Genomic DNA, 1153433 nt, shown 5'->3' on the forward strand with positions numbered 1-1153433 from the left:
CCATTTTCACCGCTTAGTGTAATGATTTGACTATCATCTGTTTACATCCTTGGCCCTTAGTTTCAAGAGGCGAGGACCCATGTTTATGCCTGCCCACCTCCTTTATCCCCAGAACTTAGCACAGGACCTGGCACATGACAAGCTCTCTGTATAATGTTGCTGAATGAATGAAAGATGAGGATTAAATGAAAATATTGTGTGCAGAGCACTTAGCACTGTTCTTGGCATTAGTAAGCATCAATAAATATTAGCTATTGATTATGGTATTCCTCTGTGGCCTTGGTGGAAGAAAATTCATCCAAATCATAAGTGTTCTCCTTATTTGGGTTGCCCCAAGTGTGCAAATATGGGAGTAAATTAATCTGGAAGAAAATATAAACACACACAAATACATGCACGTCTCCCAGTGAGGTGAGAGGGTTTGCCCTCACTTCCTGCCAGCACTTCCTGGAAGTAGAACGTGGCATCAGGGAGAAGCCTGACTGTCCCTTGAGGGCTGGAGGGACCCACCCCTGCATGGATCCAGCCCCAGGCCCAGACTTTCCTCACTTCTGATCCATGCAGAAAAGGGGGCTGCAGATGTAGGCAGAGATCATTCTAGCACTCAGAGCAGTTTGGGGAGCATTGAGCTGCCTTCTAACAAAAGTTCCTCTCAAAGTAGGAAGCTCCCTTTTCCTCCATCAGCCTTTACATTTTCCTCACCTCAAAGCATTTCCACAGAAGACCAGTGTCCACAGGAGTTTTAGAGACTTTATTTATGTATAAACAATTTAAACACTTTGCCATAAATTATCTTTGCCTGTCCCTAGTCTTTGCTTAGCAGCAAATTAAAATTAATATAAAAACTCGATGAACAATTCATACATGTATATTACAAAAAAGTTCCTGTACCAAAGTTCTTATTAGACTTTTTTTTTTATTTTTTATTTTTTGTGTTTTTTTTTTTTTTTAATTTTTTATTTTCTCTCCTCGTGGTGACTGTCATGTGATTGTCTCAGTTTCTGGACCAAACAAACACACTAATAATTTAAAATCTGAAACGGTGATTGTGCCTTGAGGCTTATGTATGTACAGGGTGATCTGAAGTGGTGCCCATTAGCAAGAGTGTCACAATGCCACACCTCTACTGCAACTGATACCCACGAACTACAGAATCTAAACAGACTACACCCTGTAACTGCGTATTACTGTCCACAATGGAATCTTCAAAGACAAAAGAGTATGAAATTTATCTGTAGTGATTATAGCCACCATTTTGAATTAAATTGTACACTCTGCGCTCAAATAAATTAACTCAGGCCGGACTAAGTTGGGACCTGAGAGTTAAGTGCTGAACGGTATTATCTCGCTTTGATTTTTTGATAGTAATTTCCTTTTTTGTATGTGTGTTTTTAGTTTTTTTTTTTTTTCTTTCTTTAAAAAGTATTTCCAGTGCTCACTCTTTCACTTGTATCCCCCCCTCCCCGGTCGCTACACACAAATCACCCCCAAAGTCGTGTTTTCAATGCACCTGTACTGGTTGAAACGAAAACGTCTGTGGTATTTGTCCAACAAGCAGTCTGAATCGTTTCCTCAGCTGGTCTGTGACGCTGGCCCTGGTGGATGTGTCTGCGTCGCTCACGTGTGGATGAGTGAGGTAATAGAATAGGAGGCCTTCTCGTCTTCACGTCTTTGTTTTTCGGTCGTGTGTACGTGTTTTGTTTTTTTGTTTTTTGTTTTTTTTTTGTGTTTTGTTTTGTTTTTCTGTTCTCTTGTTCCTTTTAGACATTTCGCGTCTTTTTTTTTTTTTTTTTTTTTTTTCCTGTGTAGACCCAGAACAAGTGGGTCATATTTTAGGGGAACTTGAAACATTTTGTGTGTTTGTTCATTCATTCATTTGTTTTGTTTTCCTCAGAATTTTCAGCCAGGCTTTAGTCTACTTCAGGATGTGGGACTTCTTGCTTGGATAGTAGCATTTGAACTCAAAAAATGTGAGCTTCCTTGCCACTTGGTATCCTAAAGCAGCCCGGCCTTAGTGCCCCTGTTAGGTCTTCATCTCCTTAGGAGAGGAGATAACAGTTACTCCCGCCAAGCCATCCAGACAGGGAATGGCAGCAGATTATTTTGTTACCTCTTTCCCATCTCATTCTGTCTTAAAAACTGGATGTTGCTGCTACTGTCTGCAAGCTCTGGGTATTGCTCTACAGGAAGCACGTAATACCCCTCATAACCTTGCACACGTCCCGTGCTCAGGAGCTGCTGCTTCTCGCCCTCAGTCCACAGGCGGCTCCCCTCTCGCCCATCCCTGGCTTTCTGCTGCTCCTTGGCCCAGGCAGTGCCCAGGGCCCTCTGTCTCGCCTGGTCCAGGACGCGGGCCTTCTCTTCGTCCAGGGTGTCGGGGGTGAGGCCGTAGCGGATACTGAGCAGCAGCGTGGAGTACTGGAATTCAATGTTGGTGAACCTTCGAGTCCTGCCGTTGACCAGCAGTGTGGGCTGCGACACGGTCACATTCACCCCGCTCTCTAGCACCTTGCGGCCGATGGTGGTGCCCAGTGTGACCAGATCACCGTCGGCCGAGCCAATCTTCACAAAGTAGTGGGTGTCCTTGCCTTCAATGCTGTAGTGCATCTTGTCCAGGTAATAGGCATTGTTCAGCACGGAAGCCACCTTGCGGCTGTCCTCGCTGGCAATGCTGGACACGCCGGTAGTCACTTGTCCTTCTTTGATGGCAAACATGACGCCTTTGCCGATGATGGGTGTGGTGGTGGCAAACCAGTGGCCTGCTTTCTCTCGGATGTTGGCATGGAGCTTTTTCGAGATAACTTGCCCTTCCAGAGCCATGAAGGCCTGATTATGCCTCTCAGTTGTCTGCTGGACACCTGTAATGAGCTGTGGGCAGAAGAAAACACAGAAGGCTGAGATGATGGTCTGGGCAGCTCTTTGCATGGGCCAAGAAGCTCATTAAAAAAAGACTCAGAAAGGGGAATGCTTGGACTCCCTGTAAGAACTAGTCTTCTATCTGTAACGATGCCAGCTAATATGTCCTACCTTTTGAAACTAGCAGAGGCTGGCTGGTTCCCAGTGCTCTGATGGTGTGACCTGTCCGCCTTGTAACTGTGACCCTAACTAAAAAGACAGTACAGAGGTTTGCCACCTTGCTGACATCTATACCCAGGCCTACCCACTTACCATGTCTCTCCATTATTGGAGAAGAGAGAGTCACTCTGCCCTCAGATGGTTTGGCAGCTGCCTTGCACACTTCAGACCCAGGACTATCCTGACCTGTAGGGCAGGGTGTTTGTTTGAGAAGCTATGAACCCTGCTGCTGTGACCTAGATTTTTTTCGAGGCCAATGCCCTGAGCATTCATTAACTTCCTTGGGTTAAGACCTTGCTACTCAAAGCATGGCTAGCAGCAGAAGAATCGCCGGGACCTGCCTTGTTAGAAAAACAGAATCTCAGGCCTTACTCCAGGCCTACTGAGTCAGAAGCTACATCTTAACGAGGCATACCCTAGGTGGTTTGTGTGCATATTAATGTTTCAGAAGCACCAGACTAAGAGGTTCTGGCACTGTGGGCCAGAGGGAATATCCCTGGGCTTTGAGTCATTTGCTTTGGATCCTAGCCCCAGTTCTGCAAAGGGACGAAATCACCATTATCTCCTTGGCCTTGAGCTCTCTACTCACAAATTACAACTCCTCTCAATTGGTGGTTGGGGGACAGGCTGGGATAATGGAAGAGGCTGTGTTTGGGAGGTAACAGCACTTAGATAAATGAGAGAAATGATGGCTATTCATCCACTGAGTGGTCCCTGAAGGGCAGAGCTGAGAGGACGTTGTTCTCAATTACCCACCAGCTCCTCCTTGTCTCTCTCTAGTTACACAGTGTGGATGATTATTCAGAGCAGCTGAGACCTTTCAGACTTTTATGTTGCTGGGCACTGTTCTGTAACAGGGGTTACCTGAACACTGTTGCCCACCCCTCCTGTCTGACCGTGCCAGTGTCTCCGCAGCACCCAAATGGAAACTGACCACCTCTCGGTCATCACTGAAAGACCCAAGCACAAATTATGTTCTGAAAACTCAATCTGTATACATTTGGGCCATAAAACGCTGAGGTTTTATGTCAGGCATAAAAATGTTCTTTAATGGGATAGAAACTGCAAACCACAGTTATATTATGTCCCATAAAAGCCAAAAGGGTTATGATCTTATAGGCAAGTGCAGATGGTAGGTTGCTACTAGGTTTCTCGGTGCTATTGTTAATCAAGGAGTGACTCAAGGGTATATACTGAACAGATAATGATACCACAATTAAGGTCATAATTGAGGTTGGGAAGAAATATTTGCTGCACCAGACAGGTGATAGCCCTGACATTCGCTTTCCTGGGAAGTCACAATGTTTCAGGCACCTTTTTATACCCAGCTCTGATGTTTTCCTCCCCTACTGATGTGCCCTTGGCTCCCATGCGGTTCTGTCTGCAACAGGGAATGAGGACAATAATTCATATTCTTGGCAGGAACCTCCGCTTACCTGTCCATTCTCACTGGCTTGACTCTCTGACAATTCATAGGGAGGAGGCACGAAATACATTTTGGCTCTTGGGAAGCCAGGAATTATGTTGCTAAGCTGAAATCCAAACATCACAAGCCAGCTTTTCACATCTATGGTGGAAACAAAAATAAAGATTTCTGAATCATGATGGATGGAAAGCAGTTGAGGATCTTGGGGAGAGAACAAAACGAAATGGGTGGTTGGGTGTGGAGTCCAGCAGGGGAGGGAGGCAAGAGCTTGTGAAGGTCTCCTGGTCTGGACCCAGAGCTGCTTTACATGGGTCCTAGGAAGGATGTTCTTCCAACCTTGGTCACTTGATAACCCCCATGTGGTGATGTAGGAGGCCAGTGCTGGCTGAAGATCTAGTTTGATTCCCCTTACTTTGTGACCTTGGGTAAGTTCCTGCCCCTCTCTAAGTTTCAGGTTCTTCAGATGTGAATTGGGATGATAGCTAGACCAGTGTTGTTGGGTTGTTGTGAAGGTTGAAGGAGAAATCCATGTAAAGGACTTGTCACAGTGCCTGGGACATAGATAGCTCAATAAATATGAACTCCTTCACTTGGCAAGTATTTAAGGAGGCATCTGTGATAGGCCAGTTAATGTGTTTGGAAGATGGACATACAATGATCAACTAGATGGATAAGTGATGATTATTAACACTACGTAAGACATTGGCAGGGGCAGGAGGCTGCCCTGAGGCTGGCTTTTTATAGAAAGGGTGTTCCAAAGGTATATGGAAGGCCCAAAGTCTTCTGGCTCCTGAGACCCTTTTTTTCAGAGAGAGGCCAGGAGAGTGCTCTTGCATGCCCAGCGTAAGACTTCCCTTCCCCTGCCAGGGTCATGACTGAGTCTCTTGTTTTGGGAATTCTATCTCTTGCCCCATGGTCCTGCTGTCCATTGACTGATTCAGGCTCTCAGAGTAAGACCGAGGCCCTCAGGCTGCCTTGTCTCCTTCCACAGTGATCAGCAGAGAGCCTGGGACATGAATCCCTTGAGCACTCAAAATCTCACTCATGGCATCGGCCTGGAGCCCAGCAGGAATCTCCCTTTTATGCTCCTTATCCCTGTTTATAATGGGCACCCCAACATCATGCCCTATGTCTCTCCACTTCTCCTACCGTTGCTGGGCCTGGAGGTACAAGTGCTCCTTGTTGCAGTCATTACTGACCCCTGGGCCACTCACTCACCTGCAATTTCTTGGCGATTTCCTGCTCCACTGTCCTTCTCTCCACCTGTTTCTAAATTCGTTCTTAGTGACTTCGTTATATAAGGATTAATCCTTCCAACATTCTGGCCTCTTCATTCCTTCGATGCCCCCTCCCCCAACCCCCATATTCATCCTCTGGACCCTGTCATCACCAATGATTCTGATCTACCATTATCTCAATCATGCACATCACCCTCTGACCACCACCTGGACTCCTTTCTAGTTTACTCATTTTGTAACCTGACACCCATGCTCCTTGATCCTCTCTCCCCCTCCCTGGGACCTTCAAAACCTCCTGAGCTTCTTGTCCCTGTTCCTCAACATGTTGGTATTTTTTCTTACCTAGCACATATCCATAGCCAATCATTAGAATCATTCCTTGCATATATTCCCAGATCCTGTGTCCCGTTCTCACTTTATCACTTGCTCGGTGAAAATCACAATTTTGGTTAAATCCACATGTTTGCCCATTCCTTATTTGGACCTGTGCAGCTGAATATGTCTGGAGAAACAAACTTAACTACACTGACTGGTGTCCCTTTAAATTCTTGACCGTGAACCTCAATTGTGCCTTTCTGCTGCCTGACAATATTCCCTTCCTCCATAAGTCAATCTCCCATTCTGCTGGGTGATGTTACATTTCTCCTTTCCCCTAACACCCTCAACATCTGCTTTCCCTTCTCACTAGAGCAGCTGACATTGTTTCCTATTCTGAAAACAAAAACAAAAACACCCTGATGCAGCCAGAGGGGAATTCCCCTAAACTCTCATCACATTTACTGGCCTTCCAGCATCGGTACCCGTATTTCCCACCCTTTTCTTGTTAATCTAGATGAGCTGTTAAAGTCAACCCTCCATGTGTGCAGTTGGTAGCATCTTTTCTTGCCCACCCAAGGATATCACTCCAGCAACTCTCTCTCTTCCTCATGGCACCAAATTATTCCCTCTTCCAATGGATCAACCCTGTCAGCATACAAAAATGCTACCAAATGTCCACCTTAAAAGAAATTCCTGGGGCACCTGGTGGCTCAGTTGGTTAAGTGTCTGACTCTTGATTTCGGCTCAGGTCATGATATCACGGTTTGTGAGATGGAGCCCCATGTTGGGCTCTGCCTGACAGCATGGAGCCTGCTTGGGATTCTCTCTCTCTTCCTCTTTCTGCCTTTCTCCTCCTTATGCATCCATGCTCTCTCTTTCTCTCAAATATTTATATTAAAATTTATATTAAAAATTATATAAAAATAAATTTATTGTCCCTATTCTCCCATTTGCTACCATCTTTTCTTTCACCCTCCTTGATAAAAACTTCTCAAGATCAAAATAATTCTCTCCACTTCTTGTTTCCTATTCTCCTTTGAACCAGACTTTGTCCCCAACTATTCCACTGAACCAACTCTTGTTAAGGTCATGAATGACCTCCATGTTGCTAAGTCATATGTTAATCTTGGGTCCTTATCTTATTTGACTTATCAGAAATATTTGACAGGTTGAATGCTCCTGCTTTCATTTTCTTCTTGACTTTCTGGCCAACACATTCACTTGCTTGTCCTTCTCCTACTGTGGTAGCCATTCTTTGTCCCTTCTTGGTTCCTCCTCATCTGCCTCATGATCTCCTTTTTAAAAAAATTTTTAATTTAAAAAATTTGTTTTTGAGAGAGAGAGTGTGAGGTGGGGAGGGGCAGAGAGAGAGAGGGAGACACAGAATCTGAAGCAGGGTCCAGGCTCTGAGCTGTCAGAGAGCTGGATGTGGGGCTCGAACTCATGGACTGCGAGATCATGACCCGAGCTGAAGTCAAATGCTTAACTGACTGAGCCACCCAGTTTCCCCCTCCTGATCTCTTTAATGTTGGAATGCCCTGGACTCAGTCTCTGAACATCTCCACTCTATCTACTCTCACAAACATGGTGATCTTATCCATCCTTAGGGCCCTAGCCGCCATCTAAATGCTGATGCTGACTCCAAAATTTATATCTCCATCCTGTGTCTCTCCTTGAACTCTAAAGTAATATATCTAATTACATTTCAAAGTTTCATCCAAAACTGAACCCCTGATCTTCCTCCCCAAACCTGTCCCATCACAGACTTTTCCATCCCAGATAATGGCCCCACTCCATCCTTCCAGCTACCATCCTTAACTCCTTTCTTTTCCTTGCTCTCCACATCTAAATCTACTGATAAATCCTCTACTTTTTTTTTATTGAGGTAATATTCACATAACATAAAATTCATCATTTTAATCATTTTAAAGTGCACAGTTCAGTGGCTTCTAGTATATCCACAACGTTGTACAACCATCATTACTCTTTAATTCCAGAACATTTTCATCACCTCAAAAAGAAGCCTTATACCTATTAGCAGTCGTTCTACATTCTCCTTTCCCGTCAGTCCCTGACCACCACCAAACTGCTTTCTATCTCTGTGCATTTGCCTATTCTGGACATTTCTTATAAACGCAATCATACAATATGTGAACTTTTGTGTCTGGCTTCTTTCACTTAATGTATTCAAGGTTCATCCTTGTTGTAGCATGTACCAATAGTTCATTTCTTTTTATGGCTAATAATATTCCATTGTTTGTATATACCACATTTTCTTTATCCATTCATCAGTTAATGGATATCTGGGTAGGTTTTACTCACAGATTTTTGTTTGAAAACCCATTTTCAGTTCTCTTGCTTATATACAAACTTAGGTGTGAAATTGCTGAATTGCCGAGTAAAGGGTGAAATCCTCTACTTTTACTTTTAAAACAGACCCAGAATCTGTGTCCATTTCTTGTCACTTCACCACCTTGACCTTGGCCCATCATCCCTCACCTGGACTTCTAAGTGGCCTCCCTGCTTCCATCTTGCTGCCCCACAATGTCTTACCAGCATAGCAGATAAGACAGAACCAGGCTTTATTTTATTTTTTTTTATTTTAGAAAGAGAGAAGTGAGAGAGCATAAGCAGGAGAGAGGGGCAGAGGGAGACAGAGGGAGAAACCCAAGCAGGCTCCATGCTCAATGCAGAGCCTGACGTGGAGCTCAATCCCATGACCCTGGGATGATGACCTGAGCTGAAATCATGAGTCGGACATTCAACCAAATGAGCCACCTAGGTGCTCCCAGAACGAGCCTTTAAACCTGGAGTAGACCATGCCATGCCTCTGCTGAGAACACTCCAGGAAACCCCCTTTTTTTTCTCAGTGAAGAAGCCAAAGTCTTCCTACTGGTCTATAAGGGCACTCATTATCTGTTGGACCTCAGGTTCTCCCTTTCTCTTCCTTGCTCACACAGCTCCAGCCTTGATGCTGTTTCTTGAACATGTCAGGCACGCACTCATCTTGGGGGCTTTGCATCGACAAACTCCTCTGCCCAGAGTGTACTTCCCTAAAAGTATTTTCTGGCTTTCTGACCTCTTTTAAGTCTTGTTCAAATGTTGCCTCTTCAATAAGACAAACCGAACCACCACATTTAAAATATGTCCCCCTTCTCCACCACCAGCAATGCCAAGTCCCCTTACTCTGTTCATTGTCTCCACCCCTCTGTCCCTAAAGTAATCACATTCTAACACGCTGTATCATTTGTGTACTTATTGTTTACTGTTTGTCTCTCTTAGAATGTAATTTCCTTCTGGGAAGGGAGGTAAAAGCTTTGTTTTATCCACTGATGCCCTCCCAGGTCCTATGATAATGCCTGGCACAAAATAGGTGATCGGTAAGTTTCCATGTAGTGAATGAATGAAAGAACACTGAATGTATGTGGCAAAAGCTGCCCTGACTAGTGTAAATTTGACAGAGGAACTAATGGTACCTAAGAGCATACTTCTGAAGAGGTTAAGAAGACTTCCTGCCCTGGGACTGCTGTGAGGGTTTTAATGTTAGCTTTGCTACTAAATATATAGGCATAAAAGAACCTTCTGATGAGAGGGAATCTGGGATCCACAGTCCATCCATCATCCTTGGGCACAGACTAGTTCCTTCAATAACTTGGTAACTACTCTGTTAGGGATAGCCCATATAAGAGTCATTTAAGAATACAGATTTGCAGTTGCCTTAAGAACTGTGTTTGCATCAAGCAGAGAGAAGCCTGTCTCTAATCCAGCAATGATCCTATATTTACAGAGCACCTATTCTGTGCAAGGTAGGTGCTGGCTGCTGTGGAGGATAAATTTCCCCACTTTGGATATTCATGGTTACTCAGTGCAATTGTTTTGCCATATCCAGGTATTTAGTTACTGATTGAAAAAACAAATCTGCCTGTTCCATTTAAGCCCATTTTATTTTTACTTTCTAATGTTTGTTTATTCATTCAAGTTTATTTATTTTGAGAGAGAGCATGAGCAGGGGAGGGGCAGAGAGTGAGGGAGAATCCCAAGTAGGTTCTGTGCTGTCAGTACAGAGCCTGATGTGGGGGTCAAACTCAAAACTGTGAGATCATGACCTGAGTCAAAAATCAAGAGTTAGATGCTCAACTAACTGAGCCACCCAGGCTTCCCTCAAAATAAATAAACTTAGGGGAACCTGGGTGGCTCAGTTGGTTGAGCATCCAAATTCTGCTCAGGTCATGATCTCACGGTTTCCGAGTTTGAGGCTTGCATTGGGTATTCTGTCAGCGCAGAGCTGGCTTTGGATCCTCTTTCTCTCCCCTTCTCTCTCTGCCCCTCCCCCATCATGTGCATGCATGACCCTCTTCCCCCCCTCAAAAATAAACAAACTTGACAGCACGCAGGTAAATGGGGAGGGGTAGAGAGAGAATCTCAAGCAGGTACCATGCTGTCAGCACAGAGCCCAATTCAGGGCTTGAATCCACAAACCATGGGATCATGACCTTGGCTGAAATCGAGTTGAATGCTTAACTGACAGAACCACCCAGGTGCCCTCACTTAAGTCCATTTAAAAAAAGAAACTTTATGTTACTATCATAAATGGGAAAGCTGACTCACTTGATGCAAACAGAATAACTGTAAAATTAAAGAAAACAAAGCCATGCAATTAAATTAGAGAAGGATTTTTGTTACCTGAGGGAAGTCTCAGACCTGCTCTCTCCGTTAAAAGGGGGAGATTGGAAGTGTTAATGAGGTGTGAAGTACACACCAGCAGTGGGTGGAGACTCTTTCCTAGACTGGATTGGAAGAATAAAAAGCACTAAAGAGGCGAACTCTCCTCATCTGTGTTTCCATGTTCTTTAATACCTCATCTGTACACCATATAAAATCATCCTGTCTTTCGTCAGGGGCACATAGGGTATGTGGGGAATTCCCAGAAAGGCATGAGAGGTCTTGCTCTCAAAGACTCTCCCCATCCTGATCTTTTCACTGCAGAGATTCCCTCCTTAGTACTCAGGAGATGATGTTGAGAACCCCCTGCCTTTGAGACTGGAAACTTTAATGGCCACTCCCATGAACACCCATAGCACAATTCACCTACCTTCTTTTTCTTTCCTTAAAGTTTCTAACGTGGCTTAGTTTTGGAGTCTAAACCTATTCTGAAATGTTTATTCACATTCTCATCTCCTCCATTCTGCTAGAAGGCACTTTCAGCACCACACAAACACCCCTCTTCCTTTTTGAAGTAATTAGTGTTATCTGGTGACAGGCTCCCTAAATAGTCTGTAGAGAGGGAGCCACTGGGGCAGGAACCAGCGAGGTGGACGCTCCTAATGGCTCATTACTGTCCTTCTCTCATGTTCTTCAGAGTACGTGATTATGTTGGGGCCACGGAGCATACTGTCTGTCTCTGAAAACACTGTCAGAACAGCATCTTAGGTGTTAAGTGTAGATCTGAGAAGAGGGTAATGTGAGAAAGAGGTTGCGTCTCCCTCTTCACTTAGGGAAATTAAACTCCACAAAACCCTATCATGCTCACAGATGCCTGAGGTTTGTGAGCCCACAGACCCGCCAGGGAGAAGAAAGGGTGGAAAGAAAATACAAGTCATGGCGGATGACACCTAGGACATTTGCTTAGCTCACATCTGTCTGGGGCTTCAGGTTTGCCGAACCAGTGCCACTCAGGCCAGAGTTTGGATCTGTTTCAGGGTGGATCTGGAGACCCCTCCCCACATTCCTTAGAAAATTATGCAAAGGTGGCATCTCCACCCTTCACCTATGAACTCCACCATGTTTGTGGCTGCCTGTAAATAACAAATGCATCCCTATCCTTTATTAGCCTTAGCACTGCGCTAGGCATTTCGCACTTCAGGACTCATTTACTTTTCATAGCCCCATGGGGTGGGCGCTATTATCACCCTTTTGCTGATGAAGAAATAAAGCCTCAGAAAGTTGAAGATCTCATCCAAGTCACACAGGAAGTGAGGAGCAAGGCCAAAACTGGGGTCTTGAGGTGTACCTAGGGTTCTAACATCGGAATGAACAGGACTAAATTACAGGCCAGACAAGGGGATGGGCACAGGTCCCCATTTGTTCGGGACTGAGGAGCTTCCTGTGATGTCCAAACTGGAAAAGACGGAGGCCCTACAGGTTGTTGGGGGAGGGAGTCTGCCTCCCACTATGTTTTTTTACATCCTTTCCCCTAATACCTGTTTATCACAGATGTATTAATTGTCAACATATTACCTTAAAAAAATACTTGTTGGAAAGGGTGCTGCTTAGGAGCCCATGGGTGGGAAAAGAACCACTTCTGGCCTTTCACCCCTTTGGATGGCTACACCTCTGCTCCAGCCTGGATGTCTAACGGGCACTCAACACTGCCCTCTTTCGTACTTGGTTCTCAGGAGGAAGCAGAACCTCCCCCCAGCCTCAGCAGCTGCCTCTTGCATTCAGAGAGCTCTGTTTCCAAAACATTCAACGATTTCTTTTGAGCACTGGTGAGAGAAGGTTCTGTTCTCTGTGTTCCTCCTGACTACATCTTAATTACTTCTGCTTAAATTGTGAGCGGCAAGTTCAACCACTCTGCTTGTCTCCTAAGTGGCAAATTAAGACTAATTTAGATGGGGTTTACAGATTAGCCAACATTCAAACAGCAGAGAATGATTTGGTGTTCTCTGCTGGGATCCTCTCTCCAGGGGGCAGCTCATCTTGAATGGGCAGCAGGTGTGGGCTTGTGCCTGCTATGACTCTGCCTGAGCCCTCCTTTCCCCAGCTTGGACTGTTCACATCAGCTCTATACACGTGCTTCTCTAATGCCACCTTTTATTTTAGACTCTTTTGAATGGTTTCTGGATTCAATTTTGTTGGACTTAGTTTTTTGATTCCCATTTATTGAGTCTCCATGAAGCACTGGAATGAGGAAAGGCATATTGCTTTTCAGAAAATTCTGATAATTCTTTTTTGTCCTTCTCAGAAGAACCAGGAAAATAGCTGAGGGGGTCAGTGAGGTTGACTGTGCTCTGTGGATGATTTTGTTTGGGCCTTGGCAGCTCTAAGTGTCCATTCAGCCCACTCTGAGAAGGCTTCCTTTTTATTTGACACTAGCTGCCTCATCCCTAAGTTATCCAGGGCTTTGGGAAGCACAGTCTGGAGGGTGAGGGAATTCTTTTCCTAAGGCTAAGATAGGCATGGTCTACCTTCCTATTCTCATTGCTTCCTATGTCTTGAACACTCTTCCTTTCCTTCCACCTCTTCATAAAGGTCTCTGCTCAAATGTTGTCTCCTCAGATAGCCCTCTGTGAGCACCTTTAATATAGGAGAACTTTCACATCATTCTCTGACTAAAACCTTATCCTATTTTATCTCATAGCACTTATTTTTACCTGATATGTATATGTATATGTATGTTTTCCTGACAGGTCCTTTAATTTGAAACTGCAGTGAAATGGGGGATAAAAGTCATGCTGAGCCATGGGGAAGAGAGATCATGGCAGGACCTCTCAATGAGGTGTGGTGGGGAGAATAGGAGGGAACTAGCTTGCCCATAGTTCCTGTGCTCAAGGGGCACCAGCTGCTTCAGTTTTAGGGGAATGCTGGGCTCAACTTCAAAGGCTCTGGAACTTGATAATGAGATACCACATGGCCACAAGTTGATCTTTAAGGTCATCTTTCTGTAGCATGGGACACTGAGGGCAGCCCTGTGCTCAACTAGTTGCTGCTTCCATTTCTGAGGGTGGGCAAGTGACCCCTGGTCACCTGAAGGTAAGGACCTTTTGGGTTTGATGTCTTCTTGGCTCATGGCCAAGAGCTGTGGGTTTCCCAGAACTTGGAGGGTCCTGGACTTGGGGTCCTTACTGTTTCTACTCTATAATGCATGGACAGGTGAGATGACCCTGGCTTCCTTGCTGAAAGTTGGTCTCTTTGCATCTATCCATCCATCCATCCTGATTTTCTTATTTTCTTGAGGATAAGGACTTTATCTTGTTCTCCACTGCATCTCTGGTACTTAGTCTATGTTAGATATTATGAAAATATTTGTTGAATGGGTGAATGGATGGAAGATAGATGGAGGTATGTGGATGGATGGATAGGGACCCTCATTTTACCAATTTCTCACTTTTCATGAGGAAGTAGATTATTTGTCCTCCTCAGCCTCTCTATCCATACCCTTCTCCAAGCTTCCCATGTCCTTTTGACTTTTGTTCATAGTATTTCTTTAGCCTTGAGCTCATATCTGCCAACCCAAATCCCCTTCATTCTTCATGCCCAGTATGACATGAGGCCCTTCTATGCACTGTGTCACGGTTTTCAAATTTGAAGTCATCTACACACACATACACACCCCTTTGAGAGAAGGGCATTTGTCTTGTTCATCCTTGTATCCCTAGAATCTAGCATAATGCCACTGTACAAATGCTTGTTGAATAGGTAACAGACATCTATACAGTAGCACAGATTTAATTCTGCTTTGCATTATCATTGGCTGTTTGTGTTTGTATCTTGGCAGCCTGGTTGTGAGGTCAGGAACTGGGTCTTAGTCATCTCATGCCTATGGTTAATGCTTCATTTGTCAAGATAATAGTAATAGCATGAGCAGATACTCTTTTGTGAATATTGATTGTCTAAATTTGCCAGGCACTAAACTTTACCTGTATTAAGTACACTTACTTCTTGCAGTTACCCTGTGGGGTTAGTTTATTAGTGCCTTTCACAGAGAAGAAAACTACAGCTCAGACAGTTAAGACACTGAGCTCAAAGTCCTTTGGCTTGTAAGTAGAAGAGAATTTGAACCAGATATTTCTGACACCAGAGTCCCATTATTTCCCCCTTCATAAGTCTGCTTTCCTCTCTTGGGGTAGGAAGGGCTCTTATAAAAGCTATTTCAACTAAATGGGCTTGAAAATGGTCAGGACATCTTCAAACAGATCTGAAGACTGCTCTGTACTGGTGTCACGTGACTGTTCTAGATACTGTACAGACCAGTGTTTATAGCTCTCCAGGATTCCCCTGTCATCAGAAGTAAGACCTTCTTTTGAAGTTTCTGACAATCTACCAGGACAACCACCCCACAGGGAGCCACTGCCCAACTGAGGTGGTAAAGTCCTCACCTGTCACGTAGTTCTTCAAATCCAGCTCATTGCTGAGAGGATTGTTGCTCTTGAACATATACAAATTAAAGGGGGCTGGCTCCTTGCCCACGTTTTTCCACATGGTATAGTCTGGAGAGGTCCATCGTCCTGCCAGCACATCATAATCACGCTGAGTGAAGTGGACCAGCTTGGTCAGGGGATCATAGAGTCCACCATGGAAGCCAATGACCATCTGGAAGTCAGGGTTAGAGTCATAATAAATCTCCCCATAGGCTGTATACTGCAGTTGTTTGATCATGAGACCATTGATGCTGAACACAGCCAGAGGAGTGCCTGTGTTATCTGAGGCAACGTAGTACTCCTCCCCACTGCTGCTCTCCATGGCAAAGAGGTGACCTTGGAGGTCATAGTAGAGTGAGGTTATCTCTGAGTTGGAGTGATTATAGACATGGGTGATGCGGGTTGGGTTGTGAAGGTCAGAGTAGAAATACTGCAGGTGGTGGCCCAGGTTGGTCTTGTAGGAAGCCCGCCGCCCCACACCATCGTAGCGGTACTGGACACTCCACCCACTGGCCTTGTTGTAGGCTCTTGTTAGGAGGCCCTTGGAGTTATACTCAAAGATGTCAGCCCCTCTCTGGCACAGATAGCCATCATCATCAATTTTGTATTGCACATCACCGAGTCTGGTTATCCTATCCCGGAGATCATAGCGCAGGGGCATAAGGCGCACACTATTTCCCGGGTTCAGCAAATGGAGGTTCCCATTGAGGTCATAGCTATAGCGCCAGGTTGGGCGGTCATTGACAGCCACACTCTGGAGCTGCCCATCTCCATCATAGTCATAGGTATACTTTGTGGTGTTAGCATAGGGCCCCAGTTTTAGCTCCCTCTTTATCACCCTTCCCATACTGTCATACTGCACCGTCATCCAGTACATAAGGGACCGAAACATCTCATACTGGACTTCCTTGATCCGCCCGTGGGTGTCAAAGTGTTTGCTGAGGGTCATTACAGCAGTGGTGATGATCTGGTTGATGTCATAATAGATGACTCCAAACTTGCCAAAATGCTCCACCTTGCCAGAAATTTCATCATAGCGGTAGAGGTCAACAGGAAGGGGAGTCTCACTTATGACGGGCTTGATGCTTGCAATCCGGAAGCTGTTGTCATGATAGGTGTAGTCAAACCTGGCATTGACCATGCCTTCCTCAGAGAACCTGTAGATCTGCTTGTCCACAAGTGGGCCAATCTTCCGGTACCTGATTGTGCAGGAGAAACCTCCACTCTGGAGACTAACCATTTTTAAAACACCAGTGGTCTCATCATAACCAAAAGTGACAGCAGTACTGTCATAGACAATCTCTGATAGCTTGGAGAGTTTCCCATACTTGTAGAATACCTGACGCCCAGTGCCCAAAAAGGACGTCTTGAGGATGCGGCCATCATCACTGTAGTCAAAAATGACTGAAGCATTGCTTTCAGGGGGATTATAAATGTTGCGGATGTAGCCAATGGAGGTATGGGTGGACATGCTGTGCCGGGCGACACTGGGCATGGTGACGGCGTGGAGACGGTCGGAGGAGTCATACTCAAATATGTACTGACGCTGACTCTGAAGCAGGAGGACCATAGACTGGAGGAAGGAAAGAGGGGAGGAACATATGATTTGGTTCTTTAGGACCAGGCACTCAAATGGACAGAATCTGTTCCATTCCCCAAAATGGTAATTCAAAAGCCATGGAAGGATGGGGAAGTTTATACCAGAGATTATGACTAGATTGATTTCACTGGGCATGCTAACCCTGATGGATCATGGTCACTACCCAGACCAGTGCTTCCCAAACTTTACTGTGCATATGAAATAACCAGGGATCTTGTTAAAAGGCAGATTCTGATCTAGTAGTTTGTTGGGGGAGAAGGGGGGATCTGACCTGAGAATTTGCTTTTGTAACAAGCTATCAAGTGATCCTGATGTTGGTTGGACCATACTTTGAGTAGAGAGGGCTTGAAAGACTGAGGTGATAGGCACTGAGTTTGCCTCCAGGCTCAAACAAGAAATCCTGTGATTGTTTAGAAATGACTACCATTGGCCCAGCAGGAGACAGGTATGACACACATACTATGCTTTGATCACCCCTCATTAAATCTAAAGAGAAGGTATATCTTCCATTTATAAAATACTGAGAAGATTACATAACCCAGAATCATCAAATTTGGGGGGGAATAAAATGGCCTCAAACTTCGGGCAATTGGGAGATTCTTGCCTTCTCTCATCAACCATTCTAGTATTTTGTGGCATAATGAGAACAGGATTCAGGGGTGACCAAAGGGATGACAGCCCCACTCTTATAGAGAGGGTCACAGCTCTGTCTACAAGTGACTACTGTAATTGTGAGGCAAGAAAGGAAGAAATAGAAATGGAACCCCTATCAAGGTGAGTACAGATGAGAGGTCCAGGCTGAGCAAGCCCCCGCCTAATGACTAGATGACCAGGACAGCCTTCATGAGTCTTGACTTGTGCCCCCAAGGGTTCGTCCGTCCCTCCCTCCCTCCCTCCCTTCCTTCCTTCCTTCCTTCCTTCCTTCCTTCCTTCCTTCCTTGATTTTATTTTTTATATTTTTAAATTTACATCCAAATTAGCATATAGTGCAACAATGGTTTCAGGAGTAGATTCAACCAAGGGATCTCTTCTTACTGCTGCTCCAACCTGACCCTTTCTCACACAAAGACCTGAATCTGGCACTTTCAGACACAGGGAATTAGGTAGAGAGAATCCATTGGCTGTTTCAGCCAATAGGTCAAGTAGGAGGATGTTGCTCTGTGTGCTTGAGATTTAGGCAAAATTCCCTACCCTGATAGCTTAACTTCAGGCAAGGCATAAATGAATCACTGCATTTCCAATTCATAAATAATGATTAGCCGTGATACCAGTGGGATAATTCTGTCTGCTTCCGCAGCACTTTTTGGGGTTTTTTTTTGGAATAAAATTAGACAATCCATTCTTTTTGCCATTACTGAGTGTCTAGCACTTTTTTTCTTTTGGTAATAGTGATGAGCTATGAATAACATTTTCCTTCAGATTTTCCTCCCTCCCAGTGAGGATGGAAGTGTGAGGGGAGACCTTGTAGAGTCAAAGTAAAGATGTTCAATGTCTTATGGCAAAGCATATCAGGTCAGCTTAAAAAGAGGAGTGTGAATAAGGGAAAGCTCCAGCTGAGTGAGGGCAGCACGTTCACTTACCTTATCAAGGTAGGAGTAGCTCCACACTTTCCCATCAGCAAACATGCGGGACACAATTCGTCCCTGCTTGTCAATGTCTGTCCTTTCACTCATGGCTCCACGCTGAAGGCCAGCCAAGCGCCCATTGAAGAAGTATGAGACATTGACTGCTGCCAACCCACTACTGGGGAGCCAGAGGAATGGGCGCCCCACCTGGTCATAAATGATCCTCAGAGTGAACTTCCGGTGATCATCATAGATCTTTTCTGTCCGAATATTCCGGTCATAATCAATGGACAAGAGATTTCTTCCATGGACCTAAGAAAACACAATGGGCTTGGTATGAAAGATAACACCTGGGCATGTTGGCTTATATGGAGGACATGGCTGGCATGGCTAGGGAATGAGTGTGCATTGGAGGAAGAACCCACCTTGAAGTTACTTAGAGTAGTGTTTTCTAAACTCCTTTACATCATGGTACACAAAGAAAATGGTAACATTTGTAGGGTGCACTAGGATACAAAATGAGGCTGCTTATGGTCAGGGATGACTAATCTGGGCATGGCTGCCCTGAGCAGTTATGTAGGCCATGCACTACACAATTATAAGGAATGCCATCATGTCATAGAGAGTGTGAATGGTGAAAAATGTGCACTGCACGAATTAGCCATACACAATAGCCCTGGGCACTGGGGTTCTGACTGTTCTGCCTGGCCACCTTGGAGAGCAAGATAATATGTATATTTGCACACTTTCAACCCTCTTGTTTTTTTTTTTTTTTTTTTTGGCACATCACCAGCTGAGTAGCTAATGATCTTTAAGAGCAGATGCCAAGATTTCTTCTGAAACTCAAGTAAAGGTAGCTAGGAGGGTGGGGAGGTTGTTTAAGAAATCCATATTTCGCAAAGACCTGGGAATAAGAAGGCTTATTGCTATGTGAACCTCTTTACTCCTATCTAGAGAAAAATCTTGCCACTGTCAAGGATGCAAGATATCAGTGGAAGACCTTATCAGGGCTGGGGAATTCCAACAAAGGGAACTGATTTACTTAGATTTGAAAGGAATAGTGGAACACATCTAGACATAATTTAATATTTATTTAGAAGTTGATCTGAACAGTGAAGAGCATCTGTCCCAGAAGGCAGAGCTGGGTGACTAGACTCTGGTTAGGGGCAAAGGAGAGGGACTCTTGAGATTCAGCTAGTCTTGACTGGATAACTGGAAGTGAATAAAATGAGGCTGACTGAGCCCAGGTTCTTTCAACATAATTGGTTGCAAATTCAGACGTCCCTGGGGTGACTACTGAAGGCAAAGGAAGATGTACACAGGCAGAAAGAAAAGTAAGAGACATCTGGTACCTCCTTACCTTACCTAATAATTTAATAGCTCCTAACAATAATAATGATGATGGTGATGTTGATGATGGTGGTGGTGATAACTTTAACACATGCTGAGGGCTAGACATAGGCATTGTGTTAGGTAATTTGCATCTCTTGTCTGAGTTGGTGCCCACAAGGACCGCTTGACAAGTGAGGAAATGGCCTGAAGCAGACAAGTTACATACTTGCTCAAGGTCACATAACAATGAAGTGGTAGGGTTGGTCTGGAACTTAGGTCTTCAGACCTGATCCATTTAACCACTTAAACATTTAATCAGCCATACTGATTCATGTATTATATATGCATTGTCTGCCCTGAGGTGTGAAATGCTGAGGAAACTGTAAAGCATAGCATAGCCCCTGAAGTCTCCATGTTATAGCCTGAAAATACCACAGACTTTTGTTTTCTAGGGTGCCTCATTGTACACAGGTAAAGAACTACATTTCACAGCTTCCTCTGGAGAGATGGGTGGCTGACATGATGTAAGTGGTAGTTGTCATCTGGGTCTCCTGGGAACCTTAAAGGAGGATGACATAGCTATGATACAGGCACCCTTTTGTTCTTCCCACTCTCCTCCTTTACCTGGGTGAAATGTGGTTATGATCCCTGGAGTTCTAGCATTCACCATGTAAATATGGGTGACTTTGAGAATGGAAGTCTCAAGGATGATGGTCATTCAGAGAGAGTCTAGATCCCTGTTGACCTAGGTGTCTTTAATGGTCATCCATACCAGCCATGAATGGCTCACCTCTAGACTCTTTTTATGTTATAAAAAATAATAAGGCCATATCTTATTTAAGCTCTTGTTATTTCTAATGCCTGTTACTAGCAGTTGAGACTGAACTAAACAAAGCCCCTCATACTTTGGCAGGTACTGTGCTGGGTACTTTATATACCTTATCCCAGTTTAATTCTCACAACATAGGTAGAAATTATTTTATATATGGGCAGTTGAACTCAGAGGGGTCATAAATCTAGATAAGTGGTGGAGGCTGGATTTGAACCCAGGACTACTTGACTCCTCAAACCATTGCTATTTCCATGGAGTCATCTCAGGGAGAAAGGGATAAAACACTTGAGATAGAACATTTTGGAAAGAAAATGCATCAAAGCATGAATATAGGAATAAAGGTGGTGAGCTGTTGGGATTGAGACCCCCAACTTCAAGTGGAGGATTCATGCAATCAGATGTGCAGCCATGGGGAAGAACAGTCAAGAAAGTAAAGGGAGAGTGGTAGGATTTTTAAAAAACATGTCCAAAAGTTAATGCAGTCAGAATTATTGAGGATCTTGATCCCAAATTAGAGTCATCATATCCAAAGGAAACCACTAGATGGGGTCAGAATGATAAATTCCTCTGGAAAAAGAAATTTGGCTTTATTGGGTTGCTTCGTTTGGAACAAATGCAGAAGGCCATCAAAATTCTTAATCCTATGAGTTTGAAAATTTCAGTTTAAGACCTTGCCAACATTTTATTAGGCAGAATGAATAATTTGGCAACAATGAGGAAGGATTTTTAGGGTTTCCTGAGCCAACTGCTGGGGACTCCTTACCATACCTCTCTATTTCCCATCTCCTTGGTCATCCTTCTATCCTCTTTCCTTACTAATTTTCCTTTTTTCTTCTCTTTGCTAATATCATACAGCTCCCTGTGCATTTATTATTTATTGAGCATTAAATCTCTGCTAATGTCAGGCTCGGTGCCTCCTCTGGAATGCAGGGATGAACAACACCAACAAAGCAATGCATTTTGAGAATTTATGATGGGCTTAGTGTGTTCTCAGAGCTACCCTTGTTTTATCTTATTTAATCCCCATGACGCTCTCAGGCAAGCACTATTATCCCCACTTTACATACAAGGAACAGATAGGTTTAAGTGCTCTGTTCAAGCTTATACAAATAGTAAGTGGTGGAGCTAGGATTTCAGTCCAGAGCTTGCTGTCTTCACCCCTAGGCTGTACCACCTCAATGACCAGCTGCTCTCTATCAGGCATGCAATTTTAAGCCACCTGTGATGCTCTCTCAAAGCACTGCTGATGGGCTGATTCTGCAGCTGCTGAATCAGCCCCCTAGGGAATACGGGCTGGATGATTCTGTTGTGTACTCTTGGTTAAAATACAGTCGGATTAATAAAAGTCCCTATCTTCAGCTACCTGAGAGAGACCAACAGGCAAATCGTATAAATAACAATAATATAATAGTATGTATATGTATCTGTGTATATATATGAATATATACTATAACATGTAGCTGTAGGAGAGAACAACATGTAAATCGTATATACAAGCATGACTATCATTGTAACAATTATATTAGTATGTGAGGGTGCTAAGACTGCAGAAGGAACTGAATAGTGGGCAAAACCAGCAAAGGGGTTCCTAAATTCTGACTGCCAACATTTGGGTTTATTGCTACTACTTAGAACTAACAAGGGCTCTGCCCCTGGCCTGGGTGCATCAACCAAAAAGAAGTAATAACCATTACTAACCATTAGCCATTGATACTTTAAGCTGGGATCCACCATGTCCTTGGGAATGCAATTTAGTTGTAGCACTGGTTCAAATGAACTTTACTGAACTTTATTTTCCTCCCCCTAACTTTATTGACATATAGTTGATACACATCACTATATATGTTTAAATTATGTAGCATAATAGACTTATGTGTATAATGAAATGATTTCCCAAATGAGTTTAGTTAATATCTGTCATCTCATACAGATAATGGTTTTTATTTTTCTTTAAAAAATTTTTTTTCACTTTGTGATGAGACCCCTTAGGATTTTACTCTCTTAACAGTTTTCTACATATCATACAGCAGTGTTAACTATGATCACCATGCTGTACATTATATCCCTAGTACTTATTTATCTTATAACTGGAAGCCTGTACTTTTTGACCACCTTCCTCCAATTCCCACCCCCACCCCACCTCTGGTAACCATAAATCTGATCTCTTTCTAAGTTTTCATTATTTATTTATTTTTAAGATTCCACATATGAGATCATACAGTATTTGTCTTTCTCTAACTTATTTCACTTAGCATAATATCAAGAACCATCCATGTCATTGCAAATGGCAGGATTTCCTCATTCTTTATGGCTGAATAATATTCCATTATAAATATATACAACAACTTTTTTATCCCTCCATCTGTTGACAAACACACAGGTTGTTTCCATGTCTTGGCTATTGTAAGTAATGCTGCAATGGACATGGGAGTACAGATATATATTTGACATACAGCTTTCATTTCCTTTGGAAATGAATTCCAGAAGTGGAATTGCTGGATTATGTGGAAGTTCTATTTTAAAAATTTTGAGGATCCTCTATACTGTTTTCCATAGTGGCTGCACCGATTTACAGTCTTACCAACAGTGCACAAGAGTTCCCTTTTCTCCACATCCTTGCCAGCATTTACTCTTGTCTTTTTGATGGCTGTCCTAACAGGTGTGAGGTGTTACTGTGGTTTTGATTTGTATTTCCCTCACAATTAGTGATGTTGAGCATCTTTTCATGTACCTTTTGGCTATTCATATATCTTCTATGGAAAAAATGTTTATTCAGGTCCTTTGCCTATTTTTATTATGCATGTATGTGTGTAGGTAGGTAGGTAGGTATTCATTGATTCAAGTAATCTCTATGCCCACGTGGAGCTCAAACATGACTCTGAGATCAAGAGCGGCATGCTCTACTGAGCCAGCCAGGTATCCTCCCCACTTTGCCCATTTTTAAATTGGATTATTTTGGGGCGCCTGGGTGGCGCAGTCGGTTAAGCGTCCGACTTCAGCCAGGTCACGATCTCGCGGTCCGTGAGTTCGAGCCCCGCATCGGGCTCTGGGCTGATGGCTCAGAGCCTGGAGCCTGTTTCCAATTCTGTGTCTCCCTCTCTCTCTGCCCCTCCCCCGTTCATGCTCTCTCTCTCTCTGTCCCAAAAATAAAAAAAAAAATAAATTGGATTATTTTAATTTTGCTATTGAGTTGTAGGACTTTTTAAAAAAAATATTTTGGATACTAACCCCTTATCAGATATATAATTCATAAATACTTTCTCCCTTTCTTTAGGTTGTCTTTTTGTGTTGTTAGTTGTTTCTTTTGCTGTGTAGAAGCTTTTCAGTTTGATGATGTCCTGTTTGTTTATTTTGATTTTGTTGCTTGTGCTTTAGGTGTCGTATATATATAAAAAAAAATCAATTGGCACAAAAACAGACACACAGACCAATGGAATAGAATAGAAACCCCAGAACTAGACCCACAAACATATGGCCAACTCATCTTTGACAAAGCAGGAAAGAACATCCAATGGAAAAAAGACAGCCTCTTTAACAAATGGTGCTGGGAGAACTGGACAGCAACATGCAGAAGGTTGAAACTAGACCACTTTCTCACACCATTCACAAAAATAAACTCAAAATGGATAAAGGACCTAAATGTGAGACAGGAAACCATCAGAACCTTAGAGGAGAAAGCAGGAAAAGACCTCTCTGACCTCAGCCGTAGCAATCTCTTATTCGACACATCCCCAAAGGCAAGGGAATTAAAAGCAAAAGTGAATTACTGGGACCTTATGAAGATAAAAAGCTTCTGCACAGCAAAGGAAACAACCAACAAAACTAAAAGGCAACCAACGGAATGGGAAAAGATATTTGCAAATGACATATCGGACAAAGGTCTAGTATCTAAAATCTATAAAGAGCTCACCAAACTCCACACCCGAAAAACAAATAACCCAGTGAAGAAATGGGCAGAAAACATGAATAGACACTTCTCTAAAGAAGACATCCAGATGGCCAACAGGCACATGAAAAGATGTTCAGCGTCGCTCCTTATCAGGGAAATACAAATCAAAACCACACTCAGGTATCACCTCACGCCAGTCAGAGTGGCCAAAATGAACAAATCAGGAGACTATAGATGCTGGAGAGGATGTGGAGAAACGGGAACCCTCTTGCACTGTTGGTGGGAATGCAAATTGGTGCAGCCGCTCTGGAAAGCAGTGTGGAGGTTCCTCAGAAAATTAAAAATAGACCTACCCTATGACCCAGCAATAGCACTGCTAGGAATCTACCCAAGGGATACAGGAGTACTGATGCATAGGGGCACTTGTACCCCAATGTTCATAGCAGCACTCTCAACAATAGCCAAATTATGGAAAGAGCCTAAATGTCCATCAACTGATGAATGGATAAAGAAATTGTGGTTTATATACACAATGGAATACTACGTGGCAATGAGAAAAAATGAAATATGGCCTTTTGTAGCAACGTGGATGGAACTGGAGAGTGTGATGCTAAGTGAAATAAGCCATACAGAGAAAGACAGATACCATATGGTTTCACTCTTATGTGGATCCTGAGAAACTTAACAGGAACCCATGGGGGAGGGGAAGGTAAAAAAAAAAAAAAAGGACGTTAGAGTGGGAGAGAGCCAAAGCATAAGAGACTGTTAAAAACTGAGAACAAACTGAGGGTTGATGGGGGGTGGGAGGGAGGGGCGGGTGGGTGATGGGTATTGAGGAGGGCACCTTTTGGGATGAGCACTGGGTGTTGTATGGAAACCAATTTGTCAATAAACTTCATATAAAAAAAAATTAAAAAAAAATCATTGCCAAGACCCATGTCAATGAGTTTTTTCTTGTTTTCTTTTAGGGATTTGATAGTTTTGGTTTTTACATTTAGGTCTTTAATCCATTTTGAATTAATTTTTGTGAGTGGTGTAAGATTTGGGTCCACTTTCATTCTTTTATATGTGAATATCCAGTTTTCCCATCACCATTTATTAAAGAGATTGTCTTTTCTCCATTGAGTATTCTTGGCTCTCTTGTCAAATATTAGTTGGCTGTATATGCTTGGGTTTATTTCTGGGTTCTCAATTCTGTTCCACTGGTCTTTTTAAAATACCACTACTGTATTAATTACTATAACTTTATAGTATAGCTTGCAATCAGGAAGTATGATGCCTCTTGCTTTGTTTTTCTTTCTCAGGATTACTTTGGCTATTCATGTCTTTTGTGGTTTCAAATTTTAGGATTTTTTCTCCAACTTCTGTAAAAAATGTCATTGAAATCTTGATAAAGATTGCATTAAATCTATATATGCCTTTTGGGCAATGTGACAACCATGAAGCAATATTTCATTGTTGTGAGTTGCATTTTCCTGAAGATTAGTGATATTGAGAATATTTTCAGGTGCCCTTGACCACTTGTATGTCTTTTTGGGGAAAATATCCAAGTCCTTTGCCCATTTTTAAATCAAGTTACTTGCTTTTGGATATTAAGTTGTATAAACTCTTGATATATTTTGGATATTAATCCTTTATCAGATGTATGATTTGTAAACATCTTCTCCCATTTATAGGTTGCCTTTTCATTTTGTTGATGGTTTCCTTTGCTGTGCAAAAGATTTTTATTTGGTGTAGTCCCAATAGTTTATTTTGCTTTTGTTTCCCTTGCCTGAGGAGACACACGCATGAATATGTTACTAAGGCTGATGTCCAAGAGATTACTGCATGCTTTCTTTGAGGAGTTTTATGATTTCAGGTCTTAATCAACTTTGAATCTTTAATCCATTTTTATTTACTTTTTTGTATATGGTGTAAAACAGTGGTCTAGTTTCATTCTTTTGCATGTAGCTGTCCAGTTTGCCCAGTATCATTTATTGAAGAGACTGTCTTTTCCACATTTATATTCTTGTTTCCCTTGTAGATTGATTGACCATGTATGTGTGGGTTTTTCTCTAAGCCTTCTACTCTATTAATCTATGTGTCTGTTTTTGTGACAGTATCATACTGTTTGGATTACCTGAGTCTTGTAGTATATCTTGAAATCAAGGATTGTGATGCTTACAGCTTTGTTCTTCCTCAGGATTGCTTTGGCTTTTCTTTTGTGGTTCCATACAGATTTTAGGATTCTTTGCTCTAGTTCTGTGAAAAATATTTTGTAGTTTGATTGGGATTGCATTGAATCTATAGATTTTGTTGGGTAGTATGGACATATTTGACAATATTAATTCCAATCCATGAGCACAGAGTACCTTGTCCTTTATTTGTGTCATTTTTATTTTTTTCATCCATCTTATAATTTTCAGAGTACAGGTGAAAAACCTGTTTTCTGGTACACCTCCTTGGTTAAATTTTTTCCTAGGTATTTTATTTTTTCTTAAAATGGCTGAAGTTTTTTTCTTATTCAGGCTAAGTCCAGGAAACTCTCCAAGGTAGCTGCTGTCCTTCCAGGATGCTTTAATATTATGGTACTTTTATATAGATACAAACTTCTCTGACATCTCTTTCACTTCATTTTTTAAATTACTTTTTGATTTTTATTATTGACATATAGTTGACATATAATATTAGTTTTAAGTGTTAACATAGTGATTCAACAAATGTAAATGTTACTCAATGCTCACCGTGATAAATGTAGTCACTGTCACCATACAATGCTACTACAATATTATTGACTATATTTAATATGCTGTACTTTTCATCTCCATAACTTACTTATTTTATAGATGGAAGTTTGTACTTCTTAATCCCCTTCACCTGTTTGCCCTTACCCCTAATCCCCTCCCTTTGGCAACCACCAGTTTTTTTCTATTTATGAGTTTGTTTCTGTTTGGTTGTTTGTTTTTTTAGATTCCACATATAAATGAAATCATATGGTATTTGTCTTTCTCTGTCTGGCTTATTTCACTTAGCATAATGCCATGTTGTCACAAATGGCAAGACTTCATTCTTTTTTATGGCTGAGTAATATTCCTCACACATATACATGTATGTAGGTATGTATCAAATCTTTATTGCTTCCATATCTTGGCTATTGTAAACAATGCTGCAATAAATATAGGGACACATGTATCTTTTTGAATCCATGTTTTTGTTTCCTTTGGCTAAGTACTCAGTAGTGGAATGACTGGATCATATAGTATTTTTATTTTTAAAATTTTGAGGAAGAGCCATATTGTTTTCTACAGTGGTTGTACCAATTTACATTCCCACCAACAGTGCACAAGAATACCCTCTCCTCCACATCCTTGCCAACACTTGCTATTTCTTATCTTTTTGATACTAGCCATTCTGACTGGTGATATCTGACTGCGGTTTTGATTTGCATTTCTCTGATTATTAGTAATGTTGAGCATCTTTTCACATGTCTGTTTCCCATCTGTAGTCTTCTTTGGACAAATGTTTATTTAAGTCCTCTGCCCATTTTGTAATTGGATTATTATTATTTTTTGGAGTTGTATAAATTCTTTATTTTAGATACTGGATATTAACCCCTTCTTGGCCATATCATTAGCAAATATCTTCTCCCATTCAGTAGGTTGTTTTTTTGCTTTGTTGCATTCCTTTGCTATGCAAAAGATTTTTATTTTTGTGTGGTCCAAATAGTTTATTTTTGCTTTTGTTTGCCCTGTCTAAGGAGGCATATACATACATATGTTTCCAAGGCTGTTGTCCACGAGGTGACTGTCTATGTTTTCTTTTAGGAGTTTTATAGTTTCAGGTTTCACATGTAGGTCTATAATTCATTTTGAGTTTCTTTTGTGTATGCTGTGAGAAAGTTATATTGTTTCACTATTTGTATGTAGCTGTCCAATTTTCCCAACACCATTTATTGATTAGACTGTCTTTTTCTCATTATATATTCTTGCCTCCTTTGTCACTGATTAATGGACTATATAAATGTGGGTTTATTTCTGGGCTCTCTATCCTGTTCCATTGATATTTTTGTGTCAGTACCATACTGTTTTGATCACTATAGGTTTGTATTTATATCTTGAAATCAAGGAGTGTGATACCTCTAGTTTTGTTCTTCTTCCTCAAGGTAGCATTGGCTATTTGGGGTCTTGTGGTTCCACACTAATTTTAGTATCGTTTGTTTTATTTATGTGAAAAATGCTATTGGTATTTTGACAGGAATTGCATTGAATCTGTGGATTTAATTGGGTAGTATGGACATTTTAAGAACGTTACTTCTTCCAATCCATGAGCATGGTATATCTTTACATTTATTTGTGTCATCTCCAATTTCTTTCATCAGTGATTTACATTTTTTTAGAGTGTGGGTCTCTCAGTTCTTTGGTTAAATTTATCACTAGGTATTTTATTCTTTTTGATGCAATTATAAATGGGATTGTTTTCTTAATTTCTCTCTGATACCTTGTTATTAGTATATAGAAATGCAACTGATTTCTGTATGGTAATTTAATATCCTGTGACTTCATTGAATTCCCTTATTCTAATATTTTTTTGGTGGAGTCTTTAGGGTTTTCTATACATAGTATCAGGACATCTGTGAATAGTGACAGATTTACTTCTTTCTTTCCAATTTGGATTTTCTTTATTGTCTAATAATTCTGGCTAGGACTTCCAATACTGTGTTGAATAAAAATGGCAAAAGTTAGCATCCTTTTCTTGTTCCTGATCTTAAAAGAAAAGTGTTTGGCTTTTCACCACTGAGTGTGATGTTGGCTGTGGGTCTGTCATATTCAACCTTTATTATGTGGAGGTACATTCCTTCTGTACTTACTTTGTTGACAGTTTTTATCGTAAATGGATGTTGAAATGCTTCGTTTGAATCTATTGAGATGAGCATGATTTTTATCTTTCATATTGTTAATGTGGTGTATCACATTGCTTGGTCTGCATATGTTGAACCATCCTTGCATCTTTGGAATAAATTCCACCTGATTGTGGTGTATGAACCTTTTAATATATTGTTGAATTTGGTTTGGTAATATTTTGTTGAGGTGTTTTGCATCTATGTTAATAGTGTGTGTGTATGTGGTGTGTGTATGTATATATATATATATATACATATAAATATGTACACATATATATATACACACATATATATACATATATATATATATATATATATATATATATACATACACACAAACACTCTGGTGTGTGTGTGTACACACACACACACACACACACACACACACACATATAGTGTGTGATACAAAAATCAAAGTGATACCAAAATCCAAGATACCACACACACACACACACACATATATATAATATGCATTATTAATTTTATTATAATAATATGCATTATTAAATTTTGGTATATATATATGTGTGTGTGTGTGTGTGTGTGTGTGGCATCTTTGATTTTGGTATCAAGGTAGCGTTGGCTTCATAAATTCAGTTTAGAAGAACTCCTTTCTCTTCAATTTTGAGAAGGATAGGTACTAATTCTTCTTTAAATGTTTTTGGTGAATTCACCTTTGAAGCTGTCTGGTTCTGGACTTTGGCTTTTGTTTTGTTTAAAATTATGGGTTCGGGGTTCCTGGGTGACTCAGTCCGTTAAGCATCTGACTTCAGCTCAGCTTATGATCTCACAGTTGGTGAGTTCAAGACCCGCATCAGGCTCTCTCTACTGTCAGCACCGAGCCCACTTTGAGTCCTCTGTCTCCCTCTCTCTCTCTGCCCCTCCCCTGCTTTCTCTCTCTCTCTCTCCCCAAAATAAATAAACATTAAAAAGATTATGGATTCAGTTTCATTACCTCTAATCTGTCTATTCAAGTTTTCTATTTGTTCATGGTTCAGTCTCGGAAGGATGTGGGTTTCTAGGAACTTATTCATTTCTTCTAGGTTGTCCAAATTGTTGGCATATAATTGTTCATAGTAATCTCTGTTATTCTTCATATTTCTGTGGTGTTAGATGTAACTTTTCCTCATTCATTTCCTTTTTTATTTGGGCCTTCTTTTTTTCCAAATGAGGCTGGCTAAAGGTTTATTGATTTGTTCATCTTTTCAAAGAACAAGCTTTTAGTTTCATTGATATTACTATTTTTAAGTTTCTATTGCATTTCTGTGCTGATCTTTATTATTTTCTTCCTTCTATTAACTTTGGTTTTTTTTTGTGCCTGTTCTTTTCCCACTTCTTTAAGTCATAGATTGTCCATTTGGAATTTTTCTTGTTTCTTGAGGTAGGCCTGTATTGCCATAAACTTCTCTCTTAGAACTGCTTTTGCTGTGTCTCATGGATTTTGGAAAATTATGTTTCCATTTTTATTTGTCTCAAGGTATTTTTAATTTCCTTTTCATTTCCTTATTGACCCACTGGTTGCTGAGTAACATGTTGCTTACTCCCCATGTTTTTGTCTTTTCCCCCATTTTTGTTCTTGTAAATGATTTCTAGTTTCATACAATTGTGGTTGGAAGGTATGCTTGATACAATTTCAATCCTCTTGAATGTATTGAGACCTGTTTTGTGGCTCAACATGTGATCTATCCTGGAGAATACTCCATGTCCACTTGAAAATGATGTGTATTCTGTACTTTTTTTTTTATTCTGTACTTTTTTAAATGAAATGTTCTCTCTCTCTCTATATATATATAACTATATGTAACTATATATATAACTATACATATATGTAACTATATATATACATATATATATATATATATATATATATACATATATAGTTACATATATATATATGACATTAAGTCTATCTGGTTTAATGTGCCATTTAAGACCAAAATTTCCTTATTAATTTTCTGTTTCCAAAATCTATTCATTGATGTAAGTGGGTTATTAAAATACCCTACTATTATTGGATTACTGTCATTTTCTCCTTTTATGTCCTGTTAATATTTATTTAGGTGCTCCTATTTTGGCTGTATAAACATTTATGAATGTTACATCTTTCGTGGATTGACTGCTGTATCATTACATCATGCTTTTTCATCTTTTGTTACAGTCTTTGTTTTAAAGTCTATTTTGTATGAATAAAAAAATCTTTATTTTTTTTTTAGAGAAACCATTTATTTTTGAAGGCATGATCAAGCCATTATTTATAATTCTCAACTTAGAAAATCAGAAATTTCAGTGATCACAGCAAAACATGGACAGTTTTTGCAAATTCTAACACATCTATGTGACAGAATTGTGCCTCCAATAAGAAATCCTGCTTTTAAAGGACTTGGAATGGTGTAAGGAAACACATATGTGATATTAATCAAAAACAGGAATAAAATTAATTATATAGTGTGGTCTTTACCATGTAAAATATATGGATATGCATTATTAATTTTTGGTTTTTTAGCGGGAGAAATAAGAGCATGCAAACGACTCTTTTAAAAAGGCATTCTCTTTTTACGATAAATGTGAACCTTTTAAAGTAATTTTAATTTTTTTAATGTTTATTTATTTTTGAGACAGAGAGAGACAGAGCATGAATGGGGGAGGGTCAGAGAGAGAGGGAGACACAGAATCTGAAGCAGGCTCCATGCTCTGAGCTGTCAGCACAGAGCCCGACGTGGGGCTTGAACTCACAGACCATGAGATCATGACCTGAGCCGAAGTCGGATGCTTAACCGACTGAGCCACCCAGGCGCCCCTTAAAGTAATTTTAAAGAACAATTTCTTATATCCTTCAATTTCCTGAAAGAACATTGTTCATATATATTTTTTTAAATATAATTTATTGTCAAGTCAGCTAACATATAGTGTATACAGTGGCTCTTCACTTCAGGAGTTGATTCCCATGATTCATCACTTACATACAACACCCAGTGCTCATCCCAACAAGTGCCTTCCTCAATGCTTATCCCCCATTTTCCCCTCTCTCCTGCCCTCCTTCCCCATCAACCCTTGGTTTGTTCTCTGTATTTAAAAGTCTCTTATTGTTTGCCTCCCTCTCTGTTTGAAACTCTCTTTTTCCCCTTCCCTTCCCCCCATGGTCTTCTGTTAAGTTTCTCAAATTCTACATATGAGTGAAAACATATGATATCTGTCTTTCTCTGACTGACTTATTTCACTTAGCAAAAAAGGGGGCGTCTCGGTGCCTTAGTCTGTTGAATGTGTGACTCTTGATTTTGGGTTGGGTCATGATCTCAGGGTCATGGAAACGAGCCGTGAATTGGGCTCTGCACTGAGCATGGAGCCTGCTTAAGATTCTCTCTCTCTCTCTCTCTCTCTCTCTCTGCCCCTCTCTCTTGCTCGTGTGCTCTCTTGCTCTCTAAAAGTCTATTTTGTCTGGTATAATTATATTGCTATTCCAGTTTCTTTTTGTTTCCATTTACATGGAATATCTTTTTCCAGCCCTTTACTTTCAGTCTGTGTTTGTCTTTAGGTCTAAAGTTAGTCTCTTGTAGGCAAGATATAGATGGGTCTTTTTTTTTTAATGTTTGTTTGTTTATTTTGACAGACAGAGACTGTGAGTAGGGGAGGAGCAGAGAAAGAGGGAGAGAGAATCCTAAGCAGGCTCTGCACTGTCAGCACAGAGCCTGACATGGGACTCCATCCCACGAACCACAAGATCATGACCTGAGCCAAAATCTAGACTTAGCCCCTCAACCAACTGAGCCACCCAGGCACCCCAGGTCTTGTTTATTATCCATTCAACTACCCTCTGTATTTTAATTGGAGTATTTATTCATTTACATTTAAAGTAATTATCGATATTTACTTATTGCCATTTTGTTAATTGTTTTCTCATTGTTTTTGTATTCTCTTGGTCTCTTCCTTTGAAATTTGATGGTTTTCTTTAGTGTTATGTTTGGGTTTTTTTCTCTTTATTATTTTTTTAAATGTTTATTTCTGAGACAGAGACAGAGCATGACTGCGGAGGGGCAGAGAGAGAGGGAGACACAGAATGTGAAGCAGGCTCCAGGCTCTGAGCTGTCAGCACAGAGCCTGATGCGGGGCTTGAACCCACAAACCATGAGATCATGACCTGAGCCGAAGTCAGTTGCTCAACTGACTGAGCCACCCAGGCACCCCTATTTTTTTTTGTATATGTATTGTAGGATTTTGTTTTGTGGTCACCATGATGTTCATATATATTTACATATATATAGTATATTTACATATATGCATAGCATACTTACACATATATGTCTGTTTTAAGCTGATAGTTTTTTAAGTCTGAACACATTTTAAAAGCACATTTTAATGCCCTCCCCCATTTTATATTTTGATGTCTTATTTTACATATTTTTATTTTGTGTATACACCTTAACTACTTATTATAGTTGTTAATACTACTTTTGTCTTTTAACTTTCATACTCACTCTTTAAGTGGCCAATTTACTGCTTTTACTGTATTTGCCTTTACCAGTGGGATTTTTTTTCTTTCATATTTTCTTAAAATTTCTAGTATGGTATTTTCCTTTAGGCTTAAAGAAGATCCTTTAATATTTCTTATAAGTCTGGTTTAGTGGTGATGAACTGTTTAGCTTTTGCTCTGCTGGTGAACGCTTTATCTCTCCTTCAATTCTGTAAGATAACCTTGCCAGGTAGAGCAAACCTTGTTTGCAAGTTTTTTCTTTTTAGCACTTTAAATATATCCTGTCACTCCTTCTGGCCTGCAAAATTTCTGCTGACAAATTTTCTTTCGCTGCCTTTAAGATTTTCTCTTTAACTTTTGCCATTTTAATTATAATATGTCCTGGTGTAGATCTCATTGAGTTTATCTTGTTTGGAACTTTCTGTCCTACATGGGCTTAGATGTCTGTTTTTCCCTCCACAGGTTAGGGAAGTTTTCAGTCATTATTTCTTCAACTAAATTTTCTGCCCCTTTCTCTTTTCCTTCTGGGACCCCTATAATAAATATCAGTATGATCAATGTTGTTCTAGAGGTCCTTTAAACTATTCTCATTTTTTAAAATTCTTTTTTCCTTTTGCTGTTCTGATCAGGTGGTTTATACTATTCTGTCTTCCAGGTTGCTGATCTGTTCTGTACCATCTAATCTGCTGTTTAGTGTATTTTTCTAGTGTATTTTTCAGTTCAGTGACTGCATTCTCCAGCTCTGTGACTTCTGTTTGGTACTTTCTTGTATTTTGTAACTCTTTGTTGAAGTTCTCGTTGTATTCATCCTTCTTTATCCTGAGTTTAGTGAGCTCTTTATGACCATTACTTTGAACTCTTTATCAGGTAAATTACTTTTTTCTGTTTTTTCCATCTGAGGTTTTATCTTGTTCTTTTGTTTAAAATATAGTCTCTTGTCTCCCCATTTTGTTTGTGTGTTTCTTTTTATGAATTAGGTGGAACATCCAGCTGTCCTAATCTTGAGAGTGGCCTTATGTAGAAATGTCCCCCTGTGTAAACAGTATGTGTCTGGCAGGATGGCTGGAGCTGGAGTGGATGCAGATCAGGGAATCCTGGGGTGCTCTGTTCTGGGGCTGCTCTGTTGAGACAGTTGAGCTGAAGCAGGCATGGGCTTGGGGGGTTTCAAGCGTTTTGCCTCTGGCTCTTCCCTAGTAGGATGGCATGGGCCAGAGTTCCCACAGTGTGCTGCATCAGTGTATAGGTCTCTCACCTCCTTGGTTAAATGTTTTCCTAATGATTTTATTCTTCGTGATGTAATTATAAATGGGCTTGTCTTCTTAATTTCTTTCTAATAGTTCATTATGTATAGAAACAAAACATATTTTTGTGTATTGATTTTTGTATATTGTAACATTTCTGAATTTGTTTTTGCTAACAGTTTTTGATGGAGTCTTTAGGGTTTTCTGTATTTAATATTATGTCATCTGAAGATAGTGACAGTTTTACTTCTTCCTTCCCAATTTGGATGTCTTTTATTTCTTCTTCTTGCCTAACTGCTCTGGCTAGGATTTTCAATACTATGTTGAATAAGAGGTGAAAATACAGGTTTGAAGGGATACATGGGATCCCTGTAACATGGGATACCCCAATGTTAATAGCATTATCAACAATACCCAAACTATGGAGATAGCCCAGATGTCCATTGACTGATCAGTGAATAAAGAGGTGGTATATATACACAATGGAATATTACTCAGTCATCAAAAATTGGCATTTTCAATGACACGGATGTAGCTAGAATATATTATGCTAAGTGAAATAAATCAATCAGAGATGGAAAAATACCATATGATTTCATTAATATGTGGAATTTAAGAAACAAAACAGATGAACACATGGGAAGGTGAGGGAAGAGGAGAGAGGGAAACAAACCACAAGAGACTCTTAATGATAGAGAACAAACTGAGAGTTGATGGAGGGAGGTGGGTGGGAGATGGGCTAAATGGGTGATGGATTTACATTAAGGAAGGCAATTGTTGTGATGATCACTGGGGGTTTTATGTAATTGATGAATCACTGAATTCTATTCCTGAAACCAATATTGCATTGTATGTTGGCTAACTAAAATTTAGATTAAAAAAAAAACCAAAAAACACAAAGACACACACACACAAAACAGAGGTGAGAGTAGGCATCTTTGTCTTATTTCTGATCTTGGAGGAAAGGCTTTCAGCTTTTCATCAATGCCTTTGATGTTAATTGTGGGCTTTTCATAAATGGCCTTTATTGTGTTGGAGAATGTTTCCTATGTACTTGCTTGGTTGAGAGTTTTTATCCTAAATGTTGAATTTTGTCAAAAGCTTTTCTGTATCCATTGAGATAATCATATGATTTTTACCCTTAATTTTGTTAATAAAATGGGTCATAATGACTGATTTCCACATGTTGAAACATTTTTGTTTCCCTGGATAAAAAAACCCACTTGCTCATGGTGTATGACCCTTTATTATTGAATTTGGTTTGCTAATATTTTGTTGAGAAGTTTTACATCTATGTTCATCAGGGATGTTGCCTGTAATTTTCTTTTCTTGTGGTGTCTTTATCTGGTTTTGGTATCAAGGTAATGCTGGCCTCATAAAATGAGTTTGGAAGAGTTTGCTCCTCTTCCATTTTTGGAAGAGTTTTAGAAGGGTAGATATTAATTCTTTGTATATCTGGTAGAATTCACCAGTGAAGCCGGACTTTTGTTTGTTGAGACTTTTTATTTTTAATCTTTTTTTTAATGTTTATTTATTTTTGGGAGAGGGGGGCAGAGAGAGAGGGAGACACAGAATCCGAAGCAGGCTCCAGGCTCTGAGCTGTCAGTACAGAGCCTGGTGTGGGGCTCGAACTCATGAAATGTGAGATCATGACTTGAGGCAAAGTTGGATGCTTAACGAACTAAGCCACCCAAGCACACCAAGTTTTGGTGTTTCATTTTCATTTCTTTCAAGAAACTTTCTATTTCTCTTTTGAATTCTTCTTTGATTCGTTGATTGTTCAAAGGAGTGTTATTTAATTTCCATGTATTTGTGAATTTTCCAGTTTTCTTCCTGTTACTGATTTCTGGTTTTATATTCTTGTGCTTGGAGAAGATGCCCTCTATGATTTCAAACTTCTTGAATTTTCTAAGACCTGTTTTGTGGCCCTACATATGGTCTATCCCCCCAAAATGTTCCATGTGCACTTGAGAAGAATGCGTATTCAGCTGTTGTTGGATAGAAGATTCTGTATATGTCTGTTAGGTCCATTTCGTCTATAATGTTGTTCAGATCCGCTGTTTCCTTATTGCTTCTCTGTATGGATGATTATTGAAAGTGGGGTATTAAAGTCCCCAACTATTACTGTATTGCTGTTTATTTCTCCTTTTAGTTCTCTTAGTTTTTCTTTTTATATATTTAGGCGCTCCACTGTTGGCTAAATAAATATTTACAACTGTTATATCTTCTTGATGGATTGACTACTTTATTACTATATAATGATCTACTTGGCATCTTTCTACTATTTTTAGTTTAAAGTCTATTTTGTCTGATAGAAGTGTAGGGATTCCTGCATTTTTGTTGTTGTTGTTAATACATGTTTGAAATCTTTTTTTCATCTCTTCAGTCTCAATGTATATGTGTCTTTAAGCATAACATGAATCTCGTGTATACAGGATATTGCTGAATTTTGTTTTTAGCCATCCTGCCATTCTATGACTTTTCATTGCAGAATTTGATGTGTTGATGGGTAGGACTTGCCATTTAAAAAATTGTTTTCTAGATGTTTTGTAGATCCGTTGTTATTTCTTATACTACTTTTTGGGGGAGTGCTTGTCTTTTGGTATAAGTATGCTTAGACTTCTCTAATATTTTCTTTTGTGTATTCACTATAGGTTTTTCTCTTATTACCCTGAGGGCTACATAAATAATCTTCAAATTATTATAATGTATTTTAAACTGCTACAAACTTAACTTTAATAGAATTCCTAAACTTTATACTTTTACTTCTCTTTCTTGTCACATTTCAGGTTATTTATGTTATAGTTTACATATTTTATTTTTTATTATGTAACTAATAATAGATTACTGTAGTTAGGGGTTGTTTTAAAACATTTAAAAAGGGGCGCCTGGGTGGCGCAGTCGGTTAAGCGTCCGACTTCAGCCAGGTCACGATCTCGCGGTCCGTGAGTTCGAGCCCCGCGTCGGGCTCTCGGCTGATGGCTCAGAGCCTGGAGCCTGTTTCCGGTTCTGTGTCTCCCTCTCTCTCTGCCCCTCCCCCGTTCATGCTCTGTCTCTCTCTGTCCCAAAAATAAATAAACGTTGAAAAAAAAAATTAAAAAAAAAACATTTAAAAAAATATTTATTTTTGGGGGGGAGGGGCAGAGAGAGAGAAAGGAGAGAGAGAATCCCAAGTAGACTCCTCACTCAGTGTGGAGCCAGATGCAAGGGTTGAGCTCACAAACCGTGAGATCATGACCTGAGCCGAAACTGACAGTCAGACACATAACCAACTGAGCTACCCAGGTGTAACTTACTACATTTATTTTATAACTTTTAAACTAGAGTTGTGAATTAGATGCCACCATTAACATATTACAGAATCTAACATTGACTACATATTTACAATTAAAAGGAGTTTTATGCTTTCTTATTTTTTAAACATTTACTTTTAAGTACTCTCTATACCCAATGTGGGGCTCCAAGATCAAGAGTTGTATGCTTCATGGGCTGAGCCAGCCAGGCACCCCTCTTTTTTTTTAATATTAATTAGTATCCTTTTGTTTGCAATTAAAGAACTCTGTTTAGCATTTCTTGTAAGGCAGGTGTAGTGGTGATTAACTTCCTCAGCTTTTGTTTGTTTAGGAAAGTCTGTGTTCCCTTGAAAGTAATCTCTACACCCAATGTGGGGCTCAAACTCATGACCTCAAGATCAAGAGTTGCACATTCTACTGACTGAGCCAGCCAGGCACCCCATGTCTTTGACTTTTGACAATTTAATTATAATGTGTCTTGGTGTTGGCCTATTCAAAGTCAACTATTTGGGAGGTTTTGGGCCTCATGGATGTCCATTTCTTTCCCCAGGTTTGAGAAGTTTTCAGCCATTATTACTTCAAATACAGTTTCCCTTTCTCTTTGTCTTCTTCCTCTGGAATTCCCCTAATGCAGATTGTTTCTTTTGAATATGTCTCATAAATTCTGTAGGCTTTCCCTACTCATTTTTATCCTTTTTTCTTTTTACTACTCTGGGTAATTTCAAATGTCCTATATTCCAGGTTATTGATTCTTCTGCATTATCAAGTCTGCCTTTGTAGCACTATACTGAACTCTTCAGTCACTATATTTTTCAGGTCTAGGATTTTTATGTTTTCTATTTTTTTTAAGTTTATGTATTTTGAGAGAGACAGAGACAGCATAAGTGGGGGAGGGGCAGAGAGATGGAGAGAGAGAGGAGACAGAATCCCACGCAAGCTCTGTGCTGCCAGCACAAAGCCCAATGTGGAGCTTGAACCCACGAAACTGCAAGATCATGACCTGAGCTGAAACCAAGAGTCAGATGCTTAACCGACTGAGTCACCCAGGTGCCTAGATGTTTTCTGTTTCTTTGTTGAACTTCTTATCTTGTTCATTAGTTTATTAGTTTCCTTTGGTGATGTCATATTTACCTGATTTATTGTGATCCTTGATTCCTTGCATTTGTATCTGCACATTTGAGTAAGTGGTCTCGCCTTTAAGACTTCATAGATTTACTTTGGTAAAGACAGTTCTTCACTAGTTAGCCCAGTTTGGGTTTCTGGATATGTCTGATGGTAATGTCCTTGGGCAAGTGGGCCTTGCTTCAGGGTTAATTTCTGGGCAAGGCAACTACCTGAGCTTTGAAGTCAAGGGTGAAAACAAGCTGCAGTGGACTTCTGGCTTGGTTCCTTGTCCAGTTGGGGCTGTAGGATGGGCTCTGTGGTTTCCTGGTTCTCTGGTCAGGCTTATTAGACTGTTGGGCCTGGGTACTGTATTTAATCAAAAAATGGGACCGTGAATTAGCTTCTTTGCCCTGGCAGGATAGCAGAATGGGATCTAGGTCCTTCACAGCTTATTGTTTAGGAATCCAAATCAGGGAAGAGTTTGCACTGAATTCCCTGTCTACACAGAGTCACTGTTTTTGTCCTGCAGAAGAGGAAAGCCAGGGGCTCTGCATTCTTTCCAAGTGCCACTGTAAGAAGGGCAATGCAGCTTCCTATGTGATATGGTTAGGTTCTGTGGTAGGGCAGGCTGAAGGCTGTATTCAGCAATAAGCAGGGCTATGAATTAGTTTCCTTGTCCACGTGCAGCAGAACTAGTTCCAAAGCTTGTAAGACTCTGTGGTCTTGACTCAAGCCAACCCTCGCTCCAAGTTCCTTAGCTGAATAGGGCCACTGGCTTTGCTCTGTAGGCTATCAGCTTGTGTGCTTACCTCTCAGCTTGCTGAGAAGTATATAACCAGATTTCAGACATTGCCACCAGCCCCTCTGGCCAGTCAGGATGGGAAATCACATTCAGCAGTGGGTGTGGTTATGATTTAGCTCCCTTGCCTGGGTAGAGTAAAAGGGCCCATTCCAAGAACCTCCAAAATTTTCTGAATAGGCTTTCTGGTTGGTAGTGGCCAGAAGCTATATTAAGCAGTGGGTGGGGCTGTGAACTAACTCCTCCTGTGTGGGCATACCCTCCTTGTCTGGTACTGGTTGTACTTTGGGGGTGATCAGCTCTGTCTGCCTTCCTCTTAGCTTTTCACTACTGGGCCATTCAGCTGCCAGGTGGTCTCACCAGCCCTCCCAGTCAGATGGGGCTGGGAGCCACACTCAACAGTGCATGGGGTTATGGTTCAGCTCTCCTGCCTGGGGAGGGGCTCCAGGGCCAGTGAAACTCCTCATTTGAGGACCTACATCAGGCAGATTTGCACCCTGCTGAGTTCCATGTTAAGATTGCACCAACAATTTGGTTCTGCAGATGAGCTGCTGGTTGGGAGTACTACTTGGGCTCTGTGGGTAAGAACTTGGTCTGCCAAGATTGGTGTGCTGGCTGTTGGCAAGCTTCTCCTTTTGTCTCTATCATAATCAGTTTCCTAGGGTTCAAGCCCTGCAGATTCTCCTGTAGTCCTTGTGGGGCAAGACTGGAGTAGGAGCTTTCACAAAGTAACCCACAGGCTGTGTGTGTGTGTGTTTGTGTGGCTAGATGTCCCATCTGGTTCCCTTTCACCCCTGGAGGACCTGAAGGCTCAAGGGAGACCACTCTACATGGTGCGGCACTGGCCTTGGGGAGGGACAATGTGGTCAATATGTAGCTGTTCCTCTTAGCCTTCTAATCCAATCTGTCTTGGTCTCTGTGGTTCAGGGGAGTACTTCAGCCTCACCCCCATGTTCTAGGATTGTGTCAGTGGTGTCCTGTCCATTAATAGTTATTTATTCTTGAGAGGGGGAGAGCGACTTACGTCATCATCTTGGTGATGTCACTCTGAGTTAGCTTTTGAAATGTGTAATTTCTATAAAAATGTGCAATTCTTCTAATAATTAAGTTTACTGGAAGCTGAGCCAAGGTGTTTAGGCCTGTTGAGTAATCAAGTATCTTTAATTACTAGGGTACCATTTGTGAAGAGGAGATGCCTCGGCTGTGGGGTGTGGGATGCGGGAGGGCTGGAAAGGCATGCTCAGTACTTCCTGGGCATCTGCCTCCAGTTTAGAGTGTGCAGGAGCTTTAATGTAGCCACACTGTTCTTTTATTCTGAATTAAATTACCCATCTAACAATATTTAAATTAACCTTGAGGCTTCCTGGAGAACATAAAAGTTATTTTGAATTATTTTCACTGCCAGGATCAGCACAATTCCCTTCCCAGCCAGCTTGGTAGGTATTCAGTGACAGAGAAACCAATTTTTAAATTAATACAATTTTGTGTTTGTAAGGAAGCCATTATTTTTAATTATCGGGCATTTTCCTCAGCCTGGCTTCCCCAGTTAATAAAACTCAGCTATTTAGCATGGTTTTTATTTTTGCAGAGGGCGGACTTTGGGAAGTAGTTTCCCCTGTGGAATCTCCCCCCAGAATGTTTTGATCTCACCAAGTATACGCCTGTCACAAGGAGGCTCGTAAAAAACCCTGAGAAAAGGAAACGCTGTCGTCAAAATGGCCCTGCTGGGCCTATAACCAGTGACTCTAACTTAGCTCGAGGGGCAATGACAGGAGCTGGTGATTTGAGAAACATGAAGGAGGAAATTAACACTGGGCTGGATCCCCTCCAGGAAATGGCACTGTTGCACGGCAGGAGAGGTTTCAGATAGACTTGCAGAGGAATACCTTGCCTGTCGTGTTTTGAGTGTGGGAAACCCCAAAAAGGTGAGGGGCGGGGAGAGCTTTCCCATGCATGGAGGCATTTAAAAGCCAATTTCCTGCCTTGGAGAGTTTAGGTATTCATCTACCCAGAGGAAAAGTGAGGCCAGGATGACATCTTCATTTCCTGTCTGGGTCAGTCCTCTGGGATTTATAAAGCAGCTCTCCCTAGTTGCCATACAAGACTCAATGCTACATTGGGATCAGTGCTTGTGCAGACAAAACAACTTGCTATAAATTTAATATTAGCTTAAATAATGCATAATTAGAGGGGTAAGCCTCTGCAAACACATTAAATAATGTATTCCCTAAGCAAACATTATTTTTGGATGGCTTGCTGTTTTGGATGATGGTGAGGTGGAAGGGTAGACCTGAATTTGAGCTTCAGTTTTAACTCTGCAGTTTTGACACTGATTGGCTTTGTCATTGCAAAGCAGTCTTTCACCTTGAATGCCTCAGTTTCCTTATCTGTAATGGCCTGTGAGCTGCTGGTGGGTAGGGACTTCCTTTTTCTTAGTGTCCATGTTATTTTTCAAAGTGCTTGGTACTCAGCAAACATTTGTGAATAAGAGGGTTGAATTAGACCCACCATAAGAACCATGGCAATTCTGACGATGTATGGTTCTAATATGGAAAACTGGGAAGAGAAAATGTGATCTCCAAATAACTGAAGGGCTTCATTCCAAAGAGCAATTAGAGTCATTCTGGGAGGGTCCCCAAATCTGGAATTAATAGAGGTTTCAGAGAGTGGATTTTCATGACGTTAACTTAAAATCCCATTTATCAATTCACTGAATATTTACTGAGCACCTATTATGTGCTTGTTACTGTGACCGGCACTTAGGATAGAGCAAGACAATTATGGCTCTTGCTCTCATGGAACTTACAGGTCAGAGGAGGGTAAAGACACATGAACCAACCATGAAAATATTAGTGCTGTAAGGAGAGTAAACACTGGGAAGGAGGGAAGGATACTTAGAACTGGGCACACAAGGACCTTTTCTTACAGGAAGTGCTGCCTCCGTGGGGGCTTGAAGGAGGAGTAAGACTGTACAGGTGAGGGCAGGAAAAGAGTTGAAGAGAATAGTCCAGGTGGGGAGGTCAGCAAGTGAAAGCCTAAGAAGCGAAGGTCCCACACTGGTAAACAACTTAGTTTCAGGTGCTGTGGGAATATTCTAGTAGAGGTGGGCGGTCTGTTGGCATGGATGTGGCAGAAAAGAGAGGCATCTGTATGTAGACTCAGCCCAGGCAGCCTGAACAGACTTGTACCTGTCACCTTTCAACCTGAACTTTCCAGAATGCAAGTATGTTTTTTCCTCCTAGCCTCTAAGGAGGACAGTAGATAGTCCAGTCTGCAGATGAATGCTCCTTTGCACTCACCAATGTGTCAATCTGGGGAGGACTTGTGTATTTCTAAGATCCTTACCAGGGTCACTAAGGGCCTGTCCCTGTGACCTTGCCCCTACCTAGTTTGCTCCAGTCACGCTAGCTCTCTTGCTCAGGACATAAGCAACAGTTTCTTCTGCTTCAAGGCATTTGAACATGCTGATACACTGGCATAGGTTTGCCTCCCATCCCATGCCTGGAAAATCCCTATTCTTCAGTTCTCAGCTCAAGTGTCATTTTCTTTCTTTTGAAAAATATATTTATTTATTTTGAAAGAGAGCATGAGTGGGGAGATGGGCAGAGAGAGAAGGAAGAGAGAGATAGACTCCTAACCAGGCCCCACACTGTCAGCACAGAGCCTGATGTGGGGCTCTATTCCATGAACCGCAAGATCATAACCTGAGTGAAAATCGAGAATTGGACACTTAACCGACTGAGCCACCCAGGTGCCTCTCAAATGTAATTTTCTTAGTGTGGCCTAACCTAAATCAGATATTCCCTCTTATCTGCACCCTGTATTTTTCTTTATGGCACCCATCACAGTGTCTTTATATTATTTGTTCATTTATTCGATTATTAAATGTTTCCCTTTGCTAGGGCATGAGGGTCTTTTCACTCTTCCAGCACTCCATCCAAAAATAGGAAGTCACCCAAAAGTAATACTTGGTTGGGGAATATGTTGTTTAACGTGTTTTCAGAGGCTTGCCCTTCTAATTGTATATTAAGTTGGTATTAAATTTATCACAAAGTCCTCTCTGCACAGGCACTACTCACATTGAGTCTTGTCTCTTTGGTTCACCAATATACACTGAGTGCCTAGTACAGTGCCAAAACTCAGATGTTTGCAATATAAAATATTGGTGCAGGATGAAAGCACTGTGGCAGGAAGGGGCTGGTGAAATTCAGGCTTTCATGATAACTGTGAGTGTTAACAGAGCTGCTTGAGTGGGCTCCATGCAGAATTGCGTTCACAAGCATGTGTCTGCATGCACAGTTGCCTCCCATCTCAGTCCTATGTCACTGTCATTTGGCACAAAGGCAAAACTAACACAAGCCAGTGTGTAATTACAATGTCATATTAATCACATGAAAACCAAAAACAAAATTACTAACTCCCACCTCTTCTTGGGAAGAACACTAATACCACTATCATGATGGAAGATGATCTTAGAAGTGATTTTTCTTTTGTTCTGCTACCTACTCATGTAGTTGTTTCTTCTACAGTCTCCCAGCAAATTGTAATCAGGAGGAAATATCCTAGAGGGTGGTTGTATGCTTCCTTTTCAGAGAGAATCATGCACTAAATCCATTTCAGGAAAAAGCTGAAGTTTTAATTCTCAGTAGAAGAGGAGGTTGGTTTCTGTTCTTCCAAAAAATCTAGAAAAAGACTTTCTGATGGAGATGCATTAATAAACCCTCAGGGCCAGGAGTTTACCTTATGGATTAGGCTCTGGAGGGATGTAGAATATATTTGGTGTGTGTGTGTATGTGTGAGAGAGAGAGATATTTAACCTACTATCTTCCTTATTTGGGTGTAGCACCCCATTTCTGTAAGGTTTCCTGTGTTTAGATGGTTTTACTGAGATGTCCATCACAAGATACATGTTTCCATGTGTGACCCAATCCTGGCCAATCATAGATCTGCATCTGTACCAGGTTAGACACCTGGGATTATTACCATTTTTTAAATATAAGTGCTGTGGGAGATCCTTTCCTCTGGGTTCAGTAAGCTAAGTTGATGTCAGCCTGAAGTCAATTTTGGCCAACTCTGCCTGAACCCTCAGTGTGGAGAGGTCATTGGTCTACCACGGGAGAAAATGAGGCCAACTGCCAAGAGAAATAATGCTGGATGAAAGGGGACCATGAGAAAGAGAGAAAAAGAGATATCAGCCTGATGACATCATTTGGGCCTTTGGGGACCCATTAGGCAAGACAATGAATGCCCCTTTTTTATTATGCTAGTTTGTACTTCCTGTCTTTTGCAGTGGAAAGATTCCTGACAGATATAGGGCAAATGTGTTGGTGAACTCATGCCTGCTTTGGGTGAAAGGTGGGGGGAGGGAATTCAGGAGAAGCCTTAAGGAGGCATGTCCTCACCTCTTCTTCATCTACTGTCTGAGTGCCTACCACATGGCACTTATCACCAGGGATACAGTGGTGAGATGGTTCCTGTGCTCATGGAGCTTATAGATGCCCTGATACAACAGTTTCATGTGCTTTTGCAAGGCTGGGGAGAACAGAGAAAGGAGTGTAGTGGAAAAGACTCTTTCAAATGAGATTACTTGAGACATCCTTAGGAGACATAATGAAAATTATTCTCACATTGAGTTTGGGCCAGAAAGAAGGGACTAGCACTCCAAATTTTGTTGAAGCATCATAAAGTTTTTGGTGGAAGGATGTGGTTCTTTGATGGTCTATATTACCATCTTACATTAGACCAGCCTATATGGAAATGCTATTGACACATTACTCACCTAAGAGATGTTCCTGACTGGATTGCTGGGAGGAGGGCTACCTAGGTGGCTTAGAATTTCACTGGGCACTGGTCTATCATGGTAGCTTCACTGGAAATTTTGGTTTCTTCTGAATCCTAGGGAAGCTCAGAGCCTTGGGGCCTTGCATAATTCAACTGGCCAGACTTCCAGGAGCTTGATAGTCCCTGGAAAGGTAAGCCTGTTGTCTTCAATGCTTGATACCCTCAGTTGCTGCACCACAGGTTCTCTGCAAATTCCCTGCTTTCCATGAAGGAGCAACACTTTCTTCCCTATTCCAAGAGTCAGGGCTGGGGCTGCCAGAATGCCACATGTCTGTCATGGGTTTCAGTTCCTACAAAGCCTAGTAGGCCACCTCACAAAGTCTAGACAGCCACTTAGTTTCCCAGTCCATATGACTAGGGAGAGGAACCCTCAAAAGGAGAGCATGATACAGCAACCCTGCTACTTGTCAAATCCTGTTAATTGTGTGTACTAAATTGCTCTCAGATCTTTCCTTCCCTCTTCTTTCTCTCTTTAGTGTTAGTGATTTAGTTCTTTGTTTGGATTACTGCAATTGCTTCTGTGCTGTCCCTGTCTTCCTATCTTGTCCCCTTCTGATCTAACATCCTCCACATCTAAGGAAGCCTGAGAGGTCTTTCTAAGACTACACATCCCAACACATCACTCTGCTAATCAAACCCTGGAACAGCTCCCCATAGTCCTCTTGATAAATGTCAGCCTAGCAAAATATGCTTTTCCATGTGCTGCCTCTGGCCAACTCATTTTTTTTTCCTGCACCACAATGTAACACATTCCCCTTCCCCATGGCCAAACTGAATTAAGGTTTCCTGAAATGCTCTTCCCTTTTTGGACCTCTTTGTTGTCTTACAGGCAACACTGTTGGTCTCATCACTCCTTCCCTGTATCTTTGCCAGGCTAATTCCCACTGCTCTGCAGAACTGATTCCAACCTTTCTGTATGAGGTGGCAGAGAACCTGCTATGTGTTCAACTCTTTTGGTTTTTTTCTTCTTAGGCACCCAGAAAGACAACATTTCCTAGGCTTCTGTGCAGTTCAGTGGAAACGTTCTCACTATGGTGGGTGGAAGTGATGTACACCATGTCCATCTCTGCTCACTCAGCCCCTCGTTCCTTCCAGAGCAACCTGAGAGGTCATTTGCTTACTGTGGCGGGGTCACAAGACAGCAAATGCCATGAATCATCACTAGGTCAAGCTGCCTGCCTTATGTGGAAGGTGATGTGGTAAGCTCCTGAGATTTCAGGGCTTATTTATTATCTGGCCTCATCTCATCCCCTCCTGACACAACGAACTATCCAGTATTCCTTGTGACACTGCCTCTGTTACAGCTTACACCACACTGTTTACATTGGCCTCTCTACTAGATTGCAAGCTCTTTACTGGTGAGGATTTAGTTTTCTCTCTCTCACCTCCATAGTGCTTGGCATATAGTTGGCACTTAGCCCACATCTTTTTAAAAGAATTTATAATATTGGTTTAATTTGCAGCCCAAATGCAGAGGAGACTTCAATCAAGGAGAGAATTAAAAAAAATGTGTTAGTTATACACAGGAAAACAATTACAGCTATAAAATGTAATGTTCTCCTCTAAGAGTCCATTTGACGATGGAAGTCAAGACGGAGTGAAAAGAAATGTCAGGCCTGGAGGTAAGGAGAGAAGAAACTGCTTGCCTTGTGGGGGCCAACAGGTACCTGTGGTTCAGGGGCTGCAAACTTCCCTGCCCTGGGCTCATAAAGAATCTGACAAAAAGGACACTCCCCAGTTCTCTTGATCCACATCCTGCCTCACCTTTCCTTTACACCTTCTTGCAATTGCTTTGCTCTCCTGCAATTTCTAGGAGTTGCTTTTATTTCATTCACTAAACAATTTATGAATTGAATTAAAATAAATGAGATGCAAATAAATTCCAGGCTTTCTCCCTCATTTTCAAATTACATTTTCAGTCCACTCAACCTGTTATAATCTCATAGTGATTTTCATTTAAGAGAGCTAAATGGATATGTGATTATTGTTACAGGAACTAACACCAGACAATTAAATGTTGAGGTGTTGATAGATAAAGCTGTGTTTTGATTTGCATAAACATGATGCCAGCAAATCTAAACCTGGCAGAAATTCAGTTATAAGATTTGCGTGCCTAACTTCTGCTAATTACCACAAGTACCATTATTAAGATTTTTAATATTCAGTGTTGGGATTATAGCCATTTTATTTTAGGGCCACATTTATCTTTATTTGGAAAACTTAGTCAAAAAGCATAACTGATTTATCAGAGAAAAGGCACGATTACTACTTATAATCAACTTCGACAGTACAGCATATCAAAAATCAATTACACAGGCCTGAAATCCAGTCATTAAGGATTTAGCTACTAATCTCATTTCATTTTTTGTCTTTGGGAAGATAGTGCCGTTTGCAACTTTGCAGATACCAGCGTTGGAAGGAAAACATGGGAGACTGCTGATAACCTAATGTGAACAATGAAACTCCAGCTAGATGAAAGCAGAATCTTAATATGCAGTGGCCTGGCTCTGCAGGGAGGTAACCTGGGCCGGGTGGATTTCAATCCAATAACAGGCAAAAGTTACGCTGATGGTGACACTTCTACTCTTTTCCATTGTTTACTGTCTTCCTAGTGCTTATCTTAATCATAATTATTTTAGTTATTTATCACTGTATTCACTATCTGCCCTTCTTGTCCCTTTCCCCCATCCCTGACTGTAAGCTGCAGGAGGGTAGGCTTGGTGTGTCATATAGATCTTCAGTGCCTGACAAGTGGTAGGTGTTTAGTGAATATGTGAATTTGGTGAAGACTGGGATCCCTGGCCCCCCCACCCACCCCACCATGGGGAAAGAGGTTAGCATGATGTTAAAAATCAGTCAGATGAGTGAGTAGGGCAGGACCCCGATTATCTGGATGACTATGAATTTAAACAGGAAGCTATGGGGCTTGGTGGTTAAGAATACTGGCTAGTGAGCCAGACACAAATATGGAACTGGGACTGAGTCCTGGCTTTGCCATTTTCTAGCCATGGTGCCTTTGGACGGGTTATGTAGCTCCCAGAGCCTGTGTTTCTTTATCCGAAAAACAGGGATAACTATCCCCATGCGGTTGTTGAAAATAAGTAAAGCACTTAACATACTGCTTGCCTCACGGAATCCTCAATGAGTATTGTGTCTTTGTTTTTTAAAAGAAGCCTAGTCTGGGGAAGCTATGGTTTGTTAAAACTTTCTGCTTGGTTAGCTTGTTATTTCCTCTTGGGAAGCCTCCCCTTATCACCTTAGGCTGGGCAATCTCTCCTGCTCTGTGATTCCATCAGGCCCTGGATGTTCCTCTCACTTATCCCATTGGATTATCCTGCATCTATATATTCTACTGGACTGTTAACTCCTTGAGTGTAAAGAGTACATTATAAAATTTGTGTTCTTTCAGTATTCATCAAATTCCTCAGCACACAGTAGGCACTGGCACTCGGTGCTAAGTCGTTTGTCAAATTGGCCAAAGAGTGAAAGTTGAGAAAGAAGATGGCAAGTGTGACAAGAAGACTGAAGCTATCTCTAGCTAGAGCATAAGGTAAATCCCCACCTTGTTTTCTCCTAGGCAATGGAGAGGTTTTCCCAAAGGGACTGGGCTTCTATCTTCTGAGGGAAAGACTTTGTCTTTTCCAGGGAAGAAAGGAGTAATGGAGGCTTGGGACCTAGGAAATTTGCTCAGCTCCTGAGCAAAGGGTGTGTATTCCCTACCACTTTGTGGTGACAGATAGGGTGGAATCACTTACCCGGAGCTTCCTGCCAAAGATGGTGACTTTGCCTTTAATCTGTTCCTTTCTTAGGCGCCACTCAATGGAATTTAGGCCATTCTCCATGGGCAGGGAGATGTTGCAGCGCCCAATGGTGGGGGTGATGGTACCTGCTAGGACATGGGGCTCACTGTGGAAGCTGACACCCATTCCATTGGCATACATCACCCTCAGGGTACCGTTATTACAGAGCTGGTAGCTGTTCCGCACTTGATCTGGAGAAATGTAAGTGGGGGTGGGGATATGGAAAGAAATTATCCACTCTGTTAGTCATAAGAGAACAGAACCCCTATTTTTATAGGTTTCCATGGTACTTTGCAGCTGTCAGTCTAAGGCTGCCTTCAATTAGCACCCATACAATGTTAAGGTGAGTAGCAGAGATGCTACTGATCCATGGAAAGAAAAACATTATTAATATGTGGCACTCCAGAAATAATTATGCTGTGATATTTTTCTTTTACTCACTGAATACTATTAATAGTACCTTTAAAGATGTCTATTGCCTACACAATTTGTGTCAATCAAATCCCTAATCTTTAACATATATGTTTTAAATGGTAAAAAAAAAAAATGACTTAATTTTTCCCCCCTTTTGCCTACCACCTAACCTGAAGTTGATGGTCTAGCTACAGATCAGATCAGGAGAAAAAAAGCAACCTTCTTGCCCCTCATGCTTCTGCTGCTGACTCCACTATGATGCCACCTATACTTAAGAGAACTCTGAAGAGATTCAAACAGCTTAAGGTAGACTGAGCTAGGGGGTGCTGATAACACGCGTTTATCTCCCCAAAGAGAATCTACACTAGTCAATCAGACTTCTGACCTTTTCCTTATCAAAAAGTTCCAGGAAGGAAATGTGAGTCCAAAACTCCTTTTACAGATACGTTTCTTCCTGATTATTTGGGGAAAGGAGTCCAGCTGGGCTGGCCTCTGAGATGCTGACTTTTGGGATTGTGAGCAAATGTGTATCTGTCACTCCTGCAACTGCAGCCATCATGCAGAAAGACAGAATCTACATCATTAATCATTTGGCAGAGCAGAAATAGAGTCATTGAAACAGGCTCTGTCATGGGATAATAGTGCAGAAATGTCACCATTTATCTACTGAGAGGACACTTTTATCCTCTGACAACGGGCTAGCCCACTGACATTATATCTTAATTAAAAGAAAAATTAATCTGCACAATTCCTTTTCTTGCCAGCTCTTGTGCTTGTCCTGGAATTTGTGTCATGTCAAACAGCAATAGTAACTATGGGGTGGTCAGAAACCTTTGTGATCCCAGTCTTGGCAAGAGATTGCTAAAGGATTTGATTCCAGGACAATCAACTCAACAAACAAGTGGCACCAGAATGGAGCCAAAAAAGGAAGAGGTGAACCCAAGAGGATAAATAGCCTTTGAGAAGCTAACTCTGTGTGTTGGGTTAGTGGGGAGTGCTGATGATGGAGAGGTAAGAGCAAGTGGGTATGACAACTGACATTTTCAGATAAGTATGTAGACATTCCTAAATTCCTGGACATTTCGTTTAGTATAGATGACATTCTTCTGAATCTGATTAAGTCATTTTCTACAAGACTGACCTCTTGTAGAATTTGTTTTCTGTGGACACTTGAGTAAAATAGCAAGGTAATAGGTGTTCCACGGTTCTGGAGGTCCTCCCAGGCTTGCCTGGGGTCTGTGGGTGAGTTTAGTGGGCAGGGGCTTACCTTGTACCACCGTGTAGGAGGCCTCCACTGAAGACAGATTGGTAATGACAGTGACATCATCATCACGGTTGGAGTTCTCAATGTCAATGGTGATGGATTTCTCCATTTCCCGGTGCAGACTGGTCACCACCCCCGTGGGGCGTGTCACATTGGTCAGGCGGCCCTCGTGGTCATAGCTGGAAGACAGACACACTGGTTGGAAGCACAGTTACTCGAGCTGAAGGCTTTCCCACCACTCAGAACCTCACAAGGCCAGAGAGAGAGGTTGGAAGTAGAATGGCTGGGTAGTGTATCACACAGAGGCTCCTTGTCACAATTAGCAAGACCTGGCATTGGAGACCATCTATGCTCATACAATTTCATCTCACTTGCCACCTCAAAGTCCTCTGGACAGTCAACCTAGGCCAAATATCACCTCCAGGACTTGGCTCAAGCACAGCAGGTCTGGCTGCCTATAACCCTTTCTCTGGTTTTATAGTCCCAAACTAACCACAGCTCCCCAAGCAGCCTTCTTAGACAGTTTTCCCATGAATTACTTGACGTCACCCAAGTCTACGTATACCAGTGATCAAGTTCTGCTGCTAGAAAGTTGCCTGAAATTGGGCCCTTCTCCTTTATCTGTATGTCATCTTTACTTTTTTCTTGAACTGTGGAATTGTTTTTTCTGCCTCCTTTAGCAAAAAGCCTTGCTATTCCACTTGGTGGAACATTTTCCCACTCTGAAAGTTTCATTGTAATCAGAAAGCTGGACCTTCCATATGCCCAAGTAAGAGACTCTTTTTAAGGTCTGAGCATAGAGGCCTTTGAGCTTTCCCAGATGATATCTGTTACTAGAGATATCTGTTACCAGAGAGGGGAGGAAGGTAGAGGAAAGAAGGTAGTTTGCTTAACCTTTAGGTGTGACTCCCTCTGGACTGGGGACAAAGGTGGTAAGTTCTCAGTGATGGAGACTGAAGCTTGTACAGCATATGAACAGAACCATTATGGCCTATCTGGCTTTGTTGCTTAGAACTACGGAAGCAAATATGGATGGAAAATGGCTTCAGAAAGACAGTAAGTGATTTGAGAAAACATAAGACATTTTTGCTTCCCGGGATGTTTGAAGGCAGAGAACAGAACCACATTAAGCTGGGTGGCCAGTTGGACAAAGGGAGGGAAGAGCTTTGAATGAAGGGCCCAGTGTTTGGCTCTACCCTCATCACTTGCCCAGGGCACTAGGCAATAGGTGGTACAGATATTACACTAACTGGACCACTATAGACACAGATGGGAGTCAGGCCCTCCAGGTCAAAGGGACTCCCTTTTGTCTTCTTATCTATTAAAGAAACTGCCTCTCAAAGATGTTATTTACTAATAGTGACAAATTTGTTAAATGATTAGGTAGATAGCTACCTATAAAGCCACAAAAATTGATGACAGTGATTTCTATCTATTGGAATGAAAAAATGTATATTATTGAGTGGAGTATAAAAATATATTCCACTGATAGTATAATGAGTATATATAGAAGAAATTGTCTTAAAATATAGACATCACAACATTAAGGGTGGTTTTTCTACCTGTGTTTGTATGTTCCCCTATTTTAGGAATTATTTCTAACCAATATGCCTGACTGTTAGGTTTTCTGATTAGAAACAAAAGGTATTTAAATGAAATAGTAAATGCCTAAGAGTTGGTTTTTTTAAAAGATAAAAATTGACCAACCTTAAAAGACAAGAGTTCTCAAAAATCAGAGATGTTACAACTGATATGACAAATACAAAAGATCATAACAGATTACTACCAAGGAGTTTCAATCAGTAATCAAAAGCGTTCCAACAAACAAAACTACAGGGCCAGATGGCTTCACTGGTGAATGCTACCAAACATTGAAAAACTTATTGATAGAAATCCTTCTCAAACTCTTGAAGGAACTCATTTTATGAGGCCAGCATTACCCTGCTACCAAGATAGGGGCACCACACAAAAAGAAAATGAATATCTCAGATGAATATAGATACTCCAACATATTCATATTTAAATCAAATACAGAAAATCATATTCAATAGTACATTGATAGATGTATTCCAGGGATGCAAGGATGGTTCAACAGATGCATAAAAAGCATCTGACAAAATCCAACACCCATTAATGACAAAATCTCTCAACAAAGTGGGTATAGAGGAAATGTACCTCAAAGGTCATATATGACAGATCCACATACAACATCATACCCACTGGTGGGAAACTGAAATCTTTTCCTCTAAGATCAGGAACAAGACAGGACAACTAAGAAAATGAAATGCATCCAAATAAGACAGAAGTAAAACTGTCATTATTTGCAGATGATGATTTAACCTAAAAACTTAGAACCAATAAATTCAGTGAAGTTGAAGAATACCATTGTGTTTCTATACACTAAGAACAAACTAGCAGAAAGTCAATCCCATTTACAATTGGATCAAAAAGAATAAAAAAGCTAGGAAAAAATTTAACAAAGGGCATAAAAGACCTCTTATACTAAAAGCTATGACATTGATGAAAGTCCATTGTTCATGGACTGGAATAATCAATGCAGTCCCTAACAAAATTCCAATGGAATTATTCAGAGAAATAGAACAAATAGTTCTAAAGTTTGTATGGAGCCACAAAAGCAATGTTGAGAGAAAGAAACAAAGCTGGAAGCATCATGCTCCCTGATTTCAAACTAAATTACAGAGCTATCGTAATCAAAACAGTAATCAAACAGTTTTTATGAGCATAAAAACAGATACACAGATCAATAGAGCAAAATAGAGAGTCCAGAAATAAACACACACATATATGGTCAATTAGTTTACCATAAAGGAGCTAAGAATATACAATGGGGAAAGGACCATTTCTTTAATAAATGGTATTGGGAAAACTGGACAGCCACATGCAAAATAATGAAAATGGGCCATTATCTTACTCGATACACAGAAATTAACTCAAAAGGATAAAAACCATTAAACTAGAAGAAAACAGGTGGTAAGCTCCTTGATATCAGTCTTGGCAATTTTTTGATTTGACACCCAAACCAAAGGCAACAAAAGCAAAAAAGATGTGGGACTGCATCAAATTAAAAAGCTTCATAGTAAAGGAAACCAACAAAATGAAAAGGCAACCTACAGAATAGGAGAAAATATTTGCAGATCATATATCTGATAAAGTTTTAATATCCAAAAAATGTAAAAAAAACCCTTATACAATTCAAGAGCAAACAACCTGATTAAAAAATATACAGAGGATCTGAATGGACATTTTCCCAAAGATGACACATGGATGGCCAACAGGTACATGAAAAGGTGCTCAGCACTACTAAGCAACGGGAAATGCAAATCAAAACCATAATAAGATATTACCTCACACCTATTAGAATGTCTTTTATCAAAAAGAAGTAAGTGTTGGTGAGGATATGGAGAAAAGGGAACCCTTGTGCCTTGGTGGTAGGAATGTAAATTGGTGCAGCCAGTATAGAAAACAATATGGTGGTTCCTCAAAAAAAAAAAAAAAAAAAAAAAAAAGAATTACCATATAATCCAGCAATTCCACTTTAGGTATCTATCCAAACTCAAAAAGATATATGCAGCCCATGTTCATTGCAGCGTTATTTACAATAGTCTAGATATGGAAACAGCCTAAGTGTTCATCAGTGGATGAATGGATAAAGAAGATGTGGTATATATATATATATATACACTCAGCCATAAAAAGAATGAAATCTTGCAATTTATGACAACATGGATGGACCTTGAGGGCATTATGCTAAGTGAACTAAGTTAGAGACAAATACCACATGATATTATATGTGGAATCTTTAAAAAACCCTGAACTCATAGACACAGAGAACATGGTGGTGGTTACCAGAAATGGGGGATGAGTGAAAGGGGTCAAAAGGTATAAATTTCTAGATATAAAATAAATATGAGGATGTAGGGGCACTTGGGCGACTCAGTCAGTGAAGCGTCTGACTTCGGCTCAGGTCATGATCTCACGGTTCATGAGTTCGACCCCTGCATTGGGCTCTCTGCTGTCAGCACAGAGCCTGCTTTGGATCCTCTCTCTCTCTCCCTTTGCCCTGCTCATGCTCTTTCTCAAAAATAAACAAACATTAAAAAAAATATGAGGATATAATGTATGGCATGGTGATAGGTAATAGCACTGTACTGCATATTTGAAAATTGCTAAGAGAATCAATCTTAGAAGTTCTCATCACAAGAAAAATTTTCATAACTCTATAGTGATAGATGTTAGACTTACTGTGGTGATCATTTCACAATATACAAACATCAAATCATGTTGTACACTTGGAACTAATATATATCAATTTTACCTCAATAATAAAATAAAACACTTCTAAGGGTTTGCATATGGGGTGCCTAATGGAGTACTCGACAACGGACAATATCCTCAAGTCCCACAGTCAAGCAGGGACTTATATGAGGAGTTCGTGGTCTGGGATCCAGGCAAAGATTGAATTCCAATGTACCTGGACACATACAATGGTGCTTATGAGAGAAGTGGTAGAAACTGGAGATTCTACACAGAGGAACAGAAGTTTGGGGCTGAGGCCAGGATCTCAGGGGTCACAGGAAAAAAAACATGTTCTCTCTAATTTTCAAAGAAGAGTAAGTTTCCTACAACCGTGCTTACTTGCCCAGGGAGTATCTTCAGATTCAGGTCTTTTTGCAAATAAGTCTACACATAGTTTCAAGGTGCTATGAATTCCTGTAATGGGATCTCAAGGCCATTCAAGGGAACTACTACAGCCTTGGCCTGTGTGGGGCTGAAGGTTGCTTTTGACTCATTTATTCAAGTATTTACTGAGTGCCTACTATATGCCAGGCATTGTACATGGCACTGGGGGCATGACTAGAAACAAAATGGATGAGAATCCCTGTCTCCATGATGTGTACATGATGGACAGAGTATGTCAGATGGTAACAAGTGGCAAGGATTAAAATAAGGGAGAGAGAGAGAGAGAGAGAGAGAGTATGTGTGTAAGAGTGGATGTAATTTTAGGTATGGTCCTGTGCCTTTCAGGGATACAGGCTACTCTTCTCCAGATGATCATATGTAAAAGTACCATGAAACAAAAAAAGTTCACCATCATTTTAGGAGGAACAGGAAAACCTCATGCATTTGAACCCCTATAATGGACAATTTGATAATAGGATTTACCTACACTATGAAAAAGCAGCTCTTCAAAAGAGAAAAAAAATCATGCAGTTTCTATGTAACTTGTGAACACTTTTAAAAAGTGTACTGCCCATATTTTTATTAAACTAGGGACCCTTCCTGGAAAATACTGTCCCAGTTAGAGCTAACGTCTAAAGATGTACCTGAGGCTGAACTTCTTTATTATAGTCTCTAAGTCAGGCCTAATTCAGACTGGCCTTCTGAGAGTGACATTGGTTTGTCCTCAATCAGATAAGACAACATATTGTCTCTGAAAAGCATTGATTGGTCTTTAGGTAGAACTGCTAGAAAGGAAGGTGAAAATCTATGAGGTGTTTGGGTTACAGTATAGCTTTAACCTAACTTGGTGTGAGAGTTACAGATGGCACTAAGATGGTGCCTTAGGGACAGTGTCACTGGCTGGTAAAGTTTGATCAAGTCCCAGTGCCCTGGAGGATGCTAGGATGCTTCAGAAATCTGAGAAAGACAGCTTTGCCCAAAGAAAAAAAGAGAGCAAGGAAAAGCAATTCTACAACGCAGTAAATTTCCAGCAGGTGGCAACAGCTTCCTTTGCATGCTCCCAAACCCATTTGACTACCAACTGGAAGTGAACATTCCTGAATCTAGAAGTGGATCAACAATAGGGTCTTCTGTTCTCTCTCTTGTACCCCATTCCCTCTGCCGACAACCCCTACCCAACTTACTAAGTTCTCGGCCAGCAGCAACACCTAGACAGAAAGCAAACAAGGACTCCAAATACAACTAAGCTTCACTATCAAGGAGAGCCAGATACTTATAAATTCCATACCAGACTTAGTGGTGACTGGGGGAATCACGCCTTAGAAATTTTCCCCAACCAGCATCCCACTGGTTAATACCTGCAGCAGCAGGCAGTATGACCAAGTGCTGCCTGCAGGAGTGACGGAAAACAGCTTTTTGGCAAAACAAACAGTGGGACTATTAAGTATGAGATAATTGTTAGGGGAAATATGACCAGCTCTCACATCTTTTAATATACCTAGCACTTTATCTGTATTGATCTGCTTCTGGTAAAGAGGAAATTCAGAGTTTATCTACCTGTCTGTGCAATCAAGTGTGTTGCTGGACCTACTGGCAAATTACAGGAGTCCCACCAGGATCTTGCCTTTTAGATTCTAATTTCCGCACCCATGGCAAACATGAATAATCAGCAAAGTTAATGAACACTTGCTCTCCCAGGTGCTGTGCATGTCCAATATCCTGAAATTGGAGGGGCAAGCAGGCAATAGGAATTGGAGCTCTTGTTAGGATGTTCTCTGAAGTTCAATATCAAAGACCGAACAGTGCAAATCACTTAGAAGTCAGGGAGGGGGGACATGAATATCTTGAGGCCACAAGTTGACATTAAAGTTAGGGAGACAATGTGACTAAACAATTCTAAAATCTACATGGACAATCAATCCTGCTGCAAGCTAGGGTAGGGTACTTTTAAGAAATGCTTTACAAATGTACTTACTCGTAGAAAGTTGTCCATCCTGTTTCATCACTCTTGGTAGCTAGGAGGCCCGTGTTCCCATCGTAGGTCATGAGGCCAAGCTCCAGATTCTGTGTGGACACGACTTTGAGACCTCCATTGGTGCCCACGGTGAGGGTGATGATCTGGTTGTCAGGCATGAGCAGGTGGCGGGGCATGCCACTACTGTCCCGACGGATCTTTAGGGAATTCCCATTATTGTCAATCAATTCAGTGACATCATTGTCAGCACTATATGTGAAATTGTACAAGTACTCCCCTGTCACCAGGCTCACGGTGTACTGGTGGATGCCATCAGCGTTGAAAACATACAACTCCTGTTCTCCGGGGGATGCAGCCTCATACTGGTTGAAAGCATTAAGAACAGGCTTGTTTTTGCTGACCGCCCTAATCCGAATATTTCCAAGATCTGCGATGTAGATGGTACCATCTGGAGCTACAGCTAAGGATGATGGGGAATTCAAGATGGCATCAGTCGCATAGGCATCGTCTCCTGAGTAGCAATTGCAATTGACATCATTTTTGCAGTCACAGTCTGAGGCTGCCCCAGCTAAGAGGCAGATCTCCCCATTTGTTGTTACCTGGCGTAGACGATTAATCTTCTTCTCATCTGTCTCAGTGATATAGAGGACCCCAGTGTGAGAAATAGCAATGGCACTGGCTGACTCCAGAGCGGAGTGAATGGCTAGTTTGCTGAGTGAGTAGTCAATTCCAGGAACCTGGCAATGCATGGGGCGTCCTGCAATGATGCTGACTTGGTGATTCTCAGTGATTCGAAGGATGACGTTGTTCTCAAGAACATATAAGGAGTTGTCCATGGGGTTGACAGCAAGGTCTGTTGGCCACTCCAGGCGAACCTGTGGATGACACAGCATTAAAGAGCAGCCTCTAACATGCCCAACATTGAACTGTAGGGCACTTATACTGGTTTTATGCAACTGGTGAAAAAAAACTTTCTTTTTTAACCACACTGTATAAGAAGTACCCATCATCAAACCACTTGCCCATTGCCCATGTCGAGTGTACACAATGAAGAAGAGGCCAAGTAACAAACATCTCCTGTTATATCATCTGCTATAGCTGGAGGAGGTCACCAGCTCTACTCTTGATGTTCTTCTCAGCCCCAGATGATTGGACCAAGGTCAGAGTCATATATAGTTGGACAAATAATTCACTGCACAAGGGGCTAAAGTAATTCCTTCTATCCTCTGCTCATCCAGCCATAGGCTTAAGGAGGCTATGTTCATATAGAGGTGGAATTTTATCTCATACACAAAAGAAGCCATGCTGTTTGGAAGATGGCCCTGACCCAAGGGCAGCCAATGCACAGGCTGGCTAGTGAACTACAACTTGGGCATTCGCTTGAAGAAATGAACTGGACCTTCTCTGCAAAACTGAGATGAAAATCTCTGTGGCAAGTTTTCAGTTTGTTGTGGAATTTGAGCTGAAATTAATGAGGTTGATTGAAGGTTGAAAAGGCCCTTATAGGAAGGGCAAGCATATATTCCAGGTTGTTTGAGGATCCATGTAATAAACATCGTTTTCTCCTGCTGTCCATTTAAGTGAGCCGCTGTTCTCTGCCCCCATAAGAACTCATACTAAAGGAATATCACTTGGAGGAATATTGTAGAGGGCTCTGCTCTAGTTACTACTTCACAAAGTAAAGGTTTATATAGTGAGGATGCAATCATTTTAGATTAACAGTGAAGTTCTGATTGACATATAACACTGTATAGTACATTCTCAAACCTGCAATAATGATGGAGAAGAGAGGTAATTACACAGTAACTCCTACCCTGTAATCTGCCACGGCTGGAGTGTGTCACTAGCTCCACTTTTTGAGCTGAATCCCACCCTCCCCCTTTCCTTTCTCTCTTGCTCTCTCTCTCATTCTTGTCTAACATTTCTCATTCCATTTTGCTGCCTAGTTCATCTCAAGCCTTCTACAAACCACCCTGTAATCTGTATCTATATCTTTTCCTCCCATTCCACTTTCAACCCAAACAGGCTGCAGGTGAGAACTTCAGGCCAAGAACCAGGTGTGGCACAGTGATGAGAAGTAAATCTCACCTGGGCCACATCCATGCTGGAGTCACAGCTCAGTGGCCGGACAGCAGTGAGGTCATTGGAGCCCAGCAAAGTGGAGATGATTCCATTCTGGTCAACCTTCCGGATCATGGTGGCATCAACAAAGTACATGAGTCCGTTCTTGTCCACTGCAATACCTGATCAAGACAAACAGCGAACGTGTATCTCTTGACAAGGAGTAGGGCTTGTGGGGGTGGAGGTGGGGATGCCCTATTGGGCATTAGCTTCTTGATCTTCTCGAACTCGGGAACATACTGGATGGATTAGCAGACCCAGAGCAGTGGCTCTCAGCTTTTTAAGGTAAAACCCTTTCTCATAGGCACTCTGTTGAGATCTGCATAATTACTAGGGTGCTAGCTACATTACCACCCAATTGAAGAATGAACTTTGGGCTGCAAATGAACCAAGACTGCAAATGAATGAATGGGGAAATAACTTGGCATCTGCTCTCTTTAGAAAAGAAGTTATTTCCCAAGTTCATTGCTTGAAAAATTATTGGTAGTAAATTACTTGAATAACCTTCACAACTAATTACAACAATGAGGTTCAGAAACAATGATTCCTGTAGTCACAAACTTCCAATTCAAAATATATCCTCCAGGAAACATTCTCAATTAAGCCTTGACTCTACTCGGTACACCCTGGGGGAACACCTGTTCTAGCACTCTCCTGGTAAGATGCAGACAGTGGCTTCTATTTCTTTGGCACCTTCACCCTAGTGCCCATGCCCAAGGCCATTCATCCTTAATCCATATTGCCAGATGCTTTAGTGATAGCTAAAAATGTTAATAAGAATTGGGGCTTCAAAGGATCAATAGGTCTTTATCCCTAAGTATCTTTGGTCCTTTTCCAACAGAGATCCATTGGTTCTAAGAACACCTCCCCCCTAATCTCAGACTCTTGGAAATTATACCCATTCTTAATTGCTACCATTTATTGGGCATTTACAAAATGTCAGGCTCTGTGCTTATGACTATGTACACTATTGTCTAACATAAACATCTGGGAGTGGTTGGAGGCCCCCCCCCACTGGGCTCTGTTCTGTCTCCAGCCCACACAGCTGTCACTCTGGCTCATGGAGCTAATATTTCCCTCTGACTCTGTGACTGGCAGCATTCAGAAGTCTCCAGGAGCAATCCAACCCACTTTCCGTTTGTAGCATATGTGGGTGATGAAGTTTACTTCAAATAAACAATTTTTTTAAATACTCACCCACACACCAAAGCAATCTATAAGAGTTAAATTATTGTAGAGAAAGCTGTATTTGTGACTGCCTGGACTTAGTTCAGTTCCAGTTAAGAAGAAAGACAACCTTGTGGCAAGGTCATTCTAGAGGAGGGGTTTTCTTCTTTTGTAACCTTTACCTCGAGGGCTCATCAGGGTTGCATCCACAGCCTTCCCCCCATCTCCACAGCGGGCTTCATCAAAGGGCAAGCATTGCTCTCCAGTCCCTGCCACCACTTCTGAATTCCCAGCCAGGTCTTTAGCTCCACTCAGAGACTTGACTCGGTAGATTCGCCGACTGTTGGTGTCAGACACGTAGAGAGAGCCGGACACAGGGTCTACTGCCAAATAGTACTTGTGTGCTGGGTTGTTGCTTTAGAAGAAGCAGAAAGAGAAATGAGAAGGGGGCTATGCAGCTGGTCTACTGGATCAAAGTGATGACAAAAATCCTGGTAAGACTCTGTTTCTAGTGTCTTTCCACTTTATTGAACTGGAAAGAATCTAGCATAACAACCTAGTGTTCTAACATATCATGGCTCTTAGCTATTTCTTTTAATTGGACCTAAGCTCTTCATGCTATTTAGAGAGTTCATCCTTTCCCATCATACTAAAATACCATTGCTTCATTTAGCTGGTACAAAAGATCCCAGTCTGGTCCTGCTTTTGTGTCAGTGTTTTGTGTGTATCAGCCTTCTTTATTTTCCCCCATGGGTTTGATATATTTCTCAAGTGGGATTGAGGAACACTTCCATGAGACAAGGTTTTCTTTTAATCCATGCTTCCTTAATGTCTCCAGGGCACTAGATCATTAATACTAGGGCAACCTGGAATTTTCCTGACTTTCTGATGGGAGGCTCCCAGATCGATCCCCAGTCCTCAGCCTCAGGTCTTCTCTACTATTTCTCAGTGTGGATATGAATAAAGTTGGCATTTTAAAAAAATGATATTTTGCTGATATCACATCCAGAATCTATATTACTGAGGGAGAAGGTACAGTTTTAATATTTTATGTAATGGTGAGGTCACAAACGTGGATGAAGAGCTGCTAGGGCCCTAAGTGACACTAGACGTGTTTGTGAGAAATGTAATAGGAAGGCACTATTCCTCAGAGACCTGGACCTCTTTCTCTGCCATGCATCTAGCTGCCCTATATGTTGCTGATAAGGATAGGACTAAGCCACAGGAAACTCTAAACTCAGTGTGACCCAGCTGGTGACCTTAAGTAAGTCTTTTGGCTGTGTTGGGTCCTAGACTGCTTATTTGGATAATGAAGAAATCAGATCATTTCTCATGTCCCTTTTGGCTCAAAACCCTACAGTTTCTTCCCTTTGCAGTGTCTGTCATTTGTTGGAGGTTGAGACCAGAATAGGTATTCATGCTATTCCTATACTGGTTATTAAAATCACCACCTCTAGGTTGCAAACAGTGAATGCCTCTCTGCCTTAGGATGCCACATGCCAAAAATCAGCATAGGCCTTTTGTTTTTCAGTTATTTCTCAATTGTAGTTTGGAATTATGGGAAGAAAGGGGATGGAAGAGGTGAAGGAAAGGTGAGGGTGATGATAGTGTTGGATGCATTTGTTCTGTAGACATTAGCTGGTAAATTACTAATTAAAACACCCCCATTTGGATTCTTCCTTGATTTAAGGAAGAAAAGAACTAGGAAGCTATTTTTAGGAACAATTTGTGAGTCAAGACCATCTTTAATTCCAACTTCTCCTCAGGTTGCTATTAAGACACATAATTGAACTAGAAGTCAAGGTCTTTCTAAAATTCCAGCCTAGATAACTAGTTTAAAAGAGTAGGCTACCAGGGTTCCATTCCTTTCCGTTCCTTTCCTTTCCTTCCTCTTCCTCTTTCTCCTTCTTTTCTTTTCTTTTTCTTTCTTTCTTTCTTCTTTCTTTCTTTCTTTCTTTCTTTCTTTCTTTCTTTCTTCTTTTGCTATTAAGTCTTTAGAAAATATCCACATATGCAAAACAAATTAGGGCAGAAAGGGAAAACTTCATGATATTTTTTTAATTAGATGCTGTACTTTGTTACCGAATGATAGTAGCTGGCTAGCATCATGAGCAGAAGGATCAGGGCACTGCACATCTGTGCCTATCTGTGAGCAAGATAATTAATTCTGGACTTTCTTGGGAGTCTGATTCAAAGAGCCTTTTCAAAAACTCTGGTAGAAGAGCAGACAATTAAGGGTGTGAGGTCAGTTCTTGTTGGGGTCTCATTCTTCCCCATGGCCTCATACTTGCTCCAACCAAGATTCTTACAGAGAATCTCAGGTATGGACAGCCCATACTTCCACATTTGTGGCTATGGTGAAGGTCAAATGAGGTATGTGAGTTTGAACTGGGATGTCCTTTCAGGGCATTGTAGATTTATTTTTGCTTGGCCCAGTTGGGGTGCCTATAGGCAGCCAGTTTGGGAGTACCTGAGGAAGAGGCAGAGGGTGCATATGCATAGCTTTTCCACTGAAGTTGATGATCTTATACAACTTGACTCCATTTTTGTCTAATTCTCACCTAACATCAGGAAGAAGCCCCTTCCATGTTTCATTTCAAGAAGTGAGGAGAAACATTCCCTTGAGTATTAAAATACATTTTGTTTTTCTCTCTTCTTCTAAATAAAAAGGTCACTTTTCTTCCATTTCAGTGCAACCTTGGGACAAGGTGGAGTTTTCCTAGCTTTGTAATGGGAAGCTCCCCAGAGCCATATGCACAAATATGTGTGTTGTACACTCCATATGTGAATTTCACCAGCATGGTTTTAAATGATAACCTGGAGCAGTTGAATGACAAAGGCTATTTAGACAAAAGTACTTGGTCTACACCCTTCATACTACTTAAAAGTGATTTAACTCCATGAAAATTCCCAATGCATCTGACTGTTGGATTCATTCTGACCAGCAGATTGGCAATTAACTTGTTTTTTTTTTAAATGACCATATATCCAGGGGAAAAAATCATTAATGAGTTGAAAATGAGTTTTTGACCCGTTTCCAGTTCATTAAAGCTTTTGTGAACCCAGTCCAGCATTTACAAAAGCCAGAAGTTTGCCTCAACTGTTTAGCCCAATTATGGACCGCGCTGAGCAGTCAGGATAAAAGTTCGCTGAGGGTTCATTATCTTGCACTTGCATCTCCCGGAAATTCTAATTACTGTCAGCTTATTTGGTTGCTTTTTGACTGCATTTCATAATTGCTAAAGCTTATCATATCCACAACACACAATTAGCACATAAAAAAGTTACTATATTTGGTACATAAAAATACACAACATTACACAAGAAGCACAAAACAAAAAGCAAACACAAGGAAGCAAACGAACCATATCAAATTATATGGGAAAGAGTTCTTCGTCTTACCTATGTTTAAACTCTTTATTTCTTTATAGAAAGAAAACAGAAGGAAAAAGAACAAACAGTTAGCTGAAGAATTGATGATAAAGCAAACATAACATTTTCATTTCTTGTATAAAGGGACCCAAAAAAAGGCACTCGTCTTCCTTTTTTTTTCCCTTCTAGCTGACAGCTCCTGGCTCAATTACTTGGGGAACACCCCTGATTTTGGACTCTTCCTGGCCATTGAAAAATCTACAGAAGAATGCTTGAATTCTCTGACCAGCAATGTGGCTGTCACATGACACAGGTGGCAACAGGTGAAAGAGGTCTTTTGGCTAATGAAAGATGGCAAATAGTTTCCCTCTTGAGTGCCAATACTGATTGATTAGTGATGCCTGCCAGGAGCACAGAAGTAGAAGGATTCTGAAGCCAAATGCCAATCAGCTGTAACAAGTGCTGGGACTCATTTGTAATGTCTGCCCTGGGTGTGGGAGGGAACCTGGTGCCACCTGTGCCACCTATATGTTATTGGTGCATCACAGGGTAGAGTCAGTACCATCCAAGACAGCCTCTTCCCAAATCCATCTGCAGTTTGGCAAACATTCTGTTGAACCCTGAGAGTCTCAACCATTTCCTATCCCTGTTCTATGACACCTTCCCTCTCTCTAACTCAATTTGCATGTGTGGGGCCCCTTGTATGCATTCTTTCCTACAGATAACATTCAAACATGAAATTCATAGATATTAATATTCTCTAGAATTGGAGCCAAAGACTCCATTTACCATTTCTTTTTTGGAAAAGTGGTACAAGTGTTGCTGTTCTTTTTTTTAATTTTAATTTTAATGTTTATTTTTATTTTTGAGAGAGAATGTGTGAGAAGGGAAGGAGCAGAGAGAGAAGGGGGACAGAGGATGTGAAGCATTTTTGAAGAACAAAAATACATGTCAATTTCAACAGGAAAGAGGCTAGAAGTTAATAACATTAGGGCAAAGAGGAGAGATGCTAAGGCCTCAAGTAAAGAGAACTGCTTCTCATTCCTGAGACTTCTAGGCCAAAGTGGAAGGAGTCCGTAACCCCCTCTTTCCCTCCTCGCTGAGGGAGGAGGCTTCAGGGGAGGGACAAAGAGAACTAATGCCCTGATTCCTGCTTAGGTGCAGCCTGGGCCTCTGCCAGGGGCCATGATTAGTGGTGGGTTTGCACAGGGATTACATTTTTATATTTTATTCCAATGTGTTAGTTTTCGTTAAAAAAAAAGTTAATTAAATGATGCTGATAACTCCTGAGCTCTGACTGACATAGTGCAATTTAAGATTCATTCTGCAAAGCCTGGTGTGTCAGGGTGGCAGCCGGGAATTCTCGCGTCTATTTTATATTGCTTAATGAAAGTGAAATGTTATCTGCCACCAGTGGTAGTCATATTTGGCTCTTAATTATTGCAATATCAATTCCAGTGTTTTAGTCAAGATTTTGTGAAAAGACTGGATGGGATTTGGGTCTGCAGACCTGACCTACTTCTTTCCTAAGAACATGTGCTTTAAGTTGATTAATATAATATCTATGCTGGGGAAAGGAGAAGGGCAGGAGTGGCAGACCAAGTCACTGAGGGTACAGTCCAAATGATCATATGGATATGAGCTTTGGAGACCAACTGAGGTCACCACTATTCCAGTCCAAGGCCATTGGCAGCATGGGTACTTAGTAGCCAAGGAACCAAAATAATGGCATTGAGTCAATCGATGTAGATCAGCACAGGTGCCTTACATACAAAGGACAGGCCAAGGCTTTGTGTTTGCAATAATGCAAACCCTTTAGGCACAGCCTTCAAGGGCAGAGTGGTGTCTTAGATTCAAGAAGTGAGATGGCTTAGCTCATCAACATTTGAGACTGTTGCCTCCTTCCCTTCCAACTCCCTCTGTGCCACAGAATAGGGTGGTATTGGAGTGGCCACAGTTTGTTTGTTTCAGTTCTAATGAAAGAGAAGTTAGCTGGGATAAATTCAGTTTAGGGGGGACATGCTTATATGTTAATTAGTTAATTAATATGCTTAAATTAGTTTTAGGGGGACATGCTTATGTGGCTCATATGTGGTCCTTTCATTATCTAGTTAGATTACTGCTAGTGTTGGGGTGCCTGGGTGGCTTGGTCGGTTGAGCATCCGACTTCGGCTCAGGTCATGATCTCACGGTCCGTGAGTTCGAGCCCTGGTTCGGGCTCTGTGCTGACAGCTCAGAGCCTGGAGCCTTTTTCAGATTCTGTGTCTCCTTCTCTCTCTGCCCCTCCCCTGTTCATGCTCTGTCTCTGTCTCAAAAATAAATAAACGTTAAAAAAAAAAGATTACTGCTAGTGATTCTGGTATAGGAATGGCTTTCAGGAAAGCTTCCGCCCTATTGTTCAGACTCACTAAGCATTATTACTGGAAGTGTAATGCCCAATGTCACCAAATGGGTGTGGTGTGGATTGCTCCAAGTGGGGCCTTAGCTCATTCCATTGATGTTATGGCTTCCACAACTTGAGAGACATGGGACCAAGGACAGATTCCAACAAAAGGGAGGACACTGGTGCATGTCTCCTTTAACTCAAGCAGTGTGTCCTGAGCCCCTGATGTGGACCAGAAACTGTTCCAGGCATCAAGGGGCAAAGATGCCAAAGGTGTCTGCTCTACAGAAGCTTATACACTAGTGCCCTAAAGACTTACACAGAATATTTCACTATTACCAGGACATCAGTGACAGGCTGGTTAATGAGTGTCAACTCAAAGACTATTTAGATTATTCACTGTACAAGGAAAACTGAAATGCACAGAAATATTATTAAAGAAGCCTGATAAAGATTTTTCCAAATTTTACAACTCTAACAATGTTCATAACATCACCAGTAATCAGTTGTAGACATGAAACATTTACTAACTTATCAATAATCTGAAACAAATCTTGACTATAGCTATGCCAGAGGAAAGACTGAATATTGCTCTATTCTTTTTATAGGTAATGACATTACACAATCATTGTCATATTAAAAGACAATCAAAAACTATGCAGCCAAAAAGTGTAGGAAAACAAGTATCATGGAAGTGTAATAGTAGTTAATTAATAAAACATTTTAGGTAATTCATCTGGATTTTGTGATGTTTGCACTAATTATCAGCTTTTCAAAATGTGCAATTTCTGTTGGTTTCCTTTTTCATCCTAAATAATACTACATTTCATTCAAAGTTATGTTAAGATTTAGTCCCCATGAAACCTGGACCTGCCTTTGGTAAAGGACTTTGAAAACAGTGCCAAGAACTGCCCCAAATTTTATGGGGTATTGTTGTTATTGTTATTCTGGGTAGGGGTGATATGTTATATTTTGTTTCCTGACTTTGGTATTTATAGCCTGATCACACAGGGAAAGCATATAACTAGAACTTTATATTCCTCCCTATCATTCTATGCCCGTATCAAGAAGGGTCTTTTCTCATTGAAATTCTCAGGCAAAGCTTATCTTTGGTGAAGCTTTCTTCTAACTTCTGCTGCTCTTGCCCTCTTTCTTAGGCTCCCATTCTCTTGTGATTCTTCCCTCTCTATCACTAATACATCTGGCCTGGACAATTCCCTTCCCTGAAGATCTTCCCTGATAAAGCTATTGCTGTTGATCCACATCAATAGTACCATCAGAATCTCAGCATGGGAGGGACAGAAGGATCATACCTCAAGATCATAAAAGCCATATATGAAAGACCACTGCAAATATCATCCTCAAGGGAAAAAACCAAGAGTTTTCCCCCTAAGGTCAGGAACACGACAAGGATGTCTACTCTCACCACTGTTATTCAACATAGTGTTGGAAGTCCTAGCCTCAGCAATCAGACAACACAAAGAAAGAAAAGGCATCCAAACTGGCAAGGAGAAAATCAAACTCTCACTCTTTTCAGACAACATGATACTCTATGTGGAAACCCAAAAGACTCCGACAAAAAACTGCTACAACTGATCTATGAATTCAGCAAAATCACAGGATATAAAATTAATGTACAGAAATAGGTTGCATTTCTATACACCAATAATGAAACAGCAGAAAGAAATCATGGAATCAGTCCCATTTATAACTGCACCAAAAAAACATAAAATACATAAGAATCAACTTAACCAAAGAGGTAAAAAATCTATACACTGAAAACTATAGAAAGCTTATAAAAGAAATTGAAGATCTCTCTCTCTCTCTCTCTCTCTCTCTCTCTCTCTCTCACACACACACACACACACACACACACACACAAATGGAAAAACATTCAATGCTCATGGATTGGAAGAACAAATATTGTTAAAATGTCAATACTACCCAAAGCAATCTACACATTCAATGCAATCCCAATCAAAATTGCACTGGCATTCTTCTCAAAGCTAGGACAAATAATCCTACAATTTGTATGGAACAACAAAAGACCCCAAATAGCCAAAGCAATCCTGAAAAAGAAAACTAAAGCTGGAGGCATCACACTCCCTGACTTCAAGCTGTATTACAAAGCTATAATCATCAAGACAGTATGGTACTGGCACAAAAACAGACACAGAGATCAATGCAACAGAATAGAGAACCCAGATATGGACCCACAAATGTATGGCCAACTAATCTTTGACAAAGCAGGAAAGAATATCCAAAGGAAAAAAGTCTCTTCAGCAAATGGTGTTGGGAAAACTGGACAGTGACATGCAGAAGAATGAAAATGGACCACTTTCTTATACCATACACAAAAATAAACTCAAAATGGATGAAAGACCTCAATGTCAGACAGGAAGCCATCAAAATCCTAGAGGAGAAAACAGACAACCACCTCTTTGACCTTGGTTACAGCAACTTCTTACTTGACATGTCTCTGGAGGCAAGGGTAACAAAGGCAAAAATGGACTATTGGGACCTCATCAAGATAAAAAGCTTCTGCACAGCAAAATAAACAATCAGCAAAACTAAAAGGCAACCGACAGATTGAGAGAAGATATTTGCAAATAACATGAGATAAAGGGTTAGTATCCAAAATCTATAAAGAAGTTATCTAACTCAACACCCCCACCAAAAAAACCCCAAAAACAAATAATCCAGTGAAGAAATGGGCAAAAGACATAAATAGACACTTTTCCAAAGAAGACATCCAGATGGCTAAGAGAACACCTGAAAAAATGCTCAACATCACCCATCACCAGGGAAATACAAAGCAAAACCACAATGATATACCACCTCACACCTGTCATAATGGCTAAAATTAATAACTCAGGCAACAACAGATGTTGGCGGGGATGTGAAGAAAGAGGAACACTTTTGAACTGATGGTGGGAATGCAAACTGGTACAACCACTCTGGAAAACAGTATGGAGGTTCCTCAAAAAATTAAAAATAGAACTACCCTACGTCCCAGCAAGTGCACTACTAGGTATTTATCCAAAGGATACAGAAGTGCTGTTTCAAAGGGGCACACATACCCCAATGTTTATAGCAGCAGTATCAATAATAGCCAAAGTATGGAAAGAGCCCAGATATCCATCAAGTGATAAATATATAAAGAAAATGTGGTATGTGTGTGTGTTGTATATATACATGTATATATGTATATATATGTGTGTGTGTATATATATATATATATATATATATACAGCACACACACACATACATACATACACACACACAATGGAATATTACTTGGTGATCAAAAAGAATGAACTCTTGCCATATGCAACAATGTGGATGGAACTAGAATGTATTATGCTAAGCAAAATTAGTCAGAGAAAGGTAAATACCATACAACTTCATTTATATGTGGAATTTAAGATACAAAACAAATGAACATAAGGGAAGGGAAGCAAAAATAATATAAAAACAGGAGGACAAACCATCAGAGACTCTTAAATACAGAGAACAAACTGAGGGTTGCTGAAGGGGTTTTAGGTTGGGGGATGTGCTAAATGGACAAGGGGCATTAAGGAGGACACTTTTTGGGATGAGTGGTGGGTATTATATGTAAGTGATGAATCACTAAATTCTATTCCTGAAATCATTATTACACTATATGTTAACTAACTTGGATATATAAAAAAAGAATCTCAGCATGGGAAAGTGTTTTAGTTGGGGAACAAAAGCATTTTTCGTATCATAACATAATTTTATATTTGGAAAGTAAAAAGTTTTTTAGTATTTCAAACATTATGGAAAGTGTCCGATTCTTATGTTTAGCACAAGAGGCCAAGTTAAGACAAGGCAGAGAGACACTGTCCCATACCTTATAATTTATTGCCTTATATTGGGATCCAATTCCAAAGATGTTCTCAATTGAGGAGGAAGAAAGATTTTTCTGTGCCAGAAATTCACTCTAAGGTGTTAGTCACTGACAAATTTACTCTCTAAGGCTGGGGTTCTAAGGATTACCTGGAGTGAGTGTAGTTATAAGAAAGGGAATATGCCACTAAAAGTGGGGTATCAGGCTTTTTGGGGACGTGCATGATGAAAATGTCTTGAATGCTGGTGGAACTGCAGCGTACAAATGATAACCATTTTACGTAAGAATAAGGCTCTTTCTAACATTAGAAGTTTTCCAAGTGCGTAGAACTCTGCCCCTGTATGTTTTTGTATAGACAAAGGAAGGAGGAAGAGAGAAGGAACCATGGGAACATTTATATAAAATTCTGACTCAGATGCTTAGATCTGGGGTGGGTAAGTGAGATACGGATGGGCACTGAATCCTGAAACTAAATCATTTAGCTGCCAACTCACAATGGAGAAAAGACATAAGCAAGACAGGTCTCTTTCCCCTCCTCCCTCCCTCCCCTGGTTACTGTTTTTGAAGAGAGGGGATTGACAGCCTTAGTTTTCAGTTATGTGGTGGGAAGAAAAGAAAAATCAAACCAGTATTCTTGTAAAAGCTTAACTTCTAATCGTCTCTGGATACCTGGCTGATGAAAGCAAGAACAAGTCTAAAGGCAGTTAAAACGGAAAAAGAAACCACACAGCTATTGAGGGAAATTGATAGTTACACTCCCTCCAGCTGTCCTTAATGTCACCAGGTGGGTGTGGTGTGCTGCTCTGAGTGGGCCCTTAGCTGTTATCATTAATGTTGTGGCCTCTACAAATTGAGAGACCTAGAATCAAGGACAGATTCCAAGAAAGGAGGACAATGGTCTGTGTCTCCTTTAACTCAAGAAATGTGCCTTAAGCCCCCAGTGTGGACAAGGCATTGCTCTAGGTATCAAGGGGCAAAGATGCCAAAGGTACCTGTGCTATGGAAGTTCACACACTAGGACCCTAGAAGACTTACATGGAAATAACTGAAAAACAAGGCAATAAATGGGGTCACTTTTGTGGAAAATTAGAGTTAAGTGACCCAGAGGAGGTTGATAATTATTTCTGCTAGAGAGGTCAGGCTTCATGGAGAGGGGACCTTCAAAATGAGCATTAAAGATGGACATGGTGAGGCTGATTAGACAAAGTATTTTAAGTAGAGCAAGTAGCATGAGTCCAGGTTTGGAGGTGGGAATGTAGTAGGCAAGTGCTGATTTAGCTCTGAGCACCTAGACCCATGACAAAGAAGTAAGGGCCAGACAATGGAGAGTTGGTTATAAATGTCAGATTTAAAAATGCAACCCTCATGGAAAAGCAGAATGCTACCTTCACTCCCTTCCCTGACTCCTGCCATGGCTCTCCACTGCCAACGGGATTCCTGAGAAAAGGACTCTCCTAGGATAAAAAGGGAAATGAACATCTTGGGAAGGGGACCTAGTTGGGTAGCTCTAGAAAATGTGGTTTGTCTGATTGGCAATTTGACAGCTTGAGGATTATCTATTTGTCTCCTTCTCCTCTCACTGTTTATCTTTTGCTCATTATACTCTTCTAGTCTACCCCATGACTTCCCCTTCTTTATTTCCATGATGGGTGGTTGTTGGTTCTTCTACAATACTCATCCTGAATTGTCTCTACTTGCCTAGGTTCCCATCTGTCATCTTCAAATGGGTGCTCTTTGAGCCTTGCGTTTCATCCCCTTCTAGACCTTTAGAGCCCAGCACATGCTTGGCTCACATTATGTTCGGTAAATGCCTACTGGATCACTGAATCTGTAACCTTCTTGGGGGTGAAGCTGGGGTTTTCTCCTCTCTCTCTCTCTCTTTTTTAACCGCCCAGTGCTTGGCACAGTCTCAGGTCCCAGGAATAGTCAGCAGTACTTGCTGATGGTCTAATCACTGATCTCTCTCCCATAAGGGGCCACTAAAATGCAAGTGCAACCTGTGGCTTCTTCTAAGTCCTTCACATGGTAGCTGAGGCTACTTTAGAAAGCACCACCACCTCCTTGGTTGCTCAGGTCAAGATGCTCATCATAATCCTTGATTCTTCTTCTTCTTTTTTTCTTTTTCTTTTTTTCCATTTCTTACACCTGATCCATGAACAATTCCCATCACATTTACTTTGAAAATATATCCCAGTTGGAATACTTCCTTATCTCCCCTGCTACCCCTCTAGTCTACATCACCATCACCCAGACCCTGGTCAGCTATTACAGCTTCCCTATGGGCTTTTCTGCTTCCACTCTTGCACCCCTACAGTCCATTCTTCTACACAATGGCCAGAATAATCTTTAAAAAGGCAATAAGATCATGTCAACTCTACTGTACTTTCTACTTTAACCTCCAACAGCTGTCCATTGTAATAAGAATATAATTTACACTTGTCAACAAGGTCCATAAGATGCTGAAGCATTGATCCCCTACTGACCTCTCTGACCTCCTCTGAAACACTTCCTTCTGAGTTTACCACCATGCAACCATATTGGACTCTCTCAATCCCTTAAGTAAACCAGATTATTGCCTGATATTAGGGCTTTTGCACAACTTCTCTCTGCCTGGAATACTTTCCCCCAGATCTTCACATGGCTGACCTCATCATTTAGGCCCCATCTCAGATGACACATCTCAGATGTTCCCTAACTATCTTATGTAGCTTCCTTATCCTTCCTACTCCACACAGTAGTCCCTAATTATTACCCTGTTAGGTTTTCCTTAAAGCATTATCATTTTTTAAATTTGTCCACATGAATTGGTGTGAAGTTTCCTATAAAACCATAAACACAACAGCTAGGGCTTGCTTGTTCCTACCCTCTCCCTCATGTCCTAACAGATAGTCCTTGGCACGTGGTATACATTCACCAAGTATTTTGTCCCTTATTTATAGAATTCATTTATCCCTCCACTTACAGATCACTTTCTAGGTTTTAGGGCCTGGAGTCAACTTTGCTGGGAAGAGAGCTTATAAGAACTTTCATCCAGCACAGAGGAATCTGGACTTCAGAGTTAGTAGCAAGCAATGACCAGGAGGAATCTACCAGGTGTGGCCAGAAATTAACTAGCAAGGACTATGCAGTAATTCTAAGTCATATCCTAGTGAATGTGCAAGGACCCAGAGAATTTATAGAAAGGTAGTACATAGAGGCACAAAATATAAACATTTGAATTAGTAAATGAACATTAGTGGTTCTCAAACTCTCATGTACATCACCATCTTCTACAGAGCTTGTCAAAGATAAAAACTGCCTTGGCTCATCTCTAGGCTTACTGAATCAGTGCTCTGGGGTGGGCTCCAGGAGTCTGTATTTTTAAGAAGTGTCACTTTAGAAACCACTGAAACAGATGAACAGCTTGAAGTAGTGGTTCTTTCATTGTTTGGTATGTATCAGATTCTTGTGTGGAGATTCTTGTGTGGATTCTTGTATTTACAAATACAGCTACACAGGTCCCACACCAAGCACTATGACCTAAAGCTTTCACCCTTGTTTGTTTGTAAGTCAGGTGTTAACAATTGTATCCAATATGTGTGTGGTGTTTTATAGATTCAAAAAGAATTTCCCCAACTATTATTTGATTACAGGCCTAGGTTTTGAAGCTCAGCCCATTTTGTGGGATATATATTCTCTGGAGAACCCCCAATTCAGCCATCATTTGCCCAGGGAAGTTTTGTAGCAATGGGAACAATAGAGCAAAGGAAGGTTTTCTGTGTGGCCACTTACCGTAACTCCAAAATGCTGGTCACATTTCGAGAAGGAAAAATGCGCCGGATGTAATTGAAGTCTCCAACGAAGAGGCTCCCATCAATTCCAACGGCCAGAGCTACTGGGGCCAGTAGCTTGTTGCCTTCGGCAAGGCCATTGCAACTAGGACAGGAAATGCTTCGTCGGCGGCCATTGCCCATAATGCTGGTGATGATGGCAGGCTGCTGGGTCAGGAACTGGTTCTCCCCGGTGCCCTTGTGTAGGATTCCTGGGGAGCAGGAAATGGGGATAGTTACTGCAACCCTCTGGGGAGGATACTTCTATTGGCTTACTGAGGGTGAGGGGCAGTGGCAGAGAGAAGAGAAATAGTAGGAAACTTTGATCTTTGGAGAACTTGCCTATTTCCTCATGATGCTGTAATGGAGTGGCTGAACCCCAAGGCTAAGATATTGCCTGTAGGGATAACTGAAGAAGAATTGTGAGGTACACTAAGGCAGATGGTCTGGGAAAAACAGCCTGAGATTCTTTGACATTTAAAAGGAGAAGGTGGGAAAACCTATGAGTGTTTTGGACATTTGATGAAAAATGCTAAGGGAAGGGGAGGGGCCACCACTTAAATGTCAAGGCTGCCGAGAAGTTTCCGGAGTGGAGATCAGGATGTATTTGGGAAAGTAAATGTGCCCACATACCACTTTTAACATTGAGAATGTGATGTTTGTCCAGGGACCAGCCACCGAGGTTGGAAGGGTCTAGCTCGAATCCTTGAAGGAGGGCTGTCCTTTTCTCCCACAGTATTAGACTGGGGCAGGTCTCATATTCAAACCCAACAGATACTGAAAGATAAAAGTGGGTGGGGCAGAATGGAGAAAAGAGAGTTTACTTGATTACTCCAAAGCCTTCCAGCTGGAATGAGAAACACATGTTCATGGTAATACAGATTCCTTTCCAAAAGCCCACTGAAGGAGGTGGGTTGATTGCTTTTTCTCCTCGTGATTCCACACAATATTAAATTCAGATTTCAAGCTGAACTCAACCTTGAAACTTACACAGTAGTACTCTGTAGGGATAGAAAGACTTTTCCAATGAACAGCTGGCTTTCAAAATATGACCCTAGTGATGTGGAAGGAGGAGAAGAATCATTTAAAAACGAAATACAACTCTCCTTTATAGATGGACAGGAGACTGTTTCTTTCAGCCTGCTGTTCACGGCATGCATTTATCATATTCTATGTTATTTATTTTCGCTCACTAGGAGGAAGGCCTATGGAAGCATAGTGGCTCATTTATAAGGAGATTCTGTAGGCAACAGCTTGTATAAGTTAAAGCTCTTTGTACGATCACTCAGGATTCCAGAGAGTGCCAGGCAAGGCAGGCATGGGGACAAAGCCTGCCAATTATGTGACAATTCAGTGGGGAACAGAATCCAAAGACTGTAAAAATCCTACATTTGCCACATGGACAAATGGGAGAGGGAGGTGGGAGATGAAGGACTTCAGTTCTAACTCTGCTCCAGCTCACACTTCCTCGTGGCTCTGTTTTCCCATGTGTAAAACAGAGCAAGTGAAACCTCAATTTCTCAGAGAGATGTAGTAGGGATAAATGAGACAAAATGCCAAGATGCCATACATTTTTAATTGCAACATTGCTTTAGAAATATGAGGCACTGTTATTATTGCTATTCCTACTACATTAAATTCTTAACTATGTGTGTCACCTTTGGGGATTCTCCACAGCTTCTTTTAAATCCTGAGATATAGGAGCATCAATTTGAATTGGAGATACACTTTATTAAAAAAAAACCCCACATATATTTCTTAACTTGTCCTCTGAAAATTCCAAGAAACAACAACGAAATCAGTGGCAAAGAGAATTTCTAGTGCCTAGCTTGTGGCCTTGAAATATTATTTCTCATTAAAAGGAAATCAGGCAGGGCTCCTTGAAGAAATGGCTGGAGCAAGAAATGAACAAGATGAGACTAGGGTATTTTATCATACCAGATAGCAAGGAAGAAATCAAAATCTCCTAGGGTTATGTCAAAAGATAGGGAGTCAGCCTGAAGAGTGTCCCACTGACCAAAGATGGGATAGTTTGACCCTCAGTAGAGATAATAACTTCAATGGATTGAAACATATTAGACACATTTTATTCTATGAGTTCATAATGGTATTAGAAAATTAATTTGCCACTGTTAGAGGATGTTAGAGAACAAACTTATTATATTGAAAACAGTATATAAAGACAAACAATCAAGAATTTATTTCTTCTTTCTTATTTGAACTCTACCTCCTATAACCAAGTAGTTAATGAGAGAATATCTCTATGTAAAAGTATTCTAGCTAATAAATGGAAAAGCAATGAAAAAATTAAAATATGACTTTGCAATTCTTAATGACCTAATGGATCTAGGTAATGAGCATCAGTGGCCTCTGAAATCACAAAAGGATAAACAAGATGACATTAGGTGCCTCCTGATGGGAGACAACAGTACCACCTATCTAGTTGTCCTGCTGAAAAAAAAAAAATTAGAGAATAAAATACTCAGGAATTAATTTAATCAAGGAGGTGAAAGACCTATATGTTGAAAACTATAAAACACTGATGAAAGAAATTGAAGAAGACACAAATAAATGGAAATATATTCTGTGCTCATGAATTAGAATAATTAACATCATTAAAATGCCCACACTACCCAAAGCAATCTACGGATTCATTGCAATCCCAAAATTCCAATGGCACAGAATAGAAACACAAAAATAGAACAAACAATCCTAAAATGTGTATCAAGCTGCAATAGACCCCAAGTAGTCAAAGCAATCGTGAGAAAGAACAAACCTAGAGGCATTACACTCCCTGATTTCAAACTATATTACAAAGCTATAGTAATCAAATCTGTATAGTGAGGGCATGAAAACAGACACACAGGTCAATAGAACAAAATAGAGAGCCCAGAAATAAACCCATACATATATGGCCAATTAATTCAAAGCAAAGGAGCCAAGAATATACAACAGGGAAAAGACAGTCCCTTCAATAGATGGTGTTGGGAAAACTGGACAGCCATGTGAAAAATAATGAAACTGGATCACCATCTTACACCATACACAAAAATTAATGCAAAGTGGATTAAAGACTTGAAGTTAAGACCTGAAACCATACAACTCCTAGAAGAAAACACAGGGGGTAATCTCCTTGACGTCGGTCTTAGTAATAATTTTTTGATTTGACACCAAAAGCACAGCCAACAAAAAGCAAAAATAAACAAGTGGGACTGCATCAAGTTAAAATGCCTCTGTGATGGGGTGCCTGGGTGGCTCAGTCAGTTGAATGTTTGACTTCGGCTCAGGTCATGATCTCCTGGTTTGTGAGTTCGAGCCCCACATCTGGCTCTATGCTGACAGCTCAGAGCCTGGAGCCTGCTTCAGATTCTATGTCTCCCTCTCTCTTTCCCCATCCCCTGCTCATACTCTGTTCCTCTCTCTCTCAAAAATAAATAAACATTAAAAAAATTAAAAAAAATTAAAATGCTTCTGTACAACAAAGGAAATAATCAACAAAATGAAAAGACAACCTACTGAATAGGAAAAAAAATAGTTGCAAATCATATATCTGATAAGGAGTTAATATCTAAAATATATAAAGAACTCATACAACTCCATAGCAAAAAGGCAAACAATCCAATGAAAAATGGGCAAAGGATCTGAACACACATTCCAAAGAAGACATAGAGAAGGCCAAGATGTTCATGAAAAGATGCTCAACTTCATTAATTATCAGGGAATTGCAAATCAAAACCACAATGAGATACCATCTCATACCTGTCTGAATGGCTGTTATCAAAAAGACAAGAAATAACAAGTACCTGTGGAGATATGGAATAAAGGGAACTCTTGTGCACTGCTGGTGGAAATGTAAATTGGTGCAGCCACTATGGAACACAGTATGGAGGTTCTTCAAAAAAAAAAAAAAACAAAAAAAAACTACAAATAGAACTACCATATGACCCAGCAATTTCACTTCTGGGTATCTATCCAAAGAAAATGAAAACACAAACTCAAAAAGATATCTGCACCCCATGTTCATTGCAGCATTATTTACAATAGCTAAGATATGGAAATAGTCTAAGTGCCCAATAACGGCTGAATGGATAAAGAATGTGTGTGTGTGTGTGTGTGTGTGTGTGTGTGTGCGTGTGTGTGTAGTATTATTCAGCCACAGAAAAGAGTGATATTTTGCCATTTGGGAAACAGGGATGGACCTTGAAGGCATTATGTTAAATTAGATAAGTTAGAGAAAAGACAGATACTGTATGATTTCACTTCGATGTAGAATCATCTAAAAAAAATAAAACAAAGCTCACAGATATAGAGTTAGATTGGGTCTTGCTGGAGGCAGCAGGTGGGAGGTGAAAGAAATGAGTGAAGGGAGTCAAAGGTACAAATTTCCAGTAATAAAATAAACAAGTGTTGGGGATATAATGTGTGGCATGGTGACTGTAGTTAATAATACTGTATTGCATATTGTAAGTTAAGAAAGTAGATCTTAAAAGTTCTCATCACAAGAAAAAAAACTCGTAACAATCTGTGTGATGGATGTTAACTAGATTTGTGTATATATTGCACCCAATATACACCAATATGGAATCATGTTGTACACCTGAAACTAATACAATGTTGCATGTCAATTATACCTCAGATAAAAAAAAAATCAAACCTGAACCTGAAAAAGCCTTGAGTCTCAACTCTCAGTTTACAGGAGATAACAGAACAAAGGAAGACATTAAACAGCCACAGGGGTGCAATCAGAAAATAAATTAGACTATGGAAAATTCTACAGACAAATAATGCACTTTGTCCAAAATAAAATATAGAACTTAAAAAAAGAGCTAGAGATAGAAGGGAAAACCATAGATTAAAGAAATTTAAGAGAAATCAAAATTGCAAAAGGTGGATCTTATTTGGATTCTGACTCAAACGAAGCACTAATATTTTATGATACTCATAAGACAATCGAAATATTGAATAATGGGCTATTTAAAGATATTAAGAAGTAATCATTTAAAAATTGTGATAATTATATTGTTGTCATTCTTTTGTAGTGTGTTTTTGAGATACATTGTGAAATATTATGGATGAATTTATATGATATCTGAGACTTCCTTCAGAAAGTCATGGGAAGCAGGCAGGTGGATGAAAGGATGGACTTGATAATGTCAGAAGCTAGATACATGGGGGTGCATTATAATACTGCATCTACGTTTTGACGTTGGATATTTTTTTGATATTGGTAAAGGCTGGTATAATATTTGATTAGCTACTTTATAGTAAATGCACTAGTTAGTTCAATAACATTACTATCTTTTATGAAGTTAATAACTCCCTTTGCTGATGAGGCAGACTACTAGGGCCACACCCTGAGCATGTGAAACCTGCTAGGTACATGACGTTAGGCATCTTACTTACCCTCTCCCTCATGTCCTACTGCACAATGGGGGTTATGAGAGTGCCTCCCTGATAAAATTATTGACAGGCTACCCCATACAAAGGATTTTAGCTCAGTGCTCTGCACAAAAGGAGTGTCTGACAAACATTGGCTTCCAACTACCATGAAAATTTCTAAGTTTGCTGGTTTCTTATTTTGGTAACTTATTATAGTTCTTGGAAATCACAAGGCTAGTGGTGAAGAAAATACAGGATTCTGGATTTTAATTAATCCCACCCAGACTTCCACAAGTAGGAAAAGACACTAGGTATGTTGATATCAATCTCAGCTCACAACTTTTCAGAGATTGGTAACCAACAGATCCTTCTCTTATGGTAGTCTTTCATCAGTGGGCAGTTAAGCTATTCCCTAAAAGTCACAGCTTGAAACACAGCACGTGGCTTTCACACCCCCTCCATCTTCTGATTCTCCTGATGCATTCTGGGAACATGATCTAGCTCCTACCCACCTCTTTCCCCTATCTTGAATATTCTCCTTGTCCATACATTCCAGCCACACTGCCCTTCTCTTTGTCCTTCAAACACACCTTAGTCTTCTCACTTTTTCTGCCAGAAAGATAATGCTTTGTTCCTGATTTTCACATGGCTCCTTCTTGCCATTCAAGCCTCTGCTGAAGTGTCACCTGCCAAGAAGTCTTCCCTGAATGCCCACCCACAGTTGCTCCTCCTTCCCAGTAAATTATTTTTACTTTAATATTAGCACTTATCACTGCTTGATATTTTCTTGTTCAGTCTGTGTTTATTATCTTGATCCCCCACTAGTACAGAAGGTCCATGAAATAGGACTCTTGTCTATCTTACTGACCAATGCATTCCTATCTACTGGGATAGTGTGTGGCACATATTAGGAACTCAATATTGATCAAATTAATGCATGACTAAATCCAAGGATCAATAAGGAGTTGAAACTGAAACATACCAACAGCATCAGAGAGTCCGTAAACCCTTTGGCCATATGCATCTGTCTTATCCCAGATGAAGGTGTAGGCCAGGTTGGGAGAGGCCTGGAATGACTTCTGGAAGAGGTGCCCCTCTACAGCAACCATCAGATGAACCTTGATAAGATTCAGGGGCACCGTGGACTGGGTCATGGTGATCTTCAACAGAGACTTATAGCCTGCGGTCCTGGAGCTCAGGTAGCGAAGCTTCACAGTGGAACCAGGGAGCTCAATTTCTTCATGAAGAACCTGGAGAGGAAACATAGGGTGGACATGAGACATGCTTCATCCAGTGACCCCCGGGCAGGTGGGCTGCTCACAACCCTGAGTCTGCCTGTCTGCTGCTGCCCTCACAAAGCATCATGCCTTATGTGGGGTGCAAGAACCACTACCCACGACTGAGAGAAAAAAAAAAAACAACCAAAACTTTATCCTACACCATGGAGTAAAGGGGTTGAGGTTATGATTTTTGGATTAATAATTATTCCTGGTCACTGTTGTGTTTCTTTTTAAAAACCACACTGTTGGCAAAAGATGTAAATAAGAACAGCAGGCTTTATTGCTAGCTGCATGTAAGGAGGCCACAAGAGGCTGTAATTATATGAACCTGCAACTTCCAGTGACAATTGGTATAAAGCAACAGGGAGGCAATAATGTAATATGCCCTCTGTCCTAACACTGATGTAGATCATTAAAGTGCCTCTTATCATGTATCTCTGTGACTAACAGGAATAAAAATGCAATTTGCAGGTGGGTTGCACATATGTATATTGTTTTTTTTATTTTATTAAAAGCTCCGTTGACTGCCAAAGTCTTGAATGACTATCTGGAAACATCTGGAAGATATAGGAGAGATTCAGTTGTCTCTCCAGTGGCCATAAATTCTATTGTGTTCCTACTTTTTGTCTCTCTCCCTTAATATTAGTCTCTGGCCCACCCAGAGAGTGAGATATGGTGAGAGGAAGTTGGCCAGCCAGTTTGGGTTAGGGTAGGATTTGAAGAGACCTACCCTAGTACCTGCCATTCCTACCTGGGTCTCAGGCACGATGGGATTCTGCCCAGGGGCGGCGCTGAAGAAAGTGGACAGCGGGGAGGAGATGATGATTGGATCTGGTCGGACAAAGCCACTGAGGTCACAGCTGGGGATGGAGTTCTCCTCAGTCTTCATTACCAGGGTGTCCATGGCGTAAAAGCTATTCCATGGCAGCCACACGGTGCGCTCCTGGCTCATGAATGGGGCTCGCTCGAAGTGCAGGGTCAAGGAGGCACCCCCATTGGCAATCAGGTCAAACCTGAAGAGGGGGCAAGTGGGCTCTTAGGAATGAACTTAGCTTTAGACAAGGCAGGGGCTCTGAACTGTGCACCTGAGGGCAGTAGGAGGGGCAGAGCACACGAGAGATGAACGTGGGCTTTGAAGGCAGATGGTCTGAGTTAAAATACAATCTCTATCAATGACTTGTCCTGTGATTCTGTGAAAGTTACCAACCCTCTCTGAGCCCCAGTGTCTTCATCTGCGAATTGGGACTAATTATATCAACTTCACAGTATGGCTGAGAGAATGAAATGTGACGACTGCAGAGCAGGGGTCAGCAAACTAAGCCCATGAGCTAAATCCAGCCCGCCACCTGTTTTGGCGAACAAAAGTTTCATTGGAGTACAGCCACGCCGATTTGTTTACTTATCCTCTCCAGCTGATTTTGTGCTACAAAGGCAGAGCTGAGTAGTTGTAACAGAAACCATATGGCATGCAAATCCTAAAATATTTACTATCTGGCCCTTTACAGAAAATGTTTCTCCGCCCCTGCTGTAAAGCACTTAGCATCATGCTAGGTTGATACAAGTATTCAATACATAGTAGAGTTATAATGATCAATGAATGCTAAGTCATGGGAGGGGCTTTCTTCTTATCTACCTGGGCTGTTTTATATTTACATATATATATATATATATATATATGTTTCATAGAGGCTTAATTTTTGAGATACAGTTGACATATAACATTAGTTTCAGGTGTAGTACAACATAATGGTTTGATATATGCATAAGGTACAAAATGATGGCCACAAGAAGTCTAGTTAACATCTATCACTACACATAGTTAAAATTTTTTTCTTGCAATGAAAACTTTTAAGATTCTCTTAGCAACTTTCAATATGCAATACAATATTATTAACTATAGTCTCCATACTGTACATTACATTACATCTGCAGGATTTATTTATTTTATAACTTTATACTTTTGACCCCTTCATCCATTTTGGCCTGTTTTTGATATATTTTTTTAAAGTTTATTTATTTTGAGAGAGGGGTAGAGCATGAGTGGGGGAGGCAGAGGGAGAGGGAGAGAGAGAATCGCAAGCAGGCTCCCTGCTGTCAGTGCAGAGCCCCACATGAGGGCTTGATCTGAATAACCGTGAGACCGGAGCTCTCAGTGCAGAGCCCCACATGAGGGCTTGATCTCAAGAACCGTGAGACCACGACCTGAGCTGAAATTAAGAGGCAGATGCTTAACCTGAGCCACCCTGGCATCCCTTTGATAATTGTCCTTAAACCTTATTCCTGTTTGTTTTTCGAGAGCTGGACAAAGGTATATTGCTAGTAAGGTAAAATAAAGGTAGTTCTTTCCCAATTAACAGAAAAGAAGGAGGTTAATGGAGAGAAGTCTCCCAATTTTGAGTTTTATTCCTCCATCAAGATCTCAACTGTTTGAGGGAAGTAGTGCTTTTCTGTTCACTTCAGAATTTCCAGCAGTTAACAGAGCTCCTGGATCATAGTAAAAACTCAGTGCAAATATACAGACCCACTGGCTTCACCCAATTTGGGTAATACTTTTGGTGTTTTTTGTTTGTTTCATTTTTTGTTTGTTTGCTTTGGTGTTTTTTTTTTTAATTTTTTTTTCAACGTTTATTTATTTTTGGGACAGAGAGAGACAGAGCATGAACGGGGGAGGGGCAGAGAGAGAGGGAAACACAGAATCGGAAGTGGGCTCCAGGCTCTGAGCCATCAGCCCAGAGCCTGACGCGGGGCTCGAACTCACGGACCGCGAGATCATGACCTGGCTGAAGTCGGACGCTTAACCAACTGCGCCACCCAGGCGCCCCAAGGTGTGTTTTTTTTTTTTAACAGACAAAAATGAATGAGCAATAAGCACATGAACATTAAGGTGAATATCAGAGCATGTATGGCACAATTTATTACATGAACTTGTTTGTCTATTTATTTTGGGGAATGCATACTGCTGGGGATAGGATGGATATAGGATGCAGAAGAGAGTCGAATGTTTTGATGTGAAATTGGTATGAAAGAACCAAATCATCAGTGTCTGTGGGACACCCCACTATATGACAGATTGTGTAATTCCTCAGAGCATTCCCAAATACATCCTGTTACTTCCAGGGCTTTGCAACCTGAATAAGCTGAAGAAATCACTAATCCTGAAGGTTGGATAGATGATATGGGAAGTGGGTCTGGGCTGTAATTAGTCAAGAAGCAGCTCAGAAGGATGGGGCAGCATAAGGTAGGGACAGGCAGAAGGCCAAGGACTTAGAAATGTCCTCTGTATTGTCATAGGACTGTGCAGAGTGGGAACACTGGTTTCTGAGAATGAACAAGGGCCGAGGTAGTTCTGTGTATTACATAGTTACTGTCCTAATGCTTTAAAATAGTTAGATTTGGCTACAGAAATGTATGAGATATCAGAAAGTTTGTGAATACTGAGATTTTGATGGAAATCATCAGATGTCTTCTTTGGGTTTCAGAGGTGGGAATATGAGAATAGGGCTATTGTCAGCTGGTAAATTTTGAAACTACCAGCAAGGCTACCTTAGAGCATTAGAAAGTAAGGCCTGACTCTTCACCAGAGAAAGGCAAGACTCATAGTTCTTACCCACATGCTATGTCCATGATTTTGCAGACTGCAGTTTTATGGAAAAAGTGTTACATCAGATTTACAGCAACCATCTTCTTTTACATTTGGAATAGAATGCAATAGTTTGAGGGCTTGGGTTTTTTGTTTATTTGTTTGTTTTTTTTTTTTTTTTTTTTAGCCCAGGGTGGTTGAGTGATTTCCCCATCCCATAGATTTCTTTTCTTCTTCTTCTTCTTCTTCTTCTTCTTCTTCTTCTTCTTCTTCCTCTTCCTCTTCCTCTTCCTCTCCTCCTCCTCCTCCTCCTCCTTCTCCTTCTTCCTCTTCTTTAAATTTCAACTCCATGCCCAGTGGATTAAGGAAATAACATAGCTTTCATCTTGGTGGGGGCTGCACGGGTGCATGTTTCCAATCAGAAGATAATAGGAAAAGGTTGCCTCCTTCACACAGCAGGGTGACAGCTAAATGTATTTAATTAGACCTTTCTGATTACATCCCACCCCCTCAAAACAGGCACAAAAACAACACAGCGCCTAAAGCCACAGATGAAAGCAGAAGGGGTTCACCACAGGACACTATGTCATGTGGATGCTTGTCACCCTGCACTGACTTTGATTTAAAATAGGAGAGAATTTCCAAGAGCCAATTTGCCTTTTTCTTTCTAGAATCTGCCCTCCCCTAGCTGCAATCCCAGTACATGTACACACACAGAAAAGTATTTACCTGACAGGGAAAAAGGGAGAATGATGGTTATTGGCAGCCTTGGACAGGCTGGCCCTTCTATTTGTTTTTCATGTTAGATACTATACCACAAAGCAAAAAAATGTATTTGGGGGGATCCACACTAGGGGTCTTGCCTGGTGGTCACTATAGTCCACAAGGGGAAGCCATGTGGTTCTAAGCCAATAGCATGATCTGTCTTTTTGCCTGCATCCTCAGTTCTGAGTAGGTAGAACCCCGCAAAGATACTTACGTGCCATCTTGGCGGGTGATGGTGTAGCCATATTTTGGGTACTTGACAAAAGACACATTCACACCAACCAGAGGAGTCCCATCTGTAGTTACTACTTGGCCTCGAATGAGAGAAACCAAGCTGAGAGAAAAAGAAACACAAGTCTTGAGCCACACACAGGAAAATAAGACAAGGGGGCATGTCAAGTTCTCCTTCCATCTTGCCATTGTCTCCACCCATCCTCATCTGGTTGCTAAGGTAAGAAGACTCTCAACATTAATTTCTGGATTCACATAATCACACCTCACGGAGAGGTCTTAACGCTTGCTTTCCTTGAGGAACAGAGCTGATGACATGTTGGAGTGAAATCCACGGGCAGCATCTCTAGTCACTTGGCTGGCCAATGGGGTCTCCTGTGCACATTCCCTCTACCCTTGGCCTTGCTCCATTTCTTGACATCATTTGGCTTTTGTTTGGCCCGAGCTTCAGGCTGCCCTCATCACTCGCGCTTGTGCCTTAGTCTGGCACAGAGAGTATTATACTCGGGTGAGAGCTTCCCCATCTGGCTACTCATTTCCTTTTTTGGTCTTGGAGAAAGGCAATGTTACTCTTCTCCTCCAGGCTGGGATGTCAGAGGGAATGGAGAGAAGTGCACAGAGGTGTTTTTTTATGGGGCTGGGACATATACATGCATTGTTTTTTTGCTGCTCTTTAAGAGCAAAATTTCTCACAATCCATGACAGCCTGAGGAAAAGAGAGTATTGGAGCTTTATGTATTTTTTTCTGGTAGAACTATCCTGGGTTCTGACTTCCATGTAACTATATTTCTCTTATATCAAATTCCTGCTATCTTGGTGGGGCAGGGGCAGGGGTGGTTGAAATCCCCCTCAACTTTTTTCCACTGTCAGAGAAAGCTGTCCTCTCTCCAGATCATAGTAACTAGAACTTTTGCAAGAATGACAGTATCAACAAGCAACGTCTGGGAAATCCCCTAAAGCAAGAGAGATGCCACAACAGTCCTCTCAAAATCCATACAGGGAGAATGCACATGCCTCCTCTTACCTAAATTTTCTTGACTTCATAGAGAAATGGGTTACTGAGAACTTCCATTTTTGCACTGAGTCTCCAGCCTATTAGGCAGGTCTGCAGCTATATTGTTAGCCTTCAAGCCACTGGGCAATTTGACAAAGGCAGAGAGGTTCTCAGGTTTCCAGGTTCCTGGACATACTCCCAATTTCTGGGCTAGGTAATCAAGCTGACCTATTCTTTGCCAGAATCTTGTCCAAGTCTGTTTGATTTTTGGATCGCACTTACTTCTGCTATCTCAGGTGGGATGCAGGCATGGAGGAATGCTTTCTCCTGGCACCTCTCTTTTTATTAGCAATAACTACCCCCAGCCCCTGCCACGGTTCAACTCCAACCCTTTGATGATCTCACGAGGGTTTAGACTGTTCCACTGACAGCTCTAATTGTCTGCTACTGGCTGCCTGACAAATGCATCCCATTTTAGCTGGTTCCAACCATAATGCCAGAGGCTTTTGAAAGTGGAAAACTAAATTATGAAAATAATTCTTTTGTTCAATTCCATTTCCTTATCTTAGTGCAGACTAAGATTTCTTTCATGCCTTCCAAGGCACGATTTTAAAATCGATGTGTGTTGATGACCACAAGGTACAAAGTGTTTATGATGAGAAAACAAAGCTGGGAGTACATCTCGCAGTGGGTTTTCTCCCCTCCTTTTTTTTACACAACTGTTATTTATTTTAAATCGTTCCTATAGCATAAGACTTTACAGAGCACCACAGGAATAAAAGGGGCCTGGTTGCCTAGGCTTCCTACTCTCTATTTTCCTAGTTCCTCATTGTTGCTGGCTTCATATCGTTTCCAGGCAGACAATTCACAGAAAAGACTCAGCTGAGACATGCTATCAGTTCGTTTCTATTTATGATTATTGATGTGTAACAATTATCACATTATCTAGATAGTGAGATCTGCTCTATAAATTATAGTGGTGGAGTCAAGGCATTTTAGTTATTTTTGTATGCCATTATCTTGGGGAAACGCCTTCTTAGAAGTCTTGAATTAACTTCTTTTTTACTCCTAGCCTTCTCCTTCATTTTTTTTTTTTTTTTTTTTTTTTTTTTGGTCAGAGGATAATACGCTAAAATTCACATGCTTGGTGAGCTTCAACCTATGTCTTGGAGTTACATTTTGTATTCCTGAATTATGTATCTACACCAACATGCTGGAGTGTGGGCTCATTTGGGTGGTGCTATTTATTGCTACTTTCAAAGCATCAGAGAGGCTTTCTCTAAAGCAAGTTTCTTTTGCCCAGATCTCCGGGGATGCTATGGTCCACAAATATTCTGGAGTCCTTACCTCCTCTTCTGCATCTTGGCTGTGGCTCAAGGTGCCTTCTGGAAGTGTTAACTTTGGTGAGGAGGATAAAATTGAATTTTAAGGGACAAAAAGGAGAATAACAGGAAATTACTGGATTTACAGTAGAAAAAAATGAAATGTTAATAGGAAACTGAACAGAGCATGGGCTTTGGAAAGATGCATTTACAGTATTAGCAAACTGTATGTAAACTATAGTGAAATGCTTATGGCCTGGTGCTAGGGCCATTCAGGACTCTTGGGCAACAGGAATTATGTTCATAATTAAGGGAAATATACCTGTAGAATCCCTGTCCAAGAACTAGGATTTAATAAGCAAGTACTTTTTTGATCAGATATTTATGGTTTCTTTTATTTTTGAGGGGTTCTTGTATTAAGGTAATAATATAACTGTGTGAGTATATTCTATAGTATTATTCTAATTTTATCAATCAAGAAAATGAAGTTTATAAGGTTAAATAAGTTGTCTAATATGACACGGCTAGAGGGGTGCCAGGGCTGAAATAGAAGAGGGCTGAGATGATTTTTTTTTTCTTTTTAGTAAAACTAGGACAGAGAGAGGCTAAAGTTGCTGGCCCAATGTGACCTTGCTAGCCCAAGAGCCCTCGTATTAAAAGAGCTGTCAGGAAGTGGGGCTGCACAACTTCCCAGAGAGTTCTAAGGGGTTGTAGAATTAACTGGCTGTACCATTATTCCTTACCTTCCCATCCCACCTTTGCCAGGCTCTCCCAGGGAGAAGCAGAGTCTGAGTCATGACCTGCTGATGCTTCCTCCCCAAAGTCTAAGGTAGGGGCACCAAGAGAATCATTTATAAAGCTAGGGGCTCCTGTAAGAAGTGAGAGCAGGTATTTTATTTGCTGGCTGGAAGGCTGCTTGGGCAGCGTACTTCCTGAGTTGCTTCTGGGCCTCCCCAGAATGAAGTAGGATAAAGAGAACTAAGAGAAGAATGGCATGAGAAGGATAGTTAGTGGGGTGAGGAGGCCAGAAGTGCCCCACTCAAGTTCAAGGTTCCTAGAGGCTTCATGAAAGAGGACCCAACCATCCATTCTTACTTCTCTACAGAAAGGAGCATAGAGATGAGACAGATATCCCCAAGAAGACTACGCCTGCCATCTTCACATCTGCACATACCGTCGACATCTGGACCCAGACCCACCAAGAGCAAGATCTGTGATATGTAGGCAGACCGTAAGAAGTCCCCTGCCTCTCCTATCCTTTCTCTTACCTCCAGAATCAGAAACAGTGCCTAGAAGGGAGAAGGGGATGGGATGTCTCAAAGCCAACTCTTCCCCCTGGCTCTCCTCTCTGGGTGTACAGTTCTAACTTGTCCTGGGAGGAAGGGCCAAACTTACTATATAATAAATCTAGAATTTGCCCCTAGAATATTCATAAGTCTCAAATTAGCAACTGAGAGCAAAAGTAAACATAAGAGAAACTCTATCATTGTGCAAAGAGGGGTAACATGCCCCAGCATGACATCTTGCCCAAAGTAGGCAGTTAGCAGATGCAATTGATGGGGTTGCTGTGCAGATTAGAGATGGTCTATATAAAGTGTCTGGCTCATAAGTGCTCAATAAATTCTAGCCACTGGCATTATCTTGGCTCTAAGGTGCCAGAAATGATAAGCTATGTTATTAAGTTAATAATTGCTTTCAAAAATACTCTATTGAATGAAGTATTTCAGTGATGATCAAACAAAAGCCACTACCAGAGGTATTTTATAAAGAGAGATAAAGTAATGAAATGTTGTAAAATAATAGATTATAAAAATGATCTAAAAACCAGACAATCAACAGGTGTCTCCAGCAGGTTCTAGGTTGAAGGTGGCCAAATCCTACAGACAGATGAGGACTCTGCTCTGGGTCTCGACCCATAGACAGCAAGGGGCCCTCTGTGAACCAGAGCAAGGAGCTGCTCTCATGAGGTAGTTTCCAGGCCAACTGGGCCCATGGAAAAACGGGAGCACCTCTTCCTGCTCTGATAGGGAGGCAACCAGCCACCTCGGGGTCTGTGTGGACAGAAGGGTGCCCACCTGCTATTGAAGGGGTTGTCTCCAGGAATGATGTGGGTGCTGTCTTTGCCTGCCAAGAGCTTGATGCGGTCATAGAAGGACTTCACGGCAGGCAAGTCTGTCTGGCCCTGCTGAATGATGTCCAGGGGGTCCCGAGACCCTCGGCAGAGCAGGCTGTTCTGACAGGCGGACTGCAGGCAGCAGTCAGGGTCCAGGCAATCCACCAGGCCATCTGGAAGGGCAGAGGGAGAGCCAGGGTCAGTGCATTGCACAACACAAAGCTGCTGAGAGATGCTAACACCTTTGTCATGAACAGCATCAACCCTTCCCAAGGGCTTGAAGTGGCAGGTTTCACACGACAAGTCTAGTTTAATTCCAGTATATATGCATAGAAAATAAAAGACTGAAAGGAAATAATTGAAAATGTGGACAAATGATTATCCCCAGGTAGTAGATTAGTGTGTTTCTCTCCTTCTTTATTATACTTTGCTAGGATTTCTACTTTTTCTGTTATGAGCAAGTATATTTGAGTGGTTGGAAATAAAACCAAATATTTCGCTTTTGGATAGAGCAGCACTAAAAATTACCCATAGCCAGTTCTCAGGGCCTTGTGCTAATTGGGTGCACAAATCATCAAAATGCATGGGATTCCTTAAATCTCAGTTTAATGGAGAAACTGAGATCCATCTCTGCTCCTTGTCAGACAGGGAAGGTACTGCTGACCAGTGTGAGAACTGGGTGGGTGAGTTTTGCATTTTCTGGGAAATGTGGAAAAATGGCTTTGGTTCCAGCACCAAGAAAGTAAGCTATCAGTTCACCCGATCGTTTCTGGTTCCACCTTGCTACACACCCGTAACACTTTGAACATCCTGATTTACTAGGTCCTTGGCCCTACATCCCTTTCCTGGGCTGTTTCTTATCATTCATGTACCATTCAACAAATATTTGAGTGCCATCCATGTTCTGGAAATGCAACATGGTATGAAGAACAAAGAATGATGGGGTTGGTCCTTAAGAAGCTGACAGTACAGTGGGGAAACAGATGCGACTCATCTTTTACAACCCAGACTAGGTATGGCCACCTCTTCTAGGAAGCCTTCCTGGTGATGCCTCTGACTAGGTTATGGTACTCCTGCTCTGTGTATCCCTGAATCACAGTTTCTCAAAGAATGGTACTGCATCAAAATCCCATGAGTCTCAAGGGTCTATTCCCGAGCTTCCCAGGGAGAGCCTCCAGGAACAGGTCCTGGGATCTGCCTTTCACCCATGCTTGCCCGGTGATTCTAATGCACAATAAATTTTAGAAACCTTTGTTAATGCCAACTTCCTTGGGCTAGAATCAATTATCTCTGTGTGCTTGCCTTCCTGTCTGGAAAATGAGCTCTTTGAAGAGAATAACAGTGTCTTATTCATTTCTACATTCATGCCTTACTTAGTGCCAGCCACGGAATTGGGTATTCAACAAAGGTTTGTTGAATGAATAAATGACTGTTTCCCATTCTTCACACGCGTGTTAGGGCTGAGCATGGGAATGTTTCGGGTAGTGTTTGCTCCTTGGAATTCCCTATTAGAATGGATTAGTTGGCCAACCCTTATTCACTCTGCTGGGAATTGACTGAACACACAGTGGAGAAGACTGGAGAATAACTTGCTTGCACCTCCCAGATTTGATAGCAAGACACTTTGGGGCCATAATTAACATCATGGAAACATGTACTCAAACCCTGGGCTGGGACTTGACAGACACTTGTACTGGAACACTGAATCAGAGGCCTGGCTGCATGTTTTAAATTTACTACAATGTAATTTTTTGGCATTACTCTTTTCATTTGGTTCTGCTAACAAAATTGAAATATGTAATTTCACCGAAGTTCCACTGTAATTTAGCAATTAATGTACAATTATTTTAATGCATTACTTTCTTTTTAGCAAACAAACAAATTAGGAGGTTGTGTGTTTTGCTTGGCTTTAAATTACTAAAACTAGCCTCTCATTTTCCACATGGGCAAATGTGGCTTCAGTGCCTTGTAACACATTTAGATTTACAGAATTTCCTAGAAATGCAGACCCAGGAGGGTGAGCAGGCGCACACACTTTAAATTTAGAGACTTTCGAAATCAAGGCTCTGAACACCTCTGCCTGATATGCTGGCTGAATCAGGTGCTCCCTAGAGCCTCACAAATCTCATACCCAAGAAATGGGGCCAGAGAATTGTATCTCAGCAGCAGGATGATGCTGGAGCACCATCACAGACCTATGTTCAGATCGTATAGTGGATCCCATAGCCACTGGCAGAATAAGAAAAAGAAAAGAAAAAACGCATAGCATTCTGCCTTTAACATCACCTTCCGTGGACCGCCTCCACCAGACAGAAGGAATCCACCACGGAATGCCTGCTTTGGATTTAAAATTATCCTGCTGAGATAGGTTAGCAGTGCTTCATTCAGCAGCTACAGAAACTTCACAGGTGAGAAAAAACACACTGTTAGTAGCACTATAGATTTCTTTAAGGCCACTGGCCTCTTCCCATTAGAAGTTCCATCTGTCTCTGGTGGTCTTTCCCTCCTGAAGCTGGGAACATCTCCTACCCCCTATCCGATTTACCACCCCTTCCATCTAACCAGCTTGAGAACCTCATCAGGCTCAAATAATAACCTGGGACAGTTTTCCTATTAAGCACTCAACACTTTTCTCCCCAACCCCTGCTAGTCTGCCGCTCATTCTGGACTTGCAACTTCTTCCAAAGGGTGGACCTCAAATTTCCCTACTGTTTTGTCGATTCTTGGCTTTTTATTTAAGGGCCTGTCTGGCAGGAGATGTCCCATAAACACATCAGCAATCGCAGATGGCAAATGCTAAAAAAAGAAAAAAAAGGATAGAAATGATTTCCTCCTACGTGTTTGCATTGAACTGCTCCAGAGATTGTGCATTTGGGGTTCTATCGGTTATTAAGTGTGAGCATACGTTATTCCTGTAATGACCTCATCATGTTGCATGATTATGGGCTGCTGCTGCCGAACACTTTCAAACGACACCGTGAACTTTAAATTGGCACTGCTATCTCCCAGCGGCCTGTCAGTCATGAGAGCCGCATCTTTATGCCAGCAAGCCCCTTGCATGGAGTCTGACATGGCAATCTTCAGTAAATTACCCTGTCACTGACAATCTTGCAGTTATCTTGCAAACAATCAAGCAGGCAATCAAACTGTCCTGAATTGCCAGTTCAGGACCCGAGAGGCTGCCAGCGTCTCTATTCAACAGGGGCGCGAGAGCGGCACAGCCCTCCCGTGACATTGGCCGATTTCTTTCTTTATTTATCCACCTACTTGTTTGTCTGGTGGGCTTTTACCCAGTGAGGGTGGCGAAAGAGGTGTGCAGAGACCTCAAAAAGGGCCCAATTCTGACTCAGCGTTTTGGGAAAATGACCCAGGCCATCCTGAGCAGGCCCCACAGCAGTGTCCCACGTTTGCCTAATGGGTCCTCATTTACTTCACTCTGTGAGATGTGGCCGTGGAGAATTATCTAGGTGCTTTCTGTCAGGATGCATGCTAAATCACAGCTCTGGCTATATTCCACATGTGTATGTCATACGCTAATTGCAATGGCCATTTCAGAGAAATATGGATGTGGAGAAACTTTCTGGGAACAATGTGGGAGGCATTCTTTTTACTGCTTTTGATAAAGAAAATCAGAGAGTCTTCCATAACAGGTCTGGCAACGTGAAGCAGAAATCAGGTTGATGCTAAATTGATTCCTTTGAATTAGAATTCCTAAAGTAAAAAGCCAAAAAATCTACACAGCATCAGAGGGAGGTTCCTGGCCTCTGGAATCAGACAGATTTGGGATTGAAGCTCATCTCCTCTAGTCCTCGGTTGTGTAAGCTTAGATAACCAATCTTGCCAAACTTTAATTTCTTTGCCTGTAAAACTGAGTTATAATAATGCATATAGCATAGGGTGCTGTGATGGGGAATAAATGAACAGATACACACACACACACACACACACACACACACACACACACATATCAGTTCGGCATAGTTTGTGTTCAATGAACTATAACCAGAAACCCTGCAAAGTTTTCAACTTTTTCAGTTTATAAAAACCAGACATGGCAGGGCACCTGGGTGGCTCAGTTGGTTAAACGTCCAACTTTAGCTCAGGTCATGATATCACGGTTTGTTGAGCCCTGCATCAGACTCTGTGCTGATAGTTCAGAGCCTGGAGCCTGCTTCCAATTCGGTGTCTCCCTCTCTTTCTGACCCTCTCCTGCTCATGTTCCGTCTCTGTCTCTTAAAAATGGAAAAAAAAAAGTTAAAAAAATTAAAAACCAGACATGGTTATAAATGAAATTAATATCCCCTATTAGAGTCATTCACTGGTATTTGCTATGGGTAGGTTGAATCCTGTCAAAAATGCTATGTTTCTAAATAGCAATAGGTAAATGGACAGTATGAATAAATGCTATGGGTGGAACGAGATTTGCACGTATCCTTGATTTAAATCCTCACATAACCCCACAGAGCAGAATAATATAACCCTTAAGCTGCATAGTCTGGATCAGGCTGTCTGGGTTTGACTCTCAGATCAGGTACCCAATCTGCTGACCCTGGGCTAGTAACCGCTCTGCACCTCAGTTTCCTCGTGTACAAAATGAACTGATGACAATGATGTTAGAAAGCACAGTGTGGAGGATTAAAGCAGTTATTACACATATAGTACTTAGAACAGTGCCTGGTACAGTGACTACTCTGTTAACTGTGTGTTACGCCCATTATCACGCCATCATCCACTCTATAAAGTTGGAAACTGAGGCTCTGAGAAGCTGAGTAAGTTATCCAAGTGGCTACGAAGGAGTTTTGGATAAAAAGTAGGAAAAGGCAACCAGTGAGATCATTACTCTTTGTCTTCTTCATTATCAGGAGGAGGTGATGTTTCTTTCCCAAAGGGAGTGTGAAGACAGGGCAGTGGACACCCATCAACTCTGGAAGTGTGGGTGGCCGTGAGATTTAATTACCTTTGCAGGCTTGTCTACTCCTACAGTTGGGAAAGAATCTGGTTGGTTAAAATGAGCTTCTAAAAGGAATCAACATGAGAAACGAGATACCTGGGGATTTATTCCCTGCACTGCAGGCCGCTGGGGACCACACTATTTACCTGTGAGATTCAAAGCCCCCATTCAGCTGTTTACCATTGGCACAAGGTGGCACTTGCCTTCTGGGCTGGCTACAAGTTTGCGCCAGCTGTTTCCAGCCCCTGCCTAGTTCGCTCTGTTAGATTTTTAAAGGAGTTCCTTTAAAAGATTCAACCTCAAAGCCTTAACTGAACACTTACTAGTGAAGCTATGCTCAGGGGGAGGAGGCCACGGGTTAATGGAGAGGCTGCAGAGAGCCATAGTAGATACTGGGTATTTCAGAGTTGGTTGAAACATGAGCATGTTTTCTGTTTGGGGAAGGCTGCCTGAGTCTGTACATCACTCTTACAGGGAAGGGACATCTCCAGGAATGAGAGGGTGTTTATTTCATTCATTTCACTTATTTTCCTCTTTGATCTCTGTAAACTGGGCAGCTTATGGAGAATCCAGATGAAAGCATTTTGTTCAATTTTGGTGTCATTTATTCCCTGTAGCTTGGTATGCAAGTGATTCCCTTTATAACCTGCATGAACTCTCCAGCTTTCTTGGGTATTAAAGGCTTCAGAGAAACATCTAAATTTACTCTTCTTAGTTTCATTTCGTGACAGGGTGGCATGAATCGACTCCAACAACTCACTTCAGGTGTCGTGGGTAGCTCTGCTACAGTCTGCACATAGCACTTGATGGGAATGGGTTATCATCTCAGATTTTAAAATTGAGCTTCACTCTTTCCAGATTATGGTTTGGTGAGTGGCATCACCAACCACCAAATCTGCCTTCCCTACTCCTTGGGCCAAGAGGCTGGTTAAAACCTAGGCTTTGAAGAGTACCTATATTTCCATTCATCAGATGTTCAAGAATAGGCAAACTGAATCAATTATGGTAGAAAGTTAGGACTTGCAGTTACCTTAATGGGGAGGTACTGGCTGGGAAGGACACAGGAGAACCTTCTGATTGCTGGAAAGGTTCTAGATCCTCACCTTATGCACTTGGCTATATAGGCTATATATATACATATGTGTGTGTGTGTGTGTGTGTGTGTGTGTTATACACACACATAAATAAATATATATATATATATATATACACACACACACATCTCTATAGGATGTATACACACACACATTCATTCATCGGGATGTATATTTAAGATTATGCAATTTATGTACTTGCTAACAGACTGACTTCAGGCAAGATACCAACCTGCCTGTGCTCTGTCTTCCTTATTTGCAAAGTGGGCATGATGATACCTCACATGAGCAATGAGAGGACTAAGATAATCCACGCAAGGTACATGAACAGTTGTGAGCACCTAGCAACCTAGTATGTGCTTCAGAATCTTTTCTATTTCTTTTCTCCTTTTTGAGTCTTCTTGGCATCGTATAGGTTTGTTTAGCACACAGAGTGAGGTACTTGCCAAGTTCTCATTTCCCTAAGGAAAATACAGGGAATCCAGGTGGTGGACCCAATAAATCCTAGGGTCATTCTTGAGATCAGTTAATGATGGAGAGGTAGAAAATTAACAAAGAGTGGAGGGAAGGGGGGAGGCAACAAGTTGGGGCAAGAAGGAAGAAGCCTATGCTGTTTGGTTTTTGTGATGGAAATAAAGGAGTGGTGAGGGCTCCCTGGCAAAGGCTCGAAGTGTCTGAATGGCCAGGCACATAAAGAGGTTCTTGAGTAAAAAGAAATGAGGCAGCTGTAGTATTCTTTTTTGCCTTGGGAATTATTTTCTTTTAAGGTGAGCTCTTTCAGGACTGTGTCTAAAGTGTGTGGGGTCCCTAGCAAATATTTTTTGTCCGGGCCCCTGTCTACATAAACAGTTTGAGTTACCCAAATTGACATATCAGCACCATTCTGGCAGGCTGATCTCACATGATCTTGCAAAATTTTCCTCCAGCCAGCAGGAGCAATCTACTTGCCAATCTGTCCACTAGAATTAAGGCTGGGCAATGGGCCCTGAGATATCTCATAAATGCAAATTCCCAAATATCTCTGAGAATCTGGTCAACCTCACATGCATGGGGATGGGGTAAGGAATGAGAGAGGATCAGAAAGCACCCTGAAATGGAGAAATAGGGACCAGGGCTCAGGTGGGTCCTAGTCTGGGCTGGCGTGCTTCACCCATACAGCACTGCTGACCCTGGCCACTCCCTGCCACTGGAGGAAAACTTAGAAAATTTCAAAGGTGGGGGACACTTCAAAGCTCAAGAACTCACTTGCCCAGAGCAGCACTGGATTCTTGGTCCAGTTAGACAAATAGCAAAATAATATGGGCTTTAGAGTCAGAATGGTTAAACCCTGTTCTATCATTCATTGGCTATGTAACCTTGGCAAGTGAGGCAAGTGACCGACTTCCTGTGACTCAGTTTTCCCACCTATAGAATGGACTTAATAGCACCTACTTCACCAAAGAGCATGGAGATTCTATAAGATGGTGCACATGAAATGAGATGATGAAGATATTGCACTGAAAACACAGGAAGAGTTCAACTAGTGGAGGCTATTCTTCATAATATTTTCTGCACTCCACCAGGGAAGGTACTGTTCCATTTGCATTTTACCCAATGCCTGCTGACAAGTTGGAAGTGAGGGATAATTGAAAGTATTCTGGCTTGATGTAACTAAAAAGTGAAAGGAGCAGGCAAGGCTGACTTGATTTAACCTGGCAATATGAGATTAGTTCTTCATTGCCTCTGTTAGGTCTCCCACATTGCCAACCTTTTAAAGCAATAGATTGGCTGACAGGGTGCTCATTTGGAAGGTTTCACCTGCCATTAATACCCCGGCTGCCTGATGGACCATCGTTACACAGGCATCCCCTCCCTCCCAACCAGAGCAACTGCCATTCTTAAATATTGCAAGAAGTGGGATTGTATTTGTGCTGCTGCTGGAAGTCCTGTTGGAAGTTTTCCTCTCTCCTCTTGCCAACTCTTTTTTGACAGTCCCTGAGTTCCAAGGCCAGAGATCCTTGCTCCAAAGCACCTTTGGCTTTTCTTACACTTAGCAATGGAAGATCAATCATGTCCGACCAGAGATCTGGCAGAATGGAGGCCCACTGAGAGCTGCTTTTCTTGGTTTCCTACTCTTCAGGACACGTGCGAAAAAGAAAGCAAAGGCTGCTTAGGAAAACCCAGGCACTGTTACTGAAGACAGGGATATAATCTAGATAAGACCACTTTTTAATGGGACTCTAGCTTACCAGGAAGCTACTGGGGCATCTGGTCAACCCCTCACGTATGGGGTTAGGGGTAAGGGTTGGTAGAAATTTTGTGACAATGAGCTTGTAGTGTGTATCCAGTTTTTCTTTTTTTTTTTTTTTTGAGTGTTTATCAAAAGTAAACAAATGGAAAACAAAAACAAAAACAAGCTCCATCAATAAAAACCTTTAAAACCAATTCTTCTTAAAATATAACCAGCACTGGAATCACCCGGGACCTTGTTAAAATGTAGATTCTAATTCTCTGGTCCTACAGCGGTCTGCATTCCTTATGTTTCCAGGTAATGCTGATGCTGCTGTTCTGAGCCCTGACTTCCAGAAGTCAGGCTCTAAACCACTGTTGGTCAAGGCATGCTTCCTGACCTCCTGCCCTGGAATCACCTCAGTGATTTTAAAATGCTGATTCTTGCTGTCACCCAGGCCTACTGAATTTCTGAGCACGGAAATGGAAAATTGGTATTTTAAAGAAGATTCCCAGGTCATTCTTTTGCCGACTAAATCTCAAGAACCCCTGCTCTGAGTTATTGAGAATGTCCCACAAATATCCATAGCAGTATATCTGACTCTGAGAGACTAAAGTGGTTTTCCAAACTGGGGGATGTTAATGGGGGTTCCCTGAAACATAGAAGCAGAGGTGACACTGGAGGATACAACTTGGGAAATGTTGGTGAAGCAGGTAAGCTAGTTTTTTTTTACAGCAGGACTTCTCAGAGCCTTTGACATGTGAATATGCATCATGAATCTTTAATATTGCAATGGAACATGAAGCATTTCCTGACCATGGACCCCTTTTGTCCCAGAGCATCTCCCCACAATAGTCTAGTGCAATACAGGTTGGGAAGCACTTCATGGACACAGAGCTCTAGGTTTGGGAGCTCTGTCCTTGGAAGGACGAGCCACACCTTCATCTACTCAATACTCACAAGTGGTAGCCCTATCCTTGAATGACCTTCTCACAAAATGCACACTTTGGGATGATTAGGTGCAACACACAACACATCATCACTACTAGCACATTAGCTCAGAGTCCCTGTCCTTGGGCTTCTAGTGCCCCCCAAAGCCAGTGTATTTCAGCAAAAAGACCCTATGTTAAGTGACACAACCTGGGGGGGGGGTCAGTAGGATGAGGAAGCATTAATGGCAACCACGTCTAATCAGAGCTAATGGTTGGCACTTATGAAAAGTTTACTGGGGTGGGGGGCATCTGGATGGTTCGATCCATTCAGTGTCTGACTGTCGATCTTGGCTCAGGTCATGATCTCAAGGTTCATGGGTTTGAACCGCACATTGGGCTTGGTGTTGGCAGTGTGGAGCCTGCTTGGGATTCTCTCCCTCTCCCTCTCTCTCCTCGCCTTCCCTGCTCATGCATTCTCTCTCAAAATAAATAAGTAAACATTAAAAAAAAAAAAAAAGAAAATCTTACTGTCTTACTGGGTGTTAGGCACCATGCTAAGTGCCCTACACTCATCCCCTCATTAAATCACCACCAGATTTTCAGGCATCATTAGCACCACTGTTTACAGATGAGGAACTGGAGATTTAGAAAGAAAATAACTTGCAGAAGACCACACAGCTGCTTGCATGTTGGGGCTGGGTTTGACCCAGTTTGTAGCACTCTGAAGCCAAGTCCTACATGGATCTGCAACATAAGGTCTGTTACAGTAGAATGTTCCAAATGGCTAACACACAGGAGTCATTGTGCCCACCACTATGACATGTTATTATCTGCACTAAGCTTTTTTACCTAAGGCAGGACTATGCCAATCAGAAGAGGAACAATTTAAATACATACTGGAGGGAGATTTACCTTTTGAAAATCTGGGATGCCAAGTGTTTTAGCCAGCCCTCTGCCCTCGCTCCCTCTTCTGATAGGTGGACCAACACAGGGCTGTTCCTCTGCCAGCCGCTTAAGCTCCTCTGTGCTTTGACAGACTACACCTTGCACCTTATCCAGCCATCATCCCATATGCTCATAAGAACACTTTGAGGTGGCTTCTATGATGTCCATTTTGCAGATGAAGAAGTTGAGGCTTGGAGAGGTTAAGAGCCTTGTCCATAATCACACAGCTAGTAAATGATGGAGGAGTGATTAACCCTCTGGCTGTCCACCTCCAATGGCTTCTATCCTCAATTCTTCATAGGAGGCTATGAGTAGTCATGGCCTTATAAAGGTATCTGGTGAGTATTGTAGGACATGGGGAACAAAATACTGAGGCTTCAGAAAACATCTTCATTTTCTAGTTGTTCTTTCTCTCAGCCTGCTCTCTTTTTCCTTCCCCCCTTTTCCTCCCTCTGCTGCTTCTCCTCAACCCAAACAGAGCCTCTAGGAATAATGATCTCACTTGATGAGAACTGGCCCACCTTGGACGTTTCCTGACAGGCCTCTCTGGCACAGTCTCACCCTTGTTAGCCTAGGGCCATGTTTTTTATACCTGGGGGATTTCTATCCTGGCTGCTGCCATCTCCCCACTTTTCTGTTACAGACACTACTGGCAACAGAGAGCAAGGGTCTCTGATCTCAGCCACCGATGTCCCCAAATACTCACCCTTTGCCCGCTATTCCTGGCCTCTTTCAGTCCAGTTATTCCCCCCTCCCCTGTGCCCCTCATCAACCTTGCTTTCAAAGAGCCCACTGACAGGTCAGACAGAAGCCAGCCCAGCAGGGGGTGGCGGGCTGGTGGGGTGGCAGACAATGACCTGCTGGGCCCCTCAGAAAGAAAAGGGGCTGTCACCACCGGCAACATCTTTGAGCAACAAGCTGGAACAGTTACTTTCTGTCTGAGGAGAGACCCCGTCTCCTGGGGGGAAGGCGGGGGACTGTTCCCCCTACTCCTCCTTGAGCTGAGAGAATTAGCAGAGGGCAGGATGTCTGTCCTTTTGCTGCATGAAGAAGTTACCCCCAGACTGCCAATTGGGAGAAGGGAGAAGACTCAGCTATTATACAAGCTTCCTGCTGGATTAAGGAAATCTGAAGTACTAATTCCTACACATGACTATTGCCATGGTCCATGTACTATGCTTAGCAGTCCCTGGAGATCTCCTTGTTTCATTTCCACTTCCACTCTAGGGGCAGGCGTAGGGGCTAGGAGCCAGTATTGTACTCCCAATTAACATCACAGGAGCTGGAGGTTTGCAACTTATTGGCTGTGTGGCCTTGGGCTAATTAGCTTACCTCTCTGAGCCTTAGTTTTCTTATCAGTAAAGTGGAAATAATAACAACAATAATAATAGTTTAACAGGGCCTTTGTCAAAGATTAAATAGACCTTGTGCAAAGGCATTTAGTGTATAGCAACAATCTGTTTACTCTGGATTTATAGATGGAGAACCCAGTCCTAGAGAGGTTAGGTTACTAGAAAGGGTTGGGCAGCTGCTCATGACTGGTAGAGGTAGGATTCACACACAGGTGGCCCAGCCTCAAATATGCTGATCACTCTCACTACTTTACGCATCACCAAGCTGCCCATGGTTTGTAAAGTCCGGCTTCGCTCAACAGTGATTCTTGGCAGCCCCTGCCTTTCCTCTTGCCTCAGAAGAGGACTATGGAGCTTGTATACCTACTGCTACCATCCCACAGGAGGTCCATGTGCAGGGTGAGCCAAGTTGAAAATAGAGATGAAGAGAAGTATAACTGTGTGTTCACGTCTTACTGAAAATAAATCATATATCTTACATTTAGATTTTCTTTGCATTAATAAAATGGTATGAATGGTAGGTAGTGATTTGGATGTCATTGTATGGGTGTATTTTTAATCCTAAAATGAAATGTATTCATACTAAAATAATGTATTGCATTAAAGGCAAGTGCTGTGTATCCTAGAGTCTTCTCATTAAAACCTCCATTCATTCAATTCATTTAATAATTAGTTGGCCAAGACAGAGAGGGACCCTGTAGTTAGGAACCTAGATTCTAGAAGGGAAACAATTAACAGATAAATGTATATAGACTTAAAATATTTTTTTAATGTTTATTTTTGAGAGAGAGACAGAGTGTGATTGGGGAGAGGCAGAGAGAGAGGGAGACACAGAATCTGAAGCAGGCTCCAGGCTCTGAGCTGTTAGCACAGAGCCCGATGTGGGGCTTGAACCCATGAACTATGAGATCATGACCTGAGCCAAAGTTGGATGCTTAACCAACTGAGCCACTCAGGCGCCCCTAAAAAGTTTTTTTTAATGTTTATTTTTGAGAGAGAGAGAGAGAGAGAAAGACAGAGAGAGGAAGACACAGAATCTGAAGCAGGCTCCAGGCTCTGATGTGTCGCACAGAGCCTAATGTGGGGTTCGAACTCACGAAACCATGAGATCATGACCTGAGCCAAAGGTGGATGCTTAACTGACTGAGCCACCCAGGCACCTTTACATGTATAGTAGACTTTGAGAAGGTGGTAGTGTTTTAAAGAAAAGTAAGGCAGGACAAAGGGTAGGCGAGTGATGGAGGAGGGGGTTTGCTACTTATCTTTTTTTTTAAATTTTAATTAAAAAAAATTTTAACATTTATTTATTATTGAGAGACAGAGCATGAGCAGAGGAGGGGCAGAGAGAGAGGGATACACAGAATCTGAAGCAGGCTCCAGGCTCTGAGCTGTCAGCACAGAGCCTGATGTGGGGCTCAAACTCATAAACCATGAGATCATGACCTGAGCCGAAGTCAGACGCTTAGCTGACTGAGCCACCCAGGTGCCCCAAGGGTTTGCTACTTTAGATACAAGGCTTTCCAGAAGTGTTTGGGGAGACACCTGAAATGAGGAAACAAGTCATGGAAACCTTTGGAGGAAGAGCATTCTGGGCAGAAGAAACAGCAAGTACAAAGGCCCAGGGTGGCAATGTATCATCAGAGTAGAAACAACAAGATGGTGGACGTTGGGCAGGATAAGGGAGAAGAGTAGACAGAAGATGTAAGTGCTGAGTAGAAGCAAGAGCTCACTAACACAGAGCAATGGAAGCCATTGTTGCGACCTGGACGCCATTCTGTGGGAGATATAATGCTCAGGGAAGGTTTGCATGGGGGCATGATGTGATCTGACTTTTAAAAGGATTCTTCTTTTTTTCAGACAGCCAGGAAGATGATGGGAATACAGACTGAGCATGCCTACCAAAAGCAGTTGACCATCTTTCAAAACAAGAAGAAGGTCCTGCTGGAAGAAATTGGCAAGGAGAAGCTCCTGCAATACTACAAAAACATTAGTCTGGGCTTTCAGACACCAAAGGAAACCACTGAGAGCACCTATATTGATAAGAAATGCCCCTTTACTGGTAATGTGTCCATCCGAGGGTAGATTCTGTCTGGTGTGGAGCCCAAGATGAAGATGCAGAGGACCACTGTCACCTGCGACTACTACCTCCACTACATCTGAAAATACAACCGATTCAAGAAATGCTGCAAGAACATGTCTGTGCCTCTGTCCCTCTGCTTCTGGGATGTCCAGATCAGTGACACTGTCACTGTGGGTGAGTGCTGGCCCTTGAGCAACACTGTGCACTTTAAGGTGCACGAGGTCACCAAGGCCACCAGCACCAAGAAGCAATTCCAGAAGTTCTATGACTTGACATCTGCCCATACCCCAAGAAAATAAAGTTATTTTCCCAGTCTTGGGCTTAGCTAAAAAAATAAAAATAAAAGGATTCTTCTGACTGCTTTGTGTGGAATAGGCTGGAAGTTGGAAGACCAATAGTCCATCCTAGTGAAATTGGTGGCATGATCTGGGTTGAGGTGGAAAGATATTACAAAACCATGACCTTGATGGTTGTGAATAAATGGAGGGCCAGACAAGGGTGCATGCCCAGATCTGTGCAGCAACATTCATAGACAAAGATGGCACATGAGAAATTCAGGAATGACCATTGCAGCAGACCACATGATAGTTGGGAAGTGACAGTAGTGGTGTTGGACACCAAAGAGTGCTTCGAGTGATGGGCGCCAGTGGGCTGGACGTTTCTCCCTGGATCTGCTCTCCCTGAGCCATGTGTTTTATGAGCGAGCATAGCAGAAGTAAGAGTAGGGGAAGCTGGCCCCAGTGACTTCAGTGTCCCTTTCTCTATGGATTCCCCTTTCCCTTGCCTCTCTTCTCCCAGAACTCAGCAGCCTTGGACTCTTTGGAGAACCTAATATACAACTACTTTCAGAAGAAGGGTCTGGGAGGAGCACAAGCAAGACATTTAGAATTAGGAGAACTGGGCTCCAATCCCAGTGCTTTGCTGTTGACTTTGGGCAAACTACTCTCTAGCTCCTCAGTTTCTTTGTTGGCTAAATGCAATCCTCCATTGTTAAATGTCGGCAACTGATTCAAAGATGTTTTGTAGGCCAGATATTATCTGAGTGAGCTATCCAGATCACTGGGTTGTGATCTCTGAGGGAAAATACCATTCAATGTAGCATGAGTGGGTGTGGGATTGAGGAGGATACTTTAACGTTTTTTATTTTTTTAATTTTTTTTATTTTTTATTTTTGGGACAGAGAGAGACAGAGCATGAACGGGGGAGGGGCAGAGAGAGAGGGAGACACAGAATCGGAAACAGGCTCCAGGCTCCGAGCCATCAGCCCAGAGCCCGACGCGGGGCTTGAACTCACGGACTGCGAGATCGTGACCTGGCTGAAGTCGGACGCTTAACCGACTGCGCCACCCAGGCGCCCCGAGGAGGATACTTTAGAACAGGGACCAAATAATGGATTTCTGATTTTGAAATGTTATGTATTACTTGACATGATGGGCTTTTGGTTGGGAACAGTGTGTGTGTGGTTAGAGGATCTGAAGTCACATTACATAGGGAGATACTAATGATTAGACCTGTCATTTCAATAAGGTGGCATTCAGGCACTTTCTATAAACTTTCTAGTCAAACCTCACAAAATGTCTGTGAGGTTGGTGTTGCTGTTCCTAGTTTACAGATGAGGAAACAGAGGCTTGGATGGGTTAGGTGCTTTGCTCAAGGAAGTAAAACCAGTAAGAACTGGAGCCAAAACTTACACAAGTCTGCTTGACCCAAGAGCCTGTGGACCCTGGCAGAAAAGGGCACAACATTGACTCTGTGCCTGAGGGGGAATGGGAGAAGCTCCAGGAAGTCACAAAGGTAAGAGACCAGGGCCAGCTACCACATACCCTCTCCTAGCATGCTCTTCCCACATCTGTCCTTTATTCCAGTGCTCTTAAAAATGGTGACAGATCCCTGGAAGTTGGGGCCCTGAGCCCCTCTCCATAGTCCCATCTCTGTGGCAGGTGAGTACAGTGATGAACCCAGGGTACATATGCCAATCAAGTTGCCACTGCCTTGGGATGCAGAACTTTTTGGCCTGTACTCCCCATCAGGTGACCCAGGGATGCCACACTTGGAGGAATCACTCTCTGTTAGCACTTGGGTTTCCCTCAAAATGACACCCATTGTGTCAAGTCAGTGATTCCCAAAGTGTCAGTATCACCTGGGTACTTGTTAGAAATGCATATCCCTCGGCCCTGCACCAGACCTACTGTATCAGAAACTCTGAGTGGGGCCCAGAAATCTGTGCATTATGCCTTCCAGGTGATTCTGATGCCCACCGAACCATAAGTGTTTTCCATGTATTAACTCATCTGAGCTCACAGCATCCTATGAGGTGGCAGCTAGCATTACAGAGGACAAAACAGACTTTCAGAGAACAGTTTGCCCCTATTCATACTGTGAATTAGTGGTTGAGCCAGGACGTGAACCCAGAGCTCCCTGGCCCCTAAGTCTCTTTATCACCCTGCCAGGCTGTCTCCCCTTACAGCGAAAGATGCACATATGCAATGGAAGAAACATAAGGACAGGCCACTGTTTCTCCTCTGCTGTAAGCATATGTGTTTAGGAATAACCCAAGAAGATAGATGATTGCAATTTTGAAGACCAAGATGCTAAATGGAGGAAGGCAAGGCAAGTACTTGGGGTGAACTTCACTCTGCCCATCAAGGCACATAAGACCTGGCTCTCTCTGTCCAGACCTGCTTCCCAAGCCTCACCCTCCACCACTCTCCACACAGGGTTGTCCTGTCAGTTTTCTCAGAGGTCTCCAGATGTGTGTTGCTGCCTCATGCCTCTGTACCTTTGCCAGTTTCTTTGCCCACAGTGCTTTCCCTACGTTCCTGAGCGAAGTGCTCTGTAGCTCTCTAAATTCAATTTTACCTGCTCTGGAAGCCTCTGAAGCCCCTTCCTTCTCTGGGCTGCCACAGCCCCTCAGCCTTATTCTTAAGTGTATTTTTTTAAATGTTCATTTATTTTTGAGAAGAGAGCACAAGCGGGGGAGGGGCAGAGAGTGAGGGAGACGTAGGATCTGAAGAGGGCTGTACACTGACAGCAAGTAAACTGGATGTGGGGCTTGAACTCACCAACTGTGAGCTCATGACCTGAGCCAAAGTCAGACACTCAACCGACTGAGCCACCCAGGCGCCCCATCGTCTTTATTCTATCCTGAGTATATGGCTTTGTAGTGTCTGGTTTCACATATGTTTCATCCCCTCCACCAGACCTTGGATTCTTTGTGAACGAGTCTGTCTCATTCACTCATGTGGTTTGGCTCTGTGTGTGTGTGTGTGTGTGTGTGTGTGTGTGTGGCTGGTATAGGGCAAGGTGTTTGTTCACCACCATCCATGACAAGAGGTGCGAACAGGGCCAGGACTAGGGTAAAGTGAGTGAGGCTGGCTTCAGTGCACAATTAAAGGGGCTCACTCTCTCTCAGGTGCATGGGTGCCTAGTCTCGTTCTTAGGTCTCAGATTGACCTTATCAGTAATGCCAGGCACACATTCTCTTGAGGGTGACGGGGTCCCTGTGGGGGCAGCATGGCATAGAGGAAAGTGTGCTGGATTTACAGACAGGGAACCAGGCATCTGGCCCAGATCTGCCCTAGCCTGCTATTTGGCCTTGAAGAAGTTCCCTTCCCTCCCTGGGATTTTTGTACCTGCTGGAGAATCCATATTTTAGCCTCTCTGACTCTGACATTCCCAGACTCCATGATTATTGTGAATCAAAGAGGTAGTGTCCCTCAGCGTGTGTGGCCACAGAATTCTGGAAACGGGCTTAACAGATCAATGCTGAAATACCTTGAGCTCAGGAAAAGGGAGGGAATTCCCCTGGAAAGGTTTGGTTTTCATTGTGGGGGGGGGGGAGGGGGAGAAGGGCAGGCCCTGACACAGAGCTTTGGAGCACACCTTGCAGTTTCCTTTGGATTCACGTTCGGCCACATAGTTCTGGCCCCTCTCCAATCCCCCAGAGCTCTTGGCTGAGAAGATAGAAAGTCAAATAAAAGAGCACAGGCCTTGGGCAGCTGCTCGTGCTGTGCTACAGAGAACGTCTAGCTATTTAAAGTCCAACTGTTCCACTTTCCCTGCTTGTACCCTAGCATTCCAGTGCGTAAGCACTTTGTGGGAAAAATGCATTCCACATAAAAACTGGGGGGTGGGGAAAGCTAACGCCAATGCTATTTTTCAGAATGCTACAGAATTCATGTTTCTGAGGGGCAAAGGGTATTAAACACTCATAGATTGCCCTGCTCAGGGCCTGGACACAAGAGTCAGCTGCTGCAAGGGGCCCTCAAAGAAGGTTCTTGACTTGTATTCTGAGTCCTGGCATGGCTACATTTTAGCTGTGGGGCCTGGGTAAGCCAATCCACTTATCTGGCCCTTAGCATCTGCCTCGATGTAAAGGATACTGAAGGCTCTTCTGGGCTATTATCGTGATTTTTTGGGGCAATGTGGGTAAAGTCTTAGTAAGTGCTCAATGCATCATGTCTCTGACATCAAGCCAAAGGACACTCCCTGTTCTGGAACTGTCCAGACCCGTCAGATATGTCCCTAGGAGATGTTAATATCTGTACCAGATTTCTCATTGTTGGCATTATTGACATCATGCCTTGTTGTGGGGGCTGTCCTGTGGATACAGGATTATTTTGCAGCATCCTGGGCCTCTACCCACTAGAGGCCAGTAGCATCTCCTTCCTTCCTCCCTGCTGTGACTCATAAAATATCTCCTGATGTTGTAAAATGTTCCTTGGAGAGTAAAGGTACCCCTGGTAGAGAAACACTGGTCTGGACTGAGGGGGGATTGTGGGAGCAAGAGAGCTAATCCTGGCACCAGGGCCCTTGAACCTTCATTCAAATGCTGGTCACAGGCAACAAGAGGGTACTTGCTGCAATCCAGGAAGTTTCTCTGGCCAAGAAAAAATACAGGAAGCCAACACAAGGCTATAAATGCTACCTCTTTGCCACCAGTTAAATCTGTGTTTTGATCCTTTAATTCCCTAAAGTAAGTCCACAGTGTTTTAAATTATTAACTTTTTTTTTTGCAAATTATGCATTTTAATCACAATTTTATGAAGAATATTTGATTTGTCATCTAATCAGGGAAAATATAATCCCTTAAGAGACACTTAATAATCATTTAAACTACTAAAAACTTCATTATAAAACACTGAAGGTGTGATGTTAGGTAAACCCATGAACGTTTACCCCACCTGCCAACAATTCCACGGTCAAATACATTTAGTGTGAAAAGGTCTTCAATGGACAAGTTTTCTGTTTGAGGTGACTTTTACTGAGGCTTCTTTATAAAAAAATTCTGTACTTGTTTGACCCTTCTTCAGAAACAGACTCCAAATTTTGTTAGCATTTTAGAAATGAGCTGCTGCCTTTACAGTAGCAAAGCAATCTATCACAGTGGTTAGCTGGAAGCCTATTTTGAATATTACTTTCTCAAACCTCTGTATCCTTATCTGTGAAATGGAAAAACTATGAAGAGACAGATTCATAGAACCTCTGTTTCTGCTATGAGGACACAGACAACATACCAGGAGGATACAGATGGGATAATTTAGGAGTGTGACATATGCTGTGAAGGAAACACCACAGGGGGATGGGAGAGAGACAGGGATAGATTTTACAGGTCAAGACAGGCCTCTTTGGGGAGGGGGCACTGGAGTGAGAACGGAGAATGGCTGCAAGGAGCCACTCATGGCAAATGCCCAGGTCAGAGAATTTCTGGCCCTGGGTCAGCAAAGGCCCTGAGGTGTGCCTCAACTTAGCATGTGAGGATGAGGGGCTGCCCAGAGAGGATGCAGCAGAGTGGCCGTGGAGGGCAGTTGGGGACAGGTGAGAGAGAAGGAAGGGACATGTCATAGAAGGCCCTGCAGGCTAAGGTGAAACATTTGATTTTGATTTTAACTACATGAGAAGCCCTTTGAGGGCATGGCATCTCATTTACAATTCAAAATGATCTCTCAGGCTGCTGTGTGGAGGAATAGACAGCATGATGCAGGAGCAGTAGCATAGACCCCCACCTGTTGGTTGCCTTTCCCATTACCCAGATGCATACAAAGCTCTGCACAGGGCTCACTGCATGTAAACTCTCAACCAATGTCACTGATTATAGTCTTTATATGCAATAAAGAATGGATTCTATCTTTTTTTTTAAGTTCCATAGAAAACTGGCCCCCAACCCTCAGTTTCCTAAACAGAAGGTTCTCTAGTTAAATATGTTCCCTGAGGTCAAAGATCTTATTTACACTAGATGATCCAGAATAATTTCAGCCCTCTGTTGCCATGCGGTCCTCAGTTGGGGTTAGTTCTGCTTCTCTCCCAAGGAAAAGAGACCCAGTGCCTGGCCAGCTGGCAGTGGCCTCACGGCCAAATTTTCCTCCTCAGCATTAGATATATTGTCTTCCTCTCTGGGAGCTAATTGGGGACTCTGTTTATGACTCCAGATACATTTGCCACAAGGTCTTTGGACTGCAAGGGGAATCCTCATCCAACCCAATTAATAGAGCAATGTTGCACTTCTAAGCTGACCCCCACCCAACCAATCCATCAACATGATTTGCACACATTAATCAAGGCATTTACAATGGGTTCACCAAGCTTCATCTCTCATTGGATGAAGAAATGGGACTATTTGGACTTGACAACTATAACTCTTCCAGAGTCCCTGAAGTCCTAAGCTTGGCTCTGCTAAATGCACAGACAAGGTGTTATTAATTAACAATTGAGATAAATGCCGGAATAGCATCCCTGAATCATGTCAAACCAATTTGGATGGTTATGGGATGGGGAAAGGGGGGAGGAGGCCGTGGGCAAGGGGTGGGCTTTGTCTGTTCCAAGTGCTTTGGACAGACTCCAGTGTTATTTCTCCTCATTTAGACCTGGCTGGAGTGCCTGGAACTCAGGCCAGCATCCACATCTCTTAACCCAAGGCAGCCTCCTTTGGAGACAAACAAGGAACCAAACTTCGCAGATGGAGGAGAGCTGGAAAATACTGTTGTGAAGAGCAGCCTGAGTGGAGCCTTTAATTTAAGGAGAGAAATGTAGAAGCTGCTGGTGGATGGAAGAGCCACAATCAGGGGTTAATGACCACACAGAATGGTGGCTTTGAAGACTCTCCTAGGAGAAAGACTGAAGACATTGGCCTCCATATTGTGATGGGCTTTCTCTCCTGTCCTGTGGCCGACACCCACACTCCGTGATAGTCACTTCTCTATGCTCCCACTGAAGGAAGGTCTTCCACTCTGTCAGCCCTGACTATAATAATTATAATAATGTGTTTATACATCTTATCTTTCCAGATGGATGTGGACTCTTTGCAGACATGTATCATATCTTATTATTTCCAGTGTCTAACATTCAGTAAACCCTCAATGAATCTTTGTTAAACCATGAACAAATAGCTAGTGGATGGGTGGATGGATGCGAATCTCCTGATGATGGAGAGTTAAAGGAGTTTTAAAATTTGAAGGTTTTTAAGTTTTTTTTTTAATTTTGAGAGACAGAGAGAGAGAGAGAGAGAGCCAGCACAAGGAGGTGAGGGACAAAGAGAAGGAGAGACAGAATCCCAAGCAGGCTCTGCACGATCAGCACAGAGCCTGGTGCGGGGCCCGAGCTCACGAACCATGAAATCATGATCTAAGCTGAGATCAAGAGTCAGATGCTTAACTGACTGAGCCACCCAGGAGGCCAAAAGGTTTTTTTTTAATTTGGAAGCAAGCATTGGTCACCTCTTCATCTGGAAATGGAAAACACTTCTAAAACACACTCAAATTATTCACTTGAAAACTAAACATGAGAAAGTGTTAATATTTTTTCAATTACTTTTTTTTAAGTTTATTTAGTGATTTTTGAGAGAGAGAGAGAGAGATTGTGTGTGTGTGAATGGGGGAGGGGCAGAGAGAGAATCCCAGCTAGGCTCTGCACTGTCAGCATGAAGCCCAATGTGGGGCTCGGCAAAGGGCTCAAACTCATGAACTGTGAGATCATGACATGAGCTGAAATCAAGAGTCAGAGGCTTAACCGAATGAGCCACCCAGGTGCCCCACTTATTTCTTCTTGAAATAAAACTCCCCTTTCCTCAGTTTACTTCTTTTGTGTTCTAGGAATTCTAGGAGGGAGGGTTTGGGGTGTAGGCACTATGACCTTGGGCTGGGTCAGCCCACTCAGTGGAAACTATTATTTAAACAAGTTTGGGTCTGCAGACCACTTGTATCAGAATCCTCTGGGGTGTTTGGCAAAAATGCAGATTCCTATATCCCATATTTGACTTAATAAATCAGAATCTCAAGGGCAGGGGCCTAGAAATTGAAATGTTTTTTAATTCCTTTTTTAATGTTTATTCATTTTTTCAGGGAGAGAGAGAGAGAGAGAGAGAGAGAGAGAGAACACACATGAGCAGGGGAGGGGCAGAAAGAGAAGGAGACACTGAATAAGAATCAGGCTCCAGGCTCTGAGCTGTCAGCACAGAGCCCAACATGGTGCTGGAGCTCACAAACCGTGAGATCATGACCTGAGCTGAAGTTGGGTTCTTAACTGACTGAGCCACCCAGGCGGCCCTAGAACTCTAAATTTTAAGCAAGCTCTCCAGGGTGGTATACAATGCTGAAATTTGATAAGCACTAGTTAGAACCTCAGTGGTTATGGACTGTGGGAAAATTATTGATTGGGCTCCATCTATGTGGATTCGGCATCCGTTCTAGAAAATAGCAGCAACATCACTACTAATGACATTAGAGCTGGCAGCAGCCAACATGTGGGGACATCCCATGAGCCAGGCACTTTGTGAAACATATTGCATATGTTCCTCAGTGAAACTTCACATCTACTAATGGAGGTGGCATTATCATGCCTATTTCAAAGACAAGAAAAGACTTTGAGGAGTCAAGTTACTCGCAGAAGTGGGACACAAAGACTGATCCCTGAGCCTAGGCTTTTAACCTTTATGATGTTAGGGTGTCACCTGAGTAACCAGAGGAGTGACAGGAGCAGGAATAAAAGTCTAACTTTCAGGGCTGTGTTCAAGCAACAGAGGGAAACACAGACAGCTCGCTAATGCAGTAAAGCAGGATGTGATGCAAGTGGGACTGTGGACAAGCTCAGCTTAGGAAGGGCTTTCTCCCACCCCCTCCACTCCAGGCCCCCACCCACAGACTGGAGAGGACATCTGATGGGATTCCATGGGCACTTCAGACAGATTCTCAGGTTGGCTTGAAATGATGGGAGCTGGGCTTTGTAGAGACAGAGGGCTGGAGCTCCTGACTCTTAAGTTCTGGTTGATAAAAGGGTGTGGGGAAGGAGAAGGGCCTGTCTTTCTAGGCCAGACGGTCTAACAACGCTTCCCCACTTCGAGGTTCCCACTTTTAGAGGAAATCTACACCCTTTCTCCTACCCCTGGCTGTGATGAACTAAATCTCACACCTCTGACTTGGTGGTGATAATTAAATATTATCCGCCTGTCACTTGATGCACATGTTGTGTGTATTCTCAGACTTTAATGAGCTGGTATTTGTCTTCTGTAAGCAAAAATATTTCTTTGAGTCTCTTCTTTTTCAAATTGGGGTGAGCAGTTCAAGTGAAGATCTCTCACTATTAAAAAGACAGTCTACTTGCTGGCATGTGTATCTGAACTGTTTCTACTTCTTCTTAGGGTCAATGGCAGGGAAAGCTTACCCCTTCAGAATCAGCCATTGCTTTCCTGAGGTTAAGTTAGTGGTCACATGGTTGGGGGGGCGGTTGTTGGGAGACTTTGAAAGGGATGGGATTAAGAATGCAGGGAACCAGCATAAACTGGTTTTGTGGGATATTTGAATGCAGCTTTTTCCAACAGGGCTTCTCCTATAAGCACCGCAGAATCCAGAAAATATTTGAGTGAAAATTTTCTCAAGTCTTCTAAGGAAGGCACTTAGCTAGTACCATTCTAGATGCATAGGAGAAGAGTTAACTCATTCCATATAATGAATGTCTTAGGACAGTGGCTCTCAAAGAGAACCTGCATCAGCATTACTTGGAAATTTACCAGAAGTTAAAATTCTTGCATCCCACCCCAGGTCTGTGGAATCAGAAATTCGGGGGGATTTAGCAATCAGTGTTCAATCAAGCCTTCCAGGTGGTTTTGCTATAAGCTAAAGTTTCAGAACTACTAGTGGCCATAAAGCACCAGGGCTTAATTCTCTCCCAGAGGAGCCCAGTGTGAAAAAGGCCGTTAAAAGGACTTCAAATATCTGCGTCAATATTTGTATCTATATCTATCTCAGTTTAAAATAAAAAAAAAAACATCTATCACTTTAAACTGAGATTTTTTTTTAAACGTAGAGTGTTCCCAGATGAAAAAATGATTTGCCTCTTCCAACTCACTTTGGATGAGCATCCTGTTACTTCCCCATTCATGAGGTTCATAACAAATGTGTTCATTGCAGCTGCTCCCCAGGCTGATATTCATGCTCTGTCTGGGTGCCTCCTCTGACCTACTGTCAGGTTTGGAAGCCACAAAGCCTTGGTTGAGAACTCCCAAAGCAGGAGAGAGCCTGGGGCAGAACTCCTACCCCCACCAAAACAAACAAAAAAGTGATATAATTAGTGTGCTGCAGGATTGGATCTGGAGTTGATGAGGAGCAACTTTAATATTTATCAATAAACAGCAAAGTGCTTAGCACACCTCCTAGGGAAGTAATTAACCATAAAAAGGATACTCTGCGGTGAGGAATCTCCTCCAAAAAAAGAACTCAGTTAATTGTGAATTGCTTACGCCAGGTGAGAGACAATCCGTGTCTACCTCTCTCACCTGACATAAGCAACTCTGAATTAACTGGGAGGTTCTTTTTATAAACACTGTGCGGAGCCTTTTTTTTTTCTTGGTGGCTAATTACTTCCTTGGGAGGTTTGCTTTAATAGTTCCCATAACAAGGGCCATTATTGTCTTTAGCATAATCACTGCCTCATTTGCTTTTGTGCCTTGCCTTTCTGATGCTCTGCCTCTGCCCAGCGGGAGGGACCCTGCACTGTGCTTGTAGCGTAGTCCTCAGACCAGCACCAGTCGCACCTATTGAAGCCTCCTCTAGCTCCACTATTTCAGGAATTTGGTTTTCTCCTGGAACGAGCTGCGATCAGGGAGGGGTAGGGCTGGTGGAGAAGGACGTAGATGGTGCAGGTTATGTTGGGGAGACTGAGTCCCCCTTCCCTATGTGCAGCATTCCAGCCATTTGCTATGCTTTTACCTGCTGACATCTGCAGTGGGGAAGGGCACCAGAGCAGCAGCTCCTTTCTGCAAGAGGAAGGAGCTGATCTATCTGTAAGTAACCACTTTGCTAAGTGAAATCACCAGGGACCAGGAAAAAAAACCAAAAACTGAACCTTGTCAGGATAGGTAATGTGATTTTGACTCAGTCTTGGGAAAAAAAAATGTATGGATATATGCAGTTATGCCTCACTTCATTCAAAAATGAATTAAAGTGGCTTCTGTTTTGGCTCTGTTTCAGTAAGGTAATGAATGAATGGGAGCTCTGTAAATTACATTGGCTCTATAAACTTTTTTGATTGGTGTACTCCTATCATTATATGTATGTTAGCTTATTTACACATTATGTACATGTATAACAGCAAGAATATATTATGGAAATTGCAAAGTGTCTATTAAGAGAACGAGGAAAAGTAAAAATAGAATATCTAACACTTTCAACCATCACCCTGATGGATTACACCCCCTTCTGGACACTACCTAAACTGACCTTGGGGTCATGAGGGCAGGAGATGACACTTCCAGAGCACAGGGATTGACAGAGTGGGACTATACACATTTTTATTAAATCAAATAGTTGAATGCATGGATCCTGTTACACTCTGAAACAACTTGCACTCTGAGGGAATTCTGACCAGTTAGTAATTTTGGTGGGAGTGGGGCACACACCTGTACTAAAGCCTAGGGAGCACTGCTCCACATTCTTAGGAAATCACACAGCCCCTATGCTACTGCAACTCCATTTAGCCCCAGAATTTTACCATTTCATCAGGGAATAACACAGGAAAGAAAATTCAATTCAGAGGTTCAGAACAGGGATTGGCAAATTTCCTATAAAGGGCCAGAGAGTAAATATTTTAGGCTTTATCAGCCATGTGGTCTCTGTCTAACTATTCAATGCTGCCTTTGAGGGTGATACATAAACTAATAGGCAATAGGCTATCTTCCAATAAAACTTCATAAATGAACACTGAAATTTGAATTCTACACAGTTTTCACATCTCTTGAAATATTGTTCTTTAGATTCCCACCCCACCCCCCCAACCTTTTGAAATGTAGAAACCAGTTTTTAGCTATATAATGCCAGGCAATGCATTGGATTCGGTCTGTAGTTTGCCAACCACTGTTTGGAAAGTGGACTTTGGAGTCAGATCTGGGTTTGCGACCCAATTTTACGATTGGTAGCTCTTATAAGGTTACTTAACTATGGTGTAAGCTTCAGTTTCCTCATTTGTAAAGTAACATCTCAAAGGGCTGTAAGGATGGAGGGATTGCCTGTGATGTCTGAGCACAGCGTGAAGCACATATTGTGATCATCATCATCGATTTGTTTGTAACTTCCAGCCCTGAAGGGTCAGGCAGGAGCAGGGACCCAAAGGCAGAGCCAGGGCCCAGCCACCTTTCTGTGGTGGTGCTACTTGCCAATCCAAAGCCAGCATCAAACCCCAGTGCCTTCAGCCTTGTCTCCAGGAGCGCCCCCCCCCCCCCACCCCGTTCTTTGCTGCATTTGCTTCAAAGGAAATGTTACAACAACATTTGACAATAGTATAGGGGAGGTCTTTCAGGAAAAAAATGACTCATGACGGAAGTATACACAATGCTCTGCTCTTGAGGGGCTGGGAATTAGAAGACGCTTGCTCACCTCCCTCATTATCCTTGTTATCAGCACAGGAGGTTTCCATGGCAACGTTGCATCCGGGCCCTCTCCAGCCGGTCTGGCAGACACACTGCCAGCTGTTCTGACCCAGCGTGCATCTCCCGTTGCCGTTGCACAAATCAGGGCAGCCATCTGGTTGGAGAAATGGAGAGGATGAGAAGGAGGGACGTGAGGCCATGCTGGGGCTGCAGGGGAGCCATGCAAAGGGGGAGCAAGGCCGCAGGGCAGCCACTGGGCCAGCCTCAGAGTGGGGCCCGTGCCTGCCTTCGAAAGAGTCAGGGAAGCAGGCAATGCATGCAGTTGCAAGACAGTGGGGTCCCAGATGCAGGGGATCCCCAATGACACTGACCTGTGTGAAGGGGTCTGAGGCAACCTTCCCAAAGTGGGGAATATTCCAGAAAACTAAACCAGCTCTGAGCTTAAAAGCCTAGGTAGGCTGTTATTTCTAGCCAGTAGCTCAAAAGTGAGGCTACCTCCAAAAAAATTTTTTTTCCTCCATTTTTTTTTAGAAGTACCTTCTGCAGAAAAGAGAAAATTCCCTATCAACCCAGGATGGAGGCAAAGTGCCCTCCATCATTCAGAATCTCAAGGATACACTTATGTATGATTATTACAAGCTTCTTATGACCAAGAACTGGATGGCTCTGCTGGGCCATTTTCATATTTTTGTAATATTTAGTTTTAAGGGGGCACTTTAAAATGTTGGCTGTTTATCACTCAACCTATTTATATCATGATTTAAAAATACTGCTGAATCTGAAGGCTGTGGAAGGAGTGGGTACTCAGTGTCATGAATGGGGAAAAGAGAGCAATGTGTATGTGCATGGGGAATGAGGTGGTGCTCGAGTAATTCCGATTTTGTGGTAATATTTTCTTTCCTCTTTTCTTTTTTCCTGTGGTGGGGAGGAGTACAAAATCAGCAGCCTACCTAATTCCCTAATCGCTCCAGCACCCCAAAACTCTGCACCTACCACTCTTCTGACCTGAGCTTGGGTGCCAGGAGCCCGGGTGAGGGAAGAGGAGGAAGGGTAGCAGGGAGCACTAACAAGGGAGGGAAAAGTCTCCCCCCCCCCCCCCGGCAGAGCCTCTGTCACCCTTTATAGGATGTGGAGAGCAGCAGTGAATTGGTAGGATATCACCACACTCCCAAAACCTACTTGCTGGAAAGCTTTCCTGGATATGTTTTCATTTTTCCTTTAACAGCTTTATTGAGCCATAATTTACATACCATAAAATTCACCTGTTTTAAGTACACAATGCAGTGACTTCTGGTAAATTTACAGAGTTCTGCAACCTAGGTATGTTCTTCTTACTTCATTTAAATATACCCCAAATGACCACTAATTTAATTGTTCCAAGAATGTAACTTCCCTGAATATCTATCTCTAATTCTATCTCCACCTCTGTCACCATATCTATCTCCAGCTCTTTCTATATCTAGTTTTAAACCACACAAAGTGCAGCGGGCGGGGGCGGGGGGAGGTTGGACTGTTGTGAGGGGATGAAGAGCTTTGCAATGAGGGAGGCAATTGATGTGAAACCATTCTGGCCCAAGTCTTCTGAATCAAAAGCATGCATCTCCCCCTACTTCTCTCTCCAGGGTTCCACAGGCCTTAGAATGACATTTTAGCTCTCTTCTCTTGAGTTTCCCTTGTGAGAATGCCAACAAACCTAATCTGTGCATGTGGCAGTGGTGGGAATTGAAAGGACTCCCCCCAGGAGGAAAGGTCTGGAGTGTCTGAAAATGAGTTGAAATTTGCTTATTTAAGATATCTTACATTTGAAAATTGTTCCCTCCCATCCTTTCCAGATAGTGTATGGGTTAGGACCTGAGAGAACAGGATAAGGAAAGGAGGAGAAATTCTATGTGGGGGAGTCTCTGTGAGGAAGCTGAGCTGGCTTGAGAGGAGAAACAGGAGACTGTTACCAGAGAACCTGTTTCCTTTTGCTGTGTAGCCCAGCACTAAATCCAGGATGCAAACAAAGCATAAGTGTCTGCATAGCTCAAGAAAAACTTGCTGGTATCCACACTTATTTTTACAGATCCCAGACCCAAATTTCCATTCCTTTCCTTACCAAGGAAGTGCCCATGGCCCTGCCTGGAGAACCGCTGACATCCCCTTTGTTCATACTGTGGGTGTGTTCTGGGAGTGGAAGCCATCAGTTTCAGAGAATTACCACAAACATTTCACAGGAGCAAAATGAAACTCAGTAGGAAAAGCCCAAGGGACTTATCAGAGGTTCTCAAGGAAAAGAGTGTATCTCCAACCTCCAGCCACCTCCAGCTTTACAATTTCCACCAGTAGAGTTTTGGTTGAATGGATCACAGGGAATACACTAAATGACAGACCTAGCAACATTTGCTCGGCACGCCATCTATTATATGTGCTTTGTTATTTAGCCACTTTGAGGTCTCATGTTTGACTAAAATCACACCCAAAGTCTCAACAGAAGCCTCATTGTGCAGGAAACCCACGTCGACTACATAAAATTTAAATTTGCAAAGAACACTAGCATGTCAGTCAGAGATAGGCACTCAAAATATCTGTGCTCTCAGATTGAAATGAAGCTTTTTCCCCCTTTCTCTTTCTCTTTTGATTTTTTTTCCTCCCCCCAACCAACCGAAGTGAGATAAACAGACCACAGTAGCAGGTTTTCTCCACATCATATGAGGAAGATGAAAACATGAACAGTGGGAAGCTGGCAAATCTCTGAGAAGTTTCGGGGTAGCTGGGAATTAATGGACAGCACTTTGCTTTTAGCTTGAAGAGGAGGAAAGTAGCCTTGGCAGGTGCGTGGTGTTGCTAGGCAACCCCAAGCTATCCCCAGCACAAGTTCATTCGGCTGATGGCCTTCTGAGGAGGTGATTCGTTGTGTTTGTAAAGTGCAAAGCCAGCTTCTGCTTAAGGAAAAACAAAATGTAGGAAGTAATTAGTCTGGAGGGCAAATGGGCATCAGGTGGCAACTTTTCTCTGGAGAAGATTTTACAACTAAAGTTGGAATGGACTTATGGGCTCATGCTTGGGGATCCAAGAGATCTCCCATATGGAGTCTTCTGGATTTCAGGCTAGCACTGCTGACTTCCTTCAGTGTCCACCTCTGAGATCACTGATATAGAATGTGGTAAGGCACATTTTTTCATTCTTTGCACAGCTAGGCAGCTGGCTGTCTAGAGACTCCAGGTTCTATCATGACCCTAGGCTAGTGGGTTTCCACTGAGGCTCGTTAGTTCCTTTTTCTTCTTTTAGGGGACATTTGGCAAGGTCTGGAGACATTTTTGATTATCACAACTTGGGGAGGATGCTACTGACATCTAGTGCATAGAGGTCAGGAGTACCGCTTGACATTCTAAAATGCACAGGACAGTCTGCATAACAATACAGCTTCAAATGTCAATAGTGCCAAGGTTGAGAAACCTTGCCCTGGACCCTCAACTCCATGAAACTGGAGAGTTCCTTGTTTGCTGGCCTCATGTCAGGCACATTGTAGATGCTTGAATGAATGGCCAGTCAGGTTGTGCTGTATCATTTCAGCCTGCCTTATCTATAAACTCTTCTGAGAGTCATGAGAATATGGGGGCCCCCTTCTCAAAGATCAAAAGAGAACTTTCAAGGCCATCAGTGATATCTTGGGCTGGTTCTATCAGAATTCCAATGCCTTTGGCAGGGTGGAAATGATACAGTTTCTAAGACTTCTACGTATAGAATTTCAACCACTAAAACAACAACAACAACAGCAACAACAACAACAACAATCCATCAACACAGTTACCAGGTAGGCAGGCTTTTTGCCTTGACAAAAATTAGACCTAATGCAGAAATTTGGGATTAAAAAAAACAACAACCCAAAACTCATACTTATACTCCGATGACTCCCAAACCTTTACCTCCAGTCCTCTGAGGTCTATACATGGACTCCAACTCACATCTCAACATCTCCATCTGTTCACTCACAAGTACCTCAAACTCAAGAGAATTTGGCCTCTTTACCCCCTACCCCCCAAACTCTGATCTATTGATCAATGAATGGCACTTCCATGTACCCCAATGCCACAACCTTAGAGTCATTCTTAATACCCTCCACAGTCCTCCACCACCTCTGTCATCTCTTATACCTTGTCAACAACCAAGTCCTGCCTGATTTTTATCTTAACAATAAGAAGTCCTACTTGTCCTTCCTCCTAAATATCTCTGGAATCTGCATTTTGTTCCCACCCCCACTGCCTTGCATTAATCCAAGCCTCCTCATCTTTGCTCTGGACTCTTGTGAAAGCCTCCTAACTGGTCTCCCTGCTTCCAGTCTTGCACCACCATCCACTTCTCTATGTTCAGGAAACTACACAAAACACATCCACAGCTTTCCATTGACCCCAAGGTAGAGGCTGAAGTCTTTCACCTGGCTTACAGACTTTATGTGAACTGGTTCTCATGTCAGCCCATCTCTGTATCACTTTAGGCTTTGGTCAGATCAAAACCGTTCAGTCTTTCTTCATCTGCCTAACTTCAACCATTCTTCAGATCCCCACCCAGAAGTCATCTCTAGGAAGACTTTCCAAAGCTCCCAGTTCCAGGCTAGCTACACCTGTGATAGTGCTTTTATCCTGCCCTATCCTACCCTACCCTACCCTACCCTTGCTTACCCTGCCCTACCCCATCCTGCTCTGCCCTAGCCTAGCCTAGCCTACCCTATCCTACCCCACCTTACTTTATCCTATCCTACCCTATCCTATCCTACCATATCCACCACACTGTATCAGAACTGTCTAGCATCTCCTTGATACTTGCATCCATGTAGCAGCCACTCCTTAAGACATTTTACTGTCACTTGCTAGAAAATTATTGCAATAAATTGTACATAGCCAACTATAATTTGAATGGTGCCTCTAGACTTATGCAGTGTACAACTGAACAGCTTCCCTGGGCACTCCTGTTATGAAGTAAATCTGTCAGGGCAGGTGCCATGTCTATCCTGTTTACTCTTGGATTGCTAATACTCAATAAATAGGGAAATGAATGAATGACTTTTAACTGAACTCAGAATCTCCAACATCTTTAGCAGAGTGGAAATGGAATTGTTTCCAAGACTTTACTACACATGGAATTCCAAACACTAACCCCCCCCCAAAAAAAACCAAACAACAACAAAAACCTCCAATGACACAGTTACCAGGTAGGCAGGCTTTTTGTCTTAACAAATATTAGGCATGAGGAAAATAATGTCTAAAGTACAGTAAAAAGGGGAGCATAAATGCACTTGAAGAAAGCTGTAATTACCATAAAAGGCTTTTCTAAAAAAGCATCAAGGAATGTTCTGCCATGTGCAGCAATTTAGAGGTAGAAATAAGTGGCTAATAGTATATAAGGGGTGTAAGGGGTATGTAGTGTATAAGGGGTGTAGAAAGAGAAGAAGGATCTTAACATTCAGCCTCAAGCACACCTTAGAAAAGCACACCCTACCCAGATAGAAATGAAGGTGAAAACACAAAACAGGCTGTGTATAAATGAGGACAGATGACAGGAAAGCTTGAAAAGTGATGGATCCCTGCTTGGCTCAAGAGACCATTAGGAGAGCTACTGCATCCTGGAATAAACCCTGGTGGAAAGTCTTCTGAATCAAGGGGAAAACCTTAACCTGGTTGGGGTCAGAAAATTCTGGGATTAAAACCTAGATTCGCCTCTTGCTGTCTGTGTGACCTTGAGCTGGTGTTTCACCTCTTACTCCTGTTGGTAAAACTCTGTATCTTACAAACTAATCTTATTTACTGTCCTTCCCAATATAACCTGCATGAAGGCTGGGACTTTGGTCTCTTTTGTTCACTGAGATATCTTCAGTGTCTAGAAAAACAGTTGGCATATAACAGGCATTTATTAAATGTTTGTTGAATAAATAACTCAACAAAGGTGATGATGATACTTTGTACAGATGCCAGAGGGGTGAAATGAAATTATACAGGTAGAGGTTTTAGCATAGAGCTTGGTATATTGTGAATGTTCAATAGATAGTAGCTCTTGTAGTTCGTGTTGATATGGCTGCTCTTGCAAACATTACAGTTAGTGCTGGGCTTTTCTCTGGGGCAAAGTTATAAGCGCAGGCTATTTCTCTTTGCCTTACCTCCAGGTCAGGATAAAAAACACAAGCCTATCCTGTTTCAGGTTAAAAAAAAAAAAAACTCCAGTATTCTCAGTATATGACTGCATCCAAGAACCCAGCAATGCTAAGTTGGTCTGAGTAAGTGAGAGGAAAACCCACTGAAGCTAAGGGCAATTCTGAGGGGCAGGAGAGTTGAAGGTAGAATAAATGGTGGCTTTTTCTCTTGGACAGGATTGTACTTTGGCATGTTAACTTAATTAGGGAACCCCTCTCTTTCAATTGTTTTAGATATCACTGTTTTCTGAGAGCTGGGCATTGTTGGAATTGAGAAGCGGATACACACTGGAAATATGTAATAGAGTCTTCCATTGCATTCCAGAACTCTTTGGAATTGAAAATAGCTGAGGTGTTGGGGACCGTGTATCACCAGGGGTTCAGCAGCCATTTATACTAAACAGCAGTGGCAGACACTCAGAAAATTAATTTGGTGCTTCAAGACACTCTGGGGAAAGCTCAAACTAATTTTAGAAGACTGGCTGCCAAAGAAGCATTCTGGTACCCAGAAAATGGAAGTGCTTGTCCCTCTTGCTCACCTGTGTGAGGAGGAGGGAGCTATGTAGGGACTCTGTTTCTAGGTACAAATTGGCATGGAAACTCAGCCATGAACCTGTACTTGAATGGCTGCTTCTGCTTTGTTAGGGAAGACATGGCAAATCCAGAGACAGATGTTTTTCTCTGTTTCAGCAGCCTCTGTATGTCTTAAAGGGTTTGTGTAGGAGAGCATATGGGGGATGCTGGGTAGGGATGGCTGGGAAGGCTAGTGATCCTTTCCATGGTCCACTGCTCATCTTCTGCTCATAAGGCAGAAATCATACCCCTCAGCCTTAGGAGCAACAGAAGCAGCAGAGCCTCCGTGCAAGGGGACATAAATTTGGATCCAGCTGTCTATGTTGCACGTTTCCTGGATGCACCTGGATTCTCACTGATCAGCATCATTTCTGTCTGCCCAGGAAAAGGAAGGCAGCAGGCTTAGCCTTGGCCTCAGAGAAAATGGTGAACTTAAAAACAAATTCCTTCCACATTGGAGAGAAAAGGGGAAAGGAAGATACATCTTTTTTTGTTTGTTTGTTTTTACCTGTTTTGATGCTTTAAGCTCCTATTATTACTTTGTTTTTCTGAACCAGTAGAAGATAATGGGGGGTGGGGGGAGGAAACAGTGTTTAGGCAACAGTAGCTGGAAATAGCTCTTCTTGGGAGAGGGGAAGCTCCTGTCAATTACTTAGTGAATTCAAGACTGAATCATTGTCACCCAGTAGAACCAGGGTTTCACACAAGACTATGCTTCCCTTGGGGGAGCTTGCCTTCTTCCTCTGGAACATCCTTTTTATTCCACTTCACCTAACACAGGAGGATGTCGTGGGCTAGTGCTGGGAAAACATCACCATGTTGCTAAGGCAAAAACAACTGATACCATGTTGAAATCTGCTGAAAATGCACCAGGGGTTTCTCCAATTGATTAGATAGGAACAGTGCTTCTCAAAGCGTGGTCCTGGGACCAGCAGCATCAATGTCACCTGGGAACTCATTAGAAATGCACATTCTTGGGTTCCATCCCAGGCCTACTGAATCAGAACCTCGGGGGTGGGGCCTGGAAATCTGCATTTTAACCAGCCCTGGGGAGGGAGGGATTCAGATGTCTGCTCTGTGTGAGAACCACTGCTTTAGGGTTAAGTCCTGAACCTCTAAAAGGGCCTTGAAGGCCCTGCATTTATCTGGCCCTGTCCATTTCTCCTCAGGTCACATCACACCAGGCTCTGCTCCCTGAGCTTCAGCCACACTGCCTGGCTGGGTTCTAGAACACAGCCTGCATCCTCCTCTTGGACTTCTGCAGCTCCCTGTCCCTAAACAACACTCCCTGCACTCTGGTTAGAGCCATTCACCCTGGGCTTAGCCAGTGCTCCTTCAGAAGGCTTTTTGACTTCCAGCCTGGGGGTCCTCCCCACTAGGTGATGTCATGGCACCACCCACTCCCCCTCCTATAGCACTCCTGCTTTGTCTCACTTCCAATTCATCCTTTGTTTCAAGCAGTGGGTCTCAACCTGGTGTGCATTAGAATTGGCTGAGAGTTCTGAAAAATCTAGATGCTAGACTGCACCCCAATTAAATCAAAATCTCTGAGGATAAGACTCCAGCATCAGTATTTTTATTTTTTTGAGCTCCCCAAGTGATTCCTGTGTGCGGCTGAGAGTGAGAACCAGCAGTTTAATGCCCATCATCCTGGGAGCCTCTAAGCCTCCTGAGTGCAAAGACTCCGACTCTGTTGTGTATGGCTGTTTTCCCAGCGCACACCCCAGTGCCTAGCATTACAGGTATTTGTTGAATGAATGCATAAATAGACCGTATGTGCGGTGTTTCTGCTGTTTCACTGTGCCCTTGATTCAGCAGCCAGGTAAAAGTAAAAGCTCCCCGCAGTCTACATCCCAAGCCCCTGGCTGGATGGCACTTCTCCAAGCAAAAGAAACAGCTGGTTGCAGCACAGGGTCCAAAACCAAGCTGATGACAGTGACTGTCAATAAGTGCGGGAGTAGGTCCGTGCCTTTCAACTTGGTAGAAGCTGACGCCTCCTGACTGAAAGAGACAGAATAGAGCACCCAGCGAGGTAGAAGAGAGCATGTTGGTAGATTAAGAGGGTGACACAAAGGCATGGATGACAATAATAAGAAAGTCCAATGGTTTAATTTGGTTCTTGGAGAATAATCAAGTTGTCGTACCTTATGTTGCTTATTCCCACAGCTGTCCGGCAAATAATGAATGTGGTACCTACCCGGTATGGAAATAGGGACAAAGACGCGACTTTGATTTCTTATTTGTTATTTTTAACCATCCAATTTCTATACCCACTGAGCATCCTTATAGCCACAGGAGGGTCATAAAAATACAAATAACATCTAGGAGGCCTGTGGGCACGGACTCGTTACTTACTGCAGGGCTGACGGCTCTCTTTTAACTAGTGTAAAAGGAGGCCAATGATAAATTGCTGTGTATTTGGTGGTTGTTGCTGTTTGTAGCACAACTTTAGGAAATGTAAGGAAATCACTGAAGGCTTGTTTCTTATAGATGGTAAAAGAGCTAGGTTTAGAATCTATCTCAAGACTATGGGTTTTAAATTCTGGATTTTAACATGCTTTTAATATAATAACAATAACAATAGCAGACCCCCAATGGAGACATTTCTGTGTGCCTGGCCCTCTTTTACGTGCCGGCAAGCATTAGCTCATTTCATTGTCACACCTTATAGTGTAGGTACTATTATTATCCCTGTTTCACAAGTGAGGAAACAGAGGCACAGAGAAGTGAATTAACTTGGCCAAATTTGCAGAGTTGATTAGTGGTGGAGCCGGGATTTGGCAGCAGGCAGACAGACTCTGTAGCCTCTGTTCTCAACCAGAGTCACTCATGGTCCTTGTTTAGCCGAAACTGTTTTAGCACTAAAAGTCCCTTATCCCAGGAAACTTCTTAGTCCCGGGCAACTTGGACAACTGGTCATCATCAAGGACAGGGACTGAGCACTGGGATCTTTTCATTGGAGACGATAGAGGTGGAAGGTAGGGCTGGAGGTGAAGGCCTCCAAGGGCAAGAGGGAAGGTGCCCAAAACATACTGGTGTCTCCTCAGGCCAAAGTCCCAGGTCAGCTCAGTAGTCACAGGGCAGAACTTGGTGTGTGAAAGAAATGGGCGCTGGATCCGGCCTGCCTGGGTTCAAATCCTGGCTCCACCCCTTGGCTGCATGATCTTGGGCAAAAATGATAAATTCTTTATTCCTTACTTTCTTCATCTGTAAAACCAGGACAATAAAAGTACCTTTTCCAGAGGGTTGGTTGGCCTTTAAAAGAGAAAATACATATCACATGCTTAGCATGATGGATAAATATATGTAAATGTGTCTAATAAAATGCAAGATGTGTAAATTTTAAGTAAATGCACATAGTAAATGTTTCAAAACTGATATTATTGTTGTTGTTTAAAGTAACCTCAAATGCTAGCAGAAATGTTTATGTGGCTCAGGGAATTCTTCGATTTTTCGCTTGGCAATGAGGAAGGACTGTACACTATGGTTCAAAACGGGATCGGTACAGTCAGTATAGCAAAGGCCCCAGGAAGATGCCCTCCAAAGACTGAAATGGAAGTGAGAAAAATGAGGTAATTTCCTGAGAGTTCCATGAGTAAGATCATCACATAATGGATGTGACATGTTATCCAAAGAAGCCCCCCCTAAAATGTAAGAGGCATGTGAGGTGAAACTGAAGTCACAGGGAGTGGACATCTCAACCAGGCTCAGAAAAGTATGTTAACAGAGAGGTGTGGTCTGCCTGGGGTGTGGAAAGGGGGCCACTGAGGGACATGGGGCAGAAGAGTGACTTGATCTGACTTGAGTGTCTAAAGGATTCCTTCGTGCTAGGAGAACAGACCAAGGATGCGGCAAGGATAGAGTCGGAGAGGATGTCCAGGAGGAGGCCATATGGATAATTTCTGTAAGTCATACTGGTGGCTTGGTGGGGCATGGGGGTGCCCTGCTACTGTGACCCAACATGGCAGGACTAATTCTATATGTTTTTAGGGTTCCCTACACATCCCTCCAATAGAAAGACTTGTGGAGCAGAGGACAAAATACACTGTCCAGAAAATAGCACTCTGGGTGATACAATTAAATTAAGAGTACAGATTAAACTCTTGAGGTGGGAATCAGCAAATAAACAAGGTTGAAGAGGCTGGATTTTGTGGTGATTCTGCCCTTGTCTCCATGTTGCTTTTCCATATTAAAGGCAACATGCAGAAGTGGAGGGAGAGGGTAGCATGGGTGGAGGAGAGCAGAGAACTACAAAGTCACCCAGGCTCTCTCTCTAGGTTCAGGGCTGCCAGTGTTACACAGAACAGCTCCAGCAAATGACCTCCCTGACTTTCTTGATGTAATGACTTCAGACCAAGAGGCTGCATTTAGTCTGCCAGCTTCATCTAGTTCTTGGCAATAGAGCTTCCTTGGGTCAACCCCAAACACCCTCCCAGGTTATTTCAGCTGGACTTTTAATCCCTTTGCACTCTGTTTATCCCCATAGATCAGCTTGACACGTCTGAATTGCGGCATTCAAACACACTTAAAAAGCTCTATGTACCTGTCTATCCTTCCATCCATCTATCCATCATCTATCTATGTATCAGTTATCCACCTCTGTATATAAATATATACATATATTTATATTTATTAATCTGTCAAGACTTCCTTAAAAACTAGTCCCTCCAAATTATCTGAAGACTTGTTTTTAAAACACTGTGTATCAAATGATCTCATACAGTAGCTGTATTTTATCTTGTTTTATGTTACCATCTACCTGTACAGAAACACCAAAAACATTTCAATCTCTCCTTTGCTTCTTCACTTTCTTTTCTTTCTTCTGGCTGGAATGGCATCTCCCAGCCCCACCCTTGTTCATTAATCCAGCACCTTCTATCATTCACTCCTTCCCATCCTTATGACCCAAGTAACCCTGAGTCATGAACTTTTCCTGTTCTTTGAATCTCTGTTTGCATGTATTTTTCTAGTCCTTTTCTTAACACAGTTTTTAGGTGACCAATAACCTGGGGGGGGGTCTTTGGTTGTTATATGTTCTTTATAAATTTTGAGATAAGTCTCAATCAGGAGGTACATTTATGTGTGGTACATATAAAAAATAAGGAGGTTTTTGTTTTCTGAAAAAATATAGAACGGGAGTCAGAATTTTAAAAATCTGGCCTATGCTATTGTTAGGTGCTATTCTTCCATTTTGCATAATGAATGTACCCTTAGGAAGGTGAGAGTTTCCTCTTCGAAAATCCTCTCATTTACAGAGAAACAAAAATCCCTCCTTTCAAATATATTTCAGACATGCAAAACAGCAGCATGTTTCTGTAAAGTCACATTTTAGCTAAATGGATAAGTGAATGGTGAATGGGACCTGCTCCTCAGCTGCTAACCTGCAGCGTTTCTATACACACACACACACACACACACACACACTCCCAAATTGCAGCACAGCAATCCCCAGGAGGCAGAAAGCATGACTGATTTTTCCAATAAAGCTGAAAAATCGATAATCCTTGTAGATGGAACGCTCACATCTCTAACCACCTCAGAATTTCATCTCCCTCTGCTATTCCTCCCCAACAAGCTTCTGTCTCTGCCCTGGCACATGTCACCGATTCCATACCGCCAGGATTTAGCCTGAGTTCTATTCCAGTTCTACTGAACGTACCTCTTAGAGAGGCCCTGCAATGCGTCTTGATTTAGAGATGCTTGGGTTTTATGTGGCTCTGGGAAATATTGTTTAGCTTTTCCGGAGCTCCAATAAGTTCTGATGTATGGCCGTGCATGCCTGCATGATTAATGGCACATGCAAGGACTTGGAGCCTTCAGAGGTCACCCTGTGTGTACTGAATAATACAGCGCAGATCCAAAAATACCCTTGGATGAGAATCCTGGCTCCTCACAAATGCAATGGCATTGCTTGCTTTAGTTGACATTGCCTGAGACTTGGTGCCTCTCACTGACTGTGCTTCTAAGAAAAGTCACTTCCCCCAAACAGACATTTTTAAGATAAAAGGGGAATAATTTTGGTTTCTTGGCTATTTCTCTATCAAGTATCAGAGGTACCAGGATAAGTAAGAAGGCTAGGAAAACTAGAAGGCTGATATACTAGACTCTGACAGGACTTCCAAGCTCATGGTAGCTAGGCCATGGTGGGAAGAAAATTAAGCATCTGTGCAAAATATGCTATGGTGTGCAATGCTGTGGTTGAGAATTTAAATGCACCAAAGTCAAGAGATTCGAAATGATGGTTCCCACAGCAACTATAACTCAGTTCTCTGGTGAATATAAAATTAACTTTATTGCAAAACATGCTGTTCAATTTACGCCTTAATATAGTCATGGCAGAGTTACAGTTGCTGTGAGAACGCTAACTCTGAATTGTTTTGAATAATTAATTTAATGAAAAGTTCGTGGAAATGTGAACTCTGATAGAAAGTCAACTTAAATTTAGGGAAGTTGGCCAATTATGCCTATGCTGAGGAGTGATGATTCATTTTGGGAATCTGAAATAACTTAGTACACTCTTTGGCCTGGGGGGCACTGATAAAGCAGAGAGCCCCAAAATACACTAACAGGGGGATTGTCCTCCATCACTGAAGAAACACTCCTGCAGGTGAAGACTTTACCAACAGATGAGGGTACCTTCCTGGCGCCCATACACTCTGATTTTGCTGCTGGCCTCCCAAGTAACCGTCTTGGCACGATTACCTAGGGTCAAAGCAGGTGATCCAAAGAGTGCATTGTTACACCTGGGCTCTGTCAAGTAAATAGAGGATTAGAGCTCACTTCCCCTTGTCACTGATGGTTAGGACTTATGTCAATTGCTTTCCCTCTCTGAGCCAGTTTTCTCACCTGGATGATGATGAGGACAATTTCCACCTCACAAAACTGATATGAAGATTCGATGTGAGAAGGTGTGCTAAGAATTTAGCACTGGGGCTGGCAAGTTTTATGGCCAGTACTCAATAACTGTTAGCTGTTATTATCTGAAAAGGGAATTCAGTAGATCAGTAAATTCCAAACATATGCAAAACCAATTCTTTGGCCTGTCTTGTTATTTCCTTCCAAACTGATTTAATAGAAACCTGAACCAGCAGGCAGGGGGGTGATAAAGGCAGAAACATGAGTTGGCAGAAAGTTTTGTAAGCAGGAGTTTGTATTCGGTAAAGATACTTGAGACCACTTCTTTTGAAGTTCTGGAAACAAACCAATCTATCATCCCTTCTACTAGATGACTATTTCTCCTTTTTTCCACCACATCATCTCCTTCTCCACGAACCATTTTAGATCTTTTCCTCCTAATTCCTCTCCTCATCATGAAATTTTAATGTCATAGATACATTCTATATCTGCTTATTTATTGCAAATATATTTGTGTTTTATACATGAAAAGGGTAAGAGTTTTGCAGTCTCCCAAAGAACCATTTTTTATTCTGTTTGGGCTGACACTGCCCTCATTTTGAACATATGTGCTAGATTACAGGCCAACACATCCCTTGTTCAAGTCCTCATGCTCTGAAACTCAGGAGAAACCCTTCATTTATTTGGTCATTTCCTTTGCTATTCCTTCTTCAAATCTAGCTTTTGACTTCTAGCAAATGGGCTATTTAACTCACGGTGGCTTCTCACTATATCCTTCCCAACTATTCTCCTTTTTCTCTTTCTCTTAAATGATTCTGGAAGGTCACACCCAGAGAATCTCAAGCCAGCTAGCACTCCTTGAGCACCTGAGGTATTCCTGTTCCAAGGCAGGGGGTAATTTAGGTTCTTTCTGGATATGATGTTTTGCTGCTGAGTGCCAGGGTTGGCCAAACCAAAGGAATTGTCCCTGCCAGAGATCATCTTTCTTGGGAGGCACTGTCAGGGTTTTAATAGAAAGGGGCAAAGCCACAGCCTGGGAGGAAAAACAAATGAAAAGGAAACCCCCCAGCAATGTGCATTTCTAGCTTCTGAATCCATTCCCAGCTTGGCTTTAACTACTTTATGTATCCGTCTCATGCTGTTTTCAGGGCCTCTACCTCCTTCCCCTCAAAGTCTTGGCTTGCGGCTTTTTACCTCACTGTGATTGGTATCAGTAACATTTTAATGTCTCCTATAAGACATGATTTTATAACACTGCAATCGTTTGCGTTTACTGCTCAGAAAATATTTTAAAGCTGCGTTGCTTAGCGTAAACCCATCTCACCGGTGATGGAAGCAGTAACTTAAATGTCAAGGTAGAGCTGTCCTAGTATGTGGAGATCAGTCAGATGCAACTTTAAAGTGACTTGTTGGTCTGGCCAGGTACGTAGCTAAACCTGGAACTTCTTTACGTTGGCTTCTCAAACTTGAGCATGGCTGTGAGTGGAAACTTCAGTGGCTGAACTCCCTGCTGACCTGGTGGGGGGGCGGGGGGTGCTCGTTTGTGCTTCCCTGAGTTTCACTGTTTGCCTTTAGGAGTCAGTTTAACATAAAGTCCAGTTCAGCCAGGTGGGCTTGAATTTGCTGGCAGACCTACCATGGGGATCACCTGTGCTGGCATTCTGTACACTGTACAACAGGCTTTATTGGATTTGGCAGCATTGAGAAGGCCGGGTGCTTCCCTATTTTGAACTTGTAGAGTATCACCCTGGGGCTATTATGACAGAGATGTCCCCAACAGGATGCCCCTTTAACTTCCAAGAATGAATGTGTGTGTATGTGAAAAATACACATGATGGATGGTTTGTTTGAGTGATTCTTTGAGAGGCACGAAGAAGGAATATAAGGAGAAGCCTTGGCTTCCATTCTGAATAGTCAAATGAAAAGCACAAGGTGATTCCTCCCAAGGCAACAAAAAAGGTATCTTTTTATATAGTCAGGTATAAAGAAATACTTGAGTATATAAAGAGATGACTTTTTAAATCTACATACTTAAAAAAAAATTCAGTATTGATTTTGATCTATTGGGATGAGCCACAACAGACTGGCTGATTCTGGATGTTCAATCAGTTGCACTTCCGACTGGATTGAGGAGGGATTTCCAGGGGTTTCCCATGAGATCTTTAAAGTTCTCACTCCCAGAAAAGGCAGTGTCACTGGACTCTAGCGAAGAGTGTCCTGATTTGCGGGATCAGATGCGAAGCTGACGGGTATGACAGCCTTTGTAGCTCCAGTGTCAATAAGTCTAGTTAGCTCTTCAGCACATGCATTTACAATGGCCAGGTGTTTCGCTGGGTTTGCATCTGCCTCTGAAGGATGTTTATGGCATGCTCGCATGCAGAGAATGTGAATGATTATAGTGGAACATCATGCTGGGAACTGTTCCCAGGAATCAGTAGCCTGATCTGAGACAATTTGGAAGGAAGAGCAAGGCAATCTAGAAAACGGAGGATACTTGTGCTCTGCTGTCCTGGGAAAAAGATCAACAGGTTTACACTGCTGTACTGGAGTCTTCTCTCTGGGTCATGCCTGAAAAGCCCAAGTAATTCCCCTGAGTAGAGCAGGACACAGAGCATATATGCCCATAAAGCAGAGGAGAAGGGGGAGGAGAGGGGAATGGTGTAGCAGAGCCCTTGAACCCAGTCTAGAGGGGAAAATGACTGTGGCAGAGTTCCAATCACTCCTGGTCAATAGGAATTTCTTGGGTGTTCCACTCATGGCAACTCAAAGAAGATCTTTGTTTCTGGCCCTCCCTGCACTGCTCTGGTTTCTGTCCCCGTTTTCCATGACCACTACTGCTAATTCACTGTGGCCAAGGAGAAGGCACAAGTGTCAGTTCTGTACGGGAAAACCTTCTCCTTCACAGTTGTAATTCTATCTGCTTAAGGAAGAGAAGGGAGACAGGGAGGGGCTCTGAACAGCATGAATTATTGGGCACTGTTACTAAAATACAGATATCCAGATACCTGCAGATACCTATTTGGAGTTTCTAGGTTGTGAGCATTTGCCAGAGTAGCATTTCAGAGCATGGCATCACACCAATGACCAATGCAGAGACGTGTTGTAATGGGTGCAGATGAACCATGCTAGGCCTGCCGAGAAGTCAGATGGGCACACACACATGCATGCACACACAGACGTGTACACACTCACACGCACGACAGGAATTAGTCACTGGCTCAGTTTGCTCATATATATTGTTGAGATCTGGGGCTTAGCTGTCAACTGGAGCAGATGGAAGGAAGATAAGCCAAAAAGGGCAGCAGAGGAGGCAGTAATGGGAAACCTTGTCTGTGCTTCTTGAATGCTGTAATTTGCCAATAGTGTAGACCATGGATTTAAACCAATGAGTCAACCTAGCTGCCTGTGTAAAATACTTTCTAATGCTGCTCACTTCATGTTTGGGGGCAATAGCTACCTGCTTGCCTCACGGGCTTATTGTGAGGTTGACTGAGGCAACACAAAGTCTTTTGAGCTCCTTGGAGAAAATTCACTTTGTAAGTGCAAAGTATCACCATTATACCCTGGCAGTGAGACTCCCACCAGCAAAAACCAGTTACCAGGAGAGTAGGGACATCAAAGAAAAGAAGCCAAAGCTGTCATTGCTTTGACATTGCTCATTCCAGGCAAATGATGTTCCCTAACTTGGTACTAATCTTGTACTGGAGCTTAGCGTCAGTGGCCACAGATGGGTGATCCATTTGGCCCCCAGCCCTGTCTCAATGGCTTGTATAGCATTTCAACAAATTTTGAATTGCTTGCTAACATTTGAAAATGGGGAGAATATGCACAACAATCCTGATATCTGGCTTCTATTGAAAAATCAGAAAATTTGGTAAAACTAGGTTTGCATTTCTATATGGCAACATTCAGTGGGAGGTGGGTCATGTCTGGCCTCCACAGAAGGGGCATTCACTCTCCAGTTTATTACCGTTCCCTGATGTCTTACACTCTTTTCAATGCATTCATATACTTTTTGTTTTCTTTTCTTTTTTCTTTTCTTTTCTTTTCTTTTCTTTTCTTTTCTTTTCTTTCTCTCTTTCTTCTTTCTTTCTCTCTTTCTTTCTCTCTCTCTCTCTCTCTCTCTCTCTCTTTTTCTTTCTTTCTTTCTTTTACAGAAAGGCAGACTGCCACAAGCAGTGCCTCATTTGGATGTGTCTGGAGTCTTGGAAGCTTGACCACTCTATGTTCTCCTACAAATGGACCCTGAGAGCTTGTTTGGAGGTTCCAGTAGTGGGTATGGCTACTCTTATATTCTTGACCCAGGAATCATCCTCTTCTATGGGGGAAGGTCGTTCTTTCTGACCAAGCACACAACTTTGGGAGGGATGCACATGGAGCAGTGAAGAGGAAGGGGACACCCGCCTAGCCAGCCAGATCAGCCGAATCAACCCTGGCAATCAACGGGGTGACAGATGTCTCAGCCGGATCGCCCCCACATCTATGTACATTGTTCTTGCCTCATCCACATAGGGGTGATTGAGTTTACAACTCTTTCTATGGGTTCTTCCCTCCCTTCCCTTCCCGTAGGTGATGAAGATACTGAATTCATAGTGCCCTCATCATGCCAACTCCCCTAACAAAGGAAAGGCCTGTCCACCCACCTCCTGCCGGGGGAGAAGGAAAGAGAATTTGGTTTATCCCACTTCTTCCCTTGCCAGTAATTCCACCCTAAAACCTCAAGGTTTTCATACTTAGAGATGTCCAAGAAATAATCCAACTAAATTAGATTATAAGCATTGAAAGGTTTCCATAATAAATAAAAATATAGATATAGCTAAGAGAAGATGAGATTTAATTAATGAGTGTTATTTAACAGAACAAGTTGTGCCATATACGGAGGATTAAAAGATAAAAAAGGATAGGAGGGAAAATCAAATTTTAATGAGTTGCCATCTTCATTTGATTTAACTAAATTTCTTCCGCTGTTGAAAATATTAACACTTATGAGGGAGTCATTTGTGTGTATCCACGCAGTTTGATACCTGGCTGCTTTCTTTTATGTAGTTACATTGTGCTACAAATGAATTTAAACTACCATTGGAAGTTTAAGGTTTCCATCCTTACACTGATCTCCTTGGGAAGCTGTTAGCAGGAAACAGCATTTAAAAAGAAACCAAAACCAACTGGCAGAAACACCAGAAAGGGTGCCCTGCATTAGAAAACAGCAAAGTCTCATGTGGGCAAAAAGACAGCTGAGATCTGAAGTTCCTTGGACTGTTACCAGCCTCTGTGCCAATCACTTCTTTCTTAGCCCTGTAGCCCAGGGCCTCACCCAGGGGAAGTTTATGTTGCACCCAGCACTCATTAGGTGCTCAATAGATGTTTCATGAATGAATGAATGAATGAATGAAGTTGTCATTGCTCAGCTGGAACCAGACGGAGGAGGTGTGGACCTCAGACATGGCATAGGATGATACACATGTGGCTCTCTTCTTTATGTTTTTAATAGTCATGTTCCTGCAACCAGCAGTCAGATCCTCACTGGGCTGTTTCTCTCTCCCTGCTTTGCTCTTGCTCCCTGTGTTCTCCTTCTTACAGTCATGGAATCCACATGTCCCAGTGAGATTCTCCTGTAGGAGTGGAACAGGAGGTGGGCCCAGACATCTGGGTTAACACAGGACATTTAGCACCCTGACCTCTCTTTTTGGAGTTCTGGGCCCTATGGGTGGCTGTGTGCCAGCCAGCCCTACTGCTTTTCATAAATGTCCACTCTGCAAAGAAATTCCGGTAAGGGCATGGACATGTAGTGTTGATGATTTTTAAACTAACATTTATGGAGCATCAAGCACTGTGTTAAATGCTTCACTGATGAGTGAAGTGCTCCCCAAAGTAGGACACAGGTATCACTATTCCCAGTTTCCAGATGGGAAAAATGCAGGTACTGAAGATAGAGAACTTGCCAAAGATCACACAACTTGCAGTGGATGGGGGCTGAATTGAGGTCTGTTTGATCTAAAGCTCATGCTTTAGTTGATTCTAAAGCTCATGCATTTAACTCCTTTGCTACATAATCCCTATCACCAGCCCCACCCTGCGAATACATTCTAACTACAATTGTAAAGCACTGACAGTGAGTGTTAATAGTTAGCAAGGAGGGAAGATGTTACATTCTACAAACATAACTTGCGGGAGATATTGGGAGTTTGGAGTGGGTGTTGATGTGTATTATGTTTCAAGCTGTTTAATTCTGGGTAAACTAGTTTCTGTCTAGGCTAGGCTTCTGGATGATATGATAACATTTCCTGCATCAGACCCCCAGAGAACAGGTCTGTAAGTGAATGCATATAGATCTTTCTTGGTCCCATTAAATGGAAATAAAAAGTTAAATTAGTTCATATTCAGAGTCTGGTGAGAAGCCGATAGCAACATGCTTAAGGGACCCAACTCAACTTGCCTGCATTCCCTGGATTAATAGGAAAAAGCTCATTTCTCTTACCACCTCTAATATCTTCTTCAATCTCTCTCCCTATTCATGGGAATTGCTATCATCAGTGACATTTGGGCTTCCAGGGCTCACATACACCTAATGTAGAGAAACAATCTCACTGCCTATTGCCAGGATGCTCTCTGCAAAGCAGAAGCCACTGCCTTGAGTTTCGTGTCATTAGAGAGAGCACATTTCAGTGCAGTAACCTGACCGGTGATTGACAGCTTGCTAACTTGTTGGAATGAAATCGGGTACAAACGTTTCCTCTGTGCTTCTGAGGTGGTTATTTTATAATCTCCGGGAGCCCCCACCCCCTGGCATTGTTTCTAGACAACTAGACAGGGCTGTCTGGCAATCCCTCTTGAAGTTCAAGCATAATTTTAAAAATAAAGAAATGCAATTCACACTTATCAGAGCCTATCTCTCTGCTTACAGCTCTAGACAGATGACCCTTCTGAGCCAAGTTCTAACCAACTTCACTGCTAATTTGACCAGGTGCTGCTGCAGCTAAATTTGGAAACTGTGGGACAGGATTCTCAGCAATTTAAATCCCTATGGACAGCAATTTTGTGGGACTTTTTGTCTCTAGAACATCGGTTAACCCCTCCTTTCTCTGGGGTCTGGTGGGATGTGGTTTTTGTAATGTATAGTTTGTGCTTGTGTGGTGTTGGGGGTCACACACAATTAGAGTGAGCTGCCCTAAAGAGCCATGCCAGAAACTGCTGGAAACCTGAAGTCTAAGGGACATGGAAGCAGTTGTGTCTCCATTCCTTTTGCAAAATAATTCATATGAGAATGGGAGATCACAGGGGCTCTTTGACTTGTAGTTGAGCTGGCTGAAAATGGAAGCGACCCTGAACCTAAATGAGAAGGAACAAGGAGGTTTTCTCAATGGCCTGGTTGTGTAGATGATAGGGGTCCTAACTGATCTGAATTGGAATTTAGAGGCTGGGTGTGTTTGAAGAACATGTGAGCCTCCTCCAAGACCCCCAGGTCTATGGAGGGTGTCTGAGGTGAGGGAAGGTGGGGAAGCAAAAAGGATCCTGTGTTGCCTATTCTATAGCCCAGCCGTGGGACAAAACCATGATGGGTGAAAGATGTGCTAGAGGCAAAAAATGAACAGCTGTTTTCTCAAAGGTTTTTGGAACCAGCTGATAAATATCCCCAGTGTGGAGGAGTGTGGTGTTCTTTCCTTCACGGTGTAAACACAGTGGGGCTTTAGTCGAGTGGGCACAAAGGGTATTGGATGATAAATCCCTGGCAGTAGGGGAAATACTGTGGGGCTCCACTGAAGTGAGTTCTGTAAGCAGCAGATCACCACGAGGGGACCAAGCCTGAAGAATCCAAATGGGCTGAACATGAGCATGTGAGACACCCTTGAAAACTTCTAGGAATGTTTGGGATGAGAGTGGGGAGTGAGCTTTGCAGTTGGGATGAGCCATGAAGTTGGAGAGATGATGTGAATGATTCCTTACTTGTGAGACAGACTTACAGGGCTCGGAGTGATTTGGGTTCTGTCAGTCTTAGAATAGAACCCGTGACAGGCTAGAGTGTGTCCCTGTTCTATTTTAGGAGTGTCTTGTGTGACCTACCCATCTCATTTTGACTGCCATCCCACCTCATTTGGAAAATTATAAAAACCTCTGCTAAATTAATCTCCTTACTTGACCCTTGTTGGCCAGGAGTCATCAAACACATCTTCACTGATCTGGGAACAGAAAGCAAGTTATACCACCACGGACGATAAAATGAGGTTGCTTGTGGAGAATACCATTGTGCAAGTTACAGGAAAAGACTGAGAAGGCTACTTACAGATCTTAATAATAATAATAATAATAATAATAATAAATGCAAAAAACAAAAAACCGAAAAAACACTGTCTGGGAGCTTTTAATTACTTTGCAGATGTTTTCTCCTATCAGTGAGGACAAAAACAGGCCTCCCCCTTATTGATTACAATGAAAATATGCTTTTAAAAACAAACGCTTTATTTAAAACTAGGGATATTTTTTTAATTAGAGGAAAGATTAACTAAATGCATTTTCTCTTGTAATTTAATCCATTCTAATTATCCTGAGAATGTTTATGATGAAATACTTAGCTTTCTCCTAGTTGCTATTTCATGTGGTTTCTTTCTTTATTAACCATGAAGGAAAAAGCTCAGAGGCCGTCAATGGCATGGTGGCCTTCTGTGGGTCTACTTATAATTATGCATTCAAATGCATGATGAAAAGGATGAAGAGGAAATCAATAAACCCTGACTGTGGAGGTTTTTTGAAATGCTGGTACCCTGTTTTCCAAAGGCAATAAAGACAAGACTTTTGAAAAGAGCTTGTGAAATAGAGTGCTATGAAAGAAGTGTTTGGTATAAGATTGAACCCTATTAGGCAGGCAACTTGGGAGGAAATGCAAAATCTGTTTCTTACATAAACATCTGGGATACTATGTATGGCTCCTGATAACCCAGGAGATGAGCAAGGAATTGCAAAGAATCCCCAGATGTTACTCATGGGTGTTGCTCCAAGGAGTCATGCAATTGTACCACTGGAGGAATGAGGGTAATCGTGCAGTTCACTGGGCTGAGTAGGGGACAATCAATGCAATTCTTGAGTCTCCAAAAGGCATTTGTAACTCAGCTGAGTTCAGAGTTGAGTCTCCCTGAGTTATTCTTTGAATTCAGAGTCATGAGGAATGGGAAAGGAGTCCAAAAAGGAGAGAGCAGGACAAGGTAATCTAAGAGACACTGACCTGGCAGCATCTTTAATGTGAGAAATGCCAGGTTCCTTCTTAAAGGAAGACAGTGTCCTTCCAAACTCCTGTAGAGTATGTCTGTGGTCCCTAGTTTGAGGAATGCTGGCTTAAAAGAATTGAAGTTTTGTTCTATTCAATAATAATTCCAATCTAATACTTCAAAGGAAAACACTTTTCTTTTGAACTGTACTTATTATAAAAATGAAACCCAGAATTAAAAGGAAATTCTCATAGACCTTTTGGCTTCTCTGGAATGTGTCCAAAAAAATCTAGATGGAGAAATTTTGGTTGAAAGAAGCAAACCCCAATTTCATAATAAGCCTCCATTAACATGAGGATATTCAGATGTTTGATTCCATGTGTAAGTGGGCTGTTTGGTAAAATAAGCAGGTTCAATTTCCAGGTAAGAGAGCTAGTTTATATTTCCCTGTAAGAACCCGATGCCAGTGAGTTATAGAACAAAACTTTGCTTGGGAAATTGGTAGTGGGTAGGTGTTATTTTTGAAATGCTACTAACTGCTTGATGGGTTGGAGGCAGTATATAGGAAAGGCAGGTTGAAGGTAGCAGAAATGTCTTAATGACAAATTTATTTTGACAGTCTTCCCTTGCTTTTATCTGACATTTGTAATAGATAATGAAGATGGTGATGGGCCTGGGGGATGATGATGATGATGATGATGATGACGACGACGACAACAACAACAACATTAGCTTACATTTGCTTGGCTCTTGCTTTATGGTAGGAACTGTGCTAGTACTGTGCATATAACTCAGTGAGGTAGGTCATCTTTTCAGTATTCCCATTTACAGACAAAGAAACTGAGGCATACAAAGGTGAGGACACCTGCCACGATTTGATCTCAGATAGACTGACATGCAAGCCTGTATGTTAAGCAGTTCATCATGCTTGTCTTGCCCCGAATCCAAGTGAAATGGACATAGATAGATAAACCTGCACTCAACACCATATTTTTAAAATAAAAAAAACACAAATATAAAGGAATAAAGTGGACTCTGATTATTCAGACTATGTAAGTTTTTCAATGGAGAAAAAAATCTCATAGTTAACCATATATAAATTGGACCTGAGATGCTAGGGATGAGATGCTAGGGATGCTAGTTTCTTTGTCTGTAAAATCTCATAGTTAACCATATATAAATTGGACCTGAGATGCTAGGGATGAAACAAAAAAGTATCATCGACTATCCTCAACCATTCAAAAAAGCATCATCAGCAGAGCCAACATTACATTGTATCTTGTCCTCTCATGTAAAGTGTATATTATTGGATCCTACATGGAAACCCTCTCTGTGCCTTGCAGAAGAGAGAAAAGTTTCAATGTGCTAGAGTGGTCCATTCGTATAATTTTGCATCAGAGTAATAAAATTCAGGAGATGGACCAGTCCTTAGAGATCATCTCATCCAAGTGTGTTCTAAATTCAGTCAATCACATATTGCTTTCATGATATTTGCAATATCTGCACTGTTATTTACTTAATATTTTTCTTTAAATTTACTCAGGCCTGATACTGGTACCCAATTTTGCCACATCCCTTAGCAATAATACCAGTATATTCATGAGTTTGATGAGGTAGTTATAGTTTTTCCAAATATGTATTTTTAAACAGTCTATGTAACTATTCAACAAAATATATTTGCACACCAATGAAAAGCATTTCATGTCTTTGGACTACACTCTGTAAAGTGATTATATGGTCCAACTCCCTCATTTGCAGCAGGAAGAAACTGAGGCTGGGAAGATGGGTGACTACTTCAAAAGCACCCAGAATGTTTGTGGCAGAGCCAAGCCTAGAACACAGATCTCCCCCTTCCTCCATCAACCTATTGTTCATGACAGCACCACAAATAAGACAGAGTGACGAGCAAATGTCCATCACAAATATCTAAAGGGAGCTCAGATCTCTAGGGCCCTCTTTGTGTTCCTTTCCTTTTAATGTAAAGTCTTGAGGGAATAATGTGGGATCTGAGAATCAAAGACTTGGAAGGAACTGGTTCTTAATAGATTGAACAGTTGATTCTTTGTAGAAGCTCAAGTGAGAGAGCACTCACTACATAACATGATGACAGAGCATCTCCCCCTGCTGCTTTTCTTTTCAGCAGCTCTTATTCTTACATGTTTTCCTTTGAGTGTAGAATCTTCCTCATGCTAATTTTCACCTGTGGGTTTCTGTCCTAAGAGTCCCAAACTGTAACAGTCCATATTAAGGTATTTACTTGTTGAGTCAGGCTCTGGCACAGTGGGCCACAGGCTGGTACATCAACAGGACCATCTAAACTATTAAGGGTATGGCACATCAATGCTCCAAGTCACTGTCTCTCCACAGAACTAAAACATCAAGGCTCCTTCCACTCTTTTCTTTGTTGATGGGAGCTCCTTTCATGGGCATATATTACTAAATCACATAGGAAACAGTACAAAAGACCATTTCCACTTGCATAGCCCCACATGATCCTAGGAATCGAGTCCTCATGATTCTGAAATGCAATTGGAGATCAGGACCACACAGACAAAAGAACCAAAATAACCATTCTGTGAATGGTTGAGCCATTAAGTTAGGGTGAGCCTTATTTTCTAACCAATGTTTAAAGCCTTTCATCAACATCCAGGCCAAGAAAGGCTCATCACACTTTCTTGTGATGAGAATCTTATTACTTGTAAGACATTTTTCTCTTTTCATTTTATTTTTTGAGTGCATTGAAAAAGTGTTCCTGTAACTTCTACCTTCAAGTCCTTGTTCTGAGTTTGGGTAAGGAAACCTGGGTAGACTGCCTGGTCTACCCAGAGAACTTCTGGGCATGTGGTGGTTCTTGATCTTCAATGAGGAGGCTCACATTTTGGGCACATTGTGGGGGGAAAAATCAGAAGTAGAACATCTTTTGTACCCCACAAAAAGCTTGTCCATAATCTTTAACAGTGAAAGACCATCCCTTCAGGTTTTCACTTCACAGAAGAATGGAGCTCCTAGCATAGGTTCTAATAAGAGCCCCCAGAGGAATAGGTTAATTAACCAATCAGAGAATTAGCTGCTCCCACAGACCTGGTGGTAAGGATGGCTCCACAGTGGCTAATTTCATCTCAACTTGATCTCATTGTGGAGTCATGAAAGCTTGAATGTTCAAGGATAATAGCTACAAAAAAATGTTTTCATGACCGAGAATGAAACTGGAACAAGATGCAGAAGCAGCTGTATTCAGTCTGAAGTTGGTTAATTTTGATAGTCACTTCCTTCCCATCTTGTTCCCTGTAGCTCTCAAGCTCTCTCCCTCTTGGACTGTGACCCTGTCTACTTCTGATGACAATCACTTAATCAGCACATCAGATTGTCGCACGGCTGGTTTTACCTTGGGTAAAGATTCATTTTCCTTATTAACATCACAAGAACCTATTTCCTTCCCCAACCAATTAAAGATGAAAAATAGAAAGGCCCAGTGCAATAGCGAGAAAAGAAAACTGTTCTGACTTGTGGCACACAGCAGGTCACCCAGCCCCATATGGGCCTGGGAATCGAGTCCTCATGATTCTGAAATGCAGGTGGAGGTCAGGACCACACAAACAAAATAAATAGTTGTAACAACCACTACAGGCATTGCTCACTACCCAGACATCAAACAGTTCACCTAGGGTGGGTGCCTGGTGGTGGTGGATTTATTCTGTGGGTGTGTTAGTTTGTATTACTCAGAGCGGATGTCTGGACAGCCCACAGTCAGCAGATAATAACAACAATCCTCAATTAGCATTTAGTTTCTCGGCTTGCATTCTGCGGCAAAATGTTATTTCTCCCTTGTACTTCGCTCAATGATTCTGTATGCAAAACACACTAACAATTACCTCATTTCTTTATAACAGACACTTGTTTGAGTTTACTATAGTTCACAGTGAGTTTTGACCTATTCTGTAGTCCCTTTGTGCCTTGCTGGCATGGTCTTTGGATGGTCTTCTGAGGTTCAATCCCCAGTTCAGTAAGGCATGGCAGGTGATAGAAACAACAACCCATTTTAGGATTATGTTTAAAGAATAAAACTAATCTAACCACACAGTGCACTTTCTGATTTATTCATAAGAGTAAACTGCAGCTTATCCAAATAATACTAATATATTCCAAAGATAAACATGAATTGTGGTTCATTTGGATTCAAAGCATATTTCTTATCTATGCAATTCTGTAGGTTTTAGCCATACCTTATATTTAACTTGTTAGAAAAATGTAATATAAGAATGATTGCTTGGTAGAATCCAGTCTACCAGTATGTTCACTTTAACAGTATTGAAATGTTATACATTACATTTAAATCTTTAGTAATATGTACTAAATTTCCAAATATAAAAAATAATAATTCAGTTGGAAATTCCAGAAATTCACTTGACCAAACATGGATAGATCCTACTTGATTTTCAGAAGTCCATGTTTTTATCCTCACTTCCCCCTTCCACCCCCATCTATATTCTTGCTTTCTCCAGCAAAATAAATGTGATCCACAAATAATGATGCAAGTTGTTCAGGTGACTGTTGGCAATGATTCTAAGAACACCACCTCACCACAACCTTTTGAAAATAGGCTGCAGACAACCCTTGTGCCCCAACACTAATCACCTAGGCTCTGCCTTACCTCAAATTTCCTAATGCGTTGTTTGCAGACTAGGTGCCATTTCATTCTTATTTATTTTCTCTTTTCAAAATACAGCATTTGAGGCTTTGCTTGGAAAGGACCAAAAAGCCTCTCTTTCTTTTCTTTTCTATCCCTGAGGAGGAGGACCAATTCTGGGCTTGTAAATTGTCACATTTACTTAAAATGAATTGACAGGAGTGTCTGCTCAAAATAAAAGTCTAAACCTCCACATAGAAGCTTGGAGGCCAGAGGTTGAAAAGGAAAACAAACAAACAAACAAACAAAACAACAACAAAAAACCAATTATGTGCATCCAAACATCTCTACATTCTGAATAGCAAATCTCAACAACCAAGGTATGTTTGGCTTTTCTAGAGCAAGTCCCAGTGAACACAACCATGAGGATACAGCACCTATCTAGAAATGAAACTAGGGAGCCCTAGTTCCTCACAAGAAAAGACTTTGGTGACAAATACTTTGTAAACTTACATAAAGTGAACCCAAAAGTCACGAGAGATCACAGTTCTGGACAAGACACTTCCCTGAACCCAAATTCCTTTCATTTACTTCCTTTACCTGACACATGAATTTGCCTGTTTTCTATGTCTCCCAAGAGCTCATGTATGTTTAGCACACACACATGTAAAACTTGAACCAGCCACTTCAAGTAGCAGAGACATCTTCTCCCAATCCATCTCACCCATAAGACTGCTAGAACGAAACATCTCCTGTGTTCTCTTGCTGGCCATATCCCCATAATTTCCTACTGAGACTAGAGGTGCCATCATCCCATTTCAGCTTCAAGGCTCCAGACACACTTCAATTCAATCATTATTGTCTCCCTACTTCCACACTGGACCTTCTCCCTTTGTCTGACAACCTTCAAATCACAGCTGGAGGCCTTTTCCTAAAGTGAATGTTGGCCAGCCTCTCTCTTCTCCTCTCGATCCATCAAGCCCTGTACAACTCTCCAATTCAGGGGTTGGCCAATTGTTCCTATACAGGGCCAGGTAACACATGGCCCTGTGGACCATGCAGTCTCTGTGGCAATCACTCAACACTAAGATGCAATGTGCAAGCTGACAGTCTATCAATGAATGGGTGTGGCTGTCCTCAAAAAAAACCCCACTTTGTTTAATGGACACTGAAATTTGAGTTTAATAGTCATGTGTCAGAAAATATCTCTTATTTTTTTCAACACTTAATCAACATGAAGACTATTTTTAGCTTGGAAGCCATATAAAAAAAAAAGGCAGCAGGTCAGATATGGCCCCTTTGACTGTAAGTTTCCAAACTCTACTCCAATCCATCTGGGATGCACTATTGTGAGCTATTCCCAGAGTGAGGATGAGTTGTAGGTAGGGGAGAGCTAGCAGGCATCATGGTGGGGCAGCAAACCCTCAACAGACGTGGAAAGGGAGAGCAAAGGGGAGGTGAGTCTGGATGGTGTGAACTGAAAGAAAGTAGGATTTTCTACCTAAAGGTTATTGGTTGGCAAGAGCTTTTTTTTTTTTTTTTTTTTTGAGGGGAGCAGCCTAGGACAATGGAGGTATGGGGGGTGGGGGAAGTCTTTAAATCACATGGAGCATGCAAAAGTACATCAGGAAGAACACCCCTGAAGAGAGGAAGCTATTGGTAAGAATTGTAAACTGTCTTGGTAGTGGGCTGTGCACATCCTCCCTTGAGAGTTTTCTGAATTATCCCCCAGACTCTGCAGGGAACAGAAGATGAAAGCAGCTGCAGGGGAGCAGTATCTGGAGCATCACTGAGAGATTGCAGAAACAATTCACTGCCAACAGACTGTCCCGACAGGGTCCCAGTGCTATAGTCATGGCCTGGATTGGCACGCTGCCCCTCAGATGCCCAATTACATGGAAATGGGGTAAATATAATGCAGAATTCACTTTTTCTCTGCTTAACCACTCAAATGAACAGCATGGGAAATTGAGTCTGACCTCATGAGTCAGCCCTGGACAAGTTCTTAACCCTGTCTCTCCCTCCAGGTACCCAATCTGTTGACTGGGGTCCTGGGGCTAGGACAGAGGGGAGGCCCCCAAACTTGATGGCTAGATTCAGAGATAACTCCAAGAAGGCAAGTCAGTAGTTTGCTTGGAAACTTCTCCGAGAATTTCCTTGCAAGTGAGTGTATTAGCCAACTTGAGCATGAACTCAACCCAACAAAAGCAAATCCTAGAGGTAAAATGACACTCAATTTGACAACTTCATAACTCCGACTGTCTGAGGGATATGGAAAACCAAACAGCGTTGGCTCCCATCTTCTCAAAGGGATAACTGGATACATTCAATCCAGTATTGTCCTACCCTAAACCACAATATTGACCAAAAGCAATCAAAATCAAAACTGAAGAAACTGGGGAACGATTACTTCTCAAAAAAGAAAACAATCTTAAAAAATTTTTCATCAAAAAACTTGTAGAGAGAGGTGGCTGAGTGAGAATGACATGGGACTAGAGGTGGAGACGTTGATCAGTGGTGGTGGTGATGGGGAGGGTCAAGAGCCCAAGGATGACACCTTGCCTTGGGATAGCAAGAGGGTGCTCAAACCTATTCCAGTGGTACCTGGCTACCCAGGAAACCTGGGAGTCCTGCCTGTATCTAACCTTGTCTAAAACAAGCAGGGATCCAGTGATCCATCCAGCTGGAGGGTATTCAACAAGGAGGGACTTGCAGACCACGGTCACGTAGGGTGCTTGAAACCTCCAGGTCCTGACAATTTCCCATGCATGTGCATTTCTCCCTCCCCGAATCAGTAATTTGAATGGATTTGCTTCTCTAGTTTTGTTCTTTTCCTCCCAATATGGAATTCTGGAAAAAAGGGAAAGACTTTTCTAGTTGGGGACCTTGTTTTTCCCTTCTCTATCCCCTTGAAGATTTGGAGAGGCAGCAGGAATGTTGTAGAGCACTCATATCCCTGAAGGAACAGCCAGTTGCAATGCACGACCATCACTATAGATCTACGATTTATGAAAATAAAGCAATATGTGCCTGTTTCGGTGCCTGCCGTTTGCCTACCAATGGTGCAGTGTTCACCATTCCAGCCCTCTCGGCATTCACATTTGCCATCTTTACAGGTCCCGTGCTCAATGCAGCGGGGGTGGCACACGCGCTGGTCACAAGCTGCGCCTGTCCAGCCCTCTTCACAGCGGCAGGCTCCCCCGATGCAGACGCCGTGAGTGCCACAGTCTACTGAGCACACTTCTGGAAGAAAAACAATGATTACAGCTCAACACCACAGCTGGCAAAACCCTCCACTGGAGGCCAGACCACACACATGGCCTGGGTCCCTGGAGCAGGCCCCAAGGCCCAGCAGGTGCGTCACCTTGGGAGGCCTCTCCACTGGCTGGGTATTAATTTATTCTTATGTAGTTTCTAGAGCAGTGGTTCTCACAGTGGGGTCCCTGGACCTGCAGCACCACCATCACCTGGGAATTTGTTAGAAATGCAAATTCTTGTGCCTTGTTTGGACCTCCTGAATTGGAAACTCTGGGCATGGGGCTCAGAAATTTGTTTTCACAAATCCTCCAGGTGGTTTTGATGTGCACTAGAGTGTGAGAATGAACCACTGTTCTAGAGCTTGAGGCCATCCCAGGAGGAGGTCACACAGTGGCGATCCAGTTTGGCAAAGCTACCCAGGAGGTGCCATCTGAAAAGATATATGTGCATCCTGACTCCCTAGCCAGCTGGGACTTTTTTTTTCCCTGTTGAGAGCCTGAGCTGACCACCAGCCAGCTGGGAACCCCACAGCTCCATTCCCCTAATGATTGCACACTCACCCATCACCCAGATCGGCACCTTGTGGCAATGATGACCTCTATGATTGTGCTGCATTTACACAGCCTCTTTCTCAAAGGAGCTCAAAGTCTTTTGTGCTTGGGGAGGAGACAGACAGACAGATAAACACTCGCTGGCGTTCCAGACCTCTCACTCGAGGACAAGCACGTGCCAGACATTCATCCTTACGACAGACTGCTAAGGGAGGCATGGCTCATTGTGCCAGGGGAGGGAAAACCCAATCAGGAGGGGAAGTGACTCACTCAAAGTCACACAGCATGTAGGCAACACGGTTGGGTCTCAGATTGAGGGCTCCCCCTTCCCCATCCTCTGCAGAGCATGGCCTGGACCACCAGCATCAGTGTGGAATCCAGAGGTGAGTGGGCTTAGAAGACGTCTCAAAATAGCCCATTTTAACGGACTCTTTTTTTTTCTTTTGGAATGAAATATTCATTTCTTTCCCATTGTAGGCAAAGCTTCACATATATTCCCTTCCTGATTGCCATGGCAATCTGACAGCTGTCTCACTACCCAGAGGAAGGGGGCGGAATGATGATCGCTTGCTTGGATAGGCACTTGTCACTGTGAATGGAACCATTCTCAGGTAGGTTGGGACTGGCTTGAACTGTTGAACCGTTCCCTTTTAGGGTCACTCGGGAGGGAAGACACATACTCTTAATTTTAGGAAAATAAAGTGTATAGTGCAACTTCATTATTTTCCTGTCACTGGAGTATTGCAGAGCTTTATAACATGTTCACACAGCACCCCGAGGGAGCCTCTTTTCTGTTTTATAGGACGTTCCATTCAGTTTGTCTGGGACTGAATTGTTCTGTTTTGTTTTCTGGTACCTTTAGGGAGTGTGCATAAGAAAACCTATAATGCAAATGGAAGCATTCCTCCCGGGCCCCTCATCCATTTGTAGTGATGGAACAAACGAGGCACAAGAACCTGCGGTATTTTTGTGTGTGTGTGTGTTTGTTTCTCAGGATCACAGACTTCATGACTGAGAAGAGAGTATGATAGGCCCTATGCAATTAACCTAAGTCCCTTTATCCCAGTGAGAAGAGTAGATTCCCATCCATTTGGGCTCATGGAAGACCATAGGGCATGAGTATTGGGAAAAGCGAGGAGGAAACCTCTTGGCTTACCAACAGAGCAGTCGGGACCCATCCAGTTGGGATCACAGCTGCAGAGACCTGTGTCGGGGACGTAAGTGCCATGTCCACTGCACTGGTCTGGGCACTGGACTCTTGCCAGCTCACAGTTTAGACCACCCCAGCCAGGGCTGCAAAGGCATTCTCCATTTACGCAGACCCCATGGCTGGAACAGGTGGGATCCAAGCAATCAACTGAAAAAAAAACAAAGAGGACAAGTATTGATCACTCATGGGAGTGGGCCATGAGACACCACCTTGCTGCTGAAGAAGCCAGTGATTCACTAATTCTTATCCTCTTGGGAGCAAATGGAGCAGCCCAGGTAATACTTACGTGGTCTCTTGAAGAACAACCCATAAAGAATTCAAGGATTTTTATGTGCCCAAACACCGAATCTCCAACTTGAAGAGAATGTAAGAGAGAGAGGGGATTTTTCAAGCAGAGCTTTAGTGGGAACCAGATATAGAGGTGTGTCATTCTATGTTGAGAACCTTGTACTTCTAAACATTAGTACTTTAATTATATCATATCAGAGCTTCTGAGCCTGGAACATGAATACTGGTGATATCTCTACATGTATCCCCAAACCCAATTATCCCTCACTATCAGAGAGAAAAAGAAGGCTCATTCTAACTTCACTAATATTTGACTTCAGAAGGTAACAAAGGATTAAAAAGAAAACCAATGAAACTTATAAATGAGTCGCTTTCCTAATTAAATTTCACTTAGGCTAAGTTTAAAAGTAGTTTCCATTCATTGTCACACATCTACAACAGGAGTCAGTAAAAAAAGCAGGATAGAAGGGGTGAAGCTAGGTATGGAATGATCCCAAAGAGGTAATATTCCTAAATATAATCATGAGTGGACTGAATGGTGGAGTCTCTAGCTGTGGCACTGACATTCCCTCAGACTATCAGTCAGAAGAGTTAATGGTCAGATTTTGGTCACTGTCATTCTTGCTAGTTTTATCGTCTGTTTGGCCATCTAAGTACTCAGAGTGGGTATGCATCCAGTAGGTGACTTGAAGATTCCTACTCTAGATTCAACTCAAAGTGAGCTGCCAAATCCAGTTCTCAACAACAGGACTTTTGCATGGGAATTTGACTCCAAACCTTGGATATTCATCCAGCCCCAGAGTTGGATAAATAGGGCTTTTTAGAGGAAGATCAACTTCCTTAGGTATTTCTAACAAATGATACAATGGCATTTGAAGATGAGAGAAATGTACACCGTGGGGTTTGGATGGCAAACAGTGGTTTTGCAGAGAGCTCAGATGTTGTCTTGTGAATCAGAGAAATAGGGAAGTCTCATCACCTTATTTAGCTAAGACATACATTTTCTTCATTTTAACAGCTTGAAAATCAGCCCTCTCGGCCTAGGTTAAAGCATTTTCTTCTGCCGTCATCTGGGGGCACAGCCAGCTTGAGACCACTTTAAATTCTTTTTTTGAGGTTTTTTGGACCACTCTGCTGCTGTAATTTAGTCCCTCATGTGCATGTGTGCCATCATGTAGTTCAAATTCTCAGAGATTTTGATTTCTCTCTTTGCCTGATGCCAAGATTGAAACATACAAGATTTTTGGCCTCTTAAATAGTTCACCATGACACTGAAATGGCAACCCTTTGGGGTCCCAGATTTTTGTACCATAGTATCAACTTTTTTTCTTCTTATGGCATACAAAATAATGGTATGTTTTAAAATTGATGATACATTGGCTCTAAATATGACATTTAGATTACCCATGCCACAAATGATTTCATTCTAGGGTATGTCAGACATCAGGAACTTGAATTTATTAGAAATCACACTATTCCATGAAGTTTCCAAAGAGCAGTGCTCCCTTGAGGCAACAATATGAATTTTCAGTGTAAAGACATGTTTCTGATCTGATCCATTTGAATCTTCTCAGGAAGGTATTATTTATGAAAACCAGCTCAAAACTATTTGAGCCATGGGGAAACAGAAGCTGCCATTGATTATAAAAAAATAAAAAATACACCCTCAGAAAGGGGAATTTCAGTGATTTATTATTAGGTGGAGACGTTTATGATGATGCTACTTGCTCTGGTTGCAATCACTTTAACGGTTGAATTCATTGTCTTCGGTACTATCACTTCTGATGATACAACCTTTTCTAACACGTTCAAATTTTCTCAGGATGGTGGAGTGCATCTGGAGGTAAATGAATCGAAAGTTTCAAACAAATAGAAGACATTTACAAAAAGGCTGTGCAACGTCTTTGGCATCTGTCTTGTTCTTAGAACAGTCAAAAAATATAGTAGGTGTTCAATACCCAGTTGCTACAGGAATGAATGGCAGACTGCTATAAAGCATTTGTCATTACCGAGAAAAACTATGGAGAACTAACAACAAAGAAATGGTGCTAACAACTTCTTGCTTTTGGGAAGCATGCTGTGTCATTTGGGATCTGTACAATATGAGCTAATTCATTCAGAATCAATCTTGTCCATATTCTTCTAATACAAGGAAATCCCAAAGTTGTATTTTTTTCCTCTCTGCCCATCTCTAATACAGCAAAATCAAAATATACACAGAGATATCTCATGTGCTATGTGTCTCAAAAACTACCCTCCATCTATAATTAGCTATTTAAAATGTTTGGTGAGGTTCCAACAGCTAGGAGCTTTCAAAAACTTAAAAAAAATATACCATACACTTTTTCTTAAAAGGATGAAATAAAAAGTAATATACACCTCCCTAAAAGAAAATATAGTTTTTCTTCCAGACAAGTTAGCTTTCTCTTATCTATCTTAAATTATAGTATGGAGAAAAGAAGAAAATCCACTGAGATATATTAGTCCAGGAGTGGAATGTCATCAAGAGAATCATTTATTGTATCTAGATATATGAGCCAACCCTTTCAGTTATACAAGTAAATATGCTTTTTGTGCTATACAATTACAGCAGCTGATGGAATAACTAAATCCAGACTTTAAGAAGAGCAGTTTCATTATGAATTTTAAATTTGGTTCCAATTTCATGAGATGGTCTTGTGGCCACATCCTTAGAATCTTTAGCAGGCAGGAGGGACTATGGCATCTTACAAAGCTTTATAAATAGAAACAGTGTTACACTTAAAAGGGGGACAGTGGCCTTTACCAGCTAAGAACCATGTGCCTTACAACACCAGCCCCTTGGCAGCTGAAATCATTAGAACTCATTTAGTCTTGGGCCCTCTGTAGGTTTGACAAAAAAGGGTTGTGAATGCAATTTCTATCCCTAAGGATAAAAAAAGAGGTCAAGGAATTTTACAAACAATATGTACTATAAACCCCTGAAGAACCATGAATTACATTTATGAAGTTAAATGTCATTGAAAAATGACTCAACCATGAAACTGACAAGAAAACATGGCTGACTTGAACTAATATGTCAGTTCCTCTCTCATCACCTGCCCACTCCCCCAGATATCATTAAATGAAACCTCGTGAATCCATCCTTTCATTTTCTTGTGCAAATTTGTTAATAGTACAACAATGTTTATACAGCAAAAATGGAGGATGGCAACTATTGATTTCGTTGCCATGGCCATTTCAGGTAAATTGTCTGAACGTTATGACTATGATGAATATCAGAAATAAAAAGCTAAATGGAAGAAAAAGTGCTGATCCAGAGTTTCTGATTCCATTTCCTATTTTGAAAACAGCATATGAATCACCTCAATTCATTCTTTTTGGGTAGCAGAAATCAATAGAGGAGATTTCATCCTTTTATAATGATCCACATGGCTTTCTTGTTTTGTTGGATGGTTAATTCATTCCGAACATTTAAATAAGACTGGTTGGTAGAGTAAGAAAGTTGAGAAATCACTTGAAATTCTACTCACAAAGATACGTACAATCTTTACTGGAGGGAAAAAAATTCTAAGACGGGCAATGTCATTGCTTTATCATTTCGTTCTCGCCAAATGATGTATGCAAAAGGTCGTTTTAACCTTTCTTGTCATGTTATTGGCCTCTCCCATGTTTTCAGCAAATGCAGCTTTGCCTTCTGCAATCCATTTATCTTTAAGAACTTTAACCTTTCAAGCAGGGTTATTAAATCAGTCCTTCCTCTATCCAAACTCCCAATTTGGTTTTATGATGCAGATGGAGGGAGGCTACCTTTTATAATAGAGGGGAAAAAAAAACATATAGAGTGTTGAGCAAATGAAGATCTGGGGGTCAGACTTCTGGGTCCCATTAATGGCATTACCACTGATGTATTGGAAAATCTTAGAAGAATAATGTCATGGAAGCTGACTCTTTGTAGCCATAGTTCTAAAAACTATGAAATGGGAGATTTCAGAAGGAGAGCTTTTGTATGTTTATCTAAGGATAAGCTACTGTCATTACTTTGTCGTGAGGGCTGTAATGATTTTTTTTTAATAGAACCCTGGAGATCTATTACTTAACAGGATGGGAGAACAGATCCACTTGAATCTGAGAACCTCATAGCACCTGAGGCCCCTTTTTCTCAGCTTGGCAGTGAGAAGCTGAGAGGCAACATAGGCATATGGCACCTAACAGAGTCTTTTCTAGGAGGACATTCTGTGTGGTCCTCTCAAGTTGTTTCACATGGGGTAGGTGGTGGGCTTCACTTTTCCCCTTAGCTTGTTGGGTGAGATGATACTTTTTCCACTGGGAATGTGGGAGGGAAAAGTGCTGTTTGAGTTGCACGGGGATGTTTGCCTGGGAGACACATGTAGAAGAAAGGTGCTCAGCTGGAAAATAACAACTGAGCCAATTCGAAGGGTGGGAGTGGGCCAGGGATAGAGAGCATCAAGGCTCTTACCTGACTATGAACTCTGGTTCATGCTTTATATTGAGAGAAACAAGAGATGAACAAGCCGAGACTGTACTATGGAAGCACAAATACAGAGGGGGAAGAGTGACAGGCAGTTTGTCAGAGTTCCTTCGCCTTATAGGTCTCAACACCTTGTACCAAATAACTCTTCTACAAGCACTAACCAGAGTGACTAGGACTGTAGCTGGCTTCTGATCAGCTCCAGAGCGGTGCTCCTTCTCAATCCCTGTACTGCCTCCTCCATGCCGCCTTCCTGCTCACTGAGTCTCATCTCTGATAGTGTCTTTTCAGATTGGATTCAGTTTATTACACCCCTAACTTTTCCCATGGGTGCTAGAGGCCACCAGAATGCATGTTATACTGAGCATTTCAGAATTCACCAAATTCCAGTCCTGTGCTACACAGCCACCCTCCTCTAATTCTGTGTGATTTAGGTTACCAGGACAATGTGCCCTACAACGTGTCTCTAAATGACATGGCTGCCTATTGTCTTTCAAGTCTGACTGCTTTCTGTTGGTATTAATTTTTGTAAAATGTACACATACATATATGGGTACTAGATTACCAGGGGCAGTTTAAAAAAAATAAAACAACTATGGGGAACACAGGGAGATTAAGGATTCTTGTTTATTTATTTATTTTTCTGGATAGCTTTAGTAATTCCCAAATCAGAGGATTTTAAATAAAGCAGAAGAAAAGAGGAAGGAAGATGGGGAAGTAGAAGAAAGAAAAAAGGGTAAAGAAGGAGCAGGAAGGGGGGAGAAGGAGGAGTTACAGGCAAAGAGAAGAAAGATAAAGGCAGAGAAAACAATTTAAAGAAGTAGCCAATTAACATAAAGAAGGGTAAACAAAGCATTCCTTCCAGAACCCCTCCACAGCCCTGTGTTTTCTACAACTTCAGAAGTCTACAAAACCCAAGGCATTTGAAGTTCTCTGTGCAAAATGTTGAAGTTTCCTTTGCAAAATGCGGAGCCTTGGATTGGGCTCCTTAGCAACCGTCTGAGCCTGTAGTAGCCTCCCACCTCTGCTGCTGCCCAGCCTGGCCCTGCAGCACTTACCTTCCTCACAGTGCTCGCCTTTGTGGCCAGCAGAGCACACACAGTTCCCATCAATGCAGGAGCCATGGCCCCCGCAGGAAGGATCGATACACTGATTCATGGGCACATCACACTCTGCGCCTTTCCAGCCGCTGTAGCACTGGCACGTCCCTTTGGAATATTGTCCGTTTCCACTGCACAGGACGGGGCAGGCAGCTGCAAAAACCAGAGACAGAACACCAGGTCACAGGGGGCAGTGCCTGAAGGGTTGTGTCTGTCTATGGAGGCAGAGCCCACCTGGCATTTCAGCTTTGTTTGCAATATTAGAGGTTGGAAACTCTGGTCATGGAGGTGCGGAGCCATCTTCAAATAAACAATTACTATCACAATGACAACAACAAAAATGCTACTAGTAACAGCAGCTACCACCAATTAGATGCTTATTATGTGCCAGGCACAGGGTCAAATGCCCTATGTACAATTTATTCCTTAATCACCATAATCGTTCTATGAGGTGGAGGCTAGACTCTGGATGCCTGTTTTACAGATGAGGCTCAGACTGGTCAGATTAGGCAGCCAAAGCCACAAAGCTCAAAAGAGGGGGAGTCCCCTTAGAAAGCAAGTTGGCCCAACTCTAAGCTGTGCACTTGATCAAGCTACATGGATTCGTGTGTTATTATTAGTGGTACAGGAGATTAGGATCCATTTTGCTGAGTATTTAGCTAATTGGCTTCTATTCCTGACAACTTTATGTCCATTAAAAAGAAGTGGGATGGGCTGTGGTTGACACACTCAATCTCTTTATGTTTTAGCTTCCTTATCTAGACTACAAAGAGATAAATGTGTAATAAAGAATAGACTAAACATGCCTGGACTATTAAGAAAAAGAAATCAAGAAGGGGAGGGCAAACCGAAGATCTGAAACTTGTAGTGGTTCCTGTCCCAGCTGGAACTCCCCTGCATTTGTGCAGAGGAAGAGGGCTGAAAGTCATCGAGGACCATCTGGTATGAGATTACCCAATGTTTTTCACCAATCTCGGCTCAAATGTGCCAATTCACCACTTTTAGAGATCAAGACTGGGATTTTAGTGGTCACCTTCAGTCTTTGGACTCTTCCTTTCAGAATCGGTTTGTAAAGAACCTAAGTTTCCAATGTGGCTTCTCATTTTGGGCCTAGAAGGAGGGCACAACTGCCTGCTTTGGAGCTGGCACTCAGGGGCCTTCAGAAATGACCGAGAGAGATGTTTCAGAGACTCCTGGTTTACCCATGATTTGGAATGCATGGGTTCTGAGAATTTTACATGTACATGTATGTGTACAGACCAAACTGTGTCACAGGACAGGGATGCAATTAGATCGCTGCAGTAAGTGGTGCCACCCTGCCTCATCAACTGTCCCCTGTTGTCATGTATCTATCTTGTTTTTATAGTAATTAGCTCTCCTTCTGTGAGAGTCTAATTTCCCAGAGATTTAGTAAACCCCTTGAGGACAGGACCATGTTCATCATTGTTGATTTCCTTTTAGCTCTGCAGTCATCAATGTTGATGTAAGTAAATATTTCTCCTATGTTCCTGATATTTAGACATCGTCAACTAGGAGGTTATGGCAAGCACTAAATAGCCATTTATGAAAGACATGGAAAACACAGTTTGTGGAATAGACCTCATGCTGCACACCTGGTACCTTTTTCTGAGGTTTGTAACTTAATTACAAACTTTTCTGAAAAAAAAATCTTAAAGTTGACATATGGTTGAGGGATGTCCTGCCCTCCCCCCAGTGTTTTATTATAGGATAGTTGTGGAAATTATTTGGGCTATGATTCTTAGCAGAATTCTCATCCTTCTGAATCTACCAGAGAAAAATGAGTTCAAAAGTGAGAACATCAAAGCCACATAATTGACTCTGGATAGACTCTCTTTAAATGTAGAGAGCATGCTTTCTATTCCAGGATACTTTAGCAGAGGTCTGTACAGAGTTGCTACACATGCTGATTGTCTAAGGCAAGGTAGAAGAAAGCTTTGAACCCAGGGTGCCCAAGATACAGGTTAGGGACTGTGCAAATGTGAGGAAGCATGAGAAAAAGTATGGTCTTTTGAAAAGTTTTGAGAGGGCTTTGAAGAAAAAGTAAATTTGTTCCATGTCAGTTTCTCATGAAATATGCTAAGTTCTATGTCAGGAATGGCAAATGTATGATGTAAATTACTATTCTCCCTTCCTGTACCTCTGCAGACATCATCAATTGATCATGGCATCTTGTTGCCCTGAGCCTAGACAGAGCCTCAAACCTTCAATGCAGTGCCCAGGTTGAGACCTGCAAGAAGGCAGAATTGGCATTTCAAGAGAAAATCCACTTTCCATTTTTGATCTAGGTAACATTAAAGATATCTCTTCTACTGGCAAGACTAGAATCGGCATCATTTCTTACCCCACTTCTACTCTAGCCCACTGAAATAGGAAACTAGTGAGAAGGGTGGCCACACATACAGTGAAATGAGCTTCCAAGGGCTGTTTCTGAGTTGAGGATTATATATTGGACAAGCTGCCATGAACAGCAGAGAAAGTTACATCAAATCACCCCCACTGGACCCCCACTGCACCTTCTTTCCTCTCAAAGGGTGGAAGAGGGTAGAAAGTAAGGGGTGAATAAGTATTATCTTTATTAATTGACAAAATAGTCACAATTATTTTATTTATTCATACTGCAACTATTTCTCTTCTGTATAAACTCCATGTGGCGAAAAAAAATAGGATTGTCTAGAAGGTAAGAATGGATTTTATTTAAAACCAGGTGCTTGGGAAATCAAATTTAAAATGTGACCTACTTAAATTACTCAGGGGAAGAAATGGAGACTCGTCAGGTCAGAGAATTCTCCACATTCTAAATGCAACTTTCCTTCAGTATGTTTGCTGCATGACCACTGGGAATGTCGTAAGAAATGCAAAACACTGTGGTATTCTCTGGAAAGCAAGGCACTGGATGGACTTGGCTGATGCCACATAAAAAAGTGGAAGCAGCTTAAAGAGGAATGAATTTTTCTAGTAATCCAGGTGCCACTGGGGGCGAATGCAAAAGCCAGATGAGAGCCTTCTAGTGGTCACTGGGCTCACCTGCATGGAGAGCATCATCCCTCAGGAGTAACTGATTCATTCTCAGACATAACTCAACCCAGACCGTCACAGTATGTAAGGCTCAGCCTGATCCTCATTTGAGAGGCCGAATGTGGGGACCTCCCAAATTCATAACTTTTCTTATATTTTTACTATCACAAATCTACATGATTGTTTTATTTAAATGACAGCTTATAGGACAAACAACTCTTGACTCCATGCTCTGCCCAGAGGTAATATGGAGCAGAAGCAGAAAGAGCAAAAATTTTGTTGTCAGAAAGACCTGGGCTTAAAAACCTGGCTTGCCACTTACCAGCTTTGGGAATTTGGCCAGATCACTGCATTTCTCTGAAATCCAATTTTATCTTCAATGTATCATTTTTTCAGACTTAATGGGAGCATTAAGTGCAATTATGCATGCAAGGACTCAAAGTAGTAGCTGACACATGGTTTACAATGACCAGATGTTCCCTCTTGAAATTCCAGACTGAACCTCCAAAATGACTTCAAGGGTTAATAAAATAAAAAATGCAGTGTGTCTCAAACGTGTGCATGCACGCACATACATACCTCCACCACCACCACCACCAGGCTATCAAATAATACTAATGGAAAGAGTTCATCTTCTTCTTCCCGCAATCTTCTCTGGTTGTGGGTGGGAGGTGGTTTTGGAATCACATGTGGAGTGTTTGATGTCCCTGCCTCTCTCTCCTCTTCCTGAGGCTTACAGTAGCAGAACATTGCGCATTCAAGCTACTATTTAAAATTAATTAAGATGTTTGCACAAAGTGACTATTCTTGTTTTACAAATCTAGTAAATAGAAGCTCTAAGACTCACGCAGAAGAAAAATAAATTACTGCTGCCACTAACAAATGACAAGTTAACAGGCTGATGACAAAAAAAAAAAATGACACAATTTAGATTCACCTAAATGTGTAAAGCTCATTTTAATGATCAAGCTGGAGGGTTTTTTTCTCCCCCAAGTTCTCTGTAAGGGATGAAATGAATTATCAGTGTTATTTGCTCAGTGGGAAGTAACAGGACAAGCCACCCATATCTTCTGTTTTCTTTTTTTAAATGTTTATTTATTTTTGAGAGAGAGAGAGAGAGAGAGAGAGGGAGTGAGTGAATGAGCATGAGTGGAGAAGGGCTAGAAGGAGAGAGGGGGACAGAGGATCTGAAGCTGGCTCTGTACTGACAGCAGCAAGCCTGACGCGGGGCTCGAACCCACAAACCAAGAGTTCATGACCTGAGTCGAAGTCGGAAGCTCAACTGACTGAGCCACCCAGAAGTCCCTCAAATGTTGTATCTTTTAAAAATTATTTGAAATATGATTGAAAGCCTCTGTGGAAAAGAGACTTGAGAATATTTGAACCTAGTAATCTGGGTAAATTGTCAAACTAACACTAACGATTAATTGGTTGTCTTACTTCCCAGTTAATCAATAAATACTTATGAATAACCTAATATGTACTAGTAGCTGGGTTAGGTGCTAGGAAAAGAATGATGGAGAAATAAAGATGCCTGATTGTCCTGAAGCAATTGAGGATCTAATATTTGGGTGATAAAGGCAAAGCAAAGCTCGGTATCCTTAACACGAAAACTGGTGTCTCATGGTCTTTCCACATTGTGGAATTAGCTTGGTGCTCAGCAAAATGGGTTAGGAAAGAGAAGTTTCATTTCTTGCTAGGTCCCTGCAAGGAGCTCATCTGCAGAACCAAGGTGGGGAAGTACTCTGACCAGGGAACTTGGTGGGATGCAGATATGCCTGATTTGGATTCTTAGATGAGGACTTTTGTGGGCTCTAGGGCCTAGTTTGCCCACACCCAGGCAAGGAGCTGAATCATAGCCCTACCCACTGTGAAGAGTGTCTTCTAGCTCCATGTGACCAGAATGGCTGGTAACAGCTCCTGGAAGCTGTGTAGTCCAACTGTGCTTGAGCCAAGAGGCAGACAGGAAGATCTGGCTGCCCCCAAAGCAAAGCTAGTACCACGCATGGAGGCTTTCTGTGCTATTCACAGTAGGGGGATTAATTCATGCCAAGGCTGAAGGTAGCTCTCAACCCCTCCCACCTGAAGAGCATGTTTGGAAGTTGAGAGTAGTCTGGAGCCTTCCTTCTCCCTTCCACATAGGCAAGGGGGCTGAGACATAGCCCCAATCACTATGGAGTGTGTCTTTCAGCCTTATCTAACCAGGGCTGGTAAGAAAAATGTGAAAGCTGCATGGCCCAGTAGTACTAGAGCTGAGAATAGGGGAGGTAGAGCCAAATTTGCAGAGCGAAGCCAGTAGACCTGTTTGGCCCCAGAACTTGGAGTATAAGTCAGCTTGCATTAAGACAACAAAGAGTTTTACTGGTTTAGAGTGGCTTCCCCCACAGTGCCCTGGCAGGAAATCTAATTTGTGGCCCTGCTTAATGCTGAATATTGCCTTCAGCCTGTGTGACCAAGGAACCTGCATAGCTCATTCAACAACCCTACATACAGTGGCATTTGAACAGAGAGCATAGCCTGTGGTTTCCTTTGTCTGTAGAGCAAAATGAGTGGCCTCATATGACCAAGAATTCAGTGAATACCCTGGCCTGATTCAAACTCTCAAACAATGAACTGTACAAACCTTGGGTCCTGGTTTGTTGCCCTGACTAATTCATAGCCCATCTATAATACCTAGCTCTAACCATTTATGAAGCCTGATCAGAGAATCCAGGCAGCCATGAAGCCCATCCCATAGCTTCACTTGGGTAGAGAACCAAGCCAGCAGTCGTATCCAACTATTCTTAGCCAGTGGTAAATCCCTTCACCCTTGTCCTCAGGGCTCAAACAGTTGTCCTGCCCCAAAACAGACCATAATATCAGGCTCTACCTGCCCAGGGACATTACCATAAGACATATTCAGAAGCCCAAAATGAGCTGATTGGTGAGGAACTATATCTTCCAAAGCAAACCTGTAAAATCTGCAAGAGAAGTCTCAACATAAAGAATCAAGGACCACAAAAAAATTAGGTAAATATGACACTACTGAAGGAAACTATAAAATTCTATACTGTACTGATCCTACAGAAATGGAGATCTATGAACTGTGAGACAAAGAATTCAAAATAATCCTCTTAAGGAGGTTCAGTGAACTCCAAGAAAACACAGACAACTAAATGAAATTAGCAAAACAATGCATGAACAAAATGAGAAGTTTGACAAGGAAATAGAAACCATCAAAAACAAAACAAAAACAAAAACAAAACTCAAGTTGAAAAATATAATAGCCCAACTGAGAATTCAATATAGAGTTTCAAAAGTAGTAGACTTGACCATGCAGAAGAAAGAATCAGTGACCTGGAGGATAGAATATTGGAAACTACCCAGTTAGTGGAGCAAAAAAGAAAAGAATGAAAGAGTGAAGAAAGCCTACAGGAATTATAGGACACAATGAAAACAGATAACATTCACATTATCTGAATTCCAGAAGATGAGATAAAGAGAAAGGGACAGAAAGTATATTTAAAAGCCAATAATGGCTGAAAACGTCCCAAATCTAGGGAGATAAATGGAAATCTAGATCCATGAGACTGAAACAAATAGGTTGAACTCAAATAGGGCTACACTGAGACACATTAATTAAATTGTCAAAAATCAAAGGTAAAGAATTTTAAGAAAATCAAGATAAAAGAGAGAAGTAATATACAAGGAAACCTGTATAGAACAATCAACAGACGTCTCAACAGAAAATTTTCAGGCCAGGAAAAACTGCGATAACATATTCCAAATACTGAATAAAAATAACTGTCTACTGAAAATTCTATACCGGGTGAAACTGTCCTTCAGAAACATTGGAGGAATAATGACCTACCCAAATAAACAAAAGCTGAGGGAGTTCATGACCACCAGACCTGACCTACAAGAAATTCTAAAGGAGTTCTGTGAGTGGAAGTAAAAGAATGCTAATTAACCTCAAAAAAAAAAAACACAAAAACAAACAAAAACAAAAAAAAATGTAGTGTAAATCTCACTGGTAATGGTAAATATATATATAGTTAGATTTTGCAATATGGTAATAGTGGCACATAACTAACTTACAACTCTAGCTCTAGTTCTAAGTTATACAATTACATGTAAATTGTAATAGCAATAGCCTAAAATGTGAGTGGGAGAAGTATAAAATATATGAATTCTATTGAAATTAAGTTGTTATCAGTTTAAGATATTATAAGTTTAAGATATTTTATGTACCCCTCATGGTAATCCCAAGGGAAAATCTTGTAGCAATTACACAAAAGAATACAATAAAGATGCTTAAGCATACTAATGCCAAAAGATATCAAAACACACAAAAAGCAGGATAAGAAATAAGGAACAATGGATTTACAAAACAAGCAGAAAACAATTAACAAAATGGTAATAGTGTTTACTTATCAATAATTATTTATTAAAAAAATTTTAATGTTTATTTATTTTTGAGACAGAGAGAGAGAGAGAGCAGGAGAGGGGCAGAGAGAGAGGGAGACAGAATCCCAAGCAGGCTCTGTGCTGTCAGCACAGAGCCCAATTTGGGGCTCGAACCCACAAACTGCAAGATCATGACCTGAGCTGAAACCAAGAGTGGGATGCTCAACCCACTGAACCACCTAGGTGCCCCTCGATAACTACTTTAAATGTAAATGATTAAAATTTCTAATCAAAATACAAAGAGTGGCTGAAAGGAAAAAAGACAAGATCCAACAATATGCTGCTTACAAGAGACTCACTTTAGCCACAAAGACACACAGAGAGTGAAGAGATGGAAAAAAAGACATTTCAAGTAAATGGTAACAACAACAAAAAGGAGGGGTAGCTATATTTATACCAGACCAAATAGACTTTTAAAATGATAAAAACAAACAAACAAAGAAACAAGGAAAGTCATTATATACAGGGGTCAATAAGAGAAATAAGAGAAAAACAATTGTAAATATTTATGTACCAAATATTGAAGCACCTAAATACATAAAGTGAAAACTAACAGAGCTAAAAGGAGAAATAAATGATAAGATAATAATAGTTGGGGACTTTAATACCCCATTCTCAACAATGGATAGATCATCCAGACAGAGAATTGATAAGGAAATAGCTGATTTGAAAAACAGTATGACTAAATGGACCTAAAAGACATATAAAGAACCTTCTATCCTACAACACCAGAATATACATTCTTCTGAAGTGCACATAAAACATTTTCTAGTATAGACCACATGTTAGACCACCAAATAAGTCTTAGAAAAATCAAGGTTAAAATTATAACAAATATATTTTCAGACCACAGTGATCTGAAACTAGAAATCAATAGCAAGGGGAAAATGGGAAAATTCACAAAAACATGGAAATTAAACAGCATCCTCCTGAGCAAACAAATGATGAAAGAAGAAACTAAAAGTGAAAAAGTTTTCTTGGGACAAATGAATATAGAAATACAACATACCAGAACTTATGGGATGCAGTATAAGCAGTTCTTAGGAAGTTCACAGCAGTAAATGCCTACATTAAGAAGCAAAAAGAACTCAAATAATGACATAACTCTATGCCTTAAGGAACTAGAAAAATAAAGAACTAAGGCCAAAGTTAGCAGAAGAAAAGAAATCATAAGGATTCGAGCAGAAATAAATGAAGTAGAGAACAGATACACAACAGGAAAGATTAACCAAACTAAGAGTTGGTTCTTTGAAAAGATACACAAAATTGACAAACCCCTCACAGGACTAACCAAGAAAAAAACAGAAAGAATCCAAATCAACAAATTTAAAAATGAAAAAGGAGACATAATAACTGACCACACAAAAATACAAAGGATCAGAAAAGGCTACTGTGAATAACTATACACCAACAAATTGGACAACCTAGAAGAGATGGAAAAATTCTTAGAAAATCTGAATAAACAAATTACCAGTAAGGAGATTGAATTAGTAATAAAAAATCTCCCAATGAAGAAAAGCCCAGAACCAGAATTCATTGGTGAATTTTACCAAACATTTAAAGAAGAAGTAACACAAATGTTTCTCAAACTCTACCAAAAAATCCCAACTGGAGATCCTGTTTGGGAAAATGAGAGTAATCTGGAATGGCCCCTCTTCTTACCATCCAGGCAAGGGGGCTGAGAATATATTTTATGAGGCTAGCACTGTCTGATACCCAAACCAGAAAATAACACTACTAGAAAAGAACACTACAGGCCGATATTCCTAAAAAATATAGATGCCAAACTTTCACCAAAATACTAGTAAACTGAATTTAGCAACACATTAAAAACATCATTTGTCATGATCAAGTGGGATTTATCTCTAGGATGTAAAGATGGTTCACATACATAAACCAATTAATGTGACACATTCTGTTAATAAAAGGAAACAAAATAATATCATCTCAATAGACACAATAAAAAGCCTCTGACAAAATTCAACATCCACTCATGATAAATACTCTTAACAAATTAGGCAAAGAAGGAATATATCTCAACATAATAAAGCCTATATATGAGAAGCCCACAGCTGACATCATACTCAACAGTGAAAGGTTGAAAGGTTTTCCTTTAAGATCAGGAATAAAACAAGGGTGTCCACTCTCAGTCCTATTCAACAAAGTACTAGAAGTACTAGTAAGAGCAGTCAGGCAAGAAAAAGAAATAAAAGGCATTGAAATTGGAAAGGAAGATGTAGAATTGTCTCTATTTGCAGATAACATTATTTTATATACGGAGAATCTTAAACATTCAACCAGAAAACTTAGATCTAATTAATGAATTCCATAAAGTTGCAGGATACAAAATCAACGTAAAAAAAATCAGTAGTATTTCTATATCTTAACAACAAAGTTTTAAAAAATAAAGAAAGAAGTTAATGCCATTTACAATAGCATCAAAAGCAATAAAATACTTAGGAACAAATTTAACTAGGGAAGCGAAAGATCTCCACTCTGAAAACTGTAAAACACTGATGAAAGAAATCAAAGAAGACACAAATAAACAGAAAGGTATCCTATGCAATGTATTTGAAGAATTCATAATGTTAAAATGTCAATACTACCAAAAATCATCTACAGATACAACGCAGTTTTTATCAAAATTCCAATGGCATTTTGGTCCACAAAAGACCTCAGACAGAAAAAGAAATCCTGAGAAAGAACAAAACAGAAGATATCATACTTCCTGAGTTCAAGCTATACTATAAAGCTATAGTCATCAAAATAGTATGGTTCCAGTATAAAAACAGACACATAGACCAAAAGAACAGAATTGAGAGTCCTGAAATGAACCCAAGCATATATGGTCAACTAATATTTGGCAAGGGAGCCAAGGGTATTTACTGGAGAAAAGATGGTCTCTTCAATAAATAGAGCTGGGAAATTTGGATATTTGCATGTAAAAGAATAAAACTGGGCCCCTCTCTTACACCAGTCACAAAAACAACTCAAAATAGATTAAAGATTTAAATGTAAGACCTGAAACCATGAAACTTCTAAGAGAAAATGTAGGAACAAATCTCCTTGACATGGGTCTTGCTAATGAGTTTTTGGATATGACACCTAAAATACAAGCAACATAATAAAAAATAAACAAGTGGGACTATATCAAACTAAAAAGCTTTTCCACAGCAAAAGAAACCATCAACACAGTGAAACACAACTCTCAGAATGGGAGAAAATATTTGCAAACCCCGTGTATCTGATAAGAGGTTAATATCCAAAATGTATAAAGAAGTCATACAACAAAATGGAAAAAACAAACAAAAACAAAAACAAAAATTTAGGCAAAGGGCCTAAATAGTACTTAATACAAAAAAGATATATGAAAGACTAATGGGTACATGAAAAGATGTTCAACATCACTAGCCATTAGGGAAATGAAAATTAAAACAACGAAATATCTCCTCACACATGTTAGAATGATTATCATTAAAAGACAAGAGAGAAAACCGTAAATTGGCATAGCCACTAAAGAAAACAGTATAAGGAACCTTAAAAAACAGAAACACTGTGATTCAGCAATTCTACTTCTGGGAATATACTCAAAGTAAACAAAACCAATAACTAACTCAAAAAAGATATCTGCACTCTCATGTTCACAGGAGCATTGTTTACAATAGTCAAGACATGGAAACAATCTACATGTTCACTGATGGGCGAATGAATAAAGAACATATGATATATAGACACAATGGAATATTATTCAGCCATAAAAAATGAGGAGATCCTACCATTTGCAACAACATGGATGAAACTTAAAGGCACTATGTTAAAGGCAATGTCAGACAGAGGAAAACAAAATTGTCCAATCTCACATGTGGAATCTGAAAACCAACAACAACAACAAAAAACTAAACTCATAGAAAAAGAGATCAGACCTGTGGTTACCAGAGGTGGGGGGGGGGGCGGGCAGGAACTGGAGGAAGGTAGTCAAAAGGGACAAACTTCCAGTTAGAAGATAAGTACTGGAGATGTGATATACAGCATGATGACCATAGCCAACATTGCTGTATGATATATAGGAAAGTAGTGAAGACAGTAAAATCCCAAGAGTTTGCAACACAAGAAGAAAATTTTTTTTCTCTTGTCTTTTATCTTTTCTTTTTATGAGAAAGCTATCCATATGAGAGGATGAATGGTAGTTGTGATCACTTCACCATCTATATAAATCAAACTGTTGTGTTGTATGCCTTAAACAGTGACATATGTCAATTGTTTCTCAATAAAGGTGAAAAAAATTCCATACAGATTAAAGATCTAAATAGAAAAAAAAATACAAAAGCATGAGAAGAAATACTGAAGACTCATTTTATTTTCTTGGGAAGGGGATATGTAAGGAAGACAGATTCCAGAAACCGAGAAGGAAAAGATCAGCTTTGATTACATAAGATTTATATTTTCTCTACTACAAAGAATGCCCTAAACCAAATTAAGGGATGACCAACCCCAGGAAGAAATATTTTTAACACATTTTACAGAGTAGAGTTTGATATCTGAAATACACAAAGAGCTCTTACATATCAATAAAAAAAGAGACAGATGAATGAAAACCTGGGCAAAGGATACAGAAATGTAAACTGCCAATAAAAGTATGAGAAGACACATAGCTTCACTAGCAGTTAATTAAGTATAGATAAAAATAATGAGGAGAAATAATCCTTGGCTTATTATATTGGGAAAAAAACATTTAAAAGACCACCAGGACTGCTGTGGCTGTAGGGAATGGGCTTTGTCAAATCCAGTTGGTGGGGGCAGAAATGAAAACTAGCCTTCAGGGGCTGGGCATAATTTGTCACTGTCTGGATAGCTCCCCGGCTCACTGTGCCCAACCAAGAAACCTAGTGATCAGTGCCTCAGTTTTCCCTCCCTATTAAATGGGCAGGGTGATAAAGAACTGTTTGTGTAGGAAGAGTGAGGAGGTTGGAAAGTAGAAGGAACAATTACAAAAGTACAAATGCAAAGATCATCAGCCATTCTGATCACAATAGTCACCTGTGACCCAAACAGCAACCCCTACTTCCTGCCTAGAACACTCAGACACTAGTTGGTCTCAGTGAGGGCAAGATCCAGCAGGACTCCCGTGAAGAGAAGGAGAAAGCAGAGGGCGCTTCTGACAGACAGGGGCAGAGTCTCTGGCTCAGAGGGCCAAAGTTCAGGTGCACCAACTTTCTCATTCCTGTTCTGTCAAATGGCACATTAATAAGCAAGAAAGAGATTCAGGGAAGAATTTCCAGAAGGACAAAAAACTCATCAGGTGTGTCAGATCTCTGACATTCAGGAGCCATGTGGGGAAAGACGCACACGCTGACTTAAGCACGAAAGTATGGATGCTTTAATTAATCCGGGGTGAATTTAATTGCTTTAGTTAAGTGGAAATCGGGTTAAAAATGATGCAGAGCATGCTGGGGTGTGTTAAAAACATGACATATGAGTTGGATGAATCGATAAATTAAAAGTGCACAGATGTTTTAATTAAACCCAGGGAAGTTAACGAAGATCACAAGAGACTTTTAAGCCTATGATTAATTCAATTCATTTAAAATACCTGTAGAGATATGGGGATGCCTCCATTTTGAGAGTTATAAAAGTTCTCAATTGGTAAGTGCTTAAGCTGTTCTTAAAAAACGTCTAAGTTTGTGTGTGTGTGTGTGTGTGACTGAACAACATTAATTACATAATGAATATTTAAATTCTTCATAGTACATGGTAAGCCTTTCTGCAGCTCAAGTCCAGAAATGAAGTAGCTTTTTACTTACTACGGTTCAAGCAAGGAGAAGAGTCTGTAAATTATTGGCATCTTGTTACCTACAAGCACGGAAGCTTTTGAAAGACCTAGGGGGTCTATTTATTCATTGCTGTCTCCCCAGCCAGTAGAGCAGAGCCAGGCTTAGGAGGCAGCCTGAATCTCCCTTCATTTTTACTCGCTGTGTGACTGTGTACACTATTTGCAGCCTTGATTTCCTTATCTTTAAAATGGGACAAGAATTCAGGAGTACTTATCTCATTGTGTTTTTAAGAGGATGAAATAATGCCTATAAAGTGCTACGTACAGGGCCTGGTACACAGTAAGAAATTTGTAGATGTGACTTTATTATCATTTTGATTAGAGAAAAGTGTTGTGACTCACCCCATCATAAGGGGACAAGTCACCCATCCCAGCCAACTCCCTCTCTAAACACTGGTTTATTTACCAATACAGGTTTTCCTAAAACCATACTGCTTTCCTAACTCTGTGCATCAGATCAACAGCAAGTTCCCCCAGGGTTAGGCACTCTGCTTCCTAAGGCTGCTTGGCAACTTATGTAGTCATCTATAAAGGGGAAAAAAAAGTTTTTAAGTTTCCAAAGCAATTTAACTTGGGGGAGGGCTGATGGATTTAAGTCCTGAGAAGTGATTTGTTTGGTAATACAGCAAGCATGGGAAACGTGAACAGCCACTTTTGGAGGCTGTGGGTGTGGACTCGCTTGGGGCCACCAAATAATGGGCACTGTCCCTTGTACACTGTGGAGGCAAGCCTCCTCCATGTCTGTTTGGCAAGCTGGGGGTAGGGATGAAAGTGACCTTACTTCTCCTGGGCTCCTGGGCACAGGAGTAAGTGACCTTACTGCTCCTGGGCAGAGTTCAAGGGCAACGTGATCTAGACTCAGACCTGAATGTGCACAAGCGTCTTTTGGGGATCCCATTAGAATGCAGATTCTGATTCAGAGGGGCTGGCATAGGGCCTGAGGGTTTGGATACTTTACAGGCTCCCCAGGTTGGGGCTAGTACCCCAGACCTACTGACTGAATCAGACACTCTGGAGGGAGCTGAGCAAGCTGTGTGTTAACAGGGGATTCTGATGAGTATGGTTCTAATTCCATACCTGGGCAAGTGTCTTAATTTCTGTGAGCCTCAGTTTCCTTAGCTGCGAAATGGGGATGATGATGATGTATGTTACAAAGATAAAATGAGATAATAACATAAACCCTTCACATAGTGCCTCAGCCACTTTCTGCAAAGTGTTTTCCAAGTGTATCTGCTTTAAGCCCCTTGTCCTGGGCCCTTGCTGCCAAGGAATTAACTCCATGTTTTCTCAGGTCAGGGGTGGGAGGAAGGAGAGGTAGGATTCAGCCATCAAACTGCATGGGGTGTAGAATGACTTATACAGGTAGCCACCATGGCTCCTGGACCTTCTGCATTAATGGGGATTGTGGGAGAGAAGGGAGACAGAGGGAGACAGGTATGCAAGGCAGAGGGTCTGAAGGGACAATGCATGGGGTGCATCTATGCTTATTCCATGGAGGATTGGTGGGGCCTGAGTGTCTTTCACTGAGACAGGCGAGGCCAGCTGAAAAAGGGGGAGGGTTCCTTTGGGCCAAGAAAGTTCTGAGGGAGGTGTTTCTGGGATGGTGGGGAGGACCCCTCCACCAGCAGGGAGGGGATAAGGGGCTTGTTATTCCTCTCCTGAGTGCGGAAGTCCACCAAGGGGAGCGACTCATGGGGAGGTGGGAAAGCAGGTTATGAGGCAGAGTCCAGCCAGGAGGTCGGACAGCCTGAGCTGCACATGGGGCTTTGACAGTTGTCACTGACCTCCATTCAGGGAGCCTTCCTGCCAAGCCTGTCTCCTGTGTGGCCACTCCTGTCTCAGAGTCAGCCAGACTTAGCCTCAAAATTGGGCCATGCTATGTGTCCTTGGGCAAATAGCTAACTTTCCTTAAGTCTGTGTTTCTCCTGTAAAATAAGGATAATAACATTGATTTCAAAGACTCATGAAGACAAATGCTATCTAATATTTATGGAGCACTTGATACATGTCAAGCACAGCTCTATACACTTGACATGAATTTACCTTTTAGTCCTCACAGCAATGCAACAGGTAGTATTTCAATTCACCTCCATTTTACAGATGAGAAAACCAAGGCTCATGGAGGTTAAGTAATTTTTTAAAATGGGTATAGCTAACTGGAGGAGCATGGATTCAATCCCAACAAACTCAAACTCTACTGCTTTTGTGCTTAGTAACTGTGCTCTTCTGAGACAAGGCACATAAACTCTGAGATCAATGTCAACTTTTTTTTTCTGTTTTTATTCCTCCTCCTTCCCTCTGACCCTCCCTCCTTCCCTGCATTTAAATTTGTGCCTCAAAGTTGGCTGATTCATATCACATGATTAATCTGGTAAATTAGAACCTTGCTCTCCAGTGCTCATTTGGGTCTCGCACATTTTCTGGCAATGTTTTCATCTTTACAAGTCTTGTCCCCTAAATTCAAGTTGCCAAACATTTAGAGACCACATGCGACTTCCTGGGCACTAAAGTAGGTGCAAGGAGGTTTAATAAAGAGGACTGTTAGACACCCCAGTCTCTCCTCCACGGACCAGTGTCCCAAACAGCAGTGCTTTCAACAATAGCCAAAATTTGGAAAGAGCCTAAATGTCCATCAACTGATGAATGGATACAGAAGATGTGGTTTATATCTACAATGGAATACTACTTGGCAATGAGAAAGAATGAAATCACACCATTTGCAGCAATGCGGATGGAACTGGAAGGTATTATGCTAAGTGAAATAAGTCAGTCAGAGAAGGACAGATATTGTATGTTTTCACTCATATGTGCATCTTGAGAAACTTAACAGAAGACCATGGGGGAAGGGAAGGGGAAAAAATAGTTATAAACAGAGAGGGAAGGAGGCAAACCACAGGAGACTCTTAAATACAGAGAACAAACTGAGGGTTGATGCAGGTTGGGGAAGAGGGGGAAATGGGTGATAAACATTGAGGAGGGCACTTGTTGGGATGAGCACTGGGTGTTGTATGTAAGCCAATTTGACAATAAGTCATATTCATAAAAAAAAAAAGAGGACTGCTAGAAACTTGTGATCCAGCAGGAGAAACCAATGTGATCACCCAGCTGGAACATGGCCCAGCATGAAGGAAGGGTCACTGCCACGATGTTGCCAAGACTTGTGTGACTGCAGGGTCCTATCTGGGCATGTTTCAGCAATAAGGTGACTTGAGTCCTGTCTGGGGATGTTTCAGGGTTGCAGTGACCTATGAGCAGCAGTTTGATAGGAAAGGTCGGGATTGATGAGAACCTTCCAGCTGAAGAAACAGCATGAGCTAAGAAGGAGAAGCAGGGCTATGATGCTTGATGAGTGACAAGTAGCTGGAATCTATGATATATGGGCTCTAGTAGGAGATGGTGATGCAAAAGGAGCTTAAATCATGGAAGACTTTGAATGTCATTCCAAGAATATTCTTTATTCTCAGAATATAGTCCCTGGCTGCCTGCATCAGAGCCTCCTGGGAGGCTTGTTTAAAAATGCACATCTCTGAGCCACAGCCCAGTCCTATGGATTCAGAATTGGCTGGCATAGGGGGTGAGCCTGGAAATATGCATTTGTAACAACTGTCCCACATAAATGTCTTTAAATAAAAGTTTGGTAGCCATTGTGGGAGGCAGCTAGGAGCCACTGAAGGTGTTTGAGGAGAGTAGTGACATGCTCCCAAGTGCTCTAGAGAATGCTGGAGGTTGTGAGCAGGGAGAAATGGCATCAGGAAGAGGTTGGCAGCCATATGAACAGGGCTGTGACTGTGAAGGCAGAGAGGAGAAATGAAGCAGAGCGTGTTGGAGGTTGATGAAACAAGAGTCAGCAAATGATGTGATGAAGGAGGTGATGGGATGTCTCTGGTAGCTGGGAGAATGACTTAGACAGCAGGCTCCAAAGTCAGAGGGACTTTGTTTTGAATGCTGGCTTAGCCACTTTACACTTAGTAAAGTCTTGTTTCTCTCCTGTAAAGTTTCCTGGGGTTCAAACCCTAGTGCACAATCACCACACAAACTGCTTGAAAAGTGCATCTTCCTTTGGCCTCATGTCCCCCAAGTTGAATTTCATGGTCTAGAGTTAAGAGCCTGGCCAAGACTGCCTGGTTTGAATCCCAGCAATACCACTTCTTAGCTGAGTGATCTTCAGCAAGTTACCTAACCTCTCTGGGCTTCATTTTCTTCATCTATAAAAGGGGACTGTAGTTGTATATAAAATAGGGCTATTGATGGTGAGGTGAGATAATTATGCAGTTGCTTAGTACAGTGGTTGGTGCACAGTAAGAACTCAATAAATGTCGGTGATGATGACGATGAGTTTGACTTTAGTGTTAGAACTCCAAGAGGGACTGGATAGTGGGTAGATTTTCCAGTTAACAGGAGAAAAATGGCAAGATCCCTGTTGTCTTTTTTCAAGCCTCCACAGAAGCTGGGTAGGAGCTGAAGACAACCCCCCGAGAGAAGGCTTTATGTTCCCGTGGTTGTGGCATTTCTAGGTCTCCCCTGACAGCTGTTCAGCAGCAGGAAGTGTCATTTCTAATAGCTATTAAGTATGCATTACCTAACAAGTAAGGCTCTAGTGTTTTAAGTTTCTGCTGTAGGTTTGGGGCCTCAAGCTCACAACCAAATAAGCCATCGGAGAAGCCAGTGTCAAAAGAGAAAAATCAGAAGCCTTGGATATCTTCTGAAATGCAAGGCTGTTTTGCCAACAACCCAAGGAAACATCTCAAGCCAGTGAAAGACCTTCAAATAAAAGTAAATAAAAGAAAAAAGGAATCATAATTAAAAAGCATGTAGGCCACAACAAATAGCATTTAAGCAAGGAGGAAGTTATGAACGGCAGATAGTAATAATAAAAACTGTAGACTTAACAATACTTAGAGCTGGATGGGAGAGGTGCCTGATGGAGAATGGGACAAAGTACCAGGAAAGAAATGCCATTTGTCCTCAAGCTCTGAATCTGAACACATTGCTTATTACACTGCACAAATAATGAAATTCTATACCGGAAGACACCCTTCAGTATAGTTCCCTTGTTATAGTCTTTCTCCATGGAATTTTCTCCACATGCCCTGATGCTAATTGGCTACTTTTATAGATTCATATAGATTCATTTCTTCATAAACTTATCATCTTAACAATGTCTACACCATTCAAAGTCCACATCACAGCATTTAAGACTCAACACTTATACTTCCCACTTGCTTATCATGTGTATCCAGCAGAATGGAAGCTCTCAGAAGGTAGGGCCATGGCGTGCTTGCTCATCATCATATTTCTGGCACTTAGTGAAGTACCTGACTCATACAAGGCACATAATAAGCATTTGTTGGATGCATGAATAAGTTCTGTCCCCTCAACTGACTTGGAACAATGTGTTAGAACCCTTACACATTCTTTTGATGTGAGGATCAGTTCCATTTTGATTTCTGAGCCTCCCAGGACCCCAGCTCAGTGGGGGCTGTGGAATGAATGCTCTGCAAATTCACACTGACTGATTCCTCCGTTCACCACAAGGCTGTCTTCAGATGCCTGATGCAGACTGGCAGGTGTATAAGAAGACAAGGAACTGCTGTCTGCACCGCACATCTGAGGGCATGGGAGGCGCAGTGTGAGGTCAAGAGAGTAAATCCGTATTTCTGTCACTTGGACACATACCCGGTCGTTCGGATGTGATGGGAATCTCACTTGCTAACATGGCAAATTTCTCCCCTGGCAGGAGGGCCTGAGTCTACCTGCCGCCTGTGGTGGCAGAAACTGGCAGCACTGGAGGCATCCTGGGCACAGCTGTCAGGGAAGGAACAAAGGTGAATGCGGGTTTGTGTTGAGGGGGGACTTGGGTATGCCTAATACTTTTATCAAGAAGGAAGAGAAATGATCGTGGGATAGAGCTGGGAGGTGGCAGGAGCCATTCTAGCTGGCAGGGCCAACTGACTTTCCTTCCTACATTTGCTAGCATGATTACCTCACCCTGTCTGCCCCACTTATTTTATTCTAACACTTAGGAGCTTCTTGGGCTCAGAAGTTGGGTTTAAAAAAAAAATTAATGTTTATTTATTTTTGAAAGAGAGAGAGACAGAGCGTGAATGGGGGAGGGGCAGAGAGAGAGGGAGACACAGAAGCTGAAACAGTCTCCAGGCTCCTAGCTGTCAGCACAGAGCCCAACATGGGACTTGAATTCACAGACCTTGAGATGGTGACCTGAGCTGACGTCGGACGCCCAACTAACTGAGCCACCCAGGCGCCCCAGAAGTTGTTTTTAAGTGGCAATCTGCCATAGCCACCAACAAACTGTGCAGGACCAATGGGATAGAGCCTCATAGTGTCTCTGCTATAGGGATGGTGGGGGAGGGGAGATACATATGCATACACATACACATACTTACACACAACCACATTCTAATATTTCTTTTATTAAAAATCAGATGTGTATCTTTGATACGATTCACTGAGGAGGGCACAGCATTTTGCTAAAAATGTGCAACTTCAACCTAATCTCGAGAAAACATCAGACTAACCCACACTGAGGGACATAGTAAAATATACCTGACCGGGTACTCTTCAAAATGGTCAAGGTCATGAAACACAAGGCAAAGACTGAGGACCCTTCACAAACTGGAGGGGACATAGGAGACATGACAACTAAATACAATGTGGGATCAGAACCAGAAAAAGAAGGGAAAATTAGAAAAAAAAGTCTGTAAATTAGTCAATAGCATTGCTTCAGTGTTAATTTCCTGGTTTCAATAATTGAACCATTATAATTTAAAATGTTGATATTAGGTGAACTCTGCACAGGAACTCTATGTACTGTTTTTGCAATTTGTCTGCAAGTCAGAAAGGATTTCAATATAAAAAAACTTCAAATGTGGGGGGTAGTTAAAACAGGATTTATCTCCTATTGTTGATATGAGAAAGGATAAAGTAGTATGTTTTAAGTACTTCACACAGTGCCTTCTACATATCTAATACTTAATAACTATTTGTTATTATTAAAAAAATAATTTGAAGTGGAGCCTTAACTCAGGTGCTAATCATTACATTTATTCACTTGAAACTCTTACAGTTAAGTTTGAGTGCCTATTTTTACTGGTTTCTCACTTCATCACACAGGTGTAGTTAGTGATTTTGTTACTCTGAGGAGCCAATATTTATAAAATGAAATGTTAAAGGGTTGCATCTCTCTAGAAGCCAGACTAGAGTACATGGGCTCAGCTCCACTTTTGTGATTCTTGGTGTGCAATAAGTGTGTGAGAAGCTGACTTGGCTTGAATGCTCATGACCATGAAAATATTCCTCTCTCGATAAGGTCAAAGGTAGCACTAACATGTCCTATTTATTGCAATTGACAAGTTTTCTCTTTTCAAATTTTGGATTTTGACATTGTTCTTTTCAGAACAAATTTATCAATGTAAATGTCATGAGTTGACTTGGAGAAATATGTTAAGTAAATAATAATATAGATAGTCCGTGAATTTATGATTTTGAAAATCATAAAGGTGGTACATGAAAGAGCAAGGTTCGGGGAATAAAGGGCTTAGAATATTTCCCAATATCGTTAATAAAGTAGCTTAAACTGTGTCCATTTCAAAAATCCTGAGGAAGAAATATCTTTAGGGCAAAGAGGTAGATTTTTACTCCTAATACTCTTGAGCCAACTTTGCCAAGAAAAAAATAGGGAAACAAAGAGAAAACAGTTTTATTCTTCAAATACTTCAATTTTGCCCACTGCAGGCATCAAGAGCTAAATTAAAATATACAACAAGTTCAAAGGCTGATTACAGGAATAGCTCCTGAGTATGCAGGAGTAACTACTCTTAACAGCCGCTCAATATTTGTTTCACAACAATCAATTATATACCATGGCTAATGCACATTTGGAGTGTGCGCCCAGCCACAGTGCAGGTGGCGAATGCAAAACTCACACCGAGAGTCCTTTTAAGCAGCTAAATGCACACGCCATTACAGATCCATAATGCAGAATGGACGCCCGTCTGCAAATGGATTTAAAGCGAGGAGTTCTTAAATGGCTGAGGTACTTAGGGCTGAAAGGCCAGTAACTGGATGTGCTGCCAGAGCACACATGGTTTTTAGGATTAATAATACATCGATGTGTGTCAGTGTTAATATACATTTACAGCTCATGGGCCATGCAGCGGAGGGCTCAGCCCATTTGCAGCCACATATGAAAGAACTGTTCTGTCCTTCCTTTCATTAATGTCTTCACTCCTAGGAAAATTAGATTACGCAAGAAAGGCCATTCAAGCAGTACTGAGGTTTTCCCTCCTTTCCAGCATTCACAAGGAAAAGCGTTCAGTGCAGTGAAGCCTTGTGTCATCCACCTTCCCCCATCACGGTGCCTCAGAACCTGGCCAAGCAAAGCACTCAAGGTTCCACGGTCTACTTGGTGATGTGGCCACATGCCACTTGGTAGAGTATGCTGAGGCTTCTTGCTCTGCTTCCCTTTTGTATCTGACAAGTTTACCAAAACTTTCACATTACTTAGTGATGGAGGATATGTCTGTAGGTGGTATCATTTAGCGATTGGTCTCGTGCATGTGCAACCAAATCCAGAACTTCAAGCACAAGGAAGTCCTCTTTGCTTATCACTCAGAACTCAGAAAGCTGGGAATCACAAATCTTTGGAATACTGTGAATGTTTGAAATGCAATTTCCCCCAGCAATTGTGGTGAGAATGGGGAAAAGGAGTGGCGCTAGTTAGCATTTACAGAGTAGCTTTATTAATAAGTGCCTCTCTCTCTGAGCATCAAGGCAGGATGGTGGTCTTTTAATGAGGGGCACATAAAAATAATGAAAAGATTGTTTAAATATATAAATAATACAGTGTGATATACATCAATTAAAAATGGTAAACATAAACTCTTAGAGGGATCACAACATGTTCTGCTAAGAGCTTTGGGTGTGTTTGCCTCATACCATCCTCACAATGAACTTGTGAAGAAACTCTGCACTTTTCCAGAGGAGGAAACTGAGATTCAGAAATGTTAGATCACTTGCTCAAGGTCACAGAGACACTCAGTGGTGGGGCTGAGATTCAACTCAGAAATGTCTGATTCCTCAGCAAGGGTTCTGAACCTCTTCCTCATTGCTTTCCACACTGGGATATGACCTGCTGGTGGGTGAAGAATCGGCATAGCTGTTTTTTTTTTCTTTAAAGTTTATTTATTTTGAGAGAGAGAGAGAGCCAGAGAGAGTGAGCAAAGGAGGGGCACAGAGAAAGGGTGAGAGAGAATCCTAAGCAGGTTGCACACTAACAGTGTGGGGCTTGATCCCACAAAGTGTGAGATCATGACCTGAGCTGAAATCAAGTGTTGGATGCTGTGCCATCAAGATGCCCCAATCAGTGTAGTGGGTTTTAACTGGTGTTTTTAGAAGATGAAACAGAAAAGAAGCATGGAGTGAAGATAAGTGTAGTTTTGTAAAAGGTTAATTTACCTAGAATATATACATGTGTGTGTGAGTGCGCACAACATATCTGAGAAGGGCGAGAAGCTCTGCTTTCTCTTACGCTTGCCTTTGACAGAGACACTTGAAGGTTATGCTCAAGGTCTTTTGCAAGCTAGGTATGCAGCCCCTAAGTCCCCTGGTTTTGTGAGAGTCATTTTCTCTTATATTACCTTTCCCCCAAGAATCCCAGGGCCCCAGCAATTCTGTGCAAAGGAGTGTAGATAAATTAATAATACAATTTAAAACCGATTCCACCAAGATAAATAGCGCTTCCTAGATTAAGAGTGTAGCTGGCCAGAATGAATGAAATTTACTAACCCTGAGATGCTTAATCTTCCATTACATAGAAGTTAATGATTATAAGAAAGGAGTGATGGTAATTCACTTTTGCTTTTACAGGAAATCCAACCATCTAATTTTTAGCAAATCTTTCTTCTCAGCACACCTCGATGCCAAGGATAACCTCCCTGCTCTTCTAGGTAAATTGGCCAATTGTCATATATTAAAACCTGCTCCTTGCTAAAGGGTTAGGTCTTCTAGCATGCATGGGCTTACAAGTTGTCCCAGTGGAATTCTGGAGGGCGTGTGGGCTTCTTTGGTACCCCCTCTCCCCCTCAAAGAAGTCTATGTCTTGTTATCCAACCATAGCAGGGAAGGAGTGGTAAGTACCTTTAGCACAGTCTGCTCCTAGAAATCCTGGGAAGCAGTGACATAGCCCGGACACACATTCGCCATTCCCGTGGCAGTTACGTGGACAGTCTTGCACTGAATCTGAAAAAGAGAGAAACTTAGCAACTACCCTTTCCTCTGCTTGCTGATGAAGCAATTTGGTAATCAGTTTTGAAGACCAGTGGTAGTGTCCTCAAGTGCCCACAGGGGACCGGTAGCGAGCGTGAGTGAGTGAAGGGAAGCGAAATTAAAGGGATGAGGGCAATGTGGAAAATGCATGGAAGTAACCACTGCTCTCTATCTGACTAACACCCAGGCAGGAATGCAGGGTTAGTATTGCTGCAACATCTGCTTTTGCAAAAGAAATGACTTATTTGGATTTAAAACCTGAAATTTCCCATGTCTGAATGTTGACAAGTTTAAAACATCATGAATGTTGTCCCCTTCCCTCCCTGTGCCCCCTACCTGCCCCCTGCCCCCTGCCCTTTCAGGCTATCAATCTGAGATTTGGTATGACATGTGGGATATCAGCCTTTAGCCTCAGATAACGGGGAGGAGTCTCCAAATGACAGTGGTGGTTCCTGATCTCAGGTTTGTAGAGTAAAAAAATTCCTTGCTTTAAGGAAAGAAAAATCCAAATGTGTAAGACTGACCAATTTAGGCACTGTTTTGGATCCATTAAGTAGTAGGTTTTAGGTCATATGAAAGTCCTTTTATGCCTACCTTTTGCAGATCTTATTTTTCATGAAAATCAATTAGTTCCCATTTGTTCTAACCAGCATAGCCATCTTATTTCATGATTTACTTTTCTATGCATACTCTTAAGTCATAACTTCAAAGGGATCATTTTGGAACTTTTTCATGTTAACTTAGGTCTACACAGACGAAGACATACTCTTAAAATTATTATTATTATTATTATCAACCTCATTTTTTTTGCCTTAAATTAAAATAAACACTTAGACTTTCAGGTGCCAAATTACTAAGATGATGAAAAACACAAGCCATCATGGCCAGAATGTGACCTTTACCCAACCCTTGGGGAGTCAGGGTCACTGACCTGGTGGATGTTGCATGAAAGACTATCAAGTAAGACCGTTCCTAATGGAGTAACCTGAGAGTGGTAAAGAAGGCTTTTCCTTTAAACCAAATTTTCCAGTTACTCCCACTCTGGACTGAAAAGCAAAATTGTGCATACTGCTTTCTTTCCAGTGTTTCCCTTCCTAGCCCTCTTCTTCCAGAACCAAGCTGTAGTTGGTTTCTGGCACTCTGAGGAGAACTCAATGAGTGTATTTGCTTTTATGAAATCAGGTAAAAGACTACAGACTCCATGAAGCCAATTTCTTGAATGTTTATCAATTAACGCTTCAGGTTAAAACTCCTTGAGGCTGGCTCTGTGGGTGGGCTGAGAAACATCCAAGTGGCTACTGATTTCCATTTATTCATCATACACGCATCCATTCAAGAAGCTTTAGGTTGAGTCATGAAATAGCCACTTCTGCAGGTCAAAAATCAGCAATTTCACATGGTTTGGGGAGACAATTCTCCATGTCTCTAATCCTCCATATGTGTTTCTGAAGGTCTTGTGAACTGACACACTGCCTTAGTTTTGGACTATCTTTTCAAGGTTGTCTGCACAGTGAACCATGTTGGAAGACAGATATAGTGTCTTTCTCCAGAGCAAAGGGCAGGTTTACTTACTTTCCAGTATAATAAAGATAATATTTCCCTCTAGAGCAAAGAACAGGCAGGCTCACTGCCCATTCTGAGAGACTCAGGTGTAATAAACTCAAGATTTCTTTTCTGTGATGCAACCTATTGCATGTGCGGGTATCATGGGACCCTGTTCATGTAGCCCTGTGGGAACTGGGGCTTGGAGGACCAGCACACATACTAATATCTGGATATTGCATTGTTCTGAGTGATAAAGGCCCTTGTCTCTGACCCAGGAGTTTCATGCCTTTTGATAATATCTATGACATTGTGGCAAGCTAACATGTTAGCTTACAATTAGGGTGAGCTCTTAGACCTGTCATATTCTTGAAGTATGGTTCACTTTATTAACTAAACACCTATTCTATGCGAGGTACTGTAAAAGGCATTGGTGAATACAAGGGTAAATAAGACAGGGAAGGTCCCTGCCCTCATATAACTTTCACTGTCATGGAGAATACAGGTCACCCCCCCCCCAATATATCAACAAATAAAACAAGTAAAAGTTGTGATAAGTACTTTGAATAGAATAGGATACTTCGATAGGGAGTAGCAGGAGGAAGATACTCAGGGAGGAAGGCCAGAAAGGGCCTCTCCATTCCATGCAGGTGATATTTAAGGGTGAGCTGGGATAGGCAAGTGAAGAGCTAGTTACAAAGTATTTCATATAGTAGGAATAGCTTATGTAAAGGCCCTGAGGTGGAAAATAGCAGAACTGATCCAATGTGGCTGGAGGGTAACAAAAAGGAAGGGAGTGCCATGAAATGAGTTTGGAGAGGTCCAGGCAGGGGGTCAGACCATATGGGGCCCTGTAGGTCATGCAGATAGTTGGATTCTTTTCTGTGACCCATGGGAACAAGCAGTTTTCAACATAGAAATAACATTGTCCACTTTGCATTTTAAGAAGTCACCCCTATAGTGAGGTAGAGATTGCTTCTCCCTCAACCAGCATCCAGGTCAGGGAATGGTTTGGTACAAACTGACACTGCTGAGGGGAACCTGGGTGGCTCAGTCGGTTGAGCCTCTGACTGTGGCTCAGGTCATGATCTCATGGTTCTTGGGTTCAAGCCCCATGTTGGATTGTGTGCTGACAGCTCAGAGCCTGGAGCCCTCAGATTCTGTGTCTCCCTCTCTCTCTGTCCCTTGCCTGCTTGTGCTTTCTCTCTCTCTCAAAAGTAAATAAACATTAAAAAAAAAAAACCCTGACACTGCTGAGCTCAAAGCACTCTGTTTCCAAATCTACCAACTTTAGAGATAAGGCAGCAGAGGTCGAGGGAGCTCTTTGCCACCAGAGTCTCATGCAAAAGGACGGAGCTCTTTGCTGCGCTGGAGGACCTCTCTTGCTCTTTAGCTGAGGTATTTATCCTTAATGTCAGTTTACAAAATACCTAGCTCCTGGATATCTTCCTTCCCCACCTTCTCTCAATCAAGGAGGTTTTTATATCCATTTCTGTGTTCCTGTAATTCCCACAATCACCCTTTCATGTGTGTGTCGTCTCTCACCAGGCTCCATGAGGAACAGACCAGATGTGAATCATTCATTGAGGTATTCTCAATGTACACAGCAGGTCCTTGGTAAACAGTTGTCAAAGTGTGTGCACGCATGTGTGTGTGTGTGTAGGAGGGTAGGAGAATCCAATATAAGCAAAAGCTGTAATGATGAGTACTTTTCATTGCATTTTCTCAGCATTTCTACAGTTTTGGAGAGAAAAAGCAATCACATAGTGCTGTTGAAATATAAAAGGAGCCCACACTTTCAGTCCCCCTTTTGCAACATCGGATTAAATAGTACTGTTGTGATATTATCAGTTTTCCTTTCTGTCAGCCTGGTTTAAGTTTTCTTGAGGAACAATGGCAGGTGCTGAGAGGACGCCCAGGAAATGCGGTTTTTACATAGGCAGAGGGTGGCCTCTAGTAAATCTGCACCGCACTTTGAGTATACCACTCTGTTGTCCCCTGAGATGAAACTCATTTCTGAAAGCAGCTGCTTCTTTCCAAAACACATCAAAAGACTTCCCTGAGTCAAAGGTATATTTAGTGTGATCGCTGGTTGACACCCGTCTAACATTTTTCCTTCTGTTTCATATCGCAGGGGCTTTCGGCGCTCCTGGCTGCTCTTGACGGAGAACGTTCTGATAATAGGTATGTGTGGGAAAACCTCTGAACCAAATAAAACACTATTCTTTTCCCTGCATTTCAGGGCAATTACTATCATTGCTCTATCAAGATGTCTGCCCAATTATTAGGCCGATTACCTTTGACTTTCTGTTTGAGCTACAGTCCAGACAAGAGAAATCCTCTGGGGAGAACTGCTATTCTCATCTCTGACAGGGGAATGAGGGTAATGGCCTGGGGGAAGGGCATCTCACTACCACAACGTCTGTGTCTATATGGATAAAGGAGAGGGAAGGCAGAAGCCATTACTAGATAATCTGGCCCCCAGAAAATTTGCTGTGCAGTGGGAAAGGGACTTATGTGGCTGGAATCCAAAGCAATCCAGTGGTTAAGAGCACAGGCTCTGGAATGTTTGGATGCTGACTCCACCCTGGATTAGGGTGTATGACCTTGGGCAAGTTGTTTAACTTTTCTCAGTGGTGGCTTCTCCACTAGAAGATAGAATACTGGAGGTACCTACCTCACATGACTACTCTATGGGTTGACTGGCCTAGTACTCCCAGAGGGCCTGATCCAGAGGTGAGCGCATTGTCAGCATTCCATAAATGTGTACTTGTTTTCGTTATTAGCCATTTCACTGAGTCCTTGTAGACACCAACTAAGCCAGCTGCTGTTTATGGCACGTGGTTTTATGTTTGTACTAAACCTTTTGAGTATAAATATAAGGTGACAAAAATATGTAATTTCTTATGTTCTCTCTTTTTTCTTCTGCGAGAGAGTGAGTGGGGAGAGGCAGAGAGAGACAGAGAGTGAGAAGGAATTGCAAGCAGGCTCCACACTGTCAGCTCAGAGCCCGATGCGGGGTTCAGACTCACGAACCATGAGATCATGAACCTGAGCCAAAGTCGGATGTTCAACCAACTGAGCCACCCAGGCATCCCTCTCATTATGTTCTTAAACTTAAGATTGCTTAAAAAAAATTAATGTTTATTTATTTTTTGAGAGAGAGACACACAAAACTAGCAGTGGGCGTGGGGGTGCAGAGAGAGAGGGAGACACAGAATCTGGAGCAGGCTCCAGGCTCTGAGCTGTCAGCACAGAGCCCGACACAGGGCTTGAACTCACAAACCATGAGATCATGACCTGAGCCGAAGGTGGACGCTCAACCGACTGAGCCACCTGGGTGCCCCAAGATTTCTTTTAATCTCAACAACTCAAACTACTTTTTTCCTCTCGTGAGCTGGTTTTTATCAAACTTTTTGCTTCTCTCTATCTCCCATTGGTATGTAATCTGATGCTGGAAATTTTCTGTCACTGAGGAAGACGTTTTCCAGTGGCTTCCATGATACAAAGTTTATAACATTAGTTTAGAGCAGGGGTTGGCAAACATTTTCTGTAAAGGGACAGAAAGTAAATATTTAGGTTTTGTTGGCCAAACTGTCTCTGTTGCAACTACTCAACTCTGTTGTTTTAGCTGCCAGAGACAATATGTCAACAGATGAACATGGCTGTGCTCCAGAAAAACTTTATTTATAAAAGCAGGCAGTGGGCCAGACTCAGTCCATGGGCTACAGTGTGTCAACCCCTGCTTTAGACCATTTGGCTAGTCCTGATAGGACCAATTTTTCCTTAGCAGAGGGAATAAGGTTTAGCTGTGATGCTATGGTCAATACCAAATCCTGATTTTATACAATTTGGAAGTTGTGGCTATGGATAACAAACTGCCACCTGCATTCTAGGTTGGCTTACATAGATCTTTCAAGAATCAAGGAACCCTTCAGAGAAATCCATGTGGCCAATAGAGAAGTTCTGAAAATGCAGTCACTAGAAAGAAACAGCTGTACAAGATGGGCTCCTAGAAAACCATCAGCTCTCATTCAGTGACTACTAGCTCCATTGTAGACACGGTCCATATGTAAAGTCACATCATCCTTCCCTTCAACGACACAGTTATTACATTTTCACAAATGAAACTGAGGTTCTGGGAGGTAAGTGACTTTCCCAGTTAGGAGGTAGGAAAGAAAATCTGGGATTTAATCCTCCATTACCAGGTCTTTCCTCATGACACTACCTTATCGAGGCTTCTCCAGTGAACCTCAGCATGCCCAACTAAACACATTGGAGACAACATGCAGAAAGGCCCAGAAGGCCATGCCATTTCTACCATGTCTACATCCTGGGACCTGGAGAGACTCAGTTTTCTGAGCCTCAGTGTATTCCTCTGTGAAATGCGTCTAACACTGCCCCAATTCACAAATGTTCTACCCAGGATCCGTTATCTTCGTCAGGCTAAAAACCTGATGACAAAATAGATATAATGAAAATATCTGTGTCTTATTTAATTGTTAAAATCCTTCAGGTTTGCTTTAGAAAACTTTGTAAAATCTTCTCAAACTAATGGCCCTTTCAGGGGTTTATAAGCACATATAAGAGGAAATTTTGAATAAAACCATAGCTTCTCCTGTGAAAGCTAAAAAAAAAAAAAAAAAAAAAAAACCAGGGCTAAAACATGCCAAAAGTGACAAGTACTTAATTAAAGCATTTTGAGATTTACCTACGTGGGAACGAAGATATGATTTTTTTCCTTATGTCTATATCCTTTTCTTGATTTATTTTTATGGCTTTTTAAAACTTTTTATTTTGGGCTTTCCTGGATTTTTAAGAGAAATTCTGAGCTGACGTGAATGGTCTGTATTTATTGGCTCCAGTGCATGTTTAGAGATTTATAGACTTTATGTTATTTGATTCTCACAAGAGCCCTATGGCATGGGTCCTAGTTCTATCTTACCATGAGGAAACTGAAGCTTGAAAAAGTCTAACAATTTGTGTAGGTTGTGTGGCCAGGACTTGAGCCAGTCTGTCTGATTCAAGCTATTTACCACAACTGGATCCTGTAGTCAGTCTCCCCATTTTAATCAGGGCTAGTTTTAGGTGAAAGATACTATGAGGTCTAACTAAGGGATTCTGGTTTGGTTTCTCATACAGTAGAAACTACATTGGAAGATGTGCCTTCTACAGAGAAACCCAGAACATTTCCGTTCTTCGCCTTGTGGCATATCACCTCAGAGACCCCACACCTACCTAAGACAACAGTGTTGAAGGAAACCATCTCTTTGTCTTTGCCATCATTGTAGAAGGCCAAGTGCCACAGGCCCACATCCAGGTACTGTACAAACACGGCTTCATTTTGAACGAGGGTCTGTATGCTCCGGCGTTCCCTGGGTGACTCAACCACACTCCACTTCTCCTTCCCATCCAGACGTTCCATGAAGTCATACTAGGGTAAGAAGAGAGAGTGCCACGTGTGAAAGAGGTTAAAGATCTGGTCTCATGACTAGTACCTTCCCCTCCCAGCCCATTAGTTAACTGAGGAATGTTTGAGCACATTTTACTATGAGCTCATCCAGTAAAAGAAGAGTCACAGAAGTTGTAATAATAAGCCACCATTTATTATGCTTATAATCATTGCTAATAATTTTATTTCTATAAGGCTATAATCCCTTTTCTGCAGTTTGAAATCCAAAAAGCTTTAAAGCCCAAACTTTGATCATTCTTTGTGTGTGTGTGTGTGTGTGTGTGTGTGTGTGTGTTTGTCTGTGTGTGTGTGTGTGTGTGTGAGAGAGAGAGAGAGAAAGAGAGAGAGAGAGAGAATTGGTCCAATCACTACTAGGTTATATAATATCTAGTATGTGCCAAGTATAACTTTTTTATAATTCTCCAAATTCTGGATTCCAAAAATCATTTGGCTCCCCAAGAATTTCAGATAAGGAAGTATAGAGCTATGTTACCGGCTACAACTTACTGATCATTTACCAAGGGAAGGTGGAATAGAAGATTAGTTAAGAATGAGGGTTGTGTTCACTATATTGTATACCTGAAACTAATGTAACATTGTATGGAAAATATATTTTAATTAAAAAAAAAAAGAATGATGGTTGTGTAGCTAGACTATCTGTGTAGCCAGAATCAGGCATTAGCTTCACCCATCTGTGCCTCAGTTTCCCTATTTACAAAATTGAAAATAATAGTACCTATGTTATAGGTTGTTGTGAAGAATAATATTTAGAACAGTGCCTGGAGGAGAGCAAACACAAAATACATGTTAGCTAGCCAGCTATCATCATCATCATCATCATCATCATCACTGTCATCATTTCATTCAATTCTTGCAAAAATCCTAAAGATAAGTACTATTTGTGTCTTATTTTACAGACAAGAAAACTGAGGCTCAGAGAAATCAAACAACTTGTCAAAATCACACAGCCACTAAGTGACCAAGTAAAAATTTAGACTTAGATCTCTCAGATAAACCAGCAATTAAATATTATACTGTTTCAGTGGAAACTGGGCTCATAATTAGAAGGGATCAATGAGAGATAAAGTAGTCAGTGAAGGCTACCAAGATGAGGGGAATGGGGAGCAAATGTAACCCAAGAAAGCCCTGTCCTAGAGAATGGTGAAATACTCTGGTGGGCAAGTTGGAGCCACTGATGATACCTGAGCAGTGACTGATGCAATGGAAGGAATGTTTTGAGGAATTCATTTGCAGGCAGGATACGAAATGTTCTAGAGGGGAGGATGAAAAGAACCAGGTCAGTTGGGAAATTATTGCAGAAATCCAAATGTGACGTGACAAGGGTCTTGATTAGGACGGTCAATGAGAAGAAGAGACAACTTTGGAGGAAAGTTTTTAAGAAAGAAGGGACACTGTTCGACCATGGGCTGGACAGAGAGGATGAAGGAAAAGGAAGAGAGGACACTAATGTCTCTTACTTGACAAGAAAATCGATAAGACCCCTGTAGAAATGGTCTAATCTTGTGAACTCTTCAAAATCACAGCACAGAAAAGTCAGTTGCTCTGTGACTTCCAGAGAACATTCAAAAGTGTAGGTCTCTAGCAGATAAAAACCACCACTGTGGGATTAAGCTTTCTCTCACCACTTCCCCTCCATAAAAAGGATTTTATAGGTTACAGACATTTACTATAACCTCTTTCATGAAGTTCATAGAATTAAACTTCAGGAATCTATTAATGTGACTTCCCCATCACTAGGATTGCCAGTTTTTCCCAACTGAAACATTATCATTGAAAACAAAAGAGTCTGTAATTCTAAGCACAAAGACTTTACCATCGGACAAACCTGGGTTTGAATTCTGACTGCCTTTTGCTATTGTTTAAAGTTGATCAATCTGCTTTTAGACTCTTCCTGGTTTGCACATTAGGGAATAATAATACTCAACTTTTGGGCATGTTTTAAGGATGACATGACATAATGCTTAGGGCAGCATCTTGAAGGAGTAACAATTTTACTAAGTACCTCATGACTATGAGAAACTTAATGGCAAATTAGAATGATCAGAGAAGTACCTGGTTCCAGTTTTTCCATCTGGGGGCTGGAGATGGTCATTGCTTAGGAAGTGAAAATTTCCCCATCTCTGAGAAAACAAGTATTTGTATTTAGCTTTTCTCTACCCCGTATCCCATTGGTCACACCTGTCTTTATGGGATAAAATAAATGATTTGAGGTGATACAACAAACCAATGCTTCTTTCGGAGACCTCTGTAACCAAAGCATTTGTTCCTTAGCAACCTCGTAAATGTCCAACTACCCAGACCCATGTCTACAAATTGCTGTCAGCCAGAGTAATGAGTGTAACTTCCTTGGTGCTGAGGTGAGAAGAATATACTTCATTTGGGGCCCACGATATCACCCCCATGAGGAAAAGTTTGGGGAAGGTGATTACTTGTGTGGGGGGCCATTGCTCACGATTAATTTGGACATTAGTCATCTCTTGCTGAACTGACTGGCTGGCTGGCCGGCCAAGAGCACTGAAATGGGTTAGGACCAGCAGCAGTTCTAGCTGTCCAACCAATCAGATTACTCTGGGAAAAGGTATGTGTCAGAGGAGAGAGAAGGCATCTATTTGGCTGGCTCCTCTGAGTCACTCCAAAGAAGCATGGAGGGCAGTTTTCATTTAAGGAAGAATCTGCAAGCCAGGGGCTGTCAAACAGGGCAGTGGGACATGTGGATGTGATACAATACAATGCCTGATGTGCTTCAATCCTGTACCCTCTATTGTGCTTTGCTTTTTTCAAATCACTTCTCACACTCTACAATCATACAGCTTATTTTTATGTTTATTGTCAGTCTACTCAGGAGAATGTAAACCCCAGGAAGGTGGGAGGGGGAGGGGTTTGCCTGTCTGCTGGAGAGGTTAAGAGGACTTCTGAGCTAGACTACCTAGGGTTAGAATCCTAGCACTGCCACTTACTTGCCATGACACTCACACAAGCTATTTAAATTCTCTGTGCCTCAGTCTCCTTATCTTTAAAATGGGGACAATAATTGTGTCTATATCAGAACATTGTTGTAAGGATTAAGTGAACCAATTCATGTCAAGCGCTTAGAACAGTACTTTGTGCATGGTACACATGCCCCAAGGCTTCACTTATCATTATCATAGTTCACTGCTCCATCTCACTGATCTCAAGCAGAGTCTGATGAGTAAATATTAAATACCAAATTAATAAAATACTAAATTTGTAAATGAATTCCACTGAAAAGCAACAAAATTGGAATGTATTCAAGGTTTTGTCTCTAATAATAATCACTTGCACTCCCTAATGCACTGTATTGAAAGAAAGAGGACAGGATAGAGTCACAGACAGCACGGCTGAGTTGTGGACCACCTGGCCATGCAGGACATGCATGCAATGGGATGTTGTGGTGGTTGCACATTCCCATAGATCAAGATTTGAGAGTTGACTGTAGGAGGCCATGATGACATCCCGTTCCCAAATGTCAGCGGGGTGTTGTACAATGCCTGCTTTCCTTCTCAGGACTTTCCTTGTTCCTTCTCTTGTCTTCCCTTCCCACTTTGACACTGTTTCTTAGTGCCCACCGTGGTAGTGATTGCTGATTATTGTCTACATCGGGGCTCTCACTCTTTTTCAGCCTTCTTGCTGCCTGGTGGGGAGCACATGGTGGTTTTCCAGTCAATGGAATATAAGCTGTGGGATGAGCTCCACTTCCAGACCCTGCCATAAAACATCCTGTGCAACCTCCTACTTGCTCTCTCTTCACCCCTATCTGCCTCTGGAGGGTGCCAGAGCACCTTTACAGCCCAGGATGGTGGAGCTACATGCCAGGAATGGCCTGGATCTGAGCATGAGCCCTTGGAGGAAGGCTGAAGTCACGACATGAGCAAGCAATAAACACTTATTACACCAAGCCAATGAGTTGTTGAGGCTTCATTGTTACTTCAGCAGAACCTATCTTGACGTCATGCTTCTCTTTGTACCCTGTTACTCCCCAAGGTCATGGTGGGTTCCCGCATATTTGCCATTGAGTCAAGCCCCAACCTATTTTGTGTGGGGTGTCTGTTTACCCCAGTTTGACCAGGAGTGTCCTAATTGACACTTCTTGTTCCTCCTTTCACTACAGAAAGTGCTCCAGTCTGGAATACATAGTTACCCTACTCACAGGTGAACAGGCACTAAGCAGCATCACAGAGCACCATTTATCATTTCTGTGACTTTGGGAAGGTTGAAGGCTGGTAGCACAAAATGGATCAATGCAACCAAATGCAGAGACTGCCTTCTAGGGTGGGGAAAGCAGGAGCTCAGTGAGAAGCTGGTTTGCAGGGAGGCCATCTAGTCTAGGAGAGCCTCTGCTCTCTCGGATTCCTAGACTGCAGGCTGGCCAGCTTGCTTGGCAGCCTGGCTGACACTAGAAGGAGGCCATTTTCCAAAGGCACAGGCCCTGGCCAGAGTTTCTTTTTCATGACCCAGCACTGGGGATTGATAACTTAGGCTTGGTACCAGGGACATCTGTCTCCTCTGTTCCAAGACCTCATCACGATCAGTCCTGGATATAGGGATGCTCAGGAGATCATGCTGTGCTTGGTTGACTAAGAGGTTGCTTTATAGCACATTCTATCTAATAGATTTGCTGAAGCCCTGGAAGAGATTAGGAGGCACATGACCAAATCCCAGTAGGGGGTGTACGTGTGCATGGGCTGGCTGTGGGAGGAAGCCTGTCTCCCAAGGCAGCTTGTCTCTCTCGGCTTGGCAATAAAGCCACCCAGAGGGTGATAGCGCAACAGCCCAAATAAACACCCCCACCACCCCCAAGTTCTCTATTTTTCCTTGGCCTTTGAAAAATAACCTATGTCGGCATTCAACGTGAGGGCTATGCCTTTGAGTCATCAGTCATACCAAAAGTGGCATGAAAATGCAACTTTTACGAGCGCTGGAGAGGCAAAAAAATAAACCACAGCAAATATTTGACTGATCCAATTATAAATCTCCCCTACTTCTTGGCAGAGACCAAGGAGGAATGGTAATTAAGATAACTTAGTGAGTTTGCAGGAGGAGCTGCAGGAGAGAGAAAAGGAGGCAGGACCATCGAGCAGGGCCTGTCACTCTCCCAGAAGGGAGAGCATCCATAGGCAGGGAGTGTCGCCAAGAGATGCTTCTGGAAGCCACACTGATACACACCTGCCAAGGAGGGCAAGGTTAAAGACAGACTCATTGCCCTTCAGGAAGATGTTATTACTGGGTCCAGGACCCTGAGTAGGGGGAAAATAACTTCATTGCCATTTGGAATGTCTGCTTGCTGAGGGTCGATGTGGACGGGAAAAGCAATAAATGTTGACATTTCCCACGGACGGCCTCCCTTGCTCCGTGCTGGCAGCGTCCCTGGCCTCTCAAAGTCTGATGTTGATTCTACCTCAGATGGCAGGGCACGCTCAGCAGTTGGTAGGATGGCAGGGAAGCAGCGTGTGTGAGTGAGGGCTGCTTGAAGCCACATTACCACAGGGTCTCTGGTCGCATCCAGGGACGAGTGGTAGCAGTGGGTCACTCACAAGGGCCTGTTCATCTCCTGCCTCCAGCCAGGTCTGTGGCAAAGTGTGACCGGCTAATTCCTCATTCAAGCTCAGCACAAGTTCCTTTCTCTCCTTCAAAGAGGCTGAGTACTGAGGGGAGTGTGGAAGGATGACAGCAGCAGGGCCCTGCTCCAGTGGGGGCTGGCTTCCCTTTGCGTGGCCCTGCCCGTCTTGGTTAGGATGCCATTGCACTTCCCACTACCAGTGTCCAAGTCACTGAACCAGATGCTGCTAGGCCCAGATGTATGCACTGCTGGGGCCGCTCATCCACCTTCTATGAGAAAGAACCCCTAGATTTTGCAGGGACACAGCACCTGGATTTGCTGACCGTAACAATGCTCTGTGCAATACTCCACAGGTAAGGATCAAGCAGACTAAAGACAGAGAGGATCCAAGCACAGAGTACGGGAGGGCGCACCTACATGGGTGGAATCCCTGATTCTTCTATCACATGTCTTCCTGCAGCAGTGGGAAAAGTAACCATCAAAAATAAGATCTATCATCTGGGCACTCGCTATGTGCCAGGCATGATGGCAAGTGCTGACATATGTTATCTCATCTCATCCTCCCAGAAACCTTATTTGTTCCCCACTTCTCAGGAGAGAGTAATGGCTGTGACAGGAGTAAAGTAACATACCCAGTGCCACTGACAGTAGCTGGTGGCCAAGCACAGACCTGAACTTGGATTTGCATGGGTCTTAACAACTACGGGAGGTCACTTCAAGTTTTCCAAGCACTTGGCCTCCAGCATATCTGGTCGCGGGCCTGCTGTGTAAGTCTGCTAAAGATGCTGCTGATCAGAGAAGGGACTGGAAGGCAGAGCCCAGCAGTGCTAGGGCCAGACTTGCAAGCAGGTTGAGGACAGGGGATGCCCCACTGGAGTAGATGATAAAGGGAGATAAAGGGTGTCAGGAAAGGTGGGGATGGCTTTGCCGGGTGTCGGCCATCCCTGGTCTATAACCTCCCTTTGCCTACCTCCCAACTTCTTTGTCCCTGTAGTCCAGCCATACTGTTCTCTGTGTCTGGAACATGCCAAACTCATCCCAGATTCAGGGCGCTTGGCAGGAGCTGTTCCCTCTGCCTGGCCTACTCTTCCTCCTGATCTCACACCTGCCTGCTTGTCAGCCCTCTGCCTCAGCACGGCAACTTCAGCTCGGGCGCCCCCAACCCCCATCCCAAATGCCTCTACCACCACTTCTTTCTATCCTCAGCAAAGACGCATCTCTCTTTGAAAAACCACAACTCATTATCTTTTAATTTATAGTCCATCTCGTTCTTCTTGGATACAAGCCTCTGAAGAGTGGGAGACTTGTCTGTTTGACTCACCAGAGCATCCCCAGTGCCTAGAGCAGTGCCTGGCACATGGTTGTTACTCGGTAAAGGTCTTGTGTGATTCAATGACAAACATTTAGTCTCAAAGGAAACGGTGTGGGAGTGAAGTCTATACCAACGCAGTGGAGTTTTGGTGATAGGACCACTGAGAAGATGTAATGTCTGCAGGAAAGGTTTTAGGAAATTTTAGTCAACATTCTGCAGTTTTCTTGTATTTTTATTTGCTAACTGTTCAGATGACACCATAAGGGAACATTTAATGAGGCCAGGCACTGTTCTAAGTGATTCAAATGTACTACCTTATTTGATGCTTACAGTAGCCCTACTGAATACGAATCATTACTCCTCACCTTGCACATGAGGAAACTGAGGCACAGGGAGGCTACTTAACTAGCTCAAGAGTTGGTAAGTGGTGGAGTTTATGTCTACACCCAGGCAGACTGCTCAGAGGGCATTCCCTTAACCCACTGCATTACAGACTGCTCCATGAAGCAGACAGGCAGCCAGTACCTGGTGTTGGCCAGGCTCGCTCAGCTAGAGGGAGGTCAAAGTGTTATATTCTCTTGTTCCTGGGAAGGAGAAAGTCTGCAATGGGTCAAGGGCAGGAAGGTATGTGGTGACATAATGAGACTCCCAAAGAAGCCCACAGAGCTACTAGCAGGAGAAGTAGCAGTATAAACAGAAATATATTTGGCACAAACAATGCATTTCATTTTCTGAATCTCATTTCTTCGGCTCAGAGTATCTCTTCCCTCTCACGAGCAGCTATGTTAAGACAAATTGGGGTGCCTATGGTTTAGGGGGTACCAGCCCATGTGTAACGAGATGAAACAATTGTACTAATATCATTGGGGGAAAACAGCCTTTTAACAAACTGCTTAGTGTAGAAAGTAAGAAACCAGGGAACATGGGTGTGGGTAGGACCTTCCTGAAAGGATGAAGGCAGAATCTGTTTGGTTACTGGAAAGAGAGGGAGCTACAGAGAGGTACAGGGAAGGGAGGGTAGAACAGCAAGATGTGGGGGACCCCCTAGGCCACAACACAGCCCCTTCCTGACACTCCCTCCTCACACTCCCAAATCCAAAGGAAAAAGAAAACTAAGGGAAGATGTGGCCAAATTTCTTACAGAAACCAGCAAAGAGAGAGAGCACCAGTCCTGGAAGTCAGAGGGCAGGAGAGTGAGGGTCGAGTGATACAAAAGGATTAAACCACCGGGACTCAGGAATCACAGTCAGGCTCATGGGGTGCAGACACACTTAGCCTGGATGTGGCTGGGCAGGGAGCCCTCTTAACATCTGGCTTTACCTGGAAGGCCTAAAGTTCCCTAGACTGGGGTTCAGAGAAGAGAAAGATTGGAAGCACAGCTCATAAGCGTGCCTTGCCCAGGCTTTATGTTACAAAGGGAAATGAATGCAAAAATATTGGTGCTTTCAACCAATGCTGAGCATGGACTATGAGCCTAGCCCTGCTCTGGGTACTGGGGGTCCAGCAACAAGTCATGTGGACAAGACTCCTGCCCTCCAAGGGTAGGCACTGCTATGGGCAAATAGAATGCCAGGGGGTGATGAGCTTTGACTAAAAAAAAGAAAGCAAATCAAAGACTTCCCAAATGCCAATCAACAAGTGAATGGACAAATTATAGTTTATCCATATAATTGGAAATCTACTCAGCAATAAAAGGAATGAGCCACCGATACCACAACAACATGGTGAATCTTACAGACATGATGCTGAGTAAAAGAGGCCAGACACAAAAGGACACAGGGTTCCCTGTTTATGAAACTCGAGAGAAGACAAACCTCATCTCTAGAAAGCAGATCAGTAGTGGGTTGGGATGAGGTAGGCATGCGGCACAGGAGGCTTCGAGCAGTGGCAATATTCTATATCATGAGTGTAATGGTGCTTACACAAACACATACAGTTTTTACGTTTTAAGAATCAAACTTAAAATGTGTGCACTTAGAATGTGTGCATTGAGGGGCGCCTGGGTGGTTCAGTCGGTTAAGCGTCCAACTTTGGCTCAGGTCATGATCTTGCGGTTTGTGAGTTCGAGCCCCGTGTTGGGCTCTGCTGATAGCTCAGAGCCTGGAGCCTGCTTTGGATTCTGTGTTTCGCTCTCTCTCTGCCCCTCCCCTGCTCTGTCTCTCTCTGTCTCAAAAATAAATAAAACATTAAAAAATTGTTTTAAATGTGTGCATTGGGTGGCTTGTAAACTATACCTAAATTAAGTTGATGTGAGACAAAGATAGCAGAGTATGTGATAAAGTGTAAAGGAGGATCCAGTTTTAGACTCCCTTGTTAGGAAAGGGCTGAGGGCATGGTGTTTGGGCAGAGACCTGACAAAAGTAAGGAAGGAGCCAAGTTATTACCTTGGGGAGGGACATTCCAGAGAGAGGGAATAACCAATGCAAATGCTCTGAGACAGTGAGTTTGGCGTGACAGGGGGAGAGCAGGAGGGCCAGGGTGGTGGGGTGGAGGGAGTAAGGAGGAGATGGCTGGTTAGCCAGCCTGTAGAAGAGTGGTCAGTGACATGCCATCAGACATTTACTGAGCCCCTACTATGGACAAGCATTGCTGTGAGCACTGCAGACCTAATGGGCAACCTCATAGGGCTGACATTCCGGAACAACTTCAGATTTTTCTTTTAGCAGTGATGGGAGGCCAGTGGGAGATTTGCAGAGACTGAGTGCTCTGACAAATGGTTATAAAAGATGAGACCAGAGCCTTCTTTGTAATAAGAAGCGAGCTTCTTTCCTGGTGTGTTCATCGTGCCTGGTTCCTAGGAGGGCCCTTTGGGCTTGGCAGTGGCTTTGCTGGTTTGCTGGCTGAAGATAAGCAGATTATGGGTTCTGTAAATTCTCTCCGCGTCCCCCCCCCCCCCCCGGCACCATATATCAAGCCTAAAATTGTGGTTTTCAAGTTTCAAAGGAGTATGTTTTGAATGTCTCTGAATGGGGGGTGGTGGTATAGGGGGGATGAAAAATGAACAAAAATAGATTCGTTACCACTACTAAAGGGTGAGTTAGCACTCTCACAACCACTATGGTGAGCATCTCAGCCAGCCTTCTCCTGTAGCTGTTTCAGAGTGGGATTCCCAAGGGAAACAGGGGTAAACCTTAAACAATGAAGCCAGGGCAAGGCAGGGATAATGCACTCCCTGCTGGGTGACACTTCCTGTGAATTCTTGGAGGGGTCTCAATGCCAGTGCCCACTAGCCACACAAGGGCAGAGCCAGCTCTGCCTTGTCCATTGCTGCAGCACCTGACACATGGCATAGAGTAGGTACTCAGTTAATGTGGGTGGAATCCAATATTATCACATGCCTTTGGCAAAAATGGTGGCTCTATCTGAAGGCAGGATCTCCCTGGGAGATTGTTAGCCCTTTCATATGAAATTTTTGAGAATAGGGAGAAGCAGTTAAAAATTCTAAGTCCTAATCTCCTATTCTCAAGACCTTCCCTCAGTACATAAGAGTGTGTGTGACTCAGAGCTTTGTGATGTGTGGACACTTTTTCCTTTGATTTAACATGTGCTCCTAGCTGGGGCTGTGTACATGGCTGTAAATGTGCAACAACTCAACACGGGGTCACAGCCTCTAAACCTCCAAAGGGGCCATCTTCCTCTGTGGCTCCTGGTCTTTTAAGAGCCAGCACTGAGAAGAAAAGCTATGCCATCGTTGGTGAGTGATGGCTCAAGAAAAGCACAGATTCTAAAATGAGGACAATCGTCATGTGAAGCTTCAACACAGTGCCCATAACAAGGGGTATCTTCACTGCCCTCTGCTTGAAAAGATCTTTCCTCTTTCTTTATCTGCTTAACTTGTCTTCTGAGACTCAGCTTGTGGAACATTTCCTCCAGGAAGCTGTCCTAAAATCCCACACAGTTTACAAGTGGTGGACTATTTTTATGATCTTGAAACTCCTTTACCCAACTCTTTAATAAAAATCACAGCTAACATTTGATTAGTTTATTATACAAAGGGCAAGAACAAATTCTGTAAATGATATATGGCAGCAGCTTCAGGAAACATACAAGAGAGTAGTGTTAGCAGGAGTCATGCCGTCCACCTCTCCCATCCCACAGAGAGCTGTGCTTAGACTGGACATGGCTGGAGGCAGTGGGCATTGGGCCCCAGGGGAGGGATCCCAATCCCCTGCCACCTCACATGTTTACAAAATGATTGAGAGGGGACAGAAATCACTTGACTGAGGTGGAAGAACCAGATCTTTGCAATCTGGATTAGTAGCTTGAGGAGGACCAACTACAACTCACTGTGTGTGCCCGTGCTGGTTTCTGCCAGAGGCCTCACCATTCTTCCTGTAGAGACTACTGGTTGCTAAGTTACCTGTGAGTGAGCTGTAAGAGTTGTAGACCAGTCAGACTGATTGATTGATTGATCTCTGCAGGGTGCTTACTATTTGCTAGGCATTATCTCATTTATTCTCACAACCACCTGATGAAGCATAGTCCTCATTTCACAGATGATGAAACTGAATCCAGAGACAGTTGGCCATAAACATTCAGCTACTACATAGCAGAGATAAGATTCCAACCCAGAGCAGGCCAATTCCCAGTTCTTGTTTTCTGCCCTGTCTGCACCTCATGGCCCTCCCTACATGATGCTGCCATTGTTGCTTAACTCGTTAGGTCTCCATCTCCTTAATGTCGGGCAAATACCTTTCATCTCTGTATCCCCAACAAAGATCACAGACTTTTGGTGAACATTTGTTGAATGCATAGATGAATTGATTTCACACTTTCTTCCCACAAGCTCATGCTCTCTCATCATGCTGCCTTTTGATCCAACCCTGGAGAAGGGTGGAAGGTATTTCTCTGAAGACCAAGTGAGCCACAGTGTAGAGGTCAAGTTCAATGAAACTGATGAACATCTCAAGGCTATTCCAAGATGCATAAAGCCTCTACCATGAGGCCAGGAAAATGGAGGTTTTAGCTCTCAGTGCCTTACTGATGTTGAGTTCCTATTTACTGCACATTCTTATCTAATTGTCTTTAGCCTATGGCTTATCAAAAATGTCACATTTGGCTCCTCGCCCTCCCAAGATCAATAGGAGGATCTTCTGGGGGCTGGTTGTGAAAATAAATCAAATATATCTCTGAAGAGAGGGAGTGAACTGGGAACATGTCCAGTCACAAAATGGCTTCCCAAGCACTAAAGAGGAACAGAATCACAGGCACTGGCCAGCTTCTCTCAGGGCATGGTCTCAGTCTTTCATCAGGCAGCAGCGTGACCTTGGGCAAGTTACTTCAGCTCTCTGAATCTCCACTCTCCGATCCCTAAGCCAACGATAGTAAAAGCACCTACCTCTGAAGGCCATTAGGAGTCGGGCCAGGCTCATGGTAAGCAATCAATGTCAGCTATTCTCCTGGCTATTATTATTGTTATAAAAGTTTGACATATTGTAAATCCGTTGTGCCAGCAATTCCACTCTTAAGAATTCATCTTAAGGAAATTATTAAAAAAATACACGAACATAAACCTGCAAAGATGTTTACTGTGGTAGAATTATAATGTTGAAAGAGGGAGATTGATTAAAAAAATTTAATCTTTAGAATGGACTACTTTTGAAGCATTTAAAATGAGTTTATGGAAGAATATTTAGATTTAGGAAGATGTTCCCTACCTTTCTTTATGCAAAGAATCAAGGTAAAAACTATGTGTGGTATAATCCTATATTTGTAAGAATGGTTGCTATATGTGAACAGAAAACTGTCTGGAAAATATACCAAAAAATGTTAATGTTTTCTATTTTTCCTAGCATCATCATATATTGCTTTTATAATGAGAAAAACACAAATAAAGGTTATCTTTTTAAAAAATTGAAATTTGTTTTGTTTGTTTGGGGACTTGTGTTATAGAGGCTTTGGAAAAACACGATAATAGTAACATATCATTTCTGTACGCGGACACAGTTCTAAGTGCCTTATAACGATTGCCTCACTTAAATCTCACAATGATGCTACGAATGTATAATACTATTATCTCCATTTTACAGCTGAGGTAATGCAGGCACAGAGAGGTTGAGTGACGTGTCCAAGGTCACACAGCTTTGAAGTACTAGAGTTTGAAATTCATGACCAGGCAGTCTGGACTGGTCCATACTTTTCTGCCCATGTCTTTCTGTGTTGGGAACAGCAGCATTAGGCACACCACAGAGTATTTATTTAAGCTTTATTTTTGTGTATTTATATATTAAAAAAATTATATTTAAATCTCCACACTGACTTGACACATGCAACAGGGTGTATTATTGGAGGATATTTGGAATTAATGAAAGGCCACTTAAAATGAATGTCCTTAACAAATGGGAAAATGATTAGACCTTTATCTTGAAGAATGAAACTCTAATTATGAACACCTTCTTTTTCTCCCAGACTTAGGGTAATTCAGGTGATATTAGCAACTATGCTCTAATTGTTAGAACGCACACAAAAAATGTGATGGCAAACATTTCATTGTCTCTCAGCCTCATTGATTGCAAAACACATCCTGGTTTCAGAGATGTCAAAGATGACCATTATGTGCATCTCCGAATCGATGGAGTACTCGAGAACAATACAGCATCACTTTGGCTTGACTGGTGTAACACAATCAAAAGGGATCTTTCGGTAAACATACTGGACATCTTTGTCAAATGTCCTAGGACCTCTCTTTATGTTATTATAATCGTCTTCTTGAAGTGCCGATTCTGTCCCCTTGTTACTTCTCACTGCCGCATATTTAGCTATGTTACCTCAGCCAGATCCACGTTTACCAAGGCTTCCCCAGCGATTTAGAGCAGACCTCTGGCACCACTCTCACGGAACCAGTGAGATTCCCGTTCGGGGCATGAGTTGTAGTTTTATTCTGTCGGGTCTTGCGTTGTGCTCTGTGCAGGCTGCTCCCACCAGAGGGGAGAAAAAAGAAAGGTGTGACGGCTGTACCCTGTATGTACCAGCGCTGCAGCTCTGAACTCTTCCTCAGTTGTTTCACATGTAAAGTGGTGGTAGGCTCCTAATACTGCCTACCTCACTGTGTTGTTGGGAGGATAAAATAATTCATGGGGAACAGTCCCCGGCACAGTGAGCCCCCAGCAAATGCTTTCTATTATTACCTTAACTAGTGTTAAATGGAGACGGAGCTCTGAGTGGAGAACGTTTTTGTAAGTGATCAGGTGATGAATGAATATTTTTGTCTTGTAACAACTTTTGCTTTCCTATGAAACATCCTTAACCTGAAAGAGGCTTCAACAAACATTTTAAAAGCCATTAATTTTTTGTGAAGATGTTGGAATAAAGCTTTCCTTACTATCTCTGACCATAGACTTGAACTTTTCCAGCTCTCATCTATTAGGAAGCTTATTTATCTACACGTGGCTTTCTTTGAAAGCACACTGGTGTGCTGTGTGTTTGCTCAGATAAAGTTGTATGAGCAGCTGTACTGGTGGTTCCTGTTCTACCAAATGCCCGACAGAGAAGAAATGCAAGTTTGTGCTAGAAGCTGAAACCAGAGGAGCAATTTCCAATGAACATGTAACATGTCCCATAAAGGTGAGATAGAGATAGAGACAGAGGTAGAAATAGAGACATATTTAGTGAAGAGAGTTTCAAAGCTTATTTTAAGTTTAGGGTCCAACCTCTCTCTTTCTGTATTTAAGGCAAGGGACGTGAGTAGTTGTTAGATATCTTAAGCGATTTAGCCTTGAAACTATGATTTCCTATTGTGCCTCTTTCAAGTTTGTGGATCAATTTAACTGAAGAGTATTCAGGGGCTGTAAGGGAAGTGATTAAAGAAAATACTGTTGTATATATATATATTCATTGTGATTTTTCTCAAAACAGTGCAAACAAAACAAAGCATGTGAATGAATTGAATCTTGAGAGTGACATAAGATTAAAGTCACCATCTATAGCCTCCTAATGCTTGTTTTACTCAAAATACTCATGCTTGTCATGGATGCACTTTTCTTAAAGAGAAAGACATTACAACAATTAAGAAAAGTATAAAAAATATGGTAACAAATACTCATACTTGAACCAAAGGAATAAATATTAACTTTTTGTCATATTTATTTCCAATCTTTGTGTGTGTGTGCTGGAGATGGGGAGGGAGTTTGCTTTATTGTTAATATTTTATTATGGATAAAAGCAAGGGCTTTTTCAACCTAATTCTCAGTCCTGTTCTCCTCACCTACTCCTAGAGATGAACACCCTCAGGAGTTTATTCTCTCTCCCTGTATCTCTAACTATGTGGCTATATATAGAGAGTTTTTCTCTCTATTATGCATATAATAAACATACATATACTGAGATTAACATAGTAAATATGGATTTGAACTATACACTATATTTATGCTAATAAAACCATCCAAACTTTTATCCGTTTTATTCATGGGGTTCTATATCTGATCGCACTAGAAGATAAAGGTCCTTGCTTAGAAAATTTGCAAACTCCTGAATTATAGCCCCTCTGAGAGCCTATGCAGTATGAATATGTGATGTAGTCCTGCCCCCTCTTATTCATCTCTGTCTTCCCAGTTTCTTTCTCCCCACGTTCCACGTTCTCAAGCATTACCCTTCTTGAAAAACATCCACAGCCTCCTCCCATGCAGCCCTCTCAGCACCAGCTCTCATATAGAACTCATGCATCCCTGGAGATTTCTCCTTAGCTCTGCTTGGTAGCTGCCCAGGGGGGTACCCACTCATTTAAGTGGCAGTTTTGGTTCCTGTTAGGATACACCAGACAATCACAAGAGATCTCCTGGGAAAGACATTTTCAAAAGCACTTTTAATCCAATACAGAAGAAACCAAGTCTCTCTTGGTTTCACAAAACCTTTCTCCATATCTCAGATTTTTTGGGAAAGGAAGAGTCTGAAAAACACACCTGTAAAAATACGCCTCCATCCAAAATGAAGTTAAATCACTATGTGATGTGCTTTGCAAACTGACAGTCAAACCCTGATATTCCCTCTGCATGAAGCTCACAGCTCCACAGGAAGGGGTAAAATCCAGGGAGATCCCATCTGACTGGTTAGTGGGCACTGAGAGGGTGCAGAGATGGCAGCAGGCTGAAAGAAGCAGTGTGTTCAGAGCACTCAGTGTCCCCATGTCCCAGGGACCTAGCCAGTCCCATCTGTAATTGAAACAGCCTGCTGTAGGGGCACCTGCATGGCTCAGACAGTTGAGCATCCGACTCTGCTCAGGTCATGATCTCACGGTTAGTGGGTTAGTGATTTCAAGCCCCACGGTGGGGTCTCTGCTGTCAGCACAGAGCCTGCTTCAGATCCTTTGTCTCCCTCTCCCTCTGTACCTCCCTGCTAATGTTCTATCTCTCTCAAATATCAAAAAGTAAACACTAAAAAAAAAAACAACTATGTGCCGTTTACACACAAGGGTGAGAGAGAAGGGGACACAGAAAGTGAGAGTTCACTTTTAAAAAAGTCTCTGAATCAGGTGCACCTGGGTGGCTCAGTTGGTTAAGCATTCGACTCCTGATTTTGGCTCGGGTCATGGTCTCATGGTTCATGGGATGGAGCCCCACGATGGGCTCTGTGCTGACACTGTGGAGTGTGATCAGGATTCTCTCATTCTCTTTGCCCCTCCTCTGCTCCTGCTCTCTCTATTTCAAAATAAATTAAAAAAAAAAAACCATGTTTTTTTTAAAAGGCTCTAAATTAGAAAGGGATAAACCTGAGAGGGCAGAAGCTAACATCACTAATCACCATCTATAAATTTGCTTGAAAAAATGTCATATAGGGGAACTCTGCTGATGAAGACACATAGGAATGTTTGCTTAGCTCATTTTATTGTGGTCCATGCATGCTCCATCTCCCAAATTTGCATGTATTTCCTATGATCATGGGGCAATTGGTGGTGTCCTAGATACTTCTTTATTGTTTACTGCGCCTTGTGGCTAGTTTACTTCTTATCCTACAGACACGTCTCAGTAAAAAGCACCAGGGGTTGACAATGTCTACTTCTATCTCAGTGCCATACAATCCCTAGTATCTCCCTCTAAGAAATCTGCTGGAGCTGCAAGCCCACCCTCTGCTTCCATGTTCCATCTGGAAGTCACTGGGCTCATGGCTCCATCAGTCTGAGTGATGAAACAGACATTTTTAATATTTGCTAAACAGGACTGTGAAGAAGGTGAGTCTCAGCAGGGCTCCCAAGCGGTAAGTGCATCTTGTTGTCTCAGGTTAATCATGTACCTCATTTGCCGATTATTGACTTGTTCTCACAAAGGATTTTACTTGGCTTGACATATCAGTAGCAATCAGTGATAAACTGTCAAGCAAACTTGCTCACTGCCTTAACCACCAAAGACCCTGACTTGCAGTAACAGCCTTAAAATTTCCTTTGATGTCCAGCACTGTAGCCAGGTCAGATTATTATTATTTCTTTAAGTCTGATTGGTATCCTTCCTAGAACTGGGGTTGAGCAAATCTGACAGTTTGTAGGGTTTCAAATACCTGGAAAGATGCACTAGGCTTCCTCACTCACCTTCCCCGTAAGAATTCAAATTGGTCGGTTGAGAATGGCTTATATCGACTTTGTTTTGTTTTGTTTTTGTCTTGGTCTTAAAAAATGCAAAGGAGAATGTCAAAATGTTGCATTTCAAAGACAATAGCTACCTTTCAAATGGACAAAGATTAAACAACGGTAGCATTCAGCTTATGTAACGGTTCAGGTAAATAAAATGGGCACACTGCTGCTGGTAGGTAGGAATATATGGAGAGTAACTGGTGTAAACCTACAGAAGGACAATTTAGCAATCCATATTAATTCTGTAAGGGTTTACTTTCAGGGAAAGAATTAAGGGTGTACACAAACACTAGCCACAAGGACAGGTATCCCAACATTTTATTGCAAGTCGCTAGGGCTTTTCGTTGATTTATCTAGTGCTCCAACTTCTCAGGGTCAACACCAGATTGCACTTCCTGCTCCACTGAAGTTAGGATAAGACTCGCTTTGGTCCCTAAGACAAGGGGAATATCCAAGCAGTCCAAGATGCTCTACCTTCCTTCACTACAGGGAACTAGTAAAGCCTGGATAGAGGAAGTTCCACGGGTCTGTGTCCCTGAATGAGGCTCACCTGGCACCAAGTCTTCCTTCATCCATGTGAACGTGTAAAGTGGGGTTTCCAACTTCAGCACTACTGGCATCCTGGGAGGGATAATTCTTTGTTTGGGGGGGTGTCCTGTGCGTGTGTGACAGCATCCCTAGGCTTGACCTACTGGCTGTTAGTAGCAGCTTTGGCCCAGTGTGACAACCATAAATATCCCCCAGACATTGCTGAATGAATCTGGGTGGAGGGGAGGGCAAAATCATCCCTGGTAAACAAAAAATGCCTTCTACTATTTTAAGTCATTTAGATTCTTAGGTTGCCCCCACTTTACAACTTAGAGATTTTATTGTAGCAAAAACATATGTAAACATTTATCGAAAGGGGACTGCTTCAAATGATGGGTGTTTCTGCTCCTTTTTGTTTGTGTGTTTAGAAATTTTTTTCTGCAACGAAAACACAGTTTGTTCTTCCATAAGAAGGGAAAAACACTAGAAAATTAATTTTAAAAACTGTATTTGCATAATAACTCATCTATATACAGTGTTTGCTAGGGCCACATAGAGTTTCTTAGTACCATGAAACACTCGTATCTGGTATTTTTTTTAAATTGACGGGGCGCCTGGGTGGCTCAGTTCGGTTAAGCGTCCGACTTCAGCTTAGGTCACGATCTCGCGGTCCGTGAGTTCGAGCCCCGCGTCGGGCTCTGTGCTGACAGCTCAGAGCCTGGAGCCTGTTTCAGATTCTGTGTCTCCCTCTCTTTCTGACCCTCCCCCGGTTCATGCTCTGTCTCTCTCTGTCTCAAAAATAAATAAAAACGTTAAAAAAAATTTAAATTGTGCTTTAGTTTACAGCGTGTTTTCCCATTCTACGTTTGTGGTGGTGGTATAATTACAACAACGTTGTGAGCCAGGTAAGGTAGGTAGACAAAGAAATGGAGGATAAAAGAGGTTAGGGGACAAGGCTTAGGTCTCCTGGTTAATATGTAGCAGGGCTTCCATTCTGAGTTCTCCAATTCCAGGACTTTCTCCCCTAATGCCATGTTGCCTCTGTACCACTGTAAAAAGCCACTTTCAAAAAGGCAACTGGGACACACTCTGATTCTTGAGAAATATAAGCAGGTAAAAAAGGATTCTCTTCTGTATTTAATATCCTTGGACAAGGATACTAAACCTTGTAGACTCTTGGTCAAAGCATGATACTCAATAAAATTTAAGCATAGCTATTTCATGCAACACAGCCAATAGAATTTCATAGTCATCCCCCTCCACCGCCTCCCCATATCTTTCTCTTTCTCTCTTTCCAGCTCAAATGAGTCACCTTGGCTACACTGCCAATCCCCATAGAACTTATGTTCCTTGATAGGATATGCCAATAGAAATGAGAAATTCTATAATGGTTCGAGATGTGAGTTAGTCACCTATCCCTGCAAGGAGCTAAGTACCGTCTCCTTAAGGAAATGTACCTCATCAAATGGACATGAATGCATGTAATGACAGTGACTGAATGTGAGAATGTGTAGGGAGTTGTTTTTTTTTTTCTCTTTTTCTTTTTTTTAAGAAGTGTCCCTATATTGTACCTGTCTTGTGCATTTCTAAGTATCTGCACTGTGTCTCGCTTACTTGACCCTGTAACACACGCTAAACTCCCAAATTGGCAGCTGGACTGAAACCCTCAGCGTACATCAGCCCATGCCTATTCATTTCCCTTCCCTTGAACTGTGATGAGGCTGTCCCTGGAGTGGAGCTATTTTGAGAGGACGACCGCTAGAACAATCACTAGCCTGGCAGGAGATGGACAGTGTGGTGTAGCCACAAAAGAAGAAAAGACATTGTCATTGAGGGTTTGAGTCCTGAATGTCAGAACAGCAGGGAAACTGGGTAGAGTATGTTTCTGCCTGCTGTCCACTATCACTCAGTTACAGAGTTACCTACTTGACTTGCCATGATCATTTGCTTTTCCATGATACTAGTTGTTCAGAGCATGCAAGGGAAGGGGGATAACAGTGCTTTGGAACAGTGTCGGGAAGAAGCGTTTTTCTCCAGCAAAGCACCTTGCATCCAACTGGCTGAGAGGAAAGTTATTCTCAGCTGTGCCCAGAGGCATGTTCATATTTACTCGAATAAGGCCAATAAGCAGATTTCACCACCACTGCAAGTGGTGCTGTAGTAGAATCAGTGGAGCCTGAAGGTCAAGGAGACCACCTCACAATTTACTTAACTTCCCAGAGCATCACCCAGCTGCCTGCCAGAAGTTACAGAAATGCCACAGGGATTCCTGCCAGCCCACTTCCTCTCTTTCTCTTGATGAGAATCTCTTTGAAGAGCAGATACAATTTTTGTATCGGGAGTTCTGCTTGGTCAGGGGCTGTGTTAACTCATCCCTGAATAATCAGTGCCTCAACCAATAAATATTTTTCTGGATGGGTGGATGGATGGAGGATTTATTGATTACTACTTTACATATTGGTCCCTATAGCATGGACTGTGTATGCTAAAACAAAACAAACAGAAAACAAAAAGCCCCCAGAGCCCTCCTCTAAGGCTCTGTGATACTTTCAGGTTGTAAAGATGGGGCTGCAAATAAGTTTCATCATGAGAGCCAACACTGGTCAGTTGGTAGCAGCTGCCTTGAGGGTTCTGTGGGAGGTATCTATGCATTGAGATCACTGAGGACAAAGTGCAGCCCTCGATTAGCGATTAGCGATGTCTGCCAGGAGCCAAAGCCAAGGAAATGGTGGCCTGATGCCTTTGCATTTGCCAATGGGTTTAGAGCTCGCAATTCTTTCAATTCAATTTTCTAGATGAATACCTTTCCAACACATTTTAAAGTCATCTTTGACTGCATATAATGGGTAGTTAAGGAAGTTTTCCTTCCACTGGGGTATTTTCCTAATGTACTTCTTTATGTACTTGCCGGATTTGAAAGCAAATGAGGCGGGAAAGCCCTACGTGGTTTTTCTCAGGATATGCAATTCTTATTGGAAAAGAAAACCAAGCTAGGTGGGTGTTAATTTATCCCCAATGGTGGGTATATAATAAAATCTCTGCCAGGACAAATTAAAGGAGGGGTGAGAGAAGAGACAATGAAATTCATACTCTAATCCAGTCTCTTCATTCCCAACATGGGATAATCTGACTTTCAAAGTGCTAAGGATGTCCCAAGGAACTCAGTAGAGGGTAGAACAGAAAAACAGAAATCACAGAGAAATGGCTGAATTTTGGTCAGTGTTACACAACTCTTTTTAAATTCACTGGGATGTCTCCTAGTGATATTTTAACAAACTGATACAATAACTAGAATACCTGAAAAGTGCCTGAGGATTCACCCCCAGGGCTAGCAAAGCTGACTTCTCAGGTAGGAATGTTATCTTTTTTTTTTTTTTGGACACACCATACAAACAACATAAACTATGCCATTTTACATTCTAGTAGTGGTTTTTTTTTTAATTTTAAAATTATTTTTTATTTAGTTTTTGAGAGAGAGTCAGAAAGCAATCTGGGGAGGGGCATAGAGAGAGAGGGGGAGACACATAATCTGAAGCAGGATCCAGGCTCCCAGCTTTAGCACAGAGCCTGACACTGAGCTCAAACTCACAAACTGTGAGATTATGACCTGAGCCAAAGTTGGACACTTAACTGACTGGGCCACCCAGATGCTCCTACATTCTAGTAGTTTTTGAGTGTATTCACAATGTTGTAAGACTGTCACCACTAATATCCCTAAAAGAAACCTACCATACCTACCAGCAGTCAGTAACAATTCCCTCCTCTCTCACCCCTGGCAATCACTAATCCCCTTTCCATCTCTATGGATTTGCCTATTCTTGACAGTATAAATGGAATCATACAATATATGGGCTTTTGTATCTGGATTCTGTCACCTAACACCATACTTTTCAGACTCATTAATGTTGTAGTGTATAACAACACTTCATTCCTTGATATAGTTGTATAGTATTTCACCGTATGCATATATCACATTTTGTTTATCCATTCATCCAGTTCATGGGCATTTGGGTTGTTTCCACTTTTTGAATAATATGAATTATGCTGCTTTGAATGTTCATGTATATGTTTTTATGAGAAATAACCTTTTCAATTCTCTGTGTATATGCCTAGAAGTGGAATTACTGGGTCAGATGGTGACTCTATGTTTAACTTTTTGAAGAAATGTCAAACTGTTTTCCACAGGAGCTGCACCATTTTACATTCCTACCAGCAACATACCGATGTTCCAATTTCTCCACACCCTGCCAACACTTGTTATTGTCCAACTTCCAACTATAGTCATCCTAGTGGGTGAGGAGTAGTAATTTTTTAAAACTCATATCAAGTATGTTCATACCTGGGCATGGGATGGTGGAAGTCCTCTTCTTATGTAAACACCAAAGAGAGCATCCTTCCCAAGGGAGATATTGAACTTTAAGAACTGGGGTTGACTGATGTGAATCTGTGATCTCCAAAACACGCCTGGTGGGACTTCTTGGGTCACCCGCCGACCAACTTCTGCTTCACCACTGTCTATGCTGCTGTTTTTCAATGACCAGGGCACTGGAAAGCAGGAATTGACATCAAGTCAGTGATATCTGTACACATTTGTTGGTTCTACATTTCTGTTTAATTGCATGCCAGGAGTTTCAAAAAAATTACGATTAAACTCATGGCAAGTTTGTCTTTAAGTATAAACTCATAACCCAGGGCATGTGAAATACTGGCACCATGCTTTCTAAACTTCTTTGATTACTATTAACTGATCAAATATAGTAAGAGCTGGAGTCTAGGAAGCACAGGTAAAGCTTCCAATAACCTCGAATATGACTGGGGTGTAAAATTATCAGCAGGGGAGAAGAGAGTGATATTAATTTGGCACCAAATCTAATTCTTGTAGCCTTTAATTATTCTTTCCAGCCACAGACAAGTCCAATATACTCTCCGACATTTTCCTAAATTAAAATAGAAAGAAGCAACTGTGAACAAAAATTAGTCCAAAGTAAATAACTGTAGAAAATAAGGACTTGATGTCAGACTGATCTAATATTGGGGGTGACTCCTTCCTTGAGTTAGCAGGAGGGGTCTAAGCACACTGTGGAAATCATACCTCTGTCATGGCATCATCATAGCATCTCTGTTGCATTTGAAATCACTAATACAGAAAATATTGGTTGCCCACATTGAGCTTCCTTCAAAGCTTTAGTGAAAGGAGTTCCAGAAATACCTATTTTTAAAGAGGATTTAATAGCAATGAACCCGCCAGTACCTTCTACACTTCTGAGGGTGGTTTTATTTGCAAGCACAGAATTCAGGAAAATCTGGGAGTTGCTAGTAGTCACACAAGGAAAGCAGTTAATCTGTTGGAGTCTCATTTCCCTGATCCCTTAAATGGGAACACAACCTAGATGGAACCTAGTTTTATCATGGTCATTTGTGATTTGTTCAAAAGGGACTTCTGAAAGAAGTTCTGGGGGACTTTTCACTTTTCAACCCATCACTTTGATGGCCTTGCGGATTGGAAAACCTCTTCTGCCCAATGGGCAAAGGATGGGAATCAAGTTCCCTTCTGCATTCTGGAACGGATGGGTTCTTGAGAAAATATTTATCTATATTTGGCAACAGTCCAGCGTAAAAGATTTGGATGGTCAGGAGAGGTTGTGGGAACCACAAGCAGCTGAAGGCTGGCACAAAGTGTTAGTGAAGCTGTCTGACTTAGCAGACCTGGTCTGTCACTATTCTGGCCCCTGCATTAAGACAAGACTCATAAATGACCTTGATGGTCCTTTCTCCATCTGTAAAATGGAGAGGTGAAATTTTTGGATTTCTGACAGTTTTCCATACCTAAATTATAAAGGAAAAACACAGAATGACTTGAGGGTGAGAGACTAAGAGAAAAATTACCAGGTGTACTCACAACTGCAAAGAAAAGACTCCCCCCTCCCCGTTCCCCCCCCCCCCCCCCCCGTTCCCCCCTTCCAGCCAGGGCATGCCTGGTTGTAGTCTGACATAAAGGCGGGAACCAGTCAAGTTCTGCTGAATGGTTTGAAATAAAGGTGGGAACCAATCAAGTTCTGCTGAGCGTTCAAATTTAAATGTTAACCAACAACAGCTCTGTAACCTCTAAAAAATATCCCTAACTTGTTTGTGCCTGTCTATAAAAGAAGCTGTAAGATCCTTACTCGGGGCCTCTTAGCGTCACCGGCAACGAGTGCGCGGAGGACCGGGTTCAAACCTGCAATAAACGACCCTTGCCACTTGGCTTTGATTCTGGACTCTGGTGGTTTGTTTTCGGGGGTCTCTCGAATCGGGGCATATCAAGGGTATGAAGTTATTTTTTTTTCCTTTTTATTTTTTCTTTTTAAAACAAGAGAGGGAATGATTCATTTTTATTTAGCTCAATAGGGGATCAAATAAAAAGTCAGCAAGGGCTTAAAATAAAGCAGGAGAAACAATGGTTGAGATTTTAAGAAGAAATTCTTGACCTCTAGAAAAACAAAACTAGGGAACAGGTTTCTGAAGGAAGTTTGGAAGCTCTTGTCACATAATATCGCTAAGGAAAGAAATAGATAGTAAGTCCCAAGTGGGTCAAACCTTTAGATGGAACTAGATGGTTTATTCCTCAAACATGTTTATGTGGATAATGGACATGGAATACTTCTCTGTAGGGGGAGGAATAATGCATGGTATGGAAGACAGAGATTCTGGGCGGAGACTGCCCTGGTTCAAATCCTACCTTTGATACTTGCTAAGTGTATCAATTCTCTATGTCTTAGTTCCCACATCTGAATAGTTGGGATACTATTACTTATTTCATAGGGTTGTTGTGAGGATTTAATGAGTTAATCCATGCAAAGCTCTTAATTTTAGGCACAACAGAAGTCCTAAATAAAAATTAGCTACCATTACTATTATTATCAATAAGGCTCTCAGCCTAAATAGAGTGTTGTTGATTTTGCTGAAATAATGGCATGTCCAGGGGGAAATACTTGTTATCATCCATTAATCAGAAGCTCTAATTATTATAATTTGAACTAATTTGTATGTAAAAATGCTGCTTTTGGCAGACTTCCCCCCCCCACATTAGGGTCTTTGGGGGGAAGGGATATAATAAAAAGGACCCAGTAAGGAAGAGGTGTAATAAAAAAGACCCCTGGGGAAGAATAGTTTAGGGGCCTCTGATAGAAACCAAAAATAAACCCAGCAATCACAGTGTGGCAACAAGTTAAAGAAATTCATTTAAAATAAAAAAAGAATTTTAAAGAAATTATTCATCTTTAAACTTAATAAGATGGGCTTTCCTCCATGTCTGTTGGGCTTTCAGGGGTTGCTGGGTTAATGACAGGATATGAAAAAGAAGCAGGAAATCAGCACCCACGAGCCTGCTAATCTACTGTTGAAACCTAAACGGATTTTGATAATGTCAAGCCCAATGAGGATGCAAGAGATTCACAAGGGAGCCAGCTGCCAGAGAATGGTTGCTCTGGAGGAATTCAGACAAGGAGCCTCAGGGGCTTGGTTTGTACAGCAGTGGGAGCCCTGTTCTTTTACTAGACCCAACTTCAGGACACCACCTTCTGTAAATTAGCTGCTACCATCAGCGAGTACAGGCTGCCTTTTCAGTATTCACACCTCCTCCTAGGATTTCATGTGCTCCCCTTCTTCATTTCCAATCCACTAAAGGAGGAAGTACATTGGGTGATGAAGTACAGGTTTTGCAGCCAGACACAGTGGGTTTAAATTCTGTCTCTGGTTCTTCCTTGCTGTGGACCTCTAGCAATTTGCTTAACCTCTCTGGGTCTCCATTCTTCTTTATAGTAACTATCTCATAGGGTGGGAGTAACAAATGGAAGTATACAAAGGGCTTTGTACAGAGCCTGGCACATAATAATAGCAAAATATATGCTAGTTAGCTTCATTTAATTAAATAAAAAAATGAAGAGCTATATGGGAAAGCACCTGGCTTTCTTTTTAGAGTAAAGGATTTTCCTTTTTTAAAAATTTATTTGAGAGAGAGAGAGACAGAGAGAGAGAGAGAATGAATGAATGAATGTGTGTGCGTGTGAGCAGAGTATCTTATGGGAAGGGGCAGAGAGAGAGGGAGAGAGAATCCTAAGCAGGTCATCCTGGAGCCTGTTGCGGGGCTCGATCTCAGAACTGTGAGATCATGACCTGAACGCAAATCAAGAGTCAGACAGTAAACCAACTGACCACCTAGGGGCCCCTAGAGTAAAAGATTTTCTAAAAGAAAAAGAAAAAAAAAACATTGCATGGATATGTGATATATATGTTTATGTATATGTGTATATCTATATCTATATCTATATATATTTGTATATCTACCAATCAAGAGACAGTGCCTAATTCTTCTGGAATAGACTTAACTATGGGAACAAGTGTAAAATTGTTGGTTGGGATCTGTTCCCACTACTGATTTTTGGTGGGACTTTCCAGAGCTGGTATGATTACTTTACTGATAAACCTGTTTTATTGAGTAGCCCTGAAATGAAGGTCCAGGTCAGCTGCACCTTCACACTGATGCTGTCTTTTCCTTTACACCCAGCCTTCACTCCTACCATCAAATAAGTAGACTCTTTCTCTGAGTGTTCATAGCATTTACTCTTAAGTCTACTGCAGGGTCCAGCACCTGTTGTTAGGTCCTATAATTGATTTTGCTTGCCTTCGTAAGTCTCTCATATTAGACACTGCACTCCCTGAGGTCAGATAGAGGTGCAAATGCATCTTTGGGTTCTATAAGGTTTGCACCTGGCAAACCATGGATGATTTATAAATGCTTGCTGAACTGAATCAAGTTTTACCTGCCCAGCTGCTGGGGTGTTTTAACATAACCCCTGTGACCACCAGGTAAAAATGAGTGCCTTAAAGTAGATTTACTTTGAAAAGTTGCATGTAAACTGACTCCCCCCCCCCAGTAAAACCAAAAGCTTGAAAGCTTTATGGGGAAATTTACTATTTAAAGGAATCTTCACTGAGAATCCTCTTCAAAAATCATGAATAAACTCTTAATATACCTTCTGTATAAAACCTTATACATAAATAAGCAAACCAGGGAGACTGGAATATGGTGGAAAGGTTGTTAGATAACAACCAAAAGCGAAGGGTCTTATTCCTGATATTTAACCTTGGACCTTTTGTGGAAAGAAACAGGGGTGTAAATGAACTGTTTGTTTGAACTCCCTCCTTGCTACTAAGCAGCTGACTAGTTTGAGGCAGTTCTAGCTCTCAAAGTCTCCGTGTCCTTATCTACATGAGAGAGGTTTGGACTCAGAGTATCTTATGGGACATTACACTGTAGTCTACTGTGTTCTAACAGAGAGAGCTAGGGGGTGAGGAGGGGTGAGTCATCTCTGGATATATGCTACAAAGAGTGTGTGTGGTGTGTGTGTGTGTGTGTGTGTGTGTGGTCCGCAGGAGGGAGGAGAGGTTATCTGATTTCACTTTTAACAAATTCAATTCATTTAACATAAGTTACAATTACTATTAAAAGCTAGTGACTACTTTCAAAGTAAATTCTCCAGATAATGGCAACTGAATTCTGCTTTTGCAAAGTGGAGTTTTCAATACTTTTATATAAAAAAATTTTCATTTTGAAATAATTTCAGATTTACAGTAACATTTTTAGAAAACAGTACAAAGAATTCCTGCATATCATTCACCCAGATTCCATAAATTTAATACATATTTGTTCTATCATTCTTTCTTTTCTCTATTTTTTTTCTGAAGAATGGAGAATAAGTTACAGATAGGTTGTTCCTTTTACCTCTTGATTCTTCTATGTGTTTTTCCTAAAAACAAAGGCATTCTTTTTCAGAGCCACTGTACAGTTATCAAAAACAGTAAATCAACATTGATACAATGTATTTCTAACTTAAAGATCTGATTCAAATTTGCCAGTTGTTACACAACATTCTTTGTAACAGAGGAAAAAAAAGCTTTTCTACATAATTAAAAAACATCTTTAAATTGAGTGTGCAGGGGAGCCTGGGTGGCTTAGTTGGTTAAGCGTCCGACTTCAGCTCAGGTCGTGATCTCACAGTCCGTGAGTTCGAGCCCCGTGTCGGGCTCTGTGCTGACAGCTCAGAGCCTGGCAGAGCCTGGAATCTGCTTCGGATTCTGTGTGTCCCTCTCTCTCTGACCTGCCCCCATTCATGCTCTGTCTCTCTCTGTCTCAAAAATAAAACGTTAAAAAAATAAAATAAATTGAGTGTGCAAAACTTCTGTAATGTTAAAAACAATAAAAAAGGAAGAAAATGTTATGCAAACATTGCCTTGAAAGACATAAATAGGAAAGCTGTCATTTGTAAACTGCTGAAACCAGTGTGGGGAACCATCTCAGTAGCTTTGTTCCTAGAGGTCAAGTCCCTGGGCGAGGTCAAGTCCCTGGGCTGGTGTCCAACAGGAATGAAGATCTGTGTTGCTCCTGAAGGTCAAGGAGGTCAGCACCCTGAGTCAGGCTCCCAGTCCCACCAAGGAGGATCTAAATCTGGGCTCCCACTGGCCCTGCTTGTGTTCTAGGACCCCAACATGGTTAATTCCTAATGGGGTGCCACTGAGAGACAGACAACAAGGAAGCAAAGTAATCACACTTTCTATCCTTTACTGAGAAGATCTGAGACCTCAGGAGGCATGTTGGACAGTGAAGCTGTCAGCCCTGGGTTTGAATCCCAGCTCTGACAACTACTATCTGTTGCCTTTGGGCTGTCTCAGGAGGCATGTTGGACAGTGAAGCTGTCAGCCCTGGGTTTGAATCCCAGCTCTGACAACTACCAGCTGTTGCCTTTGGGCTAACCACTCCCTTTCTCTGGGTTTGTCTACTCATCTGTATAATGGGGTGGTTTCTGAGGATTAACCAGGGTAACATATGTAGTACCCAATCTGTGGCACTTCTACATCTTTCTACCCAGGTGTTGTGCTACCCAAACACAGCCATAACTATTTTTCCCAGATTTAGAGTATAAATTTATGATGGTATAGTTAAAATATAGGCTGCCCAGCATAGGTACAATGAACTAGTGTAGGTGACAATGAGATAAAGGGCCACGGGTTGGGATAGGACTCAGTGAAGCAGGAAGTCATTTTCTAGAGCAGCTGAAATCAATATTCAATGAGTGATCAATATGTCTATAGATAAGGAGGGACCAGTCACGTGAAGGAAGGTGCTAAAAGCAGAAAAAACAAAGTCACAAGATCGAGTTCCAAATTGCCCATGTTGCTGTATACTCTAGCTGCTTTTCAGGTGGACAACTCTCTGGAGCCTACTTTAGCAAAAAGCTGCCAGATTTTATTTAACAATGACTAACAAGTGTCCCAAGCAATGTTGTGCAGATCATTCATTCATACTTGATGCAACAAATATTTGTCAAGCATCTATGATAGCGCTAGGTAATTTTTGCTCAACATCAAACGTTGGGATGCACATCATACCCCCAGTATCCCTCATCCAGGCAGCAGGGCATGGTCCCAGGGACTCAGTGTGGGCTTCAGTTGGTGGCATCAGGAGAAGATTTAAACAGCCATCCCATAATCATTCAGTGAAAGACTGGCCACCACCCTTGGGTTCTGGGTAGTGACTGAGCATCATGTCCTGGCAAGGAGCACTGAGTCCCACCCACATTTCCCTGAGCTGCGGCTTCTATGTCAAACTTTCCTCCCTATCTATGAGATGCAGGACCAAAAGTGGAGATGATGATCATTTTGCCCTAAAAAGCAGATGCTTCATGATGGTTCTGGCTGATTCATCTCCAGCTTAAAGATGAGATTTCTTGGATTTTTGAGGCAACACTCTAATGATCAATTTTATAGGACAGTCCACCTCTATAACTCCACGGAAGAGTGCTCATGTAAATGTGAAGCTATTGCCTATTTCAGAAACACGTACCTAAAATTCCAACCAGTTAAATAAGACTGATGTCGAGCAAAACGACAGCCTTCCATAGCCACATTAGGAGCTAATCATTTCAGAAAATGTTGCCATAATTCATTTATGGAAACAGCGAGACTATTCCCCAAACAAGTGATAACGGGAATGGACTCATAGTCATAGCCGGGAAATGAAACCTCATATTAATACTTCCTAAACTTAACCGAACTCCAGAGGCACCTCAGCATAAATCTGCCTTACAGATTATTCTGCCTCACATATTTTTATCTATTGCAAATAAAGTTGAATTCAGATTATTGCTTCAGTCATTACACCTCGTTTCCATTTATTTGGGAATCAGGACAACCATCTGAAGCTTCTGTTTAACCAAGAGATAGGCAAAGAGATTCTCCTAAGGACATTAGATTCACTGCCTTACACTACAGCTCCTCTGAATCAGCCCATCAGCCTTCACCCTGCTGCTGGCTGGCTATTCTTCAGGAATAGATTTCTATCCTCAGTGTTCACTGCTCCCATGATGTATTCACAACATCACACAGCAATAATGATTTTTATAGAATCCTTCAGCTGTTGGGACTACATGTGGCCTTTACATCTTTTGAAACCCAATTTGTCACCTTAGATAAAAATGGCCAACTCTTTGCCACTAGGGGAATTAACAGACATTTATTTATCTGACCATTCAGGTGAGCATGATTCTGCATTAATATGTAGTTCAGTTTATTAGTGTTATTTATAGCAGCTAAAATTTACTGAGTGGTTACTGCTGGCCATGCCATCTCCTGATATGTTTGTGACTTTCTGGTTTTCAGATTAGAGAACCATGAAAATACAGTGACTTGCTTAAGGTCACACAGCTCTTAAGTGGTAGAACTGGGATCCAAAGTACGAACGCTTCGAGAACCCACATTTCTAATCACCCCGCTGACTGCTTTTCAGACATTGGCCTAAATACAAGACATACAAAGAGGTGTGTATCCCAACAGGTGGCAGGGACCACCCTCTGGATGTACAAGTCAACTCTGAAAGGGAAACGTGCCAACACAAGTGAGGATAAATGCACTAGGGAGGGAGATAGATTATCGTGCTATTAATACCCATGTCAACCCAAAATGATGTCAGGTACAACAGAAATTAGACAACTTAGAACGGGGTTGTGGGTAGCAATCAGAAGCTAAAATCAGCAATATGAAGCACGTAAGCAGTACTCACATGTAACAAAGGGAGAATAAGATGGCCTCCAAACTGAGAGGAGTTGTTACATTGGTATGTAGGCTATTGGTATATTTGCCAGTAGACGTGCAGTATTGTAATGGTTGGCTCAAACATAACCACCCCTTGCCCTTCTGGGAACTTCACTGACTTTGAGAAAGCCCCATGTAGAGAAGTGATCATTTTGAAACCCTGGGCTGTGTTCATTGAGAGGCTGACAAGAGCCAGAGGAAGAATTACCAACCTCCCTGCTAATCTGGCTCCTAGTACCATGCATTAAGCCAACTAGTAAAAATCATTATGAAGTTTTTGCTGAAAGGGCAAGTGTAGAAAAACATGTTTCTAAACAGAATAACAGTCTTTGCCATTTTTTTCCAACTTGCATACCATCTGGAAATTCTGATTTTTTTTTTTCAAAGGGTAGGAAAGAAATGTGCTCCAGGCACAAATAAATGTTTACAGCTGAGTTATAAACCGAGAATGGTGGGGCTTAAAACAGACAGTCTGGCAGTGATGGAACTCAAGCTGCAGTGAGACAAATAATGCTGTGGGGAACGGGCCAGCTTGTTTTGCACATTGGCCCTTGTGAATGGGAAGTCTTGCTTCCCACTGACCTCATCAAGCAAATGTTTGGGAAGAAGTCTCCACATCTGGGTTGGTTCTAATTCTTAGAAGGCAAAGGGAAAAGATGAAGCAGAACGACTCTCTATCTTGATATTCTGAAGGCAGCCTTCACCTTTGGAAACTACAATACCTCATAAGAAGTGTCAGCCCGTGGATGCTTGTTAAATGGAGTAACTGAGAGATGGCATGATGATGTCAGTGACAACTAATATTCCCGGATCTCTTATTAACTGCCTGATGCCACACACCATGTTTTACAAGCACTGTCTCCTTTATACTGGATGCCAAGTGTGAGGAGTTCCATTTTACCGATGAGGAATTGGTGGCTGAGGGAGGACAAATGACCTGCTTATGTTCAAGCAGCTAAGTGATGGAGCTGACAGTTGTAACCAGCTGGACCAACTCTAGAGTCATATGTTACACAGAATCTGTCGATGCAATGTTACCCAAAATATGCCCAACCCTTGGTCAAGACGGAAAGACTCATCTATTGGGAGTTTGGTCTCTTCTGCCTCATCTCCTATAATTTATAGTTGCAGAACAGTCCAATGAGAGCAGACATAGGTTTGCAAATGATACAGAGTAGTAGGCAAACTTCCATAATGGGTCAGGTAACAAATATTTTATGCTTTAGTGGGCCATCTCATCTGTGTTGCATCTACTCAGCTCCATTGTTGTAGTGCAAAAGCAGCCATAGGCAATGAATGAATATGGCTGTGCTCCAATAAAACTTTATTTGCAAAAACACATGGCTGGCCTGATTTGGTTCATGAGATGTTATTTGCTGACCTCTGATATAGAGGACACCTTGACTTTAAAATGAGTGATAGGTTTTGAGAATGATCCATGAAATTCTACTTGGGAGTTTATTCTTTCTTAAGATCAGTGCACAAATTGGCTACATGTGATGTGCCCTTTAAAAGCTCTTGTATTCTTTGCCTCTGGGCCTAGCCAATCAAACTGGATTCCCTTATGTTATCTGACCAGGTCAGAACACTGTATTGAATCTTCGTTCTCAAGGCTTATCTAATCCCAGATCTATAGAAAAAGTGCTCTGTGCTCTTGTAATGAAGATGTATGAGTTCATTCCTTTTAACATAGAAATACACTCGAGATGGTGAGTGATTCTGGCAGTCTGTGGGCTCCCTTTTCTTGATGTGAAACCCAACAACCAAACCAACCACATTAAGGTTTAATTGAAAGAGAGAATGGAGAAAAAATAAACCATGAACAACAACAAATGGAAAAGGGAAGACAAAGCCCAAAGAACATACTCTCCTAACTAATTAATCAAGTGCTTTGTTTCCACTAACATATCAGACAGTGTAGGCTGCCCTGTCTATTAGACTCCTTTCCAAATCTGAGCAATGTAAACACTCCTAAAGACCAAGTAATGAAATCTCTATCGATGTGCCATCTTAGATGGAACTCACATACCCTTGTTTTGCTTACATTTTAATTTGCTTCTGCTGGATACTTACCCAGTAATTGCTTAATAAGATTAACCTCCCTGGCAATGTGTGGTGTATCTTGATTAAAACATTATCAGAGTGAAGGATTATCGTATACCACAAAAAAATGGAGGGGGTGTTATTTAATTAACTTATTGCCAATATATCTTGATTGTCTCTTTGAAACACTGGAAAACTAGTCGATGGGAATTGATTCAGGTTATCTAAATGTATAGAATTGGGGAGTGGGGAGGAGGGAGGTCACTAGGTAAAGAAATTGAAACCTGAGGTTCACTTTTTCAAAAAGACATAGGTGGCTGTGAGAAAGCCAAAATCTTTCTAGTTATTTTTTTAGACCAAACTTTACAACAGCTTGAGAGATCTGCTGTCTTCGGTCATAAGAAGAGTACTCTTTGGTGTTCAGAAAGGAGATGTTCCCAGTTTTCGTTCAACTTTATTTTAAATTCTCACACTTTTTCATAAGAGTCCTATTGACAGAATTCATTGGACAACAATTTGGCAACCATTTTACTATCTTGTAAACTCATTTGGAAAATAACTGGTGATGTTACAGGACTTAAAAAAGCATGTTGCATCTGAGGGGGAAAATTCTGGTCTTTCCAAAGGCACTGTGGAAAGTGTTTCTTCATTTAATTGAGAGACACTGTACTCTTAGTTAGGACTTGTTCTCTTCAGGGAATCTTCAGTTCTGCTGATATGGGATGTTCAAGTGGGGGTGGGAGTTGGAAACAAAACTTAATCACAAATGCGCAGAGTGGCTGACCTTAACTTATGGAAGTTAGTGCCAATCTGTGAGTCTCTTCGGTAAAGGATGCTATTTAAGAAGCATTTGCATGTAACTTCAGAATGTATACATACCAAATATATACCTGTGCCCCATGAGCGAATATGCATATTCACTTTCAAATGTGTGTTCTGCATTCTTCTCAAGGGGCAGGGTGCTGCTGACTTGTAGATTAAAGGGAGCTTAGGGATCAGAAGCAGCAGAGACCCCCTAAAGCGTTTCTCCAAGAGCAGCACCATGGACCTCTTGGGCAGGATCATTCTTCGTTGTAGGGGCTGTCCTTTTACTTAACGGCATCTCAGCCTCTCTCTGCTAAATGCCAGTTGCAACTCCTCTAACTGTGACAACAAAGAAGTCTTCAGACACTTGCCCAATGTCCCCTGGGGGCCAAAAATGCCCCACAGAGAAACACCGTCATAAAGGAAACAGGAGCTGTGGATGGTGTCAAACACTGGAGGGAATGGACTACACATCAGAGACCAACAAATCTGGCTTCAGGCTTTTTGGTCAGTTAAGGCAGAACATGATCCGTTAAGGCAAGATATACTTTCCATTTTTAGATCTAGTTTTAGTTACCTGCTAATGGAAAGCATATAATTTCATCCTCAGATAAAACTTTTTCATGCTTACTTAAAGGTAATTTAGCGTTATGATTAGGATGGATGAGTAGAGCGATTCTTGAAGATGGGATACAAAGAAAGACAAAAAAGTTACACTCAATGCCATTAGGACAACTCCAGGGAGAATAATTTAAGCAACATTAACATCTCAGTATGACTAACGCGCATCTCTAAGGGAAGATGAATTCTGGAATCTTCTCTGTGGGAAATGATGGTGCTGAGGAATACCCCAACAACTTGCCCAAAGATGCACAGAGCACAGACTTGAGTTTAAGTCTGTACCTGCCTAGGTGTTTGATTGGGGAAAATTTCCAAAACACCCTGGGCTTGGTTTCCCTGAGACGATACCCTTCCTTTTAGAGCTGTTGAAACTAGGCAATGCTTAGCTTGGTGCACACCAGGTGTCCAGTAAACGTTATTTCCTTTCTTGTCTCTGAACTATCTCTGCGGGGTATTTTAAGAAACATGGGGGTAAACTGTGCTAGGTAAACTGTTCTGATGTGCTAGGAGGCAGAGTGGAAGAGTCTGTGTTTGGAGAAGCCCTTCCACACCATCTCTCCTGTTTGAGATTTCCATCCTGACTCAAGCACACCCCACAGTCTGCCATCGGCTGCTGTTGTTTTTTTTTTAATTGCCCCCTGTCTCTACCTCCTCACAGTCCTGTTTTTTCTCTTCCTTCTTAGCACCTTGTTAGCACCTATTTTTTTTTTTTTCCTGCAAGAATACAGTTGCCTGATTGCTTCAATAAACATCTCCATTGTCCCCTTTACTGTTCTGAGGAGAGAAGCTTTGTTCCCTGAGTTGTCAAAACTCTGTTCTATTCTCTCCCAAAGCAGAACAGCTCAGAATCTTTCTCTTTCCTGCCAGGCAGCCCTTCCTCCCTGGGGAGGCTGCCTCTCTCCTCTGGGGAGTGGGCTCTGGTCTAGCGGCACGCGCAGCCTGCTGCTCTGGGCTTTCTTGATTAGGCAGGACTTTCTCCTGCTGCTGCTGCTGCCTCTCCAGCTGCTGCTGTTGCTGCTGCTTCTGCTCGGGCCTTGGGAGGCTTTCAAGTGGCTCCAGATAGCAGAGGTATGCACATTGGTCTGGGAAGGCGGGGTGCCAACTCTCAGTGGCTCCAGCCAAACGCAGCTAACAGACAGGAACAGCAAACAGCTTTTAACAGGGGCACCTACGAAAGGCAATGGTTTTGCCCCCCCCCCCCCCAATTTCTTTTCCTTTTTGTGTACCTTCCAAGATTTGGATTAGAAAACCTAAACCGGTTGGCGGGAGCTCTGAATTTCCCTGTGACCTCAAGAGGGCAAGCAGCAGCTGTAACCTCACCTTTGCCTCCAGATGGCATTGTTGCCACATCATCGCTTCCTGGTAGGCCGGTCCTTATCCCATTGTTAAAGGTGTGTCCATCTGCCGGCTGCAGTTGCCAATTGAGTCCGAGCAGATGCATTGCTGCAGGAGAGACAAAGTAATGAAAATATGAATAGATAATTCAGCAATGCAAATGTCAAGGGGGGAGGGCCAGGTGCCTCTTCCAAGCAATTGCCTTTTAAGGAAGCTGCACTTCAAAAAACAAAAAAACCCAAAAACAACATCAACAAAAAAACCCCAGCTTACCCCAGGCCTCAGGGATTAGCTAAATACAGAAAGGGAGGAGATCCGGGTGATTAGGTCTCCTCTCCCTGTGCTGCTGTTCACCACCTTTGGTGAGAGGATCGCCAAGGTGGGGAGAAGAGGAGGGGGAATCAGAGTTCAGGCCTCTCTACCACGGAGGAGAAAATGTCCCTCTGGAATCGCTGTAAAGAATACTGCTCCATCACATCCAACCTCTCCCACACTGTGGATGCAGCTGTTTTTAGACTGAGGGTCCAAGGGCGTTGACAAGGATAATTTCCCCCAAACTACTCAAAACAGTCAGTGTCGAAACAAGGCTCCCCAGATGGGATGGTCTGCTGCTGAGACTGTAGTTGCACTAAAACAGCAATGCAGCAAGTATTGCTCACAGCTGGACTGGCCCCTGTAAGCTCACCATTCTAGTTCAAGCTCTCAAACTGCCTTTCCTTTCCACCTCTCTTCCTGCTAAGTGGGTACCTTTCAGCCCACTGTAGAAAAAGCTCAGGGGTGGTTGTAGAATGGGGTCCTTTCACAAAAATACTGTGATGATTCCCTCTCACACCCTGCACCCGCACCCACGCTTTCCCACGGGGACAGAGGGAGCCGGAGTGCCAAGGTGCTATCTTTGCTAATGAGACAAACATGTTTGTAGGACTCTTGCTTTATTTCCACGTGTACTGCAAACCTTCAACACAAACTTCCTTCCTTCCCTCCTGTCTTTCTTGTCACCCTGTGCCAGCTCACCACTTCCCAGGTGGTTTCTCAAGCTCAAATCACCCCATCTTCCATGGTTCTGGGGGAGTTGTTTTTGCTACGTGGAATGAAAGGCAAATCCCAAACACCTGTATTCTTTCAGTCCCCATCTAAGAAATGCTTCATTTGCAGATAAATAAGGAGTACACTCCCCTGCATACTGCCCATTCAAACAATAACCACACTGTGTCTGTCTGGCATTTCAACCGGACATAGGTTGATGCTGTTGCTAGGGTTCCAGCGCTGCAGGAGAGAAAGGGCTGTTGACAGGGAAAGGTTCAGGGCATGATGTGGGATGGGAGAAACAATTAACCACAGGAAACGCAATTAACAATGCTTAGGAAATTGTTCACACGGCAATTAATTCTGCATGCCTACCACCACTTAAAGTCAGGCTGCATTCTATTAAGGTTAAAAACCTATCTTCAAACAATACAGCTCAGATTGATGGCCGCAGATTAATGTGCCAAGGTGTCCCTGTGTGTATATCTGCTTTTTAATTTTATTTTTTTGCACACTTCCCCATTTCAGAGCCATGTTTTTTTCCCCCTATACATTACTTTGAAGTGTAAGGCAACTCTTTGAGATGATAAATACTAATAAGAATAAGTGACATTTACTATACACTTTCTGTCAAGGTAACACCTAATTTTCTCCTGCAGTTTATCCGTTATATGTAGGTCACTCACTTGAAGAGACCGGATTCTATTGCCTCAAATAATGACATATTTTCACTGTACAGAGGTCAGGAAATGAGAACTAATCGTGGCTGCTTCGAGATAACGATAGCTTCTGATTTGTAATTACCAGGTGAAAGGGAGCCAAGGAATTATCTATTTTAAAATGATTCCCTTTTTTTTTTTTTTTTAAATGCCGCTCTTGGGTCTTGGGACTTGCCTTGAGCCTGCTTGCTGCTGCAGTGGAGGTGTGGTTCCCTCATGAAGGGTCTCCCTGCGTTTTAAGATATACATAGACCAGTACTGCAGGTGCAGCTGGGCTCAGGCCTAACAAAGCTTTGAGTTTCTCATCTAGAGAAGGAAGCTGTGGGTCTATCAGGCAAGAATGCCAATCTGCCCAACGCCCCATCAGTGTGAGTCTCTTTTCAAAGCTGTTCCCCTCTTTGGAAACCCAGTCTTGGCACTCCAAGATGAGGAACATACTGCAACCATCAACTTCAACTTCGAGAGAACAGCAAGCAGACAATACCCTAATCTTCTTGTGCATAAGGAGGGCATTCATGAAACTAAGTTCTGTTTGCAGAAACGCTCACCCCTCCCTTTTTGTTTCGGGTTACATAGCATCTTTTTATTAAAAAAAAAAAAAGAAAAGTATTCTGAAAACAAGAAGATGAGAGATGGGGTGAGAAGGGTTAGGGTCAGAGGGGACAAGTAACTGCTCAGACAACTCCCAGAAGTGAAAAGAAAATAAGAAAGTGAGATGGAGACAGGCAAAGGGGAAGAGCCAAATCTGCTGAGTGTAAGCTCTGTCATCCCAGCAGAAGCGAGGCAAAAAAATGAAACTCAAGTTTGGGCATATTTTCTGTTGTTGAACTGAACGTTAAGCAAATAAGTGAGAATTATATCAGGGGTATAACCACCTTCTTTTGTTTTTTGGGAGGGACGCTGAAATAGGCTTTTTTTTGTACTTTTTTTTTTTTTTTTTTTCTTGGTCAGCTATTCCTTCTCTCTTACTTGAGTAAGAAAATGAGAGTATCTTTCTGGCCTATGGGGATGGACTAAAGTGTCCTTAGGATAAAGAAGACCCAGGAGAGCTGTGAAGTAAATGAGTTTCCTGACTAATGAGAACTCTGTTTCTTATTCTGCTACTGATTTGCTATATGGCTGGGGCTGAGAAATCCGTGTCTCCATCAATCTCTCCCTTCACCTTCTGAAAATATTTCCCTTTACAGGTAGAATAATGGCTGCTGAGGGCTTGAGAGAGGTCAAGTGTCCACAACATCCTCGAAGATCTAGCAGAATGTCTTGAATATAGAAGGCATTCCATCCATAAATGTTTACCAGAATAGATAATGACATATGGAGTTAGATATGAGGGGCTGGATTGTAGGACATTATACTCTCACAAATCAAACATATGTAATAGAGAGGCGTGGAGGGTGGACTACAACAGTGCTGGCAGCAATAGGGACGAGACTACAAAGAGAAGCTATTTTGGATACTAGTGTTATCAGTACCTGCTGCCAGTCCTTGAACCCCTTCTATGGCCAGCACTTTAGGAGCCATTCTACAGGTATTACCTTAAGATGTATGACTCGCATCTCTGGTTGGTACTATCCCCATCCCCATTTCATAGACAAAGAAACTACTGACTATGAAGTTTGATCACTGGGGGATTTCACAATCAGAGGAAGATAACAGTGGAAGTGGTTATCTGCTTCATATTTCATAGTGATTTGGGTACAAATTCTGGTTTGCAATGGGATCTCAGCAAACCTGGTCTTTTGCTCGAAACTCATGATAATCTCACTGTGGTTGACGAATGACCATTTTCCATATTCAGCACCTCTTCCTGAAGGGGTGATATCTCCTGTCTTGTTGAATTCAGATATGGCCACATGACCTGGCAGCACACACTTTGTATACCTTTTTTCCTTCTGCCACATGGTCAACTTGGGTCTTGAGGAACGATAACATGGCTCAGACCCATGGCTGATGAGTGGGAGAATACAGAATGAATGAATGAATAAACTGTTACTGTTATAAACTGCTGAGAGTTTGGGGTTCTTTGTTTTAACAGCATGCCTGAGACTTCCCTAACTGATAGGTTCACTTACAGCAGCCCCAACTCTTCCATGGGGCATACGTTCTAAGACTTGCCCTCCTGGTGGATGCCTTAAACTGCAGAATAGTACTGAACCCTATGTACACTATGCTTTTTCCTGTACATATATGTGTATGATAAAGTTAAGCTTATAAATAAGGCACAGTAAGAGATTACAACAATGACTAATAATAAAATAATTATAAAAATATACTCTAATAAAATTTATGTGAACGTGGTCTCCCTCTTTCTCAAAGTATCTTCATCTTGTGATGCTGTGAGACAATAAAATGTCTATGTGATAAGATGAAGTGAGGGGAATAATGCAGGCATTGTGACCACAGTGTTAGGCTCCTGCTGACCATCTGACCATATGTCAGAAGGAGGATGGTCTGCTTACTGTGGTTGACCATGGGTAACTGAGCCTCAGAAGGCAAAACTGAAGATAAGGGGAGCTGCCATGTAAGTAAACTAAGATACTCCATTTTTATACAACAGGGCTCTGTGCATTCCTTAAAGTTATTTATTTATTGGGTCAGGATCCTTTCTAAAACCCAGCCAGGAAAAGTTAGGACTACTACATACTTAAGGCCACCAACCACAAAAATAGCTCTTTAAATATTGTCATAGTATATCCAGCTGTGATGCACTCCAATTTGGACTTAGAAAGTCTCAAGACTTTGTGTGAACACTGGCATCATCAACTTACATTTTCTCCAACAAGACATCCTGGATGCAGTGGGGTGGTCCCCTCTCTCACTCTCCACAAATTCTCTAGCAGCTCATCCCAAAAGGTCCTGTTCAGACCATCCTAGGGTCAGAAGTGAAATGAGTTTGGGAGGTCCTCTCCCTAATGTGACTCACCCCTGTCGGCAGCCAAAATGCACAATTTATCATGACTTGACAGGCTCTGCTCCAGGGAGACCCTCAGATGGAACAGTGGGGCTCCATGGGTCAGCAAGGATGGAACAGGGAAAGGTTCCAAGTGGAAGTTCATGTAATCCAGGTGGCAGCTGGGAAATCAGCCACTAAAAACACAATAAGCAGCCAAACTCTGAAAGTATCTCCCTGGCTAATTGGAGAAAACTTTCACCAAGAGCTGAAAGTGAACCAAAGCAGGATGAATAGACCACACACAGATTCCAGATTTCAGCAAGAGTAATAAACAGACCTACTTGGAGTTAGGGTGATAGTTCCTTAGCGGAGTTGCCTGTTTTTGTGCCACATGGGCTCTAAAAGAAATACTCAGAGGTAACCAAGTGAAGATTAAGGGAGAGGGGTTGGTTGCAGGTAACAGAATTCCCCAGCAACTGCAAGGACAGGAGATGTAGGCCTTGAAAAGTGGCAGCATGGAATGGGGGTTGTCTGAAATAGTAATTAGGGTATGTGTGGGTCCTGCTGGGTGCCACTTAGAACCTTCCATGTTCATTGGCTGGCAGAGGATCAACCTGACAAGAGAGTCAATCAATATGTCAGCAGCGCTTCTCAGAGAGCTGCTCAGCCCCTGCTTGTCAAGGAGGGCAAACACGGGGGCCACGGATGCTCTGTGTTTGCTGAGCAGGCCTCCAGGAGCAGGGGGTATCTTTAAAGATCAGGCTTGTCGATACATAACCGGAGGAAGAGATTGGGCTTTCCCTTTGAAAATGGAAGGCTTGAGGCCAAGCAGAGCTTAGGAAGTGGGAGGAGGGAGGCTTGCCTGCTGGGTCTTATAGCTCAGCATGCGGTCAGATTCACAAGGGCCTTAGAGATGATGGCAAAGCTCCTTCAGAGACCAGGTAGGCTGGGACTCTCTGCCCCTCCCCCCCCCCCCCCAACCGCATCAGCCAATTTAGTCAACAATGCCAGGACTCCTGTGGGAAGTGTAGCCAATTCCCCAAGTGCCACTGCTGAGAGGAGAGAACCACAGCAGAATAATCAGGGCTCAAATGCACAAACACTAACCCTGAACTTGCACAGGGAATCTGCAAAGGCACTTTTGTAAGCTGTAGTCAAAATTAACACATGCAGATGAGCCTGCTCCATGAGGATGTTGACAATTAACAATTATTTTGGCAATGCACCAGGTACTGGGCTAATTATGTTAACTGCATCATTTTATTCATTACTCATCATTCAGCAAATATTTATGGAGCACCTACTGTGTGTTAGGTGTGTTCTAGGCTCCAGGAATAAAGAAGTTGACAGGAGTTCCTTGCTCTCATGGAACATACATTCTAGCGGGATACATAGAAACTAAATACACACAAATGAAAAGTAGAGGATGAATAGGGTTGGAGATGCCAGGGCCTGGGGGTGAGTAATTCAGTTTTTTGTTCAGATGTAGACCAGTCAAGGATGGTGTCCGATAGGTAACATTTGAGCCAAAGCCCAAAGGGAGTGAAAAAGCAATTCATGCTGACATCTGGGGGAGCTTTGAGGTTGGAGTGGGGTCAGTGGGAGAAGAGAGTGCAAGGTGGTGGGGAAGGTGGGTGGTAGGGAGTGGGTGCCCTTGGAGAGACTTTGCCATGTATCTAAGTGAGATCAGATGAACACCGGAAGATTCTAAAGAGTGTGAAAGTCTATTTATTTCCATTCTCACTCAGTGACATGGTAGTGTAGTCTACCTCTTCTAGATAAGGAAATTGAAGCTTAGGGAGGGTAAGTCACACGCCTAAGATCACACAGCCAGTAACCAGTAACCAGGAAGTCTGGAAGTTAAACCCAGACACATGTAACTGCAGAGTCAGAGCTCTCAACCCCCACACTGCCCTGCTACTGACTTATTCAACGTCCTCAATAGAGGCCATTAGGCCCCTAATTCTCTAAGTGAACCACTACTTAGTCAAGACTGAACAGGGCAATGCGCTACAGAATTACTTACTAAATACTGTCAAGGCTCACTCAGCAACAGACACCTCCCTTTGTAGGCAGTGGTTAGTCCTCTGATAAATCTGTCCTTGGTCAGCGACCAGCTTGCTACTTAACTGAAAGGAATCGCGATTGTCAATAGAAAATAAATCTGTTTGGCAACCTCAGTTCTCAGTCAGGCAGGCTAGCAATCAATATGCTTGGTGACTTTTTCCTTGGTCAGTTTGCTTATCATCCTTTGGGGACCTTGAATACGGTGCCCTTTTTTCAGAGAGGAGGGGGCCCACTGCAGTGGATTAATGGTATCCTTTTTAGGAACACTGTCGTGCCTAAATTACCTTCTGCCTAAAAGAAGAGATACAAACAAAGCCACGTGGGATAACATTCACGGAAGTGCCTTAAGTCTTAAAGGAGTTTAAAAAATTTAAATATAAAGGAGTTAAAAAAAATCCCTTTCAAACTGCCTTGGTGGAATGATTTCTCTTATTCCACCCCTCCCCCTGCCCCCACTGTATTGCAATACACTGAATGGAATGAATTTTCAAAGCACTGCAGGGAAGTTATGCCCACAAATCCCTTTACTAGTAATGGGATTTGTGTACCTATCTCCCAAGAATGCTCTGAAAAGTTACTTGTCTGTGTCTAACTTCCAGCTTGCAGCTTCCAAAATGGTTGCAAAGTTTCTGGCCCAGGAATGACACAGAAGAGGAAGAATGAGGCCCAGATAGGATACCAGAATCCTGACAGGACCAGCGGAAATGAGAGGGGGCTTTGGAGAAATGCACCTGAATTCACACCTCTATCTGCACTCTCTTATCTTCCAGCCGTGGTGCTAAAACAGGGATTTTGTCTCTGCCTTCCTAATGCTTGTCCCTTGCAAAGGCAGGGAGGCTTTCTGTCCCCTCCTGCACGTCTGCCAAGAGAACAAGGTGACAGTTGCGTGAGGCAGCTCTGAGACCAGGGAGCAGCGTGTTCTGGAGACAAGAAGAATCCACATGGAGGGAACCAGCGCATTAATCTATTTTCATGACAGGCTCAGGATAGTACAGCAAGTGGGAAGTGGTATGAGATTAATCAATTCCTGTGTTTGGAGGAAACAAATGGGACCCCTTGCAGCTTCAGGATGCATGGGGCCCCCAAGCTGGTGTGACTCCTACCCCTCGAGTCCCCTTACACCTGCCACTGTGCGCTGCAGGTGGTAACTCTGGACACTGTCGGGGTGTGGTGTCTGGTGTGCTCAGGTGACCTCTAACAAGGCCCTTTGCTCTCAGCATCACCAGGTGGATCAATATGTAAGACAGACACACATGCTCACAGCTACTGTCTTTTCCTCGTGCACAGTCTCCAGGAACGTACCCTGGAGGATTGGCGATGCTGGCCAGGCGTCCCATTGTCCACTGAGCCAGCTTATCCTCAGGCAGATAAACACATGCCTGGAGCCATTCGCCACACAGGGTATCATTTCCCACCCAGACGACTCCTTTCCCGCCGCTATTTTTCCCAGGAAAGAAATAAAATAAAAGCCTTTCTTTCTCTAAGAAAGGACCCATGTGATCAACATACCTTTAGAGAATGATAATATCAGTAGGTTTTATTCAGCAAATAAATCATGGTCTCGGATTTTAAGAGCTTTTGTGATAGCAAAACACATCCCCGCAATCCACACGCATACACCTAAACGCATCTTTCTTCTCCCTCAGAAGCTTGTCATTCAGTGTTGACAACCCAAACAATATTTGTCTTTCTTTAAAGAACAGCACCCGGCAGCCCTGTTAAAGAGGGGGCCGGACCACAAGACTACTTACTACAAAGGAAAGGTGATGCAGGCTGCACGCGGCATGCGGCCACCAGACTCATAGGAAGCAGACATTATGAATGTTTTAGAGGATAAGATGTCATATTGATTGGTAGATGTGCAGTGTATGCTGGAACAAAGAGGGGGAACTCTCCCGTGGAAAGTAGGCTTCGCAAGAAGCCATGGTGAGGGGCGTCAGGGAGGTGGCAGTTGGGGCATTGGCCATATTCCTAGGGCACGTTTCTTCCCTCGGCTGCAGCAAATGAAGAAATGAAGGATCTGGTCTTGCTTCCCTTCCGAGTCCCAGGCACCCCCCCCCCATTCAAACTGCTTCCAATGAACCCTCTGATCGAACTGTGGAGGCTACAGTCAAGCAGCCAGAAACGAATAGCAAAGCCAGGGGTGCCTTAGGAATGGGGTAAAGGAGGAACCATCCCCCTATCCCGGGTCTTTGAGACTCATTCCTGTCAGGGTTTAAATCCCCGTTCCGCTACTCATAAGCAGATGACCTTGTGCAAACTAATTGACCTCTCTGAGCTTCACTTTTCTTAGCTAGAAGAAAAAGTTAGCATTTTTATAAAGTACTGACTCAGTGCCTAACATCGTGTTAAGAGCTATATATGCATTATCTTATTTACCCTTTACAAGAAGTCTAAAGTAGGTACTATTATTCTTCCCATTTTACAGATGAGAGATGGGAGGCAGTATTGGAAATTTACCCATACAGACACGGCTGCTAGGTGGGGCAGGTGTTTATAGAACCAAGTGTGCACTTTCGGCCACAAAGGGAAGAGGGTGATCAAACTGACCTTACGATGTGGTGTTAGTATAAAGGAGGCAGGAATCTGTGAGTATCGAACACAGAGAAGGCACTCAAGAAATGTGTCTTACTTTTTGCTGTATCTTGGATCATTTTGCCATTACAACGAGACCCATTGTAACTGATGTTTAATTGAGCTCTTGATGTGTGCCAGGCGCAAATTTTATCAAGTGTGTGTAATATTTTCCCATTTTGCAGATGAAGACATTGAGGCTCAGAGAGCTGGAGTAACATGCAGCTGCTAAGTGGTAGAAAGGTGTGACTTGAACCTGGGCCATGACACCTAACACCTGAGCATCGCATCATTCCAGCTCACAGCAGGACAAATATCAGCTCCAGGCACCAGGAAAGACTAGGGGTGTTTATTCATCTAGATATTCTTCTCGCATTTGCCTAATCCCCTTTCTGAGAAACCTCTTTGGCTTTCTTTTCTGCATTATATCAGAAGGGCAGAGCCACCCAGCTCAAAGGTCATCTGGTCTGGTTCTTGTACAGATACTGACCTTGAGCCTCACGTAGGTGAAATGACTTGCCCAAGGTCATGATGACCAATGACTAGCTAAGCCAGGATTTGAAGCTTGGTCTCCTTTTTGTCTGGTGCTCTCTCTACGGTCCTCTTCCATCTCTTTAAAGAACAAAGGATTCTGAGGCCTACGTGCAATGCAATGCCTTATCAGAGAACATGAGGGAACCTCAGTGAAGCCTCCTTCTCTCAGCCTTTTAAGATTTTTATTACTACTATTTGCAAGGTAAGGGATGAGCAAAAATAACCTGTTTATAAACTAGTCAACAAAATGGGTATCATGATCCTTCCCAATCCTAACTTCATTACATCGGGTTTCTATGACAAATTGCTTCTACTGCAGGAGCTCATTCACAACGAGAAACTAAAATCACCATTTTTCTAATTCTACCTGGTCCAAGGATGCCATGGTCGATACAGACACGGCTCCCTCCTGCACAGAAGCTGGGCAATATTTCAGGAGTGAGGAATGAGTTAGAGAAATAAGGATGCTGAGCAAATCCTGCATGTAATTCTCATGTCAATTTGGTCATTTGTTCAGCAAAGCCAAATTAGGCACACGGGGAGACTGCTAGTGTTCTTTTCAATGTTTAATTTCTGACATGGTTCTCTCAAGGATTTTTTTTTCTGACTCAGAAATAAAAAATCTTGTATGAGCAAATTGGGCTTGATCTTTCTCTTAACTGGTTTTTAGTTAAGTGGATTTTACATGCCTAACCTGAAACATTTTAGAGTTGATTCTAATGGAAAGAAACATTGCATTAAAAAATTAGTTCTTTCTCTCAGAGCCTGATGACACAGGAGGAAATAAAAACCCAGAAATCCGGTAGTGCTGGTCCTCTGATATGTTTAACATAACAGGGTCAGCTTCTTACTGAGAGAAAGATTATCTGGTAGAAGAAAAAAAGGATACTTTGTTTTTGGAATGCAAGCCACCTATATTGTAAAAAAAGAACTACATTTTCATCTTCAATTAGATAAATGACACAATTAGACTTATTTTGAGTTTGTGACAATTTACTTAATAGAACTAATTTCAGGGGTTTTATGTGACACTCAAGTCCCACACATTTCTTTCCTGCTAAAGGTACACATTTCTCTCAACAGGTAGCAACATGGTAACTACTGTGGCACTTTTGGCTTATACAAAGCACTGTGATGACAGCAGAAAGACACTCCACATTGTTCATTATTAACCGCCCTCCCCTCTTTGGCTTGTGCTCCACTCCTCCCCCCGCCCCCAAACAATCTCTAAAAGATCCCAATTCTGGTATAATCCAATTCACCTCCAGGTGGGGGTTGGTGTCTTCTCTGATCCCAGCCAGGGAAGAGAGATTCTCCCTGTCCTGCATGTTCAGAGCTCAAGAAAGTGAACCTGTTTGTGAAATCCCCCCACTCGTTTTTTTACTACTTAGTTCTTTTAGACTTAAGTTTCTAAATTGTGTCCCTTCTGGTCTTATCTGGTTTCAGCTAATCTTTACTTTAATACAGGACACTAATGAGGTAGGTATTTTATTATCCCTATTTGTCAGATAAAGCAACTGAGGCTTGTTGCAGATACAGAACACGCCCAAGGTGGAGAGTTGCCAGTTGTTGTTTTTAAAACTGTTAAATCTGGCATCCCAATCCCATAGTTAGGACTAATTCTCAGAAACCTCACTGTCCTTCTGCAGCCCCAGGAATAATCTCCTAACTAGTGTCCCCAGATCCTCTGAGCTTTGCTCCAGAACTGTCAGAAAGAAATGCCCAGGGGAACCAGAGTTGGGTCTAACCTCTGAACTTCTCTGGTTCTCTACCCAGAATGTTATTTGCATTCTGCTTCTGGTCCAACAGAAACAGAATGCAAGCCACATATGTCATTTAAAATTTTCTAGTAATCACATTAGTAAGTAAAAACAAATTTAATACTATATTTTTTAACCCTATATCCAAAATATTATCAGTTCAGTATGCATTCAACATAACAACCATTAATGAGGTATTATACACTTTTTTTTGCACTATGTCTCCCAAATCTGGTGTTTTACCCTTAGAGCTTATCTCAATACAGACGCTAAATTTTCAGTGGTTAAAGTGAAACATGGTCCTTCCAAAACAATAAAAGTATGTTAAATAGATAAATGTTTTCTACTGCGTCAGTTTTAAAATTTAAATCAATTACAGTGAAAATAAAGTGAAAGATGAGTTCTTTAGTCACACTGACCAAGTTTCAAGTACTCAGTAGCCATATGTGGCTGCTAGACAGAGTAGTTCTAGACTACAATGGCTTTGCAGGGTTCTCCTAGGCTCCTCTCCTCTGTGCTTGCAGGATATTTTGTACCCACATCTATCACAGCATTTATGGCCTTATTTTGCCTGTGTTTATCTTTGAGAGAGAGAAAGAGAGTCAGAGAGAGAGAGAGAGAGAGAGAGAGAGAGAGAGAGTGTGTGTGTGTGTGTGTGCGCGCGCGTGTGCCAGGTAGGGTGGGAGGGACAGAGAGTAAGGGGGCAGAGGATCCCAAGCAGGCTCTGTGCTGACAGCAGAGAGCCCAGTGCGGGGCTTGAACTCACGAACCATGAGATCATGACCTGAGCTGGTTGGATACTCAACCGACTGAGCCACTCAGGCCCTCAGCGTTTATGACTTTAAATGGTAATTACTTACTTACTGATCATCCTACCTGCTCCCTGCTGGGAGCACCTTCATGGGGGAGAGTGAGTCTTCATCTCCCTTTTTTTGAATTTGCCCCAGCAAGTGGCATCAGGCCTAAACACAGTGGCATTCAATAAATATTTCCTAAATGAAAGAATGGTTTGGAATTGAGTTTAAAAACTCCTAATTAGTTGGGTCTTATGGTGTGCCAGGCTAAGAGCAATAACGGTAATAGTAATAAGCGATTTGTATGGAATTCTGACGTTGTGCCAGGTTCTCAATTCCTACCTGCTTTAGAGACATTTCTCTTGATCACTACCCCCTGCCCCCAGGCACCTTTGAGGGCGGAACCATTATTCCCATTTTCCAGATGAGAAAACGGAGGCTTAGAGAGATTAAATAATGTGCCCACTCCCACACAGCTGCTAAGTGCCAGAGCCAGACATGTGCAGAAGCATCTTCACCCCTTGGCAGGTCTTCCCTCACCTCAGTCTTCAATGACCATGGTCATGACTTTTACTAAAGCCGAGAGCCACTTGTACTGGCACATCCTTGCCACATTTAAAAAGCAGTCCCCCTTTTTAAAACTCTAATCCATTCAGCCTCATCCCAAAATAGTATCTGTGAAATAAAACGCTTGCTGTATTAGTTATAAGGCTTTGTGATACGTTCAAGTAAACATAACTATTGAAGTAAAACAACATGGCCACATGCCACACAAGGTCATACCCTGTAGGTTCTACTAGTGGTATGCCTACCATACTTGGGGAAACGTGAACTTGTAACTTTTATCTTTCTGTCCCCATAGGCCAAGCATTATTTCTGTGTTTTCTGCCCTCAGTGGCAGTCTAACAAGGGAGGAGCAGTAGAGGAACAGGCTGGAAGGAAGGTTTCCCCATGCCTACCTCATATTTCTAGTATAAAAGCAAAACACAAGACCTAACCTCCCACCCCTCCACCTTGTGGGTTTTTCTTCACTTCTTCAGGGCCAGAGGACAAACACTGCTTCAGGGAGGCTACATCCATGGAATCAGTCCTTCCTGCTGAGGGATTTCCTATCTTATGCTAGGTAATGCCAAGAGAGTCTGGAGTCTGTTAGAATCCAAGAGCCCCATCCTCCCCACCTGCCTTTTCCCCAGCCCTGTGGGGGAGGGGCTCCACAGTCCATACCACCACAGTTGTGTTCTTGGGCATTGCCATTTCTACTTACTTCATAAATTCACCAGCAATCATTATACCTCAGATACTGCAAACCCTAAATGCAATTTTCAGTAAGAATAACAGCCTACACTAATATAGTGCTGACTGTATGCTAGCCACTGTTCTAAAAACTTTAAATATGTAGACTTGAAATTGTCATTTCTGATAGATCAACTGTGATAGAATATCAGTAGTTTTACATGGTCCATCTTAAATAAATTAATCACTTAATACAACAGCTCTAAAGACAAATACTTTTATTATACCCATTTAGAGCTGAAGAAAGTATGGGAGAGAGATTGAGTAACTTGCTCATGGTCATTCTGTCAATAACAGTAGAGTGGGGCTTTGAACTTGGGGACTCTGGCTCAGAGCTCTGAACTGCAATGCTTTCTGCCACTTACAGTACAAGTATCATAAAAAGAATGCTGTCTTGTACCTAAAGGCTGGAGTCTGTATTTCAGACATATTGGGTAAAGCATACTTAAAAATTTTTTTTTAACATTTATTTATTATTTAGAGACAGGGGAGAGTCAGAGAGAAGGGGAGACACAGAATCCAAAGCAGGCTCCATGCTCTGAGCTGTCAGCACAGAGCCCAATATGGGGCTTGAACTCACAAACTGCAAGATAATGACCTGAGCTGAAATTGGATGTAAGCATCCAACTGAGCCACCCAGATGTCCCTTGGATAAAGCATACTTTTGCGGAAACAACAGAACATGGTAGTTAGAGGAGCTTTGGAATCAGACAGACCTGGCTTCAAATCCAGGTCTAGGCCCTGGACCTTAGTATCTGTGAGGCTCTGGGAAAGTGTGCTTTTTGATTTTTGATCTTGTGGACCCTCAGTTCCCTGATCTGCAAAGTGGGGGTGTTAAAGGTCCCTAGTTCACAGTGGGGTTGCCACGCTAAATGAAACAAGGCAGGCAAAGCACTTAGCTCAGCTTGACACTGCGTGAAGAGCTCAGTCAGCAACAGTTGTGCCATGGACTGGTCAGAAATAACATTGTTCGCCTGGAAAAAGGTATCTTTCAGATTCCAAACAGCTAGGTTTCAAGCAAGTAGTCCATTCCTAAATTGGAGAGGGCCTGCCTTCTGAATGAAAACTACAGAATCCTGTGCAGGAAAACTGGAATCATGTCCTCCAGACTCATTTTACAGAAGAGGTTACAGAGACCTAGAGGGGTTAAATACCTCGGCAGGGAGGCCAGGCATCATTTTTGAGAACCACAGATCCCTGATCTCATTCGCTTCCACCTTACTGCGCTGACTTGAAGCTGTCCTTCTGGAGTGATGCTTTAAAGAGGAGTCTCAGACCTGCTGACCTGAATCACATATTTCATTGCACGTGTGGTATCATTGGCAGCACTAAGCAGCGTTTGGGAGGTGCAGTTGGGGTAGGAATGGGAATTCTTAATGATTTCCACCAACTTTCTCCAAAGCAACCACAAATATACAGCTTCTAAGTAAAACCTGTGTGTTTCCTATGCAAATGTAGCTTCAAGAAAAGGCCTCAAGCCTCCCTTTCTCTACTCGGATCGCCACCTCGAATCCTCTCTTATGTTAATATTTTGGAGAACCACTGCATAAAAACACATTAAATGGCAATATTTTCTGAATTTAACCTTATATCTGCAAATTCAGGGTGCTCATGTGATGAGCCGTAACAGGACAAAGGCTTGTGTCGTGTGGGAGAGCTCTGTTAATAAACATTTCCTAATCTGCTATTCTGTGCCTGGTGCTGAGCTAGGCTCTGGGGGTGCAGGGATGACTAAGACAAAGCTGTCCTCAAAAAACTTAGTCCTGGCCAGTCCTGACCAGCAGGATCAGAATTATTTGAGAATTTATTAGAAATGCAAATTATTGGGCCTCATTCCAGACCAGCAAATCAGAAATTCCAGCAGGTGCGGGACCCAGGTATCGGTGGATTGAGGGACCTGTAGGTGATTCTGATGAACTCTCAGGCCTGTGACCCACTGGAAGTGTGTGAAGCAAGGCTGATGGCAATTAGGGAAAGGTAACATGAAGGGAAGGAACAAGCTCCCCTTGTCTGTTTCTAGGAAGGTGGAGAAGGTGAGAGAGCCCCAAACCCTCCCTCCAGGTGCACTAGGTCTCTGCCTACAGGGGCAGGATGTCAGAAACAGTCTGGAAGAAGCAATATAGAAAAGAGATATTCAAGCCAGGGTGGAAAGATGGAAAAAAATGCCAGACCCAGACTTGGCCCAAAGCAAAATGGTCAAGCAGATAAAGTTTCTTCTTAGCATGTCTGCTCCCCTTTCAGTATCTGCTGTGTCTGTTCTGCCTGTCCAAGACGGACAGTTATCAGACAGACTCACTGTCACTTCCAAACTCAGCCATGCCACTTGTATGAATGCTTTCCCATCACGTTGGAAGTTTCCTGGACTCCCCTCCAATTCTCTCAGAACTGTGCTTTCCAAACTATCAACCACTTCCAGAGAACTTAAAAAAAAATCTGTTGGAACTAGATATGTGAATTCATCCACAGCTCTCCCAAGCGCTCACATTGTCTACCATTAATGGATGTGCAATTACAGAGGAGATTAATGATTTAAGTCAAATATATAAACTCTAAAGGTAGAGATTTTAGGCATGATGCCAATTAGGGCAAGGGAGATATTTTTAGAGAGAAGGTATTGTAGACAGTGGCTCTGAGATGGCAAGAAGGGAAGGTTTCCCCCTCTACTCTGGTTAGCCTTGGCCATGGAGGTGCTGACCAGGTGCAGATGGGCCTTGGGGGATCTCTGGTCTGTTTGCCAGAATGACTGCAACCCCTTCCCTCCTATCAGGCACAGAGCCACCCAAAGCCAATGATCCACTGGGGTAGTTGTGGTGGGGGTATCTTATTGTAAATACCTGACTGTAAGCACTCCCATGGAAAGTCCATTTTTGTATAGTCCATGAGGCTGAACTCAGGAGTTTGAGCTATGTATTAGTTTAGGAATATTAGGGATTAGCTTGACCTGGCTTAAGCATAAAAGGGAAATTATTGGAAGGCTGTTAAGATAGCTCATGAAAGTGAAGGAGTAGCTGGGCAGTCAAGCACTGTCTTTGTTCTCTGTCACTGGGCTTTCTCCATGAGATGGAGACAATGGTCATAAAGAATACCAGAATCATAACCCCATGCCCTTGGGCCACCAAAGAGAAGAGAGCTTTATTTTTCCAAATTCACGTATAGGCATCTTAGGCAAGGACTCTGGTTGTCTTGGTTGGGGGTCACTGGCCTTCCTTAGGCCAGTCACTGTAAGATGACACTGTGAACTCTGTCTGGGTGCCAGGTCAGACCCAGATAAGACATGAAGAGTGTTGAGTATAGACCTGGCCACCAAGTAAAGTTGCCAGATTCAGCAAATAAAAATACAAGATGCCAGTTAAATTGGAATTTCCCATGCAATATTCCGGGCATACTTATACTAAAAGCATTATTTTTTTGTCTGAAACTCAAATTCAACTGGGCATCCTATGTTGAATCTGCCAACCCTATCACCAAGGGAACTGATGTGAGTCATTCGGGTTTCCCATGTTGTATCTACAACAAGTTGTTTAAAACCTTGAAGAAGTACAGAGTTCTTTCTAGAGGAAACCAGTGTCTATTCCTGGAGTACCCCTGAGCCCATTCTCCATGATGGGTTGGCTGTCTGACCAGAAGGGAATCTGTATCAGGCATCTACACTTTCCACAAAGTTTCACAACTGCCTGGCTGTCTTATGTAAAGCACATGGGTTACTCTTTTTATCAATCATACTGATCCTTTGGTGGGACTTAAGGAAATCATCAGAAAATTTAGCTAGGATCAAATTGTGAGTCTACTCTTGCCAAAGCTCCTAGAGCAATCTGATATTGATAGTGTCAGCGTGAGACTAACTAGCTGGTGGGTACCCATCTCTCAGGCTGGGTGTTGGTTTCCTCCTCTTGGGAGGCTGACCACAACCAGTTTGTAAGGTTGGCTGCTCCTTAGTCTCAGCTAAACATTTGGAACCTAAAGATCTCTGCAAGCTCCATTTTCACCAATGGCGTTGATCCCTATAAATATTTACTAAACTTGCTCTGTAGTCAAGGCACAGCCATTTTTTCTTTTCCTCTGGAAGGAAGTTTATTACAGAAAGTAATAGGTGATGTCTTCTTACTACCCCATAAATCTGCTATAGTACCTGTGTGCTGAACTTCTTAGACAGCAAGAACAAACAGTTGTTGCTGAAACCTTCCACACAGAGGAAAACAATAAAACCAGAAGCAAAAGCAAAACAACAAGCAAAACTTATACAGAGATTTTTTTCTCTGTTAGAATATTTAACACAAGGTCAAGCTGCCCAAAGCTGAAGTTCTATTATATTTCCTAAAGTAGGAAAACCAAACAGTTCAATTTTTCTTTAGACAACACTTTCTTATTCTAGTGATCAGCAGTGAATTTTTCAGCACCAAGTATCCAAGAAATAACCCTGAGCTATGGGGTGCATACCCAAGCTCAGATTTAGGACACACAAAGCCAGTCCAGGGGCAAGGTCAGTTCTAGACAAGGTGTGGAGCTAAGTAACTTTTGCTTTGTGTTCTCCAATCTGTTAACAGAAGTGATGGTTGGTGCCTGAGAAACTCTGGGTAAATTATATGATAGTTTTAGTGAAGTAAAAAGCCAGTTTCGTGGCCTCTCATCAGCATATTTAGATTTAAGGAGAAGACTGTATTTCTTTTTTTCTGAGAAAGCCCCATGCACTTAGGATAAACTCCTTAACGAAGGGCCAATGATCTCAGAGTTGACTTTCAATGTCCTTTCCACACAGCCTGTGCTGCATACCATGGTCAGGAGCCAACTTTCATCAGGTGAGGGTGACTTGGTTCTCTATAGGCTTTCTGGGAAATGTGCTTCAGGGTCATCTCCTAGGCATGTGTGTGTGTGCGTGTGTGTGTGCACGCGCGCGCAAGCGTCTATGTGTGGTGTGGGTAATTTTCTGGCAGGTGTACATGTGACCACTTTGTCCATGGGAGGGATTATTATTTTAATAAGTTGCTTTAACTAGTTAATTTTTGCTGAGATAGTCCTTTTCTATACTCCGAATTTGATATCCTTATTTTTTATATAGAAACTGGAAAGCTGATTGACCCTTGCATGGATATTGAGTGGTTCTATTTGGGTATGCTGCTGTATATCCTTGAAGGGCAATGGCTAAGTTTGTCTGGTTCACTATTGTACACCCAGAACCTAGCACAGTAAAAAGTCTTTATTCAGCGCCTTCCTTTGCTGAGCACTGTGCTAAAGGTTATTTAAGAACTATCTCATTTAGGGGTGCCTGGGTGGTTTTATCGGTTAAGTGTCTGACTTCAGCTCAGATCATGGTCTCATAGTTCATGAGTTCTAGCTCTGTCAGCACAGAGCCCGGAGCCTGCTTCAGATTCGGTGTCTCCCTCTTGCTCTCTGCCCCTCCCTCACTCATGCTCTTTCTCTCTCAAAAATGAATAAACATTAAAAAAAAAAAATAAAAAAAAGAACTATCTCATTTAATCTTTACAAAAGCCCTATAAGACAACACTATTATTGTGCCCACTTTACCAGGAGGAAACTGAGTCACAGGGAGGCTAAGAATCTTGCTGTGCTCATGTAGCTATTAAGTAGAAAAACTGGGATTTGATCCTGAGCAGTCCAGATTCTGGAGCCCGTTCTCTTACCTTGTACCAGAAAACAATTGTTTTTTTTTTTTTTTTTTTAAATTTTTTTTTTTTCAACGTTTATTTATTTTTGGGACAGAGAGAGACAGAGCATGAACGGGGGAGGGGCAGAGAGAGAGGGAGACACAGAATCGGAAACAGGCTCCAGGCTCTGAGCCATCAGCCCAGAGCCCGACGCGGGGCTCGAACTCACGGACCGCGAGATCGTGACCTGGCTGAAGTCGGACGCTTAACCGACTGCGCCACCCAGGCGCCCCCAGAAAACAATTGTTTTATAAATACATGAATAAGTGGATGACTAGTAAACCTAAGATCAAAGTGCTTGGTGACAAAACTGTGGTCTGACCCTTAGTTGTCAGGCCCAGAATTCACATAAAATTCTCAAAAAGTACTGTCTATTTCTGCATTTCTCCTTCTGACTCAAGTCTGTGACCTTCTAGATCCTCTGCTGCTCACTCTGATTCCACCCTCCAGAATGTGTGTCATTCTTACAGTTCTATGACATGAACTCCCTGTTCTGGGATTGCTGACTGCTGATCCCCATGCCAGTGGATAAATGTTTAGGGGGACACCGCTTCTGAGTGCTATTTGCACTTTCAGAGTGGCCCTCAACATTCAAAGGAACTGTAGGCCAAGCCTCCTGATGTAAGGACAAAGTTCCTTGTTAGTGTAGCTACCCCTCCCCCACTAAGACCCAGAAGAGGCCCGCCTAATTTCACACCTTGAAAAGAACAAAGAAATAGAAAAGATCCAAACTGCAATCATTCTCCAGATCACTGAACAGATCACTCTGATTTAGAAGTTGTTGTTTTTTCCTCAGGTCACCCATCCACTCCCAGCACAGCCTGGGGAGGGGAGGATCACACCCTCTGAGCTGAGATGGCAGCTGTCTCAAACAGGGAGATCAAATCCCAACCTCAAGACCCACTGGCAAATGAAGCCCTTCTTGCCGGGTAATGCTACTCATTGTGGGAGTTATGTTAACTTATGGGTGGTCTCTTCACGTTCAGAACTTTGCCTCCATCTTTTCATGTGTGATTTATACAAGCAAATCTTGAATGGTGGAGTTTCTGCCATTCCACAGGACATGTGCTTCTCTAAATCTATACCAAAAAGGCAGCCTACTTGATCTACAAATATGTTTGCTCTTTGTAACTCAAGCCTAGTCAGTAGACAAGAGAACATGGAAGAAAAATCTACCCATATTCTACTCTGCTCCCCAATCAAACCACATACACCCAATACTTGGGGCTTCTTTTTACCACATCGATTCCAATTTTCAATTCCTGTTGGAGATACCTAGTGTTCTCACTATCGCATCATCTGTCGATGTCCACTATCCAAAGGAACAATTACCTAACGCCAAAACACAGGGAATGTACAAAAACACAAAAAAAGAGAAAGAAAGATTCTACCTTCCAAACCAATTTCCAGGAACTGCTACTAAAGACAAGTATCAAACACTTTTCTACTTTAATCATTTTCAAAACTTTTAATGAATCTCCTCTTTTAAACAAATAATGCCATTAGCATGGATGCTATGCAAATGAAATGCAGGGCCTGCTTTTGTTTGGCTTCCTTGAAATTGTTTCAGAAACCTGATCACATCAAATATTTTTCAGTTTATGCAAAACAGAACCTCTCAATACATTTTTTTTGAAGAGTATGTAGTTTTTCATTTGCATGTTGGTCCCAAGTGGTAAATTTACACTTTGAATGTAGGATTAACAAATTTCCATGTCTGAACTGCATTTTGAAACTTAATCATACAGAAGTTACTTTCGTATGCCAAGAGCCTTAAGAATCTGAAACTGAATGACCTTAAAGGTACCTGGATGCAGGAGTTTAGCACACAGGTGGCACCGGGGACACCTGTGTCCCACAGGAACACCATTTTTGCAGTTACCTATTACATATAGTGTTCTCTCAAAAACTAATCTGTGGTCATCTTGGAAAATGCAGGAACGAGCATACACTGTCTGCAGTTAAAAAACCATTCAGATCCTGGGATCCACAGATCTGCATCCAAAACCCCTTTTTCGAACTGCTCTTTCTCAGTCTGGCAAGCAGGCCGGCCGGTGCCACTCTCTCACTGTCAATGAACAACATTATGGCTTGAGAGAGCTATGCATGATCACACTTACTGTAGCATCAACTATTTTTTTCTTAATTGTCCTGAGATCCTAGAAAGGAAACAAGCGTCTGTGCTGACAGAGGAGCTCAGCGTGAACTCTCATTTTTCACATGGAGCTAATTAAAAACTGAAATTAGTTAAATATGGAAATGACACTTGCAAGCACTTTAGTAGAATTCTGGCAAAATCCCTCTGGAGTGCTGTGACATTACCTGCTGCTTCGAAACTCCCCAACTGAATTTCACAGTTAAAAGGCTGAGCAAAGGGAAAGTTATTATTGAGATTTTGGATTCAGAATGTGTCTGTAAAACTCCAAATTAAATTTCACGGCTGGCCCTTGAGTGGTTGGCAATATATAACGCAGGCCAATAGAGTGGGCCGCTAACAATGTCCCTGCAAGCAGGCGCTCCAATTACCCCTCTTTAGGTATGGTACTGTGGGTGGCACAGTGCGACAATCAGAAGGTTAACGGATATATTTCTCTTGGAATCTGTCTCAAGGCGCTTCATACATGCACTGATTTCAACCCAAAAAAGAGGCTGTACTCATGCATGGTAGTATGATGGGTCCAATTGTGAAAACTGAGCAGGGTTTCTTAGGGGTAACAAGACACACTTTTTACATATGAATTCTCCTCATAGGTTGGTCTATCTATAAACGTATAGGTATATGTATACATAAATGCATATAAATGTGCATGTACATATATGTATGTACATGTCCACACACACACACACACATATATATATATATATATATATCCTTCTGTATATGTATGTCTAATAGGCATTTCCCAGTTTTTATTCACAATTGTGATACCTTATCTTGAAGCAGGGAGATCAAACAGCTTCAGTCTTAGGGGAAAGTGAGAATAAATAGCCTTCCAAATGGGCAATGATGAAGAGGGGCCTTCCAGAGTAGGTAGGAAAAGCACCATCCAGGAGGTCAAGTCCCCGTTAACAGGCAAAAGTAGTAGCATTTGCTCAAGGGCAAATTACGGTGTTTGTCTACATCTGCATACAATTTAATTAAACCCGCCTATGTGTCTGACGGCCCTGGATCTTCGGCAGAGTATTTGGGAAGTCCATACTTTCTCCAAACAACTGGAGTGTTGTGATTTTATTGTTTTTCTGACACCCCATCCATTTGCCCTTGAGGAATTCCCTCCTCCTGGACCCTGGCCACGACTGAGGCAGGCATGGTGTCCCTGCCTGGGCAGGCCAGAGAGAGGGGCTGATGCGTGCCAAAGCCAGCCCCGCCCCTCGAGTGGGCTGGCAGGGAGCCGTGGGCCGGCTGGCCTGCCAGGAAGAGTCCTCTGGCAGCTCGGGGCGCGTATCTCCCCATCTCACTCGGGCTTTGCTAGACCGAGGCCTGGAAATCGTTGCGGCTTACCCAGCTGGATGGGTGCAATGCTGCAGCTGTACCATCAGGCTGGCTTATTTTTATTGAATTTTGAATATCCAATTTCAAAGCAATTCAAATGAATTTGCCCAAGGCCTCGGATCAGCGTGGCTGCTGACACTCTCTGCAGTAGGGTTTCGAAGTTCATATTTCTAAACAAAGGCAAGATTACAGAAGCTTTCCTTGTCAGGACCAGCGCCTCTAAAGAACCCTCTCTACCAACTCTATTAGGTCCCATGCTGACAGCAGTGAAAGCTGTTCCGCTAATCCGGGTCCAGGTCCCTCACTGCTTAGGCCGGGGTGGGCAGGCAAACTTTGTCCACTGACTGAAGAAAGATGGAGGAGTACAGTAGAGGTGTCTAACAAGATGCAGAAGGGTCCAGGACATGGAAGTTGGCACATGTAGCATTGTTGGACAGAGAAAGTGTGCAGAAGTAGGGCAGAGGCAACTCCAAGGTCAAGCTGTGCCCATGCCTCACCCTTCAAGACTGAAAAGAAAAACAAAGAAACCCTATCCGTGCTCTAAGAGCAACCGAAGAGATGCCGGGAACTCTTCATCTTGGGGAATCTTTCTAGCAGCTCCAAAAATCTGTCTTCCCTCACTCCCGCCATTCCTTTCTAATCCTGCTACACCCATGCCTAGGAGCCACAGCTTTTAAATGCACAAAACAAAACTCAACCCTCATGGTAGAAGACTGAAGAGCTATGGAGAAAAAAGTGCTTCCTGAGAAAAAGCCCAACACAGCATCTCAGGACCGATGGTGGCTCGACATTTGAGACAGAACCTGCTCTTAATTCTTTCAGTAGGACGTGGGAGACATTCAGGGCTTGGCATTCACTGAAAACTGTTTTTAAGCAGCCTTGGGACAAGACCAATTCAATAACTACTGGTGTTCACAATCTGTCAACTCCTCCCCTCAGGGGTTAAAAAAAACCCGACAAAACCTGAGAGCAAAGAGCAAATTGGGACATGAAGACTCTGAGTGACACTACAGTCAGCTTCATAGGAGTGGGGCGCCTGTTTGTTCTTCCTTAGCAACGCACCCCAGCTGCCAGCACAGTGCCTGGCTGTTAGTACGTACTTAATGGATATTCGTGGAATGAATGGATGAATGAACGAACAAAGGTTGTCATCTTATGTCACCATGGGTACAATATGGGTTTTAGAGTCAGAAAGGCTCCTAATATGGCCACCATTTAATTGCCATATAGCAGTGGACAAATAACCTCTAGGCTTCAGTTTCTCAACTATAAAATGTCTTTAACAGTAGTACCTGTGACACAGGATTGTTTTAAAGATGAAAGGAGAGAATGAAAAGAAAAGCCCGTTACCATTTGGAAGGGGTAGATGTCAAGCTCTTCCTTTGCATGTATCCAACTGGACAAATCACAAATCTTTGTACCTGATAATGTACGTTCCCTTTGCATCCTTCCATGGAGTCTGCCTCTTAAACAGGAAAATATTCAAATATGTAGAAGTCCCAGTTTTGAAAAATTTGATAGTCCTTCAAAAGTGATTATTTTGTCTGCTCAATGCAGTCAAACTTACAAACCTCAAGTGTATGCTGTAAATGAGGGAGCCATGGTTTTCCTTTAAGGACTAGTTCTATAGATTTAGATACAGAGTAAATACATAGAAATGAAAACGTAAAATAAATAGCACCAGGATAAAGTAAAAATCCCAAAGATCGAAGTAAAGGAAGGCTGTGGATGTCAAGAACCCAATGGCTGGAGGAGGCTGGGGGAGCTGGGTAGATGCTTCTAGAAACCAGAGGTAAGAACAGATACCCACAGGTCACACCCCTTTCATTGTACAACCCAGCCAGTTTTAAATCATTTGCTCCTTTGGGCAAACAGTGCTGCTGGTTAGTTATCCAGGAGATGTTTTTAATTACGAGCTGAAAAAGTCATTCTGTAGCCCTGAAACCAGTGCCCTCATGCCTAAGAAGTGCTTTTTAATATTTATACATCTAAAGAGGGTTTGCCCTTCCAGACATAGAAAATCATTAGGAAGGCTTCTCAGGAGGATATAACTTTGGTCAAGGTCATGCACAAATCTAAACTTCAGATTTCAGCCAATGCTTACCAGTAGGTGCCACTTTTGTGCCACAAACCATTTCTGGCCCTCTCTCGATTTTATTTCTAGGTTATCAATTTTTAAATAGAGGAAAAGAACAAAAATATGCTTGTGAGACAATTCTGAGCATATAAAAGTTGAAGAAACTTTTCTGTTTTTCCTCGTTACTTGGCATATCTATTTAATAGAGCTTTTTTGATTTTTACTTTTTTCTTCCAGCACAGCAGATGAATGGGCGACCCAGGAAAACTGCACTCAAAGAAACGTCTTGTAACAGTTCTAACTTTGGTTTGGCATGTCACCTCTGTAACGATATCAGGGAGAGGAAATATTCCGTCAAAGCTGTGAGCATGGAAGGAAACAGCCTGGATGGTGTCCAAAGACACACAGTATCTTAGCAACTTCTGAAGTTCAGAAAAGCCAACATTTCAGTTTGGGAAGCCGTCTGGTAGAAGTTCCGTCCTACCCCACCACAATCACTGAAAGACACACCTTAAGGTGGAAGTGGCCATCGTTTTCAGGATCTACTACCCAAGCTGCTGAAATGAAGTGGCTGTCAGGGGCAGGCAACTCTTGTCGAGAAGACAAAGCAAAACACTACTGCTAGAAACATATGAAAATAGGGATAACCAGGTAAGGTCAAACATGCTGTGATTGAAAAATGCCCTCTTCCCTCCTACTTTGCAAAAGCATAAAATTAATGTTCACAGGAAGAAAAGGAGAGCAGGAGTCAGACACTATTCCAAGACCTTTCCTCTAAGAATGGGGCTTGTGCCTTTGCCTTCTGAAGGAGGGTTCTTTGAGAATCCTTCTCTCTCACTTATCTCTGGAAAATGAGAGACTCCAAACACCCATTAAAGACGTCTGGGGGATCACCTTATAACCCTCAGCCCCGTCTTTTGTAGCTAAGTGGTTAGTGTGTATTTGTGTGGGTCAAGGTCGAAATCAACTTTATCTATATCCTCAACATTATCCCCCACATCTGATACTGAATGTTAATCCTAACAATCTAATCCCTGGCCCCTCTCAACCCAGCCCAGTATGGATCCTAATCCTCAGAGAACCCAGTATGTAATTGACACATAAGTAGAAATCCCTGCCCCTCTCTAAATGAAGCCCAGCTCAGATCACCTGTACTGTGACTGTTCCTTATACTTAGGCAATGAGATCACTGGGTAGGTGAGACATGTCATTTCCAGGGAAGAGGAAAAGTGGATGTTTGTTAAGCATTTTCTTTCCCCTAACAACTATTGTCCTTCAAACATCATTCAGTGACAAGACAGGAATGTTACTAAATCTAATTCTACTGTCTTAACTTTTCCATTACACATGTGAAAATAACTTAGGAAATACATTCCTACAAGATTTGGTGACCAAACCTGGACATTCAACCTCCAAGATATGTCTCTCATAACTGTTCTACTCTTGGGCTTCCCTGCTTCTGTCCTTGTTCCATCCACATTCTCTGCTTTCTGGGCTTTGAAATGGCCACCGACCTCTGGTCTCTTCCTACCTCTGGTCTTGACCCACTCACTTCATTCTGCATAGGGCTGCCAGACTGCTTCTGTGCTCCCCTTATTCAGAATTCTCAGCACCTTGCACATCACTTCAGAATCAAATCCAAACAGGCTCTTTTTCTTTTGTCCCTTCTTTCTAGTCCTGTCTCCATTAATACCTCAGCATCCTATATTTTTTTGGTTCAGTGTTAATGATATGTGGTTCACTACAACACCATACTTTCCTAGGCTTTAATCACTGTGTTCTTTATTCCTGAAACGGACTTCTCCCACCTTATCTCCCACCAAACTCCTGTGTACCTTTCCAGGTAGAAGTCAAATAGCACCTCCTCTCTGATGTACTTGAAAGCTTCAGATAAAGTCATCCTTTTCCTTTCCCCACTCACTTAGTACAGAGCACAGTACGGTACCCTTAGTTTTGTGTATCACTGATTGTTTGCACATCTGTTTTTCCTCCTTGTGTGATGATGACCTTCTGGAGAGCAGGGACTTTGGTTACTCATCTCTGCTTTGCTGGGGTCTCAGCACTTAGGAGGAAAGATTCAGTAAATGGCTGCTGATTGAATGGATCAAGGGCAGAGTCAGTTCTCAGGAGGTAGTCTAGAATCCACTCAAGCTTGGGAATGAGCCTTAAAAGTAAAACACTGACATGGAGGTTCTCTCACCTGAAAAGCCCTCAGCTGCTCGACTAGCTCTATTTTCACAACTCTCTTCTCCTCCCTCCATACAATTCCTTTCTGGGAGTTCTGGGACAGCGGTCCAAATAAAACTGCCCCCCACTCCCACCAAGGGTGAGAAAGTCCATATCTGAAGTTACTCTAGGGATCAGGGACCCAAAGTTGTAATCAATGAAAGAGACCCAAGAATACAGGGCAATCTGATCCTTTTTTCCTCCAGGCTCTGTTTTCCTGGAAACACTTATTTCTTTATGAAAAAAAGAAAGAGGAAAAAAAGCTCACAAGTCCATGTTAAAGCAAATGCTTAGAAAATATTTTTGAAACATTTGGAAGTAATTTCTATTCACAAATTATCTCCATTCACAAAATGAAAAGGCAAATTATGCGAGCTGGATAAATTGAGAAAGAGAAGAAATAAGACTTAATGCTGGGAGCAGAAGAGGAATAGGAAGAAAGAAAAAGAGAGAAAGACTAGTAATTCTTGTATTTCTATAGTAAGTAGAATTTTAAAAGCATTGAACTTGTATTACTTCCTGTGAACATTACAAACAATTCCAAGATGCTGGTAGGCAGTTAATTTCTCCAAAAGGCAGAAGAGACAGTTTAAGCTAAATAAAGACAGGTCTTCCATAACCCACCAGTGGGAGAGTTGTGGCTAGCAAGTGAGAGGTAGATGAGGAAGAAATTCAAGAAGAGGGAGATTAGACAGAACAAGATGGAAAGATGGAGAAGGAATAAGGAAAGCTAACATGAGCGGAAGAAAGTGACAGGAGAGGATTCAGTCAACATCAACAATGAATGGCAAAAATGGCATGATAAACTTTGAAGCCATCCTCTGCTTCAAAGACAGAACTTCTTTCTTAAATACCCATAACTGAGAAAATAATCAGAGTAATCATTAAGCCAGTGGAGCCTCTTGATTCTTAGGAAGGTGAACCTACCGATGGTTTAGAGGCTCCAACCCTGGGCTGGGTGCTTGTGACCATCCTGTTGGGAATGCAGCTTTCCTTGTGATAACAATCAATAGTCAATAATCAATAAAAATTCTCTAACCAATAAAAATTAAATAGTTACATGTCATTCAAAAGCAATTTGCTAGTCGCACGCTATAAGAGACCCAACAGTCGCAGGTAGAGTGACAAAAGTTCAGAATACAAACAATGGCAAATAAATGAGCAGAGAACATTTGCAGAGCTCAGATCACTTCTGACTGGCCCACCACAACTTGACCACTGCAAAAGGGTTGGCTAATCTAAAACTGATGGCCATTTTCTTATTCCATTCAGCGCACTCTACAGCCATCCTCTTGTTTAGTCTTAATGATAATTCTGCAGGAACGGGCATTGTTATCCTTGTTTTAGAATGATAAGCTGATGCTGAGGGGGGTTTTAAACAATATCCAAATTTGAATCCAAGCCTTAACAGATCCAAATCCACATTCTTTTCACCTCAGTCCCCTGCTTCTAAAATTAATCATGAACTGTCTCCACTCCTTTTCCTTTAGAGGTCCCTCTAGCTGGGTCAGGACAAAAGGAGCAAAGAAATCCTGAGGGCAGAAGAAGCAGCTGCCTAATGGTACCTTGAGCATTTAGGCTCAAGGCAGGTGTACAGAGCATTAGCAGGGTGCCTGCTAGGAGAAGGAGCCCCAGGCAATGTCGGGTAGTCCTGGGCTGGCTCAGTCTGGTGACCCTAGAAGGTGCGCTCTAATCCCTTGTAACAATTACTTGGCACTTACTTTATACCAACCGCTATGCCAAAAGCTGTGCATGAAACATCTGACTTCATCTTTGTAGCTACTCTTGGAGGTAGATGCATTTACTATTACAATTTTACAGAGAACAAAACTATCTCAGAGAAGTTAAGTAATTTGCTCAAAGTCATATAGGTGGTAACTGGGAGAGTAGGGATTCTAGCCCTATTCTGATTCCAGAATATCTGCTGTTAGCCACTAAACAACCTGCTTTTTTCATGTCCTGCTAAGACACTTGGGGGATGCTCAGGAGATTAGGAAGCAGTAAACATAGTTGCTGAGTGTCAAGTCCACAGCATCTAGATTAACATGGAACTGGAATTCAGGAGGTCTGACTTTGAAGACACTCCTGCTTATCACTGATTGTATTACTTAAAGCAACGTATTTGACTTGAACCTCAATTTATTCATCTGTAAAGTGGAAATAAAATAAAGATAGTGCTTGTTCTTGAAATACCACAAAAACTCACTATAGACCTGCTACACTTGGGAAGAAAGGTACATATCAATGTTAATAACTCAGATAAAATAATGGATTGATAGAAATTTAGAGCTCAAGTACCTTGAGGATTACCTATGGTCATAGAGCAAATGTTTGAGTGCATGTATGCTTTGCTTATGCAATTCCTGGCTGTGGGACTGTGGACAAGTCACTTGACATCTCTGAACCTTTGTTTCCTTATCTATGAAATTGAGATAAAAATAGTACAATCCCCACAGTTGTGGGGATGAAATGAGATGGTGTAGGCAAAGCCTGGCGACCTGCACATAGTGAGTGCTATGTCAATGCTATGATTGTTTTGATGGGGAATCTGAGGCCCTAGGAAGGTAAATCCTTGTCCATGGTTACACTGCAAGTTAACAGTAGAGGAAGGAACAGAATACAGGCCTCTTGTTCATGCTGCTCCTCCTCAGCTGTACAATGTTGGGCACATTACTTAAAATTTCTAAGGCTTAGCTTTACCATCTGTTAAATGGGGACAATTCTTCTCACCTCTACCAATAAGAGGGGAATTAAATAAGCTATCCAATCAAAGCCTTCAACCTGAAGCACCCATCTTTAGTGCTCATGAAATGCTAGCTGCTATAACTTTAGCTTCCTTCCATAGTTTTTCTTTCTATTCGGATTTGAAAGAGATTTTATCCTCAGGAATCAGAATGAGAAAGATCTTTTTCTCAGGGCTGTTTGCTGAGTCAGAGAAGGAGCTAGACACACCCATCACAAAAAAGGAACAATTGTGGAGTGGACAAAGACCAAACTAAAGGAAGCCACCCAGGAGAGGTCACTTACAGTAACATCATCTCCTGCATCAGCTTCTCCCTGAGGCACAGCACCTGGGATAGGTGCTTTAGTCCTCCATTCGGAATTCTTTCCCTTTCTGATTTGAGAAGTTTCTGTCAGCTCAGATCAGAAGTACTGCATGACAGCTTTCTGCGGCAGCGCTCAATGTCACTGTGGAAGGAGAACAGTATTTGGACACCGACTACCTGGGTACCCGCTGCACGGTGGTCACTTACTAGCTGTGTGCCTTGGACAAGTCCTTTCCCTGAGCCTGCCTCATATGCCTGTCCACCACATTAAACCATGAGGTGCCACAGAAACATAAAATATTACTTGCTTTTCACTATCATTTCTTGCACTGTCTGCCCCTAGTCTGGAGGAAATGAGAAACTGTTGTGATTGTCTTTAAAAAAGCCAAATTTCCCATGAAGTCCCCAGTATTATATGGATGAGGAAGCAGCCTTCTTTTCCATTTGTGGTCCTGTTATGGGGGGAGGATGACAGCAAAACCCTGGACAATTGTAAGTGGCTACTAAGGCTGTTTTATGGTGAGAAGGATCGGTTACGGTGCTGTTTAGCCAAAGCAACGTGTGTAAAGCAGGGGGAAGTGGCACCAGACCATACAGATCAATGCCAGCTTCCTGATGGCTGATAAGGGCCAGCAGGACATTATGCACCAGGACAGAGAGCACTGCTGCCTCCTGAACCGCATGGCTGTCAACAGCCCCATTTCCTCTTCTCCCTCCTCTTCCCTGGGTTGCCAGAGCAGAACCATAGTCACCCATGAGCCTGGGCAGGAGTTGGGGGCAGGATCCCAGTGCCTGCTTGTGCCTCGAAGGTGTCACATTTGGGTTTCTATATATCATTTGCCTTCAGCTTGGGCACTGTTCCACCAAAGGGCGATTTCATCTTTTGAGTGAACTTTTGATGAATTTGATGAAGTATTTTGCGCAGATGGTTCTGCATCTGAATAAGAGGAGCCCATCACATCCAGTGCATGGAATGAAGTGTTTGTGTTTCTAAGGCAGCAAAGAAAGCTTCTGAGAACAAAAAAACACACAAACCAACTTTTTTAAAAAGCTTTTTTAAATCAACTTGTCTGGCCTTATTTAGCATTTATGAGCAAGATACATGGCATACAAGGGATGTAAATGGCTGTGGTGAAGTCCTTGTAGTCAACAGATAAATGGGAGGATATAGAAATAATGATAGTCCTGATCTTATGTGCTAGTGGTACCATTAAATGAGAATATCCATATGAACTGCTTAGCATACAGTAACTGCTCTAAAATACCACCTATCATCATTACTACTAAGAGACTATGAAGGATTCAGAGAAACCTGTGTTATAGGTTGAGTTGTGCTTCCCCCACCAAAGGTGTTGAAGTCCTAATCGCCAGTATCTGTGAATGTGACCTTATCTGGAAGTGGATATTGGTAGATGATCAAGATGAGCTCTTTAGGGTGGAGCTTGATCTAATCTATGACTGGTGTCCTTATGAAAAAGGAAAATTTAGGCACAGAGACAGACATGCACACAGAGAGAATGCCATGTAAAGACTGGAGCTGTGCTGTCATGGCCAAGGAACTGCTGGAAGCTGGGAGTGAGACCTGGGATGAACCAGGCTCAGACATGCATGGCTCACCTGACTCTTTAGTCTTTGACTTCTAGGCTCCAGAAGGGCAAGATAATAAACTTTTGTCACAAACCATTCATTTAGTGGTACTTTGTTATGCCAGTTCTAGCAAACCAACACACCCTCTTTCAGATTACCACAGTGGACATGTCTATAAAAGAGATATCTTAGAAGAGCTGTTGTATCTATTTTCAGAAAAGTAGAAACTTGAGTGTAAAAATCACTATAAAAAGACACTGTTAGTTTTTGGATTTATCAGACAATTTCAACCTTTTTTTTTTCCCTTCTCTCTTGTTTCCAAGGAGTCTAGAAAAGCTTTCCTAGCTTCCTTTGGAGCAAGGGACAGCCATGTGACACAATTCTGACAAGATATAAGTAAAGTTTGGTTGGGGTGTGTGTGTGTGTGTGTGCACATACGATGAGGCAGGGGGATAATTCAGGCTTTTCCAGATAAAAGGGACAGAGATCTTGAATCATTCTCCCCTCTTTCTTCCCCCCATGAAGGTAGATATGATGCCTGGAGCTGCAACAGCTATCTTGCTACAATGAGGCAGCAAAACCAAGGGGTAAAAAATCCTAAAGCACCAAGAGGGGCAAAGCAGAGAAAAAGGAAGAGTTCATGCCATGGATGTCATCACCGAGCAGCATCATCAGTGCCAGTTTCTGTAAACCTTGGATATACAGCTAGCTATGTAAGGAACATAGAGCCTTGCAGTTTTGTAAACCACTGTTAGCATTCTTATGGTTGTTAGTTTATGATAACTTGTAGCTGAATGCCTCCCTCATTGAAGTGCTGTCTTGACTGGCCATCCAGAGAAGGACTTTGAGCCCTCCTTGTGAGTTTCAGTTTTGAAGTACATTTCATTTATCTTCCACTTCTTTCTGCCTATTTTGGTCTTCCTGCATGCCCTGACATGGACAACTGGTTAGGGAATGTGTCATCTTTCTGCTGTCAGGACAAAGGTAAGGTGCAGCTGACCAGAGTTTGATGGCCAGAGGGACTCTCTTTTCTCTTTTCTTGGGAGCACTATCATTAAGAGTAGTTGCAAGGACTTCTGGGGGTATGGAAACACATGAAGTTAAAGTCACCAGGCACATAATTTTAGGTTGATGTCAGTAAACATATGGGTGAGGATGTGGACTTGGGAGTTGAATGGACCCATGTTTAAATTCCAAATCCCAACTACTGACCAGTGTGTAACTGTGGGCAAGTTACTCAACCTCTCTGAATCTCCTTCCTTAATTATCAATAGAAAAGTTAAGTCATTGGGAAGATTGGATCAGACATGAAATGTGAAGTTCCTATATATGGTATGTCCTTAATAAATGGCTGACTTCATTGTCCTTTGGGAAAGATTTACATTCAGGGGTACTTGTCATTACAGATCTTCAGGTGAACCCTCTTTTCACAGCACAAATTTGACCAGTTTAGTTAAATAACTTTTCAGAACTTAGCACCACAGCTTGCCTCCATGAAGGGGATTGAGGACTTTGGGCATGAAAAAACAGTCTCAAGAGGAATAAGCAACACAGAGTCAAAGCTGACCCACACTTGGCAATACAGGGGTCAGAGACTTCATTTTCATTTTGGTGGTAAAAGAAGAAAAAATATATACCTAAAGACACAATTATAAATCAAGGATAACAAGATTTCTCAGTCTTGACACTAATGACATTCTGGGTTGGATGATTCTTTGTTGTGGGGGCCAGTGCTATGCATTATAGGATGTTTAGCAGTATCTCTGGCCCCCTACTTACTAGATGCCAGTAGTGTTCCCCAACTATGACAACCAAAAATGTCTTCTAGACACTGTCAAATGTTCCTAGGGATGTGGTGGGGGTGCACTGAGTTAGAGCAAAGGGCAACAGAGTGAAAAAGAGTCTCCCTGGGTGAATGTTACTGGGGTCGATAAGCAAGTGGTCCCCAATGCACTATAACCCCGCACAGTGTAAAAAGTAGTAAAAGAAGAAAGAAAAAAATTTTGCACATCTTTGAGCCCTGACCACCTCATTAATGAGCAAAGGTCCAGGTGACCAGTTATTACTCCATCGAGATTGCAGAAGAAGGAGGAATAATATTTGGACTATTTCATTAATCTGTGCCAAGGACCTTTTCAAATTGAGTCTCTTAATGGGTAAAATATTTGACATTCTGTAAAAAGACCTAGTGGGTTCCAATCCATCCTTTTCACACAAAACGCTTTTAAAGCTAAAAAAAAAAATCATAGGGGGAGCAGTTATGAAAAGGAAGTGGAACCCAAGAAGGAGTCTCATTCCTGTTTTCTAGCCACGACCCTGACTTGAATACAGAAAGCCATTCCTCCCATACACAGGCAGTACTATTTGCCCTCAGCTCATCTCACACACCCAGACTATAAAAGATCTGCTAATTGGCGTAGGATTATGTGCATTTTACTTTCATTCTCTACTATTCCTAATGATTTTTCAAGGGTTCTTCCCCATGAACATCCTTATCCTTCATCATTTACTTATAAAAATGCAGTCTTAGAGATAGTTGCTATTCATTTACACTTCTCTCAGGATCTTTTTGGGAGCCCTTGGTCTTGAGATTGTAAAACACTGTTCTAAAAGACTCTGTTGTATGTACCACGAAGCACTGAAGAGGGCAAAACTTGGAAGAAAGGCTGTTCTGCATGAAAATATTCATACACATTATTTCATTATACACTTGAGAAATGACAAGTTGGTTTGCAAGAATAGTGTAAGATGTTCTCTTACAATTTTACCCATGGTTAAGAGCCTGTTCACTCTGTTCCCAACTCCACTTTAAACTTCTCCTGGATGTCTTACAACTCTCAACCAATTTTTGAGTCCTAAAAGCAGGTTCCTTTCTATTTTAAAGAGGTTTTCAGAAAGTTGTCATCTACGGTAATGCTCTTAGACAATAATGCCGTATTGTCCTGTGATTATTCTAACCAGCTGATAAGTCGACTAAATTTGAGTGCCATTTAAAGTAATTCTCCCCATTTATGATTGAACTATGGGCTTGTTGGGCATGCATCCCACATTTAATCATCATGCAAATGTGATATCTGATCCCTGATCTCCCTCCTTGGGGAAGCTGCAGGAGGACTCCAAAGGCTTCAGTGGTGGGTTTATGAGACCATCATGATATTCCTGTCGTGGGCTGAAGTGGAGAAGGCAGAGATCTGACATCTGCCTTAACCCAACTGGGCTTGGAAAATGGTTACTGATTTAGGAGTCCCTAAAGACCTGCACCATTGCTTAGGGTCAAAAACTGGATAGGAATGGGATGTCCAGCTTTGTGGCTGAGGCTTATCTCCTGCTACCCTGTAGCAGAAAGGAGACCAGAAGAGGTGAGAAGTAGGATAAAGACAAAAAGAAAGTACAGAGACATAATTATCTACTAAATTGAACCTCATCCACTCAGTAATTCACGTAACACCTTTGGGGCCTAAACTCTCTTGGTTAGTTTGGAAGCTGACTCTAAAATTCCCCAGGTAATCATGCCGTTTTATGCTTTACTCTAGGCACCTAGCGTCTGAGAGGGTATTTCATGCACTTCAGTCAGATGTTAAAGCATTGAAAAGAAATGGAGACTTCAGCATGGTGCAGAGGGAGGGCAGAGGGGAGGAGGGTGCAAGCACATTCCCTGATGTCTGGCCCTGTCTGCCTGGATCCATAAACCCATAGCCAAACTCATCCATCTGACCCTTCAGCCTGGGTACAGTGAGTCAGCCTCATTTTCAGAGACACAGGCAGATGCATTAGAGTTTAAACCTGTTAATACAGTGAATATGTAGCATATTTATCATAATTTCAAACCTGCCTCTAACCATCTGATCAAAAGGCAACTTTCTTCTTTGAAGATTTTTATTTGTAAGCTTCACTGCCCCAAATCAAAAAGGGCAATGGTACAGACTCCCAGGACCACATTCTGCATTTGTTAGGTGAGCGCCTTCAAGTCCTGGAATGTGCTTTTCTATTTATAAATGGGTATGCTGAATTTCCACATATTTCCTGATGCTTTTTTTTGGTTCATGAAATTTACGCTATGTATGAGCAATGTTATGGAGGCAGTTGGTTAGCCTTTTAGAGTTTAGTTTTAGCCCAATTCTGCTCTCCTTTTTCTCCACAGACTTTCATACAAAATCCAAAGTGAATGTCTCTGAAGGGGTCTTGATGGGTTTTACTGGATCAAAGGGCCCTCTCCTAATAAAGAAACCGCACAGAGATTTACTGAGCACATTAAAAAAAGAATAGCTCCTTGCCAATTCTGGTAGAATTACATGCCAATAAAAGAATGTTTTGGCCAACCATGCTTTTAGAAAAGTGTGCAGTGATTTAAAGATGGTGTTAGTTTTAAGTTCTTAAGTTACACCATTCTTGACAATGTTCTTGTACGGATCCAGGTTAGAAACCTGAAGGGTATATGCATTATATATTTCAGTCTTCTTCATCTCCAGTCAGTACTATACAAATTCTATCATAAATCTGCCTTTTCTTCTTTGGAAGGAGGCTCTCACAGATTTACTGTTTCCCTATTTCCATGTTCCTCTCTAATCTACCCATTCACATACCCACTGATTATGGCCAGAACCTATGGATAAGTCTCCCTGTCTTCTGTCCCATTTCCCAATCTATCCTGAATCCTCAATCAATTAGTAAGTAAATATTTATGGAACATCTACTAGGTAACTATCATGATAGCATGTCATAATTAAAAAAAATGTTTTAATGTTTGTTTTATTTTTGAGAGAGAAAGAACGTGAGTGGTCGAGAGGCAGAGAGAGAGAAGGAGACACAGAATCTGAAGCAGGCTCCAGGATCTGAGCTGTCAGCACAGAGCCCGACATGGGGCTCAAACCTGTGAACTGAGAGATCATGACGTGAGCCGAAGTTAGACGCTTAACTACTGAGCCACCCAGACACCCCAGCTTGTCATAATTTTATATTACATTCCTGCTTATGAATTTTAAGTACCTTCTTATAGCCAAACTAACCAAGTTAAATATTCTGCTAGCCTTCTAGGCCATCTATCACCTGGTTCTGCTCTATCTCACCTCCTATTTTCCACCGCTCTTCACTGGGCACCCTTCTCCTCACTGGCTGAGCATCTCATCTCCCCTGCCCCATGCCTTATTAATTCTGGCCTCTCCCCTTCCTTGCTGCCTGCAGTGCTTCTCAACTCATTCCTACTTCAATTCATCTCCATCCTCCCAGGGCTAGGTCAGCATGGAAATGTGTTCACTGGGTCATCCTCAACTCCTCCAGTCTCTGAACTTTGATAGCCTAAATCCTAAATTGCAACTTAGCATCTGTATACTTTTTCTTTTGAATGAATGCACAGATAGCACGAATATTGATACCAATATCTACTTTAAATGTCACATAGAAAGTCTATGAAAAAGGTATCATCATCATTATAACTGTTATTTATTAACCATTTCTTACAGTTAAGAAAAACGAGGCTCAATACTTTAAATTTTCTTTCCCCAAAGTACGCAGTTGGTAAGGGTTGAGATGGCAACCTAGCCAAACTAAATCCAGAACTTTCTTCAGGGGACTATTGCAATGCCCAGCTGGCCACTAAAGTGAGGAACCATTACAGATACAAATCAGGTTTCCTGATCCAGGTGAACAATGATGTCGGAAGTATGAAGTTTCAACGAGTTGTTATTTGAACCAAGAGGGCACAAAGGCCAGGAATTTTGTGTTGATAACATGTGTAAAAGAAAACCTATCTCAAATTGAAATCAACTCTTTTTATCATGAGTGCCTTTCTATGGCCAAGTGCCCAGACCTTTCACAAGTTCCTCTTGAAACTCATCTTCCAGGACCCCATAGTTTCCTTGGCCACTAAGAGGGTGGACTCAATTCAGTTTCTTGACACTGACCCAAATCTCAGTCCTGAAAAGAAGGGAGGCCCAGAGTGTGCATGTGCTGACTTTGAGTTCCTGTATTAGGAGAGCCTCAAATGAATTGCTGAGTTTGCTTGAAATTATGATAAAACTTTGTATGATCCTCAAAAAGAAGCATGCTTGCGTGTGTTGACGAGCTTACGTGGGTCAAAACAAGACAGCAACCACCACCACCCCAAAAACCATGCCTACTTCTCCATCCCTGGCTTCCCTGCAGATTTTAGCAGGCACTCAGGTGGAACCTGACTCAAATTGCAGCTCATTAGCACAGAGGAATAGAAGTTTAAGGGAAAGTGTGTAGTAAACAATGCTAATCCTGACTTAAGCAGGAGATAGCGACCTTTCTCCCTTGCCTAAAACAAATCGCTGTTTCAGGCTGTGCGGGCCTGCTTTACCATTACCTGTTAATATGTCTGCAGGCAGAAGATGCAGCTGTGGCCCCGCGAACAGGCTCCACAGTCAGGCTGAACATAATCCCTCATGTAATGAAAAACCTATTTCTATTTCTGAGGCCTCACTACTCTTCATACTGAAGAGCCTTGTGCCTGTCACACATTTATTGAAGCCTATTACTCATCTAGGCAGCGGGGCCCAGTTAGTATTTGGAATTATATTTTAAATCACAATTTTTCTATTATTTATTTTAGGATTCCAAGGCTCCAGTGAAAGCATGTCAGTGTTCCTCTTGATGCGATTTCAAAGGCATTAAAGCCCCAAATCAAAATTCTTTTCTACGCAGAGAACCTTTCTGCATGTGTGGCAAAACTTCCGTCAAGATACCACAGTCCCCAGTCACCCCTTGTGTGCTAGAACCTCAGGATGCTACCGTGATCACATGTGCAGGGGTAGAGATTTTAAGTCTCTCTCCATTCAGCATCAGAGTAATCTTTTCTGGGCCACCAGCTTTACTCCCTCCTCTCACATCAGGCTCTTTTCTTTGGCTTTCGAAGATAAATGGGTAGAGTCTCTTAGGATGCTGGGGACAGGGCTGTGAAGAGATCAGCTAAAACTGTAGCCTCATCATCCAATAGAAAAATAAGAACTGGCTTAATCTAAGTCAGAGGATTTTCTGAGCTGACCACGAAGGCTGAACTTCCATTTATTCACTAGGTCAATGGTGACCATGCGGTTCCTTCCTGTTCTATAGAAGCCAGTGGAAACTGTAATTTTCTCTAGCTATTCATCTGGCCGCCTTCTCCCTTTATATCCCCAGGAAAAAAATACACACACCATATATACCACGGTGACGCAAAGGGATGCCTTCCTGGATTTTCTGTCCCTTGTGCACACTTGCTTCTTCTCGTAATATGTGTTTTCCCCTTGGCATACACAAATCTTCTTGACATTAGCCCCTACACTCTACTTGGCCTATCTATATGAATGAAAATCAGCCAAAATTTGATAGCATGTGCACAATGTCAAGAATCCTTTCAATTTTTTTTTCTTTTTTGCAATTCACACTTCGTTCCTTTTCAGGTCTGGAGTCCTTCTGTACATTTCCACTGGCAGAGATTTCAGACCAGCCCCTTGAAGGAAACCCTGTTGTATATGCAACCTGGTTGTTGGGTTTTGAAAGGTGTGGTGACAAGCCAAGAACCAATTCAATCCACTCTGGGTATCTTCTCAAGGAGCCAGGTTTTGGGTTTTTTTTTGTTGTTTTGTTTCATGCTACTGTCGGAGACACAGGCACAGTAAAGTTTTTGGTCAGGGGTGAGGCAGCAGTAGTGTTGTGATGAAGAAAGAATTACAAAGGGTGTGGCAAATTAGCAAAAGTACTCAGACATGCAATTATGAGAAGAGTTCAGACTCGGCTTTCATGGGATCTCTATTTTTTTTCTTCATGTTTTGACAGCATTCTCCCTGGGTGGGGTACACAAGCGCTTGTTTAATAAACTCCTTAGTCATGCGAACGTGAGAGACAATTCTTTTTCTTCCTTCAGGACAAATTTAGTCACAGATATTTCAGTCGGGTCCACTCTCCAATTTGCTTCTGACATTAAAACAAGCCATTGGTATTTCACTACAATACAGATAGCACTGCTGGGTCAGCTAACCTTTCCAAAGGCTTAATTCCTGTCAGTTTTGAAGAGAAGAATAAAATACCATGCAATCAGCATCCACCTCCCTACAAAAGAAATAGAGATATTTTCTCCCAGACAGGGCCAAGACCATGAGCCCTTGGGTAGCCCTTTTGCCCTGACCACCCCCATCTAAAGAGTCAAGCTGCAGAGGTGGGGGTAGGGTAGACAAGAGGTGGGATAAAGTTGTAGTCGGCATACCAGCACATTTTTTAAAAGTCTAAAATTAAGTGAACTGTAATGTATGTATATTAATTTTAATAAATCTGGACTTGCTCCAAGGATACTTAAAGGTAGAACGTAGAGAATAGGGGACAGGAGGGGAAGGAGCAGTGACATCCACATCTCTGTGAATGCAAACAAACGCTGTGAAAAATGAAACCACTGGAAGCAGGATCCAAAGCTGGTTTCCTTCAAGTCAGATTAAATGTAGCTGTCAAAACATTTCATTAAGATGTGCACATATTGAAAACTTTTTCTGACCAGAACTTTTGGAGCAGGATCTGTGGGAGGAGTGGTGTGGGGGGCCACACTCATACACATGCCAAATGGAGAGGGACTGACCTTCTTTCCCTTCTCTTTCCCAGCCCCCTGACCCCCACCCTCACCAATCCAGATTTGGCTGAGTAATGAGTTGCTACCAGCCTGAACATACCTGTGTCCTATCCTAGACCAAGATATGCCCATGTAGGAATTTGGAAACCTTCCTAAATGTTACAAGTTCATAAATACATTGAATTCGACTAGGAGCTAAAAGTGTAGTGTCAGCTCAGATATTCCTGTTGGACCTTCCTTTACACCATGAAAATAGGCAAAATAAGTCAGGGAAAGGATCTAGTATAAAATAATTCTCCATCATGTCCATTCCTGATCAAGACTGAAGAGAAGATTTTTGAGAATGCCCTCACCTGATTAAAAAACAAATATGCTTGCTTTCTGGCTTCAAGGGTCATTCTAAAGACAACACATCTGAAGACAAAGGTGATTTTTCTAAGCCTAACTTTCAGCGCTCCCCTGGGAGCCAACAGCCACACTCTTTCCATCTCTTACATCATTTGTAGTAGCAAAGACTGTAGCGGAATTACATGGGTATCAATTAGACACAACACAAGATAAACTAACCTTAGTGAGAAATGATTTTGTAGGGGGTGTTTTTACTGCCCCCTCTTCATACAATGTATTTGAAATATAGATTGATGTTCAACATTAGACACATGACTCTCATCTATTAGGCAAGAGCCTGCCGTGTCTATAAATTCAATTTCCTTTATCATGGTGGCTTTCTGGTTTATTTGGATAAATGTTGAGCTGTTCACTGTTATTTATCTAAGTAGTTCATGAGGGAACAGAAAGTTTAATGATGTGAGATGAGGGGGTGAAACAGCACCTCCAAGCAATTCTCAAGGATTGCTTTTCATCTCATTACCTTGGTTGGACTTATTGGTTCAAGAAATCATGCAGAAGATTACATGTCATTTGATGTGCTGGGTGTCACCTTTCCCCCATCCTTGTCTTCTAATTGTTCCATGTTTTATCTTGCTTAGCATATGGTATCTCACAGCCTGCAATGCTTGTTAGTGTTTCTAATCACTGTGTTCATAGCTTCTAGTGTCTTTTCCTTACTTCTTGTCTTAACTTCATCCCACTCTTTTTTGGTATGTATTCTCCTTTCTTTGGATTTTTACCCTTCACTGCTATGGTCCTGAGAAATGTAAGCTAATCACAGGCCAGCTTCTTTTTTTGAGAAGCTTTATGGTTTTTAAAGTAAATTCAAGAGGAGACAATGCCTTCATTGGACAAAAACAGACTGAATAAAAATGGGCACAAGTCTCTACAATTTCTTACTGTGTAATGGTTAGACCACTTCACATTTCTAAGGAGAAAGAAGGATGGCTGACCATTTGTCATAACGATAAGTTAATAAAAACCTTTTTAGTATAAAAGCTTCTATTGCCTGATGGATCTGGGAAAAATGAAGCTCAAATGTCTTAACATCATGGCGCACGTCATTTATGCAAACCATAACTTGTCCAGGCTTTCTCAGCTTTCCTATTAAAAATTTTTTTTTAAATCTTCATTTTTGAGAGAGAGAGAGAGAGACAGACAGCAGACAGACAGACAGACACAAGAGTGCGAGCAGGGAAGGAACAGAGAGAAAGGGAGACACAGAATCCGAAGGAAGCTCCAGGCTCTGAGCTGTCAGCACAGAGCCTGACGATGGGGCTTGAACTCACGAACCATGAGATCACGACCTGAGCCAAAGCTGGACACCCAACTGACTGAGCCACCCAGGTGTCCCTCAGCTTTCCTATTAAGTGTACTATTTTATGGGGTTGCTTATCAGACTCTAGGTCTAGGGAAATTTTTCAAGTAAAAATGTCCTAGATTCAGAGGCTGGTCAGCAGATCCCAGCAAACAATGTGAACAGCCAATCCTTTGCCTAAACAAAATTTTTGGTGCAATGGAAAAACATGAACTTAATATAATAAATTTAATACATTTTAAATTAATAAAAATAATACATAAAACTCATATACAAAGTTGCGAGAAGATTTTTCATGGGAAAAAAGTCTTTAACCTACAATTCTCTCAAGAGAAGAGACACCTTTCTCAAGGAAGTATACAAATGTTATTGAAAGAAGGTTTAAGGGGAGTCTAGGTGGCTCAGTCAAGTACCCAACTAAGTGACTGCAGCTCAGGTCATGATATCACAGATCGTGGGATTCTCTCTCTGTGCCCCTCCATGCTTGCACTTTCTCTGTCTCTCTCAAAATAAAAAAGAAGAAACTTAAAGGGAAGTTTAAGCACATGAACTCTAATTCAGTGAATGCCCTAGAAGTCTATATTTGTAAACTTTGGGCATAAGGTAGCCTTAAAACCAGTTTCAACAATGCTTGTAATTCAAAGGCATACCGAACTTCTTTGAAAGATGTCGTCTTGTTTAGCATGGCCCAAAGAACAGAATGCACTTGATAGACTGCCACTTACCTTTCCCTTTGGAATATAAGCAAGTCTAATCTAAACTTCATTAACGTGCCTCTAAAACACTCATGGTGTAATAGAAGTAAGCCTACGGATAGGATTGCATCATGACGGCAAAGGCAAAAGCAAGGCAATATACCTTTCTTTTATAAAGATCAGAGTCCCTAGGGGAGGGCCAAACGTGTGTGTACACATCTTTCCACATGACCTAACTCCACTGAAAACCCGTCCCAAGGGAAGGGCCTTCCCTAACAGCTGTGAACACAAGTCATGACGAAAGAAAGGCAAAGATTGGAGGCAAAGCTGATCCTCCCTTCTCTGAAGCTTTGGTTTATTAGGGAAAAAAAGCCTTTGAAAGATGATACTTATTATGTATCATATAAATCTTTCTTTCCAAGAAAGGAGGACAATATTCTCTTCAGCAAAACTCTTTTCTTATCAACACATAGTTTAGGACTGCTATATTTCCTGAGACATTCTGATATTTACATATTTAAGGCTAGAAGTTGATAATAAAAAAATGAAATTAGTGGAACATGCAATGCATTATCCTCTCTTTTATGGTAATATTAAATATGCTAATGTAGTTGATGGACCATTTGCTCTCCTAACACAGAGGATCTTAATACGAGACATCAATTTAATAAATGATTTATTTGATGAGTAAAGGGCTCAGACAACAATTCTGCATGTCTATTCTTAACAACCAAAATGTGAATTTTCTAGAAAGGAATTTTCAGTGAAGGACACAGGAAGTATGATTTAAGGTGACCTTAAGAAAACTATGAATGTTCTAAAAGTTCGCTTTGGGGTCAAATTTCTGTCATATGAGGCTGCACAGCTAAGCCGGGAATTTCAGCACAAAACATTCTGTATGGCTTGTGTACACAGACCTAATTCACCATATAATAGTCCTCTTCTCTATTTGGTGCCTCGTAGCAATTGCTTCATTTCTTAGCACATCCTCATTTACAGAGAAGCAGCCAACAGACTTTCAGATTTATGCCATTATTTGCTTTTTCACCTTGAACTCCAACTAAATTCTGCCACACTTTTGTAAAATGAGTGCCAAATGGTGGCCGTATGCCAGACACAAACACTTCCCAGTTTCACTCATCCAGCTCTCTTGATTTCAGGGAATCACAGATTCCGGCTAGAGGGCTTAAATGTGGTGCTTACACAACCCCCCTAACTGTTCCTTTGCCTGAATGCTTTATAACTTGGAAATGCTTGGGAACAGAGGCAATTACAACTTCAGGGAACCAGAAACTTCCCTTTACATGGGGGAACAAGTAAAACCAGGGATCAGGGATTTCGGGCACTTGATAACGCTGTCCATTAATGGTCCAACTTAGCCCTAACCGTAATCAGCATTTATTAATTAAATAAATATTTATTTATGCTTACAAGGTGTTAGGCATTGTTGGGGATACAGTGATCCAAGAGCCTGGTTTTATGCTTTTCAATGGACCTCGTCTAGGAGTGTGGGAGCCAATACGATAATCGTAATAACTGTTTAGTTGAGCTTCTACTGTGTGTCAGGTGCCACCACATTTCACTGATTCTAAAACTCAGATGTGTTCACATTTTCCTATCTCTGAAACCAGAATGCATTTTACAACTGGTGTTTTCTTATAGTCATGGCTGGCCAAGCAGACAATGGTTTGCTGGTCTGACTATAGACCTATCTATTCATAGGGTTGTATGTCATTCCAGGTGGTCTGTGCCTACCTCTTTCCAAAACTACATAATAAAAATTATAAATGCTAAGTACTTGTCACAGTACTTAGGGGATACATACAAAAACGACATTGCTCATACCTGATGACATTGCATTTGAAGAAAAGTTGAATACATATATAATATTAGTGAACACCTGAAGTATCTTTACAAGGCAGGAATTATCCCACTGTTTTGGATAAGGAAACTATAGTATAGGGAGATTAAGCGGCAAGCCCAAGTCACAAAGCTTTTAAGTATACACATCAGAATTTGAACCCAGGCTTCCCTGAGACCAAAGCCCATTCATGTGATTTCCATCACATCAAGGTAGTACTTTTCTAATTAACATGGCAAGAACGCCTGCAATTGTGTTACAGGTAAAACGTAGAACGAAACAATACTTATTTACAGTACAACAGAAGCTATATCCAGAATTCTAAATCATGAAACGTGTAAATATAAACAAACACATGCAAAGCTTAGGAAATGAAGAATTTAAAAGCTTCCTGTGGAAGGTGAAGGGTCTGTGGGCTTGATGACCACCCTAAGTGACGCAGTCAAATAAACAGAGCATGTGGGAGAGACACACAAAATGTCATAGCTTCGCATCCCATTACTGCTTCTGAACTGATTGCTGACTGCCAGAGAGATAATGGTCACAGAGAAATTTCAGGACAAAGGCCTGAATGGTGAGTTGACAGAAAGACAGTTGGTGAACACTGCATTCTCATTCACCCAACACATGCTCTGTGGAGCCACAAGGTCTTAGGCCAGCAGATCATACTGATAACACTGTCTACTTGTCATGGTCCTTGAGGGGCACAGGGTGGTAGCACTACTCACTCTTCCCTGGTTTTGCATTAAGAGGGTCTACAAAATAAAGACCAAAAGTTGCTTCCTCTTCCTCATCCACAGAGCTAGCCTGTCAGGGTGGGAAAGCCCTGTATCAGCTGGCTACCTTGATTTCTGACAGGTGGCTTGTGGAGGAAAGCCCAGGCACATCACCTCAGTAAAGGAACTTTTCTGAATGTCACACATGAGATACGCATGTTGCCACATGGCTGCTAGGTGATGGAGACCAGAGACCTAGCTAATGACTTAATTTGCTTTCCATAAATTGACACATCCTCTGAAATTAAGAGTACAATTATGAAATGGCAGCCCCCACTGCCAGAGACTCACCAGTGTGTAAGCAGGGACAGGACTTTATTATCTGGTTAAGAGCACATTAGCATATCTATTCGATAAAAAGTCTGTTACTAACATCAGAACTGATAACATAACTGGGTCCCCTGACTTATTTGTGGGAAGTTTTTTTTCCTTCTCTGTGGGACTAAATACAAGCTTTGACCATCTGGGGCTGGGGAGGTGGGTGGAAATGTTACTTGCAGGATTGTTCAGATTTAATCACTACCATTTTGCCCTTTATATAATGGGAGGTAAATACACAATTTGGAATTCATACAGAGGTCAAGGATTAGCATCTCTCTGGATCATCAAAGAACAGTGAGTCTGAATGAGAGGGCCAACATTTTTCCTAGGCTGTATCCTCACAAAGGATGCCAGGTAAGTGTACGCTTCTCATCATTTTCTGTCATTTTCTTTCTGTTTTCCCCAAATCTGCTCTGTTCAGTGAGATGGGAATACACAAAATAGCAGCTCTGAACACAGGATTCATCAGTCTGAGTCTCAACATATCAATTTTCAAGTGTAGCAACTTTAAACACATTGTAGGCTTTTAGTTTCCATAGAAAATAATCTCTCATTGTTTTCAAAAGAAACTGAAAGCCCCCCAAATTACCACACTTTTAACATCCTGACATGTTGATGGCCCGCGTTCTTCCCAGATCAAAGTGAGAGTGGCAGAAGACAGAGCGTTGAGCAGCTTACTTAAAACATAGTATTTCATATTTGGCAGGAATTACTGTAGTGAAAAAAGACAAGGTGACTTTCTAATATATAGATGTATTTTGGTTTGGCAGAGATCTGAAGAGCTAAAAACTAATTTAGGATGACATAAATGCTCTTATCTTTCTTACCCCCTTCCCTTCCCAACCACATGAAGAGTTTTTGACAGAAACTCAGCGTATATTGCATATTGTCTTTAACTTGGGGATGACAGTCTGAGTCCTGTGTCATGGTGAACTGTTGTGTTGACTCTCATCTTAGAATTTCTAGGATTATCTTGATTTAAGCAGTAAAGTCATATATCACAAGCACCTTTCTTCCTTGATGTGGGTAGCCTGTAAGAACTTCAATGCCTTTTAAGGAAACAGGATCTATTTGACCTTAACCTAGGAGAAGAAAGCAATGATGTCATTCAGGGACTCTGCACTGTTACAACCTGTTGGCAAACCTTAACAAAGAAAGGGTCTTTGTCACCTTGAAAAACAGGCCATGATTTTGCAGAGGAACCTAGGGTAAATGAAGGTTGAAGACAAGTGTGTATGTGGCAAAGTTTTTAGGTCATTACACTCTACCCGTGGGTTGAAACACTATCTCAAGCCATCCATTAGGATGGAAACTTTTACCCTTTGCAAAGTTTTAAAGAGAAAAGTGGCTTGCTTTTTCTACCTTTTGGTTTGGATCAGGAAGTCAGATCTAATTATTCATTATGAAGTGGGATGGCAGCATCAGAAAAAATTACCCACTGCACTTATAGTGGATGAGTAGTTGGACAATCGGCCAGTTGGAAAGCAAATGTTTTCTTTCTGTAAAAATGGAAACACTCCGAAAAGGTATTTTTAGGAAAAGAACAGTAATGTAATCAAAGAGGGGCTGGCAAACCATGGCCTGGGGGCCAAATCCAGTCTGCCACCTGTTTGTTTGTATGTTTTTAACAACAGCACATGAGCTAAGGACTAGTTTTACATTTTAAATAGCTTAAAAATATAAAAAGAATAATATTTCATGACACATGGAAAGTACATGAAATGCAAATTTCCATGTCCATAAGTAAAGTCTCCTGGAACACAGCCCTGCCCGTTTGCTTACACACGTGTACGGCTGCTTCTGCCATACAACAGCAGAGTAGAGCAACTGTGACACAGACTTCACGACCCACAAAACCAAAAAAGATCTGCTATCTGGCTCTTGACAGAAAATATCTGCTGACCACTATAACAGAAGAGGTTTGTGAAAACAGACACAAAAAGACAGGTTAAGAGACGGAGGAAGAGATACAGTTTCTCTCCACTTCAGGAATCATCAGAAGATGGCTTGGGAAGGAAAGAGCTGAATTATTCTCCCTTATTAATGAAGGCAAAAATCAGATACAGGGAGTTGATGCTACAAAAGGGATGATTTAGGTCTTATGTGATATTTGGAAATCATTAGGGGACTAATCAGGAGACTAAGGACCTAGTCTTTTACTCTTATAACTAACCAGCCATGTGATGGCAGTCTCTCTGGGCCTCAGCATCAACTCTTGTGAAATGATTGTATTCTGCCAATTTTATTTTCTGCTAGAGTGGATGTTGGGGCTGTGGGTATGGTTCAAATGTAATAATTACGGAAAAAATGCTTTAAATGTAAAGGCTTGCAGTTCTGAGCAAATAGAAGTTTCCAATCAGTTATTGTTATGTATACTATGAGGATAAAAACAGTACAGTTGACATAAAACAGGTGAGAAACTCTACATTAGTTACATGATCCAGAAACTTAGGGATCTCGAGGGATTTCTGGTGTTGCAGGCAATGAAAGCACTTGACATGCCTGAGGATAGAAGACAACTTCCTGAGAGGGAAGCTCTTCTGTATTTCATAGCCACTACTCCCTAGGAACCACATGGGCTAGGGCCTGAGTGATGCACAAAATGGTCCCCTTGTGGTTCATGCAGCTTCTCAAAGTAATTTATTCCAGGATGTTATGTACACTGGGAGAATCTGGCATAGGAAGAATCTTATGGAAAGTACATCATAAAAGATCGTTGGCTCCAGTTGTGTCAGTAGGAAAGGAGGAATCTATCCTGAGTTGGTAAAGGCCCACACTTCCAATATGCACAAGAGTTGACCTTATTCTGCTTTCACACTCACCCTCATACTGGATGTAAAGAAGAACTTGTCATGGGGCTGAGCTATTCCAGATTGCTCATTTTTGGAGTCTTCTCTCCACAGGTTTGAACATGAAAGGAAGATAATTTGATCTATTTGTCACAGCTCCTGGCAGGCCTGAACCCAGTGCCTGTCCATAAATATCTTGGGGCTGATGCTTAATTTCAGGACTTATAATGTTCTAGTGGAACATGGAGTCATGTATGAACCAGAATGGGCTCAGGTCTTAAAAACTCTGGTCTCCCCTAACAGGAAGGCTTTGATTTTTTACGTTGCCCTTCTGTCCTTCCCTGATGGCTTGTTTTCTTGGTGGGCACAATCACTTGTTGCTCCCAACAGCACTTTTCTCTGTTTGTAATGTACTGTTTATGCCCCTGCAGCTCTGTAATTAATAATATACTCCTTTTCATCTTCAAAGTGATTTATACACATTAATTAATCCTCACCATACTTTGGAGTTTCTGCATGTAAATATCCATCATGCTTCCAGAATTTACTTGGGAAACCAAGACTCAGAAGGAAAACAACTTTGTCAAGGCAAAGGAGAAATGAATCACTAGGTCAAGATCAGCACTCAAAACCTTGACCCCTTCATGGTGCTTGCAGATCTGCTGTCACCTCTGGGAGAGTAGCCCCATGGCTCCACACTCACCAGCATTACTGCTGGGAAAACTGGCCCCTTCCATCATTTATTTTTGAGTCATAATGTATTCTTTAATACTCCAGGGTTAAAGCATAATCTTACCTAAAGCATACATAATAGAAAATGATGGATTATAATCTAATAAACTATCCTAAGATGCTCAGGTCCAGCTTCTAGTAGCCTCCAGACTGAGGATAAATATGTTTCCTAATCCATCATTTACAAGATACACACCCAATTAAAACATTAAACTCTCACTATATGGTTTCCCATTTATGTAATCGCCCTACAGAAAGCTATTATATTTTAACTATCAAGCTCAATACATCAGGCGATAGCCATCTATCTCTCTCTGGCAAGTGGAGTAGGAGGTACACTGGGGATGGTATTGGCAGAGGTGAGCAGTGCCTCAATTTCTGTATCTGGGCTCCCCATGGTGCCCACAGGCTCAGCAGAACATTAAGCCTGAGAAGTAAGCTCATGGACCCTTTTTGCAGTTCCTGACACAAAGCCAAATCATGCAAAGACCCTGAAGGCAATTCAATTTGTTTCTACCAAGCCTCCCTGAACAGTTAGCTGGGGAAGTACACAAAACTACTTCTAACAACACAAAAGATTCTACTCAAGTGATTGAGAGTGCAACAGATGCCTTTTCCCCTCCCTTGTCAATCCATGACTCCATACTTCATCGAGAGCAAGTGAGAAGCAGGCATGACTTTAAATTAGGAGTATATGGGTGTCAGACCTCAGTCCCCATGTGGAGCTGGGGTTTACAGCATCAAGGATTCTGCAAAGTTCCAGATAAACTGGTGCCTTTCCCCAGAGTGTCAATTTTCTCAGTTTTGGAGGTCATTCCCAGGAGACACAACAGGAAAAGAATGTAAAAACTTATATTTCTACATTAAGGTGAGCATAGCAATATTATGGGAGAGAGTGAAAACTTCACATCAATTTTTGGCTTGTAATGGCGTTGGGCAGAGCCCCAGATCACTGGGGCTGTGTAGTCAACCTCCTTTACCATCAGGTAAGCTTGGGTAGAATGGTCGGGGAAGTCCTGGACCAATTCCTTCTCTGGCAGGCACCAAGCTGGCTGCCTGATGATGAAGGAAGTGTTCACTGCTGAAGGACAAGGGACAAAGTCAAAATAATCAGGGTTGCTTTTTTACCCCCCTCTCTTAAATGAGAGGAGTTTCAGCCTAAGTGTTGAGAAGAATTTTGGAGTCAGCCTCTTTCTGCTGGTGTTTTATAGGTTTGTTTTGCAACATGGCAGAGCCCCAAATTGGGGAGGCCTGTCATGGCTGCCCTGAAACTAAGCCAGAGCCATCAAGTGTTTCAAATAAACTTTATCAAACATCACGGGGCCTCTGCCTGGGCCAGGAGATCTGCATTGGCAAGCTCAGTTGACAGATCAGCAGCACCAGGGCTCTTTGCTGAGGCCAGGAGCTGTGAGCAAGCTTTGTGTCCAGACCAGGGTGCTCATATGCACATGGCACTCTGCCCCTCAGCTCTTGGCACCTGCTGCTTCCTGCAGTTACAGGGCTACACCCCATGGATGCAAACCAATACGCCTGGCATAGGAAGAAAAATACCACTGCAACTTAACCAACCTGCTACCCTAAGTTATATCCTGAGTTCCCAGAAGCAAGGTTGGCATGTGAGATGAACCTCACTCATGAATGTGGTGCAATTCAGGTTGAGACTAAAAGGACACAAGCAAAGGAAAGGATGTGGGCAACATCCACTGTGCCTAGGTGACTTGATTCCACACAAAGACCTGGTTGGATGCTCTGACCTCTCAATCCTGTTTCTGTTCCACACCTCTGAAAATAAGCTAGCAATTTAACTTTCCTTTGAATCAAGATGTTCCCAGACATGCTGGTTACTATTATTTGATTCAGTTTTTGGCTGAAATTAACCCATGTTGCATGAATTTTAGAGCACAGACCTGGGTTAAAATCCAGTGATGGAAGACACTAGAAGACTACTTCAGGAAAGAGGGATGGGTTCACAGGAACAACAATTTTCAGCTCATGTCCAAGAAAGAATACAGCAGGCATGCTTAATTCATCTGATAAATGTTAATTGGAGTCTTGAGAAAGAAACTCATCAGATTTAAATACATTTCAGGAGAGAAAAAGCACTCCCATCCCTCATTCATTTTTACGTCTTTCAGGAGCCAATAAGCAAACTGTACAGACAACAGAGGGCTTCTCCATTCATAAGCCCACAATCTCTGCCCCACCTCCTCATGGCCAGGGTCATGGAGCAGGCTGCCTTGACTTACCTATGAAGTATGCCAGCAGAATCGCCAAAAGGAGGGCTGCGGCGATGGCGGACAGGGCGGCACATTTCCAGCTGCAGTATTTGGAGGGCTTCTTCAGCTTGAAGGCCTTCCTGGAGAAGGTATTCCGGGGCAGCAGGCGGGGTGGTGGCGTGTAAACGGTTCCTGAGGTCAAAGGGTATCCCGGAGAAGAGCTGCTAAACAGGGGTGTGCTTCCCGAGGAGGTTTTAAAGAGAAAGTGCCTGGCAAGAAAAAGGAAAGAGTTAGCATGGACATGGGTGGCTCCTGGAGAACATAGACCTGCTTTTTCTTTCACTCTGCTTTATCTAGTTCTATACAGTGCTAGTTAACTGCTCTACTTTGTCATGGAAAAAGGGGCAAAGATTACATCTGATAGTGACATAAATTAATTCCATAGAGTCACATCATTTATGCATTCCATATGCATCTAGATTTTACCTTCCACAACAATCCTGAAAAGTATTCAAAGCAAATATGGAAAGTGAGTTACCGTTTGCAACTTGGAGATGATGATGATGATGATGATGATGATGATGATACTAAACAGTATCAGGTACTAGAACCTGCTATTTAAAGGCACTTGAGGGGTGTCTGGTTTGTTGGGTTAAGTTTGGTTAAGTTTAAGCATCTGACGCTCGATTTTGGCTCAGGATCTCATGGTTCATGGGATCAAGCCCCTCATCAGGCTCTGGGCTGGTATCATGGAGCCTGCCTGGGATCCTTTCTCTCTCTCTCTCTCTCTCTCTCTCTTCCTGCCCTCTGTCCCATGCTCAAGCACACACATGTGTGCTCTCTCTGAAAATAAATAAAGATTCAAAGACACTTGAAATAATACTGTCACAACAACTTAGAAACTAAATATTAAAATATTTAAGATATGAGAAATCAGGCTGGAAGAATTCAAGCAACTGTCCAAGGATGTGAACCCTGAGTGCTGCCTCATGCTAAAGTGTGTACTCTTCAGTGTTACTCTAAACTACCTATCTTGAGCCTTCTTCCTGGGCTGTTTGCCCTCCTCCATCTTGCTTCCTGTTCTGAGACTGCCTCTCTAGGTCATGTGATGTTTTTCCTTTGGAAACATCTTTGCCTGGCAATTAAACAAGGTGCCCTTGGTCTCTAGGACTATGGTGTGACAAGAGGGTAATGGGGTCTACTGTTGACACTTAATATAACCCTTCTTCAGGGTCAGGAGACTGTCACTCCAAGGACACTTCAAGGACCATAAATTCTCTGACAGATTCTTCTCTCTTGTGTATGCCATTTATAAGACTTCAAATGTGACTTGCCACACCTTATTTAAAATGATGACTGTCTTCCAGGAAATCTATAGTGAACTTTAAAGCATGGATTAAGTAGTGTCTAGAGTCTGAGCAGCTGGAAGCTGGGACTGTGTCTTCTTTTATACCTTGTTCATTTTTATGTTCCCAGTAACCAACTCAAAGCTCCACATGCAAGGGGCTTGAATGAATGAATGAATGAATGGAGTTTCCTCATTTTTTTGTAAACTTAAGATCCTAAGATTCCAAAACGTTATGCAGGTATTTCCTTTCAAGTCTTCAGTAGGTGACCACATACTATGTGTCAATTACAATGGTAAATGTTTTATTTGCATGCAACCTCACATCAACCCTATATTATTACCATAGTTTTACAAATGAGAACACTGAAGCTGGAAGTTAGCAAGCAGGGTCATCAGGGCTAAAACTCCAGTCTGCCTGGCTCTCAATGCTCCAGTTGGACCTACTACACCACACTACCCCCTGCATATGGGGCTTAGCAAGCTACCCTGGTAGGATTCTGAGGCAAGATCAGAGTTATTACAAATATTTGTGTCTTGGATGCTTCCAGATAAATCCGTGAAAGTATTTTAATCTTTGACAAAGATCACACAAGACTGATATGATTGACAATGATGTCAGAAAATGAGTGTCTGATTAGTGAACTATTTAATATAGCCAACATTAAAGCAAACAACTGATATTTAAACTTTATTTGTACTATAAGTATGCTTGATGATCTGAGTAAAGGCAAGAGGTTGGATTCCATAAATAAACTTTTGTATTCCTTATCCAATAGCACTCTTTTAATGCTCCAGATTAAAAGTGTCTTCTAGAAGAGGTGGCAAGTGGGCAGGGTTTAGAAGCAGTGTTTGGCAGCAATGTTCGCCTGGACTGGAATCTCAGCAGTGCCATTATTGGACAAGTAAGCTCACACAAGGTACCTAATGCTGCTCTTAAAAGCCTCCATCTCCTCACTTGTAACATGGGGTAAGAGCAGCAGAGGTACCTCATGTCACAGAGTAGACTGTTGTAAGGGTTACACAAGATCATGTAGGAAAAGCACTTAACCAAGGGTGTGTCACATAGTAAGTGCTCAATGCATGATGAGTAGCTTCTATTATTAATTCTCAGAGCAACATAAGGAGCCTGAAACATGAATTTTAATTTAAAGCCTGACAAATGTCGAACAAACACCTGAAGAGTTCTCTAAATCACTAAATAATAGTCCACTGCCTTACAATTAAGCTAGAACATATGCCCACCAGAAAGCCAGGGGGATGGGAAAATGCTGGAATTTGATTTAGAACTAGCTCAAATGTACTTCTTGAACAACTTTCCAAGAGTGGGTAGTGAAAACTGGAAATCAAACTAAAACCAAGGAATATAAATATATCTCAAGCTGTTATTGATAAATATTTAGAAATATGGGAACACCAGTTCTCAGCCCTACAGAGATCTTACCCATTTCCATGGCTTCAGGCATCACCAATATGACTCAAGTCTCTGGGTCTCCATTTCCAACAAGCTTCCTTCCTGAGGTCCAGATTCATATTCCACTTGTACACTGGGCATCTCTCTATCTCTACATCCCACAGCTGTACTGAACAAGTTACAGCCAAACACGGACTCTTTACCTTCTCCTCCCCATTCAGATTCCTCCTGCAATCCTGTTATTCCCAGGTTCCTGAGAGACTGTAGCCATTTTTCACCTCCTCCCTTACCCTCACCTTCTCCCATACAATGGGTGAAAGAATCCCATCAAGTTTACTTCTGAAAACTTCTCCCACCAACCTTCCCCTTCAATCCTCCTGCTAGCTTTTTCCCCAAACCACAAATGTCATTGTGCTCTGGCTTATAAATCCCTGATGATCCTCCAAAGCCTATAAGAAGAAATCCAAATCTGAATATGGGACCACACTCTTTGCAACAACTACCCAACTTTTACCCTTGTCTCTATCCCTGTGCTTCCAGCTCCCAAAATCTATGCTTCAGTCATGCCAAAAGACACCTCCTTCCTTAACCAGCCTGTTCATGTTGCCATGCCTTTGTGAATGATGCACAAGGCTTTCAGGAATGGCTGTTCCTCTGCTTCCCCACCCATCACACCCCAGCCAACTCCTACTCACCTTCCAAACACCTATTTTGGAAGCATATTCCAAAAGCACCCCCACCCCATCCTCTATCACTTTTTGCACTCAAGTATCTATCATCTACTTGGAGATTACATACACTATATATATATATATATATATATATATATATATATTTATATATATAAACTATATATATATAGTTTATATATATAAACTATATATAGTTATATATATATAAACTATAAATATATATATAAACTATAAATATATATAGTTTATATATATAAACTATAAATATATATAAACTATAAATATATATAAACTATATATATATTATATATATTTATATATACAGTTATTTATATATATAGTTATATATATATATATATAGTTATATATAGTTATAGATATATATATAACTATATATATCTATAACTATATATATATATATATATATATAAAACTATATATATATAACTCTATAAACTCTCTCTATATATAGAGTTTATCCCAGTGCCTGGCACCTGAGTATCAGTCATGTTTGTGGACAAAATCAGTAAATGGGAAACAATGTTTTGGCAACATGAGAGAAATCACAAGAAGAAGATTAAGAAGTTTAAATTGCTTTAATGTTATTTTTAATGTACTCATCTGTAAGAAATAATAGAAGGATAGGATTATTATTTTCTTTGTATGGGATTCCTTCCTGAGATCCTAAAATTGTCTCCTTGACAACACAGTCTATTTTCCACACTTCTTTCTAAAGAGGAAGTCAGATTGTGTCACATGTCACTATTCTCCCACCCCCTCCCCCCAATCAATCAATCAAGGCTTCCAATAATACTAAAAATGAAATCAGAAGTCCTTGCCATGGCCTACCTTCTGCCATGATCTGCCTTCCAGTGGCCTTTCCAGTTGTATCTTCTGCCACTTTAGCCCCTCTCTCCCACTCCATCAGGTACACTTGATATTCCACCTCATATCACACCTAACACATTTTCACCTAAGGGCCTTTGCACCTGCTGTCCCCTCTGCCTGGAAATAACCTGCACAGCTTGTTTCTCCACATCATTCACCACTCTGCTCCCATGTCACTTGCCCAGGGAGATCTTCTCAGCCCCCCCATCCCCCACCTTCCTTCTCTGTCATTCTCCATCCTATTATAACTGCTTTTTCTCAATTATGTATGTGTTTGTATGTTATTTATTATCTATCTCCACCATTAGATCTGAAATATGAAGTTTAAAGTAAACAGATATTTTGTAAAATTTGTTTACCATCATATCCTAACATTTAGAATAGAGCCTGGCACATAGTGAGTACTCAACAAATCTTTGTTAAATGAATGACCTACAACCTTTCCAAGGCCAAAACAATGAATGTTAACAGGACAGCACTGTGAACATTTTCAATTTTAAAATTAGGATTCTTTCTGCCATGCTGACTTCTGTTTTCCAGACTTACAAGTTTGCATATATGCATATAGGCAGATGTTTATGTTTATACATACAAGGCCATTTCACCATAGGAAAACAAAGACAAAAACACCATATACTTTTCAGCACTGCATTAATCCTAGCAGAATAGAGCTCTCTTTGATATCGTGGTGTCTGTGATGATCACAGCTAAATGAAACTCATTTTGTTATTGCATTCCCCCCCACATCCCCGCTTTTTTCCTAGTTTCTGGTGCTTAAAATGATTAAACCAAAGTACCAAAGATATGTAGGCTCCTGTTTCTCCACAACACAGCTACACTCCAAATCTTTAGAAGGTTAAATTCAGCAAACAAATAAAAAAAGAGATTCTAAAGACATGATCTTCAGATTGTGTCCCATAAATACCTCCTTTGTGATCACTTGAGTGCTGTGTTAGAAAAGTACAACTTTCGGGGCGCCTGGGTGGCGCAGTCGGTTAAGCGTCCGACTTCAGCCAGGTCACGATCTCGCGGTCCGTGAGTTCGAGCCCCGCGTCAGGCTCTGGGCTGATGGCTCGGAGCCTGGAGCCTGTTTCCGATTCTGTGTCTCTCTCTCTCTCTGCCCCTCCCCCGTTCATGCTCTGTGTCTCTCTGTCCCAAAAATAAATAAACGTTGAAAAAAAAATTTTTTTTAAAAAAAGAAAAGTACAACTTTCGAGGCTCCATCCAGACCTAGGGCTAGAGTCTGAGAGGTATCAGTTAAATAGCTCTCTATGTGATTCTAATGCATCTTAAAGTTTAAGAAACTCCCCTTTACCCATTGTGCACCTTTCAAATGTGTCTGATGGCTAGTAGATATATCTTTTTAAATGTGATACATCTAGAGAACATACTAGATGGGTAGTAGATGTATCTTTTTTAAATGTGAATTTTGAATGCTGACATCTTTAGGGGTAAAGTGTCAGGAAGTCTACAACTTACTTTCAAATGATTCAGCAAAAAACCTCTGTCTCTCTCTTTACAGATAGATGAGGCAAATGTGGCAAAATGACAGCAATTGTTGAAACCAGATGGTTATTTTTACGTTGTACTATTCTCCCAACTTTTCCGTCTGTTTGAAAATTTTCATAATCACCAAGTTGAAAAAATGAAAGCTTTGATTCACCAAGGATTGCTGTCACATGCTGCAGGAAAAAAAAGATAAATAAAATGAAGCAAGACCCACAAGGTGATGGTCTGGCCAGATGGTCACTGGGAGGACCAAGAAGGCTTAGGGGACTTCTCCTGATTTTTCCCTGAACTGGCTATTAAGACAGCTTTTCCCCCTCAGGGGCCTGCTCAGTATGCTCCGATGAATCATTTGTGATGCCCCAACTGAACTTCTTCCCAGCGGTCGGTCATGGAAGTAGCTCAGCTCAGGACTCCAGGCGTCAGCAAAAATGTGTAGTTTCCAAATGCACTTGACATTTTTCAAGCACAACTCAATTGCTCTCAGAATTGGCCACTTGTGCCTCAGAAAGGAAAGGCAAATGAGGGGCCCCCAAAGTGCTGTCCTTGGAGTTTGCTAACACTCAAAGGGCTAGAGAAAACCAGTCCTTGATGTGTTACAAAAAATAAACGAAGAGCTTACACACTTCTTCCTTTCCTAGCCATGTGGTTATCAGGGCTTCAAGTCGTAGCACCCAGCATCCTTCCTGCCACAGGTTAGGGGCTCAGAATGCCCATGGAATTGAATAGTAATGCTAAGGAAGGATTGTGGCTCTGTGTCCTCATCTCTGTACACTAGACTCCAGTGAGTTCTTAAGAATAGAGTGATCATCACTTCACCTGAAACTATCTTTTGATAAATGTCACTTTTCCTCATGTGAAAACAAAACCATTAAAAAAAAAAACTGAAAGAGACAGAGAAAGTGAGCATACCTAACAGCTATTCTCCCATGCATTTTACATGGCAGCATCTTGGCAAACCAGGATTTTGCTTCAAATTGGCTTAGAAAATTAAGGGCATACGTTTTCTCTGATTAAACGACCATGGAAAAATTTAAAAAGAAGTCTAACAAACAAGAAACTCATGCACAGCATCCATGCAAAAAGGAGCCCATCAAGTCAAAATGCTGTGAATTTTTATTTTATTCTTATGATACAGAAGGGGCTTGACTCATCTAGAGAAGCGTTGAGAAGTAGTAGCTGGTTAAACTACTTGAGACTCCAACAGAAGATTTCTTTTCCTTTTTCTCTGAGTCAATCACAAGTAAACTCACTCATTAACCTCAAACCCTGCTAAAGAAGGAAACAAACAAACATAGAAAATCCCTCAACACCAAGTACCATTTTTCAGGTTGCAATCAGTGGGATCCTCAGAGGCAGTCTCCCTATTTTCGATTGGTTTGGCTTTATTCCCAGGGGGAAATCCCAGCAAGGCTTTGAAACAGAAATGCACTACACAGATAATTGCACTGCCTTAACTCCAAAGGTCAAGTTTTTGTCCCTACCCCCACCCCTCTCTGTTCTCCTCTCTCTCAATCTTGTTTCCCACTATTTCCTCACAGTGCACCATTCAGCTAACCACCACAACTAATGGCTAACAGTACAGATGAGTTCTCTCTTGTTCATGAAGTCAGCTGCAGGAAACATTCTCCTTGAAATCAAGCAAAACTATTGAATGGCCTCAACATAGTGCCGTGTGCAAAAAAGCAGATCTAGTTATCAGAGAAACCAGGTGTTGACTGTTGTTCTACCGAGAAAATTGACCTCCCCAGTAAATAAACTCACAGGTATTCAGAGTAGTGGATGAAAATATTGATACACAGCCCATTAATCCCTAAAAGATTTTTAATATCATACATGCAGTTGCTGAAATTTGATAAAAAGCCAGAGAAAGGATAGAAGCAGAGATGCACCTGGAGTGGGGATGGGGTGATCAGTGAGGGAGATCAGGTGTGCACTGGAAAATGGGAGATTTCATCACATTTTACTGGTCCTGGCTCTGCCCTTTGAAGCATCAGGTTTATTGTCTCTAAAGGAGTAAGTTTAATAAAGAGGCAGCCCATAAAGGGTACTGTAGCATGTAAAGTTACTGTAATTAGGTTTTCAGGAGTTATAATAAAACATTTAGCTGGAGAGAGGTTAAATAACCACCACACTTTCTCGCATCATTATTATACTCTCCACTACAAGAAGGAATGATGGTGGTAGAGGGGAAACTCAATGGGTGGACTCCTGAGAGAGACATGGGGTATTGAGAGACAGAGACAGAGAGAGAAGCATACATGATGGGATGGAAAAAGCAAGAGAGATAATGAGAATGATGATATTGGATACTGTACTGTTCAACCACTTCTTGAATAGCAAAACTAAGTTATTTTTAAGTGTTCTGTCTTTATTTTCCCATTTGCAAATATAAAATGTGCACATTATAAAAAATCAAATACATAAATTAAAAAATAGAAAAATCTTATATACATGTGAGACAGACTGGTAAACATTTTATGTCAGATGCTTTCCCTACATTTAAACATTCCTTTTTCTTATTACTTTTGACATGAATAGGATCATATCAAGGAGGCAGTATTAAGTGTGCATATTCTGAACTTGGACAGCCAGGATTTAGATCCTGGCTTTTTTTTTTTTTTTTTTTTTTGAGAGAGAGACAGAGAGACAGAGAGAGAGGACAAGCAGGTAAGGGGCAAAGAGAGAGAAAGAGAGAGAGAGAGAGAGAGAGAGAGAGAGATTGAGAGGAGAATCCCAAGCAGGTTCTGTACTGTCTGGCACAGCCCAACGCTGGGCTTGATCTCATGACTGTGAGATCATGACCTGAGCCAAAATCAAGATTTGGATGCTTAACTGAGCCACCCAGGTGTCCCCTGGCTCCTATTCTTATCACTGTGTGACACTGGGTAAGTTACTTATCCTCTCTAGGTGGCCTCACCTGTAAAGTGAGGGAACGTTAGTACCTTTATGAGCTTGTTTAGGGGATTGGGTGATTTTGTTCATGTGAGATGCTTAAAATCGAGCTTGACGTCCAGTGAATGGTCAATAAATGTAGCTACTAATCACTGGAAGGCAAGAATCATGTATATCTTGGTCTTTACTAGATCTCCTTGACCTAGCACAGTGCCCTAGCTTATTTAAAATATTTGTTGAATGCATGAGCCATTCTAATTAGCACTGTGACTGGGACATTGCAGGCATCCCACTCCCCGAAACAATTTTATTAGGAAGGGAAGGCACTGAAGATATTACTAATATGCTTGTTCTCTCCTTCCAGTTGGGAATTTATGCTTGAGTTGAGAAATGAACTGTTGCTTTTAACATAAAACTTTAAAAACGTTTTTAAAAAATTGCTACTTCCTAAGTTTGAAAAAGAAGCCAGTAACCCAATTAGTATAATTAAAAGCCCATTTCATTTCACGATTCCCTAAGCTTAGACTCAAACCAATTTTGATTCAGTGAAAAATAGGCTTTCAAGGTTTCTGATCCCTGAACCTTTTAGATCATAGGGGACCATCACTACATTTGCATATGCCATGAACAACAGGAAAATCCTCTATTTTGCCCTCTTCAAAATTTGCAGTCATACCAAAAATACTCACAGCTGGAATAATTAGCAACTCAATTTATTGCCTTCCGTTTTTTAAATAGAAGCTTCGACTCTTGATATTTAAATAGTGTCACACTGTGATATAACATAGCATTTTTCATGGTAAAACTTCTCTTTTTTCCCCCATGAAATGATATACTGCTCAGTGTGACAGGCAAGGTCTCTGGAGGTCACTAAAGAAACCTGGTGTTTTGTGAGCAAATCCATTTCAGAGTCTTTGGGATGAAATGAGGAGTCTTTTTTTTTTCCCCTGGAGTTGTTAACTTGTTGACTTTTTTCAAGTTAATTGGTAAAAGTCTTGATACAGTAGAGGAAAAAAACAAAGACTTCTGACTCTGACTTCAAACTTGACCTTGAATTCACCATACACTATAATATGGGAGTATAGAGACAGCCATTTCAAATAGACTTGCATTTGTGTTCACAGGCAGCCAGAGGTAGATGAAGAAAGAATGCCCGCCATCAGATACAATCAACGAGCAGAATGATTTCTCCCATCGAGTTTACAGCCTGTACCATTCAGAGAGTCAAAGAATTTTCGAGCTGGAAGAAACCTTAGGGCATGTTCCTTTATCATATTCTGCTTCATGCTACTACATTTGTCCTGTGTGTTTGCCTTGTCTCTCCAGTCATATTACAAGCTTCCCAAAGGCAGATCCTATACCTTTCGCTTCCTGGTATCTTTCTCTGTTTATAGTAGGAGCTCACAGATATCTGCTGAAGGAACACAGCAATTGTGGAACAGTGGAAATGCATAGGCTTTGGAGTCAGGCATATCCGAACTCAAATCTCAACTCTATCAGGAAGTGCATTAGGTTAGGAAAGCCAATTAATCTCCCTGAGCCTCAGATGCTTCCTCTAAAAACTGGGTAAATAACAATATCTGCATTACAGAACTATGGGATGGGTTGAAAGAGATAATGAATACAATCTGTGAGCACAGAGGCTGACCCACAGGAGGTTTCTAACACATAGATATACCATATTCCCTCTTTTCCTTCTAAAGAATTCAAAATCTAAAATAGGAAGGTACAGGGCGATTGGGTGGCTCAGTCGGTTCAGCGTGAGACTTCGGCTCAGGTCATGATCTCTGGTTCATGAGTTCGAGCTGCACATCAGGCTCTGTGCTGACATCTCAGAGCCTGGAGCCTGCTTTAGATTCTGTGTCTCCCTCTCTCTCTGCCTCTCCCCCACTCACACTCTCTCTTAAAAAATGAATAAACATTAAAAAAATTAAATAGGAAGTCATGAGTCAACTAATATTTACTGAACATGGAATATGTATCATGTGGTACCAGATGCTTTGGATAAAATGGTGAATAAATCCTCATCCTCCTATGGAATTACTAATCGGAAAGACAGATGGAATAAACAAAACTCAAGTCCAGGTAAACCAACAAGTACATTAAGTAATTACAAACCGAGAAGTGCCGTGAAGGAAAAGCCACTAAGAGGAAATGTGGGACTCCTGTAGAATGGTCACTCCTCTCTGACTCCTCTCTGAGGACATGATCAAAAAGCAGAGGTCTAAGAATAAGAAGGAGTTAATCATTCAAGGAATGATGAAAGGGCATCCCTAGCAGAGGAAACAGCGTGTACAAAAGTCCTACATTGGGAAAGTTCTACTTTTTGAAGAAGTGAGAGAAGAACATGTGGCTGGAACCCAGTGCTCCACAGGGTGAGTGGCGGGAGAGGTAGGCAAGGGGAGAACTACACTATGCAAGGTTTTGAGGGCATGGAATCTGGATATTAATGCACATACAAAGGGTTTTAAACTATGTCTTCTCTTCGAGCAAAGGGTGACAGATCTTTAGAAGCATTCCATTTATAAAAGAATTAAGGCAGAAAAGACTCATTGGGAATTCAGTTGTCTTCTGTGATAAAAAGGGTCGGTGGCCTTCTTTGTGCTCTGCCTCGAGAGTTTTGGTTTTTGTCCAGAATATTCTAGCCATCCTCATTATTACTATCATTGTACATTTGGATATAGTCAGAAATCTCAAATTTAACATGGCCAGAACACAACTCTTGATTTTCACTCCAAAGTGTCCTTCTCTTTCAGGTCTCACCCCTGTTGGTCAAAGAAGTAGTCACCTATCAGTTGAGCAGGTGCCATCCCCAGAAAGCAGACTCTGAGAAAGAAATGTACATGCAGGAAGTTTTATTAGAAAGGGCTCTTGGGCACACCACGTGTGAGGGATTGAAGAAAGCAGGCTGGGCATAGAGAGAAGCTAAATTGTGATGTTTTAAGGATTCCTTGGTCAATCTCATGGGGTGCTCTAGAGCTGTTGGTCTTGGGTCATGGGATGGCTCTACAGAGCTTTTCCAATGTAATCTGAGAGAGCTGGGCCTTGTTAAACCTAGGGACCAGTCCCCACCTGAAGTCCAGTCTCAGAGAAGAAGCTGACTGAGATGTGTGGGCCACCAACATTGCCAGCAACAAGGACAACTGTCAGTCCTGGTGTGTGACATCTGGCTGGGTGCCATGCCATTTACCTAACTAGGCTTCACCATGGTTCCTGTCCTTCCTATAACCCCCATTCATCATCAGTTCATTTCTCTCAGCCTGGAATAATACATACAGATGTCCATCCTCTTGTTACCACTTAAACCTTGTGCCTGGCTTACTGCATACAGCAGCCTCAAATAGGTCTCCCTATTTCCACGTTGGCCATTTACATCCATGCTCTATGCAGGAGCCAGCCATTGTCTATAAACACAGATCAAATCATACTACGCTCCTGCTTAAAACTATCCATCTCCTTTATACTTAAAAGTAACCCAGCTCCTTATGCAGGTCTATATAGCACCTCATTATGGTGTACCTCATCTCTTCCTGTCCTCCACCAGTTATGTTCTTGAGACTTCCACCATACTTTTCCCTGTCCTTCAAAGATGCCAAGCTTCTCTGCATCTCAGGGTATTCTACATTGTGTTTCCCTCTAGAAAGTTCTTAACTCAGATCTCTGCATGGCTTCTCCTCAGGAGACTGAAAGCAGTCTCCCTTCAAAACTCATTTCTCAGAAAAACTTTTTTGATCAGCTTTTTACCTTATACCCTACCTTGGCCAAGGCGGCAGCCTGGGGACTTTCCACCTCCAATGACTGATTTTTGAGGGACGTAGAGTGATGGTATTCATATAAGGCCCTGCCATATCATCTGCTCCACATTTATGCTTTGAGTAGCTATCATCTTGCTTATTACCTGCTTCACCCAACAGCATGCACTTTCCTTGAGGGCCCAGATTTAGTTCTCCCCACTGCTGTATCCCCACCCTCTGGAAGCATGTCCAACAAATGTTTGGTGTTTGAACAATTTTTAGTAAATGAATGGATGAATGAGCCAATCTAGATCTTGAAAACTTTTCTATATGTTCTCAGGTCCACACATCTATTTATTTATCCTGTGGTGTCCTCTTCAAGGAATGCCCTGTCACCCTGAGTTTCAAGATTTTGGTAAACAGGGCCATGTTCTCATTATGCCTACATATGTTTTTTTTTTTTCTTTTTTAAATCCTTTGAGAAACCTGCCATCTTTCTATTCTGAGGAGGCTTTTAGCACATTTTATGACAGCCTTCTCATTTTCTCGATCTTTTAGGTTGGAATTTTCCTCAACCTTTTTGTCATTCTTGAGGTATGTTAGCTATTGACTATTGACTATTTCCATTGAGAACTCACAATAGTTTTTGAAATAGTGATAATGCACTTTTGATTAATTTTTAGGATTCTACTTAGTGATGCTGTGCATTCTTCAGCCCTTCCCCTCCTCTCTTTCCTCAGACCCAATGGACATCTATGTTTAGGCATTAGTTTACACTAATCTCAGGGCCAGTTTCTGGTTTGTAACCAGGAACTCAGAGATAATCTTCCTACAACCCTGGAAGAATTTTTTTTTGGTAAATGTACTTGCTCCTTATCTGTCACTTCTCTGCCCACCTACAGAGCAGTTTATCTTCATAGGTTTGGTATCTCTGCAAACATAAAGATTTCATGGTGCATTTTCTCTTCCAAATCACTTTTAAAAGAATATGATGAGAACAGTTTTCATCTCTGAAAAATCTTGTGTACACCCTCCTCCACCCAGATAAGAATCCATTTATCTTTCTCTACCCTCCCTCCCCTGCCACCTCTGTAACAAAGGAGTCTCGTCTGATACACCTTTATTTCCTTATCTTTGGTGCTTCAACAACTTCAGGAAAGTCTGATGAGTTGCATTTACCAAGATGCTGAATGGGAATCATGTTTAAAATCTTCCAGATGCTAATATATTGCATCCTTGGATCCATTTAACAGTATTAATCAAATCACATGTACTGGTATTTTGTGTACTGCCTTCAAAGTTAACCACTCTAAAGCATGTTTTGGAAACTGGCATTTTTTCTTAGCATTTTTCTTGGAAAAGATGGGAGCAAGAGATGGATTTTCCAAGCCTAACTATCTTGCTGCCTCTTGAGTAGACTTCTCATACTAAGGGGAATACATTGATTCTCTAGCTGTTTTCCTTAAATCAATTAATTAATTAATGAAAAATTTTTCCTATTGAGGTGAAATTTGCATAACAAAATTAATCGTTTTAATACATACTATTCAATGGCATTCAATGCATTCAAAATATTGTACAACCACCCTCCCTATTTTGTTCCAAAACATTTTCATTACCCCAAAAGCAAACCCTGTACCCATCAAGCAGTAATTCCTAAATCCCTGTTCTCCTACTCCTAGCTTCTGGTAACCACTAATCTGATTTCTGTCTCTATGGATTATGGGTATTTCATATATATGGAATCATACTATATGTGACTTTTTGTGCTTGGCTTCTCTCGCTTAGCATATTTCAAGTTCATCTCCACTATAGCATTTATTAGCATTTCATTCTTTTTTTTAATATGAAATTTATTGTCAAATTGGTTTCCATACAACACCCAGTGCTCATCCCAAAAGATGCCCTCCTCAATACCCATCACCCATCCTTTCATCCATCCCACCCCCATCAACCCTCAGTTTGTTCTCAGTTAGCATTTCATTCTTTTTAAAGGCTGAATACTATTCCATTGTGTGTGCATGTATATATATTGCATATACAACCATACACACACCACATGTTGTTTATCCATTTATACATGGAGGGGCATTATGTTGTTTTGGTCTTTTGGTTATGGTGAATAGTGCTGCTTGGTACATTTGTGTACAAATATTTGAGCACCTATTTTCAATTTTGGGGGGAAATACATAGGAAAATTACTCAGTTTTATGGTAATTCTATGTTAAACTTTATGGGGAACATTTAGCTGTTTTCTAAATGTAGAAAATGATCAACCTTGAATTCCTCAGCAAGGTCAAATTCTAGTTGGCCCTGAACATGTTGCTAGTCTCCTTTCATCTTACCCATGTTATAAATTTTTTTTTGAAAACTTTCAAATTACAAGAACAAAAAGCATCACCAAAGAGCCATGTGGCAGTAGCCACAAAAACAGTAATAATACTTTATATCTTACAAAATGTTTTAACATGCCAAGTGAACAGACTCTCATTTTAGGAAAGAGGTTTTAGTAGAAAAGTACTAGGGTTTATATTCTAGCAAAGTGATCTATCCATGACATTTTTATAAAAAAGTTTTTATTGTTAGCACATAATCTGAGCACTGTATTATAAACAGTACTTACTCACAGGCCCAAATATTGTAGAACATGATGAGTGAATCTGTACATGGGTGGATTTCTTAAGTTTTGGCTCTGAGAGAGAAATTACATCTTATCCTAGAAGACAAATTCAGAAAGTCCTTCTCTAGAAAGAGTTTGAAGAAATTCTAGGTTTCCTACTTCTGTTGTGAGATCAAAGAGGGTCTGAAATATAAGATCTCAAAGTATCTTCTTTGGATCACCCAGTGTATTCATATATTACTAGCTTTAGGTAAAGAAAGCATTTCATGATATTTGGGAAATACTGGAGTGAAGAAAATTTAAGAGATTACTACAGAATCTTCACAAGCCTTTAATATTTTAAATATCTCAGTACTCTACAATATAATATTTATCATTCTGCTTATTTTATCACATAAGTTTTATATCCACCTACTTTCCCAGTCTTAAAAATGTATTCCATGGGGTACACCTTTGAGAAATGAAATTCTAATTCATTTCCCTCTATTTCTGGATGAGTACACTAAGGCCCAGAAAGAAATTAAAAGGAAACAAACAAAAACCTCAATAATGGCTATTTCCTAGATTTTTGTAGGTTCTCAGGACCTAGTCACTTGGTGGAAAGAGTGAAGAAGGAGGGATGGAAGGAAGGAGAGAATGGAGGGAAGGAATGGAGGGAGGGAGAAAGGCAGAGAAAGAAGGAAGTTTTATTATGATAGAAAAATTAAAACAGGCAGATAAAGTATTTTATGTGATTTCTTCAAGGTTTAGAAAGAAAAACAAAACTGAGTTATTCAATTTTTGCACAGGTAAAAATAATTCTTAAGTCATTAAAGCAATCCTAAGATGTAGGGATGGGCAGAGGAGAAGGAAAACAAAGAAAGAAAGAAAACTACTCTTCACTTTTTGTATTATAGATTTGCTTCCACATCAATAGTGTGTAGAGATTTCTAGCATTTAAGTTTGGGGCTCTGTTGCTTTTTTTTTAAACACTCAAATAAAAGATAGTTATCTCTAAAACAATTTATTTTCCCATTTGAATTTACACAGACCCTTCAAGACATGAACAAATATACAAAGACCTATCAGTTTATTCACCCACATTTCTTTATATGTGTAATATCCATAGGTACAATGTTTTCTTCTTATTTAGCACTCTTCTTGAAATGATATAAGAGCTCTTTAGGGATATTAATTAAGCTTTATAGCAACCCCTGTGACATGTCTGCCTGCCTACATATATCTGTTGGACACTTAGAAATTAATGCTTTGCAGAAGTGTGCCATTTAAGTGTGTTTGTAGGCCAGCCACATACCCACTGACAATGCATTGAACAGATCCATACATTTCAGTCATCAAAAAATGCCATTAAAAAAGGCAACCATTATTTAGCATCAACACGTAAATACTGCCATGGTGCTTAATATACTCTCAAGCAGATCCTGCAGTGTCCCTGTCACAAAACAAGTCCCAGGGAAGCAGGTTCTGAAAGTGTGGCTTCCTTGGAAGGCTCCTGGTTTCCTAAATGCTGGGTTTCCTAGGGCCCCAGGCAAGGCTTTTTAAAAATGCAAGTGTCAAGGAAAACTGTCATGCATGTTTGCCTTAAGTACCCGAAAAGCTTGTCACTGCCATCTTGGAAGTCTTGACGAAGATGCGGTTGGACATGCTGAGGCATGGTAAATTGAAAGCTGCCTGACAGGGAGGTGGCATGTTAGACTAAAAGCCAGGTGCCCGCCTCCAGGCATTTTCTTTGCAAGCGGCAGAATTAAACAAAACTAAAGGAGAGTCTGGTCAGGAAAGGCTGTCTTTGCAGACATCTCAAAGGCTTGGACTTGAACTGGGATCCTTTCTGGCTCTTAGGTTTTGCTTGACAAAAGTTAAGTGGCTACATGAAAAGCAAAGTACGGTCTGCATTTCTGTGAGGGCAGTGGAAGGAGGGGAAGAGCAGTGTATGGAGAGGTAGAGGCCAAGAAGGAAGAGGAAGGTCTAGGTCAGTGTCAGGCTGGAATAGCCTGCCTGTTCCAGGAGGCTGAACATGGCAGTGGTGAACCAGCAAACTATTGGCAGCAAGGGGGTTCAGAGCCTGGTTGCCTCATCTGTAACCTGGGCAGCCTTGGGAAAGTGATTTGAGGAATCTGGGTTTCTTTGTATGCAAAATGTTGAAAACAACTGAAATATTTCATAGGGATATTGTGTATATTAAATGCGCTCAGCACATAGATGACACTAAGGAGACCCTCAATAAATGTTGGCTTTTATCTATCAATGAATCCCATAAATTGCCTACTTGAAGGATAGATCTTTTCTTCTTGTCCCACTTGCTTTCCTTCCTTCCCTTCTCCTTTCCTTTCTTCAACATGGGATGCTTTGGGTAAGTGCTGTAAACTTTTATTTCTTTTCTTTCTGGTATACCAGCTGATTTTTTTTCCTTCCTACTTCTCACTGCAACTGTGACCATAACACACCTTTGAAGACTCCCCATCCCATATAGAATAAACCTTAGGTGCTTCATTGTGTCTAGAAGGTGTCCCTGACATGGGCCATAAGACATCTCTAGCATTGTCCTCTGAATTGTCCCCAGTTGATCCAGAATGCTTGCAAACTCTTGCTTTTCTGGCCTTATTCTCTTACCTCTTCCTCGAGAGCCCTTTTGATGGGGTATACTTTTCTATCAAAATGGGAATCAGACACTATCTACCTGGTTTCCCTGACCAGCGAGGTGTGGAAGTCCCCTACCATCATGTGCTCCCGTGTTGTCCTGAGCTTCTGTCCATATTACAGTGTTTTATATTAATATAAATTATCTACTTAGCTGTCTTTCTCCCACTAGACTGTAACTGTCAAGGGACAGGGACCATGTCTTTTTCATCCTTTACCCTCAGCATCTTGCATGGTGGTCAACCCCTAATAATAGAGCCTCCATAAATGTTGGCTGAATCAAGCTGAAGTCCTATGAACACAGCTGGTAATAGGATTACCAACAGGAGGTGGGAAATACAAAAAATCCTTATTTAGCATAAAATCGGAGCTTCAGATAAAGAAACTATATAAGTTTGGCCTGAGGGCCTCTTATTGACAGAACCCTCACATACTTATTTCACAAAAGAGGCTGTCTTCCTTGCTGGATTTTCAAGCCCTTGATCATAAACGCTCTCCTATAATAGTTAGAACAATAATCCTGCTGTACTAGGCATTTCTCCTGGGGACTCAGAAACTTGACTAAGTCATCTTAGATATTCTTATAATATCCCCATTAGGTAGATAGAGGCAAGGTAGACAGGGAGAAGAGGCAAATTTAAACACTGCCAAATTATAAATGAGAAAACAAAAGGCAGCAAAGGTTAGGTATCTTGAATCACGTAGGCCACAGTGTAGCAAAATCTGGGAATAAAGAGAAAGAGCCCTACAGCTAGAACCAAGGAAAGTGAGTGAGTCAGATTTTCCCCACAGCTATACCTTTTTCTTATACTACACCTGGCACATGAGAAGGGAGTTGAGTTTCTAGAGTATTCTAATATTATTTAGTACATTGTCCCTTGAAAAAGAAAATTCTTTCAATTCTATGTTTAAAATCCAATACCGTAAACTTCAGGGCTCTTATTTCAAGCTCATAAAAGAAAATTCAGGCCATTAAAGAATGAGGAATAAAGAGAGACTACAGCATTTGAATTGAACATAATTTGGCACAATCTATCAAAATTTAAAATGCACATTATATATACCCTTTGATCTAGCAATTTCACTTCCAGGAATTTGACTCTTGAATATAATCATGTAAGTATGCAAAGAAAGGTATATACACAAGACTCCTCATTACAGTTTTGTTTGTAAGAGCAAAAATGTGAAAGTGATCTAAGTGTCCATAAAGAAGAGACTGGTTAAATAAATTATGACAATCTGGAATATTACACATACTTTAAAGAATGAGGCAGGTCCACAAGAAATTACCTGAAGTGATTTCCACAATATCTCATGAAGTTAAAAAAGGAAGTTGCCAAATGGTATGTGTAATGTGATCCCATTTATATTAAACAAAAACATGCTCAGACATCCATAAACATTTTGGGAAACCTAAAATAATAAACCTTCAAAAGAGATTTCCTTGAAAATAGGAGCAGAAGGGCAGGGCATCTTACTTTTCATTTTCTATCTTCCTGGTTGTTGAATATTTTTATCAAGAGAATGTATGCATTTTGTAATGAATGAGTGGAAAGACCAAATCTATTGCAATATGTGCTCTAATCTTTGTCTTAAATTCTTGATGATTCCTTTGTGGAAGGAAATGGAGCAGAATCTATTCAAGATGAATAGGCAACAAAGTCCCCTAATCATGCTGGAAACAGTGAAGCATGGTAAGGAATGCTTGAACAAGAGACCTGCTTTAGGGCACCACTCGGACATTCCAAGTGGGAGGAATTGATGAGTCATCTGGTCCTCACTCCCCTCATCTATAAAATAGACATTGGACTATACTAGGTAATCTAAACATGGATTCCAGCTTGAAAATTCTGCCTCTGTGCTGCCAAACGATTCCCGCTACTCTTAAATGATCAAGCCAACCTAAATCTAGTTGACCTTGATTCCTTCTCCTGGTCCGCCTTCTGGCAGAATCAAAGGACCAACTTCCCAGAAGACAGCATGACTTTACTTCTATATTCTTATCACCAGATCCTTTCTTCTCTATCTCTGACTCTCTGTCTCCACCTCTCTGCCTGAAATAGGCTTTGGCTTATCTCTGTGGCAAATTCTATACTTTGTCTTTCCCCAACTAAATGATACTGTGACCCTGAAGATACACATTAGGGGCAGGACATGAGGGGACTCCCATCCAAATACTGCTTCCCTATTTCTAGACAAGGCCAGCAGTGGTGAAGACTCAGAAAACAAAGTACACTAAGACACGCACCATGTCCTTGGAACTTGTTCTCTCACCCACATCATTAGTATGAAGTTCTAGGAGGGTTTAAATGCATGTGTACTACCTTCCCTCTATTACACTGAGTTTTAGTACTTCTAGTAATGCCAGATCAAATCACAGGGGTGTAGACCATGATGGGCATAATTATTGACATTAGGACATGTTGCATCTTAGGACCAAGATTTTGTCTAATTAAATATAGCACAATTCAATTGTTACCTACATTGTGGTCCATTATGGAGCTGAATGACACTGCCTACCTGAGATTTTCACCAAGAAGAGAACAGAGTGCATTGTTGAGAACAGGAGCTTAAAGCATGGAGTTTAGATGTTTTCCATTCATGGTTTTGTTAAAAAAGCAAAACCAAAAATTGTCCAAAGTAATTTGACTTTGTAAAGGTAAAACTGCATCTCAAGCCATTTTCAGGAGATGGGAAATGAATCGAGTTGTTTTGAGTTAACTTTCTCATCATGAGCCCTCGTAAAGAGCACTGGTTAGTAAGACAATAAATGAGCATGTTTTAATTAGAAAATGTGGAATCCAAGCAGTTTTGCAGGAAAGAAGATGATAGCTTCAAAGAGACATCAGGAGACTAATAAAAGTTAAAATGCATTAAGTGGCCACAGTGAACTCAAAGGTAAAGTTGTGGGATATTTGAGAAGTGAACCAGAGAGGGCAATGAATCAGAAGGGGATGGAAATTAGTCAGTGGAACTTATTCTTTCTACTTCATATTGGAATCAGCTGTAAACCCCCTTCTGTGCCCAGGCAAGTGAGATAACCTGATGCCCTAAAATTCCCCCATTCCCCCACCCTGGCCAGAACTGTGTGTGCCCAGAGGAGAAAATCACTATCATCAGGCGATGAGAGAAGGCAGTGGGGCTAAGGCAAAACTAGCATTGAACTTGACTTTTTTTTTTTTTTTGACCTGCCAGGTCTCCATTTTATAGTCTCCTAAAATCATGATGTTTGGTTATGACCATGCCCTTCTTCCTGCTATGATGTTGTATGTGGGTACATGATCCAGGTCTAGCCAATCAACATGGCTGCTTCTCCAGGTGTTGGGGACTGGGTCCATTGTGGGTATGTGACCCTCGTTCAGTTCAATGAAATTTAATGAAGGGGGTGTTGGTGAAATATCAGGAAAAAGATATCCTTTTTCTGTTAGGTTTCTAAGCTATGAGAATATAGTCTGTAGTTCCCACAAAGATCTCACAGAAGGTCTGGTTAAGAATGATGGATGGAAAGAGAGAAAAGCAAAGTTGAGGGACAGACTTCTAATGCCTGAGTTTACTTCTGTGAATCTAGTTCTTCCAGAATCTTGATTCTGCCCCAGGCTCTTTACCTTCCCAAGTTCCATCTTCCTGACATGCCCAAAACGACAATATTTATCCCACAGGGCTTCCACTCAGATAACATAAAGTACCTATTACAGTACTTGGCACAAAGCAGGTATTTAGGGGGTGATGATGTCTAAAAAATAAAACCACAAAGAGTGTTCACTTGTTTCCCAGAAGTGAAAAGACATTTAATAAGGCCACAGTCTCTCCTCACATGGATTCTGAGTTCTAGAAGATGGAGAAGATAATATTTGTGGTCCTCTGCCTTTGGTATACCCCTGGAGACACTAACATAGCAAGAGAGAACAGACTGAAGCTGAGAAAAAGACACCCACAAGACTCGGATGTACATAGCATTGTCCCCACACCCAGGGGGCTTTTAGATTTATTCTCCTTTTACTGATGCCAGGGTGGGGTAGATTTCCCCAGGTCCCAGCAAATGCTTAAATAGGCCCAACATCACCTTATGCCTTCTAATCCATGTTCCCTAGTAGAGGAAGTATGGTTGATAGATTAAAAAGTTACTATGATTAAGCTTTCCATTTTAAATTCTTATCTAAGCACATACCAATGCAAGAAGAACAACATCGTCCACCTTCTTTTAAGTGCAGAATTTTAAATCCATTTGCTCAAATAATTTTAAAAAATGAGATTTTCTTTTTATTTTAATAGGTGCTTTTTATTACTCACAGTAACTTGGATACTATTCTACATCAATGAAAATACATTATTTCCTTTTACAATAGAAATAGATTTCTAGTATAATAGCAGTAAATAACCTTTTTTAATGAATATAATTTGTCAAATTAGCTTACATAAAACACCCAGTGCTCATCCCAGTAAGTGCCCTCCTCAATGCCCATCACCCACTTCCCCCTTCTCCACCCCCACCCCCATCAACCCTCAGTTTGTTCTCTGTATTTAAGAGTCTCTTGTGGTTTGCCTCCCTCCCTCTCTCTTTGTAACTATTTTTTCCCCTTCCCCTCCCCCGTGGTCTTCCATTCAGTTTCTCATGATCCACATGTGAGTGAAAACATATGATATCTATCCTTCTTTGACTGACTTATTTCACTCAGCATAATATCTTCTAGTTCCATCCACATTGTTGCAAATGGCATGATTTCATTCTTTCTCATTGCTAAGTAGTATTCCATTGAATATATAAACCACATCTTTATCCATTCATCAGCTGATGGACATTTAGGCTCTTTCCATTATTTGGCTAATGTTGAAAGCACTGCTATAAACATTGGGGTACATGTACCCCTATGCATCAGCACTCCTGTATCCCATGAGTAAATTCCTAGTAGTGCTATTGCTGGGTCATAGGGTAGCTCTATTTTTAATAAAAAATGTGGTTTTAATTGTCCTATCATGGGTGTGCAACATCTTTATGGGAGGACTAATTGTTGAGAAATGGACTTATAGATGTTTATACCCAACTGAAGCTTTAACAAACTGAAATACAATTTCAATACAATCTCACAAATAAGAAAGAAGGGTTACTCATTCTGTTGTGACATATAAGGCAAGAACAGTTAAAACAATGATGACAGAAATTGGGGGCATTTGCCAATTTCTCAGTCATTCTGGGTAAGAAGTGATTCTATAAGGGATTTAAAAATACACACTTTTGAGGGTGAGCCTTTGTGGTTAGCACTGTCATGACCTCTAAGAATGAATATTTGCAAATATGACTCATGAAATAGCTTGAAATCATTTGGTGGGTTTGGGAGGGAAAAATACCTGTCTGAGAAAAAGTTTCTTACATTCTCTCCTCTAATCTAGAGAACGCAGCCCCAGTGGAGTGACCTGGCTGAGTGCCCTGTGCAGGACTACAGTGCTGGGGACACAAAACTCCACCTTACAAAGGCAGGCAAGTCTGAGACTAATAAATCAAAGGAAGCTTCAGAAAAGTTGCACAGCCTACTTCCCCTGCCTGGGAGAACCATGAATGCCTTATCTGGCCTCTGTGAAAAGAAAAGGATCATTGGGGAGCCAGAATTAGAAAAAGACTTGCACTTCATCAAGTCTATCCCTGTCTGAACCTGATAAAATATCCTCTGGGAAGCCTTCAGGAAATGCCCCAAGGGAGTGACACTTGATATTAGCTGAATGGGTGAAAGAGCACAGAGTTGGAAATATTTGGCTTTTTTCAACTGTGAACTTAACCCAAGAGTCTTCAACATTTAACATAGACTCAGGGCAGAGTCTTGTGCTTACAAGGCATGACCACAAGGTGGCCTCAATCCGTGATTGGGTCCCCATGGTCTAGGCTGCTGAGGGACAGTTTTTAAAAAAGTTCTCTTTACCTAGAACTTAGCAGGGGTTAACTTACGAGTAAGAAGTTCAAGTCCTTAAAGCCTTAATAAACTTAATAAGGCTTTAGTTTTATGGCGGGAGCCAAATTTGAAAAGGACAGCCTCTCCTTCGATAGCTCTGTGTTCAAGGATGATTCCAAATTTGCAGATCCACACCAAGAGCAGGTTGGAGTGGTCTTAAATAAGATGTGATGCTTGTTTCTTTCTTAATGCACCTAGTAATTTGCACACGTGCCACAGCACTTTATTTATTCTCTTATTAATGGTCTGGAGTGTGTTAAACACCACAAGTCGTAAATTGCAAGGCAGTAGATCAGACCAGGTTCTCTTTATTTTCCTGCCAATTGTCAGAAAGTGATGTGGGGTGCAGGGGTGCCTCTTCTAACTGGCTTTCTGTCTCCCATTCCCCCACCTCTTGCCTCCATCTGACAACCAACCCCTTGTCTCCATCTGCCAAGAAAAAAAAAAAAAAGACACAGCCTAAATTCTCATTGGAGAGTTTGCCTATTGAGCAGCTCAGTTATTGAGATTAATAAGCTGCCAGTTTCCAAGGAAGACTAAGAAAACTACAAAATTAAAGTGCACTGCAACGTGAAATGCTGCTGGTGGCCAGGCGGGATCACAGTGTCAAAAAGGCAAGGTAAAGCTATAAAATAAGGCTGAGCTTGAAAGGCTAACCTAAAGGTCTCATTAATTTCCATGTTGCCTCTGATGAGAATTTAGAGGGGGCATAATGTTTTGCAATATGGAGAAATCAAGCTGCCTATTGATTTGAAAAGTGCTTGAATATATTTGGTTCACCCAGAATGAATTCTGGTTTTCAACTTCACTTGAAAACATTAAAAAAAAAAAGTCCCCAAAACCCAAACAGGTTACCTTGGTTTAATATTCTCAAGATCAAGCTTGTCAGTGATTCTGTCAGAAAATTAATCCTTAGGTAGAAAAATCAATCTGAGAACAAGTTTGGAACAGTCTTCGGGCTCAGCATGGTGAGGATGTTTCAACAATCTTGTTGCTTCTCTGTGAAAACCTTATTTACTAAAGGTCTTGTGTCTTGATTCCCAAATACACACTACCAATAAAGCATCTAGATTAGGCTAAGATAACTTCATGGCAAAGACAAAAAGTATATCTTCTAAAATTCTGATACCAAAATTAGATTTTTAAAATGTCACTCATCAAGCCCAATGTGCTCATTTCTTTATCAGAGTACTTACACAACCTCCTACTAGCAGGAATTACCATGGTACTCCAAGTAGGACCAAGTGGTCAGCCATGTTACCCCTAGCCGTTTGGCTTTCTCTTATTAATCTGGCAAAGCTCTGTTTGAGGGATAAAAAATGTACAAATTACAGAACTGAAAAAGTAGCAGTGCTTCTTATTTCCACACTGTCAATTTGCTCTCACATTTTATCAGATGCAGTGTATTAAAACTCTGTAAATCAGCTCACACGGATCCTATGCTGCCAGGGCCTTGGAACAGCGAGGCCTCAGATTCAGCACTGTGGCTGCCACCAGACCCAAAGTGCTGCAGAGAAGAGTCCCTTAGCTCTTGCTGGGCTTTTGATTTTGTCAGCAACTCAGTCTACATCCAGTAACAGGCCAGAATTCATCCCATAGATAATTTCTTGCCTTAGGTCACTTATAATGCATTGACCTCACCATTTCCACGGCCTGACATATTAAGTTGTTGTGTGCCATCAGAATAAGCATTGTTTTGTTTTGTTTTTCTAGTTCCAAAGGCACTATCATTTGGTGGTTATGAACATGCCATTTGGAGTCAGACCCAGTTCAAGTTCCAGCTCCACCACTTACTTATTTGCAGAGGTGTAGGTAACATAATTTTCCCAAGCCTCAGTTTCCCTTTATTTAAGATGGGGAGAGTAACATAAACCTAACAGAAGGGTTAAGGGGTTCAATGTGATCATGATGTTAAAACTAAGTGCCAAGCAAAAGGTATTTAATAAAGAAAAATTGTTATTTGTAGACCTATGTGATCATGTAGGATAACTGCTAAATTGAACATATTTTCTGGAGAGTAAATTTTTAAAGAGAAAAAAAAATTAACTGCTGACAGCTCTGAACATGGTAAATATGCTGTTATTTGTAAGGCTGAATTTCCACATCACATCTATTATTTTGGAATCAAAATATTTAGAATCAAAACAGCTACACTTAAGTCTCTTGTTACATATGTAGAGTTAACGTGCCTGAAAATGCACTTCTGTTTTCTGCCACAAAACTTGTTCCATCCTCGGGAAATGAAACCAGTCTCCTAAGTTAAAAACCTGGTCATCGTACTCTCAGTAGTCTAACCCACAGCTCCACAAGTGTTCATTCCCACTTGACTCTACCTTCAAAATGTACTTCACGTCTATGAATGTTCACCTTCTTGCCAGATTGGTAGGAGAAAGCCAGATATGAGTACTACAGCTACCAGGAACCTAGCGGACACCAGGACACCTTTCATCTTAACCATGATGACATTCTCTAAACTGGACCTACAACAGACTTGCTGTACCTTCCACCATACCTCCAACATGTTTGCTATATGGCAGCTCTCACAGTTCAAAACAAAACCAAACAATAGTATTTTATTATTTCGTTCTCTTATTTAAAATACATCATTGACTTTTCATTATTCTTGGGCTAGAGTCCAAAACCTTTAACCCAGCCCAATGGCCTGCAACATCCTGCCCTCACCTGCCCTTCTAGCTTGCTTTCCCTTCCCGGCATCTTAGTCTTTCTTTCCCCAGCAGGTCATTGTTTTGCCACCTAGAACATTCTTCAAGTCTAATTAACACTTACTCATCCTTAGGGCTCAGCTCAAATGTCAATTTCTCATGCGTCTGACTTCTCTATACCTCACACAGCACTTAGTACATTTGTCATGGTGGGGAGGCATGTATCTAATCATTTATACACTTCTGTCTACATCCAGCCTGGAAACACCACAACGGCAAGGGCTTTGCTTTTCTTCTTCACTGCTGAATCCTCAGTACTTGGCACATGATAGGTTCTCATAGTTATTTCTTGAATGAATAATGGATGGTGATCTTAAAAAGCAACTTGCAAACTTCTTTGTAACTTGGGGATTTTGATAGTTAAAATTAGGGCTTCTGGAGTTAAGGGTCTGATGGAAATTTTTTATGTATTTATTTTCTGTTCACCCTGTGTCAAGATTTGTAAAGACAGGGGCGCCTGGGTGGCTCAGTCGGTTAAGCGTCCGACTTCGGCTCAGGTCACGATCTCTCGGTCCGTGGGTTCGAGCCCCGCGTCGGGCTCTGTGCTGACCACTCAGAGCCTGGAGCCTGTTTCGGATTCTGTGTCTCCCTCTCTCTGACCCTCCCCCATTCATGCTCTGTCTCTCTCTGTCTCAAAAATAAATAAACGTTAATAAAAAAAATTAAAAAAAAAAAGATTTGTAAAGACAGAAAAGGAATTACTGACCAAAAATGGGAGCTTCTGGTATTTCAGGGAGAAAGTAAAACCAGAGGGAAGTTTTATTCTGCCAGGGGATTCTCTTTACTGATGTGCTACTGAGAGATTCAGAGAGAATTCAATAAAACACATAGAAGAAGGAAAGTTAGCTTCTGTCATCAAGCTACTTTGTACCATTTTAGACAAGAGAAGCTGACTTCAGAAACTCCCCAAGAAGCAGCTGGCCTGGACGATTCCTGACCTTGTTATTCTCAGGAGGGAAAAGTGTAGATGGATGGTATCAACCAGGAATTGCACATGGATTTTGTTTCAAGATGTAAGTGGGTGGAAATAAAGATGGTGGTGATTTTGTTACACATCATATTAGATAAAGACAGTATTGACAGCTTGCATTTAGCTCCTCTGCCCTGAGTTTTTTTTTTTTTTCCTTAGATTATGTTATGGTTTATACATGAATTGACTGGTTTTGGTAGTAGAAACGTATATGCACTGGTCTCTTACATGATTAACATCGGTAGAGAATTTTTAGGCTTTTTGTCTTGTGTTAAACTCGTAATTCATACAGTCCCATTTTTGGGCTATGCCTCCTTAACCAGCACCTTTAATTCTACTTGTCACAGAAAAAAATGGAAAAAAAAGCGCAGTCTAGAGAAGATGTAACATGCCTCATTAAGATGGATGGGAACGTCAAAAAGCAATGCAGAGAAGCAAGGGTTTGCTCCTCACTGGTCTAAAGAAACACGTTGGACTTGGCTTAGAGTCTCTGGGGGTGGCAGCATGCCTGCTCATCACCTCCCAGTTATGAAATTCTTCCATCACACCCAGAAGTCTGTGTTAGGGAGAGTAGAGGTGGTGAAGCCGTTTGTAAATTTCCAGTGCATTTTCGAAATTGATGACTACATCATGATCAGCCTCTATGACCTGCCTTCAATGGTTTCTCTCCTGGATATAGTTAACCAATCCTTATTTGGTATAAAAATAAGAATGGGAATCCTAGTATGGCATCATGCCCATAAAAGAAGGGCTCCCATGTCTACACTTTCTCTTGTGGGTAAGAAAATGATCCTATGAAACTCATAATGTTCCAACATTTGAATGAGTGACTTTGTTCAGTTCTACAGTTTCTAAGACTATATTAAAAAAAATACTAGGGAACAGAAACAAATAGTATGCTACAATCTTTGACTTTTTTTTTTCTACCTATCTATTAGGCAAATTATTATCCTCCTCTAAAAACCCAATTCAAACAGATACTCAGTTTGAAATGTTTCCTGATCATCCTGGGAGAGTTAATCACTTCATCCACAGTATGGTCACTTTAGTCTTAAAGTGTATTGTATACACTGCACTACCCCTCTGTTTATGTACCTATCTCTTCCTTTAGATTGTGTGAACTTCAAGGGCAAGTTTCATGTGTTACTCATGACCTCCCTAGCACCTCATATAGTGTGTTTGGTATACATGAGGGACTCAGTAAATTTTGCTAATAAGACACTGAATGATAATATTTTAAAAAGAAATGTAAAGCTCAACAATTCTATTAATTACTGCTGAAGTTTTCATATATGGGACCAGATGCACATCCAAATTATATGTATTCATGAATTCCATGAACAGAGCTGCTGACTTCTGCACCCTGTGTTTGACTTCTGGTGATAGCCCTATCCCAAGGGCCTCACATTCTCTAATCTTTGGCCCTGGAATGCACTGATCAAAGGATATCCAGATGTTGTTCTTGCTTGCTTTTTTCTTCTGACTGACTTCAACATTTTGGCAATCCTATCTACTCAAGCTTTGTATTGAACTTGCCTCCTCCAAAACCTCCATTGAGAAGCCCTAATCCTTGGAGAAATGACAAATATATAAGTGATTTATGGAAGGACTCTATAGATCAGATACAAATTCTAGGAAAGCTAACTTCAGAAAAATAGGAAGGTGGCACACTTGGCTCTGCTGGTCCTCTCTCTACCAGATACTTGTCAAGATAACACTTGATTGCAAATGGTTTTGTAAAGTAAATCTCCTGGAAAATGAATTATTTTCATCAGCAGCTAGGAGACAGGAGATGGTTTCTGCACCATATGCCTTGTAATCACCAAAGGGAGAATCTTTGTGAGGAGCAAACACTCTGATGGATTTTGCCCTGTAAATGTAACAATTAGGGCAATAAATGTAGTCTTGTATGTATTCATTTATCAGACATCATGCCACCTTATTTTGTGTGTGGAAACCAGTGGAGGTCCATCCAAGGTGGTTCAGAATGTCCCATCTCACTGAAGCCCTAGACATCTTGCAAGTTACTTTGCCCCTACACATCTAGATTGTGCATCTTTAAAAAGGTGGAAGCAATGGTCCCTTCCTGCCTCACTCTATTATTTCAGGCTCTAATGAGATAATGCAATAAAGAATGAATACCAGGCAGATACAAAGTGCATAGTAAAAACTGGTGATGAATGGTGATGGTGGTCCTCTTCCTTCCTTCCTCTCCTCCTCCACTTTCTACAATGGCTAGTACATTTCTCCTTCCCTTTCTCCTCATCCTTCTCCTTCATCTAGTCCCCTCTATGTAGCCTTTATGTCCAGAAACTCTTTTTCAAACAAAAGACTGTTAATGTAAAAGAAGGTTGACTAACGCCCAACAAACTCTGTGGCAGAAGGAAAAAAAAAAGACAGAAAGTCTTATACAACCTTAAAGATCACCACCAACTATGAAAATATCCTGAATTAAGCCATGTGGACCAGTCTGCTTTCAGCCTAGAAACCTTTTGACAAAGGTTTATTAGTGTTATTTTTAAATGTTTATTTTTGAGAGACAGAGAGCGAGAGAAGGAGACAAGAGAATCCAAAGCACGCTTCATGCCATCAGAGGAGAGCCTGACACGAGGCTCCAACCCACAAACCATGAGATCATGAGCAGAGCCAAAGTCGGATGCTTAACCAACTGAGCCACCCAGGTGCCCATATTAGCGCAGATGTTTAAATATATCTATTGTATGTAATATACACATATAATTTCTACTGACTTTCATATTTTAAGCCTCACAGATTAAGAATGTAGGCATCGTTAAAAATAACCTATATCATCAGAGAATAAAATTTATTACAGTTTAGAGTGACCACAGTGACAATGGTGCACAAGTTATTCAAGATCTTATAAAAATAGTAAAAGAATATTATAGGTACGAAATGACAGAAATGCTATGGCTTGCATAGTTGCTTCCAGCAGTGTGCAGAGAATTCACTTGCCATTACAGATTCCTTTTGTTTTTCCTCAAACCTAGCTTATTAACATTTAAAAACTTAAGTGAGAACTGTTTATTTATTTATTTTTTTGAGAGAGAGAGAATGAGAGGGGGAGGGGCAGAGAGAGAGGGAAAGAGATAATTCCAAGTAGGTTCTGTGCTTTCAGTGCTGAGCCTCACACAGGGCTCAAACTCGCACTGTGAGATCATGACCTGAGCCAAAACCAAAAGTGGGACACTGAACAGACTGAGCCACTCAGGTGGCCCTAAGTGAGAACTTTTTCAAGGGTCAGCATGAATTATCGCCTTTCTCTGTTTCGTTTTCATGGTTCTTTTTGGCAAGGAAACAATAATAACTGGAGCATACAAACCATGACAGGGTCTGGGGTTGGGGTGCAACAGCGTTCCCCCATCTAGCAGCCCACCCACAGCCTTCACAGTCATTCCTTCCCAGCCCATCGCACTGTGACCCACACACCTTGTCTCAGGGCATTTAGGTGGGCGTGGTTTTGGAGGACCAAAAGGGGAGGCAAGAAAGGGACAGAAGAAAAGGCAAAACACACAAAGCCAGACGTGGAGATCACTTTGAAACTCTTCCCTCCAACCTAAGTGCTGCCCCTTTTCTCTTGTTTGTTTTTGTATATTCTTGTTTGCCCCTCAGGCATCAAGCTGTTAGTGTGTACAGGAGGGATTAAAGTCAGACGGCATGCTGGATGAAATATAAATTAAAATTATACTTCTGTCAGTCTGGAATCAGGGATTGTTTCTCAAGGTCTCCCCAAACACTTAATTTCAAATGAGTCTTCATTTATTACTTCAGGAAAGGCCAAATGCATAATTTATCAGCAGCTTTCAGTCAATATACCCTTATAAGCATGTTTCCCATGAGCCTTTGAGTAAAAATATGTTATGCTAATTCTATTAGTTGGGTACACAAGATCTGTCTAAGAGAGTAAACAAGCATTAAAAGGAGACACATGTGAACAAAGAAATACCTATCAGCCTACCATCCAGAGTCAAATTACCACGGGAACAACAAAGAGGTGGTATACTTGTCCTGTTATTTACACCAGGACCGTCTCCCCGACAAGAATCCTGAACCGTCTAGGGGACGCTGTGCACATGACTCAGGTGGGGCAACAGGTGTGACCGGCGATGGGGACTTACCTAGTCTCCAGTGGCACGTTGCTGTTTAGCACCCAGCTGTCCTGGAGCTGAACGGACTCCGGTGTGGTGGCCAGGTCATTGGGTGCAGGAGCTGGGGCGTGGATCTGGCTCCGCCGGTTGGTCAGTGAGTTCCTGTTGAGGGAGTTGGCAGACGAGTGGTGATGGGACAGAGTGTGGTTGTGAGGGGGAGGCAGAGGGGGCCTCAGAGTCGATTGGCTGTGGTGGTTTGGAGGACCTGCAAAGAGAAGAAGGAGAAATGGCCATCAGTGGCTGCAGGCTGTAGCCCCAGACACTGTGCAAATCTGAGGAACAAAGCCTAGAATCAAAGTCTTTAGGTTGGTAATTGCTAAAAGTCACAAACAAGAGAGAGAGAGAAAGAGAAAGATGGCATAAAGCATTCCAGGGTTGGTTACTAACAAATAACATACTTTGATTTGCTTTCTTCTGTAGGCCTCAAAGGAAGAAGGAGGAACTAAATTAGTAAAACCAGGCTGGAGCGTATTAATCTTGAATATGTTAATCTTAAAGTGGAAGTGACACAGACCTGACAGGGCTGGTCACTGATGTAACAAGTCCCTGTACCATTTCCTGGTAAACCAGTACATTGCATGCATTCTTTATAAACATTTTCTTTTTCTGAAAGGCAATGAGAATATGGTACACTCTAAGTCAGAGAGTAGCATATTTAAATACCTGTAGCAGGTAAGCAGGGAAGTCAAGTGGGCCAGTTGTGGACTGAGGTGATTTGGAAAGGGTAGGAAGCACCCCTCACTCAGATCCAGGCCCATGTGGCCATGTGGGGATAAGGGCCCAACGCAGCCAAGTCTTCTAGTTTTTATAGGAAAGCTGAAGATCTGGACTTTTAGATAAAATTTCCTGTTTCTTAAAAATGTTGATGATTTTTTAAAAAGTGGATTTGTTTTAGGTGTTATGTATAGATGTATGCTTTTTTTTTTCATGAGAGTCAAGAAAATACCTGTGAGCCTGCTCAGACATCAGGGTTGATGTTTTCAAACCTTGACCCTTACTCCAAATTGCATCCTCTTTTCTCATCTTGAAATCCTCTATCCTCATAGGAAAAATGCATAAAAGAGAACTATACCTCTGTGTGTATCTCCTTTGTAAATATGACCACAGATGACAACTCCACACAGGGTTTTCCTAGCAACCCACTCTCAATCTACAAAATGAAATATTTTAAGCATAATGAAAACGAAAGTAGTTCACTATGCAATGTAAGCCTATAATTTGGTTTTAATGGCTGCTGAAACATGACTTTTAATTTGTGTCCTTTTTTGAAGCCTCCAGTCGAGGTTGGCAGCTCACCAGGTGACTGCCAAGCCTTGTCATTTTGGCCCCTGCCAACTTTTAAAATCCTCAGCCCCTGCTGTCCTGGCTTTAAGAAGTTGGCTCACATCATTTAAACAAGCAATTTGACACAAATTTCAACTACTTGTCTCCTTATGTGGCCAGGCTACATCTCCAAAAGGTGTAATCTACATTCCGTAGCTCCTGTGAAGCCTGCAGAAATATTCTGAAAGAAAGACAACATGTCAAGAAGATGCTAGGTTTGGAGAGCATCATGACCAAGGAAAACAAGAAGGAAAAATAACAGACACAAGTGGTTCCCCGAAGTTTCTATCTCTGGGCTGAAATTACTTGGGGGATTTTTCTTTTTTTTTTGGTCTCCAGAAAAAGACAACTAAAACTAAACCCCAGTGGGAAATGCCACCATACAGTTGTACAGGTTTTAAATCGCGTCCTCCAAATGAACCTGCAATTCGTATTTTACATCAGGCACCAGTGACATTTTAAATATATCTTTGAGGGAGTTTTGTAGCTGTAGCAGGCTATTACATTTTCTGGCTTTGTTGTCTGTCTAGTAATGTATTATTATATACTTATTTAGCGTTTGTCTGTCTCATATTAGTGGGAAGAGGTGAGAAAAGGGGATGAAATGATTTCATAATGATCCTTCAGAGATGCTATCCAAGCCCCTCACACAGGGTTAATAAATTTTCATGCTTTCCTTTCCCCTCCCTCAACTCCTATTCAAGTGGTGTCATTATTCTCCATTAGTGAAGTAATCTTGAGACTTGCCTCAGGAAGATGAGATGAATCAGTGTACAAGTGAGAACCCACCCTCCTCGGTCCCAAGCCCCAACTTCCCATTTCCCTTGGTGCCTGGCCCCACCTCCAGCACTCCAGACCACACACTCTCCCAAAGTACAAAGAGGCCATGTGAGGCATTTAATTCACTAAATGAGATACCAGAACTCTCCTGCTTCCTGTCTATTCATCCTGAGCTAAGGTTTCTGAGCCTGCTTCAACTTGTGTGGCCCTTCTTTGTCCATCTGTGTTCTGTGTGGGTGAAATTCCTGTGGTTTTCCCTTTTGCTGATGCTATCCAGGGGTGCTGCTAAGGGGGAAAGGGAACCACGGACCCAGGTGCTATGTGGCATGTTTCCTATAAAACGAAGGATGAGCTTTCAAGTTAATTGCAAGAGATGTCAAGCTCCCTTTCCATTCTTTTTTTTTTAAGTTTATTTATTTATTTTGAGAGACTGCACCAGCATGAGTGGGGTAGGAGGAGAGAGAAAGGAGAGAGAGAATCCTAAGCAGGCCCCACACTCAGCGTGGAGTGTGATGCGGGGCTCAATCCCACAAACCGTGAAATCATGACCTGAGCTGAAATCAAGAGTTGGAGGCTTAGCCAACTGAGCCACACAGGCTCCCCCAGCTCTTTTTCCATTTCTACTAAATAGAAGGCCCAGAGCTTCATGGAGGAGATGAAAGAATACATAGTGTTCTTCTCACACTGCCCTCCTGTACAGCAGTATGTTATTTCACTGCAAATAAATCAAATTATTGATGGCAACAACAAAAACCATCCAGCATCCTCAGTATTAGATGGTTTCCTCATTACTACTGTTCATTTCCACTGTGACACTGATTATATTTTCTCCTTTATCTATCCATCCAACAATCGTATTTTTCAACTATGTACAAGAAAAAGAAAAGACGATTAGAATACTGAGTGGGAAGAGCTACCACTGGGGAATATACAGAGAGACATGGAAGAGGCACTTGGCCACTGGTTAGGAGAGGAAATCTAAAGGACTGGGTTCAAGGGTTGGGTCTGCCCCTTTTAAATAACATGAACCTAGGCCTACAACTCCATTTCTGTAATTGTCTGAGTACTCACCCACCACTCCTGACAACAGCAGTAAGTGTGTGTGAGTCAACATGAAGGATGGAAAGGAGGAGGAATGCACAGTGCCACATATGCCACCACATATGCCACCTAAGGTAAGGTCCCCAACCATGTGCATGGAACACTGCTTGCTTCTTTCAGGAATAAAAGCATGGATAAGACACAACTGTGGCTCTCAAGGAGCCCAGATTCAAGTATAGCAGCCCCCAAGCTGGATATGACCAAAGATTCCGAGTCAAGATTTTGTATAGTGTTCTAGATCGCTGACTTCTCTTGAAAACAAAAACAGAATAAAAACACCGAGTCTATTCCCTCATGGTAACAACAGGATATAGCTGAGTGCTTTTGGGTGGTTTTCTGCTTTGCCATTAACCCTAACAATCCCAGTTTATTTTAATCTGACCGGGTGTAAGCATTTATGTTGCCACTGGTAGGCATTTAGGTCTCACCCATGGTACCTTAGCATTCTGGGTAGGTCACATATCTCTCATATAACAACACCCCTGCTACAATCATTCATTTCAAGCACTTTTTGTGTTTCCCGGTTTTCATTAGTCATCCAATGAGCTTGCTGGATGTGACGGTTTTCCATTTCAAAAATGCGAACAATGGCCAGCAACACGCCTTACTGCTTTCCAGGAAGCCAAATTACATGAAAAAGGCCTTCTCCAAGGCAACTAATGTCTTCAATGTATGCTGAAACAGAAATGATTAACAGCTTGATGAAGGAACCTAAACGTCCATTCTGAGTTCTACACATTTATTGGGTTTAATTAATGTGCATATTAATGGCTCTTCTATTACATAAATAGGAAATCACATAATAATGCAATTGAGCCACAAATAACTATGTAACATAAATGCTTACATAGTATCAACTTAATAAGTATGCTATTAGCAGGCAAAAGGCAACTGTCATTAAAATCACAGTGCTAGCCTATTATAGTACACCTGATTTATCTGGAGTACCTAGAATTTATTTTTAGGTACTGTGTGGCTTTTAGTCCTAGGAAGGAGGAATTGCACATTTATTCTTTGTGAAAAGCTAGGGCAGGACAGGTAGGACTCCTGGCAAGGGTAAGTGAATTTAGAGAGAGGCTGCTGCCTGTGTATTTAAAAACTAAGTGCTTCAATTGTCCTGTTTGCTTGTTTGGTCTTATTTGCTGGAAAAATCTATGCTTAGATTTGTTGATGCCAGAAATCTTGATCCTTACAGGGATGCCATTCCCATATTCTGTCCTTCCTAAATGCCAATTGGTTGACAGTGGAGTCATAAGAAAAATAAAGTAGTTCTTTGTTGTTGGGTCTAACAAGGTTAGCCATGGGGCCTGCAAAATCCTGGAGTATCAGCTCTTGTGTTGACTAGACTAGCAGAACTCAAACAGCGTGTGGAAACAACCAACACCCACATTGTATATATAATATATATATAAAGGATTTTCTTTGGAGCAAAGGAAGTAAATTCTTAATAATTGGCTATTGTTGTACTCTTCCTAAATAAACAGATGGGGGAGGTATTTAGGCTAGGTCTACCCTTGCCAAGGTGGGTGGGTGTAGAGGAGAGTAGGCAGGCAGGGATAGACTAAGATAGCTTTGTTTTGCTCTGTAGTCCACACTATTTTTTTTCCTGGTGATTAAAATGATAAAATGTATGAAAAAAAAATTGTAAGTATAGGCCTGCCTAACTGCCAATAATTCACTCTTTTTGGAGATGGCATGCCAACTGTTGGTCTTTAAAAACTTCAACCCCTTGGACCCTGAGATGATGAATTAACCACAAACTCTCTGCCTCCTCCTACTGAACTATGTCATTGGGGCAAGTTACATCTTGAGAGCAATTTGAAGATGCTAGAAGTGATGCTGGTGTTGGCAGAGATTTTGGACTCTCTGGTTAGTGAAAATTGGCACCAGGACATGCTGTACAGATCTGACCTCAAATGGGAGGCAGAGGGGAATCAGAGGGAAGATTTTCAAGAGTAACAGCCTCTAGTTAGAACTGGGAGTCTGCTGCAGATAACCAGCTTTGTGGTTGGCTTTGAACCCCTGCTTGGCCACACTTACTTGCAGTATGACTACTGGAAAGTTATGTATTTGTTTCTTTGTTTCTTCATCTGTAAAATGGGTAATTTTACTTCTCTCATATAGTTGTTAGGAACATCAAATGAGAATACATCTATAAAAAGCCTACCATGATTCTTGGCACATATTAAGTATTAACAAATGTTATTAGTATATATTATGTGTTATAATTAATAATACTGATCATAGCAATAACAGCAATAGCAACTTTACCTCGTGAGGAACTCTAGCTTTCCTGCCTCTTTTGAGTGGTCGCTTTTAAATCAACATATGTTTAAATCAATATATAAAGGCAAAATCACCAACCTCAGACCTCTTCCAGCTTCAAATGCTGTCTACAGAAGGGCATTGTGACTAAGTGACATGACACAGGCATTAATACGCACAATCTCTAGAGCATTGCTCTAAGAGCTTCCAGAAATGGAACTTGGGATTCAGAAGTGTTCCATTTCTATAAACAAACTATTGATGTTAATGACAGCAAAATAACACCAACAATAGCTGCTAGGAGTCAAGCTCTCCCTGTGTGTCCGGTCCTGTGCTAAGTGCTGTACATAAATTATTTCAATTTGTTACCACTCGATCTTATGGGGTAAGTTTTCTTCTCGTTCCCATTCTACATATCCAGCCAGTGAGGCTCAGAGAGGTTAAGCAAAGCCCCAAAGGTCATGTAACTTAGTAAGAGGAATAGCTGCTTTTGGATCCCAGGGTTTCTTCCCCATTCTGTCATATGCAAAATATCAGGAGGCCCAAAATGCACTCACACAGGGAGAGAACAGAGACCTCTGTCCTGGTTTATACAAATCACCCTGACAAATACAGAGGAAAAACTGGCTTAACTCACTTCTTTCCACATTTGCTTAAATGGCAGAACGAAAACTTACGAGGAATTGGAGGGAATTGCCCACCTCAAAGCTCTGCACCTCACAATGCTGCTTGAATCAGGAGAAATAGGCCAGAACAGCCAAACTGCAGTGCAATCTCTTTTCTGTGCCTTCCCAAAAGGCCTTTCTCAAACTTCCTCCTCCGTGTGCATCCTGGCTCCCATAACCAGTGGCATGAGGGATAAGCAGCAATTAAGTCTTCTGGAGACAGAAACAAGGGCACACTTGGTCCCAGCTCATCCTTCCTGCTCTGACTGAAGGTACTTTGCCAACAGCCTGGGGGCAAGGGAGAGGGGTTGGGCGAGTCCAGATCCAGCCTCGTCCTGTGTTAGAAAGAGGTGGAAAGAGATTTACTTGTGTCTAAGTACTGGACACTCGGGACATTCAGCTTGCTTGCTCCTTCCCTGTTGTAGCATCTACTGAATGATTTGTCCTCTCAAGAATAGACTTTTATTGTTACTGACCATTGGATGGTATTGCTGGCTTTGTAGGGCAGTGACTGATCTGCAGTGTTTCTCAGATGTGGTCACTACTGTAGCAAGCTGCAGCCCCTTCTCCACATTTCAGAATGGGGGGTGGGGAGAGAAGAAAGGATGAAGGAATGAGCCAAGTTATAACCTCTTTCTCATCTCCCGGTGCTCAGCTACAGCTTTGACCAGTGCCTCGCGGCCTGGATCGCACAGTCCTGGATCAGGGGACTGTCCTTGATAGAAAAGCCCCATTCAGCCTGAGAGGAGCACCAGAGAAGGACAGGGCTGTGTTCACTCGTAAAGAATGATTTGTAGTTCTCTTGCTTACACTACATATATGACCTCAGAGAAAAAGCATTCTGAGTGCATTCGCAACGACACACACACCAACACTGCATGGCAGAAGCAAGGGAATTGCCATCACCAAGAGCAATCCTTTGCAGGCTTAGAAACCAAAGTTTTGTCAGCTCTACCTACATTCATAAAAAATTAGGGTTTAGAGGGACATCGTAGGTCATCTAAGAACAATTGTGCCCGTTTAATAAGCACCAGCTGTGTGATAGGCCCTGTGTATATTTCACCTTATTTAAACTTATAATAACCTTCAGAGTGGATATTGTTCTCCATGATAAAGACAAAGAAATGGAGGTACAGGGCGTTAAAAGATCTAAGTTTCTCTCCTTACGTGTTGTATTTAACTGTAATACATCTGGGCCCCTCCTGAGTGCATACTGGGCATGTTTCTTTCATACCCTAGATGCATGGTTTTATATCATTTTTGGACTCTCCTGTTTTTCCTGCTAGACTGTGAATTCCTTCAGCACAGGGCTATGGTGGCTAGCAGAGTAGTGCTGAATGAAGGAATGAATGAACGAACCAATGAACACATCATGTCTCCTGGGGTTATTTTGCAGAACCTCAGCAAAGAGGGGTCAGAGCAGATTTCTGCCTCTGTTCTTTGGACATTTCTAGGCTGCTAGCATCTGATGGGCCTTCCCTTATGCCCAAATCCTTATTACCCTCACAGGTCCTTCAACAGGGAGACAGCTGGACCCAGGGAGAAGGCGACTTTGTTCCTCTTTGTTCTTAGTTTTATTTTATTTTTTCCTGTTTCTGCCTGATCACCTATTCTCTCTTTTAAATAACAGATGTACAGGGGTGCCTGGGTGCCTCAGTCAGTTGAGCATTCAACTCCTGATTTTGGCTCAGGTCACAGTCTCACAGTATTGTGGGTTTGAGCCCTGCATAGGGCTCTGCATGGAGCCTGCTTGAGATTCTCTCTCCACTTGCACTCTCTCTTGTCTCTCTCAAAATAAATAAATTTTAAATAATAGATTTACTGAGATATAATGAAATTCAGCTTTAAAACGTGTACACTTTAGTGCTTTCTTTTACTATATTCACTGAGATATACAACCATCAGTACTGTCTGATCTTAGAGCATTTTCATTGCCCCCCACTAGGAAACCTCATAGTGTTTAGCAGTCACTTCCCAGTTCCCCCAACCCCTGGCAAATATCAATCTACTTTCTGCTTCTATGGGTTTGCCTATTCTGAGTACTTCATATAAATGGTGATTCCCTCTGTTTTTTAGAACCACAATGTCTGTCTGTTGCAGAGGCCCATTGGAACCAATCAAAGTTAGATCTCAGATGGGGCATACTTCATACTACTTAAAAATATCTTTTCCTGGCAACCTGAAGCTGGTGTTCACAGGAGCTTGTTGGCTGAGACCCTACTGCTGTTGATATTTTTCAGAAGGAGATTGTTAGATATGACCATTTGAGAGCCAATTGTATACTTGAGGGTCCGAGGGGGATCCTGGAATTTGTTCTACTGCTTCAGGCATGGCTGTAATCACTGCAGACAGCCATTCCTGCTCAACTAAAACACAAACACGTGCAGGCGGGACTCAGGGTGGAGGGTGGAGGAAAAAAGAAGCAGGGAACTCTTGAATTGGGTGCCCAACCAGTAGCTGTACTTGAATGATGACCTTAATACCATTTGTAGAGGACCATCCTGCCCACGTGGGCAGGTTCTCACATATGATGGGGCAGAAAGGGATTTTAATCACAGGTGCCACATCATTATACCATACCCCTATGCTCATTCTTTGTGTTCTTCATCATCTGGAAGGTATCACTTGAGATCAATGTCAACTCTATTAGCTACTTTCTAAGTGACAAAGACAAAAAAAAAAAAAAGACCACTTGAAATACTTGAGAGGAACCCTCCTAAAGAGAAGATTTTATTGCAAAGTTATGTCTGAGCAGTGCCTATCTGAGCATTTCAATAAATCTACATTACCCTAGGTATTTTGGCATCCTCTGGGAGAGGAAAGCCTATCAGTAGAAAGTAATGATTTTGGGTTTTTCAATTGCCCTAAGGATCTTGACAATGCTATTAAGACCCATGCTTTCCCTGTCGAGAAGTTTAGGAGTGAAATTATTAATATGCCCAGACGTTATGTTGATTGTTGCACTGTAGCAGAAAATACTCTCTCTGTTATTTGAGCTGCATTATCACTTTCCCAAGCAGAGAATTGCATCAAAAATTTAAACTCCTCTCATTCCAGCTCATTGCATAGCTTTTCAAGGTCTTATTGTAAAATAGTCTGGGCAAAATTTGGATATTTCCCTACCCATGAAAGATAATATGTTTTTCACAGCCCAGACTATTATTTTTTTTTTTGAAAAATAAAAATCACAAGTGGAATTTTCTTCTATCACGATGCCATTCTTTAGCTCTTTAACCAGGTTTCTGTCGGGGTATATTTCATTTTCTTTTCCTTTGGATGGTCACAAATGTTTTCCCCTGATCACAGGGAGAAGATCAAAACAAAGATAAAATATGATTTTGATTTTAGGTTGAGCGTCTGATGAACAGAACGACGGAGACAAGCTCTGATCTACACCATTCATTAATATCAAGAATGACTGAAGCACACTAGTTAAATGGCAAGGACAGGATAAAGGTTCTTGGAGCATTTTCACTACAAAGCTCAGCAGAATTATTTACTATCTGGGTGACCTTTTCCCCAAATCTCTCATGGTACACACCTTATAGGGCAAGGGAACTAAAGTTTCTCCATACTATATAAACAGAAGTCAGCTGAATGTCAGACCTTGAACTGCATCTGGTTTCATGTCAAGTGACAGCTGATGTAATGGGATGTATAGGGCATACTGCTGGAGAGATTTTCAGGATACTCTTTCTGCCTTCAAAAAATACAAACACACACACACCACAGCAAGGAATTACTAAAGAAAAATATCTGAGAGCTTCCTAAAGAAACATCTCCTCCCAGGGTTGCCTGGTGTAGATACTGTCAGAGAGACTGCCCTCTGGGTTTTATTCACAACTGTTCAGTGGTTTCTTTCAAAGTCAAAATTGTTTTGCTTTCCCAATTAAAGTGGATGAGACAGTGCTCACAGCCTTTTCTATCATGTAGCATGGATGATGAGTAGGAATACCCAGGGCTGAACAGAGAAAGATGAGGAAGTCCACCTCCACCCTACCCAAGAGTCCCAGGATGCAAACAACTTTCAGAAAAAAACTGGGACCAGTAGGATACCAGCGTGCTCTGCAGATCTTAGTTCTGTGGGGAAAGAGGAGGCAATGGAATCACCGTCTCCCACTGCCCCCTCCCACCCTGGGAAACAAGGGTTTCTTCCTAGCCATGGCTCGTAACGTGATTTTCAGGGCTTTCTCAGTCTTTTTGATACTCATCTCTCCAGTTTCGCCTGAGGGACTTCTGGAGTTAGACAATCAGAGTTATGAAGCACTTCGCGTGTCTGTGCCTCTGTTTCCCTGTTCAAAAAAGGGGGCAAATACCATTCCTACTTGGTCAAAAGTTAAAGGAGAAAGAACATTTTAAGTTAAAGTGCTTGGAAAATGCATGACAAATAGGAAGTACTTAAGAAATGTCAGGATTTATTTATCTTTCCCTGAACAGGCTAATTCTTTCTTGAGGCTGTGGAGAGAGGAGTGAAATAGACCCTGTGATTCAAAGATTATTATTGTAATGACTTGGAAAACTTCCTGTTGCCAGATATTTTTAAGGTAAACAGCACCATTAAGAATTAAGGATCTCTTTTCATTCTTAGGAGTTATAGAAACTGTAGGTCTCACAGACTACCAAAATAATCAGTACTCTTGATTTCCACCTTTTGCAACTTAAACACTTGGAAATAAAACCACCTGGTGGTAGACAATATGAAGGGCCCTACATCAGCTTACCTTGTATAAATTCTCTTATTCCCTATGGAAATGAGCATAAGGAAGGCCCAGGTTTTCTTGAATCTTGGTGTTTCTATTTAGCACCAGCTCCCATTGCCCATGAAAAGCTCATGATAAAATCAAGATTTTCTTTGTTGTTGTTATTGTTGTTTTTGTTTTGCTCATGCTCATCTATGACCCATGCAGTTTGCTCTATCATGCAATTCACCACTGAACAACTCAGGCAGGTCCTGAGTTATTCATCACATTTAGATGGTTTAAGTCATGAATTAGCAATTTGTTTCTCAGGGCTTCTTGGGTTACAGAAACTCTTTAGTATTTATCATCTCAAATGGGATCATTCTTAATCCCATAATGCAGAGAGTGAGTAATCTCTCTCGTGAAATATCAGATTTGGAGGAGAAAATAATTTCCATTTCTAACACTTCTTATCTTTCTAACACATTTTAATAGTGTGGTCTGGGAAGGCTTCTCAATAAGATGATATTTGATCAGAGACCTGAAGGAAATAGGGAGAGAGCCACCGCAATGTCTGGGGGAACAACATTTCAGGTAGAGGGAAAAGGAAGAACAGAGACATTTTAAATGTGGGATGTGCATAGGGATTGGCCAGAATACCAGCTGAGTTTTGTCTCCTCCATTAAGCTTCAAGCTTACTTCTCAAAGTAAACAATGAAGTAAGTAGGAAAGGTCCTGATCCTCACTGGCCTCTGATATGGGACTGAGCCAGGCAGGCTTCTGCCTCAGGCCCTTTGCATTTGTCTTATATTTGGACTGGGGATACAGATAACTGACTGGCTCACTCAAAGTGGCTCACTCCCTTAAGGTTGGAATGTCTCAGTTCAAATCTCCCCTTTAAGACACGCCTTTTCAGGCAACCTCAGCAGTCATATCCTCTTTTCTATGGTGTTTCTCTAAACCACATATCATCACATTTTTCCCCCTAGTAATTGTCTTTCTGCACTAGAAATTAAGTACCTTGAAAGCAAGAATGTTATTTTATTTTCTACTTGATCCCTAGCACCTCGAACACTTAGTAGGCACAATAAAGAACTTCTGAATTAATCAAATAATTAATACGTATGGCAAGAGCAAAGGAGTCAAAAGGAGAGTCCAAATTCCGACAGAAATGAAGGTCTTGCAAAGGGGCTGCTGCATGGTGTCATCTGAGACAAATCTCAAATGCTTGAACTTGACTAAAGTTCAAGAAAAAAATTATTGCAGGCATCCTTGCCAAAACACAGTTCTATATCACGCAAACTGTAGCATTTTTTTCTCTTCCTGCAGTAATCCAAACATGACAACAAATGCCTTACAAGCAGAAATCCCCATGGAACTAATGATGGCAGAGGCCTCTGACACACCCCAAGTGGGAATAGACACATTTCACTTCTAAACTCCGACTAACAGGATCTCCTGTGGCTCTCCGTGCCACTTGAAAATGTTCGCTTTCCATCACAAATTTATTGTATTAAAGGATCTTTGCTACAGGCCAGTGGCTTACCTGAACAGGGTGAATCCTAATTCATCCATACGCTTGGTGGTAGGAGAAGCCAACTGGATGTGGCAAGGACAAAGGGTATGCCGTAAAGGGTTTACAAGTCAAAAGCAGGATACATGGAGTTCTTCCTCTTTCAGGAAGCCCTTTCAGATTGCATCAGATCAAGTCCAAAGGCTTCCTGTGTGCTGACCTATGTAAGATATTTTATGATTGCCCTGTTCTGGCACTAACATTGGAACTGACTCTGGCACATTATATACTGAATGACTCCATTTGGCCATATTTAGCCTATTAGATCTTTATTAACTTTTCTAACCTGTACATGGAATAGAATTGGAAAGAGTTTTCATTCCAAGGATTTTCTTAGTAGGGAGTCCAGCTAGATTAGATGTAAGTAGCCACTTGGTAAAGTCTTTCACATTCTCGGGGAGAAACCCAAAGAGTGACGGTTCTCTCCACAAGATTCCTTTTGTTTTCTAATTAAGTTCTGACACAAGAAGAGTGGCATATGAGCTATGCCCACTTGTGACAAAGCATTTTCAATTACTTCCTTGTTCATTCCTTCATTCACGTCTTCATGGGTTCATTCACCTGGCAATTCATTATTGAGCATCTATGCCGGGTCTGGTCGATTTTTGACATGGTAGATCTCTGGCCTCTAGGAAGGTAAACAGGTGGCAGATCTCCAGCCTCTGACCTTTTTGTTGAGCCTTAAAGATCCCACGGTAACTCTTCTATTTTTCTTCTGGTTGTTAACTACCCAAAGACTTCACTTTCTCACGAATGTTTTTATTCACATGTCAGCTTATGTGCAATAATTTTATAAGGGTCATTATGACATACTGCTCTGACAAGTCTTCGTATATGCATATCATTCGACTCCACATGAACCCCTTCCCCCTGTCCCCTACATCCTGTCTTATTTCCCAAGATGAACTCACTCTTCGGTCAAGTCTACATCTTCCAATATACAAGATTTTGTGCTAGGGTACTGTTTAAAGGGTGCCCCATGGCATACAGAGAAATTCACAAGAATGTTAATTATTACCTGTGGAGAGAAACTATAACATTTTGATTCATTTGTGTTTTCAGTTGAATGTGGTATTTATCAACTCTCTTTTATGTTTGATTGTACATAATATAGCATGGTGAATTGGAGCCCTCTATTATGCACATGGAATACACATGCTGTATTGCTTTCCTTGTAAGATTAAGACTCAGAATTCTTGCTGTGAATTTTCAGTTCCATCAGTAGGATCCATATGGACTTTGGAGTAGTCTTTGCACACAAAAAATAGAGTGAGACATCTAGATCCACGAAGTGAAAATAGAGATGGGATTAATGAAGTTTTGCCACTTGAGTTTACTCCAATTGTCCCATCCCAATCTTTCTGCACATCTATACCCTTAGCATCCTCACCCTCATTCTATGAATAACAGAAAAACCCATCATTTATAGATTTTTCTAATTAAAACACATGTAGTCTAAACCAAAGAAGCCATAAACAGCATTGAGAAAAGTAGGCAAACACACTCCATGCTTTTTTTGTTGAGAAATTTTAGCAGAAGTTCTTTTTAAGATTTTACTTTTTAGGCAATATTTACACCTAACATGGGGCTCGAACTCATAACCCCAAGATCAAGAGTTGCAGGCTCTCACAAAAGAGCCAGCCAGGTGCCCCATCTGACATAAAATTTAAGGGCTATCTCATTAAGGCACTAAACAAATAAATAAATAAATTACCTATTAAATCAACCAGAAGCAGCACACGATAAAACAGAGTATTATGCTACAACATACTTTTCACAGACATAAAAGCTAATCAAAATACCATGACAGAAACTCTCATACATTGCCAGTGGGGATGTGAAATACACAGACATTCTGGAAAAGTCCACCAGTTTCCTGTATTGTTACACTGACCACAAGATCTAATCATCTCAATTCTATGTATTCACCCTACAGAAATGAAAATGTATCTTTATCTGAAAACCTATACATGGAAGTTTATAGCAGTTCTATTACGATCACCAAAACCTAGACACAACCCAGATATTCTACAAGTGAATTAATAAAGTGGGGTAATCTGTATGACAGAATGCTACTCAGCAATAACAAGGGATCAACTATTGATACATGCAACAGCTTGGAAACATCTCAAAGGTACCATGCTGAATGGGAGAAGTCAGTTTCAAAATGTTATATACTGTGTAACTGCATTCACATGACATTCTCGAAAAGACAAAACTAGCTCGGCCTGGCTGGCTCAGTCGGTTAAGCGTCTGACTCTTGATTTCGGCTCAGGTTGTAATCTCAAGGTTTGTGAGTTGAAGCCCCGCATCAGGCTCTGTACTATCATTGTGGAGCCTGCTTGAGATTCTTTATCTCTTTCTCTCCCCTCCCTCTCTCAAAATAAATAAACTTTAAAAAAGACAAAACTAGGGGGCGCCTGGGTGGTTCAGTCAGTTGAGGGTCTGAGTTGGGCTCAGGTCACGATCTTGCGTCGGGCTCTGTGCTGACAGCTCAGAGCCTACAGCCTGCTTCAGACTCTGTGTCTCCCTATCTCTGTCCCCCCCCCCCACTCATGCTTTGTCTCTGTCTCAAAAATAAATAAACATTAAAAAAATTTATAAAAATAAGACAAAACTATAGTGACTGAAAACAGATCGGTGACTGCCAGGATTTGGATTGGGAGAGGATGTAACTACAAAAGGGCAGCATGAGGGAGGTTTGTGAGGGGACAGAACTGCTCCGCATCATGATAGTGGTGGTGGGGTTACACAAATCTATATGTGTCACAATTCATAAAATTCATAAAAGACAATTTTACTGCGTGCTACTTTAAAAGTATACGATAAAACAACAAAAATTAAACATGTGGCTGAACGTTAAGAACAGGACATAAGGGTTCCTGCTGGCTCAGGCAGTTAAGTGTCTGACTTGGCTCAGGTCATGATCTCACAGTTTGCGAGCTCCAGCCTCGTGTCAGGCTCTCTGCGGTCAGTGCAGAGCCCACTTCAGATCCTCTGTTCTCCTCTCTCTGCCCCCTCCCACTTGTGTGTGCTCTCTCTCTCCCAAATAAACATTAAAAAATAATTTAAAAAGAACAGGATAGAATATTTGGTGTTGAAGGGGACAGACTTGTGGCAGAGTATGAGCCACTCCAGGTAGAGAAGCTGAGGCTATTCTCTGTAAAACAAAGGAGCCAATCAATGCCAAAACTTGGAAATCTGTTTCCAACATATATGTCACATCCTTAAAAATAAGATTAAAAAAGCACCCTAGAAAAAACAAGAACAGGAGCACCTGGGTGGCTCAGTCGGTAGAGTGTCGGACTTCGGCTCAGGTCACGATCTTGTGGTTTGTGGTTTCAAGCTCCACGTTGGGCTCTGTGCTAACAGCTCAGAGCCTGGTGGAGTCTACTTCAGATTCTGTGTCTTTCTCTATGCCCCTCCCCTGTTCACACTCTGACTCTCTCTCTCATCTGACTCTCTCTCAAAAATAAGTAAACATTAAAAAAAAAAACAAGAAAAAAAAACAAGAACAGAGTCAACATTGGTGTAAAACTTCTACTGTGTATCACGAATAGTTTTCGTACTTGAATTCATGTGAATACTGTTTGCTGAAGCTCATGCTCCTACTGCAAGCTTTCTAAGAAACTATACTGTGTAAAAAGGAGAAAGAATGGCTTTGCTGCACAACACTGTCAGCTTCTCTACTGACACTCAGCACAATCTGTAACCTTGTAGAAACATTAACAGCACTACATTATTCATCACAATAAGATTATTAGTTGATGGGAAACAAATTACAGAGCTTCACAACCTGCTATACTTCCTGAATGCATACAAGGCAATTTTTCATGAATGGAAATTGCTACCCGGGAAGAGAAACTTGTGTTTGTCTTCTGATAGTTCCAACAGGAGAAGGGATCAATTCTGGTGTCAAAAAAGGCCAATGAAATAAAAGAAAAGAAAAAATTTAAACGGTATTTAGGAAGACCTCCTCAGGGCACTCACAGCTCAGCAACATGTCCAGTAAAGATACAGACTGTAAGCTTGGAGGAATGGAGAAAGCATACCTGTTTCGTTTAATGTGATGGCACAGCTCTGCATGTTGCCATGGATTTATTGGAAAAGCACCTTTAGAAATGCAGGAGACGCCAGCAGCGCTGAATACAGGTCTGGCCATCTATGCAGCCATCGAAAATGGCTTGGCTTGTTCTGGTCCCTGTGCTACAAATGCCAGCAACTAGCAAATGCTCATCTCATCTTTTACACCTCACATCCTCCTGAAATGCCTTCCTGGCCACTCTCTTGCCCTGCAGGTGGAATGCACCCTTCTCTCTGTCATGACCTCTAGGTAGCACACATAGATGTGATTTTCCCACATGCCAGTCCCTACTGTTCTTGTCCCCTCGCATCAGGGTCTGAGCCCCAGATCCAGGGTCTGTTGGATGATGGGGTGGAGGAGCAGGACTAACGGCTGGTTGGTAAACAGATAAATGAAAAGGGATATCAAGGTTTCCAATAGCAACAGCCTAACCTGGGGAAACAGGTGTGGTGTAATTAGCATAGGTCTGTGCAGCTCCAGCACCTGTGACCCACATCAGTCCTGTCCTTCAGAGCCCAGGAGGTTCCTAACTACTGGGGCTGGGACTAGCAGAAAGGAGGGGGGAAGTGCAGGAAGATGACACTGCTCAGGCTCACAACAGGGACTGTGGCTTATGAGGTCTGGTCCCAGGAAGGGCATGAGGGCAAAGTGTGAGAAGTGAGAATTCTAACAAGGGTACTGTAGGCACTGACAAGTAACTCAGGATGTCCCGTTGCACCAGCTGCTCTTCTTTGCTCCTGTTACTCTCTCAGTTTATAGAGCATCGCACGTCTTATTTCCTTTTCTCTTCCCGGGCACACTGTTTCCCTTCCTCTGTCCTTGCTGCTTAGGTGTTCAGACACTTTCCACAAACACTCATGAGTACCCAGCTAAAATGCTATCTACTGCTTTGATACTTCCCACCCCTTTTCTTTGCTTCCAATCTCAGGGAAAAATCAATAAAAAAATCCATTATTCTGCCTACCTGGACGATTCAAGGTAGAGCCACCTGCGCAACCGTCTGGCTGAACTCGCAGAAAGCTACGGCTCCTCAGTTGCTATAGCTGGCCGTGGAGCCAAGGACACAAATACCAGGCCCTGGAAAGCTGCCGTGGCATGGGCTGGAGCTGAACTTCTCTCGTGGTGCAGACTGCGACCTGAATGAGGACAGCCTTGCAAGAGGGCAGGAAGGTGCCAGAGATGTAGGCAAGCCCTGAATCAGAAAGGCGGGAGCTATCTTTGTCTTTCCTCTCAGGGATCACTCTGCCAGTCTGGTTAATACCCAAAGGCTCTCGACGCTTCTCAGTGCTCCAGCCAAACTCCCTTGTCCCAATTTCTTCCTCTGAACCAGCCCTTTCTCTGAGTTACATCAGTGGCTAGGCTTGTCATTAGTACGTGTTTTCCAGAAGGAAGCAGACCTTTTCAGGTCCTTGCTTTTAAAGGTCACAACCAATGTGGCATGTCTGCCTCCCTGTTGGGTTACATTTTGCTTACAAAGTGTGGTTTGAAGCCAAAACAGTTTGAGAGAACATGTGCATCTTTCCCCTTCTCTTGGGAGGGAATCTGGTGTTCTGAGGTAAGTGAAATGCAACTGTCCCATTCCATACCCATGTTCTATTTCTCCCGTTAAGAAAAGAACAATGTGAAGGGATGCTGGAGATTCACAACATGTGACAGCTTATAGTAGGATCTGCCACAATACTAGGTGAGTGGATTTTACTAGTCTAGAAAACAGCCTTTCTCAACCTAACCAAAGGAAGTCCAGGGCAAGATGTGTTCTGGAGGAATTAGTCCCAGGTGGGCCTGATTTGAATGGGTTGGATAATTATAGATCAGGTAGCACCTTGTCTAAGGTGAAGTCCCAGATGCCTTCACTGTATACTTTTACATAGTCTCCTGTAGTACCATGTGTGTGTCACATTCATGAAAACACTTCACCATAGACAAGAGTGATCATAATATTTATAATACTAATAGCTAACTATTTTGAGCACTCACTTTGTGCCACGTTCTAGCTTAAGAACTTTACTTTTGTATCACAGAAAAATAATGACAAGATGGTTGTCTACCTAACATGCAATAATAGCAAGATTATCTAAGTATGATAATCCTACTTGGTCCTCATAGTGACTCTAGGGAAGGTGCTCATTATACAGACCAGGAGACTGAAATTTGAGAGGTTTAACTGACTTGCCTCAGGTCACAGAGCTGGAAAGGAAGAACCATCATCCCAGGCTACTGATTCCATAGGCCTGGCTCTTCATGCTAGGTGGTCCTGGGTCACAAATATGTCTTTTATCACACATCATTTCATAAATGAGGAGGTCCGAATGAGTGAAATTCCCAAATAACCAAAACTCACTGTCCAAAAATGGTAGATTTTTTTTTGAGGGAGAGAGCGAGCAAGCAAGCATGTGCATGAGCAGGGGAGAGGCAGAGAGAAAAGGGGAGAAAGAGAGAGAGACAGACAGACAAAGACAGAGATACACAGAAGGAGAGAATGAATCTTAAGCAAGCTCTAGGCCCAGCTTGGAGTCTGAACTGGGGCCCGATCTCACGGCTGTGAGATCATGACCTGAGTCAAAATCAAGAGTCGGATGCTTAACCAACTGAGCCCCCAGGTGCCCCAAATGGTAGATATTTGTATTTTACCCAGGTTGTATGGATATAATAATCCAAAACTGGAAGCCCTATTTGGCTGCATTTTTAAAGAGAGCATAATGAGCATAATTCAATACTTAATTAATGACTGAAAGCCTATTAAGAGCAAACATAATTGTGCTATATGCAGTCATATAATTCTGTATCTCCTTGTGATATATTCTGTCTCCTTCCTTGAGGTCAGGCTGTCAGGTGTCACTCTTGGGTATCAATCTTCTGGACCTACTGCTCTGCTCTACACCACCACACCCACCCTTCCATTTTCTGTGTATCTCTTAAGTTCTTATTTTGTAGAAAGCTGTTAAGTTTGTTAAAGATTACATGTTAAGGAAGAACAAACGAGACTCCAGATGAAGGCCTAATGAAGTGCAGAACAAAATAAAGCTATTTTGAGAACATAAGAGGGTATTTTAAAAAACTTATTTCTCAACTTGGGGTTATATTCTAGAAAGCCAGAGTTGCAAGAGCCTGTCAAGCACACTCTTCAGTGTTCTGAATTGTCACTTAACCAGTTTCTACACAGGATCTTGTTTTCCCAGCTGGAATATTAAACTGGAAGGTGAAGATCACTGTATATTTGGAAAATGAACACTTGCCAGTGGTTAGGCCAGGGTTGCAAAGATAAGAGCCTCCACTCCAGGAATTTCGAGTTTAGTTCTTTTCAACACCATGTGAGGGCTGCTATGGAGGATGAAACAAGGTATACTTGACTTGAACAAACCATGGCTCATGGACCATATTCAGCCCCTGAGCTAAGTAGACTGTTTTGTCTATTTCTGAAGGGTTGCAAAAAAAAAAAAAAAAAAAAAAGAAAAAGAAAAAGGAAAAGAGAAATATGTGATAAAGACCATATATGGCTCTGAAAGTGAAGTCTAAAATATTTACTATCTGGACCTTTACAGAAAAAATTGCTGACCCCTGGCCTAGAGGTAGGAAAGACTTCCTGGAGGAAGAGGTATATGAGCAGTCACATTATAAATTCATCAGGGTCTTTTTCAGTCTTGTACACATATGCATATACGTTTATTATGTGTGTTTGTATTGTGTTTGTTTGAATGAATACATGATGAAGCAAACAGGTATAATTGGTAGGTTCAATTAGTCTTGATCACAGGCTATGGTTCCGGCTCACTCCACTGAGCTGTCACCTTCAGCAAACAGTCTCTTTCTAAATCAGACACATTTACATCTGCTCATTGAGGAAACAACTGAAACAAAACAAAAGAAAACAAAGCATAAAACAAAGAAACAATTGAGTTTCCTTTCTCAGGTTCCATATTACACCCAATCAATCTGTACAGAAGTGAGACATTCAAATATGGAATTACCGCAAGGGGTACGCTGCTAAGCATCCAATAAATTACACCTCACAGAAGTTAACATTCCCCCCTTCCCCTCCCTGCCTGCAATCAGCCTCCCCACTTACAACTGTTCACCTAGGCAGCTCAGTACGGACGATGGTAAAATCAGCAAACATATCTTTTTCTTCTCTGGTGTTTTATATCTTGCCTTCTATTTGAGCTTCATTGAAACAGAAATGTCACACTGCTATCTTTAGAACACTCAGAGAGTTTGAACTAAAAAACACAGTAGCTGATGCCCTAGACAAAAAGTGAGGGGATGCAGATTTCATGTCTGAACAGCAAAAGTAGACACAGTTTTAAAACAGCTATTAATCTGTGATAGGGAAAATAGCATAAAGGTGCAAGATCTTTCTTCCAACCACAGTCACAACCAAAGTTAAATAATCTAGCTATTTCTGAAGCAATTAGCAGTATGTATTATTTCCTGACACTCATGAACGGAATCACTTTGAAAATCAGTGCTCTTAACACGTTTTACTATAAAATCAATTACTTTTAAAAGAAAGAAGCTCATTCTCCACCCCAGGAACATATGATACACCACCTGCCTGTTCCAAGAGATGCTTCATTTTTTTTTTTTTAAATGGGCTTATGGGAATGGGGTGCTCTCCTTTCTGGTATTATCTGCATTATTCTGGTATTATTCTGCAGTAAGGAATTTCAAACTCATCCCTATAGTTCTATGACCAATTCACAAACATTGTGAGTCTACACCATCAGGAAACTTTCATCTCCTTTTAGGAATTTAAGCTTTCTAAGCCTGATATGATCTTAATTATCAGAAGTACATCCTTGCCCAAGTTCAATCTCTGACATCATAAGAAAGTACAGTAGCTCCATTTCAGATGAGAAAAAGCTGATTTGGGGAGATATTGTATATATTTGTTTGCATAGAAGGAGTCAGGCCTGAATTTATTTTCTTAGAGATGTTTCATGGATAACATTTTCATTTTCATCAAAAGCAACCAATTTAAAAGTTTCTACTGGCTGTTGACAGTGTCCCTAGCAGGGGACCTTGGCTGATTACAAATGGCAGTGTTTTTCAAGGAGCAAAAGGTGTTATCTTATTTCCAGAGAATATCATGTAAGGCATGGTCAGAACACTGGCACTACTGTGGGACTTTTTGCTTTGTAGAAATCAAAGGAAAAGAACTTCCCCCCAGCTAAGGCTGGCATTGATAAAGTTGTAAACATTACACAGCTATAAAATATGTTAAACATATCTGTAAGTGTTTTAAACTGGCCATCTTCTACCACAGCATAAACAGCAACTTTTTCTGGCCATTTAAAAGGTCATTTAATGAATTTCCAGTTTGGTTCAATTAATGGCATCTTGAAAAAAAATGTTTCTTTCCAAATAAAATGTTTTTCTGCTTTAGGAATGATCTACTCACTGTCAGCAACTGGCTAAGCAACTTTTAAAAGAAGGTAAAAAAATTCAATTAATTCATATTAAACCACAAGTCATTTGTCAACAGACATCAAAATGAGGATTTTTGGAACAAGCCTGGAGTCTATGGCATTAAAACAAACAAAAAAAAAATCCTTTTGTTTGACTCATTAAATCATCCTACAATGTCACAAACTTATTTGTTCCTACAACAAATGGAAAATTTTGTGTCTAGACATCCATCAAAACCTTAACAAAAATTAATTGTTAAGATATCTGTATTTGTGGGGATGTGTCTCAGGTCACGTCAAGTCTGTCATGTAAGTTACCTCTGAAAAAGTCTCCCCTATCTGAGATAGGCTAAACCCAATTGATCTTTTTATGTCTTTGGTCTTCTGTAGAAGAAAGTAAAAACTGCTATTTCCCCAGAGCACAGTAAAGAGATCTGAGCATGCCTCTTCTTTAAGCAATAACCATTAATATGAGTTCCGCTTGTACCAGACATCTGTAATGCTTTGGGCTGTATTTTCTGGCGCGATAACAGTGTTGTCTTGAGAACTGGTGCATGAAGAGGACAGAAGGCAGAGAGGCGGAGCTGAACTGCTCACTGGTGCTCCCATTGAAGGGACAACGTCTTCTCTTATGGGAAAACAGAGCCCTGAGCCATAAAGGGAAGTTTCATAAATCTTCCCCCACCAATTGTGTCAGTCTCTATTCTTGCTTGTGGCCCATGTCTGACCTTGATTAGAACCCAATCTCCCATGTAAGGATTCAAAAGGATCTGACATAAGATCACTGAAGAACATCTCTCACATTCCTTTAGGTCCAGACCCCGAGTTACTTGACAATCCATTTTGTGGGCAGTCTCGTCTGAAAAGGAGCCAAAAATCATGCTTGATAAGTTCCACAGACATTTATTGAGCATCTGTTTTGCACCTGGGCCTGAGCTCAATGCTAGGAACACAGTGGTGTCTAAGATTTAGTGCCCATCCTTCAGGTGTTCATAGTATAGTAGGAGGGACAGACAACTTCAGTAGAACCTGTAAGTGGTAAGAAAGGGGAATGTGCAGGGTGTTCTGAAAATGTCTTCTAACCACTAGAATGACATAATGAAAACTCATAAGCTTCTGTATGGACTCAGAATTTTCTAGACTAGAGCAATTTCATGGGCAAGCTCTAACATCCTGTAGGAGGTATTTGTCATGCTCATGGAAAAGTTTAGGAATTACCCTGCCTTTTTGTTTTTTTGTTTTTTTACAAATTTTTCCAATGCATTCTTGGGTGTTTCTTATGTGCCCTGGGATGATATAGGTACATCACTCGATCTGCAGTTATTACTGAATAATTAAACGTGCTCCTCTTCACATTGGATGTAATTTCAGGAACATGAAAGCTCTATCTGCCTAAAAATCTCCCTCCCACAGTTTTACTATGATGCCTGGCATTACATTAGGAATATCCTTTATGGGCCTAAGGAAATGAATGCCTTCATGACATGTTAGAGCTTCATGTTATCCGATTAATCTAATTATCGCTCAGTGTCTTATCAAGACTCAGGGGCCTGAGGGACTAGAAAACAGAATTGGTAAGTTTTGATGTAGGAGTGAAAATGAGATGGGAACCACAGGCATTCTGGGGGGAGGGTGGTTCTTAGAGAGGGTAAAGAAATGCTAATAGAAGAAATGAGAAGAGACAAAGATCATTTTCATACATACTTGTTTTAGATTCTTATTATGCCCCCTCCCAAGAAGGAGGAAGAGGCATAGGAAGAGAAAGAAGGGAAGAAGATGAAAGAGAAGAATACACAAAGAAGAAGAGAGAGAAGGAGGTGGAAGATAAAGAGCAAGGATAGAGAGGGAAGATAAGGAGATTTAGCTGTGATTGATTTTCCTTTCTTTGAAATGGAATAAACCATACAAGCCCACTTTGTGGACATCATTGGGCATAATGGGATAATGCTGGTGATGCCCCTGCCAAAAAAAAGGGCAGTCAGTTAGCTTTTCTAAAGTATACCTTTGTAATCATTGGCATTTATAATTCAGAACATCAGCCTTACTATAGCAGACATTTGGCTAAGGCAGAATCTACAATGCTAGGTGCCTTTCAGAGTGGTTCAGGCAGGCTCCCAGGAGACAAGCCAGCAATGGAAACTCATAGATGCCATCCTGTAGCCCCCAGCAAGCCAAGGCAAGCACCCTATTTTTGTCCTGACATCAACCTCTTTCCAGCTGATGAATCCCTTCATTCTTAGTTCCATTCAAGCTAGAGCAGCTGTCCCAGGGGAGTTAAAGAAAACACCCCCAAAACTAGATTTTGATATTGCATGCATCACTTGCTTTCCTCAAACACAAACCATTTGCTCACGGAGGCATCCTTCCCCTCCCTCTCTATGTGCAGCACACATGAGGAAGCCCTCTGTATGGATTGGAAAAAAAAAATAAGGATTGATTTATGCACTTAAGGCACCCAGGGGAGTGACATAAACCCAGTTGGTGTCCCCGCATCCAGGAGACTACATTAGCACTACTGCGTTACCCCGGAGATGTGCAAAATCACATGTGGCTGACATCTCCCCCCACTCAGCAGCAAAGATGCCTCACAGGCACTATTTGCTCCACAATGTTAGTGAAATAATGGAATGTTCAAGAAAGGGGTTCCTTGTATTGTACAGCAATCATGAGACACTGGGAAGAAGTGTTGAGTGATAGATTTTTGACCTTGGACTGATGAAGTCAGCCCCACTGAAGGGGTGGATGTTTAATCATGAGCACACAAAACTAAAAACATAAAAAAGGAGAAATCAAAGGAAAAAAAAAATTTAAAAATCCTTCCTCCTTCCCATATAGCATGTGTGAACACATACACACTATATACAAACACAATGGGTTACTTACAAGAAAATTCAAATCTCAAGCTGTTAATAACAAATGTTTGTTGTTTTGTTTTTTAATTACAACTTTTAAATTTGAGAGAACTGTAGATACATGCTCCATTGTAAGAATAATGCAGAGATATTCCAAGTACTCTTTGTCCAGTTTCCCCCAGTGATAATAACCATCTTTTTTAAATGTTTATTTATTTTTGAGAGAAGGAGCATGAGCAGGGGAAGAGCAGAGAAAGAAGGGGACAGAAGATCCAAAACAGGCTCTGCACTGACAGCAGTGAGCCCAATATGGGGCTTGAACTCACAAATCCTGAGACTATGACCTGAGCTGACGTTGGATACTCAACGGACTGGGCCACCCAGGTGCCCGATTATCTTGTAAAACAATAGCAGAATATCACAACTAAGATGCCAATATTGATGCAGTGAAGACATACAACATTTCCATCACCAGGAGGATCCCTCATATTGCCCTTCTGTAGCCATACCCACTTCTCCCCAACCCTTTTTAAAAACTGAAATTTACACACACAAATCTGAAGCATACAATTTGAAAAATTTTGATAAATACATATACCCACATAACTATCAGGATATAGACTTTCCATCACCTCAGACATTTCTCTTGTGCCCTTATCCTGTTAATCTCCAATGCCTCAACACCATGCTATGATTTCTACCACCATAAATTAGTTTTACATGTATTAATTCTATCAAGAGGATGATAGGTATACTATTTTGTAAATGACTTCTTTTGCTCAGAACATTTTTGAGATTCATCCACATTGTGTGTTTCATCTCTTTGTTTTGCTGAATAATATTCCATTGTATGATAATATCAGAGTTTGCTTATCCATCCATTTGAGAATGGGCATTTGAGTTTGTTTCCGGTTAGTGGTTATTGAGAGCCAAAGTTGCTATTAACATTCATGCACTTATCTACTCTTGAACATATACTTTTATTTTCTTCTGTTCTTGGGAGAAGGATTGCTGAGTACATATTTAATTGCATAAGAAAAAGCAAACTGGGGTGCCTGGGTGGCTCAGTAGGTTAAGCGGCTGACTCTTGATTTCGGCATAGGTCATGATCTCACAGTTCATGGGACAGAGCCCTTCACCGGGCTCCGTGCTGTGAGCTTGGGATTCTCTCTTACCCTCTCTCTCCCTCTCTCTCTCTCTCTCTCTGCCCTTCCCTGGCTCACATACTCTCTCTCTCTCTCTCTCTCTCTCTCTCTCTCTCAAAAAAAAAAAATAAACATTTAAAAAAATAAAAAAAAACCTGTTGTCCAAAGTAACTGTGCCAGTTTATACTCTCAGCACCACTGTATGTGAGCTACTCTATATTCTTGCCAGTACTGGTCCTGTCAATGTTCTTAATTTTGCCATTCTGGTAGATGTGAAATGACACCTAAGTGTTTTAATCTTTTCTACCCAAAGACATGGTAAAAAGAGGGTCCTGAGACACATCTTGCAATCTAATGTGTGGAGTAGACTTGTAGTCAGATCTCAGTCAAAGCTCTAGTTTCAGCATCTAGCTGGCAACACTAGACAAGGCTTGCAAGCTCAAGCTCTCCAGGTGCTTTTAATGCAGGTGGTCTTCCAACTTCACTTTGATAAACAGTGCTGGGGAATAAGTTCCATGTATTTCTGATGTATCCCTTCTGGTGGAGTCCCTTTTAGGTTGTGATAAATACTTTCTTCATGCTTTGGTCACCCTGAGTTGAGAAAAGCGTTAACCTATGTCATGATCTCTAAATATTTTATAATTTTTATGCTACTTCCAGGAGAGATAAAATTGGCTGACAGGTCAGACCAGCCAGTTGGACATTTTCGCCTACTCTGCACGCTCCTGTTGAGAAAAACAATGTTTGGCCCATCAATGGGCAACCTATTGACTCGCCTGCATGGTTCTTGGCAAGCACCCATGGACAGAAATGGATCAGAGCTGGTCCCCATACACTGACACAGGAGTCAGCAAGAGTACCTTGCCTGTCATCTGTGTTCAGCTAACTAAGCCCAAGCACCAAGAACTGCACACCTGATTCTGTTCAGCTGTAAAGAATATGTATAAAGACAAATATGTTACTGAAGTTTTGATGTGGAGAGATGTTATAATCAGATCCCTGAACTAAAATGAAGCAGCCTTTCCTTTGCAGGGTGTGTTTAGATGATAAGGAGACAGAAATACGGAGACCCACCACTTGGCTACTCTATCAGCAAACACAGTTGGTCATGCGTATAAGCACAGGGACAAGATTACATAATAGGCATTATTGTAAAGCATTATGATAGACTTTCACGTGTGTTTTATTCTGACATCTTTCTGCTTTACAGTCACACCTTGTATCTCTATATAGATACAGATATATCCTGAGAAGATTTGGTAGCAAGATGATGACCAGTAAAGAGAGGGAAAGGGGTGAGACAGATGGCATAGTGGGAAACACTGGGTTTGTCACCTGAAAGTTAACTCCCAACTTCCCCACTTATAAGCTGTAGGAGGGAATTTTATGGGCAAAATATTTAACATATTCAGGGTCCCAATTTCCTTATCGTAATATGGAAATTGTGACATTTATTTTATAGGGCTACTGTAAGAAATCAATAAGCTGATGCTTGTGGAAGTCATCTAACCTGCAGCCTGAAACATTACCAGGACTCATATGTGGACTGAAACTGACAACGTACACCATGGGGACATAATTCTATTTTGAAGCCACCCAAGCTGCCTTTCTACCTCACTGGCAGAGGTCCAGAGATTATATAGGTAATTTAAATTATTTACGCATCAACTAATTCTATTTCTATTCAGATGCAAACCTCTTTTCTATTGGAAAAGAGGTGGCTGACAGACCAGGTGGTATCCTCACATTGTGAATGAAAGCCTGAAAACATTCCACACTCTCCTCACATAGCTTTGGTTAGAGTACAAGGGACAGGCACTGGGTGGTGGTGATGGTGGAATGCGTCTAAAATGTCTTAAATCCAGTAACAAGCTCTGAAGTCCAGCTGAGCCATTCTACCATTTCCTTGTTCTTTCTTTGTTACAGGAACATGGTAGGAATGCAAATTCTGATCTGGAAGGGGCAGTAAACAAGTAAGCAAAATGCTGACTGATTCAAAAGTGGATTTACAAGAAGGGAGCAGGGAGCAGGTGCTTCTGCTTGGGTAAGGTGAAGCAAGAGACTTCACATCTGAACTGGCTATTGAAGGATGGGTTGGAGTTCACCAGATAGTTGAGGAAAAAGAAGGCCCTGGGTACTGCAAAGAGGGTGAAGGATGAGAAGTTGAAGGTGGCTGGGATGTTATATTTAAACATGGGGAGAGGGAAATGAGATCAGACAGGTAGACCAAGTAGAGTGCAAGGGCTTTCCTTAGACTTGTCACTTCCTTGAGGGCAGAATACATGTGTCATTTGCCTTTGTGTTTCAGCATCTGGCACAGATCCAGGCTGAGAAATAGCACGGTTGGATTGGGTTTTACAAAGATAGTGGTGATTAACACCAATTAGGTGGATGGGCTGGAAAACAGAGAGGCTGGAGTCCAGGAGCTAGTTTGGAGAATGTTTCTCTAGACCCAGCTACAGATGATGAGGTCTGAACTAGGGCAGCAGAGTGGACTTGAAGAACCATGGGAACAGTTAAATAATACTAAGGAAGAGGAGTAACAGAAATGGGAGATGAACTGGTTATGGGCCATAAGGGATAGGGAAGAAGTGAGGGTGACTACACATTTTTAGTGAGGGAACTCAAACAGACCATTCTAATAGAACCTAAAAGATCATTTGTTGGTCTTACTTTTCTCTTTCACCATAAAGACAGTTCCCATTTCATGATTTATTTCATTTTCAATATTGTAGTCTTTCCTCCATGGCTTTCCTTGTACACTGGCAATTCTAACAGGAATTTAGAAAAGTAGTCAGAAAGTCAGACACATCTGAGCGTACATCTGAGTCTGGTGCTCAAAAGCTTTCAGGGGCACCTGGGTGACTCAGTAGGTTAAGTGTCCGACTTCAGCTCAGGTCATGATCTCACAGTTCATGGGTTTGAGCCCTGCATTGGGCTCCATGCTAACAGCTCAGAGCCTGGAGCCTGCTTTGAATTCTGTGGCTCCCTCTCTCTCTGCCCCACCCCTGTTCATACTCTGTCTCTCAAAAATAAACAAACATTAAAAAAGAATAAAAAATAAAACTTTCAGACCAGAGAAAGTTCTTTGATGCCCTCAGTCTTTTACTTCCTTATTTGTAAAGTAGGGATACTACTATTACTCTTCTCACCGGGTTGTCTTCATGAAGAGTTTATGGGGTCATGTATGTAACAGCCTGTGTACAATGTCTTGCTCATAGTAAGTGCTCAATGAATGTTAACCACTGTTTTTTTTTTATTGTTTTTCTCTTTGGGTTTGTTGTTGTTATTGTTGTTATTATTGTAGTCACGTGTCATGGTCATTTAGCACATTTTCTGAGATACATTAAGAGCTTTCCTCTTCCTTTCAGGCTTCCCATCTATGATAGCATGATTGCCCTTTCAACCTGCACTTGTCAAACCATAAGACACATGAATCATCTAGGTCATCTTGTCTAACTCAAGATATAGAATCTAATTTGAGAAGTCTGGGGTAGGGTCTGAGAGGCTGAATTTATCACAAGCTCCAGGGATGCCAATGTGCAGGTCTGTGGACCACACTTTAGGGAACAAGGATCTGGATTCTCTAGACAATTCTAGAGAGGTGAGAAAAACTCAGACTGTAACCAGATTTTTTTTTTTCATGTATATAATTCACATTGACGAGGAAACACTTCCTGTTAGAGCAAATAGCTTCACTGGAACTACATCCTTTGTTTTCCCATCTACGCAGTTAACTCCTGTGAATGGGACCAACTCAAGTTTACCTTGTGTTTTGAGACTTTGAAATACTTAGAACTGAAATGGGCGATGAAAAAAACAAGTTCTATTTATTTTGTACACGGCAAGTGAAATCCTTGCACATCCAAATGTAATAAATATATTTTTCAATGTCTGTTCCATAATTTATCACACAATTTCTCTCTCTGCTTACTGTGGCTTATCATCAGGACAACACCAATTGGATAAGATGAAGACGCTGCCAGTAATTTTTAATATTATGGTGAAATCATATATTTTCCTAGATGGTTGATTTGATACAAGGCCTAAGCCCTGGTCCATAAATCTTTGGATGCTTGAGATTTGTAGTAATTTCATATTTAATCTTTAGCCTATCAATATATCATCAGGACCTGAGAAATGATTAAGAAGAACTTGGGAGATAAGCATGGGTGGTTGTGGATAATAACCTAATTCCAGATACATTTATAGACAGAGGACCCTGGGATGGGCAAAATAAGTCAGGTATTTTTTCCCCCTCGTATTGTTGATGATTTTTATTTAACTCCTAACTTGCACGTTGGGCTCCTTAAGGATGTTTTCTTAGGCTTTATAGATGCTGTCATGTTGTGAATGCCAATAAATGTAAAACAAAACAGAAAACAAACAAAAAAACCCACCCCAAAACAAAACAACCCACCACTGTTGCTTTTCTGGAAATTTTATCTAATTAAAGCCTTATATTCGAGTTTTAAGATCTCCCTCAATTATATACCTTCTAGAGTGTAGGACTTTCCAAGGGCGTGGTTGGAGGATATATATACCCTCAAGGCTATGGCTTTGCTTCATTCACTGCTGTACCCCTAACACTGAGAGTACATGACACATAACAAGTATTTTTTGAGTGACTGAATGTTTCTCACTCATTTATCAGAAGTCGCCAAGAGTCCCTTGGAAAACACAGCATTTTTGCTTGCATAGTCTGGTGTCAACTTGAATTGTTGAGATCCTCCTCCCAGATCATTTCTTGTTGGAAGGACCCATCCCAGAAAAATCCTTGGAGGCTCTGAAATGCAGACACCTTGATATCATTCCCCTGACTTCCACCTTTACAACTCAACAGTCAGCTGAGACTCAGGAGAGAGCTACCTCATATTGGCCTTGAATCGTCTGAAAAAAAAAAACAGTGTCTTGATTTATTCCACTTTGAGTCACCATGATCTTGTGGGAATTTAGGAAACACAAATAAACTCGAAATAGAAATGGTTGTGATCCCTTCTCCCTCCAAGAACCCTCCCTGGATCTATCACCAATGCACTCTGATAAGCACTCAAACGTTTTTAGTTTACTTCTCATAAATTCTTCCCCACCTTCCATTCTCTACACTTTCTATAAAGGGATTTCAGGAAGTAGACATAGAAACCTCAGTTTCTTTCCAAACAAAATGTATCAACCCTGAAGCTTCAGACCCATGCTGCTCTCTGAAAATGGTTTTCTCTCAGGCCAGATCACCTCCGTCTCCCCCTCTGGGAATCCAGGGAAACCTGAGCTCTTCTCCCTCACTTAGAAGAAAAGCCATAGAATAATGTGTCCTTAAACTATAATTTGCTTGCATTCGGCAGTTTCCTATCCAGCACCACAATAGTCTTCTATGTAAATCAGATTTATTTATTCATAGGCACTAGTATTCCATTACTTTCATCAAAACCAGTCAAGCTGCATTCAGCGGTTTCTGCATTCGTATAAACTAACTGGAAAAGCAATTAACATTCGCCAGCACTTTAGATAGTGGGGAGAGGGTGAGGGACCCCACCACATTCTTGATAACACAACCTCTGTAGGCGGATGGCAGTGCAAAATGACTGCTCCTCTGTGTCAAGGGAGATAAGAGAAGTGACACAGATTAAAACAAATTGTTGATCCATACCAGGGAGAAGCTAGGGAAACAATAGAAGTAAAAGCATAAATGTCAATTTGGGATGATAAAGGATACAATCTAAATGTAATATGAGAGGCCCCCAGACAAAAGCAAGAAATAGAGATTGCACATTAGTGAAGTATCAAAGTACTGGAACATTATAACACACACGCGCGCACACGCGGAGTCATATGCTCCCGGCATATGAAAATACAAGCAACACATTGTTGATTGCTCAGCAAACCCAATTATGAATTAACTGGCTATTGCAGAAATTCTCCAAAATTATGCTCATTTCAAGCTGCTCGGAAGAACATTTTGTCCCTGTGGTAAGTTTGCTTCCCATATTGGCTTCCTTTCTTCTGCTTTTTTCTTTTAAGTGCCTACAGACTACAGACCACACACACACACACACACACCTGCCTTGATTGTGAGCCTAACGGGAGGTTCTGGCCAAATGCTCACTGGTCTCTCTGATAGAAAGACTAAGAGAGAGGTCAAGCCACAAGGTTAAGATCTCAGCTTCCAAAACACTGCCACGTGGCTCCTGCCTCCCTTCCTGGTGGCGTGCTGAATAAGTCAAAGTCTGAGAATTCATTCCTACTAACTACTCTAGTATCATTTCTAGTCCTGTCGTTATGGTGACAAAAATCAAACCATGGGCTCAGCTGTGTTCCATCTAATATAATCAGTGAAACTTGCTAATATAGCAGGTGGAGCTTATGGGGTGTGTGCAGGTGGCAATGCGTCCCACCCCCCTGCCCTAGTCTGCAGCTCATTCCTGATGGGCCTCAAATGTCAGCATGGTTATTAATTACAAGAGTGGTCAGCACGATGCAGGGGGGCCTGGGAATTGGCCACATTCTGGAAAAGTTCTGTGTTTGCTCAACACACATCTTATGGACCAGTGGTAACTGTTCTTATTCACTCAATTTAATTGTTTTGTTTTAATGAGAAAGGAATATAGACAAACCCTTCTTTATCTCCCCAATGCAATGCCAAAAATGCATACAGAAACCAATGATTTGAAAGGCAGGCTATGAGTTGTTTTATTATTATTTAAGCTTCCTTGAGCACTAACTTTGTGCTAAGTACTATAGTACTATACTAAATATCACACATCCGTGAACAGGAGCAGTCATTGTCCTCTCCAGCCAGTAATAACAACATTAACCACAGTAGTGATAATATATGGGTATGGTTACAAAAAAATTCTTCACTTTACAAAATAATTTGCCATAAGGTGTCCTTATACAGACCTTCCTCAACATATTGGAAATATTTTTTTTAAAGTTTTATTCATTTTGAGAGAGAGGCAAAGAGAGAGCGAATCCCAAGCAGGCTCTGTACTGCCAGTGCAGAGCCCAATGCGGGACTTGAACTCATCAACCCTGAGATCATGACCTGAGCCAAAACTAAGAGTCAGATAACCTGACACTGAGCCACCCAGGCACCCACACATCCTTCTTCCTACTCCCTTATCTGAAGTGGAAATAAAGTCCTTAAACTTAGCAACTATTATTTTAAAATTACCTGTTATTTATTACCCATTATTATTAAAAATTACCTATTATTTAAAAATGACTTTACTTGGCTTCTTAGGAAATGTTCTCTTGGGCTAGAACAGGGATTTGCAAGTTACCCTGGATTCTACAGGCAACTGGCTGGGTGAGCAAGTCTTTTACTCTACCTTAGTTTCCATGTTATAATTTAGGAATGAGGGAAAAGGAGGAGGAGGAGGAAAACAAAGCTCCTCTGAGAATTCCTCCTTTCAAAGAATTGTCAGGTGCTTCTGATGCCTGATGGCATCAAAGATGGGCCCTCTGAGTTTGAAAGGCACTGGCACAGCATCCCCCTTCAGGAAAAGGTTTTCCTTCCTACCCTCTTCTAAGCCCTTCCCTACACACCTCTGCACACAGGCCCTGAGTGAGAAAGCCAACTCAGCTCTTTAAGTAACAACAACAATGCTGAAATCACAGCTTTGGATGCTGCTATTCTGTGGATGGCAGAAGGCTGGGCAGGTGGTTTGCTCACCCTGAGAAGGAACTGAACTGCCCCGTTAAGGGCAGTGGACCACTGAGAATAAGTAAGGCCTCCCAAGGATTTTCTTTTTCTCTTTTATTTTTCTTTCTTTCTTTCTTTTTCTGTCTTACTTTTTTTTTTAAATCTGTTCTAGCACCTCCCTCCCTCTCAGGATGAGCCTAGCTCTGCACACTGGCGTCTCAACCTTTCAAGGTGAACCTCTACTCCTGGAGATGTGCTTCCCAGCAAAGGCTGGGGGAGAAGGGAGGGAGGGGGTCCAGATCAAAGCCGGCTTTGAAGTGAGTATAATTTTTGGAATGTTGCTAAGAGTGTAACACACAGTTCAGCAGGAAATTGGCTCTGGAAACAGCTTTGTAGTTGCTCCCCGGGACTGATGATTTCCCTGACCTGGTGGCAAAGGTGCGGAGCGGAACAGTGGGGGAGATGAAGATTGCGGACTCTCACCGATCTGATTTAAATTTTTCCAACCAGGTTCTTTGGCTCTGACTCGCTGAACAAATGTGTAGTACAATGAAGGCTGAAACAAACCCCAAGAGAAACTGGGGCTCTTTCAACAGCTTCTGAGCAGGTCCCAGGACTGGACAGGAAAGACAGTACGAACATTTTGCTTTCCGTAGCAGATTGGATAAAGGTATGTGGTAACGCAAGTAGCGACCGTTCATTGTTGATTATGTGTCAGACCCTTTGCTCAGTGGCATTCAGCATCAAGTGACAGTCCACAGAAAGTGCTTCAAGGGTACCTGGCGCACAGCACGTGTTCAATATAAGTTATCAGCTTCTTCAATCCTCATCACAAACCTGTAAATTAGCTACTTTTTTGTGCTCATTTTACAGATTACAAGTAGACTTACTTCCCCAAGTTCAGATAAAATGGCAGCATAAGTAATCAAAAGCATACCGGCCAAAATCTGAACCCACATTTCATACTTATATACCATATGTCTTGCATACAGAGCAAGCACAGTTAACAGTAAGGTCCATTTTAGAAAAATTCATGCCCTCCAAATTAAGGAAATACTGGAGTTTCATAAAATAAAATCCTGAGTATGTTTTCCTATAGAAAAAAATAGAAGACAGATAGTCTTTCTTGTTAGTACACAAGTTTTCCTCTCTCAGGGACGCTGTGAGGGCTGCTCTTTTGGTTTATGCTTTTAATTTCCGTTGTTGTTATTGTAGTAAGGGGAGGGACTGCAGAGTGGGGATTAGTGTATAATTGGTGAATCGATACAGGGGAACAAAAGATTTTTCTGGGAAGGGGTGATCTAGCTGCACGCTTTGAATATCAGTGGAGTAAGAGAGGCCAACGCCAGCAGAAGGGAGCTGGTAGTTGGTGGGGTGTGTAGAGGAGAAAAGAAATTCAATATGGAGCAAACGTCATCCAACAGGAGGAGAAAAGACACTTCCAAGAACGGATTCAGACACCTTAAATGAAAGCTTGGTTGGGATGAGATGTGACCATATGTTGTCAGGGATTTAATTTCTTCCTTTTCCTCCTATCTCTCCAACTCCCTTCTCTGTCGCTGTGGACTGAAATCACTTTGACAACACTATGTCTACTTGTCCTTCATGTGTAATTTGGGCTCTACCTCTTCTTGCATTAATGGACCTTGAGAAGTTAGCACCTCAGGGCCAGGAATAAACTGAAGCTTCTCTTTCCCATCATTTTATGCTGTTTTCTTTGCAGCCAAATGGGGAATGAGGGTGACCTGAAGGGTGGGTGGTAGGTGCAGTAACAGCCCCCTAAAGATGTCCATGTCCCCATCCCCAGAACCTGTGACTATGATAGGTTACAAGGTGTTATGAGTTGAATTGTGTCCTCTCCCCACACCCCACAAAAAGTATGTTGAAATTCTAACCCCTAATACCTCAGATGAGACTCTGTAGATGTAACTAGTTACGATGAGGTCATATTCGAGCAGAGTGGGCTCTTGATCCAATAAGAATGATGTCCTTTTAGGGAAAGGCTTTGTGAAGATACAGAGACACAGAGAGAACACTATGTGACCATGAAGTCAGAGCTTGGAGTTCCTACAAAGCCCAGGAACGCAGAAGATTTCTGGCAAGCTACCAGAAGCTAGGGAGTGGTGGGGGAAGTCTCCTCTACAGGTTTCAGAGAGAGCATGGTCCTACTGACATCTTGGTACTTAGACTTCTAGGCTTTAGAGTTGTGAGCCAATGAATTTCTCTTATTATAACCCACCTAGTTTGTGGCACTTCCTTATGGGAGACCTAAAAAAGTGATAAGGATGGCAAGGGGGAATGAAGGCTGCAGATGGAATTATGGTTGCTAATCAGCTGTCTTTAAGATGGCAAATTATCCTGGGTTATCTGGGTGAGCTAAGTATAACCATAAGGGTTTTTATAAGTGGGAGAAGGAAGCAGAGACATGGCATGAAAAAGACTCAGCCTGACACTGCTGGTTTTGAAGATGGAAGAAGGAGCCATGAGCCAAGGAATCCCCTACAAGATAGAAGAGACAAGGGAACAGATTCTTCCCTAGAGCCTTCAGAAGGAATGCAGCCCTACTGACACATTGACTTTAGCCTCTTCAACTAATTTCAGACTTCTTACTTGCATAATTGCAAGATAATAAATTTTGTGTTGTGTTAAGCCACTAAAATGTGGTAATTTTTTACAGTAGCCATAGGGAACTGAAACAGGGGGTGATGCTGCACCTGCACAAGGAAAACTCAGAGTCAGGCATGCCCCAGACCAAGTACAATATGGTAGAAATGGGAAAACTCAATCTCTTTTTAAAATATTTTTTAAAAAACGTTTATTCATTTAGAGAGAGAGAGAAAAAAAACAAACACATGAGCAGGGGAGGGATGGGGGGGAGAGGGAGAGGGAGAGGGAGAGGGAGAGGGAGAGAGAGAGAAAATATATCCCAAGCAGGACATGCTGTCAGCTCAGAGCCTGATGTAGGGCTCGATCTTACGAGCCTTGAGATCATGACCTGAGCTGAAAGCAGACACTTAACCAACTGAGCCACCCATGTGCCCCAGGGAAAACTCAATCTTGGTTGAGCCCCCACTTCACCCCCTTTACACCTACCTGGCTCTTCAGTTCAAGGCACAGAGAGGATGGCCTCTTCTTATACATGTAACAAGAGTAGTACTAACAACAATAGCTGCTCACATGTACTGATTTCTCACCAGACACAGGTGCCATTCTTAGCACTTACATGATTCCTTGCTATAATCTTAGTATTAGGTCCTGCCCTTATTTCCACCAAACTGATGAGGAAACAAAGGCAAAAGACATTAAAAACAGAAAACTTGACCTAAGTTACACAGATAGTCAGTGGAGCCTTGACTGCAATGGTCAGAAATGATGAGTTTGTGAGAATTACAAGTCTCTGAAGTGAATGGGCCTCCTGGAGAGGGGATGGCCAGACTGAGCTGGAGAAGAGTATGCAACTCTTGTCTCCTTTCTACATGTGACTACACTGAAGGGGAAAATCACATTGCAATGTGCCAAATACTTCAGTATAAGCTTTCTATTGTTTTAATTTCTTCACCACAAACTAGCAATAGATCAATGCTGAAGATATTCAAAATCTTGATATTGGTTTCAATTCAAAGTTGGCAGTAAGGGGATTGAGAAATGGGAACATGGTGCTCCTCCCTCCCCCATTTCAACTGTGGTGCCAATATCCTGCCAAGAGAGGGATAAAAAGAACATCTGTATAAATAAATATGCTTTGTAACATCACTTAAACTTATTCTTCCTGCTTGATATTAAAATATCATGGGTGATAGTATGTGAAGCTTACTGCTTTCACCACTTTATCAAAGTTTATAAAACCCACTGATCTTTGGCATGGAGTTAACACACTCAAATCCCATGCAAACAGGATGCACTCAGTCATATAGTCAAGGCTCTGGACTATGTAAGAAAAAGAGGCAGGGGCGTGAAGAGTTAAAGTACTCCAACCAGCTAGCTGGTCAGGGAGCTCGGGTGGGTGACCCTGTGGTTCACAACATCATGATTGCACTACTCCATCTCACTGAGGTTGCTGCAGAGTTTTGCTGGAGTCAAGATGCTGAGGAATGAATGCCTCCAGGTCTTCTAAGAGATACCCCGTCATCCATCACTTCATGCTTGCCTGAACCTCCCTTGCTGTTTGGCCAATCCTGTTCCACTTGGGAATGCCTTCTCCTTTCTCTGCCCTTGCCGAAGGTATACCAGTGGCTGGCATAAGGAATAACGATCAGAGCATATACTCTGAATAAAGCACTTCGACTTTCCACTTGCTCTTGAGAGAAGGAAAAGGTACCTTGGATTTCTATTTTCAAAACCACATTGGACTAAAATTACCTTAAGCTCCCATCCTTTCCTTTGTTTCTTATATTAACATCTAACTTACCTCTAATCCATTCCTTGGATATCTCTGAAGTTATTCTGCAGCATTTTTTTTGCATGGCTATGAGGTTCTGAGATCACAGAACACAGAGATAGCAGACTTGTGCCCTGACCTTAGGGAACTCAATGTCTCTGAAAGGAATATGCAAAATAGTGTTAACTCACTCACTGCCTCTTCCCACTGACTTTGTCTAATGCATTTCATCAGCATGTGTTTACTCAGTGCCTACTATGTGCTAGCACTATGCTACTTGCTGGGGGATCCAACATGAACTAGAGAGGGCATGGTTAGTGACCCCTCAAAGAACTTCATTCAAGAGAAACTTCAAATGAATCATTCATGGGTTGTAAGTCTCCATTCCTGGTTGTACATATTTCTGTAGTCTAACAGTGCCCCTGGAAGGCAAGGACACTGTCAGGCACAAAGAAAACATCAATAAATATTCATTGCATGAGTGACTGCTGGGGGTTGACCGCCCACAGCTTCCTGCACCCCAGTATGGGCTCTCCTATTGGTGCTTCCAGGATTAACTGAGGGTATATCAGTTGTGGTGTTGGTGCCTAACACAGAGCAGGTGCCCAACAGATATTTGTTGGTCTCATTTGGATTTATCACCTCACTACCCACTCTACAGCATGAATTGTCATTTCTGTGCAATGATTCCATTCTACAGTAATAATTAAAACCACAGGCAGTTATATTTATATCAGGGAAAACATGATATGATCATCCCTTATCACAAAAGGAAATATAAAATCATTCTTAATTCTAGAGATTGTTGCAGTTGAAAAAAAATTCAAATCTTCTAATAAGAAGTTTATATTTTGAGCTCTTAATAACAGGTTTTTGATGCATAAACATGCTTTTTTCCTAGGGTTTGTTTAACCAAAAAATATGTATTCATAAATTGCATAGTCCTCAATTTAGCAGAGATCTAAAGAGAATCTGAGAGTAATGATAGGTTCTTGCTCTTATGAATTTAACTGTGCTGCCATGGATTTACTTATTTTAATGTAACTTAGGATAAATTATTCCTCTATAAATATAACTCTTTCAAGATTCAGAATATTTCATTCTGTGGAAGGACATGATACAGTATCAGTATTCAAAACAAAGGATGCCAGGTGTTCAGAACTATGTGCCCATAGAAGAGTGATTTAATAATAGTAAAATTGTACTATAGGGTTGTGCTTCCCTTTTTTGGAGAAAATGAATATGAACTGAACTATAAGTTAGTGGGTTTCAATGATGGCTCCTTTTGTGCAAGAGCAGTTTGAATCTTGGATCCATAAAGAAATTCAAGGATGTTAGAAGTTCTTCTCCCAAACAGAACCTACTTTGCATGTCTTTATTCTTTTTATTTATAACAGAGAAAAAGAAAGTATTAAATACACATTTTGAAGAGGCAATTATAGTAAGTTTTGGCATCCTGGTTACCCCAGGGAATCACATCTGTGAGACTGCCATTTTACGTGATTATTGCCCTGAAAAACAAATGCATTTCAACTTGCATGCCGATTTGATTGATTAGTAGTGGCTGCTTAGAGGACTGTTGAGAAGTATTGGCAGGCTGCATCTGCTCCCAGTAGGAAAAAGGGGCTGTGATCGATTAGTGATGTCTACCCTGGGTACAAGAATGAGAAGTGATAACACATGTGTTTAGTATCTGCCAAAATGAATTGTAATGCCAAAATCAGGAGAGAAAACTCATTTTTTTCTGGTATTGCTGATATATAATTAAGCTACACATCCAAACGGGCCAGGTTTTTATAGAAGTCAAAATTAAGACCTATGCAACTTCTATCCTAGAAGTCAAGTCACTGGTCAGTAATTGTATAATAAGTCCAGTTTGCTCTTAAATTAAAAAATACATATATGTACTGACACAAAGTCTAACACTGTGTACAAATGTAGTTTGTGTTGGAAAAAAGCCTTACTCACAATTGCAAATCCAGACATGAACTTCCAAAGGCTTAACTTTCCCTAACCACCTGACTTCTAATAATAGTCTCTTGTTCCATCCATGATTTAAGTGCTATCCTGAAGTTATTTATTTTTTTTCTACCAAATAAAACTATTGGTTCAAAATCCTATTTATAGTCTGCAGGATAAAATCCTGCAAAGTTCTGCATTTGGGTGATAGAACAACACCCTAATTTGTATTAAAATCCCAACTATGTGTACTTTTCACTTAAAAATTAAACTCAAATACAGATTTGATGACTAAAAATACAGATTTGATTGTTAAATGAAGGCTACTCCTTAAGGCTCAAAGAGAACTTCTAACTGAAAGAGTGCTGCCAAATAAGAATGAATGGCCACACAATTATAAATGAAGGCCAAGAGTGGAGAACTTACAGAGTAGATCTCTTTAAGAGTAATTTTACAGTGACATTGCAACAATACTTTTGATAATCCTTCATTCTCATAAGCAGGGAGATTAAACACAATGATTACATTATGCAGCAGGACAAAGTGATTGTAGCTACGATTTTGAAAGTAAGACAATGATCAGACATTTAGCCCACTAACCCTAGCCAGTTTAATGTCCAACTTTAACCTCTGACATAGTATCAAGTAAAAACTAAAAACAACAAAAAACAAAACAAAAAATCTTCTCTGTAGCATCCAAGATTTAAAGAATTGTGCTGTGAGTTTCTAGTTTGTTTCTCTCCTACCCTTAGAAAAGGAAGCTCTATCCCTTGGAAAAGAATAAAACTAGTTCAATTTTTGCTTTAAGAAAAAAGAGAAAAGAAAACGAAAATATAAAATTCAGCAGAAATGTCACACTGAGGAATCATAATAAGCATTAAGCATTATTTAAGTCATGCATAACCACTAAAATATATGACCCCTTTCCATAAATTGAAAGGCACTGCATTCAGCAGATTATGGGCCTCAAATGCTGAACTAAGGGAAGCTCCTAAGATGCCCATGCCTTGTAGACCTACAGATTAACTCTGATCCGTGGTAGCTTTCTCTCCAAGCAAGCACTACACTCTGCCTGGAGAACTGCCAAGGTTGGGCTTTCTTTTCTCTTCCGTCAGGGGATATTTGTTGAGAACCTGTATGCTAAGGGCTGTGTTGGGGAGAGGGAGGGAGGGAAGGAGGCAGGGGAAGAGAAGGTAGAGGTGTGGATTCAGACCTTCTCCTCCAAGGATTTATAGCCTGCTGACATCTGGCAAATAGTCTCCAGAAGGCACTTTAAGGCTCATCCGTTGCTAATGGAATGTGTGGTTCTGACAAGAGAAAGGCTAGAACCGGCTGATTCTGATGACAAAGAATTGGCCAGAAATATTACACACACAATCAAAGAAAATGCTCCACTCAAAACTAATTTTGAGACAGAAAATGTGAGCTCTTGAAAGGACCCTAGAAGATCATCAGGTTGAACATCGTCATTTTACAAATGAGGAAACTGAGGTATATTCACAAGTGATTTGCTCTCTTGTGGTTGTTTTGCTATAACACATGGTGTCTTTATGCAACAGAGAACTTCATGTTTTCCTAAGAGCTTCAATGCTTCAGCTCTATCAGATTTAATTAAGTTAGGGTAGCATTATATTTAAAAATTAGTTGTGTGGCTATCAATACCAAGTTGGTGATACTTTAATCTCCATGGTGGGGCAGCAGGACAGAAGATGGGGTAATACCTCCTCCTGAATTCTTAGGCCTATGAATATGCTATAGTACTTTACAAAGGCATATATTTTCATTTTCAGGATGACTTAAATAAACTAAAGGCTGCAAGACCATCTTGATCAGACAAAAAATTTTTTGCCTACTTTTATATATACCACTTTTTATTACCGAGTTGGCATCATGAGTGACAACATCTAAAGTGACAATGTTCAGCTTCTGATGCAGGATTTTGCAAACTAGGGTCTGTGAGTTCAAAAATGGAGATGTAAGGACACAGAGTTTAACATTTCAGATTTATGCTCTCTGAAGTTGATATTCTTCCTTCATTTGAAATGTCATCTGGTGTACATCTAGCATAGAGGGTCTATTTAATGAGACTCTATGGCAGTTCTCAAAAATACCTACTCCCAATCTCTCCCCTCTCCTTTTCCTAGTTTTCTCTTCTATCTTAATCAAGAGAATGTAATATAGCCAGTCAGCAGAGAGCCTAAAAAGAGAAATCAGAAGCAACATGGGGCATCATTCACATTGGACACCTCGAATGCACAACTTTACATACAGAACAATGTGAATGGCTCCCCGCTGGAGTTATCCACTCTGCCGTGTTGAGCATGCTTCTAAGCTGAATCAGATGGTCTGTGTGGAGTCAAGATCTTGACTCTTAAGCCTCATTACAGACACTGAGGCCAGAGTGGGTAGGAGGTGCAGATGATTGCTTGGGAATGCTGTCCTTGAGTAGTTTTGTCAAAGGAGAAATTGAGGGGTTTGATCGTAGCCACTGAGTTCTGGGTTGGTGGATAGTGGTGCCTTTCTCAGAAAATCAGGGGTTGTACTCGGGCAAACAGGTGCACAGGCTAATTGTCCGCTCCCCAGCAGAGTTTGCTAGCCACTGGAGAGCAGGCCTGCGCCTTAGGAGCTCTTTGAAATGTTCACTGATTTGATTGTTTAGCACCACCCACAAGAGGCTCTTAATTGCATTCCTAGAGCATTGGCTTTCTACTGAAATTACTTAAAACACAGCTTAAGTGTTAAATCTGAACTGTGTAATGTGCAATTGAGGGTTTTTATTTTATTTTTTTTAAATAACCTCACTCCTGGCTGCCTCCTTGTAGGAAGCACTGACAGGTTCAGTGGGAAATCTTGGGGCTGGCGCACATTATAAGTTATCTCCTGCAGGGTTGGCAGGTGTGAGCTATGTCAAATAAATTTATTACAGTCTGTGCTAATAATGAAAATTATAGAAAAGCAAGATGAAAGTGCTCTACAGCCAGCTAATTTGAAGCTACCTTACTAGACAATAACAAGCTTCTAACAGTTTTTCCTTTTTTTAAAAAACACTAATTATGCTTAATGTTCCCTGTCGCATTAGCTTTCATGGTAATTATATTTCAAAACTTTTGCAATTAGGGTGCAGTTAATATTGTGGAATATTGCAATTATTTTTCATTGTGACACCTCTATTGAAAACTGGTGGCATAATGATCACATTGTTCAACTAAATCAGAACTGTAGAAATATGGCAAATGAACCAATTACACATTATTATTTCTAATTACAGATAATGTCATTTTCTCCGCTTTTGTCCAAAAGAATTTCTCAAACACAGATATCCCGAATTCTCCTATTTGTAGAGACTCCTTCATTTTCTCATCCACACACTGGTATATTCTTATATTAGCGCCTTGCTTGCTAAATTTAAAAAGGTCTCCTAGGGATTGCTTGACTTTCCTTGCGTCACCCCCACCCCCCTCTGGTGGAATTTTTAAGCCAGATGCTCTCATTGAAAAAAAAAATCCCAGCCTTGGCCCAGCTATTGACAGCATGCCACTGCCATGAGCTGGTGTGAATCTAGCTTCTCATAATCATCATTCATGACGGCTCATTTTTATTCATTCAACAGGTCGAACCTCTCATCTCATTAACAGTAACTTGCTATGTCCAAAATACCTCCTAAATAACACCAATTTCCCTCTTTCCACTACAAAAGAATGAGGGTGAGGAGCTGATTTTTTTTTACCTAGAAGTTTCTATCTAGGTATTTCTGACTGTCTGAAAACTGAATGAAAACCAATGAAGGTTTCCAGGAAACAGTTATGTTTGGATTTGGGGATTTTTTTCCCTTTTACTTAGAATATTTTCATATATGGTCTCCCTAATAAAAAAGATTGGGACCATGAAATCATTGGGACTCAACATTCCCATTCACATGGTGGTATGAAATGCTGTGCAATTTCATACTTCAACCATGTCCTGAGAAATGCAGGCCAGACATTAATATCCAGCTTTACAGATAAAGAAACTGAAGCTTGAAGAGTTTCCCAAGACCTTATATCTAGTCTGTGGCCATCAAGATGAGAGAAGCTCTCTTGACTTCCAACATCCTTGCAGTCAGGGAGACCTATGATCCCATCTGGCCAGGGGCTGAGGGGTTCCTGGGATGCAGCCCTTTCAGAGTTAACACCAGTCTGGTCCCTGGCCAACTGGGATGATAATTCACTCTACAGTTGAAGTTAACTTGTCTCTGAATGGGGAAACATACAGGTGAGAAATTTTCTACATTGGGCTCCTTTTAAGTTCTGACTTTTCAGAGTAGGTGACAGAGCTATAAGTGGGAAATAGGGAGAAAGAAATAAAAATGGCCTTCAAAGCTGGCCACCTTCCTTACTGTTTTCCCAACGAGCTTGCAATCTCTGTGAGCAAGAGGTGGTGGGCATTTTTTTTCATGTAGGTTTTAGCACCTCACTCTCTCTAGCCTGTGGTAGGTGCTCAATACACGTTTGTGAAATATTACTAATATTAATAGCTTGTGTTTATAGAACCCTTATTAAATTACTTTGCTCAGTAACATAAATGCATTTTCTCAATTAATACACATACCATCTTACTGAAGAAAGTATTACGCTACTGTTATTCCTTCTACACCAGTGAGGAAACTAGAACATAGAGGGTCCAGGTAACAGGGTCACTGTTGCCCAGGTAGGGAGTTGGTAAGGCAGATAAGGATGCAGTTCTGATGTTTCAACAGCCCACACTCTTAACTATATGATAACACTTTGGAAAGAAGGACACTCATGGCTTATCTAACCCTGTGGTGGTATTGACTCTCTGGGAGTCCGAAGGCAAAGCATCTCATTTAGGGGAAACAAATTTTCTACTTTGCTGCCTGGGGAACAGAAGTGGGCATATATTTCTCTGTTTGCTCATACTCTTGGTACAGCAGAATAGTTTTGCAGGTACACGGCAATGTTTGCAATTTCTCTGTAATCTAGTCTTGATTAAATTCACCTCTCAGATGAGTCCCTACAACCTCCTAACTAGTCCTCCAGCTTCTATTATTGTTACTCTCCAATCCTTCCCCATCAGTCTGAGTGGTCTTTAAAGATGTAGTTAGAGCATGCCACACAATGCTTAAAGTCTATCAATAACTTCTCATTGCCATTGAAGCAAAACCTGAACCTCATGCCGTTTGCCTGTACTAGTGCCTTAACGTTCAGGTCCATGAACTACCTGAGGACTCAGGCTAGTGCAATGCCCATTCCGATTCAGAAGGTCTGGGCTGCGGCCCAGATTTTATATTTTTAATCAGCTCCCAGGTGATACAGATGCTGTGGGTCTGACTTCCATCTACTTTCCCTCTTATCTCAGGCTCTATCTAAGCTTCACACAATTTCTTCTGGTTCCTCAACATGACCAAGAGCTTTCCCGGCCCATTCTTTGCTATTCTTTTTTTTTTCCTAATTAATTAATTAATTAGTTTTGAGAGAGTGAGCAGGGAAGGAGGAGAGAGAGAGAGGGAGAAAGAGAGAATCCAAAGCAGACTCTGTGCTGACAGCAGAAAGCCCAACGCGGGGCTTGAACTCGTGAACTGTGAGATCATGACCTGGGCCAAAGCTGGACACTTAAAGGACTGAGCCACCCAGGTGCCCCTCTTTGCTATTCTTTGTAGGAAAACAAAAGCCTTCCCACTGTCTGCCCCACCCCTGAAACCTTGTTACATGGTGATCTCAATTTTACTTTCCAGATTTAGGTTTAATGTCACCACTTCAAAAGTCTTCCTCTCTATTCTAAGGAGAAGAGTGTGTGTGTGTGTGTGTGTGTGTGTGTGTGTGTGTGTGTGTGTGTTCTCAGCATCTGGCATATTTTTGTCACAGCACTCACACTGGTCATCATATTTTTGTTACTCCAAGATTTTACATTCCCCTCTAGAATAGCAGCTTCATAAAGTCAGGGGCTACCTCCTTCTTAGGTACTATGAGGCCCATAGTGCTTAGAAAGGTGCTGGCTGGGGGTAGGTGTGCAGTGATTATTAGATGAATGAACATGCTATCCAGTCAAATGGTGGATTTACTTTACATCAAAACATTCATGGGAATTGCTACAGTTTGAACTGCATTTCCCTTAGGCTGCCAAAGCTATTTTTCCCAGGAGTACAGAATAATATGTAAAAATGCCAGATTTGTTTTCCTGTTCGGAACAAATACAGCCAACCTAAGTGCCTCGCTCCTTTCATATAAACCGGGGGAGTACAAAAGCAAACTGTCACACACGATCACTTTCCAGGCGGAGTTGAAGCATTGCAATATGAAAACAGGTTCCCCTTCATAAGATACAGAGAGCTCCAAAACATTTAAGTGACATCGGGTCTCATTCTCGATGAGTCGGCTGCCATAACACTTTATTTATACAACTCATTCCATTTCTCTGAGGAGTTTTACAACCATCTTATCAGTTTTCCTCTTGAGGAGGTAACTCCATAGGAGGGATTAATCCTCTTATACTGGGGCAGCCCCAGGAAGTGAGTTATATTACTTGTGTCACAGAGGCAGAAGCTGGAGGCCAAGGAGGCTGGAATGGCCTTGAATCTGATATCTGGAGAAGGGCAAGGTAATGAAAACGACAAGGCAACCAAGTGCACCAATCACAGCAGCAGAGATTCGCCCCTCCATCCTGGAGATTCCAGCCCTGGTCCACACCTTGAATATAGCACTTTCTACACTTGGCTTTGAGAACTTAGATTTTTTTTTTGAAGGGGACAGTCTGGTTCATCTCTGATACTCATGCAGCTTCTCAGGACAGAAGGTCCACACCTATGCACCCCCACCCCACGGCCCCCTCACATGCACCAACACCCGGAACCTGCTCCTAAAAAGCTGTTGCTTGTTGGCAGAACAACTCCTTGGTCTAATTCAAGGTGGCCTGAAGAAATGCAAGGGGGTTTGTTCTTCAAAATTAACCCACGTAAACGGTGAAAAGCAAAGGGTTCAGCTCCTACGCTGTTGGTGGTACAGCTCATACGCTGTTTCTGCACTGCTACAGCATTTTGTTGGCAATATGCAAACTTATAAAAGATCCACTGCCTATTATGTTTACCCTACTGTAGTTTTATCAAAAGGAAATAATCATAGATGTACAAAGCAATTTTTATAGAAGGATGATCTTTGCAGTGTTTTTTTTTAACAAAAAAATGCAAAGAGCAAAAATGCCTGACATAATACATCAGCATGATGGAATAACATTAATATGATGCTGCGAATAATATTTAATAACATATGTTAATATTAATAACTAGTATTTACAAGCAATTTTGAACATGCCAGTCATAGTGCTAAGCACATTATATATACTAATTTATTTTCTCTCATAAGGTTACTATGAGATAGGTATTATCTGAAGATTAAGAAACTGAGATCTAAAGAAATTAAGACCCTACTTAAGTCACCCCATTCATCAGCATTGAAATGTAGATTCCAACTCAAATCAGGTGACCCCAGAGCCCCAAAGCTAAACTACACTGTTCCTGTGTGCTGGTTCATGCTGCAGTATATTGCCATATGAAAGAGGGTATGTGTAGAGGAGTATCTCATGTCAGGATTTGAAAAACTGTATGACTATGAAGTTACATATAATTATGCATGTAATATATAATTATGTATAATAAATATGATGCATTTTTCTTTCTGTCCTTACATCAAAAGATATTTATTAAGCATCTGCTCTGTGCTCAGGAACAGTTCTAGATTCGAGCAATTTGTGGTAAACAATTAACATAAAGTTTCTGCTCTTACGGATCTTCTATTTTACTATTTCTTTTTTTTTTTTTCAACGTTTATTTATTTTTGGGACAGAGAGAGACAGAACATGAACGGGGGAGGGGCAGAGAGACAGAACATGAACGGGGGAGGGGCAGAGAGAGAGGGAGACGCAGAATCGGAAACAGGCTCCAGGCTCTGAGCCATCAGCCCAGAGCCCGACTCGGGGCTCGAACTCACGAACCGCGAGATCGTGACCTGGCTGAAGTCGGACGCTTAACCAACTGCGCCACCCAGGCGCCCCATATTTTACTATTTCTTAGGCATATCAAGAGAGAGAGAGGGACAGGGAGGGAAGCTATATATCCAAAGGTTACTAGTATCTCTAGGCGTGTCATTTTGGACAGTTTTAACTGTCTTCCTAAATCTTGTCTGTAAATTCCAATTGTTCATAGAATATAGAAAAAAAGAGCATAGTTAATATATATCCAAAGGTTACTAGTATCTCTGGGTGTGTCATTTTGGACAGTTTTAACTGTCTTCCTAAATCTTGTCTGTATATTCCAATTGTTCTATGTTCATAGAATACAGAAAAAAAGAGCATAGTTAATTCATGTCATTAATAAAAAAAAGGTTTAAGGAATTAAAAGGCACATCCACTTCAAAAAAGACACGTCCAGGCTGTTTTTACTCTCCTGTCCCCCTGGGGGCTCCCCATGTGTCCTGAACTGCCCGTCTCCAACAGAAAAGCCCCCTGGGCTATCACCGAATCCTCCCCCTCCCTGGCAAAGTCAACACTGGCCATGGTGCCATGGATTACCACCCACCTGCCCTGCCCACCTCTCCAGCCTTTGTGCTTCCTGAGCATTCCATCAAGATGGGACACTCCAGGCTGACTGAAGGCATGACCTATTTCAGACATTCTCTTTCCACCACAGTCATAACCAGGTACTTATTAACCAACCCCATGATTAACAAGAAAATTAAGTCTGAAAACAGGGCCAAGCCTCCAATCCACTCACTTCAGAAACTAATCTGTGTCAGCCTCCTCGATCTAGCTCATTTGCAATTATTCCTCACAGCCAAATTTCCCTTCCAAACATGGGAAATGATATTGAAAAAACTTGCGTTTATAAATCATTACCCTAATTCCCAAATTTTACTTTGGATCATCAGAGGAGCCCTAATTAGAAAACAAATACAAATATAGAACTTCTCATGCAGGCTTGGGAAAGTTTTTTTCTTGCCTGCTGGGAATATCGTTTAACCTCTTAGGACCACAATTTCCACCTTCACGATACACAGATAATAATTCCTCCCCCACATAAGTGTTGGTGGTTTCATGTATGTAAAGTGCTTTGATGATTTTTTTTTTTTTTTAAATTGCAAGGGCAGTGCCAATGCTGTTTCAAATCTCTCTGGCCCCTCACATCTAAGGCTTTCCTAATGCACCAAAGTGAAAGGTTTTCCTCCGTGTGATGTTTCCAGAGGAAGATATCATTCCTTTTTTCCCCCCCTTCCTTTTTTAGTGGGTTGAGGGCACAAACGGAAAGACACTGTAAGAAACGGTATGAGGTCTAACCATTTCAGGTGTGAAATGAACTTTCTCTGGCATCACCAGCAAAGAGCTCTGAGCTGCGGTGCTAACTCAACTCAGGGAGGCGAGCCAAGGCTGGAATAAAAGCCTTAATTGAGAATGCCTTTGTGTGAGCGGATTTAAGCAAGACCTTTCAAATTAATTTAACATAGTCTCTTTTATTTAATTCTCTTTGTTCAAATGTCAACTTTTTGTCAGAATCTAGTGTGCTGCTTTCCTTCTGTCCTGATGGGCTCTTGCATGCTCGCCCAGCAACATTTTCTCCATCCGGAGAGCCTGTCTTCTGTGCAGAACTCTGTCTGGAGCAACTCAGGAGGTATTTTCATCCATCTGGACAGAGACCTGCAGCCCCTGCTGGTTTTTCCACTCACAGGCAGGGTTGCTCTCTAAATGGGTCGTGCTGGTTTCCACAGAAAGGCCAGATGTCTAGTGTCAGACTGCCCTGAGTTCTCATCCAGGCTCTGCCACTTTTTCTCCGTGTAATCTTGTGCAAGGTACTTGCATCTCTGCGCCTCAATTTCTTCATCTGTAAAATGGGGATACCTAGTACTTCCTGGGCTGTTGCTGAGTTAACATAAAGCACTTGGCTAAGGGCCTGGCTCATGTTAAATGGGTTGTAACCACAAGTTATCATCATTATGACTGTCGTTATGATTTTGCTGGCTTTTTCCTTACCTGACATATCTCATGCTCTGCTCCCTGCCAGTCTTTAGCATTTGATACAGTTGGTGATGCTATTTTCTGACTCCATCCCCCTACCTACTCCTTCTGTAGCTTTGATGATGTTACAGCAACGTGATTGTGATTCTTCTCCTAACTCTTTCCCTGTTTGTTCTCTTCTCTTCTATTTACGATTTTTCTGAAAATGTTGGAGGCTGTGTCCTCAGACCTCTCGCCTCCTATTGGTATACTCTCTCAGCTATGACAATCTGTCCACGGCTTCAGATGTCATTTCTGTTCAGTGACTACAACATCCCAGTATTTCTTAACATTTCTCACAGTCTGCCTTCCTTCCTTGCTCTTTTCGTCCATTCTTCCTTTCTCTCCATCTCTCTTTCTGGAATTCCAGACCCAAATTTCAGCTGCCTGTGGAGCGTCATCATCAGACCAATCCATAACTGATTGGGGTCAGATGTGTTTCCTGCCTCCCAGTAAAGGTCTTCCTACCCGAAACCCAATCTTTCTTTTCCTAAGAAGGGCCCCATTGTTTTCCTAGCCATCCTCAAGAACTCAGAACTCCCTTTGATTTTTCCTTCTCTTTTATTCCTCCACATCCACACAACATGCAGGGTCTATGGCTTCTTTCCTGTCATAGTCCTGGCATCTCCCAGCCTCCAACGAGACACAGCCCAGAGTGCATTAAGCTCACTGCTGAGAGGCTGAGTTATGTCTTACATTAACCAGCTAAAGCTCTGCATTTCTGTAACCCCGCTCCCACTTTGTGTTACACCTGCTTCCATGTGAACCCTTCCTCAAGAGCATCTGGGGAGCTTTTAAACACCCTGGTGTCCAGGCCCTTCCCTAGTCCTATTATATCAGAATCTCTGTGTTGGTATCCAGGCATCCACATTGCTTCAAACTCCCGAGGTGATTCCAATGTGTAATCCAGGCTGCCAGCTACAGCTTAAAGAGAGAGCTAAGCAAGAGTCAGCTATAAGATCAGTGCTTCTCAAACTTCAGCAGATGTTAGGATCACTTGGAGAGCATGGTAAAGCACAGATTGCTGGGCTTTACCCCTAAAGTTTCTAATTCTGCAGGTGTGGGGAGGGAGGGGAAGGGGGTGCTGAAATTTGCATTTCTAGCAAGTTCCTAGGCGCTGCTGATGCTGTTGGCCTGGGGGGGGTACCAAACTTTGAGCATCATAAACTATTCTACTGGAGGCATCTGAAGGTGAATTCACTACGAGGAAAGTCACATTTCATTAGGTCTGAGTAGACTAAGGAATCCTAAGCAATGCTGTAACAAACGGCTCTTAGAAGATGACCCCGATTAGCAGGAGGTGAGAGGCAGTCACATCCTTTGTTCACAAATCCCTTATCTCTGCAATCACTTTGTCCATAGTGAAAAGACTAAGTTAATGTTCTGACCTCATTTACAATACTTAGGGTGATACTAGGTGCCCAAGAGATGCAAAACAAACAAACAAACTATGGTACAGATTGCATGGACTGTTTGTGTGTGCTTTTCCAATTCAAATTCCTAAGGGATTTCCTAAGCTCAGGAGTTTAGGTATATCTGTTTCTCTACTTATCATTGTACCTGTATCTATCTATCTGCCTATTAATCATTTTCTTTCTTCCTCCTTCCTTCCTCCCTCTCTCCTTCCCTCCATACCCCCCCTTTCTTTCTTTCTTTCTTTTCTTTTCTTTTCTTTCCCCTAAAATAAGGACCTTTGGACTAGGCAGCTCTCACAAATGTGGCAAAGAATATGGATGCCAACAAGGCAATTGCAGAAATATCCCATTACTGAGAAGAATGTGGTTTCTCCTTTTTCATTTCATTTAGGTTTTAAAGGTAATTCTGACCTGATAGGCAGATAAATCTGTATTCAACATCTCTTGACAGAGATCATTGTAAATAGCATTCCTACCCGAATTCTTGAGACTTTATAGCAAGAAAGAAAGATGATGAATGTAATCTGGAATGGAGTTTATAAATCTTTTCAAGACCTGATTTTTTCCCTACTTTTCTGAGCATCTGTATTACAACCAGATCTTTAGCTAATATTGTTCTTGTTCTGAAAAGCAAAGTTTATGAGAGTTGTCTTGACTGTGAGCACTTTGTAAGAGAAGGATGAGTCTCTGAATTCTGAGCAGAGGAAAAAAAAAAGGTACCACAGACTGTACTTGTTCAGCTAATGGCACAAATGAGACTTAAGAACCAAATGAAAGAGTAGAAATAGCGCAGGTCCTCATTGCTTGCTAAATTGGGGGAAAAATCCTACAAAGCTAAACTAAACCAGCTCATCAGTCAGTCCTTAGTCATATTCTAAAAGTGTGGATTAATCAGGAAGCGAGGGAAGAATGGAGCAGGGCCTCTGCCTCCCATTCTTTGAAGCACGCTAGAATGATGAGCCCAACATTATAAGCCTTTCTGCCATCAGAGACCAACCGAGTTAAGCTCATTTTGGGTGGTTATAAAGATTCATGCAGCAATTATTTAGAGGCTTGCACATCCACCCTTTAATCAGGCTGGGGAAATGCACATGCTGGCTATTTTCTGAATGTTTAGCAAGGAGGAAAAAGCAGGCATGATTCTAAAAGCAATTTCTCTCTAAACGCCTTGGAATTTACACTTCCCAGTTTCTATCCCTACACTCTTTGAGGTGAATCAGAGAGCCATCTATAAAAGTATCCAGAAAGGTCCTGAGAGGTTGATATGGGGACTGGCTTTGCCTCCCAGCTCTGACTCCGTCTGACCTCAAACACCACAAACGCAGCTTCAGTGATTGTCCCAGCGAGCAAGCTCTTTTCCTTTATGCCACTTCAGAACTTTCATTCTGTATCCAAGTGCCTTTCAATAAGGGCACATTTTCACCTCAGTGTTGGACTTTAGATTGTAAATGTTTCTCTTCCTAGAGGACAGATTCGAGTTCAAGTCTCCTTTCTACTGCCCCCATAATCTAGCACCAGTTGAGAAATATTTACTGAATGAATCCATGTATGAACAAATAGTAGATATCACATGTTTTGGTCAGGGGCCACATATCTTCACCATGAATTTTCTTCCTTTTCTGCCTTCCATTCATAATCCATGGTTTGCAGATAAGACCCTTCCCCACCAGATTCCACCCTCATACCCAGTTATTCCCCCTACTTGCCTGAATTCAGACACACCTGCATGCAGGCTCTGCATCAGCATTTCAAGATCTCCCCAGGTGCACCATGTTAATACTGCCATGCCTTCACACTTGCTGGTGGCTTTCCCTGAAAACCCACCTGCCAGCACCAGCTGACTACCGGTCATGATTTAGGATGCCAGGCAGGTGCCAGCTCCGTGGGAGAGTTTCATCAGTCCCAGCTCCAGCCCAGGCTGGGAGGGGCCTCGTTGTGCCCTTCTCTGCTCACCCGTGCTGTCACAAACTAGGTTACGGTCTCTCTGAGGCCATGTACCTGCTCTTAGTAATGGCTCACTCCGTGTATATTGAATAATGTGTCTATAACTGTAGATTCTCGATAAATATTTGTGGGATCCAAATGAATTAGTTATATCATTTCAAGGCAGTAAAAACTACCTGAAAGAGACTTCAGCTCCTTATGCCTCTAAAAACATTACAGAAAACATTAAACATTGATTGCCACCTTTTAAGCCAGTGGTTCTCAAAATTGCCCAGACCAGCAATATCAGATACCACCATAGAACAGGTTAGAAATACAAAATTTCAAGTCCTGCCACCTCAGAACTCTTGAATCAGAAATTCTGATATAGGGCCTAGAAATTTGTATCTTACCAGATGTCAAGGTGATTCTAGTGCTTGCTGGCAAGAACATCTGTTTTAATTAATTACAAGCAATATTTGGGGAACATCAACTTCAAATCTTAGGTCCATTCAAATCCTAGGTCCTATGCTTGCTTTGATGGTTAGACTGATTTGGTCAAGTCAGCCAAATTCCATGAGGTTTACTTTCTTCATCAATATAAAGCAAAGGGACCCAAGGCTAGTGACCAAAATGCCTACAGTAAATGTTTAGCAGATGTCAGTTCCTAAGTTATTGTTTCCCAAAACATATGCCATCAAAGATTCATCCCAAAAATATTGAAGAAGAGGAGGAACAACAATGCTGCCTGGTCAAATAACTGAGAAGTAAGGCATCTGTTCATGTCTTGGGGATTCTCAGTTCACCTAAGCATATTAAAGACTCTGAGAAGACTTACAACTTTCTTCAAAACTTTGATCCAGTCTTTTCCAAGCTTTTTCTATTTGTTTTCTTTCTCTCTCCCATCCCTCACTTCCATTTAAAAAGATTTTTTAAAAATGTTTATTTATTTTTGAGAGAGAGGTGGGGGAGGGGCAGAGAGAGAGGGAGACACAGAATCTGAAGCAGGCTCCAGACTCTGAGCTGTCAGTAGAGAGTGTCACAAGGGGCTCAAACTCACAAATAGTGAGATCACGATCTGAGCAGAAGTTGGAAGCTTAACCAACTGAGCCGCCCAGGCTCCCCTCCCTCCCTTCCTTTTTATTGGGGGAGGGGAGCATGCGCGCAGAGTACGTGCGTGGGTAGCAGTGAGTAAGAGGCAAAAGCTTAGTTTCTGGTTATTTAGGAGGACAAAACAAACAGAACATTTCCACCCTGGATTTGCATTTTATATTGTTTGCTTTTTTATTGGAATTTTGGAAAAAGAATGACCTCAAGAATTTTTTAGTGACATACTGAATGTTTAGAAAATATGAATTATTGTTTGGCAATCACCCAACAAACACTTATTGAATACATACTAAATGTCAGGTGCTCTCTTGGGTGTTGAGCATACAGAAAGAGGGGAAAGAACAAATCTGGATCAGAAAGGCCTGTATGAAGAGATGATATTTGAGCCAAGTTAATGAACAAGTCAGTCATGGGGAGAGAAGGGGAAAGATCTAGGCATATGGAACAGGAAGAGGAAGGCTGTCAAAAGAAAAAACTTGGTGCTTCTGAAGAATGCAAAAAAAAAAAAAGTCTAGTGTTGTTGCAGAGTGGAAAGTATAAAGAATAGAAATATAATAAGTTATGAGTGTTAGGCTGGCCAAATCACATCACATTAGCCCAAGCACATGGTCTGGCTTTATTCTAAGTGCAGTGAAAAACATCTTTTTACTAAATATGCTGCTTTGGCCTAATTTTTAGGCATGAGAATCTTGCCCTATATTCTTGATCTTCACTGGTGAAACTCAGAAACTTCAAACACCAGGAAAACCATATTTTTTCTCTCCATCCACCCCATCCACTCACCTATCTCCTCAACCCTTCCTCCACCCCTCCCAAGAGTCACCTCTGGCTTCCAACATGCCAGGCACTATGCTTAATAGGTAGCAAACGTATAAAGGTAAGTAAGACAAAGCTTCCATTCTCAAGGAATTGATCATCTAATAAAATACTTACAACGTGAAAGAGGCCTGGTAGAGGTATAAATGATTGTTCATTGCATTGAACTACCTTGCCATATTTCCCAGAGAGTCAATACGCATACTGGGGCTAAATCTTTGGGTGGAATGAAACAGCACAGACTCTGATTACTTACTATGTACAATGTGTTATTTGACCATCTTCAAAAGCATGAGAAGCATCATTCTTTGGGTCCTGAACTTGCATAGAGCACAGAAACTAGAGTAATAAGAATTCAAAGCTGACACATCAAACATAGTTCCTCTGTCACCCCTAAGACCTAATCTTCCTTAGGGGTTGGATCCCATACTTGAATGATTGTCCCACTACATAGTTTTAAAAGCCCTTGGAAATTATTTCCTTCTTTATTTCATTAACCAACGTCTTTTCCCCTCTAACACTTTCTTGAAATGCCTCTTACAAAAAACTTTTTCTGTTTCCTGTGGCAAAGGAAAGGAAGAAAAATAGTAGCAACGAAGCATATGCTAAGGTAATTTAAGAGTTGTGATAAGCCAAAAGGAAAGATAAACAGCCTCCAGAAACCCACAAAGTTAAAGAGGTTGTTCCTTTATAAAGAAGTCTAATTGGACACAGCAGGGGTCTTGATCAGTGTGCCTAGTTGTTTTATGGGCAGAATTTTCTACTACAATGTAGGAAGTTAAAGTGTGTATTCAACTTCTCTGAAATTGCTTTTCTCACATCCATCATTCAACCTTAAACTGGTATGAGCAATTGTGGAATGGGTAGGATCATGGAAATGTATGTATAAACACTACTCTTGAGGTATGTAATGACCATACAGTTTGGTATGCCAACTCTTTGGAATCTGCCAACTCTTTGGCTTGAGCAGCTCCTCAGTTATTGTCTCATTTTGAATTTCTCTTGTGATTTCTATAGTCCGTGAATTCTGAGTAGCCCAACCCCAACTGTTTACAGGAGGTGCCGATGCACCGTAAAAAGGCAACAAGGGAAAAAGAAGCCCAGTGAAGAGACGACGCTCTACCTCTGTATAGCCTCCAGAGGAATCTCCGAGTTAATGTCAGGTTTAATAAGGGAAGCTGGACAAAGATTCTAAGTTCTCTAGGGGAGGGTGCTTGATTCTACTGTCCATGTAGTATGCCATTACTATTAATAAACAATAATGGTAACTTGGCATGCCTGCTTCTCACTGTGCAAAGGAGAGACTATTTTTTTCCACACATTATCTTGAAGTATAATTATCCCTGTGTTATAAATGGTGAAACTAAAACACAGAGAAGTTAATTAAAGAACTTGCCCAAGGTAACAATAGTCCAAATGGGAAAGGGAATAAGGCATAGACTTTGGAACTCATAAGAGAGGGTTTTTCAGAACTGTAATGGAGGCAAAATAAGCCCATGGACTCCCACTTTTCCCTGCCTAGGAAATAGTTTTTGAAGTCTTTTTCTGGTCTTGCCCTCTGAAACAATAGGTTTTGAAAAGAGACACACCCTCATCCCTAAGTAGCTGCACAATGGATTCTGGATGGCACCTGCTGTGCCATGTAAGCTCTTTCCATGTGATCTCTGCTTTGGTTCAGTACCCTGACAACAGGGCGTGCTGCTGTACTACTGGTTCTCCACCTCAGGAAAGAAAGTCACTCCTGCATAGAGACCCTTGCAAATCCTGGATGCATTGTAACATGGGGTGTTTTTTAGATCAACCTAATTCGATCCAGGTTGTTCAGAACATGCAACTCGGCATGAATACGGGTATATATCTTCTATACATGTACAAGGAACTGCAGTTAGCTTATATTAATATATGCGCCTTACTTCCTCCATCTTGGAAAAGAGAGTTTTTCACATTTAATGTTCCTGAAATTAGGACTTTACAATTATTGTTCACTTTTAAAGTAGCATTTATTTTTTTCTCCCATGGAATGCTGTAATTCAGTCTATAGTGTGTTTACCATCAATGCCATTTATAATCAAGAATATATCATATTTATTTGTTTCTATCACAAGCCCCTTTCACTAAAGGATTTGTGGAATCTTAGAACAAAATACAACGACATATAAATAGAATTTACTCAGCACAGGAAGTCTCACTTTGTAAAAGTCTGAATCTTTTCCAAAGCAGGCTAAAGTCAAACCATAGAAGCCTCTGGGTTATTTTGAAAAAGGAATCTCAAACTGATCTTATGCTGCTATGAGAACATGGGCAAGTTAGGGCCAGCAGAGTCTCAGAGTTTCACAACTCATCAGTGTCAGACAGATTGCCAGAAGGAAGCCAGGGGAGCTGGCTCTGGTGTGACGATAGCCCTTTAAACCCAAGCAATGCCCAGCACCTGTGACACAATGGACATACTGCGGATATTTAATCAAGATGTGCTGACAATCCATGGCTAACATCAGAACCAGAGGTGAGGCAATCTTCCACATTGCATACTCCCATATCAAAAATAACAACAACAACAACAACAACAAAAATACTTGATTTTGAATTCTTCTCCTTCTAGCTCCTCAGCAGTGACCTTAGCAGACCAGCATAAAACTCAGCTATGTTATAAAGATATTTGGTCCAGGCTCCCCAAACTCACCTAACCTTTTCATGACCCATGTAAGCTTTTCTTCCTATGTACTTGTTAAGTCCACCTAGAGAAGTATAGAAAGTCAGAGTAACTGTGCAAAGGAAACAAAGAATTTGTCCATTAGGAGTTATGATCTTACTTGGTAAATACATTAAACTCATCACTGAGAATAGAGGTTAGATAGAAGAAACTGAATGCAGGTGAGAAAGCTACTGGTAGCTTAGGGGAAACCAAGGGAAATCAATTACAAAAGTAAGAGCATATTTGGAGAGTAGTATAAGTCTAGGGTGGAAGAAGTTTATTAGTTCAGTGTGTTAAAACAAATCAGTGGTTTGAAACACATATATGCATGTCTTCATGTAACACAAAATGAGAAAACAAACTATGACTTAATATATGTGAAAAGATAGACAAAGCCCTATAACACATTGAGTACCTGGGGGAAAATAATAGAAGGAAACCATGGTGGCGGGAAGTTTGAGTCCATCAGAGATGAAACACTGTCCACTGACAAGGTACTGGAGTTTTCTGATCCTCAAATGTCTTATCTGGTAAGTAGGGATATTAGTACCCTTTGTATGTACCTCACCACATAGTAGTAATGTGGGTTTTAAATAGATACTGAACATGACAGGTCTCATCACCACCATCAAAGTCAATAAGCTAGATAACTGAAACTACAAGTTCAAATACCTACAGAGGCCAAGGAAATCACATAAAAGAGTAAATGGAAAATACCTGCTCCATCTAAAAGGGACATCCTCTGCTTGGCTTAATTTATTTGTGGCTGTGATATAATGGAAGAGGTACTACATTTGTTGTTATTTCAAAAAAGAATTAAGACTACTTACATAAGATATCCTGATTTTCAATGTGGTCTCCTAAATAAAAACACTTAAAAAAATACCAGCAAAAACAAATGCAAGTAGCTTTGTAAGCTCATTTGCCCATTACCTCTGAAATAATGTATACGAGCTTGTTCCTTGAAATAGAAAATGTTATACTGACATAAGCGATGATTATTATTTAATATCATCATATGACCATTATCATCAATCCAGAGGGGCAACGGTTTCAGTCTCCTATCTTTGGGTGGGAAAAATTGTTTCTGAGCTCTTAAAGAGAGCTGACACACTGGGCGACACAAGACATCTTTGGAAATGGAGTAAATGTATTATGATTAGTTCTTGTTCTTTTCTTAGACCTGTGATATTTGAAAGAAAATATCTGGCCCCAGTTCTCCCAATACTATAAAGGTATATCATGTTCATGAACTGGAGGAATATTGTTAAAATGTCCACACAACCCAAAGCAATGTACAGATTCAATGCAATCCCCATCAAAGCACCAATGGCATTTTTCTCAGAACTAGAAAAAAGAATCCTAAAATATTTATAGAACCACAGAAGACTCTCAATAGCCCAAGCAGTCTTGAGAAAGAACAAAACTAGAGGTATCACACTTCTTAATTTCAAACTATACTATAAAGCTCCAGTAATCAAAACAGTATGTTACTGGCACAAAACCAGACACGTGGCTCAATAGAACAGAATAGACAGCCCAGAAATAAACCCATGCATATATGGTCAATTAATCTATGACAAAGGAGGGAGAAAGATACAATGGGGAAAAGACAGTATCTTCAAAAAATGGTGCTGGGAAAACTAGACAGCTGCACACATACAAATGAAACTGGACCACTTTCTTACACTATATATAAAAATAAATTCAAAATGGATTAAAGACTTGAATATAAGACCCAAAACCATAAAACTGCTAGAAGAAAACAGACAGCAAGCTCTTTGACTTGTCTTTTAGCAATATTTTTTGGACCAGTCTTCTTAGGCAAGAGCAACAAAAGTTAAAATAAACAAATGAGATTAAATCAAATCAAAAAGCTTTTGTACAATGGTAAAAAAAAAAAAAGTACAACAAAATGAAAGAGCAACCTATTGAGTGGAGGAAGATTTTTCAAATCATCTGGTAAGAACTTAACATGACTTAATATCAATACAAAACAAAACACTAAATGAACAACCCAATTAAAAAGTAGAATACTTGAATAGATCTTTCTTCCAAAGAAGACCTACAAAAGGCCAACAGGCACAGGAAAAAAATGCTCAACATCAAAACCACAAGGAGATATCACCTCACATCTGTTAGAACGGCTATTAGAAAAAGACAATAACAAGTGTTGGTGAGGATGTGAAGAAATAGGAACCCTCATGCACTATTGGTGGAAATGTAAATTGGTGTAGCCACAGTGGAAAACAGTATGGAGGTTCCTTAAGAAGTTAAAAACAGAACTAACATATAATCCAGCAACTCCACTTTTGAGTATTTATCCAAAAGAAAATGAAAACAATTTGAAGAGACATATGTTCATTGTAACATTATTTACAACAGCCAAGATGTGGAAGCAACCTAAGTGTTCACTGATAGATGAATGGATAAAGAAGATGTGGACAATGAAATATTATTCAGCCATAAAAAAAGGAAATCATGCCATCTGTAACAATATGGGTCGACCTAGAGAGTATCACGTGAAATAAGTCAGAGAAAGACAAATACTGTATGATTTCACTTATATGTGGAATCTAAAAACACAAGGAAACAGAAACAGAGTTGGATACAGGAAACAAACTTTTGGGGAGAGGAACAAAATAGATGCAGGGGATTAGGAGATACAAACTTCCTGTTATAAGATAAGTCATGGCCTATAACGTACAGCACAGGGAATACAGTCACTAACATTTTAATAACTTTGTATGGTGACAGATGGTAACTACACAGATCGTGGGAATCGTTTTGTAATGTATAAAAATATCAAATCACTATGATGTACACCTAAAACTAATAGGATATTACATATGAATTACACTTCAATAAAAATAAATTATCCTAACATGACAGAAGAAAAAATGAAGGGTCCAAAAAGACAGGTGACATGGTGAGTTCTCAGTAAAATTAGGATTCAGATTGGATTCTCTGGCCCCCACTGTTACCAGGGCCCTTTTCTTTTTTACCATGACTTTCCTTTTTTGTTTCACAGATTCTTTTTATCTTCTGAACCCTTTCAGCAATTTGAGATCAATAAAGAGAGGCAGAAAGGGCCAAGTCTGCCCAGTGTAATACGACTTTTTTCCCTCCCTGTGAATTATTTTCACAACCAATCGTCAGTCTCTTAAATTCTAACTAGTTTTCAGTTTTCAAGAGATGGTAAAGAAATCATAATACTAGCATCCTAATATTTAAATAAGTGGTGTCCCATCCTATCTCTTTGCATTTTTTTTTAAAGCAAATTGCTTGACCCGAGTGAGAAGAACATGAGAAGAACCTACATAGAAATAGGTGTGGGGTCATAAGCTGGTAAAGACCACTGCTCCTTATTGTAGCAACAAAACCTCTGATACAAATGTATCAAAGACAGCAGTTACTGCAGAAAGAGTAATGTGTAAACCAGTATCTTAAGCAGGCATAGTGGAAGGGGTGGGTGGGTAATGGTGAGATGCCCCAAGGAGATGGAAAAGGTCATTGAGATGAAAATAAGCTTGGGAACTTGGAAAGAGTGCTCCATTACCACAGATGGGAAGAAAACACAGTGTCCAGTCATATGGAACAGAATGAAATGCGATTCCAGTCAAGTGTGAATGCCACTGAATGCATTGTAGAACTATTTGGGGAGCTGGAAGGAAGGAATATGAGTCCTGTCCCCACCCCTCAAGTCCACAGTTGGACATCAACACAATTCAAAAGCAGGAATTTGTAAGATCATCACTTAGATGAATGAATCTTTGTAAATCCTAAGTGAGGATGAGGGGTGGGAAGATGTGATAAAGAAAAAATGGTGGTCTTTCTGCATAGGGGCATGGACTATTCTGCTGAGGTGTTAAAAAGATGTTACACCATTAGCTGAGTTTATTTATTTATTTTTGAAGTTTAAGCAAGGAGACGCAAAGTCGGTCTTTGGAGTGGAAAGGTGCAGGATGGGGGAACAGGAATGACAGATCACTGCCTTTATTGTTAGCTTCCAATGGTTGAATGTTCACTGATGGAACTGGTTCAACTCCAAGAGGCTGTCTTAGAAACAATTATTGTTTTCCACTAAAATACAACTGTAGCAGAAAACATTAATTTAAGTGATAACTGCCCAAATTCTTCAATATCAAGAATGCGTGTATCCTCTCATCTTTGGATTTACAAGCCAAGAAATACAGACAATAAGCAACAGAAATCATAAAACAAAAGATTTGACAGAAGATAACAAAAGAGAGTGCTGGCATTGGCTTGAGGGGAATCAGAGAAAAGCTGGTATTGGAATTCTAAAGTGCCACACAGAATAGTTTTCCCATACCTTATTAGTTTATTCAGATTCTAGAGTTTGAGTATTAACTGTATTTGTTTTCCTTACTGACTTTTGGTTTTCTGTGCCAACCTTGCTGTACTATGCCATCAACCAGAAATGCCTTCTTCATTCTTTACCTCTTCTACTACAGAATGAGGAAAACAGCTTGGGAGCCAGGGTCTATCCCCACTACTTTCTTGGACCATTCTTTAGAAATTGAAAATATCCTCTGCCTACCTTTCCTCCATCCTTTGACTTCATTCACTATTTGTTGTTCTTTCACAATGTTGTTTACTGAGAGTCTGCTATGGGCCAGAATCTGTGCTAACTAAACACATAGAGTAAGTAAAACAGAAGACAGGGAGATTTGGTTCTTGTCTTCCAGGAGCTTTAATCTAAAACTGAATGTAGTCAAACAGCACAAGGAGTTCAATAAGAGAGAGACATGGGAAGGGAGATTAACCCAGACTAGGAGGATCAGAAAGGTTTCTTGGAGAGAAGACCACCATGTGCAAAAATTCAAAGTCACAGCTGTGGCATATTCATGGAGTGGGGTGAATGATGAGAGATGGGGGCAGGGAGGGAGACAGAGCCTTTTACAATAGGCTTAGAGGTATAGACTATAACCAGGGAACAAGGGGATACCACAGAAGAGTTTCAAGCAGCAGAGAGACTTGTTTACATATGCATTTTACAGAGATTCTGCAGATAGAATTGTGAACTGGATTAACAGAAAGACAGACTAAAAGAAAGAAGGATCAATTAGAACCATTTATATCCCTGGGCCAAAGATAATATTAATTTGAGCTACGGGAGTAGCAGCAGGGATAGAAAAATATCTGAGTCAAAAATGATAGGGTTTGGCAATTTATTTTCGGTAGAATTGAGGGAAAGATGCCTTCTAGGTTTCTGACTTGAGCAAATGATTGGATGATGGGGCATGCACTGAGATAAAGGAGACCAGAGAAGGATCAGATGGAGGAACATGTTTGGGTTTAAATCTGTTAAGTTTCATTCCAGAACTGGAATTGACATTTGAATTGTCTATTGGACATCCTAGAGGAAATATCCAGGGCAGTTAGATACCTTAGGTAAAAGATTTGACCTGGAAAAAGGGATAGCAGGGCCATAAAGTCATAACCAGTAATTTAAATTTTGAATGTGAATGATCTCCCCATGGGAGAGTGTGTAAAAAGTAAAAGAAAAAGGGCCTGGGTTTTAACTTGCAAATGCTTTGGCATTTAAGGGATAAACAGAGAAAAGGTATTCATAGGAAGACAGAAGTGGTCAGAAACAAAGGAAAGAGGAAGAGAAGTATGTAGAACCAGAGATGCCAAGGGAAAGGGCAGTTAAGGAGGAAGAACAGTCACAAACGGTGAGATCTGATTAGAAATGTTTACTAAATTTAGCAAATAGGAGGGTCTGGTGAGTGCAGTAGAAGTAGTTAATAACTAAGCAAAAATAATAGGTTGCAGAATAGGTGGGAAGTGAGAATAGAGTGAGAGAGGATAGAAAACACTTCCTAGAAATTTTTCACAGAGAGAAATAATTCCCTACATATTTAAATCCTGTTGGCAAAGATCCTCCAGGGAGGGGATACTACAGGAAGAAGGTGAGATCAGATGGGATCTAGAACACAGGGGTGGGGGGGGGGGGGGAAGACGACTATGATGGTTTCCCATTGTGGCAGAAATAAGATAGGAGGCTTTGAGCTCTATACCCATAAACAACATCTAGCAGCTCTGTCTTGCTTCCTATTCAACTAGATGCTGATATGTGTTGAATTGTGCCCCTGAAAAGATATGTTGAAGTCCTAACCCTTGGTATCAGTGAATGTGATCTTATTTGGAAACAGGATCTTCACAGACGTAATTAAGTCATCTTAATTGTACTGAGTAAGAGTGAGCCCTAAATCCAATCACTGATATCCTTAAAAAGGGGGATTTGGAGACCCAGAGATACACACAGTAAGAAGATGACCATGGAAAGATGGAGGCAGAAATTAGAGTTACATGGCTACAACCAAGGAATGCCAAGTGTTGCTGGCAACTATTGGTAGCCAGGAGAGGGAAGGAAGGGTTTTCCCCAAGAGCCTTTAGAGGGAGCATGTATCAACCAACACCATGATTTTGGACTTCTGTCCTCTAGAACTGTGAGAGAGTAAGTTTCTATTGTTTTAAACCACCCAGTTTGAGGTGCCATCTAACAGTAGCTATAGGAAACTAATACAGATTGCCAAAACCAGGAATTCCCTAAACTAGTACCTAGAGATTATGGCCATACCGCCAAAAACTTAGCATTAGAGGCAACTACCTCAAAGGCACCATCAACTCAGGGCAGCAGCTACTAAAAAAAATGAAAAAATAAGTCTTCCTTAGATAAACATGCATCTTTTCTCATCACGCCATATGGTACCCTCTTCTGTTCTAACAGTGATCAAGCTCACACCCACAATCAGAGATGATTTTAGATCTACAAACATTACAATGACCTGCAGTCAACAGGCCCAAGTAGGAAGGCCTTCACTGAAGATGCATCTGCCTCTATACAGCTCCTGTCTACCATTGTCCTTTTAAAACTGGATCAATGAGAATGCCTTGAATGCATCTCGACTTGCACCAAATATTAAATGATATAGAGAGACCAAAGAAATGACCCTTGTCTTTAAGTGGTGACAATTTAATGTTGACACAAGTGACTTATATGCATGAAATACCAAGAGAATATTACAAATCAGAATGTAATGAAGTGCTAAATTGAATAAGGCAGACTGTAAGACTGTGAGGCAATTCTGACTCTGGCTCACGTTGGGCAGAGTTGGTTGGGAAAACTTTGGGAACAAGATGGGACCTGTACTGAGATGGATGCTGGCTTAGTAATGAGGAAGCAGAGTGGTTACATTACTCTCTCTGTTTTGTGCCATCCTAAGCTGGGGATTTTTAGTAAGGCTGGGGGCAGGGTTGGGATAAAGAGCTAAAGTCCTAACAACTGCACGGGGCTCCCTAATCAACAGAAACAAGTGTAGTCAAATCTACAGATATGATAAAAATGCTCCAGTGCCTAACCATTCAACACCTAGCACTGTCTCAGACACACAGCCCTTGATCAATACATATTTGCTGAATGACAATACGCCTGAGAATATTAAATAGCTACCATTTGGAGGTTCTGACATTGTATTAAGTGTTCTGCATGCCTGCATCTTTTGTATTTTCTTTTGACTTTGTTTCTTTTGATCAAAATTTAGAAAATGAACTCAGTTTAAATGATCAAATAGTTATACAACATTTGGTTCAAAAATAGCAATCATTTTCCATCACCACCAATTTTTTCCTTCCCAGAGGCAACTATATTTACCTTTTTTTTTTTTTTTTTTTACATAGGAGAGGCTGATCTTGGCTTTTTGCTCTACCTTCCCAGTACAGATGTATCTTTTCCATCTCCCCATCTTTCTTAGATAATGCTTAGACTGTTATTAAATGTTGACACTATTATGGCCATGTAAATGCTATTCAGAGCTAAACCATGTAGTAAATCATGAATATTTTTAAATTTTTTGATTATTTTTTTTCTGGAGTTGTCTTTTTAAAATTTACTTTAGGAGTGCCTGGGTGGCTTAGTCCATTAAGCGTTCAACTCTTGATTTCAGCTCGGGTTATGATCTCATGGTTTGTGAGTTTGAGCCCCACATCAGGTTCTGCACTGAGAGCTGGGAGCCTGGTTGGGATTCTCTCTCTCCCTTTCTCTCTGCCCCTCCCCCCTCCCCTGTTCTCTCTCTCTCTCTCTCAAAATAAATAAACATTAAAAAAAAGATTTACTTTAATTTCTATACACTTATCACTCCAGAGACTGATTCCTGTGGGTCAAGTTCCTGTTGTACTACTTAATTACTAAGTATCCTTAGGCAAGTTACTTAACCAATCTGTGCCATAGTTTTCCCTTCTGTACAACAGGGATAATAGCAAAACACAGTGTAGTGGTGTCAATTTCTCCAGACAAAACACCACAAAGCATGTTGTGGTCAAACAAAGTTGAGTTTACTAACTCACTGCAAGGAGGAATGGGGAACCATGGAGTGCTTCAGTAGAAGGGGACTGTAGGGGGCTGTGTTATGTGATCTTAGAGAAGGCTCAAGGAAACAGGTTCACTCTGCATTTGGTGCTGTCAGAGAGGGGGTGATTCTGTGATCAGACATTTCAATGTATTGTATCTATAGGAAGGGTTGACAAGAAGAGGCTGATGCTATAACTGATAAAGAAAGAACACTCATTTCAGCCTGGAGAGGGAAATGTTTTGAATATTTGTGTTTGGGATAACAACCTTGTTTCTGTCTGTGTTTAAGCAATATTATAAAGTGGTGTTATTTTTATTTCATCCTAGCCACACAGTGGCCTTGTTGCGTTTTGGTGTTCTCCAAGATTGTTTCTACTAAAGGAGAGAACACCATGACCCAGCTGGGGATGCCAGGCTAGCTCCAGACAGCACCTCTGCCTAGATGTTGGCATCAGGCTGGTTCCTAGCACCAAGGGCTACTTTTCTCTTTCTCAGTGGTGAGGATTAAATGAGATATCATTTACATATAAAAAATGTATGTTGCCATACATGGTATGCCATACATGTTGCCATACATGGTTGCCATAGAACAAGCCCTTAAAATGTTTGTTATAGGACACTAAAAGCCAGGCAACAAAAGAGAAAAGTAGGGAAAGTGGACATCAGAATGAAAAACGTTTGCCTATCCAAAGAGACTCAAGAGAGTGAAAAGGCAACCTGCAGAATGGGAGAAAATGTTTGCAAATCATACTTCTAATAAGTGACTGATATCTGGAGTACATAAAGAACTCCAATTCAACAGCAACAAACATCTTATTAAAAGCTAGGCAAAGGACTGAAGCACATATTTCTCCAAAGACAACACACAAATGGCCAATAAGTACCTGAAAAGATGCTCAAGATCACTAATAATTAGAAAAATGCAAAAAATCCCACAATGATCTATCACCTCACATTCATTAGAATGGCTACTATAATAAAAAAAAAAAAGGAAACAAAATAATCATCAGTAAGGACAGAGAGAAACTGGAATCCATGTGCATTGCTGGAGAAAATGTAAAATGGTATAGCCACTATGGAAAACAGTATGGCAAATCCTCACAAAATTAAACACAGAGTTACTGTATGTTTCAGTGATTTCACTCCTGGCTGATATACCTAAAAGAAGTCAAAGCAGGTACTGGAACAGATGTTTGCACACCCATGTTCATAGCAGCATTATTCACAATAACCAAAAGGTGGAAACAACCCAAGTGTCCATTGACCTATGCATGAATAAACAAAATGTGGCATAGAGATACAAAAGAATATTGTTCAGTCTTAACAAGGTAGGAAGTTCTAACACAGGCTACAATATGGATAAACCTTGAAAACACTGTCCTGAGTGAAATAAGCTGGTTACAAAAGGACACATATTGTGTGATTCCACTTCTAGGAGGTACCTAGAGTAGTCCAACTTATAGAGACAAAATAATATGGTGGTTGCAGGGGGTGGGGTGGGGAGGGGAAGTAGAGAGTGTTTTATGAGTCCAAAGTTTCTGTTAGGGAAGATTAAGATGTTTGGAGATGGGTGGTGGGGTGATTATAACACTGCGAATACATTTAATGCCATAGACTGTATGCTTAAGAATGGTAAAAATGGTGGGGGTGGAGTCTGAGTGGTCAGTTGGTTGAGCATCCAACTTTGGCTCAGGTCATGATCTTGCAGTTTGTGAGTTTGAGCCCCACATTGGGCTCACTGCTGTCAGCCTGTCAGCACAGAGCCTGCTTCAGATCCTCTGTCCCCCTCTATCTGTCCCTCTCTCACTTATGCCCTCCCCAAAATAAATATTTAAAAAATGGTATAAATGGAAGATTTCCGGTTATATATATATTACTACAATAAGTGTTAGCTAAACTAAAAAACAGTATCAAACCTGACCTCTGCTCCAACTGTCTAATTCTTTCAAAATATTTAATGCAAAAAAATGCCATTTAATATTCATTACAACTGTAGAAGCTTTATTACTTTTACTACTGTTTTACAGGTTAAAATAAAAAAAGGAGACCTAGATTATGTTGTTCAACATTATTGTGTTAGAAAGTGGCTGAGCTATAATGTGAATCCAAGTAGGACAGACCTCAGAGTCCAACTCTTAAGAATATGGTTACTCTGTATTATTTTGGGAGACGTCAAGAGATTTACCTGGGGCTAGGACTCTAACTTCTATTGAAACTGCCCATTGGTAAATGTAATCCATCTTTTCATTCAAGAGAGAACTGAGATATCTCTAATAAGGGAATGGGGCCACACTTTAAAGTGGCTATTGAAAAGTATGCAAGAAGCTACTTAAGATTAAATGCAGTTTTTAAGGGACTTTCGGAGAAGCTGAAGTTCTGGATAAAAGCTGTTAGGGCAGGAAACTGTTAAGATGTGGCATATAGCTACTATTTTCTGGGCTTGCCTAGGACCTCTTTGTGTATGTACCAAGGAACAGGGACAGAGATGGAGAGGTAGAATGTACACAACACTTATCGACCTTGGGAATTTTGTCAATAGCAAGATTATTTGCTGAGGAGGAGCAGTTCTGTGCCATATGTCACTTCTACGCTGCGCATCTCCAAAGGAATTACCTGTCCATCTTGCCTGTGTGCTCATTTGCACCATGGTACAGAAAAGCGGTTCCAACCCTAGCTGGGCTGGAAATTGATGGACCTTCAATCAAAAAGTGTATCTGTGTTGCAAGAAGGCACATCAGAAAAGAAAAGGTCTGGTCTCTGTTTGCTGTACTCCTGGGCTAGTTACCAGCATCAGGAAGGAGTCTTGAGAACCATCATTTCCCAATTCTCAGGGTAAGAGACATTGTTTCAGAGGCCAGGGTGAATCTCTAGGAGCCCAGGTCAGTGCTGGAGGCAGTATGCTTTTTCCACTTGCTGCCGGGTTGGCTTTTAACATTTTCAGCTAAGTGTTACAGTCCCCCAGGTCACATTTCTCATCTTCTGCCAGAAAGCGGTAAGGAGCTGCTTTGCTGACTGTAGGTCAGTGGCCTAGAGGGTGGAGCGAAATCCCGACTACCCAGGAGGAGGGTATGGGGGCCCTATAACTGGGACAGCCTGGTTAAGCTGGGCACAAGGGACTTACAAAAAGAATGTTAGAGCAAGAATGGAAGGTTAGAGACCTTTTGGTCCCAAGGACAACCTTGACAGGTAGGGAAGCAGTAGCACAGGGTAACTGAATGATTTGCCAAAGATCAAGCTGTGAATCAGGGACAGAGCAGAGAACAACCGAGTTCTCCAATTTCCACTTCAGAGCTGCCCCATTACGTCTGTGATTCCCAAACTTATCAGACCAGAAGAACACTTGAAGGGAGTCATAAAGTCACAGTTTCTAACCCCCTCTGAAATTTATTAAACCGAAGTCTAGGGGAAAAGTGTGGGGATATGTGTGCTTCTCAGAGAAGTGGAAGAGTATTGTGTGATGCTGTCATTATTTTTTCAGACTTTAAAAAACTGTAGCCCATCCCCCTTAATATATTGTTTTCACTGCATTCTGTGCAGTGCGTATCTATTTAAGCTACACAAATATTTTAACATTTAAGAGAGGGATGAGGAAAAAAGTCTCTGAAGTTAGGAAAGTTGGATTTGAAATCCAGGTTCTTCATTTCCCAGCTTTGTGATATGGGCAAGTTACTTCACTTCTCTGTGCCTCAGTTGTCTCATCAATAAAATGGGTACAATGGCAAACCTTACTGCCTTGGGATGTGGTGGGGGGGGGTCACATAACAGTAAATGAAGAAAGGTATATGAAGTGTTTGGCCTAACAGCTAACACGAGGGGAGGAAAAATTCTCAGGCTGAGGGCCGAACCCCATGTGGCTATGCACTTAGGGCAGGAGCAGTGGCTGTCTCTGTGACCTCTACACCCTTGAGACACCACCCTGGACTTGGCCACACTGCTCAGGGGCCTGGGAACTCCTCTGGAGGAGAAGCAGCCAGGGCCAACCACTGCCTGGGCCCCAGGAAGGGGTTACAGGGAGCTCTGAACATCTGACTCAGACAGCCAGGTTGAGCCAGGGAAGAATTTAGAACCAAGTGGCTCACGCACGAAACAAACTCAATGTGATAAAGGGAATGACGTTGGGACTTGATTTCCAGACCCTAAGATCACAGGTGAGAAAGGAAGTCTTTCCCAGACAGGTGTACCCTCTCTGGTCAGGAGTCCTACCCAGAGTATCCATCCTGTTCTTTGCATCGGCCCTGCCACGACAATGTGCCCAAGCAGGGTTTTTTAAAACCGTCTCATTTAAATATGAACTATAAAGGCCTACAGTGCCTAAAAACGTCCAAAACAGAACACAAAAGAGGTCTACTGAATATTTTTTATAAAATAAGTATATTCCCCACGTGGAGACATTCTGATCTGCCCTCCTTCCCTTTAATTATCTGTTTTTTTCCATCATACATGATAAAAATAAGTCAATTAATAAAATGAAAGGATGTACTGAAGACAATTAATTTATTTAATAAATATTGAGCATCTGCTATGAATCTGAGATCAGAAACCCTGCGGTGGAGGTCTCCACATGATGGAGTGAAGCAGAGGAGACAGCAGAGCCTACAAAGGGCAGAAGATGAAGTCAAAATGCAGGACATGCGGAGAGGTGGCAAAGCACCTCACACTGTACAATGACTTTTAAAAAAGGAGTCAGTGTTATCAGCACAGGACAATCATCAATGTGCATAGTAATTGCTGTGAGCTCTTCAGAAAATCCAAAACTGAATTAAATTACACTGAGCATAGCTGCTTAAGAGGGCAAGACAATTTATAGTATGTTAGAGAAAAGAAATTCACCCAAACCTAAAATATAATAAGGGGGAAGAAGTTTCATTAACTTAAGAAAAATTCTGGGTACCCCCTTTTTGCTTGTCCCAAATCCAGCCCCATGGACGATGGGCGGGCCATCCTCGAATGGTATGCTTTCATTTTCATCAGAATATAGAAGTTCTAACATATCTGTGGCTATGCAGACAAATTTGTAACATAGAATATCTGTTTTTATAGGTCTAACTACAACCTCAAAGTCAGTTAATTCCTAGAAAAATTTAGTCATGAGCAATGATATTTAAGGACTCTTGTCTCCGGGAATGAGGTATATACATGGTAAAACTAAGGTTTATCTATGGATCAAGTTTTATCCCTGGGCTGTGCAATGTTTGGACATTTGTAGAATTGTCTTTTAACTGCAAGTGTTTTCTATGGCTTATGTGGGGGACATTTACAAGAAATTTTGACAGGAAATTCTTTAGCAAATGTATTATGGCATGGTACTGAGAATTTAGTCATCTGGGATGCACACATTATCTCTTTTAAGAGAAATTTATTTCTGGCCTCCCTATGAGAATTCATAGAATTTCCCTGAAGAAGTTGATTTGTTTTCATCTCATGGATGTTATGCATCTTGTCCTAAATGTGTTTCCCTTTTTTCTTTGGTTTCTAGGAAGCTTAGAATCAAGTTTTCTGCCTATCTTAAAAAACGGAATGTGACTTTACATATGAGCCTATACATATGTTTCCCACCCTATCTCCCATACATTTTTCCTTCACCCTTACTGTGTCATCTAATTATAGTTTTCCAGTAAAAAAAAGTGTTATAAGCTATCAAATATTATGGGGGAGATATAAGAAAATGAACAAATGAATAGATGGTTGAATGAGTGAATGTATGGATGGCTGAATAAATGAATGGAGTTGTTCTCTACACTGGATCTTGGCCAAGAGGTGGGAAGTGATGGAGTTCTTGCTTTCTGATGCTGAATAAGTAAGGTAATCATTAAGTTAGGTAAGCAACTGAATTCTTGGGCCACTCATGGAAACCTGAAGCTGGCTGGTCCTGATGTACTATTTTTGTTTATAATTAACTAAGACATTGCTTTTTTTAAAAAGGGCCTGGGGCACCTTTAATGCACTAATGAAGACTCTCCAACTGAGACATCTCTTTTGCCACAAAGGACCAAATGAAAGGGTCCTGGCAGAGACTTCCTTTTTACATTCCTTCTGTATAGTTTGATGTTACTAATGAAGGTTTTAAACCCTTTATTTAGACTTAAAAAAAAAAACCCAAAATTCAACCTTTTATGAGAGGGGAGGTGAGCCAATGTTTTTAGATTATCATGTGGCTGCATGTATATTTTCTGCCTTGTATGCTGATAGCAAACTGCAACCCTATTCTGATTTGGAAGGTTGTCTTATTCTTCCATCTGCAGGATCCTCCACTATGCTGCTGCTAGGATCCAGATTTTTTTCCAGATGAGTTATTTCATAGGATTTGAAATTATGCTTCTGTATACAGGAAACAACTCTGGAGCTAACCCGCTCTGGCAGAAGATCAGAACACGGGATGAGCCACTTGCCAGAGCTCAACTACCTGGAAGAAAATGCTTGAAGGGAAAGGAAAACACCACTCTTCAAAGCATCTCACTAGCCATATCTGGATATCTGCTCGATTGGCATAGATTGAGGGTTAGAACAATTTGGCTCCGGAGGTGCTGAGGTTTTAGTACTGTCCACTAAAAAATACACTACCATCATAGAAAATAATGACAGTGAAGTCATAAAGGTGAAGTTTTCTTGTTGCTTTGAGGATGTTTTCATGTTGTCAAAAACATTTTAGTTGTGTAGTTTATGTCCAGTTTGTCTCTTTAGAACAGAGGCTCTTTGGGCAGGAAATGTGCACAGCGACTCTCCTAACGATGGGCTTCACTAATGTTAAGTATTAACAGCAACAAGAAGAGGCCAAATAAATTTTTTTTTTTACTGTCATGTATGGGCTGAATATGTTGGAAGAGGTTTTATTTCACATAAGAAAGAGACAAAGATCAAATTGGTACCAGATCTTCAGAACACAAGGTCAGTGACAAGAAACCAACTTAAAAAATTCTGTGTAATTAACCAGCTAAACGTAACACAACCAATCACCTGGTCATTTTGTTTGTGTCAAGACACCTACAGAAAATCCAGCCCCTTTCATCAAATTCAATTCAGAACACGGAGACACAGCTTTGTACTTTGCATCTTCTGTGTCAAACTCTATTTTCGATCCTTTATGTCAAATCTAAATTCATGGCAACAGCATTCAGATCTTGATAGAATCCCCAAATCGCCCTAGACCCCAAATCCATTCCACAAGACACACACACACCTAAGAGCACACATATTTGTACTGGATTTGCACTCACTTAGCTAAGCGAGAGTCAAGAATTTTGAATGACTGCCTGTTGGCTAGAGCTTTAGCAAGTTTTCATATAAGTACCTGCTGAAAACAAGGGTATTGCACAATCGGGTGTTCACCCCTCGGGTGAAGAAATCATATCCGTACAGCTCTCATTTGGGATGAAAATGGACCCTCAAATGTTCTGTGGTATTTTCCCTGTTACTGAAGCTTAAATCACTATCAATCTTAAGCGAGCTGAACAAATTGATGTGACTGATGAAAAATGGATAAGTTTGACTCCGAACACACAGAACTGTTGTGTCCACCAAAATGAGGTCTTGATTAGTCAGAAAGCCAACAAAAATACCCTATCAACAACTTACAATCTGATACAATGTCAAAAAGGAAAAGAAATCACTCAGTGTTATCACTGAGAAAACGTTCTGTATGGCCCTGAGATACAAACTGACCTCTCTTATGGAAATCATCTTTGCCTGGCTATCTATATATGCATAAAAGGATATACTTTTTAAAAGCTCATTTTCTCCCTAATAATTGTCTGTTTTTAAAAAGCTATCAGCAGGTGCACCTCATTTCAAAAGCCTCTTGTCCTTCATAATACAATATTCATCACGATTACATAGTATGAAATAAAAAGCAGCAAAACATAAGCGAGGATAGTTCAATTAAATGCAACATAATCTCTGCAGCAAAAAGTGGTTCTGTAGCTAAAATCAGGTTCCAATGAAAGGAAAAAGGGAATATATTTCCACATATTTTTAATTATATAGAATTTCCTCAAACATGATTTTTCATAATATATTCCATTAAGTTAACATCACATTTGAAGAAAGAGCATTTTCCGATTTCATTTTAAGCCTGATTTTGAGCAATTACAGTGTCATTGTTCCGCGGTAGAAAGGTTGAATTCATTTACTGTGTGGTTATGCTAGTTATGATTGATGTCTCTTCTCCAAATGATAAACCAATCACCCCAATGATGTAATGTCATTTTAAGAGTGCCATAATCACATTTCTCTCAAACTAGAAGCTCTGATGAGTTCTAATAAAGATTTATGGTAGATTAAAGGCCTTCATAATATCAACAATGGATTGCTCATTTGATGAGAGATTTGATTAGGTAATTTTTTTGAAAAAGAATACGAGTTTACTAAATATATCAGGCCTGGCTTTGAAGAAGGGCATGGGCCATCATAGAAAGCAGTCCATCATTCCATCTTCAGAATGAATCATCTTCAGTATATTTCTAAACCAGAGGTTGAGGCCTGTGGTGGCATATTCTCATGGATGAAGCCAAAACACAACCTCACCAAGGTGCACTCTTGGCATGGAAAGCTCCTTATTGCCTTTGATGGGATATGTTAATTAACATATTGAGACGATAACTCCAAAGCTTTTGGTCAGGAGCAATTAATTTCTGAAAACGTCTCTCTTTGGGCCATGGGTACTTAACCCTAGATGTCGTCCACTCCTATGTTTGTATGTTTTGTGAACATTTCACCAACAAGACATCAAAATAAGGCATGACCATTGCTGAGCCCAGGGCAATTCTACCTAAAATCCAGAGATTGGAGCTGCAGCAGTAGCCACAAAATCCTCAGAGGTGGCACAGAACCTTGTGACCAGTGCCTCTGCTCTGTGCAGGTGAAAACCACAAGGAGAATTCAAGTTTTAGAGGCAATATTTATCATGGTACCATGCGATCAGCTTGTTAAATTCAAGTGAAGTGGTACATGCTGAGGGTTATAGGAGAGGTCACCCCCCAAACACTTTAGACTTGGCAAGGCATTCAGTATTCATGTCAAGGGAATGCATTTTAATCACAAAATCATCTAAACAAGCAAGCAAGCAAGAGTCAGAAGCCAACCATCAAAAAGCAAGAGATCTGAAATGCACACAAATTGGGCACGTGAGGGTGTCCAGGGTCACTTGGCTATGACCAGAATGGTAGTAATACAAAATTCAATATTCTATTGTCTCTCTACACTTCACCTTTGAGACCCGAGTGCTCTCATGTGCAGCAGTGGGCAAATCCCTCTCACTGAAGGAGGCCCAAGCCCTGTTAAGATAAGCAAAACCTCTTTAGTAACTGCGACCTTCAATAAATGTATCCTGGAACAGCAATGCCACAAAGCGACAAGCGTATTTCACCTGATGCTGCCCACACCACCTTCTCCCCAGCCCTCGAGTCAGAGTTGTCATTCTGCCGGAGACGTGAGAATGTCACACAGACAACACCACACATTCAGACACCACAGTTTCCTTACCACTGCTGGAGGCTTGCTGGGGCCCTGAGCATGCTCTGAGCAGGTATGAATTGGGGGAGAACTCCTCATCAGGGTTGGTGTCCATGATTTGATGGGAGGTGTTGCTGTCTAGCAATGGCATCTGGCAGCTAACTGGTGGAGGATTATGGGAGCTAGGCAGCTGAGCAGATGGGAGGAGGCTAGACGAGGATGTAGGTGGAATGGGACGACCTGGGAAAGAGGACAGAGGGGTCAAAGGTCAGCAATGAGTGTCATGAGAGCATCCAGAGAAAGTTACATTGAAACCACCTCACAATATAAATATACAAAAAAAAAAAAGGAAAGAAAAGAAAGAGAAAGAAAGAAAGAAATGCTCCAAATGTATTTTTTTGAGTGTTTTGATGTTTCTCCAAATGTCCAAATTCATACTGCAGGTAGCTACATACTTCACAAAATGAGCATGAGTGGAAATATCCATCTAAAGGGCTGAAGTGCAATCATTCAGGAAAACATCCATTTCTTTCTATCTTCCCTGTTACAGCCCTACTATAATTCCCTATAATCTCTCACTGGACTATCTCTTTTACTGGTCTCCTTGCTTCCTCTCTTGCCATACATCCAGACACTCCCTACTGTCTGCATCCCTTCTCTAGAGCAGCCAGAATATGTGTGTGTGTGTGTGTGTGTGTGTGTGTGTGTGTGTATGTGTATATATATATAATGTTTATTTTTGAGAGAGAGCACGCGTGAGCACGAGTGGGGGAGGGGCACACTGGATCTGAAGTAGGCTCTGTGCTGACAGCAGAGAGCCTGACAAAGGGCTCAAAGTCATAAACCGTGAGATCATGAACTGAGCTGAAGTCCGATACTCATCTGACTGAGCCACCCAGCACCCCCAGAGTAATATTTTCAAGACAGAAATCAGGTTTCATCACTTTCCTGCTTGGCACCCTTCAACGGCTTCCCACTACATGTAGAAAGAAACCAAGACTCCTTGTGATGACCTACGTGTTTTGTCTCCTCTGGCACAAACTGCTTCTTACACCTTACTTCCAATAGTGGCCTCTACTTGTCCCCTTATTCTCCAGCCAATGTAGCCATCTTTACTTCTGTTGCTTGAACATGCCATATCATTCTGTCTTCTGAGTCTTTACATTTCCTGTTCCTCCGTGTGGAATATTCTCCCCACCTGCCATCTCACTGATTTTTACAAGCCTGCTCCTTCCCTAGAAACTTTTCCTGTTTGCCTTCTTGCAAGCTGCTCACCTATGTGCTCTATCCTATTAGCCTGTTTAAGTTTCTTCATAGCCCTTAATACTATGTGAAGGTGGACATCTGCCTACATTACTCACCCCTGTACCCTCAATAATTTCCTAACGAACAGCACTTGCGGAATGAATGAGCAACCAAACTGGTTTAGGGTAGAGGTAGAAAGGGCCACACATTTGCATCCTAAAGAATTTGCCAATGCCCCCACTCTGTCCACCACCGTTTTGTTCTTGTTTTGTTTTGCATACCAGGGGGGAATTCCTACAAAGCTCGGCTACTCCAGGCAGGAGGAAGAGCAGCCAGCCCGCAGGTGGTGGGCAGTAACTTGGAGCTGCGAGAGGATCAAAAAGTTCTCCTACCACACAGAAGCCTGCTGCAACCTCTCTTTCACATGGCAGGGAGCTCCTGGCAGCCAAATTGCTGAGTGAAGATAATTGCTGTGTGTACTTTCACCTGATTCACCCTTACATGTTGGGGTCCTTGCAATTGCTTGCATGCTGGTTTGCTCATTTGGGAAGTTCAAAAAAATGAGCCAAGACTAGCAGCCCATGGGATATGCCCTAGAGCTGGAGGTGTGGAAAGAAGGGTAGGGTGTTGACAAAGCAAACCCAAGAAATCAGGTTAGAGTTTCAACTCAGGCAAGAAGTATCTGAGTCAGAAGAAATGTGTTTTCCTGCTTTTAGATGGACTACATATGTGAATATGTTTTCAGCACCTCAAATGGATGCCATTTTTTTGTGGCCACCTTTACAATTGTATTTCTCGATCTATTCCTCAGGGCATTAAATGTTATTGTTAGATCAGTTTGGTTCAGTAAAATTTAAAAGTGAGTCTTATGTATAATCCACTCAATATTGAGAACATAAAAAAAAGACAGGGCCACCTAGGTAGCTCAGTTAAGTGTCCAACTCTTGATTTTGCCTCATGTCATGATCTCATGGTTCATGAGATTGAGCCCTGCCTAGGGCTTTGTGCTGACAATGAGGAACCTATTTGGGATTCTCTCTTTCTCTCTCTCTCTGCCCCTCCCCTGCTTGTGCAAACACATTCTCTCTCTCGCTCAAAATAAATAAATAAACATAAAAAAATAAGACATCATTCTTACCCTCATAGAGGTCACAGTCTAGTGGGGGAGGCAGACAGTAAGTACCATGTGATAAGAGGAGGAGGCATGTAATGACATGGTGTTGTCGAGGTGAAGGAAAGGGACACTTGGTCTAGCCCGGCCAGGGAGAGGTCAGGGTGGAAAGTTCAGCAAGAATTCCCAGGACAGTTGATGCCTGAACAATCTTTGAAACAAGAGGAAATGGACCTCTGGTAAGAGGAAACATGACAAACAGTAGCACCGAGCCCCCAAGCCACTAGCTTATTGCCCTTTTTGAGGGTGGGAGTTGCAGAAAGAGACACGGAATAAGAGACTCTTACAGCTCACATGTTAGGGGCTCCTGTCCAGTAACACAGTTAACAAATCATCATCCTTGAAATAGAACAATGGGTAAGTAGAGTTTGATTTGAAAAAATCATTTATGTATAACAGTTTGGAAGCCATGTAAGGCATGTTCCTACCAGAGGCTCTCACAAAGCGAGCCTGAACACCTCAGAGTTCCATCAGAGTTGGGGCTAACATTAATCAATACTTCTCCCATAGTTATCCCTCTACTAACTACCATCGTTAGGATTTTAACTGCCAATGTTTTTGTGCAATGACTGTCTGCCACTCACTGTGTCAGCCACTTTATATATAACATCTATTTCCCAAAATAATCCTATGAGGTTAGAATTATTATAATCCCCATTTTGTAAGTGGGGAAACTGAGGCACAGAGCAGTAAAACTCATAGTTAGCAGGTGACAGGGACCAGGAGTAAAACTCAGGTTTGTGTGTTCCAAAATGTACCCTCTAACCACTCTGTATTGCATTTGCCCTAACAGCATGATGATGACAACGATGACAATGATGATGGAGGAAAAGGAAAAGGAGAAGGCGAAGAAGAAGACAATGACCTATAAGGAGCAGGGAGGGTTGATTTACAAATCATGTTTCCTGTTTCCCATCTCCTAGTCCCAAGGCACTCTCAAGATTTCAAGTAAGAAACATTTCTTTGAATAAATGGTTATTTATAGCATCTATCATCTGGCAGAGTTCAAAGCTTTTCTTGTAATTTTGTTATGAAGTTCAAAGTGGTTCCTTCACAGCAGTGTTACCCTGTGCTTTCTTCAACGCCCTGAATTTGGAGGTGTCCTGACCAGGGCACAGTGAAGTCAGTGTTGTCGTCCACTTAGCAGCGAGGCTCTGGTAAGAACAGATTCTAACTCACAATCAATAGGCTTTAATGTTTGTATTATTGAGGCATATCTGGAAATGCATGTTGAAGAACAAGAATGGCTGGAAGCCAATTTTTAAATTCCTTTGAGTGACTGAGGTGGAACTGAAGTTCAAGTGCAATTTTCCAGGAGCCTGATATGATAGTTGCTGTGAAATCACTCTTTACATGAACTTTTTGAAATTTTGTTCAGCATGAATTCATATCATATAGTACAGACAGAACTGCTTTTTAATTTATACAAATACAGACAATGGAAGAGCAGTCATACCACAATGAAAGCACTGGGGTTACGTCAATGTATTGAAATACACATCATGGAACTGTCTGATTCCTGTTATTTTCCTGCCTTCTTTAAATCTGTGCTTTGGTAACTCCTTAAGCTGCTTGATGGTACCTACCATTACTTGGGAAATTTCTCAGTCCCTAGATCTGCCCCCAATCAAATTGTGTGCTGTTCTCTGTTTGCTATGTCATTTGCTAATTTTGTTCACTTATGCTACATTTTTCCCCCGACTATTCCAACTGACAGAGACCATCTGTACAGACACAAACAGGTTCCAAAGTACAGGGGAAAAAGTTGGAACTTATACAGGCTCACTTTATAGACCATGATTTCTTACTAAAATACCTAGTGTGGGATGGGCGTGTAACCAGGGGTATGTACTTATCTAATTCCTACTTTATGCATTACACAGACGCTCTGACCCCCAAACTATTTCTGAAGTTTCATTTTGAATGTGTAGAGAGTCCCCAGAAAATAGAGGGAAACTTGGTTTAATTAATCTGTTAAAACAGCAAGAGGAAACATGCAAAGGCAGCAATATGTCATTCATTAAACTCATATGGTCTTGTGTATGTGTGGGTGTGTATGTGTGTGTCTTTTCCAAGATCCCCATGTAAATCAAAGTCTAACTAATTATCTGTGTGATTGGGTTCCCCCACAACCTTGAAAGTGGAGACTAATTTAGATTTTACTAATTTATCTTTTTCCAAATGAGTAAGATTTTGAGATAGTTTCAACTCATAAAATATTTCTGATTAAAAGATCTACAGCTGGACAAAGAAGTTCCCTTGATAACTAGGATAGATTGGTAGTTTTGGATTGCTGTATTGAGAAGGATTTGGGGGTGCCCTGGATTCAGTGGGAAACAGTGGCACGATCAATTAGAACAATCCTGGACCAGGAATAGAGGAAAGGCAGAAGGTGCCAAGAGCTTATTTGCCACCCATGATCCAGGCCTTCATTCACCAACAGTTTCAGTCATACCTGAAAACTTCATCCTACACCATCTGTGTTTGAAAGAACGTTACTCCAATTCCCATCATCTCAATTACACCACCATTTTCCCTCCTTAATCTGATTTGGATTCAACTTTAGTTCTCCAAGAAAGGGCTACAATCTCCCCTCCATCCCCAAAGCAGTAAATACTATCTGTGAAATTGCTGGTCTGCCCAAATGTTGTTAATACAGCCAATAATTTATGATAGGGACCATGTTGCAGATCAATTCCCAAAATTCACTTAAAACAACTGGTTCCTTTTTCATTCAAAAGATTAATGGCAAGAAGATATTAAAATATTCTGTATAGACAATGCATAATTGATCTATGTAGTGACAAGGTGTCAGAATATTTGGTGGAACAGACAGAATGATCAGGAGACAGTAAAAAAACAAACAAGAAACCAAAAAACCAAAACCAAAAAAAAAAAAACCTAAACAAACAAAAACCGAGTACCAGGAATAAGCAAACCCAAAATAATAATTTCAATGGTGGTATTACCACTTAAAAGTAAGGTCTCGCTTTGTGCTAAGAAATGAGCAAATATTATGCATGTATTTTTCTTTTCAATACTCACAACTTTTCTATGAACCAAGCACTATTATCACCCCCATTTACAGATAAAGAAATAGGCTATCTTTCCTATCAATGCTCTCGTAGCTAACAGCAGAGATAGCTGGATTTGAATCCAAGCAATCTGACTCCAAAACCCAAGCCTTGAATGGTTCATTCTAGTATTTCTGCATCAGACAAGAATAATTGCTAACAAATGAATGGGATGTGAACCCCAAACTCATCAGTCCCCTTCTGGAATGTACCATTGAGGTTATCCTAGGGGAAGTAATTAACCACGGGCAGAATCAAGGCTCCTCCCGGAAATTACCACAGTGACCATTCACATCGAATAAATAATGATTTGTGAAGACAGGAAGCAATTCATGAACCAGAAACTGGAAATCCTCTGTGGCTCTGTAAGTTCAAGAATTTAATAAAAAATATCTTTTGAGTTAAAGTTGAGTATTGCAAAATAACTGTATTAACGTAGACTAAACAGTTGGTTAGAGAATTCAAACAATTGTCCTAATGACATTTCCTAGTACTTTCTGCTTATTCAGATATTTGACTAACCATTTTCCTCCCCAAATGCTTGAGGTTTGTGAAACCCATATTTTTGATGGGGATAAAGAGTGAGGTACCTATTTGTGTAAAGAGAAATAATTTCAATATCTGAGATATTGCCTTCCTATTGCTTGTAATCAATGAATTTTTTAGAAATGTGGGCCTACTTGCTTTTGAGTTCCATGAGAACATTTTTCAGGAAAATATATCAGTTTTTGGAGTTCTGCCTAGTTCTGCAAATGTGGTTTGCAGAGGGCTGTGTAGTGGGACATTCTTCAAGGTATGATGGGCTTCAGTGACACACTGGGGCATGGTAGCCATAGTGACTACCACAAAAGGCACAAACAAGGTACCCTGAAACTTTAGCTGAATTCTCTGCTTCCAGCTGAAGGGACATGGCTGAAGCCACCACACATCTATTCAGCCTGTATTATGTGCTAAGCATCAGGCTCAGGGATTTTATTTATGCCCCTTCCATAATTATTACAACACTGTCTAGAGATACACCTGAGAGTCATTACCAAGATGGCCACTCAGGTGTGTGAATTGCCACAGCTACAATGGATTATTCCGAAGCCTGGAGTTGCCAATTTATTCCATTCTCAATTTTCACCATGTCGCAAATGAAACCTTGGACTCCACTGGATGTGATCTTTTGCAAACGTTTGTTTCTGCCTTCATGCATGAAGTATTTCTGTGCACTATGCAACCCATTCGTAACTTCTTGGTCTGCCTCATTGTTTCTGTCCTCCAAAGCCCACGTGAGGAAGAGAGAGGCATAGACTTTGGAGCCAGGCTGACTAAGCTCTGCTACTTTCTGTGTGAGTTTGAGCAGCTTACTTCACTTCTCTGGGCCTGATGATAATAACAGGGACCTCATACGTTGTTGTGAAGACTGGAGAGAATATATATAAGGTCCCTAGAATTGTGTTTGACACATGGTAGATACAAGGGCCTAGAGGGAGCTAATGACACTTGGAGCTTATTGTTTCCAATTTGTTCAGAAACAACTACTGTGTGTGTGCATGACTGTGCCATAGGTAGGGAGGCTCAGGGAGATGCTGAGGCTGGAACAACGCAGCCATCTTACCACTCAAGGGGAGACACTGCCTGAGAATGAAGTCAACAGGGCAGCAAGCAGAGATGTGCTAAGAAGGGAGAGACATTCCTAATGGCATCAATAGAGTACCTGGAATCAGCCAGGCCTGAAGCAACATTACCACTAATGTTTTCAATATATGAACTAATTTATTCTCTACTCTACCTTAATTTTTTGTTGTTTTGTTCTTTAAGCCAGCTTGAGTTGATTTCTGTCACTTAGAACCAAACACACCCTGCCTGAAACTTATCATCAAGCCCAAGTGAGAAAATGACTTGGCCAATGTCACAAAGTTATTTAGTAGAACTGAAAATAGATTCCAGATTTTCTGTCTCCAGTATTATAAGAATTCCATGTTCTGTAAGCTGACTCACTTCCTTTTAAATCACAAGAAATCAAACATGTGGGGTCCCAGAGAAACCACTTATGGTGGAAAGTATCTAGATTTATAAGAATATTGTGGGTACTAAAGAGGAGAGATACATGCAGGTAGCTGTCGACTTGTTACCCATCAAGCATGCACTGTAGCAGCTGTTTGTCCTCAGAATTGGAGAGGAACTCAGATCACCTTCTAGCAGGTGCTGGGCCTTACATACACCACACTGATCTTGGGGTAGGGTTAGAGGGACTCCATTTCTTATCTACATTTTCAATTTTTAAAAAAGAACAGAGACAGTTTTGATTATAATTATAGAATGCAGAAGACCACAATGAATGTAGCGTCTTAAATTAAAATACAGACATATATACATTTATATTTTATACTGATATTATATTTTATATATTCCCTGTAGCAGCCTGCTTATATTTATTGCTGATGTTAGGTTGGATATGTCATTCTTAACAAGGGACAATGTTGCTCCCCAAGGGACATTTGGCAATGTCTAGAGATATTTTGATTGTTACAATTTGTTGTGGTGGGGAGAGGATGCTACTGGCCTGTAGTGGGTAGAGATCAGAGATACTGCTAAACATCTTACAATGCAGAGAATAGTCTTCCACAACAAAGAATTTCCAGGCCCAAATGTCAGCAGTGCTAAGGTTGAGCAACCCTGGGTCAGCAGGAGTGATGGCTTTAGATTAGTATAGTTTATGTTACATGGTCAATATTTAAGTTCTTTTTTCCAGTTGATAAGAATTGGACAGATATTAGAAGTGAAAAATTTGATTCAGCGAGAATCAGATCACTCCCCACCCCCATAAGAAAAGTTCAAGCAAATAAATTTACATTGTCACTGGGACATTTATGTTAGAAAGCAGGAAAATTTCCCTAAGTTGAGTCTAAGTCGTCATTGGGAGAAATTATAGCATGCCTTTGTCTGGAGCTAGGAGACCTGTTTGCCATGAGATAGTTGGGCTGTCTTCACAGAGGCAAGAGATTCAGGCCGGAGAATGTTCCAACTCAGTTGTAGCTTATTGAAACTCACCTGAGGAATTTTCATAACCCCTCATGTCTTCTCAATGAGGCGATAACAGCCTAACTCATTTCATATCACCTTGTTTGAAGTTTTTATTTTTACAGAAGACCTAATTGCCCTCCTCACTCACACTTCAGTGAACTCACTAAAGCCCAGCTAAGCATTTCTTGGAAACAAAGTGTTTTTAGATGGCCCTGACAAAACTATCCTGATTTCCCACAAGCTATTATACATAATTTATTGGAAGAGTGGCAGGCAGTTGGACTTGCCCCAGTGAGGGGGCCTCTTTCACGAGCGCTAGCATGAACTATCTTCACAGTTCGGGGCTCTATGCATTTGGGTGTTGTTACTACATCTAACAACTTGCATGTTTATATGTCACATCTTCCTGGAAGCATTGCACTTTGGAAAGTGTCAAATATAGATCAGGCTATAGATGGAATGTAGACTTTATTTTTGAACTAATATGATTTCTATACTTTTCTAATGCCAGCCCTTTCATATTCATAATGCCAAGTGAAACAGTGATTCTGTGCCGCTTCCCCTTTTGAGGACACAAATCCACTTTACCTGTGGTGACACAATCCTCAAATACCTTCTGACATCTCAGTTGCTTGACACATGTACCTAATTATATTACTCAGCTCCTTTAAGATGAAATAGCATTGTTATTTTGGTAATGTGTAAATGTCTACATCAGTGCTGTCCAATAGAACTTTCTGTGATGAGGGGCATGTTCTATGTCTACAATGTTTAACACATGTGGTTATTGAGCCCTTGTAATGTAGCTAATTCAACCAAGGAAGTCAATTTCTTTTTTTTATAAATTTTTTTTAACGTTTTATTTATTTTTGAGACAGAGAGAGACAGAGCATGAACGGGGGAGGGTCAGAGAGAGGGAGACACAGAATCTGAAACAGGCTCCAGGCTCTGAGCTGTCAGCACAGAGCCCGACGCGGGGCTCGAACTCACAGACCGCGAGATCATGACCTGAGCCGAAGTCGGCCGCCTAACCGACTGAGCCACCCAGGCGCCCCAAGGAAGTCAATTTCTAATGAATTTAAGTTTATATTCCATAGCCATATATGGCCAGTGGCCACCACATTGGGCAGTATAGTCTAGACTATGACTCTAGCGTTCCAGTTATTAGTATCCCTCACTCCTATGTTTCTCCCTTCCATACAAGAGCCAACATATTTCTGAATGTACAAATTTGTTCACATGATGCTGCTTCTTTCAATTCTCCCAAGAGTATCCACAGCTTACATAATAAGGTTGCAACTCTTGTGTGGCAATCATCTTTTGCCAGATCTTCCTGTTCCCTATCCTCTAACCACATCAAAACTACTATACTACTGAATATCTATCTCTCTCTCTTCACATGCCTCTGAGTGCATAGTAGGTATTCCCTTCTCATTGGCAGTCTCAACTTCCTCCCGAACACCTCCTTAAAGACTCAGATCAAGTATAACCTTTTTTATGTCTTTCCTGATCATCTGGCCCAGAAGTATCCAGAACAAACTTCTATTGTTATACAACTGACCCTTAAAAAATGTGGGGGCTAGGTGTGCAGACAACCCATGCAGTAAAAAAAATCCACATGTAACGTTTGACTTAACTACTTGTAATGATTAACAGCCTACTGTTGACCGGAAGCCTTACCAAAAACATCAACAGTCAATTACACATATTTTGTATGTTATACCTATTATATACTGTATTGTTACAACAAAGGAAGCTAGAGAAAAGGAAATGTTAAGAAAATCATAAGAGAAAACACATTTACAGTACTGGACTGTATTTACTGAAAATCATCTGCACATAAGTGGACCTACACCGTTCAAACTCATGTTGTTGAAGGGTCAGCTGTACTTGTGATATGTTAGCCTATTTGTCTAAACGTCTGGCTTGTTCATGACACTGTGACTGGGGAGAAACTGTGGATTATACACCTTTGTAACATAGCACCCAGATGAGAGCGTGTACACAATGAAAGAACAGTGTGATTGGATGATTACAAAGTTCACTCCACAAATACTTACTCAATGTATATCAAATGCACACAGCATTGACTTCACTGTTGGCTGCTGTGATTGTTGGTCTTGGGTATTGGGTGCCTCTCCATGTGTAAGTATTTTATTGGAAAGAAGTGATTCTGATTTTAAATGTATGTTTTCTACTTTTAACCAAGTGGCTAGAGTATTAACTTATTACTTTGGCTGATGCTCAAATAAAGACCCAGCAATCTGTGACAAGCTTGGAGAAAAAAAAAAAACTGTTAGATTTATTAAGAAGCAATACATGAGTCTCCATGGTGGCACATTTCTAGAGAATTTTCCAGGGTGGTGGTGTGATCACATTTTTTTGGACTAGCTACTGAGCTTAGACCTAACCCCTGTGTAAGATATGATCCCACTCTAACAATAAAAGTTTCCCACTCTAGGGAACTGATGGGGAGCTGTGACCCAAGCCTACCTAAGAACATGAGATCAAAGTGCTGAACCATGTGGATGTTGCAGTCCCTTATGGAGTTGTCTGTCTGAGCTGAATAGCATGCAGAAGATATATTGGATGAACCTACATTACACTCCCAAAAGAGCTTAGTTGGGGGGAAAACTGCTGGAGAAAGATTTAAATAAACTGCATGCTCATGCTAAAACTTAATTTTCAAGGGGCCTTGCAAAAACTCCCCCATGACATGTGGAATCTAGCTTACTTGTATGTTCAGTTCCTGGGTTCATGGTATATGGAAATAACAATATTTGATCACTAAGATTTATTGAGTTCTTTGTGTGCTAGGCATTACTTTCAATTCCTTTACATATATTATAATATTTAATCTTATAGCAAACCTTTGGGATAGGTAATATCAACTTCACTATAATGATAGTAGGAGACAGTTTGGTTGGGAGGAGTAATTTGAGTCCAGGCATGCTGGACCTAGAGCTCATAGCACACTGTACAGGAAATGACAATGGAATTTAGTTAACCTTTGTAAGGATGAAGTACCAATCACTGATGACAATGTGGTTGGCACTGAAACTAGAATAAAGTTCAAATCTTGGCAGAGCCAAGTTACCAAGTCTGGGTAACTTCAGATAAGTCACTTAACTTCTCCAGGCTCCAGGGTGTGTGATAAGCAGAATGTGTATAAAATATATGTCACAGATTAGTGTAAATATTAATTAAGACATTATATAAATGTTTTGAAGTAAATGTTAAGTATTATCATCATCTATTAGAAGGGTATGAGGTAGTTGTCCTAGTCCCCCTCTAGGACATTTTTAAAATTAAATAGTAACATATACAAAAGTACATTGAAAATGGTGAAGTGCTCTTCAAATGGTAATTGTTTTCTTTTTCAGTACTGGAAGCTTTCTTTTTCAAAAGCTTTGTCTGCAGATAGCAAACAGCTCTCAACTCTAAGTCTATGTTTTGCTATGTGTTTTAGAGACAATGAAGATAAAACAGGGGCTCTAGGCAGCAGATGCTGGACTGTTTCATCTCTCTGCTGCCTATACTCACATTACCCTACCTACTTCTCATTGATTGGTCCTTGATAAGATGCTAAAGATGAGATATATTAGGATATATATCATAACCAATAGAAAGGCTGAAAAGCTCCCCATTAAAGATATAGAAATATTCTGAAATGGGAATGGAAAACATAAACTAGACATATGAGGTCTAGTCTTTTAGGACATGGATATCCTATACATTAGCTCATTCCTTCTCTGAACATTTGAAAGTTGTTGCCTTGTACCTAAAAAATCTCCACTAGTTGTATAGGGAGACCAGGGACCCTTACTGTGGCTACCAGATGCTAGCTAGTTGTATGACTTAGAGCAAACTTATTATCCTTACCAGGCCTCAATTAACATGTGCAATGTTACTGCACTATCACATGACAGCACCTAGTACTTTAAGAAATGTTATGATGTAGTTTCACATCTTTCCCTGTGCATGGAAGGTATTCCCTTCTCGCTGACATTAATTTCTTCTGAACACCTCCTTAAACGTGTTCAGCCTTCTTTATAAGTCTTTCTGGATCACCCCATCCACTGGTACCCAGCACATAATTCTATTGTTGTACTTGTAGTATGTTAGCCACATCAAACCCATAATGAATCCATATTCCAGTGAAAGAGGATAGTATTCACTAAAAGCTTTTGAGCATTCACGATGTTGTAGGCAGTATGCTTAGCACATTTCTTGGTTTGTAATTTAAGTAATCCTTCCAAAAATATTGGAAGGTACTATTATTATCCCCATTTTACAGATGAGGAAACTGAGGCTCATAGAGGTCAAGGGATTTGACCAAACTCACACAGCAAGTAATAAACAAAGCCAAGACACAAATTCAGATCTCTAGAGTTAAACACACAGAGTTACTGCAGCATTAACTGTTGAAGGGTGGGTAATTCCAGCTAGGATAAGCTGGGAAGGCAGATTAGAAGAGATAGCAGTGTGGGTGTGACAAAATAATCTGTAGGGAGCTCTCCTTCATCATTAAAAAGCCACAATTTCAAAATACCATCCTGCCTGCATAGAAAATATGAAGATCAATAATTGGGTCAAGATCACAGGTGAGGTTGTATCCTAACAGGAATTCACAACTTGACTCACGCTTTCCACATCTTCTCTAAGTCTGGCTTCCTTTTTTCATGAAGGTCAGAATGAATCTTCAAATTTCTCTTTTCAGGCCCTGCAAAGGCAGGTGTGTGTGGTAGTGTTCTCTGAAGGCTCGCTTATACACCCTTCAGGGAAAACTATGCATTAATATAGACAGCTGGAGACATGAAAAAAAAAAAGGTGGGGGGGGGGCTTACAGGGGACAAGAAGAAGCATTAAGGGAGAAAAGAAAGAGAATTAACTCTACCACTGGGAGCATGATAATCATGCCTACCAAATACACCAGCCTCTCAGCTACTCAGCCTGGGTGCACAGTGACACATCTGGGTCTAAAATAGTGCAGTGCTATACTATGGTTAGAAAGATGTGGAAGGGGAGATGTTTCAGAGGGTTTTCATGATGCCTAGCAGTCTAGTGGCCAGTTAGATGACAAAGGTGTATTCAGCTCATGAGAAGTTGTTTTGTGTGTGCATGTGTGCACATGCGTACACACACCCTTCCTTAAATTGACTAGAGTCAGCAAAATTAATACGCACCCACAGGGCCCTGTTGGAGAAGTCTCTATTTTCATAAATAATGCTTTTCTCGCCTTTTACAAGCCTGTTTGAAGACCTGCAGTGCATCCTGGCTACAATTCAAAGCCCATCTAATGAAAGCACCTCCACTGTCAGCAATGTTAATGTCACTTTAAAGAGTGTGAAATGTTGCTAAATGTGTCAGGAAACAATTAGATAACATAAGAGGCATGTTTTCTCAGTGCACAGAGAAATATATTATGCAGGCGGGAGATAAACACAAAGTTTTCTGAGCTCCAGCATATTCAGCACTCTCCCTCCCTCTCTCTTTTTAATCCAACAGAGAAATTGTTTGGCAAGAGTAAGCCCTGTTTCAAATACTTGGAGAAGGGAGAAAGGCCTGCTTTGCCTCTGACTGCTGTCGCTTGAGCCCTGTGCTATCAGGCTCAGCGAGATACAGTCTTCCACTCAAATTAAATGTGTGCCCTCCTAATTAGCATTATAAATATAGGTTTCTCTGAGCCAGAGTTGATAAAATTACAGTGTTGGGCTGGAAAGGAACTGGTAGCTCTCCCATGCCGACACAATGGCTAGCGTTTGCACGGTTAGAACAATGCCCCCAGAGTCTGCCCCCATCTTAAGAGGTCAGCCTGGGGAAGGAAGGTAAATGCCAAGCAGGCTGACATTAGGACAGCAGCAGGGCCCAGATGCAATCTGTTCTTTGTATGTGGTGGTGTAAGGTTTGGCTCCTAAGCTCTGGGGAGAACAGTTCTTACTGCAAAGCTTCTTTGTAGAGTTTTGTCATCTCCACCACCTGTGGGATTCCAAATGAAGACTGGAAACCACAGGCAAGGCCTGACTAAACGGGATTATCCAGAGCCTCCGTCCAGAATCGCTCTCCATGGTTCTGAAACAGAACCATGCCCTAGGAGCTGGTTTCTTTCTCCCAACCCTGAGAAATGTATGCCCAACTTCCTAGGGAAAATTTAAATTAGGTGAGGGAATTTTTGGAGGAGAGAGAAAAGAAAAGAGTCAATAAACAGAGACAAGAACAGAGTTTCTGGAAAAGGCATAGCCACTGAGTGATTGTCAGGGGGTAAAAGAAGGAAATGATTTGTTTTGACACTATTTTCAAATAATCACAGTTGTCAAGAAAGAAACCATTGCTGACCAGGGATGAAATGCTGAAAGACTTAAGGAAAGTGAAGATCTTACATGTTAGGTGACGCAATGATGTGCAATATGGGACAGGATCAAACAGGTTTGTGTGGGCAACCAATGAACCCCAGTGCGGTGGAAGTGATGTGATTAAAGTTAACACATGCAAAAAATCTCGGACTTTTTCTTTTCTTATGAAAACTTGCCACATTGTACAGAGGAAAGACAAAGACAATTGTGGCTAGTTTGTTACACAAATGTGTAAATCTGCAATGTCAGTAAATCTTAGAAGTTGGGGTTAGGGTTAACTTGCTGCTTGTATCCTTTGCTATGCTTCTATTTAGAACAGCTATTTCACTACCTCTTGCTCTTTTTTTCCCCCTGAGATTAGTATAATTCATAGAATAATCCGGATTAAAGTCAAAGAAAGCTTTGGCTAAAGACCACTGAATGCTAAAGATGGAAACTCAGATAATATCTGGAACAACAGTTTCATTGTACTGATGACAAAATTATGGCTCAGAGAGAGAAACTGGCTTTTCCCACACCACACAGCGAATTAGTAACCTGAGTCCAAGACTCTGTTCACCAAATTACACTCCTCTTAATAATGTTCAAGTTGAAGGACAAATAGAAGACCAAAGTTCAAGTTAGGATGAAGAAAATCTGGTTTCACAACAAATCATATTTATGGGCTATAATCCTATACTTCTAATCCAAGATATATAAAACAGTTGCCACCTGAAATAAAGCCCAACATATAATGTTACACTCTTGTTTTCCAAACTATGTTCTATAGAATACTGAGTTTTCTCAGTGTGCAAACATGTGTCCCAGAAGAGTTTCATGCCCAGTTTGTGCAGTATGAGATAGTATGAGAAGCATAAGAAAATGAGTCCCACTGGAGTCTATGCTCATGTGATCACATCTGGATTGGCTGATCCATTCCATCTTGGGTTTACATCATTGCAAAAACCTTATTGAGAAACTGGATTTATGCAAGAGAAGAAATTTAGACTGATGTTTGTATTAGATATCATTTAATAGGCTATAGGCCTTATAGGTCTGGAGCCTTCAAAAGGGGTAAGGAAAATTGTAATAATCCTCAAATAACTGAGTCATTACCCATAGAAAAAGAAATGGACTTTTATGAATTGGTTGAGAAGTCAGTTCCAGAAATGATAAAAATTAACAGTGGCAGATTCAGTTCAATATCTACTGCATTTATCTATGCCTCTCCTTTATCTAAGTTCCACCTAGTATTATGGTTCTTTAGGCATATGCCTTATCATTCTTTCTAGAGTGTCACCTACTCTTTTATTCATTCAACACATGCTTATTGAGTAACTACTACATTTCAAACTTTCTTTCAGCCTATGATGCTGCTCTAGGTGATTGTTGAATCTGTACTATTAGTGTTGTTGTTTGTAATCTTTCTGTCTCCCAGAGCACCTAATAAAGTACTTGCTCATAGAAAGTGTTTAATAAGTATTTGTTGACAAAAATGGAAAAGTGAGCAAAGAGCTTTCCAACATTTACTGAGTAACATCAGAATTGGCATCCTTGTAGGTAATAAGCTTTCCATCACCGAGATTATGCAAGTATTCCTGAGCAGTCCTTGTTAGCAAATTAAGAGAGAATGTTTTGGTATTTAGTGAGAGGTATGATTACAGGCCCTTTAAATTCATCTCCAGTTCTAAATCCCTATAGTTCTAGGAGTATTCTTGTCACTCTCCTTAGGAGTAAAAGAGACATAGGATCATTTCGAAGATGTCTCAAAAACAAGCAGTCTTCCCAGAGAGTCTCCCTGCCCTACCAGAAGTCATAAACACATTTGTCTTCCTGCCTTCTGCATATCTGAAAAATTTTAGCTCCCAGCTGAAAAGTGAGACCCATATAGATTCATGCATCCTTAGAGAACTTAACTCTATTTAAAGGAAACATGTCACTGTGTTGGAGCTTAAGCTCAAATTAATTATAACAAGTGTAATATTTGGCCAACCTTAGTCTCATGTTTCAACATTCCTGCTTGATCAGTTTCCAGAACTAAATGAAAGCCTATAACCATTTTCAATGTAATAACACTTTTTGCTTTTATGAATGCTTTCATCTGTGGATCTCAAAGCATGGTGCAAACAGTAATTAATGTTTACCTGGGAGGTAAGGGTGCATTTGCTCTGCTCATTTGGCAAAGTGGGTGTAGGATGGGGTGACTGTCCAGGCAAAAAGTGAAATTGCGTGATTCCTCTTCCGACCCATTTTTTTTCCAAAATTGTGGTAAACTAGTCATGTTGTTTAAGCAAAGAGTTGGCATATGTGCACTTAAACTAAAATAGTTTCTTTCCAGGACAAGAGAAGTTGAAATAAGTGATTGCATGGAAAATAAAAAGGACAATGGGGAAATCTCATCAGCGTTCCCAGAGAAGCCATCATAAAAAAGACTCTTGAACCTTGCCCTCCTCCTTTATCTTCCTCCCTCCCTTGTTTCCATTTATTAAACATATATTCCTTGAGAATCTAATATATGTCAGGTACTATTTTATGGGATGAAACTATGAAGTGAAAAACCAGAATTTTTGCCTTCCTGAGGCTTATATTCTGGTGGCGAGAGTGGAAAACCAATAAAAAATAGCAAAAGTAACAATAGATACATGACTTTAAAGACATACCCAAACACATACATTTAAGTATGCATGCATATATGGGCTGTAGGGGGAAAACAGAGAAAGGTAAGGAGAATGGGGGGTGGAAAGGTGGGGTTCATGAGGGTGGATACTGCTTAATATAAGGTCATCAGGAAAGACCTTCCAAGTAAGGTAACATTTGAACAGGGACCTGAAGGAAGTGAGAGAGGGAGCCATGCTGGTATCTGGGGGGAAGCAAAGTCCAGACAGAAGGAGTAACATGAAAACAGGCTGTGAGCTGACAGCATGCCTGATGCATTTCAGGAATACCAAGCAGGTCAGGGAGCCTGCACTGCAATGAGAGATGGAGAAGAGGGAGACCTTATAAGCCACTGTGAGGTCTTTGGCCTCCAATCTGAGTGAGATGGAAGGCTTCTAGAGAGTTCTTGGGGGAGGAGTGACATGTCTGATGTTTAGTTTAGCAAAATCACTTTAGCTGCTGTGTTGACAAGAGCCCTAAGGAAGGCAAAGGCAAAAGCAGGGAGACCCATTAGAATGTGATTGCAATAATCCAGATCAAAGATTACTGGGGCCTGGAATGGAGAGGTGGTGGTAGTGACAATGGTGGCAAAGATCAGAACCTGGACATATTTTGAAGGTCAAGCTAATATGTTTGGCTGATGCATTAATGCAGGTGTGACAGCAAGAGAGTATTCAATAACAACTCCGTTTGGGGCCTGAATAAACATGGCTACAGAAGCATGAGTCCTACCATATTTAGGCTATGCACTGGCTTTAGCACATAGTGTAAGAAGACATAACTGGATTGTAAACTACCATAAATGTTCTAAAGTAATGCTAATTGTTGCCTAGAAAACACTTCCAGACAGGCGAATCACGATTTTATTCACAACTTTAGTAAAAAATATGCCCCAGGAAAAAGGAGGTAAAAAAGGTTCTGGAACAGAGCATAACTGACACAGCAGACACCCATCTTTTATTTGACTTAAGGAAATCTAATAAAATCTAAGATGAGAGAATTGAGCTTTCATCTTTGTTTGGGTAAAGCAATGCTATACATATTCAAAGTTAAAATTTCTCAACATATACAGGGATAGGAATGGTCCAGAAAATAAGCCATTTTCCCCTGCAAACTCATATTCACATGTGGTACAAAGTAGTAAATTAATTTTGGTCCTGTTCTCTGATTTCTCCTTTAGCTTGACCTGATTTTCTTGCAAGCCTCAGGCACAGTTAATTTGTAGGGAGGGGTGTGTGTATATATTAGAGAATATGTATTTGTACGTGTGTGAGTAGATGGGGATCTTTGCTGAAATATTAATATAGCATCTTTTTTATTATTATTTATAGGAGAACTATAACTTCAGGGCTTTTAAAATGAAAAGAAATGGAAGATAGGTGATGTGAAATTATTTTTTAGTGTTCATACCCTTTGGTTGATATATAAATAATACAAATGAAATGGTAAACAGCATTAAGGGTACAATTATTGAGTAAGTAGAAATGTAGATTCACAACAGTATCAAGTTCCTAGTTATCATGATAGGGAAGCAGCTATTCATGTAAAGCTCTGTAAGTTGGGTGTTTTTTTAAAAAGTCTTATTTGAATTTTACTGTGGTTGACTCATTTTACTGCAAAACTAGAAGATGAATTTCTATGTATAAAATCAAAAGTCTAAAGCTTGGATAGAGACTGACCACAAATACACAATTTCAGTGTGCACAGAGTAAGTGAAAAGCAAATTGTGACAGTCTCTTGAATGAAACAGTTGTTTAATTGGTTCTGAGTGACCCACCATTCTAGACTGCCATGCAGCATTAATGGTGGGGAAACTGCTTCAAACCTTTCCAGGAAAATATGCCAAATCCTGTAAAGGAAGGCAAACATTTTCCTCAAAACAGCAACAAAGGAAACATCACCACAAAATCACGTTGGAACCATCGACTTAAAAGTATGTTATGAGTGAAATTTCCTCTTCTCAAATGGAGCCTCGATTAAAATGAATGTCTGAGCCCTGTAATCTCCCATAGGGTTATGGAACCTTATTTATTTAAATTGGTTGGTTGTCCCCTGAGAGTTCTACCAATGGAGTGATGCGAAAACTCATTAGTGCCATTTTATTTTTAAATTCCACAGAACAGCCTCAAACAGAGCATGATCGCTTCCCAGAGTGCTCCCACTGTGGAGCATCATTTACAACGGGAAGCGCACCAGTAAATCATAATGCCCATCACTCAAACAGAGCTTTCCATCTTCCTACTTTCCTGTATCACTCCGTGGGTAACAAATCCAGTTCATGACGACACCTGCAATGAAAATGTGACTTACACGCAGGACACATGTGCTCCTTTTTGTCTAATTCTGCAATTTTCTAAATGTTATGAGGAGGACACATAACTTGGAACTCCATGCTAACAAGAAATGTAAAAGAGCCGATCATGCACATTTGCTTTCTAATCAGACTCATACTCCGCTTATACAGTAGAGGCACAAAAGCAAAGAAACACCAATTACCATTAAGCCCAGATGTAAAGAGATCAATGCATAGGCTAACAATTGGGTTCTGTCAAACGTTAAAACCGCTAAATTCTCGTCTTGTTAAATCATCTGATGGCCACTTCTTCTTTAGTTAAATAGGGATAAATAATAAAAAACAATTTACAACTAAAAGATGCTAGTGTTTTGCAGCTGCTGAATGTCTTTTGGGGAGATTAGATTCTATAATGAGGAGATATAACCATCATTTTATAAAAGCTGTTGCTGTCTTGGGAAAAACACCACTGAATACGATTAGAAAAAGCCTTTCCTTCATGAACCTATTACAGTCATGTGCTGATTGCTTGGCATATGCTTAATGATATCTTCATAGCTGAAAAACAATAATTTGTTACTGTAAATCTTGACATAATATATTAAGTTCAACTGTGCCCTTATTAGTTCTGCCTTTGACTTGAGTGGCTTAAACTTGCAAAATCCTACAAAAGTTGATAAGCACATCAACTAACTACAGTTTTAATGTAGATGTATACATTTCCCAATAGCTTAATTAGAAGTTTTTCTCAAAGGGGCGCCTGGGTTTTTCAGTCAGTTAGGCATCCGACTCTTGACTTTGGCTGAAGTCATGACCCTAGGGTGGTGGGATTGAACCCTGAGTTGGGCTCTGCCCTGAGAATGGAGCCTGATTAAAATTCTCTTTCCCTCTCTCTCTTCCCCTCTCACCTGCTTTCTCTCAAAAAAGAAAAAAAAAGAAGTTTTGCTCAAATAATTTCAATATTATTTCAAGCATCTGTGGCTACTGGTTCTCCATTAAGGGTGTCTGAGATACAGTAATGGGGGAATGAGAATTATGGAATGGACAAAGCTCTGTGTGTACTGCAGACAGTATTAGGCAAGAAACAGCTAACATTACTATCTTTCCTTTTTTTAAAAAAAACATATCAATTAAAGTATCAAGTGACATAACTCTAACAGAGACATTTCTAAAAAAGTTGATAATTCTTTGATCAAAGAAATGAAGAGAGGAGGAAGCAACATGGCACTTCTGTTTGCTTCTATTCCAACTTACCTCCCTCTCAAACAAGTGGGCTGCAGGAATCTACCCCTATCCCCAGCAGAAAGACCCAATCACGTCTTGACCATAAGACTTTTTTTTTTTTTTTTTTTTTTTTGCTGCTGCTTTCCACAAAAACAGAGATGTCCACTACAAAGCTTAAGTCCCAGAACTGTTTTACTCTTTATAGTCAAAAGTCTATCCTTGAGCTCTGGTATTCTTTCTATCCAAGGCCAAATTTGGAAGCCTTGCAGTAGGAACTTGTTACACCTTAAACCAAGTGATGATAAAACATCCAGAAAGGAAAAAGATAACAGGTTTTCTCACCTTATCAAATATTTCTGTAGTACTTGGCACTATAAAATCCTTGCTTAATATCATTGGTGACTAGGACAAATCTGGATATATGTACCTTATTGTTTGTAACTTTTTAAAATTATTAACTATACACAAAAGCAATAACTGGGTATCTTCTCGTCTAAGACAAAGAACTTCATACCAGGACTCAGAATCGTGAATCATGGGACAAACTAAGATAACTTGGCTGTTTCACAGGGTTTGTCCACCAGTGCCCTCTACCCACAGCAGAGCATTGAAACACCTCCCCATGCCCCTCTTAAGCTTCCACTTACTCCAAACAACAGAATTTTAACTTGTGAAACAGAAATCTCACACAAAGGCTGACACATTTCTTCATAAATAGGATTCAAGGCTTTGCTCTTCCTGGGTTCCATGGGGAAATTTATCTCCTGGGATTGGGGTAACAATTAGAGATTCATGCACTCTAACAGTGATAGTACTAGGTGGGAAAGATCACACATTCATGAATGAACATGAGAAAATTCAGAGTTGTAATTATTTAGCATTTTTAACGCCAAACCTCAGCTGCATCACACAAATGTCTGAATCCAGCACTACAGACCTACTATTAACTCCCCGCAAAAATGGGGGGGGGGAGGCAGGACATGAAACAAGACGAAAATAGTGGCTTTTTTTCCTTGCTTTTAATTTAATTTTAGTGCCTTTGATTAAAATATGTACTCTCCAATTTGACACAGACCTCCCTATTCCCTCTTACTGATCAATGGCTATTTCATTCATTCACATGGCCTAGCTGGTCCTTATGGGCCCTTGAATTTTCAATCCAAGGGTAAAATCTGTGGTGGCTCTATTATTTACCATTTAACATTTGAAGCAACTTGCATGATCTATCCAGCACTCGTGACCTGTTCAATCGTCTGTTGTGACCCACCAATGTTTATTCCTCTGCATGTTCCCAGTGATATGCCACAGGGCTCTGTTGTTGGACATTCTCAGGAGGTTCTTTGAAAAACTGAATAAGGATACAAATAACAGTATTAACATATTTGTAGAGAACATAGGGCTAGAAGTAAAAGCTTATATTTTTGGACAAGAGAATGAATGAAGATCCAAACACATCTGAATCATCCAAACTGAAATCTAAGAGAGTAAATGTAAAGTTCTGTATTTAGGATAAAAGAAGAAAAATCCTACGCAAGTGCTAGCTGGGAAAATATGATTCCACAGAAGCACATATGAAAAAAGGCTTTGGGGTTTTCTATCAGAAGCTTTGTTAGGAGACACTTATTGATGTATTTCGCTCAAATAAATCACTCTTAGAAGTCAAGGTTCTGATCAAGAGAAACCATACCTCAAGCTCTACTCTAAGATAGTCACAACAGGCTCATAGATACAGTGACATTTCAAGATGGCCATCTGTAAACTGGAACATATTCCTAAGAAAACTGGGAGGATGGTATTTGGGGGATAAATCTGAGTCAGAGGAAGATGTGAGGAAAAAAAAAACCAGAACACAAGATGCTCAGGTAAGAGACCTGGAGATAAGCAGGGTGGGTCTGGTGTGCCCATGAACAGATTAGTCCAATACTGCAGGAGAAGGTTGCTATTTATTTTGTTTGCAGAGGGGAGAACAGAAGCCAAGGAACAGAGGAGATAAGAAAAAGCACCCAGCTAAATAGAAGGACCCTTTTTCTAACGATTTGACTGATACACAAGTGGAATGGGCTTTCTTGCACAGAAGTGAGTTCACTGTGGGTGGAGGCATGCAAGCAGTTATTAGATGGCCCGAAGAGGGGATGGTAAGGAGGAAATCCATGTGTGGATAAAAATAGGATAAGATGACTTCTGTGGTCTAGCCCAAAAGCAAGATTTTCTGGTACCATGTCCTTACTGTCCTTAAGATAACATAAATTACAAAACAGATCCACTGGAGGTAGAAGGGTAGAAATCAAGTTCATTTATATGGAACAAAAAAAGAACAAAAAATGCTACTTAGGGCCAATCTAAAGAGGCTTTCTCCTTCAATAAATTAGTCCCTGGTGAACCTTAGGCTTGGGAATGTGGTTCATAAGCACGTCCCAGGCTATTAATTTGTTCATCAAAGAGACCCAAAATATCCTACCATTTAAATTTTCAATGTTATTTGTAGCATTTTTCTCTGTGGATTCATCTATTCCCAGCAATTTGATTACTGGCACCTTGTAAACAACACCTGAACAATCTTAAAAAGACTCCCCAGCACTTTTAGGCTATGTAGTGGGGGGGTGTTGGGGGTATTGGGGGTGGTGGTGGCGGGTGGTAGGTAGGTAACAATGTAAGCACTGCTGACAGGCCAGAGTTTCCCTTTCCCTCTTTTCTGACTCAGGAGAATTTTTAAATCAAATGATTTGCCACTCAGGCATTGTAGATACATGCGGATGAAGAAAAAATTTGAACGCAGGGATGCTGGATATGACCTTTTCCTGAGTTGCTGTGCTATCCTGAGTGAAAAGTAACATTTGCCATCATTCAGTCAGTTTTGACTGAGGGCCGACCCCCTGCAGGAGCTGGTCTACACAGGAGGAACACCACTGGAATCAGCCTCGGCCCGTGTCCTCAAGGAATTCACACTTGGTGAGGGAAACGGAAAACATAAATAGGGGGCTCAGTTTTCAGTGTGGTAACTGTATTCAAGGGATCTGATTAAAGTGGCTGGCAAACCCAGAAAAGGGGCAGTTAACATTTCCTGGGGAAGGAGGGTTGATGACAAATAAAGAGCAAAGCCAACTTTAGATTAGATGTTGCTAGTAGCTGAGGGTGAAAGAACGAGTTCCTGTATGACATCAAGTGGGTGTAAAGTAACAGGTGGAAAGGCTATGGGAAGAGCTGCCAAGGTTAGCTATCCAGATCCTCTCCCTGTCTCCATCTAACAATTGCACTGAGTTTTTGGTGCTTATGTTTCCAAAGAGAAACGGGGACATTAGAAGGCCATGTACTTGCCTCTGGGAACTATTCTGAAGACAGAAATGAGGGGATGGTGTTTTGGAAAAGTTTAAAGTTGGTAAATTTGGGTTGGAAATCACAAGCTGGGTATCTCTGCAGCCTACACAACACTGTCTATAGGTATGACACTGAATGCCTTCAATAGGGTCTATATTCTCCAGTTCATGTCTGGTCCTGGCAACTTCTCATCTTATTCCATGGGCCAGGCTGTTTCCAACCTCTGTGACCTGCCTAAGACCAGAACAACTTGATATTAAAGTGTTCTGCACAAAGTGATGTGGGAAGTGTGAATATGTCTGATCCTGGATCTTTCTCTTAGTGGGAAAGTGATACATTGATCCAAGCTATGCTATTAATGAGAGTGATTACGAACAGGTCTTTGATGTTAGAGTTATTTTCCATGCAGTCCTTTTAAAGGAAAGTAAATATCTCTGCCCCATCAAGAATGGAGTTGACATTCTCTGCAAAATTCAGAGAGAGAGGAGAAAGTAATGAAGGGGAGTGTTTGTACTTGAAAAAATCGAAACAGAGAAACTCCCATAACAATTGTTGAAGTTATATTCTTAAAGTAAAATGAATTCTTTCCTAACTTGCCAAAAATGGCAAATAAGACTGAAAGTCGACTTCCAAATGGATGTCTTTGGCAGTCTCACACTATTTCATGTAAAATATAGTCCATTTTACAGGAAGAGTTGTAAGGAATTGGCTAAGACATGATGACATTCATGAATTCAGCATGACGGGAGGATAGGAAGAGGAGAAAGAAGATGCTAGAGAAGTAAAGAAGGAGAGTAAACATGAAAGATGGAAACACTGAAGAGGTGAAGATCAAAAAAGACTGAGAAGGATTTTTTTTTGTCATCCTCAAATCTCTAAAATGTCTTTTACATATATGAAAACTCTAAACTCAAATGGAGGCGAGATAAAGCCAATGAGACCCATTATGCCAGGAGGGAATCATGGAACATGGGTGAAGGAGAGCACATACACTCGAGTTTGCCTGAAACCGACTATTAAGTGGGAAATATCTGGCAAGTAACTCCCTGTATTTCAATTGAAAATGCCTGCTTAAAGCAGGTGTCCTGCTTCCCTTTTTCTTCCCTAGTTTGAGAGCCAATTACAAATGCCTTCTGGTGATTCAGACCAAAAAATTACCAAACTCTGTAACAGAACAAGGCCGCCTAGGAATCTGAACTTTGTTTACACAATTAGGAGACACTCACGTGCACATTCCGTAAATGACAAGGTTCCCGCAGCAAATTAACAAGAATAATTTTCCCATCTCAGGAGCTGTCAAGATGGGCCCTGTTGGCCAATTTATCTTACTCTAGCACATCTCTGGTGCTTGTCAATCAATATGTGAAACATTTGGTGCTGATTGCCATTTTTCTCTCCACTTCCTTTTGCCTCTTGTACCAGGCAATTTACTGCAAGTCAATCAAGGTCGAAGCCGACCTTGTTTAAATAAAACACTGTTCAGCTTCTTTCACACCAACAATTTCAAAGACAGAATGAGCTGTATCTTTTACATTTACACTATCTTTCTTTCCACCAACCCCCCAACATTCTCCTAAAATGTTACCCTTGAGTTATAAGCCATAACTAAAACCACCTGGAGACTGAGAAAACTAAGTTGAGAAAGGGTGAGGAAATGTATATTTTAGATGTCGATCTTCACTATTAAAGAACCTCTCTGCCAGCAGAGAGGTCTTACATTAAAGAGCATTCATGACGGTCTTGCCAACACCAGGAAGCCCTCAGTCAGGGCCGGGCCACATGGCACAGATCATATACCCCTGATTATCAGAACATGAAAACACAAAGCAAGCAATTTAATGTATTTGCCCTGGTGATCAGGTCCTATGGTTGACAGAATCTTAGGGCATTTTGGGGATAGATCATACTGTATCCAATTTAAACCTTTATTATCATCATTACATACACGGAAGAAAAATGTAGAGAGAAAGCAGCAAAGCCTGTGGAAGCTCTTGAGAATAATCTGCTCACAGGTTTTGTTTTGAAAACCTTGTTTTTCCTGCACACCATCTATAATCTTTTTTTTTTTTTCTGAATAAATCCAGCCCTGGTTGCTTAGTAAAATACAACTTTGCAACCCCACCCCTGCAAATGTTAAGAATAAACATTGAAATGAGTCCCGGCTAAATTTGACTCTCAAAGAAAGAAATACAGTTAGACAAATATAGAGTTTCCTGAAAATAGTAACATGCAACTTAACTGCTAAAGTACCGCTATGCTCTCAAAATGATTAGTGAGAAATCAATGTTTTTTAAGTGCCTACTATTACATATAAGACCCAGTTCAGTATTTTCAAATGTGTGATTTCTCCCATTTTAACCTAAAAAAAAAAAAAAAGCAAACAAGATATTCTTATATTCTCAGGAAGAATGATCCCTGTTCTTTCACACTAAATGCAGTTGCACTGGGCTTGAACATATCTTGAGCTAGCTGATGGTCTTATTTTGTTTCATCATTAGTCACAAGTTACTGCTGATGAAGTTGCTCTTCCATTTGACAGTCTTTGAGTGTCTATTATGCATCAGGCACCATGGAGGACATACTGGTGGGCAAAACCAAAGGACTCTGTTTCTTGGAGCCCAGAGTCAGGTCAGGCTGTAAGAGATTAATGAAGTCATCTCAAAAATAAAAGTATTGTTACAAACTGAGAGCAGTGCTGTGTAGGGGTACTTAATGGTGGCGTCAAGAAGGCTGGGAAATTAGGATATAAGCCAGCTGAACTCTCACAGCCTGGAGCTGCCCACCCTAGCCCAGTACTGCTCAAATGTGGTCCATGAGTCCCAACCAAACAGCATCCAATGAGGGAAATACAGATGTTGTAAGAAAATGGTTAGGAACTTTTATAGCAACTTGACATGGCCATGATTACATGCTGGATTAGGAGGAATGGGTCATAGACCATTTTGAGTGATGTCAGCCTCACATGGGGAGTCACATATGATACAGGCTGAACACAGGCCATGTGCATAAGGACCAGATTTAAAGGGTTCCTCAAGAATTGCAGAATAAAAGTCTCTTTCACCACACACAGTTTGATAAGTTCCGATCTGAGAATGTAAACAATACCCGCTCCCTGCCTAATGTTCATTAAGCCAAATACTTGGCCTCATTCAGACCACAAAAGACTTTATTCTTGGTCTGAGAGGGCGAGATGTCTGAGCTGTCAGTAGAAGAGTGCCGTGTAGAGCCATAACTGTGAGGTCTAGAAAGAAAGCGTTGAATTCAGTCAAAAAGAATTCAAGTTTCTTTTGGGTATACAGCAAGCACAATAAAAGTTAACTAATGAGGAGGGCCACTGAGTGCTGTGTTTATGCTCCATTTCTTTCTCTGGAGCTGGTAATGTGGGTGAGATCTGTCTAGAAATGTCATTAGACTGGACATTTACGGTATGTACACCTTTCTCTGTATGTATAAGACACTTAAATAAAAAACTTTAAAATGTCATGATCAAAAAAGACAAAGGAAAAGGAATTTCCTCAGATTAAAGGAGACTGAAACGACATGAACATGAAATGCAGCGTGTGATCCTAAAACCAACACTTGACTGGGAAACAAGAGCTGAAACTGGCATTGTTGGGGCAACAGATGATGTTTAAATATGGACTGAGGGTGACCTCATAGATCGATGTTTGTTTTTTGGAAACTGGACTGGGGTTATGCGAGAGAATGTCTTTGTTCTTAGGAGAGAGAGAAAATGAGCGTTACTGAGAGAGGCAGAGAACAGTGAGGGAGAGAATGATAAAGCAAAGAGATACAGTTGGTGGATCTCGTAAAGCGTGTACAGGTATTCTTTCCACTATTTCTGTAATTTTGAAATTGTGCCAAAATAAAGTTACAAAAGGGAGAGTAGTTTTAAAATAAAAGTTAACTGTTCTTGAAATGAATGACCAGCCCAACTAGGTGGTACATAGTCACTCCAACAAATTGGGTGTTTTGAGCAATGGAAAGTCATGTGGCAAGGTCTCTCTCAGCATTCAGAGTCACTGGCACAATTACCCCTCAAATGGAGGTTGGGAAAGCTTGACAGTTCCCTAGGCGGACATGATTTTCAACACAGTCTGACATAGTCTGATAGACTAAACATTTTTTTTTTTTTGACGTTAATTCACTCGTGATTTTTACTGCGATGCTGAGTATCTTATCTGGAGGTAGTCCTTAATGGTGCATGGTATATTTTATTGATGTTTCTTTTATTCTGGTGTTTATCTTCCTCGTGATTATATCTGTTACTCTCTGTCTCCTTCAAAATGCTATTCTCTTGTGAGACTAGGCAGTGCTTGGAGGCTTAATGAGGCTTCTATATTGTTTGCTGATTTATTGGGTTCTCAGATAGCATGGGGGTGGGGAGAGAAAGGAGATGTGAAGAGGTAGGGTGCTCCAGGATCAACTAAACGGTTTGTATCAAGTTCATTTTTTATGTGTGTAGAATTCTCAAAGAGCGACCTTCAGTTACAGTGGAACCCGTACGGGAGAAACACACTAGTCTTTTTCTAATTCCTCCTATTACTTCTCTCTCATAATTTCTGAAGTATCATTATGAGATCCATGCATCACGCTAGAGGGTAGAATTCCAAATCTGTCTGTGGAGCTTGGCATAAAAGTCAGGGTCCCATCTCTTCTGCTCTGAGCTCCAAATTGAAGTTTTAGTCTTTCCTTGCCATCAGGCTTTGAGATTCAAATGCTTTCCTATTGTTCCTTTTGGCACTTCCTAAAGGCAAGGGGTGAGTTGTACTTGCCTTAAGTAAGAATATTTTTCGACCTATTGCATAGGTAAGTCAGTTTCCTTCCCATCCTTGGAAAATTTTCCCATCACTAAAAAAAAAAAAAAAAAAAAAAAAAAGAAGAAGAAAGAAAAGAAAAATTGTCTTTCTCTAAGAGAAACTAAAAACACTGTATGTGCTCACTGAAATTAGGTCATAATGACAGAGGACATGGTATTGCATTTACCTTATATTTTGCTCTTGATTCTTTAAATGAACACACACTCGCATGCATGTACACAGTCCTTCATTTCTAAAATAAAATTCTGTAAAAAAAAAAAAACTCCTGTATCTCAGGTTCTGTCTAACCTCTGCATTTTTCTTTCCCAAAAGCTATGATGCCTTGGTTTTCGATGTTAACAAATGTTATATGACAGGTTCCCCGATTTACTGCTCTGCACCCTTTTTAATTATGGATGTATGAAGGAAAATTTCACTGAGGAAAACAATAAATCACCAGTGAAATTATTTGTTAGTTGAATGAGCTGAATAAACAGTTGGCTTCAGGGCAAAGATTCGTCTGGCATCTTTTAAGTCATTCCCCATTTTCCCTCTCAATTTCTACACAAAAGCAGGACTGGGCCTGCAGGAATCAGCTGGGAACGTAGATGTTGCCGCTTAAGTGAGGGAAAAGTAAACACTTGATCCACAGATGTCTTCAGTGTTGAATAAAATAATTTTTTGCCAACTTTTAGTAATAATGACAGCATTCAGAAACAGTTGAGCACGCGTGGTATACATATGCGTTTCATTTAATTCAAACAACCCTGTTTACCTACACCCTCATTAACTTCTTTAAGCTAGAAAGGGGCAGGCCCAGAATTCAAACCAGTTTCTGACTCCAAATCATGAGATTCTCAGCCATCAGGTGTCCACAAATTTCCTCAAAGATAACCACACTTCCTCCAAGAAGTCCTCATGTATTATTTAAGCTTTAAAAAAGACGGAGGCCAAGTTAAGGACTGAAACCCTGGTTCATGTTACTTTCTATCTTTACCATGCTCTTTTACTCTGTTTAGGTGATGGAGAAAACAGTTTCCAGTTTCTCTGGTAGAAAATGGAATTTCAAACAGAGTATGCACATAAGAGGCTGAGATGAGAATCACAGAAAAATGTGCCATCACTGGACTTCCTTCTGGGAGGTGAAAGAAGAATAATAAGATGGTTAGTTTCAATTTGAAAGCATGGAATGTGTCAGGAATGATAACTAGTTATTGCTATTTTTATAATAAATGTCTCCCTCAGAGTCACAACCAGACATCGAACATTGGATGCTTCCACATAGGAATTAGTTTAGCACCCATCCTTGATGTCCCTGTTGAACTTGTCCAAAAAGTTATCAAGAATCATGGCCACTTTGAACGCATTCATACAAATAGTGCTGACAGTTTTCAAGCTAGGACAAATGTCTCAGCTTTGGACTTCCTCTCACACCAGCAAATCGGCTGCCTGTAGCAAATCCCATAAATATCTCAGCTGGAAACTTTGTTTAAAGCTATTTAAATGGTCCCTGGAGCTCCCAACTTTGGAAACGTATTTGAGTCTGGTATCAGATATTCACGTTACAATTGCCAAGCATCTCTGTGGCTCCTATTGTATCATTAAGTTTCAGATTCCTGGTCCATATATTGATTAGATATTGCTTTATGTCGGACATTATGAACTTGTGTGGAGACAACTGCTCTTGATTTAGTATTTCAGACTAGTGACTCAAGTCTGTATTTCTTATGTATATTTTCTATTGACCTCAATACAACACCAGGTGCAGGTTCCAAAGGGCTTCACTAGAACTTCTCCAGGAGAACCAAGATGGGAATCAAAGGGTCTTGGAAGGTGGAAGACAGCCACAGAGCTCTTTGGAGGCAATTTTGTTTCTGGTTTCATGTTATAGTTCATGTGGTTATGGCTTCATGAAAGATGAGCGACTCCTTCCTACCTATTACAAATGCATAAAAATTGTGACTACGGGCAGAAAACAAAAAGCTCCCCTTCAGGTAGCAGCACAACTAAGTTGTGTGTTGTGCTCTATAGTCTGTTGCTTTTGGCACTGACTACTTAGTGGCTCTGATGCACAACCGTCTCCAGAGATTGAAAAAAGTGTAAAGAACATAAAATCTTGATGGTGTCAATAAGAAATCAGACACATACCTCAACAGGAAAATGGACAAAGTAGAGGTGAACATGAACTTCCCAGATACATACCCATGCACATATTTGTAACTAGATGAAAAGATGTTTGACCTCACTATTAATCAAATAAATACAACTTTAGAAAATGATGGGATGGATTTTTTTTTTATTAAATTAGCAACTGGACCAGGATTTTTAGTAAGTGTAATATCTAATGCTGGGAAAAGTCTAGGAAATTCAGCACTCTCATGTAGTGACAGGAGAGTATATGCTGAAATACACCTTTTTTGAAGAGCAATTCAACCATATGTTCACAACCTTGAATCACTCAACTTACAAGACATTTTCCTGAGGTCATTATCAGAGATGGGTGTGAAATGGGCATGGTACTCACTCTATCTCTTTTTCTTTACTGTAAAAACCAAGAAACTCAACATCCATCAGGGGTGGAAAGCTTAAATAACCAGTAGTGAATCCATACATTCAACCGCACATAGTCCTTCAAATAGTATTTCAGAAGAATATTAAGGCATGTGAGAAAATATAAATACCATTATACATATATATGCACTTCCACAAAAAATACTGTAAGTTATTACTAGGATTATAGTTTTCTTCTTTATGTTTTTCTCTTAATTCCTTTCTGAACTTACCCAACTTAAAAAAGTGAACACAGAGTGCTTTGTAGTGTGTATAATTATACATATATTAAGATACATACATATTTAGATATCTATATCTATTTCTATATCTTTACTGGGAATCTTGCCCTTTTCTGATGTCACTAAGTTAATTACACCCATCCACAAATCCTATAGGAAATGGACATGGTAAGGCATGTTCTGTTTTATCAGAATGTTCACACTTATCACAGTGCAATAGATAAGGTGCTCTGACAAAAGTCCTGGTTAAGATTGTTTAAAGTGTGGCACTCTTCCTTTTTTGGTGAGGCAACTTCAAAACAGAGTGGGCAAACTCAATGATACATAAGTCTGAAAGTGTGTCAGCCCAGAGCTGGGTGGGGCCTGAAAAAGATGTCACATTTGTCACAGTAGCTGCCACCTCATTTGGAAAGCCCACAAAATCCTAACAGTGTCCTCAAGTAGTCTTAGATGTTTCCACTGTGTCTACAGGGGAAGGGGCTGGTCTGAAACCCTTTGGTGAAAGGGACTGTTTGTTAACTCCAATAGACAATTATGAAGGGCAATTAAAAATTCAAATTATGTTAATAGGCCAGAGAAAAATGACTGTTTGCAGAAATCAGTGGCAATTACCAGACATAATGGTTCTCAATTAGGCTGGAGGGGATTTTCAGTCATTCATAATTCACTATCTTAAATGTATCATAAAAAAGTAATTGTTACTTGTTAATAAAACTTACTTAAAAACAACGTAGCTATCTTGTGTAGAAAGTAACTCTTCTCTCTCTCCCTCCTCAGTTGTTTTAAAAGGTATAGTCCCAATTTGAAAATGTGGTACAGGCTGGTTTGAAACAAAATCAAACAATGCAAATGGGTTTAAAATAAAAAAGCTGTTTCTAGCCCTCTACTTTGAGCTTCCCAGGGGTAACCATTGTTTTATCAATTCAGGGAGTATTCTTTCTCCCAACCACCTCCCTGCTCCCATTAAAAAGGGGGGAGGGGGTGGGGAGACTGTCCAAGGAATATGTCATATTGATATTTTTAGTCAATTAAAGGTGAAAACATAAAAACATTATCTTGCTGCTTCTGTCGTGTTTGTTTTTCTCCCAAGGTTTTTGATTTTTTTATTTTTATATTCATATGCAGCTTCCATTACCCCTAGGAATACAGTCAGCATTCACGCATGTCCTTACAACTCTGTTCTGAGGCAATGCAGTGTGCTGTATAAATTGCACTGTTCATGGGATGTGATTCAAGGACTCTGACCAGTTGGTTCTAAGCTTTATTTCTGGTGCTTCAGAGAGAACCAAAGAGGGCTACAAGAAGCAAGAAACAAGGAGAAAGGAGTCAGGGAAGGACTGTTAAATAACCCAAGGATTCAAGGCATGGATTTTTCTCTTGCTGGGTACCAGCAGAGAATGCCTGTTTTGTCTACTCTTATGGATCACGCTGAAAAAATGACAATTGCGTCCTCAATTTTCTTGCCCAATCAGGAAAACTTAATACAACCTTAAGATCTAAATTGTTCTGCATCCAACAGAAAGAAGGAAGCAAAGCTAAGAATGAGCTCTTTCGGTCCCCATACAATCATAGTCTCACTGTGCTGAGACACAGTTCAGCAATATTTCCAGAAACTTCTCTAAAAGGAAGCTCTAGGCTACTCTGACCCAGGACCTTTAGAGACATGACCTTATTTAATTTTTCATCATTATCCTATGAAGGGGGCATTTTTATAACCCAATCTTACAGCTGAGGGCACTGAGTGCTCAGAGTAACACTGAGTAACTGGCAGTACTAGCATTTGAACCCAGATATTTCTTGATCTGAAGCCTACATGCATTACCCTCCAACATATGGCTTCTTGGCTGAAATGGTACAGACATACACAACTGTGGGATGTCACAGTTTATGACTGCTAAGCTATGACTGTGCTATATTTTTCTTTCTTTCAGGGAAATGATGCTACTCACTACACTGACCAGTGAACATCTTAGGGATATTTAAGACCACAGAATCAGCTTCACATACATAAATGATCCCAATTTTGAACATTTTTTCAGAAAGTATTTGGAGCAATGTCAACTGCATGAGTTTACTTTGAAAATAGCTACCAGTACAGAAACAAAGTATCTATAACCTGTCCTTCTTGGTCTTGGGTCTTACAAGTGGGTGAACCCTCAGTGGGAGCAGAAGAATCTCCACAAAGAGTCCTTCCAACATACATTTTGTAACAAGATCGACACATGGTTGGCTTCTGGCTGTCATTCACATCATAGTGTCATTCACTTCTCGGGTGTTTGCCCTTCCAACACCTTTAGAGTGGTAGACGGAAAACACTTGGTACTCTCTCTCACATACCCTATTTCATGTTTTTTCAAGCATTGCTCACACTGGTATATTTTTGCTAATTTACCTATTCATATCTGCCTCTGCTTCCGGGGACATCAGCTCCGTGAAAGCAAGGTCCTTGTCTGATGTGTTTACCACTGCATCCCTATCCCTAACTCAGCGCCTAGCATATAAATATTTGTTCACTAATGAAGACATGTTTATACAATTAAGTATTTGTTGTCATCAACAGTCAGGTATGGGCTGCTAGGAATGGACTTTCATCTGCAAGAATCCTAGGAAATAAGAGCAATCAGGTCCTAAGAAAATTTTACCTGGGGTTGGTGACAGTCATGGATACTGAACAACTGACATAATGACAAGGATTTAGAAAGGAGAAACCACAAGGTCTCTTTGCCCTCCCCCTTACTGAGGATGACTAGAGACCTCGGTATCTGAAAGCTGCAAAAATGAAGGGTCAACATTTCTTCAGTCGGTGCTAGACTGCTGGCCCACGTGGATGGTATGTTTTCAGTGAGATGGCAGCTCTATTCTCTGAAGTAGAACACTCTTCTCTTCACTAGCAATATTTCCCACTGTCAACTCAAGGCTGCTGATTAGGTAAAGACTATGATAATATTTGGGTCAACCAATCAATAGGAAGAGATGAGCTTTGAAAGAGAACTTTGGAAATGCTACTGTGACTTTCTTTACTAGAATTTGTTTCTGGATGGGATCTGATTGCAAACACTCCATTCTTCTGGACTCATCTAGTTAACCTTTTGTGTGTGTTTCTGCATTCTTTTTGATTAACAAGAGGGACAAAGTTGTCACTATTGAAGGATATACTTCTGGCTGAGTCTAAAGTCCTTTGACCAAAATATTCTATCATTTGTTTGAATTGTTTTTACTTTCCTTCTACAAATGCTTTGCACCTGATTTATAAGGTAAAAGCGATTGATTCTATTTTTATATTTTTAAAAAAGTTTCAATGATATTTGCAGATTAAGATAAAACAAATTGTTTAAATGTATTAGAAAGTAATAAATGCTTAATGAACTTTTCAAATAAAGATGTGTGCAAAGAGGGGAGAAGTCTTCTCTCTCATTCTCCACCCTCATGCTTCACCTATTCCTCCTAGTAAACCCACTCTCTAGATGGAACTATTCTGAATGGTTTCTTATGTGTCCAGTGGTACATCAGTAGAAGCGTAACAATGGTTATCCAGAAAGAAAAAGCTCTGGTTTGCAGCACTTGCTGATTTCTGTGGAGAAACTATTCTCCCCATCTACAAATTCAAGCTAAGGATATGATGGAATTGGGCAAAGGTATTGCACAATCGGTTCTATAAGACCACACGACTCGTCTGTACCACACCACCATGTGTTCCCTTCAGATTATCTGTTTCTCTTCCTCTCTTCCTCCCTTTTTCTTCCTTACTTCTCTTTTGCTCTTTCCTTCCTTCCCATTTGCTCTTTCCTTCCTTCCTTCTGTCCTTACATCTATACATGTACATAAACAGACATGTGAATCCGTATCGTACATGAACATTGTGCATTTTGTTCTGCAACTTTCACTTTTTCATGTGGTATATGGTAGCTCTGCATTTTGAACATTTTTTGATGCTCCTTGTGACTGGAAACCCTGTGCTAGCTCAAGAGGAAAGCCGAGCATCATTTGATCTACGCGGACCAGCCTGTGAGCATGCGTGTGTGCCCACACACTCACTCTAGTCTATCTATTGTAAAAGGGGGTAATTCATCATCGGGCAGCAGGTCCTGCTCAGATGGTTTATTGTCCTGACCTCATTAAAAGCATGGAATCCACGCAGTGCCGTAAATCTATGCCTCTAAATACTTTCCTCTTTAAATTTTTAATACTGCACACATGAAGGGAAAGGTTAAAGCCAATTAAAAGAGATACAAATACCATTATTACAGCCCTGACAAACAGTTAGTTATTGGATTTGGTCGTTTCAGTTTAGAAAGCCATTATTTGTGTTCCTGAATGAATTAGTAATCAAGCTGTTTATTGACTTGTCTCATCTCCGAGATGCTAAATATTTTTTTTTTGGTCCATTCTCTCTCTCAATTGGCATCATTCCTACACACATAAAAATTACAGACAACTTAAGGTCTAAGTGCAAACAATAACCGCACAGCTGCATGTAGAAATTCACATATGGACAGAGCCATCATTTGCACTGTGGTCCAGAAAGGAGAGGCACTTGATTCATTCTTATGCAGCAAATAGTTGTTATTGTCATTGCTGTTGTTCCCCCTCCCATTAAAGCTATTATAGGATACTGACAAATACTAAAAGCATTTAGAGCTGAAAGAACGCTGGGAAAATTGCTGTAAAAGGATTGACAAATGATGATCTTTCTGTCCGCAAGGTTCTTATTTCCTGTGCAAAATGGACCAAGAAAATAAAGAAAAAGACAGAATCATTAATGTAGGAACTTGGTCTTGTTTTCTGACATGAATTCATGTTTTCCATTGCATTTATCCAAAAACGTGACTCTGTTTATGACGAGGCTGTAACATTGTCACTGTTTTAGGCTTTCTTGAGTGCCCCCTTCTCTCTTGACCCTCTCTTCACTCTTCTGGGAACATAATTTAGGTTCTCTGGGATCTGAGATCACCTAAGGGTATTTAAGAGCATATCTGAATTTTGACCACCTTGTTAATATAATTGTCCAGCCACAGGTCAAGGATATCTTGTGAGTAACAATGCTGACCACAGTGCAAGATTGGCTTCAGAATAAAGGCACACCCACAGACCCACAGACTCACATCCAAAAGAACTTATAAGACTCTTAATTCTAGAAGTGGCCTATCATTTTTCTTAGTATCCTGCCTATAAAAAGTCAAAGTCAGACTTTGAAAAAAAAAAAAAGAGGAAAGCTTATAGAATGTTACAGAGCTCAAATTTCAAAGGAGATATCAAAACACACATGTTCATAAGGAAAATCACAACACACACACACACACACACACACACACACAGAGAGAGAGAGAGAGAAGTGAAACATATTCCAATTAAGAGGATGTAAACCTAAAACCGAAAGCAGGTTTTTTTCTATAGTCTTTCTTCTGGAAGGGCTAGAAGAGTGTGCTCAAAGTGTGTTCCCTGGACTGGCAGCATGACCACTGTCTGAAAACTTGTTAGAAATGCAAACTGGGGACCCACCCCAGACACACTAAATTAGAAATTTGGGTTAGGGCCCAACAATGTGTTTGAACAAGCCCTCTGGAGGATTCTGACACCCAGTGAAGTTTGAGAATCTTTGTTCTACAGAATATACTTTTTTTTTAAAGTTTATTTTTTGGGAGGGGAGGGGCAGAAAGAGGGAGAGAGAGAGAGAGTGCCAAGTAGGCTTTGAGTTGTCAGCACAGAGCCTGACCTGGGGCTCAATCTCACCAACTTTGAGATCATCACCTGAGCCTAAACCAAGAGTCTGAGGCTTAACCGACGGAGCCACCCAGGCGCCCCTACAGAATACACTGTCCATACTTAGCTGGTTCTCAAAGTCTGTCCTTGCAGTTAGCCATAATCTTTTAAACATGAGCTGACCACTCTCTCCTTTGTTTGCATACCATGCACCACAACACTCACCCTGATTTGTTCACATATCCTGCTCTCCTACTAGACTGTAAGCTACTTGAGGCTAGAGGCTTTATCTGATTCACTTTTTTATTCTCAGTGTCCAGCCAGGGGCCTGGGCCAAAGCAGGTACTTAGGAAATTAATTATAAGATAAAAAGACTAGAAAAGCACAATGAAGAAGAAACACTTAGAGGTGTATAAATCCATTAAAATTCTTAACTCTAACTCAGTATGCCTTTCCTTTAAAAAACAAAGGAAAAAATGGTCAAAGGATCATTCTCAAGCTTCTTAAAAAAAATTTAATGGTTATTTATTTGTGAAAGAGAGGCAGAGGGTGAGTGGGGGAGGGGCAGAGACAGAGGGACACACAGAATCCAAAGCAAGCTCCAGGCTTCCAGATGTTAGCACAGAGCCCGACGTGGGGCTCGAACTAGTGAATTGTGGTATCATGACCTGAGCTGAAGTTGGACACATAACTGATGGTGCCACCCAGGCGCCCTCATTCTTAAGCAACTTGTAATCGGTTCACTATTCACTCTCTTGGGGAAAGCGGGAAATACCTGAACACACCTCACACTAATCGCCTCTTATAAAGTGTGCTAACAATCCAGTTGGTTCTGAATATTCCTATAAGGGTTTCATGTTCAGACAGGACCCATCTGCCCATTTGACAACAGACATTCTCAAACTGAAAATAAACAGAATACAGGCTATAATAAAAACCACAAGAACAGCCCAATGGGTTAAGGATGTCAAACTCCTTGGAATTTCCTCACTATGTAGGAGGAAAGAGGGCAGTTCTTGGAAAGAGGAGATATCCTGAAACCATTCCAATAAGATCTCCACAAGGAGTTCAAAGACCTACAGGTGGAGTCCCTAGCCCTTTGTAGCTATGAGTGACACTCTGAAGATGTCTTGCTTACCCTTTATTTTCTACTATGAGATTTATCTTGGCATTACATCTAAGCTGTGAAGGTCTACTGTATGCAAACTTGCTCTACCTGCCTTTGTGTCACTCTGATATCAGATCAGCTAGGTTCTAATCCAGGCTCTAATACTTTCTGGTTTCTTAACTTTTCTAAGCCTCAGTATCCTCACTATAAAATGGGAATAGTTGTAATAATGGAGGATTAAGTAAAAACTATTTACACACACACACACACACACACACACACACGCGCGCGCGCGCGCGCAAAGGTAGCCAGGTGTCTGATATAGTAAGAACTTACTACTACGACTACCATTAACTAATATCATATGTTACCAGGGCTTCTTAAACTAGAATCCATGGGCCTATAGAGATTTATGAAATGGACAAACTAATGTCCATAAACTCCCTGAAATAATCTGTAAAATGTTTCACGTTTGTATATATTCTTTTTCTCTGGGCACACAGTCCAAAACTTTAATCAGATTCTCAATGTGGCCCATGGCTCATAAGTGGTAAAGAACCATGGTGTTGGGGATTTTAGTAGTCAGAGCGTGTCCTCAGCAAGCTGGCAAACCAGGAAAATAAGGCAGTTTCTCTAAGGCTCGTGTCTCACTCTGAGCATGATGTGTAGTTCTGGAACCTCCATTTTTAATTCCACACGACGTATGTTTGTTTATTTTCCTTCTTCCACCTCGAAACAGGAAATAGTATTTCAAATGCATTCCACCACAAGGATATTCAGACAGTTAATTTTCACCTCAAACACCCCCAAGATTTAAAAAAGTAAGAGAGCTTCAATCTACTGCTCCCAACCTGCCAAGCACAATGTTCTTAGCAGCAGCAAAAGTCAGTCTGAAAAAGCTCCTCTGTTTTTGATAGCTTTCTTTTGATGCTGTCAGCCTGGTGACTGAATGAGCAAGGCAGAGGGGCAGAAAGAACACTGGACCATGTGCTGAGAGCACTCAGGCATGCTCTTCAACACTGTCTTAACCAGCTCCCCTACTTTGACCAAGTGGCTTCTACTCCAAGGTTCTTGGACTCTTTACTTGTTTGGTATGAGTTACACTGGATCCTAATTTCCCAACATTTTATGTACAAGGACCCAGATTTAATATAGAAATTATTATGCTACAATGCCATTTTTTAAATCAATTGACTTAAAAAATACACAAAAGAGTTAGCCCCACTCTTTGAAAATTAAAAAAAGAAGATATTTTTCATCTGTCTATCCAGAGAGATGAAAAATGTAATTTGTTCTGGCTACAGTCAATGGTGAGCATAGGAGTTCAAGGACCCATTAAACAAGTATTTATTCAGTATTTATTAGATGTCAGTTACTTTAATATGGCTGAGGGTAGAGCATCAAACAAAAGCGGTTGCTGCCTTCATGGACATGATAGCAGTGACAGAGAAGGGAAACGACAACTAAAAATACATAGACGTATAATTGTTTCAAATTGGGCTAAAACACAAAGGGTTACCTGGACAATGAAAGAGAAAAAAGGATGTGGGGAAGATTTTAGATACAGGTGTCAGGGCCAGCAATTTAGCTGAGATCTGAGAGATGGTGGTAGCTGACCCTTCAAGAGGCAGAACTTTGTGGTGAAGAGAGGATCACCTCAGATCAGCAAGGCCTAGGGCAAGGCACTTAATCTCAGACTCATTTCCCCATTGGTAAAATGGGGATGATAATGGGACCTAGTCTATTAGGTTGCTACAAGGATTAAATTAGCTAATAATTAAAATTTGTTTAGGACAAAACCAGGCAATGTACCAATGGGTTGTTGCAAAATAAGTATCATGGACAGGTAAAAGCATGTGCTAAGACCCTGAGGTGGAAAAGAGCTGGGTAGGGTGTGGCCCTTGGGTGGAGCATCAGTGAGAAGGTGGAGAAGCAGCAGGGAAGGGGGAAGTTGAATCCCAAGTTCAATGGGAAGAGAGTAGAGAGTTTTGTCATGTTCCCAGGGAAAACCTGAAGTTCATTCTTCAAAGTTAAAAAATTATTGTGTCTGATTAACTTTTTGTATAGCAGATGATTCTATAATAGAGTTCCTCAAAGCGAACAGTTTCTTTAGGTAAGAAGTTTTAAATAAAGAACCCCTGTTTCATTCATGCTCATTAAACTATTTTCCCCCCACCTAGATCCCTGTAATAATAAATATAATTTAATGACTTAGGTTCCTTGAGCTGCAGGTGTTGGAATATTGTATTTATTAACATATTTTAAGCCCTTTAAAAAGACTGCATTAATTCCTATGATAATTTAGTACCCATAATACATTCTCTGTTCTGAATAGATGTTAATCACCACAGAATGACTGATGTGCCCGTGTACGAGCTAAGCCATGCTCTAACTAGTAGCTAGGCACTTTTAAATTCAATATTGTTACCAAAACTGTTGATTAAAATTTAGTTGCAATAATTGTGGAGGACTCAAACCAAGGCCGAACAATTGGATTCTCTGCCACTGAAGATGAATGAGATATTTCTGTTTGTGTTTCTAGTAATACTGCCCTTGGAAAAAAAAAAGTTTGGCTAATTCCAGTTACTCTGAACCACTGGGGTTTGTTAGCACTCTGATTAAAAGATCAGTAGGACGGTACTTCAGAGAAACATACACTAACCCCAAAACCAGCCTTGAGGCAGAGAGCAGAAATGCCCCCTTCTGGGTTGAGGATGGAAGGGGAGGGTCAATAATTGTGTGCCAATTTCCCCCTGGTGGGGTGAGGCATGCTCTGGCCTCTGCCACAACCCTGGTACCCCAACAACCCCAACTGAAATTATTTTGGAAACAGAAGGAGAAACCCTATCATGAAATTTGGACCAAGGAAATGAAATGATCAAGTTGAAAACAAAGGAAAGAACAAATTGCATGTGCCAGGTTCTAAGATAAGGACTCTCCCATGTATTATGTAACCACATAACCACCCTGTCAGGGAGGTACTACGGTGATTTCTCATTTACCTGGAGTTCAGAGAACCTAAGTAACTCACCCAGAGTCACACAGCTAGTAAGTGGCAGGGTGCCCAAGTCTGTGCTCTTACCTTTTGGCCACAGTGCCTCTATAATTGATCAATCAGTAATTCAATTAATCATCCATGTAAGGAAGGACATTGAGAAGAATAATGAAATACATCATACAGTATTAGGTGTCAGAAACACTCTTATTTAAAACAAAAACCTAACAACTTTTCCCTTCTGGCTTGAAGGTTGGTGGTGGGAAATAGTATTACTTGTATCTGTAGGGAAATCAATCTCTATATGATTGTCTTCCTTCAGCAGAGTGTGTTGGGACAGAATCAAAGAATATATTGGCTTCTGTCCACCAGCGTGCTCACAAAGGCACTGGCTTTGGGGGCAGAGGTGGAGAGGGCTGAACTGCTCTGCATAAATACAATGAGAGAAACACTTGAATTTCTGGCTGGTTTGGAAGAGAAAGATTCAGCAGGGAACTTGGCAGGGATCTGGGGCCCCAAGTGGATAGATCTTTACTGACTTTGCTTCCTTGAACAGCAGAGACTGTGTAAGAAATAAAGAGACCATCAGATATTTCAAGTTCTTTTTACTGCTGGCATATGAAACTCTTCCTTTTTCTCCAACATTCAGGGGAGTCTGGTTGGCATAGAGCTTTTGGGTGGGTAATTTCATTTGCTAGTTTGTGATTTGTTGTCTTCACATCCTGAGGGAAAGGGGCTGAGCCCCTGCAACTTGATCCGTGTGTAGAGAAAGGAACAGCACTAGGTTTGCTGGACTGTTAGACCATCAGACCTGAGAGCTCTGGGGCAGCCTCACGAAGTAAAGGTGAGCCTCAGCACAGAAGCCCCCCAGACACACAGAAGTTGTGGCTGGTTTGTGGAACAGGGGTTTAAGTAGATATCTTGGCCACAATTTTTTTCTTTGTCCACATTAACATTATTCTCACAGGGGTGCCTGGGTGGCTCGGACGCTTGAGCACTGACTCCTCCTTTCAGCTCAAGTCATGATCTCCCAGTTTCATGAGTTCGAGCCCTGCATCTGGCTCTGCACTGGCTGCCTAGAGCCTGTTTGGGATTCCCTCTCTCCCCCACTCTCTCTGCCCCTCCCCTGCTCACGCTGTCTCTATCTCTCTCAAGATAAATAAATAAACAGAAAAATTAAGAAAAAATATTCCCACAGAGTTGAGAAATATTAGCATCTTCAGAGAGATAAGTTAGGGCAGTGAGCTCAGTCACTTCAGCAAATGGCAAATGCCTGGCAGTCTTACTCAAAAGTGGTGAGACAGCCAGGGCCCAATCCCAGGGTTCCCACTGCCTGCCTGGAGCTTAACTCACAAGGAAATGCTGACAATTCAGGAGGGCAGAGCCCGCAGGAAGGGGTGGATCCCTCTGACAAATCTTTCCTGGGAGGTGTTGCCCACAGACTGCTCTGGTGTAGCAGCAGCCCTTCCTGACCTAGGGCTAGGTGAGAGCTGAGTGGTGGCAGAGCAAAGAAGGTCTAAAAGGTTATTGCCAGGCTTCCTTCCACCATCCCAAGTCAACACTAAGTGGAGCCTGTGTTCTCCAAAGGTATGCCTGTGGAACTCCGTAGGGCTTTCAAAGAGAAGGGTAAACATATCTGCTGTTACTATAGGGTAGACCGTTAAATGACTGGTGAGGAAATTAAAAAATTAAGAGCAAGGAAAAAAGACCCGCAAATCATGTACTGCATTGGCTAGGCAAAAAGGCATTCATTAGCTGTGACAGACTAATTGTGTGTGTCTTTACTGAGTCGGTGTTTCAACCTGCATTTCTGCTTCCACCTCCAGAAGCTGTGACTATATGAAAGAATCCAAACACACCCACCATTGTATAAACACACACACACACACACACACACACACACACACACACACACACATCCAGATGTAAACAAATATATGTATTTAATACCTCTTCCCAAAAGCAGATTTTCAAGTGAGGGTACTTGAAAATTGGAAAATTTGGGGGATATTTTCTCTCCAAAGACAGTCCATGCTTATGTAAAAGCTCCTCCAAAATCTTTTCTGATTTGAAGCAAGTTAGCCAGAGGAAGAAATCCCTTTACAGGGACCTGCTATCCATTTGCAAAGGTTGCAAGCTAGCAGTCCCCAGGCTCCATCTGGGACCTTCACATTTAATTGTTTGGTCCACACAGTGGCAGCCAGCACAATGTTTTCTCTAAGTCGAATTAGACATGGAAATTGGAGCTCTCACATAAATCCATGCCCTGTTTTTTTGTTGTTGTTGTGTTTTTTTTTTTTTTTTCCGATGCCTGACCCTTGCCATCCATTTAGCCATGAATTGCCTGGCTGCCTTAGACTTCTGATAGGGTGGTGCAGATTGAAAGTATGGAAAGCCATTCACTGTGGAGGCTGTGTTAATCATTCTACTACAATCCTTTGCCTTCCTTGTGAACTAGCCTTCCTGGACTCAGCACCTGAAGTTCCCTGATCTGTCAACCATTTTTCTGGGTCCAGAAGGCTCTGTGCTCTGTCTTCCAGGGGAAACTTCCAGGTTCCTCTTTTGACCAAAAGCCTCAATGAAGCCTTTCCTGACCTGCTGTCTGAGACTAGCTGCCCATTCCTCAGCACCCACCTGGTATCTGCAGCCATGGACAGGTTTTCCTTCCTCAGTCCCCACAGCACCCAAGACTATGCTTTACACATTTTTGTTAGCAGAAGTTCCCCATTAGACAGGGCTCCTTCAAGATGAGAACCATGTCTCATTTGCTTTTTCTTCCAGGGCCTGTCAGAGTGCCAGACACATAGAGGGGGTGCTCCAGAGAAGCCTTTTGAAATTAAGAGAGTTGATTGTCAACCTCCATCATTTCTGAGCCACCCACAGGTCAGGTTGGTGGTTAGAGAGGGGTCACAGAGACAGCAGGGTGATTCTCCACCCCCCACCTCCACCAAAGAAAATAGGGCTCTCTAGAAGTCCAGGCCACTCTTTTGCACCCCCCCCCATTCCAGAATGCAACCTATAGGAGAGTTAAAAAATATTCAACTAAATAAAGTATCAGCTGCTACTTGGGATTGAGTTAAAACAATTTTTTTTAAAGGTTAAAAAAGCTACTTGCTCTTCAGGTCAGTAACTGTCATAACGATTTTTCTCTTGCCATATGCTCCTCTGAATTGCATTAATATGACATCTCTCTCTCTGAAGCATCTGGTCTCAGCCACTTCAAGGCACACGAGGAAGCTGCACATTCAGACTGAGTATATAATAACACAGAGAGGTATTTGCACGCCTGCCATCACAAAATACTATGTTGTGTTTCATACAGCATTCCAGAGATGGTGCAGGAGATAGTTCAAATGAATCGAGGCCGAATCTGGGGAACTTTTGTTTGCCTTTGTATTTTGTGTGTGTGTCTATAAATGCATGTGTCCACATATGTATACGTTTAATGAATTGGCAATCACCTGCATTGCTCAAACATAATTTCTTATTTCCTGTCAAAAAGATCTGAACATTTTAAGCACCAGATGAAAAAAGAGTCCCACCAATCTGCCAAATATGGACAGAGAGGTCGGGCATATCTATATTTCAGCACTGTGAAATACAAAAAGGGAAAATTTTCCATCGCAAGCCAAAAGCAAAGTAGCACTATTGCACAACATCCAACCACATTTTCCAGTCTAAGAAAAAAACCTGGCGAGCGATGCAGGCTTCTCCTCCTCAGTGGTAATGATCTTTGTCACACTGATAGATTTACTTAAAATTTTCCAAATATCTCACCCCACTTTCTTAAATAGTTCATTAAAAAATCCAAATGGGTTTAATCAAGTTGACCACATAACACATGGTTCCAACATCCATTCTTTTCTTGTCCTGAAGATCCTGGTGCTTATTTTGTCAGAAGCACAAAAAGTAGAAATGCAATTCCGTTTGTGCTGATGCTAAATGTTAATAGATTTGCCTAAATGCCTGCTAATAGTCCCCCTAAAATTAGCTAGACTAGTAGTGCATGCCTAATGTGCTGTTGTTTTTGTTGTTTTACTTGCTTTTTGCTTCTCCTGCTTTTATCAGAGGGAAAAAAGACCCCTAGAAAAAAGTCTACATCCTCGGTTGTGAAACATTTCCAGTGTCATATGTGAATTCTGCAGAAAGAACATATATTCTGAAACTATCCCACACTTCTGACATTCTGTCATGAAGGTGACAAATCCTAGTGCTCTAATGTTTCATTAAATTAAACATGAAATGTTTAATGTTTTGTTAAATTAAACATGAAGCCGTGACTTTGCACCCGAGAACCACAGCCTTCTATCAATTCCTCACATTCCTCCAGGTCACTTCTTAGGTTATAAAAACTGAGTTTTGTTTATTAGAAGCATTTTATTTCTCTCTCAGTTAAAATGTACTTTCTTCTAATGCACTTATAAATAAAAACTAACAGGCAACCCGTTTTGGGGGGGCACTTAAATTATTTCTAAACTCAGTCCTACAGAAAACAGCTGGCAGACGACCCTGTAGCTAATTGTCTATTATAACTTTTTTCAAGCATTTGCAACCATGACTGAGAAGGATCCAGAGAGCAGAGGTTTAGCATTTTCAATTGGGTCTCAAGCCCATTTCACAGATGGGCATGCAATTGCCCGAAGAATGAAAGGATTGCTAGACAACTGTTGATATAGATCCGTGGACTAAAGAAATCTCAATCCCCTTTTCCTTATCTGTGACAATAGAAATTGACCAGGAAAACAAGGCAAAACAATTCTGGTCTGGGAGAGTATTTGCATAAACAGAGAGAAGGATGCTGGGCTCTAGTGACTGCTGAATACAGGTTTTGATGAAACCCTTCAAAGCAGCAGGTAAACAAAACCTGGGCACTGTAGGGAGATGATGAAATGGAGTGGAGACAAACAGTAAAATAAAATAAAATAAAATAAAATAAAATAAAATAAAATAAAATAAAATAAAATAAAGTGCTTCTTTTTCACCAGTCCAGCCAGATAGTTAAAAGTTCTAGAGTTCTTAGTATCACATCCAGAGGATCATACGACAGACAGAATTTCCAAGTGTAATTTTATAAAAGGCATTAAGATGATACTTTTTTAAATGGAGAGCAAAGTCAACACTATTATGTAGCCACCTAAAAGGGACAAAAAAATGCATGTGCTCCATGATGAAAGTGCCTGAATATTTTTACATTTTTCTTGTGATTTAAGTGGGTGAATGAGGCATCCAAATGAAGTCCCCCTAATTGTCACACCAGCAACAGCAGAAAGAACCATCCCTTAAGGGGTAAGCTGCACAGACCCTTCCAGTCATCAATACTCTTTCTGTGTCAACACATAGGTTCTTGTCACTGGCCCAAAACTATCAAACAGCCCGGATTTGCTAACAGGTCCTTGCTTAGAACGCCTGCTTGAGAACCCTTCTCCCAGCTAGTCCCCAACCCATAGGAACATAATTGATACTTACCATTCTGAAGCTTCATGTCTGTGAGGCAGACTAAATAAATTAAACTGATCCTGCTTTAATCTTCTTTTCTAGACCCCAAATGCCTTAATCAAAAGGAAAAACAAAAAAACAAATGTTCCCTGAGGTCCTTCTCTAAATCACCAGAGTATAAAAGCAAGGAATAGCTGTCTTTTTCACTGAGTGCCCAGAACCTGTCCCCTAGCATGAACAACAGAAGATTATTTCTAACACCCTTTTGGTTCCCTCCCCCAGCCATCTTTTCCTTCACTTGTATCGTCTGTGCCCCAGACAAGGCTTGAGTTACACTTTAAATCAAACTCTGGAAGAGACTTCCATTGGAAATTTGGCTTGGCAGACCTCCTGTAAAAATCCCACGTAAAGACACATTTGTTTCCTCCCTGCAAATGAACTGTGGCATTTGTGGTCCCTCTTGTTCTCCCCAGTGCATACTTCGCCTTTAAATGAGCTTAAGCTGCAGGACTTCATTTGGGGTTAGCTGTCCCGCAAAGCTCATTTGGCTCTTACCATTAAGGCAAGAGGCTCTAAAAGGCTAGCAAGATGCTTTTAACAATGTTTGAGGGGCCAGTCATATCTTGTTAGCAACAGCTGCACACTTACCCGGCTCTCAGGGCCTTGCCGGAGCTGTCCTATTCCTTCTGGGATTAGGAAGGCAAAATGAAATTAACCAATCGTTAGCTGGAGCCACCCGAGCTGCACTAGATTCTCATTCTCCAAAAACTAAGTGAAGCAGCTTCCTCCAAAGTTACTCCTTCATCCACTTCTCCTAGCATACACAGCCCGCCAAGGCCCTGGCTGCTGTTTCAAAACGGCTACTCAATAAAAAGATTTTAAAGGCTGTGCCGGGAGCCGGGAGCTTCAGATCCCAGTTTGGCTTTTTCTCCATCAGCATTCCTCAGCAAGCCTGCACAAAGCGAGGTACGCTACATTATTTATGTCAGCTCTAGGCTCTGGAAAACACACACTGGCATCCTGATTACTAAGAATCCTCATGGATACAATTAAACCATTCCCACATATATCCCCCCCCCACCCTTCCCAGATTCAACCTCTTTCAGAGGAAACAGAAGCACTTTGATGCGTGTCCCAACTCATCTATTAGGAACCAAGAGAGCATTGAAATATGGCCATGATGGCAAATGAGCCAGGGGGAAAGGACACTTACCCTGGAGTGAGCAGATGACACTCCAGGGAGGAAAGCTCTGAGAATAGTTTGGGGCATGCCCTGCAAGTGACCGCCCTGGGTTGGAGGTGCTGATATGGAAGCAGCCAAGCTGTGACACTACAAAAAAAAAAAAAAAAACAACAACATTCTGATGAATTCATGGAAGATTGATTTAGAATGGGCTGTTAAGGGAAGTAAGGCACATTTGGCAACATGACTAACCTTTCAAGCTGGATGTAGAGCAATCACGCTCACCCAACAAATGCTCCTTGGTGCCCCATCCAAGTCAGAGCACTAGATGGGAAGACCACTGATTTCACCAAGTAGAGCAATGACTCTGTCCCCACGTCTCCTCTTCAGCAAAATGAACAATTCTCCAAGTTGCAGTCCACCATTTCCCTTCTTGTCAGTAGCTCGACAACACATTATGAGCTGGGCATATTAGCCACAGGCAGGGAGAACGGTATGCTGGCACAGCAAAGGAAGGATGAGGACAGGAGCTTCCTCCTCTGTAGGAGTAGTGAGAAGGCTATGCAATTCCCCTGTTGTCTAGCTACAAAGTCCCTGCTTGGCAGGCAGAGGTGACTTCACTTTGTGAAAGCCCCAGGCACCGCTTAATGAAACAACCTTTGGCAGGACCTCACAGTGAAGTCAGTTTATCTAGGCAAGAAGTCAGCTTGGGCAAAGTCAGTTGTCTCATCCAAGAACACAGAAAAGCAACCTGCTTCTCTCCAAAGGTGTCCTTTGAATGTGCACTCCTATGTTTGCCAGTTTTTTTTTTTTAAAGTGATGGCCACTTCCAATGGCTTAGTCCATCCCAATTCAGACAACTTGGATGGAAAATTGGTGTCTGAGATGGAAAGTATGGTAGAGAACACAGTGTAGGTCAGTGGAATAGAGCCCAAAGGGGGCAAATACACCCTTTGATACACAGCAAAGGAAGAAATGGGAAATTTTCTCCAGTATGTGAAGGAGAACATCCCTCAGCAATAAACAGATGATAGGTAGCATAATAGAACACACACATACACACACACACACACAATCATTCACCAGCCGAGGCACCCAAAGATCTGAGGAATGGAAAAGCAGATACAAATTGCCCTGTTGGAGGATTTCAAGCTGTAGTATTGGCTCCTGAGACCCCAAATCCTGGGTCATCTAGTCCACTGGCCCTTAAGGAGGCCTTGGCCACATGTGGGTACAAGTGTGCTCTCAGCTTAGGTGGTTCCACTCATTCTTGCCACTAAGGAATCCAATGCACGTTGTAATTTTTCCTGGAAAGGACTCAGAAGCAGCTAACTAGAGTGCCAAGAACAGAGATGATTCCTTGGGAGGAAGATGATTCAAGATTATCATTTATTCCTCTAATAACGAAGCAATAATCAACTTAGAGGCTGACCTCAGACTAGAAATCTTAGTAAGGATCCCCTGGGGACCCCTCCTGTGGCCCTCCAGAGCTGCAAGGTGGGAAAAGCCTCAGGTTCTGCCAGTCATCTGTTCACCTGTGGACTGGTACACACTGTTCAGTCTCCCTGAGCCTCAATTTTCTTAACTGAAAACTATAGATAATGAGACTCACTTCTAAGATTTTGAGGATTCAGTCTGAAATATAAGGTACTTAATTCAGTGCCTGGCATCCTGTGACCTCAGAATTAGCCTTGGTTATTATGCATTTTCAAAAGGTTATCAATTAAAAGGCACAAAACTTACACTGACTGGTTCACAGATGCCTGAGCCCCATCTCAAAGTGGTCCCGGAGCAATCAGATCATTACTGACAATCTGTGTGCAAAACGCCGTACTCATCACTATCATTTGCCTCCAATAAATGTGTTCACAGTAGTTGCCCCAAGACAGAGGTCAATAAAAACTAACGAGGATATAAAAACAGAGTATTAAGAGGGGATTTATTTTTTAAGGGAATTCCAACATTTTAAAAATCAACTGAACCCTTTTCTGTTGATTAAACTGTAAACTAAACATATTTCAGAATCTTGATATCCAGAAGAAAGTTGCTCTACTCAAGATGGAGAAAAAAAAAGTGGCCTGAAGTCCCATCCTCCAGAAACCTCTGTCCACTTATCTACATGCCCCCATCCCCCTCACACTACTAGGAACAGAGGTTGACAGACTCTAATCTAATAGAAAACTAGCATCTTAATGCAAAAGGAGAAGGAGGACCAAAGACATTAAGTTACTTCCTCAATTTCATGTCACCTAGTACAGCTTTGCTGGAATGCAAAGGCCTGACTACCTTTCAAATGCTCCCTCATCCCCACACAAGGCTAAAGATAAAACCAGTGGAACTCACGGCCAGTTTCTATTTCACCATCCAACATGTTGGTTTCATCTCAGTTTAGTATTTTGCTTTAATAATGTACATACAGGACCAACACTTCATGATTTTTTTTCTCCAGAAAGAGATTACTTAAAATTTTAAGTTTTTCAATAAATTAGGTTCCACAAATCTTGCTAAGCCATTTTACTATCTGAGGGTTTTGCTACAAGTTTCTAAATCTTTCAAATGAGAAAAAAAGTTCTTTAAACTTCATAATTTATAACGGCTACATAGGTTATTAATATCTTCGAAAAATACGGAATTTTGCCCATGTATCTCTTCTCTAACGATATAGTTAGTAAATATGTCTTCCTTCTATATAAACAATCTCAAGAGGTCTTGAGCATGCAGTTGTTTTTAAGTAACAATCACTTCTTGCTTATAAAAACAAGAGCTACCAAAATGCTACATCTTCAAAATAAATAGGGGCTACCACATTTCACTGCTAAAAAATACCCACATGCATTGTGACTATATCCGATGAACAGCTGGACTGCACAGACATTGAGATAATTTCTCAGAGTTTCAAAGAACTTTTGCTTTCTGTCAAACCACCTGAACAAAAAATGCAGTATGTTGCATCATATGCTGAAGCTATTTTTCTAGTTGAAACATGAATTATGAGTCCTTCTGAAACACATCAGCCAAATCAAGTTGTAACATGGCTGGGCTTTGTTCGCTGCACAGATCACCACAGCTAATTGGTTTCTAATGTAAGTCATGCTTTTGCTTCATTAGCTTAACATTTCGCTTATTTTTCCTTCCATGGTACATACTAAAATAACCAGTGTTAAGTTGAACATTTCCCCTCAAACGAGGTATACTTCATCTGAGTGTTAACTCTGACTTTGCTGAGTCATTTGTACTTTTATAATGTGTGGGGTTAGAATGCTAGTTTTAGGACACGTGCTTTTCTTGGTCTCCGTAAATAATATGGAGGTACTCTTGGTGATCTTTAAAATCTGTTTTTGTTTTTTTCCTCCTGTGGAAGCTCAAACTCAATTACTAATGATGAATATCCCTAAATATGTACTGCTGAGACTACCTAAGAGGCCTACGTGTGTCTTGTTGGCAGAATTGACAAACTCTCACTGCTTCCAGAATAACACAAGGAACTGCCTGGGGCACCTACTTCCTGTTTCCATAAGGCAGAACACTTGTTTAAGGCTATCTTCAAATTGGTGGTTTAAGAAGTTAAAGTGGCAGAAAAGATTCAGAAACTATATAAGCCTCATCTGAGTAACTTAAGTGAAGCAAAAGAAAAGCAGTCATTGTATTCTTTGAGGTTATAGTTAAGCTATTTAGGGATAGGACTTACAACATTTTGCTTGTATACAGAAACTGATTCAGAAAGTTGGTTTATTCTACAACATTCCAAGTATGTGCATGGGCAAGAAGGCAACAACGATTCTGGTACAGAGTCCAAACATGGAGAACAGGGATGGGGTAGAATGTGGGCCCTGTTCCCTGTGTCAGGACCTCTCCAGAATGAGATATCCTATATAAACGTTCCTGGTATCCTTTATGATGATGTGGCTTTATTGTCCTTTTCCAGACTCAGTCATCTGTGAAGGTAAGGTTTCCCTAGTGCTTTAGCAACACCATACATCAAAGGCAAAATCAAAATAGATTATTTACCCTAATGTAGATTCAAAGGGTTTTAATGGGTCTTACATGGTCATTTAATCCAAACCCCTCATAATACAGGTAAGGAGAAACATGAAGGAGAATATGTATTTTCCTCATGTCATTAGGACTATATCATAGGCCCTGTGACATTAGGACTACGGATCTGGGAAGATAACCTTGGCACATCAATTCCTGTTTTTTTTTAAAGTTTATTTACTTATTTTGAGAGAGAGCATGCGAGAGCAAGTAAGCAGGGGAGGAGCAGAGAGGGGGGAGAGCGAAAATCCAAACAGGCTCCACGCTGTCAGTGCAGAGTCTGACTTGGGACGCTATCTCATGACTGTGAGATCATGACCTAAGCCGAAGTTACAGTTAAATGCTTAACCAACTGAGCCACCCATGTGCCCCATAAATTCCTTTTTATATGTATTTATTATTTTCTATTTCTTCTCTTTCTCCTACACCAACCAACCCCCCACTTTCCCACACTTTGCCATACCTGAAAAAAGATCATGGTCAATGTTTTTTTATTCTGTGATTTCTGTTTCCAAGGAGGAAGTTTGATTCTGGACACTATTCTAAAGAAGGCTCTGGAGGATTTTCAAATGCCCATTGTGAACAGCACCACAGCTGTGGTAACAGTCATTCCCCCAAAGTGTTCACAGCTGGAAAGTGGCCCCGTATTTTGCCATGTGAATAAAACCCAACCTCTTGGTCAGACAGAACTGGATTTGAATCTCCTTGCTGTTGTAGGTCTCTAACTTAGCTCCACCATAAATATACCAGGGAGAATAATGGCACCTGGCTCACCTAACTCTTGGAGGTTAATGGGCAGTGGCTGGGCGACACTAAAGACTCCGTAGCTAGGCTCTGCTATCATCATCTTTCTATCATGGGCTCAGACACATCGTAAGAGAGTTACACATTCTCCTCTTGCACTTACAAACCCAGGGCAGAGCCCACTTATGGAGGAATCCCTCTCTGAAAGGTGTGTCTCCTAAGTGACCTGCAGTATCCTGTCTTGTATCATTTCATTGTGAGGAGGGTTGATATGACACACCCGATGGAGGCACCATGAACATGCAATTTTCTGCTTAAAACCACAAGGAAAACAGGACTTCAGATAACAGGGAATTGCGATTCAAATCCTGTTGAGCTACAGGGAATCAGTTATGGTCTGTCTCTGCCTGGGGATGCAGGCTCATCGATCCACACTCATCACCACTGGCCTGGGAAGGGCAGCTGACCCTGACTCTCCTATTAATTAGACAGGTGGGGAATTTCCCGAGATCAGCATTTCCCAAGTGTTAGTCATTTTCCTATTGCCTTCCAGGCTTGTGCACTATCCAGTCCTTCCCTGCAACCACCATTCTATCTGATCCTCGGCTCTTTAGTTCACTTAATAAGTCAATCTGAAGAAAGATACTGTTTCCAACTTTACCTCATCCTAGCTAATAATATCTATGAAATTGCAGCTTAGAAGTGCTAACTATATATAACCACAATTGTGTGTGGTTATACACACACACAATTTCTAATATGTATTACACTAAACAGATTACTGTCAAAGTTAGGTATTCAACAAGGTGCCCCTTACGGATGTCTTGTGTACATGTCCTATACTCTTTGGTACCCACATAATACTCGAACGTGTGTTTGGAAATACTGTCCTAAATGAAATGTTATTCTTTTTGTTTTGAACCAGCAGAGTCTCTACTTTGTGCCCTTTTCTCTTCAGAATGCAGTGCCTCAGAGTGAAATGTCACCAGGAAAAGAAATGCTCTAAAAATGAAGTTTGATTATGTCCTATAGCCCAGATAGAAAACTCAGAGAAGAGCCCACATGCTACTTTTCATCCTGGGAACTGATGCCTGAATGTGTTAAAATGCTATTTATTTTCCGACAGGCTACTTGGGCCTGGCACCATGTAAATCCAAAGTGTTTGTAGAGGCTCCCCTGGGGACAAAGGGAAAATCATCTGTATAGATCAAATGTGTATTAGCTGCATTAGCAATTGGTCCCTGGAGACTTGATAAAGACCTTTTTATACAGATTTCACTGCACAGTTTTCTAAGAGCTTTCACTGAACTAGCCTTGGCTATCATGGGTCCAGGAATTCCTTCACTTCATCCTACCCATCAGAAGAGAGAGATGGAAAATGAGAAGCCAGAGTGAGAAGTGCTACCTTCATTGTAGGCGAACCTCACTACCGCAGCCATGCTCCCTTCCCCCATCAATATTTCATGTTCTCACAGTCCTGCGAAAATTTATCTGTTGCCTTCTTGCATTGTAATGTGCAGGATGGTGGAAATATTACAGCACTAGTTCACGAATTTAAAAATTCGTCACCTTCTCAATTTAGAAAGCTGATATGTGGTTAGAACTTATGAAGGCTCTACAGGCTTGAAATGACCAAGGGGGCCAGAGCCCTGTTTCTGAGATATCTGTGCAGTGAGGGCATGCAGTCAGAGGGTGGGGGTTGGCTGGAAATCCTGCTGCTGGGGCCTCAATTCTCTGGCTTATTGTCAACCCATGATTTGTCTTGTACCATGGCACTGTTTGAAAGAAGAGAGAGGGAAAATAATGCCCCAGTTGTAAGCTCAGTAGCAAAATCCAGGTTTTGAACAGACACAGACTCTCCCTGCTCTTTCAATACCCTCTCCACCACAGCACAGAGGTTCCCTGGGCTCTGCTCAGCTTTGTATGGTGTGTCCAACTGGTAAGCTCTCTGGTAAAGCAACTCTCAGAACCCTGGGCAATTATATAATGTTCCTCCAGTCTCCGAAGGGCTTCCCAGTCATTAAACTGGGTTGGTTTAACTCCTTTCCTTTCACTACAAGACACATTTCAGAGACATATACTGTCTTACAACTTCATCCCCACTCCCACTAACAGGGACGCTCACCATATTCTCCAGGACAGAAGTGCTTAGCCCCTGCTCAAGAACAAGTGGGAGCCAGTGACCCTAGCAAAGGTGGCAAGGAGGCACAGACATTCCTCAGGGCAGATGTAAACCTTTATATTTCCAATAGCTGGTTTACATAAACATGAAGGAGAGTTTAACTTGAAGCAGAATGGTTAGGGAAGAAATGAGTGTCAGCTTCATCATCTCCTGCCCTGTGGCCTACCTTTTCTGCAGTGTTAAGTCTTGGAGACACCATCACCAGTCTTTGTGCCCACCTAGACACCTCAGAGTGACCCATAAACAAGTGACTGCTGCTTCTCTGTCCCCCTCTTCCCACTGCCCTTCTCCTTTTCCTGGACAGTTAGTCACACTACTGACCATCAGAGATAGGCATTGCTCACCAAGATGGTTTTCCTTGACCTGTAAGTATGAGACACAGATGGCCTCAGACAAACTTGATGCAAAGGCATCGGGGAGTTAATGTGTGCTCCAACCAACTGTCCAGGGGTTGTCATTCCCACAGACATAGTCAGACACTTAGAGGGATACACTCGGGTTGCTGCTTGAAGAAGGTAATGCTTTCTAAGGAATCCTAGAGCATTAGATTTGATACAGAAGCATTATGTTTCCATGAGTAAGATTCACCAATAAATAATCTTTATTCCTCTCATTTTGAGTCAACAAATGAAGTGTCCAGAATTCTGATCCCTGAGAGCTCTACATGAGGGCCTCAGCCAGGGTAGTGCCCACTCTCAGCAGGTAGGCTGTTTTCAAGGGGAGGTCTACAGGGCAAATCTGTGCTGCTATTACTTCAACAGGGACAGAAGTAATTCTGGAGTCCAGAGTGATTTTTCTAATGCAGAAATCTGAACGTCACTCCTACTTAAAAATTCTCCACTGGATCCATCACTTATAGCACAAAGCCTTCATTCTGTTCTAGTATCTTCAGCTCTTTGCCCACCACCTGCCTTTTCCATTATGCTGCAGGAATACCATATTTCCTAGAAGACCTTACCTTATGGCACACCTCAGTCCTTTATATCTGAGAGTGTCTCTATTTAGCAAGGGTTTTCTTTCATTCCTATACTTCTTCAAAATAGTAAATAATTCCTACACTTCTTTCAAAACCAACTCAAACACCACCTTTCAGGGGATTTTCACGTCCTTTGTGCTCCAGGTATCACAGTCTAATCTTTACATTAAATGAATTGTTCCTTCTAAAGCACTTGGAACAATGGCTAGTACATAGTAGCTGCTCAATAATTTTTAAAAGCTATTAGTCTTGCCTCACCATCATATTAACCATCATATATTTATAGTATTTGCTCACCTGTCCCCAGTAGCCATGAAGCTCAATGACTCTGTTGTTCCACTAATATCAAACCAATGTTTGGCACATAAAAGGTCTCAGATAGGATATGCTGAACTAAAATAGGACTAAAGCAGTTTGACTGTCTGGGAATTCTACAAGGTGCTTAGTTCCTTATTGTAGTTACCCTTCATGCAAAAATTTGGAGTCAGGCTTTTCTCAAGTCTCTTCATAGTAGAGTAAGTCATATGCTTTCTTTCGATTCTGCTTGGACACTACTCTCTGGTTCCATTACATACCAGGCCAATAACCAGAAGCCACACATCTTTGGGGGAAAAGTAGCAGATGCCAGACAAGAGCTTGCTCTCCCCTATTACTCTAATCAAGCTATGTGGTAGAGTGCCTTTCTCTAATCTGATTTGAGAAGGGCCTTAATAGCACCGTAGAAGTTAAGAATGAAGCTAGTTCTTCAAGCAGCCCCTCACTTTAGTGGCAATTTTTTCTCATCTATTGTGACAAGTGAGGCCCCTCATGGGGGCCAATTGTTGCACTTGGATGCAAGCATGAAGTTGGAGGCATTTTTTTTTTCTTTTAAAGGCACAAGTCAGCCCTTCCTGATTTAATTAGAGGGTTTTGTTTTGTTTTGTTTTGCCTATCTCTTGACCTTCCACTTGATTATGCAGCGAAGTATTCCTGGAGAGCAATAATCCTGTAAGCCTGACATAAACCCTCACAGCTATGAAAATGACAAAGCTGTCAAAATCTCAGCCTTACAACTTCAGACGGGGGTCAGCTCCGAAATGTAATTGTCGAGAAACTCAAGGGCCAGGTTCCGTTAAGAGATTTATAAAAAAAAAAAAAAAAAAAAAAAAAAAAAGAGAGAGTCAAGGAAATAAAAGGTCCTAAACAAAGATGATGGGAGGCTTTAAATTTCAGTCTGTGCAAGAAACTTTTGCCTTTCTGTGAGTGCCATTAACACAGCGATTTTTAGTAATTTCGGTGGGAGATGCCATCTCCTTGGAGTCAGAGAAAATGAGAAAGTCTTTTTTTCTCCCAGAGTATGCAAACAGAAGCTTAGAAACATGTTTGCATTTGGATTGGATGATCTAAACCAACAAAGTTCAACCTTTTCACTAGGAGCTGTGAGCTGTTTGACAAGACCTACTTTTTATCAGGCAGGTTCAAAGTCTACACAATGCAGAGGCTTCCTTAATAAGAGGGACTAATAAGATTATTTTCTTAAAGATCTAACTTTGGCACCCTTCCTCCTCCCAGAGAGTAGAGTAGATTCATTCTCTAAATTGCTTACCTTCAAAAGAAAAGCTCTGTTGACTGGAACACGGCCCCAGCATGGCACACCAAGTCGCTATTAGTAGGATTCTCATTTGGATTTGAAGAGGCTATTATTTTTGTCTCGTGCTCTTTTTTTTCTGCACTTCTTTTCTGTCATCAAAAAATTAACTTCCCAAACTAAGCACAAAGATTTTATTTCAATGGGATGAGTCAGAATCACCAATTGTCCACCTGTCACTCCAAATATCTTGCCTTTACTCAGGGACATAAATAGCCAGTTACACACACACACACACACACACACACACACACACACACACACTTAGTAAACGTAGGCACATTTCTGGGCAAGCAGACTTTAATGTAAGGAGAGAGAAATGGGCATATCTGTATTAAATATATAGAGAGAATAAAGCAAAGGGCTCTACTCAAAAAATTTTTTCCCAAGCTTGCATTTTGACCCATTTGGGATCACAACACAAAATCTTCTGTTGAATAGGGAGGTTTGAGAAAGAAAGATCATGTGATCATCAAATTGAATTCTCTCTAACTTCCTGCCTCTTGCCTTCCTGTATCACAGCTTATGTGATCTGCTGAAATAATGAGCCATTTTCACTCTCCCATCCATGGGTGGGATGATGTATAGCCACTTAAAACTGGCTGTGTTTAAAGAAAAGTGATTTGAAAATGGGGACCATTTAAACAGGTCACTGTATTTCTCAAAGGTGAAACAGTGATCAGTGTATGACATTTAATGATCTAAAAGAGCCATACAGAAGAATTTTCTCCTAATCAAACTGGAATCAACTCTCTTCTCAGGAGAAAAGAATTGAGGCCATCTGTGGATCTTAGTCCTTTCTGGCCTCTGATGACTGAATCTGTACCATGTATAGCTCTCTCTGTATCTTAACGCCTGAGTTCCTGGAGGATACCACATTTCACTCACTCTATGAAGTACATTTCCTTACTCATTTTAACATTTATGAAATCAGAATTCTTCTTGCAACTGATGGCATGTTCTAGTTTAATTGGCAAAGGTTTTTCTTTTCTTATTCATACATAATAGTGAGTTATTTTGCAAGTGAGTGCATTTTAGAATTGATGAAATATTGTCATAGATACTTAATAAATATTGTTTGGATAAATGACTGAATAAATGGGGCACCTCCTCCATGGTCTCTCAATACTTACTTAAGGTAAAAAATATATTTAACAACAAAGAACACCTCAAACTTTTGCATCATTGACTGAGATATAAATTTTTCTTAAAGTTTATTTATTGAGAGAGAAAGTGATTGGAGGAGGGGCAGAGAGAGGGGGCAGAGGATCTGAAGCAGGCTCTGCGCTGACAGCAGAGAGCTTGAGGCGGGGCTCAAACTCGTGAACCGTGAGATCATGACCTGAGCTGAGGTTGGATGCTTAACTGACTGAGCCATCTAGGCACCCCAACTGAGATATAATTTTTTAAAAAAATGTTACATAGGGGGCACGGGGGTGGCTCAGTTGGTTGAGCGTCCAACTCTTGGTTTTGGCTCAGGTCATGGTTTTATGGTTTTGTGGGTTCCAGCCCCAGATCGGGTTCTGCGCTCACAATGCAGAGTCTGCTTGGGATTCTCTCTCTCTCCCATTCTCTCTGCCCCTCCCCTACTTGTGCTGTCTCTCTCTCTCTCTCTCTCTCAAAATAAGTAAATAAACTTAAAAATAAATAAACTCTTACAGAGACATGTTAAAAATCAAACCAAACAACACAAAGCAACAAAATCTAAAAGGCAGGAGGAAAAAAAAGACAACAAAACTAAGTGTTTTTTCTCCCTGATAATAAATGTGACAATAAAAAGAAGGGAACGAACATAAGCTATGCCAGCCACTTTCTGTTTCTTTCCCAAGTTTCATGTAGCAGCGGTTCCTCATAGACAAGGAAACTGAAACTTCCAGAGGCTAAGACACTTGCTCAAGGTCCAACATGTAGTGGATATAAAGCCACATGTGAACCCAGACATGGCCAACTCTGGTTTGGCACTTCAGCCTGCTGACCCCCAAGAACAGTTCTTCTGACTCATGATTGGTCAGTGTTCATTTAATCAGGTGAATTTGGCCATACTGGAAACTAGTGTTCAGAATAGTAGTGTTTGTGTTGTTTTAATATACTCTAGGACAGTGGTTTCCAAGCCACTGCACATGGAAATCCCTAGGGATCTTTACCAAACTAGAGATCCCTGGATCCTTTTTCCCTTTTTCCTGGCCATTCTGATTTCCCTAGTATGGGGTGTGACCTGGGCATTAGAATTTTAAAAGCTCTCCAGGTGATTCTAATGCATGGAAAGCTTGGGAACCACTGCTCTAGGAGGTTTTCATGCTGCCCTAGGGAAGAGAGACAGACAATGCATTCCTGGTAGGAAACTGCATGAGCAATCATATACAGAGCCTATTCACCAACTTGTTATTATTCTGCCTTTCTTAAGTCACACATGTCATATTTTAAGAGCCTCTGTCTCTTTTTTAAAAACTACATTTATTAAATCACCTTTAGTTCATTTTCCCATGGACTTGCTAATGACTTGCCATTAAATCAAAATAAAAGGAATTTGGTGTTTTATTTATTGTGTGTAGTCTTTTCATAAGTTAATACAGACTTTCATCCTTTTATTTACTACTGAAAAGAGCTTGATCAATGTCCAACTTTCTCTGAGGACCAACACTCCTTGGTCTTGGTTTATGTAGTGGGCCAGCTGTATAGTCCTACCCCTAGGCCTCCCATGTCTGCAGATTTCCTCTCCATGACACAGCAGTTGGTTCAGGGCCAGACCCAAGTCCACACTGGAGGCAAGGACTATTATTAGAAAAGTTGGAGAACTGTGTCCTAAAGAATTAACTTTACCCAAAGAGAACTCTGACCTTTGCCCTTGGCTCCTGAGGGGTAGGTAATCTCTAAGTCCTGGGGATGTCCTGCCTCCTTAGTGTCTTTGCCTGGGGGCCTTGGGCTATACTGGATAGTCTAACAATGTGATTTATGGTGGGGGCTTTGAACCATGTGGATTAGGTTGACCTCTGGAGGGACTAGAAACTAAAGCTAAGCCACATGGATGGTCAGCTATGTCTCTGTGACTGAGCTCCAATAAAATCTCTGGACACCAGGGTTTGTTTCCCTGGCTGGCAATATGCAGTGCATATTGTCACACAGTGTTACTAGGAAAAGTTAGTTCTGTCCATGATTGTACTGTAGGAGTATGACAGGAAGCTCTGCTTTTTGAATTTTTCTGGACTCTGTTCCACTGATCTCTTCTGGTGACTTGAGTGTGTATCCTTTCACTGTAAGAAACCATAGCTATCATTATAAGAGCTTTCAGTGAGTTCTGTGAGTCCTTCTGGCAAATTATTAAAACCAAAGGTGATCTTGGGTCCCCTGAACTTGGCAATGGGTGTCAGCAGTGAGGGCGGTGTTAGGGACTTCTCTGACTCTGCAAGAGTGAATCTTCTTTTCCATGGGAAATTGATCTTCAGAGGATGCAAGCTGGAGTTGCCAGAGGGCTATCAGAAAAGGCCAAACAGGGAAAAGAAGGGTCCCATGATATGGTCTGAGCCCCTGAAATCTAACTTGCCTGGATTACCCCTTAATTTCAGTTCTATGAACAAAATACTTCTTTTTTTTCTTAAACTCAGTCTTGGTGGAGAGGCTTACATGTGTAATTTACTACACTACTTCATTGGGTTCTCAAAGAGTCCCTTAAATAGCATGATACATGGGGCACCTGGTGGCTCAGTCGGTTGAGCACCTGACTCTTGATTTCGGCTCAGGTCATGATCTCATGGTTCATGAGATCGAAGCCTATGTGGGGCTCTATGCTGATAGTGCAGAACCTACTTGGGATTCTCTGTCTCCCTCTCTCTCTGTCACTCTCCCACTCCTGCATTCTCTCCCTCCCTCCCTCTCCCTGCCCTCTCAAAACAAATAAATAAACATTAAAAAATAAATAGCATGATACATGAAAGAGCTTAGTATAATAACTGAAAAAGTCAGGGGCTTGATAAATGCTAGCCCATTCATTATTATTATTACTGTCATTTTGATTTTTAGTATTTTCCTATTGAAAAACAATCTTAGAAGCTTAATGAGCCAAAAGTTAGATGATGATGTGCTGGCTGTGCTGACTCCAGGTGACTGGGTCCTACCTGTACTTCCAGTCCTCCCACAGCCTGAACTGGCATCCTTCTGCTCACTCAATTGCCTGCACCTGCCACTATTAATGCCAGAGTTTCAGATACATCTGGGAGCACACTTAGGACTGTCTGTGATAAAATATGCATATTTCCTGAAACCCAAAGTATTCTCACTGAATGTAATAAGTGGAAAGTTATTTTACAGGAAATGAAAATCTAAGATTAATACTCTCTGATGCCATCTAGTCCCCTCAGGACAATTATTCATTGTACTACAGCAAAATAAACTTGCAAAATGTGGGAATTGGTTTTCTCCTTGGGTTTCTAGGGTAAGTGAACCCCTGAAACTACTCAGATCAGTTCCTGGATGCTATACCCACCACCTCACCTCACTAAAGAGTAATCAGGTTTTTCAAAACACAAGACTTAAAGCATATTCATGGCTACTCCCTAGAGTTGAACAAAGGTATAGGAGAAGACACAGTTTTAAAAGAAATCCGTCAGTAAATAGTCATTGATTGCTACTTATTAGCATTGTGGAAGGTAAGTTAAATCATCACTGACCTCAAGAAACTTCTCATATTCATCAATTCCCTCCACTGGTCAACAAATAGCTACTAAACTTGACTCTATGCCAAGTACTTAGCTAGATACTGGAAAACAAAATGCCCTTACAGATTTACAGGTTTAAGGACCAGCAACTCCCAAATACAGTTCATTCCAAGAATCTCAGCAAAGCCTTATAAAAATACAGGTACCTGAGCCTTTAGTCAAGATTATTGTATCAAAACTCTTCTCAGGAGACCAGAAACTTATCCTTTTACTAGGTGGCTCCCAGAACTGCTGTGCTTAACCAAATTTGAGAACCACAGGGATAGATGATAAAACAAATACATGAAGACAATCTAATACAAGGCAGTGTTTATCTGTAAGGTAGCAAATAGTGACACACTGAAGAGTTAGGTGAGGGAGACATCACTGCAGACAATGTCCCTCTTACACCCTCCAAGGTGCTATATAATAATGACCTATTCCAAGTTTATTCAAGCCACCAAATCATGAGACCTCCCCAGGCATTACCACAGGTAAGTGAAGTTCATTCCCAGGTGGAGAATCACCAAAGGTGAGTCAAGCATCAGCTTGTCCAAACACAGACTCACCTCCTCACTCAGCCTCAAATATTGCACAGTTCAAAAGACAACATCTCAGAACTCCCAAGGCCATAAGCATTCTTGCCTGAAATCATTCCTTAATTCCCACCATTTCTGGGTGTTTGTTAAGTGTGATGTTGGCTTACTTTTCCCCTAGGGCCCATGTTTTCAATTTTGCTTTCCTGGTAATAGAAGCAGAGCTCTGACAATGAGACTGCTCCTTGATTCATTTGTCCAGAGATGGGATCAAGTGCAACTTCTAAAGTAAGGGAGGGGGGCACTGAGACAGACCTGGGTTTGATTTCTGGCTTGACCATTTACTGGGGAATGACTTTGAAAAACGTATTTCACTTCTCTGAACTTCAGTTTCCTAATCTTTATAAAGGGAGAGAGTCCAGGGTGAGAGTTAAATAAAATAATTTATTTAAAGAAATTACCATAGAAAATGGTCAACAAGTAGCAGAGATTACTATTATTGCTCTGATTTACTGGCAACTAAAGGCTTAATAACTTAAGACACGTGTAGCCCGAGAAGTAGTTTCTTCTCCTTCCGGCCACTGATAACAAGCTCCATTTCATTAAACCTCAGTATGGAACATCAAACTATGGTGGAAGGAACAGCTCTGCAAACCATGCTTCACTGCTATAAAAGACCATCCTTTTCCCCTCTCTATTTCTTCTCATACCACAGTAATTATAATCGCCTAAGAGAAGCTAAAGAAATAAATTTAAATACATTTTTAGAATAAGATAGTACAAAACATGCTTCCTTGGTTTTCAAATAAAAGAATATTATCTATCAGCCAGTTTGGGAGAAGGTTTTGTATGCTAATTAAAAATAAATTGGGCAGTCATGAAGGAACTTTCTGATACAATGGAAGTGCTCTAAAACTGGATTTGGGGGATGACTGCTTAACTGTATAAATTTACTAAAAATCATTAAATTGTACACGTACAATGGGTGAATTATTTTAGTATGCAAATCATACCTTCATAAAGAGATGTGGCAACTAAAATTAAAAAAAAATAAAAAGGAGGGAGGAAGAAAGGAAAAATGAGGTTTAGTCTCTAAACCCTAGGTATTCTATACCTCTATTCTAAACAGTAATATTATTTTCACAAACCCTGAAATATCAGATCTGTGTCCAGGTAATGAAAAATTTGGATTTCCATAGGAGCTCTATAGGTTTGGTGCCTTCTGCTTCAGGGTCTGATATTAACACAGAAAACACAGGGGTGCCTGGGTGGCTCAGTTAGTTAAGTGTCCAACTTCAGCTCAGGTCATGATCTCATGGTTCGTGGGTTTGAACCCCACATCAGGCTCTGTGCTGATGGCTCGGAGCCTGGAGCCTGCTTCAGATTCTGTGTCTCCTTCTCTCTCTGTTTCTCCCCTGCTCTCACTCTGTCTCTCACTCTCTCAAAAAAAAAAAAATTAAGATGAAAAAATTAAAAAAAACAACAACACAGAAAACACATTAGCAAATAAAGAGATGTGGAAAACAAGAAATCTACCACTGGTTCATTTCTGTCTCCATTACAGACACTTCCCCCTGGTTGAGACTCCTGCAAGATGTCTTAACACTCTCTTTAAACCTCCCATTGATTAATATCTGATATCAAATACTTATCTGTTCAAACACAGAAAACAAGGTAAGAAAGAGCTAAATATAATTAGGACGTTTTCCTCCCTGGAAGACCCCTGATTGGTGGAATTATAGGTGCCAGACCACCCATGCTAGGAGCAATAGGTCATTGTCTAGTCCTTGAGGACCACCTATGAGCCATTTGGCCCAGGGAAACATATTTGATGTCGACTCTCTAAGAGGCAGAAACTTTGAGAAGACCAAACTAGTGATTTTTGGCAATTGTTGATTTGCTGCTTGTCTTGTCTATACTTGAGGCTCTTCCTAATACCTCCTCCATTAGGTATTTAACTTTGTCTCTTCAAGTCTCGACTGGTACATGCCTACAGTTGGTAGTCATTTCATTTTCTTTGAATATTCGGGGTTAATATCCCATCATAGGACTCATACAAGTTAATAGTTGGCATCTCAGGAAATAACTGCTAGTCTCATAGTGGAAAAAAAAAAAAAAAGAAGGTTGACAAGTCTAAACCCTGTTCAGACATCATTAGCTGTACTAAAATGCATGTACACTTACTCAAACCAACATGAGTGCTTGATTACTTTGATGGGGGTCAGGAAGGACCCATTTAAATGATCAGAAGAGGCAACACAGAAACCTACCATTAGAAGCTTCAAATAATGTATACACTGCCTGGTACATAACTGATGTGATTACCTCAGGCTGTAAGGAACATGTTGGGCATGCCTCAACAAGTATGCTGAGATGCCTGGAGGGGAAACTCTGAAACTCATTTCATTCTTAAGAAAACCACACATTTTAAGGAATTAAAAAAATTCAATGAATATAGTCAAAATAAGTTGCTTAACCATCCTAAACTCTCAGGTGCTTATCCCATATCATCATCTCATTGAATGATCCTACTAACCCATAGCAAAAGATATTTTCATGGATGAGTCATGAAAGGGTCGACAAATGTATTGGAAGAAATTCATTAAGTGTGAAGATAGGATTGGTCTTGACCACACTCCTCATTGAGGTCACAAGAGTCTTCAAAATGAAGGGTCCAATAGTTACTGGGGTTTTTCCTCTTCAGCCTAATTGTCCTCACCCTTGCCCTATCTGTTAGCCCCACCTAGCCCTCTAAGCTAAATCAATGTACAGAAGCATCATGTCCCTAATAGTCCATGCATACAAATCATAATTATGAGCCACATTCATAATCATTTCCTAGGACACATTTCCCTGCCAGTATTGGATTCCAACCTACCTTACATCACTCTGGCTTTCCTGGATCTCTGGTTCTCTGTTTCTATGCCGACTCTTCTTGAGTCTCCCACAATACAAGATCTCATATATCTGTGAGGTCTTTGTCTTAGCCCCCTTCTCTTCAACCCTTCTTTCTTTTCTTAGCTCTATCAGTGCCACTTATCTTGTTCCAGTGTATTTATCTGTTTAGAAGATTGGCATTCGTCACTGTTAGTTCCATTAAGAAATGAAACAGGTCTGGGTTGCCTAGGCAGCTCAGTTAAGCACCAGACCTCATCTTAGGTCATGATCTCAAGGTTCATGAGTGCAAGGCCCACATCAGGCTCTGTGCTGACAGCTCAGAGCCTGGATGGAGCCTACTTTGGATTCTGTGTTTCCTTCTCTCTCTGCCTCTCCCTGACTTAAGCTCTCTCTCGGTCTCTCAAAAATAAATGAATGTTAAAAAAAAAAAAATGAAACAGGTCTTACTTTCTACACTTTCAAGTCATTGCACCCTGTCAGGCACATTCAGGCACTAACTTATTGACTGAGAGATGAATAAACACTGTCTTTTATAATTTTTTTAAATGTTTATATATCTTTGAGACAGACACAGAGTATAAGTGGGGGGAGGGGCAGAGAGAGAGGGAGACCCAGAATCTGAAGCAGGCTCCAGGCTCTGAGCTGTCAGCAGAGAGCCCGACATGGGGCTCGAACTCACAAACTGCAAGATCATGACATGAGCCAAAGTTGGATGCTTAACCAACTGAGCCACCCAGGTGGCCCAACACTGTTTTTTGCAGTATAACCACCCACCAAGAAAAAAAATTCTTTCAGCAGCCACACTGATTTCTTTACAAAATACAAAATTGCCAAAATATTCTCAGTTCCCTTAGCATTTGGTACTCTTTGACTTGGGGGACAGAATATTTTTCCCCTAATGCAGGACTCTTAATCCAGAGGATAAAAAAGGGGGCTGTACTTATTTGGTTCAAGTCCTTTACTTGAAAGCTGATCATTTGGAATTAGAGCATTGTTTTTCCAGGCAGTAGTTTAAAGACACACAGAAGTAAGGTCTAGAATAAAGGAAGATCTAATAAACTCTAGAAATCAGCCTACTCATCTACTGGGACTACTGGATATAACTTTCCCAGTGTCATCTAAAATTAACTTGGTCCCTGAAGGAATTCGTTCACTAGGGGATCAAGAAGTCCCTGAAATGATTGAAGGGACCTCCAAAGAGTTACTAGAGATGCAAATAGGGTAGGTGTGTTATGTTACAACCATCACTGCCTTGCGGAAAACACACATAAAGATAGCAGCCCTTGGCAAAGCCCACGGGACTGCCAACATTCCTGTGCTGATGCCCAACAGAACTGAAATTCAACAGAAATCAAGTAGCAGATTATGTGTGCTGCAAGACTTGAAAACTAACAGGCAGCCTAATGAGCATATTATAACTGCAGGCTCTGCTTGTTAACTGTTGAAAATATTTTCACAAGGCTTTGCGTATGGCAGGATAATGCTAGTTATGAAACGTCTATGCTGAAAGGGAACTGTGTGTGAGCCAGGCTTGAGCAAGTCACCTGGATAATGTCAGTGATTAGAAATGAATCATAGCACGTGCTGGACTTGGGTGTTCCATGACAAACCCCATTGGTTTTCCCAGAGACCAGAAGGTAAACAGATTTGTCAGGCTCAGTGAAGAGAAGTTCATACCAGAGGGATGTATGGTGCTCTTCTAATCTATGAAGTAAAACCTGACTTAACACTTCCCTTGAGTAGGAATGGGCAAAATTCTTATATGACATCAGTGGCATTCTGTAAGATAAAGTTTTTAAGAGATTACTTTGGGCATAGAGACACATATACATTATGCAGAAAAAAAAGGGACTTTCCAAGTCAGATGAGTTACCTCACACAGGTAAATATGATCACCCCAATTTTTCTAAAAAATGTTCCTGGGGTCAAGAGGGGCCAAAGGGATTAACAAGCCACTTAGCTGTTCGGTGGACACAGGCTGCATAATTTGGAAGTTGAACTTTTGTATTTAGTATCATAAGGAGTAACACTGTTACTCCTCTTACACTGGTATGGGCTCTCAACACAGGACAGCTGCAATTTTACAAAATGTGGTCACATGTGTTCCCTCATTTGGGGTTGCACACAACACTGGGTACTAACATTGGCCAAATTCTACCAGTGGAAATACTAAGTTGAGAGTGCTCTTTTGTGTTCTGGGATAGTTATTAAAAGTCACATACCTTGGCCCCAAGCCAGACCCACTGAAATAGAATCTCTGGGGGTGGGGCCCAGGTATCTGAGTTTTGGTAAAGAAAAACAAAGTCAAAATCTTCCATAAGAGGTTGATACCCCACAAACAACTGTTATCCGAGAGGATGGTAATCTATGGATGATGATGGTCTATGGACTGGGGATGTAGGTGCCCACTCCAAAATCCTTCCTTTTGGAACCTGAACTTGTTGCTAGACCTACTCTTTACTATTAAGAATGTGTCACAGTTTTTAAGATTCCCTGAAAATATACACATTTGAGAAGATATTTGCATAAACAATACCTATCAGTTCACAGTGAATGAGAGCAAGGTGTAAGTCAGGGTCTCTGGATTAAAGCTTTTGTCAGAAGTTAGTCCTTCCCGAACCCTTGCAATCTTTACATTTTGTGTACTACCCTTTAATTTTTCTTGCAATCTACTTTAAAAAAAATATTTTGAGACAGAGAGAGAGAGAGAGAACAAACATGAATGGGGGAGGGGTAGAGAGAGAGAATCCCAAGCAGGCTCTATGCTGTCAGCACAGAGCCGGACCAGGGGCTCAATCCCACCAACAGTGAGATTGTGACCTTTGCCAAAATCAAGAGTCAGACACTTAAGTGACTGAGCCACCCAGGGGCCCCAAAATCTACCATTTAAGTGGACCTTGAATCTACTTTTTTCCGTGTGTTCATGGAAAAAGAAAATTTTATATCATCTCAAGAAATGTAAAACAAGCATGACCTGCCATAAAGCAGGAAGCAAAAGTAAAAATAGATACAATGAAAACAAAACAAGATTCTAACAATGCTGAAGACACTCTCCTTGATTTCAAATGAAGGAGTCTAACAGGGTCGAAAAGGAAATAGCATCCTTGTGTGAGTCAGTCATGTCATGCACAAGGACATGCATTTGAAATCTCAAGTAATCCCCCCAGTATTACCTTGAGTGTGCCCAGGGGAGTGCTCCCCACTCTTATGCTGCCTCGAGGGCCCAGGGAAGTGCCTCCCCAGGAAGTCTGGGTTCAGGGCACTGTGGAGGGAGGTTTGGAGGACTGAGGCCTTTGGCCTGGGGTCTGCGAGCCGCCCACTGGTGGCTGTACAGAGGACACTTGTGCAGCACCCATGGTCTTCCCAGTTTGTCCATGGTCACCTAGGCTCTGCCTATTCATAAGACCGCCAAAGCCTCCTCATTAGGTGTTCACAGACGGCAGCTCAGAGGTGGGGACAACTGGGAAGGAGAGAGAGAAATGTTCTTTTATTCCAGGTTTGAAGCTCATCAAGGGTAGGGTTCAGCATACTAAGTCCTTTTCTGACTGTAAAGATAAAAAGATAAAACAGCTCCCTCAACCACAGTGGAGTTTAGTGTGTCTTTGACAAGCAGCATAATTAAGATCTAGCATAAACACAGAGCCTCTGAGGACAGTAAAAGCTGACTAAATGGGAATTTGTTCTGTTTGGCTTTTCTTTCCTTTATTTAGTTTTCCTGTGGAAGTTTCACTTTGAAGCAGGGCCGGCCCCAGGCAAAAAGTGCGGAGTCTGCGGATCTCCGGGAAAACTACTGCCCCCGCCCCATCTAACTCCTTTCTGGGCTCTGTCCTGGCATGGGTCATACGCCTCGCCCATGGGAGAGCTTCCCGCACACAGCTTCCCTGTCCCCAGTCCACTGTGGGCCTTGTCAGCTCCTTTCATCAAAGGAGGCATTCAGTGCCTGGTTCTGTGCTATACAGTTTGAAGTTCTTGTCCTTTTTCCTGTTACTAAACATTAGGGCTGTGTCCTAAACCACCAGAACACGAGCTCTGTGCTACACAGATCTGCATGGGGAGCAGGTGGCTGGCGGTGGTTTCTTTGTTGTTAACAAGGGGCTTTTCAAAGGAGTGACCCACTTACAATCTCTAAGTTGCAGAAAGCTGAGGAACATTGGGCTTGGTAGCAACGGGTCTTGATAGAGGTGACTGATAGGTTAGCACCCATGTGGTTATTGGTGGTGAGGCTCTGGCCCTGGAGGGAGCCTGCCTGGGTTAAAATCCTAGCTCTCCCATTCACTAGCTGAATAAACTCAAGTGTTTAACTGAGTCTTTCTACACGTCAATTCTCTCATCAGTACACAGGGCTGTCAGGATGAGTAAATGAAATAAGCCATGGAAGGACTTCGCACAGTCCCTAGAATTTCATCAACACTCATTTTTATTGCTATTATCCATATTATCAAGTATCTGTATTATAAAAATGGTGTCAGAACCACCCAATGACCCAAATCAAGCACGATTCAGCTTTTGTGGGGTCAGAAACTCTTTTTGTGAGATCCATGTTTCCTCCTTAAGCTAATAAAGTAGATTATTTTCTGCCCTGCAGCTGTCAGCATGAAGTTTCCCCTCCTTCTCTTTTCTGACACGGTACTCATTCCTGACACACAGCATCACTCTTCATATCCTAGACAGTGGCCAACAGGCAGCGATCTCAAAGGCAATGAGAGAATTAATTATTACATGTGAAACATACGCAACCTTCAGATCTGAAATGACAGGTAAATAGCAATTTGAAAGGAATGTAATCTCCTTCCTCAGAAAACACTGATGTTAAAGGGTTTCTACATACCCACCACTCTGTCTCCTATCACGGAGGAAATAGGATGACTCACAATAAAGCTGCTGTGAAGCCCCACTGCCAGAAACGCTTGCAGGTGCTAGCACGAGGAAAAATGAGCATCTATCTTCCAGTTTCAAATTAGTCCATAATGGGTAATTTGATGCAGGCATTATTTCTAAACAAGAAATTCCCTAAATGCTAATTGCTTCTCTGAGCTGTTCAGTTAAAAGGGACAAATATTTCTGCTCATTAAAGGGGATGCCATTTACAATGGGTCCTAGTTAATGCAAAGAAGCTTTAACTGGAATGCTGTAAGAAACAAGAGGTCAGGATTCCAGGGGTCAAGCAACACCTCCCACATACCATTGCGTCTGACTGAAGGGTGCTGGGCCAAATTTGGCTAAAAAATCAGGAGCTCTGACAACACCGGCAACTTATTTCCACATGCCAACCTCTGCTAAGTCCCCACCACAGCAAAATGGTCAAACACCTGTCAATGTCAGGCTAAGGTTAACAGGTAGAGATTCCCCTTCCTCATCAGCACTGATAACTTCTCTGTGTGGTATATAATAGGAGATTGTGACAAACTGGAGAGTGGATCCTTGTTTGCCTCCTGTAGGCAGAATTTATGCCTCCTGTTGGCAAATACTGTACTAATACTATGAATGAGACAGGAATGAAGTAAAAAATTTACTCTTGGGGAGGACATGGCTGATGCAAGCTGCATTAGGACCTTGAAAAACGGCCAGAGATAATTCCAGAGATGCCACCAAAAGACTTGCACGTGGACAACCCAGCTTAGCATCAACTTCCAATAGATGTGCAGTTTCCATGTTCTGGATGCTATTTTTAGGCTGTGGAGAATAGAGAAGGCATGGCGACTTCCATTTGAATGGGAGGAGACAAACATTTCGCAAAATTCTGCCTGCAAATGTACGTGCCTGTGGGCACCTCCCCGCCCCCCCCCCCCCAAAGCCTGAACGAACTGCAAGAAATGCTTTTAAACAAAACAAGAGACTGTAGGAGTGTATAAATGGGAGAATTAACTTAAGACTCATTTGGGTATTGGTAATTGAGCTAAGATCTATGGGATGAGGAGATTAAGAAGGTGAAGGGCAAAAAAAAGTACATAGTATGTACAATTACAAAGACTGGAGAAAAAGAAACCATAGTGTTTATGAGAAATGGAAAGCAAGCCAGTATGGTTGGAAGCAGAGGAGAGAGGATGGTGTGAGATAAAGCTGGAGAGGCAGACAGGAGTTTAGATTAGAGCCCCTAGTAGGATTTTGATCTGTATCCAAAGAACAATGGTGTAAGGGTTTTCAGAGGGAGAAGGATACCATATGATAAGACTCCAGTTAAACTGTGACTACATGGGGGTGGGGGATAAAGTAGATGTGAACAGATGCGTTAGGATGTTACATAGCTCCAGATGAGGAAAGGTGGTGGTGTCGGTTGAGACAAAGCCAATTCCTTTACAGATGCCTCTGTTTATATTTTTTTCTAGCTTTTGTAGTTTAAAGGAAACTCCTTCTTTTTCATTACCTTCTCTAGCATCTGTAGTGTCTCCTTCTTTTCTCTTTATCTTTCACAAAAAAATACTGTTTAAAAATAATAGTCCAGGGCCACCTGGGTGGATCAGTTGGTGAAGAGCCAGACTCTTGATTTCGGCACAGGTCATGATTTCACAGTTCGTGGGTTCAAGCCTCTCTGTTGGGCTCTGTGCTTATAGGAGCCTGCTTGGGATTCTCTCTCTCCCCCTCCCCCACTTATGTGCTCACTTGCGTGCACACGCTCTCTCAAAATGAATTAATAAACTTCAAAAATAACAATACAAACAACAACAAAATGCCTTCTTACTCATACACAGATTTCCATTATTTAACATCTTATTTCTTTCTAAAGAAAAAAATTCTCATAGGGGTGGGATGTGCATTTTGTCTCTATTTTTTCTCTTCTCAAAGAGAAGAAATACTTCAGTGACATAGCTGTCTTGATGGCCATTATTTATCACCCTAGTGACATCTCTATGGCTCCCATTCACTTGCTAGATTTAGATGCATTTAACAGTATTATCCACACTTACCTTGAAATCAACACCTCCCTTGACTTGTGGAGCCATAGAGCCTCATGGATGTTCTCTTGGCTCCTGGACCCCCTCACTCCCAGTTACCTTTGAGGCTTTTCCCCCTCCCTTATAACTCTTCACTGTGAATTTCTACCAACGGGAGGTTTGTGGATGACTGCTTCAAGGTCATTCCCTTGCAGAATCAAACACAAATCCACGTGAGTTTTTCCCTTGTCTTCTAGAAATCCACTCATATGCCTCATATCACTTGGAAAATATTTTATGGGCCACCAATAATGTATTCCCAGAATGTTAGGGGGAAAAACAAAATCTTATCTTTCTCCTAAACAGTTTCTTCCAACAGAGCTTTCTAACTTGTTCCTCTGTACCAGGATGAAGACCCTCCAGTCCAGCATTTCAGTCCCCACTGATATGGCACTAACATTCCTGTCCATGGTTGAGGTAGTTTCCCTCACCAACCAGAACTCCAGGTCAGCTTACTGCACAATTCTACTCAGTATCCCTCACTCTTGATTTTCTTTTATAAAATACACTTTTTGTTTTCCATCAGTTTCATTTCAGATTTATAGAAAAAGTGCAAAGGGCACCTGTGTCCTTTACCCAGGCCCCTAATGTCAATGTCTGGATACCCATAGTCAGTTCGTGAAAAATGAGACATCAACGCTGGCATGTTAGCAATAATGCAACTCCATACTTGATCAGTTTTTCCTATCCAAGGATTCAATCCAGGACACCACCCTGCATTTAGCACGCTTGCTTTTTAAATTTCCACTGCCATGGCTTTGCTTTAATATCTCCTTTCCCCACAAATTTTCTCCCTGCCAACCTTCTAGCTTTTTCTTTTCTCTGGTATTTCCATATGTGACATGGATCTAACTCCTACTCAACCTTCATGTGAAATCTCTCCATAGGACAGTTACCTACTTCTTTTTCTTTCCTTCCAACTCTTCCAAGCTTTCTCCTTTGTCTACTAATTAGAACCTTGCCGTATGCACTCACATCAACCTCGAAACGATCACATAGAAGGAATTCAACATTCTCGGATTCATTTTTAACCAGGAATATAGCAAATGCATGTGGACGAGGATTCATTCCAAATATAATTCCTCCTTGCCCCCATTTTCCTAGCAAAGCAATCACTGAAGTCTTGGCCCTCTGAATGGCCAACCTCTTCCCCCTAAGCTGCCAGGGCTAAAACAACTTTTTTCCCTTGAGGTTCATCAGCTGAAGCAACAGTTTTGAAATAAACACGTGTAATTTGTCATGCCCAAAGAAAATGTTTGTTTTTCTCAAACAAGTGTTTTATTTGGCAAACATGTGCCACTTGTAGCTTTTGTATAATGTGTTTGTAGAAGCAGCTTAAGATTTTATCTGGGTTCTGAGTGGACTGGTGGGTAACACATCTACTGTAATATATTCCTCAATTAAATAGGTGGATAGAAATAGAATTTAAATATTCAGGAATAATAATTGTTGGGGAGAGAAGCCCTAAGCGATATTCCTCACTGTCTATCACTTTTCTATTCTTATTTCTCAAATTTAGGGCTTATTAACATTTTTCTAATATTTTTCTCCAAGCGAGCAGAAAGGTGGATACAGAAGTGAAACTGAAGAGTAATAGAAAGTAAGGTTATTATAATACTTTGCACCATCTAGTTGGTCATATTTGCTTGTCTCTTGATGTTTCTTAAGAATAAACTGTGATATGAGAGATAAAACCTATTTACATATGCATTTAGCAAAGAGAAAGAAAGAGAACAGCTAAGAGGTAGAAGTTGAAAAATAATAATAGGCATTTAACAAGTATTCACGTAACCTATTACATACGATTATATACTGCTTATACTTCTCTTCTCCCTTAATTCTCTAAACCAGCTCATGAAACTGTTATTATTGTAATCCCCATTTTACAGATGAAAAAACAGAGCCTCAGAGACTAAGTCATTTGCCCAAGATCATACAGTAGAAAGTGGTGGAACTTGGTGTTTTCTTGATCTCAAAGCCCAGGTTGTACTACACCCGCTCAGAAGGGAAGGTAAGAATATGTAATTTCAGCCTAGGATTTAATTCTAACTACGTAGAACAAAACAGCATAGAGGCTTTAACGGCAAGGAGAGACTCTCTCTCCAGCCTGTTTCTAAAAGCCTACAGTAACGTATATTTTCTGCACATCCTGGAGAATCCAGGAAAAGTGGATGTGTAAAAATTAAAGGTTTACTTCCCCTGCATGCTTTCTGTGCAGCAGGACTTACAAAAGAGAAGAGGAGACAAATTGGAAAACTCAATCAAGGATAGAAACCTCAGAGGAGAAGGCTCTTGCAGAAACTGTGAAAACGTTACTCGACATACAGCAAAATGCTTTTCATGATACTGCACATGTTGACATCAATATTATCATGTAAATACCTGTTAACAGAACAATGCCTCATGGGGGTAAAAATGAACCACCTTTAAGAAAAACAAAAAGGCACTACAGACCTCCAGGCAGATGAACATGACCTCTGGTAACCACTCCCAGGGAGTCATTATGTTCTACTGTGTGAAACACTAGCTCTGGAGGAAGTCCCTAAACTTAAGTATGTAGACAACTGCTCTTTGTGGCTCCCAAGGAACTATTATAGTCAGTGAGGTAGACAAAACATGTTGTCTTCAAGTCTTGAGCAACCCCCTGGAGCCACACACGAACAGTCTCATCTCCTGATGCATGCTTCTGGTTGGGATGCATTCCAAACATGTCTCTGCACCTGTGTCATGAACAACACCAGGGAATTGGTGGTGGAGTGGAGTGTCCTTCCAACATGTGCCACCATGCTGTGCCTTCATCCCCAAGTTGCCCCCAGGACACCATAGTGACCTTCAAGCCAGAAGTGTGTGTCTGACTTTTGATTCATACAGATGGTCTGGGCAGGGTCTAATGAGGTCATCATGAACTTACTCTAATTTGTCCTCAAAGGAAAAATGCAATATAAGTAATTGGAAATCTAGATGTTTGTTTTAATTGTGGGCCAGGAGTTCCAAATTGTCTTAAGCACCGTGTGCATCACAAAAAGTATGTTTGCTCCCTTACATACTAAAAGAGGGTGGAAATCAAGACTACAACTCTCTTCCTGATTCCTAATTGCAGAATTTGAGAATTATTGGTCATCTTTAGGGTTCCAATTGCTTCCCCGGTGTGCTATGCAATCATTATTATCATTCATTTATTTGATGCATATTTACTGAAAATTTACTCTTTGTAAAGCAGTTGGCTATATTCTGTGGATCATTTCCATTTTCTCATATGTAGGGTGTGTATCACTTTGTACATAAAATAAAGAGACATACAAAAATGCATCCATGTGCACACATAGAAGATATAATGCATGTTTTTAGTATACAATGTACTAAAGTGAAATAAAGATTATGCAAAAATTGAGATATGACAGCTAAAGCACCACTAGAGAACTGTTAATAAAGACATATGCTTTGCCTGATACAGTCTAAGGATATTTGACAGACTATGCTTACACACTTGGGGTTTACAATGCAGCCAAATGCATCCTGTGGGCAGTTACTGATAAAGTACAGACACACAGAAATAGGAAGTTTTGGCAGAGATGTAACTGGCCATGAAATCCTAAGTCCTATTCCAGGGTTTAGAGTGAAAAATGAAAGGCCAAGTTATATTTTTCACTGATTACAAAAAAGGGAGAATCAATTTGATTGCAGAATATCTGCCCTACCAGTGATGGCAAGACATTTTCAATATGGAAAGCATTTGAAGGAGAAGTTGTGTTTTTAGACCATGTTTGCCTGATGGATGGACTGTCACTTGGGGACTTCAGGCAAAAAGGTCTTTGCAGGGCTCAGATGAGGATAGAGAAAGGCGCACTGACAAGAGGCTTGGAACCTCAGGACTGCCTCTTCACAACCATCTTCTTTGAACCAGGAATCTCTGCGATAGAGGGGTTAGAGGAACCCCCTCTTTTACATTCTGACGGGTCCAGGCACTTCAGCATTTATGTTTCTAGGTTTGCTTTTGGGCATGGACTATCTGAAAGCCCATTATTCCTTTCTCTATTTTGGTTCCTCTGTGTTAAAAAATGATGTTCTGGCAGTTGGAGAAGGCAAGCGTGTGCATTTTCTAAGTAGGAATCATGCAGAGTCGAACATTGCTTTACCCAAATAAAACTTTTTGCTTTCAGACTTTCAGTGGGCATGTTCCTTTTTTTAGCTTAAAAATTTTCTGGTCTGTATTAACAGCTTCTTTCACCGGCTTAGTCTCTCCCATTTTGCCAGCTGTGGACCCTGCCAGTGTGATTTCTTTTGTGCCCTGCTTTAAACAGTCTTAGAAACAGACCGTATTCTGCCATCAATCCATGCAGAGAAATCGCACTGACATGAATGGAAGCTCTGTGCAGGAATCAAAGCCAGGGCATGGCTTCATCATATCTTAAAAAAAAAAAGTCCTCTTTTTATTTTGTCTGTTAATAACAAAAAAATACACTCAAAGAGCCGAGATAGAGGTTAAATCAAGAAACCAGGCAATGAGAAACTGAACTTCCAGGATGTTATTTCTTTTATCTGTAAACTATAATAGGATCTAGTCCCCTTTTAAAAATGTTCAAGTATGAATACCTACATAATTACAATAAAATAATACTGGTTAACACTTATTAAGTACATATTATATCTTAGGCACTGTACTAAGTACTTTTTTCTAATATAATAACCTTTTAGGGTAAGAACTATTAATAAAGTCCTATTTTACCCTTCTGGTAGTAGCTGAGCCAAGATTTTGAACTAAGGCAGTCTGACAGTAGATAGCATATTCTTAACCACCTCTCAAATCTGCCTCACAGGCAAGGGTACCAAAGAACATTGTTGGCCCTGAAAAAAGCAAAGGAAAGCACACACTAAAGTGGTTCATTTAAAGTAGTTGGCTGGAATCTAAACAACATAATTGAAAAGGAACAAAGACAACCCAAATTAGTTTATGTTAATGGTAAAATAATCATTAATAACAAGACATTCAAAATGTCCAACCAGCCTGGAAAATGACAGACCCATGGCCAGGGGCAGCCAAAATTGGCTGGGCTGTCCAGAGGAGAAACACCGCAATCTGCTCCTTCCACCTGCTCAGGATTACTTCTGGCTCGTCTTCCACAAACCAAAGAAAGAGGGGGGCTTAGCTTTGTGGAAAGGCCAGGAGTTGGGAGGAAGTTAAAATGGTCATTGACATACAAGTGGTTCTAGCTTCCTGCACTGGGTAGCTCTTGATTCAGTTGGATGCTATTAAGGTTATAATTATACTTTTTATCTCCAAACAGAGGTAGAATGGAGACTAGTAAGATGGAAATATGGATTTCAAATGGTTGCAATTATTTGCCTAGCAATTATTTTTAAGGCCTATCTTGATTATTTGCCAGTTTGTTTCATTAATTCCTTTATTCAATCAGGAAACATTTATGTAGGTATTCTGCTGGGCAACAAGGATGCAATGTTAAATGAGACACAGCACTTTCCTTGAGATGCTCACAAAATCATGCACTACGACATTGTACTTTGCAGTGGGATACAAGGTGGCAGGGCCAGCTGCTTCATAAAGGTTTTGTGCCTCCCATTCCATTGTCAAGAGTTGCTCCTAGGACATCATCAGTCAGCTTTACCAGAATCTAGGTAGGGCCACATAACTATTAATGTCAAGAGAGAGGAAGTGATAGGTCACTGATCAAGAAACAGTGGTACTTCCCATGGTTGAATGGAAAGGATGCTGACGATCCAAGTGAAGGCAGAGACACCAACTAGAAGGATTTTGGCTTCCTGAATAATCCACTGGACTGTGATGAGAATAAATACGTTTTTCTTCTAAGTTGAACAACCAGGAGGATGCAATATTTTCTGCTACCATAGCTACCATTACCTTAAGACATGATCTATAAGCAAAGTGTTGTTGAAGTTCTATTCCATGATGAACTATTTTGACTCTCAGAAGATCTACATATTTCCCTTATTTTCAAGATCTTGTTTGATATTTCTTTTTTGCTTGTATATGCTGCCAGCAATTACTAAGAATACTCTCGTCACAGTAAATCAGTCAGGTGACTTTTTCTTTTTTTCTAAACATTTATTTATTGTTGAGAGACAGAGAGAGACAGATTGTGAGCAGGGGAGGGGCAGAGTGAGAGGGCAACACAGAATCAGAAGCAGGTTCCAGGCTCCAAGCTGTCAGCACAGAGCCTGACGTGGGGCATGAACTCACCAACCGTGAGATCTTGACCTGAGCCGAAGTCAGTTGCCCAACTGACTGAGCCACCCAGGTGCCCATGACTTTTTCTTGATGAAACAGATTTAATCTAGGAAATATTTTAACAGATTCCTTTACTGTAATTTAATCTAGGTTTCACATATTCTAAGGCATTTTTAACTTAAAAGATCCCTGGGGGGTGGGGGTGGATCACTTGAAAAAGAGAAAAGCAATACTTTCCATGAGCTAGGCACTGCACTAAGATACACACACACACACACATATCTATATATGGCTTCAATGTATTCTTACACAAATCCTGGAGGAACCTGGAGCGAAGCATTGAATCAAGACCATACAAAGATACTCAATAGTGACCAGGATCTGAATCCATTACCTGACATCTACTATACCTGTGTTTTCTCAAACAGTGTAGTAAAGAATAATATGAACCCACTTTTGGCAAAACAGGTATCTCCATGGACGATGTACCTGCCACAGATTATTTATATCCCCGTGATTGCCATGGGAAAATAAAAAAAAAGGTTAAACAAAAAATTAACATACACGCCAACACCTTTAAGGCAAATTAATGACAAAAGAGAGACAACACAATATATTAGAAAGAGTATTCATTTGAAATTAAAGGTCTATGACTCCAGCTCTATCTATTGCAGTGCTGGTGAACATTCTTGCCTGCCCCCTTCCACTAACAACCCCCTGGTTTCCTTTTAGAGAACATCTCTCCCATGCTCTGGACCCATGTAGTTTGAAAGCCTTGCCTCCATTCCCAGGTGCACAGGTGGGCACCTGATTCCACTACAGACAAACAAAGCATGGAATTCCTCTGGTCACAGATGTCAGGAATAGGCATGCAATGGAAGCAGGGTGAAACAGATTTAATAAGACTCAAAGACTCAATGATGGGGTGTTTCTTGGAACTACTGCAAAAGATACACTTTGTCTTTATTGAGATAGCTAAAAGATGAGATGAGTACCTGGAAATGCCTGGAAAAAGTCAGACTCTAAACAAAGTGAGAAAGGGAAGCATGACAGATATACATCTTGCTTTTACATGGAGTCCAAAAGTGGAACTGATCTTGAACAGAAATGACCCAAGATAGAAACCCCTGAAATCAGCCCTTCGTGAACTTTTCTACCCTATCATCTCAGTCAATATATTTTCTTTCTTCTCTCTCTCTCTCTTGAGTAAAGAGAGTTCTGTCATTTGTAATCATATCAATAGCAGTAAAATCACTTCATTACTTGCTAAGTGACTTTCAGGAAAATAAAGGTTAAGCACCAATGGCTTTTAAAAAATTAGTATGTAAAACTTAAAAATAGAAGACTGACAAAAGAATTGCTGTGATTGAAACAGGGCTGGCCTACTGACCCACCCCATCTATTCTCCCAGCCCCTCCTGTACACGCAATCTCATGACTCACTAGAACACCATAGAGAACCTTGAACACCAAATGCTCCCTATTTCCCCCTGGGAATAATCACCCCTCTACTTTGTGAGACTGTTGTGAGACACTATATGACAAAGTGCTTGATACTGAGTAAGTGCTTAATAACATATGTTTAAGAAAAGAGTGGAGAAAATAGAGACAAAGATTCTTAGGTTAAACTTTTGCATTTGACTCACTAGGAATTGTACTTATCCCTAGTAAGTGCCTTCTGACAGAAACATTCAGGGGACTTTAAGACATGGCACTACAATTTCCAACCAGCTATGATCCAGGCACATGGGCAGGAGATAAGCTCTGAACAGAGAAGCATTGCCTGCCTTCTTTTGGAGCACTGTCTCAATCTTTCCAACTAATTCCCAGGACAGGAGGGTCGTTGGGGAGACTTTACCTTCTGGCCAATTTGTGTACTCTTTTCTCCTGGCCATACTGATTGGTTCAGGGAAGAGCCTTGGTCCCACATTATTCCAATGAGATTCAATCTCAGGATCTTGTTATTTATATCCAGTAGGAAAGAGAAGCTCTACTATAATTTGGCTGGGTTGTTATACAGATAGATACATAAGCCTAGACCTAGTGGAACTTATTACTATACATGGAGTCTGTCTAAAAATGACGCCAACAGAAAAAAAGAGAAGAGCCAAGAGATGGAAAGAATGTGTCTTAAGCTGATTTGAGCATCTGGATCCAACCTTATCTTTTTAAAAAATTTTTGTTTATTTTTGAGAGAGAGATTGAGAGAGATTGAGAGAGATTGAGAGAGAGAGAGAGAGAGAGAGAGACAGCGCCAGAGAGCGCACACACATGAGCAAGCAGGGGAGGGGCAGAGAGAAAGAGAATATCTCAAGCAGGGTCCATGTTGTCAGTGCAGTCAGTACAGAGCCCAATGTGGGGCCCCAGCCCAGGAACCACAAGATCATGACCTGACCCTAAATCAAGAGTCAGATACTTAACTGACTGGGCCACCCAGGAACCCCCCAACCCATCCACCAGTAGTGCCTTTAACTGGAATTTCCTTGTTGTGTGAGGCAACACATTTCCCTTAAAATTTTGCTGAAACCAAGTGAAGTTCACTCGCTCCTATTTTAAAGGGAGATAATTCTAATTATGTAAGCAAATAGCATTCCAGAGAGCTTGGACCTGAGGAATAGGGGATAGTTTTCCAAGCTACAATTTGAATTATAAGCATGGCATTTGGTTATAACATTGAGAGACAAAAAAAGAGAAAAGTGAGAAGTTTGGAAACTTTTGAGTGTGTGACAAGTTTGGAAACTTTTGAGTGTGACACTTTGGGTAAGGGGTTTCACTTGCTGGGTTCTAATATTCTCTTGTGTAAAATGATGAGTGAGACTAATTCGGTGGTCACAACTGGCAGCCTATAGGCCAAGATGACCCATGAGTAGGTTTTGTTTGGCTATTCTATTTCCCTTACCTCTAGCCTGCCTTTTAAGAAAGTAAGCAGGCAGGTATTTATAGGTGTTGTGCTTAGTTAAAAATAACAGTAATTTAGCATTTACTGTCTTACATCTGCCTGCCTGGTACTCCTAGATATTTGGGTTTACAATCCCTCCTAATGCCCTTTTAGGGCACTTCAGCACCACTATTCAATGTTTCTACCTCAGATTTGCCTATTTCTGAAGTCTGAAATTTGTAAATTTGGCAGTTTATTATGGTAGGACATATCTGAAGAGGGTTGAACATGGGCTAGCACACCTGCCAATTAAACTTCTATTTGAACCCTATGAAGTTACTATCCTGGGGATTTTCCTATTGATGAGAGGACTGTTCATACATTCAAGACGTGGATGATATAGAAGCATCCCACAGGGTCTGTATCTCAGCGATCAATCCATCTGACTTCTCTACTGCTTCCCCTTTTCCTGCAGGGCTGGAAATCAATTGTGTGTTAGCTACTCTCCAGGTCTGAATCCAGGGGGCCTGGGAATTGAAATGCATATAGTTTCATTAGCCACATCAGCAAATAAAAACAAAAGGAAAGAAACGAACTACCCTAAATGAGTTCCCCAAATGAAGGGCATGTTAAGAGATAGTTGATTTATTTTCCCATGGAATTGAGAGGAAAATTAGGGAAAATAAAGCAAATTCTGGGACCACATTAAACCATATCATATGATATCCAGAAATGAGGGTGGGCTGAGACAGGAGACCAGGAGACAAAAACTCTGCATGTACATAAAATCTCTATACACGCATTCTCTGGCAGACTGTATATTGGCAGGGGCAGGGGGAGGAGGAAGAAATCCTGTCTTTTTAAAGAACTAGATACATGAAAAATTTTCCTGTTAGTTCAGATTGGCTCAAAATACCATGCAGGGCTGCATTAATGAAGATTAAGCATATTTAGAGAGAATAATTCAAAAGACTTTATCAATTTGGCACTATTTCCTTCAAAATGGAAAAACCTTAATTTAACAGGATATAGATGAATTCCTAGATTTATTGAAATAGTTTGGAGTTGAATAAATGGAGTAGGAGTCACAAATCATTTGTTGCTGGTATTTTAGATTCTCTACCTTGAATTAAAACCCAAATAACACAAACTCTCAATTTTGTGTGATGTTCTAAAGAGAGGCTGGTACACATTTTGATATTTCCTTCCAATGTACGACATCCCTTTTGACCTTCTTTTCACCCCGTTTTGGAACAAAAGAATTACAGTGACAAATGCAAATGTGCACAATCTTGTATTCAGTGGTTGGCTGAGAGAAAAACATAGTTTTATATTTCCCTGGCACCCAAAACTCACTTAACTCCTCATTCTGGAGAAGGTTAAAAGCAGGTGATCAGAGAGTACTCAGAATGTAAACTCCCACAAGACAGGATCTATGCCATCCTTTGGCCAATGGATACACCTGTGATCACAATTCACATTACTTTAGTATGTCACTTAGCCTAAAATGGAAGGGTGAGTGATTTCCGTAAACAGCACAATTCCTTCTTCAAATGATCTAACCAAAGGAAGAACAGAAGGGGTAGGTGAGGAAGCAGCAAGCAATGAGTTTCCACCACATTCTACAGGCCAGGCTCTGTGTCCACTGTATTCACACACATGGCTTTATTTATCTCTTTCCCAAAACAAGCCACCCCCCCCAACCCCTGGCAACAAAGACTAAGCCTTTCAAGTTGCTATTATTCCCCCTTTTACAGAAGTGGAAACTGAGGCTTTGGAGATGACACAGTTTTGTCCAAAATCTCAAAATTATCAGGTGGTGGAGCCAGAATTTGAAGATGTGATTCTAGCATCTATTCTTATAATTACTATTCTAACTATGACACTGTTGCGGTTCTGGTCTGCGTTCTCTATGGAATTAACCTTCAATTTATTTTTTTAAAAACTCTACAAAGCTATAATTGATGGGCCAGTTAACTTTGCCTTGTGGTTTACTCAGTTTCTCTCAGAATTCCTTCCTCTCCCCCATTCACTCACAGGGATGCTCTTTATATGTCGGATGTACTACTGTAACCACCACTAGCTTGACCAAGGCCTTGCTAAATCTGTATGATTTCTCACCAGGACCAGGAGATATGCTGGCAGGCAAAGAGCCCTTCTTGTAACATTACAAACAACATAGTGAATTGGAATCACACCTGTGCTAGCTCTGGGAAGGCCAGCAGCATCTCTCGGTCAGGTCAGTGTGGAGGAAGAGGCTGGGCTAATGGAGGAGCTGCCTTGGCATTGGTGTTGCTGAAGAGTGCTATGCTTCCTCTCTATCATAAGTGCACACTGCCATGGCATCCAACTGAATTAATGAGTTTCCTGGGGATTGGAAATGATGCTGTGGAGGGCTTGTTAAACTGGAGTTCAGAAACCCTTCCTTCTGAAATGATGTGCTCTGGCTCCCATCGGTGCGAGCTGCTGCCAGTGCCGTGTGGACCTGCCCTGCGGCATTCAGTGGTCATCCATAAACACATCTTGCTCTTGCCCTGCACAGCCCCAGGCCTGGACCTCACCATCCCCCAGACTAATGTGACCCTTCTCGTAGACTTCCTGGGTGAGCTGAACCCCATTTGTACTGGCGAACAAAACTATCTTGGGGGAATGAGGAAAACAAACAAAAGCAAGAGAGAGAGCAAAAAACCCCTCCGGTTTGTAGTTGGAGCCGATCAATGTTTTCATCTGCCATGGTGGGAACAGAACCTGAGCTTCCATTCAATTTCACAAACACTGTCCTTCCCCTTACTTTGAAAAGTAAACAATCACCTTTCCTCCTTTTAAGTGGCAGAAGCTGCAAATCACATGATGCCAAAAAAAACCCCAAAACCAAAAACCAAAAAAAAAAAAAAAAAACAAAAAAACAAACACCACAAGGCAAGCCAACTGGAGGCATGCAACTGATTAGAAATATGGTGAAGAAAAGTGCGTCCGTATTAGAGATTTTTGTTGTCCAGCATAAAGCTGGTCGGTGGGCTAGGTGAGCAGGCCCTGTGTTCCTGGAATCTGACAGCTACTTGATTGACTCACCAACATTTGCTTTTTAATCCAAAGCAGCTTTCCCATAATGTTCATTTCTTTTCCGCTAGCAGTATTTTAAGCTGAGGTGGGGAAAATTAAAAGCTACTAATTCCTTGGTGAAAAGATCAAAAAAGTACCCAAAAGGCAGCTAAGGGGACTTCTTGTCTCTTTAATTGCTCTCATTTCAGTTTGACTGCTCCCTTGTACTTTTTTGTTTTTACATCTTTTGCTCCAAGTGCCAAAAACCTCCTTTCTCTTGCATTTACGATAAAGCAAGTTACACAACAGTGTGCTGCAAAGAGCTGAACTTGGAAGTGATCTCAATGTCTTACTAAGGTGTGAGCTCACTCTCTTCCCAGGGCTGCACGTGGGAGAACCAGCTTGATCGGGCCACTGGCCAATTCGTGTTTCAAAGGCCAATCCTGTTGAGCTAAATATTATTAACAGTAATTCAGAAGCCTCCTATTAAATTATAAGAAAACTTAGTACCAATATAGAAAACTGCTAATCTATGATCTTCACAAATACTGCCTAGATTGTGGAGGCTTTAGACTGGCCACCTACTCAGACCCTTCCATTTACTGTTTGCATTCCCACAGAACCACATCAGAGTACCTCTGTTAATTATGCTATCTGCCACAGAACTGGACTCTGTGGAGACAGTAAGTAGGAAAGGAGAAGAATCAATGCCTTCACCATTCTAGGGTTCCAGAACCTATTTTGTGCCTACCCCTTTTGACATTGTTTTATGGGTGTGTATTTACTACCATATTTCCTAGTACATAGTATCGTTTACTTAATATTTCTTCCTTAAATTAACTCAGTTATTTCACTTAAAGAAATTATCTGAGAAAAACACAATATTGCTACTTTATAACACAAGGAAGTTCCACAATAGTATTTATATCATAAATAGAAGGTAACAGCAAAAACCAACATACAGTATGAGAAACAAGTGGAAAGCAAAGTATTTACAATATCTTACAAAATGCTATTGCTGGCTGATTATCAGAACAACTGGCCTCAATCCACAGAAAGTGATGGGAAGACCATATCCTGTTTCTTCCTTCATTATTCCCATGTCTTTCTGCTTTCTTAGATGTTACAGTGGCTGCCACAGAGCTAAATTGTATAATCCCCAGATGTGGCCCTTCCTCGTCTTATTCCTTATGTGTTTATCTCTAAGGAAATTGTGTATGTGGGTGTATGTATATATATATATCATATGATATATGATATATATATATATGGCTTACCTGTTACAAATGAGACACCTTATAGTTTTATGGATTAGGTTATATATAAGCTGAAAATACAACTGAAATAAGATTTTTTTTTTTTGCTACAACTGAAATAAGTTTTAAAATGAGTAGATAATTGGGGCATCTGGGTGGTTCAGTCCGTTAAGTGTCCAACTCTTGATTTTGGCTCAGGTCGTGATCTTACGGTTGTGACACTGAGCCCCGTGTCAGGCTCCACACCCAGTGTGGTCCTATGACCCCCTTGTAGAGTTTGATGAATTTATTAGAGCAGCTCACAAAACCCAGGAAAAGTGTCCTTGCTATTCACCAGTATATTATTCCATTTTTCATTCTCTTCCTTCTGCCCCTCCCCTGCTCGTGCTTTCTTGTTCTCTCTCTCTCTCAAAAATAAATAAATAACTTTTCATCCATACTTATCAATACAATATAGAAATAGAAATGGTTATTGGGATAAAGAGAAAAAAATTGTGCAGTGGACTTCTTACTCCTAAATTTGGTTCTTGAAATTCTAGGTTAGAGTTAAAATTAAACCGGAACTATTTCATGTGCTTCAAATCTATTAACATTTCCAACATGGCTCCTATCAGGGTCAATTTGCTAATTCTAAAGTCTATATTATAAGAAAAGAAAAAAGCTTCATAGAACAGAACATCTTCTGAAAAGTCTTGTCCTCCAAATTTGCCATCACTAGGCTCAATAGAAATTTAGATCTCAATAAAATATTCTCATCATATATTTTTTTAGATCTGCCATGTTTCCTGGGGGCTATCACTAATTATAAGCCATAATTCCCCAATTATAAGAAAAAGAAAAAAAAAAACCTCATGGAAGAGTTAGGCTATTCAAGACATTATACAATTTCAGCATAAATTTTTGTTTTCTGCTAAAAAAAATCATCAGTCTCTGATGGCCACATTTTCAACAACCTACCAATATATAGTTTTGTTTTATGTGTGTTTCTGTTTAAAGACATCTTATTTAATAGATATTGTTGATTCGTGAACCTTGAACCCATGGCCAACAGCACTGTGACTCCTGCTTGAACAAAGCCTACCCACCACATGTGTTTTCTCCATAAGGCACACCCCAGCCTTCTTGTGCTTATGATCACTAGATAGCCCTCCAGCTCTGCACTCAAGGGCCATCTTAAATTTTTTTAATGTTTATTTATTTTTGAGAGAGGGGGGAAGGGCAGCGAGACAGGAAGACACAAAATCTGAAGCACGCTCCAGGCTCTGAGCTATCAGCACAGAGCATGATGGGGGACTTGAACTCACAAACCCTGAGATCATGACCTGAACCGATCATGACCTTAAGCCGGGCTTAACAGAATGAGCCACCCAGGTGCCCTCCCAGGGTCATTTTAAGGCATCTTTCACTGCTCTGCACGTACCCAGCCTAAGGATCAAAGTGCCACTGAGTACTGATTTCGGGGTTATCGATACATTTCAGTGAGCATGCAAATTACAAGTATGAAATCCATGAGTAATAAAGATCAGCTATATTACAAAGGCATGCTAGTATCAAATGGAAGTTTTCTCCTTGAGATAATGAAGGCTGTAAGACTGTCAACACCAAACACTATTCTTGCCATGTGATTCAATGTACTTAATGCCAACTGTGTGACCCAGCTACTCCCCTGGAGTATTGCCACTGGTACTTGTTTCATGATTTGGGAGATTCTCCCACATCTCTATAAATCTGAGATATTTGAGATTCTTCTGTGGCTTCCTGAAGCTTGGCCCTGGCCTCTCTGGAACACTGAAGGGTAGCTCACCACCTTTCACAGCACAGTATAAAGGTAGCTATATTTCTTTCCTTACTCCCTCCCTCCCCTGCTGCCCCAGCTCCAGCTCGATGCAGCCTTCTATCAAATTGTGCTGGGAGCAGGACAGATTTTGTGAACAGTGATCGTAAGAGATCTTTGTAATGCCAGGGCTTATGAAGCATTTCAGAAATCTGTCTATCTAAGCCACATTTGTCCTGGTGTGTTACCTGATTCCAGCATTAAGAAGAGGGCATTGGCTAATACATCTCTTAAAACTCAGTTATTCAAGTAATTCCTGCCCTACTTAACGTTGTTCTAAGTCTACCGGTGCCAGGACTGCAACAGAAGGGTGGGTGCTAGTCAAGTCGCTGTATCTAGGACAATAGGAAATAAGACGTGTTCACTTTGAGTCTGCAGTGCAAGTGCCCACCCAATCTTGGGAATTTTTGGACAATGAAGAAAGTACATTTGTGATTTCACAATGTGTAGTCTAGGCTACTGAGGAGGATCATGTCCACCTTTATGCCCCACCCCTAATGAATTCTAGAGAGGTCCTTGGTTGGTAGGGCAGTGAGTATTTCTTCTAACATCATCTCTATTGTTAGGCTGTTGCTTGGTTCCAGGTTGCTAAAGACCTTTTGTCAATGAAGCCTTTGATAATTAACAGAAGACCTCTGAGATGCAGTACCAAAACCCCTCCAGCCAGCAGGCAGTGCTGTCACCTAACCCCCTGCTAGTCTACTTGGCATTTACAAGGTTGCATGCTGGATGCTTTCTTTTCACTTTACATTTAGGATGGAAACTTTCTTCTTTCCACCTCATTACCACTATGATATTCAGTACTACAATAAAGGACTCTAAAGATACCCTAAGCTCTGGGTGACAGCCTGATATGTGTTAACACTGTTGAAACCATTAGCTAAGGGCTAAGTTGAGTGCAAGTCACATTAGACATTGATAACTGGCCAGGTAAGCACCCAGATCGGGCCATCACAGAAATCAGATGGAATAAGATGGCTTTCATGCCATTTCCATACGCTAAAGCTTATGTAGCCTACACAACACATATATGTATATATGACTTATAAAGAAAAGCCTTGTGAGTCTAATGTAGGTTTTTATCCAGACTCAATATCCCATTTTGGAATTATTATTTTAACTCCTTTTGTAGGAAAGATTGTGCTATTCTGCTAATGTTGATAAATTATGCTATAGACTGTGTACTACTGAGCTTATTCCTTGCGAAGAAAGCTGCAGTGTTTTCTTTGTGAGAATGGCAGAGAGAGTTCTTATAAGGATTAAAGAACTATGTGAAACTTAATTTTCTATTCTTTCTCACCACCACACTCTTGTTGAGACCCTATTTCCTCATCACATTATTCTCACAGGTACTTATGTACTCTCCAGTTACAAGTTCACCTTTTGCAGTCCTCCCACTGGCAGATAATCTCCCTTGAGCCATGTTATGCATGTGTTGGTCCTGCTCAACAGCCTGTAATGGCTCCCTCTTGCCCAGCATGCTAGTTCTAAACACCTTTGTTGCCATGGACAAAGATCTTCACATTGGTTCTACTCTACTCAGCCAAACTTTTTTTTTTTCTTCTTTTGAACACCCGTCTTCCAAATATACACTTACTGGTTTCAGCAGATTCCTCACATACATGATATGGGTGCACATCTGAGTATCCACATTCACTCACCCCTTTCTAGCTCACAAAGTCTTCTCTTCTTCCTCTAGCCTACAACAATACTATCCTCAATGGACTCTACAGCAGGAGTGGGCCAACTTTTTCTATAAAAATCCAGATAGTAAATATTTTAGTTTCTACTGTCTATGTGGTCTGTGCCACAACTACTCAACTCTGTGTGTTGCAGCTTGGAAGGGGCCACAGACAGTAAGTCAATGAATAGTGTGGCTGTGTTCCAAGAAAAATGTGTTTATAAAAATAGGCAGTAGGTCAGATTTGTCCCATAGGCCAACCCCTGCCGTCCAACATCAAGACAAACATACCTATGCTCTCGAACATTCAGTTACGTGCACTTTCCCTTGAATGACATATAAAGCTGAGCTTTGGTTCGCAATTTAGAAATTAAGCCCCTTGATGACATAGGAAAATAATAGTAAAGCAAGACCAAGCTCATGTTTAACTGCTTCCTCTGTATGAAGCACACTTCCAAAATCTTGGTACACTTTACTGGATCCTCACACAATCCAGGATGTTGGATTCTATTATTATCTATATTTTGCAGTTATATAAAGTAGGGCACTGCAGAGGGCTTGAAGTGAGTTTTCCTGAAGTTGCACGTGTAAAAAGTTGCAGGGCTAAGATTCAGAGCCACGGAGCCCAAGTGCAAAGACAATGCTACAAACAAATTTGTCCTATCACTTCTCAAATACGGATTATGTCATATCAACACAGGCACATTTCTTCTTTTATTTTTAACATTAAAAATTAATTAATTTAATGAGTGATCAGTCTGCTATGAAAGTACATTTATTCACTGTAAAGAGTCTGAATGATACAGAAATGGAGAAAAAGAATACAAATGTATCATTGCCTCTTCCAGCAACAAGCATTAATCACATTGTAGTATTTTTTCCATCTCTCTCCCTACTAAAGGACCAACCTGGACCTTCCCTGATCAGCTTGCTTTGGACTGGATCAGCCCATCCTCTTCTCTCCTCTGTACATCAAACCAACATACCACAGCATGTAGTTTGTAGGTTGCTCTGTAATAACTTTCTCCCCTTTTGCGCCTGCAAATTATGTTTGTCCCAAACCTATTGATGCCAGTTGCATTCTAATCTAATTTCACAATTCAGTTAAATATAGCATGAACCAACAAAATAGTGTTAACATAAAGTGTTTTCTTAAGTTCTGTGCTTTGAAAAAAACAACATGCATGCAAATTGCTACAGATAATATTGTCAAATTAGTTACGGATCCAAGAGAAAAAAAATGATGGGGAATATGTAAACATCTAGAAGGATTCAGGATTCAGACTTCTTTGCAAGCCTTTTAATTTTTTTTTTTTGCTTTATTTTGAAGAACTGAAAAATGAATTATACATGCTGAATAATGGGAGTGGTAGATGTAAGAAAGAAACAAGTCCATACTCTAAGAAAAAGCTTGGCCTTCCCCTTAAGATCAGTGGAAAAAAATACTTTCCTATGTTTTAAATTTTTAGGTATGTACGGATTGATTTTTTTTCACTCTTTGCTTTACTGCTTTAAACCATCAATCACTTGGTGTGGTCATAAAGGATACGAAGGTTTCTCTTCTGCGTGTGTGTTTTCTTTTCACACAACTAGAAACATACTACGTATATTCCTTGGTACACTTGCATTTAATGATATATTTAGAAAATATTTTCTATGCCATCAAATATTCTTACAAAATATAAAACTCCTTCAAAATCTTTTAATGTACAGATATCATATTTAACCTATTCTCTTTGTTGCACCTTTAGAATTTCCTATTTCTGCTCTTATAAGTAATTCATAATATTTATTCACTGAATAGTCATTGAGAATTTACTTACTGCCAGTCACCATTAAACAACTAATAGCTATTTAATATAAATTTGCACACCATTTCCTTGGATAAAATCCTAGAGATAAACCTGCTGGGTCAAAAGTTAACAGAATTTTAAACTATATATTGCTATGCTGCATTATACCTACTCCAATATACCTGTTTGCCTCCCAGTCCCTGAGAATAGGGACCATGTCTTGTTTATCTTTTTATCCCACAGCACTGAACACAGAATGTGCCCAGAGTAGGTACTCAAAAAATGTTTATTGAATCTTGAATAATGAATAGTCCTTGACTGAAGTACTTATTTACTAGAATTACAGATTTTTTTTTCCTAAACACTCCTAGTAAAGTCAATTAAAAATCATTACTTGCATTTGTAACAGAAGGCAGGATAAGAGAAAATATCCAAAAGTGAGTACCACTTTTGTCAAGGATGCATTGAGGGTTTTGGTTAAATGTAGTTCTGAGTTACCAGCAGTTTGGAAACTCACTGAAGCATCTAAAATCTCAGGAGATTTTCCAGTAAGAGCTGGAAATTCTCAGGATAGAAATCTCATCTGCCAAGGGACCACCCAACCTGGTTTCCTCTTGCTCACTTTTCCTGGTGAGGAGATCTTATGAGGTCTCAATTGTGCAGAAGGCCCAGCACGTCCTTTGGACCACTTGCTCATTGGGCAACATTCATTCTCTCAACAGATGCACTGGAGAGACTACCACAGACATACAGTGTTAAAGATAGGTTTTAGAAGTAATTTCAGAGAAAATCATGGGTGTCTGGATTTACAGGCTTGCAGACTACAGCCGACAATCCTCCACTTACTCACCTATCATTCTGTGCAGAATACACTGACATGGCATTTCTGAGACTCTGTATACCCCTCTTGATCCAATGATTGGATATTACCTAGAGTTTCTTCTCAGTAGATTATAATTCCCCAATTTGCTTTAATATACTGTATTAGGCAACTGGGGCTGTCCCTGTACTAATTAAAGGAATGTCCACCTATAAGGTGTTTTTGTACTTTTCCTAGAGGTGATTAAAGCTAAGAAAGACTATCCTTCATGTAGCTATTGAGATGGTAAGTGGAAAGATGAAGAACACAGCCCAATTAGCACCTGGTTTGGTGTTTCTACAGCTAGGTCTAAAGATGGCTATGGAGTAAACTTAGGTGGAGTAAACTTTGGATACCTGGCAATGAAATTCAAGTTATCTCCAAGGTGTATTGACTATCCTGAGCACTGTCAGACAGATATGTATATAACACATTTCATACAAAGAAGCTGGTCTCAGCAGATCTTATCCACTTGAGAACCCAACTTCCTCCCTTCCTTTCTTTTAAAAATATCAAGGTGGCAGTTGTTCTGATTGGCAAGTGGGGCAGCCTTTCTTGCAGCCATGTAAGAACCCAGCTTCTGCTGTTGGCATGTGGGTCACCTGCTTCTTCTAGGCATGCCCTTATATTAGTTAATTTGTTAGCTTGCTTGAATCACAGTCGAGAACCCTTCAGCTTTGGTTTGCAGCAATAAATTCAACTGACAGCTGAAATTTGGAACGCTCACTTAATATTGATTCTGAATGTAATAACAAGCGACATGACCTTTTGGATGGTGTAAAATATGGCCGCCACAACATCTGTGCCACATTTCTTGCTGTTTAGTAATATGCTGTAACAGCATGGAGCTGGCATTAAAGCTAAGCTTTATTATCAAGCAGATCACTCCATCTCTCTGGCTTCATTTTAAAAAATGCTTTTAGCTTCTGGAGCTGATATCGTGGCTAATACATGTTGCTGTTTTTGAGACCTCATTTCTCCTTCAGTAAGAAAGAGGAAGATATCTGATGACCAAATAGGAAGGCAGGGAAGAATAGGAAGGACAAGAAAAGCTACCTGACACCCCAAATTCTAATGGACCAGAAACCAACAAAATTCTCCATGGCAGTAGTAGCAGAGACACTAAGAATTCCCAACTGCATCCTTGAAAAATGTCTATAAAGTTGATGTCATTTAGCGATTCCCACAAGTTGTGAAAATATCTTTCCTTTTCTCAGCCAACAACTGCCCCCCATTAAAAAAAAAAAAAGATGATTACCAGTGGTACTTGCCCTGACGCCTGAGAGTCATTCTAATTTAGCATTGCCCTAGGAAATTCTAAACTAATTTTTCTAGGATGGATACAGGGATGCTTGCATCTGATTTACTCTCACTGTTTTTCTTTGAAGTCTTGGTATCTTTAAAACATTCTCCAAGTAGGCAGAACATCAATTTGTGCACTTTAAAAAATCCAATTTAAGCAGGTTAAAAATTGTCAAAATAGTCTAACCATATTTCTCCAACAGAATTTCCAACCATAGAGCACAAAAAATGCTAAACTTGAAAGCATTCTATCATTTCAGTATATTCCATGGCTGAGACTGGCTTGCACTGGGTGAACAGTAAGGATTTAAATCTCTTTATCACAAGAGGCAGATCTGGACTCTGAAACAATACAGCTTTCTTTTTTCACTGTGGGGATATTTTGACTGTTTGGCTGAGCCATTTCTGGAGGGTACAAGCAAAAAGTTTTAAATCCTGTTTCTCTGAAGGGAAGAAAAAAATTAAATCATATTTAGGAAGGCTTCTCCTCTATAAAATATGCTTCCAAAATAAAAGACTTGTCAGTAGTTTCAAAGAAGCTAAACATAAAGAATAGGAAATAGTTTTATTCATTCTTCTGATTAATAGGAGACTAATTCTATTTAACAGGCAAACCTGGCTATAGTAGGTGCTGAAACTTGGTATGTTGGCAATCTATACAAAGCAAATTATTAATAGGGCACTCTTTGTATTAGGAACTGTAGAAAAAGCGGGTCTGATACTTGGTAAGTGTTTTATTCAAAGAAAATACCAGGTCTGGTAGGTAATTGAAAATGTCAGACTTTGAAGTCCTAACACAAAATGAAACAAGTTGGCCTGTACCCTTTCCCCAGAGAAAGCTAGAAGAACACCCATTAGGATTTACTTCCAAAAGAGTAGAGAGCCATGCTGCCTTAAGAAAAAAAAGAAAGAAAGAACGAAAGAAAGAAAGAAAGACAGAAAGAAAGAAAGAAACAGCAGCTAATCAAGCCATAAGTGAGCTGTCCTGATAGTGAGACATTGGTAAGAAGAAAATCTCACACAGCTGACATGCCTTTAGGTAGATTTCCAAGACTGACAGGCAGCTATCACCAGTAATCCATGCTACTTTCTCCCATTAGATCCCAGGAATTATTAGGTTGTTTTTTTGATGTATTATTTGTTCAAGTATTATTTCTTTGACGAAAGATCAGAAACACTGGAGGCCACTCCTATATTCTAGGGAGCACATATTTATTTATAAAGACTGAGCTCATTATTCATGCATTATAATGTGGGTAAATGTGATTGGATTCTTTTATTGACAGCAGCCTAAGCCAGATGGCTGAAATGCCACTTTCATTTCAGGAAGAAAGGAAGCCTTCACAGAAAAGAGGAAGCCTGGAGTTGCAAGGTAAAATAGTTCTTAATTATCAGTCCCTGGGAATCTATGGCCCCCACTCTATTTATGTATTTATGATTAGAAAGTGAATTTCAAACTAAGGAGTTTTCAAGTACAAAGTCCACTATCAATAGCAAAGTACAAATGGCATTGGGTTCGAGGGACTGTAAAGGGGAGCTGGACCCAGATAATAAAAAACATGCCAGCTTGAAGATGAGTTTTTGGCTCTGGGTTTAGAATGAATCAATCCTCAAACTTGGCAAGCTATAATTAATTCCAGGAGTGTATCACTCATCTGTATAGTGGCTGCTCCCTCAAATAGAGATCTTATAAAACTCTCCCTGGTGAAATCAACGAAGCCATCAGACACAGCCATATGTTCAAAGCTCAGAGAGGATTGGTCATGAGGCAGTCGTCCATGAATTGAGATGTTAACTGCCCAACAAAATTTTAGTAGCATAGGTTGAGAGCCTCAGGGTTGTTTCAACTGATACCAAGAAAGCCAAAAACAATAACAAAAACAAAAACCCACATTTCCTCCAACATTTAAATCTTTTCCTTTTCTTTTTTCTCTTCAGGCAATTGACTTCTCAGAGATACTGGGGTGGCTTTGTTGATAGCACCCACTAAGGCCAACAGAAAGGATAAAATGATTGGGAAAAAGAACTGCTCACACAGACAAGGTAAACAGGCGCGAATTGGATTATTCCAACATCCTCCGCTGAGGTAGGATTCACAACTAATCTGATTACATGAATATTATGAGCCACTAAGTATCTTTCTGCAGCAATTACCAAGCTTTCGTGCATAAAAAAGGGCATTTTCTTCAGTGCTGGGCTCATCTATCAAGTGTTTAAGCTTCAAAGCAAAAGTTGGAGACAGACACACAGAGACAGACTGAAGTGGGCTTATAATCTATCAATGTTTCTCCTCTCCTCTCCTGTCCCATTTTGCTGCCCTTCCCTCCTTTTGCTTCCCTCTCCTTTCCTTTTCTTCTCTTCTGTTAAATATCAAAGGATTATTTTTATTCCTTAAAATACATTGAAATAATTTTCTAATATAATGCTGTTTTTTTCTCCCTTTAAATTCTTTTGGAATCACAACTTGGTATCAGCTGAGAAAGCTATGCCATCCTCTCTCAGCCATGGCACTGCCCAGTGTGACCAAAAAGTATTCAAACCCTAAATTTCTAAGCTCCCTCTTAGGCCTTAGAGATGTAAGATTTAGGGTAAAGATAACAATGGCTGTGTAAAAGTTCATATGTGTTCCCTGTTTAGTCTGCCAGCAGTTAGCTTGGATTGCTTTTTATTTTTAATATTTATTTATTTATTTTAAGACAGAAAGGGAGAGCACAAGTTGTGGAGGGTCAGAGAGAGATGGAGAGATGGAGAGAGAGAGAGAGAGAGAGAGAGAAAATCCCAAGCACACTCTGTGCTATCAGCACAGAACCTGACATGGGGCTCAAACATTGAGATCATGACCTGAGCCTAAATCATGATTCCGTTGCTTAACCAAATGATCCACCCAGGCTTTGGATGCAAACCAAACCAAAATCAGACTTAAGTAAGCCACTGTATGCGAAGATCACATTGATAATGGATGACAAAACTGAGTCAAAACTCCTAGAAAACGTTATGGATGAGTCTTACAGACAAAGCATAATATGTTGGTTATAGGTTCAGGCTATGGGTTTAAATCTTGCCACTTCCTACCTGGGGAATCAAGTTATGTGACCACTTTAAGCTTTAATGTGCTGAGGCACTGGGAAAATATTATAAATGGTACCCACTATTGTACTAGAGCTGGTTTACGAAGTCAAGACAAAACTCTTACCACATCCTAGGTAAACTAATCCTTATCACTTCTCTAGAATTATTTTGGACTTTGCTTTCCCTGGCTTCAGCCACCCAGAACTTCTCTCAGTTGCTCACCTGTCCATGCTCCCACCTGTCTCACACCCAAACATACCTTGCCTCTCTTGCCTCAGATGTTCTTTCCTAGTCACTGAGCCTTCATTGTTCTGCCCAGTTGACACTTCCTCAGAGGAATGCTTCAGGGATTCCCAGGAGTACATCACGTCCTCCCTAGTCCCTAGAATGGAAGCTATGTGAGTTAGGAGCTGAACCTGCCTTTGACCATTATTCCAATGTCAGCTAGGGACGGAGGACTTGATACATAGTAAGAACTCAGTAAGTAGTAGTTGCTATCATGGTACTATGCGTTATATCTTAAGAGGAGAGGTTGGGAAAAACTAATGTCTTTCCTATGGGTAGGACACTAAGGCACTGAGAAGGCAAGAAGTGGCATAGTTTTGGTGGCTTTGAATTTTTCAGGTGGACATGATCTCAATCAAATTGTGATTTTAATGAGCAACACTGTTTGCTGCAAAACTCATCAAAATCCAACTGTACACCTCTACTGAGCTGTGATTATTGCCAGGCATCCTAGGTTCACTGGCCATTGTCTTGAAAGCCATCCCTCAATGTGCACTATCCTTGTATTCATAGGCAATAGCCCAGGTATTAGTATTCAAGTTTGATCATCTCTCTGCAAATCCAGTGGCTAAATACATATTTTAATTGAGCCCAGGAGTGTTGACTTGCAGACACGGGGCAGAAAAAAAAATCACTAGAAAAATGGCAAGTGGAAGCAGCCTTTTGCCTTTGAATGGAATGTGATACTTACAAAACATCAATAACAATTTTCTATTGGGGAAAAGCCTGCAGCAAGAATAACCTGCTTAGGTTTTTAAGCTGCAACTCAAAAATTAGTGTTTCTTTTTCTTTAGAAAACAAAACTGCCACAGTACTCCAGGTAAGGGAGCTTTAACTGGATGAAATCTAACGCAAGTAGTTGTCTGTGATGTTAAGATATGGGAATTGCCATTAGCCAATGAAAAGACTTCCTTGTCCAAAATGATGTTAAGAGGGCTCACATTGATTAAAATGGGCAGTATAAATCCAGTAAGAAATGGAATGACTGGAGTGGGTGAGGATATGCCTTTGTTAAACATCAAACTGTTTATGGACTAAGATTTCTCATATCTACAGCATAAACTACACAAATTTATCATTAACACCAAGCACTCCATAAACTATACATCACTCTGCCCATTAATTTCACTGTCATATATACACATATTCATACAAAAATGACTTCAGTGTATATGTTTCTTTTTATATTTTTATACGATGCCTTTACGTACATTTATTTTCATATATGATGTCTTTCTCATGGCAGTATTATTTGTGGTTCACTTATCATCACAGCCAATATTTACTGAGAACTTTTTCTGAGATAGGAACTGTTCCCAAAACTTTACATTTATTATCTTGATTGTCACAAGAACTTCATGAGAGAGGTGTGACTATTGTCTCCATTTTCTAGATGAGACCATGGAGGTTCAGGGAGCTTAAGTAAATCATCCATGGTCACAGAGTCAGTTAGTGGCTTTGCTGGGATACACCTCAGGCAGTTGGACGGCGGAATACTGGAACCACCCCACCAGTCTCTACCACATTGTAATCTCATGGCTCACACCATTCTAGAAACATCCCAAGCAAACAGAACAATACTCCTGTGGGCTTTGGGGGCTCCAGGAGAAGCCCAAATATGGCCCATCCAGAAATCATTAAGTCTGATATGGAGTGTCTGCTCATAGCAAACATTTTCTTAATAATATAGTTATTTTTTAAATTCCAAGGCAGAAGGTGAGATGCCACTAAAATTGGGTGGATTTTTGATCTTTAAAAATAAACTTTATGAACATTCTTAACGTTTCTAGTGGGTTTTCCAACTGCTTGTTTCTGTACCACATAATTATCACATAAAGAACTACCTACTTATGCAGAAGCAAGAAAGAGAAAACAAAACAAATGGAAAACATAGGCATGTTTGTTGTTTCATATTGAGGGTTATTTAGCTTGGATAATAAATCATTACAATGAATGTCAACACTGCACAGGGGAAGGGAGTAGTTAGTTGCATATGCTAATGGAAGACGTGCATTACTAATAAGGAAGAGAATGAACAACTCTAGCCACATGCTAGTTATCACTGCAAATCACAAAGACAAGCCATGTTCATGCAGAGCATATGACTGCTATATGACAGTGCAGGCAAATATTCACACGTCAACAGCAACAGCTCCCATACTCCATCCAAGACTACTGAAGAGTTTAAAAATAAAGCTTTCCTTGTCATGCACCAAGATGTCAAGTTTAAACACATCTGCCAGTCAAAGGGATTTTGCCAGTCTTTACCCCCATAAGTGTGGTCTAAAGGCTTCCAGTGTATCAGAGTTCTAACTGTAAAGAACTGTGATGTTATCCATCAATATCCTGTAGCTTTTCCCTTTAATATAGGTCTCAGATCCACACATCCTCTGCATCTGTATTGCCACTAGACCACCATTGTCTTAATACCGAACTAGAGAAAAATCTTCTTACTGTTTTCTTGTCTTCTTTCTCTCTAGCATAAAATAGTTTCAGGGTTTTTTTTGTAGCTTTTTTATTGTGGCAAAATAAACAAAACAGAAAATTTTCCACTTTAACTGTTAAGTGTACAGTTTGGTGGTATTATTTAAATTCACATTTTTATGCAATCATCACCACCATCCATCTTTAAGAACTTTCTCATCCTTCCAAATGAAAACTCTGTCTCCATTAAACACTAACTCCCCATTCTGCTTCCTCCAGCTCCTGGCAACCATCATTCTACTTTCAGTGTCTATGAACTTAACTACTCTAGGTACTTTTTAAGTATAGAATCATACAATATTTATTTTTGTACCTGGCTTATTTCACTCAGTACAGTATCTTCAAAGTTCATTGTGTTCAGGGACACCTGAGTGGCTCAGTCAGTTAAGCATCTGACTTCAGCTCAGGTCATGATCTTGTGGTCTATGAGTTCAAGCCCTGCATCAACTGACAACTCAAAGCCTGGAGCCTGCTTTGGATTCTGTGTTTCACTTTCTCTCTCTGCCCCTCCCCTGCTCCTGCTCTGTCTTTGTCACTCTCTCTCAAGAATAAACAAACATTAAAAAAAATTTTTTAAAAAGTTCATTGTGTTCAGGCATGTGTCAGAATTTCCATCCTTTTCAAGGCTAAATAATATTCCATCATATGGGTATACTGCATTTTGCTTATCTGTTGAGGAACAGTTTATTTCCACCTTTTTTTTTTAATTTTTTTAATGTTTATTTATTTTTGAGACAGAGAGAGACAGAGCATGAACGGGGGAGGGTCAGAGAGAGAGGGAAACACAGAATCTGAAGCAGGCTCCAGGCTCTGAGCTGTCAGCACAGAGCCCGACGCGGGGCTCAAACTCACGGACCGTGAGATCATGAACTGAGCCGAAGTCGGACGCTTAACCGACTGAGCCACCCAGGCACCCCAATGTTTATTTCCACCTTTTGACTATTGTGTTCAATGATGCTGAAACATAGGTGTCCAAATATCTGTCCAAGTGCCTACTTTCCATTCTTTTGAGAATATACTCAGAAGTGCAATCAATGGATCATATGGTCATTCTATGTTTAATTTTTTTTGTGGAACCACTGCACCGTATTCTACAGAGCTATAGTATTTTCCATTCCCATAAATAATCACAAAGTTTCCCATTTCTCTACAACCTTTCCACACTAATTTTTTTAAATATCATTTTTAAAGATGTAAACTGAACCAAAAATATCTCCCTTCCATGGCTTCTAACTGCACTTAGGATAGAATAATAAATCCGTTACCAGGGCTGTAAGGCTCGACATGATGTGTTTTCTGCAAAAGCTTCTTTACTTCCACTCAACCCACTCTGCCTCCTTGTTTTGTTCTAGACATGCTCATGTACACTTAATTTTTCAAACATGTCAGACTTTTCCCCGGCTTAGGATCTTTGCACATACTAATTCCTCCATATTTTTTTAAGTTCATTTTTGAGAGAGGGAGAGCACACATGCATGGGAGTGTGGAGGGACAGAGAGAGAATCCCAAGCATACCACATGCAGGGCTCGATCTCATGACTGTGAGATCATGACCTGAGCTGAAACCAAGAAGTGGATGCTTAACTGACTGAGCGACCCAGGTGCTCCAAATGATTCCTTCATCTTGAAAGCTCTTCTCCCTCTATTTCCAAGACTGGCTTGGCCTCATCCTTTATGTCTCAGCTTAACTGCCATCTCCCCATCAACGGAACTAGTGACTTCCCTCTCCATAATTCCCTTTTTTCTCTTCTTGTTCTTTCCCCATGAAGCAATGTGCAATTATGGTCTTTTTTTGTATATTTTATTATTCGTCTCCATACCTAGGTAGGGATCCTCTGGGATAAGAGCCCAGATCTTGTTGCTCACTGTTACATCCCCAGAGTTGAGCAAAGTTCCTGGCACACAGTAGGTACTTAGTAAATGTCAATTACATTTATGAGTAAATTACAGAAAAATACAGGCCCAGAAACAGAACTCAGTAGCAGGCCACAATGATAACCTCACACAGTTCTGGGAAAAGGTAGGAAGAAACATATCCCATGCAGATATTCATCAGCCCTGGCAACAGGCACTGTGTGTCTTTGGCCTGAAAACCCACACATCTCAATAACAATGGGATCAATTTTGACATTAACACGAATATTACTAAAGCCCAAGAGATACATTTAAATTCACCGAGCTCTGCAGCAGATAATATAAAAGCTCTAACTTGCTCTCTAGAAACAAGAAACTTTCATTTATGGCTTCCCAGCTCTTGCTAATCCTGCCCATTAGGCCAAAATATTGCATTTTACACAGGATGCAAGATCATACGAGAGACTGATGTAATACTCAGGCACAAAACCAGCTGGCAGATTTACCACTGAAATCCCCTCTATTCAGAAGGCACAAATCAGCCTGTGATGCCTTTCTTGACAGATTCCTGTGTGTTCCTCATTAGGGATAGATGAAAGAAGACAACCCTGCATTTGGGGGCTCAACTCCACCTCCGTGCATTTGCATACTCAGTCATTTGTAAACGGAGAGAAACACAGCCCCACATGTGCCCAGAGGTGACTGTTTATTCAGAAAGGTGACTTCTGACATTGACAATAATGTCAGTTTTCCATCTGCATATTTTAAGGTAATGAATCCCTCCTTTAAGTGCTTTCGTTCAGCATCTTGGTTTCCTTCTTTCGATGAGCACAGTGACACCCAGACCTCTAGGTCTCAATCTGAATAACTTTCTGGGAAAAGCAAAAAATGCAATAAGGCTTCTTACCAGCCCAAGGACAGGCACCCAGGGTTGCTAAAAAGTGAGCACTGACACTGAAGTCCTTTCATATTCCTTAGCCCGCCATACTTGACCAGCTCAGGGCTAAAAGGCTCACCCCAGGCTGTGGATGAATCCTTCTCTAAAATGTGGTTTATCCCTGGAGATGCCTCTGGAACATTTGCTCAGGTAGCTGAGTGGTTCATCAGCATAGCAATTTGCCCAGTCAGCTCCATCCATCAGAGCGGAGCAGTGTGGCTGGTGGATGGGGAGACTCGCGGCAGAGCTCCCCATGGACAGGTGGAGAAGGCACATTTATCCAGAGATCATAAATATGCATCTTGGCCCTCATCTTCTCTGCATGAGGGTGATAGAATTAAGAGGCAAAGAGGCAATCCTCCTGGCCCATAGTCTCCAGGTGCCCCTGTTCCACCTAAGAAAGTGCCCTCTTTAGATCTAAAGAGGCAGGCAGATTTGCCACATGTGACTTGGTGAGCTCACTGAAACACAAAGGGAAGAGAGTGCACTCTTTCCAGCTTTCAGATCACAAAGCTTACAAATCCCATCCAACAGAGGCTTACTTCTTGAGAAGCTACTACTTGCCAGGTGGAATCCGACAACGAGTAAGACAGCCTCTTGCTCCTTGGAGAACCGACAATCTAGACAATTTAAATTAAATTGCTAAATTAATTTAAATAGGATATAAGAAGCACTATGATGGAAAAAACAGATGGTGCCGTGAGAGCAGGGAAGAGGAACCTTACTTAACTGTGGGTGGCATGGGGGCGGGGGTCACTGAAAATCTCCCAGGAGGAGTGAAATTTGGACAGGGACAGAAGAAACAGAGAGCAGCTTGCGGGATAAAATCAGGCTATAAGAAGTGGAAGGAAAACTCAGCAGTCCTTCAATTTTAACCACAACCGTATGTATTTTTTGCTTTTCTCTGGAGCAGGAATGTTAAGTTGAGAATTTTCCAGCATCTCCCTGTTGGCCAGAATCTATCAAAAGATACCTACTCTATGAAGGCAAAATAAAGTGACACAGCATAGCCCCATCAGCAAGAGTGGCTTGGAAATTGTGACTTTCACTAATGAAGACACCTCTCCCCAAAGAAAGCCCTGATTAACACTATGTCGTTTGTTGGTTATTCATTGGCTTCTGTGCCAGACAAAGATGAGAGTTAAAATGAAACAAGAGAAAGAAAGAAAAGGGGGGAGGGAAGCAGTAAATGAATGTCTGTCAAGCTCAACATGTTTGGAGAGTTGACAAAGGCTTAAAGTAAACAGACAATTTACAGTGAGAAGATCATCCTACATGGAAGAAAAATTCTAGGTATTAAATGAAAAGTTACAAGTACCCACTGTCATTTATCACTTACTCAAAGCATGGGTGCTAACAGAGTTAGCAAGCTCCACCCCCCTCATTTGGTGTTAGCATGACTTTGGTCATTGAAACATACTGAGCAATTGAAGATCATGTGCTTGTGCCCATGCAAGACATCTTCTTTCTTTTTTCTTTTCTTTCCCTCCCCATTCCACCAGTAACAACAACAACATCATTATCATCATCATCATCATCATCATCATCATCCCAGCCCCATTCTGCATGCAGTGCCTCACTATCTCAGGTGGTTGCTATGCCCAGAGGCACTTGACAAGTGCCAATCACTTGGTAGCTTGAAGCTTCAATTTTAAACTCTCAGCATAAAGAATATAATGGGAAGAACTAAATGACAGACTTGGGAACTAAGAAAGCTTGCTGGTAAGAGTTATGCCTCCTATGGTCTGAGTAGGTAAGAAACAAAAGAACCTAACAGGATGGAACACGAACCAGTCTATCTCAAGTACTTTTTAAAAGTCTGTAAAGCATTCACTTTCTTGGACCATATTTTTGTCTGAGTGGTGAGCTCTGTAGGGGTTGCCTTCATTGAGAGGGCTGGAATACACACTTTTGCAAAGTTGAGCACCAATATTTAATGATGTGTGCCTTAGGGGCCTCAGTCCTGGCTTCTGGAAATGCTCTGCAAGGAGAAGGCAGGCCAAAGAGGAAAGTGTAAATGTGGAACTTATAAACTAGTTAATCAGTGATAATTGAAAAATAAATAAAGGGGGAAGAAAAAAAAATCAACACTTCAGTTGGATTTAGGTACAGTATTTCTTGCGTGGCAGTCATTCTTCAGACCGAAAGACAGCAGCTTTTGGAAGATAAGAGGTAGAGTCCTTAGTGTAATTCTTTTGGTAGCAATGGTAGGAAGAATTCTGATCCTTTGCAACCTCTGTGTTCACTTAATTGAAGCATCTTTAGTTGGAGGTTTTTAAAACTGGGTCAAATAAAGGGGAACAGCACCCTAAACGTTGATGCTACTTTATAACAGATTGAATATGCCGTGGCAGTAAATCTGTAAAAACCTTTGCCTAAGCACAGCAGTGAACCAGCAAGCAAAAGCCTTCCGATAAACAGAGATCAATAACAGGAGAACATCTAAAATTGACTTTTCATCCTAACTTCACCATTGCATGGTGACAATTGGAACTCTGCATTTTGAGGCATCCACTTAAGTTGGAAAGGGTCTCACAGAGGAAGAATAAACGGAAGCAGAAAAGAGGATCGGGAGGCCAGTAACTCTCTGGAAAAATGATTGGCCATTGTAGACATTACACATGCTTTTTCATCTTTCATGTAGTCTCACGTATCTGCTCAAGAAGCTCCAATGCTTTATGCAGATGAAAAAAACAGAAACAAAAGCAAAACCAGATGCCTAGATGGAGCTAAAGTTCTCCTATTTTACTCCCACCTAAGAGTAAAATAAGGGTGTCTGGGGATGTGGCAAGAGGGGATTTTTTTTTTCTCCTGAAGAGCTGGTCAGATGGTTCACTCATTTGTAGAATATCTTAGATCTGTGTATGCATGCATGCACATGTGCGTGTGAGTATGAGACAGAGACTGAAAATTAGTCACTTTGGTTCTCTTCCAGAAAGCCATCTGAGAATCAAGAACAGCATGCTTCTCAAGCGAGCCCCTAGTTAGGCAGTACTTCTGTATCTGCGGGATTCTTTCCGGCAGAGGAACTGCTTCCGGAAACACTCCTAACCCACTGGGAGAAACATATGGGTGAGTCAAAGTTGATTAAACTTTTCCAATCAGTGATAGTGCTGGACATGGCCTTTCTGACACTGTCTCTGTGTTTCTGTCTCTGGCCCAAGGGCTATAAAGTATTTGTAGGATGCCTCTATGGTGGGAGGAGGATTGGCAAGGCCATGAGCTCTGAATAACTGTTGGGAAGCTCAGGAAGCCAAGTAGGGAAAGTCTAGTTTCCTTAGAGGGCCTTAGGCTGGATGCTGATTCTTTGCATTAGGCCACATAGGTCCTCTGCTGTCTGGAGAGCAATTTTTGTGGGTTCATGCACCACTCGGTGATTTTAATCCTGTGTTTTCAATTTGTTAAGAATCTAAAGCTAAAATATTTATCAATTATAAAGACAAAGTTTTCTTTTGCATCGATATGTTATTTTAATAGAACACATTCTGGGGCGCCTGGGTGGCGCAGTCGGTTAAGCGTCCGACTTCAGCCAGGTCACGATCTCGCGGTCCGTGAGTTCGAGCCCCGCGTCAGGCTTTGGGCTGATGGCTCGGAGCCTGGAGCCTGTTTCCGATTCTGTGTCTCCCTCTCTCTCTGCCCCTCCCCCGTTCATGCTCTGTCTCTCTCTGTCCCAAAAATAAATAAAAACTTTGAAAAAAAAATTTAATAGAACACATTCTTTTTCCACTGAGTTTTCCTAAGAGCAGGCTATATACCTTAAGGTGGAGAAACACAACACTGGGCCTTTTTCTGGAGTTAAGAAATTTCTTGCAGAAACTTAGATAACAAAATTTGTTTAGGACACTTTTTTTTTATTCATCATACAGTATATTGGCAGAGAGCCTGCCATGTACCAGGCATCATTCTGGGTCTATGGGATATATCAGTGAACAAACAGACCAAGCTTCCTGCCCTGGTGGAATTTATGTGTTAGCAGGACAAAGAAAAAAGACATAATAAAGCATTACACAGCATGTTAGAAACTCCTAAGTGCCATGAAATAAAAAAAGTAAAATAAAAATCAACAGCATAAGGGGGTTTGAGAGTGAGGGGGTGAGTGGGAGAAAGGGCGATTTTTACTTTTCAACAGCATGTTCAGGATAGGTCTCATTGAGAAAGTACATTTTCAAAATGACTCAAAAGAGGTAAAATGGAATGTAGAAGGGAAGATGCATTCACTGACTATCTTGGTCATGCATAGTCCTGGATATATGTGCCACAGAGGCATTCAATGGCCACTTCTGGGTGGAGATGATGTGGGAATTGCAGTGTGGATAGAGCAGCAAGAAGCCAGCTGTAGGTCATTCCTTTATTTACAAGTGATCCCGAGAATGGCTACCTACAAAGAAATATATTGTTGGCTCTGGGGGCAATTAGCTTCTGGGCCAGAAATCAAAATTATAATCCAAGTGAAAGAGAAAACAGGGAGAAAGCAAACAAGTTGGAGAAGCCTGGGCTCCCTGAAACTGGATGTTAGCACCAAGGTCTAACTCACAAAGACCCTATAGCACCGTGGACATCCTTCTATGTTCCTGTGGCCTCTAACAGTGTATTAAATTCTTTCCTTGTCTGACATAAAGTAATAACAGAGTGTTGTCACTGTCCTGAGCAACAGAAGATGAGATGACTTTATTTCTTGTTCTTTCGGAGGCATGTCACAGTGTCATATTTAAAAATAGAAGAAAAGCACTGGACCTAGGTAAGAAAAACCACAATTTACCAAACCCTTGGGGAGACAAGGAGTAAATCCACTGAGGATAAAATGTACCACACGGAGTCTGAATCGGCAAAGAACTGTGTGTCACTTTCTACTTGAACCGGTAGTTTAGGACAATCCAGCTACCCTCTATAAACACCCATGGCTACTCTCCAGGATAATGATGCTCAAGTATAACTGATTTCACATTCCTGAATTTTCATAAAAGATTCAAAAGGAATAATAAGTATATGAAAAACATTAAAAAAATAGGGACACAATATTTTATTATTTTATACTCTGAAGCAAAAGAAATCCTGTCTCTAGGTGGGGGTTCATCAGTACCTTTGGAAACTAGTCCCCAAGTTATTCTTGGTGCAGGAACATCCAAGCACATAGCTGTAATATCAAGCAACACATTCCATGGTCTCCTCCCAGGTCAGCCATCCAGGAACTGGACACCCACCCTGCCGATTCACGTCCCTCCCAGGCAAAACAAAAGCTTCCCTGCACATCCAGGCTTGTCCATCACAGCGCTGTCTGAATTCCTGTTCTATCTGTCCTTACATCTCCGTGACTCACTTCCCCCCCCCCCCCAAAATCTGCCCTTCCCACTTCCTCATCACTCTTCAGCTCTTGGGCGCCAATGACTCTATCCTCAGGAAATTTTATGACACTGTGAAAGGCTCAGGACAATCTTCAATTTTTTTCCATTTGCAGAATCAGAGTGCTAGCAAGTTGTTTCCATGTATAGAATGTGAGTCCTAACAAATAGCAAATGCTAATAAAAGCTAACATTTATGGAACACTTAGCATGTGCTGGGCACTTAGAAATATTTACTACTGAACGTTATGTGTGCTAAGTTCTCTGAATGCACTGGTATCTTTTTATCTTCCCCATAGCCTTTTAGTCATAAAAGAGAATACTGAGATACAGAGGTTAAGCAACAGTAAGTGGCAGAACTGGGATTTGAACCCAAGACTTTGAACCCATACTTTTAAGTACTCCATCCTATTGCTACTCTCTATGGAAAGCATTGTATTTATAAAAGACGTATTCATGCCAAGTAGTAAGCTCTCCAGAGTAAAAACCTTCTGGTAGAAAGAATAAGAGTAGGGCTATGGCTATGTAGAACCAGCTGGGCTATGCTTTTAGCTGGAGTTGTTACTGTGCCAGTCAAGGTCACAGCACAGAGCAGATAGCATCTAAACTGCATAATGTGAAGAGAGTTTATGAAGGGCACCCTCTAAAAAGTTGTGGTCAGGGTTTGGGAAACCAGAAGAGATGGTGCAGTGCCCAAGGACTAGCAAAACAGAGAAGTCATTGCCATTGGCAGTCCTGCAGGGGCAAGGAGAGGGAGGGATTGGAGGAGCCCAGAAAGAGAAAATGGTCTGAAGAAGGCCACCTGAGAGGATGTGTGTCTCCGGGACAGGAAAATCCTGGTGCCAAGGCCAGGAGGAAGCTGGTAATGGGTGCCCCTGCCTCCTTTTCCTCTGCCCTCTGATCTCCTTCCATCGAGTAAGCCAGTTGGCAGCTAAGGAACAAGGGTGTCCATTGCTGCAGCCCACATCAGGTCAGTTTTAAGGACAGGGAAAAGGTCTTGAAGGGTTCAGAGCAATAAGAAGGACACATAGGAAATATGTAACATGCCATTACCATGATAAACTGGGACAATTCTCAACCTCCCTGGGACCCAATTTCTCATCATTATAATGAGACAATTGGACCACATGTAATTTACACTGCCTTCCAGCTCTGACATTTCAAGGTTTTATGAATCTACCCTCCACCTATTTCTCAAGAGATTTTCAAAATAACTTCAAAAAGTAAGACTAAAACAGAGCCCCCACAATGCAAACTCGAGGGATACTCTGCATTATTTCTACATATGTGTGTCAATGAAAGCACGAGTGGCTGAGGTTGGGAGGGAATTTGTTCCAGAAAGTAACCAGGACATTGCCTAGCAGTCTAAAAGAAGGCTTGCGAATATGAAAATTGTCTTGGCAAAGGAATTAATGTAACACAAAATCCCTTGCTCTCTTTCTGAAGCAGAAAGAGGGGTACATAATAAAGTACTGCCTAGTACACTACGTGAATCTTAAAAGAGATGCCTCACATGCTTTTGTGGGATTCTGTATCACCAAAGTTGAAGCCCCATGCCTGTGTTCTCTCAAAGAACCAATGGACATATGCGGTTGGGCACTGAATGTGGATGTTTGGAGGTAAGGCCTTGGTTGGGGAAAAGGAGGGGTGGAATTGGGAAGAGAAGGTTGTATACTACTGAATCATACGAGGCTTATCTAAGTAGTCTTTGCAATTTGCTCCTAGGTCCTTGATGAGCTGTTTTTTGTTCACAAGGTTTCTGGCCAATTCTTGAGGTTGTTTGAAGAGACAGACATCATAGACTCTCGATGAGGGCATCTGCCCTTCTGGGGACACACTTGCTTATTCTCAAAGGCTGAAGTAACTGATGTATGATAATTTCAAGGATATTCAAATTTCCCCCCTGGTTCCCCCTATCTCTCCCACTAAAATAAATGTAAACGAAATTGCACCATAATAGAATCATTCCTTTGTTTTGTCTAGACTCATGAAAGTTAATATTAACCCTTTATTAGGTTTCTGTTGATTTTCATCTTGAATAAGAAGGAAACTTGCCTCACCTCAAGACCCTTAAACCTAGGGTGCCAAGTATGTATAGGGGTGCATGTGTAGTAGAAAGGCAAGGAATGCTCACTTTGAACTTGACGTATTTCACGACTACTCTTATAGTGGCCTGAAGAGCAAAAAAAAAAAAAAAAAAAAGAAAGAAAAAGAAAAAGAAAAAAAGAAAAAAAATGAACATACGCACATATATAAAAAACAGTATGCAAGTAGGAACCTATTTTTGTGTGGTTGTGACAATAATATTTATCTTCTGTTACCAAAGCACCTTCAACCCAATAGATGATATAATCTCAGTCTAACCAGTACCACCTATAGGTCATATGCACTAGAAAACGAAAGCTTGGGACCTGGAGTGGGTTGAAATAGCAACAAGTTCACTTACTAGTTGATGACCTTGGATGAGTCCTTTGCCATTAGTTTCCTCACTTAAAAAAATGGACCAAATGAAAATATTAACACTGATTATGCAGGCTTGATGTGATAAAATGAGATCAATTCAAATACTTATGACAATATAAGTAAAAGCGCTCTGTAGAACCTAAGTTACCTAAAATGCAAGGGATGATTATTATTATTCCATTTAAATTGATATGACAGCAGCATGCCCTTTGAAGGCAAATGGTGCACCTGAAGATTTGTCAACAAACCCAGCCGCCTGCAACAAAGACACCAGGAGTTTCTTAAAAATCTGTTCAGCATACTAAATATCAGATACAGGTCATGACAGGAAGCCAAGTTTTGAGGAAAAGTTCAATTAATAGAATGAATCATTTCTCCTCTCTTCGTTTTGCTTATTTTTAAAAACGTCTTAACATAGAGCCATAGTCAAGGGTAAAAACTAATCAGTACACCAAGAACTACCACAAATAGGTCTCTGAAGGGTGAAAAAAATGTGACAGATGTACAGAGAATCACTTGTAAGAGTATTTCAGCAACAGAGACAAGATGCTTGACTTAACAGATGTTTACAGTTAATAAATCCCATTTTAGGACTATTTTCACCGAATATTTTTCTAGTGATCTACCTGGCAGCCACCATGAAGGGAGCAGAAAAATATTTCATGTCGACAGCCTGATCAGAATGAGAAATCACACTCAGTGACAAGAATTCACTGCTACTCTGAGAACTGTGGAGCAAAACCAGTGTCACAGATGAATCCCCTACCTTTTCCTAGGTACTCATTAAAGGGTTCAGCTAAAGGCTCCACCTACTCTGTCCATTAGGAGAGGTCCTTGCAAAGCTCCAGCTGCATGCACTTCAAGAAACCTTTACCCAGAGAGTCTATCACAACCTTCCCGTGGACAAAACTCACAGGCTGAGGTGAGGCACTGGCGAGTCTCCACGAGGGGCGGCCTGGCTTGCATTCAGTCTCGCCAGCCACACTGATGAGCAGGAGAGGCTGGCCCACCATTGGCATGGGCTTGGGAAAGGGAAGCTCTTCCTTTTGTGTTCTCCTCTAACTACAGAAAATCACCAGCGATCCCAGCCTGACACAGCTGAGGCCTTCTCCAGCTGCGAAGCAAGAACATAATAGACAATATCTGCTCTCCCCTCCTCCCTTTTTCTCTCCATTCCCTGTAGACACACTCAGCATGAGGTTCCTGAGGAATTAGTTGCAGGAGGATGCCTCCCCCACTGGCAGCCAAATGCCAACTGCACGTCCTGCCCATGTAATGTGTCTGACATTTCTGCATCTCTCTGGGTTAACGTTGTTTGACACGGACTTTCTGAAATACCTCTTTAAAAGGTTTGTGCATGTGTGTATGAGTGTAGGTGTGCACCATTTCTGTTGTTTCATGGCATCACTGCGTGTATTTATTATTATTATTCTAAATTATTCTCTTAGTTGCTGACACATCTCTGCTTTGGCATTTCCACTTAGGCAGAAGTAATTGGTTTCAGAAGGCTGAAAACCCTTATTTGAAACCATGTGCACATTCCTGTTGATGGATGCCATAAAATGTTCAAATATCATCTTCCCTTAAGTAAAACAAGCGTTAAAATCCAGAAGGACGAAGTGTGATTGACAGCATGGCATACTTACATTTTAACTACCTGTTGTCAAATTATTTTAAAGCACCTGTATACGAAATGGGGTCAGTGCTCCTTCTTGGTCAGTTACCTTTACATAGATCTTATCAAGTTTGAAAGGGATTATCTTTCCCTGTACTGGAAAGTACTTTCCATTTCTCATTGTGTTTCCTAATGGGCAAAGGGCTGATTAAGTCAAGATCTCTCTCAAACATTCACACAAGGTGCTGTTTCTGATGGAGAAGACAATAAACAGCTATCCATCATGGTTGGAAGCAAGATCTAGTTGTAGCCCTTATACCCGGAAAGCAGAGCTTTTTTTTCTTGTGATGTCTTTGGATATTTTTTGTGATTTTATTTTTAAAGAATGGCATGGCATGGCTGCTGAAATGGATTACACAGATGACATCAGTATCTGAGACAAAAGAAAATTCTACCCAGAAACAATGAACCCCAATGCCAGATGGAGTACCGAAGGCAACTAGATGTCTTGGCATAACTACTGCAGAATGACTGACTAGGCACACGTGTGGGAACCACGTGTGTTTTGTACCACCACAATATCTGCCTATGTGAGGCACCACAAAATTCACTCTACCACTGGTGGAATTGTCAAAGACCACCCTGCAAACTCAGGGCAGAAATCACATTCACAGCATCCCCACGTGATGTCCAGAGGCAATATGGCAGCACAGTAAAGCCTGTAGAGTCTATACCTGGTCTGACTGCATTCAAATCCCAGCTCTGTCAGCTATTCATTGGGTGATTTTAGGCAAGCAGCTTAACCATACCATGCCTCAGTTTCTTCATCTGTACTATGGGAATAATAGAGACTACCCCAAAGGATTGTTTTGAGTATTGAGGTAATAAAGGCAAAAACACTTCAATCATTGATTTCACAAGCATTGCTATTCAGTCCCTTCCTGATTACTCAGCACACAAGAGAGACTAGGTCCCATTCTATTCTTGGTTAGATACTATTGTCTGAAGTTTCATCTCTACACTGAGCACAAATTAAGCTCCTGCAATTTCAAACAATTTACCCCAGGTCTATTAGGAAAGGCACAGCCAGAGAAGTATCATTTATTTTCTGCCGATAGTTCTTCACAAGATTTGAGACAGCTGTAATGCATCCTTAGGTCTTGCAAAGACCAAGCCAAGCTTGTTTGAAACAACATTTCCTTATATGGCAGCGGTCATATTTTTCTTCATCTTTATCATCTTTGCTTCATATTTGTTAGCGTCCTTAAGTTGCATCATATCAAATGGAACACAAGTTTCTGGAAGACTATTTCTTAGGCTAGATATGCCATATCTTTAATCTTAGAAATGACCAGGTATAGTCGATTCATAGTCACATGGCCAGCCACTCATTCTCTTGGCCCAAAATGTGTTTTTCAAATAGAGCTCTAAAGGAGGTTCCCCCCCCCTTGATATCAGTGTGAAGGATACACTCTCTTGTGTATAGACCCATATAACTAAATACTTATAATTATCCTGCGGCTAAAGAACCTTCTGAAAAATCAGTTCACAGCTCTCCTGGATGGAAATCTATATCTGGAACTAAGTTTGCCAAGCACCTGGGTGATCAGTCAGCCTAACCACCTTATTTTTCCCAAGATACTCAGAAACTTCCCCAAGCTCACATCAAGATAGGGCTGAGCCATTGTGAAACCATGGGCTAGTACTTGCTCAAGGCCTCTCTACATGGCCAAGCAGCATTTTCTTTCTCATGATCTTGCTTATAACCCCAGACTATTTTTCTTCAAGAGAGATACACCAGTGGAACTCAATAGCTTTTCTATCATAGCAAATCAGTGCAGCTGATGGGTAATCCCTATTAAAATCAGGCCGTATGCAGGTGTGGGCAGTGATAAATGCTTAGAGTGGTGTTTTCGAAGGGTGTTTCAAGAAGGGGCCTGAGAACTAAAGGAAGACCATGTGTAAGTCTTTTTAATTGCAATCTATCCCAAATTTCTTAGGCTGAAGGCATCAAGTCTTTTTCAGTGGCACAGACATTAGTGTGGGCCTGCGTGGCCGATGTGTTGACTCAATCAACAGCACCATGTCCTCCAAAAAGAGAAGATTTGTTTCTAAACCCTTCCTAACTCTACTGACAGATGACCTTGAGCAAGAAAAGGGGAATTCATTTATTCCTTCCTAAAAATTCACTTATTCCTTTAAAAAAAGAAAGAATTAAAAAAAAATAAGAAGCCACTTTCTACCTTGCCTGACACAGACAAGGTGAACCTGAATATAAAATGTGTATTTGTAGCTTTAAAAAAACAAAACTGAAAAAAGGTAGAAATGCTACTTTTAAAATATTTTCATATCCTGGAAGCAGTTGTAACTAAAATAAAAATAACAACAGACAAGCACAACTCAAGGCGAGGCAAATCTCAGGTCACACGAGTCTTTGGATCCCGCTCAATATGTAAGAAGAGATTTCCCTGATTCTGCTCAGAGTGACCTTTTCCTGTTCTCACTCTATCTTGCTGAATTTCATGGCACATCACATACTGCACTGTAATAGTTCTATGTGCATATGTCCACTATGGAACTAAATTGTAAGCTTCTGAGGGACCAGGACAAAGCATGCTGCTTTCTGCCATCATAGCATATTGCATGATTTGACAACCTCCCATTGGTTCTCTCAGTATCACCCTTATTCCTCCAATCCCTTATATCTGCATGGCAGGCAAAATGATATTTTATTTTTTTTAACATTTATGTATTTTGAGAGAGAGAGTGTGTGTGAGGGAGGAGAAGAGAGAGGGGGAGAGAGAATCCCAAGCAGGCTCTGTGCTGACAGCACAGAGGGGCTCAATCTCACAAACTGTGAGATCATGACCTGAGCCAAAACCAAGAGTCAGATGCTCAACCGAGCCACCCAGGTGCCCCCAAATGATCTTTTAAAAACAAATTTCAGGTCACCTGGGTAGCAGTCAGTTAAGCATCAGACTCTTAATTTCAGCTCATGTCATGATCTCATGGTTTGTGGGTTCAAGTCCCGCTTCAGCATGGACCCTGCTTGGGATCTCCTCTCTCCCTCTTGCTCTGCCCCTCCACCTCTCACTTTCTCTGTCTCACACACAAAATAAATAAAACTCGAAAAAGAATCTCATGATTATATCCCCTTCTTAAAAATCCTTCACTGACTTCCATTTTTGTGAGGACAGAGTTTATACCACTTTCTGAGGGTCCAAGAACCTCTGTAGGATCTGTTACCTGTCCACTCTTATCATGTGTCTCTCCTCATTCCTACTCCCTCTTTCTGCCCCAGCAACCCTATCCTCCTTTCAGTTATGGGAACACATTATTTTCCTTCCCTGTCCACATGTATGATTTCTCCCCCTCCCTCCCACACCCTTCCCTCTGGTTACCTTCTATAAATCAGTTCACTTCTTTAGGGAAGCCTTTCCTCATATCATATTCAAGTCAAGTTTCCCTGATGTTACATACTATCATTCTATCCTATAAATTTTCTCCAAGACCTTCTGAAGGCATATTTCCTGATCCACTGGTGAAATAGGATATAATCCTATCAGAAAATGTTACATTCCTAAGTTCTCAGAAAACTTCTAAGGAGTGGAACTGTGCCACCAAATGAGGAATTATATTCCCTTCTGAAAATAAAATATCAGTGCAGACTTATTTTGGGGTGGGGGAGTTAGAATCTACCATAATGCTTCATCAGCCACACACATCATTTTTACTTAAAAAAAAAAAAAAAAGAAAAGAAAGAAAGAAAGCCCCAGGCTGTTTAATGAGCTCAATATTTTAAGAAGCTCCCAAAGGTTTAGAGAGGATCAAAGTGTAGGTGTATTACTGTATTATAGTGTATTTTCAAAGTTTTAGTTGGCCTTTTTTGATAAACTGCCTCTCTGGTATATCAGTCATTCCCAGCAGACATGTACCACACTTGGACTCCTCCCCCTTATAATCAGGCTCAAAACTTCAGAAAAAAGTTGGAGTCAAAAGAAAAGGACCATTGCAGGATCATTAGGGCAACATTGTCACCCACAATTCTTCAGTACATGAAGTTCAAGGAGAAACACCATGACTCTGAGAATTGGACCCCCTAACTGTGGGTGGTCCTGGAGCCCACAATACTCTAAGAATGTTTATATCAACACCAACTGAAACACACAAGAGCAGGGGACTAAACCAGTCTGGAGTGAGGGCAGGGGGAAAAGGGTGGAGAAATTGTATTTACAGAGCATCTACTCTGGCCAGTTCCTCTGCTAGAGGCTCTATATCCAGTTTGTCATTTAGTTCTACTTGTCACTTGGCTGTTTTGTTAGGATTCTCCAGGTAAGCTGATAACTTTCCCGCTGAATAATGAGCCAATACTGCAATTAGCCCCTATATATCTTTTCTGCTTAAAAAATAATCTCCATTACTTACAATATAGAATACAATATACACCCCCAAGACTGGGGGTAAAAAACAAAGACACTCATTCAAAAATACAGGTATCAAATGCGAATGCATAGTCATAGGCAGATTTAACTGTGCTTCTGCCCCTCTCATCCTGACCTGGGAGATGTGGGTCACAGGACTCAGCATAGGATTCATAGAACTACTCAGTCCATAGAGAGCACTCTCTTTCTGTTGAACTTTTAACTTCCTTAAGTTCATCTTATTATGGCTATCTGAACATCCTTTTTTTCCTAACCTACTAAAGCATAAGTCCTTTAGAGACAGGACTCAGGTCTTACTTATTACTATATTCCTGTCAGTTCTTAGCATAATGCCTTCTACGGCATTGGTCCTAAATAATATTTTTTCACTTTTTTCTCAATTTCTCTAGAGTTCCAGTAAAAGTAATACTTAATTATTCCAATAGATATATAATAAAATCAGTACCATTGTTTGGTATCTTTTAAATAAATGAAGATAAATACATATACAAATATGTGAATTGTTCTTTTTTTAAATGAATAACAGCAGCCTTTACAGACTGAAATTTCTTTACACATCAACACCTTGAATGTAGGTCACTGCAACTTAGTGGAATTCTTTTCAATACACATCATAAAACAATTTAACTTCCATGTGGGGTAGGGGGAATTTTATATACCCTTCTTATGAGTGAAGAGAATTAAAGAAAAACAGGAAATAGACCAATGGGAATAATTTTTGATAATGATGACAGTGAATTGGAAGGAAAATGAACAACTAATTTTTCAGTAGGAAATAGTAGAGGATAGCACATTTTCAAACAGCCAGTTTGATAGGATGTGAAAGGTAAAACTAGACTTTTATCCTAGAAATCTTTAAGTAAAAATGATCACATAAGTAAAGGTTTCTGACAACTGGAAACTAACAAGAATTAGAAAAGCTTCATAAAGAATTGGGGAAAGAATTGATAACATACAGAAAGGAGCTAGAATAAGAGCAGTGCCTCTCAAGATTATAAAAAACAGACAAGAACAGGAACATACACTCATTAAAATAAATTTCAGAACTGGGATTACCTGTTTTACTAATTCATGAAATAATTGAAAATAAAAATCATAGAATACTGTTGATATTGAAGACCAAATCTATGGCAAGTAACCAAAAGGCAAATTCCACGTTAGCCCTCAAATGAAAGGGATGGTAGTTTTCTTTCCCTACAGGAAAGTCCTCCCCACACCCTCATAGTCAAATGACTCAGAAAAGGCCCAATAGATGTTACTAGAATTTGGCAAAAGTATTCACATTTCAGCTGGGAATAAGCTTGAGGTATTACAGCCCAGAGGCATATCTTTAAGAAAGTTATAGGAGAACATAAATAGATTCTTAGAATAGAAATGGCTCTTTCAGCATAGGTTAATGGAAGATATGTTATCACTAAGTTGGGCAGGGAAAATGGAGAATTGATATATTAGGTTACCCAGGCTTGATAGAGAAATTGCCAATCTTTATGGAAGATTTGCAGAATATTTAAAAAAGACACAGAAGGAAGGGCTTTACGTGTTTAAATGTATCTTTCTCTCCATCTCTCCTGCCAGCCTCATGTTCTAAGTCACTGGGATATATGACTTGCTCCTGCTAATTCTTCCTCCACACATTGGCTTGAGGGGCTGTGTTTTGGCTTTTTGTTTTGCTTGGTTATGTTCTGTTTTGTTTTAATGCAGATCTGGGCATGAGCCTTCTGCCCCTGACAGACATAGACAAATCCTCCAGACATCCTCTTTTTGCGTAGCTTTTTACACAGTTTCGATGGTTTATCTGTTTGCTACTCACTGTCTTGGTCAGCTTTGGCTGCCATAACAAATACCATCAACCAGGAGGCTTAAATAACCATCATTTGTTTCTCACAGTTCTGGCTGCTGGCAGTCTGAGGCCAAAGTGACAGCATGGTTGTCTTAAGAGGAAGGTCCTTTCCTTATTTTGTAGACTAAAACCTCTCACTCTGTCCTCATGAGGTGGAGAGAGAGCTGAGGTCTAGTCTCTTCAACCCTTTCTAAATGCACTAATTCCATTCTGGAGTCTCCATCCTTATTACCTCGTCCACGCCTGATTACCTTCCAAAGACCTCACCTCCAAATACCATCATGCTGGGGATCAAGGCTTTCACATATGGATTTTAGGGGACAAAAACATTCAGTGCACTCATCTTACCCATAAGAGTTCAAGCTCTAGGAGGTCAGAGAACTCTATTCTACTCCCTACTAATACCTGCATGCCTTGTGCTGTACTTGGAACACTGTTGGTAGTTCATAAAGATTTATGAGATGTATATATGTATTTCTAGAGGAAACTGTAGATTACCCAATTACTACCTGGGAAACACCAAAAATAAACTGCCTTAAACGATGTTAACATTTTTTATGTTTCCACAGAATATCTTCTTAGTAGCTCATTAGTTGTGTAAAATCCAGCTCTGTAGATTAGTAATTTAGCTCCACAGTGTCCACATAACTCAAAACGGAAATAGGCAGGTGCCATATGAATTTAAGTGGTTTGGGTATTAGCACAGGTTTTTAAGTAATCAAAGCTCTCAGGACATTTGTAGTTGATTCTCTATAATTTAGATGTGTGTGTATGCGTCTTGTCTTTCCATTGTACCACCCTCAGGGAACCATGGTTGTTTGTACCCTTATAGTGCCTATCCTGGTGCTAAGCATAAAGCAAATAATGAATACATTTGCACTGACCTATGTATCAATGTGAAAATTGGGTGAAAAGTGACCTCTGGGGCTGCTAGAACGTAGAAGAGAGTATTTCTACATGAAAGAATCCTAGGGCAGATTAGCGAACCTCAAATCCATTTAAAGAGGCCACATCAGGCATTTTTGTATGGCTAGAGCTGGGGAGGACAATGGGGCTCGCTTTGGGAACTCAGCACAAATGCCTGTTTTTCTGTTACTGAGACTAGCTGGCATAAAGACCATGACTTTGGATTTTGGCCCCAGACACATTTTTTTAAAGGAGTTGTTTCTTTATAAACCTTGTTTCCCCAATTAAAATTCCTGTCTCATGGGTTGTAAAGTCTAAACATGATGCGTTGAAAGGGATTAGCATAGTTTGGGGGCACATTAGCACCTAATATGTGGTAGTTAAGACTTTAGAAAACTTAGGTCCATGTAAAGAAAGGTATGCGAGTGTTCATAAGATCATAATAACCCCAAACTGGAATAAAATCCAAATGTGCATCACTCGGTGGATAAAGCAAATATGGTTTATCCATGTCAATGGAGTACTCTTCAGCAATAAAAAGGAATGAATTACCGATACATGTGACAAGATGAATGAACCTGAAAAACATCATGCCACATATTATGTAATCCCAATGGTAAGATATGCCCAGAAAAAGGCAATGGTATAGAGACAAAAAGTAGATCAGTGGCTACTTAGGGCTGGGAGTGGGGCAGAGATGAACAGCAAATGGGCAGTAGGGCATTTCTCGATGATTGAAATGTTCTAAAAGGGAAGGATGTTGATGGATGTAGGACTCCATGTATTTGATAGAAAGTCAGAGCTGTAGATTTTTAATGGATAAATTTTATGGTATGTGAATTATACCTTCATGAAGCAGTTGTGTTTTTTAAGGTCTATTAGAATGCTGAGAGAAACTAAGGAAGCAAGAGACCCGTCCCCTCCCACCCCACACTTCATATTAGGAGAAGAGTCTCAGGGCTAAGCTGGAACTCTGCACAGAAGTGGACACAGAGGCTGTGGTTTCACTGGGCAGAATGATGGCAGGGCTGGCATTGCCAGAGACTCTTGGGAAATACCCTGATGCCTTCCCAGAGCTGTCAACAGTCCAGGATCATGTGGGGTGGCTCCTGCAGCCAAAGCCCATGGAACTGCTGGCCTGGGGACTGTGGTGTCCCTCAGGGGGAGCCAGAGACTTGCTACCAGGACTATTTGAAAATGGAACATTTCGGTACTTCACATTCCTGCTTTCTCCTCTAGCTTTGCAGTCTCTTTCATTGTAATTATTAACCAATGGTAGGCAGCTCATTTGAGAAGTATCTCTAAAACTTGCTGTTCTGATGAGGATCTATACAGGCTTTGCTGGCAGCTTCCTGTCTAGAGAGGTTATTCAAAGAGAGACAGGCAATGTTGACACTGGTGCACAGTGTCACACAGAGACAAAAAGGTACCTGGAAGACCATCAGTCAGCCACAAACACGCAAGTCCCAATAACAGGGGAATAATTGACATATTAAAATCTATAGGTCCTAGGAGGATACTAAACCCATCACATTTTTCTAAAGAGATAGAGAAAGCACGGTGCCCACAATACATCAATTAAAACCTGCCATTTCCCCAAAGCTGTCAGCTTCAGAGAGGCTGCCAGAAGTCCCCCTTCTCCGAGGGCATCTTGAAAATGAGCACCTGGGGCAGCCAGAGCTATTAATAGGTGGAAGGAATGATAGAAAATGTCACAATGCACCTTTCCAAATAAAAAGGTGTCCAGACTTCTCTGGGAGGAAAGCAGGAGAGGAAAATGGCCCAGAGTACTTAAGAAGTTATTGCATTTTCTTTTTCTGAACTCCTACAATATATTACAAGATAGAGCTTGTCACTTCCAAGGTGTCTGGCCTCTCTGGCTGCAGTGCTGGAGTGTCTCGGAGCTTGATCATGGCTAGCGGGGTCGTCTTGCTTCGTTCTTTTCATGGAGGGGGCCAGAGAGGCATTGCTTCTGTTCCAATCAGGAGAGTAAGGACTGTTGCTGAGCTCCAGCAGTGGGAAGGACGGGGATCCCCTGACACTTCTTCTACTGCCTGAAACCTAGTCCAGACAGAGAAGAGCACCTGGGAGCCCTGCATTCCCAAGAGCTTAACAGGCATACTCAGAATCCCCCACTATACTTCTGGATTGATCTCAAAATAACCTCCATGAATTTCTTGTCAGCTTAATGCTTTCCCAATGAGACTGAAGAAACACATTCTAGAGCTGAGGAAATAGGTTTCAGTTCCTACTAATTTCTAGAATTTGACCTTGGAATTCAAAAGCTGGGTGAGAACGGACAAGTCACTAGACTGCTTTAGATATTCCTTCTTCCAATTATAAATAAAATAGCCCAACGTAATGATTATTCAAGCTCCCTTCTAGTTTTAAAATTACTAGATTGTAGCAGTGAGGTAAGATTTTTGCCCCTGGAACAGACTCAAGAATGCTCTGAGGGGTAAGGTCAGTAGTCATTGCTTCAGTAGAAGCTGATTAAAACATCCATTCTTTTTTTTTTTTTTTTTTAATAGCAAAGGTTGTTCTATTTTCCTCCAACCAAACTATCAAGCTTATAGTCGCTCTAATTTAACTTTATTACTCTTTTGTCTTGTCAATAAGAACATAATAGTGTCCTTAAAGAAGATGACAGCTTTTTTCTTCCTCTTTGAGGTTTATTTCAAACAATTTTCTTTCTCCCTAATGAGGCTGATCCATGTTTGCAATCACATATTGTGTTCTCTTAATGGGAAGGTTTCAAACAAGGAGAAGAAAAAGAAAAGGCTGCTTTCTTTTATTTATTTTTTGCTAGCCTTTTTGTCAGTTCAAATAGTTACTTTACACATCATTGATGAGTCATGGTCCCTGCAACACAGTGTGTGTTGAGAATGGTGCCTCTTTGTTTTTTGTAAATGAGGTCTTGCCCAGCCAGTCAATGTGCTTACACTGCCCCACTTTCTGAGGCCCTGGGTCTCCAGGTTTTCTTCTGCAAACGGTAGGGGCCCAGCAGCTTTAAAGCTTTTTGATCAGGTTTCATGTGAGGAGACATTAAACATTAAGTGGCATATTGGAACTACCACTGAGGCACCATTAGTCAACAATTATTGGACTTTTAAACTCTGGTCTCAGCTACCCCCCTCCCCCCAGGAAGTACACGCCCAGGCCTCTTACTCAAAGAGAAAAGCAACCATGTGTGCATGATTGTTTTTTTTCCTTCAGTGTTGACAGGAGTTCAGGGATTCGGATTGCTAAGGATTTGGTGGCTCAGAACCAGTGTCCTATTCTAATGACCTGCATGGCAAACGTGAATGAGTACAAGAACAAAGATGCTGTAAATCTGCCAGCATGACTCTCTTTAGCCTACTTCCCCTCCCCCCCTTTTTTTTTCACAAGGTTCCTTTCCCCCAGTTCACTGGAGAAAACCTCCCTCCTCAGTCCCCACTGTGTTGAAGATTTTAATGGGGTTCTGATAGTAGCTGCTAACATACCAGCCATGTGGACATATACAACATAGCAAGCCCAAGTGAAAGTGTGCTGGGTAAAGAGTCTTAAATGTCAGGAAGTGATGTTTGTCTGACTTTAAGTCTGTGAACTCCACTTTTCTTTTTGATACTATCAAATAGTTGGGCTACATAATTTTTTTATATTTATCTATTTTTGAGAGAGAGAGAGAGAGAGCACGCACGCAGGCTAGCAAGCATGAGTGGGGGAGGGGCAGAGAAAGGGGGAGACACAGAATCTGAAGCATGCTGCAGACTCCAAGCTGTCAATACAGAGCCCAATACAGGGCTCAAACTCACTAACCTTGAGATCATGACCTTAGGACGCTTAACTGACTGAACCACTCAGGCACTCCTGGGCCAAATAATTGTTTAAGGTTTTATCCAAATCTCAATTCTATGCTAGGTATTATAGGAATGGAGTGTAAAGGGACAGTGAAGCAAATGACTGAGAAAGAGGGAATTCTTAGAGAAACGTAGGAATAAATTAGAAGGATAGATTATTGAACAAGTTTCAAAAGCTCAGCATAAGAAAACTCTAGCCCTAAAATGGAGTTAGTTTAGGTTCCTGGAGAGGAGGGAGAATAATTGATTACTGTTTCTGATGAGTTTGGCAACAATATTCAAGTTATGGTTAGGAGATTGTCAATGAGGAATGGGGAGCTCATATAAAGAGGGCCTGGTATCCCACAGAGTGGTGCTTATTTTTTTTTTATCCAATAAAATAAAAAAGGGAGATTAAGTTCCAGGGGGAAGGGGGGCATCTGTTCCTTTATAGGCTTAGCACATTTGCTAGGAATAACTGCAGGTGCTGAATGAATGCATGACTGTCTAAAGTGACACAATTCCTTTCTCATCTATTAAGAACAAGGGACAAAGGATGGGGAAGCATCAGTGAGATTTGGCTTTTTTCTTCTGGAGAAATGAGAAGATGGGCAGTGAGAGACAATGAGGTAGTTGAGAAAGTAAAAGGAGTTGCTGGGCCAGAAGTAAGGGTAATGTTTTCAGTATATTGAATCTAAGATAGAATCTAGAGAGAAGCAAAGATGCTGTGGTCAAGTAGCAGGCATCCTTAACATCACCTGTGTGGAGGGGATGTGTGAAGCAGGGCGCTACTTCCCAGAGAGGGCTCATGATTGGCCACTTCTGAAGAACTACAAACTTTAGTGCTATACATGGAGCCAACAGGGCAATTTCTCCAGATTCCCTTTTCCAGATCATTAATGTGCTTTCTTCTCCAGTCCATCCTTCCTTACACTCCTCATCTAAATTTATTCATTCAACAACTGTTGAGTGTTTAATCTGTGCCAGGCACAGGCAAAGAAGCTGGAGAAGAAAAGAGGCTATGACAGCAAGTCCTAACATACGTAGATCTTACCTTTGATAGTCATGAAGTTTAGGAGAAAGTAGAATATCATGATGAAAAAGAGACTGGGTGGAGAGGGTGAAATGACTGCACCTTAGGGTGTACAAGGGAAGATTTCTTCAAGGAGGTAATAGGTGAGCTCTTGTTGATTCTCAGATTGGTTGGGAGGATGCAACATGGCGATTGGGAAGGAGTGTGCCAGAAAGAAGAAATAAGAGCCTAGATTTTAAGATGGGAAAGAGCTTGGAATGTCTTCAGAGTCTAAAAGAGGCAGTGTGGCTGGAGCCCAGTAGGTGAAGAGGTTTGTTGAGGTCAAAGTGTGGGGTTGGTGTGAAAGTAGACATCATCAAGAGGGAATTAAGAAACGGGTTGGCACACTTTTTCTCACTAAGAGAAAAATCAAGATTGTGCTTTATTCTCCAAGATTAAGGATCTGGACACAGAACCATCTCCTGTTTGAACTCTACCAGGTACCTTTTGTGAATCCCTAGGCCTAGTAATAGAGACTAAAGGATGGTTCTTATCACAGCAGTAGCCCAATTGTTTGCACAGGTAAGATAGGGATCAAGTAGGACATGGAACAGAAAAGAAATAAGAGAGATGCACGACATTGTTTCTCAAAGATTGGCTGAGCTGAGGTATAAAGCCACTGGGACTAGAAATGGGAAATCCTAGCAGAAGGAGAATTGAAGTTATATAGAAAGGGAGATTGAAGGAAGTAGAGTCAACAAAATGTCAATTGACTGCACAATCCAAGAGCAGACAGGAGAGGCATTGTATCAGATGGGAGTGTGCAAGATGCCTCAAACTCCATTCAGCATATTTCAGAAGCTGCTGTCTCTGACTGAAATGCAAATGGTCCTGAATTTCTGAAATCACAATTATTTGCAAATGTTTCTGCATCCCTACTTCTGTAACCCCAGGTGATTGACTAAATGAAGAGAAGGCACTAACTGGAAAGGCAAAGATAAGGATTTGCCAAGTCATTGTTGATTCAGAGAGGTGATTTCTCAGGGAAATGAAAAGGAGAGAACATTCACAAAGCCAAACAAAGGCAGCTATGACCCTGCATTTGGAGTATAGTGTGCAGGACAATTGACTGCTAGGCTGGCACCCCTCGCTAATGAAAGGTTTTAGAAGTCCTTGTTCATCATCCTGGAACTGCACTCTCATAGCATCTTAGCTTGCACAGGGGAACAACGGTTTCCAGGAGACAAGGGTAGGAGAGGGTTACAAAAAATTACTTATTGCACTTTGCTGGGGGACTACACTGAAGGCAGGGAGAAAATCCCATGTGTTTCTAGTCATTTCGTTGGTCAAGATGATGTCCCAATTAAGCACCAGAAACAGAAAAGAACAGGAAGCATCAGCAGAATAGGGTAGAAAGTGATCCTTCATGTTGTTTTACCAGTTACCGGCTCTGAGCTTTGGGGTAGGGATGAGAGAGGGACTAAAGTTTGATTATTATAATTACAGACCTAAGGCTTTTCCTGCTTCCTCAACCACTGTATCCCCCAAAGTCAAGCATCACCAACATAGGAGGAAATGGATGGGAGGCAGCAAAGAGCTGTTCCCAGTCACCAGGATGGGAAGCTGGAGCATTTTGTAGGCTTTTTCCTATTTATGAAGTTGCTTAGAGTTGCTTCAAAGTTGCTATTTAGAACACATCCTTAGATAGAGATTTCTGCTTGTCCAGGACTCTGACTTACACATCACTGGAATCCCACTAAGGGAAAGACAAAGACCTCGAGTTCTGGCTTTCTTTCCACAAGCCTTCGAGAAAGAGAATCACTAGAGGTTACTGCTCTTAGTCCAACATCCAACAGAATAGCCAGAAGGAATATTTCCACTCTGCTCTGCTTTTCACAGAAAGACAGAATGACTCAAAGATGTCAACCCATTTTGCAGGTTAAAAAAAAAAAAAAAAAAAAAAAAAAAAAAAAGGACACGGGGCCCAGAAACAGAAGGACTAGTCTCAAATTACAGAGATAATCTATGACTGCTGAGCGCTAGCTAGAAAACCACTCCTGGCCTGCTGGCTGTAACACCACTCTTTCTACTCCTAGTGAAGGGAACACACAAGGCAGAATGGGTTTATCACAAGGAAGAAACTTTAGCTCATTTTAATGTCATTTTTGTGGACATTATTCTCAAATTTCTCCCCTTTAACATGAACCAGTTTTCTGTGATACACTTTACCCCGCTTATAGCATTCATCCGTGCCTGAAGTACGTCTTTCTCAAGTTCCTATGTTGAAGCTCTAACTTCTAGTACCATAGAATGTGACTGTAATTGGCAATAGGGCCCTTAAAGAGGCAATTAAGTTGAAATGAGGTCGTTAGGGTGGGCCCTAATCCAATCTTGCTGAAGTCCTTATATGAGAAAAGTTTGCACACACAGACACCAGAAATGGGCACACAGAAGAAAAGGCCACCTAAGGACACAGTGATAAGGCAGCCACCTGTAAGCCAAGGACAGAAGCCTCAGGAGAAGCCAAACCTGCTGACACCTTGAACTTGGACTTCTAGCCTCTGGAATTGTGAGAAAATAAATTTTTGTTGCTGAAGCCACCCAGCCTGTGGTATTCTGTTATGGCAGCCCCAGCAAGATAATATGATCCCTTTCAGAGCTATTTATCAAACACATAATTCATGCCAAGTCTGTTTAAGACATTGAGGCTACAGTGAGAAAGAATCCACATTTTGTCAATGGCTTCATGGGAATTACAGTCCTACAAGGGAAAAGACATGCAGTAAGTTATGTTACTGATGATTAGAGTCTTGGTACTTCTTCTCAAAGCCAATCACCCAGCTCAAGAAGTCTCTTCTAGGAAGTGAGAGCTTATCCCATGTGTGAAAAAGCATGTCTGACACAACATAAACTCAAACCTAACCTATCACTTAGAGTTCTCATGGCTCCTGATGGTACTTTCCTCTATGAACAATCAGGACTTCACAGAGCCAGAAGCTTCCACCACGCTGTTGCACTGTGAGATAGTGAGCAGTCACACATGGTGACAGGCCTTCCCAATTAGGAATCTGCTGTCACCCAAGCACATGCCGGGGAGCCAGGAACCCCTGAGGATGCTCACCGATGAAGAAAAGTGTCAACAAAATCATGCAAGCACCAGAACAAGGAAGAAGAGGCAAATAGAAGCCAGGGGTTCAGAATGAAGCGTTGATTAACAGCAGTTACGACTGCTGGGGCCTCCCCAGGTATCCCTTTGACCCCAGAGGGAAAGGGACCAGTTTAATGCCTCCATGAGGCTGTCTGGAAATGAACCTCACAAAGCAGAGGTGATCTATTCCTCTGAGGTCTCCTTTCCACAGAGGTGATATATTGTCTTATACTTGGTTTGTGTCTGTAAGTGACAGAAATAACCCTGATAGGGTAGGGATGGTTTCTTTGGGTCTCTACTAACTTTCAGTGGCTTTTTTTTATTTTTTTAACAAGAGCAGTGCTACATCAAGAGGCCTGAACAATTCCTAAATTCCTGCAGCCATGACTGCCGAGCTCTTAATTATGTGGAGCCTCCATGTATCATCTGGCTGCCTCCTGCTTTCGTGTCTGGACTCCCTAGCATGATTGTAGACCCCCAGAGGGCTGCATACTCCACAGGACTGGACCCCTCAGCAGGAACGCATTAAATATTTGTTGAGTTGAAATGAAGGAGAAGATTGCCCGCAACTGGCAGCTTCCCAGCTGGGTTCTCTCTTCCTAGGAGGTACCAGCATGGACCTTCCGAAGCAGCAGCCAAACAGTTAAGCCTCTGCCAAAAGACAGATTTTTGGACTCCCAGGCTAGGGCAGCGGCTCTTGTGAGCAGGCACCATTCAGTAGCCGCCGGCGCTCTGTGACAGGCATGTTCTGATCAGAGGAGAGAGGCTTCCCACCTCCCAGGGAAACTTGTTGATGAGCAGCCTGCCTCTGTATGAAGCACAGAAGCTTTGCAGGGGCTCAGAGGCAAGGCGCAAAGAGAGGACGATCACTTTAGACTTATCCATTTAAAATGCTTTGACGTACTGGCTAAGTACCCAGAGGTGAACTAATGAACTTAAAAATAGGACATGATTGGGAGCGACAGTAGTTGTCTTTCTAGAAGGCAGAAAGATTTGAATCTTAATCCCAGGTGTGACTCGGATGGATTCTACGGCCTTAGGCAAATCTCATAAACTCAGCATCACTTTCAGTAGGGAGACTGGTGCTTCTCTGCAGCCAGGTCCAGCCAAGGTTTAAAAAGCCTAGCTGGCTGCAGCCGGGGAAAGCAGGCTATAGTCCCGCCGGTTGGCCCCTCCACGCCCCCCCCCCCCAACCATAAGACCTCCTCCTCCTCCCTTTTGGCAACTCTTTCAGCCTCAAGGTCTTCAGATTTCAACAACATGCCTCGAGATCCCTCTGGGGTGGCCTCACTTGGCAGTATGCATTTCAGGGATCTTTCTTCTCCTAAGACTTTATATCAGCACCTCCAGCATTTCTGTCCTGGGCCTTGATTCTACAGAGGTTCTAGGTGACTGGCTGCTAATCTAACAGCTTACAGCAGAATCCTCCAGGTGTTGCCACGACTTCATATTTTCTCTGAGCAGATAGCATCTTTTACGGAGACCTTAAACATTTTAACTTGAAGAAGTGAGTGATAGAGGATTTGTAAACTGGTTTGATAACACATGGATTTTTTGGGATCTATAGATAGGAACCAAGAATGCAACCTATAAAATCACGACAGGTAGATGGGTCCTTCTGTGTCCTGTGGCTTTTGGTTAGAAGCAGAAATGTTTATTTCTAAGATCTTTGGTAACATTTATCTATTTTTAAAGGTTTATTTTGTTATTTATGTAAACATTTTTTAACAGTTTTATTTATTTTTGAGAGAGCGAGTGAGCGCCAGTGCCAGGGCAGGAGGGGAGGGCAGAGAAAGGAGGAGACACAGAATCTGAAGCCGGTTCCAGGCTCTGAGCTGTCAGCACAGAGCCTGATGTAGGGCTCGAACTCATCAACTGCAAGATCATGACCTGAGTTGAAGTTGGATGCTTAACTGACTCAGCCACTCGGGCACCCCTAGATGTTTAATTTTGAGAGAGAAAGAGCACACAAGCACGGGAAGGTGCAAAGAAAGAAAGGGAGACAGAGGATCAAAAGTGGTTCCATGCTGATATCAGAGAGCCCATTGCGGGGCTTGAATCCATGAAATGTGAAGTCCTGACTGCAGCCAAAGTTGGATACTTACCTGACTGAGCCACCCAGGAACCCCAACATTCATCTAAACAATTTTTTTCTCCCCTTCCCCACTAGGTTTTAAGCATCCTGAGTGCAGTCTACCACTCCCCATGGCACAGCATTTATCTGGTGCCCAGATAGTAACTGATGAAACGACATGGACAGCTCATGGAAATGTCTTGGTCCAAAGTTCTCACATTCAGCCCAACTCACCTTTTAAAAAAAAAAAATCTCCAAAGTATTTCTGCTTATACAAGATTTTGTTTATAAAACTGCATTCATTTAGTATAAATTTTCTAACTAAAAGGAACTTGACATTTTATTTAGCCTGTACCAAGAAGGGTATGACTTCTATTTGGCTTTTTGAAATACTGAAATGGCCCTGTGTGTCCCTATGTAGTTTATCTGTACACCTTGAGAATCCAACATGGGAATGAGTGGGTAAGATTTATTATAAATATTATAGCAAGTCGGATGACAATTTTCAATATAACTGCCTGACGTACCACTGTACGATAGTAACAGAACTGTTTTCTCTTATTTTTTTCCTTACATATAGCCATTTGTTGTCTTTACAGGACTCCAAGAAGAGCAAGCTGCATGATAGATACACTTGGTTAATTTGTCCATACCACACTAAACACCCAAATGCTTAGCTACTTGGAGACACTATCTGACCAACAGTTTCAATTTTTCATTCAGACCGTCTAAATACCGGGAAGACTGAAACAACGTGTACCAGCCTTCCACCAGTTTTGAAGCATAAGAATTGGGTGTGTGCAATGTGGAGAAAGAGCTGAAGGGAAGGGCGGGGGGCGGAGAGGGAGAATGAACAGAATTGATTTTTGCAATCACCTCTGCTGCGTGCATCCTTCTCTGCCCTACAAAAGAGGGCAGTAGGTCAAGCTCAGTGTTTAATTGCCCCCGTATTCTTAAGGGTGCAGTACAGATTATGCTAATCACCCCTCTTAAATAATTCAAACCACATTAGTGAAAGCTGCAGAGTCACTGTGAAAAATGCAGACCAAACACATGAAAAAGCTCTGGAAATGTGGAATGGTATCTGTTTGATAAAACAAGGATGAAATGATGAAACACAGCATTCTTTTCCTTAACCAGCCAAGTTATTAACTGTAATTATTGACGTTTATTTACAATAAGCAATCCTTTTCCCTTTTAGATTTTAACTACCTACAGATTACTCCACTTCTAAAAGTGAGTGAATATTTCTCATTCCATGTGATAGAAAGGACTTCGAGATAAGACATGGGTCTTCTCGTGTGAGTCCTCACAAGGTAGCTCTACCAAATCTCAAAGATGATATGATGGGTTGCATGATAAGGAAATTAAGAACTAGGATCAGAACCTGAAGGTGGCCATGAATGCTGTTCATGCCCTGTTCAAAACTCGCTTTCATCTGTTTTTTTTGTTTGGTATTGTAAATTGTTCCCGCCAAGTATTTCCTAAGTTATAGGCAATCTCTAACACCCATTGGCACATAGTGGAAACATGATCTCCCCAGAATACACCAAGTATTGGGGTAGTCTAAATTTGAACAACGTGGGGTCAAATTATCACTCCACCCCTTGCTACTTATGAGATGTGACCTTGGACAAGTTTCTGTCTGAACCTTAGTTTCCTTACATATAAAATGTAAAGACAATTCCTTCCCTGCAGATTCATGTACACTGAGTGGTTGGCACATACACCTTGTCAATATGTGGTAGTCAATTCAACTGTAATACAATGGTATTCTTTTTCATCAATGGGACAGCAAAGTCTGAAATATTAACTTTGTGAAAATTGGGATAGTTTTCTGGTCTTAAGCTGACAACCAGAGCCCTTTCTGTTTAAAAGGAATAAATATGCTTGCATTAGCAGCAACATGTGTAAACCTATATAAACCAGATCATCAGCTTGTTAAGAACTTGACTTCAGAAATCAGGGAACAGGCATTCTGACTCAGGTCTTTCTTCATGTGATTTCCAGAAAGCCTCTTAACTCCTTTGGATCCTAGTTTTCTCATATGTAAAATAGCAGCTTTGGGATACAGGCAGTAGATCAAGTTGTTAGTATCTTTCCCAAATTCCACATTCAGTATCACATTAATAGCTTGACACCAGCCATGGTGAGAACGTTTAGACCCTGAAAATCAAGTCCTCAAATGCTGCACACCAGCCCCCACTCAGGCCTGCAGAGCCTGTTAACAATTTACCAGCACAGTGTTGAATACAGATTTTATCAGACGAATCATGTTTAGTTCCCTGATCTTATACTTCATTTGTATAGTTTGCAGTTTTATAGTAGTACCAGTTGATCAAAGTAATGGCTGATTGTGTAGCTTCACCAGTTTGTGTCTTTTGTTTGCAAGCAATGGGAAACTCAATGCAGTGATGTTGAGTAATTAAGGCAAAATATTAGGTTATAATACTGGAAAGTCTAGAAATATAGCAGGCTTCAAGGATGGGTTAATTCAAAGGCTTAGAACTCTGTTTACATTTCTTGGAGATTCTTTTAGCTCTGGCCTTTTTGAGAGCCCACTTCAACTTCAGGCTGGCTTCTCTCTTAGCAGCTAAAACTGGAAGCAACATTCTGTCCTCACAACTCTATACCCCACCGACTCCCACGCTGAGCTGCGACATCTCAGTTCCAGTTAGGAGTCCTATGAGGCTTTCTGATTGGCCCAGCTTAGGTCACATGACCTCGTGGCTACAAGGATAGAATCAACTGATAGGCTTAGCCTGCATCAGAGCTGCCTGAGTTCTATCTCCAAACAAACTGGGCACCGCTGGCAACGGTGTGAGATGAGCGTGTTGCTGAGATGAGGGTAACCAAGAGATATTCCTACCTGTATAGGAACATGCTTTTCTCTGACCACTGCACGCCAATTTGAGGAATCAAACGGAGAAGATGCTTGTGTTAAAGAAAATGCAGAAAATTATTTTGCCTTGTCTGCTGCAGAAAAATACTTTTTGATGGGAAAGAAGAATCGAGCATCAAAAAATTCAAGCTAATGAAGAGTTTGCACTTAGGACCATGTATTATACATGTTTCACTACATAATGAAAAATGAGAACATGGCATTCTTCACATGGTCAGTTACCTGTAACCTGATACACCCAAAAATGAACAAGGAAGCCTTTTCACTTTCAAGGTTCTACATTACAGGATCAGTTTGTCATGTGTGGCACACCTACAGCCTGTTTGTAAACGGCAAGATTGGTTCAGAACTTCCCCGTTCAATGATGGAATAACATTTTCTTGGAAACGTGAGCCATGTCATCGATCTCTGTCAGAAAATTGTCCGTGCACGATAAAGTGAAGTGTCACTCCACGTCACTAATGAGAAATTTTCCCGTCCTCCCAACACTTCCAGCCAGGACACAGTAAATGGCAGAAGCAGATCTGACCAACAAACTCTAAAAGCTCACCTCGAATTCAAAAAAAGCAAACTGTCAACCATTTGGCAGCAAGAAGAAAAATTATTATCTTTTAAGTCTTCTTAAAAATAATGTATTCGGTTCTTTTTCCCTCTATAATTGATCTTAAATCTCATCATATTGACTAAACAGGGCCTTAAGTGTGAATTTAACACTTTCCAAACCCTCAGATGCACTTAAGTTTTACATAATAGACATTACATTCACAGGGGACACATTTCTCCCTGGACATCTTTAAAAAAATCTAAAAGAAATCTAATTAAAATAAGCACAAACACCGTAATGGCCCAGTGATTTTTATATATCCTGCTTCTGGCAGTCGTCCTAGGTGCTAGTAACGACCATCTGAAGGAAAGCTAAATACAAAATACCTCACCAATCTGGAATTCAACTACCTCACGATTTTGTGGATTCAGAGCTCAGTTCCAAATCAGGAAGTACTTTTAAGTATTTTTTAAAATATTTTTGAGAGAGGGAGAAAGGGAGGGAGGGGAGAAGGAACAGAGGGAGGGGAGGGGAGAGGGGAGAAGAGAGGAGGAGTGGGTAAGGGGCAGAGAGAGAGGGAGACACAGAATCTGAAGCAGGCTCCAGGTTCTGAGCTGGCAGTACAGAGCCCAAGGCGGGGCTCAAACTCGTGAACTGTGAGATCATGACCTGAGCCGAAGTCGGAAACAACTAACTGAGCCACCCAGGTGTCCCTCAGGAAGCATTTTCAAGGTGATCTCTTGGCAGTCAAAATATATGTCACAAAGTTCAAGCCCTTGCTCGGTTTTTATTCCTCAGGTGACTTAAGTCCTCATTTATACACTGTTTAATCTCAACTTGCACATCAATTTGTCACATATGGCTGTTTAGATTTCCAAAACCTGAACTAATTACAAACAGGCAATTAGAAAAACTGTAGAACAAATGGAATCCTATGCATGTAACCAGATATGCTACAATAGAAATGAAAAGTGACAATCATTTATTCATTTAATATTTAATGAATACCTACTATTCACCAGGCATTTTGACAAGGCAATAAATACCATGAAAGCAACAAATGAGAAAGTGATGTTATACACAATTAAGAACAACAACAACAAGAAGGCTTATGGACTCAACAGCAATAGGTTGGGACCATTTAGGAGGTAAGCAAATAGCGCTGATTATCTCATAACAGCTCTGAGAGATGGATACTTTACTGACCACTCAGAGCCCATGAAAAGAAATTCAATTATATCAAGCATTCTGGAAAGGCAGAAACAACGTATTTTCAAAAGATGAAATGATTTAAATAAAAAAAAATGTTTTTGCTATGAAGAAAATTAAGCTACCAATAGGATTACTCTTTCTGAAAGTATAGAGGGTTGAGATTTACCCTAATCAGACCCGGACTGACCATTACAAAGTTCAGAACAAGATGAAGATCAAAGAATAACTTGCTTTATATGGGGGGTGGGAGGGAGGGGAAAGTGGGTGATTGGCACTCTGGGGGGCATCTGTTGGGATGAGCACTGGGTGTTGTATGGAAACCAATTTGACAATAAATTTCATATTAAAAAAAAAGAAACATCTCTAGGTTTCCTTTTAAATGAAACACATCTATATTGGAGTCAGTTCACTGCAAACATTTATTGCGTTCCCACTATGTGCCCCAAAATAGACTAGAAATGATAGAGACGTTGTAAAAATCATATATATAAGACATAATCTTGTCATTTTTCTAATAGTTTACAGTTCAACAGATTATTTAGTCCAGATTATTTAGTCCAACTCCTTATATTTCAGGAAGACATTCAAGTCTAAATTGATCTTCCTCAAGAAGTTAAATTCATTGGGGTAATCACTCTCAGCACCTGTGAAATATATTGCAGTATTTATTCAATTATTTTTTGAGCAGTTACTATTCAAAGTCATTATAGGAGGCACTCAATAGCTGTGAACACAAACTAGCATTTTCCATTTCTGCCAGGAGCCTCTGATCAAGAAGGGAGTAAGTGAAGAGCTTGATACTTTTGAGTAAGTGAGTAAGTGAAGCGCTTGATACCTTTGGTTCGAAATGTTGACTTTCATAAGAGGATGCCACAGAGATGTAGCGAAGAGAGGGACCAACTGACTGGTTAGGCAGAGCTTCACTGAACTCTAGCAGGGCACCATGTAGGCAGGGCACTATGGTCCAAGAGCCAGTCCTAAGCTTTGAAATGCATAAACTATAGGTTAATTCAGTCTTATAAGTGAACCTAGAGTTAACCATACTCACAAGAAAATGGTTTATACACACACACACACACAAATAACTTGCTTTAGATCTCAAAAATCTGAATAAATGATCATGCACTAGGAAAAAAAAAAACATTAGAGCACAGACCAGAAAAGTCTCAGTCAGCAGGTGCTGACAAATTTCAGCTCCATGGAGCACATGAAACTCTAAAAGAAGCAAACATCTTCTATCTCACAGAAAATTCTATTGATACAGGTAGAAAAAAAAATCAACTCTTCCCAATTAGAACTGCCCCCCCCAAAAAAAATGTCTTGAGGATAAAAACATTTTAGGCAACTGGTATACTGGTATGGGGTTTTTATTTGGTATTATTCTGATATCAAAAGTCAAAGATTATTTGCATCCTCCAGTAAGAAAATTAACTGTGAGACATCTGACTTTGGCTCAGGTCATGATCTCATGGTTTGTGAGTTCAAGCCCCTCATCGGGCTCTGATTTGGTATAGACCCTGCTTCAGATTCTTTTTTTCTCTCTCCCTCCCCCTCCACTGCTCTCTCACTCTCAACAATACAACCTTAAAAAGAAGACAATTAACTGCACGGTGTCTTTGTACATTGGAACTATGGATGTTTCTGTCCAAAGAATCCTCAAAACTATACAGAAATCAGAGTGAGACTAAAAGGCTACCAGACTATATTACAACAGTGTATGGAATATCTTGTAACTTAGCAGACAATTTTCCTGTGAGAAGCTTTCTCTTGAAACTGTTAGGAATCCAAGTATATTCATATGCTGATTATTCTGCCATTCATATTGCATACATTTAGTACAGCAGAGGATAAATGCAACAGTCAGTTTGGTAAATTCCTCTGGGGGAAAATGGGAGTTCAGCCTGTTAAGATAGAGTTTATTATGCTAATTTTTGGTTCCAGCAATAAAAAAAAAATCAGCTTTTGTTCACAAACAATTGGATTGATAAAATCAGTACTTTTAGTATTGGTCATAGAAGTCCATGGAATAAACTGAAAACATATCTAATGCGAAGAAGATTTAAATAGAGTATACTCTCTGATGGTTTGGTTCCAGGTTGACAGGTCAGTGGGTAGGGAAGCAGAGTAGAGAGATGGATCACATCGTATAATAAAGAAACACTTTATTTATCACAAAAAGTCCAAGAAATTTATACATAATCCACCAGCTACAATGGTTACTTTAAATTTGTCGGATGATAGTAAGAATGGGTGTTTACAGAGAAACTCTTCAATGGGAGGCTGTCTTCTGGTTTTCAAAGCCAATGGCTCACAAACAATATATGGTCAGAAATGAGCTTAGAGATTGAGAGTATTACTCCTACCTTTGTCTTCACAGCCTCAGTCAGAACTATCCTAACATCCTCAGTTGACCTCAATTCTGTAAATTGCATAAGTGGCCAAAAATTCCCTTCCCTGCAACTATTTGGAAACCACAAGATATTTTCATAAATAGGTTTCTGTAGTATGCTCCAATGAGAACATTTACACTGCAAGAACAGAGTCACTAGCAATTCCAGTTGAAAGCTATTGAGAAGACAGAGGATTTTTAGGTTGTGTCATGGAGAGAGTTATTTCCAGTGGTGGAGACGCTAGGAAATTAAGACCCATAATATGAATACTCTATATCTTTCCAATAGAATGCAATGCTTCTTGCTATGAGGAGCAGAGAGAGTTCTTTATAATCTCAAACTCCTTTTTTTTTAATGTTTGTTTACTTATTTAGAGAGAACTGGGAAGGGGAAGAGAGGGAGAGGGAGAGAGGGAGGGAGAGGGAGAGAGAGAATATGAATCCCAACACAGGGCTGGAACTCACAAACCCCGAGATCATGACCTAAGCCAAAACCCAGAGTCGTACACTTAACCAACTGAGTCACTCAGGTGCCCCTTAAACTCCTTTTCTAAAAGGAAAAGTATCTCAAACAAAAAAAATCTCCAAAGATTTCTACAAATATGCACAGCATGGTGGCATAAGTACCATGTGGGCATTTATTGCCAACCAGAAAATGACCTTCATTGAGGAGGAGAAATATTCTGAGTATAATTTCCTATAAACTGCTAAATTGAAATTTCTATTACAAAACACAAGCTAGTTTTGACAAACTGAAAGAAAATACAACAGATTCAATAACAGGGCAGAACAAAATACTCATAAACCTCCCCTTAGGCCTTAGACAGTCATTATTACTTTACCAGGACCATATTCCAATCTAGAGGAGAAAATTGATTGTTTAAACAATATTATTTAACAATCTCCCATTAATTGACATTTCCCAGTTGTTGGGTTCACCCAATTACATTAGCCTTTAAACAGGCAGCACACTTCCATAATTTTTAATAAAAATGGCCATTTTGCAAGATTTAACTTGCTAAATAAGGGTATTAATTTCAATAAAGCAATTAGCACATTTACATAATTTGATATTGTTATTTTAATAGAACACAAGAGCTTTAAAAGGCAGTTTCTAATACAGGAAGGAGAATAGTGGCCTATTCACATGCAAAAACTAAACTTTAGCTCCCTGATAAAAAGTTAATAATAATAGGTCTTTATATTTTAGAAATAAGTAAAATTAGAGAGTCAAGGGCTTGGGAGTCAGCATTCAATATGCTTCAGCATAAACACCTGGACAAGGAGCCAAGGTGGGAGGAGAAGGCAGAGAAGGAAGTCCCTTACAGGAATACCAAGAGGCTACTCAAAGGTGGAAAATGGTGCCTAGGTTTTTGATGATGTTTTTGCAATAGAGCAGTTTGGTGAATGTGCAGTGTTGACAAGGACGTTCAGTTAGAGCACAAGGGAAGGTAATAAGAAGTAAATAAAGCAAAGTGGGGTTACCACTGAAAACATACTGCCAAATTTAGGTATGTATTGAAATGAAAGCATTTGCCTTCCTAATGGTGTCTACATTCCAACATGACAAGTGTCTTCCTGGCAACTGCCTGGCAGTATCTTATGGCCAGTCTGGCCTGGGCTGCATCAATTTTATTGGGACCTCTTCCTCTGTTGTAGCTGAGGCTGGACATTTTTAGGAGCCTTTGTGGTTCCCACCTACCCTGTCCCAGGAGTGGAGTTGGGGTTCATTTTTGTTGGGTGTGTTGGTGGTGTGCAGGCCAATAGAACTCCAGTCTTCTATGCTGCAGATGAAACACAAAATGGAGCACACTCTGCTTAGCCACTCCATTTAAAATTAAGAAGCTTTACCTAATGCTTATAAACAAGGAGAACTGACAATTCTTAATGAAATAAAATGAGGGGAGGTAGCTTAACTTCATCCTCCTCAGCCTTCTTGAGATAAACCTTGCCAAAAATGAGGGGTAAGGGATGAAGCAGGGTGGAAGAAAAGAATTCTAGGAATAGGAACAGTGTGTGCAGAAGGCTTGCATCACACCACTGGCCCTCATCCCAAGAGTCAACTCAGTCTCCTTTTCACGTCATCTACATTTAAAATGGTTATGTGGCATGCTACCTGGAGCCAGAATGTTGACAAGGCCTGTGAGACAAGTCCAGTTAAGCTAAGTGCACGCCCACAGTCTCAAAGCAAGCTCCTAATAAAAGGTGAGTATCCAGCACCATTCTTAGCACTAAATGTGTTCATGACACGTTAGAGGAATCTGAATTCAAACCTTGTCTAGCAATGTTGGTAAGTTTCAGAATTGAGGTGGGTATGAACAAACACATATCTATGTTATAAGAGTTGTGATCCTCTCTGCTTCTCCACCACAGTGGATAAACTGCAGGTCTTTGACACAGTGTTTGATTCAGGGGGGTCTCGGATGATGCCTATTGGAGCCCCAACAAAATACACAAAAAGAAATGTCAAGAAACTAAAGGATTTATTACTGATTCTGCAAGCTTTACTTTGGGTAGAGTTGGAAGCTTCATTTTGGGATAACCATTTAAAATTTAAAACATACAAATTTTGCATTTGCACAGCTGGGGTTTCTTCAATAAAACATATTTATTAACCCATCATGATGACTTATTCTCTCAATTAATTACTAACAACAGAAATTCAAGCAATCAGTTCTACAGGATAAAATTGAAGCTAAGGGAACTTGAGATGGTTAGAGGCATCCCTGGTCATCAGCAAGCCCCTGAAATGAAAGGCACAGTAACGGCATAGATTTCTAAAAGTTGAAATTATTGTGTTTTTTAAAAAAGGAAGAACAAAGGACAGGAAAAGAGAGAAAGGGAAGGAAAGAAGTCCCTCTGTTATAACTTAGAATACTGGGATCATCAAACCAATGGCATCATAATGCCTTCCCCCATCAGCTAACAGTCTAGGTGGGTGACTAGACAGGGAGAAGTGACAGTGGAGAATAATTCTGATGCAGACAGCAGCTGTTGTGCACCTGGGGAGGTACACACATCACTAGACAGGGAGATGGGGCAAATGTGGAACACAACCCTTGGGAGTGGCCTTGAGTTGGCCCTTAAAGCATGAGTAGAAACTAGGAAAAAGCAGAGGGGTTGAAGTTGGATGGAGGAAGAGCATTTCAGGCCAAAGCTACTTTAAGAGAGAAAGAAAGCAAGGCTTCTCTGAGGAAAGGAAGGAATTCAGGGCAATGGTAAGTAGCAGCAAAAGATGTCTCAGAAAGGTAAACAAGGGAAAAAAGGCCCTCAACCACTCCAGACCCTGGGAAGCCAAGCCCAGCAGAAATTTGCAAGCTGGGAGCCAAGGGTCAGATTTGCATTTGAGAAGACTTCATTGTGAGGCTTCACTAGAAATACTGGGGGAAGAAGGGAGGGAGTCTGAGTATGGTGTTGGTGGGGATAAAACCAGGTACACATACCAGAGATATGTAGCCGGTGAAATCCACAAAATCGATACTTTTTTTTTAAATTTTTTTAATGTTTTTATTTATTTTTGTGACAGAGAGAGACAGAGTATGATCAGGGGAGGGACAGAGAGAGAGGGAGACACAGAATCGGAAGCAGGCTCCAGGCTCTGAGCTGTCAGCACAGAGCCTGATGCGGGGCTTGAACCCACAGACTGTGAGATCATGACCTGAGCTGAAGTCGGATGCTTAACGACTGAGCCACCCAGACGCCCCCACAAAATTAATACTTAATAACGATTTAGCATGAGGCATAATACAATCACAAGTATTCACTGGAAGAAAAAATATGCCAGATAAATATGAAAATAGACACCATTTAAAGTTCACCAAAGAAGACCTTCAAAGCCTCTTTTGACTCACAAGGGCTTTCAGGAAGTACAGACATCCCCCTTTATCTTTGGTTTTGCTTCTCATGTTCAGTTAGCTCCTGGCTCCCACCTCTTACTGTTACCCTTTTCTGGACAACATCCCATGGGATCTTTGTACACCCGATTCTTCTTGCATTTAGATCTCAGCACCAAGAGAAATCTTCCCTGATAACTCCACCTTAAATGGTTTCTCTCTCTTATACATGCACACCTCTCTTCTGTTCCAGCACTCTAGGATTTTTTTTTTTTCTTTGAGAACACTTCCCAAAATATTTTACCAAATTTCTTATCTCCTTCCTACTTTATCCCCAGTAGACTGAAAGCTACATCTTATTTGTCTCATATACCCCTCTTCCGCTAGTACATGGGTTATGTCTGGACCATAGCAGGTGCTCCATAAAATACTTATCACGTGAATAAATGAGACCCATACAAATTTTTTTTTCATTTTATTTTTAAAGGAATTCTGATTTATATAGGCAGAGATTCAGATAGGTTAAGAAACTTGCCCAAAGTCACAAACAAGTAAGTGGAACAACTATTTTGCCCTCAGTCTTTTTCAGTTGGTAATAATGCTGCTGGAGACAAAGGCAAGTCACACTGAAGCTGAACAGGTGCGCTATGCGAATAATTTGGTATGTGTACTAATATTTACTGATTTAAGACACAGTGAGATATATAAAGCAACAATGGACCAAAGGAAAAGAACCTGTGATTTCACTGCAACAACTATCTTGGGTCAATTACAAAGTACTCAGGAAATTCACTTCTGATCAAGCAGGTAGTGACAAATGCACAGAGTCAGGAAGACAGGGGAATTCACGGATTTATAGTCTTGTGAGTATTAACACCGAAATTTACAGCCGCACTGGACACTGCCTTTTACACTATATTCAAGTCCTTGCTTAGTGGGATATATACCCAATTTGGAGAAATGAAGGCTTGTTTTCTTTCAGACTTTTAAAACTAAGTATCAAATCCCAATTATGTGGGAATACTGTACTGAGTGCTAAGGACACAGCAATGACGCAGATTAGTTGTGGTCCCTGCTCCAAGAGCTAACTTTTTAAAGGGAGACCCCAAACTCACAAATATGTGGGATAAGTGCTATGAAGGAAATAAACAGGGTGATCAATTAGAAAATTCAGGCAGTACCAAAAACAGGACGGTCAGTAAAAGGTTCCATGAACATTACTTGTGCATCCATTTCTTCAAAAGATATTGAGTACCTACTAAATGCATATTTTAGAACCTGAAATTATGGTAGTAATGAGGGAAGTGAGGGAGGGAGCATTGCATACATCTAGGTGAAGACCATTAAGATAAGGTACATCAAAAGCAAATGGGAGAATGTTCAGTCTGTTTGAGGGATGTGGGAAAATCGGAGTATGACCAAGAGAGGGTGGGAAGAAGAGGATGCCTAGAAGCAACTGAGGCCAGATTGTGGAGGGCCTTTGAGGTCACTGTAAAGACCTGGGCTTGTATCCCCAGTGAGATGGGAGGCCTTTGGAAGGCTGTGAGCAGAGCTGGGACCATTCAGATTGTAACCAGCGCCCTCTGGCGGTTGTATGAAGAACACATTTATGAATGAAGCAGGAGAGGCAGGAAGAGTTTTGCAGCCAGGAGTGCCAAGTGCAAAGATCCAGAGACAGGGCAACTCTGGCACTTTCCAGAAACAGAAAGAAGCCTCATGTGACCATAGAACAAGGAATCAAGGCAGAGAGTGGCATGAGATGAGCATGCAAGAGCCCAATCAGGAAAGGCATCAGAATTTCATTCTGAATAAGGAAAACTATGGATACAAGAATCTTTTTATAAAGCCAGCAAATGCCTTAGGCCAAGGCTCACTTTATAATGCTTTCCTTTGCTCAGTTGGCCTTAGCCAAGAGTGGGACAGTAAAGTGCGTTTTATAAACACTAAGTACAAAAATACCTTAATTTTTCAAAGTGTGCCAATAGAGTTATAACTACTCAACATACAACCTCATGCGAATTTAATGATAGATGCAATGGTTACAGTGTTAAAGTCCTTCAAGACTAAAGAAATCGAATACTACCATTCTAGTTCCAAAGAGAATTTTGTAGTTGGCTGCCTTATCACACTCTCATTACCAATAAATTTCCTCATTTCTCCATGACTAGTCATAATGGAAACAAGCATTTTCTGTAATTTAGGAGAAAAAGATCCAAGGTTCAAGTAGAAACATTTTTAAGAAAGTAGATAAAAACTTTAGGATTTTTCAGCTCTTCCAGACATACCCCCTGCTCCTCCTTTTTAGTCTACAACAAGTACCCATGAATGAACAAGGGTCCATTTTCTATAGCTTTCATGGAAAATGAGCAATACTTTATTCTGGCCACAGCATCTTTCACATTAGAAATCCTGGCTTGATATGCTCAAAGAGAGTTTATCTCCAATGGGTACACTGATGGGGTTCAAAGGATTCTTTTTACCAAATATTAACAGCTAATCATGCAGCCAGCCATAGCCACATGCTTGCTGACACCAGTAATTGTCTGCTTATAGGATTCAGTGCTTGAGGGAAGGCACAAGTGACACAGCTGAGCTTCACTGAGCTAGACACACAGGCTAGGGGGTAACACATGGGTATTCATAGCTGGAAGTTGACAGGGGAGATGTTCTACCAACTTCTACTTACCTCTAGTCCTGGGACAAATCTTACTCAACATCTTTGGGAATTTTATTTCTACAGCATGAATGGAAAAAAAATGGAGCTGAGAATTTCATGTCTGGGTTAATTTAATTTTAAAGCTGAAGAAGGAATGACTCATGTTTTAAATACACTTAGAAATATGCTTTTCTGATTTTTGAGAATCATTTGGAATTTCTCTCAAATCATATCAGAAATGAGGAACTCAGTCATGGTAGACATAATAATGAGCTCCCAAAGATGTCCATGTCTTAATCCCTAGAATTTCTGAATATGTTACCTTCCATGGCAAAAGGGACTTTACAGATGTAATTAATATTGAGGACCTTGAGATAGGTAGATTATCCTGCATTATCTAGGTGGGCTCAATCTAATTCATGAATCTGTAATAAATGGAGAAACTTTCCTGGCTGCGGTCAGAAGGAAATGGGACAATGAAAGCAGGGTCAGAGAAACATGGCATTGCTATCTTTGACGATGGAGAACAGGGCCATGAACCAAGGAGGGCAGGCAGCTTCTAAAACCTGGAAAAGGCAAGGGAAGATTCTCCTCTGGAGCACAAAGAAACACAACCCTGCCGACAGTTTGATTTTAGCCCAGTGCAACTTGTGTCAGACTTCTGACATCCAGAACTAGGAGATAATAAATTTGTGTTGTTTTAAGTCCCTACCTGTGATAATCTGTTATGGCAGCAATAGAAAAACTAATGCATAAGGTTGTTAGTTGTGTTTGATACAAAATTAAGCCACTCAGTTTTTCATCATTCTTTTCAAATGATGTATTACCTTTTGTAAAACGTGCTAAATAATGATAGCTGATTATATTAACTGACTTCTCTGCAAATGGAAATGGGGATTAGGTATAACATCAAGCTAATGAATGGCTGAAGGACAAAAGGTCCTAAGGCTTTTAATCCCTTAATACTATGGTAAGTAGGATCAAAAGAGAGGAGATAGAAGTTTTCTCCTAGAAAATTAAGTAATTGGGCTACTAGAATTCAGGGATTTATTATGCTAAATACACATGCCTATTTCCTAATAAATTGCCATTTGTAATAGATTACTGCAGATTTCATTCTGACACAGCACACATCCTACTTGCTCTTCTGCATAACGCTCCTTCCAGATCGTCTTTTGAGAAATGCATATTATGTTCAAGTAACTAAGGGGCTTTACAGCTTCAGTATAGTCTGCAAACATAAGTTGTCCACTTCTGTTTTTCTGGTCTTCTCCTTTAATTCAAAAGCTCCGATGTTAGCCCAACACCTCTATTTAAATTATGGCTCCGCATTCAAGCAGAGAGCACACATTATTCTTGTTCTCTTTTGAAGACATCTTTTAGGAAGATGCACTAAAATAAATACATGCAGTATTTCAGAGGAAAAAAATGCAAGTGAATAGAATCCTTTTACAAACAATGTAATCAGATGTGAGCATCTGCTCTAACTACTTACTTATAAACACGAGTGGGGAGAATCACTTAAGTATCAACAATAAATTCAGTTCAACAAATGTACTGAGTGCCTACTAGGGAAAAGCCTGTGTTAGCATATTGATGTGACGTTAGGCTTTTGTCATTCTTACTCCTAGAGATGGTAGGAAGGGGCTATGGACTAGAACATTCTTTTCTTTCATCACTGCCCCCAAAACCATTAAGATGGTGTACACGTGGTCAGGATCCAATATTTTGTGCCCACATGTTGTTTTTCTTCCCTATATGCATGGCTAGGTTTTATGTTTGAGTGTGTGTGTGTGTGTGTGTGTGTGTGTGGGCGTTACACAATTTAAGGTCAACTAAGTCTACTTTTTTTCAAATAAATATCATAGCATTTGTCACTAAAAATTGATATGAAAATGTGATTGGTGTTTCACGTACTATGTTTTGTGGAACATTTTAACTTACTGAAGTTTTTCCTGGGAAATTGGCTTTGACAATGCTTTCTTTTTTTAAGTAGGTTTCATGCCCAGCAAAGAGCCCAAGGTGGGACTTAAACTTACAACCCTGAGATCAAGACCTGAGCTGAGATCAAGAGTCAGATGCTCAACTGACTAAGCCACCTAGATGCCTCAAAGCATTCATTATTATTATTATTATTATTATTATTATTATTATTAAGTATTTGTAGCCTTCTGTAGTACAGAAACCAATTTACATTTGTGGGTCACAGAGCTTCCTGAATTCACTGGGACACACAACCCCTCTTCTTCAAGCACATTTCTTTCTCCCCATCTCAAATGTGTGTTTATCCTGTGGCATGCCCTTGGGATGCAGTTTTGAAAACGTTGTTTTAGAATGGGGCTTCCTCACCTGGGCACCCTTGACATCTTGGCCTGGGCAGTTCTTCGTTGGGGGCAGCGCTGTCCTGTGCATTGCAGGATGCTCCCCAGCATCCCTGGATTCTATCCACTAGATGCCAGTAGTGTGAAACAAAAATGTCTGCAGACACTGCCAAGATCCTTTCCCGGGGCAGGGGACAAATTACCCCCTGGTTGAGAATTACTCTTCTAGAGTGTCTGCTAAGGCCCTGGAAAGACCATCTTTTGTGTACTTAAATGCAAATATTCTGGTTATGTATTTTTTACTTCCTTCTTGCCATTATGTCCAAACATCATCCATGGCTTAGGCTACTTATTGTCGGTCATTCTGCACTCATTTTTAGTACTTTAAACATCCATTTTGCCTTTCACCTCCTGAGAAACACATTCTCTCCCTGTGGAAACTTAAGCTGGTCAAGTCATCCCCCTATACTTCAGGGCCCTCCGAGATAAAACCTTTAGGAACTTTTCTGACATCTTAGTGTTGTCTTAAACTCTCAATACTTGTCACCAAAGAGCTGTCTTTTCTACCTAGTCCTTTGTGATAAATCATTGAGACCAAGGGTACTGACTCAAGAATGGGGCTTGGTCCAGTGGGAACTCCACAAGCGTGTAGGCCAATTCATCTCACAAAGTGTTTCCATTCTAAAATTCACCTTGAAGGATGGTGCATGTTTTATTAGGAATGGGATCTCCCACCTGACAAAATTTCTTTCATCTCTTCTATTTTAACTACATTTCCAACATTTCCTGTCCTTGATTTTTTGTGTAGAATTCTTTACATCCTTCTTTTATGTATATACTTGTGAATACCTAAAAAACAATTTTTAACACATGAATTGAGTGCAACATCTAGTTTAGTTGTACACTTTAAGGACATAAAAACTGGAAACAATAATTATTACTACTTTGGAGCCTGTGTGTCTCCAGAATTGTCCTTGTTTTTACATATTTTGTCTCCAATTCACACCAAAAAAAACCAAAAAAAAAACAACAAGAAAAATCTGGCCAATTAATATTACCACTGTGTTGATAAGGAAACTGAAGCTCAGTAAGGGTGAGTGAAATGCCAAAGGTCACAAAACTCATAAATTGTGAAGGAAAGAAGAAAAAAAACCCAATCAAACCCAACTATTGATTCACACTACACTTTCTTAACTGGAGTTTGCTTTGTTGTGCTTGGAAATTGGTTTCTCTCTAATTTTTCTGAATCATGATCTATGATATGACCTGAAAACCCTTATTCTTTTTAACATACAATGGATAAAATGATTCAGATATCAAACCTCACTCGACCTTTGAATTACCTATTTGACTTTAGCCCCTTTTAGTCCCTGAGGGTTATGCAGTCTCTGTGCTTTTCATTACTACCAATGGTTCATCTGGGATTTGTTCATCCCAGGAGATTTTTCAAAGCACTGTAACATACATTATTTCTGGTCAGGCAGAGAGGACAGGGGTGATTGCCCTGTTTTAGAGAGGCAGACACCAAGCCACAGAGAAGCTGTAACTTGCCCTGGTCAGTATCTCTTCTGTGAGTGGACCAGCAACAGGACCCAATTTGTCAGACAATAAGCCCAAAAATGTTCCCCTCACACCACATGGCTTCAAGAGAGGTCCTCGGAGCAGGACCAGTTCTACCACAACAGAGAGAGGGATGGAAGAAATTATGAGGACATGTAAAAAAATACACTAAGACAAAGTGGACGATGGCTTTCCAGATCTTCAGTCTGTGAAGAGAATTGAAGTCCTCCAAGTTATGTTAGAGAAATGGTGTCCTTTTGATTCAGGAAATAGCTTTTATGGTATGACTAAAAGCAAATTCATATATGGATGACAGATACTCAGAATTTCAGAACAGCCAAAACTTTAGAAATCACCTACTTAAAATTAAAACTCATTTGCAAATTAGCAGGACTAAAAATCTAAGAGGAAAAGTAAGGCTGTTTGACAAATATAGAACAACTCACTGTAATTGCAAGTTCAAAGACACACACTGGTCTGTCAGAGTGAAGTTCTTTGCCTGCAAGTGCCTTTCGTGGTAGTACCTGTGACAATATTTGCCCCACCGAGATTACAGACCTTGTTTATTTTAATTCCCATTTTTCAGATTTAAAAACTGAGGCTCAGAGTGGTGAACTCCAGGGCACAAGTCTGTCAGTGATGCAGTTTTGATCCTGAGAGAGGATTCCAAAGATCACTCTCTTTCCTTTGCTCTCATTCCTCTCAACCAGAAAGGGAAAATATGGTGTCCCTAAAAAGCAGAAAAATATCTTCCTTTTTAAACATTAATAAAATCTCTAAAAAGATAAATGGTATAAAGACTGTAGCATGCTGGTAAAAGGCATTCAAGAAGGCAAAGAATTCAGAGTATGAAGTGTGTGCCAAAGGAATCGTTCAATTACAACTCTTAGGTTATTTTAGGATCTCTGAGAATATGTTCAACCTATTTCTAAGTCATCTCACTTTCAGACTTTAAAGCTGAGGACGTAGGAGGGGTCAGTTTATAGCTAAGTATGAAGCACTCAAAATAGTGAGTTTGTGGTCAAATTAAAGAAAGCAGGTTAGTGTGGTCCAGTAGTACTGGAAAATGTACAAATCTGAGTTAAGATGGCTTTATGTTAATTGCAGTCACTTGAAAATAAAGGAAATGGAAAGGACTTAAAATTGATTTTTTCCTCCAGAATTTTGTATTATAGATTCAGTACTGGCTTGCCTCAGAAAGTTGAGTTCACCCAGCTCCCCGATACTAGTGCTTAGTGTCCATTTGGATCGCTAAGACTTGCATGAAAGAGAATCTTCTATTTTACTTTTGCCCATTTCTCTAGAAGCCATTCAACTCACTTCATTAATTAAAAACATAAATAAAATACATTAAAAAAAAAGCAAAGAAGCAACTTTCTGAGCTCCTTGACCTTGGCTCATTCTGCATTCCATTGATTTCCCCACCCAAAGGCCACAATCTGGAAGTTATGTAAATATTAACAATAAAAGCCAATGAGTGAAACTGCTGTTAATTTCAACTGACATTAACCCATTGCTGATGAACACTCATATCTTAGTAATAAACTCTCAGATGAAAGGCAAGGGAGTGATGTACATTTTACAGACATGGCACAAAAATGAGAAACGGGTGGTACTCAAGGAGATGAAAGCTGAAGTCGACAGACTACCAGATTGCTGGAAAAGACATGAATGTTAAAGAGATACCTAGGGATCCTTCAAAATAGTTTTCCAGTCAGCATCCACCCTCAAGTGACTTGTTCTCAAACCTTCCTGACAGGGGTCACAAAGGACCCCTCCATATCCCTGTATTCCCAGGCTGGTTTGGCATGAATGGGAGACGATATTCCTCATGGCCTGGAACACTTCTAGCACACACTGGCAGCTGCCTGCAGTGTGTGCTGCTGCTGGAAGGATTCTACCATCCCTCCCAGCTCAACTTCCTTTTGTGTTATGACAGCAAGCACAGGGTGCCTCATCTTTGGACTTCCACTGTCCTTCTTAAAAGTCCCATTTGCAACATGTAACTTCACAAAACTCAGTAACTTCAGAGGACATTAGAAAATTAAAAAATTGGGGCTCCTGGGTGGCTCAGTCGGTTAAGCATCCGACTTCGGCTCAGGTCATGATCTCGTGCTTCGTGAGTTCGAGCCCCGCCTTGGGCTCTGTGCTGACAGCTCAGAGCCTGGAGCCTGCTTCAGATCCCGCGTCTTCCTCTATCTCTCTGCCTCTCCCCTGCTCATGCTCTGTCATTTTCTGCCTCAAAAATAAATAAAACATTAAAAAAATTAAAAAAAAGAAAATTAAAAAATTCTCCAATAATGGAAGCATTCTAAAATAACTGAGTCCCCAACCTGAAATGGATCCCTTACGTGTCACCAACAAACTAGAATGTGGCAGCAATATATTCTGTATTTAGCAGCTTGCATGACGTATATAAAATGAGAACTGAAAAAGGCAAGTTTTGATTTCGCTGTTCTTATTTTGCTACTTTGACGTTTTTTTCTCTGCCATTTTGACCCCATCATTTATTCTGGATAAATGGGTTCTATATGGAAAGGTATAGGAAATTGACTGAGAAATTAAGTTGGCTTAATTGTATTGTCCTTGGAAGTATTTTCAATTAAGTATTCATTAATTTTGGTACAATTCTGTTGAAGATTTCTATGTTCATGACCATAAAGTCAAAACATCCTAGGGTTCAAAACACTGAAAATGATGTTTTAATTCTATTGCTTTAAATCCTTCAACGGCTCATTTTGGAATAAATGGATTGTGATGGCCTCTTTTAGCCCCTTCCCCATTTGAGTCTCTACATGTAGCCCATGTTACCCATCTCCAGAGGCAGACTTCTTGAAATATCCTCAAAGAAATATCCCCAAAGATATCCTATCCTCAAAGAAGATGTATAAAGTGGTCCCCACCTTATACATACACACACACACATATATATACACACACTTTTCTCTCTACTTGGACATATCATCCCAGCTATGTTAAACACCTCTTTTCTTTGTCTTACGATAGAGTTTAAACTCTATCTCTTGGGTCCATACTGCTAAGCCAGCTATGTTTCTGCTATCATTTCCTTAGCCTCCCCTACCCTCTCCCACCACTGCCGCCCTCCCCACTCACTATCCATCCATTACTATCCATCTATTTCTGTACAGATTTTCTGTAATATTAACTTTCCTGCCTTTTTTTAAATAAATGTTTATTCATTTTTGAGACAGAGAGAGCATGAGTGGGGCAGGGACAAAGAGAGAGGTGTCAGATGATCAAAACTGGTCTCTGTACAGATAGCAGTGGCCCAATGAGGGGCTCAAACTCACAAACCATGAAATCATGACCTGAAATGAAATTGGATGCTCAACCAACTGAGCCACTGAGCCACCCAGGTGTCCCAACTTTCCTAAGACCATGAGATCTTTAAGTTCTGGGGCTATGTTGGCATCTTTAGAGCCTATCACTGCATCATTACAATTAGTATTAAGTACTCAAAGGTCTATTAACAACAAAGAGTATGCTGTTTACAGATCATGAGCAAGGGTAGAAAGTTTATAATTATATACATCACTACTCCAGGTCTTTTTGAGCTAACATTTGGAAGCCCCACTCATGTTATATTCCCTAGCTCACCCATCTTGGGGGTGAATGCTACAATAGAGGGCTGTGGAGGTGGCCCCATGGCTCTGGGGCAGCATCTGGTGAGAGCAAAAGATAGAAGACTAGGAAAATATTCCAAGAATCTTACAGGATTTGAACTGCCAGAAGTTTCCTCTGTCTGGCTAGTAAATCTTAATAAGTTTATTCACCTGGTCTCATTTTATCACAAAAGCCAGCTCCTCTTACTGGTCTATTTTTTAGGGGCCTGCACTGCAGTGGCTTGTTGGGCTGTATACAGATAGCTCTCAGAACCCTGAGCTCACAGGCCTAGGAAGCCCAAGTCTCCCCAAAACAAGAAAGGTAGAATTCAAGGGCTTGGGCAACCCAGCCAGGTAATCCTTTTCTTATTGTTTCCAGTCTGTTCCACTGATTTAGCAGAGATGAGACCCAGAGATGCCCTTTCTCAATTTCTGAAACAAAAGCCAAACAGGGAAGAGATAAGATCTATGAAGAGTAATGAAGCCACTCCCCAATCCATGATACTTCATGCCCAGTGAAGAAATCACTTTAATAATCTCTCTCCTTGGAATGCCTGTGTGGCTCAGTCAGTTGAGCATCTGACTCTTGATTTGGGCTCAGGTCATGATCTCACAGTTTGGGAGATTGAGCCCTGCATTGGGCTCTGTGATGACAGCACGGAGCCTGCTTGGGATTCTCTTTCCCTCTCTCTCAGTAGTGCACATGCGTGCTCTCTCTCGCTCTCTCTCTCTCACTCTCCCTCAAAATAAATACACATTAAAAAAGAAAAGAATCCTTTTAGTTCTACATTCCTGTTTCCTTGAAAAAAAAATCTCTGCAGTCTAATGCAAACTGGAGCACTAGAAAGTGCTGGAACATAAAAACCAAGATCCCTCACAAGGAAGTTATAGCCAAAGAGGGTTAGAAAACACATGGAAATCCCTCCATGTGATTACAGCCCAGTTTTAGGTGAGAAGTCTGTATGCAGCTCTCAATTCCATGTCCCTCACTTATTACAACATGGACAGCCAAAGTCAGAAGACAAGGCCAAGGTGACCCTTGTTTTTTGAGGGTTAAGCCTCAATGATTTGATGTTTCTTCTATTCAGGCAGGTTATGAAAACTTCCATATCTGGTACATAGGGACTGCTCAATGCTCTTGCAAAAAGATAAATACAGGCCTTGTCAGGAGAAATTTCATATTCTTAACAATGGTGAACTTATACAATAATCTCAAGAGTCTCAATACTGGGGAGAATAGGAATTGAAAAAATGGGAGCAAAGGAAAAATTTAAGGTGGGAAAGGGAGGGAAAGGGTATCCAATCTAGGATTGTATATGTGGATATGTGTGTGTATATGTGTGTCCCTATGCACGCATTTGCATGTATGTGACAATGCATATACATATGTATGTGTGCATATACATACCATGCATGTGTGTATACGTGGTATGCCCGCAGGTATGTTCAAGTGTTTATGTATATTGTACATGCACACACATGTGCAATGGTTCATAGGCATATATGTGCATACATGCATATGTGTGCCTGTGGGTACATGTATATGCATGCATATTTGCATGTGGGTATGTTCATGTGTGCCTGTGCTTCTGCGTATATGCATATGTGTGAGCCTGTGTGTTTGGTACATGAGATCAGTACCCTATGTCCAAACTGGTAAAATAATTCATCAGGAAGATAGTACAAGCCAAATGAAATAGGAAGCTACAACTACAATGGTCTCAAGCAGCTTTGGCATAAGAAACCCTAAAAGAGTATTAGGCACTGAGAGTAAAAAGTAGCTTCCTGAAGTCTATGCTGTTGATTTGGCACCTCTTACCAGCATTTTATATTTTAGAAGAAAGGAAAAATAATCTTTCTAGGAGGATGGAAAACATGGCAGAGGCTTGAGGAAGTCAGGACTTTGTAACATAGACAAGGAGTGGGTATATTAGCTGAAAAATCACACACTATTGTATTCTTTTCAAAATGCTATTAAAATACATCCATAGACATACATAAGTGCGTACATACACATAGCAGCACCAACTGTGAGACTGTGAGGCAGGAATACACTGTGTCCTGACTGTGTCTTAGGCTTGATTTGTACAACCAGATGCGTCAACATGCAAACACTAAAATCTAGAGCTAGAGTGACTTTATCATTTAATAAGAGAAACATGTACACACTAACACATATGGGTATTTGCTGAAAGAAATATTCCATCATTTTAGAGCAAGTTAATTGTCTTTTCCACTAAACTCCTACTGGGGTACAAACACTGAAAAATGTGTTCTCATTTGCTCATGTCTAGAGTCATGTTTTATTCCATATTAAAAAAAAAGCCTCCTCAGTTACAGGCTTTTCTTCCCTTGTGGTGTTTCAATCTTTACTGAAGCTAAGTTTATGTAACTGATTAAAACTACTGAGCAAAGACATCAAAAAACCAATTCCTAACCTAAGACAGAAACAGGCATCATGCATCTCAAATACTTCTTTATAAAACAAAAAATAAAGAGGGCACTATGACCTGAATAGAAATTTTCTCAACTGACCAAGTTAGACTTAGCTACAAGTGCTAAAGAGAAGCTTAATGCTAAGGTCAAACTTACTAGCTTGTCTTACTTATAGGATGCACTTTGTTCTCACATTTTCATATTCACATTTATGAAACTGGAATTAAATTTGCATTCATGTGTTTATTACCCCCCCAACCCCTTATTAAAAAATACCCTAACAATTACTGGAATCTCAAGACTTGTTAGTATAATATCTCATCTAGTAAAAGACACAGTTTGAGATATTAATGAGGTTTACCTTTTTATGTTTTTAACTTACTTTCTATTCAGTAATTCACTAGCCAAAGGATAGAAATGGAAGTAAAGCATCATTTAGGAGCTACTTAAAATCTTGCTGATTGGAGCTTCACCTACTTTATCCTGACCTTCTCTGTGGGTGAGGAAATCTGGCCTCTCTTGCCTTTTATTGCAGGATGGTGAAAGCTGTATTTATAAAAAAATACTTTTATATAGATAGGAATTTTAAAGTAACTGATTTTGAACCATGCACAAGTTTTAAATAATGCATTGAAAATAATTTGCACACAATTGATATAACAAAGCTCGGTAGTGGCAAGATAAGAAACCACCTTTTTCTGAAATCTCAGTGCAAAGACAAGAACGGAAATGAGAGAAAGGCAGGAGGTGGTGGGATCAACAAACTTGAGAGACTTCAACTTGCATGACCTTGATATCCAAAGTCAGTGGCAAAGTCATCGTGCAAAGAGCAAATGGCTGGTAATGGTGTAAGGAGATGGGCTCAGTGCAAAACAAGAGGAAAACGTGACAGGAAAAGAGGGGCAAGAGTGAGTGAAACACTAGGCATAGCTGATTTTTATAGGCATCACTGCATGGTTTTCAGCAGCTGGCACAGCATAAATGGACAACTGGTTTAATGCCCAGAAAATAGCTGACAAGGTAGGTACGGTGAAAGGTCAGAGGACAAAATAACTAAAGCGCATAGCTGGAAATACTGGTCAAGAGGTCCACACCAAGAAGGATGGAAAGAGTGAATACCACAGAATGTCTAGAGAGAGTTATATTGAAAAAGGACTGGGTTTTATGTGATCCATCAGTTGGAATGAATGTGAAAGACCCTTTTCAAATATGGAAAATACTACATCCTTCTGTATCCACTATCCTAGACACTACCACTGGCCCAAAATGCAGTTGTTAACCTTAGTACATTCTCTTCCAGCTCAGAACCTATCCACTGTCTACTCTGAGTAATTCTACATCCTCAATTTTTCTTAACTGTATCCCCTCTTCTTCATAGCTATTGCCATTGGCATAGTGGTTAACATTACTGAAGTCTGTCAGAGGAACTTACATTTTAACTTTTTTTTTTTTGGCCACTTATTGGCTAAGAGACCTTTGGTGAGATAATTCATCCCTCACCTTCAGCTTTTCCATCTGTAATACCTGCTCTTTTGAGCACGTGAATAACATGATCCAAGTAATGTACCTAGCACTGTGCATGGCACCCAAGAAATGTTAACTATTTCATAAATAGTTGGTAGCTATACTATTATTACTTCAGTTTTAGTTTACATCTCCATCTTTCCACTAGTGTACTGCAAAAGTTCGTTAACTCGTCTTCCTGCCTCCTGGATGGACTTCCTCTCAAATCCATTTACCATGTGTTTCCAGGTGATGTCTATAAAACACAGGTTTTTGTCACTTTTCTGTTTAAGAATCTTGTGATGGTTTCCTAATGTCCTTAGGTTAGAATTTGAATTAACCGTGCCAATAAGGTTATTTAAAATCTGTCCTTTGTTCCTTCCCTACAACCTTTCTTACTCTTTATGCTGTTACCAGTTTGGGGTGTGTGTGTGTACGTATGTATTTATATGTATACACACACCCATACATAAGGTCTCTTGAATTTCAGGTTCAAAACAGGAAGTTATAATGTTTCACTTCTTTCTCTCCTTTCATCTATCTCTATGTCAGTCTACCATTCAATTCTACCACTGAAGCAAACCCTTTGGGGGTTGTGCCTGATTCAGAAAGACTCCCCTTAACTTACCCACGGGTGTGGGATGCCAGAGACTTCACCACCTAACTTGGCATTCTTTGTTCCAGATTATTGGACCAGATGTGGACACTTGACCAAGCTGGATCAAGCATAATCTTTTTCCTTTCCCTCTCTTACTCACTTGTTCTATTACCTTGAACTATTTCTAAAATAGGTTTTAAGAGCCACTTTCTCAAAGATGATGTAAAATTTCAGGGTGTCAGCAGGGCTATTCTGCCATGTAAACTGAATGAAGGAAAATGGGTGTTACAATGGTAAACATATGCAGAGACAAAGAAGATGTCCTAAAACTCATTTTTGCATTCATTCTAGCTCCCTTGTTGCACGAACAAGCAAATTCGTGCCTGACCTGGACACACTGGAGGGAGTGCATGAAATGAAATTCATATGAAATACAAAGGATTATGCTTAGAAAAGGAAAAAAATAATTTTTGTAAAACCAAAGTAGAAAAGTGCTGGAGAGAAAATGAGAGAAGACCAAACCACCTGGGAAACAGGAGCTCACACAGGCAACCCACATTGTAGGAAATGGGAAGTACAAAGCAGGAAACTGACTTGGTGAAGGACATGTGGGACTGGAGTAGGAGGAGACAAATGTCCACCTTCTGGTCACCCCCATGGTCTCCTCCAGAGCTCAGGTTCAGTTTTTGGGGTGCACTGGATTCAAATTCTGATGTGTTCACCTTTAGAGAGGACTATACTTGAGAGACCTCTTGAAGCACAGACCTGACTCATGAAGGGAGGGCCTCAGTTCTCAATGTGCGCATTTAATGAAATACTAAGAATACTTGGGGGAGGTTTCTTAGGAGATGGAAAAATATGGAATTTGTATGAGAAGAGAATGGTCTTTCGCTTTCTTGTATCTTCATCTGTACTTTCATTGTGCTTTGCGCTTTACTAAAAAGCTGCGAGAAAGAATATTAGTCAATGTTGGCAAATGACCCCAATTATGTGGCACTGCACAAGTTTTATTTCTTGTTCATTGCAGGACAGTACAGATGGGTAGGAAAAAGGGGTAGTGGGCGGGAAGGAAGCCTCTGACCCATGTAGCCACTCAGGGACTCAGGCCCCTTCTTGTGGCGGCAAGGCTCTTCTAGGTCCTCCGACCAAGGTCCTCTCCTTTCCTTCGGCCAGTGCCCAGAGAAATACAAAAGAGGATTGCATGTACAAGGATTTATTTTCCATCTCTGGAAATGGTGAGTGCTATTTCCTCCCACACATTCCATCGTCAAGAACTCACACACACGACTACATCTAACCTCAACAGAGGCTGAAATTCAACTTCAGTTGTCTGCTCAAGAGGAAAAGGGATAATGGATTCATGAACAATTAGTGAGTATTTGCCACTTGTATTGTACCATTTCACCCTTGCAATGACCACTCAAAATTAAAGGTGCAAATGCTATTGTTCTGATAAGATAGTATATACATGTATGATAAGTAGGTATATGAAACACATCCCCATTTTCCCCACCTCATGGTAGAAAGTACTCTTTAATTGTGACTTTTTGTTTTACTGAGTCTATATACAAGGATACGAACTTTCTGACTATATCTTAGGCAGCCACTAACCATCAGTAGGAATCTAGTTTTCTTTCCAACCCTATCCTATCTCAACAATGATTAAAATTTACCCAAGACAGCAAGAAAGTCCTGTTCATATTCAGTGATCAGAGAAATGGTTGGACCAGAAAACTGTCAGTATCACCCTTTTGCATTTGGTTAAATTGTAGCTTCTATTTTACCTTTACATAAGTCTCTGAACACCCTTTCCCTACGTGCTGGGGACTACCTACAAATCAGAACTACTTCAAGACCTATAAAGGCTATGGTGTTTTAGAGTCCTCAAGAGCAATAAAGTGCTTTGCTACCTGTATACATTTTCAGTCCGGTTTAGACTTCCACACCAAAGCCTAATGGAATACAGCAGTTTAAATGCCCGAGACTCCAGGCAGGGTTCAAATACTAGGTTCTAGAATTTCTCAAGGTTTATTCTGTACAATTCATGCTATTATTTGTGGTGTGTTTTTAATAACACCTCTATGTGTTACGAGTCTAAAACATTGCTAAGCATAGAGCAGAGGACGCAACTGTGTACTACCATGAACAGCATGAATTAATCCTAACTAGTGTTAGAAGAAGCCATCCTTCCCCTTCCCACCACAACCAATAAGTACAAAGCTTTGCTGTTTATTCCCTTTTAGTTTCAAATTCAGAAATAAATTACAGTGGTAGATAAATGGTAGGAAGAATCTTAGGGGTAGACTCCAAGGTAATCAAATAAATAACATATTCTGAAGTTCCATCCAGAATAACTAGTAGGAGGAAAATGAAATATGAACACAGATTTCCATCAATTATTCTACATTTGAAAAGTTAGTTTCATGAGTTGAGGTATTATTTTTCTGTTTCATTCAAATATGTGTTCATCCATTAGCTGGTTTTATATCAGCATTAGACGATCACCTAGTTTGATCATCACGCAACCAACAGCAACAAGGTAACCACAACTGAAAGAGTTATTACAAGAACGGCAGTAATATTTACCATTAAGAAATAATTTCCAGTCTTCTAGCACTTTTCACATTCCAATACACCAAGATCACAGAGGTAGTCAGCATTGTAAGGGGTTTTCTTCATCAGGTGCTTCCGCAAACTCAAAGTAATATCAAGTTTCTTGACAGTGACTTTTGCCAACTTCAAGTTATTCCAACTCCGATCAATGCACATTACAGAATTGACTTGAAAACAATACACCCGAGCTCCTCTACCTCCATTCCAGATTCTACCAAATCTAACACATGCCCTCTTCTCCTACCTGAGGTGCCACTTCCTGGCTTCCTAGGAAGAAGGCTCAGAAGACATCACATTTCAACATTAGGAATTCTAGCTCAGAAGCACTGTACAAAAATTTTTAAATACACAAATCAGGCTGATTCTTTCAACTCTAACACAGCAGCAAGAAGCAAAACCAGCTAACCCATACAACGTTACTGTAATTCAAAGTCCCTCTATGAGATTTTATTCAAAGCCCCCTTTCTCCATTTTTCTGGCCTGCACATCCCTCTTCCATTGTGGCCCCTTCCCTTTTTGTCATTGCTGTTTCCATACTCAATATTGGTATTATATCTTCTGTTTGAACATATTTTACATTCCTAATTATAGTGAGGGGTGAGGGTGGAATATTCTTTTATGAGAGGCATTTACTTTTCCCCCACAAGTAATGACTTCACTCCAAGTAGTAAGTTTTGTATTATGGGCCTTACATTAAATGATGTATGAGGGATGGCTCCTCTTGGAGAAGAGGTCCTGCGACTATAGCCCTCCAAAAAATAAAATTGTTCAAGTAAACACAAAGTTGGGTAAGGGTGTATCCAGAGAAATTATCTGTAGCAGCAAATAGGTGTCATTGGTCAAGACAGGGACCCAGAGTGCAGAGGAGACTGAAAAGATGACGGCCATGCCGCCTGCAAGGTTGATTCCACAGACGAATTCTACCACAAAGTTCTCTAAGTAACCAAACTCAGAACTATCTGCAGGTAATTTTTTACCTTCAAGGAAGGGCTTCTCTTAGTTGTTTCACTCCATGTCCTGCTCTTTCCTTCTGTCTCTTATGGCTAAGAGAAAGGACTGGAAAGAGAGACATCAACCAAAGTAACAACAAAAAGCAAAACAAGTTTTTGCCCTTGTTTACTCTCCCCTAGTAGCCTAAAAGAAAACTCTGTGCTCCATCCTACAATGACCTAAGCTATTGACATACTTTCCTAAAATAAGTCAATGAGCCTATAGACCAACTCACTGAAGTATTTGTTGGGTTCTAATAGAGATACCTTGGGGTTTTGGGGGTAGATTCCCATGATTCATTGCTTACGTACAACACCCAGTGCTCATCTGGGGGAAAAAATGAAAAATTTTCTAAATGATATAAAGTAATCTTTCTTGAATAAAATAAATTGTACCCAATTCACCTGTTGCTTAATTAACGATTTAATGTGTTCTTTTTAAAGCTGTATACAATTTACTGGGTCACCTAGCATATATTATACATGGCTTTGGATTGGAAGTTTCTCAACTATTTGTAGACAAGCCAAGGCATGGTATGAAACTATGACAAAGCAGGCTGGAAGGGCTGCTATGTGCATGTGGTTGTGTATGTATGTTCATGCATGAGTGCAAGAGAAAGAGCAAGACAGGCATAGAGCTCAAGCTGGAGTGAGCAAGAAAGCACAAATAAAGACACTTGAACAAAACAAGAGCAGCAGTTCTTGGAAAAACATTTACGATTTAAAGGACTCACATTGTGGCAAAAACAGCCCTTTCTTCATTAAAACAAAGTGAAATTCAATGAGAGACATGGCCCCATAGAGCGAAGCAAGACCCAAGCCAGAACATCAATGTATAAACAAGTACGTTGGTAAGGTGGAGATGTCCTTGGACCATAGAGAGAAGACCTGGAAGGAATGAGAAGGCACAGCTTTCCCAAGGAAAGACGTGATACTCAAACCCAACCCATTCTTTCTTTCATTACCTTGTGTATGCGATTTAGTCACCCACATGTGGAAGATCAAATGCTATTTCATTCGTGTGAGTGAATGGGCAAGAGTTAAAAAGATTTGCTCATTAATAGTCCAATCAGCATGCTGTATCAGTTATTATAGGTGTATCAAACCTTCCTTTGCCATTTCAGGGTGGTTCCTCTTCTGCATTAAAAATATGTCAATAACTCTCCCCCACATCTCTCCGAAGGCAGGGAACATACTTTATAGTTTTCTCTAACTGTTGCAATGTTCAAAATGGTGTGAAAATTTCTTAAATAAGCCAGTTCCTTTGATTAAATCAGGATATACCTCTAGTTGCTAAATCAAGTATTCTCTAAAAAGGGACTTGTAGGTAATAACATTTAAAGAAGTATTTATTTTTAGTACAGTTCAAGTTTATTACACAATTCATTAAAATAAGACAATATTTATACAGTGAGGCAGGCAGATCCTTTCCCAGTGCAAAGCAGAAAATACTACAGTGCGGTAATAATGAAAGCTACAATTAAGTGTCCTACTAACTAGGATGCAGGCACTTTGCCAAACACTTTATTACACATCAATTCAGTGAACCCTTATGACAATGAATGAGGTGAAGACTCTCTGATCCTTTCTTTTCCAAAGGAGGACACAGAGCCAGAGCTTAAGTGACTCGCCCAAGATCTCACAGGTGCTTCATGACAAACAAAGCCAAAGTTGGCCTGATTCCAAAGCCAATGGTTTCAAACATTATTTGTCAGGAATCCATGTTATTTTTCCTTCTCACTGAAGCTTCACAGAGTTAAAGAGTAATTGCTACCATATGCTAATTTCATGCACAGTAATTTGAAACGGATATAAAAAATCATGATAATGCTGCTATTTTACACTTCTACCTTTCAAAGCCGTTCAGAGTATTCATAACTTCATGTTTATACAGCTTTAGCCAAGTCAAAAAGGTGCCTCATTTAACCATGAATTTGCAACTTATGCAAAAATCCTACATGCTCCAAGGGGGGGGGGATGCAATGGTTGAGAAAAAAAAGCAATAGCTAGAACACAAATATTCCATTTTCCATAGAACTGCCACATTTCTTGTGTACATTTCTCCAGCAGCTGTTGTTTAGGAAGGTGCTACTGGTCACACTGAAAATGTGGCAGTTCTGTCCTATTAACATAAATATTTTTACCTGAATAATTCCTGCTGTTCTTTTGAAACTGAAATTAATTCATATTGCTTTCCCTCGTTTCCCCCAAAACTTACCAGTTTTTTTTTTTTTAAAGCAGAGAACAACTGTGTGTGCTGGTGCTGAACCAAGCACATTTCTAAAGAGCGATTTTATTTTTCTAGCACAAGCTATACCAAGAAATGGGATAATGGTACTGAATATATAATCAATACATATTCAAATGGAATCAGTTTATTTTGCTTTTAAAAATGTATCCCCTCAAGATGGGCTGAGCTGTGATATTCACCATCTATTGCTAATGGTATCAAATCATTAGTGGCTGGCTTCGTGCTTCCTCTGAACAAGAGTTTCATATAACCCAGACTAGAATGGCCACACTGATTTAATCACCCATTCTCGGCCCCAAGAGAGGATGCTTGCTTATATGCATATTGGTGTACAAGAGCAGTAAGGAGCAAGACATCGGAAGTAGTGTGCTCTGGGTTCAGATCTCAGCCCAGTCCTTTTCCAGGTGAAGCTTAAACTCACTACCAAGCTTATGCATTCTCAATAGAAGTGGGAGAATATTAACCATTTCAGAGGCAGTCATTGCACTGTCCTACATCCAGAGCTGCATAGAGGTCATAGTTTGTGTCAATGGGGACTTTGTAGATTTGTACAGTGAGCAACCAGAACATACAAAGCCTGCTCAGGGGTTGTGGGGATTCAAACCATTATGTGCCTAAAATAGCCTAGCCCCTAGTATGTAGTAAGTTCCCAGGGAATGCTAGCTTTTTATTATTTTTTATCTTGGTGTGTATTATCTTTTGCTTCTAGTTACACAATCTAATATTTAAAAGACTTAAGTACTATGGTCCATGTTTCATCTGATTCCCCTATCAAGGGGATTTTTTTTTAAGTTTTTTGAGTTAAGTACTCTTTCTATCTTTTTAGATAAACTGTCTGCAAATTTCATTTCTCTTACCATGATTTATCAGGTCTCTGAAGAGGTCTGAAGAATTTGAGATGCCCTCAACTGCACTATGTAAAAATTCCCCCTAAACCTCAATATACTAATGCATTTGGAGAAGTGAGTTTGGAGCCAGACTGGGTCAAATCCAGCCCTATTTTTAGCTCTTTCATTTCTCCAAGTTCATCTGTTAAGCCTCAGTTTTCTCATTTGTACATTGGGGAGAATAATTCCTATCACAGAGCATTATTGGGACTGCTGAGGAAGACAATGCATAGCGAAGTGTTTAGCAAAAGCCTGGCTCATGGGTGATACTGAACCAATCACCACTACATTATTACTAGCTGTTAGTCTGTATCTCTCAGCCACTGGCAGAGGGATATTAGATCCAGAAGCCTCTTAAACTTCAAGTCATGCCACAGGAATGTTGCCCCATGAACTCAGCGGGGTTCAGAATTCTTAGAAAGATAATCAGCAGGGCATTGTTCTAGTTCTATCTTTGTTATTGTAAAGACCTGCTCAGCATACTGATTCTTATAAACCTTAGCAGCTTCATCTGTAAAACACGGCGATTAGATTCAGGGATGTCGAAAGAGGTCTCTTGAAGTACAGGCTTCTCTGATTTAAATACAAGGTAAAATAGACATAACTTTTGTTAGGATTTTTCTCTTTTTAGTTACTTCTTTAGAGTTTGGATGTTACACATGTAGCCATCCCTGCTCGATGTTCACAGCACATTTTGCTGATGGGTCTAGCTATTCTTTTTACTGAGCTTGGAAGAGACTTCAGAATCCTACTCAACACAGTATTCCAATGTGTTGAGCCACTATCAACCCTTTGGCTTTTGATTTGAAGAACTTCACATATTTGCAATCTTAAGTACTTAGAGCTGTCTTTTGTAGTAGCCCTGTATTTTTCCTTGCCACTACACTTAATTTTTTGTAACTCACTAACCATAGAATGGATTCTCAGTTTGGGGAAATTTACATGTAAGGTACCTAATTCTTTAAAAAAAAATACAATTTTCAGCCCTTCTCTATTCCTCCCGCTGTGTGTTTCTAAGCAATGTGGAGAGGGGGGTAAGCCACTGAATAGGCAACTGTAGCTGTAGTGTTCGAAGTACAATGGCACTTAGAAAATCAAGGGCTAGGTAGATGGGTGGAAAAGACATGCAACTAATTCTGGAAATCAAATTAATTGTTTCTAGAAAAGGCCATGGGCAAGAATGTTCTAATGTAGGGAGGGGTGCACCCAAAACCTGATGGAGAGACAGATACTATGGCCTGGTTGGGAAAGGTTAGGTCATTCAGAACAGCCAAGCATACCATAGAGTGGACTGGGAATATGGGAGACACAAAGTGAGAAGGTGATCAGAAGGCATGATGTTTTAAAAAAAAAAAAAAAGAAAGAAAGAAAAAGAAATTCACTACTTTGATTCGAGAGAGAACTTTAAAGGTAAAGACATGAACAAAAAACACCCCCCCCCCCACCACCCTGGGCTGGGGGAGAGTAATGGTAAAAGGAATATTAGGGAAAATAGCTCTTTATGTCAAATTATTTCATATAAATAAAGTCTCATATAATGAGAAAAAGGGCAGAGGAGAAATTCCCCTCTATAGCATTTGGAGTTAGGTTTATTGTCCTGTCCACAATAAAGGCAAATACCAGAGCACTTGTACCCTAAATGTGACAGCAATTAATATACTTAGAGCTTCTAAAGATTTATTTTTTGGTGTTACATAACCCAAATCTTAACATCTTGGAATGGTGCTTATGCCAACAGAGTATAGGCACATAGCATTAAAGAATGAGAATTCCACTTGGTTGAATCAAATTTTATCTATGGATATGCCCAAATATGCCAGGCACTGTGGTAAATGGTGGAAATAAGGCCATGAACGAATTAAGATGCCTTCAAAGGGCTTCTCATCTAGCCTATAGACATTCATCAACCGTTGAGACAAGCACTTACAAGGAAAAGTTATGTATATAAAGAGGATCACATGAAAGGACACTTTAAAAAGCAGGACTCAGGGAGGCTGTAGAAGTTTAACACATTCTGAGTCCTAAAAGGCGAAGAAGAAAAATAAGGGGACAGAGCCCCAGGTTTCTCAAGTGCTAAGACATGCGTCACCCTGTGGCGGCATTTTTGTTTGCTTTAACTAGTGGGGAGGGGATGCTCCTGGCACCTAACCTAGAGCCCAGAATTGATAAATACCCTGGGATGTATAGGTCAGCTTCCTCTGAGAATTATCTGGCCCAAGTGTCAGTAGTATCAAGGATGAGAAACTGAGCTAGAGTGAACAGCATCTCTGCCTCAGGCCTCACAGCGGCAAGAACCAGGCAAAGGTGCAAACTGAAGGAAGGTCAGGGGCTGCACTGATGCGGGAGCATGAGCTGAGGTCCCAATATGGCAAGGACCACATCGTGTCTCACAGGTACAGGGTTTGGGTGGTTGTTTTGCCTAAGGCAGTGATGAGCCTCCCGAGATATTTAAGCAGGACAGCCACAGGCTGATTCCCTTAAAATTTACTGGCATGTGAGTGAGATGTAAGGAAAAAAGGTGAAAAGTGAGGTAAGAACCCAGAGAGGCATCAAGAGGAGACCGGGATGCTAAATATTAGCAAGGCCTCAGCATTAATGCAAACATTTGTAATCACAGAGCAATTCATTTTAGCTTACGAAGTTTTATCCACCTTCTTTCAGAACAATACTGCCTAATCTTTGCCCCATCTGTTTTCTGTTGATTTGTCTCAACATTTATGGAGTACTTTCATGTAAAGAAAAGGGAGGGTCACCATTTTGGATACAGATGAGGAAGTCAGCTCCTGATGGTATAGTATGAACATGCTAAGCATTAAAAGGTTAAGATAAAAGATGTGGTAAGAAATGACAGGAGATTATATTGTACTCTTCCATAGATGATTAAGAGAAGCAATTAAACTACTCTTGCTCTGTGTATTTCAAGAGTCATCTCAAGTTTTAACCTTATTTTACTTTGGCTTTCCTATCTCAGCTGGCTCTGATGTGAGTAGGTGGATGGGGAATTTGTGTGTTTAATTGGTTTTTTTTTTCCTCCCTCCTCCAGAAACACAGGTATTCCTCAAAAACCAGTCACAGATAATCAAATCTAGATAGCAACTTCCCAAATTCTAACCCTTTAATACACATCTCATGATCATTGCCAATTCACTTATCACTTGAATTCTTAATATTTTTCTGTAAATACATTTTTTTAATCACTGTTCTAGATAGAAAATCCATTTAACTAGACATAAATACAAGTTAGATTAAAAAACACAATTTAAGGGACTCAACACAATGTGGGGAAATTCAAGCTAACTATTCTTGTCTGATAAAGAGACCAACATGAAGCTGCTGCATTAAAAAAAATCAAATTCACAGATTTTAGAGAAGTATTCACGTCTATCATCAAACAGAAGCTTCCCTAATGGCCAAGAGTCGGCAATCTGGCCTGGCAATTGTTTTTGTACAAATGGTGAGCTAAGAATGATTTTTATGTTTAAATGGCTAGGGAAAAAAATCCGAGTAAGATTAGCATTAAATGACATGTAAAAATTACATGAAACTCTAGTCTCAGTGTTTATAAAAAAAAAAAGGTTTATTTGGAGTCACAGCTATCATTTATTGTGCTGTATCATACTATCTACAGCTGGGTTCTTTTTAAAATGGCTGAGCTGAATAGCAGTTACAGAGACTGTATGGCCTGCAAAGCTTAAGGTATTTACTATCTAGTTTTTTAAAATAAAAAGTTCGTTCCCTCTCCTGTGTGATCCACATCAGGCACTCTACCTAAAATTACTGTGTACCACCTGTGGTATATATAGCTCTAACACTGGAAAATTCTGTTTTGTGAATGAACATTGCTAAAGATTGGGGTTTTGCATGCCACACAAAAAGCAATAAAGCTCCAGAGAAGTGGGTATCCCTTTGGTAAATGACAACATCAAAAGCAAGAGTAGATAAATATTACACAATTATATACAGAACATATCCAAATTTCTGGCTTTTAGAGGCAGACTGACTGGAAAAATGAATAGAAATAAGTTTGGTGACTGTTCCTGTTTGTGTACAAACAGGCTATTTATCTACTTGTGAGGATGATGTTGGGTTTTTTCCTCCATATAAACAGTGAAATCCATTCTGATGAACACAGTGATAACACGGTGAAGTCTCAACTTCTATACTTAGTTTCACCTAATGCACTTACCACAGCTAATGAGAGCTATTCGTGCACACCTTGAAATTTAAAAAAAAAAAAGCCTAATTCTCCAAAGTGTGGGGAATGAAAAAAATGATTAGCAAGCTCTGTCTACACCAACAAGGCTACCACCACCAACTCATTTAAAGAACATACTAAGTAAGCAAAGCAATGACAGACTGAATAAGTGCATCATGATGGCTTCTCTGAAGAAAACAACACTCTGCTGTTATATAAAAGCAGTCAGGGGCACAATATGCCACTAATTTATCAAAGCTAAGTACAAAAAATAAAACTGAGTCACCTTAGACCTGCAGAAAGTGATATTCCTCTGTTGAGTGGAGACCTCCGAATCTTGAGCATGCTGTGCAAAAGAATCACCACCTTTTATAGCTTTTAAAAGCCTGATTCCCAGGCCCCGACCCCAATTAACCAGCACCAGGGTTTAGTAAAGATGCTCAGATGATGCCAATAGGCAGCCACAGCTGGGCACCATTGCTAGCCAACTATCCTACTGTGGGCCCCGCTGCTTGCAAGACGTTAAATGGGCTCACTTGGGATGAGAAATTGAGTTGATAAGGTGCACATGAGGTGGAATGAACAAAAGGAATTCTAGGAGGATATCACTTGAGAAGGCTGATGGGTTTGCAGATCTCTGAGAATACTAAAATTTTAACTTGAGGTTTATAGTGCCTGTCTAAAAATCTTAAGTTAATGGAATGTAAAAAGTTCATCCAACTAATTAGTCTGTTCTGTTTCCATGACTTAAGTTATTTTTAAAAGTTAAAAGGAATGATTATGCCAGGTTCCTTGAATTCCTCCTTAAGCTAAATCTTTGGGGGAACAGGAACTGGGAGTAAAGGATATTCCCATAAGTGACAAGCTGTCACACATGGCGATGATAGCAGTGCTGCCCTAGTCAGTACACTTTGAGATATAAATCAAACAAAAGGCATTGAAGGCTATCTGCATATTGGTTTTGGTGCTGAGTACAGAATCATCTGAGCTATATTTCTTCCACCATCATCCCCAGATCCCTTCACCCTGACTTGTGCTTAATAACCCTTGCATTAATCAACATGGGTTTTGCCCAGAAGCTTCTTAAAAGGCAGATGACAGGGGGAGGAGCATCAGTTGTTAGCATATGACAGTTACTCAGTTCTCCAGCAACAATTCCTCAGTTTACCCATTGAGACTAATCCTTAGGAGATTAATTTTTGAGTCCTCTGAATCAAGCCCAATTTTTGCTTCTAGGAACCCAGTCTGTCTTCCAGGAAAATTATGCAAGTATTTAAACTTCTCTTAAAAACTGAGAACAAACTGAGGGTTGACGGGGGTGGGAGGGAGGGGAGGGTGGGTGATGGGTATTGAGGAGGGCACCTGTTGGGATGAGCACTGGGTGTTGTATGGAAACGAATTTGACAATAAATTTCATATTTAAAAAAATAAAAATTCATTTATTAAAACTTTAATTTCATAGAGCAAATGTCAAATAAAATTTGGCAGAGGGATTTTTTTAGCATGAAAAGTCTCATTATTCTCACTTTTTCTGCACCCCATCAAACACCTTTGGCCAATCCCTCCTTAACCAATGGGGACAAGATTTCTCACACTTTGGAGAGTTAGTAGGGCATTTTCTGGTAGTGGAATGGTATGAATTAATATTCCTGGAGGCTATGATTTTGCATATATGGAGCACCATCTACACAAAATGCCAGGCACACTATCCTGACAGCTCATCACAAACCCATGAGTTAGACAATATTATCCATGAGTTAGACAATATTATCCCTAATTACAGATGAAAGAGCTGAGCCTCACAAAGGCTATGTAAAATGCCTCATATAATCAGTGGTTATTCTATGATTCATACCCAGGCTGCCTGACTGTAAAATATGGGCTCCCAATCTCTATACTGCCAACTGGATACATGCAGGGCAACCAAGCAGCACTTCTGGGGACCAATGGAAGATCTCACAATAGCATCATTCCTAGCACAAATGGGTATGTCATACTACAGGCTATCTGCCACAATGCTATGGTATAATGATGCCATTGTAGAAGAAAACCCAAGGTCATTTGACAAACTCTCAGCAGTTCACCATTTTCTTTGTTAACCTATTGATCTTTTTCTTGGGGAGGAAGCATGTGACTAGATAGCAGGTCTTCCTACCATATCACAAACCGGTTATGGATAAATACAATTGTTTCTACCAGAAACACACAAACAAATTGGATAAGCTTTTGAGGAATATACTTTAAAAATCATGGGTACATAGTTAATTGCTTGCAACTCAGGAAATGTGGTTTAAGTGATGCTGACAATGAAGTTCTGCCTTCAGTAATATTCCCCATGGGAGTAATTCTCATATATTGGTCTAGGCACTGGTTGTGTCCAGTCACTAAGATGCTTATTAAAAATGCAGATTCTTAAGGTTCACCCAAACTGAATCAGACTATCCAGGGGTGATGATCTGGAAACTGTGTTTCCAACAAAGCCCAAGTGATGGTAGTATATACCCAGAATTAGGAACTAATTCACTAAGTTAGAGTGAATAGGGACAATTGCCTCGGACCAATCCATTTGACTTTTTAATAAATATTTACTGAGCGAATACTGCCTGCCAAGCACTGTGGAACTTGGAGAACGGGCTGTGAACAGGGCAGATAAGGTTCATCATATGGAGTTCACGATCCAGTGATGGGCAACAGCAGTAACCAAGTAGATGTATGCATAAATGAGATAATTTCAGGTGTGGCATTACAGGATGGTAAAACGGGAAAGAATATGGTGGTGAATCAAGGAGGTAGATGATTAGATAGAAAATAAAGGCAGGGAGTGAAGAAAGAGGCATCCCACTTTCCCAAATGGTACTAGAAAAATAGCCCAGACATTAACCATGCAGGCAGTTTCAAATTTCATATCCCCAGTAGTTAGAAATTAGGACAGATCAGTCATTGCTTATCACATACCTGAGGCAAGGACAATGTCTTGGGGACAGATGGTTTGACACTAGGCCTGAAGTGCCTCAGCCTATAATCTTTCCTCTGCCCGTGGGGTTCCGCCCCTGTAATCTCCCCAGAGACCTCCCCGAAAACCCCTAGTTTTTCCATCCACCAGGAACCACTACATCTCTGCCTAGATGTGGGGGACTTAGGGTTTGAACCAAGTTCTGTTTGATTGCAATGACCATGCTCTTTCTAAAAACTGTAAGATGAAATAAAGGATTAATATTTGGCGGGGGTTATTGGTGGTTGGGCAGCACAAGAGGATTGAAGAAATGGGATACAACAGAAAACTCTTGGCCCATGTCCTCAGCTCCATGGTCATTCACACTATTCACTTTAAACTGATCTTCACCAGGTAAAATGTCTGCTGATGGAAGACACAGTGTGGCTTCCTCAGGCCTCCACTTCCATGTCTGGCTCTGTTTACTTCCTTCTCTTGAACCTTTCCAGAAAAAAAAAAAAGAAGGAAATGTTCTTAGTTGTTCTAATTCTTAGTTTTTCCACCTATAAGTGAAGATGTAGTGAGAGCATATCTGTAGTTAGAGGACTAATAATTCTTATAAATTTTGCAGTTGAAAAGATGAGGAGAGATGATGCCATAGGTAGATGAAGGTAGGGGAGAATATAAATCACAAGGGCATGAGATTGAATGGCTATGGAATAAATAACTTTTTCCAGTGGATCCCAGTGTGTAGGACACTGGCCACTCATGAAAAGATAGTAGGTGTGATAAAGTGTCCAATAGCTTTGAGTCTCTATAACATTCTCACTGGAAATAACTTGTTTCTAATTTTCCATCAACCTTTCTGAGTACATTAAGGAGAAAGACTCAGTTTGTTGCTAGCATTTATATATATATATAAATATATATATATATATATATATATATAAGTTATATATTTATATATATATATAAATATATATAAATATATAAATATATATATATATATAAATTTATATATATATATAAATATATATATAAGTTATATATTTATATATATATATAAATATATATATATATATATATATAAGTTATATATATATATATATATAACTTAAACATTGTATGTATACATAAAATTCTACTTGTTATTCTGGTGTTCCATTCTGAATAGTGATAAAATGTTTTTATTCCAAGTATATTTAAGTTAAAAGGGAGAAATGAATTTATTTTTTTTCTTTTTTTTTTTTTTTTTTTAATTTTTTTTTTTCCACATTTTTATTTATTTTTGGGACAGAGAGAGACAGAGCATGAACGGGGGAGGGGCAGAGAGAGAGGGAGACACAGAATCGGAAGCAGGCTCCAGGCTCTGAGCCATCAGCCCAGAGCCTGACGCGGGGCTCGAACTCCCGGACCGCGAGATCGTGACCTGGCTGAAGTCGGACGCTTAACCGACTGCGCCACCCAGGCGCCCCAATTTATTTTTTTTCAATATATGAAATTTATTCTCAAAATGGTTTCCATACAACACCCAGTGCTCATCCCAAAAGGTGCACTCACCATCAACCCTCAGTTTGTTCTCAGGAAATGAATTCAAATAAAGATCAAGCAAATAAATTATAGGGTGGTATAGATGTGGCTAAAATGGTGATGGAAAATGGCTGAAGTTTGGTAAATGCTATCTAGCACAATCTCCTTTCTTTACAGGTAAAAACCCTTAGGTCCAGAGAACTGAACTAAGTCACAGCCACACAACCAAGATATCAACTGACAATTTAGTACAGATTTGCTAGAAAGTCTTTCCCAAATAAGTACAGTACAGTATCTGTCAGAATTCAGAAACTTTCTAGCAAATCTGTATACCAACTCAGGAAAAACAGAGAAAGAATAGGTGTAAACCCTCCATCTGTCCTTTCTAATTGTGGGCCAATAAAAAGTCACCAGATATATCTAGGGGCGCCTGGGTAGCTCAGCCAGTTAAGCATCCAACTTCAGCTCAGGTCATGATCTTGTGGTTCATGGGTTCAAGCCCAGTGTTGGGCTCTATGCTGACAGCTTGGAGCCTGGAGCCTGCTTTTGATTCTGTCTCATTCTCTCTCTGCCCCTCCCATGTTCGCTGTCTCTCTCTCTTAAAAAATAAATAAAATAAATAAATAAACTTAAAAAATATTTTTAAAAAGTCATCAGACCTATCTAAGCTTTATTTTCCTCATTTGTTGAAAACAAAGAAACCAACCAACAATGCCAATACAAGGATAACAACACTTACCTTGGAAAGCTGTAAAAATTAAGGCATGTGACAATGTAAGGGCCTGGCACACAGAAAGTGACAATATAATGCAACATTCAGTTCTTTCCTCCTGCCCCTCAAAATATGTTTTGAGATTTGAATGACTGGAAAGCATGTATTCCTTCCTAATTTCCACTTCTCTCATGCCAAGATGATTTTTCCATTCAAATAAGAGGTGGGGTTCAAGGGTTCATGGGGCAAGAATTGTGTTACACCTGAGGGACACTTTTTACAGAAAGAAAATTAGTAAATTATTTAGTAAAAAGAAAAAAAACAGAGTTTTTTTTGTTTGTTTTTGCTTTTTCCTTTTTTGAGAGAGAGAGCTTAAATTGGGGAGAGGGGCAGAGGGCAGAGGAAGAGAGAGAGAGAGAATCTTAAGCAGGCTCCCTGCTGACTCTGGGCTTGATCCCATGATCCTGGGGTCATGACCTGAACCAAAATCAAGAGTTAGATGCTCAACCTGAGCCCACCCAGGTGCCCCCACTGAGAGCTTTTAAAAAGAGCAGATGAATAGGTAAGAACTGAGTTAAGCACTTTTCTCTTTCTGAAGACCGATAGAATTTAATTAGAACAGGACCCACTTCTCCAACTATGATAACCCTCTGCTGGAGACCAGTGAAGAAACTGGGGGGGGAGGTGGTGGAGATCATTTAAAATATCCCATTTTCTTCTTTAAAAGATCTATAGAGGGGCACCTGGGTGGTTCAGTTGATTGGGCATCTGACTCTTGATTTCAGCTCAGGTCATGATCTCATGTTTCATGAGACTGAGCCCCACATCAGGTTCTGTGCTGACAGCTCAGAGCCCACTTGGGATTCTGTGTCTTCCCCTCTCTCTGTCCTTCTTTTACTCATACTTGCATGCTCTCTCTCAAAATAAATAAATAAACTTAAAAAAAAAGATCTACAGAGATAATTAAATAAATGCAGTGGTCATCTCAACTTTCTTTGTCATTGCCTGTGTGGATGTTTGTGGGGACCATGAAAATGTGCCCCTCACATCTCCTGCTGTGGGAACAGAGGTGACGAGAGCCACAGCTGCTGTCCCGTTTGGATCCACCACTGTATCTGTGCTGAGGCCAGGCTTCCCACAGCCTGCTCCTAGTCACTGACTAAACACAGTGGAGAAACTAACTCGAGTCCATTTCTGTAGGATGCAAGTAAGCTCTGATAGGCAACTTTGGCCTGTGGACTCTTCACTGTCCTGGTTGACACTCTTCTAGAATATGCTGCTGTCCGGGGCTCTTCTTCCCAATCCTGGTTCCTTCCCACTCTCCTGCCACTGGTGTCAGACTCATATTGCCATCTGAAGCCTCTCCCCACTTCTACACCTGTGCTTCAGCCTTCACAGGTGTCCCCCTGCCCCTCCCCCCACCACCAAATTTCTTGCATATCTAATCCTTAGTGTCTGCTTCTCAGAGGACCCAAAATACACAACATTGTTCCAAAAGTTTAACTACTACCAAACAGATAACTCTGCCCACGCTTTAAAATGAGTAACTAGCTGGGGATTCAGACATGTCCCATTGGTTACAATAGAAAGGGAAAAAATGTTCTGTTAGCATTTTGTGTAAACTTATGACCACATTTAATCACCCAAAGTGTACCTTCACTGACTACCAGATGTGTCATTAACCATTTCTGAAAAAAGTGAAATAAAATCACCCAGCATGAGAATGCTGTGGAATAAGTCAATACTAACAGATGGTGTTTATTTTGTCACTGCTTGTGTTAAAAAAATTACCACCTAGTTCCATCAAATCCATTTCTTTAAGGTGGAAGCTTTATGTAAAAACTGCTACAGAAAATGCAATATTTTATCAGCTGTCATTGAGTTCCTTAAAATATGAGCACTTGTTTTCATGGTTTTCAGTTTTCTAGGACATGGTGCAATACGCAGGAGATGGGTTTGTATAAATCTGACACGATGGAGTATTTTGCCAGCAGCTCTGTCTTGCAACATGCAATCTGTTTTGTTTTTCAAACAAAGTTGGGACATGAGTCAGTTGGAACACGAGTGTTTCCAGGATCAAGATAGAAATTCCTCAATTAAACAACCTTCTGCAGTGTGATATAGTCTACATAACCAACAAAAGGGGACCATTTAAATACATTATCCCATGCTCATTTTAGACAGAGTCACAAGGAGAATCATGAAAAATGAGGAGTTAGAAGACTATGTAACAACAAGGAAAGTTCACAAACCATCAAGTGAAAAAAATCATCGTACAATAAGTAAAATATGATGCCATTTTTCTTTCAAAATACATACACTAAGAAGTAGTCCAACAGGGTGGCTAGGAGAGGTAATACTGAACCAGGCTGTGTGAGTGTAAATCCGGGCTCTGCCCCTCTCTCTCGCTACCTTTATAACCTTGCTGAAGTCACTTGACCTGTCTCTATCCCAGGTTCTCCACGCATTAAGGGTGATAATAAGAGTGTCCATATTTCATGGGGCTCTTTAGAAGATTAAATGTAAAATTTTTTAAAGTGCCCAGCACAGCATGTCATACAAATATTATTGTTATTATTTTAATTTTTACTACATATAATTGTAGAGAAAGTCTTGGAAGCATATCTCACAATGTTGATAGTGACTCTTGCTAAACAATAAGATTGCAGATGATTTTCAAGTGTTTTTTTTTTTTTTTGTCTTGGCTTATTTGTTTAATCTAATGTTTTGTCACACATCCCAAGATATACCATTTGGAAAGGAAAGGAGAAAAAGGGAGAAGAAGGAGGAAAATTCTCACGTTTTTGCCCTACCAAATTCTGCTATTATAAAAAGTGTGTAATTGGCTAAAGTGGTTTATTTTTTTTTAAGTCTTAAAGTACCTTGGTCATTTAGAATTTCTCTTTAAATACCTTAACTGAAACTTTGGTGAACTCTCAACCTCAGTGCTAGCACACTTAGTGAACAAAATCACATATCAGTCAATGCGATGATGGAACAAAATGAAAACACTAGGTAAACAGAGAGAGTGTGTTTCCCTGATAATAAGTTGGAGGATCAGTGTACTCTTGCTGATGCTTCCGTTTCACCCTTCCCCACTTTATGATGGCAGCTGAGCCTTCTCATTTTCTTTCAGAAAACAGTGGTCTCTGTAGCCTTTCTGCATATGTACTGACAATTATACTGAATGAACATATTGGTTACATATGTATATATGCTCTAAATAAGTAAATACAATTAAATGTTACATACGTGCCATTTGATTTAGAACAGCAGACTTAAAGAAATCAAACTTTGTTTCTTGGTACCCTGTAGTACACCTGAGTCAATTGGCTCTGAGGTTAGCAGAGAACACATCACTAAAGCTCAATAGCAAAGTAGCAAATGAAAAAATTAAAGCTGAGATACCACTACCGCCATGCTCTAGGTATCCTTTTTGTTACATGTGTCTGACGACATGTTCTAAGACATTTGACAACAGATTTTTCAACAAGTAGGAATCTGGTGATGAGACAGGGAGTGTTCTGGAATCTGGCTTTGTCTCTTTCCCCCAGAATTTCAACAGGTCTTTGGCAAATGGGAAGTGGGGCTTCTAAGCTGAGCGATCTCTCATGTACCAACAGGTCTTAAGCTTCACTTGTTAAGGTTTAATATCTAAGTTAATGTCTAATATCTTTGATATCTAATATCTTTAATATATAATGCACCAGTTCCTTTTAATGGCTCCAGAGTTCCAGCAAAGTTAAGTGATGGACAAATTGTACTTTTTTCTTAATCTTAATAGTTAGGTTATCCTTCAAGAAAATTCCAGAACACATCTCTGAACATCACCTCATTCCATGAGATTGGCCCCTGTGATACTGAATGAAGTTACCATAGAAACTCATCAAGTCCCACTTATGCCAAGACTTGCCTCCCTTTTCTACTCTGTAAACACGTTTCCATTTTTAAAGCCCTCGCTCAATCAAAGTGACTGCTGTGCAGAACTACCTGGAGAAAATAGGCCCTCCACATAAACATGCAGCAACCTTTGGGCTATGACGCCTGAGAGGAAATAAATCTTAACAAATGTGCTACAGCTCCTTTAAACACTTAAGTCATAAAGACATGCATCATTATTCACCCAAGATAGCAGACTTTTCCATCTCTAATCTAAAACATTAAGGATAAGAAAAGTCAGAGGCTCTACATAAAACCTGTTTTTTTGGCTATTAAAGCATGAAGTTGCATTGCTTAGGCATTTAATAAGGAGTTGCCCTACACTTCTCACATGCATATACTCAATGTGTCCTTATAAAGATGTCGTTTGTCATGGGATGGATAAGTGGACTGTGGCAAATAGTAGTAAGTGATCAATAAATTCCAAGTCTTATTATGAGTCAGGAACTATTCTAAATGCTTTAATGCATTATCTTGTTTAATCTTTACATCAATTGTATGAGAAACATAGATTTATTATTCCCATTTTATAGATGAGGAAATTTGATGCTAAAAGGTGGAAAGTGACTTGCTCAAGGTAATACTACTACTGATGGTCATGCTAGATTAGAACTCAGGTTATCGAATTCCACCAGCTGATATTATCTGGTTCTACAAGTGGGTTAACCAATCATAACACTCTGTTGAAAATCCTAATGGGTGCTCTTATCCAGCTGTTGTGTTCCATTCCCTCTATAACCCTTAGCCACTTTTAGAAAGGCAAATGTACCCTGTAGTTAGCAACAGGGACACAGCTTTTTCATTTTTTGATCACCTATCACAGACTACTGTGTACCTATTTGTCATGAATTACCTCAACTATATGTTGTTTAGATGATGTTTAGAATTAAAACGTTTTGAAGATTTCAATTTAAAAAGGCTTTTGTGTTTTCACAATACTTTTGTAAGCTCTGGGACCAGGTAGAAGCTCATAAGTAGAAGGTAGGAACGAAAATTCTCTGAAAAAGAATTACCAATGTATCAATGAACTGGCAGTACCAACCACTGAGATGTTGAAAATGCATTTCCTCCCAACAGTACTTAAAAGATCATCTCAGGGGTTCCCTAGGAAAAAGAAAATTAGAGAGGGGAAAAAAGAGTGAGAGGGAGAGAATATTGCTTGCTTGATTGATTCAAGGTGGAATGTAAAAACCCAGACTTACATGTACTTGAGCTATGAAAACAGAAGAACAGACTTTATGTTGGCATTGCAGATTTGGGGTATGTGGACACAAAAAGAAGAGATAACTTTTTATCTTCACAGATGGCTTCATTTTTTTTTCTCATTAAACCATACATTTGAGTCACTTTTAAAAAAATACAATTATATTCCACAGTACAAACATTCCACAATTCCCTTTTAAAGTTGGTTTTGGAAACTGCAAAGTTGGACAGTAATGAAATTTGCCTTACCAAATTCTGCTATTATAAAAAGTGTGTAATTGGCTAAAGTGGTTTATCGATGACCAGCAAATCCACCTGAGGTTTCCATGAGTTTTGTTTTAAAATATGAGCCCAGGATGGAAATCACCAAGATAGCACTGAGTACTAGTTGAGAGCTAATGATACAGATTTCAGAAGATCTGATTTGGGTTGCAATTTGACCTCTCTACTCACAAACCATGTATTCCTGAGCCAAAGGCTCCTGTCTACATGTCTCAGTTTATCTCATCCATACAATGGTGATATTAATGAAATCTGGACATTTATTAACAGAACTTTCATGAATTAACTGAGATAATGTATGTGAGGGTGGTTCAGTATAACAAGTGTTCAATTAAGATGCGTCTTCTTATGACAGTTACAATAACTATTACTAATCTTATGATTAATGGGAAAAGGACTTTCGGTGATCAAAAGAAATAATCCAATCTTCCTACAACAGCACATAGCACGCTTTATTCTTACAATGAAATATTTTAACTACATTCTTCCATTGGTTCCCACCTTGCAAGAGAAGAAGAATAGACAAGAGTATTTGTGTTGAGGAATGTTTTCTTAAATATTACTCAAGCTCTGACAGTACAAGATTTCTTCATTTGTTGAAGACTCATTCTCTCAGCTTCGCCATTTATACTATGAGTGAAATGTCAGTGTGTGCCATTATTCTTGATAATTCTTGATGCAATTTTGATGCTGAAGGTACAGGGAATGAGCTAGGAGTTTTCTGAATGCAAAAGCTTTCTATTCTGTGCCAATACCTAGCTGATGGCTCTGCATGTGCATACCCACACAAGACTCAACAGCCAGGTAGCTCATTTGGAAATACCATCAACTAACTGGGACAGGTAGCCAAGGCTGAGGCCATCTGTCTCATGGAGAAGAATCCAGTGTGTGCTAAAGACTTCATCAGACAGGCTTGAGTATGTACTTTGTGCTTTTCCTCATCAAAATAAATTTGAGTGTTGGTCAGGATCATTTTACTAAATTATGACTGCAGAATATGAGCTGGCATTGTTGATCTCCTTGACAGCTGCAGAGGACCCTCTGGTTTGCCTCACCGCCACATCCACACAGTGTGTGATGTGTCCTTTTCAAAGCTTGGGAAGACACAGTCAGACACAATGGGACCCAGCCACCCAAAAGGAATTTCTGTTATCCAACTACTACATGCATTTTCAATTTAAAATTACTTCCAATTACATTAGAATCATCATAAATAAGAGTACAATGTGGTAAAGAGTGAAGTTGGCAGGCCATTCATAGATTGATTGTTATTAAAATCAGCATTATTATGATTCCATCAATTATTTCTACACTTTGGAACATTTTGTTTTCTTCTAGACCTCTTTACATGCTTTTGTGACTTTCATTACAACGTCAGGTGCCCCTTTCAAAGGAACATAAATTTCATGTCTGACAAATATGGTTTTCCCTATCTCAGGAAACCATTCTATTTTGGGGCATGGAGAAAATGACAATGTTATTCCTAATGCTGGTTGTGTTTACTTCCTCACATATACCTATTTATCAGCAGCTTTTGGGACTCCATTACAGTCAACCAGATATTTATATAACAACAACAACACACTCTAATTTTTAATGATGAACATATGGGTATTGTTCTACTTCACATGGACAGTGTTCTTCTAAGAGATTAGTCACATTTGTGCAGCCAGGAAGTCAGATAATATCATAGTAACCATCTTTCCTTTGAGCAACGAGGACATAGTAGTATAAAAATGGCAGCCAAGGCAATGTCTATTTTCTTGACTTTTGTATCTACGATGCTTAGTGAGTAAGAGAGATATGGTTCTGCCTGCCACAAAGTACTGGCAGAGATGGGCAATAAATATTCAACCAGACAAATATACACAATTAATACAGATTATGATAACTGCTATGAAAGAAATAAGTGTAGTTGCTACTATTATTATCCATTAGTACACAACACTGTACTAACAAACATCCAACACATTAAAAAGATGCCATGTATTTCAACAGCAATAGGGATATATATATCCCTATATCATTCAGTTGAAAGGTTTCATTTGGGAAAAAGTAGGTATTATTTTCTTTCTCCTTTGTTATTTAGTTGTGTATCTATAATAAAACAACAAAGGGTAACCATGGTAAATTTATTCTCTCCAAAGTAAGCTATGAACAAAGAATCTGATTATATTTTATCAAGTGTCTAAGATCATGAGTCTTACTGTTACGTCCAAGGTCCCCAACTTGTCTAACACTTCCACACATACTTTGCCTAAAGGGCTATAGGCATCACTTATCTCTCCATCACTGAGCCCTAGAATTAGTGCTCCCATTCCAGAGAGAGTTCTCACACTGAAAGAGAATTACATAGCTGCTGCTGATCTCCATGCTAGGTCAAGACCTGTGTGTATAGATATAAATAGTCAATAAAGAATCACCATATATAAGGAACATCAACATTATGAAGCAAGAGAAATGCCTATCTCAAAGGAAAGAGTTTGCCAAAATCTAACACAAGTTCTCAAAATTATTTATGATTATTAACCATAGAGAAGTGAAAAAGGATATTGTGCCCATAACAACAGGTTTTTATGAAAAAGCATTCTCTCTTTGTGTGTATGCTCTTTCTCTCTCAACATGGACAGCACACACACATACCCACACACACCCCTCCCTAAGATAAGGTTTGCACTCCAGAATGGCAGTAAGGACAAAGCTAAAAAGTAAATGAGTGATTTGTAAGTAAAGCCTAGGAAATCGTCTAGACATAATTCAAAATTGAAAGAGTTGAACATATCTCTTCTTCATCTTGGCCAGTTTTGATGAGGATGTCAATGCTGGCTTTCCTGCTGTCCAAAAGTTGAGCATTCCTATGTAGACTTTCATACATCAAAATGGCGTAATGAAGCAGTTACCACTAATTTACATGGCAAAATTTTTGAGTATTCCCAGACCCCCAAATTACCTCTCTGAGGCTCTTCCGATACCTTAGGACACATCTTGCTAACGGATGCACAAAATTAAAGCACAGATGCTCACAGACACAGTTCAAAGCTGTGGCAGCTTGATGCTGAGATGCTGAGTATAATTTTGGGGGAAGGAGTTTGGCAGCACCACTGTGGCTGCTCAGGATTCCTGTTGCCTCTATAATGACTTACTGAAAAACAAACATTGAACCCTATTTTCATTTCTTCCTTTTTTGTGTGTGTGTGTAAAAGTGAAAATCCTCTTTGGATTTCTTTTTGTTAGCAAAAACAAATACTTAAGTAGGTCTTTTGTAAAAGCAAAGTGGCATAATGCAAACTTTCAAAAAGGCAAGGATACCTATATTCCTACATCACTGGCAGTAGAATCCAATAACACATTTTTTGAGGGCAATTTGACTATATATATGCATACATATAAATATACAAATATATCCTTTGATCTAGTGAGTTTCATTCTAGACATTTGTCCTATAGGAATTAAGCATTGACATAAAGATGTTCATTTCAGCATTGTTTATATTGGTGAATAAAATAGATACAATTACAAATGCCCATTAGTAGGGGAGTAAATTCATTGTGTTTCCATCTGTGGATAAGCTGCACCTGTTAAAGGAAATAAGCTAGGGAATATTTCCTAAATGGAAAGATATTCATGGATATGTTATTAGAAAAAAGAAAGTTTCCAAAATCTATGTAATGTATAATCACCTTTTAATAAAGAAGAAAAGAAGAAAAACAAACTCTGTGTGTGTATGTGCGTGTGTGTGTGTGTGTGTGTGTGTGTAAATCCTAGAAAAGTTCTAAAATAATTCAAACAATACTATTAGAAGTATAATTTGGACTTTGGGTTTAGGGAGCTTACCCAGCAATTCATAAGTGTGTATAATTATAGGGTAAAAACCTCTGGTTTCTAAGTTTAACTTCACTATTGTTTTAAAATATAAAAATAGAAAATTGAATTTGAAAAAAAATTACATAGTTAGCAACTTAAATCACAACTTTGTGTTTTGTTTTGTTTCTGTTTTTGTTTTTTGTTTTTCATTTTAATTCCAGTGTAGATAGCATATGGTGTTCTATTACTTTAAAGTGTACAATACAGTGATTCAACAATTCTATACATTACTCAGTGTTCATCACAAGTATACTCCTTAATCCTCATCACATATTTCATCCATCCCCCCATCCAACTCCTCCATCCATCTCCTCTCTGGTAACCATCAGTTTGTTCTCTATAGTTAAGATTCAGAAAGCACAACTTCTTTTGGTTGCAATTTTAGTGAAAGTTTTCTAGAGGTATGAACATAATAACAACATTATTCCAAGACAGTTTACAACATAGAACCAATTAAGATTTATTCCTGAATGTGTGCCAAGCACCTAAAATGTGTCAAGCACTGAGTTCAGTTCGAGATTTATTAAAAACTGCCTGTAAAAGACTCATGGTTTTACCGGGGATAGAGCAAAATAAGTCACTGTAATTCAGAATGACAGGGGTATATGCTAGATGCAAACTTGGATCTCAAAGTCCTGCCACTTCTGCCTACTAAGCATTACCCCACCTGTCTGGTGCTGTGTGTCCCCAGGCTCTCCTGCACCCACAGCATCTTAACTAGTTCCCTCCTATCCTCTGGTTTTCCCCACTGTGGGGAAATCTCTTTCTTGGTCCTTAACACAGCATCTGAACTGTAACTCACAGGCCCTTCTGGTATCTTGGTCTCCCATGGCCCTCCCACTTCATTTCTACCCTCCTCCTTCTTGCCTTTCAAATTACCACTCCCTCATTTGTCCCAAATCTTGTAACTCCTCTTTGCCTGGAAACCTCTTCCCCAACTCTTTGGCTGACTTTCTACTTATCCTTTAGATTTACTCCTTTTATAATTTTTTCAGGGAGTTTTTATTTTAACCCATTAGGGTCCCCCATATGTTTTTTCTTTAACATTTTTTTAATGTTTATTTATTTTTGAGAGGCAGAGAGAGACAGAGCATGAGCGGGGAAGGGACAGAGAGAGACACACACACACACAGAATCTGCAGCAGGCTCCAGGCTCTGAGCTGTCAGCACAGAGCCCAACATGTGGCTCGAACCCACAAACCATGAGATTATGACCTGGGCTGAAGTCGGATGCTTAACTGCTTGAGCCACCCAGGTGCCTGATATATTTTTTTCTTAAAAGCTATTTGTTCTTGTTTTCTCTATAAATCTGCAAACCATAGAAAGACAGGGATCATTTCTTTCTTTATCATCATCCCCAGTGCCAAGTACTGTACCCAGTGTAAAACAGGTTCAACATTGGCTGAAAGAATGGAGTGATTAATTAAATTATTAGGCTGGAAACCCTATGGGAGCACTAAGAAGGAAAGTCCACTGGAGCCTGGAGGATACTTTCTCTAAAGCCTGTGTCTTGAAGAATGACAAGGAGAAGACAAGGAAATGCACAGACAGACTTCTGATATTTAACCAGGTGGTTATAAAATCTGTGTTCTCTTAAAAATAAAGAATATCTTGGCCAAGGAAAAGAGCTAACTTTTAAAAGAGCTGCTACCATGATGATACATAAGCCATAAATTCTATTTATTCCATAAAAGATTCCAGCCAACCCTAGGTGACCACTGCAAAAAAGGTTTGGCTTTCCCTTTTCTGCATGTGGAGACAGAGACTACACTTCACACTCGTCATCCAGATGATCAAATTATTTCTTTAGAATATTGACCTAGAACAAAAATCTAAGATGCTTACAATGTTATAGGGTATCAATTTCTAATAACCCATTTCAGGAAAACAGCCTAAGAAATTAGTTTCTAAGATTTCCCTATTAAATTAACCTTCCTAAAACAAAATCTTGTATTTAGCATCAATAGAGAAATTTGGTTAAGAGTTGAATTATGAATACAATACATTGAAATTAATCGTCATTATATAATCCCTTAAATAAGTCTAATCACTCCTAATCTAAACTGAATAAAAATAATGTACATATTTGCAAAAGAAGCGTATTTATAGTGCTTGCTGATAACATATACATTCATGGCTGGATTCCTGAATTGAAAAAATGCTTTTATTTTAACAGCCAGAGCTTTGAAATCTAATGAATTACCTATTTTATTTTTATCACTTGAATTTCACCATATGAATGTGGAAAAATAAGTATCTTATGCAATGCAGTTTAACATATTATTAATACTATTTTTTTCCTAGGTAGATCTTGAAGACTGTATAAGTAGATGATAACACGGTAAATCATATTTTAAACTTAGAGAGAAGTCAGAAAGGCTATAGGAAATAGTCCTGTGGCAGCTGATATGAAATTATAGGTACTTCATCAAAACCCAGCCAGCCACAGCTACCTCATAACTCATGCTTAGAGCTTCATAATGTGATTAGGTTTTCAAGAGGGTGCATTTGTGTTTTGGTTTTCTTTTAATCACTTTATGTTCAGCTTGGCTTCCAACTGACTACTGATTGACTACAGTCATCATGGCGAGAATAAAGAGATTGTCAACTTTGCTGAAGAAAAGTTATTAAATTTTAGTTTTCCTAAAGGGAAACATTCCCTGCAACAGTAATTGAAAAAAATAAAATCTTTATTGACATTCTTTGAGGGAAAATACAATATTCAACATTTAGGCTGAAGCTAGATAGGTAAAGGAAATACAGATTTGAAGCAATTATACAGACAAAGTCAGGCAAGAAAATTGGCTGCAAAAGAAGGTGTCTTGTCTGCTGTTATCCTGTTCTGATTGGCAGCAAGGGTTTCTACTTTTTTTAACTTTCACTTAGTCACTCACATACTCACTCCACAGATATTTAAGGAATGTTAAAAATATGAGTCACCTTTTCCCTCAAATGAGATGCAGGCTAATGGGTGGAGGGGTGTGGAACCAAAGATTACTAAACAAATAAGTGGACTTCAAGGGGGCAAGTGCTATAACAGGAATACAGACTATGGGAACACAGAGGAAAGAAAAGAATGACACTGAATGTAGAATCTTCTTGTTAGCTATTTTTACCAATCTCCAGATACTACACTATTGCCATTGAAGTGGAAAAGGCTCTTCATTGAGTATTTAGGAATCTTTTTCTTATAGCTTATTTTGAGAGGCAGGACTTATCTGCTGTATGTGATAACAATAAATGTTTCATATCTGCCTTTTAAAATCAAATACTTTTACCTGATTAAAAATATAACACATGTTCCTTATAGAGAATTTAGAAAATACAAAAAAAATTACAAAGATGAAAGAAATAGAGAATTCATCAGTAATGACACTGTTTTAAGATGGTCATAATTTTATTTCATATATTTCTAATCTTTTTTTGTGTGTGTGTATATGTGTTTCAGTTATATGTGTGTAATTAAAGTTATTCTTGCCCGTGACATGAACAGCCCTAAACAGACTATTTTGTAGTCTGACATTTTAAATTTTATAACATATTGCAAATACCATTCTATATTTTAAATGTTGTTCTACATCATAATTTTAAGAGTCACATATTATTTTATTGCATTAGTACATCAATTTATTGAACCAATTGCCTACTGATGAACATACAGACTATTTCCTGTCCTACATTATAAAAGATGTAATAGTTTAGATAAGTGAAATTTGGGGAAGAGAGCTTAATCATTTTAACCATACCTTGTTCAAATTTATCTTAAAATCTCTGATATTATCAATAAGTAGATTTACAATATTTTCTTTAATCATTATTATATTTTAAACCATATTTTGTAACTGTATGGTCCAAAAAACCCTGACACTTTCTATAAGCCTTTATGTTGAAAAGTTAACTTTAAAAAATAATTATGTTTTTTGAGTTGTGAGACTTGAAAATGTGAAGAAAAGAGGGATAAGGTTAGTACACAGAATATTTGCCATAAATGTCTATATATTTTGCTGGAGGGAGTAAAAGTTTAGGTCCGATTTATCTATCAACCAATAGAAATGGAAAAATACTATTAATCCCCAAAATAATAATTATTCAATAATTATTTAATCTATTTATTCCAGTACTAAGTCATGAGAAATGTCTTCTTGCAGAAATTCATAAGGATCTGTGTAACGTAACAAACAATATCCTCAATAACATAGTTCAAGTAAATGTAATTTTTGTTTTTGTAAAACTAATTTTTTGTCAAATTTTACTGATTATTAAGAACAATTAAAATAAACTATATTGAAGGACTCTTCACATATTATATTCATATATCTTAAGATAACTGGAAACACTGGAATATTGTTAATCATTGTTACACTAAGAGCTGAATAAGAGATTTGATGACATTTCTTTGTCCTCCACATGTTGAAAGGCAAGTGGAGGAGTCTGAACAGAGCACAGAGGGAAAGGCCACTGACTTCCTGGTGCCCTTTTCTGTACAACATGCATACATTTAGTTGAGAGAATTACCTACAGACATAGGCTGACACTAAGAGGTCATTTTCAGGTACTCTGTTCTCACATAGTTTAATTAGTTTGACTTTTTCTTGATGACAAAAACATTAGATTCATAAAAAGGCCTAGTATAATCTCAAATTTTTCAAGGGCATTTCAGGAGTGAGGAAAATGTATTTTTAATTCCATGAAGCATTGTTCCAGCATATGAATGCAGAACAAAACTACAAAGACTAGTCACTTTGCATAAAATTTGTCATCCCAAAGTTCCCTTTTTAGCTTCTGAAATGGAATTATTTGCCATTTTTTCCAGGAAGCCTTCCCTGAGTGATATCCTGTGCAGACATGAATGCATGTATTTTGTATGTGACAGAAAAATTTTATACTTACTATATTGCTTTGTACACATTCTCAAGTTCACTTAGCTTGTCAAAGTACTCCTGAGTATCAGGTATTAGAAATAAGTATAAAGTATAGGTAAGCTAAGTTTTCCTTTTGTAACCTACACTTATATTCCTAAATAAACCAGGAGCCATGTCTGCTATTTTTTTTTTAATGAGGGCTGATTTATAGGGTAATGTGATTAGCACTGTGCAGAGAAGAATGAGTAAAGAAGGGTGTTAGTGAGTGAATAAAGATGTTTAATTTCAAAGGAAAAACCTCTGGATTAAAAAGAAAAAGGCTGAAGTTTGAAGTGAAGATAGCAGAGGTGGAAAAAATATAACCAAAGATTCACAGAATGAACCTACCACCAAAATGGTAATATTTATAATATTCACATTCTGGAAAAATTGACCATGTGTAGAAAAAAAAGGTGCCATGTAAATAGATACAACAAGTTGTTGCCATGATGTAGGCAGTTTTTCAAAACTGGCTTCTTGAACGTGCTTGAGACTTCACATTGCCTATTCCAGGTTATTGCCAAGTATCATGGGGTCAGTAAACACTCCAAAGGTTTTGGAAATTCAGACTGACCTCTGGCATTTCTATATTACCCAGGTGACCTAAGAAGTGTGAACTCCCTGGGATGATGGGGAAACATAGAGGGAGGAAAAGTTTCTTATATAAGTATTGACCTGAATATAACAATATTTGCCTTGTATTCTCTATATGAGAATGTGACTTTCTGACTTAATGTAACAACTGTCATTGCCTAACGAATATTGAGCATGGGCTAGATCCCTTTGAGCTAGGTACCAGTATTTTTTCTAATTATATCAATAGAAGTAAACATTCTCTGAAGAATAATCAAATTCTAGGTAGCAAAACTGGGATTCTCACCCCCTTAACAAGTGTATATGGGAGGCTAGACTGTCACATAAAGTACTTAAACTGTGGTCAAAAAAAATCCTAAGATTCTGTAAATATGGATCATCTTCAACCCCAGGGATGCTATGATAAAACTGAGTCAATCCTAGTGACACTGAGACATAGGAGTGGCATGTAGTGGAATATTCAGGCCTGGCTCTTCTAAATACAGATCAACCACATGGTGCAAAGATGTGCTGTGATGTACATATGAGTTTAGAACGAAAATTGTTAATGGAAAGATAGGACCACTGTTGTCTGAACATTCCTTTCTCTCTTTTTGTAAACCTTATGTGGCAATTTACTGTCAAATTCTACCTCCTCAGATTTATTTAAACATCAGCAGGTATACAAAAGTCTTTGTGTGTCACACCAAACAACAGGAAACAAGATACTTTATCTTCCCATTTCAAAAGAAGCACAGGCCATTAATAAACCATGCCAATCTCGTTAGACTACAACACTGCTTTTAAAAAATCTCATTATATCATATTGGCATTGGGCTTACTTGATATTTTCAGAGCGCTTACATATTACTGGGGTGATGTGTTTCTTTCTTTCCACCATTCATTGGACAGCACATCAGTTTGACAGAATGGGTGTTCTAAGTTGAAAATTTACTTTCTCGTATTTGTTTTTTGAGACAGTGAAATACAGAATGCAAATGTGGGGAATGCAAATTTGGAGCTGTCTGGGGCTAGAGCTTAAACAGAACTCAACAACATAAAGATTGCGGTGTTTTGATAGGGAGACATTTATAAAAGCTGCAGTGCTGACAATATGACCAGCTAGTATATAAACACAATCTAAATTCTTGGTTTAGGAAGATTACATTTCTGTTAACTGATGCTCTTCTGATAAAAGTCCAGACACAATTACTCCTGCATCTGCATTGATCAATGCTACTACCACCTCCTGAGTACTAAGAGTTTTACATATTTATCTCACTTGATCTATCCCTAGAGAGAGATTCTATTAGTGCCCCCACTCTACAGGTAAGGAGGTTGAGTCATACAGAGATGATATACTTTCCTGTAGGTCACATGGCTAATAAGCAGCAGAACCTTGGTCTCAAATTTTTAATATCTTATTTTTTCGTGTGTGTGTGTGTGTGTGTGTGTGTGTGCGTGTGTTTCCCTGACTTCAGTGCTGCTTTTCAAATAAATGTTTTGGACTGTCTGCTTTGGGTGTCTGCCTCAATGGGAAAGGTTTTTGAATGTGTTACAGGCATCACTTGGGGATCTCTGCATATGTACTTTCACAGGAATAAACATTGTGGGACACCAAATCAAAGGTGAAGACCTACAGAACAAATGTTCAAAGATGTCCAGGTAGAACAAAGGTGATGACACAACTGAATAATCAGTTTTTGACCCCCAGTGACCTGACCTGCATAATCCTGGAAATTCATTTGTCTCCATCAAAAGGGCAGCTGAGTTGACTAAACTGCATGCAGGAAGGTCAGATGGCTTCAGTAGAGTGACTGGAGGCACAGATATTCAATGCTAATATCCACACACAACCACACACCCTGGAGTTTATTCCTCTGTTAAAGAGAATGCAATACAGAAATTCTACTCAGCAATAAGTTAGCTTTTTCAGGAGTCTAATGACATCATTATAGAATATTCTAACTTTGCTCTGTGGATACAATGTCATTAGTGCCCCTGGGGTTTAAACCATGCTATCTCAGTTATTCTACACAGCTTCTCTCCATGTTATATCCTCTCCCATATGTCAGAAAAAATGAGAGCTTTTATAGACACAAAAGTGTCTGCAGTAGCCCCAAGAACACACAATATTATTTTATTCATCAGTTGTCAAGTGCCTGCAGGGTTCAAAGATACAGGTCAACAGAAGGGTGTATGTTATATGAATTGTTCTACACTAAAAAAAAATAAGATATTTGCAGGAAGGTGTCTCTAGGAGTCAAATTTAATAGAAGCTGCAGATTTAACTGGAGTCTCAACTTTAGTGCTTTTCTGAGACCACCAACATGGAAGTCAGTATGTGAACTATGATTTGAAATTCCCTTTCAATGATTGAATATTACATTCTAATGTGTTCACAGCATTTTTTTATGCTAAAAGCTGAAGCATGACCATCATATTCTTGCCAGCAATCTCAAGTACTTGAAATACAGTGTACCTAATTGGTGTTCAGTATATCTTAGGGGCTTGGTAGAGATAATATATGTTCCAGAGAAATTCCCCAGTGGGAATGAGGGATGCGGATGAGCATCCCTCTCAATCAGTAGTGAGCAAACTTGTATTGGCATGGGGGCCAAGTAAAGTGTTAATGGGAACCATTTATTATTCTAAAATTAGCATAACTTCATTTTCCCCTTACTGTTTTTTTTTATTTTTTTATTATTTTTTTAAATTTTTTTTTCAACGTTTATTTATTTTTGGGACAGAGAGAGACAGAGCATGAACGGGGGAGGGGCAGAGAGAGAGGGAGACACAGAATCGGAAACAGGCTCCAGGCTCTGAGCCATCAGCCCAGAGCCTGACGCGGGGCTCGAACTCACGGACCGCGAGATCGTGACCTGGCTGAAGTCGGACGCTTAACCGACTGCGCCACCCAGGCGCCCCTTTCCCCTTACTGTTAAAGCAGAATACACACATGGAAAAATTGACACAATACTGAAAAATAAAATACATACATTTTCCATTACTTAAAACATACAAGATATTAAATAATAAAATATAATTTATTTTATTGAGTCCTACCTGTGGGTACAGGCATAGAAATGGCCATGTGATAAATGGCATCTAAACAATGGTTATACTGCTATACAGTGAGTCATAACAGACATGACTGTTAGTACTTTTTACACCAAGTCTTGAAAACAGTATATAGTATCTTTGCAAATTCTATGCATTGGGCATTGAGGGATTGGGGAAGGAGACTTGGTCTCTCTTGAGAAATCAGCATAACTGTTCTGATGATAGCAGTTAGGTAAATCATCAAATCTTTCTGCTTTGCCTAATTCTTGGCTTGCATCTCAGTAATTTTCCTCAGCAAGGTTTTTTTTTTTTTTCTTTCTGTCATGCTATTATACACATATATATTCTTGTATACTTGGGTCAATAGTTGATCTGAAGTCCTTTCCTGGGAGAAATAACTACCTGAATGTACACCCACATTCATACCTATAAAGATATATTTTCATTTAGGAATCAAACATACTAGCCCCTGGTTTGATTTTCAGATCATAGAGATTTATTCTCATTAACTAAGAGAGCATATTACCATGCCAAGACTTCATACAGCACTGCCTAAGATTTTTTTCAATTCTAAGCTTCTACTGAAAGCCCTGCTGAGAGAAACGATGGGTTCTAAAGCTCACCTATGGGATTAGTGTTCCATTCACTTCTCTAGTACTTGAAGTTAGATCATGAGAAGGTCATGTGCCTGAACCTTAGTTTTTCATCAAGGGGAATGAATCTATACAGAATGAGATTCTAATGGTATGTCATTGGCTTTCATCAAAGGACACTATAAGATATGTGCATATAAAGTCCACTTGAGTTTTGGCTATCAAGAAAAGCCATGGACAACATTGCCTATGCCATCAATTTATATCCCTGATTAAAAAACAAACAAACAAATAAAGCTGGACATGAAAAATGTATCTTGATATTTGGTAGCTGGAAGAATTTTGTCTTAAGAAATTTCTATGTTTCTCTAACCCCTAAACCCATTTTGATAAAAACAAAACAAAAAACTACATAAGTACCATGACCTTAATATACCAAAAAAAAAATCAGACTTTAACACTTAAGTTCAATATAAGCAGTTATGTTGATCCTTCTGGTTGATATATGCACAGTCTATTTTTTCCCATCTTGTTTTCTATTCTCTATCTCATTACTTTGATGAATATACCTTATAGTGTAGCTATTTCAGATATTTTTATGCAAAGGGGGTAACAAAAATTAATGCTGGTTGTTGTGTTTTTGTTGTTGATTTTAAGTTATCTCCTGTCTATTTTTTTATTAGAGAGTTTATCAATGATGGATGGTATAGACATGCATGTAACATACACAGACACATGCACATGATTCCTGGGAAATTCAGCACATAGGACAAAGATTTTATTTTACACAGTTTGGCAGATAATTTAGTTTGATAATTTACAAATATAAACATGAACACATAGAGATATTTTTTACCTTATAAAGACATTTTCATTTTTTAAGTTCTATAAATTTGCTATTTGGACTTTATCATCTATTTTTCTATAACTTTTTAAAGTTTATTTACTTATTTTGAGAGAGACAGAGAAAGCACAAGCAGGGGAGGGGCAGAGAGAGAGAGGGAGAGAGAAACTAAAGCAGGCTCTGTGCTGTCAGTTTAGAGCCCGATGTGGGGCTCGAACTCACAAACTGTGTGATCATGACCTGAGCTGAAACTGAGAGTGGGACGCTCAACTGACTGAGCTACCCAGGTGCCCCTATAATCTATTTTTCTAAAGGGACATTCGAATGATAATAGTTATTATTAATCAAACACTAATTCAGTGCTCTGTGCCATCTATATATTTAATATGATTATATTTGTTCTTTATAACAACTCTATCTAGGCAAAGTTATTATCCCCATTTTATAGACCAGGAAGATTAATCCAGAAAAATAAGCAATTACTAAGAAATTAGAATTAAGATATGAACCCAAGTCTTGCTAAATCCAAAGCTCATATTTTAGGGGTGCCTGAGTGGCTCAGTTGGTTAAGCATCCAACTCTTGATTTTGGCTCAAGGCATGATCTCACCATACATGACATGGAGCCCCACGTCGGGCTCTGCACTGAGAGCTGGAAGCTGGCTTGGGATTCTCTTTCTCCCTCTCTCTCTGCCCCTCCCCGATGCACAAACTCTCTGAATAAATAAATAAATGAACAAACATTTAAAAAAAAACAAAGCTCATATTTTAATCCACCAATCCATTTTGTCTGAATCTAGGCAGGTCCAGGTACAGAGCTTGATCTTTAATAAGTTATTTCAATAACACCAAGTCATGGTATTATTCCTGCAGGAAAGAGTACTATCAGCTTTCTTAATTAGACTTGAAAATGTACATCTGTTTCTTAGCAGTGGAATGCCACAGACACTGGAATCACGGTTGAAAGAAAGAAGGAAAGCAAAGGTTCGGCCACTTTTAATCCATAGGATACTTCTCCGGGCTTCAGTCATTACATCTTTAAGGTAGAGTTAGTGACACCTTCCCTAACAGTTTTAACAGGGCCATAGTGAATATCAAATAACGTAAACACTGAGGCAACATATGGTCAAGTGAAAAAGCTCAGTAGAAATAAAAGTTAAGATATCTTAGAATAAGAGAAAGAGTCTTTGTATAGCTTTATAATTGTGTTAAAAATATATCTCCTTTAATTTCTACATAACTGACTAATGAAAAACACAATTGCATGTCCCTGTTTTTGCTAAAGATCACATTCTTCCTGAGTCTTTCCTGTATGTGTTGTCAGTGCCAGAAATATGGAGTAGGAAAAAGAGGGCCAGGGTGAGTGAAACACCACCTTTTGAAGCATATCTTGCATCCATAGATTAAAAATTTCCCATCTGCAGGATGTTGCCCATACTACACAGTGTAATCTTCTACAATAAGTGTTCCATTGTTATATATCAGTTGATGGGCCATTGGCAAATAAGAGTATAACACCAGTACAATTTAGAATTTCATTGGTTAATGCATAATTTCCCCCAGCACCTTAATGTTTTGTGTTAGAAATGACAGCAGAGAAACAGAAACATGGTTGAATGCAACAAGTCAGAGAACAGTGCAGTGGCCACCCCATGACTTCCACTTAACCCACATTCTTACTTTGGTTCATTTTGCCTATGTTCTGTCTTGGAAAGATTTATTGTATGATTCTCCCTGATGTTTGTGTATTTTGCTTTTATTTCCAGAGCTCAGCAGTCTTTACCTTTCATACCTTTTAACCAATTTACCTTTCACTTTTTTATAATCAATTTATATATATACACACACATACACATGTATACATGTACACATAAATTAGAAATTTAATAATACTCTACTAGTGTTGTATTTTTTAGGATTGTCATTGTTTTGTTGATGCTCTGGTTACCAAGTTGTATAAGCTCTAAATGGTTGGCCTAAACTTAGATTTAGTGTAAATCACCTTCTTATTTTTTAATTATCTTTTTAGTGCTTGATTTTGCACTAAACAAGATTTTTAAAGAATGAATGTATTGCATTAGGGCAAAAATGCAAGCACAGGTATCACAGGTTTGTTGTGAGGATTAAATGAGATAATGGATGAAAAACATTTATCTCAGCACACTGTGCATAGAGAGCTCAATAACAATAACTATCATGACTCGACATGTTCCTATCTTAGGAAGGGAGTTTGTAACTTCTATATTATTGGCAGAGTGAATCATTTGAGAATTGTGAATAATATTTAGGGAAATATTTGTGGCCATTATGTCCATAATATTTCTGGGAATATATCTCAATAGATTTGGTTTATATAAAATATATAATATTATAAATTATATACATAATATATATTATATAATGTATTATATACAATATATATCAGATGTTGTAAAGGAATGATATGATATGATCATGGGTATTTATAAATTTAATGGAGATGTACACACACAGTGTTCATACAAACATACATGAAAATCTCAATATAAATTACAACAGGTTCATAGTTGCTAAATCTGGATGGATGTCAGAATCATTTGTGGAACTTTAAGGTGATATACCAGCTGAAGCATCACCCAGCTTGTTGAGGAGAAGGCTTGGGATGGCAACCAGTCTGTGTAGTTCTATAAAGCTCTCCATATGACTCTGACTTTGGCTGGGCTTGAAAAAATGTCAAAACCTTAGTTATGAAATTCTTTCTTTACAAAATAATAGAGTGATGGCTAATTTCTGACCAGTTTTATGACTATGCTTTATTAAAATGAGCTTACTCTTTGGCTGATGGGACTCTTAAATGTTTCTCCAATTATTTCAAAGCTGTTATAAAATAATAAAATAGTCTCAAAATAAGTTTCATTTTAGTTCACATTATCTTTACAAAGCAAATGTCTACCAGTTACCACTATAGGGCTGTGGGTGGGATATATGTGTGAGACCAAATCCTGTTAGTGATGTCTTGCATCTATGCTCCCTACATTTTGATAATGGAGGCCAAAGGCTTAATTCAAAAGACGGAAGAAAAGAAAGACTGTTAAAGATTCCACACTTATTGTCATAATTGGGTGACTGTTGATAAACAAATGAGAGTCCCATTACTTAATTTAGTGACAGAGGGCTTCCTAAACTTTCATGCTCAAGACAGTGCTAGGCTTCACAGTCTTCCATCCAAACAGAGACTAAGTTTCTGAGTGAATGTAATGGTTTGGGAGGCAGCAAGGTGGTAGGGATGAACACGAAGAGAAATGTGGCAATGAAGGATGGCAAAATGGACTGCCCAATGGGCTTCTTTGGAATGTGATAGAATTGCCTGGCAGACTGTTGAGAACAGCATGCGTAGCCTAGAGGTGGCTGAAGGAGGAAAATCTGAAAGAAGAAACCCTCAAGGAAGAAATGGAAGAGTAGAGATGGAAACTAGAAAGCAGCCTCCCTCTGAATGTGCATGTCATAGGAGCTAATAAAAAATGTGAGTATTAACTGTGTTACCTTGTCTGAAGAACATACCTGTGTAGTAATATACACTGTAATTTGAATGATCAAGTCTATGAATCAAATTTCCTGAGTGTCAAAGAGGTCTTTCAGTATAGAGAAAACTGTGGTGAGAAAGAGTAGGAGGAGAGAGGTGAATGGAGAAAGGTGAGGGGAGAGAGAGAAGAAATAAATATATTTGGCCAAAGAGAATGAAATTAATAAAATGCCATGAAAAGTACACAGGATGTGGATTCACTGTCATTGACATTGGATCGCATTGCCCTTTATAATGTGTATATGTTTAGTAAAATTGCACCACTTCCTTTGTCCTTATCTCTGGCCACCTTGGGAGTTTTGATCCTTAAAATTACAAAGAGGACAGAGAAGGATCACAAAATACTCCCTTTTGGATGCCTTGGCATCCATCTTTTTGATGTGAAACATATAAAACCAAATTCTCAAAAATAATTTTCCACTGAGCATTTATTCAGAGCTCTGTTTCTCTGGTGATTCTTAACAAAGGTTTTGTTGCCAGTGCCCAGAGGAAAGACTAATTTAAATGTAGAAAGAGACACTTAAAAAATAATGTCATCTGTTGGCAAAATCTCTGAGGGTATTACCTTCCTTTCACACATGCAGGGAGCTAAACCTGATTGCATTTAGGGTTATCTTTAGCAGCTATACTCAGAATCAAAACATTCTCATGAGGACTATTGTTCTAACTAATCTACTTATTAAGCTTTTATTCAGTTTTAATAGTCTTTTATTAAAAAAAAGCTCAAAGGGGACCACAATAGATTTTGCAATTATTAGCAAGGAAAGCACAGCCTATGACCTACAACCACTGGTTTGTCTAAGAATGTTCCTCGTTTGAAAGCTATAGTTTAAACCATTGTGCTTAATTACAGGTGCTCACTCCCACATATGCCACAGTGCCCCTGATCCCCAACAAACTACAACTAGTGAGAAGCTGGCTTTCCAACAATTTGGAGTCGGAGGTGAAAAAGTTTGGTAGATGTGATGCCTGACTGTGGTTTAAAGGAATAGGATGAAGTAGCTGATGGTGGCATGTCAGGAAAAAAAATCATACTAGAGAATATTTGTGAGTAGGACGTTCAAAGGTTTGTTTAAACCAATTCTTTGTGCCACCTAATACGAATTTGTGTCTTTCATTTTCATTATGCTTCCTCCACCTCACTGTCTTCAGGAGATAGAACAAATCAGTTTCATGTGTTCCCTCTTCTTTATGTGTTTTTTGTCTTGGGCAAGAGATGCTCACATATTTCTTTTGATTGAAAGCTATATTCACCAAACCAATTAAATGAAGATTTTGTAATTTCTTACTTCTTATTAAGGACTTTTCCCACAACCTAAAAACAGTATAATTTTAAAGTATATAACTCTTTTTTCCATATACAAACAAATTACCCACCGTGCATGTGAACACAGATAGAAACCACAAACAGCTATAGAAATGTATAGAGCAATGCACCACATGATTCACGGAAACTTTGAGAACCATGGCAGGTAGAATCCTATCAAAATCATACTGAATTTCCTGGAAATACCCCCATTACTTTTATTTCTTAAATTCAGTTTGGGAATTCCAAGTGGAAGGAGCGGTCTATGGCTATGTTAAATGTATGCTCAGTTTAAATGCAGGGCCGTATGATTGCTCATCTATTCTTTAACTCTGAATCAAATATTTTATACATTAGGCCTTTGCTACTTGAAGTCACTGTTTTCCAGACCATTCTCACTCAAGGTCTCTCAGAAAGGTTTTAAGAATGACCTAAAAACAAAAAAGGAAAATTAAACCTTACTCTGCACGGGCATTTTTTTCATTTCTAAGAAGCCAGGTAATGCTCCAAGGATCTACTCCCTCATTAGAGCACATGGATGATGCTCAAAGTCATATTAATGCAAGTGGGGAATGACCTAAGGAATAATAGCATTTAACATTTGTGGAAAGTGTTTAAAATGTATTAAACACCATAATCAGTAGTTAATGAAACCTTATAATACCCTAATAAGAGACATAAGGGGTGTAAATGAGACAACAAACCTTGATAGCACAAGATAAGTCTCAATAAACAAGGGTTTAATCATTTATATAAGAGCTAAAATTCTGTCTTTTCATAAATGGGTCTTGGTGGAGCTAGAAGAAGACTTGTTTCAGTGGCCTTGAACCCTCAGGCTTAGCCCCAAGAAGGAGAGAAAAACATAAACATTCAGCTCACATAGGGGGAGTGACCCAGGTTTTTGAGAAAGATTTTCAAGGGTGAAAAACCCAGATCATATTTTCTGTGTTGGAGACTTTTCCATGAGAATTGGCACTTCAAAGTTCCAATGAAAGACTTCCTCCTGAGAAGCAAGATCAGTATCTTATTTGATTTGCAGGCAAGAAATAAACTTCAGAATGGAGAGTTCCTTACTGTGTTTTCCTTGCTTAGACTCCTGCAGTTTAGAAGACTGCTGGCCATATATTAAATGACAGAGAAACTGAGATGTTTATAAGTTTCATGTGAATTCTCTGGGCCTTATGATCTACACCACCATTAGATGGTGGTACATCTGCCATATTCCTATTATACTCAGTACCTGGGAAATCAATAGCAAGAAGCACTCCTATCAGTGGGATAAATGGCTGATTAAAGAAAAAGTGTGGATATTAGAAATGTCTGAGATATAGACTGTCCCCTCTTTCCGGTCCATGCCAATTATCATTGATTGTCTACTCAATTGCTATCAGTTGTTTCCCCAATCTCCCTCCTTCTTTCCTAACTGATCCCATTTTTGTTTATGCTGAATGATGCTCAGAGAAGGCTGGCCTCCCTCAGCCCTGCTGATGAACTATGCTTTGTCTAACTGTCTAGTAATTCCATGCACTTGCTTGATTTTGATTGATTGATGGGTGAGCAGATGACCCAGCTATGTCTAAGGAAACAAAAGGAAAACAGGTTGGGTTGAATCCAGAAAATAATTTTACTCTCTGGAGACAAAAGAGAAATGCTTAAGGTAGTCCCACCCCCATGTTTGCCCTTCTTGGTTTGGATAAAGTCATGGGAGAGCGAGATGCTTGAAAAAGAAGCTGAATGTGACTCTAAGGGCAAACATGGCCAACACCAACACAGAAATTCTCCAGTCCTCAAAGACATTGCTGAACTACTGAACCAATGTAGAAACCACTTACCTTCAGACTTGAAGATCTTTTATTTTAAGCCAGTTTTAGTTTGGCATCAAGTTATTTTTGAAGCTGAAAATAGCTGTAAGGATATATTCCTTCTCTCTTCCCCCCCCCACCTCAGCATTTTCTCCATTGAAGGATTTTGTAAATTTATACAAGACCTATGTACTGTTTAAAAACTCATCAAATTTGAGTGCCTTACAGTTTTTAGTAATAGCTATAACATATAAGATGATTAACTCATCCACTTTGCCTGAGACTGTCCTGTTGTTCACACTAAAAGTGCCACATTCCAGAAATTCCTTCAGTCTCAGGCAAACCTGTATTGTTGGCTACCCTAAATGTACAAAAGAAAATCCAACATATAGAATTTTTCTCCCCTAAATTGAGAAATTATCTAAATAATTCAATGATTTATTTTCTTCAAACATCTAGGCATACAAGTGCAAATAGAATTGCACTGAATTTAAAGTAATGTCTTCAACTGACCTCTTTGCTTTCCAGATATAAATTGAAGAATGGGGATCTCAGGCCATTTGTGGAAATAAACTAGTATAGGTTAACATTAGGATTAATATTACAAATATATGTATACATACATATATGAAAAGCGCCCAACATTTGAAGTGACATACTTGAACTGTTTCATTTAACTCACAAACATACCTAAAAAAAAATAATATTAATTCCCATTTTACAGATGAGGCAACTGACGCTTAGAGAACTTAAGTGACCTGCTGAAGTTGACTCAGCTGATACATGTTTAAAGAACAATTCCCAATACTTGGGAACAAACCCAAGTAGACTTAGTTTGGAATTGAAAGTGTCTCAAAACACAGTCAATACTTACGTGAACTGAGTTAGAACATCCTAAATTCTCACTACCATTTCTTAAAAGTTTCACTTCAATTCCTTCTAACCTACACATTTGAGAACAAGTCCCTGAAGAAAATGAAAAACATGTGCCTGGGAAAGTCCCTGCTGGTGCAGGTTCCCAGTTGGTACAAGTCAGCCTCAGGGACCTACTGATTCACAGAGTCTCTGCACCCAGCAGGAGGAAAGTCCAATTAAAGACAAATGTCACGTCTTGCATCTTTGCTGATGGGAATCACCTGTTTTACACGAATACCTCTGACTCTGGTCCAATGGAAAAGCACACAGAGCATTTCAAGTAGTGGAATCAGAGGTTACCGAAGCAGAAGTTATCAGCTAGACCCTGTCCTGTATTATCTGCTTGCAGGAGACGAATGAGAATGATGTTGGCGATTTTTGATCTGATTGTATTTAGAAGATAATGTCAATGAAAATTGAGTGCTGTTACTAGTGCAAAGTAAATGTCGGGGCAGACTGAGACATTTAAGAAAGAGTGGAGAGGCCATTTTCCAGGGTACACCATTCAATTTTATTAACATTAGAGCTATTACATACCACATGCTTTTTGTTTTGTTTTATTTTGAGCAAAAAAAAAAAAGTAATAATAAGAGAACTGAGGGAACTCAATGACCAAATATCAGAGTCAATTTATATATGAGTAAAACCCAGGATGGAAATGCAAGTGACCTTATTTATTAGTTAGTTTATATCTCTCTTTTTCAAAATACAGGACTCTCATAATAGCTCATCCAAACATATATTAATGGGTGTTTTCTGAAAGGTCAGTGATTTATTTATGGGTGCACCCTGGCACCCATGAAAATCTAAATGGTTTGAAAGTGTGTTAACTTTATCCCGCTCATATCTTATTCTGCCCCTCACCATACAGATATTTGTTTTTAAAATTATGAAGCGGGATCCTTGTACTTTTTGGAGACATTTGTGACCATGATAAAGATATTCATCCACTAACAATAATAAAAATATCAATTTTACTACTAAGAATAGTTTGATTTGACAATTTACTACAAGCCTTAAATATGTAATTTTATATGCATTTACCTTACTCATTTTTCTCAGTAATCCTATGATAACCTTAGAATTATTGCCCACGTTCAGGAGAGGAAACAGAAGTTCAGAACAGGAAAAGATGTTGCCCAAGGTCACACAGCTGGGATGCAAGGAGAAAGCCTGTATTTAAAACAGAGGCTGTTTGACTTCAGAGTCCAAGCTTTACATCACTCTACTATATGCCCTCCACTTGCAGAGTCCACTTATAAAACAAGATTTATGGCACTTAAAATCATATTTTAAAAGGACCTCAGGTTATTTAGTCCATGTCCTGACTAGTATAAGATCAGTTCCATAAAGAGCTATGCCTGAAGGTTGTACAAACCAAAAATATAATGAGAGTTCAAGAAGGGTTTAGAGAAATTCTTGGATGATAGATCTTTCCCAGTTAGGGATGCCCCCTTTGAGGACAATATCACGAAGGGCAACTATCATCATGTCACACCAATGTCCCTTGGTGCTACTATAAAAGACAAAATACTGAAAAATGTGGACTATAAGTCTTATCCCATATGACTTTTTTATGTTCTTATGATTCTTAAAATATATCTAAGTAACCTATTTCTACAATTCATCAAACTTAACCATGAGGAATAACTGAATCTTGCTGTTACTTGTCCAACTGGAGGCAAAGGTGAAGCCCTTCTTATTAGAAGAAGGCATTACTATTTTTGTAGCTTGTTTTGTTGGAGAGAAAACGATTGGACTATGAGAAGATCTGGGTTCTTTTTTCATGGCTGCCTCCCAGGTGCTGTGTGACCCTGAGCAAGTCAGACTCTGAGCTTCACTTTACTCATTAACAGCATGACTGACTTGAAACTGGGGTGCTTCCTCCTCAGGGAAAGCATGGAAAAGAATTCACCAGTCAGCAAAGAAACAGACAAAAGAATTTGTTTACCTAATGCTGAAGTCTAGATGAAAAATAAATACCTTCTGAAAAATTCATCACCACAGGCCTCTCCTCAGGCAAATTTGGGATTCAAATTTACATAACCAGCATGTATCAGGGAACCCCAAGACACAAATTCAAAACGGTCATGACTTGGTTGTATTTTGTAGAACCTGGCCGAAAGCCAACACATATTTCTCTATAAGGATAGAATGTCTCTACAAAGATGGAAGTCACCCTCAACTCAGGCCTCACAGAACATCCACGGATTAATTCCAGATAACACAAGCTCAGTCTCCAAAACTAAAAAACAAACAAGGAAACAGGGGTCCATGAGCAGTAATCAGCAGAAACAACAGAAAAAGCTTTACATATTGGAATTATAAGATTCAGATTGCACCATAACTGTGTTTAAATATTTTTTTAAAGAATTGATATAATAAGCAAGAGAATGACACTATATAAGTCAGATTATAAAAAGACTTCTAGAAATAAATATTCTAAATAGAAATTGAAAAAGTGAAAAAATAAAAGCATCAAAATAAAAACTCAGTGCATATGTTCAATAGCATATTAGAACTGGAAGACATAAAGAAATTATCCAGAATGTTGGAGAGACAGACAAGAAGATTAAAATATGACAGCACCAGAGACACACAGGAAGATAAAATGAAAATGCTTTGCACATGGTTACCTTACTTTCCAGAAAAAAAAGAAAACAAATAGAATATGGCATAAGAGTATGGCTAGGAATTTTTCAAAAATTTTCAAAGTTTATTCTCAACAGGTTTCCCAGAAACATCAACTGAAGCCAGAGAATAGTCAAAATCTTTTAAGTCTTTAAATCACCAAGGGAAAATAAGTATCAATCGAGAAACACATAACTGGCTAACTATTATTCAATAATGAATAATACGTATTTTTCAAACAAACAAACAAACAAACAAACAAAAGTGAGTCTGGATAAAAATCATCTGGAGATCTTATTAAACCACAGAATCTGATTCAGTGAGCCTCAGATTCTGCATTTCTAACAAGCTCCAAGGTAATGTTGATGATGCTGGTCCATGGACCATATTTTGAGTAGAAAGGTTCTAGATAGTTCAGGAAGATGAAAATTAATCTCAGGAGAAAGATTGGGACTCAAGAAACAATAATGAAAATAGAATTTGTCAAATGTGGGTAACTCTACATAATTATTAATTGTATTAAATTATAATAATAAAATTTTATTTCATACAAAAAAACAAGTAAAATGAAAGAGAATAGTCAGAGTTAAACTATTCCAAGATCTTCATATTATTCAGATGAAACATAAAGATATTTGTAAAAACAAATGCCTTGGTGTAGATGAAGAGTTTTACAACTGTGTTCAATGGACAATAACAGATCTCAGAAACTCTCCAAGATCTAGCAACCCTAAATTTTATCAAGCAAAGAAGAACAGTTTTGTGAGTAAAACGGGGTGCTATTAATAATTACACTGGACAACAGACACGAAGCAGGATCATCCCAGGAAAATCAGGACAGATGGTCAGCTTCCCTCAAGAGCTGTGAGGTGTGTATGAATGAGCAGGTCTCTGGGCTCTTTCCCTACCATCTAATGAGAAATTCCTTCTTTTTATTTTATACTTTATTTTTCTATTTAAATGCTTATTTGAAAATAATATAATGGGCACCTGTTGATTTTGCCTGACTAGCATCAATTCCCCCTTCTTTTGGTAGTTACGCCTCAATATCCTTCAGGAAAACCACACCTGTCTCACTCCCTATCATTCACTATTGGTCTGTGCCAACTCTAGGAGTAGAAACATCTCCCAAGCCTGGCTAGTCAGATCATTCTACTCTCTCGGTCACTATAACTGGTTGCAGCACAAGCAAATGAGTCAGGACAGCCCAGTGAGAGTCAATTATGAGAATCACTAAAAAGAGATGGCTCTTCCTGTTGGATTTTCTAGTTGTAAGGCTTTTGTAAGCCTGCAGCTGCTGAGAATCAGCAGGTGGAGGGGAGTGTCTGAGATCCATGCCAAAACAGAGGGAGAGAGAGACACACACATGAGGTCCCGATGACATGGTCTGTAGCATTGAATCTAGCAAATTATATCCCTGCACTCCGAGGTAAAGCAAGATAATATCTCCTAAACCATCCTTTGGTATTTATTTATTGAATTTATTACTGTTTTTCTCTTATTTAGTTAAGACAGTTTGAACTGGCTTTGTCTACCAGCAAATGAAAGGAATAATTAATAAGATGTATAGTTTGTGAAAACCCCTTGACCAAATTAACTTGGCAGTCTCTTTCATCTCTAGTGACAGGACTGAAGTGGCACCAGATACATAAGAATGAGACTCAAAATTATTATTTTCCACATGCTATTATTCAAATATATGGCCTGAAGCTGCTATGAACTTTTGAAATGCTTACTATTTCTAAAAATAGATTTTCTAACCCAACTCACCATTACAATCGGAAAAAAAAATGGGCCAGGTTTGCACAATTCTACATTCCCATTCTAAGACAGGCAACTTATATAATTTTGTTTATGATCTGATTTTCAAAACATTTGATATAACTGGTTTAGATCGTAGAAATTCAGCTAAAGCAAGAGGCTAGAATTAATGCTTTTGAATTTCTTTGCTTCTGATTCTAAATCTCATAATTATGAGTTATTTAAATGCCTCATTGTCAGTATTCCAGGGAGAGTCACAACAGTAAACAAGGTACCTTCTCAGTTCAAGGTGCCCTAAAGACATATAAGTAAAAATATCTATTGTTTTGCATTTTTCTGAACACTTAAGATTCTAAAATAGTATAAATTTGATTTATTGCAATACTTTGATTTTAAATATAATTTATTTATATTAGAAACTGTAATCATATATTTTGAAAACAAAGTTAAAATATACTATTGAACTGTTGTGTTCCCAGCACCCAGTAGTCCCTGACACAGAGAGGTTCATCAAATATTTGCTGAATGAATGACAAATAAATAAACATGTCTAAAATATATATTAAGAAACATATTAGGGGCTATAAAAAGCATAATAAAAACAGAAGAACATACTTACTGATAATTATCAGGTACTACTTAGACCAGGGTTTTGGAAGAATGTATAATGCTAGGTGTTAGGTTAAAAAAATTATCTGAACAGTTTGGAAAAACAAAGCTTCATACATGTCTTTCCTGCAAAATTTCCCAGAACCTTTAATATGCTATTATGCCTTTAAATATCCAAGAACGGAAATAAGCAAAGCAATGTTTCTTAAACATAATTCTCCTAATTTAAAGACCACATTTAATTTATTTATTAAGAGTGAACTTCAGACCCCAGTTTCAAGGGATACTCCCAGATTCTCACAACCAATATCTAGAACAGGGCTTGACTAATGTTTTCTATGAGAAATATACTACAAAGCATAGAAAAAATCAGAAAGAAGCTTTTGTCATGAGTTCAGATACATTAACATAATTAACTACTGGCATTAAACTATTGATTGTTATTTTATATCAGGTGTATTTATAGAAATGAATATGATATTTAAAGTAATAGCTTAAATAATCTGAGAATTGTTATGCGACTTAGCAACTTGGAAGAAAGAAGTGGCATTTTCTCATTCTTCTGGGTTTCATTATAGCAAACACATCATATGGGGAGGCAGGTGTGTTTCTTGCCTAGATAGAGGAATCCAACATCCACTTATTAGGATGTACAATTAAACTCTACAAAGAGATTTTTTTCCCCTGGGATCCCAACAAAACAGAGAGCTTAGAGGAGCAGAAAGAATTACCCTGGATGTAGAACTGATCTGCATAAACTCATCAAAGAATCATGCTGTGGATACACAGATTATTTGAAAGAGGAAACGTGAATATCAAGCCATTCTTTAAAAGAATGCCTGAAATAAAAAGAATAGTGTTTTATAACTCAAATGTAGTTCTGTAATTCTTATATATCAATAAAATGTGGATAAATATGTCAAAGAGAATATGAGTATTTCATTTGCTCCTTGTATTCGACCACATTTTGGGTTATTCCTTATTGATTTATGATTTTATTAAAGCCCTAGGGATATGTTTTCCTGCATATTTCCAGTTGATGATTGAATGTGTATCTGATGTTTTGTAAAGAACACGTGGAATGCTTTCTTGCAAAGCTTCAACCTCTTTTAAAGCAATACTTATAATAGGAGTTCAATACGACAACAAATAAGCATCATTTGTTTCCCTCTTTATCTTATCTTTGTTCCACAGGAATTTAAATGCAAATGTGAAATAGAATGAACACCAACAAATGCATCAACTGCTCCCGCAATATAATCATTGCAATCTATAAAGCATAACAGGCTCTCTTGTGCTGTCTGCTTACTGTCACAGTATTTTGTAGTTGGAAATACATTCTGTGGGTGTTATTTTGCAACCAAATTTGAAAAGGAACACTCTGAGGAATCATCCCAGTGTTTATGTGAAAAGAATGTAATGTTTGCCTGTGCATGTATGGAACAGCTTTATTCTTTATTTAACTTATTTTCACAAAACAATTAAGGGAAATGTATTTTTAGCATCAATAATTAAACCCAGGCAACTCACAGGGAGGGCTGATCTTCTCAGCCTTATCTAAGAAGAGCTTTCTCCCTTGTTACAAACAATATGCACTTGCTTACACTCTTTTAGCACATTCCATTCCAACTGATTGGCCAGTTCTTACAACCTGCCTCTTGCCCTTACCTGAATGCAGAACATCCCAACATTAGTCCTTCCACTCTGAGAAATCACCCAATGTGCTGCCACGGGTCAATCAGTTACATTTTTCAGTACTCTGGTCCAAGGGGAATGGGCTGGGTTTCTAGAACAGTGGCTCTTAATCATGCACATAATTCTCTAGGGCAACTTGTTAAACGCAGACTCTCAGGCTTCAAACCCAGAGATTTAGGCTCAGAGTGTTGGGTGGAGGGTACAAGAATCTGTTTTTAAAATGTGTCCCATTTGATATAGATGTACATGGTCCCATGTTCTACTGGTTCAGGGATTGGCAAACTAAGGCTGATGAGCCATATCTGGCCTGCTGCCTGTTCTTCTAAATGAAAATTTGTTGGAACACAGCAACATTTATTTATGTATTGTCTATGGCTACTTTTGTACTACAATGAGAGTTAAGTAATTGTGACAAAGACCATGCGATCTACAAAGCTTATAATATTTATTATCTGGCCCTTCACAGAGATATTTGCCCATTTCTGCCCTAAATGGTATTGTATCGTTTTATGCTTCAAACTTAAATTAATGTACCAAAAGATTATGGTATTATAATATGTATGTCATTTCAGTATTGTCCTCAACAACTTCAAACTTTTCAGTGGTTTCCCATTACATTTAATTTCCTATCCTGGCCGATAGGCCCTTACTTCACATGGTCCCTGTGTCCCTCACAAACTTCGTTTCTTCTTTCTTACCCATAAGCCTTTGCTCACTGTATCACAGGCATACTGGCCCTTCTTTCTGGTCCTCAAACATGTCACATTTGTTCACATCACAGAGTTTTGCACTTGATGCCATTTTGAAAACAAGGCAGGTACTCTCACGCTTTTTAAAAAAAATTCAATTTATATTTATGAGACATTTACGATATTCTTAGGGATCATGCTAAATGCTTGGCATACACTAGAGAGTAAGAGAAGTTTGGCTCTTTCCCTTAAGAAGCTTACAATTTAATATAGGAAAGAAACATCAAATAACTAAATACACAAAATCTGCAATAAAATATTTCAAAAATGCTGTAATGTTAAACAACAGATGCCCTTGGAGAGAATAACAAGAGAGACCTGATTTGGTTTGAAAAAACAAGGAAGGCCTCTCTTAGCAAGTGACATTTATAGCAAGATCTAAATATGAGTTAGTTTTATTTGAAAATTTTGTTTTATTTTTTTATTCAACTTTCTACAATGGGAATACATGGAAGGATTTTCAGCAGATAAAGAACATGTTCCAATAGCTGGCTTTAACAGAGCACCACCCTCCTAGGTGATCTAGCATTCCGTACTTATCCATATTCTACATCAACCTTCAATGACTGATACAAAGCTGTATTTTCTTGAACCTAGCAAAATGCTCTGCTTCATGTAACAAATGGTTGAATAAATTAAGAAGAACAAGTTTATTTTACAAACACATAAAAGCCCTCTCCTCCAGGAGTTAACACTTACCCTTGAAGAAGAACCAATTATATATCTATAAATTTATAGATATCTATACCTATTTATATATATAAAACTGAGATATAATTGACATGTAACATTGTATTAGTTTTAGGTGTACAACATAATTTGATATTTATATATTTTGTAAAATGATCACTACATTAAGTCTAGCTGACATCCATCAACACACATACTTACAAATGTTTTTTTTCTCATGATGAGAACTTTTAAGATCTACATTCTTAGCAACTTCTAGATATACAATACAGTATTATTAACTATTATACACTCTGTACATTTCAAGACTTATTTGTTTTTTAATTGGAAGTTTGGACCTTTTGGCCACCTTCACTCATTTCTCTCACCCCTTACTGATCAAATTAATTTTATGTTCCATAAAAGTGAACATGTCTTGGATAAATCAACATGCTTAAGGCCAAGTTATAAAGAGTGAATAATGAGCATATATTCTAGTTGGTGGGGATGCTATGGTTCTTTTTTTTTTTTTATCATTTTGGTCTGTCTCCTACTTTTGCTGTCCTTCCTAAGGAGATTGTACATTGAATATGGATTGCAGAAACTCTAGGAATTTGTACCTGGCTACAGTATGAAGAGATGACATTTGTTTAAAGAAATTCAAAGTTGCAGCACTTTGTGGCTTAGGTGTTCCCACTTATAAGCTATTCTTCCTTTGTTTCTGTCCTGCTCAGAATTAGATATATAGCTTACAGGGCTCAGTGCAAAATGAAAATGCAGGCCTTTTGTTCAAGTTGTTAATAACTTCAAGAGAATAGCAGTATGTTAAACCAAGTGCAGGGTCTTTCTAAGCACAGGGCACCTGCATAGGTCACAAACCCATGAGGCTAGCCTTGGTTCCTCTCTTTATAGGTGGGTATTTCAGAGGGTCTTAGATGCGGCTATCCTGGGGGCAGCTCTGAATCACTGCAAAGGCCTCAGTCAGGCAGCCTGGGGCAGCTGAACTCTAAGCACTGGGGCCAAATCTTATGCTCTTTTTTCTTTGCCTTTGTTATCCTCTGACTGGTAAAGATGGTACCTGTATTGGACTTTCCTTGAATTTGAGACTAAGATCAGGTTGTGATATCAGAAAAGTAGAAAAACAGGACTTTCAGCATGCATTAGTTTTAAGCTACTTAGCCCTAAGAAACCCAGACAAAAAGTCTTCTATATGCTCTAACCCATCTCTATGGAGTTCTGTATTGGTAACTGGAATCAATGCTCACATTAATAATAAAGTGTCCCTAATCCTCCAGGGGGAAAATGGCTAGTCTAGGACAGAATTTTGGGTTTAGAAATCTGTGTCTTGAACATTCTCACTCCTCATGCGTATTGGCAAAACCATTTCAACATAACTCAAAGACAAATTACTACAATTCATTTGCTAATACATGGCAGTATATGCCTAATCTAGCCAAATAGTTTAATTAAAATGTACCAACACTAGATCTTTTTTTCTACCAAATTCACCCACATGCCTAAAAACACAGCTTCGTGCTTCCAAAATTTGAGCAAATGTAATGTGACTACTATAGCAAAGTATCATGATAAAGTGATTTTGCTTATGTTAAACACAAATTGGCAATTGGCCTAGAATGTATGTGAAGTAGGACAGTGAAGATTTTCAGATTCTAAGTTACCAAAGTAATGGCCATCTGTTGTTTGTGTACTACATGGGTGGAACTTTTCAAGAGAATGCCTTGCTCTCTCTTGGTCAAGGAATAGACACATGATTACAAACAGGAGATGAATCCATTGTCCTAGAAATTAGTCTTGAGCAGAATAATGCAAAGCAAAAATTGCGTGGAGTCATTTGAGGAAAACTGTTAGTGTAGATGTATCCTATTTGTGACATGAGACTACAGCTATGTGTTCTTGTTATTTGGTTCTCCAGCCTATTCTAATGCCTTTCTTTTGAATCTGTTTATTTGTTTGAACTGATATTCTTTTCTAAGACATTTTCTTTATTTGGAGTCAGCTTCTATTGCTTATAACCAATGAACTAACACGAGCACAAACAGAAAGTGGCTACTGATCTCCCACAATTTTAAACAAGTAACAAGATTTTATATAAAATGAAGATGCCATGTTTATAGACTATTGTGCGTATCATGTAGGCTTTGTTGATTTAATTGTTTCTCTAATTTATTTATTTAACACTTTTATTAATAATAGGTGCCAGCTTGGAAGCAACTGTACCACTGAGAATTCTAGTGCAAAAGTAGCACATCTGTGTTGGCATGGTGGCTCAGTAGATTGACCTAGATAATGAGTTGTAAAATTCTGCCTCTACAACAGTTACTGAACTATGAAAATATAAGCAAATGAGTGAAAATTCAACCCTTTACCCCCTACATTCCATGTTATTTCTGAATGTATTTCTTAGTAGGGTTATTACTTCATCTCCCTGTTGGGAAATGTGATTTGGAGGTATTTAGAGTCATTCCATCAACAGATCTTCCCTATAATCATTGTGTATTGATGAATGACTTTGAGATGAAGAGGCACAGGTTAAAAAAAAAGTGGATCAGCTATGTCATATGAACATAATGCTAAAGAAAATAACCCACCCCTGGAACAAGAGCTGGATTGAGGACTGGGAAAGGATACAATCAGGCAAAGGTGACATGGGGGAGGCAACAAAGAAAGCTTCAATAAATATGCCTTTAAGCATGGATCAGATATTGACTATTAGAGACAAGGACATCCTGAGAAGATGAAGCACAGGGAAAGAAAAATAGGCAGAAAATACTTGGCAGTATTCAGAATTATGTTATCCAATTTAGGTCAAGCATAAGATATATTTGTTACTTAAATGTATAGAGTTACTTCCCAATTACTTTATTTTTGTTGTATTCTTTGTTCTTTTATACCACTTATATATGTATGTGTGGGGGGGTGGAGCTTTCTTTTTCATCAGAATGAAAATTTCACACTTAAATTGTTCAATGTTGGATTGCTGGGATCTTGCTTATTATTGGAGCTCAATATTTATTGAAAAAATAAAGGAATGAGTAAATAGAATAATGGATGAAAGGCAGGAAACTAGCCTAGAAAAGTAGTAGAAGGACTTTGAAAGTTGGTCTAAAGACTTTAGACTTTATTATATGACCAATAAATATTTGGGAACATAGATATCAAATGACCAGAGCTGTACTCCATAAAACAAATTAATCTCACAGCTTTATAACCTAAAGTGAAGGGGAAAAAGAAGAGGGAGATGTTGGATTATCTGCTGGGATGTTATTTCACTATTACACATTCTAAGGACCTGATTGGAGAGACAATAATGGCAATAATAAAGGGAAAGTACACATGAAGCTATAAATAGAAAAGTTGGTAAGCAATTAAAGAGAAAGAGGGATGGAGAAGAGCCAAAAGGAATGTGATTATGAACCTGGGTGCCTGCTAATGACAGAGATACCATTAACAGAAGTCAGAGCCATACTTGCCTGGTGGTTTGGGGAAGGATATGATGAATTACAATGTGGACATGCTGACCAGGATTCAGGAGGCATATGTTCCATTAGCTATGAGAAATGTAAAAATGGACCCAGCACAGATGTGGGCCTAGAGACTTCTCCTGCAGGAGGAAGTTGTTGAAGAAGATATAAGTGATAAGGAGGAAAAGAAAGGAGGGAAGGAGGCCAAAGTCAAAAATTACTGTTAAATATGGTAAAGAGTTCGGATTTTATTCCAAATATAGTACATTGAGAAACCATGGATAGTTTTTAAACAAAGAGATGATACGTTCTGATTTAAATTTCCTTTTTAAAGAGAAGATTCTGGATGCTATATAGAGAGTAGAATTAAGGTGAAGTAATTGCCAGTCTCAGAGATTCATATCCTCAACTCCTCACTCTCAACCCAGGCTAGGTGGTTAAAGTCCTCCTTGTAGTCCATCTTCTAGTCTTCTAAAACAAAACAAAACAAAACAAAACAAAACAAAACAAAACAAATCAGAACAAAGATCTACTGTTAACTGAAAGGAGGAGGAATAGACAAAAGGGGAAGAGAAAAAGGTAAGTGAAATAGAATCTGTAGTCCACATTGCAGCTGCACAATCGAGGCTGAGATAATTAAGTTGCTGGGGAGAGGTGGCAATGATGACACCCAAATGCAACACCTGCAGCCTCTGCTCTTAACTGTATGCTATACTAGCTCCTCGTAGGTTCAGGATACTTTTTCAAGATGTTGAACTGACCAGGCTATCTTTGGGTAATGCTTGTGGTGGGTAAAAATTTGGAAAGTAAGTGCTTCCAATTTAAGAACAGAAAGACCTCTTTGTTTGACTTATCCTGGAACAAAGAGCTTAGATAATTTGTAAAATCACACAGGTACTTAGGGTGAGGGATGGACACAGCAGACAGGCTTCCTGAGTCCCTTGAGGGAAACCAATTTTCTCACTCCATCATTTGACCTCTTTTCTATGCTGATCCTTAGCGGGAACTTGAGACTTATAGGTTGTGGTTGTAAACTGGGAATTTTTATAGTAGGAGGTCATGAGTTTAGACGCTACACTGACCTAGAAGGTAACTTAAATGGTAAAGGGTGAAACAGATCAGGAGTAAAAGAAATACTTTATTTTGTGAGACTGAGTACCACTTACTATTAATCATCATATATCCAGCCTCACACTTTGTTACTAAAGTTTTTGTTTGACCCTGACATCCATGTGAATGAGCTCACTCAAATAACGGTACTGATGTTCCAAGGAAATCAGTGTGAGAGGTGGTTCTTACTTGGAGGCTGCTGAGGAATATCCTGTTTTTGTTTTTGTTTTTGTTTTTTTTCTTTTCTTTTTCTGATTCAAATTTCTTTTTTTAATACGAAATTTATTGTCAAATTGGTTTCCATACAACACCCAGTGCTCATCCCAAAAGGTGCCCTCCTCAATACCTATCACCCACCTTCCCCTCCCTCCCACCCCCCATCAACCCTCAGTTTGTTCTGTTTTTTAAGAGTCTCTTATGCTTTGGCTCTCTCCCTCTCTCTGATTCAAATTTCAAGTAGGTTTAATGACGCTGATTTCCTATGAAATGAGGATGACCTTTTGTCAATATACAATGTCAATGCCCATCGTGCTTATAAACATGCTGTTTTGTACCCATAATAAGTAATGTTGCCTTCGCTATATGAAAATATTGGGACACCATGATTTAGTTTTTACTTCAAGACTAATGGTTAACAAGCAAAAAGACTGTTTAGACGCTTTTGTTTATACTCGCTTGCCTTCACAGTCAGAGGGTGGTTGAACTGTAGGCTGTCAATTTCTCTATGTGTAGCAAGTTACAGGGAATCTGGGTGACAAACACTTACAATCGATACCTGATCCATTCTACTTATACATTCACAGTAAAAATATTAGCCATTAATTTTCCATGTCACCTCTGTTTCTCGAGTGTCAATTCAATGTTCTTTTGCCTCCCATCATCATCTAGTTTTACTTTCTGCAGTTGTTGTTCCTGGTTTTCTAAATACCCTTCATGTTGCAAAAGAAATGGCTTCATTTTGTTTGAGCAGCTATTATAAATAAAACCAACTATACTGTAATGAGTCTTAAAGCCTTAGTTAGCATGCTTCTAACAACCTTTCAAAGGTGGATCAGCATTAAAGATGTATTACCGGGATCTCATAAAAGTTAAATATATTTCCCAGGAACCTTAGCTGAATTAGGGGCAAAGCCAGAAAAAAGAATTATTACCTCGACTTTAGCCTTTAGGCCATGTTATAAGAACAGACACCCCATCAAACAACTTCATAAATGTGAAGAACCTAATTAGAAAATTAATTCCCAATTATGCATATAGAACGAAGTCTGCTAAATAAGGAAGGGACCACAGCGGGGAAAGTCAAAGCAATGTGGAAATTCTTTCAGTTGGGAAACCTGCTTCTTACAGAAGGGTATTGAAATTGAGACCTAGGGAACACAATTTATTTTATGGAAAAGGCCCTATGGCTTCATTTCTCTGGCCTTGGGGATTTTCATTATTACTTACAGAAGGTCAGGAAGTCCTAAAACTCTTTGAAGCTTGGGCCACTGCCCATGGTGGGGGTGAGAATAAAGAACAGACAAAACAAAACCTTATCAACCATTCTTGTAAATGGGTAATTTCAGAGTTTCAATGTATGCATGTTTTATCTCTATGGCTTAATTTCCATCTGAAAAACTAGAAAATACCCATGCATACATAGAAAATACCCAGTGCATATTTTACCTTTGAAATATGAACAATACTCTGTTGCTTGAGATACTTTGAGATGAATCTATTACTTATATAAGGATAGGGATTAATTTACAAGAGAATCAAATATATTACATTTACTTAGATACCCAATAGCATCCGTAAGATATGATGGTGATAGCCTAAGTAGCTAGTGGGCTTCTCTAAAACACACCCATATCACTCCTGTCTGTGTTTTCCAAGGGAACAGTCCCATTATACTACCTCTTTAAATGGGTCTCACATGCAATTAAAATGAAAATTATGGCCCCATAATGGGCCATGATGTAAGAACAATACATGCTCTTAGAAGGTTTCCTCGTGTTTTTTTTTTTTTCCTGAGCATTGAAAATTATCTCTTTGTCAGCCCCGTGGCATGGTCACAATGCAAGGCCTCAGATGAGAGAAACGTGTTCATTAGGAGAATTGGATTACTAGGCAAGGTGCCAGGTTGTGTTGCTTCATTTGGAGGAGAAAGGAGAGCTGGGTTCTCCAGCACCACCTGCCCATCAAACCCCTGAGCATTTTCAGCCTTTCAGGTGAACTTGGAAAATGTTACCTTGCACCAACAAAGGAGAGGGCAGGAAATTGACTCCAAACCTATTAATTTAATATACTGTCTTACAAATCAAGATTATGTTGCAAGAGATATTAATGGTAGCATTAACCAGGAGTTATACACAAAAGAGGGATGGGACTTTCAAATTAAGATCTAAGGAGGGAATTACCAAGTATGCTGTCTGCAGTGTGAAAGATACTTACAATCTGATTCTAGAAGTCATTATTTTACTATCAGTGGAAGCCACAGGGGCTTTGAAGGAGAAAAAGTCTGCTAAATAAGGATGGTACAATGATAGAACAAGAGGATCAAAATCGGGGCCACTACTGGGGCGGGGCCATGGATTGAACCCTTCTCATTTTCCTGAGATGCCCTGGAAAGTTGCCCTAAAGTTTCTGAGATCAAAGTACATGTAGTATGAGAACAGAGCCTTCAAACTGTTTCCTAGTCCCTCAAACCAATTTCAACTAGTAATTAACTGATTCCCAACATCAAAAGGTGAGATATCCCAGGAGGAGTCAAAGAAGATCAAAGCCTGTGGTGAGGGGTCCCCCTGCACCCTATCCACCCTCCATCCTCTTTCCCAGACAGACATCCATCCGATTGCAGCAAGTGAACAGTCACATTGCTTCTCACTAGAGACCAACATCAAACAGACTTCCAAATAACTTGCTGGAGTTTTCAAGCTCTGTTAGAAGAAAATGAGGAAGGCACAGGTATGCGACCATATGGTCCAGATTTTCTAGCACAGTCTAGGTTTGTAATATTCAGTCCTGTTGTCCCCATTGCTGGGACAGAACCTAAAACAAGGTCACCAAAGAAAACCTGGGTAGTGCCTGGCACACAGTATATGATAAGCCAATGTTAACTCCTGTCTTCTGCATATCACCGAACAGAATGCTGAATTATTGTATTTGTTCAAATATTTTGTATTTGTGTGTGTGTGTGTGTGTGTGTGTGTGTGTGTGTGTGTGTTGCACATTGGCTTTCCATAATTTGTCTAAGCCAGTTGCTGGATACAACCCTGTCAGAGCTGGTCAGTCTCTGTGAAGAATGAGCGATTTTCTGTAACCCACTTACTGAGGCATTTTTCTACGACATTCTGAAATGTGCTTGATTAGTCCAGATCCCCTTGCTTTCATTCATACCCCTGGTTAGTTTCCAAGGCATTCCACCAAGGTGTGCATGCCTACAGATGCACCCAAGCAGATCCTTGAGATTTCTGTTCAGACAGAAAAAAAATCTGTAGTCTAAGCTTTTACAGATTTTGTTTTCCAGGAGATTCTTTGAAACAAATTTTTAGGGTGACCTGCAGTCAAATTGTACCTAAGGACTGAGTATAGGAGAGCAATGAGAGAGAAAGTCAGGATAGGGCTCCAGTTTCTAAAGTGGAAAGGGTTCTGTCAGTACCTTAAACTCAAAATCTCTAAAGTTTATTTATTTTGAGAGAGAGAGAGAGAGAGAGAGAGAGAGAGAGAGAGAGAGGGAGAGAGAGGGCAGGCACGAGTCGGGGAAGGGCCCATTACAGGGCTCAGTCTCAGGAACCATGAAATCATGACCTGAGCCAAAATCAAGAGCCTGATGCTCAACAATTGAGCTACCCAGGTGCCCCAAAATGTGATCCTTTTCTTACAGTACTATGCTATCTGTGGAACCAACCTCTTTCTTCAGAGTCTCCATCAACATCTATACCTTCTTGGATCTTTACCCCCTCCTGGATCCATTAATTCCACCAACTTCCCATCTGTCTGGTAGTTTCCAATGCTACTATGCTGATTTCAGTCCTTATGATTTCTCTAGAGTGTAATGCCTCAGGACTGGTTTCCTTATTACAAACCATAGAAGATAGCACTGATGGATTCACTTGTAAATGTTACATTTTTATATCATCACACACCAAATCCTGGGACTCTGAGAGTTCCACACTGCCTAAAAGAGGTAAATAAATTTGAGAAATTGTCCTGTATCTCTAAATCCTATCCAGGTATTAAAGGGCTTCCTGATTCTCTCCCTTCACTGCATTCAACCTTTACCCTCCTCTGGATTTTTGACCCACATTTTCAAAAAGATGGAAGGAACAAGTGGCTTGAGTTGAATTATAGCTGTGTCCCTTTTATGAGTCATCTGGCTTGCCATAGTCTGTCTACTCCCAATTATATGTCCGACACTGGGGTTGAATGTCTATTACTTTTTAACTTTGCACTTGTACGATTATTTTTCTTATCACAAGGTGAGGGGAAATATGTAATGTTCTTATTGCTCCCATGTCTCTGTCACCAATCACCCTGGTCCACTCATGTATGTTAACTGCTTAGCTTCAGTACACTTGAGTTTGTGTCTCCTGCCCCATAGCTTTTGTGTAACTGAAATGGAACAGGCTAACCCCTAAGGAGAAGTTAGCCACAACTCAAAGTTTTAACACCAAAATTGTCTCATTTTCTAAGGTTCAGCTTTGTTTCCTCAGAATTACCTTTTGCATTTTCACATTTCTCCTTTCTTTTGGCATTTTAATGGAAATAACCATACCTCCACAACATTTAATAACATCTTCCAGAAATAAGCCAGCTCTTTGATAATGACCCACTACACTGATACCATCAGTAAATAATACCCATGGAGAATAACACAAACCTTTTGCAGAAAGAATAGCTACAAGGTGAAACCCATTACTTGGAATGAATACAGGAAAGGATTTGTTGTTATTGTAATATATATTCTTTTTTGTTTTTCTTTTTACATATAGCTCCCTCAGGAATAATTTTTGTGAAAAGATAAATGTATCAAACTAACTTTTGACTTTTCTTTCTCTAAACTAACACTGATAACATACAATGAAACTCTTATTCACTGGATAACATATGCTGAAGGACTTATGAAAGCACTCTTTAAAAGCTGCATTGTCTATTTCCTTTTAATCATTCCTTGTTTATTAAAAAAAAGAGAAAACACCTCTCTGCTTTCTAAATGACATGTCCCTAACAAAAGGAAAATAACACCCAAGTTTGTCTTATGAGGAATATCAAAGAAGACTCAGACGGGGAAGAGTTTCTGCTCAGTTTCTAAGCTTGATTTGATTGGTGCTTGTTGTGACTCCCTATGGCGATAGCCCTAGTGCCCCTTATGGGTGACCACCATCGTCTTTCCTCACCCACCCCTCCTCTGTGTTCACACATTGCTGCCATCTCTTTCCATCCCAATGGGCAATTTATACTGATTCTTTCCTCACCCCAGCCATGAGTCAGTCATCTTAAGAGATTAGGGAAATGAAAATTTGATTCTGCTCAAGGAGAGAGACCTGGTTTAGAATGAACCTCTCATCCTTTAGATTAATAAACTGAGACCTTAGAGGTCATTTGACTTGTTAATGTAGTTGAAGAGCCAGCGGGGGTGGGGAGGGGCAGGTCTCCTGCCTGCTGTTTTGAGAGCGAGTTTAGCATAATTGTTAAGAACATGGACTTTAATGTGGGAATTCTAGACAGAGTTCAGAGTCAAGTCCTGGCTCTGACACGTACTTTTTTAGTGATTTTGGAAAAGTTACCCGACCTTTTTGAGCCTCAGTTTCTTCTTTTGTCTAATGGAATAATGAGAGAAGCTGCATTTTTAAGGCATTTATCTTTTTGAAGTCTCCCAGTGTCTATAGGACAGTGTATGATACATAAAGCAGCTACCATTTATTGAGTGCATAATTCTACCCTTATTATTACTGTTTGTTTGGTCACCACAAACCCACCTATTGACCCTTTTTACAATCCTCTGGAATTGCCTGAGTCTTTAAATCCACACTATCTTTGGAAAGACCTCTCCCACCCTAAGGAAAAGAAGGGAGTATTTGCTCCGCATAAAAGAGAAATGGAGAAAACAGAAAAATGCTCATGTTATGTGAGAAAAACATGAGCTCAAACCTCAGGTTGCAAAGTACATTTATGCTGCCCTAGGAATTCTGTGTGAATCCCCCATTACCAAGCTGGTTTAATTTGTTTAGTTAATAACTTTATATGACCTGTTTTTATTTAGCATGTGTACTGGCAGCTTTTTTATATAATTTCTGAGTCCACAGTGGCATGCTTTCCCCGAACATTTATGATGTTCCACAACTCAACTTCCAAAGAAACCCATTATGAAATTAAATGGATCCAGGTGGATAATTTGAGAGGGTAACTATATTGCATGCAGCAAAGACAATATGTAAATATTGCAGCAATCTCTCTGACATGGTATTAGAATATGAAAGAAAATGAAATCAACAAAACTATGAGATACTGAATTAATTTACTTTCAAATATTAAAAGTAATGAATCTTCTACTTATTTTCAGATTCCTATGACTCATCTTAATGCTATGATAATTTTTAACTCCATTACATTACTTAACACATTGCCATCATAGCACTCTCTAAATGAATGCCTAGCACATTTTCTCAACCATGGTTTGCCAGAAGTTGCGTTTATATTGTTGCCATTCTGGGTTCAAATCGGCTATTGTGAAATTTTAAAAAGTACAACAGGATGGTCAGCACTTGATTTGATGTTTTCTTTACAAGACAAACAAATAAATGAGAAAGAAGGTATAATCAGCCACAGCCATTATGTGAGATACAGAGAACAATACTCACAATACTCTATTCTGAATGTTAATCTATCTTGTTCTTCATTGGAAACGTGTCTTCCCTTCAGTTTTTTTACATATGTTATTAAATAAATATAGGACTTTGAAAAATCACAGAAGCTGTTGGCTTAATAATTCAGCAATAAAAGGAATAAACTACTGACACAGTGTACATCGTGGACGAACCTCAAAAAACTTATGCTAAGTGAAACAAGTCAGGCACAATAGAGCATATATTCTATGATCTCATTGACAGGAGATATCCAAAAACAGGTAAATTTATAGAGACAGAAAGTAAATTAGTGGTCAACTGGGGTTGGGGGTGGGAATTGGGATTAAATTGTAAATGGGCATTCACATTTTATTGGAGGAACAAAAATGTTCTCAAACTTATGTATGATGATGTTATCTCAGTAAAGTTACTAAAAGCATTGGATTGTATACTCAAATGGCACAATTATGATATGTAAAATACCTCAATAAAGCTGTTAAAACACCCAATAACCTGGAAGCTATAATTAATGCATACATGATTTAAAACTAATCGCATGTCAGCTGTTTGAGAGAGGAACTTTTTGATTTGTGTCATCAAAAAGTCGTATCCTACTTTGCAGTGATACATAGGACAACTGGGCACTGAGCACTGTGGAATTCATGCATCACATATGAAGCCATGTGGTTTACTTATAGAGGCAGTTTCTAAAACTCTCCTTCACAGAAGACACTGTCCCTCCTACTGCTTTACTTTCTTCCGTATGACATCCATACAGTGCGTCAGAAGTGCACTTAAAATCTACAAACAGTGTGCAAACTCAGAAGATATTGAGATTAGTCCTTGATCCCTTTTTTGAATTCAATGAATTTTGCTAAGTGCTGTATTTCTTTCATTGAGTGATGCTGTATGGCCAATCCTTTTACAGTTCTATCATATCTTTCTTTTTTCTTCCTGTCTTAAATATTTTGCTTTTAGACCCTACTATAATACTTGTGCTATACTTAATAGGAATGATCATACACAACAGCTCTATGTCACATAGGTAATACAAGTTCACAGTAGACTCAATTTGGTGTGCAGGGTTATGTCTATGTGTGAAGAAATACATATATGTAAACACTTGTATATAAAAAGCATGGTAAGTGGAAGTAAAAAAAATATAATACATCTTTGGAATAGCTACTTAAGTCTGTCAGCTGTGTATAGTCATCTCAGCAGAAAAGAGCTCATTGTGTAAAGAGCATCTACACTGGCAAGTTGCTGTATGTTGACATCATGTCTCTCATCTCACATTCATTGTCTCCTCATTTCTTCAATACCTGATATTTTAGAAATCTGGGGTGTAGCCAAAGGGAAAGAGGTGCAGACCCTGAAAAGACAGATTGATTACTTTTTGGCTAAGGGAGCAGGGAAAACAGAAGCCACCAGTGAATGAGAGTCACTTTTGGGTCCGGCTTGGTGGTATGCTGGTGGGTCCTCTCTGTTATTTTATTCAATCCTTGCAACAGCTTTCTGAAGCATGTTTTATCATTCCCTTTTCACTGATGAGGAAGTCTGGAGCAAGTTAACTAACTAGCCCAGGTTCACTGAGTTAGTAAGTGAAGCAGACAGATTTGACTTGAATCCCTATTTGTTTCATGATTAAAATTGATTCTGATGCCCACTAGCTTTTACTATCTTAGGAAGAGTTAGTAAACCATTACAGCAATGTGTCCTGCTGTCCTGTCGACCCAAAAGGACTTTTTGAGAGATGAAACAGCAAGAATTCTGGGAGGTAAAAAGAGTGACCATCTTTTGAGAAACCCAAATACATTTTGTTGATTTTCTGAACCATCCTGATAGATTGCTTATTTCCTCAATGAACTAATTGGAAGGCATATCTTTGTGATTACTATGAAATCCTTCTGCAATCGGCCATAATAGATAGGTCAATTATCAATTGGCCAACTATCAATCTATCATAATAGATAGGCCAATAGATCAATTATCAGCCCCCTATCTCTTATAGGTAACCACTGTCCATGGTTTATTTCATTCTGTGAGCCGTTCTAGAAATAAGTAGGTGACATACTTGGATGCAAATATAACTTCTGGGTTTTACAATTAACTTCTATGAACAAATATACTAACACAGGAAGGCTTCATAATTCTGAGAGTTATCATCACGTTTACTTTATTAAATTATTTATAGTAAAAATTCTCAAACTTAAGTGTGCATTAGAATTCCCTGGAGGGTGTGATAAAACACAGATTGTCTGGCCAGCTCTCATGTTTCCTACTTCAGTAGGTCTGAGGTCTGCCAGAGATTTTGCAATTCAAATAAGTTTTCAGATGATGTTAATATGCTGATTTGAGGACCCCTTTTTGAAAACCACTACCCAAAGGAAAGAGGAAAGGTCTATGTATCTAGGTATCTATTTATCTTTTCTATAGCTAAGAATGCATTTTACAATTTATTGCAAATTTCAGTATCCAAACCCATTTAAAAGTAGACACACCAAGAGTTTGACTCTGCTTTATGTTACTACATGGCATCGGGGTCTTGATTAACATTTCAAAGCACATTTTTCTCATTTGCCAAGTAATTTTACAATTTTTTTTATGTTGTTGTTGTTGCTTGGTTCTCGTAACCACTTGACTGATTGGGCATGACTAGTTTATTACTATTCTCCTTAGGTTATAAATGAGACAACCAAAGCCCAGGGAAGTTATGTGACTTGTCCATATAGCTAGAAATGATTGAAAAAAAAATGAAGGCAAGTATCATAATAACAGTGCATTGGGCCAGGAATTTAAAAAGTTGGGACCTAATTTCCTCCTATAGGAGGCTCTATCTTCTTGGTGACAAATTGTAGATACAAATAATTCAGTTTATTCATCTATAAATGAGGGATAGACCAGATAGCCAATATTCCTTCTGGTTTCATTTTATTCATTTCTCTAATTGTTCATTGACATAAATATTCATTAAGACTTTACTATGCACCAGGCACTTCTAAGACTTGAAGATAAAGAAATGAGTGAGATACCTGACATGACATTCTTACATGTCCTGAAGCTAACATTCTAGGTCAAGACAGAGGAGTAAATTCACAAACCAGCTCATTTAAAATAGTGATGATATTAATTAAAAAAAATTGGGTTAAATGATAGAAAATGATAGGCTAAAATGCTACTAAATCTTAGTGTTAAGGTTCTCCCTGAAGAAGTGATATGTTAGTGGTCCCTTGGATGACAAAAATTGAGCCAAGGCTATAAAGTGATAGGGAAAGCATATTCTGGGCAGGCTGTATTAAAGGCAAAGATCTGAGCTATAAGTCAACTTGGCTTCTGTGAGAAAGAGGAAGAAGGCCAGAATTCTGGTATTGGGTTAATAAACAAATGGTAAGAAAAAACATTTGGAATGGTAGGTAGAGCCAGATCATTTAGAGTCTTAAAGGCCGTGATAAGAACTTAGAGGTTTTTAAGCAGGGAAAGACATGACCTGATTCAGATTAAGATGACTCACTGGTTCCACTGGGATTGAAGAAGTGTACAAAAGTGAGCATACACACACATAAAAACCAATTTAAAAATTTTTGACCTTTAAGTGAATGTTTTCTCCTATTTATTTAGTACATGAAAGAGAACATACAAATTAATACACGAGCCAAAACTGTGACTTCACCATTGATACTTTAAGGATATTACTAAGTATTATAAACATGGGCAACTCAAGTAATAATTAGGGGGAAGATCATATGGAAATTGCTAACAAACTCATTAGAGTGTGTTTAATTATTGCAGTGAAGGGTTAGCAAGAGGATTGGAGCTTACCAAATAAATCTGTTTGCACATGGATTGATATGCTTGTATCATAATTACTCACAGCTGTTGGATTTCTGAAGTTTATTAGGAACTTAATTCCAAAACTTTCATGCTGAAAAGATTTTTTAAGAGGGAAGTGTTAGCCCAGTGCCAGTAATGTGAGCAAGGAAAATTTTTCTAGCAATTCTTTTCAGCGATTACTTACAGAGTAACTACAGATCTTCTCATTATACATAATGAAGTGGACCTGCTCATTTTTGATTTTCATACACTTTGCAGAAAGAGTAAAGCCTCGTGATTGAAACTGCTTGAGCCCTGTGATGAGAAGTTGCATGTAATATGTATTCCAATTACAAAACGATCTCAGAAAACAGGGTTGATGCCTGATGTATTCATTTGAAAGCAATTCTTGGCTAAATTGATCTTTAAATAATCTATCTATACGCTTGTTAATTTAATAGATCAACTGACATCAGGAGAAGACAGGAGTGCTTCATCCTTCACACTCTATCTTATAGCTGACAACTAATTCTCCTTTCTTGGAGATTCATTTATTATACTTTATAAATTAGAAGAAATGTACAGGGTCCCTGAAATACAGCTGAGGCTATGCCCAATAGCTTCTTCTTACTTATCATCAATCAGAAAATTAATATTGTGCCTGGGCTAGCAATTTTGATCTCAGTCTAATTTTTGGTCTATTTAACTGATGGCTGCTGTCCTAACTTACAGTGCTACTGAGCGTAAATGAAGTGATTGATTATTTGTACCAAAGTGATTTCCTTTCTTTCCAAGGCTCTTTTTCAGATCAGCCTTTGATAAGTGCTAAGATTAACTAATGAGGACAATTTAAAAAGAAAATAACAACTTGAGAACCAAGTGTTATCAGTCAGTGAATTTCCCAATGTGTATGCATGTAGGCACACACACATTCTGCCTATGTAGAATAAATCATGGTATTAAAGATCTTTTATAAGCTAGTGTTTTAACCCTTGTTGTCATGTACCTTGCATTCCAGACTCACAAATTACTAATTTTTCTTCAAACTTATGTTGGACTGTCATACATCTATACCTATGTCCATTTCATTCATTTTATCTGGAATGTTCTTCCTTATTTGAATTGGAATCACATCCAACCTTCCAGGACCAAATCAACATCTCTTCCTATGAAAAGGTTTACCTCATTCTATCCTAGGAAAAATCATTATGTACATAAACTCTGTGTTTAATACTATTATTTTTCATCACTTATAATGCAAAGAGTAACAGCAACAATCATAGTGACAGCAAACACTTAAATTGTTCTAAGTTCTTTGTTCACTGTTCTAAGTTCTTTGTATAATATAATCTCATTTAATTTTTATAATAGCTCACTTACATAGATGATTTTATTTTCCTCATTTGGCATATGAGCAACAGAGGCAATGAGAGATGAAATAAGTTGTTATGAATCACTCAGATGTTAAGAGGGCTGAGCCAGATTTTGGACCCGGTCAATGTGGCTTCAGAGTCTAGTCTCTGAACTCCTACACTGTGCTACAATGCCAGCCTTGCAGAGGAGTTGAAAGCATTAGAATAAATCTAAAGTGCCTGGCGTAGTATCTTAAATATAATTCAAGAAGTGGTGATTATCTTATTATTATATGCAATAAAAATAAAATAAAGTAAATTATATGTAATGAATCTAATATAATATATTTATTGGTTTTTTTCTTATGCCAAATGTCAGTCTATTGTTTTATGTTGATGCTTTATAATTCAGCAATTACAACTTTTATGCACAAATTTCAACTCACATACATGGCTGTGGTGCAGAATAAGCATTCAATAAACATTAAGTAAGTGAATGAGTGAATGGAATGAATGAATAAACTAATCCAAGAAGCTTCTGGATGGGCTTTTCCCTTTCCTCCATGTTTCCCTGAGGCACAGTGCTAAATCCCTCAAAATCAGACAAATATTAAGCCACTGAAGCATGGATTAAATCAATTTTTTCCTTCCATTTCAATGAGTTATTATTTAAAATAAAATCTACAAAGCAATATTTTTAAAAGTCTACATCCCGAAGTAAAACATGGAAATTATCTGATTAATGCAGATAGCCACTCACCAATTTATATTCTTGAACTCAAGAGAATCATTTAGCTAATTGTATAGGTGATTATTATGCTTTTCACAGAAGTGTGTATCATGCATTTAGAATTTTTAAATTGCAACTCCAAGAGAATCCTCTTAAATCTAATTATTGTATACTTAGAATTTTCCATAATCAGCTAAAAGATTATTTATTTCTTTAAAGAAAAAGAAAGCTTTAAAATATGTGGAAATTCTCTTGTGAGAAGGTGAATTAAACATTTTTAAAAATAAGTAAACTTTTTTTTTAAGTGGATTGAAACATACATTAAAATAACTGGTCAATGGAAAAAAAAAACCTCTTTCTCATATATTTCTTGCCAAGTATTTGAAGTTGATAATATGATTTTTAAAATGTATCAATAATTCAGTAATAGAATTCTTAAACTTAGGGAAATTCTCTGATGTTTCAGAAAATATTTTGAGATAAAGGGCTGATAAAACTATTGAGTTTAGAAAATGGCTGAAATTCTTTGGACTACCTATGTGACTAGTGATTGGTTCAACTTCAAAAGTGCTGTTTCCTTGAATCTGGTCTACTGAGAATACAGATATGCACTTAGAGAACATGCTTAGAAAAAAATAAAAGGAAGGAAGGAAGGAAGGAAGGAAGGAAGGAAGGAAGGAAGGAAGGAAGGAAGGAAGAAAGGGAGGAGATGCTCAATGTGGTGGTCTGTTTCTGTCAGTGGCCTTGGATAGAAGCAATAGAAGAGCTAGTTTTCAGAACTGTCAGTGGTCTGAATTCTCTTTTTACTCAGGGGTTCATCTCATTTTTTTTTAAAGACACAAACCTACACTACTTGTATACTTATTTATAAGCTGTATACTTCTGGATCACATCTGCTATATTACATGTTATTAAATGTCCAGAACATACAAGGATGTGATAAAATGCATGAGACGATGTTCAACAGCTCTTTTGTGTGTTACATTTGAGAAACATGGCTCTAGACAATTGCAATATCAGCATTTTAAAATAAAGGATTTCCCATTTGGGACTTCAACTTGTTAGTAACCTGTAACATTTTGATTTGCCAAAAAGTTAACTCTGGGCCCATCAAGTAAAATTAATGCTTAAATCTTTTACTTAATTCCATTAAAACATCTCTTTTTGATGCTCATCTCTTTGTAGCCTAAAAATTTTTTTTCAAGGACAAATGAATGCTTTGGGGAGGCTTCCGAGGTACTGAAGGTTTGCTTAACAATTTCTCCCCAGCTAGGTTGGGGAACTTAAGGGATTCAGGTGGGATCACTGAAAGTTAAATACATGGTGAAAGAACTTTATTTACGGAGTCATCAATTTTTTTTTATGAAGCAGGGACTACAGAGAGAACATTGGACTATGAATCAAAAGATGTGGGTGCTAGCACCATAGGTGATTCTGCAACTAAGTAATTGGATGACCTTGATGAAATCATTTAACTTTTCTGCATCTCCCTTAAAAAAAAATCAGCCAAGTTCCTCAGACATTTATGGAACCTCTTCTACATGCTTGGTATAATAAGACATAATCACATGAATAATTTTAACTTTGATACTTTTAAGCACCTGTTAAGACTCCAAAAAGAGAATTTCTAACTTTTCTAAACATTTTCTCTAACTTTGTGGGATTTTAACATTTAAGTCATTTGCAAAGTCTATGCCAAATATCAGCAGAATGCCTTGCTTGTAACAGCAGTCTGGATATGCTTCCTTGGGCTATATGGGAATGCAATCATTGGCCAAATATTCATTATAAACTGTAAGTGTCTTACCAATGGAAACAAATGCCAAGGTTTTCAAATTCCATATTTTCAAATTTCTTGGATCATCAGAATCACTTGTTGAGCTTTTCTGAATCCCATGTCCCAACCTTGGCATTTATGATTCTGTACATCTGAGCCACAAACTTGTTCCAAAGCCTGATTTTTCTAGCAACCAACTCAAAGAGGAAGCCCAAGCAGTTACAACACCCGTGGTGTTCATAATACAGAAACAAACCAGTTGCTCAGGAAAAGCCCAACCATTCCTTATAACAGGAGGAAATTTCTCTCTTGGGATTGAATCAATGAACCAAAGCAGAATTGCTTTTGGTAATAAAAAATACTGCCTTCACATTGGGACTACAAAATGATTTATTATGTTCTTTGAGATATATTTCTAGGGATGGATTTCCATTGATTAATCAAACTTCTCTTTTGAAGAACTGTACCTATAGGAGGGTACAGTAACTGAACCATGTAAAGTTGTTAGTATTTGTGTAAAGATGGAGGAAAAGAAGAAAATAAGGAAGAAAAAGGGAGAGAAGGAGGGAGAGGAACAGAAGTACAGCTCATCGACTAAGACTGTGTTTCCAAGAGCCAAGCTAAACCATACAATGGGTAGGTTGATTGGCTTCACCAATTCAGTTCTCCTTTAGGAAGATCCCTGAAGCTAACACTTGGAAAGCTTCAAATGAAACTCTACCTGATATTATGAAGTAAATTTGCTTGTATTAAATCCAGCATTTACCATGTGTTTTCAAGAACATTTTGATCGATTTGCTCTTATTTTCCCTGAATGCCTTCTAAGAACTTTTCTTTCTAAATTCCACTCATTTTTTAAGGGCCAATTCAAGTCTTGTCTTTTTTTTTTTCCTTTTTTCTTTTTCTGGAAGCTTGTGCCAACAGTTCTAGCCCTAAACATTTCTTCTTCTCAAAACTTTTTGAACTGGTGTTAAGTGTTGACAAATAAGTATATCTTCTCAACCTGATAGGGTATAACCTCTTTGAGCAGGGGACCACACCAGATAAGTCTATATACCCCCAAATCACTTAGAGAACCTACTCAGGTTCTGCATTATCACCTTTTCTATGGTTGTATTTACTAAACACTGCTGGATCCCAAATACCGAGCTCTAGCTTAAACTTCTTACCTGAGCCACTGCCTTCCAGACATCTTCACATATATATAACGCTACTATCTCAAACTTAAATATCCAAAATTAAACTTCCATTTTCTCATAGATGTGTTCTTTCAGTGATGTTCTTTATTACAAAACCAGAAACCTTGAAAGTACACTCAGTATCTCCCTCTACTAGTTCCCTACTTGCAATGTATAAACTCTGTCAATTTTATCTCAGAAAATGATACAGGATAATGGCAGAAAAATCACACTTTGACACAATAAAACTTGTCAAGCCATATCAACTGCTGTTTGTTTTGTTGTCAATGTGATCAAGAGTGAGGCATTTCCCTTCATGGAGTATTTTTTAAAAATATATTGAATAAGGGGCGCCTGGGTGGCTCAGTCGGTTGAGCATCCGACTTTGGCTCAGGTCATGATCTCACCATTCATGAGTTGGAGCCCCATGTCAGGCTCTGTGCTGACAGTTCAGAGCCTGGAACCTGGTTCAGATACTGTGTCTCCCTCTCTGCTGCTCTCCTGCTCACACTCTGTTTCTCTTTCTCTCAAAAATAAATAAACATTAAAAAAATTTGTTTTAATAAAAAATATATTGAATAAAAATAGCTAGATTTGTATAGTGCCTACTTTGTGCTGTGTACTATGCTGGATACTTTACTTTGCACACGTGTGTGTGTGTGCGTGCATGCACACACATGCACTTATACTAGTCACCTATACTGGGTCCAGACAAAGTAAAGGGACTGCTTTGCAAGTAAAGGGTGAAAAGCTTAATTACTTCAGGACTCATAATTGATTTATTTCTCTTAACTGGGGAGATTTAAATATAGCTCCAGTTGGTGGCTGCCTTACAAATATGTGATAAAAGCTGATTCAACACACGGTGCTGAGTAGACATTGATTTTCTACTCCAGCATCACTTTGGCATTTTATTACATTTACATGTATTCACATATTTTGTAACAGGCCAATTTATTCACAAAGAATACAGACCAATTTTGTCTAGGAGCATTCTCTATCTTGTAGAGTTACCTGGTGCATTTGGATCCAGGATGCCCTGCCTCACAGATCAGTAGGACTAATACTGCATGCAGGGCAAAGACTTTCCACTTTACTTTCCTTGACAGGGAGCTTCTAGAGCTCTTTCAACGGGGCCCCATTGGGGGCTGAAAGGATGGGTAAGGCAACATCCATAGAGTCTGTTTAAAACTACCACTTTGCACTGAAAATTGAGATAGCAGAATGAGACCCATTTGCAGATATTTCTCTGGCATTGAACGTACTGCCAGGATCAACAAATAATTGCTGAGCATGTCTTCTACACTAGGCATTGAGGTAGGTGCTAAGGGTCCAACTTGAGCAAAAGTGACCCATTTCTTAGCCTCACAGTGCCCACAGTCAAGACAGATGGGCAGATAAATAATCAGATGGATAAACAATTATAACCTACAATTTGGTTATGAAAGGGAAGTCCACAATGTTCATGAGTGGGAGTGTATGACAGGCATCCCAACTTAGTCTGGGGTGGTGGGGAATAAAGGGGGCTTTTCTGAGGAAGTTGAGTTTGAAACAAAATCTAAAGGAGGAATAGAAGTTAACAGGCAAAGTATAAGGGGGTGGGATGTAGAAGAGCATTCTTAGAAAGGTGAGATGAGACTAAACTGGGAAGAAGCAATGCCAATCAAAAAAGAAGTTCTCTGGGTGAGAGCTCAGAGACTAAGGTGAGTCTTATGAGGAGTGAAGAGCCAGGCCTTTTCATACCATGTTAAGCAATTTGGTCTGTATTTAATGACAATGGCAAGTCCCTCCTGAGTTATTTAAGGTACAATGCAGATACAATGATCCAGTTTCTGCTTTAGAACGATTAATCTAGTTGCAAGATAGAGCTGTAATTGTCAGGGCTCTGTGGACTTGGGGAGAAGAGCTGGTCCTCCAACAAGCACTCAGATGAGAGATGATGGTCACTTGGATGGGGTAGCAGCTGTGAATAGGAAGAGGCTAGGAGATAGATATTCAGAAAAAAAAATTCATCAAAACTTGTGGTGGGTAGAACACAGGACTGATGGGGAAGAAAATAAAAGACATGCCTAGAAACCACTTTGTCCTTTGTAGAAAAAAAATATTCTCATTTTTATTTTAAACTTTGCCATTTGTCATTTATTCCTTTGCTCCCAACAACTGACTTCCTCTTTTTAAAAATATCAATACACAAGTGAGTTTTAAACTAATTCGTATTCGCTTCTTTGGGATTAGAATAAACGTATCATGGATTTGGAAATTAGCTAGGACAGGGAGGCATGGTGGAAACACATGGGCTAGGTAATCAGACTTGGGTTCAGTTTCCAGGTCTTAATTACTAGCCATGGACAATTATTTCATCTCTCTGCATCGTAGTTGTTCAATCTGTAAAATGGCATTTTAATACATACTTCACAGGTTAGTCATGAGGATAAAATAAAGGGTATAAAGTGTAGGTATATGGTAAATTCTCAGTAAAAGTTAGTTGCATTTCTAACTTCAGCAACTCCACATTGAAGAGGCAGTGATAGAGTCTGTCAAATTCCATGCTAGGGCCTAGAAAACCATATATAATCTGGCTTCTCCTGAACCATCTTCTACTATATGCTCTTTAATTTCTACACCTCAGCCATGTAAAATTTCTTTCTATTTCTTGGCATACCCAGATGAGTTCTATTTTAGGACCTTGCTGTAGCTATTTCCTCTGCCTGGAACACTCTAGATCTTTCCACAGCTGGCACCTCCTCATTGTTTAAGCTTCAAATGGCAAACTCTCAATATGGCCTTCCCTGTCCACACTCTATGAAGTAGCCCCCTTTCTTGTTATCTTCCATTCCACTGTTTCATTGTATTTTCTTCACAGCCTAAATCACTAGCTAAGGTTATTGTGTTTATTTACTTGCAAACTTACAGATTGTCTTTTCCAACTATAATGCAAGCAACAAAAGGGCAGGATCTCATCTATCTTATATCCCTAACAGCTGCAATAGTATATGACACGCAGTAGGCATTCAATTAATGACTGTTGAATGAGTGAATAAATTAATAATAACCATAAGTACTATGAAAGAGGAGTAATCTCTGCCAATGATCCAAAACCCTGTTATGGTTACACAAGGGCTGGGAGCACTTTCCTAGATATCATCTATATCTATCTATCATCTGTCTATCTATCTATCTACCTACCCACCTACCTACCTACCTATCACCTCCATCTTCATCACTTTGCCTCAGGAGGTGATTTCCCACTCTGGGGTTTTGCCAGTGGAGAAAATATACAGCTCCATGTATTTCTGCATTGCTAATTTCCTGTCTGAGCCGTGGCATTCTTAGAATTGCATTCCTAGGATACTGATCCTGGTTGTCATTAAATATACTAGAAAAGGTGATTCTGTTTTAAATAAGAAATGTTTAGGGAAGTGTGAGAAGTTTAATTTGAGATTTTTTTCAAGACCAACTGTTGCTGAAATCATCACAAATTACCTGGACCCTCTAAGTCACTCAAGGGAGTAGATTTGGACTTCCCACAGCATTATCCCATTTCTTCTTCTTAAAAACAAACAAACAAACAAACAAACAAACAAACAAAGAAAACTTTTTACACAGAGACTGAATCGCAACAAGATATAACAAGCAGTCCATTTGTGGGTGATTATAATGCACCCTGGGTGGTGTCATAGGCACAAGAAGTACAATAATTTCTCCAAATCCCAGAGAGTTTCATTGCCTTAATATAGCAGACTATATAATGATGAGAAAACCAGATGTCTGTATTTACTGGACACTGCAAAGGTGAGCATGGAATGTTATTATCACTTCATCAGTAAGCCTTAAGGGTGTTCAGAATCTGAAAAACATCATCCTGGTTTATGTTCTAGTGTGAAGTCACTTCGTGTACCTATTCAGCCCTGGATTTTCCCACTTATTTCAACCATTTTGGTCCAGAGAGACTGGGGTATGATACAAGTCAATTGAAAAATTTGTACCAAAGAGAGCACATGCATAAGATTTAAGTATACAAACATATAGAACCTTAAGCACATTCCATAGATATAATGTGCGTTATCTTATTTAACCTCACGAGAATCCTAGGTGGTAAGGACTATTAACGTCCTCATTTTACAGATGAAAAGACTGAGGCTGGCAGAAGTTAGGAAATTCACCCAAGGGCATTCATCTAGAAAGTGGTACACCAGAATTTAAATCTAGGGCTCTCTTTCTCAATCAATCTCTCTTTTTCATTTCTTTTAGAAGTGAAAACTTTAATACTAAACCATTTAGCCCGTTTCAACATCTTGTTCTACCCCTTTTATGCTATAAGACATTGAATGTGTAAGCTCAACTTTTCTAACATAGAAAGGAGTGATGATAATAGGATTTACTTCATTAATGTTTTTCAGAGTTAATACAGTAGAGTACTCGACTTGTGCTAAGTGCTTAATGAATATGAAAATTATCCACATCAGGACTTTATGCAAAGCTCTATGCCTGACTCAACTGTGAAGATCCAATGGCAGAAGCTTCTTTTAGATGGTTGCCAATATATTTGGAACACAACACAAGCAATGCACAGTTAAAAAGTCAACGAGGAATACCAGGATGTAAGAGTAAATGGTCAACTGCAGAATATTAACAATAACACTGAGTAAAAGGCTTTTTCTATCCTTATTTAATTCCTACCATGTTCCTACAAAGTAGGAACTCAGACTAGAGAGGTTATTTGTTTCAAGACTGTATAATTAGCAAGTAGCGGAAGCAAAATTTAAGCTGAGGTCAGTTCACTCTAAAGCCTCCATTTTTTATGCCATACTGCTTCCTTTCTACTGACACAGAAACTCAGGGATGGAGGGAATCAGCTTGTATGAGGAGGACAAGAATGTTGTAGAAAGGAGGAGGTGTTGACTGGGACGTAGAGCATATTTTAAGGAGGTACATACAACACCATGGCAGTAGAAAAAATGTCAGACCGTGAGCAAGGAAGAAAGAACATACAAGGCATAACCTTATGAGAGAAGAAAATGAACTCCAACATTGAAAATGTAAGGAAAAACAGACCAAGAAGAACTGTAAATGTTCAACTTCAGCTTTCGGGTCACCTCTACAAGTAATGGAAACGAGTGAGATTTTTCAGTAGGGCACTGAAAAGAAGACAACAATGTCTTTGGAAACAATCCATATGACAGGAATATGCAATATAAAGAAGGAGAAGTCACTTCAGAAGTTGGTGAAGAAAACAACAAAAAAAGAGTAATGAAGACCAGAAGTCAGAACTGAAAGATAAATACAGATGAGTTACTGAAAGTCAGGTTCCAAGTAGGCTAGGGCAGCCTTATGAGGGCTAGGGCTGTGTGTTAAACTTTTTCTAAAGCATGGGCAGAGAAACTTGACATGTAACTTGACTGCTTTTCAACTGCAAAGTTCTCTAGAGATATATGGCATTCTTGTGAGCATCCTTATTTTGTGTAAACCTATAGACACTTTATTTTTGGCATCTTATTCAAAATAATGTGGAACTCTCTAGACATGTGTAGCATAGTTTAAAGTAATAGGGGTAGAGTTGGAGCAAGGATGAGTTTCTGGTCTTGAGGAATCAAAGCCTTATAAGGGTTTACTGGAACATATCAAATATACATCCTGAGGATATTGAGGTTGTTAGGAAAATGGTTGTTAGAATCATTGTTTTTTTCCACAGCATAATACCAACAGGTGAACTCCAACATTTGATCTCTACATTGATAATAGGACTCCACAATCTCCTTTTCAAAGGAAACTCATATACTGAATAATCAGAGTCCAGATGAAATCCAGTTAATAGCTGAAATTGCTGTTTTCTTTAGTGTGTTGCCTTATCTCTTTTTAACAAGCCTTACTTACTAGGGTAATTGCACTGAATTCAATCCATTATCTATGGATTAATTCATTAGGGTGGTTTAAACTTTGGGGAAATGGATGGGTTTTAACAGCCCTCCCCTCAATTCCACAAATCGACACTGTAAAACAAGTCTGTGCCATTTTTATGGAGGTTCCAATTCATGAAATAAAAATCAATGAAGACATTTCCTTTCCAAGCCCTCATGTCATTGTTATGCTCCCTTGGTTGCATGGAAAGCCTTTGGGTAAAAGGAGGACAACTCTAATCAGAAAGAGAGTCATTGTCTTCAGAAAGCGTGAACAATGCATTTCTGGGCCAGTGCCCTTACCACTGTGACGGCCCCTTGTGTTACTGCCTTCGGGAACAAAGCTACAGAACCAGATAGTCATTGTCAGTCAGGGGGCTGGTATGGGGAAAGTACCTAGAAACCAAGATTAATCTTTGTCTGAAAGCAAAATAAGGGTGATTATCACGAGAGTGTCAATGATTTCCTTTTTTCTTGATGTGGTCCTTTGCAAGTGATTTTAGTTGGTGAATAGATTTGGTTAAGTATGGCAGTGGTTCCCAAACACTGTTCTTATGGGCTATATCAGAGTCACCTAGAGCTTTAAAAAACAATAACAATTCTCAGGGCTCTATGAGAAAGAACTTATGATTTAGTAGATCTGGGCTCATGGCCAGGAATCTCTATTTTTAAAAAGCTTCAGGTGAGTCATATATGCAAAATCTATGTTTATAAACCACTGACCTAGACGTGTTTCTGTTTTCTATTAAAAAAAACAGCCACTTAGTCAAATTGGTAGGGAAGACTGGAATTGTTTTATATATGACATCAATAAATGGTTTTAATTTTATTAAACATATCAACCAATCTCAGAAGCCATGCCAGAAATACACAGCATAAAAACCACATAATATTGTCCAACCTGAGACCATTCTGTGTACCTGGAAGAAACTTGTGTCCCACACTGAACTTCTGATCACATTTTGAGACCAGTAAAGAAAAAAATACTGACAATCTACCAATTTGTGGTATATATTATAAAAGTTAAAAATTGCAGGAATGTGATGTAATAGTTTTAAAATGTGTTCACAGGGGTGCCTGGGTGGCTCAGTCAGTTCAGCATATGACTCTTGATTTCGGCTCAGGTCATGATCTCCTGGCTTATGGGATCGAGCCCTGCATTGGGCTCCATGCTGACAGCACTGAGCCTGCTTGGGATTCTCTCTGATGCTCTCTGCCCCTCCCCCACTCATTCTTAATCTCTCTCTCTCTCTCGAAATAAGTACATAAACTTCAAAAAATAAAATATGTTCACAAACTCTTTGACACTTTTTTCTTCCGAAGGCAGAGCCTAATCTTTCTCCCTTTGACTGTGGGCTAGATTTAGTGATTCCCTTCTAATGAACAGAATGTGGCAGAAATAACACCAAGTCCCAAAGATGGGTCATAAAAGACATTTCTCCTTTTTCTCTTTTGAATCTCCTACTTTGAGGGAAGCAAGCTGCCATGTTATGAGAACATTCAAGCAACTTGTGGAGGAACCCCAGCTGGGGAAGAACTTGGGCCTCCTACCAGCCATGTAAATAAGCTACCTAGGAAACAGATCCTCTGGCTCCAGAAAACCCTTCAGATGATACAGTTGGTGCACAAATCTTGACTGTAACTTCATGACAGGTCTTAAACCAGGGCTGCCTTATTAATCCACTACCAAATTTCTGACCCACAAAACTAAGAGCATTATTAAATACTTATTATTGTTTAAAGCCATTAAGTGGTGGGATAATTCATTACACAGCAGTAGATAACTGATATACCTGTGAAGACTTTCCTCGTGTAACTTACATTTGTTTTTACCTCCACCCTTATGTGTTCCTTTTCTGAGATACACAGACCCATAAAAAATTATCACATATACACCAGTAAATATTTCATAATTCATAAGCATTGTTGTAAGTACAGTCCCTAAAATAACTGTATAAGTAATAATTAAATAATAAAATTTTGGATGGCATCAGCAAGGTGGTATATGATAATAAAACAGTTAAGGTAAACATGAGCTAAAACATAAATCTGAATACTAGGGGGGCAGATTTTAATCAGGAAATGGTTCTTGCAATTTACAAAGCCACATCATAGCAGATTAAACAGGAACAACAGGCGGCTGCAGTAGACAATGTGAAAAATCTTAGCCCTAGCTTTGCCAATATTTTGCAAAGAGCAAATTAGGAAGAGCAGAGGCTAGGATTAGAACACAGGTGAGGAGGAGGAATGCCAAAATTCAGAACCTGTACTCACCGCAAAAGGAATGTGAAAGTTCTCTGTTTTTGGTAAACCAGCCATGATTCAAAGTAGTGATTTGCTAAATGAGGCTGCAAGGAATGGAACACTGACAATCAGCAAATAGTTAAGAGGGGAACAGTTCCTTCGTGAAGCAGGATGAGTGTAAATGCAAGAAGCAACCTTGTTTATAGCTCTCTGTATTATGTTATGTATCTGCAGATAAACACTTCAGCTAAGTGTTTGGTACCAAGATTATAGAATATATTTTGTCATTCCCAACAAATTTTCTTGTAACGAAGTCCTAAGTTAAAAGATGCCATCAGCTGTTGTTAAAGAAAGGTTCCTGAATCTCAAAGTCTCAATGGACAGACTCAAATATCTGAGGCCCATGACAGTCTTTTAAACTGGATGAGTACCTTGTTACATCAGGATTTTGTCTTTAGAGAGTTTAAGAAGTAGTACCTAAGTTAAATAGTAAATATTGGCAAATAAAACAGGCAACCACCTAACTTTTAAATAATTATTGAAATCTCCCAAAGGAGATAGACTTTATTTGGCTATAATTGGGAAAAAAAGAAAGAAACAAAATCAAACAGTCAGCTGCTCCCCTAGCATCCCCACTTAACAACACACGCGCGCACACACACACACACACAAACACATACAACCAAAACCTGCATAACCAACATACAACTATTGTACCCAACTCATAGATGCACACAGAACCAGCACACACACCATTGACACATATTAACACAATCAACACACACACACACACACACACACACACACACACACACACACACTCTTCCCAAAACTTAGTAGCTGTACAAGCAGGGAAAAAGATGGAGGTGGGAGAAAAAGATCAAGGCCTGAGTCGGTCTTGCCAGGATTCCTTCAGAAGCCAATGCCTGAAACAGCCAGTTGTGAGGCAATTGTGAATGGTGGGAGTGTGCTCACCTAACGCATTCAAATTCAATTGAAAAAAATCACTGTGCTGGCTAAAATAAATCCTGTTGGCCACAATGTAGCCTGCAGACTGCCAGATTGCAATAATGTCAGGTTTGGTGGCAAACACAAGGTTAAGGAGGAAGTTAAAATTGCATTGGCTAAGTGGACTGGAGGTGCCGAAAGCAAATCTGAAAGAGGGTAAAAAGAAAATTCTCATGCTTTTTTGAAATGATAAAGAGAAATCAGAGAAGCTGGGAAAAGGGGATTCACTCATTCCTGGTAATTTTGTGTAGAAATCACATCATTAAATAAAACTAGACAACAAAAATAATAATAGGTGGAACTTGGTACTGGAAAGTGAAAGAAATACAGTCTCCTATTTTTTCAGGGGTCGATGAGAGGACTTGACTAAATGATCTACATTCGAAGCACTTGGCTCAGAAACAAGAAATGGAAGCACTGTTTCTTGGGCTAGGAACCTCAAAGCAAATTTCACCCTTCTGCCATCTTGGGCTAGGAACCTCAAAGCAAATTTCACCCTTCTGCCATCTTGGGCAGTGCCTTACAGTGTCATTTTATTCTACTTTATTTTTTGGACAGGATTTTAAGAGAATTTTGTTTAAAAAAGATCAGCCTTTTTTTTTTTTTTTTTTTTTTGGTTTGTTTCCCCTGCCACAAGTACAAACAATGGTATATTTTGTTTGGAAACAGCAGCAAGAGAAATGGATTGATGACATGTGCAGCTTTGACAAGATAGTGAAAGAGTGGAATATCATAAAAGAGCAAACAAAACAAAAGCCCTAAAGATGAAATGAAGGAATTTCCATTCTCCCGACCTCCTCTTTGGCTATTTGGAATGGAATACACATACAGCAAAAATAGCTCTGAAGCCGTGTCCCTCCTCCTGGCTGAGGGTCTGTCATTTTCATCCTTGGAAACACTACTTTTAGCAATTGCCATGTCTCCAGTGTTTGAAGGATTTTCAAAAACACAATGTACTTGGAAAAGGAACAATTCCTTCTCACTTGAACTGTGTGGTATGGCTTAATCTTAGTGCTGAATCTTTTCCTCTGCAATCTTCCTAACAACTGAATAGGGGAAAGCAAGGACCCTACATCTTTGCCAACATGTGGATAGAACTTCTCAAAGGTAGAAGTTTACTATGAATCGCAACCTATTGTTTTATTGTTATCCAGTTTGTTTTCTTTTAAAGATTAGTTCATCAAGGCAATATGCGTTTTTAACACATGGCTTTCTTTATGTCACTGGGTTTTTTTTTTTATCTTTTTTTACATTTTTATTTATTTTTGAGAGACAGAAGGACAGAGCACAAGTGGGGGAGGGGCAGAGAGAGAATGAGACACAGAATCCAAAGCAGGCTCCAGGCTCTGAGCTGTCAGCACAGAGCCTGATGTGGGACTCGAACTCACTAACCATGAGATCATGACCTGAGCCAAAGTTGGACGTTTAAACCACTGAGCAACCCAGGTGCCCCTATGTCACTCTGTTTTTAGGCAGGGTTTTGAGTTCTGACCTCTTGAATTTTACACGTTGGCTGGGATGGACTGCCTAAAGGGGTTGTTTCTTGTAACATGTCTTTCTCAGCTAAGCTCAAGTTTGCTTTTTGATAATAAAAACCAAGTAAATGGAAGAGAACAGAGGTAGAAATACAATTAATTTCTCAATTTCACTCATTTTGCTTGAATTAATAAAGATAAATTGTAAGTATGTTAAAAATTGACACACGTATGTAATCTTATTAAGCTCCAGTATATATAATAGTGTAAACACATGCAGCTGTCAGCAGGAATCTCTCATAAATATACACACATATTAGCTTAACTATTTTTGCTTCTGAGAATTTTACAATATAGTAGGAACATCTTGGAAAAATGAAAAGGAGGTCAATTTTCAAATTTCCTCTGCATTACAATTACTTGAGAGCTTGGTGAAAATGCTGCATAAGAATTCCAGTCTCGGAAAGCCTGAATTCATAAGCCTGGAGTGAGGCCTTGGAATCTTCATTTAAACACAACTCTCTACATGAATTTGGTGCAGGTGGGCCATGGCCACACTTTGACAACACTCTAGCTCACTTATTCAAAAATATGTGTCCTATGCTAGGTGTCCAGGGATGCAAAAAATGAATGAGGCAGAGCCTTTACTCCATGAGTTCACAGGGTAGCATTGGCAGTGGCACACAACTACTTGTGTTTATTTGACTGCTCCATTTCTACACTTAGTCAAGGGGGAGGACACTGGTGAAGTTCTTGTTCTCTTAGGAAGATTATAGGCAGTGAAGCAATCAATGGCTCTGAATTTATATCCTTACCATGGTGTAGAAGGTCTGAAATGATCTGGCCCCTGCTTACCTATGCCTGTATCTCTCACCATTGTCCCCACTCCACTGGTCTTCTCACCTTGGCGTTTGTAAATGTGGCCTACTCTCCCCAAGATCTCTCCAGTGCTTTCTTTCAGTCATTAATGTCTCAGTTCAAACATCACCACCCCTACATAGCTTTCTCTGACAACCCAAATTAAAGCGACAATAGATGACATCCTCCAAAGTCATCATCTGGTTTTATTTTCATCAGAAAGTATTACTGAAAATGATTTTCCTTGGGGCGCCTGGGTGGCACAGTCGGTTAAGCGTCCGACTTCAGCTCAGGTCACGATCTCGCGGTCTGTGAGTTCGAGACCCGCGTCGGGCTCTGAACTGATGGCTCAGAGCCTGGAACCTGCTTCGGGTTCTGTGTCTCCCTCTCTCTCTGCCGCTCCCCTGTGTTCATGCTCTGTCTCACTCTGTCTCAAAAATAAATAAACGTTAAAAAAAATGATTTTCCTCACTCATTTAAGTAATTATTGCCAGGGCCTCCCAGTAAAATGCACTGAGATATTGTATTTTTTTCCCACGCTGTAGACATTTCTCCTAGAACAATATGTAGCACATATAGTACTTAATAAATACTTGCTGAGTCAACGAGTGCAAGAATAAATGAACATCCCATCTTTTCCATCCTGTCTCTCTTCTTACTTCTTAGTATTGATATGAAGATCAGCAAAAAAGAAAAAACGGATGTGTAAGGGACTTGAAAATCGAAAGCAGTCATAAATGCAAAGCATTCTCACACCACTATTATTATTAATTATTCAGAGGCAGTTGTGAATTGAGACATTATCTTCTTTATGAGAAGCCAAAGGATTCTTTAGAGCTAACTAAGGGTCAGGAAAAGTGGGGGATGGGAAGACAGAAAAACAACTTGGGATGTGGAGGTAGACCAGAACTCTAAATTTCTCTCAGAATCAGAGATAAATAAAAACAGTCTTCTCTCAAGATTGCTTCTCTTAAGAACTGAAAGAGGAGAGAAGGGTTGCAAGTGTAGCAATGGCAGCCCTTTCATTTACAAATATCAACATTTCAAGTGAGGGAAAGCTGAATTAATACATGTCCTCAAAGGTACAGCTTTTTCATAGCACAATCTCAGCTCGGTTGTTAAGAAAAAAACAAAACACATAAAGGTTGTATCAAACATGGTTTGAGATAGATTATTTAAATCCACAGTATTATTAAAAAGGAAGATGCACGATCTCAACCTATTCACAAGTTGAAAAAAATAATGGACTGTGAAGAAGTCTTTGGCCGAAGAGTCACACACTTATTTAAAAAAATGTCTTTCAGTAAATTATGATTCAAGAGGGAATCAAAAGCTACCACAGATATACTGAAAGGGGTTAGCTTGAGGCTTGCTTCTAAGGAACATATGAATTGTTCTGATTTCTCTAAGTGCTCCCCACAGCTGTGCCCTGTCCTCTTGGTTTAAACCGATTATCATTATTACGGAGATACTCTCCTAATTGCACGTACCATCATCAGATCTAATAGCAGGTCTGAATTAGGCTGCAGCTGTTTAGGCTGCCCCTCATAACCAGCCACCCGGCTGACTGTTGACCTCTGAGAAGGTTAACAGGCATTTATTGACTCTTCACATTTAACACAACCCTACTCTTAAAATACATACATATATTCATTATTAATCACACTTTACTTCTAATCATCCCAAAGAGATTTCCTCTGGTTCTACAAGCATAACCTCCCGATCAGTATGGTCCACATTAGCAGGGGTAGGAAAGAGTTACATGACTTGGAGTTTTGTCCATCACCACAAAGCTGTGAGTCCTGCTAATTATTGAAAAAAATAGAAATAATAGGGAAAGGCCATGAAATGTCAATAGAAGGAATAGCAAAGGAGGAGGAAGCAGTTTTACCAAATGCTTGAGTCCAAGAAAAGCAATGAGACAAAAAAATAAAGAATGGTTTGCTTGATTTTATTCTATTGAAAACATTACACTCATTAAATATATCTTTTATATTACTAGGGCCTGTGCTTTGCTGCTAAACACTTCATACATATAATTTAATTGAATCCACAGAACAACTGTGAGAGTCAGTATTTTATGTCTCCATTTTACAGACCAGAAAACATAGGCTCTGAATGCTAAATAACTCATTTAAAATCATAAAGTTGGTAAGTAGTAGCAGGAAGGTCTCATCTACAGCAGCTTTTTCCAGAGCCAGTGCCCTTATGCCCCCTCTAATGGTATAATACCCATCTTACAGTTCAGTTTCACAGACGATGAAATATGTCTTGTCGAAAGAAATTCTATGTCTTGTTTAAAGAAAGAATGCCAGGTTTTGGCAAAGATTAGAAGTCAGTGCACTTGGTAGTGAGGAAAGATAAATTATTTATTTCCAAATGCAAAAAGGTAGCAGACTAAGGCAGCTATTTGCTTTCAGCTATACACAAGTTCTTTGGGTTTGTTATTGGTGACACAATACTGACTTGTACAGTGTCAAAAAGAAACACATGGAACTAACTTCCAAATAATTTTACAATAGAAAAATAAAGCAAACCAAAATTAGATTTCTAAAGTTTCCTGAAACGCCAGAAGATCCAGAATACTGGGCACATTCATAGGTGGCTATCTCACGAGATCAGAGAAGTGAGGACCTCTAGAAATGGGATGTATATTTCCCAGTTTGCCCTGGTGATAACCACATCTGTCTTTTATTTATTTATTTTTTTTAATTTTTTTTTTCAACGTTTATTTATTTTTGGGACAGAGAGAGACAGAGCATGAACGGGGGAGGGGCAGAGAGAGAGGGAGACACAGAATGGGAAACAGGCTCCAGGCTCCGAGCCATCAGCCCAGAGCCTGACGCGGGGCTCGAACTCACGGACCGCGAGATCGTGACCTGGCTGAAGTCGGACGCTTAACCGACTGCGCCACCCAGGCGCCCCCACATCTGTCTTTTAAAAATGGGATACTTGCTACTAAAAGACTATCTTCATTTATTTACCTGATTGGCCTAGCTCCCCTAAACAGGTAAATTTTTAGGATTCCTAGTGTAGAACCTCTTTTTCTTTCTTTTCTTTCTTTTTGGCACATAGATAACTTTATATAGGTAAAGTACTATTAAAATGAACATCAGTGGCAGAGGGGTGGGGGTGGGGGGCAGTGGAGATGGAAAGCCTATAGGTGAGGATATGAAAAGCAGGTTGCTAACAAAAGGTGGGAAATTTATTGCAAAGAAGACAGACTCCCAGCTCCATCTCTCCAAAGGCAGGTTTCTGGGACAACTACTATGCTTTGCTACGGTTATGTTATGCCCAGACAAAATGAACTTATAAGGAGAATAATAAATAGCTTCCATTCTTCACAGGCATTGAGTTCTGACGTGCAGCAAAGTGAATGATACTTACCATGGTTGCACATTACAATCACCATGAATGTTAACAAAATGCTCACCCAGATGAATTAAATAAGCAGGTCCAAGAGGATGTCTTCAGATGATTCTAATACATCTCCAGGACAGATAACCACTCACCATCTAAGCACAAGGGCACTAGTATCAAGGGGTGACCATATAAAGTCCTCTGTAGTCAGGCTCACAAGGGCACTAGTATCAAAGGGTGACCATATAGGTCTTCTGCAGTCAGGCTTCCTTGGTTCAAATCCCATCTCTGCCACTCATAAGCCAATTGTGGGTGACTCTGGACAAGATATTTTACTAACATCTCAGCTAGTAATGGCTTAAAATTAAAGTGAGAGAATGCATATAAAGTGCTTAGAATACTAATCACTCAATAAATGATAACCATTATCACTATCATATGTTGCTGATAGCATTGATTCCCATTTGAGGGACAGGTAATTAGTGATAAGTTTCGTCACAGTCCTCCTAAATTAGGAATCACTTCAAGACCTCCAATCCCAAACCTAGCACCTCAGTGAAGCAATGACAATTAATAAGTGATCTCAGAATCTGAGTCCATCACAAAGAACTCCAAAGAACAGATGGCTCAGCAGGAACTGAATTCTATCTTGCTAAGTACAAAAAACTCACATATGAACAAAGTTAATTAATTAACTTATTCTTTCATTCAGAGTATACACAGAGTGTTTACTGTGTGGCAAGCATTGTGCTAGCATGCAGCTCTTTTCTCACCCAAGCATCATTCCGAGATTATTTTGCCTTTAGAATATTCAACAAATACATTGGGAACATCATGTCCAAAGCTACCTTTAGGCTCTGGGGCTAGAAAGACCATTAGATGTGGACATATGGACCCTCCACTAAGGGATATTAGAGTTTAGTGGGAAGAAACTACATGTAATGTACCCAGAGGTAGAAGAAGAGAATTATGAGTATATAAAAGATAGGTGATATTTGAATGTTGGCGATTAAAACAAAATCAATTTGATACAGATCAAGTACGGATCAATATTTGTTGGTAGCAGTTTAGAAGTTGATAGACTAAAATTACACATTAATTTTTTTTTAAAAAAATTTATTTTGATATAATTTAAGATCCACAAGAAGTTGCAAAAATAGTACAAGAAATTCCTATGAAGCCTTTGCCCAGATTTCTCCAGTGACATCTTATATAACTATAGCACATTATCAAAACCAGGAAACTGACACTGGCATAATATTATTAAGTAAACCATAGACCTTATTCAAATTTCACCAGTTTTTACATGTATTCGTGTGTGTGTGTGTGTGTGTGTGTGTGTGTGTGTGTGTGTGTAATTCTATGAAATTTTATCATAAGCCTATACAGTAATTTAAAAATGCATAGAAAACATGTAAGAAATAGCATCTCAAAGTGATGCAATTTAAAGGGAGGGAACCCAACAATTAATTAGAACTAGGGCAATTAAATTAAAATTAAATTTTTGTACTGGAAAAACAAAAGGAAACACTATTGTTTTCAACACAGCAACTCTGTTCCAACTGAAGTTCAAAGAAATACTTGCATATTATTTATAACAGATTATACAAAAAGCTTTAAATGCAGAGGGCATTTGTACAGGCACAAGGGGGAGAGGTACATATGCAAAATGCAAAACCAGATAATCATCCTGGAAGGTTTCCCAAAGAACAAATGTTATATCTGTCAGAAGGATAAGAAACCTACATTCTCAAATAATTCAGGTGTGGAAGTAAACTAAAAAAAACAAAAATACCAAATGTACTTGGAGAAATTCTCAACTCATATAAGCATGCATTGTCCTTTTCATATCTGAGTCAACCAAAAGAAGAAGAAAGCAGTTTTCCCATGTTTTTCATCATAGCAAAAAGCAACACAGCTCTCCAAACCTTCAGTTCCCTCCTTTCTTCCTTTCCTTCTTCAGAAATGACTTTGAAAAAAAAATTGAAAATATGATTTTTCTAATACCCTGCCAGCCTTTTAAATGAATGCATACATGCTCATAATTACAAGTAAGGCATTTGCTATTTTGCATCAGTGGAATTTAAGAAATTAAAAACCAAAAGGGGGTTTTCAGGAACACAGCACAATTGCCTTTTTAATAATAGATTTGGCTCCTCTAATCCATTCTTAATCTAATTAAGACAATGAAAAGCATTGGGCTGCCATCTCAGAAAATGGCAAGGATGCTATAAACAGAGTGCAATAAAGTGATCAGTTCACACCCCATCAAATTTACTCACAGTCTGAATAACTGTTCTTATTTTCTGTGTTTCATTTTTACAAGTTAACAAATGTTTTCATTTGATTTCCATGGCTTCATCTTCCGATCAAGCACAGGCTGTGGGACTTCTAGTTCTGGGAAGCGTGTCATATCTGTTGAAGCAGCACCCAGTATGTGATTATGGAACCCTACAAATTGAAGCTAACATCTCCAATAAGCAAAGATAATAATTAAGTGGTAAACCTTTGGCATTGAAAACAGCAACGGTGTTATTAATACCCAAATGGGCACAAAAACAAACAGCACTGATGGAATTTAATTAAATCATTTTATGATTGTGTATTCTTCCCAAGCTCAGCTGATTACTCTGGTTATCCTGAGATGAGCATTTAAATCTGAAAGCTAAGATGCTATCTAATGGCCTTTTGTTCAAATATTTCCTAGATAAAAAAAGGTGAATTTTTTTTTTTAATCAAAAGTAGAAATCGAGTACTGGAGCTGGGCTTTGGTCTCTATTCCCACTACCAGGATAAGAAATCTTAACGGGATGAAATTTTAGTCTAACTGAAGAGTTTTGCTTGGCTTTCTTTTTGTCCTTAAGTAATGAGCAACTCTGGGAGAAAATGGACTGTTTGCTGTTTCCCTTAATCATAATTAAGATAGTTGGACTGTTTATTCAACTACTTACTTTATAACACTAAAGATTCAAAAAAATCCTGCCATGATTCAAGTCTGAGTCTCTCCTCCTACCACTGTCCAAATCTGTGGATGCCAATAGGAAAATCCATCATATTCTGAAATTATAACACAACTGAAGAACTATCACTTGCTCTTTGCTTTTGCAGAAGCAAAATTATAATGAATAATGACAGACAGTGAAGCCCAAATGGATCAAGATGTCTCGATGTCAGGATCAAGGATCTATAACTTGCTAATTACTTTGTTAGAAACAAAACAAAACAAAAACAATCAACCAACCTGGATTCCAAAAGATACTGGCAGCCAATTACCCAATCAGTGAGGCTTCATAAGGATAGGATCACCTGATGATATTTACTACCTACTAATCTTTAAAGAAGAGCCAGATACTTCTCAACATATAGGACAAACAAAATTGCTCCATTCCATATTATTTGCAGCAACAAGGCAGTACACAATATGTAATAATAAAAATCCTTTTTAGGTGACAAAATGTATATTTCATTCTGAAATGAGATAAAGTTGTATAGAATGTTTATGAGTATTGTCAGAAGCTCTGTGCAGTTCTCATAAATTGTAATTTTACCCTTAGATTCCTCGTTTACATACAGTAACTAATATGAAGAATTCTGAACCCCCACAGCAAGATAAAGGCAGCATTTACTTCCAGTCAGAGCCATCAATGACAATGAAGCACACAGATAAGGAAGATCACCCTCTCACATACTTGATGAGGACTTTATGCTTATTCTATGGGAAAATAAAAGCAAAACGGAGGATGAGGGATGGATGAGCTTTAAGAAGCTGACTGCTATGGGGTATGGTATGCATGAACCATAAGTGGCTTGTCTTAATTCTCCCAGCATTCCCCACTGCTCCTTGTTCATTCTTCCAGATCACATTCCTTAGGGTGGACCACATGATCTTGTTGATCTTGATGTGTTTCTCTCTTCCTCATGAAATCGGAAAACCATAGGCTAGAAAAATCTTTTTAAATTTTTTTTTAAATTTTTTTATATTCCACAATCTTTAAATCCAATCCAGTGAATCCAATCTAAAAGTGAATCCTATGAATCTTATGAAGTGAATCCTAGGAATCTAGCCTAGAAGTGTTTCCTGCTTCCCAAATATAAATGCAAAAGAATATTTCCTCTCTTGCATGAGTTAATAGACCACACAACTCTACTCTTGTCGTATAACAAGCAAAAGTGGCAGAATAATGTAGTGAAAGTAATCAAGGCATAGAACTGTGGAGGCCTGGGTTCCTGTCCTGTATCATTACCACCTCAGTGCAAAAGATAACCTTAACTTTCTCTCTGGGTGAAGATTTCTGCATACGCAAAAGGTAGAGATCAGAGGAAATCAGAGTAACTAAATGGCCCACAATGGGCCCAAAATGGCCTTCCAGCAAATATTGTTTATCCCACCACAATTTTTATACATTTTTGCATTAGTTAATGACATTCAAAAACTATGAACTTTCTCAAAGAAGTTAGATATGGTGTTGTCACTATAGTTGTCTAACGCTGGCATATCCTTAGATGTATCAGCTGGACTGAGCAGCAGCATATGCCTTCTCAGCTTACTCTGATCATGTCATTTATTTGTCCAGGCAAGAGTGAGAACATATGATGAACTGGGAACCTGAGAACTCTGGACTCCTAACCTCTAAATATTCCTAAAGTTAAAAAAACCCACTAATTTTTTATTGGTTGATTTTTAATATTTTTATGCTAAAGCTCAATATAAATAAAAAGAAAACCCACAATAAAAATTCATGATTTTCTTTTTTCAGAACAATATAGGGTCTAACATTAGTGATTTCTAGGTAAAAATTTTTTCCACAGTTGAATCATTAAGACGCAGTTAGCAGTTCATCTACTTATTGACGTTTTCTTTAAAGCTGTGTTAAAAATAGGACACTAACACTCATATATACACACAAAGCTTGGCTTATTTTCTTATTAAGAGAGAAAAAGGAATGCATCTGAGGACATGTATGTGTTAAAAACTAACTTCCCAGTTTCACCAGGGCATAAACTTGGATTTCTGTGTGTTGGTGCTTGGATTTATGTAGCTTATTTTTCTCAGTGAGTGACAATGGGCTGGCTTCTGATGTCACAGCATCCAATACTGGTTGATGTAGGTGGGACCTTCAAGTTCAATTACCACCTTTTATAGATGAACAAACTGACCTAAAAGGTGTTGTCAGTTACCTGACTCCCTCTCTCTGCCCCTTCCTACATGGATAACTCTGGACAAAATAGGCAAGTTCCCATTTTCTCATTTGTAACGTCTAGTAATACTAATAACATCCATCTCATAGTGTGGTTGGACAATTAACAGAACATGTACAAAGTACCTCACAGAGTTCTATATAATAATAATGGCTAACATTAATTGAACTAAGGTAATCCTCATCATATCCTTTCTATGAGATAAGTAATATAATTATCTTGGTATTATGAATTAGAAAATGAAAACACCTAGACGTCAAGTGACTTGCCCAAAGTCACAGAGTAAGTAGTGGCACCAGCATTATCACCACCAGTGGACTGCCCAGTCTGACACAGGAACCTGGGCTTTCAACCACTAAGTTCTTTGTGTCATGCTCTTCATACAGCACTTAATAGTTGATAGGTGTTATTCATTTTAATAATGAAATTATTTTTATAACCAGACCTGACTCTTCTATGTCGCTACCTGCTCAGATCTGCCAAAAGGAAATTTTTATTCATGACCCTTCTGTCTTCGCTGTGGTCCAAATTTTACAATTTTGCACCTAGAGCAAACGTGTCTATTTTTGTTTTGGAAACTCACCAATGGACATTTCCATTTCTGAACAAGCATTTTGAAGATTTTCCAAATGCCACCATTTGGAAAACCTTAGAGTTGAATGCTGCCACGCTTGTCATTTGATGGTCTCATGTCATCTAGAAGGTCAGAGAGAAGTCATATATTAAAGTTCCCCTCCAAACATGCCGTATGTCAGGGATGTGCTACATAAATGTAGCATGCTTGTAGTCAATGTATGATAACAGTTTGTCATATACAATTCACTGAGTCCAATTGAAATTAATGAAGGGTGTAAAAATGACAGCTATCTGACATATTTCAAATCTCAATTTGACATTTACAACCTTTTAAAGTTATTTTTAAATGCAGCCGTGTTTAAAATGTATTGAATATATCATATGCCACTAAAACCACTGTTGGATGACTGGGTGTGAAGCCATGGAAATTAACACAGGGCCACATTCCCTGGTCTTAAAAAAATCATGCAGTATATCTAGATATAAACAAATAAGGCAAGGTATCTTATGAAAATTAAATAAATGTCACCTTCTACCTATCTGTTTTTGGGTGTGTGTTCATTTCTATGGAAATGTGTGCCTTGAGGGAAACTCTCATACAGGTGGAAATGTGCATGTAGAAGCTTAGTGATGGAGGGAATATAAACAGAAAGCAGTGGACGATGAAGACAGCTCTATTTGGGACAGCACAGTGCAGGTGTGAGCGGTGTGGGAGGGATGCAAAAGAAATTAGCAATGCTAGATTTTGAGAACTTGTGCTCCAGTCCTGGCTCCAATGATAACTCATGAATTCCGACTTTGGACATGGCAGTGAGACTTCCTTGTTTATTTGTAAAAGAAGCACTTCAACAAACTCATGGGGTGTAAATCCTGATAAATTGAGGTAAATGTGTATAAATTGCTCAGAGTATCTAGAATATGATGCAAATGTATCATTCAATCTACATGTTAAATTGTCTCAAACTACCTCTTCATCAAGCCTTGACAAAATTCTCCCTTCCTCCTAGCAATCCCAATGCCACAATGTTGCTTGAAGAGGCATATGCAAGAAGAGAAGGTGGGGTCTCTGACATGGAGACAGCCTTCTTCTGTGGTATTACCTGCATGCAGCCCTAGACCAGGGCTTCCCCATATTCTTCTAGCAGCACAGTTCTTGTGAGACACCCAGCAGGCCAGACTAAGTGGGAACCTCACACCTGTTCCAACCACGAATGCTCTTCTTTGATCTATTTTATATACTGAAGCATGAAGGAAAATCTGCTTACTACCAAAGGGGAAAAAAAGAGATATTGATACTGATACATTAAATGACATTATGATCTAAACACAAAGAGTGATTGTATAAGCAACAGCTCCCTAAGAATAAGAGTGAAGGTGTAAATGGGATTCAGCACTGAAAAGCCCTGGGGTATTGTCAGAGATAGTTATTGTGAAGGCAGATATTTTGGGAAGGCTTACAGTTATTGGTGGGTATAACCAAAGCAGGTGACCATTTCTCCTTATAAAATAATCCACATTCAACCAGTGGGAGGCCCAGATTTCCTTGGTATTCCCAGGGCTTAGTTCAGGCTGGGCACATAATAAATGTATAATAAAATTTGATGAACTAATGCATTTATGAGGGATTATCTCCTTATGGATCCGAGAGGGTTTAATACATTGACATCTCCTGATATAGGGATCTAAGAAGATTGTAATAAAGAACTAAATATAGATTGCATAGTTTCCTGTGAAAAATATATTGATAATAACTAACACATCCAAAAGAAATGAACCAGAAGAAGCATCCACAAATATTCATCTAAGACTTGTGGAATAAAACAAGAAAGGGAGTCACTTAACAAATGCTACTTTAGCCCGTCTCAAGCTTATCACTCAAGCCTGTTCCATCACTGTAGAAGAGTGAATTCACAAGCCCTTCATTGGCCTACATTAGATAGCACAGCCTAGCACAGTACAGCTAGGGTTCTCACATTCTAACACAGCAATCCCATTTATTTGCTGCTTCAGAAGTTCACTCTACCAAACTGCCCTACCAACTGCTGACTGTTCAGAGCCTGGAGTCAGCTTCGGATTCTGTGTCTCCCTCTCTCTCCGCTTCTCTCTCTCTCTCTCTCTCCCTCTCTTTCCCTCAAAAATAAATAAAACATTAAAAAAAAGAATAGCTGATTCTACCTTATAAATTACAGTCAAATTAAAGTTTCCAACCAAGTCTCTATTTTTGTGTGTGCTTTTATCTCCAATTGTCTTTAAAAAAAAACATTCTAAGTTTTTTGCATCCTGAGAAAAGAGCAAATCAAATTCAAACTGACCAGTGCGAGAGGACTTGGGGAGAAGAGAAGGACGTGTAAGTGGGGTTAAACAGCAGCCAGGGGTGGCCAACATAAAATCATCTCAAGAAATTGCATATTCTTTGCTGGATAACCAAAAATCAATGAAATTGTGGGCTTGAGTCAACAGGCACAGATTAGAAATAGGACTCTACTCGTGTAAGTCTGGGCAACAACCTTTCTGATTCTCAGTATTGTCATCTCTAAAGTGGGAGCAATAATGCATGGCAGGCCTATTTCAAGGGGTTTTATGGCTGGACTCTGAACAAAGCACACAAATATCACACGAGGCATCACACAAAGCATATAGTGAGGGATATGATGATAGAAAAAAAGAGGATCATCCTCCACCTCCCTCAAATGATTTTCTAAAATTTAAAGACAGGGGTAGAATGTTCACTCATGAACAACAAAGAATTGTTTCATTCATTATTATTTTTACTAATTTAATTCAAGTTTACAGGGTATGGGTTTCCTCAACTGAAAAAGTTGTAATTGTCTGTTTGACCACAAGAAATGATAGCAGTCACTAAACAGCAAAATCACTAAAAGAAAAAAAAGAAGAATCTATTTCCTCTTCCAAGAGAAGACATTTGGGTGTCCTATCTGACAAGCTTTCAAAAACCTCTCCCCACCAAAGCACAAAAGCATTTTCTTTTTTTTTTTTTTTAAATTTTTTTTTTTTTTTCAACGTTTATTTATTTTTGGGACAGAGAGAGACAGAGCATGAACGGGGGAGGGGCAGAGAGAGAGGGAGACACAGAATTGGAAACAGGCTCCAGGCTCTGAGCCATCAGCCCAGAGCCCGACGCGGGGCTCGAACTCACAGACCGCGAGATCGTGACCTGGCTGAAGTCGGACGCTTAACCGACTGCGCCACCCAGGCGCCCCGACACAAAAGCATTTTCAAGAAACACTGGACAACCGTCCAAAAAAATAATGTTTTGTTTTTTTGCAAATCTGTAAGCTCCTGTGAGACACAAAGCAACAAGCTCTAGTCCATTAGTATGACAGGTAGCGCTCTTACTAACAACTGCTTTTTACTCCTTCTGACAAATGTGCTTGGTGCCACGGTTGACGTTTGTGTGGTAATCAGGAGTGATGGAGAGGGGACGTCGGCGCTGCCGAAAGTGCCCCCCGATTTAATGTGAACGATTTGTCAAACGTGCTGTGATAGCAATGCTGTCAGACCCGGGCAGGGAAGCACTCTGTCATCTTTGCGCCAACCAAGGTCACTTTGGCAGGGGGAGGAGGGCTCTCGCCAATGAAATTTTCATGTTTATCAGTGATGTGCATGGCCTACTTTCACAACTTGTTTTTCCTTCTATTAACAGATAACCATCTCAGGGTGTGGGAGACACTCCCCTGGAGAGAAGCCTGCTACAAGAAACAGTCCCCAGGGTGAGCCACTTGGCATCACTGAGAGCCAAAAACCCAGGTAGTGAACAGAAAAGCCAGGATCCCATGTGAACTAACAGCATCTGGGAGTCTTTGTTCCTGGCTGAATACATCTGTCAAATATTTTGCATTTTAAGTGAAATGTTGATGGCATTAGTCATTAGCACTGCATTGGGTGTTTTAGTTTTATAGTTTGATATCATATCTAGTTTTGTATCATCACCTTCCAGGCATCAAATATCTCCTATGCATCAAAAGAACCAAAGGTTGGATATGGTCTCCACATCGTGGGCTCAATGCCTTGGCTGTTTCTTTTAAAAGGTGGGTAAAAGGATGAACGTTGTTTATTATTAGTAAAAACACCCAGAAGCGACAGACTCTCTAGAGGAGGTTGGGTTAGATGTTTTCATTTCTTATTCCTGTCATCCTTTCAAGCAGGCCTCACTCATTGCACTGGACACATCTCCTAGACTGGATTGGAAGCAGGGGAGGGCAGGGAATGCATCTCATGGAACTGTGTATCATTATCATCCAGCACAGTATCTGCTCAATAAATATTGATAACATGAATGAATACAATCCATGGAAATGAATGCCAGAAAATTAAGTGAAGTGAAGCAAAGATCTGGGCCAGAGATTGCCAACTGGATGCTGCATTTTGTTTGTAGATAAATAATACATGTAAAAAACAATGGCTTAGTGGATGGAAGAGAGGGAGTATAAGCCCCAAAGGAATGGTCCTCAACTGGTAGTGTATAGGCCAAATTGGGCACATTGGCAAAATTCAGACTATAATTATATTTCGTTTATACCAGGCAACATTAGCCTGTGAAATGCTTACTGGGTGTGTGTGTATGTGTGTGTGTGTTTTAATTAGTTACTAACATTTGAATATTGGGAGCTTTTACCTAAAAGCATGGATTTTGGATCTACTGGGGGTGAAATATGATGATGTGGCAGGGCTGAATGGAGTACAAATAGCCACCCCCTTCAGATGGCATTCACTCCAGCTTTCCCAGTACCGAGAGGCTAGTGCAAGCTGCCATTTGTCACCATGTTTGCACTATTATTTTGTAATAGTAGGGAGGCATTTGTATCTATTATGTTTCAGTGAAAAGTGGCTCAGAGCACTGAATGAGGCCCACTTCCTCTCTATTTATATGATCTGCCCTGGCACAGTGGGTCATGGGACTTGTGATGCCTGCACTGTGCTTTCTTGTGGCATTGCCTCCCTGATAGAATCAGAGCAGCAGCACTGCCAGGGAAGGGCTGCCAGGAAACCGGGCTTTTACAGGCTCTGATATGCAACACTTAAAATACTGATTAGAGGGGCTCCTGGGTGGCTCAGTTGGTTAAGCGTCTGACTGACTCTTGACTTAGGTTCAGATCATGATCTGACGGTCATGAGATTGAGCCCTGTGTTGGGCTCCCTGCTGACAGGGTGGATGGAGCCTGCTTGAGATTCTCTCCTTCCCTCTCTGCCATTCTCCCCCACTCATACTCTCTCTCTCCCCTCAAAAAATAAATGAACTTAAAAATAAAATGAAATAAAACACTGATTACATCTGAAGCTGCTCATCAAAGAAAGACAGTTAAGAATAAAATTATATTTGACAATACTTTAAAGTAACCAATCCTTTTGACATCTGTAAGCTCATGTAATCTTTGGCATAGCCCGTAATACCATTCCCACTTTGCAGATGAGAAAACTAAGGCTTTAAGTAAAGTTACACCACCAGCAGGATGAATAATTAAGCCCAGCAAACATACTAAATCTGAATCTCATGGGCTAGGGCCAGAGTATTAGTATTTTCCTAAGGGTTCCCAAGGGACTCTAATGTGCAGCCATGGATAAGAACCACCCTCTTAGTGAAAGGGACTGATCTTTGTGTTTCTCCAAAATACATACGTTGAAGCCCTAACTCCTGATGTAATAGTATTAGTAGTCTTTGAGACGTGAATAGTTTTAGATGAAGTCACCACGGTAAGGTCCTCATGACGGTACTGGTGCCCTTATAAGAGAGCAGAGAGACATTCTCTCACTCTCTCTCCCCCCTCCTTCCCTCTCCCTCTCTTACCATTTTGAGATTTCCTCCTTTTTCCTTCTACTGTGTGAGGGCACAGCAAGAAGGCAGCTGTCTATAAGTCAAGAACCCAATCACACCAGCACTCTGATCTCACAACATCCAGCCTACAGAACTGTGAGCAATAAGTGTCTATTGTTTAAACAAACCAGTCTAGGGTATTTTATTATAGCTACCCAAAGTAACTAATATATTTAGATTGCCATTTTCCTCCTGATACCACCTGTCAGTGTCAAGCGATGCGAACACAAATGTCTGGGCTCAAGGTCCAAGGTAGGCTGGGTAGACACAGAATGAGGTGCAGTAGCTAAGGTGCAGGGATTGGGCTTCTGGTCCTGGGTCTAACGATGTGTGCCTTGGTTGTGTTGTAAGGGATAGCTGACTAGAATCCATGGTTTTTCAAGCAGGTAAATATGAGAATCTTCTGGGGGAGTTTTTAACACTATAAACTTCCCTAGGCCTTACCCCTTATCTGGGGTTAGAGATTCTGATCTCTTGAGTGGCACTCAAATACAAATATTAAATTACTTTTTCTTTATTTATTTATTCTAGAGAGAGAATGTGCAATTGTATGATCAGGGGAGGGGCAGAGAGAGAGGGAGAGAGAGAATCCCAAACAGGTTCTGCACTCTCAGCAAAGAGTCCAACATGGGGCTCCAATCCATGAACCTTGAGATCATGACCTGAGCTGAAATGAAGAGTTGGATGCTTAACTGACTGAGCCACCCATGCACCTCAAATACGTATATTTTTTAAAAAGTTCTTCTTGGCAAGCCAAGATACCTCAGTCAGTTAAGCGTTTGACTGTAGATTTCGGCCCAGATCATGAACTCATAGTTCATGAGTTCAAGCCTCAGGAGCCCCATGTTGGGTTCTGCGCTGCAGAGCTTGCTTGGCATTCTCTGTCTTCTCTCTCTCTCTGCCCCTCTTCTGCTCTCACTTGCATGATCTCTCTCAAAATAAATAAATAACCTCAAAAATAAGTTCTTCTCCATGAACAGACATTTCTCCAAAGAAGACATCCAGATGGCTAACCGACACATGAAAAAATGCTCAACATCACTCATCATCAGGGAAATGCAAATCAAAACCACAATGAGATACCACCTCACACCTGTCAGAATGGCTAACATTAACAACTCAGGCAACAATAGATGTTGGCGAGGATGCGGAGAAAGAGGATCTCTTTTGTATTGTTGGTGGGAATGCAAGCTGGTGCAGCCAGTCTGGAAACAGTATGGAGGTTCCTCAAAAAACTAAAAATAGAACTACCATATGACCCAGCAATTGCACTACTAGGTATTTATCCAAGGGATACAGGTGTGCTGTTTTGAAGGGACACATGCACCCCAATGTTTATAGCAGTACTATTAACAATAGCCAAAGTATGGGAAGAGCCCAAATGTCCATCGGTCCATCGATGGATGAATGGATAAAGAAGATGTGGTATATATATATATATATATATATATATATATATATATATACACACACACAATAGAGTATTACTCAGCAATGAAAAACAATGAAGTCTTGCCATTTGCAACTACGTGGATGGAACTGGAGGCTATTATGCTAACTGAAATTAGTCAGAGAAAGACAAATATCATATGACTTCACTCATATGAGACTTTAAGAGACAAAACAGATGAACATAAGGTAAGAGAAACAAAAATAATATAAAAACAGGGAGGGGAACAAAACATAAGAGACTCTTAAATATGGAGAACAAACAGAGGGTGACTGGAAGGGTTGTGGGAGGGGGGATGGGCTAAATGGGTAGGGGCATTAAGGAATCTACTGCTGAAATCATTATTCACTATATGCTAATTTGGATGTAAATTAAAAAAAAAAAAAGTTCTCATGATCCTGAGATCATGATCTCGTGGTTTGTGAGTTTGAGCCCTGCATTGGGCTCTGTGCTGACAGCTCAGAGCCTGGAGCCTGCTTCAGATTCTGTGTCTCCCAATTTCTCTGCCCCCCGCCACTTGCACTCTGTCTATCAATAATAAATAAATATTAAAACTTTTAAAAAATTATTTAAAAAAAGAACCACCACCACATGAGATGATGATGACCCTTCAGTGCTCACAGTCTATGAAAAATGTGAAGAAAAAAAATGGCCAATGTACATCGTATCTGAACAGGTACAGTTACAGTAAGAGGATATGGTTATACCAAACATTTACATACATGTCATTCAAAATTGATTTCCCAATAGTTACACTAGATTTGATGTGGAAAATGACCACCATGTGATATCCATTCTACCCAATGAAGGGAAGAACTTGTTCAACACATAATCCTCAAGTGCACATGCAGATGGCCTAATTATTCTCAGTGGCAATAACATCAGGGGAAGACTTCTCAGAGGGGACATAGGGCTTTATTTAACGGGAGCACTTTGGGATGAACAGTTATTCATTGGCTCTTTTTGGATAATATAACTTATTTTAATCATTGCCTTTGAGAGTCACAGTGTGCCCTACATTGAATATTTATTCACTGTTCATATTCTTATATCCAGTGTATAGATAGACAAAAGCTGATTCATAGTAGGTTCTTAATATTGAGTGATGAATAAATATTAAAAAATTAAAAACTGACTACTGTTGTTTTCATACTCCTGTCTACCAAAATGGTCTTTAAGAAATAAAGATAGGGGCCCCTGTGTGGCTCAGTCAGCTCAGGGTCCAACTCCTGATTTTGGCTCAGGTCATGATCTCACAGTTTGTGAGTTTGAGCCCCACATTGGGCTCTGTGCTAATAGTGCAGAGCCTGCTTGTTTTTTCTCTGCCCCTCCCCCACTCGCATACTCACATGGACACACACTCTCTCTCAAATATAAAGAAACATTTAAAAAATAAAAAAAATAAAGATGAACATAGAATCATTACATCTCCTGTTTAACCTTCCTTAATAATTCCATTAAACATAACATAAAGTGGCCTATAACATAAAGTAGAAAGCATTCAGTATATTCCAGGAGCATATGTATGATCTGGCCTGGCCAACATCTTTGATTTCATCTTTTGCTGCACTGACATGGGATGACTTGTCATTAATTGTAGTTCAAGGAACATACCTTATTGCATGCCTCCAAGTCTTTGATCCAACCTCTTCCCTCTGCCTGGATTATCATCCTCCTGTTTGCTTCCCTCATACTTTTCAAGGTGCAGCTCTGCGAAATCTAAATCTGTCCAAGTTGAATTAATCATTCTTTCCCTTTTTGCATCATCTACAACATTATTCATGGTGTCTTCATCACCTTATACCACTTAATAGTTGTATGTCTTCTTTCCCTGAAGTCTGTAAATTGCTAGAATCTTAGTAATAAGTTTACTTATAGCCCTGCTTTCTGCCAAAAGACCTGGGTCATTGCAAGCACCCATCAAAAACAGTTTGTTTTAACACAGTGATATGTCTTACTTCCCATTTTGATGCACTAGGTGTCAGAACACACTCTAGAGCATTCACTTTTTTTCAGAAAGGGAAAACAGTAGGAAAGTTTTGAATGAGAAGCCTTATAGAAACCCAAATCCAACATAAGAAGCTACTCACAGACATGGAAACCTACTAGATAATTAAATCACAAGAAACCTACCAAAAAAGATTAACAGAGACTAAATCATTTAAAACAAAGCCTCTGGGGGCGCCTGGGTGGCGCAGTCGGTTAAGCGTCCGACTTCAGCCAGGTCACGATCTCGCGGTCCGTGAGTTCGAGCCCCGCGTCGGGCTCTGGGCTGATGGCTCAGAGCCTGGAGCCTGTTTCCCATTCTGTGTCTCCCTCTCTCTCTGCCCCTCCCCCGTTCATGCTCTGTCTCTCTCTGTCCCAAAAATAAATAAACGTTGAAAAAAAAAAAAGCCTCTGGATGATGATGAAAACAACACTGATCTTCAAGAGCAATTTGCAATGCAAAGGAGGACACTGAAACAATGCCCAGCGACTCCATTTTGTCAGTGAGATGGTAACTCACTAACTAGTTGAGTTTCAAGACTAAAAGTTAAGGCTTAAGCTGTTTTACCTGCTGTAGTTTTAATTGCAGAGTGTGTACTCATTTCCTACCTCTAACTTCTAAAATTCTTGACAAATATTTCCTGAGCACCTATTATGTGCCAGACATTATTTTAGTAGCAAATAAGACTGAGAGGTCCTGCTCTCATGTTTCATGTTTGCCTTTTCTTTTTCTTTTATTATCATCTACCATTTTTAGTCTTTTTACATTCAGTGCTTTAAAAAACCAGAATAGTCTTTTTTGATTTCACTCTAATCAGGATTCAGAGTTATGCAAATGGGAGAATTCATACCTTGCCCCTGAAATACACCAAAACCCTGAGACATATGTTACATGAAACTCCAGATCATGAAAGGAGGTACTTTAGAGAAAATACAGCACTTCTTTACAGTTTGCTTTCCATTTCACACTATGATGTTCCCATTCCTTCTGCTAGCTTTTACTTGCAAATATTCTGTGTTTAGCAAGGTTTACAGATACAGATCATTTCAGCTTCCCCTATGTCACCACTGATGAGCAACACACAATAGTGTAAGTTCAATTTCTATTTATCATACCGATTCTATGGCATTAAAGAGTGCTTATAAGTATCCTACAAGTATTTCTTAACCTGGACTTTCTTGTTTTTAATGCTTAGAAATGAACTGTGACACTAGGACACCAGCATGAAACTTCTCCCTAAAATAGATGACATTAATTAAAAAAAAAAACACCTCTGGATTAAGTTTCAACAATAAAACCTAAAATAATATTATCACTTCAAGTGTCCACTAACATTAAAGAAGCCATATGGTCTGTTCATGGATTGCTAACCCATAACATGGGCACAGTGGCATCACAGGTGGTTGAGCATCTAGCGATACTTCAGTTTCTACAAGCTTCTATCACACCACTCTTTCTCTTTCTCATACTGCTTCATCTCAGTAGATCTTTCTGTTCTTCTACACCTAAGAATCTGAAATCTCAGAATCCTATCCATCTCAGGATCCTTGGCCTCGAAGTTTCTCAGAAAGCCTTATCCACAGCTCATCCCAAAGCAGGTTCCATCTACCATCCAGGTCTCAGTTGAGCCGTCTTTGTTGGCAAGAGGGTTTCCATGACCATCACCTTCAAGGGAGCCCTCCTCATGGCCAGTTACTATCATATCCCTTTGCACTTATTTATTTTATAGGCTTTATCTCTATGAAGTTTTCTTTTGTCTCTTGTTTATGTATTTATTTTCTTTCTCCTTCCTGGCCCCATCACCTGACAGAATGTAAGTTCTATTAATCAATGTTTCCTTGTATATCTTGTTCTCTCTCTCTCTCTCTTTTATCAGAATCTAGGAAAACCAATGCCTAGAAGCCTAGAATGCACTGAATTCATGTCAACTGAAAAAATATATACATTTATATGAGTTTAAATGCATTCATGAGGTTATTTTTCTTCCTCAGTGGAGTTGAGTGAATAGTCTAAAATAGTCTCAACAACATATACTCTTCCCCACCCCCTAAACTTACTTGACCCAAACCATGACCCAGAACACTCAATCTTCAGCAGAAATTGATAGAGAAATATTTTTTCTTTGCTCTGCCCTCATCAATAAAAAAATACAGATGGTGAGACAATATGAAGGCATGAACCCCAAGTGGAGAGGTGACACACACACGTCTTACAGATGGCCAGCAGCGGGTTTCATATGAGGCAGTGAGTTAAAAGGTCCTGGATATCAATTGGAAAGGAGAAGGAGCAGAAAATTGTTTGGCTCATTTTTCCTTCTTTGGCGAGAAACAGAATGAGAAACAAACAAGAAGCAGCTGAGGAATGTATGGTCCAAAAACACTCGATTATTCTTGATACCACAAAACTGCAGGAAAAAAGAATCTGGAGAGTAATAAAAATGCTAGCAGGAAGAAATCCGATGGCATCTTTAATGATCATAACTGTATTCACGGCCAAAGGATTCCCACGTTTCCTGGCAACAAAGCCTATCTTCTGTGGGTTGTTTTAATTCTACATCACCCCTTTCTCTTCCTTTTCCTTCTCTCTCCCCTTCCTTGATTTTCCCTTCTTCTTTCTTTGTATCCCTCACCATCTCAGTTCCTTTCTCTCTTTCAATTCCCATCATTAAGAAGTCCATACACACTAGGGAATGAGAATGAGAAACTGGTCACAATGGAATGATAATGAATGCAACTCTGGGTGAAGATGTTTGCACTTTTTACTAAGTGGCAGCATAAACTAAAAGAGAAGATTTATGATAATAAATCATATTAATCAACTAAATTAATATACACTCTCAGCAATTCATCGAGTAACAATAACAAATATAAAATTGGGGTTAGGAAAAAATCCTCACCAAGTATAGACTTCAAGACACAAATTAAAGATTAATTTGTAATCTACTTGCATGCTAAGATCAAGGACATTATTTCATCATTTTTTATCAAATATGCAAAAACACAGCCATTCCCTCATGGATTCTCTTGATCTTTGAAAGTGCTCCTTATAGCTCATGGAATAAATGACAAATAAAACCCATGTACACCTTGTTCTGTTTTTATGCTGTACCAACTCTCATTTTCAAATACAAAAGAAGATATGTGTAATAATATGATACATTTTGCACCAGCATTGTCCAATATGGTAACCACATGTGGGTACTTGTATTTAAATGTAAATTAAAATTAAATAAAACTAAAAATTATACTCCTTAGACCAACCACATATCAAGTTCTCAATAATTAAATGTGGCTAGCATCTATGTATTGGAAAATGCAGATGTACAATATTTCCATAGTTGTGGAAAGTTCTATTGAACACCCTTCCATGGCAAATATTTATTTTGCTAGGGGTAAAGAACAAGTTACAATTACTATATGAATTATCTGGCTGCTTCTCACATTTTTGTGTTCATTAGATAACAATGGTACAATTATTCAATAATGTCTTTCTCCCCTAATGGATTGCCAACTTCACCAGGGCTGTTTTGATTTGTTCTCACTGTAACCTCAGAGCTTGTCCAAAGGCCTCATACAATGCTGGAACCCAGTAAATATGTGTTGAGTGACTGAATGATGGAACAAATATCAAATGGCAGTGGCAAATAATTACAATAAATAGACGGCAAGGACAAAAAAAGGAAAGAGGCTGCCATCTAGTTATATAGAAACACAAGTAAGTGTCTATTTTCTTCCTTGTTCATCTGCCTATGAAGAACCCAGAAATCAATTCCACCCTTAACATATGGGGATCTTCTTGCCTAGATGAGCAAATGAACCCTAAGCGTATCAGTTGAGAAAACTGTGAAATTAATTGCGTTGACATCTATTTGGGCAGAAAACAGTTAACCCAGAGTGACAGGGTTATGATAGTGACTGAAAACTCCTTGGAGGCCCTCGAGGAAGAGTTGTTTTCATCTCATTATGTCTGCCTTGATAATTATAACCAACTCATCAGCTTTGAGTTGAACACCACATATAATCACTTTCCTGCATATTTTTTGAAGGAGGAAGCATAATAAGGTAAAATCTGCAGACTAATTTATGACATTTGTGGATCTATTTTCAGGAAAAGAAAAACTACTACTCAGTGGGGGATGTTAAAATTCTCTTTTAAATGGTGTAGGTTTTTCTTTTAGAACTGTGTTTAAAATGAAGAAAAAAAAATCTTCTCTCTACAAAAAAAACCAAGCATATCACTTAATATTTGTTCTATCAACAAAAAGCTTTCTAACTTGCTCCCCAAATCAATCTCCATTTTTAATTTCAAGAATATATTACTAGAAAAAAATAAAAACCCTGTATCTAGTAAAATGCATAGATGAAACACTAAATACAGGAACATACCCTTAACAAGTACATATAACGAAAAAAATTATTAGTTCAGACTGAGCATTAACATATTTGTGCAATAAAATAGCCTACGGATTTTTTTTCTTGTTTCTTTTCTTTTTTATGGATTCCATGTATCTATAAATGAAAAAAAAATAATGAAGCTCTTAATACTCTTCTCAGTTATCTCCCTGAGCTTTCATACACAGCAAGTTATTTGTCAGCTATCCTAAGGACATTTCAGTAATCAAAAACCAGTGAACAATTTTTAAAAATCACCAAATCTCTGTGCTAAACACAAAACAAAATCATTCAAACAAACAAATAATAAAAACTCCAACAAAGCCATCTGGCTATTTCTATTTCAGGTCATAGCAGCTAAAAATGACATTACAGAAGATTACGGAGTGACATGGTAACTACTCTTATCCAGAAGAGTTTGAAACAGAACAAAGGGTTTCTAAGTTATGCCATGGAGGCCACCAAACTCTTCTTGCTGGCAGTTATTTTCCCTGATGGAATCCAAAGAAAATTCTTATTTTCAAGTTGGTGGTAATGTTCAGATATAACCAGATTTTAATTTTATGGGGATGAGGCAGCACTGGAGAGTTTTATGGTTTATTTTTAACTGTGAAACATTAGGTGTAGGTGGTTTTGTAAAAATCAACTAAAATGCCCATCAGCAAATTGGGGATCTGCATTTGTGTAAAGTTCCTAATTAAAAAGCATTGTTCCACCCTTCCTCATTCTTTGCCTTTGTTAATTCAGTGCCCTAATAGAAGGACACACACTCCCATAAAAAACTCCAAGCCCCTCCTTAGCTTTCTACTTTCTTAGCACTTTCTACTGCTAAGACTAAACACAAAGTTATGCACAAAGATAACAAGTTACTTGCCTTCCACTAGCACTGGTTTCTCTCCTATATATTTTTTGCCCTTTAATGTTTGCTTCCATGTTCATTTATTCCAAGTATTCATTATATAGCTCAAAAGAAATGCCTAAAAAATTTTTCTCTGTCTTCTGAAGTGAAACAAAACCCTTTAATCTTTGAGGCTTTTCTAGGAGAGTGCAGTTGCTCAAATGAAGTTCAAAAGAACTCCTAATGTAAGAACTTTCCTGATGGGGGGAATGTGTGATTAACCTAGAGTCTGAATTATGCTTGTCTAACTTAATTTCCAGTTTAAGAGAATCGCTTTTTTCCCCTTTACTTTGATAACTGCCAACATTTACATATATTACACAGTGCTTCCAACATTAAAATACTCTGACAATCATACCTACAACTCTAAGGTAAAATGTTAAAGAATAGCTGTTTGTAGGAAGGTTGTGATTAGAAGTACTTTAGGATTCACAGTAGGGTTCTGAATTGCCATAAATACCCCAGACATAACTTTTACAATGCTTTTCATCTTCTAACATGGGGTGACCCACCTAATAAAGAGCAATAATATTCTCCCTCTCTAGACATCATTTGCTATCCATATTTACCCAAGCTGGCAAAATATAGAAAGATGATTCGTTCCAGCCTTTTTAATTACCAAAATTCAACTTGCTTTTAAAATACCATAGTCTCCCTTGAGATTTCAGGAGAGCTGGAGATCACCATGGCAATAAGAAAATGGTGCCAGCATCATCTTGGCATCAACTCGTTACACATCTCAGGAGACTTTCGCATGGGAGAAAATTGAACTTGTGTAAAAAGCAGGCGCTCTCCCTTCAATTCTTTATTTTGGGAATAAAATGACAAATTTCATGTTACAGAAGGTAAATAAGAAAATGTTGTAACCATATGCCTTCCGCTAATATACACAATTAAAATGCAATATCAATCTGCTCTCCTAGTATGTAAAGTAAAAATGGAAAGTTAACAGACAGTAGCCCACATATGACGTCCATGTGCCAGTTTTACTTCAGTTATTCATGCTTTACTGATCTCTCATGAACCAATCTCTCTGGTTGCAGGAGGGGTTAATGCATCTAAACTCATGAAATGTGGGTGTAATCTTGTTGCATCCTGTCATTCATAGGTTTGTTCATTCATTCTTTTAGTCAACATTTTCTATCTACATAGAAAAGCTAGGCAACAAAGAACTAGAGGTGGAGAGCGTGGAGTAATCTTACATGGCAGAATGGGTCAGAATATAAGTGCGTGTGTGATGATGAAAGAACACAGTATGTATGGTGGGAAACATCTGCACAGAATATTATAGAAATACCAAAATATAGGGGCGCCTGGGTGGCTTAGCCAGCTGAGCATCCATGTTTCCTGGATCTCATGTTTCCTGAGTTTGAGCCCCACATCAGGCTTTGTGCTAAAAGCACAGAGCCTACTTGGGATTCTTTCTTTTCCTCTCTTTGCCACTTCCCCCCTGATGCTCTTTCTCTCAAAATAAACATTAAAAAAAATTTAAATTAGAAACACTGAAATATAATACCATGTATAATCTTAAAAATAATACTAGAGCACTATAATGTTAAAGTATATGTAACAAACATTATGATGTAATAACATAATAGTACATATATATTAGTAGTGATGTAATACCATTATTTCTAACTATCTCTACTGTCCTCTCGCCCACTTCCCCCTCCTATGGTGTCAAATACTTATTTTATCTGTTCTGTTTATGCAAAAAATTCCTAGCACATTCCAAGGGACATTTTAAATGTACATTTGATGCTCCAGCAATACCTGCCCCAATTTCACTATTTCAGCCAGAAGAAATACTCATAATTCCAAGAGGGGGGAGGCTGAAAAGCGGAGGGTTAAGCCATGGAGTTTTCCCTTAAGAAGCTAGATTAGGAAAAGCTGGGCTCTCGGCTGGTCTCTTCGTGTGTTCTTGGGAGCTCTAGTTCTAGTGTTATTTTGTGTTCTCCTAAGGAAAACTGATGGCTGGAGAAAACCTTGGACCTTTTTCTCTAAATCTAACTCAGAATTCCTAATGGAATTCTGAATATTTTTTTCCATCATTAACACAGAAGATTTACTGATGGGACAATTAAGAGTGGTTCAACAAAATCAATGGCAATTGGCCTAAGAGATTCTTGGAACTAAGGGTCTGTGGGGGTTTCCCTGGAGGAGGCACTCCAGTATAATGGGGAAAAATAGGAGTTTGGCAAAATCAAGTCAAGCTTCCTGCTTCCTGGCTATGGGGTACCATAGAAACCACTTAGGCTTTCAGGCTCTCAGTATCTTTCCCCATCTAGAAAATAGGGATGATGTTTACTTTTGCTGCTAAAGTTTACTTAAGAAAATGATAGTAAATGATCTGGCACATAATTAGCACTGAGTCAGTGTTGCTACTCCTCTGTTGCCCTCAATAGTTATTGAGTCATCTAGCATAAACTTGCTATCGTACTTAAAGAGGACAAGGGAATACTGGGCAAGATAGTGTTAAGGAATAACTCAAATCAAAAGAGGAAACCCAAATACAGATAGGGAAGTTTTACCTTCCGTTAACAACATCCTTAGGTAGATGTGAACATTTACACACTGAAATTACATTTAAACCAAACAATCATTCCGACTTTCCAATAGTCCCAGTGCTTAGTGAGTACAATTTCTTCTCCCTCTAGTTTTTAGGAGAAGGGTGGTGATGGGAGAGATGATGGAAAAGGGTTTATACAAGGCTGTTCTTGCTGCAGATTTAAGCAAAGATCTATTTGTACATTACAAACATTAAAGTACAAATACTCCTACCAACCCTAGATCTGAAGTTCTGTGCCTAAAACAGCAGTTAGCTTATATGTCATGTTCTGACATAAGAGGCTTCCTTCTCCAGACACAAATAAGTCTGAAATTGCTGAAGGAATACTAAACAACTAAAGAAATCCAAATGGTTCTCTGTTTATTCTCCTTAATGAGAACAGCAATACGAAAAATATTTCACAAATGCTTCAGGGCTAGTAGTTTTTGAGAAAGTAATTGGTTTGAAAATTAACCTTTTGTTTCAGAATAGGTCTATTTACTGTGTATGTTGGTGATGTTAGATTTCATGTCATAAATCTCGATCAGGGACAAAAACCAGAGTGAGCTTTCATCAACCGCCTAGTCCTAATTTGCTGTGTAATTTCCATTCTATACAAGGGCCTCAGTTTCCCCATATTTCAAAAGTTGGTTTTAGGCTAGATAATTCTTAGTCGTACAGTTTCTGTGATTCAAAGTGACTAGCAAAAATGTAATTTTATTGCTTACAGTCTTTTGATTCAGTTTGACTAATTCCTCTTTTATCACTTGGTCTCCTGGTACCGTCTTTTCTTTCCATTTTTAATAAGTGAGGGACTGTCTTGAGAGATAGTAGCTGCCCATGTAAAAGAAGATTTATCTGATAATAAGGTGAGATGATTATCTTAAATCCTTGAAATTGATGTTCTTTAAATGAAGGACTCAAAAAAGACCCGATTTTGCACTGATCGGTCCTGGCAGTTTCAAATGAGTAATTTCAGTTTCGGGACCATTCCACGGTTTGGAATCATTCTATTTTCATTTGAGCTGGGGTCAGAACAAACATAATGCATTTCAAACTGCCAGAGCCCATCAGTCTTTCACTTCCTAATCTTTATTTGTAAGTAAAATTGCAAGGGCTTTGGTGTATCAAAAATAGTGTGACATAGGTGAACTGATCAGAGTTCCTTTTCCATCATCTAGTATAGCATATGATCAAAGACAGACACTCACTACTTGAGGTTAGATCTTTCCATATGAAAAGAGGCTAACATACACAATGCTTTCTCTCTCCACTATCTGAACTTTTGTCTCTATAAAAATAAATACTGAAGCATGCCACAAAATTGCAATTACTCTAAGAGCATCCAATTCTGATTCCAAGCTTTAAAAATATTTTTTTTTATTATTTAAGACATTGTCTTCTATATGAAACAAAACAAGTGGAAATTACATATCTGTATAGAAGGAAGTGGGTTGCAAACACCATTTCTAAATTGATTATTATCTTGATTGAAACTGATTTCTAATATCTAGAAGAGAGAGACTTGTTTCATGACAACTCTGGTTTCTAGAAGCTATTCAGTTACTACACTCCCATGTGGGTTAGACTAAGCACTATATTTTTATAGATTATGTATTTTAAAGATTGAAATAAAATCCATGTGCTTTCTCAAATTTGCATTTTGCATATTGCATTTAGGTGCAAAGTCTTATGTTCTGTATCAATGAGAAATACAACTTCTATACTGGCTGGCTAAACAACTTCTATACTGGCTGGCTAAAGACAGAAGGAAGCCGAAAGTTGGCGCCGGGCATTGTATGATACAGTCTTAACGCAGTTTAATTTTAGTGGTAGATGCATCAAGCCAGATTTCTAATCTACTAGCAGATTTAAAGAATTTAAGCTCTTCTTAAGTACCGAATATTTTTAAATTGTTTCCACTTTATACAATATTCCTTTTTATCAGGCAGGGAATGTATCACTTAAAAGAATGTACATGGAAGTCTAGACATGCATGAGAAAAGACACATTTCGGCAAAGAAAGGTACCTGGGTCACTTCTAAATCTACATTCGGTTGTCGCCCAATACATCTGCATGATACGATTAACATGGTGTGCTAACAACCTGGCTATTACTCTGAGATGAGAGAAAGACACTAGAAGCATTCTTGCTATACAAGGACCCGTTCTAGAAATGCTTGTTATAAGCAATACAAAGGCCTAAAATGATGATTTATCTCAAAATCCTAAAGGAAACAACTGTGACCAAGGGCATTCTATCCAATTTCAGGAGTGTTTCTATGAAAAGAGCATTAGACTTCAAGAAAATAATTATCATTGAGAGGCAAATCCACAAATCTTGGAGAGAAGATGAGGAAAAAAATATTTACAGCTTTCATTTAACTGTTAATTTTCAGCCTGTCTTCCCAGAGAGGCAGAAGCCTACACAATGGACATTGATCAGTCTCATGGATAAATGGGATTTGGCAAAGAGTGTAGGGCTTATAACCACCAAATGCAGTTCAAATGAAGTCTTATTTTGAAGGCCCAAACAGAGAGGCAGGTTTTGTGGCCATAAGAAGATAATCAAGTTAGGGATACATACTAGAAGACTTTCTAACAAAAGATAGCAGAACATAGAAAGCTTCTCCAAGGCTATACCCTTTTTATAAAACACTAGTATTCTTAGCATGAATGGACAGGTAGGGCCAGATCAAATATTTCTGAGTCATTCAATTAAGATCAAAAATCATAATAGCTCTAAAATGAAAGGAATTCTGGTTGTAAGCAGAGGGTTAATTCCACAGGGACATGGGCTGTGTCTGTGTTATCTGTTACTGTATGTTCAGAGACTAGGGGAAGACCATGTAAAGGATGAGAACTTAATAAATATTTATTTAAGAAAGAACTGCTTAAATGAAAAAAAATCACACATTTCATAAGATGAAAAATTACACAATTATTAAAATGAGATTCTTAAAGCATAGAAAAAGACCACAATAACAAGAATTTTAAAAGTAGGTTTCCAAATTTAAAAAGCATGATATAAATATCATTTTATTAAACATTTTACTGTATATACAGAAAAATATCTGAGGTCAGTTTCTCCACAATATTTAATAGTATGGTTACATCAGAAAAAAAAATTGTAATTTCCTAATGTATAAATAATACATATTTTGTTGAAATAATAAGGAATTTCTGTTAAAAATATAATAAAAGCTAAATATTGCCAACATAACTACGAATATATTCACCTCAAGCCCAAGGGACATATCAAAAGCTTCTAAATTTAAGTCTTTAGAAGTGACCAGAGTTTGGTGAAAGAAAAATCCATGAGACAGGCAGAATGAAACCACATCTCTGAGGCACCATTTATGTGAGTAAAACAACTTCACAATCAATGTAAAATTTTATGGGTAACCGATAAGAGGATTGAATTGATGGTTCTAAATATGCTGAGGTGACAAAATGCCAGGAAGGATCTGGGCCGTCTTATACCCTTAAGTTGCATCCTATAAATAACACAGTTTAGAAGATCCACAAATGGAGAATTACAGTAGTCTAGACTTAAAGTAATAAAGGGGTTTACCAACGTTTCCACGTTGTTCTTGCTGAGCTGGGGCTTCACTTCCATGTGGATAAAACAATGCTCCAGTAGTGACGGCAGGACGCTTACTCATTGATGAATCAGATGTCAACACGACACAAAGGCACACATAACTTTGGGATGCTTTTAAAATCACATTCCATAGAAGGGTTACTTGAAAAGAAACCCAACTCAGCAAGCACTTGGAGCCCAGGAACTGAACTTTGATGTGATTTTGATTCAGTTCCATCAAACTGGGTGACAGTCTTCGACGATGTTCAACCTGGGTAAAATCCTCACATAAAAGGGATGAGTGCTTCTCCTCACTCTGGATTAGCATGTACTATAGTGAATAACTGCCCCTTGAGAACCACTATATTGATAGATCCCAGCTCCCTCACTGCATTTTCCTGTTCTTCTTTACTTGTTTGGATGCTTATCCTTTCAACAGTACACATTAAAATATATGTAAATTACAAAGCATTATGAAATTGTTACTTCTTATTGCACCACTGTCAGGGTGTTTGAGAGCTGGGAATACGTCTTACTCACTTTTCTTGTAAATTATTATTAAGTGTAATGCCAACAAGAACTTTATATATGGCTACTCTGCGTAGAAATCATATTAAGAGCTTTATATGCAGCATTGCTGCTGCTCAGAACCTCCTGCAAGATACTATCCCCATTTTACACACAAAAATTGATATACAAAAGTTTAATTTCTTTTGCAAAGTAGCATAAGGCTACTACATATGATGATTGTATAATATTGCCTACTGTGGCCACAACTTGTACTGATCATTAACTAAATGGTCAGTGAGTGAAATGCTTTGAGACCTGCCTCCAAGATCTGAGTAGAACTATCTCATTCTAAACCTACAAGGAACAAGACTCACTGGAAATTGAAATTGGTTGGAAGAATGCCTGGATGATTTGAATATTCATTGTAAGTTAGCTGGTTGGGTAATAGGTATGACATTTACCTACAACAAAACAAAAACCACCAAATCAAATAATCTCACCCTTCTCCAAAAGAAAAAAAAAAAAAAAGCCTCTATGCTGTTGATTAAATCTTGGAGAACTTGGGTTCAAATAAATCAAAGAAGTTTTTATTGTAAAACTTATTAGGGCTTTTAATATATTAATAGTTATTATGAAGTGCCACAAAAAGGCTACGATATAAATTATTTCTCAAACTTATTCCAGCAAGGAACACTTCCTTAGTAGGGTTTCATATTAGACTGACTTTCTATGGATTATATTTTACAAAATTCCACCCTGGGGAAGCTTGAGCGATCAGACCTCTTCAGATGGCTTAGAGGCTGACACACCAATGTATAAAGACCAACTATGTTAGATCAACATTTTATTTTGTACAACTATGTTTCAGAAAACATGATTTGGCCCTAGGTAGACTAATATAATGAGCACTTTTTTTTTTTTAATAGACATACATTGTTTTTTCAAGAACAGAAAAGTAATGTGGGGGAAATTTCCTGCCTCATTGTATGCAAATGCATAGGGAAATTTTTTTTAAATGAAATTGTAGGAAAAAAGGGCCTGATTAAGACACAAAAGTATCGGGTCAAAATACCAAACCCATATATTCAAAAGGAACAAAATGTTTTGTTGGAGAAAAAAAGGAAAAAAAAACACTATCAAATTAAAGAGTAAAATATTGCCAAATATAGTATTGTTTCCCCATTTTCTGCACACACATACAACTGAATAATCAAGATGAAAATGTATTAAAATGAATTTAATATATAAATGAATGTTTAACAATTTTAATATCATAATGATATAATTTATTGGAAAAATAAATGAGTAAGAATAAAAGATAATCTAAAGAAAAGAGAAACAAGGAAGAGAGCCTTCCTCTGTTACATTGAACTTACTATAAACTTATAAACAGTTGGAGTAACAGTGCAAAAAAACATATGTGTGTATGTTTTTTGAGTGTATCTGATACAAGTGTATCTGATAGAGCAATATATATGTATATATATATATACACACACACACACACACATATATATACACACACACACACAAGTGTATCTGATAGAGCAACATATGTATACACACACACACACACGCATATATATACACACACACACAAGTGTATCTGATAGAGCAATACACACACACACACACACACACACACACACACAAATGCCCTGAATGGACTTTACTGCACAAGAGATTTAATATAAAATACAAATGAAAATTCTAGTAATAGATGAACTTTCTGGGGAAAAAAAAAAGATCCTCATGTGACACATACACAAATTTTTAGATAGATTAAAAAGTTCAATGTTATTAAAAAGTTATTTCTGAAATTAAAAGAAAATAGTATGTATTTATGGAAACTTATTATGGAGATTCCTTTATAGCTGAGAATCAATTCAACATGTCTAAAATATTAAGAAGACCTTCCTACATTTAAAAAATCTTCATGTGAAAAAACAACAGCAAAAAAGCTACTGGGGTAAAATATTAATAATGAATATAATAAGCAGAAGTTTACTACATCTTAAAAATATTAAGAGTACTTATAAATTGAGAAAAATCTGATACTGTTTTAGAGAAATATAATCAAGCTGAAAATTCAGTGGAAAGTGAATAGATCAAAATATCAAGTGTGCAACTTCAACAGAAATAAGTGATATATAAGTGTTTTAAATCATTACTATTGCTACTTATTACATAGACCAAAAGATTAAAAAAAATCACACATTAAATGATTGGCAGTATTTATCATTTTCTAGTAAAATAATTTTACTTTTACTTCTTTATTTTTACAAATTATTTTATAATAAACATTTCATTAGATTTTTATAATTACGAAATTAATACAAGTTATATTTTAAAGCCACGAAATATTTTAAGACATAGACTTTGGCAGAATACTAATATGTTTTTGAGAGTGCTATTTGATTCATGAGAGAATTCCCACAGTCTGACAATGAATGCATGAAACAAAATCCTGATTTTTAAAATATTCATTTGTCTCGACGGGTTTAAAAGACAGATTTGAGTGAAACTATTGGTTATTATGTTAAATTTTTTTCCTGAATTTTCCAAATTTCCTACAAAGTCCAGTCTCTACTTTTAAAGTTAGAAAATACATATTTAAATAAAATGTGCTTAGTATTATTGCTATCATAAACTTGGAGTGTCTATGGGAGAATCCAAATGGAAAGTGTGCTTCCAAAAAAGCAAGTGATGAGATATGGTATAACATGTGGTGTTCAGCCTTCCTGTGTCTTCCATACAACAATTCACATTTACTTTTGAATTCGGACACTAGTTTTTAAAATACAAAAACAAAAACAATTACAAAAAACAAAAACAAAAACCACCAAGTCTTACAGAGTTGTATTTCATTACTCATTTGCCGATACTCAACAAATGTTAAATATGTATATTATGCATTAAGGGAACATAGAGAGAGACAACATATGACAAATTCGTAGCTTTACAAAGATAGCAAAGATGACACATTCTTCCCTCATTGAGAGAAACATTAGTGTCATCTGATTTTTATGTTTCTTGGCAGATCTGAAGGAAAGTTTCAAGGACATAAAGATAAGACAAATTAAATGGGAGCAGCATAATGAAAACTACAAGTCCAAATTCCACTTGCTGAATAACCAGCATCCCCTATATTGTCCTTTATAAAATATCCAGTAATTCTACATAGGTTTTACAAGTCTCTTCCATGGTTTCAGTAATTCTCTAAAATGGTCTCATGCACATGTGCTTTTAAAAAAATATTATTACATTATTAGGTACCTATGGTAGATTTTATTTCATTTTTGTTTGCTTGTTTGAGCTTCTCAAGTGATAGTGGGAATAAAATGTTTTGAAAAGGTAATCCATAAGTAAGAATCAAAAGGAAATAATATACTTTAACAATGCTTATTTGTATCAATTCACTGGGATGAAAACTAATTGTATCTGTAGCTCCATAATTACCTTCCAAAATGAAGTTCACTCAACACACCCAACTGATGGAAAGAAATAGTACTATCACAGTCTGTCTAGAAATACGATAAGTGATATCTCAAATTAAGGAGAAATTCAATGCATGGATATTCACCACAAATATGCAAACTATTCTATAGCAAGCTACCATATCTAAATGCTGCCACCAGGTTTAGGCTATTAGCTATAACCAGGTAGACAATCAAGATATTTAGAATATGAAGACAAGTAGAAATTTCCCCCAAAATGCCAGTTTTCGACTATGTCATCCAGTAGACATTTTCATGTTGCAATTATGTTGCACACTCATTCCATTTATGATGAAACATATGGAAACTTAATTCTCTGAGAAGGTGAACAATAAGCCCTGGGAATATCACTCACTTTCAACAGATTGAAATGGTCTGATCACCTCCTGCCATTCCCTGCCTTTTTCTGAGCAGAGATGCCTCTTTGGATCTCAGCATGCGATTCTCATTAATGGCAGCAGAGGGGGGTGCTGGAGCTCTAGGTGACCATGCTTGTGCATTAAACCAGACTTTTGCAAACCACTGGGCTCATGGGCTAAGGGGAGAAAAGTGGGAATTTCCCAGCCCCAGTAATGCTTTCTGACATATAAAAAGGGAAAATAGTTACACCTTTCACTGCATCACTGTGGGAAACTAATTTGTTTTGACATACTGAGAAATAATCTGATGTTCGTATTTATTCCGAAAAAAGCTGTATTAGCTAAAAACAAATTTCATGAATAAAACCAGAGATACATAATCAGACATGTACATCTACTGAGCACGTCTGATATGTAGGGAATTAACTATTGCTCATAAACTTCTCTTTAAAGGAATCTAATTTCTATCACTTTGAAATCTTTCCCAATTCCTCTCTCTAGCACAACTAGGACCCAGGACACAGCTGTCTCCAGGAGCACATGGAAACATTATACCCAGAACACTAGCAGGCATTGATCCGACCCGCTTGTCTCATGCTTCTCCTTCCAAAGGGCCTTATAAATGATCTTGATTGAAGAGCTATTTCAATACTATTCTTGGCACAATGACAGTCACTGAAAACCTTTCTGAGCTACAGCCTGTTTCACAATAAGCTGACACACCACCTTATTTATTTATCTTCACTTTAAGAAAAGCTAATAGCCAAAATTCTTTTTAAACTTAAAAATGACAAAATCGCCACTCTCTCCAAACTCCTCTGGTTGGGAGAGGCTTAGAAAAATATATTGGGCCTTAAAGATAACAGAAAGAAGGGGGGACAAACCCCAATGAGACCGTAGTGAGTGATAAGGGACTCGGAGTTACAAGTATTAAAAGAGATGAATTGCATTAACCCCTGCCCTACCCCATTATATTCACTGCCCACTGGAAACAACAACAGAATTACGAAAATCCCACACTCTCTAATGGGATGGTAATAGGATTCAGAGGCCATTAGGGTAAAGGCAATCCATATTTTACATTGTAATAAGCTCAGACTGAAGATGTTGCACCCCTCCTCAGAGATCAACAATTACCAATTTAACATTAACAAATCCACAAGCACTATCAAAACTGCAAAATAAACCCTAGTTAAGAGCGAAAGGTGTAGTTTTTATAGCTGTCTATATATTTTTGTGAAGGAAAATCATCAACCTAAATTGAAATATATATATGTATATATATATATATATATATGTGTGTGTGTGTGTGTGTGTGTGTGTGTATATATATATATATATATATATATTTACTCTGATACTGATTTCTCATTCCAGAATGATTTGGAAATGAGAGATAGTCAGATTATTATGGGGTAGTTACAATTTTTACAAACAAAACATTTTCTTTTTTTAACATTTGTTTATTTTTGAGACAGAGAGAGAGAGAGAACATGAACAGGGGAGGGTCAGAGGAAGAGGGAGACATAGAATCTGAAACAGGCTCCAGGCTCTGAGCTGTCAGCACAGAGCCTGACGCAGGGCTCGAACCCACAGACCGCGAGATCATGACCTGAGTCGAAGTTGGACGCTTAACTGACTGAGCCACCCAGGCGCCCCACAAAACATTTTCTTATGGCAAGTGTGTTCTAATTTTCAAAGAATTACCTTTTTCCTAAAAACATTTTCTCATTCAACCAGAAATAACCTATTTTTGGTTTTATTTTTCTACAAAAGATGTACGAGGGATTTAACAGAACACTCTTTGGAGAAGGAAAAGAAGAGTAAGAAAGGCATGGATATTTTGACATCATCTTCATGGAAGCAAAAACTGGGGTCAGGAGTGTGTGTAAAATATTCCAAAAATAGGTATTACAGTTGTCTACTCAAGTCATTTAACAGGCATATATTGTCAGGTGCACCGAAAACTATTATTGTTTGATTCAAATTTGTATTAATTTGTTGTCTAAAGAACTTCAATGATTGGGATGCCTGAGTGGCTCAGTTGCTTAAGTGTCCCACGCTTGATTAAACTCAAGTCATGAGCTCATGGTTGTGAGATCAAACCCTACTTCCTGCTCCATGCTGAGCATGGAGTCTGCTTGAAATTTGCTTTCTCTTTTCCCCTCCCTCTGCCCCTCCCCTGCTCATGCAGCCGGCCGGGTACATGATCCATCTCCCTCCCTCCCTACCTCCCTCACTCCCTCTCTCTCTCTCAAAAAAAAAAAAAAAAAAAAAAGAAATTCTAGGATCACTGTAAGGTTTCTGATTTTTTTATATAATACAGAAAGACAATGCATTTTTTGGAAAATATTTTGATTGATGAGATCTTAAATGTTCTCCAGAGATGAAGAAAATAATTTATTATTAATCTCCCCATGTTCCCCTTTTTAACCTTCCTGACAGAACATAAAAAAATAAAATCTCTAATAAAAGATAGCCAATATTACCAAACTATAGAAAAATAGCCAGGTCCCCTTACCCTCACCCTCTCCAGGTTACATCAGGTATGCTTTAGTTCTTGCTGAAACCTCCATTTTTCTTCCTGAATAACAATATTATTATTTAATGCAACTCTAATCATATACATGTATGGAGTGAATCCTATTTCACATATTTTTTAATAAAATACTGCCTCCTTTAGACACTAATAAAAACAAACAACAGTGAGCACAGGGCTAGATGATAAAAGCAGAAGGTAATTTAAAATAATAATAATGGGGGCGCCTGGGTGGCGCAGTCGGTTAAGCGTCCGACTTCAGCTCAGGACACGATCTCGCGGTCCGTGAGTTCGAGCCCCGGGTCGGGCTCTGGGCTGATGGCTCAGAGCCTGGAGCCTGTTTCCGATTCTGTGTCTCCCTCTCTCTCTGCCCCTCCCCCGTTCATGCTCTGTCTCTCTCTGTCCCAAAAATAAATAAACGTTGAAAAAAAAATTTAAAATAATAATAATGAGAAGATACCATATCTGAATGCTCTTCCCACCATATTCCTCATACCTCTCACCAAATTCATCACACATTTGTGAATTAAAAGGTTGTATGGGGCACCTGGGTGGTCGGTTACATGCCTGATTTTGGCTCAAGTCATGGTCTCACAAACTGTGAGATTGAGACCTGTATCGGGCTCAGTGCAGAATGGGGAGCCTGCTTGGAATTCCTTCCTTCCTTCCTTCCTTCCTTCCTTCCTCTCTCTCTCTTTCTCTCTTTCTCTCTCTCTCTCCCATTCTCTCTCTGCCCCTCCCCCCCACTCATTCTCCCCCACCTATCAAAATAAATAAACTTAAAAAAAAAAGTAGTAATACCTGGAACGCAGCTGAGTTAAAATCATAAAAGATTGAGGTTGTTCACTCTTTACTTCCAAATTGACTCTTAACCATATTTTGGGGTATTATGAAAATAATTTTCTACTTTGAGGGTGTGGCTTAACTTGAACAGCCAAAAAACAACACATAGAAATGAAATGGGTGCTCTGACAACGACTGCGCACACCAGAAGCTACTCAGTCATCGAAATGTGTCCATAGATGGAGAGTGACGGTATGGGAGTCTGGGAAATGTAAACATAGGTCTCTGGGTATTAAAAGGGAGACTGGCACTACTAGGGTGTTTGTTCAATTACAAGGAACCAGGAATAGTTCCAACTTACCAAATCTGAGAACTCCAAGGCCTTACTGAAACATTTAAGGAGAAGAGTTGGAAAAGACAGCAGAGAAGTATGATTTTGGGGGAAAAGATCCTCACATAAAATGAGATCCTCACATAAAATGTCCCCCAGACACACCTAAAAATAAATCAATATATATTTATTCTGTATTATAATTTCTGAATCTCCACTCTATCTGTATTCATAGCACTCAGAGTCCATGCTCTTTTTAAGTAGTTCTGATAGCCAAGGTTCCACAGAGGGGAGTCACCACTTTTGGGCTTCACTAGAACAAGTCTACCATCTGTTATAAGTCACATCCCCACAGACTAAGGAGACAAACACAACTAAAAAGTGTACAACCCCATATAATAAAGAGGATGGCTCTGTTCTAGTACTTATGGACTTGGATCGATTTCAAGGAAGGTAAGGAGAGGTAGCGGGTGGGTGACACCTAAGATTACTTTAAACTTGTCCTTGAGTCAGACTTGAGTCCAAGCAAGGATGTTAATCCTTCTTAGTCTCTTGAAAGATGTGGTATCTTTTTTTTTTTTTACTTTATCCATGCATTATGATTGTTTATGCTTTTAAACATTCACTCAAGAGTTACCACTTAAATAAGCTTTGTGCTGCTACATATCTGATATGTAGGCATCATAATACATCAGCGCACAAGCTAGTACAAGGTTCCTGTCCCCACTGAGTCTAAAGGCTTATGTGGAAATGGGAAAACTGGGAGTTTTATAAATTGTGAACAGTGTTATAATAAAGGAAATACATTGTTAGAGAGTCACAGAGGGAGCTCCTAATTTAGATTTAGGGAATAGTAGTCCAAGAAAACTTCTGGGAGGAAGCAGAATTTAAACTGAGACCTAAAAGATGAATAGAAGCCAGCCAGGGGCATGCTGGAATGTTGAAAGAAGAGAAGAGGATGAGCATTTGCAAAGACACAGTTATGAAAACTGGAAGAACTGAGAGGGATGAACAGAGAATGTAGGAGTTTGAGAGAGGAGATGTCAGGGCACGGAGGCAGGGGAGCTGATGCATGGGAGGCACCCAATTACACTGTAAACTCCTTGAGGACAGGAAATCATTGTCTCTTTCTCATTGAATAATGTGGCAGCAAAATAAGTAGACTCTCCATTGGAAGCACTCTATCAATATTTATCAATTATCTCTTGGTGATGACTGAAGCCACTCTAGCCTAACATTCGTTTAAACACTCCACAAGATCACTCTCCAAAAATGCTTGGTAGGTTTGTCTGTTTGTTTATTCAGGCAGCACAGGTTTGCTGAGTGTATGTGTATGTATTTAAAATTGTACTGCCCTCCACGCCCTCCATCACTTCCTCCTGTCTTATTTCTAACAGCTCCCCTCTAGGCATTTGTGTTCGCAACCCTGGATTAGGATTTAGCATGGAGGAAACCACTCTTAAAATGCAATCCACTAGGGTGTAAATAGACAAATATGGGATTATGTTATTGATAAATTAGTTCCCAGGGTGAGTGACATTAATGTGTGCAAGATGTATTAAGATCAACATCATGCAACCTCAACTTAAATAAAATGGTAATCATTTTTTTCTCAAATTCAGAGGATATCTGAAGCCCGACTGTGCTGTTTTCTCTCTATTGTCAGAGAGTTCATAGCTACATGCCACTATGTTTTACACTTTTTTGTGCATGACTTTTCTAGAGAAAAACTTGATAAACATGCTCAACTGTGCAGCAATTTGCTGAGCGGTCAACATTTTTAGCTTTATATATAAAATAAATCACAAGTTTCTAATATATTTTCCAACATCAGGGACATTTAGTTCATAAGAACAAACAGAATTGCAACATATAAATCATCAAGTCATTCATTTGTAAGAGTTGGGGAAACTGAATTGACAGCTAAAATAGAAATAGGTTTTGGATGTAATAGTCAAATGTTTGGAAACAATCTACCATTTGGTTCTGGTAACATTAAAATATCTTCAAAAAAGGGTTCGAGAGAATCACCATCTCATAATAAACCAGAGTTAAGTAATTATAACTTGAGTTTCTGTCAAGGCTCTTGCCATGTAAATGTTCATTTATCTGAAATTTGCTTAAAACAAATAGATTAGATTCATTTCAGGAACAAGAATGACATGACTTTTTTGTTAACACTGATTAATGATTTTGGTTCCTAATGTCATTAGTAGACTATTATCATTTTGCCATTTGAAAAATGGTTTCTAGAATCTCAAGGTCTCATCTAGATGTGAATGTTTGCCCATTTCCTATATTCTACTGACCTCTAGAGACTATAGGTGTGTGTATATAAATCACATACAATACGTGTTTATAAACACATACAACATATACATAATAAATGTTATATAGACTGAGGGAAAGAAGGATCTTTTTAAAGATGTTTATTTATTTATTTGAGAAAGAGAGAGAGAGAGAGCGAGAGAGAGAGAGAGTTGCATGGGAGCTGAGGAAGGGCAGAGAGAGAGGAAGAGAGAGAATCTCAAGCAGGCTGTGCTATCAGCACAGAGCCGGATGCAGGGCTCGATCTCAAGAACCAGGAGATTATCACCTGAGCTGAAATTAAGAGTCAGATGCTTAACCGGCTGAGTCACCCAGGCACCTTGAGAATAAAATGATCTTAACAATATAAGCCCATTTCATTTTAGAAAAATATGCACATATTATTTACATACATTTTCAAACAAGACCTTTAGGTGTATATGTTTAATAGTAAGCATGTTGATAGCACTTTCTCTATGTTCTCACTAGTATAGAACTCAAAGAAAAGTGAATTTTAAACAAACTAATCCTATCTTTGTTTTGTGACTTGCCAGCAGTAGGAAGTAACACAGAATTCAGGCACACCAGCCTGGCTTTCCCATAAAGCCAAATTTACTTTTAGTTGAGACTAGATCACTTCATGCGAGGATACCCTTCCCCCAAATCATACTTGTATTTCTTTTCCAGTCTTCCTCCTGACCCCATAAAGCGTATCAAATTTAGATGTATCTAGTGAGAGCTCAGATGGCTTTGTAACCTTTGAATTTTTTTCTCTTTGTTTCCAATTGTTAAATATATTCATAAGTGAAGCATTCAACATTAAAATAATTTCTAATTCAGGACTAGATCATGAACTCCTTAAGAGTTATGTCTGGTTCATCTGGCATCCTGCTGCCTAGCACACTGAACATCAGATTGCAGGAAATTAATACTGTCACCTGGAGAAAAATACAGTATCTTACCAGGCATATGGCCACACTTTATCTTACTAGGAATATACCCATTATCTACCTTTAAATATTAATATAGTAGATAAAGATATTGATATAGATACTGTTACAGAGATAGAGATAGAAGTATGCACGTATAGGGGCACCTGGGTGGCTCAGTAGGTTGAGCATCCGACTTTGGCTTAGGGCATAATCTCATGGTACATGGGTTCAAGCTCCACATCAGGCTTTGTTCAGACAGTGCGAAGCCTGCTTCAAATTCTCTGTCTCCCTCTCTCTCTGCTCCTCTCCAACTCATGCTTGCTTTCACTCTTTCTCTCTCTCTCTCTCAAAAATAAACATTAAAAAATTTTTTTAAAAAAGTATCCACATATAGACAGGAAACATATGCACGCGTGTATGTGCATATAAACGTGCACACACATCAAAAGGATGAGGCATCTCCTATATACACAGAACTCATGACTAGATTTGTCAATTATTTTTCTAATAGTCATCAAAGTTTTCCACTTTCAGTACTGCGTACTATATTACTGTTCAAATTCTATTTATATATGGGTGGAAAACTATTGGTCATTACACTACATCATCAACAACACCTCAGCATTTAAAAACTCGAAGTAAATTTCTTTCTAATACACTCAATTTTAATCTGGTAACACTATTTTTAGTATTAAGAGAGTTATAACATTTTTTTGCCATTTAGTATATTTGTGCTAAATATATTAGATAGTATATATTTTATCACTTATATTATAGAATAGATTTAGAAACAGAAACATCTTACCAAGTTTTATTAGGCATCTTAAAGAGCAACCAGTTATTTATAGAAATGTTTGTCAAATAAGGGTAGTATAAGAGAAGAGTAGATTATTTACTAAGACATTGTTACAAAGTGGCAGATATGACTACAAGATTCTGAAAATGTCCAAGCCACAACTGATGTATAAGAAAAGGAGAGGAAATCAAATTCTGATCCTGTAGCAATATCCAGTAGGTGGAATCCTGTGTCCTGTTCTGCAAACTTGGAAAGTGGCCGGTAATGTCCATACCTATTCCGTGATTACAACCTCTCTGGAAAAGCCAGTCACACTTCCTATACTTTTACCATTTGAGCCTAATTCTGGTGTCTAAGAGGCTTTAAAGTCTTTGAAGTCCTCTGGGACTTTGATGACATACAGGGGGCGCAAATCCTAAATATAAATAGTTCTTCAAGGCAGTGAACTGATGATGGAAATTGGTAAGAACTGGTGTTGGAGATTAACTCAGTGGGGTTTGGGTACCAATAATCTACTTTTGCACTTAATACTGGAGTAATATGCTAATCAGAACCCTGATAACCCGCACAAGGTATACTTGCGTGATCCAAGTGGCCTTATAAAATGCCAACTAGGCACAATATCCAACTAGTTAATTCAAAATGGTAGGTAGTTGGTCTGGATAGTAAGTGAGGGGAATGACATAAGCCAGAACAATGAAACCAATTACTTCATATCATTCAGGCAGGTCGATTTACTTTTTTTGCCTCTTAAACATGAGAGTAAAATAAATAGAAAGAGGGGCACCAACATTGAAATTTAGTCAGTGAATAATTGTAAATTTTAGTGGATTTAAATTTCAGTGAATAGCTTTAAAAACCTATCCACTCAGACTTTTTACATAATTAGGTCTTCTGAAAGATAATTCACTGGTTTGGATTTTGCTGCTCAAATATGCCCTCCATACCATCAGCAGAGGTGCCAATGATTAGAGAAATGATTCATGTCAGGTAGTTAGAGAAAAGACAGGGGAGTCAGAGAAGAAATCTGGATAATCCCCATGCTGGAAATTCAAACCCTGGATAATCAGGACTGTACTATACATGCAATTATGATTCTGTCCAGTTAAGAGAAATTTGTAATCCATTCAGTTTCAAGCCTATAAAGTCACATTTCTCAAAAACTTGTATTTTGGCCTCCAATGGCTTAAAAAGTTCTCCTTGCTAGATTGTCTCCAATTACAGAAATCCTTCCCAAGTACAAGGCTGCAGAACTATATTAAACCTGTAGGATACCATGTAGCTGGCTGTTTTACAGAGCTTTACAGCGCACGCAATCCCGATGCATGATGTAATACTACTGAAGCAATTCACTGCAATCTGATAACACTATGTGACCAACTCACAAATGTTGTCACGCATATGAGGTGCAAGGAGGCAATTGTCTTTGAATAGAAGGTTCAGAATAGTAAGAAAAGGGAAGTACAAATAAATTTATATTAACTTTAAGAATCCCTCCCCAATCCTAACACACACACAAAGATTTCATGGGTAAACAAAAACAGGACTGCTATAGATTCAATAGATTTTGGTCTACACAGCAATAATGGAGTTACTGCAATAACCACAGATGTATGAGTTGGGAAAAGGCTTGTCCACAGCTGTCTATCAGAAGAACTGAAGTCAACGGGTGAAAAAAAAGCTCAAACGCAAGGCTCAACTTCGGTACTGCATCAAAATGTGGTTGATGCCTAGCAAATAACACTTAATAATAGAGTTGTAAATTTCCATTAGTGAACATAAGGGTGTGTGTGTTATAGATTATAAGTGCTGATTTTTCTAGGGTTTTCAGAACTCTTTGAAAACACACAGAAGCAAAAACAGTCAAATGAGGCAGACTGGGGGAAACAGAAAAACAACAACAACAAAAAACAAACAGCTACATTCAAGGTACGAAACAATAATTTCTAAGCCTTTGGGATCTATTTTTTTCCCTTGCATTGTAATGCAGTCAAGTGCATGAGTGATGCCTTTTGTGTTTGATAATGTCAAGTGTGAATGTCATGGGCAGCCCCCATCTCTGATGGTATTAAAATGGTGGGAAGATAAAAAGCTTAGAGAAGTAAATGGAACAAATTAGATTAAAGTGGTTGGAGGACAAGGCGAAGCAATCATCTATAGCTTGGTTCCAAGGTGATGTTGGTAACCCTGTTCACCTGAATAGGCTGGTTAAATCAATTTCTGAGGAAAAGGGTGGCACTCCTCTTACTTAACTGTGCTAATAATTATTTCTGCTCCTTTTCATTATGAAGTTAACTGGATGGAAGAAAACATCTTGTATGTTAACATACACACTTTCATTATATAGTTAGGGGAGTCTCCACAGCTGAGTTTGTCAGTCAAATACACTATACATCTAAGAGTTTAAGGTAAGTTACTCAGGGTTTATAGGGTTTATGTCCTGACGCATGGACAATTCAGAGAGGTAATTAATTTCAAAAAAAAAATGAAGTATATACCTTCTCAGAAAGATGAAAACCCTTCTCAGAGAGATGAAAACCCTTAAAGATCATAAAAATCCATCCTAATCAATGTCAGAAAACAGGAGGTGAACATAACATTAATTGATTATATACAGATAGTATGCAGAGAATATCACACCTTCTAACTTATAGGTCACATCTCTGACAAATAGTGGAGGTTTTTCTTATGAAAACAAATGCATATACACAAAATCCCTGCCTAATGAGGCCATGACATCTATAGTACATACAAGAAATTGCAATAATTACAATAAGGAGGCATTTCTCAGAACCACTCTCCCTCCCCTCAACATTGTTTCTCAACCTTACCACCTTGGTCTAGGCTAATGCAATAGAGAAGTCACTGGTTTCTGGCCTCTAGACAAAGGGTTCTCACTATTTTTTCAACAATGCTCCTAAAAAGTAAGGCAATATCTCACTAGTCACAATAGCTTCCTCAGCCACAATAGGATAGGCATTTTGGCATCTGTGGGGTGGGCAGGGGTGTAGTATGGACCCACTATTCCACTCTTTCTCCATTCCTTTTTCCAAAGGAATTCCTTTAGAAGCTTTCAGATCCCATCTTTTGAGTGGCTATTAAATACCTTGACCTGCCATTCAGGGCTCTCTATCATATTGCCATTACTCATTCTTTTTGGTGTTCTGTCCCACCTGACCCCTCACTTTGCTCATCAGGATTATTTTGTATTTTCACCTTTCACTCCTATTTCAAAGTCTACCACCCTCAGTATCCCCTCAACCTGCAGTGACCTTTTCTGTTCTGTTCTCTTAAGGAAGGAGTTAGAACTGAGCACACTTTAACTCACTAGGCAATTCTCCAGGTATGGTTCACATCTTTTGTCTTCCTAAGGTTCTCACTGAAAAGACAGACATTTGTTGTTGTTGTTGTTGTTGTTGTTGTTGTTGTTAGAGGTACTACTTGGGACATTTAACTCAGGGTGCTTTGGGCATAGTCAGTGCTTGACAACTATAATGAAAACAGAGAACACCAAAAGTGAACAGCAAACAAACCAGAAAAAGAAAATCTCCCATCGAATTTTAAAGATTTTCTTATTTAAGTACAAAAAATTAAAAAAATAAATAAATAAATAACCACTATGGGTCGAGCACAAAAAATGTATTTGAATCAAAGCAAAATAACCAAAAAAAAAAAAAAAAAAAGGACCATTCCTTATTCCTACCCAGTGGACTTACAGTGCTAATTATAAAATAGGAGTAGTGGACACCCATGCCTTCTAAATATAAACTCTTTTTCTCCCAGAAAAGAGAAATGAATGCATGTTAAATCAAAACATCCTCTGGAGCATTTCATACCTCAGGAATGAAAACTGACAAAGAAGGGCTTCAATGTAAAAGAAAAATCCACCAGAAAAGAGCTCGGACTGAGGGTAAGAAACACTGAAGCTTCACCACACAGGTTGTACCCCTGTCCTATCTGAATGTGCTTTTGTAGTCTCCAAGGCTCCTCTTGCCTTGGGGGAAAAGAATGTATATATATATATATATATATATATATATATATATATATATATATATTTACACACATACACTTCTCTTTGATCATTGAAATTGGTTAATTGAACATTTCCAAAAATAAATATTCCCACAGATAGAGGTCACTGGCTGCCTGAAATCGCATCTGTTCCTTCTGGGTACTAGAATCCCAGGCTCCTCTGGGACATCTTTGTCATTTTATCAAAGTGATTACCAGCAGAGTAGGGTCCCCTCAGCTTGTAGTGCTGATGTTTGCTCTCTGCATTCCTGTTTTCTCCATCCAGTTTTGTGGCTTTTGCTTTGGAAATCTGGCACTCAATATCCAATGTTAATTACATTTGCCAGGCTAAGGAAAATCCTATTGGACTAATTTTTCAAAATCATATAATGAAAGAACTTCAGTGACAAACCATGTAGGTTTTTGATTGTTTTTTTACGGATAGATCTATTAAGCACTTAATATTCAGGGGGAAAACAGTCTCAGAGCAATGAAATTCTATTACTTTAGAGGTTGCATGCTTTTAATTTCTTAATATTTCATTACATGTTGGCAACTGGTGCATATTTTTATAATGCGTTTGATCATTACTCTTCTCAGAGTATTCTATTTCAGTTCTTCCTCTGACATCATATTTGCATGTTAAAGGGTTTTAGCATTCAGGGATGAAATGTTCTGAATAGTAATGTGCAGTTAACTTGATTTTTTAAAAACGGAAAACAGCAAACAGACATTATATATAGGGACTAAAGAGAACAATCTCATAATTTTAAAATCCAACTCAAGTTTTAATAGCTTTCTATAGAACATCATAAAAGGTAATGATTCAATATTATTCATTAATTAGCAAATTATGCAAAATGCTATCAGCGGAGTTTGAGGAGAAGGCTCTTTTTCGCTGGCTTTTATAAGTCTACTGCATTTCTTTTTTTCCTGTAAAAAATGATCTTTTCTTTGCTCTCCAGCAACATCTACTGGAAAAGTCAGAAAAATGCTATTTATATGAATCAGATAGTTTGAGTAAGGATAGTTTTGGTTACCATCTGCTTAAAAAGTTCATGCTGAACTACCATCCAGTTTACAACTGAATTGTTTCTGCCCACTTTACCTCTACTGAAAAGGCAGAAGGGCAGTGGTTCACGGGCACAGACAGCCAAGCTACAACTTCAAATTTATCATCTCCTCACCTTGAAGAAGTCATTTTCATAAACAAAATTAAAACACATAGATGATGCAGACAACATATTTCTCCGGGCCCATCTTCTCAACACTTGCCACTTATTTAGGAAACAATCATCATCATCAGTGACAGCGTAACACTGAATAGTTGGGTAAAGCGGGAGTCAGAGAAAAGATTTTATGAGAGAAAGCTATGTCGAGACATGGACTGAATTTGAGAGGAACTACTTCAAGATTCTGCAAAGTTTCTTAAGTTGAAAAAAGAAAAGTACAGGTGATGTGATTTTAAAAACTCACTATGCTACCACCAGCATGACTCCATCAAACATGCTACAGCAGTTTCTTTTTCCCCTCGCCACATCTTTCTCTGCTCTTTTCACCATGATGGAAAAATGAAGTTTCCCCACACCTGTATGAGGGGTCTTCCTTCAGAACTTCTGTTGACTATCTCTCCGTGATGAAGTCTGATGAGACCCATCGTCTGTTTGGTCTCCACTCCCCAAAATTCAGCAGCTTCTGATGTGTACTCGTAAAATTGGATTCACGTGCTGCACCCACAAAATGCCATTAGATGGTCTGGCAAACACAAGACACGCCAAAGTAAGGTGCTGAGGAGCAAGACCAGTTTGGAAACTCAGGAAGAAAAAAAATCTTATCACAAAATACATACATACAATATCCTCTCATTCATGGTTGCTGGCTTCAACAATGCCACAGTATAGCAGCTCCTTCTAGGACCAAACCTTGTGTAGGCATTAAAGTCACCTTTCTATATCTCATTCCGGAGAGGCATTTAACAGAATTTCAGACTTTTAATATTCAGATTTTCCCATCCCCAAAAAATTATCTAAAAAATTAACTCAAATATTTTAGGTAACATCCTAGGTTAAATACCTGGATATAATTTGGATTTCTATTATCCTTAAATAAAAACTCTGGCTAATTAGTTTTTTTCCTCTTGCTTTTTTTTTTGTTTGCATTCCCAAATCTCAGTTCATAAATGCCAACAATAAATTTTAGTAGCAAAGGCAATGAACACAAAATCAACGAAGATTGAGGTTAAAAATAAATTATCAAAACCTTAAAACAACAGCAGCAGTAATAAAAATCAGGTACCGGGAGACTACAGTATATTGCATTTTGTGTTTGTTCAATGTTAAAATAGATGTGAACCTTTTAAGCTTCATCCCAAAGCTCTTTAAAGGAGAAATGCCATCAAATATAATCCACAACTCTCATTCACAGCACACAAAAGGGACAGCTTCCTAAAAGCCACCTACAGCGAAAGTCCACATGTATTCTATATTTAGGGTCCTAATGCAAAGTTCCAACTTGCACCTGATAATTAGCCCCCTTCATTATTGAGCTGCTTAAAATCCAGGAAGGCTTACCAAACAGCACCTCCAGAGTTAACTCCCACTTCAAACTGTCATAATTCAGTTATCCTAATTATTTACTGGATCCTTTTCTAAAACATGCCCTAACCTGATGTTTTAACTTCATATTTCATTTGGGACAACACTTAATCTCCATTTATGAAACATCAACCTGACACAGGTTAAGGAGATATAGCCTGACAAGATCCAAACGAAACACACCCCAGCAACTAGACTTAAATAAACTCTACCCTTGCTTAAATCTCCAGTGAAAAATTATTATAACACATCAGAAGTTCAGTTAGAAGAAAAATTTCAAATGCCAGCTCCCTCTCAGGGTTTAAGTCCCGGAGTTCAAAAACAGGATCAATTGGATTATTATTTTTCCCCGTTAGCTGTTTAGAATTTAACATAATGCAAAGTGCTATTCTGATCAAAATCATCTTTGTCGTCTCTCTCCTTAAATAAAACGGAGGAGAAATCATTCAGTATAAATGCATTTACTATACAAATCTATTTTCAATTGAATTTGCTGCATGCTCTAATTCATCAAAATTAATACAGGTACTTTCTATGTTAAACAAAAGGAAGCCGACTGAAAAATCAGCTTCTGCTGCAGATGCCTTTCTCAATTACAAAACGGTGAAAACAGAGATTTAACTAAGCCACTCGGTCAAACCCTCCGATGGGCGCTCTTACCTGTCTCAGCTGAAGGCTTCCTTCCCTTGTTAGCAGCGTGCAACATCTCTAGCTCGCCCCAATCCTCACCACCGGTCTCCAATTACACCGCTAAATCCACCCCCCTGCCTTTTTTTTTTTTCTCCCTTTCTTTCTTTCTTTTCTTTCTTTTCTTTTCTTTTTTTTTTCCTTTTCCCTAGCAAGAAAATGCTTATTGAAAGTGATTAGTTTTTGTTGTCCCTTTTAAGTCCCTCCTGCGGGAAGGAACAGGGGAGCAATGTGACGCCACCTTTTAATCTTTTGTAAGAGTGAAAAGGCAGAAAAGGAACGCTCGATCAAACTGAGCTGCACACATGACTAAAACTCGCAGGAGAGGCTGCCGCTGCCTGGCGGAAGCACCGCTAGGCTTGAGTGTAAGAACAGAGAAGAGGAGAGAGTCAATGGAATGTGACAACGTATGTGCATCAAAGGCAGGAGGAGAGAGAGAACAATGAACGAGGGAAAAGCCAGTGAGGAGAAAGGGAGAGAGGGAGAGAGGGAAAGAAGGCAGAGAGAGGGAGAGAAGGAGAAAGACACACACAGAGAAAGAGACAGACAGAGAGAGGGAGCGAACACGGAGAAAAGACAGAGCGGGTTTCAGGCAAAGGATTCTGAGAATAAAGCCACAGTGCAGTGTCTGGCGGCTTCTGTTTTTATCTCAGCGAGCATGATACCCTGCCTCTCTCATTTAGAAACACATTCGTGTATCCTCCAGGTTCGAAAACTGAGATAATCGCAATGTGTCTCTGGTTTTGTCTGATTGGTATTTAACTGTGCGGTGTACCTGTGATTTTTAGGATGCATTTATGTGCAATTTATTTCACATATTTATTTATGTAGTCAAAAATGAAAGCTGCTAATTTCTATGGCAATTTGCAACGTAGTTTTACTGGCAGATGGAACTCTACTTATCATAACTGCTGACAAACTGCCATGGGTAAACAAAAGAAGAAACAAATGCTTCGTCTTGATAATTGTCTTTAAAAGAAAAAGCCCACACCAAAAATATTAGCACTTGCAAAAGCTATGTTGCCTGGTTAAAGTTTGAAAGGTGGTTTCTCTCTATTAGTTTTATTAATAAAGGCAAAATAGAAGGGAGGGCGAGATGTTTGAAGGAAAGGTGTTGGAAAAGAGGCTATTAGGAAAGTGAAAGCCTAAATTCTGGTTTCCCTCCAAATGTGACAACAGGCTTGCCTTCTTGAGTCCTGGAACAGAGTTTTCGAGTCACTATTTCCATAGACTTTTACTGCATCCTTCTGCCTTCCCGTACCATTTTAAAGTAGGTTCCATTTTAAAAATAAAGTCGAAAAGAAATGATTTCCTACATCAAATTGTTTCAAATGGTGTTTCACCAGCTTTGTTCCATTTCTACTCGTCATCTGCCACATGGGGGCTAGGATTACACAGTTAAATTCCCTAAGTGACCTCTTTTATAAGGATGTAAATTACAGATTCCAAGGTCAAGTGTTTGGTGTAAGTTATTGGTGAAAATAACTGCTTGCTTTCCATAGTAACCTGAGCTAGTGTGGTAGTAAGCCAGCAGGAAGAGGAAACACCCAAGCTTTTGACTGACCAGATTTTTGAAATTAAGCAATTCTAATAATGGAAAATAAATCCCATGTGTCCTACTTATAACAGTTATTATTTTGGAAAAACTAAAAATAAAAACCCACTCAGTCATTTCACTTCAACTGTTGTGTATCCCACCAGCATACCCAAGGACTCTAGGCTACTCATAGTTTGAAGATCCTGTGTAAGCCACCAGATACAGAGAGAGAGCTGGTCCAGGAAAAAGGCCTTTCTCCACCCCTGCCACGGTGTTGTATCAAAAGAGGGACTGCTTGATCTTATTAAACTCGAAGTGTTATAGTTTTTGTGGTTTGCCAATCGGAGGGTATGTTTTTAGCTTGGGCCCAAATACAGAAGTAACAATCCCCCCCCTCCCTCCCTGCAATGCGATCAAGATGAAGCCCTACTTATCATTAAGGCAGAGCAGAGAATGGAGAACACACAGGGGCTGAACAGAAGGCAGCTGGCCAGAGAACAGAGAATGCTCAGATGTAGCAGGGAAAGAAAGCTGCAGGGCCAGCGAGTCACTAGGGAAGTGGTGCCCTGGTAAATCCAAAATTCTCTGCAGACATTGCACAGTGTATTGGAAGCAGCCTCCTTTAAATGACATTATTGATACAGGTTCTATAGTTAAAATTAACTTTATACAAGGGAGTAAGCAGACTGAGAATTTTCTGCCAATAAAAATACTCTGTTACAAGAATACAACTATTTCAGTGCAATAAAAGCAGGGAGGGGCCCCCGGCTTATCGAATAGGATCAGAAAGACGTAGTCAAGGAAAGATAAAAACAAATCAAGGTGACGAAAAGATTTTTTTTAAAGCTATAAATGGCTTTCAGTGTTGTTTATTTTTACCATTTCCTTGGTGAGGAGGTAGGTACCCTGAGTAGACATCACTTGCAGTTGGATATAGGTAATGTATTCTTAAGATATCTTGAGTTAAGGGGGCTATACTGGGTGCCAAAGGTGGCCCAAATCATGTTATTATTTCTTAATAGAATATGACTTTTTACGAGACATTCCCCCCATGGGACAGCTTTATGCTCATGTGTTTACACTGTGAGTATATAGTGGTTAAGTGCTCAATTTTTGGAACCAGGTTGCCTGGGATTGAATCCCAGTTCCACCACCTGCTTGCTGTGTGACCTTGACCAAGTTATTTTGCCTTTCTGTGGCTGTTTTATCTTAAAATGGGTGTAATGATGATACCTGCTTCATGGGGCTGCCACTGGGAATAAATAATACATGTGCTGTTGTGAGTTCTGTTCCTATCACATAGCGAGTGCTTCATAAATGTTACCTCCTATTAGGAAATCCTCCTAAGATATTTTTTTAAGTTTCTTTATTGAGAGAGAGAGAGAGAGAGAGAGAGAGAGAGAGAGAGAACGCCTGAGCAGGGGAGGGGCAGAGACAAGGAGGGAGAGAGAATCCCAAGAAGGTTCCACACTGCCAGCGCAGAACCAAAAGCGGGGCTCAAACCCACAAACTGTGAATTCATGACTGAACCAAAACCAAGAATCGGGCGCTTAAATCACTGAGCCACCCAGGCGCTCTGAGATTTTTTTAATAGCTAAGATAGATGATATTGTAGCACCTCAAAATAGCCAACTCTCGAAGACTTCTTCCCACTCTGACCTTCCTTATAAGTTCTAGTTAATCAAACTGCTTCTGGGTCTTTCCACTTGGATAATACACTTAAAACTCAACAAATTCTATAACCAAAGTCATGATCCCACTTCTCAAAGCAAGCTGTAGTTCTCCCAGTTTACTAACCTGTGTCAAGTGTATTATACATTTGTATACATTTGTACACATACAAATGTATACATTTTAGAGTCACCCAGAGCTCCTTTCTTTCCATTCTTTCTCATCATTCAATTATCAATAACTATCAAATAGCACCACACCCAACTCCTGTGTCTTAGAGTTATTATTTCATTTCCAGACTTCTAGTACATTTTCAATCTGGGTACTTTGGTCTGGACTATGGTAATAACCTTATAATGTAGCACTTCCCCATGCTTTTCTCTCCTGCAATACATGAAGGGTGGTGAAACACAGTACGCCCTCCCCTGCAGACACTTCTAAGGTCCTGCCAAAGACCAAACTAAATTGTTACACCAGTGCCTTTCCCCTTCTCAAGAAAGCACTTGGAATCTAAGCGAAAGAAGGCGGCATTATTCTAGGGATGACCTTGAATCTGCTCTAATGGATAAAACAGCTAATCTTTGGCTAACCAATTCTTTACTATTAGTAGTTTATTAGTTGTGATGCTTCTCAGAACTGTCATGACACAGCTATTGAAAACAACCATTTTAAGAGGTTTTTCTTTTATTCTCCCGATTCATCCTTCACAAGCCAGAATAACCTTCTTAAAATGCCACTCTGAATGACATCCATTCCCAATAGTTATTGATTGGTCAATTGAAAGTCTGTTTTATTTCATTATCTTAGGAATCAGCTTAAAAACCATCAAAGGTTAAAAAAAATGATAGTGAAAGCCATTATCATATGAAGAAACAAAGAGTGTGCAGGAAAAAAATTGTAGGAAAAACAATTAAGGAGGTGTGTCGGGCTGATAATAAAATGATCATATTACTTGTTGGCGATTGTAGTATTAATTACTGGCCTCTTAAAATATGTAACTGATATCTTTTCTCATTTTAAACACATATTATTTACAAGAAAAAGATGGCCAAAATTTCACAATTCTTTAGAGGACAAAGTAGAGATTTTTTTTCCCCCTCATATTCAATTACCTCTGCGGTTTGACACCAACCTATCTGTGTAAACATTCATTGTATCACCTCTTCACAGAAGCATTAGGCTCCCTCAGCCTGACCATACACATCCTTTCCAGAGCCTCAGGCACATTCCTTGTTCTCTTTAGAATATTCTCTTCTCTTTGATCAGAACACATTTAACTCTTTATCCATCTCTTTATCCAGAACAAGGACAAGTTCCATGTCCAACACAAAGACTTTCTTGGCCTTCTGAAATTTACAGTGATGAAATTGTTTTAATCATAGTAGCTACTTAAATACTCCAGGAAAGGTTGTATGTACAAGTGGGAGCTTGGCTTTGAGTTGTTCCTAGACTGAACTCCTGACCCTGAGATTTGCTTCCTGATTGTGGGACATCTATCAAATCCCTCCCCTTGTTCAATTTCACTCTTCTCATCTGAAAAATATTGTGATGACTTAATTAACTAATAAATGTAAATCCATTAGCATAATAACTAGTATACAGCCAGCATCTATACAATAAAGAATATTTAATAATAAGTGCTTATTAAATGACAAAGATGTATCCATTGCCTATAATTTCTAAACCTCATGACAACCCACCAAATGGCTGCTACTAGAACCAATTTACAGAAGAAGAAATTGAGGTTCCACAAAATTAACTACCCAATGTCATGCAATGAACAAATGGCAAAGCCAACATTTAAACCTTTGTCTTTCAACCTTTTAGGTATTTTTATCCACATGATCATTGACAATTTAGCCTATACTGTATTTGGTTTATTATCTGGGTTTTCAAGTTTTGTGCCCTATTTTTTCCAATTAGATTATAGACTATGTGAAGGCAATACTCATGTTTAAAACCATCTCTGCATCTTTAGTATCTCCCATAAATGTTAAACAAAGTAGCTTGCCTAGTCAGTAAATGTTTGTTGACTGCTTGATCATCTGTGCTCATGGGGATTCAAGTTTTTAACCATATTTAAATTCAGCTACACTGTTGTTTGAGGAAATGGCTTCATCATCCTTTCTATGAAAAAATTCATAATTATACCAAATAATAGAAAAGATAAACATTACATATGAATGAAGCATGCAGATAAACATTACACATGGATGAGGCATGCAGATAAAAATGAATGACGTCCTCCACAAAAAAAGCTGTAAGAAAGTGATACTCATCAATTTGATTTTGTTCCTCATACTTGGCACTTATATTCTGCTTCAGGATAGGCCCCTCAGGCCACCCATTCCATGCATGGAAAAGTGTAGGTTATTAGCTGAAAGTCATCTATTTAAGGTTACACAGAAAAGCAGAAATAACCACTCAAATACTCAAGGTGTTCAGTCACCCTTAATTCTTTCTTTTTAAATAAATGCAACAATTATATTCTCATTGGTTTTCCTCCTAGCTAGGCCTACACAATGCTAAGGCAACTTGGAATAGCATAAAATATTCAGCCAACCAATATCACGTTTTTTGATGTACATAGTGATAAGCAATGTTACTGAATATTTAACATGTTGAATGTGTTTATTAATAGAGATATATACATACATAAAAGATATGTATGCATGTATATGTGTGCATATGCACACATATACATGCACACTTATTTTTTTGATCTCTGCCTGTCTGTACACAAGTGAAAAGAAAGAACTAAGAAATGTCCTGTGTGCCACATATAGGATAATCAATGGGATAAAATGCTTATTGTCTTGTATCAGTCTTTTGATATTCACATAAACTTCATATAGTCAGATATGTTGTTGTTCATTATTATATTCCTTGGACCTAGAGCAGTGCCTAGCATACAGTGGGTGCTTAGTAGATATTTATTTGATAAGGAATGAGTGAAGTCACCGCCTGATTTTGCCTAATCCATTTCTAGCAATTTTTTTTATTCCCACCCAACTGGTTTATATATATCCAAATATATTTTGTATTTTGCTATCTCCATCTGTTATTTCCCATGCAATTTGTTTTGTTAAATGTATGCTACCCTTTGTTCAATATAAAAATTCCTCATCTTCAAAGAATCCTTTCTAAATTATATTAGCTCATAGTAAATGCTCTTTTCTTGAATTTCAAAAGAACCCATTGCCTGGGACATTTTATTACATACAATTTTCCAAATTAATCTCGCCCTCCCTTTGGATATCTCATACTGTTGGTGAACTGTTATTCTTCTAATATCTATAGGTCGCTCTTATTTCATCACATAGACTTTAAGTTTCCTGAAGGTTATAGGAACTGTCTTTACTTTTTTAAAAAATATAATATATATTGGTATTTCTTTGAGTACTATCTTGTACATTGAGTGCATGCATGTGTGTGTGTGTGCATGTGTGTGTGGTGTTTGTATTGAAAGTATTCATAGGTATAAAATTCTATCATTCAGAAATTATGTGAAAGAGCTTATAACACAGTCTCTGGCCTTCAGAAAACTGTTGTTAGATCACTGCTAGAGTAGTGACAAAAGTGCATAATTTTTTTTTTTACCTTTTCCACCCCTTAATGGTATGAAAGGCTATTCATTATTTACTTGAGCACATGTTCAAAGTCAACCAGTGTTCAAATTAGTGTCAAAATTAACTCCTTCCAACAAAATGAGATTCTCACAATAGGAAGAATTAGCAACTGTCTTTTGGAAGGATACCATTTTTCCTCAATCACTTATACATTAGTTTGAAGTCAGCTTATGTTCACCCATCAACAACTAATCCTTAGAGAGGTTTCTTAACTCCATAGGGTCTCACCGATGGGGTCATTCCAAGCTAAATTATACAGTCATCTATTATGGGAGATTTGTCCTTCCTTGGGGAGTTATGATGGGAAAGAACACTGTGGAAGACCCTTAACTCTCATAACCCTTAATTCTTGAACAAAAGGAGCTTTCTTAAGGAAGATTTTTCACCCTCATAGTGTTTCTATCTGCATTCACTGGGGATTCAATCTTTGAATAGTCCATAAATTGCTGTTTTTCAGAAAGAAAAAAAAAAAGACATAACCCCTAACATTTCAAAAGTCCTTAATGTATCCTTCTTGTAAAGAAGAGAATTCAGGTTCATTTTCATATCTGTTTTCAAAATTGCAGTGAGTATATAATATGATAAAAGGTTTGTGATATAGTTTTCTGAAATTAGTTTACTGAATATTATAATTATATCATATCTTATTTAGCCAATTAAAACAAATTATTTTGCTTATAAAATTGCTTACATTAACTACCATGTTCTGGCATTTTGGATTTTGTCTGCTGAACAGAAGTCATCTTGTCTGTTTTCCATTTCTCTTTTGTGTAGTGATTTGAACACTCCCCCCCCCCCACTTAAGTGAAAACCAAAGTAGCAGCCACATAATCATAAAATAAAAATGGAAAGAAAATCAAAAGGGAACCTCAAACCTCTGCTTCCCATGGTAGACCGAATAGAGTTGGCCTCAATGAAACTCTAAGTAAGAATTCACGTTCCTCTCCATTGAGTTGAATACAGGCTTTGGTGGACTATTTGGTTCTTGTTCCTGATGTTTTTCAATACGGAACATTTGAAAGCATCCAACCAGAAGTTGCACGATGATCACAGCCTTGAACGTATTCATCAGAAAAACACTTCCACTCTTGCAGGCTTTCTTTTCGTAGTAGCCAGTGTACTGCACTGTTTGCCGGTTTTTCCAATACTCTTACCCATGACAATCACAAAAGCAATTCACAACCTTACTTATCAGATAGTTCTGTTTTACAATAATCTGGTTGCTATTTGTAAAATCCAGGATAAAACAGTGCAATTTCTGATGCTGAATATCTGAAAAGCTCTGGAAGCTGCTAGGAAGAGATATGCACTAAAATATGTAATTCGATGGACTTACAACACACATTCTGGAGGGTGCACACTTAAGTGTGTCTCAGAGTGTGTGACACCTAATGTGCCACTTTCAAGATTTGCAAGCAAACTCTGCATGTAAACTGTCCCCTTCCACTCAGTCTTTCTTAGCTCCAAATTTAACTCTTTTCATTAAAAAAAGGTAGAACTCTCCCCAAAAGAATGATCAATCCAAAAGACAATTGCCATTGAATAACAGTTTCCAGAATGAAATGAAAGTAGGGATCTCCATTAAATGGTTTATTTTATGTACTGGTTCCTAAATCTCTAGATGCACCCTGAAAACAACAACATATTTCTGACGAGAATTTAACTAACACAAAAAAGTGTTGATTTTAACAGCTGACAAATCCCCTCTAATAAGGGGCTTAAAAAAATTCAACACAAACAAACAAACCACTTTCCAGTGATTAGGCTATGCAGATGTCAAAGAACACTGTGTCATATACTCCATGGAAGAACACAGATGACAGTTAAATCTTTTAAGGTGGAGTTTTCATGACTATGTGTTGGTGTGAGAAAGAAATGGGAACAGCGTGCACCACTGAGAGGCAGTGTAATGCAATAGAAAGAGTTATGTATTTCAATCCCAGATCTGTCACCATCTCAGTATGTGACCTTAGGCAAATCATTTAACCACTGTCTGCCTCTACTTCTCCATCCATTAAATGGGACTAATACCTCCCAGTTTCCAATAATAAGATTACTAAAAATCATTAGCATACTGATAAAGACAGAGTATTCTGCATACTTTCCTTATGCATTCAAGTTCTACTAAAGCTAAATCTACTCCAAGGGAACAAGGAATTGCATTCTGGAAGCTGAATGCTTTTCTTGAGGCTGCTGGGGCAACAACTAATAGACTGAGGCAATAAACCACTCAATAATCCTGCATTGGCTGAAAGAATTAATGCAGTTCACCTCTGCTGCTGTGAGTGCAGTACCATGAATTCAGAGGATGCTCAATAAATATTAGCTGATGATGATATTGACAGGGTGCTGTGTACAGTTACAGCACTAAGTGAATTACTAAATTTAAAATTGTTCAGAAAACTCATTGAATAATTATTAGCAATAAAAAAATCCTATCCCTGCCCTCATTTACTTTATTGTGATGTCATCTCATGCATAATAAGAACATCACCAATCCCTGGAAACTTAATAGCCTTATCCTAGTGATTTAGGAGAATAAAAATAAGGTTATCCTTCAAACTATATTTGGAATCTTAAAACTTCCAATGTTATCACTCTGGCGCTATCCATTGTCATTTCTTTTCTGGATTATTGTAGAGCTTCCTAATTGCTCTCTGTGATTTCCGCTTTTGGCCTCTGGGGCTGATCACTACACTAAGAACTTCTAATGTGTCCTACCTTTGTGTGTCCATATCCTTATGCAGTCCTCTCCCACAATGACTTTGGTATTGCCCTTATGACTGGCTTTGGCCAATGGGACATGAGCAAACACCATACAAATAAAGGCATGAGAAGCACTTGTGAATTGGGACCTGCCTTGTTGGAACGGTGCCACCCCCATAAAAGAAAGCCTTGTCTGGCCTCCAGGAGGAGAAAAGACTATGAGAGAGAGAGAGGCCCAATCATTTCCTCATGTCCAGCCCCCACCTGAACTAGCAGCTGGATTTAACTATGTAAGCAAACTCAGGCAAGCCCAGCATAAGAACTGCCCAGAAAACATGCTGAAGTTTGAGAAATAATACACTTGTTTCAAGCCACCAAGTTTTGGTCTAATTTGTTATCTAGTAATAAATAACTGATACGGCCATTTACTGATTATTCTCAGTTCTGCAATCAGGGTGATTCTTTTTATAACATAAACCAGATAGACAATTTCATTCCTCTGCTCAAAACCCTCCAAGAGCTCCTTCTCTTCCCCAGGATTAAAGCCAAAGTCTTTCCAATGTTCTAAATATCTGACATGCTTTGTCTTCCCCACAGTTTACAAGATCTCAAATCGTACTTACTTCTCCCTCATTTTCTTCCCATCAGCTACGGCATGCCTCTGCCTAGAATGTTCTTCCTCGTGAACATGGATTACTTTCTTGCCTATCCTGACTATTTTCTACATCATTTCTTTTTTCAAGGATGCTTAATCTGATCAACCTATTTACACCGCATTACTCTGTCATCCCAAGATCTCCATTCCCCTTTCTGTTCTTTCTTGAATTCACTTAATGCTAATAAATCACTATAGAGTTTGCTTATTTTGGTTATCACCTGATTCTTTCATCTGAATATAAGCTCCAAGAGGGCAGGGAGTTGTCTCTTTGATTCATGGTGGATTCCCAGCACGTAGAAGCATGCCTGGTACACAGAATTGATTAATTAATTGTTTGCTAAATTACAAAATAAATCCTTCTGGGTTAAGGTGCCCAGAGCTACAGATTGATTTCTATGTTTAATGATAATACTGAGAGTGAGTAGAGTCTGTAAGTGAACGCAGTTGATGCAATTTACAAAGATTTATGGAACATCACTTGATAGAGCACAGGAGTAGCCTGTGGTCAAAGGAAAGAGAAGGTCAAGAAGGTTCTTTGGGAAGTATTTTACCTGGGAGTCTCTTCAGCAGGTACTGAGAACGACAATGAAAAGCAAAGAGAGGTGACTCTGCATAAGAGCAGCCACCCTGGAAAGGCTAAGGAGGAGCAGAAGAAAAGTAAAGGAGACTCTCCAAAGGGGCTTGAATGGAAAAAGCAGGTGGTGCAAGGAGAAAGATGCATCCAAAGGGTAAACCTGGTCTTTTTTTAGAAGACAAAGTTTGTGTTGTGCTTGTACCTTTCTCAGGAAAAGCCTAAAAATAAAGAGAAATGCATCTGAGGCTTTGTCTTTTCATGTGGATACCAAGGTAGAGATTATACACTGAAGAACACTGTTACAGGACTGGGGCAGGTGTCCAGCGACATGATGCACTGGTATTTATGCTCTATAAATGCATATATGACAAGGTTTGCCACCATTTTCTTAAAAAGCTAGCACCTGCTTTGACTGATCACAAAGTTGGCCAAGCACCAGTCACAGGCTTCCCTTTGAATACCTCACTTTGTGAAAAGTCCATCTCACAAAGGCACAGCCTGGGCTGGCAGTGTGGCCTCCAGCTTGCAGCACAGGTGTGAGGCTAATAATTTACCTTAGTTAGTGCAGAACAGACATGACCTGGGATGACTTCACTTCACCTCACTGACTCAATCTTTGTGCAAATCTCATCTGAAACCATCCATTTTCCTCCTTGCCCACACCTCATTTTCCCTGTTGCTCTGCAATTATTTATTATCTGGCTCAGTAATTGTATTGTTTATAGCAGCCATACAAACTCTATTGTTAGGGGAAAAAAATGCCTCTTTGCCCAACTAGATTCTCTTGTGAGGGGAATAAAGGATGCTGGTCTCTTAGAGCTCTTAATATACAGCTCTCTATGTTCAATTTTCCTAAAAATGAAAATTGCCAAAAAGCAAAGTGTGCAGGAGATGTATGGTTGGATACTACTGCAGCTTCACGTTCCTGCTGATGGATGGTGCCCCCCAAATATCTGGGAGCATGCGTTAGCTCACTGCCACAGCTCCTGTTTTCAGAGAAGCTGGCAAAATCCAACCTTTTGAATAGCCAGTCCCCATCCCCCACCCACCCTCTCTTTAAATGCTTCAGTTAGTCATTCCTGGCCTTTTCCAAAACCAAAACACCAACAGGCACAACAATTATGCCAGCCCAGCAGAGGAGGAGGCTGATGATAGTGGTGGGTTTCCGTATCCTTTTTTTTGTGTGTGTGTGGTTCTCATGTATATATTCCAGCATTTGATCCCACTTAACATAAAATATTTACTTCATGATTTGTGGTGGGGGAAATGTCATTTAAAAAAATCCCTTTAGCTTAATTACAAAAGATGTAAATGTGGTCTCACTTGTGGAAAAGAGTTACTCTTAACAATGAGGTGTAAATTGGTGTCTGCTTAATCTGTTCACAGTAGGAATAAAGCCTAACACTCGCCTCCTCGTCCTTATTTTTGAAGTAGTACCTGGGAAATTAATATATTCTCTTGTAGCATCTCTGATTTCTTCAGGAAACAAGAGAGATGAATTTCAGGCTTGATCTTTCTACCAACTGTAGGGGCATTTCTTTTGTTCAGTTTCTAGAGCATCTAATTTGAACTGTGGGCCATAGCCACATTGCCTGACCTCAGTCACAGGCAGCAAGAGTCCAGCCTTCTTTGGCCTCTTTTCTCTCCCCAACAATTGTTGCCTCCTGCATATCCCAAAATGAAGTAAAATTAATAGGAGAAGCAGTGTTATTTATACAATGACCTTGTGCTCCTGGGGAAATTGCAGGCACTATTCTTTCACTTATGATGTTTTACATTTCAAAGAACTTAGCTCTCTTTGATATTAAAGAACGAAATGTGCGATGTAATTGTTATTGTTTTATGACCTTTAATAGGTTAATCAGACTGCATCAGCTTTTTCAGAATGTGGTTCTGTTCCAAAGGAAATGACTGGGTTATTCATCAATTAATTTTGACAATGTAGATCAACATTAATAGTTGAAAGAATAAAGATATTGAGGTACCTAAATACTTAAGAATAATGGTTAATTTGATTACCTCACTCCCTCTGTGGGTAATAAAGGGTTTCTCAACATTGGCACTCTTGACATTTTGGGCCCAATCATGCTTTTGCTGTCAGGACTGCCTTGTGCACTGTAGGATATTTAGCTGTATCCCTGGCCTCTCCCATCTAAAAGCCAATGGTACTGCCACCCCTCGCCATTCATGAAAATCAAATGTCTCCAGATATTGTCATATATTCCCTGGAGAGCAAAATCAATCCCAGTTGAGAACTTCAAGGTTAACTGAAAAAGTGGTGGTGATGGGGAGTCTTTCTGGGATTCTGAAATGTATAGAATTTACTGCCTTAAGTGATAATTAATATAATAGTAGCTAACAGGTACTGAGAACTCACTATGAACTAATTAGCACTATGCTAATTGCTTTATATGTTTGATCTCATTTGATCCTTAAAACAAACCTATGAGATAGTTATTATAATCTGCATTTTACAGTTAAGGGAACGGAGGCTTAGAGGAGTTAAACAATTTGCCCAAGACTCCCAAGCTGGAAAGTGGAACAGTCAAGTATGCATAAAGCCAGAGGTCCATGCATCAGACTCTCTTCCCTTTCTGGGTTGCTTACTCTCCTTGTGGTTATAATCTGAGTATCTAAATTAAATTTAGGAGTTGATTAAGCACCACCATATTTAGGAAATTCACCTACAAACTAAAAAGGTCTAAAAAATAAGACAATACTTGCCTCAAGTAAAGTATACAAAATAGAAAGTATAATACAGAAATAAATAAGAAAAACATGTGGTAAGAGCCATTGAAAAGAGATCAGAGGTCAGAGCGTTCTGGATCAGTGTTTCTCAGACCTCAGTGTGCACAGGAATCATCTGGGGTCTTATTAAAATGCAGGTTCAGATTCCGTAGGTATGGATGAGGGCTTGAGATTCTTATTTCTAACCAGCTTGTAGGCAACGATGCAGCTGGTCTGAGGACCGCACTTTGAGCAGGGAGTCTCTATTGTGCTAGGAAATGTAGCTTCGATGCATTTGAGAAGTGAGGCCCAACAGTTTGTATGTGACATGCCAAGAAATCATCACCACAGAGTGGAAGGGGTAGGAGGGGGCGGTGGGGATTGCCTTGGCCGTGACAGCCACACTTGTCTCTCCCACTTCATTTGGAACACCGATGGCATGCCTACTCATGTTGACTGCCCACATACACAGCTAAACATCTGCCATTTTAAAGGACAAATATTAATTTGAAGCACGAAAACACCTACCCATCGAACATAACTTCTTTCTCCAAACAGATTACATTCTTATGATCGAATTTGTGCTTTCGGAAGAGAATGCTTCTCTTTCCAACATACTCTACTGTCAAATACGTAAACAATATTTTCATCTCCCCTCCAGACATTGTGACTTGAATGACTAACTGCAACTTGCCAATAACTTACACAAAAGGAAAATATGCATACATATATATATATATATATAGCCAAAACCAAAAAGATTTTTTAATTGATTGCAAGTCACAATTAAAATTATAGTTATGAGGATTAGAAACTACACTGCCACTTATTTAGTTGTGTTCAGACACACAGAACTGAATCCTGTAATAAACATTCACAAAGTGGGGCACCTGTGTGGCTCAGTCGGTTAAGCGTCCGACTTTGGCTCAGGTCATGATCTCATGGCTAGTGGGTTCTAGCCCCATGTTGGGCTCTGTGCTGACAGCTCAGAGACTGGAGTCGGCTTCAGATTCTGTGTCTTCCTTTCTCTTTGCCCCTCCCAGCTTGTGCTCTGTCTCTCTCTCTCTCTGTCTCTCTCAAAAATAGATAAACATTAAAAAAATTAAAAAAAAAACATTCACAAAGAAATGGTTTAGGAACTGATCTCCATTTGTGGTTGTGACCTCTTCGCCCAGACCCCAGTGACCACTGCAGATCACATACTGCATTATGACATCTGGATTTGACCATAAGTCATAAGGAAGGGGACAATTTTGAGCCACTTGACTCTGAACACAGTCAGCTAATTTTCCATTCACATTTCAGGGGGAAACAAGAGAAAAATGATTCACTGGGGTATAGAGAGGAGCCATATTAAAGCAAAGGCTGAGAGGCTAAGAACTGGAACCACCTAATTATTGCTATAACTCAGCTATAAAGTGGGAAAAGATTGTATTTGAAGTTAGAGGTCTCACAACCATTCAGACTGCATCGTATTGCTGGAGTAAGACTGTGAACTTAGGTTCATTCATTTTTAAGCATGGATTTCCTGAGCACCTGCTATGTGTCAGACTCTGGGATCTGTAGAGGAACTTTCTGTCACCCCTGTCCTCAAGGGTCAGCTAGGATCAAGAATTTCCTATTCATGAGTCATTTGTGTCACACCTTTATGATTTTTTTTGCCATATCTACTACTGCCTATACAGATATTTACTCAATATTTTCTCTTTAGATAATCTCACTTTTCACAGTTTTAACTTGGCCTCATCTTAAGCAATGATAGCTGTGAAATTATATATTTGAAGTGCTTCTCAAGGCTGACCAAACCAGTTGTTAAAATACGAAAATATACTTCTGTGACTACTGGCAGACAAAGCCTGCCCCAGCTTGGGAGTGGCCACTACCACACCAGCCACCCAGGCTAGCTCCTGTATCCTACACCAATGATCCAGCAATGTGAGAGGGGTAGGGCTCGGTACAGGAGGGGGTTTCTAGTGCTCTGATACTATAATCTGGACACTGTCTGTTCTGACTGGCCTGAGCCCATCCCTTAACTGTCTTTCTTCCACAAAACACTCAAGGGTTCTGTTTTGGGGTTTTTTAGAAAGTCTGTACATAGTCATCCTAAAAATAAAATAAACCCTTCTGCTCCAAAAGGCTGTTGCATAGTGGTTGGATACATTGGACCTACGGTATAAAAAGTTATACTTTTTCCAAGCTTCATATTTTCTCTTCTGTAAAAGGAGCATAATATTAATAATTCCCAACTCATGTATTAAATCAGGGATTTTCAATCTCATTGCTATTAACATCATAGGCCAGATAATTCTTTGTTGTGGGTTGCTGTCCTCTTCATTGTATGATATTTAACAGCATCCCTGGCCTCTGTCCACTAGATGCCAGTAGCGCCCCCCCCCCCCCCCCCCCGCTCAGTCTTGGGAATCCAAAATGTCTCTAGACATTGGCTGATGTCCTCTGGAGTAAACAATCACCCTCAGAGGAATATAACTGGACTAAACAAATAAATCATGTAAACTTCTTGGTCTTGTATCTGGCACATATTATGACTTCAGTAGTATTCATAGCACTTATTAAGTGCTTTACTATATGCTTGGCAAGCTTCTAAGCACTCTAAATCTATTATCTTGTTGGATCCACACATGACCTTGTGAGTGAGGTCTTATTATTATTTCCATTTTACAGATGAGGAAAACAAATGCCAGGGAGGTCAAACCAATTACCTAATATTCTACAATTAGTGAGCAACAGAGCAGTGTTTCTCATGCAAGTAATATGTTTCCAAAGTCCAGGCCTTTGGTTTTCCTACCTTTGGAGAGACATCTCTGTAAAAATAGGCATCATGGTAGTCATCATAATAAGGATGATTATTAAAAAATTAGCACACAATAGGCTAAGATTTTCATATATGAAAAATTATATTCCAATTAAAGAGACTGACAAGTATACGAGGTACCTGATAGGAAATTCAAATACAGATCGTCCATAATTAAATGTTTATATGCCAGTGGTTTGTGTACACACACACGCTTTTCTCAGAATGATTAGAAAAATCTTAACTTTCCCCCAACTGATAGGGATTTAAAAATTGAAAACTTAACATGTCAAAAAAAGAAATGTGATCCTGCTAGAATTGGTATGATAAAGGGTTTAGGAAATCAGGGATTGTGTAGAGATGCAGGGCTGTGCCTGTACCGTGGAAAGGCATGGAGATAACCAGGCTGTGGTCAACATGGTGGCCTAAAATAGGGATTATGACCAAAAGATGGGGGATGTATGCTGCACTCCCATTGGTTACTAAACCTAGACAACCAGTAGACATTGTAGGCACAAACACAGAGTAGGATCCATTCGTCAAGGCTGGTACAAGAGCACTTGGAAAGGTCCACTCACCGTGGTAGCTTGAGAACTACTACCCTTACCTGTCCTTCTGCTTGCCAGCAATGAAATGAAATATTTTGTTGCATGAATGCCCCCTGAAAATAATGTATAGGTATATATAGATACACATCTATTGTTCCCCCGATAAACAAAAATTCATACACAAAGATGAAAATCAACACAAATAAACACAGGATTTTATATGGAGTATGTATGCATGAAAGAAAAACTGAAATATAGACTAAGAATAACAACTCGGAAAGATACCAGTTATTTTCTTCCTCTAAAGTTTTTGAATCCAGGCTAACATTGAATTAATAACTTTGTCATTGTAGAACACAGAAAAATGGGAGCTTTTCTACATTTGACTGAAAATCTTTGCATTTCTACCAGTCTGAAATAGAAACTTGCAATTAAATCAATTAAGCAATGAAAATCAAATATTCCATTAAAATCTAATTTTCCTCATATCTGATTGGTTGTAACTCAACTGAGTTGGAAACAGATGAGAGAAGCAAAATGACTCGAAGTCTGAGACATGGAGACAGGAGAAAGGGAAAATTTTAAATATGTTCATAGAAAATTGAATAAGGACATTATATTTTCCTTCTGCTTGTGTAAGTTTAGCCATTAGGGGTTCCCCAAACATAGGATTTCAGAACCAATTCTGCAGATTGAAATGCGAGTAGCAAGATTCCTTTCTTTTCCGTCCTCTTTTCGCAAACATGTCCTTGAAGTTTCTTTTTCCCTTTAAGGAATTTGAAAAGGCTAGTTCACGCTCCTATTCAGAAGATGCTGTGTGTCTTTGTGCACTCCAGCAGGCCTGGAATTTAGTTGCTACAACCAAAAGACAGTCAGATTGGAATCCACCATGTTTGCTGATTCGGGAAGTTACTGATATCCAATAGGTCAAGGAAAGATTTATTCTCCCTAGTAGCAAAATGGAGGAGCTTTTTCTTGGAGATGTTGGCAAAGAATAAGCCAGCTGACTTAAACATTCTTTCCCCCCTATCCTTAGAGGTAATGACATAAGGTGGCTAGTTTCATCCCAGCAATCACCCTATGGACAGAAGGCTGAATCTCCAAGTACGAAGCAGAAAATGACTCCATTTATTGTCCAAAAAGCAAATCAGTGAGGAGAAAACAGTAAGTTACAAGTAAGATGCCTTTCCAAAGTTTGACAGACATCAGAATGGCCATTTGAGTCTGAATTAAATGCAATATATTAAATGTGAATTTTAAAAAATATATAATAGGTAAATACGCAAAAGAAAAGAGAGAACATCCAGGATCCATAGTGTTCTTCAAATTTTAAACACCAAGGTGCACTTTGAGTCAGTATTTCTGAGATGGTTTTTAAAAAAAATTCAATTGTGAAAATTACTTTTAATGCCTGAAATGTAGGAATCTTCCAGAGAGCTGTTTGTATATTTGATTGCCATAGCCAACTCCAAATTATGTGACTCTGAGAAAGTAGAGAAAACCACAGAACCTTTTTCAAGTGTCACTTGAAATGTGTGTGTGTGTGTGTGTGTGTGTGTGTGTGTGCACGTGCATACACACGTCTATGTGCTGAGGGAGAAAGGGAAGAGGGAATTTTGTGTTTTTAATTCTTAAATTAAAAAATAATAATTTAGAAGGATTTTATTTGCTCTGCTACTCACACTCCCCCCTAAGCATCTGTCTTTTCTGAGTAGTTGGAACAGGTTGGAGGAGGAGGAGGAGGAGAAACAGAGAATGATAGAAGTTCCTTTGAAAATAAACAACCACTTTTGAGTTTCTTATCTCTGCTACCCTCTCAAACCCAATCCATTTCTTGGTAATACAGTGATTAGGAACACAGGCTTCCTTCGGAGCCAGGCTGCCTGGATCTGAATCCCAGCTGTTCTATTTACCAGTTTAGTGACCTTGGGCAAACTATTTTAGTGCTCTGTGCCTCAGTTTCCTGAAATGTAAAATGCAAATAACATTGTTAATATCCTAGGCTTGTTCTAAGAATTAAAAGCATTCTAAGTGCCTCTCATCCACAGCTGAGTATCCTCAGCCCTGAATGTACCTGCTAATGCTACATCTCCCATGGTAACAATGCTGTAACCCCCAATCTCTTTGGCCATTGGATTCATTTGAATAATGACAACTGTATAGTGAGGTCATTGACTCCAAGCATCTGATAAGAACAACCATCAGAAAACTAATGGAAAATAATCATCACTCCTTTTAAAAACACATATGTTCAAGTTTTTCAAGGAGTTTGATTTGGTTAATGTCTTTTATGTTTGGAGTGTAACACATCCAGCTACTGACTGAAGAAATGGTAACCTTCCTTACTTCAATTTAGCCACTTTCAAGGCAGGTCCAGAGCAATGTCATCTGTTTGAGAGTCAAGATAAATAACAATTTATTTCCAAAAAGTCAGAGGGTAGTACCCACAGAAGTAAGTGAGGAAATGGATACTGCTCTGGTAGTAATTTTAAACAAAAAATCAAATTACGTCAGGGGAAAGCCCATCTGTTCCATTGAGTAATCCCCAGGAGCTCTTCTGAGGAGAAGTAAACCCTGTCTGAGGAACTCATGCCCCCCATGTACCACGCTGTTGCCAGATCTAAAGAGTATCCTTCCATTCTGACAGAAGGATGCCCCATCTTGCCGTCCTCCTCCCCCTCTGAGGGAGACAGTTGGGCTCTGTCCAGCCTGCCCTGCCCACCTGGAATCTTCCAGGCCTTTCGGTCACAATACTGCTTTAGAAAGTCTGTGTGAAGGAGGGGGTTCTGGTATTTAACTCCATCCATCAATGTCAACTCCTCTTTCCCCTCTACCCCAACAGCTTGGTACATTTACCTAAAAGCTGAATAGCCTAAATGGATGGATTTTGTGCTGGTCTCATTAGAAAGGGAAATTAGCCAGGCACTGTTCAGCTGTGCAGAAGGCATGCTGATCCTGAAAGCTTATTCCAATCCCCACCCCCAATCTTTTTTTCATCACATATGATGTCCATGATCCCTTTAACATGTCTTAAATGTTTCATTATCTACCACTCTAGTTCATAATGAACACCGAGCTCCTGGTTCCCATCTCCTTCTCTCATTGCCCCACACAAAACTGGCTACTGGATCTGGGCATTATGTGAGGGTCAGTGAGCTCAAAGTGCTTCCATGTTCTTCTACATCTGCTAATATATTCAGAGTTTGCTTTTGGAAATCAGGATTATTTACTGATATGGTAGCCAGTGTTTCAGTTCCTGCCTGCCCCCCAGCTCAGTTCACACCACTTTCCCCCAGCTCTGTGTTCCTGCCACACCAGCCCACTTTCAGCTCTTGGGTGCCCTGAATTCCCTGACCTCTGGGCCAATGCTCATGCTGTTTTGTGTGTCTGAAATGTTCTTCCCTACTCTTCATATAGTTCACCCTCCATTCTTTAATTTTCAGCTCATGACTCATTCCTAAGAGAAATGTCCAACCCAATCAAGTTTGGTCAGCTTCCTCAGATATGTGTTCTCTAAAATGTTTCTGATTCTCAAAGCATTTTTCCTCAGTTTTTAATTATATATATTTTTTTCAACGTTTATTTATTTTTGGGACAGAGAGAGACAGAGCATGAACAGGGGAGGGGCAGAGAGAGAGGGAGACACAGAATCGGAAACAGGCTCCAGGCTCTGAGCCATCAGCCCAGAGCCCGACGCGGGGCTCGAACTCCCGGACCGCGAGATCGTGACCTGGCTGAAGTCGGACGCTTAACCGACTGCGCCACCCAGGCGCCCCTTTTAATTATATTTTTAATTGTTGCTTATTTGAACAATGTTTTGTTTCTCTACTAGACTGTAATTCTGTTCCATGAAGCAGGAACCATATCTCATTCATTCGTTCATTCATTCATTCATTCTTGACTTACCATTGCACACCAACACCTATCATTGTGTTTGGCAACTAGTTGGTGTTTACTAAGTATTCACCAAACCAGTGAATATCATGACACCACAGGGGCTATGGTATTAGGATGTTTAAGAATATAATTCTCTTATTTCTCTATCAGTTTTGATCTTAAAGACAGTAGGAGAAGGAATCTCAGTCCTGTACACAAAATATTTATGGAATACACAAGTCATCTTACCTGCCTGAAGCAGTTAACTCCACCAATGGGACTATGAGTTACAAGGCTATTATGCCAATGGGTTCTGTACAATGTTAACATGCCCCCCACCCTGTTATTTCATGGGGCATAAGAGTCCATCTTTGGTTCTTAATAATCTCAATGGCATTCAGCTTTAGCTAAATATGGTGGATTTCTAAGTAGTGCTTTTATATATATATTTTTTTGTTTTTAATTTTAGTTAACATACAGTATTATATTAGTTTATTAGTTTCAGGTATACAATATAGTGATTCAACACTTTCATACATCACCCAGGGCTCATCATGACAAGTGTACTCCTTAATCCCTATCACCTATTTCACCCATCCCCCCCGCCCACCTCCTCTCTGGTGACCATCAATTTGTTCTTTATAATTAAGAGACAGGTTCTTGTCTAACCAGTGCTTTCTAATCAAAGACCAGTATGACAGGCTCCAGGGAATCACAATAAAAATTATATGAAAGAATTATAATTCTTGAAAATAATGCTAAATGTGACAACTGAAATTTCCCGTTGAGCTAAAAAGAACTATTGTATTTTTTGGCTCTGTCTAATGTATACTTCAGTCTATATGTTTTTGAACTTTAGGACTTTATCGGGTTCTGATTAATGACACAGTTACCCCAAGCTATTTGGTACAAGTAGACCAAGGATTTTGTCACCTTGCCTAGCATGTTCATTTCTGATAGCTTTGCACTAACAATGGCCTAGAGATACTTTCTAGGGCATTTGAGAATTTGAATTAATAAGTAATAAACTAATTTATTGCAGGTATCATATCATTCTTGTTCTCCCTAGAAAACCCCCCACATAGCAGTTCAGTGAATGAATAATCAGAGAGCAAGTGGCAAGGAGCTGAGGCTTTCTGTCCTTTGCTTGAGGGAGGTTTGCCCCATCCTCCTGTTCCCTTACCAATGGCCCAGAGGTCAAACCTTACTTGAGAGCCCTTACTTGTAAACCAGCTCTCCAGTGATTACTATTAGCAGTTCTGATGAAGAACAAGCTGGGGGCCTTTCGTATGTCATAGAAACAAACATTTTGCCCATCAAAGAAGGTACACAACAGAGTAGGATTGTGCAACCATTAACTTGTACAAAATTAATGACTGACCTTGATAAGAAGTATAGATAGATAGATAGATAGATGAAATAATCTGAAAACATATTTAATGCGTTAATTTAGATATTATTTATAGCTCCACAGAGATTTAATTCTTATAGTCAGATAAAATAACCTGTAAACTTATATCCTGATTATTGATTCATGGATTAATTTATTTTAAAAGATATATGTTTATACATATGTTTATTGCTTACAGGTAGATAGACTGATAGATTGATAAAATAGTCTATAACCTTATATTTTACTTACAGATTGCTTATTTCTTATGTGTTTATTGTGTTTTTCTCATGGGGATATGAGCAGATTGAGAGCAGAAATCTTGTATTTTTTGCTCACCATATCATTCCCAGGGCCTAGAAAAGTACCTGGCATATAGTGAACACTATCTGTTGAATTAATAAGCACTTTATGCTTTATCATACATAAACGTGTGTGCATTACTATATAAGTAGGTACCCACACAACCATTTGTACTGTACCTTATAGATGGCTCAAGGGATTTTTATAGGCAATTTTGATCATGCTTAATTTTTACTTTCCATGTGACTGTGACTTTAGAATCTTTTCCCCTAAATAGGGCATCTCCACTATATCACGAGGTTATTCCCCCATGTAGAAATTACTAGGACCAGCAGGGATGCCCTTGTTCAGCATGGTGTCTCAAGTGTTGTCACTGTGTCAAAGATCAGCCCTTCCAGAGCAAACAGCAGGCTACCAGTCACCTTGGGACTACTAACAAGTGCTTGGACACAAGCAGGGGTGTGTAAAGCATTGTGTATAATGAGGTTACACTTTCTCCCTCCTTGAAACTGTTATACCCATAAACTGACCACCACTTAATCAAAACAAAAAACAACTTTTGAGTCCTTGGTGGAATAAGAATATTTATACTAATATTCTAATCCTAAAAGGCAAGAGCTGTGAACGACTCTGACAATAATGAAAAGCAAAGCCAACAGAATCTAGCACCATGATAAAATCTATGCTGGGTGCAATACACTTCAGGAGACACCTCCTGAAGCAGTGTGCACCATCGCCTGTAACTTGTAGCTAGGTACTTTCACTGCACCATATGCTGGTTTCTTTAAGTAACCCATTACACAGAAATTAAATATCTTGTGACAGATTGTTTTGACAGTGGGAAAAAAAAGAAAGCGGGAGAGAGTGGGAGAGATTTAATTTTTTTAAAAATGCATTTGACTGAAGGCAAAACGTTAGGTAGATGTTAATTTAACAGATGTCTAGTTTTGCATCATCAGCCTGAAACGGGCAATTTCTGGCAAGTCTTCTCACCACATCGCAACACAAAATCCTCTCAATTCCACATGGATATGCCTTTCACAACCTTCCAAGTGAGCCATTTTCATTCAAAGGAAAATGCCTGAAATTACTCAGGGAAGATGCTAACACCTGGCAATAGTTTTGAAGGAGGAGTCCGTGAATGCACCAAGGTATAATGGAACAAAAGTCGGCTCACAGCAACTTTTTAGTAGAGAGAGAAAGCAGGAAGAAATTCATTCAACACTGCAAAAATAGCTAACACATCACAAAGTTACTGTGCATGGTAAAATAACCTCCACCCCCATACTGTTAACTGCTAACTATTTGTAAATATATGACACATATACATCAAATCTTATTTGCCATTATTATGAAGTTGTCTGAAAAATAAAGTCATTTTTTTGAAAAAGGACACGTTAAGACTTTAAGATTATTCCTAGAAAGCTTCTTTGCAAAAAGCCCCACCCCTCTAGGTCTGTATCTTTCTCAATCTCTCTCTCTCTCTCTCTCTCTCTCTCTCTCTCTCTCTCTCCCTGTATGTGTGTGTGTATGTATATATATATATATATATATATATACATACACACATACATATATACATATAACACATATAAATATATATAACTCTTATATAACTATATATATATAGTTAAGAGTTATATAAATATTGAGTTATATAAACTGTTAAGAGTTATATATTATTAAGGGTTATATAATTGTTATGAGTTATATTGTTAAGAGCTATATATTATTGAGTTATGTAAATATCTGATTTTGTTTATTGTTATATATTGTTAAGAGTCATATAAATATCTAATTCATATATAAGTGCAGAAAAAGTTGACTGGCATAGCAGTTCATCAGTTGACATAATGCTAAATTTGGTATTCAGTGGATATTTAACTAAATTTAATTAATTTTGATTTTGTCATTTTAATTTCATTTGGGAGCCAATATATTTCAGTTTTAGGCCACAGATAGCTTCATAAGCCTTGTAAAGTTCAAGTGTACTAGGTACGATGCTCATGACTCATAGGGAAAATATCCTATGTGAAGTAAAACAAGGCTTACAGATTTTGGAATGGTGTTATCCTCAGTCTTTTCATACCAAAAGATATGTTGATGTTCATTTGTTGGTAGAATCCATAAGGTTATTCTACTATGATTGGCTGAATTGAAATACCACCATAAACACAGGCCCTTGCACAGTTCCTATTATGATAAATATTTCTAGAAAGGAAAGAGGAAGGCATAAAAGGAAGGAGGGAGAGAGAAAGAAAAAGGAGAATTCCACTACAAAGGATTAAGAATTTATTTTTGTAGTTCAAAGGCTGCTCTACAATTCTGCAGGATTATTAATTAGCACTCCTTACTTTAATAGCAAAGAACATTTTACAATGAATGTAATAAAACATTTCACTCTCAATAAACTGCAAATTCTATTGCTCCTCCCTACCCAATGCACAGATATTTCAAACTATAGAAAATACCTTAGATAGCGTGTCTGTGTGTGTGTATGTGTGTGTGTGATCATTTGATTCAGCATTTTTATTTTTAGGTATTTAAAGTAAATGGTCTATATCTTGTTTTCTGACGGAATATGGCAAAAGGCCATTTTTAAGGGCTGAGAGAGATTAATGATATGATGGCAACCTTTGGAGAATAAAACAAAATTGGTCTTGTTTCCAAACAATTCAATACAGGAAGGATGTGTGTATGTGTGTGTGTGCACATGTGTATGTGTGTGTACAACTTTGTGACATGTAATAAATACTGTGTTAGAGAACAGTATCTCCAGGTAATTCCATTTTACTTTATAAACATCATAACCATAGGAAATGAGGAAAATTAGCCCTAAACATTCAAAGAGGCTAAAATGCATACTGGAAAAAAAAATTCAAAAGGGAGATAGACGGTTTACACCAACACACATTCCCTCTCATGAGAGCAGTACCTAGTCAAGGACATGATCTGAAATTGAAAAAATTTGTAGGAAAAAAAAAATAAGCCACTATAGGACTGCAAAAAAGAATAAGAAAAAAAACCCTGTCAACACAAAAGATTCCTTTCTCACTCTCTGAAATTCTAATCCAGTAATCATGTATGCTTTCTAAAGCACCTTTCATCTGACTATCTCTGAGCCCTTTATGGTATTAAACACTCACTGAATCCCTGAGGTGGGTAAAATTATTCCAGTCATTTTACAAATGTATCTTTTCTCTCAAACCTCTCATCCTGGGGAGTGATAAGTCTGGGAATAAAAATCAGGAATCGATGAATGACTAGAGTCCTTATTCCTTTAACCTGTTTCATAATTACTTAGGGGAAAATTCTGTGATTTGCTCTGGGAAACTACCCTGATGAATTGAATGTAAGTTTTTGATTTGGTGTAAATTATCTTAATATATGTTAATGTATTCTTGCTCCTATCCTTGTCTCCACCTTTCCCCTTATCCCTTTAATTGGAAGGATTGAAGAATATGTTGGGATATGATAAAACAGAGAAATAGAAGTAATTAAAAGTTCAAAGAGGAAAAGAGTTTAGTGGGTATTTCCACCTCTTTGGGTCTTAGGAAATACTACAAGAAACTACAATTAGTCATGTGACCTTGGACTGAGCATATAAACTCTCTAGGCCTCAGTTTACACACCTGTAAAGAGAAGATTAAATTATATAAATCCTAAAGCCCCTAATTTCTCTACTATTTATTGTGTGGCTCCACATTTATGGCCAATATAGTTTCTGTGTTTTAGCATGTATCATTGTGATAAAAAAGAAAAATAAATCCAAGATAATTATTTCAAAATATTTCCAAAAATTAAATGTGGTTGAGAAGTATTTCTAATGTCAAAACCATTCTTTTTCCTTCTTATACCAATGTTCTTAATGGATCCTGAAGAGCAAATACTACAGTTTGGAGAGTAGTGCCAGACAGATGCTAGTCTACCAAAATAAGTGGATCTCAAGTTTAAGTCCAATTCAGATGACCCTGTGCTTTGGACTGACATCTTATGAATGTATCAAGTGCAGTCAATGTGACTGCTCCTTTGAAGGTGAGATAAGTGGAGCCTCTGTACCCAGATTACCCAGGAGAGGAGGCCAGCCTGATGATTGAGGGGTCAATTATGGGGAAGGGGATAGAAATACGGCCTTAGAGTGTTAAGTTGTAAATTACCACACTGGAGTTGACAGAGAGATTAGTTCAGTCTTTGAGTGTGGAAGAAAGCCAAGGGACCATGGAATATCAGATGCTTAGTTGTCATTATTTCTGCCTAGAAGAGTGACCCCTCCCTTTTTTAACTGGAGTCCCTGCCAACATCTCTCCACAGGACACCTAAATGAAGAGATTATCAAATGTAGGCACCCATTCATGATCAATCCTACCCGTTCCTTCCTAATTTAGGCTTACATCTCAAAGAATATTTACCTTCTGTGCAACCTTCTGTCACTTAACTGTTCAGTTCAGCAGTTAAGAAAGACTTAGTGTTAGTCATCTAGGGGAGCTCTGAGCTAACAGAACACCAGGATCCATTTCTTGAACAAAGATTTCCTTTTAGGTCAGGGATTGAAACTTCAGCAGTATAAAGTTCACACTGTAAGGTTCCTGGGCAGATCATGATATTTATAGGAGATAATTCCAGAAGACAGTGACTCATAATGGAGGAATTTAAAAAGTCAAGCACTAGCTTCTGATATCAAAAAAAAAAAAAAATAGAGGACATTCCATGTCTAGCTCTATAGCAAGTGACACGAATCACTTAGCCCCCATGTACTCTCCCTCAGGTGGTCTGTATTGCATGGTGATGAAGCAAATAAATGCTGGAAGAAGAATAGTGGGGTTCAGATCTCTGCTTTCCCCCTTCCTAACCTAGATATTTGGATAAGTTATTTAATTTCTCATGGGCTTATATTCTTCATCTGTGGGATGCTGATAACATTTGCTAATGCATGGGATTGTTCTGAATGCTGAATGAACAGCTTCATATGTGGTAAATATCAAGTAATTTTTTATAAATAATGTTATCATTTGCAAATGATTATTATTACACTTGATGCATACTACACGACAGGACCAAGCTTGTTCCTCGCCAGTATTATTGCTGCTATTGGTATGTACCACCTGTCAAGACTGCAAGCATGATCATAATTTACACATGGAGGCTACAAAAGGGAGCCTTGTCCAGCAGCATGTACATCAGACATAATTAAGACTATTGTGCCCAAACTAGGAAGATAAAATGCGGTCCTAAAACGGGGTATTTAAAGAGGCTTTTTAAAGATTCACAAACTGTGAATGCACTCATAAAAGTAGAATGCCATAAATATTACGTGAAAGCATGAATCAGATTTTAGTGTAAGTGGTTTTTGTTAATGCCCTTTTATTGTACTTGACGTATAATGCGCCATTGGAAAATCATACATTTTTGAAGATGTAAAAATTAACTATGGTTATTTTCTTTATCTGAGTAGAATAGCAATTAAATCTTTCAGAAAATATGTTTATCCAGCAAGACTGTGTTTTTAATGTTGGACTTTCATAGTGCACAAAGTGCTTGAGTGATATCATTTTGGAGACGAGGATCTTTGATCTTTCTCCTAAGACTATTTTTAAGTGGCCATTTTCAAAGGCCATCAAAAAGACCAAATTGCAGGGCACCTGGGTGGCTCAGTTGGTTGAGTGTTTGACTTCTGCTCAGGTCGTGATCTCACAGTTAGTGAGTTCGAGCCCCACATTTGGCTCACTGCTGACAGTGCAGAGCCGGTTTCGATCCTCTGCCCCCTCTCTTTCTACCCCTCTCCCTCTCTTGCGCACTCTCTCTCTCTCAAAAATAAATAAAACATTTTTAAAAAGACTAAACTGCTTGAATGAAGTTATAGAGAAAGAAAACACATGTGAAAACATATGTTTAAGCACTTACTTGCCAAAGATCATGGTTTGCAGTGTCACCTATGTCATCTCATGTAAGCTTTAGGACGCCCTAAGAATTAGGCACTACCTTCATTTAATTAGGACATTTGCTATACTCAGAGACAGTTAATAACCAGACCGGCAACCCTCAGTTCAAACCCAGGTTTCTCAGGATCCAAACCCCATGCTTTTCACATAACATGACAACAGTCACAACAAGCTCAATCATTAGACTCCACCAGCATCAATTAGAAAATATTTCCAATAACTTGAAAAGGGGCACTGAACAATGACTATATCATTGCTGGTGATAGCAGACTATGTATTTAGACATTACTATATTGAAAAACAAACCTTTATGAAATATGCTTTCACAATGCCTTAAGTCATTTGAATAAATGTTAATTTCATCACATGCACATTCCTTCATAGCACATTTTGCTGCCTGAATTGTATTTTATGCTGTATATTGATTATTTTTAAAAATTTTGTGTCCCACTCTCTAATATCCACTTCAGGAGGTGAGGTCAAAACAATGCTTCATTATTATTTCATTATCTCTGATTCCCCAGTAGTCATTCAGTCTATATTTGTTTAAAGAGAGAATGAATGATGGATAAAAGAGTAAGTAAATAATGAATATAGAAATATATAAAAATATACATGGGTAGACATGTCTACGTGTTCCAAAATCCAAAGTCTCATTATACAAAGAGATATAATAGAATAAAACCATATCTTATGAGTGGCAGGGAAGATGATATAAAACCTTCCTTTTACACAATTGAAACTACATATATTCCACTGCAACTATCATATTTCCAAGCTGTAACGCGATGTTTTAAATGTGCCCCTGGTATTATTATTCTAAAGGGTACCATTGATTTTCATGCTATGTAATAGCATACTTTAAAATAGACAGCTCGGGAAGATACAGTCTTCTGTGGCTTTTCTATCATAACATACATAAGTATCACATTCCGTGCTGACATTCTCTCCTGGGCTCCATGTCAAGATCACTAAACCATGAAACATCTATGTATCTATTCACACTAAAGGGCCAAATATACACAACCATGTGGTAAATGAAGAGCTGAATTAAGCTCTTTGAAATCCACCCCTCCTCCTAGCACAGAATTACTCCTTGATTCTAAATAGTATGAAATGCAGTCAACCATACAATTAAAATCTGGGAAGGTGTCCTGGATTGAAGTAAGATCCTCAAAAAGATATGTTGAAGTCCTAATGCCCAGTACCTCAGAATGTGACTGTACTGGGAAACAGGGTCATGGTAGATGTAATTGGTTTAATTAAGATAAGGTTTTATTGGATTAGAGTGGACTCTCAATGTAGCATGATTGGTTTTCTCATAAACTGATGTGAAGACACAGGGAGAAGCCCACATGATGACAGAGGCAGAGGTTTTGGTGGCACAGATGCAGGCCAGCAAACACCGATAATTGTCAGCAAACCATCCGAAGCTAGGAAGAGCAAGGAAGGCTTCTCCCCAACAGATTTTAGAGGGACCATGGGCTTATTGACACCGTGATGTTGGACTTCTAGACTCCAGAATTGTGAAAAACTAAATTTCTTTTGTTTTAAGCCATCCAGTTATTTTGTTATGTCCACCCTATGAAACTTATACAATTGGCACTATATCTTGCACAGAAGAGAAAAATCCTTTAGGACAATGTTGGGGAATCTTGTTGATAATATAGCATCAGGTCTATTAAATTATTACTTGTATGGTATTTGTATGCAAGGCTGGCCAAAACAAAGTTATTCCTGTTCCTGTATCCATACCTCTTTGCTATGTGATTTTGCCATTCCTCTTAACAGGAAGCAGAGTTTGTTTTCCTACACCTCAAATTTGGGCTGGCCTTGTGGTCTGCTTTAACCAATAGAATATACCACAAATGACACTGGGCAACTTCTGGGTCTAGGCCTCAAGAGGCATTTCAGCTACTATTTTTACCCTTCTGCAATGTGGTACCACTATTTAAGGAAGCTTGGGCTATCCTGTGGGAGGATGAGACCACTTGGAACAGAGACAAACCCTCTTATCTTATGCTCCCTACCAACAGTTCTTTCTTAACCTTGAGTGTACACTGGAATCACCTAGAGGACTTATTAAGACAGATTGCTGAAATCCACTCCTAATTTTTGATTCAGTACTTCTGGGATGGTGTCTGAGAATGCTCATTTCTAATGACTTCCCAGGTGATGCTAATGGTGATGGTACAAGTGACCATACTTTGAAAATCACTGCCCCAGACCAACCATTCCATTTAAGCCCTGAGATAACTCTAGTCATGTGACTGATGCCAGGTAAGTCCAGCAGAAGATCTGCTCAGTTGACCTACCAGCTCCTGAATTATGGGATGGTTTAGTACACAGCAAGAAATAACTGGGACACCAAGTTATTCTGGCATTTTGTGTGGCTGACTTCTCACTCATTACTGGTTTTATAAAGTCTCTTAAAGTTTCACTGCAAAGAGATGCCTGGGTTACTCAGTTGGTTAAGTGTTCGACTATTGCTTTCAGGTTGGGTCATGATCTCACAGTTCATGGGCTCTAGCTCTGCAAGGGGCTCTGTGCTGACAGCATGGAGCTTGCTTGGGATTCTCTCACTCCCTCTCTCTCTGTCCCTCCTCTGCTCACACTCACTCTCTTGTTCTCTGTATCTCAAAAATAAATAAACATTTAAAAAATAAATAAATTTGGGGCACCTGGGTGGCTCAGTGGGGTTAGGTGTCCGACTTTGGCTCAGGTCACGATCTCATGGTTTGTGGATTTGAGCCCCACACTGTGCTATTAGCACAGAGCCCACTTCAGATCTTCTGTCTCCCTCTCTCTCTGCCCTTTTCCCACTTGCTTGAGCTCACTCTCTCTCTCTCTCTCTCAAAAAATAAACATTAAAAATTTTTTTAAATAAATAAATTTTCACTGCAACGGCATTTGTAGTTAACAGAAAGAAAACTAGAGAATATAATGGTAGGAAGAAATAAAGTTCTTGCTTGGGTGAAAACAAGAGAGATGGCTTATATATATAGGAATATGTGAAGATAATGCAAAACATATGCAGAATAATTAATTACTCTTTTTTCCTGCGTGACAATGACCCAGAGACATTTCTATCAAACTCTAAGGTACTTAAGAATCTTTAAGAAGCTCACTAACATTTAGATTACAGGGCTTGACCCCCTCAATGATTCAGATGGAGACAGAAAGGGAAAGGACCCAGTAATCTGTATTTTTAAAATAACTACTCTCATTCCTGGTGGTTCTTATTCAAATGGTTTATAGACCTACAGACACCAAAGAAAGACCTGATGGTTAGCTCCTGGGGGCCAGACAATATTTATAAATCTCTATCAAGTTCACATATAGAGAGGCTCTTGAAAAATGTGTTAAACCACCTGCCTGGTTAAGAACATCCCCTCTTCAATATGAAGAACATCCTTTGTGACCAATTTCCTCTATTTGTAGTTATAATCACTTTCCTTCTTTCTTCTCTATTAGGCTTTTAAAAGATGGTGTAAAAAGCCTCCTGGTGACAGAATTTAAGGGCTCCTGATTCACCTTATGCACTGTGGTGGATCCTTCTGTCTTCTGCTAGGTCATCTTGCCCTACCTTAACCCCCCCCCCCCACTGCAACCACTCTCCCTAAATACAACATGCCCACTTACCAGAGCATTTCCAGAAGGAGTGGGCACACTGAGTACACAAAGTGGCCACTGAGTAAAGTGGGGTTATTCCAGATCACCAGCTTTTCCTCTTTCCCCCAAGTATAGCAATCATCGAAAGTTAATTCCTATTTATATTTCACAGCATGTGATTATATGCTACATGTGCCTGTGATCCTAATTCCTCAAATTATTGATTTATATATTAGCCATCCAAAATTAATATAATTTCAAAATATTTTGCTAATGCATCGGGTTTCAGAGAAAACATATTAATGTGGCTCACAACCTTCAGAGAGATGAAATAGAAGCCATTATATCTTCAGTTTAAACTTCACTTTAAATGCCTTTAGTAGTTTTCAGTCGTGTTTCACAAGAACATATAAATCAATTTGAATTATGGTCAAATTTCAATGTAGATATATTGATTCCAGAAGCCAATCTTACTATTTACATAACTAAACTTTGATGGCCGTGCGTATGTGTGTGTGTGTGTGTGTGTGTGTGTGTGTGTGTGTTGATCAAAATTCCTGCTGCTCTAAAACAGACATTTTTCAATTTAGAGAGTAATTTTTAAAGTATTAAATTTATCCCAAACCCTTCTTCCCCAAAACACCTCACCCTCTGAAAAAAAAAGTCTTACTTATAAAAGATAGGCTCCCCGTGGCATTTAATGAGTTACCCATCATTAACTCCACAGGATACAGTCAATAAATTTAATATGTGTGTACTTAAATGAAAGATCTGACAGCCATGAATTGTAAATGGGAATTTGGTATAAACAGAAATTTTTATGAGTAAAAAAATAAGAAAAACATCATTGGAACTTACATTAATGATAAATTCTTCCTGGCTACTTACTTCAGGTTTTATTAGAAGAAGGAATTGATGCTTTAAGGGCATTTAGGGACAAGATGGGGACAATGTACCATAATATTAGAGCAGAAAATCTCCAGTGAGAGGATTTTGATTTAGTATCTATCCTCTTTTCCATCTGATTCATAAGGGGGTGAAAAGCAGTATTGCTCCCCGTTCTGGGCCATTCACCCTTCCATTTAGAAACCTTCTTAACAAGAGTGAGAAGAAGGACTAATAGAGAAACCTAACTTTATTTTGTATCTAGGAGGCAATGGGGAGCCAGGAGAGTAACTTTTACAGATTACCTACCATAAGTCAAGTACCAAGTGAAGCACTTTATTTAAGTAATCCTATTTAATTCTTCAAAGCCTCAGTTTTCATATATTTTTGAAGAGATTCATAATTCTTATATTATAAACTGAGGCTTAGAAATTTTAAATCCCTTACCCAAAGTCATACAAGCTAATAAATTATAGAACTAGTATTAGTCTACTTGACTCTTAAAAACGACTCTACTATATCAAAATGTTTAGCTTTTTATTCAGGGTGGGCACATGTTTTTTCTGCAAAGGGCCAGAGAGTAAATATTTTTAGTCTTTGAAGGCTATACGGTCTCTGTTGCAGCTACTCAACTCTGCTTGTGGGTGAAAGCAGTGATAGTACCTAAATGAATAAGCATGGCTGTGTTCCAGTAAAAGTATTTTTTTAATGGATACTGAAATTTGAATTTTATTTGATTTCCATGTGTCATGAAATATCATTCTTTCATTTATTTTCAATCATTTCAAAATGTAAAAACCATTTTTAGTTTACAGCCATATAAAACCAACTGGCTGGCTAAATTTGGTCTGGGGGCCTTAGTTTGCAAACCCTTCCTTTAATTCCCTAAGCATCTGGGGGTCGAGGACTGTATGTTTTGATTCTCTGACTCTTGTGAGTACCTCCTTACAGCACCTGAAACAGAGTGGGCTCTTGCCTAACATTTGGTGATTGGATTGAGTATGTGGCTCTCAATGGTCTCCTTTTTATCTTTTCAATTGTGTATTCCTTGCTTTCTTTTTACTTGAGACTAAATTTACTCCATTGCTGTAATTTAAAATTTTTTCAAAGAAAAATAAAAGTTGTATCATTTAAAGTTACTGTACCTTAAAAAATGCACCTAAAGTGGCACTGTTTTTGCATGCATGAAAGCTCAAAGCCTCAACAACTCCCATGAGCGATTAATCTTCTAACACTAATTAGATATTTGCTAATTAGCGTCTGATGTGTGAAATGAAAAAACATTTTGAAGCTGAAATGAATAGGGTCTAGAAAGATAGGGCTGTATTCCAGTTCCCCCCTTTCCATATTATTATCATATTTCATAAATATTAATAAGATCACATGATATCAGCCGCTCTATAAAATTATCTCTCTGAACGAAGGCTTTTGTTTGATATAATAGGGATGTGTCAATATTTTGCATATGGGAGAAAGCACTCAATGAAGGAAAGCATTTTTCTCCTCAATGTTAAAGAGATGTCATATTTCATGAATCACTTTTATGCTTCATCAGCCAGTCCTACTTTTTAACCTAGGCTACTTCTTCCTATAAGAGAAAGTGGAAAATTTTTCTCCAAATCATCACTTCTCTTCCTCTCTTACACTCTAATCTCATCTTAGTTTAAAAGAAAACTTAATAGAATGGAAAATATCTTAAACCTATGATTCTGTGCAGTGAAATAATAAAAATCAGAATAGAATAGCCAATTTCAATAAGGAATTTGACTAGTAAAAGAGAGACATTTGAATTTCATTAATTGCATGCATGAGGACAGTCCTAAGAAACCTCCTTATGCCATCTTAGTTAAAAAACAAAACAAAACAAAAAACTATGGAGAATGGGATACAGCTTTCAGTGCTTCCAACTCACACACATAGGCTGTAATATTCAAGTCATAAATATTAAGTCATGTTGTATTCATAAAATGTAACATTTTGATTTGGAATATTTCTCAAGTGAAAGCCCACATTAAACATATTTGGTTCTGAAATAAAAGACTGAAATAATAAACTATTTCAGTTGGTGTGGGATTTTTTGAAAAACCACTCACCTGTGAATGCTGGTCATATCACAAATTATATCTAATTACAGCATTGATACAGTAATTTGAAATGATAGCTAAGCGCAAGTTGACAAAGGTGACATTGAAACATAATGACGATGAGATTATCGTTTTCTTAGGCTGACATTTTGTGATTACAATAATGCTGATCGAGATGATTAAAACCATAATGAAGGGAAAGCTCCAAGAACCAGAACAAAACATACTCAGACTAGAAAGAAGCCAACTATCATTTTGAATCCTGCTTCTTCAATATAAGTTTGCTGCCAGCATAAATTTAGGTAGTTGCACTAGTCCCAGAGACCTGAGGGAACTTCAGTTGACAGACAACATTTTCTACCTAGTCACGGAAGTTTTCAAAGCTGGAATCAGAAGGATAAGGGAATCTATGCCAATTTACCCATTTTCACTGGGTATCATATTCTAATTAGCTTAGACATTGATTATCAGCTCCCAGATGCAAAACACTAATACACCATCTTCATTGATACCCAGTTATCAGTATCTTCAGCTTAAAATTCATAGTGATCTCAAGACTGAACTGCTGCAAACACCAAGTGAATGGCAAAAGTCTGGCAGACATTACCCTTTCACTTATGATTAAATGAGAATAAAACCAGACAGCTTTTAATTACCAACAATGGAGAAATGAGTCAAGGAGAATCATACCCAATCAAGACATCACCAGTCAATCCAACGGGCTGACTGACTGAACCTGGGAAATGTACAATGTTCTGTACCTTGCTCAAAGGAGTCTGTTTAAATTGTATCAAGTTCAAAGCATCTGATGATACTTGTAATTCCAGCTGAATTCTCAACTTTATTTCAAAAATAGGGGATAAATGTGTCTCATTGTTTTAGAATCACCTTCCCAACTATATAAGTATTCTCAAAATTGTTTTTCATATACCTATGGTATTTGTTGTCTCAAAGGATCAAAGATTATGGATATTCACCTGGAAGCAATTTGCAAAAATTCTATGTCACCAGCTAGGTTAGGTACAATTGTCCCATTATTCTGATGAGGCAACTGGGACATAGAGTGAAAGTCTGGACTGTCAGTACTGCCTCTTAACAGAAAACTTTCCAATTTCCTACAGTATCCTACATTCTGAAACATTTGAAAAGTCTTCCTCCTTCCTTGAAGTGTCACCTGACTGTTTTACAGCCCAGATATCATGGTTTTGTTATCACCACTTATTTTTCTGCAAGTATAACAAAGAGGTATGCTATGCTGTGAATTACATGATGTTCAAATGTATCCCATTCCTTAGTAAAATCTATTTCATTTGTAATCTTCATCCTTATACATTCCATCCTAATGATATCCACCTGGGTTGTAATAACACATTTCCCCAAGGATCATCTATGATTTTAGACTTTGAAATGTGCCTAGGAAGATGGAAGAGGACAAAAGTCATGGGAGCCAGTAATAGCTTGCACAAGTCCACAGAGTTTCAGAGGTAAAATGTGGTGGCCTTTTTACAAGGTCTTGTTTCTGTTGTTGTTGGTTTTTTTTTTTTTTTTCAAAAAGAATCATCATCATTCTGAGAAAACCACTCTTTCTGGTGGATGCAGCTCCTGTTTCTCTACTTTTAGTCAACCTATCCTTAGATCTTTTAATTTTTTATTTCATATCAAGTCTAACTACTGACACAATAATTTGAAATGATAGTTAAGCACACATGGACAGAGATTACACTAGAACATGATGATGAAATTATGTAATGCATATACTTTATATAGTATCTCATTTATTCCTGACATTGTTGTCTACATTTTACAGACAAAGAAATCCAGCTCAAAAGACTTTAAATCACTTCAATCCGTTTCCTCAAAAGCATCTACTTAGCACGTATAGGATATTGGCCATTGTGAAGGCCTGGGCATCTGATATTGAGCCAAAGAGACCACTTAAAGCCTATGCTTAAACCAACTACAGGTGCTAGTCTGAGGTCTTAGGGGCAAGTAACTGATGAATTCCATCTCTTGCCTGGATCCATGTTAAAATCACATGTACTCCAAATTTTCAAAATCATAGACATTTGTCCTCTATGAGTTTTTTCATTATCAGGAGTCATTGTACTATAATTCATAGGCCAAATCTAGTCTGCTAAGCCATTTTGTATGGTCCACAAGTTAAGAATGCCCCCCCCACCCCGCATTTTTAAAGTGTTGTTTTAAAAAATAAAAGAATTGTAAAAAGAGACATTATGGCCCATAAAGCCTTAAAATTTACTTTTTGGCCCTTTATAGTAAAAGTTTGCTGACCACTGATCTTTATGAAGGAAGGTTAAATTTGGCTTCAAGTTCTTTTCCATGAGGGCTAAATAGCTTTGTACAGACACTATGTGTTGTTGGCCTTAGGGTTTTTGTGATACTAAGAATTATTTATTTGTAGCTATGTTCTAATCATTGTGGAAAATATTTTCTAGCTTATCAATTCTATTAAACTTCAAACTAAGCCCAGGTAGGCACTATTGTTATTCCATTTTTTCCAGTTAAGAGACTTAGGCTCAGGATAGTCAGGTATCAGAGCATACGGTCTGACAACCAGGCAGGATTCAGGTCCCACTCTGTCCAGGCCCACTACTAGCCCAGAAGGCATTTATATGATAAAAAGAAAAATGTGTCCCTTCATGTTGGAGACAGACTACTGGGCAAGAGAATCAGGAGCTATATTTCAGGTCCACTTTTCTCCTTGGCCAAGCTTCCTGCACAACCATAAGCAGTTTGAGCCTATGATCCACTCTGCTATCCAATCCTGATGCATTAACCTATCTTCAGGGAGCATCTTCATGTTTTGTACCTTCTCCTGGGCACTGTGTGCTCACTTGTGACTTTGGCTTTTCTACAAGGAGGGTTTAGACTTCCTTTAGCATTATCACTGTGACCACCTCTGACAGACTCCTTGTTTCTCAGGCCTTGATTCCCCCAGCTCCCAATAAGACATTATTGTACTTTGCAGATACTGAATTTTTTTATCATTCCAAGGCCTGTGGCAACCCTGCATCAAGCAAGTCTACTGGTACTGTTTTTCCGATGGCATCTGCTCACTTTGTATCTGTTTCACATTTTGGTAATTCTTGTGATATTTCAAACATCTTCATTATTATTATATTTGTTATGGTGATTTGTGATCAGTGATCTTTGATGTTACTATTGTAATAGTTTTGGGGCACTGTAAACCATGACCATATGAGACGGTAAACTTAACAGATACTGTGTGTTCTGACTGTTCCACTGACCAGCAGTCCCTCCTTCTCTGTCTCCCTCTCTTTCTCCCTCTCTCTCTCTTTTCTTGGGATTCCCTATTCCTTGAGACACAATATTGAAATTATGCCAATTAATAATCCTACAATGGCCTTAAAGTGTTCAAGTAGAAGGAAGAGTCACAGATCTCTCATTTTAAATCAAAAGCTAGAAATGATTAAGCCTAGTGAGGGAGGCATATCAAAAGTCAAGACAGGCCAAAAGCTGGGCCTTATGTGCCAAACAGTCAAGTTGTGAACACAAAGGGAAACTCCTTGAAGGAAATTAAAAGTGCTGCTCTAGTGAACAAATGAATGATAAGAAAGTGAAACTGCCTTATTGTCGATATGCAGAAAGTTTTAGTGGTCTGGATGGAAGACCAAACCAGCCACAATATTCTCTTAAGGCAAAGCCTAATCCAGAGTAGGGCCCTAACTGCCTGCAATTTGATGCAGGCTGAAGGAGGTGAGGAAACTGCAGAAGAAAATTTGAAGCTAGCAGAGTTTGGTTCATGAGGTTTACAGAAGAAGCCATCTCCTTAACATAAAAGTGCAAGATGCAGCAGCAAATACTGATGTAGGAGCTGCATCAAGTTACCCAGAAGATGCAGTCAAGATAGGTAATGAAGGTGCTTACACTAAACCACAGATTTTCAATGTTGATGGAACAACCTTATATTGGAAGAAGATGCCATTTAGGAATTTCATAGCTAGAGAGAAGTCAATGCCTGTCTTCAAAGCTCAAAGGACAGAATGACTCTCTTGTTAGAGGCTAAAGTAGTTGGCGACATTAATTTGAAGTCAATGCTCATTTACCATTCAGAAAACCCAAAGACCCTTAAGAATTATACTAAATCTACCCTGCCTACATTCTATACGTGAAATGACAAATAGTTGTGCTTGGATGATGGCACAACTATTTACAATTCAGTTTACTGAACATTTTAAGCCCACTGTTGAGATCTACTACTCAGAGAAAAAGATTCCTTTCAAAATATTACCAATGACTGACAATGCAATTGGTCACCCAAGAGCTGTGATGGAAATTCGCAATGACATTAATGTTGTTTTCATGGCTGCTAACACAACATCCATTGTGCAATCCATGGGTCAAGGAGAAATTTCAACCTTCAAGTCTTATTATTTAAGAAATACATTTTATAGGGCGCCTGGGTGGCTCAGTCAGTTAAGCCTCCAACTTTGGCTTAGGTCACAATCTCATGGTTCGTGGGTTTGAGCCCCGCATTGGACTATGTGCTGACAGCTCAGAGCCTGGAGCCTGCTTTGGAATCTGTGTCTCCTTCTATCTCTGTCCCTCCCTATCTCATTCTCTGTCTCTCAAAAACAAATAAATGTTTAAAAAATTAAGAAATACATTTTGTAAAGGCTATAGCTATGATAGTGATTCCTCTGATGGATCTGGGAAAGTCAGTTGAAACCATTTTGAAAAGAATTATTCTAGATGCCATTAAGATTATTTGTGTTTTATGGAAAAAGGTCAAACACCAACATGAACAGAAGTTTGGAAGAAGTTGATTTCAACTTTCATGGATGACTTTGAGGGGTTCAGGACTTGAGTGGAGCAAGTAACTGCAAATGTGGTAGAAATATCAAGACAACTAAATTAAAAGTGGAGCCCGAGAATGTGACTGAATTGTTGCAATCTCATGATAAAACTTGAATGGATGAGGAGTTGCTTCTTACGAATGAGCAAAGAAGGTATTTCTTGAGGAGGAAACTAGTCCTGGTAAAGATGCCATGGAAATTGTTGATTGACAAAAAAGCATTTAGAATATTACATAAACTTAGTTGATAAAGCAAAGGCAGGGTTTGAGAGGATTGGCTCCAATTGTGAAAGAAGTTCTACTGTGGGTAAAATGCTATCGAACAGCATTGCATGCTACAGAGAAATTGTTCATGAAAGGAAAGTCAATCAATGCAGCAAACTTCATTGTTGTCTTATTTTAAGAAATTGCCACAGCCACTCTGACCTTCACCTTCTGCAATTACCACACTTATCAGCCAATAACCATCAACATCAAGACAAGACCATCCACCAGCTAAAAGATTATTACTTGCTGAAAGCTCAGATGATGGTTAGCATTTTCTAACAATAAAGTATGTTTATTTTTATTTTTATTTTTAGTTTATCATTATTTATTTCTTGAGAGACAGAGTGTGAGGGGGGAGAAGCAGAGGGAGAGGGAGACACAACCTGAAGCAGGCTCCAGGCTCTGAGCTGTCAGCACAGAGCCCAATGCGGGGCTTGGACCCATGAACTGTAAGATCATGACCTGAACTAAAGTCGGATGCTTAATTAACTGAGCCATCCAGGGGCCCCAAGTATTTTTAAATTAAGGTATGTAATTTCCTTTAGACATAATGCTATTGCACACTTAATAGACTATAGTACAGTATAAATATAACTTTTATATGCACTGGGATACCACAAACTTCATTTGACTTGCTTTAATGCAATATTCACTTTATTGCTCTGGTCTACAACTTAAAAATCTCATGAACTTGTGGAAATTAAACAACAACCTTTTGAACTATAAATTGATCAAAGAAGAAGTTAAAAGGCAATAAAAAGTTTCTGGAGACAAATGAAATAGAAACATGACATACAAGAATTTGTGGAAGAAAGGAAATAATTAAGAGTAGAGTAGAAACAGATGACATATAAAACAAAAAAATGATAAAAAATATTAACCAAACTAATTGAAAAGATAGAAAGATAATTGTCTCATTTGCAGAAGACATGATTTTATATACAGAAAATCCTAAACATTCAATAAAAAAACTGTTAGATTCAATCACTGAATTCAGTAAAATTTATGGATACAAAATTAACATACAGATATCAACAGCAATTCTATATATTAATAACAAAATTTCTGAAAAATAAAGAAATCAATTCCATTTACTATAGCATCAAAAACAGTAAATTGCCTAGTAATAAATTTAACTAAAGAAGTGAAAGATATCTACACTGAAAACGACAAGACATTGATAGGAAAAAACAGAAAAGACACAAATAAATGGAAAGATATCCCTGTTCATGGATTAGAAAAGTTAATATTGTTAAAATGTCACTACTACTGAAAGCCATCTATGGATTCAGTGCAACTCTATCAAGATTCCAATGAAATTGTTTACAAATAGAAAAAAAACACTCTTAAAATTTATATGGGACCACAAAAAGTCTGAATTTCCAAAGAAACCTTGAGAAAGAACAAAGCAAGAGATATCACACTTCTTGATTTTAAGCTAAATACTATAGTCATCAAAGCAGTATGGTACTGACATAAAACAAATAGACCATTGGAACAGAATTGAGAGCCCAGAAATGAACCCAAGCATCTATGGTCAAACAGTACTTCACAAGGTAACCAATAGTACTCAGTCGAGAAAAAGAAGCCCTTTAATAAATGGTGCTGGAATAATTAGATATTCACATGTAAAAGAATGAAACTGGGCTCATGTCTCACACCACTCACAAAAATTATTCAAAACAGATTAAATGCTTAATTTAAGACCTGAAACCATGAAACTCCTATAAGAAAACATTGGAACAAAGATTCTTAACATAAGTCTTGGTAATGAGGTTTTTGGATATGACACATAGAGCACAAACAACACAAAACACAAAAAAGTAGGATTGCATCAAACTAAAAAGCCTCTGCACACAAAAGAAAGACAACCTACAGAATGGGAAAAATATATTTGTGAACCATGTATTTGATAAGGGGTTCATATCTAAAACATGTAAATAATTCACGCAGTCAATAGCAAAAATAAAGTAAAATAAATAACCCAATTAAAAAAATGGACAAAGGGCCTGAATAGATTTCTTCAAAAAGTTTTGCAAAGGGCTAGCAGAATACATGAAATGATGCTCAATATCACTAGCTTTTAGGGAAATGCAAATTAAAACCACAGTGAGATATTACATCATGCCTATTAGAATGGCAATCAACAAAAACACAAGTGATAAAACAAATGCTGGTGTGGATATGGAAAAATGTGCATTGTTGGTGTGATTTTAATCTGGTATAACCACTCTGGAAATCAGTATGGAAGATCCTCAAAAAATTAAAAATAGAACTACCATATGATTCAGAAATTCCATGTCTGGGAATATGTCCAATGGTAAGGAAAAAACAAACTCAAGAAGCTATCTGTACCCCCGTATTCATAGCAGCATTATTTATAATAGCCAAGACATGGAAACAACTTCAGTGTCTATTGAGAGATGAATGGATGAAGAAGTTGCAATTATATAGATATAGACACAGATATAAAATGGAATATTATTCAGCCATATAAATGATAAAATTCTACCATTTGCAACAACGTGAAAATACCTTGAAGGGGCATTCATTAAGTGAAATATTGAAGTAAGTCAAACAAAGACAAATACTGCATGATCTCATTTATATGAGGAATCCAAAAAAATCATAGAAAAAGAGATCAAATTTATGGTTACCAGAGGTGGGGGTGAGGGAAGGAAGAATTGAAGGAAGATGGTCAAAAGGTGCAAACTTAAGGTTTTAAGATAAGTAACTACTGGGGATGTAATGGACAGCCTGGTGATTATAGCTAACATTACTGTGTGATATATAGGGAAGTTGTTAAGAGAGTAAATGCTAAGAATTCTCATCACAAAGAGAGATGTTTATTCTTTTCTTCTTTCTTTTCTTTTTATTGTATCTATACAAGAAGATGGAAGTAGTTAAACCTATTGTAATAATTTCAGAATATAAGTAAATCAACCATCATGATGTGCATGTTAAACTTATGCAGTGATGTATATCAACTATCAATAAAACTGAAGAAAAAAAAAAGAGGGGAGACTGAGTAATTCTACCCACTTGCTTCAGCCAGCATGGCTAGAGTGTCAAATGAGTAGGGAATCCTCTCCAAAACAGTCAGTAACTTATTTTGTGGACCCCTTGGGCTTCTCTCTAGAACCTTCTGGAAAGGCACATCCAGAAGGCACTGGTACAAGCAAAAAAAAAAAAAAAAAAAAAAAAAGGAGACAGGAAAGTCATCCAAATTTGGATTTTAAAAGTTCTATACCTTGGATTAAAGAGAAAATTGACAATAATTTTTGTATCAGAGAAGTGATAATTTAATTTACCCTAAAACAGCCATGTTAACAACATGCTTCTAATTGTGCAAAATATGAAGAAAAAAAAGAAAGGAATTATATTAAGGAGAAACTTTGTCTTGAAGACATGGAAAATGTTGGGTTCAAGGGACTCTTGTTTAGGTCTTCAGATGTTCTGCAAAGGTAGATATTACATTAGGGATTAAGGAACAATAGGAATGATGGTGCAGCATAGAAACATGGTTAAGAGAACGTAGAAAGACAGAGAAGTCTCGTTAGCTCTTATCTGTATTATCCCTAGACCATGATAACTATCCTCCTTTTTGACAGTCTCTCTTCTATCCTGCACATCAAATTAATCATCCTATAAATTGTTCATCATGTCACACTATTGCTCGAATACCCTTCAAATGGTTGTTACTGAAATTCAAATCCAATTGCTTTCCCATAGCATTCAATGAAGGGCTGCCAGATAAAATATAGGATACCCAGTTAAATTTTAATTTCAAATAAACAGTAATTTTGCTTGGGACAAACAATACCAAAAATTTCTTGTTGTTCACACAAAATTCAAATTTAACTGGGTATCCTGTAATTTTATTTGCTAAATCTTCAAATTCAAAGGGATTTCTAACCTGGCCCCAACCTCCCTCTGGAGCTTTATCTTCCTGCATTCCATTAAAATGGTTTTCTTGCCCCATGAAATGCACAAAGAATATTCTTATCTCCAAGCCTGGCTCCTACTGGCACCCTCACCTGGAGTGTCTATTTTATTTTTCACTCTCTGTCCAGCAAGGTAGTACATCACAGTCTCCAATATGTATTCTTATCCCCTGAGAAATTACATCTATGAGATGCATATGTTCCTCATTTGACACTTGATAAATACATATACTGTATCTATCACTCACACTGCTGATAAGATGGAATTCTTTGTTATTTAAGCCCTGAATTGTTATCCTAGTCTTCCCATTCCTGATCTAGATGTGTCCTTCATTATGGACATAGTCAGTGACTCAATATGGCTTGACCCTGAAACCGTAAAGCCTCTGAGAGTTTCAAGTGTCACTGTGGCAAGTGACAGAGTAGGCTTTAAACCCACTTAAGAATCAGTGTGTGTAACTCCTTTACCCTGGTGTTGATTTTTGTTGATTTGAGCCCTACTGAATTCTCTTTGAATTTTCCTTTCTATCTGTATGCATTCTACTTCATACCATTTCACTTACATGCTCTACAAGAGCTATGGCCACTGGGCCAGTTTCTCTGCCTGCAGTGTCTTTCCAAAGCTTCAACCACAATTTATTGTATTCAAGCCTGTCACCAATTTCTCTAAAACGACCCTGACCATGGTCTCTGTAAGTTCTGGAAACTTCATTTCTACCAAATGTATTGGCTTGTTCTTCCAGGTTGTTGATTTTCTGATGCTAATCTATTGTTTTGCTTTAGTTCATACCAGTTCCTTTCATGTGCATTTTTCACCCAAGTCACATCTTCTCTGAACATTCCCATGTCTCGCTTCCTTGTCCTATCTCCTGAAATCCTCTACTTTCCCATCTTGAACAATCAAAGTGTTTCCTCTCTACTCATATTTCATCTCCTTCAGAAGGCTTTCCTTGATTATCCTAATCAGAAGTCATAGAATCTTAAGTTTGGGAGGAAGACTTCAGACTTCATCTCATCTGATATACTAGTTTGTACATTCGTTTTCAGGATACATATTTTATCTTCCTCCTGGATACATACTTTGGGAAAGTTGGGAACTATGCATCATCCAGTCTAGATTATCTGCCATGCTTCAGAGGAGATATGTATGTATATATATGTATGTATATATGTGTATATACACATATATACATACATGTTTATGACACACATATGAATACACATGAGCATATATGTTTACAGATATACATATCTCAGTTCCCACTAGTTGAAACTAAGTATTTCATATGTCTTATCTAATAAACTTTAAATGTCTTATAGAGACAAAAAAAACAACTTTCATGGTCCTTAGATCTTAGGCAAATTACTTACTTTTTTGGTATTCGGTTTCCTTACCTGCAAATGTAGAGAATATTAGCTCCTACCTCATGGTGTGACTATGGGAGTGAATGACACAAAACACTCAAGGCAGCTTAACAGCTATGTTTGAAGACAAGTCTAAGTAAAAATGTGCTGAATAAATGAAAGATATTGTAGAGAGGTACTATATTTCCCACTATATGTAGGAAATATGACCTAACTCACAACATAAATGAGGCTGTGAAAAGACAAAGTACTGGGTAATGGGATTTACTGGAGACCAAATTCAGACAGCAAAATGCCTGAGTTGTAATAACTCTTACATGATAACTTGTTGGACCATTATTTATTATAATAAAGTGATCAAAAAGCCTAACGACTTTGAACCGTAGTTTATTTTTTAATAAAAATTAGAGAATTAAATCTTTGAAAACAATATAAAGGAGGCCTACAGTTCTTGCCCAGTGCTTTGAAATCCCCAGTAGAAATACATACAGCGTATTCTTGTACATAAAGCAGCTGTCATCCATAGCTTGAAGATGTAGGAAGCGGGAACAAAACATTAGGAACTCCTCAAAAATAAAGGAAACCAGTTTCAGCTACTTCTAATGTTTAGAAAAGTTTGCAAACATACTATTAGGTGTACTGTGATACTCTGATGCCATATATTTGAAGGCAGTAAGTGAAACCTCTTTAGGCTTCCCACGCTCCTTGCAGTCATGGACTTGTCTACCGCTGCTCTGTTTTCTTCGCATCAGCTCAGTGGAGCTGTGTACCCTCTTCAGCCTTCTCCACTCAGACGGGAGAGTTAATGCAGTTAGATTGCTCCTGGGCTTCTAGCCGGACTACTTAAAATGATATTACTTCCATCTGTGACGTGCATCACCAGCAGTGCTCACATTTGAGGGCAACAGCAAACAGACAACTAAGTCCGCGCGAGCTGGAAGGGAAGCCGCGTTCCCCACTGAAACCGAAGACAGTGACAGGGCTATCAATCTGTCAATTTCCTCAACAGGGGCACAGGCCTCCACCTACTTGATGGGGCTCTTGAGCAAGGCCAATTGCTCCCAGTTCGCAGGACCGGAAGGGAACTTTGCTCACGGATCACGAGCCCATTTTGACAACACGGGATTGATGCAATCAGAGTAAAAACTTAAATCAGGCCTTTGTTCTGATAAATGCCATATTGTAAGAAAACCCTCCTTGGGCCAAAAAGAAAAGTATAAAAAGCACCCATTACGCAGAATTCCTTGAGGATGAAAAGACATAATGCGGAAAATAAAAAATCAAGCTGAAGTATTAGGCTCAGGGTGTGACAAATGGTCAAAACTAAATAAAGGGTGCCTGCAGTTATTTGCATACTTAGCACTCATATACACAGATATTCATGTGCAAACACTCAGGTGGCCCTTTTCCAGGTTTATTGTTTATTATTATTCCTTATTTTAAAATTCTGTTCCTTGTAGAGCATTGTTCTCAAATTATCTGTGTGAACAACTAATTTTTTAAAAAAATTTCCAATCTGACACAAAAATAAAGTATAATAAAAACTGAGTTACTAGAAAAATGGATATCATGGTAATATCAAAGTGCTTGTTTCTCATATTCTGAGTTTCTCTATTTATCTTGCTGTGGATTGGTAGCAGTTTGCTCTGCACATCGTTCTTTATTTTTTTTTTAATTTTTTTTAACGTTTATTTATTTTTGAGACAGAGAGAGACAGAGCATGAACGGGGGAGGGGCAGAGAGAGAGGGAGACACAGAATCGGAAACAGGCTCCAGGCTCTGAGCCATCAGCTCAGAGCCCGACGCGGGGCTCGAACTCACGGATCGTGAGATCGTGACCTGAGCTGAAGTCGGACGCTTAACCGACTGAGCCACCCAGGCGCCCCTGCACATCGTTCTTTAAACAATGATGTTTTAGGTATGTTCTACATGGTTTAGTACAAAGGACTATTCTCACAAAAATGGTCAAGGAACATAAAAGATTTTTGTTTGTGATAGATAAAGTCAGTAACAAACTGCACCCCAACTAGTTGAATTTTGGAAGAGTAGCCATTATCTTCTCTCGTCCACTCATCAGCTTCAAACATGTTGGTATACTTTCAAAGCACCCACAAATACTGGGCTCTGTGAAGGCTGTAACTTCTGTCATTTGTATTTTTTTATCAACAGAATAGATATTTTAGAGTTTAAAAGTGCTGAGAAGGGGCACCTGGGTGGCTCAGCCTGTTGAGCGTCCAACTTCAGCTCAGGTCATGATCTCACAGTTCATGAGCTCAAGCCCCACATCAGGCTCTGTGCTGACAGCTCAGAGCCTAGAGCCTGCTTCAGATTCTGTGTCTCCCTCTCTCTGCCCTTCCCCTCTAGCACTCTGTCTCTGTCTCTCTCTCTCAAAAATAAACAAACACCTAACAACTTTTTTTTAAAAAAGGGCTGAGAAAATATATTTCAGCATTAGAAAAATTTAACTTAACATTTTTTATTGTTTATTTATTTTTTGAGACAGAGACAGAGCATGAGCAGGGGAGGAGCAAAGAGAGAGGGAGACACAGAATCTGAAGCAGGCTCTAGGCTCTGAGCTGTCAGCACAGAGCCCAACGCGGAGCTTGAACTCACAGACTGTGAAATCTTGACCTGAGATGAAGTCAGATGCTTAACTGACTAAGCCACCCAGGCATCTGAGGAAAATGTAACTTTAAATATGTGAGTCATTTGTACTTGTATAAGGTAACCCAGTAAGTCATTTATATCTGTACGAATAGACAAAACCCAATCAATTCTTTATATGATTGTGCATGTAAATTCACTCTTTAAAAGGTTTTGAGTCTTCTCTTATCAACACTACTCTTCATCTCAGCTCTCCCTCTGTGTTTACTCCATGTGTTCAGACACTCTGGGCTTAAGCTATAGGCTGGAAACTCTGTGAAAGGCATAAAGATTCTCCTAAGTGCAGAGGGTGAATACATTAAGATGTAATGGAAGAGAGATGATACTAAACCAGGAAGCATGGGAATGAATTCTAGTTATAGCAACATTACTTAAAATTATAAGACTCCAGATTGTTCAAGTTTAAAGAAGCTCCCTGAAGATCATGTTCAATCTCCTTATTGTAAATGTGCAAACCAGAACAGAGACTCAAGAGTAGTTGGTCTGTAGCAGGATCAAGAATCAAAAATCTGGCTCAGAAGGCCAGGGGGCAGTAATTAAACCGAAACTATTACTGACTTATTTGCTTTTTCTCCACCTAAGACTCTGATTTATAAAATTGAAAAAAATATATGCCTTTGTTCATTTACTCAATTACCAATGCCTATTATATATAATCCTATATGCAGAAAAGAGTTCTCCAGATGAAACAAGTCCAGTCAGGATCAGGCTTTCTTATTGTCTTTACCATTATTAGATACAAGTTTAAAGTGTACTGTTAGAGAAATGTTTCTCCTATTTTTAATCTTTCCACTTCAATCACTCCCACAATACTTACTCAAAAAAAATTAAAGAAAAACCATATGGGAATATATAATGTAGAATTTCAAAAATCCTGAAGATAGTTGTTGGTGACAAAGGACAGCCAAAATTGGGCTAAGATATTTCTACACACATGCTGCAAGAGACAAGAGTGTGAAGAGCTTCCAGCAATTCATTTCAATGAGTTCAATAGAGATTATTTTAATACATAGTAACATCAGTCATTGATTGAGCAGCTACAAATGCTGGGCACTTAATAAATGTCATCATATTTTTTGGTAAGTACCATACAGTGCATGATGGATTCAAAGAATGAAATTCCGAAAAGTTAAATAATTGTGTCCGTTTACACAGCTAGACAGACAGACAGGCTTAAATCCCAGGTGGCTTAGTATGTGCCAGATATTACAGGGAGATTGATTCATGCACGATTTCATTTAACCCTCTCAACAAACTTCAAAGATAGGTATTATTAGGAGCACCTGGGTAACTCAGTCAGTTAAGTGTCCAACTTTGGCTCAGGTCATGATCTAACAGTTTGTGGGTTTGAGCCCCACATTGGGCTCTGTGCTGATAGCTCGGAGCCTGGAGCTTGCTTCAAATTCTGTGTGTGCCTCTCTCTCTCTGCCCCTCCCCCACTCATATTCTGTCTTTCTCTCCCCAAAATAAATAAACATTAAGAAATTAAAAGAGGTATTATGATAACTCAGATTTAAAGATGGAATTATCCATATCAGATTAAGAAATTCAGCTCAGTTAATACAATGAATAAGCCACAAAACTGAGATTCTGCATGTAGTGCCCATGCTTTATTCTCCAATACCCTTTTCCTCCTGGCAGCAAGGGGCAGGATACTCAACTAAACTCCACTCACGCCTAGCCCATGATATTTTGCAGTCCATTTTGACTTCCAAATGAGCTAGTAGAACTGGAAAGGAATGACCTTTCTTATCTAAGATGAATACATTTCCAATTATTGCACACTCCTGTCACATTGCATCATTCAACATTGCTTCCTAATTCACAGCCCTCCAAATTGTCAGAATTTCTCTGGACACTTTAATTATTGAAGTTTATCTAAATAAAAAAAAAGGCACTGTGAAATTTGTCAGAAGACTGATTTTGTACCACTATCAAAGCAAATGCTAAATACTTTGTATGAGCTTATTAAAAAGTATTTAATGAAAAGGTATAAACTTCTAGTTACAGGATGTAATGTACAACACAATGACTATAGCTAACACTGCTGTGTGATACATAGGGAAGTTGTGAACAGAGTAAATCCTAAGAGTTCTCATCACAAAAAGAATTTTATTCCTTTTTCCCCTTTTCTCTCTTTATTGTATCTATGTGAGAAGATGGTATTGTGGTAATCATTTCACAATATACGTTAATCAAATCATTAGGCTGTACACCTTAAACTTACGTCAATTATTTCTCAATAAAACTGGAAAAAATTATTCAATAGACTTATGCTCAAACTTTCTTTCTTCTTCTTTTTTTTAATCCCAGAAGAGATGGAATTCCTCTGGATGTTTTAGAAAAGCTACAAGGTGACTAGATGCAATCATTTTGATAGGGCAGAATCATCCCCTTGTACACTAAAGATAAACTTTGTTTTCTTCTTGTGAGTGCAAGGACCTCCTAACACTGTCATCTGATTAAACTTCCATGCAATAAACATTCACTGAGTACCTACTGTGTGCTATGGTTGAAGTATAAGTAGTCATGGTTTTCACCTTCACAGAATTCTGAACCTATGATTCACAAGGCACAAATAACTTATTCGATGAAAAAATAACAGCAGGAGAAGTACAGAAAATATTATGGAATCACAGGTGAGTAAGCACCCGTTTCCATCCTGGTGGTCAGGGAATGCTCTAAGAGAAAAGGAGCCATTTTCTTCTATCTTTGAAGTATTAGCATCAATTTACCAAGTGGGACAAGGGTTAGAACATTCTCTGAAAGAACTGTATATATATTGAGAGTATGGGAAATGTAAAACATGGGAAATAAAATGGTAGATTTGAAAGCATATCCTATAACTGCAGGAAAAAGTGAAACATTAATAACATGATATTTTAATCATCAAAATATTTGATATCCTGTATATATAATTTATGATGAGTGTCTCCTGAATTTCTTTTGGGGAGGTGGTGTTCTCTGTTGGATCTTCAGGCCTACTAAATATGACCCTTTGGGCTTACCTGTGCATGTCGGCCTATGTGATATTTCAGATATATCCTTTTTTGCATCAAAAAGTTAAACTCAAGAATGATTTGCTTTCAATATGGAAATGCAAAGTTTTAGTTGCTCTTTTTTGTAAATAACAATTCTCTCCTTCCATTTGAGATATGGGGGACTGGAGTTGGATGAGAAAGGAGATTAGTGGGGAGAATGGGGGACTCTTGATAAAAGATCTTATTTCCACAGAATTCATTCTTAATGCCAGGAGACAGAGGATTGATTGCATTTGAATCCATGTGGACTCTATGCTTTTCTGATGTATTGTGGGTTATTTAAGGGTAGAACATATGCCCTCAGAAATATTTGCATAAACATTTCAGCAAGATTCCACGATCTTACTTCTCTACATGACAGATCTGTGAACATTTCAGGAGCAGATTTCCACAGACACTGACTGAGATTTATTCCAGAAAATGAAAGTTCCAAATGTATGCTAATCGAGAAAGCATTATCCATGGTAGAGGGCATAAGCCAACCAATTAGCCAATGAATAGAAATAAGAAAGAAGGATATCTAACTTTCTAAAGGTAAGGATTCAGAGAAGTTCTATGTTTCCTGTTTTGTTTTTTTAAAGTGTTGGTACTTATACAATAACTTTTTAGGAAGAGTTATAAAACAATAAATATTGACTATGAAGTAATCACAGAGTGTAAACAAGCCAAAAGAAGAAAAACATAAACTGTATTTCCAAAGCATTCAACAGTTGTTATTGTTGTTTTCTGATTATATAAGCAGTAATCTAGGCTTGTTATGAAACATTTAAAAAAATATAGAACCATGTATTCCCACTACCCCACTGTTAGCAATCTGTTGCAGAATATCCCATCCTTCCTTTCTAGGTATGTGCGTATGTGTGTGTGTGGGGGGGCAGTGGGTGGGCAGTTATGTGTATTATTTCTTCTGTAGATAGGGAGTAATACATAGGCAGCTTTTGACATTGTTATCTGAATGCATGCATTCATATCTTGGATATTTTTTAAGAGATGACACCCTGTTTTCTCATTGTTTCTAACTTACCTACTTATCTATTTAGTTATTTTTAAAACTCTGGATTCCTGCAATAGAGGTATTTTGTTGTTCATGAAGGCAGAAGAAGCTGTTATACAAATATTGGATATTGTTGATATTTTCTTCATTTTTTTTGTGTTTTAGTTATTCTTGTGAGAGAGAGAGACAGAGCATGAGTAGGGGAGGGGCAGAGAGAAAGGGAGACACAGAATCTGAAGCAGGCTCCAGGCTCTCACCTGTCAGCACAAAGCCCGATGGCGGGACTCGAAGTCACATACAGTGAGATCATGACCTGAGCTGAAGTCAGACGCTTAACTAACTGAGCCACCCAGGCGCCCCTCTTCTTTTTTCTAAGGCCATAAATAAATTTATTACTCCTTGGACAGGTTTTTTCTTCCTTTGTTAGGTGGGTTGGTCATTTGCAAGGAAAGCAATCTCTGGATATGCAGAAACACACATTCACTCCCCAATCCATGACCTTATAATTAGGAGATAATAGACATATCTTGAAATATAATACTACTAAGAAGAATAATACAAACTATCCTCTTCTAACAGTGTCAACCAAGTCATATGACTACTGAAAATACTTGCTAAGGAATAGAAACAGGTTTCACTATTTACTTCCCTATTTTCCCCTCACAGTTCTCAAAGAAGACTATAATCTGGTAGAAATTTGAGGTCCAAAGTTATTTCTACGTTAGAGCTCCTGAGATGAGAATATAGAAGTATTTCAGTCCAAAAGGTGATAGCCAGTGAGAAATTGCCATGAGTCCATTAGAAATGGAAGAAAGTGAGAACTGGTCTTCTAAGTCACAGGGTATCTTTCATATAGAGAGGTCGACCCTATAGAAATTTCCATGTTCTTGAAATCTTATTTTACTTAATCTTTTGCTAAGGAATTACCAGCATATCTTGCATTCTTTTTGATAGCAAATCCCAGTAGGGCTGAGCCATATGTTACCCCTTAGTTCTTGGAATAGAGTGCTTAGGTTAGTACTTTGGAAGCTCAAGACCTATAAATAACTCCTCAAGGAAACACCATTATATAGGAGAATATAACCTTAAAAAAGACTGACATTTGGATATTGGTCAAAATATTACCCCTTAGCATTAAAGTATGTCATCACAGTGTCAAAATATTGTGACACATTATGGTGTCACATCAGATGAACCCCCACAAAGTACCAGGCTAAGCAATCCATTTACACATATTTGCGCAAAGGAAATCCTTTTTGATATTCTAAAGGGTGGTGAGCAGCTTGAAGAGAGGGCAGTGTGTAATTTATGCACTTGATTTGGAAACTGGCCAACACATTTTGGGAAGATAGACACAGAAACTGCTCATCAAGCTGATTAACAAACACAAACAAGGGATGATTCTTGTTAACAGCACCAGGTTGAGAAATACCAAAATATTGTGTTTCCCATTAGACACTTGCAAGACTAGCCGTGGGCACCACTTCAGATGTGTTATTGTTTGTGCTGCTAGCTTTCTCCAGGTGGGATGAGAATTTAATTTATAGTAGAGAGAGTCCTGGCATTTCTTGTTACCCCATTATTTGGGAGGGTGTGAACATTTTTATATAGTAAGAGACTGATTCTCAACTCTGGTTGCATATCAGATTCCCTTGGTGTTATGGATTGAATGTTCCTTTAAATTCATAAATTGTAACCCTAATCCTAATATGATGATATTTGGAGGTGGGACATTTGGAAGTAATTAGGCTATGGGAGTGGGGGCCGCTATGGATGGGATTAGGGCTCTTAAAAGATAAAGCCAGAGAGCGAACTCACTCCTACTCCACGTGAGGATACAGAAAGTCAGCAGTCTGCAACTTGGTAGACAGTTCTCACCAGAATCCAACCAGGCTGATACCCTAACCTCGGACTTCCAGCTTCCAAAACAATAAGAAATAAATCTCTGTTGTTTATAAGCCACCCAGTTTATGGTATTTTGTTATAGCAGCCTTTACTAAGACATTTGGGGAGTTGTTACAGAAACATCAATGGCCTGGGTTCCCATCACCAGTAATTTTGATATAACTGATCTGTGGGTGGGAAGGAGGCCATGCTTTGGTATTTTTTGAAAGCTTTTCAGATGATCATAATATACAGGCAGTTTCATAGGCTACTCAAAGTGTAATCTTCAGATCGTCAGCACCAACCCCACATGGGGGCTTGAAAATACAGAATTGAGTCCCACCCAGACTAACTGAATCAGAATCTGCATTTTAACATGATTCCCCAGTGAATTATGGACACATTATATTTTGAGAAGCACTACCATAGAGGAAGGAAACAGAATAATAGATATTTACCAATATTTGATAATAAAATAATACTGATTAAAATAACAGTCATAGCCAATGCATTTTAGGTGTTTACTATGTGCCAGGCACCTTCTCTAAACACTTCACATGCATTAACCCCATTAATTCTCAAAGCAACCCAGAAGGGATATATTTTCATTGTCTCTATTTTCCAGTTTTGAGATAATTGACATAAAACATTGTGTAAGTTTAAGATGTACAACATAATGATTTGATATATGGGTATACTTTGAAATGATTATCACAATAAGTTCAGTTAACATCCATCACCTCACATAGTTACAATCATTTTTTGTGTGTGATGAAAACTTTTAAGAGCCATAATGTTTGTTCCTATTTTTTTTAACGTTTATTTATTTTTGGGACAGAGAGAGACAGAGCATGAACGGGGGAGGAGCAGAGAGAGAGGGAGACACAGAATCTGAAACAGGCTCCAGGCTCTGAGCTGTCAGCACAGAGCCCCACGTGGGGCTCAAACTCACAGACCATGAGATCATGACCTGAGCAGAAGTTGGATGCTCAACCGACTGAGCCACCCAGGCGCCCTTTTTCCTATTTTTTAAATGAGAAAGCTGAGAGAACTTGAGCAAGTTCTCACAGCTATTGGTGGCAGATTGGGCCCCTGCAAGAATTTCTCCTCTGTATTAAAAAATAAAACACAGAGCTTCACAGCCAATGGTGAATGAAGTTGAAGAATCTGACATTCTAACTTGCTGGCCTAATTTAGCAATGCTGACTCCACAGTGATGAAGGTCTACATGAAATGTGAATGGCTTTGCCATCATTACCTATAAAAAATTATAGTCAACATAGCCAAGATGAATATCCAGTAAATGTAAGATATTCTAGGGGCAATCTAGGGGCACTGTTATCTCTAAGGTATTCAAGGATCAGATCAGATTTAAGATTTTGAATTTGCATATTCACTTCATTCCAGGATCAGGAAGCCATTTGATTTCAGTCAAGGCCACAGAGTCATAGGTAACATCTCCAGAAAGGAAATATGGCACTAATGCTTTTTCTTCTTCTTCTTCTTCTTCTTAAGAAGAGTTGCATTTGGGGAGTTATTTTCTCAAAGCAGCAAGGTTTCCCCTGATCAATCAAAAATAAATATTTTTCTATTAGGTGCTAAAGGAATGTTTGTTGAGGTAATGAATATGTATGTATACAAAGTGCCCTTTCAAAGGAAATTTTACTCTGTTTTTTGACATTACATACTGGAAGCCCTTGAAGTGAATGTGGCCCATACATGGGTTTTATTGGCACATGTGGACTTTTTTTTTCCCTTCAATGAGGCAACATCAAATATCAGGGGATTTCACTTACAAAAACAGACATAAAATCCAGCTTCTAGCTTTTCTTTTAAAATTGGAAAATCTGGCAACACTGAGCCTGTATTCCTATGAACAACAATCATTTAATACTGCATGGCTATTCTCACAGTAGTGAAACACATGCTAACAGGTTACCTGTTGCCCCACCTGTACTGGGCTGAATGGTAGCTCCAAGAAATATTTGTCCGTGTCCTAATTCCCAGATCCTGCAAATATTGTTTTATGGTAAAAGAGTGAATGTAGCCCTAGATGGCAAAAGAAATGATTAAGCGTGATCTTGAGAGGGTAAGCTTACCCTGAATTATCAGGGTGGACCCTCAATGCCCTCATATGTATCATTACATGAAAAAGGCAGAGAGAGACAGACATACAGAGAATGTGGCCAAGGTGGAGCAGAGGTAGATGTAGTTGCAAGCCAAGAAATGCTAACAGCCTCTAGAAGCTAGAAAAGGCAAGGAGCAGAGGGAATACAGCCCTATGAACATCTTGACTTTGGACTTCTGGACTACAGAACAGTGAGAGAATAAATTTCTGTTGTTTTAAGCCACCCATTTTGGGGTATTCTGTTATGGTAGCTCTAGGAAACTAATATACTACCACTTGCACATAGGTGTCCATGCATTTACACGGGTGAAATTGCTCATTTTTTATTAGGATACAGACATTTTTGTTGGATAAAATGGACAAAGTAGGACATTGTAGCAGTAGCAACAACTCCTATCTCCTAGGGCATGGTATTCTCCAAATCTAGGCAGTGTCTCTTACACTAGATCTAGTTTATATTTGTTCATTTTTGTCCTTTGCCAGGATACTGTTATCTTAATATAAAAGATAGGGCTTTCCAATTGATTTATATTTTTATATTCCAACTTTATAAAATGCCAGAAGGAATATATTTACCATCAGGTATGAAATAAATAATATAGGCAAATAATCCTTGGAGACTGAATATTCCATAGACCTCATTTTACAAAGGGGAAAATTAGACCTAGGGAGAAAAATGAGGCATCCAAGGTCATAGAGATAATTAGAGCAGAGACAGACACCAATCATCTCATACCTGGTTAATTGTTCATTTCCCATTCCAGCTCCCTTTTATGACCATGTGAGCCCTAACTCTTAATTTTTGATCATTGAAATAAGGTTGACTGTGAAAACCGTTATTAGACTGCCATTTTTGTTTAAAAGTAAGTATAAACATGCTCTGAACCTATGAAAGGAGATGCTTTAAGTCCATCTCAAATTAGGACTTTTTTCTAAGCAAATTAATTTATCCATAACATTTAAATTACTTCATGTTTAACTATTAAAAGGTCTTGTCATAACATATGCATTGTCTAAATCACTAAAGAGTATGGATATTAAGAGAAATTGGACAGGGACAACTCAACTGGTGACTTTCTCAAGGTAAGAGAGAAATGCGAGAGAATATATACTAATCCATTTATTAGAAAGGTTTCAAAAGTCTTAAGAAAACCTGAAAAACATGATTGCACTGTACAATTTGAGGGTTAATATAGAAAGTTCAGTACTCAAAGGATACTATAAATTAATATTGTGTACCAGTGTTCTTTTGGTAGATGAAAAAAAAAGTAGAGTAAAGCTTTTTAATTAAATTTTTTCTAAAAACAATTTTTTTAAAGCAATCACAGACACTCCAATAAGGCAAGAGCTGACTGATAAAGTGTTGCATTAGCTAACTTTTACACCTTTCTAAGCCTCAGGTGGCCAAGTCACATTTGGACTCTATTCTGCATAAATTTCACACTCCAACACAACAGCAATATTTTCTTTAATGCTGAGCCCAAAGCTCCCTAAAAACACATGGAGTCTGCATTGCTGGAACTAATTCATGAAATAATAAGGATTTCTGCAACCAGTCAGAAGGCATATTAAAATGCCATGTCAATATTTGGCTGTGCCAAGAACCTACCATTCCCAGTGATAAGCTTGATTCACTAATGCCCACTATAACCCTTACACGATAAATGCTTTTCCAGAGTTCCTGAATAAATTCAGTGGCTTTCACCACATCTAGTTCTAGCCATGCCACAGCCTGTTTTTTCAAAGTCAAGAATATTCAGAATTTGAGTATCATTTATATATCCTTCTTTTCATGAGCAGAGGTACTAGAGATAAAAACAACTGACCCTCTCTTAAGAAAAAAAATCAAATATTTGAGTATAGAAATACTTATTTTTACTGGCTCAAATAATAGATTTATTTTAATCCACTTAATCTGAGATGCTGAAAGTTAATTTTGGCAACCGTTGTCTCTGGATATGAATAGCCTGGATGTTGTTTATTTCTGAGACCCATCTATCATGGCACATGATGGTCTGTATCACCCTCTGCCCTTCCAGAATGCTCAGTTAGCTCCATTTGACCATGTTATTGACTATTTGGTCCTTACATCGTCTCCATCACACCAAATCTTGGCTAATTAACTAGAGGTGAGCCCTAACTGATAGGAGAAAATTTCGAGTAGATCAGGGCAAAGAGTAGGGAAACACACACACACACACACACACACACACACACACACACACAGAGTCAAACCTCCTGTATCATGGTCAGAGCACTAGAATGATGAATCATGAACTGTATTCTGCAGAGGTCTCTGGCACCTTTTTGGAAGTAGAACAATCTGTCTCTAGAAGAATCTACTTTTATTCAGAACATTTCTATCTTCATCATCCATAGATCTAATGGGCCAACTTTCCATATTATCATCTTCATATAAAATCCCATCTTCCCACGCCTTACTGAAGAAACATGAATGAGTCTGTTTCTTGCAAGCAAGAAAGAAATTAACTAAAAACATTATATAAACCTAAGCATTCATCTGATGATGCTGCACCATTCTCCAGGTTTGATTATGTACTATTTGAGATATCTTTTTACTTCCTGCAGAGATCCTGCTGTTTCATAACCACTTTGTTTGATGTTATATGGGCATCTAAAGTATAGCCATCTTGATATGCATTGCTCAATAAGACCTAATCTAGCACAGACACATACTGGCTACAGAGTATACCAAAATACTTTAAAGCTCAAATGTGCACTTCCCCAACTGCTCCTTGCTGGGTATTTTAAGGCATTGGTTGATTAAATATCTGGTATCATTAACTCTAATTTTAACTTCAATTAAATGTTTAGGCTCCATTTAGTCTACACTCACAAAATGGTGAATCAAGGTTCTAATTTCCAACATTTTGTAACATGATTCTTCAGTTTCAGAACATTTTCTATGTTGTTTTCAACATCCTAAAGTACTCATTTACTATATCCTAAAAAAAATTCATCATGTAAATGTCATATTGAAGTTAAAACTAACATTAAGTTAAAATTTAATTTGACATGTTTCTGGGAGTACCTATCTAAATCCAAACCAGCTATGTGTGTACAGATGTATGTGTACACATGCGTGTGTGTGTGTGTGTGTGTGTGTTAAAAAATCACCTTTTGGTTGTGAATTACAGATGAAAAATAATTTCTAAGAAATGATAAATTCAGACACTTTTGACATCTAGATGAATTGGTTAAAATTTTCAGAATCTCCCTTGTCTTCTCTTCATGAACTAAAATTTTTACTTAAAGGTATATGAAATTAAACACTGAGCTTTGGGGTACCTTGAATTTTTCCTTTTTTTTTTTGAAAGTAGTATAACAATTTTGGCTCTTGACCCTTTGGTTCCAACATGTAATAATTTGTATACTACACACACAGAATCCTTCTTCAAGAAAAATGTATTGTTTTAGCATAGACAATGATATTCCAGGCTGAATAATTCAATGTCTCAGAACTTCTGATGTTAATGTTTAATGTCCTTGACATTCCTCCTATGTAAAGTGATCAATGATAGATCTGGGAGTGAAATTTAGATCAAGGACCTTAACTGATCAACAAGTCAACAGTTATTTAGTGAACTGTTATATACTTAGCACTGGAACAAAGCCTGTAGGAAATGTAAAATAAAGATAAGTCATAGTTTCTTCCTTGGAAGTGGTTCTAACCTGGATAAGGAGATAATATTTAGGCATAAGAAGCCGTGAGATAACTACATAGGACAAAATAGAACTAAATGTATGGTTGTCGGGTACCAACTATTAGATGTCAGTACAGGGAAATGACTGCATCCTACAGTGGAGGGGGGAGCATAATGGATTGAACCCTGCACTGATAGAGGAAAGGCTGTGAATTTACCAGAGTTGTGCTCTCTACATTGTCTACAGAAACACTGCTACATAAAATAAGCCACCATTTTAAGTCAGACAACTTTTCTTCCCCAGTACTGAATCTAATCACAGGCAGCCTGAGTACCACCTACATACGTGATTCCTAAGGCTCAAGAAACCTCTGTCCCTCCATCCTCCCAATGGTTCCCCTCTGGCCTTTCCTGAATCAGGTGCACCATTCGATCATTTGGATTATTTTTGAGAAAATATAAAATAAATGTGGGTTTTAAAGTCACAAAACGTTTAGCCTGGTTCTCACCTGGTTCTCCTGTTTTCAATGTGTGACCCTGGGATGATTACTCAGACTCAGTTTTCATGTTGATAATAAGATTGTTAGAAAGTTAAATGATAGAATATATGACAAGCACCCAGCCTATATATGAAGTATTGTGGAGAGTGTAAGATCTCTCCCAGTCATGTTATTTATCCCCCTCCTCAATAAAACCCAGTTAACAAATACACGTTATCTGAAAACTTCAGAATGAGCTATATGAAATTACCAACATTCAACTGTTTTGTTTCACAAAAATGACAATGTTATATTATTCAGCCTAACATTACATCAATCTATTTTTCATCATTAATATATTTTGTCCCATCCTATAATCAAATTAAATAGAGTTACTGGTCTCTTGGGATTTTGAAGGAGGGCTATAAAAGGCAGGTTTTGATTTTGGTTGTGGTAGACGAAAATCCAAGTTTTGGAGGTTAGTTTTCTTAGCACCTCTAATAGGGTCATTAGACAGAAAGCGAATGTCATTACTGAGCATGCAGATTTGAACAAGGAATAGAAAGAGAGGAAAAATAGAATAATGAAATATTTCTGTACAGGGCAGGTCTGACTCTTTCCCTCTTAATTCTTCCTAGCCTCCCCACAGCCTGCACACAACACTGTCTTTGGTGGGCACAACAGAAACCAGTCGACTGCTAAGTTGGCTGGCATCAGCCTTTCCAAAGTAGCACAAATCCAGTAAGGACATAAGCTACTCAAGAAACTATACGTTTGTTTACTGTATATGCTTTTAACTGTTCCCAGATAAAACCTCCATTTGTCAATGACCCAGCAGGGAGTAAATGAAAATGCTTATTCAGACCCCTCAGCAGAGAGAGCTCCCTTAATCCGCTCACTGATGAGATAACGCTGTAGGATTACAATAATCAACTTGCAGTATGTCCTCTATTAGTGCTTAAAACTATAGCAGTTCATAAGCACTAGGAGATGTTTCTTCATTTACATAATATAGTGACAGACTTTCACCCTTCTGAGACCATCCATTATCTCCCTATCCCTTCCTTGAAGTATTTCAAATGGATACAATTATATTGAGGACCATTTAACAATCACATTCTAAATACCTGAACTTATAAGTATGTATATATATACACATATACATATATTTGTGGGTGGAAGGGTATATAAATAAGTGATATATATATATATGTATATATGTATATATCAGTGTGTATGTGTGTGTGTATGTCCCATCACTTACTTAAATCACCAAATTATAAACATATCTAGATATTAACAGTGACATTAAGCTTCTCAGCTTCCTCTCAGAGTGAGAATTACAATGAAGTGTCTGTGAGCCTGGTATGTAAATAGGGAAAGTAATAATGCACAGACTCTTCTTAAAATACTTTCTATATCACTATTAGTTTATGCGGTGACATTTTAAAGTTATTTCCCTCTACATCCTTTCCTAGTTAGCCAACGTAATGCCCACTGACAAAGAGAGAAGGCACTTTCTGATACACATTTTTTTTAAGTTGGTTAAAATTCATGTTATGAAATTGCAAAAGTTTAGATAATTCATTCAAACTTGGCTTTTTTCCATGCACTTTTCTAAAGAAAATTTAAAGTGTCAAAAATACATATCTTGTGCTCATTATTAAATGCTAAATACCACAGTGTTTTGAGCTGCCTCGTGGCCATTGTAAAGAAAACAGGTGTTCTGATAGATTATAAAGTGTGAGTCAGATGATGTGTAGGACAGAATTTTAATGAAGCTGCAAGCACAGAACTCTGACTGGCCTCTTGAATATGATGCTAAAACCCTGAAAGTAGTTTTAAAGACAAAATAGCAGGAACACAACTCAGAAAGCATTCATTAATAATCAACAAGTAAATGGGATGTGGAAAATCATTACATTGAGGTGCCTTAGCATTTCAATGCAATTTAATATAGCATTAGCCTAAGGAGAAGGTAGGTATAATTTGAAAGGACATCCAAGTCTTTGTGAATATGCAAATATACAAAGAATGTGTCTTAATCACCACATTAAGTTACTAGTCAAGACCACAAGCATGCAAAAACCACAGTTCTACATACAGAGATGCCACTGGAGATGGAAAAAAGGCTCAGGAGTGTGGCATCAAGGAATAATGATCAATTAATTAGTTCCTATATAGAGATCTTTTGTGAAACCATACTTTTCTACCTTTTGTTTTTCATTAAAATGTCTAGAAAAGAGATGTAAGAGAAAAGGTACTTGGAATTTTAGGTGTGTGATGGAATTTCCAAAGAAAGAACTAGTCTACAAATAGGCAGCTCTTACATTGTGGGGAAGGAAAGAACTTGCATTAAGTTAGTGATATCTCATTAACTATGAATTTGTTACCTAGTTGCTTTTACAGAAGTCTAGATCATATCTTGTTTTTACTAACATTTTCCTCTCTACATGTCCCCCTGCCTTTAGAGATGGTTATATATAATTTATATCAATAATTTAGATACAAATATTAGCATTTATGTTTGCTGGCACTCATATGCAGTCCTTATCAAGAACAATTTTTGATTAAAAAAACACTGAGTCTTTAGGCTAATATTGTAGCTATTTCAGAGCAAAGGTTATTAGAAGTTTCATCAAAAGAACAGGACTTTCACATGAATGAAATTTCCTTTGGCTAAATAAACATAATTAATAAAAAAAAACTGGAAATGAACTTGCCCCACATATTTATAGTGTAAACTAAACATTGTCCTATTATTTCCTCATCTACCCTTTTCAGCTGACTTTAGGCTCTTTGAGGGCAGGGCTCTGAAGACTTCTATCCTGGTGTCTCCAGCATTTAGCAGACTGCCTGGCTCCAAAGCCAGTGGAAATATCCCATTGAGATTTTTTTTTTTATGAATAAAAGAGCTAAATGTTTATACATGATATAGAACTCTGAAAAAAAATTATTAAGACTAAATGAAAAGGCAATTTACAAATGGTTTCTAAACTATATGTCTTTTGACTTAAAAATTATATAATCTAGGAATAAAACAATGTTGTACTTAACCTCTAAGATCCCCTGTGACATAAATAATGCTACTTTCCCATTATTTGTGTTACAGAGATACTTCACATATACTTTACTTGTAGTCTACATCTTGCAGATGGTTGAAAAATTATACTTTTGCCAGGTCTGTTTATATGCACGTAGTCTCAAGTGAATATGGGTATTGTTTAAGGCTTAAGTGCACTTTGCCAATGACATATTACCTATCATATTAAAAGGGAACTCATGTGAATGAGAGTCAAAATAACTATACAACTCTTACTACCAATATTTACCTTCAAGAACTTGCTAGACTAGTGTTTCTTACCATTTCCTTGGAGTTATTTTCATTTATACCTCTGTATCTATTGTTCGTGTTGTAGGAAATGCGCTTGCTCTGGCTTGATACCTATTTATGGTTTCTCTGTCAGTCATTCAAGCCCTATACTTTCTCTGAGAAGCCTTCCCTAATCTTCTAATGGGATGTCTCATTCCTCTGGATATCTCTAGTACTTATGTTCTAACAATCACTTGCCACTTATTTCATGACTATTACCATTATTTATTTTTATAGGAATCCTAGTAGTTCTAACAAAATTTCAACCGCTGAAGACATTGTTGCATGTCCCTCTGGGATGAACAAGGTTCCTATTAGTGTTGCTATTGAAATTCATATGTCAATAGAGGGTTTAAGAAGCACCAACTGTAATTAATATTGCTATATGATACATAGGAAAGATGTGAGGAGAGTAGATCCCAACAGTTCTCATCACAAGGAGAGATTTTTTTTTCTTTTCTTTTTATTGTATCTCTATGAGATGGTGGTGTTAACTAAACCTACTGTGGTAATCATTTCACAACATATGTAAAAGCAAACTATCATGCTGTGCACATTAAACTTACACAGTCACATATGTCAATTCTTTCTCAATGAAGATGGAAAAAAAAAGCACTGATCCATTTATTGCCTTATTTTCCTGACAATTCCTCCAGGAAGTGGATGTGGCCACTCCTAATTGGCTGTTCGTTTCAAGGTCTTCTCTACAAGATGGTTGTCTCCTTGAGGATAGGGTAGAAATAGTGTGTTTATTTATGTCCTGTACTTTGAATAATACCTACTCAACATGGGTTGATACTTAATGACACCTTCTGGAATGAATAAAAGGGAATATTAAGATTTAGTATGCTGAAATGTCACACGGCTAGTGAGTTGAAGAGCAGGAAGAAACCCCATCTGAATGCCTCCTAGTGACATAGTCTTAAGTACATAGTACTGCAGCCAAAAGAACAGGTAATCTGGACATTTAAAGAAACAGCTAAGAGAGTAGATGATTAAAGAGGAGACAACACTTAGATGCCTTATATTTCTTCCTTCCCAGAGAACTATAGCATCAATTTGACCACGGTGAGACCCAGGAGAACAGAGTCTTAGTCAGCAGGATGATGACTGTCGGCCAACTCAATAGAAAAGCTAACAATAGGATGTCAGTAAAGGCTAAACTGCTTTTCCTCCCATAGAAGTGGCTCCTGAATGTCTAGGGTGAGATATTTTGAGAAACAGGAAAGCTTCTGCTGAATGGATAGGTAGGAATCACAGAACATCACTGACTACCCCAGGCTAAGAATAAGTGCACTTCATTACAGCAGATAAAAAAATGTGTGTTCGGTTCATCCAGTCAAGCACACCTGCTCTAAAGTGGCCATTCCAGGGGATTCTGAGAGTGTCATGATATCAAAGATACAGCACAACATGCCAAAACAAAAATTTAGAAACATAAGTAATGAGGTTTCACAGAGTATCTGCATAGTTAAGTGTTTCCTACCAAACAGGCTCATAAGGCTTATCTATGTCTACTATAAAAGAGCACTTTAACTTCTGGGAAGCAAGCTTCACTTTCATTAACCCAGGTTTAGCTTATATTGCTGTTTACTTTCCTTTCACCAAATTTTACTCTATTATTAAAATAATATTCTACATTTTATTACCCCTGAACATCTCAAAGTAAAACATATTTTAGCACCCAAATAGGTATGGGCATACTTTAAGAGGTATTTTCAGAAACTCTCAGAATCCATGGGTCATGTAAGTGACATGTTACTAAGGAAGATAAAAGAGAGCTCAAAGTAAACCATTATTCCTTGCTTTCTATCCAATTAAATTAAAGCCAACAAATGGCCTAAACCCCAGTGGAATGAGAGTTACAGATTTTATCTCATGTCTATGAAAAATGAGACTTTGGGGAAACCTTTGTGTTTCAACTCTTCCACAATAAAATCATATCTTCAAACCAGTTACACCTAGTCCCAATTTCTTTCACAATCCAATCCCCTATCAATTCTTTATTTGTGTCCTAATCAATTATAATTTAAGAGCACTGACAACTAGAAGTGTTGTGTAGTTGCTCTTACCATCCTAGCTTCAGTGTAAGGTACAATACTGCAACTTATCCATTTAAAAATTATAAAAGGGGAAAAACACAAGAAAACTACTTCATAAAAATAGACACCAGAAAAGCTCAGGCACAGGAAGAATTAAATTGCTTTTCCTAGAGTTCCATAGGTAATTCTGACATTGGTGTCACTAGAGAGCAATGGATAAACTATATTTTAAAAATAATTTTGTAATAAATCTCAGCCCTCTTCTAAACCTAAGAGCTGTAGTTAGGAGGCTAAATATACTGCCAAAGAAACATCAGTAAAAGGAAAACAAACATATACAAAAGATGTTATTCCTTTCTGCTTATTTAGAGGAACTAATAGTGCTCATGCTGTAAATCCATTACAGCCAGTGATTTCAGTGTGTCCCTGGAAGTGTAGGGATTGTAATCTGTATAAATTAATATAAAGATGCTTATTAAGCACCATCATGTATCTTAGCATCTGGTGTTAGGGTATTCATTTTAACTGAACTATTTTGAAATGGTGCTGATGTAACTCAGAATTTAAATAAGCAAGATTTAGAGTTGCCAAAATAGCTATGTGGGCCATGCCAAAATTGTTTTTAGCAACAAACACCTATATCACAGTTTATATCAGAGATCTCTTGTTGGATACATGCACCATCTGAACACACAAGTATGTGCACTCTCAAGGGCATTTCCTGTATTTTCATGTCACAGTCCTTGTATTCCCTAGTATTTAAATCATTAAGATAGTTTTTGAGTTATTTATAACCAAATCCAACTGACATTCAAGGAATTTCGAATCTAGAACCTCCCAGTCCAATTCTGAGGTTGTCCATCTATGCAAACTCTAAAACAAAGGATCACATGACTCAAATGCTCAGTATTTCAGCTTTGCTTTAAAATCCAGGTGTGTTGCCCATAAAGGCTGATAATGACTTCCTGAGATTGTCTTTACAAATTGCTTAAACTGAGAAATTCTACCTAAAATCCTGTTACTCATAAAGTTTGAAATAGAGGCTTTCTTGGTATTTAGTGACCCAAAATGTGGAATCTCACTTTAGTTGAGCTAATTAAATGTGTGGTTGGAAATATATGGCAAATGTACCATCACTCCTTCATTCTATGCCAAAGGCAGGCATAATTAATTGATCATTAATCTCTTTCTATTTAGTTTAGGCTTGACCTCCTAATGCTAACATCACAGGCTACCAGGCATATCAGGTAGTCGTGACTAACAGATTGGAGCTGGCACTTGCAATCCCAGTTCTCCATTTCTCGTATTCACAAAGGAGAAAATTGAGATTCAGCAAAAATGATTTCCTCTCTGCCACAAACCTAGTTAATGACAGAGTCCTTAAGACTGTTTTATGGCAAGTCCTCTAATGACAAAGGCATACAAATTCCTGACCCACTGTAGGAATTGGTGGCAAAGAAGCATTAAGGTTGATTAGCAGTTGGAGGTGATTAAAAAGAAACTGTTCAGTTCTAGAGCAGAGAAGAAGGAATGCTCCAGGGTGCAACTGCTCCTGGCACCTCCACCTAACTGTTGGGAGTTTGTGAATCCTACTCTTTCCCAAGGCCCAAATCACATTTTATTTTCTCACTGGAATTTTTATTTACCCTTTGAACCATCCAAAATCAAAGTTCTAAATTCCTACTCTTTAGTTTGAATTCCCAATTTTTATTTCTCCTCCCTGGATGACAGTTAACATTGCCTTTGTGTATATTTTATATCCTTGTTACTAGATCATGGATTAGTTAAGGATATGGGGCTATATTTATCTGGAATTTATGCTAATCCCTTATCACAGTGGCTCATTTATAGAATATGTTCAATAAATGTCTGTGGAATGAACAACACAGAGCAAGATGTAGAACAAAGTAGAGATAGAAGAAGGAGGTTGACTCTATGTTTAAACATGATGCCACCTCCTTCCCCCACACCATTTTTCTCTCTCTCTTTTTTCCCCATCCTACAGAATACTAAACTTGGAATCCGTTTCATCTTAAAACGAGAGATGAAGAAAGGCAATGATTTAATAGTTGTATTTGTAAACATATATGCATGCAACAATACATTGAAAGTTTTGTAATTATAATTTAAGAAATGCAGATATGATGATAGGTAGAGTAACTTGTTCAGAAGAAAAACAACAAAAATAACAACTAAACTATACTAAATCATCAACGTCTTTTCTTTGAATGAGCACTAGATTTTTTTCCCTATAATAACAGTTTGGGAAAATAATTATCAAGAAATATTCATAAAACATAAACATAAAACATAACATGCCAATCCTCTTTATCTATTTCCCTCTTCAAAGTGTCTTTCAAGAAAAAATGGCATTTTCAAAGGGAATAAAGTGAACTATACAAATCAGTGATAGTTGCATCTACATAAATTAGAAATTCACTGATTACATCACAAGGTGCCATAGGTGCAGTCGTGGACATTATTTCATGGAAATTCCTACTAGTCGGTACATGGTAAATTGTTTTAGGAAAGATAATAGCAAGCATAGTGTTGCATTTAGAAGACACAAGAAAAAGAAAGTCACTAGTAACTTGTAAACTTTGAAGGCTATGTTACTAATGTATTAATAGAGCATGTTACAAACTGAACAAATACATATATCTCAGTACATATGAAAAATAAACATCAATTAAATTAAATTCAACAAATGTTTGTAGTGCACCTATTTGTGCCAAGTGCTGTCCTAGACTCCGGTTGCAAAATTACATGGCATATTGACCTGCTTTTGAATGGATAAAGATGTGAAATATATATAAGTAAAAACTTGATTTGTGAGTATAATTTGTTCTAGAAGCATGCTTACAATCCAAAGCACTTGCATGTTAACATGAATTTCCCCATAATAAATAATGGAAACTCAGATGAATCATTTTACAACCCAAAAATATTCATAAAACTGATTACAATACTGCAATATAATACAAAACAATAAATAAAATGTGAAATATAAAGAAAAATAAACAAATTAACCTGCATTTAGCTTTGAAAACCTTCATGGCTGGTGTAAGGGACATAAGAGAGAGGAGCTTTATTATGTAGGATGACTTTTACTATCACTAACGGAATCACTGCTATCTATTTGCTCCATGGAATCTTTTTCTGCCCATTATATATGCCTGTACAGATGTTGACTACAGTACAGTGTTAATAAACTCTTGTCATATACTGTATTTAATGTAACTGGCAATAAGGCAGCACAGGAAAGGGTCTATATCTGCAGGCAGCCTGACCTAGAATGAAGCAAAGCATTCCTAAGCTTACTCTTGTATGGAAAAGCAAAGGACTGTCCATAGGTGCTTTGAAGTGACAAAAAATACACTAGTGCCAGTTGGGGGCACCTTCCAATGTTCTGAGAAATCAGCGATATGTGCCAAACACCATGGCCTAAGCCCAAGCATCTGACCATGGGAGATGATCACCCACAATCCCACAGTGAGAGAGAGAAGAACCATTGGTTCAGCTGTGATCATGTAGCATTCAGCATCACACACTACTTATATTACAAGATATCACTTATTTATCATGTTAAAATTTATTAGAAATATTTGCTTGTCTTGTGGAACACTCACAGAACAAGTTACTCCCAATCCAAGATTTTACTGCACATTCACACATGCACACATATATAGTATGCATGCACGTATATAGTATATATGCATATTGTATGTGTGTGTGTGTGTGTGTATATATATATGTATATACATATACACACACACACACATTGTGTATATATATATACACACACACACACATTGTGTATATATACATACACACACACATATATACACATTGTGTGTGTGTGTGTGTGTGTGTATATATATATGGAATGTTCAGCCATTAGAAAGAAGGACATCCTGTCATTTACAACAACATGGATAGAACTTGAGTGTATTATGCTAAGTGATGTAAGTCAGATGGAGAAAGACAAAATACTGTATGATAGCACTTCTATGTGGAAACTAAAAACACTGAACTCATGGAAACAGAGAGTAGAATGGTGGTTACCAGACACGGGGAAATGGGAGAAATGGGGAGATGTTGGTCAAAGAGTACAAACTTCCAGTTATAAGATGAATATGTTCTGAGGATCTAATGTACAACATGGTATTATAGTTAACAATACTGTATTATATACTTGAAAGTTCCTAGGAGAGTAGATATTAAATGTTCTTATCACAAAAAGAAAGAAGTAATTAAGTGACTTGATGCAGATGTTAGATAACCCTCTGATGGTAATTATTGTGCAATATGTAAGTGTATTCAATCAACACATTGTATACCTTAAACTTGCACAAGTTGTTGGTCAATTATATCTAAATAAAACTATAAAAAGACAGTTAATAAATATAACTATGGAAAATATGTTGATAGTGGAAAGGCACACAAATAGATGATAGTTCAATATCATTCTTTACTGGCTTTCATTTATATTTTAGGTCTGAGATATGTTATCCTTTCATTCTATTTATCCTCATCATAGGGACTTGGGAGTCAGACTCAGGCTCTGCCAGTTAATAGCTTTTAAGCTGCATTGGGTTACTCAGCAATCCTAGGCCTAGAATAGGATAATAAATAATGAATATCTTCATTTAGTAGCATTCCTGTTAAAACTATGTGAGGCAATGCTTGTGAAGTGCTTAGCATGGTTCCTGGCACATGGTAAGTGCTCAATAAATGTTCGTTCTTTTTACTATTTTATCACTAATAATAATGACCTCTGCTAGAAAACTCAAATAACTTTAATTACATATTAAATTCCAAATTATTAGATTCTCAAGTGTAGAACTGTTGCAAATCAAAACATGACAAGTGGCATAAGAAATATAATTCCAAAAAAGAATCAACGAAAATTAAATGTGCTAATTAAGTGTCGATTAAAGGTATCTCCCTTAAACCTCATATTTGAAATAAAACTGCAGAGTAAACACAACTTTTCAAGTTAATCCAATAACTTCGGCATTTTGAATGTCCTCAATTATTTCAAGTGAAGTAAAACTATCTCTAAGTACATCTCCCTTGTGAGGAAACTGACTCAACAATGGCTCAAGGGGAAATACAGCATTGCTTCTCACCACAATTAGAAATTTTAATATATTTAATTTAAGGACAATTAGTCTACAGTCAACGGAGCTTACACAATCTGACAGTTATGGATAATACCCTGAGGTAGCAAAAATATAGACAAGAAGAATGACCTTTATTTGTCACACTGAGAAACAGTTATACCCTAAAATATTAAAAGATATGTCAGAGATTAGAAAAAAATGAGTTTGAGATTCTAATTCATACAGAATTTTGAGAGAGAAGGGTTAAGAACCCACTATTTTTCCAATAAAATTGACAAAATAAAAGGAAACCTCTACCATAACTTTTTTTTTTTATTTGTAAGAAACAGCTTCTAACATTGGCGTATTTCTATTCTGCTGTATCAGGTGACAAGAAAGTATAAACTGTCCTGCCAGTGTGTGCCTTTTAGTGGCATGCTTGGCGTGATAACATATAAAAGACAGCTGAAGTACTCTTTTGTCCCAACTGTATTTTTTTTCCCTTCAAATTCTGTGAATCTGTGGAGCCATCAGGATCTGGTTTATAATTTAATTGAGCTGAGGTTTACACTCATAACTAAACAATAAAGTTAAAGTAATGAGTTTCAATCACAGGACTGTAGCACATAGTTTAATTTACATAGATAATTAAAATCACCACCCCTACTGTCCTTTCTTTGTACTTGGAGCTGTACTAGCAAGATAGCTGGATATTACCAGTGTCCCTTTTCCATTAAAGAAAAAGGGAGGAAAGAAAAGGGGTGTGGAGAGCCATTTTAATGTAATTCACTCATCCCCTTTCAAAGAGGAAAGATTCTTCAAGTAAAATATGTTTGGACCAATTGGTTTTAAGTTCCAAGTGAAAATTATTCTGATAATTAAGGGAAGTTTAGCAAACTGGCATGAGTGCATCAATAGAAAACATTATTTCTGCCTTTATTTTCCTGCATGATCAGTGGGGTTTCCTTCATAAACTTGAGTTACATATCCTTATCTGCTGAGTCACAGAGCTCTTTCTATGGGCAGTAATTTCTCATTCTACTAATTATTTGCAAACTATTATTTAACTGTCAGATCTCCATGGTAGAGTGACAAGTTCTAATTTTATAAGTAGAAAGAAAAATACAATCTACAGGGGAAAAAAAACATAATCACTCCTATGGTAATTGTTATTTATCAGTGAATCCCTTACTAACCTATCCACAGCAACCTGGCGTTTGTTTTATTTTTTCTTTTTGTTTTCATTGACTTCTGCAATTGAAGTTAGAGCTTAGCAACCTGATATTGTTTGACAGGGTTGAAGGGGAAGCCATTATTACTTGTGACACTAATGCCACCATTTGCATGATGTCACTCAGCCCAGGCTAGGGATGGGATGCCTACATTCATCCTGAATTGAAGATATGTAGGGGTGACAGGTATTTCTGAGAGCATAGCAGCAATCAATGTCCTAATTTTTATAGAGGTTGGGGATTTTATGTAAAAGAGGTATACTATGCCATATATTTCTTAGGTATCTTTGCTGGGTTACATTGCATTTTTAGTATTTTATTAAACACACTAAACTTTTTTGTTGACAGAGTACCATCAGAAGATGAGAAATCCTGTATTTAACGAGTAGTGACACAGAGCGTTGATACTACATTTCATGGCCAATGAGATACTCTAAGAAAAGTAAATAAATAAAAATACTTGGGAATAATACAGCTTAAGAATAAGAATGAATTAAATTTTTAAAATTTTTATTTCTTGAGAGGTAGGTGCTATTCTATTTATCTGAAAGCATGGCACACTTAAAATTACAATTAATTTACCACTAAGAAAGTTGATAGTTGAGTTCTTATACTTAAGAACAACATACAGAAATCCAATTACAAATTCAAAAAATGCTTCTGGCAACTTGTTTTGCTTTAATAATATGTATTAATAATTAACTGACATTTTACACTAGAAAAGTTGTTTAAGTCTGATGGCTAATTATGTGAGTGAAGATAGAACATTCACAAACAAATTAATTTGGATTTATTTAATTTAGACACATTTAAAAAGTAGTCACAAGATGATAGATCATTTTCAACCCCAGAAACTCATGTCTAGAAAGATCTTTAAATACTTGCCAGCAAATACTTCTACATCCCATTTAAGATTGATCCTAAATATACAACCACTCATGTTCTGCAACTAGAAAGTAAGAATTCAATGAAGTGAAACTATTAAACTGATAGTTATAGTTACACACACACTTTCTTTCCACACACTTACCTTAATGATGGGGCTAAGCATCAGGAAATGGACCAGAAGTCAAGCAACACTTATGTGTGATTACACCACATGAACTCTACCCTAGCAAATCTGGCCCTATTACTGAGTCTTATTTGCCAAAAATAGCTTTACATATGACTTCAGACATCACAGTATTTGCAATAGTAAGATGCCAAATTATTTTCATTTTCTGAAAAGAATTGACATGTGGTTCCTGATTTTGTATTCTGGCCTGGACCAAAAACCAACTTTCACAAAGTTAGCTGTAGTTAAAGCTAACTAACATGGTTCTCTCCATGTCCTTCACAGTGGAATCTTAGAAGAATGGTGAAGGAGTTTGTAACTAGGTAGAAATAATAAGTACAATTGCATGAAATTATTTGCATGCATCTCACTGTTCTTACTGATAGTCAATTTGGTGTTACATGGAGTCTAAGAAATATTGTTAGACATTCCATGTGAAATGTTATATGCTACTCTAAAAACACATGACAAAGCATGCAATACATAAAAAGTGAGCACTCTTTTAAGGCACTCATATCACAGTAAATCATTGCCATACTGACATTTCTATCTGGAATGCTTTACTTTTCTCGGTCCCTTGGTCACTTCCTACTCATGTTTTAAGCTTGTGCTTAAATATCAATTTCTTGAAACAGATTTCCCTTATCCAAGGTCATACAGACTATGCCCCCTTTAATACTTTCTCATCACCCCCTAAATTTCCCTCCATAGAACCTATCACAACTCGTGAGTATACATCTATAGCTTTTTCAATTCATGGCTGCTACTCCTAGCTCCATGAAGACAAAGACCGTTTCTATTTATGCATTGCTATATACCCTAAGTAAATGCTTATTTTTTGAAAAAGGAATGAATGGATACCCAGTTTGTACCACTCCTGTCTTTTATGTACTTTATACAATACCCAGAAACCAAACAAATTGACTTTTTTTAAGGAACAAGGTTACCTGCTTTTTTCAACTCCCCTCCTATTTCCATTAACTTTTGTCTAACAACATTTTGGTTGACAACATATCCTTTAGTATCCTTTGTCAAGTTTTCTTTGTATCCATATGCATCCCTTGTTTTGTTATGGTCCCTGTGCTTTATTATTTAAAATCCACATAACCAAGTAGCAGCTAAGACCATCACATATTCCTCTGTTCTTGCGTGAAGCCTCAAACATAATATTAATGGTAGAATAATAACCATGAATTTTATAAACATATTTTGCATTTGACTAATTTGCACATGTTAAAGATTTGATGTAACTAATAATTCATCAGTCTCTTCCCCATGCAAACCAAGAAAATGATAACATCAGTTTGAATATCAAACATAATGATACTGAGGCAGCTTTCAATCATCACAAAGAAAATGATAGCATCAGTTTGAATATCAAACACAATGATACTGAGGCAGCGTTCAATCATCCATGCTAATGGAATAGATACAATCCATCCCCACCAATAAATGCAAAGTCTCACTTTACCCTTGATTTATTTTTTCTCTTTAACCCATTATAATATCTGCTAAGAGGTGGGAAGATGGAAATTACCACTTCATTTTTTGCCTCTGCCCAGCCTCTTGGAACAGTGGTAACTGAAAGTAGTATTCAGGAAAAAGGAGAAGAAAGAGAAGGAAGGAACACATGGTAAGAGGAAGAAGAAGGAGATGAAGGATGAAGCATGGCACCTCATAAAGAGAATATCAGGTCCCTAGATCTTGTGTGGGGAATTGTATTTTGTTAGAACTTCTGAGCTACCTAACAGAGGCTTGCCAATAGCAGGAAAGATAACTCAATGACATTAGACATGAATTCTTGATCAAAACTGAACAACTAAAGGCAGGTCTTATCTCAGTATTATGGAGAGATATAATAAAGTTCAGTGAAGTTATCAGACTTGCATGTACACAACCTTCCCCTACAGAATCACATGGCTGTTCCTGGGCTTCCACCGCCAAGTGGTTAAACCAATATTTCTTCCAGTGAGATGCATGTAATTTTTCATTATATGGTTTCAAATCAAGCTCCAGTCTTGGAAAACAGAAACAGAAAATCAACATTGTGAAGTATTATAGATTTTGCATGTCTAAACAGCTGTGATGAATTAGTCACAGTTACAATGAACTGTAGGAAAAAATCTACAGGCAATATATTGCTTTTGCAAGTTTTATATTAAAGTAAAAGAAAACCCTCAAGTAATATTATATAATAAATTATTGTAACAGTGGTTGGCAGTAGGAGTAATTTAAATAAGATTAATTTAACAACCTTTAAATATCAATAAGTAATAAATATCTTCATGCATGGGGGTCCACATTTCACTTTATTTGGAAATAATGAATAATGCCAGTTGCCTAATATAACCCTAATAACAGAAGAGTAATACACTGCACTTTAACAATTTTCATTAGAAGAGCTCAAGTATTGCTTTCATTTGACAGGAACTGCATCTGTTCCATATTAGACATGCAAAGTAAGTTCTGTAAAGAAGTTCCCAAATTAACTTTGCAAAGGAAAAGTAAAAAGGACCCAAACACTAAACTGAAGCCTGCTATCAACTTCACTGGCTTTACTTTTGCAATAGTTTGTTCTTAACTCTAATATAAAGTGTCTTGTCAAACCTCAGAGATAACTGGCTTCGGACAGATTTTGGTGCCTCAAATAACCTGTCGTGGAGTTTTTCAAAGTATTCATTTTTAAACATCAAAAGCAGTGGGGGGGGGGAGGAGAGGATGTTATTCTATTGGCATACATTACACACATGTGGCTTAACTTTCAAATTGCCACCATCCTCTTCCTCATCTCTTCCTTCCCTCCTTCTTCTCCGCTCTCTCAGATCATGTCTTACCCTCCTGCCTGAAGACTGAACTCCTACCATGGCACTGTCACAGTGATACATCTAATGCACTGAGAAAAAGGAGGATGCAAAATGGCATATACATTATATTTTTAAGATTTTTTAATTATATGCTTTCAATGTTTAAAAAATATGGTAGTGGTGCTGGGTGGCTCAGTCAGTAGAGTATCTGACTCTTGATTTTTGTTCAGTTCATGCTCTCCCAGTTTGTGAGACCAAGCCCTGCATTTGGACTCTGTGCAGATAGAGCCTGCTTGGGATTCTCTCTCTTCTTCTTTCTCTGCCTCTTTCTCTCTCCATCTCTCAAAATCAATAAACTTTAAAAAGTATGGTAAAGATTTTACAATTTACAGTATGATTTTTAACTCTCGTTTACTATATTTCCACATTCCCCAGAGTAACACGTATTACTTAGATTAGTAAATAATAACAATAATATATGAAGTCCCAAATCTTTATTTTTAAGTTTAAATTAGCTACAGCCCCTGCCTGAGTCTCAAATACCTCACATAAAAATGTATGTATTAAAGTAATGAGTGTTGATTTAGGGAGTAGAAAGAATGAAAACTAAGTTGGTGGTATCATCACTACTCTGCATTAACCACGCAGCTGGACATTTGGTCAGAAAAGGAAAGAAGATGCAGCGTGGCCTTGAGGAGTGAAACAGCATGGCTGAAATAAAGGATTCAACAGGTTTGGAGACTTGTTCCATAAAAGCTGGGTTTGACTATGAGTCTAAAATAGAACCTCCAAAACCGGGGAGGTGGGGTTTGCTTGTGTTGCTTTATTAAAATTTAAAAAGATGATATTTAACCTGTGAAGTGGTATGCTTTAATTAACCTGTAATAAACCTGTAATTAACAAAATAAATAAAATATTACTCATGCAGAAGCATTAGGAGGTTGGGTTTATGTTGGTGATTCTTAAAATCTACTTCCTAAGGGCGCCTGGGTGGTTCAGTCAATTAAGCATCTTTGGCTCAGGTCATGATCTTGCGGTCTGTGAGTTCAAGCCCCGTGTCGGGCTCTGTGCTGACAGCTCAGAGCCTGGAGCCTGCTTTGAATTCAGTGTCTCCCCCTCTCTCTGCCCCTCCTCCCCCACACTCTATCTTTGTCTCTTTCTTTCTTGCTCAAAATTAAATAAACATTAAAAAAGTTAAACAAATCTTACTTCGTACTTTGATAAATCAAGTGCTACTATTACCTTCAATGTTTAAACCAGCAGTCTTCAAAAGTTGTGAAGAGACGCTTCTGGAACGTTGTTAAAAATCCAGATCTCAGCTCACTAGTGCACATTTCAATGCATTTGGTTTTAGAATTGACACAGGAATGTGCATTTTTAGCATGAACCCCCACCTAAAACCATTACAATTATTCAAAGTCCATACTTTGTAAAACAGGGGATGCCATTGGGGATTCAGTGATTTTGACTAAAATCAACCATTTAACCAGCATGTTTTTCTAGGCTGATATTCTTAGACATCTTGAAAAGAAAAGAAATAACTTAACCATGCAAAATGTAATGTCCAATTATAACTAAATACTCCATTATAGACAGAGAAATATAAAAATATGTTGGAAGGAGCCCAACAAAGATTTGAAAATAACTAAGCTTTTCTGTATCATTTGTTCAATGAATATTAAAAGTTGTAGTTGAGCGAAATAGCAGTTAAAGAAAATGAACCAAATAAATAGATTGCAAAAACTGTAATCTGAAAGTGGCATTTTATTTGTGTCTTGAGCATATAACACATTTTTCTTTCATTAAATTGTTGCATGCTGTTTTCTTGCATCTATTCATCCTATTAGCTCCTGATTCATAATTTGACTGCTTATAGCCTTGATTCTTAAACAAAAAAGAAGAAATAGGTCACTCAAGTTCTTACACCAGAGGCTGCAGATGCACTCAGCTCAAATAAGTCAGTCACATCCTTAATATGGCCACAGTGCATCACAATATCGTTATCACACACCCTACCCTGTCTTGGGTAAATATATGCATTCTGGCCATTTACAAGTGAAAAGTGGTCAGAGTTCATGTCAAAAATGAAATATTCCTAACACATCTTAGCCATGCCAAAAATATCTAGAGCAAGCAACATGACCTAGTACTTTTTTTTTTTTCATTTTTGCTTCCAAGTTCCCTACTATCTTTGTCAAATGTCAAGTTTGGAAAAATATTTCCTTTTTAGGGGTGTGACAATTACACAAATAATAGCAAAAACCATCTTTTCTCTTGACATACTTCTGTTTCACATTTTTTTCTTTTTCCACAGTACTTCAGCTGTAATAATTAATCAATTCAATAAATATTCATTTCTAAGAACTGTCACCCAAAACCAAAATAAGGGAGAGGTGTGTGTCTAAGTCCAGCTACTGCAAATCCTCAAATCTTCCTCACTAAAGAAGAGGAAAACAATTGAGCTAACAGGTCCTTAAGTTGTATCAACTCAGTTCAAGACAACCAAAGAGCTGCCCACTACAGAGTAGATAATGTGAAAACCGTCAAAAGGTTAAGAGAAACAGAGAGATGGAAGAAAGACATGGGGTATAGAGATGGGAAGGGAGAAGTCAGTACAGAGTATAAGATGAAATATGAGAATGTATCAAACTTATGCCATTGGCCACTAATAAGACACCAAATAAGACGACTTTGTGAATGCATCTATATAAAGGCCAAAACTAAATGAATGTGTAACCATTGTATGAAATGAAAATACATGTGTGATTGGGTGTCTACAATGAGTTATCACGTGGGACAGGTCATACTGCCCTGGTGGCCATGGGAGAGAGGATATGCAGAGGTGAAGGGCATGGTCCCTACTCTCAAGCAGCTCACTTCTTAGCCTTTTGCTGTTCATGACACTGTTTATAAAGGCCAGCCCACAGAGCGTCCCAAGTAAAGTGCAAAAGAACATGGGTCATGTGATGGAGATGAAGAGAGATGAGTGAGAATTTATAAGGCAAAGAAGAAAAAGAAGGGCAGTCTAGGTAGGAAGAGCAATGTGCTCCACTGGGTTTGGAAATGATAGGAAGCAGTATGTCTGAGAAGCAAATTATTAATGTGCTGAGAATCTATAGCTTAAATGTAGACCAAAATGTCTGGAGAGAAAAAAGGAAAGGTTGAGTGGATATCATTCTGAAGATGTATGGAATTGATTCTATAAGAATAGAAGCTACTAAAGATTTTACAGCTGAAACAAAATGAGCACTTGCAAATCATGAAGAAGAACGGAGGAGGACATTTAGTATTTGGGGCCACCTAATATTTTTTTCCTTCTGCCAAAGAGTTCTCTTTCTTCATTACTTTTTTAAAAATGATTATTTATTTTTGAGGCATAGAAAGAGAGAGATGGGGGGGCAGAGAAGGAGGGGGACAGAGGATCTGAAGCAGGCTCCGTGATGACAGCAGAGACCCCAATGTGCGGCTCAAACTCATGAATCATGAGATGATGACCTGAGCTGAAGTCAGACACTCAACTGAGAGCCATCCAGATGTCCCATCTTCCTTTTTTTCAAAAGTGAACTCTACTCCCAACTTGGGGCTTGAACTCATGACCCCAAGATCAAGTCACATGCTCTACCAACTGAGCCAGCCAGGTACACTGCTCTGTGTCTTCCTTTTAAGGAACTGCCTCTCTCCCCTGGACCAGACTTGTTGCTGGTTAGCCAAATACCTACTGCATCTCACCATACCCCTGGAGGATCCCATTTTCTTATAGAACTCCCCATTTGTATTCTAGATACAGCTAGAAAGCAAACATGAAATGCAAGCTAGTTCTATCAGACCATCAGACACTGCCTAGAATTTTGACTTTAGCCTAGTGACAGAAAGGAAAATAAAGTAAGTGCTCATTTTATCTGCCGTCCTCTGACCAGGCAATTCTTCAACTGCTCACAATTTTCTCTATTTCCTACTACTTAGCCATCCAGATCACCTTGTTCCCACCCACTTATTTTTTTTATTAAAAAAATTTGAGACATTTTATGGAAAATTGATAGACAACAAGCTACATTGCAGATTACATTTTTATATTATTCTTCAGTGATTGGAAATGTACATATCATGTCTTCACAATAATAAAACACTCAATTAGGAGGAAAATATATTTATATTTTGGGTTTATTATTTACTGGACCAAAGTCTCAAAAAGGTTGAAGTGATTATCAAATAGGACAGTTCAACTAAATATAGGATGCCACAGAGGGCAAAGTCACTTCCACTTTGTCACATCTGTTCTCAGGCTTCACATATTGGCAGACCTAGTGTGCACTCTCTCTCTCTCAGACACACGCACACCTAACAGAACACACACACTCATATACCCTCCTCCTACGTATATAACTCATTGAATACAGAACACTTATGTCTATCTCTTTCTCTCTCATATACCTGTACACATACACTCAATTCACAGAACAAACATTCACATATATGTATGCATCCACATACAACCTTATACACATATACACACCCTGGCTGGATCAAGGTGGAGCAAATACCTGTGAACTAAGTGTGTCTTCTAAGTGCATTTTAGATCACTTCAAGAGTCACAACACCCATCTCTATCAATTGATAGTAGTTGAGAAACTCTCAGGAGTAGCAGCCTTAGATACATCTTTTCATTTTGACTTTTTTCATGGAAATTTCAAACATGCCCCCAAAGTAGACATAACATTAAATGAACTCCCAAATACCCATCATCCAGTTAGAAAACTTATCTACTCATGACGATTCTTCTTTCCTTTAAAGCTCCACCTACCCTCACTGTACAATAGAAAATTATAAGGGGCATTTTAGAAAGGATATCATTTTATCCATAAACATTTCAGTATACATGTCTAAAACAGGACTTTCTGGGGCGCCTGGGTGGCTCAGTCAGTTAAGCATCTGACTTTGGGTCAGGACATGATCTCATGGTTTGTGAGTTCAAGCCCTGCGTTGGGCTCTATGCTGACAGCTCGGAGCCTGGAGCGTGCTTCGGATTCTGTATCTCCCCCTCTCTGTGCTCCTCCTGGGCTTGGGCTCTCTCTCTGTCTCTCTCTCAAAAATAAATAAACATTAGATAAATATACAACAGGACTTTCTTTGTGAAGTATTCCCCAGTCCATTTCTAGTACTACTTCTCCAGCCCACCTAGCAATTCTCTGAGCCCTCACTCTCTTCCACTAAATTCCTCTTTTGCTCAGCTTCCCAGCATTGCATATGTGACCTAGAAGCAAGGGATGCTACCTGATCCAGTAGCTGTGGTGGGAGTCATCTTATGGCGGAGCGGTGAAGGAAAAGGTGAGGTATACAGGGATATGTCTCAGTCAAAAACGGTTTACAGGGACAGAGTGGAAGGGACAAGAAGAGGGGCATTAGGATGAAGACAGGAGAGGGGCGCCTGGGTGGCGCTGTCGGTTAAGCGTCCGACTTCAGCCAGGTCACGATCTCGCGGTCCGGGAGTTCGAGCCCCGCGTCAGGCTCTGGGCTGATGGCTCAGAGCCTGGAGCCTGTTTCCGATTCTGTGTCTCCCTCTCTCTCTGCCCCTCCCCCGTTCATGCTCTGTCTCTCTCTGTCCCAAAAATAAATAAACGTTGAAAAAAAAAAAAAAATTAAAAAAAAAAAAAAAAAAAAAAAAAAAAAGACAGGAGAGGAGGGGAATCAGCTGATCAGGAGGAAGCCCATAGACTGAAGTCATTGTATTCTGACAGCTCTGTACATTTTAGTGCACTTCAGAAATTTTTTGTTTTGACCCAGGATTATTGTTTTTTTAAAGCAAAAACCTTTCACCACAATGTTAAGTGAAGCTTCCCATCTTGGTTTTGTGACAAAACAGAAATGACTGCACATTTTTTTAGAACCTCTCCCCGCCCCATACAGAGAATATTTTCATTGTCTGAGTAACGACACTCCCACACAGGTTATCCTCTTCTGAAATCAAAGAGAGAAGATGATGAGACTTTTTTAAAATTTGGGATACAACTTAAAAAAACACACAAAAAGTGTAGTTTTTCTTAATTCATGTTTTGCCATCATGATAGAACCCAAAGGCTCTGCATGAAGCCATGGGTGGAGGGTTTTTATTTAGTGCTGGAGTGTGAGCTTCCAGAGAACCACTGCTTTGCTTGCTCTCTACACCTCCCCAGGACCCCTGTCAGCATGTGTGAGGGTGCAGCTGTCCACTACTAAACATTTAGACCAGAGGGTTGATGTCTCTAGTAGAATGGACTCTCTTTGGTTGAAAAAGATGACCCTGCTGTTCTTACTCCTCGAAGCAATTCAATTTCTCATTCAATAGTGAGACCTAAAATCAGTCTCTACATCAAGACCATGTCTAGAGAGATGTGGGGAAAAATGCACCAAACCCCTCTAAGAGTTTCAAGTGCTTCCACATCCCGTGAACAGAACTATATATATATAAAAAAAAAAAGAGAGAGCAGATGGCACAGATGACAATGTAATCATAGAAACACAGAGGTCATGTTTCAAAGTTAAAAGCATGTGGCTCATTAGGACAACAAACTCGCCCCTCCCCTCACCCCCAGAAGACCAGAGATTTGTAATCTGTAACTGGTCAGAACTAAAAGGCCAGCTCACACTCTCTGATCAGCCTCCACAAAGAGCTTCTTGACATAATTCTGAGGCTATTAGGATCTAATGATCTGAAAAATAGTTTTGATTAGAGGAATCCCAGATTGACAGACATCAGAGGAGAGCAAGGTAGCACCGTATCGCAATGAAAGATGCCATTTCTGTGATAATGAATTGACTGTTCAAAGTTGGGTCCTCCATTTTATTTCTCAAAGGAGACAACTGGCACTCGGGAACACTTAATTACCAAGTCACCCTGTCCCAAGCCACTTACTCTGTGGGTACCCAATAAATATTAATTAAGGAAGATGATAAACAGCAGCTCATTTGGTGGAGAGACAAGTCTGCTGTTTAGTGGTGCAGCACCTACCCTTCCTTATACAACACCACAGGTAGAAGAATGCAGCAAAACGATTTTCCTAATTGAAACCACAGGGGGTCTTTAGGTAACAGAATGTAATTACCTAACCTGGAATTTGGCCAGAGCAATGGGGTGCATGTGTCATGTTTTCAAAGAGGAGGTCATGATTGTGCAAAGGCAAGAGATCTTCAATCCACGTTGACATTAAGTGACAGACTGACCATGGTGAATGTTGAGTTGTCAAAGATTAAAGATTATCCTGCTAAGATAATGCTTTATTGAGGTATTTTAGTGAGGATCTATTTTGTAGGGGAACATCTATTTGAAATAATTCATGAAAGGAGTCTGAGGAATAGACCCTCCCTGCTGCAAGCCAGAGGGTCTTTCCTGCTCTGTCCCCTCAATGTGAAAAGTTGCTTTTAACTGGCAAGTGTCAATAGTTCATCAGGCATCAGAGGACAAGGGAGTGAGGAACAGGTTCTTGTTCTCTTAAATATTCCGCTAGGACTGGTTTGCTTCTCATACATCTTTCTTCCTCCTCAGGAGTTTGATCCTCTTTGATTTTATCACCCTACTTGCTCACTCTGATCTTACAACATTGCAACAGTGTCCTCATTTAGCCAGAGAATAATATTTTGGCTTGGGAAACCAGCACTTCCTCCTCTTCAGCTTCCAGTGGCCACCTAGAATGATTAAACTGTCTCACGATTCTAATTATGCAAGTACTTTTGATAGTTTTTCAAATTTAAATTTTACACTGCCCTTGTTTTTAAATCTGCAACTTATGTGCTTATGTGCTTATTTTATTTTGTAAGTCTCTCTAGGAGTACTGATTTAAATTGCTCCATTTTTTAGGACTACGAGGGAAAAAAAATCAAATCTACAGATGGCTAGCATCTGTGGTTCTACAGTGTTAACATGTACACTAACACACAGTCTCTAATTGAATACAAGAACGTAACTCAATCGAGGGTCTGTGCTAACATCATAAACCATGACAGTGCAGCCCAAGCAATTAATAAATAGTAATAGCATCTCTCAATTGAATCGTAAGGAAGGGGCACTGTGATGGAAGTTTCTGTAGTACACTTTTCTTGAATTGCACCTGCTAACAAAGGAAAGCTGAATGCTCTTCTAAAATCATGTCACAGCCATTAATTTTTAATAGGTTGCACTAAAGAAAAACAATAACAACAATAAAAAGGAAGATGTATCATGGCCAAAGAGAAAGTGATTAATAACCAACTATTGTTGTCGGAGAAGAGATTTGGTCTCTGTGACACTGTTTCAGCTTACCAAAATCCATCTGAACCTACAGATCCCCTCAGTGTCATTTAAAATATCGAAGTAAACATCAGAATTGAAAGAAGTAATACAAAGAGACAGGGCAATCTTCTAAAGCTACCTGGCATTTCTTCCTGCTGCTGATAAACATATCCTTGAACAGTTCAGAGAACTAAATGAGAAAGGAGAATTTTGTGAATATTTCGGGCAATAGGCCGAAATGAATCACATCAAGATCACAATGCTACCCTGGAAGTACTATTTTCTGCCCTAACTTCATTTCTAAAAGGACTTGTCCTAGTTCTGTTTTAAAAATCCATTCCAATTGATTTAGAATTCAAGATAATCTATATTTGTGGCATGGCTGCATTTCCTTTGCTTGCACTAGGAATTCTCTCCACTCGGGGTTCGTATGTGGTAGACGAGAGTATGAGAGAAGCTCTATAACATTCTGTAAAATCTTACAATCACTGAAAAATGAAACTTGGCTTTGAGGTCAGAAGAATCAGTTTTCAGCCAATGACTTATAATTTCTTGAGATGAAAAACACTGGATACTGACTATATAATGTTAGACTAATTTTAAAAACCCAAATTGTCATTGACTGCAACGGTAAAGGAACCATAAAGATTAAGATTTTTTTGTCTGGTTTGTTTTTAGGTTGTGAACAATACGAATTTACATTATCCTAGACAAGACAGGAATTCCATTGTATGGACACTGGGCACTGGAAAGGATCCACATAAAAGAGGAACAATCAGGAATTCAAGAAAGCCAGGCAACCAAGGCACTACCACAAAGCATTGATTGCCCTCAGATATCCTGGGAACTTCCTTGACATGCAGTACTCCCCAACTCCCATTATCCAAATTTCCAGGAGAATGTCTGCTGAAATCTGCTAAATCCAGCTTAGGTTGTACATCTTGCTTTTATTCTGTGGCCAGGGAGGCTGGGTCATAAAACACATGTGGCTAATCTAGGCCCATCCATGTGATCCTATGATCAGAGACTATGTTAAAGAAGGGAAGTAGCATGATTACTTACCAATTGATTGAAATATGAGTTTGCATTAATCCAACAAAACTGATGGTGGCATTTGAGAATTTTGATCTTGGGGCCTTCTCAACAAATGTGTGCGGTGTTCATTTTAAAGTATTAAAATAAAAACTTCATATTAAAAAAAGTTTCACCATTATAAAGATTGTAGATCATCTAAATAAATTCATTTGCCTTTGTGGATTGCAAATGTCACTTAACTACAGTTCATCAATTTTAGAGACCATATATTAAAATTATTCATAATAGTCTAAATGAAATCTTAAAAATATGAATTATTGCAGTTGGTTGAATATATTAGGTTTTTATTATATTAGTGTTTTTATCTAGGGTCATCTGTTCAGTCCAACTTTAAGTCTTGTTCATAACAGACTAAGGTAGACTGTTAGAAAAATGGCATAATTGGATTTTTTAAAAGAATCTTCTATTTTTCTAATAAAGAGTAGAGAAAACACATGTATAGTTATTTCTTTAAACCTTCACTTCACTTGAAAATTAGCCCTCTTCATGTATTGGCTTCAAATATGTCTCTTTCATACCTGTTTATATTTTTAACTCTCTCTATTTTTAGGGAAATCCCCTCCTAATCCTCTTTATCTGGACTGGATAAAGTAATGACATAGTGTCATTACTTGGCAAAGGAATGATTATATAAATGAATGAATGCATTAATGAGCAAGAAATCATATACCACATATAAGTACTGAAAGAGTTTCCTAACTGCACCCGAGTTGATTTTCCAAACATTTGATTATATTACTTCCTTATTCAAAAGGTTTTAAGTTAAGTCCTTATTGTCTAAAAAATGAGGTTCTACATGCTCCAAGCCTTCACAACTTTAGGTAAGTTTACTTTTCTAGATTTTTTTGCCTGGCAATTATTTGTTACATTTTCTGCAAGAAATGTACTTTCTTAACTCTGGTACTATTGTTGCTCTCCCTCATCTGATAGAAACAGCTGCCTGTTCTCTGTCTTATGCTCCATGGGAGAATGTTGAATTTCTAGTGTTAATAATAGTGACTCCCATACATACAAAGTACTAGTGGAATAAATCAGCTAGTGAATGGATCATGAAATTCTAATAATCCTGTAAGAACGAACTCTAACATCATTTTCCCCATAAAGGTTATTCTAATTATTCCATCTAGAAATCATCTTTCTTCCCTATAAACTCCTTTCCATTACCCAAGTAACAGATCATGTTGCCTCCTCAGCCAGGTGGGTCCTAGCCATACCTTCTATCCCCATGTCATGCTCTATGTCTATTACCTTATTTTATATGGGTTTTTGGTTTGATATTCTTCTTCTACTACAATATCACACCAATTCCATGGTGTCAGGGACCGTTTATTTCCTGTATATAGATATATAAGCATATATGCTGAATAAATGAGTGGATTCCTACAGAAACATATGTAAATATTATTTACTCCCGTGGACTCTAGATATTTGGCTCAAGTCTTTCTCACTGACAAAATGCTTAAAAGTTAAGATAGCAGGTAATTCATCTTTGATCATGCATATCTCACTACTCTCATTCATTCAAATTGACAGTCACAATAGTAAATGTTTATGGAGTGCTCACTAGATGCCAGCAACTGGCATAGGACAAGACTATTCCAATGCTATATTTTATTGGAAACTCATAAGAATTCTATGAGATAGAAACTACTGTTACTCCATTTTCAAATGAGTAGGTGAAGGCTTTGGAGAAGTCAAGTCACTTCCCAAACCACAATAAATTCAATGCCAAGGCCAGTATTGAACACAGGTATATCAGACTCCACAATCTATGCTCTTAATAAATAGTCCCATGACTTTCCCCATTGTATTAATCAAGGTTTTCTGAGTGAATGCTTTAATGAATATGAACCTATTAGGGACAAAAATATCTGACTTTTGTTTTCACAAATCAGAACATGGAATCCCACAGTAAGAAGAAGGGCTCCTACCAATCACCTCACCTAACCCAGGTTCAATACCTATTCAGCAAGTACATCTCTATGATTTCCTTGCTAAGATTTTGTCTAGCTTCTGCTTGGAAACCTCTAGAGAAAAAGAACTGACTTGCTCTAGCAGTGGACCTTAGCACTGCAGGATGGTTCTGAATTTTAGGGGGAGTTAAAATCATTTTACAATGAAGCAAAATCTGCCTTCCCAAACATTCCATTCATACATCTATTCCCTTTCCCTCTGACCACAAGGGATAAGTGTAACCTCTTCCTCACAATGGCTAGCACCATATCCCCCTGGGAATTCTCTGCCACAGGCTAAGCATTCCCAGATCTTTTTTGACTTCTTTTTACGTTTGCACAACAACAGGGAGAGCTTATTGTAAACATGTAAAGCTTTGTACAGATTATTAAAAATAGCCACACAAATTTTATAAAACTACAAAAGCTAAACATAAAATAAAAGAAACTATTTGCTCAAAACCTTCATAATAGCACTCTGTTATTTAATGAAAGCTAACATATATTAATTCTTTCTTACTTTGTGCAGAGGCTGTACTCAGCCCATTACATGCATTATCTTACTGCATCCTTATGAGATATCATGATGCAGGTGCTATTATTACTAGTTTTGGTAACTTCATTTTCTAGATCATGGAACTCAGTCCCAAATAGGGTTATGCACTTCTCAAGGATGTTCAAGTAGTGAATGGGAATGATAATAATAATAATCTCTCATTCCAAAATCTGTGCTCTTATCCACTACTCTACATTGCTTCATAAATGGAAAACAATAAATAGATTTACTAAGTACATAATGCAATTTGAATTTTGAAGATTTCTATAATTTTATAATGATCTAAAGGCTTCTCTGCTATCTCATCAACTCTCTTACTCTACCAAAAGCAATAAAAGTTTACATTGGAAACACCCATTTAGCCTTTAAAATACGAACAATGCAACAGACATGAAATTTAAAAAAAATGTCCATTATCCTCATGCTGTCTCAGTCTTTATTTATGTCTTTTCAATCTAGTTTTATTCTGCTTTGTTAGGGCAGCAATTACTTGAGATAACATTGCCACAGCTATTATGTGATACCCAGAGATCCCACGTACTTTGCTCATTCTCTTGATGACTTCTGACCTCTTGGTATTCTTTAGAACAGGTAGTTAGTTGAGTGTGGGTGGGCAAGGGAGTAATGATATGAATATACAGGTGAATGGCTGTACACATTTAATTGGGACTTTTAATACAACACCTTGTGGACTGTTTAGACAAGAGCATAGAGAGCTGAGTATCCTTGACAACAGTGTGGATATATAGCAAAACAAAAGAAAGACCAGGAGATTCACAGTAGGAGATCTAAGCAGTAGATCATTGGAATAACAGCTGACAGTCTTTTGGCGAAAGCTTCAAAATTTTTCAAATGTGTTTTGTGAAATGTACCATAGATAGTGGGTCATTAGAACATTTGAACAAAAGGCATTAATAATTGGCATGGTGACTGATGGACCACTGTAAAAAGTGATACTGAGTGTTAAATTTTCTCTCTGGTTACAAGTAATGGTTATAAGTAATGCAGTGACAATTGGAAAGAATAATCAAGGAATAAGAAATAAAAAATGGATTTTAGTGCCAGCTCACTCTATGTCATGGAGCTGAGTTCCCCCATAGGTAGAATGGGGCAAAAAAAAATTTTCCTAAAATATGTAGGGAACCCAAAAAAGACCCCAAATAGCCAAAGCAGTCTTGGAAAAGCAAAGGAAAGCAAAGCTGGAGTCATCAAAATTCTGGACCTTAAGTTATGTTACAAAGCAATAGTAATCAAAACAGTATGGTACTGGCACCAAAAGAGACACATAGATCAACAGAATAGAATAGAAAACCCAGAAATAAACCCATAATTACATAGTTCATTAATCTTTGACATAGGAAGCAAGAATAACCAAGGGGAAAGAGAGCCTCTTCAACAAATGGTGTTGGGAAAACTAGACATGCATCAGACCACTTTCTTATACCATACACAAAAATAAATTCAAAATGGATTAAAGACCTAAATGTGACACTTGAAACCATAAAAATCCTAGAAAAGAACACAGGCAGTAACTTCCTTGACATTGGCTAGAGCACCTTCTTTATAGGTATAACTCCTGAGGTGAGGGAAAAAAATAAACACAAACAAAATTTGGGACTACACCAAAATAAAAGGCTTCTGCACACAAAGGAAACAATCAACAAAACTAAAAGGCAATCTACATGATGGAAGAAATTTGCAAATGATGTTAAAGGGTTAGTATACAAAATACATAAACAACTTATAAAACTCACCACCCCCAAAATAAGTAATCCAATTAAAAAACAAGCAGAAGACATGAACAGACATTTTTTCAAAGAATAAATACAGATGGTCACCAGACATTTGAAAAGATACTCATCATCACTTACCATCAGGAAATACAAAACTACAATGAGATATCACCCTACACCTGTCAGAATGGCTAAAATCAACAATACAAGAAACAATAGGTGTTGGCAAAGATGTGCAGAAAGAGGAAAACTTGTGCACTGTTGGTGGGAATGCAAATTCGTGCAGCCACTGTGAAACACACACACACACACACACACACACACACACACACACACAATGGAATATTATTCAGCTATAAAAAAAAATCTTGCCATTTGCAACAACATGGATGGAGCTAGAGAGTATAATGCTAAGCAAAATAAGTCAGCCAGAGAAAGACAAACACCATATGATTTCACTCATATATGGAATTTAAGAAAGAAAACAAAGGAGCAAAGGGAAAAAAAGAGAGGGAGCCAAAGCAGGAAACAGACACCTAATTATAGAAAACAAACTGACCTCAGGGTTACTAGAGGGGCACAGGGTGAGGGGGATGGGTTAAATAGGTGATGGAGATTAAGGAGTGCACTTGTTATGATGAGCACAGGGTGATGTACGGAAGTGTTGAATCATTATACTGCACACCTGAAACTAATATAACACTGTATGCTAACTAACTGGAATTAAAATAAAAAACTTAAAAAAAGTTTATCCTACTTATCTCACTGGTAATTGGAAACAATGCTCATGACAGTTTTGCAATACTTACATACTTCATCTGAAACTGAAGTAGATTTCATAATGACTGTGTGTGATATCTAACAATAGTAGAATTTATTATTTAACTCAAGGACATTCATACTCCTTCCAGTAAACAGCTCACACTTTTAATTTAGGAATGTACTTCTTCCCAATCTCAGTGCATGAGATTCCATCTACCTTTAAGAGTGGACATTTATCCCTGGAAAAAACATTCAAAATAATTTATTCATTATGTCACTGTGATTGCTCTAAAAATAAGTGATCCATGAAGTGTTTTCTCGAAGCCCTCTTACCATCTTGCAGTGAAGATGAAGTCACTGCACAAACTTGAGGAATAGTGCAATACCAAGTCCTCATGATAACACTGGATTCCTGAATCTAGGTACCTTGCCCAAGGAATTCTCATTACATCAACAGATTCATTATCTCTTGTGTCTGGCATGTTGAGTTAGACTTATTGTCACTTGCAGCAGAGAGATTTAACTAATAAATCATGAGCTAATAAATCAAAAAATAACTTGAATCTAACTAATCTTTGTTTAAAAAGCCATGCTAATACTATATTATATATTAATGTTTCCCAAATAGTTATGATGATGCAATTTTTTATGTCATAAAACATGTAACAATTTTGGAGGGATTACTGATAATATGATAGACATTTTGAGACATGTGTGTATAAATTATCACTGCATGCAATAGATCTTAGTCTCCCATATCTAAAATACACAATATTAATTCATCAAAAAATTCATTATACAATAAAAAAAAACTAGCAAGTAACATAAAATTACATTTCATGAAAGAAGACAAAATGGGGGAGGTGGGATTCATCTGGAAAAAAAAAGGTAAGTCAAACATAAAGAGTAGAGTTAGTTGATAGTTATATACTGATGCTAATTTCTGAGTTGTGGCAAATGTATAAAGGTTATTTAAGGTGTTAGAATTAGTGAAGATTCTATCTTTGCAAGATTTCTAAGTCTACAATTATTCCAAAATAAAAAGTTAATAAAAAAAACATTATTATATACATTTATGTATCAAGTTGCCAAGATTATTTTAACAGCAATATAAAGTGTGGTTCATTGTGCTGGGAAAGAATACCTTTACAAGCTGTGATGGTAGAGTAAAGAAATGCTAACTTTCTGGAGGTTAATTTGTTAATATATATCTAAATCCATAAAATCAGCAAACACTTTTGTCCCAAATTACTTCTTCCAGAAAAATTATTCCTAAAAAATAATATGATGTACAAATATTTATATAGGTGGATATTTATATAGGTAGTGTTCTTTATATTAAAAATTCAAGCTATGTATATATCAAATAATAAGGATCTAGGACACCTGAGTGATTCATCTGGCTGAGCATCTGACTCTTGATTTCGGCTCAGGTCATGGGATTTAGCTCCATGTCAGGCTCTAAGCTGAGCATAGAGCCTGCTTAAGATCCTCTCTCCCTCTCTCTCTCTCCCTCTGTCCCTCACCGCCCACTTGCTCTCTCTCTCTCTCTCTTTCTCTCTCAAATAAAATATTTTAGAAAGGATCTAATAAATAAAAAGAAATTTAATACAATGGAATATTGTTTTGTAACACACAAATCATACTGCAGTAGGTAAAAATACTTAGTGAAATGAAAGTTTTTTTCAGGTAATATTGGATGGGAAAAAAAAAAACATGTCGTGATGTAATTTATGTTGTACAATGCCAATCATATTATTATTCATTTCTGAAAAGAATGCATATTTTTTAAGTTTACTTATCTATTTTGAGACAGAAAGAGACACAGCGAGAGTGGGGGAGGGGCAGAGAGAGAGAGAGGGAGAGAGAGACAGAGAATCCCAAGCAGGTTCCGCACTGTGAGCACAGAGCCCAACGCAGGGCTCAAACTCATAAAATGAGTCCCTCCAAAATTCATATGTTAAAATCCTAACTCTCAAAGTAGGGGAGCCCTTGAGAGGTCTTTGAGTCATGAGGTCATAGGTCAACAAAAAAGGCTCCAGAGAGGTCCCTAGCAACTCCATCCTATGAGCTGACTGCCAGAAATCTACAACCCAGAAGAGGGCCTGAACCCAGCCATGTGGGTACTCTGATCTCATTTTCCAGCCTCCAGACCTGTGAGCAATAAATTTCTGCTGCTTATATGCCATCTAGTCTGTGAAGTTTTTTTACAGCAGCCCGAAGAGACCTATGACAGTTAGTTAAAAGGACACACACAAGGGGTGCCTGGGTGGCTCAGTCAGTTAAGCATCTGTCTTCTGCTCAGGTCATGATCTCATGAACGGTTCGAGCCCCGTGTCAGGCTCTCTGCTGTCAGTGTGGAGCCATCTAAGGATCCTCTGTCTCCCTCTCTCTCTGTGCCTCTCCCACCTGCCCCTGCTCTCAAAAATAAATACACATTAAAACATATTTTTAAAAAAGGACACACACAAAAACTTCAAGACTGCTAAAAAGGCATCAAACCCCACCATACTCACAGAGCTCACAAACACAATCACATATATATACAACATACAACAAATACATACATAAACACATATAACCACATGCATACACGTAAACACAAAGAAACATATACACATATAAATACATGCAAACACATGCACCCATACCTACAAGCACACAAACATGGAAGTGTGTGTACCCACTCACATACACAGACACGTGCAAGTCTGTCTAGTTCTGGTTTAGGCTGAAGGTCTTCAGTTTCCTCTGGTGCTTCCTTTTCTCACAAGTAATTTCCCACATGTGTGTGCAAATTCAGCTATCACCATCCTGAATAACTAACATTCTTACAGAGAACTTCCCAAAGTGAAATACATACCCAGGCCCCAAAGCAAAGATAACTGAAATTAGACTAGATCCCAGCCTGAATCCTCAAAGAAAATATCTCCACAAAGTGCTACACTGCACCACTATGAAAAATGAGATGACTTCAGGTCACTCCACCAGAATTCCAATGTAACTAGTATGTTCTTTTGCCTCCACTAAACTCATGCAACAATCTCTTGATATTTACATACGTATATATGTATATTTTTCTTAACTTTTACATAAAACATTTCATTAATTTGTTCACCGATGTGAAATATAATTACTCTTTTGATTTTCTTCTCCCTATCCATTTTAAATCATGGAAAATATAAAAAGGTGGACATCGGCACTGATTTAGTCCTCTGATTAATTGTTATCTTGCCTGGGCCAAGCATATAGGTGATGGGGTTATCATCCCCAATTTATATAGGCCCCTCAGCCAAATGCTATTCAGTAGGTGAGTAACAAAGGGGAAAAAGCATTAAATTATATTTTTCCCTCTAATGATGTATTCTCTTGGTATATATCTATCCACTGGTAATTTGTATTAGATATTATTTAGAGAATGGTACAAAAAAAATCAGAGAGTGAGCTCCCTAAGCACAGGACCAAAATCCTATGAACTCATTTCTATCCCCAACCTAAGCATAGCTCTGGAATATGGTAGCTTCTCTTGTATATTCATGTGTTTCAATCTTGAAATAGCATTTTTATTTTTCATTTATCACCACACTACTATACGCTCTGTATAAAAATCATTCTGGAAATAAGACACGATTTGATTTTTTTTCTCAGAAATTTGAGGGATACCTTACAGATAACAATAATGAGCATTTCAACTAGACATTAGGAAAGGTTTTAATATGAGTGTGTGTTTACAAATGTATAACATACATAGAACTTGTGTGTGTACATACATCAAGCTTCACATATGTGTGTATATGCACCCATAGGTATCATTATTAAAGTGGCTATGCCCTACATCAAAAAGAAAAGATGTCTCTTAAACCAATAGTCAGTATTTTGCAGCCCAATAGGTACCAAGGTTCAAAATTGCACCCTATGTCATCCTAGGTTTGCTCCTATCTTCCCCCTGTAACTTAGAGTATTTAGGCATTTGGTGTCATAGTGACACAGCTCTTCACAGGCATTGCTGCTTAGTTCTTCAACCCACTGCACTTTGGAAGTAACAAAAGCCACTTCCCAGGGAGCTGTGAGGCAGCCTCTCAGTAACCAAGGTCTATCTCCCTGCCCCCCTCCTGCCCCAAATTCCATACTCATGACACAGAAGCACAGTTAGAGATGAAAAATATGGTTCATTATCTTAGTAGCGCAGAGAAAAATGTTATGGCTTTATTTAGCAGTTGCTTTTATGCTTTTAAAAACATGTTAATTTCATTTTTTATGTAATTGTGCATTAAATCATCTCAGACAATTGTGTGATTTGGAAATAAAAGTCCAACAAAATAAGTAAAAGCTATAATGTGGTTTTATCCTTACCGCTTTTTGTAGTCTGTTTTTATGTTCCTCAAGCATTAGTGTCTCCGCTCCTTCCTGGGAAGATTAATCTGGAGGCTCGTAGAGACTCTCGTCTTCCTGTCTTTAGTTCTCCTGGTGCTCTGAGATTTTCCCTGTGGTTTCTGCATCTACTACTCATGAATTACCAGGGCCAACAACATTAGGACTTATAAAGTCTCATAATCCTTTAGTCAACATCCTAATAGGGCCGCCAGCTGGATGAAGACCTCAACCCTGGGGGAGAAATATTAAACAGATCTACACTGCCCTAGATAAAATGATGAATCCCAGGCTACTGAGTACACTATACTCACCAGAATACTGGTGATGGGTTTGTTGTTGTTTTGTTTTGTTTTGTTTTGTTTGTTTTTGTTTTTGCTTTTACTAGAATATAGGCAAGGAAATATATGCAATGTGATTCAGCATGTTTGGGAGAGGTTTTCCTTTTCCCTTAAAGGAAAGTTGGGCCATTTCATACATAGTGTCTTCTATAGCTCCTATTTTAAACATGTTATGAGGGCTGAGATGTTCTGACAGAGGTTAATGATGCATTTTGACTCCTGAGTGTGGCCCCTGTGTTATGAGGTGATTCAAGACGAGTTTCATAATACCTGATTTTTTTTTTCAAATGTCTCTTAATACATACAATCAAACTCTTGTGTCTTACTTTTGTGTGTTTTAAGGGAGATTATTGTTGTAAGGCCTTACACTTCCTTTAAGGCAATGTGCACTAGTTTGCTACGGCTGTTATAACAAAGTACCATAGGCTAACAACAGAAAGTTACTATCTTACAGTTCTGGAGACTAGAAGTCCAGGATCAAGGTACAGACAGGTTTGGTTTGCTCTGAGGGCCATGAGGGAAGGAAATTCCAGGCCTCTTTCCCTGGCTTGCAGACATTTGTCTTCTCCCTCTATGTCATCACGCCCTCTGGGTCCAAGTTTCCCTTTTTTATAAGGACACAAGGCATATTGAATTAAGGCCCACCCAAGTTACCCCATTCTAACGTAATTACTTCTTAAAGGCCCTATCTCAAAATAAGGCCACATTGTAAGCTAATGAGGGTTAGCACTTCAACATACAAATTTTAGAGAGATACCTTTCCAACCATAACAGGATGTGAAACGGCTTCTGATGTCATTCACCTGACTTAAAAATACAGCTTTCCAAAGACTGACAGTCTGAAAAATCACTAAAGATTAGCTTTTTCTTTCACAATTCTGAAATGGATTTATATATGATTCAGGTGGGGGTACATATAAAACAAACAAAATCACTCTTAATTATTTGTAGTATAACCCTCAAGGCAGATATATGTATATATATGTACAGATGCACTAACCTATAATGTATATATATAACCAGCACTGAAATTAACCTCCACCTGAGGCTACTATGAAATGTCATTTAAGCAGCCAAACTTTCAGAGCTTGGTACTCTACCTGCCTGGGGAGCCTTTGTATTCAATTTATTATTAAATAAAATAGCGAACTTGTCAGCTGAGTTAGATTACCAGATTATAACAAACTTTATTTTGGTTAAAGAAAAGGGTGAGCAAATATACCTGAAGAATAAATTTCAGAGAAATTAAAGATTTTGAGAGGTTATTTGTTTGTAACTATTTCAAGTTGAGCAGGAGAAGAAGAGGGTGCCCACAAGCCTGTTTGAGTTAATTAGAAGTATTTAGGGAACTTGACTTAAAAACTAGTAGTGGCTTTAAAATTTCTTTTAATAGTATTTAATATTTTATCAGGAGGAACTGATGTCAGAAGCCAAGAGTAGCACAAAACAGCTACAGAACTTAGTTTTAAATGTCTTTCATTTGATCCATTTATATTCTTTTTTCATTTCCTTAAACTCTCACACACACACACACACACACACAGCTAATTTAACCAGCTTGTCTGCAAAGCCCACTCATGTGATTATTCAGCTGAAGCTACCATTGCTTTAGTAAAACCCTGTGGTTTCTATTCTCCTTTGGGGGAGGGGGAGATGAGAGAACTTCTGGAAGGTCACCAGAGTTAAGGAGGCATCTTTAGTTTGATTATAGCCTTTAAACGTTTATTACTACTGGTGTATGTGGCAAGGTATTGGTGGGCTAATACCACACAGGGGTTGGGGTAAGTGTTTTACATGTATTATCTAATTTAATCCTCACAACAATCCAATCAAGGTGAGGCAAAGGAGGATTCAATGGAGATTAAGTGACAGGATAAGGATATACATATCCTAAGGGGCGTTGCTGCAGCTTTTGAAAATTTGACATTGTGAAAGGCGAAGAAGCTGAATTCAATGTATTAGAAAAAAGATTTCCTTTGCAAAGTCTGATAGGTATTTCTTGAGGAATGTGTATTCCTCAATTTAGGTGAGAGAAGAGGGCTGGATAGTTCTGTTTTATTCCATTGTAGCTAACACTTATTGAGATGCTAGTGGCTGCCAGGCACTGATCTAAGCACTTTATGTATATTATCTTGTTTAATTTAACTGTGAAGACAGGTACACTATGAGATAGATTCTACTGTTATCTCCAACTTTCAGAGCTTACTAATTTTCCTTAGGTCACCCAATTGGGACTTCAAGGCCCTGGCTTATTGTAGAGCTTGTGTCATTACTACTTTACTATCAGGCTATGATAAGATAAAGTAACCTTTGTTTTATCTGGCAACTAATAGGTAGCTTGACTTACCCATAGGGTGTGTTTATAAAAATTTGAGTATGGTATCTAAACTCTTCAACTGAATTATATATTACATGACTGAATATAGTATATCATTTAAAGAATTCTGAAAAAAAAACTGAGGTTTGAGCAACTAAATTATTCATTGTAAGATTATCATAGTATTAATAAGGGAGAAAAAGCCAAACCCTAAATATCTTAATGATCCTGTTAAAGGAGGACTAAGATTATGGCACAAACATATGAATGAATACTATTAAATCATAAAAATAGCATTTACAGAGATTTGCAAACAGCATGGGAAGCAGCTACCCCTCATAACGTTTTAAGCAATATTGAATATTTTTATAGTAAGTTTTCAAATATATAATAGTATTTGGAAAAAGGTCTGGGAGGAAATATATTGACATGTTAGCAGGGTTTATTCATTTCCCAATGGATAAACTCAAGGGGGGATTTCCATTTATACTTTGCAGCCCTTTTCAAATTTTGTATCAGTAGCATGTATTACTTATGTAATGAGGGACAAATCATATATTTATGGAAGACAATTCTGTTGCAATGAAATATTTTCCATAACTGAAATAACCGTCTCATAATTTATGTACATCCAATATTCAATGACAGGAGTCAGTAAATTTTTTTCTGTAAAAGTCCAGATAGTAAATATTTTAGACTTGCAGACTAAGCACCAAAATTGAAAATATTATGAAGAGACATAACAAGAAAGAAAACAAATGTCCTTGCATTTTGGGGGGGCAAAATTAAAAATACCATACTAATAATCCAATATATATTTTTGCAATACCCATCTACTAATTAAAAGACTGAAATTGTTTTTGTACATGTATGATACCATTTTGCTTCATTGGGGTTCAAAGTTAGCATTCCCTATCATCAAAATTTAAGGTACATATTCATCTGTTAATGCTGATCTATAGTGATATTTCATGTATTTCATCTTTGGAAATGGCTCTTCACACAGATAGGTGACACATGTGGCACTTGAAACACTGACTTGTAACTGCTTCTCTGCAATTTATAGTACACCAAGTGGTGAGCACCACACACTGTCTCTGTCGCAGCTACAGAACTTTGCCTTTGTAGTATGAAAGCAACCAGAGACAATACAGAAACAGTGTGGCTGTGTGCCAATAACATCTTATAGGGCATTAACATGAATTTCAAATAACTTTCAGGTGTGACAAAATATTCTGCTTGTGAATTTTAAACCATTTAAAAATGTAAAAACTTAGAAATTTCCAAAATAAAATCTTCTTAATGAGAAGACAAATCCATATTTAGCTAATGGATCATTCAATAGGTGGCAGGCTATATTTGGTTTATGGGTTGAAGTTGGCTGATCCCTACTCTAGAAACAGGCATGCCTCTCTTATAAACGTCACTCAACAACCATCTCTGCCAGCACTGAATACTTCAACACATTCTTTATATGTATATGTAAAAAAAAGATATCTTTATGTAAAATGGTGCCTCTAGTTTCTCTATGAATGAGTTCTTTTGTGGGTAAAGAAATGACACATCCAGACAGAGAAAAACGTTAAAGAGACATTTGGAGGGAAATGTCTACAGAATCAAAGAGAAAATCAAGGTTCTGATATCCAAACTCAATGGTATATATTCTCTAGACCTCTGGATATTTTTTATGGAAATTCTAGGTTGTCAAGAAACTGTGCTAAACAAACCCATTATATTAGCCTTTTAAGAAATAACACCAAATATTTAGAATCTTAAACATAAAATAAAGCAGACCTACCCTATGACCCAGCAATAGCACTGCTAGGAATTTACCTAAGGGATACAGGAGTACTGATGCATAAGAGCACTTGTACCCCAATGTTTATAGCAGCACTCTCAACAATAGCCAAATTATGGAAAGAGCCTAAATGTCCATCAACTGATGAATGGATAAAGAAATTGTGGTTTATATACACAATGGACTACTACGTGGCAATGAGAAAGAATGAAATATGGACCTTTGTAGCAAGGTGGATGGAACTGGAGAGTGTGATGCTAAGTGAAATAAGCCATACAGAGAAAGACAGATACCATATGTTTTCACTCTTATGTGGATCCTGAGAAACTTAACAGGAACCCATGGGGGAGGGGAAGGAAAAAAAAAAAAAGAGGTTAGAGTGGGAGAGAGCCAAAGCATAAGAGACTGTTAAAAACTGAGAACAAACTGAGGGTTGATGGGGGGTGGGAGGGAGAGGAGGGTGGGTGATGGGTATTGAGGAGGGTACCTTTTGGAATGAGCACTGGGTGTTGTATGGAAACCAATCTGACAATAAATTTCATATATTGAAAAAAAAATAAAATGCTAAAAAAAAAAAACATAAAATAAAGCTACCAGGCTATATAAACTCCATTCCCCTGTCTTATGTTCATATGTTGTTTTTCCCCTGACTGGCTACTAGAGGCTTTAGCAGAACACAAGAGATGCTCTGTAAGATTAGTCAGAGTTTTAAGCAGGAAAATATTTGATGGAAGCTTAAAGAAGCTGAAAAGTGTGTTAAAATAAATTAACTGCCTCCTTCAACCATATCTTTCATGCAAAAGTGATGTATGAACCATCTACATTAGAATCATCTGAGTTCCTCATTAAAATGCAGAGTCCTGGGTCCCAGGTGTTTTGAAAAGCACCAAATTTGGAAAATCAGAGTATCAGATGTTGTTTCAGGAAAATGCTGTATGGTTTTCATTTACAAAGTATAACATTTCTAGATATTCCTCTTTAGTAATTTACATACATAATCTGTCTCTTCTACTCACCTCCTTAGGAGGTATAAAGTTTTTCAAAAAAAGAGACAATACTCTGAGAAGTAATTTTGTACCCAGTAAAAAGGTACACATATTTGGAGCACTGGGGTGACTCAGAGGGTTAAGCATCCGACTTTGGCTCAGGAGTTTGAATTGCACGTCAGGCTCTCTGCTCTTAGTGCAGAGCCTGCTTCAGATCCTCTGTCTCCTGTGTCTCTGCCCCTTCCCCTCTCTCTCTCATTCTCTCTCTCCCTCAAAAATAAGCATTAAATTTTTTTTAAAGGTAAACATCCTTATAAAAATATTATAAAAATCAATCAATGCTTATTTCAGGCAGCCATCTGTACGACACGTATCATGGGGATGTTTTATAAACAGTGATGCAGAGAGAAGTGAGGAGTCCAATAAGGGAGGTGACCAAGAAAGCGTCAATTTAGGATGGAAAAGAAGATACAAGTGACTACTGGAGTAATTATTACAAGTCAAGGCTTATCTACTACGAGCAGTCATTCAAATGCACAAAGCAGAGAAAGGAAAAAAAGGAGCCGAAAATTACAATTAGAAACTTTTCTACTTAGTCCCAGAAACAGTTCAAGACAACCACATACCTTCAAAGGGAGTAAGAAATACCTGAAGTGTTTTTTAAAAATTCAGATTCCTGGATTCATCTCAGACCTATTGGCTCAGAATCTGTGTGGTGTGTCCTGAAATCTGTATTTAAAACCATCTGTCCAGCCATGCGTTAAAATGTGTTAAATTGGTCCACTCCCTGGGCACATGATTCCATTTTTTCCTTTGAGCTGTTAAAAGTCCTTTAATTTATTCATTCAACAAACTTCTTAGAGAACTATTTGGCCAAGGACACCATACACAATAGAAAAAATAATAAACTTGCAGTGATAGCCTCAATTAGTCCAGAGTCTAGTAAGTAAATGCAGATACGTTGGCTATCACAATTTATAGTGATAAATGTGACATCAGTAAATCCAAGATGCTAAGAAGACTCTGAAAAACTGAAACAAAGAAATCATTTACAGGTAAAGAGCTTATTTTTCCTTTGGGATACTAAAATCTATTCTTTTAAGATGACTTTTTCCAGATAGTGATATTTTTAATCCAAAATTATTTATTCAAGATTGAAAGGTACCTACTTTGATTAACTCTAGATTGTTCTTTATGGAATTTTCTTATTAGACAGTTTGGGAAAGGAGAGCCCCACACATAAATTTATATGTGTGTTCAGAACAGTAACATATGAAAAAAATGTACCCCTGTTCTGTAATTCAATTTGTATTCTATTTAATTGAATAATTAGGGTTTTGAGTAGAATGAGGCACAGCAGAAGTTCTTATTTCCAAATATTTTGGTCTAGGAGAGAAGCCATGATAACTCAGAAGTTTAGATAAACCTGGGTTTGACTCAGGATCTAACTTAATACCTATGTGTCCTTGGATAGCTTACTCAGCCTCATCAAGGTTGTTTCTGCTTATATTTACTATATGGGATTTAGCAGCATGCAGGTTAATTCATGTCGACAGCATGCACATCCTAAACATACACATATACACAGGTGCCTGCACCACACAAATGTATACACACACAAAGTAGTCATAATGATTATGCTTATTTTGCACTAGTATGAAGATACAATAAAATGACAGGTATACAAAGGTTAGAATAGCACCTGGCCCATAGAAATTGTTCAATGAACAGTGGTGGTACTGATGAGAGAAAAAAGAAGAGGAGAACAAGAAAGTGAGGGATTTCAGCTTAGGGTGAAACAAACAAAACATTGAGAACTCATAAAAGAAAAGAGAGGAAGGTAAAAAAAAAAAAAAAAAAAAGAACAACCTGTAAAAAAAAGTTAAAAGTTTACCCCTAATATATTGATAGCTTTGCTTTGTAATTAGATACAGGATTGCTTCTGTGCTATGTAATGTAGTAGCCACGCCATCCTCTCATTGACTGAAAAGACATCATTAGAATAAGCACAAAATAGAGTAACCACAGAAAAGGTTATTAGTATTTCATCTGAACTCTGAAAATGTCAAGCCATATAGGGCTGGTGGATGGTGATAGGAAACCCATTTCCAGTTATCATATGTTAATGAAAGGAAACAATGTGCTATCTACAAGGACAGGGAAAAACCCAGAATGAGCAGAGTCCAGAGTCTATGCAGTTTCCTACATTTCCAGCCTCATTAAAATATGCAGATCATATCATTAGGAGACAGTTTCCTGGCAGAGCCTTCTCCTAGAGTTCAGTTACAGGCACACATTGGCATTGTTAGTAAAATGATTTTAACCACAGCTATATTCTTCTGTGTAAAAATAAACAAATAAAAAACAAGACAAAGAAGCAGAAGCAGCTCTTGCAAGCCATATTTTCATTTGGAAAAATTAGTTTTTCCTAAGCATGAGTCTATATTTTTTTTAAAAAGGACCATTGATGCTTGTTTTGTTCTTCCAAGAATATAAAGAAACTTATATTACAATTTCATATTTCCCTTAAATTTAATGAATATAGTTAATGGGATAACAGACATTACATCTAGGTTTAATTCAGCAAAATGATCAAGATTTGCTACTGAATTGAACAAACAGTATTTCAAAGACCTTTCTGACCAAACTTCAGTTTTAACTCAGATAAAAAACATTCTACTGTTCATCTCAATTCCTTTCTTCTTCTACATCTTTTATTTCTTCATTATTGCCTTGGCTCCTTTTCCCTTTCTTCCTTATTGCCTCTTTTCTTACTTCTTAACTCCTTTCTTTCTTTCTTTCTTTCTTTCTTTCTTTCTTTCTTTCTTTCTGTCAATCACCATCTATTTCTTTCTCTTTTTTTAGTGGGCAAGGCAGTATTTTAAAAAATCTTACCCACAAGCCTAACAGAACCTTACAAATGAACACTTTTCACATGAAGGCCCAGTGCAGGTAGCTACCTTGATGAAACTGGTGACTGAATACAAATACAGAATGGTAATAAGGAGATGATTACATGATCAAAATTATTTTGTGGAAAACAACATTTAAAAGTGCAATAATGTGAAAGTACATGTAAACAATAGATGTCAGCCATGATGATGATGAAGATGATGATGATGTATAAATACCATTTATTTAGTTTCTTCTGTCAGTGGTTTGCCATGTATAGTGTGAGACCCCTTGAGGTCCCTGAGATCAAACCTATTTTCATCATAATGTTTTCAAATTATTATCTTTTTCACTGATGATGCAAAAGCAATGGAGGGTAAAACTGCTGGTGTCTTAGTATGAATCAAGGCAGTGGCAGCAAACTGTGGTGAGAGTCACTGTACTTTGCATCACTATCTACTTGTGGAGAAATGCTAGTGTCACTCAAAATGAAACAGCAAAAATATTAATTTTATTACATTTAGACCCTCCAATACATTTTGTAATATTCTTTTTAACTATGTTTTAAAAAGTTTATTTATTTATTCTGAGAGAGAGAGAGAGTGTGTGTGTGTGTGTGTGCATGAGTGGAGGAGAAGCAGAAAAGAGGAAGAGAGAGAGAATTCTAAACAGGCTCCATGTTTTCAGTGCAGACCCCAACCTGGGGCTCGGTCTCATGAGATTATGGCTTCAGCTGAAATCAAGAGTCAGACACTTAACCAACTGAGCCACCCAGGGATTCCTGTGATATTCTATGTAATTAAATGGCAAGTATGCATGAAACATTTTCGGCTAAAACCAATATGTAATAGTTGTCTTGAAGAAAAGCATTTAGGCAATTGTTTGAGTTATGGGCTGAACTACTCACTTTTTTTATGGGACATTATTTGTACGTAAAATGACTACTGAAAGGGACCCTATGGTTATTCAGATTCACATGTTCAACAGATATTCTCTCATTCTCTGGAAAATGAGTGAAGTGACTTAGTTACTTTAAGGAAATTGACTGTAATAGTATTTGTTGCTAACAATAAAATTCAAGTTTTCCAGGGATGGGGAAAAAACATAAGAGACTCTTAAATATGGAGAACAAACAGAGGGTTACTGGAGGGGTTGTGGGAGGGGGGGATGGGCTAAATGGGTAAGGGGCACTAAGGAATCTACTCCTGAAATCATTGTTGCACTATATGCTAACTAATTTGGATGTAAATTAAAAAAAAATAAAATTAAAAAAATTAAAGTTTTCAAGCTTGTGCAAAACTTGAATGCACTACCATGAGCACAATAGCTTTCCAAGACTTTGAACACATCATTTTTTCCTGATGAGATGGATGGTGATATTTACAAATGTGGTTTCTGACATTTTTAAATGAATGTGTCCATCTGTGGAAGATCAGCAATCTCAGTGAACCAATATTTTTCAAATCACCAAGGCATGGTGTTTGTTATGTTGTTAGTACATTAGAAAAGAGATCCATTCCAACTTTAAGAAAGGCGGATGGATTTTAATTTAATAGAGCAAAATAATTTATTTGTATGGCTTCAGAAAGCTTCCATACTGGGGCACCTGGGTTCCATACTCATTTGGTATGACTTCATATTCATTTGGTACCCGAATTCAGCTCAAGTCATGGTCTTGCGGTTTGAGAGTTTGAGCCCTGCATCGGGCTTGCTGCTGTCAGTGTGGAGCCCACTTTGGATCCTTTGTGCCTTTCTCTCTCTGCCCCTCCCCTGCTTGCTCACACTGTCTTTAAACCTTTTTTTTTTTTGAAGGTCCATACTGTAAATAATTTTTAAGAAACTACCATTTGTTGAGTTTCTGTATAAATTTGAAAATAATAGGGGCGCCTGGGTGGCTCAGTTGGTTAATCGGCCGTCTTCGGCTCAGGTCATGATTTCAGGGTCCGTGAGTTCAAGCCCTGTGTTGGGCTTTGTGTTGACAGCTCAGAGCCCGGAGCCTGTTTCAGATTCTGTGTCTCCCTCTCTCTCTGACCCTCCCCCCGTTCATACTCTGTCTCTCCCTGTCTCAAAAATAAATAAACGTTAAAAAAAAGAAAATAATATCCATAATTTACTGAAAACAGCTAATCAAAAGTCTCCCTTTTCTATTTTCTATCTGTATATCCATAAGGACCAGATATTCTTCATATGCTTCAACCAAACAAATGAACCCAACTTGGCTAAGTAAAGATTGAAGATATTTAGAAAGACTAAAACAATGTGTTTCTTCCTGCTAATTTTTTGGAAATATGTTTATTTTTCATAAAGCATGTTTTTTTAGTTAAAAATGTTTTAATGTTTATTTATTTTTGAGAGAGACAGAGTGTGAGCAGGGGAGCAACAGAGAGAGAAAGAGAGAGAGAGAGAGAGACAGAGAGAGAGAGAGAGAGAGAGAGAGAGAGAGAGAGAGAGAGAGAGATACAGAATCTGAAGCAGGCTCCAGGCTCTGAGCTGTCAGCACAAAGCCCAGTGCGGGACTTGATACCATGAACCTTGTGATCATGACCTGCGCTAAACTGACTGAGCCACCCAAGAGCCCTATAAAGTATGTTTTTATGTTAACATGTAATGAGCTTATTGTTGCTATTTTTAAATAAATAAATAAATAAATAAATAAGTAAATACATAAATACATAAATCTATTTTAACTATTTCTCAGTCTTAATTTTAATGCAATAAATATTGGTAGATATAATGTACATAAACAAAATTTCTTTGGGCCCCAAATTTCTAAAAGTGTAAAGGTATTTTAAAACTAAATTTCTGGGTGATGCTTTTCTAGGTACAACCAATATTCTTCTATGTATTTTATTTTTAACAGTCTAGATATTATTTAATAATTTGAGGCATAAGTTACATCATCTGCACTAAACATATTTCAATACATACCTAATTATAAGGTAATTCCCCTCCAAAAGAAATACCACTTACATAACAGGTGTTGCATAGATTTGTGCTCAGATTTTTTTATGGCGTGGTCCAACAGTTACACTGTTTTTCACAATTTCACAACACATATGCTTGTGGAAGCTACATTAGCCTGAGACATCTCAAACAATGCTAGGTTGGCAACTTTTGAAGGTTTGCTAACTACACTGGAATCAGTTTGGGAAAAAAAGAGCAAACATTTTTTTAAAATGGAGATTTTCCCAGGATTTATACAGCTTGAAGATAAGCATGTCAATAAATGTTTTAAATATCATTTTTCAGGGTGCCTGGGTGACTCAGTCAATTAAGTGTCCGACTCTTGGTTTCGGCTCAGGTCATGAGATCAAGCCCCACGTCAGGGTCTGTGCTCAGCATGGAGCCTGCTTAAGATTATCTTCCTCTCTTTTTACCCTCTTCCCCACCCTGTTCATGTTCTCTCTCTAAAAATGATGAAAGATAGATAGATAGATAGATAGAGTCACTTTTCAAAAGCAATATAGTAACCACTCACTGTGGAGAGATAAACCCATTGAATGAATGAAAAACTGAGGTGTACTGAGGTCTTGTGGCTTGGAATAAAATTGACACCATGCATGAATTAATAATGAACTGCTATATTCCCAAACCTTCAGACTCAAGTGAAGACACAAGCTCTGAAAACCTGCATTAGGTAACAAAGACATTGACACCGAACATGAATGTGAAATTAAAATTATCTCATGGATATTGCATTACAGTTTCAACAAATATGCAGTACAGTTGAAATTTTGCGTAACTAAATTAATAAAGACTATAAGTGAACACTTAACAACTTTATCTACATCTCAACATTTTCATGACACATTTGGCCAAATGCATTTTTAAAATTTCATTATTTGGCAAATGGGGCATCCTATCCTTGAGGTCACTTTATATCCAGGATAGACCAGACTTCCAATCCTTTGCAAATACTTTCAAGAAAAAATAATTTTTTCAGAAGGGAACCTGAGAATCAGAGTGTTTGAGAACTTGCTCACACTTGCACCATTAGTCAGCATGGGAAGTGGGATTAGATCCCAGGCCCACTGCAAAGCCAGGGATCTTTCCATACACTGATGTTCATGAAATATTTCCATGGCCAAGGGACTGTTCTCACAAACCGTGGACTACATATTTATGTGTCACTAATTTCTCACATGAAACTATGAGATGGGTAACATTTTGGCTCTACTTTCTAAATTAGGAAACTGCCACATCCAGGTCACAAGATCAGTAATCAGCAGCAATGACGTGTGAACCTGGTCTGGTGTCACAGCCCTTATTCTAATGCTCTACCTTGTACTGCCTCTCAAGCTACTATGGTACTTCGAAAATATGCTTAATCTCACTGTCGTTACCTAGTTGTTTCTATGTAACAAGTATCAGATTGGAAATTTTAAGTCACTTTTTTTTTGTCAGGGATTCAAGTATTCACACCTATAAAAGTATAGCAGAGATAGCATTTTTAAATATTAAATACTTAACATTTAACATGATCTTTATTTGGATCCTGGCTCTTTAAAAAAATTTAATGCTTGGCTGTCTAGCTTGATGTTAGGGAAACACCCTGAGAAAAAAACTTGTATGTTACTGAAAGTGCTGGGTCATGCCTGGGATTAAGAGATTCATTCCTCTCTCTGTATACAACTAGTAAATATATATGCATGCACTTTTACCTAGTTACAATTTTTACTTAATTATATATGGGAAAGTGAGTGAACCTCCTAATCACAGAGATAATAAATAGAAATATATATATATACATATATATGCATATATATGTATATATATATATAATCAAAGAATAAATGTGCTATATATAATATACTGTACCTATTATATATAAATATATATATACATATATATATATATATACACACATACACTATAACTGTGTATCTCTTTAACAACAATAACACAGTGAGAATGATTATATGTTTGTTACATAATTTCAGCAGGGTAGACATTCATATCTTCTTAATATGCAAAACCAAAAAGGTACATATTGCTCACAAGAAGTCTACATAGGTACACAGCTCAAAAGTAATCATAAAAATGTTAAGGTCTTTTATGTTGGAGGAAATATTACAGAGGTGGGAAAGTGGCACGTGTTAACATACACATGGCAGTGATATCATCCAAGACCTGAAAAGCACTCAGTTTTTTGTTAGTGTGCTTGTTTTTCGTCTTTCAATTCCCACTCTAATTTGTTTATTGTCCAGTGGGGACACAGAGAAGTTATTAAATTCCTCAAGGTCGCACAGAAAGTCACAGCTGTTCTTGGGAAAAGGGGCTTATATATTCCTGAATCCCAGCTAGCTCCTATGGCTTCCTGCATCGGATGGGTCCGTGTGGAATGAAAGAATGCTCTTAAGCAAATTCCAATTATGGTTTATTAACTGCACATGTAGCATTTATCTTCCAGTTTCTAAAAATAGCAGAACCAATTAAACTGTCTGTTTAGCACTTAAGGTTTTTTTAACTTTTAATTTTTCTTCAGATAAAGCCTTTATAGAAAGATAAATGGCACATTACAGATATGAGGGGAAGGGAGGAAGCCATCACTTCCCTTCACTACCACCATCTTCTTTGACCATCACTATGAGGCAACCATGGCAAGATCTTTTCTGCTCCTGAAGTGATATTATAACATCCTCAGCCAAGCAAACCAACCCATTTTAGGCATGATGGGTGGTAGTGAAAAATTTCTATTCAAGACGGTTGTTAATTTGAAATAAAAGCCCAACAAATTCTAATTTCTGTCCACTGTCAAAACAAGATTAAACAATTGCAGCAAGAAAAATAGCAGGCTGGTAAAAGGAGGCTTCACAACAGTATTTTACTTCATGCTTAAAACACTATCTATAATTCCCAATCAGAACTATAAAAAGGGAGGCTCAATTTGATGAGAACTGTGTAGGGAATTATTTCTTCTGAGATGCTTCTTTTTTTTTTTTTTTTTTTTTTACTTATTTTTGGGACAGAGAGAGACAGGGCATGAACCGGGGAGGGGCAGAGAGAGAGGGAGACACAGAATGGGAAACAGGCTCCAGGCTCTGAGCCATCAGCCCAGAGCCCGACGCGGGGCTCGAACTCACGGACGGCGAGATCGTGACCTGGCTGAAGTCAGACGCTTAACCGACTGCGCCACCCAGGCGCCCCATGAGATGCTTCTTTTAAGTCTCTCTTTTACAACCATTCTATTAAAGAATCACATGCCCAAATGAGGGCCACAGAGAGTTAGAACTAGAATTTCCACATGGGATGTCTTCAATGAAAAAGAAAATGCAGCAAGTATTTGCTCCAAGAGTTAAAGAGAGGATAGTGAAATGAGAGACACAGATTCTCAATGTGAGGGTTTATCATCAATGTCAAGAAACCACAAAATGTCTCAGGAACAAAAGACTGGTGAGCAACCAGGGTCTCGGTTGCTCCGCTGGGAGTGGAGCTACATGCGAAGGAAGAGATTCTTCAAAACTGAGGCTTAAAGAAAACAAAAAGAATTTTCTTTGTAGTACACTGCTAGGACTCAGTCCACAGTCTCTTGACACTTAATCTAGTTCCTTTTCCACCCTATCACAATGCTGTGAAATGGACATTACTCTTTTCCCTCCTCTAGATTTTCAACACCTTGACTTTTTCACTGTTGTAGTATCGTATTTGCATGTCTATCACCACACACCTACCTGTCTAACAAGAGCTGTGGCAACATTATAGGATGCATTCAGACTGTACAGTTCACTACTCGGTTCTGTTGAATGTGTATGGTAATTATTTGACACTTCTGAGAGGAGACAACCATCATGAAATAATAAAATTGCAATTATCTTATCAAATTTAATATTCTATATATGTCAGAACTGAACATTTTAAATTGGAGAATGCCACTTCAGTGTAGCTGATTGAACTCAAATTCTTACAGTAATGTGCATTTTGTTACTTCTACTCTTAGTTTTGTCACTATATTAACCCCTTCTTTCCCATTGCCATGCTTTTATTTTTTTTCCTCCTTAGAAAAGTAGATCCATTCCTTAGAAAAGTAGATCCATTCCTTACCAATGTTCAGAAATCCTTAATTAATGGGAAAGAATGCTAGCTCATACCCAAAGGGACAACAAACTGTGCTTGTATTTATAAGCCTAACTCTCAAATACCCAAGTCTCCCTTAATGTGTCTCACATAGCAAGGAAGAACCACTAGCAATATACAGAGTTAGAAACAATGTCATGCCATTAAGTAGTAGTTCATAATATGGACTACATGCTTTCTGGGTTAGGGAATCCTCACTAGAGAAGCCAAGGTCTTTTATATTTTTTTTCCTTTTTTTTCCCCAGAAAACTAAGGTCCAGCGATTCTAAAGAATTCGTCCCAAATCACTCAGCATTCTAATGATGCAGCAGAAAAAGAACAGAGAATCTTTTAACAATCAATCAGCTGCTCCTTCATCGAATTTCTACAACCAAACTGCCAAACACTTTCAAAAAGGGTTTTCTTCAATGGGTCTCCCTCAATGAGTCTCTATAAATAATTTTAAAAGAATTAATAGCGCCTGAATTTTATTATAGGGTCCATTTCTCATTGATTATAAGTAGCTAAGCATCATGTGTTGCTTCTATGAGCCTCTGTGACAGGCTATGTGATATGTGATGATAGCATACAAAGGATTGACTGGGCCATTTTCAGATCACTAAGTAAAAGCAACTCCTCTAAATTCCCCTCCATGGAATACACCACCGCACTTGGGGCTATCCACTACCAGATTAGCTAGAAAATATTATATTGGGTTCTTTAGTCCTGAAATTGGGGAAGAAAGAATCTTTTCCATTTTTATTTTTAATGTTTATTTATTTGTTTTGAGAGGGGGACAGAGGGAGAGGGAGAGAGAGCCCAGGCAGATGCTGTCAGCACAGAACCTGGTGCGGGACTCGATCTCACGAACCCTGAGATCATGACCTGAAACAAAATCAAGAGTCAGACGCTTAACTGACTGAGCCACCCAAGTGCCCTGGTAAGAAAGAGTCTGAAGCTCTAAACTGAAGAACAAGAATAAACACCAAGCCAAATTAACTGGAAGTAAATTTTGAGAGAAAGACACTCCCCCCAAAAAGCAAAAAACAGGCACTGTGAATACTGCTTTTAAGGTTTGAATGCATTATAACATGGAATTTCAGAATCATACTGGAATTTCCAAAGGTCTACTGACATATTTGGAAGAACAATGTTGATCTATAATTGTGCTGAAGCCATACAAATTAAGCAATTTATCGGCATTGATATATATAATTTCTGTGCTTAATATCTGCTAACTTAATTGATGTGTTGGTCATCATCTATTACTGCAAAACCTTCTATCACTGGATTATTAAAAATTTATTATGGTAGGAAATTTGAGTGCCCATTTGGTTACAGTCATACAGAAAGCTTTATATTCACAAATGACTAACACAGATAATCTTTTTCCATGGACCAGGACTCACTGGTCATTGCAATATTTTACAGTGGATATAACAGGACTTAATGAGTAAACTTGCAAAGATCATTTATGTAGACAAATTCATTTCTGGAAAATATTACATGTGCATACACAGAAGTACAAAGGGAGGGAACAGACACAACAAATATAAAGTTATAAGATTATGATGAAACAAAACGGATTTGGCAGTTTTTCTGCAATAAAAGGAATAGAAGAAATAGAATATAAGATTCCAGTTATGATTGCTCCATACCAAGTTGCTATTCTGTATATTTCTTTTGATAAGCATGTGCAGATGAAAAAATCCTGATGTCATATTTTTGCTAAGATAATTTGTTTTCAATTGCCAATAAAAATGGATTATAAGTAAAAGTGTAAAAAGCTAAGAATGAAATAAAAACATAATGGGCAATCAGAAAAATAACCACAGAGTGATCTGCTAATGGCTAATGACTCATTAAACCTAACATTTGCATCATCAACCATGTAGGCACTTTCAAAAATGTGGCCCCGATTAAAAGGTTATACACAATAACAAATATTCTAGAAAATGCCAGCAAAGCCATGCTTTACTGTAATAGACATTTAGAGTTGTGTCTAACATTATTGCATTCAAGCTTCAAATTTAGAAAATTGATTTATAACATTAATCTTTACTTGGGAAAATAACAAATGCTTATCATAATCAGACTGTAATTAAAAAACAAATAGTCTTGCAAGAGTCTCTTTTTACTGTAGTTTACAAGATGCTATTTCTACATTGAAAAATATGTTTTTTAAGTAACCATCAAACATGTTTATTAAAACCTAATTACACAGACATAAAATGTGCATTTTGATGCAGTGTTAGGACTAATCCCTAGTTTGATGATCTTCCTATCAACCTAACTTCAGATTAAACACACACACAAACACACACACACACACACACACACACACACACTTTTACTTTTTATCTGTTGTTGAGATTAAACACTCTTGGTAGAGTGGCTGGTGGAATAATTTGATTAAGATAGTGTTTAGAGTTCCTATGCAAATCTAAAGGTACTTCTAATTTTTAATACAGGAAAACAGAAAGTCAGAATTAAAATATATTAATTATGCATCATTTGGAAGGACAGAGATGTTTACAAGTGGCATCATTTGAATATGGCAAAGGCAGACCATTCAAGGGAGTAACCGACATGTTTCCTATTGCGGAAGTGTCGTGTGCTTTAAGGACTATTTACTTGCTCTTCCTGTGCATACTAAATGTTAAGACTGCTGCATTATTTGAGTACTACAAAGACAAAGTTGGAATGCATACAGATGCACTTCATTCAAGAATCAATGATTTGATGTTTAGGTTTCTATAAATTGCCTAAGTGAGAAAGTGGTATCTGAGTAGTATATATCTGTATTTGAGGAATGATTCCATCACAAAAAGAGAATTGCTACACACTTTAGAAGAGGTTAAACATAACTTTGCCTGATAGTTTTCCAAGCTCTGGAGATTCTGGGTTTCCTATTTCTAAGAATTATGAAAAAAAAAATCATAATGATGCCCTCATAGGCAAACTATTCTAGCCATCAAAAATATATGTAATGTAAATGTATTACAGAGAGCCTCCTTATTTCATTCAGATTTTCAATATAATGTAGACAGTTTCTGAACAGTTGAAGGTTTCTTTTTCTCCCTTTCCCCCATTTGTAATATATTAGAGATCATTTTATGCTTAACTTCTCAGAATAGCATACATAGACATTCTAGTATTGCAAGGTAGAATATTATTATTTCTTAAAATTCAAGAACTCGTAGAAGCCCTGTTAGTACTCATGGTGGGTCATCATTCCAGGAAAATTCCTGGAATGAAATGTGAATAGAATAAATGCCAGTTTATGGGTTTATATTTCTGATCAAGGTACTAGTGAGTTGCAGAAATATCCATAAATATAAGATTGGACAAATTGTTTAATCAACTTTAGATTTCTGAATGTCATATTTATGAAAATTTCTGCCATGTACATAAATCAAGCAGGGCCAGTCGAATCACCTATCACATAAAATTTTATTTCCGCTGATTCAGTATCATGGTATTCTATAAAACATGTTCCTTCTTCATTAGAATTCCAGCTTTATTTTTGCTTTAATAACTATAAAATGGAACAGATACTTTCTCCAGGGTTCGTGAAGTTTAGGAGAGGCTCTTACAAGGTGGGTATTTTAAAAGGGATCTTCGAGTCTCCTCTGAAAAGGCACAGCGTCACGATTCTCCTCCCTCAAACACGGATGACCTATCTTATCTTCCTTTCTTTTTGTAAATTCTCTTTTACCTGTGGTGAGCATAAACGTTAAGAATTGTTACTGAACTTCCTGCTGAATCCAAAATTAGAATTTATTTTCTCAGAACTGCCTGGGTAACCTCTGTTTCATTGTGTGCTTCCTGCCTTGATTACAGTATATAAAACATGGATAAACCTGGCAAAATGCCCTTACTCCAAACTACTGTACATGAATCCCCATGCAGCTGAGGTCTTCTTGTACACAGTCAAAGGGGATAGGAGTCTCTGCTCAAATGAGAAATCTATTAGTGACCGTTTACAAACAGAGTCAGAATTTGGCTAAAACGTGAATAAGTAATTTTGCTATCCTGCAAGAAAGTTAAAGATATGCTTTCGAAAGATCATTTTCCATGAAAAACAATGTTTTTGGAAAAAATGAAAGTCAACACATTCATACATGAAAATTTCCATATTTATTTATTTTTACCTAACAGGAAGAGTAAAAATACACTTACTTATTATTTGTAAATATGTTCCCCGGAAGATGTCATCACAACATAAGATGTCAATGACTACTATAATTAGAATAAATGAGAGTCCCCGAAACAAAAGCACAACAGTTTGTCACGTTGCATGTACTGAGACACATACAGCTTTTTGGACTCCATTAATTCAATTGAGTCTTTTCTGTTTTGGATATCAGACACTGTTGAGCTACAAATGTGGGTTTGGATTTAAGGAAGAGTTGCCTCTGCAGAAACCAACTGGACCTGAAACAGTGAGGCTGTGCCATGATAACAAGTAGGGAGGAGGAATCTTGGGCCACACAAGAAGACTGTAGCAGGGGAGTAAAAAGTGGAGAAGGAGTTCAGTTGTCTCTGAACACTGAAACGTCAAACTATCAAATTAGGGACTTTTCAGATCTAGTGAGCCATGAAAAGGGAATCATATTGGTAAGTTCCAGCCTTACCTGTTTCAAGGATACCTGATGGTCTTACAGTCTAAAGAAGAGAATACGTAGCCAAACTGGGGGTCTAGTTTTGAAATCAATCGCATTAGACTTTTCCTTTCTTAGAAGACATCACATCTATATCCATCTCATTAAGAACCAGAATCCTTACCTAGTCATGAGCCCTGGACATTCAGGGACTTTGGATTAAGGCTAATACTGACAAGCCCCAGCTTTGTAATTTAGTAGCTCTCTCAGCTTCATGAAAAGAGCCATGTAGAATGATTAAATAAACACACATGCAAGCATTTACCAAACAGGAGTGCTGACTATGTGTTAGCACCTAACATCGAATGCACTTAGAACTGATACCAGGGAGAAATTACACTCAATATCAGCTACACCTTAAGCACACCTAATACAGCATGATTATCCAAACTAGAGAGATGTGGAATATTTGGGGAATCTGGGTTTTTAAATATTTCCCATGGTAAGCGTATCAATGTCACATGGCAAGTTTAATACACTTTATTGGGAAAGTTATGTATCATAAGTTAGACCCAACTGTATGAACTATGCATACTGATTATCTAAATTAAATTTGAATGGTTCAGCACATTTCCGGTAAATGCATAGTCATATACTTTTTTTCAGAGAATTTACTTGGAGAGAAATGAGTCTCTTGCTAATACCAATAAAAGGGATTTGAAAGCTGAAATGGTATCCAATCTTTTCCTACAAGGGTGAATGACCATAATCTCCTATAAGTTAATACGGTCAGGTCTGTTCTGAAGGGACAGGGTCTGTCTTCAATTTTTGCAGAACAGGTTTGTAAATGATTTGGACTTCTTCACTGCAGTGAGCATATTTATGGCTCCTCACCTTAATGTTATAATGAAAATGGGTTCAATTCAAAGTCTTCTATCAGTAATACTGGATAACAGGAAACATAAAGAAGAAAAACAACAACAACTCTAATGTTGGATTCATGTTACAGGCTCACATTGGCAATTCATCATTAAAAGATTTTACTTTTTTTTCCTTCCCCCAACTGCTATGAAAACTGTGTACCCAGATAGATGATTAGATTGCAACAGATGTTAACTTCTTTATTACTCATATATAGAAAGAGGATACATACTTGTCAGAGATACACTCATCAGTACTATGAGGCTGTAGATAGAATTAGGGTTTACCTGCTTAACACTGAAATATTTCCTTTATAAGAGGGACAAAATAAAAGAAAACAATGCATGTTCTCCCTCTAAGGCACTTTTATTTTGCAGATAACTTATTCTTTTCCTCATAGCTTAAACTCTTTACTCATTCCTGATAAGCAGCAAGGCTTCCAAGAAAAAATATTATTCTGTGTCAGCAATGAAACCACATGGAGTGAAGATGAAAAATTGCCATTAAGTCCTCTGCAGCAGTTCTGACCCCTACTTACCCAACAGTGAGTTGAAGCATCGTCCTGGAACTTTATGCATGTCTTTATCCATCCCACTTAAAATTTCAGTGAGATCCAAACCCAGAGCTTTCATCCACCTGCCTATTCTTTACCCACAAAGCAAACCTTCTAGATTCACACTTTAAATGTTTCTTTCTTATGCAATATAAGCTCTCTGACCTTCTAGTAATTGCGACAGGAACCAAATAACTAACACTCTTGAGAAGCTGAAAAGAACCCAATATACCATGTATAAAATCAAATCTTTTAAAATCCAAAAACACTCAGACACATACATTACAAAAAAGAGATGTACTTGCTTTTGAGTTCAAAATAGTTACCCTAAACACTGTCCTCTGGGCAAGTACTAGATGGTGAACAATGGGCAAAGATGACCCAGAGTGAAATAATAATTTTGAATTGGAATTCTGGCTCTGTTCTTTGCCGTATTTATGACACTGGATGAGTTTCTCTAAATCTCTGAGCTGTGTTTTCCATGTGTATCCTATTGTATACAATAGGGATAAATACAACAGAAATCTTTTATATGACTGGTACAAAGTTTAAATACTACTATTAGGAAGCATGCATGCATGGTTATATTGCAATAGGTGACAATAACCCCGAGACAATGAGAACCAACAATTATTGTTTTGAGTTTTAGGATCCACGTCCTATACATATTGAACTGGAAAATATGGTCTGTTTTTTTTTTGTTGTTGTTGTCAAAGAGAAGAATGCTTATTTTATTTTATTTTAACTCAAGTTAGTTAACATATAGCGTAGTACTAGTTTCAGGAGTAGAATTTAGTAATTCATCACCTATACATAACACCCAGTGCTCATCCCAACAATTGCTCTCCATAATGTCCATCACTCATTTAGCCCATCTGCCACCCACCTCCCTTCAAGAAACCCTCAGTTTGTTCTCTGTATTTAATAATCTCTGATGGTTTGCCTCCCTCTCTGTTTTAATCTTATTTTATTTTTTCTTCCCTCCCCCGATTCATCTCTTTTGTTTCTTAAATTCCACATATGAGTGAAATCATGTGTTATCTTTCTCTGCTTATTTTGCTTAGCATAATACACTGTAGTTCCATCTGTATTGTTGCAAATGGCAAGATTCCATTGTTTTTGATCACTGAGTAATGTTCCATTGTATATATATACACCCCATTTTCCTTATTTATTCATCAGTCAATGGACATTTGGGCTCTTTCCATAATCTGGCTATTGTTGACAGTGCTGCTATAAACATTGGGGTGCTTGTGCCCCTTTGAATCAGCATTTTTGTATCCTTTGGATAAATGCCTAGTAGTGCAATTGCTGGGTCATAGGGTAGTTCTATTTTTTTTAATTAATTAATTTATTCTGAGAGAGCGAGAGAGAGTGAGAGCAAGCACCAGCATGGAAGGGGCAGAGAGAGAGGGACAGAATCCCAAGCAGGCTCTGCACTACCAGCATGGAGCCCTGCATAGGGCTCAATCCCACCAACTGGGAAATCATGATCTGAGCTGACATCAAGAGTTGGATGCCCAAATGACTGAGCCATCTAGGTGCCTCAGGGTAGTTATATTTTTAATATTTTGAGGAGTCTCCATATTGTTCTGCAGAGTGCCTGCACCAGTTTGCATTCCCACCAACAGTGCAAAAGCGTTTCTCTATCTCTACACCCTCACCAACATCTGCTGTTTCCTCAGTTGGTAAGTTTAGCCATTCTGACAGATGTGAGGTAGTGTCTCGTTGTGGTTTTGATTTGTATTTCCCTGATAAGTGATGTTGAGCATCTTTTCATATGTCTGTAGGCCATCTGGATATCTTCTTTGGAAAAGTGTCTATTCATGTCTTCTGCCTACTAGTTTAGTGAATTATTTCTGTTTTGGGTGTTCAATTTTACAAGTTCCTTAAAGATTTTGGGTACTAATAGAAAATATGGTCTGTTCTTATATGTTTTCTCTTGTCCGTGTAAGAGTAGCACATTATGGTTTACACTTTTGGCCCTTTGGAGCCAAAAGAATTCATTGCATTCATTATTTAAGTACCCTATGGACTGTATTAGTGTAAAGAAAGTCCCAGGAAGGGGTGTGTGTGTGTGTGTGTGTGTGTGTGTGTGTGTGTGTGTGTGCATTGTGTGTATATCTGTGAAAGTAGTCAACTAATTGCCTCTGAAACTTGACTGTCATATCTGTCTTCTGAGGATCCACTGCACTTAGGCTGTGTAGCTGATTTCTATCTCTAACTTATAATTATTATGCTTTTTACAGGCTACTGATGACTCAAATCAGTTAAGCTTAAATTTGTCTCAAGTATAATGTAAAACACTACACAATCAGTAGGCAATAAGTATCTGAAGTTACCGAGGATATTAACTTTTAGGTAAAATAAACAAACAAAAAACCTCATAAATTAGAATCGTATTACTGGAAATAGTTAATTTATATCTTATTCTAGTTTGTACCCTATTTGTACTATGTGTACTTCTCTGACATAAAAACTTGGCTACTGATTTTGGTATACTGTATTTATTTGAGATGCAAGTAAGGCACATGCAGTACACGTGCCACATTTATTTCCAGTAAAATTTTATTGCACACCCATCTGTGATGATAGGTGCTGAGTAACCAGGTCTCAGGGCAGTACAATATCTCATAGAAACATTCAATATAATGTCTAGGAAAGGATGAGTTTGTTGGAAGGTAACAAACACATTGGCATCATGATGTCACATCATTCTCCAATGACAGTGTGCTCAGTAGATATTTCTGTGAATCTTCAAAGTGTGTTGGGCTGCCCAGTTAAGTGCTAAAGAACCTCCTGGAAGCAAGGTGTCTCTTGGGGCTACAGGGTACACAAAACTCAAGGAAGGAAATATATAATGTGGCTTCTGTAAAGGAAAGAGGCCAGATCTCTCTTTTATTCTCTTCCAAATGTGTGAAAAGAACAATGGAATCCCCGAAGGGACTCCAAGGATCACGAAAAATAAGGTAAAATAAAAAAAAAAAAAGACTTTCTGGATTTCTATAAATCTTAATATTAAAAAAATACACCAACATATCTGGACACAAGCAAAAGATTTTACACGCTCCCCACCAAAATAACACAACAAAATGCCAACAGTGACACATAATGCTTGCTATGATACTATGAAGCTAAAGGATTTTCTGGTTATTGTAACACAACACTGCACTCAGTCTAGGCTTTCCTCCTATCTAAAGATGCACTGTGCTAACTTTTAACTTATCTGCTGCTGATTTGTAGGTTACAACTAAAGCAGAGTTTACAATGTCACTTATTTGTGAGTGGATGAGCAACAGTAGTTTATCTTAACAGTGTGAGTTGCACAAATCAGACATTCCTGAAGTGATGGGTTTGAAAAATAAAAGGTATTAAATAAAAGGTATTAAAAATGAAAAGAGTCCCTTAAAAGCCTAGCCAGAGGCAAATAAAATAGAGATTTTATCCAGCTGAAATTCAGTAGTTTTTCAACCCCCCTCCTTTTTTTTTTTTTTTTTTTTTGGCTGGTGTGTTGGCTTAGGGAAACTGACATTGTCTTTGTGTTTTACGGAGGCATTTATTTTTAGTTATATAGCTGAATCTCTCCAGCCCAATGAACTGTGGCTGTCTGTGGTGTATTCAGCAGGAGGAAAAAAAAAGACACTTTGCCATTAGTTCTAAAAATATCAGTGACATGTCAGGGTCATCATCTCTATGCTAAGAACTATGGAGAGTTAACATAGAGATGAACTTATGTCTTTCACACTCAGCATCTTCAGTGCAAATGAAATGTTCAAAGAATCTTCCACAGTTTTTACGCTGAGTATGCATCTCAATTCAAAACCTAAACACAAGCACACCTACAGCAAATGAGATGGCTGGAAAACGGTGTGAGATGGGGCATGTCTAAACTCCATATGGGGGGTGGAAATGATTTTAAACCCACAGTACCTTATTAATATCCATAATGTAATACATAACATTATATACTTTAGATAAAATAATAAGATATTATACATATTCTAATTACTCATACAGGTTGGGTGGGGCACTGGACTGAGTGAGCTACAAAATTCAGGCTGTATCAGGCTGTACTCGATTTGCAGCTTGAGGCCACTCGCTTAACTTGAGTGGACTTTAGTTTTCTCAACTGTGACATGACAAGGTGGGTATCCATGATAACTCATCCCAAAGTGAAAATTCCAAACTTTAGAAAAAGGAGTGAAGCTATATGCTTAATTACGTTAGTCCTATTTTCCATGAGGCACAAAAGTCAAATGTATATATATATTATATAAATATATTTTTATCTAATAAATATATATTTATGTTATAGTCAAATATATAATGTTATATATTATATATTATATGTTATATATATTATATATTATATATATATATAATACTTGCATACAGGCACATTTATTTTTATATACAGGGATATGCAGAGTGATCTGGGGGCCTATCTAGTTTGCAAACAACAGACAAGAAAAATATTTAGGAAATTAACTTTGTGCAACTATGTTCTGAATGCATATGCATCAGTTTATGTAACTGATTGAAAAAGAAAACTTGCCACTGCACACAAATTAAGACGGCCACTATTAAAAAAAGGATAAGAGGGGCGCCTGGGTGGCTCAGTCGGTTGAGCATCTGTCTTTAGTTCAGGTCATGATCCCACAATTCCTGGTTTTGAGTGCTGCGTTGGGCTCTGTGCTGACAGCTCAGAGCCTGCAGCCTGCTTCAGATTCTGTGTGTGTGTCTCTCTCTGCCCCTCTCCCATTTGTGCTCTCTCTCTTTCTTAAAAATAAATAAATCTTTATTTATTTTAAAGATTAAAAAAAGCTTTAAAAAAGGAACAAGAACAATGACAACAACAGAAAATAACGAGTGTTGAAAAAGGATGTGTATAAATTGGGAAATTACACACTCTTGGTGGAATAGAAGATGGTATAAAGTGGAAAACAGTATGGTGGTTCCTCACAAAATTAAAATAGATATTTCAAATGATCCAGCAAGTACAGTCCAGGGTATATACCCAGTAGAACTGAAACTAGGTTCTTGAAGGGGTGTTTGTACATTCATCTTCTTCATAGCATTATTCACGATAGCCAAAGGTAGAAGCAACCCAGGTATCTACCAAAGAGTGAATGCATGAACAAAATGTAGTATATACATACAATAGAATATTATTCAGACTCAAAAGGGAAGGATAATTGGGCACCAGCAACATGATGAATCTTGAGGACATTATGCTGGATGAAATAAGACAGAAGCAAAAAGACAGATACTGTATGACTTACCTAAAGTAGTCAAATTCATGGACACAGAAGGCAGAACACTAGCTGGTGGTGGTTGTAGGGAGGGGGTGGGATTGGGAGTTAGTGTTCAACTGGCACAGATGAAAAGAAATCTAAAGATGGACGGTGGTGATGCTTGTCCAACAAATGTGAATGCATTGCAGCTACTGAACTGCATAGTTACTAACAGTTAAGGTGGTAAATTTTATGTTATGTATATTTTACCAATAAAATGTATTTTGAAAACAAGGGGGGACCCGGGTGGCTTAGTCAGTTAAGTGTTCAACTTGATTTCCGCTCAGGTCATAATCTCACGTTCTGTGGGAGCCAGCCCAGTGTCAGGCTCTGTGCTGACAGCATGGGACCTGCTTGGGATTCTTTCTCTCCCCTTCTCCCCTTTCTCTGCCCCTCCTCTGCTCTCTCTCTGGTTTTCTTATTCTTTCTCAGACAAGTAAACAAAACAAAATATATATATATATATATATATATATATATATATATATATACACACACACACACACACACACACACAAATTCAAAGAAATAAAAATAATAAATATATATTTATATATAATTTTATATATTTATTATAATAAATAATAAAGAATATATATAAAGGAAATTTGACTTAAACTGGAATATATTAGTTGTTATTAATGCTTAGAGAAACAACATTTCATAGTGGTAAGAGGACACATTCTGGAATAAGATTGCCTGCCTTTGCATTCTGGCTACACCTTTCACCCACAGTGTGCTACTTTAGGTAAGTTCTCTGACTGCTTTTTCTGATCTGTAGAATGAGGATAATAATAGAGTTCTCTTTGTAGAATTTGCCTCTTTCTGAGGCTAATGTGTCAATATAGTAAGGCATTTAGAAAGATATCTGGAAAATATTAACTGTGAAGTGTTGCCTTTTGCTATTACTATTAGTGTTTTCACAAATAAAATTCTGGGATGTCTTCTTTTGTATATGATGTCAGGTTTATCTCTTTAGGTACAGCAAAGCTATCCTTTTTACTTGTTTGCCATTGAATTTGCTCACAATTATAAATAAAAAGGTTGATTGTTTTTTTTTAATTTTTTAATGTTTATTTATTTTTTGAGAGACAGAGCATGAGCGGGGTAGGGGCAGAGAGAGGAAGACACAGAATCGAAAGCAGGCTCCAGGCTCTGAGCTGTCAGCACAGAGCCTGATGTGGGGGCTTGAACCCACAAACTGTGAGGTCATGACCTAAGCTGAAGTCAGCCGCTCAACCGACTGAGCCACCTAGGCACCCTAAAGGTTGATTGTTCTTAAATAAGAAAGGTAGAATATTTTCTTATTTTCTTTTTTTCGTGTAGTAAACAATATGTATTTTAAAATAATTTAGAAGTTTGGGAATGTAAATGGTCATTGCAGAAGACTAATACCTTGATCTCTGTGACCTGAAAAACTAGCAGTATCACCAATTCTTAGACAATCAGTAAAACGAAATATCACAAAACAAAAAATTCAAGTTGCCTTAGTTGTGCCTTTTTTTCAATAATTGCACTTGCAACTCTTGCCATTACTGGCACATGTGTATTTACTAAATATTATTCCTGAAAATTTCTTGGAAGATAGGAAATTTTCCATGACTTAAAGAGAGCATTACACTAACCCAGTGGAAGGTCTCTAAAGCAAAAACTCATTTGCTTGACAAAAAAAAAAAAAAAAAAAAAGGCATTGCCTTTTTAAAGAGGAGGTGCATATGGTATAAAATAGGCTGTTTTCAGAGTTTCTAAAGAGTGGGTTCTTTCAAAAAGGACTTACTCATTTTGCATGAAATTTGGGGAGGCAGGGAAAGCAGAGAAGAGTCTTTAACAGCAGGAGGCAGATAAACTTGAATTATCTAAATCTTATAAACTTTCACCTATGCAATATGATTCTATACTATTTAAAGTGATTGATATGCTACTAACTGAATCACTAGCTAATGTAGCTGAGGTTTTCTACCCTCTGCCACTTCAGAGTGAACTGATAGAGATATCAAAGGAGAGAGAAGAGAGCTTTCTAAGATGGCTCTGAGGCTAAGAAGAAAAGAAGCTATCAAAATAAGTTTTACATTTTTGCCTAAGGTAAGAAAGGCCTGTGAGAAGAAACCATATGCTTCAAAACACAACTGGAAACAGCAGAGGGGACAGAGGAATTCTCACTCTTGTACTTGGCTCTGGTAATATTATTCTCTTAGGGAGCAGCCTAAGAATCAACTACAGTATTTTTCTCAGATGCAACATGACTTATGAACACAGATATTCAGATATTGGAGAATATGTACCTTTAATATTATCTGCCTGAACCTGATGAACAGATGGCATAAACTAAAATCAGCTTACCACAAATAATTATACAAAATGAAAATTAGATGGATGAAACCTAAAATTTGATGCTTTTTATATTAAGTCAAAATTGGAAATAGATAAGCTCATTTATGTAGCTAATAAATTGAAAGCAGAACATCCATCTTATGTAAAAAGGAATACTCTGAAATGGGAATTAATATCCTAGTGCATAAACACTTTGAAGCCCAGTTACCTCCAGCCAGTCTATACTGTGTTTGAAAATGTTTCCCCTAAACGGCACAGGAAAACCTCTGGAACAAAAACATGATTCATAAAAAACACAAACCTCTGTGTGTGCACACACATGCACATTCATCACAGTACATGTCGTTAATAAAATAACAGAGTTGGAAAAGAATAACGAGTTGGATTTACTTCAATTTAATTTATCAGTGCTTATCAGGCACCTACTATGTATAAATTCCTGCTTTAGAATAAGCCACAAAAATAATTATCTACTTGTGGGATTATGCTGAGTAATTTAAATAATTAAGCACTCTTCTCTTGCCCTGGGATGCTCAAAGTGGTTCGGAGTCCCCATTTGACTAGCGTGTAAAGAAGCAACGAGACACAATGGGACATCTCTTCCAAGGACATGCCCTACTTTGTACTGCCAAGTTCGAGATTACAGAGTTGTCAACCCAAGAATGAACACCTCTGCTGCATTCTTCCCAGAGACCAGTGTTACCTCTACTAGAGATGTTATACCCCCAATTTAGGGCACAATGGCTCTCTTCAGTATAACCAGTGAGAGAAAGTAAGACCACTCACAGCTTATTCAAAATTCATAATCCAGTTGTTCTTTCTAACCTCCTAAGGACAATAAATTGGTGCCCTCTCATCATCTTGCTACCAGAGACACTTTGCATTATTTTATGGAAAAATCTATGAAATTGATTTGTAATAAATGTCTGTTGGAGGTCAAGGTGCAGCTAAGTGCAGCTGGGTGTCTTTTGAAAACAAGTCATGGCTGTTGTATACAAACAAGCTTGAAACCATAATCACCCTTGAATGATCTCTTGGGTCAATGACAACTTAAAAGCTATATAAACCCAAGGAGATTTGGGGAGGCACAGGACAGCCTTTAAAAGCAAGAGCCAAATGAACTTGAATTATCAAAGATAACTGGGACAGCAGATTCAGTTAACTTCTTTATCAACTAAAATTAATGTACTGACAAATTAAAAGCAACAGTGAATTACATGCATTCCATATCTGGCAGAGACATCACTTGGAAAAAAAATAAAAAGAAGATGGATAATGAAATGTTTTATTTTAATGTTCCCAAGAGATACATTTGAAAAATACACACATATATCAGCAACATGCACATAAGCTATGCCTTTGACATTTAGAAAGGAAGCATTTCAACATACAGATCTTCCGTAACTTAGGACGGGGTTGCATCCCGCTGCAAGTTGAAAATATTTTGAGTCAAAAATTCATTTAATGCATCTAGCCTACTGAATATCATTGTTAGGCTACTCTAAGCATACTCAGAACACTTACAGCACCCTACAGTTGAGCACAATCATCTAATACAAAGCCTAATTTATAAAAAAAGTATTAAATATCTTATGTAATTTATTGACTACTGTACTGAGAGTGAAAAACAGAATGACTGTATGGGCACAGAATCGTTGTGAGTGTACTGGTTGTTTACTCTCCTAAAAGCGTGGCTAGCTGGGAGCTGTGGCTGGCTGTCACTGCCAGCATCACGAGAGAGTATCACTGCATATCATTAGCCCCAGAAAAGATCAAAATTCAAAATTCAAAGTACAGTTTCTACTGAATGCATATGGCTTTCACACCATCATAAAGTCGAAAAATCATAAGTCAAACCATCGTAAGTCACGGACCGTCTGTACAGGCTTTTTCAGGAAATTTGATATTTTGATTAGATTGACACAAGATACCTGTTTCCAAGAAGAGCTATACGGTAGTCCCCCTTTATCTGTGGGGGATACACCCTGAGGCCTTAAGTGGATGCCTGAAACTGCAGAAAGTACCAAATGCTATATATCCTATGTTTTTTTCCTATACATACATAGCTATGTTAAAGTTTACTTTATAAATGAGGTTCGATAAGAGATGAAAAAATAACTAATAATAAAATAGAATGATTAAATCCATATACTGTTATGTGGGTGTGGTCTGTATCTCTCTTTATATCCTATCGTATTATACTCAGCCTTCTTGCGATAACATGAGATGATAAAATGCCTATGTGATGAACTCAAGTGAGGTGAATGACGTAGGCACTGTGGTGTAGTGTCGGGCTACTACTGACCTTCCGACAATATGTCAGAGGGAGGATCATCTGCTTCCAAACTGCACTTGACCAAGGGTTACTGAAACTGCAGAAAATGAAAGCAGAGATAAGGAGAGACTGCTATACAGGCTTTTCATTTTAAAGCTCCAAACAGAACCCAAATGATAAAGTTTATATTTTGAGTTTGACTACTCAGAAATTCCTTTGTTCTGGTGTTTACTCAGTGAATAAGGAACTCTATGTAATAGGAATTTCTTTGGTTTCTCAAAAGAAAAAAATCAACATTAATGAGTTCATGTAACACTTGGGAAGACGGCATGAATATAAGAACAGATAATTTGAGGGGAGCCTGGGTGGCTCAGTCAGTTAAGTGACTGACTTGGGCTCAGGTCACGATGTCACGGTTCCTGAGTTTTAGCCCTGCATCAGGCTCTTCCAGCAGAGAGGCTGCTTTGAATTCTGTCTCCGTATCTCTTTGCCCCTCCCTCACTCACACTTGCGCACACATGCACTCTCTCTCAAAAATAAACATACATACATACATACATACATACATAACATACATACATAAGAACAGATAATTTTGAGAATTAGAAAGGTTAGAAAGGGGCCTATGGATTAATTTATGATCATACATTGCTTTGTGACATACTACTATAGGCCAAAAACACAGATTCTATTTTTCAGGGGGTGTGTCAGGAAGGATTGCAGTTGACATATTCAATCTTCCTCTATCTCCTCTCCTGTTTGCTAACAGCATTCCAGTTCTCTTTGAAGAAGCTTCTCTTCTCCAACTTTAGCCAACATTATTTGGGAGGGGATGATTCTATAGCAGATCCCTGTCATAGACATTTAACCCAAGTCTAGATGATCATAATCATTGTAGTTCTGGGATTAAAAGTGCCTAAAACCAAGCCAATTAGAGGGCCAGGACTCTCGCTGGAGCTATGGTAGAATATAGCTTTTATGTTACCTTAGCTGGAATCCCAGATATAAGTCAGCCTGAGAACAAAGGTAACATAGCAGAAAACAGAATCCATATCTGGGTGGGTAGGAGAGAGATAAGAAGGGAAGGAGAGAGAAGAGGGAGAGAGGCAGAGAGGGAAAGAAGAAAGATCAAGAAATTCTTGGTATCGTTGTTCTTTGAACCCCAGTATTTAAACCGTGCCTGAAGCCATCCATATTCACTCCTTGATCTTCCTAATTACATGAGCCAACAAATTCTCTTTCATGTTTATGCTAGTTTGAACTGCAGTTCCCCTCATTTGAAACAGTAAACATCCTGACCAGTATAGCTATGCAGGTTTGAGAGTGTGTAGTATGCTTGTCGAAAAGGAAAGAGAAGGTTCCCACCCCCATCAGCTTTCCAAGAACAAATTCTGTTCTTGTATTACCGAGGAATCACTCAAGGGCATTGCACTTACTCCCCTGCCATTCCTTTAATATACCTTTCTTGGTGATCCCCTGTGACCCTGTAATATGATTATGGACGTTGATGATTTACAAGAAGTGAAAATTCAATTGGAATGATTCAAAGTGACTTTGATAAACTACAATCTGGGGGACATGCGTATTCTTAAAATACACATTTTCATTGATTACCTATGTCCCTAAGCAGTGAAGAGATAGCAAATTATAAAGCTTAAAACCGTTACAGACAGGGATGGAGGAAGACTTTAAAACATGTTATAATTGGTTGGAGAATGATTCACCTAGTGAATATTCCAAAATGAATCAGAGTTCGTACATACCAAAAGATCCATTTCCCTTTTGAAATTTACATAGAAGAAAATTGAATGCATAGATGAGTGGACGACTGAACTGAGTTTGATGTTTCTGCATTGACTCAATTCATGACTCTAGTCCCTAAATTACCCATTCTTTTGATCCTGAATTAAGGGCAAATTTGGACTCTAGGGCATATTCTCTCCCTGGCCTGTGAACTACATGAGGATAAAAGAGATAAAAGGAATCTTGCTGAGATTCTAATTTAATGACTTCTCTTAGAGACGAAGAAACTGAGGTACAGAAAGTTTCAACATGATTTGTCCAGAGTCCCGCAACCAGGTAATGATAGAATCCTTCAGAACTTTCCTGTCTTTTGTTCTGATAATGAGATTCAGAGATGTTCAGAATGCTGTGTTTCATTACCAAGGGAAAAAGATGGATATGTCTTTTATTCAAACAATAAGTGACTGGGCATACTTAACAATTTTTTCTTCAATTAGAGGAGAAGACAGATAGGTGGAAGATGGGTTTTCTGGGACAAAAAGAGTGGGCTATTTCAAGAAAACAAATGCATTAGAAAGAGAATTTTCGAATCTCTATATGAGCTGGAAAGCTTTTAATACTCTATTTTTAAAAAAAATCATTGAACCTGTTGTTCCCAGCTTCTATTTTATTCAGTTGTATACAATATATTGCCAAATTCTCTCGCTCTCTGGGCTGTTTTCAATTTCTCACCCCACTTTTCTTGTGCTCTCTCTCTTCCACTATCCATGGAAATCTGACACGCTGTCAGAAAGCACACCTTCTCATTCCGCTCCCCCCTCACCTAAAGAAATTCATTTGCGTTTCCACAGCTGCCATATTGGTCTCTGACAATATGAATCTGAACTTGCTAACGGTGAATTTGATTTAATATCAGCACAGATGTGTGCAGCTAAATAGATCCATGCATCAGGGTTCTAATATGGGAAGGCCGTTTTGAATGAGGTATACCTAAATTTCAGTTCTCACATTATACTATCAGCACACATTGGTGGTTACCAAGGTAGTAGAAATTTACAGAATATCTGGTTCTAGTCTCATTTTAGCCACAAACTGGCTCTGTCACCCTGAGCACCCATATCTTTCCTCTGGATTTCTATTCCCAACTATAACTGAAGAGGTTAAAGTGGGCATTTTATTGACTCATAAATCTGAAAAATACTTGGTGAATTCCTACTATATCTTTGATATATTCATTAGTGAGAGAAGATAAAAGAGCCACAATGCAAACTTCCGTTATGGAACCTTCAAGTTTAAGATCACATCAATCCCTAATTTTCAGTGCATTCTTGTTTATAAAGAGCCAGCTGTTTAGGATTTTTTTTTTTTAATTTTTGGAAGAAAAAAAAAAAAGTCATCCTACTAAGAAGCCAGAAGCAAGCACGTAACAGATTTGAGCTAGTATTTTCAATTCTATTAGATGGTTTATTAAACCCAACAGTTATTTTTTCATAAGTCACTAATATACTTCTTCAAAGAACTATGTTGGCAAGGCTTTATGCTCTGATTTAATTCTTTTTAAGCCATAGAAAAAGCTATCACCTCCCCTCCCCAAATTTTGAGGAAATGTTCACTGACTGCAGCCTTAGGAAAAACACTTGCTATCTGGTGCCTGCTCCCAAAAGCACCCTTGAGAAAGGAGATGTTATCCTAGGGGTTCTCAGACAAGAGCAAGAATAAAGGAATAAAGCACAATAGGATTGGGGTAGTGACCTGGGCTATTCTTTTCAGTTTTCCTTATTTCAATATAGAATACCTAACTTCAGAGACTGGTCTTCACACAGAGAAAACAAACATTAAAAATAATAAGTAGAAGAAGATCCTGAAAGCAGGATCCTGAAAGCCCAGGTACCTGAACCATGAAGACAAAGACCCTTTGCATAGTTTCCAATCGTTCCTCTCTGGCACCACACTGTCTAGTCATATAAAGCTGTAATTGAAACCATGTGGTGTGTGCACAGGACTCATTACAGGCTTCTCCAGAGTAATCTCATAGCAGAGTCCTGTGGGGAGTCTCTGACAATCTTGGGGTCAAGATATTGTCGCTTAAATATGTGAAATGACACACGAACTTGTTTCCTCGGGGAAAACGAAACTGGTTTGAATTTAGTGTGTGTGGATAAATACTCCTGTCCCCAAGTACATGTTTATGATTTTATTGACATCCTCTATGGAAGAGGAAATACATTTTATGAAACAGCTTAGTGATTCATTTCACAATATAAAAGGCAGCCATTATAGTAATGCTCAAAATGGTGATTTTTAAAATAAAAAATAGGAAATCCTAAATTCTCGCGAAATATTACATTAACAACGGATATCACCACATTAAAGAGTCAGAACAGTGAAATATGATGTGATATTAATAGTAATATCCCACAGAGAAACATCCTTAGCTTTTGACTAATAAGTCATACCACCCATTAAGGTATCTAATTTAGCACAGAGCAAAAGTCATGAAAACCAAGCCGAGTTAAGGCAGGCTGAGAACGAGGCAAAGTTGAGAACACACGTTCTGCTTCAAACCTGAGTCCCCCTCATGAGCAGAGATCATATGCTGCCTCAGAGCTACTTCCTTTCTTCCTGAATGCTCCCAGTATCAACTATTTCTTAAGAATTACCAGCCTAGGGGCGCCTGGGTGGCTCAGTTCATTGAGCGTCCGACTTCGGCTCAAGTCATGATCTCGCATTCTGTGAGTTCGAGCCCCGCGTCAGGCTCTGTGTTGACAGTTGGGAGCCTGAAGCCCGCTTCGGATTCTGTGTCTCCCTCTCTCTCTGCCCCTCCCCTTCTCATGCTCTGTCTCTTTCTCTCTGTCAAAAATAAATAAACATTAAAAAAATTTAAAAATATTAAAAAAAAAAAGAATTACCAGCCTAGAGTGGTGCCTTGGTGGCTCAGTCGGGTAAGCGGCATCTAACTTACCACTCAGACATGATCTTGTGGTTTGTGAGTTCAAGCCCCACATTGGGCTCTGTGCCGACAGCTCAGAGCCTGGAGCTTGCTTCAGATTCTGTGTCTCCCTCTCTTTCTCTGCCCTTCCCCTGCTTGCACTCTGTCTCTCTGTCTCTCTCTCGCTTGCTCGCTCAAAAATAAACAAACATTAAAAAAAAAAAAAAAAAGGAAAAGAATTACCAGCCTAGAAAAACCCAGAGACTTCAGAATAGAAGTATACATATACGGAAAAGTCAAATAACAGCATATAGTCCTGAAAGCCTTACTTGCTACATCCACTCCTCATATATTCAAGAAATATTTACTGCACATCAAATGAAAGATACAGTTTCTTGGTGCAAGTGAAGTAACAGGAAATTGGACAAGGTCCTTGCTCTCGTGGGACTTATATTCTAGGAGGAGAGAGATCATTAACAGGGGCACAAACAAGACACATTTTGAAAATAATGAGCTTCAAGTAAAATAAAACAAGAAAATATGATTGCATGTGTTAAGGGAGGAAGAAAGCAAGAAGAGACATGGGAGTTGTTTGATCGAAAGAAGTCTCCAGAAAAGTGAGGAAGAGTGTTCCAATCATAGGGAAAAGTAAGGAAAAACAAGTATGAAGTCCCCTGGGCTAAAAATTAGCTTTCATTTTTTGAGGAGAATATAAAGAGTGTTTTATATTATATAAAAAATAGTTTTTAAAGAGTGAGCAAAAGGAAGAGGTGATATATTTGAAGTCAGAGAAGTACATAAGGGCCAGGACATGAAGATATTTGGAAGCTATTATGAACTCCTTTTGCTATCCTTCCTTCCATCCATCTATGCAACTACATGCTTTATTATGGACAAAGAGAATATTTTATTTTTTCTTAATGAAAATAAGGCTCAACTCAGTATTCATCTGAATTATAAAATATCAAAATACCAAAGAATTTTTATACAAACACACATGCATGTGTATACACACACATACAAACACATCTTTCCTGTGTATGCACTCAAACACAAATGTAGCCAAACTTAGCTGTTATTAAAGTCAGGAAAGTAACCTTCAATCCTGTTGAGCTATTGTGTCTGCAAAGGGTCTGGAGCCACCACACATGGGAGCCTGGGAGCATCCCACCCACCTTCACCTCCTGCTCGCCATAAATCCTCATTATCATGTTGTCAGCACCGGAGTCTCTTAACCTTTTCAGTGCCCAGGCTGACAGGCAGGATCTGCTTATTAATTTACCAATGCTTCATTTCACTGCTGTCTGAAACACCAAACTCTCTCTCTCATCCCAAAGACCAGTACTAAGTACCCCACTAAAAGCAGTGAGCAAATGCCACAGCACTGCCTTTTTTTGTGTGTTTGTTTTTTGTTTTTTAAGCTTTTACATCTAAATTGGCCACATCACAATTTTAGTTGGGAAACTGATTTGGAAATGTCTATTTTCCCACACCTGTGAAACACATATAAATGTCTTATCAGGTAAGAAGGTGCAGATAGAATTCTTTTATGGATTAAAGACAATTAGGATACATATGGAAGTGAAGCATCTTTACAAATGGTGAACTCCTGTGTTTTTTTTTCTTTTTTCTTTTTCTTTTCTTTTTGCATTGATCTGCTACTGAGAGTAGGCTCAGAAGCATAAGAACTTGGTTAGTAAATCTCTTCTGATCATCCTTCAGCTGCCATGGGAACTCATATGTACGTTTACCACCTTGCATTATAAAGTGATATTACTGAAATTAAGGAATTCTAGTTTGTATTTACTTGAGCATGTAAACTTTCTTGATACATTTCTGCAAAACCAGTTTCTCTGATAATAAATGCATTTAATTTTCATTCTAACATGGTATGCATTGCTCCCTGGTGCTATGTGTTGGCTGACAACATCAGCTTTTGCACATCCCTAATCAAATTTTGTCTAACAAAAAGCTGAACTAAGCATATTTGTTTTCCTATTTATAGCAGCATGTGCTTACATAACATATGAGAAAGCAAGATTTTTTTTTAAAAAATGATCCAAATCTTAAAATGCATCCATTATGTTTAGTTTAAATAAAAGCTATGTTCTCCCATTAAACAAGAATATTAAAAACAATTGGAGACAGACAGAAGCTTATTGCTCATTTTCCAACCAGTATAATCACTGTGTTCATCCACAATAAAATAGAACAGCAGGCAGAAATTTATTGCTCCTGGGGAAAATTTGCTTCCTCACCCTCCCCATTTGCACAATTGCCCTGGCACTGCTCCCTTCTCACATGCACCGTGTCTTTGGTAGCACTAGTACAGTAATAAATTATTACAATGCAACCGGGGGGGGGGGACAGGCCATTGTGCTGCATATAAGCAGCGATTTTGCCGTATCAATAATTCTGACTGCCACTGGGAACCACTGTAGCTGAAACAGATGTTTCATGTTGATAAGTAGGGACTGGGAAAGGAATTTTTATCCCACTGTTCATTTTTCTCTATTTCCACTACCCATACCTGGCAGCAGCTCCTCTAGTACAGCTGTCTCTTGCAAGCCAATCTGTTCAATCCAGGCTCCTAGGTCTCATTGCATAAATCAAACCCAGCCCTGGACAAGCCACAATCTCAGAGTACCCTTGCTGCTTTTCTCGGTGGAAACGCCTCTGTCACAATGAGAGACGCTGGGCCAATTGTGCTTAAATTAGTGCATTGTCACAATACATTAAGAAAGACAGCAAGGGTAGGAGTTTTTTGTTTTTTGTTTTTTGTTTTTGAATTCTGCATTAACTGCTTTGTACAGAGAGTCACATATGTGGCATTTTGCACAAGGCGTTCACCTTCAAATGAAGCATTTGGGAGAAAGCCCAGAATTTTCGTGGGGAAGCAGTTCCATGTGATTCCAGTCAGGTCAGGCACTAGTTTGCAAAGCATTCCCAGGTCCCTTTTAACGGAAATAAAATTTTTCTGGCTCAGCCTCAGGTCAGAGATGCTAGCTCAACTATGGGTTGTAACACCTTGGTAGCTTGGTGAGGATCAAAATTCTTGCTAAGTTAACTAGAAAAAATAAAAGCCAACCAAACACTCAGGTCCAAACTATTGTAACATTCTTTAATGTAGACTAATTTAAATTCAATTTTATCTTACTTAAATAACTAAGTACATGTCATACAGTAATAATTTAAAAACAGTTACCATTTATTTAGTACCTATTACAGGCCAGGGATAGGGCCAAATTCTTAACACATGTTGCCTTATTTAACTCTCACGATCATCTTTGGGGCAGGATTTTTTATAGCCATTTCATGTAGTAAGAAATTAGAGAGGTTCTCAGGCTTACCTAGGACTACACCACGTAAGCTATAAAACCAGGTCTCATATGTTCTAAAGCCCACCCTCTTGTCCACTTGTTAATTCTTTTTTTTTTTAAGTTTTATTTATTTATTTATTTTTTTAAGAAAGAGGGAATAGGGGAGGGGCAGAGAGAGAGAGAGAGGGAGAGGGAGAGAATCCCAAGCAGCCTCTGCACTATCAGCACAGAGTCCGATGTGGGGCTCAAACTCACGAACTGTGAGATCATGACCTGAGCCAAAGTCAGACATGTAAATGATTGAGCCACCCAGGTGCCCCCCCCCAATTTGTTGATTCTGGTCCCTGTGAATAATATCGCTGTGTGTGTGCGCATGTGCATTTTAAAGGTTGAGATGGGATGAATGAAAAAACTAGGATGGCTGTTGTCACAGAAGTTACACATCGAATAGGTATCAACTCTTCAAAAAGTTTAGGTGTTCACTGAATAACTTTTACACTGTTGTATGCCTGAAGATCGTCACAATAAAAAGTTGGAGAATTATTAGTGGTAACAGTTCAGGCCAAATGTGAATGAAGGAAGGTGAAGTCAGGTTTCTGGACTGTGTGAAAAACTCTGCTGGTGGAGAACAGTGTACCAGGTCCGAGTCATATATTTAGGATGGCATAAGAAATTAACACACTTTAACTGGTTCAGGAGAAGTGTGGAGAGAGCTTTAAATCACAAACTTTCCAAACTGGAAGGCAGAGTGATTTAAATGATGCCAAACAAACAGAGGAAATGGGGCAAAGTGCCACTATCTATATTTGCAGATCTCTTCTGGGCTTTAGAGGTAGGGCACCAGGAGGGATGCTGAAGTGGACTAGACATATTCTTTTTTTCAGTCTAGTCTGAATGGATCCAGTCAATAAACAAAAAATGAGGTAAATGGATTTTCAGTGTCCCTTCAATTTTTGGAGTCCAAAGCTGGGAGGATGGGGGAGGAACCTCAGCAAAAAGCAGAATTCAAAGTGTTTATGTATAGTTTTTTCATTGCAACTCAAATCATTTTTATTTAAATATCAGTCATTAATTAATATTGGCAAAACCTGGTTACATGGAAACAGGAGGAACCTATACTCCGATTGCTCAGCTTATCACTAGACCAGCAGCTGAAGATGTCCACCAAACCCCAGGGAAGATTAAACGTTTCACCACAACATTATTATTTACAATGGCACCATTTAGCCACGGCAATTAGCATGTACATAAGCACTGAGAAGAAACCAGGCCAGACTGAACAGACTGCAGTCAAGAGTCCTAAAATGAAATGGCTTCTCTCCATTTTTCTTTATGCTCCATTTGTGGTGTCCGGACGAGGGATAGTTTGGGCAGCCACAGCATGGAGTATGCAACATCCCAGCCAACATACTCAGTCTCCTGAACCAGGCAAGCAATAGCTAAGGAGTTGGAAAATCATGGGTTTTGGACTCTAAAGACCCTTTGAACTCTGCACAATTCCAGGTTAGAAACTTGGCCTCTCTACGTTTTTCACCTGTAAAATGGGGATGATAAGACCTGCCTTGTAGAGTTGTGGAGATCATAAAATATACATACAAGGTCCTCTTGACAACTGCTTTGAGTTATCCGCTACTGTGTTATTCTTCATAGTTCTTACCTCTGTCTTGGAAAGGATCCTTTTGGAATTGCTTGCTTATAATTTGTTCCCCCTTCTGGATTGTATACTCATGAAGGGTGGAAACAACTTCGCAGCTATACTTCTGTCTAAAAGTAGGACAAAACCTACTTAGTGTTTCGAGAATGAAGAAGCACATGAACAGCGTAACTTTGTTTCCAATTATGAAGACACTAGACAATGTATTTGTTCACATTGGTATTGTTTATTTACACTCTAAGAAATCTGGAGACCTCTAAAGGTGATTTTGACTGCTATTATGAGTTTTACTACTGTTATTACTATGACTACTAGTATACCTCCTACTACTACTGTGAGCAGGTAATACTGATGGAGCACCATATAGCAATTCTTTCTAGGTGCTTTATATATAATAACTCTTAATTTTCATCTTAACCCTGTAACATAGTTGCCATCATTATACCCGTTTTTCCAAGTGGAAAAACTAAGGCACAGTAAGTTTGAGCATATGATCACAAATCTCAGTGAAGGAAAATGTGTACAATTCAATATTCACACTGAGTCTGATCATACTCATTTTGTGGCTGTTTTTCCCAGAACACTTTTCCAGTAATTTGTTTTACTATTTGCACAAATGCTCATTGGCTGCAAAAGTTGACTGAGCTTTTTACTTTCTGTCAAGTATTTCAGCCATAGATTAGAAAAGATTCAGAGTTCCCCTCCTATTTCCAGGTCAGCATAAACCATTAATAGCATGCTCTCTGAATGAAAACACCGCCAACAATATGATAGGACCTGGTGGAAGCTGGAAAATTCTGGAAGAAAAACCCACTTTTATTCATTTAGGGGCAGTGATCTACTTCTGGGCAAGTTCTTGGTCTACAGGAGGAGTAATCTGGGATGCGTCTTTTCACTTCCATATGTTTCCAGTGAGATTACTTCTGCTTTTATCTTAGTCATTGGCTAGAAGTAGTTTCTGATTTGTTTCCAGACATTTCATTAGTTTTATACTGAAACTTGATTGTCCCCAAATATCTAGCTTTTCTTGGTTGAGAGCTTATTCATTCATTTCATATATGAAAGTCACCAATGTAATTAAAAAAATATTTATGTTTTATTTTTGAGACAGAGAGAAACAGAGCATGAGTGGGGAAGGGGCAGAGAGAGAGGGAGACACAGAATCTGAAGCAAGCTCCAGGCTCTGAGCTGTCAGCACAGAGCCCGACACGAGGCTTGAACCCATGAAATGTGAGATCATGACCTGAGCCGAAGTCGGACGCTTAACCAACTGAGCCACCCAGGCACCCCACCAATGTAATTTTTTTTTACATGACAGAGTTAAGGACAAGTCTGTGTGTGTGTGCATGTATGTGTATGACTTTGAGAAAGATCTACTGGATACTTGTTATGTGGAAATAGGAGACAAAATTAATATGATGTTTCTTGAGACTTTGTGGTTTCTCTTTATGACTAACGCAAGCTGTTAAAAACATGAGACTGACAGTATTTTCTCGATTTAGTAAAATCTCTTGAGATTATCTTATTTATCTACCACCCCAGTACCAGTTCTATGAATTAAGGGAATATAAAATATAATTAATAAACATTCATTTGCCAATAAATATGCTAATATTTTAATGCTATTTTGAGTAAGTCTTTTTGAAGTTAATGAGTTAACTTCAAAAGGATAAAAAGACATGTTTTGAGTAATCATAAGTCAGATTAGTTACCATTAAATAAAACACTTTAAAATGCATAAACCATAATTGAATTGTCTTTTTTTAACTTTTAAAAGTTAGAGTTACTGTGTATAATAAGCTCCTTTTTCTCAAATTAAAAGAAATATTATTTCACTAATACATTAGAAAATCATAGTAAGAAAGAAATTTTTTAAAATTAGTTAAATGTTTTTCATAAGTACTTGTATGATAATGTTCATCTGTTTTAGAACAAACAAAAATATTTTCTAAATAAAATTTCATTTTAAGTTTCCCACAACTATAATCCATCTGCCATGAGAATTATTAAGTGTTTTTTAAAAGTTTTAAAGTAATAAAAACAAAGGATCCATGTATCTATTCACAAATTAGTTATCAAACTTCAGAATGTAGAGTATTTCAGGTTAGGTATATAATAGACCAGGGGTCAGAAAACCTTTTCTGTAAAGGGCCAGGCAGCAAATATTTTAGGCTTTGCATCAGATGGTCTCACAGCTGTGACTTCTCAACTCTGCCTTTGTAGGGCAAGCAGCCATAGACAATACGTAAACAAGTAGGCTTTTCTTAGTTGCTCTGCTAACACTTTATTTACAAAAACAAGCTTTGGACTGGATTTGGCACCCAGGCAGTAATTTTCTGACCACTACCACACCAGCACCACCAAATGCATGTGGAAGACAGCTATTACTACACGCACACTCACTTTCTTGGGTTTCATGATTCATTACATCAAAGTGGAGAAGGGATGGGAAAAAATGTGCTTTAAATGTCCTGATCACTTGGAAGGCTCTCACGGAATAAGACCCTTATCCTCAACTCCTTCTTGATCTAAATGGCCACTATTCAAAGGTCATTGTTCAGCATGACCTCTTGTGCATTTGTCAACTTCTGTACACACAGCAACTTCATTTTTAGCTTAGAATGAGTAGGGTTTAATAATCCATTCCTCTATAAGCAACTTGAACAGCTCCAAGGGAAGAAATCTAAATATATAAGGTAGGATTCCTATGTCTTCATTACTGACCTACAATAACAGAACAGCTTGCATAACTAACAGGACCTTTACACTCTGGGGATTAAGCATGAGAACCATCATTAAAGATTTGACTTTATGCAATTTCTTTTTTTACCCATCTAGTAATTCTAAGACATATGCAAATAATACTATTTTTGAAAAATGTCTCAGAAATCTAAGTCTCTAATACATTTTGAGTTCTTTTAAAAATGAACTTTTATTATTTTATTGGAAAAGTTAACTTGTTCATTTTATAGATTTAAATAAAACAAGAAATAATAGTAATATTACGTTATTTTTTCTGATAACATAGTTAAACTTTCATAAGATTGATAGCATCAAATGTTGGTAAGATTTTAGGGAAATGGACATCTTTTATTCTATTGGTGGAAGGTTGAGTGACATACTTATTTTAAGGGCAACTAGATAGTATTTATTTAAAACTTAAAAATGACATTCTTATAATCTAGCAAATCCATTTCTAGTTATCAACCTTAGCCACCCACACATGTGTGCTGGGGTGTTCATCGCAGCATTTTGTGTAATTAAAAAAATTGCAAAGAATATGAACATTCACCATTAGTTAAGGGTTAAATAAGACATTATTCATTAATGTAATCTAATGCTATACATAAAAGGAATATAAACCTAGTGATGTATTTCTTCCCTCTAATTTTGACATGACTCTCTCTCAGAAAATATTAGATGAAAAAACAAGTCAAAGAATGATAGGGATTTATAAAAAAATGATTAGATGCAGAGAAGCAAAGGAAGAGAAGGAAGAGTTTAAGCTGGCCTATAGAGGGTTCTCAGAGTGGAAGAGATTTTTTTTTTTAAGAAAAGGAAGAAGCATGCATTGTTTTCCTCTCGCCCCACCCCCCCAACTTTGTTATAACTGAATTTTTAAAACAAAAACCCGAGGACCAGGAGCTTAAGAGGTTGACCCATGGATACATGTCAGTAAGTGGCAAAGAAGGCATCAGATTCTAGGCAAACCTGACAATGATATTATGCGTATGATCCTTCTCTGTAGCTGCAGTGTCCTTCCAAGAGAACACAGACCAACTCTCTTCCATTGACTTACCCAGCTTCACCAGAGGATCACAGAAACTCATATTCAGAAGGGGAAAATGAAATTATTATAAAGTAGAGTAAAAAGAAAGGATTCATTAGAGAAAGTCTTTTCACACCTTTCACCAACACTACGTATGAAAGGAAGAGATCATTTTCCTTCCCTCCCATTTCTGTGTAAGAGGAAAGGTGAAGACCATACCACAGAACAGCAACTTATCTGCTGATGAAATAGGGAACAAAAGTACTTTGCAATTGATTGTCCTCATTAGAATACAATAAAAAGGGATTTGATAGTAAAATAAAATAAAATAAAATAAAATAAAATAAAGGGAGTTGATAGTAAAATAAAAACATCGCTGAGTAAGCCCAAATTACACTTAAGGAAGCATATGCTGATAAAGTGTGCAAGATGCACAATAATATGTTTTATACTTATTTTGATGAGTGACTTCTAAAAACTATCCATAGAGTTATAGAGAAGTTTTACTTCAAAAATGGAGAGTTCAGAGACTGTTAAGAATGGAAAATTATGATTAGTCATGTCTAATGTAGAGATAGGTAACGGCCACGGGCAAATGTTAAATTGCCTTAGAATATCACTTTGGACCACCCCCACCAGACAAACAAACAAACAAACAAACAATCTCTGCTAGTAACATTACTTTTTGGTATATGGTTTGCATTATGGCAGAAATTGCCTTTTGGCTGAGCTTGCAAAAGAGTTAATACTCAGGTAAATGTTAGATTAATACATAGGAAGCCCAAAGGGCAATTAACTTTCCATGAAAGAGATCAGTCCTGGAAAGATTATATGCGTGGGTGAGCATGCAGCATTTTCAAAGCAGCCAGTTCTCAATTACCTCTAGGAATGGGGTGGGAAATGGATGCCTCCTGGGTCAATGGCTTGCTGGGAAGTTGAGGACAGGGTTAACAAACAGCGGTTTGGAACATCTGTATGCTGGTCAGGAAAAGCTAGCTGGAGTCCTCTGTGTGATCAGGACTAATTACAAATGACCAATTAGATACAACCAAACAATGCTACTGTTCTAATTTGACACAGACTGCTGATTTACTTGGGCACCTGGCTTAATATGTAAGCGCACTGCAGATGCTTAAAAGGCTTGAAGAGGGGAGGAAAATGAAAGAGGAGAAAACCAAGGTAAGGTCATCTAAAAGCAGAGTAGAAGGGGTAAAGAAGGAAGAAATATGAAGGAAGATGGAGATATAAGACATAAGGAAAACAATTAAAAGCGGGAAAAACGTCTGCCCATGATTAATATTACATGGCACTTTTTCTTGTCAGGGAGTTGAACAGTCACTACATTATTGAAGAGAAAATATTCTCAGTATTTCATTATTTTACATTTCCCCAATAACTACAGATATTACATATATGACTAATTTGGATAGGGAAAATGAACACATGCTCAAGAGCCACCATACCCTATTCCTAGATTCACAACAACCGTGGCAGCACTCTTGGTATGTAAGCCTGAATTAAGCCTCATAATCCTTTCCACAGCAAGGACTCGGAAAGCCATTTCCAATGGGCTGCAATTGGCACACTACATTGACGCTATCTCCCCTTTCCCCATTAGGATCACTGTCTGACTTCTACATTTCACTTAGCATTGAAGCTTTTATCTCAGGAACCTCATTGTATTATGGAAATTCTATTCAATAACAAAAAAAAAACATTCATTTTCATTAAATTGTTATAAGTAGAATGATCTCAATATATTATTTAAGAGACATGAAAATATGACTGTGTTATCTATAGTTATCTCATTAAAACAGGATCTGGTTATAACATATAAAGAGCTGGGTGGACATTTTTTAAAATAAAATCTATTTACTGCAAATAAATTATGTCTGAAAACCAGACAGTGGTAATTGGGGAAGGGTTAGAGCTACCATGTAAAACAGGACTTTTTCCCTAGCCACAAGAGATGGTCCAACATATAAATTAAATTAGATAATGCCTTTATACTGTAACTGAATTTGAATTGGCAGTAACGCATTATAGATAAAATGTTCTATCTTTTTAAATGTGGCCTTGGTAATGATTTAACATTTTATTCTTTTCAAGAAAAATATAGGTAGTTAAGAATGCTTCATGACTCTGAAAGTGGTGAATATTCATGAAATGCCATTGAATTCTTTGTGACTTAGTCTAACAGGAGTAGCATAAGGAAGAAGAGGGGTAATGTTATTAATAATAATATTTCCATTTCTAGACAACTTCCATTTGCCAATCTTTTGTGTATTTATATACAGTGTATTATTCATTCATGCATCAACTCTAAGAAAATGGTATCTTTACTCCAGTTTTCAGAGGGAGAACCCAGCCTAGGAAGGTTAAGTTAGTCTCCTAGTATCACAATAGAAAGAGACAGGATTCATTTCCAAGTGTTTTCACCACTTGATTTTAGTGCCCTTAGCAGTTGTTGAGTCATCAAATCATCACTCAGAAAACAACCTATAGAGATTATTCATGTTTGTTAGCCACAAAAGCCGGTAGAGCATCTTTATAAAGCAAACCATCTCCTTTCCAAGTCTTCCAACTCACCACAGACAGATGTCCTATGATTTGAGAGCTTCTGATCACATTTGCAAAAAGTTGTCAGCCTACCTTATTTCATCAAGATATAACTCAAGTCTCATTCTCTCCATGAAACCTAACTCAATCATTCTGCCTCCTGTGAAAACACTCAGTGCCGACATACATACAGTACATATATAACACCTTACTTGGTTGTTTTCTCATAATAATGTTTGGCATAAAACACTTTTCTCAGAAACCATTAAAAATGTTCTTTTTTTCAAGTTTCATTTGATATGTTGATTGCACCACTGCACACCTAGAACCCTCATATTGGCAAATTGTTTACGTATGTGTATGTACGAAGCGACTACCATGTACTTGGTTTGGAACATGCAGAAGTAAGAGGGAGAGGCAAAAAACATTCTGTAAGGATGAAATAACATGAGCAAAGCTGCATAAGAGGAATATCTTGGGGATTCAAGAAAAAAAATGCATAGTTCATTCTGGTTGGAGTACAAATTTCCTAAAGTTGGGAAGAGGGATTTAAGGCATATTATAAATAGCCTAGATTATCAGGTAGTTAGCAGTAGAATATATTTTCTATGGAGGAATTTTTATACACTATATTAATCTGTAGAATATTGATAAGTAATGATTGGTAAATGATATTTTGGGAGACACTATGTTTAAGCAACGACTTTTTTGTTAGAACTCTGAAAGCTTCCAAGGCTCCTGGGTGGTTCAGTTGGTTAAGCATCCAACTCTTGATTTTAGCTCAGGTTATGATCTGAGGTTTCATGAGATTGAGCCCTGCATTGGACTCCACACTGACAGCACAGAGCCTGCTTGGGATTCTCTCTCTCTCTCCCTCTCTATCTGCCTCTCCTCTGCTCATGTTGTCTCTCTCTCTCAAATAAAGAATTAAAAAAAAAAAAACGAACTCTGAAACTTCAATGTGTTGAAGGTATTAAATACATAGTATTCTCCAAATTTCTCCAGTCATACTATACTTCCCCCTCCCATGACACATAATGGGAAAGTGCTCTAATGGAAAATTGTTTAAAATAATAAACAGGTGATACAATAAGTAAGACACACATGGAAGCCACATCTATATTGGAGCACCTATGTATATGGCCACCATGTCGGTATTCAACCACTGAATATGTTCTATGTAGCCAGGTGGTTCTATTTGCTAATTTGCTAACTTTTGGACAAGAGAGTAGTTAGGTCAAATGTCATATTCAACTCAACCTTCAAACTAATCTAAATCTTATCTATAGTTTTCTTTTCTCCTGAGAAGGTCAGAAAAATTCACAGAACTTGATCTATTTAACAACCTTTTTTGTGTGTGTTTGAGTAGATATTGCCAACAAATAATAATATATTCTAATGTCACCTACTTTGTTAATATGGAATCCTGAACTAGATGTCCTATCAATACATCTGGAGTCTTCGTTATACTAAACCTGGATACAATTCAGGGGTAAGACATTTTCTGTTGTATATTTCTTAATCATTTTTAATGTTTTTTTATAATTGTTTTATGAAGTTCAAAAGTTCAGTAATAGAACAAAAAATCATTTTTTGTGATTATTGAAATACTAAATAATGATTTATTTAGAAATAATTTGTCTTGCATATTTTGAGAATAGAATATTAATGAAAAATATTATATCTTATAGTTTAAAAATGTTTCCATGTATTATTAAATTTTTGATGATCTTAATGCATTACTATAATTTCAAATAGGTTTTTATTTAATAACTGTTTATATATTTTCAGAATATCTAAAAGGTGCCCTGTCCATCATGTTAATTAAAATTAAAACCATATTCATATAAAAATTTTTCCTTGGCAAAGAGATAAAGGGATTCCAAGGCAAAATAATTCAAACTATGTTATCACATTGATAGTTCTGTGGTTCATGTAGATATCTTTTTAATTTTAAATAAGCATATTTGCATTATTCCTGGATGGTTCAGAGATCTGGTCTATATTGTACCTTTTGCAAATACAATAATTTAAAGATTAGAACGTTTTTTCTAATAAAAAGGCAAGATCATAATGTGTATTATGATATTTTATACCAAAAAAATTCTTAGACTTTATCTTATTATTTTTTGAATTACGTTAATATTCATATTATCTTCTCACTTTAGACGCTAGAGATAAATGTACAACTAAATAGAAAGACTGTTTTCTGGAAAGATACTAATAGTACAAATGTTCCATTGTTCTATGTTCAAGTATTAATCATATTCGGGCTTTAACTCAAGAAAAAATAAGTTCAGTAAAAAATATTACTTAATTTGCTTCAACTTCCAGTTAGAAGCTCAAAAAATTTAAGAACATCAACCAAAAGCATAAAAGGAGAAATATTCTTCAGAGGAATAGTATAAAAGGAAAGTGTCTAAATACTAAGTCAGAATCCCAACCTGCTACTGTTACCCTTCCTGAGTCTAAGTTCTGAATTTAATTTTAAAGCCTTATTTGGTTATTCTCCCTGTAATAGTGCCTAGAATAATACACTGTGCACATTAGCCAATAAAAAAATGTTGGTTCAAATTCTAAACTGAGTAGAAAGCTCACACAGTTTCTGGAACGTAGCTACAATATGTAATCTGTGGTAAATTGATTTGAAGCCAATCAATATCTTATAAATTCACTTTGGGGGTAAAGACAATGAATTATTTGTTGTTAATAAAAATACTGTTAAGAGGGAAATATGGGAGTTCATGTGCCTATTATTCAAAATTCATTCAGTGTTTATTAGCAATATTCAAATAATCTTTTAGGAAGTAAAAGAACAATGTATTTTTTTTCCTTGGCAGAGTAAAAGAAAACAGAAATTTACTAATCTATGTGTTACGTTATAGAACCACCTAATGGATTCTGAGATTCCCCTTAAAACACTAAGGCATTAATTTGTATTTATTTCATTTATCGACAGGCTAACATGAGATTCAGTCTTTGTCCAAAGGCTCATAATATGAAAGTTTAAACTTCAGGGGCCGGGGAATGTTTGTGAAGGATTTTGCTCTATCTAACCACCTTGACATTTGCTGAATATAAAGTTTCATTTTTTCCCCTCTTTTACAAATAATTCTCAGAAGTGTTGAGGAAATGAGGGGGAAAGGTAGCATTTAAAAGTTAACCAGAATAGAAAGGAAAAAATGTTTTTCACTTATGAAAAGCAGCACCAATAATTATTCAATGAATTTGGAAATCAACTCCAGCAGAGAAGTATATGAGATTCCTGCTGATATTGGTCATCTGAGAAATAATGATTTATTGCTGTTTGGTATATGCTTACTTATGTGAATACAATTTTCCACTGTGGAATCAAAATAAAATAAGTGTTCCAACTGCTTGCAAGGTTTCTTCAAAGAGACGAAGAGAAACAAATTGGGCACTAATGAGTACGTTTAGCAAAACTGATTCACTCTGTGACTGTGAAGTGTACAACAAGCAGAAGAAAATATTCAGTAGGGTTACCTTAACCCGTTTTTATTTTTTAAGTGCAGAGAAGAAATGATAAAGGCTGTATCTATGGAAATGATAATTTAGAGCGATATTAGAAACCATTGCTTTTCAATCTTTTGTTGCTTCATGCTGCAAAACTCAAATGTTTGCAATTCAGACTTAAATACAGAGAGCTCATGTCTATGATGAGCTGTTTTGTGGGTATAAACCACTCACTGTGCTTTTCAAAACTTGGAATATCTCATAAAAAATCTATGGTGGCGAGTGAGTAACTGAACAGGGGTAAAAGTTTATTTCCAGGGCAGCTTTTATTGCATTAGAATGTAACTTCTATATATTCTCTCTTGTCTTGGTCATTATTTTCCTCAAGTGTAGATATACACTTAAACTTTCAGTTCACAGCAACATATAACAAAAAATATCCTAGAATCATAGCTTAAGTGTAAAGTGGTAATGATTCTCACTGTAAATAACATAAATGATTAAAATTCTTACTTTATTCTTATGATATAGTAGTGAAAGTATTATTTGCAGGCATTCTGAATGGAAAAGGGAGGAAAATCGAGTTTATCCTGTACTTTGTACGTTATGATAAAAATGGACATGGATATATAAATCGATAAATATAAATCCCTAGCGGTGCATAGGGATAGAAGTGTGTAGGTAAGTATCTATATGCATTTCAATAGCAGGTGCGATCTATTTTGCAGAAAACTGTAGCTAGGTAAGGAGGAAAGAGAAATATAGAGATGCAAAACACGTGGTTTTTTTCACCCAATCTTCCGTTTGTAAAGATATAATCCCATTTTTTCAAGTAATTTTCTTCACTTTATACCAGATTTTTAATGTTTTTTCCCCTTGTTTTTCTTAAGAGCTGGGATATGATTTTGTCCCAGGTTTAACATTCTACAGAAACTCTCCTGCCATCTTAGCCATCAAGTTAAATATAGGGGAACTGACCTCATCTACTTTACAATTCTCTTCTGAAAATACCCTTCTTTTTCATAGGCTGATAAAACTAAGCAATGAAATGAGGCATGCCATTTGCCACTGCATGCAATGATTCAGATAAAAAGAAATTAGTAACTGTCTTAATAACCTGCAACCTAAATGTTATGCCCTCACTATAAAAATTTCATAGCAGTATTATGGCCGGGTGAATAATACAAATTTGTTTTATATTGAAATGTTTAATTTCTTGATTTCTGCGAGGCTCTCTAGGTGTGGGACTCCCCTCAAGTAAAACAGAAGATAAAAATACACTTCTCAGTTGTTTAGATGTTGTTTCTGTATATAAACCACCCAACAACATATTTTGAATCATTAAAAAATCTTGAGTTTTTCGGGTCCAGCGGAGTGGTTAGCTTGTTTAGGAAGACTGAAAGTATGAAATAGCAGCAGATTACTTATTTCCACTTGCTATTACCTGTACCCTTGAACACCGTGGACCAAATTATCTACTAGGTGTTGCATGGCCCTGACGTTTGGAGGCGAAATGAATGATTTGACTGGATTTGAAATGGTTTTGTTACAAGACACTTTTTGAGAGCTGTCATGTTAGAGTTTAACTGATATGTTATTAATGGGAAAATGTCCATTTTAAAACCCCTAAAGCTCAAACCTGTTTTGGGACGATGTTTGTTTGTTTTGATTTTTGCTGCTAGGGCAGCCCCATGGGGCCACTTAATAGGCTGCACCACCTCTCATTCTCTCTGGTTATTCTAGTTGTGATGGTACTTCCAGCAGAGAATAGCTAAAATTAACAGACAGTAAACCAGACCCCCTGCCATCTCCAGAGGCCCAAATGCCAGGAATCTCAGAGAAAATTGTCAAAAATTTCAGATATTAAGAGAAAGGAGGAGAGCACAAAAGAAATTAATGAATGGTCCAGTCTAGAGAACTAGGGGAGACACTTAAGGGAGGCCTAAGTGTTTTTGTGACTATCTCCATCTGCTGAAGGCTTTCAGTTGATGGATCAGTTAATGCTGATTATCTTACTGTGTAAGTTACAGTGATCATAAAGACGCCCATTTCACAGATAACAAAATTGTGACTTGAGAAGTAAATGGCAGGATCAGGATTCGATCTTGGCAGATTTTCACATACATTATTATTATTATTAAATGTAAATTACACCATGCCACTCTGACCCCAAAAGCCCTCCAGTAACCGCTTTATCTATTAAAATAAAATTACAACTCCTTATACATCATGGCCTTATATGATTTTGTCCCTATCTCCTCAACTGTCTCATCTCTTATGTCATTCAGTTCAGTCAGGTTTAGAGAATTTTCTTTCCCCTGAATCAATACTCCACATCCATTCTTCTCAGGAAACTTGGGCATGTTTTTTTCCCCCTCAGGTTTGACCATGGCCGCCTCCTTCTCATAATTTGCCTCTCTGTTCAAATGACGTCTCTTCAGAAAGGCTTTTCTTGACCTTCCTGAAGAAGATCTCCACTGTTCTACTCACACATTACCATAGTGTATTTTCTATTCTGCAGTCCTCACTTGTGAATTTTGTCTTGTTCATTTTCAGTATCCCCCCACTAGAACTACATCCCAGGAACACAGGGACTGCCTTGTTCACACCTATGTGTGGAGCACCCTGAAGGGGGCCTGGCATAGAGTAGATGTGCAGAAGGCAGTTTGGGATGGGTTAATTTAGTCCTCACAACAATATTTTGAGAAACATAGGAGGCAAGCTTACAAATGAATTCTCTACTATTCAAGCCACAAGCTTGCTGCATGGAGAAGAACAATTAAAACAAACCCAGAGGCAAAATCATGACCACTTTTCTATAAACTGATGCTAGACCCTCATCCCTGCCAGGAGCAGTCTTAATGAGAGGCATTGATTCTGAAGGAGAAAATGGCTGATTGCAAAGCAGGTAAAACTATGAGAACGCGTTCAAAGATATTAACATCATAGGATTTCCATTCAAAAATTCCATTTATAGATTTTCCAGGACAGGGAAAAAATACACAAGTGCATATAAATACTACTTGGAAATGTAGAAAGCGGTGGATTTAACACCTAGAGGACATTACTGATGAAGAAGAATTTTTATTAGTGATGGAACATATTATCAGTTAACTATCATGAGCATGAGGGAGTCCAAAAGAACACAACACAAAACTGCCTTGTTTGAGGCCCTGTCCACCATTAAGAAACAGAGAAAATGTTTTCTTCTCTATGCACTGAGCTCAGCTTCGACTGAACAACTATTCAAGGTGGATATCATTTTTAAGAGCAACCAGGGATAAAGATAATGTCCCCCCCTCCCCGACCATGTTCAGGGTTTTATACTAAAACAAGGCTACTCAATTTCAAGATAAAATCGGATACATCATTCAAGACTTCAACATGACAGCACAGGAAAAGCAGCCCAGGCAAATTAATCTTTTTTTTTTTTCTGCAAAGGCACATGTGAAATTTCAAATTTTTTTTTTCTCAATTTCAAAACTTCTTTAAGTAGTCAACTGTGGATGAACATATATGAATAAAAAAAAAATTAGTTGTTACCCTGGCTCACAGGTCTGTTAACACATTTCAGATACTCAACAATTAGGTGCTACTGATTACGAACATACTTTTTAAATTTTTTTAATGTTTATTTTTGAGAGAGAGACAAACCACAAACAGGGTAGGAGCAGAGAGAGAGGGAGACACAGAATCTGAAGCAGACTCCAGGCTCTGAGCTGTCAGCACAGAGCCCAATGTGGGGCTTGAACCCTTGAACCACGACATCATGACCAAGATCTGATGCTCAACCAACTGAGCCACTCAGGTGCTCCATACCAAATTGTTATTTTTAAAAATAGAGGCAATTAGCATCTTTAAGAATTTCAATCATTAAAGAATTCCTTAAAGAATTTAAATCCTTTAAATTCTTTTATTTTTAAAACATTTTTTAACGTTTATTCATTTTTGAGAGACAGAGTGTGAGGGGGGAGGGGTAGAGAGAGAGAGAGAGAGAGAGAGAGAGAGAGAATCTGAAGCAGACTCCAGGCTCCAAGCTACCAGCACAGAGCCCAGTATGGGGCTTGAACGCACGAATTGTGAGACTATGACCTGAGCAGAAGTTGGACACCCAACTGACTGAGCCACCCAGGCACCCCTAAATTCTTTAAATTTTTAAGGAATTCTTTAAGAATTTCAATAACCTGTAAAAGTTTACCAAAAAAAAAATTACTGAAATGAAATGTGGTTGTGCCAATCCAAAGCACAGACTTTAAGGGCCTTGGGCCTTATTGCTTTAGAAGCTGTTGGGATCCATTTCCTACTAATCATTTCAATGTAGCCATCATAGTAAGAGTAACTGCTTTTTCCAAAAGCCCTTAATCTACTGGGGAGATAGCATTATCTCTATTTCTATACAATTTCATCTTCTCCAAGAAGAAAGCATTTATTCAAATTTCAGATGTTTAGTTTAGAGATTTGTAAAAATTAATAGTTATAGGAAAAAAAAAAACAGCACAGAGAAAATTTTCAATTAGTGTATGTGGATAGAAAAGTATAGAGTACCAGATGTTGAAACCAGAGGTTGGCATAGTTGATTCATTCTCTCTCAGTCTCTCTTTCTTTCTTTCCTTCCTCCTTTACTCATCCCTCCTCCTTTCTCTCTTTTTTCCTCTCTCTCTTTAAAATAAAAATTTAAACCATGAAAACATCCCACCTGAAGGTTGTCCTTTCTCCATTCCCATTTCTCACAGAACTCCAGCTGGGAAATGACAAGGAGAACACATCTGCCCGCGTGGTTTTTATTCTAGGATCCTGAAAGGACAAGCTATTTTTGTGACTGGTGGAGCTTTTTGTAGTGAAAGTGATCTTTGAAATAATCATTTATGTATCAAAATAAATCTACAGCATACATGCCTTTTCTAGAATTCAACTCGCTGCCAGATCTCCAAATTCTCAATGAACATTTGCTGACAAACTCTCAAAGTAAACACTTCCAGGTACAAGGAACAAATAGTTCCAATTGTATGTACAACTGCTCACGTTTTGATAGAGTTGACAAATCGGCTCGGTTAAACACTAATAAAATACAAAATGGTTCCCAATCATGCCAAAGCAGTGAAAACAATAGCTGTGATAGGAGACATGATCAAAATGCTTATGTTTAGGTATTTTTAAATGAAATGTTCGCAAGATTGTTTTAAAAAGTATTATTTTGAATAGCAGTACACATTACCTGAGGTGATATTGTAGTGTTGTTTTTATACAGTACAGCAAATATTAGGATTTTAGAAATCTATCTTACTGGAAGACTTGTAGAATTTAATACTCATAGTAACTAGCTATTTATGTCACAAAGGTACCCAAACACTTGCATAATTCTTGGGAAAATCATAATAACAACAATTGGGGATAGCAATAATAATAAATGCACTTTTAAACATGAATTATAAGCCAGGTAATGTATAAAAAAGTAAAATACTACAGTAATGATGAAGCTTGATAATTTTAGATTAGGCTTAATAGTTTCCCCAAGATCATACAGCAAGATAGTGGACAAAGTGGATTTGCAACCAAATCAGTCTGACTCTAGAGACAAGTACTATTGGCTAGAATGTGTTCCTTAATAGAACATTCTCTGTAATCTCTTTGTAAAACCACAGCCCTATGACAATATTTTTCTTATGCAATATTTTCTTCTTCAGACAAAAATACCACACTGCCAAAAAGCTATATGGGGCAGATAGATGAGGAGTATACAAAATGCAAAGAAGTTATTAGTAATAGGCCTTTTTTACATAGTGGGGCTAAGGTTCACCTCCACTCATGAAGATATAACACGTCAACATGAGAGCTGATGTTAAGAGTAGTGGAGAAGAATGGTGCTCGATTACTTTAGTATGTCATTTCTCACAAGGAAGAATTTAAATTTGGTTGATGAAGTAGTTGAACACATGTGTTGGGCAAAGGAAATGAGGAAAGTGGATGACTGGAGATGCTCAGAATATACAGAAAAACAAGCAGCTTTGTTTTGTAAGTGTTTTCCCAAGGTGGGCATTTGCATTATTTCTCCCACATGACTACTAAGTCTTTCATAGCATGGCCATTCTGTAAACTCGTGAAGCCTTTAATAATGTTTAAAGAAATCCTAAAATAATGCTGACTCTGGGCTCCTCTCTCCATTAGAGTGAAAGATATAAAATCTCACACCTACTGCAAATGACCAGTAGACTCTCAGTTGCCTGTTAGAAGTGGTGTTTACAAGAGTCACTGAGGGAAGCAAAGCCAACATGTTTGGCTGACTTTGGGGAAGAGATCAAGAGAAAAGAAAACTGAGGCGCCCTGGGGGGCTCAGTCGGTTCAGTGTTGACTCTCGATTTTGACTCAGGTCATGATCTTACCATTGGAGATGGAGCCCCAAGTTGGACTCTACGTTGATAGTACTGAGTCTGCTCGGGATTTTTTCTTTCCCTCTCTCTCTGCCCCTCCCCTGCTCCATGTGTGCACGTGCACACGCTCTCGCTCTCTATGAAGATAAATATACATTTTTTTTAAAGAAAAGAAAATGGTGCCATTTTAAGCAGGGAAGGATGTATTTAGAACCCCTGAGACTTCTGGAGGATTTGGGATTGTGGGCCAGAGTTAAAAGGCAAGGTTGGAAATATGACATCCACTAACAGTACGGAAGCTCATGAAAGTCTGAGTGATGTGGATTTAAAACCATTTTTAAAAATGTAGATTAACTAGAATGTTAGAGATTGACTTCAGTGCACTCCTCAGGGACATGGTGTCCAGAGTCAGCACCAAGGGAGTCCCAGATCTTGAATTTATTTTGAAGCCCCTTCCATTGCTAGCCACAATGGTGAAGGGGAAGGAAGCAAAGAAAAAGCTTCTATTACCCAAGACTTTTGAAGGTTTTAAGGTTGTAGGACAAGGGAAAAACAGGATGGCTCATTGCTTTGTTACTCAAGGTTTTCCTTGTCCTTCATATTACGAAGGATAGAGTCCTAAGATTGGAAGTCTAATAAAAAATCTGAGAGCAATGTGATATGGGCACAAACGACTAGCTGCAAAATATCCCCAGTTCCTTCTCTTGACCTCTTGCATATAGCAGGATTTCGAAAGATCACACTATCCTTAATAATAGTAATAACAATGCTAAGGACCTTTGCAACTAACAACAGGTGGCTGAGCATTTGCCGACTGTCAGGCACTGTGACAGGGATTTCATCACTGAATCTGCACCACAGCCCTGTGAAAGGGGCGCCATCATCACGGACAGGGGCAAGAGCACTGCTGCTCCAGAGCTGAGGAAACAGACACAGTTACCAAGTTCATACAGTTACAAAATTGTAGAATTAAGGACTAATAAAATATAGTACCTGTACTTTATTTCTACATAAAATGCACAAATGCTCAGGAAGGTAATCTAAAAGTGTCTAAGAGGGGAAAAAAAAATGAGGCACATATCGGATATCAACAGCTGTATGTTATGTAAAGATTAAAATACTAATATTGAAGTGTGCATTAGACTAGTGCCTGGCATACAGCAAGCACTTATTGTCATTATTAACCCGTCTACCCCACAAGGCCATCCTAAGAGCCAGGCGCTATTTCCACATTTTTAGAGATGAAGGCACAATGACCTAATAGGTCAAGACACTTGTTGACTCCAGAGCCCAGCTTTTTCCATCATGCCCTCCTGCTTGTCAAAAAGACCAATTCACTTTTTTTCTTTTAGTTTATTGGATTATTTTCTTTCATTGCCCAGCTTGTTTTATCAGTCACCAGAATTACAGTTTTATACTGCCCTCATCTGTCTTGGGAGGAGTTAAATGGTATTTAGAAATATACATACTTACAACTCTTATATTTACATTTGCAACACTTACAAATAGATTTTTCAAACTACAGAGCAGGTATTATAACCAGACATATAAAGCCATCTATATTCTTCCTGGACATTAACATGAAACTGCACTGTGCAAAACCTTATGATAACTACATTTCACTGGCAAATATTTATTGCAGTTTTGATATTCTTACAATAAAACAGCTTAATCTATCATTTCAACTAGATACAAATTCATGATTTTTTTTTCTGTAGATTATACTTCTTTTATGAAACATTATACTCCCAGAGCTGAGAGTATGAGGTTAATAAAAAAACTGCAAGAAAAATATTTTCAATAATTTTGGAATAAGAAATATGATAAAAACTGTACAAGTCTCCATGCTCAAAGCCGAACAGATTTTTTTTCACATAAAATACCAGTTTCAAATAATCAAAACATGACTTTCACAAAACCAAACAAGATGTAATTTTGTATTTCTGGGGGAATATTAAGAGCCTTTAAAAGATGTCTACTTTAATTGTACTGTGAGGTGAAGCATTCTTCAAGGATTGCTCTCTCAAAATAACTGTCTGGATAAAGTTCTGATCATAACAATTAAAAATAAAAGAGAAGAGACTGCAGTAAATTATAAATATTGGGAACCATTTAATAACCTTAGTTTTATTATAAAACCTAAGTCTGAACAGAGTCTCTTCAAAAGTGTCATGGGGTGACTTTTTTCTAATATGGAGAAACGTGATTCATTAAGATGGCTATGAGGAGGCCACATTGTGAAGGAGCTCACGGTTTGTATGTGAGAAGGGTTGGGGTGGTCATGGTGGAGGACACTCAAGTTGTTTAAAGTACTCTGGAGATACTGCAAAAGAGATTGATTTACTCTTCCTGGGGGAGGGGGCAAGAACAACTATAGAGAAAAGGTAACAGTTGTACAGGTCCCTGAAGGATGCATATGAATGTATTAAGTATATTAGATCAACAAATTCAAGAACATATGAAATGAGGAAAACTAAGAAAATTAGTGGGGTGCCTGGATGGCTCAGTCAGTTAAACCTCTGACTTTGACTCAGGTCATGATCTCGTGGTTCATGAGTTCGAGCCCTGTGTTGGGCTCTGTGCTGACAGCTCAGAGCCTGGAGCTTGCTTCAGATTCTGTGTCTCCCTCTCTGCCCCTTCTCCACTTGTACTCTTGCCTCCCTCTTCTTTCTCTCTCAAAAATAAATAAAACATTAAAAACATTTTTAAATAAAATTAAAAAAAAAAGAAAATTAGTTGATGTGCTGGCCACTGGCCACCAATGGGGGTATGTCTTCTGGGGTACATAGAGAGAAGGAGATGTTTGAAAGAATTATTATCCGTTAGACAATTCATAACTACTAAAGGATTTGTACTAAAGAGGTATAATCCTGAGTACTGCAAAGAGACAAGGGATTTAGCACAGCTAACATTAGTGCAGGACACTTAAGAATTGGCAGTGGGGAAGCAACGATTTCACCCCAGTAGACAGTCTCCAGTGGGAAGAGAGGGAGAATTGTATGTCCCACATGAGAATCTAACAGTTACCTGTGGATTTCAAAACACTTCAGATTGAACTTCACTTATGGCTGAGGCTCAATGAAAATGATTCCAGAATTGCTAACATAAAGCAAAACACCTCCTAGAGATGGATGTGTCCTGTTCTCTGTGCACATCAGTAAAGAAGAGTAAATGGATTGTCCTTTTCTACAGTGCACATCATGGGAATGGTTCGGTGGTAAAAAAGAGCAAATGTTTAAGGACAGTTATTAAAAGAGGAATTATTAACTTTGTAATATTTCAAGGAGGCATTTTTAACTCTAGGCACATCAATCCTTCACTGTCTCTCTCCCTGATCTGCATAAACACCATAATTGACAGCTTGTTAACAGTTCATTAAGAATACTAAAACCTTGTGATAAACAGCAGTCTGCCAACAGCACGGTGGATGGAATATGTAGCCATGCATTTTATCCACCTCAGAAATCAGCCTAGTTTACCAACAATAAGTCCAAAAGGTGGCTTAGCTAATCGATACGTTCATACAGACAAGCACTCAGACATCATGTCATAAAGCTCTCATTAAACACTGATTAGCAGTTAATTTATGTCTTTCAAGCTAGCTAACTTGGCTGAGGAAATGCATCCATGATCGCTAAAAATGCTAAAACAATGTTATTTAAGTAATTTCAAGTGTTAAGAATACCCTCTGAATCATAGGAGGGTATTGAAAAGATAAAAGAAAATGTGCGACGCAAAAAAAAAAAAAAAGGAACGAATAGAAAAGAAATGTAGTTTCCTGTGTGCCTTTCTTTTCTTACTGGTCCAACATGGAAAATTTTCATGATTGAAGTTTGAAATATGCTGTACAGGAGTCAACACAGAGAAATCTATTTGTGTTTTCCTGGTAAGAGTGCATCATAAAACTACTGGATGTTGTCCTTCCTTACCTTTGGATGAAAGCCTGATTATAAACTCATTTTAGTTGAACAAATCTTTCCGGACTCCCTGCTGAGCAGGGCATTTAAACTTTAAAGCTGAGAGGTCTTCATTTTCTGGACCCTGACAGCGTGTTCCTTGCAGCTCTGGCACCAGGATTCACGTGGATGCATTAAGATTCATGGGGGCATCTCACATTAAGGCCTTTAGCTGTTCCACTTTACATTTTTCTTCTGGAAAAGCACATCAAACAGACTATTGCTATCAGTGGCATGCATCCTAGTAACTCCCTATTCTCCCCACTGGCGTTGTCTTTTCATAGCAAAGGGAAATGTGAAATAAATACAGAACCATCATAGAGAACACCCTAGCATGGACAGAGACACAGCCTGGTAACGTATTGCAGCAAAGCCCTTTTGCAATGTAAGATATTGAGAGTTGAAAATCCCTTAAAAGGGTATGTACATATCTTTCCACCATTAGCTCTGAGCTACTGAAGTTCCTAAAGGCTCACAGCTTAAGCCATGGACGTATTGATTTGCTTGAATAAATAGGATCTCCCGGGATGTTAATTGGAAAAAGTGAAAAATTATTATGTTGAGCTGCATACTGTGGACTTCTAAAGTAGTCTGAATATTATGAAACTGCTAGCCATATGTGTGTGTGTGTGTGTGTGTGTGTGTGTGTAATTTATTTACTTTCAGAGAGAGAGAGATAGAGAGAGAGAGATCATGCATGGATGTGTGTGTATGCAGGCACAAAGCAGAAAGAGAGAGAGAGAGAGAGAGAGAGAGAGAGAGAGAGAGAGAATGAATCCCAAGCAGGCTCCATACTACCAGTGCAGAGCCTGACATGGGGTTCGATCTCAAACCATGAGATCATGACCCGAGCTGAAATCAAGAGTTGAATGCTTAAGTGAATGAGCCACCCAGTGCCAATAAATAAATAAATAAATAATCAAAGAGCATATTAGGTTACATCCAAATGGGACAGAATAACTCTTCTAATCATCAAACTATCATTACCACTATCATAAATGCCAAACAAATATGATGATTACTGCTTAAAGTCATGAGTATACTCTATCAATGGAGCAGGTAATTATAACATTCCTAGGAATACTACCAAAAGCACAGTGTGGTACTTGAGAACAGTGTGTTAAGGAGTTTTATATGCATCAGCTCATAATATACACAATAATCATCTTCAGTAGATTCTCCCATTATCTCTACTATACATAAGGAAACTGAATCTCCCAATGACCTGTTCACAGAGTTCACAGACCTAGTGGAAGGGGAAGAACCATTTTGAACCCAGACTACTGGTCTCCAAAGACTATGCTCTGGATTAGCACATTAAACTGGCCATTGAGTGACTCTCCCTATATTCACTGAAGCTTTCGCTAGAGTTACAAATAGGGATCACCTGTTGAACAGACTTCACTCCTTTTAAACACAAGAATGACATCAGGTAAGATGCCATCCCAATACTAGTCTGAACTCTAGTTAAATAGAGCTATAATAGGCACTTAATTTTAGTTGATTGAGAGCAAGGTTAATTTGTATACAGTGGAAGTGTTAATTTTGGTTTAAGTGACTACTCTGTCAGAACAATGTTTTGCAACACAACCATTGATACTCAAATATAATTATCTTTATTGTGATTGTCAGAAAAACAACACTGAATAGCATGAATTAGTGGCCTAAATCAGACTATTTCTTTTGAGGTGTCAACAATGTTTTTTTTTTTTTTGGTATGACTTTATTTAGAGAATATGTTTTATCATAGGCATTATTACTGTTTAAGTGTGACCTCAAAATACTTTTATGATTTCATAAGCGTTTTCTAATTCTGAAAATTTTGGCCCCGAAATGTGAAGGCACTTCTGATCTAATTAATTTAGATTAGTCTTGAATTTCAAAAACATCAAGAGACATCTATCTTTTTCCATAATGGTCTTTAAACCATAAAAAAATTCATTCACTCATTCATTCAATTCTTTTTGCAACTAATATTTTCAGCATGTACAACAAATGTTCTAGGTATATTAGTAAACAAAGCAAAGATTCCTGCCCCAGGACATTCTTCTGGGGACAAAAAGCAGAAATATTAATAAACAAATGAGTTACAGAGTAGGTTCAAGGGTGATAGTTCTATGGAAAAAAGGCAAGGGATATGGATAGCAAAGCAGAGGTGGCGAGGGAGTTAAATTTGTACGTACAAATTTTTCAGAAGGTAGCATCTGAACTTGAAGGAGATAGTGCAGTACATGAAGATATCTAGGGGAAGAACATTCCAGACAGGGAAAACATTGAGAGAAAATTCCCTATGTTGCAGTGGGTCTGGCTTGTTAAAAGATAGTGTGCCTGAAAAGGAGAGAGGCAGGGAGGACTGGTAAGGGTGACGTCACAGAGCGTCTGGGGTCCCACTGCAGAAATACTGCAGACAGCTATATCACACCTGGGCCACACTTCTTACAGGTACTCATGGTCCTCACAATGGAACAGAGAGTCATATAGTGGTCTACATGAGTATTTGATTTGGTCCCAGGATGATTTAACAATCTAACATGATTCAAAATCAGAGAACTTTTCAAAAATTGAATGTGAGGATTCTCTAGAGGAATAAGAGAATCTGATAACCCCAATTTCATTCTTATGGGGCAACAGCTGAAAACTTTTCACTGATGTGCGTTCTAGGTTGTGAAAACTCTTAGTTCTAGTGTTCTTATTTGCTAAGTGAGTGGCCATAGTTTGTAGGATGTAAAATTCTGTACTTACTTACATTCTTACCTTTTTACTCTCTGTCTACTATGTTAACTACTATTTTTCCTTAAAAGTTCAACTTAATTCAAACCATCTCCATGAAATAAAAAAAAAATGCCATTGAAATGTCCCAACCAATGTTCTCTGTGGCTGCAAAGTCCTGGCTGGTGTACTATTGACAGAGCTTAGAATGAGTCTCCTCTTGTTACTCATAACTTGTCCTTCAACCTGATCTCGATTCCAATGAAACCTGGGTTTTTCCTTCTCAAATCTTCCCAGCCTTATAACAGATATTTTCATTCATAGTTTACCTAAGAGAAGTTGCATAACTCATCCAGAGAAACAAAAAAAGTGATGTGAAAATTTAGGATTGTAAGTTAAGCTGTCTGGCTTTTGAATGAAAGCCATTTCTATGGTGTTAGGCATGGAATATGTAAAAAATATATAATGTAACTTTATAAAAGCCATCTCTTTGTTTCAGTCATTCATATTGAGCAGGACTTTTCAGAGCACTAAGCAAAATGGAAAACAATGCTTATGAAATTTTATCCTTGATCTACAAAGATAGGTATCTAACCTAGCCATCAACATATTTAAATGATTACCTCTTTATATTTGTATATATATCTTTCAATTTATATATATATATATATATATATATATATATATATATATATAGTGCATTTATACATAAAATTTTAAGTTTGGATTGCTTAACATGATTATCTACATTATTTGATTTCTACAAAATGTTTTATTTTATTTAATAATAACTACTCTGAAGCAATTGTAATTTTAAAAAATGACACAAGTGTGTTTACTCATACATATATAGGATGACTTGTATTCATTCTTGATATCAAAGGTCAGTGTATAATTTACTCTTCACCAATTGATGTTACCAATTTGATTTCCCCATTCTTGACTTTCCAAAACAAAACAAACCATAAGAATAATTAACTTTTTCCTCCTGTTAAAAATGCATTCTTAGCATTTTTTTATGGAAAAAAATTATAGAAAAGAAAAGTACAGATTGAATCCAACATTAATCACATAAAATTTTGGAAGAATCCAAATCTCCATGCCTTCCAAATAGTCACAGATTCTATTTATGCTCTGCTTCTTGTTCTGGATATGGTTGGATGGTCAGGGATTTGTTTGCCAAACTTGGCTTTTCTCATGTTTCACTGTGGAATAAAATATAATTAGTCTTTGGTTTACCAAATGGAAACATTAACATAGCATTAAAGCCATCCTTACAAAGTGGCACAATCAGTGAGTTCGATGATCACCTTCATTAGGGACTATGGGTACAAAGTATTGTAGTGATAAGTGGAAAATATTTTGATTCTACATGTTTCTATAAAACAGTTTGACCTGATAGGGGTGAGGGTTAGGATGCACATGGATGAACACAGATATTAAGTGATACATTATCCAATGCAAATTAGTGCAGTAAAATAAATACAGAAATGCCAAATGAAAAGTGGGGTCAGTCTTTGTGCACAAAGGGAAAAGGCACACGGATTATCAGAGAAAAGACGAATAAATGCCAACTCAAACAAAGGTACTGGCAGTACAGCCACATCCAGCCAGGGTACCAGCGTCATATAGCTGCCGACCACATCCTTGCAAAGTCAGACAGACCTACTTCAGACCCAGGCTCTCCCTCTTATGGCTGTGTATTGGTTGGCGAGTTGTTTGACATCTCTGAGCCTTTATTTCCTTGATTATAAAGAGGGAATCATTCCATGTATCTTTAGGAATGCTGAGAGACTTAAACTGGATAACACAGAGAAATCACTTAGCAGAGTAATTCTACGAGAGAATGAGAGAGAGAAACAAGTAAGTGCCTAAGTTCCCTAGGCTCGAAAAAGGATACACAAAAGGCTTGGTGCCACAGGAAGGCAATGTGAATGGATATGATCAATATTTAAGAGACCCATCTGGCAGTGTGACTTACAGAGGCTCCACTGGCCTGGGGAGAGGGGTGCAGGAAGATGGGCCGGGAGGGTGGGTGGCAGAAACCTTCAGGGGCAGAAAAAATGATGAAAAGGGACAAGGATATATAACTACAGAGATGTAAAAGAAGGGGTGATCTAAAAGACTCTGCTGGGAAAGAATCAGCAGGTGTTGGTGATAAATTGGAAGTGGAAGGTGAAGGAGGAAAATCGAAAATAACTCCCAGATAAGAGCTTTAAGGAGCTAGAAGAACACTGGTGACAGTAACAGAAGGGAGGGATTGATAGGTGTCCTTCTGTTACCTTCAACTTGAAACACCCAACTGATAGACTTATCAGGAAGCTCTTCTAAATTTGTAATTATAGTTAATTAAAATTAAGGGCAAGGCAAAGGGGCTGAGGCATCAATTAAGATACTAACACTACATTTTCTTATAGATTTGCTTTGAAATTTGGAGATCAATTTAGCAGTCGGTGAAAACAGTGACTACAAGAGAAGCAAAACAAAACAAACAAACACTAAAAAAAAAAACAAAAAAAACCCCACTATGCTTCATGATCAAATGACAATGCTGCTTGAGAAATAAAAGGGATCCGTTACATGTGACAAATTTCTATAGCATACTTAAAGAAAAATATCGTGGTTTTCTGCATGGATCTGGTTAGGAGTAGGGATGTTAGTACTCAGTTTTATTGTACTACTCTATATGATCTCAGTAATCATTAAAACAAAAACAGCAGGAGAATAATTCTCATACAAGAGTAGAATCGAGGCGACTTCACAGTTGTACATGTTTTGGTAATCCTGCAATAAATTTGGCCTAATGTGGTGTTGTGCCAGTATTTGCATTGCCAACCACTGTCATCAGAAGCTTTTTAGAGGCATCTGACAGTCCGTTTATCTTGCAAATCGTTGCGGAAAAAAAAAGTAACGTTATAGTTTAAGTTGCTTAAAAACTACTTGCAATTAGGAGCCCCAAATGTATGTAAATCAAAACAACCCCAGCAATGTTTTCAGGATTGCTGTAAATGCAATACATGGATGAGAATTTACAGTGTTCCATAACCAGGGAAATTGTGATACCAGATTGCATTTACTTTTATCTTACCCAAAGTAACATTATCTTCTGCAACCATAAAGAAACTGCGCTATCATATAAATCTATTTAAAGGAACTGGCACCGTTACAATAAAGACATCCATACACTGTGGTTTATTCTCCGAAAACTACCCAAATGCTAGTGTCTAACAACAGACTTTGGATTTCTTCTTGAATTGCCACTAAGCGCCCCCTCACGCTTACACACATATCTCTCAAACTATGTCAAAAGCAGGAACAAATTTCCTAACCCAAACTGAAAAGTCCTTGGCTCTCCAAATGACTATAAATTGCATGGCTAAGTGCATATGGCCACAGGGCTGTCACAGTTACTTCTCCTGACAATTCATCATAGCATACTAATTCTATAATATCATTACAGCGTCTCTTCTCACTGTACTGATCCAGCCAGTTAATTTAATCAACTAATAATAGATTCAGAAATGGATGCAAGGGGCCCTAGCACTTCAAATTATATTACTAGAGATGTACCTCGGTAAGGAGGATACATTCCTTGCCATTCAACATAACCTCCAGGAGTTAGGTTGGCCTAATAAGGTAGGTGAGGTTACCTGTGAATATTTCAGTTGGAAAATTAGAACGATGTAACTTTCTTTCAAAATCAATACATTTTTGTGATTGAAATATATTAACCAAGTCAACAGGAGAAAAACGAAACTCTTTGTAAGTGCAGGGTTTATATGGGGTATTAATAAGACATATGAAACTCGAAGTTTTGGTATAAGTAGGAGAAATCAGAGTTCTATGATTAACTGCAAAATGAACCATTCAAGGATGGACAATTAATTTTATTAAATTTTAATCTTCTCTGAAAATGTCAATGATAATTAGAAAACATTATTCTTTAACATCACAGTCCATCTTGCATGTCATGAAGAGTAATAACTTAATTTATTATGAAGAAAAATAGCCTGAAAATGCTAGAAAACATAGAACAGGTAAAATAAATGTCACAAATATCCATATATAACTTATTCAAGTATACAGTAAAAGCTGTAGTATTTTTGTAGAACACTATTTGAAGGAATAATAGGACTTCCCTTTAACACCTTTGTATGACAAAAGAAGTTGCCTATCTATCCTACAGTTAGACAGTGATTGACAGAAAAGTTCAAGTGTGGTAGGTCTGTCAGCCAACTTTCCATCTAGATTTGCTTTGAAATTAACATGTGGATTAATTAAATGCTACTCACTTGTCTTGGTGACATTTTTTACCTGTAAAGACATGTAAGGAAGGAGAACCTGCTGTCAAAGAAACTTTTATAACCAGAGAGTGAGGAAGTCACCACCCACTTGAAGGAAACTTATAATATGTTGTCCCTTTAAAACATTAACTGATGTTTTATCAAGGTGATATCTCCCATGTAGGTTATGAATATTGGAATAGATCTGATCCTTCCACTGATTTTTCCACTAACAGAAAGGATAACTCTTGTTTAAAAGAAATGTTTATTTATTTATTTTGAAAGAGAGAGAGAGAGAGAGAGAGAGAGAGAGAGAGAGAGAATGAATGAGAATCAGTTAGGGAGGGACAGAGAGAGAGGAAGAGAGAGAGAATGGCAAGCAGGCTCTACGTTCAGCCCAACATGGGGCTTGATTCCAAGAACGCTGAGATCATGACCTGAGCCGAAATCAAGAGCTGGACGCTTAACCAACTGAACCATCCAGGCGCCCCTGAAAGGATAACTCTTGCTTCTCAGTATGGAGCAATGTTCTCACAGGGCCTGAGATGAAATAACATACACCCGAAGCATAAGTGCTGGGAATGGATGTAGGATGGATTAAATTTTGTCTGCACCTCTTATTTTGTATTTCAATTTTTAATAATTTAAATTCAAGAGACTGCATATAAAAATCTGTATGTCTGTCTTTTATGGCAAAGTCAAGAAGTGGGACACTCACTCACCAGTTAACTAGGATCTCTAGCACTTCCAAATGGTTCCATAAATCAGTGGTTGAGTGTTTACCACTTTTCACCTCATATAAAAACAACTTTATCCATTTATGTCACCTACATTATCTACAGATCTGCAAGCTATTAAAATTTCCAAATTCTCCTTAAGCCAATCAAACTTTTATAACTTGATTCTTCTAATGCAAGAATGTTTATAACACATGTATTTATTGTAAGATTGTTACTTCTCTCTTAAAAGATCCTTTTAGATTTTCTAACTGTGATGATAATTTTACAAGATAGACTCAAGTACGCAGAGATATTGACCTTAAAACTCCATGTGGAATTGCTTTTATCAGTATCAGAAAATTTATAGCAATATGTATTTCTACAGAAAGTCAGTACCTACCTTCTATGAATCTTTCCTCTTTGTTAAAAAAAAATTGAGAAAACTGCCATCATGATAATGCTTCTGTATTGCTATTTTGAGAAACAAGTGTAAATTCAGTAAAATGTCCACCCAATGTCACCCTCTGCTAAATGTGATTCAAATCATGTTTGCCTAGCCTAAATGCGAGGCATCTCCATGAGCACTGATATAACAAAACAAATAATTTTCCTTTCATCAATATACAACAGCTTTGTTCATTATTGAGAAACGTTAGGTGGTAAAGTATTGAGTGCTATGCATTTTATGCTTAAATCAATGTACTGTCTTGCAGTTATGCCACCTAATGTGTTTTTAAGTCATCCGCTACAGAGATCAATGTGATTCTTATTTGATATTCAGTGTTAAGTTCAGCCTCATAAATTTAGAATTGCACTCTGTTATTTTGATGGTTATATATTAACCACGTACTGAAAGTTTTATGATTTTATACTCAGCCTGGCTGTAAATCATACCGGTTCCATACGTGAAGCATAGGGTCTGGCTTGATTTTTATTGCTCTGCTCAGAAGGAAATGGATGGATGGCTGGATATTTGAGGGAGGTAAACCTACAATGTGTTTGGGTAAATACCTGAGGTCTGCGAGCATTAAAGGCATGGCTCAGAAAATTTGAATTAGACAACTCATTGCAACCGGCCTCATAGGCATGCATAATAATGCAATAGCAAGGTGTCAAAATTGGCAATCTTTTATATTAGTACCATCACCAGGAGGGGCCTTGACCTCTTATAAGTTCATAGGGCTCACTCTGTGGTGAGTGAATCTGACGAACATGGCTCCACCTGCATAAGTGTAAAGGGAATGACCTCACAAGGAGAGACAGAGTTGTATCATACTGTTAATCTGACAACTATACCTTATTTTAGGTATTGAAAAATAAGAACAGATATGAACATTACTTCCTTTAAACAATAAAATGGGTTGTAACAGTGGAATAAATTTATGCTGTCATACAGCCACTTCTTATTTATGTAGAATTGAATGAATAATGATCATCAAAACCAGTAAAATAATAAAAAAAAATCCCACAGTAAAAGCTTTAAAAAACATGCCAAAATGGTGCAAAACTCAATGTAATAATAAAAACCTTCTTTCATATAAACAATATTCCTCGGCTACAGTATAGATATTAGTCCAGTGTAGATTTTTAGTCATTAAATTCTATTGCAGGTTGTGAACATTTGGCAGGACTTCAAACACTCAGGCTCTCTGAAGATGCTTATTTAGTCCCTTTACTGTATTTTTGTCATAAACTGAAGTCACTTTTTTTCTTTTGATGACATATTTTCAGACTCTGCACTCATTTTCCTAAGTTAAACATGCAACATCTTAAAGTATGACTAAACTGACAGACATGACAAAACATTTCAGAGGGAATTATGCTAGGCTGGGCCAAAAGTTTGATCAACCTTGATTTAGCAGCATTTAGCAGAAAAGTAATGGTCATTTTTTTCTCCCAAACTATTGGGGAGTACAAATTGACTGACCTTTCTATTTTCCCTGGAATGGTATTTCCTTGATTTCTGATTCAAGGGAGAAACATAGTTAAAAGGTATTTCATTATTTTTATCATTGCTTCCAAAATTGATAAGAGACCATCTCATTATGACAAAAAAGTCTGACCTTACATACAAACCTAGGTGGTAACAAGTCACCCAGCAGTCACTTTTCTTACTGAAAGGCCAGCTGTGAAACTTTTTGTGGGGCTTTCAGAAATCTTTCAAATAGTTTTGAAAGAAGAAAAATAAAACACATGTTTCATTTGCAAAGTTTTGCATTTCGTTCACAGAACTGACACTGTGTCAGTGGTTCTCCAACTAGAGTGAGCATCAGAATCACTTGAAGAATTTATTGACACATGGATTACTACCCACTCTCCCCATCACCAACCCCAGTTTCTAATTCAGGAGGTCTAGGGTAGACGCATCTTTCACAAGTGCCCTGCTGATAGACTTGAGCCCCTGGCCTGTGGATCACACTTTGAGAACCACTACTACAAACACTTCTCAATAACTCCAACTCCTCTCCCTCTGTGAGACTCCTTTGCAAAACAAAATTTGGTCAGGATGTAAAAACTTTGGAAATTATAAAAGCTTACTGATCTGGAGAGACTCAGGTCACCTGCTAGTGCAAAATAAAGTTTCGATATAGCTTCTAGGAGAACATTCAAGTCCCATTACACTCAAAATCATAGAGATTTATGTATAAATCAAATACCCACAAAACATTTCTTGGTCAACCTTCTGATAATACCTTTTAATGAAAATACTCACATTTAGGAGTGAAATCCTTTTCTGGTATTTACATTTCTATATTTTGTCCTTTTCCACATATATATATATACATATATATGTGTATATATATATGTATATATACATATATATATAGTTTAATCAATAGTAATTTGGTCAAAACAGACATATTTAAATATGAACATATTATAGATGTGTAGATATTGTAAACAGACCACCTAATAATCAAGCTATAAAAAGTTAATTCCTCATGTTTTCAGGTGTATTTGACACATTGAGGATTATTCTTGCCAAATTGTTTGAGTTCTGACATAATTTAGTAGACTGATAGAGTGAGTCATTAATGTCTTCTAGATTATTTTATAATTTTGACTCTTCAAATCTCCTTGAACTCCATGGAGAAATCATTCATTCTCTCTGTCTCTTTCTCCACCCCCCCACACACAAACAAACACACACACACACACACACACACACACACACACACACACACACAAATGGGATAACAAATATTATAGCTGTCTAAAACTAATAATTTAGATCATATTCTTGATCTTGCCTCTGAAACTGATATTCATGTCTTCAGTTGAAGACTGAACATATTCCAGAAAGATTAGACTTCTATTTGTATTATATGATTAAAAGCTAAAGAAACATTTTCTCAAATACTGTGTATTTCTAGGGGCAAAGGAATTAATAATTGATATACTAATTTTAAATCTACTTTCCTAGGTTATGAGAAATAGCCACATTTATATAAGTATATATTCATACATGTAAAAGTAAATATAATTTGTTATAATTTTACTTTAGTTTTGATGACTTACATCACCATGCTCTTCTACACTTTCTCAGCCTCAGAGAGTTCAAGTAGGTTGCCCAACATCACACAGTTAATCCCAGGGTGGTTCAGAATCCATTTTTTCTATAACACCCACTCTCATTCATTTCATGACACTACTTCTCTAAATTGACTGAATCTTCTCATGTAATATGTACTTTTAAAGAATTTTTCTGGGGAACACAATATTAAAACAAAGGAGCACCTAGCCAACTTTGGTTTTCAAATACTGGATCATTTGGATGCAGCTGGAGGTTCACAGCTGCAGTCTCCAGTCAATCATACACACACATTGCTGCCATTCTTTACAATACTAAATATGATGCACTAAAAATGTACGTTAAAATACCTAAAATTAAAAATTAATGAGCCCTTTTAAGAACCCAGAAACATTGTAAATTCCTTTTGAGCCCATGGTCAACCTCTAACTTAAATAAGTAAGAATGACAGGAAAGTTGCATTCCTCTCAGGGATTCTTTCTAGAATAATTTTAGGCCTGCTTTATGTATACCAAGGAGGCTGTCAGTTTATCTGATCTTCAAACACACTGTGAACTCTATGGGGAGAATCTTTGGCAAATCAGGGACTGTTCACTTAAAATGAATTTAATCCCCACCCCCACCTTTCAATACAAAAGCTGAATTCTCTATAATAGTTTACTTCTTATTTGGAAGCTTTTGCTAATTTTTATAACTGAGTTGGCAGAAAATGCAGATATGATAAAGACATTGCAAAGAAGAGTTGTACGTCTATACCACAGAATGGAATAAATCAATTCATCGAGCATATGGCTTATTAGGCTTAAATAGCTCTTTTCCAAGATGATTCTGAGCACCATGTTTTGAAAGATAAGGTAGTGGGTTGTTGTTTTTGGATATTTGCCTTCATAAAGATAGGCCATCTGTCCCAACAAGTGAAAAGAGTCGAATGCTTTGATTGCTATTTTCCTAATCAACACCAATTCTAATATATTTTACCACACTGATTAACCAGATCTGACATTGTATCTTGGAGATGTTTGCTAGTATCATCACTGAAAGAATTTCCTGCTGTCCACAAATATTTCTACATACTCCATGCTGAACATGTAGGAATTTTACAGCTATAAAGAAGAATGAAATCTTGCCACTTGCAACAACATGGATGGATCTAGAGGGTGTAATGCTAAGTCAAATAAGTCAGTCAGAGAAAGATAAATACCATATGATTTCACGCATGTGTAGAATTTAAGAAACAAAACAAATGAACAAAGAAAAAAAAAAAAGAGACGAACCAAACAACAGACTCTTAAGTATTAGAGAACAAACTGATGGTTTCTGAGAGGTGGGTGCAGGGTGGGTGAAATGGGTGAAGGAGATTAAGAGTACACTTACGAGGAGCACAGAATAATGTACTGAATTACTGAATCACTATATATTTTATACCTGAAACTAAAATAATATATGCTAATTATAATGGAATGAAAATAAAAATACATAATTAAAAAAAGGGAAATGTAGAAAATTTATTTTCTTTAAATTTTTAAAAAATGTTTTATTTACTTTTAACACAGAGAGAGACAGAGCATGAGTGGGGATGGAGCAGAGAGAGAGGGAGACACAGAATCTGCAGCAGGGTCCAGGCTCTGAGCTGTCAGGACAGAGCCAGACGCGGGGCTTGAACTCATGAACCATGAGGTCATGACCTGAGCTGAAGTCGGACGCTCAACTGACTGAGCCACCTGGGTGCCCCTGAAAATTTATTTTCTAATGGAAGGGAGAGACCATGCTAAAGCAATGCTGTTATACTATAATGAAAACATAGAATTTATACTTGGTTTAAGTGGGGGATGAAATTAATATTAATTACAAGGTTTGAACCCCCAAATTATTCTTTGATATTTTCCTTGTGACCTAATATTTTAATTTAAAAACACTAACCAAAGCAGAGGAATTTCAAAACCACAAGAAAATTCCACTATGAAATACCAACATCAGTGTTAGAGATTTCATCAAAGATCACTCCTACAACTATGTATTTTCCTTATCATCAATGTGCTAAAACAAACAACAAAGAAATGGCATAAGCACATTTAATGCCACCAATATATTAAAATTTTACTTAAAAGTGTTTTCTCTATGTAAAGGAATTATATTCTCATTATTTATCAGAAAAACAGAACAACATGCAGAAATCATCCATTATCCTCTGTGTATGTGTAGCACAGTTAATATTTTTGAACTCATGCTTCTAGCCTGCTTTATACATAGGTTTATCTTATTTTTTTTGAAGCTTAATTGGTTCTATAATGTGCATGCCAATTTTTAGACTGCTTATTAACTTAACAATAGATGGGTGAGTACTTGCCTATGTTATTAAAATTTCACAATTACTTTTAAAATTGGCCCTTCAGGATATGGAAGTTTCTAGTATTGTTTTTGTAACTTCTGTAAGTTTATCCACTTTTTTTCTGCCTAAATCTTTCCATCTTATTTTCTTGAGCACTAAAAGCTAAAAGTTCCATCTTTTTTTACCCCACACAATCAATAGTTACTCCTTGTAAAAAGAAAAAAAAAATAAAAAATAGGAGTGGTCTAATTACTTACTCCCTAATTCTTTTCAAATGACATGTCTGAGGTCCTTCCTAGGTAGGTAGACATGAGTTCATTTTTTTTTAATATTTCCCAAATGACTTGTGTGTAAAGTTGTCTTTCAAGCTCTATGCAATGAAATTACTTCATTATATTAAGTGATAGCACACTCTATGAAATAATTACATATATGTTTTTTTTAAATCATATATGAATTAGATTTTTGGAAAAACACATGGAAACCATGCCTAAAATACTATTTCTTGGCAGATACCTGGCCCAAAAGTAAGTACTTTAGCACATCTCTAACACACTCAATAAGCTTGCTATTATTAACTAAAGACTGCATTTCAAGTACATTATGGCATCACTTGAAGTAATAGCAACTGAAATGTACCTACTTAATGGAATCGATCTTTCATAAAGACTGCAGTAAAGTATTATCAGAAGTCACTTATTGAACTTTATTCTCAATGATATAATAAAAAGTAGCATGTCAGGAATAAAAATGTCATTTGTCACCTGAATCTCTGGCACCTCAGAAATGTTATCAAGAAGTAGGGGTATTCCTTGAGAAATACAATGAAAGTAAGGATTACTCATCTACTAAAGCTTCTCGCCAAAAGATTCCAAGTTCATTCAATACTCAGACTCAAACACTGAAGTAAGTCACACATATACATACAGATTATTCTTGAGAAAGAGCGATATTTATTGCATTTCTTTTTCCAAGCACATTCCTTAACAACTCCGGTTCCAAGATTCCCCTGGATTTGGGGAATTGAAACAATTCTAGAGATTATACTTTCATGGAGACTAATTTATTTTCTCTATGGTGTTTCTCCGGTTTTTCTCCCGTATGTTTGGTTTTCATGATAAATTTGTTAGATTTGATTCTTTGAGTATTGCAAAGAGATCACAATCGACCATAATGGAAATAAAGGGATTCAATGGAGTTTAGATCTTTTCCCAGAAAAAGAATGAGGGTTTGATAAAGTCTGACTCTTTGAATGAATTACTGAATACCAAAGTGATCAGAATGCAAGCACTAACAACTCTTTTCACTTATAGTACCTCAGTATTAAACGGGAATGGGTTTTCTCTCCAAGGGGAAGGTCCAGTTAAGTAAAAGTCAAAAATAAATGCCCCTTGGGCCAATTTCTGGCAATTTGTGCTTTTTGTTTGTCCTACAAGGAATTTTCTTTCATAAATTTAATTAATCCAAATATTAAAAGACTTTATGACTTTAAAACATATGTTAATTTCTGTCCTTTTTTTGAAAACCACAAGATCTGGAAAAATCAGATGCTAAGGTCAAAGTGGCAACAATCAACCAGAGGAAGGCATGTCTCCTTTACCTGGTATATATGTTTCAGCTCTTTACTGTTCCCATCACCTGCAGAACACATGAAGCAAATGTATCTATAACCACCACACATTCAGTCATTTATATTATCTGCCCAGTTCCTATAAGCATTTGAATTTGAGACTACTGTTTTTAAGTACCCTATATCTCTACAAACCAGTCACCACCAGCCATCACTGCAAGAGTGATATTCCAACACAAAGATAATAGTCCTGGAAAAGAAGATGAACTTGAATGTCCCAGAAGCAAGGGCAAAGCAAGTGATATATTTCAAATGTGTATAGAATTAACCTACCCTCATTTCTTTTGTTTGCTTATTTGCATTCAATGTTTTCTCAAATGAATTGCTGGTGTGTATTTTTCTTGAATGTTTAATTAATACTGTAAACAAACACCTTATTTTTTTATTAAATTATTAATCAACAATTACATTTATCTGGCATCAGGAAATCCTATATTCTGTCCACTGTCAAATGTCCATGTGGCTCAGTGGCCTGGCAGTTAAAGTGGCAATACCAAGACATATGCACAAGATAAAATAAAAATTTAAAGTAGGTAGGTAACTTCAAACCTACAGGAAGTCATTCCCCAGGGAGGCAGTAGGAAGCAAAAAATGTAACGAAGAACCAGAAGTCATAAGTGTCTAGATTCTAATGTTGCTTATGTAATTACTAAGTGTGTGATCGTAGATAAGACAGCCTTCTTGGATGGCAGTCAGTTTCCTCATTTGTAAAATACTTTTCACTCACAGTTTTATGAGGAAAAAACTGTGCTCATTATAATCTAAGACATTTTGTGAACTATAAATCAAGAAATAATATTGATGGTAATAGTCTTAAAAATCCAACTGATAAAGCAAGGATGGTGGTTTCCTGCTGATACTCATTTTCTTTTTATATTTCAAGGATTTGACCAGGCCCTGAAATATTCAATCTATTGTACTTCAGCATATGCAGCTAAGCATGCAATTGCAAAAAATAATTGAGCTCTTTAAGTCCATCGATAATACTTAATTCTATGAATATTCATGTGGAGAATAATGAAATTTCCACAGGCTGCCTAATGTCAGTCTGTAAAGAAGGAGAAGCTGATTTTGATTTGGAAACTAAAGCAAACCCATCATTAAACATCCTGGATGAGAACTGACAAGGTGAATTACTATACACTCTAAGCAAACTTTACAAGTAAGTTTAATTAAACAAAAGTCTATTCGTTTTCTGCAACCTCATTTAGAAGCATTTATTTAGGCGCAGCATTTCTACTTAGAGACTTGGCAAGCCACTATCTTTGACTCAATTACTAAAGAAACTCTAGGCACACTCCCAGACTTCTTTAAAGGGTCCCATTTGTATCCTGTGTATTCTTCTCTGGCTGAAATTAAAATGAGAGTTTTAACAGCACATGACAACCAACACTTTAGGTCTAAAGATGTAAAAAGGCTTAGTTCTTGGTTATCTGAAATCCTGGATTACCTAGCAAATCAATTACTTTATCTTTGCCTCAACAGATAATGTTATGAAATGGGAAGACCCAAGCCAGTTTCTCTTTTGGGCTGGTTGCTGGCATCGATCTGGTTTTTGTGAATTGCACTCCATCTAAGGCCAAGGTTTGTGGGGTTTACTTCCTGGAATTACAGGGTGAGGCTGAGTTAGGAAAAGAGAAGCAGAAAACAATTCTCGTGGAGCTTTGCTGAGTCCTTTGCAGAGCACACTGTCAATAACAGATGTCTGTGAAGCCTTCACTTGCTTGATTTTAAATAGAGTGTAATAGCCTGGTATTACTCAGATTACTTTTATAAAAAACATACAAGAGCTCCATGGGAAGGCTCATGTTGTGTGACTACCGATTCAAGAAATGGAAAGCTGCTCAATGGTTATATCATTTAATCCTCACATGAAGCCAAGGGGGGCAGGGTGAGTGGCGTGTGGCAAAGAATGTCTATTTGTAGAAACTGAGGAAGAGAAGGATCACATAGGCAATACAACTTGACCAGGAACCCAGAGCTAGTCAGCAGCAGAATGGGGGTTTGAGCCCAGGGGTAGGTAACCCAGTGTGCTCTTGACACTGTATCATTTAGAGATCACACGTGAAGCCAAGGGTCAAAAATCACAGGAGCAGTCAGACTGGAAACAACTCAAATGTTGGGCAACTGGCAAATGGATAAATAATAGTACTTGTCAATAATAAGGAATGAAACACTGATATATTCTGTAACATGCATAAACTTTGAAAATATTATACTAAGTGAAGGAAGCTAGTCACAAACACTGCAGATTGCACAATTCCATTCATATGCAATGTCCAGACTAGGCCAATCCATATAGACAAAGTAGGTTGCAAATGGCTTGGGGTTCTGGCGGTGGGGTGGGGGGGTTGTGGGAGCCACTGCTAATGGTACTGGGTTTCTTTTGGGGACGTGATAAAAGGGTTCTAAAATTGTGCTGTTGCACAACTCTGTATATCCTAGAAGCCACTGAATGACATACTTTAAATGAGTAAATTGTATGCTATGTGAATTATATTTCCATAATGCTGTTACAAAAAAAAAAAGTTAGAGGAGCAGCATAAGAAGTATGAGCAATTGTTAAAGGGCACCAAGAAGTGAAAAGATAATACCCCACACCCATACACAGGATCACCATACATTTCACCAATCAGCAATAATGAGTTTCCCTTCACTGGAGGATGTGGTGAAAAATACACGCAAGTTTCACGCAAAAGCAATTGTGACAAACTTGGGAGGGAGTCGCTGAGGACTTGCTGACCAAAGTGGTTAAAAGGACTTCCTTCAAAGGTTTCTCTCTCTTGAAGGGGCTACACCAGAACATTACCACTTTCACTAGCTTGAACTCACCCCGCTTGAGGCGCAAGTGATAGTCAATCATAATATTTGCCTGCAGGAATCCTGCATTCACTGTAATGATAGGATCTTCTGATCTTACCCTATGCTGATGGATAGTCAGTCATTTTTCATAACCCCAAATCACCATCATTAGTTCTTTCTCAGGGAAATGCACCAGGAAATTCTCCAATTTCAGAGGCCTTTCATCTCCCCTCATGGCTCTCAAACACTACAGTGCCTCTCTCTACTACTCCTCTCTTCTACCCATCTTCAAGTTTAATGACTTTCTCTTGGCCTAGAGACAAGAGGAAAGGCACAGATGGTACATTTTGAGAGTTAAATTGGTTTCAAATTTAGGTGTCATTTTCTTCATGAAAGGTAAGTAAAGGATGGAAATAATTTACAATGCTCTATGAAACCATTATTTTTAAATAGAAGGAAACGGTTGGTGAGGGCATCGTGTTTCACATGTTTTAAAACATGCAGCTGTTCTCATGAATTTTGCTTAGAATTGAAAAGGAAATTTTTTTATAAGAAAATGATTTTTTTTTGTTTTGTTTTAAACAGTAGGAGTATTCTCTGGTAAACAGATTCAGCCAAGGAGAGAAGGAGGTTAGCATTATGTCTATACTAATTTCAAAGTCACCACCAACTTTCTGTGCTATTCCCTAGTGCAAGTTTGTACATCTTTATAATGCCTTCAGAATAATTTATCACATAGTAAAGATTTTAAAAAATCATTATCCTTTTGATATAAAAATCCTTATACTTCAACTTTAATATGTTCTTTTTGAAGAAGTTGCCACGTATATTTTACTCCTCAGAGAAATCAACAGCAGAGCACAAAGCAAGGTTTTTAAGATCTTCCAATCCCATTTAAAATAAATTATCAAAGTTTTTTGTTTTGTCTATTTAACATGACACATACTTTTGGGTACAAAATATGAAGCCCTGTGTCATCCTAAGACAAAACCAAAGTTGGTGGAATCATTAGAAGGAATGTCCAAATGCTTCAGCTAATGGTTTAAAGTTAGCTTAATATTTAGAAGTAGTTCTTGCCCATGGCAAATATATTAACAGAGCATGAGTAAGCTATGAACAACACTGATTTATGTTTCTGTCGTTAGGGTACTTCAGACTGTCCTTTACTCCCCAAAATCAAAGGTGGCCAACACTGAAGCTTGGTTTGATCTTTGTAAAAGCAGTTACAAAATGCCCAGATGTCAGAGTATTATTCTCTCAATCTCAAGGATGTATTCTAAGACAATTTTATTAACCAAAGGTAAAAACCATCACACACACACACACACACACACACACACACACATGCACGTGCACATACATACACACAATGTCTAAGCTGGGAAATCTTTGAAGGAAGGAACTCGAACCACAACCAAATCCATTCTCCCTTGCTCCTTGTAAAAGGTTTACCTCAAATCCACCAAAAGCTGTGCAATTTGGAACTTTCAGGCCTTCCTTTGTATTAACTTTAAGGAAATGTTCCTTTCATGAGGCTCTCAGAAAACTTCAGAGAGAGATCAAAATTCAGTCAAATGATCACTTTGCAGCCCAATCACACTGAACAACTGCATTGTCTGAGCATGGTCACCCAAGGGTGGATTAAGCAACAAGGCTGCTGGTCTCAGAGTTCTGATACTTCTGGCTCTGAAAGAGGCTCTTTAGACCCTTTGTAAGCTACAGAGTAGTGTTTGTTTGAAAATCTTTTCTGCTAGGAGAACCAAAAGGCATTAAAAATAGTAATGGCTATTTATTGAGTATTTAGCATGTGCTGGGAATGATAGTATGCCTTTGGCTCATAGTAGTATCCCACCATGTGCACTGGAGAACTCCCTTTTGGTGGGGAATGGAGAAAGAGAAAGAGCACATCTATGGTTCAGAGAGAGTGTGGGGTGGGGAATATGAATCTGTTCATATGTTAGATATGGAGTTTCTTCCTAATGCTCCTCATATGTGTGTATCCATGTAGTAAATATATCCATGCTTGATATATGTTTACATTATTATGTTGTGTATTATTGTAAGCATTCAACTATTATACATACTTCTCACTATATAGGGTTGCACTTCCTATGCACTGTGAACTTTAAATCCAGTTGAAGGAGTTTTTCAAGGCTGACTGTTTCTATATATGATTATAATGTTACCTCTTGCTTGAGTATAGGACTCAGGAAGTATAATAGATACATTAGCTTATATAATCTCCACAATTGTAGAATAGCTATTTATATTCTTTAGTGTTATTTTACCAATGGCAAAAGAGAATCTCAGAAAACTTAAGAAATTGGCTGACTACCCAGCTTTAAAAGGGAAGAGGTGGGATTTCAAATCCAAGTCTGTTAGAATCTAAAACCTGAGCTTGGCGCCTGGGTGGCGCAGTCGGTTAAGCGTCCGACTTCAGCCAGGTCAGGATCTCGCGGTCCGTGAGTTCGAGCTCCGCGTCAGGCTCTGGGCTGATGGCTCGGAGCCTGGAGCCTGTTTCCGATTCTGTGTCTCCCTCTCTCTCTGCCCCTCCCCCGTTCATGCTCTGTCTCTCTCTGTCCCAAAAATAAATAAAAAATGTTTAAAAAAATAAATAAATAAATAAATAAAATAAAAATAAAACAAAACTATTAAAAAAAAAAATAAAACCTGAGCTTAACTACTTATCTCTTTTTTTAATGTTTATTTATTTTTGAGAGAGAGAGAGAGAGAGAGAGAGAGAATGAATGAGAATGAACAAGCAGGTATAGGCAGAAAGAGAGGGAGACCCAGAATCTGAAGCAGGCTCCAGGCTCTGAGCTGTTAGTGCAGAGTCTGATTCAAGGCTTGAACCCATGAACTGCGAGATCATGACCTGAGTCAAAGTCGGATGCTTAATCAACTGAGCCAACCAGATGCCCCCTAACTACTTCTCTTATTTTAAAGAGTCGTAGTGCCAATCTTGTCTTATTTTAGGAGGATTACTAAAAAGCTGTAAAAACCGAGGACATGTTCTATTAAAGAAAAAAAAAAAAGAGGGCAGGGCCATTAACTACGTATTTGTTGGAGTGGAAAGAACATACTCTCTAGAGAGTTAATTGATCTCCACCTTAGTTTCTCTTCTACCACTAGGGAAATGACAAAGATAATCTCCAGTAGAACTGAAAAAAGTCAGAACCACCTACAACAAAACTAATGTGTTAGCGAGTTTTTTTTAAGCGTTTTAATGTTTATTTTTGAGAGAGAGAGTATGAGCAAGGAAGGGACAGAAGGAGAGGGAGAAACAGAATCTGAGGCAGGCTCCAGGCTCTGAGCTGCCAGCAGAGCCCAATGTAGGGATGGAACTCATGAACTGTGAGATTATTACCTGAGCCAAACTGGGACTCTAAACCAACTGAGCTACCCAGATACCCCTTGTTAACAAGTTTTTTTTATCTATCTATCTATCTACCTATCTATCTATGTTTGTTTTTATTTAAATTCCAGTTAGCTAACAAACAGTGCAGTGTTAGTATCAGATGTACAATACAGTGATTCACCACGCCCATACAACAGCTGGTGCTTATCACAAGTGCAATCCTTAATCCCCATCACCTATTTCACCCATCCCTCTGCCAACGTCCTCCTTTCTGGTAACCATCAGCTTATTCTCCATAGTTAAGGGCCTGTTTCTTGGTTTGTCTCTCTTTTTTTCTCCCTTTACTCATTTGTTTTGTTTCTGGAAATCCACATATGAGTGAAATCATATGGTATTTCTCATTCTCTGACTGACTTATTTCACTTAGGATGATATTCTCTATCTCCATCCAGATCACTGCAAATGGCAAGAGTCCCTTCCTTTTTATGGCTGAGTAATATTCCTATATATATTCACACACACACACACACACACACACACACACACACCACTTCTTGATCCATTCATCAGTCAAAGGATACTTTTGCTCTTTCCATAATTTGGCTACTATAGATAATGTTGCCATAAACATCAGGATGCCTGTATCCCTTTGCATTAGTTTTGTTTGTTTGTTTATTTGGGGGGTAAATGCCTAGTGTGCTATTGTACTACTGGGTCATAGGGTAGTTCTATTTTTAACTTTTTGAGGAAAGTCCATACTGTCTCCCAGACTAGCTGCACCAGTTTGCATCCCCACCAACAGTACAAGAAGGTTTCCCTTTCTCTGCATTCTTGCCAACATCTGTTGTTTCTTGTGTTGTTGATTTTAGCCTGAGTCTTATGTCATTTCTCAAATTTTGGAATGCCAGTGCTCTGATAGGAAAATTCACAACCACACCTTAACTTGGAAAGCCAGGATCTTCTTAGAAAAACATTAATAATTTAGTTCTAAATGGATCATTGAAGCCTATTAACCAAAATCTGGTGCAATTTCTGAATGACTACATAACTACATTAATTGAGGGCAGGGGCTTTGATTAGAATTCACTTTTGAAGCTTGCAGAGGAGTTACATTTTTAAGTTAAGCACTTTAGCTTTTTATTGACAATACTTTACACTATCTCCTTTTTAAAAAAATAAAAACTTCTTGTTTTACAATAATGCCCTAAATGCTACAAAATGAGACTCTCGCTTACTGTCCATGATTCTCAGTAAACATAAATCCTAGAGTCCTGATTTGAGTAATTCCAAGCATCAGTCCCTCTCCCTACATTTCCTTGCTCTAGATCAAGTTTCTCTTGGACAGAATATGATGAAATTGTCATTTCTTATCACTCTCTTTAAGCTGAAAACTCCAAGATACTCATAGTAAGAGACCTGTTTAGATCATTTACCTGTATATGAGACATTAGCACATGAAATGCTAGGTCTTTACATGTGTACAGGATATAATTCTTGATCTCTGCTTTCATTTTGTTTGCACTCTTCTCTCCCTTAGCCATTCTAATCAAGCATCTGCAACTGCCTCACTCCAGAATGCTCCATCACGTTATCAATGTCAAATCCAAAGACCTCTATTCATTCTTCATTGTAATTAAACACTTTGTAGCTTATGATATAGTTGACCTTGCTCTTCCTGATATCCTCCCAGGAAGAGAACAGATTCACCCTTCTTTTTTTCTGAGCACCTTTTCTTCATCAATTCCTCAGACTGTCCCCTAAAAGGCAGCATTTCTAAAATCCTGTCCTTGGTCCTAGTCACTCTGAACCCCCTGTCCCAGACATCTTACCCCTGACACAGCCCCACTTATAGCTGATAATTGAGATAGGGTGATAGTTTCCTTATCTCTGTTCCCAGGTTCACACTCTGCCTCATTTTCATTAGAACACTTCCAAGTGCCTATTTCATATCCTCATACAGAAGTCCAAGAAAATCTATACTCAATATTTTCCAAAACTGAACTTATCTCCCTGACAGATGTTCTCCTTTTCCTGCCTCTGGGTCATTTATTGACTTTCTCCTAACCTACTTATCCTAGTTGTTGTCCTTAGAATAACCCGTGAATCAGCCCACTTCTTATGAACCCATCTCTGCCCACTCTAATCAGTTGTTAGCCATTGTCAAGGCCTGGAAACTCTGCCTTCACTTCCTTCTCATCATTCTCACTGCCCTAGATGGGACCATTATTGACTCAGACTTCTCATCTTCTTTCTGGCCCAAGCCTTCCTTCTCCCAATACAGATTTTACATTTAGAGAGATTTTTTTGGAAAAAGAAAATCTAACCAAGTCACTCCTTTGTTAATAAACTCCACTGGACCCTACTTGCTTATAATGGTGAAGTCAAAATGCTTTGCCATGCAGTTCTGTTTTCCAAAAGCTGGCCCATGGTGCACTATTCTCTTCTCTATTATGAAGTTGGTCTTCATTCCCTAACCATATAAGTATATTCACAGCTCTGAATCTATAGTTCTATTGTATCCTCAAATCAAGATGTCACCCATTCTCTTTCCTGACTGGAACAATCTCCCGCTAGCTTCAAAGCCCAGCCCCAATATTAACTACTCTGTAAAATCTTTACTCATGGAAAAATATGTATTATTGCCTATAATAACGTTATTGCTCATATTAGATAGTAAGCATTGCATTAAGACCATTCAATCTTTCACTCATTTGCTTTTCACAACAAATCCATGGGTAGATACTTCCATTTTACCAATAAAGAAACTCAGGCTCAGAGAGACAAAGCAATTTTCCATGTCCCAAAGGCAAGGAAGTGGCAGAACTGAGCTTTAAACCAGACAGTCTCATTTCAGAGAATTGTGCTTAATTACTGTGCTATTCTACCTCCTATCACCATTTAGGTCTTTGTCTTCCTGCTAGGATGTGAGTTACTTGGGGGCAGGGATTATGTGAAATTTATCTTTGTATTTCCAGTTCCCAGCATGCAGTAGATATTCAATAAATGTTTGGTGACTTGTATTCAGGATGAGTGGTGCTGCCGTGTTCTCCAGTAGTTAAAGGTGCTAAGCACTGCAGACTCTGATTGGGTGTCTTGCACGGTTTGATCTCATCCCACATCTTGCTCTGCCCCTCATTCTGCTCTTTCTGGCTTATAATTGTCTTTGATCCCTTTCACAGCTCCTCTTATCACAAATTCTGTGAGTCTGGGATGGTTGCATCTCCATATTTACTGGATTAGACTTCTTAATTAACATTTAACTCCCTTTCCTTGAAGAACAAAATGAAAGCACGAATGAAATCACCTTTTCAAATCCCTTTTTGATATATAAGGCAGACCTCCCACTTGTGACAGGTTCCCAGAAAAGGAGGATGACCACTCTAAATGAAAATGATCTAATCCCCATCACTTTTACAGCAGGATCAATGTAAGAACAGGGATTTAAATTTCTGTCCAATGACCTGATAGCCAAGGGTTATGAAGGAGACATCAGAAATTATGTTGAATCACTTGCATGTGATAAATCTATAAATTTTAAAAGCAGCCTAAATTGATTAAATATGGAAACAAGGAGAACTGTTTTAAAAAACACTAATACAAGAATGATCAGTACTATGCATGGAGTGTATATCATGTGCCAGGCACTTTGCTAACCATTTCACATACTTCACCTCATTTAATAATTATAAGAATAAGGGCAAGGTACACTATCATCCCCATTTTAGCAAAAAAGCAGCAAGTGTTTCAAGAGCTTAGTGGTAACATGGCAAGGGCTGATAAAAACAGAGCTAGGTCTCAAACCCTTGTCTTTCTGACTCCAAGAACCCTTTACTTAATAGTCATGCTACCCTGCCCTCGATGTGTCCAAATCACAAATATGGTATTGACATCTAGTGAGATATGGTCTGTTGGTCACTGCCGTAAAGCTGGTTAGTGACAGAGCAAGGACAAGAACCTAGGTCTCCAGACTTTTTCTTCTAAAGCCTCAAGCCTATTATTATTAACCAATATTAATATATAACATGAAATGCATATATTTTTTGTATTATCTTCATAATACTTTTTTTTTACAGGAATAAACTCAAAGTTGAAAAAGGTCATGATCATGGATACAGGCACAGTTTGTCTAGGGGAGACAGTGATAGAAATATTTCATATTTTTAAAGCATTAAGTCCACTTAATTGAACCTGGAGAACCTGCTTTTTTGATACATATTTCAGAAAATCCAACAAGGCATATAAGAACAGGTTGTCATTACTGTGTCTTCAAAGTGCAGACATCCCTCTTTCTTAACTACTATTTCAGCAGAACATTACTGTGCAATGTATTATACGCTATATATATATTTCCTTAGAAGGTATGAAATGATCTTCCTGTTATTCACTGTATGCCTAGCTCATTGGTTCATTCACGCACCAGATTATTGCCTAGTCAGAATGAGAAGGGTTGGTTTTATATCAGGCCATGGACACACATTGACTCAGAACATTTGATTCTTAATCAATAAAACCTATCTTTCATAGGTTCCATATGTTGCTTTATAAAGTGTATTGCAATGACCTATAAGCCACTATTATTATTTTTTATTAATTTGATGCTTAAGATATGTTTTGCCATTTTTGAAACAAACTTTATTAAATCAAATATACAAGGACTCAGGTCTCCTAGCAAGTATAGTTTTATCAAGTGACTTCCCTAATCCGTTATCCTAATCTGTTGCCTTTCTATTTTCCTTTCTCCTCCCTTCCTTCATTTTCTTGACTTCTCTTTTATCCTCCCTACCTCCCTTCTATAGTTTTATGACTCAATCAGACAAGCAATATTCTATATAACGTAGAAATATACACAAATAAGATGCAATCCCTATCATCAAGATTTCCTACAGTTTATTATAAAATGGTTCTCCCTTCCCCATACAGGAAATATTGTACACGGTCTGTACTTTCCAAGAACAATTATTTCTATTTTTTTAAGTTTATTTATTGAGAGAGATGGGGGGAGGGGCAGAGAGAGATGGAGAGAGAGAATCCCAAGCAGGCTCTGCACTGTCAGCAGGGGCTCAATCCCACAAACTGTGAGAATGTGACCCGAGCCCAAATCAAGAATTGATGCTTAATTAACTAAGCCTCCCAGGCGTTCCCCAAGAACCGTTTCTTTTTAATAAGGGGTGAATCATGCCTTCTCCAGAACCACAAGTTGACTAGTATTTTAAATGAGAGAAATAGATTGAGAACATTTCTTTAGGATCAACAGTAAACTACACACTGGGATTAAACCATACCTCTCCTGGTCTTTATAATCCTATCATCAAGGATTGAGAAGTTCAAGAGATCTACCTCTCCTTACCTCTTAACATCCAAACTCCTGTCCTCACTATTCATAACCTTAAATCCTTTTTATGTACTTTATCACTGAAAAAAATCTCAACCACTTCCCCAAATTTTTATTTTACATCCTTGCTCCAATAGAAATCTACTCTCCCTAAGGACACTGTTCCCCCTGGAGTGTGCTCAACTGGTGTGGTTCTTCCTTGTTGTGCCCTCATACCACCAGGACTGCAGATGTGAAAAAGGGATTTGTTCCTTGCCACTAGTAGAACATGCTCCCTCAATGTTCTGCAAATATCCTCAACTTTGAGACTCTTGCCATCTGATTATAACACACATTATCCCTCATTCACTGATACCATATCTCAGCCCTGCCATCATTCCTCCTCTTTCTGGATATATTCAACTCTTGGCACTCCTTAACATTTCAGTGGCTACTTCAGCACACACATAGGTGATCTTCTAGTACCTTCATGTTCATTTCTTTGAACTGCTTTTGCCTGTTCTTATCTTCCATCCAGATTCAACTACTCATGCTCATGGTCTTACTTTTTCATTGTTGGTATCTACAATCCCTCTTCAATCTCAATGTCATGCGATTTACTCTGTAATCACCACTGCCTATCTTCCTAGCTCAGGGGTATGAGAGACATGCCCTAACCCCATTAGTCTTTTGAGGCCAACGAGCACCTTCAATCAATTTATTTTATGACCTACTTATTCTATCATTTTTCCTCTAATCTTTAGCTTAACTTTCATGGTGAATTGTAATCATTCTAATTACTCCTTTTACTCACTTCCCCTCCATTGCTTTATGATATTTGGTATTGGCTTGGTAAAAACTACAGCCTTAGTCAAATCATACTCTACCTACTTTGTGTCTGCACTTAATAAAGTGTTGAACAAAATACACACACACACACACACACACACACACACACACACACACACAGACACTGACCATGAAGAGTAGTGAAGAACAGTATCCTCACCCTGTTAGTAACTTCTTCACACTTCTCTCTTTAACACCTCCCCCTCTATCCTCTGTCTCAGCTGATGACCATCACTGAAAAGACAGAAGCAACTACTGGAGAAATTCCACAGAATCCATCATGTATATACCCATCTACCATAATCTATCCTCTCCCTTTACAACAGATGAACTTCCCATGCTCTTGCATTTATGAAAAAAAGATCTTATCCTTTCATCTTTTATGAACAGATCTTTCATTCCCTAGTGGATCATTCTCACCACCACACCAATATATAGTTATCTCTTACTTAAGAAAAAATAAACAAAAGAACTCTTCTGACTCCTTCCAGCAGTTGCAGCAAAACATACGGAAATTGTTGTCTTTATTTGTATCTTTAGTTCTTGTCATCCTGTTCTCTATTAATGCCACCACATTCAGTCTTTCACCATTTTCCACTGCAAAATTTGTTTCACGTCAGTTTCAGTTAATAGAACTTACCATTTCAGTTGGCAGAAAATCCATACCTCCAGTTGCTCAGGCCAAAGCCTTAGGCATCATCTTCTATTTTTTTTTTATTTGTTTGTTTATGGTAGTAAGAGCAGAAAGCTTGAGCTCTGCCTTCTTAACAAATTCTTAAGTGTACAGAACAGTATCATTAACTATAAAAACAATGAACTTATTTGTCTTGCATAACTGAAACTTAATACCCATGGAACAACAAATCCTCCCCTCCCCTTTTTTTCCTCCCCTCATCCCCTGGCAAGCACTATTCTATTTTCCGATTCTATACCTGATTAGATACCTCATATAAATGAAATCATGCAGTGTTTGTTCTGTGATTGGCTTATTTCACATATCATGTTTGTCATCCACGTTGTCATGTATGTCAGGATTTCCTTATTTTTTATGGCTGAATAATATTTCACTGTATGTATATGCCACTTTTTCTTTATTCATTCATTCATCAGTGGACATTTAGATTGTTTCTACATGTTGACTGCAGTGACTAACATGCCATAAATATGGGATACACATATCTCCTTAGGATCCTGATTTTCATTCTTTTGGGCAATAGCCAAAAGTATGATTGCCAGATCATATGGCAACACTATTTTTAATTATTTGAGGAAATGTCATACTGTTTTCTACAGAGGTTACAGCATTTTCTATTCCTACCAATAGTGTATAACAGTTCAAATTTCTTCACATTCTTGCCAACACTTTTTTTTTTTTTTTTTTTGCTAATGGCCTTTCTAACAAGTGTGAGATGATATCCCATGGTGACTTTTATCTGTATTTCCTTGATCATTAGTAAAGTTGACCATATTTTCATATACTTTTTGTCTTGTATATCTTCTTTGGCAAAACTGAAATCTTTCTTCTAAGAACAGAAATAAGGCAAGAATACCCACTCTTAACACTTCTATTTAACATAGTACTGGAAATCTTAGCCAGAGCAATTAGGCATGAAAAAGAAATTAAAGGCACCCAAATTGGTAAGGAAGAAATAAAATTATCTATTTGCAGATGACATATTCTTATATGCAGAAAACTCTAAAGACTTTACAAAAATCCTGCATCAAACAAATGAAGGACACAAAATCAACATGGAATAATCAGTTGTGTTTCTACACACTAACAATAAACTAACTGAAAGGGAAATTATGAAAATAATTACATTTATAATAGCATCAAAAATAATAAAATACTTAGGAATTAACCTAATCAATTAGGTAAAAGATGTATATGCTGAAAACTACAAAATTTTGATAAAAGAAATTAAAGAAGACAGAAATAAATGGCAAGACACCCCTTATTCATGGACTGAAAACAATATTGTAAAATTGTCCTTACTACCCAAAACAGTCTACAGATTCAATGCAATTCCTCTCAAAATCCCAATGATAATTTTACAGTAATAGAAAAAAATCCTAAAATTCATATGAACCACAAAGAACACCAAAATAGCCAAAGCAATCTTGAGAACAAAGCTGGGGCCATCACATTTCCTGATACCAAAATATAAACTACAGTAATTAAAACATTACAGTATTGGTGTAAAGACAGACATATAGACAAATGAGGCAGAACAGAAATAAACCCACACAAAAATGGTTAACTGATTTTTAGCAAGGATGCCAAGAATATACAATGGGGAGAGGCCAGTTTCTGTAAGAAACAGTGTTGGGTAAACTGGATATCCATATACAAAAGAATGAAACTGAAAACTTATGCTACACACAAAATCAACTAAAATGGATTAAAGATTTAAAAATAAGATCTGAAACTGTAAAACGCCTAGAAGAAAAGAACAAAAAAAATCATGGCATTAGTCTTGGCAATATTTCTTGAATATGATACAAAAATCACAGGCAACAAAAGCAAAACTAGACAAACTGGTGGAGAGGGGGCACATGTAGTGGCTCAGGAGGTTGAGCATCTGAATTCAGTTCAGGTCATGATCATGTGGTTCATTAGGTTGAGCCCCACATTGGGTTTGCTGCTGTCAGTGCAGAGTCTTCTTCGGATAATCTGTCCTCCTTTCTCTGCCCCTCATCTACTTGTGTGCTCTCTCTCTCTCTCAAAAATAGATAAACATTAAAATAATAAAAAAAAAACCTAGACAAATGGGACTATATCAAGCTAAAAAGCTTCTACATAGCAAAGGAAATATCAACAGAATGAAAAGGCAGTCTATGTAGTGGGAGGAAATATCTGCAAGTCATATATTTGATAAGGGATAATATTAAAAAAAGAAACAAGTCCTACAACTCAGTAGGAAAACAATAATAACAACTAAAAACCAATAAACCAACGAACCAACCAACCAACCAACCAATAAAAAAACCCAGATAATTACAAAACAAGCAGAGGATTTGGGAGTCATTTTTTTACTTCTCTTTTTCACACACTTCCCAGCTAATATATCTGAAAAAACTACCATCTCAACCTTCAAAATATATTGAGAATCAATTTATCATCACATCCATTGGTCCTAGATACTGTCATCTCTTGTCTTGGTTACCACAATAGCCCCTTAACTGGTCTCACCCTTGCCCCTTTCGCTCCATTGTAAACATAATAGCCAGCGTGATATTTAATAGGATATTTAAATAGGAAATCAGATCATGTCACTCTTATGCTCAAAACTCTGCATGGATATCCATTTTCCTCAGAATAAAACCACAAATGAAAATTATCTATGATGCTTTACATGACCTAGCTCTGCCTCTGTCCTCACGTCCTACTATTCTTCCCAGTTTGCTTTCTGATGCAATCCCTTCGATTTCCTTAAATGCACCACGAATATTCCTGAATTAAACTTTTTGAATTAGCTCTTCCATTTGCCTGGATGCCACATCCCCAGAAATCTGCATAGTCTTTCACAACTTAATTCTTTGACTCCTTTAAGTTTTGGTTTGTTCAAATGTCGCCTTTTCAAAGAAGCCTTCTCCGACATTCCCCAGTCTATTTAATACTGCAAAAGTACAACCACATACTCCTATTTTAATTCTTATAGCATTTATCAGTTTTTAGTATAGTGTTTTATTTACTTCTTTCTTTCCCCTTCCTTCTTTGTCTCCTCTCTCCCTCCTTTTCCTTTCCTCCCTTGCTTTCTTTCTCTCTCTCTCTCTCCATTTTTATGGTCTATATCTCCAAGTAAAATTTAAGTTTCAAGAGGATCATAATCTTTCTAGTTTGTTACTGATACATCCCAAGCACAATACATAATAGGTACACAATAAATATTTTGAATGTAGCAAATGTTTATACTTGTTGTTAATCATTACTTAATATATTTAAATTGCCCTAGAGATCAGTTTACCAGTCATATGGGGAAGCCATTCTCATTTATGTTCCTGACCTACTCTCTGTTTTTAAATTAATTTATTTCTCCCTGAAATGGATAAGTTCTTCCCGTTTTTCCCCCTTTAATTAAAACAGCAGTAATGGAGAGGGAAAAAAAAAAGATTTTGGATTGAGAGAATATGCAGACACACCAAAATTAGAAACCATTAGGAACCCCTAATGAAAATTATATAAGCAAAAATGGATACAGAACTACCAGGTGCAAACCAGTATGCCTTCAGTCTCTTTTCTTTGTCTTCTATCCAACTATTAAGAGCTATTCAGAGGTTGCTCCTGGCCGTCTACTCTTATTTCTCTGTCTTTCTCCTTATAAGCTCAACTTCCAGAGATAATCTATAAACCACTATTCTGATGTTCATTCTCAAAGTGATGTCTCCAGTTCAGAGCTCTCCTCTAGGTCCCATTCTTAACAATTACATAATTATTGACATTACCTTTCTACTTGAATGTATTGTGTTACATAGCAACATCCAAAATGGAACTCTTGGTCAGCCCCTCAATTCTATCCTTTCCAAGGATTCCCATTTTCGTACATAAGTATCCATCCATTTGCTAAAGACAAAAATCCTTGATATCTCTTGTTCATCATTTCCTACATTCAAACCATCATCAAGTTCTGTATATTTTATCTTTCAAATGAATTTCAAATCATTTGCTTCTCTACCTTGGTAAAGACTATACCATTTGCCCAAAGGCTACACAATTTCTCCCAAGTTCCAAAAGAAATGGATAAATGAAATGCTACAGAATTCAGAGGTGTGGGAATTCACATATAGTTAAAGAGACTAGAAGGGTCTTGATTCCAAGTCTAAGAGGACTTGGCATCTTAGATAATTCTTTGATGATAATGGGAATATTATTGATGTGTAGATTTGGGATAGCAGTCAAAGCAAAAGCAACAGTACAAAGACTCAGAGGAGGAAAGAGTATGCTCTAGAAAAAATACACAGCCCAGTTGGACTAGATCCGAAAATATATTTAGAGGAGAAGTGGGAGCAAGGGCTAAAAACATAAAATTGGACTATTTTGTGGAGGGCGTGAAATACCACAGAGGGACAGATTAAGTTGATTTGTATACTTCCTGCCTTCCCAATGTGCCTTTTTGTTCATAGCCATAAATGTGTATCAGTGGAAGTGGAAGACAGCTTGTATTCTCTTAATTATTCTACATTTCACTAGGGTCTTTTCCATTCTGCATGTACAAAGGGATGCTCCAGAATATAGAACTTTTTCTACTCTTTTATTTCTATAACATCAATTATTAAGCAACACTCTATATTAGTAGAGCCATATGCTTATTATAATAGTAATTGCTTCCACATGATTATTTTCAGACATTTTTCTTAATGTACTGAGATATTTATCTTTCATGCAAAACTACCTATTTTGTAAAAATACCAATAGCTGGGATACCACTGTGTTTATGATTACTATCCTCATTGAATCAAAGGCACCATATAGATGGAGAAAGTTTTAAGAATATTTAATACATCATTTACTCGATTCTATCTCCTCAAGGTGCCTTGCAGATTGTCTTAGCAGATGTGAATTTCCTTTTATCATGTGGAATGCAATTCTGTCCTTGGCTTGTTATAAATTAACAATCTGAAATAAAGTTCCACATTCTGAACAACAGCTAAAATATTTAATATGTCTTATCCTACAAAGAGCTAGTTGTTTTTTCCCCCCTTTGGTCGATGCAACCATTTTAAATAGTTTTCTAGCTTTAGACTGACGAATTAAATGGATTTCTGAGATCTCCAGGTCAAACCTATGTATGTATATATGTATGTGTATGTGTGTACGTGTGTATACACATATATGATGTTCCACCCTATAGGAAATAAGTTGCATAATTTTGAGAATGTAACCCAGTGATTTTCACACCTGTAAATGAACATTTTCAACTATATTATCAAGAACAAAGTACAATAGGACTTATTCTGGGATTACTGTAGGCATCATAAAAAAAACTAAAAAAAAAAAAGTGAGCATAATCCAACATCTTCTCATCTGGAGAAGAAATACAAAACATAAAATAAGACATATAAACATTCAATAAACACATGGAAAGTCACTCAGCCTCACTCATATTCAAGTAAATGAAAAACAGAATAAATATATTTTCATCAAGAAATAGAAAAAATATTGGGAGAGTTTCCAGTGACTCCTGACCAATACTGTGTGTGCCCACATGATGCTAACACAGTGCCGGAGCAAGGGGCAACTTTCCTGTTGGGAAACTAGTGGAAGAGAATTACAATTTTGGATAACCATGTATGTCTAAGTTTTTCATGAATATATTATAGGATGATAATTAGGAATGTGCACTGGAACTTAGCTATAAGGATTTTATTCATCACATTGTTCTTTACAGCTTCTAAAAATAAATAAATAAATAAGTGAAAGAAATTTGAAAAAAGGTATTATGCTAAAGGAGCACTATGTACCCCTTAATTATTATGGAAAATACTGAATGCCATGGGAAAATGATTATATTTACTAAAAAAATTAAGGCTACATAGGGCATGCAAGTTGTGATGCCAACTCTGTAAAAATATTAATATCATACATATATTTTCATATATTTTACAAGCTTATGTTATATGTTTTACACATATGTATATTCCTATATCTATGTATTATATATTAATATGTTAATATATGTAACCATATAATATATATACTTACTATAGACATCATAAATATTAACAATAAAAATTTGGCCTTCAATAATTGTTAGTACTAAAATGAAAGGTTGGTAATGTTGGGATTTATTTCAAGAGTCCAGATTGCTAGGACTCTTTAGAGAGCAAGGAAAAGGACATTACTTTGTATCACATCCTATGGGACTTGGCTAATCTATTTATTCTTATTAAATAAGGAAGACTGAAAGTACCAAAACTTAGTACTTATCTTAAAACGTTAGACAAAAATGAGGCACCATCTGAGCATCCATTTGTTCATTTTGACTCAGGTCATGATCACAGGATTGTGGGATGGAGCCCTGAAGAGGGCTCTGCATTGAACATGAGCCTGCTAAGATTCTCTCTCTCTCTCCCACTGCCCCTTCTTTTCAGCTCACACACTCTCAAAGTTAGACAAAGTTAACAAAATATACTCTAAATTTTAAACATGAGAGAATTAAAATTAAAGGATGAACTTGATGAAAAAGAAAGCGTGAGAGTAATACAGACAGGTAGAAAGCTTGAAAGAAAAATAAATATATTCACATCAAATCTGGTTTTTAAAAGATCTGAGAGATAAAAATACAAGTATAGGGATGAGAAGAGAGACCCAAATGAAGTTACAGAGATTATAATAAAGTATATGAATACAGGACTCCAGAAGCAATAAGGATACAGAAACAGAAAGAATCTTTAAGAAACTGTTAATCAACTACAACACACTGAATGTTCCTATAAAAATAATGTTATGACCTATCTTCCTTGTACATAGCACTATTTGATGCTATTATTTAATCATTTGATTAAGTAGTATAAATGCTGGGTTATGGCTGTTGTAACACGGTATTGTATGCATAAGCATAACAGATAAATGTCAAGAATATTTCCTATACTCCAAGAGCTTCAAATTAGATGCTTTTCAAATTTTAGTATTTTAATTATATCCAACATTCATATGCTAGTTAGGGGTTAATTTCTCCACTTGAAATACCAAGAAGCAGGAATCAAAATCTCTGTAATCCAGGGATTGATTTTTTAAGACCTTCTACCTGGATTACTGTTTCCTTCTCTGATATCGCCACTTCTAATTTTGTTACCTTTCTGTCCAAACACCTGTGTGTGTGTGTGTGTGTGTGTGTGTGTGTGTGTGTGTGTGAGTGTATGTGTGTGTATGTGTGTGTATGTGTGTGCGCTTTAATTAGATACTTTCTAAAACAGAAAAGTCTCTGCTGAAAGAAACTTTCAGTAATTTTCTCATGACTTCTTGGTCAGACCTTATTTCCTTAGGGTGAAAGTCAGCATTCTTGATCATCTGATCCCTACATATCTACTGATATATTTCTACTGCTGTCTAATAAAAGTCACTATGTTCCCATTAGTCTGACTAGAGTCGGAATTTTATGGAAAAAATATTCCTGAAAAATCATCATCATTTTTACATATCTTCCCTTATTCTCCAGCTAACATACCAATTGTTTTTAATTCATTTGGAATATCCATCATCTCATTTCCACTCATATAAACTCTCTCATTTATAACCTAATTAAAACTCCACTCTTCAAAGCTGCCCCTATTATAACAGTCTGCTGACAGAAGCAATGTTTATTTTCTTATTTCCCTACCGAGAGTAGATGGAAATTTCTCTATAAATGTACAGAGGTGCTTGCTTTCTTCAATAAACAGTAAAGTACATATTTTTATCTATCCATATAAGAAGTGAAAGTTGACACAAGGAATTGAGAGAAGAAAATAGAAACTCAAAAAAATAATAAGGTATGATCAGTACAGATAGCTATGAACAACAAGAAAGACAATCTAACAGGTTGCCACAAGATAATGGATTATCTACATATTCCAAGGGGAGTCTGGCTCCTTAGACTTCATCTCCTGGGAAATAAAATGTCTAAAACAATATTCACTTAACATTTTGTCACAAGCCCATATCAATATAAAACTTTTGGCTACAAATCCAATGTATATAGTTTTGCATTTATATAATCTATCATATATGTGTGTTTGTATATATACTAATATATGCATGATAAAACATACTCAAAAATAGAAATTTTAAAGGAGAAATGAACAGAAAAGCAAATACAAACAGAACTTTTCATATCTTTCTGTACCCCAATGAGTCTTGATGCTCAAATCAGATTTTGAAAACCTAATCTCACTAATTTTAACAAGAGGGCAGAATGAAATAATAAAGAAATGAGCTCACTGATGCTGTGACTGATCCTAAAGTCCTGAGGGCAGAGGTCAGGGCTGGGAATGGAAGAAGGACATAGAAGAATATATTTTATGTTTTGCAAATAAATCAGCCTTCCCACCAAATCAAACACCGTATCTCTGACAGACCCAGGAGAACTGGGTCTGAGAACTCCCAGGAGGCAAGAATTCTTATGAGGGAACAGAGAGAAAGTGGGTACTTTTAGGTGCATTCTGACTTGAGTGGATAGGAAAGCATAACTGGAACAGTGGCCTTGAGTCTTTAAGGGGAAGGCACATTGGTCCTAGAGGGCCAACAGAGGTCAAGTCAAAAGAGGGTCAGCGTAGGCCTCCCTTCTCTCTCACCTCTAAAACTGTACACTACCAAAAGTTGACAGTACTCAATTGGGCATTTTCGTATATGGCCTTATGTTGCCATCTCCCTGGACTCTGATCAATTTGTATTTCTTGATGTCTGTCCTTCTCAATAATAACCCTCATCCCAACTGAACTCCTCCCGCCATGAACTTAAGCAGACACAGACATACAAAGACACACGCTATGGTCTTGTGTAATGCTGACTATCTAGCAGCCCTTCCTTAAATCTTTTCAGAAATAAAATAGGAATTCTCCAAATTAAAGTGTCTTCTCATCTGAGATTACTTAGCTACTTTTCATCAATTCTAAATAAAAACAAGAACATAGTTTTATCAGCATCATGTATGTGTGTATTTTAAATATACATATTTCACCAATATGCATAACTTTCTAAATACCAATTTTCTTTCTTTTTAAAATTCATTTCAAAGATCTTTTGGGATCAGTGAATGTGTGGTAGCATATTTCATGCATAGAATAAAGAAATACATTCCAATCCTCTTCCTGTGTCTAGATGCTCTATGTAAGTCCATGACCCTCTTTTTTATGTTTAAGCCAAGGAGAGATATCGCTGTGGTGTCAGTCTTTTCCTATTCCCCTCAGGCCAGGGTAAATGTCCATGAATGGAATTCTCAAAGAATGTCAACTTGGATATTTCAGCCCCTTCCATTAGTAAACATGCTTGAATTTCAATTACTTTTTCTCCTTCACAAATACCCTTGGGATGCTAAGAGAACTGGCAGTATACTACATTGTGTGTGAGCAAAAGCCACCTCTAAATAACACTCAGGAATCCTGCTGATACACTTGTAGAAGAGCATTTCTTAGTTTGTGGAGCACTGTTCCCAGTTCTTGTTCCCAACTCAGCATTATCCAACATCGCTCCAAGTCCTTCTCTTTTGAGGCACTGGAGGTCTTTGTATATCACTGCATTTTTCTCTTCTAGCCTTTGCTTTATTGTCTTTCACTTCATTGTAACAGACTCCATAAACCATTTGCCTGATCAAAACTGAGCATAATTAGAACAAAGTCATTTTCCTCCTCTTTAAATGGCTTCCTCCTATAAAGCCCTGGGGTTTTCCTCAATCAGCTGAAATAGCTAAAGTTTTTAAAGTAGGTTCTCCCTCCATCTATTTCCTAAAAGTCCACCCAGATACTTTTACATTAAAATAGCTTTCAGTATATGTGTTGAAATCAAAAGTTCTGACTTTAATTTTTTTAGCACTGCAGAAGATAGGGATGGCGAATCATCCACTCCCCCTCCCTTCCCACATGCATATAATTATTTTCTTAATTTTGAAATGAAATTTATTTTCAGTTGTATAATCTCATCAGAATACCTTAAAATTACTTCAGAAATACGGTAAAGCAAAATTAAGCCCATTTTACAGGTGAGTCAAACTTATAAAAAAAACAAGCAACATCAATATTTTAAACACATGTTAAATTAAGCTAACGTTGTTTCTAGCTTTCTTTCTACCATTTTCATCACCTCTGGCTGCCCGGAATTTTGTATAGAAGTCAAGGTTGGTAACTTGAGTGCTCCAAAGATTAAGCATACTTTAAATAAGTGGAGTACATTGAAGGGAGCTCAGGTAAATCAGATGACATGGGCCCATCTAGAGCCACTATGGTTAGTATTTCTAACCCAATTCATCCTGAAGGAAAGCTGGACAAGCATTACTGGACCTTGTACATTTCAAGAGAAGCCAACAATAAAAACTTCTACTTAAAATTGTTGGTTAGTAATGTCAAATTTTTTAAACATTGGAATGACCAAATAAAACAACTCATGAACTACAGTTCATAACCTCTAGGTTAATGACTGTTCTGTGAATCTCTTCCCTCGACCTTTGATGCCTTTAACATTCCTCAAACTGAGTTTAGGGAAACTGGGAAGGACAATCTTCAAGGTAGTTCTTTTGGCTAGTGCTGAATAATACTAAACATTAAATCACAAGTAACATTTTTAGCTTCAGGTATAAGCATTTGTACATAATACCTACATATCTGCAATTTCTATCCTGCTTACAAATCTATTACTTGAAATTTCCTCCTTCCCCTCACTGTGTCCTAGTTTCAGAATGGGTAAATGAAATGTCTCCTTACTTGGCATACACCTTTGCGAATGCTTTTTGCTTCACATTTTATTTTGCACAGGTTCATCCGGATACAGTTGTCTGTAGAAAATTTATACTATCAACTTCCTTGGCTTTAACCCATTTTATTTACAGCTTTAATACGTGATTGCATCTCTCTCCCAAATTTAAATTTAATTTGAACCTTGACAAACAACAACTAAACTAAAAAGTGACTGAACAATAAGCAAAAAAAGTGAAGAGTTTTCTGAGTGAAGAGGCTTCTGGGGGTGAAGTGACAAGAACAGTTTGCCTCTCACCCAGTGACTGCCTTTGCTGCATAACTGAAGTGAAAGTACAGATATCAGGAACTCAGCAGCTTAAAACCAAATGATTATCCACCAAGCCCAATGTCTCCCCGAAGGCCTAGAGATTACATGTGTAATAATCAGGCTGCCCTTGCCAAAAGTAAGGCTTAGTGCTTCATTTTATTTATTGTATTTATTGAATGGAGCCATTCCTTGATAGCCCCCGGGAGCATTAACAAACATGAAAGCAACCACCAAAGGAAAGAAAGAAATATATAAATAACTAAAAACCATGCCACTAAAGTTTATAATCTGGAACATGCAGTATTGACACTCTTTCAAGTCCTCTGTTCTACTTTCAAGTAACGTAAGCATTGCTTCCATTTGCCAAAAACCTAAATCTTTAAAGTCTTGGACAGGTCCCTCTGCAAAACTTATCAGTCCCTCTTTTTAACGTACCAAGCGATGTGACAACGTGATATTCCTAAATTCTGCATCTGGTTCTACATTATTATCAGTTGTATTTTAGCATTGTGATAACCATATATTTAAGACTCTCATTAACAAACTTTTTGCAAAATAAGGTGCCTCTAATATCTGAACTTTTAGGGAATTGAGCAGTTATTAAAATCATAGCATCCTTTCATATAGGAGTAGACCAAGAATCTTTTGACAGGTGATATTTTTTTCTCCTGTCTTTTATTTTTCAATCCATGGACGATTCATTTCACATTCCTTACAAATATTACTCTTTCAAATTTGCAAGCATAAAAAAAGAAAGCTTAAAAACACAATTTGGAATAATTGTCATCAAAATGGATTTAAAGTTTGTTTTGTTTTCTTCCATGTTTTTTGTTTTCCTTTGTTTTGTTTCTAAGGAATCGAGACAGTATTTTTTTCCATGGAAGGTTTTTTCTATAAAGTTTGGCTGGAAAAGAAATCATCCCTGTATCAACATCGAAAGCACAGTCAAGTATTACTATATTTCTGTAGCTCATTTACTATTCTTATTCCCAACTTTAAGAGCAAAATATGAGCCTTTGGCTATAATTATCTGGTGCTTATAGTAAGTTTTTACATCTGTTCCAAGCATTCTCTGTAAATTTTATATGTGCAATGATAAGGAAGAAGAAAGGAGTACAGTGGATTATAAAACACAAAATAAATTCAAGAGGATGCAAGCATAATAGAGTGGGGCAGAAAGAGAAACCTGGTAGCAGGTCTTACATGTGCATACATATAGGCTACTCTAACGAATTTATCTAGGGGCTGCTTTGTGAAGAGAAAAGAAGACTTGAGAAACTCACCTCACATGATGAATGAACGCACTGCAGTTGGTGGCAATAACCTATAGATACTCTTCCTGGTTTTAAGGAAAAATCCTTCCTCCCCTCAGAGTTCTGTCTTCCGGACTCAATTAACATGCAGAGAGTACCTGGGTGTGTTCAAGCCCTCAGGAAGAGACAGGAACACTGCAGACCTCTGCCAACAGGACTCACAATCTAATACAACCTATGTTCCCCAAACACACTTTACACAAATCCATTATGTGCCAAGAGCCAGCTTGTTTTATAAATGCATTTTGCAAAATACAATGAAATTAACCCAACATTTGTATTTTCAACCTCAAAGTACATTATGAGAATTATAAATTTCCCAATTGACAAGAAATGAAAATGAACATTGTCTTTATTTACTTTGGGTGGAAACAGAGAAGGTAAAGGGAAGGCTAATTTTCTTCTTTATCCAAGGCCAGATTTAGTTTTCTCTAATTTCTGGCTCTCTGTTCCACAGACAAGCTTCTTTCCTTTGAGTTTTCTTTTTCTTTATGGATTTCTAATAAAATAACTAAAACTAGAATTATGTTGGAAAAAAAACCCACTCAAGGATATTTTTAAGTCCCCAAGGTGAAGATATTGCCTAAGGGAGTCAAGAGTACACAGACCGAATTTTTTACAGTGTGTGCTATTCTGCATTTTTAAAAAGGCAATTAGTTATTCTTGTGTATTAGTGACTGCCCCATTTTCTCCATAACTCAGGTGATACAAAGGGCCTAAGAGAGGACATACTTTAAATGGGACATTTATTACCCCAAAAAAGGGATGATTCTAATTTAAAGTCACTGAGAAAGCTATTTCTATAGATGCAGTCAAATTACACAGCAGCAAAAACTTGGCCTTGCTGTTCTGAACTCTCACTGCCATTTCTAACTATGCCATCTTTAACTTAAAGACAGAGTCAAAGAACCTGATAAAACCACATGGGCCTGAGAGCTGTATTTATTTAAAGCAAGTAAAGCCAACACAATGTTAACTTGGTGGCCAAACTGAGTATAAGATGCAAGGCTGTGAAGAAAAAGGAAAAAAAAAGGAAAAAAAAAAGAATAAATTTATCATGTGTTCAGCGTGATGGGACTTTCAAGTTACCAGGTTACTAGATCATTTTTGTCACAGTAGCATGCAGGAAGAACTCTTGGCAGGAAAGGCTTTTATTACACGAGTCTGAAGGTTGGTTACCTGTGTCACACTACAGAAAGAGAATTTGGTTTTAGAGATCTGCTTTTGCATTCTAACTCTGCTTAGCAAAACCACAATTGGAATTTTTAAGTGCAATGTTTAAATAAGCACTGTGAACATCGAGTTACCCCCAAGATCCCACCTTGAAAATGAAATGAAAATATATGGGATACAAAGAAAAAATTCATTTTGTGAGCACCTATCTTTAAAATCTAAAATTGAATCCGAGAGCTTCTTTCTCAAAGTATAGATTCTTTAACTTCCTCTTCAGGAGAGGCATACCTAAAAGGTTATTGATTTGGTTCTGAAGGACAGCGTGTTTATTATGGAGGAAGCCATTGCAGGGTACAAGTGTGAGAAATTAATGATGGCTTTGTAAGTGTCCACGCTGTGGTGTGGAACCAGTGGGGCAACTGTCAATCTATATGATAATACATTCCCAAACTTCATAAAATCAGTCATGTGAAAATGCATTGATTTCTTTGTGAGCTAAACAGAATTTGTCAAAGAGAAAGAACGAGAAGTTTACTGAAGTTAACACCTCAGCCTGCAGAGTGGCTCACAACTCACTTTTTATTTGCTTAATGAGTTTATGATGGGACGTGCAAAATCTCTTATTTTTATTTTTGGCCCCAAATGAGAACAGAACATGCATTATGTACATCTTGGGAATATGTGGAATGCTGAAAATTTTTAAAAAAGAGAGAAAAGGACATACATTTTATCTGTACATTTTTAAAATAACCCTCTAACGCCTAAGCTTGAACTCTGGCTTCCTTACCTCTTTTGTGCTCTGCCAGATGCAGGCACAAAAGAGTCTCTCAGTACTTTCAAGTACAGATTTCTTTATGCAATTCTGACTGCATTATAACTAGCATTACAGGAAAATCTCGAGACACTAGACTCAAGGGTTTATTTTTTACCCAAATATAGGGATTTATATAGACTCCCGAAAGGTGGAAATTGTTCATATATGATGCCTTAAAGAATACTGGAAAAAAGAGACTACTTTTGGTCTACCAAATACGTTATTAATTATAAAGTTCTCCTACCCATAACAGTTCTAGGTAAATTCAAGGCAAGTGTTTTTTGCTCTCTTTGTTTCACTAGAAAACTCTCTTTATTAAGTTTTTAACATGTATATAGATTTTAAAAGAGAGGGTGCAGATTCTACCAACATGTTTAAACTTTGTAGAGATGGTTCCCACGAGACCAGTGAGAATACCACCGTGGAAGATTTGCCAAAAGACCTTGTTAAAATGTGCCATATATGCTTGGATAACAAGTGATTTTATTTATTAAGCAATCAAACTACTTCCATTTAAATAGTATTGGACACACACAGACTTGAAAAAGTACATCAGTAAATGGATTCAATGTATGCCTTTATGAAAACTTCCAAAAGTTAATTTCCTATCAGATAAGTGCCTTAGAGTGTTGAATGTGCCAAGTGTCAAAAATTTTGTTAAAATTCAAAATGAGTCAAGTACAGATTTTTCCTTGAGTGTGCACCTTGATTAGCTACACGAACGGAGGCATAAGTAAGACACATCTCCTTGTCCCCACTATAGAATAAATTATTTCCGAATTAAACACAAATTAAAATGCAACAGAGTGACATCTTTTTGGATATATGCGACTTACCCAGGAAATGATGTATTTTCAACACAGTTTTGAGATTAAACGATATTTAGCCATGCTTTTGCATTCACAACAAGCTGTCCGCCTGTGAATTTCTTTTTCTTCTTTTAAATGCAAGAAAATACTTAAAGCTGCTCTAGTAGAAGTTTGTAATATTTTACATAAACATTCTTAACTGATCTGTTTGTAAACAGTTTAATGGTAATTCTTTCCGCAAACACACAATATATTCATAACAAATCGCATAGCATTTGATGTTTTCTTCATAAATCAACTGTACCTAATGCAATTTATCTTTTAAGAGATGTTTTTGACTAAACACAGTTCTGAGTCACTAAGAAATCCAGAAATAAGCACCTTATCTCTTTAATGACTTGCCGAGGCTTCCCTATATTTACTGCTTAATGATCGGAAGCATTTAATTTTCAAAGTTTCATTAAAACCCATCTACAAAGCTGATGGATAAGCAATAGTGATTTGTGACAGAAGATGTGGGAAGCCATTAACCTACATAGGTACCAAGAAGGAAAGTGAACACAGAAGAGAATACTTTTTTGAAGACAAGTCTCTTCCTATTTGTCATTATTAAACTCCAGAGCATCTGTTCCAGGTTTGATCTTCAATACGGATATGAGGCATTGCTGCCTGGAAATGAAAGTCTAAGATAAGGTAGGATTCTTAAGAGATCTTCATGAAAAAAAATAACCCGGGTTGCCATTTACTGGGAAGGGGAAATCAATACGAAGACCTAGAAACTTGTGGCAAGAGGACATTTTCTAGGTATAGGTCATAGTTTATCAAGTTGCCTCTTTTGCAATGTAATTTACTTGCTAATAAGACCAACTGACTATAGCTGAATACTGTGTTATCATCGAAATGTGATTTTAAAATTCTCTCCTCATTTCTTGTGTGCTTGAGGTTTGCCGGTTTATTTTTCCCGAGCTCAGAGTGGGTAGACAAGGTCGATTTCAAAGAAAATGAATGGTTTTGTACTCCTCTTTATTAAAACACAGACATCCCAAACGCCACATTGCGCCATACCCAGAACATTAAAAGGTATTTAAGAAGCAGGCCTACCGTTCTCATCATCTGACTTATTTTCGTTGTCAGAATCGGTCAAAGTAAGGGCTGAGTTCTCACGACTGGACAGGCCGGAACTGCGTCTGGATTTTATCCCTCTCCCCCACAGTCTGATGGCGTGTTCTGGAGACATCCCTCCCTCTGTGTCGGAGTCGGCGTCAGACCCTGTGCTCAGAGAGTAGCCCTGATGAAGGATCCCCATGTCAGAACAGTAGCCACTTCGGTGTGGGGAGGGCTCACACATTCCCAATTCCGCAAGGGTGAAGTTAGTTCCTAAGGTGACAGCAACAGAGAGACCGATTATAAATTGTGAAATGCTTTACAAAGTTAAAATGTATTCTTACAAAAAACAGATGGATGCTTTTCCCATCCAAAAAACATATCAGATTCCCATGTTATACAGGAATATATGAGCATGAGTATTTAGGATATTGGGATACATTTGAGAACAAAAAAGTCAACATCTAAGATTAACTTTAATCCTAGGCTAGAATGCTCAGCTTTTGCTTCAAAAATGTTACAGCATTTACTGTTGTCTAGGTAGCACACGTAGCTGGAAAAACTACTGGATTTAGAATAATAGCTAATATATACCAAGTGCTTTCTTAGCTCTGGGCATCTTTTGGTTTGCAACTTTTATTTTACATTTTTATAGGTGACAATAACTTAATGAAGAAGATAATATTATGTAATCATTTTGTAAGGAAACTGAGGAACAGAGGAACAGAGAATTTAAGTGACTTACCCAAGGTCACACATCTAGATTGTAGCAAAACATGGATCTGATCCTTGAGCAGTCTGTCTTCGTGTCAAAGAACCTTAATCCTCCAATAAATGTGAGTGGTGGCCAGGAGACCTGGGTACCAGTCCCAGCTTCCCACTGGTAAGTCTCATTGTGGCAAGTCTCTTACTCCTTGAGCCCCAGTTTTCTCATCTGTAAAATCTGGGTATTAATCTCTTAAATTCCTCTCAGGATCACTGTGTATCTTCTATGTGATAATACCCACCGAACTCTTTTTTTTTTTTTAATAAACTATGTAATGTATTATTTAATTCAGCGTCTGAGGGATGAAAAGTCAGTCCTCATGTTTTTAAATGATATTAAACAATGTCTGTTTGCTCATACAACTTAGAACCACAAGTAGGTTTCAACTATGGAGCATGAATGTGTGCACAAATGGGAAGCAGAAGCAAAGAGGCATTTATTGAACGTTTATATGTTACCAGTGTTGGGCATGTGGCCAGGCAGTTGATAGGCTTTCAATCTCATTTAAATCTCATAATAGCCCAACAGTTTAGGTGTTGAGCATTTTACAGAGAGGTTAAATACTGTGTCCAAGGTCATGCTTAGGCAAGTGGCTGATCCAAGATACAGCGCTAATCTGCCAATTCCAAGCCTTTGCTCATTCTACAAGGTGAAATGATCTCAATCAAAAACCAGCCTGTAACATTCTGGCACAGTGAATGCTCTATCTATGTGTGTGCTTTACTATTATAGCTTCTTAAAAGACATTTTAAGGTTTCAATGAAAATTAGATGGAGTCATGCGGTACATTCTATTTACTGACATATGAAGCTGATTTTTTTTTTGTCTTTACTCAAGCTATGGACAATGGGGGAAAATGCACTGAAGAAATGCACTTCAATGCTATAAGTGAAGAAAACCTTATAAATAACACCAAAGCCATGGTTTATGTTATGTACATTGATTATATTAGGGCCAGTCCCTATCAATCATATCCCCAAACTTATGATATAACTTAACTCCTCTATGATATTCCAAATACATGATGTTATTTCTTAGCTTTCATTTTTAAAAAGCCTTAAACAGCTGTTTGTATTAACCTAGTGTGACTTTACTTTGTAATAGACATATATTTTTATTCTGAGGTTTTACTTTCCATTCTTTACTATATGTTGATGTTCCACAGCCTTCTTTAGCTGTGTAAATGGGACCAAACCCAATTTTATACATAAATGTCTCTGAAGAGTGAAACCTATTCATTGGAGAGCTAACCCAAGCAAAATTTCCTGTGGGAATGGGGTAACTTCCTGCTACCTGGGTAGGAAAGAGGGACATCCTTACTGCCACCAGCATGGTCCCAAATGCTGTTCTGCCCAGTGTACTCTGTTCCAGTTTACATCTCGGTAATTAGGTATTGTCTCATAATTGTACAGTAAACTGTATATTTCCATTTTGGTAGTCTATAAAACAAAAGTTAAGTTCATGTATGTCTGATATTAAGATACTTTTCTATTTTTATCATCTCATTCTTAAGTAAACTAAATATTAACATTCTCCCATCTTGTTTTTAGAGCTCATGTTGGCTCTGGACAGGCATGAAATATAAGGCTTCCTTTACCTTCAATAAAAGAAAACACGTCAAACTAAAACATACATGTTTTTATTCCACATGTGGGAATTTTAAGCTATATGATTCCATTTGAAATGGAGTGTGTATGCATTAAGGCAACTTTCCTGATGGTTTTCCCACACCTCATTATCTGGAACAAGCTTCAAAGACCTCCTCAGGAAAAGAGAAACATCTGTGAGAGGAAAAGAAGCCTCAGTTTTCAGAGCATCCCATGTGCTTTTCAATCTTGAAGTAATAGGCAATAAGCCTAGGGCATGGAAATACATGGAATAAATATAGTCTCCCTTCTTTGGTTATCAAATTTACTTGATGATAAGAAATTAAAATATTATTTTTCTGTTAAAACAAACTTGAGATCATCATAAATTAGTTAAAATTTGCATAATTTTTTAAAGTAATCACAAATGTTAGAAAAAAGTAGAGTTCAAGAGTTTCAGCTTTAAGCATACAGCCCCAAAGCCACAAACAAACAACACTGTAAAGAAAATTGGAGGTATTGTACTCAATTCACCAGGAAAAAGTAACCAAGTTCACACTGGCTTACAGGAAGCCAGATTTTCCTCTAAATTCAGAAAAATTTTCCTCTAGACTCCTCAAAAATATTACCTTCTAAACGCCTCATCTTCATCTTCCAGTAGGACAACAGTCCGCCAATGTTACCCATTTCTCACAATTCCTAGTTAGGTGCCTTTTGTCCTCAACTAACTCAAAGAATAGGAATCCTATTCTAAGTATCTGGGACAGATTCTGGACCAAGCCTTTCCCAAGTGTGCTGGCTTAACATATGAAGCCGGTGAGCCACATACACATTGGAAAGGAAAAGCTGATCTATCATTTATTAAATCATTCAGCAAATATTTATCGTTCCTGGTGCTGTGATAGGCATTGGGGATATAACAGGGAGCCTTATAAAAATGGAGCCCATGACATTTACAGTATAATCGGGAAAGAGACATTAATCAAAGAATCACATAAACAATGTACAATTTATAGAGTGATAAATACTATATAGGAAAAGGACAAGGAGCCATGAAAGGTCATCCTGTGGTCCAACTGTTCATTCTTTCACAGCTTGCCCAACAGATGTTCAGCTAGTGGTGGACTCACTAGTTGGAGGGACCATGAATTTGCTCCATGAAGTTATCAGGCCCCCTTCAGTTTGCTCTTACCATACCATTCCCAAACATTCCTCTATATACATTGATTTCAGACAAACATTTGTCATGTAGTTCGTCTTACAGTACAAAACCTTCGTGTCATACCCTTCAGCTCAGAATGTAAATAGTATAGGGGAATTTTAACACCATGCCAACTTATTGTTTTGCACTTACTTTGCTCATTGATGGAAGGTTGATTTTGCTTTAATTCATCTTGTATAATTATGTCTTTATTAAGCTCCATGGCAGCTTTGAATGGAAGAGAGAAACTAGTCATTGTGTGATTCTCCAAGCTAAGATTTCTAGTGGAAAACAGTCAACATTTCTTTCCTTCTTTACTTTCTTGCAGAAAGATAGAAAGAGTCATAATATTTCAGTATTCATGAAATACCTTCCATCTGCCTCTAATCTCTCTGGTATCACATTAAAGTGGGAATGTAGATAATGTTTCAAACTCATTTCATTTCAGGTATATGTTTTATGGTTGCTACTAATAAACTTCCCAGTGTGGCCTCATACTACATTGTCAAGGCCAAAGTCACTATTTCTATAGATGAATGATTGCACAAAATCTGTATTTACATCATGGAATTTTAGTATAATTTAAGGTGTTGGGAGAGAACCCCAATGTCTAAAAAATTGTTAGGTGGATCAAGAGAGCAGAACACAAGTGTTTAAAAATAACTTTCTTGAGAAGTCTCTTCTACTTTAAGTTGTCTTTTTCTTGATCATAGTCTCAATGTGTAACCCAGATCCTCTCCAAAACTTTTTTAGAGATAAATTTGGCAATAGATATCAAGAGTCATCCATTGACCAACTAGTTGTTGTTGGGGACACAATTCAAAGGAAAGATATGCCAGCACATTGTGATCATGGCTTTATTTTCTAAGTTTTTACCAACTTCTCACACTTTGAAATAACCTTTAACTAGGAGAAGCACATATGTCGCTAAGTCAGAATTATCATGTCATGGTAATACCAGGGAATACAAATAGCACTGGAAATGTCAGCATTTGAACAGATTTTCTACTATGAGGGCAGGAAGATAAAAGTTAACTGTAGTAATAGAGGAGTACAATATAGAAAACTTTTATTATCTAAATATTCACTATGCAAGTCCCCTGAATTTAAGAGATGAAATTCTACACACAGAAGAGTTACTATGAAAACATGAAAGCAGTCACTAATGATCACTTATAAAATTAATCCCCCCCATCCCCATCCACTTACTGCTAGCATCTCTTCTCATATCAACCACCATATCAACGTCTATGTCATCAGGTAGTTAGTGATAACAGAAAGTAATATGGTGCCAATGTGAGATTAAGTTGTAAAGCTTGTGAAGATGCAGATTTCCATGAAGTCAATAAAAGTGATGCTAAAAAACACTACGATCATAAGCAAGGCCACATAATTACCATTATCTAACAGAATTAACCTGTTAACAAGAAAAACTAGAAACACATGTTGGCATGGTGGATTCTTCAAAAGACGACTTGACAGACTTCCAGTTCTGGATCAAGATAAAATTCCTCACTTCTCTCTACTTCTCCCACTAGGTGCAGCTAAAAACCTCTGAACAGTACATATAAAAAACACATAAAAAGAGTTTAAAAAGGGTTGAGAAGAAGATAGACCTATTAGGATCCTGAGACCTGAGGAAGGATATGGTTGTGAGTTCCCTGGAGTTTCTTTTTGCCTTATATATCCCAGACCTGGTGTTGGAGAAATCTGCAGATTAAAAACACCAGTGCAAGCAGACAAAGCCCAGAGTAAAGCCTACTGTAATTAAGGGTCCTTCCTTACCTCCACAAACACCTCAGGATGGAATCGAGTGGTAAGCCAGAATTTCATCCTTAACCAGTAGGAATAAACCTTCCCAGACACCCCACACAAAGGTGTTATTGGTGGCTATAAGGGGATCCTGGACTTCTATCTCCACCCAGTGGGGTGGTCATGAAGCACCCCTTCCTCTCCCTGCTGGTGTCAGAGAAGAATTAATGTTAAATTTCCTTTCACCACCACTGAAGGATTTGTGGGGGAACTGTAGTAAAGAGGTGCCCTTCTCCCTTTAAGCCAAGTTGGTAACTTCAGGGTCGTAGTGAAAAGTCTGAAAACCCCACTCAGCTCAGGGGCAAGAGAGCATCACTTCTCAATCCATACCCCCTGCCTTGTCAAAGTAGGCCAAGTGAGGGACTTGGACCTTCCCCTCCACCTGGCAGGCAAGCCTCAGTGTCTCATTTTTCCCACTGGCTTGGTAGCAGAAGAGGCCTGCTGAAACAGAAGATTTAAATGAGATCCAGAGTTTCAAAACATAATAGCCAGGATACAATAAAAAAATCACTCATCATACCAAGAATCAGGAAAATCTCAACTTGAATGAGGAATGCTAATTATTTAAGTAAAAGGTTAATGAGCAGTCCTTAGGAAAATTAATGAATTCATCATTTTTTTTTTTGCAAAATTCAACTCCGTGATTATGATGCAAAATTCAGTGTAAAGTGAAAGATGTATAATATAGTCATGCAATTTTGCCATAAAATGTGTATATTATGCCTCCCACAAAAATTGTTATTCTATATCCTTTTGAATAATTATAGCATAGTTCGAATAATAAATTGTATTAAACATAAAATCAAATATACTTTTGATAATCAATTTTATTTTCTGAAGACAAAGTTACAATAAATTATCTTTGCTATTTAATATGAAATATTGATTCTTTTTAAAAATTGAATCCATTTTTGAGTGGCCTTTTTCTAGCATCATTTATCCTAAGACAAAGAAAATCTCTTGTAAATAAACATGGGTCACTTTTCCTGAGCAAATGTTAGAGTCTACATTTTCAAGTCAGAAATGAGTATAAACTCCAAATTTTCTAACAAGTGTTTAAGAAAAGGATATAAATTGCAATGTTGTAGTTCTTTTTTATCACAGGAAATGAAGTAATTTTATCTGATGCCTTAAGCTTTTTCAGCAAAAAGTTATCAAATAAAATATAGCAATTATAAGTGATAAAACATAACTTTTAATTTTGATCAATCAAAATGTATCAGCAGATTACTACCTTATATGTAATATCGATACCTTACATTGAAATTTGAGCAATGATTGATATGCACAAGCTAAAAAGAATAATCACTTACCAAAAATTTGCCAATACTATCTAAAATATTATTTTCAAAGTCTAAAATCTACATATCTGTATATGCATTGATAAAAATTTTGAAAACTAGTGAAGAAACTACTTATGAATTTTAATGTTTTATACCTGTGTATACTAAAATTCTTCACATAAACTCCTTCTTAATGCCCTTCTAAAGTTCATCTGATTTTACATATTCAGATATTTTCCCAAATGTTGACAAAACTATTCATGAAAAGTCCTGTGGCTTAAAATTACAGAGTAGGTATACATGCATTATTATTCATAAAAAAAATTAAGTCAACTATTTAGATTTCAAAAATGCACTTTAAGAATAATTTTTTTTTACATATAGCACTAAAATGTTAATATTTTGAGATTTCTAAACTTTCAGATGAATTATGGGCTAGATGGGTGATGGGTACTAAAGAGAGTACTTGTGATGCACACTAGGTATTGTATGTAATGAATCATCGTATTCTACCTCGGAAGCCAATACTGCACTGTATGTTAACAAACTAAAATTTAAATAAATAAAAAAAGGGGAAAAAATCTCCCTCTAAATGCATGATGTGTCACAACTTTCACAATTTTTAACTAGAATCATCCCCATGTCAATAAACTCATTCTAAATCAAGGAAACATCAAAATGGTTAGTGACGACAGGAGAGTTTCCAATATCCTCCATTTGTCTGTAAGCTTTGTGACTTCAAAGTGAAAGGTGAATGTGGCATTCTCCTCTGGTATGGTGGCATTTTCAGTGTTCCAAACTGAACAAAGCCCAAATTGGAAAACCCAAAGCAGCTACAACAAAAGGTTCTGCAGAGCAACTGCCAGTTCATAAATAGAAATGAAATACCCAGTAACCTAGCTAGTTGGAGACTCCTTTCTGCTGATGAAAATTTCAACAAAACAAAACAGAAAACCCAATTCCGGTATTAAAAACTATGCAAATCAATTGTCTTACGTAACAGCATTACAAAGGTGTATAGTCATCTGACCTCATGAGACTCTACCTCTTCAAACAAATTGCTTTTAGAGAGAGAAAATAAATAAATAAATAAATAAATAAATAAATAAATAAATAAATAAATAAATACAAGTCAATAGTGAGTTAGCAGTAACGGTCTGGCTGTCCTATGTTTGAGAACAACTACCAGATTAGCTTACATTTACTGAGGACCTCATGGTGTGGCAGGCACTGTTCTAAATGCGTTCACAAGCAATTTTCAAATTTATTAGGACAGCAGCCCTATAAAATTGACACTAGGTAGGCTAGGGTTAAAGTGGAAATTCCTGAATTTGTTTAAAAAAAAGTGCTTGTTGAACATAAATTCTTAGAATTATTTCTTCAGATGAGTCCCCATTTTATGCATTTATAAAATAAACATAAAAATAGCACCCATCTTCATAGGGTTGTTGTGAGCACTGAATTAGACAACGCAGTTATAAAAATACTTCTCAAAACATTGCCTGCCACAGAGTAACCTTACAACAAATACAGCTATCATGATGATCATCAGCTTACAGAAGCAGAAACTTTATTTTTTTTAAGGGTTAACATTTTCTATTTTCTGAGTTGATTTTACAAGTTTTGGAACAATCAATATTTCTAGGAATCTGCTCATTTCATCTATATTTTCAAATGGATTGATACAAAGTTATCAAGTATTTTTGAATCCTTTTAAATTTCTGTTATACTTGTAGAATATTGTCTTTATTTTCATTTTTGACATTACTTATTTGTGCTTTCTTTTTTTAAAAATAAAAAATGAGTATAGTTGCCACATTAATTTCAAATGTATAGTATAGTGATTCAACATGTCTAGTGTTATGCTCTGCATACCAAAAATGTAGCTACCATCTTTCACCATACACTATAATTATATCATTGACACTATTCCCTTTTTGTACCATTTATTCCCATGATTTATTCGTTCCATAATGGGAAGGCTGTATCTCCCTATCCCCTTTCCTCATTTTGATCATCCCCTCTACCCCTTACCCTATAGGAACTATAAGTTTATTCTCTGTATTTATAGGTCTGATTCTGCTTTTTGTTTGCTTATCTTTTATGGGGGGCTTTTAATTCACACATGAGTGATATCATATGTCATTTGTTTATCTCAGTCTGATTTATTCATGTCTTCTAGACTGATATATGTTGTCACAAATGGCCAAAAAAAACCCCAACTCATCCTTTTTAATGGCTGTATAATATTCCTCTGTGTGTGTGTGTGTGTGTGTGTGTGTGTGTGTGTGTGTGTACACACCACATGTTCCTTAGTAGAAATACCATATGATCCAATAATTCTACTACTGGGAATTTACCCAAAGAAAATGTAATCATGAATTTTAAAAAATATATGCACCCCTATGTTTATTGCAGCAGTATTTATAGTAGCCACGACATGGAAACTACCTAAATATCCACCAATAGATTGGTGTATTTTCTTTATTTTAACTGGATTTTCACCAATGACTGCTTTTGTCTTTCAAAAAACACATTTTTGCTTTTCTGATTCTATATGTTTTTTAGTTTATTACCTTCTACCCTTATATATACAAATTATTCTTTTCTCCTCCTTTGAGTTTATTCAATGATTCTTTTCCATATCTTTAAAATTTGAATCTTTACATCATCAGTATTCAGCCATGCTACTTTTTTATTATTAATATTTCACACTATAAATTTTTTAACCACCACTTTTACTATATTTGTCAACTTTTGATTCATAGCATTTTCACTGTTGTTTAGATATAAACATTTTACATATCTATTGCACCTATTTATTAAGTTTCCAAATGTGATATGTCGTATATATTTCTGTTTTTGACTTCTAATTTAATTCTGTTTGCCTAGAGAGCAAAATTTTTATGTTACTAAACCTTTGAATAATTTTGAAACTTGTTCTATAAACTGATAAACTTTTTACAAGTATTTTCTATGTATCTAAGAAGAACACATGTTCTCTAATTACTGAGTGCAAGGTTCTATATCTGTCAATTCAACTAAATTATTAATCATGTGTTCAATTCTTCTATACGGTAGTAATTCTTCTCTATGATTTGCTGTTTGCTTGTCTTATCAATAAATGAAAGATGTATGATAAAATTTCATACAATAATTGGTGTTTCTTCCCATAGTTGTATCACTATCTGCTATTTGTCTATTTAAGGCTCCATTATGCTAAGTGTATATAGGTTTAGAATTATTACAGATTTCTGATAGATTGAATATTTTATCATTAATATACAGTGACTATCTCTAATAAACATTCTTGAAATAATATCTGATTTTAATATCAATTATATTTTAAAATGAATTTGTCCATTTCATCCAAATTACTATAGTTTATGACAATACCTATGAATATGTGTAGGATCCATAACAATATCCCTTATTTAATTCTTGATTTGGAGTATTTGTGTATTTTCTCTTTTATCTTGATCATTCTTGCTAGGGATTTATCAATTTTATCAGTTTTTCAAAGGACCAGCTTTTGTATTCAGTATTTTCTTTTATTGTTTATTTTCTGTGTCTTTGATTTTTGCCCTTGATTATTTTTCTTTACTTAAGTTCAGGTTTTATTTGCCCATTCTTTTCTAGATTCTTGAGGTAGAAAGATAGATCACTGACTTAAAAACAATATTTCTTAAATAAACAAGCAAGCCTATATACTTTCCCTATTCACCTGCATCTCACAAATTTGAATATGTTGTACATTATCATTAAATTCCAAATATTTTTTAGTTTCTCTTGTACGTCTTTGACACATGGGTTACTTAGAAGTGTGTAATTTTATTTCCACATATCTGGATTTGTCGAGATTTCTTTTATTGATTTCTCACTTAAGTACTTGATGGACAGAGAACAGATTCTCCAAAATTTCCTCTTGAAAGTCATTGAAACTTACTTCGTAGCTCAGAATATAGTATATGTTGCTGAATGTTTCACTGTAAGATAAAGTATATTTACAGTTTTATGTAGTGTTCTATAAACGTCTATTTGGTTGAGAGGAATAACAGTGTTGTTCTATAGACCTTTACTAATAATTTTGGTATAGTTCTTCAATTAGTTACTGAGGAAAAGATTGAATCTGTAAGGAAGTATGTTTTTTTCTTTCTCTTTATACTTCTGTCAATTTTCCCTCCATTGCTTCCTCCCCCTCCTGTACCTCTCCCTCTTGTCTTTTTGAAACTGTTATTAGACACACATATTTTTACCTCTCCAGGGTGAATTAACACTTTTATCAATTTCAAATATCCATCTTTTTCTTTTGTAATACTTCTTGTATTAAAGCCTATTTTCCTGATATAAAATAGTCAAGCCAGCTTTCTTAAGTTTACTGTATGCAGTAAACATATCATACATCTATTTCTGTTCCTTTACTTTCAACTTCTCTGTGTCTGTATTTAAAGATATGTTTTTGTGGACAGCTTGTATTTGGGACTTGGTATTTATCTGAGAATCTTTTCCTTTTAATTCGTGGTACAGCCCATTTATATTCATGTAATTATTGATATGGCTGGATGTAGTTTCATCATTCTGCTGTGTTTTTCCTATCTGTCCCTTTTTTGGTCATTCCTTTCTACTTTCTGTCATTTTCTTTCCTAGCTTCACTTGAGTTAATATTTTTTTAAAAAATTCATTTTAGTTTTTCTATTGATTTTTAAGCTATCTCCTCACATTATTATTTAGTGGTTACTTTAGGGATTACAATATGTATGCTAGGTCAGTCTATTCTGAATTCTGATCTTATATGCTGTTCCTTCAATTTCTGTGAATTCATAATTCCTTTATTCTAAAAATTTCTCAGCCATGGCCTCTTAAATATTTACTCACTTGTATACTCTTCATTCTCTTCACTAATTAAACTAAGTATTATCCTCCTTCTCTCTACATGTCTCTATTATATTTTTTAATCTCTCTTCTTTCTGTGCTGTTTGTTGCTAATTTCTTCTCGCTATTTTTTCCAGTTGACTAATTCTCTCTTTAATTGTGCCTGATCTCATATTTGCTGTATGAACTCAACTATTATTTCAAAAATTATGTATTTCATTTATAAAACTTATATAGCTTTTTAAGTATTTCTGTTCAGTTTTTCTATTATCTTCTTACTTGCTAATTTGCATATTATACATAGTTAAAAGTATGGATCTAACAAATCATGTTTTAGAACTTCAAAGATCAAAACTGGTTGTTAATTGATTTGCTTGCTCTTAATTATGAAGGTCTGTTTTCATATGAAATTAAGTATATTTATTTTAACTGACATTGGTTTAATTTTCAGAACTCATAAGGGCCTCAAATGAAGATTTTTTCCTTCCTGAAAAATTTGCATTTGCTTCTCTCTAAGACATGTGGTACTATTATCACATATCTCTTTCAGGATTTGGTTAATGCAGGAATCTTAGTTTCATGTCCTCCTTCTTGTTCTAAGTCCAAGGTCCAATCTCCTAAATGCAGGTCTGATATCAGTGCTTGCTCTCAGTGAAGACCCACCATGAGCATGCAGTTCAATCTTCAGATTTCTGGTTTTAGCTCATTTTTGATTTTTATTTTGTTTTCATTTAGCTGCTTGGAGATTTATCTTATTTACTGTGAGGACTATATTATTGTTGTTTGGATCCGGCTACTTAATATTCTTATGTTTCAATTATCTCCGTTATAAAATGGAGGAAATTATAGCACTGCTTGCCTCATATGGTCATTGTGTCAACGACACAATGGAATATTTAGAATATTCCAGAATAAAATCAAAAGTCAATAAATATTACCTATTATTATTATTACTATTATTACATTACTACTAAGTATAAAAATATGAAATGATGGGCATGATTCCTTTTAAAAATTTTTTCTACCTCTATACAAACAGAATACTCTCCCAGCAAATGGCATATATTTAGATATATTTAATGTTTATTCCATTAAGTAATATAACATTCTGCTTTCGTAAAGGAAAACAGAGAATACTTGCTATGTCAGTAGAGAAGCTACCAACATTAATTGAAATTTTGACAAAGACATGACATTTGCATTCTCAGCACTCATGAAGGTCCCTGTCTCCATCATGCACTTTGTTTTGAAAACATTTTGACTTTCCCATCACTGAAGGATTATTCTAGATCTCAAGAGTTAATTAACTCATCTACAGTCTGACATCTAATGAGATAGATAGATTGCAGACTACCATCAGGTGAATATATGTATAGCAGACATTTTGCTTCAGTAACTAATCAGAGTCTACTCTGTAACCACAAATATTGGGGAGAAATGTTAATGATATACTCTTGTTTGTAAATCAATTCCTTTAAATCAACTGCTTCATTACCAATTACGATTTCGATACTTGTCTAAAACCATGTTAAGCATCCCACCACAGAGCTTGTAGAGAATGGCAAGACCATAGTTTCCTAGTGCCTGTTAGCATCATTAAACAGGGAGAGGATAATTGAAACTGAATCAAGAGTATTCTTTTTCTTCCTTTCCCACCTTGCTTCCTGTGTTCCAAACACATGTTGTAGGTTACAAGTACATGTAAAGCCTTAATTACATTTAGCATCTGGCAGCTGTTGACTTACAGAGAGTTGTTGAGTCACATAAACTCAAAGTCAAAAGGAAATTCAGGAATAGAAGGCAGAAGCTTGCTCAGTGGAGTAAAAAAAATCTTATGTTCTCACAGCTGAAATACTCTAACCATCAGCACTATTATGTTCATGGTGTGAGTGGGTGACGCTGTAACTAATAAGTTTCAGCAATACCAGAGACTAACTTGCCACTAAAATACATCATTCCCAATGTAGTTAGAGCCATCAACCAAAGGACCTTATAAGCATTGCTTTTAATACGAGATGGATTCATGAAATGGAGACAACAGCTTTACAAGGATTTCAGCATATCTAGAGGCATCAACTGATGACTTTTTTTAAAAAAAGATCTTCCAACCACTCAAAAGTGTCACCAAAGTTAGATGTGCCAAGTAATTTAGTTCATATACTGTTTATTTTGGGAAGAAATAAGTCTCTTGAGAACTAGCAATAAGAGATAGAAACCTTTAATACTGGACACCATTTGCCACACATTGGCAATTGTATGAGTAGAGAATTATCAGAAATAACAGGTGTGGTCTTAAGAGAGATAGTCCTCAAAATGTAAATGTCAAGTTACAAAAGCATAATAAGAAAAATATAATGAGTGCTATATATTGTTTTTAGACACATATATACTAACAAGATAAATTTGGACTAAAAAAACATACACCAAATTCTTCATAGCAATTATTTCAGAGAAGAATGCAATGGGGGGGGGTTAATAGAGGGATGAAGAGGATTTGAAACAAATTTCACAAAATATTAACACTTGTTAATTGCAAGGGATGAGTGTTTATTGTCTGTACTTTTCTGTGATTTAAAGGCTTTTCTCCCCCCTAAAAATTAAAAGAATCTAAACATATAAGTCTTGGACCAGTCTACTTATATCCCATTATTAAACATATTTACAAATCATATTTTTTTCTATTAAGTCATGTCATTCAAAATTTTCATGGTTACATTTTGAAATAAACTACAAAGAAAAGCCTCTACTTGCATGCCAGGAATAAAGTTATGAAGCAAAAGTAAATGCAACCAATGGATAAGTAAACTGTGGTACATCCATACAATGGAACATTTTCAGGAATAAGAAGAAGTAAGCCATCAAACTGTGAAAAGACATAAGGGAAAGTTAAATGTATATTACTAAGTAAAAAAAGCCAATCTGAAAAGTCTATATACTGTGTGATTCCAACTGTATGACAGTCTAGAAAAGGCAAAACCATGGAGACCGTAAAAAAAAGATCAGTGGTTGCCAAGGATTGAGCAGGGAAAGATGAATATGTGGGGCACAGACAACTTTTAGGGCAGTGAAAATACACTGCATGATATTGTAATAATGGACACGTCATTTTACATTTGTCCAAACCTATAGCATATATCGCATCAAAACAGAACTTTAATGTAAACTATCAACTTTAGGTGATAAAGATGTATCATTGTAGGTTCATCAATTGCAACAGATGTTTATTACTCTAGTGGGGAATGTTAATAATGGAGGATGCTATGCGTGTTGGGGGGGTGGAGGGAGAAGGTATATGGTAAGTCTGTTCCTTCCAGTCAATTTTGCTGTAAACCTAGAATTGCTCTAACAAAATAGTCTTAATTTTTTTTAAAGAAGTAAATGCAACCAAATCATTATATGACAGATATATAAACTCATGTACTTTTCTCCCTAGGAGAAAGACTCCAGATCTGTGTGTTTTAAAAATACGTCAGAAACACATAATCTAGAACTTGAATCCCTATTCCACCTACTTATGGTTTAATGATGTCCAAGTTAATTCCCTGACCCCTGATCTTCAGTCTCCACATCTATAAAATAGGTTTAATAATATCTATATTCATAAGGCTATGGAGACAGCTAACTACGTGGGAGCAAACACAGGAATACATGAGAGGGGACATAAACATAAAAGAAGAAAATCTAGCAAGTAGAACAAAGATAAAGAGCCTCATTCATTCATTCATTCATTCATTCGATCACTATATATAAAGTGCTTACTAGCTGCTAAATCTTGTTCTAAAGCCTTGGGATATATCGGCAAACAGAAGAGATATGTATCTCTGTCCTTATGAAGCTTATATTTTAGCTGGGACAAATAGAAAATAAACAGTTGACATTATGAATAAGTTAAGTGGGGGCCCCTGGGTGGCTCAGTTGGTTAAGCAACCGACTTGGGCTCAGGTCATGCTCTCGCTACCTGTGGGTTCGAGCCCCGCATCGGGCTCTGTGCTGACAGCTCAGAGCCTGGAGCCTGCTTCAGATTCTGTGTCACCCTCTCTCTCTCTGCCACTCCCCCACTCATGCTTTAAAGATAAAACATTAAAAAAAAAGAATATGTCAAGTGTGTAGTGTCTTCAAAGGTGTTAAGTGCTATGAAAAGAAAACACAGAAAGTAGAGTGGTGAAAGTCTTTTGTATTTTGAATAATTTGATCTGGTAAGGCCTCATTGAGAAGACGACATTTACACAAAGACTTGAAGAACTTGAGAGAGTCAGTCTTTCCAATACCTGGGGCAAAAAGGAAACCATCAGTGTAAAGGGCCCAGGCAGGAATGTGCTGGTAAGTCCCAGGAGTAGCAAGAGGAACTCTGTGGCTGGAAGGCAGTGAGCAAAGGCGCCATCTTATAAGAAGGGGTCAGAGGGTTAAGGACAGCTGAGCCCCAAAGGGTTTGGGAAGTGATATTAAGGACATTTATTTTTACTAAGGACATTTATCATTTGGGGGGAGAGAGGTAATTTGTCCAATTTTCATTGTTAAAGAATTGCTCTACTAGGTTAGAATACTTAAGGAGGGGAACAAGAACAGAATCAAAGGGACCACCAGAATGCATTTGTGAGAGACGATCACAGCTCATTCCAGGTTCAAGAAGCAGAACGGTGGGCAGGGCGGGATTTCCTAATGGACTGCATGTAGGATATGGTAGAGAGAAGTTGAAAGTGACAATATTTTTGAACGGAAAATCAGAAGGATGGAGTTGCCATTAATTGTGATGAGGAAGATACACACAGAGAACAAGTTTTAATCCTGAGTATCTGAGTTTGAAATGTGTATAGTGCATACAAATTGAGATGCTGGGTAGGTAGCTGAATATGTAAAATATATAGATATTTGAATGATACAGATTTGGGAGTCATTGGCTTCTAGATGCTGTTTAGTGCCATGGAGCTGGACAATAATATCACAGTGTGAAATAACTATACTTGGAAATAAAAAAGAATAAAGGACTGAACACTGAGTCAGTTTTACATTCAGAGTCTGGAGCAAAGAGGAGGAAGCAATAAAGGATTATGAAAATGAACAACCAGTGCTGTAGGAGGAAAGCCACAAGCATATGCCAGAATAGAATCTAAGTAATGAAAGCGTATCAAAGAGGAAGAGGTAATTAACTGTTTCAAGCACTACTGATAGATCGTTATGAGAACTGAGAATGTGGCATGATGATACAGAAACATGGTAATCATTGGTGACATTGTCAAAATAAAAGCAAAAAAACAACAACAAAAAAAAAAACAAACAAAAACAACCAAAAAAAAAAAAAAGAAAAAGAAAAAAAAACACAAATAAAACCAAAACCAAAAAAGAAAAAAAAAGTTATGTGGAGGGGTACATGTGATAATCTTATTGGATTGTGTTTATAAGAAAATAGGGGAGAAGAATCAGTGGCAATAAGATAGACACATCTTCTGAGATGTGCTACAATAAGGAGTGAAGGAATATGGTAGTAGCTGCTGGGAAAAGTGGGTGAATAGAAGCTGGGGAAAGTCTCAGCATGTTTGTGTGCTGGTGGGAGTGGAAGGATAGTTCATTTAGGAAAGAGAGGTGGGAGAATTCTTGAAGCAACATTCTTGAGTAGACCAGTGGGAATCCGATCTTCCACAGAAGTGGGGGTTTCACCTGGGATAAGAGTAGAGATTGTTCATTTATAGTGACAGGCAGAAAGCCAGAGCATGTGCACACAGATGGTGGGAGTGGGTGGATGGTTGATATGGATTTGACAGTTTTCCTTTGAGGATGGGGAGGAGGTGCTCGGGGTTAAGGAGAGAGGAGAGGAGATGAAGCTGCCATCTAAGAAGCAAGAGACAAGACACAGATCAGACAGTATGTACAACTGCAGAGCAGAATTAAGGTACCACTTGAAATTTAATAAACTTCAAAAACTTCAGGAGCAAATTTATTACAGTGCACATGTAACAATGAACTCATCATTCACTAGGGCTGCTTTGATTCATATAAAAAATTAAATTATGGTGACTATATTCAGTCCTTAAAAATGAGAAAATATTAAATGCAATGTAAAAACACTGTTCTTAAAATGAATGGTTCTTACGTGAGGGGGAAAAGTAAAGCAATTAGGGTGATGTGTTATATGCGGCCCATATTATCCCTTAAAGGGTAAGTGGTAACTATAAATTCTGAATCCACAGAAATTAATTCATATTATATTGCAAACTTCTACTTTTCATCAGATGGTTCTACCTTTTTTTCTGACAAGAAATCTTTCTCTCAAAACATTGAAATTCACTTTTTTAGATCCATGAATGAATGTAACAAAAGGGCATGTTAATTTCAAACGACCCAGGGCCAGCTTATACAGTAGGCACAGTAGACACAGTCACTAGAGGCCATAATACCTTTAGGGGCCCACAAAAATTGTTAATTTCTTTTAAAATCAGGAAAAAACAACCTTTAGCTTGCAGAAAATGTTCTTATCTTTAACAGTAATATGTTGGTCTTTATATTACGTAGTTGTAAACTACAACATTAAATATTTTTCAGGGAGGAAGAGGCGAACAAAGGCAGAAATACACAAGGCCCAAGAAAGCCATGGTGCAGCCCTGCCCCCTCCATGAAATCCTTACACATAGGGAAGGCCAATATCACAATGAACCAAAACACCAACCTCCTCAAAGGATTTTAAAAAGAAATGTGGATTGTGCTCTAATAGCGTTATCATCCTGAAACGCACAAAGAACATCTTCCCGTGCACAGACATCAAATGCTCTGGCCACTTGGCTGTTTTAGAGGCACAGAAAAAGTGCCTGGTCTTCATTTTCAGGTGTTCTGGCAAAGATACACCCAGAGTTAATATCATCCTGCCTCTTGTAATTAGTGGAACAACTGTTTAGCCATTACTGACAATTTCCTTGGCGATCCTCATTTTCCCAAGATGTGTCCCAGAATCCAGTGACTGTACCACGTCTCTCTTCTATTTGGTATTCAGAGAGCACGTTTATTGAAGATTTTCAAAGCTAACTGCCTTAGGATTCCACATCATCCGTGGTAAGTTTGCAAGAATTACCTCCCCTGAGCAGCAGAAAAGCAGGGAGGTTCCTGAGCTTTCCAGAAATCACAGTGTGTCTCTGACAGAGCCGAAAACTGAGATGCATCTGTCTTGCCTCTCCCTGCCTTTTTGTTTTTTGTTTTTTAAATCAGGGGTCACTCTTGGTAGACTGCTTCCTTTTTAGAAAGTCAACTTTTCCCAGCAAAACTGCTACTTCTCTGGAATGATGGGCAATGAAATCCAAAGGGACACTTAATTGTCCTCTATTGAGATGTTTCTCTTTGCTGAGGTTTTTCCAGGTGCTTTATGAAAAACATTTGCGCTACCTGGCACTTTGTGAGCCTTCATCTGAAAAAGAACCTTTCCCTTATTAAGACAGCTTCATTTTCAAAGGGGACATCCGTTTTGTTTGCTTGCTCACAGGCCGTGAACAGGCCACCAGGGAAACTGCCACTTCTCTGGTGGAAGTCCCACATGCCTATGTCACAAGGGGTTAGGAGCCTCATTAATTCCTGGGCTCTCATTTCAGGTTGTTTAGGGATCAGCAGCAGATTATTATTTCAAACACTTATTTTTTGCTTCAATTTCCTCTCTCTTAGAATTGGCTCCAAATCATTTTCTCTTGTGTACAGTGTGCTCAATCTCCATTCGGATAAGAAAATCAAAATAGTCCTTTCAGAAAACCTATCCATCAGCATTATCAGGAACACACCCCACAAAGGCTTTGGTTGACGTGCCTGCATATCTGGCAGGTTTTATGCTTCTTGGTACTTCAGTCTCCCTCAGAATCATTGTCATTATGTGGCTCACACAGACCCAAGGGCACCCAGCGTTTGTGTTTCAAACTGATTAGTTCGATTCAGTTCCACAAAGAGACAAAAGGGTATGCTAGGGACCAACCAAGGATAGAGAGACAGAAAAGCTGTGTCCCTGCTTTTGGGGGATCTCTAATAGGCTAACAAGTAAGACACACACACAATCACAGTATCCTGTTGTGTTCCTGGTAAATTTATTTTTTACTCTACCTACATTGGTGGGTGTGGGAAGGCAGATGCAGCGGGGGAAGTAACTATTACTTTTTTCTCCAGAAAACCTGATTCTGAGTGGCAAATATATAATCTTGGGTAAGCCCCTTAATCCCTTGACTCCTCAGGTTTTCTTTGAAAATAAAAGGATGGGATCAGAAGGGTTGGCATCCTTCATTCAGTCACTCAACAAACATTTAAGGCTTAATATTTACCAAGTGTGTAGTTGGTATTAAGACTGGTTATAAACACATTACATATAAAATCTCATATAATCCTCAGAACAAAGCTAGGAGGAAGGCATTAGGCTCAAAAGAAAGAAATAACATTTCTAACTAAGGCCATGTGGTGATGAGGTAGAAAAGCCCTGATTTATGCATTTCTATTTTTGGCTCCAAAGCCTGGGTGCTCTCTCACATGCCATGCTTTCTAGTTGAATCTAAAGACTTTCAGCCTTAAATTTCTTTGACGAGGGGCACCTGGGTGGCTCAGTCGGTTGAGCATCTGACTTCAGCTCAGTTCATGATCTCATGGTTCATGTTCCTGAGCTCACTGCTGTCAGTGTGGAGCCCGCTTCATATCCTCTGCACCTCTCTCTCTCTCTCTCTCTCTCTGCCTCTACCCTGCTCACTCTCTCTCTCAAAAATAAATAAGCCTTTAAAGAATTTCTTTGATTATGTAGTATTTCTAGTGAAAGTCTAGTCATCAGTTTTCCAAATTAGGATACTAAGAGGTGGGGAGTGGGAGATGGGGCTCTTGGAAGAATCTGTAGAAAAAAGGCAAAACAGGAAAGTAATTATTTTATAAGAGAATGACTTATGAATTCCTATAGTTTATGTTCACCCAACTGTTCAGATCAATGAAATACTATATAGATTATAAAAGTGAATTATTTCTTTTAACACCCATTTTGTTGGAAATACATGAGACAGAAGCACAGACATAAGGGATCCAGTGTAAGGAAGTAGAGAATTGAGCATCCCTTGGTCATAGTGAGTGACTGATATGTGACAATAACAATGGCTTGTTGACTTGTCAGCCTCGCTCAACACACCAGATCCTCCTCAGCAACATTGGCTGATGCTTACTACCACAAAGCCAGGATGTAGTGTATTAGCTGCTTAACGAACATTTGTTGAGTTAATGAATTAAATGAAGTTAGAGAGATAAAAGACAGAGAAAATGTACCAGTGTCATTCATTAAGAATGTATATTTTATCTGCAAAAAGTGAAAGCTTGACCTCATCTTTGCCAATTTTGATGCCTTTGATTTCCTTTTTTGTCTGATTGCTGATGCTGGAACTTCCAACACCATGCTGAACAACAGTGGTGAGAGTGGACATCCCTGTCGTGTTCCTGATCTCTGGGGGAAAGCTCTCAGTTTTTCCCCACTGAGGATGATATTAGCTGTGGGATTTTTATAAATGGCTTTTATGATGTTTAAGTATGTTCCTTCTATCCCAACTTTCTCCAGGGTTTTTATTAAGAAAGGATGATGAATTTTGTCAAATACTTTTTCTGCATCAATTGATAGGATCATATGGTTCTTTTCTTTTCTTTCATTAATGTGATGTATCACATTGATTGGTTTGCAAATGTTGAACCAGCCCTGCAGCCCAGGAATGAATCCCACTTGATCATGGTGATCTTGTACCCCAATGTTTATGGCAGCACTTTCAACAATAGCCAAATTATGGAAAGACCCTAAATGTCCATCAACTGATGAAAAGATAAAGAAATTGTGGTTTATATACACAATGGAATACTACATGGCAATGAGAAAGAATGAAATATGGCCTTTTGTAGCAACGTGGATGGAACTGGAGAGTGTTATGCTAAGTGAAATAAGTCATACAGAGAAAGACAGATACCATGTGTTTTCACTTACGTGGATCCTGAGAATCTTAACAGAAGACCATGGGGGAGGGGAAGGAAAAAAAAAAAGATAGGGAGGGAGCAAAACCATAAGAAACTCTTAAAAACTGAGAATAAACTGAGGGTTGATGGGGGGTGGGAAGGAGAGGAGGGTGGGTGATGGTCACTGAGGAGGGCATCTGTTAGTATGAGAACTGGGTGTTGTATAGAAACCAATTTGACAATAAATTTCATATTTAAAAAAATGTATATTTTATCTTATTCTCTGCACCCCTTTCTTCACTGTCCCTGACATTTCTACCTATTTTATAAATCTTAAAATACATATGGAGCACTAACACAGATAAAATATGTAAAACAGCTTTCTGTTTAGTGCTTTCAACATCTTGGCAGTGCTATGTTTATAATCGTTCTGAGAATTATATCTTTATATATATATATAATTATATCTTTATATAAATAAATATATATATACATATATATATATATATTTACATATATAAACAAAACAACCTAGTCACTGCCATCATGTGGTCACTTAGCCCCAAAGCCTTAGACCTTCTGAGACGTCTATGTAAATATTTGTGTATTTTTATTTCTCTGCATTCTACCAGGTTTTATTTCAAGCAAGAAATTACCCACCCCTCCCTTCTTTTTGCACATCACAGAGCCAAGTTTCCTGTGTTACACCGATTTCAAAATGTTCAGCACCATTTATCCCTTTTTTATAGTTCATATAAAGACATGGCTCCAAGACCTCAAATAACAAAAAGTTTATTTATGTATTTATTTTTGCATGGCATGCGCTGATGAGCTAGTCTGCTCAGCAAGCATTTCACAGATTAGACGCATGAGTATGGTTTCAGGCAAGGCTCCCTCATGTTTCTGCGCATTGGCTGATAAACACTTCAAAGTAAACCGCTCATAAATATGAAATGAAAAGCCGAGGAGTCGTTATGCACAGCTTTGAGATACAAATCTCTTTATTCCCTTCTGAAGTGGGGTTTGATTGACATAATGAGTCATAGATCCTGTCCAGGGACACACTGCCTTTTCCCCTTTTCTCTGGAGACAGGGAGACTTTAAAGAAATCCACTTTAGAACTTGGTGATAGACAGCTTACTTGAAAAAATAATAAAGTTGAATCCTATATTAAATAACTTATTATTTTGTGTTAATGCTGACTTTGACAACCATGACATATGTCAAAGTTTCACTACACATCAGAAAGACATTATTAGCTACAACTCTTAAGAAAAAGATTGCCAAATTTGAAAAAAAAAAAAAAAGAAGGAGTGCCATTATGTCTTTTGTCATATATATTGTTGCTATACAGACTCTTTCTCTGGTAAGAGAAAATCACTACTTAAATTAATTCAGAGAAGAAATCTAAAATCCTGTAAGCCGAAAGGCTATGGGGAGTAATGAAGGGGGATAATTATTGTGGAAAATTCATTTTATAAATAAATATCTTCCAAAAAGGAAAGGATCACACAGTGTAACTTGCTATGAAAAATAGGCTGAAGAACAATTGGAAGTGGAGATTCAATTTAATCTTGCCCACAAGTTCTTAATAATTATCTGTTTGCCTGAAAAAGATAAAAATTTCAACAAGGTCATACAATTTTCAACTAGATCGTATTTTGTAAATTCAAATGACTTACAGAAGCTAGGTAGTTAACATAAAGGAGCTAAGTCAGCTTATTGGTAAAGGCCAATAAGGAGCAGTGGGGGCCTGCAGAAAAAGAAAGAGGGTTTTGATAAGGTAGCTGTTACTCAGCTCCAGTAGATATCTGCCATTCAAAAAGATAGAATTAATGTTGCCCAATTTTGCACTGTTTTTAGAAAAGCCTGAAATCTAGATTCTATATGTTATTTATTTATTTATTTATTTATTTTTTTATTTTTTTATTTATAAATAATGGCCAAAACATGTAATTAAAAAAAAAAAAAAGGACAATTCAAATAAAGTAGGTCTTTGGGCTGCTAGACTTTAGTTTCTGCTCTAGACTTTCTATACTGATTAAAGAAGATTTTATTAAGAAATAAAAGAGGAGGGAAAGAGAATAAAAACCTTAAATCAGAGAATGTTGACACAGGAAGGGATTCTGAACTAATCTACACCAGTGGTTTTCATCTACCTGTCTAGGATCCCTAGGGATTCTGTTGAGAGCCTGCAGTGAGTGAGAAGGACCTGTTTAGAGCTGTCCCTTCCCCCAAACCCCTTCGAACAGAGCAGTTGAGCTTTTTTATTTAAACCATGATGTGGGCCAGAAAATTTTTGAAAACAGCTAATGGGACCATGCCCTCATTTGAGAGTTACCAAGTTACCTACTATCATTCCCCTACCAACACCTAATTGGCCCAGGGTTCAAGATTCCATTAAGTTTCAGGGTCAGATCTCCTTTAATTATTTGCCTAGAGATTTAGTTTGAGAGTCACAGATTTAGTTTGAGAGTCTACTAAAATTAGGAGACAGTTTTCTTTTTATGGTATAGAACCAGATTCTAGAAGGCGGTCGTCCAGCCAGGAACTATCACTGGGCTCCCATGGCATCTAGGTCAGACCATATCTAGTTCTTGTCAACCAAGTGAAGCAGAAGTGATGTGTGTCATTTAAACCCTGGAGTTTAAAAAGCAAATGATCCTCCTCCATGTCTTCTTTCCCATATGATGCAGAAGATCTAGCAATTATAGATTCAAGATGGTAGTGTCACTGGTGAAAGACACCTTGTCCCCACAGCCATCACCTGGAGGAGATGAGCCCAGTCATTAGCATTACTGATTTCTGACTTCACAGGAATGAAAAATAAATTTTGATTGTGGCTAATCCTTTATATACATTTGAATTTCCTTGTCCAAAAATCTATAGCTTTAACCAAAATAATGCAGTCAATATTGAATTGTTTGATGTTGTGTTTTATGGGAAACATCCACAACTATGAGATCCAAAAGATAAAATAGCCACTTTCTCATGGGAACTTGTTAATAACAATAAACTACTATTTAGTCAGACCTATTTTGTAGGAGCAGGAAAATGATATGACCTGCTAAAGGACATGGATTTGGGCAGTAGAAAAGCAGGAACTCAGATTCAGATTTTGGCAGTTCACAAAGCTCTCACAGCCCTACCTATGGTAATTTCTGTTGCAATGTCATGAGTTGGTGACTAAGATTTTATTAAAATCCTTACCAGTCCAACATAATAAAATTTAGCATCATTCTTACATGTCAGATGTTAAATCTCTAATTATTTGTATTATAAATTTAAAAATAAAACAACTTTGACTAATGTACCTCCAAGTAAACATTTGGACATAAAGAAATAGCTCGTCAATATGTAACATTATACTGTATTTCAATACCAGCAATTTATCTTTCAATAACAGCAAAATGTTTTATGAGATGTTTTCATACATATGAGAAAAGGGATAATAGCATAACTTTTTAATAGAAAGAAAACAACAATTACATAAGTTAGCATCTTAAAACTGTCAGATATTCAACCCTAATACAAGCCAAAATAAAAAAGGAGATATGCTATACCTATATGTGTACAGGTACATATACAGTATATATAGTCATACAAATAATAAGGCAGTTGAGAAATTGGAAACGTTAATATACACATCCACAAGAATAACAAGAATCCTCTTTGATTCATCTCCAACTTCTATTAAGACCCACAACCAGCTCATTCTCAAACTAAGAGTGATCATGCAACACAGTGCAAAGGGGCTTTGGAGTCCGACTAAATGAAGTTCAAATCCTCCAGCTTTGTAGCTCTGGGACCCTGGGTCAATTTCCTGGCTTCCCTAAATCTATATTTCCTCATTCATAAAATGAGGATGATAATATCTATCTGTCTTCAAAAATACAGACTAATGCCCACACTAAGGAAACTAAACCTAGACCTTCAGATGATGAACATAAACCATTATAAAGTTAGATGAAAACTAAACCATTGCTTCCTGGGACTGGAGTGGAGAACAAAAATCCTTTGGAGTTGACAGAAATATTCTAAAGTTGTATTGTGGTGATGGGAGTACAACTCTGTTAATTTACTGAAATTCATGCAACTGTACACTTGAAATGGGAGCATTTGTGATTTGTAAGTTATACCTCAATAAAGCTGTTAAAAAATTAAACAAGTTGCATGCAAGTATTTCTATGTGTGTAGCTGAAGGTTGCACCTGTCAGACCCAGAAAATAACAATAGAGTCAACACTTGAGATTTACAGAATGTGGAAAGAACTATTTGAAGCTAATCTACTACTCTCATGTGAATTGAAAGGAGGTAGGATCTCTGGCTATGCAAAGAAAGCAAAATTATTGTAATAGGGTGACTTCTATTTTGATTCCATCACAAATTTTAGTGGCTAAAATATTCCTAGAATAATAGTTTACTCATTAACTTTGCTTTGAAAATCATGAAGGCACAGGTCTCCTGAGAGTCAAACACTATGCTAACCGTGAGGGGAAAAAGAATAGCCTTCCCAAGAATAAATCTATACCAGAATACTTTTCCATCTTGAGGTGTTTTAATCCTCTAGACTGAAAATAGTTTGATTAAAACAGGCTGCACTGGGATCATGCATTCTGTCTCAGTCCAGGAAGAAACAGCTGTCAGTCACATCTCTGTCCTCCTCCTCTAGTCCCTGGAGGACAACGTAAGCAAGCTGTCTCCAGGATAAGCGCTCCTCTGAGAATTGCCAGCTCCTCATGGCCTGCAGCTGAAAAGCAGCCATTCTGCTCATTCGTTCTATTAGCCCTTTGACTTCCTTCCTTCATGCACAAATATAAATATAATGCTTAAGTGAATGATTACTACTGTCCCCAAAGAAATTTCAATTAAACACTTGGAATCCCTAGGAATGGTACCTAGGGAGATTCCCCAAAAGAGCTGCAATTTGTTATGTATTATTAAGTCTGGCTTTGGATTATAAATCTTCTATTTTTTCTTTTCATGTTAGCTGGGGCTTCCAAAGAACCACCTCCCATATGATTTGAACAATTTTCCCCAAACTCTAAGCAGGACAAGCATAATGGAGTTATCCCTGAATAATAAACTCCTGGTCTGTTAAAAAGTTTAAAAGGTGGATGGGAGGATTTCTTTGTCTGCTACCGGAGTGTGGGATGAGATAATCTTTCTTCTCTTCTCAAAAGGAGTGGAGGACATTAGGAAATGCGTGGTGAGTATTGGGGTGGACTCTTTCATGGAGTGTTCAGTGTTTCAACCCACTACAATCCTACAGTATTGTATGCATGGGAGCTGATTACTAGAATTTAAGCTCCATGAAGGGAGTATTTTGTCTAAATGACTTTGGTGTTCTCAGTACCTACAACAGTGCTGGCTATATAGACAGGTTTTCTATACATAAATCTAAGCTGAAGGAAGGGAGGAGTGGAGGAGGGGAGGAAGGGCAGACTTGAATAGAAGTCCCTTGATAACTAGGACAGATGTTTCTGTTCCACGTCTGGCAAAATTTCATAAAACATTCCCTTGGGCCACATTTACTATTGTATTATTTTGGAAGAATTTACCTAAGAACCAGATACTTGATAAAACTTATGTTATGCTATCCTTTTTCTGATTGTTTGTTGTGTTTTATTTACTGTGTTTTGTTCAGCTGAATTAAATGATCAGAGCTAATTAGACTATACTCAGAAGAAAAAATTCGTTTTCCAAAAACAAAAAACAAAAACAAAAACAAACAAAACAAAACTCAACAGAGTCAGTGGATTGTCAAATAACACTCTCTCCTATGATGACATTCTATGATTCATCTTCTTTTGGTGTGTCCAAATATAGTTTCTAAAGAAATCAAGAATATTAGTTCTTTTCCAGTACTGTAGCTTATATCAATTTTTTAAAGTATTATTAAAAAAATTGAGAGGCCACTGAAAAACCTTATTTCTACCAAAGGCAATGTCTGTATTAATATCTCTCTTCAAGTATTCATTCTCCTACTAAAGAAGCAGTTTCAAATCTTCAGCAAATAATGATTAAAAAAACTTCAATTGAGACACAATGTAAATAAATTTTCTCATTTTAATTCCAATTTTCTGTTATCTGCAATTGTTCCTGGTCTCCAAACTCAACATAATGAATACATAAATGATAAATGATTGAAGGTGAGCTTTTTGACATTGTGGCTACACTTTTGTCCCCTAACAATGAAAGCTATGTGCTCCCAGCACTTGGTCATGGGCTAACTGATATGTGCAGCCACCAAAGCTGGAAGGGAGGGAGGGTCTGTGAACATTGGTTTCTCACCTAGTAGTGATATCAACACTTGCTACCCTGCAAGCGGACTCTTTGCTCAACTCATGGAACCCTTAGTGATGCCTGCTTTTGAACAACTGACTCTAAAGCTAAGAGAAACATCTCTTAGGAATCAAGTCTCTGTGTCCTCTGTAAAATACTCATCAGTAATGTAGCAAGAAAATGCTTAAGATAGCTGAAATTCTCTTTTTACCATCAAAGGAGGCAGCATTTCTAGCCGTTCTGTCTCATGGCCTGGGACACCAGGAGGACAAAGGAGACGTGTGACAGGCTGATTTTAGTTCAAAATGGGCATTGTTTACCTACCTCGCACCCTGATATAAAGGCTGCAATGTTCCTTTTTTTTCTTCTAGCTCAGGATTGAGGATTATTACTCCAAGAAATTAGAAAGCAGACATGACATCTTAATCCCCTCCAAGTTTCTGCTGTGCCCTACCTTCCAGGATGTTTTTCCTTGTCACCAATCCCAAAAATCAGCAAGAGGGAAGAGGAAGGAATGAGACACTGAGTTATGAGAGCCAAAGTTCCTGGGCAATTGCCAGGAAGGTTAAGGCAACACAATCATATTAATGACTTTCTTTGGGAAACCTATATTTTCATTTTTAGTATCACTTGAATGGATATATTCTTGGTGATTCATCCAAAGCTGTGGATTTTATTTTCCTCTAAATAAAGGAATAATCAATCAATAATAATTTCCCTTTGTACACTTGAGTTCCAAGCAGAGACGAATTTCTTTTCAAAATTTCTTGATTCTACCCAGTGAGTCTTAGATTAAAAATAGCAAATGTGGGGCGCCTGGTTGGCTCAGTCAGTTGAGCGACCGACTTGGGGTCAGGTCACGACCTCACAGTCCATGAGTTCGAGCCCCGTGTCGGGCTCTGTGCTGACAGCTCAGAGCCTGGAACCTCCTTCAGATTCTGTCTCTCTCTCTCTCTCTGCCCATTCCCTGCTCATGCTCTGTCTCTCTGTCTCTCTGTCTCAAAAATAAATAATAAAACATTATTTTTTTTAAATAGCAAATGTAATTTGGATGGCCATGCCCTCAGCCACCAAAATGCTTTACTAAATCAAAGTTTCTTCTCTCTGCAGTTGTATATATACATACATGTATGGTGCATATATTCTTGAAGTAGTTGAATTCTGATTCTAGTTTTGCAGCTACATAAATAAATAAGGTCAGATAAGTCACTTTACTCAATATTAAGATGATGAACTTAAATAATAGTTTTTAAGATTCCTTTCAGGCCTAAAATTAATATATTTTATGATGAATGTAATTATTACAATAAATATTTGCCTCAGTGATACTGCCATCCCATGCACTCTGCAATATGACATTTCTTACAGAGATCTGCCAAAAGGCAGATCACTGTGACACAAAGTTTAAGAAAAATGAAACCAAAATACAATTATCTCAGACTATTTAATTAATAATGATCTTATTAAGGAACAAATTCCTTTATTAATTCATTTTCTAATTCAACAAATGCATTTAGTTATCAATTCTAGTTTGATTTCTATTTTCCTCACACCCGAGTAAACTGAAAAAGAAAGATACCTTCTCCTGAACTACAACAGAAGCGCAGATTTGTCATAGTTAAATAACTCCAATTCTAGAGGTCCTAGTAGGTAAAGCCAAACATCTGGAAGCAACATATAAAATTCATATAGTTAATAAATGAGAATGAAACAAAGTATGGCATTTCCATATTGTGTGGAAGAAACATCAAGTTCTCAATGGCCACCCAATTCTGTAGCTAAATTACAACACAGAATGGAGGACATCAAATCATATCTAGATTTTGCTTTCTAATACTGTTCTCAAACAAACAAAACTAACAATTCCCTTTGCAGAAATGGCTGATTCCAAGGCTGGAGCAGAAAATATACAAAAGCCTGGAGTATCCTGTAATATCAGAAAGTGAGAAAATGCTGGAAACAAAATAAAAACCCACAATGGTGGGTGTATGTCCCAGGGACTCAAGAGCCAACTAAGAACTCTCAGGGGCCAAACTGGAACACTATGGTCGACAGAGCAAATCAAGTAGTACTGACTTATAACCTAAAGTATAAAGTAAGTACCCAGGAGTCTGTATTGACATAAATGAAAAATGAATAAATACATAAATATAGAGGGAAACAACTCTCTCAAAACAGAAGGATTCCAAGTCATTTATGTGGACACTCTGCACTGAATGAAGTGGAATAGAACTTCTCACTCCCTAAGTGTAAGGTACTTTCTTTGAAACACTTCAAAAGAAATTCGTGTGTAGTACCCTTCTTTTAAAATGTACATTATAGAAAGGAAGACAAAAACAATAATTTTATAGTGAAGTACTTTTAAAAACACTAACTCGGTCAAATAATGATCAGGGTTAATACTAACAGCGATAAGTCATGTTGAAAGAATATGCTCTTGGGGCACTTTGGTGGCTCAGTCTGTTGAGTGTCTGACTTTGGCTCAGCCCATGATCTCACGGTCCATGGGTTCAAGGCCCGCTTCAGTGCTGACAGCCCAGAGCCTGCTTTAGATTCTGTGCCTCCCTCTCTCTCTGCTCCTCCCCTGCTCGTGCTCTCTCTTTCTCTCTCTCAAAAATAAATAAACATGAAAAAAAAGAAAGAATGTGCTTTTGAAATGAGATGATGAGAAAGGCACTTTTACCTCTATATCCCTCCTACTAAAATACATTACCACACTCTAATGAGGAGAAAAATATCGGACAAATCTCAACCAGGGCTGTTCTATAAAATACCTGACCAAACCTCCTTAGAACTGCCAAGGTCATCAAACATAAGGAAAGTCTGGAAACTGTCACAACCAAAAGAAGCTAAAGAAGATAGGACTACTAAATATGATGTGGCATTTTGCATAGGATCCTGGACCAGAAAAAGGACATTAGGGGAGAATGGAGAAAATCTGAATTAAGTATGAACTTTAGTTAAAAATAATGTATCAGTATTGGTCCGTTAATTGTAACAATGTGCCATACTACTGCAAGATTTTAATAATAGGAAAAATTAAGTGTGGGGTATACAGGAACTCTCTGTACTATCTTTGCAATAATTCTATAAAATAAAACATTTTAAAAGTTTAAATCCTTTTAAAATAGAAAAGTTTATTTAAACATTTTGGTCCAAATGTGTTCTACTATGTCATCCTATCCAGAAAAAAAAAAAAAAAAAAAGAGAGAGAGACAAATAAAAGTGATAGAAAAGTGGGAAATTATCAGTATTTAGGGAGATGAAGTGGAGATACTATTTGGTTAAACATAAATTTTACTTTGTTTCTTTCTTTCATTCTTTCTTTCTTTTTTTAAACCACAGGTAAATTAGCCAAATAATGTCTCAACTGTAACTTAGCCCCCAATCACAGGTGCCACTCTTTGGTTAAGAATAAGAGATCTATAGGTTATCTTAAACAATTACATGATTACTCCTTCATGAAATTTAGGACAGAAGGTTCCTTCAATCATCTGAAATGTGAAATACTTCATAAAAGTTCATGTACTACCTTCATATGAATCATTTAACAGGGTAGTAGTAACCAGATGACTGAAATGTTCACAGAAAATTCAAGAAACAACAAAAAAAGCAGTTAAATTTATTCTTTGCTGAAAGAGGTACATGGTTCAGTTTAAAAATATCAAATAAATAAATCTAGTGATATCCTGACATTTTGGGGGAAAAAAAGAAAAAAAATACTTCAGCAGGAGCAAGAAAGGAAATATAATTTACTCTTCGGACAAACCAACAGACTAATTGTTTGACCAATAGATACTGAGCTAAAATGAAATAAAATCCTATTTCTAATTTTAAAACATAAAAATGGAAGGAAAAAAAAACAAACCATGCAATTAAATTAGAACAACTCAAGGAGGAGCTTGCCATGACCTGTTCAAGAAGAAATGGCACACACCTATCACTTATCTAAAGTTAGACCCAAACAAGAATAGCAGAGACCCGGGAAGCTCACTGACAATATCTTCAGGGATGGCCTCATACTGAATAAGAATCTGTAGTGTGTCAGCAGAACTGCCTCCATTTTGCAAACGGAGAGGGAACAGAGGAAAGATGAGGAGTGACAGATGAGCAGGTTCCCATTTCTACATCCTTCTTACTTGCCTTTTTTAGAACCTTGTTGAAATAATCTTTTTTTTTTCCTTAAAAAAGCCTATTCAGGAATATTTTAGGTTATAAATCTTGACAGTATTTACTAACAATTTTTAGAGCACATAAGTTTAATAATTTGCCAATATAATTAATATGGCTTATGCCACTGTAGCACCAATCCACCAACATGCACTACATTATTTCGACAGTGTCATTCTCAAAGTCTATATTCAGTCAAACTTTATCAAAAATATACTATGTGCTATGGACTGAATTGTGTCCTCCCTCTCAAATTCATATGTTTAAACCTGGATCCTCCATGGGCTTAAATTAGACACAGGGCATTGAAAGGGATGGTTAAGTTAACATGAGGTCATAAAGGTATGGTCCTGATGCAATAGAACTGGTACCCTTAGAATAAGATGAGACACCAGTGGTCTCTCTCTGCTATGTAAGTACACAGCGAGAAGGTAGCTATCAGAAAGCTGGAAAAAAAAGCTCTGAACCAGAACCCGACTCTGCTGGAACCCTTATCTTAGCTTCTGGCCTCCAAAGTCCAAGAAAATAAATAAGTTCCTGCTGTTTAAGCTACCCAATCTATGGCATTTTGTTATGACCATTTAAGGTAACTAATATTATATAGGCAACTTAGAGTGGTCTCTATGTAATTGGGGTTTTCTTCCTTCTTTTCTGGGGGGAGGTGGGTTCTCTTCCTTCAAGGTATATGGTAAAATTATACTTCCTAAACCTCTCTTACAAATAGGAAAAAACACCTGGTATATTTCAACCAGTGAAATGTCATCATGAGTGACATTTGTTAATTTCAGTGAGCATCTTTAGTAAGAAATCAAGCATGATTCTCCATGTTTTTTTTTTTTTTTTTGCCTCTGCAAATGCAGTGTTCCAGATGTTCAAGTCTTTATCAGCTATATGTCTGAGTGAGGACCATGAGAAGCAAAGTCCCTAGTCAACCCACAATGGACACAGTGTGATTTAGAAATAAACTTGTGGGTTTGTTTTTACGTTTATTTATTTTGAGAGAGTGACAGAGAGTGTGCAAGTGGGGGAGAGGCATGAAGAGGGAGAGAGACAGGGCGAGGGAGAGGGAGAGGAAATCCCAAGAGGCTCTGCACTGTCAGTACAGAGCCTGATGTGGGGCTTGAACTCACGAACCATGAGCTCATGACCTGAGCCAAAATCAAGAGTCAGATGCTTAACTGACTGAGCCACCCAGACGCCCTTAAACATGTGTTGTTTTAAGTCACTGACACGTTCCATTACTAACTGAGAGCAAACTTAGTTCTGCAGGGGAAAAAAAGTAAAGCAAACAAGCAAGCAAACAAAAAAACTTAGCCCTATAGGAGGGAAAAAAGAAAAGCAAACAAGAAGGAACTTTGTAATGCTCTCTTGTAGCTCGCGGAATAACCACTGCAAGCATATATATTACAGATACAATACTAAATACAAATGATTAACCTTTGTAACAACCTAAAGTGTTTCTAACTATCAACTGATATGATAACCTACTGGGAAAGCACAAAATGTTATTTTTGCATTAACATTTTATTAAAAATATCTATCCAGATCCAAGATAATTTTGGAATAGCATTTCAATTTCATCTCATCTTGTTGAACATTATTTGCAAAGTCTTTATTATTTATAAAGGTAAACAGAAGATTAATCTTACTTGATTTATGATAAAACATCCTGACACGTATTGAGATTGACATTCAAACTGGTCATATTTGGGGGCGCCTGGGTGGTTCAGTTGGGTTAAGCATCCAACTCTTGGTTTGGGCTCAAGTCACGATCTCACGGTTTGTGGGTCTGAGCCCTTCATCAAATTTTGCACTGACAGTGGGGAACCTGCTTGGGATTCTATCTCCCTCTCTCTTTATGCCCCTCTCCTGCTTGCACTCTTTCTCTCTCTCTCTCAAAATAAATAAATAAACTTACAAGAAAAATACATTGGTCGTATTTTGGTGTGAACCTTTTATATTCCCAAGGCTAACTTAGTCTCCTTCCTCATTGCCACTTTCTGACATCACCTCACCATTGTGAACAACCTACGTCACCCTCAGTGGCCACATTATTTTGTGACATCAATTCTTTACACAATGAGCTTCCTCTGCCTTGAAGTTTTTGTATCCCCCCATTCACAACTGGATGATGACTATTCATTCTATAAGATTCACCCTGCATGTCAACTGCTCTGAAAAATCTTGATCAAAATCTCCAGCAAAAATTAGCTCCTTCTTTAGATTCCCAAATCACTTTGTGGCTACCTTTATTATAGCACGTATTCCCCTTAATTATAATTTACCTGTTAATGTGTCTGTTCATTTTATTTTTAAATTCTAAGTGAGCTGAAAACATCTCTCACTTACTGAATTAATGTAGCTACAATATACTTGTGGAATGATTGGGTGAAAGTGTAAAATTAGAAATTGTTTCTGCCTGAAAATGTTGGATACTGAATAAAGTATACTCATGTTCATAATGTTTAGTTTAGTTTTTTTTTTCCTTAATCGTCAAAGGGAAACAGGTTGCAAGCTCACCTGCTTTTATTTTTCTTGTTTCTGTTCTGTTATACATGCTTTTATAACACAGGAAGTTTAGGTATACTAGCATTTTAATTTGCTGGACTATGCTTTGTAATCACTGATTAGAAAGAATACAAGGAGCCTTAGAAGTCTCTACGGTTCTGTCCAAATTCCCCTTTGCAAACTTCTGATATGATTTATATTCCTCAGGTAATAAAGGAGCTTTCCTCAACTTTCTTCACAGCCAGACTACTGAACCTCTTCATTCTCCATCTCTATCACTCCTGTGGGCAAGAACAAAAGAAGAAAAAAAAAAAGCTAGGGAACAGAGATGCCTTTTCATGCTCTTAATCAAAGGTCTGTAGCTGCCTGAACTTGGCCTACACTCCAAGCAGCTCTCCCAAGTAGGGACAGTCCAGATCAGCTGGCTACAGTGGCCAGCAAAAACAGAGGAACTACAAATTACTGCACCCACTCTATATCCTAGTTCTCCACTCTGACAAAACAACAAAACAACAACAACAACAACAACAACAACAAAAAACAACAAACAAAAACACACACAGAAATCAAAAAGACTGACATCAGATGACAGGGTGGAGAGATTATTGTGGGTGCAAGTACAAGTTTACATCTGTTGCAGTTTGGGAGTGGGGAGAAATGTATTGAAAACTCTTTAGGGGGCAGCACTGCACAGGTGTTGGCATTGGTAAGATGGGGGTTAAAATTAAACTCCATCACTTGTGAATGTCAAGAAGTTACTTCACCTGATAAGCCTTCATTTCTTCATTTCTGAAGGTGAAGGGATCGTGATAGCTCCCCAGTTATGCTTGAGTTGACTCAGAGAGGTGTTGAACACAGCATGTGGCATACGGATCACACCTCACTCCCATTGAGGCGTATATGTGTTATTTGGCCCCTTAGATGAATATACAGGATCAGAGCCTTTGTTATTAATAACCATTGGCATTAAACTAGCAACTAATAATAGTTTTATTGGTTTGATTTGTAGGGATAATATAGGAAAATAGCTGGTATAGAATTTGGAAGAGGAGAATTTGAGGCATGGCTTAACCTCTAAGTAGCTGTATTATGATTCACAAGTCTGTCTTCTAGTTTCAATTTCCTCATCTTTACACCAAAGGGGTTAAAGCAATTGGTCTCATGTATAGCACTAATGTTTGACTCTCTTGAATAAGCCAGATTCTCTTACGTTGCATGCAAAATGAAATAGTGAGAATAATGGAGGTGGAAGGGAGAGGGCATGTTCACAAACAGGTGTCACACAGCAGAAGGGTGCTGGTCAACCAAGTTAAAATAGGCAAACAGTGTTCACAATAATTTGAGAGGCTCTAATTTGGCAACACACAAGTTGAATTTCTATTCAACAATGGATTTTGTCACCTTTCTCTTCTGTTACATTTTTAACCTCTAAGCCCTCCACAAATTCTGATTTCAAAAGACAAAGAGGGCTTTGGTGACAACTGCAAAACGCTTGCAAATCAGAGCCTCAATTCAGTGCCTTTTTTAAGATATCAGCAGAGATTGCCACTACAAATAACATGCCCATGTATCATAAGAGGAGCCATTACTATGACAATGAAATGTACCGACAGCATGTTAACACAGAGTTACAGGGCTAAAAGAGATTATAAGCACAACGGAAGAAAGGAATCAAAAAAAAAAAAAAAAAAGGGAAGGGAAGAGGAAAAGGAAAGAAAAAGGAGAGAAGGAAAAGAAAGGAGAGGACAAGCCATTACTGAATGGGAATTCCTAGAACAGTAAATGAATTGTCTGTTTGGCCAAATCTAAAAAGTGTCACTTAACTCCAACTTTCAGAGAGAGATGGGGCTCATGCATATGCTACTTATTAATTTTATACCATGAAATGTATGTGAAAATAAATTGATTTTATTTTCAAAAGACAAACTTTTAATATTAACATTGAAGGCATATTTTAAAGTTCCTCAAGTACCTTTAAGGAATTTTAAGAAAGTTTCACTGTTCTTAAATAATTCAAATGGTGACTATTGGTATGTTTAAGGTTAGTTGATGTTTTTAAGTTTGGTTAAGATCATGGGGCCAGAATTTAACTTCTTGGGCTATAATGCAACTCCATTATTTTGTTTGTTTAATTCCAGTAAAGTTAAAATATAGTGCTATATTAGTTTCAGGTGTACAATAAAGTGAGTCAACAATTCCATACAACACGCAGTGCTCATCACTTAAAATGTTCTTAATCCCCTTCACCCATCTCTCCTATTCCCCTACTTGCCTCTTCTCTGATAACCACCAGTTTGCTCTCTATAATTAATAGTCTGTTTTATTGGTCTCTTTTATTTTTTCATTTGTTTTGTTTGTTAAATTTGACACGAGTAGAATCATATGGTATTTGTCTTTCTCTGACTTATTTCATTTAGCATTTTACCCTCTAGATTCAACCATGCTGTTACAAATGGCAAGATTTAATTCTTTTTTATTATTGAGTAATATTCCAAGGTGTGTATGCGTGTCTGTGTGTACACACACAGACACACACACACACACACACACACACACACACACACGCTACATGTTTTTATCCACTCATCTGTCGATGGACACTTGGGTTACTTCCATATTTTGGCTATTGTAAATAAAGCTGCAATATACATAGGGGTCCATGTATCTTTTCAAGTTAGTGTTTTCATATTCTTTGGGTAAATACCCAGTAGTGGAATTACCGGACCATATGGTAATTCTATTTTTAATTTTTGAGAAAAATCTATACTGTTTTCCATAGCCAACTCTGCTCTTTTCTGACTGTGTGAACTTCAGCAAGCTTCATCTTAGCTTTCTCATTGTCAAATGGAGATAATCAAAGTATTCCATTCACAGGTTTTGGTGAAGTAATAAATAAAACAATTCATAAAAGCACTGGACATAGTAGGCACATAGTACGTAGTCAATAAATATAAGCTGTAATTATTACTAGAGCTCAAAACACTTTAAAATGCTATATATTTTGTGATAAAATATGTATGCACATCAACTCATAATCAGATACAGAAAAGATAAAGTATATCGCTGACTTAATAACTTTATTATAACTCCATTGAAACTATTTACTCCAACACAGCCATCATATAGAGTGAAGCCAAAGTAACCATTGGATTACTAAGTCTAGAAGGTGAACTGTTACACAGATTTTCTAAAGCTCCTTGATTTTCGAAGGGACCAAGCTTATTCCAGCCTTGCTCTTCTGAGTCTTACCTTTTTAAAAAAGTTTATTTATCTGAGTGATACAGTGAGCATGCCCATGTGTGAGCTGGTAGGGGCAGAAGAGGGAAAAAGAGAATCCCAAGCAGGCTCAGCACTATCAGCACAGAGCCTGATATGGGGCTCCAACTCACAAACCTTGAGATCATGACCTGAACCAAAATCAAGAGTCAGACACTTAACCAAGTGACATCCCCAGGTGCCCCTAGAGTCTAACTTTTAAAGACATTATCTTCCCCACCATGCAAGTGTATGTACATCCCCCACCTTGGAGCAAAGGGGCAATAATATCAAATATATCCACACAACCACAAACTAGAAACTAACAGTCTCCCATCTCTCTCCAACCCCACTGGAAGTAGTCTATCCAGTGCTAGCACCACGAAGCAGCCCTGAAAGAATGTGCCTTATATTACCTGGTCCAAGGACACAGAAAATAGTGATAACTCCCAAACTCTTTGCAGTTACTTTTTAGTTAAAAAATCAAAGAGGTTGGGAGAAAGGATCTCTGGTAAAAATGTCTAAAATATTTATTTTTCTAATAAAAATAATGATCTTTATATTAATAATAACAACAACAACAGCTACCACTTAATATATATACTAGGTATGGGGTGCTTGGGTGGCTCAGTCCATTAAGCTTCTGACTTGGCTCAGGTCATGATCTCACCACTCGTGAGTTTGAGCCTCACGTTGGGCTCTGTGCTGATAGCTTAGAGCCTAGAACCTGCTTCAGATTCTGTGTCTTCCTCTGTCTCTGCCCCCAGCTTGCTGTCTCTCTGTCTCTCAAAAATAAATCAACATTAAAAAAAATTTGGGGAGGCGCCTGGGTGGCTCAGTTGGTTAAGCGACTGACTTAGGCTCAGGTCACGATCTCATGGTTCGTGAGTTCGAGCCCCACGTCAGGCTCTGTGCTGACAGCTCAGAACCTGGAGCCTGCTTTGATTCTGTGTCTCCTCTCTCTGCCCCTCTGCCTCTGGAGCTCTGTCTCTGTCTGTCTGTCTCTCTCTCTCTCAAAAATAAACATTAAAAAATTTTTTTCAAGTTAAAAAAAAAACTAGGTGTTTCTTTAACAAATTTATCTAAAGGTTACATCATTAAACAACCTTACAGTGCTTGTAGGGGTCCCACAGCTAGAAATTGATGATACCATAGCCCTGAAGCCACTAGGATGTTCCCTGTCCCATTTTCTTTTATTTGCCCTAATAATCCATTAGTAATTCAGCCTAGTTTTCTTGTTCCTCAGTAAAGCCTTTATCCAATTACTTTTCATCTCCTCGTCCATTTTACTTACTGCCTCTATCACTGATACAAGAACTGCCTCTATCACTGATACAAGATTTCTTTTATCTTTGTTAATGACCTATTGCTTCATTTTGGAGTTTCTATTGCATGCACAATTATTTCTGGAGTTTAAATTCACATCCATTTCTTCCAGAGTGTCACACTACCTTAAAAAAAATCCTCACCTGGTTTTACACTTGTATTTGCACATAATTCAGAAGATGAGTTTGTCTCTTCAATTTGGGACTCAGCCATGCCTATATGCAGTACCTTCTATTCCTGGCTTCCTTGATAAGTGTGTCTCTATAGAATATTATTATTTTACTGCAATGTGTAGGACATGAAATATACAAGATAACTAACTGAATCAACAACGCTGAAAGACTATTCATAACTACTCAGATGTTCAGTGCTTCCATTTTCACTGTTGAGCTAATTAGTTTTTTTTTTTTTTTTGTGATTAGTGTTTATAAACTCAACCCAGTACAAGCAAATAAAATACTGCACAGGATATTTCTGAAGTGATAGGTCACATTAAGAATCCTATGGAATGAATGCAAGCTACTCATGGGGATGGAACTGGGGCAAAGCCAAACGTCCCGTGCCAGATAAAATGAATTCTCCTCTCCCGACCATCTCCCCTGCAATACTGAAGCCTCTGGTTCAGTTGTCACAAAGCTGTTCTCCAGGGAACAAAGCCTGTTTCTGTTGAGGTGGGTGCAGCTACCAGCAACGGAGCCCTCACCATGATTCAAGTGCAGTTTAGACGTGCTAGAGGCAAAGGAAGCAATTTTCACAAAGAATAGCAGGAGCTATCTATACAAATGTAGAACAACATAAAAAAGCATAAAAGGTATTGATAATTAATTTAAAATACCATAAGGAAACCATAGCTAGAGTGAGGGGAAAAATAGAGCCTGAACAAAGACAAACAGAACTGCTGAAGCCATGAAAGAAAGTGCCCCAACACTCTGGACTGCAATTGCAACGCCCAAATTTTTTCCTGTAATTATGGTTCTACTTATCCCATCTTAGATTCATAGAAAAACTTGAGTGGATAGGGAATTATGTCATGCTGGGAATATAGAAATAAGTTTGAACAAATTGCCCATTTGTGATTATTTAAATAAAACATCATAATTGGAATATGTTGGTCGATAAAGGCAATTTTTTTCCTTCTTTCTCTTTTGTATAAGAACAATACACTAAATGCTATCTTGATTTTTTTTAACTGCATTTCTGTAAATACAGTATTTAATGCCAGGTGCCCCCTCAATTTTACATTGTGATAGGCTACATAAAAGGAGGAGTAAATGCACTCCAAGTTGTTTTACACACCACTTGGGCTCTGACAAGTCATTAAGAACATTCTCTACTTGGGTATTGTCTTCCATGACAATTATATGCAGCTTGACTCAGTGGTACTCACATATAATGGGTCTCACTTTTACCACTTTTATTTCAACTGTGGTTCACTTGTTACTTACGTTTATATTCGCTGCTTTCACAGACTCTTTAAAAATATATCTCCCAAATGGAAGAGGTTCCCCTTCTCTTTTACCCCAAAACAAATTATACTCCCTTTTGCTCCCAACAAAGAAAAGATAGTTTTTGGTTATCGAATAATGATAGAACTTTCTGTACTGAGTTTTTCTCAGATGTGGCTAAAGAGGTGTAGATGCCCTGCATCATCACTTCTGCAGGCACACACATGCATCCAGGAAGGTTAAAAGGGCTTGGTCTTATATCCTTAGGCACCATCTGTCTTTCAATCCTGAAAAAGTCCCTAGTTGACAGGATTTTGCAGCTTTTAGATAGATATTTTTGAAATAATTTCTTATTTCAACTAGCATTTGGTAGAATCAAATGAGTTATTTTCTTTTCATAATATCCTTCAATAGATAATAAATGGAAAGTATGATGTAAATGCCCACTGTGAGCAAAGTTTGGGTCTACACACTGGAGGAGACCTGAAGAAGAATGCAGTTGAAACCCTGCTGTCAAAATTAAGGTGAAGACATAAATAAAAACATATGAATGTTAAAAGTGCCAGAAAGATGCTGTGGAGCCTAAATGTTATAGGAACAGTGAGAAAGCAGAAATGATGGTGGGTAGGGGAAACACACACCACGGCCGACCCTTTGTTCTCAGATTTAGACAGGAGCATGAAGGAATTAAACCACCTAAGCCAGCTACTATTTTAGGTCTTAGATCTTGTTGGCCAATGCTTGGTGAGTGGAAGCAATAGATGTCCATAGATGCCCAGCTTCTGCTTGAATCTCTCTTGTGACAGGGAGATCACTCTGTCACAAACTCTACTTCTCTGCATTTTGAAAGCTATTTCCTATGTGGAATCGGAACTATGTGAATATTCTACTTCTACCCCAGAGGTTACACAGTTTATACCTATGTGGCCAAGAGCATGAGATCTGCAGTAAGAGATAATGGGTTCAAATGCAGACCTTGAAGACAACTCTCTGGTGTCCTCTTTCCATGATGTTCTTGTATACCATAAGGTAATAATAATGTTTAGAGAAGTGACATGCTCAAGATCTCATATCTCATTAATGACAGAAATACAGTAAGAACTGAGATACCTGAAAAATCCAGTGACTTTGTCATTATGAAACAATTCAGGAAAATTCCAAGCTTTTAGCAAGGAAAATAACATGTGTTGTTCCCCCCTCCGCCATAACAAGTAGTACCACAGGATTTAAGGTAGATTTTAATATTCCTAATAATTAACTGACTCAAATTCTTGGTGAGAAATTAGGGATATGAAAAACTAAACAAACTGTCTTAATGAGAAAGCAGCTCATTCAAACCAACAGTGATCACTACTCCAAGTAAGAACCCATGATTTCCATTCTCCATATTTCTTTTTCTTCTTTCCATTTCCATTTTCAAAACTGAAGTTTGGCCATTGGATATACACCTTCTAGATGGTTTAATTCAGTAATTTCCTGATAGATTCTTCCTAATTCCAAAGTCTACTCACTTCTACTTCCTCCTTCACACCATTCATCAAACCGCTAACATAAAACACAGAATAGAGTATGATACCTCCCTTCTCATGAACCCCAATTATCTATAGGACCATGTCTAAACCTGTTGGCAAGCTACTCAAGATTTTTTCGAGTAGGCCCAAATCTGCTTACCCAAATCCTGCCTCACCTCACACTGAGAGGGGCTATTGTTGCACAAAGTCAATGAACACTTACTCCTTATATTCCAAATGGTCAATAAAGTTTAGCTATCATAACATTTATCGTGGAAGGCAAAAGTTCTTCCACAACAATTGTCATTTATTTATTTAGTCAACCAATGTGCATTGATCATTATTATAGACACTAGGGATATGCTAACAAAAAATAAAAATAAAAACAGACCTAGTTCTCAATGAATTTCTCTTTCAATGGGGAAACAAACAAACAAACAAACAAACAATAAATAAATAAATAAAATATATACTTTGTTAGTTACTGAGAGATACTAAGAAGAAAAATAAAGCAGAAAGAGAAGATACAGTATACTGGAAAGGAGGGTTTGAATATTTAGGTTGACAACTTACCGGATAATCAACCAGGGAAGATTTCAGTGTGAAGGTGATATATGAGCCAAAAGCCAAGGAAGGTGAAAGACTGCTTCAACTGTTTTTCGAGGGAATTCCAGGGATAGGAAGGGATAGCAAAGGCAAACGCATTGCTGTGTTTTGTATTGTGGAAAGCCAGTATAACTAGTTCAGATTAAGAGGGGAAGACACTAGTAAGAAAATGAGTCCCAGATTCACATCTCTGTGAAGAGCATTTAGGGGTTTGTAGATCATATTGAGGATTTTACGCTTTTCATTGAATGATGTGGAGGACTATTGGGAGGTTTTGAGCAGAAGAATATGTCTGATTTATTAAAAAAAACAGGGTTATACTTGATACTGAGACAAGAACAACTCCGTTTTTACTTTGAACCTTGGCAGAAAGAAAATATGTCATCCCACTACATCTAGAGACTGTATCTGGAAAACCTTCGGATGCATCCATTTTTATCTATCTACACCCTCACTAGCTTAGCCTAAGCCACCATCATTTTTTATCTAATTTCAAACAGTATCATCATAAATGGTTTTCCATCATTAGCTCTTGTCCCCACTTAATCAATTCATTTTGCAGAAATTAAGATGATCAGTTTAATATATGAGACCCTGCAATGGCTTACCTATTGATTTAGAATATAACTTAATTCCTCATGGCCTGAAATGGCATATTGAATTGCTCTATTTCACCATGTTCTCCCTCTCTAATATCATCTCTGTGGCATTCTGAGGTATTCTAGAATTCTTTCCCATCTCTAGACCTTCACACAGTTGTCCCTCAACCTAGAGACTCCCCTTCCCCCCAGTCTTTTGAAATGATAATGCCTTCACTTTGTCCTAATGAAGTTGAAATGATAGTGTGTCAGGGAGGCTTTTTCTGAACATGCTATCTAAAGTATGTCACTCTGAGGACGCCTGGGTGGCTTAGTCAGTTAAACGTCTGACTCGTGATTTCAGCTCAGGTCATGATCTCAGTGTTCTTGGGATCGAACCCCATGGTGAGCTGTGTGCTGACAGCATGGAGCCTGCTTGGGATTCTTTCTCTCCCCCTCTCTTCGTCTCTCCTTTCTCAAATAAGCTTAAAAAAAATTAAAGTATGTCACTCCCTACGGTTCTGTTATAAACCATTCATTCATTCATTCATTCGATATTTATTAAGTGCCTATGTACCAAATACTATCTTATGTACCATTCTTTTCTCTTCATTGCTTTATTCTAATCTGTGACTATATTTCATATTCAATTCCTGCCTTCCCAACTGGACCCCAAACTCCATAAATGTAGGAGCCATGTGTGTTTTGTTCACCATGGCATTTTTTTATGATATGTGACAAGTAATCAAAAATATTTGTAGAATACATGAAGAATGTTATTCAGAATTTGTTGGTTTCTCCTTTAGGCTTCTACAGTAGAAATTAATTCATTAAAATTTCATATCTCAAGTAATTATCAATAGCTCTTTCTTCAGTAGGATGTAGCTAATCTGAGATATAAACGATTTCTTTATCATTACTGTTTCTTTCAAAAAGCCTAGCTTAGTAGTTTCATAAGTATAAACACTTCTTGAATTGAAATGATGACTGAGTAGAGCTTTGAGGTTTTCCCCAGTATCTCAACTGAATGTGTCTTGGGAGACTTGACTTTATTCTGTTTTAAAAGGGTATGTATAAAATTACTAAGATTATTGGTCAGTTCCAGAAGTATAACAACAAAGCAGATGCACTTTCCATGCTTCAAGTCTAAGGGCTTCCCATTATAATTTCAAAAAGTACTGAACTATGGCCTCCAAAAGCCTATAAAATATATCCTGCTTTCTTCACCAAATTCATCTCGTGGGATAATTTTCCTCCCTCATTCACAAAGGTCCAGCCATATTGGTCTTTCTCTAATCATGAACTACGCTGAACACCTTCCCTGCTCAGGCTGGTCCACTGACCATTCCTCTACCCAGAATGCTCTTCACCCCGATCTCCACTGCACAGGCTTCTGCTTCTCCTCCAAGTTTCAGTTCAAATGTTACCTTTTCAGACAGGTCTTTGCAGAAAGCTCAGTCCTTTACTTACTCCTCACCATAGTGCTGTTTAAGTTCTCTATTATTTTTTTTCCTTAATACCACTGAGATTATCTTATTTATTTATAAATTTATGGTTGAGGTCTCCACCATAGAATATAATGTTCAATGCAGCACAAATCTTGGTTTGTTCACTGTTACTTACCATCCTCTCTGTCTAGAACAATGACTGGCACATAGTTGAATGTACACAACAAGTATTTGTGGAATGAATGAACTCGTGCATGCATAATGAGCATATTCCATTAACATATATTATAAATAGTTGGCCAATGTATAGCTCTTGAACTGTGTGTAAGCCAAAATCCACAAGACATAATTAAGAACAGGGGTAGAACAATTCTCAACTCTAATCTGGAAGTCATATAAGTGTCCCTGGATGAGATGTTACTTAAGGAAGAGGAAGAGTGGAGATTTCCTGAAGTAAAGGATGATGGACTCTAATCTGGGCAATTAGTTACTAGATTTGAAGAATTGGGCTTTTCTCCTCTCTAAGTCTCTAGGAACTAGCACACTTCCTGGCTCAAAGAAAATCTACAATAGATGCTTGTTGAATTGATCTGAAATTAGAACAAAAACCTGCACTAGGACATTTGCTGCTATAAACTCCGGCATCACTCAAACTATATTTAAACCATGTTTACTTATTTATAAGTATCATTTAAATAGATGAATATAAATTCTTGTCAGCTAATTTCCAGTGATTTACTGAAATGCTCTATTTCAAAATGTCAAGTGGCCATTAGCAGTAAACCTCCAAGAATTTATCTGCCATAATATTCCTACTTAAACATTGTCATTGCGTTACTTCATTTTATCGGTTTATTTTTAAAAATCTTTCTGAAATCATTGAAAGTTTCTAACAGTAATTCATTTTCAATTTAAGGTGATTAAAATACATAGAGCAGAAATGGAAGGGAAACCCTCTACAGGGATACTAAACATCATTATACCTAATTGCCAGTAGGGGCTGCTAAAGCCAGGCATGTACTTGAATTCATAAGAGTGAAAGGCACAATTTTTGAAATTTGATATCTTATACCAAATTAGGTAAATTCAGTCCATCTCAACCCTTCTGGAGAGTTAGAGAGAAGTTATTTGGCACCTCACTAAATTCATCTTGTTTCCTTTACTCAGTAACTTATTTCTTTTTTTTTTTTTTAATTAAAAAATTTTTTTTTCAACGTTTATTTATTTTTGGGACAGAGAGAGACAGAGCATGAACGGGGGAGGGGCAGAGAGAGAGGGAGACACAGAATCGGAAACAGGCTCCAGGCTCTGAGCCATCAGCCCAGAGCCTGACGCGGGGCTCGAACTCACGGACCGCGAGATCGTGACCTGGCTGAAGTCGGACACTTAACCGACTGCGCCACCCAGGCGCCCCACTCAGTAACTTATTTCAATCATCTTCCTTAAGATATATTTACCTTGTCATTCCAATATGATTAATATCTCAAGGCATTACATATAAAACTAAAAACACAGTCATATTTATTATCTTTCTCTTTTATGTTTATTTATATAATTTTCTTTGGTTCTATCCAAACACAGCGTGAGCCAAATAACTGTTAATTCTCCTATTTAGGTCTTTCTAAATGAGCAGATAAAGAAGGATGGAATCCTATACACTCCCATATCTGCAGTTCACACTTTTATGATTAAATTAGAGTTCTTCTGGGAGAATCTCATGTCCGTGATTATGAGCTCAAAATGTATAGGTTAGAGTATTGACAGAAAATACCTATCCTTCTTTAAGTAGAGACTTAATTGGCAAAGAAGAATCACTGCTTCTGAGGAGTACAGATTGTGAGATAGAAAGTAATCACATATGTGTGTCTGTACTGCTATTTGTAAATTTTAAACCTTAACAACAGTGTGCTTCTCTCCTAGAATGCATACAGCTCTATCACTCAAAACTAAGTTGTACAATTGAAAGGTGAATGAAAGCTACAAAGGACTCATATAATGGCTAACATTGACTGAGTTCCTACCATGGACCAATCACTGTTTTCAGTACTTTCCATAATCTATGTCTAATCTCCACAACAACACTTCAAGGTAAATATTATCTTCACTTCACCATGAAAACCTGGACTTACAGTTGGGTGACCAACTTACTCAAGGTCACAATCTAATAGTATCATAGCTAAGAAGAATTCAAACTTAAATCTCTCAGACCATTATACAAAATGTTCTCTAACTTGATCTTGCATCAGAATAGTCAAGTGGGCCTGTTAAGACCCAAAACACTGGATCTCATCTCCATAGTTTCTGATCAGTTGGCCTTGGGTGGGGCCTGATGATGTGTACTTCTTTCAAGTTCAAAGGTAATGATGTTGCTGATCCCAGACCACATTTGGGGAATTATTGTCCCACATCATGCTCTTGGTTAGAATGTCAAGTCCTGGTAGTAAGATTAACTGAATACTGGTCTTATTCCAGAGTTTTGTATATATTTAATATGAAATTTAAAATATATCAACATAACATTTATCAAAATATTTATAGATGTTATTTCTGGAATTTCAGTGAGTTTTAGCTTTCATTATACTCTTGTAAATTATTTGACTTTTAAAAATTGAGCACATATAATTTTCATTATTGGCAAATAGAAATCTGATTGCATTTTGGAAAAAAAAATAAAACAAAACCCTCAAAAGTGTGACATTTACAGAGGTGGCAGGATCTCAGCACCTTTCCTAGGGAGAATATACATACACACAGACACACATAATATATACATACACACAATACATACACAAGTAGGAGCGTGCACATGCGCGCGCACACACACACACCCTAATCTACAAAAAAAAAAAAAAAGATAAAAACTTCAGTTTTCAGCCCAACCTGCTTAGTTGTCCCCAATAAATTCACTGTTTCAAATCTTACTTTCCTTATCTGTAGATTCAGAAGATTGGGCTAGAATCATAGTTAAAGGACTTTTAAAAGACTGGATAGTCTCAAAAGTTTAGTCCAGCTCTATATGCTATACTAATGTAAATCCTCCTTTCAGAATGTGAAGGAGAAAAAGGCCAAATATAAGTCACTTTTCTATGTGAGGGTCATTTAGATGAGACCAGAACAAACTGAAGGGTGTTGGACAAGGTGCTTAAAGTTGTGGGGCCACTTGGTCAAAATGCCTCCGCTACAGTTTTACATTTTTAAATGATATCATATTACATAATGATAGCACATGGCCATTTCTATTCTGCAAATTATGCCAGCTAAAGGAAATACCCTGGTATTTATGAGATGCTTAGTGCATCTGTCACCATGACCTTATGGCCCAAATCAAAGTGATCGGAGCTATTAAAATGATTTCCCTATTTGGCTGAATTTTAAAGACTATAGTTTTGAAGTCAGTGGCAGATGACCTACTAATGGTATTTAATGGTTCTCTCAACAAATTGTGAAGTACCTTGAATGACCCACTAGTTAAGTACATAAAAGGAAAATTCCAGCTTGAAACATCAAATCTTTCATTCCCTCCTGTTTTTCTTTTGGACAACAGCATTTTATTTTCCACCTTCAAGGAGGAATGGGGAGAGTAACAAAGGGAGTAAAAAGGGAATTAAAATTTCTTGAGCACTGATCTAAACATGTGATATGAACCATGGTATCTGATCTTCACAAAACCACAAAAGAAGAAAATTTTATCTTCATTTTGCAAATGAGGAAAAGGTGAAGAGAATTTGCATAACTGAGGTCACATAGCCAGAGAGTACTGCTGTGAAATTTGAATGGCATCTATCTGAATCTAGAGTCCAAGTGTTTTCATGATGCTTCCCAGAAAGAGAAAAATGCTGACATTATGCCTCCTTGATGTAGGTGGGTAAAAGGGACAAGATGGGACCCGGAATCTGCTAAAGCTGGGATGTAACACGTGGTGAGCCCTTTAGACATGCTCTTCGGGTTTCATGTCTGTGTTAGTTTATTTGTTTTTTACAAATGTTTTTCAGCACTTAAATAAATGAGCTCATGAACAAGTAAATCAAAGAGAATCGAGAAGTTATAAAAGCCAAGGCAAGAGATTCAATGTCCAGGCAGACTTTAAGGGGAAATAAACAAATAAAGGGTTAAACAGGAAATGCCACCTTGAGCTGAAATACAAGAAAACCATAACACAAAGAAGGCACAGATAACAGAATAAATTGCCCAAACTAGCCTTAGCTGCCTTTATTTCCTCTACCTTAGCAAACAACCTAATCATGGGCCTGGAAACAAGGAACAAACAGTTGTCTGAGGAACCAAAGTCAAGGAAAGTTAGAGCACACAAATTCCTGCCAAATAATTTTGTCACCCTGGGAGTTGTGATAAGTCCTACAAGGCTCATGTCTGCAGGAGGGGAAAAAATGTCCCCACTCTACATAACATTAACTTCAATATAACTTCTGGGTGATCCCTGCCTATCAGCCTCCACATAGAAAACAGGAAAAAGGCAAGAGAGAGAGAGACAGAGAGAGACAGAGACAGAGAGACAGAGAAGCTTGAAGAATAACTCCCATTTCTTTTCCCATCCTGGTGTGAATGTCCCTAAAATGCCCTATTATTTTTTTTCTTTTCCTGTTTTGATACATTGACCAAATAAATGAGCTTCCATTTTATTGTTGGATTAAATATTTTTCATTTTGTGAATATGGATCACAGCTAGAACTGTAATATAATTTCTGGTGAAGAGCATCAATTTTTTAAAATACAAGTCTTTTTGACTTACATAGCAATTTTCTAGTCTCTTCTCACTTGCAACAAAGTTCCTTTGAAAATGGAGAATTTATTTCAGGGGACCTAAATAATCAGGAAGTAGGAACTGTTTATCCTAAGGAGGAGAGTTTAAAGAACAAAACAGGGAATCAGCATTGCAGATGGGTTTCAGATGTGTTTTTGTCATTATAGGAAGAGGTCCCTCTGAATATAAAAGGGATACTTGAAAATGAAGGTCTGAACAAACCCCAAAAGAAGTTCTTCTATAGCGCTACACCCTGAGCGATCTGCCTCTGAGTCCACCCAAAGACAAGGCAAGAACTGGGATGTGTTTTAAGACAGGATTCATCTTCATATTTAAGAATCTGTTGATCCAGGTTTTCTTCCTGAATGAAGTCCGTTTCCTTTTTTGAGTCCTAACTATATTTTGATGTTTTGGTTTTTGTACTGCCTAGAGCAGTTTTAATGCATCAATTTTTTCGTACATATTTTAGTTCCATTTGACTATAAGCCTATCCATTCAACAAATACTTTATTGAGTATCACCTATGTGCCAGAAGACAAACATTATTAAGATAGACTGAAGACTTGTATCTTACTTGATTTTGATTTTTCTTCATATGATTTATCTTCACATGATAAAAAGAAAATAACTTCTATTTCCTAGAGCTGCTGTTCGAATCAAATTAGATAATACAAGCTTATGGCCTGAAATATAGTAGTGTACAACACATTTTAACTATCATTTTTGCTAGCGGAGAGCCTGCCTATAATTCTAAATTATTTTCATAGTAAGATTCTGTAAGGCCTTTAAAACATGCAGATGGGTAAGTTGAGTCTGCTTTCGGTTTTCCCTCCATGGCTTTCCTAGGCTGTATGGGTAAATGTAAATAACATAATTACATTTATGTAATGATCAATAATGATCATTGCTAACATGGCCTGAGGACTCCTAAATGCCAGGCAACAAGTGCCTCTGCATGTGGTTTTTTCATTTGACACTAACAACAGGCCAATGTAAAGTACAGATGGTCCCTGACTTACAAGGGCTTGACTTAATAATTTTTTCCACTTTCTGATGGTGAGAAAGCATTCAGTAGAAACCATACTTGAAATTTTGAATTTGGATCTTCTCCAGAGACAGTGACCACGAGGGGTAAACTGCCAACACACTTATAACCATTCTGTACCCACACAACCACTCTGGTTTTCACTTTCAGTACAGCATTTGAAAAACTGAATGAGAAAGTCAACATTTTATTATACAATGGGCTTTGTGCTAGATGATAGTGCCCCAAACTTTGGGCTAATGTAAGTATTCTGAGCATGTTTAAGGTAGGTTAGGTTAGGCAACGATGGTCAGTGTATTAAGTACATTAAATGTATTTTCAACTTAGTGATATTTTCAACCTAATACGGGTTTATCAGGATGCACCTCCATGGCATCTCCATCCCGTGAGGGAGATCTGTATTATTAACATCTCCATAAAAACAAAAATAAACTGTAACTTATGGAAATTTTCTAACTTGCCTATAGTCTTACAGCTAAAAAACAAAACTAGGAGACGTGACCTCATGGTAAATACACTTAACTACATCATCTTTTACAACAGTGAAACAAAATTCTGCCTGTCCCACAGAAATACTCTTGGTCTAAATCTCCTTTCACTGATTGCTCCTTAATGAAGTGAAGTCACCACTCTAAATTCACCAACTGTATACAAATTGATAAATACCTATTTTTAAATGTCTAAACGTGTATGGGTTGGCTAGTATGCATGAGTGCACATATGTGTTCCCCACAGGGAGCTGCAGTGTGGGAACTGACATGGATGTGGGAACTGACCTTAATGGACAAGATGACTTTACAAGGCATAGCTAATCATTCTACTGAGAAAATACTTTTTCATTCATTCTCCAGTTGCTCTTTTCTGTTTCAACTTCATGGGAGACAACTGTAAGTAGTCTCAAAAATGCAATTTACAATTTAAAAAAAATTCACTTTCTAAATAAGTCTCACATGTACAGGTCTCACTTGTTAGATTTCAGTCACTTGTTAGAAAGCAGTTGATAAGTTGAGGACACACAGAAGAACACGGGATATCACAAATAGCCAAGGACCTAATTTTCTCAACTGGCGAGTGAGGCTGTGTGGGGAGAGAAGGCGAATGTTCCTTGAAATGAGAAGCCTGTAAACATGATTTCTAAATAGAAATTATTCTTTTAGGTTCAGCTGCCATTGGAAAAATAGTTAGGCCCTATTCTAACAATACATCCGCAGAGGCCTTAAAGTTAATTACAGCCTTATATTTACTCTGGCTCTATTATACAGATGAAAAGAAGATGGTTTAATCACTGAGGAGGTTTTAATGTGCATTTATCTCATTTTCTTCACGCTGTGGGGAAAAAACATACATTTGTATTTTATAAAAATAATGAACTATTTCATCTACTCTTCAATTATATGACATACATTAAATGAATCCAAGTTATTACAGTCACCTAATATATGCAGTAAAGCAGTTTTTTGTTTCTCTAATGTGTAACATATCTAAGACTTCTCCATTCTGAAATGGTTAATTTCAAAGTTTCCCAAGGTACTCTCCTCTGAGCCCCATTACCAACATATGATTGTCACTGCAACATGGCTTTACTGACACATTGGTGTTAAAAGGCAGTGACAGAGCCAACAGGAGAGAACCGAAGCCATTTATATATACTGTAGAACTACTCTGACAATCCAAAGGAACACGCCATCTGCATTCTGTGTTGCTGCAACCTACTGAACTGTGGGTTTGCAATTTCAGAATTCAGAATGTCATGCCTGGCTCCACTTTAGGGAGCTCCCACAGCTGCTACTTTTGCTTCCCTGCCTTCAGAATTCTGATGCTGAAGTTAATATGTGAGGACATCCTTGTGTAGTGATGGAGACATGGCAGTAGGGCATGCTAGAGTACCATATATTTTTATGTATTTATTTATTCAAGCTGTGTGGCCTTTTCATCCCCCCTTTCCCTTTGCAACTTATCAACCTGAGCCCTCAGACACTCACACCCACACAATGATCTCAGCAGGCAAGAAGCAAAAGCAAAAGCAAATGCACTTTAGGAAAGAACAGGAAACCGACACTGAAATGGCCATTACTGGGCATTTCAATTTTACCTGTGGTTTCAGCTTCTGCTCAAAGTGCATGCAATGAATGTGGCCTGATTACCTTAATTCAGTGATATCGGCAATAATCACAATGACAGGCAGTGCCTAAGAGATTGCCCTTGACAGCAGAGTCACAGAAATGGAGATATGGAAAATTTCCGTTGAGCACAACACACAAAAGGAATAATGGAGAGATGCTCAGGGATCCATTTCCTGGTAGAAGGGTAGATGGTGACAGAGCTGAATTCACTTTGTGATTAACAGTAGGGTTGATGAGTGGATCTTTCACTGGTATCTTCTAGCATTTTCACTCTCAATTCTATGGGAGGATAAAGGAAGAGCTGAGATATAAAACGACCACAGAGACAGTTTACTGCTGATTTGGCTTAGCATGGGAAAAAGAAACTTCTAAAAAATGAGTAAGAATCAAATACGAAAATAAAATCAACTGATTTTAAAGGCAAAATACCAAGGACTGTTCCTGGAATAAGAATCATGAGCCAAGGGAAAGGATCCTTTCAGGTTACATTGTTGACCACTAAGAGGAAGGAGATTTTCTGCCCTTGATGACCATGCCATTTTAAATTAGGGAAGCCTAGGGATGACTGGGTGCCTCAGTCGGTTAAACCTCTGACTTCCACTCAGGTCATGATTTCAAGGTTTGTGGGTTCAAGGCCCACATCAGGCTCTGTGCTGACAATTCAGAGCCTGGAGCCTGCTTTGGATTCTGTGTCCCCATCTCTCTCTGCTCCTCCCCCACTTGCACTCTCTCTCTCTTTCTCTCTCAAAAATAATAAACACTATTTTTTTAATTAGGGAAATCTACTGAGCTAAGGGGTTTATAGATGAGATAAAAGTCAAGGGTTAAGGATATCCCAAGTCACTGATGTAATGGGAAGAATAGCCTAAAAAATTCACCAATGGATGATGAGAAGACAGATATAAGAAGACATTGATAGTAAGGAGTGTGAAGAAGAAAGAGGGTGGGGGGGTGCATCACCAGATGGCACTCTTTGTTTTAAGTGATTAATTTACTGTGGCATCCTCAGAAAGGCATCATTTGCCACAATAAAGCACAACAATTTATAGGCTGCTTTACCTCTGGCCTACACAGGTATGACACATCAGAATTCAGAGTGCGATTAGCACATCAGAATTCAGAGTGGATGAAATCCATTTGTTCCAGGTTTTGCTTCATTGCAATATCTCAAAAAATTCTTAAAAAAACTTTTAAAAGATAGGAAACTATTAGCTGAGATTAACTAACTCCACTTAACCTGATACCCCTACAGAATTGACTAGAGTTAACTTAAATAATACACGCAGGAGTGTACATGTGTGTGAGTAGGTGTAAATGTGGAGATACACTTGTAGCTATGTGTATTCATAGACATATACATAAATATATGTGAAGGTGTGTGTATATCCATCCCTAACAGAAAATAATACACAGTGAGAGGTTCTCCAATGTACCTCTGATCCCTTCACAGAAAGAAATGAAGAGACACCTAGTTGTGACTCAGGATCCAATCTTATCTTCCGTTTCATTGGTTGCCTTTAGTCTGCATCATTTGCTGCAGGGTCTTGGTCCTAATACTGCAACTCCTTGTCTGTGACTCTCTACTGGAATGGCCATTTATTTGTATCAGATTTGATATGTCAACTAGAGTTTGGGCAATTCCTCCATCTGTGATTTTCCACAATTCATTCATTCATTCATTCATTCATTCATTCATTCCTTCACTCAGCAAGTATTTATGAAGCATGCAATAGATGACAGGCACTGTTCTATCAGGCCCTATGGGTGGAGTAGTGATTAAGAGATAAAAACAAAAACAAAAACAAAATACAACCCCCCAACAAAACAAACAAACAAACAAACAAACAAAAAAACAAAACAGAACTGTGCCCTTATGGAGTTTATATTCCTGTGGTATTTTTACAAGTAAAAAGTATGAAGCCTGATAAAGGGGTACAGGGGGTGAGTGGCAAGGGGATCACATGCAGCTTTTCAGTTTTACGGAGTAGGCAGGTCTGTACCCAGGGATGGTCTGTTCACTTCCGCTGTGCCCTCTATTTGTTAGGCTATTTGTCTTTCTCTGTTTTTCCCTCCTCTTTGCTTGGGAACAGGAGGTATCGTATAGCTTGTGCAATACTAATAGGAAGGGTCCATTTTTAAGTTTATTAGTACTTGAAAAAACATCATCCCCACTCTGCCGGTTACTGACTTTGTAACAGTTCTCTAAACACGTTCTGCATTACTCTTAAATGTTCCTTTCAATAGCATATTCATCCCGTGAGGACCTTCATCTGAGCTAAACTTAATCTCAATTCTGTGAAGATCTCAAAAATCTGCTAACAGAAAATTACAGCATCATATGCTGGTCACCTTACACGTTACCACTTGTCAAAGAATGAGACATAGAAAGCCAAATTAATGGAGAAAAATGGTCATGTTCTTTAATTACCTATGAAATTATTGGGGCAGACTGGTTAAAAATAAGTTAACAACCATATGGTACCATCTTACCTATTAATTTTGCAAAAATTATAAAATCGTGATGCAATCTGATGTGGCACAGCTTGTAGTTGAATTACAACGGTACCTAAATTATGGGTGGTAGTGTAAAATCATAAAAGCCATTTGATCATTCTCTTTCACACATTAATCCATTTCTGGAAACTCATTCTAAATACATATGCAGTTGTTTATTGAATATTATCTATTTTAGTACAAAATGACAATGGTCTAATTACTTACTATGCAATGAATGGTTAAGTAAAATTTCATACATCAATCCAGTGTGTGGCATTTGGTGATTAAAAAGGAAATCGTTGAGGGTATATAAGTCTGATGGATAATTAGAAAAAAGGATGCAAAAGTATAACTATTCTATGTAAAGATGTACCCACATGGATGAGATGAGACCTAAAATAAAAATGGAAAAATAAAAATTTGATTTGTCAAGATGGGTAATATACAAATGTATATGTTATTAATGTATATTAATATTATACATATAATGTACATAATAATAATTTATGTATCAAAATAATTTCAGGTAATAAAATATTATTATTGCTTTAATATTATCACTACTATTAAAAATATAATTTTAGTGCTTGATGCAAGAAAATTATTGACCAAGCCTATGAAATTGTATTAGATGGCAAATGTCCCACTTTTTGCTAAGTGTGTCATATCATCTTTAAGATGACATCTATCTCATCTTATGTAAAGATTCCAGGGCTTCTAACTATATTAAATCACATATTAAACATATTTTCTCATTTCTCCAAATTCAAGATTTTAATTCTCTTTAATGCCCTATTTTAATTGGAATGTTGCTAAATCCGTTGACAGTCTTACCAACCATTTTAACAGCCTTTTAATTTGTCGTCTAGAAAATTATAACTCTTCATTAACTTTGGGAGACACAGCATTGCAGTTGTGATATATCATTCCTCATTTTATTAACAATCTACTTAATGAAATTCAGGCTTCGAGCAGATGATGGTGATAATGTAAGCACTTGCCCTGGATTTTTTTTTTTGCCTTTAACAAAATTAAGAATTTACTGATAAGCATAATAGGAGAACAAACATTCAATTCCTCAGGAGTGCAAGAAGTAAAATCCTAAAGACAGAGATTTTTGAGTCCTCATATGTATAATTAATATCCACAAATTGTTTTCTAAAATGTTCAATGTCTTTACAACGCCCTTTGCCACTGTAAGGTAATACTGAAAGGTTATGTCAGTCCCTCAATATTTATAAACATAAGTCACTTGGCTCAAAAATGGGGGATGACATAATCTGGTAGAGGATCTTAGTGAGCATGAAAATGACAATGAGGGCAGAAAGAAAGTGGAGAAGAAAGGACATTCCTTTGAGGATAAGTCTGGAGGTCTTTACTCTGAATAGCATTCACCTGATTTAAATATAGTTGTAGTTCTCACTCAACAGATTTCACCTACATTTAATATAGTCACCTACATTTAAATATAGTTGTAGTTCTCACTCAACAGATTTCACAGACTGTGGTATTAGTAATGTGAAATTAAAGACTAGATGTATTCAAAGATCTAACAAGTCAAGTGAAGACCTGGGACTGAGTCCAGTCAGAAGCAGAGATAGACAGGGAGAGTGATCTGAGAGGGATCTTATCTTAACGATCAATGGTCCCTTCCTTGGCCTCATTTTAGGAGAAAACGGAGGCTTACACAGGGTAAGTGGCATGTCAAGGTGACAAAGTAAATTAGTGTCAGAGTCCAAGTTAGGGTCAAGGCTTCATGAGGACAGTGTTGGCCTCTCACCAGGGTCCTGTCCGGTAGCATATATGCTCATGGCTTAGCTGCTGAACCCTCCACAAATGTCATGCTTTATCCTGCATCACCTTGGCAGCGTCATCCAAAAACTAGAGATGGTTATGAAAGATAGTTTCAGAGGGAAAAAGCATCTCTCACGAGTTTTTTTTTTTCCTTTTGTTCAGGTTTATGTAGCAAACATTGTAACACACTGAGATTAATTTTCACATAAGACCTATTTTTCCCATGGGAATCAGACATCATTTCATTTTTTGTTCCTTTCTCATATCATGACACTGCCCTCCCTAGGGATGATTTGTTGTATAGGTGGAAAGCTGCCCACAGACACATTCAAAATGAGACAGAAAAATCGAGCAAGTCTTGCCTTTGTCTCTTGACTCCATCTTTTCTGTTCTGGGCATTTGTGTATTTTGGACCGAAATTCAGGAGCTCCTTTTGAAATAATTCTAAACAATACCTTACAGTTAAGGTAAATGGAGACTAATAGTACAGCAGATTACTAGATGGCCTACGGTATTTATTGTTCATTGTTCTAATAGTCATTTGATTAAAATACACCACAACCAGTCCCAACCAAATCACTTAACTCTATGCACAAACTATTTAAATAATTTAATGCACATTTAGCATATGTGATTTTTGTATATGTTCATGAACATAAATATATAAACTTATTTATGTATTTACAAATTTATAAACATATAATTTTTAATATTTTAATATATGCACTTTGTTCTGTGATTTCTATAACATACATATTTAATATGTGTATATTTATGCACATATGCATATGTATATAACTATATACATGTGTATGGTCAAGTGAAAAAATTAAGAGTATATTCATGCTACCATTTCAATTATTGTAGGATTTAGTAATTATGATGCCATTGCAAAAAACGTGAAGTCTAAGGGGTAGTCATTTGACCTTTTAATCCCCTTTAATTGGACTTTAGAGAAATGAGACATAGGATCCCTACAATCATAACATTTAAAATTGGTTTAACAAAACATCATCGTAACAATACGGTACACTATATAGCATATGATGTTGGGATAAGATTTGTAAGGGGAATTTTATTTTAAGAAGTATTTTTGATTTCTGATGCATGCCTAAAACATTTAAAATTGTATTAAATTACAGTTTGTTATTTTTTCTCTTGACATTAGCATAATTTACAAGACTCACAAACTTATTCTGGGGAAATTAGTGTCATGCACAAAAATTTATGTAGAATGATGGTTAGTGAAGCACCATAATAACCAAAAATACACAAAAACTAAAATTCTACTGGAAAAAAAACAATTCAGAGGAAAGGATAGTGTGGATATATCCCCGTGACAATGACATACAGTTAATGAAATCTTATTCCAGAAGAATATTTCAAGAAAAAAAGAAAACATTCGTGATGTGATAAGTAAAAAGAACAGAGTACTAAAAGTACACATAATTCCAATTTTGAAAACACATTACATATATGCACAAGGAGCTGAAAGGCCAGAAAATGAACACACTAAAATGATAATAACAACTGCTGTCGAGACATAAGATGATACGTTGTTATAATTTTCTTCTTTATATATTTGTCATTCTCAAATTCTTTACAATAGAAATGAATTGTTTTTATAATAAAAAAGAATGCAATCCAAGTAATTTAAAAAGGCTCTTAAAGGTTGACTCCCAAATTATCCAAAAGCCCATGTAGCAGCCTGAGCCCTATTCCCCTTCTGAATGAAGCTTGATTATATCACTGTATTCAAAAGTCCAGGATCCCCCAAAGGCTGGGCCAAACCAGGCACTAATGAATTTGCTATTTTCTAAAAATATAGTGAAATGAAGACAGACTCTAGTAGTGAGCATTATATGTTAAATACTCTAATCATTAACAATACAATTAATTCAATTAAAAGGATACTTAATAAAATAAGAATAAATGGGGTTTAAACTAAGTCCCTCTCTAAGGTTCATTCAGGTCTCAGCATAACAATTATTTACATTTAGTTTAAACTAATTTACTGTTATTATCATTTTTATTAATGTCATCAATTTCTCTGATTCACTTTCACACATTCAAGGGGAATCAACAACACTAATTTTCCAGCCTATAATTTGTAAGTAACAACCAAGCCTGGTGTACATCTCTCATATGAATTTAATTTTTTTCTCTTTTTAGTTGTTTTGAGTTCAGTCTTGATCAAATGAAATTCAGAATGCTATTTATTTTTTTCCTAAAACACAAAACCTCCTACTCAAGGGTCACTGCAACTGTATCAAAGGAGAAACTAATTAATGTGTTTATTAAGTTTACTCGGAAATAAACACATATATGCAAGAGTGAAAATGCTTCTTTCTCTTTTTCTTTTTTTCAAACAAGTGCCAGGTGATAGCAACTATATACACAAACACTGCATACTCTAAGGAGGACTTTCTACAAATATTTTTAAAGGCTCCTTTTGGCTCTGAATAAAGTAATATACTGGGACTGCCACAGGAGCATGAGTCGGGCTGTGAGAAGCCATAATCCGAGTATGCTAAGAAAATGTAAGCAAAAAATTGCAAATAAAACTGCTTATATTCATGTAACTTGTTTGGCGACAGCCATATAGCATAAGGAAAGCTGCTATAACTCATAACAGCATCTTGTAATAAAACAGCTCTATGCATCCCTCTCAAACTGTTCAGTGCTCAGAACTCATCAGATGGCTGAGTAAGCATTACACTTTGGGACAGTAAATCTGTTTCCAATATGGTGTACATTCACAGATAGGCGCTTTAGTATTCATCCTAAGACACTTCCAGCTAAGTACTCATAAAGAAAGGGTAATCATATATTTAAATATCGGGATGCTATTTTCTCTGTCTATTTTAGTAATCTAGTTCACACTAGAGCAAACCTAAATGGATCTTAGGAAACCTTTAGCAAACTCAACCCTGACTCACAGCATAGAATCTCTACCTATAATGGTCTCCAGGAAACCTTCCCTTCTGCTCCCATAATATTCTGTGCTTCTGTGTGCCATGGTAGTTTCTGTGTGCTACTAGCATTATATGGCTGTTTTATCTATATGGATTTCCTGAGTGCATGAACTATACCTTTTCCATGTCTGTATTTCTAGCTCCTAAACAAAACCAGAGACAAAGCCAGACATAGGTAAGGGTTTGATGATTGACTCAGTGATTCCCCATGGTTTAAAGTGACTAGTCTGGTTTGAGGTCCTGAATCCTTTCCACAGTCCTAAGGTTTGCACAGGGGTCACAATAAAGCAAACAGCACATGAGGCTTTCAAGCTGTTCACAGGTGTTCATTTTTCTGAGGGATACATCCTGGTTTGAGCTTTGGAAGAGACTGCTTCTCTTCTGCTATCAGAGATAGGGAGAGTGGCTGTCTTACGTGCCTCAGGTAAGAGACACAAAATGGGAAACTTATTAGGGGAGACAGGAACATTCGCTCAGAAAACTGATTTTTTAATTTAAACCTCCTCCCATACAGATAAAGATTGAAGCCCTACACAGTTAGATCCTTTAGAACTCCAGGCAATTCTAAAGGTAAATTTACTGAGTGGTTAGGTCGATGTCAGATGAGCGTGAGCTCTGTTTAAGCAGGAACCTACACACCTCCCTGCCCCCACTCTCACCTCCATGGTGGTTTCCCTTGATTTTACTTTTGCATTTCTGCTCCCAGGTTGGGAACTGAAAACACTGTGATCTCAACGTTAAGTCTACTCCATGGAAGATTTCTGTCTTAGAAAAGGAACACTGCAGGCAGAGCCTGATGGCATATTTACATGCGGGACTCTGGGAGATGTGGGCCACAGAAAATGCTGCTTTACCATCCAGTGGTAACTGGAATTCAAAGGGGAAGGCATTAACCTTGGATGCACAGAGAATGGCTCCGGTGAAGTGTGAGGACAGAGGAGACTGGGTGTGCCCTGGTACCTGGAAGATCTCATGGTTTGGAAACTCCTGGGCTCAGTCTCCTGGGCTGGACCATCCCCCAGGAGCTCCCTGTTAACAAATGAATGTGTTTGAGCATATGGGATTGTGAAAGAGAGTTGTGGAGTTTACAAAGTAATTTGTCATAGGTATTTCAGCCACCATGACAGTTTGGTGGTAACAAATACTGGTTACAAAAATTTTCCTCATTAATAAACTTCACCCCACAAATCAAACTTTGGAGTAGGCACTAGAATGTGGACTGTACCCAAGAGTATACTTCACCCCAGGGGGTCTTGTCTAAGACCTGCCCAGAATCACATGGCTCACCAATGTCCAGCAAAGGCTTGAAGCTGTGTCTCCCTGCTTCAAGTTCTGTCCTGAATTGCTGAACAGTTGGAAAATCTGAGTTGCTGAGAATCTGTGTGAGGGAACAAGGGAAGTAGGAGGCAGGAGGTGAAGAGATGGGTACTTGGCTTTCTCCAGAGGCAGGGAATCTGACTTACTCTGATTCACCCTATCTATTTACACAGGAAACAGCAGGAGAGAAACACAAGGATGAAGAACTTGAGGTAAGGATGGGTGAGGACTTATCAAGGAGGCTGCAGCAGTCAGAGAATGGTCCCGCCCATCACTTAACAGGGGTGAAGAGGTGAGAGCTATCTCCTCTGGGTTCAAAAAAAGGAAAGAAAATAGTAAAAGAGAAAAAAATGTGAGGAAGTGAGGAGAGCTAAAACCACGGTTTTGGTGTTTAAATAATACTTGCATGAATACTGCAAAGCAAAGGACAGACTTTCCACCTCATGTCTCCTACTTTACCCTTGGTAAATATAAACAGACGCTTTGCTCAGTGTAAACTCAACTTCGTGACTTTAGGGGAAAGAACAATGAACTTGACCAGCAGCTGATTTACTGGATGTATTCTGAACCAGAATCCTAACTCTAAACCTAGAAGCTTATGTGACCTTGGTGACCTCAGAGGCTCTCTAAGCCTGAGTTTCTTTATCTGTTAAATGAGTGGTTTGAAACAGATGGTCCCTACAGGTCTGTCTGGTTCTGATATTCTATGTTCACAGCACTTTTGAGAGAGTTACCATACCCTCATCATCTATGGTTTCCAGAGAAATAGCATCTGTCACATCAATGACACAGCATTTGTATCCCTCCCTTTATTTTTCTTCTGCTAAGGTGTTTTAATCCTGACAGTATAATAGAATAAATCACAGCCATCAGAGATGGGAGTGACACTGGCCACACACATTCGAGATAAACAGTCAAAAATCACTCACCCATGTCTTCCCCTTTGCCCACAGCCTCTGCTGTCTGACAACACTAAGGTTGAACTATGATTTCCATCTGGCTGCTCACATCTGAACACTGAAATAACCCTCTGCATTGTCTTAATAGCTGTAATGATACTTTGCTTTCCAGCAGCCTGTCCAGACCATCTCAATATTTGGATTTGATTTCTTCCCTCCAGCAAGTGTTGAAGGAAGTATGGTTGTTATAGAGTCAATCAACAAACATCACTTAGCACCTACAAATAGCAGCACTAAAGGTAGACTGCTTAGGTTTGATTTTCTTTCCACCACTTATGTACAAGCTGCCTGCCCGTGGGAAGGGTAACTAACCCTTCAAAACCTTGACTGTCCTTAAGCATAGTGATGACTTTTATTTATGAACCTCATAGGTATGAGGCACATAGTAATCGTTCAGTAACTTTAGCGATTAACATTACTGTTACAAGTCCTTTGTCTCTATCTTAGACAAGACAAGGACATTATTACAGTGGTACAGAACTGCAGAAACAGATGAAGGTGATAAAGAGCTTCAAAAAGACAGAGTTCTCAGAATAATTGGCCTGGGGGCTAATAAGTCACATCAATGGATGATTTTCAAAATGAACTCTTACCCCGTCTTTGCTTTGTTTTCACAATACTTAACTTTGGCTGGCATTCCTGCTTCTATCTGGGAAAGCTATCTGTGAATGAGAAGCTATGATATTCCATACAACCAGCGATACGTATGTTTGTGTAAGACAGAGGGTATTTTGGTCTTGAAAAAAAATATTTTTCCCTCTTAAGAAAAAAGGACTGTGACACACCTGAATTAAACCACCTTTAAAAAGCCAAGGAATCACTGTCCATTAAGGATGACTGAAGAGCAAGAAGTCAATAATACTCACTGTGCCTTCCAAGGGAAGTGGCATGGGGTAGGAAGCTAGTGGAGGGTACATGGTCTAAGATAATGCAGAAAAGGATTGGACCCACTGTTCTGATCGGAAAAGCAAGACTTACGGATAAGGGCCATGATCTGACAGAAACGTGCTCTCTTTGTGCTCCGCAAGACATCCATTGCTCATATCTGTAACTCTCAGCAAATTCAGTTCAAGGAGTGAGCTTATTGCCTTCAGTGTATAAATGAACTCAGAGACTCCAAGTTTCTGTCAGACACACTTGAACCACCTCTAGGAAGTGGAAGGCTGTTTCCCCTTAAAGTATTCCTGGAGGGCTTTTACCTGTTCTTCCTGCTTACACTCTTCCTTAGGATTTGTTTCTGAGAAGTCAGGGACTTCTTTGTACCTTAATAACATTCTATTGCTCTCCAGCTGAAAAATCCTCAAATGAATTCCCACTGTCCCCTTAGCTCTGATTATCATGATCTCTGTATTTCAGTCTTTCCATTTTTAAAATGGGGTGATAGTGAATTGATACATCTAAGGTCACTGAAGAATACCCAGTGTTTCAAAAGTATGCAATGAGGGGTGCTTGGGTGGCTCAGTTGGTTAAGTGTCTACTTTTGGCTCAGGTCATGATCTCACAGTTTGTGGGTTCACACCCCACATCGGGTTCTGTGCTGATGGCTTGGAGCCTGGAGCCTGCTTCAGATTTTGTATCTTCCACTCTCTCTCCCTCTGCCCCTCCCCTACTCATGCTAGCTCAGTGTCTCTCTCTCTCTCTCTCTCTCTCTCTCTCTCAAAAATAAACATTAAAAAAGTATGCAATGAGAAGTATTATCATTTAAAAAAAAACAACAAAACTCTATGAAAGAAGATTCCTTCTGTTCATTTCATCTCTGACCCAGCCTTTTATAAAATGTGCTGAATCCCTGCCTTAGCATGCTGAATCCTTCTAATTCTGTTAAAGACTGAAAGCAAGTAGCTTACAGTATTAAGCTACTACATAATTAAACATTCTATGACAAATCATTTTCTTAAGATGTAAACTGAGGTTGAACAAAAGCAAGTTGTTCACACGGATATTAATTCTAGTTCTTACAGCTTTGAGATCAAGCCATTTGAGTTTCCTGGAAAGGGTTAATAAAAGACTTTATAAAGGTCTCTGAAATCTGAAGCTGAAATTACAGCATGTGCTATTATTACTGTTTTTGTTAGTCACCCAGAAAACAAGTAAGATGTGTGCTTAGAGGATATAAAAAAGAAACAAAATGCATGTTGGCTTTCACTCAGAGTTTGGCTAAAAATACATTCTGACATGCAGTGCACAGGCATGTCCTAGAAAGCTCTCATGGTACCGGGGGCGGCCAAGAGGCAGCTCTGGCTTTGTTTGGCAACAAAGATCACTTGATCATGCAGAGAGAGTAGGGGGTCTGGCAAAGTCAGCTTTGAGCATAAAAACTTGCCTTCCAGTGCTCCTTCCCAATCTACTGTGGCCAAACTGAAATAACACAGATGCCCTATGAGGAGGTGGAAAGGGGGTAGGAAAGGGTGTGGGAGAAATTTTGGACCAGATATGATCCCTCCAGATTCTAGTGTATGATGGGAACCTCTGATCAACAAATATTTACTAAATGTCTCTGTGAATGGCACTGTAGCTAGTACAAAAGGGGAAGGAAAGATGAATGAGGCACTGTGTTCATCCTCGAGGAACTTAAAGGGCATATTTACAGCTTGCTATCCTGCACAGAGATCTAATGTGATGGCTTCCAAGGGGGAGAAACCAATATCATGTTTCCTAGGCATGTAGTGAGAAATTGCACATGAACTAAAAGCAACAACAACAAAAACAACCAACCATGGAACTCTATATTTTTGCAACTTTCATAGAAATCTAAAAGTATTCTAAAATTAAGTTTGTTAATTAAAAAAAAAACTAACCAAACAGAAATCATAATGTTTCTTATGTAAAACAAAATAAAAAGCAAATCACAAACATTCTAAAATTTAGTAAATTTAGTAAATCTGTAATGCAAGCTCAGCAACTCCTTGTTAAATCAACCATTTCCCAGTGAAGATGTCCTATGCTGGCAGTTTTGGGAGCTACATCTCCCAGATAGACAGTCTTGATTTGGCCTACATAGTGTATCTCAAAATGATTTAGCTGCCAAAGGTCTTAACACACTTTGCCCTGAGAGCAAAGGCTGAGAAGAATTCTTGTGAATACGTACTGTATTTGGGAAGTGATTCAAAGGAGAAGTAAGGGACGGGGTGAAAACAGGACAGGCAGGAGGGGGAGCCAATATAAGGAAGAGTGATAGACTTGTCCACTGCTGTGGGTACCTGGTATTGGTGGTGCTGGAACCTTCCAAGGAGCCTTCGGCTGTGTTTCTCAGGATGAAGGAGAGAAGCATATATCATCAGGTTCCTATCCACTGACTTCTGAACCCACTGATCAAGGTGGCTCCATGGGTGCTAATTCTGGGATTGCTTATACTTGACTGTCTTCATCCTCAAGGGCATTCAGCAACTTATTGTCAGAAAATTCCAGGGTGGGGAAAAAAAGCCAGCATGCTGTGTAGAGCTTACTTAACATGCTCCAAGAGTACATTACAACAACATTTAACACCTGAGGATTTTATGGAGAAAAAGATCCAGATTTCTCATTTTCTTGAAAAGTTGTGATATCTAGACTTGAATTCTCCAAAGGCACCAAACTTCCAGAGCTGAAAGGCACTGCCTGAACACACACAATCCAAACTGGGACAGTATCCCCCATGATACACAGTTGAAAACACAGCTTGCTTCATTCCTTAATCTTCTTACTGGTGTTCTCTTATGAATGTTGGACTTTTCACACTTACTTGAACTATTCCTAGACTTAACAAATATTCACAGTGAAAAGCAAGTAGGGACCCACCATTAACATGATTTTTCCTCACTGGCTTCATCTTTCAAAATAAACATACTTTGATGGTGTTTCTTCCAATAGTAGGCTTCAAATCACCATTACTGCTTTGAGGCTGAAGATGTTAGATCCATTGATATAATTAATTGATTACGTGCTACATGCCAAGACAGATGCTCGAATTAAATCCTCACTTTTAATGTTTAACCAAATGTCAGATAAGAAGTAGGAAGGCTAGGGGCACCTGGGTGGCTCAGCTGGTTAAGTGTCCGACTTCAGCTCATGTCATGATCTCAATGTTTGTGAGTTCGAGCCCCACATCAGGCTCTGTGCTGACAGCTCAGAACCTGGAGTCTGCTTTGGATTCTGTGTCTCCCTCTCTCTCTGCCTCTTCCCCACTCATGTTCTCTCTCTGTCTCTCAAAAATAAATAAATGTTAAAAAAAATTAAAAAAAAAAGAAGTAGGAAGGCTAAAAGAATTGGTTCACTTGCTTCTTCTGACTCAGAACAAAGAGGTGGATGCTGGCAACCGAGGATGTGCAATGCTTGGGACACAGTGAGCAGATGCCTGCTCATTCCTGGTTTGGAAATCCTGTGTAATGAGCTCCTCATTACATGGCATTTACTAAGCAAAACCCTCTAAGAATTAGGAAGCTTGACTAAAACTAGAATTATGGACTTTTGAGTAAAAAGTGAGATTCCAAGTCACTATGCTAAGCATGAGTCCCTGTATGTTTGAAATGCTATCAATTACCAAGGAAATGGTTATACTCTATATAGAGTTTGTCCAGTTACACTCAACCCCTTGAGATGTTTATATAAAAATATTGATACCCGAGTACAACCCCCCAGTGATTCATATTTAATTAGTCCTGGGAAGGGCTTGAGCATGGGAACTTTTCAGAACTCCCCAGAAGCATCTAATGAGGTTCCCCTGATTCAGAGACAGAAATGGCAGGCTTCTGTGGCCACATTCACTGTCCCCTCACTGCTCAGCTAAGACAACTCAGCACTTTGCTGTAGGCTCCCTGCTGTTTAGTCTCTGGGTTTGTGAAGCAGAAAGTGTTAAGTGGGTCATCTCCAGGCAGGGCTTTTGCATCACATACAAATGGGGGTCAGAGTATAAGCATTCACCTAATTGTCACTGTAAACTAAGAAGAACTTGAACCCAAGGCTGTCAGGTGAACAGAGGTATTTTTAAAGTTGGTAGTGTCACCTGAATTTGCAGTCATTTTGAGAAGACTTTGTTTTGGCTATGGATATTCATCCTGAAGTTGACTGGATTTTTTTTTTTTTTGAGGACATTAGAAGTAGTATTTCTCCTTTCTATCAATGTTCCAGCAAACAGATCCATAGAAATATATTTAATCCACTGGAATTACTCTCTAAATAAATTCAACATTTTAGTTCAAAGTGCTACCAGTAAATTCTGTGCTTTAATTCCCATACGTGAAATGGACTTTAACTGTACAAGGACGAACTGAGAAACATGTATTATACAGTCAAGGTGGCTGTAGACGTGGAGGGATTTAAAAGGAAGTGTTTCAAACTATTTTTAAAATAAAATGCATCCCACTGGGATAGCAACTGCCCAATGCCTACTATTCATAAATCAGGGTGAACAAAGAGAAGCTTCACATTTTGTGGCTCTGGCCAAAGAAAAAGACCTAAAAAGGAAGGAGGATAACAGGTTCAGCTGGGAATACAACAGAGCCCATCTGATTTGTTCTCTCTTTTTTTTTTTTTTTCTTATTCCCAAAAAGATCATTCTATCTTGGAAAAAAATGCATTAAAGATAATGCTCATTGTAACTTTGGGAAAATACTCCAAATATTATAAAAGACTGTTGGACATTATTAAATAAGTCTGTGTTGCACTTATTTTTAATATCTATGTGCACACTCAGTATTTGTTCTGATGGCTCCCAGCAGAGATTTATTACTAAAGTAGATCTGACTTGAGGTTGAGTGGAAAGGAAAGCAGTCAGTGCAGGAGGAATATTGAGTATCTTGGTACAAGGGAGTTTGGCTGCAGCAGAGAGAGAGAAAGAGGGCTTGTGAGATATGCATGCCAATTAAGGTGCTCAAGAAATGAACACGAATTCATTTTGGGTACACACCAGCCTCCCCCTCTTCATACGTCCCTGCGGATGCTTCTAGAATTGCCAGAGCTGAAAATTAAATTATAAACCTAAAACATGACACTGAAAATGTAATGTCTCCTTTGATAATATCAGTGGGATGATTCATCAGTGGGTGGGGCAGCACCACTCCCAGACCCAGACTGTAAGGCATGGTGAGTCCGACTTTGGCAATTGCTCCATTTCTCCCAGCAGTTTCTCTAAAGCTTCCAGTTGGAATTACATCCTGTCACAGATCACACTGCACCAAAGGCCTCCTACACATATGACACAGTAGGTCTCCACAGAGGCATAAACGCAGTATGTGGCACCAGTGTGGAAAAGCTGATAGTATTACCGTGATACTCACAAAAGCAAATGTTCATGCAATTCAATATGTGAGCGTCAGAGTGCATTGCAGAAAACTCTTGCAAGCTGGCATTTCACAATGTGGGATTGGATACTGTCATGATGGACAGACACACAACCCACATGTTTAAGTTCCTTTTCTGAACTGTGCTTTAAATTCTTTTTCTTGGAACAGGAAACAAGCCACTAATAAGAATAAATTCTCTTGTAGTTTCATCCATGAGTCACTGCACAAAACTGCAGAGCACTTTGTTTATCTCTCTATTCACAGGAGTCAGAAATCCATGGGCTGGGTATGCTGAGTCACCCATACAGAGGATAGTAGTAATAATAAGAGCTTGTGAAGGGCCACCAGAGATCAGATGGCAGAGGTTTCACCAAAGAAGTGGTCTATACATTAAGCCTTGTGTGAAGAAAATATTTGGAATGGGCAGATATGTATTCTACAAAGAAGAAATGGACATAGGAAGTACACACTATATTTGCTATCATTAGAGCCTTTGGGGGTTGGGTATGTAAAGTCAATGACTAAAGGGGAGAACTGGTATAAGACAAAAGGCAAGAGATGTGGCCTGTGGCAAAAAGGAATGTGAATAGACTGGCTACAGGCACTGGATTCAAAATTTTTAAGGCAATCTATAAGCCCAGCTAAATATATCTAGGGGCTAAGTATGCCTGTGTGCATTAACTTTGTGATCTCTGATTTAGGGGTTCAAAAGGAGGCCAACTCTGAGTAGGGGAGTGGGAAATAAAACTAGTACTGTTTTATTTATTTATGCCTGGAAGAGTCGGTCAAGTTCAGACTGAGTACAGGATGCAAAGTAAGTTCCTCCCTCCCCACTCTGTTTGAATGATCTTCTTTTTCCTGTCCATTGATCAGCTGTGCTCCTATGTGAGCTTCTTATTTCTTTCCTTGCACATTTTTCCTGGATGATCACACTGAGTCCCATGAACATTATTAGCTGTCAACTCCTGAATCTCTATCCAGCACAAATCTCTCAGCAGAATTTAGAGCTGTACATTCAACTGCCTATTAAGCATCTACATGTGCATGGCCTAAGGGCACCTCCAACTCAAAAGGTCCACAGTTGCACATACTAACTTCACCTACACACCAGCTCATCCCCTGTTTCAAAACCCCAGTGATTAGTACTAACATTTGGACAGTGGCCATAACCAGAAACTTCAGTCCTTGAATCTTCTCTCCCTCACCTTGCTTGTCCCATCAGTTGCCAGAAAGTTTTGATCCCACATTCTAAACATCCTCAGCTTGGCTAGTCAAGTTATCAATTGGCAGAAATAAAATACACACTCACTTGTACACACACACACACACATGCCCTCACACACATGCTATGAGCTTTTTTTATTTATTTAGCCAAAGATAGAGAACAAACAAGGTATTGTGATCATGTGGAAAAGAGGTGGGTAGAGCATGATGCTTTTTTTTTCTGTATTTTACTTGCCCTGTATCCATAGGAGGTGGTCTGCTGCTGATGCTACTCTTTGCATAAGCAGGCACCTAAAAATGTTGAGGGGAAAAAAAATCCAAATTTTGTAACAATGTTACATTTTTATGCTTAGGCTTATGTAACCATTCCAGGAGAATTTGAACTAACAATCTATGCACTTACATCTAAGGGCTTATTTACAGGCTTATGTAACCATTCCAGGAGAATTTGAACTAACAATCTATGCACTTACATTTAAGGGCTTATTTACAAACACTGACCTTTCCTGTATCTTTAAGTAAACTCAACATCAAAAAGGTAATATTCTCTTTGCAGGAGAAGAAAGCAGTCAATGCCCAAGAGTCCCAAAACAATATAGCTGCCTCTAATTTTACAGTGTCCTAAAAAGTCAACAATCTTTGTAGCACAACATTTTTCAAACCATCTCCATTATTCCAGTTCAGACTATTAAACTCTCTTGCCTCAATGAAATACACTCTCCTAATCTACTTCACTGAGCGTCTTGTCTCTCTGTAATATATTCTGGAAACAGAAGCAAGAATTATCTCCTCAAAAAGCCTTCATGACCTGGTTTTATACTACCACTCTAGCTCATTTGTCCCCACTCCACATTCAGCTAACCTGAACTTTTAGATTCTTGGAATGACCAAGTTCTGCCATTTTTGGACCTTTGCATATGCCTTATCTTTTGCCTGAAAACTCCTTCTTGCCACTCTGAGCATCCAACTCCCTATCCTTCAAGTGTATGAAAGGATGTCACAATTTCTGACATTCCTGATGCACAATTCTGAGTTAGATGCCACTTCAGAACCAGACGCTATTTTCTTTTGTGGTGTTTATCAGAAGTACCTAGGTACATGTCTATTATATCTTTCTTCTCCAAGATTGCCAAGCTTTGTGTGCTTACAGACCATGTTTGCATTATTCATTACTATACTCTATAACCTAACACAGTTGCCTCATGGGTACAACAAAATATATTTAATTAGGGTAAAGGGGCAAAAACAGGGTGATGTTTTAGAAATGCAATACTATCTATGATACAAAAAAAAAAAAAGGTGTCAGGGAAAGGACTAAGGGAAGGAGGCAATTTAAATGTTGAAGTAGTTTTCCAGTCTTGAAATGCTGGACACTTAACATGGAATGAGGAAGTTAGACAAAAAGATAAGAAAGAATAACCATCATAATCTGGTGAATATCAATATAAAGAAAAAAAAAAAAGAGTCTTCTTGGAAGACCGAAATGTAAGAGTTGTGAAACTAGTTACCAAAAGCTAGGATATAAAAATGGAAACAGATTTTGAGGAAAAGACAATTAAGTTTCTTACTGGACTATTTCAAAAGACATACTCCAGGAGCAGTTAGAAAAGTTGAAATGGACCTTGGAAAGACCAGTTATCTTAGACTTGAGCATTAGCAGGGTAGGGAGCATTTGTTATGAGGCCAGTTAGTATTCCTTACCCACTCCTGATATCAGAACCAGACTTTCCTATTTGGAATTCATTCCACCAGCTTTAGGAAGCACTTACCACAGCTATCTCCAAGCACAAAGTAGGCTTAAGTCTAAAACATGGCCAGGTAAAATCCGAGTGACACATGCCCCATTTCTCTGAATCTGACTCTTTCCAGTGACGTTACAGAGGGCAGAGAATATGGGAGTGGGGTTATCATCAGACATCTTCAAATACATATCTCCAAGGAATAAAGAAAATTATAGAGAATGAGAAATAAGAGATGGTATGTGTAAGCATTGTTAGATTCTCCAGTGATATAAGACAAAGCATCGTATTTTTTGCATAAGCTCATTTCAGCAGGAATATTGTCTTACATTCACTTGTAACTGAAAAAGCCTTGCAGAGTGGAAACAGTGAATGTTGAAGTTATATGAACTAGAGTGTTATAGAGAAAGTGCCATGGAAAAGAAAAAGCGGAGGGATAAGGGTGAAAGTGGAGAATTACCACAGAAAAAGAGCAAAAAAAGAAATACAATTCAAAAAAAGTTAGATCTAAAGTTGAACGCAGAGTTGACAATAGAGAACTTTTTAAAGGACAATAATTGGGCAAACATAAAGAGTATAGTTTGAAAAATATATATTTAATCCTAGAAGAGCAATAACTACAATAAAGAAAATCCAGAGGAGACGGAATCACTAGGTGACAAGGACACAGAGTGATGACAATGGATTACTTTTCTCTAGAGTTTATATGGATAAAGTCTTCTCTTAATTAAACCCAGCCCTAAAATTCACGTTTATATGCCATAAAATGAACATCATTAAAAAAAAAGCTTGTATCCAATGACACTGCCTTAGAGCATCTTTCTTTCTTTCTTTCTTTCACTTGTAAAATTGTCTGACTAGCAACTCTCTTACAGTGTGTTGGCATCAGCTGACAGTTGTTAGATGGTATCTTTCCTTCCTTTCTAAAAATAAGAAAATAATGTATGAGTTATGTTCATCTTTGGTAGCAAAAGTTATGGCACATAGGGAGTCAAACACGCTCTATCAATGACGAAGAAAACTTCTGGATTTGAAGATGTCAGAGTTTTCACAAGTCATAAGAAACAAATCTGAGGCAAAAAATATTTCTCTTGTATGAAATATTATGAGAGGCGGAGACCAGATGATGGCCACTTTTGTTGGCAACAGACTTAAAATGACAATCATGATAACCACCAGCATTTATTCAGTGCCTATTAAAATACCGGCAGCATCCATAGAATGATGAATGCGTAATCATAATGATCCCAATAACTATAATGGTGGGAACTTTCACGGAGGGGGAAAATAGGATTTAGAGAGTCCATGTTCTAGAATTGGATCAAGCTCACACTAATGGAACCCATCAGTACTGGAATACAGTTTAGCTGTGGGTCTGCATTCTTAACTGCTCTCCCCTATGCCTCTCAAAGGAAGCTAAAAGGATTCAAGTTAGTCAGCAAGGAGACAATGGATCATATTACACTGAATGGTTATAGATTCTCTTTTCCTAAAAAGAAAAAAAAAAAACAACTCAACAACACAGCCAAAAAATAAGAAGCAGCATTTTATTCTCAGCTGAGTTTATGAAAAGAAGTTCTGCCTAGAGGTGGGAGAATAAATGAATAAATTAAAAGCAATCTTTTCAAGGTACTTTTTAGCCTTCCAAATACTCACCTGACAAACTTTTGAACTTCACTAAAACTTAAAACATGTTCTTTGTAGGTAAAGGTCTAGGGTTTTCAAAACAGAATCTTTCTAACTGTTGCTTTGGGTGCAGTGGAAAAATAACTACTTTAAGACAATGATACAGGCAGAAATGCTCACAGGTTTCCCGAGTATTTCAACAACTCTTCTATACACTGATTGAATGAATTCAGGTAACACTTTAGCTTACTAGTGAGTTTTTAACTCATTAACACAGGTTAAATTTATGCTATGCCAAATTACACAGAGTAAAACATATTGCCCGAATTATTTTAAAGACCACAAGAAAGAAAATTGGCTTATAAACTACCAAAATCAAACTTAGCCTAAAATGTATGTGTTTATGTCTTTATGGATTTTTTCAGTGCATCAAAGGGTAGGTGAAAGTGATTTCTGTGCTAGAACCGATTGAGAGAACTGATGGAAGCATATTTTCAAAAATCCAATCTTCCCCCAATTCTTTCTTCAACCTTGACCCAAAGAGACAGCCCGAGATGCAGAGAAAGAATTCAATCTTGGCCCCCTCTCAAGAGACTTGAGAGCTACTAACTGGAAAGAAAGGCTTTTTGAGCCATGAGAAGCCTGGCTGAACTCTCTGGCCCACTGGGCCTTGCCTAGCATAGAAACCAGTCAGTTCTGCTTACCTGAGCAATATCATTTAGATAGCAACACCTTTCTTGGGTAGTGTTCCAGGTTGAGAGGTTGTGCAAAGAGGTGATGACTATGGGGGGGGGGGCAAGAATCGGTGCAGACAGCCTAGCACACATTCTGACAGCAGGAACTTTTTCCTACAGCAGTGGTGGAGAGCTAGTATAAGTGGGCACACTCGCAGGGAGTCTGGGACAGCCATGGAAATGGAGGCAAATGGGTGAGAATAGGAATATACATCATCAGAGCTGGTGGTCTTGTTCATTGTACATTCAATCAACGTTAGCAGCTGTAGTTCCTATAGTCAGAAATGTTTAAAGGTGTCGATATTTAAAAGTTTTATAAACTGAACACCATAGCTTTTGACTTAGGCTTTAATGTCTTATTTTTGTTTATTTATTTACTTATTTGGGAGGTGATCAAACACAGTGGCTCAAGTTCCAAACATAGCTCTTGAATCCAACTTCCTGGATTTAAACACTGTCTTCATCAATTCCTACATTTATGACCTCGGGATGATTTATTTAACCTCTCCATGCCTCAGCTTCCTTATCCATGAAAAAGGGGATACTAATAGAATCCACTTCACAATATTGTTTTGAACATTATCTGAATCAATATAAGCAAAATTCTCAGACTGACATCTAACATATAAAAAGTGCTCAGTGAACATCAGCCATTATTCTTTTGTTGTTCTTGTTAATCATGTTTAATACACCTGAAAATGGTGAGACATAGAGTGTGGACCAGAGTCACAGGCACATAAATATGCAAAGCAGAGCTCAGGTCTAACTTTAGGCTCCCAAGCCACGGGGAAATGTCTTGTGTGTCGTGCTGCTCTACACCCTAACGTCAGGGTCCCAAAGAACAAGCTCAGACAATCTGCCTGGGCACTTGGCTGACCTTCATTATTTAAAGTGGCATCTATTTCACAGGTTATCCTGGGGCTAGGTCTAACCAGAGATCAGACCACTGGTCAGTTTTGTCAGGTGCATTAACTCTCAGACTACTAGGGTGCTATTCAGTGCAGAATTAGTCATTTACTAATTACTAATTACTCCAATGGCCATAGACCTAAGGTCAGCATTTTTCACCCTTCACACCAGGAGGATCCAGAATAATAGAGGCCAGACAGGTAATTTGCATTGTCTCTCCTTAGCAGCAGAGGCTGATTCTGTGCTGAAAGCAAGCAAAGAAGATATAATTTGATGAGAGCTTCCATAAGCTTCTCATGGGAACATCTAGCCTATCTCTCCTGCTGGGATCTGGCAGCTTCTTGCCTTTGATACTTGCAGATACTTGCAGGGGAACTGGACAGGGTCTGACCCTGGCCCCACATCACTTTTACTAGCTGGCAATTCTTTTCCACTCTGAGCAACGGAAGAGTCATCCAACTGTGTTTGCCAAACTTGCTTGAATGTGAGAAGCATGTTTGTTTTATGATCAGTGTCTTGGGTTTTAAATAAGAATACCACAGGAGATGATCCCGCCATGATCCTTGCTAATGTATCTCTAGGCTAATAAGTTCTGAAATGATCCTGCTCTTTGATTTCATGAATAAGAAAATAAAATGAGAAATGCATGACATTTAAAAATTATTGTTATTGCTGAGAGTAAAATTTATTTTAACCCTCTCTGTAGTAGCTAAGTTTCACGTTGAATGTGATGCTCACCAGATTGTATCTCCTGTTCTTCCTCTCTTTAAATATGTGCTTATTTACTTCCTGAGTTCAATTTTAGAACCCATCAAAGTAGATCCACTCAGACTCTGACTACACTTTCATGCATAAATTCATAGATGTCTTCAGAAGGAATTGCACTTGCATATGCAAATACTTTCCAATGCCTTTTCATTTCTACTTTTGGCCTGCACAGTTTTTAATTCATGCAAACACATTACACAAACAAATATGGGCTCAATAACAACACACGGCATGTGTGAATTGTTAATTGCAAAGCTATGAGTTTGATATGGCCAAGCAACTTCCATTATTATCAATGGAGAGGAACAAGATTAAACAGGAAGAATAAAGGTATATTTGAACATAAAATCCCAAGCATTTGATTTCATTTTATGTAAATATTAATAAGGGAAAAGGTGACAGGACAATCCACAATTCAACAATAATCTAGGATCTACAGCTCACTGCACAATGATCCAGAAACCAGGATGCACCTTTAATGAGACTAAGGAAAAAGGGTCTACATTTCAGCACAGAATCATAAGAAACAAGAGTGCATGCAGTAACACTATAAATAAAACCAAAAATACAGCAGAAAATGAAAGGCTTTCAACCATGCTGAATGTGCATCACCTTTCAGAATATTTGTGTTTTGTATTAGAGATGCTCTTGGAAATAACAAATAAGGGTCCTATTATTCTATACTGGAAATTTGAACGCTCCCTTAATTAATTAAGCTGTGATTTTTCATATTTTCCCCCAATTCCCACTCATGCACTTTGGGGTCAAGAGACAACTCAGTGAAATAAAACATTTGTTGAAGTTACTCACAGATCAAAGACATGTGATACAGAGCAATTTTCAAGTAACCCACCCCTTGTTTGAAGTGTGCTTTATTTACATGAAGATAACTCAGAAAATGAGAGTGTAGATTAAATAAAAATTGTATCCTGCAAAGTCTACAATTGCAGTGAAAACACAATTTTAACTGTTTCTATGCTGAATTTTTAAATATTCTGTTAAATATAAAAACTGGAGGTAGGCTATGGGAGCATAGGAGAACATGTGTTTTAGAATAACCACTGGGTTACGTGTGTGTGTGCGCACGCATGCATGTGTGTATGGTATGTGTATTTGTGTGATGGTATGTGTGTAACAGAGAGAAAATACACATGCATGGTGTTTTCTACCAGGAATAGAATTTCAAAGCTGCTATGACTGAATGTTTGTGACACACACCCCTTCCAAATTCTTATATTGAAACCTAATCCCCAGTGGTATTTGGAGGTGGGGTTTTGGGGAGGTGATTGAGTCATGAAGATAGAACCTTTATGAATGGGTTTAGTGCCCTTATAAAAGATGACCCAGAAAACTCCCCCTGCCCTCTTCAGCTATGTGAAGACACAGGAAAAGACAGCTGTCAATGAACCAGGAAGCTAGCTCTCACCAGACAATTAAATATGCTAGCACAGGGGCGCCTGGGTGGCTCAGTCGGTTAAGCATCCGACTTCGGCTCAGGTCACGATCTCACGGTCTGTGAGTTCGGGCCCCGCGTCGGGCTCTGGGCTGATGGCTCAGAGCCTGGAGCCTGCTTCCGATTCTGTGTCTCCTTCTCTCTCTGCCCCTCCCCTGTTCATGCTCGGTCTCTCTCTGTCTCAAAAATAAATAAAAACGTTAAAAAAAAATTAAAAATAAATAAATAAATATGCTAGCACATTGGACTTCCTATCCTCCATATACAAAATAAATTTCTATTGTTTACAATCTACCAGTTTATGATCTTTTGTTACAGCAGTCCTAAAGAACTAAGACACAAGTTGAAGTATCTCATGAGGAGTTAAATTAGCTGTAACAGTCACTAACAGAACATGAAACAAGAAATAAAGAATCAATGTGATAAACAATGATGCTATAATCTAGCAGGCAGGGCCTCCACCCTTGGTATTGGTCAAGTGAACCTTCCCAGCTCTATCACTGTGTTTTTGTGTATTCACTTGTGATTTTGCTAAGCTGTTAATGTAAATCACACACGACAAGGCTGGTACACAAAGCAGAAGACATGGAGCTAGTGAGTCAACGTAGCCATACTGCCTCTCAGCACTGTTTATGCTTTAGTCTATATATCCATACATTTACAGCAACCCCTGACAAGTGATGACAAACTTCCTCATGGATATTGGATATGAAGAGAATGCCAACTGTTAGCACTTGAGAAAAATATTCTCCTCCCTTAAGAAATCAAAATACTGTAAGACAAATAAGATTTGGTGTAAGTAGCAGGGAGAATTATATATGTGGAATTGGTTAAATAACATACATCAGTTCACCTATGCTCTGAAACACCGAAAGACAAATGCATAACTCAAGATCAACACCACATATGAGGTGGAAAGAAATTATATATTACACAGGATAGGGGAGGTTCAAATATGTTATAATCAATTTACCATTTGTTCAAACAGAATCTGAGAAGCTCAACGTGTAAAACAGTAGAAATTTGGACTCTGGGAAGTTTGTATGGGGGCGGGTTCAAGGGAAAGGAAAAAAAAAAACAGTTTAAAAACCACAGCTAATTTTCTGTTCCTGAGGACAGGGATTCAGAATGGACTCAGGACTACTCCTTATGGAGCCCAGACTTTGCTGTACCTTATTTCATCTATCAAAACCTGCTACTGTGGGGCTCCAAAGTAACCACCAAATTGTCAAGTGATACAGTGTCCAGGACAAAAAAGGCACTTCTATAATTCCCACAGGATTCTGATACAGGTCGATGAAAGAATTGTTCTCTTACACTAAACTCTAATGGGGAGATGATGCCAGCAGGCTGTGCTTCGGTTTTTACCAACCTCAGTGATCGACGCACAACTGTACAAGTCAAAAATGTAAGGCAGCTCAGAGCAACTCAGTGAGGTCAGCTCTACATACCTTGTCTTGGAAACTCATCTGACTCCCGGTGAACGAGGTCTGTGACTCGGTTTCCATAGTGCATCCTGCTGTCGTGGTCATAGGCCTTCAGAGTCTCACTGGAGCTATAGGACTTTTGCGTGGGCACACGGCAGTCTTCGCTGTCCAGGGAGGAACTTGTGTAGCGGCACTCTTTGCCACACCGTCCCCTGGTCAGAGAGCGATGTCGCCTGTCCTTTACGTCCATTATCCCGGATCTGACAGAGAGCCGATGCTTTCAGAAAAGGGAGGCCAAAGTTTTGGTACTTTTCACTTGGCCACCTAAAAACATCAAAGGAAAACAACAAGACTGTGATTATAAGAAATGCTGCCTTCAGTTTTGACTCATGCTCTGACTCAGATAAAAACATAAAAAGGAAATGTGGTCAGACCACACAATCTCTTTTTGCAAATGCTTAATATATATTGAAATAATCAGCCTAAATAGAATGACTTGATACAGTAAGTTAATTATTTTGCTGTTTAATACATTTTGAGAAAAAAAGAGTAGTGAAATAATTCATGTTTTGATTTCCCTATGTGAATACAGATGACATGATAAGTCTGTCACTACTGCAAGATTTTACTATGAAGCAGTTCAAAGCAGAACTGATTTTACCCATCTTTAATTACATTCTCTTTTTGCTAGAGAGGGTTTGGGGTAAAGCAAATATCAACATTAAATAAATAAAAGTAAAAGAAAGGTGTATAAGGCATAAATACATGCTACTGAAGCTTTGTGATGGTACCAAGTCATATTTGACTAATATGAAATTACCTAGTTGGGTCTGAAAAAAAGTAACATAAGCCATTCTTCACAGGCAAACAATACTCTTCTGATTTCTTTAATGAACCTTCAGCAAATTCTAATCAGTTTTTTTTCTTTGCAGAACTGTGGCTTAAACATACCCGGTCCCTCCCTTCCTTAGTCACCTACCAACAGAGATCATGCTCACAAGAAGTCTAACTGGTACCACCACCTGATCATCAACCTACACCTGCACATGCTGTTCTCTTCATTGCTGGGATATCTGCTGCTAAGAAAAATGGGGAAGAGCACTGAATGCAATAGATAAGCTGATGAGAAGGAACCTCTTTAACATATGAACTGGCAACCAGAGAGCCCTTCAGTCTATCACTTGACACCCTTAGCCTGAAAGTGTATGCCAAACATCCTCATAAAACACTAGCCTTCTGCCTAGCAAATATGACAAAATAGCTTAGATGCCTCCAAGTTTCAAATGATAGGCTCTTACTGATTTCATTGGCCATGCAAAAGAGCATGGACCATAGGGCGAGGGCCTGGACAGAATGGACATACACACAATTTAATTAAAATGGGAAATACAACCCAGACCCAGCATAATGATTTTTCTCCAGGCTACTGTTGCTCACTGCCTCTTCAATACATTAGAAAATATTAGGTGAACAGATCTGTAGCTTAGAACCCTCTGCTCTTCTTTGGCTATTCACCACATTGTAATGGGATGCCTATTTATACCAAAGAAATAGCCTGTATGCATAGTAATGTGCATGGAATTTGTCCCAGGACAGCAGAAGCCAAGTTATCCTTCTCTTGTCTTTATACAGTAAGAATCCCTTCTGGATCTCATAAACGCTCCTACTTTATATTATTTATATACTTTAGCAAATACTGCCTGTTATCATGGACAATTTTGTTTGAAAATCGGCAATTAAAAAGAGAGTACACCTGCTCTGAACACCAAGCACAGTGGTGTTGCTGCCACAATCACTCATAGGAGAGTGAATCCTTAGTTTCCTGGAGCCTATAGTTCCTGACCCAGGAAGCTGAGAAGCATCTTTGAGAGTTACCTATCAAGACCCCAGGACCTGCTTGAAGGACACAAATACTCAATGTTGGCATGGAAGTTTTTGCTGCTATGTAGCCAATCCAAGTATCTTAACATTAATGCAATTTCTAGATGCCAAAAATCACCTCCCCTAGTTTAAAACATGTGATCTCAACACTTTGGAATTCATATTACAGACTGGTTAAGAGCATGAACACTGAAGTCTTGATTGGATGAAAATCTTATCATGGTGACTGATTAGCCAGAGCTTTTATAAAATTACTCATAAACTTTTAAGTTCAATTTCTCAACCAGTTAATATGGAAAATAACAGAATCTGTTTCCTAAAGTTGCCATAAAAATTAAAATAAAAACTGTAGTAAACCTCCTAATATACTAACACATGGTAGGGGCTCTATAAGAAGTAGTTATTTTTTTCCCCTCTGAATAATTATTTTTTTCTTAGCTAAGTAGTTATAGACTTGCATAAGACAGAGGGTGGCAATAATAATATGAATTCTTAAAATTCAAAGTTCTCATTATAAATATCAATACTTGAACTGCACACAGATTAAAGAAGACCCTCAGCACCTATTAAAAGTATACAAGACTGTGCCTACCAACACTGTGGAGCCAGTGTTTCTTTGGGAAATTGGCTGTTTTGAGTAAATTTTATAATTTCTCTTCTGCTTCACTGTAATTTTTTTTTTTTTTTACTTTTTAATATTTTTGGTGTTCCTGACTCAGGAAATCCTATCTCCTCTAATTTGTATTGTGTTTTGGAAAGTGGGCTGACTTTCTGTATGTGGTTATGTGATTTTATTTTATATATTAAAAAAAATCATGTTCTAAGTGGAAGCCTAAATGCTTATTATCTATTCATAATGTACAAGAACTTCAGTGGATGGACATTTTGACATTCGGTTGTCTAGTGATCTTTTCCTGATAAATTCCTCTTTCTTGGCTATTCCCTTGATAGTTAAGTTTGTGAGCAATGCCATCTCTGGACAAATGAAAGAAATTTACATATGAGGTAAAAAATGGCAAATCTTAGTGAGAGAAAGTTAATTTCTTAAGGAACTGAGCAGAATACACAGACTGTTGGCCAACAGACATTTTGCACTCAGCCTGCCTGTTATTTAATTTTTTTTAAAAAATTTTTGTTTATTTTTGAGACAGAGACAGAGACAGAGACAGAGTGTGAGCAGAAAGAGGCAGAGAGAAAGGGAGACACAGAATCTGAAGTAGATCCCAGGCTCTGATCTCTCAGCACAGAGTCTTATGTGGGGCTTGAACCCCTGAGCTGTGAGATCATGACCTGAAGTCATACATTTAACCAAATGAGCCATCCATGTGCCCTGAGCCTACCTGTTATTTAAAAGTTAGTTTTCAAGATTTAAAAAGACAAAACAGGAGAATTTATACTAAACTTGGATCTCCTGCTTATCATGAAAATTTGGGCAGTCTAGAAATTTCTGCTTCCAGAAAGTTGTAATAAACATATTTTATCTATTCTTCCCTCTAGGTACATTGAAAACCCCTGGATATAATATATAAAACAAATATAAGAAGAATATGAGAGGAAAAAGAGAAGGCAGACCAACTAGGGCCTTCAGAACTCATGAATACTGTGGCAAGTTCCTGAAATTTCTTTTTGCCCTGTATATCCCAGACTTGGAGCTAAAGATACTGGCAACCCAGAAACATCAATAGGCACAGACAACAAAACCTCCAACAAAAGCAGGTTGTCTCTCACCAAAGGATTAACAAATAAAAGTCAAACAAGAAAGAAAATGTTGAGATAGTAACCACTTGCCTCTAGCCAAACAACATGGCAAACACAGTGGTCTGAATCCCACTTTCACCAGCAAAAGCCAGAGGAAGAGCCTAGATTTCCACAATGCTGAGGTGACGAAGCATCCTAATCTCAAACAGTGCTTTCAGAGAGACAGCTAAGAAGGCAGCCAGGATTTTCATGTCTTCCAAAAAATAATGAGGCCATCCTCTCCTCCTAGGGAGCTTGGCCTTCCATCCCCACTGAGAGTAGTAAGATGCCACTCTCCTCTGCTGGAGTGGCATAGGAGGAGGCCTAGTGGAGAGTTAGGACTTTCACTTTCTCTAGCAGTAATGAGTCCTTCTGCCTCTTGTTGGTAGTTGTTAGTGTCACTTGATATTGGTAACAGTGGGAATAATAAGGAATAATGAGGCACTCCTATCCCTAACACCAAGGGTAGTATCAGTGGGAGCCAGAACTCCTCCACTGCCTCCCCACCCAACAGCTTCTAATAAGGAGCTCCCTGCCCTTGGGTATTGGCAGAGACTGAGTGAGGAACCTGGACTTTTATTCCAATCTAGCAGTAATGAGGTGGGATCTCTCTTCTGACAGAACAGTGTCAGGAAACCAACAAAAACAGAAAACTTAAGTGAGACATAGAATCTCATAACATGATAACACCAAATGTGTAGGTTTCAACAAAAAGAAGAAAAAAAAAATTATACCAAGAACTAAAACGATCTTAAGCTGAAGGAAAAAGCAATCAATAGATGCCAACACTGAGATGACAAGACATCAGACTTATTGGACATAGATTTTAAAATAGCCATCATAAAACTCTTCAGTGAGCAATTACAGACACACTTAAATGAAATATATAGAGACTCATAAAAAAGACAAGAAGTCTCAGGAAATGAATAGAAGATATAAAGAAGACTCTAAAAGAAATTTTTAGAACTAAACAATTCTAAATTGCTTAGAATTATTATTAATTATTATTATTATTAAATTATCTAAATATATACAGTAGATGGGTTCAAGAGCAGAATGGAGGGATAAAAGAAAGAATGAGGAAATTTGAAAATTGGACAATGGAAATTACTCAAACTATACCACAGATTAAAAAATAGCCTAGGGAAAAAATGCAAAGAGCCTCAGGGAGCTGTAGACCTAATATTTATGTCAGAGTCTCATTACGAAAGGAGAAAGAGAGAGGGCTGAGAAAGTGCTGAAATAGCAGATAAATACACACAAATTTGCAAAAGACATAAAGCTACACATTCAAGAGGCTGAACAAACACCAAAGAGAATAAATCCAAATGCATCCGTATCAAGACATATCATGGTTAAACTTCAGAAAAGTTAAGACAAAGAGAATTTTGAAAGCAGTGAAAGAAAAATTACATTAACTTACAGAGCATAGCAATTTGAATGAAAATGGTTTTCTCATGAGAAACCATGAAAACGAGAAAGAAATAGAACAAGGTTTTTCAAATGCTGAAAAAATTGGAAGTTTCAATCCAGAATCTTATAACCAGTAAAGATATCCTTCCAGAATGAAGGATAAAACATGGCATCACAAATAAAGAAAAAACTAAGATAATTTATCAATATCAAAAATAGACACACAGATCAATAGAAAATAATAGAAAACCCAGACATAAACTCATAATTACATGGTAAATTAAACTTTGACAAATAAGGCAGGAATATGCACGAGAAAAAGACAGTTTCTTTCTTAACAAACAGTGTTGAGAAAACTAGACAGCTACACACTGGACCACTTTCTTACCCCATATACAAAAATAAACTCAAAATGGATTAAGGAGCTAAACATGAGACGTGAAGCCATAAATATCCTAGAAGAGAGCATAGGCAGTAATTTCTGACATTGGCCCCCAAAACATCTTTCTAGATATGTCTCCTAAAACAAGGAAAACAAAAGCAAAAATAAAATATTGGACTGATCAAGATAAAAAGCTTCCATACAGCAAAGGAAACAATCAACAAAACTAAAAGACAACCTACAGAATTAAAGAAGATATTTACAACTGACATATTTGACAAATGGTTAGTATCCAAAGTATATAAAAACAGAGACAACTCAACACCAAAAAAGCAAACAATCCAATTAAACATGGGAAGAAGACATTAACAGACATTTCTCCAAAGAAGACATATAGATAGCCAACACAAATGAAAAATGCTCAACATCACTCATCATCAGGGAAATGCAAATCAAAACCACAATGAGATATCATCTCACACCAACCAGAATGGCTAAAATCAAAAACATAAGAAACAAGTGTGGCAAGAATGTGGAGAAAAAGGAATACTCATGCGCTGTTGGTGAGAATGCAAACTGGTGCAGCCACTGTAGAAAGCAGCATAAAAGTTCTTCAAAAAATTAAAAATAGAACTACCCCAGTAATCGCACTACTGTATATTTACCCAAAGAACACAAAAACACTAATTCAAAGTGATACATGCACCCCATGTTTATTTCAGCATTATCTACAGTAGCCAAATTATGGAAGCAACCTAAGCACCTAATGATAGATTAATGTATAAAGAATATGTGGTATATAGGTATGTATGTATACATATATATATATATATATACACACACACACACACACATACACACACACATATATATATAATGGAATATTATTCAGCCACAACAAGAATGAAATCTTTCCATTCACAACTATGTGGATGGAACTAGAGGGTATTATACTAAGCGAAATTAGTCAGAGAAAGACAAATATCACAGCATTTCACTTACATGTGGAATTTTAGAAACAAAACAATGATCAAAGGAGACAGAGAGAGAGAGAGAGAGAGAGAGGGAGAGAGAGAGAAACTGAAAAACAGATTCCTAACTATAGAGAAAAAACAGATGGTTACCAGAGGGTAAGTGGTAGGATTGGGTGAAATAGGTCAAAGGGATTAAGAGTACCCTTATCTTGAAGAGTACTGAGTAATATATGTAATTGTTGAATCACTATCTTGCACACCTGAAAGGAATTTAACACTATATGTTAACTACACTGGAATTCAAATGAATGAATGGATTTTTTTTTTAAATTAAATGCCTGGGGAGAAAGACAGATACCATATGTTTTCACTCATGTGGATCCTGAGAAACTTAACAGAAGACCATGGGGGAGGGGAAGTGGGGAAAAAAAAAAAGTTACAGAGAATGAGCGAGGCAAACCATAAGAGACTCTTAAATACTAAGAACAATCTGAGGGTTGATGGGGGTATGGGAAAGGGAAAGTGGGTAATGGGCATTGAGAAAGGCACCTGTTGATACGACCAATGGGTATTGTATGGAAACCAATTTAACAATATATTTAATAAAAAATAAATGCCTGGAAACATTAAAAAAAATTAAGATAATTTACCACCAGCAGACTTAATTCTAAAAGAATAAACAGTTCTCTAAAACAGAAAGGAAACAATGAAAAGAGAAATTTTAGAAATAATGAAAGGAGAAATCAGAAAGGAAAAAAAGACATGGTAAGCAAAATTATGAGTAAACCCTATACATTTTCTACTTTGGAGTGTTCCAAATTATTTTCGAAGGTTAAAGTAAAAATTATAACACTGTATGATAGGGTTCTAAGTGCATACAGAGAACATATTTATGAAATTATATGATAAATGGGGACAGTAAAGTGACATAAAGGGAGGAAGGGTTTCCACAATTCACTCAAACTGGTAAAATGATGAAGGTCATTAACTGTGATAAAATATGTAAGTATAATGTAACAACTAAAAAAGTTATACAAAGAGATGTACTCAAAAACACTTTAGGTAAGTCAATATGGAGTTTTAAAAAACATTCAATACTCACAGGAAAGTAGGAAGAAGAGAGAAGTAAAAAATAAAACAAAAGAATAAATAGAAAACAAACCATAAAATGGCACACTTATTCATGAAATAGCAATAATTATATTAAATGGTAAGTAGTCTAAATATACAAATTAAGAGACAGAGATCTGCAGACTAAATTAAAAAAATACGACCTAACTCTATGCTGTCAACAAGGTCACTTTAAATATAATGGTGTAGGCATGTTGAAAGAAAAACTACAGCAAAGATACACAATACAAAAATTAAAGGAAACAAGAGGGTTTATATTAATATTATTTAAACCAGACTTTACAGAAAGGAAAATTAGCGGAGACAGAAAACAAAATTATGTAATGATGAAAGGATAAATCCTCCAGGAAGAAACAGCAACTCTAAATAGGTATGTACCAAAAACCGAATTGTAAAATATGTGAAGTAAAACATGATAGAACTGAAAAAAAAAATAAATGAATACACAATTACAGTTGGAGATTTCAACATTGGAGTCCCACTGATGGATAAAGCAACTAGACAGAAAATCAAGAAGGAGACAGAAGAATTCCCCATGGCACAAAAAAAGACACTCAGATAAATGGAACAGAATGGAGAACCCAGAAATGGACCCACAAACGTATGGCCAACTAATCTTTGACAAAGCAGGAAAGAATATCCAAAGGAATAAAGACAGTCTCTTCAGCAAGTGGTGCTGGGAAAACTGGACAGCAACATGCAGAAAAATGAACCTGGATCACTTTCTTACATCATACACAAAAATAAACTCAAAATGGATGGGTGAAACACATAAATGTAAGACAGCAAGCCATCAGAATCCTTGAGGAGAAAGCAGGCAAAAATCTCTTTGATCTTGGCTGCAGCAACTTCTTACTCAACACGTCTCCAGAGGCAAGGGAAACAAAAGCAAAAATGAACTACTGGGACCACATGGAAATAAAAAGCTTCTGCACAGCGAAGGATACAATCAGCAAAACTAAAAGGCAACCAATGGAATGGAAGAAGATATTTGAAAACGACATATCAGATAAAGGGTAGGTATCCAAAATCTATAAAGAACTTATCAAACTCAACACCCAAAAAACAAATAATCCAGTGAAGAAATGGGCAAAAGACATAAATAGACACCTCTCCAAAGAAGACATCCAGATGGCCAACTGACACATGAAAAAATGTTCAACATCACTCATTATCAGGGAAATACAAATCAAAACCACAATGAGATACCACCTTACACCTGTCAGAATGGCTACCATTAACAACTCGGGCAACGAAAGATGTTGGCAAGGATGTAGAGAAAGAGGATCTCTTTTGCACTGCTGGTGGGAATGCAAACTGGTGCAGCCACTCTGGAAAACAGTATGGAGGTTCCTGAAAAAATTAAAAACAGAACTACCCTACGACCCAGCAATTGCACTACTAGGTATTTATCCAAGGGATAGAGGTATGCTGTTTCAAAATTTTTTTTTTCAACGTTTATTTATTTTTTGGGGACAGAGAGAGACAGAGCATGAACGGGGGAGGGGCAGAGAGAGAGGGAGACACAGAATCGGAAACAGGCTCCAGGCTCTGAGCCATCAGCCCAGAGCCTGACGCGGGGCTCAAACTCACGGACCGCGAGATCGTGACCTGGCTGAAGTCGGACGCTTAACCGACTGCGCCACCCAGGCGCCCCGAGGTATGCTGTTTCAAAGGGGCACATGCACCCCAATGTTTATAGCAGCACTATTAATAATACCAAAGTATGGAAAGAGCCCAAATGTCCATCGATGGATGAATGGATAAAGAAGATGTGGTATATACACAATGGAGTATTACTCGGCAACCAAAAAGAATGAAATCTTGCCAGTTGCAACTATGTGGATAGAACTAGAGGGTATTATCCTAAGCGAAATTAGTCAGAGAAAGACAAATATTATATGACCTCACTCATATGAAGACTTTAAGACACAGCACAGATCAGCACAAGGGGAGGGAAGCAAAAATAATATAAAAACAGGGAGGGGAACAAAACATAAGAGACTTAAATAGGGAGAACAAGCAGAGGGTTATTAGAGGGATTGTGGGAGGGGGGATGGGCATAAAAGAATCTACTCCTAAAGTCATTGTTACACTATATGCTAACTAACTTGGATGTAAATTAAAAAATTAAAATAAAATTAAAAAAAGAAAAATCCCCCAAAACATTATCAATCAACAGGGTCTACTCAACATTTATGGAATATTCCTCTCAATAACAGCAGAGTATATATCCTTTTAAGTGTCTCTGGAATATGTATCAAGAGAGAACACAGCCTGGGCCATAAACAAAAATTAAAAATTTTAAAAGAATTGAAATCATACAGAGTATGTTCTCTTAGCATAATGCAATCGAACCTGAATCAATAATAAAAAGAAGAAAATCTCCAAACACTTGAAAGCTAAAAAACACTTTCCTAAATAATTCATGGGTGAAAGAAGGATCTCAAGTGAGATCAAAACATACATTAAAGTGGAGGAAAATGAAAATATAACATATCAAAACTTGTGAGAAACTGCACAAGCAGCGCTGAGAGGGAAATTACAGAACTAAACACATCCACTGGAAAACAAGGAAATCCTCAAATCAATAATCTAAGCTTCCATGTCAAGAATCTAAAGAAGAAAAAAATAGACCCAAAATGAGGAGATAATAAAAAGCCACATTCAATGGAATTGAAAACACAAAAACAATACAGAAAAGCAATGAAACAGGTTTGATCATTGAAGAAATCAATAAAATTGGCAAACTTCTTGCAAGACTGACAAAGAAGACACAAATTACCAATATCAGGAATGAAACGGGAGATCACTGGAGACCCTGATGACATGAACAAGATTCTTAAAGAATACCACAAAGAAATCTACAAAAATTAATTTCACAACTAAGATGAAATGGACCAACTCCTCAAATAACTAAGTATCCCAACTCACCCAATATGAAATACATCATTTGAATAACCTTATAACTAGTAAAGATATTTAATTGTATGTATATTATGTGTGTGTGTGTGTGTGTGTGTGTGTGTATATATATATATATATATATATATATATATATATATATATATACATGGTATAATATATACACCATAAAAAAACAGGGTTTATTCTGGGGATGCAAGGATGGCTCAGTATTTTAAAAACAATAAATGCAATCCACCGTATAAACGTATTTCATAAAATATGAAATACATCATTTGAATAACCTTGTAACTAGTAAAGATATTTAATTATATGGTATATTATGTGTGTGTACATATATATATATATGGTATATATGGTGTGTATATATATATATATGGTATATATATATATGGTATATATGGTATATATAGATATATGTGTGTGTGTATATATATAATATATATATATACCATAACAAAACAGGGTTTATTCTGGGGATGCAAGGATGGCTCAGTATTTTAAAACAATAAATGCAATCCACCATATAAACAGGCTAAAGAAGAAAAATCACACAATAATATCAGTTAACGTAGAAAAAGCATAGGGCAAAAATCCATATCTACTAATGATAAAAACTCTCAGAAAAACAGGAATAGAAAAACTTCTTCAAGTTGACAGAGTTAACAACAAAAAACCTACAGATAATGTTACACTTAATGGTGAAAAACTAAAGTCTTTCCCCTAGGAACGAGAACAAGGAAAGAATGTCTGCTCTTATCACGTATTCAAAATAATGCTGGAACTTCTAGCCAGTGCAATAACATAGGAAAGAGAAATAAAAGGCATATAGAGCAGACAGAAGGTATATAACTGTCCCTGTTTATAGATGGCACGGTTACCTATGCAGAAAATCCTAAGAAAAGTCCTAAAATAAATTAATTCAGTGAGATAATAGGATATAAGATAAACATACAAAAAAAAATCAATTGCATTTCAGTTTACTAGCAATGAACACACGGGTACCAGAATGTAAAATATGATACTATTTACCATCTTTTTTTAAAAAAGAGAGAAATCCTTAGATGTAAGTCTAACAACACATATATAGAAATTAAAGGGTGAAAACAGCACAACAGTGATGAAAGAAATTAAAGATCTAAATAAATGGACAAACGTATTATGTTTATGGATTGGAAGAATCAACATAGTAAAAAAAAAAAAAACAAAAAAAACAATTTTCCCCAAATTGACATACAAACTGAATGTAATTCCTATCAACTCCCAGAAAAAATTTTTGTAGATAGAGACAAGATTATTCTAAAGTTTATATAGAAAGGAAGAAGAACTAGAATGACTAAAAGTTTTGTTTTTTGTTTTTTTGTTTTTTTTTTTTAATAAGAAGAAAGTAGGAGGAATCAGTCTACCCAATTTTAAAACTTCCATAGCTACAGTAATCAATCCTGTGCGACACTGGCAGAGGGACAAGCACATAAATTAAAGAGAACACCATAGAGAACCTTGATACAGACCCACCAATAATACACTCAACTGATTCTTTTTTTTAAATGCAAAAGCAATTCAACAGACATAAGATAACGTTTTCAATAAATGGTGCTGAAATAGTCGGACATCAATAAGCAAATCCAAAAACAAACAAACAAAAGAGCCTTGACTTATTTTCCTACTTTCAACAAAGATTAACTCAAAGGGGCACCTGGGTGGCTCACTCTGTTAAGTGTCTGACTCAGGTCATGATCCACTCAGGTCATGATCCAGCCCATGTCAAGCTGCATGCTGGGCGTGGAGCCTGTTTGAAATTCTCTCACTTCTTCTCCCTCTGCCCCTCCCTCACTTGCTCTCTAAAAATAAATAAATTAATTAATCAATTAATAAAAACTCAAAATGGATCTAGTTACTTAGATATAAAGCATAAAACTCTTAGGAAAGGCTTAGAAAAAAACTATAAAACTTTGGAAGTAGAAAGGAGGAAATCTTTAGACTTGACACCAAATGCATTATCTATGAAATGAAAAATTAATAAATTGAACTTTATCAAAATGAAACACTTGCTCTGAAAAAGATCCTGTTAAGAGTATTAAAAGACAATCTACAGACTAAGAGAACCTACATACAAATCATAAAACTGGTAAGTGGTTAAGTATTGAGAATACGTATGTATTTCTCAAAACTGAACTGTAAAAAATCCAGACAATCCAATTAGAAAATAGGCAAAAGACAAGAAGCAACATTTCACCAAATAGGACAAATGATAAATAAACACATAAAAGGTGTTCATCATCATTAGACATTAGAGAAATGCAAGTTAAAGCCACAATGAGATATTACTACAGCCTTGTCAGAATGGCTAAACATTTCTTTCAAATATAAAGTAAATAAAAATAGTGACAACACAAAGTACTGACAAGGATATAGAAAAACTGGATCTTCATGCACTGCTGCCCTAATGTAAAATGGCACAGCCACTTTGGAAAACAATTAAGCTATTTGTTTATTCTCCTATGTGTGTGCACACCACATCTTCATCCAGTCACCTACTGATGGACATTTAGTTTGCTTCCTTATCTTGGCTACTGTATATAATGCTGTGATAAGCAAGGGGGTGCCTAGGTCTTTTGGAATTAATGTTTTCATTTTGGTGAAGAGATAAACAACTAGAAATGGAATTGATGGATTGTGTGATAGTTCTATTTTTAACTTTTGAGGAACCTCCATATTGCTTTTTGTAGTGGACACACCAATACAATGGTGAATAAGGGTTCCCTTTTCCCCACATCCTTGCCAACACTTGTTACTTCTTGTCTTTTTGATAACAGTCATTCTGACCAGTGTGAGATGACATGTGATCATGGTTTTGATTTTTCTCTGATCGTTAGTGATGATGAGTATTTTTTCACGTGGCTACATGTCTTATTTGGAAAAGTACAGTTTTTAAGAAATACTGAATGTGCAATTGCTATAAAACCCAGCAATTGTCCTGCTGGGCATTTATCACAGAGAAACAAAAATTTGTGTTCACATAAAAACTTGTCCACAAATTTTTATGGAATAATGTTTATTCTTGATAGTCCCAAACTAGAAGCGACCCAGATGCCTTTCAATGGGAGACTGGTTAAACAAACTCTGGTATATCCATGATATGAAATCTTTCTCTGCAATAAAAAGGAATGAACTCTTGATATACATAAAAATGAGGGTGAATCTCCAGAGAGTAATGCTGAGTAAAAAAGCCAATCCCAAAGGTTATATACTATATGCTCCATTTATATAACATCCTTGAAATTACAACATTATAGAAATGAGAAGAGGGGCGCCTGGGTGGCTCCATTGGTTGGATGACCAACTTCAGCTCAGGTCATGATCTCACGGTTCGTGAGTTCGAGCGCCGCGTCAGGCTCTGTGCTGACAGCTCGGAGCCTGCAGCCTGCATCAGATTCTGTGTCTCCCTCTCTCTCTCCCCCTCCCCTGCTCGCTCTGCGTCTCTCTGTCTCTCAATAATGAATAAACATTTAAAAAAATAAAAAAAAAAAGAAATGAGAAGAGATCAATGGTCTTCAGGGTTAAAGAGGGTGCAAGGGTGTGAGAGAAGTGGGTGTGGCTATAAACAGATAATAGGAGGAATCCTCTGGTGATGGAAATGTTCTGCGTCTTGGCCTGCCTTAACGGAGTCAATATCCTGTTTGTGATATGGTACTACAATTTGGCAAGATGTTGCTAGTGTTGGAAATTGACTAAAAGGTACTAGGGGATGTCTCTGTAACACTTCTTGAAATTGCACATGAGTCTACAGTTGTATCAAACTAAAAAGCTTAATTTCTTAAATTTTAAACAGGCAATCAGGAAAACTTGGGCTCACACTCCATATCATGGAAACAAGTACCTAATCTGTGAGATTACTCATTATTAGTATTATTAGTACTATTAGTATTATCATTTTACCACTCCTTTTGATTTTATCACCATTGTGCTTCACTTATTTGAAACCCCCCCCCCCCCCCCCCGGAAAATACAGGTTGTTATGTTTACGACTTTTAGTATAAAGAAACACTGTTGGGGGCGCCTGGGTGGCGCAGTCGGTTAAGCGTCCGACTTCAGCCAGGTCACGATCTCGCGGTCTGTGAGTTCGAGCCCCCCGTCAGGCTCTGGGCCGATGGCTCAGAGCCTGGAGCCTGCTTCCGATTCTGTGTCTCCCTCTCTCTCTGCCCCTCCCCCCCTATGCTCTGTCTCTCTCTGTCTCAAAAATAAATAAACGTAAAAAAAAAAAAAAAAAAAAGAAACACTGTTGTAGCCACTAGGAAGGACCACAAAGAGCCAGTTACACTGTGAGACGAAGCATTTGCTGACATATATTTCTTCTTAACACAATTCTAAAGTAATAGAATATCGGTTTTAATCCAGATATGGTTATATATCCATCCTTTATCTAATAAAATGCATGTATTTCCTACTGTGGACAAGCACTCTGCGCATAGCTGTCCTTGAAAGTGAAGGTCAACAATTCATGTGGGGGAATGCAAGTTTAGAGACTGATTTTAAAAAGTAATTAAAATTGCCTTGAAGCAGTAGGAAAGATGGTAACCAAAATTATAAATCTTTTCCCCAAGCCTCTGCTTTTTCCGGCACTGACAAATGGCAATCATTGGATGGCAATGCCTTTGCCAGCTCGTTACTGCTATGCTGAGGTTTTATTCCGTTACATTCCACATTTCCTCCCTTGAAGAGTGTTCACACTGCTTTTTTCATCAGTTGCCTAAGTGGGTTCCATCACTTTCGCAGAACGGACTACAGAGATCTTGCCTGCAAGCCTTTGTCTAATTAACTAATCCTATGAGCTGTAACACAGTTCACTATTAACTTTTCAGATTATCCTACTACTTAAAGAGGTTGACTTGTTAATCACTGACAGACCATTTGAGATGTGTGAGTGTGGATGTTATTGTATTTGTGTGTGTACCTGTGTATGTATGTATGTATATGTGTGCATGAATGATGGATGCATAGGTGAATTTTAAGCATGTCCAATGGAGAGCTACTGTGTCCCTGTTATAACTAATACTGTAGGCAGTTGATTAAACTTGCCTCACCCTCATCATCATTGGTCTTGGATCACACCCTGGGCATTGTTTCACTGTGCTTAAACATTTGTATCTCATGAAGTGACTGGAGACCTTTGAGAGGTGTGGTACCAGGAAATGTCTACATGATTTGGAACTCTGTCAATTCTGAATACAGATTAATGTGACCACCTTTCTTTCTCATTTCAAGTTATGATACATCATTGAATAAGTTTGTCTAGGAGGGAGTGGGGGAGTCAGTACATGAACATCAAATAGTCTTGTTTCCTAATTTGAGCTGGTGTCACAGGTATATTAGAAATCCAATAAAAAGTTTCATTATGTGAGCATGTTTGTACTTTAAAAATATATTTTTTAAAAGCCCAATCAGAAAGCTCCTGTAGAATGTCTTTCTTCCTTCCGATAACATGTTAATTGGACTGACTACTTGTTTCTTAAATATTGCAGGAGCCATGTTTCTATGTTTAAAAAGATATAATGGATAATGCATGATCCTTTTATCCTTAACTCCTTTGCCAGTTTTGCCTATTACCCAAAGCAGAAATGCTAAGTCAACGTAAAAACAGTGCATTCACAGATTACTTTCCTGTGTATTAAAACTCCTTTGTGAAAGTGGTTTATTTTAAAATCTTTAAGGCACCAAATGCAATGTAATATAGAACCTCAAAGATAAAAGAGAGAGAGAGGCTGATACAGGGGAGGGAGTTAGAGACCTGCTCACTAACCCACACCACCACCCCCAAATAGAACTCCCATGGGCAGAATGTAAAAACCAGAGTGTGCACTCAAATATTTACAGTCTCTGCTCCTAGAAACATTTAAAAACAAGTCTGAACATAGGCATACTCCAACAGTTCTAGAGACAGAATATCCCTGTAACCTCTGGGTAGACTACAGAATATCTGGTTTAAAATCTACAAAAGTAGAAGACAGTGCCCTAGTAATTTAATGCACTAGTAAATAAGAGGTCAAAAGCAATTTGCTTTGTGTTCCCCTGTGCTGTTATATTGATATGTCTGGGGATAAAAAGCCAACTCTGGTTAATGTCCAGAGCAAGAAAGGATAAGCAAATTCACAATTGTGTTTTGCTCTCTAGCTTCAGAGCTACATGTTGCTGCTTTTAGAGTCTATTGGGGTGTCTGAAATCATGTGCACAGGAGATGGTAAGAGAAGTACCAAGATTATCTTCTGTCTATGAATTTTATAAATTGTGAAATGCAAAGACATTGTGGGAGCCAGCGTACCCCATGAACAAAAACCATAAAAGGGCAAAAACATACCCTTACAAGTCTAGAGATTTGCCATCATAGCACAAGCTCATGTGTTTATATTCTTATTTGAATAGCAATGAAAAGTCAAAAATCTATGTCAGATTGGTATTTAGTCTAATTCCATGCCTTTTCCCCCTCTCCCCTCCAAACTGTTTAACATTCAAGAAAGTCAGCATGGTTATACCTCCTGCTAAAATTTCAATATGAAATGTGCAAGTTTAGTGAAGTCTTTGCCTCCTCAGCTCCACCTTCCCCACATGCAGACCCCTCTGCTCTCTTCCCATTTTCCTATGTGCCTCCTGAGATCAGAAGTCGAACAGATGGCTGTACCTTAGGCACTGGCTAAGTTACCGTAACCGGAAAGACAGTCCCTCCCCTCTACTCCTCCCTACCATGCAGAGCTCAGAAAGGCAGTAGAGCAGACACATGAGCCTGCAGACTCAAAACCTAATGAAGGAAAGAATTGAACACACTCTTCTCATCCCATTGAGTGTGCTCTTCTCATGCATGAGACTGAAAGCAGCACCAGATAATCAGAGGGTGCAAAGGATGTTGGGCCGCAGGTTTCTAGGCAAAACACTGAAGTAAAAACATTGTCAACTCACGATCTTATTTAATGAATGCCTACAAAGTGTTAGGGATTGAGTTAGCTTCCTTATGTAAGTTAGCAATAATTGCACAATCCTGCCATATAGGTTTCCTTATGTGTGTTTTACAGGAGAAATGGGGACTCAGGAGGTTAAGTGACTTGCTGACTCCATTTATCTAATAAGTGTTCATGCTGAGATGGGGGCTGAGAGCTGTCTGACTCTGAGGCCTACCTTCATTAAAAAAATAATAACTCAGAGAAAAGGGCAGTCTTGGGACATTCTGCCATGTCCCTTTTAGATATTGGATTTGTAGTTGTCTGAGAATGCAATGCAATTGTCTCATGAAAGTCACTAAGCACATCATAGTCCTGATGTAGTCAATAAAGAAAACATCTGATCAACTGACCAGTATGTTCTTCTATACGATGAGCAATGGAAAGCAAGGAGAGAGACATTACGGGAAATCTCATGACAAGCTGTAAGGGAAAGACCTCAGTTTCCACATCTGGAAAATGAAAATAACATGGCTACTTGGAGGTGTTAATGTGAAAATGTCAAACCAGCACATGTGAATCCCCTAATGAGAGATGCTCAAATTGTGACAGACTTCACCACTGTCACCATCATCCTTATCACTACCCTCAATCAACAATATTATCTAGCCACTAAAAATTATAGTACCTGTTACTTAGTGATCCCCAAAGTACAAATTAAGTACTACTATTCCAAACAACATCTGTTAGGGTTAGTATCATAGCACTTTCTGAGGACAGACACATAGATACTAATAATCCCCTTTGGTAAGCAATCTTTGCTGCATGAAATAGTTTCACGAACACTGGAAATGTGAAACTAAGATGGTCTATTACTACCACCCATTCTTTAGCAAATCAATGCACTTTGCCCCATATTTAATTTTAAGTTTAATTTTAATTTTTTAAGGTTTATTTATTTTTGCGAGAGAGAGACAGAGACAGAGACAGAGACAGAGCATGAGTGGGGGAGGGGCAGAGAGAGAGGGAGACAACAGAATATGAAGCAGACTCCAGGCTCTGTGCTGACAGGGCTTGAACTCAGGAACGGTGAGATCATGACCTGAGGTGAAGTTGGATGCTCAACTGACTGAGCCACCCAGGCGCCCCTGCCCCATATTTTAAATAGACCACATTAAGTTCATCACCAAAATGATAATACATATAAGGGGAAAAGGACACACAAAGGACTAGTTGTTTATAATGAACTCATTAGCTGTCCAGAAAAGTAGATTCTGGTAACTGGGAAATGTTGTCTGCAAGAACTAAATGTTGGACATAGAGATAGAGGCTCTGAGGAATTGGGTAAGTCCAAAGTATTCTGCCTAATAAAGAAAGATCCAGAAAGTTCTTAAGGGAGTACATAAGTGCAGGAACTGGACGCAGAGAAATCTAGACATCATGTGAGGAAGGATGTAAAAGAGGCATATTCAGAGAGGGAGAGGAGGATGCGATTCTCCCCTGGGGACTCTCAGAGTAGAATGCTGGGTAACATTAACCCTTTGTGCCCTATGCCCGCACCTAAAAAAAAAAGATTAGGGGGAGGGCATTCACAACACAATCTATAATCACCATTTTTGTTATAAATTTGATTGCACATGTGGGTGAGGATGAAGTCAGTACTTTCTATTATTTTACTATTACAAAGAAGCAGATAGCATTCATTGAGGATTTACTTCAATTACATGGTATGAGAAATGAGGTAAGAAATCCAGAAAAGGATTATAACAAGAACAGTATTTTGGTCTGTATCTGAGATGCTTACTCCTTGAGGGCAAGGACCTTGGCTCCTACCTGTAATCTATCTCCAGGAGCTGGCAGAGAACCACTGTCAAAGAACACTCAAAAAAGTTCTGTTAAAAATAGCTATTCATTTACATAGAGGCATCTGAATAAAAAAAAATAGGATAAGTGTTTAAAAGGGCTTTGGCCATTTTGGTCTTTCTTAGTGTTTAAGTGTCCTTAACATATTTTTCAAGTCTATTGTTAATTTGCATGATTTACATGAGAATTTTCATATGAATTTTGTGACATATTCCCTTCTGCTTCATCAAACAAATACAATGTAAGTGTTCTCTTTCAAGATAGCCTCTACTTCCTTAACTAGGAAACAAAATACAAACACTGCTTTGAAAATTTTAAAATAGTACTCAAAGAATAGGAACTAGCCCTATTATGCAGAGAAGTCAGAATCAATGGCCTACCTTTAAAACATTTTTTCTGATTTGGAAAGTATGTGCAGAGTCCTAGCATGACTCTATGTCAGGAGTCAACATTTTCTGTAAAGATCAAAATAGTAAATTATTTTCCTCATCACAGGGTCTGTCACAACTAGTCACTACCACCGTAGCACAAAGGCAGCCTGAGAAAATTCTTAAGTGAATAGGCATGTTTGTGTTCCAATAAAACTTTATTTCCAAAAAACCTAGAGAGCCTGATTTGACCTTCAGACCGCAGTATGCCAACCCTTGCTAGGTAAACAGAGAGTAACCGAAAGAAAGAAGTCTGGAATCCTGGCCAATTATCAGCTTGAACCTAACCATGTTCACCAAGGATGTCTCAGATGAGGAAGATTTCCTTACCAGAAGCTTCCCAACAGTGTTGAAATAACAGAACAAGATATTCCTGGTGTGGCAGCAATAGCCACTCCAATATACCTAGAGAAAAGTGATTTTATTTAGGTTGCTGATTTGAAATTGATACAGCATCTTAGGCCACAAGCCAAAGCTGGGCATCTCCTGAGAAGATAGTCTTGTAGTTAACTGCTCTCATGACAAAAGTCTGAAATTTGACCTTTTTGCTTATGTGTTTAGATCTTGCTTGACTACTCTGGCCAATTATTATTTTGCCAATTATTTTCTGGCATTTAGGTTTGTCAGTGAATATGAGACACAGTGAAGATGATATTAAATTATTTCTTATATTACTCTTCCTCTTGTTTTATAGGTCTCTCTTATTCTGCATGTACGAGACAGAAGATGATAATCAATTTACCAAACGGCCAAAAATACTGAATGTTGAAGTTTCAAGATCCCAAAGAATACAAATCCCCAAAAGAAGCTCATGTTCATTCTGGCTGAAAATAATATTTATTAAGAAGTAAGGAATGAGAATTTGGGTAATAGCTTAAAAGTTCATTTATACAAACCTCAACTGAAAGGACTCTTTGTAGCCTGTGCTTACTATTGTAGTTGGTTTGTAAATCAATAGGTGACTTGATACAGAAGATTAGAAAATGCAGAGCCCAATATAAAATTTTGTGCAAATTTAAAAATAACTCAGTAACATCAATCTCAAAATTATGTACTTGCATTCCTGCATTTCCTAATGATCCCTCAAGGTATACGATTATATTTTTACAGCCATTAGCACTGCCATTCACCAGAACCATAATGGTGTAATCACTCAGAGGTTCAAGGAAATGAAAGTCTCTCACATTTGCCTACTACCCTCTGTTGTCTAATATAGTATCAAATGTTACAACAGTGTAAACTCTTCCATACATGCAGATAAAAGCCTCTGCGGGAGACAGCCGTGATGAACTGCCTAAAATATTGAGGTAGCTTCTGATTTTTGAGAGGGGAATGTTCCCTCCCAAAGCAATTACCAACATCCCTTGTGCTATAAAATGTTTGTGTTCTAGTACAACTGCCTGGAAAGTGAGTCTAGCTTCTTCCAGGCCTTTCATTATAAAACTGGAGGGTCAATCTTTTGGAGGAAAGAATAAAGGCACAAAAAAGTCATCGAAACCCCTAGAAAGACATACACTCTTTAAATCCTGGTAATGAAAAAGAAACCCATGCTTGGTAAGTTAGTATTGGTCCTCAGTGGAGATTATGAGAAACCCTAAGTAGTCAGGATTGTAGGGAACAGCAGCTAAGGACCCAAAGCACAAATGGACATGTAAAAAAAAAAAAAAAAAAAAAAAAAAGAAGGGCACACACCAGAACTGAATGCCAACAGATTCTATCAAATGCTTTCCCGGATTCACCAGCAGCATGATAAGCTACTTCCTATGGGAACTCAAATACAACTTTCTAAGACTTTATGGAAACAGGAAGATTTTAAAAAGTACCAGGTTGATTTGGCCAACAGGACCATTTGATGACAGAGAGCAGAGACAACTCAAAATAGAGTGAAAGAGGAACAAATACAGCACCATGCATCCTATAAAAACTCAACGGAAGTGACTGCAAATGGGATTAGACTATCCCTACTTATAAAAGGTGACACATGTATCAGGGCACATTCACATTTTGTGATTTAACATGAGTTTCGTACCAAATTATCCTTAACCTATGTACCCAGATATCTGAGACCTTTTATTTACAAAAATGAAAATGTCCAAATTACTGCACCATGCTAGGGACTCCATATCCTCTATGTCTTCAAAAACCACAACCATTTTATTTAGGTACTCCTATCTTCATTTTATAGATAAGGAATAAAACAAGAACATTAGCTTAAGATTATAGAGCAGAGGCCAGATATGAATCCATTTACCTGGTTTTAAACACAGATTTCACCAACAAATGCCAGATCCTTTTGTTTCTCTTTCATGTATTCCACTATTTTTTTTTGCACCAGGTTAAATTTCTACAATGTGAAAAATGACCCCAAATTTCAAGAACTTAGAAAGCACTACACTATATACACCTACCTCTCATTCTTATCTAAACTTTGGAAAATTAAATTTTATCTCCAGTAGGAAGACACTTCAAAAATAAATGAATGATTTTCTAACTCTTAATCAAGGTTAAATTCCATGACCTCTCTTTCTATGTTAGCCCCCTTTCCTTTATACCCAAGTGTTTTGTGTGACTTGATAAAAAATTAAATGTGAATTAAAATTCACTCCAGGGGAATTTTGCACCTCTCCTTCAGGTGATTAGTGACAATTTGCAATCTCACAATCATGATAAAGGATCATTGTAATAAGGAGAGCTGAAAGGAGAGGGTCAATTGGTTCAAGCAGGAAAAGAGTCAGACATTCGATAACTGGGACTTCATTTAGTCTCTATGCTTTTTCCTTAGCAAGTACTTACCTGCTCCAAAAATGTATGAACCTTACTGAATGTTGTGGATAAAAAACAAGTAAGAGATGGGCTGTTGCAAGGATCTCACCCACTCTTCAGAAGCCAGGCCCAAGCACAAATCATGGATATAAGTTCCTTGCAACGTCAGTGCCATAGAAAGATAATATAAGGACCACATTATAAAGGTTATGCAATCCCCATATCTGAAGTTTGACTGGAACAAGAGTGACCATATCGCCCAAGCGAGGCTAATCAGAATAGACTATCTTCTCCAGGAATACAGAAATATTTCGGGATAAAGGAGACACTGATTAAAATGGGATGGCTTCAAGTAGTTGCATCTGCAATGTACATACTTGGAAAATGTGAGATCAGAAACCCCTACTCATAAACAGATAAGCAGTTGCAGAAAAAAAAGTTTGCAGAGTGAGAGAAGAATAAAGACGCTTTACAGAGATGTAGGACGGAGAGTCTGCACAATTTTCCAATTCCTCGTTCTAGTATCTTCCAGGCCTGGGTATAATTCTTCACTTGGATTCTCAGAGACATCTGTATACTCTTGGAATAAATCTCCCATTTCAGCTTAAACCAACTTGAATTAGTTTCATTTATTGGGACCCAGAAAATTCAGTTTAAGAAACCAACACCTGGGGGCGGCTGGGTGGCTCAGTTGGTTAAGCATCCAACTTCTGCTCAGTTCATGATCTCAAAGCTCATGGGTTGGTGCCCCATGTAGGGCTCTGTGCTGACAGCTCAGAGACTGGAGCCTGTTTCGGATTTTGTGTCTCCATCTCTCTTCCTCTCCCCCCACTCATGTTCTGTCTTTCTCTCTCTCTCAATAATAAATAAACCTTAATTTTTTTAAAGAAGCCATCACCTGTACTTACATAAAGTAAAATTTTTTGATAATACCTTAACACAACTTTCATCTCCAATATGCTAGCATCCTACTAGCAAAAAACATTTAAAATGGCCATGATGCTCACCCTTCCCTTTGTTTATCCATACTCTGTCTTCATCTTCTTGGGAAAGTTTTCACCATCTTCCATTGTACTTGGCTCACATACGAGTTAGCTGTTTGAGATAATAAAATCTTAGGCTGCAAAAGCTATTTAACCCATTTGCTATCTGACCCTGCACATATCTTGGGCATCCAGATGCCTCAGTACAATTTGATGATGCTAACAAGTCTGTCTGCCAGTTTCACTTGCTAAGCAAATGTCAACAACATTAAATGTTCACACTATGTATACCGCTAACGAAATAATATTCAGATGGAAAAAAATACATGGCAACACTATGAATAGGGGAAGACATATAGGAAACATACAGGTAAAAACATCTTGACTTAGTCTTGTTTGCATCCGTCATAAGGAAGATCCTACAGTGTGGCAATTCCCTATCCAAGACCCCAGTGAGGGCTTGTGTTCCTTTGCAGCTGTTGGGGGAATTGGAGGATGTGACACACAGTCCGTGGGAAAACAGCCCAGAGTTTAGGAAAAAACACACACTACTCAACTGTCACATTTCCTAAATCACTCATGAATATATTTCCATATGCACTAACAGTGAGATTATTTCAAGGATGCCCCATCTTGTCTACCACATCAAGATTTACAAAAAAGAGAAGCTGAGAATGTGGGTGGAGGTGGGAGAGAATGTGTCCCCTGGGCCAGTAGCATGGGTTCACAAGCCTACCATGTTCATGCTAGCCCTAAAGCCAAGGATCAATCTTTCCATTCCTTCTGCAAAAGAAACAACAATATCTAAAATATAAAAACACAGCCTCTTTATTTTCAGACCAATCCTTCAGCAAAATAAGCCTTTGGGAGAACATGAGACCTTCAATTTTGAATCTAAAATAGACATTCAGGCTACGAGGAATTCTGTGTTTGACCTAGTCCCAGCCACCACAGATACAGTACAAACTAAGAAAATAATTTTTATTCTTTACTGCAAAAGGAGAATTCCCTAGCATTTCTGAAGGTTTGATAAATCAGGAGAGCAGATACCAGAATGGTGAAGGCTGACACATAAGAGGGTGTTACAGAAATATTCAAGAATTGGTAATATACGATTTATGGAAAATTTACTATTTTATCATATGGGGAATCACCAGAATATATATTAAAATCTAAGTAGGATGTGTAAAAATTGGTGGGTGGGTAGAATCTACAGAATTCTATTCTGAGGTAGAAACACTGAATTGTTTACTTCAATCTGCTCATTTTCCTCCAGGATAATATGCAAGAGTTGAGACTCTGACTCCATACACATGGATTTGAATTCCAGTTTGAATTTCCTTTGTTATCTGTGACCTCTGAGCAAAATTCTTAGTCTGTCTTAGTCTCTCTTTCCTGTTCTGTGAAGAGAGGATGATAATCCTCACTTGACTAGGTAGTATTATAAGGACTTACAGAGACTGTTCCACAAAATATTATACAGTGCCTAACACAGAGTAAGCACTCATACATTCTAGCAAGTCTACATTAATTTGTTCATGTTCTTAAAATGGAAGAGGGAAGTGAAGTGATTTGCCCAAAGTCACAACAGGACTGTGACAGACATTAGCATAATACTATTCAGGAAATCTATAGCCTTGTATTATACTCAGAAATGTCCCCAGAGTATCTTTCATAGTGTATATATGAGACTAGAAAATATATCTCCTTTAACCCCTTTTTTTCACCAACGTTTGCTAAGCAACTTGTGTCTGCAGCAATTCTGCCCCTTGATCCTCCACCCCTCTTACCTCTCCTATGCTATCCTTTTCTATTCTCACCCACTACCAGGGTATACACATTTTATCACCTAGGAAAAACAATGGAAAGAGTTGGCATTTACACACCATTGCCTCTATGGCCTGCCTTGCTGAGTTGCACCATTTTGGAATCTCACAAACCCATGAACAGCACGCTTCTTGAACTCACTGGGTGCCAAAAGAAAGGGGAAACAATGAAAAAAAAAAGAAAAAAAGAATCATTATTGAGAGCTTCTTATCTCTCAGACAATGAGATAGGAGCTTCTTTTGGATTACTTCTTTTTTTTATTTTTATTTATTGATGATGATGATGATTATTATTATTATTTTGGATTCCTTCTTCCGATAACCTCAACAATCCTATCCAAAGATGCCCTTATTTTGAATTTGGAAATTAAATTAAACATCCCAATAATATTTTCTTAAACTTGATTCCATTTTAAAGTTGGTGAACCTTGGGCCCCTGGTCCAAAGTCAAACAGCTCATGAGTGGTGGAACCTGGTTTTGAATCCAGTCTAACTCCAGAATAGGAGCTGTTCAACTCTCCCAATAGAGAACATTAAAGAAATTGGAGGTCCAGGGGACTTGGTTGTTTATCCCAGGTTGTTTATTCTTGGTTGTTGTTTGTCTTTCAAATTGGAGCAATTACAGGGTAACATTTTAAAAAAGTGAGCATTTATTCAGGGCAGGCTATATCCATACATGTTCCAGGAAAGTATACACGCACACACACACACACACACACACACACACACACATACTCCATGGGGAAGATTAATCAGAGAAGGTTTTTGAAGGATATAAATATTGAGGCTTTAATATTTCCATTCATTATTTGTGATCCGCATCTGCCACAAAAGAGAAATCTTCCACCTAGGAAAACTATCTACTCCTTCCTCCTGGACTTAATTCAGGCCATCTCTCTACCTGAATGGGGATGTCAATGATAACAGTGAAGACAGTGACGGCAATCACTGTAACAAAAGCTACCATTTACTGAAAGCTTACTTTGCATCAGAACCTATGCTAAGAGTTTTATGTGTATGATCTCATGTAATGCTCAATAGCAAGGAGGAGTAATAACAACTGTTCTCCCCAGTTTACAGATGACAAATCTGAGATTTAAATAGGATAAGTAACATATTTAAGGCCACACATGCAATAAGGGGCAAAGATAGGACCAACTGCCAGGAATAAAAACCTTTATGTATTGTATGCCACACACTTCACTGTCCTTATCACCCTTTTCACCTAATGCTGGTGTTCTTCAACCTTAGTGAGTATCAGAATCACCCAGGCAGCTTGTCAAAAGAGACGGCTGTCCCATTCTCCATTTTTCAGTAAGTTTGGGATAGGGAGAAAACAAGAATCTGTATTTCTAACAAGTTCCCAGGAGATGTTAATACTGCTGGTCCTAGGATAATACTTTAAGAACGACTGACCTAATAAAATCTTTTGTCCTTGTACCTATCAATGGGACAATACCAGTACCAAACTCATAGAGATCCCGGGAGGATTTAAGACTTAGTGTATGGAAGGCTCTTAGAGCTAGTGTCCCAGGCAGAGTAAATGATACACACATTATGATGTTGGTCTTTATCGTTGTTTTTTATTGTTCAAGGCTAAAGACAAATTTTCTAAACAATGTAATCAGAATAATTTTCCTTTCTATATCTTAATATTGCCTTTGTGCCATTGCACATCAGTGATTATATTTTATTGTAGGTTGCATGTATAGATATTTAACTTTGATGATATATTGTCAACACTACAAGGCAGCAAATATGCCAATTTAGACTGTTTTCCTGTCCTCCATAGTGCCTAGCATAGTGCTCCACAAGCATACATTAAATTGTTTGTGGCTTAATAATGAAATAATTCAAAAGCAGAGAGTGAATCTAGAAGCGATTTAAATTATACTATTAGAATCAATTTAGCAGAAGATTTAGTAAGATCCCTTAGGTCTCCTGATTCAGAGTCTAATGCCAGCCCTTAGTTTGTTGCACAGACCTAGATATAGCTATGGAAGAGGAGATAAACAGCCAATGTAATTACAGTGACATAATGGTTACACTTTTATAGCTGAGGGGAGCAGCAAATAGGATTTTAAAAATCAAATTAAAACTGTCATTCCACAACATTAAGTTTCCAGAATTTTCATTTTTTAATATTAATGATTTTTTTCTTCAAAAAGGAACAAACAATGCTAATTCTACTGCTACAATACTGTTAATGAAGAAATAAAGAATAATTTATCATTGCATAATTAACACAGTACAGTTAAGCATGTTTTAATGATTTTGTATAATGGCCTCTCATAACTAGATGATACTTGTTAGTCATAGTGGGGAAGGAAAACTATCCAAGGAATCATTAATGAAGATGGATAAACTGACCAGGTTTTTATTTTACTCTTTTATATAAAGTGTTTACAAGATTTCTTGGTGTATTTTGGCACTGTTTTATTCCTGAGCCTGTAGGTGACCAGATGGTTAATAAAACATTTTAACTGATTCAAGAAATGAAAGGCTAAGGAATAAAAGGCTAAGAATGCAACCCATGCAAGTCAACAGGCTTTCTTCTTTGCTTCCAAATGGTGCCAACTCTTAACTTTGCAGGTGCATGAGAGTTTGAAGATAGCAGAATACTGTTATCTTTAGCCATCTATAATACCTTAAAATTATCAGAATTAATGACGAAATTTATCAGAATTTTCTGTTTAAACCATTTTGGGAGTCAGGAAGTATGAAGAGAGGAAAAAATCAAAACATGAGTTAAAGGTGATAATACACATGGTCTTATAGCTACTTTCTTTTAATAGTGTTCCCAAAAATAGACTTTTGAGTTATTGATGGTTGTATCTATAGGAAACGCTGCAAAAATTTCAATACCTACAACTAACACCTTTCAACAGTCAATCAAAGCAGGTGCATATTCAGGTTTGAGTTATTATGTTGTAGGGGGTAAATACTTGCGGTGGACAGTTACCTTTTGCCCATTGGAGAGGTTTTCAATAAGTGATCTACATGGCCACATCCAGCCTGAAGATACATTTATTTGACTCACATATTACTGAAATCCTATTTTAGTGTTCAACATATGCAATTTGAGAAATTACACTTATAAAATATATATTTCCAGCTGCTCTTTAGAAATCAGTTCATTGAGCAACATTGAACCTATTACATACAATCTACAGAGCAGTGTTGAGGGCTGTCCCCTTTCAGCAGGGACTTGTGTCTCCAGATCTCTAGAATTACATATTTTCTGTTGTATGATACTCGACCCTATTTCATCATTTATATTACCTACTTGACCCCTATTGACATTTGTATTTGTTATCCTGATCTACTGTATCTCTAGCACAGTGGTTCTTATGGTCCCCAAACTAGTGGCATCAGCATCACCTGTGCATTTGTTAGAAATACAAATTCTCAGCTGTATATCAGACCTACTGAATCAGAAACTCTGGAGATAGGGTCTACCACTCTGTGTTTAACAAGCCCTTCAGGTGATTCTGAAGTCCATTTAAGTTTGAGAATCATCTCTTGCATATCCAAGCCTTAAGATGCGTGTTTATTCTTGGCTTGCTTTCATTTCCAGAAACCTGCGAAGGTTCAAAAATAGTGGGGACATTATTTTTGTCTTTATCATTTGTAGCAAAAATTTCATTGCACAAATTGAAAGAGAGGAACAGAGTCATCTCATGAGTAAAGCCATAGCCCTCTAATGCTTAGGTTTTCTGTATTCCAGCTGAAGTGTTTTTTTTTTTTTATAGTTTATTTACTTTTGAGAGAGAGAGGGAAAGAGGCATTGAGAGAGGGAAACACAGAATCCAAAGCAGGGTCCAGGTTTGAGCTGTCAGCATACAGTCAGATGCAGGGGCTTGACTTATGAACGGTGAGATCATGACCTCAGCCAAAGTTGGATGCTTACCAGAATAAGCCACCGAAGCATTCCCAGTTGAAGTTTTATAGAGAGTTAGGAATATCAAGTTTCATCCATGTCTATACATATTCCTAAAATTTTTTTTAATGTTTGTTTTTTGAGAGAGAGACAGACTGAGAGCAGGGGAAGGAAAGAGAGAGAGGAAGACACAGAATCTGAAGCAGCTCCACGCTCCAAGCTGTTAGCACAGAGCCCAATGCGGGCTCGAACTCACAAACTGCAAGATCATGACCTGAGCCGAAGTCGGCCATTCGGCCATTTGTGCCACCCAGGTGCCCCTATACATATTTCTAAACAGGAAGGTGTTTTTCATGATAGAAAGAAGCTAAGGGAGGAAGGAAGAGCCTGTTTTTGATACCATGCAATTCTAAACTGCGAAGTTCAAGACCAAAATATTTTGTAAAACTTTCACCTCACTTCCTCTACCTCCTCAAAGGCTAAGCACAGACCCAAGGACAGAGGATAACAAAAGAGTATGGACAGCAAAAGGGTGGTTTATTTGGTAGACAGTAATGCAACAGACTACCACAGTATCTGACCACATCTCTGAGCAGCTCAACTGACATCAGCAGCCACTTTTCTCTGGACTTTTTGTTTTATTAGAAAATTTAACCTATATTTTTTAAGGGTCTTTCATTTGAATTTTATTTGCAGCTTAACACATTCCAAACTGGTATGGATACCCCATCCACCATACACATAAAAAAAGATAAAGAACATTTCATACAAAAACATATATGTTTTTCAGAATTAATGACGAAATTTATCAGAATTTTCTGTTTAAACCATTTTGGGAGTCAGGAAGTATGAAGAGAGGAAAAAATCAAAACATATATGTTCAAATTATGGTTAGTAGAAGACTATGGAATTTCTGCCTTTTTTTTCTTAAAATTATCAGTATTAAATTTTCAATAGTGTTCTTTGTCTTTTGCTTTATGAAATATGGAAAACAAATGGGTGTGTATCTCCCTTCACCTTAGATTACAATTTCATTAATTTTGACCACATAAGCTCTCAGTTTTCATTTTTCACAATGTGACAGTATAATCTTGGGAATCCATATAAAAACTTATTCTCTGTTAGCCAACTTGACAATAAATTATATTAAAAATAAATTAATTAAAAATTAAAAATTTAAAAGATTAAAATAAAAAAAAACTATTCTCATGGATCTTAACTCTTACTCTCTCTGGATCTTTTCTAGCTCCTTTTTATCATTCTTGACAAGTTTTAATTACTACATTACTTTGTACTTCTCTGTATTATATATATTTTCTATTTTAGTTATGACACATTTATATCACACTAGTCCATTTAACTATGGTATAAACTTCAGGAAAGAGGTAATGATTGAGAACCCTTCTTTGACTCATTTTCTAGTGTTTTTATGAGTTTTCTTTGCTTAATTTTCATATTTTTCTATAATGAAACTTTTCACTTATTTTAGTTGTGATTTCTTTGCTTTGTCTCAATTAATTTGGCATTTCACCCCCAGAAAATATTAGATACTTACAATTTGATTCTTTTCTTTCCAAATAATTTATTCCTCACCAATTCTTGTCCTAGCAAAACAAATTAGGATATAACCAAGTCTTAGCTACAGAAATAGGTGTTGCAATACTGTTTATAATAACCAAATGTTTGGAAACAATCTGCTATCCAAAAATGGGAGAATGAATTAATCAACTGTAGTACCTCAAACAATGCAATATTTTGTAACCTTCAAATGGAATGGAATGATATGTATCTGTATATAAATATAGCTAGTGGAAAAAGCAGGGTACAAGGCATTACATAGGGTCTGATTTTATTTTATGGTGAGGTAATAAAGGAAAGTTGTATTATCTTTTTTGCATATTCTATTTTATCTGTATAACCTAATTTATTGATATAGTGCCTTAAGCTCTTCCATCAAAATCTTGATCTATATGTCTGTCAAATAGAAAGATCCCATCTCAGCATGGTGATGTATGAGAAAGAAGCACAATTTTTAACTCTGAGAGTATTGAAGAAAAATGTAGATATCTTTACTGAAATGTTTTCAGAATATATGGAAGGATTAATGGAAAATTGCATGTTACAATATTCAGCAAACTTCCTTATCTTCTCACACAGTAAAACTCCCTAAAAGTTGTTTTACCACTTGATCTCCCCCAAATCTCACACCACATGGCAGCTACTCCACTTCTCTCTTCTTTCTCCTAGAGCCCTCCAAAATGTCTCTCCCTATCTCTGTATTAGTTTTTCTTTTCCTAATGCCCCCTTCCCTTCCTAGCTACTTTTTCACTAAGTAAATCAATCTAAAGATAGTATTCTCTTTCTGTTTTGTGTACTACTATCTCTACAAATTTTGGTACAGAAGCAGTCAAACAAAAGACCTCCCTTAACAATGTGGCAGGAAGGGGATTGGAGAACAAAGAATAAATTGAATTGGTTCTTTAACACCTGTATTATACTTTACTAATGGTCCTTATGTTACATTTTACTTTGAGGTTAATACAGTATTTTCAGACCAAATTACAACTTCTATAAGCATCTATTACCTTTATAATCAGTATCAAAAACAAACAAAACAAAAAAGCAAAAGATAAATGCCAAGAGAAATTACCTACCAGTTTCCATTATTCCCCCTGTTCTATTAAGGGAAGTACTCATCGTCTCCACCCTTTGTTTCTTTGCTTTGGGTGAGTCACTCACAACGTAACATGCTTGACCAATAGATTTTATTTCTCAACAACTGGAGACTTGTTTTAACTCTGCAAAGTTTTAACTCACCCATTGTCAAGGGTCACTAACCCTGAATGCCTATTACATTTGTAGCCAGGGACTACGAGAATACTGAAACCATCTAGACAGTATCTTGCTCATTCACTTGCATCGCATGCAGTGCAAGTGGGCCTGCTCCAGAAAACATACCCAAAGGCACTTCATCATATACAAGGTGGGCACCACGTAGTGCAGGATCACATCCAAAAACTGAAAACCAAAGCCAAAGCTAAAGCCAAAAGAATGCATAATGCATGGGAATGAAGAGCATTTAACAAAACAGCAATCACAAGCCTCATCAAGTTTCCCAAGACATTTTAGGAACTGCCATCAAAAACTCATTGTTTCTAAACATGTCTTTAATAATCTTGAGTTCCAAATAATTCTGCAGAGAAACAAAATTGTGATAGCATGTGTCCCAATGGCATCACCATATATCTAATGAAGAACAAACAAAGCACAAAGTAAAAATAAAACTTAAATCACACCAAATTTCAACTTTTGAACACATGTACCTCAGAGCTACTATTTCATTTAAATCAACATGACATATTTGCTAGTAGGAGGTTTTATACCTTAATTGAAAGAGCCTATAGTTTCTTGTTCTCTCAAAAAGACATTTACTTCTTGTAAGTGGACAAACATCAAACAAATATAGCTCTAAACATCACAGCACCCAACAATTGAAATCTATTTGAAATAGAAAGAATTTATAAGTGCCAATGGTTTGCATAAAACTCATAGAAAAATATACCAAGAAGAAAAGGGGGGCAGAACTTTATAGTCAGCTTGTCATTCCCAATTAGCACCAATTCCCTTAACCATTTCATTCATTCTTACAAAGATAAGTGCTTTTAAATGGAAAACATGCCCTAAAGAAAGAACATGGCTTTTAGCAATCACCCTTTGGAAATAGGACCTTTATAATGGTGTAATTTTTGATACATTAAATAAAAGTCCTCATTACAATCATCTAGAAATTCTACATTTATTCTAAATGTGGAAAAGATAACAAAGAAATAAAGTTTGCCATTCGAGAGTTTGCAATTTGCAAGTGTCAATAAGTATTATTAAAATTCTCTTAATGATTCTCCATTTCTTCTGCAATTTGACAGACTTAGGAACTACAATTTTGAGTGCAGAGCTCAAGACAGCGGAAAAAGAACTTTCTAAAGCACAGAATATTTAACCACATTGAATGAACACAAATAAATAAATTCTTAGTAGGTGCAAATGATTTCTTATCACACAGGAAAAAATCTAAACTCCCTTGTTCCCATTGCCTGGGAGGAACTACTTCATCTGGCATCTGTTCTCACACCATCAGCCGTACTGGCTCCACTCTGGACACAAGAGTCTTCTTTCTATTCCTTGAACCAGCCAAGGGTATCCTCACACATGTGTATTAGCACTTGCTGCTCCCTCTTTCTAAAGGGGTCTGGACTTAGAGCTGTGTATGGCAAACTGTGACTCCTCACCATTCAGGTCTCAGCTCACATGGCCTCTACACAAAAGGACCTTCCTGGGTTGCCTTATCTGAATTCAATACTCATTCATTACTTCCTTTCAAATAGCCTTTTTTTAAATTATTATTACTTCATCATCAGTAGTCATTACTCTCCCTAATAATTGACCTATTTGTCTTCTATTTATTGTTGAGACCCTCCTTTTCTTTGTAATGTAACTTCCATGAGAGACAGAGACTTACATTTCTTAAGTCCAGTAAATACTTGAAGACTGCACGAGAGAAGGTAGAGAAATTCAAGACAAGGGCTGGTTAAGCAGCTGACCCAGATAGAATCTGTACCCTATCCTGGAAGTAGGATAGCTGGATGAAGGAAAGACTTTGACACAAATGCATAATAGAGAGCTTCCATTTCATCTCCATGTGGAGCACAGCAGGGAGGAGAGCCCTTTCTCTATGCATTCAGCACTAAACATGGTTCTAACACAATTGGCTTTCTTCCTGAGCGTTGTTTGAAGACTTTGAATGAGGCAACTCTTAGGTGGGAAAGATCTGAAGAAGCAGATGTTCCTGAAACTGCCCTTTCTCTCTTGTCACCCTTTCTCTCCCTGCTTCTGCACACTTTTACTGTGATCCTTGGAAGCTCCGAAGTTCATGGTCACCATGCCAGCTGATCTCTAGGAGTGTATACTGTTCTCCGGTTAATCCATACTGAAGTGTAGAGCATGTCTTTTCTGTTCCCTATGCGTCAATCAAGCAACTTGTACTAAACATCTCAGAGAAAGGAAAAGCAGGAGATAAAATAATTTGCCAACTTCATTTTAAATTGATTTGGCAGGCAAGCTTTAAATGTGCCTATCATTTTCCCCTTCCAAGTTCCTTTGCCTTGTATATAATCCCATCTGAGGTAGAAAAAGTACACATCATGGTCAGAGCAGAAGCTTCAAAATTTTAGCTTGTAATAAATTTAGATTGTTCTTAATTCCAGAATATTGATTTGAGGTCAGGCATTCAACAAGCATTTAAAGAGCACCAATTAACTATGCACTGAATGTGGCCCTAGATACTTCATGATTGGCAGAATTGGGGGGGAGGATATAACTGACTATTAATATATTAATCATCATAATGAGTAGATAAGAAACTATTACTGTCTTCATAAATGCTAAAATATCATTTAAGAAAACTCAATCTCTACTCTTGGTTTAAAAATACATATTATTTGAGAAGTAAGTATCAACAGCTATTTCGGCATGAAAAAATTACTAAGATTTTAACTTTATTGCTTCTACATTTAAAAACAATTTAATTCTCTTGACAATTTTAGGAAGGAGGGTTTTCATTTAGGTTTTTTTTTTTTTGTCATTAAAATGTCAAATCTAAGCCTCAAAGAGGTTAAGACAGTTACCCAGGCATACAAAATTATGAGCCAAGAATAAGAACCCAAACTCACGTTTATCTAATTCCCAAAGACATGGTTTTTTTGCATTCATCATGTTGCCTCATGGTCACAGTATGAATAAGATTATGTAATACTATAGAGAACTGAACTTCTTCCCAGAGAGCTATGACATGTGAGGTCAGGTTAAGCATCAAACTGAACATTTGTAAAATGCTTGGTAAAAACTGGAATGTTACAAGTGTTGACTTGGCATGACGTATTGTGTTAACTCTACTCCAGAGTGATCTAAAGGCAACAATGAAATTGTGCTGAGGGTGCACAGAATCTATGCTCGGTTGAATGAATCTAGCAGGGATCACTAGTTGCTGGCCTTGCCCCAAGTTCTCCTCTTCTGCCTCAGTGCACATCTAGATTATCTTTCACAGTCTCCTTTATAATCAGAGGTGACTATATAATTGAGATCTACCAAAGGAAAGGAAGCAGAAGTGATGTTGACCATTTCCAGGCAGAAACCACAAAAATCTCTTAGATGCTCCCTTCCCTATATAGATGGCCTAAATGGAAGTGATCTTGGAAGATATATATTGAAAATGGCAGAGTTTCTATCAGCCTGGGTCCCGTTGTACCCCAAAACAGTGAGAAAGAAAGCCACCCACTGCTATTCACCTGCCTACTACTGCTACTGAGGAATAAATGATTTCTTTGAGCTATTTTACAAGAGTAGTTGACCCATCTTCGTAAAAAGAACTAGATTCCATCATACTTGTTGAACTATACTGAAGGCTAATATTTACCCAAGTTTTGGGCTCAGCATTTCCTCCTCCTCAGTACTTTTCTTTACCACCTTTGGCACTTCTACTCTTAAAGCTTTCTTAGTTTCTGCAAAGTTTTCCCTAACCTCAAAGAGGATATTTCATAGCCCTCTAAAATTTCCTCCCTTGTGTTTCAGAAGCAGAGAACAAATTAACCTTGTTAACTCTTACTTGAGCAGGTGCCAGGAGAATTCCATATACCAGGTCCCCAGAAAAGGCCTGACCTTGGCCCTGAATATATTTTTCTGCCTTGTTTAGTTTTCCTGAGCAATCTAAGCATTTTTTCTGTATTTAAAGTGAGTATAATGCTTTATCTCTCATGATAGTAAGCTGATACTTACCTTGGCACACAGTAGGCATTCAAATATTCATCAGATATTATTTATCATTTATGACTTTAAGAAGATTGAGATAAAATTCCAATGTTATAGCTCTGTACATCAAGACAACATCATACTCAAAGTAAAGCTAACAAACAAAATCTCAAAAATCTACACAATGGACAAACTCACTGAACTATGGGCCAAATCAATGTGATTTTCTTAATCAAACTGAAAAATCTCACACTGAGGTCACTGAGGTGTCCTCCACCTTTTACCAAGATGAGATAGGCCCAGACACTTGGCCATGTTTTGGCATCTTTGGGGAATGCAAACCAGATATCATAAATTTGCCCAAATTGGTTAATCTGAAAGCACTGAGACAGCCTTACCTCATGTCCCTTCCTCACTAGGAAAAACTAAACAAAACAACTACTCCTTGGTCCCTCCTAATTCCACATGAATGAAGGACAGAATGAAACCATAAAAACATTATCTAAAAGTACAGCAGATAAACAGCATTAGACATTAGCATGCATTTTAATTGTTTTAACTCCATATTATTACTGTTAGTCTTTAGATTTGTAGATTTCCCTATAGAATAGTGTTATTGCATTGCTTTGTTTTTGTAGCTTTGTGTGCTATCACATTTTGCTAATTTAGTTATTTGTTATTTATTTGAAACCAAAGCGACCCCTCAGCCAAAAGCAATTGCAAATACACAGCCAGTTCTCTTGCTTCTATTTGCTCTATAGGCACACACAGCTGGACCTTGGAATTAACTTTTACAACACATTCCCTTTCCCTCCAGATGCCACAATCCTTCTGAATGTATTCAGAATACAGTTTCTAATCATCAGTACTGCTTCCTATTCAGGGATTTAAACACCTATAAGCTAAAGTTGTATCCCTAGAGAATGGTCCCATACTCTACTTCCATTTCTCATAGTTTATTCTTTCTCCGAAGAGAGAACCAATTTGCCTCAGTATATCACCACTTGGTCAAATCAACTCAAAACTGTCCAATCAACATAACCTCTCAAGCAAACAAACTAGGAATTGGGCTCATGAAAGAAATACAGTTAGCATTTACATCCATCACCACACTACTCAGAAGCTGTTCACTAAATCTATTCACTCAGCAGCATTCTTAGATGCTACAATTTTTGTATTGAGATGCACAATACGACAATCCCAGAACAGGTCAACACAGTAAGCTTTTACAATGCAATAGCTTTTCAGCAAGACAGACGTTTCTCTCTGTATAGGGACTTGCCACAGTTTAGGCAGAAGTGGGATGGAAGGGTCTCCTATTTCAGACTAGAGAGCAAAAGTGTGTAATGCATGTCAGACTCCCATCACATAATACTTCCATGGAATAGAACCATCTGGATGGTTTACTATGTATCAGTGCTGTGCAAGAGAGTATAATGGTGCACAAATGCAAATCACACATGTAATGTTACATTTTCTGGTAGCCACGTTCAAAATGTAAAAAAAAAAAAAAAGAAACAGGTGAAATTAATTTTAACGATATATTTGAATTTACCCAACATATCAAAAATACAATAATTCCAACATGTAATCAATATTTTAAAATTTATCAATAAGTTATTTTAGAGCACCTGCATGGGTCAGTTGGTTAAGCACCCGACTCTTGGTTTCAGCTCACTGTTCATGGGATTGAGCTCCGCGTTGCGCTCTGTACTATAAGTGCACAGCCTGCTTAGGGTTCTGTCTCTCCTCCCTCTCTGCCCCTCCCCTAGTCACGTGCACTCTCTCTTTCTCTCTCTCTCTCTCAACATAAATAGACATTAAAAATAAGTTATTAGGGGCGCCTGGGTGGCGCAGTCGGTTAAGCGTCCGACTTCAGCCAGGTCACGATCTCGCGGTCCGTGAGTTCGAGCCCCGCGTCGGGCTCTGGGGTGATGGCTCAGAGCCTGGAGCCTGTTTCCGATTCTGTGTCTCCCTCTCTCTCTGCCCCTCCCCCGTTCATGCTCTGTCTCTCTCTGTCCCAAAAATAAATAAAAAAAAAATAAAAAATAAGTTATTATACATTTTTTATTTATATTGTCTTTAAAACCTGTTGTTTACTTTATAGTTACAGTGTATCTCAACTTGGATGAGCCATATTCCAAATGATAAATAGCCACATGTGGCTACCATATTGGACAGCCAGCTTTATGTTTGGGCACAACATCATGTGTTGGGCACAATATCATTTCCTGGAACAATCCCCTGTACCACTTAACTCTCCAGTTAGCTAGCCCTATTCACACTCAAAGCTCAGAATTATTCAACACATATTTATTAAGTGTGTACAATATTCCAGGCAGATCTCTAGGGTCAAAGGATAAGGAATGGACAAGACAAAGTCTCTGTCTTTCAAAGCATAGCAAGTACAAACATTCACCCAGAGAAGCTTGGTCTGATTCCTTGATAGAATAGGAGAGGACCTGTCGCTCTGTTAAATGCTTTTATAGTACATACTCTTCCTTCAGAGGATGCTTCCTAATTTAAATCATTTGCCAAATAACTACCTTAATAGACTGCAAAGATTCATAAAAGTAAAAATAATATCTCATTCATTGCTGCACCCCAAAGCCTACCCAGCAGTCTGTGCCTGGCACAGAGCATATGTACAAAATACTAGTTGAACATAAGAAAGGAAGGAGAGAGGAAGGAGAAAGGATGGAGAGAGGAAGGAGAGAGGAAGGAAGAGAGTGAGGGAGGAAGGAAGAGAGTGAGGGAGGAAGGAAGAGAGTGAGGGAGGAAGGAAGAGAGTGAGGGAGGGAGGAGAAAGGAGGGAGGCAGGGAAGGTGGGAGGAGGAAAAAGAGGGAGGAAGGTGGGTAGAGAGATATGCAAAGATAGAAGTGAGGCAACTCTAAATATCAGTGAGGTTCATTAGCTAAATGGCATAGCTAGCTGCCTTAATTTACCATTCTCTACCTCATTTATACTGAGCCCTTTCTGAACTCTCCCAAGCTTCATACAATCAGCACTTCATACCTTGAATTTCATTTACTATTTTCCTGGATTTACTTCAACAATGTTTCAATTCTGGACATGTCCTAAAAATATGTATGAAGGGGCTATATATTTTATAGCCACTCCAGTACATTTTGAAAACTTTTTATCCAGTTTATATTATATCATATGCATTCAAAAGAAGCTGGCTGGCTTTTATCACTGTCATCTTGCCAAGGATCAAAAGAATAGTTGTAAGCTGCCCACACCTAGCTCTAATTACAGAGATTCGCAGATATTTCCTTGCGATGGCCTATTAACTCTTCACCGACTTAGTCAATCACAAGAATTTCTTTTTCAGGCAGTGATTTTTTTTTTTGTTAAAGCTTTTTAGTTTTTGCTAGAACATATCATATATGCATATTAGACACTTTCAAATTTATGTTTCAGTCAAAACTTCAAAATGTTTTATGACATCTGTTGGGTTTTTAATCTCTTTACTCTAAATCCATATTTTAATCATTGTCTCATTTATTTCATCTACCTATAGATTCAGCTAAGTTGGTCGACACAGAAAATCTTTGCAGCCCTCCATCCCCACCCTTCCACCAACACACACAGCATCAATTCAGATTATATTAATGCTGATATTCATGAAGATCCATGGAAGCAATAGGCAAAGATTTGGATCCTCCTTCTCTAGGAAGGTAAGTGTGGTCCAAGTACCAGCAGCACAGACATCACCTGGGAACTTGTTAGAAATACATACCTTCAGGCATCTCCCAGGCATACCAAATCAGAGAATCTGGGGACGGGACCCAGCAATCTGTTGTATTATGGAGCCCTGTAGGGGAGCCTCGTGTACAATCTGATGCAGAGTTGAAAAACCCTGCTCTCAGTCAACCTCTTGTTCTGTGCTAGGGTGCAACATTGAGACAAGAGTGAATTATCCCACTGTGTACTTGCTTTTGGAAATGAAATGGGGTACCATGACAGAGAAACATATTTAGAGAGCATATTTAAACTTTGAAATGATAAAAAAAATAAAACTATAAACTGAAATTTAGAAAGAATGGCACAAGTATTGGAAAAAAAAACACATACAACCAACTCTTAAATTGAAAATCCATCAAATTTCATTGTAAAGGGGAAAAGAAGTCACTGGGACTATTTTCAAATCTACAACATTTCTGAAGTCAGATTCCAAGTTGTCTTTCAGTTTTTGTTTATAGTATTTTTAGATCTCTCTCTGCATGCTATGTTTTCCTTTAGACACACTGCCAACTTTTTGTATCTGTCATCTGGTTTTGAAAATGAGGTTTCTCATCATTTTTTAAGCATTTCACCATTTCAATTGTCACACTAATGCTTGGTACATCTGGAAGTTCCTATGATAGGATGGATTTAGAATCTACATTTAAAAGCGTGTCAAATAATTACCAATATTTAATTTCATGTTCCTTCAGAAAAAAGAAAAATCCATTAGAGGTTCTACAGTTCTTCTTCCGTGCCATCTCCTAAATTAAACTTCATATTAAAAAAACTAGATTCTAGGATTTCTCAGGCTTCACATTTTCAAATTTAAATTCAAAAAAGCAGAAAGAAATGCTATGGAATGAAGTGATTTATCCTAGGGGTTTGTTCTTTTTAAGTATAAGATAAACCGAGAATCGCAAGGGGAAGAGGAGGGGAGCAATCACATGAGCTGGGCTGGCATCCTCATGTTATTTCTGTATGTGATTACATATTGCTTTGGGGTTTCTATTTCAAGAACTAGTCATTTATTTTTTCCTCCAATACAAATGTATTCTTGATGACTAGGATATCGTTTTAATTATTTTTAATAAAAATCATTTGGCATCCGTGACCTTTTATAGTGTTTCTGCAAAGGGTTCATAGTATTAAACAAAAGTATCCTTCCATCCCCAAACTGTAATATGACTTCAGAAAGTTAATTAATGTCACATCCTGAAGGATTAGGCTATGAATGTTGTTTGGGATGGTAGCAAAGAGTATAAACTTGGGAATCAAATTGCACAGGTATGAATTTAGATTTGCCACTTACTTGCTAGATGACCTTGAGCAATTCCTTAAACTCTGCATTTAAAATTTATCATCTAGGGGCTCCTGGGTGGCTCAGTCAGTGACAGGTCAAACTCCTGATTTCAGGTCAGGTCATGATCTCATGATTCCTGAGATCAAGCCCCGTATCAGGCTCCATGATGAGCATGGAAACTACTTGGGATTCTCTCTGTCTCTGTCTCTCTCTCTCTCTCTTTCTCCCCTTCCCCTCTAATGCACTCTCTCTCAAAATAAATAAATAAACATTAAATAAATAAATAAATAAAATTTATCTATAACAAGTGAATGGAAATTTATTTAGCTCTTGAATTGTTGTTAGCAAAGATCAAATAAATCAGCCCATGTAAAGGGTCTATCACAATGTCTAATACATAGTTTCAAATATTTATGGACATATTTTACTGATAAAATTTAATAAGCCTCTCTGAAAGGATGCTTTGATAAGAAGTTCTTTCAATTAGGGACAAGTTTATTAATACCTTCTGTCCTGGTATTAGCTGATTTTCCATCAATTTGTCAAAATGAATGATGGATAAGTAACTGCACAATTAGTGGGTGTGTCCAAGAAGATCAGATTAAGGGAGCTTTCTTAGGAAATTGGTGATAAGATGTGCCACATTCCCTGTAATCATCCCTTCCTATCCATAGGTGCCATCCACCTGTTCCTCTATTCCATACCCCACATCTCCAACACAAAACTACTGTCCATCATATACACACGAGGAAGCAGAAAGGTTCCCACTGCTCAAGAATCTGTGGGCCACATGCAGTTCTCTCCTGACTACTCTCTCCACCTAATGGACAAACAGTGCCTTGTTATACCACAAAGGTATATATACCTTATCTATATATATAAACATATAGATATTTAGATATATGTATTTAATATCATAATATGAAAACACAATAAAATATAATATAGTATAAAGGAATACTGACAGCCTTCAACTGATGATGGTTCAACTTACACATTTTTTGACTTTACGACAATGAGAAAGCATTATGTAAGTGTACTTTGAAATTAGATTTTTTTTTTTTCTGGGCTAGCACTATGCAGTAGGATACTTTCTCCACGCGGTGGACAGTAGCAGCAAGCAGCAGCTCCCAATCACACACGCAATCCCTAGGATAAACCACCTATACACGTACAACCATTCACATTTTACTTTCAGTATAGTATTCAATAGCTGACAAGAAATCTTCAACACTTAGTTATAAAATAGGCTTGGCGCTAGATGACTGTGCCCAACTCTATGGTAATGTAGGTGGTCTGAGTAAATGTGAGTGGGTGAGGTTAAACTAGGATGATGGGTAGGTTAGGGGTATTAAATGCATATATATATATATATATATATATATATATATTCCATAAAACAATGAACACTCATTTTAGAAAACACTGCATGAGTATATGGATATTTCCAGCCATTACATATAAATACACACACAAAATTTTGGTAACCCACGGATATATATTTATTACAGTTTATAGAAGTAGCAATAACAATATTCTCTTCTCCTCTTGAGTCCTAAACAAGACAATTAAGCAGCAGTTAAAAGATGCAGAACAGTAAATGTGAAAGCCTCTGTCCCTACTCCTTTCTAGTCATAGAAAAGAAGAAACTTCTATATCCCAGATAGGAAAGGCATCTCACTTCAGGAACCAGTGTCACCCCTTCCCAATCCCTTGGTTCCTTGTCCTTAGGAGAGTAAGAGGAACTCATCTAATTGGTGAAAATGGGAAAAGGAAGTAAACAAGGGATCTCTGTTTCAGTCATGGCTGGGAGGTCTGGCATTGTTCGGGTCTACGTGCAACTGAGTGCCTGGCTTCCATTGGCAGAGGGGAAGTTCGACGGATGACAAAGAGTATTATGAAGCTGCTGTTTTGAGCTCCATCATCTGGCTCTTTCTTGGCTGGTTTCTACCTCAGGGAATAGAATGGAGTTATTCTTCGGTCCTTTATATGTCCTTTGTAAGATCCAAATTACCATTCTACAATATGCCTGTCTCTTAATAAGTTGAGAACATTTTCCCCTGTCATTAAATATTCTTTCTTCTATAACACCATCTTTAATTGCTATTCAGCATTTTTATTCTATGATGCTTTATGTCTTATTGAGCCAGTCTCCCATTATTAGATAATTGAGATTTAAAAAAAAAAATTAAGTTGCTGTAATTAAGTTTGTAAATAACACAAACATACAGTATTCTTTCTATACCAGTCTGTTCATTTACTGAGAATAAATTCTTAAAAGGACATTGGGTAGGTCAACATAGATGACTATTTGAAATATTTTTTAATGTACAGTGCAAAGTTATCCTCTAGAAAGTTTGGGTCATTTTATGTTTCCCCTACAAGTAAATGAGAATACTTATTTCCTTGAATACTTACTAGAGTTAAGGAATGGGATTAAAACAATATGTCAAATTTCACTTCCTGAGATTTCATATGCTTTAGGTAGTGGAAAAAAGCCAGGGTGCATCCTTTGTTTGGAAGGCACTGTTTAACTACAGTTTGCCCAAGTGTGAAATGCCAGATTTCCTTAAATCAAGTTACCTAATCTCTTGACATTAACAAATATTAGCATTTTAAGACCTGTTTTGAAATTAAGACAAAAGCAAACATCATTGCTAATGTACATTTGAGAGAGGAAGGAGAAAGAAACCATGGAAACCAGCAGAGGAATTAAAATGGCAACTAAGAATTAGGCACCAGAATAGAACCAGCAATAGGCCAGATGAGGATTTTAATTAGAACTGATTTGACAAGAATTATAAGGTGTTCCTTTGCAGTTTTCTTTCTTTTTTTTTTTTTTTCTCTTTTGGTCATGCTTTTTAGGAAGCCTTGATAAATCTTACCTCCACTGTACTTTTGCTTCTCATAAAACTCCTTAAAAATACCACAGGCATTTACTACACACAAACACAGCTCAGTTTTTAGGCCACAGGATGGCACTCTGGGTGCATATAAATGATGAAGTGCCACTCTTCCCCCTGGAAAAAAAGGCTCTCTGTCCCTAGGGAGGTTCTGACAGACATGACTCCTAGTCTTAACTCTAAGTCCAGCACCTATCCATGGGAGGAGTTTATAGTGACTAAGATTTCTCCAGAGAAGCCTAAGACTTCTCTCAGGTGTTTGTCTCCATACATCCAACACTGGCAAAGCACTTTCAAGAACACCTAACCTGTTAGCCTTCTCATTTCCTTGAAGGTTACACTTACGGGGAGAGGATTTTCTTCACAGAAAGCAGCTATATCCCCGAGATGAACACCTCAGGAAATGTAACCACTTCAATGCGTATGGATCACATGGTTAAAATGCATTTCCATATGGTTGACAGTTCCAAGCACCAAAAATAGCAGTGTTGTTTTTCTTTAAATATAATTAATATTCCGTTGTGTGGGAGTGAGGTTAACATGTGTTAAATGCAGTTGCAGGTAAAACATACAGAAATTTTTACCCATATTTGGACAAATGAAGTTGTCCTTATTATTATAGTTATCATCCTTATTATTGTTTATCATTAAAATGTGATGTAAAAAGAAAAGTATCCTTAAGCTTTAAATGTTGGCCTCTGATATAGTCATCAGAACATTAAAACACATAAAAGATGACATAAGTCCTTGGAAGACAAAGTGCATTTAACCAAATCTTTAGTAAACTATAAATAACGGTAAAAAATATTTAGATTGAAATTACAATAATGATTTACACTGATGGCACAAAAAAGGAAGGAGTTGCCAGGCAAGCCATGGGACTGGTGAGTGGATGACAAGGAGATACTGTGGGTACAAAGTGAACTCCAGTCAAGGAGTTATCACAAAATAATTCAAAATTTAAAATATGACAAAATGACAAGAAGCCTTGAAAGCCAAGCTAAGGTTTCTTTAAGACATGATTCAGACACAGAATGAAGGCTTTGGGAAGGGAGGGACATTGTGTGATGGAGATACTGTTTTAAGATCAAGCAGGTATCTGTGCAGAAAAAACTGAATTAGGAAAAAAAAGGTAAAGCATAGAGACTGAACGCATGGAGGTGTGTTAGAAGGATCCTGCAGTTGACTAATGTCACAAGAACTCAGGCAACAGTGGGTCAGAGGAAATGGAGAAAAATCTGCAGGTTAGAGAGATACTGGGAGAAATATGGACTGTCCAGACTAGGTGACTAAGTGACACTGGCAACGCAGCCTTCAAAATCGCAACTTCAGATATCCCAGCATCTGAATGAACACAACCTCCAATCCTGTCAGCCCAGTACAATAATTATCTGAGCTGATCTCCAAGGACTCATTTTTCTTCTTCTGTAGTCCCCTCCAGGCTTCATTCCTTTTCCTGCTCCACCAGAACAATATCCTCAGAAATATCCTCAGTTCCTTTGCCCCTCAATTTAGCTGGCAAAACCCTGGATGAACCCACCAGCCATCAGGTTTTTCCCACCCCTACTGCATCCATGCAGATTGATAATGATGGGTCTTTCCCAATGAGACAGGAGGATATAGGTATAAATCCATGAGGCGTGGCCTTAAATTATCCAGAAATTTTACTTTGCTATGTTCCACATCCACCCTCAGCAGCTATGGTAAGCATTTTCACATGCCCCTCCTTACTTTCATCTGATAATGTTGCTTCACTCCCTTTAAGAATCTCTGGAAACTGTGAGATGGGAAATTCATCTCAAATCTAGATACTAACTGGGTCTACACCCATTTTTTTCCTGCCCTTTCATTACGATGGGGAAAATTTTCTTCCTCTCATTAAATGATATAACTACCACATGTGCACAGGATCTGAGTCCTATTCCTTCTGAAAGATTTCTCTTTTGTATTTTTGGTCTCATACTCTATAACTGATAGTTCTCATTCACACATAAACATAATTTAGAATATCACTCATTTAATTGTCAAAGTTTTTATGAGTATCTGCTACGTATCAGGTGTTCTATGAGTCAGGAATAGATCAATTAAAAAAAAAAAAAAAACCAAAAGAATCGCATGAAGTTCTAGACTTTGCTAATGCTAATTTGAGTTTCATCTCAAAACAAATAAAACAAAACATAAAAATAAAACAATCTAAGTCCCATTACTACACAGTCTTCTTCAGTGACCATTACTCTGTTCCATTTCTAGAAAAACTTCTTCAGAGCTGTGTACATGTAATGTCCCCACTTTTTCACTTTGCAATCACTAGCAAACCACTCCAATCTTGCTCCTGTTCCCATCAGTCCACTAAAACTACTCCAACTGAGGTCTGAAAAGATATCGTGTTGTCAAATCCAACCATTGCTTTTCAGTCCTCATCTCATTTGACCCCTTGGCAGCATTTGATTGTGCCGTCAATGCTTTGTTCTCGAAGTATGCGTCTTTTGACTTTTGTTATACTGTACTCTTGCTGGGATTCTTCCAGCTCCTTAATTATGACACTGTATATAATTCTCTCTGTGTGAGCAATGATCATCTTTCTCTTAGTCTGCCTATATGCCTCCACTCTTCAGGACTCAGCTTACATATCACTTCTTCCAAGAAGTCTTTTCTATCCAATGGATAATGTGAACTTCAATTTTTATTTCATGTTACCCTATTTTTTCCTTCCAGAACCTTTGTCACAAACTTGTATATGTGCAAATTATTTACTGTTTGTAAGGGACAAAACTGTAAAAAAAAAAAATAGCATTATATGCCAATCTTATATTGCCAATCTAATAATGGCACCGTATACAATTATATACCTAGTGCCTGATATACAGTAAATAGTAGCAGAATAAATGGACTAGGTACTTTGCTCCCTTTGTATTGAACCATGTTTGAAATTGAACGAGACAGTCAAAAGTAACTTCTTGTCTTTTATTTTATTTTATTTTTTTAATGTTTATTTATTTTTGGGACAGAGGGAGACAGAGCGCAAGTGGGGGAGGGGCAGAGAGAGAGGGAGACACAGAATCGGAAACAGGCTCCAGGCTCCGAGCCATCAGCCCAGAGCCTGACGCAGGGCTCGAACTCACGGACCGTGAGATCGTGACCTGGCTGAAGTCGGACGCTTAACCGACTGTGCCACCCAGGCGCCCCACTTCTTGTCTTTTAGAGTGGATAATAATGAAAAGTTAGATGAAGTTCATAGTGCAGGAAAATTTCAAAGTGGACTAGTTCTAGGAGGAAATAACGTGATCCACTGGGGGACATGTTTAAGTTATCATTGGAACATCTAAAGGAAAGACATAGCACACTCATGGAGACACATGACTTCTTTATATCCATTCGACCCCTTTCCCATTGTATAGAAGCCATAATACTTAGTGGTTTGACCTCTCCTCAAGCAGTAAGCAACTTATGTTACTTTCATTCTCCCTTATCAGGGATTTGTTTGTGAGTCCAGATCTAAGCCAATTGGTACAATACATTCAGTGACAATAGGGATTGGTTCAGGAATGAACATGAGGCCCAACCAATATAGAAAGACATGAAGAGGTTTCTTACGACATATGGGAACAGTTTTCTTGTTCAGGGAAAGTAAGAAGAGATGTGTCCTTTATCCCATTGAGCATAAAGGAGGAAGTATGTGGCCCTAACTGCTACTATTGATTATTCCATGTACAGCCAAAGGAAAGCCATGCTTGGGAAAAAGCCAACGTATGGATAGCAAAGCAAAAGATAGAAAAAAACTGGCTTCCTGATTACACCATGAATGGCTGGGTCAACAAACCCAGAAGCTTCCTAGCTCTGCTATTTCCTATTATGACCCCATAAAAGTATGGATAAATTATATACATAATTCTTTATCTTTTTTGGGAGTGAAAACTTCTTACCTGATACACATAAAACAAGGGCTGTGGAAAATGAGTAAGAGTCAACCTAAGAAAATGGACAAGTTCACTGAAAGAGCAACATCACTGTAAAAAAAAAAAGGGAGGAATGAAGCAACAAATGTATTATTTGTATTATCTATAAAGAAATGATTAATGATTAGAAAAAAATAGTATAAATGGGGATAAATAGGGTAAAAAACAAAAGCCACCTATCAAAGTCACTTAGTTATCTATCCTGTTCCTTACAGGAGTATTGTTGGTCATATTAATCATATCAGTACAATAATATGTAAGAGAAGCCCCAGTGTCAGGTTTGTGAAAATGTATTTTTAGAGAGAAATTTCAATAAAATTCTAAAAAGGAATATTACAAATGAGTTCATTAATTTACCCCTTAATAAATATGATATAACTTTGCATGCAGTTCTCAACTGTTTTACCAGGATCTTCCTAGTACTGGGTCTAAGCAACACATCTGACCTCACATTACTCACAGACTTCTAGTAGAGGAAACAGACTAACAAAAGGTACACCACAGTCTGGTTAATCCTGTTAAATGGAGGCAGGGGTACTGTCACTATGGCAACTACACTACCCAATGTTAATGGAGGTGGGCTAGGTGAGGCAACGTAGGGAAAGAATGCCTGAACTTTTTGTCTAAGGAAGAGTAAGAGTAATCAGGCAAAGGAGAAAGCAAATTCTTGGCAGAAGGAACAAACCTAGAGGATTCAGAAATGCATCATGACATAGCTCTTGAGGATGAAGTGTGACTCTTGCATCCTGACCTGAATTGTACCTCTCTGGTTGAAAACAGTGCTCTTACATAGTGTCCCCTCAGTCTATAAGAGGCCAATCAGCCCATTCCAAATTGGAAAATAAATGGAAAGTGTCTATTAGCCATGATGTTGTAGATTACCATTTATGGTTAGATAAATGAACACAAGATACCCTGAAGATACCAGATCTGTTTGTTTTCATTTTGAAAGGCAATGACTCAGATACCACTTTCTCTGGGATTTATCTCATCTGCTTATAGGAAAACCTATAGACTCAGGCGCATAAGGCCATTGCTCTGTTTATGAACCAAGTATGCAAATACTGCTATCTAATTACATTGTATACACCTCAATACAATGCACAATGGGCCCCCAGAAAGGTTTCTCTCAGAATATCTAATTATAAGTAAATAGCAGTCTCTTATTTTCTAAAATAGAAACTGAGCAACAGAAAAGCAACTTTTATCTGTGATCAAAAACATCTTTTCCTGATCAGTGGAGTGAGAATCCAAACAAGTTGACTATTTTGAATTCTTCACAGGCATCTGATATGTTAAGACAATCTGCTATCCTGATTCTTATTATTTCAGTTGCTCTCTTTCTTGTGCCTAGGGAATCAGGAGGGAAGGCCAGTTTGCCTAGTCGTTTCATGGAAGGAAGTGTCCACTTGACAAAGGTAGCTGTGCTATGCATGTAAACATAAGCAGATCCTGGCCATCAGTGGCACAGGAAAAAAATCTCCCTTGCAAATCACAGAGGCTGAATAATTCACAATCTCCCTCAATAGCTAATTCTTGTCTTCAGAGTATTCCAATTTTGGAGAAACTCTCCTTCAGGTCTAATCCAAGTCTATCTTCATGGAAAATAACTTCCTATAGTATCAGGGAAGCTAAAGAAAATATTCTGTGTGGTGAGATTCAAGGGCGGGTAACTGAGTTCTTGTTCCCAAAATATCTCTCCTACTAATAGGACCTCAAATCTATGGATTGTAAGATATACTATTACTTTGCAAATGACTAATAAAAAAATATTGGCAATCAAACTACGGACAAATGCCTTATCATTTATTAACTTATTGAAAGAGCTCTTAAGACTTATGTAGACCTAGATTTTGATTGTATTATTATTTTGTGGAAAATATAAAACAAATTCCTAACGCTTCTTTATATATGGAATCTCACACTTCAATTTTTTTTCTTTTTTTTTTCTTTTTTTTCTTTTTTTGGTTAGAGTTATAAATATCTGTGTCTTATCACATGTAGGTATTCTCTATGCTGGAAAGCTGATGATTCAGCATTTCCTAAAACAAAGTTCCACATAGTCTTTGTGATTTTCCTCTAAACTGTTGACAACTATTCTCTAAGTTCTATTGTTGATGCTTTCTTGATCTTAGGTTTAAATGGGAGGTTATTAGGGCTGCCTGGGTGGCTCAGTTGGTTAAGCCTCTGACTCTGGATTTAAGTTCAGGTTATGATCTCACGGATTCATGAGACAGAGCCCCACATCAGACTGCACTGACAGCGCAGAGCCTGCTTGGGATTCTTTCTCTCTGCCCCTCTCTCACTCGTGCTTTCTCTCTTTTTCTCAAAATAAATAAATAAACTTTAAGAAAATGGACTCCATTAAAAAATAGATGAAATAAATGGGAGATTATTAAACAACTAAGACAAATCTTTTTAAAAATGTTCACTAAGTGTCAAGTTGCTGCTTTTAAAATACAGATAGCAATTAAACTCAATCTATATTACTGATAACGCACATGACCTGACTGAATTTTGCTCATAATTCAGGTTTATTTAAATTACAGTTAAGAACTTGTAGCATAATATTAGTTTCAGGTGTACAAGACTTGATCGAAGTTTTTACTATGTGTATGCAATGACATTTCCATTATTATGGTCTCTTGCCAAGAGTGATTGAATGCAGTTATCAACTGTTTCAGGGATATTAAAATGTAAAAAATATAAACTTCTTAAAATTGATGAAATATGGACCTCCCAATGGAAGCTATTTATTCATTTATCTATTCACTCATTCAGTCATTAAAAATTATATTTATTGAGCATCTACCATGTGACAGGCACGTGGATAAGGGTCACAAAATGAGGAAGTGAATGGACTGGTTTCTCTAATCAGAAACTGAGAAAATAATGGATGAAATGGAGAAAATTATATACTGTTGGAGTTTATGACCTAATCATAAATGGGAGTTCCTAGTTTCTCACAAGGTATTTGTTAATGAAGAAAAATCCTGGGAATTACAAGAGAAACTTTTGCTACCCTGCCAAGATGCAATTTAACCCTAATGGGAGAAACAATAGATAGGTTTCTGGAAATAAATAGATATATTAATCTTAGATAATGTTTACTTAGGGCAGAGAAAGATAAGACCAGACAAAACTAAGTAGGCCAAGGCATTTCTGCACTTGGATTGAGAAAAAGAGTATAAAAGTAGAGGTAGGCTGGGGGAGAGACATGTTAATACCACCCATCTGGGGCTATGGAAAGGGACTGAGGGCATCTTCACTTCTCTCTGGACATTCTTAAAACTTTTGTGAGCTTCCCAAATTCTATAAATTTCTTGCCTAGATATCATATATGGACACTCAATCCCTATCTCATACATATCCCTGGATTTGGCACATCTGCCTGCTTCATGCTGTATTATACTATCACCAAAGAATCGTCAAATGGAACTCCTCAAAGAATTCTAAAAAGTAATCCAAACATCAGATTGTTTTAGAAATAGGGAAACCAGGGCTCAGAGACAGAATGCAAATAGAAAAAAAAAGTAGTCCACTGTATTCCTGTCGTATATTCTTTTCTGACAATGGAGACATTCAATTTTTACACCTCCAGCATCTTCCAGCCACTGATTCAATGACATCTCTGTGTCAGATTTCTAAGAATGATAGTAAGTTCCCATAGAAGACATAACTTCCACAATTTGTGGTTCATTGAGTTAAACAGCTTAAAATACATACACACTCACATGTGCATACACACATATATCATTCCTATATGTTAAGTACTGCCTTGGAATTAGATGTATGAAAGACATAATAATGATATTCTTCTCTTACAGATTCCATTCTCCACAGAGAGAGGACAGCATGCCAAAAGTCCATGTAATCATTACAATGTGGATAAGGTACCATTCAGAGATGATCTCAGAAATTCAGAGATGATCTCAGAGAGGAGGAGATGCCTGAGCAAAGATAATTAAGAGTTTATTCTATAAGAGGGAGAAAGGTTGGTGCAATGAATATCTTGATTTGGCCTAGTTAGTGGCCCTTCCTCCTGCATCTGAAACAGCAATTTCAATTTCCTGAGAGACCTCACCACTCCCTCACTTGTATTCCATGTGATTCACCCCACCCTTGATTTGGAGCCACACATATGACCCAGGTCTCACCCATTGGAATGAGGTCCCAATCAGGTCATTGACCTGACCAGAAGATTGGTTTAGTAATGGATGAAGACTTTAGTCATACAAATGAGACCTGAATCTGGGACTTTTACTAAAATAAGTGAGAATAAAAGCAATCTCTCTTTCAGCTGGTGTTACCAATAGAATAGACTATAATTTGGAGCAGATGGCAGCCATCTTGTAATCATGAGGAAGAGCTTCTCTGAGAATGGAACCATTACAAAGGAAAGCAGAACCGACAGATGGAGAGTGAAGTCAACACCTGATAAAAATCATTACAGTATCTGGATACAGCTGTAATATGTCTACCTCAAATTTTTCAGCTGTGTGAGTTGTTTCCCTCTTTTACTAAAGCCAGACTGAGTTGTACTCTGTTTTCTGCATACAAAGGACTCCTAATGGTGGGTGTGGGTAGGCAATGCTCATAAGAAGAGATGGATTTTGGGGGCCAGAGGGTAGAGTGTTATGGGCTGAATTATTTCCCTCAAAATTCATATGTTGAAATCTTAGCTCCCAGTACTTCAGAGTGTGACTATATTTGGAGACAGCGTGTTTAGCTTGGAGATTAAACTTAAATGAAGTCATTGGAGTGGACCCTAATCCAACATGACTGGTGTCTTTATAAGAAGAGGAGATGATGACACAGACATGCACACAGAGAAGGCCATAAAAAGACACAGGGAGAAAGTGGCATCTCTCAGCCAAGGGCAGAGGCCCTCCAAGGAAACCAACCATATTGACACCTTGGACTTCTAGCCTCCAGACTGTGAGGAAATCAATTTCTGTTGTTTAAGCCCCCCAGTATGTAGTACTTTGTTAATGGCACCCTAGCAAACTAATAGAGGCCGGCTCCTGGGAAGAAAGAATGTCAAAGATAAAGGACAAGGATTGTCAAAATGGGTACATTTAGAAAGACTGAGGTAGAGAGGAAATAATGTAAAGTATGTTCAAGTGGACACAAAGAGGGAAAGGGGCATATGTCAGCTTCATCACGATTTTGTTCTGTCTCATTCTCTCTTCTTTCACATATAATCTCTTTGTCCATGATGGAGAACAAGCCACACTGCTTAGTCTTTAGACATTGTGACTCAAGTCTTCAAACAGTTAGTTGTTTTGAAATGTTTCATGACCCACTTCTGCTAAATATAATCAGTCCTTCCTGCTAAGTTTATGGAATAAGCCCCTTTCACAAGGGCCCCGCGATTGTGATGTGCAGTCTGATAGAAGTCTGGCATTTTCAAGTTGGTCTCTTCAAGTAGCCTGGCTTCTAAGAATTGGGTTATTGTTGATTTTTGCTAAAATGGTTTGTGGCTCTATTTTGTCTGTGCACAACAGAGTACTGATGAAACAAAGTATAGTGTGGCCTTTAAATGATGACAAAAAAGCCTCAGTTTTTGAACTTTCAAAAACCTCCCAGCCTCAAAAACATGTTCTTCACTGTTACCATAATGAAGTCCTCTAGCTCCGGGAGTTAGAAGAAGAGTAAAAGTGAAGGGTGATCCAAAAGCTAGAGGAAGAGAAACAAGAAACTTCCGTTCAAAACAGATTTTTAAAATCTGTTTAAAATTGTATTTGTTTGCCCTTAGCCTGGGTGTGAGGACTCATTATGGACTAAATTCCTCATGTTTCATCTGGATACACAGAGACAGAGCTAGGGCTGTAGCTCGAGGGAACCAGTCTCCTGTGTTATTTCCAGCTCTCCACTTGTTAAAGTTAGGCCAATGCTATTTTCTCGGCACCGAGTTCTATCTGAGACGTTTAAAGTGCTCTTTACTAGCTTGATAGAAAGCATCTGGGCATTCTTGAGTGTTTTCATGGATTTTTACCCATGCTCATAAAAAAACCATAAGCTTCTTAAAAAAAAAAAACACCATTTCACTTCCTGATATAATTGTTTATTAATTTTCAGATCACTCTATAAATCATGTCCTTCATATGAGGCTGTCATGCACATTCAAACTTCTACATAGTAAACAAAAACAAAAACAAAATGCCCCCCCCAAAAAAAACAACTTAGAAATTATGTTTCTGTCTCATAGTCATTGATACTAGCTTTCAATTTTGCCAGAGATATTTTCTTCTGAGTCACTATAAAAACAACTCCTTCTAAATGCTTTTTATACTTAGGAAAAAATGAAATCAAGTGCGTTCTTATCATAATAAGTGAATGCATTATATGTTAACAAGCATTTTCTCATTTTTATAATGGAAAAAAATTGTTAAGCACTATTTCACTCTCCTTAATTGTAATCAAGAAGATGTGCTTTCAGACTGATATACAATAAACTCCCTGGTTAACAGCAGTCAACCCAAGGTGAGGTTGAAATCCCTGGGAACATGCTGACCCTCTCTTCATAAGTGCATGTCATTCTATAGATAGGTCAGGGCTTTATGGCCTCCCTAAAATATATATTTCCAACTGGTTTCCTGCTTGATAGTTTCAGACACTGAACTATAAATGGAAAAAGAAGAAGAAAGAAGAACAAGAACAAGAAGGAGGAGGAAGACAACGACGATGAGGGGGACGAGGAAGGGGGGACATTATTTTGGTAAAATCCACAGTTGCACATACAATGATACAACCTTCTATTTATAAATAAAGTTTCAGTAAATTTGCAGGAGCATGCAGCCAGCTGCAGCTATACCAACTTTTAGAAAAATATTTATCTAATTCCTACACAAACAGCAAGGTCAGGCTTTTCTTTTTCTTTTTCTTTTTCTTTTTCTTTTTCTCTCTTTCTTTCTTTTTATGTTCCACCTTCTCTATCAGGCTTCCAACCTCAGAGCCAGCCAATGACGATCTCTCTCCCCAAGTTCCTGGAGTATTTATTCTTGCCACCACTGGTTGGCACTTAGCATATGCTAACAAACTTTGTTAATTATCTCTTTTACATACATGGCCTGTTTGTCCAAATAGCGGACTCTCCTTGACCGTAAAGGCAGTATCTTAGAATGTTTTCCATCTCCAGCACACAGCAACGTGTTTTGCTAGAGTAGTTTCAACATACGTTTTTGGATGATGGTGGTGATGATGCAGTCAAGGAGAGGCATTATGCAATGTGCCCTGTAACACGAAGACATCTTGAAAATTGCTATAATCTACCATCCAGCTCAGTATGTTGTAGGAAGTTAGCACATGTTTGGTAAGTTTTAAGCAATTTTTCTTCAGTCCAGGTAAGTTGGTATTCAGCTATCGAACTAATTCACACTGCATTTCCGTGTAATTTTATTCTTCTAGGATGTTCTTACTCTTTAAACGCTTCTTAGTGGCTCTCCATCCTGGCTTCATATCTGCATTTGCCTCCAAAGCTTTTTAAAATAAAGGTGGCCGAGCCCCACCCAAGATCCAATATACCAAAACAGATGGAGATGGAGATGGGATTCAAAATCTGCATTTAGAAAATACCTCTGCTGATCATTTCGATGTGCAACCAGGTTTGAAAACCATTGAAAACCCCAAACACTATTTCCTTGCCAATATTTGGCCTTTCCTTCCTTTTCTAAACTTTTTTTTCAGACTTTACACATCAATTAAATCATACATGAAATAATGGTTAATGCAAAAAGAGATTAAATGGCTATAATTTGTATGTGAATAAAATATTTAATTAAATATTTAAATCATTAAATGTGAACGAAACAATAAAATACGTTAATGCAATATTCCTGCATTTCTCACACTGTTTTACAAAAAGATTTAAGGCAGCTTTCAAAACAATTTAGAATAAAACAAACTTTGAGGGAACTGAAGCTTAAGGAATATAAGGGCAGAAAATAAGCATCACAGAAAGAAGTGAGGGTAATGTTTGCAAACTGAAATGCATAGTGTCCTGTCAAAGGCATAAGGTAGTCCATAAATTCACTTAAGTCTGTGTTTCCTAGAATCCAAAACAAAGAGAGAAACACAGGTTCTGTATAATCTCCATGAAATAAAAGCAGTTCATTTTTTCCAGACACTGACAGATCCTATAAAAAAAGAGAACACTTGTAGCTGTGATTGCACCTCCCACTGAGTCATTCCTACAGACAATAGTGTTTTTTCTCCCACAATTTATTTTTTCAATTTTTTAATGTTTGAGAGAGACAGAGAGAGAGAGAGAAAGGGGGGCAGAGAGAGTGAGAGAGAATCCAAAGCAGGCTCCGCACTGTCAGCCCAAATGCTGACGTGGGGCTTGAACCCATGGACCGTGAGATCATAACCTTGTGACTGTGTTTTTGATAATGATTCATAAAAGTTTAAGACTCTCTTTAAACATGGAGCCTGTTGTGTCAATATTCTCTATGTTTAAGGACATTCACTTGATCATCATCTCTGTAGAGGGATAATTCTGTTCTTTTTATGAAAAATAAAAATTGGGGGCTCTTGAGTGGCTCAGTCAGTTAAGCCTCTCGCTCAGGTCATGATCTCACAGTTTGTGAGTGTGAGCCCTGCATTGGGCTCTGTGCTGACAGCTCAGAGCCTGGAGCCTGTTTCACATTCTGTGTCTCCCTCTCTCTCTGCCCCTCCCTCACTTGCGCTCTGTCTCTGTCTCTCAAAAGTGAATAAACGTTAAAGAAATTTTTAAAAAACTAAAACACAAATTGAGACACATGCTGGAGATGCTGAAACTCCATCTCTAGTGGTAATAGGAAAAGAAGGTTCCCTTTGAGTGGGCTAAACTTTTCCTCAGAAAACAGTTCTCAGTCAGCTTTCACACTGGAATAGTGCTTACTGTATAACCTAAAATGCCCTAGAGTTGAGCTATGCACTGCATTTTCCCTTAGATATGAGATTTCAATAAATATTCTACTCTGTTTCCTCTCCTTACTGGCCTTCCAGATAGAAATCTAGAGGTGATGGTCACCTGAAACTAACCTACAAAACCTAGTCATGTTGTATATGTCTTTCTTTTTTTTTTATGTTTATTTTTGAGAAAGAGAGAGAGCACGAGCAGGGGAAGGGCAGAGAGGGAGGCACAGAATCTGAAGCAGGTTTCAGGCTCTGAGCTGTCAGCACAGAGCATGACACGGGGCTCGAACTCACAAACTGCAAGATGACGACCTGAACCAAAGTCGCATGATCAACTGACAGAGCCACCCAGGCGCCCTTGTATATGTCTTTCTTTAGTGAGTACATTTAACTGAGAGATTAATCCAAAATTATAGGATCTGGATACAGAAACGTGAGCAGCTATAGAGCTGAAGATTCCTGGGGAACTGAAGTTCTGCCTCCCACTACGCAATGGTCGCACGGCCTTGAGCAAATCCATTCCTCCCATACAATGTTAGCGTTTAACTCTATTTGACCATTTTTCTTGGCATTGTTGCTAAAATTAAATGTGAGGATGTCATTAAACATTTTTTGTAATGTATAAAATGCTTGCTAATTACAGGTATTAATTTTTCTTTGGATTCTTTATAAACAACACTAGCACAGAGGCTGAAGAGGAAAACCTGATCTCTTCTGAATCAATGGACAGCAGCCACCTATAAGGTTACACACACACACACACACACACACACACACACACACACACACACACACGAGACCTGATTTTCTCCTCTTTCCTCAGTTTTGCACATGAGTGCCATGTGGTTCTATTTTCATAGTTCTCACGTTACTAGCTCAGTCCTAGACCTAAAGTATGAAATATATCACTAACTCCAAAACATTCTTTTCATGGCTTTTCATTTGCGATATCTGGACATTTATTGTGTGCTTATGATTTGCCACATTGCTCACAGGCACTAACCTTCACATTTGACTTCCCACATAGACAGTAAATCCCAGGAAGACAGAAGTCACCTATGGAGAGTAACTGCCTCCCCAAACCCTTGCAGAGTGTGGGACACAAAGTAGGCATTCAATAAGGAGATGTAACAGGGTTTCTCATGCATTTGTTCATATAACATTAGTATTATCATTATTCCCATCCTTTAGGTGAAGAAATCGAGGCTCCACGAGCTGGTGTAATTTGGACAAGGTAATGAGGCTAATGTGGCAGAGTTCAGATTTGAACCCACTTCTACAGAGCTCTCATGACCCTATTATGTATTATTTGTCCCTATATGATATAAACCCTCCAAGAACTCAGGGGCCCCTTATGCAGCTAGGGTTTCGTGTGTCATGCATCAATTCTTATTTGTGATGAGATAATCTAGTTGGATTTATATGTATGAGCAGTAAGTAAAATAACCTTATAAAGTGTACAGTCTTTAAAAGAAAAATTTTGTATTGCCTACTGTGTTCTTGTGCATATTAGCTGAAATGTTCACAAATCGGTTCTTCACTCCCTTGTTACTAAAAGAATCTAAAAAAAAAAAAGAAAAGAAAAAGCAGGGGAGTGCCTGGCTGGCTCAGTCAGTTAAGCATCTGATTCTGGACTTAGGCTCAGGTCATGATCTCACAGTATGTGAGTTCAAGCCCGGCATTGGGCTCTGCATTGACAGTGCAGAGCCTGGCTAGGATTCTCTTTCTTTTCTCTCTCTGCTCCTCCCCTGCTCTCTCATACACATGTGTGTGTGCATTCTCTCTCTCTCTCTCTCTCTCTCTCTCTCTCTGTCAAAATAAATAAACTTAAAAAATGGAAAATAAAAGAATCTAACACTATTGGCTATAGGAATTATAGTGTCTATGAGCCACTAAAAATTTACAAAGTGAAAGAAAAAAACCTCTAGATTTTTAAAAGAAGCTTTCATTTTTCAATAGTAAAAATTAAGAGTCTTTTCTCCATGAACTTTACTAAAGAGATATCATCCAAGAGCTCTTCTGTAGCACTGATTTTTGGGGAAACAAACATTGGAGTAAGTGCCAGGACAGTTTGAAGGCCTCAGTAAACTTGTATTTGACCCAAACCCTTGCATTGCAAAGGTCTGGCTTGATTTAGAGGTACAGTTCTCCTTGTATATGCTCAAATCATATCTCCTTTGTGTGGAAAAATAAGATTTCATGCACAATCAAGTTTATCTACCTCAAATCAATAAAAGCATTAAAACAGATATAAAAGAAATACAGTTAACCAATTTAAATATTATTGAAAGTCTTGTAGAACTACAGATATGCTGAATGTGAAATTTCCTAGTTGAAAGGTGTGTTGAAAGCGTTTCAGGCAACACTAGAATGCTTTCAAATGATGCGCAGCCACTTATGAAAACTATTCAGGTGCTTTCCCTAATCTGAAAGGGAGTGCTTTTTCATAGCATTAGTTTTATAATGAGCCTTTTCAGGCAAATTTCAAAGGGTGCATGGTTCACATACTTTAAACTAAATTCACTCATAATTTAGCATCCGACAAAAGCTAATGCTTAATTGTCTCTAAAGAGGCTATAGAAGGAAAACATTTTCCTTATTCACAAACACAGAGCCAAACAGTGGGGCTCCCTCGCATGACCACCCCTCCCTAATTTTCATAGGAACAATGGCTCTGTGAAGAGCTGGCCATGAGGAGACAGGGAACACAGATGCCAGGGCGACTCAGGAGGCTGAGACTCACTGGCTTTGCACAATATTGCCTGCCACCCCTGGTCTGAACACCCTTGGGGATAAAGACTTTGGCCTGGAGAAGGGAGGGGACCGAGATGTGTAATTTATGTAACATGGGATATCTAACAGTTTACTATTGGCTGACACCTTGAGATAAGTCATTTAAATTTGCTGAGCTCCACCCAGCATCCTGGATGCAAAATGAGTAGGCTGTGCTTGACAGATGGTCTCAATTATCACAGTGCTTAATAGCACAGACAGACATGAAAGCCAGAGGCTGAGCTTCAGAGTTCTTGCTCTGCCACTCCCTAAGTGACTTTGGACAAGTAAATAAAACTCTCTTTGCCTCGACTGCCTCATCTATAAAATAGGATAACAGTACAATCCTCCAAGGCTACAGTGAGTATTAAATGAGTTCATGGACATAAAGAACTCAGAACAATATCTGGTTTGGGTAAGGAAATGCTCTACACATACATGTTAACTATTATTATTACATTCCTACCACTTTTATATTCTGAGTCTCTTGGAAAAGCAACAAGCCATTCTCTCACTTTTATTCATTTATTTTTCTTTCTCTCTTGTGGGTCTTTGGATTAGTGGCATCCCTTGGTAAAACCTCTGGATGTTCTGTTTTTTCCTTTGTACTAGAGCTTTTAGTTTAATATACAAATGCCTTTTGAGGTACAGGGTGCTGGGGAGAGGGAGTTCTTTTAAATGACTGCAGTAAGGAAGATGGCAGCTCCCTTGGAACACGATATGTCAAAATATAATGATTTGACAAAGCCTTCTGCGGAAAAAAAAAAAAAAAGCAGCTTTTGAACCTGTCTACTCCTGAGATAACTGTAGAATAAAGCAAATAGGAAAAAAAGTATAAGACAGAAAACATAATCTCGCTTTTGTAAATCTTTAAGATCTGGAGTAATTTTCATAATTGTGACACTTGGTACAGTTTGATAGTATCTTATATTGATTCTCAGGTTTTAAGACAATAATCATTACATTATTATCTGCAGCCTAAGCAGTGTAGCATAACCTCCTAATTAGGATAAAAAACAGAGCCAGGAGCGGCCACAGCAAGTCACAACAAGTCAATATTTTTAATAAGGATTAATTAAAAAAAAACTCTACAAGGTTGTATTAGAGGCAGTTCTGGCATGTCTATTGATTAACAGTTGGCATTACATCTCATAAAGGGCTCATTATGTAAAGCATCAATCTAAGTGTGATGTCCCCCCCACCCCTTAAATACTATTGATTTGTTTTGATGTGTCTTTTAAAGCACTGTTTGGGAACTGAGAAGATGGAGAACGGGGTCCTGGATTCACATTGTCCATCACATTGCAAGACACACAAAAGAAACGACAAAGGGGATTAATGTCTTCTGTTTCTCCCCTGTAGCCAGCTTCTACTGACTTCTCAGGCTGGCAGAGAAAATCTGCTTCACTACACTGTCAACCAAAGGGATCCAGATTCGAAATAGGCACTATCAACTCCTGAGAAGGTTGTCTGCTAAGGGTGGCATATCCTGAAAGAGGATGGAGTTTTTTTCCTCTCCCCATGCCAGAATAATTTTATGTGTTTGTTACCCACTCCCCAATATTTCCTTTATATATTTATTTATATGCAAATAAACAATGGTGCCATTTGGGAACAACCTCCAGTGCTTTTAAAGACAGCAGCACTAGGAATCCACAGGAAGACAGTAGCCACAGGTGCCTGCAACTCATGAATATGCAGCTATGACATTTGAAACTCTTCAGCAGATTTCTCAACTCCTTTCTTCATTGACACCAATTCACTCCCAATCACAAGGGTTTTCAAGTAAACAACATTGGTTGGAAGCTGCTGCAAATACTTCCAGAAGTAATCTCAGTCCCTGCTTCTTAAAAAAAAAACAACAAAAAAACAAAAAACAAAAAAAAACGCCTTTGTGGTTGATGCTAGGTGGCAGTGCTGTGTAATTAAAACTCACAAAGATTCCACTAGACTCGTGAGTCAGGCCACCTCCCCTCTAAACACAATCATAAGGTATAATTATGAGTAAAATACATTAGGAACTCATAGTTCCTTCTTAGAAACTCATTAAGAAGTCATAACAAAGCCTTTGCCACATGAAGGTCAGTATTTTTCAAAAACAACTTAAAACAGGATTAATCTAAGTGTATATGTTATGCATTTTTTAAATGACCAAACTAATACCAATAACTTACCACAAAATGTATTATTTAGATAAAACAAACTATATTTTTCTGTTACCTGTGATATCATGCATGTTATTTGAGGAATCTTCCACCAGTAATCTTTTAATGACGGAAAAATCTAGAATACCTGCTGTCTAAATGTCATACTGTAGCATCACCAGGAATCCTTCATTCATTTGTTCCAAAGATTTATCAAGACCTATTATGTAGGCTAAGTATAGCAATAGGCATGATGAAGAAAACAAATATGTATAATTCATGGTCCTCACACTCAAGGATTTTACACTCTAAAATGAGAAAACTAAATAGCAGGTCGACAAAGTAGAATATAAGTGAGGCTTGCAAGAGGGCATATAGCAGCCTTGACAAAATGACTCAATAGGCTAGGATAAACCGTTAGTGGAGGTTACAAGACTTTGAGACTTGCCTCTATTCCTTCTTCCTCCCAGTGAAATCCTTTCCCCATAAATGATCTGCAGGGGGGAAACAAATCTATTTACTTTTTGTCTAAACTGAATCCTCTCCCACACAGTGTGGGAAAGGAACACTGGATTAGCTCTGGTTTTGAATGGAGCTTTGGAATATGATCACTTTAGTTTTTTATTCTGGCTCTACCTTTAACTAGACACATGACATTGAGCAAATTGCTTAACCTTTCATGTCTTAGTCCCATCATTAAGCAAAATTATACTGGACTTATCTCCTATGACTGTTATGAGGGTTAATGGGATACCAGTTTTCTTTCTGAGGTGATAAAAACTGTTCTAAAATTAGATTATGATGATTATGCCACTCTATAGATATAACCCGTAGATATCACTGGATCATATACTTTTAACAGGTGAACTTTGTGATAAATTTTCTATTAACAAAGGTGTCAAAAAAAGATTAAACTATGGTATATCTATACCATAGAATACTACTAAGTAATAAAAAGGAAAGAAGCATTGATGTATGAAACAAAAACTTAACACATATAAAATGGTTTTGCAAAACCAGTGTATGCATTTAAAAAATATTAACTCATCTTTTGGCCCTTCAACCGTAGGTCACATGCTCTTGGGAAAGTCATGTAGGACACTGGGAAAACCTCTTGATGCTTCAATCTCTTTCTTTTTAAAGTGAGGCCTTGGACTGTATTTCCCTATAAGAAGTTTTAGCTCCAAGATTACTGTAGATCAAGGAAATGGTTTCTGAGTTTTCTTAAGTTCTTATGCCAATGATTTTCCCTTCTCACAGGTAAGGCTCTGTATTATTGCTGCCCAGAAAGTGTCTGCAATCTTCCACTGAATGTATAGATTTTTTTCCACCTAAAAAAATCCTTACTTTTATACAGATTTTGGAAGCTGGACTGCTCCAGGAAGAAGCAGAAGGAAGAGGAAGAGGAAGAGGAGGAGGAGGAGGAGGAGGAGGAGGAAGAGGAGGAGGAGGGAGGATAGTATACTGTAGAATAGTAGTTCTCAACTCTGACTACATATTAGGGTCACCACTTTTTAGAAAGCTTTTTAGAAGGTATTTTTAGAAAACATACCTACACCACTACCCACACCACACCTTATGCCAATTAATTCTGAATTTTTGGTGGCTCCTAAACAATGATTGTTTTTCAAAAACTCAACTGATGTCCATGTACAAGGAAGGTTGTGAACCAATGCTAAGTAAGTCCAGAGCAGGATGAAATTTTGTTCACCTAGAGTGATCATGAAAGAGAAGGCACCATTTGATCTGTGTCCTCAAGGCTGGTAAGAGATAGATGTGGAGATGGAATGCAGGAAGGGAATTTCTAAGGAAGGCAGACCACCCTGTTGCATCTTATTCTAGAAGATGAAGCATTCTTAGAGGTGTACAAATAATCTAAGAAAGAAGCAGAAAGAAATATATTCTGAAGGTCTAATAGGCAGTCGAAATCCAGATCAGGATACTGGCAAGGAAAGGGACTTAAAAAGAAAGGAAGAAAAAAATGGACTCTGTGGTCAGAGAACAGGACGGTATGGAGAAAGCCTCCCAGCTAAGAACTATGTTTGCATGATAAGGTAAATCTGTCTGCTGCTAGCCAACTTCAGGGAATCCATCTTATTTAGTCAATGGGCCCCTTAGTCTTCTTGTGCTGGCTGTGACACCACACCTAATGTCAATCTCCAATTCAACCACCATCATTGCTACTGAAATCAGAATGTCAAATCTATTTAATCGGAAGCCCCATACACAATTTTCTTCTGTTCTTAAAGGAATAAGATAGCTAGAGAATACCGGTTACCTATCCAAAGAGAACATTGTGACAGAGATACTGATGTATAGACAAAGAACAAAGCAGGCCATAAAGGGAAAATGGGGTTCTATTTTGTGTCTCTGAAATACAAGAAATGGGGGAAGAGTTCTGAATCACAATTTTGCGGTAGCCCACAAAAGGGTTAATTTGTCTCTGGATAATTGAGGATTGACTGTACAGTTTTCTCATGCATCTAGGCCCCTTCAGACACTGGAGCGATCTGTTGCAGCCAGCTAGAACCAGCTCAGAAATGGTGACTGTTACATTTTCAGGGATTGGGTGACCTAACTGATGTCAGGTTGGTGTCCTGAAGCTGATCATTCTGGGAATATGTGCACGATAAGAATTAGCAAATGCCACAAATCAGGGCTTCCTCACTCCTAGAATCTGTTGCTAAACATTTACCAGCACACCACTGCTTGAGGACACAGCTCTGTCTAGCATGCCATCCACATAGACTCCAATGTGAACATCTCCCCCTGAAACTACCATGTGAATTTTCCTCCTGAGGTAATCACCATGATGACCTTGCATCCCTTTATTCTGATGTTTCTTTGCTAGAAAAGTAGGCTTATTATTCTATTTCTGTCCAAATAATTAATCCTTGTAAAAATGGCCTACAGTGGCCAACTTGGCAAGACATTGGTTACTAGCTTTGCAGTGGTTTTCAAACTCTACTGCACTAGTAGGTCACTTTTATTCAAACTGCAATTTCTGAAGACCCCATATAATTCAAAACTGGCACAATTTGAGGTAAATTTCCCCATAGGAATATAGATCTGCAACCATTAGTAGCATAATTGGGTTTTATTTCCACTTTTAATATTCTCAATATTGCTTCTAATATTCTATGGAGGCCACTATTCCGAATTAATAATATAGGGTATATTAGTGGTTGTTAGATCTTTTTAAAAAATATCTCTTCTAACTCCCTTTTCAAAATGTGTGCTTAGCGTTTTTCAACATGAGAGCATAAACATTTAATGAATACCTGGATGGCATGATTATAATATAAAAGATACAAAGCAACAGTGAATATGGCAATGATATAGCAGAAATTGCCAACATTATTTGAATGAAAGAAACAATGTGGTTGAACGATACAAAAAAATAGGTATTTGAAATTACCAACTAAACTAGCATTGCTGATGGTAGTTTATAATTCATCTGATCTGCAAGCTTTAAAATTGCAAATCTCAACTGTAATTTTTTATAATTTGAAAGAAACCCATTGTTTCAAATTTTGCCTACAATATGCATTTTGTTTTATTATGTTAAAATTGTACTATTTCAAATTCACACAAAATGTGGCATACTAGTCACAAGAATAAACTGGGATACTTGTTAAAAATGGAGATTCCTTGTTTCTACCCCAATGTATATATGGGATAGAGTGCATTTTTTGTCAAGAAGCTCAGATAACATTAGAAAATTCTGGTGTGGGTGGTATAGGTGGTCCAATGAAACACTGATGTAATTCTTCTACTTTTTGAAAATCTAAAGCAGAAAAAGCCTTAAATGAAAGGCTTCTGCTTATATAAAATGAAGTAGATTTATTTTTATACAGTTCTTCAAGTTTAACTTTGTATAAAGCAAATATACTTGAAATGCACTTCATCATCTGGGGAATGGTTCAATAAGCCATGGTACATCTATGAGCCAAAGGCCAGCTACCACTTTGTACCTTATCAGTCTTAAGAAGCTCTACAGGGAAAGCATTGTATCTGAAAGATTCATGCCACACCTCATTTTAATCATGGACACAATAACCCCCATCTCTTCAAAGTCATTTAGCTGTGAATTTTCAAGAATACATCAAGAAGATTTTCTATGGGCCCATCTGTGCGGCACATTTATTTTCTGTGACTGTTTTGCTGAGCACAATGAAAACCTTGACTACTAATGAACGAGGGACCCAGAGAATGGCAGGGCTGCTGCTGCCTCTGCAGCTCTTGGTGAGAGAAGAATCCGTTTCACCTGGAGCGGCAGCTGTAGGTTGATCTGCGGAAGCTGTTCAAGGAAAGCCTTTTAGTTGAGATGCTTCTCTTCTCTCTCTTCTACTCTCTGAAGGAATAATTTCTAGATGTTCCTCCAGGTCATAATGCCAAAAACCTAAAAGCAATCTTCTCTACTGTGTTCATGTCAACAAAACTCGGGGTTCAATGAGACATCAACCTCTGAAACTATTAGAGAGAAGGGAACTGGTGGGTAAGCACTATACATTTAGAAGAATTTGGGCTTTGGAGACATATCTTCCATAACCCGCACAGATTTACTGTCTGTAAAAGGAGACTAATAAAATTTACCTTATGGGATTGTTGTGGAGAAAAGGAGATAAAGCATGTACAGTTCTTAGCAAAGTAATGACAACTGAAAAGCATACAATCAGTTAATATATATATGATATACAATATTTGTAATATATATGAATCTGATGTTAATGATCATCAGTATTACTAAGAACAGAAACAAACTATAATATCAAAACATCACAGCAAGTCAGCCTATGCATAGGACAGCCAATAATAATCTTCTTTCAAGGTACTAAATATGAAACACCCACTGTTCCTGGGATTATAGTCTTGGGGACGTGGGATAATTTATCAGGTTAGCACTGGATGAAAGAGTTACTATCACGTTATCATCCTGGCGAAAGAGTGAGGAAAACACATTCCTGAGCCAAGAACACTTCAATACAGCATTGTGAATAATAAATATATTTCTAAGGAAACTCATATTATAGTATGGGCTCCGGCATCTGATATGCCCAACTGCATTAAAAATGATTATTCTCTGAGTCCACATGGATATCTCAATGATAGATGATGATCAAACTATATAATTTCATCAACTCTTAGATAAATGTTTATGGTATTTTATAGAATTTTAGTCTGAGTTAGACCAATATAGAATTCATAACCCATCACACAAATTTTATCCAGTTGGTTGAAATATAATTTTTAAAATATTCATAAAATCTTAGTAGATTGATTATAGTTCCAATTTAGACACAACAGTTGTTATTTATTTTTTTTTTTTTCAGAAGGGCCTAGGAAACTGGTTTCACCAAAAGCAGAACTGTGAGAGAATTTTTCTGAGGAAGACATTAATCAGGGGACAAGAAAGTATTTCAAAAGAGAGACTGAAATGGAACCTTAAAGTCCTTCAAAGCTCCCAAAGCTTCCCTGGACCTCCCCCAAGTTTGTCCCCTTCACAGAGTTCCCCCAGGTATTTGTGAGTCCAGTAATTACCAGGCCACTTTGTTTTATCATTATTTGCTTATCTGGGTTTATTAGATTGCAATATCCTGAAGGGAAGGTAATACATTCTCATTTCTGTATTTTCTCCCATATTGCCTAATATACGATTTTGCTGGTGTTTTCTCCATATACTGTCACAAAACTGAATTGAAGTGTGAACTCTACTGCTCAAGCTTCATAGAAAAACTTGTAAAGGCAGGCATTTAAAAAGGCAATGGAAGTGCAAACAGATTTGGCAGTTCAAGAATGAGTATTAGTTTAAGAAAAGGGAAATTTATTTCTTTTTAGGTCGGATAAATATTTTAATATTCAGAATTGCTTTCTAGAATATGATTGCTTCCTTTCATGCATGCGTTCACTAATCTCACCTATCAGGAAGAAGCATAGCAGGCTGAGTAGAAATGGACTCTGCTCCAAATTGTTAGAGTTTCACCCTTGTGTCAGCCACTACTGGCTACTTGATTTCTGGTAAGTCATATCACTAACCCGCAGTTTCCTAGTATGTAAAATAGGAATAACACCTACAATAATACCTACCTCATGGAGTTCTCATGTGAGATTCATGAAATAATCCATGCAATGCACTAAATAAATTTAGCCATCAATTTTACTTGAACCCATTATATTTATAGCACTGTGCTATTCAATGCATGAAGTTTAAGACATTAAGGCATGATCTACTCCTAGACATTTGCAATATACCGGATAAGCAAGGCACAAAGGGACAAGTTTATTGCATATGACTAATTGTCATATCAATTCAGTGGCCACTGAGAGTTGATATAGCTGAATAAGGGAAGAAAAGCATATACTTAATGAGCTTTATTAGTATCAGACATTATCCAGAAAACCAGACCTTTCTTTCTCTCTCTCTCTCTCTCTCTCTCTCTCTCTCTCTCTCTCTTTCTTTAGCAGTTGGGCTACTCCTGGACCCTGAGAAATGTGGGATTTCAAATTCTGGCACTTTAACAGAATTGAGTGAATTATGTGAGGGAAAAAAGTGGTTTTACAAAAAGCAGGAAATACTATAAAAATAAATCATTAGCTGCCTTAAATTAGAAACCTTAATCGCTCAGTCAATACAACTTAAGGAATAACAATATTACTAAAAATAACTAACACTTATTGAATTCTTTCCATATGCCAGGGAAGCTAAAGTGCTTTTCATATGCACTCTCTCATTTATCCCTTATAATAGTGCCATGAAGTAGGTACGATTCTTACTCTCGTTTTACAAATAAGAAAAAGGAAACTTGAAGAACTTAAGCAATTTACCCAAAGTGCCAAGATAGTGTGACTGCCTGCCAAGACCCAGCAAGAGAAACATGAGTAGTTCTGAAGCAAGTTGTGTGCAAGGGGCAGAGCTTTCTAATTCTTCCGGTTGACTCCCCTTAGGAAGCTAGAAGCTGCTGTGTTCACTGCTACCCTAGGCTGAAATAAATCTCCTCAGAACAACTTTGTTTCCATTCTGACCACAGACTTGAATAGAACAAAAACCAAAGACAAATGGCTTCCAAAATGTAAACTACAGGTAATATGTTTCAATAGCGTGATCTGAGGTTCATTTATTTGGATATCAGGAGCAACGTTTATGGGGTCCAAAGATCTCACAAGAACATGAACAAACCAAGACATGGGAAAACATCAAGGTCTTCATTAACTTAGCTTAAATTACACTGGTCTTATCAAGAGGAGGAACAGGTAAGTGAGGCTAAGTAAAATCCCTGTACCTTTCCATCTTTTAGAAATGAAAGCCTTTAAAAGAGCTTTAATCCATGCCAATACACCAAAATAAAGTGACTTGCAGTCGAAATCTTAAGGTAATGTACACATTCTCTATGCCTTAAAAAAACATTAATTATGGGGCGCCTGGGTGGCTCAGTCGGTTGGGCGTCCGACTTCGGCTCAGGTCATGATCTCACAGTCCGTGAGTTCGAGCCCCGCATCGGGCTCTGGGCTGACAGCTCAGAGCCTGGAGCCTGTTTCGGATTCTGTGTCTCCCTCTCTCTCTGACCCTCCCCTGCTCATGCTCTGTCTCTCTCTGTCTCAAAACTAAATAAATGTTAAAAAAAAAATTAATTATGTCCATGTGGTTCTAGAGTTCTCTGGTGCATGCCTTAGTTACTTATGACACTTCTCACTTCCAAGTTAGCAGTTCAAATTTATGAGACCATTCAACTGCTTTCTGCCCAGGATGTGGTACCTCAAAGGGTTTTCCTCTAAATTTCTAAAGGCTCAGTCATCTACTATTAGCTCAGAATGATTAAAAAAAGACATTAAGCTGTGTCAGTTTATCTTAATCATATCATTGCAAAGAATGAATGTTTACTTGTCATAAATATCAGAGACAATATTAAATGTCTAGCGAGAACCAACTAAAAATTTGTATACTGTTCCTCTCTCTCCCCGTTTCTCTCTCTTCTCTCTTCCTGTCTCTCTCTCTCTCTCTCTCTCTCTCTCTCTCACACACACACACACACACACACAGATGCACACACACAAATTTTTCCAATAATGCACATCTTTCTCATGAGTTGATTTCAATTAAAAAATTGTATTAGTTATTTGGGGCACCTGGGTAGCTCAGTCAGTTAAACGTCCAACTCTTGATTTCTGCTCAGGTCATAATCTTATGGTTCGTGAGTTCAAGCCCCTCGCTGGGCTCTGGGCTGACAGTGCAGAGGCTACTTGGGATTCTCTCTCTCAATCTCTCTCTCTCTCTCCTCCCCTGCTTGCATTCTCTCTCTCAAAATTAATAAATATAAAAACGATAAAACAAAAGGTAAGAGAATATTACTTCCTTCTTGAAAGACTTAAATAAGAATATCCCTCTGTAGTACTCATGTAGCCTTTTACACTTTAGAAAGCATGCTTATGTATGCTGTCACATCTTGCTGTAAGGAAACTGAAGCCCCAGGAAGATGGGTGGCCAGAGTCTGAGGACACCTGGCACAGACTGAGCTCTAAGTAACCGCTGGCTCCTATGTGCCTCCAATAGTCTGACCCTACAGTTGACTATAAACTCAAAGCCCATAGGCCTCAATTGACTTACTGATATGTTTTACATGGTCCAAACATAATTTTTAAGTTGACTTCCTTGCCAATATTTAAAAACAGTTCTTTTGTAACATAAATAAAATCTTTATCTCTGGTTAACTTTAAAATCAGAAGATCCAACACCTCTAAGCCAGTATCACTCAAGAGGACAGTGGGCAGGTGCTCAGTCGCTCTGCCTAAGTGTTTTCTGCCTTGCTTTGGCTTTGCCCCATTCATCTGTGTAGCCTTATTGAGGCATCTGAATTTAGACCCTGCTCCTATCATGTGTACTACAGCAAAGATTCCTAATCCATGGAGAAATGTCATTGATGTCCCATCAAGAGAGAATGGAAACAGACTGAAATTTAGGAATCAGAATTTTAGAACTGGAATCAACTTTTATTCAGTCTCAAAGTTCACCATCAAGTGTTGTAAGGCTCTGGGGCAATCTTAGAAGACAATTCCTTGAGTTTTTCTAATATTAAAATCTAATTACCCATGCACTAAGTTGGCTTCATTTTTCTAACATAAAGTTATCGTATTTAAAACTTGATTCTAATGCTCTTTTTTATATCTTACATCTTCTTTCAAGATGCTCTTCTTTTATGCATTTTTTTTGATGTAGCAATAATTATTTCAAGTCACAGTAACTAACATTAGTTGAAGTCACTGGTAATCAAATGTTTCAATGATATGTACCTTAAGGTAACATATGATTTTGACAGATAAACATGGGGGGAAATTTATTTACTACTAAATATAATATGGTATTAAAAATATTTCTAAACCTGGGTCTACCGGGAGATTAAAGAGAGAGAAATCTTTGATTAGTGAAAAGATTGGGAAATATCAATTTTTAATACCTTATTTATGGAATACAGAAGAGACAGTTGCAGCCCAAATAAATCAAGGGACTCAGATAAGATTACACAATGGCCAAAGCTTAGAACTAAAATTTTAAGTTACATGATCTGCCCAAATTATTTTCCATGAGACTTGGGACATGTTTAATTCTCTCTAGTATAGATTAAAACATTCACTCCCCTAGCATTGTATCAGATACTGTGGCAGGCTTTGGGAATCCCAAAACTAATAGCTCACACTTCCTCTTTCATGGGACCTTTTCCAGTGATGAAGGCAAGCAGAGAGATAATAAAATAAGATGTCATAGGTAACATGACAAAAAGGGGCAGAAGAAAAAGACAGCACAAACATTTTTGTACATGTTAGGAATGGTCATGAGTTCAGTATTAAGTGGGATAAAGTCTGAGGGGACTGAAATGTAGCAGGCAGGGCAGGTATCTGAGTATGGTATGCAGAGTTCTTCTCTCCATCACCCTTAACTACTGGTGTCATATCAATAAATACATTCCACAGCAGAAGGGACTTGGGAGATGTAATTAAGGTTGCTAATTATTTAACCTAGGGAAATTAGCTGGGATTACCCAGGTGGTTCCAATGTAATCACATGAGACTTAGAAGAAGAGCTTTCTTTTGGCTGAGAGAGTAAAAGAAGTCAAAGTAGTGGTAGGAGAGTTGGAAATCTTCCAAGAATGAGAAAGATTCAAGGCACCATTGCTGGCTTGAGATGAAGTGAGCCACATGTCAAGGAACTGGGAGCTTCACTCTTAAACCACAAGGAACTAAATTCCCCCAATCACTTGGATGAGCGTGGAAGTAGATTCCTCCTCAGAGTTCCAGAAAGGAATGCAGACTTGCTGACATCTTGATTTCAGCCTTGTGAGACTTTAAACAGAGAACCTTACTTAGATACACTGTGCCCAGACCTCTGACCCATGTACACAGTAAGATAATAAATAAGCATTGTTGGGGCGCCTGGGTGGCTCAGTCGGTTGAGTGTCTGACTTCAGCTCAGGTCATCATCTCGCGGTTTGTGAGTTCGAGCCCCACATCGGGCTCTGGGCTGGCAGCTCAGACCCTGGAGCCTGCTTCAGATTCTGTGTCTCCCTCTCCCTCTGTCCTTCCCCTGCTCATGCTCTGACTCTGTCTTTCAATAATAAACGTTAAAAAAAATTTAAAAAATAAGCATTGTTTTCATTTACTAAGTTTAAATTGTTAAGCAGCAGCAAAATACTAATATGGTATCTTAACTAAGGTTTGGGAGATAATGTAAAGGAAAAAATTCTTCCTCATCCTCTAGCATCTTGCAGTTCAAAAGGATAGTTATCTACATGTAAATCTGATCTTTCAGCTGAAGATTTACATTATTTAAAGTGGGGGTGGATGTTAGAAAGAAAAAGAACTGGTAGCAAAGGAAAACAAACATTTAGTGGAAAGAGTCCCTTTACACTTAGTGGAAAGCATCCCCTAAGGTGCTTTGCATTGTTGTTTAATCTTCATACAAAAGTGGTGGAAGGATATATTATTCCTCCCATTTTACAGATGAGAAGACTGGGGTTGATAGGTATGAGTGACAGATCAAAGACCAAGAGCTAATCAGCTGGCAAGTCAGGATAGGATTTCAGATAAATTGGGTCTTGTTGATGAGGAAGCTCTCATGGTTCATTTGTAACATATGCATGAGGTCTGTCTGTTATTCAGACCACAGTCGTGTGTATTTACATGTATATAGCAAAAAGGGTCACTTTAAAAGCCCTGCTTGAAACACTAATTCCTGAGCTTTTGAAGAAAGCTTTTGGCAAATAGGCCTCTAATCTGCAGGAGACGTAGTTCTCCCTGAGTAATTATTTCATTTTCTCTGCCATAATGTCCTCAGACAAGGACACTAGGCTTCCCTGGACCTGGCATCATAGTAAATTTGGCCACTGCAGCATACGGTGCCTGGTGCTAGAAATGTGGCCCCCTCAATTCCAGAATTAAGATTAGCAATCCTAAGTGGGATTTCACTGAGGATGTCTATGCATTTCTAATTCCTGTGGTGAGGGGCAAGAATCTTCTGGCATCTGCTTCAGGAAATCTGTGCATGCATTTCATCTGGAAAGCTGAAGGGATTTTCTCACATTCCGGTCCATCTCGCTCCACTGTGGTTTGTCCACATTAATCTTCTCGCTGATTTATCTCTTCTCATTCTGAACAGCTTGGATGCTATTGCTTCAATTGCTTTCTTTGGGACATTATTCTGTTGTCTAATTGACCTACTATTAATTTTATTTTCTATTATCTAATTTATTCCACCCTCCTCTTTCCCTCCACCCCATAGTTTCAGGCCATTACTTCTTATTTCTTTCAGTTCCATTCAGTTGCCATTTTTTTCTTTCCCAGGCCTTATAATCATCTCTAACATTAGCAAATACTTAACAGGGAAGAGAGAACATCAACAGCGAAGACACAGAGACGCAAAAACTTTACATTATCCACTCACTCCTTCCACTGTGAATATTAACCTCTCCTCATTATTATTTAAACATGGCAGATTTTCTTCTCCTGGACATTATAACTCCTCACATTTTTATAGTGTTCAAATTATCTCTTCTTTTTCTTCCTTCCAACCCTCCTTTTTTAACTTTCCATTCATTCCTCTTCCTTCTCTCTCTTTTAACTCTTTCTGTCTTCCTTTCTTTCCCTCTTTATGAAAGGTGCACTATTCTCATGTGGCCTGCAGAAGCAAAATGTGTATTTGATATATTTTAGAAAATACAAGAAAGTGTAAAAAATAAAATTTGAAAAAAATCCATAATCATAAAGACCAAGATAACAGCCAATAAAATTTTACTAGAGTCCTGTTACAAGTGTATGACTTATTCTAATCCACTGAGGGCTCTATCAAAATCAAAGCTCTCTAACCTTTGGTAAAGAAGTGTCTCTACTGTCCACTGTCTTCAAATGCAGAGGACTTTCCTTCCTACCCAGCCAGAAAGTTATAAATTTCTACAATAGTTCTAGGCAGAAAATTATTGTTTCAGTCTGGAGAGATGAGGGCCTGCTTCAGGAAAGTGGTGATAGGTAAGTGCTACTATCAAGAGGGCGTATGGGGTCAGTTCTTGAACTGTCATTGCAGATAGGGAATAGGAAAGGTATTTTAGAGAGAAACTGTGGTGTGAGAAAAAGAGGGACAGATTTTGACCAGGAGAAACCATATCTGAAGAAAACTGAGTAGTCCTTCCTATGTGGGCAGGAAAGGTAACAGAAGGGATCCAGTGGAAATCTGGACGAGCAACTTACACTAGCCAGAAAGTATAAGGGTGGTGAATGTCAAGGAAACAATGTAGGGAACAGAGAGCCCTTGAATATTTCAAGCAGAGTCAAGACTCCGCTATGCAAAATTATTCAATTAGCAGTAAGAAGTGATATTGTATGGTGAAAGGAGTATGTGTTCTGAATCGTACTGGGGCAGGTTCCAATCCCAATTTCTCCCTTGATAAGATGTGTGTGGCATTTGGCAAACTGAATATAATCACTATACCACAGGTCCCTCATCCATAAGATATGAATAATAATACCATACAGGAACTTGGTTTGAGTTCCCTGGAAGCAGAGCCTGAGACGAAGAGTCATGTGTAAGTGACTTATTAAGGAAACTTTTCCAGTAGAGATTTCTCAGGACATCAGAGAGAGGGAAAGGAAACACACCAAGCAAAGTTTCAGACTAAGGCAATAGAGATTAGCTTCAACCTCCTCCTCCCAGGTGATGCTATAATACAAGTTACACCTCAGATATATCCTGACCCAAAGCAAGGGAGCTGTTTTTTGTTTGTTTGTTTGCTTTTCTACTCCTAGGTGCCACACCAATGACCAGGAGAATGGGAAAGTCATTCACTGAAATATGCTTGTCAAGGGGCAGAATTGGGAGGAGGAAAGCAAGGCGACAAATCTCACTGTGGACGTGATTACACAAGCCAGCAAATGAAGAAGAGACATTGCTTTCTTCTAAAGGATACCTAAGCATAACTATGTAGTTAATTTTAGCGTGATAAGAAATACAACTGACCATTATCGGTTATTTAAATGCTTTCCACTCCTCCTGCAGAGAAGAGTGAATCCTGAGGAAGGTAAGCTCTTTGCTGAGCAAGATGAGGGGGTGGGGATGCAGTATGGATATATTCAGAGAAAGGTAGGCAGACAGAAGAGGTAGGGAAGGGCAGATCTAAAGGGAAAAAGTGAGAGATGCTGCAGAAAGATCTAGAGGAAGAACCCAAAAGGACAGGAGATATTCTAAGAAGGTCATGACCACCGCATTGAGAAAGGAAATTTGGGGAACCCAAGAAATCTTTACCAGAATGTTCATAGAGTTTTGCTACATGGTATTTCTTCCCATAAAAAGTCAACAAAACTGGGGTGCCTGGGTGGCTAAGTCGGTTAAGCGCCCAACTTCGGCTCAGGTCATGATCTCACAGTTTGTGAGTTTGAGCCCCACATCGGGCTCTATTCTGACAGCCTGGAGCCTGCTTCAGATTTTGTGTCTCCCTCTCTCTCTGCCACTCCCCTGCTCGTGCTCTGTCTCTCTGTGTCTCTCAGTATCTCACAGAAATAAATAACAATTAAAAAAAAAGTTAACATAACATACATCTTTAAATGGCATCTTTAGGAGTAACTATTGGGGCGTGTATGAATGTGTGTATTGGAGGGAACAATTGGAGGGAACATTGGGTTCCATGTGAGACCTGGGGACCCCTCTTTGTGCTTCTCACAACTGCCTGCCTTGAAGTCAATTATATTTGGGTTATGCAAGAAACCGGTTCACTATAAGAAAATGCTAAACAGCAGCTCTCAAAGCATGGTCTCCAGACAGTCAGAAACAACCCAGAACAGAGCAGAGAGTGGAAACAGTGGGGAGAGAAAGGAAACTGCATCTGAACTCAATTATATCAGCCAGCCAATCAGTTCTTCAAGGCACTGCACATTATTCCGAGTAAAAGTTAAAACAAAAAAGAAAATAGAGACTAATCATAAAAAAGCCTAATCATGAAAATAGAGCACACGCATCTCTAAACAAAGAGCTCTTAGAGCCAATCACAAGCCCAAAATGAAGAGATATACAGTACAGTTGTAAACTGGCTGAAGCATCAAGAAAAAATCTCAAGTTAATCAGAAGGCATTCTTTCTATACAGTAAGCTCATACCCATTACAATCCAGTGTGTTAATGACCATTACTCAAAATGACAACATCGTAACTAAAATCACCATTTGTTCAAGTTAATTTCTTAAAAATCTCTGATTTTCCTCCATTACATTTAATATTTATGAATCCTAAGTCACTGGAACTTCTCTATTTTCTGCTTATTACCATCATTTTCAGGATGTAAAATGAAGGTCATTAAAGTTGGACTTCTCCTTTTCTTTCTCATTTACCTAGCAGTGCGTCTTTAAAAGGCAATATAATTCCAATCAAGGGTTTGGCATACAATAACAGTTTTACCTTTGCTTGAATATTATGTTATTGGGAACAAAATTCAGGTCCCATTACCTTAATCAGCTACAAACAAATATTTCTCACTTTAAGCATAACCACTTTCTAACAAATCTGGCTAGAAAGTGAATACTTGAGTTAGGTAAATCCTGATTCCACGCTAACTTCTTTCATAACAGAGGGAAAAAATACTCAAAAGAAATTGAAACCACCGGGGAAGAAGAAATGAAGTTAGTAGGGAGGTTAATGGCATGCTGGACATAATATTCTGTGTTTTTCTTCCTTATCCTTTCCTCTTTCCCTGGAATTTCTCATTGGTATCAGGATTCCTTTGAGATAGAATGTGTTTCGTTCTTGGAAGTCAGGGCCTCCCCACATTTTCTGGGCACTTAGTGTGTAAATGAAGTAGGTTCAATATGCCAACGGGTTCCACAATCAAAGAAGATACTTTACAAATTTAATTTTAATTTTACAAGTCCTAGGATTCTAAAAAGGAAATGTATACCCTACGACAGAAATTACCTAATGGAAAAATGTCTAAAATTTAATCCTGTTGCACTTAAGATTGCCCCATGCACTCATTCACATGCTATTCCTCTCATGGCTTGGCATCACTGGGGAGACAAGTTTTAATTAAACACATTAAATAAAAAGGGAGATTTAAATCTCCATAAGATCCTATATATTGGGGGAAGACTTATTCTTAGACCTTGGTTCTGTGTAACAACTCTCCACTCCCACTCCTTATCCAAATTTAGAAAACACTTTTTGCAGGGAGAAAATTCCAGAAAAGTTTCTCTGGCATTGCCTTTGGACCCCTCCTGTACATAGTTGAGAGAGAGAGAGAGAGAGGGAGAGAGAGAAAAGGAGAGAGGAAGAGGTGGGGGAGAGAAGAGAACTTAATGCAATAAAATGGTGACAAAAATAAGGGCTAACTGAAAAGTAAAAGGCTCCACTCAGACTGAACTAATATGGAATGGTCTCTCACGCTGGGAAAATGAGTTGAAAAGAGCCCATACTGCGAATCAACTCCCACCATCACTGTAAAAAATAAATATGAAAAACAACAACAACAACCAAATGTTTAATGCCAGTTTTTAGTTCCAAACTAAATGCTCTGCCTTTGGAGAATTCACATAAAAGAAAAAAAAAAGTTGGGGGGGGGTTGTTGGAAGGAATTTCTACTTTACTCTAAATTAGGGAAAAGATTCAACCTTTTTCCATGGTTGGCTCATTATCATAGGAGGCAGTGGGTGGTGAGGAAAATAGAGCCTGGTGCACACCAACCTTGCAAAAAAAGTACCTCAAAGTACCAGCACCTTCCAGACCAGTAGTCTATGCCCCTTCCTCCTCAGCCATGTATAAAGGAGACAAAGTTATACCTCAGCCCAAGGACAATTTATATACCAAGGACAAAGTAGGATGGGGCTATCTCTTGGGCGCCTAAAAGAAATTCTATTGACTTTTGAAACAATAAATAGACAAGAAAGAAAAATGCAGTCTCTTTCTCTAGGAGCTCATATTATAATTTAGGGACTTGACAGCCAGTTGAAAATCACGTCAAAGGGAAGTAAGGTAATGCTACCAACCTCAATGAGTTTATTTCACAGCAGGGAGAAGATGCGAAGCGAAAGGATGCAACTTAGAAGGGTCAAGCCAATAGAAATAATAGCAGATACTGAGAAAGATGACACAGAGAAAACCGGAGCTCACTGCTTTCCTGAAAATGGCAGAGTCTCCCGTCAGTTACTGCCATGGCAATGGAAGGCAGATTCGATGCATGGGAGGGGATGGAGGGATATGGCATTAAAAGACTCTTTAAGTGCTGGGCCTGGGAAACTCAATAGATGGTGGTAACTCAAACAGTGGCCCAGAAGTTGATCGTGAATTTGATCCTTCCCTCCAGGGAAAAGATGAGAATGCCAGCTATAAGAAGGTATAAATTGCACCACCAGATAGCAGGCCGATTAAAGCAGAAACATACTATTCTTCGTGCAACTGAAAGTATTCACATGTCTTTATGTTCACAGTCCTTTAAACACAGAGCAACTCAATAAATTCTTATTTATGTGATGCCATCAGCAGCAGTAGTGCCTAGAGAGTCTCCTTCTTTGTTTATAGGCAGAAGGGGACACAATGCAGGGGATTTTTTTTTCCTTTCATATCAGCCAGCCACTGCCCTCCAAGTTGCAACCGTAAGATGGGGATCGAAAGATTTTGACAGTTTTACCATACATCTTTCTATTCACAAAGACTTCTAATCTTGAAACTGGTCCTTTGTTTTAAATCAGGCATCTATTGATTAACCGGGAGACCCAGCGCAGCTCACCAGGGGCTGAGGTGGGGTATACACTATGGAATTAGGACAGTTAAACACTGAAATCGATCCTGCCTTTCTCCTGCCGCTGTTGCTGTAGCAAGCAGTTTCTCTAAGCTATTAATTTTATTATTAGCACACCTGGAGGCATTGCTTCCCTCAGGGAAAAGCAATTCAACTGTGTGTGCTACACAGCTAGTGGCGGATGATCAATGGCATAGCTGGGATGGGACAGGGAGCTGCGTCCTGTCCCCACCTATGTGAAATGTGGGGGTGATCTTTCTTGCAAAGCCGGGGACACAGAATGAGATGTTGTTTCTGATCTCCTGTCTCCACTCTTTCAGCAAACTCCGGTTACCCAAAAAAATGTGCTTTGTGTTTGTGAAAAAAGAAAATGTGGAAAGAGAAGTCCTCTAAATTTTAGCTCCAACCCTGCCATTTCACTGTGTGGCTTCCTACAAGCCATTTCCTATCTAGTCTTTATGTAAAATAAAGAACTGGGAGGGATGTGTGTGTGTGTCCCACCCAGATCCGAGTCTCCAAACTGGCAGCTCACAGGCTTAACTGTCTTTTCCAGGGCAATTCTTTTGGCCAGTGTAATGTTGATCCCCTAAACTGTGTAAAATTTTATGCAATTTTTGAAAACATAAATTAGTGATTTTCAGAAAGCAGGATATTTCCTATGAGCATCTGGATATCTGGTTTCTCATTAAAAAATTGGATACACGCACAACACTGGACCTCTGTGGCCTATTGTGCAGAGGAGTAGCTGCCCCTTTTAGAGAATGCATGTGCTCTCTGGTTCCATGTCTTCATTCAGCCCACACCACCCCATAAGGGTATACGTTCAGCCCCTGTACAGTTGAGATTGCCATCTCTTGTGGAGATTACCTCTCTAATAATTTAAATCACCTGAGAATATTCCAATACAAGCAACTTCCTTCTCAGACTATTTCAAGTCTCTGTCTTCCCTCATTCTTTCCTTTTCCCCCTTTCTTTCTCCCTCCCTGCTTCTCTCCCAACCCCTCGTAGTCCTTAACACAGGTGCTTAACAAGAGTTCCTTTTATAATAGATAATATAGCGTGGGACTTAGGGTATATCCAAGCCAATATCACTGTTTTAAAGATATCTAGGTGATTGGGTTGAGGTTTCCTGGTTCATAATCATACGGAGATTATATGTTCCCATATAATAGTGTACACAGGACTGAACCAAGTGACCAGAGAAAACCGAAAGCACAGTTTATTCATTTTTCTTGTCCATGTCCTGGTGTTCTGCACTGGCTGGGGATGTAGAAGTGCATCTTACAATGAGAAGAAGGTTTTGCTCCCAAAGACTCTATCTACTGAATTCTGACAGTACCAGGCAAAAATACGAAGAGCGTCACTGACCCTTGCAATCCAATTTCTGTATCCTCTAAAGACCATGCCTCTCTTTCTTTTAACTAATGTTTATTGAGCAAATACTACATGCTGGATTGAGTTCCAGAAACAAGTAATGTGGATTAGGTGAGATCCCTGCCTGGTTTACCACCACCAGAACTCATGGGAATCCACCTATGGCTTCTAGCAAACCCTGTTGTACACTGTAAAAAGCCCATGCTTTGGAATGAGACAGATGTGAGTCTGAAGCCTGGTCTTGCCACTTATTAATTGTGTGTCCCTGTAAGGTCACTTAATTTCTCTGAGCTTACATACCTTGGTTCTTACACAGAACACTAATGGAATTGGTCAAACGATACTCGTCTCTATTAGAACAGTAGAAAAAGAAATAAGTGCTCCATTCTTTGGTGAGTCCAGATGGGATCTCACTGAATTTACTGTCCATCTTGGCATTCAGGATCTCAAATCAGGGAACAACTTCATAGGGTGCATGGTAAAACACGTTATAAACATCGGAGTAGTGTGATTACAGAATTTCAGTCAAGAGTTTTGCATCTATATATATGTACATAGTGTATATATGTATATAAATAAAATAAATGACAACAATAAAAGTGTGGGAGGAATGGGTACAAAATGGAGCTATTGATGATATGGTAGAATACTGATAATTATTGAAGTTAAATGATGGGTATACAGAGGTTCATTATTCTATTCAGTTTATTTTGAATTTAAACTTTTTTAATATTAAACTATCCATTCTCTTACAAAATGAATATAACAATATCACTAATAACAGCTATCATTTATCAAAAATTTAGTACAGCCTAACTCTGTAACTAATGCATTATCAGAACACATCATTCCTTTATATATTGTCTGTAGCTACTTTCATGCCCCAAATGCAGAGTTGAGTAGTTGTAATAGACATTGTATTGCCCACAAAGCCTACAATATTTGACCTTTTACATAAATAATTTGCCTTTATTCCTGCCATAATATATGCTCATTAAAAGCTTCCACCTTTTCTGTATGAAAGACCAGTTCCCTCAGGTCTCTTGTAGGTGACTGAGAACTAATTGGACACATTAATTTAAGCTATTAATGGCTGATAATGGTTTAATATGTCACCACTCCCAGATAAGACACGAAAAGCCCCCCTTAAAATGCAAATGCTAGCACAAGGACACAGCTAATAAATCAATTCCAGGAAGTGAGATTACAGAGCCCTTTTGTGGTAGTGCACTTTTTCCCCACTGAGATTGTCTTTACTGACTTCCTCCAATACATCCCACCAGCTGCTCTTGGTGTTTATTCTATTTTTATAATTTCACAGATCAGCATAAATATATCATAAGCCCACATAGGCTAGCTGGAATTCTCTACAAGAGTTAAACCCTTTTAGGAAACAAGCGAAGGGAAGTAGTATAGTTGTTAAGAGCATGATGTTTAGCAACTGACAGACTTCACTCCCTGCTCTATTAGTAAATAGCTGTATAGCTATTCCCATCTCCAATGTCCGGATGAGGACAGCATTCATCTTCAGGGGTTTTGTAAGGATTAATAGGAAATTGCGAAGGAAGTGCTTATCACAGCTAACATTTATGGAGCATTACTATTTTTACACCTTGTGTTGCAAATGTCAGTACCTCCCAGGGATAATGATCCCTGCTAAATTGGGTTTGTCCAGGGACCAAAAGTTAGTGTGCGTGACCTTCAAGGGCTGCTCCCTGTCCATCCCCCCATTCCTTCTCACCTTTATGAGTCCTTGACTCAAAACCCAATTTCAGAAGAAGGGGAGCAGCTTTCATAAAGTCACAGGTGCCTCACATGGAAATCTCTTCCAAATTTATAATTCGGTTACTCTGCATGCTATCTTAATAGTCTACAGTTCCAGTAATAAAGATAGGTTAATTTTGCATTAGATGAGCTTTAATGTACATTTAGAAATCAGAAACTAGCTTATGTGTTCATTAGTGGAAATCTTGCTTAAAGTGGGTCATGCTGAACTAGAGGAAATTCAGAGGGTTTGGAAAGAGGGAAGGTGTTTTCCTTCATGTGTCATCTTCTATTATTTATGATAAATGGAACGGTTTTGAATCAGAGGAGCCTAATATGTGTCCCAATATGTATTACTGGTACATAATGGTGTGAGAGATCACCAGGGAAGCAGCTCTTCCCATGACTTGGGTATCCTGTGCCCAACTTCAGCAAAGGGTGGCTGGGGGCTGCTATGGTTTCACCTCCAGTGAGGTAACGCTTGGTAAAACCTTCCCAGTTGACACAAAAGCAGTGAGGCATCCTTAGCAGTGAGTTGGTCGTATCTGGAGATGTCGTGCAAAGAACTTAGCCTTGAGATAAAACAGATCCGTAGCCGGCTCCTGGCTTCACCAGGAGTAATCTTGGGCAAAGTGCCTCACCTTCGGAAGTCTCAGTTTCCTCATCCAAAAAGACAGAAATAATGTTTGCTAGGACAAAGAATGGTACCTGTAGAGCACAGTGCACAATTTCTGTGAAATAAGCTATAAATAAGCTTATTATGTGTGAAGGTCCTTGAAGAGTACTTCAATACAGTAAACACTCAGTAAAGGGCAGTTAGCATCATCCTCACCACCTTCATTGTCACTGTCGTCATCAAAAGCTGACCGACAAGATCAAAAATTACTTTTATAGACCTCATAGTCTATCACACCTCAAATAGAAACAGTAATAGGCTCAAATGACAGTATGAACTTCACAAGTTAAACCCACACCTACAAATAGCTATTCCTCCCCTGGGCCTATGACTGACTAAGGTTAGAGGGAATTGTATGTGAAAATGGAGAAGCCCTTCCTAAATGTTGAGAAGAATGTTTTTGTTTTGATTTCCCCCCACCACCTTTTGTCTGATATGAATTGTGCAGTAGAGAGATTCCCCAGGCTATATACAAAGGAAAGAATTCACAGGCTCCAGTTAAAGTGAGCCGAAACACAAGAAAACAAAGATTTCTTCTGCCTAAGTTTCCCAGGTGTACATAGGGAATCAGATTCACACTTCCACTTAACAGTCACAGGACTTGCACACCTACAGTGATTTCCCAGGGGCTCAATGCTGAAAATGTACCCCAAGGTGTCAGGAACAAATGTGTGTAATGATGTCTGTCTTTCCTGACTACAACCGTAGTGTACGAGTCTTAATGGATTTAAAAGAAATGGGAACTGACACTAAAATGACACTTTTTGTGAACAAGATATATTACTTGTTCATTCCACACTCCTCCCCCCATAGGTGGCATTTTCCCCTTTGAGAGAAAAATGCTCAGTCTGTGCCTTAATACTGTGGTAGCAGCACAGATTCAAATGTGGGTGTTTTCCATTACTGATCTCAACTTTGCCTGAAAGGGAAACTGGATACCACACATAAAACTTCTGTGCTGCCTCCCCCCTCATGTCCACTGCATGTACTTATGTCCTACCATACTGTTTTTCTTTCTTTCTTCAACCTCCCGTAACGTCAGACAGGTGCAAAGAGCATCAGCGCCCATCACCTTCCTGAATAAAACTCCACGTTTGTAAAACTCACAGTGTCAGAAGCCCTCAGTCTTTATCCCACCTCAGCAAAGTGTTCATGTGCTTTGATTTCCCAGCCCTGGTGGCAATGGTCAAAACCAACAGAAGATAACCGGTTTCCTTCTTCATTATCCTCCCTCACTGATGCAGTGAAAGACCACACTTTTCATGTGGTTTGTTCTGACTAGTGTAAGTTGTGTCAGAAGTCTGGAAAGTCCGTTGTCACTCCTGGGTCTGCTGTGGTTAACTGCAGGCACGTGGGGGGACTTCCAAATCTTACCCAGACCTCACTGTCTTCACACATAGAGTAAGTGGGGATGAGAATTTTTTTCGTAAAGTTTTCATGTCTTTTACCGACACCAATGCACTGAAAGTTACTGTTTGGATAGCTGTGTCAAATGATGGGTTCCAGGACTGCAACCTGGAACTCAGCAGAAATGCCCTCAAGGTTGAAGGGTATTGCCTGCACTTAGATGGGGGGAAAGAGGGGGAGCAGAGAGTATCAGCTTTGCTGTACCTAAGTTATACCTGAATGATATATAAAAAATCTTATCATCCAACTTCAGCACCGAGGGCTACTAAAGAATTTCTTGAGAATAAAATCATCACTTTCAATCCTGGGAAGCCATGTATGGATGTTACTAATGGATCTGGTAATGTGTCAGCATGCCAACAAGACCACCTTCTCTGTCTCTAACACAAAGTCATGTTATTTTTATGCAAAAGACTCAGAATTCAACTATTAAGAGGTAGAATAGTTTTTCACGATTGTTGGGTCTCGCCTACTTCAAACCTTTATAAGCACACCTAAACAAATTGCCCATTCGATCTCATTGCAGGTGCATTTTAAGTCCTTAAAATAATTATATTACTTTCATTGTGGCATATATTTCATTATATATATATATATATATATATAATGTCATAGACAAATATGCTATGTCTTGCTCTTTGCCTCCTTGCCTACACCATATAGACTTCAGCTACACCCATCTCCCCATTTTCAAAATGACAATTTCCTATTACTAATATGCATTTTCTTCTGTGCAAAGGGGACAATAAAATTAATATGTTGGTGCCCATAATCAAAACCTTATCCTCAAATATTAGTTACTATTAAAAAAATACTGACACAAGAATTCTATTTGAATAAAAAGGTTCCTTTTACTGGACTTCTACCATCCTGTGTTTGGTCTTTGACCCTTCTAAGTACAAAACCCATTAAATTTAGCAAGGAACCATTTATGAGTTGGTTCCAGGTATTTGACTTTAATTTTTTATCAAGAAATCACTCAAAGGAGAATGAGGAATGACAACTGTATTAGTTTTCTATGATTGTGTAACAAATTACCACAACTGTGGCAGCTTAAAACAAAACATTTACTATTTCACAGTTTCTATGGGGCAAGAGTCTCGGCATCATCACCTGGGTACTCTGCTCAGGGTTTCACAAGGCTAGGGTCAAGTTAATGACTGGACCTGAACTGTCATCCAAGGCTTGAGGTCCTCTCCAAGCACATAGGTTACTGGCAGCATTTAGTCCCTTGCGGTTGTAGAACTGACGCCCTAAGCTCCTGGAGGCTACCTGCCGTATCTTTCATCCAACCTTTTCCACAACATGACACTTATTCCTTCAAGGCAACAGGAGGATATCTGTTTGCTGTCCTTCTTTCACAAGTTTCACCTAATTAGGTCAGGCCCTCCCTTAAATTTAAAGTTAACATATTAGGGATTTTAATTATGTCTGAAAAAATTCCTCACATTTGCCATGGAAGGTAACTTAAACAAGGGAGTGTAATCCCATTTTATTCACAGGCCCCACTCACACTCAAGGGGAGGGGATTACATAGAATGTGGATACAAGAGGGCAGGAATCTTGGGGACTATCTTAGAAATCTACCTACTCCAAGTATATGTGGAAGCACATGAATTGTCATTCACAGGAAGAAATGGAACAGTAAACAAAGAATTCCAGGAATGACCAGAAATAGAGTTTTCAACATGCAACCAATCTTATTCACAAAATTATATATGTATATTTATTACCTATAAGTATCATATATGTGCATGCATGCATCATGTTATGTATTCCTGGCACCATTTATTCATGTACTGATGAGTCCAAAATACAAAACAAAGGAAAACAGAAAAATAATTACTAGTTATACAATAAAAAAGCAGAGAAGAATTTAAACACATCTATACATGTATAGATTTTAAAAACTGAAGCACAACAAATATTGCATAAATAAATCATATAGAAAGATTCAAGCTTCTAATAATACAAAAGAGACAGTGTTGCCTACTTGTTTAATAAGGAATTTTTAAAAATTCTTTTTAATGTTTACTTATTTTTGAGACAGAGAGAGAAACAGAGCTCGAGTAGGGGCAGAGAGAGAGAAAGAGACAGAATCTGAAGCAGACTCAAGGCTCCAAGCTGTCAGCAAAGAGCCCAGGGCTTGAACTCACGACCCAAGAGATAATGACCTGAGCCGAAGTCGGACATTAACCAACTGAGCCACCCAAGAGCCCTTAATTAGCTATTTTTAACAATGAGCCTGCATGGGTCGATATGAGTGGCTGAAATGGGCCCCCCTCAAACACTGATGCTGAGCATGTAGCAAAAAGGAAGCAAGTGGGCCTTAAAAATATTTATAACCTTTGGGGCGTCTGGGTGGCTCAGTTGGTTGAGCGTCCAACTTCGGCTCAGGTCATGATCTCACAGTCGTGAGTTTGAGCCCCGTGTCGGGCTCTGTGCTGACAGCTTAGAGCCTGGAGCCTGCTTCAGATTCTGTGTCTCCCTCTCTCTCTGACCCTCCCCGGTTCATGCTCTGTCTCTGTCTCAAAAATAAATAAAAAAAACATTTAAAAAATTAAAAAAAAATATTTATAACCTTTAACAGATGATTATAGGGGAAGGGAAGGAAAAATAAGATAAAAACAGAGAGGGAGGCAAACCATAAGAGACTTTTAAATACAGAAAATAAACTGAGGGTTGAATGGGGCTGGGGTAAATGGGTGATGGGCATTAAGGAGGGCACTTGTTGGGATGCGCACGGGGTGTCATATGTAAGTTATGAATCACTGGGTTCTACTCCTGAAGCCAAGACTACACTGTGTTAACTAACCTGAGAATAAAAAAATATATACTTAGAGCTTTTGACCTAGAAACTGTATTAGGCTATCTGGTTCCTTCTTCCTCTGATGCTATTGTCCTTAGAAACCTGGGGTAAAATATTAAGGGGAAAAATTTACCCAGATAAATCCTTAAGAGATTTTATTGGGCACACGGCTTAAGTCACACCATGAGCATCAAGCAAAACGCAGATTCCAGCCTGGCTCCACGATAAAGACTTCGGCAAAAACAACAACAAAACAAAGCAAGCAAACAAAACTGCCAAATTTCCAAAAATATATGATTTCTAGAATTATAAAAAAACACAGACATAAGAAATAATATTCAGAGCAAGTGTACACTTGGCTTTTCCACCTAAAGATCCCTTCTGGCTATGCTGAATTATTTTCATCACAAGCAATTGTTTCAAGGCATACAGAACTGGTCATATTGCTTGTCAAAAATTAAAAACCTTGTCAAACTCTTCCCTTTGTAGCATTATAAACAGTCAGTTGTCAAAAGTGAGCTGTTTGCAAAAGCACCATAAAAAGGGGGAAATAATGGTCTATTTCCCTTTTATACTAAGTGAAGGGTTTGCTATAATTTTTAGCAGTCATTAAGATTTACTAATGAAGACTTGAGATGGAGTCTAAAAAAGGAAATATAAAGTTAAGTGGCTCATTTTGTGTTTTGAGAGGTAAAATATTAAGAGGAAAAAGAAGTGCTATCTCATCAATCACAAACCACATAAAGCCGAAAAAGTAATGCGGCCCTTTCCAGCAGTAGCCTCCGCTGAAGAACACCGTGGGCCTAGGGAGACTACCTTCTAATAGGTGAGAGGCTATTTCAATCTCCATACCCATTTAATCACAGGGCTGTTTGAGCACCGACTGCCAATTATCCTGAATTATGTGTCATATAGTAGGTTTGTGATCCGAGCTACAGTGCATTAGGGACCCAGCAGAGACCACCATGTTGATTTGACAAGGTTCTTAGAGCCGGGATGAATAAATTAACGCAACAGAATGATTCTGATGAACAGAAGATTGGAGCCAAGCTCCCAGAGATGGAAGATTAGTGACTAATCAGCTCTAACACCTGGTTTCCATAACACTCTAATAACAACTCCTTGCGCTGCTGTAACAAAACACAACAGCCTCTGCCAGGGGGAGAAATGTGAAATAGCCTCAAAAGTTATGGCTTGGGGTGTTTTATTCATGACGGGATGTATTTCACCTGTTCTTGGAAATTAAGAGCAGCAGTAATCCTCCCCCCACCCCACCCCTGCCCTCTTTACAATGGGATGGAGGGCAGGGATGGCTGTGAATTCCAAACAACCAGGTTCCCAGGAGAACAGATTGGATGAGAAATCCACTGCCACTAACTTTTCAATTCAACTTACATCAGCTAAAGGGGGGGAGGTGGAGGGAGAAGGAAAGGAGGGGGGAAGAAGGTGGGTGAAGTATTAGGAGAAAGAATCCTAATAGCTAATGCTGATCGGACTGTAGAGTCACATCCTACATTGAAGAGAGACCCCAGGTAACAATCTGGTCTGGCTTCTTACCTTTAAGGTGCAAAAGCCTTAAGATGCAAAAGCCCCCAGACCAGTACTTTGGTTAATCTGGAGAAAATGCCAAGCTCCTAACATCTGTCATGTTTAGCGAAGATGGAAGACAACGGCCAGACATCTCATATAAAAGCAAGCTAAGATCTTCAAATATACTTGGCATTGCTGTTCCTCACCAAACACGTGAGGGAGTGCTGTTTTGGCCAGTGCTGGTAATCAACATCAGAGAAGGCGGACCTCCAAGACCAGGTCGACCCACTGTCAGTCATCTTTTTGGCCACCCCTTTCACTTCTTGAAAGGCAAGTCACTAATTCTGACATGTTTTGTTAAATCGGAAAGCACTTAACCGAGAATAGTTGATTCTCACAGAACATCCAAAATGTATGCTGAAATAGCATTTTGACATCTAGCAGATTTGAGATATCAAAGCATTAGCATGATTCTCTCACGACTGCTTCAAAATTTGTTGGTGCGTCTCTGTACTAACCTCACCGACAAATCTACGAAACTAAGAGAACCCGATTAAATGACAACTACGTGTCTGAAGGCACGGCTGAGGGTGAGGAAACGTAATTCGCATTGCAGAAGAAACAAAATCTGTTTAGCAGAAGACACATCATTTATTCTCTTCGAATTTTTCAAACACGATTTGCTGCATGAGAAGGAGATCGACACTCAGCCTCTCCAAGAAACGAGGCAGGTCAGACCGCCTTTGTACCTGCCATTCACAACTACAATTTCTATCCACACAACTGGACTTTCTAGTCACAATCTGTTTAATTCTGTAACTTAATCTCTAGCCAGGGGTCGGAGCATCAATTTAGATTTCGTGTTTCTTTTTTTATTCAGGTTATTTCCTCGCATAGGACACGACGCTGTGCCCCACATTTGGCTTGTCAGCCTGTGAAGACCCACGCTTTTTGCCGTGACTGACAAGAGAAGCCAACCGCACGTTGTCCCAAGGGCTGTTTCCAAATTTGGCCTCCCAAAGGGAAGCTCGCTAAACTCCTCTAGGCTTGCTTTAATACCGACCCATATTCACAGCTTCATTTGTTCTAACACCTGATTCCTTCTTTGCCTCAGCAAGCCTCACTGAAGGCGGACTGGAGGAAAGCAGCTGTTGTTTAATCTGTGCTGCGCTAGAAATCATTTCCTTCACCTCTTCTCCAGTTTTTCACCCCTGAACTCGAATTCCAGCCTAAATGTCAAAGGGGAGAGTTGCCTCCCTCAAATAAAGTGTGTAGCAACCAACCTGTAAGAATTCATAGGTAATATTCTTTTAACTGTTTTATTTTCTTTGTTGAAATATTTCAGTGAGTATTGTTAAATGAAGTAAAGCTTCCTCTTGAAGCAGACGATCAAAGAGAAACTCGGGGTGGGGAGAAAAAGGAATCTTTAAAAGGGCTGATTGAACTTGTAATCATAAAAGCCACACTCTGGGACATTTGCTGAATGCCAGTCTGTTAAATGTTCCATCGTCTTCCCCCAAATTATAAATGCCCTTAACCAGAAAGTAGAAAAAAGGCAGATGTCACCAATGTTCTGCTGAGTTACCCCTGCCACCACCAAAGGGGACTGAAGATATATTCACAGGAGCCAGGGAAGCTTCAGTGGGAATAGTGGGGAGCTATGTCATGCATACAAAGCATAGGTGAGGACACAGGTCTTAGGATATCAAAATCCTCAAACTCTGAAGAGAGGCCTTGTCCGTGCCCCTACAAGACACACTGGAGCTCTCTGAGGGGTATGAAAAGAGCATGGAGGTTTGTGGCTAATCTGAAAACATGCCATTTTTCTAAGCAACTGAAGCTCACAAATGATCTTCAAGAGATGGAACCAAATGCTATTCCAGTCTTGTCTTTTATGCAGTTCTACATCATAAAGTTTATGCCACACTGAACAGGCAGGAATTCCATATAAGGGCTTGAAACCTGAGACAGTGACTGCTGGTGGGTCGTAGAGATTTTGAGAATGTGGAGAAACATATAAAAACCTCACTCCAGAAAATTTCAAGTATTCGCAGACACATAACCATGCATATACTGCTTCAGGGTTTTTGCCAAAGACAAGACTCACTATAGAAGATAAAAATAATATAATTTATTTTGGTCATTTACAAAGTCTTAGAAGCACACTAAAATCCCCAAATCAACTGAGTTCTTAGCTTCAAGATGCAAGAGGGAAAATGGTATGTTTGATGGGTTATGGTACACACAAAAAGGAGCCCTAATTATCACCCCTCTCTGCCCAAAGCTTCAATCGTGAAACACTGAAGGGGGAAGGGGAGGGAAGGAGAGAAGTTGCAAAGTGGAATCTATTGCTTTGCTCAATTTGCTATCATAAGAAGGAAGTCAAAGAAATGCTTTCTGATTGTGATCCCTGTATCTGAAAGTTTAAATGATCAACGGGGGCAAAAACATTAAGGCAAGGAGATGCCATAGGAGGTACCTTTTCCATGGGCACTAGATGGTACTTCATAAAATGGGGAAGATGCAATTCTTTACCTATAAAATCAGCATGTTGAGTGTACCTAACAGATAGATATGGAAGATTAAATGAGTTAATGTGTCCAAAAAATATTTGCAGACTTTTAGGTACTATACAAATGTCAGCTATTATTTTTACCAAAGGGCTGCAAACTTATAATAATAATCAGATTGGACAAAAACACAGAAGGTGCTGGAATCCCTTCTGCTTGCTCCTACATTAGTCTAATGACCCGCCAGCAGAATATGTGCTCTGAACTCTGCTTAGAGTGCTAAAGAAGTAGACAGTTATTTACCCCAACAAAATTAGTGAAGCAGCCAAAGTTAGGAGTTCAGCCTGCAGCCATGTTAAACTAGTAATAACTATGTCACTTACACCTTGGATTTTCCAAATTATTATTTTTTTTTTAATTTTTTTTTTCCAACGTTTATTTATTTTTGGGACAGAGAGAGACAGAGCATGAACGGGGGAGGGGCAGAGAGAGAGGGAGACACAGAATCGGAAACAGGCTCCAGGCTCTGAGCCATCAGCCCAGAGCCCGACGCGGGGCTCGAACTCACGGACCGCGAGATCGTGACCTGGCTGAAGTCGGACGCTTAACCGACTGCGCCACCCAGGCGCCCCAAGGATTTTCCAAATTATTTAAAAGAGGGATCTCCAAAGGAGATGGGGTGCTTCAAGTTTGGTCGTAAGAAAATCACTGGGGTGGAGGGAAGAATATATGAAAACTACTATTCACTTATAATTATTTCTCTTGTTTTTGAGAAAAATAATCATTTTTATTTAATAATATGCATAATATATTAGTACAGTTACATACATATTTAATTTATATATGAATATATATATATAGATACATACACATTAGAGAGTCTGGTTCATTATTCTACTGCTTGGTGTGACACTCAAAAATTTTTAATATACAAGTTCTTTTGCATATGCCACAGTATTTCATCTCCTGGGTGTATTAGATCATCATTCCCACTATAGAGTCAAGGAAACCAAGTGTAGGAAAAGTGATTTCTACATCATCTTATCTAGCAAGACCAAGATAAAATTCCAGGTTTTAGCTCTAAGAACTACACTTCAGATATTTACAACTAGACTGTACCCTTCTGAATTCAACTTTTGGCAGAAGTCAACAGATTGGAGCCAGAGGACTGTGAAACAGAGTGGTGTTCTATCAGCATGCAGTGATCTCCAATCAGTGCAAAATGATCACAACTACTATTACCATGGATAATCCTTTAAGTGCTCCAGATACTCAAATATGGAAAAAGGAGACACTTCTCTCAAATCTCTCAACCAAAAAAAAAAAAAAAATTAAAGAAAATGAAAAAAAAACCACAAAAGAAACAAAAAAAAAAGTGAAACAAACAAAAAACGCAAAAACTCGTTACCATCACTATGTTTATGTGTTATTTATAAATGGCATTTTCAGTCTTTCTTGCACTTTCCTATCTTAGCGTAAGGTGCTATATAAATGCTAACTATTGTTTGTATTTAACAAGCCTCATCCAGAGGAAAAATGTATACCTTGATTTCTACAGTAAGGACAAAAAAAAAAAAAAAAGCTGAAAGGAAATTGCCTATTCTGGGTTTCAACACATAAACTTGACTTTCTCAACCTTGCATTCTCCTCCCTGCTTTCTGGTTCAACACTGTGTTCAGAGCCAAAAATTCATTTTCTTGGATATCTTCAAAAGGTATGTTTCAACAACAGGAATTAGTATAATTCTTGGAAACACCAAGTAATCTGGGGTTTTTTTAGTAAGTTTTGTGCGCACAGGTTGAGTGGCCAGAAATGGGTCTAAAAATACCCTATTTTCCTGAACGTGGAGATTTCAAAGGCATATGTGCTTCTGGGAAAAATAAACGTGAGAAAGCTTTGTCCTTTTAGAAGTCAAAAAGAAAATGCAAAATCGCCTTTAATGTGTAAAATGAGATGGGTACTTAATAATTAATTTACTATATTAGTTGTAGTAAATTAATTATATTGGTACATTTCCATTTCTGAAACCTGTGTCTGAAATATGTCTTAAAAATTCAGTAACTGGCCATTTTTTCCTTTATGGTTCAGATGGCTCATATTGCTGATTCTGCAACGTAGCGTGCTTGGATACGAGCCACTTACATATAAAATACATATATTACAAAATCATAGAATCTGAAGGCTGGCAAAATCTTTAAAATAAGCTACTGATCCCTTATTTTGAGAGTAAAGAATGTCCCTTAACTGGGAAACCAAACAGCTGGGTCTATAAATAACAAGAAACCTAAATACGGTGTATTTAATCAACAAATAATTGCTGAGTAAGAAGCACTGGTTTGAGTCTGGGTATAGAGTTGTATTCAAAAACAATAAGACTACATTAATGATCAACATTAAGAAAGACATTAATTGACAAGGAAGATGTTTAACAACATGTTATTAGGTCTTTACTATGTAAATAAATATTCTCCAAAAGGGCAAATTCAATTTAAACACCTGTTTACTAACAAAAATTATACCTATCAGATTTGCATGCCAGGAAATTGAAGGGAGATGATTTCCTAAAAACTGTATATCAAGTAAGAGGTAGAGTCAGGACCACGATAAATATCAGTTATATGGAGCTGAATGCATCATCAAAACAGCATCATTTTCATGCTTGACCTTTCATACCATCACCTCTAATCATGTGTATGAATGTGAGGTATCAAATAGACAACAATGAGGGATGATTTACAGCACATCACAGTGAAAAATACCATAATGGGCCTTTAAATGCAACCTTGCCTAAGTTGTATAAATAATGTTAGTTCCCCTTACTTGAATTTCCAGTAAAGAAAAAAAAGGACAGAAACGAAGACCTAATGGGAGATAAGTTAAAAAAAAAAAGGGGGGGGGACATTTTGCCATCAGAATCTCTTCCTGAGTTTAAACAAAATGTTGATAATGTCAAAATTAGGTATAAATATTTTAAATGCATCCATATTAATGGAAATACACACATTTCATAATATCTCCCTCAAATAATTTTGACCTCAAAATAGCATAAGGCTGTCATTATTATTATTAAATTTGGGGATGATTTCCTTGTAAAAGCAACAGAGGAAAAATGGAATCATAGATTACCATGTGTCTGAAATATTATGAACATAGGAAATGGGTAGACTTATATGAAAACTCCTTTTATTTGCATACCTCCACTTAAAAATATAAGAAGATACTTCTCTGACAATTTATTTGGTGACAGAGTAAAAAAGCAAATGGAAAATTAGAAGTTCTGCATTCTTTTAAATTTAGGAATGTTCTAAAGTTGTAAAAACAATAAAGAACATAAAAGTTTAGAAAATATTTTAGAAAGATTTCTAAAGTCTTTTTGTAAAGAACAGGTTTTTTTATTCACTGTTACAAAATAGTGTAGTAGAAAATGGAAGGAAAAAATCAGAATGAAGCTCAGAATTAAAATACAACACAATTCAAAGAGTACTTTTAAAAAGCAACAAGAGTCTTTCAAGAAAATAAGAAAGATTTATGTAATGTTTAATGGATGCATTGAACTGCTGTAGCAGCCTATTTGGAGAATAATTTCACATTCACTCAAATGAATTTAGAAAAAAATCATTATAAATATAGAGATATTAGAAGAATTTTCTCCCATGCAGGAATTCTTTTTTTTTTTTTTTCCCAATTTAAATCAACATCACAAGCAATGTTGTTTTCTGGATGGAAAATCTAAGCACCCAAATAGCAAATGCTATAATAATGTTTAACTGAAATGTTTTGCTACTTTATTTAAATTTTGTTAAGAAAGCAAATTGCACCTACATACTAAATTTGATAGGGGTTATTAGTTATCAGAAATTACAGAATCTTCCTTAATTTAACTCACATTATGAGTGAAATCTCAAGATGTGCTACTTAAAATAACCTTTTTTTTGGAGAAATATACAGAGACTACCCATACATAGTACCTAGACATGAAGAGTAAAGAGAAGTGTTTTAATTCTAAGTCCCTTCTGAAGAAATCTAAGATTTTAGGCAAAATGCAGTAATATAGATTTTTCTGAATGCATAACAAGACAAAAAACTGCAAGAGATGAAAATTATTGTATGTTGTATGTTGCTATTTTGCAATGAAAAATTACTCAGTGTGTTTGTCCATCACTCCACCAAAACCAATGTATCTCACAACTTTTACTATATATAGAATTGACTATATAGGATTTTAATGTTTCCATTAACATATTCATATGCAAAAGTAGGAAGGCATTTATATATTTCGTCCCATACAGTAATATTTCTTTCACCCATGTTGAGCCAAAGACACATACAGACCTTTTCTGCTTCACAATATTATATCAGTTACCTATGTTAACCTGAAGGTAGGATATGTGGAACACACACACACACACACACACTCACACACACACACACACTCACACACTTGCACACACACATGCACACACAAATTAGCTGCTCCCTAGAAAACCCAGAGAATCGAGAAAAATCAAAGATTTAAAAATACAAATGTCCCTGCTGTTTTAAAAGAAAGAATGAAAGGAAGGAAGGAAAAGGGGAAATTAGGAGGGAGGAAGGAAAATTCATTATAATAAGTAACAGAGAAGAGTAAAGGGCTAACAATAGAGTTGTTTCTAATAACATTGACGGTCTCATTTCAGGGAAAATCAGGCCAACTGGTTCAGCATTTTTGCTGTCATACGTTCTAAAATACTATTGCTGTTGTCCGCAAACTTCCTACAAAATCTTCTAGGAAAACCATTGCTCACATACAGCCCGTGGTTATTTCCAGCCACTCTCTCTGCCGATCTGCTTGAAGACTCTCCTCACGCATCTAAGAAATCCAAAGGTTGAGGAAATGAAACACGTGCTGACAGCAACACTCAACCAGCCTGCAGGTAACTGGGCATGTCAGACTTAGGCGAGTTATTTCTCCAGAAGCCGTGAAGAGGAGCCAAGGAAAGGAAGGAGCAGAGGATTTGTAGATAAGCATTTAATCTGAGAAGAGCCACGGAAGAGGGAAAGGTGGGGAGAAACAGTGAAAGCATCCTGTCAAATGGTACCAAAGTTGACAGCATTCTCAACCCTGCCATCTATGAGAATCCCTCACGTCTGCTCTGTTGTCTTGTCCTTCACTCCTGTTCTCCCATCTGGGAAGAACATCATCTTCATTATTTGAAAAACTTCTTCATGAAGCTGCTATCAGGGCATTCAAGCTTCAACTCCGTGCCCCAACCATAGGGGAACCAACTCTCCTGGTCTCTCCGGGACACTGGAGCTGCCTGGCACCTGGGACTCTCAGTGCTGAAGCCATAAGCGTCATGGAAAAACTGGGTGGCAGGGTGGTCAGCCTACTTAACCATTCATTTCTTCTCTTGTGCTCAGGTCCCAACAGTCACACAGACATTCTTAACTAAATCAGGGCAAGAAGCAAGAAGGAATCAAAAGTGACGTTCTAAGTATATAACCAGAAGTTCAGGGAGGCCTCGGGAAGCCTAGGCCATCAATAAGCCTTATTTACTAAAGGGAAAAAAAAATGCCTGCAGCGTTTAAATCCTATGGTAACTGTTAATCCTCTCCAGAAAAAATAAATAAATAAAATAAAAAAGAATGCAGCTGATAAATTACTTAACCGAAAACGTAATGCTCAAAGCAGTAACCACAATGCAATAATTATTGGACTTGATTAAACATAAAAATAAATCTGTCTTTTACTTCCCTCTCATCCCATTAGTACGTACAATGAAAAGAAAAGCCTTTTTAAAAGGTACCTCATGGCCAATTTTTCCCCCTTAATTCTGCATTGTAACAAACAAAGGTAAAATCAAAAATCATGCAAGCAAAGTATAAGCTTTTCCCCATTATCCTTAGAAAGGTGACAGTGCCGATTAAAAACATGTTCCCATGAAGCTCTCAGCATATGCTTTTTTTTTTTAACTCCTTGATAGTGGAATGCCTTATTAAGAGGAAAAGAATCACAAAGTATATGGCTTATAAATCATCAATATTTCTGGCAAACTCAATCTATTGGTCTCATTTCAAATGTACAGAACCTCTCCCAACCTCATTGACATAATGTTGCCTGTTCAAATGTCTGAGACTAAAATAACCACTTAATATCTAAAAATGAATGCTAACAGTATTGCTTTTCTAAAAGCAACAAGAAAAAGTTAGATTATTCAACAAAACATAGTCAAATTTGAGTTATTTCTGCTCTAAATGGAAAACTGTGGCCATATTTTATACGCATGTGTGCAAGTCTCAATGTGACTTTTTTTCCCTCTGTTGAGATACTTGACTTTGATTTTATTTTTATCATTTACGCTCTGAAATGCCAACACCACGCCATTCCTACAAAACACACTTTTATCCATTTTTTTTAAGTCTGCGTTCAAGTTAGAAAGTAAGTCATATCTCCAGATCTCGTTTTGTAAAGGTTGTACTCGCCACAGGCTTAACACAACGGTTGGAGACAGTGTGGAAGGGATCGATAAAGTAGTATTACCCTTTGTGATGGTGAGTCTCTGCAGGACATTCCGGCTTAACTCTGCTGTCTGCGCTAACACTCCATCCTTACCCACTGGGAGAGTGCACTAAAGCACAGCTACGGACCAAGGGCTCCAACGAGGATGAGAAACTCACTTCCTTCCCCTTGTTCTGGAGCTACTTTAATAAAGCTGGAGAAAATCTGGATGCCGTAAGAAAGAGTTTCAAATTTGAAAGACAAATGTATAAACACCCTGAAGTCTGAGGGCATAGGCCTTGACATTCAGACAGGTATATGCATCATTCGGGAAGTTTCACTTTGGCAGGAGGCCTATCAATGCAGCAATTCTTCAACCTCAACATGTCACTTGTGATTTGAAAAAGCTAACTACTGTGGTTGCAGGGAGGCAACAGTGCGATGTAATGAGCTTATATTAATTGCCTCCTTCACTTGCCAAGTGGACTTAGGGAAAAATATATTAAATTTGCCTCCAAATGAAATGTTTATAATTTTTCATTTGTCACTGTAAGAGTGAAATTACAACTCTATGGTTATGAATGCTGTAAGGTGTAAGGATATGATCACACTCTTCCCATTCATGTTAACAAAGAGTAGCTACCGCTCTGCAGGCCGGAGACTTGGAGGCTTTCATGCTGTACAACGTAGATCTGCTATAGTTCTTTTTTATTTTTATTTTTTTTCCCCTAATAAGTGTTCTGAGAGTTTCATTTAATTCAATAGACCTCACTTTTTTATTCTGGCAAAGTGAGTGATAAGTAATACAAATTCACCTGTATGGCCTTGTGACGCTACAACTAACCTCAATCCTTTTCTGTGCCCCAGTGATCTTTCAGGCCACATTTTAACTATTTTCTCTGATACAAATATGGGCAGCTGCCTGTCACGTGTATTCCCTCACATCAAATACTCCTCCCATCAGACATGAACTCTTCTCTGAGCCTTGATATCCATCCTAGTTCCTAAGATAAAAACCAAGTCTCTTCTCAATCTATTGTACATTTTCATAACTGACCCAAACAATGACAGACACCGTACTCTAGAATGAATGCAAGTGAGTAAAGGAAGTTCTGCAGAGAACTTTACTTCCTGCCTCCTTAAGTAAATTAACTTCAAGGGATTTAAAACCAGCTTAAATATGACATTTTCAAAACCAAACAATTGGAGGAACCCTTCTCCATTCTAGAAGGAGAGAGGTAGGTTTTAGATTTTGGTATAATTACCTATTTCCCATACTAGTTGGTAGTGGCTCCCCTGTGTTCTAATATTTGATAACTTATATTTACACTTTTCTCAAATGATACTGTGATAGATAACTACCATCCATTCAGAATAAAATCCATTCATTAAATCTTATAGGCTGCCAGATGAAAAAAAAAAACAAAAACAGAGAAAAGAGATCTTTGACTTCATCATGCGGAACAAATTTATTTCCCCTTTGTCTCAACTTCTCCTGCCTGGACTACACCTGGCTGTTACTTTTATAACTTAAAATGCCATTAACATGATTAATGAGAGAAACAGCTGCCCCGAGCCAACACCCTCAGCAATACTGAGAACTTGCAAAAGCTTGCACGCTGCAGTTTCTCTTTACCATGTCCCAGATATAATTGTGAGGTTGAGCTACCTACAGTCTCCAAAAGTGACAGGGGAAGTATTAAAAATATATTCCCCCATCCAGATCATGCCACAGGGGTCACACAGAGACTACTTCCTTTTTCCATTCTGATAGCTATTATTCTCCCCTACTTATTAAATTGATATCTTTTGTATGGTTTTCTGAAAATATAAAACTATGTGTAAGGCACCTTACATAGAAGATACAATTGTAAGAGTAAGGCTTGCCCTCAAAGAACATAAAATCTGACGGAGAAGAGAAGTCAAACATACGAATGATTATAATTGGTAACTTCAGAGAACAGAGGTTTTGAAGTCAGATAAGCATGGTAACCTGTGCTATTTTGGAAGCATCGGGCTAACTTGGATTTCTGAGTGACAGTGTACTTACCTTTCAAAGCTGGTTGAGGAATAAACAAAATCCAACTGTAAACCCTCTGGTCCAGTGCTCCAAAATAATATATATTTAACAAATAGTCCCTATTTTAATAAAGTTATTACAATGCACAGACCAATGAGGTAGAATACTAAAATGATAGAAAAAGTTTCAAAGACGTTGGGAGGTAGAGGATGGCCCTACCTGGCTGGTAGCTCAAGGAAGATAACACAGAAGGTAAAGGGCTATGTTTAGTCATAAACACATTTGGTAAATAGAATGGGGTAGGGAGAGTCTCAGGGGAGAAAAATAGGCACATTAAAAAATACATGCTTTAGGGGCTCCTGGGTGGCTCAGTCAGTTCAGTGTCCGACTTCGGCCTCGGCCATGATCTCACCGTTTCCGAGTTCAAGCCCTGTGTTGGGCTCTGTGCTGACAGCTCAGAGCCTGGAGCCTGCTTCAGATTCCGTCTGCCTCTCTCTCTGCCCCTCTCTGGCTCATGCTCTGTGTGTCTGTCTGTCTCTCTCTCTCACTCTCAAAAATAAATAAACATTAAAAAATTTAAAAATACAATTGCTTTAGGGGCGTCTGGGTGGCTCAGGGGTTAAGCGTATGACTCTTGATTTCTGCTCAGGTCATGATCTCACGGTTCATGAGTTCAAGATCTGTACCAGGCTCTGTGCTGACAGCGTGGAGCCTGCTTGGGATTTTCTGTCTCCCTTTCTCTGCCCCTCCCCCACTTGTGATCTCTCTCTCTCTCTCTCTCTCTCTCTCTCTCTCTCTCTCTTCCCCTCTCTCAAAAAATAAATAAATCTAAAAAAAAAAGTATATTATTCTACATTCTACATCCATGTTGTTTATTTATTTATTTATTTTGAGAGAGAGAGAGAGAAACAGAAAGGGAGAATCTTAAATAGATTTTCTGTCTCCCTTTCTCTGCCCCTCCCCCACTTGTGATCTCTCTCTCTCTCTCTCTCTCTCTCTCCTCCTCTCTCAAAACATAAATTAAAAAAAAAACTATATTATTCTACGTTCTACACCTATGTTGTTTGTTTGTTTGTTTATTTATTTTTGAGAGAGAGAGAGAGAAAGAGAAACAGAGAAAGGGAGAATCTTAAACAGATTCCATGCTCCAGTGCAAGGCTTGATCTCACAACCCTAAGATCATAACCTGATCTGAAATCAAGAGTCTGACACTCAACCTACTGAGCTACCCAGGTGCCCCTCTACATTTTAGGTTAATGTCAAGTACCCACAAAGAACGTTCTAGAAGATCAGCTTGGGAAAATAGGAGAAAGCCTCATTTAGGGGATATCACTGGAGATTTACTCTTTATTTGAATGAGGATCTCTGAATATTTTAGATATTTACCAGATCTTTAGAAAGCAATCTGGTAACTTTGTGCACGAGTTTTGAATTGGGAAAGACCTCAAACAAGGAGGTAGGACCCCGGTGATAGTTTAAGCTTGAGGAAACAGGGGCCTTTAATCAGAATAATGACAGAATAATAAAAAAAAATGACAGAGAGGAGAAACACTTAAGTTGTAGAAAACAAAGGACTTGGCAATTAACTGGACGTGGGATAAAACAGAGGAAAGGAATAAAAAGTACATGCATTTCAAGAGGGGACATCTGAGAATGTGACAAAATGTTAAACAAAAGAGTCATCAGTGTTGGAGATGTTATTAGCTTTCGGATCACATAGGTTAGCTTTGCTCTCAGGAAATTTGTTACATTGTTGAAAATTTGAAAAGCAAATTATCCCACCACTGGCCCTCTGAAAATTAAATTACTGATAATATGAACTTCCAAATAAGTATAATATCTTTGATAACATGCTTCAGGGTATCTTTAGAATCTAAGACACAGGGGAACTATTTTTTAAAAAAATAAACAAAAAAAACCCCACTTTTTTTTTAATTTAAAAAGGATGAATGCATTTATCCTTAAACCTATCTTAAAACAAAGCAACAGGGCATCTGCAATATTTATACTGGGTACAAAATGAAACCTTGTCACATGTTTGTTTTATTTACTAACCATTTTTCATCAGGATTTCATAAAATAAGGTCTGGATTTAACAGTACTAACAATGTGTCAAAACAGCAGTGTGGGAAGTGAGGGCACTAGGGAGTACCCCAAAACAAATCCACCCAATAAGAGGAAGCATTTGCTTCATGTGACAGAGAAAATTAAATCTTCATGCCTACATAAGTACATAAGAATAAGCCCAAGTTGAAGGTGGCATTAATCTCAATCACTGTTTATTTGTGGGTGTTTAGACATATTACATGCAGGGTATGTTTCCATTATTGTTGTTTTGAATGGAGCATATAGCATTTCATTGTGAGGAAACCAGGGAAAGAATTTTCTCAGTTGCAGAACTCTAGTAACAAAGGAAAGAAAAAAAAAAAAAAAACAAAACTACAAAACTCAGTTCACTTTATAGCCTTGCACGCTTAGCTCTATTTATTTCAAAGGACGGAGAAAAGAAATCAAGAATAAACCATTCCCTCAAAATGTTATTAATAACAGAATTTCTTTACCTTATTATACATTTTATGTTTTAAAAAATCACACATGGATCATTAAAAAAGATTAAGATATGTCTGAAAAGAATTTCAGTGAAAAAGTGGTTAACATTTATCATAGTTTTTCAAAACAAAATTGAATTCTACTTTATCTGAAAACTTTCCAATGCAATATTACTTTTTCTTACATATACAGCCTGCAACTTACCTAGGGCACTATTTATCATTTGGACAACTTAAGTACGCCACACACACACACACACACACACACACACACACACACACACACAATCACCTTGAGACAAACGACAAATTCTCTCTTGGGAAACTCAAAACTGTATTAAAATGATAAGTAGAAAGTCTTCACTCTTCCTTCACTAACTTAGGCAGACAAGTGTGATATACACACACCAAAAAAATCAAGGTTCCAACATGCTCCTGGCCATAATAATCATCTTTGCTTCCTCCAGTCCACAAAGTTTGTTCATTTTTACAAAGATATTATAAGCTGTGATGGAAAAATCAGTACCCAGAGGAGTCTTCCAATTATCCACACAGGTAGCCTAGCCCATGTGGAACCCCCAATAGGTATGGGTCAGGATTTAAGGATTCAAAATAATCATTGCAAAGGAAGTGCTTGAATGAGTAATTTCTCTTCGGTATTCTATCCACCTATGGTAGTAAACCAGAGAGAAAGGAAGCAGAAATTTGGGTCTTACAAATGTAGCAATAACACTGTAAGTGATAAAATCAGGTTTGTCAATTGTTTTATGTAGGTGGTACACAGATTCTACAAAAACACTTTCCAAACTACCAGCAATCACACCTCACAAGTATCTCTGTCGAAACAGTGTATGTGCCACCTGCTATAAATATTCACACTTCTGCAATCTGGGCCCCACATCATAGACAATAAGCCAAAAAGAAATCTATTTCCATAGGTAACATGTATACTTTAGGTGCCTTTTGTATACAGAGATTGAGGCAAGGGATGTGGTCAGAAGGAGAAATACATCATATCTTTAGATTCTGCTCTAGATTTTGGTTGAATCCAGGAATGAATCCACAAACTACCCATAAGATAAAATCATACAGGAAACAAAGAGACTTTCTTAAAAAGAAAGAAAGGATTTATCTTAAAAATATCCAAAATTAAAAACTGAAGGCTAGAAACATCAGTAGTTTCTGCTCTCAACCCACCACTGTCCTATCTAGGAGGCAGTCCGAGTTTTAACATTAGTCACGAACTAGTAACTGCACTGTCAGCCCCAGTCTAGGTGTGAGTCCTAGTTCCAATACAGCTAGATGAGTGGTCTTAAGCAAAATCACCCTTCACTGAGCCTCAGGATCCAAACCCGTGAATGCAAAAACAAGGAGTATTTTTGTTAGAAGTTTAAATGAAATAGTCTACATTGAACTTAGCACAACCTATATTACCTAACATCACATAAATTCCTAGATATAAGGTGCACTTTTCTCAAATGTCCTTAGAAAACATCTCCCCTTTTAATATTTATGTTCTGGTATCTTTTATCAATGCTCTAGATTGGACTATATATTCCAGTATGGTATACTGTTCTCAATTGTTGAGCTACTATGATTTTTGAGTGCCTGTTTTGTAATGTTGTTAAATATTTTGAATATCACTCCTGTTGTCTGGAGAAGATATGCTAGCTTGTGACTTCACCCAATGTTCATTTGGATGCTGTGGAGGTCAACTTGTCAAAATGGAGATGACAACATTTAATGATGATTTTGTAATAATTCCCTGGGGTATGACATTACAATTCTAAGTGCTAAATGAAATATGCCCTCTTAAAGATCCTCTGCTACTTTATCTTTGCTTGTTCCCCATATCCATCTTCTACTTTTCCCTGCTCTGCTTTGGAGGCTAGGAAAATAAACTCTAGAACTGCCTACTCCTACCTTATTGAATTCAGCCAATGGGAGGCAAGAGTAAGATTTCAGAGGGAAGCCCAGGGTATTTCTTCCCATTCTGCCTTCCCTCTCTCTGCTTCCCTTAAGTCTTCATGGTCCTGAAATTGGCTGTGTTCTTCTTCAGCTACACTTCTACTGAGTAGCCCCTCCTTCATAGCTCCAGCTTAGAGAGAGGCTCAGATAGCATGGTTTCCCTCACTTGTCCCATGCCTGGGGTAGCAATGACTGCCCACAAAGTTGCTCTCCACTGGGTGCTTTACCATTCTGTCCCAATTCCCTTAAGCCCGCCTAAACCTTCATACATACTTCCTTTATGAACTTCTCCTTACTGAAACCTTTAGAGTGTGCCATCTGTTTCCTATTAGGCTCCTACCTGACAGAATTACTTTAAAAAGCATTAGAGTGACTAGGTATGTTGTGGAGATCATACACATAGGCAGGCCATCGAGGTTCCACTGAGAAAATGACAACTGAGGCTTGAAGGAGGCAAGAGTGAGCCATGCAGCTACTAGAGAGAATAATTGTACAGTAAAACGTTGGATTGCAAGTAACTTGTTCTGCAAGTAGTTCACAAGATGAGCAACCATTTCTAATAAAATTTAACTTGATAAACAAGTGATGTCTTGCAATGCATGTAGTACATGATGCCAAATGTCACATGATCACAGCTGTGCCAATGGTTCTTGAAATTTGCTTTGATATGCAAGTGCTTTGGATTACAAACATGTATCCGGAACAAATTATGCTCTCCAACAAACGTTTTCCTGTACAGTGATAGTGAATAGCAAGTTCAAAGGTTTGGAATTTTCAAGGCAGGGAAGGAAACTGGTGTAACTAGGACAGAGTTGAAGGGGCAACGGCTCTTGGCATGTAAAGCATTAGACACATGGGCCGGCATGAGATCACCCAGATATGGAATGTTAGAAAAAGAAGATAGGAGGGCTCAGGAAGGAGCTACAGAGCTGTAGAGGGGAAGAAATTGACCGGCAACCAGCAAAGGATACTGAGAAGGAGAAACCAACGTGGTCTAAGTAGAACAAGAAAGAAGAGTATCCAAGAAGTCAAATGAAAAATGAATTTTAAGGAGGTTTAAGTAATTGTATGAAATCCTGGAGTAGATCAAGGAAAATGAGAAGAGACTACTAGGTTTAGCCACTTGGTTCATTGTTGACCTTGACGAAGGCTGCTTTGGGGAAGTGGTTGGAAACACAAATCAAACTGAAGCGGCTCAAAAGAAAACAAAGGAGAGATATGGGTCAATTCTTTGGAGAATAAATTCAAAACAAACAACCAAAAATGGGCCTCATATTATGCCAATGGATTTCTGTGTCTTGGCTTAACATTCCCAGTTAGAGTATCCTATAAAAGCTTAAACACCCTGTGTCTCAACAACTAAGATAGCAAGTAACTTGCCATGCAAAATTGTTAGACAGATAGTGAATTTAGTCAATATATTAAATACTATAAGGTATATCATTATTCTATAAAGTTTATACACTCAATTTGGCCAAAACAACTGGTTTTCTTGTAAGAAATTTCTCATACACACACTAACACAGAAGTGTGCGTGCACACGCACGTGCACGCGTGCACACACACACACACACACACAATTATACCTGGGTAGCATTTATGTAGTAGGGTGCCATGTTGCATCTGAGATTCCAACCAAATTCTGTTTTGCAACTGACCTGCAAACCAATGAAACTTTACTAGGTTAAAAGAGTACTAACAACTAGATTGTACATCTTTCCCCTGAGAAGGAATTGAAAAGAATCACATTTGTTAATCCTCCTACAAGGACTTCTACAGTGTCTTTATCCCTCCTTAAAAACAATACAGGCTATTCTCTAGGAAGGGAAAATCAGATTCTATATAAATATTTCAGTCAATATGTACACTCTTTGGATGTGAGCCTCAAGCAAAAGTGCGTGTGAGCCCTGTCATAGGTAGGTGGCATGCACACTGGAGGAGGCATCAAGACCAAGCACACATAGTGTGGGTCAGCAGTGTCCTGCTGTGTTTCCACATACTTTCCATGGTGACAGATGTCCCAATCTACCAAGAACTGTGCTAAGCATCAGATACATATAAGTCACTTAGGCAAGGCTACTCCTTTACAGGGAGTTCATTCCTACAGGTACACAACAGCACAAAACAAACACATGAAGCAACAAATACTTTTCATATTAAGTCTAACGCCAGCCCATGTTCCTTTTACTCCATGGCACCAATGGACAGGAATATGAATCATAATAGGATTTTCTTTTTGGAAAAATAATGTTTTATTGTATAAAAAATAACATTTCCTCCATAAAAATGTCTGTATGGGCAAGTGAAATTTTTAATTAGCATGCTGTTACTGTGAACAACAGCAGCTAATATTTATTGACTATTTAGTATGGTCTATGCACTGAGTATACAAGTGTAATCTGATTTATTACATAGGAGAGTACTTCCGACCCTTTTGTATTTTACAGAGAGAGAAACAGAGGCTCACAGGTTAATATTCATAAGTGGCAGAGTAGGGATGTGAGCACTGGCAGACTGACCTTAGTGTCTACAAGATATAATATCACTAAAATACTGGCTCATATTTAATGGATACTTACTATGAAGGATAACCTTGACATGGGTTTTATTTCCATATTTTCCTTTATACAACCACTATCATCCCATTTTACAGATGAGAAACTTAAGCCATAAAGAGTCAAAGTAGATTTCCCTGGCTTACAGTGTCAACAAGGGAACAGAACTGCAGTTTAAACCCAATTCTTCTGGCTCCAAAGAAAGCACCATATCCCACTGCACAGACACTTCCACTCCAAAGTTTAATTTAATATTATTATGAAACACAGGCATCAGGTTCAATATCAGGAAACATTTACAGCACACTTATTATTGTCAAGGCCTGTGCAAGCTACTACAATTGAATGCAAAGAATTTTGGTTCCATCTATCATTAATTTTTTTTAATGTTTATTATTTTTGAAAGAGAAAGAGAGTGTGAACTGGGGCGGCGGGTGGGGGGGGGGACACAGAGAGAGGGAGACACAGAATCTGAAGCAGATTCCAGGCTGTCAGCATAGGGCCTGACACAGGGCTCAAACCCACGAACCGCAAGATCATGACCTGAGCTGAGATCAGATGTTCAACTAACTGAGCCACCGAGGTGCCCTCCCCACCCCATCTGTCATTAATCATAAAATAAAGATAAGAAAACAAAGCACAAAAGCTCATGAAAATATAAGGTTTGATACATTAAACATGATTCAAAATATATTCAAAACATATCAGAAGTAAGCATGTTATTATTTGAATGGAGAAGAAAATTCAGAGGATGAAGCTATCACTGGGGACTTGTACTGCAATTTTCCAAAATGAAGCTTTAATCAATCTTAAAGAAGAGAGATGCACTTTCAAAAATGGACAGGAACAGAATATGGAGAAAGACATGTGGACAGTTTTAGCAAAGACAGCTGGCAAATACAGAGGTAGTCAGTGCAAACTCAAGAAGAGTTCAAATGTCAGTGGAGTCTGGACCGTATCCCATAAATGAAGAGATGTCTAACCTCAGGCATGAAGTGATATGAAACACCACTTGGAGAAAATAAATTTTCTGTTCTAGGTAAGTACAAACAATTCAAACATATACATAAAAAGTAAAAGAAACTACAACTAACTTGAGGGTTGATGTAAGATTTTTCAGAACACCTAGATGGCATCCCCTGTCAGCATGTTTATGCTTACACTGAAAAACAGGCAGATTGATTTTCCCTGATTAAGGCTGCTTCAGTCTGGTCTGATGAGTAAATACCCAAAGCAGCCACATGCTTAGCTGCCCTCCCTCTGCAATTACCACAAATTTTCTTCCCTCCACCCCATCCGTACTCAAGGTGTGGATCTAAATTTATAATTCTTAATTTTTTCAGAGTAGGCACACATATCTGTCACCTGATGTTGCAATTTCCCTGCTCCTAATAAGAGGGACACTCATTCATTCATTCATTGTTTACCAAATACCTACAAAGTACCAGGCCAGGTGGTAGGCTTTAAGAGATGCAAAAATAAAATATCATCTTGGTCTTTAAAGAGCTCACAATCTGCTTGAGGGAAACAAAGAAGTGAGCAGTCACAATATGTTGGCTGAAGTGCTGTAACAGTCCTGCATACAGGGTGCTATATGATCACACATAAGAAAGCCTTAACTCTGCTTCGTGTGTTCTGGCATGTCTTCCAGAGAAAGAAATTTTTAACTGAGGTGTGAAGAATAAGTAGCCATTCTCCAGGTGGCTTAGAAGGGAAAAGATATTTCTAACAGAAAGTGAAGACTGTCCAAATGCCTAGGAATCTGGGTAACTATCAGAAAGAATGCTCCAGAGCTGAGTTTGAGGTAGGGGAGTGATCAAGAGGGACTTAGATAGCACAGGGTGTTTGAATTTGACTTAGTGGTTACATTTGAGTTTACAAAAATACATGGAAGGAGACCTAAAGAGTGGAGGGAGAGGACGTGACCAGAATAAAATTCATATGCACCTTAAAGTTACGATTAAAAAGATAATCTAATTTTATCATGTGATGTTCTCCCTAGTCCTAGAAAATTGAAGATACCACACCTTGTCAGAATTTGGACATAAAACTTGCTGATTAAAATATAGATAGATAGATAGATAGATAGATAGAGATCTATCTCTTTGTATTTCCCAGCTCTAAGTCAATAATGTCAGCTAGAGAACTGCCATTACACCTCCCTAGGTGTTAACTCTGACAACTTGTCAGCAAAGAATGTTTCTTAAATAGTCATCCAGGTGGCTACAGGTGGAAAATGAAGAAATGATAAGAAAGGTTTGGTCTTGCCAATTTATTGGAATTTTAGGTCAGATTCATGACCTGGCTTTGTTTAATCTAGAGCCTGGGACAGGTTTTTAAACACAAGTCTTGGAGTGCCGGGTGGCTCAGTTCAGTTAATGGTCTGACTCTTTATTTCAGATCATGTCATGATCTCACAGCTTCATGGGTTCAAGCCATGTATCGGACTCTGCACTGGCAGTGCAAAGCCTGCTTGGGATTCTCTCTCTCTCCCTGTCTTTCTGCCCTTCCCCACTTGCAGTGTCACCGTCTCTCTCAGAATAAATCGATAAAACAATAAATCAATAAAACTTTAAAACAACAACAACAACAAAATCCCCACACGTCTTTGCTGATCCTAGGCTCTGAGGACTGGCCAAACTAAATTTGACACTATTGAGAAATGTGTACTCCTGGACTCCGACTCTCTATGCTCTGCACCTCCAGAAAAATGTCAAATTATTAGAAAGGAACATTATAAGATCATTGAGAACAGGCAACTTGGGTATTTAATGACCAGAAATAAGAAGGTTAACAAAAATAATGTATACTGGATACTGAATACCTTCTCTAGATTTGCTGCTTTAATGTGTTATTTAAAGCAGACTCCATTTTGGCAAAAAATTTATATGGAGGTGTGATTTAAATAACTTTTCATAGCGATGACCCAAATTAACTAGGAAAAGACTTGGAAACTAAAACGGTCAAAATAATAGCAAACCTCCCTTCCAAATGTATATTTCTTTACATTTATAGGACATAATCACAGACTTAATTCTGCCTGAAGCTCTCAACAATGAGGCAGAAAGGATAGATTTTTCACATCCAGCCTACCTGAGCAGACACAGATAATGGACGGTACTTTCCAAGGACAGGCTGTAACATTGGTACAGGTGCAAAAATTATCACTAATCAGGAAACCAAATATGTAGGCATCTAATGTCAGCTGCATTCTGAGGACCAAAAAAAAAAAAGAACATCTGATTCTTCCCCTTCCATCTGAAAGTGTGTGTGTGTGTGTGTAACAAAGTTTTGTCAACATAATTGCTACCTATAACCATGAAATTAAAATAATAACGATAATAACAAGAAGAGCAACAAGTTTAATTTGATGTGTGAGTGACTATTTCCAAAATATTTCTCTATTCACTACCTAATACAAACCTCATTTTCATAACATGAAACAGGTAGGCATCATGATGTTTACTTTACAGACCAAAAACGTGAGATTCAGAAATTTCATTCAGGATTTTGCAGCAAGCAAATGCAGAGGCAGCTGGAGTTGTGTAATTGAATCTGCAACCCAATGTCAGTAGTATTACAAGAAAATTTCCCAGTTCTCCTAAATTGTTAGAAGTGATCCCTTCCTGGGGCGCCTGGGTGGCGCAGTCGGTTGGGCGTCCGACTTCAGCCAGGTCACGATCTCGCAGTCCGGGAGTTCGAGCCCCGCATCAGGCTCTGGGCTGATGGCTCAGAGCCTGGAGCCTGTTTCCCTCTGTGTCTCCCTCTCTCTCTGCCCCTCCCCCGTTCATGCTCTCTCTCTGTCCCAAAAATAAATAAACGTTGAAAAAAAAAATTAAAAAAAAAAAAAAGAAGTGATCCCTTCCCTAATCTCCCTTAAACTGTATTCATACCCCTCCACAGGCAAAGCTATAGTCTACCTTTTATTAACAGTATGATTATTTCCACACCTTACTTTTCTTATTCTCTGCACTAATACCACAGGAAAAGAAAAGAAAACAAAACAAAACAAAAAACTGTTAGGCCCAGTGTAAGGCTTTCATGTATTGTGTTCACCAAACCCCTTTAATTGACTTCAATTTGGTGTCTAAGTCTTGTGGAAGGGACAGTTAATGATCATTAGTATCTGTGTCCTGTCTTCTTGATGGTCACTCAGCCAGACCACCTACTCTTCCTCTCCTGAAGTTCATGTCAGAGATCTAGCCAATGGAAATTGAGTAGAAACGAGGGCCACCATTTCCAGGCTGAGCCAATTAAGAAAACCCCCCATCTATAATCTTCAATTATAAAATCTTATAATTTTCTCAGCCACTCATTAAATAAAGAAGACCCCCAATACCTAGAAAGACTGAAACCACAATACAGAAAGAGCTTGGGTACCTGAATAACATGATGGACACAGTCCATTCCTCTGGCATCCCCCACTCCATCCCCTGCTTCCACCAACCTGTAGTGGACTGTGTGATGTGAGCAATAAGTAAACTCTTATGATGTTAAGCCAATGAGTTCTGGAGGTTATTTATTATACAGCTGTTAGCCTACCCAGACTAATACAACTCTCCATTATAAAAAGCTAATATCTACAAAGAACTAATATTCAACAGATCCAAAAGAGCATACATTGTGAAGAGATTTTAATAAGCTATTTCATATTGCTGACTGTGAGAATACATTTTTTGGGGGAAGAGGAAGCCCCACAATGCTACCCTTTCAAATAAAAACCTTCCAAATAATCATGACTTTTATGATCAAATTTTCTTATCATAATAATCTTTAGGTCATGTTACATAAATGCTATGAAGCACATATTATATTATAAGACTAGTATCAAGATATTCAAGACATACTAATAAGCAAAGCATGGATGGACAAATCTAATTTAAGGCAGTCCTGCTGAGTCATTTGAGATATCTATCTACCCAAAATGAACATAATCCATTAGCATCAAAATAACAAATTCCCCCAAATGCAAAGGGGTCTAGTTCTGTTCATGACTTTTATCAGCACAACATGTGGCTAATATTCATTTATCAAACAGTAAGGGCAGTGTTTTGCACTCAAATAATTATCAGTTAATGAAGCTTAAAAAAAAAAGAGTCCCTTACATCTAGATTGAATTATTCTTTCTATGATGCTTACCCTCATATTCCTAAATACTTAAAATGTTCCCATAGCAAACGAGGACAGCTTATGTAAGCTAAAGAGCAATAGAATATTTTAGCCTCAGTGCATAATAGCAAGAATATGAGAACACATTCATTCAATTCCAAAATGGAGTCTATTATTCCATACTTGGGTATATGCCTTTTACGGTTACAAATATAGTGAAGGTACATCATAAAAATACAATCTCTAATGTCCTCATAGAATAAAATTTGAAGGCCCAACAATGCTACTCGATAGAAAAGATAACAAAGAGATAATGTGGCTCATCCAAAGCCACACAAGAACCTCTTCCTGAACTAAGGAAGACATCTTCTGAATCCCATTGTGGTGTCTGTTTGTCCCTGTGCCTTTTTATTCCCACCCTGCTCCAATGACAATTGAGATGACAGTTCTTATTGTAAGCTACAATACTTGCCATACTAGGACACACAGTTTTCTGGTTTGGAAAAAGGGGGGTTACTGTTTCTGGGACTCTTATTGTGACTGCACTTGCACACTAAGGCAAAGGGTGCTGGATGCATAATTGCAAGGAACCCCAAAAGTTGGCAATAGGTTGGAAGGCTCAAGGAGGAAGGCTATGATATGATCATCCCTTTCACAGAGGATTTGGAGTCATAGCTTCCTCTCATATTTCTTTACCTCCAGGTCTCCAGAGGACTTGGCTATGGAGGCTATGTCTACCGAAATCTTCAAAATAAAATCAATGTACAGAAATCAGTTGCATTCTTATACATTAACGATGAAGCAACAGAAAGACAAATAAAGAAACTGATCCCACTCACAATTGCACCAAGAAGCATTAAATACCTAGGAATAAATCTAACCAAAGATGTAAAAAGATCTGTATGCTGAAAACTATAGAAAGCTTATGAAGGAAATTGAAGAAGATATAAAGAAATGGAAAAACATTCCATGCTCATGGATTGGAAGAATAAATATGGTCAAAATGTCAATACTATCCAAAGCTATCTACACATTCAATGCAATCCCAATCAAAATTGCACCAGCATTCTTCTCGAAGCTAGAACAAACAATCCTAAAATTCATATGGAACCACAAAAGGCCCCGAATAGCCAAAGTAATTTGAAGAAGAAGACCAAAGCAGGAGGCATCACAATCCCAGACTTTAGCCTCTACTACAAAGCTGTCATCATCAAGACAGCATGGTATTGGCACAAAAACAGACACGTAGACCAATGGAATAGAATAGAAACCCCAGAACTAGACCCACAAACGTATGGCCAACTCATCTTTGACAAAGCAGGAAAGAACATCCAATGGAAAAAAGACAGTCTCTTTAACAAATGGTGCTGGGAGAACTGGACAGCAACATGCAGAAGGTTGAAACTAGACCACTGTCTCACACCACTCACAAAAATAAATTCAAAATGGATAAAGGACCTGTATGTGAGACAGGAAACCATCAAAACCCTAGAGGAGAAAGCAGGAAAAGACCTCTCTGACCTCAGTCGTAGAAATCTCTTACTTGACACATCCCCACAGGCAAGGGAATTAAAAGCAAAAATGAACTACTGGGACCTTATGAAGATGAAAAGCTTCTGCATAGCAAAGGAAACAACCAACAAAACTAAAAGGCAACTAACAGAATGGGAAAAGATATTTGCAAATGACATATCGGACAAAGGGCTAGTATCCAAAATCTATAAAGAGCTCACCAAACTCCACACCTGAAAAACAAATAACCCAGTGAAAAAAATGGGCAGAAAACATGAATAGACACTTCTCTAAAGAAGACATCCGGATGGCCAACAGGCACATGAAAAGATGCTCAACGTCACTCCTCATCAGGGAAATACAAATCAAAACCACAGTCAGATATCACCTCACGCCAGTCAGAGTGACCAAAATGAACAAATCAGGAGATTATAGATGCTGGAGAGGATGTAGAGAAACGGGAACCCTCTTGCACTGTTGGTGGCAATGCAAATTGGTGCAGCCGCTCTGGAAAACAGTGTGGAGGTTCCTCAAAAAATTAAAAATAGATCTACCCTATGACCCAGCAATAGCACTGCTAGGAATTTACCCAAGGGATACAGGAGTACTGATGCATAGGGGCACTTGTACCCCAATGTTTATAGCAGCACTCTCAACAATAGCCAAATTATGGAAGGAGCCTAAATGTCCATCAACTGATGAATGGAGAAAGAAATTGTGGTTTATATACACAATGGAGTACTACAGGGCAATGAGAAAGAATGAAATATGGCCCTTTGTAGCAACGTGGATGGAACTGGAGAGTGTGATGCTAAGTGAAATAAGCCATACAGAGAAAGACAGATACCATATGGTTTCACTCTTATGTGGATCCTGAGAAACTTAACAGAAACCCATGGGGAAGGGGAAGGAAAAAAGAAAAAGAGGTTAGAGTGGGAGAGAGCCAAAGCATAAGAGACTCTTAAAAACTGAGAACTGGGGCGCCTGGGTGGCGCAGTCGGTTAAGCGTCCGACTTCAGCCAGGTCACGATCTCGCGGTCCGTGAGTTCGAGCCCCGCGTCAGGCTCTGGGCTGATGGCTCGGAGCCTGGAGCCTGTTTCCGATTCTGTGTCTGCCTCTCTCTCTGCCCCTCCCCCGTTCATGCTCTGTCTCTCTCTGTCCCAAAAATAAAATAAACGTTGAAAAAAAAAATTTAAAAAAATAAAAACTGAGAACTGAGGGTTGATGGGGGGTGGGAGGGAGAGGAGGGTGGGTGATGGGTATTGAGGAGGGCACCTTTTGGGATGAGCACTGGGTGTTGTATGGAAACCAATTTGACAATAAATTTCATATATTGGGAAAAAAACAATAAAAAAAAACAAAACAAAATAGCATTGTCTTATTATAGACACATTAAAATATTCCAGAGACAAGGGACTTGCTGGGAAGCAACAACCAGCTGGAATGAATGAAATAGCCAAATCTTCCTGGTAATGTTGTAGTTGGGAGCATCAGTAGCATAGCCTGTCGTTACCATAATCAGAAATCCCCATGGAAGAGCTGATTTAAAGGAACTTTCCAAGTTACTACTGAAACTGTTAAAATCCAATACAGTGGCATGTAACAGGTATAATAGAAGAGTCCAGATAATTCACAAATAAGTTATCTTTTATTTCTTCATCATTACAATTCTCAAATTTTCTTTTTCTGGAAGAACTTTTTTTAAGTCATGCACATTTCCAGCATGATTTCATTGCTAACAGAGGTGCGTGTATTCATATTAGAAGGGCTACCAAAAGTCAATTGTCTTTCATTTGGTGGTCCCGCCGAACAAGGGCTATCATTTTTCAAATCCATGTGGGCACCTCTACTTTCAAACTTCCCTTAAGTCTGTGCCCCATGACTAGAAAAGGCCTTTGTAGCATATCGTGCCCATTCAATTGGCAGGCAAGTTCAGCCAGCTTTAGATGAAAACACTTCACTGTAGCTATTATTTTTAAAAATCTTGCCTATCACTCTATGCTGATAGTGTGACGCCTGGAGTCTGCTTCAGATTCTGTCTCCATCTCTTTGCCCCTCCCCTGCTCATGAGCTCTCTCTCTCTCAAATATAAAATAAAAAAATTAAAAATCATGCTTATCAACAGATCGTACTATGGCACTGGCAAGATGTAGCTAAAAGCTCTTTTCTCCTCATATAGTTCCACCTTTTTTTGAAAGGTGCTCTGCTTTCTTTATGATGAAACTGGTCATGAGTGTCAGTTTCTGGAAATAAACTTTTCTTCCTTCAATTAAAAAAAAATTACTTTCTTTGTTTTGGGCTTGGGGTCCCATCCCCCAGTCGCAGGGAAATATTTCTCATAAAGAAGTAAATGGACTTTGGAGACGTATGAAAGACTCTCTATTTAAAATTCCAAATAGTGCTATGACTCATCCACCTAGCTCTTGCAAGACTGACCATATGTGAAATTTGAACGTAGATTACAGTATTTAAATTTAACAAGATTAAGGTGTGATTACATTGGTTATTTTGTAATTTCATACTTTCTCCATTAAGGGAAGTCAGCATTTAAGTTCCTCTCAGTCATTTTTAATAGCATGCTGAAGTGAGGAAAAAATGCTTACCATTTTAAGTTACGAGCCACTTAGTTTTTATCTTTTAATCAGTTATTTCTTAAAATACATCTATTTCACATCTTCTTTGCAAATTACAAGCCACTCTACTTTCTTCAATTTCTAATTTCTAATCTTGTTTTCTTAAGATAAATCTCCCCAATATTCACAGTGGAAAAAAAGAGCTGGAAGCCAGAAAAAAAATTTAAAAATATATTGGAATATCTATATTCAATTGATGATAGAAATTTCTATTTAACCATTTCTTAGGGAGGAATAGTGTATAATAGAGTGATTCCCATCCTGGCTTTTGCTGAATACGAGTATCCCACAAGATATTAGTTTAATTCAAGGAAGTAAATCATGGCCGAACCCTAGTGAGAAATGCTGAATACCTGATCAGTTTCTTGGAGAGTCATGATGCACATTTGCATACTAAAGTCTCTTGGATGTCCTCCAGGAAAGAAATATATTGAATTTTCTTTAATTATATCATATCCCAATATATTTGAACATATATCTTTTTTTTTATTCTTGAAGCATCTATTAAGATTTATCAGAACACTAGTGTTAAAGGAACACAGTTTGAAAAACAAATTACAGTTGGAAAAACCATAGGTTTTTGCCTGTGTTTCAAATCTCTAGCCTTGATACATCCAAGCTGTGTGACTCTGGACTTGTTACTAACCTTAACACTCTTTTCAGTTTTATAGTATTTACAGTATTTATTGAGAATCTATGGTGTTCGGGGGGCCTGAGGTTTCTGGGCACAGAGAACACCACAGTAAACAAAACAGACATACCCCACCCTCAAGGTAATTTGGGGTCACGTAGAAGAGATAGATGTTAAACAAATACATGTATAATTAAGAGTGTTGGTAAGTGCCAGAAAGGAAAAAAAAGAAAGAAAAAAGAAAAAAAAAAGTAACTGGAGGAAATAATTACAGGGAAAAGCTAATGTAGATTGAGTGGGCAGGGAAGTTCTGTGAGGAAGTGACAATTAAGTTGAGTCCTGAAAGAGATGTTAAGATCTGGCAGTAAAATGTTTCAGAGAGAGAGAAAAGCAAATGTAAAGGCCTCGAGACTAGTGTCGAATGTTTGCATGCTGACTTTCCTTAAGAGAGAAAAAAAACCTACCAAGCCAGAGCTTCCTTAATTTCATTAGGTGAGCTTGTTGTATGCGAGGAGTAGCAAGAAGGCTAGTATGGCTGGGGCCCAGTGCTGGGAGCAGTAGTAGGGGAGCAGTAGGGGCAGTTAGGGACACTAAAATACACCAGGGTCCGACTTAGGTCCTGTTGATCAGTACTCACATGAAAGAGTGTTAGTTTTACTCTAAGTGCAAAGGACACTGGAGTGGTTTCATCTGATCTAAGTTTTTTAAAAGGTTGTACATGGAAACAAGGATACCTGTTAGAAGATTGTTTCTTGAAAATAATTTCAGCTTCCTCAACAAAATGAGGGTATTAACTCTTAAGTCATATTGTTGTGGGAAAGAGTTAAAACCTATCCAAAAGCTTGGCATAGAAAAGGCGCCAAAAGAGAGCTTCCTGCTCACATTTCTCTCCTGAGACATGGAGCCAAACCCATCTAGAGACTTCGATAGACTGAATTGACCTGCTCACTCCCAACCCTGTGCATTCCATCCAGCTTTCTGAATTAGAGCCTCCTGAGACTGTGCGCATTTCGAATGGGCCACAAAGAATGCCTTCTCTACTCTCCCACTTCTTCCCAGTGACAGGTGGGAGACAGCAGCATCGACTTTTCCTTATGAATTCAGAATCCCATCATTGGGGAGCGTGTCACCATGGCTATTTGGGGGTTCAAATGTGCTTTACTGTTGAAGCAGAACTAAAATGCAGGGTGTGAGGTAGAGAAAACACCAGAAACGAATCACAAAGCACCTCCTAGAAAATCCCTACGCTGGCCATTTGGATGCTTTGCCTTTTTAAGGTCAAAACCACTGCTTTAGAAACAAATGACCCACTTTTTTTAACAAATAAATTGCAAGGGCAATAAAGGGATTCAGGGAGAAAATGTGTATTTAAGAGACTTAAAAACAGTCCCCAGGCAGACAAATCTAAACCCTAGCATCTAGGAATACATCTCTGTATGGTCATGAAAAGCAAGAAAGTGACAATATAAAGTCAGATTAGTGGTTACTTTCGAGGAATGCCAGGGATTTATGATGTGATGGTATGTCATGTGTAAGACTCAAGTAGGAGTGGCGGGGTGCAGGCCAAATTCTATTTCTTGACCTGAATGTGGTTACAAGGGTGCTGCCTCTTATTAACTTATTAAGTTATGTATTTGTTTTATTCATTTCTGTATGTGTTTTTACCTTAAATGATTAACAAGTGAAGAAGAAATTAAGAGCAAATAAATTTTACATGTCACTTATTTCAGTCAAAGCCATGACACATATTTTCAAAGTCAAAAGGAAAACAGAGCCTGAGTTTCACAAAATGACTTGATTTTTCCTGCAATAGGGGAAAAGAAATGAGAGTAATGATAGTGTCATATTTTCTGCGGAATTCTCTCTTTCCTGACTGTACATCATAAATCACTAATTAAACTGTTATTTCATTACAAAGTTTAATTGATATGTCACTTAGCTGCCCCCATATCTTGATATTGTAAGACACAAGTAAATAATTAAATGAGCAACAGGAAAGCATTCCTGTTGATAAAACTTTTGAGATAGATTATAAAAAATCTTACCTTGCAAACTGGACAATTATTTTCATAATTCCTCATTTTAATTTCTAAATAGTAATTCTACATTAGAGTTGATAGGCTTTAATATGACAATAAGTAACAACTTTAGCCTTTCAAGTATATATATGATGTATCATATATATGTAAAATATATGTACATATATATGATATACATATATATATATCATATATATGTAAAATAAAAAAATAAAATAAAAAAGGTTTAGAAATACCTCCCTAAACTACCTTTTCCCATCCCAGACATCAAAAGGGAACACACAGAATTGTAAAAGTCCCTAGTGATTGTGAAAGACATTTTACTTGTGGAAAATTTCCAGGTTCTTTGATCATGTCATCTTTGGTTATTTGAGCACAAATTCTCTTCATACCCTCATGATATAGCAATTTGGTAGAAATTGGGATGTCTCATATTTGAGTACTCTGTGAACAATATAAATCATTACCTGCTAAGCAGGTAACAGAGCTCACTCTAAATGAGTGGCTTATCAATAAACAAACCACCCTCATTTCACTTTGATTTACTCTATTTTGGAATAGGTGTTATCTTGTTGACTTCAACAAGGAGAGGACTTTCAAGACCTAAACACTAGAGAACAATAGCACGAGGGAAGGCATTCTTTGTACAAGGTAAATGGAACTACTGAGGCTACTGTATAAGATATTTTTCCTACTATAAGAGACTGCCAAATTATCACAGCATCAACAGTATGTGAGTCTACAAAACTGCTTTATTAACTCAGAATGCTGGGATATTATGAATCACACCTGCATGAAAACAAATGGCAATGCTTAGTTCATAAAAAAAAAATATATATATATATGGATTTTCAGAAGTTAGAAATACTACAGTATTAATATATAAGCAACAGGTTACCCTATTTTACCATTTCTTTTCCCTTCAGTTTTAAACCCCCTTACAATACCACAAACACGCGAACTTAAATATTTCAAAGACAGCAAGAGATGCCAAGTCTAGCCATTCGTACAGAAAATGCTCATAGACCAAGGAATTTTTAGAGTCATTTTACTCTGGATAAGGGCTTGACAGAGCCAGGTGTACAGCCAGGAAAGCATATTTTGCACTCTGAGTCTCTCAGCATGGAGAGAGATCTGGCATGTGCTCATTTGCATGCCAGTACCCACAATGCTTTTCTAGTCACTTCCCCTCTCTGCACGCCCACCCCCTGCAGTGTGAGGGCCCAACCTCATGTTGTAGTGAAGGGTTTGGATGCACCAGTCACTAAGGGCTACTCTCTGACTTGAAAATCAAGAAAGATTGTGATGAGAAATACGATGAGAAATAAAAAGCAGGAAAACTCTCATGGCTTTCCCAGAAAAACTCCATGGGTTAATTTCCATTACAGAATAACCACTGGTTAGGGCAAATGTTTAAAAAAAAAAAAAAAAAAAAGTTTGCCTCTTTCCTTCCATCCTATTTGGTTAAAGTGACAATAGTTCAAAATTTGGGAGTCCCATATACAATTCAGTATTTGTAATACCAAAAATGAGGTGAAAGGAAGAGCCTTTGCCAGATGTCATTTCTATAATGGCCATCAAACAACCAGGCCTGAAGCTTACCTGAAGTGTATGAGCAGTATTTGTACATGCTACCTAAACAGTGTGGAGCGGGGGCTATCAATAAATCATTTTATTTGAAAAATCTCAGGTATGTCCAAAACATATGCATATTTTTCTCTGCAGGCACCTCCTTCAGAAATTTATAAATAGATTGTCAGCGAAGTAATAAAGGCACTTGTTATTTTTATTCCTTAGCAACTAGACAAAACCCACTTGTCCCATCACTTCATTTGCCCACTAACAAGACAGCTGAAAGTCATAAAATTAAAGTGCTTTGCTATAGCCATACCCAACAACACAAGAGTGACAACAGAAGCAGTTAGTAAAATGCAGGGCCCAGGGAATCATTTAGAAAGGAAAGAGCCTGAGAAGTCCAGTGCTGCTCAGACATACTGTCATTTTCCACACATGCTGCGTGACCACAGAAGTGCAGCAAAAGCCCTGTCAGCTTCCCAAAGCTTCCCGCTTCGCACTCGAGGAGTAAATGCAATGAAATGTAAATTAATAACAGTGCCAGAGTTACAGAGATATCTGTGAGTTGGCTCTTTTTATTCTTTTTTTTTTTTTTTTTTTGTAAATCATTCTAAAATTTCAGTCCTTAATTGAGGAAACTTCGTGGTGCAGAACACTGCCAAGGCACGGTGAAATCACTGATGAAGACCTGCATTGAGCCTCTGGTCTGGTCATGGTCATGGATTTAGAGTAGCACTTCCCAAATCATTTTGTTCACTGTCTCAAGCTCAAGATGCTCTCTCCACAGGTTCCCTTCAAAATAGGCTTCAGGGGGAAGTTTGAAAACTGCTACCTCTCCTTCTTGAATTATCTCAGGGCACACTAGCACATTAAAAGGCTCTGAGAATCCGTGAACAACAGGAACTTGGTTAATCCACTTTCTCAACATTATTTGACCATGGGACTCTTGGGGTGGAGGGACTTCTTATTACATTTGGACACAGTATACCATAGAGAATAGTTTGGAAAATGTGGCTCTATAAAGCATGATGATATTTTAGCATGACACGACAGGGTAGGTTCCAAAATAACTAAACATTTTTTGGTTTCATTTCTTATGGTAGTCTTCTTGACAGAGCAAAACCTATGTACATTTTCATGAATTCCTAATGTTGGAGGCACAAAATGGACCCTGTTACACAACTGATTCCATCTTTACCACTTCACTAGTAATATCAAAGAAATGACAGGCAAGGGAGGAGCTCTGAGGGGCTGCCGACAAAGGCCTGCCATGCTTGGACAAGTACTCCTTTATAATCAAGGTGGTTATGATGTGATAGGTTCCTCAAATAAGAAACCATGAAAGATTACAAGGCAACATGCATGACCTTTATGCTGTTGTAAGGCAAACAGGATTGGGATATTTAGTAAAAATAGCTTATATCTATTTAGCACTTTCAAGGTGCCCCAAACTCTTCTTATTACATTATATGTAGTATTTCATCTGTCCCTAAGTGGAAAATGCAAATTAGGTTCTAATTTTCCCCCATTTTACAAATAAGGCAATCCAGGAACTGAGAGGTCACACAGCTAGTGAATACCACAATGGAAAAAAGATAATGCAGGACTAGTTGAAACATGATTATGGATTTGAATTTGCAAGCATTTTAAATCCTAAAGAAATTTCTCTATTTCAGTTTAAGAATCTTCTGTTCTTTCTGGAAGACATCATCTGATTCTGTCATTATTTTATCAGAGTGAAACATTTTTACTATCAGCCGAGATAATTTCCCAGCTATGTTTTATTGTAATTTTTTTTAATTTGTATTTTTCAATAATGGAAACACTGGAATCCTTCATGCTTTCACATGTATTTCCTTCATTCACATGCTCAGATTCATACCAGACTGCATAACTTACCAAGGCAATGGAGAGGTACTGTCTATTCTATAATTACCTGTGTGGTTCATGACCTGCCAGTAAAGTACAAAAATATAAATATTTTCAGCCCATGGAAAGTGATTGCAAGTTTTTAAATACATGTTCCAAACAAAATCTGTCATTGGTTCATTCGCTTCAATAAGCGTAATTTTCACATACAAAACAAAGGCCCTATTCATCAGCACATAGACACAAGAACAGATCCATTTGTCATCTTTATCATTTAGCTTTAGATCAATTGATTATTGGCAGTCTATCTCTGGTGTGAACAATATAAACAGAAATATTCATCTCTAGAAGAAACTCAGCACTCAGTCTCATTTCATGCACAAAGAGACCTTGCCCTTGTATTTCACTGAGCTGAAAGCAGCTTTTATTGATTTCACATTGGACTGAATTTGTTACACTTTCTACAGCAATGGCAGAAACACTATTTGGTGATATTATGAACTTAAAAGTGAAACTTAGATTTTAAAACAGAATGGATGAAAATTAGAAAATGCTATAAATTTCTGGGAAGTCTGATAATTGCATTAATTTCACCAAAGTTCTTTTTTTTCTTAGATCTTTTACAAAAAGGGAAAGAGGATTAAACATTTATTTCATTACCTGATAAATGTCTAATAAACATCAACAAGTAAACCCATCCATCTTTATTCGTGTGTGCCATATATATATATATAGGCACTTCCAAGTCTGGATACATCAAAATTTGCAATATATATATATATATATATATATATATATATATATATATAATGCAGGTAAAAGGAATATTTGTATGCATTTACTGTGATGTTAATATGATTCAAAATAATTACACTCCAATGTAGTCCAAGTCACTAAATATTCCCAAGAGAAGGCAAACTAAATCTCTGGTAACTAGGACACATTATTTGTGTTGGGGCTTTTTCAGACATGTCTAGAAATGTCTGACACACATATCCTTAACATGGACTATATATGAGAGCTTTCTCTTCAGTTAAACACTGTATGAACAGCTGAGAAAATTCTGAACTTGTATTAAAACTGTACCCCTGTTTTAAACCTGTAAAACTGAACACTGAACTATGCTTCCCACTTTGAGAGGCAAGAAACTCCCTCTTACTAGCTTTCACATTACTTTTACATAAAGTCTTTCATACCACAAATCTCTGGACAAATTCATAAGCAAGTCTGAACCACACGTGTGTAAATGTACATAAAATTATTATTATAATGATATTTGAAGTTCAGTTAGGCTGTTGCCAAGCCTTTACTTCTTCAGGTCCTTAAAAGTGAATAAACTTCATAATAAAATTTCTGTGCCATTCCATGTAAGTTTCCTTGGAATAAATGAAAAAAAAAAATAGAGTGCATGGTACATAAATAAGTAGAAGAAATCAGAACAGCTTGAAAGCATGTATAGTGTCTTGCTTTTCCAATGTGATTATTTCCTCGATAAAAAGTAGCAAATGTTGTATACAAGTGCCTCTGCCCGTGGTTCAAAATTGAGCCCCACACACTACACTGGCTTAACTATTAGGCATCTAAATGGAGCATGCGAAAAAGCCATAGTGCGTGCAATGCCTGGATGGCCGCGGTGTCTTTCTCTTTTACTTGGAGCTGCTGAATGTAAAGAGAGTCAACAGGGATTTATTGACCTCCCACAGAGTGGAAAACCGTGTATTACCAAAGGGTTTGAGGTACATTTTTGAAGAAAAAGAAAAGAGCTGGCTCTTTAGCTATCAGCATGGAGAGTTCTAAGCTAGTGCTACCAAGATGTGAAGATGATCGTTAGGTAGCAGCTTTCACACAAGTGCTCCTCCACTGTTACCCGAATTATCCTCAGAAGTCATAAATGCCAAATGTTGTTGTGCCATTGTGATATATAAAAAGAAATTTATATTTGGTCTTTGTCCTCAGTTCCTGGCAAAGAGCTTTAAAACCCTTGGAATTTCACAAGTGGTAACGGTGAGAGGAATATCTTTTGCTCATCATAGCAAGCCCTTGCAACCACCAGGGAGTTTATGTTAATGAGGTGATTTTTGGAAAGTCTTTAAGGACTAGGTGGGGCTGGCTGCCAGAGGAGCCAACCACAGGATTCCAGCCCCATTCTGAACTGGAAGGGAGAAGGGCTGGAGACTCGAGTTCAATCACGTGGTCAGTAACTTAATCAATTGTGTATTTGTAATGGGACCTCCAAACAAACCTTCAACAATAGGGTTTGGAGCACGTCCAGGGTGGCGAAAACACCAAAGTGCTGGGGCAGTGACCACTTGGAAGCTCTGCACCCTCACCTACATACTTGTGCTATACATTTCCTCCATTGGGCTGTTCGTGAGTCGCATCCTTTTTAATAGGCCAGTGATCGTAACTGTTTTCCCGAGTTCTTTGAACTATTCTATCAAATTGTCAATCCCAAGGAGGGGGCTGTATGAATCTGTGAATCTCCTAATTAATCACTTATCAGTCAGAAGTATGGAAGACCCAGAATAGCCCTTGGTGTCTGAAGTGAGGGACAAGCTTGTGGGACTAAAACCTTAACCTATGGGGTCTGTGCTAACTCTAGATGGTTGGTGTCAGAGTTGAATTAAGTTGCAAGACCTCCATTGGCATCCACAGAGAATCAGAGAACAGCCCGGTGTGGAAAACCTACTATTTGGTGACAAAAGTGCTGTGTAGCTAAAAACTAGACTTTAAGAACTAAAGAGTATTACAAGGTCAACTAATTATTTATCTACTTTTACCTTATTTTACTCAAAGGACACCTTGTTGAAAGCAGGCATTGTCATAAAACTTCCCTAAATGAAAAATAAAATAATGTTCAGAAATTCCCCTACACTCCATTTTTAATCGATTCCCTTACTTTCCATTTTAAATGATCCCAAGATTTCCTTTATCATTTCCTGTCTTCTCAGTCTGCTTTCTAGGAATAGGACATCTTCCAATACGTAGTAATCCCTGTTGGAGGAGAGGTTCACTAAAATAAACTTTAAATCCACAAATTAGTAAAATAAGCTAGGAAAAACTCCAAGGATATATGTGTTATAGTCCTGGATCAACCACTTGATGTACCTTGAGTTACTCTGAAATGAGTTTTGGGGAAGATCATCACCAATCTGCTAAGACTGTTCTGATAATTACATTAAATAATGTAATTTTGTGGCCAGGTTCACCCATCATTTTCTTGAAAATGAAAGTTTAATCATACTATATTGGCTTATTATATTACACATAATTTTACTTACAAACATTGCCATGAAAGAACTTTTACATCATCCTGACTGAAGAATAAATTCCTATGAGAGGTGTGTACAGGGTTAGCCTGAAATCAAAGCTGCCCGAGTTAGAATTTTAACAAAAACTCAGATAATACATAGGACCATGGACAAATCATGTAAACTCTATATGCCTCAGTTTCCTCATCTATAAAAGACAGAAATTATATTTAATTGGGTTGCTGTGACAATTAAATCAGTGGATCATGTTAAACACTTAGAAGAATTGCCGGCATAGTAAACATTATATAAGAATTGGCTAGGATTGTGAGAGCTTAAAGCAGTCAATTTGTAAAAACTTTCAATTCTAGGACCAGTACACTGTTCTGGTCCTAAGATGTGTTTTGAAAACAAGATGATAAGCTAATTAAATTTAATTGATCTCAGGCTTGAATTTTTAAGCTTGTTACAAAGCAATAATTCTTCCCCCCCATAATGATTATCTTTCTCTGAACTGTCAGAAACAAGCTTATAACAATTCTAATACTAGCAGAAATTAAAACTGCACCACTAGTTTAACAATATAGGTGACCATTAAAGTGCACTGCCATTTTATGGTGAAGGTTGCCCAAGGAAAAGGGGAACAGACACAATCAGAAATGAGCAGGACAAAGAGAAGATAGAAGGAAATAGTGTATTTCATAAAATAATCATAACACCTATAAGTAATTTTTTAATCCTATATTTGGTTCCCTCCCTTTTCTAATTTCTAGCTGTTTCCAGTGGAGACTTCTTTATAATAGTCATTGCAGTTTTCTTTGAGTGTTTTCCTTTTCTCTTTCTCTCTTCCTTCCTTCCCTTTGCTTCCCATCCTTTCCCCCTCCCTCTCTTCTTCCCTCCTCTCTCCATACAATAGCTGCCTTGTGCCACACTCCAATAGGTATTAGAGCTACAGCAGTCAATCAAACACAAACCTGTCTGCAAGATACTCACATTTCTAAGTGGAAGAGATTGGCACACAAGCAGATCATCACAGTCAATGCAATTAGTACACAGATAATCACAGATGGAAGCAAAAATGTGGAAAGAGTAGAGTGAGGAGGGTTGGAAAGAGAGGTAAGGAAAGTTTTCTGAATGAGGAATTGATCAAGTTGAGCCCTCAAGAATTAGTAGAAAATGACTTGTGGGCACAGAAGAAAAGGAATCAGCATGGTAGATGATCCACACAGAAGGGAAACCTGAAAAAGGCAAGGAGCCATGTGACCTGGGTAGGAAACTGAAAATCAGGTCTATGTTGTTGGACTATCTATACTGTGTGAATGTGTACAAGATTTTATGTAACATGTACTATCCTTTAAAATTTCCCACACAATATAATATAGAAGTAGGATCTTTATCTAGTCTTCTTGACCATGTACATTTTTCAGAAACACACTAGGTCATATTTCTGGTTAAAAAACCTACTAGATAAACAATAAAGACCTAACTTGTGCCAGACTGTTCTGGGCACTAGATACGGGAGTAAACGGGATAGGATTGATGGAGCATATAACCTAGAAGGGGAGAGGGAAAATAAATAGATACAATTCAAATTGTATCTATTTTGTATTTTAAAATAATGAACTTCTTCTAATTTAAACTATCAAGGGGAATTCATGAATTCGCTTAATATTTATCAGGGTCTAAGTTCCTACCTAAGCTTAGTGGTAAGTTTTACTGTTCAGATTTAGTTCAGCTATTCATTCAATCCACCCGTATTCATTGAGCACTTATTATGGTACAGAATATTCAATTAATTAAGATGCTTGGACTAGATCCACAAACAAATGGGCAAAGAAAAACTTTGAATTCCTTTTTTTCCTCCTTTCATTCCTCTGACAGTAGCAGCAGAAAAACAATCTTTGATTCCTGTCTCATCATAAAGATTTCATGAATCTAGAAATGTGCGTGAGTATCAGGAAAATAATTGATTAGAAAGCAAGAACAGCAGCAGTCGGGCCATATTCATGATTCTTTCTCTTAACTAAAATCTACTGATATTGCATTTTTTAATGCTTCATTTAAACTATCCAAATAATAAAAAAAAAAAAATACATCAAGGTGTCTATGTAAACACTTACAGCCCAGTGGCATTTTTAAAGAAATACATAAGCCCAACATGGGATCCTTAATGGACACAAAAGTCATGAAACCACAGTAAGAAATGTAATGCCAACCACAAGTTATCTAATATTTCAGAGATAACAACATCCTGTAATGTTGTACAATAATTTTAAGGCAGATTGAACATAGTTGTGCAATTATCATAGGGGGAAAAAGTCTGCACATTTTTGCGATTTTTCTTTTTTGACACATTAATTGCTCCTCCATACACAAGGAGAACAAAAGCAGCAGCATGCCATATTTATTCAATGAAGGGTGAGCCACAGGGGTTGGGGAACATTTTTTCTCCAACACTAGCCAAATTATCTCAGTGCCCAACTTGTAAGAGGCTGCAATAATACTCGATCATTTCAGAGTGCTGGTAGGGTTATGCATCATTTTAACAGCACGATGGCAGATTGTGATCATCTTCATGTTATAGGAATCTAGGGATAAGTGGCAGGCATGGTGAGTCATTTTCATACATCCTCATTCTGCATGGAAACCTTAAAGAGATAGTCAGAAATTGTTCTCTTCTGGCATGCCATGCTCATTAACTCCCAAGAGTAAGGAGGCTTGTGTATACCTGAAGGGTCACTGGCGAAATAATCAAGGCTTTTGGTATTCATTTTAAAGAACAACCCAAGGGAGAGCGTATAGTCATTCAATTGATAACGTGTTATCTAGTAAAAATAGGTTTCAGAACAAGGAAACTGAAATAAAATGGATAGGAAGCTCCATCAGGGCAGGAGTAGTGTCAGTTGCCTTTATGGATTTGTATATTTAGCACCTGGCACGGTACTAGAAACATGTAGGTGTTTAGTAAATAGCGTTTACTGGATGGATGAATGAACAAACGGATATATTATAAATGTTCAGCGTGTATGTTAGTGTTAGCTTTGCTCATGGAAACTATTCTCTTTAAGTCTGAGAAGTTGGCTATTTGGCCACTAAAATACATCTTAAAAAGAATTTTTTTACTTGTCATCATAATATATTTGTATGCACTGAACAGCTACTGCTTAACCACTTGAATAAAAAAGATATTCAGCATGTTTATGCCAATTCAACTGCCATCAACATCCGAATACCCACAAAAAATCATCATCAGAGATAATCAGTTCTTTTGGTAAAGGCACAAAGCAGTTTGGAAAAACTTAATTGAAAACTGGACACAACTGGATGATGATTGATGATGAATGCAATGGTGATGAATTAATTTATTTCTTAATGAGCAGGCTCAGCTCCTTCATTTCCTCTAAGAGATTAGCATATTTAAATACAATATGTTATGTTTCCCCTATAAGATCTAATCTTTTAAGCACTAAAGTACTATGCGTAGTTCAAAGACTGTTTCAATAAAAAAGAAAGGGATAAAAATAATGCCGTGTACAAGGAGAGCTGTGGAGGCACATGTTTTAGGAAAAGGTGTGTCTGTAAATAGGTTCTATATTTGAAATACAGATGTTAGATTAGGTTCTGCCAAGCAACTAAGTCCAAACAATCAAACTAAAATGATGTATTACTGAAAAGGGGTTCCTCCATTCCCTCTAATGCCACAAACATACCATCTAGCATCCTAAAAACAATATTCTATATTTTATATTAAATGATGAGCATTCTATTTTTCTGTTTATCTCTTCATTGTGTCTTTTTTTTTAACTTTAATTTCTTTTAGGTTTAATTAGTTTCTTTTCAGTGTTCTGTGGAGGCATCTTAAAAGCAGAGATGAGGGATTTGATTTAAAATCGGTGTGACACAGAAGTTAGTGAAGGATATCAGAGAATAAAGGAGTCACTTCACTGGAATGGCATTTGAGTCCATTTTCAGGCTTGAGGCAGTCTAGCTTGTACTTGGCTGATATTTATTTCTCTATCATCTGCTTTGGTAAATATAGATTTGGGTTGGATTGTTCCCTTATTCAATTATAAGCACTTTACAGAGAGAGCCCAAGTCTTCCATTTCACTTCCACTCCCCACAGTACATGGTAAACTGTGTCCATGTTACACTCAGAAGACAGGCTATGCCCAAACTTAAAAACCAAGTCTGCATTACACAGAAGCCACAGAAACTAAAGTTATCAAGAGATCTCCCAAGTCTGGACAGAAAAGAATATTGAAATAGAACTTTCCCCACGGATCTCATCAACTCACTTGGGGCACCAAGGGATCACCTGAGGCGATGTGAATTAACTCTTAGTTAATGGAATTTTTGACCAACCAGAACTCCTGGTGCCTTACCATTCAAGATAGCAAAGCTTTCATTGTAATAGTGGCATTCATAACAAGACAAGTTAGCCCATATTGTCAGCTCCATAAATAATTGGGTCCCAGAAGGACTGGCAGAGAGCTTTGGTGATATATAGCTACCAAGTACACTGACAAATTGTGATCAGGCTGCCTTTGTTCGAAAAGCAGCCCGTCTCAATATAAACTCAGAATGGCAGGGGAATTGTGCAGCATAAAGCAGTCCGATAAATGAAGCTCCCATCTGTCACAGGGAGTTCCACCCCAGGACAGAGGTCACTGGATAATAATAATAATGATGAGAGCAATAATGTGAATAATGACATCATCATAATAATAGGTGAACGAGCTGTAAAGAGTACAAGGGGTGCCTATTGTCAACTCAGTGGCACTGAAGGGGAACTTTGACTGTCTTCCCAGAAGATGGGCAAATCAAATTCAAATGGCTATTGTTCTCAACAGGGGCAGAATCAGTCATAGGATTTTCAGTGCCATTGGCATCCTGTGACACAAGGCAGCTGGGTGACAGAAAGAATCTGTCAAAAATCACTAGTGTGCTTGACCCAGTACTGGGAGGTGCAGTGAGAAAATGCCCTGGTTCATAGTAATACTAACAAAATAAGAATGTCTTAAACCCCCTATGTGCATTAATACTTATGCCTTAAACCCCCTATGGACATTAATATTCTCTAACTATCCAGTGCACTGAAGGAACAATAAGAGACTAGCCATTTCTATTGACTGATAACTTCACCTGGTAGAACCTGTGAAATTTTTCATTCCTTCTCCATTTTGTTCTCAGAAGTGAGGGGGTGAATTAAATTTGTGAAAGACCTGCTAGGTATACCCTCTTGTTTTACATAATCTATGGAGTTGGCAGTATTGACCCATTTTAGGGGTGAGAAACTGGGAGAATTAATAACTTTCCCAAGGATATGTGATAGCAACTGGCAAAGTTAGAATTCACATCCAGATCCAACTCCCTCCAAAGTTCATACTCTGTAGTAAGTAGACTGGATAATGGTCTCCTGAAAATGTACATTGTCTGAATCGCCCGCACGGTGAATATGCTACATGATAAAAGGACCTTGCAGATATAATTAAGGATCACAAAATAGAGAGAGTACCATGGATTATCCCGGTGGGCTCATTATCACAGGAGTCCTTTTAAGAGAGAGGCAGAAGGAGATTCTCGGAAGAGGCAAAATTGTGGCAGAAGCATGGGTGGGAGTGAGGCGGCAAGAGGCAAAGAATGCCCATATCACTTAGAAGTTGAAGAACCAAGGAAGAAATTCTCCCTTGGAAACTCCAGCAGGAAAGAGCCCTGGTGACACATCAGTTTTGTTTTTTGTTTGTTTTGTTTCTATATTTATTTATTTATTTTGAGAGAGAACAAGCAGGAGAAGGACATAGAAAGAGGGACACAGAATCACAAGTAGGGTCCCCGCTGTCAGCAATGAGCCCTAGGCAGGGCTCAAACCCACCAACTGTGAGATGATGACCTGAGGTGAAATCAAGAGCCTGACAGGTAACCAACTCAGCCAGTCAGGCGCCCCCCGCTGGTGACACTTTGAATTGAATTCCCAAAAGACGCTTTGGACTTCTAACCTCCAGAAATGAAACAGAATTCATTTGTGTTATTTAAATCCACCAAGCTTGTGAAGATTTGTTATAGCAGCAGGAGAAAAGGAATACCCCAAGTAGCAATGCCTTTTTAATAAATTACTGGGCAAATGGACTGCTCTTACATTAAGACACAGAAGTCATCTCTATCTTTTTTCTTTTTTTGAAAAGTTTATTTATTTTGAGAGACAGTGAGTGAGTGGGAGAGAGGCAGAGAGAGAGAATCCCAAGCAGAGTCTTTATTGTATAGACCAACGAGGGTTGAACTCACCAACCATGAGATGATGACCTGAGCTGAAGTCTGACGCTTAACTGACTGAGCCACCCAGGCACCCCCATCTTCAGTTAACTAATAGCATATAGCTGGGTGGGTGGGCCACTAATAAGCTATTTCCTCACAAAAGTAGAAGGAAAGAGATGAGGTCCTAATGGATCCCGTTGATTTCTTGGTCTATGGAATCTGAGTCACCCTCCTGGGAGTGTCAGCAGTTTCGTAAATCATGGACAGCACATAACTCTAATGAATGGAGGAGAGAAATAAAAATAAATAAATAAATAAATAAATAAATAAATAAATAAATAAATAACTTCAGAGAAAGGAAACTTTCTAGACTTGCCCTTTTTTAGACTAAGCTTGTTGTACTTTGTAACTCAAAGAAAATGAGGAAGGGCCAGAATAAAGCACCTGGAGTTCCTGAGTACTTTACCTAATTAAAGTTATCAGACAGCTGGAATGTGCACGCCGTGTTTCTGAATCTCCCACCACCTACAGCATGGAGCTTTAGCCCTCAGACTCATGTTCGTAGCAAAAGTACACTCCACGCTAGTGACGAAGTTTAGACGGCTCCCGCAAGCCCACACACAAATGCAAGCCACTGCCACCGCCAGTGTAGTCACTGTCATTTAAATATTTTTTTTCCAAATTAAAAATATTTAATGAGATGTTTACGTCACACCCATTTGGGGAAACTAAGCTTTTATTTTAAGTATGAATAATACAGCTGCGTGGGTTTTAAAAATCTCCTAATTTCAATGTGAATACAGCACAGCTGCCTTGATGAGTGATCACAGAAGGGTGGCGGTGCCATTGGTTCAAAGTTGGAATATGTAATGACGTCTTATCATCAATGGCTCCTTTTTAAAAATAAACGCTAATCTGCCAGCACTGCATTGGTCCACAAAGGTGTCGGTCAACTGTGGCTCATATATAAGCCAGGCAAAGCAAAGCATGTGCAAAATGTGAAGTGTTGAATATATATGTGGATATATTTGGTTCTTTTAAAAGCACAGTGGTCATCCTTCCTCATATGGCTTTGTAAGAATCGGCTTCGTTAGCATCAGCTGCACAAGTTACTCTTGCATGATGTAAAGCTCCCATCATCTGACATTTTGTTCTAAAAACTATTTTCAAAATGTCAGCAAGTCTCCAGACTTCAACTCACTGGTTAAGGCCTACTCAAAATCTGCTACTAGCAACCACTTCGTGGTCGGTGTGGGTTTTTTTTCCCCCCTCAGTGAATATTCATACAGGAAAGAGTTCACTGTTAAGATACCAAATGAAGTGAAATTTTTTTTTCTTCCTTTTAAGCCCACAACATATAAGATACCGATTTCTAGCTCCAGAAAATATTCACAAAGGCAAATCAGACTGAATGAAATTATAACGGAGGAGATAAAATATGGGCATTCCAACAAATGGCAGTAAAGCATATAAAAACCATTAATGATTTCCCACTACTGCTAATTTTGAATTCTAGGTAAAAGCAAACACAATTAGGAAAATCCATAAATTGTGTTTCTGTTTGCACGTTATTGCCAAGCAAATCATTTTAGAGCCATTGTCTCAATTACCCACATCCATGTCATATCTAAGCCTCATCATGTTCATCAGGAAATAAAAGTTCATTCAATGCCTATAAACACCACAGGACTATACTAATTTGGATTTCCCTAATTCACAATTTGAGGCTAGTTGATACAGATAACAAAGTTTACAATGACAGCAAGCAAACTGATAAAATGGACCATGCTTAAGGGAGTAAGTTTCTGGGCTTCTGCCTCTTACACTTCAAATCACACATTGCTGCAGTGTGGGCCACTTAGATTTGCCAGCTTAAAAGTACGGAGAAGAGTTAAGAGCAGGACACTCAGAAAGTGTCAGGACATTAAGTAAAATTGAGCAAAAGGTCCTCAGAACGGTGGGTGACTAGTCCTAATGACTTGAACGCAACACACAGAAAAGGAGGAAGGGCCATTTTCGTAGCGTAACAGTGAGGGTACACATAGATAGGGCTAGGTGTCTGGGCAGGAGTGACAGCTTAATGAGCAAGGGGGCAAGAGTCCTCCCCCCAAAAGGCCCTACCAAGCTTAGAATGCATGGAAAAAAATCTTTTAAGAACACGTGTATCTATACACCCACAGCAACATTCTCACACGGTTTTCAGTGCTTTTATTCTAAGTCTGCTCATGGAGTTCAAATGTGCTAATATATAAGGAACTGTAGGCAGTGTTAACATTGCTTCATTTTTCCCCCCAGTTTGCCACTTCATGAAGATATTTTAACTACTTGTCATTGATCATGATTACACACAAGTGAGTACTCCTCATTAAAAACCTGGCACTAATACACAAATAATTATTGACACAATTAAGCTTTGACACCGTGCCCGCCAAATTCCTTTTGTCCTCACTATGCATCAGTCCCACACTTTTCTTTTTTAAAACGAAGAAAATTATCTGTTTTAATCAGAGCTAAACTCTCTCAAGTTTGTTCACAGTATAAATATAAGGAAATGCTGAATTACTAAAAATAGCCAGTGCTCTATCCAGTATATTATTAGCATTCATAAAGGGGAAATGAAAAAGCAATGTTCAGACACTGAAGGACAGACATCTAACACAATAAAAAAGAATAATTCAGTATGAGAGTCCCCAAATAAGAGAAGTCTGTCATTGCCAATGACTGCAAAGGCAGTGTGGTGACGGTTATTTAAACAGGCTATATGACTGTATGAACGTATAACCAAATATATTATCCACAACCTGTTTAATTTAATTTCCCAACTTCTTAAAGTTGACAGAGTTACATGTTTGCTAATATAGTCAGTGCATAATTACTCTGGTCAGAATGAATATTTAACAAGTGTTGCAAAAGAATGATAACCATTTTTCTTTCTAAAATAAAAAAAAATGGTGAAAAAATTGTAAAGCCCTACACAATCATTCCCATCAAGAAACATAATACCATCTCCTCTCTTCCAAATATTGTTTAGGCCACATCTGCTTCGAGAGAGCTTGAAATATTATCATAGAAATGTTTGGATAATTAGCAATTAATTTCCGTTGACTGATATACAATAAAAATAGAGCTGTGTATGCATGAAGCAAATCGCAGCGTGTGGTTTCCCTTCCCTCCTGATCACATTTCCACATGGGAAGAATCTGGTAGATACAAATTCTAAAGCCAGTCTGAGTCAACCGAATGGAAAAAATCTACCAACTACATTACACTGAAACTGAAGGAGGCAGAAAACAAAATAGATGTCCTGATATAAATATGGAAGAGGGTACTGCTGCCAAGCTCTACACCCCAGTCCTGCCCTGATGCACTCTGCAATCCACCTGGTTTTAATGGCAGGCAGAGAATAAAGCTTTAACGCTGATTTAAGTGTTTGTCTTTATTCTGCATTAAGCCATTGATAACAAGCATTTTAAAAGAATCCCTATTGCCCATATGTATACTGATCCCATCTGGTGTCACTCTGCCCTTCAGTCACCTGATACCTAAAGAATCAGAGGGCGCCTGGCTGACAAATCAGAAGGCAGAGCCAGAGACACTCAAGGTGATTTACAAGCGCCCAACAGCAGTTCTGTCAGCACGGATATCACATACCCCACGCTATGTAAGATTCCATAAAAAGGGATTTTTTTTTATTACAAAGCTCCTTAATATTCTCCAATTAATACTATCTGGCATTTATGTCTCAGGCAAAGTCTGAATATTTATTAATATGAAATATTTAGTGCCAGCTTCTAAGAACATAAAACTACCTGAGGTAACCATGGTGGTGAGGGGCAGGTATTAGCTATGGAGTGAAGACAGCAAATAAAGAATGAATTAAGAGTAATCAGATATTGTGTAAAGTAGTGTGTGTCAAATGTCAAAGCAGCATTGGAATTAGCATTGTATTCAATTTAGAATTTTGCCACTTTTTAGCTGAGAAACGTGGGGCAAGCCATTCAACCTTTATAAAAATAAGTCTCATCACCTGCGAAAAAGAGTGAAATCCTTTTTATGATGTTAGTGTGGTAATGAAATGTAAAAATATATGTTAAAGTGACAAGCATCTTTCTTTCTAACCAATAATAAAGCTGTGCAGAACCAAGTGTCATGAAAGCAATTAATGGCATTTCTGAGATCATTACAATCTCTGGTTTTGACTTTTCAGTCTTATTTACATTTCTCTCATCCGGAACCTTTTTTTTTTTTTTTTTTTTTCATATCTGTATCTTCTGTTGTGTATGTTCAATATGTCAGTTTCATGAAATCTTTTATAGTTTATGTAAAGGATAGACAAATTGTACATAAAGAATTACATTGGGCATTGTAATAAAGTTTTCTGTATGACAAAATAATTTACTAACATTAGCTGGTGATTGACTTCACTCAGGGAAAAGTGTTTCTCATATAAAACTATATATGTCAGAAAGCTTCCTAAAATTTATTTTACCAAGATCATTACAGATAAATAAAGAAGAGCTTACGTCCAGAAGTTTATGAATTTGTTTGAAGTTCAGTGCTTTATGCCCTAAACTCTTTTTGACATTTGGTTATACACCCAAGATGCAAATCTATATAGCATACAATTTGAAGGTTTACAGATCACAGAAAAATAGATGTTCCTTCTTTCAAAACAACTACCATATAGGAAAACCATTTTAATTCTTATTGTCTTCCTCTTTGTATCGGCTGTGGAAATGTTGACACTTAAAGGCAGATCACATAAAGCAGAAGTGATAAAAGGAAAATAGATGTGCACAATAGATCACAGCAACTTGGCCATACAAGTACAGTCATAGATGAAAAAACTGAGGCTCAGCCAGGTTCAATGCCTTGCCCAAAATCAGAGTTTCCAAGTGGCAGATGCAATTTATAAGACATTGGTCTACTACTACCTCAAGGTTCTTGCAACCAACCAAGTTGTCCCCTACATAAACATCAAATCATTTCTGGGAAGTCGCTGAACTCCCTGTCCCTCATGCCAGCCCTGGGTCACGGCGGAGCTTCATTAAGAAATGTGTTCTGAGTCAATTAAAAAAAAAAAAAAAGATTTTTTTTTCATTATCTTTCAAGTACTATATCTTGCTCTTAGAAACACAAGATATGCCATTTTACCTACAGCCAGATGCCTCTTTGATTCTTTTTTAGGTAAACATTTCTTTGATTCTTTTCTAAATCTTTGGAAGCAAACATTAGAGATCCGAGCAGACAGTAATGAGGCTGATTCTGCTGCTGCTTCCCTATGTCTAACTTTCAAGCAACATTGGCTAAATCACTTTATAATATTACTCTTGAAGTAGTTATTTCAGAATTGATAATATAAATATTTTAAGCTATTAATATGAATAGACTTTTATTTTCTTGATTCTTAGTCTTAGAAAATGGATTAGATGAATTTTTTGGTCAGTTTGCTACCCCATCAAGAATGCAATGGCATCAAATTTTGAAATGTGAAAATGGCTGATTGGTCCTTAATGAAAGACTCTAATTTATACCAGTTTCTTTGAAAACACATGACTAGTTTCTGTTAATAGCCTAAATGATCACAGTTCCACCAATTAAACTTAACAAGCCAGTAGTCATTACAGCTCATATCAAGAAACAAATATATATTACTCACAACTATAAATATGGACTCAGAAAGGAAAAGTGATGGAATTAATATGAATCACAATTCTTCATCTCCCTTACTCTAGATAAGTTCTAAACTAGATTAGGGTCTCTTGTATAGTCATACAGAAATCTCATGGCTTGAGTCAACTATCAAGCTGTAACAGTAACCAAACATCTGGGACACCTGGGGCAATTCCTAAATTTAGAACCTGCACATGTTTTATTTATTCACTAGTGTTCTTCAAGTACAGGATGTAATAGGGTTCATATCTTTTTTTTCTGCATAGTTTTATACTTATGAATTCACTTTTTACTTATGACAAATGATACTGATCTACTTATGGTACTAGCATAAAGTTTCCTTTTAAAAAGATTTTAAATAAAAAGAAATGAGTCCAATTTTAGTAAAAACATTAAGTAACGTTGAAAAGGAGGGAAGGAGATGGGGTACTTGGGTGGCTCGGTTGGTTAAGCATCCGACTTCGGCTCGGGTCATGATTTTGTGGTTCGTGAGTTCGAGGCCCAGATCGGGCTCTCTGCTGACAGCTCAGAGCCTGGAGTCTGCTTCGGATTCTGTATCTCCCTCTCTATCTGCCTCTCTTCCACGGTGTGCTCTCCCTCTCTCTCTCTCTCTCTCAAAAATACACAAAAAAATAAAAAGAAATAAAAAAAAAGAAAAGGGTGAAGGAGAGATCAAAGAAAATAGAGGAGGTCTGTTGGTGCTATAGACTGAATTGTGTTCCCCTCCCCAAATTCATATGTTAAAGTCCCAATCTCCAATGCGATGGTATTTGGGGGCAAACCTTTAACAGGTAATTAGGGTTAGATGAGATCATGAGGGTAGCACCCTCATGATGGAATGGGTGGCTTTATAAATAGAGGAAGAGAAAGATCCTTTTTGTCTACTATATTTGGGCACAAGTGAGAAGGTGGGAAGGCAAAAAGAGGACCCTCACCAAGAGCCAAATAACCTTGCACCTTGATCTTGCAGTTTCCAGCCTCCAAAACTGTCAGAAGTATTTGCTGTTTAACCTACTCCATCTGTAGTATTTTGTCATAGCAGCCTGACAAGACTAATACAGTCAGAGAATTTAGAGAAATATATAGAATAGAAACACGACCAACACTCTGGGATGAAGGACACAATATGAGGAAGAGAATTGCCCACCATGAGGCTGGGATGAGCCACAAATTCAAATGAAATCAAATAGAAGGACTCCCCGAGGCTGCACTGAGCATGTACCACTTTTGGCCATCTTAGTAACAGGACCTATCCCCTTTACAGTGTGAAAAAAATAACATAGGAAGGAAGAAAAATAGAAGTGGCACAACATGCTATCTTAATTAGCTCCATCCCAAAGGTAGGTCTGGAGAAATCTGGACAGGTATAAGCAAAAACAAAAGCAAAACAATGAGCTTAACATGGCTACATTCCCAAGAGTTTCTGAACCATCGTGTTCCCCTGTTATTTCATCCACTGGTTTATTCACAACCAGTACTAAGAAACCAACCTAGTGACACTTCTATTGCTTTTCATCCATTCTATTAGTGTCAATACCTAGGAGGGAATTGGGGCTCGCTCTCCTGAGGACCAAGGCTGCGGACTGGAGCAATGACAGCAGTGTGTTGATTAGTTCAACCAGAAAGAGTCAGACCACAGTGAGGAGGAATGAGATAAACCACACGTCAAATAATAAAAGCTCAGTTGGATTGATACGCAGATATGGGAAATATTTAAAGCAATACCTTAAGGGACTAAATTTAGAAAATATTGGTTTAATGGCAACCTTTTAAAACATAAAATATAATAAATACATTTAAAAGTTAATCACCTTCTTTCATCAAATATAGAGGTCAGAAGTTGTCCATATTTGTGTAATATATTAATAAGTGGGGTGGGACATGAAGTTGGAAGCTACTTTGTAACCTGTCTCATTAAAAATTGAAAATCCATGGGGCACCTAGCTAACTCAATTGGTAGAGCATGCTACTCTTGATCTCAGGGTTGTAAGTTTGAGCCCCACATTAGGTGTAGAGATTACTTAAAAATATTTTTTTTTAAAAAAGGAAAATCATTATGTACTAACATAATACTAGAAATAAAATTAATTTTTCCTTTTTTTACTTTATGCTTTATACTACTCTCAATGAACCAGGATAAATAACCAAGTTCATTATATACTTCTGTAAGAACTGTGAAAATACATGCCATTTGTTTATCTTTTAAGAACCAAGGATATAAGGATTTACCTAACGGAAGGAAGGAAGGAAGGAAGGAAGGAAGGAAGGAAGGAAGGAAGGAAGGCAGAAAACTTTGATACATAAGACAGAATGAAATTTTCTATTTATTGGCAAACATTTGCTCTCAGTGGACCTATAACTCTAACCCAAATTTAAGGAAGTCTGTTAATAGCTTAAAAGTGTATGAGGGTTCTACTACTCACTTAAAGGTGAAGTGTAGTACTTAAATTATTTGATGAAATAAATTCATATATTGTTCCTGTTTTGAAAGTGTTACAAAACCAGGATCAGTTGTGACAGTCATAGAATGAGATTAATAAATAACAACAATAATAAAAACCAAGCTCTAAACCCCAGAAAACCAATTTTGAAACAATTACAGACAACTATTATGGGGTGCCTCTAAACAGTTTTTGCTAAATTCCCTCAGCACAGCTCTGATGACAATAATGTGCACTGTGTATGCAATTCACTGCACACACTTGAAAATGTACTCTGCTGTATTTTGTATTAATGAATAAAGCTACCAGCTTAATATACCATCGTTAACAATAGAATCGTTCACAAGTGTGAGGGTACAATAATGTTTTTCCTTTGTGACTTCACATCCAGGAGAGAGGTAATTTTTTGTGTGGGTGTTTTAAAGTCATTACTGAGGCCTCTGTGGCTACTGGAGTTACACCATTATGCTTAAATTCAAGCTACCAAAAGCCTAGAATCGGGAGGGGAAATATGTACTTAGAAGATAGTACTTTCTATATCCAAGATGGTAATGGTCCTTGGCAATGAAATCTGTGTTTGGCTACTAAAACAGTAAGAAAGGGGGTCAGAGACAGGTGAATAATGGTAGGTCTCTAACGTTTAAGTCAAAGAAATACTCAGCCTCAGTCAGGTCAGGCTCAGAATCTAATTCTGCTTTTACAGGCATTTTGTAAACTCTCCACTTGCTGAATGAAATCAACATTCGCGACAGAGTCCTCAGAAAAATAAAACAAGAAGTAGAATGTAACAAGTATAAGTTGTAAAATATCTACTGCTAATAATGAATGCTAGGAACAGTCACCTAGTTAGAGAAGGCATTCACCTTCACTAATTTTTATCATTTCTCCTTTCAATGTTTCATTGGATTTTGTACACATATGCCAAAAAAATCAAAATTCATTAGACAAAGTGATGTCACCAAGATAATAGTTAGTGAAAAAGCTGTCCAATATCTGTCTATTAATGAGTCTTTGACCACATCAACTGACAGTTTCTTTTTAAGTTTCATATTAAAATGTTTCTGCTGTTAAAGCAATTATTTTTTTCCAAATCAATAACCATTTCTTCTCTTGACTTTCAAGAATCCCAGCTTTGCTGTTATTGTTTATTTTCAAACATGTTATTTAAAATAGCAAAGTTGTCACTATATTTTGTTAAATAGCACTATTATATTTGATAACTATTCGATGGATAAATATTCTGCAAACCACATTTCTGTAGAGGATCATGGCTTTCTATCTCTATGGTCTTGTAGTAAACATCCCTCAGAGGTTTGGAAGCTCTCAAGTGGATATCACAATTTAAAACTTCTGAAATTAAAAAAGCAAAAAAAAAAAAAAGATCTTTGGTTTTAATTTAGTCTTAACTTTTACTGGTTTTGTGGCCTTGGAAAAATTACTTAATTTCTGGGCCTTCATTTCTTTTTCTGGAAAATGTGAATAATAGCATGGCTTCCACTGATTATTAGGGAAATTAAATGAAACAACCTATATGTTGAGACTACAGGTGGGGGGGGAGGTCTTTTGGAGGTGACAGGGAAGATAAAACTGAAGTCCTACAAACCAAATACAACAGAAAAGCTGAACTGGCTAGCCAGCCAGGTTTATTTTTTGTTTTTATCTCCTTTGTTTTTCCATTTGAGTGCCTTTAAACAATGCACCCACCTTCAAGTTTACACAATCCCTTGCATTTGCAATAAATAATAACTGGCAGGCTTACCATAATTCTGTCTGCCTTGCCTCCACAGGCATTTGAGTTTTAACTTTGGGCAGCAAGTCCTGCTTGAAAGGATCAGGATTCTCATCCCTTCTCTTCTATGGAGTGGTCAGATATGATCACCAGGTATACATAGGCTAAGCTGCCAGGTAACAAGAGTGAGCACCACCTTTCTGCAAACAAAATCCCATGCAGCATACCTCAGTCAGAAGGCACCCCTGGCAGAGCTGGGCAGGGCTGTGTGGCATGGCTCCCTGGATCACAACAGCAGGAGACAGTCAAGGATGCATGTGTCTGCCTCAGCTCTGACCTTCAAGTCCTTCTCCCTCCCTTGTTACCTTAGCCATTCACTGTCTTCAGACTTTATGTTCTCTCTCTCATCCTTCCTTTTCCTTCCCTCTTTCCTGGCCAGTGTTCAGCTTACCCACTTGGGGCTGTGCTGTGTATCTGCCTCCTGAACCACATGATTCTCTGATGACTATCTCTCCCTAATGCTGAATCCCTCTCTTCCCTGCATTTCAATCTGCTAGCATTGCCAAGTTCATGCCAGTGCTTTGCTAAAGGTTTCACACTCAGTGTCCTAGGAGAGCTTCCAGACTGTTTCCACTGAAGTTACCCTAGGCAAAGGAATGAACATATACCCCTGGGGGACCTGAGGGCTTAGCCCAAAGCAGCCCAAAGCAAGCCTAAAAGAGCTTTAAAGTATTATGTTTTGTTTTAAAAATTCATGTGAATTTTATATTCTGTTCCATAAATATCTCCATATTTGTGTTACTATTAAAATAATACATCTCCCCAATTTGTTGAGTAAAACTGACGCTCCTGGAAGATGTGTCATGTTAATCCTACGATATTTTGTACATATTGTTATAGCATCATCTACCCTCTAGAGATTTACATATCCAAGTAGGGGTGGACTTCTTCAGTCTTGGTATTTCTTTCCACATGAAGGGTAATCTATTAACATAATTTCCCTGGCAACTCTGAGTATACCTCCCTCCCCCAGTATCTTCCAACGGGAGGCCAGAAGACTTAGTCTGCTTGGTAAATTTGAAAGGAAGAACTACTCAGCCATCACCCAGTCCCTTTCTCTCTCTTCTATTTGCTGTCTCTGTCTCTCTCCTTCCCTCCCTCCTTCTCCTCCTCTCTCTTTCCCCCTCCATAGGAAGCTTCTCACAAGATACACAATGCTACTTTCTCTAGACTTTTTTTTTTTTTTTTTTAGCGTTACTTATTTTTCGAGAGACAGAGCGCAAGTGAGAGAGGGGCAGAGAGAGAAGGAGTCACAGAATCTGAAGTAGGCTCCAGGATCTGAGTTGTCAGCACAGATCCCAACGTGGAGCTCGAACTCATGAACTATGATATCATGACCTGAGCCGAAGTTGGACACTTAACCAACTGAGCCACCCAGGCACTCCTAGATCATGTTTGAAAGGACCTGTCCAAACTCTCCGTATGATGATAGAGGTCAGAACAGGGTTTACCTTCAGGAGGGAACCTTCTGGGATGCTGGGCAGTTGCTGTATCTAGGTGGTGGCTACACATGTATGTACACATCCAAAATATTATCAAGCTGTAGAAGACTTTTTACTTTTTGTAAGTTGTATAACGCTGCAAAATTTAAAATTGCAGTAACAACAACAAAAACCTAAAATTTTTTTAAAAAGAGGGGTTTGATGGGGCGCCAGGGTGGCCCAGTCAGTTAAGCATCTGATTCTGGCTCAGGTCATGATCTCACCGTTCATGAGCTGGAGCCCCACATCGGATTCTGTGCTGACAGCTCAGAGCCTGGAGTCCATTTCAGATTCTGTCTCCCTCTTTCTCTGCCCCTCCTCTCTACCCCTCTCTCTCTCTCTCTTTCTCTCTCTCTCTCAAAAATAAATAAACATTTAAAATTTTTTTTAAAAAGGGGGGGGTTGGTACTTCTTCCCCCTGAGGCATTTTTATGAAATTCCAAATTCTGTCTATGTCTAGCAGAGCATGTTTTTCCATTTCTGTTTTCTAATATCAGTTTTATCAGTAAAGAGGGTATTATTTTGATCTAATATTCTCTACCTATTTATTTGTTGATTCAGAACTCTGAAATACTGTTAATCAGTGCTACTCTAAAGGGTCTCAGTAACTAGGATGGAGATCCCTTAAGGAAAGAGCTGGCTGGCCCGTACCCTTCCCTATAGTGCAGGGTATGTGAGTTTGTGGCCTAGGACTCACAGTGGTATCTGAGATAAAGCCCAAGTCAGAGCTATATGCTCTGTCATAGGTGCTAGGACACAGGCTCTCAATAAGGACTGTCACCACCAGATAGGTAGGAATTCGATTACCCCACTCTAAAGTCAGGAAAACAATTAGCCCAAACACAGCTTAGCATGTAGTAGGTATTTCAAGAAGTGTCATTCTCTTCACCTTCTATTCCTTGATTTGAGCTTTTGTATCCCTACGGAAAATAAGTAACCAATGTATTATATAAAAACTACATTTTCAAGAAAAAATAAAAATATCTGCAACATGGTAAGAGAATTTCTAGATATCTAACCCTTCATCAATGTTTTAACCTAACCACACTGAGATATTGCTAAGCCAGGAAGCATTTTGTTCTATGCCATTTTCACAGAGACTATCAACAGAAATTTGGTGACAGCCTACAAAACTACATGCAGACATGGTCAGAGTTCAAGTTATGCTTAATTACGGGCTGTCAGTTACCAAGTGGGAAGTTCAAAATGCAACAGTTAACCAACATACGTGCTAACCTATTCCACAAGAAGAAAAACATTTTTTAAACAGCATTTAACATTTGCTACAAAGCCCTGGAAAGAAGCCAGAGGAAAATAAACAATTAAAAGATCGTTTCAAGTGACAAATCTACTTGTCTGAGCAAATAAGAGGATGGGACTAGCATTTGGAATGTGTGGGTATCCCAAGGAAAGTGGTGATAAACACTCACCACAGACTTTGCTGAATCACTGTCACTATGTGGTGGGAGACAAACAGGGCTGGGTGGTCCCACCCAGCTAACCCAGGCTGTGTTGACAGGATGCAGGCAGAACTTTTCAGATTGGAAACAGAGATTGAAACTGCCAATGACATTTGGCTGAGAGCATAACCTTGGAAGCCATATTGCCCTGGGGTCACACGGGACCTTGTGAATGATCCAACCGCTCTGTGCCTCAGTTACCTCATCCACAAATTAAGAATCATCCCAGTACCTACCTCATGCTGTTGTGAGCATTACATGGCTTAATAAATGTAAATGCACTTAGAACTAGGCCTGACACATAGTCATCACCATCTGTGTTAGCTACTATTATTTTTGTCTGCCCAAACTAAGATGTTTAGGAAATCTCTTCATTAGTAGCACCATCTGCAGATTATAAACACACACACATATACACATAATGATCTATATTTCTATGTCTATATAAACCCATTAAAATTCCTGTGTCTTTCTTTGCATGGCCTGACTTGTTGTACACTGGGTTCAAATAACTCAATTATTAACTGTGCCCTAGCCATCTAATTGAATCTACACTCTTTAACCTTAAAAGATAAATGCCTATACCAATATGCTATAATACACAATGAACCTTACATATAAGAACATTCTACTAAGCTCCCAGATCCTTCCTTTTGTTTCCCATATTTCAACTAATCATTAAATTTCAGCTCCCCAACTACCGCACAGCTATGGATTATAAATGTTGTCCAAGTTGTCCAACACTGGCCATTATGTTTTATGAACTCCAACCACATTAAAATCTGCACTGGATTATTTCATTGGTAATAAATACTAGACAACCTAGAATGAAAGGGAGTGTGGGATTCTGGGAGTGTGGTCAGCTTTTCCTACCCAACTATTCTCTAAACTCTTTGTGGATAAAGAACAACATCATGTACCTTTTGTGTACAGGACATGGCCTGAGCCCAGTATGCACTGTCAGTTTATCACAAGTACCTCACAGACTTCTATATCTTGCAGACTTTCCATATTCCAAGCACCATGCTAAGTTACAGGTGTCATTTCATTTAATACTTATACTAGTATACTATTCCAATTTTACAGATAAGGAAAACAAGACTCAGGAAGTTAAAGTACAAGATCTGTAGAAAATCAAACACAAGTCACCTTCATCCCAGAGCCTGAGGCTCAATATTCCTAACTGGTGAATTTAGAGATTCTCTTTCCCATGATTCCTCTCCCAATCAACCTCTCTGCCTTGCTCTTGCACTATCACTTAATTGGGGGTTTCATCCTATCTTGCCTGAGCTATGGTAGTAGCTCTCTAACTGTACTCTCTATATGGCTTGAACAGTTGGTGGAAAGTGGGAACCTGGAAGATATTTGGAAAGGGTTCCAGGAAAGGAGTGGAGAGCTGGGGCTACCAGTGAAGGGTTCGGTCAGCTTCCCAGACTAGGCTGTCCTGGCCTGGAGCGTCCTCTCTCAATATTCCATCATTCCACACACATTTCCCTAAAGTCTCCTGTGTTCCAGCCACTTCACCAGGTTCTGGGGGCAGTGAGATCAACAAGGCACAGTTGCAGCCCTAGCAAAACTAATCAAAATGAGGGAGAAAAGAATAAAACTTCTGAGAAATGAGTACCTAGGGGAAAGAGTGCCTATTCTAGCAAGTTAGGGAAAGTTGTGTGACTTTAAAAATATGTACTAGCCCAGGGTCTAAAATGACAGATCAGGACCATCAGGCTTAATAAATAACAGTATTTCTGAAGAACAAAACTAGTCTTACAAAGGCAAGAGAATATAAGCCAAGGGCACAAGGTGTAGGTTTCATTTAGGCAATGTTTAGTTAGTAGCTACCATGTAGCAGGTAGCACATATGACCCTAAAAATACAAAGATGAATTTGACATGGTCTCTGCCCTTGGCAAGAGTGCATCATCCAGGTGGCTAGATAAACATGCAACACACAGACTGAATAATTACAATGCAAGGTGATTAGTGCCATAAAAGTGAATGGAAAAAACAGGTACAAAAGTACAAAGCACAGAGCAGCCAATCTCGGCTGGAGGAATTAACAAAGACACAGATGTGATGTCTGTGAATAGGATCTTGGTGTCAACTTTCCAAGTGATAGAATGAGGAGTGGCATTTCCTAGAAATGGTAGACGAGTGGTTCTCAAAATATGGTCCACAAGCCAGAAATATCAATGTCACCTGTGAACTTGTTAGAAGTATACACTTTTGAGCCCCATCATCACATCTCCTGACTCAGATAGTCTGATTTTGGGGTCCAGCAGTCTGTATTTAATAAGCACTCCAGGAAATCTGTGATGCACACTCAAGTCTAAGACTCTTCTGGGCCAAAACATAAAGAAGCAAGAGATGAAAAGGAAACGGCAAGAAATAACCGTCTATAGTAAACTGGGGCCAGTTCACAGTGAACCTTATAAGTCGTTCTGGGAAATATCATTCTTAACCTAATCAGAGTCCCCCTTTTCTTATTAAAGATGTCACATGTCAAGGTTTTGCCTAGGTTCTTTCATTCACGCTTCAAAGTAACTCCTTATACTAGTGCTACGTTTTTGCTCATTTAACATATACGACCTTGGAGGCACAGGAAGGCCATGGAATTTGTCCCAGATTGTGAAAGTAATGTTTGTACTTAGCATCATACACTGCAGACTTCAGTATTTGCTGCTTTGCTAAAATGCCTTCTCTGGAGAAAGGGCCTGTGCATTGGGTCTCAGGTGAGGGAACTAAGATGCTAGAGTGTTTGAAGTAGATCCATGGTCCTATTAGTGTTTTAGGAAGCTCCTCCAGAAGGATCCTGGATAGCATAAGTATTTTGATGACAAGGTCAATTGCCAAAGGGGCTCCTCATGGAGGAGTTTAGGATACATCATTGCTTTGTTGTATAAAAAAACAGCAAAAATGAATATTTTAATGTTTCACACCATCCAATATTTTATAGCATTAATGCAAGTGAATGCGAGTGGCTCGGAGACCAGAAGCTCATTACAGTAATTATTCATTAGTGGCTTTTTCTTTTTCCTTTTTTCTTTCTTTTTTCTTAAACTTGGACTCTAAAGGCAGGCCTTTCCTTTTCAAGATCATTCCTTTTCAACCCATTTAATGCTTCCTTGTAGGGTCACAATGTTAATTTTAAGGTTATGTTTTAATGGCTTTCTAAATCACACTTTCATTGTAGTAAAATGAATGCATCAAGTCACTTTTGCCGGTAGAGATGTACTATCAACTCATAGAAGGGTATGAACATTTCTAAACTATTAATTTGAAAATGTATTAATAACCTGCATATTTAAAGAAACAGAATAAAAGCAGTGCTGTTTTCACTAGAGCTATTTAGTATAAGGAAAGCTGCATACAAATTGCTTTTTGAATCCCCTATAGACGATTGCTTTTGCTCATTTTGAAAACCCCTAATTCTCATTGAGAGCTTAGTTTTTAAAAGGGACCTTTCATTCATACAGAAGGTATAAATTTGGGAAATATTTCCGCTTCTGCTAAACTAACCAAGTTCTTATTCTCAGCCTGAATCAAAATTATGAACCTTATTTGGACAAAAATGCCTTCCTGGTAGCTCCATGTCACCCTGCTTGGGAAGCTTCAGGCCATAGGGCAGTTTTCAATTAAATGTTAAGGCAGGTAAAGAAAATGCACCTGTGAATTCATTGCTCTATCTAGTGAATATATGGTTCCACTGTAAATGCACTGATTTAGAGATTATAAAAATAACTACGCATGAAAATGTAAATTCAAATATTAATACACCATTCTGGGGCCATACCCATTCACAGAAGTTGATCTTACACAATTACCTTAGTACGTTAGAAACTCCATGGAGACTTAGCTGCCTAAAACTTTCCTTCACCACACAACTGAAATTTAAAGTAACAATCTTTAGGGTTTTCCTTAATGCCCTGGTTAAGGTTAAATAATATAGATATGTTTTAGCTTAGAAATTAAACCAAAAATATTATAATTTGCAAAGCATTCAAAGCAATTCCATAAGGTAACATCATTACCATTTAATTTGGTTTTATTATTAATTATTAGGCCATCAGCATTCTCACTCAGAAATAACGAGTTTCCTTTTTGTTATTTTCTAGTTTATAACTCTTCTATCTTCAGTTGATAAAGAGGAATTAGCACTTGGGACAATATATACACTGTGTGTTTTTCTAATTTTATTTTTTTAAAGATTGTATTTTTAAGTAATCTCTACACTCAGTGTGGGGCTTGAACTCCCAACCTTGAGATCAAGAGTCACACGCTCTATGCACTGAGCTAGCCAGGCACCCCTCTAATTCTATTTATATAACTTAACATAAAGATAAAATTAATATCAATTAATAACAAAGAGAGGGAGGAAATAATAGGGCACGTTGAGGGAAATATGTGAAAATAGAGAGGACACCTTAACCATTTGCCAAGAAATGGAGAAACATTTGGAAGTTGGAGACGGAAGATGTAGGATCCATTTTTGCCAGCTGGTAGAGACACCTCCTTCTTCCCCAATAGCTGTGGCCCTGAAATACGCCCGATCATCTATTTATATTGCTCCTCTCCCCAAACCCACGCTCATATCCTCATATCTATGTCCTGGTTTGCCATTTTTCAGAAATGGCTCAAGTTCTATATCTGTAGAAGTTAAAATTCCCAGCTTCTCTGAATGTGCATATGATGTTTTTTGAGGCTTTATGAGGTTGCTTCAGGGGCGCCCGGGTGGCTCAGTCGGTTGAGCGTCTGACTTCGACTCAGGTCATGATCTCACAGCTCCTGAGTTTGAGCCCTGCATCGGCCTCTATGCTGACAGCTCAGAGCCTGGAGCCTGCTTCAGATTCTGTGTCTCCCTCTCTCTCTGCCCCTAACCCACTCGCATTCTGTCTCTCTCTCAAAAATAAATAAACATTAAAAAAAATTATTGAGGTTGCTTCAAATCCAATGAACGATTAGCACCTGATATCTTTTCTTCCATGATAAGTCTGAGACAGGAAAATTACAGGTCAGGAGAAAATATAAATTCATGAGACATGGCTTCCCTGTGTGCATACTTCTAATTAGAAACATATTCCATCCCATGCATTCTTCACGTAGTGGTTGAAAGAGAGAAATCTAGAACAAGACCACCTGATGGAACCCTGCTATATTACTTACTAGCTATGTGACCTGAGACAGCTGATTTAATCTCACCAAGCCATTTAACTTACCATAAATTGAGTCAACAAGTCCTACTTGAAGAAATGTTGCGAAGGTTAATTTAAAATTTTTTTTTTCAACGTTTATTTATTTTTGGGACAGAGAGAGACAGAGCATGAACGGGGGAGGGGCAGAGAGAGAGGGAGACACAGAATTGGAAGCAGGCTCCAGGCTCTGAGCCCTCAGCCCAGAGCCTGACGCGGGGCTCGAACTCACGGACCGCGAGATCGTGACCTGGCTGAAGTCGGACGCTTAACCGACTGCGCCACCCAGGCGCCCCTCGAAGGTTAATTTAAAAGTTGTGTGTAGGGGCACCCGGGTGGCTCAGTCAGCTAAACATCTGACTCCTGATTTTGGCTTAGGTCATGATCTCGCAGTTCGTGGGTTCAAGCCCCACATCAGGCTCCACATTGACAGCTCACAGCCTGAGGCCTGCTTGGGATTCTGTCTCCCTCTCTCTATCCTGCGCCCCGCCCCACTAGCTCTGTCTCTCTCTCTAAAACACATAAACATTAAAAAAAAAAAAAAAATTAAACACAGCTGTGTGTAAAGGGGCACCTCGGTGGTTCCATTGGTTAAGTTTGTAACTCTTGATTTCAGCTCAGGTCCCGATCTCACAGTTCATGGAACAGAGCCACACATTGGGCTCTGTGCTAACAGTGCAGAACCTGTTTGGGACTCTCTATCTCTGTTCCTCCCCTGATTCTGATTGTGTTCCCTCTCTCCCTCTCCCTCTCAAATTAAATAAATAAACATAAGAAAAATAGAAGTTGTGTGTAAAGGACCTAGGGCAGGGCTTAGTACACAGTTGGTTGGTACCTAAGACATATTGTCTGCAAATAGTACAAAGCAAAGTTATGTACTGGATATCATAGCCATCAGTGAATATTTCCATATATATGTGTATCTATACATACCTGTGTAAATAATTACTGGATCCGTTTATGAAAAACCATTCAGAATATGGCCGCTAACTCCAAGAAAAACACAAAATACAGGGAAAAGAACTATACAAAACCATTTTGTTAAACAGACCCCATAACTAATTCTAAGCCACCTCATAGGATCAAAGGCACAAACTCTGCTCAAACCCATTCCTTAGTGGAATGAGTAAAAGTTATACTCCTCAATTCTTCCTGGTCCAGGCCAGATTACACGGGCTCTTTGAATTCGCAGCATGCATCCGAATTTGTGATTGCATACTTATCTTAGTGATTACTTGCTTTCTCACTAGGGGGCTGTAAACTCGGTGAGAGCAGGGGTTATGAAATTCCTCTCCTTTTAACCCATTTTTCATTTGGCATCTCACTTTCAGATGTTCCTCCTCAAGTAAATCTACCAAGTCTCTACAGACATTCTGGAAAGATGGCTTTCGTACTTTAGAGCACATCGGAATCACCCGCAGGACTTCTTTGAACACTGACTGCTGAACTCCACTCCCACAGTTTCTGATTCTACTAGGTAAGAAGTTGCATTTCTATTAAGTTTCTAGGTGATGGTGTTAATTACTGTTCTAGAAACCACACTGTACATACACTTGAAGTGGTACAGCTATTTCCTTCCACTGTGAGGAAGTGCCATATAGTTTTCAAAGCACCACCAACAAGTTTTAACCAAATCCAGACACCTATGATGAGGAAAAATCAGCACTATCTAATCACTCTAGCATATTCATGTTGTTTTTCACATTTGATTATCTTAGGTTCTATAGAGAATCCTAGGTACTAGAAATTGTACTTGCAGCCAATGAAGATACCAGCTGTCATTTATGAAACACTGGCTATTACCAGGCATTGCGAAGGCCCCTGACACTAATGACTCCCTCATTTGCAGGTTTTCATGTACCACCACTGGATTATGAACTCCCTGGGGTAGGAGATGGGATCTTTATAACCTTCCCAACATCTAGCACGGTGCTCTGTTCATAGCAGATGTTCAGGAAAGTTTTACCAAAGGAAGTAGTGAATGCCATATCATAAAAATAAAGCAATGATGCCCGTTTCTATAAGCCACACAAGAACATTATGTGGGAGGTAACCTTCCAGGAGAGATGTGAGTATTGAATGCCTATCAGGGGCAAAGTTTTATATAAAGTCATATTTTATATCAATTTTCACTTGAAGTCTAGGAGGGGAAGGCAAACATATAAATAATTATATCCTAAGATGGTTATAAAATAAAACAATATAGACAAATTGCTATGGGAGTCACAACCTAATATTAGGAAGATGGACCCAGGATGGTACATCACCAAATCTCTTTCTGTCCTTATGGAAACATTTATGTTTTTTGCTTTTATTTCTTGGAATCCTAGAATTTTATTGATGAGAGGCACCCTCAAAATAAACTTTGTATTTAAAAAAATGTTTAATGTTTATTTTTGAGAGAGAGAGAACGCGAGAGCGAGCACGTGAGTGGTGGAGGGGCAGAGAAAGACACTGAATCTGAAGCAGGCTCCAGGTTCTGAGCTGTCAGCACAGAGCCCGATGCAGGTGTCGAACTCATGAACTGTGAGATCACGACCTGAGCCGAAGTCGGACACTCAATCGACTGAACCACCCAGGAGGACTCAAATAAACTTTTACCAAACCATTTGGTTTGTGGATGAGCAATTTGAGGTCCTGTGAAAAGTAAAAAGTCAAAGATCACAAGGCGAATATTCTTAAACAAATCACGTTGCTTGAATCCTAGACCAGTGTTATTCCTAGCCAGATGAAAGCGGTGGCATATGAAACTATTCTCCATACATACACTACTGGTCTAAATTATAGCAGTCCAAGAGATACAATATTTACATCATTTAAAATTAAAATAAAATCCCTTTACTAACTCAGGGCTCAAACCAGATTTATTCAGAATAATATGATCTAACAAATCTACTTTTCTCAATAGAATTAGAAAATGCACTGCTGATATCAAAATCTCTGGAATATGGCCTAACTTGTTCTGGATATAAATATAATTTTTCTTTTTCTGTACTTTTGGCAGAATCATTTCCTTTCTGCATATACCTGCATATACCTTTATATAGAAAGCAGATTTAAACTTCATTTATCTTCCTTTAAAGAAGAAAACATTGCACAGGGAGATTATGAAATTCAATATTTTGAGAGCTTAGTTAAATAGATATGCTTTTAAAATAGAATGTGAGGTATCCCATTAGGATGAGTTTTCTTATACACATACAATCCTGGATGTGTATATACCAGGGAATATAATGAGAAAAATCTAAAGGTCCATTTATTCTGGACTCATCCCTTATATGTTATATCCCTGGTTTACTGCAACTTGAAATAGTCTTTAAGATCCTGGGTCAATGAGATGAAAGAATGACCAGAATCCGGTCTGTTCATAGAAAGAATATGGTAGGACACAAAAGACGCATTAACAGCACAGTTAGCTTCTAAGAAGTGGAGGAGTAAAGGATTCTGCAGAAGATAATTATATTCTTCCTAAAGTTCACTTCTTCTCTAGATATTACTTTGCACATCAATATAAAGTTCTGATAATTTGTTGAGAAACATTCTAGGTACAGCTCACACCTTTCTATATCCACATCAGAAAAACCATTTGAGGTCCATGAAATTCTGTATAATGAGACCCACCTTTTAGGAGGAGAGCTGGCTCTGGGAATAGGCCTATCTTGATTATCTGAGGGGGCACACAGAGTCCTTGACTTCCCCCAAATGTATTACTTTCAATTAGCTACAACGCTGACCTCCAAATCTACTTGGCTTCCTAATTCTGCCATTAGTCATCCCTTTGAGTTAGGTATTAACCATCAAAGGTCACCATTAAAGTGTATACATGCTATGCTGAAGGGGAGTGTGGGCCATTAACATCCATTTACACATTTGCCTGGATTTATTAAGCTCATAAGCTGTCACTTGAGAGCACAGCCTATAAGGAACAGAATGCACAGAACAGGTAAATCAGCCTGGGGAGGGGAAGAGTAGGGGAGAGAGGGAGGGAAGGAAAAGGACAATGCAATTAATGAAATATATGCAAATATCAAGCCTGAAACTTTGACCACTATAAACCCTAGCAGAAAATATTTGGGAACAAGTTGCCCAATAAAATAAATTCAGCAGGCTCCGCACATTGCTCAAGAACACGAATCTTAAAAGATTCACTTCATTGTATTTGTTACTCATATTTAGTAAGGTGAATTTATAAGTCAGGACCTTAGGACTACAAAATCAAAGAGTCTAATGCTTTACCACATTTGGATTTCAACCACAAATTTATTTATAAATTAAGGTGTGTAGAATGTACCCGTTAGGTTGAATGCAAGACTATGGAAAGAAATCTGAAATCAAATAATTTAATCTTTCTGCCTCATTTTATCCATCTGGAAAAAAAAATAGCTATAGCTATTTCCTACCAATTCTCACAGGGTTGGTACAAGATTTAAATGAGCTTCGCAATCTTTTTTGAGATTCTGTAGAAGCTGCTTGCAATATATCAAAGTATTTAAACTGTGTTCCCCATTGTATAAATTCAAAGTACTTGTCAGCACCCCATGAATGTTTTACTAAGGTCACCTGAAGGAAACACATTTATTCCAGGTTTCTATTTTCCACTCTAATCTATATAGAGCAAAGTTTTTGATCTTATCAGCTGTTTGATCTTGGCAGTTATAATCAAGGAGTTTCCTATAAAAAGAAAGAAAGGGCTACGCACTCATAGAGACTTTCAAAAACACTGCACTAAGAAACTGGAGACCTACAGTCTAGCCCCTCACTTTTCAACTGCTGGGGCCACTGAGCAGGACCCTAAGACTCCCGTCCCCAAAAGATGGTGGTACGTAATCTGGCCCCTGCGTAACTCTCCCGTCTTCGCAGGTACTACTGTCCCACTCACTCACTGTGCCCTGGCCCTGCAGGCCTTCTTTCTGTTCCTCAAACACTCAAGCTACTTTCAGCTTTAGTGTCTTTGCACCTGCTATCTATACCACCTGGTGTATCCCTCTGTCAGATCTTGGCCTCACTGGCTCTTTCTTCTCATTCATGTCTCAGCTAAAAAGTCCTCTTTTCTAAAGCAATTTTCCTGACTGGCTACCCACTGCCATGTTTTATTTGTTTCATATCACCACACCCAGGCTTTTATTGTTTCCATAATCTTCAACAGCCATCTGATATTATCTTCCTTATTATTTATTATCCACCTCCCACTGGAAGATGGGACCATGAAAGCAGGGACCTGGTCTGCATTGCTAAAGGCTGAAAATCAAGCACTAAAAACAAAAACACAAGAAAAAGTGATCTGGGCCCAGCCATCCTTGGCAAATATTTACTGAAGAAATGAAAGAAGTATCTTGGCACTGGGAGCCACGTGACCCGGTTTTCCCTGCAGCTATCCTCCTAACTAAATCTGTGACCTTTGTCAAATCCATTAACGCTAAGAGCCCGGATTCTTTATCCAAGAAATGGATACATGAAGCATATGTGCTTCTGCTCCGCCCTGCTGCACCCATGATGGGCATCTTTAGTTGATCTTGTCACTTTTCCACCAAACCATATGGGCCTCACATTCTTTGTCAACACAGCACTCCAAGCAGCCACTATTAAGACTTTGCTGATGGCATGTGAGATAAAAAGTTTTCACCAGATGATCTCCAATGATTCTTTCAGGCTCTGTACAGATATCTACGATTTAAGAAAAGGGCCAAAGAAAATCATATATTAAAGTCCCTTCCCCTTCTGTGTCTAAGTCCAAAGTCATATGTAAAAATTCTCTCAAGTCAAATCAAAAGTGCCAAAAAATTAGGGCCACACACCAGGACTTAGAAAGAGGACGGCAAGAGCTACCAATAAGAAACCTAAGTTCACAGTATCATACGATGGCATGAATGTCTCAGAAAGACAACTCCCGATAACAATTATGTATTTTCCTTCTCTTCTAAAGGTCTGAAAAGGCCCCATAAGAGTTTTCAATATTATGAGAAATAGTAATTTCACTTTGATGCTTTTTTCTCAATTCAAATCCCATTCTGGGATAACAGTCAGGATGACTTTGGAGTTTTACTAGGAACTGTTTCCCTATCGGTCTCTACTTTCTCACCTCTCTTAAAGCAATGAGGTTCAAGCCTCATCTCTCACCAGAGCTTTACTGATTTGGGCCTTTTCTGGTCTGGCCTTCCCCCAGCCTCTCTTCCACATAGCACAAGACTGCAATTTATCAAATAAAACCCTTGCCTCTCTGACCCCATCACTTCCCAACTGAAAATGTTTTGATGTCTTCCTTTCTCTTCCATGGTGGTGCCTACACCCTTTACCACCCCCCCACCCAAGCCCTTCCCTGTGTAGGCATGCCTTAGCACTAAACTCCTCCCCCACTTGCCTCCTTACCATGCTCCAAAGCTCACTTCTCTCTGCGTGTTCAGAGAGAACCTAACCAGTCTGACTCAGCCAAGAGGACCAGACTCACAGGCTGCTTCCTCTTCAGGTCTTCTCCATCCTCCACCCCATCCCCAGGAAGAGATAGCAGTCTTGCTGTGAAATCATATTAAACTGTGTCTATGCTTATCACTTATCCCATTAACTTACAATTATATTTCATTTTCCCTCCTCCACCAGACAGAGTTCTTAGAGAACAGAAATGTTGACCATTACCTCTGTCTCCTCTGTGGCTAGCACAGTGGCCTTCCTGAAGCACATTTTTTAATTTTAGTGAATTTCTAAAATGTGACCAATTCCCTGCTTTTGAGGTTTGCCTTTCTTTGAAGTTTTTTTTTTCTTTTTTGTTGTATTCGCCCAGTATTATACACTGTTATGAATTTTAAACATATTATTTTCATGTAATAAACACAAAATTATCTACCAGACAAATTTCTACATACTTTTAGGACATTCACTAATTTGATCTGCATTTGGGCGAGGTACAACTAATATCCTCATTTTACAGATGAGAAAACTGAGACAAAGAGACACCAAGTAATTGGCCCAGGTGATACAGTGAAAAGGCAGTGAAGCAGGATGTGACCCAGGTGGCTCTTGGAATGGACGCATGCATTATATATAGGAATAAAGCAAAGTGGAGTCCTCAGATTACTGTACCAGGCACAACTGATGATCAGAACTAGGCAAGTCCTTGTCAGTTCTTTCTACCTCTACATTCAAAAAGCCTTTCTTAAAATACTCTATCTTCAAGACCTTCTCCAGAATAAAGAGTGAAGGATGAGAGCTCTTTGAGAAAGGCTGGAAGAAGAAAAAGCAAAATACACAGAACTCTGTACTCCCTTGCTAGGCAACATCTGCTCCCTCCCTTCCCTTTCACTTGTGATATATTGGCACATAAGCAGCATTGATACTCATGAGAAAAATTACAGTCATCAAGGTTATCTCCCCAAGAAGCAACTCTCTTTCTTTATTAATATGCTTCAGATTGTTGCAACACTACAAAGCCAAAAATAAGTTTTCTTTGATCAATAAATTGTAGGCTGAGAAAGAAAATACTAATTTTCCATTTCTTTGAGACCCAGCACTAACATATAACAGAGCTTTCCAAAAGGGTTCTCAGAAATCTGATATAGAATTATCTGAAATTACACTCGACCATTCCTACAAGATCATTCTGTTCTCTGCCACTTTAGAGAGGTGTCTTCTGGACTTGGCGGGCATTTTTTTTAAATAAATCTTTGTGTAAAGATACATTTTTTTTTTTATTCCAGTGTAAGCTTGGCAAAGAAAGCATAATACATTTCCAAGTCAATCCCTGAGAGAACGATTGTTGAACTCTCTCTCCCCTGTCAATTCTGGACTTCAAAACATGCCCCTTTCACCTCCAGAAGGAACTTCATTTTTAATCCAGTACAGAAGGAAATATCAAGCCTTGCCTTTCATGCAATAAAAATGTGTATAACAGCAAACAGCCTACAAAGTGGACGGATGCTATGAATAAATATGAATAGTCATGATGAAATAACAGCAACTATGTTGGAGGCACATTTAATCATATATTGAATCAGAGAAGTGGTGTCAGAGAGTAGAAAAAGAAGTGGATGGACACTTAGTCCTAGGATTAGAGTTATAGTACTAGTTTGGCCAATCTTTGAAAACAGCCGAGCTCAACTAGGGAAGATTTTTGTCCCCCAGGGGACATTTAGCAATGCTGGATACGTTTCTAGTGTCACAACTGGAGAACAGGGGGAGGGATGCTACTGGCATCTCAGGGGCAGAGGCCAGGGATGCTGCTAAACATCCTACAAGCCATGGGTGGCTCTCCACAATGAAGAATTATCTGGACCACTTTGGGAAAACCTGCTCTAAAATCAAATAGGATTAAATGAGTTCCAAAGATTCTATCACCTTTGTGATTCTAAGAGGTAGGGTCCAAATACCAGGCCCATCCCTTTCTCATTTCCACCAACATCACAAATCTGGGTTTTCATCATGTTTCCTTCTTTCCTTTTATGTTTAGGTCCTTAATCTCTGTGGAGGAAAAGTCACAGAGATAAACCTAAAAAAAGCAAGACGTTAACTGATTCAGTGAATCACTCAACAGATCTTTATTGAGAACTTGCTGTGTTCGGATCATTTGGTGAGGCCCCATGATACAGTTGTGAACAACTGATGCATCACTTAACAGTATTCCTGAGTCCCAATCTACAATACCTTTAAAACAAGTTTCTGGATCTAGTGGGTTAAATTTTTCAGGTTCTATAAGCTGTATATTGAATAGTGAGGGCCAATTCACTATCACACATACTTAAAATAGTTATCAAATAAGACACTGTGGTGGTAAACCTTAAATTCTTAATAATTTCAAAGATAAGAGAGTCTACTTGTTTCCACAGACACATGTTTTCATTTGGAATTAATTATAATAAAGTCTTACAAAGTCAGGCTAATCGAAAGCCCAGACTTGAGAAAGAAATTTTTGAATTATAAGATATCTAAAGGAATATTTTACATTCCCAAAGCATATTTTGTTAAAAAAAAAAAAAAAAAGCTTCTACATGTACTATCTCACATCTTTAAATCCGTCCTGAAATAAGTGTATAATACTTTTTATTTTACCCATTCCATAGGTGATAAAACTGAGGTCCAGAGACAGAGAACCCTGAACCAATGCTGCCAGACAACTGGAGTGACGGGATGCCTTAATCAATCAGTACTAATGATTTATAGCTATGGTACGAAAGTATCGGCTCAAGCGTATCTCTGTGGCAATCACAGAAATTAAACACTCACATCTCCTCCTGCAGGTCCCTACATCACCGGCTATCTCTCTGGATCCACTACCACATTCACAAAGAGCCCTTGCTTCTTTCAGAATGTTCCCTGCCAATGACTGCACAGGCTCACTCCTGTGGGATGAGACTCCTCCAGCAGATGACTTCGCCTCAAGTACTCTGTATCAACCTGTCCCAAGCTTTCTTGGAACTGTGCAGTACTCTGAGACTTTTTCTACTCAAGCTGCCTTCCTTCTTCCCCTTCTTTCATAGGTGTCAGACCTACATTATGGTCTGAAACCTTCCCCTGCTACTCCTGCTTCCTCCCCTTTATCCTTCACAGATGTTCCCCTCAATAAATCTCCTGCATGAATAATCTCCATCTCAGCATCTGTCTCTCCAAGGATCTTAGCTAACACAGGCCTTTTCTGCTACATACATGAACAAGCATTGTCAGAAGGCTTTCTGTGTGCCATGCCATTTGTTAACTGTTTTATAAGTATGTCACTTAATTTTCAAAACAATAATAATGTATAAGTATGTCACTTAATTTTCAAAACAATAATAATGTATTATTATTCCAAGTTTACAAATGAATAACTTTCCTGAGTTCTCCCAGTGATTTACTGGCAAGGTTAGGCTTCAATCTAGGCAGTATGACACAGTAGACCCAAGTTCTCTTCACCACTGTTCCATCCCATTTTCCCACACTTCCCCATCTCATTTTATTTATTATAGGTAAACATTACTATTAAAGCATGTTTAATTCATTCCCTAATTAAAATTCTTTTTTCAACATTGCCTGTGCTATTTTTTCTTGCACTATAATTTGTTTTCTATTTTTAAACTTATTTTTAGACTTCCAAATACATGAATGTGTTCTTATTCTAGCAGAATCAAACAATACAGAGACAGAAATACTGTTTATAACCAATTAACTACTGACCATGGCTTTCGAAAAGGTAAATTTCAACAAGAAGTTCCCTATCTGAATTATTCTTCATTCCAAGAAAGTCAGGTGCAGTGATACCTGAACTTACAGTTTGAATACTGTGTTCAGCTTAAATAAATGGTGGGCCATGGGTGCCCTAAATTTTAAGAGAATCAAGGGGGAAATGCAGCCCTTATTAATAAAAATAAATACATATAACTGCAGTGAGGAGTCCATCGTATAAAGGAGATAAATGTCTATGTAGGTGTTCTCAGATTTTTTTTTTAAAGCCGAAGTGTAAGTTGCTCACCTCTCAGAAATCATTTTTATAGACTCTGAGACTAGCCCAGCCTCCTGAGTTAGACTCCCAGAACCAGTCCAGGTAGCCTGACTCCTTCAGTCTCCTTTCTGTGATCTCTCCTTTATTGTGCAAATTCAACTTTGGTCACCCACACACTCTTCTTTAACAAAAGTTACTTATTTTTAAGCCTGTGATCTTGGATCTCAGCTTCAAGGTCTTCCTGGAGTTTAGCCGTATGACTTTGTTATTTGCAAATGCAGGTTGACTCTTGTACTCTCACTTGATGCTAATGCCCTTTACTTCTCATTCAAAGTTTCAGACTATCTTCTCTCAGCAAACAGAGAAGCCACGGATAAGGCAGAATTCCCTTCTCCAGTGCCACATTTCAACTTGATCTTTTCACTCTTTCTGTCAAATTCAAATGTCACTCACTATTCATGTGCATGGGGAGGATTCTAATATACACCTCTTTGGCTTCTTTCAAAATTGCTTCAATTTCTTCAAGTCAAAGGCCTTTTCAACCTTTGGAAATTATCTATGGAATCCATTAACATGACTTAGTGTAAAATACAGATGCTGTTGAGGGTTCGAGAGAAAAGAGAGAAGGTAAAGTTAAAAAAAAAAAAAGTAAATAAAGATTTAATTTAAAAAAGCAAAAATAAAATTAGAAACATTTAGATGTGGAATTTTTTCCAGGAAGAATTTTAACTTATATGAGTGACACCTCTGAATATTGGTTCGTTCCTTTTAGAGGTAAACTGTCACAGTAAAGGTCAATTTTTTTTAATGTTTATTTATTTTTGAGAGATAGAGCAAATGAGAGAGGTACAGAGAAAGAATGGGGGTAGAGAATTTGAAGTGCGTTCTGTTCCACGCTCACAGCAGAGAGCCCGATATAGGGCTGGAACTCACAAACTGTGATATCATGACTGAGCTAAAGTCAGACGCTCAACCAACTGACTCATCCAGGCGCCCAGTCATGGTCAATTTTAACACGTGTCTTTGCTAGCAAACATTAGTGATCATTTTCCTAATAATACAAATGGAAAGTTCAGTAAATTTAGCCCTCACAACTTGGCAACTGAGTTCTAGATATAAGAATTTTCTAAATTAACTCCTGATTTTTTCCAAGTAAATAAAAATGGAACTGGGTCTACCCATTCCTTTGGAATGGAATGGGTCTACCATTGCCTTTGCAAAATTAACCTAATAATTTAAAATCATGTTTTTGAAGAGTCTTCCCATATTGATATGGGAAAAACTCAAAGTATTAAATGAATGAAAAGGGCAGAATCCTTTACTGTGTATATACTGTCAGCTCAAACTTGTCAATATGGATGGATGGAAAATAGAATTAAAAAGTTTGACAGAAATATGAAATAAATAAAATGGTCTTTCTGTGAACTGATGTGGCTCTTTCAGTGGTGGTTTAGGGAGGGGGAGAGTCATGAGGTTTAAAGATCAGGGATCATTTTCGGGGGCTAACAAAAGATACAGATCGTCATGCCCCTGGTCACATCCCTCTGAGGAGTAGAATGGGGATACAAGGCTTGCTCAGATGAATCCTTTGTCTACACTGATTTTCAGAACTCTATTTATGTCTCATAAAGCTTGTAAATAAAACTGGATAGTTGTCTATGAGTTTTATTCCCACCATCTTTCTGCTCATTCCCAGTTTTCCAGGACCAGGTATAAGACAGTTAACCATGGTTATCTTTGGATGGGAAGGGAAAAAAAAAAAAAATATATATATATATATATATATATACACACACCAAATATATATATATATACACCAAATATATATATATACACCAAATATTCCATTATAAGTTTTATAAATTTTCAACAATGAGTATGTATTATTATTAAAATTAAAATGTCATAAAGTAAGATAAAAGATGACACGAATTTTACATTAGATTCAAGGAAGCTGACACTTCCTATATATTTAACTTCTTAAATGGGTCAATACTCTAAACCTTCATGGCAATCCTAGAGACCGACATGAAATAATGGACCCTGACACTGCCACTGCCTATGTATGTGAGCACCTTTGTGACTCACCCTCTTCTTCTCCCAAATAATTGGATTATATACCATCAAGTTCCCATCTTTGTTAATTCTCCATCCCAATTAAGCCTGAAGGTCCCTGATCAATATTTATCTTCCAGGCAATGGCATGTTTGCCTCGTTGTTTCCCACTCTCTTTGACTCTCATGCACCCTTACCTGAAACTGCATATTTTGACAATTTATCTAATGCTGCTTCCAAACCCCTCGATGCACATCACTTTCAGAACATGATTTGGAGACCATGGAATTAAAATTCTTAAATTTATACTGTTTTCCAAACAGCAACATCTCTCTTTCTTCTACTCCTATTACCATGTGCTAATTTGACTATGTACATTTGGAAAGAGGCCATTGTCATGATGTTATATCAATTTGGCCCATATCTCTTGAAGCCACACCTCTGCTCTAATTGCTCCATTCATACTGTGAATTTCCCAATCTTCCCTTAGGAAAGCTCCCTGGAATTTCAGAAGAGCAGCATGATGCCAGATTGTATAGATTGGAACATTTTCAATTTGTGAGATTCAACTGGCAATATTAAAGAATTAATTATAATGAAAATGCACAGAAACAGAGTCTTCAGTGAATTCCATCTGGGAACAGTCTTTTCTTAGGCCTCATATAATGTTTTGAACCGACTTAGCCTCCGATTTTCTCTTTGCTTCATGTAATGTGAACTATCGAATCTATGAGATATTGGACTTAAAATTTTGATAGAGGCTATCATCAGATTCCAACTTCTTCTTCTCAAAACAACTTACCCCCCCCCAAGATGTATCTACATTTCTAGCCTAAATTCTGAATGTACATGAACATTTTTTTCCCCAAGGACCTGACTTCTATCTTAACTACTCTGAGATGTTATTACAGACACATAAAAGGATGGAATATGACTCAATAGGAAATTGCCAATGATTTACACATCTTTTATTGAGTTAAAACAGCTATTAATCTAAGTGGGAACAATCTATTTCCATTTACCACAGTGAAGTGAGAAGGAGAAAGACTATGGTATTCATGCCCTGCCAAACAAAATTCTTTGCTGTTTACCTGAATGATTTTTTAGGTACATTGGCTCATCTCTCATGTTTAGAAACAATGATGAAGTTGTTGCCAGGAAAACAGCTTCTGTGTGTCATATATGGATTAGCCTCCTCCTTGCCCTGCAAGTTCACTGTCAATCATTTTAATGTCCCGGCCTAACATACATTTTGCAGTGTGTATTTTGGTGTCAACTCACAATATGGCAGAATAAAGAAAAAAGTGACAAGGGAATTGATATCCAGTTCATGTCAAGGCATCCAAACATATGGCCAAGTGAACAAATCAATAAATCTAATGCAGAAATAAGGGAACACATTACTTACATTAATAATTTGGATAAGGCATAATAAAGGGAACGAAAACAGTAACAAAGGACATGATACAGATAAGTTAACTCAATAATTATATTGTACTAGTGAATAAAACATTCTCATAAAATTATCACACCTCATCCATTTAAATACATTATATTTGAGCATTAAGGTTTACTCAAAATGCCTATGTCTTGTGATTTCTTGACATGAGAAAGAAACTAAAGTATCCAAATCTACATTTGTTGTTTGGAGTGCAGACTGCATATCCATGTTAATACAAACAATAATAAACATGGATACAAAACATAGGCTAGATGACAATCCTGAGCTCAGAGAAAGGACTTAGGGAATCTTTTGTCCATACAAAACAGCTATGAACTCCTACTGGTTTTCTTAGTTCAGTAAGCCCTCACTCTCCACAACACTGATTTTTAAATGAGCTGATGACATGATGTCACTTTGGTTTCTTTTTGCTCTTTGCAACTTAATGAATATGCCAGATTTTTATGTTAATAATAATTATACCTAGAAAGTAAAGAGTTATACCTTGATACAGATTTTAACACAACTACTCACTCATTAGTTAAAACTGGCATCTCTGATACCTTGCTCAAGGTCCAGTGTGTTGTATTTTTCTCTTCTGAGTTATCAAAGAACTACAGGACACAAATTAGTGATACTGTTTATAAATGAGAACAGTGCATATAATTGTACCTAAATAAATCAAAATATAGGGGGGATGTTTGCAGAAACATTTCTGCAAAGTTATTTACAATAATATAATGCATTTTTAAAATTAAATTTAATTTGTTTATTTGAAAGAGAGAGAGAGAGAGCAAGAAAGGGTCAGAGGGAGAGAGAATCTTAAGCTTAGCATGGAGCCCAATGTGGGGTTCCATCCCATGACCCTGCGATCATGACAGGAGCAAAATTAAGAATCGGGCACTCAACTAACCGAGCCATCCAGGTGCCACATAAAATAATATAATTCATTAAAACATTCTTTGAAAACATAAGTTCAGAATTTTTGTCAGCCAAATGCTTTGTTTGCTTCCATCTCCCCAAAGAAGGCTATTCAAGATGTTACTCCTTTTGAGAGACAGAGAGAGTAAGAATATGAAAGAGAGAACTGAGAAAAATCTATGCTAGGACAAAACAACCAATCAAAGGAAAGAATGCATTTGCCTGTCACATTTCTGTCTTTCCTGCGATATTTCTTTTTCTTACAATGAATCCAAGTACACATTCTCAAATACAGGAAAACAGGTGCATGAGAAATGCTTGTACACACATTTTCCTTTGAGTAGAGATACGTTACCTTTTTCTGAGCCTCTAAAAGCTTTAGTTAAAATCAAATAAGATAGTATAGTTTCAGCTCATAAAAACCTAGATTTAGAAAGTGAAGATCCCAAGCAAGAGAAACATATTAAAGAATGTCCGAGGTAATGAAGCTGGTAAGTAGAACAGGTGGAGCCAAGATCTTCTTCCAATTTGTTCTGGAAACTTCATAGATTTGATGTACTGAACTGACCAGTCAATTAACCGGATAATCTAGAAATAGATATGTTGAAGGCCCACAGTATGTATGTTAGGTCATACTATAATTAAACTGAATGAATTCTAGAACTGATAAAGAATGAGCAGTAAACTCAAAGGGAAGGGGTACTTTTCAAATTGATTCTTTCATTTTCTACTATGGAGCCTCTCAAAATGGGACGGCTTTGATTGGTTAGTAACATGTACCTTGTTTTTTTGTTTGTTTTGTTTTGTTTTGTTTGTTTTCTTTATAGCCAAAAATGGATTTAGACTCTTGGTGCAAGGAATGTGCCTCAGGTCCTTTCACACTGCCACCTCCCCCCTTCCCCCTGCCTCGCCCCTAGTAAACATGATTAAAGATGAAAAAAGCAAGGAAACACTGTTTTAGCTTTTCTGATATATCAACTCTAAAATTTGGGATGTTTCAGATTTGTTGCCAGATTCAGTGGTGGGCAATAGGACATATAAAAATACTAGCCAGGGGCGGCTGGGTGGTTCAGTCAGTTAAGCATCTGACTCTTGACTTTGGCTAAAGGTCATGGGATAGAACTCTGTGTCAAGCTCTATAATGAGAGTAGAGGCTTTTTGAGATTCTCTCTCTCTCTCTCTCTCTCTCTCTCTCTCTCTCTCTTTCATTCTCCCTCTGCCCCTCTCCCTCCCCCATGCATCCTCTCTCCCTCAAATAAAAAAAAATAATTAATTAATTAAAATAAATTACAAAAACTTCTAGCCACAGGGTAACTAGGCTGGATAACAAACTATCTCTCCTTCAGGGGACTTCAGCTTCCTCACCTCTACCCCTTGGTCCTGCCATACAGTGAGTGGTTAGTTATCCAGGTAAAATAAAAGAAGTTGGTGGGAGACAAGTTAGAAAGTTCTTCTAATTCCAGAGTTTATAAAAATTCTTTATTCAAACTGCTCTGAAAGACAAGAAATAAGATTTTTTCCCAACACTGTGAATGAAGGTATACTATATAGCCAATAAAACTGTCTAATAATCTGCCAGCCAAAAGACTTTTGTCTTCATTTCCTTTGCTCTAAGGCCCTAAGGAACTTACATGTGGTAGGGTTGGGAACGTAATAGTTACTAACATTTCCAGGGCAAAGTTTGGGAATGCTGGTACCAAAATTAAATATTGAAAAACCAAAGAATGGACGTGCCACTCACTTTAACCATTCGGGTTAAAGTGAGATATTAATTGTACCTAAAGAGTTTAGAAGACTTAGATTGGGCAAACCAACATTCTTAAGTAATACCTATTTTCTGTTGCTCAATGCTCAGGATTGTTCTTTATAGTTTTATTACAAAATGTCCACTTTTTTGGTTAATGTACACTAATATGGGGAACAAATAATAGTTTCAAGAATCTTTTAAGCTGAGTCAAAATTACTGTTTCTTGGTGAACATTTCATTACTCTGCATCCATTTTATCAAATGGGAGCTGTTTAGTTATAATTAGTTCTTGGGGTTTCTGTCCTCTTTACTTAAAAAAAAAAAATCAAAAGCCTTTAAAAGTGTTCTATTTGCCCATAAGGTTTAGCTGTATTAAATAGATAGTGCCTTACCATTTTCTAATATACAGTAAAAATACCATAAAGTTTTGCTACTAGTTAAAAAGTCAAAAACTCAGCAAGAAGTCCAGTTTTTCCTCTGAACTATCCATTAATGAAGGTTTCGACGTTAATTGCCTTTTCATTAAAAATTCTTTAAAGCCCTTTCTTAACATTCCATACAAAATCAAATTAGCTACTAAGCTTTGGGACAATCTCTCTAATTCTGTTGTGGACTCCTCTGTTCATTATTTGGATTGGTAAGATTAAGGAACAAACGTGTGCCTTTCAGATACTCTAGAAGACTGATTTTAATTTTTTTTTTTTTGCATTATTACCAAGCTTCCTTATTCAAGCTTTCCCTGAAATGAGTCATATTAGGCAGAATCCTATTACCATGGACACTGATTAAAAAAAAAAAAAAAAAAGAAAAAGGAAAAAAAACCCCTGCCATATAATGGAACTATACTCATGCCCCCAAAATACTGCCTATGAAGAAAGCTGCTTTAGTTATTTGTTCTCACAAAGATGAGAGCCTACTATGTGGAAGGCACTAGTCACCAAGCACTCTTCTTGCTTCGACAGATGTTCATATCCTCATGTATGACTCAATTCTGTGAGTCCTTGGGCATGTTTCTGATTGAGCTACATATTTCTCTTCTAAAAATGGAGATACTTACAGTATAACTTCATTGGATTACAAATGAGGCAACAGAAGTAGAGCACTTAGCACAGCGTAAGGCCCCGTGCTAACTATTGTGGGCAAGGCAAAGATAATGCTTGCATCCAAAATGCCTATAGGCAAGTAGGAATGAAATTATGTGTAGCAATGTCTACAATGAAGGTAGAGAAAATGATGGGTTTTAAGATATCCAGAAGGGGCACTAAAAGGCTTAAAAGAGAGAAGAGGATAAGGGTGAAAAGAGAACAGAAATAAATATTGATTGGATGCCTTCTGTAGGTCAAGTCTTCTGCTGGGTAGTTGTGAATAAATTCTCCATCAAAGAAGAGATTAGAGTTACTATTATTATTATCACCATATATTATTTATAGCATTTTATTACTGAAGTATATATTTTCTTTTTTTATCTTTTTAAAAATGTTTATTTTGTGAGACAGAAAGAGAGTGAGCGAGTAGATGAGGGGCAGAGAGAGGAAGAGAGAGAGAGAGAGAGAGAGAGAGAGAGAGAGAATATGCCAAGCAAGCTCCACACTGTCAGTGCAGGGCCCTATGCAGAGCTCAATCTCACAAACCTTGAGATCATGACCTGAGCCTAAATCAAAAGTCAGATGCTTAACCAACTGAGCCACCCAGGCACCCTTGAAGTATACATTTCCATCCAAACAATTATAATGATTTTGTCAGATTCATATAAAAGCAATTTTTAAGTGTATAGCAAATTATTATATTAAAATAAATTTACGTTATCCATGAAAGCCTGACAAGCATCACCAATGAGAACGGGGTAACTTAAAGGTGAATCACACTTGAACACTTCCTAATGGGTGTAGTTTATGGACTGTGGAGATAAATAAGGATTAGATTCTTGTTCTACAGGGGGAAATTAATTTCACCTCTCCAGCTTCAGGTTCTTCACTGGTAAAGAGGAATGTTAATACTATGTCTCCAGTTTTCTCCAAGTTTTTTTTAATTAACTGAGATAACTCATGAACATCTTAAGCCTGAGCCTGGCACATTCTCAGGAACTGTTACCTAGTAAAACTGAGAGGAACATCAGGGAGTTGGGCCTTCAAATTTAACTTTCATTCGATACATTATTTTGAATATTAATTGACATTCTCAAAGGAATTTAATTCATATGTCATAGCAATTATAAAAACAAATACAACAACATTCCAAATTTTCAATCCTCCTTCCAGCCTCTCTCAGACACAGGATCCATATTTACAACACATCTGTCTGTTGATCCTCCAGACATACCCCATGTATTCAAAACCAAATCTACCTGTTTCACCCACATCAATTTATCGTTTTGCTTTTGTTTTGTTTGCATTCTCTATATCAATGGCTTCTTTTCCCATGCAGCTTTGCAGTTATTCCCAAATTCTCCCATACCCTGTCTACCACACATGTCCTCTCCTTGAAGAAACCTGAAAAATGTCTCTTAAATCTCTCTCCCACTTTCTTCATCTCTTTTGCCACAGCCCCAGTCGGGCTTTCACTGTCTCTCACCAGGAGTATAGCAGTGATAGACCAACACGCTCTCTGCCCACTGGATTCTTCCCTGCCCTAATCCCTTTCACATGATCAAAGCTAATTTTCTAAAATAGAAGTTGAGTCATGTCAGCCACCTGATTCAAACATTTTCAGTAGCTTCTTTGTAACCCTACAATTAAGTCAAAATTCCTTAGCATCTAAGGTACTTTATGACTCCAAATTACTGTTCTAGCCTCATTTTCCAGTAAATTAAGCCCTCTCCCTAGCAATACAGGTTATTGTCAATATACCCAACATGTCACCTACATTTATCATTTCCATGCAATTTCTATCTTCTTATTTCCTTATTTTTCAGGATATAGTTCAGGACAGTCCCTCTCACCCAGCAGTAGAGACTGGTCCCTCTTTTGAGTCCATCACTATACAACCCTCTGAAATTTAGCTTACTTGTCCACAAAATGGAAATAAATGAGTCCCACCCAGAAAAAAGAACAGTTTGAACAATGTTTATTTAATACTGAGAAACTATAAATCAATATAGAAATAGTGCCAGGCATAGAACCGAGAACTTTATAGACATTATCTCATCCAATCCTTAAAGATTAAGCAGATACCACAAGTAAGGAAGTATATGCTCATTAAAACACACACACACACACACACACACGAGAAAAATTTACATCATCACTCATCTATATTATAATGCTTCCCTCTCCTCAAAGCTGCTTCCACACCTATTACTTCTTTGATCAATTCTCCAAAAATTATATTTTTCCCTACGTTAACACTTAATTACTTGACTTTAACTTGTCCACTGTATAGCACCACAAGCTGTTAACCAGAGATCTAGAATTATGTTAAACTAGGTGAGGTGTTACAGTCATGTTTGAAGGGTTAAACTGCATTAATTAATTATGTAAGTTAAGATTTCTCAGGAGCCTTGGGGCAAAGCACCAATTCACAGAGCAGGAGGAGAATGAAACAAAAGAACCTAATTAGGCATGTAATTAACTCTTTCAGTGATATGGTGATAACATGATACAATAAAAGTGTTATGAATATGCTTAAGGACCAGCAGGGTATGCCTGTTTTCAAGAATATAACCAACACTGGGATGAGAACTTAGCCCCTTCAGCCAAAACTTACAGATACATTTAAAGTATATCAATATATTACCAACATTTACTGACTCTCCACAACTGAACCTCCTTTTTTCTGTAATTAAATATATTTTATCTATATACCTGGAAACACAGTGTCTGACAAAACACATTTTCCCCATAGTTTCTGATAGGCAGCAAATCTAAAAGAATTCAAAGGCAAAATGTGCTTTGTGCAAGTAGCTTATTTCATTTTGAAGACTAAATGCATTTGCAGAAAGGATTACATTTTGTTTGGCAATTTATTTTATTGACAAAACATATTTCATCACATATTCCATCACATTCAGTAGACAAATGCATGTTGTCAAATACCCTATTTCCTGCCTTTGATGAAAAACACATATTTTTTTAGAATCCATATTTTTTTAAATGGTGGAGTTCTACAGATAAGCTCCATTTGCTCTAAATTGGCCAAAGGGTGTCTAGATTTGGATTCTACCCTAAGTATATGGCTTCTTCTTTCAATATAATGCAAATTAACCTCAGAGGGAATATTAATGTCCATCTTCACCACAGAAACATCAAAATTCAGTTTACATTGTAACCATTATGATAGGTTCCTATTGTCTAAACATAAAACTCAAATGGTTCCCATACACTCACCAGATGCTAAAATGCAATTACCCTTTACAAGGTAATGCACATACAAAGTAAATATTTAACCTAACCTATTTGTATATCTGTTTAATGCTGATAATTCAATTATTGTCTTCCTTTTCATATTTGCCCTCATATCTGATATACACATTAAATTATAAATAAGTTCTTGGAGGTCAAGAAGAAGATCTGTATAATTTGTTCTGAGAAGCACTCAGCACAGTGCTTTATGAAAATAGGTGTTTAATCAATCCATGGCTCTGACACAATGGTAATGACCTTCCTGGCCAAAAAATCATTTATTACCAAAACACTTTGCTTTTTTTCATGTCAACAATCATTTAGTGAACACCTACAATGTGCCATGCACTATATAAAACTTTCAAGGCTGGGTGGGGGGGGGTGGGGGGGACGTGCACCTGGGTGGCTAAGTCAGTTAAGAGTCCAACTATTGATTTTCTCTCAGGTCATGATCTCATGGTTCCTAGGACTGAGTCCGCGTGGAGCTCTGCACTGACAGCATGAAGCCTGCTTGGGATTCTCTCTCTCTTCCCCTCCCCTGACTGTGCAAGAGAGCAAGCACACATGCTCTTTCTCTCCCTCACACACAAAATAAGTAAACATTTTTAAAAATTACAAGGGATGCAGAGATTGATAATCATGGTCCTTACTTTCAAGCGTTTACAATCTAGGAAGCAGGGTAGGCATGAATATCAATACAGTACAGGCTGACACAAGCCAAGTGGAGTGTGTGCTGGGTCCAAGCATAGTATAACAGCAGGAAGCTAGTAAATGGTTAAATTGGAGAAAAGCAGGGTGTGTTTGACAAGCCGACATGAGTAGATTTTAACACTGAACAGAAGTTTTCCAGTGGATAACTCCAGCAGAATGAAGAAAGGCATTCCAAGAAGGGACACCCATGTGCTACAGTACAGGGAAAAGAAGTGTGCGTGCGCGCGTGCGTGCGCGCGTGCACATTTAAACCCATCATTCTATCAATATTACTGTAGTGTAAAGTATGAGGGGGACCTGCCAGAGAAGACAATGAAGTGGTTGACAGGGTCTTGAGGGGACTTCTATGCCAAAGAGCTTGGAAAATCTTATATAAATCTTGGGAAAACCACTGACAATTCAACTGAAGTCAGATTCGCACAGAGAATGGATGGCACAGGTGTGCAGAGCTAATACAGCACAAGTTCAAAGCCTTCTGAGTTACTCCAAGAAACATGAAGAGAGTATAAGCAGAAGTATTAATAATAAGAATGAGAATGCAAAGATTCTAGATATAATTAGGAAGTGAAATGAACTGGGTTCACATAAAGGGTTAAGAAGTAAAGTGTCACCTGGGCTTTTGCTCTGAGTAACCAAAATTTCAAAAATAGATACAGCTTTTTAAAGTCTTGGAACTTCATCTGTAGATGGAATGAGTTCACAAAACCTCCTCACACCTTACTCACTTTTTCATTTACCCACTCATCCAAGTCCACTTATATAATGAGGAATTGTATAAGGCTGATCCTCTAAGTCAGAAACAACATACTGTCAAAGTACAGAATACTGAGAAATATTCATGCTCCAGAGCATCTCCAAATAAAAACAATACCTACCCAAGTCCAAAATCTTTCCAAAAAGGCAGTTTTTGTTTTAAATGGAAAATAACAGTGGACTATACACCAGAGCACCTGGTCCCAAGACAAGGTCCCATCTATCATGGGGTGTTGAAGCAGGAACTGAACCTCTGTGATACTTAGTTACATCCTCTGCACACGGGATCACCACCTATCCTACATCTCATAGTCTTGCAGTGAGTATCAAATATGACAGTTGCATATCACATATAGAAAAGTGAAGAGTCTTCTAGATAGAAGATGATATAATCATAAAGTATTATGATATTATTTTGTAAGATTTTTCAACTTTGCAAGTACTGCTCGAGTTTCAAAATTCTAACACTGATGCCTTTACTGGTCTTCAGTAGCATTAATTACTTCTGGCAATATTTGAATGTAAGAGATTTTTTTGTGACACCTCTGGCCTCACTGGCTAGAAATTATTGTTGCCACATTCTATTCTTTCAACCCTTATATTCAATCTGTTATTAAGCTGTACCATTGATTTTTTTGAAATTTCTCTAAATTTGCCCTTCATCTTCAATACCACCGCCATCTACCTATTACTGTCTTGGACTAATTAAATAGCATCTGAGCTGTTCTTTTGTCTTTTGGTTGCCCACCCCCTTCAGGTTTGCCTAGTCTCTAAACTGTTACTAGACCAACTTTGTAATGAAGTATTAATCTAGACATGCTCCTCCCAGGTCAAATGCCCCAGATGCTTGCATCTCTAAAGGAGCTATCCAACATCCTATACTATACTTCTTCCCAGCTTCTCTTATTACCTGTTACTCTCCATCTATGCACTCCTGAATTCCTTTCTCACTTCTAACTGTGTTCCCATGGTTACTTCCACATTAAATGCCTGTCTCTCCTCTCCTACTCAGCTTATCTAAACCTTACACACCTGACCAAGCGCTGTATAAATTTTATCTCTTCACAAAACCTCACAAAGTTTAAAACCAGCCCATCTCAGAGTGATAGAATCTTTGAACTCATGCACCAGTGCCAGACTGTACCATATTTAGCCCTTAGATATACCATCTATCCAAGCCGTTAAGCACAAAGGCTTCACATCCTCTTCCTTCACTTACTATGTGAATGTGTTATTTCACCTCCCTGTGCCTTAGTTCCACCATCCAGAAAACGGGAAGTGCAAGAACACCAAATCCAGGATCCATGTGAAGATTATATAAGCATCAGGTCACAAGATCTGGGACACAACAATAATGAATAGGAACTTCCAGTAGCTGATTATTATTACCAGGCATATCAGTAGCATCTCTTTTATCTATCTCCATTTTGCTCAATACTCTATCATTAGAAATTGGCATAAGTCAGTCAACCTTAGTGGTATAAAAACAACATCAGATTCTGTGAGTCAAGATTTTAGGCAAGGCACAAGTGATTGGATCACCTCTGTTCCACAATGTCTGGGAAGACTGAAAAATCTGGGGTCTGAAACTATCTTCATATACGTCTAATTTGTGGGTAGAGGTGACCCAATGGCTGTAGTCAGAATACCTTCATAGGGCCCTTTCATGTGGCCTTATGTCTTACAGTATGGTAGCCAGGGTCCAGGATGCATTCCCTGAGAGGGAGTGTCTGGCAGGCAAGTGTTCCAAAATTTCCAGGTAAAAGTTGCCTGACCTTTTCTGACATAGCCTCAGAAGTCCATTGGTTGTAAGTGCATCCCTAAGACCAGCCCAAATCAAGGTGGTCGAAATATACCCCACCTCTTGAACAGGAAGTGGGCAGGCCATATCACCAAAGAGCACAGGGGAAGGGAGATATTACTAGTGCCTTTATCTTTGGAAAAGACAGTCTCTCACAAGTGATAGTTGTATAAAACTCATTACTTCCTCTACATTCATTTTGTTCATGAAGAGTAGTAGTGCCCTGCCTAGAATGTACTTGGTATTCCCTGAGTAATTACCGCATAAGCAAACAATTTCACCTTAGTTTCATATTAGTCCTCTCCTCAGAACTAGAGTCTTCTTGAAGGCAGGAATTATACCATAGAGTCTCTAAACAAAGTCAATAGAAGTTATTAGAATTCAGGTAGATCAATTAGAACACTGTTGATTATTATGGGGACAGAAGAGAAATCATGAATTCATCAACCATAGAACAAGGACATTCAAAACTTCAAGCAAGGAGAGAGAAACTCTGATTTTGGTTACAGGGTCCATAAATTTTAGTTATTTTTATATTCCTGGGACTATATATTTGAGAAATGATGCAAGTGATACCTAAACATATATCCCTAGAACCACAGCATTACTTCTCTCAATATAAACTAATTAAAGATGAATAACTGCAATTACTGCCTTTTTAATCCTTTCCCACTCGTGTTGAATTTGTGTCACCTTGTAGTATTTAGATCGTGTTCTATTTGCTCTGATTCAGATTCTGAGTCATCAAAATGTTGGAAATAGGTCTGAAAATAGCCTGAATTAATTCTCTGGATTGCTGTTTATAACAGATATACAAGGGAAGCATTTTATAAATGTAAAGGAAAACTTATTTTGTTGCCAAAAAAAGTTGAGAAGTTTCTTCTCAGGCCCTAGGTATGTTAAAATAACATGGCAGAAGTGAAAGAAATGGCAAGACAGAAAGTTGATTTGCATGGGAAAGGGGGAAAATAGTCAACTATTAAAGCAAAAGGATCAGAGCCTTCAATGCATTTATCAAGAGCCATTTGGAGGGCCCTCTCAGTCTTCCAAAGCATGGCCTCAAGAAAAAGGAATGTGGTCTAGCAGCAAAGAGAACAATAGAGAAAAATGGTGTCCTTGGAGGCAGTCACAACCAAATTGCAGTAAGTACAGACACAGTGGCCTGTGTGCTCCAAGTAGTCACAGCAGGTCTCCTGGGACCAGAAGAGAAACAGCATCACCAACTCACATCACCCAGGTGCCACTGGCATTGGAACAGCAGGAATCATTCACACACCATCTCCATCTGTGCCTTCCCCCTTTCAAGTGTTTGCTACATGACCAGAGGAAAAACACTGTCATTTGCTCAGACTGTCTGTCTAATAGCTGTAATTAAAGCCCTCTAATCGCCAAAAACCCAGTGTGTGGGAACTTGGCTGAAAATGTACACAGTGAAAGCACAAGGCCATCTTTACAGGGGGAAAGGTGAAGGGCACATTTTACCTTGCCAGAACCGGACAGCCTTCAGTCTGCAGGTGTGAGGGGGTGGAAGGCTGCTCACAGGTTCTGGTCATGGCCATTCTCAAAGGTGAAGTCAATGGAAGATGCAGGGCAGGAAATCTGCCACATCATTCCACCAATGAACAATACAGCAGGGCTTACTCCATGCTGGTCATCCAGCTCTTGAGGCAGCCTTTTACAGGCTATATCCTAGAAGATCTTTCCTGAAAGCCACTGAAAGGAAATGCCTACTGCACAAAACTCATTTGCTTTTATTGTGATTTTTTAAAGTTACTTTTGAGAGAGAGCTACAAAGCTTGGAATATCTTTTTTTTTTTTCATTTCTTTTAATGCTTATTTATTTTCCAGAGCGAGAGAGAGACAGGGTACGAGTCAGGGAGGGGCAGAGAGACAGGGAGACACAGAATCTGAAGCAGCTCCAGGCTCTGAGCTGTCAACACAGAGCCCGACATGGGGCTCAGACTCACTAACTGCAAGATCATGACCTGAGCCGAAGTTGGACACTTAACCCACTGAACCACCCAGGTGCCCCAGAAATATCTCTTTTTTAAAGTTTATTTATTTCCAGAAAGAGAGTGAGAGAGTGTGTGCGTGCCAGTGGGAGAGGAAGAGAGAGAATCCTAACCAGACTCCACACTGTCAATGTAAAGCCCTACATGGGGCTTGATCCCACAACATGTGAAATCGTGACCTGAGCTGATTTTAAGTCAGATGCTCAAATGACTGAGCCACCCAAGTGCCCCCAAAGGTTGAGATTTCTATGTTTCCAAAATATATGAAGCTTTTGGTATTGTTTTACAAGTCTGTCACAAATAAGCTTCCATGTAATGTTTTTACTATTATTGATAAAATGTTAACACCTATACCAGTACAATAATTATAATTAACATTTAACAGCACATTTGATATTTGCCAAGCACTGTGAAAACTGCTTCACAGGTATTGTCTCAAAGTCCCAAAACAACTGGAAGTGATGATACGATTATATCTCCCATTTACAGATGAGAAAATGAGGGGTCAGGTAACCGGACCAAGGTCACATACTCAGTGAGCTGGCGGTACAAAGCCAGCTGGTCAGGCTCCACATCCCACACTCTTACAGTTTTACATTAATAAAGTCAAAAGATACCTATTTCTGGCAAAGAAATTTCTCATGCAGAAATTTTAGAAAAGTTGGTGTGAGCCTGGAAGTCTGTAATGTAACAAGCACCCCCCGGCGATGTTAATGCAGAGGGACTACACAGACGTGGCTAGAGAATTAGTTAGAGTTTGCTTAGTTGACACAAAATGAAAAAAGTCATGCTTACCAACCCAGTGTTGTTTTCAATTAATTTGCATCACTTTGGTTCATATCTATTGATACAAAAACCTCCCCAAGCATGAAAACTGGGTCTTAGAAACAATTTATTTTAGACAAAATGCTTCTAAAAACTGACCATGCCCTCCTTAAGGGGCTCCCCTTTTCTCAGTGTGTTTTCAAGTTTTCTGTTTTCATCTCAAATAAAGTCTCAGTTGGGTCCTAATATGCATTTAACAGCTGCTAATCTCTTCTTTAATAAGAAAGCAGGCAGAAACAACAGGGATGGCAAGCCCTGAGAAGATGAGAGCAAGGCTGAAGTAATCAATGGAGGCAGGAAACCCAGCTGATGGGCTGCCAGGGGTGTGGTTCACCTTGCAGCCTCAAATCTCAAATTTAAATGCTTTCTTATAAATATTAAGTTTAAAGGCGTGCCTGAGGGACTCACTCGGTTAAGTGTCCGACTTTGGCTCAGGTCACGATCTCCCAGTTCACCAGTTTGAGCCCTGCATTGGGTTCTGTGCTGACAGCTCAGAGCCTGGAGCCTGCTTCAGATTCTGTGTCTTCCTCTCTCTCTGCTCCCCTCCAAACCCTGCCCCCCAACCTCCTCCAATTCACTCTCTCTCTCTCCCAGAAATGAATAAACATTAAAAAAACTAAGTGAATAAATGTTAAGTTTAAAGAGGCTTAGCTAAGACTTACTGACCATTCAAAACCAGCTCTCCTTTATTATCAGCACATACGTGGAACACAAGAAGCAAAGGAATGAGGATTGTATGGTCAGAACCATTCTCTTCCGTTAACGTGTCGTTTGTGTGGTTTGCACTTAAATGCCGTAGGGTTCATCAGATCAAATACTCCTACTTCCTTATGTTACTTCTCATGATTCTTGTTAAGTGTTTTAAAAATAACGCATTGGAGCAGAAATAATAGCATAAGCTACCTCTCTATTCATTTCCCAGACGATAACCATATAAAAGTACTATGTTTCAGCATAATTCATTGGCATGGAATATAATTCTAAGACTGAGGGCATTTTTGAAAGGGGGAAAATAGAGGAAAACTTTTGGCATGATATTTTTATAAGTAACATCAGTCAAATAACAACAATGAAAATTACAAAGGATTTGCACAAAGGCTCTCAGAAAAAAAAAGGAATCATCTAGAAAAGCAAGAAAATAGGAATAGTCATGGGCTGCATTTATTGAGCACTTGTTATGTACAGACTCTTTTCTAAGTTTGTTACGTGAGAAACATAAAAAAACACACCATGAAAAATAACTTTAAGAGTCTTTCCCCACTACCCCCCACCTCCGCCCAGAGATGCAAAAGATAGGAGTTGCATTAGAAATAAATTCAACTCCACTTTAAAGTCAATGTATAAATCTTCAACATTGTTGTGTTGCTGCCAAAAAGCACCATCTAATTCACTGATGTTGGATCTTAAACACATGGAAATGCAAACAACGGACTGTGACTAATGCATCAAAATACACAAAATGGATCATAATAACCACCATTTCTTGTGTATGCTACTTGTAGGTGAATGCCAAAAGATGGTACACTGCTTCCATATCTGACTATCCCTACACTGGTAATTACATTCCAAGAGCAAAGTGAGGCAGCAAGGATTGTACACCTTCATTATCCATTAACAGCATGCTACATTAACCTTTGAATATTTACCTTGATGCCAATTAAATATTTGTGATGGCAGCATCAATAAGGAAGAAAATCTTGGCCAAGGCCCCATTTTCCCTTGGTTTCTCTGCAATTCTTTGTAAATAGCATCCTGAAGTTTTAACCCATCAACCCACACAGACATACTAGATCAAATCATTTTTAAAATAAGTAAATCCTGACGATCCATTACCTCAGTAGGCCAAGGGAACAGTGCAGGCAAATACCCACCATTGACAAGCCAATGCCTTGAGCGTTTGACTTTCTAGAGAAAAGGTATTAGTTAGCATTTAGATGGATGACAAGGCAGCAGAGAGTGAAGTCTGAATCCAGCAGAAAGGCATCCAGCATTCTCTGGAGTGTGTAAGCCTTCATGACTCGCTGACTAGATTGCGGACAAAAACGACTCACAGTGCAAGATAAAGAAAAAAACCAAACCATTTCAGCAGTTTTACAAAACCAAGGCTGCAGTGTGTCTGGACCAAGTCTACACATGTTGCATAAGACTTTCCCTTTAACAATTACAAAGCTGCACTGAGACAGAATTTACCTGCCTTTCCCCTCTATATTATCATCATTATTATTTTCTCTAAATTATTTACTATACTTATTCCCATTGCAGCCATCTCTTTTTCTATACCCCTTTACCAGATAGTATAAATAAAAACTCAATATGGAGTAGCTGAGGAACTTCCTCCGTGTTCAGAGAACACAAACCAGTCTGGAATGGATTAATTATAGGCTTCAGGCTTTATGTAAAGTTAGGATTTGAGCTGAGGCTTATGCCTTACTCGAGTTTGGTCAGGTAGAGACCAAAATCTCACTAGGAAGTGACCTTGAAAATAAAGTACCTAAGAATGCTTGAAAGAGAGTGATCAGAAGGCCTGTGGCCCATAGGAGCCAGAAACAAAACAAAACAAAACAAACAAACAAAAATGGCGACCCTTAAAAAGCATTACAATTATGGAGAGGAAAATATAGTCAGGTAACAATACGGAGGTGAACCTTCTACCAGAGTTCTCAGTGTTAATCTTTTGAAAAAACAAATCAGGGGTCACCTGGGTGTTTAGTCAGTTAAGTGTCCAACTTGGCTCAGGTCCTGATCTCACAGTTCATAGGTTGGAGCTCGGTATCAGGCTTTGCACTGATAGCTCAGAGCCTGGAGCCTGCTTCAGATTCTGTGTTTCCCTCTCTCTCTCTGCCCCTCCCCAGTTTGTGCTCTGTCTCTCTCTCTCTCAAAAATAAATAAACAAACATTAAAAAATAAAAATAAAAGCATACCTGAAAAGGCAACAAGGGAACTTCTCCAAAATTGAATTAAATGTCTTGTATCTCAGTAGGGACGGTGGTTATCAGGTAAGTTGAGTATAACTATCAAAACTCAGTCTGAACATGTAAGATCTGCTCATTTTATTGTATGAATAGGGTTTATTTTATTATGTTACCTTGAACTCACTTATAAAATAAAAATTTAAAGATGGGGGAAAAACAGGTATTCTCTCCTTTAAATTCCTCGAAGGGCTCCCTGGTTCACCTAATAAAAATTGAAAAACCCAGATCTTGCCCATCGCTGCTAAAGCCCTACAGGATCTCCCCTGCCTATGTCTTCACCTTGACTTCAAGTCACTCTTCACTGATTCACCCCTTCCAGACAAATCCTCCTTCTTCGTGTCCAGCTAATTGGGAAGGCCCTGCCCCACAGCAGTCTTTGTGCTTGCAATTCTCCGTGCCTCCCCAAACGTTCTTGCCCCAACTCTCCTGCTCCTCAGCAAAACTGTTCATGATTTCTTTCTATAAAATGGCCTTCCTAAATTACTACCCCGTCACCCTGCTTTTTTTCCATTATAAAATTTCTATAATCTAAAGTAATCCTGTTCACTTATGAGCTTACTTATCAGTTATCTCTTCCACTGGAAATCAAGTTCTGAGATTGAAGGAAGGGGGCCATTTCCACAGGGTCTAACTCAAGACCTGGCATATAATAGATGCTCAATAAGTAGTTGTTTGTAAATTAACATATACACCTTCTGTAACCATGTACCCTTATTACACTAGAAGTCTCTCCAGATCTGGGACCATCTATTTGTCATCTCTGTATCTCTGCTACCAAGTTCAGTATGTGGCACGTATCAGAAGCCCATGAAATATTTGCTAATTTATAAGTGTTTAAATTTAGATTTAACATACCTTGCCCAACAAATTCCAAGAATATCTCATTTTGTAAGGAAATTCATTTGTCCCTAAAAATGACTTAGCTAATTTTATTTTTTATTTATTTAATGTTTACTTATATTTGAGAGAGAGACAGTGCATGAGCCAGGGAGGGGCAGAGAGAGACAGAGACAGAATCTGAAGTGGGCTCCAGACTCTGAGATGTCAGCACAGAGCCTGACGCAGGACTCGAACTCACAAGCTATAAGATCATGACCCGAGCTGAAGTCGGACACTTAACTGACTTAAGCCACTCAGACGCCCCTGGCTTAGCTAATTTTAAATCACAGCAGCTGAGGTTTACAGAGACTTTCCCCACCTGTGGATTAGATTTGGTTTCCTGACTTCAAAGGATAAAAAAAATCAACCTGCAGTGAATTCATTCAGGTTCCTTCCAGGTGACCTATGCAAGGAGTATAATGCTTACTCAAACCATTTCAAATGATCAGTTTTGGAGGAGTTTTTTCATTCATTCTCAGTGGACTGTATAAATATATTGAAAAAATTAGTGTTAGATTTTAGATAGTGACAAGTGATGTAGCTACCTATTCCATTTCTTCTGTGAGCATTATGAAGAGCAATGAAAAAGTATGAACTATTGATTCACACAACATTGTAGGCCAAACTCCTCACACAAGAATCCAAATCACACATCCCCCAAAATAGTATATAATGATGGATGATTCCATTCATATAAAATTCTAGAAAATCCATATATATATATATATATGTATACATATATATGGTATAAATTGTGTATATGTTTGTATATATACAGCGATAGAAAGCACAACAGTGGTTTCCTGTGAATGGAGGTAGAGGTGGGATGCACAAAGAAAGTTTGAAGCTAATGTAATTGCTTATGTTGAAGGTTTCATGGGAATATGCATATGTCAAAACTCATCAAATTGTACACTTTAAATTGGTGTAATTTATTATCCCTCAATAAAGCTGTATTATATATAAAATTAAAACCGGAAGTCTCCACTTGGAATGATTTTTAAAACTTTAAATATGCTATCAAATTAGCAGCATTTTAATTTTTGTAATTACTGGCTTTTTGCCAAAATCCTGCTGCAATGCATTATTACCTCCTTTTTGTGTCCTGAATATTTATATTTACCATCTGAAACTCAGCTGAGGCATCACCATTCTCTACTCTTACAAGATGTCATAGGGCACTTCTCATCATCCATGGGGTCAGTAAGCAATCCCTTGACTGCGCTTTTCAAGAAACACTGCCCAGAGATAACACAGCAGTTTGAGGACTATGGATCAATCTCTCCTGTGAGCAAGGACTAGGAAAATCATCTTTTATTCCAGGCTTTCACCAAATATACTGATAAATTCACTTCCATTTTGTCTACATGATATCCAAACCCTTTTCCTCCCACTATGGAAATGGAAGGAGTCCACCTGGCCCTTCCTTCTTACACCTGGCTAGTAAGATAAGGCACTTAGTCTATAACTTGGGCAATTCACTATTCCCATCCATGACTGTGAATTTCTACAAAAGACACAAAGGTGAAGGGAGAGGTCAAGAGTTGATCAAGGTGGCCACATTCAATAGCATTAATACTAGTGACACTGTCCCAGTTAGCCCAATTCTTTGGTAAGGTCAACCTTATGCCTCTTGTTGCCAAATCTGCTGTTCTTACCTCCTTTATCAACCTTGTTCTCCTGGCTTCCTGATGATTCTAGAAACTACCTGACATTCTTCCAATATATTCCTTATCTACTGAGATTTCTTAAAATTAGAATCCTAGCTCATACAAAGTCTGGTACAAAAGACAGAACCAGAAAAAGGGGATAAGTAAAGAAGTGGCCTACAGCCTTTAGAACCTCCCCCATGAGTGCTTGCTTCCGTGGAATCCTGGGTTGTAAGAGTGAATCTGGCTTAAGTGATTTTCCCAGTACCACAGAATCATGTCCCAGGTGACCAGTTAAGAGGACCGCTCTTTCTCCTTGTCATAACAACGTTTTGATTTTCCCCGTGAATTCTCTTTCGTAGAAAAGTCCACTAGAGTAACACGGTTCTCCCAATCTTGTGGTAGCCACACAATTATGCTCCAGCCAGCGGAAATGCCAGAATGGTGGCCTGAAGGTTGTGTTTCAGAAACTCTGGAGACCCTGCCAAATCATTAACCATAATTTGTGGGGAAAGGAAATCCAAATCTCGGGTTGCAAGTCCGAAAACCACATAGAGCTTCAATCATTTCACTCACCTCCCTCCCTAAATTAACAGCTATCTAAGAAAGAATTTGTATTTCTTTGTTAAGGAAATGTCTGCTCATTTCCTTTGTTGTTGTCCCCCCCCCCCCCAAGAAGTGCTTCTTTTTTTGGCATTCATCTGTAAGGGATCCTAATTTTAGAGATGACTATAGTGCTTTTGTTAAAATATGACTTTTGCCCTCAGACAAACCTAGTTCCAAATCCTAGCTCCTTCACATCTTGTTTGTGTGGCTATGTGCAAGCCTTTCCTTTAGGTTTGTTTTCTCGTCTATTAAATGGGAATGATTGCAGTATCCACCTGGCAGAGCCGGTGTATGAATTCAGGGGGAAGAGCCACACAAAATATTTAGCACACTCCCTGGGGAAACCAGGTTCTTACAAAATGTTAACTGCATTTATTACCCATTAGAACATGTTTTATTAGTCACATTTTGTTGGATTCACCCTGATGCTATAACCTAAATCTAGAGCAGATATCAGCAAACATTTTCTTGAAAGGGCCACAAAGTCACTATTTTAGGTTCTGTACCCCCAAGCATTTCTGCCACAACTACTCTGTGGCTGGAGCAAAAGAGAAGCCACATCCTATATGTATACAAGTGGGTGTGCTTTGTCCCAATAAAACCCCACAGAATATTAATTCTGTATAATTTTCACATTTTACAAACTATTCTTCTTCTTTTGATTTTTCCCCCAATGATTGAAAAATATGTAAAAAATTAATTCTCAGTTCACAGACTGTTTAAAACCAGACAGTGGGTCAAATGTGGTCCATAGGCCACAGCTTCCTAATCTCTCATCTGGAGAAAGAGGTAAGTGCTGTACATGGCCATTGTGTGAGGCAAATATTCATTTCAAGGCCTCCACCTGCTGTTAAGTGACATGCTGATAGACAATATGCTACAACTTGATCAACAAAGCCAGTACTGTAACTTTGAGATCCTCCAGAGTATGTTATAAATGCTACATCAAGTGCCAAGATTTTCTTTACACTGAATTTTTTAAACTTTTGATAAAAAGTCACCAACAGCTAGTCAAGTCTATTTCTACTTGGTTGTTAGGAAAATTCTTTCTACTTTCATTATATTAAAGGCATCTTGAAAGGAAATTAACAGTTTGTCACCTTAACAGTGCGAAATTATGCAGATGAATACTGTAATTTATACAAGATAATGTCTTTTATTCATTTATTATTCACAAGCATTTACTAGCAATATCTGTATTTAGAGGATTTTTAAAGAAAATACTTCACAAATGATAAAAATATCCCAAATCTAAAAAGACTTGCTTAACTATGTCTACATTTTTATTCCAAGATCTTACCCTATTTCCAACCAGCAATGCCTTAATTACTTGTATGATGTACCAAACTATATATACCTACAGTTTGACATGAAATAAATGTCACTGTGAGGTTAAAACCATGTTTCAGTTTGTTTCTTATCTGTACTATAAGTACACCACACATCCGCCAATAGAAGCAAAATTTGTATTCATGTTTCTACTAAAATTGATATACATTTAATATCCATTATATTTTCCTTGATAGTTATCCATGCATATGTAAATTTTATAAACATCCAAATTTTGAAACAAGATTCAGCATTTTTTATACTCTCATTTGTAATCCTCCCTCCCCAACCCCCTTTAAGAAACTAAAATAGGCTTATGGGGCCAATAACACGATGAGCTATTCCACATCTGGTTATCGGAGGCATATTTCCTGATTCAAAAAAAAAATCACAAAAAGCTGTTTTTATACGCTTGGTTTCTCCTTCTGTTATTACCCATTTAACAGTAGTTTCACATACAGCCAGGCATGTGCCAAACACAGGGCCAATAATGAAAAATACTGACTTAATATAATTTGCTTCCTTGGCTGCTGGGAAAGCAGAAAGCGTTGACAAACTGTTTTGTGTTTATTAGCGAAGCTATTGTAGAGGGTGATTGGGGTTTCATTATAAGGGGCCTGCAAACAGTTTTAGCACAAATGCCAATATACATTTTAGAATCGAGTGCAATTGTAAGTATTTTCACTCAAATGGTTTTGCAGAATCTACAACCCAAATAAAAAGTATATTGTGTTTTAACACCACCACCGACTACTATACTATTTGTTGCATTGATCTCCATTGTGAATGCTTCAAACCTTTCTACTTTCATGAAATGTAATGGGCAAATACATTCTCTAGAATCACGAGTTATGATTAGTTACTAAGCAATCAGAAAAATCACAGCAAGGCATACTTCTGAAAGAAATCAGAAAGAGTAAAGATCACTTCTCTATGTGCGTTACATAGTGAATCACACAATACCTCATCGATGGTACTGTATATATTAGCTAACCACCATGGGCTAGCTGGAAGCTCATACATCAATGAAAAGATCTTTGTCAATTGCTGTATGCCTCATTATCTCACTAAGATTTCTTGGCAACAATTAACAGTTACCCAATTCATAGAAATTGCCTTTATTATTTTTGAAGCAGCTACTTTCTTTGGCTTTAATGACTAAGAGAATAGAGACAGATGTCTCTGTTGCTAGGGAGACTGAATTAAAAAAAAAAAACCTTTGAAATGAAGTAAATAAGCAAGTACCATCTTTTTTTAAAAAGGAGAATTCTGTTGGTTTTGAATTAACTATTTGTTTTAAAAACAAACCAGCAGTAGCTCCACTTTTTAAAGGAAATACATTAGAATGGTTTATTACCGTTCTTCTCTGACAGTAATAAATCATTAAAAAAAAAAGAAAAATAGGCCCACCTGTGCACTCAATATCAATTGAGGCTGATTATCAGGAACTGGTACTTTCTTTGTACTGGTACCTGAATTCAACAGGAATTGCCTTTTTATATAATCTGTCAATCCTCTATGACTAAAGAGAAAGCAGCCCCTCCCCTGAGTTAGAAACACAGGGGCCTTGCAGGCAAGCTCCTGTGTGGAGTTGAGACAGCTCATGCCTTCTCTTCACCTAGCTCCAATCTCACCTGCAGACCCTTGGCCAGCTGTCCAGACACTGGAAAACAACTGATCCAAACCAAGGTAGTTGGCCACTGGACCTAACCCAAACACATTTTTTTCTTTTAAAATCCTTTCCATGTTCATCCCTCCTCCTCTATCTTCAATGTCTGATGCTCCACAATACACCAAATGTACTTCCATTTCCATATGCCCTGGACACGCACCTCCTGTTCAAACCCTCCCATAATCTCACTTGTTCTATCACAATGCTTGAAGAGGAATGATACCTTCACACAAAAAGAAAAAAAATAATCCAGTTTGAAATGAAATCACATGTAATAAAAATAATTGCAATCCACCTAAATTCTTTGAAAGAATCCCTAATCTCCTTTGGCATCCATCTAAAATCACCCAAATATCTTTTTTTACTGGCTCTAATTAAATAATTAACCAGGCATCAGCATTCAATTTAAGTATTAGCTAAAAATTGAGCACTTTTTGAGCCTTTCTTGGTAGTAATATTTTGCTTAAATATTAGCATAACATTAAAACATAGGCAAATTCTTAATGTACTTTTTAAATGTTACATGCTATTGCCATAATTAAAAACCACCCTTGGGGCGCCTGGGTGGCTCAGTCTGTTGGGCATCCAACTTCGGCTCAGGTCATGATATCATGAGTCACAGGTTCGAGCCCCCTGTCAGGCTCTGTGCTGGCAGCTCAGAGTCTGGAGTCTGCTTTGTGGATTCTGTCTCCCTCTCTCCCTGTCCCTGCCCAGCTCATACTCTCTCTTTCTCTCAAAAATAAACAGAAAACATTAAAAAAATTTTAATCACCCTTAATATATAAAACAATGTGCAAGATAAAAGTACTTTCTTTTTCTTAAGAAAATATTCCAAGTTTTACAAAGTTTGGACTCAGTGACCTGGTGATGTCTCCTAACACTCTTCCTTTGTGAAAACATATTTTCAGCTGCAAACGCTGGACTTCAAAAAATAAAAAGTTTATAAGAATTTGTAATCTGAAAGCTTTCTGTACTTTCTATTGAAATTCTAACTTAGTAAAATGCAATTAGTATTGAAGACAGACCATCATCAAGGTCACAAATTGAGCAGTGCAGCATTTTAGGTGACTGTAATAGCTTTGGGGTCCATGATTCTGGGTTCAAATTACATTTCAACCACTTAAATGGGATGAGACTTCTGTGAATTGCTTGGCTTTCCTAAGTCTCAGTTTTGTTGGTGGTAAATTGTGGATATAAATCACCTCCTAAGTTTGTTGTGAGAGTTAAAATTGTATCACAAATATAAATATGTAGTCCAATGCCCAGCACTGAGATGCACTCAATAAATACTAGAAGTTTATTATCATCATTAACTGCTTCTCACTTTTCTCAGCATATTAATTAAAAATCAAGATACAGCTTTCAAAGTTTTCATGAGAACTAGGGACACTGCAGGCTCTCCACCAGTTATGATAATATCATTTAGAAATATTTGCATTAGATATCAATTGTGATCTATTTCCAAATATTGTGTTCAGTTTGGATGATTATATCAGATCATGAGATCAAGCTAATTTTAATCATCACTTGTTCATCCTCGCCAAGGTAACAAGCTTGCTGTATTCTGAGACGACTTGCTTCAGCATCTAAGAGAGATTATTCCGCTTACAAAGAGCAGCCTTCCAACATCTTGTCAGGACCACTCTCTTTATTTGAAATCCACTCAGAACCTTACCTCAGCCGTTAACATTTCCAGATGAACTTCAACTACCTTACAGCACTGCCTTATAGCAGAGATTCTCAGCTTCATGTACCACACACAGACCATTCATTTAACAAATGTTTACTGGGTGCGAGGTACTATTCTAGGTACCATAAATACAATACTGAACTGAAGGCAGAGAAAGTCCCTGCTCTCTTGGTCCCTACCTTTCAATGATTCAAGATTGATTAAATTAATTAATTAAATAAACAAGTTGGTTTCCTTTAGTAACTTGGAAAATAAAAAAAAAAAAAAACCAGTTGATTTGAGAGAAATTGGAGAAAATATTGATAGGAAAGGTGGTGCCCCTGTTTATGGCCACCGTCATTCAGCAATGCACAGTTCCAGAAAGTCTGCTCATATAGATTCCAAAACGATGACATGGAAGCTGAGAGCTAAATGGCACAAATGAAGTGGCCATGCAAAGATCTAGGTAATGAGCATTTCTGTAGAAGGGAAAAGATACAACTAAGGTTATCAAGAAGGAATGAGCTTTGTATGCTCAGACAGAAAGCAGAACAGTTGACTGCAACAAAGGAGTATGGAGGCAGATACCCAGAGATGACCTGGGAAAGGCAGGCCTTGAGATGGTTCTAGGGCCAGTTACATAATATTGCCTGCATAGCTTCTGCCAAATATCATTATGTAGGCCACACCCCCAACCAATTAAATCACAATCACTAGTGGTAGATACCAGGCTGAGTGTGTGTGTTTCAAAGTTTCCTAGATGATATGAAAGTATAGCCGGTATTAAAAGCCAATGATAAAGAGTGTTGCAATCCCTGATATGGAGTTAATGTTTTTGGTTACTTTTTAGTACCTCATCTCCCCATTTAAAGTTTGTGTTCCAGGCATTTCTGATCATTATATCTTTGCAAAATGCCAAATAGAGAACTATGCATGCAGGAAATGCACAATACCAGGCTGTGATTGTCTTCTGTGTGCCTAAATCTGCTTAGAGTGCACTACAGAAACAGACTCATGGTTCTAGGCATATTCCCAATTACATTTTAAAAAATAAACAAACAGGTGCATGCAAACACCAGCACTTAGCAGCTGGCTCCCATGCATTTCCTTCAGGGAAATGAAGATACTGGCTAGAAATCCCTTAAGTATCTGAAAAGGAAACAAAAGAAGTTGTTTTTCTTTGTTTGTTTTGTTTGTGGTTAAAAAGTGAACAATACCAGTACCTGAGGGGCCATAAGGCAGAGGGTCAATGTTCCCAAATGTTAACCAACAATACCTACATAGTAATTTTGCCAGAGTCTCAGCGATTTCTCTAAAAGGAAATAATTCTTCTCCACAATTATTAGAAATTAGAAATTAGAGTAACTGAGGAAAGAACTAGATGATGAAGGTCACATGGAAAGCAAGGGGAAAAGCATAAGCAAAAAATTGTTGTGTTTGAAAATGACTGTTGGCACACAGAGAATTACAGAGAGTCATTCCAGGATTGTTTGAGGGAGGTCTAGCTGTGACATCTGTCACCACAATGGCAGCCAGGGTTGGTTTTGATAAATGTCTGCTTCATATGTTCAGTTTAAGAGGAAGGCCCTGCCTAACTAGAAGAGAATCATCCTCCACTTGTGGCTGATAGAAATTGCCAGAAGTCCAGAAAGACTTCTGGGTAATATGTAATAGGAAAAAAAGTTACCCTCTTGGTAGTTGATTCATGAAATTATCAAAATGGGGCACACAGTTAATGACAGCTGTGAGTACTCCAGACTCATGCCAGTAGTCTTTCTACCTATATCATCCAAACATTGACCTGTAGGTTTGGCCAGTCATAAACAGAGCTTCTAACATCATAATATTGACATAATGCTTTGTTATGCAGAGTCTAGTTATTTATGGTGGGGTTTGTGAGTTTGAACCTTGGTTTGACTCTTAGATCAGCTACTTGCTACTTATTAGCTGTGTGACCTAGGCAAACCACTAGACAGCAAGCTCCATGAGGATGTTCTTATTTATCTGTTTGTTTTTGAGAGAGAGGGAATATGCACAAATGGGGAAAAGGAGCAGAGAGGGAAAGAGAGAGAGAGAGAGAGAGAGAGAGAGAGAGAATATGAATCTCCAGCAGGCTCCATACTCAGCCCCAAGCCTGACGCAGGGCTCAATCCCACAATCCTGGAATCATGAACTGAGCTGAAATCAAGAGTCAGTGCTCAAGTGACTATTTACCTCATTTTTTCTAAGGAAACCTCACTGAAAAGAAAAAAAAAAAAAGATTAAAATCAGATCCAAACCAAAAGTCAAAAGACAGTTTGTTTCACTTGCCTTAGTTTCCACATCTTTAAAATGGGAATGATTATAGTATCTACCGCATAGATTTTTTGTAGGTATTAAAAGAAATAATGGATGTAATGCACTTTGCACGTTGCATAGGAATAATAAATATTCCAAATGTTTGTTAAAGAAAGGCCAGCGTGAGTATAATGCTTTTTAGCACTGTAGTGATATTAACAAGATAACTTTGTAATTACTTACAAATATTTTAACAATAGAATGGGGCTTTCTCAGGCTACTTAACAATAATTATCTTGAGTATCTGATCCCAAGCATGGGTTCAAAATTTCAAGCTAAGCACCATATTTCTAATAAGAGCTACATATTGTATCCAGGTTTTTGGTCCACCTATTTCAGCATCTTTCCTTTGAAAACTCCTCCCCTTTCATTCTGAGGTAGTCTAGGAAAGAAAAAGATCACCACGGTGACAACTACTCCCTCTTTGGAGTGCATTCAAATTTATGTTGAGCTTTTCTTAAATGCTGTTGTGTCTTGTCTTCAAATTGTTTCCTGAAGTCACTCCAAGGTCAGGGAAGTGTCTTCATCACTTAAGGTCTCCTTCAATAATACAAAAGAGCAACTGGGAGTTCATGATCTAGAATTGATAAATTTTATAATAAATAAAAAAATATCATATTTGAGTCAGGCAAATTATCTACTAGGGCCTTTACATTAAAGAAGTTGTAGGTGATGTGACTAACAGCCCATAAAATAAAAGTGTATGTGTAATACCTTTTTTCCTCTATAATGTCCTATCAAGACATTCATTGAGTATCACTTATTCAGAAAGTTGCCATACACAATATGGAATATAAGCCTGGGTTCTGATACTGACACAAATTTGGGTCTTTCTGTTTTATACTAAATATAATGCTACCATGAATTATACTGTGAAATAAGTGCTATTTCAGTACTGGGTCCACCTTCATCAGGAGACGGAAACTGAGAAAAAATTTAGTTAAGTCTGATTGGTTAAGAAAAGTTTTAGGGAGTACAGAAGGTTTCAGTCTGGAATGTTCCATGCAGTGTTGTGTGAATCAAATGAGATATGTATATGTAATCCTTATCAGAGCTGGCCCATGATATTACGTGGTTGCCATATGTTAGCTATTATTAAGTTCCAGAATTTATTATTACTATTGTTGCTATTACTGAATTTTAACATCTGATTTACAATATATCTACATTTTGGGAACAGTCTCAATCTGTTATGTATACATAAAGACCTAAAATGGCTCTCTGAAGCAATCCCACAACAGGAGAGCGTATGGGTAGATACAGGCAAAATCCTAGATGTTACACAAATATACTTTCAAAATATTACTCAGTATAGGCAGAGGGATTTTGTTTGACCAAGTAGTCATGGCAGTTGAAACTTACCACTGTGCAAAGAATTTGGTTAAGTGTGATGTGGCATCTTTTATCACAAAGTATCTATAACCTTCCTCTCCCCCTACAAAAATTCACTACCATTTCTTATACCTGGATTAGGAAACACACCAAAAGCAGAATTACCCTACAAATGGCTAATTTTATATGTCCTTATCTAAATTGATGATGCTTAGTATGTGATTTATGTAAGAGGAAGCTCTAGAGGGATGGACTAGAGCACGGAGGTAGCTTTTCTGAAAGAATTTCCCTTGACAGCCTTGACTTGGAACACACATACACATAGTGCAAAATTGTTTCGTGAATCATCCTGCTTTGAGTTTTGTTAAAGTAGCACTGTCACCATGTGGGAGCATCATCTTTTTGCTCTTCATTACCCTATTGACATGTTTTTCCACCCCAGTACTGTTAATCCATGAAAGTTCTTGATGATTAAAACTGATGTGGTCCTTTAAGGAAATTCAGTGGTCAGTAACATTTCCTCTCCCAAAGCCCCTTATATGTCATGCCAGGAGTGACAACTATGTGTGCTTTAGGCCTCTTGAATCGATTTAATATTTCAATTTGTGCTACTAATGTTTCATCTGACAGTGACAGGTCTCCACAACACTTCTACAGGGCCACTACTGACCTCATTGAAGGTCAAATAGCAATTAAATTTTGAATTAATTCACTTTTTCTCTCTACACCAATCCCAAAGTTCTTAGATATAGTCACACAAACAAAATGAACTTGGTAAAAGACCCTCAGTGGATAGAGTTTACTCAGTCACTCAGAAAATATTTCTTGGACACCTATAGCCTCCCAAGCAGTTCTTTAGACACTGAGGATTTAAGTAAAAGGAATTCAGACACAGCTGCTGCCCTCCAGGAGATTAGATTCATAATGTGGAAAGCCTGAATAAAATTGGCTATTCCAAAAAGATGTCTTCAATATAAGTCACAAAGAGAAGTGGTCACTTAGAGCCCTCACATGAATGCTGTGGTTTAGAAGAGAATCCCCCATGATAGCCTGCAGACCAGTGCTGCCTCATGGACAGCACTCCATAGTGAAATGTTTTTCACATAGTGAAATGAGAAAAATGAGAGCTTTACCAACCTTCTGCCCCACTAATTCCCTATGTAAACCCTCCATTCTGATTACAGTGGTTCCTCCCTGGACTCTGCTCACTCCATTTGTTTGCCAGCTTCCTATAGAGTAGAATTTTCCACCCTATTTCCATCATTACCTTCCCAATGGCACCATCTCATACCATTGTAATTATTTCTTAGTATTTTTATTTATCTTAGTGAATTTTAGTTTCCTACACACATTATCTTAAAAGTCAATTATAAAAACCTTAAATACAACAACAACCCACATATGATTTGCTATGATTAGAGCGTAGCTGTCAAATAAATTTAATTTTTCAAATGCTCCTAATTTCAAACTAGATACTATTAGCTAATGAAAGCTCTGAGTATGAGTCGCCATCTTTTTCCTAGAATAGGGAAATTAGCAAATGTAAGAGAGTGGTTAAGGCCAGAGCAGACATAAACTGAGATGCTCTCCTTGAAGTAATGGATATGTCAGATAAAGTTGACATGGGAGTAACTTCTCAGTTTTGTTTCACTAGTTATTGAAACGTCCTCCTGTACCACTGGTGATACTCATTTTTGTTTTTTGCGGGGGGGGGGGGGTTGGTAACAAAGCTACAATAATAACATAAGTAATGATGACACTGTTGCTGCTGTTAATAATCATCTAAAAAGTAGTCATCAAGTACTTACTGTATGCCTGGCCCTGTTTTAAGCACTTTTACACATAACAAGTAATTGAACCTTCCCAAGAGCCCTTGAAGAAAGCACTTTTGCACATGGGATCCCGTAGCCCTAAAAAGTTTAGTAACATGCTCAAGCTCACAGAGCATGTTTAAGAGCAGTCACTGATCAAACCTCAGCTCTAAGCACCACCATTTACTTTGCAACCCTGGGAAAGCCACTTTAACACCATTTTTGCAGAAGAAACCAACACTTAGAGAGGTGACCATGGAATAACATTCTATGCCTGTCACAAGGACTCAATGAGGAGAAGGAAGAGAAGGGAGGGTAGAGGGAGGAGGGGCAGGAAGAGAATGGTAATTGAATCCTTCCGCCATCATTCTTCAGCTATTTAACCTTAGAAAGGTTGTTTAGTATCTCTGAGTCTTACTTTCCTTCATCTGTAAAATGAGATGATATCAGCTCCTGGATAACACTGTGGTAAATGTTTTGAAGTGGCTACAGTGAAAGTCTAGCTCAGTAGTTGGTATGTAATAGGCCCTCAATAAGTAGTCTGTGTTATTATTCTGCAGTGAGCTTATCAAATCCCTAGCCATTATTCACGGCTCATTCTATGCCATCCATTCTCTGATGCTTTCCCTTATGCACTCTGCCCACAATGATAACTACAGTGATAAGTCTTTCCTCTGAATTTCATATCACTTCACTTTTTTTTTTTAAAAGCCAGCTTGTTCTTCCAAAGTAATTGAGGCTTTTATAAAACAAGACTTACAAACTTCTTTTTAACACATACTATTTAATACATCATACTCCCCTAAAATGTAGACCAAAAAGATTTAGTAATTTTTAAAATTAATAATTATATGAAATGAGAAATGTTTCATCAACAGAATCTGAAAAGGTAATCTAAATAGTAGTGGAAAAAATAGTGTTTTTTGTTTCTCACGGTAGTTTTCCTCTTCATGTTGACTGTCCATAATTGTAAATAGCACCATCTTCCTCTGGAGGATATTAAATCCTCATAAACAATAAGATACTCACATTTTGGGGGGTGCCTGGGTGGCTCAGTTGGTTAAGCCTCTGACTCTTGATTTCAGCTCACGTTATGATCTCATAGTTCATGGGTTCAAACCCTGCCTTAGGCTCTGCACTGACATTGCTGAGCCTGCTTGCAATTCTCTGTCTCCCTAGTTCTCTGCCCCTCCCCCACTCATGGGTGCATGCACACACACACTCTCTCCCTCCCTCTCTCTCAAAATAAATAAACTCAAAAAAAAGGTATTCACATTTTTGGTAAGAAAAAGATGGCTTAACATCCAAGACAAGCATCTCAATCTGGCCAAAAAAGTATCACATTCTAATATCTGCTCAGTTGTTTTCTTCCTTATTTACTTTCTCATTGTAAAAGTAATATAAGAGGCACCTGGGTGGCTCAGTTGGTTAAGCACCCACTTCGGCTGAGGTCACGATCTCATGGTTCATGAGTTCGACTCCCGAGTCAGGCTCTGTGCTGACAGCTCAGAGCCTGAAGCCTGCTTCGGATTCTGTGTCTCCCTCTCTCTCTGCCCCTCCCCCACTCATGCTCTGTCTCTCTGTCTCAAAAATAAATAAATGTTAAAAATTTTTTTAAGTAATATAAAATTATAGTAGAAAGTTAGAAAACTATGGAAAAAAATAAGAAAATACAAATGTTTTGTTATCCGTTTCCCCAGAACTAGTCACTATTAACATATCCTTGTATGTCGCTCTCACCTTTTTCTTAATGTTCTGTGGTACATTAAAAAAAAAAAAAAATCGGAGCACCTGGGTGGCTCGCTTGGTTAGGTATCAGACTCTTGGTCTTGGCTCAGGTCATCATATCCTTGTTCATGAGTTTGAGCCCTACACTGGCCTCTGCACTGACAGCATGGAGCCTGCCTGAGATTCAGTCTCCTCCCCTCTCTGTCTCTCCCCCTGACTTGTTCTCTGTATCTTTGTCAAAATAAAAGAAATAAATAAGGCTATATGTACTTTTGAAAAATATTTCCATATTCTTATATGTTCTTTAAAAAGATACATTTTTAGGGCTATATAATACTTCAACATTTTGATGTTATTAAACTCTTAAAGGTAAATGACTATTTTCAAATTGCCCTTATTTTAAACGATTCCTTAGATAATATCCTTCGAAATATATCTGGCTGTCCAATGATAACTCTTAGCATAAAATGTTAAATGGGTAAGAAGAGGTTTCAAAGTTTTAAGTCTCTTCAGTTCCTCAGCACTATGCATTCCCGTCAGTGATTGGTGACCCCCTCCCCCCACACCACACACTTACCAACACCAAGGAAATGAATTTTTTAAAACCTTTCATAATTTTCCTAGAAGACAAATGCTGGTATAATACACTTTATGGACTTTTAAAAATATCCCGCTTAATTCTGAACAGACAATACCAGTGCTCTAGACATTCTAGTTTCTGCTCAGCTTACAAAAATGACTTCCAAATCAAAAACACTGCACTTGTGGAATAAGGAGGTGCTAAATTCATTACATTAATTAAATAAGTGCTAAATTAATTAAGGAAGACATTTGACTGACATGGCTCTAATGCTATGGTGACTGACATAAGCAAACCAAAGTCAGCCTGTAAATAACTCAACACTACGAAATCAAAATGCTAAGGACAACCAATCACCAACAGCTGATTAGGCTTTCAGCTGTAGCCCATCAATCATTTCCTGACCTTGCTTTAGGCTTTTGACTGTGAAAGTCTCTCCCTGAACTCCAGCCTATGAAGTTCTCCTAACCACTTCCGCTTTGGCACTGCCGATTTAAGTTGATTTTTACTCAAACTCTTACGCCTCAGTTTATTTTTTTAAAGTTCTGATGTCAAAGAATCGAAGGAGACCCCCAACAATCCCCAGGAGCAACAAGAAACGAGAGGTAAGCTACCTGTTCAGCCTCTTGAGTTTGCTGATTTCTTGCTGCTTCGGGCACCTACAGAGGTGATAAGAACATCCCTCTTAGATGCTCCATCTGCAGCTTCTATACTCGGAGCCTCAGGACTTCATTTGGGCATTTCTTCCCCTACGGTGACCCATTGCACTACTTCTGGAAATCAGACCTAATAGACCAGCCCCAACTTAGAAACGCCCAGCAATCCCAGGTCTGACTGGGTCTGACTTAAAAACCGGATTGGGTCCGGGCTTGGGCTGGGGGCAGGGCCAGTGGGAGGGCTCAGGTGAATAAAATTTTGTTTTAAAGCTGGACAAGTAGGTAACCTTACCAAAGATAATCTTCAATTACGGTGGCTTCAGTGGAGAATTTTTAACCACCTTAGATAGGATTATCCATTTACGAACTGCCCTAGAGAAAAGGTGGTCTCAGCCAAGCACTCAGTATAAAGAAGAGACAGAAAAAAATTGCTTTTTCCTCCTCTGTACTTTCTGGGGACCAGGAGGAGAACTCACTGGGGCACCCCACCTGGAACCTGCAGATGACGTTCTGGGAAAACCGGTAGTCTGCAAAGGATAAGAATAAATAACAAACTCAGCTCTCTCAGATTTCTACTTATGGTACCCAGTAGAGAGAAGGTAAAATTTCATGTCTCTTCCTTTCCAAATTCAGATTGGCAGGAAAATATTGACTATTGATCATTTCTTGACCAGGAATAGCTACTGCCTCATTTGTCTAATTTTGTGTCCCAGGAGCTTGGCTTAACAACCAACCATCACGTTGGGGTGGGGGTCCCAAAAATACATCTATATGGAGATGTGGGTTGCACTACATTTGTAGCTGGGGTCCTAACAAGTGTTGCCAGCTCTCAGGGGAATTGTCTAAGTATTTCTTTTGGTTATCTTTGGAAATGGCTCTGCATCTTGGGAAGGTAGTACCTTCTGCACCTTCTCTGGGTCACCGTAGGGGTGACCTTTCTTAGGTCTTCATGGGGTTGTTCAATACAACTACGAATATTTACTGTTGCTCCTGGCTGGCACCTAACAAGATATTTGAAAGGATTTTTTTTTCTTTTTTCTTTTCTTTTTTTTAAGTAGCTCTACAATCAGAAGTGGGCCAAATTGGAAGCTGATATTAAGATCCTGATAGGAACTATTTTTTAGGACTTTTCCTCAAAGCTAAAATGAAAGAAAGTATGTACCCAGAGGAAAAGAAAAACATTCTGAGTTCATTGTAGAAGGATTTACCAGACCATTCTGAAGAAACACAGCTCTAAATGTAGAATATAGGGATCTTTTGATTTCAATCTTAGTTGAAGATCTTCTTCTTGATATAAAGAAGCAAATTGAGGATAATGTAGTTTGATAGCTGGGCCAGCTTCTGGATATCATTCCGGTTGCAACCCAGTTCTTTGAGGACTTAAAAAATGTACTTGTCTTACAAATTGAGTCTTTTTAAGAACAGAAATGTGGCTCTAGAAACAATTCAAACACCACCTATCCCTTTTGCCAATCCCCAAACCTCCCCTATTCATCTCAAAAGGTTTGCACATATTGTGAAAGATCTGGATTTAAGAAACAAAAGCCTTCCTTGGAGAAATTTGCATACTTTCCCTGTGCCTTTGAGATAAAAGTATTCTACCTGGTCTTCTCTAGGAACCCAGAGCATTCTCTTGATATGAAACTTCAAGGAGACAATTCTTAGTGTGTGTGATGGGGGGGGGGATGGGGAATAAAAAGAGAAAAAGAAAGGAAATAAAGCTATATGGAAATTAGGGGAATAAAAAAATTTAAAAGCCTTTCCACAAACATTAGTAAAAGCTTAAGCCATCTGAGCAGGTAACTTTAACTCATTCTATTCGCCAGAAACACAATTTGGATTCAACTCTCCTTTTATAAACTAGTGAGTTTTCCATTATCATACTTTTCTCATTGCTAGTACTTTATTTTTTTTTTTAATGTTTGTTTATTTTTGAGAGAGACAGAGAGGCAGAGCACGAGCAGGGGGAGGGGCAGAGAGAGAGGGAGAGACAGAATCCGAAGCAGGCTCCAGGCTCTGAGCTGTCCGCACAGAGCTGGACATGGGGCTCAAACTCACGAACCCAAACCATGAGATCGTGACCTGAGCTGAAGTCAGATGCTTAACCTACTGAGCCATCCAGGTGCCTCTCTCATTGCTAGAATTTTAAAATGAAAGCTTTAAGATCTCTGCATGTGTCTATGTTACATGCATCTATGTATGTGTGTTATAGATTTGTGATATTTTTCTACCTCCAGATGGCATTGCCAAAATTGATTTGTAAAGACAAACAAGCATTTATATAAATCAAGAATACTCTCATAAATATAGAAACTAACCCAAATGATTTTCAAGTTCGTGTGATCTAGGATAACGTTTGGTAAATAAACGCTGATTTAAGTTTGTTGGCTTAAGTAAAACAGGCATGTCTTTAGAGTTATCAGCATTGGATATAATAATACTCTTATTCTACCTAGATTTATTGAAAGTCAGTCTTATGCTGTCTCAGTTACAGAATTTGTCAACAAGAAAAATAACAGATAACAAGATGAAGGTTAGACATTCAATATCATAAAATTTTCATAAATAATCTAAACATAATTGTTAACAAGGTATGTAAGTAATGAAAAAGTCTATAAACCTACTTTTCAATAATATTTATGCTTATGGTATGTCTACTTAAAAAGTAGTTTCCAAAATCTTTTTGGTAACTGAAAACTTTAAAAGTATACCGAGTTAGGTTAAATATTGGATATTCATTGAATATCTAGTTTCCAAATAAGATAAAATACTGAAACATTAATTACTGAACATAGGTTTATCTACTTTTGGCTTCCTTTATTGGTGACTCCTGGTACTTTTACAGTCACACACAAAGCAGTGAAAATTTTGAGTTGCCCAGTACACATATTCCGGGCTGAGATGTAACAAGGCAATGCCGTGCCTTCTTTTTTCAGTGCTCATATTATAAACAAGTCCTTTTCATGGTCTGTTTGGTGCCACGCTATTTTACATTTTTGTGTTTTTTTCTTGCTGATTTTGCTGTTTTAAATGACCCCCCCAAGCACATAGTTAAGTGCTACCTGGTAATCCCAAGTCTAAGAAGGCTGTTATGTGTCTTATGGAGAGAATACATGTGCTAGGTAAGCTTTGGTCAGGCAGGAGTTACAGCGCTGTCGGCCATGAGTTCAAAGTTAATGAATCAACAACATATATTAAATAAGATGTCCTTAAACAGAAACACACATAAAACAAGGTTACATATTGATCTGTTGATTGGCTGATGAAAATGTTGGGACTTGAGGCTTGCACTTATCTAATCCTGTATTTCCCCTAGAGGCAATGGTTCTGTACTTGCTAATTCAGTGTTCCCAGCAACTTCACAGAACATGACTGCCACAAATAAGGAGAATCAACTGTTATATTTATTTCCCCATGTTCTTGATATTTTATTCTTTGTATGATTATGGCCCTATATTCTTACATTCTTTATTAGGATGCCTACTTTTTTTTTTAAGTTTTTTAAATCTTTATTTTTGAGAGACAGAGAGACAGAGTGCGAGCAGGGGAAGAACAGGGAGAGAAGGAGACACAGAATCCGAAGCAGGATCCAGGCTCTGAGCTGTCAGCACAGAGCCCGAAGCGGGGCTTGATACCACAAACCATGAGATCATGACCTGAACCAAAGTCAGACACTTAACTGACTGAGCCATCCAGGTGCCCCTAGGATGCCTACATTTATAACCCATTTTCTATGGAGTTGAATATGGTATGTAGGTACACAACACACACACACACACACACACACACACACACACACAAGCAAATATCCATTAAAATACCTCACTTATAATATTTTGACTTATTTATAATTTATATTATGTATGATGATATTTTATTTATATTAAATTGACCTTTTCACAATGTATTTTTAATCTGTTGGTTTTTCAGTCAAATGGGACTCACATATTATTACTTCCCTTATACAGGGATATCTCATTTTATTGTGCTTCATTTTACTGCACTTCACAGACAATGCATTTTTACGAATTCAAGGTTCATGGCAACCCTGCATTTAGCAAGTCTACTGATGCCATTTTTTCCAATAACATTTGTTCATTTCACGTCTCTGTCAAATTGTGGTAATTCTTGCAATATTTCACACTTTTTCATTATTATTATATTTGAACTGTTTCAGTCTCATGATAAAACTTTAATGGATGACGAGTTGCTTCTTGTGGAGGAGCAAAGAGGCTGGTTTCTTGAGATGGAGTCTACTCCTTGTGAAAATGCTGTAAAGATTGTTGACATGACAAAAAAAAAGCATTGAGATTATTGTATCATTAACTTAGTTGATAAAGTAGAGGTAGTGGTAAGGTTTGAGAGAATTGACTCCAAGTTTGAAAAAAGTTCTACTGGGGGTAAAATGCTGTCAGAGTCACAAGCCACAGAGAAATTGCTCAGGAAAGAAAGAGCGCAGCAAACGGCATTGTCTTATTTTAAGAAATTGCCACAGCTACCCAACCTTCAGCAACCACCACCTTGATCAGTCAGCAGATATTAACATCGAGGCAAGACCTTCCACCAGCAAAAAGATTATGACCCACTGAAAGCTCAGATGATGGTTAGCATATTTTTTTAGCAATAAAGTATTTTTAAATTAAGATATGTCCTTTTTTTAGACATAAGGCTATTGTACCTTTAATAGACTAATGTATAGTGTAAACATAACATTTATACGTACTGGGAGCCCAGTAAATTCATTTGACGTGCTTTATTGTCGTATTTACTTTATTGGGGTGGTCTGGAACTAATCCTACAATATCTCCATATTTTCTTAACACCTCATTAAAGCGCTTGTTCTATTTGTTAATCCTGGCTTACATAGTTCTAATGATACAAAAAACCTCTGCAGACCACATTTATTATTTTTTGTAACTGTTTTGTAATAGTAAACTAAGCTATTCAAAGATATTCCACTCAATTTTCCAAATGAGCTACTCAAAAATTTAAATAGCATTTTATAATTACTTTTCTTATTCTATGTTACAAATATCTCATTGATTTATGTACTCCAGGACTCGAAAACCAAAATCTACATCCAATGATAGTTGGCAAACATCGGTAAGCATGCTATTCACACTTCAGTATAAGTGACAACAGGATTTAACAAAAGTTTCATAATTTAAAATTGATGTAATTAATTTACTAGATCATAGCTTATCATATCATATTCTTCATAATAAAACTTAGACTTTCTCTAGAATAATCCCATACTTTTACTTGTTCAAAATATTTCAATTAGTGGATCAGTATCTGGAATAACAGACTGGACTAAAAATTAAGGCTTTTCTCCTTTTTAGCTATGCAAAGATGAGCAACCTCTTGGGACCTCAGATTTCAGGATTAAGAGGACTTTAGTTTTATTTTAAATAAAATAATTTACATTGAGAAAAAATTTTAAATGTAGTACATGACATGTATTTAATAACTGTTCCTATCTACATTTTTAACCCTTCATAACTGTTTTATTAAAACACCACACACACATTATATATTTGTTCTGGTTACATAAGCTCTATTTTAGTCTTTAAATTTCCAAGGAAATATTTTGTGAAATATATAATGTTGCATGACTATATATTGGAGAATTTGGAATATTTAAAGAAAACCTGTGGTAAATCTCACGATGTTAGCAGGCATCTCAGGTATATAGTGTCGAAAACAAATATCTCAAAATGCTCTCATCTTAAAGGTTAGATGTTAAGTATTAAAATCTGTTTCTATGCTGGCAAAAAAGGAAAAGGAAAAAAAAAGCTCTGTGTATTACTTTCATCATGGTGCTAATAGTTTCAGTGCTTACACAGAAGTGCATTTTAAACTAGAGGGGAAAAAAAGTTAATCTTATTTTTAAGACTAGGTCACTTATATATTCAGTACATACTGATTATTACAAAACCTTTAAATGGGAAGCAAAGTGAAAAATGTCAACTTGTATTCCACTGATAGGGAATTAAATCCACACGTCACCCACTGCAGGATATGTTGCTGAAAACACAGCCTTCGTGTAGATCTGTTAATTATCCCAAAATTTCTACCTAAAGTAGGGTTTCAATTTATTACTATCAAAAACTGAATAACATTGGTTCTACCTAGCCCTTACCAATGGCATTCTTTCAAAAGATCAGGGTTTTTCTCATGATTTTTAAGTTCTTTTATCTTCATTTTGTAAATAGTGAAAAATAGTCAAAAACCCCATATTTTTAGTGACAACAGAATCACATCTTGTATCTCATCCTAGCCTGGTTGAAAGCATATATGAGTGTCTATGAGAACTATGAGAATCTACATTTAAATCTAATGTTTTCTATGAATTCAACAGGGGGTAAAACCATTTTATACACTAATTCCAGTTGAGCAAAAGAAGTTGCATAGAAATTTTTAAGGCACTGATCTACTAACTGAAATATTTTGAGCAAGCAAAAATATGGCATTATTCTTAAGAAAGCCTATGCTTTAGTATGAAGAATATGATCTCATAAGCTATGATCTAGTAGTTAATTACATTATAATAAATATATGTATTGCCTCTTATGAGGAAGGAGAGTAGTATTTAAAATTTCAGTAATAAGCCTGAGTGAAAAGAAAAAAATTTAAAAAGCCAGAGAAAGTATGGATGGGAACTAAAAACTTGGACAAACACTGGTTTATGCTTACAAAGCCCATTGCCTAGTTAGGCTACTCTCATTTATTCTATCAGGGCTGGACATGACACTTTAAATTGAACAGCAGATGGCAGAAGTCTTATGAAGTTCTTTGCTAAGTAGGTAGGTATTTCTTGAAAACAGGTTCAATAGAATGTAAACTACAGTGCCAGATAGTTAGCATGAAGGACTTGAGAAAGTGGACAGCAGTTTTCTGCAAGCCAAGCCCTGTCTCATAGACTGGATTATTTAGCCAGAATTCAAAACATTTGTGGTTGCAAGAGTCAATTATCTTTTTTTTTTTTTTTAGTTTTTATTAATGTTTTATTTATTTTTGAGAGAGAGAGAGAGAGAGAGAGAAACAGAGCGGGAGCGGGGGAAGGGCAGAGAGAAAGAGGGAGACCCAGAATCTAAAGCAGGCTCCAGGCTCCAAGCTGACAGCACAGAGCCCAATGCGGGGCTCAAACCCACGAACTGTGAGATCATGACCTGAGCCGAAGTCGATGCTTAACCAACTGAACCACCCAGGCGCCCCAGCAAGAGTCAATTATCTTAACTAAACGATGGCCAGACCTAATGAGAGCACTGAGAAAATTCAATGAGTTTCCAGTCCGGCATGCTAAGCAAATCACTTACATCCTAAGATTTGCTTTTATTATCAACGTGGTTCCTAAAATCATGTAGCCTTTTCTCTCTTCCTACATTGATACAATAGTCCTCATTTTCCATTTCCCTGACAATCATGTCCCAAAGATCCATCATTTCCAGGAAACTGAGTCAGAGAATTATATTAGATGATAAGATTAGGAGGATGAGCAAGAAAGAGAAAAAGAGGGAATGATCATTGAAACTAACAAGGTCAAGAAAACCCTCTAGGAACCTGAAATATGGGCCTTACTCTTCATGGTAGGCTCTATTCTTCCAGGTCTGGCTCCATCTAACCTACCTGCAGTGTTCCAATCTATGACTTGCTCTGGAAGAGGATAAATGGGTTACATAGGATATATCAGAGTCTTAGGTCTGTTTCACCATACCCCTTCCCATTTCTGCCAAAATTGACAACTCTACATATAGAATGGATTTCCTAAGTACTCAGTGATGTCTCCTTAAGAACCAAAACAATGATGGACCCACGTTTCCAAGAAAAAAAGTGGTACTAGGGGATATTTCTAGAAATAGATAGCACCTAATCTATGTGCTAGGGTCCTTAAAGTCAGAGATGTACTCTAATAAATTCAAGCCTTCCTTACACAACCCAGTTTGGATCTGACCTCCAAGACACTAGGAACAATTATGCTTCAGAGATAGTTAAAGTGTGCTGAGCATTATCCCACTGAGTGCCTTTCTCGCAATCTAAAAATAGTGTAATCCAAAAAGAAGTCACCATTACCCTAATAGAAGATTCCCTCAGCTCAGACCACATAACCAAGAAAACATATGGGGACAGCAAGAAAAAAATGTGGAAAACTAGTCGTGGTAGAAAGGTAGGTTTCAGACAAATTGCTTGGACTTCAGTTTCTCTACCATCAAAATGGAGCCAAAACTGCAGATAACATTCATTTATCTCTATGTGTCTAAGTACCATGCTAAGTACCTAACTGCATCATCTACTTTACTTCTCACTACAGCCTCATGAGATTCCCATCCAGGCATAATATTATATGCTCTGTAAGTACTTTCCAAAGTCACTGTTCCAGCCAGGCTGTCTGATTATTGCATTATGCACATCCTCTTCATCAAAGTATCCACATCATCAACCTTGCCCGTAAACCCATTCTCACTTACTTCACCACCTAAGAACTTCCCTTTACTTTCTGCCTCATTTTCACAGGAAAAAGAAAACTAAAAACAAAACAAAACAAAACAAAAAACACAAATAAAATCTGCTAGAAATAAAAAAAAAAGGATAGAAAGGGAAGAAAGAAGAAGAAGAAAAAATTTAATCCAGATACCTTTTCCTTTTATCCATCTAGTCACTCATTAAGTCTCTATCTTAACTGTTCCCCTATCTTATCCTTGGCTATAATATCTGCATGAATACTCAAATTACTAAAATTATTCTATAACTGAGGTTTTAGCTAAGTCAGATGATCCATCTCCAAATTAGAGTTGCAAAATGTATTTTTAATTGTCCCCATAGAACCCTTTAATTTTCTCACCCCCAAAGTGCACTGTCTTGCTGAGGTGTGACCTGTAAAAATATAAAAAGCAAGATCTGAAAAGCAAAAGACTGGAGAAAAATGCATGCAGAAGGCCTAAGAAAAAGCCTTAGGAAGCCCTTTGATATATGGTGCTAGATGCTGTAGAAATATATTGAGAATACCAGTTCAGGAGCAATAAAAACACAGAGGATTTTACTAGGAACATCAGAAAGGCTTGCTGGTTTCCTTTTTGCTTGTTGTCTTATGGCATGTATAGATTAACAACATTAAACAGATCAAGGGGGCCAAGTTTTTCTTTCAATGCAATGCTATGTGGCCCAACTGACCACAAACATCACCTTTTATTTCCATGTGTACGTAGCAAATATGAAAAGTCTGATGACCAAATTATTTGTAGAAGCCAGGGGATAAGGAGGGGGTACCAGAGGGGAGATACATGACTGAAGAATTGTAGTCATTCAATTGGGTTGGAAAAGAGAGACAGACAATAGCAGATTTCAGAGAAAGAAAATGACAGGACAAATTACTTTTGTCCCTAAGGAAAAAAAAGAAAAAAAAAAAAAAAGAAGCCAGTTTTTCTACACGGAGCTGGAAAAGCCCTATTTTGTGCTCTGTATCAAAGCACTTTGGTCAACAATACAAACAACATGAGGCAGAGCAAAACACAAAATTGTAGCTATGATTCCACTCACCAAAAGGGTAGATCTTCAATGTGCAATTCAGCTGGCTTTACAGGACTGCTCCACAGCAAAGCCAAGCAACGAAGCAAGCCCCAGTCTTCTTAGGCAATAAAAAGCTGGATGTAACTGTTAAAAAAAAAAAAAAAAGAGAGAGAGAGAAAGAAAATAGATAAGATTCAAATGAGCACATAAAAAAAAAGAATAAAAATGCAAATAAATACTATATCTCCTCAAAATGTAGGAAAGTTGGAATTAGGAGCTAAATAAGCTAAATTGTACACCTTACCCTTGAGAATATCTTTCATCAGAGAAATGTAAAATATGGTTATAAAACCTATTAATTAAATCAGTCATTTTGACTATGGCACACCATTATCGTTAAGATAAAATTAACACAATACTATACCCATTCGTTATCCTTTAAATCTGATGCTGTTTATAATATAAACACTGAAATATATAGTATTACAATGGGAGGATAAGCACATCTTTCTAGCAATATACAGATTTGAAGCTTGTTCTTTACATTTACAAATGAATTATTTCATCTTTAAATATAGTTTACTCATCCATACAATCTAAGCATTATTTTGCCAACCTTTAAATTCAAATACTTGCTAATTAGTACCATGGTCAATAGAACGCAGGAGTAATATTATATCACAGGAAAGTCCCCTGACTCCAATATAACTTGCTTTGGGCAAATAACCTAAGCTTTCATCATCTAAAATGGGGATATAATAGCACCTATTTCATACAAATGTTGTGATGATTAAACATAAAAATCCATCAAAAGCACTTAGTACAGTGCTTGGCACATAGTACCATTTTAATACACATCACCTGTCACTATTGTCATTGTTGTTACCAACACTCCAATGTTATACCTGGAATGTCATCAACAGAGATTTTGAGCTCGCCTTCTAATGATGAACTCTTTTGAAAAATACAAACATGTCCTCTTCCCCCAAAAAAGTCCACATAATTAAATGAATGCACACTAAGATGTTTGCTTTTCATTATGTTCTCTTCTCCCCTGGCCAGTAGAACTGGGGCCATGAGGGAGGCAAAGAGTGATTTCCTAAGTTCACAAAGGGATTGGTGTTAGTGCAAAACAGAAAGAGAGGTCAACAAAGAAGGAATGACAACAATGGAAAACAAATAGCTTTAATCACTTAGTTTTGCTCAAGTCATTCTGATCTTGGACACTAAATGTGTATCTCTAACTGTAAAACAAAGGAGTCCTTCCTAAACCAGCATTTCTAAGGCAGGGTATTAGATCCTCTGGTGAGCTGGAGCTTCAGTCTGGCTGAGCCTATCTCCAGCTCCCATATAAGGCCACAGCCGGGTAACACACTCCTGGATACCCTCCTCACAAGAGCAAACAATATTTTCAGGCTGATGACTCTATCCTTCCTGACCACTCTGAAAATCCTCCCTGTCCTCCTCAAAGACTCTTGGAAATGTAGAATCAACATTAGGTGCCACCATACTGATCTTGCAGACAGTTAAGAGGGCTTGTCACAGTATAGTGGAGAGTATGGAATTTAAATCACAGCAGACCTGAGTTTGAACTGTGACTCTGTCACTAATCAATCTCATACCAGGTTCTTCAGACCCCCTGAGCCTCAGTCTTCTTAACTGTAAGATGGGAGCAGAGGAAGAACACCTATTAAATTGAGTAATAAGGAAAGAAAATATTTCTGGCACACAGTAGGCATACAACAAATGTTAATCACAATTTCTGCTTTCCTTGTTGTGCTATCTTCCTTATTTTGGTAGCTTTATAACCTGATTATAAGGGAATGATACAGAATATGTCTAATCAAGACTATGTCTTTAAAAGACAAACTGACAAGACCAGACAGAATCGTAAGACCTTATGTAAACTTGTTTTGTTTTTCTTTTCTTTTCTTTTTTCAAGTTTCAATTTGGCAATCAGAGCCCAGCAAAGCAATATGGTTCTTTGATTTCTTTCTTAGAAACTCTACAGCCTTTATTGTCTTTGTATCATACAACTTTAGCACTTAATTATATCCTACCTTGTAATAATTAGGTGTCCTTATAATCAAGTCTGTTTACTCACTTGTGCAGTTCTGATCCTTTAATCTCTCCAGAATATTAGTTTTTAATGGTATAAAAAGCCACAATTTAACAATTTTATTACTAAATAAAATTGTAAGAATATTTTGAAGAAGATTCACCAATGGGTTGAATCTAAAAATTACTTTCATAATTAGGAATGGCACAAAATCATACAAGTAAGCCTCAAAAGTACAAAGGAAGCTTCCATGCCTTTCCATTGACTAGCTGTGCAGCCTTGGGCAAGTCACTGAGCTTCATCTTTGGACCTGTAGATGAACCTACACTTGAGTCAGATACTTGTCTTAGCTAGCTTAGAAATTTACTGAAGAATTCTCTATAATAACAAGACTATAATAACAGCTATATATTTTAGGCAAGAGATCTGGTAGTTGCTTTGTTATTTTATATCATATTAATTATAAATTCAAAAGCCTGCTGCTGGAACGTAAAATTAAAACAGGTATAGTCAGTATACATAGTATATTCAGTACAGAGTAATGATAAACTTTCTAGGCTCAACAGTTAAACTGCTTGTGTTTAACTTGTGACGAAAACAATGAATGGCCATGCGGCCCAAGACAAGTTTTAATCTTCTGCATTCCTTAGAGTCTTAGGGATAATAATAATATCTAACTCATAGAGTTATTATAAAGATTACATACATAATTCACTTAATGAATATTCCATACTAAATGTTAGCTATTATTTTTATTTATTTTTATTTGTAAAATAGAATTATATCAAAATCCACTAATTCCTAACATATGAAACTCACCCCCTATTTTGTTATATGTATTATGGATATTT

General features: G+C 39.0%; 1 protein-coding gene and 1 pseudogene across 3 annotated transcripts; one reads left to right on the forward strand and one right to left on the reverse strand.

Moving 5' to 3' along the window:
- Positions 1–2106: 2106 nt before the first annotated feature.
- Positions 2107–945622, reverse strand: TENM2 (teneurin transmembrane protein 2). 3 transcript variants are annotated; one of them, XM_047073159.1, is made up of 29 exons: positions 945397–945622; positions 867186–867461; positions 380451–380660; positions 304725–304959; positions 273253–273491; positions 221800–221922; positions 208223–208428; positions 185673–185868; positions 178764–178865; positions 155255–155449; positions 149384–149584; positions 147476–147661; positions 117005–117151; positions 90544–90754; positions 86136–86255; positions 82328–82589; positions 81279–81546; positions 75551–75694; positions 74880–75129; positions 64885–64905; positions 61665–61897; positions 60283–60437; positions 58195–59069; positions 51522–51697; positions 49796–50031; positions 18378–18674; positions 15156–16770; positions 4512–4642; positions 2107–2868 (listed from the first exon to the last, which is right to left on the reverse strand). In XM_047073159.1, the coding sequence occupies exons 1-29, from the start codon at positions 945620–945622 to the stop codon at positions 2107–2109; spliced, it is 8298 nt and encodes a 2765-aa protein (XP_046929115.1). The 3 variants fall into 3 exon arrangements, with proteins under 3 accessions (XP_046929115.1, XP_046929106.1, XP_046929124.1); XM_047073150.1 differs by having other exon boundaries at positions 147449–147661; XM_047073168.1 differs by lacking the exons at positions 64885–64905; positions 221800–221922; positions 380451–380660; positions 867186–867461; positions 945397–945622 and adding an exon at positions 491530–491668 and having other exon boundaries at positions 147449–147661.
- LOC124525608 (40S ribosomal protein S11-like) lies at positions 103913–104443 on the forward strand (annotated as a pseudogene).
- Positions 945623–1153433: the final 207811 nt, after the last annotated feature.

The sequence above is a fragment of the Lynx rufus genome, unplaced genomic scaffold (assembly GCF_022079265.1).
Source record: "Lynx rufus isolate CCGP_SWC_20201006 ecotype Redwood Valley unplaced genomic scaffold, mLynRuf1.p SCAF_1, whole genome shotgun sequence".
Classification (NCBI taxonomy): Eukaryota; Metazoa; Chordata; class Mammalia; order Carnivora; family Felidae; genus Lynx; species Lynx rufus.

Bases quoted from the DNA above. Each gene is read 5' to 3' on its own strand.
- TENM2 (XM_047073150.1), bottom strand. From the start codon at position 945,622: ATGGACGTAAAGGACAGGCGACATCGCTCTCTGACCAGGGGACGGTGT. The intron at 178,866-185,672 runs GTAGGTGTGGGG...TCTCTTTTTCAG, and splicing joins CTTCAACACTGTTGTCTTAG to ATTCAGTGCAAGACTGTCCA. The intron at 64,906-74,879 runs GTAAGTGGCCAC...CTTTCTATAAAG, and splicing joins ACCAGCATTTTGGAGTTACG to AAATAAAGAGTTTAAACATA.